The sequence below is a fragment of the Sciurus vulgaris genome (assembly GCF_902686455.1).
Source record: "Sciurus vulgaris genome assembly, chromosome: 11".
In the NCBI taxonomy this organism is placed as follows: Eukaryota; Metazoa; Chordata; class Mammalia; order Rodentia; family Sciuridae; genus Sciurus; species Sciurus vulgaris.
The window spans coordinates 75,946,005-77,099,437 of NC_136472.1; the positions used below are offsets into that span (position 1 = coordinate 75,946,005).

Below are 1,153,433 nucleotides of genomic sequence, written 5' to 3' on the forward strand. Positions count from 1 at the left end.
TTAAATGTGAGGTTAAGTGAGAAAAGCAGGTTAAAAAAACAAAACAAAACACTACTGTATGCTGTGATTAAAATAACTACCTTAGAGTAAAAACAAGAACAACTACAAAACCTATTGAGAACACAGAGTGGGAAGAACCCCAATGCTAAAGGAATTTCCTTTCTTTCCTCCCAAGTTGTGTTGTGGTTATAGTTAGTTGTATGACGACTGTGCATCCATTTATTTTCAAAGAGCAGCACCCTGGGGAAGGCAGTGGCACAGTGGACAAGGCAGTGTGCCTGGTGGTGGAGCACTGGCTTTCTCCAGGACAGGGACTGATTTTTCTTGCCCCTGGGTCTGTCCCTGAGGCCAGTGAGGGCAGTGGTCGGGGCAGGATGTGGCCTGGCCTGTGCAACACCAGGCTGTGTCAGGGGTGCTTGGACATTTGTTCCAGCTCCTTGCAAGGTGAGACTGGGTGTCGTGCTGACCTCTGGAGTTCGCTTTGACAGCTGTGGACCAGGAGGGTTTACCAGGTGACTTTGGGACTTTGGACTGAGACTTCTTCCAGATCATCCTGATAAGAGTCACTATCTCCCAACAGAAGGCACTGAACACCTTTAAACACAAAATATTCTTTTATTTGTCAACGAAGGCTACACGGGATCACTTCTGGTTTTGTTTTTATGGTTTTTTTTTCTAGAAGGTATCTACATCTGCATTTATTTACAGCCTTGTTGGTATTTACACAGTCAAGAATACAGTGTTAGAAACACAAAAGTGTTGAGAAAAAAACTTCTCAAAATTAGTTCCAGACTTCAGGAAAACTATTTCCACATGGTAAGGCCAGAGTCTCCAGTGTTGGTCGTCCAGAGGCAGCTCGGAACAGTCCTTCTGCCGAAGCTGCGGGTTCAGAAGTCCTCAGAACAACAGGCAGATTTAGAAAAGTGGGATTCTAGTGTGTAGGGGGGTAAATCTGGGGCTGCTGAGGCCCCGCCAAACACCTGCAACTCAGCTTCTGCCAGGAGAGCTGAGCCTGCGCAAGGTCAGGCCTCCCTGGGCAGTCTGCCCTCAGAATAAATCACATTTTCTTGGGAACCAGGAGGTCACCCAGTCTTATGCCTTTGGCATTCTGGAAGGGGAAAGAAATGTGACGAAAGCCCCCACCCAGGTCTCCCTGACGCTGATCTTGTGCATCCACAATGAAACCTCAGAGTGCACCAGTGTCTGGGCAGTCAAGTACACAAGGCTGGTTTTGAGAATGTAAAGGTTGGAGAAGATAAAGTTTCTCTCTGTCACCTGAGCAATGAGTCTTTAAAATGAGTTTGCTGTTTTTGGAAGGTTAAATAAAAGGGTCTTGAACTACAGAGTTCTCTTTTTTAAAAAAATCCCCTCCCCTCCAATAAATATAGACAGGTGCATGGATCTAGCTGGGAACGATGTGCCTCAAATGGAGGGCTTTTAGTCCTAGTGCAGAGCCCAAGAGACAGGAGAGACTGGGTTCCTTCTGGGACCCCTCAGGTGGCAGGCGTCCCCGACTGTGACCAGGAGTCACCTTCTTGGCTGAGTGGCTGCCATAAGGAATGGAGAAGAGACTCTGGAGATCAATCCCCAAAGCCTGGACCAGTGAGAACGTTCCTCTTGGCCACAAAGCTTAGCATCACTCTTCTCGCCATGCGGCTGCTGCAAATGGTAAAACTGCATTCTAAGATTTCACATAGAGAGCCTTGTCTTTGCAGGATGAAGATCTCTGTCATCTATAAAGGTGACTAAAAAGTTACAACGAAAACTGTTCTTCCTTCTGCTTTTTAAAAGACCCTTGTTCGGGGTCTACGGAGCACCACCCAGCTCACTCACCTCTCTTACCTCTCCCTCCTCTGTGCCCAGCCCCAGCGCATCCTGATTATTTGGAAACACACCTCCTGGCTATTCTCAACCTCCAGTCAGTTTTTGGGGATTGTTTCAGACCTTCTATCCCTAAGTAGAAGCCAGGCCCTGGTATGGTCCTTGGGATGGTTCGTAGTCAGTCATTTTGAACCAAGTGTCAGGGGCTGTCAAAGGTGTGGTTTACCATGGAGTTTCTTGACTTTCTCTTTCTGCCATTGCTCTGCCTCCCGTGATGTCTGTGTGGAGGATGGATAGAAAGGAAATCTCACTGTACAAAAGACAAGCTGGAGGATTTATAAGGTCTTATTTAAGGGAGTGGCAGAGGGACTGAGGATGAGGGGCTGATTGGCAGTTGTGGAAGGTAGGGGAGAAGGCAGGAACCATTCTAAACTAAACCTTCTAGGGGCAGAAGCCAACATCCTGCAGAATCATGACCCTGGGCCAGTGTGGAAGGCCTGGTTACATTATCAAATGGACAGATTTTGGTTGATCATTGCTAAGAGAGATGGAATTTAATGCCTAGAACCCACTATCTAGGCACAGGAGCTCTGGCTTATGCCTCCAAATTCATCCTTGCTATGGGGTTGGGACTGCTGATCTCAGCAGGATGACAGACTGAAAGGAGGGACCCGGAGTCACCTGCCAGCCCAAATGATACTAGCTAAAATGGGCCAAGGTCAGAGCACCTGCTCCAACTTGACAGCACTCATGTGAATCGGAGATACCCAGTGCTGCCCACCTTGCAGCTAAGCTCCTTCTCTAAAACTTCAGGATGCTTCCACTCCCCCTCACTCCAGAAGCTGGGCCTCCTTGGTGGTATGTAGCCCAGGAAAGTATGAGATCATTCACTTAAAATAATGCCCCCAAATTCCATGGTTTTGATCCTTAAAAGTCCACTCTATTCTTTCAGGGAGGGGGCAGGTGAAGAGAGACAGGCTGGGGAGGAATAGGGAGATGGTTCCCTTGAGCCACATGCTGTCTTTGCCCCAGGTAGACATCCACAGCCGGTCTTGATGATGTCAGGCAGCCAGGATGGGACTGGCCAACTAGGCTGATGGGCAGGAGAGCTTTGTCAAGGACCCCTTACAGCAAGAGTACATTTTGAGAGGCATAAGTCTCTTTTGGATTAAAGAAAAACAAAAACAAAAACTTGTGTTCTTTAGGCCAAACTGCTTTCCATCCCATTCAAGAACAATCCTGCCAGATAGGAGCCCCCATTGCCAGCTCATGCCACGCACAGTGGACCTGAGAAACAGCAAATCTGATTTGGCAGAGCTCTGGATCCAGAGGCAATGGGCCGCCAGTGGGCAAACAGGCCACAGCACACTGTTGCGGCAGTGCGACTTTTTTGGAAACAGGAAGAGCACTTAGCGAAACACATCCTCTAATCCCAGTGGGATGACGTAAGGCGAGATCTCCCCTCCCCGAGAAGCTTTGGATGCCTCCCTCTGCCAGGCAGAACCCAAGCTACATGTTGCTCCAATTCTCATGCAGTAAAAGCCCTTCTTGGTTTCGTGAACTCATTTCGTATTCTGAAGACTCTGTGAATAAGGCTATAAAGGTGCCATGAGCTTATCAGTCCAACAAGGTTTCCACGGGAATAGCTGACTCAGAACTCATTCTCCACACTTAATGTAAATGTAACCCATGAAAGTCCCATTTTCTAAGAAGCCCAGCTCAAAAGGAAGCATTTGGCTTCCCCTCCTGTCTCCCAGAGCCTCCTGTGAGTGGTAATGACAATGGTAATTAGGCAGATGCACCAGGAATGGAATCCTTGAACAAGGAGCTCCCAGCTCATGCTGTTACCCTCCTCTGCCCTCCTCCTTTCCACTGGCCTGCTGGCTGCTGCCTCCTGCTGGGCAGCCCTCCAGCTGTGGACTGCACCTGCTCTTGAGAGGCCTCAGGTCCCTTCCTAGGTCTCCAAGGGAACCATGTTAGACTGGCCTACCAAATCCAAGGGTACCTGTCTTGGAAACTGTCCCTGATCCTGGTGGGATTGAATGACACTGCCAGACCACACCAAATTAGCTCTTTCCCCCGATCTTAAAACAAAACAAAATAGAACAAAACAACTAAACAACAAAACAAAATAAAACAAAACAAAACCCAAAAACCCAAACCCAAACCCAAACCAAAAAAACCCTAGCTGGGCTTCTCTAGAGGGGATTTCCTGGATGCCCAGGCTGCTGCATCCCAGCTTTGGGATGGCCTACACAAGGGAGGCAGAGGAGACTTCCAGAGCTAGTTAGAAGGATGCCTGGCTCAGGCCTTTGCCGAGTTCTCTCTTTGGCTAACTTTTTTTCCTATGCATCTTTCCAGGATCAAAGGCCACCAAACACCTCTCTCCACATGCCTATTTCTCAGGAGTGGCAGCTGAACAGTGGAGGGAAGATACCTGAAGTCATGGGGAGAGGGCTTCTTTCCTCTCCCTGGAAATGGTGCCCCCATAGAGGGCTCGCTGTGCAGTGCTGGTTCTCACATTCTGGCTTGGGAGAAGAGGAGGAGATGAGTAAGGGACATCATGGAGGATCAACCAATCACAGACATCCTGGATGCTGTCACCTCTTGGAGAGGATGGGCTCATAGCCCAGGATGTTTATGCTACCAGACTGGGGGAAGGAGCAGGGAGACATGTTCTCTAACCCTGTATGGGGGTGTGGCACCGACAACTACACAAAATTTGCAAAAGGGGAAGGGGGTTTCATTTAGCATGAAAATATAAAGCCTGGACAGGAGTTTGGGGCAGCTTGAAAAAGGTGCTGAACAACATTCCAACATTTTCCAAACAAGATGTAGCCATCTGTGGTCCTCTGGAGGTACAAAACACAGTGAGTGAAAAGCCACCATTCCCCTGCAGGAACCCAGCCAAAGCTCCCGAGGTCCTCCAGGCCCATTGCACTCTGCACCCCCACTCCTGCACAACCCCCGTCAAAGAAGAAAGGGCTGCACATGAGACACGTTAGCACAGACATTCATGTCTCACATCACACTGGGTATCTAGGGACAGACGAGGACACACCCTAGATGTGTGCCCAGAGAGAGAAGAAACATACCCCAAACAACAGGAAAAATTCCTCAAGGGGAAAGGGAACAAAAGACAAAGTTTTCATTGTGATCACACTACAGAAAAAGAAAAAAACCTTCTGTTCTTTGCAAAAAACGTGTGAAGGCCAAATTTGTGTTTTTTTCTTTTCTTAAAAAAAAGATGTTGCATGAATTACAATGCAACCAGTATCTTTTTGTTTGTTTCTGCACTTGTTAAAAAAAGGATTTTTTTTTTTTTTTTTTTTAAAGTACAACACAGTCAGGTATGTGGCCACAAAAGAGTAGCTGTCTTTGGCAAGAAGTCCAGGCCTTGGCCCTCTCTGTCACCTTCGGCCCATCTCGCTCTGTCTCATGAAATGGATATTGTTGGCGCTGTCCGACAGTTCTGGATACTGCTCGACGGAGATCACGAAGAAGCCATCGTAACCTTGCACCCGCCCTGTGTTCAGCACCTGCTGCTTCTCCCCCTCTGTCCAGGCCCGCAGGCCTTCCTCCCCTTCCCGCAGTCTCTGCTGCTCTCGGGCCCAAGCCTGGCGCACAGCTCTCTGCCGGGCGAGCTCAAGCACCCGTGCCTTCTCCTCATCCAACGTCGTCCCATAGCGGGTGTTCAAGCACAGTGCCCCATACTGGAGCTGGATGTCTGTGTAGCGTCTAGTCCTGCCATTGAGCATGGTATTGATCTGGGACACGGTGACGTTGACCCCATTCTCCAGGGTTCGCCGTCCCCCACTGAGGCCCAGGATGGCCAGGTCACCTTCTGAAGGTCCTGGTTTCACAAAGTAGTGGGTGTCCACCCCATCAATGGTGAAGTGCAGATTCTCTAGGTAGTGGGCATTGTTCAAGATGGCGGCAACCCTCCGCCCATCCTCGTTGGCCACACTGATGATGTCTGTGGTCACTCGACCATCCTTCAAGGCAAACTTGACCCCCTTGCCAAAGACTGAGCCACTGGATGCAAACTTCTTTGTCTCAGGGGCCTGCTGGCAGCTGGTGATTGTGGAGCCATAGAGCTGATCAAAGCGTTCTAAGGTGACGAAGGCCTTGAGCTGCTTCTGCACTTCACATTGTACCCCAAGGATAGACTGATGGGGGAGGACAGAGAGAGAGAGAAAGAGAGAAAGACAAAGTTTCAGAAGAAGCAAACTCCAAGAACATGGAAAATCCACTTAGATAAGTCAAATCTGTACATATTTATTAACCTGTAGCATCTATCTCTACTGCTGATGACAAGTTGGCTAGCTGTCCATCCTCTACCATTCACACCCTTATATTTAGAGTCTGTTCAAGTCTATTCTGGGATAGTCTTTTCTGAGCACTGGAGATACTCAAGTGAATCAGACATTACCTTTTCCCTTAAAGAACTCACTGTTTCATGGGGAAAGTCAGATATGACAACAATAATTGCCATCAAATGTGACCACTGGTAGTCTAAGAGAGATAATAGTAGTAGCTATGGCTAACATTTCTTGCTTTTTAATTTTTTTATTTTTTGCAGAGTGGCGAAAGGACATTTCTTGCTTTTTAAGCTAAACTATTATCATTGTCTCTTTTGATAGTCATAACTTTATATAGTAGGTATTTTATAATTCCAATTTTACTTCTAAAGTAAGGAAACCAAGGCTCTAAGAAGTTATAACTAGTCCACAGTTATATGACTAACACCAAGTCGACATTCAAACCCAGTTCTGTCTGATTCTAGAAGCTCAGTTTCAAGGGCTGTTATCATAGGGAGAAACAAGGCTCAGAAGTATCCCAGTCTGAAGGGAGAGGAAAGAGACAGAGAAGGTGGGGTTCGAGGACAGGTTATGTTTCAGCTAGGATTTGAAGGATGAGGCGGGTGATGTTAGGGGGAGAAATGTAGGAAAAGAAGAAAAGTGGTGATCTGAATCAATGTGCTTACTCTGCTTTATTGCTTTTTACCATGTTTATAGTGATTTGCCAGAAGGGCCTGCTCTGTGTGCTTCCTTAGGGGTCTTCAGATGTTTCCTGCACTTGGCTGCTTTGGGGGGACAGGCTGGGCCCTACCAGCTTGGTGTACCATCTACTGTCCCTTCCACGGCTCAGGGAAGACATGTATGGGAGGGCTCCAGGGCCTCATCAGCAACTCAGGGAAATGACTTTAGAAACAGGCCCATCGCCTCCCACTGAAATTAAGTCCTCTTTATAATTAATAGAACCCTGTCTGTGAACAATTATTTCCTAGAGTTTCACGAAAGCTGGATGTGCTCAACAACAAAGATCTCTGATGCTTGCCAAGGGCGGAAATCAATAATTCATTGAAGGCGAGGTTGGCAAACAGGCAGTCAGAGACAGGGACTGAGGAGTACAGCAGGGACCTGGTTGGGGAGGAAGAGTGGTGCTGCAGAATCATCCCTGGACTGCAGACCCTGGGACATTTGGGGCAGGGCCATGGTGTTGGGGAGCAGGGGTTGGCAGAAGAGGACGGGCTCAGTGGTCTAGCAACCCTTGGGTTCTCAGCACCTCTGCACCTTCCAGCTGAGTGTTTTTTGGTAAGTTTCCCTCTGAACCCATGTACCATCTGTAAAATGGGCTCTTACCTCTTCAATCATTTAATCATTCAATGAAAGTTTTCTGTGTACTGATGTTGTGATAGCCTGTAGGTTGGGTACTAATGAGCCCCAGAACTTAGCTGATTGGAGCTATGTGAGGGGGAGCGCTTTGCAAGAGGAAAATATAGACGGCTACATGAGCACAGAGATGCAGACTAACATTCTTGAGACAGCTAAGTTGAGGCCTAAAGGAATCAGTCTGAAATAAGAACTAGGTGTGCAAAAAGCTTCCATCACTAGCAGGATGACATCTGGCAAGCTTGCTTTCCTCCACAGACCTGTTGTCCTCCAGGCTGGGATCCCCTGGCCTGTTCATCTCTGTACTCAATGGTACAGCACAGGGGCCGGCAAGGAGTCCATTCTAATACAGAATTTAAGAATGGCCGTGGAAAGAGGAGGAACAGAGAAGTGGAGAAATGAATGTGAAGAGAGTGTTTTTTTTTTTTTTTTTTTAAAATTTTATTTATTTATATGTGGTGCTGAGTATCGAACCCAGGGCCTCACATATGCCAGGCAAGCACTCAACCACTGAGCCACAACTCCAGCAAGAGTGAGTGTTTTTAAAGATCTTTTAAAGATCTTTCCAGCCATATAATTCTGTCTCCGAAATTGGGTCATAAAAGGAAGATGAAAAAAAAAATAATGCTTTTGGGGCACCTACTATGTGCCAGGCTCAGCACTCAGCAAGATAATGCAGAACAGACAAACCTGGGTTTGAATCCCAACCCTAGCCTTTCCTTGCTGTGTGGTATTGAAAAGCCTCAGGCATTAAATCTATAAAGCGAGAACAGTTACACAGTGGGATATTTATGAGTCAATGTGTGCAGAACACCTCACACAAGGCCAGGTGTATTAGGTGCTCAGAAAATGTTACATTTGTATTTAGAACACACCTTCTCCCCCTGCACCTTTGCTCAGATAGTGACAAAGGCTTATTATTTGTGTGGAACCCCACACTCAGTGTGATACACAAAGTGCCTTCATATGGCTTCTGAGAATCTGTGTGCCCCTGTGGCTGGGTCCCAGTGGCCTGCCTAGCAATAGAGTTACTGAGTGTTTGCTGAATGGTCCTGGCAGGCCTGGTGGAGTTACTGCCTTGGTTTCCATCACTGGTCCCTGCTTTCCTGCAAAGCTGGCAGGACCCTCCTGCAATGTTGGAGTGGTCAAGGTGTGGGCTGCTGCCTTAGGAGTTACCTTGCTGTTGTCCCACTCCTGGGTTTTCATCTGTGTGTGCACGAGCTCGTAGGATGGCTCCATGGCATCTGTGTCTGGTTTGGGATATCCAGGGATCACGTTATGCAGCTGGAATCCAAAGGTGAGCAGCCAGCTGTTGACATCTGGGGTTGGAGAGAAGCAGAAATATCCCATGGAGTAAGTGGATCTCCGATGCCAGTCATCCTAATTAAACAGCTCAGAGAGGCTGCAGGTGGGGCAAGGGCATGGAGGACTGCTGGTGGGAGAACTGACTGCTACAGACACTTTGGAAAATCATTTCATGGTCTAAAGCCAAATGCACTCCTGGGACCCAGTGATTTCCCTCCCAGGTGTGTACCCAGGAGAGATGTCACTTAGGTAGAGCCACTCTCACACTAACCCCTGGGACCTCTGGTTTCATACCCAGGGAAAGTTGTTAATGGATGAAGATCCCCCTGTTTGACCAGACCAGACATTATCAGGAAACATAAAGGACAGTCAGATCCAGGGGAAGATTTTAATGATTGACTTGCAAAGAGAAAATTTACTTAGAAACAAACTGCCTACCTACTCTTTTCCTACCTTCTTTGCAGGGATGAGAGCCTCAGCACCAAAGTGCCACTGGGCATGGAGATGACCTGTATTGAGATTGCTCCGGCCTTTTATTTCCTGACAGCCCAAGGAAGCCACTCAACTTCCCTGTGCTTCCATTTTCCAGCCTGTACACTGAATTCGAGGATCTAATCCCACAGGCATAGTATTAGTTGAATTTATCACATTCCTTGGAGTTACTAGTTATACAATCCTAGGATTAGGGATGGGCAGGATTTTTCCATAAGCATTTGGCTCATTGAAGAATGGAATCAGGAAGTTAAGAACTAAGGGAAAGAAAGAGGTTTGAGGTGTGTGGGCAGTTACTTGGTCCGCATGGCTGAGTGCCCTTTATGTACTGGCACATTCTGTCATACAGACCCTCCCTCTGCACACTCAGCACCCTGAAGGGTGATGAGACATGGGCAAGGATAACTTCTAAACAAGATCAGAAGACAGCAGAAATCTTTTGGTTGGACAGGCTGAGAAGCCCACATGAAGAGCGACTGAAGTCAGACATTTGAAGGCTGTGTATTTTGTCAGACATTGATGCAGACAGAGGTAGCACTTCAGATAAATAAGGCTGCACAAGACAAGGCCTGGATACAGGGGGCAGGTGCAGACAGTGTGCAGGTGACCAGAGAATATCCCAGAAAGAATGAGAAAGAATCCCCAAAGAGAGAGCTTGGGATGGCAGAAGGGAGGAGATTTGGGACCTATAGGAGAGAGACTGACAGCTTGTGACCCAGTAGGGCTCCACCTTTCTTGGGAAAGGGGCAGCTGAAGATGCCAAAGCAGTTGTTGATCTCAGACTCAGAAACCAGAGTCCGGGGAAGGCAAAGTTTGGAGCTGAGCCCCAGAGTTGGGCCTGCTTTTGGCTTCTTTCCAATGGAAAGAGAGTGTTGCTGGGAGGTCCTGGTAAGGTCTGGTTGGGAATTACCTTCCCCGGATGTGCTGAGTTCATCTGAGAGGTGGGAGTGGCCCAGGGGGTCAACAGTTGTGTCCCTATCACTGTGGGGTGCCATGTTTCTTTACTATTCCAGGACCTCATGCTTGTTTTCATTTTAGTTTTAGTTGTCCCTGGGCCCCTCTGCTGGTGTGGAAGCAGGAGGTACAGGCAAGTGATGGTAAAGGGAAACTTGGAAATCCAGGTTCTGTCTCACCTGGGCCTTATTCGGCAGGATCACAGAAGGGAAAGGATGTGGAAGTTGAGGCTGGACAAAAATCCAGGCCCAAATTCTGGCTCCCCAGCTTACATCTGGGTGATCTTGGACAGTTTACTTAACTTCTCTGAGATTTAGTTTTCTTGTTTGCATATTGATGATAGAAATGGATGTTAGCCATGCCATAAAGAAATATACTGAAAGTGTTACAATTTGGGGGCACTTGTCATATAGCAGGAGTATTCCAAGTTTGTACATAAATTATTAGATTTAACATATTCAAAGTGAGTGACTTAATTCCTCCCTCCCAGAGGCTTTTTTTCTCTGTTTTCCAGCCCCATGCCTCCACACTGTGGGAGCCCCATTTTTCTCATTTATAAGGGTTGGGGCTTGGATCAATGTTTCTCCAGAGTCCCTTTCCTTACTGAGTTTCTAAGAGAGTCTGATTCTGTGACTCTTGGCAGATGGTTCTTTGGGAACTTTAAATAAATAGAAGAGTGGGAAAGAAACCATACAAAACCATTTGCTTGAGGCTGAGAACTTGCATCTGAATTTGTAGTTGTAAAGAAAGCTACAATCTGGAATGTCACAACTTTTCAAGAAAGCAGAGGGTTGAAAAGAGGACTGGGCCTTAGTTTTGAGTGAGAGTGATGGGAGGTGGCAAGCTCCTGTCACATTCCTTTCCTTTCCCTTAAGCTGTATGTTCCCATTGGTGTTCCTACAGGGCTTTTCTAAAGAGCTGAGAATTGTACTCTTCTTACATCAGAGGTAGGTGTTTCCTTCCTGTTAAAAAACTCAATCCCCCGTACCAAAATCAACCAAACAACCAACCAACCAACCAACCAACCAACCAACCAACCAACCAACCAACCAATGAAGAAAACCCCAAACAACAACAACCACAACAACAAAAAACTACTCTTCACCCATTGGTTCCAGATTATCAGTGTTGCCAAGCCGGAAGATGAAATGCAAGCTCTACTAATTCTTTGGCATGGGCACAGCTTTGTTCTTTACAAAGTATATTCTAATCCAAAAACAAGGGTTTCGGAGTCAGACAGAGCTGAGTTCTAATGCCAGCCTTGCCATGTCACTATACTTCTCTGAATCTCATTTTCTGCCTTTGCAAATAGTGTCATTATTCCCACCTCATAGGCTTCAAGTGAAAAGTAAGTGCAAGGATGTACACAATATATCTGGGTGGACATTTTTTGATCATCTTCCCAGCATTCCCTTCTGTCTTCTGTTTTTTTTTTGGGGGGGGCGGGGATAAGTATTCACGTAGTTCTAGGGAAGCTGATTCAATAATGGCTCATGTGATCTAGGCTGAGTCAATGAGCGTGTGCTATCTCCAGTCCTAATGATTGCTTCAAGGGTTGTCATGTGACCTATGCCTTCCTGATTGGAGCGTGTGTCAGGACTCTTGAAGAATTCTTTGGAGAAAAGAGATGCTCTTTTTGTTGTTGTTGTTGTTGCTGGAAGTGAGGAGGCTTGTACACAGGAACTAAAAGGTAAGGTTTAGTGAGACTTAGTAGTATCTTGGTTTCTCATTAGTGATCTGCTAAAATCTTGATTGCTTATATGGTTCCTCTCTTGCACACCACTGTTTTTTGAACTGTGGGATAGGACCTACTATGTAATGCAATAAAAACAATTTTGTAGGTCATGACAAGCATTTTGTACTGAAATGGAGTAGATTAGACTAGAAAATATGAGTACATCACACTTAAGGACTTTTTTTTTACAAACCTTTTGTTTTAGTGTCTTACTGTGATACAAAAATCTGATTCTCAAGGTGGGTTCACAAAGACATTTGATAAAAGCAGCCATGGGCCATGCATTCCATGAAGACGACATTATGCTTGAGTCTGCTCTAGATCCTTAGCACAGGTCTGGCACAGACTAGGTTTGAATAATATGATATTTCTTAGATTTAACTCACTTGGAAATAAAACCCAAACTGAAAGTGTTAGGTACCCTCTTGGGTGATGAATTGCTTTCTTAAAAATAGGATTTGGAGACCAGCATGATTGTCCTGAGAAGTACTCTGGAGCCTGGTTTATGTGACTTTGTGCAGTCACTTAATTGTTTAGAGCCTTGAATGTCTCATCTGTAGAGTGGAGATAATGATGGTGATCTTAGAGTTGTCACCAAATTTAAAGGAGATCAAGTCTGCAAGTGTCTGGCACAGAGCAGTTAGTCATGCCAGAGCTATTCTGAAAGGAGACCATATGCCTATGGTGGTGTACAAAGAAAAAGGGGGGCATAATAATATTTTGGATCTGCAACAATTTTTTTGATGGGAAAGTATATGTCCTATTTCACTATTTTTTTCCAGCTATAGTAACCTGCCAAGATGTCTCACAGGAAACTCACTGGAGGGTGAGGCAGGGGGTGTACTCAATGCAGACAGATGTAATGGAAATGTCATCTCAATCTGTCAACTTTCTCCAGAGCTAGCAGCCAAGTTGAACACGGTGAACGCTGGGAAACACTGTCAGGATATGCGTGTTTACCTCGAGGATCCAAGTATGTTTGCATCGCACCTGTGCATCACTGTGTTCACCATTCTTCCCCATGCTCCAGACTCTTGCTTTCACTACAACAACCTAGAATTCCTCCTATTGCCGTTCGCAGAAACAGGGTCCAGATGAGGCCGCCAAGTTTGGAGACCAGGAAGTCATGTCCATAAGGGACATTCATGGGAGCTATATATGGTGGCCTCTTTACACTTCTGTACATCTGTTCCCACTCCCTGGAACACATTTCTCTTCAGTACCTGATAAACACCCCTCAGAAGAAGCAAGTGTCAGTTCTCTGTGAGGCCTCCCCAGGACTCCTCTGAGCTGCACTGGCCTTCCCTACAAATCCTCACCATGTGCCCCACCCCCAGTAGACAGCAACTGTCACCTGCCTTACAGTGTGAATTTATGGACAGCAGGGGTCATCTTTCTATCCCCAGTGCCTAAAACAGTGGCTGCACAGAGGAGGCATTTATGGAATTAAGAAAACTGCCATAAGAGAAAGGGTCAGAGGATTGTGTCACAGGACAAAAGACTTGGAGATTATCATGTTTGCGAGCTGGGATATGCCCAATTTTTGCCCATTACAGATTCTCATATAAGATGTTCTGATTTTATCCATACTCCACAGCCACTCCCACTGGAGGTTCTCTGCTGACCTGGGCATGGTTACTTGCTGGGAGAACTGTGGCTGCTGGAGGAACCCCTGCCTACAGGACCCATGGGACACTTTGTGTTCAAATTGGTTTCACAACAGAGGAACTCAAAGCTTACTTTTTCAATGAAAGGGTAAAGGAAAGGGAACCAATGTGAGTCAGGCACTGTGCTAGGTATGAAATATATCTCATCTCACCCTTGCAACAGGTAGTAAGTAGGTATTTGTTTTCTATTGGTTCCGTGTGTTCTTTGTTACTTTTCCTGCAATCTTTGGATTTTTTCCCCTTAATCTTCTGCTTTATCTTCACTACTATTAGTTATGTCTCTGTTTTAGTTTTTATTTTTTTAGTTGTTGCTCTAGGATATTTCATATGCACATTTGCCTATTCAGAGTCAGGGTGGGTATTCCAATTCTAATTTATAGATTGGGAAACTGGAATTCAGGGACATTAAGAGATATTTGTAACATGATAAACAATGGCAGATCCTTCCCTCAGCTCTGTCTCCAAAGTCTGAATTTTCCATTCCATCATCACAAATTAAGAACTGATTTTCGTTTAGTCAGACCTTCACCCAACTTATCAGGGACTCAGAGCCAGTTTGATTTCTATATCAGAAACTCCCAAAGTGCATTCCAAGGGATGTATCCAGTGAGATAGTAGGATTTCACGGTGAACAAAAGGTTTTCATAGTTAAATAAGGTTGAGAAATAGTGGGCAAATACGTTAAACGGTTCTCTTCACTATCGGCCTTCTTAGAGCTCTCATAAACTGAAATGTATTATGAAGTATATTTAAGAGTGGTGGCCCTGTCAAGTTTATTTGATGCCAGAATCATGATTTCCAGTGAATTCTCTGAACTAGTGTTTCTTCTAATATATATGCTTGGGAAGATGATGCCCTCAGGTAAAGTTAATGTTTCCTGTCACCCCAGAGTAACTTAGTCTTCTCAAGGAAGACTAAGTCTTGCCAAGTGACCAGAGCCATGGAGGGGGTCCCACACTCTGAAGGGCCCAGTCCTTACCTGTCATGAAGCACTTGATGTCCTGAGAGTTGCTGATTGGGTTGTTGTTTTTAAACATATAGAGATTAAAAGGCATGATGTTACTGCTGCTAAGGTGCTTCCACAGCTCATGGTCTGGGCTAGTCCAGCGTCCAGCCAGCACATCGTAATCCCGTCGGCCCATGTGGACGAGCTTGGTGAGTGGATCATAAAGGCCGCCGTGGTAGCCGATGATGATCTGGAAGTTGGGGTTGGTGTCCATGTAGATCTCCCCATAGGCCGTGTATAGGATCTGCTTGATCATCAAGCCTGTTCCACTGAAGACAGCAAGAGGGGTTCCGATGTTGTCACAAGCGATATAAAACTCGTCACCACTGCTCAGCTCCATGGCAAAGAGGTGGCCCTGCAGGTCATAGTAGAGGGATGTGATCTCAGAGCTGGAGTGGTTGTAAAGGTGGGTGACCTTGGTGGGGTTGGTCAGGTCTGCATAGAAGAACTGTAGGTGGTGACTGTGGCTGCTCTTGCTGGACACCCGCCGGCCCAGGCCATCGTAGCGGTACCTGACGCTCCAGCCACCAGCCCGGTTGTAGGCCTTGATAAGCAGGCCAGCTGAGTTGTACTCGAAGATGTCTCCACCCCGCTGCCTCAGGAAGCCATCCTCATCCATCTTGTACTGCACGTCACCCAGCCTGGTGATGCGGTCTCGGAGGTCGTACCGTAGTGGGGTTAGCCGTGCACTGTTCCCAGGACTCAGCAAGTGCAGGTTCCCATTGAGGTCATAGCTGTAGCGCCAGAGTGGTTTGTCATTGATGGAGACTGTCTGCAGCTGGCCATCAGCATCATACTCATAGGAGTAGCGGGTGGTGTTGGCGTAGGGTCCCACCTTCAGCTCCTTCTTCACCACTCGCCCCATGTTGTCATACTGGACTGTCATCCAGTACATGAGTGATCGGAAAATCTCATATTGCACTTCCTTCATCCTGCCATACGCATCAAAATGCTTGGTGTGGGTCATGACTGCTGTGGTAATGATCTGGTTAATGTCATAGTAGATGACACCAAACTTCCCAAACTGCTCTGTCTTGCCTGACACATCATCATAACGATAGAGATCGATGGGCAGTGGGGTCTCGTTGATCACAGCCTGCATGCTGGTCACCCGGAAACTGTTGTCATAGTTATAATCAAAACGGGCATTGACCATGCCTTCCTCGGTGAAGCGGAAGATCTGCCTGTCGATCAGGGGCCCGATCTGGCGGTAGCGGATGGTGCAGGTGAAGCCCTCATTCTGTAGGTTGACGGTCTTCAGCATGCCTGCGGTCTCATCATAGGTGAAGCTCACCTTGGTCGTGTCGTACAGTGTCTCAGCCAGCTTCGACAGCTTGCCGTACTTATATATCACCCTGCGACCGGTGCCCAAGTAGAAGGTGTGGAGCAGGTGTCCATCCTCGGTGAAGTCCTGTATGACTGAGGCATTGCCTTCGGGGGGCTGGTAGATGTTCCTGTAGTAGCCCACTGAGCGAATGGTCTCTAGCGTCTGCCGGGCCACATTGGGCATTGTCACGGAAGAGAGGCGGTCGTTCTTGTCGAACTCGAAGATGTATTGCCTCTGACTGTGGAGGAGCAGCACCATGGACTGGAGGGAGAGGAAAACCAAGAGATGAGAGGAGGAGCCAGGAAGGAAGGCTAGGGTGCCCAGGGATCAAGGAAAAGAAAAAAGTCCAAGGAAAGTGGTCCTGGGTGATGCCCAACCAGAGTCTTCCAACCAGCGTGCCATAGGATGCTGCAAACAGGTTATTATGGGTGTGCTGTGGTGGTGTGTTCTCTGGCCCTTGGTCCTGGCATGGCTGGGCCCTAGAACACTCAGGCCATTTGCTTTCCTCCTGTGGGCAACTCCTTGGTATAGCACCTGCCTGATCACTTCTGCGTGTGATGGGATGTGAGGAAGGTTGGGATACACTGGCTTAAAGTATTTCAACAGCCCCCCTACAGGCTTTCTTGCAGCAAACTTCTCAAATCAATCTTCCTACTCAAACAAGGTATTCTCTAAAACACAGTCCCATGATGTCATCTGCTGGCTGAGCAGCTTCCATGGACTCCCTGTGCTTACAATGAAGACCATGTCTGAGAAGGGCACACGAGACTTTGCTCAATTGCTCATATGGTACCAGGTCAGAGGTGGGCTGTGATAGGGAGAGCCTGGTGTCTAGCAGCAGATCTAATGTGTGGCTCTGGGGTATTTCTCCCCCTTCTTGGGTTTGGCTTTTTAGTTGGATGACCTTCAAGTTCTCTCCTTCAGCCTTACCACAGAACATTGCTCTCAAGAGAGACTCTCCCAGCACAGGCAGGGGACACTTACCACAGAGGAAATAGAGTCCAACCCTGGACAGGTGACCAAGGGCAGGAAACAAAGTGGGGTCTGAGTACCGGAATTGGGGCATGAAGTTCAGACTCTTTTTTCAGGAAAAAGTCTGCAGATAACAGGCCCAGACACGTCTAGACATTAAAGCAACGATTTTCTCTTATTTGGGACCAACTTTTGATTTTAGATCATCTCTGATTCATTGTCCCTGGATGAAATGAAACCTGACCTAAAGCAGAAGGGATTTACTGAAGCCATACCCAGTGCCAAAAGCCCAGGATTAAGTGCCTCCTGACTAGTTCCAGTCTCCAGGCTTCTGCTTGGTTCTCCATGATGGAATTGCACTAAGTGCTAGACCTCAGAGCAGACCCCTGCCCTGTGTCAGAATCATGAGTTTTGCTTTGTGAATCTAATTAGTGCTTGGCTCTGTTCCCACCTCCGCTCTCAGGCAAGGCCTTGATATTTTCCTTCCCCAGGACCTCTACCTGCCACACCACCACCATGATCCATCCAGACGCCTCTTGGGCCCCCGAGCCCTTGCTGGTGGATTTTCCCGATCATTTATTTTTGGAAAACAATTATCTCCCTTTTGGAGACTACCAGGTCAGACTTATTCCACTAAAGTCAGCAGGCTAGGCTTGACCATGGGCTAGGCCATAATGATGGATCTTTTATATGGCAAGGATAGTGACGGAGGGAGACAGACACCTGCCTTCTCTAAGTACGTGTAGCTCCATGTCTTCCCATCAGCAAAAATCCTGGATGTGATCCGACCCGCCTGGTCATATTCCATTCGCTCGGACATGATGCCCCTCTGGATGCCAGCAATGTGGCCCCCAGGGGAGTAGGTCACATTGACACCATTCAGCCTGCTGCTGGGTGACCAGAGGCTGGGCCTCCCTGCCTGGTCATACAGGATCCGAAGGGTGAACTTGCGGTGGTCATCATAGATCTTCTCTGTGCGGGTCACCCGATCAAAGTCCAGAGACAGGAGGTTCCGGTTGTGAACCTGGGGAAGGGATAATAAAGAAACAGAAAATTAGCCTGGACATTGAATTTTGTCTGATGACCAATGTAGCTCTCGATTGTGCTGAGAAGCTTGTAAGTAGAGGAGGCAGCACAGGTTGTGGGCGTCAACACACACGGGTTTGATTCCTGGCTCTGTCACTTGTTGGCTCTGTGATGTTTTATCTGTGAGATGGGAATGATAATGCCAACTGCACAGGGCATTATGTGAGGACAGAGACAAGGCAGATGTTAGGCAAATAGTAGCTGTGACGGAAGAGGATTCACTTGATTTTCTAATGTGATTTTTCAATGAGGACATTAGAAAAAAAAAAAGACAGCTCTCTCTTGGCTCCCTCCTAAAAACAGAGCAACCAAGTAGGTCGAGCAAATAAAATACCTGACACATCAATTCTGTGCCGCACACTGTGCCATGTTTGACCCTGAAGAAAACAAAACCCTCGGAAGTGAAGGCATTTGCTGCAGATCTCATGGCTGGGTAACAACCAAGTCTGTTCCTGACTCTCACCACGGTGACATTTTGAGACACTCAGTAGTTCTCTGGGCAAGTCCTGGCCTTCTTGGGGTTCTGGACTTCCTACCCCTCTGGGATTTCTCCTGCCCTTGCCCACAGTCAGGGCTTCTTGATCACCTGTCAGCTCCTAAGACATTGCCATTTCCTCCCAACCCCTTCTCCTCCTCCTTCTAGAGCCCTGGGAGGCAGTGGGTGTTTGTGCCTGGGGTAGTTTTTCTGGCTGTGGGCTGGTTGGGTCCTGTCCCAGCTTCAGAATGCCTTGCTCTTGACTTCGGAATCAGGAGCCACTTGGGCTGCTGGGTCAGCATGCAATTCAATTTCTTTGCAGAGTCAGAAATATAGGGCTCCCTAAAAGGTAGCAGTAGATCAGAGTTTTCACAGTTTAGTAAAGATACATGTTGGGGATTAATTTCTGAATTTGGATCTGGACCTTAGGCACTGATTGCCCCTGAAACCCTGCCAGGTACTCTGAAGCTAAAATGCTGGTTCCCTCTGATGGCCACCTGGCCTCATGGGACTTTTGGGCACATATTCTGTCTTCTCCACTATACTGGTTAAGGTTGACAGGTAAGAAGACCCAAGAGGAAAGCAGATTGTTAGGTCACATGATTCAAAATGGCACAAGGGGCCTGAGGTAATGAAATCTGTGTGTGTGTATGTGTGTGTGTGTGTTGGGGTAGGGGGGAAGCTCAGGTATAGGAATTAAGACCAGGAGCCAGCCTCAACTTTGTGATGGGCTTTTCTGTGTGCCGTTGGACAAATGTCTTCCTCTCTCTGAGTCCCGATTTCTTCCTCTGTATAACCGCAGAGTTGTTGTGAGGATGGGAGAATCTTAAGTAAATTACCTAGTGGAATGCTAGACACATAGAGGGTACTGGATAAATGGTTGAGATTATTTCCATTAAGTGACAGCAAATGTTCATGGTCAGTCTCAGAGGAAGGAGAGATGTGTATGTCTTCCCCTATCCCCACTCAAGTTCTAAGGCCTTGAAAATAAGGATTTATAATGACGATACTGAGATGATTTTAGCGGCGAATGGCCTGGTTATAATAAGGTTGTCTTCCCTGGGGTAATCGAACACAATTGCAGAAGCAAAAACAGTGTGGCAGACAATTCCTGTGAAAAATCAAAGGCACTGGAGGCTGAAGCGGTGTTCTTTGCAGAGACGGTACATGGAGAGACGGGGCTGCACTACCCATGAGACGGGACTTGGTAAGGTAACTTTTGGAAGGTTCTCCTATGGTGGCCCCCAGGGTGGTGCCACCCACACAGCTGCCCCCACACCCCCTGGGATCCTTGTGAAGAGGAACTGTACCTCTGTGGCAAAAATTAATAAAATTGAATTAAGCAGCTCACTGGGGAGCACCTAATGCTTCCTGTGCTCAGCAGTGGCGGCCATGAGATTATTTTACATCTTTCTTTGTTAAAAAAGTTCCCAGTCATATAAAAAATGAGCTCCATTATGGGAAGGCACACCCGGCTAACATTCTAATTCCACATGCTGCCACTGTGGGTGGCCATTTATTTGGGGAGGAAGCAGAGATGTGGCCACCCGACTAGAGCATCATCCATCTTAGGCTGGGAGAGAGACCAATTAAAGCCTGGGAAACTTTTGGTGCAGTTCACATGGCAGAGGGAAAATCCTAACAGTACTAATCACTGCCTTTATAGAGCACCTGCGATCTATGGCGCTGGGCTAGGTGCTTTGAATATGTTATCTTGTTTCTCAGAGGAACCTGAGGCTCAGAGGAATTGCTAAGGCTACACACGTGGCCCAGCAGGAATCCAGCCTAGTCTAACTTCCCATTTCGCACACTGCCTCAGATGTGCAGGAAGGGCTATTTGAGAATTCTGATAGGGTCTCAGCGAGGTCACAGAGAACAAAGGCTAGGAGGTCTTCCTGAGGGAACTAGCAGGAGGCTCTTTCCCACGTTACTAGAGCATTGGATTGAGTTGTTGGGAACAAAGGAAGCCTGGTTTTCTGGGTTCTAGTTTTTGATACTGGATGTCACTTAACATTTTGGTATCTGTCGTGGGCCTACTTCATAGTCTTACTTTGTAGTCTTTACCACGACTTGGTTCTTTCACGACCTAGAAAGACTCTGGAAACATTACTGGCCCTCTCTGGCCTTTGGTCGCCTACACGTAGAGAAGAGGGACTTGGTGGGCTTTCTTTGTGGAAAGGCACAAAGGGAGCCCGAGCTGTGCAGCTGCGAGGATGCCTCTGTGGTGGGGGTGCTGGGAAGATCTGGCTCTGCTCTGTGGTGCACTTCAGCTCAGCGAACATCTCCTGAGCACCTGTGGTCTACAAAGTGCTGGGTGGAAAGCCAGGCCTAGGTCACTAGCTCTCAATCTGTCCCTTCCTTTCTGAAGCTGGAGGGAAAAGCTGCTGGGCAGTGAGACCCCAGGCCACAGCCACACTCCACTCATTGGGGGGTGAGCAGAGAGGCACTGGATCAGGCCATCCACTCCTTGCCAGGTGCTCTGAAATGCCACACCATGAGGCCAGACCCCAGCAGTGACAGCTATGGTGAAGTCATTTTGGACATTTAGGAAGGGTCACTCTTCCTGGAAAAAGACTGTGGCTTAGGTTCCAAAGAGCTACAAAGGAATTTTGGGACACATTAGCAGTAGTACTAACGGTTGAAATAATAGCACCGACAAGAAGAGTAGCTGTTGTTGACCACCAGGTCTGCACCAGACACCTTCTTTACATGTTTTACCTCTAATCCTTGTGCAACTTCTAAAATTAGTTCTATCTTCCTCCTTTTATGGAGAATAAGATTGAAACACTAAGATGACTGACAAACCCAAGTTCACTCAGGGAACAATATAAGTTGGAAATTCACCTCTGACTTAACCCCAAAGCTAGAGATCAGTCAGATTTTTAACACAAGTTAAAGCTGAAAAGACCACACAGGAGCCTCTTATTACAAGTGGTACCTGCTTTAGTTCCCTGCTTTGCAGGCAAGGAAACTAAGGTCTCAGAGAGAGTTCTGAGAACGACCCCGCTCTTAGGGTTCTCCTCATCCTTTCATGACATGCACTCCTCTTGGGCGCAGTGGCCTCTAGGGCCTTGCTCACCCGCAGCCGGCGCCCGAAGACAGTGACCTGGCCTCGGGCCTGCTCCTTGCGCTGCCGCCACTCCACCAGGTTGAGGCCATTGTCGATGGGCAGGGTGACATTCCTCTTGCCCACTGTGGGGTTGACAGTACCAGCCAATAGGTGGGGCTCAGTCTGCAGTGCCACCTCCATGCCATTGGCCAGCAGCAGCCGCAGAGAGCCATCAGCCCCGATGTAGTAGCTGTTCCGGACTTGGTCTGAAGGAGAGGAGAACACGGGTGCTCAGGAGGGCTGCGGATGGAGGCAGAGGTGGGCATTCACACGTTTCTCCCAAGTAATATGTTATCACGAAAGAAAATTAGGAAAATACATGGACAAGAATATTCATAATCTGAGGACTCAAATAAGAATGCTAGAAATATTTTGCATATTTGTAGATTTTAGGGTCTTTCCCAAAATACTTAAAGTTTTAAATAAACATGGAATTCTTGACCCATCATTGCATTATATCATACCCATGAATATTTTTCATAAACATTTTTCTTAATGACTATAAAGTAGTCCATCATATGGAAGTACTATAATTTATTTAAACATGCCCCAACTAGGCATTCAGTGTGTTTCCAGTTTTTCACAATTACAAGTAACACTGCAAATAAATATATTTCAAATATTAGGCTGAATGAAAGAAGACACAAAAGGCCCCGTGTTGTATGAGACCACATGTTTTTTAACTTGCTTATTTACTTATTGGTACTTGGAATTGAACCCAGGAGTGCTCTACCACTGAGATACACCCCCAGCCCTTTTTATTTTGAGATAGTGTCTTGCTAAGTTGGTAAGGCTGACCTTCAATTTGGGATTCTCTTGCCTCAGCCTCCTGAGTCACTGGGATCATAGGCATGTGCCACTGTCCCCAAATGTATAAATTCATGTATAGTAAATGTCTAGAGTAGGTAAATCTAGAGAGATAGAAAGTAGGCTGACTAATGGTTGCCAGGGCTTGAGGAGCAGAAGAGATTGCTAATAGGTATGAGATTTCTTTTTGAGGTGTTAAAAATGTCCCAGAATTAGATGATAGTGATGGTGGCACAACTTTGTAAATATAATAAATTCCTTGAATTGTCCATTTCAAAAGGGTGAACTTTGGGACTGGGGGCATGGCTTAGTGGTAGAACACTTGCCTGGAATGCTCAAGGCCATGTGTTTGATCCCTGCACCCCATAAAAATAAATAAATAAGAGATCGAATGCTTTAGCGTATTTATAAAAGTAGTAAATTTTATGGTATGTTGTTGTATTTTAATTAAAAATTTTTCCTTGCATTAATCAGTATCTCCATTTTGGATTAATCAAATCCAAAATTTCCATTTGGGATTAATCAAAATAGATTCCTAAGGGTAGGATTACTAGAGCATTTTTAAGTCTGTTGATATGCTCTAGGATAAAAGTGTTCTTTATAACAAGGTGAAAAATAATACTTAAATCACTGACAGAATGCTGCATATACACACTTTTTAAATTGTTATCAGAAATATATGACAATGGTTTTAAAATAGCTCTGATTAGAAAAGTTAAATTTAATTGAAACATTTAAATTTAGCTCCTTAGATAAAGAAACTGCTGGAGAAAAAGGTAAACTTCATCTTTAAAATGCACACTGAGTTCTCTTCTGAAAATGGGAACAGTATCTCTGGGCTTGTGTGGGACTCTCCCTCCTTTGCTCTTCCTCGTGTTTCCTGTCTTTAGAGGAAGCTAGCCCAAGTCCTCCCTGCAGGGTTCTGCTCATATGTCATATCTTCCCAGATGCCCCCTGTTCCTCTGGTCAGAGGAACACCTTCCCTCCTGCACACGTCTCAGCCTCTGTGTGGGCTCATCAGTGGCTCACAGCTGAGTGGGGCAGGGTCCACTGCTCTGCAGTGAACATACTCTCCAATGTCTGCATGCTCATGGAGAGGTGCCACTGCACAGAGACTAAGACCGTGGGCTTGGGTTCCAGCTCTGCCACGGTCTTGCTGCGAGACCTTGGCCATGTGCATGGCCTGGTGTGCCTCTCTTGCTTCACTGTATAATACGGGTAGTAACTTTGCCCTTGTCTCACAGGGATGCTCTGAGAGTGAAGCGAGAGGAACGCGAGGAGCTAAGGACGGGACATGCCAGGTGGTGCTATGTAAATGTTGGCTATTTCTAGTTTAATGTGCGTGACACTGAGGTGGTCACCACATTCTCGTCTCTCCTCTCTCTCTACCACCCCACTTCACACAACTATAATAGTGAACTTTTGTAGTACTGTTCATGGTCCTTCAATAGCTCTTCCTTCAAAAAAAAAAAAAAAAAAAAAAAAGCCCTTCCTTGCTTTTAGTGGCCAAAAGAATGGGCTATGGAGCCTATTTATCTAAGTCCAAATATTCTTTCAGGTGTGTGACTTAGGGCAAGCTACTTAACTGCTTTTTGCCTTCATTTGGAAAATGGAGATATTAGCAAGACCTGCCTAACCAGCTTGGAATCAGGATTAAATAAGATTATGAGTATAAAATGCTAAAAACAATACTTTTGTAGTTGAAAAGTGTGCCAGAAATGTTAGGCATCTTTATTGTTATACTTTTATGTACAGTAAATATTTGCTTGATTAATCTAGATATGATCTAGGTTACGTCAAGTCACAAGGTTATAGTTTTCTTTGGAAATGCTCACCAAATCTTCTCTGTTAGAATGATATCAAATTGGTCACCCTTCTTATACTCCCTTTGCCTTTGATCTTTTCACACTTTCTCCATTGCACACATGAATTCTAAAATCTGCCCCAAAGTTGCTATGCATCATTCGCTGACAATCTGTATTTTACTTCCTCTGAAGAGTGAAAAAGCCTGTCAATTTATCTTTTTAGAGCTACTCCTTGCTGCATCCACATATGTCCATTACTAGGGACTTTGGATGAACCGGCATCTGCAGAGGCCTATGTCACACGATCCTCACTTAATGCAGGCTGTGACTTCCCAAGGCTGCTGCTCATTAGTAGATGCTTCTTATTACTTCCCAGAGCTCAGACAGAATGAAATGAAAGGGCTCTTCGCCAGGACTCTACTGAGGCGGATGTGAAGCCAAGCATCTGAGCCTGGTGTGCAAGAAGCAAAGGGAGCTTGACAGTGATATGAAAGGGGGAAACAGGTACTGTAGCTCTTGGATCCCAGGATGCACTTTTCCTTTTCACATCTCAATGTTCTGAAATTGGAATGTGTCTTACAGGCCAACTATGCATTTCAAGCAGTGTGTCCTTTTTTCCTCCACCTGAAAAACTTATTAAATTGATGGTACATTTTAACATAGAGGAATATGGCACTCTGGAATTTTAAAAAGTTGCCCAAATATAAGAAGACTGCATAAATCTTTGGGGAAAAAATGCTCAAAGCAGGTGGAGTAGTATGCAGTAGATGGATAACACAATTCTTCACCACTGGGAAGAAAACAGACCTGAAGGAAAGCATCTGGAGGAATCATTGGCCCTGCTATCATGGCTGGTTGGGAGCTGGTGTCTTCTGTTGGCAGTAACCCTGCCAGGGGATAAATTCTTGGGGTGTCTCAATCCACTGTTAAAGGTGCTTGGTGGGTAATGATGTCTGTCTCATTCCACCATTTTTCATACCCCCTCCCTCTCATTTCCCTCTATGTAATCTAAAGTTCCTCCATTCTTCTCCCACCCCTCTCCACCCCCATTATATATTATCATCCACTTATCAGGGAAAACATTTGGCCTTTGGTTTTGGGTGATTGGCTTATTTTACTTAGCATGATATTCTCCAATTCCATCCATTTATCTGCAAATGCCATAATATTATTCTTCTTTATGGCTGAATAATATTCCATTGTGTATTTTTTACCACAGTTTCTTTATCCATTCATCTGTTGAATAGGTAGGTTGGTTCCACAACCTAGCTATTATGAATTGAGCTGCTATAAATATTGACGTGGCTGCGTTACTGTAGTATGCTAATTTTAAGTCCTTTGGGTATAAACCGAGGAGTGGGATAACTGGGTCAAAAGGTGGGTCCATTCCAAGTTTTCTGAGGATTCTCCACACTGCTTTCCTGAGGACTGCACCAATTTGCAACTCCACCAGCAATGGACATCATTACCCTATGTACATGTATGATTACACGAATGGTATGAATCTACGTTGTGTACAACCGTAGAAATGAAATGATGTACCCCATTTGTGTACAATGAATCAAAATGCAGTCTGTAAAAAATTTTTAAAAAATTTAAAAAAAAAGATGCTTGGTGGGGAAGAAATGCCAGGGGTTGGGTTCTCTCTCTTTGAGTATCACTATTATTCCTTGAGTTCTTTGAAAAGTGAAGGACTACCTTCGCAAACAAAAGCCGTTGTACAAATATACAAACATTTATTCTTTTATGGTAACTCAAACTACTTATTAATCAATTAATGACTCAGTTAACCCAACAAGTACTTACAGAGGAATACTCTGCCTGGCCCATGTAAGTCTCTTTATAAATATTGTCTAAAGAGATCATCTGAGCAGCCTACAATCAGGTATTATAATGCAGCCCCATTTTCCAGACCCAGAAACTGAGGCTCAGATAAGACAGACCCCTTCTAGTTCACATGGAGGGAACTGGCACAGTGGGCACAGGGGCCCTGGGTTCCTCCATGACCCCATACTGCCTCACACCACTCAACACAATTTCAACTTGCTTTCTTTTCCTGGAGCATGAAACTGAGGGATATGGTAGGTAATGTTAGTGGCAGAGTCAGAACTTGAAAGTGGCCTCTCATTTTTAGCATAAAGCTTCTTTATCTTGCTTTGTGGCAAAGCCTTTGGGTGTAGAAAGAGCCATCAGAGGGTGAGAAAGTCAGGCAGGGCTTTTTAGGGATTTTTTTTTTTTTTTCCCAAGAAAGCTTCAAGCCCACCCTGGGACACCACATCCCATGAGAACAGTTGAGGCAAGACAACTGACAGCAAGGTTCCATCATGAGATTTACCTGAAACTAAAAGACCAACCTGACTCTGGGAGGATTTGACAGATGCCGAGAAGAGCCTCTTTTCTATGGAATCCTAGCAGAGGAACAAACCTCACATGGGCTTCAGGAAGGACTTCTCCATGACTAAATCCCTTTCATAATTACGTGTAATTATTCTTGTCCTTTGTCCTCCCCTGCACCAGAGTGAGTGTAAGTCTTTTAATCTGAGAGCCGTTAGGATGGCAGAATGGCGAGGTCACCTGGATTAGCAGCTAATGGATTCTCTCCCCTTTGTTCTGATGATAATGGGATGGGACAATGAAATATTACTCTGAAGCTTCTGGGAGAGAATTTCCAGGACTCTGGCTGTGTGTTTTACAAAATAGATGGCAATATGGAGAGAAACCAGTTGTAATTCTTTCCTGTACTTGGGCAGCTCCTGAAGCAGCATTTTCAAGCTCATTTTTCCTACAAAGGGATCTTCCCAGCCCTGTGTCCCAGAGGCTCCAGGCCTCGCCTGGCTTACCTTGCAGCAGTGTGTAAAAGGCACCTGAGGCAGACAGGTTGGTGGTTATGGTGACATCATCCTTGTTGGAAGTCTCTACCTGTACATGAACCGAGCTGTCTGTGTCACTTCGAAAACTGCTCACCTGGCCAGTAGGGAAGGTCACATTTGTCAGGCGGCCAAAGCTGTCATACCTGAAAGCCAAGGGATAGCATTGAGTAACAGAAATAGGACAGGACTATAGCTGGAATGTTCTACCTCATGCCACAGTTTCGTGTGTTCTGCTTTCCTTTTTGGTCAGATACAGTCCCCTATCTCCTTCATCTCCTTGCTCAAGTCTTGGTCACCTGCTGTCAACAGATGTCTAACTGGAGGAAAATGATTTATCATTCTGAGTTTTCCTTTCCTAATTCACAAAGTGCAGAGGGCACCCCAGCCCTGCCTACCACCCAGGGGTACTGTGAGGAGTATATAAAAGTGCTCCTGCTTTTTCTAGAATGCTTCCCTTGTGCCGGGGTGCTGGTGTACAGGTCATTTCCCTCTTGGGACCTCTCCAGGTCAGGAGAGGTTTGTGGAGTTAGGTTACCAGGCTGGGAATCTGGTGTCACACCACTTGGATTCTGCCACCTGCCAGCACTGTGACCCAGGAGGACCTACTCCCAGTTCATCCCTGCTTCAGCAGAGTTGAGACTGGCATAGAGAAGACAGGCAGGGAATGCTGGTTGAGCAAGTAAAGGAATGCAGGATTGGACATGCAAGGCCTCATTCCCGCTCTGTAGGAGGGGACAGGCCATGACTTAGTCACACTCTGCCTTCTGCATGACATGACAGAAACTGGACACACAGTAGGCACCTGATAAACATCTGCTGAATGCACACATGGAAGCAACTGTTCTCGCTAAGAGATACTTCAGCCATCTCCCTAGGCATCTCCCCAGAGTTTTAGTCTCCAAGACAGAAAGAGGTTTTGTATCAAGGCAGACAATTGTAATTATCATTGAAGGTAGCCTGTAATGCATAATTAAATTGAGCCTGAAGAAGATACAGTGAAAAGGCCCTATGCCTTCAAGATCTGGTTTCCATTTTATATGAGACGGCCAAAACCCTTAATTTCCACTCCTCACATTTTCCATTAGAAGGACTCAATGTCTTAATTAAATGAATATCGAATAGAACAACCAATTTGTAAAATTTTGTCTCCTATTCATTCATTTCACTACCTTTCAGAGCTTGAGAAATGCCACTAGATCTCTCTGCTGCTTGATCAATACCTGTGATTATCCCATCAGAACAGTTTCTTCCGACTCCACATGGGAAGAATTGGAACTGCCCCTTCTGTGGACCTTGAACACCTTTGCCCTGTGGGTTGCTTCTGCAGAACCCTTTCTGCTCTGCTGCAAAGCTGCTCAAACCGGTGCAGGGGCCTGGAAGGGGCAGTTCTGTGTACTCTAGATTCCAAGTGGTTGCCTTAAGCCCCCGTTCTGTGACTGGGTGACATCTGGACAATGGCTTATTTATGACTATCATGGCTTTACTTGTGGGAACCCAGAAAGCAGTGATAAGTATTCTTTCTCACCCTGAGAAATGGAAGGAATGGTGGGCATAAAGTCTTTGGAGTCAGACGGTCTAGGCCTTGAAGCCTGGCTCCACACTTGCTAGCAATGTGACCCTGGAGGATGAGTGCTCGGTTCTGTCTTCCACCTGCCTCAAACCCCCACCACAGATTACAGCATTTCGGGCAGGTTACATAATGCAGCATAACTTCGTTGAGTCTTTTGTTTCCTTTTCTGTACATGCGGATACTAACATCAAGCTCATAGAGACATTGTGAAGACCAAAAGAGGTAACATATTTAAAATGCATGTAAACTTCTTACCAGGGCCTTCAGGACCCCAGGGGACTGTCCTCATTGGAATGTCAACTCCCTGAGGCAGGCATTTCAATTGGTTATTATTGTATCCAGAACTTAGAATGCTAGACATGGAGGAGATGCTTAACAATGTGACTGACCTGATTTCTTACTGTCTCTCCTTCCAACTTCCCCTTGACACTTGTTCTGCATCTCTGACTCATTGCCCCAAAGTTTTCCCCAAACATGCCAAGCTCAGTCCGTACTGGAGGTGCTTACACTGACTGTCCCTCTGCAGGGGATGCTCTTCTCTCCATGTAGGTATGGCCAGTTTTACCATTCAAGTTTCAGTTCAAATGGGGCCTTCCCTGACCACCATTTCTAAAATAGATAGGTTGCCCATCTCTGTCACGTTATCTTACCATATTGTCTTCATTACACTTATTATTTGTTTATTCACTTATTAGTTTCCTCCTACTGAAAGATAAGCTCCATGGGGACAGGGACCTTGTCTATATTCTCAGTGCCTTGAGGATTACCCAACATATAGAAGGTACTCAGTAATATTCATTGAATGAATGAATAAATACATAATAGTAGGTATTATTGCTGATTATTCAAAACATAGATTGAAAGCAACTAAGAGTTTACCACTCCCTCCGCTCTCTGTGTGAGGAAGAGAAAGTTCACATATATTCACTGAGTATCTTTTAGGTACCAAGCATCATGCTTGTAACCATCTCTTGAGGTAGGGACTATTATTGTCATTTCACAAATGGTGATGATTAGGCTCAGAGAAGATAAGTAACTTGCCTAAAATGACACAGCTCGTAAAAGAATAGAGATTCAATGTCAGGTCTATCTGACCTTAAAGAATGTGTTCTTTCATCAAGCTTTCCATAAAAATGATGCTGTTTCAAATCAAAACCTTTGTATTCATCACTGTGTTAAAGAAAAAATTCTGTTTGGAAGTCCCAAGTGGGTCAAGAAGACTGACAGTTTTCCCTTCAAGATGCTTCGCTTGGCTACTGCTGCAGTTGACTTTTGCAGTGATGCCAGGCCCCCTCTTGGAGGGAGGATAGAGATGGCCTGATGATTGGCTTTCCATTATTTCATTCCACTGACTTTTCTTCACTCCATTTTCCCAAAGCATCTCTGGAGCACAGTGAAAGAAAACACATAAAAGATTCATCGAGTTGCCGTGAACTTGGCTCTCAGAAGAGGACTGCTAAAGGGTATCTTCGCACACTGTAAGGCCTGCTTCTTCACACTTGATACTTCATCCTGAACCACTTACTATGTGCAGCTAGCAAGGAAAATGCCAAATTGCCTCTCTGATACTAACTGTTGTTGATTTTAACTTTTTGTTCACAAAAAACATCTGAGTATTACAACTTTCATCTGCGACTGTTCCAAATACTGTCATCACCAATGAGGGAAATGGACACAGTGTCATCTGTGAATAATTAGAGTTCACAGTCCGTGCACTCCAGTAGTTCCCTTGGCCCCTGTCACCATAATGAACGGCATCACTACATCATTGTCCACTCTATAATCAGGTCAGAGCCAGGGCACTTACTGGCTTCTGCAGTAAAAATTTGTACTCACTATCTTTTTCCTATAAAATTAAGTCCCAACAATGAATTCTAGCCTGTCGGATTCCCAGGATGTAGTCCTCCTTCCCAGTGCAGTTCTATCTCTCGCCCACATTGCACTGAAGTCCAGCGTGCGGTGGAAAGCGTGTTGGGTTCAGGTTTACCTGGGGTTGAGTATTGGCTCTGACCCTTATGTCTAACATGTTGCAGAGCCAGTCAGTCTCTGTGCTGGTTATTCTGCATGCCCTCCCTCACCATTCTCTGCCCTTCTCTGTGCCCAGATAGGCTGACCTCTGCAGACTGTATCACTGGGTACCTGGGCTGGCTTGCATCTACTTTGGCTAAGTCCATGGTAGGCACTGACGAGGCACTGGCGGTCAGAACAAGCTTTTCCTCACTCTCTCCTTCGCTGCCATTTCCCCAGTAGTAGCTGCATCCATCTATGATTACAGCTTACAGATGCTTTCTCCTTCCCATGGGGCTTCAGCTGTTGTATCCTGCTTTCCCCTGACCTTGACCTTCAGCCTGAGGCTTGGTAATGGATGTTCTGTTTTTAGTGCCTGGGTGCCTCAGCATCTTTTCTTGGTCCCCTTATCCCTGTCTGTACCTCTAAAACATGCCTTCATTTGAAAGGTGTTTTGCTGAGTATCACATCTGAGTGGACAGTTTTTTTCTTTCTTTCTAAACTTCTGTCTTCTAGCGTGTGTGGTTTCTGATGAGAAGTCTGCTGTAATTTTTGTTTGTTCTTTTTTTCTGGTGCTTTGAAGATTTTCTTTTTTGCATTCAGCAGTTTGAATATGATATGTCTTGAAGTGTGTGTGTGTGTGTGTGTGTGTGTGTGTGTGTGTGAGTGTGTATTTATTCTGCTTGGTTTTTTTTTTTTTAGTTTTTGGATCTGGGGTCCATTATTAATTATGAATAATTCTTGGCCATTATCTCCTCAAATATTCCTCCTCAAATATGCCTGTTTTTCAGCTCCTCTCCTCGAATTCTGGTTATGTGTACACTAGACCATTTGATGTTGTCTCACAGTGTTTGAAGCACTCTTTTCCTCTCTTTTTCTCCTGTGTTTTCATTTGGGTAATTTCGATTGGCCTGCCTTCCTCCCTCAGCTGTGTCAGGCTGTGTCATCAGGAGCAATGAGCCCATGAGAGGCATTCTTCATCTCTGTAGCTGTGTTTCTCATTTCTAGCATTTCTGTTTGATTCTTTCTTAGACTTTCTATCTCCTTACTTAAATTATCCATCTGATCTTGCAAATTGTTCACCTTTTCCATTAGAGCTTTTGATATAATTACAGTTATTTTAAATTCCGTGAAAGATGTTTTCAACATCTGTGTCACATCAGAATATGGTTCTGATGAGACCTTTTTGCTTTGTCTTGCCCTTACGTATGTTCAGTTGAAAATGTGACATCTCCTGTGGCACAGTAGAGACTCAGGTTGACGGCTTGTGTTTGGAAATGAGTTTCCTTCTGCTGAGACTTCAGGGAGGGGGTGTGAGTTAATTTAGTTAGGAGTTGGGTTGGCTTTGAAGTTCCTCATTTCTGTGGTTGACCTCAGTGCATCATAGTCTTTAAGTTCTTTTAGTGAGTTTTTGTGCTTAGGGTGAGAAACTGGTTTGCCTACTTTTTTTCTCTTTACCTCAGTGTCTACTCCATCCTTAGCTGTAGGTCCTTTGTGCCACAAATCAGGGGTCTCCATCCACCTCTGCCCCCTTTCCATCCTTCTCCCAGCAGTGCTTTGCTCTGCACTGTTGCTTTCAGCTTTTTAACCACTAGGAGGTGGTGGTGGGTGAGTTCTCTTGTCCTGAGGAGGACTCAGCCTCAGATATGTGTGTGTCCCTGACCTTGGGGACTGTGGTCTCCTCAGTGCTCCACCCCTTCTCAGGAGGCAGTTCTGGGCTCATTACAGATTCCTGCTCCTCACTAGCACTAGTTACTTTTTCTGCTTTTCTTTCCTCATTCAGTTGCATGTGTTTCCTCCAGTGTCTAAGTAGGAGAGTGACTTGCCTTCTCTTCACAGGTGAAGGTTTTGCTCCTCAGGGGACACAGGGTGACAGGGGTCTGGGTGTACCCCTATTTGTGCTCTCCTCCTCAGCAGTTGCTCCACTCCTTCCCAGGTCTAGCAAAGCCCCCACTTTCTTAAATCTTTACTCTTTTCTGTGGAGAAACTCCTGGTGGGGGGCAGAAAACTCCTGAAGAGGATGTGGACTCCTTCAATTTCAGGTCCTAGGGCTTCACACTCTCTTGCCCATACACACTTGGCCTTGAGAAATATGGTGACCATCCTAGTGAGCTCCTTCTACTAGTTCCTGCTGCGTCCATCCCAGGGAAGCTAACTAAGCTCACATCTTATCTCGCTCTCTCTGCATGTGTCTGTCCCTCCTTGGGTCTGGGCTAGTTTGTTGCCCTATTACCTCTGAGGAGTTCAAGGAAAACTCATGAATTTGCCTGTTGTCTGGCTTATTTTCATTATAAGATTGGGAATGATGCTCTTTCTTAACTCTCATATCCCCAAGCCAAATCTGTTCATTTGATGCTTTGAGTTGACTTCTGTGTCTTTCCATGAGCACTGATAATGTTGGGAACTGGGATTTGAATCCAACCTTCTTCTCACTACAGCATATTTCCCTCCCTTTCTTTATCTCCCTTCCCTCATGAATTTATGTTTCATTTATAAAATATTTAGTGAATCATTTTCAAGGTGGCAAGCCCTCAGCTTGACACAGAGATAAATTAGTAAGGTTCTCACAATAGTTAAGGGGAACACAGCTATAACAGGAGCTGTCATCAGGCACTATGGGAGACCATAATCACCTTCTGCTAAGACACTTAGAAAAGTTGGTTGCTCTTGCCTACACAGGAAGTCAATTTTGTTTATTTACCTATTTTGTGGTACTGGGGATTGAACCCAGGTCCTTCCACATGCTAGGAAAGCACTCCACCACTGAGCTACATCTCCAGCTCTCAATTTTGGAAGGAGCCTCATGCTATCAGGACATTTTCTTAGCCACCAAATGCTCTTTGACCATGAGCCAAGTCTGACAGCATTGATACCCCTCCCTGGAGAAGAGGCCTCCATTGTATACTCCTTAGAGGTTTAAAAACCCATGGACTGAGGGAAGGAAAGTAACCTTGAATCTCCAGAGCTGTGAATTCCAAGTTGCTCTGAAGTGTGTGATGTTTATGTTAGATGTATTATTTAATCTGTTAGGAAGATCGATAAAGCCAACTTAAAACTTGTTTCAGTAATAGCCCATGTCACAGTCAGGCCTGGATAGATTTTTTTTTTTTTCAGTAGAACATTTGAATTTGAATCTACTAAACTGCCTCTTGGAGCTAAAGGGAGAAATTTCACTAGAGCAAATGGCTCATTGGCAAAACCTGTACAAAACCTTGTTAAGAAATACCACGATGATAAACAATGTCACACCCTTATTTCTAGGAAGCTTTATAGCTTGCAAAATATTTTTTCCTCTTACTATTAATTTAGTTTTTGATTCTCAGAATGGCCCAGAAATGGGGTAAGGATAGGGATTCTTTCTGTCTGGTTGAGATGGGGGCCTGGAGGCCAGCCAGGCTGCAGAATCACATGGCTAACATCCAGTGAAAACACGTACCTGGCTCCCTTACTTTGTTCCGGAGCCGAACCACTTTACTTTGGCCCACTTTGGCATGCCATTTTCCAGGCATTTAGGATATCCTCGGGGATCTGACCTCTTTCTTATTTCACACCTTAATATGTTCTACTCGACATTTGAGTTCACTCTTTTGATTCCTACTCCTATTAAAACTTTAGTTAGTCCTCTGATTAGTTTACTTGCAAAATGCTCCTGGCTAATATATTTCATGTCCAAATAACATTTCTGTAATTACTGGTATTACCACAATATTGTGTGAAATAATAATAATAATAATAATAATAATAATAATGTCAGTCACTATCATTTTATTGAGCTTTCCATACTTTATCTCATTGACATTTTGAACCTCAGTCTATCCTTATAAAATAGAAACTACTTTAATCTCTATCATAAAGATAAGTCACAAAAAACACAGATGAAGCAGGCCAGTGCAGTTGGAGGAACGTGGACTTGTGTTCCAGTTGTGTTCTATACCTACTACGTGATTTTAAGCTTGCTCTCTAATCTCTCTGTGCTTTAGCATAGTCATAGGTAAAAAATGTGGAAGATAAATTCCTGTTATCTGAGAAATGATGTACCATGAGACCTTTGGTAATTTGTCTGTATCAAGCTTATGGTTTGCCATTTTGTAGGTGCTGTGAAGATTAAATGGGAAAGAGCCTGGCATACAGAGGAATCTCAGAAAAAGTGAGTTTTCTTTTTTTTTTTTTAGAGTTTTTGTCTTCCACTTCTGGTTTGTGTCAAGAAGGATCAGTGTTTCTCTTGTGTACTACTATAAAGTGGATTTTTTGAAATTTCAAATGCTGTTTTATAAAAAGCAATTGTCATAACTTTTCCTTCTTCATAAAACATCAACTATGGCTGTATATTTCAACAGGAAAAGAGAGGAAGGGACCCTGTCTGGTAGAGGTGTAGGAAATGGTTTTAGATTTCAGGGTGGTGGAGAGTAAGAGTAGCAGTGACGTGCAGGCATTCAGTTTGGGATCTGAGGGAGTGACCTTGGGAACTAATTAAGTGTACAGACTTGCTTTGACAAAGAAACCCCTGTATTGGCTAAATAATGTATGAGATTTCCATGGGCCATGGGGAAAATTGAATTATTTAGCGTATTTCCATTTCAATGAGTTAATCAAGATAATTGCTGTTTTCCTGGATCTTTGTCTTTTCTTTGCAATTAACAAGGTCCTTGTTTGGAGAAAGGAATTTAGTTAGTGAACTTTGTACAAACTACTGTGACATTTTTTGGTGTAAGTTATATTTAAAAATCAATTATAGGTCCTTTTCCTTTGGATTCCACGATTGTGAGAAACTGATGCTTGATCCAGTTTGAGAAGAATGTGGGGTTCAAGGATTCAAGTTCATTTGGGATTAACGACCTCAGCGGGGGTGGCGTCGGGGAGGGCAACAGGGCAGAAATGAAAGAGCAAGAGCTTTGGCCTCAGACAGATTTGAGTTCTGTCATGTTCTCACTATATAACAGCATGCAAATGGGTCTGTCTAAGCCTCAGTTTCTACTTTCATAAAACAGATAAAATCAGCCATCATCCCAGCTGCTGTGAAGGATGAGTGCAACCAGGCAGTTCCTGGCCTGTTGCTGATGTTCAACAAGACTAGTTTCTTCCCCTTCTCCTGCACACTTATCTAATGGTGACATAATCAGCAGTCTCAGTTGCCTGGAACATGGCTAACATCTTGGGGGAAAAAAGCTTTAAGAAAATCTAAGTAGAGGGCTGGGGTTGTGGCTCAGTGGTGGAACACTCCCCTAGCATGTGTGAGGCACTGGGTTCGATCCTCAGCACAGCACATAAATAAATAAATTAAAACCAAAGGTATAAAAAAAAAAAAAAAAAAAAAAACTAAGTAGGAAAAGAGAAGTTACAAAATCTCTTCATTAAAATATGTCCTAGGGAAACACTTCATCCAGCTATTTAATTTTGGCTGGGATTGTAATAAACTGAACTTCTGCTTCTCACACCACTGAAGAAGCCCAGAACCAGATGAAGTAGGGATGTAGTAGATGAGGTGAGCACTGTGACTGAACACAAACTGGGACACGGTAACTCCACATGGAGGGGCCCAGAAAAGAGTAGTTGAGCATCACTTCAGGCAGGGCAAAGGGTTCTCTGCATTCTTGTCTCCCCACAGAAACTCTCTCATATGACAGCATAATATGCAATTGGTGCTCATCCTTATTAACAATCCTGACTCATAAAAAGAAAGGTTATGTTATATCTATATCACATGCTTCAGAAAGGATGCTATGTAATATACTTCATAACAAGTTCATCTAAAATGGTAAGAATTTTTTTTAAAAAAATTGATACTTGAAGATGTGAGCTTCAATTATGCAAAAAAAAATCACCCACATGGAATTGTTCCTTCTTCCCTGCCATGTTTCTGGACAGTGGTCATCTGAAGATGCTAACAGTTTATCAAGTATTTTTCATCTGCATCCTCTCCCTGTACTATGTTCACCATAAGCATTTTACAGATGTAGATCTGAGGCCTAGAGAGATGAAGTCCATGGCAGAGCTGGGATGGAAGCCCAACTCCTCTGATTCCAAAGCTTGTGGCTTCTCCACTACACAATTTCCTTCTCAGGAGAAATGATCTAGAATATGAACATGAGAGCATATTAAAGGTAATGGTTTGCATTTCGGGTCCTGAACCTAAATGAAATACATTCAGGAATGAACACTCCATCAATTCATCTCTAACCTGCAATGCATCTAAAGAAATAGCCATCAAATGGCCTCAGCTGGATACTTACTCATAAAAGGTTGTCCATCCATTTTCATTGCTTTTGGTTGCCAGAAGGCCAGAGTTGCCATGGTATGTCATCATGGCCAGCTCATGTCCTTGTGTGGTCACACTTTTGAGCGCACTGTTGGTGCCCATGGTCACCCAATATACCTGGCCATCTGGGACCACCAGCCAGAGAGGCATCCCAGTAGAATCTCGGCGCACATTCACCATGTTGCCATTGTTGTCTGTGATGAGGGTGACATCACCATCTCCAGTATAGGTGAAGTTGTACAGGTAGTCTCCTGTGGGCAGGCTTTGGGTATAGAGATGCTTGCCACTGGTATCAAACAGGTAGAGCTCCTGGTCGATGGGTGAGGACAGCTCATACATGTTCTGGGTGTTGAGGAAAGGCTTGTTCTTCCGGATAAACCGAATTCGAATATTCCCGAGGTCGGCCACGTAGAGCTCACCATCAGCACACACAGCCAAGGAAGACGGGGTATTCAGCTTTGCATCCTTGGCGTAGCCATCATCTCCAGAGAAACAATCACAGTTGGCATCGTTTTTACAGTCACAGCCACTGGGGGCCCCAGCAACTAGGGAGATCTCTCCACTGGTGGTGACCTGCCTGATGCGGTTGATCTTTTTCTCATCAGTCTCAGCAATATATAGGACCCCATTGTGTGAAACCGCCAAAGCAGTAGCTGACTCCAGGGTTGCATGGATGGCCACCTTGCTCAGCAGGAAGTGGTCGATGCCAGGGACCTGGCAGTGCATGGGCCTCCCGGCAACAATGCGTACCTGGTGATTTTCAGAGATTTGCAGGACCACATTGTTGTCAAGAACATAAAGAGAGTTGTCCATCGGGTTGATGGCTAAGTCTGTGGGCCACTCCAGGCGAACCTGACAATGGAGACATGGACACTCAAATGATTGGCAGGATGCTCCCCACTAATTATCCCACACCCCTATAATCCATAACAGCACCCAAAGTGCCTTCACATAGAGTCTTGGCCAATCCTTACACAGACTATCATCAGAAGAAGGAGTGTTAGTCCCCTGAGCCGAGGAAAACCATGCAACAGCTACCATTGAGATATCTGATGGTCTCCATCAGGACAGACAAAACCTGAAGAAGTGATAACAACAGAAAGTAATCGGGGCGAGGATAGACTTTGGAGTCAGGCGGGCCTGGGTTAAGATCCTAGCTCTACTACTTATGACCTTGGGCAAGTTATTTTGCCTCTCTGAGCCTCAATATTCACATCTGGAAAAACAGGAATGATAATTGTTCAGAGTGCTCTAACAGTGGCAGCTGATATGGGGGCGGGAAGGGAAGGCAGATGGAGTCTGGAGGCTAAAGTAGAACTTGTTCAGAGGTTTAGAAAAGACTCTTCATGAATGGCTGATATGATACACGTATGAAAGATGATTTCTCAAATCTTCATAGAAAAAACAATCATGGCTCTGTCAGACAGTTATAGGCCAGCAATTCTCAAATTTGGGCCCATATTCAAATTATCTGGGGATGTTTTAGAAAATAGTGGTGTTCATATCCCACCCTGAGTCAGTTCCTTGGGTGGGGCTTGGGCACTGACATAATTTCAAGTTTCCTGGGTGATTCTAATTGGGGACTGGGCATCACAACTGGATTTCTGCCTCTTATCAGGTGATAATCAGACAAATAGCATTGGTATCATCTGGGAGCTGGTCAGAAATGCCAGCTGCCAGAAATCTTTGGACTCACTGTCTGCATTTAAGTAAAATCCCTGGGTGACTTCTGTGTCCACTGAAGTTTAGGAAGCTCTGCTCTATATAAAGGTTTCTGGTACTTTGGTGAGCTGTTCCTCCTGGAAAGGGTTAATGAAGCTGGCAGTAGGACTTAGGGGTTTACAGATCTGGGGCCCCACACTTAGCTTCTTCTGAGCCTGACTGGGTTGTGGTGAGTCTTCAAGTGGGAACCTAAGAGGTTGCAGCCCGCAGGGTCTAAGGTGAGCTTTACTCAATGGATGTGGGGGCTGGATTGTTGGATAGATCACACTGGGAGCTGCTGGCACCAAGGAAGGCTCTTTGCTAGTTGTACCTCTAACAGGTCCAGCACACCATACATAGGCAGGAAGGACTGACAGGTGCTTCCTTCTACCGAGTTTTTGGTCTTAAATAAAGACTCATCAACTTAGGGCTCCTGAGCCTCCTGTAAACCCTTGTTCTTTGATCCAATTTGGAGTCCACTCTAACTAGTATGGGTCTTTAGATGAGAAGTTTCTCTTCCAGGAATTTGCTCTTGTACACCATTGTCTACAAGTATATTTATCAGAGCCACATTTAATCAGGGTGAAAAACTGGAGTTAACTCAAATGCCCAACAATTAAGAATTGGCTAAATAAGTTATAGCATATTTAGTTCACTCATAAATAAGAATACTATGTGTAACCATTAAAAGCAATGTGATAGATGGATATGTAATGACAGGGGGAAATGTTCGCTATGTGTTAAGGAGAAAGAACAGGTTACAGAACTGTAAGCACAGTGTGATTCCAATTAGGGGGAAATGTAACCATAAATTAGATAGATTATGGATAGAGAGGAGATTAAAAACTTGAGGGATATATCTCAAAACATTAACCATACTGAGATAAAAGGCCATTTTAATATTCTTTGTGATTTTAAACTTTTTAAAATTTCTTGCAACATGCATGTGGTTGTTTACCTAGGTAGAAAGAAACCCAATGAATTATATATCTAGGCAAGGCCACCTCCGTCTGTCCTTGTAGCTCAGGGTCGATCTCAGGAAGGGCAAGCCCTTTCTCAGTTCTTCAGAGCAGCCTGTCTTCAGGTCTTGTCTCCTCACCCCCGACCCCAGGGCCTGGCCGTCTGCACAGAGCGAGGGTGCTGCAGACCCTGCAGAGCTGCAGCCTGGACTGCCACTCATGCTCCCCAGTGTTCTCCCCAGCACAGTTGTGCCAGCTTTTGGCTGCATCAAGAACACAGTTTGCTCTAAAGTGACAGGAGAATTTTCAATTTTCTAAAACCCATTTCTTGTCAACACTGGCTGCTAAATATTTTATGCCCTCTGGTCCTATGGCACCTTGGGGACCTGCTTGCGAGACCTTTCTGCCTGTCATTATGATGAAAAGATGGTGCCTTGATGAGTGGGGGGGTGGGAGGGGGCAAGAGGGAACCAGTGGAGGGAGAGGAGAGAGGACTCCGAAAGAAATGAACAGCAAGCACGTCTTACACTCTCCCCTAAAGCAGCTGCATGCACAGGGGCACCCGGGGGTGGGGAAGGGATTGCTCTCAGAGCCGCTCTGTCGTGCAGCTGACTTTGCTTCTGGGCCGTACTGTACCTAAGCTAATCTGGTCTCACCTCTTATCAATGATGCTTCTATCACAGCTTAATTTCCCACCACCAAAATGGAGGGAGCATAGGCCTTCGGAGGTTCTGCAGCTCCTAGTTTAAGGGTCCTGTTGGGGGAGGGGCACTCCCTCTGTCCTGTCCTCCTGAGCATCCTCTGCTTCATTAAGGCACTCTGAGCTGACCGCTGTGTTGAAGAGTGATGTGCTTGAATCGATGAATGAATGGCAGCAACTGGCACAGACCCAGCGAGGGATGGGGTCAGGACACTTAACTTCTGATGCCAGTTCTGTAGTCACCAGAAGGGTCATCTTACTCAAGTTTCCTGGACACCGACCTGCTCACCCCATATGCAAAAGGGGGTAATAAATATTGCATAGGGTAGTTGTGAGATCAACTGAGGCAATATATGTGAAAGTTCTGTGGATTTTAAAGGAACCTAATATTGACACCCTATTAGCAGCTGCCAGGCACCGTGCTAGGCAATTACACGATTTCACTTAAAAATTCGTTTTGCGTCTCTGATGAAATCTAGTATAGAGCATTTATTTATAGGTCTCAGTTTCCTTATCTCTAATACCTATCCTATGGGATTACTGTGGCAGCTAGATGAGAAAAGACAAGCCCTGCTCATCTCTCTAACCTCATTTCTAGAACAGCACCCAGCACATAGAGAGCTCTCATTTTGGTCCCTAGGTAGAGAGTGATGCTCTGCCTGGGGTGGCAATACCTGGCCATACTAATCTCCAGATTTTTTTTTTTTTTTTTTTTTTGGTACCAGGAATTGGAACCAGGGGCACTTAACCACTGAGCCATGTCCCCAGCCCTTTTTTGTATTTTATGTAGAGAAAGGTTCTCACTGAGCTGGTTAGGGCCTTGCTAAGTTGCTGAGGCTGGCTTTGAACTCACAATTCTGCTGCCTCAGCCTGCCAAGCCTCAGGGATTACAGCGTGTAATCTGTCCCCTCTCTGCACGATGCCTCCCTCCAGTCCCTTTTTCTCATCTTGGACCTTGGATCTTTGTCTCTTCCTAGGTTGGTCCGGGTTCCTTGGTTCTCCCTCTGTATCCTTGCCTCCTCGCTGTGTTCTGTCTTTGGCTTCCCTCACTGCTCCCCATGGGACAGTCAAGTAGTTGGGTATTGGTAACAGAGGAGGCTCTGAGAATGAAAGCCAGTACCTGCTGCCCATATGTGTATGTAAAAATATATGCCTGCTCTGGAGTTTCATTAAAAAAAAAAAAATCCATGCTTAGATTCAGACGAAGGTAGTAAGGGCCAGCAGTACAGAGATTTTTAGTCCAGGATTTCAGAATCTAAGTGTGGGTTTTCATTTTTTCCCCTATCCAATATAGCCAGTTGTCTTCCAAGCCTCTGCTCTGACTGCTTGGCAGTGTCTCTATCTAAAGTTAAACAATTTTCCAACGTGCGGATTGAAAATTTTCAGCACCCTGCGCTGGCTGGTTGAGGGCCCGTTTTGAGAATTGAAAATACTTGTATGCACATCCTTAGGCCATGGCGGCTTCCTGATGGGTAATTCCAGCTTGCTCACAGACTGGAGAGGGGAACTCTCGAGCCAGCGAGGGGAAGCCTGCCAAATTGCAAAGACGAGTGGCAGAGAACAGATTCCATTCTGGAGCGCAGCAATCACAGTAGTTGGCGCAGAGGGAAACTGCACTAGCATCCGACTGGCACGTGGCACAGTGCTGGGACCACCAGCAGCAGCCATGAGGCCCTGGGGAAGCCACACGTGTCAGGAACAGGCAGGCGTGACTAGTGGCGCTGGGAGCAAGGGCCATGGTCAGCCTCCTTATTTCCTAGGTTCTGGTAAAGTTGGCAAGATGGCACAGGCCAAGTCCTGCCTGAGGACCTACCAATAAAGGGCATATTCCTTGCCAAGTCACTCTTGGCTATCCCAAGGTCATACTGGATTGCTAGTCACTTGTGTCTCACTTGGGTCTATCCTGGGATCCTGGTGCCTACCTGCCAAGGTCCAAACTCTCTGGCATGGTGTGGCAAGGTCCGTCTCTACTGGCCCCAGACCATGCTTCCTATTTCAACTCCTGCCTCTTCCTTCCAAGCATCTTGAGCTCTGGCATTCAACTTCCCATTGTTCTTTGAACATATCAGGCTCATTAACATCTTTGTGCCTTTGTGCATCTGTCCCCTTTCTGCAAAATGTCTCCCTTTCTCTTTTTGCTATCCAGAAAATCCCCATTCAGTCCTTAAAACCTGGCACATAAATGTCAGGTTTTGTGAAAGCGAACCCTAGAACTTTGGTTTATTCCATCTCTGAAGTGTTGAGCAGCATTAGGAAGTTCATGGGCATTGTTGTGTATTCTCAAGGTAATCCTGCTAGACCCACAACAGTGATTTCCATTTCACAGATGAAAATGGGGCCCAGAAGACTTCACACACCTGCCCCAAGTTACTGAGCTAGTGAGTGGCAAAGCCAGGATTCAATCAATCAACCAATCAATCAACACATATGGGTTATTCTTCAACGTGTACCAGCCACCTGATTAAGTAACGACAGAATTCCTGTTTCATGCAGTTACCGAACTAGAAAAAGAATAGATAATATGCAAGTATCTGGATGTGTTACCAAAGAGGAAGTTCAGGCGGCTGTGGATTTAAATTAACACTGTGTAAAGCTCTGTCCATCCTGCTGGCCTTGGGCAGATTTCCATGAACCTCTGCCACGCCCACACACTTGTTACCCCTGTTGGTGACTGCCCAGAGGCAGTGGTGGGGTGGGGCTCTAGCAGAAAAAGTCTTCTCACCTGAGATATATCCATGACAGAATCGCAGCTGAGGGGCCGGGCTGATGTAAGGTCATTGGAGCCCAGCAGGGTGGAGATGATCCCATTCTGATCAATACGTCTAATCATGGTGCCATCCACAAAGTAAATCAGCCCGAACTTGTCCACCGTAATGCCTGGATGGAGAAGCCAAAACAGGAACTGAGCATCAGAGCCAACAGGACACAGAAAGCACCTCGGCAGCCTGGTCTCAGCAGATCCTCCCAGGAAGCTCAGCCCCCTCTCTTTTGTGTGGGGGTGGGGATGGAACCCAGAACCTTGCAGGTGCTGGGCAAGTGCTCTACCACGGAGCATACCCCAGGTCTTCGGTTCTCCTCTAAGGACAAAGAGATGGAGGCTCAGAAACTGGGTGCTTTAAGATGGGGATAGAACCCAGGTTCTCAGGTCCTCCTGGGCTCTAGTCCTGCTTTGCTGCCTCCAGAGATTTTCATCTATCACCTCCGTCACCCACAAAAACTGGACTCATAACTTCTAGGGGTTTTGAAGCACTAGCAATAGTGGTAAGGGGGACATTTTTCACTGTATTGTGCATTAAAAATTTAAATTAACTGACTTCTCAAACCCTGCAAATGTAATAATCGAATACAAGTTTTGGTAATAATTTTTCTTCTAAGACAGTTCTTAAAATTTTTGTATCCTTATTATTTTAGTTTCATTGGTTGTTACAGTTTGGATGTGAGGTGTCCCCCAAAAGCTCATGTGTGAGACAATGCAAGAAGGTTTGGAGGAGAAATGATTGGGCTATAGCCTTAACCTAATCAGTGAATTGATCCCTGATGGGATTAACTGAGTGGTAACTAGAGGCAGATGGGGTGTAGCTGGAGGAAGCAGCTCATTGGGGGGGTGGCTATGGGGTATATATTTGTATCTGGCAAGTGAAGATCTCTCTCTCTCTCTCTGCTTCTTGATCACCACGTGAGATGCTTCCCTCTGCCACACTCTTCTGCCATGATGTTCAGCCTCACCTTTGGCCCCAAGGAATGGAACCTGCTATCTATGGATGGAGACCTATGAAACTGTGTGAATAAACCTTTTCTCCTCTACAATTGTGCTGGTCAGGTCGTTTAGTCACAGCAGTGAAAAAGCTGACTAAAACATTGATCATTGCAAAAGCACAGTCTGAAAAGAATCCTATGGGTTTGCATAGGGAATATTGTTGTATTTAATGTCTAAGGAAAGCACATCAAAGAGAGGAGTCAAAATTACTCATTATTAGCTTTTCCATCCCTAGACCAACACTTGATTGACTTTCTCCCTGGCCTAGTCTGTGTGACCTTTCTTAGCTGTCAAACAAAGGGATTGTTTTAAGTTTGTATTTCTCTTGGACCTGTGTGTGGACCTGCTACAATGCACCCAGGTAATTGCTCCAGATCTTAAATGCATCTGAGCATCTCTCTGCATCTTGGCAAACACCTTGGTGGTCATGATACAAACCAAAGTGAGAGTTGCTTCATGCACTCAGTACTTCTTGGCCCGTGTTGTGCATCAGAATCACCTGGAGAGTTTTCAGTACACACCTTCTTGGCCTCCCTCCTGGAAATAATAGTTCAGGGGGTGACTGCACCTGGGACCAATGCATATTTTAAAAACCATTCATGGGTGATTCTGATTCCCACCCCAGGCTCAGAATTGCAAGTCAGACATTCCCTTACCACACTGTCAATGCTCAGGGGTGACAGGCAAGATGTACCCCTGAGAGGGACCTGGTTTAGACAGGGAGGCCAGGGAAATGACAGCCCCAGGAGAACCTGTCACTTCTGCTTTATTTTCTCTGGGGCAGGTGAGGGACAAGGGGTCAGATAAGGTTGGCTGAGGTGTAGACGTTTGGGCTGTGAAGCTTCCTAGCTGAATTAACTTCACAAGCTCCTCGCTTCTAAGTCTCGGTTTTCTCATTAATAAAATGAGGATGCCAACATCTGATTTGCAATAGTTAGCCATCAATCATTATCAGTGACTCAGGATCACGAGAAACACCCGTGTTCTGTAGGCTTTGTGGCCCTTGCTCTTGGCCCCTGTGTCTCTTCCTTGGCCTGCAGGTGGGCTGAGACACCCGGGGCTCTGAGGAATGGCCCCCGGTGCACGGGTGTGGCCTCCAGGCCTCCTTGGGCAGCTGGAGAGGGTTTCACCCAGAGGACCAGGCGGCCTGGAGGCTGGGAGCCTTTCCTGTGGCCCTGCCTAGAATGTAAATTAATTTCATTCTTTAAGTACCCAGACAGGACTTTTCTTGTCTTCTGGGCTATACCCTGTCTTTCTCTTCCATCTGCCAGGACTGACGAGTGCTTCATGAACAATTTGGTTTCTTGTTTACAAAGTTGGCTGCACAGGCTAATAGAAGTGATCTGTCCCCTGATTAATGACTTCATTTCCTCCTCTTTTTGTTGTGCTAAATAGATGGACATCTTTTCTCCTCCTTGCTGCAAAGTGTCTGCATATTGTGGCACTCTTGTCATTTTTATCTGGGTTAATTGCAGGCTTTTGGGCAATTGTGCTGCCACTCCATCTGTGTGAGGGGGAGGGCACACAGCATGTGCAGGGCCACCGAGGAATGCCTGCGGAGAACAGAGGTCTCAAGAAAACACTTTGAATTCTGAGAGAGTAGAGTGTCGGAGCAGAAAGGCTGTGGGGATCAACCTGCTCGAGGATTACTGGGGAAACTGAGGTGCAGAAGAGGAGGTCCCAGAGTCAGTGAGTAGGAGAGAGGAACCATGAGGCAGAGTCCCCACACGCAAGCCCAGCGCCCACTCCATTCCTTGCTGCTCGTTCGTACCAGCAGATCATAATTAAGAGGGAGATTAACCATCGATGACATAATGTTTACCCCACAGAGTTACCACCTGACCACTCCAGATACATGGGAGAGAGAATGTGCTATGAGGATATATGATGTGATGTGACATAATGCACTATGATACAATACAACAATCGTAATAGGAGTTGCCATTTTTGCAATGTTTACGAGGTCCCGGATGCTGCTAGGCTAAGCATGTACATTCCTGATAATATTTAATCTGTACTATAGCTGCAGTATATCCCTGTTACATAAATGAGGAAAATGAAGCTCAGAGAGGTGAAGCAACTTGCCCAAAGTCACACAGCTAGTAGATGACAAATCCTAGATTTGAATGCATGATTTCATGAGTCTATTGCTTTGATTTTTAACCCAGGCCTTCCAGTATAATCTTTCATGACATTTTTACAGGATACCATGGGAAATACATTACTTTTGACCCTCAGACCACTCCGAGGAAGTACACACAGATGGTATTGTTACCCCCACTCTATTGATGAGGACCCCGTGGCTTAGCCATAGAGCCACAGGCCATGGGGCATTCACCACAGTCAGCTCTCCACTGAAGGATGTCTGTGGATGATGCCTTCTTTTCTAAAAAGACTTGGTGTCCATGTGCTCTCTCAGTTCTGACCCCCGACACACAGTTGTTCTTCCATCTCGGGGAACACTTCTCCCTCTCTCCCATGTCAGAGTGCTTCATAGCCAAGTCTTATTTATTGTGTTACAAAGAACTTATCTATGCATTCTCAGAGCTCTGTGCCCATAGTAAATTCTTGTTGAATAAGTGAATGACAAATACTGAAAGTGAGCATTTGGAGGTTCAGTTTTTTGAAGGATTCCAAACTGAACCTACAGCTAACCCCCCCATAGCACATGAACAAGATGATACACTAGTGCTGCTGATAACAATAACATGAGAGAGCACATGCATATCCAATAGCAGGGAACTGATAAATAAATGATGGGACATCCACTTGGAGGAATACTATATAGTCATTAGACAGGAGGACACATAAGACTCTTTAATGATAGGGAAAGAGTTCATGCTATATCATTTAGGGAGAAAAAGCAGGTTACAAAAACAGTTTGTTTAATGTGACCTCACCTGATTTGATTTTGGTGAATATTATACATACTTATACATATTTACTTGGTTTTGGTTTGTATTATACATACAAACATTGAGAATACAGGTAAAGAGGACAGATAAGACATATTAACTGGGGATATTTCTGGTAGGTAGAATTATCACAATCCTAACTTTCCTCTGTGTATTTATGATATTTCCAATAATTTTTTTGCAATGATAAACCTGTAGGTCTCCTGGAAATGGAAAATTCCACAGTAAACATTACTGAGCATGATTCCAAGGCAAGGCCTTACCCCTGGGATTGGTGAGCGTGGCTTCTGTGGCCTTGCCTCCGTCCCCGCAGCGAGTGTCATCAAAGGGGAGGCACTGGTCCCCAGTCCCTGCCACTACCTCAGAGTTCTTGACCAGGTCCTTCACCACCATGGTAGACTTGATCTTGAAGACCCGCCGGCTGTTGGTGTCAGAGAGGAAGACGGCCCCGCTCATGGGGTCTGTGGTCAGGTAGTATTTGTGTGCCGGGCTGTGACTGCAAAACAAAGACACGGCCACTGGTGAGCCCTTACCCTTGTCAGGTAGCTTGAGATGTGTGTAACTCGAGTCCCTGGCCCTTTTTTTATTTTTAAATTTTTTTTAGATGTTGATAGACCTTTATTTTATTTTATTCATTTATTTAGATGTGGTGCTGAGACTCAAACTCAGTGCCTCACACATGTGAGGCAAGCGTTCTACCACTGAGCCACAACCACAGTCCCCTCTCCCTTTTGAATCCAAGTCAAAACACAGTCTTGGGGGGCTGATGTCTCTATTTTGGGTGATGGTGCCTCAATTTTTCTGATCTGAAGGGTTGGCCTAACTATCCATCCCCCCCAGTTACTAATGCGAAAACCTCTTGCTGATAAGTCCCCCGTATCAGGTGTGAATACATATTTTCTTAAAACTATCAATGAGGCTGGCCATAGGTGGCCTGTTAATCAAACTAGAAACATGAAGGTCTGTGACTTTAAGGAACAATCTGAGTTCAAAGACATAGCCCTTCTCCATAGGATTTTTACAGCAGCTCTTGCTCCCATCTTGGGAATGACGGAGGAGACCCTGGTGGACCTGACTTTTGGTTGTGTCTCCTGTCGTATGCATCGGGAGCCCCTCAGTCTCCCTCCTGCAGCCACATACAACTGAGCTGCAGGATTTGTTTGTAAGTCTGCAGCAAAAATCAAGAAAAAAGAACAGAGGAGCAATACTAGAGAGGGCGGGTTTCTGGAAATCAGTCACAAAGACTAGGCCCAGGTCATGGAGGAAAGGAAAATCAAGACTGGAGAAGCGGGGAGACTAGGCACCGCTGCTAGCCACGGGTTGGGGAAATGCCTGGGCTTTTAAATCAGATCAGTCTGGGTGCTAAGTCTAGCTCTATGACATCTAGCTTCTGAAGCTTGGGCAGGTCACCTGACCTCCTGAGCCTAGTTTTCTTCATCTGTGCAATGGGAATGCTAATAGCTACCCTGTTGATGTATTGGAAAAATTACCTGAAATCACAAACACTGTGTCTTTAGCACCCACACTGTTAAGTCTTGAGCATCCAGGAGGTGCTGGGAATCAGCATTGTTATTTTAACTACTAGTGCTGGTGTCTATTTTTGCATTTGAAGATGACTACTAGGTAGGTAGCACCTGGTAGCCTGAGTTTTGTTAGTCCATGATACTGATAACTGATTTCTTTCAGGTCTAGGGCACACTGGCGTTGGACTCCACTCCTGAGAAGCTCATTTGCAATTCCTAGTCATTTGCTGGCTCTCAAGCTGCATCTCACTATTGGCCCCTCCTGAGTCTCTGGAGCATTTTCTGATTATAAAGAATATCTGTTCAGACTGGACGGCCGAGTACTGGCCACACTCATTGCACACACTGCTAGTGGCCACTGCACACCCTTCAAGATGCAGCGAGAGATCAGAAAGGTCAAGTAAGGTCTACTGTCTATTTATCAGGCATGTAGATTTTGGGTCCTTTTGAAAAACAAAATTTTATTTTACAGACTGGTGTATTTTGAATTACACATAATGACTGGTACACAATTTGGGGGGGGGTCTAGGTCACTGAGGGCCTTAATTGGACCTGACTGCTTGTCAAAAACATCCCTTGCTTTGGACAGTATCCTTGGGGCCTGGCTATTTCTAAGAGCCAGGCATCCAGACCCAGGACTGTCCTTCCTTTGTTTTCTCCCTGGATCTGACTAAAATGACATGACTTTCTCCAGGAATCCTTCTCTCTCCCTAACACAGCTGTCCCATCACCTCTGTCTGAAACCAGGGCAGGTTTCTCTGCCTGTAACCTGGGCCTCTTCATGCCATGCTTCCTGATCTTGCCCAAATACCAACATGCCATTTTCACACTTACCCTTCCAGGATCCCTGTGTCTCACAGAGGAAGTCCACGCTCCCTGCCCAGTAGCACTCCAGGCCCTCCAGCTGGGCTGCTCTGTTTCCCTGTGTTCCCTCACACGCATCCTACACTCCATATGCCTCAGGCCTGTTTGTCCCTGTTCTGTCCCCTTCTCTTTTCTACTCATTCTTCAGATGTCAGCTCAGACAGTAATTTTTCTTGCAAAACTTCCCCAACCTTTTTCTCCGTGCATTGAGATCCATACTGGTCTGCATTTAGATTATACAACACTTAATGTAGTGGTCATGGCTATTTATTTAGGTGTCTTCTCCCAGACCCAGACATTAGTACTTGAAGGAAAGAGATTAGATTTTATTCATTTCTGTATTTCCAATGTTCAGCTTGGTGCCTTCCAGCCCATCACAGCTGCTGCTGAATTTAATGGATGGTATCGCCACTTTCAGCTTATTTAGGTAGTATTTGCATTCAAATTACTTAGCTTTTCTTTTACTTCTCATCTGGGGGCAGTGGTAACAGCACAGGTGTCCTATTTATCTTGAAATGTCCCCTGTGACTTACCCTATAATGTAGCACAGATTTAATCTTCCCTGATGACACTGATTCTGGCTAAATAAAGCACAGTGACCTTAGATCCTGTCCTGCAATGCCGGAGCAGCCTGATCTTCCAGCTCGCCTGTTGACAGCTCGGAGTCGGGGTGATTATTTCATTTCTTTGTGCATCACTCAGGATAAACTGGTGCTATCTACCTTGGCAGAAGATGGACCCCGAGGGAATCTGGTGGGGGGCCCTGTCCACTTAGATTAGCCCCTTGAGTTTCCAGTTCATGTCTCCTTGCACTGCCCCAGAGAAATGTCACTCATGCAGATTTCTCATAAGGGTGAGTTCCAGGAGATGGTGGCACTGGCAGGATTGTCTCAGTCTGTAAGAGCTGGGGCCACCTCTTTTGTGCTCAAGGACAGATTTGAGATTTGGTGGTTAGTTAAGCATACAGGAAAGAACATCAGTTGTGAACTTAAAGTATAGGTTTTAATTGGGGCAAGTTCTCTAAATAGGTCAGGTTGTAGGTTCCTCAGCTGTCAAATGATCAAGTCCCTGCTCTATTTTGCTCACAGGTTTGTCACCAGGATTAAGTGAAATTATCAATAGCCCTTTCCAGTTTGTAGTGTTCTTTGAACTTCTTGGGCTCATTTCTTTCTCCTGCCACCTGGCACAGGGAGTTGTCCCTGTGTCTAAGATGCCCACCTGGACTTCTAGCAGGCAGCAGGACAGAGCCACAGATATGACGCTCACAGATACAATTGCACCTGGTACCACCAATGGGTGCCGACTCTGTCTCAGACACTGTGCTACCACTTGACCTGCATGACCTCATTTTTTTCACAATTATCGTGAAAGGTATTTTTTTTTTTTTTTTTTTTTTTTTTTTTTTTAATTTCACAAAACTGAGGTTGAAGAGGTGAAGTGACTTGACTAGGACTACAAACTGCGAAGTGAATTTGAATCCAGATCTGTTTGATTGCAAAGTCTGTGTTCTTTCTGCTTCCTGATGCTGCTGCTCAGGGCCTTCCAGGCTCCACTGCCCTCATTCACCCGGGCAGAGATTCAGCCGTAGCACCACCTCATCTGAAATACCATTCCTGGACCTCGGCTTCTTCCCACTGGTGAACGGGCCACTTCCTTTGTGTATCTCCAGAGCGCCTAGGCAGATTATACTTTCAGTTATCTGTAGGCCCTTAAGACACTTCTGCTTAGTTGTCTGCCTTCTCGACTAAATCTTGAACTCTTTCTGGGCAGGGACTGATTTCAAGTTCTCAGGTGCTTCCCACTTGGCTGGTGTGGAGTGAGTGCTCTGGAAAGTTCTGCTGAATTCATGAGTGAATGAATGACTGAGTGAATACCTGCCTCCCTGACTTAAGGGTAATGATCTTAAATTGATGGTTCTAGACAACAATCACTTGGAAAACTTGAAGAAAAAAGTCTTACCTATAATAACTGAAGGGCCTGGACATCTACCTTTGAGATCTCTCCAGGTGACCAAGAGGCACAGCCAGATTTGAGAACCAAGGATTTTGAGCAGTGCTTTTCAAACTTTAATGTGCATATGAATTTCCTGGAGATTTTGCTAAAATGTGGATTTCAGTTTAGTGGTACATAACTTGAGAGTCTGCACTTCTGACCAGTTCTCAAAGTATACCAGTGTTGGTTGCCTTTACTTTGAGTAGCAAGACCTTGGAATACTCTGCAAACCACAAATGCCTTCAGGGTATTTGATGCAAGATGTCCTGATTCTGTGGCCAGAGAGCATTTCCTGGATAGGGATCATGTATGATCCTTTCTGATTCCCAATATCCTGAGCAAGGTTGGCACAGAATCATATCATAGTTCTATTCCCAAAGTTTGCTGCAGAAGTCTCTAAGGACCCACATTCTTTTCTAGTTCCTTAAACATAACCTTGGCCCCTCTGGAAGTGACATAAAATCTTAGAGGCCTTTAGGGTACCACTCCAGAAGTTAATGAGCTGAAGTCAGGTCTCACTCTACCATCTTTCAGGATGATGTAGAAAAGTTCCTAGCAGGTGGGAGCCCAGGAGTGTCTTGTGACAAAAAGTAATCTATTCCCAGCTTATGAGTGGGAATTCTCTTTTTGTCTCAGAGTAAGGCCTGCATCACATACAGGAGCATCCTTCAATCACATCAGGTGGCAACCTGGCAAGACCTGCCACACTGGTTCTCAGAACCAGTGGGAAGAGCTTGAGGGTTGGAGCCACACAGATAAGGATTCAAATACAGTTCCAGCACCCACTTGATAAAGTGACCATGGGCAAATTACATAGCTACTTTGAGCCTTGATTTTTTTTCATCTGAGAAAATGGGATAATAACATTGACTTCAAAGGGTTGTTTTGAGAACAAAGACTGCATGAAGAATGTAGATTTCTGTGCATAGTTCCAGTTCCATTAAAAAAAAGAGACATGCTCAATGAATGGTAAAGCTGGTCACCTTGAGAAACCTCCAGAATATTTATATTGGTGCATAATGGAAAAGCTAAGTATGGAGATGTAATATTGTCCTGACAATTTTACATTGTCAGGACAATATTACATCTGGGGCAGTTAAAGGCTCTGTTGAGTTAAGACATGCAGCTAGGTTTGAGGGAGACTTGAATTCAAGAGTATATCTAAGAAGATACTTTGAACATTCCTCCTGGACTTGGGGAAGAGATCTGGAAAGAGGCGAAGATGCTTGTTCCCTAAATGGGTCCACAGAGGAAGATGCCCAAAGGAGTATGGGTCTCTGTTCTGTCTGGGGGACAGCATGAGGCTGAAAAGCCAAAGGCAGAGATGAGCCTGCTCTGGGGAGCACACCACGTGTACACAGCTGACCTCGCCCCTGTGAAGCCAAGTGCTATTACTGAGAGTAGCTGAGGCAGCTAATAGATGAAGAGGACAAGACTTGAGAATTTCTTTAATGTACCTCAATATTTACAGAGGGGGACACTGAGTTCTAGAGAGCAGAGGGGATTTGCCAATATTCAGGAGCCAGATAAAATCAGAACTGGAACCTGGGTTTTCTGTCTCCTGATAGTCTTTGGAAAACTGGAACACACAAGGTATATTCCTTTTCCCCTCTACTTTGGCTCCCCTTAGAAACAGTTTATAGCACCTGAGAAAACAATGTATTGGGAGAGGGCAGGAACCCAGTTTTGAAATCATACCATGGACATATCCAAAGGTCACTGAAGATCAGAAACAAAAGAGACCCCAGTCACTGCTTTTTGCATTTATAGAGGATGAGACTAGAAACCAGAAAATCTGGGTGACCAGCCCAAGGCCAAGTGGCCCCCCAATTTCCCAGTTTTCCCCCTGTGTTTCAGTTGCTTTCCAGCCAGCTACCACCATGGACTGAATGCTTCAGTGTGAAATGCTATTTTTTTTTTTTTTTTCAGTACTGGGGATCGAACCCAGGGCCTTGTGCTTGTAAGGCAAGCTCTCTACCAACTGAGCTATCTCCCCAGCCCAAAATGCTATGTTTTAATCCAGGATCTTTATGGGAAATGGAATTCTGTGTTTTCTGCAAAACTGAAGTTGAGGGCAATGCATCCATTCACATCTCATGGAACATCTCTGTCTCTGAGAGGTAGGCATGTTTTCTATTTCTGATAATGCAAATCATGGAAGTAGTTTTATGTTTTCCTATTTCCTCTGCTGCCATGAAATCAAGTCTACCCTAAGGTACAATCATAGGTGTGTTTTCTCTTTTTGACTTTTGTTCCCACTCCCTGTTTAACTGAATATAAGGTGTGTCTTTGGGTGTAAGAGGACTCAATTTCTTTTGGGGAAAGATGGAGGCATCACAATCATCACCATAGAATAGTATATCATCATCATATCATCACATAGTTATAATGTTATGATATGTTAGTAATAACAATACATGTATTTTGTTATTGTTACCATTATTATGACTATGATGCCCGTTTCTGGAGCTCCTCCTCACGCCTAAAAATGTTGAACACTTCATAAACATCCTTTGTGATTCTTACACCAGTTCCCTTTGAGGGACATTTTAATAACCTCAATTTAGAAATAAGAACTCCAAGAAATGAGGTAATTCTTTCAAGTCCACCCAGATGGGGGGAGCTTCAGTTTTCCCCTCTGTAAATTGGATGTAATCACAGGGACCTACCTCACAGATGGTTTGGGGACAAAATGCTATTTTCTCTGCTACATAGTAAATGCTCTATACATGTTAATTATTACGATTTAAAAATAATACATAAAATTATCACATCTACTTGTACAGAAATGAATTCAATAATTATTGAACTTAGGGTCTCTCTGGCTCTTTTCATCATCCCAAAGGCTTTCTTTTATCCCAACTTTGCACCACCCATGCGCCATGTTGAAGCAAGCCACATGTGGGTAACTCGGCCATCTGAATCACAGCTCTGTCTGCCAGTGGTTATTTTTCAAATCACCCTAATGTGCAGGATCAGCAGACTGTTAGGTGGTAGATGAATGCCACAGTGATAGGTATCACTTCTCTTGGCATCTGACTAGACCCACTCCTGCTGGCTGCACTGCCACTGTGAATCTATGACAAGCCTGCTCTGTGACAAAGTTCCTATCTGGGGATGCTCCCTGAAGGCAGCCCCTGTGGCCTGCTCTGCCCTTGCTGGCAAACCTGGTGGAGTCATCACAGGGATGATCCCAAACCTGTGGTACCTGGAATGTCCACAGAAGCGCAAATTTCAGATTCTTCACCTGATCAAGGTGAATTTTCCATCATGACCATCAAAGTCACTCAGCACAGTCTCAATGGCCTCACTGATGGTGAAGATCAAGCAGACCATGGCATTCCAATTACCATGTCATGGTTTAAATTCCTTTCCCCATTACTTTGGTCTGTTATGTCCTCAGACTACAGGATAACTGCCTCACTTTGCCACAGATTCAAAGAGTTCAGGCTTTTGCCACCCACCGCCACCATTATTAATGACTTCCTCTTATTGCCACCAATTATCCCCGATCAGTTCCAATCACACAGGATTCCTTTGCCATTGAGCCATCTGAAATTGATGTGTGCAGCTTACCATACAACATGCAACAAGGCAGGGGAGAGACGGGAAATTCTCCACTGGTTGGCTTACCTATGTCTGAAATCTTTATTTCTGACAGAAGACAGGAGAGCAGGGAATAGAAGAAAGAATGAGGTGTTAGCAGCAGGGTTAGAAGCATTATTAGCAGCCTGAAAACTTGACAGCAATGCTACTGTACAATACTGTAATAAATAAAGACTTAGCAGCTATGACACTGATATATTTCATATTGGATATTACTTGTCAGTGAGTTCACTTACAAGCAGCTACATATCACAGAGGAGGCATGGTTCCTCCTGTACCCCCACCGCTGACTTCAGGAAAGAGGACTAGCACGACATATTCCACTGCCTTAACAAGTGTGCAGACAGACCGTAACAGTCTCTTCTCTTCCCTGTATGGAAACGTTCCCAGCAATACACAGGCTCACTGCTCTGAGTCTCTGCATCCTTGTTTCTTTACCAAAACATGGGGAACCTGCTCACAGTAGGAAGCAGAACTGGAAATATGCTCTCTCTAGAAGGGAGGGTATGGCAGAGAGAAACAGGCCTGGGGGAAATGATTGGAGGAAAATCTCTCAAGACCATATGTTGATTGATTTAGTTTTCTTTCCAAATTATATTTACTTCTTCCTCCACTACTTATTCACTGTCTCATATGAGCCTCACAACAGGGTGGGAGGGAGGCAGGGAGTTGATAGCTCTTATTTGAAAGATGTAAAAGTGGAGACCCAGGGGGTTAAGTCGTACAGCTTCTCTGCCAAGGTGAGCTGACCCCCTGGTCCTTGGCTCTCTCCATCATAGTACATATATGCAGCTGAATGAATCAAACACACTCAAGGATCCCTTCTTTCTTGATCTATGTCTATGCCAGTCAACCTCATAATAGAAGAAAGGCAGAGAATATTCCATGGGTGAGCTTCCTTCTGTCTCTGTGAGTCGGGGCGGATACCAACACTTCTCTTAGGGCCATGCAGTTATCAGGGAGCCACTAAACCTTGCCTTCTTTCTCACACGTATGCTGCAGAACAAGATTCTTCAGCAGAGAATATAAGACATTAAGACAAAGTGGTTCTCATTAGGCCAGATGACAATTTTTTGGTGAGGCAGAGCTGAGTAATGGCCTTCTGGATTTGGGTCTGCCATTCTAGAAGCTGGACCTTGGATAGACACTTTAAATTCCCTGAGCCTTCTCTTTCCCATTTATCAAAGGGTAGTAATAATAAATACCTCACAGAACTGTTAACACTTGGCAAACAGTAGGAGCCCAACCTTCCCCTGCCTGCTTTGGAGAGAGGCTTTCCAGTTCAAGGAACTGTGCTGCTCATGTGGACCTCTGCCTAGGAGACAAGTGGGTACTGCTCCCTAAAAGTTGTGAAGAAACTTGGTGCCATTTCTCCTGATAGAGGGGAGTGGTGCTCCCTTGTCACTAAAGCACAGCTTCTCCACAGCCCCAGAGCCCACCCTGTGGCAGTGCTTTGGGTCTCGGGAGATCTGGCTCAGGGAAGCACAGAGAACAATGCAAACACAGAGGCTTCCCCTGAGCTGTAGCTGTGTAATGCATTATCACTCATGGAAGAAGGGGAAAAGGGCGACCCAGCTAGTTCTGTAGCACCCAAGGAGCAGAGAGGCCCTGCCTGGGTCAGGCCTGTGGGCCTCACCTCAGTACTGCTCACTCAAGGGGAACTGCTGCTAACTCTGATGAGTGCTAAGCAAACAGGGCCAAACTTGGGGACATGGCCATAGGGGCCTCACCTGTCATTATGCCATCCCTTGTTTTTATAAAGACTCATGTGACTGATTTTACTCAGTTTAGTATTAGGGAGCAAAAAGAAGGTTCAATGGCTCTAAGGAGTCTAATTTTTGACTACCAGCAGGCTTTCCTGTCACCTGGATGCCAAGGACGTCTCCCTGTTCCAAGGGTGGCTTGTCTTCACAGTATATCAAGGGAGGCAGCAGCTGCTTGAGCTGGAAAGTGAAAAGTCAGATTCTGACAAACACAGTTCTGTCCTGTCCCACTTCTCTGGGTCAGTGGGCAATGTGGCTGGACCCTAAGATGGCAGGGGGATGTTATCAGGAACTTTGAGAAGGCACCACATTACATACCTCAGCTCCAGAATGTTGGTGACATTTCCAGAGGGGAAGATCCTGCGGATGTAGTTGAAGTCACCCACATAGAGGCTTCCGTCAGAGCCACAGGTGAGGGCCACAGGGGCCAGGAGCTTGTTGCCATCTGCAAGACCATTGCAGCTGGGGCAGGAGATGCTTCTCCGGCGCCCATTGCCCATGATGCTGCCAATGACTGGTGGCTGCTGAGAGACAAACTGGTTTTCCCCATTCCCTTTGTGCAGGATGCCTGGGACAAGAAGAGAAGAACAGAATTATCTGGGAGCAGAAAGCAGGTCCCTCTTCCCATGGTCAGCCAGAGTCACCTGATTTTGCAAGGTCCCCAAGGTCTTTGTCAACCACTTCCAGACTCATCTCCCAAGGCTGTGCCTCACCCCACACAGTGAAACCCAGAGGGACCTGAGCAGACCACACTGTTTTACTGATTTAATCATCATCATAACCCATATGATGGCACTGATGTGACTGGTATTGTAACAGAGGGAACAGAGGGAACAGAGCAGGCAGCTTACTCTAGACCACACGCATGAGAAGTGGACAAGCACTGGAGTCCAGCTCTTGATTGCTTAGCTACTCTGGCTCTCAAATGGGCTGCACATGGCTCAGTCCACATCTCTGTGACAGTGAGGATTCTAATTGCTAGGGCCCTTTCTCCGTTTCTATCAGTACCAATTCAAGTGTGGACAGTGTGACTTTTTTTCTTTCTGTAGCCCCAGGGCCAAGCACAAAGCCTGACACAGAGTAGACACTGACATATGTTTATAGAGATGGATGAGGTGCTCATAGTCTCCTCTCACCAAGATGGCGTCCAGAGACCAGGGTTTGTGTCTTGATCTGCTCCCAACAGTCTGATCCCAGATCTTACACAGTCTCCACTGCTTTAACTGCCCAGTGGCCTGATGGGGAGATTGACCTCAGTGACAGGGAAGCTTCCTCCCATACTCATGTTGTTTCTTTTTGTTCCACATCATTCTTTACCCCCTGTTTATTGTTATAGCCTCTAAACCCTGCCTCCTGCCTTCCAGCCTGCAGCCTGACAGGGTTTTGGCTTTTATGGGTCACAAGGAACCTCTCTCAAGTGGCCACCTGTTAACTTTGCCAAAGCCATCAAATGGATTGCTTTAATGTTTGATGTAGTCTAATCAATTGCTTTTCCACCTTAAAGCTGGTGCTTTTTTAGGTTTTAGGAAATCCTTTCCTGAGATTTTGAAGAAATTCTTCTATATTTTATTCATTAATTTTGAAGTGTTATCTTTCATATTTAGATGTTTAAAAAACTATCTAAATTTATTTTGTATACAGTGTGTATAGTACAAAGTGGGGGCTTAGCTTAGTTTTTCTCTACATATTGAGCAAATTTTCTGGGTATGTTTTGAAAGTACCCATTAATTTTCCACTTACACAAGAGGTGTGGCAGAAACTTCCAATTACACACAGTATCCATCCAATCCTCTCTTTCCCTCTGTAGCTACAGCAGTCCTGACAGCTAGCCTCTCACATGACTGCTGGAACAGACTATGACCTCCAGCCCAGTGGGCAGCTCCATCTGGGTCTGAGCTCTGGCCAAGGGCACACAGTGTGAGCAGGTGTTGAAAGGTACCCTTATAGTGGGAAGGGCTTGTTCTTCACCTATTCCTCCTCCTTGCTGGACATGAAAGCTGGATTTGGAGTGGTCACCTTGGAGTGACCTTGGTAAGGCCCAAATAGAACAAGGAGAGAGGATCAGGACTTCTGATCCTGAAGCTCTGAATTACCTGCCTCCAGTCTTGTAGGTGAGCAAGAAGCCAATTTTAACTTGTTTGCAGTCTGCAATTTTGGCTTTTCTGACACATATGGCCAAGGCTAATTTTAATTACCACTCACAGGTCAGCTCCTGAATACCTCACTCGGCCCTGTGGACTCCATTTACCTGTTTCTGTGCCAACATCACACAGTTTTAGATGTTACAGTTTTCTAGTTTAACTTAATATTTGGTAAATTTATTTTCTGTGTTCCTCTTTTAAAGATTGCCTTAGCTATTTATAAACCTTCATTTTATTATAAACTTTATAATTAGTTTGTCAACTTCCCCTTAAAACATGCTGTGGTTTTGACAGGCAAGCACTGCACTTTTAGATTCAGCAGAAGATACGTGACATGGTTACCATGAAAGAGTCAGATTGAGTTATTATCTGAGGTGCAGATGCAATCGTGGCACTTGCCTGCTTGAAACCTCTCAGAGGCTTGACATTTGCCTGTGGATGAGGTCCAAAGTCCTAATCTTCCCTGGGCTCCAGCTGCTCAGCCCCCATCTTTGGCTATTCTCCCCTTTATCTCATTCTCTACTCAAATCATAATGGACCTCCTCTCTAAGTACACTTCTTGGAGGCTTCAGCTCTTTCACAGGTACTGTGCCCTCTGCTGGAATGTTCATCCTATTTGAGACCCAGAGTTAATCCTGCAGACCTTCTGAGACTCAGGTCAGGCATCTTCTCTCCAGGGATGCCCTGAGTCATTGAGTGAGGTGCTCCTCCTGTACTTCCATGGTGTCCTGCACCTCCCTCTGTGATGGCGTGGTCAGTGAACAGCAATCAAATAGTCCCTTGAGTATTTGTCTCGGACCATGTAAAGTTTTAAAGCCTCTTATTTCTGTATCCCCAGTGCCTAGCACAGTGACAGGCTGAAAGCAGGTATCCAGCAGTATTTATTGGCTAAGCCTTCTGACCAACGGATTGCACAGGAACCCATGTAATTCAAAGTGTGTAATTTTTTTTTTTTTTTTTGAGGGCCCAAGGGGATATGAGACAAGGTCACAACTGGCCTGGCTCAAGGAATTCTATTTTTCCACTCACCACTTTGGATGTTGAGGGCATGATGCTTGTCCAGGCTCCATCCTCCAAGCTTGGACGCATCGATTTCATATCCCTGAAGCACTGCTGTTCTTTTTTCCCATAGGATAAGATCTGGGCAGGATTCATACTCATAACCCACAGAAACTGTAGGGATCAGAAAGAATATAATGCATGGGTGAGCAAAGCTTCATCTTTGGTCTTTAGACCTATAGCAAGGCCCTCTACTTGTCATTTGCAGAAGAGGAAAAAAAGGATCATATTTCTACCTGGGAACCAGAACCATGTGAAATATGGACAGTGATGCCAAGTCTTTTTTTTTTTAAAGAACAGTTGTACATTATTGGGAAAAGTTAAGCAAATGTATTGAATATTTTAAAAGAACCATGGTGAATTGATTCCAGGGAAGTAATCTTCAATATGGAAAATACTTTATGTACAACGTCTTCACTGCAGCATTATTTATAATAATGGAAATTTGAATTAATCTAAAGGTCTGAAGGAGGTGAGAGACTGAGCAAACTTAAGCATGTCCAATCCAGAATATTACACAGCCGGTGGAAATTATGGCTGGGAAGACCAGGTGGTGACAGGGAAGTGTCCCTGGAGTAATGCTCGCTTGAAAGGATTGGCTATCTTCCATAATCTGTGTGCTCACAAAACAGTAAAAACAAAACAAAACACTTGAAAAAAGAAAGCAAATTCAAATATTAACAAGTCATTGTATTTGTTTATGGGATCGCAATGACTTTTTTTCTACCTTTGTCTCTTTGTCGAATTTTTATGGGGAAGAAATCTGTACTCATTTGTAATGAATACATGGAAAAGAAGCTCAGTTGGGGTATTTTGAAAGCTGATGGTTGCTTTGAGCTTTCAAAACTTGCGAATACTCTGGCTTCACTTTTGTTTCACAAATCCGGGCCCCTCAGTAGGTCCTTGGGATAAAGGTTAAATACAGTAGGCTCCCTGAGTCTGGGTGTGTAAAAGCCCTGTAAGTGACTTTGGGAAGGGAACCAGCAGAGACAGAAATGCCATTTCTTCCAAGTATCTTTCTGAGTAGGAACTATTTTCCAGTGGGCAACTTCCTACCTTAACTACTGGGCAGCCCCTTATAGTTTCTTGTATGTACCATAATGATGGCTGACCAACTGTGGTAACAGGGAACAGGCTGGAGATGTCCCTGTCACCTCTTCCCCATGACTCTGAGTCACTGTATCTTCCACTGGTCACCCATGGCCTAGGAAAGTGAGCTCAGCCCTGAAATTTCACTGTGCAGTCCTTTCCTTTTTAACTGACTGGTGGATACTAAATATGCTCATTTCAACTGAAAGGTGTTTATTTTGAAAAGACAATAGATGTGGCTTGATCCTCAAAAGAGATCACAAACAGTAAAAGATGCTATATTTGCTCCCAATGCTCCTTTGTGGGACAGGTAGGGACGCAAACTATAGTGGAGAGCTGGAATAAATCTAGCTCTGCTCATTACAAGCTGTGACTCCTTGGGAAGTCACCTCACTTCTCTGCTTTCAGCGTCCTCATACAGGATTTTGGACTTGGGAGGCTGTTGTAAGGATTCACTGAGATGCTAATGCACAGGGGAGCACACTGCCCAGAGCAGGTGCTCGAGGGACAGCCCCTTATGTATTTCACGCTCCTGCCTTCCCTTCTGTCCTTCCTTCTTCCTTTCCTCCCTTTCATCCTTTCTAAACACAACATGCCTTCTCTGTTTCCTCACTCTGCCTTGGCAAGGCAAAGAGAATGAAACCAGAGCATGGTTCAAAGTGAGATGTTACTTCTAAGTGCTTGGTGGACCAGCCCCACGTGTTAGGACTGCTAAGGACCCACTCTGAGCCCTTTCTCGGACCCTATCCTGACCCAGAAGCTGGAAGAAGTAAAGCCTGCCCCTGGAAGCCCCAGCTCTCAGTGGGGCTGCTAGGTAAGGCCAGAGTCAGCTTCTGTTTTATCTCTAAAAACAGCAATAATAATGACAGAGAGATAACATCTCTAATTGGAAATAAGGTCATGAGACCAAAAATGCATTTTTGATGAAGGGACTATCTTAACTCCTGTGGCCCACCCCCCCCCCCCAAAAAAAAAAAAAAAAAAAAAGAAAAGAAAAGAAAAAAGAAAGCAGCCCAGTTTCTTAGGTCCTCTACTTTAATGATTTGGTGTAGGCAGGATGGCTGTCAGGTGGCCAGGCAAAGCCCACAGGTTGTGCCTTTGTGGCACACGGCATCTTTAGCCCATCACATACTACCACCACAGTGCTTTTTGAGGAGTGTTTGGGTTTTGTAGCCATTTTTAATGGTGGAATTTTCCACATTCAGGTCTTCCCGTATATTCTTTGATGTCATGGATGGTCACTGAGAGGCTTAAAGGGCAATTAAGCCTTAGTTATTTTTGATCTGAGAAGAGGAAGGGAGGAAAAATCAGCCAGGGAGGTGGCCAGGGTCACTCTGCAGGGACGGCAGGTGTTCTGCAGCAGATAGCTTACCGAAGGCTTCTGAGAGCCCAAGCACCTTTTGGTTGTAGACATCGGTCTTGTCCCACATGAAATAGTAGGACAGGTCAGGGGCAGCAGCAAACCACTTCCTGAAGAGGCGGCCCTCCACCGCCACCATGAGGTGGACCTTCATGAGGTTAAAGGGGATGGTGGGGTGGGTGAGGCTGATCCTCAGGACAGATTTGTAGCCCGGGGTGCGGCTGCTCAGGTAGCTCAGCCTCATCTTGCAACCAGAGATGGCGATTTCCTCCTGCAGAGCCTAGAAGGCAAGACAGATCACAGCAAGGGATGGTCACTGGATTGCTCAAGGGCAGGAAGACAGCCATTGCCCATGGATTCTGGTGTTCAAGAGGCAGAGAATGAAGCAAAGTGGGGGGAGGGGCGGGTGGAAAAGGGGAGAAGGAGGAAGAAAAAAGAAGAGGGAAGAGTGGAAGGTGAAGAGGGCCAGGGGGAGGAAGGGGAAAGAAAGGACGAGAATGGAGAACAGGAATTAAGGGAAGAGAAAGGAAGGCTGAGGGTTGGTCTCTGGGGCCAGCTCTTCCGTGGCACAGCCCTGCATGAGCTGCCGTACCTTGATGAGCCCCGGGTACTCCTCTGTAACATGGATGGCAACATGGCACTCCAAAATCGAGAGGAACACACATGCAATACTACGAGACACCTGGCAGCAGGCTGCCTCCCACTCACTAGCTGTGTCACCCTAAAAGACTCATGGAACCTCTGCATCCCAGTTTCCTCACTGGATTAGCACAGGGCTGGGGAAGGTCACAGATACAAAGTGGCCAGCATCTCAATGTTGTTAGGTAGGATGATGGTGCTGTGGATGAACCTGGGGATCCTGTGAAAAGAGGTCTTTCTCTCAGACTAATGTGGACAGCTACCTGAGCCAGAGAGAAAGTTTCTCAAAACTTTCTTAAAATAAGATGTTTCAAATGGTGTTCCTTTCCAGGGAAGTATGCAGAGGCAACATGAGGTTGACCAAACAAATTACCAGGCAGAGTTGAGAGTACAGCCTGGCAAGGACCTGCACTGAGGCCTCTGCTTGCCCAGAGAGGCTGGATGGGTTGCATGAGTCTCAGTGCACACGGGGTCCCCACCCTAGCACTGTGTCAGTTGAACAGAATGTTGGGGAAGGCAGTGCTTTTTCTGCAGGTGCTGTGGGCTCAGCCCAAGGAGGAATAGTCAATGGATGCCAGATGATCAGGTATGTGGCAAAAGTGGAGGACTTTCATCAACCTGGGGGCTCTCTCTCAAGAAGGGAACATTGGGCTGGGGAGATAGCTCAGCTGGCAGAGTGCTTGCCTTGCAAGCACAAGGCCCTGAGTTCAATCCCCAGTACTGCAAAAAAAAAAAAAAAAAAAAAAAAAAAAAAAAAAAAAAAGGGAACATTAAAATTATGGCATTTGCAGGCAAATGGATGAAATTGGAGAATATCATGCTAAGAGATAAGCCAATCTCAAAAAACCAAAAAACCAAAGGGCGAACGATCTCGCTGATAAGTGGATGATGATACATAGTGGGGGTGGAAGTGGGGCAAGAATGGAGGAAGGAGGGACTGTATAGAGGGAAAAGAGGGGTAGGAGGGGTGGGGGAAGCAAAAAATAAGAGAATGAATCAAACACCATTACCCTATGTAAATGTATGATTACACAAATGGTACGCCTCTCCTTCGTGTACAAACAGAGAAACAAATTGTACCCCATTTGTTTACAATAAAAAAAAAAGAAGGGAACATTAAATCAATCAAGGCTAGCATGTCCATTCAAGGGACAATGAATATTTTACCTTGTGTTCACAGATCAACTGGGCCTTTTTCTGTCCATTCCATAGACAGGTGGGAACATTTACCCCTACCCTGCTCTCCTGGACACAGAATTCTAGGGTGTGGGCTTAACCCAAGCAGTCTTCCGAAGTCACAGCTTACAAGTTGCAGGCAAAGCAGGTGGTACACCCTGGTGAAGCACAGGCAGGAGCCAGTGCTTTCCTGACTCTCTGGTACACAAGGTCCTTCTTGAGGGTACCCCTCACATTTTGCACCTGCCAGAGCTTGCAAAGACTAACCAATGATTGGACTGGCAAACCCCAGGAGTTTGTTTTCATGTATTTTGAGTCTGACAATAAGCAAGGTTTGTGCCCCAACTGGCCCTGTAGGCAGCTGGCCCAGGGAGCAGTGTAAAAAGGGTGCGACCTTGAACCTCATTTGTTCTGAAGTCCCTGCTCCTGGGAAAAATGTCTAGCTGGAGAGGAGCCAGGGTTGAGTAACAAATTAGTTCTCTCCAGCAAGTTCTGTCTTCACTGACAACCATTTCATAGGAAAGGTCAGCCTGGTCATTGAGACAGGAGACAGGTGCTGAATCTCTGAAAAGGAGTGAGCTTGCAACCTGTGTATGCAAAGAGACTTTTGCAATGGTTGTTTCCTTCTTGTAGGCTGGCGTTGGAAGCCACTCCACAGGGCACAGGCAGAGAGATGTGTTTGCTCAGCCAGCCATGAAATACACACACATACATGTATAAACTCTGCCAGCGCTGGGGCCATCCATTAACATGTGCATCACCAGGGTCCTCATTAGGAGGGAAGGAGACAGGGGCTTCTCCTGAACTTCTGGCTGACGCCTCTCCCCTTCCTCAGGCCTTTCTTCCTGCCATCGGAAACCAGGCTGAGGATGGTAGAGGACATTCAACTCAGGGGTTCTTTGTCAGGCAAGGAATCCATCTTGATTTCCGTCAGATTAAAATGCATCTTTCTCAATTACTTCCCTTTAATGATAATTAAGTAAAACACTTGCGTATATAGATTTGAGCCAAAGCAATCCTTAATTGGCATGAAGGCAGCGTGTGTTAAATAATCTTAATAATAATAATAGCTAAAATTTATTGAGCATTTACTAGGTGTCAGATGTGCTAAGTACCTCATAGATATTTTTCTCATTTAATCTTTATTATAATGCTAGCTATTTGGGATCCTGTGACTTATTCCTTGTGGTTCAACCTATTATTATAATACTTACAACAGAGATACTGAGGGGACACCCTACAGACTTGGGTAAAGGAAAGCAGAACTGTACTGGATGGCACCATGGAAAGGGAGAGAGAATTTACTGTAAGCCAGAGTGTGCTCGGCAGGTTGCAGCTGCTCACGTGCTTTCAGTGTGGAGGATGGGTGGCCCCTGTCCTGACACCATGCCTGCCGTGGGGTTTGGCAGCTGGATTCAGCAAAATGGGCTGACAGGATCTGATCCAGACTCCAGAGAGGTTCTTTCTTTCCACCATCTCTAGATCTCCAAATGAAATAAAAGCACAGGGAAATGCAGCCAGGAAGGCTGGGTACCTGAATTTCTGGCACTATGGGACCTTTCTCTGTGCAGGAGCTGGCGAAGGATGTCAATGGGGATGGAGACACGACGGGGTTGGGGCGGGCGAAGTTGCTCAGGTCACAGCTGGGAATCTCATTCTCTTCATGCCGCATGACGATGGTTTCCATGACAAAGAAGCGATCCCAGGGCAGCCAGAGGGTGTGCTCCTGTGTGATGAAAGGCGCCCGCTCAAACCGAAGGATGATGGAGACACCACCGTTGGTGACCAAGTCAAAGCTGTGTGGAGGGGAGTGAGGGTAGTGGAGAGGAGGGGGGCAGGAAAATCAGGATGATGGGGAGGAGAAATAGGAGAGAAAATTACACAAAGGGTCTGAGCACTCGGTGAGGGGAACTTAATACCTAAAGGCTTGTCTGCAGCCACAAGTGGTGATAGTGACTCCAGAAGGCCTTTGGGGTTGCTGCGTTGTCAAGTGACTCACCATAGAGAATTTACTGGAGGCAGGTTGGCCACTGGTAAAAGAGCCAGTTTTCAGGGCACAGGACATTAACAAGTCTGCTGCCGTGGTGCTCCTGGCACGTTGGCCTTTTTCCTGTGTCAGAGCTGAAGCCCAGTAAAACTGCAGCAGAACAAGCCCTGACTCAGCTGTTGGGAACCCTAAGCCTTGTCCTGGCTCTGACATGAACTACGGTGCCGTCTTGATTAAGCCACTTAGCTTCTCTGGTCCTCAGTGTTCTCATCTATAAAATGCAAAGGTTCAAGTGGATTATTCTTAAGTCACTCAGATTCTGTGACTCTACAGCAATTTTGGCTCTAATAGACAGTAATCTCTGATAGATTACTCAACAAAGACCTTTTCAATTCCAAAATAGCTGAACTGTTTAGAGACAACAAAATTAGAATCACAGCATCTTATAAGCAAAAGGGGGCCAGAAGACTGAGTGGCACTCTCAGTTGAGATGAGATCACTGTGACATTGTCCGAGGGCTGATAGCCCAGCCTTGTACACAGCCTCTGTGGATGGTAGGTAGGTCTAAGCAGCAACCTGCCTTCCTAGGCCTTGTTCTGGCTCTGATACCACACCAAATAGGCCTTGGCTAGGGTGGTCTCGAGGCCCTTCCCTCAGGGCATCCTCTGCTGGGCCTCTCTTGTTTCAGGCTTGCAGGGGATGATACAAGTGGAATTTTCCTGCCCCACCCAAAAATGTATTGTACCCAACAGTACTCAGCTAGAAACAGGCTGGCATTTGTTGGGTTATGGAGTCTTAACCACCATCTCCTGCCCACAATCCTAGCAAGACACTTGCCCTTCCAAGCCCTGGCATGGAACTTTTGTCTTGAAAATCTAAGGAAACTGAGTCCCCATTTGTATATCTCCATCTTTAGACAGTGTCCAGACCCCCAGAGAGTCTGATCTCTGAGTTGTACAGGCGCATGAGAGGCCATGTGAGGTCAGGTGTAAACCAAGGTATGTCACTAATCCTGTAGGTCACCTCTGCTTGGCAAAGTAGAGTGTTTCACTTCTACAGAAGGCCCTGGGTTCAGAATATCATGAGATCTCAGACCGGAATTTTGTGTTCTTTCCCCTCCTAAAACAGAACATGTAAAATCAAGTAATAGTTGAACTACCAGAAGGGAACTTACCAGTCATCTGACCTAGTCTCCCCTCCCAGTTGGATGTGTTGGTACCTTCTACAGAATCACCATCAAGGGGCCCACTTCCAGTGATGGGGAGTTTGCTGTATCCACAGGGAAAATAGCCCATCTTTGGCTAGTTCTCATGGTTAGGATTTTTAATATTTTGGAATTGCACATGGATCTCCCTCCCTCTACATCCTTATTCTCTGGTCCTGGTTCTACCTGCTATGATGACTTGGAAACAGTGGTTCTGTCTACCTGCCACCCCTGGCTGCAGTGTCTCTCTGGAAATAGTTCTTTAGCTATTGCTTTTGGGATGCATTTTTAAGGTCTGTCCTCATCTTTTTGGATCCATTTAAACATCGTCCACTCCCAACCTTACTCAGTCAGAATTCCAGCTTCTCCAAGTGAGCTGCTTCTTAGCATCCCTCAACCCCCACTGCACTGTGATTGCTCACCGAACTGTCTGAGCCAGGGACATCTTTCCAGGAACAAGCCCAGAGCTTGATGTTTAAAAGTTTATACAATGAATGCACAGTGACACCATCAACTACTTCTGAACTGATTGATGGTCCACTGAATATTCTATGTCCCTTCTTACTTCATTGTTGCAATTCAACTCCGTGTTCATCTGTGCAGTTGATTTGAGAGACCCAATGCTGGAGCTCACCTTTACTCTGATAAACCCACATTATGAGATTGGGCCCATTGCTCCAGCTTGCTCCTCCTTCCCCTAAAGGCTACAAGGTTTTTATACTCCATTGCCCTGTCCTAGTGCCCAGTCCTGCTCTTGGCACATGGCACTCCCAGATTTGGATCCCCAAGTTCCAAAGACTGAACCTTCCATCCTCTGCAGGAACATTTCACCCCCTTTCCCTGCTTCTCACTCAGCTCTTTCTATGCCACACTTGGGAAGAAGAAGTCAGGCACCACCTCCTTCAATGCATAATGACAGAGAAACACCAGGGAAGGTACTTATTTTGGACCAAGAGTTCAGGTGGTGGGTCTTCAGAATATCCATGGTTTGGGGGAAACAACCAGAGAGCAACTTCTATTATAGAGCTTAATAGCATCTGTGATTTGACAGACCATTTTAAACTAGCAAACAGAATTTTGGCCAGCATCAAAAGCTCTCTTCATGAGAGACTGAGTGTGGGGAGGGTGGAAAGACAAACATGAGAAGACACATTCCCAAGACTGTGAGCAGGCTGGGGCATCTGGCCTTGCCAGCTGCTGAGTGTAATGGGCTGGAGCCAGGCCTACTCATTGTTGGGAAAACCTTGTTGTGAATATGAATGTGACTCTGACCCCAAAGAGGAGGCCTGCCTGGTTCCCACACAAAGCTCAAACAGCTTAGGGCCAGCCTGAGCAATACTACATACTCTATGGGTGAGTTATGCTCCCTTTCCAAGTCTCTATTTCCTCATCTGTAAAATGAAGTTGATGACCATAATCACTTGGCAGCATTATTAATTTGAGAGATGAGTGATGGATGGGAAAAGAACAGGGCCCCACACATTTCCTGGGTGTCATGCTCTGTATAGTCCCATTTTTCAATTCAATGAGCCTGAGCTATTTCTCCTGTCTGATTCAGTTTTTCTTCATGACTTCTATTTTCCATTTCTTTAATGATCTCTTTGGTGAACTTCTCTGCTACTGTTTTGTTTATGAGCTCCTGTTAAAACCTGAAACCTGGTATATTAGCATGTGTGCAGGGGTGGGGAAGCTGGCGCAAGTGTCAAGGAAAGCGGGGATCACAGACACGTCAGTCTCTGGGGTTACAGTGCCCTTGTATATATTCTTATCTCCAGACTGTATCTCTAGCCTTATGGTTTCTCCAAAGGTATGAGTTAAGAAGGTGGGTCAAGCTAGTGGGGAGAGAAATGGGCAAGAGGCAACTTGCTCACTTATAACAAATGAAATTTCAGACAGTACGGGAACAGTGATGACTTTCCCATACAGTAAGCAGTGTCTAAGATGGGAAGAAAATGTAAGCCCCACAATGCCTTGGTAGGAACCGATCTGAAACACAGGCTCTAAGTGGCAGTCATTCCGGTTACTCTGCCATAACGGGAGGCTGATGCAGGAAATACACCTCTGGCGTCTCCATACACTCAAGGGGCAGCAGGGATCTTAGCGGTAGCACAAACAGGAGGCATCAGAGGCCAAAGGTGCTAGAAAGTGAGTTTTTCCCCCAGGGCCACCATATTTATGCCAGACCCTGTTGTGTTTTTTGGACCTACCCTACCCAAGCCTAGCAGGGTGCAAGGACTGATGATCCACCACCTCATGAGTGACTGGCAAGTTTCATGGCAAAAAAGAACAATCCTCAAGGGTTCCTTTTTGATGACTGTTTCCCAGCAGGTAATCATGTAGTCAGTACACCTGTTGTCTAGGAGGCTCACAACTGCCATTTCCATAAAGCCAGGAGCCCCAAACCCGGAGGCAGTGAAGGCAGTGCATAATGAAGGAGACTCCTTTGCTCTGTAGCGGGAGTCTGCACTGATGTGCTTCCTGGTTGGAATGTGTGCAGGGTAGGGAACAGTGGCCTGGCCTGGCCAGATTACCCCTGGGGGTTAGTCAAGAACCTTCTCCAGCTGGGCCCCTTCCCATTCACATGGAGGTGGGGAGGCTCCCATGCCAAGCTTGCCAGCCCTGTCTAAGAGGCACACATGTCTACAAACAGATGAGCCTCTACTTCATTAGCACCTCGGCCGGGACATGCTCGCATCTGATATTGGATTAAAGAGGTGCTAAAATCAATCAGGCTGGAGCATAATTTCCAACACAGAGTGAAAATCAACCTTATGGGCCCACAGTCAGCCAGATGGAATGCCACCACCTGATTTTATTAAAAATAGAGGACTTGTCACCACTGACAGCCTAAATATTCCACTTTGCTCCTCCTTCCCTTTTCTCCAAAATATTCTCATTGCCTATCTTGTCACCATCTCCTTCTCATTATTCAATAATTTGTAATTTTAATATGTGCCAGACCTGAAATATAGTAATTAATCTGAGTGGAGAAGGGAACTAAGATTTATCTCTTTATTCATATTTTTTGGTATCAGGGATTGAGCCCAGGAGCACTCAACCACTGAGTCACATCCCCAACCTTTTTTTGTATTTTCTTTAGAGACAGGGTCTCACTCAGTTCCTTAGGGCCTCATTAAGTTGCTGAGGCTGGCTTTGAACTCTTTCTGCCTTTGCCTCTTTAGCCACTGGGATTATAGGCGTGTGCCACGATGCCTGGCCAGAACTAAGATTTATTAAACATCTACTATGTGTCAGGTGTTTCCTCATCCATCATATCAACTAATCCCCCAAACCAATTTGTGAGATGGATAGCATTAGGACCATTTAACAGGTGGAGAAGTGGAGGCTTAGAGAGGTAAGGAGATCTGTCCAAGGACAATGTAACAGGGGGAGAGCTGGTATTATTAAGGAAGATTTACTTCATTTTACTGGTGGTTCTTAGAGGAATTTAAAGTCAGAAGATTATCACCCAAATAGCTTCCATAAACCTGAGCAATTGCAGATGGAACCCATACAAGAGGAATGGCCAAGACTTCTGGAGCTGTCTGGTCTGTAGAAAGTAGTCCACATGATGATAGTATTTCATACCATAAATCATGGAGCAGGATAATATGGATAAGGTACCCTATGTTTACTCTGATGTCCACATGAGAAGAAATTGCTTATTCTATGGCTGGAGTCAGGCACAAGGTCATATACCCAATAAACTGCAGAGCTAGGCATTTGAACTCAGGCCTTTTGGATCCAAGTCCCATCCTCTTTCTATATTGTCCATCCAATGGCAGCTATGTGGCAAAACCATGAGAACAAAGATTTCACTCTTCCTGCTCCATAAGAGGTCACCTACCTGCCATCTTGCCTGCTGATTGTGTACCCAAAGAGCGGATTATTGACAAAACTGATGTTCACACCAACAAGCGGGGTCCCATCTGATGTCATTACTTGACCACGAATGACACAAGCATGCCTGTGGGAAAAGAAGAGAGAATAACATGAGGTTCCTTCCATGGTCAGAGTCTGGCTGGTAGGGAACCACCAGAGGTCAGAAGACAGAAGACCGGTTGCTCAGATGCGTCATACCGAGGGCTCATGGTATTCACTCCAGATATACGCTACCCTCTTAAAAATATCACCTCAATTTAAGGTATCAGAGTACCCTTGAAAGAACAGTTCTTAGAGAATGTTTTCAAGTAAAACACTCAGAGGTTATTTTCTAAGGATATCATATTGTGCTGTAAGGAGAGAAAGCTGATTTCAGAGGGTAACACAGTGCAGCTATATATATAGATTTGGAGACAGGGGTCTCAGGTTCAAATCCCAGTTCTGCCACTTCCTCGCTCTCTGAATTTGTGCAGGTATGTGACAATCCTTTGAGCCTGTATTTTCATCCTGGTGCAGAGTAAGCTCCATAAGGGGCATTAGCTGTCTCACTGGAACCGAATATACGAGAAAGTGAACAGGATAGAGGGTACTTCCTTTCATCTGACATTATGAGAGAAGGGCAGATGTCACATTCACATAGGATGGATTCTGGAACCTGTAATTTCTCCCAGTACTGCACCCCTGCCCCATTCTTTCTCTGTATTCTAGACAACAAACCACATGCTTTAACTAAACGTCATGCCAGGCAAACGTTGCTTTGTGCCCCTCGAGTCTCTATAATGCTCTTCCATCTGCCTAAAATGTCATTGTTGCAGCCCCTTACTGACATTCTCATTCCTAAAGACCCACTTCAAGTGATACCTCTTCCCTGAAGTCTTTCTTGATGTCCCTAATAAGAACCAGACCTATGACCCTCAAAACCTGATACAAACACCTTGATAACAAACATACGTGTGTGTGTGTGTGTGTCTCTCTCTCTCTCTCTCTCTCTCTCTCTCTCTCCAATAGAGCCTGAACTTTTTGAGGGCAGAGTCAAGTTCTCTTCCTTTCTTTCTCTCTACAGTGCCTGGATTATGCCTAATAGGTACTAGGTCACGGTTGAAAAAAATAGGGAAATGAGCAAATAAGTGGGACAACTGAAGATCATCAAGCATGATGACTTTTCACATATTTCAGAAACAGAACCTTTTTACAGATGACATTTTATAAATATCCAAATGTGGAAAACAAGGGAAAAGAAGATCTGTTCTACACGAAGCAGAGTCAGAGGCCCTTTCCCCCTTGGGTTGGTTCTGAAGGCAACTCTGGGGAGCCTCGAAGTCTGGAGAAGGGAGCTAGAAAAGGAGAGGCTAGGGGAACCTTTTATTTTATAGAAAAGGAAAAGAAGAGGTTATGTTATTTGGCTAAAGTCACGTAGGAAGTGGTGTCATGGCCTGACTTGACTTGGGGCCTTACAACTGTGGGTCCAGTGCTAGACCAGTCTGTTTGCTACGATCAGTTGGTGGGAATGAAGGTGCTGGCTGGTGTCAACATTCTAAGGATTAGGAACTGGGGACACAGACCTCAATGACAAGACCAATCTGAGGCAAAAGTGCAGAAGTGCAGGTGCTCTTGCCCACATAACTCTGCGCACTTGGTTTCGGAAGGTTTTTTTTTTTTTTTTTTTCTGGCTGAGAGAAGAACTACTGATGAGGCCCATGGGCATTCATGAAAAAAGATCTCAAACTTTGTCCTTGCCTTATTAGGTACCCACATCTCTACCTTCCTAGAGTGATAAACTTTTCTCTGTTTGATGAGAAAAGCAATTAACACCAGGCTTGTAAGCAGCTGGTCTCACTAGTGTCAGCTTGTCCTTTCTGAAGGCAAAAACAACTACCCACAATGCACCAGGCACCCCACCCCCACCCCACCTCACTCCCCACAATCTGGTTAATGCTAATTTAGTCAGTGGTTTTCTTCCGCGGTCATTGGTCTAAATGCTATTACATGACAAACAAGTTAAGCAGGTAAAACTCAGCAAAGACTTTTAGTCCTGCTCCGAAGGTCTCCCAATATATTTATGTGAAATTATCTCTCCACTAATGGGAAAGATTTATTCCATCAATTGTATTCAGCTGGTACTGAGAGATGCTTTCTTTAATGGAGGACAATTGAATTTCTTATTGCAGGAACTTTGTCCTTCCAGAGAATTACTAACAGATCTCATCCCCTGATGTTGGCTACTAGCCAGCCTTCTCCTGACATACATACCTTCAGACTGCATGGAAAATTATCGGCCCTCTGGGGATGGTTTCCTTTTGAGGGCTACCCTGGCTGCTGCCCCTTATGTACATGCAGGCCAGCATCCTCTGATTTATCTCTCTGTGGGGATTTTCCAATAATTGGGAATCGTTAAATCAGTACCATTTTGCTATCATGTCGCCTCAAATTCTGCAAGCCAGAGCAGATGTAATTTTAGCCTAGGCTCCTGTGGATTGCTTTTGGATTCTGGAGAAGATTAAGTCGACTCTCCACCCCTGTAGACCACAGAGGCCTCACTCATGTCAAAATAGGCATTTGATTCTGGAATCAAGTCCTATAGAAAAACACTTCCATTCCCCTCTATTTGACCATGATTTTCAGTTGTCAAGAAACCCAGGTTTAACAGAAAGCCTTTCTTGTAACAAAGGAGATGGAGATGGGTAAGTTAGTTCTGTAGAGGCCTATGAAATGTGTCTTTTGCCATCTGTGTTTGTCTAGGGAGGTTTGAAGAGCTACGGAAGTTTTCCAATGCTTCATGCACTTATTCAATTGTTGCCACCAGTGGTATACTGGTAGGTCTGTTTAACAGCAGACTTAGGGAGGGAGAAAAAAAGAAAGGAAGACAGAAAGAAAGGAAGAAAGAAAGGGAGAAAGAAAAACAGTTGTGATTTGTAGCATTTGCCCAGTGTTATGATGTAAATACTCCCATGATGGCTGATTTCAAGCTACCAACAAGATGTCACTGAATACAAAGTTGGAGAAGATGCACAGTAGGACACTATGTAGAATTCCCACCATAGAGATACAATAGTCCCAAATAACCTCAGAAGCAAAGATAATTATAAAATACAGTGAAATATTTAGGAAGTTATAAATTTTGAGTATTCATAAGCTTTTAGTGTAATTTAATTTTATGTTTTAATTTTTAATAGTGACTGTGTAAAGCAGCCAGCTTAAAGAATTCCTAAGCACTTACTAATCAGTTCTTGTGAGCTGGTACACGAGCTGGCACACCACCAGACCACTGACCCTACACTTAGGGTTAGTACTTGCTTAGTGCTGAGGATATGGCTAAGATATAGCAGCTGCTTTATAGGCAAAGGTCCATAATGGAAGACCACCTTGTTGAGACACCACTGAGGTCAGCTTCCCAGATGGCTCATATGATCCTCTTATTACCAGTCCTTTATTTGACATGTTTTATTTTCCTTTGTTATCTTGGCATAACAGAGTTTGGGGTGCTATTTTCTACTCACCCTTAGAGTCCCTTCTATACTGTTAGTACCTCAGTAGGTTGTTATAAATCTTCCTGGCATAATTCATCACCCTCTCTTGGACTTCTCTATACTTTATAGGTATTTCTCCATTATTGTGAGCATCTAGGACTATGTCATTCACCTTCACAAAGTTGTCTCATGTGCTCACATATGAGGTAGAGGAGGGCTGGGATCTCATCTCCAGGGGCTAGGGTAAGCATGGGATATTGTTCCCTGTTTGTTGATAATGAAACTCCGAGACCTTGCTCAAGGTCACCCAGAGAGAAACAAAATTGTATGAGCTGCCACTCAAAGCTTGGACTTCTCACTTTCAGGTCCTTACTGTTAGTACTGTGTCTAGATCTGCAGTCACTAAAAAAAGAAAACCAGGCACCTACCATGAGTCAGGTGCCATGTTAGGTGCTAGAGTTATAGAAATGCATGAATCACATTCCCCTGTTACTGGTAAAACTCAGAAAAGCTAATTTGAAATGCCCTAGTGTAGTTGTCTCCAGCATCAGGGAGTCAATACATGGGTTTGGCATATGTCAGGCAGCTGGGATACAAAACAAGCAATTAGGCTAGGTGAACTCTGCCAGGAGGGAGTGTTCATGCCAGGCCAGGGGGATGTCAAACAGCCTGGCATTAGTCCAGCTATGCTCAGAGCCTGACTGAGGTACCCTTGCTGATGGCAATGAGGGAGAAGATACGCTCGACTGCTTCCTGAGGACAGTAGCCAGGTTTTGTCAGAGATAAGGCCATCACAAAATGGAATCAAGCAAATAAAAAGCCAGCCTCCACTGTCACCCAGGAAGAAGAGGTAGAAGAACACGGGGCAGGGAGTCACACTTCCAAGTTCTGACTCTGGTGATGAACTGCATGACCTTGGAGAGTCATCAGAACTCTCTGAACCCCTCTTTTCTCATCTGTCCAGAGCACTGAAGTTTTTCCCAACTTGGTATACAACAGAATCCAATGTCTTCTGGGCTTGGTTAAGAATTTAAGAATTTACAATTGTTTTAATCTGGTGCTACCTGATCCAGCTCGAGTAGCTCTACCACAAGTGGCCTGAGTCTTGTTGTAGCTCAAAACAAAGCTTTTATCTCTCTCTGAATTGTTCCCTCTATCTGGATCTTTCCATTTGTTACTTGAAAAACTGCCTGCCCAGTCTTCAGGGCCCAGCTGGAGCATTCCTTAAACAATGTTCACTCCTGCCCCTTTCTAGGCTAGTTTTGCACAAACTGAGTGTTGTCATCTAATTGGGATAATCTTTTCTCCTCCAGAAGACCATGAGATCCTTGAAGATGGGACCAACCACATCCCCCTCACTGCTCTGTTCCTGGCATGGGGCATGGATGATGCTCATTTAGAGGAAACCTCTAAAACAGGTGTTAGAGTTTGAATGAGGGACACGGTGTAAGCTTTTAATAGATTGCTTACTGAATAAAGAAAAAGGTGATGTGTTTTTGTTACTTAAGGTGAGGGTGATGTCAGAGGACTCTGAGCTGCTTGACCTTGGCAGGGATATGGCTAAGGGTGTAAAGGTTGGGTCTTTCTGTGTGACCAGCCCAAATTGCCTCCCAAGACTAGGGTCCCCACCACCAGAAGGCTCACTTGACTTCAGCTGGCACGTGTTATATGAAAAAAAAATTTTTTAAAAGTCAGAAATTAAACCGGATTAATGATTCAAGGTATATTGTACAAGCAGATAAAGAAAAGTGAGGAGAGAAAACCTGCAGATTTCCTTTTTTGTTGTCATTAAATGAAGGCAGCTAATTAATCCAACTCTCATTATCCCAGATGTGGGGCACCTATGGAAAATTTAATTGAGCAACAAATATATCATTTATGGTAACTTTTGTAATAAATATTGATTTAGAGCTCTAGTCTTTTGAGAAAAGTTAACAGGTGAAGGATATAAACTCTAGATTATGATTTCCAACCTATTTTATTGCACCTATCTCATTGAAATATCTGCAGAATTAAAACCTTGGAACTTAATGGGTTAAGCTGCTATTCACGAGACTGGAAAAACTATTTGGAATTGAGGTTGCAAACAATAACTTAGCCTCCCTCTGCCTGAAAATATTTGCTACTCTATGTTGTTATTGGTTATGTAAATCGCTCCTTTGCATCATATACTTTAAATGGATTTATATGCCTGACTTGTACAAACTCTTAAAATGTTTTCTTTAAACTCCTGCTAATTGAATGGGATCTTTCCAGCCTCTACCACAATTTATCCAAAGTCTTTTAAGAATATTACCAGATGGAAAATCCCACTTGAAAACCTGTCACTCTTCAACTCTCCACTCTTCAACTTCTAAGACCATCTTTCCAGTCTGGGCTTACAGGCTGATCTACAGCTTTTCTCCCTAGTTTTCCATGTAATGCTCCACCTCAGTTTCCCTGGCTAGCAGCACCCTTTTCTGTTCTGTTTTCACTAAACTCTTAGCAGATGCTCCAAAAATATTTGCTAAGTAACTAACAAAAAAAAAAAAAAAAAAAAAAATAGATCCAGTTCCTATTTCTGAAGAACTCAATATTCTGGAATATACTTTGATTTTTAAGAAAAACTTTTTCTCAGCAAAGGATACAATCAATAATGTGAAAATAGAGCCTACAGAGTGGGAGAAAATCTTTTCCACACACACTTCAGATAGAGCACTTATCTACAAAATTTATAAAGAACTTATGCAACTTTACACCAAAAATCCAAAGAACCCAGTCAATAAATGGGCCAAGGAACTGGACAGACACTTTACAGAAGAAGATAGACAGATGATTAATAAATATATGAAAAAGTGTTCAACATCTCTAGTAATTAGAGAAATGCAAATTAAAGCAACTCTAAGATTTCATCTTACTCCAATTAGAATGGCTATTATCAAGAACACACACAATAATAGATGTTGGTGTGGATGTGGGGGAAAGGGCACACTTGTACATTGCTGATGGGGTTGCAAATTAGTGCAGCCACTCTGGAAAGCAGTGCGGAGAATCCTCAGAAAACTTGGAATGGACCCACCTTTTGACCCAGTTATTTCACTCCTTGGTTTATACCCAAAGGACTTAAAATTAGCATACTACAGTAACGCAGCCACATCAATGTTTATAGCAGCTCAATTCACAGTAGCTAGATTGTGGAACCAACCTAGATGCTCTTCAACAGACGAATGGATAAAGAAACTGTGGTATATATACACAATGAAATATTATTCAGCCGGCATTTGCAGATAAATGGATGGAATTGGAGACTCTCATGCTAAGTGAAATAAGCCAATCCCAAAAAACCAAAGGCCAAATGTTTTCCCTGATAAATAGATGATGATATATAATGGGGATGCAGGGGTCGGGGGTGAGAGAAGAATGGAGGAACTTTAGATTACATAGAGGGAAATGAGAGGGGGGAGGGGTGGGTGGTATGAAAGATGGTAGAATGAGACAGACATCATTATCCTATGTACATATATGATTGCACGAATGGTATGAATCTACATCATGCACAACCATATAAAAGATGTACCCCATTTGTGTACAATGAATCAAAATGCAGTCTGTAAAAATAAAAAAAAATGAAAAAAGAAAAACAAGTAGGGCTAAGATACCTATTAGTTGGCAGTGCTCAATTTCTGAATTGCTTATCTGTATTTTACATGTAGTCTCTTATTTTACATGTAATGCCTTAAACAAGGCATTTGCCTATGGTTGCAGATTTGATTAAAATCATACACTGTACTTCAAGATTAAAAAAAAAAAAGAAATCCTTTCATACCGAATTAAAGTTAGTAAGAATAAAAATGGTGTTACCAAGTCTTTCCAATGTGATTGTAACCAAGACATCCCCACAGTTAGGACAGAGGACCAGACTCCACCCACATGCCCAACTCCTGGTTTTCCACTGGAATTGCCTCAGTTTAGACTCTACCAGAAGCTTCCAGATGACTTGTTTGGTACATGGAGTACACATCAGAGGGAAGCTTACCAAAACAGCTTAGCCCCTCAGACCATTTTGTGTATGTTTCAGGAGAGAAAAGAGAAAATCCACAGACTCCTTTAGATTGGTAGGAAGACTATAACTCTTAAGCCAGAGGGGTCTTCAGTGAGACTGAATCCAGACTCCTCATTTACAGGTGAGGAAGTGATCTCTGGGGTGGGGCAGTACTTCTTTTCATTATCTGTTGAAGCTGGAGCACCCCCAGGTCTGCCTTGGGGCCCCGACACCACCTGGGTTGCCCAATGACAAGATGGCCTAGCAATCTTCTAATGTCTTTAGGGACCACAGGCTGGGTCTCCTGGAGAGCCCAGAAGCCACTGCTCTGTGGTCTCCCAGCTTAATGTGGTTGCTGAGATCCTGCAGGCACCGAGGGCATGTGAGCTTCCAGGCTGCAGCTCTCGCCACCCAGGCCTGGGTCAACCTGGTGCTGGAATGCTGATGCTTCAAGTCTCTTCCCACAGGAAATCTGCAGGAATTTCCCACAGGAAATCTTTTGGGGGGCAAGGGGATGTATAAGAATTGAATCCTTGACTGTTCACAGCACATGTTCAAATGCTTCCAGAGAAGTGAGTTCCCTGGTTGTGGCACACCTGCGCTCACATGGCCCCACCATGGTGGGAGAAAGGCAGAGGCAGGGGAGGCAGGTAGGGTGCCATCTTTGGCTTCTGCCATAACACTGCACAGAGGCCGCATCTATCCACATCATAGAACCCCGCTGTGGGACTGACTCAGCCCACTCTTGTTGTTGTTGTTCTAATTAGTTACACATGACAGTAGAATGCATTTTGACACACTGTACACAATTGGAGCATAACTTCTCATTTCTCTGGCTGTACATGGTGCAGAGTCACACCAGTATGGTAATCATACATGTATATAGGGTAATAATGTCTGTCTCATCCTACCTTCCCATCCCCCTCGCCCCACCCCTCCCTCCACTCCTGTCTACACATCCAAAGTTTCCTTCATTCTTCCTTATCCACCCTCCCCTACTATGGATCAGCCTCTGCTTATCAGAGAAAACATTCAGCCTTTGTTTTTTGGGGATTGGCTTATTTCACTTAGCATGACATTCTCTAGTTCCATCCATTTACCTGCAAATGCCAGAATTTCATTCTTCTTTAAGGCTGTCACTCAGCCCATTCTTGAGGCCTCTGGGAGCTGACTGGAGGGCCAGGTAGGCTCACAGAGGAGTTGTATGCCTTGACCCTACATCTTCCCCTGAGGACAATCTTATTAATGTGAAGCACGGTTCTCCCAATATTTTAACATCTTATTACTTAAAGTTCATCAGTGTTGAATGTAAATTTATATACCCTGATTTACAAATACTAGAATTATAGTTTGAGAAATAAAAATCCTCATTTAGGATTTCAGGGTCTTCAGGATTCAGGCTCAGTTATTAACTTCCTGGGACAAGGGCTCTCTCTGGCCTTGACCTTTCCTCTTCTGCCATACAGGATTGATGATCTCAAGGGCCCACTTGCCTCTGCCATCCTGTGGGGCTAGGACACTTGTGTCAGTGACCTAACTGTGCTAATGCTGCCGCCTGGTTCTCATTTCCTCCCAGTTCTCCTGGTGCTGCTAAAACCTACATAAATATGAATACTGTTGCTGATTCTAACACAAACACTATTGCTATTAGTAATAATGGCCGTGAGACTTACTGAATACTCACTGCCCTCATACCTAAATGTTTTATATCTCATTTAATCATTACAACATACCCATGAGGAATGGATTAGGCTCCTGATATGACAAAGGAGAAGAACAAGACACAGAAGATTAAAAGATGTGTCCAAGGTCACACAGCTAACAAATAGCAAGGCTGGGCAAGTTTAGGCCACTGACTCTGAGCTAGTGCTCCTCAGCATGAAGCCTGACTGCATGTTATGTATAACATTGTGTGTATAATGAAAGTCAGGGGCACCTGGGAACGTAGGGTTCAGCCGAACTACACTGTATAGATTGTAAAATGAGGATACTGAGCTGGGAGCATGCAGGATGCAACAGAGAACAGAAACTCAGCATGTGGGCTCTAGTGTCAATGGAACATGGCTTCCAATGTAGCTCTGCCACTTGCCTTCTGACCTTTGCCAGGTACTGGAACTTTTCTGTGCCTCAGTCTATATGCTCTAAAACAAGGGTAAAAAATCTGTCCCGGTGTGCTACGATCTGGGGGACACTTAAAGACATCACTACTTATGAAACTTATATAGCATTTCCAACAATGCAGGACATGTAGCACATCCATGGTGAATGTTAGGTGTTATTTCTGAGTGTATGTATCAGCCATTGGATTTCTCGGTATTGCATCTCATTTAATCTTCAGAACAACCAGGCAGGGTGGAAATTAGTCACTCCACATTACAGAGGAGGAAACTGAGCCTCCCTCACCCAAGGACCTTTCTCTCTAAACCCCAGGTTGTTTCTGTGTCACCTCATTATGCCCTGCTAATGCTTCCTGTGATGGACAGTGGGGGAAATGCTTAAGTTACAAAGCAAATGGAGATTGTAATTCATTCTTGAAATCAATAAAGGTATGATCAAGTGGCAGAGGAGGAGTTGTAAGCTGCCCATCAGGATAATGTGGGAAGTCACTGCCTGCATTCTCAACTGAGTTCATCTGGTTGCTTCATCATCATGAACATTCATTTCAATGTGGGGAGGGATTTTTAAAAAACCAACATGAATAATATATTATGGCTGACATTTTGGAAGAAGCAGGATCTCTACCTTCTTCCATCTTCCATCAGGTAATTATCATTTCTTACTCTTCTTTTTTTTTTTTTTTTTTTTTTTTTTTAACTGATGGGGTGGCCTGTCAGCTCAGCTTGTTCTGAAAATGCAGGAGTAATAATTCAATAATAAATTCACTCAGAGACTAACTGTCAGGAAGTTGGTGTTATTTTGAAGTCAATTAGATGATATCCACTGTTTGGCCTCTCACAGGGCTCTCAGAGGGCTGTCTAACGGCCTGGGCAGGGCAGGTGGGGGGCTGGGATGGTGAGCAAATGCCCTTTGTAGCTGCTGTGCCACTAACACTCCGTGTGTGGGTTACCTCTGCAGTGGGCCAGTAAAAATTATATCACATATGTGGTCACTTCTCCTTCCTTTCATTATTTTTTCCTTTGCAAACTATTGCTTTCAAAGTTTCTCTGGAAACTTTGTGACCTTTAAAAAGGCCATGAAGGAAATTCTGAAGGCCTTCCATGGCATCCAGGTTATTTAAGTTCTGTCTAGAATTGATTTTGAATCCTAGGATGAAATGCCAACCCTGTTTGTGGGCAGGTGAGGATCAGATCTTTCTTGAGTTCCCCTATATGACCTTCCTGGCCTTCTATTCCCATATGGTTCCTCTTTCTCTCATGTGTCCGCCTTTGCTTACCATGATCATATACCCCAGAACCTCTAAGCCCATCTTGACCTCAAATGTTAGAGCATATCTCCTGACTTGTTTTATAAAATAGTATCACCATAATTATCCTCCTGTTCCATTAAAATTCTCTCATTCTCTGATTATTCTGGAAAGTCATCGCTATTGCTCATGGCTGGTTCCTTAATTTATAATGAAATTGTAATTTTGTGTGGCTGAAATCCACAGTAAGCAATGCAGCTTGTTCCATAATACACAATACACACAGACACACACACCACCAAAAAGTTTCATGAATACATATTTTTTACAGTATTGCTGATAGTTTCCATTCATTCTACCCCATTCCATTTAAAATTACTTTAAAAAAGAATAGTTTCAACACACTGAATTGATTTCATGATGCACTAATGGGTTGTTGTGACCTGTAGTTTAATAAATAATGTTTTAATAGCCAACCCTTCTCACTGAAATCTTGGTCTCAGGTCCAGGCCATAGGCTCCCTGAAATCTTCATTCCTTCATTAATTTTCAACAACCAACATCTGTTATTGTCTGCCCTGAGCTGCCCTGTGTTGTGTGCTGAGAAACAAAGTCATATCAGAGGCAGTGCCCATATGTGGGCTCAAGGAGATGTATTTGCAGTGGGAGTCACGGCCTCACATTTGAGCTCTGAGCACTTTGTACTTCTCTTCAGGTCCCCAGCAGAGACTGACTGGCTCCTTGACTCACTCTATCATTCCTTGTGGCTCACTCTGCACCAACTCCTGTGTTAGGCACTGGGGGTTCAATGACAAAAGAGGAACAGACCCATGAAGAACAGGCCCCCAAAGAAATGGGGTGAGATGCATGTCTTCTTTCTCCATGCCTGTGGCAGGGTGGATGCTAGTTAGTGTTCCCCTAATCCATCTTGAGAGTTTTGGCAGCTCTCTCTGTCCCTCTTCGAGCCTACCTAGTCTCTCCTTCTCATAGGATCTGATCTCTACAGGACACTGCCTTTTCCTCCTTCCTTTCTCTGATGTCCCCCTCACCCCTTGAATCTTTCCCCTTGGAGCATAGTATCCACTGTCAGCTGAGTCTCCTCACTCCCTGTGCACACCCACCTACTTGCGTGAGTAAGCTGGTAACTTTGGAGGAACCCCAGGAAGCCTGCTGACATCTCATCATTTGTTAGACAAATGCGTCCTCAAACATATTCTGAACCTATATTCAAATAACTTGGGGTGTTTCTTCTGTCATAACTCTTCCTATGATCTGCTAACATGTCCAGCATGGGTAATCTGCAGCTATTCACTGAGTTGATGTCTGCCCCACACCCACCCTTTCAATTTGGTGAGACCTTCCTGGGAGAACGGAGTCGGTCACCTGTGGGAAGCCGCTCCACCTTGAGTGTTCTTGAGGTTGCCCTCCTTTTCCCAGCTGCCTGATCCCAAATCCCACAGCCTGTGTCCTCTTATCTGTCCTTTTTCTATGGCTAATCCAGTTAGAGATCCTCCTCCTACTTTCTGACCTTAGCAGCCCTCCTCTTAGTCTTAATAACAGACACATTGCATTGTATTCTGCTCATGACCGCAGGTGAGACAGGTGTTTCACCTGACAAATACCCAGGCACCCAGGTCAGGAGAGAAGAATGGTACTCAAGCCACCTCATCTGGTGACAGTGATATCCATGCCTGCTATGTCCCTTTCTATTTTAGATAAGCTGAGGTCATTGCACCTCTGTTATTTTATATGGAGACAAGGACAGCAGGATCAGAATGTCAGACAGAGCTGTTGTATTCATGAAATCTGTCCTGAGTATATGCTCTGGGCCAGGCCTTGTGCTGGGCTCTACATGAGTCTCTGATGGAGGCTGTTCTCATTGAAAGTCTACCTGGAAGTACTTCTGTTGTTAGTTAGCCTGTGGTCTCCTCCAGTGGCCCAGCTGAATCAGAGCACACAGTACTTGGCTGGGGCCCTCACATCTCAAGAGATGCTGCCCATCCCTCCCCCAGACAGTCCCTGCTCCCTTACCTCTGATACCGGGGTGGGGGGTGGGTACTGCACAGAAGCATGGGACTTCTGCCACCTCATGTAAGTCCTGGTGTCATGTATCTCTTTGGAGAACCTCTTGTCCAGCCTCTGAGGAGATCCTGGACTCTGAGAGCTGGCCTGCTTGCATCTTCCACTGAAGGGTGGTCCAGTCAGTTCTAAGGCCTGGGCTCGAATTTCTCACTCTAGAGACTCCCTGGACCTGACCCATGGCTGGGAATATATGGAGTGAGGAACTGTACCTCTGAGGCTCGCCTTCCCTGCCAGTCTCAGGAGTGCTGTTGGGTGACTGGGTGTCAGTCTGCATCTTGGAGGCCATTAAACGGAATCCCAGACAAATTATGGCAGAGCATATGGGGTGTAGGAGGATATAGGATTTTGTCTGTCAGATACAGGCCCTGTTATTGTCATACACAGGCACAGAGTCAGGTCTGCCTGTCCATCAGAAATTCCACTCAGGAGAAGTGCCTCCAGATTCCTCTCTAACAAGGACCCTGCTGACGGCCGACTAGTAAGAATGTGGCTTCTTTTCTTCCTCAAATAATGATTCAGTAGTCTAAACCTGGCTCTTCTCTGGGTGGTTATTGGACTTTTCTGAAGGGCGGGTTAGTATCAAGTCTTACTGCCAATTAAGAAAGTGGAACTGGAAACTCAGGTTAATATCATCTCAGCAGCAGCAGCAGAACCACCACCATCATCTTGTCATTAGCAAATATTTGTGTGTGGCAGGCACTAGGTTGAGTCTTTATGTAATTTTTCTCTCATTTAATCCTCATGGCAATCCTGTGATACAGATTTTGTCACCCCAATCTTATAGATGAGGAGGCTGGAGCTCTGAGAGGTTAAGAAATTTTCCCAAGGTCACATGGTCAGAAAATGGAAACCCTTTCAATCCGGGTTTGTCTGATCCCAAAACTTGTGCAATACTCACTGTGATATGTGCCACCATTTATTGATCACCTGACCTGGGTAACCCAGTCCTGGGTTAGGTGTTTTATTTTAGTTAATCCTTTTTGTGGCTTTTATGACATAGTTATTATTATTACTCTAGATATTATCATAGCTAGAAGCTACTGTACAAAAATTATATCAGTTCCTCAAGGTCACACAGTTAGTGGAGGTAAATCCAGGGATGAAATGCTTGGCCAATCCTGTTAGACCCACTCCCTTACCTGAGAAGAAAGAAATCGATGACTTGAACTTGGTAACTGACTTGACTTTACCCCAACTGTGCTTTTGTACTTCTGGCACAGATCGAGGACACCAAATAGGTGACCTAATAAGAAGGGCATCTGGTGCCCCGTGTTTCTAGGTTATTAGTCACTTTGGCTTGTTTTACATATAAGTCTGTTTGGGGATCCTTAGTGATAGACAGCTGTCTCTTCTGAATCCAGATCCTCTGTTGAGGAGCAGGGATATAATGAGTCTGACAAATGTTAGGTAAAAGGAATTTTATAATAACATTCTGGAAGCTTCCATTATCTATTCTTTTGTAAAGCAAATACCATATTCTGGGCCTTGCCTGAAGTATTATAGGTTTGGAGAGATGAATGGTCCCTGCTTTCAAAGTGTATGTAATTTAACTGAAGGTGACAGCTATATAAACAATGATCTGGAGCTGACTTCTGCTTTTGCTACTCATCTGTAGTGTGATTTTCTGGCCAAGATAAATGAATAGTTTTTCTTCACTCTTTCTGCTCCTGGATCCACCACTTGACTGGCCCTGTGAATGTGGAAGGAGACCCCCACTCAGGTTCTCCATATGCTTAGGCTAGGTGGAAGAGCATGCACTCTAACGTACCTTTATTTCTAAAGGGTGTGATGTGTGTTAGGCCCTCCGTGCTGGGCTCAAAGGACTCGCCCCCTCACTTTTCCCAACTGCCATGCTCCCTGCAAGGACAGGCTGGGCCAGTGTACAGGCGTGGACCCTCAGGGCTGACAGACCTCCAAGTCTGCAGCCTGGCTCCACCGCGTTCAGCAGTGAGGCCTTCTCCTTGGTGTCTCCTGTTACACCCGGGAAGATAGAAGCCACCTTACGGGGAGCTCTCCTGGCTCCTCTTTCAGTCTCTGTCACCCCAGCTCTTACATATTCTCCCAGAGAAAGCATTCGTGTGCTCTTAGATTCAACTAGTGCCTGTTTGTTGTCGGTCTCCCAAACCAAGAACTTTAGGCCCTAACCTCTGCAAGAGCTCCAGAATTACTTAAAATGAAAGACATTTCTTCTTGAGTCCTATTGTCCTTCCTTGTCCTTCCCCTGCTCAAAGTGGAGCTCATCACTTGCTCCTACCCTGTTCCTGCTCTGAGGTCCTTGTCCTGGTGAGAGATCACCATCTACCCCAGCATCCAGGAGGAAGGCCCTCTTCCCAGCACCCCTCATACCTAAGCAGGGACCAAGTCCTGTTGATGTCCCCTCTTCCCACCCTTGTCACTTTCTACTATCCCCTGAGGACAGGGACTCTCTGTCACAGAAACCATGAACATAGAAGGCACATAGTCTGACTGCTGAATTAACTGTGCTGACTTGCAGAGAAAGCTCTGCATCTCTGAGGCTTCACTACATTGGAAGACTTTCAAAAGAAGTCATTATAAATGGCCCCTCTTGGATCCCTCATCCTGGGTCACTGCCCTAACTTGGGAAGCAGAGGATGGAGCACCATCTTTGCTGCTCCTGTGTACTGTCCTGCCTCAGGGTCTTAGCACAAGCTCTTCCTTCTCTCTGGAACCCCCTTTCTCTCCCTTGCCTCATTAACTATTTCTCAACTTTAAGGTTTGGATCTTAAGTCTTAACTTTCCCCCTACCTCAGAGTACCTTCTCTGTGCCCCAGAGTACCCTGGGCACATATTTTTGACCGAGCACACTGTAACTGTCCCCCCAATTTTTAATCCTTCAGTGGACTGTGAGTGACCAACAGGCAGAAACTGTTCTACTCATCTCTGTCCCAGCATGGAACCTGGCACAGAGAAGATCTCAGGAAGCAATGTCCAACAGATGACACAACTGGAAACAGAAAGAACGCAAGGGCATATGACCTGGGGCACAGCAGATGCACCCCTCCCTCAGCCTACCAAAGTTTTCGGGAAGTTAGCTCTGAGGGTGAGTAGTGTCAAAAAAACTTCAGCTCATCTGGAGACCACAGGATCAGTGAAGAGCTGACTGCAAGTGGGTAATTGATCCAAGCTTCCCCTTGGACCTTTGATTTTTCACTCTCTCCATCTATCACCCAGCAGGAGCAACACAACTTTGCTCATAAAAATTCTGAATGCCTTGGATAGCAGTTTTATTAATGTGGGTACCTGAGGTTGCTGTTCTGTCTCCTCTGACATTCCATCAGGAACCTTTGAGGCCCACCCTCCTGGTATCCTCCCACCCAAATGTAGCCCTGGAGGTGATTCAGTACTCCCTCAGAGAGCTGCCACTGGAGCTGGGGCCCATGGACTCACCCTCCATCAAAGGGGTTCTCCCCGGGGATGACGTGTGTGCTGTCCCTGCCCACGAGGAACTTGATGCGGTCATAGAAGGAATGTAGGTTCTGCTGGGACACAGGGGCCTGTGTCTCCTGGATGATGTCCAGAGGGTCGGGGGAGCCCAGGCACAGCGGGTTGACATGACAGAGGGGCTGGAGGCAGCAGTCAGGGTCCATGCAGTCCACCAAGCCATCTGCAGGGTGACAGAGCATGTGGTTTATAGTGCTGTGTTCTCTTAGCCCTGTTTGCCCACAATGGCTGCATCCATTTCTTCTCTACGTTCTACTCACTGACAAGCTTTAAGTGCTGATATAAACCAAAGCCTTTGCTGGGCACTAAGGAGATCCAGGTACTCCTAGTCTGGCCCCAGCCCACCAATCTAACAGGAGAGACAGACAGGTAAGTATACTGTCTGTGCTGTTTTTTTCCTTCTAAAGAGACAGCAGGAACAGTATATATGAAGGTGTAGTGGTGAGAAAATACATGAACACCTGAGTTGCCCAAGACAAGGTCACTGGGTTGGTAGGAGCAGACCATGCTGGGTCTTGTAGGCCAGGTTAGGGGGTTTGCATTTCATCCTCAGGACCATGGGGGACACCTAAAGGGTTAAAGCAGGAGGTGACTCCATTGACTGTGCAGTGTTGAAGCTGAAGAGAAGTTGGAGTTCAAGAAGGAGGGGGTGGAACTGAGCTGCATAGGTGAAGAATGACAGCCTCGACTGGAGCAGTAGTGACTGAAGTAGTGGATGGGTTAGAGACATTTAGGAGGAAAAACTCCAGGACCTGATGACTGCCTGCTCTGGGCGAGGATGAGGCAGTGATGAGGAGGCATGTGGCATCTCTCCCAGTGGCCAGGTGACCACATGGCCTGAGGCACTGTCCACGGAGGCCCACGTCCGCCTCCTGGGAGTTGCCATTTGCAGGGAATCCTCTTTACCATAGGGTAGATTCCCCAGGACTGCATGACAGCAGTACGGTCTTCCCAAAGTGCAAAGGAAGAAATTCTATCAGATCATAGATTCTTGGCCTCATTATCCCAAAATACTTTTATAGACACCCAATAGAATGGTTTAAAATGGGGCATGATCCCAGGGTACACTGCCCAAAGTAGGGGACAGCAAGGGCCCAAGGTGATGGCCTATGTTTTAAGGGCAGAGTGTGATGATGTGTATTCTTGCCTGGGTTCAAATTCTGACTTTACTACTTATTTGCTGTGTGACTTGGGATAACCGTTTCTGCCACCCTGGTCACAGATCTGTTCTGGTCGTCTCTGTTCCACCCTTAGCACTTAGTAGGCATGCTTAAAACATGGCCGTTAAACAAATGAATGAAAACTGAATGAATTTATTAATGAAAAACTGAGAACAAATGCCAGTCTATAAAAGTCAGAAAACCATGTCTTTAGTCAATTCCATTAAGCAAAGTGGAAGGATCATGAGACACTGAGATTGAAGTTCAAGTCTTAGTGCTGTCCCCGAGATTGATCCTGGACAAGTTCCTGTACTTCATCTTCCTGAGCCCCTGCCTCCTCATGAACAATATGGGAGTACTGCTCAGATATCCCCCTCACTTCTGCTCTGTGGAGATCACAGTGCAAAGGCTACTGCCAGAGCACCGCATGTACACTGGCCAAACGGAGGCCGCATCCTCCCCACTAGCCGGGTGACCACAGGCAAGCTACTTAGCTGCCCCGAAACCCAGTTTTTCTTTTTTTCTTTAATAAACTAGAGTCAAAAATTCCTTGCCTTTCTCTCCCATGTCTGCATGGCGCCTTAGAGCTTGTAGCCTCTTTTCAAGGCAACACAGAGAAAAAGCACATGGATTCTAGAGCCGGATGGTCTGGGCTCAAATCTGAGTTCTAAAACTTACCATTGTGTGTGACCATGGGCCAGTCACTTAAACCCTCTGGTCTTGGTTTCCTACATCTCTTAATGGGGATACTAGGAGTAAATGTCAGATAGGTATTTGTTACATATTAAAATGTGTAGTACTATGTCCACAAATAGTATCTGACACATAGTAGGTGCTTCATAAAGGTGGTTTCTCTTCCCTGAACCTAGAACATGGCTCATCAAATGAGGGGCCATTCCTCCTGTGCTCGCCTGGCAGAGTCATTCTAGGATGTGGAGGAAAGCCATCCCTCGCCCCAACACGTTCTGGGCCTTAACTTGTTGCTCCTGTCCCAGCCCCAGATACAACTGCCTGGCAAAGCACCGTCCTCTCCTGCAGTCAGCAGGCTCCATCACGCATTCTTGGGCTGCCCCTGTCAGACATTGCTTAAACACATAATTACAGCCCAAGCGGAGGGTTATTTGCATTCTGCTATTGATGTTAGCATGACAGATTCAGCTGCCGCATCCATAACTCTGCAGAAATGCTCCATTATTCAATCCCAGCGAGCAGGGATGTTGACCATTAAATCAGCTAGCACAATTGAAGGGCCGTGAAAAGTCATGGCTAATTTGAAATTTTATTAGCTCTTGCCTGCTCTTGTTTACCACCACGGCAGTCCCTGGAAGCAGTCTTTTACCTCTTTATAAACACTGCTTTGTGGCACCTGGGCAGAGCCACCTTCTGCTGAGGAGGAGCGTCTGCTCTTGAGCCCTGGGAAAGGATGGCCGGGAGTGGTGGTGCTTACTAATATCAATGTTAAATTGATGATAAAGATGAATCACAGCATGCATTGAGTGCCACACATTGGCGCTTGCTAATACTTTATAAGGAATGTGTCATTGAATTCTCCCACCCTATGAGGTAGCCACTGTTGTTACCCTCATCTTAGAGAAAAGGAACTAGAGGCTTGAAGTGGTAACCTTACTTGGAGATCATACAGAGAGTTGGTGAAAGAGCTGACTCAGGATTTGAACTCAGTTCTTTCTGAGGTATGGAATGTTCTTTGAGTCCTCCAGAGAGACATTTAAAAGTTAGGAGAACATGATTTCATGAATGTTACTGAAACACTACTCTTCAGCATCCTGGGGAAATTCCATTCCAGAATGACTCTCCCCAGAACTATAAGTTGACTATTCTCTCTATCTTCTTCCCCAGACAATGAGCTCCTGGAGGTTCGTTGCTGTCTGATTCATTTCAGTATCTCAGGGCCCAGAACTGGACCAGAACAAAGATGTTCCTCTACAAAGATCTGAAAAATGGATAAAGGACTTAACCAGTCCAGGGCTGCTCCTCTGATCTAGGATCACAGTCAAGACACCAGAGCCTGAGGGATACTCTCACGCTGTCTTCAGTGGCATAGTCACAGTGCTTACGGGAGCCCTCTTTCTGCCTGGATTTGGATCCCAATTCCCATGGGTAACCTTGTACAGTTGCTTAATTTCTTTAAACTTGTTTCTTCATGTGCTCATAAAGAGAGACAAAGAAAGATGATTAATTCCTTAGACTCACAATCTGCCCCTATAGTCAGGTGTGAAGTACAAAGCTTCTTTTGGGTGTCTTGTGACAATGAGACAAAGCTTTTCCAGGGAACTTCTAGGCTGGCAATCTGTCTCTGAGCATGTGACTCAGCATGCAGGCATGCTCCATGCAGTGAGTGAGATGCCATACAATGGGCCCTTTAATTAGATTACATCTTTTGTGAGTTCTGGAAGTTCTGCTCTAAGCCCTTCCAATAGTCTTCTTTCCCTTTCTCTCTAGTCTTTTCTTTGGGAATATTACTAAATGCTTAAAGAACCTTCTATCTTTCATGTCTCTCAATATCTCTCTTAATTTCCATCCTTTTATCTGTGTCCCTTTCTGATTTATTTCCTCAGATCTATATTCTACTTCACATAGCTTCCCTTTATTTGTGTCTGGTCTGCTGTTTACTTGCCCTTTGGGCCATTAATTTAAATTACCCATACTTTACAATTTCCAGATTGTCTCTTTAGAACTTTTCAAAACCTGCTTGTTTCTTTCTTGATAGTATCCTGTTCCATCCTTATGGTTTTATACATCATTTTATCTCTTTAGTCATATAAAAACTTACTTATGTTATAGCCTCTCTCAGATTGTTACGTTCTTGGGAGTGACAAACTTTTCTATGCCGGGGTTGTTGACTGCAGCCTGGGGCCACTCGCGTCCTGGGTGTTCTTTGATTCTGCTTGTGAGTCCCAGGGCAGCTTGCCTTTCATACAGGAGATCTCACGTGGTTGAATGAACCCTTCAGAATGGTTTCTGGGGTACCACTAGTCTGGGGCCACTTTTTGGGTGGAATGCTTAATAGAATTCTAGTGCCACTTTGGTATGTAGGACTTCAAGAGCTTTGTGGTGTAGGTGCCATTGCTTACAGCAGACTTTCCCTGCCCGCCACCCCCTAAGTCAGCAGAGCCATTCCTCGGTGTCACTGCTGTGGTCTAGTGGGTAGTGTGTAGTCCCAGCCAGGCTCTGTTGCAGTGGTCCTCCGGGAGTGTGCCCTGCCTCCTGGTTCTACAATCCTGTCACACCCTGTGCCTCTGCTCTGACTTTCTGTTTTCACATTGCTTCTGGGATCCAGGGCTCCCTGGTTCCCCCTTTGCTTCTTTGCTGAGTTCTTAAAAACAAGCTGTTGTGCCTTAGAGTCAGAGGGTCCTGGTGATAACCTCATTGGACATTTTGCTGGAAATAAAAGTCCCAGCCAAAGCTCTGAGCTTCAGTTCTACCATGGAAGAAATGAATCGTCAAACCTACTTCGAAGAGATGCTGTGGGGATTAGGTGAAGTCAGGCATGTGAAGCACTTGATAAGCAGCATGTGATATGTAGTACCTAAGTAAGGATTTGGCTAGTTATAGTTACCAGTAGCTCCGGCCAGGTGCTTCCTTGACCTGGTATCCTGGTAACAGTGCTGCCATTTGGCCTTGGCCCTTCCTATGCATACATCAAGGACAGCCTTTCTAAATATAAACACAGCCATAACAACACACATATAAATTAGTGCAGTGGAGATCTTGATGGAATTACACTCTGTGGTGCTCTGAGATGGACATATCACACAGATGGTGCTCTTATGAAAGACACTGGGACTGTGGAATTGTTCACTCTATGTTTTGCAGGTTAGAGTGATTACTGCCAGGTCAGGAATTTTGCCTGCCTACACGGTGCTATCCTGATCATACATATAACAAATACTTTCTCAATAGTAAATGTGGGAAAAACTTCCACCAATAGAGGCAGTCATATTTAAACAAAGTGCATGTTTTTAAAAGATGTCGATAGACCTTTATTTTATTCATTTATTTATGTGTGGTGCTGAGAATCGAACCCAGTGCCTCACACATGCTAGGCAAGCGCTCCATCACTGAGCCACAACCCCAGCCCCAAAGCGAATAGGGCCTCCCAATTTATTTTCAAAGGCTGCATTTCACAAAACCAGTTTCTGTGTAAAACCCTCTTTATATTTTTGAATGTAGCATATGAAAGTCTGAAACAATGCATATGGCTGCTCTATTGTAAGGGACATGTTTCACAATTTAATTTTCTAAGACATAGATGACAAATATTAGAAGATTTGTATTAAAAAGAAAAGGTGTGCTTTGGAGACAGAAAAAAAATTCTGGGGTAAACTAGAAACATATCAATATATAGTTTTGGGGAATTTTTGGTTTGGCTGGTTTGGAAACACATTTTCCAGGTAACTCATATCTCAATTCTATATTACACACATGTTGGTTGACTTGTAAATTGTCAATGTTTCATATGTTTGCTATTTCCATTAATAGACCCTCATTTATCATAGTGGGAAAAAATCGGGAAAATAGGATTTTCCTCTATGTCCTTCTAATTTTCAGTAGATCCCTCCTAAATCCTAAACCCCAAATTTTGGGAAAGAAGAACCTCTCCTCAGAAATTTCTTTTTTCTTTGATGTCTGAAGCTGCCCCTTCCCATCCCCCCTCCTTACATGGTGAGAATGAAGAGGGCAGAGGAGATGTCCAAAAGGTCATTCAGGCTGCTGGAGGTTGAGAGGGTACAGCAATGCCACAGCCAGGAGTGGCTTCTGATGCAGAGAGGATGAAAAGAAAAGGAAGGGAGAAGGGAAGGCCAGAAAACAGCAAATAGAGATTAAAAGAAAAAAAAAAAAAAAGGCTCAGGTCTCTGCCTTTGGAAACATTCCAAAGTGGGTCACACACTCCTGACCCTCAAATTTGAAGTTCCCGGATGCTCCACTGCTGCTAGTGCACAGAGCACTGGCTTCTGCTCATAGTTCCATCCATGTGCTCCCACTGGAGGGAGAAGAAACCATGCCACCTCACCTCAGGTCTCTCCTCAGTGCCCACCACAGGTGGGTATCAACTGACCTGGTGGGAGGAGGGTGTGGGTGAAAGAAGTTCAGACTGGAAGCTCAAAGACCTCCACTCCGGACCTGTCTCTCTCCTGCCCTGAGTCCTGAGCCATGTTCCTTCAGATGTCTGAACTGCAATATGCTCACCTAACATCAGGGTAACATGCCTTGCCAGCCTCTCAGAATGGCTGAGAGTTTCCTGGGTTGTAGAGAGTAAAGGAGTCAGTCAGTGAGGAAAGTCTTAGTGTCCTCCCTCTGCTGTGGCCATTACCTAGAGCTCTGCACATAAGCATTGGGGCACAGAGATGGGTCAAGTCTCCTGCTGCCACTTGGCCCTTCTCTGGATGCACAATTGCAATCCTGCCTGGAAGTAGCTTCCTGCTATGTGATCTTGACAGCTGCCAGCAAGGAGTGGGACCTGGGTAACTTGTTTCTCTCTCTCAGGTCAGTGTCCTCCTTGGTCAGGTGGAGGAGCGACAGGACAGTTTCCAGACTGTTGGGCTGTCTGACAGTCACCTCCTGGGCTTCATATGCCCTCAACTCACATTCTCAAAGGGCTGGCTTACTGTGATTTTCCCAGAAAGTCAAGAGTGTACAAGAGATTTCCATTAAAGGTGGTAGCTTGGCTAACTTTGCCATCTTTACAAACGAGGAAATGGAGGCTCAGGGTATATGATTTTACCTGATATTGTACTGCTAGGGAAATGATAGAGCTAGGAATTTGTTCTCATATATATTTCAACATCCAACTGTTAGGCATGTACAACAGCCTACAACTCTTTATATCAATGCTTTGGCTATTCTGGCTCTCCCAGTTCTGTTCCCACTCTGTGGGAGCAGGAACTGACTTGTTAACGTTTGTATTTGAAATACATAGTACAGAGCCTTGAAGTAAGCATCATATTTGTTAAATGAATGAACAAAGGCATGCATGATTGTGTGAGGATTCCAAATCAGGCGGCTCAATCAGTTTGGCAGGGCCCAGGGCCAGGCCACGTGATGGAAGCCATTCCCTGCAGGAAGTGCTCATCCCTCTTCTTGGAAAGGAGCAAGGGGAATAAGCCTGTTATGTTTATTTTGCACCATTCTCTGGCTGGGGAGCCCTGTGCTAGGCATCTGACACACAGGAATAAAGCAGTGTCACCCTCAAAGGCTTCAGTGCAGTAGGTCAGACAGACAACAGAGTATGGGAAAGAAGGAAGGTCAGGGGGTTCTGGAAGCCTCAAGTGGGGAACTCAACTCAGGATAGGGGTGGGACATTTCCTGGAAGAGAGAATGCGTAAATGTAAAGTAGGAGTTTGGATAAGTGGTTAGTGAACCTGTACTGTGGTTGTTTGCCTGATTCATCAAAGTGCTGGTCACATGAAAGGGTTATTACAAGCCTCTTGGTCTCTCTGCAGGCTTACCCATTCCTCAGGCCAGACAGCCCATCAGCCAACCTCAACCCGCTGTTGTCTGCAGTCTGAAGATAGAGCTGTTTTACTATATAGGCCACGAGCAGTATCTGAGGAGGCCCGAGGGAGGGAGGGTGAATGTGCCTCCCCTTTCTGTACACATCTGGGAGAAGTTTTTGTCATTCTCTATAATAAATTCTGTGCCTTCCTTCAAAAAGCTTACAAAATCTTTATCTGTTCCTTGGAACACAAGATTTTTAAAGGTCAATTTCTCTCTTGTCTCTTATCATGAGAAGCGTGGTTTAGAGATAGTCTGAAGGGTGACCAAATTCTATGGCTTTGTGTGAACTCTTCATTCCTGCAAAGGGAGATGGGGAGGAGAAGGGAGGACAGAGAGCTTTGTTCTGTTTTCCTGAAATTTCTCATTCTAGGTTGCTCTCTCAATTGTGTGTATTGCCACCCATGATTGTCTTTCATGGGGCCAAGAGCATCTAAGAGATTATCATACCTTGAAGCTGCTTAAAGATCCTTTATCAAAAGAGGTCTGGCTGTTTAAATTCTAGTGGGGTTTTTATTCTGGCGTTCTTTTTTTAAACACAGTTTCCATCTATTCCTAGCTCTCCCACTGATCCACTATGTGACTTTGGGCAAATCATTTCAGCTCACTGAGATGCAGTATCCCTACATGTAAATGTCCTCCTGCAAGTTTATTGTGAGACTCTCTCAATGATGGCTATTATTTTCCTTTATGTACATTTGGATTTTTTTCATTCTAGCAATGAGCAGGTAACAGTTTGGAATATAGATTTTAGCAAAGAAAGTGAAAAAAGTAAAAATCCACTATTATGTGGAGAAATACATCAAAAACTTAGTGGAAAAAAAGTAGAATGTTACAAAGAGTATAATTCCAATTTTTAAAAGTACTTATTTATATATAAATATATATTTTGTAATAAACATCATACTTCTCTGTTCGCAGGTGGAAAGGAGCAGGAGGGAGAACTGATATTCACAGGTGATGGTGGAAGTCTTGAAGTTGCGTAACCCTCCCAAGGTCACACAGTCAACAAATAGTGGGGACAGGATTTGAATGCAGAGAATCTCAGTACAGACCCTGCATTTTAAATTTCTGTGCTACAGTGCCTTTCAGGCACCTTAAACACATAACCTATAACCCTGATAGCAAGTCTGTGGCATAGGGATTATTGTCCTCATAGTCACTTAGCATAGGAAGGCCACACTTTGACCATCTTTTAATGGGAATGGTAAGTATATACTCATGAGAAGGTCAGGGTGCATCTAATGAGAAGATGCATGGGACAGCACTTCAACAAGGGCTTCACAAATAGGGTGACACATGAACTGGGTGCACTTTCTTTGGCAAGGGAGGGATTCACATTAAGGGGGTGAGTCAGGGGTGCTGTGCTTACTCCTCTGGCCCCTCTCACCACTTAGTTCCTCCAGGATGAAATCTAGCAATTTGCTAGATGGATTGGACAGCTCCAACAAAGGATCAGGAGGCTGGCACTTACCAAGTCACATTCAGGATGTTTTCCATTTTGAAATCTAGACAATGACCATACATGAAAACAAAAACAAACCAATAAAGCTACTCCCAACTCAGCCATATTGAGTAACTTTTTTTTTTTTTTTTTTTTTTTTTTGTCTCACAGTTTAAAAATACTGCAACAGCATTCTTTTTTGTGGTACTGGGGATCAAACTCGGGGCCTTGTGCTTGCAAGACAAGCACTCTACCAGCTGAGCTATCTCCCCTGCCCAACAGCATTCTTAATGAACCTTGAAATTCAAGTTTAATTTGACAAGAGTGGCTTTAAGCCTACCAAGATCAGAAAGAAGAGAAAATGGGAGTTATCCCATAAATGAAGGGTTTATGATGGAGCCATATGCCTGAAGTCTGGCATGGTGAAAAGCTCTGCCCAGATGCCAGCAGATTTTGCCACTGGCCACCAATGTGACCTGGGCAAAACACGCAGAAGCCTCTGTTTCCTCCCTATCAGGAAATAGTAAGGGTATAATCATACTGCATTCCTCACAGTGTTGTTTGTTGGATGCACAATCACTTGGCAAACTACAAACGGACACCTGAGTGACTGTGCTCTGGTAGGGTTTGTGAAGCTGCTGCAGTCCACTTAGTCTGAGGTGTGCTCTCTGCATTTATAGGAGGAAGACACTAGGAGAAGGTGGGGTGCTCTAGATTCACCAGGCCATGGGCCATGACTCGCTTTTGGGGTCCTAGTCTGGTCTGTGTTAATAACTTTCCATGTGACTGTGAAGTGTATCATGTCACCTCCCCTTTCTGGGCTCCCATTTCCTGTCTGTAACATTCAGGGGAGTAGGAGGAGCTGAAGTTGATTTCTCAGATGTCTTTTCTGGCCCTGTTACTCAACATTAAACTCTGCTAATTCCTTCCTCAAGCCCTTGAGTCATTTCAACCATGAACAACCACTCAGTAAGACTCTAACACTATTTCTCTGCACTCTAAATTATGTATCTAGGATTACACTGCATTCACTGTCATGGCTGAAATAAAGGCACTTATTTCATTTTGCCTCTATTAGATGTAGTCATCTGAATGACAGTTTCTTCCAAATGACTGTGAGCTTCCTGAGGGAGAAAGACTGGGCCATGTCCACTGGTCCTCATATCCCCTCAGAAAGGAGCATGGGGCCTTGTTGACAGCAGGGACCCAATACCTGTGGTGCTCAACTGCACTGAAGAGAGCTTGATACTAAATGTGGCCTACGCTCACGTTCCTCACATAGGGTGCACTGTTTCTCCTTCCACAATCTCTGCTTGGTGAGGTCAGTGAGGATAAATTCTGCCTGTCCATATATGAGTATGTAATGTATATATTATGATAGTTGTGATACACAAATATGATCTTAAAAAAAATTCTGCCCGTCTCTGGCTCTATAGCTATTTCAGATGTGCTCCCCTGAAAAGAAGGGTCCCCTCACCTTCCTCTAGTCTTCCCCAATGGATGGAGAGCCCAATGAACCAAGAGGACCCCAAGGTGAGAATTTTCACAGTTGAGACAAAGCCAAAGACTCTTGACAATTCATCCTACCCAGATGGTTGTATTTCTAATCACACGGACCCATGGAAGGTCTTCCTGGTTGGACTGGGAGCCCCATGGGACAGGGACCATGTCACTCTTTCCAGGAGAGCACCCAGACACCTGACAACATCAGGTGAATGAGTGGTGGCTCTTTCAACACAGCAGTGATCCCACCGTATTGCAGTTACCTGCTGTTTCCCTCTCTCTCCCCTTCTACATCACAAACTTGGCACAGGCAGGGACCCTGTCTTATTTATCTCTGAAACCCTACTACCCTGGATGGGACCTGGTGCAGTGTAGACACTCAGTTAACATTTGTTGAGTGAGTAAATGAAATCACATTACGGTGCTATTGTATAGCATTGCTAAAGGATGTATAAACTCATTTCAGGCCTTAACATGCTCCAAGAAATGTAAGAGGTATAGTCTCCTACAATCAGGGATTTTTTTGATTATTCTTTTCTACTTCCTGCTGGCTCATTTCTCTGAGCAGCTGGAGAAGGATCCAATCCCCCTGGGTGTGGTCCAGCACCATTTCCTATGACAAAAAGCTCTCCCATCAAAGCAGTGGGGCTTTGGGCTACTGTGTGCCCCAGCCATATGTAAGCACTGGTGGGTTTCAGTGCTGGGAGGGCTGGTTCTCAAGTGTGGCAGACAGGTTATACCAGTATTGGATTTCAAAGAAGGAACAAATGAACTCTGCTCTATAAGCCAGTCTTGCCTGCATGTTTGAGGGGAGTGTGCTTGCTCTCCCTCCACATTTCCCAAAGACATTCAGTTCTTTTACTGCCCAGATGTTCAACAGCTGTTTGAAGGTGTTGGCCATGATACTGAACTCTTGAAATGGGAATGACTTCATGGTGTGGCTCCTCTCCCCTTCTCTTCTATTACATGGGTGTGACTGTTTGTCATTGGAATGGTGCCCACACAGGCTAAGTGAAGGGGATGCTGGGCAAATCATGCAGATAATGTAGGCTGACGTCTCTGCCCTAAGAAGAGCAAATGAGATCATTCTTTACCTTGCCTAAAGACAGGGATTCTCAATGCTCTTCCTTGGTTTGCCCTGCCTTTCCCCCATGATGATCTCTTTAACTGGAAACTCCAGGAAACTCCTTCCTATTCAAGTATTACCTTTCTGATGAATATCTTCCTACTCCTACAACAACCAACCTAAAGTCGTATGACAGTTAATCACAGAACATTAACATTCAAATTTGGGCCTTTCTCCCTCACTTGAGCTCCTGGAGCACAGTGACAGGAGTTACTCATCTCTGTGCCTGGCATGAGTCCTGGTCCCATCACAGAAACTCTGGATATTTATGTAGCACAAGAATTAGTGAACTCCGCAAGCTTCAGGTTGACTAAGGGACATTTCAACACTCCAAGATCTCAGAAGAACATGTACCTTATGTCTGCCTCGCTGTGAAGACGAACGTCAGTCACAGCTCTTGGTTGATGGTTACTCCACCAGGCCCAGACCTGCGAGCATCAGGCCTGGCTGCCTTCTGGATTTGGGCAGTAGGCAGAAGGACTGAAGGGTATCTCAGATAATGACCAGTAATTTCAAATGAACCAGAGCAATATTACACACTTGGCCTTTTAATTCTTATGATGCTTTCATATTTTAGAAATACCCTAGGAAAAAAATTTTCCAAAGATTAGGGTGCTGAGTTTTTGGTTTGTTGATTTACTACTCTGTCGTATACTAAAAAGTCCCTTGGTCTAAAGAGGAGCTGCAGAAACAACTCTGGACAACAGTTAGACCATCTTTAGAAAAGAAGGGGTAATTGTCTTGATGGTTTTTTCCTACAACTCTATCCTTTTATTTTCCTAATAACACCCTTAGATTAGTAGAATCAGGCAAGTGGCAAAGTAGAGCACATTCTGATCATATTTATGCAAGTTTACACAACAGAAAAATGAAGGTTAATTGTATGAATATTATAAGAACTGGAGCAGCTCCCCTGGTCCAACTGCCTCATCTTATAAATAGGAAGAGTGAGGCCCAGAGACAACAAATAGGCACCCAAAGGATTGCACAGGGAGTCAAAGTCAGAGCTGGAGTTACAACCCAGGTCTTTTCAATCCCAGATAATGAAAGTTCCCTAAGATTAGCCTCTCCTTCTTTGGGTTTTAACTATCTAGCACTTGAAAAAATCCAAAGCAAAGGCAAATTCTATCACAAACCCAGGGAAGCAGAGGGTTTGGGGGTAATGGTGTTTCCCAAATCAGAGAAGAGCCCATGATCAAAGGTAATTCAACCCCCTTTTCCAGGAGGAGCAGCCTGTACAGCTTCTGCAACACAGGACTGGATGGACTTTTTAGGCACCTCCCGCGAGGAGGAGCTCATAACTTTGCCAGGAAACTCATCCCACTGTTGAATTATGGGAAAACTCTTCCTTCTATATCTCCTTCTCTATCCTGGCTGCTGGATGCCAATTAATTTCAGTTTTACTGGTCAATTTTCAAGAATCCAAATGGAACAACTAGTGACATGCACTCATTCCTTAAGCCACAGGCATAGTTTTTGCTTGCCTGGTGGCACAGCCGCCCCCCCCCGCCCCCACTGCACAGCTGGTGTTGGAAGCCTGTTAACTCAGTAATGACGCCCACCCCTGGAGCTGCCAGGGGCCAGGGGTGCCAGAACCTTACCTCCGTCATTGTCTTTGCTGTCTCCACAGGCGGTTTCCATGGAAGTGTCACAGCCTGCTCCTCTCCAGCCCAACTGGCAGACGCAGTGCCACCCATTGAGGTCCAAGGTACATCTGCCATTGCCATTGCACAACCCGGGGCAACCCTCTGCAAGACAAAGGATATAGAGTCAAGGTCTGCTCACTCACCACCGACTGCCTTCCCACACATCCACTCTGCCAACAGCTTGCACTGTCCTTCCACATTCATTAGCACATCAATGCCACAGTACACCAGGAAGGCAGGTGACTTTAGGACCTGCCACTTCACAGAGAAGGTCACTAAAACTCAAAGGTGAAGGGACTTGCTAAGGTTGCAGGCAGAAGTGGCAGGAATAGGTAGGACCTGCACCCTTTGCATCTGCAGCTCTCCCTTTCACAGTGCTTGGATTCCAGGGCTGCAGGCAGTGAGTGGAGGCCTGCCTCAATCTGACCAGTCCTTGTTCAGTCTTCCATGCTCCCCTTTGTTCTAGTCACTGTTTGGAACAAAGGAAACATCTCTCTGTTTATTCCTCCTGTCCCTCAGCACTTCTGGACTTGACTCTAAAGGGCTATTCTTTTTTCAACTCTTGTTACTAGGTCAATTTTATAGGATCTTAGCTTTTGACTTGTTTTGTCCTGTTTTGCCCTAAGCCACTGTCTTTGCTTGAGGACTTGCCTCTTTTTCTTACCATCTTGTCTACATTACACTTTGAAGAGGGCTCTGCACCCAGAGGAGCTCAATAACAGTGGTGAGAGAGACAAACTTGTGTTGTCTGCAAGTGCCAATGCAGGTTCAGGCAGGCTGCTCTGCTCACATTCTGTGCTTCTGTACCTCTATCTGTCTGCCTGTCACTCATTCAGCAGCATTCCAGGTTGGCACTGCAGGCTCATAGATGAACAAGACCTAGTTCTTATGCTTGAGGAGCATGCAGTCCATCACGGGATGCAAATTTGCATAAGCAAAACAATTCACTGTGAAGGGTCTTAAGAGAGACATAAGAGATAGGGGAACCAAATAGTCGTGGCCATCCACAAGGGCTGGGGTGACCTAATCAGTTTGGCCCAGGCAAAATTTTGACTGTGCTGGTTCTTCTTTGACCTTATGACCACGTGGTGAGTTTTATTACTATTCAATAGATTTAGAAACTTTTTGATTACCACTTTTTCAAACTGAGTTTGTGGTTCAGAAAACTATGTCTGAGGATGTGTTAGGTTTCGTGATTCACTTTGGCTTCTAGTTTGCCTCTTGGTTTTCACTCAAGTCCTGATTTTTAACAAAAGTGCCAATCTTTATTGGAGGTACTATCAAAATACACCCATCCCTGGCATGGTGTTCTTCTCAGGGAAAAGCATGATGTGAAAGCACTTAGCAGCTAGAAAGCTGAATTTGTTGTAGTATTACGAGTGGCAAATGTCTACAAATATGGCTGCAACTGAATTTTTCTGGCATGAAAAAAGGGAAAATTGACTCTTTATTCTTAAGTGGGACAATGGACGTGAAAGTAACTGGCCAGTATCAGATCTGGTCCGAGGTAGGCACTCACTGAGTGGCTGATCGTTCAGAACCTAAAACCTTAGTGCTATAGGGACTTTTGATTGTTGACTACTTCCCCAATGGGGAAGAAAAGAACATGTTCATTTTCACTTGAGATGGGTAGCAGAGCGACCAATGAATCAAACTGGGCACTGTGTTTTCCATTTAAAGGAAGAAACATTTGTTGAGTGTTTCTCCAAGCCTAGGAGGGATTCCTCTAGGAGTTTAGGAGCAGAGGTAGAATATGTGGTCTTTGCCCAGTAGAAGCTATTGGGAAGAAAAGGGAAACCACCAGCATGGCTGTCCCCAAACATGATTAGAAAGGAAGTTGTGAATGTGGGTCCTGGGAGAAGTGCTGTGACGTGCAGGAGATACCCAGGCACGGTCTCAGCAGTCGGCCTTGGCCATTCCCAGTGATCTAAACATTTGCAGCCTCCCTGTCCCCAATTAGTCTTACTTAAATTTTGTCCATCCAACTGGGATTTGATTTTAATTAAAGCTCATTTATATTTGGGTTAGTCTTGGAGGAAGAAGGGTCCTATCTTTAAAAATGGTAGCAGACTGATATTTTGTAGCCTGCTGTATCCTACTATCAGATGCAAAGAACATCTTCCGTCTAAGAGCACAAGTGTGGAGCCATATCAAAGGCTGGGTCTACCTCCCAGTGGCTGTGATTCAGTATATTATTAACTTTCTTCTTACTTGTAATAGGGTGGTACTGGGGTGGCTAAGTAAGGCCAGGTATGCATGATGCACAAAACCTGGTGCACAGTTAAGCCCTTTCTTTCTATTTGGGAGAAGGCATATCCTATCCTAATTGTTACTTCTACACTCAGTTAGAGCTCAGAGAACAAAACAGGAAACTGAGGTAGTTATCTAGATCAGAATCAGTCAACTTGTTCTGTGAAGGTCCACACAGAAGTTTAGACTTGTGAGCCACAAGAAATCTGTTCCAAATACTTACTCTGGCACTGTAACTTGAAAGCAGACACACATGATTCATCAATGCATGAGCACCACTGTGTACTTGTAAAAGCTCATTTACAAAAGCAGGCAATGGGCCTGATTTGGTCCATGGGCTGTAATATGCCAACTCCTGGTTGAGATGCTTCAGACAGTGATCATATGCTGGGGATCTATCATGGCTGGCTTGCTGCACTAGGTATTTTGCATGAGTTATTTCTAAAGTAACTAACTTTAGTTAAACATTTCGGGTCCTGATTTTCAGAACAATTCCAATTCCATACTATGTAATCCTAAATTTTTAATGAAAACCATGTATTGTAATAGCAGGGGCTTCAGAGTTGGACAAACCTTACTTCAAATTCTGGGGCCATTGTTTTACTTCCTACTCATGGATGACCAGCAAATTAACTCTAAGCTTCAGTTTTCTCATTTGTAAAATGGAGATAATACCCAATTCAAAGAGTTGTTGAGATGATTAAACTAGATAATATGTGCCACTAATTTAGCACAGTGGGTACCATAAAATAGGTATTTAATAAATGGCTGCTGTTATTAGATTTTTTTGAAACTTTGTATGACTTCACTAAGAAATCCACAAGCCAGAAAAGAACCCTTTGCCAGTCAAAACTGTCAATGTTTGGGTCAGAATCTATGATCCTCAGAAGTACAAACCTTGCTAAAGAGAGGAGACAACACGGTGACATGGTCACGGGGTCAGCATGCAATGTAGAGGGCAGCTGCATGATAGGGCAGGGCCAAGTGTTCCAGCCAGACCCATCATGCTTCCCTAGCAGATGATTTCTCTTAGAAATTACTGTAAATAATTAAGTGAATACTTTTGCAAATAGTCTAATGTCTTACTCCCTCATTTAGAATGTAAACTCCAAAAAGGAAATTTGGGGCCAGGTGTGATGGGACCTGCCTGTAATCCCAGAGGCTCAGGAGACTGAAGCAGGAAGATCACAAGTCCAAAGCCAGCCTCAGTAACTTAGCGAGGCCTTAAGCAACATAGTGAGACCCTGTCTCAAAATAAAATATAAAAAAGGTCTGGGAATGTGGCTCTGTGGTCAAGCACACAAGGGCTCAATCTCCCTTACCAAAAAACTTCCTCCAAAACAAAAAACAAACCACCGTTGAATTGTGCCTAATCCAGTGCCTCCACATAGTAGGTACTTAATATGTAGTGGTGAAGTGAACCAATGGATGAGGAAAGAAGAACTAGGTCCTGTCTGACCTGAGGGAGTTGGGAAGCCAACTTTTCCTCTTTTGGCCTCAGTTTCTTGATTTATAAAATAAGGTTTTGGATGAGATGATCTAGTATGTCCTTGTAGCACAATTGACCCAATAGAGAAGGTCAAAACAACATTAGGTTCAGTGGTTCTATGCTTAAGTTCGACTCAGCATTTACTGGAAGCCAGAAGGTATGTTAATTTGTGGCCATAAGGAGATGAGATATAGCCTCTGCCCTCAAGATTTTTATATTTTGCCTATACCTTGCTTTCTTCCAGGAAGGATTTAAGTTGGGTCTAACAATCTTAAACAACACTTCTCATAGTAAACTTTGTGAAATACTAGTTCTAAGAGGTCCTAAGAAAGAGGCATTTGTAGTCAAATAAGGCCAGAAAATATAACATCCCATATTTTTATCCTTGAAAGTCACACTGAATGACAATATGTTTATTAAAGAAAACTGCTTATTTGATTATTGGACCATTTTCTAATTCGACTTCAGAATCCTTCTCTCCACATAACCCTGTACTATTCTATTCCTTGACAGCCCCTTTGGGAGCCCTACTCTTGTGAGTTCCTCTGGGTGCCTAATGCATACATTCAGTGTGGCTCCGAGGCTGTCTGCAAGGGCAGTTGTTCCCGGGGAAGATCTCAATATGGAACCACAGGGACACTTTATCCACAGTCAATTTCTTCAAATGAGCCAAGTTACACCTCGAGGACCTGCACTGTCCTGTTGGTTTCAGAGGGACCTCTGGAGTACCTGCAGGTGGAATGAAGTTCCCTCTCATCCCACACTCTGCTTCTGGGATAATCATGCCCCCATTAGCAAGCGGGAGGAAGCCTCCTCCAGGGCAACCTGCTGACTTTCTTAAAGCAACATGCCCATCCTTCCCCACAGCGGAAACTCATTAATTCCACAAACCTGAACCTCATCAATAATTCAGAGAGCTCAAGTGACATCAACAATCCCCTCTGGAAGGACTCACACCGGTCATTTGCTAGAGCCAAAATAATGTAATTTTAAGGTTTAGAGAAGGGCTTTTTGAAAGAAGCTTTAAATGACAAGGGATTGCTTTATCTTCAACGTCCTGCTCAGGCCTGTGCAGAAGTCCCCTTGCAGCTAGCATCTGGTGGGACTAGAAGACTTTCAGAATCCTTAGAGGTATATATTTTTCAGTTAAGTGGCCAGGGGGCTATGTGATGCACCTATCGTATATCAATTGCCCCCTTTCTTTATGTTTTCCTTCTGGTCCTTTTGTGCTTTTTCATCTTGACATGCACTTCTCCACACCAGGGCGCCATCTTGTCTTACCTAAATGCCAGCAGTAGTCTGCTAGTTGGCCTTGTTATCCCTAGAACCCCCCTCGATTCTTTTACAACATGGCCAGATTGATCCTTCCAGATTATAAAGGTGTGTCATCTGATTTTACAAAATCTTCAGTGGCTTTCTTATAAGCTAGCTTGAATTCCACAACCTACAAGGTCCCTGCCTAGTCTGGTGGGGGTCTCCCTCCCAGTTCCTCACCTTCCCCTATTATAACTCTCGCCACATTTTGTTGGAATTATTTGTTTTTGTGTCTTCTCTGTTGATTGCAGGTACTCCGAGGGCAGGGACCCTTTCTTTAGTGTAGTATCCACATTTTCAGGGAAGTGTTAATTTCATACTATTCATTCTTGAATTTGTAATAAAAACGTATGTTTTTATGGGGACTTTGGAGCTGGACAAACCTCAGTTCAACATATTTGCTAAGTGAATGTTCTATATTCTCTACCAATGCATCTGGAAAGAGAACAAAAACTGGCTTTTCTTTGAGCTGCAAAATGCATACTCTGGACAAGTCCTGACCTTGCATGGTATAGGTCTCTGAATTCATTTTTAGAATTAGTGCCCATTGTACCAGAATGTCAGTCAGATGGGGGCTTGGTTCAGACCTAGATTTTGCCAAGAAACATATATCTTTTAAAGCAAGTTATGATTCACTGACCTAGTCCAACTAAAGGTCTGGTGATGATATTTTTTGAACTAAGGATTAGAACAGTTGGCTTGAGGCAAGACGTGGGCCACTTCCCTGTATGGGTGCCAGTTTAGAAGGTGAAATCTGAAGGAAAAAAATGTTAGAATTTGTGGGACATTTTCAGTGACCTATGGTGGTAGAAGGTAGAATGTTGGAAACATGGACTGGGCCAAAAACTCCAAAGCCCTGGCTCAACCACTTCCTGGGGTGAGTCACAGGGAGCCATGTAACTTCCTCTGTTTCCTTTTTCAATCAAATGGGTGTAATTATATCAATACCCCTAAAAAATTCACAAAATTCAAGTCTTATGGATGTAAAAAAAAAAAAAAAAAAAACAAAAAAACAAAAAAAAACTTCACATACTAGGAAAAATTCCATCAAATAATAATTCTGTTATTAAATTTAGTCCATCTTGAAGAGTTCTCTGATGATAATAATGTGTGAAATGCTGTTTTCAAAATGCTCAGGGGTACTAGTCTTTCCTGCTGGAATGATTTTATTGTCATGTGAGGACCAGCATGTGAACAGTGAGAAGGCTTGCCTATTGTCACCTGATGGGTCTTAGTGGCATCCATGGTGTATCTGGCAATGCTGTCCCAGCTGAAGGGCATGGTATGTTGTCATTCTCCCAAACCCTTTCCATACATCTTAAATTAGCTGTTGTTATCTCTTATTAAAAAACAAGTAGCTTTTTCTGTTAAATTTCAAAAATTAATCTGGCCAATGAAGTCCTCCAAATTAAAAGTAAGAATAAGAATATGATGATAAAATAGCAAAACAAGTTTACTGAGCATCATTCCTGCCCATGCACCAAGCACTTGACATTCATTGTTTCACATAACCCTCATGCTGACCCTGAGAAGACTTCTAAGGGAAGTGACTTGCCCAGGGTCACCTAGTTTGTCAAGTGTGGGATTTGGGATTCGAATCCTCACAATCTGACTACAAAATACCTGTCCCCCACTGGTGAGCATATGTTTCGTACCAAGTGCTAAGTTAGGGCTTGATGAAGAAAAGATTAATTTGACATGGTATTTCTCCTCTGGGAGTTCAGAGTCCTTTAAAAGCTATGTGATAATTCTCAGGCATAGTCTTAGAGCAATGAGGCCTATTTGGAATTTAGGCATCACCAAATTCACATAAATGTTTAAAATGTCACGAATTACTTCGCCTTTAGGGAATACTCTTCAAAAATAAAACTTACCAAAGCCAGGTCTTCTCTGAAAAAGAAAACAAACAACAAACAAATAGACCATCCACTCCCTGAGGCCAGAGTCTGTGTCCCCTTGTCTCCAGAGCCTGGTACCTATACCTAGTGCACCGTCGGTGCTCCATAAGTGGCTGCTGGATGCGTAAACACGACAGTAACAGCGTATGGTCCTTAAGGTTTCTTAGCTTGCTCTTGGGTCTCTTCCTCTCTCAGGCCACCCAACCTGGTTCCCAGCATCTTAATTCTGATGGACCAGGGGCCATAAGGGATGGGCGGGGTGACATGAGATGGGATGAAAAGGGGTGAAGGGTGTATGTGGGGCGGGGGGAGGACAACAGCACAGTAGTAATGTCATAAACAGATCTGAGCAGCTTAGGCAGAGGATGACACTCCAGGTATATCAATCACCTTGCGACCAAACACCCGTCCCCGCTGGGCAGTGGATGCTGTGACAAAGCTGGGGATGTGGCAGTGTCTAGACATCATCATGCTTATGGGGTGTATATACATTTTTATATACACATTTCTTCTTTTATGCTCATCACAAACACACACACAAAGACAACAGGAAAATAGAGGAAGGAAGACCATACCTTTAACTACCCTATCCAGATAGTGAGCTTGGGAGATAAAAGACAGGACATTTAAGGTAGGACCGAGTAAGTGCAGTACTGCCTGCCACATGACCATGCCAGATGCTAACGAGACACGGGGGAGGGGCCCCTGCCATGGTGGGAAAAAAATCAAAGATAAGATGACAGGGGGAGAGGAAGGAGAGCAAGCACATTCTCCAGGAAGGGCCAAAGGAACATGGGCTCATTCTGGGATCCAGGCACTTGTAAATGTGATCAAGAAGACGCATGGAAAAGGAAAAGGGGAAAGGAGGATGGGAAGCTGCAAAAGTGGCCACACTCCTGCTCCTTCAGGTTCATCCAAGTTTACGGAAAACTAGAACTCACCCCTTTGTCTACCCAGAGTAGCATCCAACCTCCCCCAAGGGGAAGTAGTTATACTAAGAACAAGCTGTCCAGGCAGAGATGTTCCCAAGAAGTTGGACTTCAGCAATATGCAAAATTTAAATCATCTCTGAAATGTACTAGGACAGTGGGTCAGGTCTTTGGTCAAATATGCCACTAGCTTGTCTGTTTGCCATTCTTGAATTTTCCACGTACACATGTGCCCATGTGTACTTGAATGCAGAAGGCTCGGTGTTCAAGTAAGATGCATCCCTACTTTGTGCATCTTATAGAGAATGTGAGGTGTAGATCAATGGATGTCACAGTGAAACACCAGAAAAAGAAAACCTGACCACTAGTCAGTGTTTACTAACTCAGAAGATACAATGCTGCAAGCTTTGTCTTCCAGTGGCTGGGCTGTGTTCAAGCCTAGAATTATTTGGTCATTTAAGGTTTTGCCTATTATGAGGATGGGTGTCAAACATTGCTTTGATGTGAACTCAGTATGCATATACAGGGGTCCCTGCCTGTGTGTTCAGAGAGGGCTGGCTCTCCAATCCCAGCATCAATCATTAATAGGTTTTGCTTTCTTTCAGGAGTTTCCTTTTCCCTGTCTTCCTATGCCTCCTTTCCTGTGTTTCCACAAAGGCCAGGCAGATGGCACTCTCCCCTTTAAAGCCCCTGATAATGTCAACCAGGCTGCACCCCATCCTCAGCTCAATTTTACACATGAATAAAAAAATCCCAAAGGTGGGACTGGACTGCAAGGGTGTGACCTAATCTGGAAGCCCTGATATTCTACATACTGTAAAAGAATTGTTACTCTTTTCATAGAAAAATTAAGTTCTATTTTTCAATCCTCTGGATAGACAGAGATGGTTGCTGCTTATCAATATCTATTTGCCTCAAAAGAATGGTGGGTGAAGAGGTACGTTCTTAGTTCAGGTGTCCATGAGCTGCTGTTCCAAGATAAGTTCCTGGAGATACATGGTCCAGTAGAAAACTGGGAAGAGGAAATGAACAGGGCCTGCGTGCATCCCTTCAATCTTAGAGATGCTGTGGAGTTCCTGAGAACAGGATATCAGGAGGGAATATGAGGGAGCATGGCTTATTAAGCAGGAGCGGATAGATGAAGCTGTGGAATGCCAAGCAGGGAGGGCCCACATGAGAAAATGAAACACGGGACTTCCAGCATGAAACACAGCCTACGAAGCATCTCTGGCTAAGGGGAAGATGTCCTTGATTCTTGGTTCATCTGTCACTTTAGTTTTAGTCGAGCTTACTCATCACATTTTGCAAAGTGGTCTAAAATTTCTTAGACATCATTTCCCAGGATGTCATGGAATTTTGCCATCAAAGAGCAAGAACATGGGATCTCCTGGCTCTTGTGGCCTTCTCAGTTTTCAGATCTGCACAGTTTCTGGAAGGTCCTAATCATAAGTATTTAAAAGAACTCTGAACTTACAGAAGGGGTGAAGTGGGCTTAGGGTTTCCTCCCAGGGAGGATAAGCTTGGAGGAGCCACCATCTCTGGATTCCAAAGGACCACACACTGTTTGTCACCCACTTTCAGGGAGTTCTCCAAAGAGAAAACACTCCTGATTGTCTCCAGACTTATGGTGGTATCATGGCTCTGGTGCTTAGCGAAAGTTCTATCCACTCTATAGGATATTCTCCCAAGCTGGGGACTGACTTCAGAGAGTGTTCTCTCTTCAAATGCCACTCCATTTTCAAAAAGTATATAGTAATAAAGATCTCCATTGAGCACAAATCTGTTTTGATATCTTTAAAAAGTGCTTGCTAATTTCTGTAGACCACAGGTAGGAAGTGATAGGCAGGCTCAGGTTATAATCAACATTGTGGCTTTTCAGGAGATGAGCAGGAACATTCAAAACTTCAAATCCTGACTCCACAAATCAAAAGGGAATCCTTTGCCACAAAGAGACTTCAAGACACTCTGTGAATCCAAAAGCTGATAACAGCCAGTCAACACCAAGTCCAAGAGATTTCTGGGAATGGAACAGAGTTTCCTTATCTCTGGCTATTGAAAATGGAAGTGACAACTGGGTCTTTGAAGTACAATGTCGTTTATTTATAAGACATGCGTAAGTCCATGCTGTCGCTGTTATTGCTTGAAAATCTGAACACATATGCTCCTTGAGTGCAATCCTCTTAAAATTAATAATTTTAAAGTACCTACCAACTTTTAGAAAAAATTATGCAAAGTCCATAGGTTTGCATTATGGGAGGTAGATTCAAGACTTCGTAGAATCCCTGCATCTTTCTCCTAGGGCTTCAGGATGAAGGTGATAGCAGTAGAGTCATCTTTTCTCACGGGTCATACTTGCATTTTTTGACACTGCAGACATATTTTATAGGCTCCTACCATCTTCTTCTTACTATGCAAGAAACTGGAGACAGAGGTGGCACACAGTTTATGTTTGATATAGACAGTGAACCTCTGGCATGAGGTTGGTCTTGCAGACCTAGGTCACTGGTATTTCTGTGATCACCAACATGACTCTCCTGTACCAATAGAGGTTTCCAAGAATTTCTTACAGGACAATGCCAAGAAGCTTCAGGGCCCTTGACAAAGGTTGTGGAGAACATGGAAGAGGCTTTTCCCTTCTTATTCTCCAGGAGCCTCTGGTCAACTCTAATAGTTGTATCTGTGGTCCATGTCAGGCCAGATCAAACAGACCAGCAAAGCAGGTGGTGCATATGGGTTATGATCTTCTGAACTTCTTTCAGGTAATGAGAAAACACCCAGGAGATGTTCTTGTTAAGATCCTAGATACATTCGTGCTCTTCTTTCTTTGGATGAAGGATTGGTGAAAAAGTGGTGAATGGTGCCCACCCTGAGAGGAGCCCATGAAGCCCAGTAGCTTTCCTTGATTCCTACCCCTACCATGTGGGTGCTGAGCTCTCCCAGAGCCATTAGCAATCACACTCTGGCTCTGATAGCCTGAGGCAGATCCCTGCATGTCCCTCTCTCTTCTTGTCAGCATCCATCCTGTGAGCAGATGCTTCGAGAAGGGATAAGCACAGGGTTATCACATAGGTGCTGACATCCCGTGAGTCACTTGTGAGCTCTTGGTTAAAGATTGTCTGATTACAAAAAAGAAACCTGAGAGCTACCATTCAAAAGTGGACAAAGTGCTCCCGAAGATTCTGTGGCCTTCTTTATAATTTCTCTTCAAGGTGAAGTCTGGTTGTGCTCACTCAAGTAATTGCATCATCAGAGTTTTATTTTGATCTTTACTCCCAGAGGAGAATTTATTTAAGAATTAGAATTTATATGATTGGACAGCTCCCCTGAAGTTGAGGAAATAATTCTGGATATCTGGAACCTTGAACAATCACAGCTTTGGGGTCAAGGTTGGGATTTTATAAATGTAATCAGGAGCTGGCACATCCCCACACATGTTTTGAGAATTCATGGATGGGGGGCACTGAGGTGAGTAAAGTAATTGTCACAGAATTGATCCAAAATGTTAGCAGTGTCTTCAAAGAAATAGGAAAAAATTAAACACCTTCTTAAATTTAACCATGAGTGTCAGATTTTACTAAGGAAATCAGAGGTCAAGCCCCAGATGTAAGGGACCAATAAAATTTCTGGAAAAGACATCCAAAAACATGTTTTTGATGACTCTGTGTTGACCATATACTTGGTAAATAGACCCAAATCAATCCTTCTTACCTTAGGTTCTCCACTTGGAAAACTGGGTCCCACATGAGAGTGGGTTACTAGTGTCAAGCAAGCAAGAGCAAAAGCAAAAACAAAGAATGGCTTGGAATGGCTTTTTCTTCATGGGATAGTTTTAGGAGCTGGTGAATGAGCTTCAGCCTGGTGAGTGTGCAGTTCTGCCTGTGGCCACCACACTCTGTGACACACCTGCACTGGGAAAGAAACCAAGCCCCAAGACACCATGTGGTTTTCCCACACAGTGCTTTCACCAAAGACCTTTCTTCCAGAGGCAAAGAGACAGTAATTCCTAACACAAGGCATTAGGTTTCCGTGTGAGCGCTCTTGCTGTTTGGAAACAAAACAAAACAAAACAAAAAACCCTGTCATTAAAGATGATGCTACTATCAAGTTCCCTCTTATTATGAAAACCATCCTCTTCTAAGAAAAATCAAGTAGTTCCATGAAAGATAAGGAGGAGCAAGGCCTCTAAAAGCAGAGATTTAATTCCTACTATAATAATCTGCTGTGGGAAATGTCACTGGGGTAAAAAGCTTCTCAGGCTGGGGACTTGGTCACAGGGAGCCCAGCTTCATCTTTTTCTTTTAAATTCTTTATTCCTGCTGTAAGGTATTGTGTCTTTCTTCCTGTTTATGGAGGGCAGCAGTGTGTAAACAGACCCTCCACTCTTCCACTTCCACTGCATGAAGGACTCTAACCAGTGTCCTGGATACCAGCTCTTTCTCTGGTGGTGACCATATTGCAGCATGGAAGTTGCTGCATGATAATGACCCACTGCATGATAATGAAATCTGATAACGAGAGAACCTTTAACACTTTAAATTTCCAACTTTTCACATCAGTAGATTTTTTTTTTTTCTTTTCCTAAATCCCCCTTGCAGGGAGTGAATTTCCTTGGAAACATAAGAAAATAGTCCTTGTTACCATCAAAGATTGAAAAAGACTTCTCATTTCTATCTCAACAGGAAAAAGAAGGCACCCACTATTGTGTCTCTAATTTCCCCCCATTCCTTATATCCTGAAAGGTCACTGAAGTGTTCCTTCAGCACAAGGGTGTTGGGTTCCCATGGGGATGCAGGTGGCCACGGCACAGACCCACAGAGAGAAGGCTGCCATGCAAGAAAATCAGACAAGGACAAAGGAAATGCCCACCACACAATGAAGGGTAATAGAATTCTGAGCCAAAGTCCTTTCATCTGTGCCACTGTGACTAGTCCATTACTTCTCCAATGTCCTATGACATTTTTCTGGTATTTAGGACTGTCAACCTTCCTCTCCTATCATGCACATTTACCTTGATGTATTTCTTATCTGGAGGGGGAAAAAACATCTGCAACTCTGAGGAGGAATCTGTTCTTAAAGAGTGACAAGAGGGTGAGCAAGGGAGGTAGAGAGGACAGTTTGATCTCTTGGCATCAAAATAAATGGGACCTTCTTAAAGCCAGGCTGATGAATATCCACAAGTCATTTGATGTAGCGCAGCCTGCCCACGAGGCCAGTCATGAATCATCTGTGACTGGACTAAAGGAGAATTCTCCTCAGTCCCTAGTCATTTGACTCAGCTGAGATGTTTTATCTTATAAAAGTCTAACATTTATAAAGTTTTTGGAGTTTGGTAAGGAAAGCAGAGAATTCTGTAAGCAAGTGAGAGAAAACAGAATGTGCTCTCCTCGGGCTCTGATTTTGTTTTGAATAGAAAGGGCCATCTTCTGGGCTGTGAGACAGAAATGTCAGACTGACCTCTGTCATGCACAAAGGTGAAAGAGAGTGTGAAGTGGAGTTTAAAGAAGAGGGCCCCTCGGGTGACTAGGGACATATCTCATTAAGGGGTTTCCAGGACCATCATAAGGTAGGATGATATTAACACAAAAAAGCCATCAAGTAGCGGACAGTGAGATGACATGCTGTATTCTGCTGTTGGAGAAGCAGGAAGGCTTCTTGTGGAGGACTGTGGGATGGGGAAGATTAGGTGAGGGACTCCAATGCACTGAAATAAGAAGGCCCAGCCCTGGGAGGGACACACACTGGATGGCTCTAGAAAACCTGGGCTTTGTGATTACCTAGGACTGCAAACAGCTGGTGAAGAGAAAATCAAACAGCAAATTCCTGTTCTACCTCTTTAAAAGATACATGATCTTTAGACTCAGGTCCTGAAACAGAGGAAATAATCCAAACCTCTTCACTTTGTTAGGGGTATAAAGTAACGCAGTTAAAGTCTTTCGCACAATGCTTGGCATAGTATACATATTCAAAAAGTTAGAAGCCATTATTGTTAAATTAATAAATGTAAGGTGTTCCATAGCTATTTATAAACTCAGTGATGTTGTAGTTCAAGGACCAAGGATATGAACGAATGGCAAAAGAAAACAAAACAAAACAAAAAAATAAAACAGAAGAGATAAGAAGTAGCTCCTTTTGCTTAAAAAGTCTTTGAAATTTTGAAACACTTGAAAGCTTAAGGGTTTGTCTTCCAGTTTCTGTAAGACCCAAGAGGTCGTTTCCCAAGCTGGAGAAGCACCTGGAATTCTGCTTTCTAAAGCTATGTGCTCACCATCTGATTATAGACCCTTCCTTTCAAAAAAATGGAAGGGGATGAAGTTAAAACACACATACACAAAACAGTTGATTCAATAAGGAGCTTTTGGTGAGTGTTCATTCCAGGATAATAAACCAAGCAAAACGTCTGGCTGTGTTTAAAATCAACAAAACCAGCAGGAAAGGCAGAGAGACGGGAACAGGGAGATCAGCTTGTTTTTAAAGCTGCTAACAGTGCTGCTGCAGCGGGGGCTGGTGGGGAGCCGACCCCAGGAGAGGAGAGAAGGAGACAGATGCAGACAGGACAGACGCTGAGGGCAGGAGAGGGACAATGCAGATGTGGCCTGGGTCCCATGGAGAGCTTTCCCTAGGGTTCCAGGCCTGTGCGGGAGCCTCCTAGGCCAGTGGGAGTGGAGCCTCAGAAATAATGAAGCTGATATTAATGCCTGTGTGTGTTGAGCCCTTCACTGTGTGCAGGTCAGTGTGAGCTCTTAACCTGCATTCTTCTCCCCATCCTACAGGTGAAGAAACTGAGGCTCAGTGAGGCGATGGGACTCACCCAGTCATTTGCCTCATTCCTGAACACAGAGCTGTACTGAGGTTCACCTGGAAAGGGCTAAACAGCAAGGTGTGCTCACCAGCTAACTGGCACCTGGGAAACTGGGAAGACTAAGGTGGAAAACACCACATTGTGAATTTAAGTCCAATTGACACCTAGGAAAAGCCAGTCATAATGTTACCAGATGAAAGGACTTTTGGCCCCTTCCCACATGCGATAGGGACCCAGGCTAGTGGCCCCACAGACAAAGGTGTCCTGCAGACCCAGACCAGGCATCCTGGGCGCCGTACCGATGGTGCAGTGCTCGCCGTTCCACCCGGGGCTGCACTCGCACTTGCCGTCGCGGCAGGTCCCATGCTCTGCACAGCGCGGGTGGCAGGCTCGCTGGTCACACGCTGCCCCCATCCAGCCATCCTCGCAGCGACAGGTGCCCCCCACGCAGACGCCATGGCCGCCACAGTCAGCAGCACAGATCTCTGTGGGCAGAAGGGGAGGGGAGGAGAGAAAGAAACATGTACTGAGCAAGTCACTGCTGGGGACAGAGGTCACACTTGGTTACCTACTAGGCTCCTGTGAGTGGTCAGGGTCCCAGGGGCTTGGGAGGCTAATCTCGGCAGACAATGGCCTCAGGACCACAACAATGCCCTGGGCAGAAGCCTGCCCTGCCTCGTTTCCCCTCCAGAGCAGGAGGGCCGAGGGCTCTGCTCTGTTTGCTCTTCCTGCTGCCAGCCTGACTCTGATTTTGTGCTTGCCACTTCCAAAGGGGACTGGCCTTCTGAACAGATGTGAGAAAAAGTCAAATTTAATTAAAAACCGGTTATGTGTGAAAACAAAGTAAGGAGGAGTCCTGGTCTCCAAGTGAAGAGCTTGTGGGTCTGGCTGGGGCATGTGAAGAGTTCCGGGGCCTGCGTTTCACTACAGCCCTGCCTCTAATTGAAGTGGGGGTGAGGGGAGCCACCCCCATGGGCATACTCTGGGTTGTTGTCCAAAACCTGCAGTTTATTCTCTGTCCTTGGCTTGCTGCTTCCTCCCCCTAACCCCAAGCTCCATCTAAATGGGCTTTTAGACCCAGAGCAAACAGCCGGGGTGGGGGGCAATTCAGGGCCAGCGTGGAGCTGCCTGTTGCTTCACAAAGGCCAGTCTGTGCCGAGGTGCAGAGCACACAGGGCCTGATTCACAAGCCCCTCGGGCTCCCGGCCAGGAACTGCTTCATGCTTCTTGCAGGCAGAGGTCGTGAAGGCTTCCAAAACCTAAGTGCTCTTTAGGAAACAGGCTGAGCAACTGTGTCCACGGTTGCGCTCTGCCAGGGCTCTGATGGAGACCTGGATGCCTCGTGGCCCAACAGTCTCCATGTTCATGTGAAAATCCTGACCCTTTAAATTTCTTTTTGAACTAAATGAACTGGCATCCGTGTTAAGTTGCCTTTGCCCATGACTCCCTTCCAAGTGACACTGCTGGTGTAGAAGCTGCTAATATTTTAGCTGCTTTTGAAAAAGGAAAGAAAACGAAATTAGATCTCAGAGGCTCAGACCTTCATTACTAATCTAAAGACAATGGATAAAATGTTTGCAAATTTTTACAAAAAAAAATGTAGTAAGAGTTGCTCTTTATGGTGTGTTCCTGTGCAAGCAAAATAGAGGGACTTCCTACACATCAGATTTCTCATCTGTCCAGAGGGGAGGGCGGCTGCTGGAGGAGGGACAGAGACAGCTCTGAGCTGAAGCCAGGGACCTGGGTTCTATGCCAGGCTCGGGAACTTCTAAGCTGTGTGACTGTGCACAGGTCCTTTGAGTTCACTGTGTCACAGTTCCTGGCCCAGGGGAGTGTGTGCTCTGTGATACTGTGGTCAGTCCCCTGCTGACCAAGCAAAGCTGTAGTGAGCACTCAGTGAAGTGGACAATACAAAAGACCATGGTAATGACCGAGTAACTCAAGAAAGGTTTCCTGAAGACTGGGAGTTCAAAGAGATTTGGAAAGTCCATGCCTGCTTGGCCATTAATCTACCGAGAAGGTCACTTCTTCTTTCTGGGTATTAGTTTCCTCATCTATTTCAGGGGGTAACCTGATGGTTTCTAAGGTCCCAGGATTCTATGATACAATTACCCACTATGTTACACAGTGTAATCTATCCCCAATGCTGGGGTTACTAGCACCCCAGTAGAGCAGATTCCTGCTTGGAGATGTGAACTGGCTGGGAAAATAAAAAGTCTGAAAATAATCAGTAAAGAACAGAAGACAATAGACAGAAAAATGTTTTAAGATCGGAGTACCTAGTGGGTCCTCCAGTCCTGATAGGAACTGGAACTGAACAAGGAAAAAGGGCCCAAATCTTTATTTAAGGGGAAATACATCAAAAGGGTTCAGTGTGGCAGTCTTCTTGAGAAAAACAGGATAAAGATGGGAATAACAAGTTGTTTGGGGTTACACCCATCTCTGGGTGGCTGTGTTTGAACCCAGGGCTGTGAGCTAAGACAGGGCGCCAGCATGACCTGGGCTTTTTCGAACCAAGCAGTTTCACCCAGGAGTTCCCAGAAAAGCAGTCTCCCTGCCTTATGATGGCTTAAACAAATCCATAATTTATACATGGCTTCCAACACCCCAAGGCTTGGCTCTCCTGTCACAGGTGACCAGAAGTCACCTGCGATTCACCCTGTGGTTATTCTCTTGCTCCTTCTCATCCCATATTACACATTATAGTGACCTGGGACTGGGTCTCCTTCCTCAGATCACCTCTATCCCTAGTACCCAGCACAAGTCCTAGCACAGAATAGAGCCCTCGTTAAGTTTTGTTGCCCAGGGAGACAGGTATACGAAGATGAAAAAAATTTGTTTACATGATGCTCAGCCTGGCTGAAAGTCTAGCCAGGTCTACCTTTCCCTAGTGACCTGTCCACGTGAAAATGTCCCACACGAGGGTGGGGCCGTGGAACTAAGCATCACTACCTCCAGGAGTCCTCTGGGATGATATTCAAACTCTTTTTCGACAATGTTTTAGGCACCACTTCTCAGTCTTTTGATTAAGATCAAGTGTAGACAACATCTTAGGCTTTCCTAGAGACAAATAATGAAAATCTCCAGTCCCCAAGCCTCCCTAGATCCTGTTCCTAAAACTCCCACCTCTTCTGTACACCACCAAAGGGCAATGACCTGCTAGTGACTCTGGGGACTGGGTTTGGACTCAGGGCTGGAGCTTTCCCCTGAGGGCCCAGGAGAGGAGATCAGCTCAGGCTTTGCTTGGGTTTACTCAGCACTTTTCCCTGCGGTGGTTTATGGTGTGAAAGTAAACAGCAGACAGTACCTCTATTCATTGAGTGAGCCAGGAGAGGGTACAGGCCGCTGGGGACAAAGAGAACATGTTTTCAGACAGTAGGACGTATGGAGTTGATAGGGACCAAGAACAGAAGAGGCAGACCTTGCCCTGGACTTACCTGTGGGACTTCAGGTCTTAGCTAACAGGCAGAGCTGCCCCTTGTACCTCAATATCCAACAGGGATTAATTCTAGGACCCCCTGAATATCCAGATCCATGGATTCTCAAGTCCTTTTTATAAAAGGGCATAGTATGTATATTTAATCTTTATAATCCTCCTGTATATTTTAAATCATCTCTAGATTATTTATCATACCTAATACAATATAAATGCTATGTAAATAGTTGTTAGATTATATTACTTAGGGAATAATAATGAGAAGTCTGCATATGCTCAGTACAGATGAAAAAATTTTTTGAATATTTTCAATTTATAGTTGGTTGAATGGATGCAGAACTTGTGGATATGGAGAGAAGACCTTACTTCATTCCTGTATTAATTAATCTGGAGGTAGTGTGGACAAACAAGAGTAAGACTTGCAATCAGATGTGATTCCAAATATCAGTTCTGCCAGCTACATGACCTCCTATGCTATTGCTCTGAGCCTCATTTGCTTCCTTAACAAAATGGGGATAATAACAGAACTCACTTCAGAGGGCACTTAGTGCCTGATAAATAGTAGGTATCAATAAATTCACCTATCCTTCTAATAACCTTCCACACATGCCTCCTATGTGCCAGAGACTATACCTCATGCTAGGAATACAGAGGTTAATATATAAATAATAAATATGATGTCCCAGGAAGTCATAGTCCAAGTAAACCACACACTGATATTGGCATTGCAAAGATTATCCAAATAATCTATAGCCATCCCAATCGTCTATAGACATTATCCGTACCATTTAGAATATGTGCAATGGATTAAAATCATAGATCTAAGGATTAGTCAGATCTGGCATCTACCCATGTCTTTGCCACTTATTGGCTGAATAATATTATTGGCTGAATAATCTGTAAGTTGCATGTTATGCAATCCATTGAACCTTCCTTTCCATTTCTGTAAAATGGGGACAATAATCCACACTTCACAGATTTTACAAACTTGGTGTTAGATCAAATGAGGTAATGTATGGGAAGGCCATTTTTGGCTTAGCTAACACTTAGATCAGATTTTACAGTTTAAAAAGCATACTTCACATACAATTTCTCACTTAAATATCATGAGGATGTTATGAGAACACTCGGCTGCTATCCTTCTTAGAGGTGAGGATACCAAGACCCAGATGAGAGAAGGACATTCTACAAGGTCATGTGGGTATCTGTGCATTCTCCTTGTTTTGACAAGCCTCGAGCAACACACTATTGCAAGACAGGCATTTTACAGATAAGGAAACAGCCTCAGAATAAGCAAGGAACAATTATGTCCCCCCAGGGAGGCTTTCCTTTAAGGGAACCTCCTGATTGATTCCAGCAGATTCCCCCCACCCACTTCTGGCCCTGCTGCCTCTTTTTCTTATATTCAAGTCAGACCCTGGATATATGTGAGATGAAATGGGATCCGCCACACGGAGTTTCCCAGACACTTGATCTCATTCTTTGCATCTGGAGACTGCAGGTCTGTCCATCCAAACATTCCATTTCCTTGCTAGTTGACACTAGACATGCTCTCCTGGCACAAAGCTAAAGCTGCCTGGTGGCTGGGCACCCTCCAACAGCCCTTTACAAGCTGGGTTGTGAGCTCTTACACATTTTAATGAAAGGGGCCTGAACTGGCGACCTTGATGTTTATGGGGTGCTAACTGATGGTAACACAGCCTGTGAGTGCTTGGGTTCTCCTTTGCAGAGGGGCCTGTTTGAGTGGAAGAGACCCACTGACACATCATGGGAGCAGAAACCTGAGCTGCTACTTTACCATTTGTCCTCAGGTTTAGTCCTTATTTGTTATTTCTTCCCCCAAATACTTTGATTTATTATTTTGTTCCTGAAATAAAAGGGATCGCTTTAATTTTTCCTTCTCAGAGTCTGCTTTGACATTAAAGCAGATATAACTTCACAGAGTAGTTGGTGAGATCCAAACAGGATGATGTTACAGAATGTGCTTTGACAGTTTATATGCCTTTTACATCATGGAAATGGGCCTTTGTGAAGTTCAGGTTTTAGCTCCAAAGTCTCAAGTTTCCTTCTTTGTAAACTGGATGACATGGACCACTCTGGATGGTGGTTGCAGGACTTGCTTTCGTTTGGTTGATTTCCTAGGCTCATCATGCGCAAGTCCTACAAGCAGGCACTGAGGATCCAAGTAGGGATGACCACAAGGCGTGTAGGTCTGACATGACACATGGCCATAACCTGAATCCACCACGCTATGTGAGCAAGCATGAGCTAAAGTGAAGATTATAGCCTAGTGCCTGATGTGTGGTCAGAATATAATAAATCTCACAAGCATGTTTTTACAAAAAAAGGAAATAAGAGGTAATGGTAAGTACGCTAGATTGAAGTCTGAAGGTCAGATGTGAATTCTGACTTTTGCAACACACCCAATACAAGAACACTTGAAAATTGCTAGCTGACTTTCATATGATCAAAATCCAAGCTTTCTGACTAAATGCTGGAGGTTTGGGGTCTGGGTGGAATCTGTAAAGGTAGTAAGGAGTGCATAGGCCATAGGGTAGACTAAGCTTCAGACCTGACTCCCCAGTTTCCCAGCTGTGGGTCATTGGGAAGATTAATCTCTCTGAACCATAATTCTTCACTCCTTAAATGAAAGAGTAATAATAATCCCCCTTCTATAGGTGGGTGGTGATAAAAGGAAGGGGTGTGTCTGAGAACTCTATGTGAACTATATTGCATATATGGTTAATAAAGCCCTAAGACATACTGTACCAGCAGAGCTCCACGCCACCTAACAGAGGAGCACCTCCTGGATAGGCAAAACATTTACTTTTCTAATAGCAGCCTCAATATTTGGGTATGAAGCTCTTGTTCTGGTCACCTGGACGATACCATCAGTCAAGACTATTAAAAGCCAGGTAGAAGCCATTCATATTTGTAGGCTGAGATTGTTCTTGAAATCAGGTGATAATCTCTATTGTCCTAAACTTCTCATTCCAAGTTCATGAAGTTCTAGCCTGAACTATAACAGGGTCTTGGAGATGAGCCAGTCAGGCTCAAGAACACATGAGCTCTTCTCCTGTAGGAAGTCAAACCCAAGCTCAAACCCTTGCCCAGCCCACCTCTTCCCTGTCACACTTGTGTACATGTCACCTTTTCCTAGGCGGGAAGCCTACCTGATGGCAGCTAGCTTTTATGCATCTTGGTTACCTGACACAAGCACCAGGCATGGCACAGCATGGCTTTCTATAGACATTTGTTGAAAGAACAAATGATTGGAAAAAAAAGTTCCATAGAAGAGGTGTGTGTTTGTTGACTTGACACCATCTCATTGCCAAAGTGCACACAAGTTATTTTGTAAAATATATTCACAGAGAGGCTCAGACTCCTTTGCACCTAACCTCCTTAGACACTCATCCCCAATCTGAGTGTGAACACTGTGACTGTAAAAAGCCTCAGTCCTTACCCTCAAACACATCTTCCTTTGGGCCAAGGTCCAAGATGCACCTGTTGTCTTTCTATGACATGGAAGGAGGTGAACATATGAGGAAGAGGTGAAGAGGGAAGAGGAAAGATGTAAGGTTTGGCTATTGGTAATTATGCCCAAAAGTGTATACATAAGGGAGAAGCTGCCCCAGGCTCCTCTTATTAAACACTAATCCACACACAAGCCTAGATGAAGCCTGGGACCTATCGCGGCTACATTTTAATTTGTCTGGACTTATTTTACAATCCTGTTCATTAAAATAGTTGGGGGGGGGAAGCTGTGTCTTTCCCCTAAAGGGAAAATCTTATGCATAATTTTCCCATAAAATTTCTTCTACTTGGAAAGATGCTCAAAATGGCCATAAATAGGGAGTGGTAGGGACCCCAGCCATGGATCTGTACACTTTATGCTGAACAAGGAATGGATGCAGATGAAGATGTTTTTAAAATTCTAGGAATATGTTGTGAATGGCCTTATTCTATTGAATGAATCAAATTGTTCTATTTGCTTAGGAACTAAGATTTTGAGAGTGACCTTAAGGAATTTTAATAGTGAGTTTGGCAATTTAAGATGAATTCTGTTAGGATTTTTTTGTTTCATCAATAGTTACTTCATCTCTCTGTGCCTCAGCTTTCTCATCTGCAAAATAGTATATAGATATCAAATCTTAGGCTCATGTGCAGGTTAAATGAATGCTATGCAATGTGTCTAGTGACATGTACATGTTTCATGGAATAAACATCCATTTTATGGCAACTATTTTATGTTTATATGCTGGAAAGAGCCAGGGAAGGGAGGATTTGAAGATATGGGGAATGCAAGGGATGATGTTCTACTGAGGCGCCTCTTAACAGTCGGCAAGGATTGGACCCAAAGCATAATTGGCAGACAGGCTTAGAGGGCTGTTCATCCCCAGGGGAGGGGATATAGGCAGAGAGACATGGGGGCATGGGCTGCGTAGGGAACCATCCAGGATAATGCGCTCAGTGTTCTCAGCGAGGTAGGAGGCAAGAATCTCTGTTGATCAGGGTCCTGGTGAATAGATGTGGATACTGAAATAGCCCATCTGGGGACCAAGAGGGAGAGCTCTGGAAGTGTGAGAAGAACTGCATCTGGGAGGTCCCAGGAAATGCTAAAGATCATGAGCATGATGGGATGTGGCTTGGCAGCAATCAGAAGCCTAACTGGAAGATCAGAGAAAGGGAACAGTTGGAGGGATCCTGGATTTTGCAAGGTGGGGGTGGAAGGAAGGCAGAGATGAGAGAGGTGTGAGTGATGAAGGAAGGTAGCTGGAGGACCATGGGGACAGTGGAGAATGAAAGGGCAAGCGGGGGGAGAACTGGCATTGGGTAGGAAGTGGCTCGTTCTAAAGAGGAGATCTCTGTTAGGTGGTTATAGGACCAAAAGCAAAAAAGATGAGAACTTAGAGAAGTAGGTTTTGTGCTTAGAGCAAGGTTAACAGCAAAACTAGGACCCAGAGAGAGGAAGTGCCTTGTTCTATGCCGCATGGTGATCACATGTGAGTTCTTGAGAAAGAACTTGCTAGCTACCTTATAAAAACAGTCCTGTAGGGGGCCAGCTAGGCAAATGACTATAAAAGAAATGGATGTACTTTTTCTCCCTCCTCTGTGCTTCTGCATGTGCACTTTCCATGGACTAGGCCCTCCTTTGCTTCATCTTCTTTCTCAGGGTGATTAGTCTACCTGTGTTGCCTCCAGGATCCTGCTATCACAGATTAATCCCTGCACTCCCTAGTGAGTCTCACACAGGACATACATCTGCACATGAATCTGTGTGGTGCCAGATTCCGGGGACTCGGGTAGAGTATGCTATGCAACTACTCAAGGTTCTGACTTTGCACAGAGCAGAGGCCTGGGAGTCAGGTAGACTGGATTCAAGAGCCTGCTCTGCTACCTCCTAGCTATGTGAGACAAATGCTGCCCACCTTTGTGCCTCATCTGTGTCATCCATAAAATGGTAATAATAATACCCCATCTACCAGATTTTAAAACTGATTTTAAAGTGCATTGAGAAACCTGGCACAATGGTGCACACCTGTAATACCAACTCCTTGGGAGGCTGAGGCAGGATCACAAGTTTGAAGGTAGCCTGGCAACTTAGCAAGACTGTCTCAGAATAAATAAAAAAATAAAAAGGGCTGGAATATGGATCAGTGGTAGGACACTTGCATAGCAGGCATGAGGCCTTTGGTTCAATCCCCAGGACCATCACAGAGGTAGTCAGAGGTAGAAGCAGAAACCCCACCCTGATGGCTGACTGGCTCCAGTTGCTCCTCCCTGACTCCCAAGGTCTGAGGGGCTGTGTCACTTCCAAGGTCTGGGTTACTGTGTATATAATTATATATCTATACATATCTACCTATCTATCTATTGAGAGTGTGTGCACCTTCTATGTGCTGGATATCCCTAGAGGCTGGGAATGCAGAGATGATATGAAATTACTCCTATCCATAAGGAACTCAAGTTTTCCCGTGCATGCGAATGAGTGCAAAGCCAGTCACCATACCCAGTGCACAGTAGGCTGGTTACATGTTAATTTTCTCTCCTAAAGGTGAGATCTGTATTTTGATCAAGCTGGCATTCTCTGAGTAGGACACCCCCTGCTCCTTCCCTCACTAACTTAGACCAGTGGTTTCTGAGTCCTAGAGCAGGTTTCAGGAAGACATTAGACAGGGAAGAAGGCACAGAAAAGCAGCCTGAGTCTGACTTCCTTACTGTAATTAGTGTCCTCTAGACATTGAGGCCAAACCCAAGCTGCTCTCTTGTGCTTTTCAACTTCCCTCCCTATCACCTGAGAGCCAGAGCTGCTCCAAGTCATAGCTCTGTTCTGCACATGGAGATGGCACAAAACTAATGAGCCTTGGAAAGCACATGGCCTTTCACCTCATTCAAGGAGCTTAGAGAGCTTTCAAACCAGGCAGAAAAGTGAATTCCAGTGTGTTGGTGCAGAGCAGGTCTCCACACCTATTCCTCCAGGACTAGAATTTCAAGTCTTTACAAAGTACTTATTGCAAGAAGCACTAAGCCTGTTATTCATCTTAATTGGAGGGTATCAGGCTTCCTGATTAGAGGACTTCAAACCTAGCTGGGAGGCAGCCTCCAACTAGGGTCTGACTTTGCAGGATAACAGGTCAGGAAAGGCCTAGTGAGTGAAGAAGCCAAAGAACATGACTGGGATGTGCATCCTTGGCCACAGTTGGAACCCAACAAAAACTCACTAAAAGGGCCCACATGGGTGAAGATAGATGATGTCCTCTTCCAAAAGATCTCTGATCTGATATCCTTTGGTAAAAGACTCATTTCTCTGCCCAGCAATGAGCTTATCTATCTAACTCTTTCCTGGACACTTCCACCAGGATGTCCCCAGGCATCTAAACTGCACACTGATATTACAGTAAACTTTCTAAGACCAAACCACAAAGTTGGACCTCTGCTTAAAACTTCTTGGAGGCTTCTAATGACAGATAAACCTAAACTCTTTTTGGCTGTTCAGGCTCTGATACCTGCTGGCTTTCCTCACCTCTTCTCCCCTTGCTACTGCCACAAATATGTTGAGATAAGCCACATTGCACTACTAAAAATAGCCAGGAGGTGCCCTTGCTCTGTCTCAGTTCTGTACGTGTTGCAAGTCTTTGCTACAAAGAGCTTGCCTGCTCCTTCTATCTGTGCCTATTCGTAGCCAACCTCCACCACCTACCTTAAGTCCCAAGTCCTCCAACAAGCCACCTGGATCACCCCAGTAGAAAATAACTGGTCTTTGAGTACTGTGAGGCACACCATGGTCATGACTCAATTTGCTTGGTTACTACAGGAAGAGGTATCCCCCATACACTTGATACCTAATTCATTGCCAAGTTCAGGGTGAACCTTGGTAACAGCCAATGACAGAGTTGTACAGGGGATAAAGATGAACTATGAACACAGAGAAGCCTGGATTTGAACTCTAGATTCCACAAAGTGTTTTGGAAAAGTCACCCAAGTTCTCTAGATCCTGATTTCTTGGGAACAACACTACCTGCAAAATCAGAGCCTTATGTATTTGTTGTTTGAATACATCCTGATGCATATATATGAGTCCTGTACAATGGAAAATTTCCATTCAAAGAACAGTTATTTTTTAAAATTATAAGTTATCATAACAGCAGTTTGATCCAGGAAGACAAGTACAGAGAGAGAGAGAGAGAGAGAGAGAGAGAGAGAGAGAGAGAGAGAGAGAACGAGATATCAGCTTGGACATCCAAACAGGGACCTGATTCTGAAGCCCAATTTCAGGAGGGCTTACATTTGCATACTGAAGAGCTCCAATTCTGATAGAAAATGTTCCAGGGCTGTCGGGGGAAATTCCACTAAATTAAAAAGCTGCCAGCTTCTGGTTTATCAACCTTTAACTCTGGCAGTATTTAGCAGTATGCCTGTCTGGGCCCCATTTTCCAGTGTTTGATTAAATGTTAGGAACTGACCATCTCATTGTGTCTAAGCCTCCACGCTACTTTCCAGACAACTGGCGAGCTCTTCCTGCCTCCCTCCAGCACTCTCCTTCCTTCACTGTGGCAGCGTTAATCTCTCAGATATTTATTATTCTGAACTTTGGTTTTTAGGCTGTCACTCGCTGCTGGGAAGGGGCACAGGAAATGTCAAGTCTCACTGGATATTATTTCTCGGGTGAAATTCTAACCTTGAGATTCCTGTCCTGTACCATACCTATACAGAAATAGCCCAGCCTGATCGTTTCCTTTTGATGTTTAATTGGATGTCGGTGCTGTGCTTTCTGGGCTGAGAAGGTAATGCTTCTCAGAGAGGGAACAATTCCGGCTACACAAATGAGACTTGTAACAGGGGAGAATGCTCAATGCTGAATCTAATTTTCTCTCCCATCCATGAACATAAGACAATTTCTCTGGCATTAAAGCATCTCACTCAGTCTTTCTGTCATTAATAAGAATTAAATTCTGTTCCCTCAAATTTAAATGTAATTATATTTTGCCTCGTAAATAAAATTGAATTACCATTTTCAAAAGTTAGCATTAATGCAAGTGCTATGTTTAGAGGTTTAATTTTTTTAATCCTGCTGCTACTTTCAGTTTATTTTTTTAAGCATTTGGTTTATTTTGCTGTCAATTGTGACCTAATTTAATAACAGAGTTTTTCAGATCCCTGTCCATCTAATCATTGTTACTTTTTATGCTTTGTGTTTTTCTTTCTTTCTTTTCTTTCTTTCTTTTTTCTTTTTTTGTAGAGAAAGAGAGCAATAGAGAAGGAACTGAAATCTCAGAGGATCTGAGTTTGAATTCTGGAAGGTCTCCCTAAGTTAAAGTAGAGCCTACGCCAGGTTGAGCTGAAAGAGTCAAAGACAGAGTCCTGATGTGGAATCTGAAGGGGAAATAGTCAATGTTCACTGAAAAAACTGTGAATTTAAGATTTTTAGTAAGGCATTCCTGTCGGCTCCATGATCTCGACTGCCTGTACGCTGGCCTGATTTTCTGCCCCTTACCGGGGGCTCCTACCCTCTAGTCAGATGAGGTACGTCTTACCAAGAGATCACATGCTCACAGGGCTCTCTGCTTCTGCACATGCTGGCCCTCTGCCTGCACTGCCCTGCCCTCCTTGCCACCTACAAGCATCCCTTTCACAGAGTGGCTCCCAAGTCTCCTTGGGAGGTGAGAACCCCCCCAGGTTCCTCTCCCAGGCTCCTAATCATTACTGTGCACACATCAGGCTGTGTGCTTGGGTGCTCCGCTTTGTGAACAGACTGTGGGGCTCTCTGATCCTTAGTGCCTGGAACAGTGCTCAGCATACAGAAGAGGCCAGAAAGCTTCAATGATTGTGTGAAACAAATGTGAGCGGCTGCAGGGGTGGGTGCAGGTCTGGAGCTGCTCCACATCTCTCTCTGAGGAGGCTGAACTCCTGTTGGCACTGAGTTCAGGAAGCTCATCCTGAGAGAAGGTTGCTGCTAATACAGTATGGCCCTTGTGCTGCGAGTCATTGACGTAGTTGTTTGGGGATAAATGTATCAGCATATTAAAGACTCTTGATCTACAGTCAAGGACCAGTGTAGGGGGCTGGAGGAAGAGGATGGTAGACAGACTCAGAAGCCACAAGGACACTGAGCCTCTGAAAGAGAAAACAAATGGTTTAACTCTGACTCAGATCCAGGCCTTTGGCTCTGAACCTTCAGTATGTAAACTGTCCTCAAACTTAAATTTTTTAGAATTGCAACACTTCTTGGCTAATTTAGACCTGCTCATGCATTCTGCAAAGTATATACACTTTTACTTCATTTAGTAAGTGCTTACTGAATGCCAGCTATCATGCTAAGCATTTTATGCATACATATTAAAGCTAATTTGGAAAACAGCCCTGCCAGGCAGGTATCATTAGCTATACTCAAAGGATCAGCCGAGTCTTGACAATCTAGCCTGGTCCTACTCCAAATCTCATGCAATTCTTACTGAGTGCACATGCTACCTTCAAACCAATGCCACTGTATCTCTAAAATATCTCCACCTGTTATTCCATGAAACTCAAGTGCAATGAAATGATAAGAATCATAAACCACCAGCAAGAGCATTTTACAGGCAGGCTCTCTGCCATGCACTGCTTCTGTGCGCCAGCAACCCAAAGGAATAAAATGTAGTGAGAGGCTCCTTTTCAAATAAAAGCCATTTATGGGAGACAAGACTCAGAGCGGTGGAAATGAGGAATGAATTTATGAGGTTGAGAACAGAGGCCATGGGAGAGGGTGGGAAGAAAGACCCCCCAAAATGAACCCATGGAGGAGCAAATGATAAGTCTAAGAACTGCCTTTGAAATGGTGCCCTGGAGAATGTCACAGGGCCCGCAAGCTTCTTTAGAAGCCGTTAAGTTCTCAAAGATAGGTAGGCTTTTCCAAGTCTAAGGACTGTCTCAAAGAGGTTAAACCTCCTGCCTTTTCTAAGGCAGCTCTGAGCCAAGAGCAAGAATGGCCAACCACAGCCCTAGGGTGGTGGAGCCCTGAGCTGCTGAGCAAGGCTGATGATGCATGCAGCCCAGCAGGCTGCTCCCTGTGAGGACGGCCTGAAGGAGGGGAGTGATGCAGTTCTAGGTAGGCAGAGCTCGGGCTGGCTGGCACTGCACTTGAGTGAGGTCTGGAAAGTGGCAGAGAAGGAGCCAGAGGCTTGGTTTTCACCCTGTGGAGTGTGTGGGGTGGCAAGGAAGGGGGCTCAGGGGAGGAGGGTCCTGAAAGGAGGACGGCTGTCTGTCTGGTGGTGTGCTGGATCTTCCCAGACAGTTTCAATTGCAGCACCTCCCTCTTCTGTGTTCCCAGGGGGCTTTCTTGTCCTCTCTTTGCCTGTTCACTGGTTAGTTCTTGGGTCATGTATGCAATAGTCACTGAGAATCTAATGCACGTCTGACCCTGGGCTCAGGAGATGGACAGACCCTGACCTCATGGAGTCCATAGTCTAGATCTTCAATGTCTCCCAAGGCCATGTGTTGAAGATTGGGTCCCCAGCCCATGGCCTTATTGGGAGGTATCTGACCCTGTAGGAGGTGGGGCCTAGTGGAACAAAGTTAGGTCATTGGATGTGTGCCCTTGAAAGTGCATTGGGACCCCAGCCATTTTTCTTTTTCTCTCTTTCATTTCTTGGTCACCATGAGATGAGCAACTTTCTCTACCATATTGCCATCCTACAAGGCCCAATGTGATGGGAACAACTGACCATGGACTGGAATCAATGAAACTATAAGCCCAAACAAAACTTTCCTCTTTTTCATTGTCTCAAGTATTTTGTCATTGTGACAGAAAGCTGACTAACACACTTAGGAAAGATCTTGGAGCCACATCTGGTTTGAATCTGGACCCTGCCATTTACTAACAAGGTGGGGTGGGTGCTTCAAAGTAACACTCTTTCTGAGCTTCAAGTTTCCTCATCTAGAAAATGATTATGCTAGTGACACTATCTTCGCAGGGCTCTTAGGAACTTAACCAGGATAATAGTTGTAAAGCACAGTTCAGGGCTGGTATGTAGTGCGCTAAGCACAAAGAAATAGGTGGCTCTTTAATTAGCACTCCATCCTGTGGCTTGTTAGAAAGAAAAGATTACTGATGCGGAAGTCTCCTTGAATGGAAAAGGTTTGAGGCAAGAGCTGAGGATTGAGATAGAGGGTCCGCACTGAATCCAACTCTGCCACTGTAAGCCAAATCACTTGGGGCAAGTCATTTCCCCTCTCCAACCTTTCCTATCTGTATGACAGCAACAGCAACAACCATCTTCCCTGCTGACATCCGTCATCATCCCAAATGATTTGGGAAGCAGAGTCCCGTAGGGCTCAGAGTTAAGGACAGAGGTGCTTTGGGGTGATGGGTGGGATACAGAACCTGTGCTCTTCTGGATCACAGGAACTTGTTCACAGTTCTCTCAAGCTGCTTGTCAGGATGGAGGACCATACAAATGGACTGGATTTAAGGAGGCGTTTCTGAGATGAGACTGGAAATCAGACTGCTGGGAACCAGGGACCCAAGTAAACACTGTATAAAATCTGCCTGCACTGTTTTCACAAACCTCACCAAAGTGCTGAGGAACTTGTCAGCTCACATTTCGTTACTGGGCTGGTTGCTGAAGGCAGGGCATGTTGATTTAAGCTGTCTTCATTAAATCCTGCTCTTGGTGCCGAACAGCAAGACATTCATCTCAGCGAAGAGGCAGTCCTCTTTCCTGGTAGGTGGCGGTCGGCAGGAGTCCATCTCTGCCAACCCACAGTGGACCCTGACAGTGGGAGGACCACTTAGGATGTGTCTGCTGGTCTGAAGCTCCTGGTGAAGGCTCTGGGCATGCTGGACAGCACAGAGCATAAATAGCGTGAACAGAGCTTCCGCTTGTCCAGTGTCTGAGCTGTGCCAGGCATTGGGATAACCAGTTCACCTGTATTCTCTCTCCTGTCTCCTACAACAGTTTTATAAGGTAAGTAGGAGACAACTGAGGGTTGGAGAGGGTGAGCCGCCTACTGAAGCTGCTCAAGGAGTGGGGAGCATGTCTTCTGAAATAAAGTCCCGAGCCTGCTCCACTGCCTGTAGCCACCCCTCTAAACATGGAGATGGTCTCTTGGCAGCCCTGCATCCAGGCAATGAGGTGTCTCTTGCTTGGCTTCACTGAAAAGACTGAGTAGTTTTAAAATACCTTCCACTTGGTGAAAGTGTACTTGGACAGGAGGTAGAAAAAGATATAACAGACACTGTTCTATGTGTATACAAAAAAATGACATCATTTAACAATCACATAATTGCTAGATCAGTGCTATCACCTCCATTTTTCAGATAAGGAAACTGAAGTCAAGAGAAGTTAAGTTTCCTGCCAGTGCCACACAGAGGCAGAACCAGGGTTGGACCCAGGCAGGTGATGCCTACGTGGTTAGGATAAAAGGAGAGAGAACACTTGAAATGTTCTCATTATCCTTCCAACTGTGTGACAGGGTGACAGGAAGCAGGCTAGACTTAGAGCCCCGAGCTGGGGTCTGACTCCCCTTCCTCACTCACCAGCATGCCTCAGGCAATTCATGGAGCTCCCAGGGCAGATGATACCACATCTGCCATCCCTCATCGCATGGCCATGGTTGCGTGGTTGCGGAGTGTGTTTCTGTGTGCCATATCTTGGTATATGCTATCAGGCACTCAACACACCCAAATTTTTACTACTACTGTGAAGCAGGTCAATAACTTGAAGCTGTCCTTTAAATTCCTGGCCTTGTGACAATCATGACACCACTTAAGTCAGTTACAGACTAGAGACTGAAAAATTGTAATTGGCATGTCTGAAAGGGCACGTCTCATCTTGCCTCATACTATCAAATGTTTTTGTTAATATCCAGTGCTTTCCCTGATGACTGTGTTAATCAAGATCATAACAATAGATAACATTTACCGAGCCCATATCATGGGCCCAGAAGCATGCTCAACTCTCTTTTGTATTGTCTTAAGTAACTGTCACAGCAACCCTGGAAGGTAGCTACTATCTACCTTCAGTTATCTCCAGTTTTTAGCTTAGAGGGGTGAAGTGACTTGCTCAAAGTTACAACTATGAAGTGACAGGGCCGGGATTTGAACCTCGGCTGTCTGACCCAGGGCCCCTCTTCACCACAGGGTTCTCTGCCTTCACGAGAGCCACATGTTTGTTATCAGGTATAGGGAGTGCAGTACTTGGGATTGAGGAACAATTCAATTCCAAAAATTCAACCGTTCCTACTCAGAGTGCCTTCCAATGGTTCTGTTGTCTCCTTTTTACAGATCCAACTAAGAATACTTCAAAATCTCACCAAAGTTATACCTGCCTCCTTCAAAACTGTGGAATTTCATTAGGGATTAACGGTGCAAGTCACAGTTATAGACCCATCATAAATTAGCTTTGTGCCCACATAATGAACAATACAAGCCAGCGTAGCTTTAAGAGGACCGTTTATTATATTGCCATAAACAGAGCAATATAAAAAGAATTATTCCTGAGACTCTGCACATCTGTGCTCACAATCATGTCTTTATGTGAGCTTTGCAAACAGGGATGAAAGTCCAATTTAGACTGCAAGTCACTGAATGTCAGTTTTCCATTCAATGGGGAAAGGTGATTCAGAGTATTCCAAAGGTGTGAATGCCAAAGGTCTCAGCCATCTTTCCTGATAACAACCAGAACTGTTAATCCACAACATAATGAGCTAATTTGAGCCTCATGTTGTTTAACAGTGTGGAGCGGGGAGGAAGGTGATTTAGAGCAGAAGAGCCTAGTGAGATGCCATCACTCTCTGTGTGTCCTGGGGCAGGACTACTTAAAAATTCTCTGAACCTGAGCTTCTTTCTCACTTTATCTATCTTTCTTTCTTCGTGGGCTCCCTCCCCTCTTCCCAGAATGCAAGCTCTGGGAAGGTAGGGACTTCCCAGGCTCTTTCTCCTCTCTGACTAGAAGAGTACCTGGCACAAATAGACATTCAGTAAGTATTCACTGGTTAGAATGTTATGTAACTTGGCAAAATAGGGTTGAGGATTCCTTTCTCCCAGGGATTTTGTGTGGGTTAAGTGAGATATTAGATGTGAACTCAACCTGCTACGTACCAATACTATGGTAAATGAATCATGTATGTTCTTATTTAATCCTCTTTGGAAGAATCTATAAATCACGGCACTTATAACAGAAGGATGCCAACAGTATTATCCTTTGAACTTTATATGTATAAATCCTGTGGGGTGCCAGAAACCACAATCAAGAACACATTCAATCCTGGGTTAAATCGTCAGTATTTTTTGAGTAGCCACAGTGGGTCATGCCTATGCTGAGTCCCAGGGTTTAGCCAGGAACAGGCATATTTGCTGCACCCATCTAGCTGAGTATCTGACCAAAGGCAGGTGGGGGTCAGATTGCAGAGAACCCTAAAACCCACAAGGAGATTAGACTTTGGGTAAAGCCAAAGATTGTGGCAGCTGAGATAGGGGGCCACTCTCACCTCTTGGTTAGGAACTTTTTTACAGCCTTGCCCAGGGATAACGTCCTACTGTGAAAGAAGGATCTCTGAGAAACACATCTAGATTCCAGGTACCATTTTTAATGTTGATTAGGGATATTGTCTTGAATCTCAAGTCCACCACTACAGAAGAAATGACTGTGATGTTTGAATCTTGTGCCCATCTAAGAGAAGAGGTGCTGAAGACCAGGGCTCAGGGGAAGAAGAAAGGCATTCGGGGACACAGGGAACCCCCAGCTAGGTGACCAAGGGCAGGGTTATGCCACTGATTAGACTAAATGGTAACATATTACAGGGGGAAGTCCACCCTCCACCCATACGCTGAACCCTTCTCCCCACATTTACCGATAGAACAGTCGTGTCCAGTCCAGCTTGGGTCACAGCTGCAAAGCCCGGTGTCTGGGAGGAAGGTCCCGTGGCCCGAGCACTGGTCCAGGCATGTAGCCCTGGGTGTCTCGCAGTTGGCGCCTCCCCATCCCACAGAGCAGTGGCACTCGCCTCTCACGCAGACACCTCGGCCTGAACATGTGGGGTCCATGCAGTCCACTGTGAGGAGGAAGAGAGGGGACACGGGTAAGCATCTCACAGCAGGGGCGAGGATTCCGTCAGCTACATGAGGCTAGATGGATACTATGTCCCCCAGGGAGGCCTTCTGTGGTAAACAGTAGCACTTTAGCAAATGGTAGAACCGGGTCCCCAACTCTTAGTGACTATTTACCTCTTCGAGGCTGTTTCCACACCTGTGAAGTTTGGATACAAATTCTACCTCTAGGTTTAGGAGGTAGACAGAGTACAACCCTACATCAAGCATCAATATAGCACCCAGTGACCCCTGTGTCCGTAATAATTGCGAGAATAGAGGACAAACTTTTTTGTTGTTCATTTCTGATTCTCACCTCCTAGAACAGTGCTCAGTGTATGTGAGGTTCTCAATAACTCTTTATACAACAAACTTTTGTTATTTACTACTTTATAATCAGTTTTATTTGTGAGCATGAGATTAAAATAGATTCCTTCATTTAAATGAGAATTTATTGTGCAACTAAATTCCATTCAATTTCATCATCTCCCCTAAATTCTTTGGACTGATATGATCTTCCACACGTCACTTGCCTGAAGGTGAACGTTTCATTGACTATTTAGGATTACACGTGCTGACTTTGCACAGTTTCTCCTCCCGTGGTGTCTGAGCTAGAGACCTTTAGCTCCCAGTCGGCAGCCCCTACAAGGATCCTGGGTCCAAAGGCGAGGGGTCTCAAGAGATGGACATGGAAAAGGGGAAAGGAGAATAGCATTGTGGGTCACCTGCTCTGTGTCTGCACTATATTAAGTGCTTTATCTACACTATCAGATTTAGTTCTCTCAATAACCCAATAAGGAACACATGAGAAAACAGAGGGATAAATAATTTATGCCAGGTCACATAGCTAAATCCTGCCAAAGATGAATTTTTCCCCAATTTTTAAAAATTATGGCAAAATACATAAAACACAGCACTTACCATTTTAATCATTAAGTGTGTAGCTCAGTGGCATTAAGAACATTCACACTGTTCTGCAACTACCACCACCAACCACTGCCAGAACATTTTTTATCTTCTAAAAATGAAGCTCTATACCCATTAAGCAACTCCCTATTTCTCTTTTCCCTCAGCCCCTGATAACCACCCTGCTAATTTCTGTCTCTGAATTTGGCTACCCCAGGTACCTCCTGCAAGTGGAATCATATGGTACTTATCTTTTATTGGTTTATTTCACTCATGTTGTTGAGGATTACCACTGTTGTGGCAGGCATCCGAATTTCCTTCCTTTTTAAGGCTGAATAATATTCCATTGCCTATATGTGCCACATTTTGTTTGTCCATTCATCCACTGATGGCCATGTGGGTTGCTTTCACCTTTTAGATACTGTGAATAATGCTGCCATAAACATGTGTGAACAGGGATCTCTTTGAGTTCCTGCTTTCAATTTGTTTGAGCATATCCCAGAAGAGAAATTCCTGGATCATATGGTAATTCTATTTTTTAATTTTTTGAGGAACCAACACACTGTTTTCCATAGTAATTCTACTATTTTAGATTTCTACCAATAATGTATATGGGTTCCAGTTTCTCCACGTTCGGAAAGGAATTTGAAGGTAGGTCTTTGTGTTTCTGAAGTCAACCATATTTCTATTAAGGGCTATACCAAATCAAAAGAGACCTCTGAACTTCCACAAATCACTGCATAGAGAAAGTAGAAGGGTATAGAGAATTGAAATCTGTGGTTCCAGTACATGTGGAAGGTGCAAAAGGTAGCAGAGTGAAGACAGAATTGACAAAGAACGTTGGTCCATAAAAAGTTGTTAGGTCAGGGGCTGCTGTTGTAGCTCAGTGGTAGAGCACTTGCCTAGCAAGTGTGAGGCACTGGGTTCAATTCTCAGCACTACATAAAAATAAATAAATAAAAAAAGGTATTGCTCCATCAACAACTTAAAAAAATTTAAAAAATATAAAGTTGTTAGGTCTGCCTTTTGCTCCAGGGAAGAAGGGGATTCTCTTCATTTTGCGACAGAGAGGACATGTGTCCTTGTGGGGACCTGACATGGAGCTATTGGAGAAAGAGGATTTCCAGTGCTGAGTACCATCAGCTTCCTCCAGGAGCTCCTGAGGAATCCCTACATTGCAGAGGAAAGAAACTAGCATTTGCCCTCTGAGGACTAAGAGTCAAGGATTAGGGACAAAATGAACTGGCTCTATGTCCATGGTCAAGGTACAAATATATATATGCTCTGATATTCCCAGCTAAAAGCAGGTATGGTAGAAATACCCACCTCTCAGGTTGCTGTAAGGTCCAAATGACATTGAGTATTTGAAAGGACTGTATAAACTAAGAAGTTGCACACAACTGAAGGACAGAGAGGCTAAATAACTTGCCCAAGATCATACTGTGGTACACAGAAATTTCCATTTGAATCATTCTTTGGAGGTTTAGGCCTCTTGCTATTTTCTCTTATGGTCTTACTCATTTCAAAACTGCACACTGCATAACTACTTACATAAATACAGAAGTGGTTTCAAAACAGAATTCAAAACAAAACTCGAAAGAAACAGGCAATGTGGAGAATTAATAAAGTTAAACGAAGGCAAAGACTCTCTTCCCTTGAAGTCTCTGGACACCATTTAGTAATGGTTAAAACATGACCTGTTGTAGTTCCAGGTAATTAAAAATAATGAAATAATAATACTGATAAATTCTCATGACCTGCCTCAGATCTCAGAACCTCAGAAGGATTATTCTGGCCCATTAGGCTACTTGGATAATTCCCTAGATCCAGAGAGTTTTCCAATGTGACAGGAAACAACTCAGCAATTCCTACCCTGAGGTCTGTAAAGGTATTTCCCATTCTGTGAGGCTGGACCTCAGCTTTGGGTTGAAGCAGCCTCTGAGAATCCCAGGGCACCCTCCAGGTGGAACCTGTAATCTGCACTGTTAGAGAGCAGGCCAGGAGGGTGTCCCGTTTAGCAGGCGGCTCTTGGCTTCACAGTCCTCATCTTCCTCTGCTGCAATGAGTCTGAAGGGACCCAGGGACTAGCAAAGTGAATCCCATGCTCTCAGCAGAGAACAAAGACCAGGAGGAACTGAGGAGAGGCGACATCTGGACTCAGCCTTCATCTCTGCAGGTCAACTGGACAAAGCGAGTGTAGGGCAGGAGAAGAATTAGAAAGAGGCTCATATGACCAGAGGGGAGCAGCTCCAGGAACCCTTGGTGGACTGGCTGAGGTCCTGCAGGATGGATGCCGTCCTTGGGCTCTGATGATCCTAAACCGAGGGCCGTTACCTATGCTACAGTGATGCTTTGCCAGAGAGGTCATGGGAAGACTGGATCTGCTCCTTTCCGGGCCTTTGGGGAGGCAGGAACTCTAGGATGGGACCAAAGCTGCCTTCCTCCCCTCATGCTGGGACAGTCTCATGAGCACTAGTTATTTCACAGGGAGCCATGCATGACATGGGCGGAACCAGCAGGCCTGGGGTGGGAGCACAGGATGGAGGGGAGGGGAACCATCGTAGGGAGTTGGGTTAACTTGGTTTAGAAGAGGGTCTGACTTACTTTCTTCTCAGAAGGCGTCTTCACAGTTACATTTTCCCCCTTCCCACTGCAGAGCTTGCCATTTGAGCCAGGATTCCTGGCAGAAGCCTAGCCCATTAATGAAATGATGAGGCCTGCATGACCAGGCTGCAAACACAACCTATTTCCCCAAATGTTCCACGCTCCAGTGCCCACATGAGCAATTAGACACCTTTAGGACCAAGAACACAGTGTCTCGCTTTTCACTGCAAAAGATCTAAGTGGGGTCCCTCTGCCCCTCCCCCACCCCTTCTAAGCGTCCTGTTGGCTCAGTTCAAGCTTTAAAAAATATGAGGCAATAAACTTCAGAAGGAAGAGAGAGAAAAAAGTAAGCTTGTTAGCTGATGTTTTATAAACACAGTGAAACCCATTAGCACAGAGCTGAGGGAGGAGGGGGAGGAGGAGGAGGAAGGCCCAAGAAAACCCTATTATAAACAGGACTATGTAATGACGCCTCACCAGAGAAAGAGAAATAATAAAAGGAATCAGTCCCAGATGGGCTGCTTCAGAAGAAAAAGCATTTCTTTTCAAATAGATAATGTAAATCAAAATTCTGAACAACATTTTTTCTTTGTAAATACCCTGGGGCTCTGAGGCCCTATCCAGTACTGCTTTTCTGGGGATAGACACATTCCCCTCCTGAGCCCACACTATGCAGGTGGGGATGGGGGTGGGACAACCCACTATTTCAAGAGGAATCTCCTTTCTGTCTCCTGCTCCTCAAGGTGTCCACCTCAAGTGACTAAATGAAAGGAGAGCAGAGGAAGGTCCCCATTCTCCGGATAAGAAAGCCAGCTTCCTTTGTTCCAGGGGCTGGTGCCTCCTCCTCAACAGGACCAGCAATCCCCGCTGAAGCAAGCAGGTCTGAGGCAGGATGCCCAGCTGCAGGTGCATGCAGCCTGTCTCGATCCCTTCCTGTACCCCACCTTTGGAAAATGGCCCTGTTAGCACTCTCTCTCTTTTAAGAGAAAATGATGCCTTATGAGGAGTCTCTCTGTCAAATACCAAAGGGGTTTAGAAGACCAGCTCTCCTTGGAGCCTCTGGCACCAGCAGGGGAAGGGGCCAGGGTACTACATGGTGGAAAACGGCGGGTAACCAAGGTACAGCAGCGTTCATCAGCTGCAAATGGCAAAGTCCCTCTGTTTCAAAAGACCTTGGGCAAAGTGAGTGCGTGAAACAGGAAATGTGTTTCAATTGTCCCCAGAATAATCCTAACAATAAAGAGCCACATTTATGGAGCGTTTACTATGTGTCAGACCCTGAGCTAAGTAGTTTTAATGGGTCATTGAATTTGATCCTCACAATTGTCCTCTGAGGAAGGTGTTCCCATTTTATAGATGAGGGAACAGAGGCAAGAGAGTGGCAGAGCCAGACTCAAACGCATATCTGATTGCAGATATACAGTTGTAAAAGCTCCTTCATACTGCTTGTGAATGAGGCTCCTCCTACTGTCCGGACACCCAAAGGAGAAGACCTGGGCTGAATCCCAGCCCTGCCATTGGTCAGCTCTTTGATCACGGGCACGTCACTGCCCTTCCCTGGGCCTCAGTTTCTTCATTTATAAAAGAGAAATATTCATCTAGCTCACTTCAGTAGATTGTCCAGAAAAGAACTAATGCCATTGTTCAATCTATCCTTGATTTACTTAGCCATGCATTTGCTTTATGAAGGAGAGAGGCATGCTCATGGGCACCAACGAGTCATGTGACCACATGCACACACGCAGGAACACGCACGTACAGGAGGGTGATAAAGGAAGGCAAAGCGCGGAGGTCTGCAGTAGAAATTGACTTGAGAAAAGGAGACAGGAAAAGAGCAGATGAGCTTCGAGGGGAATGGAATGACTGGGCCAAACCCAGTTCTGCCACTGAACAGTCGAGCAGCCTCGGGCAAGTCAACCAACTCTCCCAGGCTCAATTTCCTCAGCTGCAAAGTGAAGATGACTCCTTCTCCTAACGGGGTTTGACATTAAGTGATAGGCACAGATCCTTGATATGATAAATGCTCAGTAAGGACAGTCCTTGGCCCCTTCCTGGACCATTATGGATGCTGGTGGATTTCTGGCATCAAGAGCAGGGGTCCCAGGGGGTTGGGAGGCTTCCTCTGCTCCCTAGCTGCCCCCCGGCACTGTGCGCTGGCCTCTGTCTCAGAGGACAGTGCTGCAGCCGCCACTGGAAGTCTCACCTTCCTCGCAGCTCTCGCCCTTGTAGCCGGGGTTGCAGATGCAGGTGCCCATGATGCACGTGCCATGGTTGCTGCAGGCCACGTCGATACACTGGTTGGTGGGCACATCACACTCAGCGCCCTTCCAGCCGCTGTGGCACAGGCACCTGCCCTTCATGTACTGGCCATTCCCGCTGCAGAGCACGGGGCAGGAGGCTGGGGAGACAGTGCCAGAGCCTGGCATGAGTCATCGTTCAGGGTTCCCCAACTTTGCCACACATCAGATGGGCAGATGTGTGCCCGCCATCGGTTTCTTTCACTTTATTTCTCTCCAGGTTAAACACATCTGGAATTGCAGGTGAGAGCATGAAGCGCGGGGCCTGCCGTGTGGCTGCCCACCGAATGTGGCTTTCTCCATCCCCTTCCTACTGCTGAGGCCGGCCCCTGGCTGCTGGCAGCCTCAGACAGGAAGCTGCAGTCTGCTTCTTGTTCTCCCTGGAAAAGGCAGTGGCTGGGCCCCTTGCTCCCCGAATCTCTCCTCCAGCGCTCTCCTTCTAATAGCACTCCATTTTCCCCTCCCCACACCTCATCTGCAGCACCACTTACTGCCGTCTTTAACCCCGCAAACCCCTGCTTCCCTTGTCTTTCAGGCCTCCACTCCAGTCCCATACACCACTGCCCCCTCGAGAGAAGAGCTGAGCCCAACTTGGTTCTTTAAAGTATTATCTTTCCATTCTGCCTCTTAGCGTAAAGGGTTTTGCCATCATCTCTACAAAGGACACTATATAAAAATAAATTATATTGCATTGTGCTGTAAGTACTTACCAGTCTTACCAAGATACAATAAGGCTGTTTTATACATGACTCTTAACTTTAAGTGCATATGGGATGAGACAGTAATTCTTGTTAGGAGGAATGACTCATCTTTCCCTGCACTACCTTCCCCTGGTCCCACCTGACTTCTTTCCCTTTTAAAGCACTCAGCAGGTAATCACTGTGCTTCCTAGGGCTGCCAGCTCTGCTGCCTCAAATGGAGTCTATTTCACATTAGCTAAAATAAGCAGAACCCTCAAAGCGACATGGTGGCATAGTATTTGCAGGGCAGTGCTCTCTGAGCCTGGAAAATCATCTCTGCTTTCCACTCGTAGACAGCTCCACCAGCCTCAGGACTTGGGCCCAATGCTGCCCCAAGCCCTCCCGAGCTGATCCTCCCCTTTCCAAGTGGAGACAGTCTGCTTAAACTTTGCTCTCATGTTTCACTTCTTGTGTGCAGCTTTGGTGCTGCTTTGCAGCTGTCAATTTGCTTGTTCATCTCCCAGAACCGACTGAGAGCTCCCAGGGCTGGGCCTTGTTTCATGTTGGAAACTCAGTGACCAGCAAAGGACCAAGTCCCAAATGGGTGTGAAGCCAATGGCTGCTGGATGAGTGAAATGTTGGAAAAACAGCAGAGGAGGCCCTTTCAGCTTCCCAAGGGGAGGACCACATCCTCAGGAATACAGGCCTCCTTTGGCATTTTCCTGGTTCATTCTTCCAGGACAGAAATGAAGATCAAAAGCACCAGGTAGGTTGTGGGCAGCCTTTACAACTCTCTCAGTAGAGGTTATCGTTAGCACCACCTGTGCCAAAGCATCAGGCAGCAGCAGGGTCCTGTGTGAGAAGAGCAGCCTGGCCTCCCAAGTCCTTCCCTGGTGGTCTCAGCTGAGATTCTGCCTGCACTGTCACACGAGGCAGGAACAGAGCAGTTCCCTGGGCTCCCCAGCCACAGGCCTGAGAGAAATCACACTTGTGTGAAGAAAAACTTCAAAGATGGTTGGAAGAGCTGATCACTCCTCTACAGGGGAAATGAGCTTTTTAAAAGAACTCTCACTGCCACTCTGCCTGCTCCAACAAGGACACCAAATTCACAGCGGTTGCCCATTAAATCCCTCCTTTCCTGACCACCCCAGTTGCCCACAGGTGGATGACAATGTCAGACAGGATTCCATTGAAAGACTTCTAAGAATGACCCTTGGGAGGCTTTCTTGGGTACACCAGGAGGTGTCCTGGAGTTCTGTACTTGGTCTGAGAAGTGGAACCTGAGATGCTCAAAGGGTCCTGGGAGCAGAGATCCAGAGCCCCACCCCACTGCTCACCTCTGCCGCAGTCGGGGCCTAGAAATCCTAGGAAGCAGTGGCAGGTCCCAGAGATGCAGTCGCCATTGCCATAGCAGTTGCTGGGACAGTTATCCACCGACTCTGGAGGGAGAAAAGAGAAGGAGAGTTGAAAACAGGTAAGAGCCCAGAAGCAAGCCTCAGGTCACCCAAGACCCTACTTGAGCCATTTGTGTCCAGTCACTGGAAGGAACCGATGGAGTTAAAATTATGTTATTTTTACTCTTACCCAAGTACATCTCAATTCACATTGTTTTAAAAATGTCTGCTAGAACCAAGTTTTTATGAATCAGCTTTGACTCAACGAATGCATTAGAAGTTCTTTATCTAAAAGCCATTGGGAGAAAACAGGTTAGCCTTTGAGTGGTGGTCAGTTTTGGAGTGAGGTTCTTGGGTGATTATACTTTTCAGGGTTTTACATTTTTCCTGTGATAGGCTGATATTCCACTGATTTGCTTTTCCATAAAGCTGTTGGGCATTTGCAAATCTCTTTTTCCTTCTGTGATTTTTCATCGATCCGTCCAGGTACCCATCACCAATCACTGAGGCTGTGACAGCCACAGTGGCTGTGGTCTTTCAGCTCCTCTTGCTCCTCGCACTGCTTTATTCCCCTGGCAACCTGAGTGATCTCCCTGAGATAAACCTGATCCTGCCACTCTTCCGCTTAAAACCCTCCAAAGGCCCCCCCACTGGGCCAGATGGAAAATCCAAGCTTTTCCAAAAGGCATAGACATTTTCCTCCCTATTCCCTTTGTGTCCCTAGAATCTGCTATCATGCCTATCTTTTGTAGAAATGTTACTTTCCTGAACTCTTCCTAATATCTTTGGCATATACCTCTGTGTGACATGTGAAGGAAACACAGAATTAACCTCTGAAAGATTTTGATCAAAAATTAGACAATGGGGCTGGCGTTGTGGTTCAGTGGTAGAGCACTTGCCTAGCACATGTGAGGCACTGGGTTGATCCCCAGCACGACATAAAAACAAACAAACAAACAGCAATTTTAAAAATTAGGCAATGTTTTGTAGCTCTAGTTAGTAAACTTATTGAGAATTTACTTATTTGGAACAGCTCATTTCTCAATGAGCTGGATGCAGAACAAAGCACAGAAGCAACTGTATGCAGAATAATGACTTCTTTGTGGCATGTATTTCTACAAATCTATCTCACGTCATTGCACCAAGTCTGACAAGTACATATGTATTGTTAGTCTTGTCTTACTCAAAAAAAAAAAAAAAAAAAAGAAAAAAGAAAGAAAAAAGAAAAAAGAAAAAAAAGAAAAAGAAAAAGAAAGAGAAAAAAAGCAGCCAAGAGAGACGAAGTGAGTTGCTGATGCTAAGTGAGGCACAGATGCTAAGTCTCAGAGGCAGGATTTGAACTCAGGCTCCTGGACTCCAAGCCTGGTCTCCTTCCCAGATACAAGGCCATCTGGGCCATGTGGGAATGCCTGGGGGATGGGCAGGGTGGATGCATGGGACAGTGAGGCCAAGTCCTGAAGGCAGGGAGGGAACCTGTGGAAGGGTAGAGGATTCTAGGACTTTCAGAGCTGGAAGGATTCCAAGAGACCATCCACCCCAGTGCTTTCATTCAATAGAGGAGGAAACTGAGACCTGGAGGAAGAGCAGTGGTTTCCCCACGTAAGCGAGCGAGTCAGGATTGTCGAATTTGAAAGTAGAGGAAAAGGTTGGTCAGGTAGATGGAGCTAAGGATTCAAAGTGCTGTCTCAGCTCACAAGGATCAGTCAGGAAGACAGGACTGGGGCCTCTGTTAAAGGAGATGTTGGCACATCCAACACATGTCTCGCCCGTAAGAAATGTGCTGCCTAACTGGAGAGCCAGGGCAGCTGCATGGGGCAGAGGAAAAGCTCCACCTGGAGCTACGGGAACCCAGTGTGGGGTCCGTACTTCTAGGGCCATGCTGTGTGACCTAAATTGGCTCCTTCCACTCTCTGGGCCTCATCTTTCTCATCTGTGAGATGAAGGTGATGGCAGAGATCATGTCTGTTCTAAAATTCCAAGAGTCCATAATTAATTTAGAGATAATTATGGAGCAGGGGCATCAAAGCTTAAATGGGGCAGTGCATTAAGGGCAGTACAAAGGCAGCTGGAATGGGGCAAAGTCAGCCCCATCCAGCCCCCAAATCGGCCAGGAGGACGGGCTTGAAGAGTGGCATGGTGATGGACAGGTAGCAAGGTGGCATTCACAGCACTGTTGCACTTTTCAGAAAGGCTTTTCCCCAAGGTCTTCCAGTGTCAACTCAGAAAAGATTTTGAAAGTTCAGAAAAATAGTCCAACTGTGTAGTTCCTTTTGTGAGTGGGACATTTCACTCCATGTTGTGAACAAGAACAACAACATGAGATCAAACCCAATTTGTGGCCTCATTTCAGGGCAAGTGGTCTGGGTCCTGCCAGTGTGAGGCTCATAGACGGGAGCCTGAGTCTATTTGCTCTCCACCAGCTTTGGCTGGAAGAGTCTGTGTTCCTAGATATTTAAATTGGTAGTGGTTTCTTGTTTTTATAAAACTATTCAGGAAGTTTCATTTTGAATGGTGTTATTTTTCCCCCTTAGTACTAGGATTTGAACCCGGGGCGGGGGGGCTTTCCCACTGAGTTACATCACTAGCCCTTTTTAGTTTTAATTTTGAGACAGGATCTCACTAAGTTGCTTAGATCCTTGCTAAGTTGCTGAGGCTGACCTGACTTGAAAGTCCTTTTTAAAAATAAGAATGTTAGCTGGGTGCCTTGGCACATGCCTATGATCCCAGTGACTCAGGACACTAATGCGGGAGGATCGCAAGTTCAAAGCCAGTCTCAGCAACTTAGCAAGGACCTAAGCAACTTAATGAGATGATCCTGTCTCACAAAATAAAAATAAGAAAAGATTGGTTAAGCATCCCTGGGTTCAATAGTGGGTACCAAAAAAAAAAAAAAAAAAAAAAAAAAGGTTGAGTAATGGTGGCAGGGGCCCCTGGCTACACATGGGATCTTTCTTGACCTGTTTCTCCATCATTTTACTTCTTTCTTGACCTGTTTCCCTAATGTTTCACTTGCTCTTCTACGTGTTCCTGATTGGCAACCCCTATTCCTTCTTCCAAATCCAACCCAAATGCCTTCTCCTCCGAGAGGTCTTCCTGGCAGCTTAAACAAGCAAAGTTATACCCAGAAGTCTATTTCTCACCCCTAGTAAGTAATACAGAGTTGACTTTGTTGACTGAACAGCTTGACGATAGAAACTGGGCTTGTTTATGTGTTTGTCCTGGTATACAGAAGAGTCTCAATAAATGTTTATTGCTATCACTGAAAGAATTCAACTAGATGGTCTCCCAGATCCCTCCCTGATCCCAAATTCTATGATTTAGTCCTTCTTAAATCCAAAGGTATAAAATATGTCTCTTAATAAGATCAATTTAGTTACCTGTTGCATTTTTAACAGGATCAACTGCAGATAAAGGTTACACTTGTTTTAGATTCTGATTTATGAAGTCTGCAAGACACAAACCTGCTCATCACCTGTCCCAAAGTCCTCACAGTGAAAAAGTGAAGAAACGTATTTTCTGAGACTAAGCATAGTGCTGGCTGCTGAATATGACAGAATGGACGCCTGTGTGCTACCAAACTCACCCTGAGCTGTTGGTGTCAGAGAAAGCAGGAGTTTTAGAAGACATGGAAGATGTGAAATAATTTAAAGATGTCAACAAGCAATGGAAGGGAGACAATTTGGGGAATACTTTCTTTTGATGAAATGTTTATGTATAGTTTTCCCTTCTCCTTGGAGGGATTTCAGCAATTTGGGGCCCACTGGGATCCTACACATAATGAGTCTCCACTGACCAGATATCTCTATGCTAAACTCTAGGGCAGAAGTGACATTCTCTGGCTTGGGAAGAGTGTGAACTTCACTGGATAAGTATGTTGTATGTTCCCAATTAGTGTGTGGGAGTTTCTACCCCCACCACACACCACTGTGCTCACACTCACACAGCAGGTGCTTTCAGTTAGTGGAAGGTGCACCTTTAGATCTACTCAGCTCTGAATTAAAAATTCAGCTGCAGTGAGAAACTGATTTTCATAATTGGGTGTATGCTATGTTGGAAAATGGGGGCTTTTTTCCTTTGTTTTTCTAACACAGCAGTGGGCCTTGGTAGGAAATTTGACTTTCAGGAACTTGTTTTTCCTTCCATCACTTTTGGGATGCAGAGGTTAATGATTTCTTAGTGCACTCTCTGGATGCGTGTTGAGTGGGTGAGTACTGTGTGTGTGGAATCCAGCGTTGCTGGAAATACAAAGGGGTGTGTGCAGAAGGAAGTAGGACAACGAAACTCCTTCACAGAAGAGACATGGGTGTCAGGAAACCACACAGGCCTTGGGGAACTCACAGTAGTGCCCATTTTGTCTGCTCACTATCCTTTATCAGAAATGAGTCATTAGCATGGCTCTGTCGGGGTGAAAGGTAATCAGAACCGATACACAAGTCCCCTTGAGTCTAGTGTTGATGCCTGTGAAATCAGGCTGCATTCACCATCTTTGGTTTTTCTCTTTTGAAACGCCACAGAGGTGAACCCTCTGGAGGAGGACAACTGCCTACTGGTCCTACTGCACAGAGGTAGTAATACTAGGTGAGGAAAGGTGGCCTTCTCCTCTGGCAGCTCACATAGCATGGTCGCACCTACTTCTGCCTCCAATCAGATTTGAGCAGCCAACCTCTGTGGTCATGGGAGCTTGATGCTGAACCTCAGCACCAGAGTCAGCAGGAATCAGATGTGCAAGTAAGGGCAAGGTCCCCCACCAGCCTCAGGCCCTCCTTCCTGCTTTCTCCACACTTCCTAGATATCTTATTCCCTTGTGATGTGTCCAAACTAATGGAAGCCTATGCTTACTACCTACAATTCCTTCTTCTGTTTCTGTTGTCTTTCCTTGAAACTCTCGAGGAACATTTGGTTGAAGAACCAAGGTCCATCTATTGCCCAAGAGTCATCCGCTTACTGGAGCCTCCTCCTGGCTGCTCTGCAGGAGGATGGAGCCTAATGCTACAGATGGGAAGGAACTTGAACTCCAGGACAGCCAACTGGATGACTGAATATTACCACCTTGACTCCAGTTAGCGAGCCTTACACTTTGGGTTACATCCATTATATCCACTCTGTTCCTGACATACCAGGACTTGGTCTATTATTAGCAACCAAGGGAAAGATGGAAACAAACTAGATATCAGAGCTAGGATTTAATGAGGGCATAATGATATATTCTAACTTAACCCTTATAATAATTTTAAAAATTAGGTATCTTTGTCACCATTTTAGTCTCAGAAGGAAACTAAGAGCTGAAGTGACTTTCTCAAGGTCACTTAGTTGACAAGGGTGGATCTGGTAAGTGAACTAACTAGTCCTATCTGCAGTCAAGTGTGTGCTGTATAGCCTGGACCTAAGGATGGGCTCTGGAGCTAGGGTGTCTCTTGTTGGCTATACATCTTTGGACAAAGTGTCTGTACACGTCACTCTCCTTGTCTGTGAAATCACAGCACCCACCTCAGAGAGTTATTCTAGAGAGAAAACAGGGTAATGCTGCACGCATAAAGAAGTTGGCCCAGGGTCACATTGGTCATGCAGTCATACAAGTACATGATGTAATAAGTGTCTGTTTCAATCTACTACCACTCCTTTCTCCATGATTAGAACAAATAAAATTTTAAAAAATATAGAAATTGGCCCAGGACCTAGCATTTATTCTTTTAGTTTAAGGAATGGTCACACATGCCTTCTATTTATGAACCGAAACAATATACTAACTTGGCCTAATGAATCCAAACAAGGAAATGTGGGTTACTGGGGGTAAACACACACACATACACATGTAAAACACCTAGACACTCCCCATGGTAAAAACAGGAAAGCAAATGAGCAATGTTCCTGATGTGCAGGGGGCAGGGTGTTTAGGCAAAGTTTCTCCTAGGAAAGTACTGTCAAAGCAAATTAAACCTGTTACCTTCCTGAAGCCCCATCCCAAGCAGACTCATGCCAACATCTGAAAGAACTCTCTTCCCTCTGCACTCTAGATTGGTACTGGGCAGGTGCCAGGTGCTGGAAAGCTGTTCCATGGCCTGTGTGGTGTCAGTCCCTGTAGGTGACCCAGCTTTCTTTGTAGATGATGGAATTCAAAGGCCTTTAGTTTGAAACTACTAGGTCAATGCAATGACAAAAATTTGACAAAGCCCCTGACAGCCTGGGCTTGAAGCCAGTTCTGCACTGGCATTTGAACTGGGAGATCTGTTTTCAATCATACCCAGAAGTCTACCAACCACTACTAAGAGCAGCTCTCAGGAGGGGGTCTAAGAAAAAGATTGTTCCCTTGATTACATTCAGCCTTGGCTCTTGTTAATGATTTCTTAGTGGGAAAACTGAATTCCACCGGCAAGACTGTGAGCTCCCTGAAGACAGGTATCCTATCTGGTGCTCTGAAGAGTGGTGAGGGTTAAATACAACCAACTACTTGGTGGTATTTGTTGTATTGGTAACTAAGCAGGAATGCAATAGGGAAACAGAATTAAAGGGGCAGAGAAGAAGTCATGTCACAATAATAAGACTCTGGGAACAGTGTGGTACCCAAGAAAGTTTTTGCTTCCTTGTTGTATTTTTAGATGTTCAATGCTTAGAATGAAGACAGCAATAGGAAGTTCAAGTTTGCAATGAACTTTTAGATCATATTTGGAGTTCAGAAGTTCACATCTGGGAGCCACATTTAAGAGACTGATAAGATAAACTAGAGTATGTTCACTGAAGGACAACCAGGAAGATAAGTGAACTTGAAGCCACATTTCAAATAATGAGTTCTTGAAGGAATTGGGAATTTTGCTTATTACCAAGGGAGTATGACCTCTGTCTTAAAATATCTGAAAGACTCTTACATGAAATGAGAGTCAGACTTTGTTCTGTGATCCTAATAGTTTGATCTAGGTTTAACGAATAAGGACTATAGTCCTTGGGAAATAGATATTGGTTGGAAGAAGAAAGAACTTCATCAGAGTTAGAGCAGAATGCCACTTCCTACATTGGGCTGCATTCCACGTGTGTGTGTGTGTGTGTGTGTGTGTGTGTGTGTGTGTGTGTGTGTCTGTCCAAATATTATAAAATGCTTGAGGTCAGGAAATGTTCTATCCATCTTTGAATCTACAGCATCTAGAAAACTAACTAAATGTTTGCTAATTGAAGGACTAGATGTGAATGGACCAGGTGATCTATAAGGTCATGCATTACAAGTCACTGGATATATTCAAGGAGAGGGCACATTTGTGATTGAAGACAATATCACAATGGGGATTAAAAATAAAGTGCATAACACTTACAAGCCTGAAATCTCATGAGTCCATGTTAGGGTTTGGATATAAGGTATCCCTGCCAAGCCCCCGCCAAAAGCTCCTGTGTACAACACAGGGATATTCAGAGATAAATGATTAGATTATGAGAGTTGTATCTTGATTGGTCCATCCTAGCTTGAGTGGATTGAATGGGTGGTAACTGTAGGCAGGTGAGACATGGCTAGAGGAGGTGGGTCACTGGGAGTATGCCCTGGAAGGGTACATCTTCCCTGTGACCCCCGCCCCTCCTTTCTGATCTGGCATGAAGTGAGCTGCTTTCCTCTGCCACACCTTTCAGCCATGATATTCTGCCTTGCCTTGGGCCCAGAGCAACAAAGTCAGCCATCAATGTACTGCAACTTCTGAAATTGTGAGCCCTAAATGTTTTTTCCTCTAAGTTGTTTTTTTCTTGGGGGGGTTGGGGGTTATTTTGGTCACAGTGGTGTATAGCTGACTAAAACCATCCTGAATCATGGTGTGAAGGAACATGCTTGGATTGTGCTGGAAACTTAGGCTCTTGTCCTCTTCCTGCCGCCAACTTGTTAGGTGATCTTGGCCAGGTCCCTTCCTGTTACTGACTTTTCTTTTTGCCTACAAAATTTATTAAATTTATTCATCAAATATTTACTCAGCATCTACTCTGGTTCAGGAAGTATTCTAGTTATGTGGATGACTGAACTCATCTATGGAGTCTAACATCTATGATCTACTAAATCAAACCAAATTAGGTATACTTTCAAAATTATACAGCTAGATGAAAAAGCTGAGGAAATAACCATCATGTGTGTGGCTCAAGGCAGAGGTGGGGGAGAGAAGTCTTCTCATGTTGGGGCTGACTCTGTCGCCTGTGCCAAGAACCTCAAGTGAGTGGTGATGGCTGGCAGCACAGGGACAGGGCTAGAGAGCCTTCACTCACTGGCTGCCTCTGGCTAAGGGCCCAGTCTAGTCCCCGGGGCTGTTGGCAACAGTTTTTTCAGATGTCGCAGTGGGGCTGTTGGCTCTGCTCTGCTCCCTTTGTCAGATAGCACTGCATGTGCATTTTCCTGCCTTGCCCCTTGAGCATATGCTGGAGATGCCACTGAGACACTCACCAAGTAGTGACAAGACTGACAACTGCCATGCTGGTTAAGAGCATGGGGCCTTCAAAGGAGAGGTGAGTGCCCAGGGTTTGGAGCAGAATTTCTTCCCTCATTCTCTCACCACAGCTACATCGCAGGAGCAATGCTCTGCCCACTGTTTCTGCTGAGCAGCTATTGGAGGTGAGCAGATGGTGCCTAGCCTTCTTACTATTCATACCTGATTGGACCAGGATGACACCTGACCCAAGAAGAATCCATTGACAGGCTGAACAGTGCTCTGGGATGTGGCCTGGAGCACAGAATGACTGGATCAGAAACCTGCTCTCTAGCATTTGAACTAGAAAACACCCAGGGACACAGGGGACTAGTTTGGACAGGAGGAATAACTTCAAACATCCTATATAACACAATAAGAGAACTATGGTCTACAATAATTAATGGTATATTTGGAGATAGTGAGTAGAGAAGATTTTGATATTCCAAACACAAGGAAATGATAATTATTTGGAGTGATGGATATGCTGACAACCCTGTTCTGATCATTACTATACATGTGTTCATATATCACACTGTATTCCGTACATATGTACAATTATGTTAGTAGAAAATTAACAACACATTTAAAAAATTGAGAGCATGGCATTTGGTGGTGGGAGCGAAAGTCAAAAGTTGGGATGGAAAGAGAGGGGCTGGCAAGGTCAATGTGGTCAGGGAGGAGTCAAAGTCAGGAGGAAGTGGTCTGGAGTGAGGACAGGAAGCCAGCTTGTTTGCTGAGAACTGTGCAGGGAGCTGAAGCTCAGGGAGAGCCGGGGATGCCTGGAGCAAGAGGCTGGGAGGCCCAGGAAAGCCAAGAATGAAAGTGGTCTTGGAGCTGCTGGATGCCTAGAGGCTTTTCAGGTCCATCTGAGTCTCACACCATAGTTCTCTTTTGGAAACCACTTCAGGGTCAAACCTGCTTTTCTTTGAGGTCACCCAAGTGTTTTTGCTCCTGGCAACTGAACAATTCATTCACCCTGACACTCATCAGTTTCAAAGTACCTGATAGCCTGCAGGCTTTGATGACAACTGACAAGTACAGAACCCAATGTTTGGAAAGTATTTTCGAGAAAGAGTTGTATTTGATGTTTACAAATAAAGGATCATATTCTTTTATGTAGGATATAAAGATACATTCCTTATATGTAGGAAGAAAACGTTATTATTACCCATTTAGTAGATGGGAACGTGAAGGTACAGAGAACTTGCCTAGGTTCATGTAACTGATAAGTGGCAGAGCTTGTGTTTAACCTGGATTTCCACTCCTACCAAATCTAGGGACTCTTCCATTTTCTCACAACTGTTGATCCAATTAAAAATAAAAACATGCTGATCTCACTCTTTTTGCCTCTAGTCTCTAGCTATAGAGTCAGGACTATATAGAGGATTGCTGCCAGGGCCAGGAAATCCCAACTAGTACCTACTTTGGTTTTGTTAATTGAAATTCTTGTTTTAAAACAGGTCTACCAGCACTTGAAAATCAAAATGCAGCTCTAGCCAATCAAAACTATATCATACCTAGATAATAATATCTATCGATTGATGATTCAAACAAGTCTGTATTGATCCCACAATGCTAAAGCCATTGGGAGTCCCCAAAGCCTGGTCTTTATTTTCAAGGAAGAGCAGAAAGGCTTGAGGTTTTGGATTCAGGGTATGGATTTTAACTCTTCTGAGGGCGAGACTTAGTCACCATATTTGAGGGTCAGTTTATTTCTCAGTGAAATGATAAACCACTTGCATAATACCATATATATGCATCTGGTGCATGAAACTTTCTTAGGAAATATTGGTCTACTCCTGTGTAATCTCAATGATTTTCAAACTTTGGCTTGTGTCAGTCACCTGAAGTTTTGTTTAAAAAACAAACAAACAAACAAACAAAAAAACCTTGGATTTCTGGACTCTCCTTAAGTTTTTAACTTAATAGATCTGGGGTAGGTCCCAGGTGATGCCGATGCCCCAGGTCTGGGTACCACACTGAGAACCACTGCTGTGGAACAAAAACTGAGACTTTATACACAGGTCAATAAAAGCAAGCCAGACCGGGCAGAAAGATCTAAAGTATGTGCGAATGCGAAAAGAACATGTGGACCAGTTCCAAAGAGGAGGGCCTGGTCCTCCAGGAGGTGGCATGTGAATAGCTCTTAGAGAATAGGTGGCCTTTTGAAATGCAAAGCAGCTCTGGGCAGGATGGGGTTTGAGCAAGAGCCAGATCCAGAATAATCATTTTTGCTGCTCCCACGCAGTGACCTGCTAATCATCATGCCAACTTCATGTCAAGCCTGTCTTTGGGACAAATTACTTAAGAAATCAGTTTTTCAAAAGCTCACTCAGCTGCTGGCTGGGGCATTCCATCTAATGAGCATCACTTTGTGTTGAATTATTCCACGATGACAGACAATGTATGAAGAGAAACAGGCTCTGAGGAGGTGTATATGGTAGGTGGGGGAGGGGGGCTGCTAATTATTCTCTAATAATTTATCCAGTCTAGTCACTCAGCTCACTACTGCTTATAAATCACACAAAAAACAGCTGCCCTCTTCTCCCTCTCAAGGCAGCACAGTAAGATCTGAAAATGCACAGAACTATGTAAAGTTGACCTACATAGCTACAAGTTAGAAAATCTCATGTCTGTCTAGACTTTCCTTAGAAAGTGAAAATGTCCAGGCTGTGGTACCTCCAGCCTGGGCTCTTGCATCAATACTCGAAGTGGACTCTGTCTCCAGCCTTGTCCCTTCTAGTCTGTCCTATGGCTGTAGGCAGAGCTGTCATTCTGGAATTGAGTCTCCTCAGGCCACTATAAGGTCATTGTTCCTTATCTGGAGTGGATAACACAAATGGGGGCCCCAGGGTCATTTCAGATCCTTGTTTTTGAAAAAAGTTGAATAAATTGCCAGAATCTTGCAACAAGAAGGTTTCAAAGAAGAATCTTAATGTTGGCTTTTCTTGAAAAATTGGAAGATCTAGCACGGCAGCAATTCCCTCTCATTGAGGGGAGGCCTGATCCCACGGTTGGCCACAGTCCCGTAGCTGCCTGTACCAGTGTCACCTTTTCCTAATGACACCACCTTTTCCTGAGTACTCCCATGGCCTACAGCAGCGTCCTCCCAGCCTCACTTATTTGGGTGCTGTCCTTGTGCTGTTGCTGTGTTCACATACCATCTGTCCTATTATTCTCTTGGCACTTTTTGAATCATTTATTTTTTAAGCAAATTCATTTAAAACAGAAATTCAATATCACCATGAAATGACTTGATTGACCTAATTATATCTTTTCCAGTTCACTGGAATAAATATATAAATTTTGGAGCAGAGTCTGTCTTGGTATAACCTAACATAATCTTGAGAACTATACCTTAAGAAATACTGGGTAGGAGAAAGCCCGGATTTCTGGTGTTGAGGCTCCTGCTTCCCTTTCTATACTAACTTCTCTGGGCTGGGGGTATGGCTCTGTGGGAGAGTGTGTGCTAGCAGGCATGAGCCCCGGGCTCCACCCCCAACACCAAAAGACCAAACCCAAATCATAAAGGTCTTCCTCAGGTCTTTCTTGTTCTGTTGCCCAGTTATCCCCACAGCTTCCTCCTCAACCCACACACCCTTCCCAGCCTCCTTGATCCAGCCAGTGCTGTAACTTCCTGTTCCCATGCCCTTTTCCCTCATCCACCTGGTCAAGTCCTGACGCTCCTTCGGGCTCGATGCAAGTTTTACCTCTTTCACAGCTTCTCCAGAGTCCTCCCAGCAAGACAGATCTCTCCTCTTATTCCTGAAAGCATCTGACTTTTCTGTCTCTCTTACAGATATCACCTACTGCTTTCACTTTGTGGTATAGTTATTTACAATTACTACTACTCCCTTCCTATAGAGGAATTTTCTGTCTACATTTCCAAAACCCTTGTAGACAGAAGATTCCTCTATAGAAAGGGATCCATTACCAGTTCTCCCTTGTTCCATGCCACCCAAGTGACTGGCACGCTGCTGTGTCTGGAGGAGCTGCTCAGGCAGTATTTGTTAAGTAGCAAATGACACAGGGCAATATGTGGTTGACTTCATGTCGTTTGGTGTATGTTCAACCTCAATTCTTAAAGCTGGGCTCCTTCTGTGAGGCCTGGTAACTTTCTTGTTGATTTTTTTTTTTTTTTCAAATTTCATTTTTATAAATTTTTTCCAGACCTGAAGCTTCATTGACATCTCTCTTCCTCTGGGCCTGTTACATTCAATTAGACATGGTATTAGAGTCTCATCTCCCAAAACAGCACTAACCATGTGTTGGGGGATCATGTAGTAATAAAATTTTGCAGGGGCTCCAATTTTTTTCTCTAGCAAGAGCTGCCAAGATGGCTTCTATGAATTATGTACCTGAATTATTTCTATCAGGATATAACATAATAAACCGATTAGCAAGATGGATAAATTCTCTAGCTCTGGTGGATTTTTCTTTATAATAATTATAATGCGTGTTGGTCAGTCACACAATGATTTGAACAATATTTCTTTCTTATTTATCTACTAGGTAACACTCAACATAATAACTTGGGTCTATAGCTATGGGCCAGAGGCCAAGTTGGACTTCTGCTCAACACCAAATCCTATTAGAGATCATGGTAATGTGATTATATGTTCAAGTTAAATATTTTATAGCTGCTCTAGCCACCTAGACAGATCACTGTCTCAGCTTCTAGGCAGAAACTACCCAGTGGCAAAAGTGATGGCTACATATCTTGCAAGGAAATGAGAAATAGCTGCTGCTGTGAAAAGTTTATAGAACCTTCTGGCCACTTCTGACTCCTTGGTAGCAGCAAGACTTTAGGCCAACATTGTGCTGGTTTATAGTACAAATGTGAGCCCTACCTAAAGGAGAAGACCCCAGTTCTCTGGTCAATGAAAGGCTGGCCTGTCCAGGTGCCAGGGCTGTCTGCTCTCTACCCACTGAGAGGTTTGGAAGTGGTCTCCTGCTCCCACATTCAGCTGTCTGCAGGCCTGGATGAAGAGACCCATGGGGCCCCTCAAGTTCTAGACCACCTCTGAGTGTGGTCAGCTGGAGTTCTTCTTCCCTAGCTTGGTCTCTGACCTACCTTCCACTTTCTCAGGGCTGGACCCTGTCTCTGGCATGATTTGACTTACATAGCTAGACCTCCCCAGTCCGTAGCTAGGCATGGACCATGCCATCAGACAGGCCTGGGTTTGGTTTCTGGCTCTGTCTCTCACTGGCTATGCAATCTTTGGCAGATCATTTAGCATCTCTGAGTTGTGCTTTCCTCATTCACCTGTCTTCTGGGTTTGGTGAGGGATTAAGTGAGATATTGCTAGTGAAACACTTAGTGGGTTTTGCAGTAAATGCTTCATCAGTGGTAGGTAAAATGAACTGATCAAAACAAAACAAAGAAAACCATGTGTATGTACCAAGTCAGAGGCCGTGTGATATACTGGAAAGAGCAGAGGCTGGGGGTTCTGATTCCTCTGCCGTCTCCTGTGTAATCTTGACCAAGTCCCTTTACTGTTCTGTGCCTTAGTCTCCTTGTCTGTAAAGTAGGAGTGACAGTAAAGCACCTGACACCCAGCTGGTCTTAGCAACTGAGAGACTGTGGATAGGGGGTCACAGACCCTCCATTATGGTTGTTCCCTGGATGACCTTAGCTCATTCCTTCTTCACAAGGGACACCCAACAAGCTGTGCATGCAGGTGTGTGTACTTTATGACAACAGAGTGAGAGGGAGCCTGGCTGTCAGCCCAGGAAAGCAGCAATTAATGCCCCCATGCTGTCTCCATACTGGCGTATAGTCTAAGGCACAGCAGAGTCCCTGTGAATCATGTTTCTTCTGCCTGTAGGACACACAGCACCCTGGGACAGGCCACATGGAGGTATTGGAACTGCTCAGTTTTCTCTTCCTTACGTTCATACCTCTTATGCATGGACAATATCTCACAGACACTACTTTCTGTGAAAGATGAGTTTTAAGGGTGTAGCCCACTCCAGAAAGCCTCGAAGGCCTTTTCCATGGATTCCCTTTTTCCTGGCTAATGTTTGGCTTCTGTCCCTGTTACTGCCACCCTAAACACATTGGTGGTGCCCATGACAAAGGAGGCTATGCTGATGACTGAGCCTCTATAGCCAGGGCAGCCCAGGGCAGAGTGGACAGGTGGAGAAGCCCCAGAGCTGCCCCTGCTCACTGTTCACTTACACTCAGGTTGATGGGGTCCGTGCTGGGCTCACTGGCTTTAAGGTTTCTAAAGGAGGTAACGGAAAGTAAGAGAAACGGAGCAGCATCCTGCCAGGGAATGACTCCCCCTGCTGAGCCCCTGGGCCCTGGACTCTGCTCCTGTAGAGGCAGGATCTCAGCCTGGGGTAGTGGCGTATTTTATCTTCTGTCATGCATGTTCCATTCTTCTGACTTTCTGGAGGTTTGGAGAGAGCAACTATCATGAATGATGACTGAATTCAACTCCTCTTCTCTCTCAGACCCTGGGGAAAATCTCAACCTTTCCATTCAGCTGCCAGGACAGTAAATAAAGAGTTAAGACCTGGGCAGGGGACACTTTTCAAAGCCTCCTGTGTCAAAGGAGGGCTATAAGAGTTGGCCTCCCACTCTTCCCATCAGTACTCCTTTGATATCTAGAGCAGATCCAAGTTTTTAATAAAGCAAAGAGATCGCAATTTCAATAGCCATCACCAACACCTTCTACTGAGTCCTTCTAAGTGTTAGCACAACCATAAGCACACTAATCTCATGTCAGCTCACAGCTCGTGCCCTGGCATTAAGAGTTAGTTACCATTGCCCCTTTTCAGATGAGGAAAGAGAAGGTCAGAGAAGTGAAATGGCTTGTCCAAGATAGCAGAGCCAAGACAAATCCTTGTTAGATCTCCCAAATAACTAGTTCTTCAAAACCTACTTTGTGCTGAATGCAAGGGATTCATAGATTTAACAGTTCCCTTCTCTCTTGCATGCTGTCCAGTTTCATGATAGCTCAGGTGATGCTGTACCACAGCTAATTATACCTGTGAAGGCTCCTTTACTACAATGCCCGCCTGGAGGCCAAGGTGGGCCCTAAGCCCACCTCCTAGCCCATGGTCAGGTGAGGAGCAGATGCTTGGGAAATGGTCAGCTGAGCTATAAGGAAAGCACAACCTCTGTCTTCTGCCCTCCTGATGTGACAGGGGTCCCAGTGCAGCAAGCCCCTGCAGTGAATAAAGCCTTAGAGTCCAGAGGAGGAAGCAACATCCAGGGAAGTCCAGGAAGGCGCTGGAGCTCAGCCTGGGGGCCTGGGAAGAGATTCTCCAGTCAGAGAAGGGCACAGGGAACTCTGCAAAGAAAGAGCAGTGTTCCCAGAATTGGAACAGTGCAGCAGGGCTGGAGCACCGGTGAGCAGCCCAAGTGAGGCTGGGAAGAGCAGCTCCCTAACAGGAGTCACTGGAGAGGACAAGACGCTTCCCATGGTCTGACCTGGAGCCTGGAAGGCTCTTTATTTTAGGTAAGTCAAAGTGCCCACTGCTGTAATCATTTCTCTTCTCTGAACAGCCTTTTGGGCCAAACCACAGCCAGGCAGGCTGGAAGAATAGGTCTGGGCCTAGAGCTCTGAGTGCCCCAGAATACTTCATTCAGACCTGCAACCAGTCAGCATGCCTCTGCTTTGGGAGTCAGGCTGAAAGTACAAATGAAATAATATGAGAGCCCACTGCATGTCAGGCTGAGAGTCTGCCTACTGCATTGATTCATTCAATCCTTTGAGACTCAGAGAGCATAATGAACTTTCTCAAGGTCTCACAGCTGGGTGGCTGCAGAACTGGGATGGGAACCACTCTTCTCATTCCCAGCCTGCCTCGGCAGCCTTCCCCTACACTTCCAGCAGCTTCTCGTCCTGAATTTTTGTTCCTTGGCTCTTCCTTTCCTTTCTTCCTAACAGAATCCTCCTGTGCCCTCGTGGCTCACCCTAGCCTAAAGTGACTCTCATTGTTGGCCTTCTCAAACTTCCCTGGACTTTCAGGTTGCACAGCAGTGCCATAAGACTTCAGTACTGTCACTGTTGTCTTCTGAGGCAGTGAGAAGCTCTTAGAAGACCTGAACCTCAGACTGACACTGCCTTTGTTTCCCCCAGGGAGCTGCACTGTGTTTTGCATGTACTTTGTGTGTATGTGTGCATACGTGTGCATGCCTGTGTGATCTCTAATATGCTTTTAAAATTGATTTGCTTTTCATTAGACTTAGAGCATGGACAGTTAAAAAATCCACATTTGGACAACTGTTTGGCTCTCATAATTGTGTGAAAACAAATATGAAAGAGGAATTTGGAATCACCCTCATCCTGACATCTGCTGTGTACATGGTCCTGCATGCTTTGAGTGTGCTAATTCATGTCATCCTCACCACAGGGACCTGGCCTATGATTGCACCCATTGCCCCACTTGTTGTCTTGGCTCACAAGACATGGCCCAAGTGGACATAACTAACCAGAGGTGGTGAAGGGATTTGAAGTTAGTACTCAGACTCCAGAAGGTATCACCTGAATCACTATAATAATGTATGGAAAGGCTGCACTTGGATTATTGGATAATGAAGGCGGAGGAAGCACAGACCCTTACAGGGGTGAAATAAACACCTGCATATTTAGGTAGAAGGCTGGATGTGGAACTTTCCCTCAAGTAAGCCATCCCAACAGCCTGGGCTCAGTCAGGAGACCGGGAAGGCTACCTTCCAAGGACACTTTTCAATATCCTTTCTTTCTTGACCTCTGTGGCATTATATTGTTTCCCCCATATCAAGGTAACATATGTACATAGTTTTAAGAAAAGTTGAAGAATACTATAAAACTTCCAGTGAAAAATAGCAGTCCTCCGCCCACCCACACATCCAGTGCCACTGCTCTCCACTCCTTAGCTGTTTCTTCTAGAATTTTTCAGTACAGTTGCTCCTCTACTCATGACAGGGTTACATCCTGACAACCCCATCATAAATTGAAGATGCATTCAGTACACTTAATCTTCTGAGCACCGTGGCTTAGAAGCACAGCATCCTGTGGAGCACTGTCTGTTTACACTCGTGAACGCATGGCTGAACATACTCCAGCATCGTAAGAGATCATACCGCACATCACCAGTCCAGAAAAAGATCAAAATTCAAAATGCAAAGCATAATTTCCACTGAATGCATATTGCTTATCACACCATTGTAAAGTTGAAAATCATTGGAATCATTGTAAATTGGGGAATGTCTGTCTTTCTAAGTAATGTGATTATACAGAGCCTTTCTTCACTGATATCTGATGTCATTTATTACTTCTGTCCATTACATTGTCTACTACTTCTGTCCAGTACAATCTGACAGAAAAGCACCATTTTTGCTAATTTTCCCATTTCTATTAATAACTCTACCCAAATTGTCCAAGATATCTATAAAATCCCTTGGAAATAGAATTTTTCACCTGACCAAACACCAGGTAGTCTATCTGATCCATGCCTGGGGCCCTCCCTGCTAAAGCCCTCTGCCCTGCACAGCTAGTCAGGTGGTGTGTGAGGCCTGCTACACACCCATCATCTGGGGCTTCTCTTCGCCTCTCTCTTTGTCAAACTCCTTGTTTCCCAGACACTTCTTGGATTACTTCACTGTTTTGGTAGAATGCATTTCCCAGTAGCTTTCTGAGTCGAGGTGAATGGGAAGTATGGTTTTTAGATTTTGCATGGCTGAAAATACCTTTACATTGCTCTTGTACTTGATTGATAATTTGACATAGAATTTTGATATAGAATTTAATAACTTGATTGACAATGTGATAGAGAATTTTAAAAAAAGTTAGAAACAATTTCCCTTAGAATTCTTAAGGTCATTTGTCTTCAAGATTTTCACTGCTATTGGTAAGTCTGTGGGCATATGCATGTAACATTTTACTCCTTTAGAACCTTTTAGGAAGATGAGTGACTTTTAAAAAATTGACTAGGCTGGCCATTGCAATCTGGAAACCCATGGCCCTTAGCTATGAGAAATATGCTTGTGTTATTCCCCTATTCTAGTAGTCAGATTTTGGACCTGCTGAATTGATTCTTTCATTTTCTTATTATTTTCTCCTATTTATCTTTGGTGCACTTTCCCTCCATTTATGGAGATTTTATTTCAATGCTCCTATTTTTAATGTCCGTGAGCTCTTTTTTTGTGGTGCTGGGGATTGAACCCAGGACCTTGTGCATGCGAGGCAGGCACTCTACCAACTGAGCTCTATCCCTAGCCTGAGCTCTCTCTTATTCTCTCATTTATTCCCCTGTGTATATCTTCTTGTTTTTGAGGCAGTGATGTCTTTTCTCTTAATATCTCAATGGATTAAATTTTCTTTTCCTTTGAAGTTTCCTTGTGCTCACTACATTGTTTATGGTTTTGTTTTGTTTTTGTTTTTGTTTTTTTGCGGTGCTGGTGAACCCAGGGCCTTGTGCGTGTGAGGCAAGCACTCTATCAACTGAGCTATGTCCCTAGTCCACTACGTTGTTTTTGTTTCCTGAATTTTGTGGATAATCCATACTATCTACAGCATCTTTTGGTTTCCTCAAAGAATTTATTTCCCTAATCTCCTTCCATATAGAGGAGATGGTGTTTGGCTGTCAAAAATGGAAATCATTTTCAAAATTCAGTTTCTGCTTGCTTCCTGTCTTCAGTGTAGCCACTCTCCCCTGTTTGGTGCCCTGAATCTGGAGCCCTTCCATTTAACATCCCTAAGGAAAGAGTCCTGCTGGTGTGGAAGGGAGCAGCCTGCCTGTGTGTAATAAGGGAGGAAACGGTGTGTGTGGAGGGTCTGACTGTGGCTGCTTCCATCTCACACAGCCTCGAATCCCTCTGTGTTCCCAGTCCTCTGCCTCTCCCTGGCCTCTGCCATTGTTGGTGCCTCCCGCTACTGAGGTTCTCTGGAAGCTCCATCAGCAGGTGCTCTGTGTTCCCTTCTCTCCATGCCACCAACTCCATCCACTGTGTTTCCCAAGGGTCTGTTGATATCTCTTGCTAGCTGTCTCTTATTCTTTTTGTCCTTATAGCTTTATTCCTTAATGCTTATTTAAAATCCTTACTCTCATTACAGTGTCATTCCAGCAAGAAGAGGATTGGTGCAGATGATCACGAGCTCCTCTCAATAACACCAGGCAGGATTTTCTGGTCCTCTGTTCAGAAGCTCTCTCTCCCAGTTTTCAAAACAGTACACTTTCTGGTATTTCCACCCCTTTAGTCACTCAGCCTCACTCTCCTTTTCTGGCTCTGCCTCTACCTATTAAAAGTTGCCCTTGCTCAGGAATCAGTCCTAAACCCTCCTCCCGTCTCCTCTCTTATCACTACCTCCCTTCTCAATTGCATATCATATTCTCAGAATAAACTTCCCTGACCCTCCACTCTGTTAGGTTAGCATCCTTGTTAATGCACCCTACCCCCTATCCTTTCCTTTACAGTTCATCACATCACATCACTGATGGATGCCTTTCTCCCTGGATGGACTTTGGGATCCGCCCAGGGAAGGGCCCCTTTTGCCTTGCTCACAAAAGGGACTACAACTGGAGCAGAGTGCAAGGCACATGGGAGGTGCAGGACAGAACCATATTGAAGGGATGCATGCTGGCCAGAACACACGAATGAATGAGCCAATTAAACAAGCAAGAGTGCTGTGTTTAGACCCAGGCTTGCCCTTGTACTTGCTATGATCTCAGACCCATCAAAGAGCCTTTCAGTAAAGAGCCTTAACTTTTCTGAACCTCATCTGCTATGTCTACAAAATCCGGACAATAATCCTAGCACCATCCTACCTCACTGGGTTGTGAAGATTAAAATAAAAATGGAAAAACCTCATGTCACAATGCTCAGTAAGCCGAAAGTCTTATACAATGTAAGGGATTATTACTGTCATGGTAAACTCTGCTACACAGAAAATTCTCGTTCGTTTTGGGCATGGGGGATGCAGGAAACAGAAGGGCAAGCTCAGGTTTTCAAATCTCAGGATTCTTAAAATATAGTTTCTTCTTGAAGTGAATCCTCACTAAGCCTTTCTCTGTGTTCTTTAACTCTAGGCATCAAGCTCTGGAGACCACCTGGGGTCTTGTCTTTCACCTCAAGTAAGCTGACTGAGGAAACAGGGGAAGCTTCAGGGATCACAGCTTTCACTTAATGCAGTTCTTCCAAAAACAAAACCAAGGAAAATATTTAAAATATGTAAATACATACAGGTTGGTGATAGCGTGCTCAAGAAGTAGGTGTATCCCTATCACCTGGGGCACAGATCTTTTTCTGGTCCTCTATATTTGTCCATCTTATTACATTCACCAAATCGGTTGAGGAGGAAACTTTTAGAAAATCCCAGTTCTTGGAGGTTTAAGGGTGATCAAAGTCTCATCTTCACACTCCCATCAGCAAGGATCTTTGAAGCAATGACCGTGGCTGGGTCAGCAGCCTGACCACCCTGCTCCTGACCTATATAGCCTTGGTGCTGTGCCTTGGCCTCCACAGCAGGGAGGAAGTGGGCAGGTGGGAAAAATAGTGGTGTCAGAGTTGGCAGCTTTGATTCCAGCTCAAACTCTTCTTTTAAACTTTGTGGTTTAGGTAGATTCAATTGTTATTAATAGATATGTTTAAGTGGTAAGTACAGCTTCTGTGTTCTATTTCTGGGACTGAAAATTAATAAGTATTTCCCATGACAAAGACCTTTCATAATAATTTGTAATGGCTATATAATATTCATCAAGTGCTATTCCACAATTTACCTAAATGACTTATTATTAGGCATTCAGATTGTTCCCCAATTGTCACAATTATGACCCATGTTGTGATAAACATGCTGCTTTTTCTAGGTATTGGGTTATTTCTTTATGAGAGACTTGGAAGTTGAGCATTTTTCATGGTTCTATATACAATGCTAAGTTGCTTTCCTGCAGGCTTCTACTGATTTACCATGCAACCAGGACTGTATGTGGGTATAGTTCCACTGTAGCCTCAATGGGACCCCGGGGATTCTAACTTGTTAGGTAGAAAGTAAGTTGATGCAGCATGATTTTGATTTGTATTTCTTCAATTACTAGTGCAGTTAAACATATTTCATGTATGTTTATAGCATACCACAGATTTGGGGGAGCTTCTCCACACATCAGCTTTAGCTGTTTGCCTATAAGATCATAATCTTTTTCCCCTCACAGCATCTGAGTTTTAATACCTCCCCCACACACATACACACAGCCTTGGTCTTGATATTTACTGCAAGCATTTTCCCAAGCAATTATTTTTCAACTCGTTTTGATAAATTTCATAAGACATACGGAAATTTCAAATATTTATGGAAACATTTGTTGGTCTTGTGATTTCTTCGATGACTTTTAAGCTTGAAAGTCTCCTCCAAACCAGAGATACAGGAATCTTGGGTTTTATTCTCTTGTAGCTTACTTTTAAATATTTACCTCTTTCATCCTTCTGGAATTAATTCTGGCATATGGCATGTGGTAAAGGCTGAATGAGGTTGAAACTCACATTCCTCAAGGGCCAGGCAGGTAGGTCAAGGGGGAAAGCAGGCTGGGCATAAGAAGGGACAAGTTGGAGACTGGCCAATCACAGTGTATTTACAGGGGCTTGTTCCTGTAAATTCCTTGAATTTTGGTTTTCTATTTTTTTTAAGGGAAGCCACACACCTATCATTTTATGGGAATCATTCAGTTTGTAAATAGTGGGCCGACACTATAGCTAAAAACCCTGTCTGTGTCTATTGGCCACATCCATGCCCATCACATTCGTTCCACTGGGTGTCACTTTGCAGCCTCTGGTTTGTGCCAATATTTTCCCAAGTTATTCCAACAACTTTTATTGACTAAGGCTTCTTCTCTATTCATTATGGTTCCTCCTTTTTCAAATATTAAGTTTTGACATATAACTGGTAATATTTCTAGGCAATCATATGCCATTACTCTGCCTGACTCCTACTCTCTTTTAATGATTATAGATTTATTATATGTTAGGCCCTTTAAAGATGAGTGCCCTTTCATTATTCTTCTTTCTTGGATTTTTTTCCCCATGCTTTTCATCTGTTTATTATTCCAGATGAAGTCTTAAACTATTCAATCAAATCTCTTCTATTCCCTTTAGGTTTCTGTTTGGCATTCCATTAAGCCTATAAATCGACTTATTTAGAGTATTTCACCTTTCCATCTAGGAACATGTTACATTTCCTAATTATTCATGTCCTACTTTATACTTCCCAATAAAATTTCGCAGTTTTTGTCACACAGATCACATACAGTTCTCATTAAGATGATATTTTCAGTTTTATTAATTTTCTTGACTGGGACATTGTTCAATATATTTCATAAGTGGTTTTTCAGGTATATGGAAAATCTATTGACTTGTGAAAAGCTATCTTGTACCCTAGTTGCAAGTTCTGAATTCTTATTGAGTAATACAGTTTTTCAATTAGTAGTGTTGTATTCTCTAGGAACACAAACTCATCCTTAACAAAAATGATAACTTTGTCTCTGTCTCTTTTTTCTGTTTGGCTTTCTATTGGCCAAAATTGCCAAAACAATGCCTACTGGCCAAAGTGTGGTAGGGCATGCCTGTATTCCCAGTGACTCAAGAGGCTAAGGCAGGAGGTCCTCAAGTTAGAGTCCAGCCTCCTCAACTTAGTAAGAATCTGTCTCAAAATAAAAATAAAAAGGTCTGAAGATGTAGCTAAGTGGTAGAGAACCGAGAACCCCTGGGTATGGTTCCTAGTTCTGCAAAAAAAAAAAAAAAAAAAAAAAAAAAAGTAATAAAAGACCAATGCGTAGATATATCTTATTTTGTTAGTGATTTTAAAGGAATCCTTCTAATACTTAACCAGGAAGCATGGCACTGACTTTTGACTAGAAATCAATGTTCTTCTCTATGCTGTTGCATTTTTAGTGTTTTTATGACTCAACATGGTCATCAGAGGTATCTTAATCACTTATTGGACACAAAGCCAGATCTCAGAATGGTGCATTGAAAAAGCATGGCAAGCTTGCAAGATAAGTATGAACCAGATATACCTGGGTAGGCTCCTAGCTCTGCCTGAGTGTGACCTTGCACACAACTCCCTATCTTACCTGTAAAGTGTAGGTAACAACTCTGTACAAATTGGTTATGAGAATTAAAATGGTAAAAATAATATGATTCTGACAGTAATATAACAAAATATATGTAAAACTTTAACACTCACAAAATAATTTTAACTGCTTTCATGGATGTATATGTATGTTAAAATGGATGAAGAGAATAAATATGAATAATGAAAAATAAATGAGTTAATGTACATAAGTTTGCTTAGTAGCACTTGGAACCTAGCAAAAACTCAATGCATCTCACCTTATTCCTCCACCACTTAAAAGAAAGCGATAATGGTGGTGTAAACATTCCAAATGCATGCTTTCCAAGGAATACCTTGCATTTATATGCTTGAGAAAACTCAAAGCCTATTTGGAAAAGATACCATCCAGACTGTCCTGCTTCACTGTATATGAATTCTCCTCATTTAAAAAAATATATAGTCCATCTCTTGCACCCCTGCATGGAATCTCTTGGCCTGCGACACAAACAAAAATATAAAATCTGGCTGACATGTAATATGAACCAAGACTGAAACAATCTGTGCTTCTATTAGCCCAGAACATGAGTGTGCTCAGATAAAGGGAGGAACAAGCAGCGACTCAAACTGAAACCAGATGTTCACAGGGCTCTGGCTTATAATTTTTTATAACCCTTCATATAACACTCATTGTCCTGTCATTTCAACAGAAGGTCCTCTGCTCTATTTAAGCAGCAAGAAAAAAGCACAAACCTCTGTCAAATTTGCCATCACTAAACCTTGGCTTGATTGTGAAGAAGCCTTTCCCCAAGCAGAGATCCTAGGTCCACACTCTCTGGCCCAGAGAAGTGCCAGCTAGTGACAAAACTCACACCTGCATGGTCCTCAGAGCACAGCCTGCCTGTCCTCCTGCTGAGGTGGGAATGGGAACCTTTGGGGCCAGGGAAGTGGGTGCTGACTTGGGAGGGGCCCAGGAACAAGAGCCAGGGTAGATGGAGCAGGAATTCTTCAACTAGGCTAGCCTGGCTTTAAATCCTGGCTCCGCGTCTCTCACTGTGTAACTGTGGACAAGTTTGTTAACTTCTTTGAACTTTATTTTTTCATTTATATATATAAAAGAAATAATAGCTGTTCCTGTCTCTGGGACTGTTACAGATTTTAAATTAGGTGAAGCAGGCATCAAACGTCACACCTTCTGGGAACCAGAGCGCACCCACCGAAACAACAGCAAACACTTGTAAAATACCTATCATGTGCCAGGCACTGTTCTCAGAGTTTTATAAATTTTAACTCACTGTTTTCATAGTTGCCTCATGGTGTAGGAATTAACATTGTCATCATTTTTCAGATGAGGAAACAGAGGCAATGTTGGGTTATCTATTTTGCCCAAAGTCATGCAGAGGCTACATGTGAACCTGGTCATCTGGCTTCACAGCCATGTTCTGACCACTAGGCAGCACTGCCTCTCTCCCTGCTGTCCTAGTGCACAACATCTGATTCAGTGCTGCGTGGAGGCTGCTTTTTCACAGAAGTAACACACCTAATTCAGGCATAGTAGCTTACCAATAGGGCAGTCCATTTCTAGAAAGCACTGCTGGCCCTGCAATCGGCATGAACCTACCCTGCATCCTTCCCTGATCTGCACTGCCCTCTCCCACCCTCCTCTTCCCTCCTAGGGCTCACCCTCCTGCCTCTGCCTCTGCTCCCCTGACCTCCCATTAATCATCTCCCCCTCTCTCCTGGGGCTCCAGTTCTCCCCTGGCTCCTTTCCCACTGCTGACAACATGTTCAAAGCTCCCCCACCTTATATAAACCTTTCCTTGAACCTGCCTCCTCCTCAGGTTACGCCCATCTGTCTCTCTGTCTGCTCCTTCTAGAAGCAATTGTTCCGCTCTGCCTCTCATTCCCTTCTGAACTCATTGTGACCCTGCTTCCGCCTCAACCAGGGCTGGAAACTGCTCCTACGGAGGGTGCCAATGTCATCCTAATGACCAATTCCAGCAGCTTCTTTGTAATCTTCTCCCTTACTTTTCCCCAAGGTTAATCTCTACCTGTCTTCCCCTGCCCATCGCTGAATGTTGGGCTTCTACATTGACTCCCCACTTCTCGGCGTGTCCATTCCCTTAGGTACTCCACCCTCCTACCTGCTCCCCCCCCAACAAAGATGCCCATGGACTCTGCCTCCAGTTCAGAGCTACCCCAAGTCAAGGCTTCCTTATCTACCTGTTCATTGGTACCTGCCAGCAACTCACATCCACTTGGAAATTCTATTAGCAGCTCAAATCTAATGTGAATTTATATCTTCCTTCATCTCCCCCCACTCTCCAACAAATCCACTTCCCTCCTTATCTTCTTAGTTAATGACATCACCATCCATCTGCTCTTGAAGGTCAAAACTTCCTGCCTTTCCATTACAGCTAAAATACAAGTGGTCAAGAAAATCAGTCTATAATGTCCTGCAGTGCACCCCTTCTTTATAGAAAAGCAGTCACATTTGCCCCAGTTCTGGTCCCATTCTCTCATCTTACCTTGCTGGCTGCAGAAACAGTCTTGGAATTCTCTCTCTGCCTCAGGATAAGAAACCAACCCATCTGTACAGACCATGCCAAAGAGAGCTAAGCAACACCTGACTCATCATTGCTTCAAGGTCATCCAAACGCCTCACTTCCTTCAAAACCAAACTCTCAAGCTGGCTACAAGGCCCTTCCAGGTTGAGCCTAACCCTGTTTCCTAGGTTCTTCTCTGTGTCTCCTAGACACATCAGGCGTTTTCATCCAAAGCCATAAGTGGGCAGTGGGTGCAGAGAGGACAAAAAACATGGGAAGAAAGATGGGCATTGAAGGCCAGACAGACCTGGATTCCACTGTCATCCCTCCATGGATCCTCATGTAAATACTCTGAGTCCCACTTTCTTTTAGGGGAAGATGTTTACTCTGAATGCTTGTTTTAGGGAGTTGAAAGGATTTATAGAAAACATCTAGTATGGTATGCAAATAGGATATGCATTGAAAAAGTAGTTTTTATTAACATTAATAATCTTGCTAAGTAATTCCACAGAGGCTGGGAGGACTTTGTGAAGACTGAGAATCCCCAAAACTAGAATGAAACATTTGAAAAGTTCCCTATGGTGTCTGAAGGAGGTCAAATTTATAAGAACAAATAAAGTACCTCAGAATGTTCTGTTTTTGACCTGCAATACTAACAGCCAAAAAAGACCACATTAGTATTCTGCCCTGTGAATCTTGCAGGATCGGGACACATAAACCCCTCAGGGACAAAGACTGTTCCCCATCCAGGTGCCTGCTGTGCCCAGAACTGGCAACTCTGCCTTCTTTCTTTCAGAGTTGCCCATAAGAAGTTCATGCTCATGTAAGACGGTTCTAGATTGCAGAGAACATCAGTGAGCTTTGACTTTCTCACTTAGAGTTCACTGGCCCTCTGATGAGGGTCTGCCACGTTCAGAGTCCTGCCAAGTAGCCAGGCTACAGAAGAAGTTATTGGGACTGGATTCAGAAGATGCCTTGTGTCCCTGTGAGTCACTGGTCCTAGATGTTTCCTCATCTCCACCACACAGATAGTCGACACTTTCTGGCCAGTTCATCAGTTGGTTGAGCATAGTTACTGTTACTGACTCCTCAATTTCTCTTATTATGGACTGCATTGGGTGCCCCTGCCAAATTCATATGTTGAAGCCCCAATCCCCAATGTGACAGTATTTGGAGACAGGATCCCGAAGGAGGTGATAAAGGTTAAGTGAGGTCATCATGGTGGGGCTGGTGTTCTTATGAGAACAGGAAGAGACATCAGCCATCTCTCTCCATCCACATGTATACAGAAGAAGGGCCACAGGAAGACAGAGCAAGAAGGGAGCCACCTGCAAGCCAACCAGAAAAACCTGTCCAGAAATGAACCCTGCCAACACTTTGATGTTGGATGTCTAGTCTCCAGAACTGAGAGAGATGAATTTCTATAAGCCATCCAGTCTGTGGCATTTTGTTATTGCAGCCCAAGCAAACTAATATATTCTCCCCCCCACCCCTTTGTTCTGTTTTTGGTGACTCCATATAGAGTACTCTTTCCTTATCTATGGTTTTGCTTTCCATGGTTTCAGTTACTACAGTTGACTTCGATAAATATAGTACGAGATTTTATTTCTAAGTCTTTGACTGACACATAATTGTACATACTTGTGGAGTACATTATGATATTTTGATATAGGTATACTTTGGTAATGATCAAATCATGGTAATCTGCGTATCCCTCACCTCAAACATTTATCTTTTCTTTGTGGTGAAAACACTCAAAATCTTTTCTTCTAGCCACTAAGATATTTTGAAGCCAGATATGATGATGCACACTTTTAATCCCAGCTACTGAGGAGACTGAGGCAGGAGGATTCCAAGTTCAGGGCCAGATTGGACAACTTTGTGAGACCCAATCTCAAAATAAAAAATCAAAAGGACTGGGGCTGTAGCTCAGTGGCAGAGTGCTTGACCAGGCCCTGGGTTTAGTACCCAATACCATTTTTTTGAAGAAGTTTTTTTAAGAGAGAAAGACAGAGAAAGTGACCACATCTACATAACTTATTATAGTATATTGTTATAATTGTTCTATTTTATTATTAGTTATTGTTAGCCACTGTTAGCTAATTTATAAATTAAACTTCATCATAGGTTTTATAAATAGACAAAAACATAGTATATACAGAGTTCAGTACTGGCCATGGGGTCTCAGAACACATCCCCCACAGAAAGGAAGTACTCCTGTATCTCTCTTCTTGGTCCCACTTCTACTGTCCTGGGTTGCTGATTATATTTGCACGCTGCCTACCAGACCACTCAGCACTTTGCACACAATAAGTCTGTGTAGGGAGCCTTCTCTCTGGTCCTGTGGGAGTTTACCTGGACCTCTGCTGGCAGAGCCCATATTATGTGGGAATTATTTATGAAAGGGTCAATTCTCCCAATTGACTGTAGGCTCTCAGAGGGCAAGTCTTCTTTTTTATTCACTGTAAAATCTCTAGCACTTAGCAAAGTATATGCTTACAAATGATGGATAAATAAGAGATTCACAAAAACATGCTGAGTACCTTCCATGAATCACGTTTGTATACCATTGTGAAACTCTCTAACGTAGATTTGATTCCTAATTACATGGGTATTCAGTGAGTCCAAGACTTACCCAAAGTTCCAGAGCTCATACACAGTGCAGCCAGAGCTAACTTCCAAGGATTGGTCTTTCCTTTAGACTGCACCACTTCTGCCTCCAACAACCTGAACTACCTACCACCAATGCCAGAGTTGGCAGAGATTCTCACATCAGCTGCAGCTAGGTTATTTCTAGGGGTGTGCTACAAGACAAGAGGCCACATCTTCAATGATGTCCTACTTGTCAGTGGCACTGTAGAGGGAAAGAGAAAAGACACCACTGTGGGAGAACCTCCCAAACCACTGTGTGGTCACAGAACCATCAACAAGCAGGATGGGGTGAGCAACTGATAGGGTAAAGAGCTGTCTGAACACCTTCATTATAAAAATAAAACCATTACTGATAAAATACCTTCTACCAGAAACTCTGAATGGAGGGCGGGAGGAGGGGTTCCTTCAGCAGGGAGAGGCCCAGGTCAGAGGTGTTACATGAAACAAGGTGGATGAGTCCTGTGCACTGTGGGCCACAGGTACTCTGTGAGGCTAGGGGGCTTGGAGGCCATCATCTCTAAGCCCATGCTTATTTTTATGATGCTGTAATTATGAGTGAATAAGGACACACATGGCTGTCACTGTATTAGAAACTTGGACACAGATCTGGTCACTAAGTTGTATAGGAAAGATCATGCATGCTGCAACCTAATAGATGGTTCCTGTCTGTGAGATCTTGGCCAGTGGCATTTGACCTCTGAGCCTCAATTTCCTTAGCTATACCTTGGAAAATGTATTTAACGTAACTCCTGGGTTGTTTGAGAACTGATGATGTACTGAGTATAGTACCTGGCGAAGAATCCATACTTAATTGATGGTTAAAATTACGATCCTGGCTCTGCCATCAGGTGACTGTGTGGCCCTAGATAAGTTGTGTGACTTTGCTAAGCCTCAGTTTTCTCATCTTTCAAAGAGTGAGAGTTAGACAAATGAAAGGTTTGCGAAGGTTTCTGGCATTGCACAGCCCAAGTGGCAAAGACATAAACAGAATGTGAAATGGGACTCATGGTGGCTGTTGGGGGGAGGAGGTGGCTGAACTGCTGAAATGGAGGAGGCCCCCAGTACCCAGACTCTCCCCACTGAACTTCCCACCAGCACATTCTCCTGGTCCTGCCTCCCAGCTCTGACCCTCACCGGCCCCTCTGCCAGTTGTCTGACTTCATTCACTTGGATGAAGGCCCCTTCCACCCTCATTTTCCCCTTTCTGTTTATTTCTTCCCTTAGAAAACACCATCTTAACCCCTGGGGCTATCCAACAAAAAGGGGCAGTACAATGGCTCAAATCTACTCCCTCATCACCACTTCTGAGGACTCCATTCTGGTGCAGGCAGCATTAGTCCTGCCTAGACGGGTAGGAGAACCTCCTAACATGGTTCCCAGCTCCTACTGGGAACCCTTGCCTGTGTGTATCAGATTAAGTGACCCAGATTCCCACAGTGGCTTCCTGTTACCTTTGGCCTAAACTGAAAACAAAAAAATACCTGTCACATGGCAGGGCTAAGGCCCTGCACAGCTTGGTTTCCGGTGACCTCTCTAGTCCTTTCTGATAATTTCGTCCTGTGAGGGTCATACCCACAATGTGACCATCTTAGAGTTCCTCGGCACTCCCAGCAACTTCCTGTCCCAGGCTTTTGCTATGTTCTACGTTCTCCCCTCTGCTTGGTACATTCCTCCTCCAACCTTCATCTGAACAGCTACTCATACTCCTGGCCCAGCCAGTTGTTAGGCTCAATTGCTTCTCAAGAGCACACTCTTCTTTGTCACAAGGTACATGTACCATTTATGACCATGGACTTTAATATATATGTGTAGATTTGAGACTCTAAACATGTCTCAAATGTATCTATAAATACTAGAGCAGAAAGTCTGGTTGTTTTATGTACCACTGACATGGAATGCCTGCTCAGGACATGGCATATGAAAAGGCAATTAGTAAATGCTGACTGAATGAATAAATCAACAAACTGACCATATCTAGGTCTGTCTACCACCTGGTGTCCACTGATCAGGACTAGCTCCTGCTGTCTGTCCATCTTAAAGCATCATGCAATTGACTTCAAGGCTTACTGACAGAAGTTCATGGTTCCTTGGGTGATACAAAGAGACTGAGCCAAGTAATAGTCCAGCTACCTCAGTTAAATAAGTGACTTCTTTTTCTCAGCTTCACTTCCTCTAACTTACTAGCTCATGAGATCTTCAAGGGCGAGCATGCCTCTCTCATGGCTGTTCCTAATGTCTGGGCCTGCCTCAGACACAGTAAGAGGACTCTGTTGATATTTGTGAACCAAACAGTCTTGATGATGTCTGTGGCAGATACTGCTGACTGCCTACCCCATTTTCTTTGCCCATCCTCCTGAGAGAACCCTCATTTTGATCAGAGTGCCAATGTTCCAAGCCGAAAATACTCACTTTAAGATTTCCCTCTTGCTATGAGTGTCCAAGTGACACAACTCTGCCAAAGAAATGTAAGCTGAATGGTTTAGGAATCATTCTGTTTCCTTCCTTTTTCTTCTTCCTCCACGACATGTGGATGAGTCCTGGAGGTGCAGCAGCCATCTTATGACCAAGAGGCAGCAAGTATGAAACCAATAACTCAGAGCAAGGATGGCAAAGCACAGGGTGGAAAGAGCCTGGTCCCTGATGCCACCACTGAACTGCCATCCTGGCCCTGGATGCAAACGCCCCAGGCTTAGAATGAGCAGGAGGACATCAAAACTTCACTTAAATGCTGATTTGGTAAGATTTAGGTTACTGACACAGCAAACACATTTCTAAGTATTTCCTACAAAGAGACAAGTTTGATTGCTTGGCACTCATGGTGTCCTTGAGCTACCTTTTCTTCTTTCCTGCCATGAAGATCTAGGAAGAGAATTTGGAAGTTTCAGCAGTCCATGATAAGACTTCAAGGGCAGTAGGAGGAGTGTGGGGACCGTGGGGCAGCCTGTCCTTCAGCGAGCAGAGACAGCTGCTGGAGGGGCTAGGTTTTGAGTCTGCAGATACAGCACTCTGATATTCCTAGCTCTCTTCCTCCTAACAGATTTTTGGCCACAGTCTGTCTCCAATGTGCTGACTTGAGCTCTCCCTTGGCCTACAATTTCATTCCACTTATACCAGATTGCTCCAAATAAATCACCGTATCAGGGAGAGGTGAATTCACAGGGCACTTTTCCAAAGAAGTGTTTCCATTAGAAATTTCACAAAGTGCTGCCAATGTCATTTACAAGAAGGTTAATTTATTACCAAGAGACCTGGATTCTTCGTTGCTGTGTTTCTATCTTATAGTACACTCAAAGGAAGGGGACGTGAGGTATGGTGGGGTATGGAAAGGGGATTATTAAAAATTAAAAAGTGTTCTTCAGTCACTTTTCTGTGTTTCTTCTTGAGGTCGTGGTAGGTTTTTACGCAAATTACAGTGTATAATGCCAGGGATTTCTCTCTCCAGATCCCCTTGTAAAAGGACTCAGAGGCTAATGCCCAATCAAAGCAAGGGAAAGGAAAAAACAGCCCAGTCCAGCAGACAACCTTTGGAAAGTCATGAAGGACCAATTTTGATGACCCACAGAAAGAAGAAATGTAGGTGCAATTATCTAGGCAGATCTAGGAACAAATAGGAATAGATCATGGGGAAATCAAATGAAAAAACCTCTGGCACCACTGAACAGCCCCTTCTGCCTTCTCTGGTTCTCCCCTGGTCCCAACATGCCCTCAAGAAATCACAAGGCTTAGTCCCAGGAACCCCCTCGACCACATAAATTAAGGGACCCTTGTTTTGATCCTCATAAGATAAGCCCCCTGGCTCTGATCATTTCATCGCCTTACTCAAAAGCCTGTCATGACACCCGGTGCTTACAGGATGAACTCTCTTTAGGGTGGCATTTTAGGTTCTTCCTTGGTTACTCAGCCCCTCGGCGTGCCCTGCGCTCCAGCCAGCAGCACTGCTGGCTCCTCCTAGCCAGCTCTTAATTTTCTGCCCACCTGCCTTTTGCTCATGCCATCCCCACTGCCTGGGATGGTTTCCTTAGCACTCACCCTCCCATTTTCCGTCTTTAACTGTGAAAATGTTACCCAGCCTTTGAGGTCCAGATCAAATGTTACTTCAGCCAGAGAGCCCTCCCTGGCTCATTCAACTGGAAAAGCCCTTCTTTTCCTCCAGCCCTCCTGGCCCTTGGACTGGTGGCTCCAGGGTGGCCTTTCTTGCTCTTTTCCTGGGCTTAGAGACACTTGCTCTATAAATCTTTCATCTCACTTAATCTAGACTACCAGCTACTTTTGCCAGCAACCATGTCATACCTTCTCTGTATCCACATCTCGGAAAAGGGAAAGGATGCAATATTTGTTGGATAATGGGATAAAAGGAGGGAGGAAGGAGAGAGGGAGGGAGGGAAGGGGCTAAATCCGTGTCTAGTCCCTGGATATGGATTGATTTCCAGTGGCTGCCTGGGCATAAACAAACAGACTCTTCAATTAGCACCATGAAGACCAGAACATGTTTCTCATAAAAATTCCCAGTCTCTGTGTTTCCTGCCAATGATTCTTATTTCTCTCCTCTGGGATTTTAAATCCACTGTAGGACACCTCTGTTGTTTTTCAGCTTGGCTCACATTGCTGCAATGTCAAGTTGATCTATCCTTTTATGCTTCAGCATCATGAAAAGATAAGATGCTATCTGGAGACTCAAAATGCAGTAATCCTAACCTGTTAGGTCTTGGGGTTGCAAGCAATTCATACAAAGGTATTCTTATTTTTAAATTTTTGGATGCTGTGAGATTTTCTCCATGGTTCTTTTAATGACTTCTCAAAAAAGCTTCCTGGGTTGATGTAAGATGGTTACTTATAATTGGAGGTAACTTAGAAAGGGGAAATTATATTTCATATAATACAAACAGTAATAAAATATTTACTAGTAGCCATGACAGAATAGCAAGACGCTGTGGCACAGTGGGGACTTGGTGGGATTTGGAGTCCAAATTTTCATTCTGGTCTTGCTCTTAATCTTGGGTAAGTCAACTAATCTCTGAGTCTCAACTTTGAGATTAAAATATCTCTTGTCAAAGGTTCTTGTAAGGAATAAGCTACATACATGAGAGTGCTTGACATGGTCCCCCAAACACAGTATCTGCTCCCTACATGTTTGCTGATTGAACAAATAGATGGAAAAAAAAGTGCATGTGAATGCCCCAGAGGGGCTGGATCCTGGGAAGGAGGCAGATTGCTAAAGAAGGAAAATCATGAGCTTTGCAGTCAGACAGATGTGAATGCATGTCCTAGCTTTTCTTTCAACATCCCCGAAGCTCCACTTCTTCATCTGCAGTCAGGGATGGTAATAAAAATAAGAATAATCGCTTCATGGAGTTACTGCAAGATTTCAAGAATGTATGTGGAAAACCTTTGTAAACTGTGATGGGTGAATTATACCCCAGCTAGTGGTTTATATCCTCCTACCTCCTTCAACACCTGGGGTCAGCAAGGCTCCCTTGCTCCACTGGAACCAGGAGTATTAACAGGCCCCTCAGATTCTGAATCTCCACATGTGGGGGATGGGGGCAGACTGTTGTTTCTGAAAAGAGCCGCCATGTTTTATTCTCAAACTTGCTTGGTGTTTGCGGGCATGTGTGAGCATGTGTACACACGCATTCGTTCTCTGGGAGCTTGGGTGACATCAGGTCTCTGTGGATATATTTGTGTACACAGTTTGTAAAGGACTCTTAGATTTTTTTCAAGGCAAAAGATAAACTCATTTAATTTAAAATCATCAGCTGGATTGCATTAAATGGAGGGAAAAGCAAAAACGTACACAATACAGCCATTCATTAAATTAAACACAACTATTTCTCCCGTTACTTAATTACAAACAGACATAAATACTCTGGATTCTGACAATTCAGATCTTTTTAAATTCTTGATCTGCATTTTGACATGTAACGAAGGGAGGGTCATATTCCAATTTGTGTGTTAAGCAAACCCAAGAGTTACAATTGTATATTGGGACCATAATGACTTCACTAAAACAAGACCTAAACTTTTAATTAACCTGCCAAGACAAATTACGACTCACAGCTCACAGGTAACGATCACAGACAGCTGAGACTCAATGCCAGGGACTCTTGGGGAAAGAGGGATTAATAGCAACATCAGAATCAGTCTGTTTTTGTATTAAAGGGGGGAAAAAAAAAAGAACAGTGTTCATTAAACAATCACTGTAGCTTGAAGGGAGACAGACAGGTCCAAAAGCCAGCAAGAGAAAGTGGAAGGAGAAAGGGGATGGCAGGGAATATTAACGGCCTCTGTTTATTGAGCATGTATGGTGGCCTGAAGCTGTGCTAGGCATTTTATATTTCTCTCTCTAGTCTTTGCAGTGGGGCTTGCAAAGTACTTTAACATTTTTTGGCTTCTAGACAAGAAAAGTAGTCAGAGAAGCTCAGAGAGGTGACACAACTGTCCATGGGTACAGAACTCACTTGGGACAGAAGGAGGGAAGGAAGGAAGGGAAGGTAGTTCTCCTAATGTGTTTGTTTCCAAAGCTCTGTTGACAGACCACCAGAATTAGGATCACCTGGCTCCATTGCAGGCCTTCAGGAGTTCTGAAGAAAGGCCCAGAAATCTGAATTTTCACCTCGCCTCCCAGTGAGTTCTTTGCTCTACAGTGTTTGAGTACCACGTTTGAGGTACCAGAATCCTGTGCTACTCAAAATGTGGTCCACAGCAGCATTGGTGTCATTGGGTCCTAGCCAGAAATGCAGAATCTCAGGTCCCCCAGACCTGCTGGAACAGAATCTGATTTTAACAAGATCCTAAAGTGGTTCATAAGTACATTAAAGTCTGAGAAGCACAGTAAAGTCTGTCTGCCTGAACAGATGTGAAAAGGTAAAGGGGAGAACAGAACAGGCAGGGGGAAAAGCAGGACCATCACCCTAGTTATGACAAAAGAGGCTAGCTAGCTCTGACAAGCCAAGAGTTGGCAAAGGTACTCCCATTTTATTTCTTGAAGATGCATATCCTAATTAAAAACAGTTTCATATTTATACTGTTATTAAAATAGAAATCTGATCATAAAAACTGTTTGCTCTGTGCAAACCTGATACTCTATTTTTCCTTGTGAACTGTGCCTAGGAGGAGTCAGGCTGGGAAACCAGGGAGCTCTAACTTAGGTACTACCATGATTTGATAATTGTGTCCCTAAATTGAAGCCACCATGTCCAGAAGGAGAAAAAGATGCAGAGACTGTAACCTAGCAAACTCCACAAAGTGACAGGCTCATTGATGGAGAGGGCCAGAGTTGGTGATGAGGCACGGGATTGCACTGTCTACCTCAATGTGACCTCTCACTACAGAGCTGCGGCTTCAAATCCCAGGATCATGAGACCACAAGAGCTGAAAAACTTGAGTGATCTGTGTGAGATCATAGCTCATAGTGGAGATCTGGAACTGAGCTGGCTCTGTACCACGCTTCATAAGACATGTAGGCAGAATCCAATGGCAGCATACCTGCCGAGACGGTGACTGCCCATGGTCCTGTTAACAGGAGCCTGGGCACAGAAAAGGCCTTGCTCACACTCAGTCCCTCACTCACTGAGGGACACTGCATGGGGACCCACCAGGTGCTGGGGAGACAGAGAAGACTGCCCTCCAGGCACTCAGAGTCCTGCAGCTAGGACAGACCTCCAAAACAGGGCAGCACTGAGGGATGTTCCCCTCACAGCACCAGCTGCCTGATGGTCACCGTCCTTCACTTTGCCACGAGGTAGAATATTAAGGCTGCATTGATAGCAGGAGCTTATTAACCGTGCCTTGTATTAAATGGGGAGATTCCCTCTGCCTCAATACTAAGAGTAAAATTGCAAATTAGAGGAAAATGGCCTGGGATGACCTCTGCTATTTAGAAAGAAGAACCAGGGTCTGAATGAGTTTAGGAAACCTGGTACCAAGTTCAGAGATGTTCATTCAACTCCATTTTCCATGTCAGAGAGACGCCCAGGCATAGACTGAAACAGAGTTCTTAGGCAAACTCCAAACCACACAGAGCTTTCTGTTAGGCAGAAAGTTCATTCCCCCAAGGGTTCTGGTTCATGGACCTTGTCTTCCTCTAGGGGTTTTGTCTCCCAGCTGTCTCACAGTACATCCAACAGAGACTCAGAAAACGTGTTTTCTGACCTGAACCACCAAGACGATCACATCCCTCAGCACACAATGGTCACCTAAGGAGGAGATGAATTCTGTAGGATGTGTTAGTGAAAAGAGAAATTCTTTTATAGGGGAACCAGGTTACCCAGACACCCATAGACCTGAGGTGGCCAAGGCCCTTTCCCACCATGAGGGACATGATGGTGTTCAGACTTATTTAAGACACAAGGGCTCCAGCCTCTTGTCAGAGACCAGGACACCTCTGCTCTCGGTGACACCTGATCTGACTGACCACATGGCTCCTCTAGCCCTCTGCAATTCTCACTCTCTCTTCAGCCTTCATCTACTTTCCTAGGGGTTGTTGTTTCCAAAATCAAAACCCAAAACCAAACATAAACAAGTCAGCAATCTGAAACAAGTGAGACTCTGAAAGTAAAGAGGTGAGAGCCAAGAGCCAAGAGGAGAGCTGTTCCTGCCATGTGGCCAGTCACCCAAGAGTCCTGTCTGGTTCTTAGTTTCATCCACTTGTCTGGAAAGACTGCTGCTGCTCCATACATCATCACACAGAGCCCATGAGAAAGGCACCAGAATGGCCCTCCACCCTGGCCTGTCCTTCAGCCTGCATTGCACACCGAGTCCTTGTGCAGCACCAGCAGGATGGCCTCACCCCACGTCTGGGTGACATCTACAGCTCCGAGTAAGACACATTCATTCCCTTCTTGGCAAACCCCCAAAGTCCCCAAGTGTTCGCCTACCCCAAGAGATTGCAGAGGGTAGAGTTTCTTACCAATGGCAGTGGTGAGAAAGGAGACCACTTCAGACTCCTTCCCGTCATTGTAAAAGGCCAGGTGCCATATTCCGGAATCCAGATACTGGATGAACCCCGTCTCGTGGCTGGAGGGAGGAACAACACCGCGAGACTGGCGTTGGGGTCCCTCCAGACTCCGTGCCTCCTGGGTCAGGAGCCTCCTTCCATCCAGCAGCTCCACAAAGTCAAACTGAAGCACAAAAAGAGTGTAATTAGCAGCGGCCTCTCCACCACATGCCGTGCTCTTTCTCTGGGCTCTTCCTGTGGGGGCGGGGTGGGGGCAGGCATAAGGAAGCAAACTGAGAGGCACGAGCTGCAGGGAGGCTGATCAATCAACTCAAACGCCACATTACATGGTGATACTCTCCTTCCTCTCTTGTGAGTGTGGCATCAATTAGGGCATTATTTCCTGGTCTTGTCTTGTTTTCAGGTGTCGCAAGTCTTCACCTGGCTATGTTTAGATCAGAACAGGCTCTCTCAATGGCAGCCTAAGAATCGAAAGCCAGCCACCTCATGACCGGGCTTCACGCAAGTCGTGATGGAATCTCAGGGGTCTAGGTCTGGGACTGGAGTGTTGGTTGGGATTGGAATGTTAGTCACGAACTGATGAAGATTTGGTTTATATCTATTTGTCTTTTGTCAATAACCTTTTCTAAATGCTCCAGTTTCAGGGAGATATTTTAGAAGAACTGAAGTGGATTAGTCCAAAAGTCTATCAATAATTGCATGCTGAGTCAAATACAAATGCCAATTGATCCGAGACTGCTAGCATAAGACTCCAGAGAAGTCAGGCATGCAGTGTTAATAACAGGTAGGTGGTTAAGCCCTACTGGCCTATTAGCAAGCAAGCAAATCGAGTAGCCATCTATCTTCCTAGCTCTTAAAAAACAAACAAACAAAAGATAGGTAGTTATTGTACTTCATGGAAACCGTGTGGAGGCATGAATTCTGGGACCAGCATGGCAGGTCTGCATCGTCAGGGGCTCAAGCTTCCTCTGTTGTTCAGTGACTCCATTCCTAGTAAATATATCTATCTTGATTGTAACTAAAAACCTCCACTGACTACTGGGGCTAGGAAGACCGCATGTGCTTGGGAATGCCTGAAGGATGCTTACGATTTATATTACTCCAATTCCAGAGCTGGGAAGACCTTGCTAAGTCTCTGTTGTCTGCCATTCATGATTAGTAATATGCCAATCATCTTGGATAAGTTTTCCTTCCTCCCTCCCTCCCTCCCTCCCTTCCTTCCTTCCTTCATTCCTTCCTTCCTTCCTTCCGTCCATCCTTCCTTCCCTCCTTCCTTCCTTCCTTCCTTCCTTCCTTCCTTCCTTCCTTCCTTCCTTCCTTCCTTCCTTCCTTCCTTCCTTCCCTCCTTCCTTCCTTCCTTCCTTCCCTTTTTTGGTGCTAGGATCAAACCTAGGGCCTTGCACATGCTAAACACATGTTCTACCACTGAGCCACACCCCCAGCCCCTTGGACAAGTTCTTCAGTTGTTTCTGGTGCACATCTGTGTGTGCAAACATGTAACCCCGAAGGAGAGAAGGAATGCCAGAGATTAGGGAAGTAACATTTATTTTGAGCCAGGCCGCATGCTGGCTGCCTTATAAATGCTACTCTTTCTTCTTCACAACAGCCCTGCAAAGTGGGGACTGCTATAGGTTAGGAAACTGGCTTAGAAGAGGATGAGTAATAGACACCAGGTTACACAGCTGATAACAAGAGGACTCAAACTCAGTGTCTGTTTTTTTCTCTCAATCACGTTTCCTGGGTAACATAATTTAGGAGACTGAGTAATAGCAGAAAGGTTACTGAGAAATTTCTTAGAATTTCTTCCTTGTAAAAAGCCTTAGGGATTAAACCTCACTCACTTAAAGGCAGGGTCTGGGAGGGCAGCAAATGGATGAAAGGCCTATAAAATACACCAACTTCCCTTTGGGATCCAGGATCAGGGTTGGGAATTTTGACTTGGGTGAAGATTTGAGCAGGAGCCCAAGGAGGTCAGTGGGTATGTGGGGTTCTGCTTACCTGAGTGTGTGAAGGAGGAAGGCCTTTTCTGCCGTAAATGCCGACCAGAGCTGCTTTTCCCAGAGATACATTGAACTTCAGATGCACAGGATGGTCTATGAACACCTGAGATCTCCAGAAAGTACCGGGAGGAATCTTCTGGGATGCCCGCCTCCCCACGTCGATTTCGCCAGAGTCTATAAAACTGTCCTCTGGAAAGAAACTACTGGGTTTTCCTACCAAGACAGAGGGAAGGAAGACAAAAGCATCTTGGTTAACCACATATGACACCAGGAATCAGCATCCCAGCACCCAGGACTCCGCTCAGCCTCACTCCTCCGTAATGATCTGCTGCCAGCAGCCATTTCCCAACTCATAGGAGTAAGAAGGTCCAGAACTTTTTTTTTTTTTCCCCTAGCGATGCTCAAATTGTTCTGCTAAAAATATGCATTCTTCCAGAGCAGTATGGGTCCTTCCCCAAGGGCCATCTGTTTACTGCATAATTCCACAGCTTGTTAAGATATATTTTGATCCTAAAAATAATCATTTGTGGTCACATGAGAATAACTTTGTGATTTTGCGAGAGAGTGTGTGTAAAGAGCCACATGGTAAAATAGGAATGACAGAGGGAGTGAGGTGTTGGTACTGAATTCCCAACTTGCAATGGTTCTCCCAGCAGTGGGAAGCGTGACTTGAGTGGAGTTAGATATTTTAAAAGTTCACTGGATTATGTGTAAATTAGAAGCCAAATTGTGAGGCCAGCTACGCAGATGGGGGTTTGTGTTTGGAGCATGCATGTGGGTTGAGGAAGATGAGGAAGGAGGGTCCTTTGAAGGGAGGAAACATGTCTGAAAATGCCTTTTGGTCTTTGGATGGAGGTGAATATCATTTTTGTACTAAAGAAGGTAAAGTTGACAGAATTTCTCAAGTTCATACACAAAGTCTAGGACATACTTGGAAATTTAACTCAGGCCCCCAGCCCTATACCCAGCATATGTGGAGGGTCAGGGGTGAGGTCTCTTGACCATTTCTGTCACTAATCAGGAGAGTGACTGCTTTCTGGGGGCACAACAGGGCCAGGAAGGAAGGCTGTTTATCAAACTTCCCCTCTTTAGTAATTAAACACACTCACATGAAACCCTAACTTCCTGCCAGACAAAAAGTGGAGAAGGGACAGGGAGACCACAGACAGGAGGAAGGCCACCCTTAGTACCCCGGAAGACCAAAATCAAGTCAGCAGGCTACATTTTGTTTGTCATTAGGAAGAACCCCTGGGCATTCTGGCTCCAAGGCTTTTTGTGTCGTTAGAGATGTTAGAAGATACTCGAAGAGAACAAGAATCCATTTGTAAAGAAAACACGTTTGTGGAACTTTTTATAAAGAGCATTTGGGGAATAAGAAATTAAAATGTCTTTTTTCCCTGGCTTTGTGAGACTCCTTACAAAGCACATTTGATGCTGAAATGGAGCTTGGCAGGGTATTGTTGTAGTCATAAAATATTTTACTGTTTTAAATAATAAAATTCAATTTAAATGTTAAACTTCTCCATATGTTATCATTCCCTTTAAACTCCTAGGCAGAAACATCAGGTTTTAGCTTCAAACCGTTAAATGTTATTTTAATTAAAAATGTGCCAACAAAAAAAGTTAAAATGCACGCTATCAATAAAAGTGCCACCACTATTCTGTCATTAGCATGGGAAAAAGTTTGCACTGAATTCTTTATGGAAGGAACATGTCCCAGACTTTTACCTTGAAAATCCAGACACCCCAACCACCTCACTGTGACTCACAAACTTCAAAGACAGGAGCCAACTTCCCAAAGCATTAAGATGGGGAGATAATTACTCACATTCTTCTTTATCTAGTTTGTGGGTTCCCAGTACTGTGACCCTTTTACATTCCAGGTACAAAATAGTATACCCTCAGCTTTTAATTCTGCTAGGGAGGTAGAACTAAGAGGGAGTAAAAGCAGAATGTGTCCTGAACTTTTCACTCCTAGGACTGCAGAGAAAGAAGCACAAGACTGCTAATTCTCAGGGTTCGTTTCCTTTGTGAGTAGGTGGGAGTCAGAATGGATGGGATTTGAGAATTGTCTGCATTCAGATAGATCCTATGTCTGAAAATAAATAATGGAAAACTGCTCCCTCTTTTTAGCATGCTGCTGGAGATGCCTATATGGTTCATTTTCTCCTCTACTGAGCATATTTTAGGAGACAGCTACTGTATCAGCTAAGTTCTACAACCTTACAGGTCAGAGGCCAACCCAGAGACTCCCTCCAGAGCTCTATAGGGCCCAGAGGCATACATATATTAGTTCTTACTCCAGGGGAGGTGACAAAAGGCAACTTTTATAGTACTTTCTAGTATTTCAGTGAGGTAGGGAGGGACATTGGGAGGAAACATTTTCTTTTGTGTATATACAATGAGATAAAAATAGTACATACTGGTCTAGGGCATACCCCCAACTAGAACCTTGAATCTGGGGAGATCTTGATTCCTGTGGTCTTCACTGGGATAGAACGGAGTTGTTGAGGGGAAAGAGAGAGTAGCCTGTTGATCCCCTTTAGCCAAAGGGAGAAAACCCATGAGACTGGCTGGACTGAAAGCTGGCAAAAGGAAACAATTCCCTCCTGTTTTGTCTTTTAAAACCCCTATGCCTTCCTCTTTTCAAGTCCTTTAAGATTCTTTGTCCTTAATTCTGAGTGCCATGCCATGAGCACTAGGATATACAATTTCCTATGACAAAGCAAAATCCCCCAACGGTTGGGCAATGAGGAGGGGTAGAGGCGGGAGACAGGAGGAGAAAAGCTCTGAATAGAAAAATCTTCTCCTACTTATATTTTGGAAGATAATGATAATAAATATTAGTAGGAGAAATAGTAAGAAAGATAGAGGTACTAGTATTATTCAGAGTATAAGCTACTGTTTAATGAGTTTCAACTACATTGGCAGGTTCCTTCATTTAGCATTTCAATAATTCTTGCACCCCATTTGTTTACAATGAGTCAAAATAAATAAATTACAAAAAAAAATAATTCTTGCAACACAATTAAAATCTGCATATGGAGGCTTGGGAATGTTTAAGAAACTGAAGATGAAGACATTTGGAGATCCCTCTTTATTTATTAGAATAATATGGTTTCTAAGAGGATTGAATTGATGAACAATTAATTAAAACTCTAAAAAAACATTCTCAGTGTGGTTGGTACATCTGCCCTCTTAAGGAGCAACAGTTCAGTTAATTCATGGCTATGCAGGCTAACTATCAAGACTTACAAGGTAGATCTAAGACCCATTAAAAATACTCCTTCTAGGGTTCAAGTTGATCATTTTTATGAATTAGGAACAAGCAAACAGGTCCCAGAGTTGTCGGGGTCTTCAGACATCCATGGGAAGCATGCTATACAAGAATTGGGCTCTTCCAGAGCTTTACCAAAAACTACAGAGCTTAGCTCAGGATAAGGGTCTTCCCAACAGCATCATTAGGTTTCACAGGGCATATTACACTGGTGACAGTCCTTTTCTTTGTACAGCTAGACAGATTCAGGCTTCCTATAGCAATGCTGTGCAAATATACAATCATGTCTATAAAAAATATCTCTCAATGAATTGCTGAAATGATTGGATAGCTCAGTCAAACAAGGAAGATTTGGAAGAAGTGAAATTCCATGTGCTTCACAATCACTGTCTTTACTTTCTTGAACTGAGACCTATCTATATAGGTTCCAAAGTCCTAATCAACTAAGAATCTCCCCCTCCTTCTACCTTTTTGGTTTTTTACAATGCAATAACATGCACAAAGAATCCTTTAGTTTCCTTAGCAACTGTTTGAAATTTATTTGGTTATCAAAATAAGCTGTTCCATTTTGGAGAGCCCAGCTGAGCCTGTGTGCAGCAATTTGCATGGTTCAAACTGATGGGCAATTTTGATTTCATTGTAGAAAGAAGAAAATGCTATCCCTAGCTCACCAATTCAACCATCAGAAATGCTTGTTTATTCAATGCTTCCCCCCCCCACTTTCCCATTAATGCATAACACAAGTTCTTGTGGCTTTGCTTTGAAAAGCTGCTGTATTTGGTTTCTGTCCCATGACGACCCTGAAATGGTTACAGCTGCTTTGAAAATATAGGATGAATTGTAGTTTGATGTTACTCTCAAAGACATGAAAAACATGATATGGGATTGTCATATATTTAATTTGTATAATTTAAAAATATATATCTTTTAAAAATATTTAAAAATACCCCAAACCCTTTGAGGATCTTTTGGGGGTAAATGTTAATTAGTCTGGATTTTAATACCCAAGATAGAATGCTGGAGATTCAAACAGACAAGAAGAGGGGAATGAACATTTGTTGAATGACTCTTTATTAATAGGCTTTGAAAGGAAATGTATTGTCAACCTTGTTCTACAGATGACAAAATGAAGGCCAAGGGAGATGGAGTAACTGGCAAGAGTTAACAGAACCAATAAAAAGCATAGTCAGGAATCACATCCTGAGCCGGGTATGGTAGTGCATGCCTATAATCCCAGTGGCTCTGGAGGCTGAGGCAGGAGGTTCACCAGTACAAAGCCAGCCTCAGCAAAAGCAAGGTGCTAAGCAACTCAGTGAGACCCTGTCTCTAAATAAAATATAAAATTGGGCTGGGATGTGGCTCAGTGGTCAAGTACCCCTGAGTCCAATCCCTGGTACACCCCCACTCCCAATAAAAAGAATCACATTCTGGACTGTGAGGCGCCAGGGCACATTTATCTTCTATCACAGCACACTGCTTCCCCATCACTGTGGAGCAGGAACTCTAATCTTAATTCTGGAATCAGCTCTCTTCTCTGATACCCTCAGAAGGGATAAGAAATATGCACTCACATCGGATTTAAAGACTTTCTCCCTTGGGATATGTCTAAGGAACTAGAGTTTTAACATCACAATTAAAAACATAAACTAGGTAGACATTGGTTTGACCAGGGCAGAAACCTTAAGAACCATGTGGTCTCACATAAACTATAGGAAGCTTTGTCCTCTATTTTCCAGAGTGATATATTTTACATCACAGTAATTGCTTCTGATGCTGACCACTTTCCAGTACTGCACTGCATTTAAGAGTTGGTAAACAGGATTTCCATTTGCATCAGTAATGACAGATAATCCCTTTAAGCAAAAATGGTCCAATTAAAATAAACCAATAAGCCTGTGCAATTTTGTGTTGCCGCTTATCTGCACCTCCTGCTCCTTGGGAAAAAAACTAAACAAAACCTAAACAACCCACAAACTAATTTCATTAGAGTGGAAGATTTTAGATAGATCTAACTCCTGTTTAAAGAATGTCTGTTAGAAATCATGGAAAGAAGAAAACACATTTTGTTAAGTAAGACCCTCAGCCAATTCCTTGAGGGTTAAGCATATTTTAAATCCATATTTTTACATGCTAATCTAAAGACACTCTTCTTATGCTATTCACCTAAGGCACCTGACACTATAAACTAATGTGAGCATCACAAGCCAAAAGGCAGGACCATGGACAGGGCCATTTTGAAAAAAATTCTGGAGAGCCATGAGCTAATCATATGATGATTCTACTAGTAATTTCATATGCAGAACTTGCAAATTGCAGTGTACCTTAAAGAAAAACCTAGTTCAATATTCTTGTGAAGAAGAGGGAAATGAAGCCCAGAACATCTGTTGAGGGGATTTGCTTAAGGTTGTACCACACAGTGGCAACAGTTAGACTGTAACTCAGGGCTCCTGACTCCTAACCTAAAGCTGTTCCAATGGTCCTGTTGTACCATCTCCCTCCATATTCTATTAAGGATGAATAAAGTGTAAACTCTTTAGTATTTTAAGTCTTAAAAACTTTGCACAAGAGACTAGCTTTGCCCCTCAAAACAGTGGGCAAGGTTTCTAGTTTAGCTTTTTGGAAATGTTCCCAGTTTTTACTTCCCTTGAAGATGATCATAGGTCAAGAATTGACTTTGAACTTCAAGATCATCATTTCAGAGGTCATAAGTAGGTGCTGTGACAAAGCATATGCCACTCTATTGACCAAACTGATGACTGGAAGACAAATCCTTGAAAGGACAGAGAGGCTCAAAAGATATGACTTCTAAGTTCACAGAGATGAGAGGAAAGATGTGAGCAGTGAAAGCTAGCTACAGCTACTTTACTAAGAAAACCGGAAAGATAATGCAGGCCATAGAAGATGCAGGAGACAGGATGGCTAGATTGCCCAGAATGACAGCCATTCTGGCTTGTGAGTTCAGATGACTTTCCCGGTGCCAATTCTGGTGAGTCTGCACCAGTCTTGGCTAACATTGAAAGAATTTATGTCTATGGCATGTTAGAAAGATCTCTAAGATATTCAGAACATGGTCTTATAGGTTTCCTTTAAAAAATGCCAAACCCCAAATGCCACCACCATTTCTATCATTGAAATAAATATTTGTTTTTTTATTGTACCATGGGATTTCACATCCACATCTCTTTTTGGGGTCCTGTAACTGTGGGGTGGGTCAGGTAGGGAAGATTATGCAGAGATCAAGAGCCCTGGAGTAACAGACCTGGGATCATATCCCAGACTCTACCATCTACCGGCTGTGTGACTCTGGCCAAGTCAATTAACATGTTTCCTAGTTTTTGTATTTCCCAGAATGGGGATAAATTATTATGCATATCTCACAGGGTACATATATGAAATGAAATGCTCTTGATAAAGAAAACAAAAAACTTTGAAACAAACATGTGCACATATTAATGACTATTGTTATTGCAGATGAGGAACATGGAACTCAGGAAAATTAAGTAACTTGCTCAAGGTCACATAACTGGTAAATGCTAGACCGCCTGAAGCAGTGTTATCATTAAACCACAAGATCCAAAAATTTTTCCATTATAACACACCATCTAAACCCCTCACCACGTCCCACCCCTGCAGATGCCTGTTAATCACATGAGATTTCCCCAGAAGGGCTCATCTTGACCCCACACAAAGATGGCCATCCCAGCAGTATGAACACCCATGATGCTTGCTTTGAGGCATGGGATGGGATATCACTGAGCACCATGAACCCTGCCCGAGCACACTCTGAGCTCACAGTGACAAGGAACTGCAATGAAGACACAGGTGGACTGGCAGCCGGCGTGGAGTGCAGAGGGATGGAGGAAGCGCCAGAGCATGGAGCTGTGAGCCAGGCACAGGATGTGCATGATGGAGGTCTCCTTGGTTCAAAGGCAGACACAGAGGACTCACAACACGGACAACGCAGCAACCCTACCTTCTGTGGCTCCTTTGCCTTTCCTGTCAGGGGTCTCTAAGCCAGTGCCCCCTGAGGGATACAGGGAGACGTCCGTTGGCACAGGCCAACTGCTGGCTGTGTCCTCCGTGATCTCATACATCTGCCCCTCCATCGGCTGCAGGTGCCAGTTTAGGCCAAACAGGTGCATGGCTGTGGTGAGCAATGAGAAAAGTCATATTTTTCTGCTGCAGGTGGAAATGGAGCTCCAAAGCCATAGGGGAGGGTGGTAGGGGTGGGGGACACAGGCATTCAGTTCAGTTCAACAAAAGCCCAGGAAGGGGGCTTTTACAGTGCCAGGCCCTGCACAGGGGACTGGAGTCACAGACAATAAAGACCTGAACCCTGCCCTTGAGGGGCTCACAGTCTGATTGAGCCAGGATGGGGCCTTTCAGGAGTCTTGGCCTTTTGCTTCAAAACATTAATAACAATCTAGAGGGAAACATTATAATTTGTATCACAAAGAGTTAATTTTTTTAATGTAAAAATTAACTTTTACAAATAATAAGCAAAGTCGAACAACTCAGTAGGAAAATAGACATAGAATATGAACAGTTTACAGAATAACAAATACCAATGACTCTTAATCATAGGAAAAGACTTGACATTACTCATGGTAAAAGAGATGTAAGTTAAACTCTGAAATATTACTTTTCACATATGGTTTGGCAAAGATAAAAAGGGCTGAAAATACACTATATTGGCAGAGAATGGGAAGCAAGTACTCTCATACTATGCTGGTGTGAGCATAAACTGGTATTTGATAAAAACTATCAAATTTAAAATATACATTCTCTTTACCCTAGGACTTAAGTTTCCAATTCTAGAAATTTCTCCTCTTGATATATTCACATGTGTACTAAATGATGTGCATACAAGGTTATTCACCGCAGCATAATTTGTAAAAGCAAAATGTTAGAAACCAATTCACTGATGGGGCTAGATAAGCTATATCTACCACAAAATAGTATAGAACCACAAAGGACAATGAAAAAACTCTACATATTTTTCTGGAAGGAAAACTATAACATGCAGATGATTGTATTTGACAAACTACCTTTGAGTTAAAAATTCCTGTATTTGTACAGAATATTTCTAGGAGGATATGAAAGATACTCATAACAGTGGGTATCATCCTCTGTAGGAAAGAGCTGTATGGTCAGGGGGAGGAGGGAGACTTGCTTTGCATCAAGTATCTTTTTCACCTTTTCATTGTGTACCAAGTTATGCATCTCTGTTTAAAAAACATCTTCCAATGTAGCAATTACAAATAGTCTCATACGACAACCTAAAAGAGACTGTGAGACAACAAAGCATGAATATTGTTTGAGATATACAATGCCTGTTTCCAAAAAGGTTTGTGATCTAGTACAAATCATCTGCCCAAATCTCACTTTTGGAATCAAGTCTTCAGCTTGTCCAGACTCACCTCCTCCAGGAGGCCTACCCCGATTTCCCACACACAGAGGAAGCACTCAAGTCTCCAGAACCCCACAGAGTGCTGTGAGTAGCATTTGCTTTTTCGTTCCATTGATGAACATTTTCTAAAAGCCCCCTCTGTGGCCAGCAGTGTAATAGGAAAAAACTGGAAGCAACCTAGAGAGACGGCATTGAATCAGGCTGTCACTACTTTCAAGAGCTCATAGGAAAGGAGGGAAGACAGATGGATAACAAAGTCTATTGAGAAGGACAAGGCCCAGAGGAGGAGGTGACTGACCCAAAAGGAGGGCCTGAGGAATGCCAGGAAGATCTGCAGAGACCTGAGGGCCCACAGTAATTGCATTTGCTGAGGGCCTGCCGTGGGACAGGCAGTGTGCCAGGTAGCTTGTGCACATTATGTCCAGTTCTTGTGGCAGCCCCATCATACCTAGTCTACAGAGGTGTACATTATAACCCAGAAGGCTGAATCTCCCAACACACAAAACAATGAACGCTTGAGGACATGGGAAATGCTTATTACCCTGATGTGATCATTACTCACTTGTATATATGTATATTGATTTACCATCTTGTGATCCATAAAGATGTACAGATATCATATCTTGAAATTATGACAACTATAAAACTATCCTTTATGAGTACTCATCATGTGCCACACATTGTGTTAACAGGACTAAGAGCAACATTTCCTTTGACTCTCATAACAATCCTGAAGAGTATAATAACCCCATTTTACAGATGAAAAAACAAAGGCACAAGACCAAATGACATATGCAAGGTGAAGTGGTTAACAAGTAGCAGAGACTAAGACTAGAATTCCAAGCTATTAAAACCTCCAAAACAGACCACCAGTCTTTCTGGCTTGGAGGCCCAGGTTCCACCTACACCTACCCTGCCCCTCCCTAGCTGAGTCTAGCAAGGAAGGCATTATAAAGACAGCTCCTTTGACACATCAGTGTCCTCCAGGCTTTTATTTGTTTTTAGGTAGCAATATGGGATCCTTGAGGTAGAGGCAGCTACAGTTCCTGGCCCCAGGTTATGGAAGATGTCACAGACGGTGGTTTTGAGGGGCTGTGTGACTGCCTTCAACAAACAAAAACCATAGTGGTGCCCAGAGCATACAGCACATGCTTCTGACTTTGGGTCCAAACACAAGCCATCTAGGAGGCACGCACAGGTTCGACTTAGCCAGGAGGCCGAACCAGGCAACTGTCATGAGATCAACACTTTGCTTTCCCTTTGGTTACTGTCGTGTGGGACCAGAGGTAAGATCACTTGTTTTGAATCATAGTCATGTTATTCTAATTTGAGAAATGGGATATGAACATTGCAAAAGACTGTTGGATCAATGAAGTGCCATGTGGCGAAGGTGCTTTGCAAACTGCACAGATGTGTGATTTTCATGTTTTCTGAACATTACATTGGTACTATTGATAATAGAGTGACCATAGGAGCTGACATTTACTGAGCACTGATTTAGGTACCAGGTACCCTGTGAGGTGCTTCATACTGCTCTCCGCTTCTCTGAGTAGGTAACAATAATACTAATAAAACAATTCACTTGCCTGGAAGGAGGGAGCACTCTGTTTCCAAGATTGAATTAGCTCACATTTCTGCTTACCTTCTTACTGTTTTAATCTATATATTGGCAACACCAAAGGTAATGGAGAACTTGTCTGAACTGCAGACAACTCAGATACGCGTAGTTAAATGAACAGCGCTTTTCCCCCCATTAGAATCAATTATCTCATCTAAGTGTGCAAAAGTGCTGTCTTGTTAAAAGGTCATGAGAATTAACTAATCCCAGAATGAATAGAACTATTACAGCTCTGTGAAGAGAAACATTTTTATTGTTAGAGCTTTCTCTTCTTTTTATGAAGATGCAAAAGCAAGTCCTTAATTGAATGCGCGCGCGCGCACACACTCACATACACACATACACACACACACACACACACACACACACACAGACACACAGACACACACTGAGGGGAAAAAGTATTGCAGGTGAACATGGTCTCTGGGGTTGGGACCCAGGGGAAGGTGGGGCAGTCCATAGAGGGGAGGTGAACATTAGCAGCCCTTCTTCTCCGCTTTGTGCCCCTGGCAATAATACTGGCCCACGCAATTGTGAGGCAGGGGCAGGAGGGGGGCGCGGGGCCAGGTGTCTCCATGACTTGTGCATTCCCGAAAGCCACCTGGGAAAGCAAAGCTCTGTATCCAACTCCAGCTGAGACTGACTCCAGGAGACTTGGCCACCTACAAGTAATTTGGAGGCTGCATAGTAGGGAAATGAACCTAGAGCAACCAAGATTGGACTGAGAAATGGCTTGCTGGCAGGTGAGAATTAAAGACAAGCTTAGGGTAAGGCAGAGATTAAGAGATATGAAGTTCAAGTTCAACCAGCCACATCATCTTAAAGTTAAAATAAGAGGGCCCTTTCGTCTGTGATCCAGGGTCTTAAATATAAGTCACTGTAGTGATCTCTCAATTCTTTCATGGTGTTGTTAGGCTGGTGGTTAGTTTTATAGTCTTGGGTGATGGGCAAGGGCAAGAGAGAAAGGGAAATAGTCTGCTCTGCTCTCTTCTTTCCAACGGACAGACACATGCCCAGCCAGAGACTGTCCTTAGAATAGCAAGCTCAAGTGACCACTCCATCTGTTAGTCATCTAAATGACAATACCAACACAAAAATTATCCTCAGTTCAGAGCATACTTGATGTCAAATGCTTTATTTATATTATTCAATTTCATCATTGTATGAAGGTAGGTTTATTATGAATGAGAATATATATATATATTATATATTATATATATATATATGATGGAGTTGGAAAAGAAATTGAGCTATAGTGACATACTTTGAATTACTCAGAGAGGTAAAGTAAGTTACCCAAGACCACAGAGCTGATACAAGTGTGAGACAAGTTACCAAGTCACACGACCTCTTTTCTACATTTATTTTAAAGAGAAGATAAAGTATGGACAATGTAAATCTATCAGCAAATAAAGGCTGAAATAAATGTTTATGGGGGGGAGGTGGTTATAATAAACATTCCCTTCATTTAAACCCTTCATTTAAAGCTGTGTAGAGCAGTAAATGCATGTTAGCCAAGTGATTTGGAAGTAACAGCCATGCATTTAAAAGAAAGGAAGAAAGAAGAAAGGAAGGAAGAAAGAAGAGAAATAAATACAAATGGTTCTTCCTAGCCTGCTAAGGATGGCTCAAACCACTGAAACAATATAAATTAGAATTACTGTATTCATCATTCTTTGAAGAATTAATGGTAACCACCCACCACTGGTGTACATCACAGGATTACCTAAATTACACCCTGCTGTGTGTATTTATAACTATGGTGCAAAACCCTGCTCAGTACATTGAAAGTGACCTAGAAAAGATACCTGATTCTGGTTTTCCCGGTAGACTAGTATGTAATTCAATGAAAAGGTGAAAAGACATTAAGGAGTTCAGAAAGAGGCTTTGGAAAGGTAGAGGTTCACAGGATCACCCACACAGAAATGTTAATGAGTTCTAAAAGCCAGGAGCCAGGATGGAGGAAGTTCGGATTCCCTGGTTCTGGTCAGTCTGACATTTTCCTGTCACCTTTTCCTACCCAGCAAGACATGAGAGACAGCTCAGAAAGTGCAAGCTCCAACCTGACATTTTTAAGAAATGCTCCATAGATGTGCAGACCTTGAAGGCTCCCTGGAGAGCCAGGCCAGCAGGAGGCAACTAACAAAGTCATTATGCTGGAGTGGCCAATGCGAGAACAGGAGAGTTCCTGCCGTCAGAGTGTGTGCGTCTCTTCCGAAAATCAAGAGCAAGAACACAGTGCATAGTACACTAGCAGTCCCAAGGAGTGACCAGAGTGCCACTTTGGGTTTCAAAAGGCAATGGGACCCAATCCAGCCATACGGCTACCCACTTTCCTGGGTATATTAATGCTTTGTTTCTGGGATGGGGGGGGGCGTTGGTTTATTTTAAAATAAAGTCATTCCTATATAATTCAAATCATTGGAATCCTTTGACTTATGGTCTTCTAGCAGGGGAAACAATAGCAAGAATAACAACAGATTTTAATTTCCAACATTATAATCCTAGTTTTGCTACAAAGTCACAACATTCAGCAGTTATAGACCAAGATGCTATGAACAAGCTGGGCACAGTGGCACATGCTTGTAATCCCGGTGGCAGGTGGGGCAAGGCAGGAGGATCATGAGTTCAAAGCCAGCCTCAGCAACTTAGTGAGGTACTGAGCAACTCAGTGAGATAGTTTCTAGATTAAAATATTAAAAAAGGAGCTGGGAATGTGGCTCTGTGATTAAGCACCCCTGGGTTCAATCCCTGGCACCAAAAAACCAAAAAACCAAAAAAACAATCAAAAGCTATGAATAGAGAGGTATACTGCAGTGTAACGGGAAAACTGGAAGCAACCTAGATGTCTAAAAATAGCAGAACAACTTAGCTAAATTATGGTACAGGTACTAGAGGGAATACAAGGCAATCATTATCAAAAATAACTATGACAACCAGCAATGAGGGAAGTGCTTAAGATGTAATGGTAAGGGGGAGAGGAAACAACACAAAATTGCATGTGTTTCTTGATCACATATCTGTAAAATCAGATATGTATATGAAAAAACCCCAAAACAAACCTGTAAAGAAATACATAATTTGAATTACAGTGGTAGGGTTATGGATAAATTTTGTTCTCTAGTTTCCAAATACACTGTTTTACATGAAAAAGGAAGCTCTACAACTGTCTCAGGCTAGATAGAAGGATGCCAGGTGGAGGGAAGAGGACATGCGGTAGGTGCCACGTGTCAGACACTAGACATGAGGAGTTACGAGCACTCTCTTGTTCAATCCTTAGGTAAACCGTAAGAAACTGGTATAACAAGTGAGAAAACTGGAAACTTGGAGAGGTTCTGCGACTTGATCAAAGACACCCAGATAGAAGTAATTAAGTCACACTGGAACCCAGATCTGAATGGTTCCAAAGGACAGGCTCTCCTGGAACAGCATCACGGATGATTGACAATGACCCAAATCAAATCAAAGCGTAAAGGAGGGTAAGGCAAAACCGTGGCAGATAGAATGACCAGATTTGCTCTTCTGGGACAGTGTAAGGGACTTCCTTCTCAGGGATAAAGTATGGGCCCCACTTGTCACAGCCTGGTTGCCGCAACCAAAACCACGTAAGCAGCTTGTCTGTGGGCAGCATCAGTCTTCAGGATGGAGTCCACCCAGGTTTGATCAGTCCAATTTTGGCAGGACCTGGGACTGAACTGCACTCATATCTTCAGACTCTTAGTTCTGAGCTCTTGCCACTAAATGACACAGCAGAAAATCCTGGAAGAGGAGGAATCCATCCTCACTGCTTGTCCTTCCCTCAGGCACTGCTTCCCAGGTGGAGGGAGCCATCTCCATGGCCTAAGGTAAGGAGAACGAACCCACAGGACAGGTCACATCAGGCTGTCAAGGGGCCCTCCCTTCAGGGTGGGGATTATTCCTTCCATTTCTACTCCTAGGACCTGGTCTGGAGGAGTGAAGGAAGAAAGGGAGGAGACAGATGGCATGAGGATTGTATTAAAACAACAGCTCTCACCTGTTAATTTTGACCTGTGTGTGAGGGAGTCACATTCATTATATCACTTAACTCTTCAAGATAGATGCTCTTAGTAACCCCATTTTATAGATTAGTGCCTCAAAACAGAGCTACGAAGTAGACATTAATAATAGAATTCTGTATCTCTAGAAAACCAAGGCCCCAGAATGTCTACAAATGCACCACTCACCATAGCAGCACCAAGATCCCAGAGCAGGCCTCAGTGACTACAAACCTAAACTCCTCTCACACTGTTGCCACACAACCACAGGACAGGTTTCCATTCATTCCTGATCAGAATAAAAATGGTTTCTGACAAGATCATTGACGAGGGAACAGTCATTTAGTAAGTGACCTACAGAGAGGATGTGGCTAACCCTAGTGAAGGCCACCAGCCACTCTTTATATTCAAGGTTTCATTATTGATTCAGGCATCAAAGAGACCCAAGGATGGCCTGCCTGTCCCAACTGCCTTGCTAGGGGTCCAGTCAGCTCTGCCCTGTGTGCAATACGACAGCTCTAGGTGCGGGGAATGCCTGTCATTTCCCAAGGTGGGGAAGCTGGCACACACTCAGCCATGGTTAGATTCCTTTCATTGTGCCACTGGGCTCAAGTGTCAACACTCATCAGATGGCTAACTAAGGCATCTCTGCAAAAAGATGTCTCAACTGAACCAAGATCAGCCTCTGTGCAATACTACCCCTTCCTTTGCTTGTACTAAAGATGGAATGCGGCAGAAGAAAAACATGGGGTTGGCAAATCTTGACAGGTTACAGATGCTTGTTGCTGTGTTCCAGTTCCATAGCTACTAGAATATACGCTCTTGCTTGGCCCCACAGAGTGACATTTCCGCTTCCTGATTTCCTTTTAGCACACCGACCATATAACTGAGTTTTTTCCATGGTCAAAGTCAATTAAGAGGTATCCCCATTGTACTTCAAATGGAGTTTTAATTTGTGTATATATTATTAAGATAGACTTTTTCCCTCTGGATCATTCACTTTGGTCAGAGAAATGAGGGAAGACAGCTCAACATGGAATCTGCCATGTGGATTAGTAACCTGAGGTAATATTTCTCCACAATGAGAAGCATTTTGAAGGAGCACTTTAAAATCTCACAGCAGAATGCTTGATGTCCCTTCTTTACTCCCTGGTCCCCTGCTTTTTGGGACCACACCATGTTCTCTTACCTCCCTATCTTTGTCTATACAGCAAGACACTCAATAGATATGAGGCCCCTGCTGTTCTTTGTTGAATGTACACAGCCCCTGGGTTTAGTTCAGTCCTTGGGTTATGAAGGTTAAGGCTGCACAGAATTCCAGGCATCAAGAAGATAACGATCTCAATAACAACAATAATGACAATGATAACATGAGCAACTGCCACTGTCATTCGGTAGAAGCTATTCTGTGCCAGGCACTGTGCCGAGTGCAGATAAACATTGTCACTGATCCTCACGCAGCCTGTGAGGTAGGTATCATCACCCTCATTTGCAAGAGGAGGAAACAGACTGAAGAGGTTCACTGACTCGCCAGAGGTTTCCATTTAATATGAGGTCCACACTAAATTCAGATGCAAGTCAGATCTGCGTCTGCTGCTAGTTACTCCACTCCGTGACCTTCTGATGAGGTACAGAACCGTGGAAGTGACCAAGGTGGGAAAAAATGGCCACACGGTGACATGGACCCGCCTTACTGCTCAAATATCGTTGGCAGAATTTCCCTGAGAAGACACTGGAGGTAGCACCACTTCAGTGCAGAACTGATTTTAAAGGAGCATTCCCAACACCCGTGAGCAGTGCCTGGTGTCCATAAGACCTCTCCTGGCTCAGGTGTCTCACTCTGAGTGGATTTCTCTGTCCCTTGACACATCTGCCTGGCCAGATCTACACTTTTGCTCTTAGTGTCCTCTGCCTGGAATGGCCATTAGCTTTTCTATTTCTTAAGAAAATTCCCCAATCCTTCCAGGTCTCTTCTGTGAGGACTACTACCATCACTCCCAGTCAGAAGTAACCTCTGCCCTGGGCCCTTACTATTATTTCCCCCCTATCCTAAAAGTGCTGTCTGGATGGTGTTTCTGTTTGTGCTGCCAGCCTTACTGGTTTCCCCACCAGACTTACTGTTCAGTGGAGCAGATGTGTAGAAGAGAGCCAGGCCCCCAGCTCTGGCCCTTACCAGTTGTGCCTCAGCAAGTCAGTCACTTAATCACTCTGACCCTCAGTTTTTTTCATTTGTAAATAATTGAAAACCATCTTCCAGATTCTTTATATATTGTAAAGTGTATCGAAAATATAAATCATTATTATTTCATTGCTTAATAGTTAATGGATGAAAGAACACTCAAATGTGTTAATTCAGGCTGTATTTCATATACAGGCTGATGCAAAAAAAACTTAAACTTATATGTAAACTATTAACAGTCTCAGACCTACGCAATTGGGTGTATGTACAGTAGTATTTATAATAGATCTACTGTATTACAGAAAAGTTAACATAACATGTTCAAAGAGAAGAGTTTCCAGTTTTTGGGAAAAGAAAAATGCTATTTATCCCCAATTTTTCTCCTCCTACTCTATTTCCACCCAAATGCCCTTTCTGCATGCACAGCTGGGTGAAATTGTGTGAGTGCTCACATACCCAGAGACACAGACACAAGGGGCCTGAGGAACAGGTCTTGTAGAATTCTAGAGATGGATAAAAGGGTCAAATTCAGTACAATATGATAAAATGGAGCCCACAGCATAATTAATGATCCTGGCATTTTTTCCTCCTTCCCCACTGGAGATTGTGAACAAAATCTAACTCTGGGCTCAAGGGCACGATAAATCTAGCTGCCTGCCACACACCAGCAGGAGGGCTTTCTCCAAAGGGAAATGTTATAGCGGTAACAATCTACTGATGCCAAATGAAGCCTGGAGACAGTATAACCAGATTCCACAAAGTGCTGGTGCTCACTTAGGGTGGGTCTCAAGGTCTCCCCGGATCCCCCAAGCCTCCTGAAGCACTTAGGGTGTCAACCACGGTCACTCAATGCAGAGTGCCTGGCACAGAGCTGGTGGACCTTGGTTTTTCTTCCACAAGAAAATAAGTCTGCTTCTCTCCTCATCCTCTCAGATGTTCCGATGGGGTAAACCAGCTGGGGCCCTCTTGCTCCCCAGCTCCGCAGCAGAATGCCTCAGGATGAGGGCAGGCTCTGGGGTGCAGGCTGGCAGTGCCCTAACTTGTGATGCGGTTTTGGACAAATGACTTCACTTTCTTGGGCTTTAGTTTCTCATCTATTAAAATGGAAATAAAAATAACCAGGTGCCTAGCACATGGTTGGGACTTGACAAATACTTATTGGATAATCTTATTAAGAAGATTAAATGAGGAAAGGTATGGAACAAGCAGAACAGGGTGGCATGAGGTGAGCTCTCAATTCCTGTGAGCTGCCTTCTCTGAGCAGGAGCAGAGGAGAGCCCCAGGCAGGATGGCAAAAGCCTCTTGCTTGATCTGAGTCTCAGGCATAGGGCAGAGTGATGGGAAGGCTCTGAGGGGTAGCCTGGGGCCCCCTACCTACTACCTACCAGCTGTTCCAGCTGAACGTGTTGTTGAACGGGAAAGGGCCTCAGTTTCCATCTCTGGCAATGTAATGGCTAATTCTCTTAAGCACAGAGACTGCCGGGAAGGATCGGTGGATCTGAAAGGCTAACACAGAAGCAAGAGATTTGTGATGGGTTTGCCCAGTGCAGCCTCTCTCAGGGTCCACATGCTCATTGGGATTTCTGCAGTTCTATATTCAGAAGCCTTCAGTAAAATGGAGCCTGAGGCCCAGAGAGAAGAAAATGCACACATGGACATTTGACTGTTCCCTCTTCTGGCACAGGTGCCCGAAATTACCAATATTTCTATCTGCCATCCTCTGCCTTTGTGTAGGCTGCTCTATCTTTCAGAAAGCCATTTCTATCTTCCATTTCAATATCTGACTTGATTTACAAGCTCCATGCCTTGCAGAAGCTTTATCTGATCTTCTTGATTAGAATGAATTGCTCTGTCCTTTAGGATCCCACAGGCTAAAGTTCAAAGTCCAGGACCACACTTTTATCTTCTGCCTGGTATTGAAGGAGCTCCTTTTACAGCTGGCTCTCCCTGAAACTCTGGGTGACTCCCAGGCAGCAATGCAGCTTACAGGGCTTTGTCTGTCCCTCCCAGCCCAGGACACAATGCTGCAGACAGGCTCAGTGGCAGCTCCTCCCATTTTAAGCCTGAGAAGGGGAGGGGAGCAGCTCCCTCTGCTTAATCCCAGATTACCTGAAATCCCTGCATCCAGGGATGGCCCTGGGCTGCTGAAACTAAGAGGGTTTAAAATCTCCGGGGATCCAGCTGCGGAGGGGTGAGAGCTGCATGGACTCCACACCCAGTGTGGGCCACCCGCTGGGCTGCAGATGTTCTCTCACTTAAGCCTCCAACACCACCTAGATATGAACTGACATTTTACCAACAAGGAAACCAAGACTCGGGAAATTAAAAATCTTGTCTGCACCAGGGCTGGAATGCCGGTCTTACTTGGCTCCAAGTCTGTGTCTTCCCTACAAGATGTACTGCTCTCCTTAGAGGGATGAAGCTGTTTTGTTATGGTTTTGTTGTTTTACTGAGAGAGGGAAGCACTCAGTGGAGGAAAACATTGTGTTGGTTACAACCATCTCTCCTTGTGTGCTCCCTTCTCCATCTTGTCCCTCCCTCGCTCCCCCAGTGAAGTGACCTCTGCTTCCCCACCTCTCCCAGGTCTTGGCACTCTATGTGACTGTCCTGGCTCCCCCACCCCAACGCCAATGCTATTCACAAAGCAAAAGAACAGCCATCCGGAAAACTTTCTCTCTCTCTCTCTCTCCCTTGCTCGCTTTCTCCAAGTGCAATTCAATTATGCTATTGCACAATAATTAGAAATAAAAATAAAATAGGTTCAGAGACACATGCCTACAATTCCAGCTACTTGGGAGGCTGAGCAAGGAGGATCACACATTTGAGACTAGTCTGGGAAACATAGCAAGACTGTTTCAAAATAAAACATAAAAAGGGGCAGGCATGAATTAATGTACTAATAAACTTGGGGTCAATCTTTCTTGAGACAACATTTCCAAACCCAGGAATTGGTTGAGCCTCCAATTCATTGTGTCCTGTTTGTCAAAGGGTAGGAGAAGACGAACAGCATTTGCTGGCGGCTCTTACTAGTAAGAACTAGGTGGCTGACAGTGTTTAGTCCCCACAACAGCCTATTATCTATAAGTACAGGCCAGGAAACTGAGGCTCAGTGAGAGCAGAGCTCTTGCTTAGAGTCAAATAGTACCAGGAACAGGTGAGGCCCAGAGCCGGCCTGTGTTCCCTGCAGACTTCACTTTGGTAGCTCTTTGGTGCTCCCTTTTCTGGTTGCCCCTCTCCTGGACCCCAAGAGCCATTTTTCACTCTGGTGTGCTCTGAACTTTCCATCTTTGATGCAAGAACTTGGAGCCTCTGCTCCTTCCTTTCTTTCCCTCCTCTCCCTGTTTTGCAACATCGGTTAGTTCTGGTCCTGACATCTTCCCTTCCTTTTTCTCTTTCAACAAACTTGTGCCAAATACATGCTACATCATGCCAGATCTGGGCACAAGAAGCTGCGGCTATGACATAGCATGACAGCTGTTTCTGCCTTCAAGGAGCTTATAATCTAACAGGGAGACAAATTTTCAACAATTAATGCCACCACCATTCAGTTGTAATTGTGGGGGCACTGTGAGTCAAATACAGGCATATAAATGGGTTCCTGGTCTAGTGTGTTGCGGGGTGGTCAAAGGAGCCTCTCTGAATAGGAGACATTTGAATGAAACTCTTGAATAAAAACTGCTTGTTCTCACCAACTTAGGAGGCTGAAGCAGGAGGATTGCAAGTTCAAAGCCAGCCTGGGCAACATAGTGAGGCCCTGTCTCAAAGTAAAAATGAAAAAGGACTGGGGATGTAGCTCAGGGGTAGAGTGCTTGCCTAGCATGTGTGAGGCCCTGGGTCCATGGAAGGAAGGAAGGAAGGGAGGAAGAAAGGGAGGGAGGAAGGAAGGGAGGAAGGAAGGGAGGAAGAAAGGGAGGGAGGGAGGGGAAAAGATGGAAACAGGTGGGGGGGAGAACTGAACTGAGTGGGAGAAGGGGGTGAAGAGAGCAGGTGTCTCCCTTAAATTGAAGATCCTTTATCCCTTTTAGGTCTCAGAGTCACTTGTCACCACTACCTCCCACCCACTCAGTTGGTCAACCCAAGATCAGACCAAAACCCATGCTGGCAGGATCGTGGGGGAACCGATACCCGGCTGGGGTTGGACTTCAGTCCTGTCCTTCTGGAGAGACTCTGGTGGTAACGAGAGCTCTGAACCATTTACGACCCGTGCCCTCGGAATCCCACTCAGGGAACACTCCTGAGGTAACCAAAAGAAGAAGACAGCCATGGCACTAAGAGGCTCTCAGAAGCGCTGTCTGTATAGGGAAGGGCAGGATCGGCAGGGCCACGTGTCATGGAGCTGCTCAGCCTGACAGGAAGGAGATCAGTGTCTGTGCTTAAAAAGGCCTGTATGAAGAAGCGGCCTGCGAACAGGGCAGAGGGACACTGAGCTGCGCATTCACACAACCACGCTGGGGCTCCAGTCGCCACCCCATAGGAGGTCACATAGGACACAGAAAATCCCAGAACACGTCCACTATTGCTCTAATATCTTGAATTCTAAATTATATCTTAAAATTTATTCAAGACTTAAATATCTTGAGTTTAGATATCATTTTAGGCAATTCCTGATTCTGAATCCAGTAAATAAATCACTTCTTTTACTACACTTCTCAAAAATAGTGCCTGAAGCTCTCCAGACAGGGAAGGGGTGAGTGGTTTCCAGAGGCTCAGAATGAGTGGTACCTGCCCACACAGGGCAGGGGGAGTTTTCTGGAGTGAGGGACACATTGTGCGTTTTGGTTGTGGTGGTAGTCACACTGCTCAATCTTTTTGTCAGAATTCCCAGAACGGCACACCTAATGTGTTAATTTTCTGTATGTACGCCATAGCTCAATAAATTGGGTTTAAGAAGCAAGAGGTCTGGGCCTGGTGACTGAGCGGTATGCAGGTGAAGAGACATGCCTGAGGAGAGTTTTGAGTCTCCATCCTGGTGTTAGGCCCTGGGGGTACAGGTAGAGCCCTGCATAAGGGAGAAGGAGGAATTCTGAAAACTGGAGAGCTGAGGTTGACCATCTACTCTCAGAGTCCCTCTCTGTCTTTCTCTGCTCTGCTCTGGGCCCTGAGAGGTTTATCTACAGGCTCTGGATGGATGGGTCCTCCTGGGTTCTGGCTGCTGGTTGGGTTCCACCAATGGGAAGAGAGGAGAGAGTAGAAGATCACTCTCTCTGGCTCCATCACCACCTTCCCTCTGCAGAAGACCACAGCTCCTGCAGGGCAGCCCTGTCTGGTGGCTGCCTCCCCCAGGTCCTGGTAGGCATCACTCCCTTTTGCCGGCTGCCCCATGGTAATAGTATCCTGGTGTTGGTGATCTGGGATGGTGCTGCTTCTTGACACACAGCCCTTGCCCTTGTCCTTAGCCTTTCTATTGCATTCTTCTCGCATTAAAAACAAATGAACAATCAAACACACAGTAAACAAGCGAATCTAACAACCACCTGCCTAGTAATTCCATTGCCAAGAAGATACTTCAAAACTGTTCTATCATAGGGCAGCTCTGCAAACTGGAAATTTTTCTTTCATGCTGAGCTGAAACATGTCAAATGACTGAATCTCATTCAGTCCTTTGTTTGTTCATTTTTATTCCTATTTTACAGATGAGGAATCTAGAGCTTAAGGACGGGAAGTTCTTGCCCAGCTAGCAGAGTGGGGATGAACAGATCAGATCACAGGTCTGGAAAGTCTGGGCACTACCCCACATCTCCTTCCAGACACGGGCTCCTCAAGTCCGCCCTCTCCAGGCAGGAAGTTCTCCAGACAGAGAAGGTTGCTCCCTGAGAGCCTGCTTTGGCCTGCTGGTATATTTACCCCTCCAGCCTGGCTTTGCCCTCTGAAGCCCCACAGAGTGAGTCTCGCTTCTCCCCATCATGGCTCCTTTTGGGGCCCTGGAAGATATTTGTCTTGGGTCTGTTATAAAGAGCACAACCTATATATAATCTTGCTATTAGCAATTCCTACAGAGTAGTGTGAAGGAATCAATCTTGAAGAAAATGTTAATTCAGGGTCTTGTATCTTTATCACTTTTTCTTCCTCCTAAAAGACCAAGTTCAATCATCTCCATTTTCCATTCTTTGGGCTATAAAGCTAAATCTATGGCTTCTGTCCAAAAGGCCTGATGTGAAGTCAATGAGAAAGGAGAGAAAATGAGCCTTATTGCTCACTAAAAGCACCTAGGCCCAAAGTGAAACAGGCCTTTGCTTATGAAGCAAATGACATCTGAGATCCTGACATTGCATGAGCTGAACCAGATGACAAGTGAGTGAGTGAGTGAGTGAGTGAGTGAGTGAGTGAGTGAGTGAGTGTGGAGAGTTTACAGTCACCCTAGCTTCTATTCCTAATTCTCCTTCTATTCATCTCATGTCCATTTCAACTGTACCCAATCCTTGGGACATAAAATGGACATTTCTTCCATCATGCTTCTGCCCGTACATTCTGCCTACTCTACCCTTGGTGGACTTAGCCATCACACAAGGTCTTCTATTTAACCAAGCCTTATTGAGGATGGCTACCTTGTGCGAGGATTTGCCAAGGACTGGAGTGTGCATCAGAGAGCAAGATGTTAGGAGATGGGACGTGAGTAGCAGCCCCCCAATACCCTTCTAACTGGATTGCTACCATGCTGACGTCCACTGTGCTGAGTGAAATGGCAGAGAGCTTGGGAGACTCTGCATAATTCTCTGCAAATCACGGTTAATGCCCAAGTTTCCCTTCTATGGACATTTCCCAGAAAGCCTCAAGAACCGGATGACCCAGGTTCTAGCAGATGAAGAACTGCAATAATATTCCAGCAAACAAAGCTCTCTAAGAGCTGCCTTTTGAAGAATAGCAATCAAGTTTAGCGACATTCTCACTTATAAACTAAACTATGACCATTTCAAGCAAACTTTCTGATTTTATGTTTTACAACCCAAAATCCACTTCTGGTAGAGGTAAAAAATGTGACCTAATTTAAAAAAGGATTCCTCACCGCTTCTGAGCATATTAGAATGTTCCACTGAGGCCGCTGCAGCTCCTATTTGGACTCTGCCATGTCCTGGTACAATTTCCCATAGGCAGGGAACTCTAGACTGGGAAAACCCAGTTGGAATCATCTACTCTTATCACATTCCAGGTTGAGACAACTGAGGTCTAGTCATAAGGAGCAGGAATGATAATCTTCCAAGGCCATCAGCAAGGGGCAGCTCCTTTATCACACAGACCCTGTGATTTTCAACATCATGTCATATATCCTGTACAAGAGCCTTACAAAGGCAGTTCTATAATTCTTCTACTTTGAAGAAACAGAGGCTCAAAAGGTTACTTCTGGAGAGAGCGGGGCTAGGATTTCCACCCAATCTACCACACTTTGGAGAAATGCAGTGAGTGATACGGCCTGGGCCTGCAGATGGAAGAACCACCATCCTAGAGGATTCTGGAGCCTTCGTTTAAATGTAAGCCACTCCTGGGTTTTATATTATTAGAAAGTCTTTTTGGATCCTATTTCAAAGGCCTATCTGGCCACATAGGTGCTTGAAGAGTCCCCAAGATTCAAGGCTTTTTGGCAGCATTCAGTATTCACCTCTCACGGTTTTGGAACGTGGGGAAGGCTGTCAGTCTCATCTGGATAGAGGCAACTGTCAGTGAGGCAAAGTCAACTTTTGTTCTAGTTGAAGAAATGTCATGAGGCCCTTTGTAGGTGCCAACCCTTGCAACTCCTCCTCTGCAACAGCCAGACATCTCTACAGATGATTTCTGACAGGTCCCCTGGTTGCTCTATCTCCTGCCCTTGTGACTAACATAGTCTGGGAAGCCCCCAGATGCCAGACAGTCCTGATCCAAGTCCTCAGAAGCTCCTGATGCTCTGACATGTGATGCAACAATACTAATATCATGGCTGATGATAATAGTATCTAACTTTCATTGGGTGTTAAGTCTGTGCCAGGCAGTGGGCTAGGTACTTTATATAAATTATCTCACAACAGTCACTATTATTAGCCTCATTTTACAGATGAGAAAGCTGAGGTTGGAGCCTGTTAGTAACAGAGTTGAGATTTCAAAGCAGGTTGCTAATTTCAGAACCCAGAATCTCAACCAGGATTTTACTCTGGTTTCCCTTTCTATAAGATGGGACATGGGGCTGGGGCTGTAGCACAGTGATAGAGCACTTGCCTCGAACGTGTGAGGCACTGGGTTCAATCCTCAACACCACAATAAAAACATAAATAAATAAAGATATTGTGTCCCTCTACGACTAAAAATAATTAAAAAAAAAAGATGGGACATCATCCTAATCATCCTAACCACACCCATTATAAGAACCATCTCAAAAGTGGAAACTAATGTTCAGAGAGGTTAAGAAATGTGCCCAAGTTGACACAGCGGGCAGCGGATAGAGCCAGGGCCTGAAGGGAAGTCTTTTGTTTCCTTAATATCTGGTACAGCCCAGGACCTATAGCCCAGTGTTTGAAAGTATGACCTTTTCTTGAATCTTGGATGAATCCCAGCTATGTAATTTATTGGCTGTGTAACTCTCGCAAGTTGTTACCTTCTCTGAACTTTTGTTTCCTCATCTAGAAAATACATAAAATAATACTCATTCCACAGAATTAATGTGAGGGTCCAGAGAGATGATACATCTCATGGTCTTGGCCTGATGCGAGGCACATAGTAAAAATTCAAAGAACCAAATATTAAGACAGGTAGGTTGTAGCATAAGGGTTAAGATTGTGAATTCAAAAGAGAAAATGCATTTCAAAAGCACCAGTTCAAGAGCCAGAGTGTCTGGGTTGGTGAGGTCACATTCCTAACATATACCAAGTGACAGTGGGTAGAACAGAAAGGGACAGGTGACAGCACACAAAGTCAACCACTCTTACGAATGATAGCCAGTGACCAAGATTATTCTTATTACTCTACAACACACCCTTTGCCCCAGGAAAATACTTTAAAAACAATAACATTCTATAAAATAAAGCACTATCGCCATGACTATTCAAGTCTTACGCCTTCTCCTCTTATCACTCTCTGCAAACAGATCTCTTTGGAAAAGAAAAAGGGGCCTGAAAACTGGAACAGGAAGAAGCAACAAATGAAAGGAGGAAACTCATCCTCAATGGCTGCCTCCCTGAATGAGAGGGCAGGTGTCCTTTGTAGAAAAAAATGAATATTTTCTCTCCGAAGAGATCTCACAGTTGTCAGAAGGTCTTCCCAGGCTCCAGCTCCAGGCCAGGGCAGCCACGCAACTCAGGGTAGGGAGGGAGGAGATGGCAAGGCCCTCACCCTGCTGCCTTTGTGGGTGGAAAGTGCTCACTCCCCTTTCTTTATTTTCCCATGAAAATACCAGTAAATCTCTGCAATTGAAAGGTCATGGGCAGTTCATTTCTCAATAAACTTCCCAACAAAGAAACTGAACTTCAAATGGATCTGTCAGGATTACCATCCAGATATGGCAGCCCTGAGCAGATACCAGCAAAAGAAAAATTCTTTTGGACTCTCTGTTTCTGGCTCCCCCTGTGTTGGGGAGGTGATGCAATTCTTATCTGGAACTTGATAGGATGTAGAAAATAATTACAAATGAAAAGGTTATTCATAATTTTTAAATGAGTTAATTAGTAAACCCAGTCAGATTCACTCATTACAGTAATTAATAATTGATTATACTTGAAATTAAACACAATTTTTCATCAAAAATCTAATTAAATATCTGTGCTTTTGCCTGTTGATTAGATCAGTTGGTCTGTTGGAAAAGAGTCTTTGTTAAGGATATTTGTGCTTGGCTGAGACAATTAATTTGATTTTTAATAATTGATAGTTCTTTACAAGTTAGTCATCACAGCCTGTAATTATGACCAAGCAACAAGACACTGGTTCCTTGGCCCAGCAGCTGTAGGGGCCAGGCATGTAGGCTGCCACCACCCCTGCCCTTGGAAGAAGTGCGGTTGGCTCCACACCTGCAATGCATTCACCTGCAGCAGCTCCCTCCAGCCTCTCATGCCTCCTCCTGCATTTGTGGTCATGCATGTTTTCCAGATGAGGAAATCAGAACTCAGGCAGAGCAGTGGGGTGCCCGGGGAGGTGGTATGGGTGGAGGGCAGAGTAGCTGCTTGGTGGCAGAGCTGGGAAAGGAATCCAGGGCTGTTAGGCACTGGGGTCCAGTGCTTCCCCAAGTCCTTGCTGTGTCTCCAGGTAGCAAAGGGAACACCCAGGCTTGCCTCATATTTATTTATTTACTTATTTATTTATTAGGCACCAGGGATTGAATCCAGGGGTAATTAAACACTAAGCCACATCCCCAGCTCTATTTTATTTAAAGACAGGGTCTTGCTGAGTTACTTAAGGTGTCTCTAAGTTGCTGAGGCTGACTTTAACTCACAATCCTCCTGCCTCAGCCTCCTGGGCCACTGGGATTGCAGGCGTGTGCCACTGTGCCTGGCCCAGGCTTGTCTCTTTGACCTGATCCCTGGGAGTGATCACTAGGTCCTGTCTTAAGATTTCTACATAGACAGAACTTTATCAGAAGGATATAATGAACTGATCACTCCTCACTTAGGACACAGATTCTCCTAAAGTGACCTTAGATCAATCTACCCACTCTTCTCCATACCTATATTGTCGCTGTCTTTGCTGAAGCCATAGGCCATTTCTGACTAATTTATTGCAACACTTTCCTAATAGCTCTGCCTTCTACCCCTTCCTTCCTCTACGCTTATCTTTGTAAAATAAAAATCTGGCTAGGTCTTACTGCTGCTTATGACCCTTCATTGACTCCCCAAATGTCCGTCCAACAAGGTGCTCAGCTGGACCTCAAGGTGATCTTTGTAAATGTAAAAGAACACTTGTGCATTAGCTCCAAGGTGCACCCCAATCCTGAAATGCCTCAAGAACACTTTCTGCAGCATCAACCTCTTTCAAGTCTCTGCAAGTTCTCTTGATTTGAAATACCCTCCTGCCTGTCGACTTCCACAAACTCCTACTTTAAGATTCCATACATACATCATCACCTTTTCCAAGAAGGCTTCCCTAGTTCTCCTGGCTGCGGATGGTTACTCCCACAGCCCCTGAGCTGCCGTGTCTGTCAGTCACTCTTGATTTACCTGCTAAATGACTGTCCCCTCTTTTAAGCTATGAACCCTATCTTGAACCCCTGCACTTAGCATAGTGCCTGGCTCAAAGCAGGTATGGCTTGCTGAATGAAAAGCAAAATTCACAAAATCATTAAGGACTCAGACTGTCAATGTTGGAAAGGAAATTAATGGTCACTTAGTAAAAACTCTCAGTCAATGCCTGAATCCTGTTCTTGCCAAGTGGGCATTGAGCTCATTTGTACCCTTCCTATGATAGGTAGCTCACTACTTCCCATAAGTAGCCTCTGTTATCTTTAAGTAGCTGAAGATTGACCATGTATTCTTATTAAGTGGAAGAGGAAGAAGCCCATGGAATTAAAAATAGTTTTCTTACTCATAAAGATTTTCTCTTCTTCCCTAAACTAGGCTACTGTTATGGTTTGAATATGAGGTCTCCCCCCAAAGCTCCAGTTAATGCAGGAATATTCAGAGATAAAATGATTAGATTATGAAAGCTGAACCTAATCAGTCCATTCTAGCTTGAACGGACTGAATGGTAATAGTAGGCAGGTGGGACATGGCTGGAGGAGGGGGGGTCATTGGTTGTGTGTCCTGGAGGGGCTCATCTTTCCTGTGGCCCCTTCCCCTTTCCCTCCCCCTTCCTCTCCCTCCCTCCTTCCCTCTTTACTGCCCCCTCCCCCCCCTTCCCCTTTCTCTCTCCTTCCTGGCTGCCATGAGAAGAGCTGCTTCCCTTTGTTGTGCTCTTCCCCCATGATGTTCTGCCTCACCCTGGGCCCAGAGCACTGGCTGAGGCAGAACTTCTAATACCAGGAGAAAAAGTAAACTTCTCTTCCTCTAAATTGTTCTTGTCAGGTATTTGGGTCACAGCAATACAAAAGCTGACTAAAACAGCTATTTGGTAGAAACCTCAAGGCTTCAATGCAAAACATTGCTGTTATATGTTGCAAACTACTTGACTCTTCTACAGAACAGTGCCTGTCCAACAGCCTACTCATTTAGGAAAACAATGATGACACGAAAGCAAGGGAGGGCTATGCCAGGGGTTGGTGTGGTGGGGACACAGTACTACTGATGTTGGTGATGGTCCATGAATTCCAAAACCCTCACCTGTTATCCAGTCTACACCAATGATGCACCTCTCAGAGAGCCTGAGTGGCCCTGATCCCTCCCAGTTTGGCTGTTCCTCTTATCTAATGACCCATAGCAGGGATGGCAAATACCTGGTAAGTCATCTATATTCTTTACTCCTGTGACCAAAACAGACATCACTAATCAATCATAGAGACTTTTTGAATCTGAATATAGCCTCAGAATCCTTCCCAACATAACTTTCTAGGTAACAGCAACTAATCAATTAGAAGAAGAGATGAAACACACATGCCATCCTGCCTTAGAGCCAGGCATTTCTTGGAGACTATCTTCATAAGAGGAAAAGAGACCTGTCATACCAGATGAGGCTTATCATAGCTTGAGGCATAAGATTCCCCCATTTGCAGGACTATCATTTTTCTCTTTACTGGTTTCTATGAAATTCAGGAATCTTGAGGGGGAAGTGACCTCAGAGCTGACGTCATCACCTAGACCCTATCCATGTTCAAGCCATTTCCCCACTTCCAGGACAAGTGGAGGCCAAGGCCCTATTCATCATTCCCAGTGCCAGTACCGTCAATTCTCAAGTCACACCCTGCTTTTTGCTCACGATGACTAGTGCTTGTTATTGGGTTCTTTTTCACAGTGGGTAGCACTTTGTCTTCCTTTGACCTCTGCCAGTTAGTTCTATTTCTAGTTATTGGCTTATGCTGGAAAAAAATCCCATTTGCTTACAGAATTGTCTCTGGATTCCTTGGCCTGGGTTTAAGACCTTCTAGAGCTGGCCTGACCTATCTTAAGGCTTAGAATTATAGAACCCAAAGGCCAGAAAGGACACAGAGGGTTAAAAGCTCCCTTCAGATGCCTTTACTAACAGCCTGGATTATGTAGAGGTGGAGACGCTACACAATGCTCACAGATCTCTTCAGATTAATCTCTTTGGAGAAGTCCAAAGAGAGGGGTCAGAAGTAGGAAACCAGACCGTGATAGAAATACATCAAAAGAACGCAGAGTGGGAGTCATCTTAGAGCAAGACCAAGGCAGTGGGTCAGGAGGAGTTTCTGACATCATGTCTGTGCCCTGGGATGGGGTAAGAAGCACAAAGCCAGGGTGGGTCCATGTCTCTGTTCTTTCTTCAGCCTGCTCACTGGCACCCACTGATCCTCAGTTGGGGTTTCTCTGGGCTCCTGACCCTGGTTCAACTCTGATTTTGGCCCCTATGACACCCTCAGACAGTCCATGCCAGCCCCTTCCCAGCTGATGGGCTCTCCTGGCAGTTTCCCTTCAATGCCAGGGCTTTCCACCACGTCTTGCTCCTCACTACAGCCACCTGCTGCCATCTCTCCAGCCTCTCCAACTTGCCATTTATTTTCCAGTAACTTCTATGACACTCACACCACAGACCATCACCTCAGAGGCTGATCTGAGTGGTGCCTGTGCTCTGTGCTAGGCATCCAGCACATAAGGGACAGATGCTCAGCCTTCTTCCTGGTCTAAGTGCAGAGGGAGGAGAGGAGGACCCTGAAGAGCTGAACCTGATGGTTTGGGGTGCAAGCTAGCTCAGCACCCCAAGACTGCTCATCCTGAGTACTATGACCAAGCTGTGCTGGTGAGGAGGCTTCTTTGCCCACAGGCACCTTAGTTGCTGCTCTCTGGGCCAAAGGGGAGCCATGAGGGGCTGGGGTGAGGATGCACTTACCCACAAAGTACGCCAGCAGGATGACCAGTGTGGCTGAGATGACGATGGCGCTCAGGGCTGCACACTTCCAGTTGCAGTACTTAGAGGGCTTCTTGAGGTTGAAGGCTGGCCGGGCAAAGGTGCTGCGGGGCAGGGGGCGGGGCGGGGGCGAGTACACGGTGCTGGACGTCAGCGGGTACCCTGGAGATGTGGTGCAGAAGAGCGGGGAGGTGCCTCCGGGCTTGAAGAGGAAGTGCCTGTGGACGGAGAGAGGCCAGAGAGCGTCAGGGTCTGCCAGCTGACCAGGCGCCCGCTCGACCTGCAGGACAGAAGCTGCAGGAGAAGCATGCACAGGGTTTGGAGAGATAGAGGAAGAGTCACCACAGAGAAGATGGCAGGGACAGGAAGAGGATAATCACAAACCAGATCACAGAACGGGGCACGAAGACACGTTTCTTGGGAACACAAATGGGACAGCCCTACCCATGACAAACCCGCCCAAGCCAGAGTAGAAGTTGTTACCCACTCAACCCAGGCTGGCCTGGAGGTTCTTCTCCTGGGAATGGATGTGGTTTGGAGGATATTGGGGAATAAACTACCTGGTCTTTGAAATTATTAAAGTAACTTGGAAAGTGTCTAAAATCCTGTCTTTTCTGAGGCACTGAGAACAGGATCTAAATTGTTTCTTCTTCCTTCCATACCTGCATTACCAGTGTACCTTGGTTAAGGACAGGAATATCCTAATTTTTAAAGGGATTTAGTTGGGGTGGAAGCCAAAAAAACTACTACTAAGTTCTACCTATGGCCAAAAGTCTGCTAGTGGTTGTGAAGAATGCCTTCAAAGCAGTCTGCTTGGAAGCCAGGCTGCTGCCTTCTGAGCCCCACGTGAAAGCTGGGTGGGAGATGGATGGGCAACTGCATCCTGCAGCCTCACTGCAGTGGGGCATGGTCGAAGCACATGGTTGTAGCCAAACTAGGTGTCAGGAGATCTTCCATAGCATGGCTTTAACCATGGCCATGGGAGGATTTGCACACAGCCTGAGAAATGGGGTGCATTACTTGTACTGCATACCCTAGTCCTGGTGGAAATCCATTCCTTTTGGGGTACGAGATGCCTCAGGCCACAGAATATACACTTAGGACCAGAATACACAAAATACATGGCCTGTGCTGCATAAAATTTGCTACGTGAGATGGTTTTTCAGAATGGTGGAGGCAGCCAATGAGATGCTGAGAGCGGCATATTAACAAGAATGCTGTTAATATGCTGGGGGACAGGGTACTCCAAGGATACACTGCTGCAAGTTGAACATGGACTTGGGGGATGGGCATGCAACACAGCATCGCTTCCCCAAGGAGCTCCCAGGGAAAGGTCTCAGGGTATTCATGCAAGTGCAGGAGCCACGGGGAGAGCACACACAGAGAGGAGGAGCATGGGGATGTCACCTACCCGTCACTGTAAGCCCCATCATGGCGGGAGGCGCTGAGAATGTCCATCTCAATGAGGTTGTCCTGCAATGTCCCTAGGAATGGCTGCTTGCCTAGGTTTCTACACACACATGGAGACATGAATGAAGCAATGAGTCATGCATCGATGAAGGGGGATAGTAGAGAAACACACAAAGTGACTGTTTGGTGCAGCTGTGCGTGAGACCAGCGGGACACGGTTTCCAGGCGATGGGGTGGTGTGCAAGCCACAGGTGCAAGGGGTCTGCCTGGCTTACAGCATCCAGGGGGTGCATTCTTGATACAAACCCGAATGTCTGGCTGCTGTGTGCATGGAATCACAGTTCTCCCTGAAGAGGACTGACCTAGGCATGTTACATCCATTCTCTTAAATCTTCAAAATCAGCTCTGTGAGGAAGGCAGTGCCGTGCCCATTCTACCCCAGGAGACTGAGATGGGGGTGGTAATGGGACTGCCTAAGGTCACCAGCGGGCAAGGCTGGAAGCAGGAATGAGAGCTCAGGTGTATCCAGATCTAACTCCTGTGCTTAAGGGCCTACATCTGATTAATGGGAGACACACATTTGGCTTGTCTAAAGGAACAAGAAGGCCAAGGTCTCTAAAGCAGTGGTTCTCAGACTTGAGTGAGCAGCAGAACCACCTGGAGAGGTGGGCACTGCCCACCCACAGGGATTCAGAGTCAGTGGGTGAGGCCTGCAATCTTCTCTCCAGCCTCCAGGTTGATGTTGACCATGGTGAAGTGTCACCATCCTTGGGCTGTGTGGGGTCCTGGTTGATTGGCAAGGATGGCTCCCCCTGAAGACACAGGGGGATGCTTGTTGTTTCCTGCCTGAGGGCAGCACAGCATTTTGTGACTGTCTCATTCTAACCCAGAATGAAGATAGACTCACTGGCCCTTTTTAGTCCCAACCAGGCCTGCTAAGTGACATCAGTCACACTCAGGTGCTCTGTCTTCTGTCTTCTGCTGTTTTCAGGACAGTTACCACCTCATTGTAAGACCCTGAAGTGAATCACTTCTAACAAGCCAGCGCTGCTTCAGCCTGCTGCATGCACCCCAGGGAAGAACTGGCTGCAGAAAACCTACCGTGGGCCCAGCCCCGGCAGGGGGGCCTTCTTTCTGACTCTGCCCAGAGTCAGAAACAGCATTCCCAGATCCAAGTGTTTTTTATGCTCCCTTCTTGCTGTGTGACTTTGGGTATAAACCTTAACCTCTTCCAATCTTCCTTCCTTCTTGCTAAATGAGGATTATAAAACTAAGCTCACCAAATTTGCTGTAAGCATCAACTGGGTTAATGTTGGATGACTTTTTAAGGTTTTCACAAACCTTCATTATAGAAGTACTAATGCTAAATATAGCTGCTATTTATCCTATATTTACCATTGTTGGTTACCATTCATTGTTCTAGGAACTCCACAACTGTCTAATACAAATTTTATTCCTCACAACAAACTACAAAGTCAGTACTGTTACCTCTGCTTTGTAGGCTGGCAGAGCAAGGCTGAGAAGTAATTTTGTTAAGGTCATATTCAATAAACTGGCACTGGCTCCTGGGTTTGCTTGAGCTTCACGACCCTGCATCATTCTGTACAACCTGGGACTGCTGTCCCCTGACTGGCCTCAAAGACTAAAATGAGGGGTCTATAAGCACACTATCTCAAAGCCCATTTCATTAGCATCTCTGTGGACATCTAGAGCACAGGTAACATTGTTTTTCAGCTGGGGCCACTGAATACTGCAGTGGCAGTGGGGACTGTCTTCGGGTGAGTCATGAAGTATGGCAGGCTGGGTGGCAGGCTGTTCTGGTGGTGTTCCAGGTCCCTGGCAGGAGCTATGGGGGTGTGGAAGTTCCTCGCAGCGGCTCCATTGCTACCTGCAGGCAGTAGTCCTGCAGATGAAAGGCCTGGGGGCCCAGTGGAGGCAAACAGGCTCAGGGTCAGGCCCATCCTTGGCCTGTCCTTAGCAGGTAAGTCAGTTGCTCCGAGCACCCATGAAAGGGGACAACTGCTCACCTTATAGAACCTGAAGTGTAATCCGGACCATATCACTTTGTCCTTAATCCTCTCTCGTCCTTCCCGGGGCCCACAAGATCTTGTGAGATCTAGTTCCCTACCCATTTTCAAAGCTCATTTTCTGTACTACAGATACACTGCCCTCTTGCTTTTCTCAAACAAGCTAAGCTTTTGTGTTCATCTGCCAGAATCATCCTTCTGCAATGACCTGCGTGGGTCACATCCTCCCTCCTCAACTAGGACCTTCTCACCCTGACTAGAGCAGCTCTGGCTGCTTCCCAGCCGCTCCTGGCCCTTGCACTGCCTGGTTTGCTCTCCTCTCCGCTTGCCCGCCCTGCAACATAGCTAAGCCCTGTGAATAATAAAGCAGCGCAGGTGCCAGGGAGTGACGATGGGGAAGCCATAAACATATATTTGTTTATCTGCGTATTGTGTTTCTTCCTAATGCAATTCAGTTTCCACGAGGCAGGAGCCTTATCTGTCTTGTTCACTACTATGTGCTCGGAGTCTAGAGGAAGGCCTGGCACACGGAGACTAAATAAATCTGTGCGGAGTGTTGCTGAATTCAGGGTCCATGGACCATGGGCTTAATTGAAGATAGCAGCAGGTGGCATTTATTTTTATTTCCTCCATTCTCTGCATTTGCAGAGGGAGTTTTGGTGTCTCTGGGTGAGCAGCCTCACCCATCCCTGCACAGAGGGCCCAAGGAGGAGTTCTACTGCCCCCCTGGGACAGATGCTGGCTGCACAGGTCACTCCCCAGAGCACCTGGGAGTTTGGCTAGGGTCACCAGGATAAGCTGTGTCCTGAGTCAGGTCTGTGCCTCAAAAACAAATAGACAAATAAGTATGTTTTCAGAGACAAACAAACAAAAGGACGAAGATCAAAATGTTAGAGGTACGGATTTTCAAGTGATTACATGATTTTTAACTTTTATGTTTTAGAAAGAAACATTTCTAAAAAGGGGAGGGTTGGCAATGTTGGCATTGCCTTCTACAAGTACAGGTGTGTTAGGATAGGGGAAGAAGCAGTGCAACAGAATAAAGGATTTCTAGAGGAATAGGGGGCCCGCCCTCCTGAAAGAGCCTCCACAGACATAGGAGCTCGGATATTAATCACTTAGATCCCTCGGGAATCTGGGGGGACTTGTGCACTTGCTGAAAATGATGGATATTCAGAATGCTACTGCTACCTGGAAATAGTCTTATTCTGTACTTGTAAAACTTAGTTCTGGGTCAAATTATTTGCCCTTATTTAATAGATGAGGAAACTGAGACCCAGAGACACAGTGCCCTGCTCCCATATACACAGCAAGACACCACCAAAGCTGAAAGGGAAACCCAGTGCCCTGGCTGCCAGTGAAGGACACTCCCTCAGTTACCTGACCACCCCTCCCTCCCCCCACCGCCAACCTGCAACACTCTGTGTGCCCTGTTCTTCTAAGAAATGATGGCTGTCAGGATTTCTCCTTGTGAGCCTAAGCTGCTGAGCTCTGCCTGGGGGAGGGTCCTGCATGGTCTCCTGCTCACCACTGCTAGGGGCTCTCAGGAATGGACACCTGATTCATTTGACCCTCACCTTGATGGGTATCATCACCTCATCTGACAGATATGGAAACTGAGGCTCAGGCAGGTTAAGTGACTACCCAGGGTTGTATGGCAAGAAAAGGCAGAGATAGGACCAAATCTCAGAAGTACAGTGCCAGCTGCCCCTCAGGAAAGAGGTCACCAGCTCTTGTACTCAGGTACTGTTCTGTTCTCGAAACTCTCCTCAGAGGGAGGAGGGGACTGGGCCCACTTTATGCCTGGACTAGTCCCTGAGCTGCCTGAAGCAGGACTTCCAGGCCTGTCTGGGACCCAGGGTGGGCTGAACTTATCTGCAAGGGCAGGATGACTTCAGGAAAGAAGTGGCCAGTAGATGCAGAAGCAGCTGTCCCTCCAGACTGTCCTGTTCAACTGCCCATCTCTACTCAATGAACTTGCTGTCCTGGACTGTGTTCCTGTCCACAAGACCCTGGGACAGCCACCACTGCATCTGAATATCACCATCACCCCGTAGGGCAGGACAGGCATTCATGAAACTGAGACCCCCCAGGTGCACAGGGGTCAGTGACTTAATCAAGACCACAGTCAGTGATGGAGTTTGAATAAATAAGAGAAGAGACAAAAAATGAACTGGGTGATCTTTCCAAAAGCCCATCCCATGTCACTCTTGGACTTAAAAGATGTTGATAGCTCTCACCCCACTTCTACCACCTCCGACCCCATGCCCACAGGGAGAAGTGCAACCCCCTTTCATGTAACTGAGATCCTCCAATGCCCATCTCCTTTGCTGCCACCCTCATGAGGCCACCTGTGCTCCTATTTTACCCAACTCTTTGCCACCCTTCCAAAATGCCACCCTCTCTCCTGGCTCTGGGCTTTTTTGCCCAATTCCTCAACTCAGAATTCCTCTTCCCCCTGCAAACTCCTACCTGTGGATGCCTTTACAAGCTACTTTTGGTAATCAGGAAGTCAGCCTTGGGCAGGGGTTAGATGCAAGGGCTCTGAGCCAACTGGCCTGGGTACCCTGGCCCTACTCCTTGCTGGCTGTGGACCTTAGGCAAGTAACTTAATCTGCCTTTCAGATCCTTCATCTCTATAATGGGGATGCGAATAAGGCTACCTACCTGTGTGGAAAAGAGTTACAACGCATGAAGGGCTGCTATCAGGTCAGCCCTTGGATAGCATCTGGGAACTGGGGTTTCAGGAGCATTCTCTCTATGCACCGAGAGGAACAGCTGGCTCACTCTGCCTAAACTATCTGCAAAAATAACATGGTTTATGCTGAAAAACTGCCTTCCTTCTGGGGTTCTGGAATTTTCCAGGCAGAGGGTGCCCACGTGACCAGCCCCTAGTAAAAAGCCTGGGCACTGAGGAGCCCTGATTGGCAGCATTTCACGTATTGCCACAACCTGTTGAGGACTGAGGACTATGGAATTGCGCCTGGTTTGAAGTCTCTGGACTTCGCCCCATGCTCTGTGTTCTTTTGCTGCTGTTGCTTTGTATCCTTTCATCTTGATAAAGTGGACCCTTGAGTATGACTACACATGGAGTCTCATGAGCCCTACTAGCAAAACTGGAGGTGGTCATGGGGACCCTGAACAGATGACTTATGGGTGACTTGTGAGGATTAAAGAGTAATATGTGTGAAGTATGTAGAACAGCAGCTGTCTGCACTCAGTAAGGATTCTATGAGGGTTTGTTGATCGCTACTGGATGCTTCCGAGCAGAGGGAACCACAGTTGCCCCTCAGCTGAGGGTGTTCGTTCTGTCAGAACACTATCTGGCATGCCTGTCTTTATTTCATGGGTCTGCCTCCCTCAACAGCTCATGAGCTTCTTAAATGGCAATGCTGTGTGTCTTAAGCATGTCTGACTGAATGACAGGGAAGCCTGTCTACTCTAACTTGGCAATGCTCGAGGGTTGCACTGGCCCATGAGAAGGCACTGTGTGACATTCTGGGAACCACATCAGGGCTGGTCCAGAGACCATCAGGTAGCCCCATTCTCGGGGGGTGGAGGCAGGCTGTTCCCAAAATTCAGTGTGATCACAAAATGGGCCCCAGGCTCCCAAACCAGGCCTGAGATCAGCTGAGCTGGAGCAGAGGTCTGGCAGCCTTCTGCTCTGACTTCTTCATCTGACAGAAGCCTGATGGGTTATTAATCAGACAGTCCCAGAGAAATCAATTAAGCATCTGATGCTGCACAGTACAAAAGAAGTGGCTCAGGGTTTGGGGGACCCTGAACACATGGCTCCCAGAAGAATGGATCACAGAGGCATCTGTAGGGCTTCAAGCAGCATCTTACTTCAGCTCTAGGAACCTGGCAGACTCAGTCAGCCTTGGGGATCATGAGGGGTTCAGTGGACACGGAGAATGGAGCACCCCTACAGAAGCCCTTTCTCTCCTCCATCCTTCTGCTAGCTTTTCTTTTGCTGCCAACATAAATGTAATCCCTCTGGTCATCCTACCAGCTGTTATGGTATTTGCCTAGCTATTTACCTGAGACTCTCAACAAGGATTCAGTTTGACAATTAGGGAAGGGCCTGTGACTTCTTCTCTGGCACCAGGAGGCTATCCTTCTGGTGGTGCTTGGCAAAACTTATTTAGGACAACTGGCTCAAATAAGGCCTGCTCACTCAGCTTCTAGGCCTCTCTCAGATCCTCTGGTCCCTCCACCTGGAGGACTCCTGCTTGTTCTTCAAACCAGTCTCACAGAAGCAGCGTGACTGGGAAGCCAGCCCTTCTCCCCACTCAAGCTTAAGTCACATGTATTTGTATCATTTGTTCCATCGCTCATTCATCTCACCTGTGTGTTCATATTCATCAAGCACCTTCCCTGTTATGTATGGCAAGCACTGAATCCTGTGCTGGGAATCCCAAGCAATCCAAACACAGCACGTTCCCTGCACTCACCTCTACCATAGCACTTATCCCACTGCAAGAGTCTGTACTCTTAAATGACTTACCTGTTAAGCACATAGTAGGCATCCAGTGAGTATTTGCTGAATAACAAATACTACCTTTTCTGATATTAATATGTTATTAGTACCCCAGTTACAAAGTAGGTGGTGGATTAAAGATGACTGTAAATTCTTTGACACTTCTCCCATTGAGAAGTGAGGTCTGCTTCCACTCCCCTTGAGGCTGCCTGGTCCATGACTGATTTGACCAACAAAATATGGCGGAGGTGATGCTATGCCAGTTCCAGGCCAAGTCTCTCAGAGGATCAATGGCTTCTATCCTGTTACCTTGAAACCCTCAACCACAAAGAATGAAATTCAACGGTCCTGCTTAGGAGAAGCTCGAGACTAACAGAGGGAGAGGGGTCCTGCTTTCTGCTCCCAGTAGCTGACCCTCTGACCCTGAAGCACCACGTGGAACCAGCTGGGCCCTTCCTGATCTCCTCACTCGCCCTGTGAAATATTATCAGCTGAATGTTTTCTAAGCCACTAAGTTCTGGCTTAGAAGTTCTGTAGTAATATATAACCAGAACAGGAAGTTAATATTATTTTCTCCATTTCAGAGGTTAAGAAATTTAAAGTTTAGGTCCCAGCTAGTGTGCATGAGGGTGGGAATTTGAGCACAGGGTGTCTGACCCTAACATCTGTGCCATGAACCACTTGCTATGGTCAATGGACTGTCAGTTATCCCCCCAGAAAACCAGACCACACTTATTTCTGCAAAGTAGAGAAGGGTAGAACCTATGCAGTCCTCTTAACTCCTCTGGTGAGTAGGGACACAATGAATAGCTCCGAATGATTTCTTTTCTTCACAGGTGGACTTGGGAGGCAGAGATATGTGACAAGAAGGGAAATTGCCTTTGTGGTATGACTTTTATATGCCAGGCTCAATGCTGTGGGCTTCTTAAAGGATATCTCATTTCTTCTTCCTGACTCCTTTGAGGAGCATGGATTCTTATCCCAATTTACAGAGGGGGGGAATTAAGGTTCAGAGACGCTAAGGAAATTGCCCAGCTGCTGAGCATTAAAGCCAAGGTAAGAAGGAAGCTCCATCTGACTTTAAAGCCCGTAGTCTTTCCAACTGGCCAAGCTGGTCAGTTTGTGATTCCACCTGGCAGACTTGTCACTAAGCCCTCTTAAACTGTACCTTTTAGTTTAGTGTCGTCCACCAGTTAAGGTCAGTATAAAGACCCAGGATTCTGATTAGACACTCCTCTCAGCTGCCATCCATCCTTAGATGCACAGAACTCTGGAGTCACAAAGGGAGGCTTCCTCAAACATTTCATTTAGGGTATCAAAAATAAATAATGCTTGGCTAGACCAAGAACTGAGGAAGAGGGTGACTCTGGCAGAGCTCAGAGTCCCTGCAAAGGCACAGAGGCAGGAAAGGGCTTGGGACTGGGGAAAATGCTGATAAATACAAGTGCATACATGTACTGGCTATTTAAATATATTCACTGTAACATAGATTATATATAATTATGTGTATATATGGATCTAAATGTACCAAATGGTGAGTACATATCTACACATTAACATTATTTAACTTTTGGTGGTAGATATTGGTGACTTTCTTTATTTCTTACTTATTTCATTTGCTAACTGTTCTACAATGAACGTTTATTTCTTGAGGGATAAAGTATAAAGGAAAAGAGAGCATGGTTCCAGCAGCGTGAGCAGGGGTTGTGGGAGGATGGAGGATTGGCGAGGCAGGCAAGCAGGGGCTGATGAGGCGGCAGAGGTGAGTTGGTCCCCCCTCTGCTTCACACACTGTTAGGAAAACCACCCTTGCTGCTGGTCTCCTAGCTCCCTTTCCCTGGAAAAACCTGGAAACTCAAAGTAGAAAGTTCTGCTTTGCCCCTAATAGAGAAAAATAAACATCCAAGCCAGGGGAGTGGTGGCCGAGGTCCATGCAGAGAATCAGAGCCATTGATTAGTCTCTGGCTTCTTTCTGCCTTGTGCCACTCAATAAGCACACTGGAAATCATGGAGACCTGACTAGCTACTCTGGACAGAGTCACAGACAATGATCCCATTCCACGACTGATGAGAGCAAAGGAGGGGCCTGGGGAACCCAGGCACAATTTTAAATGATGCCAATAGAAATTATATTAATTAGGAGAACGGGGTGGGGGCTGGTTGGGCCTCAACTCTGAGAAATTTGCTTTTGGAAAAATGAGCCCACAGGAGTAAAATGGCACAAAAGGATGTTGATTTTCTCTCATTAGATCCCACAAGTTTGATGTGCCAACCTTATAGTTCTGTATCAGGCGGAGTCAGAAGGGGACGCCTTCCATACGTGGATCAATTTCGCTTCCCTAAGTGTGGTATGACTTTTGTGCTCTTCATGTATGAAACAGAAGCTTGGGAAAATAAAATATATGTTTCCCAGCACTTTAAAGAAATAGGGCTGGGCATGGTGGCACAACCCTCTAATCCCAGTGACTCAAGAGGCTGAGGCAAGAGGATCAAAAGTTTGAGGCCAATTTCTGCAACTTAGTGAGACCCTGTCTTGAAATAAAAAATAAAAAGGGCTGGAGAGGTAGCTCAGTGGTAGAGTGTTCCTGGGTTCAATACCCTAGTATTGCAAAAACAGATACATAGCTGTGCACATGTGTAATCCCAGTGGCTCAGGAGGTTGAGGCAGGAGGATTGTGAGTTCAAAGCCAGTCTCAGCAACTTAGCAAGGCCCTAGGCAACTCAGCTAGACCCTGTGTCTAAACAAAATACAAAAGGGGGGGGGGGGCTGGGGATGTGGCTCAGTGGGTAAGATACATAGATATATAGATAGGTGGACAGAAGAGGAGTGCCACTGTGTCCCCAGGATACTTCCCCTTCAGTGTAGGGAGCAGGGAAAGGCCATGCCCTCCATAGTCAATACCCATCTCAGATTATGGGTGAATGTAATTCTCCTCTTTGTGTCTTCCTGCATTTTCTCCAGTGAGTTGTATGGTTTTTATAATCATTAAACTTGTTTCCTTTTGGGAAAAGAGTGACTAAGCCGTGGCTGGAGAACTCAGACTGACTGAGTCCCTGAGCTGAAGGAAGCATTCCAACACGTGGGTGGAAGAGAGAAGAAATCTGTGGTGTCGGGAGCAGCACTGGACAGAGACTCAGGCAAGCTGGGTTCAAATCTGAGCCGGGCATTAACGGCCTGTGTGAGCCTGAGCTAGCCAATGGATCTGCTCTGATTCTCATGTTCCAAGACTCCTGAATGGGCATCATCCTAACAAGACCCACCTCAAGAAGGTGTGAGGACTGCATAATACCACTCGTGAAAGCCCTTGCAACCGACAGTGATTATTAGGGCTTTGGGTATAAACAGGATAGGACAGCAGGGAAGGGTGAGGGGAGGGGAGACTGGGATTTACTGAGCACCCACCCAGCTCAGACAGGCCTGATGTTAGGCACAGGGTGAGGAAATCATGGTGGAAACAGGAGAGAAGAGGACCCCACTCAAACCTGGACTGAGAGTCTGCTTTCTGCCACACCTGTGCCAGCTTCCTTTGCACACGTTGGCGCTCACTGCGTTTACAGCAGCCCTGCCCAGTCAGCATCATGGCCATTACAGAGAAGGTTGGCAAGTCAGAGATGGTCCAGCCACTTGACCAAGGTCCTTCAGAAGCAGCAGGCTAGCAGCGGACCTCACTCAGGTCCGATGGTTTTCAGAGCCCACGCTCTTTCTGTCCCATATCCCACTGCCCTTTTCTTGTGCAGTCTGAGATTCGCATCCTAAGGCTGTGCACCTGACCCTGGCCTCTCTGGTCAGGTAGAAGGCAGGGACACAGACCACCCCTACAGGCCACCTGAAGACCTTGGGCTCAGTTGACTGGCCCAGCCCTCCCAGGTCCCCCGCGGCCGCCCTGGGCTTGCACCTGGTCTCCAGTGGGATGTTGCTGTTGAGCAGCCAGTTGTCCTGGGCGTGGGCGGGCTCCTGGGCACCGCCTGCAGGGGGCTCTCCAGAAAGTGAGTGGTCCGTGGGGGCGGGGCTGGGGTTGCTCCTCGGAGTGAAGTTGCCCCGGTTCAGAGAGTTGATGGAGGCCGCGTGGTGCTGGTTGGGGGTGTGGGCGTGTGAGAGCGGTGGCGGCGGAGTCCTGAGCCGAGGGTGGTTCTGCAGGCCCCCTGGGTGATCTGGAACACAAACATGCCGGGTCAGAGGGGTAGCGAGCTAGCAGAGCCCTGCCCCTGGACTGGAGAAGCACCAGGGAGAACGGAACAAGACCCCCGGGGAAGGAATGAGATGCATTGGATGCTGGCAAATGGTATAGATTCAAGCATTGGATCAAGACTTAGTTGACAGGCGTTTACTGAGCAATAGGCATTTACTATTCTAGGTATTTTGGGGGGGGTGGGGGGTGGGGAACAATGGACAAAATTAAAATTCCGGTCCCTACCCATTGACCTTAAATTAGTAGTAAGGGAAACAAGAGACAAGATGAGAAATGAAACAAAACGAAATGAAAACCTAGCTGCCCGTGTCAGCAACTTCACCCTGCTTCGATCACACTTGGAGGTTCTAGTTTTTAACATGTGGTTTTGGACCAGAAGCTTCAACATCACCAGTGGGTGTGATGATGTGTTTGAGATGAAAGTTCTGGGGTCCTCTTCCAGGTTTATCGGGCTTTGTGGGGAGGCCCAGAAATCACAAGCTCTCCAGGGCAGGGCTGATGATACAGATCAGAACACACAGAGGAAAGAGACTGTGGTCTGGGTATGCATCAACAGGGCTGGAAGTCTAGACCAAGTGGCCTCAGAGAGAAGATGACTTTTGAGTAAAGTGAGCCATACCGGGGTCTGGGTGGTTAAAAACTACCACTATCAGTTATTGAACCCATACTGTGTGCCAGGCACTGTTCTGAACTCTCTACATGTTGTCATTCAGTTAACTTATCACAACCCATTTCAGAGCAGGTACTGTTTTTCTTCCCATTTTGCAGATGAGGAGACTGAGGCCCATCTTTTGTTTATTCCTTTCAATTATCCAGAGCAACAGGTATTATCATCACAAATTTATAAATGAAAAACTTAGACTTGGAGTGGGTTGGTAAAGTGCCCAAAGATATGTGACCAAGTAGTTACTATTGACAAATAAGTAGAGCAAATAAAATTCCTGACACCACAAATGTGGCCAGTCTGGAGATAAATGTTTACCATCCAGCTAAGCTATGTATACAGAGAGCCTAGTCTTTCCATGTTGAATATATTATGTGGGTGAAGAAGTTAAGAAATTAGATTGTAGTGTAGATGTTGCCATTTATTAATCTCATAATCACAGACAAGCCTTTTAATCTCTTAGACCCTCAGTTTTCTCATCTGCAAAATGTGTTACACTTGATATAAACTAGTTTGCTTTTACAAAGACATAATTTAAACACCACATTTATTAAGTCAAGCAACTCATTAACTGGTTCTTAGCAGACAGCATTAAGAATACAAAGTGGTTTGAATAAACCTAATTCTTTGCTTAACAACAACAACAACAAAATGGGATGAATAGTTTATTACAAGGAATGACAAAACTATGAGGAACTTAAATGAGACAATCGGTGAAGTTCAGTTTACAAAGTGTTCTGCTTTACTTGTTGCTCATGAACATTATTTTGCAGAGGGGACCAAGTGTCTGAGAGAGCAGGTTTCAAACCACAGTAGGTGCCATATTCCAAAGGCTGTGCTTCTTCTGGGATCAGGAGATGGCTTTCTGAAAACCACCGAGGACAACGGAACGTGAAGCCCCGTCACGCATGTGGAGTTTTAGTGGAAGATGCATGACTCTCTGCCTTTTAGGTAACCCCATCTTTTATGCCAAGGAGTTATAAAGCAAATCTGGTGGGGAATTTGGGGCGGGGAGTTAGGAGAAAAAGGGAGAAAGAGGCAGAAAGGCACCAGGGCAGGTTACTACCACCTTCAGCATAGAGTCCACACTGGGCAACAGACCCCCTGGAATCTGACGCAGGCCTGGTGCTCAGCCTCCCCTCTCATCAGTCCCCTGGCCCCACTCCAGGCACACCTTCCCCCAGAAGCCAGGAGGTCCTCTGAGGTAGTTCAAGTGGTTGAAATCTCAGCCTCCACGAGGAGGGTCCCAGGATGTGAATGATACCACTTGAAGATGGGCAGTGCTAATGTCCTGGGGCAGAAGGGAGCTAGCAGAGATACCCCTTGATGGGAGGGGAGGGCACCTGGAAGCCAATACAACCTGTCTGGCAGTGCCCCACCCCCACCCAGAGCAGCCTTGGGCCAGGGAGATAGCAAAAATGAACAGGGTCATTTGTTTAGTCTAGCTGTCCTCAGGCAGCACTTTAATGGAAACAGAGCCTGGGACAGAAACCAGCAGCAGAAGTAGCCGCCTGGGCTGACGGAATGCCCCCACCCCAGCACCAGAGTAGAGAGGGGCAGCCACGGATCCAGTACTGCCCAGTGGTGGTCAGGAGGCCGGCAGGCAGCGGTAATCCAGCTCTTGCTCCTGATCTCCCCAGGAGTCAACCCCAAGGCATGTCACTTAATATTAACAGTGGCCATCATGGATGTGAGGCCCTACTGTGCATGTTTTCCCAGTCTTAACTTTTCTAATGTGCACAGCAGCCCCTGGAGGGCAGTGTTCACATCATGCCCACTTTACAGATGAGGTTGCTGAGGCTTACAACTAGTAAATGGTCCTCCTAAATCCAAAGACTGAATTCTGGTTTTAAGCCTTTGCATAAAACATTGACTGTCTGAGTCCATGGCTGAAATCCAGTGCCCTCAGGGAAGAGCATGGGGTCTGGGGTCTGGATCAGGACAAGCTGATCTGTGAACCTACAGACCTGCTTTGTGACAAGATAGGAACTGCAGGCTAGGCCTTGATAACTGTTCAGAAACCCTGTCGAGACTGCTGATCTGATGAGATTTCAAGTACAAGGTCACTGGTCACAAATCTAAAGACTCAATCTAACAGGAATTTCTCCTGTGGGGACAAGGAACATTCTGGTCCAAATTCTCTATTTTCTGAAGCTCAGCTCAATTGCTTTTCTATCCAGAAAGTCTCCCTGGATCCCTCCCCAAGTTCTCTTTTCCTCTCAAACACTGGCCTGAGTGGACCCACCCTCTCTCCACTGCCTCCTCTGGGACCATGCGCACTCATGTGCCTGTCTCGCCTCCCTAATAGTGAACACTCTGCGGCTCTGTGTGGGGCAATTGCAAGTCCCAGAACTGAGTGGATGTGCATGATGGGCTTCTTGAGCGAGCAGTTTATATGAGTGACCTGGGCAGTCTGCCCAGGAGGGTGTTGCTCCTTTAGAGTATGTTTGAATGGGAAAGAAGGTAGGAGACCACCCTGGGCCCACACAGGCCCTTACTTACTCGCCTGGAGCCAGAACTACAGATGCTTGGCTGGGCCCCTTCTCCTTTCCTCATCACTTCTGCTCCGAGAATCCTAAGAAAGGGGACCTTGCTGTTTCCAAGGGAAAAGTTCTGTATTTGGGAGCTCAGCAACGAAAACCTCACTCACAAATCTCTTTCCCAAGGAGCAAATGTCTTCCCTGGTTTGGATCCTCCTTTCTGCTTCTATGCCCAGGAGGGAAGGCAGGGGAGAGAGGCTATGGAGGGGCCTTCTTTGACCTCCTCCCCATTATGTGCTCCTCTTCAGAAGGAACCAGAATGAGTTCACTCATTCTGCATTTACTGAATGCCTGTTCTGTGCCAGGTCTTGTAAACAGGGTGCTAGAAATGAAATAAGATATATATATATATATATATATATATATAAAAGATATATCATATATAGATATATGGCTTAAGAGACCTCTCTTCTGATTTCCATTTACTGGCCAACAACTCACTTCACCTTCTCGTTCTGTGGTTGGTGCATTTGTGAGAGGAGACATGCACGCCTGCTTCACCACTTTCTGGAGGATGAAGAACCATGGCTTTTGCTCATGTGCCAAGTATACAGTGGAGTTCTGAAGGAGGGGCTCACATCCCCTTGTTTCCATATCTCCAGTGGCAGCACAGAGCCAAGCTGGCGTGTGGGAAACCCTTGGCATGTGGAGGAGAGAGAAACAGACGAGGGGTCTGGCTCTTGTGCCTGCTCAGTCATTGCTTCTTTCCTGCTGCCTGAGAGTAGGCATCAGTGCATTTACAAAGCTGTGCCACAAGTTCCAATATTCACCCTCTTCTCACAGGTACAGATAGCAACCACATCTCTCCAGCAAGCCCAGATGTGACTCATTTTATTGTTATTTGTGCATGTCATTGTCCATAAAATCATCTTGCTTATCTGAGTTTTGCAAGCACAGTTTTCCAGGAAGATTTTTTTTTTCTTCCTACAAGTTCTCAGGGATATTTGTAGTTGCTGGTGGTCTCCAATGCCTCAGATATTTCAAATTTTATATGCATTCAAATCCAGAACACCAAAGCTCCTGGCTGCCTCTCCCTGAACAGAGACCATAAGGGAAGCTCCTTTAGAGTTCTGGGTCAAGCAGTAGATCACAGAAAGGGACCAGATTTGGATGGTAGACATTCCTGAGTTCAAGTTTTGGTTATGCTGCTTACAAGCTTTATAAATTGTGTGATTTTAATCAAGTCACTTAATGTCTCTGGACTTTAGTTTTGTAATCACTCAATAGAGATAATACCTACTTTACAGGTTGCTGAGTATTAAATGAGATAATGTATGTGAGGTGCCAGCACAGTGCCTGGAACAATCAGAAGAGAAAAAGTTTATTTGGTGCTCACAGTTTCACAACTCTGTAAAGAAGGTATTACTGCCAGTCATGCTTATAATCCCACTGACTGAGACAGGAGGATCACAAGTTTGAGACCAGCCTCAGCAACTTAGTGAGGCCCTAAGCAACTTAACGAGACCCTGTCTCAAAATAAAAAATAAAAATGGCTGGGGATGGGGCTCCGTGGTTGAGCTACCCTGGTAGATGAGGACACCGGTACAGAAAGAGGACATAGTCTGCTCAAGATCACAAAGCCACAGGGGATGGAGCTGGAACCTGAACTCGGGCCCAAGCTTGGAAGCGCTCTGCTCGTGCATCAGGGAGGCCATGTGGGCAGTGCTCCCATGGATGCCTGTCGCGTGAGCACCTTGCCAGGGCCAGCTGCTGTCATCCCGGTGAGCTCACACTACAGCTATGGAGCTGAGCACACCTGGGCACAGAGGGTGGCTGCCCGACTCTTGGGATCACTTCCTGAGAAGTGACACAGGGTGTTCCAGGCAGAGAACGACACATGTCTGCTGGGACACCTTTTTTAAGCAGCGTGGATGGCTGTCAGGGACAGTTGCTGGGGTGAGGTGGAGGCACTGGGGGAAGGCCCAGGTGGTGGCTGCCTGGAGATGCCAGGCCAAGGAATTCGACCTTTATCAGAGGGTGAGAGAGGGGGTGCCGTTGTTATGATTTAGATGTGAGGAGTCAACCCAAAGCTCACCTGTGAGGCAATGCAAGAGCGTTTAGAGGTGAAATGATTGGGGCATAACAGCCTTAACCCAATCAGCGAATCAATCCCTGGTAGGGATTAACTGGGTGGAAACTACAGGCAGGTAGTGTGTGGCCAGAGGAGGTGGGTCACTGGGGATGTGCCTCTGGGGTATAGATTTTGTCCCTGGTGAGTGCAGTCTCTCTCTCTGCTTCTGTGCCATGTCCCCAACTGCTTTCCTTTGCCACTCACTTCAGGCTCCAAGGAATGGAGTCGGCCGTCTATGAATCAAGGCCTCTGACACTCTGAGCCCTAAAATAAACTTTTCCTCCTCTAATTGTTCTGGTCAGGTATTTTTGGTCACAGCAGTGGAAAAGCTGACAAAACAGCTGTAGTCACATTAGCATCTAAGGGAGCGTCCTGGTGACTATGTGGAGGATGAAGCAGGCAAGGGCAAGCTACACACATGTCCCCAACAACCCCAGGGTGTCTTGCTGATAGAGGACTCCAGGGGAGTACCTCACCATTGTTTTAAGAAGATCTCACTCAGGAGGAAAAGTCATCAACTTTCAGAGCTCTGGCTGAGGCAAAGGACTCAGATGTGCCAATAACCCTGCAATCTAAGGCCAGTAAGGGGGCCAGGCAGAGTGCACACACCATGCCCTGCAAAATGGCTGACAGGTGCCCAGAGTTCTCCTTGCTATGGAGTTAATGATGGCCCCAGTGTGCACTGCAGTCATTAATCGGGCCCTAAAGATTGTCAGATATGAAAGATGATGGTATTTAATTACCATAAGACGCAAAAAACTGAGGCTGCCTGAGAATGCCAACAGAAAGAGTTATTTGGCTTCCATTAAAATGCCATCGACCACCACTGACTCGGGATGGTGATGTAGCAGTGCTGAGAGCTTAGCTAATGAACCCTGGCCTACAAGACCAATTTAGAGAGGCCAGAAAGCTCTCTGTCACCACAGTCAGCAGCTGCAATCTGATGGCCTGACTTCTTCGTTTTGCCTTCTTCAAGCTGTATAATCTCAGACAATTTATTCAACCTCTCCGAGTTTTAGTTTCTTTACCTGTCAAATGTGTATGAGAGCACCTTGTAAACTGTAGAGTCCCATGCAAGAGTCAGAGGGAACCATCACTCCAATGACCACCTCAACCTGGAGCGGATACAGTGAATGTACAAAGTGTGTGGTTGGGTCTGAGCAAGTGGCTCGGGGTTGAATTTTTTGTGGTGTGTTCTCTGCCCATTCATTTCCTCCCTGAACAAAATCACTTTCCCTGCTGTCCTCCTAATGGCCAATGTGCAGGGATTCTAAGTGGTACTTGGTCTGAAAGCCCAGACGCCTCACTGAGAGAGAAGGGCCCTGGAAATTAGGGGGATACCCTTCCAGTTTTCTTGCTGGGGGGTTAAACAGAGCTCCTGGAGGTTGGGGTGTGGCTCAGGGTGTGTGGCTGTTTTCGCTTTCTTACTCACTTGGGGCAGACTACATAGACTATTAAAGTGCATTGTATGTTAGAGATTATAATGAGGTGACAGGCAGGCAAAAGCTTCATTGTTTGATGCAGTGGTTCTCATATAGGGGTGGGGGGGGGGTGGAAGCGGGTGTTTTCCTGCTGTTACAATGACTGAGAAGTTCAACTGACATTTGGCAGGAATGGTACCAGGAACCCCAAGTGTGTGGTTGAGTAGCAGTGGGAGAGGTAAACAGTTACCGTAAGACTTCACTGTTTGCCTCCTCCACTTGTGTCCTGAGTTCCTAAGCAGTCTCTGTTCTTCTCTAACCCTAGGGATGCCCTGGATTCCTTGCTCCCTGCCTTTCAGCCAGGCTCAGCTAAGTAGGAGCCCAACAGGATGCTGACGGGGGGAGAACTGAGAAACCCCTCCCGCGTCAGGCAGTGGTCACCTCCCTCAAGGCTACAAAGCTTAAGGATAAGTGGTCTTGGGAAGGGCAAGGACTGAATCGGGAGCTGAAGTAGAGTAGGGGTGAGGGGTATCAAAAGGAGGGGAGGGCCTCGGGTGGAGGGCTGGCAGGAAGAAAGGCCCATGGCTGAAAGATATAGGCCCCACATGGTGGCAGGGAGGTGCAGGGACATAGGCGCCTGCAGCGGGGATCTGGCAAGGGACACGGGATGAAGATGGAACTCTGCTTCAGCTTTAAGGTTGTTCAGAGGGCTCACCCCAACTTCCAGTTTTGAAATCCAAGAGTAATCACAAGAGTGAGCCTGGAGCCTCAGGCTTCATTAAATACACAGCAGGGAATGCTCCGCTGGCTGGGTGCTTGGGCAGTGTATCCTGCTGCCTCCAAGTAGACCACTGAGGGAAGAGCAGAGCTTGAGTCTCCCTCAGAGAGAGGCCTAGTCAGCGTTGCTGTCTATTCCAGAGTCATGGCAACTCAGATACAAACTCAGCCAAGAGCATCAAAGCGGATTCCTCCTAAGCATGGCTCATGAGTAGCCAGGCTGGGCCAGCATTTGAACCAGAAGTAGAACTATCTCCCCACATACACTCAAATGTGATTCTTATGCTTGTCTCCATTGGTGACCAATTTGCTGTGTGGCCTTGGTCAAGACACTTAACCCATCTGAGTCCTAGTTTCCTTGGTTGATAAACAGGAAAAAGAGGTGATGGGAGTTCCCCCCAGTTTTAAAATCTAAGACTTTGTCTCTTTCGGCAGATGAACTTGTGCTATTGGTTCGTGAACATGTGTTTGCAAAAGACTGCAGGGCAGGCCATGTACCAGACTGGGCTCTGCACCTGGGCCTCAGGCAAGCAAAGAGGTGGAACAGGAAAAAGAGGGCTGAGGGGGTTCTTGCCCCCTCGCTCCCCCTCCATTTCCCTCCCTGCTTCCCTGCTTTCCTTCCTTGATGACTTCACTCTCTGCGGGCCTTGCACTTGACACGGGAGACACAACAGTGGGTTAGACAGTTTCTGCCTGTAAAACCTGAGCAGACTGGCTGCAGCTGTGTGTGGGGGGGCATCTTTTCTGGGTACAAGCTCTCCCCCAACTTAAAGCCATGTCTGCCTCAAGCAGAACTTGGCCTGGGAAAGCTTTCTGACTGTCAAGTGACTTTTCCTTCTTTGTGCTGTCACCTTCTTACCCTTTTCAAAAATGGTCTGACCCATCAACAGTTAGGTCAAACCCTAAATCAACAAGGAACCAGGGTGAGGGCTAAGACAGGAGTTGTGTGTGCAGAGTGGGGTGGAACTCAGCTCAACAGCAGTCAGTGGTGTACTGAACAGCTAAGCTCATGGAAATGGAGGTAGGCTGCATTCACAGAGGTGAAGCACTCGGTAAAAGGGAGCTGATGGTCATGCTATGCTGATTAGCTGGGTCAGGTCCAGAGGAGGGACGCCTGGACTGTGGGTCAGCTCATCAGAGGAGGCTGGCCCTCCTCTGAGTCCGTCCTCTCCCTGACGACCTTTGATGGGGAAGGGCTTAGAGAGAGCACTCCCGGGGAGCAGGCAGAGGACCATGCTGTGAGCCTGGAGGGGGAAAGGCTTGAGGTCCAGCTGAAACCTGCCAGATGCCCTAGGACAGCTCTCCAAGTCTCCTGGCTTCTGCCCACACAATGCACATGCTAGGAGACTCCCAGCTTTGCCATCGACTTCCTCTGTGACTTTGGAAAGTACCCTCTTCTCTCTGGGCCTCAATTTGTCTACCTGAAAAATGGGGTCCCCCTTTTTTAGAGGCCCTCCTGCGGTTCCTTCTAACCTTTGACAATCTGATTCCTCATAGAGTCCTTTGGTCCTCTCAGGGAATTTTCTGGAAAGCAGGTGGCAGGGAGAACCTCCTGCTATCTTTAAACAGCTACAGGGTGGAAGGAGGAGCAGACCTGCCCCCCAAAAAGATGAATCAGGACCAGGGCTGGAAGTTACTTGGAGCCAATAGTGGTTCAGTTTAAGAAAACTGCTCTTCCTATCAAACCGTCAGCACGGAATGGGCCGTCTCTCTAGGAAGCCAGCTGAAGTGACCACCTTGACCTCTGCCTGGAACCCCAGGCCTCCAGCACTCTAACTCAAAATACAGCTAAACTGCAGTCTCCCCCACCCCCAGCTCTACCTCCTGGTGTTTCTGCTCTCACCGTCACCAGCTGGGGCAGCACCACCACCCACTCAGTGAAACCAGGCTTTGCCACGGCACTCACGCTTTTTATCAGGATCAACAGCTTAGTGATGATACCAAGTCCTCTCCCTTTACCTTCCGAGTATATGTTGAACCTTCACCATCCCCACTGCCTCTGTCTTTGTTCAGGTCCTCATGGGTGGACATGTGGCCCGGGGCCATAGCCAACATGTGCGTCCCAGCCTGCAGGCTCACTCGGCTCCAGTGCACTGGCCATCCATCAGCTGGAGTGAGAGTCCTCAAAGCAAACTGATCACCTCACTCCCCTGCCTTACTGTCCTTTGGTGGCCCTCCAACTCCTGCTGGGCAAGACCTCTTATCACCTGGCCCAAGCCCCACCACTGCAGGGCAGAGCCCACAGCTCTCTGTCTCCCTCTGTGAGAAGTTACCAAGGCGAGGATGTGGGGGAAAAGGCACACTCATACATTGCTGGTGGGACTCAAAGTGGTGCAACCACTCTGGAAAGCAGTATGCAGATTCTTCAGAAAAATTGGAATGGACCCACCATTTGACACAGTTATCCCACTCTGGGGTATATACCTGAAAGACTTAAAATCAGCGTACTATAATGACATGGCTATATCAATGTTTATAGCAGCTCAGTTCATAATAGTTAAGCTATGGAACCAACCTAGATGCCCTTCAACAGATGAATGGATAAAGGAAATGTGTTATATATACACAAAGGAATATTACTTAGCCATGAGGAAGAAGGAAATGATGACATTTGCCAGTAAATGGATGGAACCAGAGAATATCATGCTAAGTGAAATAAGCCAATCCCCCCAAAAACCAAAGACCAAATGTTCTCTCTGATATGTAAATGCTAACACACACTAAGGGGTGGAGGGAGAGTAGAAGTTCATTGGATTAGACAAAGGGGAATAAAGGGAAGGGATGGAGGATGGGAATAAGAAAGACAGTAGAATGAATCAGACGTAACTTGCCTATGCTTATGTATAAATACACAACTGGGGTAACTCCACACCATGTACAACCATAAGAATGGGAGGTTATACTCTATGTATGTGTAATATGTCAAAATATACTCTACTGAACAAATAATAATTAAACAAAGATGGTGCCAAGGTCAGTAGGCTAATAATAAACCACTCATGAAACTGCTCACTACTTGTCTCATGTCCAAGGCTTGGCATATACTCTTCTTTGGCATGGAAAAAATGTGCAAAAATATCCGTTACTTGGTAAACTCGTATTAGAAGCTTCCTTCTCCAGGAAGCCTTCTCTGAATCCCACCCCCAGCCCACCCAGTTTGGCTGAGGGCTCCTCCTCCGGGCTCCTGTAGCCCCCACAGCTGGATCGAGTTACCACCACTTGTTTACTGCTTGGGAGCAGGGCTGGATTTGCCACCGGACTCTGTGCTCCAGGGTAGAAGTCTTATCTTAATACATCACAGACCCTAAGGGTAGAAGCAGATGACTCTTCTCTCTGGGGCCCATGGTGGGCTCCTGCCCATGGTCTCCTTCACCCGTAGATTCTCAAGGGACATGGAGTGACTGGGAGTACCCTAGGCACCTTGATCTTTCCCTTTAAATTTGATCTGCTCTTCTCCAAACTGCACATTGAAGACAGTTGATAATCAAGGTGGGCATAAACTCTGTTTCTATGAGCAGTTGACGTGCCATGAAAAGGAAATAAAGACAACGAAACTTGAGGCTTCTGAGGAAAGTCACCTACTTAGTTGAAACAAGCCAGCACTGAAGGTCAGGGCGTTTATCAGGCCATTTCCCTGATGGGCCTGCAGGAGGCTCAGCACCAGCAGGTGGAGAGGTGAGTTCTCATCCGTCAGGCTGACATCCCTCACTTCACTTCGATCCATCAGTAATTCTGAAGAAACTGCTTTTGCTTGTGAGAGACGCTGACATCCCTTAATGAAAGCGACAGTTTAGCTAAAAGGTCACTCGCACCTGCGGAGCAGTACTACATGGTGTGTAAAGACCACGACTCGGGCTCAGGCTGCCCTGGGTTCACCTCCCCTACCACACAATGGCCACATGGCCCACCTTCTCTGGGCCCCAGTCTCATGCCGTGAACCCCATTCAAACAGTGCAGTGACCCAGAGTTGAGGGCTGCTTCTGAGGTAAATGGGTGTGAAAGTGGGTTCCATCACCAAAGAGCTCTGTGGCTTTGGGTGAGTTTTTAACCTCTGAACACTTCGATTTCTTCATCTTCAAAAGCCAGGGATGGGGTGGAGAGGTAATAGTGTCATCTACCTCTTAGTGTTGGGGTTTGGTGACACAAGGCATGTAGTGTCCTTAGCACAGTGACTGACCACAGACAGGATCAACCGAGGTTACCTATGCAATGGCTCTCATAGCTCCTTGGTGTTCAGTCTGCTGGCTCTCCTCTTAGGCCGCAGAGTCTCCAGGGCGCAGATCTCCATACTCTCACCTAGTGTTTGGTCTTCTCTGTGCCTTCAGCTGCCTTCCCTGCAGAGGCTATTATGCTGCCTCTGCATGTTTGTTGAATGGAACTAAATCAAACCTTTGACCCTACAAGGTCTTTAGGTGTGAACACTGGAGGTTGGGGGGGGGGGGATGAATATTTACTGACAAATGACTGTGGCCGGGGCTCTCAGGAGTGCTTTCTCATTTGACTCCAGAGCACCACTATATTGTGGGTCTTTATTTCTCCACTTTGCAGATGAGGAAACGGAGCCTCAGAAACCTGCTCATGCTTTTATGAATTTTTCAATTTTATTTTCAACAATGGGGTATCTTGGTATCTTGGGGGTGACTTTATTAAAAGTGACACCTTGATTGAAAAACCAAACAGCACACCAAAAAATAAAAAATAAAAAAATAAAAAAATAATAATAATAAAGGAAACCTGTCCATCAAAACAATGGAAATGATAGAAGCCAAGATTTCAACACAGGTTTCTCTGTTGTTTTTTCTACTCTTGATGCCTCCCGGAGGCAGAAAACTGGTGAATACTGAAGCATTTAAACAATATGCATTGAGCAATTTATTAAATGCAAAAACTTCTAATGTATTTTTGTTATGACTAAATAATAACAATCAATGGTTATATGGATAAAATGTTTTCAGGGCCACAAAAAGTTTCGATGTTTGATGATGCACCCTAACAACCACTATAAGAGGTAGATGTTATTATCCTCTTTTTACAAATAAGGAAACTAAGGCTCTAATGGCCAAGGGGCTTGCCCGGGTGGGAAAGTCTGTCTCTAACCCAGGCACCTTCTCAGCCTTTAGAGAAGCTGCGTGCAAACCCTGCCCAGCCCAGAGAGAACCAGCCAGTGCCAGCCTGTCACTGGCAGCATGGTGGCCCTGCTCACATGATCTTTTCTTCCTCCTCAGGCCCTAAAAGGCCTCACTTGGGAGAAAAGGCAGAAAGCACTCAACTAATTATACAGATCAGAGAGGTGCTTTTCATCATTTATGACATGACCACATGTGGGTTTTCTTTTTGATACAAACTCAGGAGATCTTGGGCAGGTATTCCATCCATCAATGTCCATAAACGCAGTCATACTAGAAACAGATAATAGGAGTTTTGTCCTTTTGAAGTCCTCTGCAAAGTGCCTAGTTCTGTCCCCAGGCCACAGAAATGTTATACTAATATTAATAATGGGCTCAAAGTACTGAAGGCTGGGCTGCTAATTACTCTAAATATCTTTAACACACTCCCCCCCCCCCCCAATTTCATTTCCCAAGAGTCCTCTGAGGCTGATGTAAAAAGAACGGCAGCATGTGTTAGGAAGGTGGCCTGGGTTTGAATTCTGGCCACAGCTCCTAGCCGTGTGGGCTTCTGTGAGTTACTTAGCTCTCCTTGAGCCCCATCCTCCTAATGTGGGATATAGAGGGTGGCGGGGAGTCAGGAAGTGCTAAGAGCATGCCTGACCATAACAGGTACCCACCCCACGTTAGCTATTGTTATCTTTACTTCCCAGAGGAAAAAAACGGAGGCTCAGAAAGAGAATTTGCTCTGGCTCCATAGCTCCTAAAAGTGCCAAGACTAGAATCCACATTTCTCCAGTTTTGTCTCCCAGCTCTTAAGGGCTATGGAATACCTTCTGCACTTTATCCTACTGTTTACCTGGTATTTACAAGGTGCTTTGTAACTGGCATTATTATTATTCATATTTGATAATGGTCTATTAAGAGCATCGACTTCTGGTCGGTGCCTTCGCAGGATTGCTGACTCCCATCCCCTGGCCCGCCTTTTGCGGCGGCACCGTGGGCTGCTGACAGAGCAAGTCCCCACAGCAAGGGCGCAGACAGTGCTAACTTTATTTCAATGCAAAACTGTACATTCTGTGGGTATCAGCTGAGCTCATTCTCCAAGTTAATTCTTTTCTCTCAGCTGTGGAATATTTTATTTTTCCAATTTCACAATCTACTTATGTTAAAAAAGGAAGAGAAAGAAATCCAATTAACCCAGCTCAGGTTTGCAAAACAAATAAGGCGGCCAGGACAGAAGCTTAATCAAACAGGCACATTCATAACCACAGTGATCATGGCTCTGCCTAATTCGGACAGCCCGGGGCTTCCTAAAGAAATATCTCCTGACAAATAGGGGTGTAGTGCAGAGGTGGGCTGTCACTGCTGAAAGGGTAGGTCTTCAGCTCTGGCGTCTTGAAGAATCAGGGCACATCTGGATTTGGAGGCAGGTCCCCCAGAAATTCCACCCACACCTGAATGTCATACTACATTTTCTTTTTCTAAAATATTGAAAGGGAGAAGAAAAATTTCACCTGGACACTTCCTTTGTTTTCTGGAAGCAATAGAGTAGAAAGGTCAATCTGCCCCATTGTCCTAGAGAGGACACTTACTTCAGAGTCCAGTTAACAGAGTTCAGTTAATTCTGGCTCTGCCACTCACTACCTAATTGACCTGGACGACTTACTTCATCTTCTGAGCATCACCTATAAAATGGAGATAATGATATCTTCTCAGAGACTGAAGATTAAATGAAAAAACAGAGAGTTTCCTGTTAGATGAAGAACTTTGTATTCTCAGTGCCTGGCACAAGACCTACTTTACTGTGAGTCTAATATGAGTGTTTATTCTGTATGCTTGTAATTCTAATGTCTCGTTTACTGAGTGTTTACTATGTGCTAGGAATCATGTGAAGCTCTTTCTTTGTATAAATTTACTTCATCCTAAAAACAACTGTAATGCATGCATTGTTACCTCCTTTCCAGCTTTGAAATAACCAAGGTTCTGAAAAATTAGGAGACTTGTCCAAAATACCACAGTTGGTAGGAGGGGGTTGTGGGGGTGCCAAGGTCACAGAACTGTGCCAGGATTCAAACCTGGGCCTACCTGGGCCTGCCTACCCCGTTCCTGTCCTGCCTACTCCTTCCACAGCACCTGCCGGCCTCCACACAGCAGAGAAAGAGCAATGTTAGGCTCCTCTTTCTCCTTTTGACTGCATGCTCTGGGTTTCCTTGGGGCAACTCAGAAGTCAGGGTAAAACATCAGAAGGGCTTAATCATTTTTCCCAGCTGAACATTTACCATGGGCTTGCTCTATGTTAGTCACTGAGCACAGACTCTTCCACTCTCACTGTGGGACCTGGGTTTCTGGACTCTGGAAGAAATGAAAGTGAGAGTCTAGCTCTCCTAAATGACTGGGGGTGCGGGGAAGGTGGGAGGGGCCAGCCAGGCTCCCAGGTGGGTCTGATTTCGCCTACCTGCTGCTGCCCGCTCTCTGGTGAGAGGCTATAGGCCTGGGTTCTGGCCCTCACCATGATCTTCTGGACATGTAGACCAGCTGCCCCGCCTCTCTGGACCTTGGTTCCTTCCTGTCTAAATGCAGGGTGTTAGGTCTGAATTATTTGACTCAGCAAATATTTCTGCCATTTGTTTCTCATCTTGTCACTCTTAGGATCCTATTAATTCCTATGCCCCAGCTCTACTACCTGATGTTTTTAAAGAACTTTGTCACATAAGCTATCTTTGTTAACTAATCATTAATTGTTTTCCCATTTTAAAATCAAATACATGCAAAGCTGATGATCAGTTTCAGATAGGGGAACTCAGTGAATGGATTCCTGACACCTGGTCTATTGCTAACACAAAGTGGGCCCTGTGTTCACTAAATGGAGGAGTGAAGGAATCAATGAAGGAATAAATGTTTGATCCTAAGCAGAAGAGCTTTAGCTGGTGGAAAAATATGGAGTCAGAAAGATCTGGATCCGATTTCCAACTCAACCATTTGCAAGCTGTTTGATATTGGGTAGGTCGCTTATACTCTCAGAGGCTCGCTGTAAAATGAAAACTACTCATCCTAACAGATTGCTGTAAAGTTGAATGACAATAATAAGGATAACAAAAGTGAACCAAGCATTGTGGTGTACGTCTGTAATCCTAGCTACCCAGGAGGCTAAGGCAGGAAGATCAAAACTTAGAGCCGCTTAGTGAGACTCTGTCTCAAAATAAAGTTATAAAAAAGAGTGGCGATATAGTTTAGTGGTAGAGTGCTTGCCCAGCAATGCATAAGGCTGTAGCTTCAATCCCCAGTGACACACACACACACACACACAAACAAAAAGGTAAATAACAATAGTCAATGCCCCTGCTATAGTACATACTATGTGGCAAGTATTACTCTAAATGCTTTACATATATTAACCTAATCTGCATAATAACCTGGAAGATAGTTACTATTATTATTCCCATTTTACAGATGGAAAAACTGAAGTACAAAGAGAATGTTTTGTAACTTGCCAAAGGACAGACTTCTGTGAGGGAAACAGGATCCAGCCCCAGGGGGTCTGGGATCTCAACTCTCACACTCCACGGGTTGTGAGTGCCTCGGCAGGAAGTATGTGCACTTCACGCTGCATGGAAACTACCATGCTACTAAAAGCGTCCTAAAGGTTGCCAGCCCAGCCTTAATGCAGGACTATGACCACAGTCTTTGGCTGTACTTTCTGCAGAAAAGACCACTGCTCTCGGCACTTCTATATTTACGTGATTTGTAATAGCCCAGGACTGCAGTTTGGGATTAAGTACGTGGTGGCTGTCAGAGCCTGGCTCTGCTGGCAACTGTGCCACCAAGGCCTTAGAGGCCGGGGGGAAAGTGAGGCAAGAGCAGTCCATCTCCGGAAGACCTGTGGGGTTGCTCTTGCTTGAGGCTGTCCCTCCTACCACGTCGCTCTAGCGTCTTGTGTACGTGGTTTTTGCTGGTCTGCCATTTATTCCAGTAACACTTGCCTTCGGGTTTGAGGAAGCACTATCATTCATTCTCTGCCAATGAATGTGGACAGAACTGAGTAGTCAATGAGAGCACCCCGTTTCTCTGGCCAGGTTGTCTGATTCAGGCAGAGGAACCTACATGGCCCTGGTGCCTTTCCTAGTCCCTTTCTTCATCCATGAGGTTCAAACACCTCAGACATCCAAATGCCACCTCCAAGCCCTTTTTTACTCTTTCCAGAACTGGCCACACCCTCCTTTGTGTCCCATGAACTTGAGACCACAGGGTTCCTGCACAACCAATACATGGATTCCTCAGCACAAACAGGTCCCTGCTAATTCGTGAGCCCTGGAGATGACTCTTGCCTCATGGTGTCACTTTCACCCTGTGCCATGCTTGCTGCGTGGCAGGTATAGAAGCAGGGGAGCAAAGAAACAGGAATGGTTTTCTCCAACCTTACTAGCGTTTGAGCAAATGATCAGAAACATACTGTCTCCTACTACAAAGTATGAGCACATCTACCTCATGACAAAAATGTCCTGCAATGACCTGTGAATATGAGATAACACGAGAGTGTCTCCCTCCAGGTGGACAAAGTGTGACCCACATGGAGATGGGAGCAGCTGCACTGCTGGGTCACCGAAACAGTCCACACCCTCGTTCACGTCTCTGTCCCCCGCTGCCTTACTCAGGGACACTGTTAGTAATCACACTTACTCACATTGATTCTTTTTGCCCCCGAGGACACACTACCTCATCCGTCCTTAATCTAATGACTGAAATTAGGCAAAAGCAACCATCTGAGACATGTTAGCCATCACCCCAGAAAGGAAGAAATCAAACAAGATATTACCCCAACCCCTTTAACATCTCCATTCTCCTAACTGCCCATGCAAATCAAGCAGAGTAATTCCAAATGGGGAAAATATGTTGGAGGCTATGGTGGTCCTTGTGACCCTTCCTGTGTCAGGTCACCCAGGGGTCGCATCCTGGTATTGGCCAGACTTTCTTCCTAAGCAAGTGGGGAGCCCCCTGTGTGCTAGGACCACACTCGGGACTTTAAATCTGTGTGTACTGATACGTGTCACAGCACTGCGAGGTTTTAATCTCTCGCCCTCACTTTGCACATGAAACTGGGGCTCCTGGAAGTGGAGGGTGAGCCTGAGGGTGTCCAGAGAGTGGTGGATGTAAACCCAGGACTGAGGCAGGCCTTCAACATAGACCCTTTCTCCCTCTCCCCATGGCGCCTTGAGACACTGTATATTAAATGGGTTCAGGAAAGCTGGGAACAGCCAGGCCCGCGAAGGCTGGCAGTGGGACAGTGTTCTGGGTCCCACCTCCACCTGCCACTCCTTAGGCCCTGGGAGGAGATGCCCAGGTCTGTCATGGATGTGGACACTCAGGACTGGAGGTCTGAGCAGGGGCTGCGGTGGCACAGTCCAAATACAAGTGGGCTGTGCCCGAAGCATCTTTGGAAATACATCTCTCTTCTCCCCACCCCCCAAAATCAAATGTGGCATTTAGGAGTATTTCTAAATGTCAAAAGCCTCCATGAAGATAGAGTCTGCCGCCCCCTTCACACACACTCGAGGTCTGCGCTATAATTACAGACACTTCCTCCCTGACCCTCCATATTTGCCTTGTCTGGGCCCATCTGTGCAGAGCTGTAACAAACGCAGTCAAGCATTGCAGGCGGGCTCCCTGGGGAGTCCTGCTCTCCCAGCGGATGGCTGGGGAAGGTCTGGAAATTGAAGGCATAGGGCCAAGAAAAGGAGGGAGGCATCAGCCCTGGGGACTGGTGTCTGCTTGACAGCTCAAGGCGATTCTTGTTCTAGGTGCACCACTAGACTAAAGTCACACATTGCCTACTTCTCTTGTGACCTCAGATCTTTCCTGAGGATCATGAGAACCCCCTTAGCACCCTCAAACACACAGACCCTTGTGACCTGTCTGACCTCAGAGTACAGAATCAAGGCAACTAAGTTTTAATGGTACCCACTTTGTACAAGGCCAGGTGACAGACATAGAAGGAGGGAGGGAATGGCATGAATGTATCACTGCCATTAAGGTATTGAGCCTTAAGAAGACAGGCTTGGGAATAATGAGCCCTAACTGGATGCAGCATGGGAATCACTGGTACCCAGGGTAGATATCCAGTTCCATGATTGACGTTCTCTTGCAAAATTGGGAGAAAGCACCTGGGAGAAGGGAATAAATGTGTACCAGCTGCCAACATGCACCAGGCACTCTGCAGAACATTTCTAATCAGGGTCTCAGAGGCAATCTCTGGCAGAATGGGCAGAACTAAATGATAGGGACAATGTATAAAATATGCAGGGACAGCATGAGCAAAGGCAGGCAGGCAGAAAATAATGAATGTGTGGTCTTTACCATTCAAAAGGCAATTAATTTAATTAAGCATTGCCCCTGTGATGTCTTTATGATGACAGTTCTTGTTACTTAACTCTTCCTGTTTTTGCCAGTGTCTCCAACTAGGCCAACATGTCTAAACACTTCTTTGAATCTCTGTTTCTCCTTAGAGTCCACACAGTGCTCTGCGTGCAACAAAAGCTGCCTCAACTGTTACTAACAAAAGGACCACGTTCCTATATTAGAAAAGAATGTCGACTGAATTGACACAGGGGGAAACACTTTCTGAATATCCTAGCCTAAGTGAGGTTTCAATATCAAAAAGAAAATCCTCTGTATGGTGACACAAAGACTAGAAGTAAATGCTTGCACCCATGTGGAGGTCCTGGTCACATGTGTCAGATGGGTGACTATAGTTCAGCATGTTTCATAGCCTCAAAGGTCCAAGGCCTATGAGATACCAGAAAAGCAAACTAAGCAAGAATATTCATGATCGAAATATAAACAGTACATTGGGGAGGTCCATGGGAGGTGGAGAGGTCTCAGGCTTGATGTCAGAGTTGAGGTGGTGGCTTGGAGAAGGCACAGCACAATGCCTGGCATCCAGCTGGTACTCAGGACCTCTTCAGCATCACCATTATCCTGTCACCATGTCCTCAGACCAGAGCGATCAGCTTAACCAAGCTCCTCTCCCAAACTAGAGTCTGTTATCAGTCAGGAATGAAGCATAGAGGGCCCAATGATGATCAGAAATGGCTGGTCCCTGCTCTCCAATGAAAGGCAAAGAAGTAACCATTTAAAAACTACAGAAGACAGCACCTGTTTGGGGCAGCTTCATAGGTGCATGACCTTTTTAGTCACCTAGGACTCCATGATCAGAGGCCCTCATTCTTGATTTGATGTGCTGTCACCATCTTGAAATTCCGAAAAAAAAAAAAAAAAAAATTGAACAAGGGGCCCTCATTTTCATTTTGCATTAAGGCCTATACATGATTTAGCTCGTCCTGGATATGGTCAAAGAGCTTTGCCATCCAGCTTCCCGGCTGTCCTTTCCCCTGAATAGCAATGGGGTGGCCTAGGGAAATGACCTCCAATAAAGTTGCTCAAGTGCTCAAGGTGATCCCATTGCCTGGGCCAATGAATGGTTCAGAAATGACCCTATTTGGGCAGTAAAACTCCAGGGGTGGTTTTCTAGGAAAATTCATCTTTGTCTTTAATACTGAGCAATGGGAAGCCAGTCTGTCTTAACTAGTAAGCAGGCAAGTATGTGGTCCACATTGCTATTAGCAACCATCCCATAACTACAAGGGGAAACCAGTGTGAATATGGTAGGAAGAGGAACTGGGCCCCCAAAGAGAAACTGGGTCCTTGATGATTTCATTAGTTTCTGGAGAAGCCAGTTCTGAGGCCCACCCTATTTCTTGGCTTCCTTTTATGTGATACAATACATATCTCAATGTTTGGTGCTACTTTGGTTAATTATGGCCCAAAGCATCTCAATCGACACAAAGTCAGATGAGCTTCATTTTAAACCCTAATTCTGCCCCTTACCAATTGTCTTTGTGCAAGCACCGTTTTCTGCCCTCCACTGGAAAATGCGGACAAGTAATCATACTTTCTAAGACTGTAGTGAAGATCAAAGGAGGTGATGCTAGTGAAGATACTTGGATAGTGCCTGCCACATAGCCAGGGCTCAGTAAATGTGAGGCATTGTGATGATACTGTGTGGAATGAACAGGTAGCTGTTGCCACTGCATTTTGTGCAGATGGGTTGGTTGCAAACTGAAAGTTCTAACTGGAGGAAGAAGAAGCAGAAATCTTTTTAAAAGATACCTTATCTTTGCATAAAAAGCAATTTATAACTATACTAATAGAATTTAAAGAACTTGACAAGCAAATTCAATCTCACTGCACATTACAGAAGCAGTTGGTTAGTGAGTTGCCCTTTCAGAAGTCTGGACATTGGCTGCTCAGCCATCACTGTGGGGCTTGCTTTCTTCTTTATGAATACAAATCGCAAGGTTTACCTACAAAGGCCAAAATGGCAAGGCTATGAATTGAAAAATTAAAAATAATTTCATATCTCTTGTCACTGATATAAACCCTATTTTCTATTTCTATTTGAGTAATATTTTAAATCTTAATTCTTGTTCTGTATTCTAATTTTGATTTCTTGAAAATTTCTAGTTTTTCTCCTCCAGCAAAATAAAACAGAAAAAGCAGCACCTAACAAATGCATAATCTCTGTTTAAAAACTGCATTTTTTAAGCAAAAAGTGAGTGGGGAGGATGGCACTGGAAAACATAGTTTTCCTGTTGCCCACTACCTAGACTACTTTGTGACTGAATAGCTCCAAATGAATCTTGGGAAATTCCAACTGGGTGCACGCAGAGAGATGATTTTTACCCTTCCTTAAAATGTACCCAAATTTTTAGGGAAGGAAAAAGCAGGAGAGCTGGAGTCTGTTAGCAACTTGACAAACACCTACCACAAGTGTGGGAGTTTCCTAAAGATGGCACCAGTTGTGTTGGAAAGATGGAGAAAATGCAGATGCTTTCACACACCCTTCCATGTCAGTTTTAGAGTTTCCATATGGTCCTCTCACGCAGCCCTCAGAAGAATGTTCCAGAAGGTCATTTCCTGCTTGAAGCCCTTCCATGTTACCTTGCTACCCTCAGGTGCAAGTTCTTAGGCTGGTATTTCTTTTCCATCTGGGTCCTTTAACAGTCTTGTCTGTCACCACGTCCCTTATATTAAGCATCCTGACCTAGCCCCATTGATCCATTTGCAATTTCTCAAACAAGGTCAACAACAACAAAGAGGCAATTAACAACTCCAAGAAAAATGAAGGCACGCACCAGAAAGGACAGACTGTTAGAACACTTGGCTTAGGAGCAAACAAACACAAACCAGAACCAAACATTGCATCTATTACATAAGCATAATTATATAACCAATGACTACTTATTTAACCAAAAATGATTATAATAATTATATTAGAGTTATGGAGAAGAAACACAAGAGAGCAGGTGTGGGTGTCATCTTTTGTTGCACAAGTCAACAAATAATGTCCAAAACTGATAACAAGAAAAAAAAAAAAAGCAGCACAAGCATATTATTTAGAAACATGGAGGTAAATACTGGGGAGTGGAACCTGGGAGTCAGGAGGGCTAGGGCAAAGAATTTCTATTTCTTATTATAAACCTTTTACTAAAATTTAAGCTAAAATTTTATGCAAAGATCAATTTCACTTAAAAATAATTATAAGTAAAGAGTTATTTTAAAAAGCCATAGAAGCAAAATGTTAACCTCAGGTTTGATGTTAATGTTACAGACACTTTGAGAAAGGACACAGAAACAGAGCTGCAGGGTGGTATTTTACAGATCAAGATAACTTGCTTTTTAATGCAGTGAACACCAGTGATTAGGAGAATCATCTGGAATCCATCAGTGACTTGGGCTTTTGAAGGCTTTGGAAATGCTTATTTACCTGGTTTTGCAGATGATAATTTTCTAGGTTTGAGGGATAAAGATTAAAATCTTTGTAATGCTGTACATTTTTGCTGCTTGTTATAAAGTACAGATATTCACCAAAATATGCTTTTCCTATAAACATTAAAATATTTTTCTTTGCATGCCTGTGATCCCAGCGACTTGGGAGGCTGAGGATGGAGGATTGCAAGTTTGAGGCTAGTCTCAGCAACTTAGTAAGGCCCTAAGCAACTTAGTAAGACCCTTTCTCAAAAAATAAAGAAATAAAAAATAAAAAATAAAAGTTTAAAAAAGGGCTGAGGATGTGGCTCAGTGTTAGTGCTGTTGGGTTTAATCCCCAGTACCCACCCCCAAAATGAGTAAGCAAAGAAAAACATTTCATGTTTGCTTAAGTTCACATGTGAACATGGTGTTGGGATTCCTTCACATGGATTACATTGCCACATGCTTGGAGCTTGTATATGATGCATTATTTTCTTGCATGCATTCTAGCTACTGGCATAGGGTCTTAATGTTAAAGTAGGTGCCTTGTTGCCCGCTCATTTTTTTACTGTTACCTTTGCTTTGTCTCCATGGATTACACAGCAATTTATTCCTGCTTATTTTCAAAGAAAAGACTCAACCATGTATTACTTTTATATTAGAAAAAAAATTTGTAAGGAAAGTAATTGACTATATCATTTTTTCCCACATTCTTGTATTGAAAGATAATTAAGCAGGTGTTAGGAAACATTACAATGATGGTCCAGTAAAAGATGTAAATGGGGAAAAAGTTTAGACAGATCAAAAAATGAGAGGGGCAGGGGAGTGAGAGCAAGAGCGAGAGAGAAAGAGAGAGAGATCTTGAGTACTCACTCGACCCAAAAACACATGACTGACACTCACACACTGCTGTGTTAAGGCAAAGGGTTCTTCAATTTGAAAACTTACAAGATATGTAGAAAGTTTCCTTTCAGGAACAATGTCCTTCAGGTCAGGAGTCCCATCAAAGCATAGATCCTGTTGGAGAGTCAGCAGGCTCAACTCTCTCCCTCCCATTGCAGAAGAAGGGAAAAAAGTCTGTTTCTCTGCCTTTTAGTCACATTTCCATTCAAAGCATCCTCAGTGATGGCCACAGCTTCCGTTTTGAACTCCCTGAGACCCAGAAGGGTATTTCATGTCCTGCTAAGTCTATCTGGGATCCCTGCCCAATGGTCTTGCCATCCAAAGGCAGAGTCCCAGGGCTGGAGGTGTAACTGCCTTCTCTGAAGTTGCCATTGTCCTCACCCCACAGTCCCATACTGCCGCAGCAAGCAGAGGACATGGAGCCCTGGACCTTTCTACTCTGCAGTCCCCCAAACGGAGCAGTGGTGGGGGTGCTGGGTGTTTGTCTACTGCCAGAGTGGTGTGGGCCCCAGAAGTCTTCTGGAAGGAGATAGGAAGGCAGGAGGGCTGCAGCAGATGCTGTCCCACCCACATGGCCAGAATGTTTCAGGAGGGTGACATCATGCTTTAAGAAGCAAAAAACCTGACTTTCCTCCCTGAGGTTGTTAACACTAAAGGTAACATCAAAGCCTGCGAGGAATAATGCGGTTCTGCCACCAATTCCTAAAGTAACTGTTCAATATTTAAATGTGGGAATAAAGCTAAACAATTAAAATAACATAGGAACAGTTCAAAAAGCTGCAAAGGGCTTGACAGAATGGATTCACTAGCATTGAACCATATCTTGGAATAAACAGACCTCACTATGTAAGGAAAGAGGGAGGAGAGTGTGGGGGTTAAGTGTGACTCAAGTCACATTGACAGAGGCTCCAATTCCCACTCTCCCAATTGCTCCACTGTGTGACTTTGCACATATTGCATAAACCTCTTGAATTTCATTTGTAATTAATGGAAATAACTAAGCCTAGTCCATAATTATGTAATTAATTATTGTTGAAAGAAGTAAGAAGACACCACGAGAATCACTTAGCACACAGGCACGCACCAAGGGGGCACTGATTGAGTGGGATGGGGTTTAGGCAGGCCTGGATTCCAACCCAAGGGCCACCACTCACTAGTTGCTGTGTCATCTCCTTTGCTCATCTGTACAATGGTGATGCTGGCACTTCTGAGTGTGAAGAGCCAGAAGAGACGCAGAACATTGGGTACTTCCTGCCTGTTTATGACTTGCTGAATGAGAAACTCACTGGAAGGATGACTGAGAATGGAGGGAGCTATGGGTCCTGATGGCAGGACCAGGACACTCAAATGCACCTCATCCCTGCCCTTCCAGGCTCCTCTCTGCACCAGCAGCCTGGCACCTCACCGTGCAGAGAAAGGAAGCCCACCCGACCCACAGAATGCTCATCACCCACACCTTTGGTTCCATTTGCCTGTAAATCTGGAACACCACATAGGTCGCCTGTAAATTCACATCACCCTTCCTCCTGCCAGGATGTTCTAGACCTTCATGGAGGGTGAGCACAGCTGTCAGTTGAGGTTGAAATAGGCAAGACAAAGAAACAGCAATCAAATTGCTTCCGTGTGAGGCAGGTAATTACAGAATCTACTAAATTACAGTGATTAGGCAAGGAGAAGTCAAAAGAAGTCTCCAGCAACTTCGGAGGTGGGAGGGGGAGAGTTTAATTAAACAGCTCTTTGCAACTGATTTAATCTCTCCCTTGGAAAAACCCACAGGTTCAGAAGAGACAAGAGGGAGAGAGGACTGGGGAAGGGGATCCAGGGAAATCCTCCCACAATGGGGCGCCTAGGTCTTTAAATGGTTTTGGGGGAGTAAGTGATGAAATGGGATATGGTGGTCTTTATTATGGAAATGTGAGACTTAAGCCAAGGATGGGGGCCCTTGGGAGAGGCTGTAAAGAGGGGGCCTGTTACAATCCTTCCTAATATCCTGCTGGGGTTGGGGCCTATTTGCATAAATATAGCCTAGCCAAGCTTCAGGTGGTTGTAGATTTTCTCTTGAAGGATTTAGTCTCCTTGTGTCAAAAGTTCACCACCCCCAGATGCTGTCATTTTGGTGTGAAATGTGCCCTTTTTTAGCCACCAAACATTGAAAACAAAGGCTTCTCTGCTGGCAATCTATTTTACCAGCAAAGGATTCCTTTGAAGACTAATTAAATTTAGATTCCGGACAGAAGTAAACCATTGCAATTGTGGGGTGGGGGACAGAAGGACTGAAGGACTTAGATGGGGTGGAGCAGCTCTGAGCCTCTATCTAGGACTCATTTTAATTTTATCAGGAGAGTTTTACCGAGAGGGCTGGGATGGGCTTCTGAGGACCAGAGCAGGGTCTGCAGAGCTGGTGATGTTTAGGGAATATCATGAGCATCTAGTGTCCTGTTTAAATGCTAGGCTTGTGACCTTGGGCAGCTTATATAACCTTTTTAGGTCTCATTTTCCACATTAGTACAATGTGCACACTGACTTTGAGTACATTACATGATTTTAATATTATGAACTGATATTAAGATTCTTAAGTGAGAATGAGTTAGAAAGGAAGAAAGAAGCTAATGACATTCCCCAAGTTCTTTTTATGCCTTTACTCTATTCAGAAAATGTCTATGCCTCCCACAGACTTACCCCTATTAGAGAGTTAGCTGTAGTGTAGTAATAAGGGCAATGACCTTGGAGAAGTCTGCACATAGCAGGTACCTCTGCCCCTTTCCTCCCTTCTACTCAGGGGTAAGGATTTGCTCATTCATTAGGTGCATGTGATCCTGACAATGACTTTCCTCTTTGAGCCTCAGTTTGCTCATCTATAAAATAAGGAAAATGCAGAGGCTGGGGACCAGGGTCCTTGGGAAGATGAAATTCACCCACCCATGTGAAGTGTTCCTCAGGCCACAGTAGTTCTCAATGAATACTCCTTTAATATGACAAAGGTCATAGCAAAGAATTCCAGGTAAAGAACAGGGAACTTTATCCAAAAAATCTTGATTATAAACTGGAAGAACATCCTAGCTATTTTGAAAAGGGAACGGTGTGCATAAGAACCTTTTCTTCTGACCCAGGCAGTGATTAAAACCAGGCCTGTAGCAAGGAAAAATTCGACACACTCTACCCTTCAGAGGCAGGAAGCTATCGTTAAAAGGTCATCTTTGTGGCCCAGACTTCATACGGTCCAGGGGAAGGGTTCCAAATGGTTATGCTTTCATTTTGCAGTGTTGCCAAGAGGATTTGAGAATCCACAGGGCCTCATCTGTTGTTCCTTAAGCAAACATCTAATGTAATTTGAAATTTCACTTCATCATTTTGATGGCCGCCAGCCACTCTCCCCCAGCCTGTTAACTCTCCCTTTTAGGGAAGTCGGGGCACTCTCTGAACAACCCAAAAGGTGCCAACTCTACATGAATTCTCTCTGCCCACCAGTCATGAGGAAAACAACAAAACAGGTTGTGGGGATGGGCCCCTCCCTGACTTTCCAAGGTGGCTTGTGGATAGGTTCTTTCTGTACGGCACCCCGCCTCCAGCCAGTCTTTTGAAAAGGCACACTACTGCAGGTGCTACCTGGCAGTCTTCAGAGCAGCCCACCAGGCCTGACGAGGAAAGGACATGCGCAGCCATGAGGGGAGGCCGGTAAGGAGTCCGCTGTCCAACCCCTAAGCCCACAGCCTAAAGCACTGCTTTTCTCAGTTGTTAAATATAAAAGCAGGAAACGGGTAGTGGGTATGACATTTGTATCAAAGCATCTAAAAACTAAATCAGTAGATATTTGTTGACTGTGGCTCACATAAGGAAAAAAGACCTTTACCAGCATCCACTGGCTTTTGGCAAACTGTCTGCCATCTTACTTAACTTACATCCAGTGAAGTAAGTGTTATTGTCCCCATTCTAAAGAATCTGGCTAGGTGACTGGCCTTGAGTCACTATGCTGCAAAGGGGTGAAGCCATTCTGTGGAAGGGTACAGTATCAGTTCTGAAATCAAACACTTCCGACTGGCTATGTGACCTTCAGCAGGTTACCAGAACCTGTGTGACTCACTTAAATATGGCAGTGATAATAGTACTGCTACTTCCCAGGGCTGTGGGATGACTTAGTGGAATAATTCTTATAAAGCAATTCTGAGGCTGCCTGGCACGTGGGAAGTACTTACACAATAGCCATTGTCATAAATACAGACTAACCAGATGGGCCAGCCAGACTTGTGGAAGATCAACTCAACTTCCTGGACTTGCCAAAGTTCCAGATCTTTGCAAAATTCAATAAATAAACAATTGGGAAAACAAGCAAGCAAAAACTCTGCTGAGTTGTGTGGATTCCAGTCCTGTGTGATGACAGGTTAGTTCAATGTGATGGTGCCCTGCACATCAGTCCAGAGTGCAGCAGATACAGGTTACTCAGTTTGATGACATGGTGGCCTCCAACTAGCTCTCCAGCTGGAGAGTGCTCTGTGAGTGTGAGTGGGTGTGAGGCAAGGTGGGAAGGATACTCACAGGGTTCTCAGAATACCCTCTGGGTTTACCTCTCTGGGGAGCTGGCTGGTGCTAAGACAGCATTAACACTGGAATCAGACAAAGCCCAGTTCAAGAACTGTCTACTGTTCAGTTTCCTCATCTATACAAAGCAAGATGGTGAGATTTATTTTACAGAGCTTTTGGGCTGGGATTCAATACCTTTAATTCTGAGCTCTTCCAAACGGGAGACTGATGTGCTCTGGAGGGTCAAAAGCAGGCAAAAACTTAGCCCCTGCTCTCGGGGCACCAGGGACCACAGGAAGCACCTCCTATGAATTATGAGCTGGAGTTGGACCTTCACCTTTGTCCAGGCCTCCTCCTGTTGCCTGGCCTCCTGCTTCCACCTGGGCAAAGGGCTGCCCACCACTTCTTCCATGGACGAGTAATAGTTGGTTTCTTCACTTGTGAAAAGGGAAAACACTTCCCTCACAGAGTAGAGGAGAGAAATACAAGAGAAGTAACAAGAAAGAATTTCACCCAGCCTCTGGCACCCAGCTGGGGCTCAGTAAATGGCAGCAATTATTATTATAACACACGTGAAAGAGTTTGGGAAATTAAAATGCTGCATAAGCTCAACATATTATTATTCATCTTCCTATATCTACTTCATAGGTCCTCAATTAAGGTATAATTAAAGATTAGCTAAGGTTACAAGGTTGGCTGCCCACATTTTCTTTCTTGGTTTGGTCTTCAGTGCTGCTTGTAACTTTTATTCAGGCCCCAGGCAAGACATGAAAACACACTCAAACACCCAACCCTGTTAAATGCCAGTGAGATTTTGCAACATCTAAACCTAGAGAACACTGCTGTGGATTTAATTTAAACCTCAGAGGCATTATGGAGGCCAGGGAAGTTCACAGGGTGTGGGAGGAAGGCAGGGGAAGGCAGGTGGAGAAGGCAGATAGCCCCAACTGGACTCCACGGTGCCACGGCAAGCTGGGCTTTTACTCAGAATACTAGACCTCAGTTTCTGTACAAGAGAGGTAAGAAATACCTGCCTCTGGAGGGTAGAGAACATATGTTACTCCTGGTAGGTGATCAATAAATGTGAACTCCTTCTCCCCCTCTGTGTTTGGTAAAGAGCTCAGGGCCTTCATTTTGCTCTTTCTGTCTACCAACTGCAAACACAGGTTAAAAATGCCTTCACAGTGAAAGAGAAGGGGCCAAGGTTTGCTCTCCAGGTTCCTAGCACGAGGATGCACTGGGAGTTAGAGTTATCTTCTCCATCTGTGAGAAACCGTTGGGAATTTAAGAACACTCATCACGCAGGCAAGTGTATGGAGTGGTATTTTTGCCAGAGAAGGGAGCCCCATTGTGGTGGAAGATGGCACACCTTAAGACGGAATCAGCGGGTGTAAATAACACCTGAGGAAGAGGATGCTGAGGGGATGTTGCAGAAGGAGATTCTGCAAAAAGATGAATCTGGGCTCTAGTGGCTGTGTAGGGGCTTTAATCCAGACTCTGGGCATCCACATATTCATTTAGTCATCCCTTATAAACCTACAGAACCACAGAGGCCTCTGAATTTGACATGCTCATTTTAAACAGGGGAAACCCAAACCTAAAACAAAGGCACCAACACAATCTACAAAAAAGACCTCACTCTGGTCCTTCACTGTGCTGCTAAGTGATGAGTGTGGGATTCCTAGACAACAGGAGTCACCTGAGCTCTGTCCCAGACTCTGCGCTTTAGCGGGGCATATCAGGCATTCTTCAGACTTTGGCTTCTTTACCTTTAGTGGGGTTGGACTAGAGGAGCTGGAAGGTTCCTTCCAAGGCTCAAGTCCTGACTTTCTGAGTCTAGGAAATAAGTACACAGTGCTTTTAGGAGTGCTCATGCACATCACAAAGAGGTGTTCTTGCTTCCCAGAGTGAATTTAAAACAATTGCTTCACAGAAGGTCAAATTTCGCATACTTCAGGGATTCGGCCATTACTTAGAGAATGCTCACCTGATCTGCTTTTATATGAGTTCATAAAGTAGGCGGTGGGAGATGTGTTAATAGTTTTCATGAGGTGCTATGGCCCAAGATCTGCAGATGATATGAATTATGCTTTGTGTTAAAGCCTTCCTTATTCTCCTGGGAGGAAGAAAGTAGACATGTTATATGTGTTTTTTAGGGGGGGCGGGGGGGAGCAGAAGAACTTTTGATTTACTATGCAGGAGGAGGCTGTGTTTCATGGCCAGCACTTATTTTGGTTCTACTTCATTATTTCTGTGCACTTTGTGAGGGAGGAAGTATGCAACTTTTTAAAGTTTCTTGAACACTTGGAAAGAAGGCAGGGGAAGACTGGAGCTAAGCACCTATTAAGTTTTAGGAACCTTTTACTCCTTGTCCAACAATTCTGTGAGATAGGTTGTTGTAGTTTGCCCATTTTACAGGTGAGGAAATGGGCTCACAGAAATAAATTGGAACAAAGTTAATCAGTCAAACAAATGTGTTTAACTATACAGTTTCCATGGCCAGTTCAATTTAATGTGTGTATAAAAAGAAAACAAAATAAAACAACAACAACAACAAAAGATTCTGAGGGCTGGAAAATCAAGCTTGGGTCAAAGGAAGCTGTCTGAGTCACAGAGTAAGAAATGAACCTTTGGACACACACCTGAGAAGGTTCAGAGGGATCCCCGGTTCTAACAGTGTTACAATGCCGACTGTACCGATGATACCAAGATTTAAGATGGGAATCATCTATTTGACACAAATTTCAAAGAAATATGTACTCCAGTTTAAGAAAATGGTTAACATCTTTTTAAAGTCCTAGGTAGGAAGCCAAAGGAGCTGGATTCCAGTCTTGGTTCTACAACAGTTGGGTAGAGCCACCTTGAGCAGGTCACCCAGTGTCTTTGAGGTCACATTTCTGCCCCTTAAAAGAATGAGGTTGTACTGTGAGATCTCTAAGTCCTCTTTGAGTTCTTTGATTCCATCTGTAAAATTCACTTAATATAACAGCGCATTCCCTGGCGAGGGACAAATGAGGTGTTACAGGGCTGCCTTGGAAGTTTTGTGCACATGGTTCATCTCCTTCAACCAGGGGAATTCCTGGAGAGCTGGAAAGCATCTTATGTCTGGCACCCAGCACATGTCAGTGGCTGTTGACTGGAGGAGTGAAAGAAAGAACGAATCTTACCATTCCTGGTGCAGTGTCAATGAACATGGACTCAGGAATCAGAAAGATCTGCGCTTTAATAAAGCTTCACTCCGAGTCCTTTTTCCTCATTTATAAAATGGGAGCAATAATAGCTACCTCACAGGCTTGTCAACAGCTTATTATTATTGCCAAAGTAAAGTGTTTTTATTGAAAAGAAGGCAAAAGAGAATAAATAAAGATCTTAAAGGGTGCAATTTGCTACTTAATTAATATCTTCATTAGGCTAACAGCAGCTGTATGTACCTGTGCTCGCTTGACAAGCATTTCTGAGGGACTGCTAAGTGCAGAGTGCCATGTGAATCGCAGGAAAGAGACCTTTAGAAAGGGTATTTACCAAGCATCTAAATGTACTGTGCACCCACACCATTCTGCACTAGCTGTGGGAGGTAGGAGTTGCTCTTCCCATACTGAAGAAAAGCAATGCTCAGAGAGGTTAAGTAATTTACTGAAGGTCAAACAACAGGTAGAGGCTAGTTCATGTGACAAGATCAGCGGGCTTAATGAAGTAAAATGAAAATGCTGAATAACAAGCATATCAATAATCACTTTGTGCTACTGCCAACCACAAAGTAATGTGCCCAAGTGAGGGAGTGGTAGGAAAGGAGGAGAGGCCACCTTAACTAATTCCAGCACCCAGGTCAAAATCAAGACCTTACTTAAAAAGGGCCAGGGGATCAAAAACTACCATATAGTTTTATTCAAATTCAAAAAAAGAGGTTAATGAAGGAACTAAATTAATTAGAAAATGACATTTAAAGAATCCTTCAAATGTCAGATATGGTGGCCCATACCTGTAATCCCAGTGACTGGGGAGGCTGAGGCAGGAGGATTGCAATTTTAAGGCCAGCCTCAGCAACTTAGCATAACCCTGTCTCAAAATAAAATAAAATAAAAAGGGCTGGGGATATAGTTCAGTGGCAGAGCACTCCTGGATTTAATCCCCAGCACCAAAAATCAAACAAAAAAAGAAACCTTCAAAAAATCCTTCCCTTCTTAGGAAAACATGAAATTATTTCTCATTGTTGAAATTTTTAAAAATGGCTTGGCAATGTGGACTAGGCATCTCTGATATTGGTTCATGTTAAACCCACAAAAGAGTCTTCCATGCATGGGGAAGGGCAGTGACCCCAGGCATGTCTCAACCTGGGGGCTGAGAGGGCAGAAACAAGAAGGAGTTGTGTGGCAGGCATGTACTCCACTGCTCAGGCCAGGGAAGAGGGATCTAAGAATGTTTGGGCATGGCTTCCTGTTTACAGGAGGGACTGTGCTACAAATGCCTGGTCCTCTCTGTTTCAGTGCCAGTCAGTGCTCCCCAGAGCATGAGGGTTCCATTGTCAAAAACATTTGAGAAGCACTGTACATTCCCTCCTCTGCTTAGAGAACCTCTGTGCCCATGATCTGATAAGTTAATGCCTCAAAGAACTCTTGGAGCAAGGAATATCTTTAACAATTTGTTCATGGAAAATTTGTTCATGGAACCGCAGTACCAAGTAGCACTTACGAAGATACAGCAGGGCTAGTTCTCTGAGGGATAGTTTTTTTTGTTTTGATTTGTTTTATTTATTTGTTTTTATTTTGGGTACTGGGGATTGTACCCAGGGGTGTTTTACCACTGAGCTACATACCCAGCACTTTTTTATTTTGAGACAGGGTCTTGCTAAGGCTGGTCTTGAACTTGGAATCCTCCTGCCTCAGCCTCCTGACTCACTGGGATTACAGATGTGTGCTACTGTGCCTGGATTTTAAGGATATTTTCAAAGATCTTCCTCTTCCACCTAGGTTATTTCAAGCACCACCAGGCTTGTTCCTCTATAATCAGTCATCAATCTGATTATCAAGTGATTTTTCATGATAGGACATCTGACTGCTTTTTATCTTTAATCAAAAAATTTCCATGGATCCACACTGTCTACAGAATACAATGTGAACTCAAGTCTGATATTCAGTATTCTCCCCAATGTAACTTTAAATGGCAATTTGACTCTTTTCTATATTTTACTTTCTGGTCCCCTGACCTTTCACCCTAGGAACCAACCAACCTCTTTCTTTCTTTCTTTCTTTCTTTCTTTCTTTCTTTCTTTCTTTCTTTCTTTCTTTCTTTCTTTCTTTCTTTCTTTCTTTTTTTCTTTCTTTTTTTCTTTCTCTCTCTCTCTCTCTCTCTTTTTCTTTCTTTTCTTTCTTTCTTTCTTTCTTTCTTTCTTTCTTTCTTTTTTTCTTTCTCTCTCTCTCTCTCTCCCTCTTTCTTTCTTTCTTTCTTTTTTTCTTTCTTTTCTTTCTTTCTTTCTTTCTTTCTTTCTTTCTTTCTTTCTTTCTTTCTTTCTTTCTTTCTTTCTTTCTTTCTTTTTCCCCCCTAAGTCCTTTTTTTTAAAAATAATTTTAGATTCACCTCAAAGTTGCAAATAAAGTACAAAGAGTTCTTGTATTTTTCATCCAATTACTCTCGATAATGTTCAGCCTTTCCAAATGATATTTATTGTTTCCTACCTTTGATTTCAACTCAAGATCATCTGTCTCTCAAGGCCATGTCCACATCTGATTCATCTTTGCATTGTTCCCAGAACCTGGTACCATGTACAGATCAATAAGGCTCAGTGTTTCGAAGACTTCTGCATTTCATAGTGAAGTTTTTTTTTTTTTTTTTTTAAAGTCTAAAACAAAAATTGCAAAAGAAAACTTGTCCTCTAATGATCACTACTTCATTGTAAAAGGGATTATCTTAATGGGGAGGACAATGCTAGGACCAGAGACAGTCCTGATGAACGACTGCTGTTTCACTCTGATCCTCCCTTTCGTTGCAAGCAGAGCCCTGTGCCAAGCACAGCGGACCAGCTTCTGTAGGCTAAAGACATAGCAAATGGAACGATGGAGGTTATTCCGGCTTCCAAGCATTTGGTCAGGCTTACGGTGGGCGGACTTCTGTATTTATTTGCAGCTCCAACCAAGCTTGGAATGTAAGTACTCACAACATCTCCACACAAGAATTTCCCTTGTTTCTATGGCAGAAACAGAAGTGATTTGGACTAATTAAACACAGAAATTGCATTCAAAACTAAAAGTCCATTTGGAATTCCCAGGTCTCTCTTCTGGTGGGAATGCCTTTTCATAGTCGGGGTGGTGAACACATTTCTTTGCACATCCATCTCCCATTCCACATGGCTGCAGTCACTTTCTACAAGCCGATAAGGGTAACGGAAATCACACATTGCTGCAACCTCCCGTCGTTTCCTTTCTCCTTCTCTGCTACTTCAGCTGGAACGGAGATGAATTTTCCTGCAGCATCTGTCTCCAGAGGAACACTTCTCTCTCCACAAATGGCTGAGCCGTTCACAGTGTTTAAAAAGCCCAGGATGATCTTTCTCTAATACGGAGCTGCCCATGGCACAGCCCTCGATAGCTCACTGCTGCCTGATAGAATCACGCTCAAACTTTACAGCATGATCTTCCATGCCCTTCATAAAATGGCCCTGAAGGTGTTTCTGGAGTCTCAGTGGGGAGGAAGGAGCCTGGCATTAGCAATTTCATAACAATGCCTAACTCTTTCTTCCCTTGGTGTCTTTGTTCATTGTCTTCTCTCCACTTGAAAATTTCTCCTTGCTGCCTGCTCAGAGATCTCACAGTTACACTGTTAAGAGTCAGAATAAGTGCTGGCTGTGGTGGCACATGCCTGTAATCCCAGCGGCTGGGGAGGCTGAGGCAAGAGAATCGCAAGTTCAAGGCCAGCTTCAACAACTTAGTGAGGAACTAAGCAACTTAGTGGGACCCGACCTCAAAATAAAAAATAAAAAAGGGCTGGAGATGTGGCTCCATGGTTAAGTGCCCCTGGGTTCAATCCCCAGCACACACACACACACAAATAAAAATTTAAAAAAAAAGGAGAGAATAACTGCCAGTTCTCAACTGCAGCCTTCCTGATCCCACAGAGAGAATTAATTTCTCTGTTTCTCTAAGTTCCCACAGCAGCCTATACAAACTATTAGTAAAGTGGGTTAATAACTACCTACCTCATGGAGCTGTAAGGTTTAAATGTAAATACACTTAAAGCATTCAGAACACTTAACAAATGAGTCAGTGTGATTGTCATTGTTGCTGCTGTTGTAAAACAACATCTTTGTCCCCTGCTTGTTCCTAGTCATGCCCTGCCAGGCCAGGAGGTCATAGAGTGCAGGACCCGATTCCTTTACACCTCTTATCCCAGCACCTGGCATGTGTCAGTCATATAGTAAGAGGGAAATGAATTACTTTTTAAGAAATTGTCTTTGACTCTAAAGTGGCATGTTTTCACTAGAATATGCACAATGGAGAAAAGTAGGAAGGAAAAAGCCAAAAAACAATCAGGCAAAAACCAATCACAGCTGCAACACTCGGTGATAACCACGGTTGATGTTCTCGGTGTTTCCCTCTAGCCTCTTCTTACATGTATGTAAGTGTGCATTTATCAAGTGAGGTTTATATCAGCAATGGCACTTCTATCCACTTTCCACTTGACATTTTAAGAGTTTTCTTTTATCTTTAAATATTATTAAAATATTAAATATTAAATTTAAATATTATTTAAAGATATAATTTAAATAGCTGCTTAACACTTCATGGTAGAAACAGAAGATAATGTTCTTTTACCCACTTCCTATTACTGGGTATCCAAGTCTTTTTAAGTTTTAGAAAATATTTTTTGCATCGTAAACTCTGCCAAGGAGGAGGTAAGTCCCAGCCTCCACCCCTTCAGGAGGGATGTGCTGGTGTAGGAAGGGTAAAGGATGAGTCCCTTTTACAGGGATGGTTTAAGTGGCTCTTGAAAGACAACAGGCCTTTCCAGGTGGGTACACTCCCAGGCTGCCTGGACAGCAGGCTCAGACCAAAGTCAGTCCCTCTCCCTCCCATTCCCCTCCGAGCCCCATCCCATTAACATTCCTCCTGGGAGACGGCAGTTCCAAAGGACAAACAGGCATTGTTAGGATTCAAGGGCCCTGAGAAAGGGCCCTGTAACTTGATCCCCACTGGTTGGGATACACTTGGACAGGTCACCCTGGGGACACCCTGGTGACAGACGAAAGTGCATCTCAGAGCCCTGGATTGTGTTTCCATGACACAGGTGTGGGGAGATTATCTTTCTGACAAGCCAAGCACTTACCCCAATCTCTGCAGCTGCTTTTTCTTTTGTCCCTGGTCCTAGGCAGACCAGAAATAGCCCCTCTCAAGCCCTTCTCCACGAGAACTAAGAGTTGTCTCTGCTGGAGCCCCTTTGCCCAAAAGACTTACCCAAAGAACCTGACAAATGACCCCACTTTGTCAAGTGAAACAGTGAACAAACAGCCAGCACTGTATCTGAGCAGGCATGTCACCTTAAGCCAGTAGAGCCCTGAAACTCCATTAGGAAGCCCACAGCAGGGTGGTGCAGAGCATGAGCTCCGGAGCCAGACCCTGTGGGCCTTTCACATGCTAACTGACTGGACTTAGGCCACTTGTGTGGCCTCTCTGAGCTTCAGTTGCCTGTGAAAAGGGAACCAAGTTGGTGTCCCTGAGTTGCTGTAAAGATGAAACTAGGCCAGAGACACTGATGCACTCAGTGTGCCTAGCAAAGGAACTCCTGAGAAAACTGGAAGGGGCCAGGTATGCTCTAGCAACAGAGAGTGGCCCATCAGGGGGCTGGCAGGTGGGTCTGCACACAAAAGCCCAGTGCCTCCTGAAGCACTGGGCCAGGCTGCTGAGCTGGTGCAGGAGGAGAGTCCACAGAGGGGAGGGCTGTTCTGGCCAGGTCTTAGCAACACCCACTCAGACGTGACTGGGAGGCAGCCTGGCCCCAGTGCTGGAAGGAGGAAGGCAAGTGCTGGCAGGGTGCCAGCCAGGAGCCCACTAGAAGCAGGTGCCATGGCAGGGCAGACTTGGGACACAGGCTGCTTGGCCCTCTGCGCCCACCCCGATGTGTTGCACAATCCAGAGCAGGCTCTCCCCAAGCCCGAGGCTGCCCTGACTCATTCTCACCTCACAAAGCTGTCCCTGAAGTGGGTAGGACAAAACGCAGACACATTCCTGGCCTGTCTTTAACCATGTTTCTGTTCTGTAAGATTGAACATTTTCTGAGAACCTACTGTGTGCCAGGGGCTGTTCTTGAGGTTTTTGTACACAGCATCTCACTGGATCCCCATGACACTCCTGGGGTGGAGTTGTTCCTGCCCCTAAGCAGCAGTGAGAATTGGGAGATGAGGTCTTTTAAACACAGAGAAGCATGGAGTAAGCCCCTCTGAGGACAGCCTGGAGTACTGCTGGACCAGGCTACCAGCTGGCCTCCTCAAGTGCAAGGGCAGACCCCGTGGCACTCAGTGCTTCATACATGCAAGCCCGGTGGACAGCGGGAGGCGGCATGGCCTCAAGGAGCCAGAGGCTGGAGGACACTCCAGGCCCCTGCTCGTCTTTCCACAAATACTACTTAGTTTGTCCTGCCAACTGCCTCCCAGTCTCTTCTCTTCCCAGATAAGAATTATTATCCCTATTTTGCAAAAGACAAAAATAAGGCTCAGTGAGGGAGACAAATTGCCCAGTGCTGTGTGGCCACACATTAGAGAGTATTAATATGAAGCCAGTTCTGGTGACTCCATAGCCTGTGCCCCTCAGGACACTGTCTGTCTTCCTAGGAGAACCCCAGGCAGGCTTGGAGAGCTCATGGCTTCCCAGTGCACTGGGCACATCCCACCAGACTTACATCTGTCCAAATCCTCCCTTTGAAAGCTGGCGTGAGATTCCGTGAGGATCTTAGGACAGATTCTTTCACCCTATTCCAGAACCATGCATCTGCTGCTAGTCCCAAGAAAGGGATTTTAGCTAGAGATCCTTAACTAATGTGCACCTTTCTGACAGGTGCTGAGTGGTTTCTGGCTGATCAGGGACAGCAGCCCTCAAGCTGGGGCAGGAGGCCCTGCAGGAAGGGGCTGATTTTATATTTCAACTTTCAGGCAATTTTCCAGTCTTAGAGGAGGTATGTTTTGAAGAGTGAGACATGTTCTGAGAAGCATCTTGACTCTTGAAAGAAGTGAGACAGAAAATGGAAGGATGTCCTGGAGTGAGGGTGCTGGGCTGGCTGGTGTGCGTGGCAGACTCAAGGATTCCCAAGGAGCACAGACTGGAAACATCAAACCCAGCCTGCAAGTGCACGGGAAACAAGGCCAGTCCCTTCCCGCCCTCATTTGTCCCTCTTTATGTATTACTTCCTCTGTTTCACCAAGAGAAATTCACACTCAGCAAATACACATCATTTAATTGCCAGTCATAAAGACTCATCTGTTCAGAGGAGTGGCGATTTTCAAAGCATATTTTAAAACGATTTGTTTTTCTAGTAGGGAACTGAATCTAGATCTTTTGTGATAGTGCCGATGACCTGGTAGAAAGTCCTGACAATCCAAGGGTGCTACACTGATGTGCAAAAATGCACAGTCAAGAATCTAGATGTGAACACCAGAATAAATTAAGAGTAACAGATGTTAAGCAAATATTGGTTTTCTCTATCCCCTATTCTGTAAAATGATTCTATTTACTAAATATTCTATTTATCGAGTACCAGAGTAACAACATACTCCACTGATGTACAGCTTCTGGGCAAAATGCCTATTGCACAAAGGTGTGCGTGTGTATGCCTGTGTGTGTATATGTGTGTGGTGTGTGTGTGTGTGCCTGTGTGTGCATGTGTGTGCGTGTGTGTCCCTGTGTGTGGTGTGCATGTGTGTGCCTATGTGTGCATGTGTGTGCCTGTGTGTGTGTGTCGTGTGCATGTGTGTGCCTGTGTGTGTGTGTATGTGTGTGTGTGTGTGGTGTGTGTGTGTGTGTGTGTGTGTGTGTGTGCATGTGTGTGTGTGGCGCGGAGGGGGTTCACTGCAGGCTTGCTAGTGGGGCTGCTTTCCTGTACCTGTCCTGTGAGCACGCAGACTGTCGTTTGCCTTCTCTCACAGAGGCTGGAGAGGTCAGCAGAGCAGGTGGTCTTTTTTCCCCTTTGGAGGTAAGGCAAGTGAGGGCCTCGGAGGTAGAGTGACTCTCCAGTGCGGGGCAGAGTTGGGATTGGCACACACACCTGCCTGGGATGAACTGGCTGACACTGTGTGCTTCCCATGAAAATGCAAACCTGAATGGAAGCTGTCTGGGGTTCTCAGCCCTGACTCAGGTCAAAGCAAACCAGGCACCTGACTCTGGCCCACACTTCCTGTCCTCCCTAGCGCGTCTGCTGGAAGAGAAAGGTCAGTGAGCGGTGAGCGTCCTCTCCCCCGAGCACAGATCTGGGAGCCCAGGCTCAGCAGGAACCGGTGGCCCTATCTGAAGGAGTCCTTGCTTTGAAATGACGAATAGAAGTCTCTTCTCATCCTCAGCGTCCTCTTAGCCCTTCACACCCCTAGTAGCTTGAAGGGTCGGGTTGAGGCAGCTTCACGAGGGCAGAAGTCACAGTGGTTTTCATCATGGATCTGAAGGTCTGAAGGGCAGGGTCCTAATGTTGGCTGGCTTCCCTTGGTCTGTCATCCCGAGAACAGTTCTTGAGAGACAGGTCTGGCCTTCAGGAGCCTTCCTGCTCTCAGATTCAGGACTATTGTAGCTCTGTCCATCAGACACTTTTGTTTGCTAGGGGCTGGGCGGAGAGCATCCTTCCAGCCTGCTGGGCTGGGATTATCCCACACACTCAGAGGGACTACTAATCTCCCTGGGTCACTCTGGCAGTATGTGGCAGAGCTGGGATTTGAACCTAGGCCTATCAGACTTCAAAGCCTCCCCCACTTTTTACTTAAAACACTTAATGAAAGGATAAAATCAAATCTCTTTCTTGTGATTTTCCACATGATTTCTCTTCCACCAAGAACTGTACTTTGGTTACCTTTTGGCTAAAAACAATAATAATTTTGCACACTTTGTCATTACCAAAATACGATGACTAATCTCTATAGGTCTCTTCAGATTTGACACACTCTGATAATCAATAAGACAATACTGACAGAGTGCCCACTGTGCATACAGGCTTCATGCATTCAGTAATCGCATCACCATAGGACTGGGCAATCTTGTAGTAAATCTTCTAATAAACATCGTCTATAATAACCGAGAGGCTGAAGCCCAGAGAGGGGAATCAATTTGTCCAAGGCCACACAGCTTCAGGGCTCAAACTCAGAAACAGGACTCCTGGCACAACAGAACCCCTTCAACCACAGAATGCAGCAGCTTCTGTGTCTGATTGGATTGTGGCCTGGGCTTGAAGTAGGGAGCGGGATAGGGTGGAGGCAGGGTGTTTGGGGACCTGGCCAAGGATTGGAAAAGCAGAAGGGGACCAAAAAGATTTTATTTCCAAATGCTACCTCCCTAGAAAACTTTAAAAAGAAAAGTTTGCCTTTACAGTCTGAAGGAGTTTTTCATGTTTCAGCTCATGCTGAATTGTTTTATGCTGTAGCTATAAACCTCCAACAGAGAGGGTGCGGGGACAAGGCTGACCCAACTTTAACTATGGCCGCACCGCTGGAAAGCTCAGGTTACGAGGATCACTTCTGGTGCCAAGGCAGTTTAACAAGTATGAATGCACATAATTTGTTCCAGTTGTCCTGCCTCAGCATAGAAGGGCTATTTCTGGGGTGGGGCTCCCCACACTCCAGCCAATGTGGTTCCCATTACCGGCTCCAGCGCCTTGCGGAAGTTCCCTCCACGCCCAGCAAGGACTGTCTCACCACAACTACAGAGCTCTCCGTTTTCTATAAAGGTTCAGAGGGCCCCGTATCTAAGGGGATGAGGGGTTTGCTACAGAAAGCATCCAATCTCATCCATCCCAAGAAACCCTTTTCCCCCACCCAGTTGTTTCTGTCTAATCTCTCTCCAACCCAAATAGTCTCCTTTAAAAAAAAAAATTATTTGTTCTAATTATTTGTACATGACAGTAGAATGCATTTATACATTTTGATAGATCATATATAAATGAAGTATGATCTTTATTTTGAAAGATTTCAACCCTATAGAAAAGTTAGAAGAGCACAAAGCACTTATTTACTCTCCATCTAAACCTCAATTGCTAACATGCTGCCACACTGCTGTATCTCTAGGTATATTTAATTTTTTCCTGAACCATTTGGAAGGAAGTTGTAGATGTCAGTACAGTTCACATCTGCAAACATCACCTACAAGTCAGGACGTCCTCCCACATAGCCACGTAGTACAGCCGAGCAAGGAACAACCATTCCACCATATTACCTCATGCACATACTGCATCTAAAGTGTCCCCAGTTCTTCCCCAATATCTTTCTTACAGCCTTAAAAAAAAAAAAAATCAGGATTCGATCAAGATTCAAGGTTGCATTTGGCAATTGTATTTTGTTAATCTCTGTTTTTAGGTGGTGCATCATAGTTATTCATAATAGCGGCACTCGTTTTGACATATTTGTAAAATCATATAACATCATTTTCTCCATTTCACTCCTTAATTCTGCCTTCTTCCCTTCCCTTCCTTCCCCCCGGCCGTCACTTTCCTTTAATCTACTGGTCTTCCTTCTATTCATTTATTTACTCATTAATTGGTGCATTACAGTTACATATAAAATTGGAAGGCGCTGTGATAGATGTCCACCTGCACGCAGCATACTTTGGTCAGCTTCATTCCCTAGTTATTCCCCTCTCCTCCTCCTCCCGCCCTCTTGGTCCCCCTCTTCTACTCTAGTGACCTCCCTTCTATTTTCTTGAGATCCCCTTATTTTATTCCTTTTTTCTCTCTAGTTTACTCATATGAGAGAAAATATTCAACTCTTGACTTTCTGGGTCTGGCTTATTTTCCTTCATGTCTTTCAATCTGCAGGAGCCTTCCACCCACCCAGTCACTGACTATTCCTTTTTTTATGATACTGATCTTTTTGCAAAGTCCAGACCAGTTGTTTCACAGACTGCCCTGCATTCTGGGTACCTCTGATTGTGTTCTCACGACTAGATTTGGGTTGAACATCTTCGGCCGGCATACCTCGTGTGCGATGAAATGTACTGATTGCACGGTGCCAGGATTGCTCAGTAACGGTTCCCCACTATACTCAGTTCTCTACTTGTTCCTTTGTCCTTTTGTAATGAGTAAATAATCTGTGATACCAGGACCCATCTCCTGAGTCAGTTATCTGCACTTCCTCCTCCCCTCTCAACCCACACGCATCCTTCTCTGGCTTGGCCTCTGCACCCTTGAAATGCCCTTCCCGAGGTCCCTAGTGGCCAACCAGAGGCCGACATCAATGGACACTTTCACGTTGCCTTCTTGGCCCCTCAGCAGAGCTCGATGCTGATGCTCAGGCCCTGCTTGAGGTCAGGATCTAGAGACACACAGTAGGTGACTGCAGACATCTCTTTAATGAGTGAATGAATACACACATTGAGGAAAAGTATGGACTGGGAAGGAGAAGACCTGGCCGTTAATCCCAGATCCTCTTCTCCACATACAGAGTTGCTTTAGGGCTGGGGAGATAGCTCAGTCAGTAGAGTGCTTGCCTTGCAATCACAAGGCCCTGGGTTCGATCCCCAGCACCACAAAAAAAAAAAAAAAAAAAAAAAAAAAGTTGATTTAAATCAGTGGTTTTCCTACTTTGAAAAAAAATCCTAATATTAGAAGTGTTCCTTAAATAGGATCTTCATGAGAAGCAAATGTAGAATGCATAAAAGGGAACTGCTTCGGTGGAAGCAGGTGGTGAAGGCCATATGATGTCCTCACTAGAGCGGGGCTTTGGGAAGGATCAGAGAGCTTGGAATGGGAGGGGAAGGGGTGAATTCCAACAGGCCATGACTGCCAGGACAGAAAGTTCCAACCGTAATCTGTGGCATTTAGTTCTGGCAGTGAAAGGAGCAGCTGGGGAAATGGGTCCAGCGCAGCTAGGTAAGAGACCAGTGCCTGTGGAGGGGGAAGCCCAGCACAGAGCCCAGGGCAGGGTTCAGGCGGCATTATCACTGTCCCCTCTCTTGGCTTCCTCTTCTCATCTTTTGTCATTCTAATGCGCTCTGCTGCTTTCTCCCCATTATTCCAGTGTTCCTCTTTGCTGGGAGGGGAGCCACGTCCTGCTGATGAGCAGGGTTAGCAGGAGTGGAGGGGCAGAGGCCTCCCGTGCTCTGAGGGGCTCAGCACCATTCTGCTGAGTGATTTGATGACCTGAGAAGCCTGTCCATTGTCCAGGCCTTAAGGGGCCATTGCCCCTTACCATTAACCCACCTCAGGACAAAGACCATCACCAGCTCAGACAAATAAGCTGCTTAGCCAGACCTCATGCATCATCTTGTCACCCACACAGGGGCCCAACGGGAGTGTCTTAAAAGAGCTGGGAGCACCCGAGAGCAACTCAGCGATTTCCATTCAGGGGCTTCTGGCCAGGGGCTGGGGATTGCTGCCAAGATTGCATGCTGCCTTATCCTCTGTGCAGGCGGCGGGAAAAGAAACCTCTGATCTGCTTTGGAGGTTCCCTTAGAACCTGTGGCTTCCCGAGGGCTGTCAAGAAAGGGGGACAATGGTTATTAGATGAGGAAAAGTAGCCTGGTGGGTTGAGAAGAGGTTGGGTTGAAGAATCAGGCACACCTGGGATGAAAAGTACCACTCACTATCTGTGTGACTCTGGGCGATTTGTAGCTTTTGGATGCTCGGGCCAGTATATCAGTAACCAGAGCAATGATAATCCTAACAGAAGCTTCTGTTTAAGACTTTGCACTAGCCTGGCACTTCACAAATGTAAATTCACATTGAATTCTAACACCTATGAAGTAGGTACTATTATCCCCATTTTATACAGGAGGAAAAGAACCAACCCCAGAATTTCAATCATTTGCTAAAGATCACAGCTAATAATGATGGCGGCAAAATACATTTAAACCCACACTTAATTCTTCTCTTCCAGAACATTCCAATCTTCTGGCAGATTCAATGGGGTGGGAAAGGCAAAGCACCCAGCCTAGCCCCTGCACGCTGTAGGAGCTATGTGGTGGGATTTATTCTTCTGCTATGCAAGCCAAGGGAAGATGAGACCCACCTGGTGGCTGAGGTGGGCTCTGACATGAGTGGATAAGGCTCGTACCATCCCTACGCCAACCCCAGGAAAATCCAGTCTCTGAAAGGGCTGCTCGCTGAGAGGGGCGAGGTGAAGTTGCTCTTTCCACAGGGAGAAAGACAGCTTTGCCTCCCCGCAACTGGTCCCCCGCAGTGGACCTCAGTGCTTCTCTCCCCTGTTCCCTAAGCACCTGGCTACTCAGGTAGGAAACAGAGGCAGTCCGAGTCCATTCACCTGCTCACACAGAGCACCACAGGAAAAGTCTGCTAAATGAGTGGGTGAATGAATGAACGAATGGAATTTTGAGGAAATAAACACTTCCAGACCTCAGAATTAGACTGGAAGCATTTGGCTATATGCAAATAACTGATATTATTATTATTATTGGATGGGAGGCAATGTGTGAACATCAGGCCAACCAAATCTGAATGTGTATATGTGCCTGTCTTTTGGGGAGTTAACCTTCTTTCTCTGGGAAGGGTCCTGAACCTCCCAGTTTCCATCAAACCTCCTCACATACCCTGGGGCATCCCTGACTTTGTCTCCCTCCCACCCATGTCTGCTACAGGGAACAGCTGTTTATGTGTCTCTCTGCCTCCCCAGCAGTCAAGGTGCAAGATGACTGCTTGCTATTCTCCAGGGGCCCTGGGCACACCCTAGATCCTTAATCATAATTTGCCGGTTCTAAGGGCAAACAAGACCCGCCTCTTCCCAGATCAGTCCAAATCACAGAGACCCTCCCCTGTTCTCTGTTTTTCCTTTTTTGAAATGGGGATTAAACCCAGGGGTGATTTATTACTGAGTTATACCCACAGACCTTTGTGATTTTTGTTGTTGTTGTTGTTGTTGTTTTTGAGACAAGGCTTCACCAAGTTGAGGAGGGTCTTGCTAAGTTGCTGAGGCTGGCCTCAAACTGCCCCAGCATCCGAACTGCTGGAATGATAGGCATATACCACCAATACCTGGCTCACTGCTTTCTGAATTAGTGAGGTTGTGTGGTGTCCAGAAGCCTTTGTTCCTAGTCTTGACATTCGCCACAGGACCTGATCTCTGTCCCCTCAAGAATAGTGTCCTGTCTGCTTCCAGGTGGACAGCCAGAGGGAAGGGAGGACATCTGGGGAAAGGCCTGGGCTGCTGGCTGTGGAGACCTGAGCTGCTAGTATTGGGACTTGGGAAGGGTCGCTCTGGTCAGCGTGAGGGATGGACTAAAGGGAGGGACAGGAGGCAGGAGCCAGGGAGGAAAGAAGACAGAGTAAGAAAGGCTCTGGCTCAGGGGCGCGGCCTCGTACAGAGTCAGGGATCATCTCAACTTGAGGATGACAGCAGACGGGTGATAACAACTTCAGTCTGGATCGGATAACCTTCTCACCCCCTGAAAATGTTCTGCATTCTTTGCCAAAGAGCCGGAGCAGAGACTGATGGGAGACCAGGGAACACGGAACACTGATGTCACCTCAGCGCCTCGATGTTATCCTTTTCCACCTTGGAACCCCCCCACCCTGCTCTGCTTGGCGCCCTTTAGAGACGGGCGTGGTGAGGTCACACAGGTACTGGGAGGAGAAACCATCCTCCCCAGGTGTGTCCCCCTGCCCCCCGAGCGAGCTTCCACTGGGGCACCTAAAGAGAGGCTTCTGGAAGTGCAAATATATGTACTGTGATGGTTAGCCAGTGCTGCAGCTTTCCAGAGTTATTTATAGAAATATGATCCACCAGGAGGGGGGGAATGGAGCATAAACGAATTACCAGCCATTTTCCTCTCCTTTCAACTCCAGCGGGAAGGCCAGCTGACCAGAAGGAAAAGGCATCAGGGCTTCATCTGGTACCAAACATCACACTCAGCTGCTGGGACGGTGGGGAATGGGAGTGAGGCAGGGCTCCAGCCAGGGCAGCCGAGCTGTTTCTAAGACCCCATGCTATGTTTGCTTAGCTGCTGCCTTGGGCTCACCGCCCCCTCCCCCCAACCTCTGGAAATCACCCAGCGGGGGAGGGGATCCAAGCTCAGGGCTCCCAGGCAGAGCTATTAATTGCGGAGGCTCTTCCAAGCCTGGAGGGGTAAGAGTGCTGAAATCAGTCTTCCTTCCAAGGATATCTGGCCAAAATTTTTTGGGTTCTATAAGGGGAAAGAGGAAGCACATTCACTGGGCACCTATAATGTAGCAATCACTGTGCCAGAAGCCTTGTCCATGTTTTTTCATTTTTACAAGAATTTTGTGAAGTCCTATTAAAACCAATCTCTACGGAGGAGGAAACTGAGGTCCAGAGAGGTTAAGCCAATTGCCTATGGAGCACAGCAGAGCAAGGGCCTGCAGGCCTCCAGAGCCCACCTTTTCCTACCGTGGTCCGTATTGTGCCATTTCTGCTTTTCTTTTGGTCTTGGTCCTTTTAGGCCTTGTAAAGCAGAGGGAATTGTTTTTTAGTTGTTTAATCTCAAACACCTCTATAAATAATGGCAGTTCAGAGGGAGAGGGAGGAGGTGAAGAAGGAGTAGGGCGAAGAGGAAGCCACGTGGTTCCCTGGTCCACACTGGAGTCATTAACCAGTAATGGAGGATCCAGCTGAGCTCAAAGCACCCAGCTCAGACCTGACGACAGGGGGCGGAGGGCCAGGGGCTGTGAGGGGAAGGTGGGAACAGATGGCTCCCTTAGGAAAGGGACAGGAGGATGGGTTCTGGGAGCAGCATGAGATGTTTATTCTCAAGGTGAGCAGGCCGTGGGGTAGCATAAAAAGCCTGGAGAGTGGACGTGGAAAAGCCACGGAGGTGTAGGCCCTGTGGACAAGAGTCCTCTGGCATCCAGTGGGGTGAGCATTAAGGAAGACCAAGTCACAGGTGGCACAGCTTCCACTTCATTCGGCCCTTTGCTCCTGGTGTTTTTAACACCTAACACGTGCCCACGTCCCTGTCTAACAGAGAGAGGCAAGTCTCTGCTCTGTGTCCTTGAGCGGTCTCTTGCCAGAACAAGATAACCTGTTTTCATTGTGTTTATTTTTACAGTTACCTTCTATTTATGGCAAGGCATACACTTGCCATATGGCAAGCGAAGCACAGTGGTGATACACAATTTCCTTCTGAAAGAAGTAAAGAAGTCTAGAAAAGAGGCCGTTTAAAGGAACATAAATAACAGTGTAGGTGGGCGCACCACCGTGGTAGACTTCACCAGTGACAGAAGCAGAGATGAAAAAGATGTAGGAAATGTTGATTTAATCCAGACCTCTCACTGCCCAGACTAGAAAGCTAAGGGACAAGGCTCTTGCAAGGTGACAGTAGTTTAGAGATAGCGCTGGGATCAGAAGCTAGGTGTCCTCCCAAAAGACAAATAACCAATCAATAAATGGGCAAAGGAACTGAATAGGCACGTCACAGAGGAAGAAATACAATCAGTCAACAAACATATGAAAAAATGTTCAACATCTCTAGCAATTAGAGAAATGCAAATTAAAACTACTCTCAGATTTCATCTCACTCTAGTCAGAATGGCAATCATCAAGAATACAAATAACAATAAATGTTGGCAAAGATTTGGGGGTAAATGTACACTCATACATTGCTAGTGGGACTGAAAATTGGTGCAACCACTCTGGAAAGCAGTATGGAGATTCCTCAGAAAACTTGGAATGGAACCACCATTTGACCCAGTTATTCCACTCTTCCGGATACACCCAAAGGACTTAAAATTAGCATACTATAATGACACAGTTACATCAATATTTATAGCAGCTCAATTCACAATAGTTAAGCTATGGAAACAACCCAGGTGCCCTTCAAAAGCTGAATGGATAAAGAAAATGTGATATATATATATATATATATATATATATATATATATATATATACATATACACACACACACACTCGTGCGCGCGCGCACACACACACACAATGGAATATTACTGGACCATAAAGAAGGAAATGATGGTATTTGCTAGTAATGCCAATAAGTGGAGAATATCATGGTAAGTGAAATAAGCCAATCCCAAAAACCAAAGGTGGAACGTTCTCTCTGATATGTGGATGGTAGCATACAATAAGGGGGAGAGGATGGAAGAATAGAAGTTCATTGGATTAGACAAAGGGGAGTGAAGGGAAGGGAGGGGGGATGAGAATAGGAAAGACAGTAGAATGAATCAGCCATAACTTGCCTGCGTTCATATATGAATACACAATCAGTGTAACTCCACATCATGTAGAACCATAAGAATGGGAAGTTGTACTCCATGTGTGTATAATATGTCAAAATATACTCTACTGTCATGTATATCTAAAAATAATTTAAAAATAAGAAGAAAAACAGAAAGAAAAAAATTAAAAAGAAGAAGAAGCCAGGCGCCCTATTCCCAGGCACATGTCTTCTCTAAAGTTAGCTTTCCAGGCTAGCTCATGGCAACTGGGAGGAAGCTCCTCCAAATAGGTTCATAACTGGAAAACTGAGCTGACATGGATGGCAGCAGGCTTCACAGGCTAGACCAACCATCCACTAGTGAACCCAAAGCTGGTTCAGAGTCGTGCAGCCCAGGGATGGCTCTCTAAGGTGCTCCGCATTCTGTACTTGTCTCTCAAGTGTCCCGGGCTCACGACCCGCCCCACACAGCCATCCTTGCCGATCCGTGGATCCAACAGGATGATGGGCATGAGCAAGCTTTGGGAGTGAGATGGGTGCACGAATGTTAGCTAAACTAATCTCCCAAACACTCCTTGGCCTTCTTCCAGGTGCGTCTTTGGCACTGTGGGCCCCAAAGTGTCAGGAAGTGCCTTAAGATGTGGTGTCCTGGCCAGGTGCAGTGGTGTACACCTGTAATCCCAGCGGCTTGGGAGGCTGAGGCAGGTGGATCATGAGTTCAGAGCCAGCCTCAGCAACTTAGTGAGGCCCTGAGCAACTCGTGAGACCCTGTCTCTAAATAAAATGGGGATGTGGCTCAGTGGTTAAGAGCCCCGGGGTTCAATCCCCGGTATTCAGGGAAAAAAAAAAAAAAGATGTGGTGTTCACAAGGGGCCCCCCCGTGAAGCAGGTCACTAACATTTCAATGGGGACACAAACCAGGCTTAGTTTCCAGATGGAAAAGCTGGGACACATGGCTAATGTGCCCTCTTCAAGGGGTGGTCTAGGAGCGCCTAGATCCAATCAAGCCATACACCAAAATTGTTATTTCTGTACTTTTTAATGCAACGGCATTTGGGGGAAATGAATGGAAAAGGAGCTGCAGAGAGTCTGCAATCCAGTCACGTGAGAGACTAATTAGAGGGCCTGGTTCTCCCAGGACGTTCAGTTACATTAATTCAAAGTGTGACCTGTTTATTTTGTGAGGTCAGGAAGAAGCCTTACCTCCTAGAAAGCCAATGTGGCAATTAAATTAGAGTCACTAGAGTTTGCCTGAGGGAACATATGAAAAAGGGCTTTGTAAACTACATAAAACGCAAGTGACCCCTGCGAGGGTGTCCCCACTGCCCCCAATTAGGGGGCATAATTGTCTGGCCCTGGTGGGAGGCCACAGGTGAGGGCTTGTCTGGCTCAGAGAGCACCTGGCAGAGTGGAAAGGGCCCTGAAGTCTGGGCCATGCTTTGAATCTTGGCTCTGTAGCTGGGCAAATTGCTTCATCTCCACGGATCTCCACAGCGCTACCAGGTATGTGGCTCTGTGTGCTGTTTTTGGGTGGTGGTCGTGCACAGGCATGGAAGGGGTGCTGGTAGAAAGGAGGGAGAAAGGGAAATCAACTTATTTTCAGTTTGATTTTGATTTTCAATTTTGAAGTTAGGTGCCACAAGCTGTGGGCGTGCAAGAGGTACAGTGTGACCAAGACCTCCTTCAGAAACTTGGAGTGGGAGGGGGAATACAGACACACGAATAACCAGGGCCCAGGCTGCAAGGGAGGAGTCTGTGCAAAAGACAGTAGGGCATCGAAGGAGGGGACACGCCATCAGACAGGCTGCAGGGCAGCTTCCTGAAGAACTCATGCTGGCCAAGCTCTGGACTTTGGAGAAACGACCACTGGGCCTCTTGCCTCCTACTGAGGCCTGCAAGCTGGCCAGCATGCTGTGCGGTTCCCTAAGCTCTTACTGCCAAGCAGAGTGGGTGAGGCCTTTCCAGGCAGTGATTATGGGTAAGCAACAAGCACTCCTTAGAGCTTGGTCTAGTTTCCAGGTGATTTGTTCCTATAACCACGGACAGGTTACTAAGCCCTTCTGAACCTTGGTTCCCCCATTTAAAAAATGGGACAATTCAGGATTACCATTCATTAGCCACCAATACAAAACCCCCAAACTGCGAGACCAAATGTTTTACCAAAATTCATCTGGTGGCAAAAAAACTGAATTGGCAGGAACCTTTAAGCTTTTTTTTTTTTTTTTTTTTTAAATTTTTTTATTTTTAATTCCCACTAGGATAACCACGTTAGTTTTTCTGTTTCACTGCAGAAACAGTGATGGTTTGATCACTATGGGCATTTCAGGAAGAACACAGAAGATACATTCTATTTTCTTTCTTCAATCTGAAAATATCTGAATTCTGAAGTGCATCTGACTCCTATGGTTTCATTTAAGGAATTTTGACACCATAATGTAAATACCTATTTTCTAGGATCTCTTGGCTTAGAATATGCTTCACCCCCCACCCCCACTCTCTGCCATCTCTCTGAAAAATGCCCAAGAACATTTAAAATGTCATCAGGAATGAATGACAAAATCAGTTTGTCTTGCTACCAGGACTTAGGAAGTCGGTTTCTCTCTACAGCAGGTGTAATACAAATTTATTTACCAACAAAGGTCCTTTGATGCAAGAGCTGGGAGCTGTGGTGAACCAAATTGCTTGAAAACTTTACCCTTTATCCTTGCAACTTGCTAAGCAAGCAGACCCAAGAAACTGCAGTTGGTGCAGAACAACAGAAACAGCTTCCATGAAATTCTTGGTGAAAGTAGAAAAAAAATCTCAAGGGACACTTCCCTCAACAGGCATTTCACAAATTGACTTGAAGAGACCTGGGCAGTCTCCCCCCAGGGACCCTGGATAGGTTCTATATTAAGTTGAAATTTTTATATTGTTTTAAGAAAACACTTTTAGAAGGAGCTTGCATGCACACAGTGTTTCCCATTGAGAAAGAAAAATAAACACTCCTCCACTGGATTGGAAGTCAAAACAAAATAAGCTCAGCTGCTTAAGACCCTAGAAAGTCAATCGAGCTGCCAAACAACAGTGATGCTGATTGGTGAGACATTTTCTATGGAGAGGCAGGAAGGACCCAGTGCTAGGGGACTGAGGTACGGTGGAGGGGAGCCATGGATGATACTGCTTTCAGGAAGCTGTGACAAAATTTAATGTCTAAGTCATCTGGTCTGACTTGTCTTTGAAACTGCAGACTTCACAAAAACACGACAAAATTTTCCAGGCTGTGGTTATCAGGCAGGCCTGGAGTTCAAATCTGACTTGATCACTTAGAAGCTGTGTGACTAAGAGAAGGAAATTAACTTCTCTGGGCCTTTATTACTTCAATGAGATTAAAACAGGTTACATCACAGGACAGATAAGTTGTGTCAATGCTTCCACGAAATAAAATGCCTCCTACATATAGGGTGCTTCTTAAAGGTTTGTGTGGCCATAGGCATCCAACAACCTGGAATTCTTTTAGAAGTAGAGAGGAGACACATGGGACATCACAGCACACTCATGTGAAATTCCTCTTGTTTTCTCCAGCCTTTACTAAGGAGGAGACAAAAATGACAAAATCTGGTACTGGAAACAAAATGAAAAAAGACAAAGAAAAAGAAAGAAATGGTGGCTCTGGAGTCAAGCAGGCTTGGTTTTGAATCTTTGCCACGTCCCTTAAGGGCAGCAGGGCAAAGGGCAAGTCTCTGCCACTCCCTGGCCTCAGTTTCCCAAACAGTGAAGTGGAGATAAACTGAAGCTCAAATAAGATTATGCACATAAAGAACAACCTTACACACAGAAGGGGCTCTTACGACACCAATTCTTAGCCTTTGAGGAACTCTAAACAGCCTTTCCTGACTCTCTTAAAGTTAACTCCCAAGTTTGCAAAGCCCCCTCTCTTTAGAATTGAGATTAGAACAACTCATGAAACATTTAATATTTATTCTGAAAAGTTTCTTTGGGGTAGGGACAAATACCTACTTAATCCTAACCACTTCCTTAGCTTCTCAGCCGTGACCAGTTGATATTTCAGTGAAATCTTTGTTTATAGACATCAGTGGTTTTTGGATGAGTGCCCTTCGGGGAGGATTAGGCTTCCGATGACAAAGGGCCCCTTGCCCTGTTTTCCACAGGGACCGTGAGTTGTGCTGTGTTGCCCCGTGTGCCCTCTCTGCACTTTACATGGGGATTTTCGCAGGGTGGTTCTGAGGCAGCTCAGGCCTGGGGTCCCAGCTTTGGGCTGGAGTTGAAGCAGCTGCAGGCAGCGGGCCTCCAGGGGAGCAAGCAGAGAGGCAGCCCCGCTGCTGGGAAGGCTGGTTTCCAGAGGTCAGCCTGGTCGCCACAGGAAACTGCCAAATTTTCACCCATCAGGAGTCAGAGGGGCATCCTTTGTCATTTAAAATGCATTCCTAAATAAGTCTCAGGGAAAGCAGGCCCTAAAGCAATTGATCTGTTTAGGGTGGTCTCCACAGCCTTAATTGGGTGAGTAGTTGGGGAGATTTTAAAACAGTTTTGTCTTTAGACTCCATAACAACCTTGGAAGGTCTCTACCCCCTATTCCAGGGATGGAGGAACAGATGATCTAAGAGGTTCATGGTTTTGCCTGGGGTCACATATCAGGGTTGCATTTCAGATTTGGGTCTACAGTCTCCAGGGCTGTCTCTGCTGCACTATGGTCTGTGTAGTTTGCACTGCTTGCTCACTGGGTCATTCATTCACTCATTCAGTGACACTGAATAAGTATCCCTAAGACCATCTACCAAGGTGTTAAATGCAATGTCTGGAATAAGGATTACAGGAACACTCCACATTTTACCATTCTGGATTACCTGAATGCCACCAAGCATCATTCCATTTATAATTAGTAAAATACTGCTACTAATAAACTCATTAAGATATGTCATCTTTCTCTTTTCTTCTTCTTCTTCTTCTTCTTCTTTTTTTTTTTTTTTTGCTAAAACAATATCACACAAAACCCTGTAAATATTTACTGCACTCTGATATAGCAGGACCCACTCATGGTCACTCACTAGTGCTAGACTCATGCCAGCAGCAGCAGGTCCTTCAGCATCTAGAAGACCTTCTGGCTTGGGCTTGCAGGGGACAGGAGGTAGCAGGCTGGGTACAGCTATAGGCCAGATACAGTGGGCTCTCCCAGGACCCCAACCCTCCAGCAGTTGACCAGTAAGGACCCAGATACTCCCTTTAGGCATGGGACAAACCTAATGTCAATCTTTAGACTGATACTCAGAGCAAGGCCCCAGGGAAGCAATTCATGATGTCTTGAGCCCCATAGGGAGCAGGAGTACAGAGGTGTAAAACTGAGCAGAGAGCTGTGGCCCAAGTCCCCCGATCCCCATCTTCCCAGCACATCAATAATGCAGTAGCACTTCAGGTTGCCCCAGAACGTGCAACAAAGCAATTGCTCTTATTCAGTTAATTAACAAAGGGAGAGATTAAGGACTTTAATCTCCTGCCTTCTCTTGTACCTGCAATGCTTATTTGCCAAAAATAAAAAATAAAAAATAAAAGTATGAATATGATGTCTTCCCCTTCCCTAGTAAGCTAAAGAAGGCTATTGGTAGAGCTAACTCTGTCAGTACCATATGGCACTCAAAAAATCAGAGTTCCTTAGAAACTGCTCTGTCATTGGCAAGATGGGGAAACTGAGGCCTGGAGTAGAAGAGTGATATGCCAAGGACAAGTAGCCAGTGAGCCACAGAGCTGGCCTGGAACCCAGGTCTCCTTACTCCCAGCCTAAGGTTTCTATCTCTGTACATTGTTTGACACAAGGGCATTTACACCGAATCACTGAAAAGACAATGCCACCCTCAGAGAGCAGAGGGAACGGTCCCTGGAGGATCCTTTGGGGGTGGGTCATAGAGAAAGAAGGGCCCAAAGTTCTGCCAGAAGAGACCCATGGAGGCCCAAGATCTCTCTGGTTTTTAACAGCAGCGGAGTCTGGGAGAGGTCCTGGCTAGGGAAGAGGGGTGGGAATAAGCCACCTTTGTCATTTTTAAGGGGATCGACTCTGTACCTAGAGGAGCTCAGGTGACTTTCACCGTGTGACCTTCCATACTTTGCCCAGTGCCTGTTTGTGGCCCAGGTTCCCAGTTTTACAGGAGCTGGGGCAGCTTCCAGTTCTTTGTTCACATTTTCCTTCAGTTCAGAGGACTCTTGGTTATTCTTGCCTATGGTAATCTCTGCCTGGCAGACTATTCCTTCAGACCCAGCCAACACCTCCTCCAAGAGGCATTTTCTAATTCCTTCAGGCAGTGCAGAGGCTTTTTCCTGGGTCACCCCATCACCCAGCGAGCTAGGCTCCATCCTTCCTTATCATCCTGGGCTGTGAAGTGAAGGCCTCTGATGTTTCTTAGAGCACGACGCCTAAGTGCCTGGCAGCACAGGGGTTGCTTTCACATGTGGGCTCTGTAGGTTCTCTAGAGGAAGACAGCAGGTGCCTGGGACAAGTATCAATATTCACTAAACTTATTCTCTGTCCCAGGCACTGGATTGGGTGCTCATCAGGAATTGTGTACTGTACTGTCCACTTAATGCTCGAGGAAACAAGCTTGGAGAGATAGGGAGACTAGTCCAAACTCCTCCAGCAATAAAGCTTGCGTTGAATGCAGACCTGACTGATTCCAGGTGCAATGAACTCTGCCTTATACTTCTTTGCACCTCTGCTTCCATTTCCAGAATCCAGTCTGGAATTCAGTACCATATAGGCACTTATAAATAAAAGTTTGCATGTCAACATAACTTATAGTATTAATTGTGGGAAAACAGTCTCATTCTTCTGAATCGGGAAGTTTTGGGGCCATTAGAGTGGATCCAGTTTTCCTCCTCTTCTTTGGAGGCTTGAATTCCTTAGAGAACATCTTTGCAAAGAAATGGACTGGCCTGTGTTGGACCCAGAGCAAGCACTTTGGTTCAGGGCTAATAGTACCTGCACAGGAGCTAAAACCTGGTCAGCATGGACTTCTCCCACCGAACCCCACACACCTCCTCTGCTTAAAGAAAGCCAAGGCAGAGCTGAGAAAAAGAGCTGGTCACAGTCAGATCCACGCTGAACTGCAGTGGCTCTGTCTCAGCCAGCATTCAGCCCTGCCACTGCCTGCAACTTCAGAGCCCTGTCTGCGTAAAAGATCAGCACTTTCAAAGCCAGTGTTGGGCTTCAGGTAGGACCCCTTCTCTCAGTTTCCTCATTGTTAATGGGGACACTAATTCTGGTCTGGTAAGTTGGGTTGTGAGAATCCAATGAAGCAACAGGTGACAGTGCTGACACAGTCCCTGGCACACAGTAGGAAGCCAATCAGTACTATTTATATTTGGACTGCCCCATGCATTCCCAGCTGATCTTTGTATTTTTATCTGCCTGGAGCTCTAGCTGATGTTTCTTGGTGTCTGCACCTCTCTCTGTGCACCTGCACGCTGAGGTCTGTCGCCAGGGAGGAAAACAGCAACAGTCTCCCCGCAGACCCTTGCTGCAACTCGGAGGCCAGGCAGAAGCAGAAGCTGCACCGTTTCAGCCAGCGGAGCCTCCTGGTGCCTAACTATCCCACAAGCCCACCGTGCATCGTGCATCGGGGCCCTCCGCCCAGCAGGCGGCCCAAGCTGGCATCGCCAACAAAAGGAAATAAAAGAAACAAACCCACAAAAGTTAGGAAGAGAGACGGACTTACCGTTTGCTGCGACCCCCAGGCTGGCGGAGCCACTTTTAACTAAGAATGAATTAGGGACAAACTCTTCCTCAGAGTCTGAGTCCGGGGTTGGCTGGGCCACACCGTTGCCTAGCAACCGCCTCTGGCTCTCATTGGCCGGAGGGGAAGGGGGCGGGGAGGGGGACTGCTCAATAGGGGTTGAAGAAGCGGATGAACAATGCAAGGGAGCACCTGCGAACCACAAAGACAAACACAGACAGAAAAAAAAAATAATGAAAATTGATTCGGAGGCACACGGGGAAGGGGAGGGAGCAAAATAAAAAACACGCATCAACGGGGGAGGAGGGCTCCCAATACTGCGCGATCTACTGCACACGTGGCCTGGGCGGGGTTGGTGCCTCTGCAGAGAGAGTTGGTGTGCACTCCTTCTGAAGAGCAGGGTCCCAGGCAAAAGTCTGTGCAGCTCACAAAGAGCACCTCAGAAACACTCGGGACTCTGACCCTGTTTTTATTTTTATTTTTGTATTTATTTATTTTTTTGAGATGCCCAGAAAACTGAGGTCTAATTTTGACGGGACTATGTGATTGATCAAAACTGCTGCCCTTCTCTTGAATCTCACTGTCTCATGGGTAAAACGAGCATCCAGGACTGGGTCTGATTGCTCAGTCCCTACAAGCTGGCCCTTCTGTGATGTCACGGAGCCTAAATGATGTTCTTATTAGAGAGATTTTAATCCAACATGCCTGGAATAAGCTCTGGACCTCATAAAAGGTAGTGAAGCGATGGAAAGAATGATTCAGGGCAACCTTCTGCTTTTGTCATTCCAGAACTTCAACACATTAATGTTTTACTTTTCTAAGAATCTAACGTTTATAATTCTCAAAATCTCACACTAAAGAAATATTTGTTGAATGGATTAGTTTCAAAGATTTAACATACTAGGATTCTGAAGTTCTGAAAGTTGAACACGACCACATTCTATAATATTAGGGCACTGCCATTCTGTGGGTTCCAGAACAGTGTCAAGAAGTCTGACTCCAGGGTTCTAATTTGTCATGGTTCCAAGGTCCCGGATTTCTATAGTTTTACCAGCAAACTCTACTCTCAGAAGGAGGAGGTGATGGCCTGGGACAAGACCTTTGAGTTCAGATAATTTGCAGTCTTGTCTATGATTGAACTTTCAACATGTGCAGTACATCGTTTACAAGAGAGGGAACACAAGCACAGACATATAAAAGTATACAGCACAAGACAGTGCATCCACCTGGCAGCAAGGGCTGCTTATTTTCTCCCACCTTGATTGATAGAAGGTGTATAACATCATCATATCCATCCGGCTTTTCGGAGACTGCATATTGCAGCCTAGATGTGCCATACCATCCTAAGATTTGGCAGGACTCTAAGAGGGAGAGGTCATGGAGAGCTGCTGATTGTTGGGGGCAAAGAAAAAGCTTTTCATATTTGGTTCACAGAATAGAAGCCCACTCAGTTCACAGTCACCAAATCTTACAGGATTTGCAGTTTCCATGACCTTAATGTCCATCCCTGAACGTAACTATCCCTGAACTTTATAGAGTTGCTTTGTACGCCATGTAGCTGCCTCATTTTAAAAGTTCAGTACAGACGATTGAAGGAGCAGGAATCAGTGAGCACAGTACAACTCTGAGCAGCTTCTCCCTCCTGGTTTTGTTCAACTGATCAAACCAGTATTCCCAATTTACCTTGACACCACTTACCAGTCAAACCTATGGGCCTGAGCATTCCTTTCTTTGACCTTGTCTTCCATTCTAATATCATGTTTGACCTGCTAGATGTGCAATTATCTATATCTGTCTCCCACATAAAAGTACACAGTGCATTCCTGGGATATGGTGCATTCTTGGAGTGGGCTCTGGAGTGAGCTCAGGAGTTCCACAGAACTGGGGTTTGCAGTGCAGCCTTCCTAGCTTCCTGTTAGTTATATGATCTTGGGAAAATTACTTCTAGTTCCTTGTTTATAAGTTGTCCATCCCCCTGTGCCCCGCCTTCTATATAGTTCCCGTGAGGACTAAAGATACTCTATGTGAGCACACGATGTGCATGAGCAAGCAAGAACCTGAGGTCAGTGCTGACCAAATGCTTATTAAGTTGAACAAAACCACCCTGCCAGGAACCCTTTCAGGACTCCCCTTCCCCTGCAGAACCAAACTGTGGAAAGATTTTTGTCTACCAGGCTGTATTTATTAAGCAAACAAATACCCACTTCCTCATCTTTTATTAATCAAAGACATCTTATACTCTCCAATCAGGGCTTCTGATGAACTGGATATAACTAGTACCAGACCACGCTGAGTTGTTAGTTTTTAGACCAAACTAAGAAACACTATATGCTGTTTAAGGGTGCCCATGAAAGCCTCTTCCTCAGTAATACCAGCACGCTTTAACAAGTAAAAAGCTCCTGCACTAAGTTGTTCCATGACAAACTTCAGGAACCCTGGCTGGAGCCCAGCCCCACATTCTCCCAGGCCCCATGCCCGCCTTTCCTTCCATCCAATCTCCACAGGCTTCTCCTCAGGATCCAGGGTTGCTCCAAATATTCACCACTAAGATCTGAAGCCCCTAACCAGGTATGAGGGACTTTGTAGGTGCGAGAAGTTTCTGTGAGGTACAGAACTTATTGAAAACCTGTTAATTCCCTTCTCATTTATTTGCATCTTCTACTTTCACTGATTTTCAAGGCAGAGTGCATAGAATGATTTCCTAGAATGCAAAGAGAATACTAGGAAATATTTATTTTTTAACTCATGATTTTTAAAATTCTATGTAGTGGGTATTTTATGATAGACATAACTAGGCCTGAACGCTTGGATGCATATCCACAAGCAGGGCAGGGCTGAATTGGGAGTAGGAGCTCTGGAGGCAGACTGCCTGCACTGGAAACCCAGGTCCAATATTTGCTCATGACCTTAGACAAATTATTTCCCCTTTGTGTCTCAGTTTCCTCATCTTTATAATTCAGATTTGAAAAAAGAGCACCTACTCTTTTTCTGTGTTGCTTTGAGGATTAAAGGAATTAAAACAGGAGCGTGCTGAGAATAGTGCATGGCAGCCAGTGAACACCCAATAAACATCAAAAGTTGCTATGCATACATGTGTATGGATAAGTGAAGGGGTGCTAAGTTTTTCTTTTTTATTAGACTAGCAGATGATTGCAAAAGTATGGTGAATGCTGCTTTGCTTTAGAGACATTTCCTCAACACTCACTGAAGGTGAGGGGACACAAAGAGAGACACGGCCCCAAAGTGCTGGTGGGAGGGAGACTGCACACGGAGCTTTGAGCGAGGCAGAGGTGGGACTTGCATAGGAACAGCACAAAATCCAGTGCTTCCAGGAAAGGAGGGCTGTGGAGTTTTTCAAATGGGCAACCGAGAAAGGCTTTGTGGAGAAGGATGGGGCTGTGAGCATCGCCTGGCAGAGGGAAGAACGCTGAAGTGCCTCCTTTCCCTGGTCTCAGCAGTCTGCCCGCCTCCCTTCCAATACCTCTTAGGTCTCATGTATTATCATCACTCCCACCAAGTCTGCAGGGACGTGTGCAGACACCTGGCTCATTCTTGTTTCCATGGACTCACTGCTCTTGTTCTCTCACCCAGGTTCACTGAGCTGTAAATTCTGTGTTGAATCTAATTGAATGGTACTTCTGGAAGTACAACTAGAGTAGTTTTGTCTCTGAGCTTTTGCACATGCTGTTCCTTCTCTCTGAAGCATTTCCTTTAAGTCTTTCCAGTTCCCACTCGTCCTTAAGGTTTGATCTCATGGTGCCTCCCCCAGGAAGTCTTCCCTGATGCCTCCATCTTGGTTGCACCCCTCCAGGGTATGCCCACAAGTGCTCTGGACACTCGTGATTGCAACTTTTCTCACTCTGCGGTGTTTACTTGTCTATGTCCTTCATATGCCTGCCTGGCTTGCCTTTACCACATTTCCCAGTGCTTAATCTTGCACATAGAAAGCACTAGGATGTATTTAAGAAGAATAGCTTGATTATGTATGTGAGAGTAGTGAAACACGAACAGTAGGTTTCGGTCTTGAATAATAGGAAAAGGAAATCGGACTTTAACTGGGGAGCCTGAGAGATTTCTAAGGCAGGAAGGTGACAAGCTCAGGGCTGTGCTTTAGAAGGATTGGCTGTTTAAACTTAAGGCATTTGCTCAGTCAACCATATTTCCTCCCTAACTGATTTGGCTCAGTCGGGCTATTGAAAATTTGGATGACCCAGGTTTTCCTTTTGAATGGGGCCCAGATGCATGCTCAGGCAGGCAAATAAGGGTGCTTGTTCCTGGGGTTCGGGTGTGCCTCACCATCTGTTCTGATTACCCGCTGAGGGGAATCCAGTATTGTAGATGCTTCCACATGTCTGTGGTAAGATGAGACCCTGCTCCAACACCCCTGGAAGAGTAGGAGGAACTATCCAATCTTCTTGAGAGGAGGGTGCAGTGAGCCTGGCTCTGGCTTAAGGATGGTAAGGATGGAGAAAGAAGGCAACAGGGTGATCGAGGGCAGACACCTGCATGGTTGGGGGCTGGGGGACTCCAAGGGGCCCAAACTGGGCCAAATGCTTTTCAAGATCTTTTCCTCATGATACCAGTATGGGTAGAAAAGCCATCCCCATTTTCAAGATAAAGAAATGGAGGCTTAGGGAAGCAAAAGAATTTATGGTCATAGAACCTAGATAAGAGCTTACAACTGCAATGCTCTTTCCATTGAATAGTGAGAATAAAATTTATCAACCATGATTTGGATTTTCTACTAGGCTAGAGGAAGGAATGGGCATGTCCATTAGAGAAACACAGCTAAAGGGCATGACCTTTCTCCTTTGAAAAATGGAGGGACAGTGCCCACCGCAAAGAGCTGCTGAGGGACTGATGGTATTATGCTCAAAAGGAGACCTGCATTCTGCTTGTTCATGGCAAAGGCTCAACCAATATTGTTTTCCTCTGCCAGTCCTCCAGTTGTAGGTCTGACACAGACAGAACATGGTGATTTGGAGGAAGAAACAATGACAGATCTGCATGCCTGCCAATGTCACTTTTATCCTCACGAATCACTTGATGATGTGGAAAAAACAAAAACAAAACAACAACAAAACAGAGGAGTCAGGCACAGTGGTGTATGCCTATAATCCCAGAGACTTGGGAGGCCGAGGCAGGAGGATTGCAAGTTTGAGGTCAGCCTGAGTAACTTCATAAGGACCTGAGCAACTTAGTGAGACCTTATCTCAAAATAAAAATAGAAAGGTCTGGGGGTACAGCTTAGTGGTAAAGTGCCCCTGGGTTCAATCCCCAATACCATTAGATAGATAGATAGAGAAATAGATAGATAGACAGACAGAGTTAGGGAGACAGCTGTGATACAGAACAAGAAAGTCCTGAGCTCTGCAGAAACAATTTCAGTGACCTCCACCTCTATGTGAATTGATGGTAGCTTTTCTTGCATTTGAAACCTATCCTACAACTAAAGCAGGCCAGTTCTCAAAAAAAGAATTTCTTAGCATTCTGGATTCTGAGCATATCTTTGGAATACGCCATGAGACTAAATGTGTGAAAGGCTAGTTGATGGACCAGTTTGTTACTCTCAAAGAAAGACCATTAACAAAATGCACTTTTTTAACACTTTGCTCAGCAGTCCTGAGAAATGCATGTGAATGCCAAGTGGAACTGTATCGATCTATGTTCAGCCCCATCTAGGCTTCGGTAGGGGAATCTGTGTGCTGACAATGGAAAGTGAGCCCCCATCGGTGAAGCGAGGACTAGCTGTGGGCTGCCATGAAGGGTCATCGCAGGGGCTTTCTAATAACTGTGTTGATTGGCAGCCCTGTGATTTAGAAACCTGTGTGTAAAATGTTTGCCCTGGTTCATGGTCATGACTCATTAAGTGAAACTTAGCCACCACACCAAAGAAGGCCCTCAGACCTGCACAGGCACCTCTATCCTTGGGGTACTGACTGGATGGATTCATCCCTCCTGTGAAGGCTAGTGTGTTACATCTTCTCAGCCTTCTTTCCAGAAACATTTCAGCCCCTCCACCTAAAACCTAATGCATTCCTTCTCTTCTCACCCACCAGCACAGGCGATCCCGTTGTTTGGTTAAATAAGTAAAATTATATCAGTTCTGAGTGGAGGAGAGGGTATGAAGAGAATTAGGATATCCTACTGATATAGAGATTTGGGGCTGATGGAGGTCAGCAACTCTATTGTGATGGTATCATGTTCTTCTTTGTATTCCAGTGAGTTAGGTTCCCAATCTACTGTTTGAACAAAGTGTCCCTCCATATAGGGACCATGTATTGCTCATCTCTGTTCCCGCCTGGCTCAGGGACACAAATCAACAAAGGGTCACAGAACTGTTTCCTCTAGTTACTTGAAATCGATTGAAATCCATTCCTGCAAAGTATTTCAAAGAGCTGGAAATCTTAAAATCCAGAGAGACCAAACATTCTAGTTTATCAGGGATAGCCCCAATTTATGCCTGCTATTCTGCACTGACAATAACTGTGCCCCTCTTTACTGTAAAAGCATCTTGATTTGGATAATTCATTACATGGTCATCCTGTTTTAGGGTAGTGTAGATTCAGTTCCACATCAGAGGCAGTAGTCTGCAGTCATGGAAAAGGAGTCAAGAGGTCTGAATGGGCCCGGTTGACAAAGCACCTCATGATCATGGGAGGGTCCTCCTATCTCTCTTTTGGACTAGTATTCTCTAAGGCTCTTTTGTGGTCCAACATTCTGCAAGATGGGAGTAACAGAGGTCTATACCTGAAGGTCTTGTTCTGAGGATTAAAAGAAAAAATGCAGGGCATAAATGACTTCCGTTATAATAAGAGTCAGAAACCTCCAGCATAGTAAAATGAATAAAATGTTTATCAAAGGAATTGATTTGTTTAAATGTATAGGGGAATAAAGATTGGCTAAAATGAAACACAAAGCCTTTATAATGATTATCATGGTTATGGGAAAATTTGAACTTTCATATGCTTTTTATATATTGAAAATTTTCTACAATGGGTATATATAGTTTTATACATATTTACATATATAATTTTATATATTATATATATTATATACCTATATATATAATTTCTTTTCAGGGAAGATTGAACTCAAGGCCTCTTGCATGCTAGGCAAGTACTCTACCACTGAGCTATATTCCCAGCTCCTGTCCTTTTTATATTTTTAAAGGTTATTTTTTATGGTTTGCATATGAGGTGTCCCTAAAAGCCCATGTGTGAGAAAATGCAGGAATGTCCAGAGGCAAATGATTAGATTATGGAGCTGTGCTTTATCAGTGGATTAATCCATTTGATGGATTAATAATTCGAATGGATTAATGAGTGGCAACTGCAAGCAGGAAGGGCATGACTGGAGAAAGTAGGTCACTGTGGTGTGCTTCTGGGGATCACATTATGCTTGTGTCCTTGCACTTAAGCTCTCTCTGCTTCCTGGGTGCCATGAACTGAGCAACTCTCCTCCACCACATCCTTCCACCATGATGTTCTGCCTCACCTTGGGTGCAGAGCTGTGAAGTTAGTCAACCATGGACTGAATCTCTAAAACAGTGAGCCAAAATAAGCCTTTTCTTTTCTTTCTTTCTTTCTTTCTTTCTTTCTTTCTTTCTTTCTTTCTTTCTTTCTTTCTTTCTTTCTTTCTTTCTTTCTTTCTCTCTCTCTCTCTCTCTCTCTCCTTCTTTCTCTTTCTTTCTTTCTTTCTTTCTTTCTCTTCTTCCTTCCTTCCTTCCTTCCTTCCTTCCTTCCTTCCTTCCTTCCTTCCTTCCTTCCTTCCTTCCTTCCTTCCTTCCTTCCTTCCTTCCTTCCTTCTCTCTCTCTCTCTCTCTCTTTCTTTCTTTCTTTGGCAAGCACTTTACCAACTGAGCTATCTCCTCAGCCCAGTTTTTCCTTCTTTAAGTTGTTCTCCTCAGGTCTTTTGGTCACAGTGATGAAAAGCTGACTAAAACATTATTTTTGAAACTGACAGAAAATATGTGTGAAAATATTTGGCATCTAATAACTGCTAAAAGAGATGTTGGTCTTAAATACAAACATGATTTATGCATTGATGCTAGCTATAAAGTGATTTTTAAACAATTCCACTTCTAAGAATTTACACAAAGATGGACTCTTTTTTTGGGGGGCAGTATTGGGGATTTAACCCAGGGCACTCTACCACTGAGCTACAACCCAGATCTTTAAATTTTTTATATTGAGACAGGGTCTTGCTAAGTAACTGAGGCTGGCTTTGAACTTGCCATCTTCCTGCCTTAGCCTCCTAAGTTGCTGGGATTACAAACATGTGTCACCATGACTAGCAAAAAATTTGACTTTTCAAAAGATTTTCTTTTGAGGGTATTCATCACAATATTATTTGTAGTCATAAAAAATTAAAATTAAAAAATAATTGTTTGAAAGGATAAACATCTTTAATTTGAAAAAAGTAAATGCTCAATTAGATAAACTAAGGCACAGTAATATAATGCTATAATCACATATAAAAGACATTAAACTGTGTTTGTAAAAAACAATGATGTGGAGAATAGGGTATAAAAAAGCATGATGCAAACCATATGAATAGTACCTTTAACTTTATTTAAGTGTATACACGTGCAATGTGTACAAAAATGTCAATACCAGTTACCTTAGAGCAGTAGAATTATAAATTTTATTCTTTACATTGTTCTCAAGTTTCTAATTTTTTAAAGGAACACATGTGATGATGAGATTTGAAAAAACAAACAATAAAAGTTATTTTAAAAAGAAGAAGATACAGAAAGTCCAAAAGACAGCTCCTGCCTGGGGCCTCTATTGGGATGAGCTGGGAAGAACCTCAGCCTATGGGGTCCAAACTCACCCCCTTGTCCAGCCTAGTAAATCTTGTAGGTCTTACTCCCCCTGCCCGGCAGCTCCCACTAAGTCAACTCTCCCCGACAGTGGTTATTTTCAGAAGCAGACCTGGGGCCATCTGTCTCTGTGACTTATGTTGGGAAAATGGTCTCTGGAAAACAGGACGCAGTAAATTTCTCAGGCTCAGGTCACTTGATCTCTAGTTCTCCTACTCACAGGTTTCTCAGGGAGTTGAAAACATTAAAAAAAAAAAAAATTAAGCATTCATGGTGAACAGAGCTCTGCTTTTACCTGCTTCCCTGGGGAAGCCAGGCTGGCGTTGTTCCTCCTCAGCATCCACAAGAGAGCCCCTCCATCTGTCTGGTCTTCACGGGGGATGGCCTGCCCACTAGTCTGCATGTTTGACAGACATACTCAATGAGGACATTCCTTGATTTATTTTTTATAATATTAAATTTATTGAGATATAATTCACATACAAGTCACTCATTTAAAGTGTATGAATCCATGGTGTTTAGTATATTCAAAGGGTAACACAGCCGTCACTACAATCAATTTTAGAATATTTTCATCACTCCTCCCACTCCCCAAAACCCCATACTCATTAGCAGTCATTCCCCAGGCCCCATCTCCTGCAGGCATGGACAATCACGGATCTCTGTCTCCATGGATTTGCCTATTCTGGACATTTCACATATATGGGATAATGTGCTCTTTTGTCTGCCTTATTTCACTTAATATAATGTTCTCAAGGTTCACCCGTGCTAAAGCATAGATCAGGACTTGGTTTCATTTGATGGTCAAATAACATTGTATTATACGGATATACCACATTTTGTTTATTCATTTATCAAACTTGGGTTGTTTTCACTTTTTGGTCAGTATCAAGGCTGCTACAAACATTTGTGTACAAGTTTTTGTATGAGAATGCATTTTCATTTCTCTTGGGTATAAACCTAGGAGTGGAATTGCTGAATTGTTTGGTTGCTCCATATTTAATCTTTTAAGGAACGGTCACTTGGTTTTCCAAAGTGACTATAGCATTTTACATTGCCATTAACAGTGTATCAGGGTTCCAATTTCTTCACATCCTCACCCACATTTGTTATTCTCTAACTTTGTGATTATAGCTTTTCTAGTGAGTGTAAAGCAGTATCTCATTGTGGTTTGATTTGCATTTCCCTGAAGGCTAATGATGTTGAGCATCTTTCATGCACTTATTAACCACTTGTATATCTTCTTCAAAGAAATTTATTTCTATTGAGATCCTTCACCCATTTTAAAAATTGAGCTGTGGCCATTGATTATCATCCTCAAATACTTATCTGTGCCTATGTTGCCAGACAGCATTCAAAGCATCACGGTTAGAAACGTTGCCCTCAAAAACTTTCATTTTAGGGGAAGAGGAAAAATCAATAAACAAGAAAACAAATATCTGCATAGAACAAGATCTAGTAGGGAAAATGCTATGAAAAAGTCCAGGGTTTGTGGGGGCTGAGGGGATGGAATGGGTATGCTGTTGTAAATAAGGCAGTCAGGGAGGCCTCTCTGAGGAGGTGACCCTTAAGCAGAGTAGGTGAAGGAGTGAGCCACACAGATAACTGGAAGCCTCTGCTTTCCAGGTAGAGGTCCAGCAAGGGCAAAGCCTCTGCAGTAGGACCATTTGAGAGACAGAAGGAAGTTGAAGGCTGGAGAAGCATAACAAGGACGGCGTTCGGAGATGAGCCTGAGATGTGGCCAGGGACCAGATTATAGATGGGCAAATCCTGCAGACTAGGGCCTTTATGCATATGGATTCATATAAGCCAATTCCCTAAGGAAGGGGACTGGTCTTGGTCATCTCTGTGTGATCATAGCACATTCATGAATTTCATATGTGATGGGCACCTACTACATATTATATTTTACTGAACTCCTAATAAAACCAATATTTACATGTGACTAGCATTTGCTGTTTGCACAGGAGTTTCACATCCATCATCTTGTCTGATCCTTACTACATCTGAGTTGGGTAAGGGCCATCACCTCCATTTTACAGATAGATAAACCAAGGAGAGGTGATGTGACCTATGGAGGGACAACCAACTTGTAAGGGGCTCTGTGGGACTCCAACCCAGGGAGGAGCGGCAAATAAGATCTGGATTTAAAACTGATTATTGTGACTTCACGCAGGTTGTTTCATCTTTTAGAACCCTGGGGTCCTCAGGATCTGGGCCTACCTTACAAAGATCCCATGAAAAGTAAGTCAATGAGAGTATGCAGAGCACACAGTAGGTGCTCAATAGTGGGAGCTGTCTTCCGATTTCCTATAAGGCCAATCCTAGTCATACATAGGGCAGCCTGTGTGTGCAGAACTGACTGGGCACCAGAGACACAGAGCTCAGACCAGTCCTTCCTGGAGGGACACCCAGCCTCATGGGTGAAGGTGACAGAAAGGTTTTACGTTATGTAAGAGAGGCAATGATGTCAGAGGAGAGGGCAGAGGCCAGGAAGGTGTTGGGGCATATGGAGAGGAGGTGAATGAGAGGCCTGCAGAGGTCCAGTGTCAGTGCTGACAACCTTTCCCCAAAGCTGCCTCCAGGGGGGTTTCAGATGGTCCATCAAGGCCTCTGGAGGCTTGGCTGGGTCTGTCTGTGGAGGGCCACCTTCTGCGGGATGTGTGAGAGAAGGAAGGCACAAGGCAAGCTGGATTATCTCTGACTGTCAAGATCTGCTGTTAAAGGTGACCAAGAAGTCACTAAAATGGATGGCTTTGAACATTTCAGTTGCAGAGAGCTTTCTTCAGCAGCAAGGCTTGGGCTCTGCACTTTTGCACTCAGATTTGATTAAGAAAGTCTCCCAAACAGCTGTTTAAAGTCATTCATTACCTACTGAGGCTATGTCTCTCTATATTTCCCTCCTCCTCACTCAATTGATACAGTTGCAAAATTCTAGGTCCCAAGACCAAGGAAGAGCACAACTGGATCATCAGGCTCCCTTCTACTCAGATACTGGAGAGATAGTGGAGGTACTAGGTATAGATACAAGGGGTAAGAGGGAGCTACAGAGGGAAAAGAGCCACTTGCTGGAGGGCAGGGAGGTTATGGAGATTAATTTAGCACCTATTATGTGTCCAACACTGTGGAAGACCCTTTATATAAATTTATCTCCATCCTCACATCCCTTGAAAAGGTGTTAGGGTCTCACCAAGTGACAGATACAAATTTGAGGCTTCATTGAGTTCACCCAGCTGGCGGGTGTCAGGCTGGGCTCTGGACCTTGATCTGTGGGACCCTAAGCCCACACTTTTCCCACTAAAATAACCTGAACAGTCTATAGCAATACATGTAAGAATGTATGTTTGTAAATTCATGGGTTTACCTCTGTGATCTTCCATCAGCTGTGAGAATAGGGCAATTAGGTTCAAAATTAAGCCACTTGCTCCAAGCCACAAAACACTGAAGTGTGGAGCAGGGCTTCCAACCCAGACCACTGGAGCGCACGGCGGGAGCTCTTTCCAGGGCCTTGCTCTGTCTTTCTCACAGTCTTGGAGTGGGAGTCAAGAATTAGTGTAACCAATGAACTGGGGAAAAACCAACCAGGAAGTAAAAAGCATGTAAAATCAAGCCTGTGCTGTGTATTTATCATTCCCAGAGTTTTTCTAAATAACTATAATATTTCAATTAAAAATTTAAAAAAATAACAGAAAGCCATGTGGTGTGAATGCAAGCATAACAGGGAGGGACATTTTCCTCAAACAGCCTTCTCTGGCAAATGCCCTGATTTGAAACAGCTTCCCCTGAATACGCTCGTGCCTCAGCCTCTTGCTCTCATTAGATTTAAACAAAGCTTCTTGCAACTTTTTTTGGGAGAAAACATAAACATAATAAGAGCCAAGAGTTCCAGAAATTCCTCTTCTGTCACTCCTGAAAACCAAGGAAACGAGTCCTTGGGTGGAAGTGAGTGGACAGGGACAAAATGGCTGTGAATCTGTCCTACAGGGACAAGCCTGTCCCCAGGCTTGGAGCTTCCCCTGAGGGAGGTTCTCAAAGGAGGAAGCTTTGGGGAGATTAATGGCACAAATTAGAAGAAAATCAGATTGCTTTTAATCCTGAACCACACTCTATACCAGGGAGCCTCTGTGATGATAGGAGAAGGGGCAGGAACAGCCATTAGCCACATAAATCCCTTGTGTGTGTCAGGCACAGGACTGAGCACCTTATGTGTGCTTTCCCATGTGACCTCCACACAAGTATCATTCTCTTACTCAACAAATATTAGCTGAAATTTAATTAACAACGAAAATGTATTGCCTCCACAGTTCTGGAGGCTAGAAGTCCCAAAGTTTGGATGCTAGCAGAGCCTTTGGCATTCCTTGGCTTTTGTCACTTCAGTATCCAACTCTGCCATCCTGTGATGTTCTCCCTGTGTGTCTCTGTCTTCACATGGTGGCCTTCTTGAAAGGCTGCCAGTCATTGGATTAGGTTCCCGCCCTATTTCAATAGGACCTCATCTTAATGGATTACAACTCCAATGGCCCTATTTCCAGATATGGTCACATTCTCAGGTACTGGAGGTTAGGACTTCCATATGTCTTTTTTTAGGGGGTCGGGGGTGCACAATCCAACCCATAACACTAACTCTGCCATGTGGAACTTCCAGTGCAGAAACCACCTCTTCCAGATGAGTAAGTTGATACTGAAGCCAAGTGATTTACTCAAGATCTGTGGTAGTAAACCAAAAATCCAGACCTGATCCCAGGAACCATATTCAGTGTTGCCAGTGTGGGATAAAGACCCTTATCCCACCCTTAGTTGGTGGTCATTTATATGAAAAGAACTTTCACATAGGACATCACATTTAGTCCTTGACACCTCTATGAGATAGGTATCATTCACATTTTACTGATAAAGAATATTTACTCTAGAAAGAGACAGTCTGTTCATGAGAGGAAGAAAAGGACTAACCCAGGTGGATGGACTTTCTACCCACCCTTTTTCTGCAACCTTATCAAGGAGATGGAAGGTATTGTGGTAGGAGAATTGGCCACCAGAACTGGAGCCAGAGACCAACACAACTGGCTAATGAAATGGTCTGATTCCTAAGGCTTCCTGGGGAGGCTGCTTACCCTGACCGAGGGCACTGAATTGAAAAGGAATAAGGGCTTGGCTATTTGTTTCTTTTAACCAAAAGACTTATCTGGAATCAGAGGCAAATGGCATTCAATATGCCCCAGCTCAGGAGTTCAGATCTAGCCTTACTTCTTGGATTGAAAAGCCTGATTATTGCTAACAAAATAAAATCTCTTGCTTTCTGGAGGACAAGGCACTGGATGAAGTTTCTTGACATTTCTTGGGCAGATCTTGAGAGAAAGCATTCCTGTGACTTTGGAGTTGGGCACACATGGCCTGCATTTGCCTCGGATTTCATGTGGTTTGGAAAACAAAGGGGAGAGGTGCCTGCAGGGTAGGAAATGCATTTAGGATGTTCCTGTGTGCCAAGTACATGGAGTCCAGTGGCTGAGAGGCTGGTGTGTGCTCATGGTGGGTCTGTGCAGTTGTCACCCAGACCCAGTGCTAACCAGAGGTGAAACAGTCACTTAGCAAAGAAAGTCAAGCATCTTTCTGGGCTGTCCTATGCCTAGAGCCTGCCACAGGTAGTTCTCAGCAATCTGTGGGGAATTCTAACTAGCACCCCAAGGAAGCTCTGGAGAGCAACAGGGTGGGGTCCCCACCTGCCTTTGAGAAGTGTTCCCTGTGTGATGAGGCAAACCCAGCATAGGCAATTGCTCCATAACACCACAAGGATGGGAAGCACAGAGGAGGCTCTTAATTATTGAAGACTTAAGGCCTAGTGGCACCTTCTTAGAGGAAGTGAGGCAGTGAGGCTGAAGCAGAAGCCTGAAGGCGAGCTCAGAGGTGACCAGGCTATGGAGGCATTGTGGGCATGTGCGTGCTGGGCATGCATGTGCGTTCTGCCTTTGCACCTGTGAGAAGAGGGTGGGCTGGTGAGTGTCCCAGGCAGAAAGAGCTGCCCAAGACCCAAAGGTAGAAAAGAGTACAATACTGCCAGGGAAACAAGAGGACTAAACGTTGCTTGAGTCTGGAGTAGAGGTAGACAAAGTGGGACAGAGATGAGTGGAGAGGCAGAGATCAGATTCTGTGAGGGCTCCTCATAGAATCCAGGGTCTGTCCCAACATCTAGACATAATATCAGTCACCAACCAGGCGGTGCCCCCTGAACTGAGTCACCAAACTTTTCTGAGTCTCTTAAGCTGCAAATTACCATGGCTACACAGGTTACCTTCTAAGTTCTCTTAAAGCTGCATAGCAAAACTAGCAAGACTGATTCCTGATAGTCTACAGAATCCCCATCTCAGTCTCTGAGTTACTCTTTATTACTAACCACCCCCCAACATTTAGCTGATGAGAGAAGTTCAAAGAAGGTGAAGTGACTGCATTCTACCAACAATCTATGATTTTTTGAAAGAAACTGCTCTTGTGTTTTCTGCAGAAATAACTGAGTCCTGTGCTCTCAGAGGAATTTTATGCAGAGGAGAGAAAAAATGACTTGTTAATAATAACAACAACAATGATGATAACAGCTACTATTGATTGGGTGCTTTCTCATCACTGGACATGGTACTACACTGTGTAGAGACAGGGATCCATTTTTAATCCTCCCAACAGTCTTAGGAGGCAGAGATGTCTACTGTCCCCACTTCAGAGGTGAGGAAGCTTGGGCTTACAGTGGTCAATCAGCTTGACTAAGGTCACAAGGTCAAGTGGAGCAGGGAAAAGCCTGGAGGTGGCCCCAGGTGGCTGACTGCCGATGTCTTAAGCATCTACAGAATTTTCTGTGAAGTTTAAAGAGAAAGGCTCTTCTAGCTCAACCTAGAGGTTTACACATGAGGAAACTGAAGCCTGGAAAGGTGATGGAACCAGCCCAGGGTCCCACAATAAGGCAGCAGCAGAATTAGCTTTACAGTATTAATGTCAATAATAGAAACAGTATTGAGGGTAGCCTAGCAGAGTGGTTGGAACATGACCCCTGAGACCACCTGCAGAGTTTGAATCCCACCGTGGCCACCTACAAGCAGTGCAACCCTGGACAAACATTTTTAGTTCTTTGGGCCTGGGTTTCTCAATTTGTGGAACAGGGATAACTGTAGTACCTACCGCACAGCATTGGACAGGGATTACTTGATGACTGTTCTGTGTCAGGTATGATGCTTGAGGTTCTTTATTTTTAAATCTCAGGTTGGAGAGGGATTATTATCCCTATTTTCCAGACAGAAACCAACTTAGAAAAATAAATAGTGTGTCTAAAGTCACATCACCCGGGAGCTGTAGAAGCTGGACTGGAATCCATGATCGTCTGATCTCCAAACTCATGTCCCTTCCCACAGTAACCTCTTCCCCATGCGTGCATGCAGCTTTGCAGAGAGCACTGGCACGCATCAACTCGTTACTGTGAAGTATCTGGCCTGTTTTTAATGTTATATCTCAAAATGATGGGCATGTGTGTGTGGGGGGTTGTTGACGAGCAACACGGCACAGCCACAAGCGAATGCACGACTTCATTCGAGTGTCATCTGTTATTCTACAATGGAAATGTAATTCTTTTATAAGGATCGTAACAACTCATCCTGTGTACAGAACCCTCTCTGGCTCGGAAAACCCTTTCACACCCATTATCTCACTGCATCCCCACAGTGGCCCTGCAGGCAGGGGAGCAGATCTCATCCTATTACTTCCTGACTGTGACAGCCACTCTTGGTTGCCTACCAGTACCACAGCCCTCACTGACAGAAGCCCGGCTTAGCTCAGCTAGCTGTTCCTCCTCATGTCTCTCAGTTGGTGGATCCCGACTGGCAAATGACAGCGGTCCTACTCCCTTTGGGGGAATGTGAACCACCGGCCATTCTGACCTGAGGAGAGGTCTGGGGTTCCCTGGATACTGAACCATCTGGACACAATGCCTGAGGTGGCAATAGTTGAAGCCAAGAGCTGAAGCTGAGCTTTGATGAACATGCCAGGAATTGTCCTGCCTCAACAGTTCTTGCTGAGATAATAAATGTCCAAGTTAATAATAACCGTTGCAGCCAGTCCGAGTTGCAGTCTTGCACAAGGCATCCTAATCTGCCCGACCTCACTGCAGACAGTCTTCCTGAAAACCACTCCCATCACTTTCACTTTTCATGCTTATTTTCCTATGCTAAATATGATGTTGCTGCTCTTAATCTGCTGTCATCAAACCATTGTTCAGTTCCTTGGGTTTTCTCTCAAATGACACCAGGATCTCCTGCATTCCGTGGTCAGGACTTACCAGAGGGTAGGCATGAGGGACCCCAACCACAAGAAGCCTGGGCAGTGGTGTTAAGGCTGTGTTAACCTTGGCAGGGATAGCAAGGCTGTTTCTTCAACTCTACTGGGCTCATAAGGTTATCTGCTTTGCAGACTGTGGAAGAGGGAGGGGTTGATGTCCTCAGTCCCCTCCAAGGACAGTTACTTCCCTTAATCAGTAAGAAGCCCAGGTTCTTCTGTTGGCACTTCATACCAGCAGGAGGAACCAGTGGCAAGCATCCAGAGCCCCCTGTTCTTGCAGGACTTCTTGTCTAACAAGGTAGACAATGTTGGAGGTCTTGTCTCATTTCAACCCCAGACCCACTAAGGGCTGTGGCCTCTTCTGAAAACTATTGACTGGGAGCTTTTTTCTTCCTTAGGATAATGCCAGAGTCTGAGGTCCTGCCCACCTGGGTTCCTCTTTCCTGTCTGCTTCTAAGATTGCTAAATTGATGATGCCAACTATAAGCCCAACTTCCTGAGGGTTCTCTGCAACCGTCTGGGTGCCATCATGTTGCAAGTGGTCAAGTGGGAGTCTTGCCCTCCAGCCCTCCTCGCACCCCTCCCTGGTGATCCTGCACCTTGAGGCTCACACATGTCCTGGGGACTATTACTCTTCTCATTGCCAGTTTTCCACACAGTTGCAATGTCCCACAATCCAACCAGGCCTTCCTTAGGAGGGGCTCATCCAAAGTGCAAAAGATGGCTCGCCATGTCAGAAATGATTTCCTGATGCCCAGGGACACAGCCCAGACCCCATAGTGCCCTCTGGTGTTAAATCCCTGCTCCTCCTCTTTGGAAGCTCATTATCCCTTGAGGTATTCTGATGAAGCCTCTGGGATCAGCCTATTTTAACAACAGCCCTCAGGATTGTTCTTTGGTTTCCTGCATTGGGTCTCCACGGCTGCTCTTACAGTGACTGACCCATACTGTTCTGCTTCTGAGGAACTAGATCCCTGGGACCTCTTTGGCCTCTGACCTTTTCGGGCTGTTCCTTTGACCTATAATACCCTTCCTAATATCAGTTCTTGAAGGCCTAGTTCAAACGCCACATCCTTGGGAGGAAGGAAAAGAACTTATACCTTTTGAGCACCTAGTATATAGGAAGACCTGAAAAACTCATAGCTCATTTATATTTGTTTGTTAAATCATTCATTCATTCATTCATTCAATAAGTATTTACTGAAAGCTACATATGTTAAGCCCTGTGTCAGGCTTTAGTACCAAGCCAGTGATACTGCCCTAGGGAAACTTACAGACATATGGAACACCCACTATGCGTCCAGTGCTTTAAACAATTATTTCATAAGGAAACGGTTAGATTTTTGAAGTACCTGTTTCAGGTGAGGAAAAGCTTGCTAATGTACAGGTCAGCTACCGGTGCCCTCTTCCGTGCTTTGTTTTGCCATCCAATTCACAGCACAGAACTGGTGACTACTGTGCACCAGGACCTGCCCATGCCACTTGGGGTGTGTTTACCAACCCAAGATAAATCAGAAGGCATGGCAACCTCTACTGGGCCTCTGGAGCTGGCCGCTGTGCTCTAGAGACCTGGCCAGGCTGCTCTCTGGGTAATTTCCTGCCCTTTGAAGGTGGGAAGCTGTGGCCTGGGGCAGCACAAGTGAGGTGGGAGCTCAGGACAGGAGTCAGGAGCCCTGGCTTCTGTCTTTGACCTTTCACTAACTTTTTTACCAGGACTTGGTTTTCTCAGCTATAGGACAGGAAGCCCCAGGGAGCATTCTTGAAAACATGGATGGTCATCCATCTGTCAAGCATCATATGGAGGGGCGGGACTGGCCAGGACAAAACAGTAGGACCCTCCTGACTCTGGCTTTGCCTGTACTGCTCTGGGCCTCAGGTTTCTCACTGGAAATGAAGGGAGCAGGTTTTGGAATCAGACAGATTTAAGTTCAAATCCTATCTCTGTCTCTTACTTTGTGATCTGTAATAAGTCACTTAATCTCTCTGAGCCTTATTTTCTTCTAACGCAAAATGGGGATTTACAACATCTGCCTTGTTATGTTGGTATAAGGCTTAGGATATTGCAAATGAAGCCTGGTACAGTATTTGGCACAGATTAAATACCCAGTAAAGGTTAATTCCCCTCCTCTGAGAGTCTAGGTACTTTTGGAAGGAAACATTTCGGTGACATAGTTTCTCACCTGAGATGTTAGCGAGATGAGGGGTGTGGACTGTGTTTACTTCTTAGGATTGAAGTTCTCACTGATGGACCTTGCAAATCAACAACTCTCTGACCCCTTACTATAACCTGCCCCTGCATCCCTCTCAAATCTGATGCTTGAATCTCATCTCCAATATGGTTGCAGTTGGCATGACAAGAAACTCACTTTTCTCCAGAGATAGCTATTCCTTCCTCATTCAGCTCTGACCACCATAAAAAAAATCTTCCTATTAATATGCCAAAACACTATGGCTGCTGTTGTGATTACTACACTAAAGTTACCCTCTATTCAGTTTTACTTTCTACAGCTTCAATCACCCACAGTCAACCTTGGGTCTAAAAGTACTAAGTGAGAAATTCCAGGGACAAACATTTCATAAATTTTAAATTGCACATGATTCTGAGTAGTTTGATGAAATCTCATGCCATCTTGCTATGTGCCCAGGACATGAACCATCCCTTTGTCTAGCATACCCACTCTGTTATACATCCCCCATTAGTCACTTAGTAATCATCCTGCTTAAGAGATTCACTGTCACTGTATCACAATGCTTATATGCAATTAACTCTTATTTTGTCTAATAATGGCCCCAAAGTACAACAGTAATGATGTTGGCAATTCAGATAAACTAAAGAGAAGTTATAGTATTTCCTTTAAATAAAACGGTGAAAGTACAATATATTTTAAGAGAGACCACATTTATATAACTTTTATTATAGCATATTGTTATAATTATTCTATTAGTTTTTGCTGTTAGTCTCATACAAATCAATTACAAATTAACAAATTAAACTTTATCATAAGTGTGTACAGGAAAAAATGTAAACCTATATAGGATGTGGTGTAATCTGCAGTTTTAGGCATCCACTGGGAGGGGGTGGGCTTGTAATGTATCCCCCCTCAGATCTATTGTAATCATGACGAGCATAGCATATTAGTGATTAGAAACCCAACCTCTGGAGCTGTGCTAATATGGCAGCCTTTAAAAAATTGAATTTTAGTTAAAATTGAATAAAAGATAAAGTACCCCGGTTACACTAGGCACATTTCAGGTATTCAGTGGCTCCGTGTGGCTGTCATATTGGACAGTGCAGGTTGTGGAACTTTCCTACCACAGCAGAAAGTTTGAATGGATGGTGCTGCTGTAGGGCCAGACTGTCGCAGATGGCTCCTGGCTCTGCCACTCCCTGTGCGATCTCATTCAAGTTACTGATCTGTAACCCAGTTTCCTCACCTGTCAGATGGGGGTAATAATGGTATCTGCCACAGAAGGCTTTTTGTGATAATTGATTACTACATGCAAAGTGCTTAGAACTATGCTGAATTTATTTTGTGTTGGCCTGTTAGCAAAAACCATCACTGGTTTGACATCTGCTCAGTGCCATGGTCTGTCCTAGGCATTTGCAATATACATGCTTTACAGACATTGTTTTTTTTTTTTTTTTTGTTTACATTGGAATGTGAATTTTTAAAAGTTAAAAGATAAATTGCTGGGTCAAAGAATCAAAGAATAAGGATATTTACCATTTTAAAAAAGATAATGCTGAATTGCTTTCCAAAAGAAAATGTATAGATTTTTATATCTCAATAATGGATATTTCTCTACAGCCTGAGCAACCCTGGGTAGTCCTAACTTTTTAAATCCTTGCTTATCTGATAGATGTTAAATATCTTAGAGCCTCTTTGATAGTCACTACTTTAACTATTAGGGAGTTTAAGTATTTTTCTATGTTTACAAAATATTTATAATAACTCATCTGTGAATTGCTATATATATCTTTGTACTTTTTTTTTTTTCTAATTTGGTGGTCCATTTTTTTCTATTTATTGTTCTGTAAGGCATTCCATTAAGGAAATTAATAAAGTTTATGTAATATAAATTACATTTTTCTAATTTCCTTTGACATCATTTGTAAGTTATATGTATAAGTGTGTGCATGTGTACATACACATATTTTTTAATTATGCAAAAGTGCTAAGTTTTGATTTCTCAGTCTTTCTTTACAGCTTCTGCGTTCAGTGAAAGTCAGCCTACTTCCTGAATTGCTTCCTGTCATCTGGTCTGCTCAGGCTTCCTCTAGATCTGAAGGCCAACAAAGAAGCACATATAGACCAAATAAGAATAGAACCCCATGTCCATCATGTGCATCCTAGAGATATTCTGCATCCAAAAGAGTCTTTTCCTTCCCTGGTCTCCCTCCAGAGAGCAGCGGAGGAGCACAATCCCTTCCGAAGAACTTATTTCATTGGATTTACCAGGGGCAGTTTCTTTTTTTCTTTTTCTGTTTTAATGAGTTATTATTACTCCAGGAATGGAGACCCAGGGATGGTGGAACAGACCAAAGTTAGTGAACATCTGCAGTTATCCAGGAGATTCTAATTTGGATATTTGTTGGAGGAATGAATTGAGATTTTTAAAGGCTCCGTAGGTCTCAAAGAAAATTCTCCAACATTAAAGACTTTTAATTTTTCAGAAGGAAAATGGATATTAATCAAACACACTATATCTAGACAGTGAACTAAGAGATTTTGTATCTTATTCTCATAAATTTCACCCCTCTGTGATTACAAGAAGGATTGTTCCCATTTTCTCATGAGAGGACTTGGGGCTTGGGGACATTTCACACGAACTTGTCACACTTGTTACACATCCACTGTCACAGTGGAGGAGAGGTTGTGGTCCCAAATCTTTGACTCTTGGCACCATGGTTAGGGCTCTGGAGCCAAATGGGCCACTCTGGCTTAAGCAATCACTTGATTTCTCTGAGTTAGGCTTCCTAAACTGTCAAATGAAGATACTTACATTTCTTCATATAAATTCTATGAAGGTTAAATAGGAAAAAGAATATAAAATACATAGTCTAATGCCTGATTCACAGAAAAAGCTTAATCACTTTTAGCAATAATGATAGTAACAACAGCAGTAGTAGCAATTATTTTGTTGTTTCTGGTTTTCTCCCCATTATATTATTTCCCTGTCAATCACATTGTTTTCTAGCTGGGTGTATTCCTATTCCTAGTCTACTCTGTGGTGATAGTGATATAATAACAGGGACGTTCATGGCAGTTTTGTTCATAACAGTCTGGAAACAATCCAAATGTCTATCAACAGGTGAACTGATTGAAAAAAAATGTAGTACATTCATACCATGTGAAGCTCCATAGCAATTTAAAAAAACCTTGATAAATGGATGAGTCTCTCAGATTTTCAGATTCATTCATTGCAAGTGAAAGACGCCAGATATAAGAGTACCTACCCTATGACTGTTTCTGTACAATTCAACAGCAGGCAAACGAAGGAATATTTATAGAAGCAGAATGGAGGCTGCCTCAGGGCAGTGGGTGCACCAGGGAACCTTACCAGTTTGTCGGAAATGTTTTATATCTTGATCTGGGTTACAGCTACAGGGTCGGATGGACTTATTGTAATATATCATCAAATTGTACACTTAAGTATGCTTTATTCACTTTAGTGTACATGTTATTCTTCTCAAAAGTTCTCAAGGGAGGGCAAGTAAAATGCAAATCTAAAAATGATAAGCATGAAGGATCTCTAGATAATAAAAGTAGTAGTTACTATAACGATTACTTTCTATATTGAAGGCACCATGTAAAGCACTGTATAGTCTACTTGATCTAAACTGCATGACAGCTCTAGAAGTAGGTAATATCACTTCTGTTTGATAGATGAAGAAACTGATGGTAAGTCAAGTTATGTCCTTTGCCACAGGCAACTCAACCACACAGGGCCAGGACTCAAGGCCAGGTCTATGTCTCTTCAGGGCCTACGCTGTTAACTCCTGGCAACCCAAGGGACCTCCATATAAGGTGTAGCAGCCTCCAAGATGCCACCCAGTGATCTTCACTTTCTGGTAATCATGCCTTGTGTAACTCCCTCCCACAGGTGGAGGTGACTTGTGATACCAATAGGATCACAATGATAAGATACTATGATGCCAATAGCTTTATTGTAGAAATACAGAGTGTGACTTACTAATCTAGGTCATAAAGACATTGTTGCTTTCTCTTGGCATTTGCTCAGATCACTTGCTCTGGGAAACTGACTGCCATGTTGTGAGGACCTTCAAAGAGCTATGAAGAGGCACATGTGGGGAGACGCTGAGGACCCTGCCAACAGACAGCATCAGCTTGCCAGCTGTGTGAGTGAGCCGTCTTGCTGGAGGATCCCGTAGCCCCGCTTCCCCGCTGGGAGGTCTTTGGATCACCGAAACCTTGGCTGAAACACTAAGTCAGACCAGTCAGTTAAGTTGCTTATGAATTCCTGATCCTCAGAAATCATGTGAAATAATAAATACTGTTTTAAGCAGCTAACTTAAGGGTAATTTATTATATGACATTTGAAAACTAATGCAAAAGAGGAGACATTTGATTTAAATGGTGAATGACTCTCAATGATGAACTTATACCTCAAAGAATCACAAAGCAGTAATCTCTGCCTCACTTGAGGACTAAGATTCAGGTGGCTTCTTTTCAATGTACAGACTGGCTTTTGAGAATCATCATGATTCCCTTTGGATTTTCATTTTTGCCCTAAGTCAACACAGCAAAGGTCCATGACTCTGCCGTTGCATAATTTAGCAGTATCCTCTCAATCTTAATCCCAGGGGCCTGAATAATGTCACATCTCAGAGAAGAAATAAGATGTAACTTCTTATTTAGAAATTAGCCCTATTGAAGACCCCGAGTATAACAGTTCAGCTGTGTTTGATACCAGCTCTCTTCATTAGAATATTAATCATCAGTGTCAAGATTTGCCTGATTCTGTTAACACTAACCAGAGGTTACCTTTTGGTCAGCATTTAGCATTTAAAGCCTGTGGAAGCATCACAGGACATAGAAAAGTATCTAGTAATATTTCCACTTAGTCCTTCTGTCTCTAGGCAGATGTTTTAACTACATTCGAGTGTATCCAGAGTAAGAGACTCATAATATCCTCTGGTAGCAACTTCTGCTTTCTACTTCTTGTTTAACCCTAATAATCAAATAAATGTCTTTCCACCTCACACAGATTTCTACAGCTTTCAGTTCAGTTCCTTTTCTTTTGCTTCATCTTCTGAGAACATGAAGAACAAGTGTTAAGAACTCTCTTTAGAGACACTCTTCATATATGCACAGAGAGTAATTAAATCATAGTTGAGTCTTCTCATCTTCAGGGTAAGCAGCTCCAGTTTCTCCGTACTGACTCATCTGGGTTTCTACTCCTTTGTCTCAAGGTAGGACCTTTCCCTGAGCCTTCCCTCTCTTCCAAGCTGTGGCACTTAATCCTGCAATGGCCTAGTGTAGAGTATACAAATGAAGGTTTTGCATTTCTGCTTCCCTTATTAGATCAGAGGAGTATTTTAGAACTTGTTTTTAAAGTTCAAGACTCACAGATATGTTAGAAGTTGAGTCCCCACCCCACTCCCAATTCTATAGACAAGGAAACTATGGCCCAAAGAGGACTACTCAAGTTCACCCATAGAGGGACTGGCAGGGTTGAGCCTGGAACCTGGGCATTCTGACTGTGCTTATGTAGTCTCTCCTGCTCAACTTGGGCTCCCTTGGGTTTGCCCCCTGACCTGTGCTGCATGTCTCTCCACTAAGAGCAACAGGGCGGTAGGACCTCCAAGCTGGCTTAGATAGCAATCTCCATGGCAAGATTGTAATAGTGATGACACGGAGACAGCCAGGTTCTTCTATTCCATGGAATGTTCCAAAACTGTTAAAAAGAATAAGGAAGATTGAAATACTGTCCTAGGGATCTACAAGATCTATTGTTCAGTGGGGGGAAAAAACTTGCAGAATAACGAATAGAGTACAGATTCCACTTGTGTTTGAAAGGGGTATATACATGAGTCTGTATAGAAATTTCTAGAAAGATTCATACAAAACTGCTAATGACAGAATGGGGTTGATGCTAAAGACCTTTACTTTTCATTTTATACCCTTTAGCACTGTTTGAATTTGTAACCACGTGACCTTATTACTTTTTATGAGAAAAAATAGTCTAAATATTTAAAATGTTAAGGCTGGGGACTCTCATTCTTTTTCTTGTCACACTTCTCCATTGTCTGATTTTTGGACTACCATATACTACTAGTATAATTAGAAAAATGATATGAAAAATAAATATCAATGGTGTTCTACAATCCACGGCAATGCTTTCAGTACACAGAACAGAGACGATCTGCCTCTCAGGTGAGGGGGCAAATCATGTGGTGAGAATTTCTCAGATGGGTCATGGGGTGCCTGTGTCTGTTGGGTGTGGCTGGAGTTGTAGAGAAGTTGTTTTTGGTTGTCACAATGACTAAGAAGGCTGCTAATGGCTGAAGCTAGGAATGCTAAAAATGTTCTGCCCAAAATGTCAATGGAGCCCTGTGAAGAAATACCTGGAGAGTGCTTGCCTAAAATATCTGTAGAATATATTTAAATGTAGAGTTTTAAAACATCCCTATCCTCTTATTTGAACTTCATATTCCCTTTGAGATTACCAAAAAATGTGTTAATTTTTGTTCCCTGTTGATAGGATATCTGGAAGGGAACAAAAATTTCTTTGGAAGGGAGAATTCCCCCAAAGAGAAAGAGGTAGATGGTGGTGAGGTTGCAGCAAGCACTCAAGAGGCAAAAGCATTTGCTGAATGCTTGTTCGTGTAAGTGCTGTGCCAACCCCCTAATATCTTCCCACGGTTTGCAGAGTGGTATTATCCCTATTTTATGGGTGAACAAACTAAAGCCTTGAGATTAGACCCAGCAGCCCCAGGGCACTTAGCCAGTAAATGGCACCGTGCAAGCCCTGGTTTGGCTTCCTGAGCCCTTGCTCCTTGCACATCTTCACGTGGCTTCCCTCACGGCCATGCAGGGAGACCAGGTAGCACCTGGAAGCAATTTTTCCTCTGATTTCCCCCCAGGACCCATGCTACCCAAACCGGTAGGGAATTCACGGTAGGAAATTAACCTCTGTCTGCAAGGGCCAATTACCCAGTCTAGAATGAAAAGAGCAATGTGGGCCTGGACCCTGGGAAAACACTGGCTCCCCACCCTTCCCTCTGCCAAGGCCTGCGGAGGCGGCTGGGAAGGGCAAAGGAGAGTACAGGGGAATCCCATTCTATTTTGAGAAAATAGTTGTGTTTGATTATCCTATAGTACCAAGCTATAAAGCCAGGACAACTATGGATTTCCCCTAAATTTGAAAAACTGTGAGCCATTATCTTCTCACTCTTAAGGTAGATCTATTCAAAAGGAATTTAATTCCCTGTGCCACAGGGTGAGCAGGAGTCAGAGTTATGGCAGACTTCTCTTAAGAAAAGCACAGGAACTCAGACCTGCAAAATCCCGCTGGAGACAGATGTTGGGAGAATGAGCACGGTTACGATGTGGATCTTTAATGTCTGCCAAAAAGCTCATGAGTTAGGCAATGTGGGAATGTTCAGAGGGAGCTGTAACCTCATCAGTAGATTAATTCATTGATGAGTTCATAATTTGAATGGATCACTGGGGGGTAACTATAGGCAGGTATGGCCAGAGGAAGTAGGGCACTGGGCGTGTGGTCTGGATCATATCCGTCCATGGCCCCTTCTCTCTCTCTCTGCTTCCTGGTTGCCATGAGTGAGAATATTTCCTGCCACACCCTCCCACCATGATTTTCTGCCTCATCTCAAGCCCTGAACAATGGAGTTGGCCAATCAGAGACTGAACCTGTGAAACCATGAGCTCCAAATAAATTTTCTTTTGCTTATGTAGACATAATGAATCTGTTCTTCCTCAGTATTTTATACTTTGGCCAATGTGCAGACCCTTAAAACATCTCAGGCTCAATGAATCAACAAATGAATGAATGAACTACATGAATGAAGAAGGATAAGAATAGTGCAGGTTAATTAACAAATCCTAGACATCTAAGCAAACAAAGGGCTAATTTATTCATCTCTTTTTCTCTCTCTCATCTCCTCCTAGGTTTCTAATTAATTGTTAAAACTACTCCTATTATCCCCACAGGTTACTGAGGTTTTCTTCATGTTTTTTCAGCCTTCCCGGCTACCTCTCTATTTGAGTTTTGATGATCTATTCCAGGAAGCCCTCCCTGACCACTCCAGGCTGCTTCAGGGCCTCCAAGCCCCTACTTCTTCTTCTTTCTTTCTTTTTTTTAAAATTTGTTCTAATTAGTTTTACATGACAGTAGAATGCTTTTATGTGTTTTGATAAATCATACATGAATGGAGTATAATTTCTCACTTTTCTGATTGTACAGGTTGTAGGATTACTTTGGTTATGCAGTCATATATGTACATGAGTTAATAATATTGGTTTCACTCTACTATCCTTCCTACCCACATGCCCCTTCCCCTCCCTTCACTGCCTTCTACCTAATCTAAAGTAACTCTGTTATTCCCCTAGCCACCCCCCGCAAACCCCTTATTGTGAATTAGCATCCGCATATCAGAGAAAACATTTGGCCTTTGGTGTCTTGTGTTTGGCTTGTTTTGCTTAGCATGATATTCTCTAGTTCCATTCATTTACCATCAAATGCCATAATTTCATTCTTCTTTAAAGCTGAGTAATAGTCCATTGCATGTGTGTGTGTATACACACACATATACATAACACATTTTCTTTATCCATTCGTCTGTTGAAGGGCACCTAGGTTCACTCCATAGATTATCTATTATGTGCATTGGAAGCCCCTACTTCTGCCTTCTCTCCTGCTCTGATCTCATTTGCCACGGGGCTTTCTCTGATCTGACTGAGTTTCTCTAAGACAGAAAACATGTCACTCATCTCAGGATCCCTATGGCTTTAAACAGTGTGGGCACTCGGTACAGCTCTGCTTTCTGGGTTCAAGTGGTGTGTGAATGTGTTTTTCCTGTCAAAGTAATGCTTGGTGTGGATCGTGAGAAAGAACTGGACTTCACCAGGTGGGTAGGAGAAGGGGCATGATGGACAGAAGGAATAATGTAAGCAAACTCATAGAGGCATAGAAGTCTATGATTGAGGAGTGACTGTCAGCAGGGGGCAGAGAAATGTAGTTAAAAAGCACAGCTTTTGAAATCAACCCTGGGAGGACAGCCTGGCAACATTACTTACTATCCATGGGACCTGAAGCAATTTACTTAACCGCTTGCCCTTTAGTTTTCTCAGAATAAGACATTTATTAGGTGTGTATTAATGGCTTACCACGTTGGCAGGCATTCAGTGAATACTCAATAAATTGTGGTTTTTAAATATTATTATTCTGAAAGGGGTTCTCATTTGAAATTGTAGGATGGCCTGAGTCCTACTGCTTCTTAGCGATTGTTTGCTTAGATGCCCAGGATTTGATAACTAACCTGTGTTCTTATCCTTATTCATTTGTGTACTTTTTTCATTAATGTAATTCATTCATTGAACAACTATTACTGATAAGATGTTACAACATGCCGTGAGAGTCTCAAAGCAAGAGGGGCTTCCAGCTACTGATATGTTCAAAATCTCAAAAGGGAGATAAGAATAGAAACAAAACTCTGGTCTAGACAAGAGTCCCAGGGGAACCGAAGATAAGGTGCCCAGGGAGCCTGGTAAGAGAGGGAGTGTTGTAGAAGGAAGATCAGTTTATAGGAAAGGGGCATTTTGTGTCATTGTCTCCTTGCTTTTAAGATTTTCTTTGTATAATTTATTTTCCATGATTTTATCATAATTTTTCTTGTGTGTTTATTCCTGAGATTCATTGAGCTTCTTGGATCTATGGATTTAGTTTACATTAACTTTGGGAAATTTTCAGCTATTATTTAATCCAGTACTTTGATGTCCTCGTCTTTCTCTCTCTCTCTCTTATCTCCTGTAGGACTCTACTTGTTAGATTACTTCATATTGTCTCCACTTCAGGCCACTGAAGATTTCTTCATTTTTTTCCAGCCATTTTTTCTCCGTCTCTGCTTCAGTTTGGACAGTTTTATTGCCCTGCATGCAAGTTCACGGAACTTTTGTTACACAGGATATAATATGCTGTTAAACCCATCAGTGAAAATTTCATTTCAGGTATTATACTTTTAAACTGGAACTTCCCTCTGGTTCCATTTCTCCATGTAGGTTTTCCAATTGCTCATTATGTTTGTATTTTTAACTCCTTGATTGTATTTATAGTAGCTAGCCTCATATGCTATTTCTATCATTTCTGTGATTTGTTTGTATTGACTAATTTTTTTTTCTTAGTTTTGGGTCCCATATCTTCCTCTGCATACATGGTAAGTTTTGGTTGTACCCTGTGCCTTATAGATGCTAGGATGTCTGAGGTCTGAGTTTTGTTGTCCTTCTTGAAAAAGTGCTGAGTTTTTGCTTAGGTAGGAAGTTAATTTACTTGCCAATTAGCTTGGTCCTTTCAAGGCTCATTTTAAGCTTCATTTGAATCAGCCTAAAGTAGCCTTCACTCAGAGACTAGTGCCTTATTCCAGAAAAACGGTCTTTCAGCAGTTTCTACTGCAAACCCAGGGTGTTCAAAAAGGTCTTCCTATTCTGGTTGGTTAAAATGTAATCATCTCTCTGCTTTGTGAGCTTCTGCACACAGTGCTTGGTTGAGGTTTTGTGCCCTGGCAGCTGCTCTTTCCTCAGTGGATTTTCTTGACCAGCCACATGGAGTCTTTACTTGCATATGTGAAACTTAGAATTGATCCAAGACTCCAGAGGATCTCTATGCAGACTTCCAGAGAATTTCTCTCTTGAATCCTATCCTACCAATTCCAGACCTGTCATTGACTCTAGCCCAGGAGGATGGCTACGTTCTGTTGGAACTCTTCTTCCCTGCAGTTTCAAAAACCTCCTCGAAGCTGAAAGTTGGGCCAGCCATGTGACTTGTGCTGTTTTCTTTCTCTTGGAAACCATACTTTTGTGTTGCCTTTTGTCCAATACTAGAAAAGAGCTATTTTATGTATTGTATACATTTGGACAATCATTTTTTGGTATAGAATGGCCAGTTCCAGTTATTCCAAGATGGCTGGAAGTGAAAGTGTGGAAAAAGGAGAATTGGAAAAATTGTTTGAAGAATAGGTGGGACCTAGGCCTAAGGCAAGGAGAAACAGGCTCATTTCAGCGAGAGCAGCAGATATGCATTGAGTTACAGCATGCACTGGGGATTTTGTGGTGAATATCACAAATGAAGACTTCCCCTAATAGAGTTTACAGTTTGTTTTGATCTGTGTTCATTTCAACCATTCTCTGGGTGCCTACAGACTAAGATACTGTGCTGTGGCAGAAATTTGTTGTTACAAAGAACAGGACACAATTCCTATCTTCTGGGAATTGACATCTCTTAGGAGAGACAGAGTTACTTTCAAAACAAAGTGGTGGGTGAGGTGAGAAAGTTGTGCTTGAGGTGTTGTGGGAGCAGGGTGGGCTTGTAGGTCCAGCTTCCTCTACAATAGATGTGCTGTGTCTCCGAAGATGAGTGAGTTAACTGGGACAGGAAGGGATTGGGGGAGACCTTCTAGAAAATGGCAACGAGGTAAGCAAAGGCACCGAGACAGAAGGTACCCATAGGATACTGTAAGCATTGCAATGTGGCAGTATGAGATGAGACTGCAAAGGCAGATCTGATCTTGAGGGGCCTTGTATGCCTTGTTAAGAATTTAGATTTTATCCTGAGGGGCAATGAGGGGGCCATGGAAAGCATTTAAGCAGGGGAATGATATCCTGAAAACTCCTGTCCCTGACATCTCCCAGCTGGCAGGAAAAGGATGGAATACTCAAAGGAGATTTATGGGACTGGGGAGGGCTTTGGAAACTATTTCTCTTCTACCAGAATTTGAAGGATCTTTTAATAAAAGCCATTTGGCTTTTCAAAAAATAGCATAAGACACTTATAGACCAATCCTGCGAGGTAGAAATCCCATCATCAGGGACACAGAAAAGCAGTCTATTCAGTGGGTAAAGATGTGTTGCTTCAGGAAAATGGTGGGTGGGGAAGAATCATAAAATTTTAGAGTTAGAATAGCCCTTAAAAATCATTTAGTTCTTTGCTCAATTTAATACATTACATTGGAGATAATTGAGACTCAGAGAGATGAGAATTTAATATATTACATTGGAGGTAACTGAGATCCAGATAGATGAGATGCAGAGTAGGGATGGCAGAAGAGCCTGTGCTCTGGAGGGAATTCTGGTCTGGCCACTTACTGACTGTGGCCTTGGGCAAATCATTTCAGCTCTCTGAGTTTCATTTTTTCTCATCTAAAAATTGAGAGATAAAAATCCTACCTTGCTGGATGGAAGTAAGATACAGAAGAAATCAATGGGGTGGTCCCCTTTGAGCCTAAACTGAGTTTGCTTTTGGAGAGCAATCAACATTCAGTTCTCATTTGCTCAGTTGACTTACATGGAGGGAAGAGAGTCCATAAGGAGAACTGCATCCTTAGTAGCAGCCCGGAAGAACTGAGGAGATGGTAGTAGATTAAAGATGGCTACAAAAGGTTGACAACTTCATATGGAGATAGGGCTTATTTTCTTTTCCACTGAATCTTGGCTGACCCTGTGACTACTTCAACTAATGTGATGCTGGGATAGTTCTTGGCTTAGTCATAAAGAGAACTAGTAACTTCTACGTCCTCCCTGTTGGAACATTTAAGTCTTGAGATCTGGTTATGAAAAGGAGTTCAAGCTAGCTAAGTGGAAAGACCACATGGAGGTACCAGTCTTCTAGCTGACCACATCAAAGTGGCAGATACATAAGTAGAGCCCTCTTGGCTGCTCTTGTCCCAGTTATATATGACTGCACCCTAAGTAGGACTTGTAGAACTACCTGGTAGACCCACAGAATTCTGAAAAACATTATACCTGGTTTTTATTTTAAGCCATTGAGTTTTGGGGTAGGTTGTTACACAGAGAGGAGTACCCAGAAGTGACAGTTTAGTTTGCTCCCCTGGGTAAGTTGGGCCTGGGTAAGTTGGAGGCATCCAGGGAAGCTGAAGAGCTATTAGATCTGGACCCTATTAGTGCTGCTATGAGATCTAAGTACCAGGGTTTAGACAATTGGGGTGTGGGTTCCTCTTCCTTTTTCTCTAGGTAATAGAGCATTTATGGAATAGTGTGAACATTGTAGCTATTTAGAGTTTTCAGTTTTGGAATTGTTAGGTCTAGCTCCTTGGTGGTTGTCTTGTGGAAGCTTAAGTTGGAAATACAGAAACAGACTATTTATGAGGAGTGTGATGTGAAGGTACCAGAGCAGAATTTTTCTTGTACATGCGAGGCCCCTAGAGGCTTCCAGGGAAGCCCTGAGTGATAGGTCCTGTAAAAGCTTTGGGGGATGAGAGAATATGATAGGTCTGGATTATTATTCAATGTGACCAAAGCTGATGAGGCCTGGGGGAATCTGAGTTTTATATGTCAAGTTCCTAACATGGTGCTTGATTCACAGTAAGTGTTCACCATGTGACAGATTTTATTATTAAGGAAGTGGTCCTATCATTTAGAGTAGTCTAGCATTTTTTCCTGTAAGACTCTGCCCCCTGCTAACTATGGGTTTATTTCATAAGCAACAGCAGTTGTCTCAAGAATACAGACATTTACTCTTGAGGGTCTCAGGAAAATCTGATCAACCTCCAGAGTTCACATATGTAAGTCCTTGTTTTGGCCCAGAAAGTAATACTCTGATCTGGGGGGTTATGAATGTCTGAATCTTAAAACAAATGTCACTTTTCTTTGCTGAACTGTTTAACAGAGGAAACTGGAAAAAAACGATGGTTATAGATTTAAGACTGGTCAAAACACGTGCCACAGTTATAACTCAGGGGTTACCCACAGACAATGCAGAGTCCTTCCGCATGGCAGCTGTATGAAAGAGGAAGTTCCACTCTTGTCTTAATGGTGAAAAGAGGAAAATCCCTGAGATTCAGCATCCACAGCTGGAGTTTGTCCTTTGCTTCTCTCTCCCTGAAGTTTGGCTTTTGAGGAATATGAAGACTCAGTGAAATTCTACAGGCTTCAAGGCAGCAAGAGAAGGCTCAGCTCTGGGCTGGCTCCTGTTATAGGCTGAACGTGTGTCCTTCCAAATGTGTATGTTGAAGCACTAACCTCCAACATGATAGGTGTTTTAGGAGGTAATTATGTTTAGATGAGATTATAAGGGCCATATTTTATGGTGACATTAGTGCCCTTACAAAAGAAGGAAGGAAGAAAGGTCTTCTCCCTCTCTCTCGTCTCTCTTTTCTCAGTTACATGCACTGAAGAAAGATCATGTCAACACACAGTGAGAAAGCAGCTGTCTACTGGCCAGGAACCAGGCCCTCGCTAACAGCCAATCAGTAGGCATCTTGATCCTGGGTTTCCTAGCATCCAGAAATGTGAGATATCAAAGTATGTTGTTTAAGCCATCCAGTAGGGTATTTGGTTATAGCAGCTGGAACTAAGTAGTTTCCTTGCTTAATGCTCAGTGGAGCCACACCCAGGTCCTGTGGTACAGCAGATGGCACTGAAAGACAGAAAACTGACCTGGAATTCCAGCTCAATCAGCTTTCAGTTGGATAATGCTGGGCATGTCACTGAACCTCTCTGAGCTTCATTTTCTTTATCTTTGAAAAGGGACTAACAACACTTGCCCTCTCTCTCCTAATCAATGGAGACCTTGGATATAAAAGGACTTTAGAAAGTATAGAAGGGATTTCTGGCTATGGCCAAATGAGGAAGGGAGCAAGTCATCTCCCATCAAAAAGAACTATAAAGTTGGATGAAACTGACAAAAATAACCATTTCAATGATTTGGGAGTTTGAAAAAAGGTCTATGATAATCTCAGAAATGCTTATACTTGAAAAATTGCTAAACTTTGGGACTCAGTGGTGTTGTTGCCTTGAGGTTATCACCTCATCCATTCCTCTACGGTGAGGTTAGCCCAGAGGTTCAGCTGGGGTGAGGCTGCCATGAGTGGCAAATTGGATGCTGCAGTCCATGGGCGTGATAGGTGATGCCCAGAGCCAGTGGCATTGTCAGTGGAAGTAATGATCCTTGGCAACAGGCAAGTCGGGGAGGCCAACAGCTCTACTAGCATAAGGCCATGGCTGGCTGAGCATATTCTAGACAGAGACATGAATGAATCATGGAGACCAGACAGCACTGAGCTAACCACTTACTCCTGACCAACATTGACAATGCACCCATGCATAGAGGAGATGCAAAAGAACCCCATGGGCCAGGAGTGGTGGTACACACCTGTAATTCCAGTGGTTTAGGAAGCTGAGGCAGGAGGATTGCCGATTTGAGGCCAGCCTGAGCAATTTAGTGAAAACTAAGTGAGATTCTGTCTCAGAGTAAAAAATAAAAAAGGCTGGGGATGGAGGTGTCTGAAGACAATCTTTATTCAATCACTGGTTGACCACTAAGCTATGCAGACAGAAGTTTAAGTTGGGTGTGGTGATGCACACCTGCAATCCCAGAGACTTGGGAGGCTGAGGCAGACAGAAGCTTAAAAGCAAGAATGATATAACAAAACAGAACCAGTAACAACAAAAACTGATCAGAGATAACAATAGCCACAGTGTGGGAAAGATTTCACAATTAGCCAAGACATGTTCTAAACGAAGATAAAAATCAAAAAAACAGAACAGTAATGACCGTCTTTAGGAAGGAAAACCAGAATCCAGAGTCACTACAATATGTTAATTCAAACGTTTGCTCTCAACAACAGCAAAGTTACAAAACGCATCTGCAAAGAAACAGGAAGAAAAGCAGTCAATAGAAACTGAATGAGATTGTTAAACCTACAAGCAAACATACAATGAGGGCTTTTGAAGAAGAGAAGAGTGGGAAAGGGAAATATTTGAAGACGTAATGGATAAAACTTCCCCAAATTTGATGAATCATATTAATGTACATATGCAGGAAATGAAATATAAGAGCCATAGATAGACACATCATAACCAAAGTGATAAAACTCAAAGACAAAGAGGAACTATTGAAAAGAATGTGAGAAAAATGACTCATTACTCATAGGAAAACATATAATTAATGGCTGATTTCTCATCTTAATGGAGTCCAGATCAGAGTTTAGAAGGAAAGTAACTGTTGATCAAGAATTCTATACCCAGCAAGACTATCCTTAAAAAAAATAATGAAAGCAAAATAAAGACATTTCTAGATAATCAAAGACTGATAATTTAATTTAATTTAATTCTAGGAGACCTACCTTACATGTCTAAATCAAATCTCTTAAGCTGAGAGAAAATAATACTGGGATATACTCAAATTCACAGGAAGAAATGGAAAACATCAGAAATAGAAAGTGTGTGAGTTAATATAAATAAACCAATCAATATAAATTTTCTCAATTCTTCTCTTAATCTTTCAAAATCATAAGATTAATACAGAAATTCATACTACAATGCATGACAAAAAGAGAGAGAAGGAAGAAATAGAACAATTTTGGAGCAAAGTTTCTGAGTTTTAGTAGAACTGCCATTATTAATCTGAAGTAGACTGTTATAAATTAAGATGTATATTGTAATCCCTAAAATAACCATTTTTAAAAAGTCCTTAAAATATAATTAAAATTCAACAAAATAATTAAAATGCAACACTAAAAAATATTAAGAGATAACAGAGTAGGAACAGAGAAAGGAGAAAAAAGAAGCACAGAATAAAAAAAACTAGTGGCAAATGTAAATCCAATCTTATTGGTAATGACATTAACTATGAATGGTCTAAATTTTCCAAAGGGATGACAAGCAAAAGAAAGATCCAATAATATGTGGTCTATAGGAGGCATACCTTAGGTTATAAGATGCTAATAGACTGAAAGAATAAAAAAGGTATACCATGTAAACAATAACCTGAAGAGAGCTAGAATGACTTTCATAAAATGATAGATGTAGGACAAGAAATGTTTCTAGAGACAAGTAGGGTCATTTCATAATAATAAATGCTGAATATATCAAGAAAATGACAGTTTAAAGTGTAAAACAAATCTCATGAATAAAAAACTGTCAGGGTGGAGAGAAAAATGGAAAATTAATGATGATAATTAGAGATTTTAATACCTCACTCTCAATAGAAAAACTAGACAGAAAACCAGTAAGGATATAGGAAACTAGAATAACATTGTAAACTGTACCAGAGCTCACAGACACTTATGACCAGTCCACCCAAGGACTGAAGAACACTTATTCTTTTCCAGGGTAGACTCCATGTCAGACCTTAAGACAAATATCAATAAATCTAGAAGGACTGAAATCATACAAAGTCTGTTTTGTCATTGCAACTGAATTGTATTAGAAGTTACCATCATCAACAACCAAAAAACGACATAGCCCTCTCATCCTCTCCTGCCACATAGTGAAGCAGAGCATAAAGCAGTTGGATGATGGGTAGCTGTGTCCTCACTACTCCTCTTTTCCCCTTCCTGATTAGTACCACCCTTCTTCTCAATTAGAAGTTTCAATCCCGATAAAATGGGCAGCACAATACCTTTCAGAGAGCTTTAAGTTGGTTGATGGTCAGCGTCAGAAACTATAAAAACTGAATATTCATTTCTATAACTTTGAACTTTTATAAGACATTTCTTTTTTCTTTGGTGGTCCTGGGGATTGAACCCAGGACCTTGCACTTGTGAGACAGGCACTCTACCAACTGAGCTATATCCCTAGACCCAGATAGCTTTAATACATATAGATCCTAAGGAGGTGCTTTGAGCAACACTCCAAATTCTAATTCCTATTCAGACAAATGCAAGGCAGGGTTATTTATTGATCCTACCTAGGTCAAGTATTACACAAAGCATTTTAATATATTATCCCTTTGAATTTTGCCCAAACTCTATGAAAGAGGCATGAGAGAACTGAGGCTCAGATATATTAAGTTATCCAAGGTCAGGCCTACACTACACATCCACCAAATATAGCTATATGGCACAGGCTTTGAGGCCTCCATGAAAGAGCAACTTTGATCTTTTGTTCCAGAGAATAGAGTTGCAGAGAATTCTGAATACTAAGCAGCACGGCGAGCAATAAATTTTTTTGAAGCTTAAAGACAAGTTCTTATGATGGTTAATTTTATTTGTCAATTTGGCCAGGACATAGACCCAAATACTTGATTAAGTGTTATTCTGAATGTTTCTATGAGGGTGTTTTTGAACGAATTAACATTTAAACTGATAGACTTTGAGTAAAGCAGAAGACCTGACCAGAACAAAAGACCAAGTTTCCGAAAGCTAAAGGGGTTTGTTCCAGCAGAAGGCGTTCAGACTTGGATGGTAACAGCATCTCTTCCTGGACTACAAGCCTGCAGTCTACCCTGCAGAATACAGACTTGCCAACTTCCATAAAGACATGAGCCAATTCTTTAAAATAATCCTCTTTCTGTATATTCAGATATCCTATTGGTACTGTTTCTCCGAGAATCCTGGCTAAAACAGTGCTTCAATGATTTTTAAATGGTTTTACTTAATGAGAGCCCTGAAAGGTTTTATGATAACATTTTAGTACCATGGGTAGGAAGGATGTAGGCAAGGGGAGTGGCAGGGGAAGATAGTTGTTTATTCTCTCTCTACAGATAATAAAAACAGAGTTGGGGGACGGACCATGAGAGTGACCTCTCTAGGATGACAAAGCTAACTGGGGGCAAGAAGAAATGTCTAGAACTCAGGCATCCTGGAGCCCAGTTAGTGTGGAAAGAAGCAAAGGGGCATTAGGGTCCAATGACTCAGGGGCTGCAAGCTATGAGCAAGCAGATGCCCTCTGACCCAAACTGAGTCACTGTTGGAGGAAATGCTGAAACCTCCAACTGAGATGGGGAGTAAGGGAGGCCCCTCCCAGAGAGCCTAGGTGCACCCTGTAGCCTGGGCCTCCTCCACCGCCACCTAGGGGCAGACAGGAGAAGAGCACCCTCATCCCAAGCAGATGAGGCAGGATGCTCCCTTGCTGGCTCCTACTCCAACACCTCTCACAATCCCTTTCCCTTCTTGAAGGATAGTTATCTTCCCTAATTCCTCCCACTTGCACTCATGCTGCCTGCAAGAACATGGCTTTTTATCCTGACTGTACCCTGCGTGCTCAGCGCCGGTGCATTTTGTCCTGCTTTGTTGCTAGTTCCGCCCCAGATCCCCCTCCTGACTGGCTGTGTGGAGTTCCACCAGGCGTCACTTAGCAATGTGCTGTGCCACTGGGTTTAAAACAGCAGGGAACTCAAGAGTTTTAGACCTGCAGCTCTTGGTCGGTGAATGGGATTTTTATGAGGCCGCCGCAATCAGTCTTGCATACAGGGTGCTAAAAATTTTTATGGCTGGCTAGGATTCGTTGGGAGCGCCAAGCTGGAACGTGATGGAGTTCCCCATTAGAGAATGTCCCCAGGAAAGCGGGCTTGCATGGTTCCCTGGTACTCGGAGGTGTCAGAGAGCTGGTTTTATGGAAAGCAATTTCCTCAGTAAAGAAAAAATATGCTCCAGAGACAGAGCGATTTCGGCACAGGGGCTCTGCCGCCCCTGGTTTAACGGGCTTCCTTAGCAGGCGGTCCCTGATGATTGTAGAGACAAATGGGTCCTACCCGTCCCGCTGCCAGCAAAGTTTCCCTCGTTGCCTTTCTTTTAAAGAACATACATTTAAAATAATAAAATTTTTGAAAAAAAAAAAAAAAAGGACTCTAAGACATGATTCATGCAACACTATTGGGAATATTTCATTATATATGTGCACCAATTTTTGACATAGTTTGGACAGAGCTGTAATATGATTTTATAACATTTGCTTAACATTTTATGATAAACATTTGAAGCCATGAAAATCTCTTTGTAGACCTCATTTTAAGTAACTTTATAATATTCCATTAGATTGATATGCCATAAAGTAGTAGTACTATTTTCCATATTGTTGGATATGGAGCTGGTCTCTGATTTTCATGTGTGTGATTATAAATAATGACATCATGAACATCTGGCAACATAAAGATTTTCACATTTCCAAAGAGTTCCTTGGCATGGAATTCTAGAAGCAGAATTGATGGGCCAAGGGATGGACACATTTTAAAGTGTCCTGACTCATATTGCCAACTTGCTTTTCAAAAAGGTGATCTGTTGACTCTTCCATTTACCCTACATTGGATGTCAGTGTTACCATGGCCTTGCCAACACTGAGAGCTTTAGTTTTTAACTCGTCTACCAATTGCTAAATACAGAATGCCATCACATTGTGTTTTCATTTGTATGTTTGGATTACTTGCAAGGGTGAACATCTTGCTCATTTTTGTATCACCAGCACTTCTTCTGACCTACTGGAGTCTTTGTGCATTCCTATTTATGATAGAAAGACTGTCTGCCATATTTGTTATAGAAACATTTTTAGTGGTTTGTTAATCCTGGAAAACTTCTTAAGCACAAGCCAAGCTGGACACACATGGGTTTCTAGTTACTCATGTTTAGCTGTGAAATGATCACACCATGGGTGTCTCAGGCCCCAGTTTCTGGAAGTGGGGGACTGGTATTAAAGCTTTGGTTAGTCTGTGGTGTACCTAGGCTGGACTCTTAATTCAGCTACAGGTCCCCAACCAAGCATTGCATTGTTCTCATGAACCTGATTGTATGCATCAAGATCCAGGGATATAGAGATGAGTTAAAGTCCCTCAATGAGCTTGCAGCCTACTTAAAAATAAAATAAGTGCACCTGTGACTGAAAAGATGCTATGGTCCCAACACCTGAGATTCAGTTTTATAAAGCATTACAGTCAGTCTTTGAACCCAGAAACCCTGACTCTTAGGCTATAGGATCACAGTGTTGGGGTTGAGATCTTAGCAATCATTTAGTTGGATGCCCTATTTTACAGATGAGGAAACTGAGGCCCAGAGAAGGCAGTGACTTGACAAAGGTCTCAGTGCAAGTTAGTAACAGAACTGGTCTGGATTCTAAGTCTCCCGCTTCCCAGTATAGGCTTTTTTTTTTTTTTTTTAAAGCACCAGATTTCTTTACTTGCCAGTCTTTCTTGTCCCCTCACTGCCTATCTTTCCTGATACTTTTTATGTATCAGGCAGGACAAAGAATTAAAATTCTGGCCCCTGCCCCAAAGGAACTCACAGTGGACCGCGGGGGTGGGGTGGGGGGGACTGCAAGGGGTAATATAAGTAATTAGAGGGGGATGGAGAGTAAGTACTTTGGTCTACTGGGGCTCAGGGGAGACTTGGGGAGGTCAGGGTATAAATCTGCATTTGGCTGACATTGCCCTGGAGAGTATCCCCACAGGATGCCAGGTGGCAGCCAAGAGAAGGAGGCTGGAGCAAAGATCCCAGCACAAAGTGCCACTTAGACACCTGTCCACAGTGTTCTGGGAGAAAGAACCCAAGCTTTAGAATCAGGCAATTTACCTCATTCTCTGGGCCTTAGTTTTCTGATCTCTAGAATAAACTCCTGCATTGTTTATGAGAAATAAATAAAGCACATAGGAGAATGTTTGGTGTATAGTTGGTGTGTTCCTTGTCTGTCACATCCTTTTAAACTCTATTAGAATATTAGAATATTCTCTTCTGAAAATCTTCCCCGAATCTGGAACAATGGGCCCCCAGGGATTCTGCCCCACCTGCTCCTTAGAGGGAGTTCTCACCGCTCTCTCTGTTCCTGCCTCCTTCCTTTGGCCATATACTCTGACTCCAGCTCTCCCTGGGCCCCTGAATTAGTCCTCAGGCCCACAGTGCCAACTGTGTCCCCCAGTTATCTTCTTTCTGCTATTGAAGTTCTTATACAAGCATTTCCAAGGCCCAGGTCCAGATCTGTTTTGGCCTCAATCCTATGTCAGTTCTGGTGGCCTGGTTAGGGTTTTCTTAGCCAGACCTGCCCTGTTTCTATGAGACCTACCCCGACTGAACCCCCTGGGGGTCCTTGGCTCATATGCTAGGGTTCTTGAATGTGGACTGTGGAGCCAGATCCTATGCCTGTAACTCTCCTCCTCAGGGAGCAGCTGCTAGTGAGGATCCCCCATTGGGGTCAGCATCCCTTGCTTGACAGCCCTGTTCAGCTTCAGGGAGTCAGCCTAGAGCCATCTTTCCTCACTGCCTGACCATTGAGAGAAACTTATGGCCTTGAAATGAATATAACTTAGAGGAATATTATCACAGAATCACTACTATAGTCACCAGGCATGAAGCAAGCAGGCAATTTCTTCACATGGGGGAACTTGTCCATCTCTTTTTTATTGCCTTTTCAAAATATCCCATGCTCTGTCATTCTGATTCAGGAGACCAAACTCTGATCAAAGTTCCTCTCTCAGTTTCCTTTCTTTAGACGAAGTCCCCTTCTCCTTTGGTGGGCCCTCCAGTCTATTTCTTCCCTCTCTGCTGGCCAAGTAGGCCCCTAGTCCTTGTGACAAACAGCAATCCTAGTTGTCAGACCTCAGAAGCAAAGACCTAATGGCCTATACCCCCAGAGAAATGGAACTGGCACCTTTACCTGGGGTGCCTGAAGTTGAATTCTATCAGTACAACTTCCTCAGCTGCTGTTCTCTTTCACGTTCATATCTCACTCAGCCGTCAAGGTACTTTCACATCCACCGCCTCTGGGGAGCTCTCCATGACCCCTTCTCCACAGGCACAATTAATTGCCCTGTGTCCCTTGACAGAGCATCAGACCTGTCTTCTTGTTGCATTTTGGACTCTCCTTTCCCCCTCACCGTCTCCTTCTACAAAGCCTGCTGGCAGGCACCAGGCCTACTGCCTTTCCACATGCTGGGTCCCTGCAGGCCCAGGGCAGACCAGTGGTCCAGGCATGGTGTGTGGGAAGTGGCTGGAATCTGGTACTTCCTCTGAAGTGCCACCTAGGAGTGGCTGGTAGAGCTTCTGAAAGCTTGGATGAGCAAGTTTCCAAAGTCAAATTCTGCTGTCTGCCGGGGTGGGTGGGGAGGTGAGTAGCTTCATGCATACGTGCCTGCCCTCAGAATGCAGATGAGACAAGAGGTAGCCTCGCTCCTCTGCTGAGCACCCTCCGAGGGATCCTTGCCTCTATCCCAGTCAAAACCAAGTCCTGACAGCAGCCCCCAAGGCCCTTGGGGACCCAGGTGGACTATGACTTGCCTCTCTGGGCCCCCCCTCCCCCTTGCTCACTAAGGGCACACCTGGCAGGCCTCCTTGCTTTCCCTCAAACTCACCAGGCACCTCCTGGCTCAGGACCTCTGTATTGTCCAATCTCCTTTCCTGGAAGGCTCACCTCCTCACTGTCTTTCATTCTTGGCTCAAATGTCATCTCCTCAGTCACTTTACCAGTCACTCTGTTTAAAATGGCCATCTCCCCCCGACTTCCCTACCTTAGATTTCTGAATTCCCCTGCTCCCACTTGATTTTTCTCTTAGCATTTTTTACTCCCTAACAAAAGCCAAGACATTCTCACTCATTTCATTTATCTTTCTGGAAGGGTAGGGATTGTGCTGTTCATATTCCCGGTACCCAGCACAGTCTTTAGTCCATAATAAGTAGTGCACAAATATTTATTAAAAACAAGTGAGCCAGACTCTGGGCTCTATTTCCTCTATTAGGTGCCATTTCCTCTATAATAAAAAGTTGCTTTTTGCCTTAGCATTGAACTTAAAAGTTATCTACACGATGCCTGAAGCTTTGGAAGCATGGTCCAGAGACTCAGTTCTCTCCTCCTCCTCACAGCTCACCAGCAGTATAAGAGGAAGCCTCTATTTCTGTGCTGGTTCTGGCAAGGAGGAGGGGAGGCCACCGGAACTTGGGAATCCATTTATCTATTAATTTATTATCTAATTAAGGCCCACAATGACAGCACTATTTGTTCCAAAATGCCCTCAAACTAAACCAATACAGCATATGCACATTCTAATCAATTAACTGGTTCTCCTTAATGTCTGCCTTCAGCAGCCAGTAACTGTTGCACTCCCGGGTCCAGAGCAGAGAAATGCCTTTTCACTCCATTAGGCCCCAAACAGTCTAATTGCGAGGTGGCCACCAGGGCTTTTTGGCCTAGAGTGAGAGGCAGTCATCCAGGGTCCTGGGTGATGAGTGAGTGAGATTCTCTGTGGAGAGGACGGCTTTTCTCTTGCCATTTGTAAATTAAGTTATAACTACAGAAAAAGGGGGTTTTGGAGACAAGGAGATGGGTAGAGGTGGGCAAGAGAGACTTTATCCACCAGGCCTGCACCTTGGTCAAGGGCAGTGGATTTGCAGGCAGCTGTCGGGGCTGGCTGCCTCTTCCTTCGCATCACTTTCAGACCATGCAGATTTTATTGTTTCGCTACCATAGCTGTGTGGTGTCCCCAAGAAGTTGGGAGACCCGTGAGGGCCTAAATCTCTAGGTCTTGGCAGAGGGACACAGAAAATGTTCGTTGAACTAAACTAAACTAAAAATACCTCATTAGACAGTTGGGAGAAAACATCTGCAAGGAGCTCCGCACATAATGATGCTAATGAGCACAGCACCAAGTATTTACTACCTGCCAGGCACTGTGTTAACACATGGAATTCTCACAAGTACCAGAGGAGGTGGGTACCATTTTTATCACTCCACTGTAGAGAGGAAGAATTGAGGCAGAGCCGGGATTTGAACACAAGCAGTCTGGCTCCAAGGCTGTGGTCAAAGCCACTGCCATGGTAAATACTTTTGCAGCAAAGGAGTGGTATGTACCAGGAGCCATTCTACTAGAACAGCTGCTTCCTGAGGCACGGGGACTGCCAGTGGCTGCCTCTTACCATTTCATATTGTGGATCACTAAAGGACAGGGAAAAGCTACTCCGCTGATTTCATAAGCAAAGAGTCATTCCGTGTGTGTATTCTAAGAGACATCTTTATTGTCAACCCTCCCACAGTGCAAAGACCTATTCAATTAAAACAACAGGCAATAAAAATTATATTGTAGCTTTCTATTAAGGTCCATTATAAGAAAGAACTGAAGAAAGGAAAGAATTTCATAATATTTGAGGATCTGCTGTCTGGCACTGTGCTTATTGCCCGAGGTACCAAGGTGAATGAGGAGGACATGGCTCCTGTCCTCATGCACCTGGAAAGGAGATGTACATGAAGATAACCAAAATGAACACCAGAAAGAAAGGTTCCTTAGTGCTTCGAGGGACATACGTTAACAGGACACTTTGAGAGAGGATACCACGATGTTAGTTTAGGAAAGGCTATCAGAAAAAGTCTTTTGAGAAGGTGAGAATCAGGTTGAGACCTAAAGGTCAAGAAGGGCAGAAAATGCCAAAAGCCATGGAAGAATAGCCCAGGAAGGGGAACAACAGCTATAAAGGCCAAGGCCCAAGGATGAGCTTGATATGTCCAAGGAATAGAAATGTGGCTGGGGCAGTGTGTTTGGAAGGGTAGGATATGACTAAGAGCAGATCATAAACATGGAAAAGTCATGCAGGCAGGATAAATACTCTGGATTTTACTGTAGGAAAGAAGGGAAACCATAGCAAGGTTTTAAACAGCGACATAATGATGATCCATTTTGTATCTTCCAAAGGCCTACTGTATGAGAGGCAAGAATAAGAACAGGGAAAAGGGAAATAGAATATGTAAGCAATCCAGATGAGAGACTATCAATTAGAAAGATGGATTAGGGATATATACTTTTGGAGATGGAACCAGTAGGACCTGCTGATGGTTTGGGCATGAAAGCTGAAGCAAAGGTAAGGATTGAAGGTGACGTGGGTCTCTAACTTGGGCAACGAGGCTAATCAGTTCATTCACTAAGATGGGGAAGATGTGGGGAGACAGATTTGAGGTCATGATTATTTGTTCTGTTTTAGTGATGCTATATTTGAGAGACTTACTAGACATTCAAAGAGAGATGTCAATACATAGTTAGAGATTGAAGTTTGGAGTTTGGAGAAAATGTCTGAGCAGAAGATGTAAATTTGGCTCATATTTAAAGTGTAGAAAACACAAGATCACCTTGAGAGGCACAGTAGGGACTATTTAACAACAGGATAGATAATATAAGAGTTAGCACTCACCATGCCCAGGAAGCTCTGCCTGACAGGAACTTCACAGTTAATATCCTGTGCGTGAGGAAGACTTTGAAGGAAGCATCTGCCTGTCAGTCTCATAATGAGTTCACCAAAAGGCTCCAAGGTAAGTGAGGGGGAGATGGGATTATGGACTGGTCAGGAGCATGGTTTTTGAAGCCTTTCTTTGACATTTAGTTGCTGGGTAACCTTCTCTAAGTTTTTGACCTCCCTGCCCCTCCTTGTTCAGAAGTCTCTAGAAGACTTACGTCACAGAGTTATGAGGGAAAATACGTTTGTAGGTGCACAGCATGGCTCCCTGCACAGGGAAAATTCCTAAGGGAACCATTATTATCATTGAGGTGGATGCAAAGAGCTAGTCAGGGGAACACAATGATGGAGATGAGTTTCTTTCTACTCTAAGCAGAGAAACTCACTCATGGTGGATCCTTTGGCCAGTTCTGGGTTCTACACACTCAAAAAGAACTGGCAAACAAGAGCAGTCCAGACAATATACCCTGTGAAGAACAACTGAAGAAATTGTCTAGGTCAAAGAAGTTGGGACTAGATGAGGTGGAGTGGGTGGGGAATTAGACTCTGCTTTCCTGTCTTTGAAGGGCCTCACCAGGAAAGAGGAACTGACCTTGTTTTGTGTGGTTGCAAAGGTGGGGAGCAGAAGGGGCAGCTATGGTGGGACAAACCTCTATTGGAGACCACAAAGAATGTTCTAATACAGGGCACAGAAGTCTAGAACATGAGCTCTGAATCTTCAAAAAGGGAGAAAAGTAAGGACATATACAAGCATAAAGAAATCCTGGAAGTATATCCAAGAATCTACAAACTAGTTACCTATGGGGAAGGGGATAGGAGTGCTGGCAATTGGGTGGGGAAGGAGAAGGGAAGAAGCAGGAGTCAAACTTTTTACCATAAACCATTTGCGTTGCTTGAATTTTGAACCAAGTGAACTTATTACATATTCATACTATTAAATTGGAAACGTAGCAGAAGCCAGCAAGTAGGCAAGCAAGTACATCCTCAACCATGGCTTGGGCTGCCTGGGAAGTAGGACCCGTGGCCAGGCCCGGCTCCCTGGGGCTGTCCAGGGTTCAGAAGGTCCTCATGCTCTATTTAATGCTCCGCTGTTGCCATCTCAAAGTTCTTAATAATCTTTGACCATGGAGCTGGCATCTTCATTTTGCACTGGGTCCCATAAATAGTACAGCAGATCCTGCTGGGGAGGAAAGATGGTCCTTATCCTTGGGGAATGTAAACTGTGGCTAGAAAACTATTTGGTTGAATGATGTGGGACAGCATCAAGCATGGGCTGGAGGGTGGAGGGATAGAGCGATTCTTCCAACCTTAAGGCCCCTGGGTGCTAGGAGTGCCTTACCCAGGGGCCCTAGGGCCTGGATGACCACATTGCAGTTGGCTTGGTCTGATCTTGGTTGGTGCCTGCTGTCCCAGTGTAATTATGAGCATTTTGAAAAGCATTTGGTTTAGATACCAGATTATATGGCCACCCTGATCTAAGGCTTTCTTGCCCGCAGTCAGCTCCTGGATCTGACAGGCCATGGGGAAGCCCACTTGTTTGGGCTGCTTAAGGATCAAGGCTGCTGCCTTGGCCCAGACACTCAACTTCCCACCCCCAACATGCATGCACACGCCTGGCCTAGTTCACTAGTTCATTATTTATAACGTGGCAGAAGATAGTTTTAAGATAAGGAAATGGAACTCAGGCCTGATTGAAACAATGTGCTTATCTCCGTCTCCGGAGGAAAGAGCAGCCAGAGAGAGAGATTACTTGGAATAGGTTTACTTGCTTCTCAGAGACCTTCTTCCTCTTCTTATTTTCAAAATGGGTTTAATATGTGAAATGTGATTTGAGCCATGCAGGGAGGGAGGAGCGGAAGTGATTCAATCCAACCAAGCTGATCCACATGTTGTTCCTTGACATTTTTTTTTGCCAGACTTTCAAATTAGCCGTTTTAGAACAAAAGGGCTAAGATTAAAATTGTTTAGCATTGGGTGTAGTGGCACACACCTGTAATCCCAGCTATTCAGGAGGCTGAGGCAGGAAGATCACAAGTTCAAGGCCAGATTGGGCAATTTAGTGTGGCCCTATCACAAAATAAAATTTAGAAAAGAGCTGGGGATGTAGCGCAGTGGTAGCCATTGCCTAGCATGTGTGAGGCCCTGGGTTTCATCCCCAGCACCACACACACACACGCACACACAAAGACTTAGAAATGAGCTAGTACAATCTCCTCATCTCATGGAGGGGCAGCATCTGTCCTGGGCCTTACAGTGTGGGACTCTGACTCCTAGCCCTGTCTCCCAATCTGTTGGATATCTTCTGGATATTTCCCTATTCCATGGTAATAGCTTGGTTCTTGCTCACCAGAAAGAACAGCAAAGACTACAAAAAAAAAAAAAAAAAAAAAAAAAAAAAAAAAAAAAAAAGTAGAAGCATTTTCTGAATGGCTGACCTCCCTTGCCTACTTCTGTGCTTCTGTGGAAGCATCTTCCTCCTGAAATGCCACTGCTGGCTTGTGCTGAAGAGAGAGAATTCCTCTAAGGGCTGGGCCCATCACTAGATCCCCAGGACTGAACCAGAGCCACACACTGGAAGGCAGCCTGGTAGGAAGCAAGGACGGAAGTTAGTGCAGGAGTTTGGCCACACTGAGCAGAGATGGTACTCAAATGTTGTTTTCTCACTTCTTTGAGGATGAGGGGATAAAAGACTATGGGCGGAGGTCTCAGAGTAGGACAGCCTGTCCCCTCCAAAAGCCAACTCCTTCCCTGTAACTCCTCCTGGGAGACATTCCTCCTAGGGTCACCACAGCAGCTGACTCTGCTGGAACAGGAAGAATCACCGTCACTACTTTTCAAATTTCCAATTTGACTGTCACCCCTTCCTGAAAACCCTCTTCCAGAAAGTTCTCAAATCACTTATTTTTTTTGCCCAATCTCACTTAATAATTTCAGTGAATATTTATTCATCACCTACTGTGTACTGTGTACAGGTTGTGCATGAGGAGTTGAGAATCCAATGACAAATAAGATACTCTCATTACCCTCCAAGTTCAGTCTTGTGAGAGGAAGATTGAGGAGGTGAGGATCTAGTGAGATTGGAGGGAAGCACTGGGAGCTGAGGGACAGCAAGGGACCCCCTCCCCAAATCAGGGTTCCTTGAAGAAGTGAGACAGCTGCATCTTGAAAGATGAGCCTGGAGGAGCTGGGGAATGGGGATAAAGGTGAGAGGTAAAGACAGGTGCGGAGGCCGCCAGGCACCTGGTAATCTATTACCATCCATTTCCTACCACCCCGCCAGCCTTTTAGCTTCATGGGGACTTCCATGACTCATTCATCTTTTCACACCCCATGGCCCACCTCCCTTTGCCAGAACTCAACATTTTTTTTTTTTTTTTTTTTTTTTGTTGTTGTTAAATAGAACAGATAAACCAGTGCCAGCACTTAGGGTAAAACGAAGCTTTCTGTTTTCCAAGCACAGACAATGACAGTTTCTGTTGCTGATCTGGAGGATTCAAGAGGACTCCCTCACAAAGACAGCAGGGCAGCTGGGTCTCTCTCCCAGCCCCAACTACCAATCCACACTACAGCAAGACTGAACACTAATTTTGCAGACGTAAAAAGCACTATTAGAAATTTCTTCCCAAATGTTGAGCTCATGTTGCTAATTCTGGTTTAATATTAACTATCTCATTTGGCAATTATATTTCAATAATGAAAAGGTTATCTCTACTGTAAGATAAATAATGAGGAAGGCTCACTGGCTTCGACTTGATCATTTGAATTTATGTATCATTGGAACTGTATTCTCAATTACCACCCAACAAACTGATTAAATATCAGCCAAGCATGAACAATAGCTCACAGCTCAGATGGCTCCTCCTTACCCAGCCCTGAAAGCATTTAAACCTTGGAATATAAATGGGGATGTTTCCGGGCATAAAAAAGACAAAAATCTTGTATTTCGGATCCTGTCGTCTACTGTTATTGACAATGTTCAAATCACTTGGGGCTTATTTCTTTTCTAAGATAGAAGATCTACCAAGAAAGGTGTTTCTCAGCTGGGGACAGAAGTCACAGCAGAAATCTCTTCCTCCTAGACTCACCTGCTCAGTTTGCTTCAACCAGCATCACTGAATACCTACTCTATGACAAGCCCTGGGCTAGACCTCAGGCCCCAAAGATAATTCTTCAGGGGAGGAAAATAACTATTACTGACATTTGTGTTTCTCCTCAGAGCTGTCTGGTCCTCTCTGTAGCTGCACACTTTATGCATGGCACAGTGATAAAAATGACCCTCCTACATCTGTCCCCTCTACTATGCCACAAGTGCCTCAAAGGTGGAGGATGTGTCTTAATCATCTTTTTTGACCCCACTGCACCAGCCCAGAGCCAAGCACAGGACGAACATTCACCCAGTGTTGGGTGAATTTTAACAAATCACCTGAAATTCTATACACACTATTTTATTGAATCCTCAGGGAAGCTCCCAAAGTGGCCTTTTCTTTTACAAAGCTCTCTTCACAAACCTGAGGGTTTCTAAGTCTCCTTCCCAGAACATAAGCGTCTGAAGGTAGGGGCCATTTATGATTCATTTGCTCATGGACCCTTGACAAGCTTGCGGGGAGTGAATGGCCATGCTTTCTGCAGCTGTTCTTTTCACAGCTAGGACTAGTATCCTATTGTTTGTACCCCCCAGGAGCAAACCCTGAAAACAGGTGCACGTACTAGTGGAGAGCAAAATAAATATGGGAGAAGGAGTGGGGTATGTGGCAGGAAAGGGAAAGCAACCAATAATGGGAATGTTCGTAGTATTATCCCATTTGAGGAGTGCAGGAACTGGGAGATTTATGTACCAAGGACTGTCAATCATTGGCTGAGGGCTGCTCCCAGGGCAAGTTCATTTTTTTTTAAAGTTTTTTGGAAGTTCATTTCTTGTCACGTCTGATCTACCCCTTGTGTGGGTGAAGCCAGCTTCAGAGTCCAGGAAAGTATCATGGGGAAAAAAAGGAGACTCAGAAAGAGGGGCTGGCTATACTGACATTGACAAAGGATATAATCTGGGTGCCTGCTGCTGCAGCTCCACCTGAGGAGTTCCGTCATGTGATGACATGGAACCCTTCAGAACACCCAAAGGGAAGTGTGGGCTTTGGACATTCATCAGATATCTGGAGGTTAGGACCAGATGTCAGAGGCTCTCTGTGAAAGGATGTTATGATGCCATGTGTTACGCTGGCTTTTAAGGTCCAAAACAACTTCAGAAAATTCCTTTGTATTTGGGTCGAGAAAGTAAAAGACCCAGTGAGGTATGTGTGGGGCATAAGGTACCTAGCAGGGGATACCCAGAAGGTATGGATCTATCCTTAAATGGAAACCAAAGGGACACTGATGGAGACGGATGGGTTGGAGCCCTTACATAAGGTGTTGGGGTGGTACAATCACCACGTGGGTCTCCACCAAATCATTGGACACTCTGCCACTCACCCATTTTGTGTCAAGCATTGTGCTATACTATCCACGCACATTAATTTAGATCATTTAATCTCATGGCATCCCTAGAAGATGCTTTAAAAATATTTTGCAAATGAAGACACTGAGGCCCAGAGAGACCCAATAATAAACTCAGAAGCAAGAGGGGAAGATGAGTCTGTCCTCATTCTGTGACCCCACAGTGCCCTTCTCTACAGCTGATCATCCATAGACCTTCAAAGGATGTGCCACTGGGCTCAGCTCTGCAGTAAACAGCCCGGCAAAGGATCTCTGTGCTGATTTGTGATTAAAGGCAAACAAGATAATCAGTCCCAGGACCAGAGGGAGAGCAGTCCTGGCTCCCATGCATTCTTCCATTCACACAGCCCTGGAAACCTTTCAAGGTGGCAGTGGCTGTAGCAATTACTCTGCAGACTGCAGAATAAAGGGTCCTGTCTGGAAATGCGATTATTTCAGAATAAAAGGTTTCAAACAGACACACACACAAAAGATAGCATTCTGTCTTTCTGAAAGTGATATTCCCCATAAAGACAAAGATTAGCTTTGATCAAAGTCTATACAGCTTTGTAAAAAATGATGGAGATGATGAAAACTGTGAATAGGAAGGGGATGGTGATGTTGGTGAGGCCAATGGCGACAGATAGTTGTGATGAAGATGTGAGACGGCGGTGATGAAGAGGGCAGCAGTAACTACCATTTCCTAAGCACCTACATGGGTCAGTTGCTACATGGGTCAGGCACTTTATATATATTGTGATAATCACAATAACCCTGTAAGATGGTTATTGTGCTAAACCTGCTAAACACTAGGTTTAGCAGCCAGACTCTTCAAATCCCCGTACATCAAGAAAGTGCCTCTGTCCTCTCATTAGGGATAAAGGAAAATGAGGGTGAATTACATTCAGATCAAGATTTATCACAATGAATGTTCTACAACTAGTGTGAAAAGAACTATGAATGATTTTGCAGCTCCTATAAGCTAATGCCAATTATCTGCTTCACTGTTAATTAATGTGGCAGCAAAAGCTGCTCAGTAGTAACTGGTTGAAGGGGAGGGGCTGCCTAGCATGGGCTGCTGTGTCCTAGGCAGGGCCTAGTGGACCAGGATGGGTGGAAACAGGAGGTGCTCTTGAAGGTGCACAGTGACCTTGGGGGGACAAACATGAATGGAGATCTGGGCAGTACTTATTGCATGACTGTTCTCTAGGGTGGCTGATGGGCCTCGTGCTCTGGCATTTACTGAGAGCAGTTGCCAGATATGCATCCTGCACAATGGCATGATGAGAGGAGAACTAAGCACTGTTCTAACATTTTCAGAGTTTAGAGAAGTTAAACTAAGTGCAGGAATTAGTGTTTGACTATATCTATGAGTTTCATAAGTTTACCTGAGAGTGGCTATAAACAGAGATACTCTCCTTAACTTCCGTAGAACAGGAAGGACAAAAATGATTAGGGACTTGGTAAAGGCCCAGGACAGGCATCTGGCTTCTACGCCAGGTTCTCCTTTTTTGGTGGTGCCAGGGATCAAATCCAAGGCCTAGCTCATGCTGGGCAAGTGTTCTACCATTGAGTGATAGCCCCAGCCATTGGCCCTGTCCTATCACTAACTTAGATTATTTGCTTGCCTACAGCATCTCTGTTCTCTGTGCTCCAGGATCTGCTAGGATCTGAATGTGTGTCCCCAAATTCATGTATTAAAAATTAAATACCCAGTGTAATGGCATGAGGGGGCAGGGCCCTGTGGCAGGTCACAAGGGCTCGACCCCTATGGATAGGTTAATGCCATTACTGAAAGGCTTGGTGAAGGGAGTTGGGCCCTTTCTGCCTTCTGTGATGTGAACACACACTGTTCCTTCCCTCTGGAGGAGTGCTCAGGTGCCGCTTTAGAAGCACAGAGCAGCACAGACAGAGGCAGGATCTATACCCAGGAAGAAGTGGTGAAGCAGGACTAAGTGGTTGCTCAGGTGCTTCAGCCTCCCTTGGCTTCTCAGACTCTGGCATTCAGATTGCTCACCTACTCTTCACTCATCTGACCACAGAACAATCCCAGGATGGAGAAAGGCAGGGTGGGGGAATCTATGTAGCTTAAATGGAAAGACTTATGATAGCCTAAAGCTGTTCACAACCAAGAAAACACATCTTTGGAATGAACATGTAATTCAATGGAAAAGTCAGATTTAATATATAGGAAACTGGTTTAAATCCTAAAATCAGAGCTATTGCCTTGTATTCTCTTATTTCCTGGCTAACTCATATGGGTAAAGCTTTCTGCCCAATAAGAAAGTAAGCACCTCGAGGCAAGGATCACATCTTTTGCAACCTCCATAGACCCTATGATAGCCCTAGGAAGGGAAAAGGATTGATAAATACTATTGTTTGAATTATTCCAAAAAGTAATGTCGTAACACTTGGGTAGGGGACCTTTATGTATTGCGACAGAGGTCACCATGAAAAACACCAAGAACACTACCCTCGCAGTCTATGGAAGGAAGCTGGGGCTTAGAGAATACACATGGCTTGGCCAGGGGCCCCACACCAAGAAGCAATGGGACCAGGGCCGGCACCAGGCCTCCTGATTCCCAGGCCAGAGCTTTTGTCACCAGTTCCAATTTCTCTTTTGGAAGACAGATGAGGTGGTTAGGAACTGTCTCCTGAAGACAACAGCACTCCCTGGAAAAACCTGCAGGGGGCAGCGTTATAGAATTGTCACAGATCCTTTGGGAACCCCTGGAGGGTATCAGAGTCAGGGACTATGAAGGGGCAGACTCCTGGTACTTTCTCCAGTTCAAACCATTCACAGTTCTTGCCAGAAGGTTTGGTTATTTGTGTGTCGTTCAGTCCCTCACATTCATTTGTGAGTCCCTGGGCCAAGGTGTGGGCCTCATTCATATGTATTTCTCCTACCATCAGCACCCAGGGTGAACTGGCATAACATCGCTATGAATGAGTGAATGAATGAAGGAGTGAGTGAATGATTAAATCGGAGGGGAACATCTAAATGCTTTCAAATAGCAGGTGTGGACTCTCAGGCCCAAGAATTATACTGTGCTTTTTCATAGATAATGATAATCAACATCTCCCTAGTTCCATTAAATTTTGTAAACACTTCCGCAGGGCAAGGTTTATCATCTCAATTTAGGACATTTGCCCAAGGCTCAGAGACAGTGTAGGCAGCTGCCATTTAATGAGCTGTGTCAAACTCTTTTCTGGTAGTTGCTCATTCAATCCTTGGCAAGGATATGCACTCTCTGTGATAGGTATTATTATCTCTACTCTTCAGATGAGGAAATGCAGGCCCCAGAAAGTAACCTGCCTAAGGTCACACACATCACAACTTTATTTAAAGCCAAACTGGTCTGGCTTCCTGGCCCGAGAGTGTTCTACTTAGGGCTCTGGATCGACATTCCTGAAGCTTGGAGTGGGAAGTCCTAATGAGGAGCTGTCAAGCTGACAACTCTCTCAGTTGAATGGAGGCTAATTGGGAATTTTACAGGAACAACAGAAACAAGCCCAATCTCTCAATTACATGGAACATGAGTCTGCATGGGCTATGTGGCTGGCTCCAGGTCACGTGCACACTGCTCACAAATTTACATGTGCGGTAGTATGTACATGTGTCTACTTGTCTTCCCTGAGGCAAAAATACAATGAACCCATTCAGAGCTCTTCTTTTAAACATTCCTAGATGCTGAAAGCCTGATTTCCCTGTGCTCCAAACTAGGACAATGAGGTTAGCAGTGATCACAGCATGTATGAGCAGGATTCAGAGCAGTACCTGGCCAGGTGTGAACTGGAGGGCAAGTGTCCTAGTGCTAAGAACAGTGGCAGGTAGTATGTTTGATTTTTATTTTGTGTAACATTCATTAAGGGTATTCTACCAGCTCTGTGCCAACCTGGGTATGAGACTCAAAATAGTTAAAATACAAGTAAGCAGTGTAGTATAGTGGCTGAAATAGGCAGTCCAATCAGGCATTAGTATCTCAGGGAGGAAGGAGAGCAAGCATTTGCAGATGGAGTTCAAGGCAGAGCTATGAGAGTAGTTAGGTCCCAGGCAAGCAATGATCATCACCCAAGGAAGCGAGTGGAAGGAAGGTTTATAAAGAGCCCTGGGGACACAGTGTACACGACTGTTTCCTACCAAAGAAATCTTTTTCTGGTAGGAAAAGAAATTGGGCAATTAGGAGATATCCTAGCACTCCAAGGATGAACGGAGATCAGCCCTTCCAGAATGTGATGAACGGTATTTGAAGTAGTTCTTTTTAGTACTTTCCTGAATGTGTCCTTTGGGTCAGGCACTGTTGGGCACTTTCTATGAATTATTTCATCTATCCTCAGGACAACCAAGAAAGGCAAGGAATATCATTTTACTTTACAGCGAGGGGATTCAACAGCTTCTTGTCAGGTTGAATCAAAAGCTGGGTGGTTTGATCCCCAAGCCCTATAGAATGGCTTCCTTGACAAAATGGATTAATCAAGATGATTGTGCAGCAGAAGGGTCAGAGCTTCTTGAACTCTGATAAAAGAGCAAAGCAAATGGAATTTCTTGGGCCCCATGCAAACAACCTCGGCTAAGCTGGTCACTCTATGTAGATTCTGTACCTTTCTCCCTTCCTCCCTCCCTCCCTTCCCCCACCTCTCTCTGTGTAAGAGATAGAGCCGGAAGGGTGAAGGAGAGACAGAGAAAGAAATGGCTGGATAGTTGGATGGCAGAGAGATCTGTAATCAATATTCTGAGTGTTCTGATACTGCAAATTGAGATCTCTTTCCTTATGTTACTTTAAAAAAATGTGATACAGAAATAGGAAAAGGAATTAAGACTTTTTCCTTGAAGATGTTTCCAGACAAACATTCTCATGTTGAGTGGGGATTGAGGAGGCAGAGAAGGGGTGAACTTGGGCTAAAACAAAAGACTTGAACTTGAAATTATGCACACCTAAAAGTTCTAAAAAGGGATCTCATGAAATTCAGAGGAAGAGATTAAGGCAGAAAATACTTCTAACAGTTGGGTTTGTGGTTTGTGGTTTCCCTCCACAAACCACAGAGGGCTAGCAATTCTCCCCAAATTAAGGTAAGGGCAAAGATCCATGTAGTCACCAAATTTCTGATCTAGTAGAGTCTGGGACATCATAAATCCTGATTCTTTATTTCTATTTCTAAATGAGGCCAAGATGAGAGAATGTTGACTTTTCCTGGATCACACAGTTATTTTGCAGCAGAGCCGGAATAAGACACTCTTTGTGTCAAAGTCTAGCAGTTTGGCTGAGGATCACATGAGTGAGGAGTGCTTGGGTCCGACCAGGTTGCCTTTAATCTTCCGTGTCACTATCCTGGAAATGAGCATACTCAGCTGCAGCTCCAGTATCCTGAGTTGATGTTCTTGCCATCCCTATGGCTGCAGATGTGTGCATGGGTGCAACTGACTTCTCCCTTTGCTCAGACTTGTGCCACACACTCACCTCCTCTTCACCCCATGCCTCTCATTTCCTTGGCTATTTCTTCTCTGGCCTTTTGAATGTGAGCCAGCTCAGGACTTCCCGCTGGAGAACCCAATTCCTTTCTGCATCGCTTGAGAAGTGTTTACTGACTTCCTGTCAAGGCTCCACCATTACCAGACGAGGACTTCCTAGAAGGAGTGCATGTGGTAGGCACTTGACACTGAGCCTTGATTCAGATTGAGCTTCACAGATTAGGAAACTAGGGCTCAGTTGGGGGTTACCTGCAGGACAGTCATACAACTAGCACATGAAAGAGCTTCAGTTTGACCCTGAGGGTAGATTATAGTGGCGAAGAGTCTGTGAGGGCCAGACCACAGACACTTGGATCCCAGCTCTGTCACTTAGTAGCTAAGTGACCTGGGGCAAGTTGCTTAATTTCCTTAATCCTCAGTTTCTTTACTTGTAGAATGAAGATAATATTAGGGCTGTTATAAAGGTTATGGGAGAAAACAAATATAAAGCACTTAAAACATAAAACAAAGTAAGAACCCAATAAATATTCATTGTTGCTATTACTGTGATAATTGTTTCAGGTTATCTAATTCTCAAGTCTATGTACTTTTCACTGTTTTTTTTTCACACTTGTTTGAAGTATGATTGTTCTGGGTCAAGTTCCCTGGGAAACTAAGTGAGATGCAGACCTGCTTGCAGGAGCTCTCATGAGCGCCCCCTAAAGGGAAGGAGAGAGAACTGATCAGGCAAAGGGAGAACTTCAAGTGCTCCGCAGTTGCAACACAAACCTCAACCAAACTCAAGAGCTCTGAGGGCACCCAGTCTTTCCACACTGTCTCAGATTGGACCAGAATGCTGCACCTTCCTATGTCCTTTACTCCCACCCCCACCTTTCCCAGGTAGGAATTGCTGGATGCTGAATGCAGGCTGCCTCCAGGGATAGGTCTTGATCTTGGGCTAGGTGAGGCAGCTCCTTTTGAGGAGATAGCATCCAGGGCAAAGTGTGACTGTGAGCTCTGAACTGCAGACACTCCACGGCATTGTGGCATCTGGGGCAATGAGTGCCTTGGGGGACTGCATCCTCCACAGACCCAGACAACAGAAGGGAAGGAATCCCCTTTCTCTTCAAGGCCGGACTGGAGTTGATGCAGCTGCATTGTCTGGGACACTAGTTAATATGTGACTTCCTGAGTCCCATTTTAGAACTATTGTCAATCATAATCTCTGGGTAGGGAGCCCAGAATGCTACAAGTTTAACAAGCACCTCAGGTGGTATGGGTGCACCCCAAAGACTCTTGAGAAACTGGCCTTAAGTGGTCATTTCACTAATGTCTCCTATTTCATTTTAAGAATTCACTTGGATTTTGTGTCTTCTTTTATAATATATTCATATTTGTTTCAAATGAAAATATTTTCCCTTTCCTATCTTCAGAAATACAGGTCCTCATTATCTTCCCTGACAATCTCACACAGGCCCAAGGAAATCCATACCCAGGTTGAGAAGCCCAGTTTCCTGCTGGACCCAGCCTTAGGCCTCCCTCGAGGAGCAAAGAGTTTGAAGTCTAGCAAAGGGGTAATTCACAAGGCATCTTCCAGAACCACAATCTTTTCCCTGGTCTCCTCCGCCTGCCAGATTCAATGCTTTCAAATTTGTTTTCTGGGAGCTGGATAACCTATGCTCTTATGGGGTGAGCAAATTCGTTTTGCAGGGCTGCCACCTCCCCCACCTTCAATCAATTGCTTTCTGTCCGAGGGCAGTCTGTAGCCGGTTTACTTTCTCCTCTGTCCATGTTCTCTACTTTCTGGATCATTAAATTGTTCTCCTCCAAATACAGCAATTTATTTCATCTTAGATGTTTGGCTGTCTTGGAAACCCAAGGGTCCCTGGGGGAGCAGAAGGCCCAAGAGGACTAAGTGATTTAGAACTCCTCAAAACCAGGCCTCAACATTTCTCAGTTCCATTCCCAGAGGGGCCTTTGCAGTTGGAATTCTAATTCAAAGTACCTTCCAAGTTGGAGGGCAAAGGAAAGGGGGGAGGGCGTCAAACAGGACAAGAGTGATTCAGTATTTGTGACAAGTAGCTTTCTCTATCCAGGTGGGCTCTTTTCCAGGAAGCCCTATTAATAACACTATTCACTTTAGTAACAGCTTTCATTGTGAGAAATCCCCAAGTCCTTTATGGGGAGAAATCATATCACCCGACAATGAACTTGATCTGCTGAATGGAGTAAAGTTAACAGCTGTTAAACAGCTGTATTACTCTAGCTGAGGGAAAAAGAGGTTTAGGGCCTTGGAAGAATTTAGGGAAAGGTATTAGGCAGAACCCTACCTTCCTTAATGAGAGGTAATCAAAATTCACCCAGGGTTGGAAGTAAGATTCTGGTTATTTTGCTTTCAGCAATCAGGCATGTAATTAGAGGAAAAAATGAGGAAGCCGGGAGAGTAACTCAGGGGCCAGAGTGCGTGCTTACTGAGCACTGCATGTGCCTAGTACTGTGCCAGGTCATTTGCAACCATTATTTAATCGATGCCTCACACCTCTGGGATGATGCAGCTTTGAGTATCACCCCCAGTTTATGTAAGGGTAAAATGAGCTTAAAAGAAGCGAAGGGACCTGTTCAAGTTTATCTAGAGAGTAAGGGGAGCCAGGTTGGGATCCCAATAACTCACTCCAAATCAGGAAGTCTCTCACCACCTTGGCTGAGATGCTGGGTTTGGAGATCCCTTGGCCTGACTCTAGGGAAGGCCATGCTTCTTTCAAAAAGCTAACGAACCATTTCAGCAGGACATGCCACAAGTAACACTCAGCAGCTATTTTGCTTCAGGTAGCGAGTATCCCACACTGGATTTCTGGCAAGCTGTCCTCTGGGTTTCAGCACTAAGTCCCTCTCTTCTTCTAGGAATTTCCCCCAGTGGCACATGGAGCAGAGTGGAGCCATGTGCTACTCAGGCCCGGCACTTGGTGGATGATTTATGGGCCTCATATCCTCCTACCATCCCCAGGAATGGGTGATCCTTCTTACTTATCGCCCAGTCCAGCTGACTCCTGTCAAACTGCCTCAACAGACTCCCTTAAATGACAGTCATTCTCCAACCAGGAGGAGGAAGCCAGGATGACAGGCATCTGATGGAGATCCAGCACCCCTGAGAAGCCTCTTGGCTGGCCCCAGTAAAGGACCCTGCCCGATGTGGATGCGGGTGAAGGATGAAGAGGGCCAGGGGGACACTAGAAACAGGTAGAGAGAGGAAGGCAGTAGAGGGAAAGTGGGAGGAAGATAGCACAGAGAAAGGAGACAGGAAGGTCGGTGAAGGGACATTCACGTGGGTGATGGATGATGTGATGATAGCCCACCCCTCCCACCACACTGGAGGCCCAGGCCTGCTTTTGCTCACTCTTGCATCCTTAGCACCAGTACAGTGACTGACATGGGGGAAGGGCTTTAAGAACTTGCCAGATGAAATTAAAAATAAAGAGATGTAAGAATACAGAGAACACAAGTCCTGGTACATAAGAGGAGCTCAGAAAATGCTTACTGATTTACTTTAATGCCTACATAAAGATAGGAAGTATTTTGGGGTGAAGAGGGGAAGGGTCCCAGTTTCTAGGCCAGGTGACTTAGTAGATCCACTGGGGGAAAAAGTATTGATGGCTGATGGCCAAGCACTGTTTCCAAGCAAAGAGACCCACACCAGAGCTTCAAAGCCAGGGCAGGCAGTCAGCAGGGAAAGGAGTTCTGACATAGGGATCAAAAAGCCAGCGGCATGCATCCAGTCCCAGGAGGGGTAGAGGATAGGGCCATGACGGACGGGTAGAGGTGGGAATGCACCATTTTCTCAGAATCCAGCACCAATTCAGGCAAGCAATGGGCACACAGCAGAATTCTGCTGAGCAAATGAACAAGAACAGGATTGTGGGAAAAGAAGGTGAAGGCTAGAGATTTAGAATTGCACCAGTGAAAGGACATCAGGACTTGGGCGGTGAGCACAGAGGCTTAAAGGGCACGTCCTGCCTTAGGACCTCGTGGGTGAAGTACGTGAATATCATTTCTATTCTCATGCTAGGACATTTGTTCTCAACAGGGTCATTTTACTCCCCAGGGGACATGTGGCAATGTTTGGAGACAACATAGGGAAGGTGCTACTGGTATCTAATAGGGTTGAGCCAGGAATTCTGATAAATGTTAATACGATGCACAGCACAGACTCTACTACAGAGTTACTCAACCCCAAATGGCCAAAAGCTCTGTTCTGTAGGCCTGGGAGCACGAGTGCCTCCTTACCTCTAGAATCTCAAGTCTCATTTGGAGGTATTTTAGACACCATAATTAAGATCATTGCCATCAATAAAGATTTATTGAGCACTGACATGTAGAAGCATAAACTTTGCAATTTTTTCCTTAAAGTAGATGGCAGGAGTTTGGGAGTCTGAGATGGCCAATGAGAACACAATTCACTGTCCAGCCCAGCCAGACACCTGAGATCACCATGTTACCCCAAGAGAATGCTGTGCAATGATGTCCCTTTAGTCTTAGGATTTACAACCTCAGACCAGAATGGCCCCTAGGAGCAGCGGATCCCACTGCCTTGTAAGACAAGTAAAGAAGTTGAAGTCCACGGGAAAACTCATGTGTCCAGGGTCATAGGGCAAGTGAGTGGCAGATCAGGTCTGAGACCCAGATCTTGACCTGCCAGCCTTGAGCTCTTTCTAAGAGACAGCTCTATGGTGACATAATTTCCAAAAAGTGCCTCTTGAAATGCAAAGTTCGTGATTATCTACAAACTTTGTTGAAAGCCTTTCAACAAAGTTGAAAAAAAAAGTGATCAGGTGCATCTCAACTGAGATTGACCATTGCTCAGGGAGCTTGAGCCTAGGACAGGGCACTGATTGTAATAAAAGGGTAATTGCTTGAGGACATCCTTAGCTATTCACGGGAGCCCAGATATCCAAAGAACAAGATGACTATGTAATAGTTAAGGCACTTCTCCCCTGCTGTCCCACAGAAAAGCAGTACTAAGAAGTAAAAAGTTAGCACACAAATAGGCATTGATATTTCCTCACCAACCGCCATGTCCTGAAACTTGTTTTGATGATAAAAAGCTGTTCTTCACTTGTCCAGGGAGAACGTATCAGTGACTGGCTCATTTAGAGTGAAAATTAAAGAGCAGGCTCAGCCAGAGAGATGGGGTCATTTAATCAGTCATGGTGCAGTCAAATTCCCTCCACCTACTCATCTCTGAACACTGTTCCTGCATCGCCCCCTCTCTGAGGCATTTCTAACCTTCTCTTTAAAGAAGAATTAAATCTGAACCACTTTATGACTCACTGACTCTTGCATATGTGTACACGAGCACCCAAATATGTGATGGACCTGATTTTGGCCCTAGGGCTTAGCACAGGGATAGGCATATAGCAGGTACTCGATAATTATTTGTTGAATTATCAAAGTTAGTTCCTAGAAGTAAAGCAGTAAAAGTTGGTACCCAAGAGGAGAAGTTGCATTCTAGAAGAGGAATGGGAAACATGTACTGGGGATGGAGGGTTAAATACTGTTTTCATGTTCTGACTGTACCAAAGAATGAACGATGCTAATATTTCCTGCTTCTTTAGTCTGTGCCAGGCACTTATGGTCAGAGGCCCAGTCCTCTTAAAAAGTCTGTAAACAAGATATAAAGGGCTTATGATGGGGTTACATCCCAATAAACTTGTTAAACTGAAAACTTTGAAAACTGAAAATATACCTAACCTTTCAAACTTTATAGCTTAACCTGGTCTCTATAAATATGCTCAGAACACCACCACTAGCCTACAGCTGGGCAAAATCATCTAATATGAGGCTTATTTTATAATAATGTATTGAATATCTCATGTAAATTGCTGAATACTGCATCAACAGTGAGAGATGGAATGGTTGTATAGTTAGGTTTCCACAACATTGGAAAGTTGAAAAATCCTAAGCTGAACCATTGAAAGTTGGGGGCCATTTGTATTATTGTCCCCAGTTCACTGACAGGGACACTATAAGAGACAGAGTTCCACGCTATCAAAATACACACTGTTCTACTTCACCAAACTGTCTTTGCTATTGGAGCATTAGAAGTCTATTTCCTAAGTAGATATAATTTAATAAATAGACTTGATTTGATTCATGAACTTAAGATTTGGGAGGTTATTTAAAAGGTTCTACGAAGATACAAATAAACTATATTCGGCTAAGCACTTTAATGAATTGACCTGAGTTTTTAAATTCCCTGAAATTGGGTCTATGCCGGGAAACCTAGGACAATCATAATCATTAACCGCTGAAAGAAACTTAGGATCATGGAAATAATGTAAATTGGAGAGTGAAAAGAGCAGGGTAGGGTTATATTGCTGCCATCTCTGAACCAATTCTCACTGTTCTTTTCTGTAAAACGGGGATGAAATGGGCCTTTTATGAACTGAATAGTCCGTGGACTTGGAAGCAAAAATTTGTAAACTGCAAAGCAACATAGAAGTATGACTTAGTAAAGTTGTAGACGTTTGGCATTTTGTGCCCCCTTGTGAACACCTGATTTCAAAGCAGCTTTAATTATGTATGTGGAAAAACTTAACAAATGAAAGCCACCACCCTGAGTCGTGCACCAGGGTGGGCCCTCTTACAGATGTCAGTTTTGAGGTTGACCTCCTGCCTCTCCCACTGCATGCCAGGGCTCCGGGGACCTTGTAATTTGTGGTGTCGTTAGCGGAGCCGCAGCTGCTATTCTGGTGTCTCACGAAGGCGTCATCCTTGTTAACCTCCAGCTCTCAGAAGCACACGCTGGAGAGCCTGCTCTCGCTCTCGTTGTGGATATAATTACAGACATTTTTAGCTCTCCAGAATTTTTTTCAAAGGACAAAATGTTCTCAAGAAATCCTAAGCCACTATGTAGAAAATATTGTGAAAGCTTAATTTAAAAAAAAAAAAAATTAATGTTTGGTCTCTATGGGGCCTAAGAAAGCATCTCAAAAGCTCTCACTGGGGTACTCCACGAGATGTTAATGGGTATTCCATGAAGAGGTCATCTGTGGTCAAGCAGGCCTGGAAAGGACTGGGATGACAAGGTGAACACACGGCCATGGACTCCTCCAGGCACGGACAGTGCTGGTGTGCACAGTGTCTCACCAGGAGTAGGCACTGCAGGAGGGTCTGGAACATTCCTAGAAACCTGTATCTTCAGCACATCTGGGGAACTAGTTTTTCACAACTTCTGACTTAAGACTTTTTCACCCTGTGCTCTTTAGTATCCTGGAGGGAAAGTCTGAAGAACTCAGAGGGTTGGGGCTAAATTCCCCTGGTCCCTTGTAGAGTAGCTCCCCTAAAAGCTTAGAAAAATCACCGTTCTAGAACAGAGGAGGACTTGGGGCCTTACGTGTTAATCTTTGGGCTACAACATTTCCTTCACCGTTTCAAGTCCACAGTGCAGAGCACAGTCACAAAGGCCCAGTCTGAACACCAGGTCACTCCTCTCTCAACCTTCAAAGAGATCCCAGAGCCCTCCCAGCTCCTCCTACTTCCTCAGCTCTGGTATCCATCCCGCTGACCACGCATGGCTGGCACATAGTGGAGGTTCAAGACACTATATCCACCACAGCCAAGCCCCCTTCTGTTGGTTTTATCTTCTATTTTATTTTTAAATTCTCAGCTCGCCATCAGTGATAGCCACTTGCATCTATAGCTGTGTTACTCTGCGGTGCCCACGTTAGCGTATGTCTCCCTGTCCAGCTTTTGTAATTCCTCCTTAAAACATTTTTGGTCATTTTTCTTATTATATAAGTGATAGACATTCATTTTAGAAGATTTAAAAAATTCAGACAAGGAAAAAAAAAACCGAAAGAAAAACAAAATAACAAAATCACTCATGATTCGACTACTGGGAGCTACCCTGTTAACACAAAAATGTGTTCTTTTCAAGTTAAGCTCATTTGAGGAATGCCCAGGCAGCCTCCTGGGGTTATTCTTTACTGTGCTGTTAAACTAACATTTGCCAAAATCTTCCATTCTTTTTCTTTTCTTAAAGTCATTTTGCATACATTTTTATCTAAAAAAATAATTCTAATGTATTCATGTATTTGAATTCAAGCAATTCAAAACTAAGTAGAACTCAAATGAAAGTCCTCCTGCACGCCTTCCCACCCCTTCTGTCCCACTCATCTTCCCAGGAAACCACTATTAAATGTTGAATGTAAGGATATTTTCCTATTTGTTTCCATGTTATAGTCAGTTGTTGATGCTTAAAAACATAAAAGAGTCTTAGATCTATTGTTTGATTTCTCAAGCCTTTTCAAAAGCATCTGGTCTCAACACCGGACTCAATGTTTTCTCAGAAACAAACTTTCCTCAAAGTCAAGGACAGGGCTGCTCAAATTGAACTGCTCTGGGAGGCTGGCTAAGATAGGGTCTGAGTCAGTGGGTTTGGAGTGGGGCTGAGATTTTTCTTTTCTAACCAGCTCATGCTGTGGGTCCCCTGGAATACTTTGAGAGGCAAAGGTACCCATTTGCTCAGGGGAGGGGCTTGCTTCCTCAGCTTGGATAGACACCAAGATAGCTGTTCCTTCTATGTCTCCTGCATGTTTTCATCACTAGCCTTCCTAGATTGGCCAGAAGAAAGCCTGCTGTAAAAGACTTCCTGGAGAATTTGGGTAACTGGTGATGTAGAGTTCCCTGGGGTTCTGGGTCTCAAAACAAAAGAGAACTCCATGCCAGGCCTCTTCTGCCTGGGGAAATATCCAGAAGGCAGAAAACATAACCAATCCCAAATTCTCCAAAGGTGTGGCATAAATACTTGGCCAAATGACATCCAGGAGGAGGTTTTCATTCTCATGGGAAAAGAAGCCCAAAGAAGCACAGCAAGGTGTGAACACCCAAGTTCAGCTGAAGTGGTCAAGCACTTGTGGCAACTGAATTGACATGACGGATGGAGCCTGAGAAGCACAGGTGGAGAACTAATCAAAGAATAGACACTTGAGGTTCAATATGACAGGGATGGGGCAGTGGGGAGGGAGTGCAGGCAGGAGAGAGCAATAGGGTCTACACATTTATCTGAGAGAGGGGGGACAGTGTAGGGTGGAGCTTTGACAACAGCAAAGAAGAGGCCACTACAAAAGCTGGGGAATGCATCTTGAACTTCCAGTATGGCCTCTGTAGGAAGCTCTCCTGCCACCAGCTGCTGCACATTTGAGGGAGCCCTCGACAAAAGAGCCAATTGCACCCAGTGTGGATCTCAGTCTGTGCAAATCAGCAGTGGTAAGGGTGGTGGGGCAGTGCCTAAGGAGTCAATCAGATGGTCAGATGCTCATTAGTCTGGGGCACTAATGAGGATTTTCCTCTTCTACCAAGCTCTGAGAATCAAAGAACTGGGATTTCTGCCCTGTTAGTGATAGGACAGCACAAGCCTAGACAACATGTTCCTTATAATTTCTATACTTAAGCACACCATATTTCATTTTGATTTGCTGTTTTTATTTTTAAAAGCTGTTGGCTACTAGAGAACAGCTTATGTCCAAAACCTCCCCAATAGACCACCATGTCTTAAATTTTTCTTTGCTAATGTGCAAGAGACATTCCATAATTTGTCCATAAATGTCATCCCTCCAAAATAACTGAAACCTGCCCAAGAAAGCCAATGGACACTTATTTGCACAGTTTTATACAATTCCATGAAATATCCAAAGTAAAACATACGAGGGGTAAGGAAACTGAATATTTATTACTAATAATCTTTTCATGATTTTGATCTGCATGAGAATCATCAGAAAGATTGCGTTTTTATAACCAAATCAGAAGAACAGTACTAGAAAATGATCCTAGGGTGGAATATAGAGCCTGCATTTTGGAATCAGTGTTCAACAGCTTCAACTCTAAGATGTCTTCTTTTTTATGGAACTTCTCCAGGGAAAGTACAACAGGGACAGTTAACCAGAACATCCCAACCAGTGGCCCTGCAGAGCCAAAGCTGGATCAGGAAGTCAGGGACCACCACCATCTGGGACATCTGTTTGGTCACCATGGCATCCCAGCATCTAGCAGAGGGCCTGTCGAGAGTAGTACTCATGCATTTCCCTTGAGTGAGTGAAGCAATGGACACATAAATGAGAAAATGACCACTTCTAAATGAGCATCCTCAGGGCCTCTTATTCAACTCCAGGTGTTTGGTAATGATCTCAACTTAGATGCCTCCCAGGTGCTTCCAACTCATCACACCTACAATTCCAACTCATTGAGCTGCAGCTCTTGGCCCTTGAAACTGCTCCTTTGGGGCTCTGGAATTTCAACACCAGCTTTAACCATCTGAAATTCTCTTTCTCACCTTTTTTATCTACAGGTGTAAATGTTACCTTCTCTCTGATGCCTTCCTGGATGCTTCTCACCTGCCCTTCCTTACTGGACTGCTTTCTTTTTAAATATCAATTCGGGTCTGAAGCGATATCTTTTTGTAAACTGAGAAGGAAGTCTCAGCCAAACAGGCAGGCAGCTGAGGTCTCTCCAAAGGGCAGAAGCTTTTTTTCTCTTCCAATTAATCTCTCTGCTGCTTTGCTAGCTACAATAACACAGAACCCTCTTTGGGGGAAGCAGAGAAAGGCAAGAACTCTGACTGTTAACAACGTAAGTTCAAGTCCTGGCTTAGGAAAAAGCCCTCTTAGAATTGCACGGGTGTTTTAACTTGGAGTTAGCCTTGAGGAAACTGAGCCTCATAAGAGAAAGAGCCAGCGAAGGGAGCCTTCTCACCATGGCTCTGCTCTTGGGTGTCATGATGGAAAAGTGAGGTTTGAAACATCTCATGGTGTCCTCGACTGCACAAAGACTATCAGGGTCACATCTGTAATTATACAATAGTTAAGTGCATTTAACCGGCTGAAGCAAGGCAGAAAGCACCTTAATGAGACCTCGGGACCTTATAGGGTCTGGGCTTATGTTGGATGATTCTGAAGAGTTGGAAGCAGGGTTAACTCTGGACTGTATGTTCTCAAGGACTGGGGACAAGTGGATGAACAAATATTTTTATTTAGAGAGGGAGGGTTAAAGTGGGGCTAGAGTGTGCAACAGGTAAAGAAGCAGCAGTCATGTAGAGAAGGGCAATGGCAGTCAGAAAGGTGGCTGCTTGGTTACTTTTGTGATCCTGTATTGGCCATGTTACTGTCCGAAACATGGTCACAGAGAGGTTTTGCCTATATCTTGTTCATAGAATTGTTTCCGTTGGGAATATCATTGTCAGTAAGGTTGATCTTTAATTTCTTGTTCTTTTCTATGAACATACTACTTATCGATGAGCTCATTATATTCCAGGCACTGCATTAACCACTCTGTATAGGCTGACTCATTGTTCCTTTAGCAGGAACATAGGCATTATAGACATTTCATAGAAGACTTAGAGATGCTAAGCCTCACAGACACAGAGATAAGTAAATGTCAGGGCTAGACTTTGCCTTCAGGTATGACCAACTGTAAAACCTGTGCTCACCTTCTACCTGACATGGTCTCCATCTCATCACTACCAATACTGACTCCATTCCTTCATTTGCTGATTATTAAACCCATGGTAGCCACTGTGCTAGGCACTGGGAATATGAAGTACAACATGTGTTTCTTACCCAAAGAGCTGAAAAGCATCCCTTTATTCTAGAGCTGCACAATCTGATATGGTAGTCACTAGCTATATATAGCTATTTAAATTTAGATTTAAGATTAAATTAAAATTAAAAAATATATTTCCTCTGTTATACTAGCTACATTTCAAGGTCTCAAAACCACATGTGGCTAATGGTTACTACATAGGACAGTGCAGATATGGGACATTTCCATCACTTCGTTTCTACTGGATAGTGCTGTTGTAGAAGATACGGGATCCTACCCTTCCAGCTGAAATCTCTACCTGCAATCTAAGTCCTCTTTGCCCAGGTTTCCAACTAGGCAAAGAAACAACCATCGAACCCTTTCAAGAGCCGACATACTTTCTGATTCCCTCTTGGTACCTGCTGAGCCATGCCCATTTATTTGACATACAGCCCCAAAAGGGGTTTGGAGCTGTAGTGACGGCGGAGTGAATGCCACCAAACAGAGGGATCCCTGCCCTACGTTTTGCTCATACATCAACAGCACTGTCAGCCTGGCTCTGGTTTCAGGAACTTTATTGCTCAGGAAACTGAGAAGCAGAAAGAAGCCAGTTTGATTTTTAGGTTCTGGAGGCCAAGAGAGAAAACCTCTCTTGACTTGTGAACTGAGCCTATTTAGATGTGGTCACAGGAATGACAGTGCCAGGCCACACTGTGCCCAGCAGAGCGTCACAAGAGAGATCTGTGGGTGGACAGGACTTCCTCAGAGAGAGACACAGGCCCTCCACCTTCAGTTATGTCTTTTCTGTAAAAAAGTCCACAGTCAGCTCGAGCAACAGAACCTTTGTTTTTCTCTCTTCCCTTTGTCCCCTGCCTCCCAACCCTGAGGGTCCTTTCCTGAGGACTGAGTCCTGTGAGGGGACCAAAGATGGACAAGACAAAACTTTTCTTCTTGGAGTGTAAAACCTAGATGGGGGCTGACCAGGATACAGACCATCCGTGCATGTCTGCTCAGTGTCCCTTCAGAAGGAACCTCAGGTGCATGTCATGTGTCATGTGACTCTGCCCTGCCCAGCTCCGCCCACAAACAGCTTGACAAGAAAAGATGCATTCAGCTAATCAGATATGTTCTCTCAGAAATTAAAACTGGAACCAGGACTGACCTTTGGAGAATCGAATGAAAATATATACAATGTCCTTGGCTTCTTTGTAAAGGGGTCAGTTAGACAGAGGCCTATTCTCAGCCTCGAATCCAGACCCTCTGGCCAGCTTCATTTTCTAAGACCAGGAGGATGGGCAACAGCTCTTGATCACATGCTAGTCACTTTATCTACCACTTCACTGCAATGCTTCTTTAAGTCCCACTCCTTGTGCTAGCTTGGGTGCTCCGCCATTCCTGTGTAACCCAGTAATGGTATATCTCTGAAGGGTTGTCACTTATTCTGTGACAGGAAATGGTCTAGGTGTGCAGGCGAGGGACATCAAGTGCCTACTATGTGTCAGGCAGCATCTGAAGCGTTCCCACATAAGATATCAAAATCAAGGACTAGCCCTACCACTGAGAAAAGTCACCATCCCTTCTCACAGAGGAGGAACCAGGTTCCCTGAGACCAACTCTCCTTGTCCTCCAATTATCCTTAGGCTTGTAAGGGTCTCTCCCTACTCTAGTTGCTGGGAGAAAGGAGAGATTACAGTAGGTCAGGAGACAGTAGTGAAGACTTCCTGGAGAAGCTGAAAGTTGGAAAGTAACACTGTCTCTCTGAACTTCAGTTTCTTTTACTGTAAAATGGGAATGAAAACAGGAGCTAAGACAGCGGTGCAGAATTGACGTGATGAAGGTCAGAAAACTGAGCACATGCGGCGCGTACACAAGAGGTGCTGAACCTTGGCCACTGGCTCCCTCTCCTCCCTCGTCTCTTGCCTTTGTCCAACCTCCAGGATCTGCCAGCCCCGGCCTCCTGCCTTCTTCCTGCGCCGGCCCAGCAACCTCAGTCATGTTCTGGATCCACTCCCAGTCTACTTGGCTGAGGCCTGGCGTTTGCTGCACTTATTATTCCAGGCACCCCGTGATTTACTTTTCTAGTGAGTTAATTGCAAAATCCATATGGAGTGGAGAGAAAACATCCACCCAAGCTTGCCATGCAAAGCAGGAACAGAGGAAGCTTTCCATCTTGGCCAGCACAGCCTGCAGAGGCCGGGGGAGGAAGATGCTGCCACACTGTCTGCAGAAAGCCAAAGCTGCCAAGCTCAACGTGAGGCACGAGGTGTTCAGGGTCTAGTTATTCCCCCTTTGTTTGTATTTTCATCCTGCTAGACAGAAATCTTTCTCAGTTTTAGAAACCCATCATGGGTATGAAGAGTGTGATCAAAGCTCAGTGTGCACAAGAAGCACCTGGGAGGTTTATCTAAAATGCAGATTTCCTAGCTTCTCTGTTGAGTTTCATCCAATAAATCTGGGATGGGGCCCAGAATTTACCTCCTGCATGTGCCTAGTGCAGGTTAAGGGCAGATCAGATGATGCAAAATAAAGGTCAGTAATCGAGACATTAGAAGAATTTAAGAGAGGTTTTTGGTTCTCCGTCTCACCTGCTATATGTCCTTGAGCAGGTCACTTTATCTCTGAGATTTATCTCTACAGTAGGAAAGAGAACATCTCACAGAACTATTGAGAGCATAATGTAACAGATATTGAAAATTCTTGACACAACCCTTGGCACACTGAAGCACTCAAAAAATCAAATAATTTACTTTTCTTTCCTGAGAAGGTACTCTTTAAAACTAGCCTGAGGCACCTTTGCTACTGAATGCTAATACATTTCTGTATCTGTTTACAGTCTATAACATCCAAACAGGGGCCTTAAGGGAAGCCAGTTCTTGTTTTGAAAGCACTTTGAAGATGAAAAGGTGTCCAATCCTCCAGCGACTTGGTTGGTGGAAGTTAAAACAAATGTTTATTTTAATTTGCTGAGTTATAATTTATTAAAGTCTTCTGGAAAATGGAAGTACTATTTATGTTCTCACAAGGGACCCAACAGTTTTGAATAGTTTGTAGTTAATTCATTTGTTTGTTCAAGAAACATTTACTGAGCACCTGGGTGCCAGGACAGATGAACAAGTGCCACCTCGTCTGGGGGCTCAGGGTCTGCACAATGACCGCAGCTCCTTACTACTGCCATAGGGAATGGGGAAGCCCAGAGAGCTGTGACTTCCCTTAGCCTAAGGGGCTAGGTTTTAGGAAGGCAATAAGCAGGAAATGACTCCATTTTGAAAGCACCCAGATTGCTACACAATTTAAAAAACAATTCTGGTACCAATAGATGTGCAATTTGAGATGCCTGGAGGAAAGCACTGTTTTCCCTGGAGGTAACCCCCACACTTCTAATTTCTTAGACACTCAGCAAAGGTAGACAGACTCTCCTAAGCTTCAGGCCCTAATGTCCAAGTGCTCTATGGACACCTTTAGAGTTTCCACAGGTACTTCAGACTCAGCGACATCTAACACTCAGCTTATTATCTTTCTCCAAATCATTCTCCAGCCTTGCTGTATCCACATAGCTGCCCAGGCACCTGGTGCCCAGCACCACCATTTGGGTTTCCTCAGAATTCACGTGCTGAAACCTCACCCCTCATGGGGTGGTATTAAGTGGTGAGGCCTTTAAGAGGCGATTAGGTCATGAGGACTCTGTCCTATGAATGGGATCAGTGCCCTCACAAAAGAGGCTCAAGGGAGCTAGTTCACCCTTGAGGAGCTAGTTCCACCACGTGAGGACACAGAGAGAAGGCCCCATCTGTGAACCAGAAAGTGGGCCCTCACCAGGCAATGAATCTGCTGGCTCCTAGATTTTGGATTTCCTAGACTTCCGAACTGTGAGTAATAAATTTCTGTTGTTTATAATTTACTCAGTCTAAAGTATTTTGTTATAGCGGCCCAAATGACCAGAGACATATGCCTGATAAAAAACTGGTTCTAGAGTATGTGTCCCTTTTCTTTCCCCCTGTACACCTATATTTGGTTACTATTATGATATTTTTGGTGCCTGCATTTAAGCCTCTCTCAAATCTGTATGATCACTGATCACCACTCTGATTCCAGGGGTTATGTCCATCTCTAACTTACATCCATAGGGTGGGATCCAGGGTGATCTTCCCAAAATACAGATGTGGATCAGTTTCTTCCTGGAAAGCTTTCAATGATTTTCCCTCCCCTGCAGAATAAGGCTCAAATTCCTACAGATAGTGCCCAAGGCCCTGTATACGTAGAATCGCCTCTTGTCACACATACCACCCCACTGGGCTCCAGTCACAGCCCATGGCTAGCCTATGAGAACCCCTTACCCTGGAAGATTCCAGTGATGCCTCCCTCCTTTCAAGATCTCACATGGAAGCTCCTCTTCCTCCTCTGCAAATCACTTTTAAATTCGCTCAGCTACGGGGTCTGTGCATTTGTCTCTTCTACTGACTGGAAACCCCTCTGGGGAGGTGTTCAATCGTGTGACTGCCCCAGCCACTTCCATCCAGGTGTGTGGGGACTTCAGGTGTTCACCAAAGCTGGTTCTTTGCTGTTTCTGGGCACACGGGAGGAACTCATCTTCCTGCTCCTTTCAGTTAGTCATGGTCATATGACTAAGTCAGACTTAGGGCTGTGAGAAGCAGCCAAAAAGGCCATTTACTTCAGGTAGTATAGCTAGAAGATGGTGGAGTCCCTACTATCCAGAGTCCTTGAGAGACTATGTGGAGCAAAATATGCCAGGAATAACATAAAAATAAGCTCTATGAAACCACTTAGACATGAGGGTTATTTGTAACTGCAGCATAAACATTTATTGTCAGTTTAGCCATTAACATAGACTGACTATAAGAAATTTTATTTCTGTCTCTAATAACTAAAACAGGGCCTGGAAATATCAGGTTCTTCATAAACTCTGAAGGATGAATGAATGCAGAATGGGGGAAATGGACAACACCTGGTGAACAAAACGTGATACCTGAAAGAGAAGAGCCTGTAATAACCTCCCACCTCCCTCTTGTCCCCATAGTGCTGTTTTTGTCTCCAATTGGACCCAGAGGCAGAATGAGCCTTTTGCTTCCCCTTTCTGAAGTAGCTTTATACTGAGGCCAACCAAAACCAAATGCAGGCCCTGGTATATGCCTTAATGTCTCAGGAAGGACACTGGTGACATGTTTTTGATCAAGTCATAATCCTGCTGACTTTGAACTTCATGTTTCCAAGGTTACATCTAGACTTAGCCCCAGTGATGGAGTACTGAGCTTCCTGAACCAAAGTCTTCTAATTCTAATAGTACCCCCACCCAGATTACCAAATGCCCTCATGAGACCAAGTATCTTTACACACATGGGGAAAACATTCAGTAACTGTCCTGAAATCTTTCAATGCATTTCAATTAAGCTCTAAAGCAGACCCCATGAGTTTGGGGGTAGATTCCACATATTTTGCAAAAAAACAAACAACAAACATAAAGAATTCCATTCTGGGGCTGGCAATGTAGCTTAGTGGCAGAGCCCTTGCCTAGCATGCTCCAAGCTCTGGGAGCCCTGGGTTCAATCCCTAGTACTGCAAAATCAAAAACAAACAAACAAAAAAGAATGTCATCCTTGTCATGCAGGAGGCTGAGGCAGGAGGATCACAAGTTCCAGGCCAGATTCTAGTGAGACTGTTTTAAAAATAAAGACGGTTGGGGATATAGCTCATGATAGTGTGCTACTGGGTTCAATTCCCAGTACTAGAAAAAAAGAAATTGAAAGAATGCCATTTCCAAACCACAGAAGAAGGCCCAGGGACTAATAAAAGTGTCTATCATCTAGCAGGGAGCATGTCACCAATGGGGCTAGAAGGCTCTCCATGGGATCTGGAGAGTGCTGTGAGGTGGGCACCTGGGAGGTGGCAGGACAGAATGGGAGAGATAGTAAGGCCCTCAACCAGGGGGCAGAGGTGCTGTCCCCAGTCATGTCTGTCTTGCCATCCTCAGTTTCTTCAATCTCTAGCTGCACTATGCTTAGTTAGTCTGTGAGGGCTGGACCTGAAACCAGGAGGAAGCCCAGGGTGCCAGAACAGGCTGGTTTGTGGAAGAGACTCAGGTTCATATCCCATTCCATCCCGCCCATCCTGTACCATGATAACCAGCTTCAAGTGTATAGTTCGTGACATTTAGAATCCCCAATGTCCTAGAACATTTCACCATCCCAGGGAGAAACCTATTACTTCTCTCCTCTTCAAGTCTATGGTGGTTTTAACCAGAATCAATACTTTAAAACATTGAGGGTGTCTACGACTTTGGTGTGAAATTTGGCTGAGACAGGTCAAGTTCATGAGAACCTCAGCATGATCTCGCTGTGGGAGGCACGGGTTGAAGCCATCACAGGCCTGTTGTGAAGGAGGCCATGATCAGGGCACTTGGAGGAGCACGCAGGAGTGGGGATCAAATCAAGGAATCAAGACCAGGCAAGTGGTGAGAAATGTGGCCAGTGAGGTCAGAAGGGGCTGGACCAGGGAGGGCTTGATGCAGAGGGACTTGGATTTATCCTCTCATGAATCAGAGAAGGGAGGCTCAGGCCTTTCTTTCCAATCTGGTGGGTGCCCAGGACAGGTCTGCAGTGGAGGGCCCTGCCTGGCCGCTGCTTGGGCTCACGCTGCAGAGCCGTGGGCTTGGAGGCAGGCAGCCACGGGCAGTTAATGAGTGATTTATTGGTGCTGCTGCCGCAGCAGCTTCCCTGGGACCTGTTCCTAATTAACAAACACTAACTGGATGATGCCTCTTTTTTTTTTTTAAGTTAAAAAAAAATCAAGGAAAAAGGAAAAACCCCCAAAACCCTTCTTCCCCACGTTAATGGGAGGAAAGACTTTACCTTTGCTTGCTGGCTGATTCTAAAATTCAACAGGTATTTTGCAGAAATCCCCACCTGTACCTTCACTCACACACAAACACTCACATACCCTCATGTACATTCAAAGTACACGGTCACACATTTGTTCCTATACCAGCGTAACGACATTGACATCATGCACTCATGCACTGTTAAGTGGTCCTGTACTTCACTGGCTGTCGCGCAGAGGTCCATGCCCCCATGCTGACACGCCCCAGGTTAGCACACAGCCATGCACACACATTCATACATTCACCACTCTGCGTATGGCGGCCAGGCCACAAGGTCACCCACGTGGTCTCAGGAGGAATCTTCTCTGTGGAATCACATCTACAGGGAAGGGCTGACTCACTAGGATTGGGTGCTCTGAGCTGGCTTGCTCAGCTGTTAGATGACATGAGTCACAGAGGGAGGTAAGAGGGGCCTAGGCCTCAGGAGTCCTGGAGCCCAGTGTGGAGAGTGGCGACTTGTACATCATTCAGACTAAAATGTTTTCTCCTGTTAGAGTTCATGGGGCACTGAAAAGCTGCAAACTCAAGAGTCTGGCTTCTAAGTGATGGGAGGGGAGTTCATAGTCTCTAGCAGCTAATGGGCATCTATTACAGGATGGGTGGTTTTCTCTCAAAAAGATATGTGGAGCTGGGTGCAGTGGCACACGCCTGTAATCACAGTGCCTCAGGAGGCTGAGACAAGAGGATTGTGAATTCAAAGCCAGCCTCAGCAAAAGTGAGGTTTTAAGCAACTCAGTGAGGCCCTGTCTCTAAATAAAATACAAAAATAGGGCTGGGGATGTGGCTTAGTGGCTGAGTGCTGGAGTTCAATCCCTGGTACCCACCCCTAAAAAAAAAAAAAAAAAAAAAAAAAAAAAAAAAAAGATATGTGGAAGATTTAACACCCAGTACCTCAAAATGTGATCTTGTTTAGAAACAGGCTTATTGCAGATGAAATTAGTAAAGACAAAGTCACACTGGAGTGGGGTAGGCCCCTAATTCAATTTGACTAATGTCCTCATAGGAAGATAGCCAAGTGAACAGTGACACACAGACAGAACACCATGAAACAAAGAAGACAGTTCAGGGATGCACTGCAAGCCGAGGAATGTCAGGGACTGCCAGTATCCCATCAGGAGCCAGGAAGAAGCAGGGAAAGATTCCTTTACAGGTTTCAGAGAGAACATGCCCTGGGATTTCAGACTTCTCTCCTCTGGAACTGTGATGATAGATTTCTATTGTTTTAAGTCACCCCCAAGAAAATAATGCAGCAAGAGTAAATACTAGTTTCCTGTCTTCTTTCTGGACCTTTGTCTAGTTTCCTGAAATATGGGTATGATTATTCATCAGAACTGAGAACCCATTCTAATCTGCATATTTGTAGACTCTCATTGCAGACACTCAATTAGATAAATAAACCATGGCCTTGCCCAGATCAACATAGATCTGTTAAAAAATTTTAAGATGAATTATGAAGAGATCACTGAAAGAAAACTAATGCTTCTGACCAAGGGATATACTATAGAAAGGTCTTTGAATCCCCCTCCCAATAAAAAAATGTGGAATTCCTGAAGGAGATGGTAAGGTTAACTGTCACTTCTCCTTAAAATGTTTTACCCCAGCTTTGAGCTCTAGATACTGAGTTTCATTAAGACATTGTTGTGGTACAATACAAAGTTAATCAATAATGGGCAGCTCTTTTTCATATTAATTAGCCAGCTGTGCAGGAATACAAAAACTCAATCAAGCCCACCCTTGCTCTCTGGGGATGCCAGGGACAGATCACTTGGCTGGAGCTATGACAGCAGCTACTAGGAACCACTATGCTCTGCCCAGGCCCGGGCTTCTGTGGGCTGGGACATTTTTGTGGTCTTTGAAACTCCCTGTCCATGAGCATTCTTCAGATCTGTCACAGAGCTGTCATGCTCCTTGGACTGATACTGCTCAACAATCCATCTCTTTCAGTGCCCATGAGCACCTATGTGTCCAGGAAGCCTGGGCCAGGGGGAAGGGTAGGTTTTCGAGTCAGGCAGATACCTGGTTTGGACTTAGCTTCCAGTTGCCTAAGAGGAAATGCTTACCTTGTCTGAGTCCCCATTTCCTTATGTGCCAAAAAAAAAGAAAATAACAATCTCACAGGGATATTGAGAGGCTGAAATGAGATTATACATGTACCTGACCTGTAACAAAGTATTTATTGAGTACAAATTACCAAATGATTATTTAATAGAACATAATTCATTAGTATAATCATAGTTATTAGTCAATGAGTCATTTCCATTATTATTCTCTGGACATTGGCAGTTATCATGGGCTTAGGTCATTAAAGGCCTTTGAAGCAAACTGTCACACCTGGTACTGTTGTCCTATCCTTTGTCTTTTTGCTCGGGATAAGAAAGGGAAAAGCAGTCTGTGATAGCCAGAAGCTGGCATGGCACCCTCGGCTTGGCTGTGGCATTCTGTTGAAGGAACAATTTCAAATAAAACTTCGAACAACTCTGCGAACATAATGGATCGTGACAAAGACAAGGCCATTCTGGAGTCATGTAGGAACTCAGACAGAACCAAGAACATTGTCCAAAGGACAAAATGACCAAACACCCTCCTATGCTGCCTAATGTGAGTGATGGCTACCTCTTTTCCAATTACTACTTTAATCTCACATCATTCTTCTTGATTTCTCCAGAAGAGTCATTATGATACCCAGAGCTAGAATGGCCTTTGTAACCTGACAGTATCCAATTCACTTCCTTGAGACCACCCCAAATCACCAAACACAAGGTCAAATGCTATCTGTCCTAACACCCTTTGCTGAGACACCCAGTGTCTCTCTGTGGTGATCATTCTTCCTTGTGGCAAAGAAAACCCATCTTTGTTCATCTTCATAGGTTTCTAGTGGTCATGGAAGGACAGAATTAATAGGACTTTGGTGTTACCCTGGCCTAGCAGAGAGACTGATTTAGGGTAGAAAGATGCTAGGGACTTTCCTTTCATTGACCACTAGGAATAGCTCTCCCTGTAGCCTACTTTGTCTGGCAAACAGTCATCCTGGCCCTGCAACCTCACGCTAACTCTTTTGTCATGAAACTCCTGAACCGCGTTCTTGGATTGGTACTGGTGACAGGCCATTCTGGGGGACTTCTTCCTCCTGTGGTCCTATTCCTGCTCTTCCTTGGTACTCTGGCTGCTGGCTACCCAGGGTAGTTCCCAGCACTGACGCTTCACTCTGCAGCGTGGCTGCCTAGCAAGGCGTCAACCCTCTTCTTCTCACTGTGAGTCCTGAGCAGAGATTACACCCGCTCTCCACAGCCTCTGCCTGGCTTGTGCTGCTGAATGTGGGAGCACACGGTTGGTCACCATGCTTCACAATGTCCCTCCCTCCAGTCCCCAATTCATCCATGCCACTATTGACCTAGGAGCACTGTCCTCCTGTGAATTTCACTCGAATGTGGCTTATTTTGCCAACTAAGATTCATCACTTCCTTTTCTCTTCACTTTGGTTGCCAGAGCTAGCAGTGAACTTTCTTTATTGGGCAATTTCTCATAGATGGAGTTTACACTCACTCTCTAAAGGGAGTGCACAAAGGACAATGAGTAAAGAAAGGACTATGAAATTGTTGTGAGAAGTATGTTTTGGGTGGGCTCCTTGGGCCACTCTAGTCAAATAGGGAGGACATCCAAGAGCAGCATGCAGAAGAGTTCATATAACTGGTCTGAGACTGTGACCTTAGAGAGGTCTTCTTGCACAAGACTGGTACCTGGGAAGTTGACTGGTAAACAGTTCTCTATTCCCTGAATGATTAGAATGGTCTGTGGTGCTCAGACTACAGGGAACAGATTTACGTTAAACACCAGTTTTCCACCCAAGAGTCTGGATCTGTGTGTGTACCTATGTGACTCACCCTGATCAAAACCTTGTCCCCTGGTCTCCCTTGAACTTCCCTGATAGACAGCTCTGTGCAGGTGTCTTCACAACTCACTACTGTAGCAATCACACACTTCCTGCATGACTCTGTGAAGAGGGGACTCTGGGAAGCTTGTGTCTGGCTTCCTCCAAACTTTGCTTCATGTTCCTTTTCCCTTTGCTGGAATAAATTTTGGCTGTGAGTTCCACGACATGCTGAGTCCTTCTAGAACCCACTGAGCCTCAGGCCTGCCCTGACACAGACTCCAAGTTCTAAGGTCCACAGTCAGGGCTGGACTCCGGTGCCCTGGACTGAGGAGAGGATGGAAGTACTTTTTGAAATGTGAGATATTAAAGGATCTTGCGAGCTATAATGCTCTCCATAACTGTGGATGATAATGACTAGGTTGCTCGGGCAGGCTCTTAAAGACCTTTTTAAATCCAGCAGGGGAAAAAGTGACATAATATTTTCTTCAAATAAAAATCCATCTTTCAGCCCTCCTACCTCTAGTGCTGAGGTAGTAAATGACGGAAGGTGGTGGATGCAGCTAGAAAGAAGGCTAAATCCTCTGGGCATAAGCAGTTTCTCTCTTGTTGCTGCCAGGTGAGAGATGCCTGGAGGTGCCTTGCTTCTAACTGCTGTCTAACTTCTGCCTTCGCCCATTTGGTTCCTGCCTGAAGAGCTTCCTTCTGCGTTTTCACAGCCTACTTCTCGCCCAAGATGGCTCTTCTCTCCTCCCTCTCGATCTTTACAGCAGCTGGAACTGCAAACAATTTCCCTTTGTTTATTCCATGCTTTGAACCTCGTTTGTTCCATACACTTATTTCCTTCTTGGAGGTGCACTTGGGAAAGCAATTTATTTTGTAGTTAAGGTACTACAAAACTAAGGGCAACAAACTCATTTAGGAGCCAGGCTGTGGAGCGGGTGGGGTGGAGAGAAAATTCCTCTTCAATGTTTGGAACATAAAGGATTTGGCTATTTATTTGAAGGGAAATATTTCTTGCAGAAGAAGGCTCTTTCTCACAGAGCAGACTGAGAGAAACTGGCCTGAGGAAAATCAGGCTTGTTGGAGACTTTGCTGCACACTTGGCCCTGGTACTGGGAATCATCTCTGGTGGTAGGAGCCAAACTGATCGGCTGCCAGATGGAGTGATGAGCAGCCATGCATGGGTGTGGAGACAGAGAGAAGGGGGGTCGAGTCCCATCTCTGCCACGCTCCAGCTGTGTGATCTAAAGCCCTTCTAAACAATGATGATACTGATGGCTCCCTCAAAGGTTGTTGCACATGTTAAACAAAATGTGAAAACACTTGGTGAGTCATGAAACGCTGTGCAATTAATAACAACAGCATACACTTAAACAGCACTTCCTATGTGCCAGGCACTAGTCTAAGAGCTTTAACTCTATTACTCATTTAATCTTTACAACTATCCTGTGAGGAGATACCAGAATCATCCTCATTCTATAGAAAAGGAAAGGTAGGGCCTGGCAAGCTTATGAGACTTGCCTTTTCTAACACATGCTAACACCCAAGTGAAAGAACTGGGGTTCGAACCCAGGCAGTCTGGCTCCAAAGCCTGTGTGTAAATGTCAGCCACTGTTTTCTTGGAAGGTCTGGTCTGGTATATCATTACCTTTTGAACCTGCAAAAGTATTGGCAATCATTCAAATGGTTTTATATTCTTAACACCATCTGGCAGTATGGCCAGAGGTAAGAGCTTTGGATTTAGACAGTCTTGGGTGGGTAGCAGCTCTGTGACATCCTAGCTGGCAAGTTACTTAAGTTTTTGAGGCCTCAATTGCATCAACTATAAAATGGGAATCACAAACTCTGTTTGACAGGCTAATGATGGTAATTAAATGAAACCATGCATGCATACTGTCTGGCATATTATAAATGTATAATGAATAGCATCATTATATTTATTTACAAGTAAAGTGAGTAAAAAGAAATACAGAAAGGGGCAAGAGAATTGGCAAAAAGAGAAGGGAGGGGGAAAAAGATGCCATTAACAGGATATGAATCACATTTTTTTCACCTTTTCAGATTCTCTTGGGGCCTTCATTTGCTGGGCCCTCAGCCAACTGATCCATCCATCTGCCACTGTGGTTAGCTGATCCCTCTTAGACCCACTGAGTTCTGCACAGGGCCATCAGCTGCTTGTCTTACCTTCCAGAATAGTCTCCAGAGACTATTCTGGAGACATGCCTTTTTTTTTTTTTTTTTTTTTTTTTTTTTTTTGTACAGCTTGCCCAGGAACCCCTGGAGGTGGGGGCGGGGGGAACCTGCTTAAAGACCAGGTAAGTCTCTTGGCAGCCTGTTCTGAAGCACTGGCCAGCATGAGAACACACCACTTTGCTTTGCTCCTCATCTTCCCCTCCCTCCCTGCTCTGAGATGGTACCTCCCAAATTAGAGGTAGATGGTACCTCCAAATCAGCACTTACATCTGCCTCAAGCTCTGTTTTCTAGGAAACCCAGACTAGGGCAAGTTTATCAACAGGAAGAGGAACTGTATATACAAGCAAACTCTTTATAAATGAACTCTAGCAATTAGTGGATACCCTCTGAAGGATCTCTGAAGTCCAAATTTAGCAGAGGCAGGATCTGAGATCATCAATGAGTCAAGTTTATAGTTAATGGTCCAAGGCAAATGCAATCTGAATATAGGCACTAGCCAGACCTGCAGCCTGACTCTGTTGAACTGCTTACAATTCAAAGCTAATGGCAATTCCACTATTCTCAAGAGCGAGATCCCTTGAGATGTCAATCCTCCCCTGAAGCAGGGAAGGTATTTATTTTCCTGCTTAAAATGTGTCTGTGGTTCCTTATCACCTTCCAAAGGAAGGCTGAACTCCAGCTAGTAATTCAGAGCCATCTTCTGCCTTGATGGAGCCCAGTCTTCTCTCTGGCCCCATCTCTTCAGGTTTTAGCCGTAGTAAAGCTTTGCAATTTCCTGAATGGTCCACCCAGGCAGGAGTCAGACCCCAACCCTCTGACTGCTAATCAAATGCTTCCCTTCTTTGCCAGGACTGTTTCCCTCCATCAAAGGAAGCTGGGCTTATCAGTTTGGGAAGAGTCTGGGGGAGGACCTGGTCCTGTCTATGAGCTCTTCCTTAGAGAGCTCTTTGTGGGTTTGCACCGAGCCTGGTTCAAGGATCCCTTGGGTAATCACTGCCACTCTCCTCATGCCATCTTCAAGTGTCAGATCTATGGACCCCAGAGCTCCTCTTGACACTTTGCCCCACATGCTCCATCTTAAAATCAAAGCTATTTCTATGGGGTGCTCATCTTCTTGGGTTGATTAGTGTGAAATGAAAATTGTGCTAAGGATTCATCCAAGGAGTTGACAGAAGCCAAATTTCATTTGGCTCACATGGTGCTCACACAGACCTGCTCTGGTTCTTCTCTCATTGCCATTGTGCCAAGTGAGTCCAGCTTATGACTCATCCAGCCCTGGGATGCCCCTAAGGAAGCTCTTCCTACTTGGGCATGCTTTTGCTGTTGTCCTCAGCCCACAGCTGCCCTAGGGTTTATTAATCACCCTAATGATGGTCATTTATGAAGAAGAGAGTTGGGAGGGGGCACAGGAGAGATGGCCAGGTTCTACAAACCAGGAATTCCAGCAATATCATCATGCAATTCCTGGGGTCTTGGGCCAGTCCGTCTTCTTTCAATGAACTCATTTTCCACAGGGGCTCTAGAAACAGCAGGTAACAGTTTGGGGTCAAAACTATCACAGCACTAATCATGAAATTTTTGAGGGGTCAAAAAGAAAGGGAGTTAACATTTCCAAAGTCCAGCTACATGTTAGCTATGTACCGTCTTTTAATCTTTTAAAAAATGAAATCTATCATTACAAATTCACTTTACAGGATGATCTGATACATATACTGTATACAGAATGTAACTAAAATAAAAATTCCACAAAACAATATTTGTCATGTGCAATGTCCTCTGTCTGCTTCTATTTTCTTTATTATGATTCTATTTATTTATTATTTTAAACAATGGTGCTAAGTCACAAAATTTATTTCATGATTGGTTATGACTTACAGTTTGGAAAACACCATCCTGGTTCTTTCATGTGAATAATCACTTTCCATTCTCATTCCTATTACACAGGATTGGCATTTATTCCTACGTTGCAGATGAGAAAACTGAACAGTGAAATTCAGTATCTGTACAAAATCATCTAGTTCCTATACAGCTGAGCTGGGATTGAGTATAAACCCATAGTCCATTCTCCTTCTAAATTACCTAACTCCTTGAGATTCCAATTTTGCTGATGGGGAGATTAATTCTCAGAGAGAAGTGACTGGTTCCGGGACACACTCAGACAGATGACAGCCTGCAATTGAATGCAGATTCATCTCTGGATGCCACACAACTGCATTGGAACTAGCTCCCGTGGGCAGGAAGCTCTTCTCCCACCCTTGGTTATTCTCTTTCTTCCCCCAAATGATAGTGAGTTAGCTAAAGTTGAAATAGGCTCTCCCTGGAACAAAGCTGAGCTTACTGATGGGGAAAAAATGCCTCTCAAATGTCTTTCGGTAAGAATTTTGTCATTGTGCACATCGTTGCTTCCACTGGAATTGAAAGTCATGTTGGCTCAAATTAAAAGCAAAATTCTTGTTTGCTGCACCTCTCTGCACACTCAGCGGGTCTTAACCGAGTTGTGAGAATGCAATCTATCTTAATTTAGCATGGCTTTGAATCGCTGTGTCTCTCTTTTCCTCCTCTCCCAGTTCAGAAGCAGGCTGCAGTAAGATCAGTATTGCTAACAGAGCTCACCAGTGTGGAAAGGATGTGGGGAGTGTTTGATCTGGGCCAGGACTTCTTAAAGTCCTTTGACAAGAAACTCCCAAGAAGGGCGATGTCCATGCCTGTCAGGTACTGGCTCCCAGATCACAGGCAGTTCCAGCTGAGGTGTTCTGGAGAGGAGGCTCCAGGTTAAACTTCACTGAGGCAATCTGAAGCAACCGAGTAGAAGGAAGGGCTGCAATTACAGCTAAATGGAAGCCAAGATGATACCAAAACAAGAGAGTGCCACTAGTCTCCTGCGTGAGAAGGCAAGGTTCGGGATGAGTGGGAGTCAGGCTACAGGGTCAGAAATCAAGATGAAGAGCAGGAGGGAGTGTGGTATGAAGAATGGCTGGAGATGCGATTCATGATCAAAGCCTTGAACTTCAGAAAGAGCATGGGACAGGCAGCAGCTACAGAACCCTGCAACTGGGCTGAAGTAGCTGTGAGACCAGGAGAAGGATCGGATGTGAGCTCTGAAAGTACCTCCCCTGAAAGTACCTGGGAGCTCATTTTGGTCACAGAACCTAAGAGTCTTGAGGTCATCCTCAGTGCTTAGCAAGATCCTAGGGTGGAGCAGGGAAGAGAAGCTCTGGTACAGATGCCACCCTCGTTGCTTCCATGGCTTAGCTGTGCCTGACCCCTCCCCAACATTGCTTCTCTTCTAGATTATTGCAATAGCCTCTGACCTTTTCCCATTACTGTCTACCCTCAACACAACATCCAGAATGATCCTGTTCAAGCATTAATCAGAACTTGTCCCTTCTCAGCTCAGAACCCTACTTAGCATCGCCTACAAAGGCCTGCACATATTCATACCCCAAGTCACCAAGAGGCCTCTTCCACTACTCCAGCCACACCTGCCTCCTGGCTGCTGTCCAGACAAACCACACATGCTCTGCCTCAGGCCCTTATACCTGCCCTTTCCTTTGCCAGGTTTGCTGTTCTTCCAGATATCCTCATGACTCACTCCCTAACCCACTGCAAGGCTTTGCTCAAATGTCACCTTCTCCATGAAGCCTTCTCTGACCACCATATTTAATTGCAACTCCCCCGACACCAGGACTCACTCTCTCCTTTCCGTAACACTTATCATCTTAAGAAATCCTATAAAATTTAGTTTTAAAAATTTGTTTATCATCAGTCTCCCCACTAGAATGCAATCTCCACAAGAGTGGGCAGTTTTGATCATTGCTGGAACCACAAGATTTCAAACAGTACCTGGAACGTAGTAAGTGCTCAAGAATAGTTGTGATATGACAGACAAGGCACCTAATGTGACAACCTTACCCTCTAGCACATCTTGCCTCCACAGTCCCCATTTCATGTGCTTAAGTGTCCCTCATGGGGACATACAGAATGCCCTTTCTTCCCTCTCTTTATTGGTTAAAGACCTTTCCATCCCTCAAAACCTATGGACTGGCACTTCCTCCCTGAAACCTAGACATCTCCTGGTTGGACCTTTAGACTTCTATGATCCTTCCTTTAAATGTCTTTTCCCTAACATGTCACAGTTTGAGAGTGACTTGTTATGATTTCAAGGTCCTGATCAACTCTGATAGGTTGTGAATTCAGTTTCTTTTCCAGAAATTTCCTGCATTGACAAAGAAGGTTATGTTCTGGATATAACCAGAACATTCCTAGATATTCCCAATTTATTTCCTAGATCTTGTATGTTTTTTGTTTGAGGTAATAAAAACGGGTTTCTACAAAATAGCACAAAATGGGTACCAGAGTTTGACAGATCTGGGCTCAAATCTCAGCTCTACCATTTACTAGTTGTGCCTCCTTCAAGTCACCCAACCACCCACCATCTCCAGAATTTAGCATCCTTGGCTAGAAAATGAAGAAAAGTTAAGAATTCATGGGTTGTTGGCTTATCTAAGGGCCATTCTGTCACAGTTCTCAGATGCTCTGACTGTACCCAGCCCTTCCTAGTCCTCTTTGGGTTTTGGGGATACAGGTTATGTGGATACCTCTGTCTAGCAGGAGACTCTAATTCCCTAAAAACAATGGGCACTGTTGCATTCCTGGGAAAGTACACTGGCTCTCAAAGCAGAAGAATAGCCAAATGTGGGGGTTCAATCCCTAGGACAGCTGATGGGCCAAACTCTTTGCTCTAGAAGCTTTGCCCTTGATGATAGGTTGGGTTGCTGCAGTACTCGGACCATTTTGAATCTTTGTGATAGATTTTCTTATAGATTTTTAAACCTGAGTCTCATGGGTATGGGGCCAGGGAGGGCAGAGGATAAATGGAGTGAAATTGGTAATGAGCTCCTTTCTCCTTGTGCTTTGGAGATGTTTGCCTAATCTGTGACTCTGAATAAGCAATTTGGCTGCCTAATTAGGTTAACCAATAATTTCCCTTTTGACACGAGGCTGCCTGATAATTTGGGGGTTAACTGTGACTCTCTCGCTGTTTCTGTTCTAAGGGAACATCTCAATTTGCCTCTGGGATTAAAGCAGACAGTACATTTCGCTATTCCCCAGCCCACCATGCCTTTCCATCCCTCCACACTTTGGCTCATGCAAAGGCCTCTCCTGGGAATTCCTCTTTGGACCCCTTATGCTCAATGAGATCCACTGAGCCTTCAGACCCCTGTGCATAACAGGGATGGAGTGAAGGAACGAACTTTTGCACCCTCAGGGCAAAATAAATGGCTCCTGTACTGTCATCCCTCAGCTCTTTAAACAATTAACATTAATAGGTAGCATGTATTAAGGATCCGCACAGAACACCAGTGTTGTACAGGCTCACAGCAACACCTCAAGGAAGGAAGATGGCATGCAGTTTTTGTATTTTTAAATTATTATAATAAAATATAGACAAAGCTAAACCATTTTCACCATTTTTAAGTGTGCAATTCAGTAGTATTACTGTATTTACACTGTTGTGCAACCATTAACACTATTCATCTCCAGAACTTTCTCATTCTCTCCAAACTGGAACTCTGTGTCCACTAAATAACTCCCAATTCCCACTCCCCCTAGTCCCTGGTAACCACAGGAATATTGTTTTTTAAATAAGGAAACCGTGGCTCAGAGAGGTCAAGTGATTTGCTCAAGGTCTCCTAGCTAGAACCTGGCACAACGAGGATTTGAGGCCACTGGCCTGTGCACTGGTGTTCTTCCAATCTGTGACACCTTGATCACTGTACAGAGCCACAGGTGGTTGTACTCCCACTTACTTCACTGTTCAGCTGGTTTCTACATTCTAGAATAATACCTGGCATGACAAAGGAGCTTAGCACGATTATAAAACAAATTACAGAATGAATCCACAAAAGAAACTCTGTCATCCTGACCCTGTGGTTGGGAATGAACCTTTAACTGTGGTCTCTGCCTTCTGTAAAATGTCTGTTGAGTGCTGACTGTGTGCCTGACATGCGGCTCTTCCTCACTGCCCCCAGTCTCCGGTTCCACAGGGCAGGAGGGGCCTGAGGACTCTCTCTGTCTGATGGCCCTGAGGAGGAAGATTTGTGTTTACATTACCCAGTCAATTTTATATTTATTTTAGATATTAAGCAGTGACATAAAAGCTGCTGACATTAACCTTCAGGGGCAGAAATTAGCTTTAATGGACCCCATAAAAGTTATTATCGATGGTGGCTGCATGCTGCATCACTGTGACCTCAGCAAAAGCTTCTGCCGCTGTCAATACTGTTGACTATTGGGATTGACTAATGCAAGGCGGGGTGTGGAGGCAGAGGCGATGCTGTTGTGGCTGGAGGTTGCTGGGTTGTGCTTTGCATTTCACATTTATCAAAGATCTCTGAGGACTTAGTTGCACATCTTTGGTGGCCTCAGCTGAGAGTCCAAACCTCTCATTGATTCAAATAGAGGCAAGAAGAGGACTGAGAATACAGGATCAGAGGGACCGGAGCTCAAATCCTAGCTTTGCCAACATGCTGACTTGCTGGTCATTGTGTCAGTTGACCTTTTTGAACCTCAGTTACCCCGTGTGGCTAATGGGACTCCACTGCATTATCAAAAGGATGAAAGGCAACTGGACATGTGCAGCTGAAGGACCTCAGCAGAGGTTGCTGCTGACTTCCCTTTGTTCCTGAGGAGTGGCCACCCTGTGACGTGTTGCCTAACATGTTCAGTGGAACTGGGCCTTGTTCTGATGGTGAGACCCAAGTTCTCACCCAAGAAGGAGAGAGATGGGAGCAGAGTCGAATGGAGAGAAGAGAATGGGTGGAGAAAGAAGAGAGGGTGGGAAGGGTGGTGGGAAGGGAGTGAGAATTTTGAGAGAACTGTCCAATAGGGCCTGGTTCCAGCTCTGTGAGACATGTGTACTGTGCACACCTTCGTCTCTCTGTGCCTCTGCCTCCTCAGCTGAGCAAGAGCACTGTGAACCTGACCAGTGAGTAAAGATGAACCACTGCTACGATTGGTGTCATTATTTAGACCTGACTGTAGCAAAGCCCTAGTGTGACTTCCCAATTGAGGCAAGCAGAGAGTGCGTGGGCAGCAGGGGGAGTTGCGTGGGCCTGGGGAGACAGGCCTGAGAGGGACGGGCCAGGAGCCCTTTGTTAGGTTCCAATCCTCCTCCTCTGCCTGCCCATTCTTCCCTGAGTGTTGCTGGGCTTAGAGTTCTGTAGCCAGGGTGGAAATGGAAGACTGCAGAGCACCCTGGCCCGGAGAGCAGGCAGCCGTCTCCCTGTCCCCACTATCAAAGGCTGAAACTCTTCAGGCTCATTGGGTATGTCATTATCACCCAACAGGCTTAATTCAGCTGTAATTCAGCTCTCAGGGAATATACAATAATGTGGGCGTTACGTGCCTCACTCTGTCATGACTTTATGGGAAATGATCATTTGTCACTGTGGCAAGAAGCCTTTAAAAGAACAAATAATCTGAGTATATTTTGCTACCAAGAGAATTCACTAGAATAACTAGGGCTAAAGGAATCAAGGGTTTAGAGTCACACAGGTCCGAATCCATTTCCATCTTCCTGGCTATGTGACTGATGCAAGGTTTCTTAGCCTCTTTAGGATGGAGTTTCCTTTTTCTGTACAATGGGAATAATAAAATCGACTTCAGAGTGTTGTAGGTGGAGCAAATGAGATAGTACAGCTGCTGTGCTTGGGTTCTGATCACCAGCCACAGTTATTAATACTAATAGAATAATAACTAATGTTATTGTTTCTTCATCTTTTACATTTAAGTACTTAAATCAGAAGGGCCTACAGATCACTCAGCTCAGTTGCTACCAAAAAGTATCTATTAGGGCACTGGTTCCATCAAATGCTCTGAGAATAAAGGATTCTGAGGTCAAACAATTTGAGTAATGCTGCAAATATCCCTCTTTGTTAATTTATCTATTAACTTGCACATTACCATCTTGAAGGCTCTGAGAAGTCCTGGAGTTGACATTCTGGTTTAACTGAGTGGTTCCTCAATATTTGTCCATGGAGCACTTACCCTCCCAATTTAAAAAGTATCAAAATTTTCAGAACACAGAAGACACTGATTTAAGGTGGGTTTGATAGCGTATGCCTGTAATCCTAGTGCTTGGGAGGCTGAGGCAGGAGGATTTTGAGTTCAAAGCCAGCTTCAACAACTTAGTGAGGCCCTAGGAACTCAGCAAGGCCCTGTCTCTAAATAAAACACAAAAAAGGGCTGAGGATGTGACTCAGTGGTTAAGTGCCCCTGAGTTCAAAGTTCAATCCCTGGTATATTAAAAAAAAAAAAAAAAGAAAGAAAGAAAGAAAGAAAGAAGATACTGACTTCATTTAAACTATTCTACATATTAGAAAACTGAGGTCCAGAGAAAGGATGCAATTCACCCAATGCCACATCTCAGGTCAGTCATTGAACTGAGATTTCTTGTCCCATCACTAGGTCCCATTTTCTTTGTGCCAGGCTATGCATGCCTTTTAATTTGGTGCTCTGGTTTGGTGTACAGTGGGGTGGGAGAGGCAGGGCCATTGGCTCTGCCCAGGCCTTGTTGGGAAGGTAGTAAGAGGGCGTGGGTGATTCCCAGCCATAGTGGGAAACTCCTCAGGGGCTGAGGTCATTGGTATTCTCACAGCATTAGTTGGGGGCCAGGAGAAGGTGACATTGCAAAGCTGGTATCTAGGATCTGACTCTCCCATGCCCCAGAAAGTACACAGGCTTTCCTGGGAAATATGAGTTCTTGAGCAGGTGACTGAATAGACATTTGGAACTCTGCAGCACCTGACTCTTTCAAGATGATAAAGTTCCTATCTGACCCTGATCATGCCTGGTTACTTACCTGATCCCTAATCTGGATTTGGTCTCACACAGCTCAGGTGGAGACTCCTTTTCAGACTACATGGTCTAGGCCATCTCTCCGACCCAGTGCTTGTCCTGACCTAGCAATCCCCAGGCTTCTGCATTTGGAGCTGGGAGCCAATAGGGGACACTGGCCTGACTGGTTCTTACTGCTCTAATTCAGACCGCCCCTGCTCTGGGAGCTCTGGTATGGAAGCACCTGCAGACCCCCTCTGTGGACTTTCCAGAAACAAATGCCTCCCCAGTCAGTGGGGCTGTCCCTGGGCTCTTCCACTCTCCAGGCTTCACAGTCAGACCCCAGCAGCCAGGGCTTACCTCAGGGCTGACCTGGCTAGGCCAAAGTGCCCAGGGGTGGAGGGGCATAACATGCAGCAGAAGGGGAGATTTCCTGCATGGCTAGGCTCCATGCAGGACTAGAGTGGACTCAGAGCCCCTTGGAAATGTGCCAACAAGGTCCCGGGAGGAAGAAGGAAAATTCTAAAACTGGCTCTCTTCCTTCTACCAGAAGAAGGAAACATGTGAACTAGCTATCTTCTTTTTCTCCCACAGCCTTGGGAGAAGGAGCTTCAGAGATGAGAGTGGAATAAGGAGTTTGGGACCAGCACTTCATGGGGTCACAAAGAAGCTGGGGCAAAACTTCAAGTTTTCACTTTTTTTTGGTACAGGAATTAGACCCAGGGACACTCCACCACTGAGCTACACCCCCAGCCCTTTAAACTTTTTTACTTTGAGACAGGGTCTCATTAAGTTGCCCAGGCTGGCCTTAAACCTGTGATCCTCCTGCCTCAGTCTCTGGAGTTGCTGGGAATGATAGCAATTTTAAAGTATACACTATTATGGATTGAAGAACCCTAATCTAAAAATCTGCAATGCTCTGAAATCCAACTTTTAAGTATCATGTTGGATTTCTGGAACATTTCGGATTTCAGATTTTTTGATTAGGGATGTTGAACCTGTAAAGTCTATGCAAATACTCCAAAATCTGAAAAGCTTCCAATTTTCTGACCCTGAGCATTTTGGATAAGGGATACTTAAGTTGAATGACTGTAGTCACCATGTTCAAGAGATCATGAAAACTTATTCCTCCTAACTGAAACTTTGTAGCCTTTCACCAACATCTCCCCTAAACCTCAATATTCAAGTTAGCCCCAAATGACAGTTTTTGTTTATAAACCATCCTTTGATGAACATAAGATACTGGAGATGCCCAGGACTGCAGAGATCATATGAGCAGGATTCAGGCTGAGCACAGTTGATTGAATACAGGACAAGCTATGGGGGATGGGTTTCCACAATTTGGTGCCCACATGTAGGCACCTTATAAACGACCCAGCCTCTTGGGATCCCCCCTAAACTGGATGGAAAGGGCAGCAACCCAACTTCTGACATGTCACCAATTGGCAGGTATTTCAGTGTCTGTGGAAGAGTCTCTGACTTTTGACCACTGAGAGCAAAGCAATTTTTCACCAATTTCACCAGAGTCCCAAGTGATAGAGCAGAAAATCAATATTGTAATTACAGCCCTGGTCAGCAACCCCGACACCCGATACAGGCCAAGCAAGCTACTCACCGGTTTCTGTGTTCTCATGCTCTGTGTCGGTGAGTGTGAGGTTGGAGTTGGCCCGGCTGGACAGGCAGGAGCTTCGCCCTGACCGCGTGCTCCGGCCCCACAGTCGCACGGGGTGCTCAGGGGACAGCACAGTGTCAGCTTCCATGTCGGCATCAGAACCAGCCCCCATGGAGTACCCGCAGTGGGGAAGGCCGATGTCTGTTCGGTAGAGGGTCCCATGAGGTGGGGTGACCTCCCCTAGTCCCAGCTCTCGCAGGGTGAAATTGGTGCCTGAGAGGAAACACAGGTGAGCTTGGTTAGTGCGCTGAGCATAGTTCTCCCACCTGCAGCTCCTTCTCTGAACTCACCAGGGCATTCTCTCCCTGGGCCTTGGTTTGAGGGATTTCCTATGCCTGTAGGGTTCCTTCTGCCCCCTGTCCACCAGGCCAAATTCTCTGTAACTAAAGCCCAATCCAAGTGGCACCTCCTCTGTGAAGTCACCCTCAATACCACACCTGTGCAGACTGCTCTACTTCTTCCACTAGCCCCTGCCAGAGTTCTTGCCCAAGTCTTGTGGCACAGTGGAGCTGTTAATACACAGCCGTTTGCCACTTCTGCTGGAGAGAGCAACAATGGCAGGCACCATGCTTATTCCTAAATCCTTGTGCCTAGAACAAAATCCAGTATTCAGAAGGGGCTCAATACATGAACATTAAGTTGCATTGAGAGCTTCAGGCCTCCCCTTTCAGGTAGGACTTGCAGCAAGTCTAGAACAAGGCAGAAGCTTAGGCAATGAGACTTGAGTGGTCCCCAAGGAAACAGAAGTTCCTTTCTGGCTGGTTGGGAGAACCCAGAGTATAAGAATGGAGAGGATGCTGCCTGGCAGAGGAAAGCTGCCTTAATAAGGAACAGGTTACCCCTGCTGCTTCCTTACCAGTGGGGCCTGAGATGGGGAATCAGCAGAGATGGGTCTCTTGAGGGTCCAAAAAAGGCCTGGAAATGCCTGAAACTGAGGCCAGGTTGGAGAAGCTGCGGATGATCGGTGTTCACCCAGGTGTGAGGACCTGAGTGACAAAGGGATGCTGCCTTCATGGAAAACATGGTCACCTTCAATGCCCTTGAAAGTTAATCCAATGTCTACTAGTCCCAGGAGCATTTTGTGGGTAAGGAAGGGGGGATATTCAATGGCTTGAAGAGTCATATGCCAATTAAAGTGATGATCTGGGGACACAGACTTATAATCAGGTGGCACCAACTCAAAGCTGGCCCTGAGCCTTTACTGAGAGGCAACAGTGAATAGGGGATGGCGTCTGACTCGCAAGAGCTCTGTCAGGTGGGGAGATGTAAGCAGACACATGATTCAGGGGTGACAGCTAAGGTGGGGGAGATCACCAGGGCCTCTGGGAGCATAGAGGCAGGAGGTAAGACAGCTGGGTGTGGAGTCAGAGGAGGGATTTGAGGATGAGAGTGAGTAGAAAGAGCAGAGCTGGAAGACAGCAGAGGCAGATGCTCCAGCATTAAAGGCATCCTGCAACCAGGGTGGACTGAACATGGTAAGCCTGCAAAGGCAAGTGAGAAGTCACTGCCAGGAAGGTGTCAGGGGAGCTAACAGAGGACTTCTAAGCCTGTGCCCCTTGTCATCTGTGTCTAACACCTATCAAGCCTGCTACAGAGGAGGAGCTCAGAAAAAGTTAGCTAAATAAACGCATAGACAAACATTCCCTGACGGTACTTGTGAGGGTGGGTATGGGGAGACTGAAGGTGGGAGGAGAGAGCAACTGGTATGCGCCTGCAAAAGCGCTGTTGGGTAAGCTGTGGCGGTGGGAGGTGTGCACTGAGCCTGCCCCCCAGGTGCTTCAAGCTGACAGCCTTGATTTGAACTAAAGCCACGAATGCTTCCATAATGATGGATAAATTCTGTAACTGCTGTCCAAGCCCCACAATGCCTCTTCTTATACCTGCTGCCTCCCAGGCTTTGCTCTAGCTATTCTAGAGCCTTCCCTACAGCCCCTCCTCCCAATCTCCCCATGATCAGTTACTAAACAAATGGTTAATGTCAGCAGGCCCTGCACAGCAGGGGCCCCTGGGCCATGCTCAGTGGCCAGGCAAGCATTCTGATTGGCAGGGGTCTGGGTCAGACCAGATGTTACATGTTTTGAGTGTCACCCCTGTGCAGCATACTGCAATCTGCCCTCTATTTTTCTCTCCTTCAAAGAAAATGAAAACTCCCCATTGGAGCCTATATCCCTCAGCCAGCTTCCCACCCTCTGTGCATCACATTCCCCTGGCTGTTCTCTGATCCACACTCCCCATTTCTGTCCTGCCCCCACTATGTCTGTGTTCCGCTGGGCAGGCCTTCTCAAGAGAGGCCATTCCCACGTTACAAAAAATGACTGCTCTATTAAGTAAAAGATCAAATTTATTAGCCATAAACAGCCTGGGTTGCATTGATTTCCATATGGCTTACCCTGCATACCCTTTTAAGCAGCCAGAATTGGCATCAATACTGGTGAGCTGAGACACCTTGGGGTTAGAGAAGAAGCAAGGTAAGGGTCAAATCTAAGAGCCCAGAAATTCTGTTGAGTACATGGGTCCCTCTCATTTGTGAATTTGAAGGTTTATTTCATGACACATGAGAGAAGTCCTTGTGCTCTGTTTTGCTTTATGACTTTTTGGTGTCTTTGCTTGAGGAGCACAGGACATAGGTTGACATCTACCTCACCCGACATCTAGCTGTGCTATCTTGGGATGGTGACCACCTGGGCTACAATGTTCTTGTCTTTAAAATGGGTGATAACCTATGAGCCTCTACCTTCAAAGGAGTTTTGAGGATCCACAATGGTAATTTGTAAACCACTCTGTACATGCCTGCATGTAAGATGAGAATGTCCTTTCCTGAGCCTCACAAACTAGGTTTGCATCTAAGCCAAGGGTTCTCTGAGCTCTGTCAAATAGGACAAGAGATATTTAATCTCTTCCTCTCGCTGAGACCCAGAGATGGCAATTAATAGCACTCAGCATTTCTGAAGCATCTGTTTGTAGCAATCTCTGGTATCAAGTGCATTATGTACAATTCTCACCAATTCTCCCAGTCACCTGACTGTTTGGTACTATCATCCCATTGCACAGGCAAAGAAGTCAAGGGTCAGGATAATGCCAAAGTCACAATTCGAATCCAGATCCATCTGATGCCAGAGCATAAGCTTTAAACCACAGGGAAAGAGCCAAGAGTGCTCATTTTTCAAGCCTGAGAGGTGGCTTTATTAACAAGGCAGATTTTACGTGGATCCAGGCCTGTGGGAGGGAATAGAAATGAGAAGGTCATAGGCACGCTCTGTGTGTGTGTGTGACCTGCTCCTCTTACATCTGATCGTGGGCAAATGATTCCAACTGGGGTGGTTGTAAAGAATTAAACAATATTGTGAAAATGTCTATAAATTACCCTGTCTTTGGAGAGGAGGAGGATAGGCAGAAATAGGGCAGGTTACATGAACTGTGAGGGACTGATTGTCACCCACTAAGTCTCAGAGAGGGCTTGAGACTCTGCAAGCAGAAAAACAGGACTGCCCAAGGCACCAGAGTAGGAAACAACTACCATGGCAGGCATGGGAATAGTTGAGCAGGACAGGACCATAAGTGGTGGGTGTGAGAGGCAGGGGACAAAAGTCTAGGAAGACAGAAATGGAGCAGAGAAGGGCAGGGGGAGGAGCTCAGTCTCTAGGCCACAGGGTCAGGGATGGTTTTGATTAAACCTTCAAGACAGATGATGATAGCCAGAAATGGGAAGTGGTGAGGGACTGGAGAAGAGGGGCAGGTTTGAAAGGTGTTCTGGGATAGATGAACAGGCTTTGGTGACTACTGGATGTAGAAAGGGAAGGAGAAGGAATCGGGTAGCAGGAGTTCCTCCAAATCACCAAGTTTTAAGGTCCAATTATCTCAGGAATGTCTTCCTCTCAAGGTCACTTAGGGATTGACACAAAGATGGTGCTAAGATGTGCTTGTTGAATGAATAGATATCAAAACTAAGAACTAACATTGATTCTGTACTTACTAAGTGTTACCATGCTCATCACTGAAAAGTGTCATCTCATTGAGTTCTTACAATAATTTGCTGCAGTAGGGAGACGGCTCATGCCATCGATTGCTACTTAATACTTAAAGCTTAGAGAAGAGTTGACACAGGAGCCCAGCTCCTAGCCACATCAAGGGGCTGAGCAAGAATATACCTAAGCTAAGAATGAACTACAGGACAGGCTTTCACCAGACCCACGTGCCCCGTAGAGGCTAGATTTGACCTGTCCCAGCTCTCTTGGCACACCTACGCACATGCCTGTGCCCGGCGCCCCCTCACCTGTGCGGCAGAACTCCTCCGCCTCCTGAGGCACCATGTCCTTGACGCGGCCACTGTAGGCAAGGCGGGCGTCCTGGTCATAGGCCTTCAGAGTCTCGCTGGAGCTGTAGGACTTCTGCGGGGCTTTGCCCTCCTCGCTGTCCGCGGATGAGCTGGTGTAGCGGCGCTCGGTGTCGCGGCGCCGGGTCAGCGAGCGGTAAGGCTTCCTCTCCTTCACGTCCATGGCCTCCGGCTCTCGCTCCTCCACATCCACCAACTGGGTCCTTGCCGCACTCAGGGCTGGGTGCTCTGGAGTTGGGGGAACCATAAGAAGGTTGTGAGCGCTGCTCTTCAGAAGGTAAAGACAATGCCAGGGTCCACCCTGCACCTGGATTGGTGTCACCCTGAAGTAGGTGAGGAGGTCTCAGGCTGGAGAAGCGAGGGCACCACTGTACCCCCAACCCATCCAGTCAGGTGGAGAAGGCACTGGCACCCAGGTCCTGCAGTTGTGAAGCCTGTCTCTTTCTGCTACTTGGTCCATCCACCATGAGGATGCTCCAGCCTCTCCTCCAGTGCTGAGCATTAGGGGAACTGACAACAAGGACCAGAGGGCCCTGGCATTTGGTCATGCCTCTAGGCTGGAACTGTACCCTGTTCCCATCATATCCCAGCTGGGACAATGCAGACCCAGAACTCTTAAAGGCTCCTGAAGAATTTGTGAAGTGAATGACTCAATGCAGGCATTGGGAAAAGCACTTTCATATATTATCTTAATAAATCATCACATGTCCCCAGATGTCATTATTGTCTCCAACCTGTTTTGGAAAGAAGTCAACCTAGAAACAAACAATCCATACTCACCCCCCCAAGATTGTTATGTGATTATTTGCTTCTCAACTGTCTCCTTCAATAGTAGGCAAGCTCCCTGAGTCAGGTGCCTCATCTGTTTTGCTCACTGCCTGTTCACAGCACCAAAACCAAGGCTGGAGCACAGTGGGCACTTAGAATGTCTGTTTAACCAGCTCACCAATGCCCATGTGACAGGTGAGAAAACTGAGCTTCAGAACCTTCTTTGAGGTTCTTAGGTGACAAGTAACAGAGCCAGGATCAAAACCCAGATCTGTTGTCTCTGAAGCCTGAGTTTTCCTATTCTGTCTTCCCAAGACCCCAACCTCCAGCTCTTACTAGTCCTTCCAGCTAGCTGTCTCCAGACCTGTGGGTCTTAGCAGTGCCACCGCCAGCACCTGGGAGCACAGGGCCTGCTCCATGCATCTGGGGCTGGCTATGGTGCATGCGGTGTCTGACTGGAGAGAATTCCTTGTTGTCCCTGTTCCTCTTTCCCCCAGCTTGATACTTTTGTCCTTGACTGACATTCTGGGAGATTTTAGCTGTGATAGCACCCTCTTCTCCTTCCAGATGGTTTTCCTTTAGCTCTGGGGTAGCAAACAACTGCCTAAGGTAAAAAGCAAGTACAGGAGGAAAGCAGCATATACCTTAGAAGATATACAAGATCCTGCAACCTTCTCCTTCTGGCTTTCCCTTGTTTCATTTTTCAGAGCAACACGGGCATACAGAACATTTCCTTGCTTCACTGTCCTATTAGAGAAACAGCAGAGCAAGAGTTCCGTGATAAATGGAGAGCACCTGGGGCCTCAGTGCTGGGTGGGGTCTCTGACAGCAGGCGGGCTGAGTCGGTTCAGGAGGGCAGTGGGCGCCCAATGCCTGCCCATACTGCAACATGGGAGTGTGGGGCACGGGGATGTCCTGTGAATTTTCCAGACAGGTTGGAAATTTGAATTGAGACATAAAAAGTGTGATTTTTAAACATTACCCTTTAGAAATAATTAAAAAAATACTTTTTAGGTCAAACAAAAATCACTGATACATCAGATTTGTTCTGAAGACCAGAAGTTCTGCCTGGAATCATGGACATCTGAAGGAGCCCTTTGGCCTGATGATATTCTCTTCCTTTCTAAGACCTTAAAGGTCCTCTCAAGGACAAGGTTTTAGCTTGACTCCAGAGAAAAATTCTATCTACTTTTTAAAAGAACTCTCTAGACCCACTCAACAGGTCCTTATATCCTACCTGTAAACGGTACCACTTTGCAAGGAAATCATTGGGGTTATCATTCATTTGATGTTTTGGGATTTCTCATGGATCCCGAGTGTCTACTGTAGACTTTCTCCTATATAGTTCCTCACATATTTCAAGAGTACAGACAGTTGTGATTTTATTGGTACTTCATAAAAACTATGAAGCATATAAGACAACTATTTTCTTTTTTTTTTTTCTTTCTATTTTTTTTTATTGTAAACAAATGGGATACATGTTGTTTCTCTGTTTGTACATGGCGTAAAGGCATACCATTTGTGTAATCATAAATTTACATAGAGTAATGTTGTTTGATTCATTCTGTTATTTTTTCCCTTCCCCCCACCCCTCCCACCCCTCTTTACCCTCTATACAGTACTTCCTTCCTCCATACTTGCCCCCCTCCCTAACCCTAACTCTAACCCTAACACTAACCCTTCCCTCCCCCCCATTATGTGTCATCCTCCACTTATTAGCGATATCATTCGTAAGACAACTATTTTCATTCTCATGGTATAGATGGAGCAATATTGACCGAGGGTCATACAGTCCTCTGCCTAGGGCCATGTGGTGAGTTACAGCAAAGCTGGTATCACTAGAGAGACAATTGTACCTAGAGCTAGTGAAGGTGAATGAGTGACTTTTTTTTTTGTTTGGATTGCCGATTCTCAAAATATCCTTGGAATTGGGCAAGAGGTTTGACCTAGCATACACAGAACTCAAGTCATGTGACCAGGGCCCAAACTCATGACCCTGAGTTCTGCTTTGTTGATGCTTGGTCTCCTGATGGGTTGTCAGGAAGACAGTGGTCTTCAGAAAATTTGAGAAACAGACCCACAAGAAAGACCAGTGATGAAGACTTTTCCTTCCGGGTCTTTAAAATATTCGTGACTGAGATCTAGGTTTAGAAGTACATTTGAACATGACCCAACACACATATATGATGGAAACAAAAGATTCATAAAAGTTACTGCATCATGAGTAGGGAACTCTGATCAATTTTCTATATTATTCTCATATTTTTTTTAAAAACAGGTTAATTATAACTCTCTAAGTTGATGTCAACCCAGTACTGGCTTTTGACCCAAAGCACTGTTCTGGTCTAATTTGGATGAGAACTGAAGGCAGCTGCTGCCTCTGTGCCCTCTGGCCTTTCCATCCTTGAGTGACAAGAATACAGGTGGGCATAAAAAGAATGTAATAAGCTGGGCATGGTGGTGTATGCCTACAATTCCAGTGGCTTGGGAAGCTGAGGCAGGAGGATATCAAGTTCAAAGCCAGCCTCAGTAATGGCAAGGTACTAAGCAACTTAGTGAGACCCTGTTTCTAAATAAAATACAAAGTAGGGCTCGGGATGTGGCTCAGTGGTTGAATGCCCCTGAGTTCAATCCCTGGTACAAAAGAAAAAAAAAAAAGAATTCAATAAAAGCCATTATTAGAACTAGTCACTAATGGCTCATAATAATAAAATTTGTATTAACAATAACTAATATGCTTTCATTAGTAGCTAATATTTATTGAGTCCTTATTTTTAACAGTTATTTTACTTGCTGTCATTAGTAGCAAGTATATTAGTCTTCATGCCAACCCTGTGATTTGGGGATTATGAACATCTGCTAATTACAGATGAGAAATTGCAAGGTTGAGTATCCTGTCTATACAGCTCTTGCCCGGTGGAGCCAGAATTTTGACCCAGGATGTTAAACTTGGCACACAAATACAACCACTAGATGGTATTGCTGTTGCAGGCTGTCCAAATGAATTGGCAATGCTAGGTCATGCTGCTGACCTCTTATGCTCCCTAGAAGTCCTGCTGAGCCACTAGGATGAATTCTAATTGCTTGGACAAAATGAAGGTTCTTTTGCTTCTAGACCATCTCTTTCCATCTCACTGGGACACTTGTGTTTTCCTGGACAATAACTACCGTCTCTCTGTCTTTGGGCACACTATTCCATCATTGCCCCTGCAGCTAACTAGATGGTTTGCTTTCTTGTCTGCCTCTCCTCTTGACTGTAGTTCCTTGAGGACAAGTCTGTCATCCACAGTGCCACAGAGTGTCTCCTGAGTGAAGAAATGAAGAAAATTGTTTGGCAGCTACTTTAGTCCTTCTTACTAATCTCAGGTAACAAAATATTGGTTATTCACTGTAGGTTAATATGTATTAAGTATATCTAAGACTGCATTAGAGGCATTGCTTAGATATATACTTTTTAAATCTGAAAGGTAGCCTGGGCTAGAAGTATGTGTTTCCTGCTGACCAACTGTGCAACCTCAGACAAGTGATTTAACCTCTCTGTGCTTCAGGTTCCTCATCTGCAAACTCTCAGGCTTGTTTTGAGAATTAGATACATCAATATATGCCCCTGGTATATGGTCCCTGGTACATAATGAGTGCTCAATATATATTAGCTATTATCATCATCAGAAAAATACACATTTTTTTAAAAAAATGGCTTAATTTAGAAGGCTCCAACTAGATGTTAGGTATAACAGCAGAAGGCACATCAACACAGAAGTTCATGCTAATAAGGCTGAGGGCCACTGTAGGAATTACACTGGTGGATGACTGCTTATTATCCTCAATGTTCACCTGTTGACTAAAGACACTGGCTTCAAGGCAAAGGCTCAGTAAGGACAAATTATGAAGAACACAGTTCCCAAACTCATAGCTTTTATGTGAGAAAGCAGAGGTGGGGATAACAGGTCCGTCTCTCTCTCTCTTGTTCCCCAACCCCTGCACATTTTAGTCTTAATACAGCAATTCAGTAGATAGCTACTTTTTTGAAAGGACAGGTCAGTCATGGCTCACATTCAAATTGGCATTGAATGGAAAGAGAAAGAAGAGGGTGGGGTGAAAGAGGAGTGACAGCGGAGAAGTGTCCCTCTTGGAGCAAGGGTCTCCAGAGAAGAGGCTGGGAGCCCCTGGCAGGAGGTTGGGAGGGATGCTGGGGAAGGCTACCCACCTCGAGCCCTGTGGTCCCCATCTACGGGCCAGAAGCTTGTGGCACATAGCCATGCTTAAACAGGTTTGTTCTTTCCCTACTTTTGCTAAGATTTGAATGTGTCCTTCAAAGTTCATGTGTTGCAAATTTAATCTTCAAATTCTTATGTTAATGGTATTCAGAGCGGGGGGGGGGGGGGGGGGGCTTGGGAGGTAACTAGGGTTAGATGAGGTCATAAGGGTGGGGCCCCCAGGATGGGATTAGTGGCTTTGGAAGGAGAGGAAGAGAGACCAAGCATGCAAATTTGAGCTGTCTTGCCATGGAATGCCCTCCTCCAGGTAAAGACATCTCAAGAAGTCACTTAGGTGCTTAGGTGCTGGCACCATGTTACTGGGCTTCCAGATGCCAGAATTGAGAAATAATTTTTCTTTATAGATTACTCAGTCTTTGGTATTTGATAGTAACAGAAAACGTACTAAGACACCCACCAGCCTCTGATTTCCCCAATGCCCATAAAGCCCACTAGCATGACATTCCAGGTCTCTCAAGACCTGACCCTTCATAACTCTCTCTCTGCTTCCTCTCACTGCCACAAAACAACTCACTACCCCGTCGTGAATCCCTGAGACACACACTCCAATGCAGACCTACAGAGCTGCCTGCATTTCTCACAGGCCCCATACACTTTCATACCACCAAGCCTCTGCATTGTTTACTGGAATCTCCTAAAGGAGGTACCCAAAAGGAGGTGGGGGAGCAGACGGGTGGAAGATGAGAAGGCTGAGGTGTCTCCCCTGATCTCTACTATGACTTCAGTCCACACCATCTCTCTTCAGATGGCTCCTTTCCAGGTTTCCACCTCGTGCTGGATTCTGCTAACACCTTCTGCTGTCCTCACCTGCCCAGATCAGGGCCGTACTAGTTTCCAGCTGTACTAGACCCTGTTCATCCCACCATCTTGGCTGGCTCCTTGTGCCTGCCATACCCTGTCTCTTCATTATAGCCTGTTCTTCTAAACCATCTGGGGTGAATTTTGTTTCCTGTAAGAATACTGACCAAGATACAGCTTCACCCGCTCCTATCTGGTTGACTTTCAGCAATCACCACCAGCCTCATCGTTAGAATAATGCCAACAGCTACTGCTCGCTCTGGATTTGCCACAGGCAGCATGGGAAAAGACTTTAGTTTGATGATGGCATTTAGTTCTCACCCTTCCCAGGTTTGTGAATTGGCTGCATTTTAAAGAAAACCAGACATTTAGAGATGTTAAATAATTAGTCTAAAATCACCGGAAGAGAATCAAGAGGTGGAGGTATTCAACTCTGAAACTTCCTTCCCATGCCCCCTGCCATGCTGGTGACAGGAGCTCCAGGTTAGGAGTCAGTCCTCCCTGTCCACCTCCTGCTCTGTGGCCCTGGCAAAGTCCCTTACCCCAAGAGGCTGGGTTCATCAGATGTCTTGTAAACTGTAATGCTCTCCACAGGTATAAGGAATTGGAAAATTATTACTATCAATGTCGTCATCTTCATCATTATTGATTTATTTTCAACCAACTAATTATGTAACTAGACAGACTCAATTAAGCAGATAAAGTTGTTCTGGGAGGCTCAAGTAGCTAATAAACTCACACCTAAAGGAAAATCTAGCAGCTTCATCATGGCAGGCCTGGGGCTAATTATGGCGGCTCTCACCATGGCTCCAATTAAAGTCCACAATCACGATGAGCAACTGGTCCCCATGAAAGATCATTGACACTGGTCACCCCATGGATAAGGGCAAAACCCAGGAGATGGCACAGACTCAGCCTGCTAGTCTGCTCCTCAGAGGCAGTTTTCCAGTCTCATGTTTAAGTACAGCCTGGCACCAGAGAGGTATCTTCAGAGAACCATTCACTTCCACTTGGTGACAGACCAGTCTTATGCCGGGCACTGGGGACTCTAGTAATGAGCCTTGTGGTGACAGCTTACCGACCCCTTGTGGTGTCAGACACAGGTTCCATCAGCAACAAATGCTTTGATAAAGTATGAACTGCAGGTTTGTAAGTCCACCCCCATGCTTGGACATGGGTATCAGTTTTGGTCTGTCAATGGGGAGGGAATGTGGGCCCAGGACAGGAGGAAGGAAGGAGCCACTATGTATTGAGCCCAAAGTTCAGTACTTTCCACAGACCCAAGAACAGAGTGATTTCTCATTGTAGAGATCAGCCTAAATGACCCAAGTGTCTGATCAAGTTCACAGTCAGTAAGAGACACAGCTGGGACCTGAAGCCAGGACTCTGACTCTAAAATTCACATTTTGATATTTTTGTTTTGGTTTGTTCTTTCCTTTATGTGGAGTTGAGCTTGGATGGCTCTGGAAGATTGGAACGGGTGTAGGAATGAGGGGAGGCCTGGGAGACACCTGGTGGTGATGGTGACCAGAGTATCGTTTCAGATAGGAAAAGAGCCGGTAACAGTAAAGGAACTAAGGTTAGCAGAACACCTCCTCATGGGCTGGGTGCTGTGTACATATTATTTCTAGTCCCTGCAACAACTGTGCAAGGTAGATGTTATTCTCTAATTTTATATTTTCTCTTATTTACTACTATTTTACCAATGAGATCACAAGTTCAAGGAGATTGAGTGACTTTCTCCAAATCACAAGGTTCCAAGTGTCTGGGTCTAGATTTGAACCATAAGAAAATGTTTAAACCTCAATAAAAGTAGTGGACATCTAGGCTAATTCATTTGGTAAAAAATTGCTAAGTCCCTTTTGTCCTAAGTGCTGCCGGAGATGCTGGGATCTATCCCAGGAGACTTCTTCTTCCCCTGCTTCCTTTCTTTCTGTCTTCCCCTCCCCTTCTGAATCCTTCCCTCCTCCCCCAACTCTGAGTTTCTGCCCTGCTGTGCCAAGCCTATCTCAAGACATCAGAGGACAAGACATACACTTTTGATTCCTTGGAGCTTCTTGGAGTGGGCAAGTCAGACAGAGAGAGGGGCAGGAAAGGATGCCACAGACCCTGAGCCCAGGCTAAGGTGGGTCAGAGGTGGAGAGATGATCAAGGACCCTCATCAGTAACAGTGACATCTAAACCTGGACCAAAGACTGCCTGGAAAAAGGGGAGCCAGGCCAGGAAGTTCGGAGGTATGAGGAGGTCTAGATCTGCGGCTTCCAAATCTTTCTGACCCGCTGGGTATGGTGGTGCACGCCTGTAATCCCAGTAGTTTGGGAGGCTGAGACAGGAGGATTGTGAATTCAAAGCCAGCCTCAGCAAAAGCAAGGTGCTAAGCAAATCAGTGAGATCCTGTCTCTAAATAAAATATAAAACAGGGCTGGGGATGTGGCTCAGTGATCGAGAGCACCTGAGTTCAATCCCCAGTACCTAAATAAATAAATAAATAAATAAATAAATTCTTTCTGACCTATAGTGAAAATACAATTATGCTGCAATTCAGGGCACACCTACACCTACAAATTTCTAAATAAAACAAAAATCTCACAAAGCTGTGCTACAGGGTGGAATTTGATTTTTCTATTCCATTCTACTATATAGAATTGTTTAGTGGGTTGCCAACCTACAGTCTGAAACACACTGTTCTAGGTCACGTGTGAATGAATGCCCCTGGAACACACAGAAGGTGGTTACTCCTGAGTTCTACTTTAGGGAGGAAAGAGATTGGAGATGGAGTCTGAGAAGTGAAGAATGAGTACCCTGGGAGAGGTGCTCACTACAGAAATAAAGAAATTTCCAGAATATCAGTGGGCAGTAAAATGCAAAGTACATGTGGCCAAGAGAGCCTTCTGGGGAAGCCCTGGAGAGACCATCCCCTTCAGCTGGTTTTCAGAGAGGCCTTGATGCCTTGTAGGGCTCGGAGCTGGCCTGGAAGACTGACCAGGGTGTGGGGCTTCTGGAGAAGGGGAGATGCAAGGGAGAAGAGATACTAGAAACAAAGCTGTCAGTGTTTGGGGAGGAACCCTTCATGTGGGCTCCAGTGATATTTATGGAGGGGCAGGGGCCTGCAGCATTCACAGGGAGACTTCCACAGACAGTACACACTGCCAGGAAACCTCTGCCCTGCAAAGGCCCACAGGGAAATAGGGGCTGTTATCACTCCGATTACCTCGCAACCTCAGGAACAGCCAGAAATGAGCCAGGAAATTGACTGAATTCCTGCTGGACTAAAGTTTTATAAGTTTTGCTTAACATAAGCATGGGGTGATATTTTTAGTTCTTTGTGTGTCAAAAAGGGCCCATAAATATTTCAGAGCTAAAATGTGTTCCACAAAATGTAAGTTCTGGGTAGTATCTGGGTGTGTATAAAACCATAAATTTTACTTCCCTTAGTCCTTCAAAGTTTGGTCTTGTGAGTCCTTGGCTTTAAGCTGGGGTGGGGGATGGTTGCCCTTATTCTTGTGCCAGGTGCTGTGTTGGACTCTGTGCAAATCAGAGGGGGAATCCTTATTCCCACTTTACAGATTTGTAAACTGAGGCTCAGAGTGGCAAAGTGATGCTCAAGTTCACACAACATGCAGGGCTGGAATCAGTGACTCCTAGGTCTGTGCTCTCTTGTGGCACCCAGAGTGCATTTCTCTGGCCCTGTCCGTTTGGGGTAATGCTTTGCCTTTTAAATAGTGAGACATTGATGATACTAATGGTGGCTAAGAGTAAGGTATTTACATGCATTTCTTCATTTAATCCTTGCACCCTAAATCATTCCCAGCCTACAGACAGAAACCAGGATTTCAATAGGTTTAGTACCTCATGTAGAGGGTCACAGCAAGAAAGTAGCACAGCCAGGATTCAAACCTGAATCTGTCCCACTCCAAGGCTCAAGCTTCTCATTTCAATCTACACTGCTTCCTATGTGGTCATCCATATTCTAATTTGCTAAAATGTTCTACTTGTCCTTTCACTTTGCTTTGTAACAGTATTAGTTCTTCCGATGACCCGACTTGGCACCTGACCTGGACTTTGGAGAAAGACTTTCACAGATGCTTCTTGATGGACCCTGTGAAGAAGAGCACACTAGGCCAGGGAGAGGGATTTCCTCGGAGTGTCCTGGATTGTGGCTGCATGCCCAGCCTGGCTGCGGGGACATCCCTAATCAGCGGTTGGCAGGCAGGTGACAGATGGTGCCACTGCCTACAGAAGCTATCTTGCCCTTCTGTTGGAGGCTTGTCAGAGGCCAGGTATCAAAGGGCAGATGGCTCTGATCCCAAGCCAGGAGCGTTTCCACTAGAGCTTTCCAACCTCTCAAACAGTTGGGCATGTGTGGGACTCAGGAGACAATAAACCCTTAAACTACAGGAGATTTTATGAGATTTCCAGATTCCTGATTATCCTTTCTTCCTTCCAAAGCCATTTTTAACCAATGATTACCCTTGTAAGTGGTGGCATCTTAAAGTCAGAAAGTGTGTACAGATTTCAGGAAACATAGAAAGTTAGCTGAGTCTTGCCCCTTCAGATACTTCAATGCCTGTGGGTCCCATCCCCACTGAATGATCACATGACCTCCAATGCTGGGGACTTCATGACTTCTAGGGATGGCTCTTCCTGCTAGACCACTTCCTAACATGAAATTGAAATCTGCCTCCTTTTAATTTCCCTTCCTTCCTTCCTTCCTTCCTTCCTTCCTTCCTTCCTTCCTTCCTTCCTTCCTTCCTTCCTTCCTTCTTTCCTTCCTCCTTCCTTCCTTCCTTCCTTCCTTCCTTCCTTCCTTCCTTCCTTCCTTCCTTCCTTCCTTCCTTCCTTCCTTCCTTCCTTCCTTATGTCCTTCTTTCCTTCCTTCCATAAGCCTCAGCTGTATACTTTGGGGTCTTAAGGAATGAATCTAAAGACTTTGCTCCAGCCACAACACTTCCGGACAGAAGACAGGGCCAGTCTGTGTTCTTGAGTCCTCTTGCTAGAGTCCCTGCTTCACTTTGCTCACATTCTTTCTCCAGGTTTGTCCATCCTGGCTCCTTCTTCACCTCACTGGGCTTTATGGGACCCTGGACAAGGTGTGGAGCAAGGAGGTGGTTTGGATGCAGCCTCAGTCCTCAAGGAGCCCATGGACCAGTCAGAAGGACAAACATCTACAGGTGATTCCAGCACAAAGGACACAAAACAGCAACCAACACGGAGACAGGGAGATGCCAACACCAGGCCTCTGCTGCTTGGAGGGGGTGACCCTTGAGCTAAGTGAGTCAGACCAAGCAGGAGTCAACCATGGAAAATGAGAGGAAAATGCTCTCGTTAGTCCCCTTATGTCTCCCACAATGTTGGCGAGAAACCACAGGGAGCTCCCTGGTGCTGACTGATGTCCTCCCTATGCCCCTTTGTCCTGCACCCATGCTGTCTTCTCTGGGCACAGTTTAATCCCAGTGGCTTTCTCAGAATCCAGACCCATGGGGGTCTCAGGCCAAGATGGTGTCTGCTAGGACTCAGACTTTCTTCATGAATGACCCCTTGGGAAATTGCCCATTTCGACCGCAGTTTAGCACCATCAACTGGGATCTCATTTTTTCTCTCTGGAAAACTCCTTCAAGGGTCAAGTCTGAAACCCAGTTTATTTGAGTGGTGAAACGTTTTCATCTAGGCCCAAACTAAGAGATAATCAGAAGAAGTGAGAGAGGCTGATTTCTCTCCCACCCCTACCATGATCAAGTCTTAGCCTGTGATTACCTGGGGTTCCCATTAGGCCTCCACTCTGTGAGGTGGGGAGCAGAGAGTTGAGGGGACTCCTGCCCCTCAGAGAAGCAAGCGACAGCTAAGGCTTCTGGAAATGGTGAGACTTAGTTTCTCACAAAGGACCACTTAGCCTGGAGGAAGTTCTTGAGTAAACAGTGCAGCTGTAGAAAGGGGCTGCTCTTCTTCTTCCTCTATCTTCTCCACTAGACAGACCCTGGATCTGAGTCTAGGCAGCTTTGAGAGGGTTTTAAAGACGTCCTTTTTATTCTTTAGGCCCCAGCTCAGGGCCTAAAGTGAAGGACCATCAAGATGGCTTGCACCCGCCTGTAATCTCAGCGGCTTGGGAGGCTGAATCAGGAGGATAGTGAGTTCAAAGCCAGTTTCAGCAACTTAGCGAGGCCCTAAGAACTCAGTGAGACTCTGTCTTTAAATAAAATACAAAAAAGGGCTGGGGATGTGGCTCAGTGGTTGAATGCCCTTGAGTTCAATTCCCAGTAACAACAACAACAACAACACACACACACACACAGAACCCCCTCCTCCCCAACTCCTTCTGATACTAACAGCAGCATTTTGCTGTGGACCCTGGACACAGAGAGGTGTCTTCCTCAGATCCACCCATACTTTTAGCATTTCTTATACCCCCTGGCAGGCAGTAAAGCTCAGTGGTGCCAGGCAGCAGCTCCAGAGTTAATTGCCTTGTGTTCAAATCCCAGCTCCACTGTGAACCAACTGTGGGGCCAGAGACATCTTACCAAACCTCTCTGAGTCTCAGTTTCCTCATCTGTCCTCTCTTGTGAAAATCACTGGATTATCTTAGGGAAAAATCATTGAAGATGTAAGTGACATACTGCATGCAAAGAATTTAGCGGAGAGAATGTTCAGGAGTGGCCCTTAAGGGCATTTTCCCTCTTCAGAGGACAGACAGCACTTAACACTTAAATTATGTGGAATTTAGAGACAGATAACTTGGGTTAAAATCCCTCCTGTTACCCTCAAGTGTCATGTGATCATAGACAAGTGCTTCTCTACTTGAGCCTCAGTTTCCTCTTCTGTGAACAGGGTGGTTAGTATATATTACATGTTACATAGTATATTATATAAGGGCAGGGCATATATCTGGGTACAACTGACATGGAGCATATCTCAGAGGCAAGAAAAGATGGGAATCAAGAAGTTAAGATCAGTTTCTCTGGTGAGACACTGCTCACTGCTAGGAGGACATCAGGGCTGGGCTGGGCTGCTGTCTTCGTGGGGGCTGGTGTGTGTGCACACCCGTGTGCATGTGCGCTCAGTGCTGCTCCCTGAAGTGCCTGATCAGAAATGGAAGAAGGCTCTATTAGGACTCCGTTAGCCAGGCCTTTTGCTGTTGAGCTCTGAGGATGGAACTGGGTCAAGCTCAGTAGTGCTGCCCCATGAGTATGAGCTCAGAGCCTCAGGCCCCAGCATTCCTAGTGGACCAAAGTACGTAAAAATCTACAACTGTCCATAAGCCCCATTGAAGTCTTGGATTTCTTCCAGCTAAAAAACACTGATTTTGGCTTTGCCTGGCGAGAGCCCCAAAGCAGCTTGTATACCATTGTTGACAGGCCAATCAGCAGCATTCAGGACAGACTTCTTTCCGTGGCCTGTGCAGGTGCCTGGGAGCTCTGTCCTCCATGGACCCAGCCCTTCCTCGTGGTTCCCTGTAAGTCACTCTTTCATTTGAAACAAATCTGCTCCCTCAAGCCTACACGCACCCTAGATTTGTGTGGGTGGAAATTGACTGTGCCTTCAGAGAGCCACTTAGGACTTTATGTTTTACAGAGGAGAGAGCTGAGCTCAGTGTTTCAGAATATGCACATGTGTGCACACATGTACAATGTCAAGGAGTTCTGTAAGTTGTGAGGATTGCAGTGTGCCTTGGAAGGTGCTAAGTGGGGTCCTCACGGCACACAAAGCTGGTTGGTGCCCCAGAAAGGAGAGTCACCTGGAAGCAAAGCAGAGAGAAGTGGCCTTGGCAGAATTTCACTTTCATCTCCAGGTACCCAAATCTCAAAGAGGTGGAGAAAAAGGTTCATAATGAATGGAAAACCCAAACTGCCTGAAGCTGCTCCATTTCCAATCATTAAAGGTAGACTTAATGGATGTTAGGGCCTTCTTTCCAGCAACTGGGTGGCCAGGCGATTTTTATTTCAATAATTAGCTGCTGTAAGTCACACAGAACTGGAGACAGATAAAGGCAGGGCCAGTCTCTCATGGAGCTAATTGTGCCCAGAGTTCTACACGCCTAATCAAGCCTTGCACAGCTCCCAACCCTTTCATCCAAGGCCTCAAAGGACTTTGCCATTGGTAATTAAGTCTCGTAAGTGCCCTAAAGAAAGGGATTCTCCGGGGCAGTCTGAATGGAGAAAAGGCTACTGGAGAGAAGGTGGGGCAGGCAGCCAGGTTGCTGGACCCAAACAGGGGACAGAGAGATAAGAATAGGCCTCAGCCCCTGAGACTGGCCTCCACAACCTTTGGCCTCTGTGCATTCTACCCAAACAGGGTAACTTCATCCCTGGGAGCTTCTGCTGACCACCTCCTGGTGAGTCTGGCTCAACCATCCAAAGGTGGATATATTTATTAGCAATTCCAGTAGAGGCAAGACCACTCTCCTAGATTCTCAGACTTGGAAGGGAATATAAAGGACATAGTGGCCCAAGTTTTATCTGATGCTCATATTCTTTCTGTGAGACTTCATGGACACCAGCCAGCCCTTGTTGTATCTCTGATGACAGGGAGCTTACCCCTAACACATTCTATCATTTAAATTTGGCTTTACACAGTTTGCTTTCTTCAGGAGCCTTAACTCTATGCTGGCCCTAACTCTGCTTTAGAAACTCATGAACAAGAGAATTCCTCTTCCCCAGAGTTAGACTTCTTCTCCAATGAGGCCTCTTTCCCCAAGACTCTGGAAAGCAATAGAACATAGGGATTAAATATGCAGGCTTTATATCCAAAGCACAATCCAAAAAGGAAAAGTTGAACCTTGCCAAAAATTAAAACTCATGCTCTGCAAAAGACTCCATTAAGATGATGAAAAGACAACTATGAAGTAGTAGAAAAAGTTTGAAAACCACATGTCAACAAAGGCCTGGTATCTAGACCATATAAGGAACTCTTGAAAACTCAAAAGTAAAACCAACCAACCAACCATCAACAAACGTTCCAATTTGATATGAATAGGTATTTTATCAAAGAGGACAGATGTCAACTAAGCCCATGAAAAATGTTCATTATCACTGGCTATGAAAAAAATGCAAATCAAAATCACAATGCATTAATACCCTATACCTGTTAGAATGGCTAAAATTAAAAAAAAAAAATGGCAACAACTCTGAATGCTGGTAAGGATGCAGAGAAACTAGATCTCCCATACATTGCTGGTAGGGATATACAATAGTTCAACCCCTTTGAAAACAGTGTGGCAATTTCTTAGAAACTAAGCATGCAATCACTGAACAACCTGGCAATTGCACTCTTGGGCATTTATCCTTCAGAAATGAAAACTTATAGTCACAAAAAAATCTATACGATAATTTTTACAGATGCTTTATTCCTAATAGCCAAGATCTGGAAAGGGTACAGATGTGCTTTGACAGGGGGAAAGTTTAAATAAATGGGGAAATACCAGAGAATACTACTAAATGATAAAAAGGAATGAAATAATGATACTAATGAATCTCTGGTGAATTATGTTGAGTGAAAATAGTCAATTGCACAAGACTGAATGCTATATGATACCATTTAAATAACATTTTTACACTGACAAAACTTCAGAAATGGAGAACAGATTCATGATTGCTAGGAGTTAGGGAATGGGGTAGGTGTGTGGCTATAAGTGACGTCATAAGATACATGTGGTGATGGAGATGTTTACCGCCTTATATATACTCACTTATACAGATGATCAGGTAGCACAGAAGTAAGCAAACACTCAAATATGTACAAGTAAAATGAGAATCTGAATAAGATGGGCGTGGGTGGGTTGTATCAATGCCAATATCCTGGTTGGGATAGCTGCTCTCTTACTATAGTTTTGCAAAGTGCTACTACTGGGGGAAAATAGGTAAAGTATACACAGGATGTCTCTCTATTATTTCTCACAACTGCATATGAACCACAAATATCTTAATAGAAATTTCAATTAGATAAGTTTTTTTTGGAGTCAGCATGTTTTAAGTCAGACAGAGCTCATTGTGGACGTTGAACCTACTACGTACTTCCTATTTTCATCTGTGAAATAGGGGTGGTTTCTACCATCTCCAAAGTTATCTTGAGGCTGAAATGAGGCAATCTATGAAAACACTTCACATAATGCTTGACAGAATAAAGATTTACTGAACAACCGGTGCAGATGTTGCATCACTGTCCAAGATAAATAGTTCTCTGCCTTCCCCTAATTCATTTCTCACCCACCTTGCCCCCATTCTGGTTGTTCTTCTCTGAAAAAGTTCCTTTTGGTTAATGTCATTTTTTAAAATACCAGGGTTGAAACTGAAGAGTCCAGTGCAGTCTCCTTAAAAGAGCTCTGGTGTCTTAGGATTTCTAGTTACAATCTCTTGCCACTTATGGCCTGTGTAATGCCTTTTTTCCCCCATAGGGTGGTAGCAAGCTGTCAGATTCATACCTACCTAATCCTTAAGCATTTACTCTATTCAGGCACCAATATTAATACAAACACCATGAGCATGGCATTCCATGTTTCTTACTTAATCTCCAGGACAACTCTAGAAGTTGGTATGAGGGAAGATGGCTGTGGTAATCGTTCCTGAGGGATGGGTTGGCCATCTTGCATTGGTCAAGGAACCAAAAGGACACTAGCAAGCTCAAATCAGAGGCATGGAAAACCCTTGAGCATTTGGGCTTGCCTCCTCCTGCTGCTTTTGGAAAACAGCCATCACAGAAAGCCCAGGCTAGCCTGCTTGCTGCTGGAGACTCAGGACTGAGCCAATGAACTTGCAGGAGATTGTAGCCACGTGAGTGATCCCAGAGAAAACTAGCTAAACCAACCAGCTTTGCCCAGCCCAAATTACTGACCCTTAGAGACCAATGAAAGGTCACTTTAAACCACTATATTTTGGGTTGATATACTTTATAATAAAGGCTACCTGATACAGGTATTATAATTTCCAAATTACAGATGAGGAAACGGGCTCAGATCATTAAACCACCTTAAAAAACAAGAGGAAATGTTATGTGACGAATACCAATAACACCAAAGGTTTAAACAGTATTTCAGAGCTTGAAAATTTCTTCCATACTTTCAAGTGACTTTGGTAGGTAAATAGGAATCTGAGCAGCTTGCTACCACCTTATTGGGGAAAAAGGCATTACACAGACCATAAATGGCAAGTGATTGGCCCAAATAAAATGTAAAGTATGACGTTGTAACTAGAAATCCTAAGATGCCAGAGCTCTTTTAATGAGTCAGCACTAGACTCTTCCAAATGCTTTGTAACTCTTTTTTGGGGGGAATTTATTAAAGTTATAATAATATTATATTGATATTTAAGTAATTACTTAATTCCATGCTCCAAGTTCCATGTGTGGAAACTATGTCTATCTTGTTCAGCATTGAGTTCAAGCTTTCAGTCCTACAAACAGAATAAGCGAGTAAACCCCTCTGAGAAACCGTGCTGATCCTGTATTAGATGAAGGACTGGAGTTCAATGCAGCAGAGGGCCTTGTTTCCAAATGACACAACCAGCAAGAAGCAGGAACCAGAACTAAGATGAAGCCCAGTTCTTTTGACTCTGAGTGCAAAGGTCGGCCCTTACATTTTCCATGTGTCCCGAGGGTGAGTCAGACAAGGAAATGAATAACTACCCCACAGTTAGGAGGGAATGTTGCTGGATGAGTTCCACATGTTTAAGGAATGCCAGTCCCCATGCTAAGAGGATTCTGATCAAAACGAGCTCGCGGCTGGAGCAGAAGCATACCGCCGCGCAAACCCCACTGCTTGAGATCACAGATGCCTGTTAGCACAAGTCCTTCATGAACTTGTACCATCCAGCCCCAAATCCCTACAGGGTGCCCACATCAAACACAAAACCACTGAAACCTCCCAGTAAACACAGGAACATTGGGTCAGGTTGACCCTCTCGGGGACCCACGGATGTGAACTCTGAGCTCTGCATTCTTTGGTTTCAGGTGCCCCCTGGCATTTCCCTGTTCCTACCTGGCTGCTCCCTGCATGGAGGTGACCTTTTCAAAATGACCTGAACCACTCTGCCTGGGAACCCCCTGGTACTCCACTCTGACTGTGGAGAAGACTCTGTTTACCTTCCCAGCAGTCACCAGGTGCAGAGGACCAACCATGCTCCTCCCTAACCTCCAGATCATCCAAGCCCCAGGCCAGCTCTGTAGGCCTACCAGTCTCTTTGGTGGCCATGGCTGCCTCTCTACCTTCCAGGGGGCCCTGAGCCTTTCCTCTCTGTGGGGAAGCTCTGACCCTTGCCCTTCTTCTGACTGATGTAACACCTGGGTCACTGCAGCCCACCTTCCCTGGCCAGACCCTTAGTGTTCACCTCATTATAGCCCTGAATTTGTTTTCATTAAGAAACGCTGCCTGTCACTCCATCAATTCAACTTTTTTGGGTCATTAACCTCCATTGACTATGCCGGTCTTGGGGGCTACTCTAGCCAGGAGGGGGTTGGAGTGGGGTTGCTTGCTCTCTCCACAGCTGGAAGTGGAAGGATTATGGAATGTAGAGCCCAGCCTGGCCGCTCCTAGCCAACAACAACCACAGTTTGCCTGGAACAGTGTTTCTAAGGGAACACCCTTCACAACTCAAGTGTCACTGAGATACCACAATGCTGAGAAGATCACTACCATTTCCATCTTACATGGGGGGTCATTGTCCTTAGAGAAAGCAGTGCAGGGTGGCTGATGGCTGAGAGCACTGGTTCTGCCATCAGAAAGCAAGGATTCAGAACCCAGCTCTATCACACCCAGCTGCATGCCACAGCAATTCACTTAACCTCGCCCCATCTCCTCTCCCACATGGAGATACTAATTCAACCTACTAGCACTTGACTCCTCCTCCTTTTTTTAAAACAATTTTAAAATTGTATTTGTTCTAATTAGTTGTACATGACAGTAGAATGCATTTATACATTTTGATAGATCATACATAAATGGAGTGTAATCTCTCATTTTTCTGCCTAATCATATGGCAGGGTCACATCGATCATGCAGTGGCTCCTCTTCCTTATCATCACTATAAAGCATCTCACTCAGGTTCGCATGCAGTTCAGGATTTCTCTACCCCACTCACACCACTGCATCAAGTCACTGAAGAAATATTTACTAGGAACCTACTATATACCCCAATCTGTGCTTGGATACAAGGTGACAAGGATTTGGTTCTTGTTCTAAAATGACAGAAAGGGCCCTGCTTTTGAGAAGTCATGTTTCAGTTTGCATTTCAGTCTTGAGCTTCCTAGACATGTGCTGTGAGCAGCATATCCTGGGTTTCATCTTCCTCATCTATAAGATAGGCATTATTCATATCTCTGCTCTTCTGCCTCTCCTGATGACCCACGAGTTTTCTGTCTCAGGCCTGGAAAGGAAGAATGCAATGGAGACTTCCCAGACAAAGCCCCGGCCCCCATCCAGCTCTGGCCAGCAGGGAGGAGAGGAGAGCAATCCCTGAAGCAATTACCTCGGGTCACTGTGCAGGCCTGTCCCCTCTGGGAAACCTGAACTGCCTTCAAAGAGAGGGTTTTAATTGGCTTAGGCTCTGTGCCCATTCCAAGACAGCATCACAAAACAGGATTAGCCCCTGAGTGGGCCAGTCCTCACAAAGAGCCAGATGGCTGGACACCAGCCCATTTTGCCTCAACCTGCCTGAGATGCACCCCCTTGGCTTAAGGGGGGAAGAAGGAGCCTATTTCCTTTCCTTCTCTTCCAATCCCATGAGTGTGAGAAAAAGGTGTCCAAGGCAGAGCCTTGGACTGAGAAGAAACTGGAAAGGGCCTGGAGCATGACTTTTAGCATGATCTAGAAGATGTTAAGCAATGGATACTCTCACCAGAGGAGAAGCCCCAGCCACTCTGAGAAAGCAATGCTGGGGCCTTACACAGTTTAAAGTTTATATGACACTGCCAGTCATGGATCGGACCACCTTCTACGGTCCTCAGAGGTCGGTTGCATATCCTCATTTCAGCAGGACAGATGACAGTGGGCAGGTATGTGGAACATGGCTCAGGAGACCTAGCTTCACACCTGGCTTTGTGATCCCAGGCAAATGGCAGAAGAACACACACAAATAGTTGCTCTCACTTATGGGGCACCCAATAGGTGCTGGTGATACTTACTTGCCATATACTTTCCATTTTATATAAACTGAGTGTCAGGCAGACAGGTTTTTCCCTAAATCATTCTGGCTTTTAAGAGGGTGGGGACTCAAAGCATGACACAGAGTCTCAATTTATTGAGCAACACCATGGGGCTGAGGAAGATCAGCCATGGTCAGCTAGGTGGAGTGGGGATGTGGCTTTAAAACTGTGAAGCACCATGCAAATATGTGTTATTCTTGTCAGGGAAATTAAGCCTCCACCAGGTAAAGTGACTTGTCCAAGGTCTTGATCCTAGAGTTCTGAGTGTGTTGCCCCAGGCCACAGCTATTGTTGGTTACATCAGCCTGGGAGAGGATTTTCCTGGTGCAGGACAAGGGCTACAAATCTGCAGAAGCAATTAGGCGGATGATATTTAAATACTTGGCTATTTGAAAAATATAACAACAAGCAGTTGAGAATAAATGCCAAACCTCTAACTGGTTAGGAACACCACCTGGAGGCACAGAGATTTGTCAGTGTGACTGATACTTCTTGCTTAAATGCAACATGCAGACACTTGTGAGGAAGCAAGGGAGGTTGAGAGAGGGCAGCAGTGGTGTCTGGAGAGAGCTGCTCGTTCAGAAAGCTCTTCACATCCAAGAGCTCACTTGTTCCGTGCTGCATCCCTCTGAAAGGGGACTGACTTGTTCTATTCCTTTTAGTAAAGAAAAGCCAAGGCCCAGAGAAGTTTGGTACTTATCCAAAGTTACACAGTTAGTAAGTGCCTGTGCTGGAATTTGAACCCCAAACTGTATACTCTAAAATCACAACTCCATATCCTACATGCCTCATTGCCCACACCACCACCTTACCTGCTTGGGAGGGAAGGGGTACTGTGTCTGGGATTCTGGGAACTCAAGCCCTGTTCTTGAGACTTATCGATTCCCCCATCACCCTTTCCTAAGGGCCCTCTTTGATCTAGGTCTGTGATAGGACATGAGGATGCCAAGATGGGACTTTCATGGTCCTGTCTTCTAGGACTGCATTCTGTAGTGGGGGAAACTGAGCTAAAAACAGGAAATTCCCATCCACAATCTGCAGAAGGGCTGCTTCACTTAGTCTGGGGCAGGGAGTACTTTTGCTGACTTTTTGGGGAAACTGATTAGTGAGAGTCTGGAGGATGCAGTGGGAGTTGTAGGGGGGGTGGGACAGACTGGGCTGGCAGGTTCCGGAGCCCCTGTCCCTGAGTCCGTCTGGGCACCTAGTTATTTCTTGTATGATTAGAATATTGAATCTCCATTTAGAATTTTATTTAAGCAATCAGATCTTTGGATGTAAAGAAAGTTAGAAAACCTCTTCCTCAAGGCACGTTCTTCAATTGCACAGGCCCAAATGAGTGATTTATATAACATTGACTTATCAACCTGGGATAACTTGACTCATCCATTCTTCTTTCTTTCTCATTTAAGAAGTCTATCATAAATGGTTAATTTATTCCTTTTATATAATATCTATGGATTATCTATTATGAGGTAGATACCATTCTAGGTTTTGGAGCTATAGGAAAAAATAAATCTTTTATCCAACCTGCATTCTTCTATCCTGTGGAAGCTTCTTCTCAGCCTTCAGGGTAATTTTTCTTAAAAAAGCAATCAGACTACAGTCATGTCCCTGCTTAAAACCTTTAATGGCTCCCTATTTTCTAGGGCCTTCCTTGCTACTCAAAGTGTGGTCCACAGCCTTGTGGCACTGGAGTCACGGGGCAACTTGTTAGGAATGCAGATTCTCAGGCCCTCATCAGACCTACTCAATCTTAATCTGCAGTTCGACTCCCCCTTGCTTCTATGACGTTGATGTCTGACAGGCACAGAACTGTAGGATGCCGACATAGCCCTTCAATCCTGATGCCTGCCATTATATATCCTATCTCAGCTCCACTCTCGTTTTTCAAATATACTATACTTAATGCCACTCTGGACAGCCCATCTGTCCTTTCCTACCTCTCAATCTTTGTGTTCCTGCTGCCCTCTACCCAGAGCACCTTCCCTGCCTGCTGCCCATTTTCCTTCCTTCTTTGGAAGGCAGGCTCCAATCCTCCTGGGCTTTCCTTAGATCCCTCCTTCCTTTCTCCTGACACCTGACTCCACTGCCTTGTCCATCCACTCCCCCATCCCCGTGCTCCTGTGTCTTAGAGAGCTCAGTGCTCTACAAATATGTCTGCTTGTTAGGTGGGTATCTTCTTGTTCAAAAGATAGTGAATCCTAAAGGGAGGCGAGGTATGGGACTTTATTTTTCTTTATATCCAGTCTTCCCAACTCCACCCTAATCTCTGTGCTGCCAGGCCCTGGAGATGCAGATGGGATTTAGAGGCTGCCTTGGGAGCACCTGGTCTGGTGGGTCGGATGGACTTTCAGAGTAATTAGTGTAAGTACGTGTTCTCAACACAGGGTCGTGATAATGAATAGAAGGATGAACAGTTTTCAAGGTGGATGGAGCCCAGTGAGTGGTCACTGGCTCCCTGCTCCTCATTTATCTTTCCCAACATAACTTCCTATTGTTTTCTGAGGGAGAGTCTCTGGCTCCTGGACTGAGTTCTCAGAAGGTTGAGTAATGCATGAACTCAGTTCTGCCCATCATTTCCTTATTTTGAAAGAAGAATAGGTGGCCGACCCCTTTATTCCCATCCCACACTCCATGATTCAAGTTGATAAATGAATAAGGTAATCATTAATTAATAGATACATCAGACATTTACTGGGCCAGGCATCGAGGTAGATATTTGGGATACAAAGATAAATGAGTTTGGGTTGCTGCCCTCAACTGATGCCTTTCTCCCAGTTCACAGGTGGCAGCTCGCTGGCCTGCAGAACTGGGTGCCAGCCCTGGTCTAGTGCTTCCTGGCCTAAGTTACTCCACCTTTCAGACATCATTTTCCTTATCTGTAATACGAGGACTGCAATCCCTGAGCTGTCTCACAAACTTGGGAGGCTCATACAAAACCACAGATCAAAAGTACTTGGGGGTGGGGATTGGGGGGTGAGAGAAGAATGGAGGAACTTTAGATTGTGTAGAGGGAAATGAGAGGGAGGAGGGGTGTATTAAAAGTGGTGGAATGAGACAGACATATTACCCCATGTACACGTATGATTACATGAACAGTATGAATCTACATCATGCACAACCATAGAAATGAAAAGATGTACCCCATTTGTGTACAATGAATCAAAATACAGTTTGTAAAAAAAATAATAATTAGAAAAAAGTACTTGGTAAATTATAAAGTGCTACTGCACTGTGAAAGTGCAATGTGATGGAGCCAGGTGCTATTGGTAGCCAACCTAAGAACTGTCTCTACTCCTTTTTCCAGGCTAACACAAATCCAGTTTTGTTTGGGACGGCAACATGCTCAGCCCCAGGGAAGGAACTGTGATTTGGCTAAGGCAGTCAAGACAGGCCTATTTCCTCTTGGCCAGATATTCAATTTCCCAGACTCCCTTGCAGTTACTGGGAATCATGTGACCCAACTCTCATCAATAAGATGGAAAAGGAAGTTCACTGGTAGAAGGAGCTTGGCAGGGCTATGGCTGACACTTGTTTGCTCCTTACTCTTGCCATGAATATGAGCTCTGGTGGCCATCTTGGGACCCTGTGATCTACAAACCAGCTTGAAGGATGGTGAAGTGGACCTGCTTTCTCTTTCCCTTTCTCCTATTCCTATAGCTCTTGACCCACTGAGGCACCATCTTCTCTTGGTGGTACCATCCTCTGTTGGTGACAACTATAACCTCTAACCATATGCTATCTCATGATACTTGCTGAGGATCAAGCAGCCAAGATGGAAAAGTGTGGAGAGATGTTGATTCCTAAAATCAGCATTTTATGGTCCCTTGAAGAAAGTCCTTGGGCCAAAAGAAGTACTAGATCTGGTGGGAACAAAGCAAAGGGGGAAGTCCAAGCCAGAATTGGGTGGCTTAGAGGCTCGAGAACACGGGGGCAGGGGGATTGAAACTGCACCCCCACATCTCTGTCTCATACGTGCTGGTCTCCTCTGAACACTCAGACAGTTGTCTCAAAGTCAGGGCTCATGCCTTCTCCTCTCAGGCCTCCATTGCTCTCAATTCAACAAAAAGGAAAGAGTCACAGTGAACCTGCATGTATCTACAAGTATCTACTGAATGAGGCACATTTTTGCCTCACTTAGTTCTACTGACAGCCTTTATGTTACAGATGAGGAAAATGGAAATGCAGAAGGATGAGACTTGTCAAAGGTCAGGGACCTGAGCCACTGCCTGGCCAGACTTCAGGTCTTCTTTGTGGTCTGAGCCTGTGTTGTCCACATGGAAGCCGCCAGCCTCATTTAATTAATGTAGCTAATTAAATTTAAATTTCTCATTAAAATGAAATTTAAAATTAGGTTTCTCAGTTACTCTAGCCACAGTTCAAGTGAGCAACAGCCACGCGTGGACAGCGGCTGATGTATCTGGCTGTGCCACACTGGAACATTTTCATCATGAAGCTTGGGATAACCAGAGGGTATCATTTGCGTTTCTGCCTGGCAATCCTGCACCTTGACCCAAGTGTGAAGTTTGGGTGGCTGGTCTGAGGAAGGAGAAAGGAGGGGAGGGAACATTGTGTATACAATGTGCTGGCCACTGTGCAGTGTCTTAAAATCTGCTGGCTCATTTTCCCCAGCTCTAATCATTCATGTGACAGATGAAGACAAGCAAGCTCAGGAATGAGAAAAAACTTATCCAAGGTCACAAACCTAGGACATAATAGAACTGGGACATGGACCCAGATCCATCTACCATTCCTCTTTCCCAGGGCGCCAGACTTGGAAGGATTTCCTCCCTTAGCTCCTCTATGAAATCAAGGGATGAGTCTTTTCAAGCAAGAAGGGCCAAATTCCAGTGTGGGTATGTGGGGGGTGGGGTGGGAGGTGGTGTCTACAAAGGCCCAGAGGGAGGTAGCCCTCCCTTCAGGGCAGCTCTGTCTGTCTCCCCAGCCTGGGAGGCCAGGTCATAGGGCAAACTCATTCTTTCCGGGGCCTCCCTCCCAAGCTGGGCTCCTGCTATCAGAGGCCTCTGTAAATCAGGCTCCAATCACCGGCTGGACTCCAGACCCTGGGGGAGGAGCTCCTGGGGAAGGAAAACCAGGCTGCTTGGCTCCCAGGGAGTTTGCAGAAGCTTCAAAGGCTGGGGCCTGATTTACGAGGCTGCCAGAGGCTCCAGGCTGTCCCAGATCAGTGCCTGAACCAGCCCCAAACTGTGCTTTAGTCCAGGAATGGGTCAAAGGATCTAAAGTCAGACCCAGAATAGTACCAGATCTATTCCATCTGCCCTGCAAGAGGGCTTGGAGTCAGCCATGTCTGACAAGAGATGTGTCTATGTCCGAGTTTGTGGAGCAGCCGGGGCATTTTGGCCTTGCCTGATTGGGGAACAGATGGGGTTGAAGAGGTAGGGCCAGGCCACTCTTGAAAATGGGGCCCAGGCTGCAGTTAGGAAGGTCTGTCTTCAACCCTCATGGCAACCCTTCAAGGGAAATAGCACTCCCTTTCCATATGAGGAAATGAAAGCCCGAGAAGGCAAGCAACACGTCAGGTGACAAGCAGCAGGCAGATTTGGAGCCCAGGTCTGATACACCCCTGCTTGTTCCACTGCCTCCCTGTGTTGTACGCCACATTCAGCAAGTCTTTCTTGACCAATAAAGATGAAATTCACAACCTGGATCATTCACAACAAGTAAAACCCTCTATATTCATCCAAGCTCTTCTGTGTGCTTGAGTGAGCGGTGAGCAGAGACTGCACTGTCCAGCCCTGGGAAGTTCATAAAATAAGATGAGCTCCCTTGTTGTCTCCAGGCCTGCCAGGAGAGCTGGGGACTAGGTGACCTCTTGAAACCTCTTCTAGCTTGAGGCCCTAAGGTGGTGACAAACCTGGTCTTCCTGTTGGGAGGAAAGCAAACTCCTCAGTGCTCATCCAAGCTTTAACTTTGTTGGATATCAGCAACTGCAGTGATCTTGGTCATTTACACACACTTACCCAGCAGGTACCAGGTCACTCAGCTCTCAGTGTTTCTTTTAGTAACCTGGAAAGTAAGTCTTTTATCTGATTGGCAGAGATCAGAGGGGTTAATGACTCACAGCTAATGAGTAGCAGAGCTGGGGCTCAGCCTGTGTGCGTTTATTTCTAATCCCCCTATGTTTTCATTGAAGTCTCTTATCCTCTAACTGTGGGCTAGCCTGGGCTAACCCAATGAAGTTCTATGATGGGCCATATAAGTATCATCTCTTTGTTTTCCTGCCCAGTTGGCAGCTCAATTGTGGGAAAAAAATGCACTCCGTAGAGGTCACAAGTGTGGATGCTGGAGTCAGAGCCTGGGTCTGGATCTCAGTATTGCTTCTTGCCAGCTGTGTGAATTTCTACAGGTGACCTCTCTTGGTCTCTGTTTCCTATTCTTTAAAATAGTGATACCGGCTAGCTACCTACCCCGGGAATCTGATGTGATGAGAATCATTCTCAGGAGCACTGCCTTTCCACGCTGGAACCACAATGGTTCACGGTAAGCAATCAATAAATGTTCACTGTTGTGACAACTCTGCTTCCTTCAGTGCCCAGCATGGGGTTGACACGGAGTGAATAAAGTCCTAAGGAATCAACGGGGAGACGAGCAAGAAGTTGGCAAAAGTGTTGGGCAGAACTGCTGTTGCCATTGTGATAGGGGAGATTTGCAGATAGAGCTCATGACTATGAACAGTTAAACCAATTGGCTCTGGTGCTAGAGAACCCCCTTCCCTACCTCCTGAAGGCCCATCCAAACTAGAGAAGTACCAATTCTCCCATCCACTGGTGCCTCAGACCTCCCCCATGGTCTGTTTCTTTAGGACAGCAAAGCAGCTGTCTGGAAGGTACTCAGGGCAGCCATTCTCTGAGATATATCCCTCCCCCAGCGAGGTTGGGAGGCCAGAAGGACAGGCCCAGCCAAACATATGGAACCAAGGCCCAGCAAAGCCAACAGCTGGGCCACTGGCTGGCTTTTCTTCTGTTCCTTGGAATATTCTGGCAATGAGAAGACAGTCTCAGCAAACTTATAGAAAATTTCCCAGGATATTCCAGTCTCTAAGGGAACAATCTGCTCCTTTCTCACACATTTAAATCCCTTTTCTTGGAAGATCAATTCTTGTGTGGGTGTACATGCTTGCACTGTTATGTGTGCGTGCACACACACACACACACACACACATACACATACACTCTTAATTTGGTCTGGGTATGATTGATAAGATTTCAGAGACAAATCTAATAATAGCAAACACAAATATTTATTCTGGTAAGTGCTGAGTAAAAAAAGTAGCTATTCTATTCATTACATCACGTCTTCACAACAGCCCTTGAGAAAGGGCTCTGTCGCCCCCATTCCATGGACGAGGAAACAGAGGTGGGCTGACTTGCAGAGGATAGGCTACCAGTCATGATGCAGCTGGTGTGTGAGGGCAGGTCCAGAGACCCTGGATTGGAGTCCACTCCTTTTGCCTGGGGCTACCCCTCCAACTGTGTTAAAGGACTACGCAGTTGAAGCTAGTGTGGTCGACAGGTGGAATTCTTTTTCACCTCTGAAGGTTCAGGAAGGAGTCTGAAGTTGGCCCTGAACTTTCTAACAGGAATCATCAGCTGACCTTCTAAGGCAGTGAGGCCCTGGCCAGCTGTCCCCCTCCTTCTCTGGGTCAAGGACCCAGGATCTAAGTCTTGGAGTTCAGTTTGCCTTCTCCTGCACAGACATTTGGGAGCTGAAATGTCCTATATTTTCCCCACCAAATTCAGGTTGCCTTTTGTCCTCTTCAAAATATGTCAAAGGGATTTCTTTTCCCCTTGAACTTCTCCAAAAATAAATAGAAAAAGAGAATGCCATTTTGTCCTGTAAGTTGAGAATAGACAAATGAACACACTGGGTGGCATTTCTAGGATGGCACAAAACAGTGAACATGCAACTCTGTCTCAGTGCCATTTGGCCAGCTTTGGGGCAACAGGAGATGGTATTTTCACTCACAGACTCCCCATTGGGCCTATATTCAGATTTTGTTATTTCTTAAAACCAGAATGTGAAACAAGTAAGAAGTCTTGATAAATTAACACCACCTAAATTGGAACTTGGGAGTCAAAAGACCAACCACAAGCGAATAAAACATACAAATATATAAACCGTTTAGGAAAACAAAGACAGTGGCCCAAGAGAAACTAAACTTGCAGCATAAAGGCTGAACCCAAGGAGCGGAAGGGAAGTGTTTATCCCACGGCTGGCTAAGGCTGCAAAAAGCTTGACAGAATTATAAAGGCTCATGCATTATTCTTAACTTACGGAATTGTCTGTCCCCAGGATTGTGTGCTGTCCTGTTCTGGGCTGCCCAGGCTCCTCTGTCTTCAAAGGCCTCCAACCGGGTCTCCTGTGTCTCCCCCGCCCTTTTTCTGGCTCCATGAGAATCATCTTTCACTGTTTGATCACAGCACTCCCAGCTCTGCTTATCTTTCCTGGCTTCCCTCTCTCCAAGCCAAACACCCCACTCTGCCCCCAGGACCCTTCCTCCTGGCCCCCGGCTCCTGGAAGCCTCCTCCCCAGACCCTGCTCATCAGTCCCCAGGAAAGCACTTTCAGCAAGGCAGCTGCCTGAGCGTTGGCCTCCCCTCAGCATGAGTCAGGCTGGCTAGGGAGCTCAGCCACCATCTCCTCCTGACCACTGGCTTAGGGAGGACTCAGCCTGAAGGTAAGCTGACTGAGAGGGCATCAGACTTGCTCCCATCCTTGGTAATAAGGAACTCACAGTAAGGAAGAGGAGCAGAGAGGATTAAGCCAATAGGCTGACATCTGCATTCAAACTCATTCCTTCCCATTACCAGCTCTGCCATGCTGGGCAAGTGATGGCCTTGGCAGGGGCTCAGAGCTTGCATCTGTAAAGCAGAGCTCACAAGCCCTACCCCACAGCCATCGGCTTCATGGGCATCACCAGCACCACTGCAGGACAATTTTAGCCATGGAAAGAAGGTGGTATTGCATCTAGAAAGACCTGGTTCTAATTTCAGCATCAGAATTTGGGGAAATGAGTGAATTGCTCTGATCTTTGCTTTCCTCATCTGTGAAGTAAGGACAAAGAGCCCTCTCAAAGGCTGACTATCTGGATTAAATGAGATGATACATACAAAAATGGCTTGATAAGTCATGAAACTGGTACAAATGCAAGCATGTATCCTGCTGAGGCCAAACCTGCCTCCTGGTAACTAAGGGGTGCCTGGGATGCCACACAGACATTCTGATCTTGCCATCAAGACTTCTGAGCCTTGTCTTCTCCTGTCTGAGCATCCCCATCCATCAGCCATTTCCAGGGTCTCCAGCTTGCTTCTGGCATCCCCTGGGAGGGGCTCTGCTCAAGGGAGTGTTGATGGGATTTTCTTCACAGGGAATCTGGGCCAGTGCCTTTGCTACTCTCCCTTTTGCAAGGCCTTCCTGCAGTCCTTTATCCCATTCCATGGGGCATGGTCTTCAGATCTGTGGACACTGAGTCAGAAACTTGGTGTCCTCTTTTCCTCTGTCATTTCCCTTCCTAGAGGTGCTTGCTCCCCTGGGAGTTAAACAGGTGGTGGATGATTTCATCATGGGTCCTATTGATCAGAGTGATCATTGCAACTATTCCATGCAGATTTACCCCATATAAACTTGATCTTGAAGTCCCCCACACTTCCCCTTTAATCTTCCTCAGAGCATCTTAGGGAATGTTTAGGAAGGACCTGGATTAGAGTTCTTCAGTACAGACACCCTGATCATCTATATGCTCTTTAAAATTGGGTCCCCAAACACACTTTTGTAATCACCATTGTTACCCCCAACACACCTGGCAGAGAACAGACAGCCCTGCTGCCCCCACTTGGCTCTTATCAGCCTGCACCCTCCCCACTGCCTGATGAATGCCTGCATTGCTCCTCTCTCAGGCAGTTGTGGGGACTGTGGAACTTTTTGGTTCTCATGCATTTGTACAGCCATTTGCAGCCCCCAAATATGGGGAGACACTGTCCATAGCAGTTTAGTGGCAGTAAAGGGCTGTCAGGTTGAACGCTTCTTCATACCAGGGCTGTTTGTAGCCCCTTTAGTAATCTTTGCCTGGGGTACTCTCTGAAGGAGGGGGAGACTGCCACTTAAGTCCCTCCCCTCTTTAAGCACAAGTTTCCTCATCTGTAAAGTGGGGATAACGTTATAAAAGTAATAGTGTTTCTCTGAGCATCAGATGACATAATAAATATTACATGCTTAGCATCTAGCACACAGTGAGCAGTTATTTTGCACTTTCCACAACTTGGCAGACTTCCTCACCCTTAGCTCCCCGCCCCCTCTGACACATCACTGACATCTAGTGGTAGACTAAGAGAACTACAGGTGTGTGTCCCCAAAGCTCCAGACCCTTCATGTGCCTGGCTGATTTCATTTTAAGGATTGTAGTGTGACCTACAAGTAAGGTCAGCCAAGATCTGCTTTGCTTTTCATATCCACACACTTCTATATTTATTATCTAATTTTATCTCCATGCCAACCTTTGATGGTGAGCATATTAAAATGGTGAAGAGAGGAACAGAGCCTTTGTGGGGTGGGGATAAGACTAGTACTAGACAGGAAGATTCTCCAGGTCAGGGAATTTGTCTCATCTCACGTTACATCATCCCCGATGCCTATGACACATATTAGGTGACCAGTGCATATCTGTAGAAAAAAATGACCATTTTAGGAAACCCCATTCTGTGCATGTCCTTCTCCAGTTTAGGAGTCCACATGAAGCAAAGATTTGTTCCAGGTGACAAGTGGCAATGCTGCTCGCTCCAGGAGTAAGTCTGAAAGGAAGCTCCTCCCATTTCCTAAAGAGACGAGACAAAACATATCTAGAACAAGCATCCCTCCACTTCTACTCCCCTTGTCTGCAAAAGTAGTCTGCCTGGGGCCTCTATCCCTTTTCTCCAGGTCCTTATTCATCCCCCAGAACAGGTCATGCCAGAGCCATGTAGGGCAAGGAGCAAGAAGTGAAGCGCAAGGGGCATGTGAACTGAGGGAAGTGCTTTCCTTTTTCTTTCTTTCATTCCGTCTTCCTTCCACTCATCTTTCCCTCTTTCCTCCCCTTCACGCGTGACACTGGGGATGCTTTGAGCACGGGCACCACTGAGCCACACTCCCAGTCTGAGCATGCTTCTCTGGGAGAGGGTTGAAAAGCCAGAGTAATTGCAGGAGGGCAGTTACATGGGGCGAGGGGAAGGACTGGGCTGTCCACAGAGCTTCAAAGGCAGTCCTATTTTCTGTTTCCCAGGTGACCTGGGGGTCACAGAATTTATCATCATCTTTAGACCACACATGCGTTGTAAATGCTCTTTACTATTTATGAAAAAATTTCATAATGAATATGTAAAAAGAGAGAAGTTGATGCCTGTAAAGGCAGTGGAGGGATAGAGAAAAGGCAGATGTTAAGAAGTGTTGTTGTGAATTTAGTGTCTCTTGATAATGTCTGCGAAATGTAAGTGGAAGTCTTGAGTTACTCTGAATTTATTTCTGATAATTGGACCAGGTCTTGATTTTAGCCAGCCCCAGGGCTGGCACACAGGGTCATGGCTTTGACCTCTGGGTTGACCTGACTTGGGAACCCACTGATAAGACTAAGAGGCTCTTGATCAAGGAAAGCAGAATTGGATATAGTTACAGCTGGGCTGCGTGATCTGGAGCAGGTGACTTTGCTTCTCTGGGCTCCTCGTGTTATGCGATAAACTATGCTCTTTGCCTCACTTTCCTCTTGGGGCTGGTGTGAGGATTTAATGAGAACATGCAAATGAAGGAGCTTTGTAAACCAGAAAACATGGTGTAACTGTAGGATGACTATTACTGTAACTACTCCTGGCAGAAAAGTCCTCTAAAAATGACATAAAGTGCCCCCAAAATGTGAGGCATTTGTGTTATGACTGGGCATAACTTTGAGCCAAGGTTTTCTGGAACAGATTCAAGCTCTCCTACCACTCCAGCCAAAACAGGTGGAAAGTACACTTAGCAGCTGTCTTCTAGTTCCAGAAGATTTACACTGATGCTGCACAGCACCACAGCTGGGAACCGGACTCCAGGGCCAGAGTTTGTAGGTTCAAATCCTAGGAGTGCCACTTGGCTTAGTCACAGTGTGACCCCGAGCAAGTGACTTAACCTCTCCATGCCTCAGTTCTCTTTTGTGTAAAATGGACAAAGTAATAGTAGCTTCATCAGAGAGTTCTTATGAGGATTAAACGTGTATGTAAAGTGCTTGGAACAGTGCCAGGTACAGAGTAAGCTGCATATAAATATGGCGGTTATTAATATTATCAAAATGTAGTCTCCACTTTCTGGGGGGAAGAATTAAACAGAAGAAATAGGCATCAATTGCAGTCAATTAGAAAGCTGGGTTAGACACTTGGAAGAACATTGTGGCATGGTTGTGTGATATTTGTCATGAAATGTGGGGGGGTCCCTACGGACCTCCTTCTTGGCCAGTGTGGGCTGGTGAGATGGCAGCCTTATCAGCAAAACTGAGGCTCCAACACTCCTTAGCTCCCCACTCTCCCAAAACACAAGTAGCATAATGCAGGTGCCCGAAGAAGTCAGAGCTGAATTAGCAAAAGGCTTAGGAAATATCAAAGGGTGACCTATAATCTTGTCCCTTCATCCAAGGATCCTACTGCCCAGCAGACCTCTACCTGTCTGTGGCATGTTGGGATAGTACAAGGAATAACAGGTGTGAAGCACTTAGAATGCAATCTCAGGGGCACTAAAATTTATTTTGTTGGTCCATCCTTCCACCATCCTTCTTCAAGTGATCCCACTAAAGCAGCCCTGTCCAAATAGAAATTCATACCACTGTATGCATGTTCTGTATCTGCACTGTCCATATGGCCAATGAGCCACAGATGGCTGCCAAGCACTCAAAATGTGACTAGTGTGACGGAGGAGCTGAGTTTTTTCATTTAACATTTTTTCCCCCAGATATTCTCATGGATTTTTTAAAAAAGTTACTTAATTTCAATGAACTTACATGGCTGCCTGTAGCTAGTGGCTACCATATTGGAATCATAGTAGTTCTAAAACCTGCAGTCATGTCTCTGTTGGCCTAAGTCTTTCCAAGTCTCCAATCCCTGTGACATGCATCCAGGCCCAGCATAACTTCCTGATGAGGGTCTCTCTGTGTCTATTGTGCCTTGCAACCCCATGGCACAGTTCACTGTTCCCTGATCACATTGGCTGTGCCTCTGCTTCTCTACTTCTGCTGTGTCTGCCTGGTAAGGTCTTCAGGAGGCTTTCCTGAGCTCTCCCCTCCCACCCAAGCAGGACTGGGGGTACCACCTTTGTTCCTTTAGCCTCCAGGTCTTTCTTTCCATACTGACATTTAGCTGGTGGTCTGTCTTCTTTTCTCATTGCTTCCTGAGGACTGCCCAGGGCCATGTTGCAAGCATGCCCACAGCTGGTGCTCTGGGCTGAATGGAGACCTAGAGGACCCAGTACATTCCATGGGCACAGCTACTCCCTTTTGAGATAAAACATTAATTTTTCACCAAGGCCCTTCTGCTACCCAAGGCCAGTCCACTTAGCATTGTTCAAATACCTTACCACATTTCATTAGTCCTAAGATGCCAGCAGTTGCAAGATGCACTACCAACTCAGTGACTGCCTTCTTGAGATAAGGAAATGAAACACTACTATAAACATACACATTGAATGTTAAGACATTTTCTGCTCTTAGAAATGTTGAAATGTAAACAAACAAACAAACCAGGCTTAAAATCAAGTGAGGCAAACGATGGAACCATGTGTTAGCCTATGTGAAGATGCCCTTTCTAGGGAATTCTTCATGGTGGGCACACAAAGGGCACCTTCCTAAGCAGTTCTCCAACTGCTCTCCAGCTGGGTCTCTGGAACAGGAGTCAGCCTTGTCCTACAGTATTTTGAATAGATCAAATGGATTGAACAAAAGGAACTTTTTTCTGGTTATAGAAATAATACATCATTATTGTACATGATTTTTGTTTTTTTTTGGATTTTTTCCTCTCCAGGGCCCTTGATTAGCTAGCTGTTCCTTCTTCCTGGAACACTCCTACCCTAGATTCCATCTGCCTCTTTCTTATCTCTTAGGTCTTAATTAAATTAATTATCTCTGGGAGGGGGTCTTCCCTTGCATCCCAGCTGAAGTTGGTCTCACTTCCCCTTGCTCTGTCACTTTCTCTCAAACTATGTCATTTTCTTCCCAGTACTCATTGATATTGGTAATTAATTGTCCAATTATTTATTCTTCATCTCTAACAAGCTTGTAAACTTCTCAAAAGCAAGGATTTTGTATAGTAGGCATTCAAGAAACTTTGTAGGGAGTGTAGCTTAGTGGTGGAGCTCTTATCTGGCATTCTAGGAGAACGGTGGAGAGGGGGTGGGGGGTGGGGAGAGGACAGGAGAGGCGAGGAGCAGCAGAGGGAGATTAACCGAATGATGTCATGTGCATGAATGAACTATCATGACGAATTTCACTTCTACATATAACTGTAATGCACAGATTGAAACAAACAAATGAATAGAATAACGAATTGGAGAGAAGTAAAAAAAAAAAATGAAAAAGAGTTTTTCCTGCAATTATAGGAGAGAATAAAGTAACAGATCTTCTGTGATTCTGCTATTCAGAAGACTCACGACTAGCCTTTAGCTATCTTCCAGACATTTTCTGCATGTGTGTGTGTTCATCCACCCATTTAAAATAATACAGACATGGCCTCTCTACTTATATTGATTTCTAATATACCCCCAGATGATGAACATCTTTCATATGCACATGCACACCTGGCCATCGCTGGGTTTACAGGAGGGTCACTCTTTCCTTGTTGAAGTGACCCTGGTTGTTTTAACCAGCCCTGCAGGTGGATTCTTTAGAGTGTTCTAGTCCTCCCATGAAGATGAGCAGTGCGGCCAGTGAGCAACTTTGTGCAAATACCTATGCGTGATGTTCTGCCTATTTCCATTAAAATGTTATCACTGGGTTAAAAGGGTATGTACTTATTACTGGCCTCTGGATGAGTAGTGAAATGTGGTCACTGCTCAGGTGAGGGATCTTACTGTGCACAAAGGACTTTGCCAGGTTCAGAGGGGGTTGAAACAGAGATAGGAGACAGGCCCCACTCAATCACTTGCCCAATTACAGTCAAGTTGGAAAGCTGTATTCAATCCTCCAGAGTCCTGGCACTCAGGACAAGCACCCCTGTAAAGGTGTTAAGTACTCACTCCCCAAGAATTGCTGGGGACTAGTAGCTTCACCATTCAAGGATTTAGTTGTAAACATTATTTCTTAAAAACAAAATATCTTGAAAAGTTTTGTAACATACAGATATATGCATGCATATGACGGTGAGGTGCAATTTATAATTAAGCTCTATAATTTTACCTGACTGATCCCACAACTTAATACAGCACAGGTGTGAGCCACCAACTAACCCCAATTTCAGTTCAAAAGGGTAAAATCACTATTTTCTCTTTCTCAATATATTTAACAGCTGGTGTAAAACCAATAAATATAATTTGACTTCATTTGGAACTCCCATTTCTGCTACTGCTTTCTTATGATTCTGGTTGAGCTGAAATTTACAATTTCATGCTGTGTCCCCTAATGAACGTAGTCTGACATTGGGTAAAAGCTCCAATCTGGGAACCCAGGAACAAAGAATGTCTGAAATACTGACTTCACCATCCTCTATGGTTCACACTATCAAAATTTGATTTTTATCCCTCCTATTTGTGCCCTCAACTGCCTTCACTGAGGTCAGATATGAGAGCAGTGTTGATCCTTCATATGTAACAGCACATCACAGGCTAGACATATGTTCCATTCTTTGCTCTTCTAATGATCACAGCAGTTGGGAGACTGGCCCAACTGCATAATTGAGCTCATTTTACAGATGAGCTAACTGAGGCTCAGGGCAGGGAAGGGATTTGTCCAAGGTCACGATGCAAATAAGAGCTTCAAGTCAATGCATTCTGACTCCCAGCTCTAAGCCTTTTCTGTTGTTATCTGGACAGAACTGGAGTGGTCTGCTGAATGTGACAGACAGATCAAGAAGGTCCCTTTCCAGAACCCAGAAAAGTTAAATGAAAACACAAGTCATAGGGTTAGTAAGTGGCCAAGCAGGGTCCTAATTCAGATCTAGTTGCAAAGCATAGTGTCCTGGAGGCAGGAAGGGGAGGATTTCCCACAGAGTAACTGAGCAAGGGTGCCTCTGTTCACTCATGCCCTCACTCCATCACTAAGCTTTGCTGGACACCCACCAGGAAGGAGGCCTGGCCTAACAGGAGGGAGAGAAGGTGCTAAGAATGAGCAGTCCCAGGTGAGATCCTGGCCATGCCCCCTTGCCAGGGGTGACCAACCAGTCACTTAACCTCATCCTCAGCAGCTCCAACTATAGCATGAGAAGATAATCCTCCCTGATGGGGCTGCTGTGGGGACTTCATGGAGCAGTATGTATGGAGAGGGCCTGGCAGGTGACTCCACCTCCTGACTGTCCCTGAAGGGAAGCTGCTGAGCAGATCACCAACTCTCAGGATCTGGGTTGCATCCACTCTTTGGTATCAATTGGCTCAACTGCCTTACTTTACAGATGGGAAAACCAGAGAGGGACAGTAACTTGCCCAAGGTCACAATGTTGAAAATGGCAAATGTGGGATGAGAACTCACAGCCCTGATCCCATCTTCTGCTTCTCCTACACCAGTACTTTAGTGGATCTACTTCTTCCATGCAGCAGCCAAGTAAGCTGAAATGGACATCAATTTGAGAGAAATGACAGCATAACTGCTGTTTTATTGGATAGTTGAAGAAAAAAAACTGTCTAATTCCAAAGTAAATGTCTAGCATATTCTTTCTCATTTATCGAACATGTATACAACCTCAGTGGGGTTCAACACTGCACCCCATCATGAAGATGATGAAGAACATAATGATTTTCCTCAAGGAACATCCCCTGTGGTCTCAATCTCCCCTGCTTATTGGTGATGGTCCAGGGTCAATCAGCTGTGACCTCACCAAGGCATGGGTGTGTCTGTCTGAGGCCCTTGATGTCACACACATTTGTGGGGTGCCTTCCTCTTACATGGCATTTTCACACATGATGCTACACTTAGTGGACATTCCAAGGCGTTGGGAAAGTACTGTCACCTCAGGTGAGCAAGGAAGACCTGGATAGGGAAGGTTGGGGAGCCTGTCCAAGGCCACGGCCAGCTGAGTAGTAGAGCTAGGGTCTGAGGCCCATTTTCCAGACCCCTTCTCCAAGGAGGGCTGTTTATGTCCTGAACCCAGAACACACTGCTTCCTCCCAGGAAGAATCAGTGTAGATGCTCAACTCCAGGGGGAGCAGAGTATTGGCATCATCTCAAAGTATCTCCCTACAAAATTCTTCTGTTTCACAAAGGGGAAATGGCAGTGAGAGAAACTGGAAACCATCTGTGCTGCTCATCTGTGTCTTCATGGTGAGAATCTAGTGCTCAGGTGTTTAATCAAAGGCTAATTAGGTGTTGCTTGAAGGTGGGCTGTAGGTGTGGTTGCCGTCTATATCAGTTGACTTTAAGCAAAGGAGCTGAACCTTCATAATGGGTGTGGGTGGGATGGGGGGGGGGCTCATCCAATTGGTTGAAAAGCCCTAAGAGCAAAAACATTTTTCTCAGAGAAGAAATTGTACTTCAAGACTACAGCATGGGCTCCTGCCTGAGTTTCCAGCTTGCTGGCCTTCCATAAAGACTTCAGACTTGCTGGTCCCTCAAAGGCATGAGCCAATTCCATTAAAAAAAAAAATACACACACACACACACACACACACACACAAATATATAGATAGATGTATTAAGAGACAAATACATCAATAAAAAATATATATATATATATATATATATATATAGAGAGAGAGAGAGAGAGAGAGAGAAAGACAAGAGATTCCATGTCTGTGTGTATGTAAACACACACATACATTCTCTTGGCTCCATTCCCCTGGAGAGCATAGGCTGACATACTGCTTTAACCAACTGTTCAAAACTAACATCACCAGTAAGAGAAAAAAGGGCATTATGTGCCTCCAAATTATACCCTCAGAAGGACGCAACGTTGTTATGGAGTATTGCTTTTGAAATTGGGAAAAGATAGAAAGACTGATTGCAACTTAGGAGAGAACTCTCTTCCTTCCTCAGCTCTCACAGGCTGGCGACTGTGCTGGCTGCCTAGCTTGGTAGTCATGGTGCACCCAGCACAGAAATGGGTTCACGTGAGGCTCTGACTGTGTTCTCGGCCTGCCCTCCCTGTCCCCTCCCTCTTTCTCTTACTCCCTCTCCCCTTGCCCTTCCCCATCCTGTAGAACGTCCCACCCAGCAGGCCTAGGCCAACTCTGTCTCCTTGATTTTAAGAGGCCACGTGTGTCATGCATGCACACATCTGTGGATTCCGGCTTGTCTGTGCAGCTGCTTGTCTGAGCACAGATGGATCTTAACATGTACGGCGCTGAGCAGGGATGTGTGGTGGTTCAAGGAAGCAAGGTGCCAGTCACCCTTCCGAGCTGCCGGTGGTTCCAGTGTCAGATGGATGTCACCACCTTCTGTGTGCAATGAGTTGATAAGGGTCAGGAGCTACACGGCAGGTTGGCAACAGCAGACAACCTGGTCCCCCCCTGAAGGTGACACAGAAGATGGGGTCTCCTCAGAATCCAGTGGGGATGGGGCTGGTGAGTGGTGATGGTGGAGGTTCACCAAGAGCTCTGCAGCCAAGGAGGGAGAGGGGACCGTTTCTACTAATGGGAGTCAGGAAAGCCTTTATGGAAGAGCTGACATTTAACCAGACCTCTAAGAATAAGGAGGAATTCACCAGCAGGAAGTGTCATTTGGTCTGACATTGGAGCCCCTCCCTAGGCACCCTGGAGCAGAGGGGATAGATGGCAGTGCCCCATGTAACTCACTCACAGCACCCTGGGCACCCTGGGTGGGTAGCTCTGGCCTAGTGCCTGGAGTCTAGGAGCCGGCATTCAGGAGGCCCAGGGAAATGGGTGCTGCTGAAAAAAAAGGATCATAGATATTTTGTACAGGGCTCGGTGACAGTACTGGCTTAGGAGCAGAAAGGACTGTCCCTTTGGGGCTTCAGTATCCACAAGTTGAAGCACAGACCAGTCAGATGCAAGGGGATGTGCATTTCAGGTGAGTTCCAAAGCTCAGGGGAAAGAAGAGGTGAGGTCTGCATAGGTCCCTACCTGGAAGGATGGGTGGAAGGGTCTGCTTTTGAAGGGGTGATGTGGAATCTGGGACGTGGTATCTGAAAGACAGGCTCTGTCAGGAAGCCCCTGATCTTACTCTGCCTGGCTATGGAGCTGTGGCTGTTTTCCTGGGCCCTGTGCTGTAAAAGGACTCCTTCTTCTTTCAGAGTTCACTAGTTCACCCACAGGGTATCGGCCCCACCCAGCAACAACCACTGCTGGGGCCTCCTTAATGGACCAGAACCTGTGCTCAGCACAGGGACACAGAGGTGTGAGACCTAGGCCACCCTCAGGAGTCAATAGGATACAGCACCTCACGTGCACTGAGGCTGTCTTCACCAGGAACAAGGGTTGCACAGGAAAAGACAGATGGGAGGCTGGGTCAAGGAGACCTCAGGGGGCAGATGAGGCTGGCTCCTACTGGAAGGAACTTGTTAGATGGCAAACAGTGGGAGAAGAGCACTCCAGGCAGAGGGATCAAGAAAGATGGAATTACAAGAAACATTGTCTATGCGAGAACTCCAGGCTCCCGGAAGGAGGGCAAGGTGTGAGCAGGGAGAAGTAGGGGGGCCGATGAGGCTGCAGAAGCCAGTGGGCCCCGCCTCAGGTCGGGGTGGAGGAGGTGGATTTCCCTGCCCAACCACAAACCATGCTGTTCTGCCATTAGCAGTTCTGTTATGAAGTACTTAAAGGACACACACACACACACACACACACACACACACACACACACACACACGAGTATGCCTGTGTTTGGTAATTTGTTTATACTGGTATATCAATCAGACCGACAATTAAATTCTAGAATGTGGGTGATTGGGTTCTGAGATGTACGGGATTCTTAGAACCCAGGTAGAGCCCAGGGGGTGCAGCACATGACATGGAAGGGGGTAAAGAGAAAGTATGAACTGAGAGGGAAAGAGACCTGGTTTTGCTGTCCCATGTGGTGGGGCAGGTTGTTCACTGCTCCAGGACTTATAGCTCAGAGCACTGGTTCAGAGCTGTGTTCGCCTGTGGTGGTCTTGGGGGCACCATTTTCTAATTCACACAAAGATGCAGGCTGGCCAGGCTGCGGTGCAGTGGCTGCTCTTCTTTTACATGGAAGCCCTGTCTCAGTAGCCTGCCCAAGCCTTTCAGCACCAACATACACGCACTCCTTGTCAGGTCCATGTCCGTGGTTCCCACTGGTCGAGGGGATTCTTCCTGGGGAGTCACCTTCTAGCTTAGCCAGGTTTGACTCCTGCTGCCCTGCTTTTCCTCTCCAAGGATCCTACCAGGATCCTCCTCTTTCTGCAAGGCAGAGCATCTCCCCCTCCAGCCACCTTCTCCTGGGTTGCTTGTTCTTTAAATGTCCTCTGAGCACCAACCAGCCTCTTCCTAATTCAGACTAAGGTAGAGAAGGTCAGCTCTGCCAACCATCCAGCAGCTCCTTGCGTTAGGAGAGAAGCTGAAATGAGAATTCTTGGCCTCCACTGGTGGTGGGAATTGGAAGTGAAGGGACTTGTGGATGGGTAGAGGCTGGCTGGGGTGGTAACGAACCTGCTTAGCAGCCCACTAAAGCAAAGGCCAAAGCTTCCCTTCATCTCATGGTCTCTTCAGTGAGAAAGCAGCCAACCCTGGGGTCAGAGCTGGCTGGGGGTCAGGGACAGAACTGGACTTCATTCAAGAGAGGGAGGAGGAGAAGGAAGCAAGGAGGAGGAGAGGCGGGGGCAGGGATGTCTTGGAGCAGATCCATGATCCAGGGAGGAAAACATAAAGAAAATTCATATCCTTCATATCCCAATTCTCTGAACTTGATGGGATTCTGTCTGACTTCCTCCCCCGCCTATTGGCCTGGTGTGTGTGGATGTAGGGGGGGAGGGGACGCTTCAGATTTCATGAAATCCATTTTAATCACTCTCTGCAATCCACAACACTCTGTAATTACAAGTCTCTTATGCTCAAGTATAAAAAAACTCACCGAGAAAGCAACATTAAGCTTGCAAGCGGAAACATGAAAATTCATGAAACGCACAATTAAGGATCCAATGACAATGTTAACTCTCTCCTTTGCCAGCACAGGCACTGGGGATTACCAACAAAACAGGCAAATCTAAACCCTGAGGCATCTGCCTCCCACACCAGGAACCCTGGCCCCGTCTTGCCAGCTCTCTGGTGGGTTCCCATTTTCTGCCCAGCAGGCAGTGCCAGAGCCCTAGGGGAGGGGATGAATGGACCTGGCCTTAGAGTGGGGGACAGAAAGAGCTGTGTGTGAGAAATGCCCCGATGCTTGCTGTCACCTGCAGAACACCTGAAAGACATGGCCAGACCCTGAGGTTCTTTCCCACAATCAAGGGAATTTGAGAAGGTGTGGTGGCTGTGGTCAGTCTCCTGGCACAGTGGCTCCAGCTCCCAAACTGCCCCTCCACTTCCGCTTCCCCTGTTCCATTGCACTAGCTCCACCTCCTTTCAGTCCTTGCCACCAACCATGCACCTACCTGGCACTCTATAAACTCGTGTCCACACTGATCTCCCTAGACATGCATTTAAAAAGTCCCCTTCCTCCTCTTGCGACCTCACATGAACAAAGCAGGATGCAAAGTTGTTGCTGAAGTACCCTCTTAACTACGTGACAGAAAAAAATAAACTCAGAAAGATGAAGGAAATTAACCAAATGCTCACGGACTCCTTTGGGATCGGTTGCCTACAGGGCAAGAGGCAGTAGGAGGAGATTAAGAGAGTTTTCTACCTCACTGTACTCATGCATAGTATTTCACAATGGTTATGACCTATAGCTGGGAAACAATGAAATAAACTTTAAATGTCACCTCTGTTCAAATGTTACTTCTGTGGTGTCTAATTTTCTACATGACGAAATATAAATCCAGTGCCTGGGATTGACAGCCTTCTAAGGCCTGCTCATCAGCAGGCCTGGCTGCAGGCTGGGTGTCCCGTGAAGTCTGTCTCACAGGGTCAGTGCCCAGAAGCCAACGTGCTTCTGCTCTGCAGTGGCCATTTTGAGATTTTTAAATAATTTTTGAACAAGGGGTGACATTTTTATTTTGCATGGTATCCTTCAATTTATGTAACTGGTCCTGTCATTCAGTGTTTTTATCCAGTAGCAGTTCAATTATTCAGAACAGAGCGATGTGGACACCCTTTGAACAGCCATGTTGAGGATAATTCGAAGCCAGGCCACGTGTGCAGCACTGGGATGAGGGACATTCAATCTGGGGACGTGAAAGGGTAGGAGATATTTAGCAAGCAGTCCTTGAGCATCTCGGCTCCTCTTCTAGGCTCTAGGAACAGAGCTGTGAACAGAGCAGGCCTAGTCTGCCTGTGCTCTACCTCACTTAAGTGCTGGTGGAGGGAGATGGAAAATAAACAAGTATCTTTGCTGGTGAGTGCTATGAAGAAAAATGCAACAGGACAGAGAGAGAGAGAGAGAGAGGGTGGGGGGCTGAAGCGGGGTGCTCACTGTTTGATTTAGGACCCAAAATGCAGTCAATCAGCACTTGTATGACAGAAACACAGATGTTGACACATACATAGAAAATCATAGTAAGCTGCGAGGTTTGCCATGGTAGAGGCTCAGTGGGAGGAGAAAGGAGAAGCCACCTGCCTGGTCAAGGGTGGGCAGAGGAGGGGCTGGAAAGGGGCTGGAATTTAGTCAACCTTGAATCACTTCTCTTTATCATTTCCTTAACTCTCCAATCAGCAGAAACCACATCCTATTGACTACCTCAGTAATTTTCCTTCCATTTTCACTACCCGGGACCAGATCAGACCTTCATTTCCTCCTGATCATTGCAATAAACTCCATCTGTTCTTTTCTTCTCATGCTACACTCCCTCCTGGGTGACCACATGGGTACTCTTGAGACTTCACCCTTAATCTTGGTCTCTAGTCCTGGCCTCTTTTAAAAATTCCAGACTTGAATATCCAATTGGTTTTCTTCCTAAGGATGAAGAGGATCTGAAAGAGGGAAGGTATAGCTTTGTGCTTCCTCATGCTGGCCTCAGATGCTTCCCTTATTTGGATCGTTCAAGGTGTCTGTCCAGGACACCAGAACCCAATGAGCAAGGCAAGGAAAATGAGGCAGAGATGGAAGAAGAGGGCTGCAGAGGCCTCCAGTGGCAAGCAGGGTTTTGCTCTCTGTGGTACCACCCAGACACCCACCTCAGAGGCCAAGCTGCCTGCCCACTATGTCCTGCTGTGTTATCTCTAGGGCCTGCTCTGACCCCAAGACTCTGGGTCTTCACTCTGATGAGGTCCTGGAGGGGCAGACAGGACAGGAAGAGTCTGGGGAAATTTTCTCCACCCTGGGGTCAGCACAATAGTTTGGCTTTTCCAGAAACCTGAACTCATCACCCTCCCAGTGCTAACAGGACCTGAAGATGCTTGGAAAGTTCTCTTGAGATTGAAGCACAAGGCAGAATTTCAGTATGCCAAACTGTCTATGGTAGTATTACTAGAACTTTCTACATGGGAAGTCAAATTGTCCTTAGGAACTTGTGGTAGGCATGTCAAATCACAAGTGGCATTCCACACTTATTCTGGGGCACAGGAAGACGAGGGCTGAACATTTGTTATGTACACCCCCAATTAATTATGCCCACTTTACAGATGAAGAAACTGAGAGCCTGAAATTCTAGGTAGATTGCTCACTCTTACAAAGCCAGTGAGTATCAGAGCTGGGAATCAAATTCAGGACTTTGGCAGTGTGGTGCTTATTTAACCACTGACAGATACTGAATAGATGGTGTTGCCATAGAGAAAAAAGAGTGATGAGCTTTTGTGTAAGTCAAGTTGATGTTTAACATAATACCCATGACAGTGCTGTGAAATATTATCGCAACCATACAGATGGGAAGGATTATTCTTGAAAATGCTCTCTCCCAAATGAATCTTTATAATCAGGGTTTTATGTTAAATGCACTAGGTGAGAGCTACTTTTTAAAGAACTCCTCCTGTAAAGCAAGTAAATGATTTTGTTTTTCAAAATGCATAATCAAGCCTGATTTACTTAAGACATAGTAAATCTCCTGAAGTCAGAAACATATTATCTGGGACCAGGTAGACCTCTGTTTCCATTAGGGATCAACACAGCCATGTTGTCTTAGACAGAAGTCACCTGGCCTCAGTCTTCCTTAAGTGCAAAGCAGAGATGGTCATCTCTACCTCCAAGGACTTTTTAAGGCAAAATGGAAGAGATGGGCATAATGTGCTTCATGTGGACCCCGCATATGGTAGTACAAAATTTATTTATTTTTTATTCTTGGGGAGAATCCAATTTGCTATGCAGTTCAGCTATTCCAGCTGCCTATCTCATTATGACCACTGCTATCATCATCATCATCAATCATCATCATCATCATCATTTTTATTCAGCTATCTGAGTGAGCTATTCAATTTGCAATGATGATGATGTTGATAACACAGATATTCATTTGCTGTCTGATTTAATTCTTGCATTGTAACAAAACCCTAACCCCAATGTTGACTTTGGCACTCACCACAGCCCCGAGTCCAGACCACACTGTGCTCGCGTGTTTTCCCCTTCGTCAGCTCTCTTTGTCTTGGAGCCAGGCACAAACTAGACATGCTGTGAAGGCAATTGCATTCCTTTGTACCCGAGGGGCATACATCTTTCCTGCTTGGCCTCAGGAGGCAGGTGGCTATTTTCAAGGCTGATTTGGAGCCCGTCTGGTGTCAGACAGTCGCAGTCTCTAGGAGAGGCTGACGTTTTGATGCTGTGAGCATGACTGGGCCTTGCCTCGTCACACAGTTAAGCAGACTGGACTGGAGGGGCTCTCTGGGGCTGGGCTCTGAGCACCAGCAGGTGATTGAGATTTTGGCTCAATCAAGGTTCCACTTCCCTTAAGAATTCTTGGGAAGAGCCTCAACCAAGTTTCCCACTGACTCAAATGATGCTCAAGACAACTGGCAAGTGTGGCTCTTCACACATTCTCTCTGGAGAGTGGCAGCCACTTTCCTCACCATCTGCAGGCCCAGAGTCACTTGGAAGGGTCAGAGGTCAACCCTGCTCTGCCTTGTCTTAGTTTTGAGATCTTAGGCAAGTCATCCAACCTCCTTAAACCTCAGTTTCTTCATCCACACAATAAGAACCAAGGATAAATGAAGGCTAAATGGGAAAAGTTATTGTTTACCAGACATTGTTTCCCCTTCCCCTTCTCTTCAGACTTATCTGTGCAGGTAAGAACATAGAAAAGAGAGCCCTGGGTGAGAGAGTGGTTATGAAGGGACTTGGTAGATGGTGGCGGTAAGGCAAAGGAGCACTTTGGTATGGGACTGTGCGTCAGACACTGTGCTAAGCCCTTTACAGTTTTATGCCAGACTCAGAATGACTCTGGAGGGAAGAAATACCAAATCCCCTTTTTTAAAAACTGAGGCAAAATACACACAACATGAAGTTTACCATTCTTAGCCATTTTCAAGGGTAGAGTTAACCGGCAAAAAGAAATTCACATTGTTGTGCCACCATCGTGGCCATTCCTCTACAGAACACTTGCAGCTTGCAAACGGAAACTGAACCTGTTAGACAAAGAAGCCCCCTTCCTTCTCCCTCCAGCCCCTGGTGACTTCTCCACTTCCTGCCTCTGGGAACTTGACCACGCCAACTGCCTCACACAAATGGAATCACATGGTATGTGTCTTTTGTGACTGACTTATTTCATTTATATAATGTCCTCAAGGTTATAGCGTGTGTCAGAACTTATGTTTTTAAGGCTGAATAATATTCTGAGGCATAGATATACCACATTTTGTGTTTATCTATTCATCTGCCAATGGACACTTGGGTTATTCTCATCTTTGCCTATTAGGAATAATGCTGCTCTGAACACGAATATGCAGATATCTCTTCAAGACCCCACTTTTGCTTCTTTTGTGGTATAGACTCAGAAGTAGAATTGCTGGATCATATGGTAATTCTGTTTTTCTTTTCCTTCTTTTGCAGAATTGCCATACTGTTTTCCATAGCAGCTATACCATTTTACCTAATTCATTTTAGAGAAGACAAAATTGAGGTTCGGAGGCTAAGCGGTATGCATGAGGTCATACATCTTAGGAAGTAGCAGTCAGATAACATTCTGGGTCAATGTGTCCAATTGAGTTACATTTCCCAAAGTCAGGGCTCAGCCAGGCAGCAGAATCATACGTCACACTCCTTAACTGTATAGATTTTTGGACTTCCACGTCCAGAGACATAGAATCATTAGGAAAGTGGCCCATGAGTCTGCATTTTTTAAAGCAACTAAAACCAACAAGCAAAGGAACCAATCAACCCCTGTGGGTTTCTGGTGGGTGTCTAGGTTTGGTAATTATTATTTATGATTGTGATAACATCGTCATTTTTCTCCTAGTTGTTATCCAAATCACTGTCATTACCAGTCCATACCAGATCAGCTTGTGACTCGCAAACATCTGGAAGCAGTGGGAAGGTGAGGGTTACCCAGGAAGTCTCCACACTGCATGCACTTCCCAGCAGCTGCTGGCTTTCACAGGGTGACACATTCGGTATTCTAATCAACAAGGCATCAGCCAGGCGCCTGCCCAGACCTTTCTTAGATTCCTGACTAACACTCATTAAGCAGCCCAAGTCAATGCGTTCCTGAGTAAGTGTGCGTACAGGCAGGCTGTTGGCATTTCAACCTCATTAGCGAGTTGAAGCCCTAAGAGGCAATAGCCACAGCAGCCCCTTGCCCTATGGGGCAAGATTCTTCACACTCTGACGCTGGCTGTGCACCCCTTTGCCATTTCCCACCCATCCTCACCAGATCTGCATCCCCCCCTGGGCTTGGAGGAAGGCACAGAACTTCCAAGGCAGTGGTTCCAAATGGCCGGATAACCAGCTCAGGTAACAGGCTGCCTGGATCCCAGAACTGACTTTGAATTATCTACCTCGGCCTGACATGCTCAGTTGGCACCAGGCCACAAACACACTCCCTGAGTCCAACTGTCTGGGTCCCCTCCCCCATCAATACCCTTGATAAAAGCCAGACGAGGCTTTGGGGCCTTGGGAAAGAAGCATCACAGGCAAGCTTCCCAGCACAAAGCCCTCATTGTTGGGAGAGGAAGGCATGGGAGAGGCAAGGGACTGCTTATCTATTGTCAAGAATAGACAGCTGAAAGGACTGCAATGAAAAATGACCTTATAAACTAACAGATGGGGGAATATGCAAAATATGTAAGTAGGACCATCTCCTTCCCTGCAACAGAAATAGCTGGGGCCCTTTCTGAAAATGCTCTCTCACACACATTAACACATACACACACTTCTTATTTTGCTTAAACTTTATCAAGAAACAAATGTAAAACACACTTACCCATCCATCCATCCATCCATCCATGCATGTTTATTCAAACATTAATTTAATGCCTACCATAAGTGATAACTATGCTGGAAGAAACAATAATGTAGCTTGGAGGTTTCTAACTGGGGAACAGATCATTGCTGGCAGGATTTGGGAACCTGTTCGTTGTCTCACTAAATGTTGTCTATACATGAGTCAATGTCTTGCACAACCTAGGGGCTATTATGATGAGCACACATTGATTTAAAACATTATGGAATCCATAGCAGTTTTCTGTCATTGTATATTTTCTCAACCAATGAAAGTAAAAAGAATAAGTGCTAACCACTAGGAGATTTGGGACATGCTCTAATAGTGCAGAACCACATTGTATGGTTTCATGAATGGAGAAGACATAACTGAAATCATCACCATAGTTACTAACTACATGACTTGCTATGTGTTGGGCATTACTCTAAATGCATTACTTGCTAATCTTCAAACAAATCTAGGAGAGAGCCATTACTATTACGCCATTTTGCAGATGAGAAAACTGTTGTGTAGAGAGCTTATGCAGCTTGCTCAAGGTCATACATTAGTAATGGCAGAACTCAGCTGTAAACTCAGGAAGGATGGCTCCAGAGTTAGTGCTTTCGACTCTCCCTGTGTCATAGGCATGATTATGTTGTCCAAAACACGCTCATCTTAAAGATGGGGAGCCTGAGACTTAAAGAGGTCATGTGACATGCCCAGCATCACACAGTGAGTTCTTGAGGGAGCTGGGGTACGAATTTAGCTTTCCTATCTTCCAGTCTAGTTTCACTTTTATTTAAGTAAGCCAGACATCATCACAAGTAGAAGTGAAAATAACCTGGGCTTAGGGACAAAAGAAAGGAAGAGGACTTTGGAGGTTAAAGTAAGATAAAGGCTGCCTTCCTGTAGATTCTGGGGCCCAGTTATCTTGCCCTGGGATGCTACTTTGCCTAGGATTTCCTTGGGATAAATTCCTGACACATGGAAGGAAGACTCAGGCTGTACCGCAGGGATTAGGACTCAGGACCCCTACCTCATTGAGCTTCGTTTTAGGTACAAAAGACCATTCCGTGGAGCAGCCCCGTTCTTCCTGGCTGACACAGACTTCATTTCTCTCTAATTAGCATCTCACAGCCTTAGTGCCAGGAAACCCCAGGAATGAAGGCCCTGTTCCTCTGAGCAAGTGCTGTCCAATTAAACCCCAGTGATCTGTCTTTGGCCACTGCAGCCACGCCAGACTGAGAGGTTGGCTCAGGAACCACTGTTTGTTGGAAGACAGGTCTTTGGGAGGCAGCAGGTGTCCATGGAAAGAGTCTGGAGTCTAACAATCCTGGATAGGAATTCTGGATCAATTGGGCACTGACTGTGTGACCATGGATAAATTTCCCAGCTACTCTGGGATCAGTTTCTGGATCTATAAACTGAGGATAACACCTTCCTTGTTTATGAGTGAACATATGTGAAGCACTTGGCACATTTTTACTCTGAAAAAATGAGGGTATAAGAATAGATCAATGTTGTCCAAACCCTTTATCATAGAAGAATCACTTTTTATTTTTCACAAAGAAAATCTAAAGTAAAATTCCAATGACTAAGAGAGATAAAGGGTGGCTGCTGTGTGATTGGGGGGGGTCTGCCCATTTTTCCTTCTTCTTCCCACAGTGAGCCTTGGGGTTCTTCCAGGGATCACAGTTTGACCAAGTTATTGCTAGTCCCCTTTCCACTGTAATTAAGAAAAAGAAAGAAAGGAAATAAGGAAGGAAGAAGGGAAGAAAAGAAAGAAGGAAGGAGGAAGAGAACATACTCATGTCCATGGTCCGGGGGAGGAGACTGACTTTTATCAGCACAGTTGCTAAGATGGACATGGTTGCTACCCTCATGGGCTTACAGTCCAGTAGAGAAGTCAGAGTCTGGACAGCTAATTTGAAGATTGACAGGTGATTTTTAAAGGCATTTGTGTCTCCCATGGGAACACAACACAGGGGTTCTGATTTAGCTTAGTGGTTAGGAGGTTGGGGCTTAGAAGAAAAGGTGAAAGAAGACAGCTGCTTGCACTGTCAGGCAGTACAGAGAAGGGATTGGCCTCATGACATTTTGAGGTGTCACTAGGCCTTGGTGACTGATAGGCTATTGTGCCGTGCCGATGAAGGGTGCTAACAAGGATGATACCTGTGCTTCCACCCATAAACCAGATGGGAGGCTGAAAGTAGGGGGGGGGTTAAAGAACAAGCTTCCACTAGCTCCACTATCAGATCCAACAAGATCCCTCCTGTGCCCTGTGTCCCCTGCTCACACAACTGTCCACCATCCCTGCAGGGAGACCAGGGCAGGAGGGACTGATTCCCATCATGCCCCAGGGACAACGTTAAGGTCAGGAGAACTCCACGCAGCCTACAAAAGCATCTGTAGGCAGAAGCATTTCTGGAAAGTGCAGCATCTGCTTGCAGTAAGTTAATAATAGATGTGTTAGAGTCCCTGGGAGGTATTTACCCAGCCAGTGTGGCTGAGCGCAAAGAACGGGGAATGGAACCAGAACTTTCCTCCAATAGCCCTGGCTACCAAAATGAAGAAACATCATCCGGGTTCTTCCTAAAGCTTAGGGGGAGACAATGGGCAGGTTGCTGTGCTTGGGACCCAGGCAAAGTTCCCCAAGGCAGCCATTGGAAGGAGCCAGGACAAGATAGGCTATGCTTCCCCAGAGATCACCTCTGGCCAGGCCCTTTCTCAGACACAGAAACACATTCCATCCTGATGTCCTGCACAAAAAGATAAGATGACTTTTCCGAGAAGCCAGCTGGGAAATAACAGAGGTGGAACCCACACCCACACACTCGGGCTCATGCCTTTCGACTGCGCTGCTCTTGCTGCTTCTTGTTGCCTTTTCCTAAACTGTTAAGATGGAGGGGGGATCAAGAAAGAAAGAAAGAAGACGACGACCCTCTGTGAGACCGCCAGACGTACACTGCAGTGTCATTGGCACATGCATCCTCTGTTTCCAGCCTCTGCCAAGAGCTCTTCTCACCAGGCACACACAACCGCCATTCCTCCAATTATCAGCCATCACCTGGGAACTTACAGTGGCCAGACCCTGTGCCTAGGCTCCGACTGGGCCTTGTGTAGTGTGAACACAATGTCGCTCCTTGGGGAAGCTCTGTCCTCTCTTCTTCCTTAGAGCTCCAAATCAGCCTCCGGCCTTTCTCCAGGACAGAATTTCCCAACTGAAGAACAGAGGGAGCTGAATGACAGGCAAAAGGGGGTTCTGGGCAAGTAAGTCCGGGAAGCATTAGAATCTTCACCGCAGACTTGCTGAGAACTTTTAGTGTGCTGGTGGCACTGAGGTCTACCAAGAGGGATTCAGTGTGCGGTGCTTCTCAGAACACTTAATGAGGAAATCCTCCCACTTAAAAAAATAGTTTTGCAGGCTTGATGTATCACAGAACACAGTTGGAGACATTCTGTCCTAGAATAATAACTACTATGTCCAAATTGTGTTGTGTTCTGCCGGTCGGCCCATTGGCAGGACTGTGAGGCTCCTACCTTCAGCCAGGCCTCAGTCAGAATGGGCCTCTGAAGGTTTCCTCCAAAGATGGCATAAGCAAGTGCCATAAAACAGAATTCTAGGACTGCACCAACATTCATAGCAGCATCTGCCTGCATCTCTTATTCTGTCTCCAAGGCGACAGGCATTTCCTGCCTCTCTGAGTCTCAGGCAAGCGTTCCCCCTCGCCTGGACACTCCTTGTTGGGGGACAGAGGTCCTTAGTCTGCTCTGCCCACCTCTGCTGTGCCCTTCCTCACCTCTCCCCATTCCCTCTCTCCACTTTAACTCCTGGACTACAGGCAGTTTCAGGAAGGTGAACTGGTGGCCAGTCCTTAGTAGCCTTAGCTGTGCACAGTTCCTTTCATTTATCCTTAATCAAGACTCTTGGCTTTTGTGAAACTTCTTTGAAGCCCCCTCTGGTTCCCTACCCTTCCTGGGATGTTATATTTCAAAGCTTCACTCTGCACCTGTGTAGGTAGGGATGTGACCTGAGTTAGGAGATCCCATGTATTTGTGATGTGGGTGACAGTCAGGACAGTGGCAAGCCACTAAAGTCATCTACCTCCTTACTAAAGATGGTCCCAGGCTCTGTGCAAGTCTCCAACTAAGCCACTTAAAATCTGTGCCACACATGAAGAACTGACCAATGTTTGAGGAGACAAACATGTTTCACCTGATTTAAGCATAATGTGATCATAGTTATGTATCAAACATTCAAACATTACATGGCACCCTGCTAATATGGACAACTTTTATACTTCTGTATATCAGTAAAAAAGATCAATAAAATCTGCACCACCATTCCCTCTTCTGGAAAGCTCCACCTGACAGAGACAGGGCTGCATCTTGCCTTGCTTTTGTGTCCTGGGAGCCCACAGAAGAGCCTGGCTGATTGGACTCACGATTCTGTAACAAAGCAAAGCACAAAGCCAGCACGGAAACATACGTTGCTGGATCTTAGTCTCCCAATGTGTTTTCTTCACAGTTTTCCAACTTCTAAGACCATCGCACAGCGTTGGCATGACAGGCCTTCCACACAAATGGAAAAGCGATTGGCGCAGCGGTGTTTCCCGAGCTCCCGGGGAAGCAGACTGAGACAGAAGAGGCAGGAAGGAGGAGGGAGGGAATGGGGGCGGCTGGGGCCAGACCACTGTGGAGGTAACTGGGCTTCTGATTCTGTGGATGGAAAAACCATTGTCCCCTTGTATGGGGCTGCCTCCCAAAGATCAAGGTGCCAACCAGAGCCTACCCATCCGAAGGCACCGTTTTGCTCTTCCTCACCAGTGGTGAGACCTGCAGCACAATCATTAGCAGCAGGACACCTAGAATCTTCTCCCTAGTTCTGTGCTTCTCTTAGCTCTGCTCCTAATTCCCTCTTCTCTAGGTCTCAGATTCCTCTCCTGAAAAGCGGAGAGTAGGGTCAAGTCAGTGGCTCTCATTTCCTTCCCATGACACAGCCAGAAGTGCACTGGCCATCTCAGCATAAACACTCAGAGTTAGGAGACAGGTAACCCAGGTTTTGCTTAACAAGGCGAAACTTATGACTGGCTATATTTTCTCCTCCATTATATTGATTTATAAACTTTTATTGAAGTATAACACATATAGAGTAGAGGGTACCTTTCATAATTGAACAGCTTGATGTATTTTCACAAATTGAAAACACCCACGTAACCAGCCCCCAGATCAAAAGACAGAACAATCTCAGTACCTTGGAAACCCCTTCTGCTCCTTCTGCCACACCAGGCCTGCCCTTAAGGGTAACGACTACCAGGAATTCTCACAACATATATGTTTTTTCTGTTTTTGTTCTTTATCAAATGTAGTCATAAGGTTTCTTTGTGCCTGGATTTTCATTCATCTTTGTGCTTCTGAGGGTCATCAGTATGGCTAATGTGAATACGCTGTTCTTTTTAATCCATTCAGCTGCTGATGGCCAAGTGCTCCAATGCATATCTCACAGGTAAAATATCACGGAGTGGAACTGTTTGTGTGCACATGTTCAGCTGTAGTTGATATGGCCAGATTTTCAAAGTCATTACACCAAATTCCATCTCACCCAGCAGTGAGTGAGGGTTCCAGTGGTTTAATGTCTTTGCCAACACTAGGTAAAGGCTATCTTATTTGTTGCAGCCTTTCTGATGGGTGCATAGAGGCATTTCACTGTAGTTTTAATTTGTGATTCCCTAGAGAGTAATGGTCTTGTATGCTTTTGGCTATTTGAATATCTTCTTTTGTAAAGTATCTGAGTCTTTTGCTTATTTTCCTATGAGGATGTCTGTCTTATAAGAGTTTCTTCTTTTATAGCTCCTACATAGATTTTTAGATAAGAAATCTCTGTTGAATACAATGCAAATAGCTTTGACCATTCTATGGGTTACTGTGTTTCACTTTACTAAATGATGATCTTGAATCGCCAAATTAATTTCATGACCTGCAAATGGATCCTAACCCATAGTTTGAAAAACACTGCAATACACAACTGAGAAGTATTTTTTAGGTCTGGACACCCCTGAATGGGGTATCATTTCTGGCCAGTGGCATCACAGCCAGATACCTCTGTTTCCATAGTCAGTAACTTTCTGGAGAACAAAGCCCATGTTAGTTGTATTTAATTAAAAAACAAAAACAAAAACAAAAAAAACAAAAACTTGTTGTGCACCTTAAATGACAGCAGTTTCCAATTCTCTTGGATTTAAAATTTGCTAGGCTTGCAGCCCAGATTGAAAGAGGGGACTTAGAAGGATGGCTGAGGTGGGGTCCCTCTGAAATGAACCCTTTCAGCAGAGCCAGAGTTGTGTTTGCCAACGTGGGCTCTCCATCCACCTGGGTACCTGGGTCTTCAGGGACATGGTCTTGAGGAAACAAGGTACTTTCAGGGTATCTTGGTAAAAAGACTTATCCAACAGGTTAAGATGACATTCCCTAAATTCAGGCAAAAGCCCATTAACCATGGGAGAAGGCTCTCCCATGTCCTGGGCACTTTCTTAATATGAAAGGTAGAATCCATGCAGGGTCCCCCCATCACTTTAGAGTAGCCTTCTTCACAGACTATAAACCTCAGGAAGGCAGGAACTGTGGCACTCTTTTTAAACAGGGTAACCAAGGTCACACAGCTAAGTTAGTGTGCCCAGTTTATCATAGAGTCAGATTAACTGGTTCGATGGCCTGTGTAATTCTTGTGTAATACTGCTTACAGGTAGCTAGGCACTGTGTAAAGAGTGATCATATCCAAAACAATGGAGGTTTTCACATACACATATACATGTGTGTACATACACGTGCTTAAATACACATGTTCACACACACAGATGGGTACCTACATGTAATGGTTAATTTGAATTGTCAACTTGATTGAATTAAGAGATGCCCTCGATTTTAAGAGCTTCTGGGTGTGTCCATGAGGGCGTGTCTAGGAATGACTGGAACGTGGGACAGTGAACTCAGGTGGAGCCCCTCCCTAAGCATGGGCAGCACCGCCCAATAGGATGGGGAAGGGAAGAAAAGTTGGAACAAGGACGCAGATGCACATGCAAGCTCAGCTCTTCTTGAACGGGTTCTTGATTGCCGCTTCAATCACCTGAGGATATCTGACTCTTGCTTCTTCACTTTTCCAAAGTGGACTCTGCCAGTGATTCTCCAGGTAGTTTCCAGAAGCCTTGGTCTCGGACTGGGATAGCACTGTTGATCCTTCTTGTTCTGGGGCTTCCTCCTCTTGGACGCCCAGTTACTGGTTCTTCCAGCTCTCTAGCCTGCAGACAGTCATTGTGGACTATCCAGCTTCTGGTCGTGTAAGCCAATCTAACAAATCTCCTTTTTATGATCATACTTCCTGTTGATTCTGTTCTTCTAGAGAACCCTGACTAATACACTGCACAATCCTGCCCACCTGCCCCCTGCCACTGCCACACACACACACACGCACTGATGTTTTACTCAGAATTTTGTAGGTTGAAGTCAATTAGTTCATTATACACTTAGTTTCTGCATTTGGGCCTCTCTCCTGATTTCCAAAGCATTGAAACAGTACATAATGCACAAATAACACAAAAGCCCATCAAGTTGTGGGGCATTTTAGATTCACAATCAATTGCTTATCTGATGCTCTTAACCAGCCTTCTGAACATATACCAATATGTGATGAATTCACAAGGCCCCCCAGTCTAGTGGTCCAGGACCCTCATTCCAGGGAAAATAGTGCTCAATGTCCAGGTCTGGAGCTGTGACAGTGCTAGCTCCTGGCAGCATTTATGCAGCTCTGCAGACCCACTCTGAAAGTTTCCCCTTAACTATATATTTCCATAGCAACCAATTCCTCCTTGTCAGATTCTGAGAAGTAGAGCTTTAACCTCATGAACTTTCTGGGGTAGGGCTTATGTCTGGATGAGAGTTTATGAGATGTGGACATTTCTCCCCTATCCCTAATAAGTATGCCACATCTTTAGCTTTTCTCTTCTTATTAGAGCCTCTACCACTTCTTGTCCTCTCTTCTGGCTAAAGGTAAATAGTTCTATCATTATAATCACATAAGGGATTGCCATTTACTGAGCATTTCCTACGAACTAGGTACTAGATGCTATATGTACTTATCCCAGTGCATCTCCTTACCGATCCTTTGTGCATTAACATCCGTAGTTCATAAGTAAAGAAAGAGATGCTCAGCAATGAGAAGTGACAGTGTACGGATACACAGTCAGCAAGTGTAGAGCTGGGATTGGACCTAGGTCCCCCTGATCCCCAAGTCCTGGCTCACTTCAGTGCCTGGGACAGTGAGAAATAGCAACTTCCTTACTGTGTCAACGAAACCATCCTCTGGAGGTGCGAGGCAGCTTAGGGACCATCTCCTCCTACCTTCCTTGTTTGCTCGAGCTCAGAATAACACAGTGACTTTCCTGAGGGCACAGTGAGCATGGGAGCAGGGGCTGGAACCCAGGTCTGCTTCCAGGGTTTATCTGCCTCACGTTCTCATGAATCTACAGGGGCAAATGACACTGGCTGTGCTTGGGCTGTGTTCTGGGCTGGCACCTCTTTTTTAGGAGACATCTGCTGGATTGGAGAGGTGATTGGAGAGGGCAAGAGCTGCTCTTGAAGTTCAGCTGTGAAGACTTACTAGAAGAACAAGAACAAGAAAAGATCTCAAGGATGGACATGCTCTGGATGCCCAAGCATTTTTAGAACTATCTGATAGAGAAGAAAGGCATAGCAAGATGTGAGGAGGAGAAGATTTTAAACCAGATGCTGAAGAGCTCTTTAAAAATCCCAAATGTGGGGAGATACCAACTTCACCATCAGTCCTGGGAGCTTTCTAAGCACAGCTCAGGGGTCCACAGGGATACTGGTCTCGCTCTCCAGCACCCAGGAGGGAATGGTCCACATCTCTAAGACCCTTTCATCTTTAAAATTCCACGAGCCTTTGAAATGTATTAAAATAATTAGAGCAGTAATTCTGTACTCTTTGCTCATTGTTCTTATTTAAAAAACCCTTTATTATAAAATAAATGGAGATAAAGTCTACCTATTAGTGCATATTTAAGAGGTAGAGGAAAAAAAGCACCCATAACATTAACTTAAATCATGAATACTCTCTGAAGTGTAAAAAAAAAAAAAAAAAATCAACTCACTTTTCTTTAAATCTTCTTAAAAGGGTCTAAGAATAGTCCTTCAAATAATCCTTGAAGTATGCAATTTTAATTTGGACACATGGTAATTTCAGTCTACCTGTTGGAAGAGACAAGAGAGAAATCAGTCATTTTTTTGACGAGGATGCTGATCTGACAAGCCGCAGAGAAGATTCAGGCAGCTTGGGGGTGGGGCAGGGTGGGGGCGGGCAGGGAGAGCTGCAGCTGAGCTTCGCCCCAGGTTGAAGGCTGGATTTTGAACTCAGAAGGAAGAGGCAAAGCAGGTTGCAACCAGCACAGTGCCTGGCACAAAGCAAATGCTCACTACAGAGTTAATAAGCAAAAGGATGCATGAACGGGTGTAAGATTTAACATCAACCTTTGAGGCAGAAGGGGCCTGAAGGCTCAGCTCCTCAACTCTTAGGGAGAAATGGGGTTTCCAGGCACTGGGCACGTCATGAAAAATAGTAGAGAGATTTGTGCATGGTGTCGGAGTGGGTGAGGGCTGGAGCCAGCCCTCCCTATGCTCAAATCCTGCTTTCCTACTTAACAACTACACAACTCTGGACCGGCTATCTTGTTCTTGAATTGGATACTTAGTCCTTTCAGTAATTTTCAGCCCTCTTCTTTTTCTAATATAAGCATTTAAGGACAAACATTCCCCTCTAAGTGTTATCTTGGCTATATTCCATAACTTTTTGTATTTTTTTTATCATTCATTTGTAAGTATTTGATAATTTCTAGAATCATTTCTTTTTGACCTAGTTACTAGTGTATTTTGGCAACTACCTTTCAATAGAGGGTTTTCTCTAAATAAATAAATAAGTAAATAAACAAACACACTTTGTTTTTCTGTTATTGATTTCTGACTTAACTACATTGTGGTGAGAGAATGTGGTCATGTAGGAATGTGAGTTCTTGAATTTTATTGGGACATGTTTTATGGCCTAAGAGATAGCTAATTTTCATGAACACTTCATGTGTGTGTAGAACGTGCCTTCTCTGGTGTAGTCTCGGGCTGTTTTCTTTAGACCTCCCTGCCCCTCCCTTTCCTCATCTGTGAAAGGGGGTGTGAGCAGTACACGTTACCTCCCTCCTGCCACTTAACCTTGCACTCACTGACACAGAGGTTGTGCAATGCCTCCAGATTTATCCCAAGATTGTAAAATTCCTACTGTTTTAAAAAGACAATCATAGGAAGTAATTTCAGATAAAACCTTGGTAGGTGTGATTCCTGAACAGGGCTGGGGTGAGGTGCTGGGTGGAGGTGTGTGCCAGAATGTCAGTCCTGAAGGGGAGGAGATGTTTATGTCTATCAAACAGACCATGGGTCTACAAAGGTAGAGAAATTCTGTACTAACCAAGGTCCGGTATTCTTCATCTGAAAAATGACCTTGTCCCCTATCTCACCCCAAGTCCTTTTCCTCCTTAGAGTTTTCCTGAAAGAGTTGTCTAGACCGCCGCTTCCTCTACTCCCACGCTCTTCACAAGTCCCTGTGGTGTGGCTTTCACCCCCAGAATGTTCTCTTCAGAATTATAATGATGTTGTCACTGCAAATTCCAGACACCACTTCTTAACCTGCAGTGACCTCTCTGGGTCACTTGCCAGCAGGGACCACTGTCCCCTCTGGAAACTCTCTTGCCTCAATGTCTATACCCTAGTCTCTTGACTCTTGTCCTTTTTCTTCAAGGACTTTCTACCTCATCTTTATATTCTGTGGTTTGAATGGACATTTCCATAATTTAATTAGCATTACATCAATAAAGTCATAACTCTAAACTATCATTTATTAAGTGCATACTAAGTGCATGCCAATTACTGTTAGACATAATTTTATTTTCCTTTATCGTCACAATAACTACCTGCAGTAGGCATTATTAATATTTCTGTTTTACAGATGAGAAAATAGAAGCTTAAAAGAGTTATATAATTTGCCCAGGATCAGCTACTGTGTGGCAGAGCTGGGGTCCAAACGACAGTGCATTTAATTCAGAGCATGGGCGCTCAGCCATTGTGCTCCTCATGCTTCTTCCTAGATCCTGGCTTCTATGACACACCATTGTCCCCCCGTGCCATGCACTTCCCGCTTCCATCTTGCTTCCCGCTTCCATCTTGCTTTCCTCTGAGTGGCCTCTTTCCACACCGTGTGTGAGAAGACTCTACTCATTGTTCAAGACTCAGTTCTGATGTCCCTCTTCCCATAAATCTCTCCACAAGCCCAGTCAGTGCTTCCTGGCTGTGGAAACTCTCTAAGATAACAAAACACCCATTCATCCCTCCAACCACACACCCATCTACCCACCCAAGAATCATGCAAATACCACAAAAGTTTGTTTATCCAGAAGTCTAGATACTAAAAGCATCTAAGCAAAGGAATTGTTCCAAAGAATTTCTTTATGTTCAGTCTTTAAACAAGTATACCATACTACTGTTAAACTTGAAGAAAATTTGTTAGAAGTCATGGTGCTTGGGAACGGGCTGTGCTGTGCTTGGCAGTTGTGAAAGTCTGATTGGTCAAGGACAGCCATCTATGTGATCTGGCCAGGAGTGTCTCCAAATTTACTAACCTAGGTCCCTTACCCAATCTCCACATCTGAAAATCCTATTTACACATCGAATCTGGTTTCAATGCTTCTGCATCCTTAAAAAAACATTCTGATTCTCTATCAGGCAGAATTGAACCTGGATCTGTACCCCAAAATATCTGTTATCTTGGCTGTCATGAAGTATTTCATCATTTGTGACTAGTACTGTAGTTCCAAAAGCACTTCCATACATTCACTGCAGGCTTTACCTCCTGCCAGTCTCTTTGGGCCTAGAAGTTGTGTCCAGTTCATCTTAGATGTCTTCACAGACAAGTCCAGTGCCAGACATACAGGTGTCAATGAATGGCTGGTTGAAATTAGATGACATTGGCTTTGAATGGGGAGGAGGCATCCAAAAGTCACTCAAATGAAAGCACCAGGCAGCGTATTATGCAAACATTTTTAAAAGGGTGATAAATAAATATAGAATCCTTCTATTTTCTCTCTATCTTCCAAAAAGATGAGGATCAAAAAAGGGAACCATGTGTTCCACTGAGCTTGAGGTTTCTAAAGTCCTCTGTTCCATGGCTCACAGACATGATGTGGTGGCCTGTGACACTCTCCAGAATGAGCTAGGGGTTTGGACCCATTCTAGTTTCCACAGTCCAGACATGAGAGCAGGAGCTTTGAAGATAGACCAGCCCTCAACGGCCTCCTTCTTAGAGGAGGGCCAGAGGTGCACATCTCCGTCCCAGGGCAAGAAGCGCTTTGCAGATGCTTGTTCCTCTCCCCTCCTAGCACTTGCAGATGAAGCCTCTAGGAAATCAAGTGCTTTCTGAATCACTAAAAATAAACTCCCAGGAACTTCATCTAGATATATCACGGCTGCAATTTACAGCGTCTAGAACTTCACATGGTATAATTAGCAAATGGATTACAATAATTTATTCTTGGTTTAAAAGCTCAAATGAACACGACCTTCCAGTGGAATGGGAAAATAAGAGACTGGGAGGCAGCCATGTTTCTCTTGCCTCTTCCAAGGCCACAATTTTCAGGCTGGCTGGTGTCCATCTACTGATGTCCAGTGGATAGCCCACAGTGAAGGGACAAAAACTCTGAGCTCTGGGATCCCTGGTAAATATGATATAGCCCCCAGCAGGGTCCATGTTCAGGCTTCCAGGGACCAGGACAATGTCTAAAATCACCCTATTGATGTTCAGGAAAACCCAAAAGTATTCACCATCAGCAAAAATAGAGCCACCCAACTTAAATTGATAAGAAGGAGGGCAAAAGATGCCAAAGATGAATTCTGTGGAAGGGTTTATTCCCTGTGAATACTGGATGCATCTTAGGATGATTTTCTACCACTTGACTCATCACAGGGAAAAGTTTGTTGTGATGTCTTTGAGCGGCAACATCAAAGGATGCTGCCAAAAGACACAGCCATGCAACTGAAAGGGGACCAGACGGAGTCAGAGAGGGCCTGTGTTCGGGTCTTGGCTTGCTATGTGTGCCATGAGTAACAAGCCCTCTAAGTCCCCTTTTAAAACATGTCCAGATGAGAAACTACTTTACGAGTTTGTTATGAGGATTAAATGGGAATAATGCATGAAAAGGGCGTTGAGCTTGGGAGACTCTCACTGACTGATGGCATTTCCACAGTAGCTCTTTCTGCTGAGAACTTATCTGACCTATGGAATGTTGCAGTGGGGGCCAGAGGCAGAGCAGCAGAAAACCTGGGAAGTGGTCCCAGTTTCCCTGCCACTGCTGGGAGAGGCAGACCTCCCAGCAGAGCAATCTGGGGCTAGGAAAGGGGATTTAGACTCTGGTAAAGAGGGAGAACTTGCCTCCCCTCCCCAAACAAGTCAATCATCCACCAAACACCCACTGACACGGAGCTTGAATGAAGGTGGCTGGAAGGGTGTGAGGTCAAGGCGATGCTTCTCCCAGCTGGAGAAAGGGCATGGCATTTTGTGCCAGGCATGGTGTTGGGCCTTTCCCATGCCATGCAAATTACCCCAGTCATATCGTGCCATGGCTTACAACTGCGCTTGGGTCTCTAACCAGCCCCTCAGAAGAAAGACCTAGGTCCTCATCTTTACTCTTCCAGGTCTGAGTGATCTTAGATAAGTCACTCATTCTGGCAATTTCTGGCAGTTTCAGTATTCGGGTCTCTTATGCCAGGATGAGGATCTCAGGTTCGCCTGCCTCACCAGGTAGATTTTACAACCAATAAAATGGACGCTGTGCCAAATACTGAAGGATTATGTCCCCTGCTATCCAAGCCCCTCAAGAGCCTTCCACTGATCTTAAATAAGCATTAAATTTCTACTTTGTTCCCTGCCAGCATCACCAACCTCACCTCCCTGTCTGTCCCCCAACCCTGAGCACCATCCGCACCAGTCCTCTTTCATGTCATTCTGCTCAGGGAGCAAAGGTTGTCCCCTTTTCGGGAGGACCCCCTCTGGCTCCAGCTCTTGACTTAGAGTCACTTCCTGGGAAGGTTTTCTCGGCACCCCAAACCAGGCCAGTTCCTCTACTGTCCTGTCCATTCTGCAGAGCCCTGTGATTTCATCCTTATAAAATGTTCAATGATCCCCTCCCTGGATTGAATGTAAGCCCTCTGGGGCAGGCCCACGCTTGTCCTCCGGGAGCCAAGGACAGTGAACGCTCATCAGTTTTTGTTTTGTTCACTGTTCTAGACCAGTGCAAGGCACACAGTAGGGGCTCAGTCAATCCTTGTTGAATAAGGACACTTTGGTTCAGCCCATATCCCTCCTGCTTCCTGAGGTGGGTCCAGCGTGGCCCTCCTCAAGCTCTCCCTGCCCTTTCCCTGCTCCTGGGTCCTTCCATGTGCTGTTTGCTACTGTGGCTTGGCCATTACCTAAGGGAGTAGCTTGTCTCCCCTGAGAGACCACAGTAGTCCAGAGGAAAGCTAAAAGGAAACCAGAGTGGCAGAGGAAAGGAAAGAGCCTAAGTCTGGGAGAGGGGACACACAGGGGCCTCTCATGGGGCCTGCCGGAGGCCCACTTGGGGATTTTGCCTCACAACCTCTGTCTGGGGGCAAAGCATCTAGCCCTGAGTCCTGGCTTCTTGGGCTAAAAAATGCCATTCTCTCCCTCTCTCTCTTTTGGCATGAAACAAATGGTTAGCCATTAAGATGTAAAATGCAGCTGTCACAGTCCATAGAACAACAGACAGGTTAATATGGGTTCTTAAGAATGCCATTTCCTCATATTAACCCCAGAGCAATGCAACCTATCAAGATAGACTCTGAGTGCTCTGGAAACCTGCCGTTTTTCTCCTTTAATAATATTTGATGTTTAAATAATATTTGATGCTTGTTTCCAAATAGAGTCTGAGAGTCTGCCTTTTCTGCCTCTTCCCTCCTTCCTTCCTCCTTCCCTTCCTTCCTCCTTCCCTTTCTTCCTCCTTCCCTTCCTTCCTCCTGCTTCTCTTTCTTCCTCTTGTCCCTTCCCCTCTTCCTTCCCTCTTTCCTTCCTCTTTCTCCGTCCTCTTTCTCCCTCCTCTCCTTCCTCATTCCTACTCCAAGAATTTCTTGGTCTTCCTTTTCTCCCTGAAATCTGGGATAGACACAGGCAGATGGGGATCTGGTTCACCTCTAGGGTCATGTCCTTGCCTCCTGACAGGGTTCCCTGACCACCTCCTTCCCCTTTCCATTCACTACCTCCCCACCCATCCAACCTACATGTCATCTACCACAGGACTAATTAAACTTTAAACTTTAAGCCTCGTTCTTCAGTTCTTCCCTGCATGACTGTGTGGAGCATGAGATGAGCTTCATTCACATGGTGGGGGGTGTGAGTAGCTATGACCAGCCTTCCCAGCCAAAGCCAAGGGCTACTGCAGTCACTGTCCTGCACAGGCTCCAGAGGGAATGGCCTGGGACCTGGCTCCACCCAACTGGCAGCCTAGGGAAGTGACTTTAGAGGCTGTTCTTCTCCTCAGCGTCCACAGAGCAGTCCTGTGTGTTAGAGGGGTACTTACTGGGCGCTTGTCAGCAGGGACAATTTGGCGCTTGGCTCCCCTCTGGCTGCTGTTTATATCGTGTGTAGTGCAAGCCCAACCGAGGAGTCATGGGAGGGGACAGCTGAAGGGGAAGACCCTGGCATCACCAGAAATGACTTGCAGCTCATTGCCTCTGAAGCCCTCGTCTCCCCCTGAGCAGTCCTTCTTGTCCTTGAAGACTCAGTAGAAGGTCACCTCCTCCTGGAAGCCTTTTTGCCCTCTGACTGACTCAGGGCCCATCTTGTGAGCTTCCACAGGCCCTGTGCTTCCCTTCTGGCTCCACTCTCATCTTTGTGCAACGGTCCACGCAAGCAGCGTGTGCATGGTGTGCCTGCCTGAGAGGGGTGCTGGGGCGCAGAGAGGAAAGAGTCAATGCATGAATTAATCCACGCATCGACTCTCTGCCTTGCTCCAGAAGGAATTTAAGGAAGCACAAAGATCAAATACGCCCCCAAGGAGCTTTGAGTCTGGTGGCATGGCAGACACATAAACTTTTTTTTTCAAGTATATAAGGGCTGAGATAATGTGATCTGATTCGAGGGCTTGGGTGGGAGGGGAAGACCTTCTCTCTGGTCTCCCGTAGGACCAGGAAGGACATGTGGGCATGCTCAGGAGATGTTTATTGAATGAACGAGATGGGTTGGAGGACCCGAACAGATGGTACAGGGCATGTATTTCAGCTAGGGAAACTGAAGGCAGTGAGGGGCAGGGAAAGCTGCCAGCTGGTGGCCGTGGAGAAGTGGACCCAGAACTTCACAGCGTTACCGGGATTTCTAGATCCATCTCATTGATTCAGGGGAGGGAGGCTGCACTCCTCTCTCGGCCTCAGTTGCCTCACCTGTACAAGGAGAGGGTTGAGCTGGTGCAGTGGTGCATACCTGTCATCTCAGTGGCTTGGGAGGCTGCGGTGCAAGGATAGTGAGTTCTAAGCCAGCCTCAGCAATTTGGTGAGACCCTAAGAAACTTGTTAAGACCATGACTCAAAATAAAAGTATAAAGGGCTGGAGATGTGGCACAGTGGTTAAGCACCCCAGGGTTCAATCCCTACTACCAAAAAAAAAAAAAAAAAAAAAAAAAAAAGGGAGAGGATTGAAGTAGATCATCACTGAGGGCTATCCCAGCAAAGGAATTCCAATTCTAGGGCTGTGATCACATCACATGCATGTGATAAAGCCATGTCTGTCTTATTCTGATACAAATTCAGGAGGTTACTCTCAGACAGAAGCTCTTCATCCACTGATTCAACGCACATGTGCCGCAGCCTGGGCCAGGCCTGAGATCACCACCAGTCCCCATAGACCCAACTTCTCCCTGACCTGCTACCCTGGCTGCCCCCGACAACCAGCCCCACAACTTGGAGAAAGTTCCAACCCCTCACTTCCTTCTCCCTTACTTTCTTTCTTTTATACCTTCATCCCACAAATGCTTTCTGAGCCCCTATGATGGACCTGCTTAGTACTGCATGTGCAGCAGCTATGGTGGTAAAGATGACCCAGGGTTTGCCTCCCGGTACTCAGCATGTCTTCAGCGTGCCTTGTCCATCTCTTCATGATTCTGCTCATGTTAAATCTGCCTGAACATCCTCTCTACTGTTTCCAAACTTCTGTTCCTTCCCAAGACCTTGCCCACAAATCCCCAGTTACTTCTCCTGCAAACTCTCCCCTGACTATCCCCCTCTGGGGCCCCATGATCCCCTGCTTCCTACTGCAATCCCACTATGTCATTTTGGTGGGTTGTGTCTCTTGGCTCTACTACTGTGAATTCCAGAAGGTCCAGGGCAGAGTATTTTCTTCATTGCAGCCCAGTGGGCGACCCAGCAAGTACTTAGGAGACCGTGGCTGAATCAGACTGCCATCAAATCTTCCTGACCTGCACACTCTAACTAGTTCAGGTTTCAGGGGAAAGGCACAGTGCCCATCCCGGCTCTTGTTCGGGTACCAGCAAAGCCTATCCTGATATGCAGCTTCCCTCTGCTGTCAGAGTTGGTTCCTCACTCACATGGGCCCCAGGGACCCTGTGTGAGCAACCTGTGCTATTTGCCTCTGCATCTTTGTCTAACCCCTGCTTAGAATTTTCTGGAATCTTGCTGGAGAATGAGCACAGTTCAAAGTAAGAAACATCTATCTCTGTGACATTTGTACAAATAAAGTATATCTCTAGAACTGTACTGTAGTAGACAACTGTGGTAAAGTTCTTTAAGGAAGAGAAAATGGTTCCCCCTGCAAGGTTGTCCTCACACCAGCTGAAGCACAGGAGGCTGCAGACCCAGGCCAAGCCCTGCCCTGCCTTGAGCTTGGCTTTCTCATTCCAGCTACAAGGCCTCAGCAATTTACTTACTCTCTGAGGAGCTCCAGGTCTCTGTCTGTAAACCAGGGTTGATAACAGTACCCTTCTGTTGTTGGAATGAAGATGAAATTCCAAGGACCTGAGACTCTTGACACACTGACTGTGACCCTGTCCTCTCAGCAAGCTGTAACTCTCCATCCTTCCATGGAGGAACTGGGAAGGTGATTGGAATGAGATCATTTCCTCATTGTAGTTTGCACTTCTGAAATTGATTTCGCACATATTGTCTCAGTTAGGCCTCAAACAAATTGTGATATGTGCATATTATTATCCTTTTCTTTTCTTTCTTTCTTTTTTTTTTTTTTTTTGGTAGCAGAGATTGAACCCAGGGGCACTTAAGCACCAAGCCACATCCCAGCCCTTTTTATTTTAAGACAGCATCCTGCTAAGTTAGCTAGGTTCTCATAAAGCTCCTGAGGCTGACTTTGAACTTGCGATCCTCCTGCCTCAGCCTCCCGAGCCTCTGTGATTATAGGCATGTGCCACCATACCTGGCTATTATCCTTTTCTTAAAGAGAAGGTAATCAAGGCTCAGAGATGTTGAATGATTTGCTCAAGATCACATAGCCAGGAGACAGCTGGTTGTGCTGAACTCAACTTTCAGACTCCAAATCTGGAGTCTTCAATGATCCCAGGCTACCAAGGAAGCCACTTGCATGGGTCCCCAACTGAGGGAGAAGAGCTCCTTCTCTAATGTTCACCTCTATAGGTTCCCCAATAACTCCAGTATGGTAGAGATGGTTAGTCTCACTGCTGCACAGCTGCGGCTCTAGGCGGCAGATATCCACCCTCCTTTATTAAGCGCGAGGGCACAGATGTGAGTTGTCTCTGGGTCTAGGTAACCAGGTGTCCCCCCACAGCTCCTCTGCTGTGGTGACCTTGGAAGCTGAGGTTTAAAGGCTGTAGAGCTTCAAGGTAGAAGTGCTGCTGTCTTTGTGTCAACCCTACTGAGTATGGGGGCTCTTGTGACTATATCCTACTCTCATCTATCCTGACAACAGTTCCTAGGTTCAAACTGTTGACAGAACACCAGACACCACAGGGATTAGGAGTTTACATACAGTGTCTTATTTCTTCTTATCCTGTGCACTAAGGTATGAACTTTCATAATTTAAAGTTAGGGAAACTGAAATTTAAAGAGTAAACAACTTGCCTAAGATAACTGTTTCCAAATGTCTTATTTCCATGCTTTTCAGCATTGCTTTTGTCCCTGGTTTCCCCATCTGTGAAGTGGGGGAGTGGGTCTGGATCAGATGCTTCTAGCACTTCTCCCAGCTCTGGAAAGCCGTAGCTGTGCTCTTCCAGCTTGGCTTGTTCTCAGGTCTCCTCGCACATGGAGGACCCTGCTGTGAGCCCAAGCTCGAGCCTGCTCCAGTCCTACCCCACTGTTCCAGCTTAGCTGCCAAATGAAAAAGGAGGAATTCTGCTGCTGGCTCTCTCACTCACTCACGCACGCACGCACTCACTCTATTCTCCATCTCTCCATCAGGCACTCATTCATTTACAACGATTCACTCATTCATTCATATTCGCTTACCCATTCATTCATTGACTCAAAGCCACACACTTCTTCATTCATTCACTCACCAGCCTCTTCACTTACTCACTCACTACTTAGTGGTCCATTTGTTTTGCTTACTTCTTTCTTCATTTACTCATTCATTCATGCTTCGAGTCACTCTTTCCTTCCTTCCTTCTGTTCTCCATACACTCTCTCATTCCTCCTGCATTTTGCCATCTACACTCCTTCCTCCCTATTCCCCAGTGCAGCACCCTACCAGGAAGCACAGCCCTCCTCATGGCTGGCTCCATTAGCCCTCGCTTCCAGAACATTCTCTTCCATTTGAGCATCCAGCTTGCTGAATTGTGCAGGCATGTCTCCTGGTGCGCAGGGGATATGCTTTCCACTCAGGAACAGATGTTTTTGTAATTGCTGTTTTGACTTTCACCCCTAATGCCAGAACATTCTTTCCACACACTCCTCCAGCATAGGAAGGCGACCACGCAGCACAGGAAGGCGTGCAGTGCCTGGGGGCTCAGGTCCCAAGACATGGGGTATCGCTAGCAGCCAAGTGCAGGGCACTTGGAGGGCTCCTGTCACCATGGCTTGGTGACCTGGGGTCCAGGGTGGAGCTGGAGATGGGGGAAGCCCAGGGAGCAGCAACCCTGTGTATAATCCAGGTTAAGCGGGTGATGAGGAATGGCTTGGCTCAGGATTATGGAGGCATGGATCCCCAGTCTGAACTTGGGTGCCTATGGTGGCAGGTGACAGAGTCAGGAGAGAATGTAGGGTTTTGTGAGGATGTTAGTAATGTCATGGCAAAAGTCTGAAATAATCATTTACTGATGTCTTTTATGTGCCAACTGTTTCTCATACTTCATGCTAGTTGTCCCTCAAGAATCAGTCTCCTTGGCTTTCATTTGGGAAATGGAATCCCCAGGGTTTTAGCTGGTGACATGACCTTTCAGCCAAAGTCTAGATTTCTGGGATTCTCTGCACTGGGGTGTCCATCTAGGTCTGGACACTGGGTGCAAGCGAAGGTGGTAGCTGGATGCCCTGCACTTCCTTTTTTCCCACTGCTAGTTAGCATGGCCTTCTTTAGCCACCCACCTTTCCCTTGGCATATTCTAGGACACGGTAGAATAAGACAGAAGCAGCCCTGGTCCCTGAAGAGTCTCAGTCCCCCAGCTGGGATTTTCTGTGTCATGTATGGCCATGACGGTTTTGACCATCATTGAAGCAGCCACCATCTGCTAATGGAGGAGGACACTCCTTTGCCTACATCATGTTTCTGGCTCCTCTGCAACCCCTAGCACTTATTTCATTTGATCTTCCTTTGCCTCATGTTGAAGTGAGGAAACAAAGTTTCAAAGATGAGTGGTGAGCCCAAGGCCACCCTGAGTCCTCCTTCATGCACCCCAGCTGCTCGGTCACATGTCCAGTTTGGGTGTTGGGCTTCCAGGCCTTCTTTTCACTAGCCCTGGCTGGTGGACCCTGGAGGGTTTCCCTCCTGGCTCCCATGCAGTGTCTGGAGCCCAGTGGGAGCTCCACGTGCCAGCAGCTCCGTCTGCCATGTGGTATGCTGAGCCGTGCAGCCCCATCAGGTCAGCACAGGCCCACTTGAGATCTGCAAACCTGAGCTCAAACAAGGCCGCTGACTCCTCAGCTCTGATGGCCAGAGTTGTGCTTCTGGGAAAGTGGTTGCACATGCATGCACACATATGGGCTCTGCCTGCAGGGGTCCTGGGCCTTCCAGGGGTGAAAGCAGCATGGTTCATTGGAAGAAGCAGCCTGCTCCCCACACCCTCACTGGGAGGGCAGAATTCCCCTTGGCCCAGCTGCACAGATGGGTGGGAGGGGAGCAGGGAGGCTAAGGGGAAAGGACATTTATGGAGTATCTACTGTATGCCAGAGGCTGGCCAGATGCTTCTGTTAGCTCTTGCGCTTCATTCTCACAATAATCCTATGCTATGAACCCATTTTAACAGATGCAAAAACAGAGGCCCAAAGAGCAGAAATCACTTGTTCAGGCCACATTAGCAAGGAAACATCATAGGCATCCAGGTTTATGCTAGGGGCAGGACTTCAGGGATGAATTGAACAGTTCTTGCCCTTGGGAGCTTTATAAGTAAGTGAGAATTATAGACCCAACGATTATAGATAATTCTCATCAAGTGCTTCCTTTTGATTGTTTGTAGTGATTGACACTATCATATTTTTCATAAAATCATATTATTTGCTTTACTTAATTCATGAGGGAACTGAGGCACGGGGTGATTGGAGCTCTGTAAGTGGCAGAAGTGGGAATTGCATGCAGTTGGTCTAGCTCATTTTTGCAGGCAGGTAGTGATTAATTTGCCTGGAATGGTTGGAGAGTCAGTTACATCTTTGTAGAGGAGTGAATATCAGAGTAGGGTTTTGAAGAATGAAGAGGAGTTTTCCAGGTAGGAAAACAGGTGGGAGTGGGTGGAAGTTTCTAACAGAAGGAAAATGAGTAAAAGCATGATCAGTGGTTGAGAGCCAAAAACTGCTGTATGCAGAAGGAATTCCAGGTGGCTCTGGGGCTGGAATATAAAGTCAGGGAGCAGGAGGTTGGGGTATGATTTCAGAGATGAGGCTGCAGAGAAACAGGGACCAGCCATTGGTGATGTTTGAATGCCAAGCAGGCATAGACGCCAAGACTTCTTACTCATTTGTTTATTTGTTTCATGCAATAAGCAGTCAGGGAGAAAGTAGTTCTGGCTAGTTCAACAGGGTCATCAAGACCCCAGACTTGGACTTTCACATTCCAGCTCTGCCATTCCTTAACATTTTCTCAGGGTGCAAGATGGCTGTCATAATCCCAAGCATTCTGCGTTCACAGAAATAAGGCAGGAAGAGGATCTAAGATCTGCTCTTTGTGAAAGGAGCTTAAATGTTATCTTGTGGCTGATGGAGACCTATTGAAAGGCCTGAGGCAGGGATGCAATGTCATTGCTAACATATATTAAACACTAACTGCATCAGGGATTTTCTGCGTGGTCACTCTATACGTATCATCTCAACTAACCCTCAAAGCATGCTTGAGATGCAGGTACGATCATTATGCTTAGTTATAAATGATGAGTAAACAGGAAGAGTAAGAAAATTACCAAGGCTGCCCAGCCTGGAGTGGCAGACACTGGGTGGTCTGGCTCCCGAGTCTGCACATTCATGTGCATTTTAGAAACTGCAGTCAGACCTCAGGAAGGCTCCAGGTGAAGGGGATGGAGTCTGAGCAAGGGTAGTGGCCACAGGGGGAGAAGAGGAAAGGGTTTAGGCAGAGACTTGATGTAGGGTTGAGGGTGGGGGATGTGTGGACCCCAGGTCTGTCTGTTCACTCTGAACAAGGCTCCTTCTATGTCCACAGGGCCAGCAGCACTGTGGCTTAAGCACCAATGCTGAGCACATGCAGAGATTCTGGAAAAAATGAGTCACACCACCATGGCAAGCAGAGCCTGACATCATTACTGTCATTCAGCATGCAGACTCTCACCCTAGACAGCATCAAGACCGAAAAAAGCTTCCTCAAATTTGCAGAGCTGAGGCCAGGGTTAGATCACTGTCTTGTGCCTTGCAGGCAGGGTCAGGGTAATACTGATGGATACAGGTCTGGGCCTGGATGGAGTGGGCACAACAGACTCCAAGACTCCCATTCCAGAGGGACCTCACACCATTCTTTGGCCATCTCCTGAGCACCTGCTCCGCCCTATGCCCTCAGAAACAAATCTGACTGTCTCTGAAGTCAAGAGCTCTCACCTCTAGCATCAGCACCTGGTGGTCAGGGCTGCGATGAGGGCAGCACAGAGCCTTCTTAAGGGACTTGGGCCATGGTAGGGAGTACAATAAACCAGTGCGGAGATCTGGGCAGGTTGTCTGGAGGAAGGAACTGAAAACTGCCTTCTCAAGGACAAGAGCCGGTCAGGCAAAGAGTGGGACTCCATTTAGTGGAATCACATGGACTAAGAAGGGAGACCCAACAAGACACATGAAGAGAGTCTGGGAAAACCAAGGTCTGTTCATGGTCACATTTGGGTGCCTGGTATGTTGGTGACTGATAGATGTGGCATCTGACTGTGGCAGAAGACAAAGCTCTTACTGCTTGCAGCAGATTGATTATAAAGTTGATCCCACTCTTCCCCTCTATTTGTACCCCTTTGCAATATGACTCTGTAGCTCCCCCTATATGAGGTGGAATTTATTTTCCCACCTGTTAAATCTTGGCCAACCTCATGACTTGTTTCCACCCTGGTGATGTGCAAGTTCTGAGCTTAGGCCTTAAGAGATCTTGCTCACATCTGCCTGTTCTCTTGGAACTCTGCATAGCCCCAGAACAAGTGCAGGCTGTCTAGGCACATGGCTCAGTCCCTTCTCCTCTCCCCCTTTGCCCCATAGGACAATCAGCCTTCATCTGATCTACCTGCTGACCTAGGATGACCAAGCCATCTCCTTTTTGCCTGGGATTTTCCTAAACTTGGAACCAAAAGTCCAGCATCCCAGGAACCATTTCAGTCCCAGGCAAATGGAGACAGCCAGGTTAACTTCAGGGCATGAGTGAGCTCATTCAGATCAGCAGAACTGCCTGGCTGCCCTGCAGACTAGGAAGTAGGACATAGCATTGAGAGGATTATGAGAGCGAAGGAACGGGGACTCAAGGGGGTTAAGTAACCCGCCCAGCATCTCAGAGCCAGAGTCAGATCTGGACTGCAGATCCAGGGCTCGATCCCTCCCCTCCAGCAAGTTGCCTCTTTAATCAGCACGCTTGTGCTGCAGTAACTCAAGCTCCCCCAGAGACTGTTAATTTAACAAATCTCTGGTCATGCTTAGGCTTTCGGAGATGGTTTTCTTTACCAGATCCAATGTCAGGCTGTAGGCTAGGACCCCCTCCCCCAAAGAATGATGAGACTAGTGCTTAACCACAAGCCATCACCAATTCCTGTGGTCACAGACCAGTGCAAAGGCAGATGTTTGTCAGCCAGCAAAAGAAGTGTGTTCAGAGCTCATGGTGCAACCTGCTCCTGATACCACAGGCTGAAAGCCACTCAGACGGTGAGCATGAAAACAAGGAGCTGGCAGACAGGGATCCTGGTTCCAATTCAGACATGTACCAGCTGCATGACCTTAGAAAAATCACTGCCCTTCTCAGGCAGATTGGGCGTTAATTGATTATTTCGAACCTTGACCATTCACTGTGATTTCTTTGAGGGCAGGGACTTTGAGGGCTTCTTCAACTTTGTATCCAGTACCCAATACAGAGCATTGTACCTGCTCAATAAACATCGACTGACAACATTATGGCAGAATATCCCAGAACTTAACATGGGTTCTTTTGGCTGGTAAATCAAGAAGTCTCTCTAGCCATCTTGGGTAGGGCAAGATTAATTTGAAAGAAATGTAAGTTTTCTCCTATTCCAAGGAAGGATGGGCTGGACTTTCTGTTTCTGGTATCTAGGCATCTTTGCCCCTAAAGGGGTCTGGTGGTTTTATTGTGTTCCCTATTCTACCTGTTCTGCACACACTTGAGACAGTGGGACTTTGGTGGTTTTGTAGAAGAATTTTGCTTAAGGGGCCCAGTGGTCTTGAGAATCTAGTAGGGAACACCCGGGGAAAGAAGACACCTCTCCTTGCAGGGGTCTTTCAGGCTTGGATTGGAAGCTGGGCAGGCAAGACTTTGCTACATCAGGATTCTAGCACTGAACAAACCATGATGGGTTGGTGACCACCTGTGAAGCAAAATGGCAGAGTGGCAGTAGCAGCTCGAATAGTGCCAGTTTTCCCAAATCTGGAAGGTGTTGTGGGTTGAATGGCATCTACCCCAAATGCATGTGTTGAAGTCCTAACCCCTCAGAATGTGATCTTACCTGGCAATAGGGTCACCACCAGAAGCTAAGGAAAACCTGGAGCAGTTTCTCCCTCACAGCTGACCTCTGACCTGCTGACCCCTGGCTCTGGGACTTCTAGCCTTAGGGCAATGACTTCTTCAAAGTACCTCTCAGATTGTGGTACTCTGTTGTGGCAACCTCAGCAAACTAATGCAGGGTGTGGGACATGTCTGAGAAACCATTTTTATGGTGTGTGTCGGGGGCTATGTAAATATCTTTAGTTCTAGAATGAGTTGCGGGGAAGGGAAGCAGAAAAGAGGACCACAGGAAAACCAAAGGGACTCGCATCAGTCTCTGGGTGGGGGCTCAAGTCACTTTAAATTTGACCTGAGAAGTAAAGGGCTGTGACACAAATTCCCAAATCGGGACCTTGAGACACTTTTTCCTTTTACCTAATGGACATAATGGTCAAGGAGGTAGCAATCAGAGAAGAGAGTCCCTTTCCCCTACTTTACAGGTGAAGAGGTGAAGGTGCAGAGGGGCAGGGTAGATAGAGCTGGGGCTGGAACTCAGGTATCTACAAATGTCTTTCTCCAAATATCAACATGCCTTACCCAGCAAGCACTCAGCTGTGGCATTTGCGTGAAATGCTAAAGCCTCGGTGGGCACAACTGTATATTTAGACATTCTCAAGAAGGGAAAGTGGCAGGAAAGTGGATCTTTCCATTTTCACAAATTATTTTGAGAGCCAGGATGAGCGAGGATTTTCTTCCCAGACTGAGGGAAAACCTGGTCAGGGAAAAGCCGTCAAGCAGGAAGTAAATGGTTAGTACCTATATAAAGCCTTTGATCTGCAAAAAATATTAACCATTAGATTCTGTTAACTAGAGGGTCCCCACAGGTCAATTAATATGGTGTTTAGAAAAAATTAATTGGTTAGGGGTGCTGGAGAGAGAAGGAGGAGGAAGGCATGGGAGCCCAGTTTCAATTCTAGAGTGGGAGCCACATGGCAGAGAAGATGAATCAAATAGCAGAGGAACGTAACCTAAAATGATCATGTAAGTTAATGAGCAAAGAAGATGCAGCCTTTGGACAAATCTTCATTAATGTAGTTAATGCTGATGGATGCTTTCCATTTACCCAGTGTTTTCCACATTTCAAAGTACTTTCCCAACATACTCAAAATTCTCTCTAAGCTAGAACGACCAAGTACTTTATCATCCAAAGCAGGGTGAGAGGAAGCATTCTTAATAATTATGTGGGGTCAGCAGGTGTCAACCAGGATTGTCTTAGGCAAACAGGGATGAATTGTGATCCACCATATCCTCCAGAGGAGACCGGCTAACAGAGACTCCATCTTTCATTCACTCGCCCATTTATTCAACTAATTCCTCAACCTGTCCCTCCCTGTCTTTATCTCTATCCATTAATTTTCTCAAACAAAAATACAAGTCACTCTCAAGTCTTTTCTTTTCCCTACTAATGCTTATGCCCCAACTCCAATCCATCAGCATACCCTGCCAACTGTACCTGCAAGGTATGGCCCCATGTGTTCATCTGTGTCTTTCTCTTCTGATTTTTACCCTTGTCTTCAACATCATTGCTTCTCATCTGGAGAGCAGCAAGAGCCTTTAATCTATTTCCCTACTTTTAAACTTGTCCTTCTTATAATCCATTATCCAAAAGGCAAACTGAGTAATTTTTGAAAAAGTATAAATCTGATCATGTTTTTCACTTGCTCAGACTCTTCTAGCAGCTCTTTATGATTTAGAGAATCAAGAGCTAAAATACTTATTATGGCCGGCTCCCCTCTGCTCAATAAATATTCATTAAATAAATGAGCATACAACATCAGTAAGTCCTCAGTATATCTTAAGGACTAGGCGTACACAAGGGTTACCCTCTAGCTTCTGTGTTACCCATGTCACCACTGGGAAGAAAACGTCATCCTAATTTCTAACATTAATTTCCCTATCAAGGGAGTCTCATTGGTGTCCCTCCTATCTTCTCTCTGTCCCTTTAGTCGAATGAACTACATGGGTAGTAAACTGAGGAAGAATAAACGGGGCATGCTCAGTTGAGCGTCACCCTTACCTTCTTGGCAGTTGGCAACATGTTTTGCTGCTCAGGAGGCCTGGCTATTCCTCTGCCCCATCCAGCATTGCTTATCTGGCTCTCACACCAAAAAAAGTGACTCATTATCAACAATTAACATGATATTTTGGCCCCCATCTGTTACTCTTTTTTATTTCTCAGGGTGTCGGAACTCTGGTAATGGGAGGGGCACTATTTCTGGGCTTCCTTAAAGACTTCAAACACCCCCTGAGAAACAGGAGACATCAGCTGTGCAAAGCCTGGTGCAGAGCCACTGGCAACCCAAGGGTGTCACAATCTGGGGCTCGAGAAATGCAAGCTGTAATAGTGCCGTTGCCGCCTGAGCAAGGATCATGTGGGACCCAGTGAAAACTCAAGTACAAATTTAGCAGCCGCATTTAGCCCAGAAGAATGTCTTCAGGAATGAATCACGAAGGGAATATTGTCATTTGTGCAAAGAGACAGAGGGTTATAAGGGAAAAGGTGGCTAGAGATTCTCATTTATGGTTATGAAAACAGATGGCCTTTTTGAAAAACAGAAAGCCAAAACAAAAGCGTCATTTATTTCAGGAGCTAAGAGAGTTTTTCTATTGACATCACATCAAAAGCCCATCTCTTCCGCTTTTTAACCCCCTGGAGAATTCGTAAATAGCACTTCTTAAAATAAAAGCAAAAGGAGTTTTCATAAGGATGTAAGTTACATAAGATGAACTTGGCTTCCCCTCTCCCCCATCAATTTATCTTCCCTTTGTCTGTTCTTCACCCAGGTGCCGCCGAAAGCCTCCGACTGCCGACTGCCGGGAGTGTCTTGCAAGAGGTGGCAAAGGTGAAGCCTAGTTCATGAAGCCCTCAGGGGAGGGGTGCACTGACTCATACCTCTCCATGTCTCGTACACCCCTAAGCAAGCAAAGACTGCACTGGGATTTTGATTTCATTGCCTCACTATCCTCTATTTCTTTTTCTTCCATCCACTCTGCCCTTGGTCTTCAGACTCAGGTTTAAAACATACAAATGGCCGCCTCCATCTGCGTCTAAGGCTGTGCCTGCTGCATTCCTTTCTTGGCATGTCCAACCCCTCACCTGCCCCCGTCCAGCTTGTCTGTGCCCTGGGAGGCCAATCAGGAACCACTGGGTCAACTGGCTCCCCTCTGACTTCCAGCTGGTGCAGACAACAGGAGGTCCTGAGAGGACGCCTGAGCCCCTTGGGAGGAAAGTGAGCTTGGGGGATTTATTTTGTGGATGAACTTCCTGCTGGGCTGTGGGTAGGCAGTGCTGGGTTTCTAGTGGGAGGGTACAATTCCTCTCCTCTGCTCTTTGCTTCGGCTACTCTACAGCTACCCCTCTCTCCAGCCCAGGAGCTGCTCCATCCCCTTACGCACCAGCCCTAAGAGCAATAGCTCCAAGCTGCCACGAGTCCCAGGGAGCTTCTCCGACTCAGTGGCTGTCCTCAATCAGTGTACTGTCTCTTCACTACACTATCATCAACGGCTTCACATGACAAAGCCATCTTTTCTTGCCGGGACCCTTGATTAATATACTATATCTCTATGTCAATATCCATTTCTATGTCTATCTTCATTTGACTTCAAATAAACTTCTATTTCTTTCTTTTTTTTCCTCTTCAAACTTCTTGAACAAATGTCCCAGTCCCTTTGAGCTCAGAATGGTTTACTGGACTGTCCAACCTGGTATTAACTAGTACTTATTTTCTGGAGGTCAATTTGTTAAAATATGCCAAAAAAAAAAAAAAAAAACTAAATATATTAAATTCCTAAACCTAGATAGTCTAATAATTCTAATTAAGTATCCCAAGGAATCATTGGATTTAGATAAAGACATTCTAGGAATATTAAAATATTTGATGACTAGTTGAAACAGGACAGGCTGTGTTACTGTTTTAATGCCACCTGATTGAACATCAGAGCTGGGTACTCATTGTGGTATTGAGTAAAAGAATGGAGAAAGAAGTAGGAAACAACCTAATTATCTCATAGTGGGAGAAATGGAAATTTAATTCTGGCTTTCCATACTATGGAATACTATGCAGCCTTACAAAGTGATTCTGTGTGTAAATATTTGACTTGTAAGGATGTACATGAAAAAGATCATGAAATTCAATTTAAGTATAGTGTTATTTTTAGAAATTAAAGGAAAAGGTGAACATATTAAATTAAATAAGCAGGAGGAGGGTGCTTTGGCAATTTGAGTTCCTACTTAACAAATTACAACCTAACTTGCACCCTAACATTGACTAAATGTCATTACCATTTAAACAAACCAAAACCTAACTAAGGAGTACAACTAAGTTTCAGCTAAATTCCAAGCAGTTGCATTTCAGTCAATAATAGTCAGTTTACTACTGCATGGTACCCGTATAAGGCAGATGACAGGCTGTAGCCAATCAGGTAATTTCTCTACTTTGCTTCTGTTTCTGATCCTTAAAATCTTGCTCTTCATACTGCTGGCAGGAGCTTTCCAAACCCTTTCTGATTTAGAATGCTGACTGAATTGTGAATTGTTCTTTGCTCGAATAATCTCTGCTTAATTTAATTTGTCTAAAGTTTTTCTTTTAACGGTGTGCATGTGTCCACAGATTCAAAAGGTTCACGGTGCTTATTTTAATGTGGTAGGGTAACAGATCCTTTTTATTGTTCCATTTGCTTACCTATAGTTTCTAAAATTTTAAGACTAAACAAGTATAATTTTACTAGTAAGAAAATATCACAATAAAATTTATCTTCAAAAACCACCAAGCACAGTTTAAGAGATGTTAATGTTCAAGAGATGAAGTTTTGTTTAATTGTCTCTGTTTATAAACTGTTTTCTGAATGCTCTGCCTATAAGGCCAGTCATTTAACCGATGTCTTCTGGTCTCACTGGAGGAGGCTGCCATTTCAAAACAGTACGATACAGACTGATTAGGATCCTCTGGCTATCTACTTCTACATACCACCAATCCAATCCCATGCAGGGGTCACTGACTTCCCACCTAGACAAAGATGTGGCCGATCTAAGACTATTGCCTGACTCCTTGGCAGTCCCTTTCAGATGTGCTCTCTTCAGAACCCTTAATGTATTCCTTGTAGATTGTCTCCATGTTATTAATAACTATATAGGCTGTCAATCAACACCACCTTCTGAGAGAAACCTTCCAAGTCAGTCATATTAAAAACCCAATTAAAAAAAAAAAAACATGTAAAAGCCATTCTTTCTCAACAGTACTTTTAATTTTTTGACACCTAATTATTTACTCCTTCATTTTTACTCTACTTCTGTTTCCAAAGGACTCACTGAAGCTAATTAGCCAACATAAATCTGCCTGCATAGTCATGTACATGTGAAGACAAGTTCCTATACATGCATGCAGTCATAGTGTTTTGCAAGAGTAACACACACTATATGATAGATACGTGGTAGTAATAGTATTGTATTTGTACAATTCAATCATGTTCATTTTATTCACCTAGGAAGGGAAGGCATGGTCCAAAGTATGCTGCCTGCATCCAGCTGCCAGCTCTGATCAGGAGGTGCTGAGCTTCCTTTGGTTTCCTGACTTAAAGGTTCACACTGTCATCACGTCTCACCTTGACCCTTTATAGTACACCCCCCCCCCCCCCCCATTCTGTGCTCTGGCTTCAACCCTTCTACCTGCCACGCCCCTGGCAGCCTCATCTTCATAATATGCAGACAACCATGCCACTCACCTGCTCCCAGCCCTCCAGTGGCTGCCCAGGACTTAGATGAGCTTTGTTTTATGGCGCTAGGAATCGAACCCAGGGCCTGGCACATGTTGGGCAAGTGCTCTACCATGGAGCTACATCCCCAGCCCTCCCCCCTTTTCCCCATCCCTTTTTATTTTATTTGAGACAGGGACTATCTAACTTTTCCAGGTTGGCTTCAATCTTGCCTCCCTCCTGCCTCAGCCTCCCAAATAACTGGGATTATAGACGTGGGTCACCATGGACAGTTTAGAATCATTGTTTAGAATGAACTGTTAAAAACACTTTTGTAAAAAGCCGTAGGACTTTCCCTCCAAAACAAAATTTATTTTGGTGCTCAGCATATACCCAGATAAAAGCTGTGCTGAAGGCTGCAGATCCCTTGGGCTTCCTCTGCGTTCAGTCCCAGCATACCCTTCGCTCTGCACTGCAGTGCTGAGCTCCTCCAGCAGGCTGTTTATCTCCCTTTCCTTCTTTCTCTCCCTCCCTCTTCAAAGTTTCACGGAGCATCTTTAGGTACTGGTCTAGCTCAGGGGCTCAAGCATTTAACAAGCCCCTATTCAGAGTGCTCAGTGTAAGGTGGAAGTCGGAGAAGTATATAACCTGTTAGGTGACGATAAATGTCAATGGGGAAAAACAGCAGAGTAAGGAGGAAAGAGAGGAATGAGAATGTTTTGCTCCATAGTTAAATCAGAGACGGTCTCTGATGAGGCAAGATGGGCAGAGCCTTAAGGTACCCAGGGGAATCCCTGGATTCCCCTGTTCCAGATGTATGTGGGGCCAGTGGCATGTTGTGGGGACAGCAAGGTGGCTGGTGCAGCTCGGCTGCGGTGGGCCAAAGACAGGAAGGAGACAAGCCTCCAGCATCAGGGTGGGACACTGTGTGACAACTGTGTAGAGTCACTCGGGATGTTGTATAGATCTGGGCTTTTCCTCTGAGGTGGGAACCTTTGAAAGGCTTCAGGCCGAGGAGTGATATAAACAGACTGGGGGGTGGGCAAGGAAGAAGCAGGAAGAGCCCGCCCAGAGCTGCTGGAGTAGTCCAGGTGAGAAATGCCCGGGGAGGTGGGTGCGAAGGTGTTGGGATGTGTTCCGATCCTTCGTTCACCTTTGAACGCAGAGATGACAATATTTGGTGGTAGATGGAATGTGGGTTTTGAGAGAAAGGAGGCGACAGTGCTGAGGTGTTCAGCCTGGGCGAGCTAAAGAGCAGCGCTGCCACAGAAGTGAGCGTTGGCAAGGGGAGGGAGAGAATCGGGAAGGGTTCTGCCTGCGTTAGGCTTAAGAAGAGCCGTGGCTAGTTTACGTGGATGTGTGAATTTGAGTTCAGTGGGGAGGGCAAGCCTGGAGGTATGAAACCGGCAGTCATTTACATATGGGTGGATCTGAACCAGGAGTCTGCAGGAGACCTCCCAGGATGTGTGGGGCCCAAAGAGAGGAGGCCCAAGCGCTGAGCCCTGGCATGCCCCTGTGCTTGCAGTTTGGGGATGAGGGAGACCCCTTACAAGAGGCAGAAGAAGAGGTGAGTAGTGACGTAAGGCCGAGCCAGGAGGAGCTGGAGTCTCTGAGCCAACAGGAAGTGTTCAAGAAAGAAGGTGAAATCAGACATGTAAAAAGCTGCCAGAGCTTGATGTGTAAGGAATGAGCAGCAACTGGATTTAAGGAACTTGTAGGTCCTCAGGGACCTTGCAAGAATGACGTTGGGAGGGTGTTAGGGGAGAAAGTCTGGCTGACGTTCTTCAAGGGCCTCTCGTTCACAGCTGCACCCCTGATGCCCACTCTTAATGTCCAGCAGCACTGTGTCTGGCACACAATAGGCAGTAAGAAAGACCTGTGGGCGCATGAACCCTCTCTCTGCAAGGTCACCAGTCTTTTCTATTTCCCTGTTCATGGGTCCCCACAATTTCACAGAAGAGACCCAGTCTTTTAATGTGTGTATCTGGATGAGGTCAAGGGGTTAGAAGAAGACAGGAGAGGAAATTAAATGCAAGAGTGAATTTTGCTTCCAAAGGATCGGAGAGGGGTGCCCTTACTCATAAAATATTCCTTATCATTTCTGCAAAGTCAGGCTGGCACAAGAAGTCTAGGCCGTAGCTCACCTATGTATGGGGATGTGTTTTGATATGAATGACGTCAGTGATGATTTTGGTGGCGTGCACTTTGTACGTGTTGGAGGTGGCTGTGGTACCCATCCCTTACTCTTCCTCTTTGCCAACTCTTCACAGCGTTCACAAGTGCTGCTGGCCTTAGATACTTCCCAAAGGGAACCCGGGATTTAAATAGCAGAGCAAGTTGTCATCTTCATACTATAGCCCAACACATGTTTTTGTAAATAAAGCTGCACTGGAACAGAACCACATCCTGTGTTTACATATTGTCTGTGGCTGCTTTTGTACTAGAGCAGGAGAGCAGAGTAGGGGTGACAGAGAGCCAGCAAAGTCAAAAGATCTTTACTATCTAGCCCTTTGCAGGAAAAGTTTACCAAACTCTGTCTTAGGTGAGCTAAACTGAAGGCCTGCAAGTTTAGGACAGTCACTGGAATTTGCAAAGAAAATATAGTAATTGAATACCTATTTTGTTTTCTAATATTAAGAAAGGAAGAATTAAACCTTCCCCAGGTATATTACATGGATCGAGAATGAATCATGGATATTATTTCTAAATACTTGCAAATACTAAGGACTTGTAGTGAAAAATAACAGGGACAGATAAAAAAATTCTGAACACCAAGTAGATGATTCAGTAGAGGGCTTAGCATATAGTAGGTGCTCAAAATGGTTTAGAATAATTTTAGTTAGCATTTATGGAATTACTAGCCTGTTTTAAGAACAGAGATCAGGGCTTTATATGCATGATAGTATTAATACAACAATTAATGATATCAGCATTATAGTCCTGTCCCACTTTATAGATAAAAGTGAATTGCTTTTCTATGAACATGTGGAATTTCAAATTTAAAACATATTGCTATTTACATTCGCATCCCCTCAAATGAAATACTTAGGCATAAATCTAACAAAACATACAATATCTATATGAGAAAAACTATAAAACTTTGATGAAAGATACCAGAGAAAAACTAAAATAGAGAGTCCATGTTTATGGTTGGGGAAACTTAACTTTTTCAAGATATCTGTTCTCAACTTTATCTGCAGATACAATGTCATCTCCATCAAAACCTCAGCAAGTTATTTTGTGGATATTGACAAATCGATTCTATGGTTTGTACAGAGAAGCAAAAGACCCAGCAGAAAAAAAAATAATCTAGGAGGATACAAGGAGGACACTATCAGACTTGAAGACTTCCACAAAGCTACAATAATTAAGACAGTGTGATATTGGAGGAAAAAAAAAAAAAAAAAAAAAAAAAGACAATGTCATGGTTGCTACAGCAGAGAGAGCCCAGAAATAGGTCCACATGAAAACAGTTAATTGATCTTTGGCACAGAAGTAAAGACCCTACAATGGCACAAAGATAGCATTTTCAGCAAATAGTGTAACAATAACTTGACATCAATATGCAAAAAAAGTTAATCTAGGCACAAACCTCTTGCCCTTCACAATAATTGACTAAAAATACATCTTAAACCTAAATGTAAAATGCAAAAGTAAAAAATTCCTAGAAAAATACAAAAGGAAACCTAGAAGACCTTGGGTTTAATAATGACTCCCCACCTCCTTCAGAACTAATGATTGAACCCAGGACTTCTGCACATGCTAGGCAAGTGCTCTACCACTGAACTACATCTCCAACCCCTTTTAAAATTTTATTTTGAGTCAGGGTCTAAGTTTCCCAGTCTGATCTTGAACTTTTGATCCTCTTGCCTCACCCTCCTGAGTAGCTGGAATTACAGGTGCATACCAGCATACTCAGCTTGGTGACAACTTTTTAGATACAACATCCAAGGCATAATCCATGAAAGAAAAAATTGATAATTGCACATCATTAAAATTAGAAAATCCTACTCTGTGAAATACAATTTCAAGAGAATAAGAGGACAACTCATAGACTGGGAGAAAATATTTGCCAAAGGCTCTCTGGTAAAGGACTATTACCCCAAATACCCGAAGCATTAAAACCCAATAAGAAAACACCTTAATTAAAGAAGATATTCAGATGGCAAGTAAACATAAAAAGATGTTCAGTATCGGTTGTCAGTAGGGAATTGCAAATTAAAACAACAGGGAGAAACCACCATACACCTATTAGAATGACCAAAATTAAAAACAAAAACAACAAAAAAAAAAAAAACTACACATCATATGCTGAGAGGATATGGAGTAACAGGAGTTCTCACTGATTGGTGGGGGTGCAAAACAGTACTCAGTCACTTTGGAAGACTGGTAGTTTCTTATAAAACTAAACATGTTCTTACCATAAAATCCAATAATTGTACTTTTTGGTATCTACCCAAATTAATTGAAAACTTCTCCCCACACAAAAACTTGTATGTGAACGTTTATAGCAGTTTTACTAGTAATTGCCAAAAATTAGAAGCGACCAAGATGTCCTTCACTAGGTGAGTGGATAAATAAACTGTTATATCCAGACAGTGGAATATTATTGAGTGATTTAAAAAGACCAAATAAGCCATCAAGCTTGAAAAGGGAGGAACTTGAATGCATATTGCTAAGAGAAAGAAGCCAATCTGATTCTCACCATATGACAATCTGGACAAGGGAAAATCCATGGAGACAGTAAAAGATGAGTGGTTCCCAGGGGTTGTGGAGAGGGAGGACTAATAGGCAGAACACAGAGGAATTCTAGGGTGGTGAAACTATTCTGTATAATACTACAAAAGTGGATACTTATCACTGTATACATTTGTTCGAACCCATAGAATGCATGACACTGAGAGTGAACCCTAATGTATACTGTGGATTTTGGGTGATAATGAGGTGCCAGTATAGGTTCTATGGTTGTAACAAATGTACCACCCTGGAACGGAGTGTCCATGGTGGGGAGGTTGCAGGTGTAAGACAAGGATATTAGACCTTCTATACTTTCCACTCAATTTTGTTGTGAAATTAACATTGTTATAAGGTGTATAGTTTGCTAATTTAAAAAAGGAGAAATAAAGCCAACCAATCACTCACTGTGTACTTCATGCCCATCAGGATGGCTATTACCAACCAATGAGAAAATAAGTGTTGGCAAGGAGGTGGAAAAAATTAAAACCCTGTGCATTGCTGGTGGAAATGTAAAATGTACAACCACTATGGAAAAGAGTATGGCAATTCCTCTAAAAGATAAGAATTAAAAACAGAATCATCAAAAGATCCAACAATACTAAAGGTGGAATCAACCCAGAGACCATTGGCAGATGATTGGATAAAGAAAATGTGCTACATATATATAATGCAATATTATTCAGGCATAAGCAGGAAGAAATTCTGACTCTGTTACAACATGAATGAGCCTTGAAGACATTATGCTAAGTGAAATAACTAGACACAAAAAGAAATAGTCGATGATTCCACAAATTAAAAAGCTTCTGTGCAGCAAAGGGAACGATTAAGAATGTGAAGAGAAAACCTACATAGTGGGAGAAAATCTTATCTAGCTACTCTTCTGACAGAGGATGAATATCTAAAAAATTTTTAAAAAACACCAAAAAAAAAAAAAAGAAAACCCTCCACCTAATAACCCAATTCATAAATGGGAAAATGAATTAAACAGACACTTCTCAAAAGAAGAAATACAAATGGTCAATAAATATATTAAAAAATATTCAACATTATTAGCAATTAGGGAAAAGCAAATCAAAACTACACTGAGACTTCATCTTACTCCAGTCAGAAAGGCAATTATCAAGAATATGAACAATAATAAATGCTGGAGAGGAAGTGGAGATAAAGGAAAATTTTTCATGGTTGGTGGGATTGTAGATTAGTACAACTGCTATGGAAATCACCATGGAGATTCCTCAAGACTATGAGTGAATCCACCATATGACCCATTTATACTACTCTTTGGTATTTATCCTAAAGAATCAAAGTCGTCAAACTATAGTGATACATGCATACTCATGTTTATAACAGCACCATTCACAATAGCCAAAATATGGAACCAGCCTAGGTATCTATCAACAGATGAATGGATAAAGAAAGTGTGTTGTATATGCACAGTGGAGATTTATGCAGTCATAAAAAAGAATGAAATTATGTCCTTAACTGGTATGTGGATGGAACTTGAGAACATTATGTTAAGTGAAATAAGCCCAACACAGAAGGTTAAGGGTTATGTTTTCTCTCGTACATGGAAGCTAGAGAGGAAAACGGAAAAGAAATGTGTGCGGGGGCAGGGGTCTTATGAAAATCTAAGGGAGATCAGTAGTGGAAAGAGACTCGGGTAGGGAGGAGATACTACGGAGTGATATTGGTCAAACCGGACTGTTATCTTGTGTGCATACATGAATACACAACAACAAATCCTACCATTATGTACAACTATAATGCACCAATTAAAATATGGAAAAAATGTAGACAGGAGTACATTAAAAAAAAAAAAGAAATAGTGTATGATTCCTATTAGTGAGGTACCTGGAATAGTCAAGTACATAAAGAAAGTAGATTAGTGGCTCCCAGGGGCTGGGGAAAAGGCAGAGGGAGAATCATTGTTTAATGTGTGTAGTGTTTCGGTTTGGAAAGTGTTCTGGAGATGTATGGTTGTATAACAACATGAATGTATTTAATGCCACTGAATTGTATACTTATAATAGTTAGAGTGTTATATTTTATGTCACATGAACTTTACCAAAAATTTAAATAAGACTGTCAATATCCTATACTAAGCAACAAATAAATGATAGATACCTTAATGTTTTATGTTCTGGTTAAAACCAGAAAATATATTCTGAAATAAAAAATTCAAACATTTATAATACAAGAAAAAAAATTATAGATTCCTTTACTGATAAGCAACTTTTCAAAACCCATGATGTCAAAAAGTGACAGACCAGAAGCTTGGAGCTTCATACCTGACACAGTACCCAATGGGTTAACTGGGTCCAGTTAAAATAGTCATTTTTCATAACATATCATCAATGAATGGCTTGGTGCCATTAGACTCTTGGCGCCAAAAGGAGACAATCACTGTGGAATTTTCCACAGAAAGACTATTTACCATGAGCACTGGCCTACACTGTTTCATTTTCTCATGCCTGGACAATGCAAAAGCTAAGTTTGATGCTCCATTTCCCCAGGTTTGGGGTGCAATTGTCTATACCTGTCCACGAATTCTTCATTCTGATGGAATCATAAACCTTAGCAATTCCTTAGAAAAAGTGCATTCACTTGGAAAAAAAAAAAAAAGAAGAAGAAGAACATTAAGTCTGCAGATAGCTTTTCCTTTTCAAAATTCTTCCTTATACAATTTCAAGAAGTCTCCAGAAACGGCTGCAGTGAGGTGATCCTCATAACAGCAAAGACAATGACAGCATGGTGGTTACCAGGTCTGTGGGCCTTTCTGCACCAGGGAGTGAATGTGGTGTATTGCGTGTGTAGATGAATTAACTTCATTGTTCTGATGACCTTTTAAAGTAAATCTTTTTTATCTCACTTTTAAAGATGAAGAAACAGAGAGATAAGGTAATGTGTCCAAGAGGAAGTGGCAAAGCAAGGATTTGAATCCAGATCTCTTGAACTGAAAACAAAACAAAACAAAACAAAACAAAACTATGTTCCTTCCTTTATACTACACTGTCTTTAATAATAGTCCCAAGTCCTAAATGAATAATATCAACTAGACAAGCCTCTTGCTGTAGCTGGCTATGCTAATGTTAGCCTCAGTTTTTAGGCTGGTGGTTGTGGCTCAGAATGGAGATGTCCTGGGTCAGAGCAGGGAGACAGGGAGACAGGGATCCAGGGTCTTGCTTCCCCTGAGAACGTCTTCCACAATTTGAAGCCATCTACAGAGCCTTGTAATGACATTCACAACTATTCGTCAAGCAACTGTTTCTACCAGGCACTACTGGAGATGCTGTGCAGACTTCATCTCTACTTCTTATAACACGTATATTATCCCCATTTTAAAGATAAGGCCTAGAAAGGCAAATGACATACTAAAGCAAAACAGTTAATCAGGAAGGAGGACCTTCCTCCTCATTTTATGGAGCCCCATGGCAGCAACCCAGAACCAGTCAGGGTACTTCAATTATTATTTAGGTTACTATCTATAAGGCAGGCAATCTGGGGAAATTAAATACTGGGGGATAGGGTGGGGAAATGGGGGCAGAGATAGCTTTATCAATCTCCGATTTTCTTACCGAAGTTGCCTACGGCTATCCAAATAAGTAGCATGGGCTATTTTTTCCTGGAATCAACTACTTTGGATCTATTCTTGAATACACTGAGATTATTGATACACCTGCATCCAATGGATATTACTAAGGACACAGTTCTAATTTATTGCATCTGAAACAGCTCCTTGGAACATATTCTCTGGCCATTGGCTCCAGTGAATGATTCTACTCAGACCATGTATTTACAATGTAGATAAAGTTATAGGAAGGATTTTATTAACAAATATTCCTAGGAGAGTGGCATTATTTATATAAAAGATCTTTAAATACTTTTCCGTCTCACTACTGCCACCTCTTTCCATCCTTCCCTCCCAGTCTTGTCCCGAGTGTTACAGTTTCACATACATTAGCTCTAATGGTTTGAGGATGGTTTTGGGTTAATATGACCAGCTCTTGAACTCCAAGAGAATGACCTCAACCCCATCTATTAATTTGATGATGAGAGGGGTTCAAAATAGAGTAGTTACAATAATCCTTTCCACTGGTCATAAAGGAAAAAAGTGCAAGACTAAGAATAGCTGCACATATAAATAAAACACGGCCTCTTCCTATCTGTCAGGAAGACAAGGCGACCACATGGGCTGGCTGCTTGCTAACGTGGTGTCCACAACTCCTGCCTGGCCCATGGACGGGCTCTTAATAATTAATCCTGGACCTGCTCTGCCAGAAAGTGCTTCCTAAATAACCTTCTATCAATAGTGGTTTGAATTAAGACCAAATTCTAAATGCAATAGTTTTCAATTGATTGGCTTTGTGCACTGTCCCCCTCCTTTGTGTGCTCCCTCAGGCAGAGAACAGTGGGACTATGCAATTTATTAAAGGCTGAATGGTAGCCTCCTCCCACCCCCATTCACATGTGGAGGTCCTGATCCTTGGTATCTCAGAATGTGACTGTATTTGGAGATAGTACCTTTAAAGAAGTAAAGTAAAATGAAGTCATATTTGTGGGCCCTAATCCAATGGAGATCAGGATATAGACACACACACACACACACACACACACACACACACACACACACGAAGATCATGTGAAGACACCAAAAGATGACATCATTGACAAGCCAAGGAAAGAGGGTTCAGAAGACACCAACCCTACAGACACCTTGATCTTGGACTTCATTTCCTTCTAGAATTGGAAGGAAATAAATTTCTGTTGTTAGAAGCCACCCAGTCTGTGGTACTCTATGGCAGCCCTAGCAAACTATATACAATTTTTCTCATCTACAGTAGAAGTTGGGAGGGAGGTAATCTCTTGTTTAGCATTGCCATCATGCCATATGTACCCGTGAGGTCTCATTTAGTCCACACAACTGCTGGGATACCCTTCTTCCCTAGCAGTGAGTTCTCTTTAAAAAGGGCTTTTGGGAACTTCCTTCTTCAATATCAGCAAATCTCTGAATCCATTACAGAATCTCACTTGCTGTAGGGAGTTAAGGAATTATGAACTGGAGTCTAAGAATGGAGAAATGAGCCAGCACAAGCTCAGGAATCTGACAATCTGGTGAAAGCTCTAGAACTTCCCCCAGGAAGACTGATTGGCTCTGGGCACTGTTCCTCCCCTGGGAATCCTGAGAATCGAGAATGATAGATTTAGTTTCAAGGGTTGATAGGTGCCTCTCACAGACTCTGCAGGGATTGGTGGACCCTGGCTTGTGAACCCTTGCATGGGAGGGTTTTGGTGAAGTCCCAGTGGAGGTGAGATATACAAAAGGGAGAGGAGGAAGAGAGGAAGGAAGGAGAAGAGGAGGTGGAAGGAGGGCTGGCTGAGGACAGACAGGGAAGGGAGGGAGGGTGAGGGGAAGAAGGAAAGAAGGAAGTAATCTAGCAGAAAGGGAGTGAGGAAGGAAAAGAGGAAAGAGTACAGAGGGACAAAGGAGGGGGCAGGGCTAAAGCCGAAGGATGGGGTGTGGCAAGTGCAAGTTCACTCCTAACCTCAGAGGGCGGTCGATACTTAGAGGTCCAGAAATGGGGTAAAAGTTAGTATGTGTTACCTGCAAGCATGCTAAAGAGATACTGAAGCATGCCATTGAATTTGTGAAGGTGGGATCCTAAAGAGTTCCCAGTGAGCATGGAATTTATTAGTATGAAATTCCCAGGTATTAAAATAGATGTAATTGGCATAGTTTCTTTGATGGGGTGTCTTGCTGAATTTTAGGGAATGAAAAAATACATGTAAGGGCTTAGCAAGTCATTTAGTACCTTATTTCTTATGAATGTAAGTATGGTTATATTATGAAACAGAATGCAAAATTTCATATATTTATAATTTGTGATCTTGGTAAGTTACTTTATTAGTTTCAATTTCTACGTCTATATTAAAAAAAATCCATGAAGAACAACTAAGAAGACATGCAATATATGTAAATTCCAGCGTTTAATAGTTGCTTGATAAATGTCAGGTCCCTTCTGTTTTTCCATAGGCAGGTAGTCCCCCTCTCTGGGTCCCCAAAGTAGTCACCTTCATCATCACACAATATTTAATTATGATTTTGTGTTCATATGTCTGCTTTTCCAAGCAGGTGGTGTGCTACCTAAGAGTAGGGACCATGTCCTATTCCTCTTTGATTCCCAGACCTTGGTACCATGCTGGCTTGCAGTAGGTGTCCAGCAAATGGTGGCAAATCAATCAACTGTTCCTTCTTCAAACACTCTCGTGATGCCCTGGGACAGCCTCCACAGAGTTACTTAGCTCTCCTCTCCCTCCTCGACTGAGCGTCCCTTAAGTCCGAAGTTAGGTCTTAACCATCTTTTTACACCCTGAATAAGCGGTGCCTGGTAAGTTGTAGGGCTACAATAAATATTTGCAAAATGGATTTTGCTTTGATTTGAAAGGAAACCAAAGCTAATATTGACTGGGCTCCATGGCTGGCATGAATAATAGAAGAGAGATCTGATGGTGTAATAACAGAAGCTGCTCAGTTCTGTAGGCTTTGACAGGCCAGAGACCCATCTGAGCAGACCCCCTGTTCCTAGGGTCAGATCATAGAGCACTGTGGGATCCCTAAGCCACTGATGGTCAGAGAAAATGACTCAGGGGGCAGTGGTCACTTATTGTTATGTGGCTTCCCCACATTCAGCAGGATTTAGATAGCAATGATGTCCCTTCTACTGAAACCCTGATGTTCCCTCTGGGGAGCCTTCTGGGGCCTTCATTCATTTCAAGCAACATATACCTTGTCCTTTTTTTGGTTCCTACTATAGCTTGGGAGGAAAAAAAGTCCTGTAGCTTTATCTCCATTAGATCATAATTCTCTGTTTGCATGTTCGTATTATTTGGTAGATATCACCATAGCATTTTAAAAGATGGCCACAATTTTTAGTTAAACACAAGTGCCATTTTAGCCTTGTGTCAGCTACAAGTTAAATTGTACTAGGCACTGAGTTCACCTCCTGCCTCTTAGCTCCCTTACAGGTAAATGGGCACAAGTTGTCAAAAGGCTTAAATGAGATAATGCGCGTCTAGTGCTCAGCCTGTGCTATATAAATGACAAGCCTTTTCTTTTCCCTTTCTTTACCCGCTTTGGAAGATAGGACCCAGACTTATTTTTCTTTAAGATCCTCAAGGCTGCCAAAGAGCTTGGCAAAAAGGGAGATGCTCAGTGTTTACTTTTAGATTCAGGGAATGAATGCGTGTTGGAATATATACAACACTATCTCTTAACCACTCAAGAAGCAGCCTGGAGACCCTAATGCAGACTGCCCCTCCAAACAGAAATAGTCTGTGGTTGAAAGGAATGACATAAAAATGTAAATAGTCATTATGAATAGGTGGTGCAAGTTAAGGAATATTTTTTTCAAGTTGCAAAGCAGTTTTAATTATAATTATAGATTTTAAAAAAAGATTTTCAGTACCGAGCCAGCATCCGAGTGTCTCAGTGATAAAGGAAGATGTTTTGGAGACTAATCCAGGGGGAGATAGCTATCTCCCCTATGGGGGAACCACCATTGTCCATCTCCCATTTCTTTTCAGTATTCAAGGACTGCCAGTGGGTACCATTTCTGGAACAGTCCCCAATTTCCTACTCAAGGATTTCACTTATCCTCTCCCTCATTTTACCAATCCAGAATCTGGGCTTCAGAGGGCTAGCATCCTACCTGCCAAGAGCGCCCAGGCAGTTGGTGGGAGGGTAGCCCAGAGTTCAAGTCTGTAGCGGTGACACTGACGCTCACACTGATTCCCATCAGGACAACTTAGACTCTAAGGGCGCAGGGTGGTGGGATCTTTTTCAGAATTAGTCTCTTGTGCTTCCCATTGTCCCGGGTGCTCAGGCATCATATGGTATGGGGCACAGAGCGTTGGGCCAAGAATCAGGAGACAAGGACTGGTCTTGACTGGCGGAGTGACCCTGGTCAAGGGCTGGTCTCCTTTGGTCCTCAGCTTCCTGAGTGGAGTTGGGCTAGATGGCTTCTGTGGTGACTCTTCACAGATTAATGTATGTAATCCATGAAATTCCCATCAGCTGCAGGGCTCCGATGCTTACCAAGTCATGGAAGGCATAGTGCCAGGGACAGGTATGCCCTTCATTTCACCTGCAGCTGGGAGAGTGGTTCTCCTTCCCCCATCTTTGGGGGATTGAAATGAAAATGGAAATGAATGCTCACGGAGGTCAAGGAAAATCTAGCCTGTCACACAGCTAGAAAATGGCAGCCATGGTGGGTTTCAAGAGGGATATGAGGGAAGGGAATGTTGGAGACTGGGGGCAACCCAACTGGCAAAGCATCCAGAGTGGGGTGAGAGTGGACAGCAGGGCAACCTGCTGAGGAGGAGGGCACCAATCTGAACTGTGGCTCAGTAGCTGTGTGACCTTGGAGAAAACATCACGTGTCTCTGAGCCTCAGTTTTCCTCACCAACAGGCTTGGCTTATCGCACAGGCTTGCTGAGAAGGTCTAATGAGAAGGCAGGTCTGAAAGTCACAACTTCAAATTCTCTGAAGCCTCAGTCTCAGCCTGGATGAGTTTGGTGGCCTTTTGAGCTTCAGTTTCTCTGCTGAGAAATGGGGATGCCAGTGCTCCCTCCCAGAGCTGTTTCAGGGCATGGTGACAGGGCCTGCTCAGTCCTGGGCTGGGGCTCCCTCAGTGGCGGCACTGTCCTCACAAGTACACACCATGCAGCCAGGTGCAGGTTGGAAGATGGTCTGCACATCTCCTGAGGGCAGTTTCAGGGGAATGCACTCTCCCTGACAGGGCCTTGGTCATACCTGTTTCCAGGCCTCTCACCCTGCCATGCTGTTTACCAAACAGAAAGTTCTAGAGGCCAGAGCGTTATTGTCTCTTTCTCTATTTTGTTTTGTTTCAGCGCCTGGGGATTTGTCTCTCAGCCATAATAGACTAGGTCCAGAGCCCACTGGATCCACATTTCTAGAAACTTCCAACCAGTCTCATGGCAGCCTGTGGCCAGTAGAGTCAGAGTAACGCAGCCACATCAATGTTTATAGCAGCTTAGTTCACAATAGCTAGATTGTGGAACCAACCTAGATGCCCTTTAACAGATGAATGGCTAGAGAAACTGTGGTATATATACACAATATTATTCAGCCATAAAGAATAATAATATTATGGCATTTGCAGATAAATGGATGGAATTGGAGAATATCATGCTAAGTGAAATAAGCCAATCCCAAAAAACCAAAGGCCGAATGTTTTCCCTGATAAGTGGATGATGATATATAATGGGGGTTGCGGGGGAGGTGAGTGAGAGAAGAATGGAGGAACTTTAGATTATGTAGAGGGAAATGAGAGGGAGGAGGGAGGTATGAAAAAGGGTGGACTGAGACAGACATCATTACCCTATGTACATATATGATTACACAAATGGTATGAACCTACATCGTGCACAACCACAGAAATGAAAAGGTGTACCCCATTTGTGTACAATGAATCAAAATGCAGTCTGTAAAAACAAAAACAAAAAATAATTAAAAAAAAAAGAAAATATCACCTCCCCCAAAGCCTGGATTGCATGTGCAGGCCCATGGAGGCCAGTTGGTCATACCTAAAGGTGATAGGTTTTCAGCAAAAAATAACGAGACTGAGTTCTGGATGCTCCATGCCAACCACAGGCCCTTTTCCCAGTGCTGTTTCCAGTGCCAACTAGAAACCAGGGCTGGCACTAGTTTCTCTTGGAGGCAAAGTTGTGACTGCAAACAGGCTGGGACTGTTCCCACCAACTCACCACAGTTGACTGAGAGCGCCTTGTCTCACTGGAGAACATTGGGAATTACTTCCTCAAATAACAGCATGTCCATTTGAAAGGAGGAATCTGAGGCTCAGAGGAGAGAGTGCTGGAGGGAGGGGAGGGAAGAGTGAGGCAGAGGTTCTGCTCATTAGAACTCGGGTAGCTTCAAACATTGCCTTGCCTGGGCACCAGGGTCAGGGAATGGGAAGCTCTGAAGGTGGGGCCTCAGCATCAGCATTTTCCAAAATCCCCTGAGAACCTTCCTGCTTGCAGGTAACATTTAGCCGTGACAGTGTGGGCTCGTTACTTCCTGCTGGGTCTTGACGCAGCTCCATCTGACCCCAGAGCCAGGTTCATGGACACAGACCTGGGCAGCCTCCCACAGATCCTCCCAGAATCCCAGGTTCAACACAGCCCACGCCTTGCAGCAAGCTCTTCCCACGTAATCCTCCCACTTCCCCCGACCTCCTGTGATTTCGTTTTCCCATTTGGCATTTTGTTTTGATGTTCAAGGCATAAAGGGCCAATAGCTTCCCCCAAGCTATTTCTCCTCTGAAGCAGTGAAATAGCTTAGCAATTTTGGAGCCATTTAAAATGCATTGTTTTGCTGGGGGACCCAGTGGGGGGAATCCTGGCTTTCTCCTAAATCCTACCACAGAATACAGCAGGCTTCCAATCAGGATTTTTTTTTTTTTTTTTCAGAGTTTGCTAGTCATGAAGGCAGAAGCCTGTCCACTCGCACTGTGCTCTGTGTGGAAGGAAAGGAGACTTACACTTCCCGCGAGCTGTGCAGGTCCCCCAGAGCAGGGCTTGGACCTTCTCACAAAGGCCTGAGTGCCTACTGTGTGACCTGAACCTGGGCATCCTTTGTGAAAGAATTGCCACCCAGCTAACAGGCACTGGCCTGGATGACTGCTGTGTGTTCCCTCAGCAAATAGCCACAGCTGTCGTGAAGCGGGGAGGACGGTGCTGCATTAGACCACCGCCTCCCACACTAGGCCGTCAGTGCAAGGAAAGACGGGACTGCGCTTTCTAAGAAGGGTTCCTTCTCTCTGCATGGCTTGGCCTCCAAAACATAGTCCCTTAAAGCCCTGGCTACAGAAACTGAAAGTATAAGCTGTTCCCAAGCTCAGACCCCATCCTCAGGGGTTCCTCCTCCATTGGCCTGGGGCAGAGCTGAGGCAGGGGCCCTTGGTGGTTCTCACCAGCAGCCGGGGCTGAGAGTCTCTGTGGCCCCTCCCTTCCTCTCTGTCCATCACTCTCTTCCCTCTCAAGTGGGTGTGATGTTGTTACATAAGGAAACTATCCCCAGATGATTGGAAGGGACACAATCTGGCTCTCGGGAAACCGGGGTGTTGGTGGGAACAGACCCAGCCTGCTTTCACACACCCCTTTGCCTCCAAGAGGAACAGCGCCAGCCCATTTTCTAGCCTTGTCTGCACGCAATCTTGGTCCAGCACCTCCTCTGTGCAGGCACTGAGCAGCAAGCGGCAGTCGGTAGGGAGGACAGTGCTGTCCTGCCCTGGGAGCTGCTGATCTGGAAGCAGGTGGGCCATGGGCACTACAAGAGTGAGGACAGCTACCAGGAAAAAGGGCACAACAGGGGCTGAGCTGGTCTGGGAAAAGGAGAGCAGCGGGTGCGACAGTGGCCTGAAGGCTGAAGCATAATGACTAAGAGGATGGGCTGTACAGGGCCTGGTAACTTAGTACCGAAAGAGAGCCGGGAAATGGGACAAAGGGATGGGAAGAGGGTAGAGAGCAGGAAGGGCCAATATTCCTCATACGCATTTTCACAGGCAGGTAGTATGACGTGGCCTGGACAGGGAGGAGCAGGACCACTGGCCCTGGAGCCAGGGATGGAGAGCCATTTTGATGCTCAGAGAACTGTGGACTTGGGCTGTGTACTTGATTTCCCTGTGCCTCACTGTCTCCTTGTCCAACTTGGAGATGATGATAAGGGCTTTTATAACAACTAAATTAATTCCTGTAAACCACTTTAAAAAGTGCCTGGAACATAGTGAGTACTCTCTAAATACTTGCTGTCATTATTATTAGGTGCTAGGCATTCAGTGTTCACATTAGCCAAATAGGAATGATAATAGACTTAACTCAGAATAAGGTGGCTGTGTTCCTATTGTGAAGATTATATGAGAAACTCTGGATTACTTATGACATACCTGGCACGTGGTAAGCAGGCAATACAAGTTCACCACCCTCATTATTTATCATTCATCATTACATATGCCTGAGGATATGGAACTTTTTGGTGCAAACTTGCAAACAACCAAATATCAAGAAATGGGTAGGATCTCTTGGAGGAAGTGCCCCTTCATTGTAGGTCCTAGGGCTGCACACAGCAGGTGAGCAGGGCAGCTGGATGAAGTGCCCTTGAAGTCTAAGAATCCATGATTCTTCCTGACTCTGATCTTTATTGATCTCTACCCATCTCTAAAAATTCTCACAAACATGTCCTGGAGCCTTTGCTCTTAGACAGTAATCCTTTCCTGCTTGTTTCCCTGCTGTGGCAAAAGGATATTAAATTCAGATATCTCTGTCCCAGGAGCTGACAACACTGATAACAACTGCCCCACGCTAAGGTGACAAGTGGTCCCCTGAAGTTGGTGCCCCACACTGCCCTGCTCTCCCAGCTTACATGACATTGGGGCCTCGCGATATCCACCAAGGGTACAGTGAGGCTGAGGAACGCCTTCTCAGGCAGGGACTTTTGAAGAAGACTGAGATCCAGCTCTGGACTGGCAGGGTCTCTAGAAGCATCCAGCCGCTCCTCTCCCCATCTCCCTGGGTGTAGTTCATTGGCGCCCTCTAAAAATAGCAGTGGTTATTCAGGGAAATACGCTGCACTCTGTCTCTGGGGATGGCAGCACAGGCCTTTTTCAAAAATAGAACCCCAATCAGGTGTGCTTCCTAATCTTTGTCTCTTGCCATGGGTCCCTGAATCCTTCAGAGAGATCCAGAGACTAGGTGGTGGCTGGGTACCTGGCATCAGGTAGCTGGGGAGAGTTACAGCCAGGGTTCCCACCAACCTTTGTGTCCTTCCAGAACATTGCTCCATCTCCCCTTTAACAAGATCCATTTCTCCTTATTCCAGTTATTACAAAAAACATCAAAAGGTAATCTCACCATCTAGAAATAACCACTGATTCTAGCTCTCTTCCCTCTGTCTATATACACTGCACATACATTTATTTATAGAACTGGGATAGTATGCCTTATATCTTGTTATTTTTCACTTAACATCGCATCAAAAGTATTCCCTATATCATTCAATATTCTTCTACATCAGCACTTATCAATGAGCAGAGTATAGAGCTTAAGAACATAAGCTTTGATTCAAAAAGATCTGGGGTTTCACGCCCTGGCTCTGTAGTGTACAGGTGTTGTGGCCACAAGCAGTTTTGAACTCTTTAAGCCTCTGTATTTACATTTATGAAATGGGGTCAGTAATGGTCACCATCGCTGCAGGGTTGTTATAAAGGCAAAGTGCTGTGCTTTCCCCATGACAGCATAATAACAATAAATGATGGCAAACTCGAACTGTGAGTTGATGCTTCCCCTATTGATAGATATTTAGCTTGTTTCCAAAGCCCACCATATGCTCCTCCTGTCTCTGGGAAGTTCTGGAATTCAGAGAGGGCTGCGATGGCAGCTCCATGGTTGGGGACCTTCCCAAGCAGCAGCAGGTTGACTGGTGAATAGGGACAGGGTGTGCAAGCTAGGGGAGGCTTGCTCCGGGGACCTCCTCAAAGAGTCCTGCCTGTGCCTCCACCACCAAATAGATTGCAGAGTCTTGGAACAATGCAGCACTGTGCAACTCTGCAGATTTCTTCCATGGGTAGGGTAGGGCCGGGCTGGACAGGGGCCTCCTGCTCTATTTCTCAGCCAGATTCTATCTTGGTCATCTTTTTTCTCCAAACCCAATTTCCTCGGAAGTCGAAATGTCTCTCTTCCCTATTCAGATCCTTCCTCTGTGCTTATAAGTGTTACAAGCTGGGCCCTGAGGAAGAAGGCAAGACTCAGCAATGTTAGGTGACTTCTCCATAGTCACACAGCTAGGCACCCATCAAACTTCAAATAGAAGCTTATTTTGGGTTGAATTATGTCCCTCAATTTTATTTGTGAAAGCACTAACCCCTAGCACCTCAGAACATGAAAGGTAATTGGGATGAGGTCATAGGGTTGGGCTCTAATCCAGGATGCCTGGCGTCCTTTATAAGAGATTAAGATGCAGCACAGATGGAAGGATGACCATGTGACACAGTGAGAAGGTGGCCATCTGCAAATGAAAGGGACAGATCTCAGAAGAAACCAAGCCTGATCTTGGACTTCTGCCCTTCAGAAATGTGAGGCAATACATTTGTGTTGTTGAAGCCACCTGGTCTGTGGCGTTTCATTAAGGATACTGTAGCTGATGAATACACAACTTGAAAGTTAAAAAAAAAAAAAAAAAAAAAAAACCCTTAGTTTATAAGGTAATAAAATGATTCCATATTTTTGTCCTTTTGTAGAATGACTTTGTGAGGTGGAGAGAATATTTTTATTCCATATGAGTGGAGGGGATCAATAAGATGCATGTGAAGAACTTGATCCAGTGCCCAAGAAAAGGCCACTGTTACTATCCTCACCTTCTAACTTGGGGACTTGCTATGGAATCTAAGTTCACGGATAGTAGGTGGGAGCCAGGGAAGGAAGGTTTCAAACTACATCAAAGGACAGATGCCACAGGGTGAGGGAGCTGCCTCAGAGGGAGTGGGCTTATGTTCCAGGGCACCTGAGAGCAGGGGTAGGGTAGCCGCTGGGGACCGTGAAGCAGAGAAGTGACTTGTTCTGTCATCTCCAGACCAGCAGCAGTGGCAGCACCTGGGAGCATGTTAGAAATGTGGATTCTGGTGCTTTACCCTATCCCTACTGAAGCAGAAACTATGGCTGAAGCTTAGCCATCTGTGTTTTGCACAAGCCCTCCAGGGGATTCTAGTGCAGTCAAGTTTGAGAACCAGTGGAGACTGATTCCAAACTGGACAGGCAGAATAAAAAGGATGAGATGACCTTTAACAGTCCTTCGAAGTCAGAAACACAGAGATTCAGGAGGACAATGACTTTTCTCCCTCTCCCTTTATCTTTGAGAGGCTACACATTTGACCACTGAAGCTGCTGGGGGTTGACATGTGTCCTGTTTTATTAGCTGACCACATCTCACTGACTTCCTATCCTGATACTGGGAGAAAGCTGGTCCAGAGTTCTTCAGACACATTCCCTGAGAACATGCCATAGGTTTCCACATCAGGGCAGGAAGGGGCCTCAGAGATGTACCACCATAGTTAATCTGATCCTGAGAGGCAAGGGTCATCAAGGTCACACATCAGAGTGATGCAGGCCAGGCTTTACAGACTCACTTCTCATCACTGTGTGGCCATGCTTGGTGCCCTTAAGGGACATGGGCATCCAACAAAACCACTGAGGGAAGCTTCTATTTTCATTCAACATCTCTTTGGCTCAGCTGGTGCATGGATGCCTTTCAATGCCAGATTGATCATTCTTGACGGAATGTTTCAAAGTCAAACTGGGGGCAGGAGAGGACAAAGCTGTTGCTCCAGGCACAAGCACAGCCTCTGAAGTTTTTGCCTGTCACTAGTAGTTTCTTTCCACACTTGGGGAATATTTTGCCCTGGAAATTCTTATACCTGGGGCATTACAAATGACTCATACTCTGGTTGCCTCAACATCCAGAGTCACCCAGGAGAGATGCTTGTCAGACCTTATTTAATCAGTCTTGGCAGAGAGTATGTTCAATGGATGGCACTATTATGTTCCACAGAGTTTTCTGGCCTTATTGAAAGAGACCATGCTGCAGAGAGTCTACAGGAAGAGCTTTTGTTCTAGCTGGTCCATCAGAGTCCACCACTGGGACATGAGTAATTCTAGAGGCAGAACATCAGACGACACAGAGAATATGATCTTGGATGGAAGAAAGCAGTTGGAAAGTTTGGGCTTGGACACTTACTATTCTATCATCTTATGGGTGGAGCCCAAAATACATTTCTAACAGTAATGTTAATGCTGGTGTTCCTGGGACCATACTTCATGAACTGCAGACATTAGTAACCTGCCTTGCCTTCTTCATGGGATTCTAGAGTTGACTCCTTTGGAAGACCCATGGATAGTCTGGTTCTGCCATTTGCCTGATGTGTAGGAACCTTGGACCATCACTTACCATTTCTGAGTCTTGAATTTTCTATTTGTAAAATGTAATGAAAACTCCTTCTCTGTGTACTTCAGAGCGGTGAGGGTTAAAGAAAAGAAACAATTGCACAAAAGAGTTCTGAAAATTGTAAAGACTTCTCAAATGTAGGTGAAAAGAAATATTGGGCACCTATATGAGTCAGAAGTTCTGCCCTTAGGGAACCTAGGGGTCAATGGGGAAGATGGGTAAATGAACCAATGATATGGTCAGTGCAGTAGCAGAGAATCACAACAACCTGTAGAAGCATGCATAGATACAGAAAGTGGCTTAAGGACATCTGACTTTATTCTTAGTGAAATGAGAAGCCATTGTAGGGTTTTAAAGTGCAGTGACCTGATCTTCTTTATTTCATGGGAAGATCAGTGTGGGCTGGAGTATGAACCATCAGGAGGGAGGTTAGAGGCAGAGCAGCAGGAGACAGCAGCAGGCTGCACAGTGGTCCAGGAGAGAGATAATGTTGGGAAGTGGATGCATTTGAGACTTGGTGATATATTAGAAGTTTGGAACAAAGGAGAGAACAGAATCAAGAAGGTGCCCAAGATTCTGGCCCACTAAGATGGGGAGGACTGGGGAAGTAGGTTGGAATTAGAGATGATGCTGAGGCTGTTTGGAGGTGTGATAAGTCTGAGGTGTTCAGAATAGATATGCCTCCTGTTGCACAGACACCTTGCCCCATGAGCCTTTGCTACTCCAACTGCTGGATCTCTCCTGCTGTGAGGGGCTCCCCTATTTCCATTCTTCCTCATGATGCCCTGGCATTACTGAACTGTGCTGTTCTCTGCCTCTCTGACATGCAGCTGTGTCCTTCCCATCTATAGAGTCATCTCCAAAATGAACAACAGTAGCAATCAGCAAGCAATCATCTTTTCTTCCCCTATACAATGGCTGGGTGTGCAGATAATGTTTGTGATTGTTGCAAAAATGATGGAATGAAAAATGGGCTCTTGCCAAAGAAAAGCGGGGGGGGGGGGGGGAGCTATTTCAATAAACGCAAGTGGTTCAGACTCAATTTGCAGCTTCTGAAACTGGGCCCATGAAGGTGTTCTGCCCCACTGCCTTCCTGTAGAAAGGGGGAGGGATGCCTGGTAAGATCCTGCCAGGGAGACCAGCCCCCAGTGGAGGCCCCTGGAAGTGCTGGGGATTGAGGTGATGGGGGACTGTTCTGATTCTCACCATAAGGTCTGTGCATTTATGAAGGTAGCTCTCCTGGTTTTTACTTGTACATGGCTTAGCCAACTGAGGAGAGGTGCTCATGGAGGTTCTAGGTGACTCTAAGTGCATCCCAGGCAAGAAGACCATGGGTTAGTTGATGCCCATAGTAAGAAGCTGTCACAGTTACTGTGTTCCAAAGCAGCCAATTGCATCCTGCTCTGTGCTAAGGTGGTACCAGTCTTTGTCTAATTTGACCCATCTTTGCAGTAGTCCTGCAAGGTGGGTATTATTAGTCTCATCTGACAGAGGGAGAAAATGGAGGAGGGGGTTAATAACTGTGATATAATAGCCAGTAAACAGCAAAACTGGAATTCTAAACTGGGGTGCTTGATTCAGAAGCTCATGATTGTGTGAAAAATCAAAGACTGCTAATAACAAGTGTTGGCAAGCATGAGGAGAAATAGGAACTCCCATATGCTGCTCATGGGACTATGAACCACCATGGCCACTTGAGAACCATCTGAAAATTCCTCAGAAAGTTAACACCTAGATATATGCCTAGGAGACATGAAGACAAGTGACCACAGAAAAATCTTCCAAGAACTGATTATAGTAGTGTTAATCATAATAGCAAGAAAGTGAAAACAACCCAAATGTTCATTAGCTGAGAATGGATAAATACAATGGGATATCATTTGGCAATAAAAAGGAAGACAGTACTGAAACATATTACAACACAAATGAATTTTGGAAACATGCTAAGGAAATGAAGCCAGTCACAAAAACACATATTGTGTTCTTTACTCCATTTCTATGAAATGTCCAATAGAGACAAATCCAAAAAGACATTAAGTAGATTAGGAGCTGCTTAAGATTGGTGACCCCGGCAACTCAGATGGGGTGGGAGGAGCTTAGGTTAGGAGAAATCTGGAATGGCTGCCAATGGGCTTGGCTTCTTTTGAGGGTGGTGGTGAAAATGATCTAGAATGGATTGTGGTGATGGTTGCACAAGTCTATGACCATACTAATAACCATTGAATCATAGTCTTCAAATAGGTGAATTCTAAGTTATGTCAGTTATATCCCAATTAAGCTGTTTTTTAACAGTAATGATTGATATTAAAGAAGAAAGAAGGAAAGAAATGAAAAGAAAGCAACCATAATTCTCCCAAGTATAAGCATCTGGAATTAATATTTTTTCACTTATTCAACAAATTTTGAGGCCCTGTTATGTGCTAGGCACATATCTTGTATAAAAACGTTGTGGGGGTGATTAATACCAATTTCTGATAATGGTTGCCTCTTAGGAAGGAGAAAAATGGGATTGGAAGACACATTGGGGCTTTCAACTATGCCTATAATGTTTCTTTTAAAAAGTTACTTGTGATATCTTTTATTTTTTAATTAAAATTTGTATTGATATAATTCTAGATTGATCTGCAATTAGAAGAACTAATACACTTATGATACGCTTTCCCCAGTTTTCCCCAATGGTAACATCTTGCCAAAGTGAAATACTATCATAGCCAGCAGTATATGGATATTCACACAATCCACCAATCTTACTCACATTTCCTAGTTTTACTTGTATTCCTGTGTGTATGTGTTAAATGCTACACAATGTCACCCCCTCCGCAGGTTTGTGCATTCATCACCACAGTTTAGATACAGAACATTCCCATCATTGAGAGGATCTCCGCAACCCTTTTATAACCCCACATATCACCCTCCCTTGACTCTGTCATCCTCTTCTCCATTTCTAAACTTTTATCATTTCAAAATCCCGTGCACTCATAAAATATCTAAGTTTTTGAGACTGGCCTTTTCTCATTCAGCATAATTCCCTGGAAGTTCATCCAAGTTGTTTCATGTATCAACACTTCTCTCCCTTTGGTGTTGAATAGCATAAAACAGCCTGGAGTGGATGGACCACAGGTCATCATTCACCTTCTGAGGCCCATCTAGACTAATTGCAGTGTGTAGCTTGCTAACACCTACAGTGTTTTAACTCTTTGGGGTATACAGATTCTCAGTGTATTCTGCATTTTATTTTTTGATATGAAGATTATTTTCCAATTGAAATAGAGGGAGGAGGACAGAAAAGAAGGACCAGTAATGCTGGACCAGGTTTTTATAGCTATCATGCTGAAGAGCAGTCCATAGTGCAGGGCTCAGGGGGACAACTGATGCTAGAGCCCTGGCAAGGTCGGGGGGCCCACTTGCTTCAAGGTTCTAGGCCTCACATGGGAACAAAGAAGCCAGTCCGAATCCTCCAGCCTCTAAGCAAGCGTTAAGGGGAAGCCCCCTCTGGGGCTTTCTCTAGCCTGTGCATGTCTGTAGGCTGCCCTGAAATTGGAAAATCACAAAGATGGCAAAAGAAAAGGAGGGTAGTGCTCAAGGGAGGCAGAATGGAATCTCACATCTTGGGATATCGGATTTGCAGCAAAGGGCTGCCTGGCTAGTGCTGGAATAGAGAATAGCAATACAAGGGCTGAGAACTTTCTTCTAATGTCAGGTCAAAGCTGTTGGGGTTTTGGTACCAGTGGGTAGATAATGAAGCCCTTATACAATCTTTCTGCCAGGTGCAAGGGAGACGGGTGGAACCCTGGCTTCCTGTGCACCTCCCACACCCCTCACCATGTAGCTTTGCCTACATCCTTACAAACATCTATTATGAGTTTCTTAGTGCTGGGAGAGGGGAAGGCAGTCAGAATCATGATATATATATATATATATCTCCACTGGAGGTCTTCCTGGGGGCAAGACACCAGGAGGTGTCTTGAGGGTAGGCTCCCATTTGGGACATCCATAAATGTATCCTTCATGTGGCCAGAGAATGGTGACCTGTGCTGGGAAGGTCCCAGAAGCTGTGGGGTAGAAGCAGGGACAAGGAAACCAGTCTGAGGGGTCAGGGTAGGCTGCCAGTGAGCTCACCTTCCAGGGAGACCTGAAAGATGAGCAAGGATTTTGACAATTCGAAGTATCCAAAGAGCTCTCCACTTGCAGGAAAAGCATGGTAAAGTTGCAGAGGCTGGGATGTCCTGCTGTTAAGCTCCTACCACTGCTGCTGACAATCACCTCACCACCAACATGAACTGAGAGTGTTGACAGGCCTGGGAGCTATGCCAGCTTTTGGGATGCGAACCACAATATCAATGTTATTTATTATTATGGCTACATCATTTCACATGTAGAGTTATAGAAACACAGAATGGTTAAGTGACTTGCTCTAGGTCACACACTTCAAAAGTAGAACTGAGATTGGAACCCAGAATCCTCACCATTTATGATTAACACTTCCAGAAAAGGGGAAGCACAGGGCCTTCTAAGGTACAGTGAGAAGTTTGGGCTTCCAAGTCACTAAAGAAAGGGTCACAGGCACACTGAGGAATGCTATTTTGGACCCATCTCTTAACCTCTCCTCAACATTTCTGAAACAAACCACCACCACCACCACCACCACCACCACCACCACCACCACTACCACCACCACCACCAACAACAACAAAAAACCACCTGGTTTTATGGCCTCTTTAGCTCTTTGCTGAGTCTCTTCTTTATTTTTCATGTTAACATTTTGACAGACTAAAATCAAGCCTGTTTTAGGGAATTAGGCAACACTCCTTTCCATAATTGTAGGCACCTGGAGAAGTTGCAAAACCAGCTCGGGAAGCAGCCTTTCTCCAGAGTGTTCTGAACCCACTAAACTTCGCCTCATCCACTTCTGTATCTGCATCTCCTCAGTACCGCCCCTGACTGGGCAAGGCTGGATCTGAGCCCATCTCATGCTCCCAAGACAAGACACAAGCGCCAGGAAGCCTAATGGTAGGTATCTCTCTGAACCTGGGTGATGTATTCCTTGAGGCTCCCCAGGTCCTTCCTGCTGATCTGGGCCCATGGGGCTGTCCAGGGACAGATCTTGGTCTACTCCTGTCTCTTCTCTCTGCGCTGTTACCACACAAAGGAAGGGAAGGAGTGGTCATTGCAGTCAGCAGGATCTGGGTTCAAGTCTTAGTTTTGCCACTTGATACCCAAGTAAGCTGCAGAAGTTTCTCTCCCTTCCCATGCCTCTGCTGAGAGAGGAGGTTGGGTGAGATGACATCACAGTCCCTCCGGCCCTGCAGCTCTTCTGGAAGAACCCATGGCGCCCAGGCAGGGAACACCCTCATCTCCCCAATGAGATGGCAACAGCTTCAGTGGGCTGCTGTGAAGGTCAATGCACACAGCACCCCCTGGCCAACTGCAAAGCCTTTACAAAGCAGAGATTATTTTCTTATTTTATAACCTAGTGTTTTTCTTCAGCACCTCCCACTCCCTGTCTCTCCTGTGTGTTTCCTTTGAGGATACTGAGAAGAGTGAGGAAGAGAGAGGCCATGCAGGAGGAGGCCAAAGGAGCTGCAGAACACTGTCCAGGCTGCACTGGATTTGCTAGGCCCAAGCCCTGACATGTTCTGCACAGAGATAATGAACGGCTCAGACACTGCCTCACCACAGAAGCCAGCCCTCATGAGGAAGACAGCTGGAGTCAGAAAGAGGGCCCCTTTGCCTGGCCGGGGAGCACAGCAGCACTCCCTGGTTTGCAGGTTTGGGCACTGTCTTCTGCCTGTTGGTGATGTGGCAGAGGTGACTTGCCTGTCTCATCTGATTTGCAGAGGCCCAGACAGGAGTCGGGCAGCAGCCGTGCAGGAGGGTGGCTCTGACAGGGCTGAAGAAGAAAGACAGGCATAGTCACTGCTGGAAAGGGAAGTTCTTCCCTCCCTTCCTTGGGCCATGCATGAGACTCAGAACCAAATCAGTCTCTAGTTCTACCCCAAGGAAAGCCCGGTGATGGCAGAGTGGGTCTGAGACAGGATGGGAAGACAAGCAGCAGAGTAGCTCACCCTGGCCCTGCAAGTTGGTCCTCTGGGGAGATGCCCTAACTCCTATTGGCCTCAGTTTCCGCATCTATAAAATGGGATAATGAGGATGCGCATCTATAAAATGGGATAATGAGGATGATGAAATAGCAGTCGAGTTTCTGTGAGGGTTAGGAGAAAACAGTAAAATATATGACCCATTATTTAATGATAATGCTAGTTTTAATAATTGAAAGGAGAAAGTTAATTATTCAATAAATACATAATGAGGGCCTATTTTGTGCCAGATGTTGTGCAGGTATTTCTAAACCACGCAGCCCTCACAGGGGTATGCGGAGGCAGACAGGGAAGCAGGAGTCTCAGGGTGAGAGAGCAGGGCCGGCCAGCCTTCCTGTCTCCACTCCCCGCCCTGCTCTGTGCCTCCTGCCACAGGCTGCCTCGCTCCTATCGTACCGCTCCTGTGTAGCCAGGGTCCACAGTTTCTTCCCTGAGTGATGATATGGGGATCTTAGAGGCCAGGACCTCAAATTGAGGCTCCTGAATTAATTGGCAACCCTGGGGAAAACCTACTCTCTCCCCTTAAGAGACAATCACTAACAAGCTTCACCTCCACCTGTATTTCTCAACTTCAGCAGGCTGAGTATTAATTTCATCTGTGAAGGAAGAGCCAGGAAGCATCATCTTTTATAACCCAAATGGGCCACTCCATCTCTCTCCAGATGATGCCAAGAGCTCAGGGGCACTGTACATGGAGGTGGTTACAGAGACAGGAGCTCTCCTATTGGTACTGTTCATGGCCCACAACACAGACCACCTGAAAATCAGCCCGCAGCTGTTGTCCCCTCCTGACCATGTGTGCACTGGGCTGGGCAGAGGCAGGGAACTAACACCCAGGGACACTTGGCACCAAATCTATTCCACTTAATCCTCAGAACAACCTTGTGATGGGAGGTATTATCAACCCATTTTACAGTCAAGGAAACTAAGGCACAGTGAGGCTATTTTGTGCAGAATTACGTAGGTTTCTAACAAGGGAGGTAGCATTTGAACTTAAGAGCATATGGCGTCAACAATGTGGCTCATTCAATGACACCAGAAGTTCTTAACCTTTCTTTTCATTATAAATCTTCCCACTGCAGTTATCAAGGAGCCTTTACAGATTCTTTCCCCCCCAAATCCCCCCTTCCTATAAATTTCAATACCACAGATATATGATAGGTCTCCTATAAATTTCAATACCACAGATATATGATAGGTCTATTTATATACTATGACTCTTTGGGGTAACTGCAAACTATTATAATAACTAGGATTCTTTATAACCCCTAAACCCCAAGAAATAATTTTGCCCCCTTGGGGACCAGACTGTCCCTATTGAGAATGCATAAATTACACCAGTGGTCCTCAAAGCATGGCTCCTGGAGTGGCAGAGGGCACTGTTCATCTACAGCCCAAGACTGGGGAAGGAAATCCAGCAGGACTGTTCCTTTGAGTACTGATATATTCTTCAGAGGAATTGGTGATTTGTGGTCTTTTGGATTTCAGATACTTTTGCTCTCTATCCCTCATACTTTGGATTTGCATGCCACTTCCTACAGGAAGCCTGCCTGAGCACACCCACCTGAAGCTGTGTTGGTTCCCTTTGCCCCCAGTGTTGTTCTGCCAAAGCAATGCCCTACTCTGGGGTCACTGTCCATGTACATGAACTTGCCCATAAGAGGAAGGATTGGGACTTATCCATTTCTGCATTCCAGAACCTAACAGGCATAGCACATAGGTAGGTGCTCAGTAAATGTTTCAGGGATGAATGAAAAGAGGGGGTAAATAAGATTGCTCCTGCTGCCTTTGTTTCACCTGGCATGATGTTTAGCAAGGACCAGTCTGGGATGGTTGAATAAGAGTAATAGTATATAAGCATGCCTTCAGAATGTGGTACTTTATGGTTACCTTTTATAGAACTAGAGTTTTCCTTTGGCAATACCTATAGGTAATGTTCCGGGTGGTCAAGGTCCCTTTGGGGCTGAGATAAGCACAGCCTATGATCACAGAACAGTGATGGTGATAATGATGAGAGACAGGGGATTTGGCCTGCAGTATGGACACTTCCTCTCTGCTCTTTTGGCACACTGGGTGGACTTTGGGGCAAAACCATGATAAACTGACAACCAGTAATAGCCAGGGGAACCCTAACTGATGAAGTTCCACGTTCACACTGCTGTTAGTGGTGACCACTTTAGACTTCCATTTCCAGTAGGCTGCCTACTCATCCTAAGGAATCCCCCTAATGATGAACACAGAAAAATACCAGATTAAACAAACAAACCAATTTATATATATTTAAATATATAGCTAAGCTGGGAAGAAGGAGAAGAAAATCCTCAAAGGTCACAGTTACAACAAGATAGCTCAAATTCACAGGATAGCAAGGCTATCCTGAGGGCATGGGCCAACCCTTGGTGGTCTAGAATTTTTGGGTTTGAAGGACCAACAAAGGAAACAAAGTCATATTTCTTCAAAAGGTGGGAAGACAGACTGATGTCCTCACCTGAAGCCAAGACTCCTCAAGACAACATCCATAACCCTGGTGAAAGAATGAATTAGAAAACACAAAATCTCATACCACAGAGGAGCCAGGGAGAAAATCTAGTCATGGTAGAGGGGAAAGGAAAAAAAAAAATCCAAAAAACAATTCCCTGAGAATTCCAGATGACAAAATGGCATCTAGAGCTTAATTAGCTATTACCCTGTGAGAAAAACAAAACAAAACACGAAGTCCAAGCTGCATATTTAAGTGTATTTAAGCTGTGCACTTGAGAGGGTCCCCAAGTAGGTGGTTCCTCCAGGTACCTGGCAGAAGCAAATGCAAATTCTTTCTGGAACAATTAATTCTCCACTCAGTCCTCAAACAAGTTCCACAAAATGTCAACAATCGGGAAATATAAAAGAACACACGAGGAAACAAGCCACCATGAGCAACAGGCAGCAGAAAAAGTGACCAAAAGAATCAGATCACAAATACTATGGGTCCTTAAATTATCAGATTCAGAAAATAAACATGTACAGTATTTAAAGAAATATCATAAGGATAGTGAAAGTATAGGCAAAGAACAGATGATCAGAAAGGGTAAAGCAGATTGAAAGATATTCAACCAAAACTTTTAGAGATGAGATTGGTGCGTGGGCTTCTTGAGGCTGTAGTTCTAAATATGATGTTCGGTATCAGCATGAGCCTTGGGGTTGGAACTGGAAAACTAAAATGCTGTGTAAATTGGGCCCACCACTCCTGGTCTCTGGGCCTCGCTCTCCTCATTTTCAAATGAAAGGTAGAACTAGATCACTTCCTCAGTCCCATTCTATAAACTCACATTCTACTGTACTAGATTACCTCTACTGGGCACTTGCTGTTTGTGTTACCCATGATCATATACATTTTTTTCATGCTTATTAGTCCTTGCAATAGGCCATTGAGGTATGGGCTTATTATGCCCATTTTACATATTAGGAAACTGAAGCGCAGGGAGTAAGGCTGCCCAGAGTCTGGAGTTGGTAAGCCAGGATCGAGTTCCCTCACTATGATCCTGGAGCCTGCTCTCTACCATTACACTAGATGCCCTTCGAAAATACTTGACTCTGAACATTCTGGAAATCCAGCTCTACAATTCTTTAGCCTATTAGAAGTTTTTTTTAACAGTATGGGGCAGTACCATAGTGAGAGTAGTTTACTAATAGCAACCAAAGTACCCACCCCAATGGGGTGGCAAGAAAACTATGAATAACCAACTGCCAAATATTAAATCTAAGTCCTATGAGCAAGGACTTTACTTATTTTAGAGGAGTCATTTATGACAGAGCAGCAAACAGTGTCAGATTGCTGGGACTTACCTTCTCAACACCCATTTTTGGAAAATTATTCATTCTGAAAGCACTTCTCTATGCCCTGGTTTCTTCATGTGTTAAATGGGGTGACAGTACTGCCCAACATCCTGGAGACTGTTGTAAGGATTAAACGAGCTAATACAAGCTAGGCAGAGTAAGCATGCCACCATAGGTAGTTCTTGCTGCGGTCATTCTTGTTATTATTGTCAACCTGTTGGAAGAAGTTGGGCTTTGCAGTAGATGACCTTGATCCAATTCCAGCCTCCCCCACTTCCCAGCATGTAACTTAAAGTCATTGACCCTCTCTGAGGTGCCATGACCCCATCTGTGAATCAGAAATAACAATGCTTACCTCACCAGGGAGTTGGGAGGGTTAAATGGACTGTGAAATGTCCATCGCTGTGGCTGACATCTAATAGGTCCTCAACAAATGTCTGTTCTCACCCCTGGAGCGTTTTCGGCACACTTGGCTTTCCCACTACGGTTAGAATCCAAAGAGGCAAAGGGTCCTGAGTCTCTTCTTGACTCACTGCTCTTTTCCAACAGGGGAACTTTCACAAAAGCAGCGGGAGGTGGAAGATGTCGAAATGCATCCATTGCACAATGGGTAAGTCAAGGCGATACAGTGACAGAGGTTTGCAGCCTTGGAAATGGGCCTGTAGGCCTCACCTTGGCTGCTTTGGCTAAACTGGTCACAGAGGTGTGCAGCTGAAGCAATTAGCAACAGGAAGCAAGCCCAATGATTTGGTAATTGAATCCACCAAGGATAATGACACTGACCTTCCCATTTGGAAATAAACTAGGCATTCAGCTTGTAAATGGCTAAATGGCTCTGTGATTATTTTGACAGCACACCCAGGACTGTGCAGCAGCACTGCTCTGAGGACATGGGATAGGTAAATAAGGATCACATTAAGGGGGTTCCGGAGGGCAGCAAAATCCACAGCAGTGGCGGCGCTCACTCTGCTAACCAGACGCTGAGGCCTCAGGGAAGGCAGAATTCCACACTCAGCCAGTTGTGGTGGCTCATGCCTGTCATTCCAGAGAATGAGGAGGCTGAGGTAGGAGGGTCGTAAGTTTGAGGTCAGCTTCTGTGTCTTAGCAAGACCCTCAACAGCTTAGTGAGATCCTGTTTCAAAATGAAAAATAAAAAGGACTGGGGATCTAACTCAATGGTAAAGTGCAGTTGGTTCAATCCCCAGTACCAAAACAAAAACCAAAGCACAAAACTCCACACTCAGCTTCTAGGGCAGCTACTGGGTTCCTGCTTCCCAAAATATAGGAGGCTGGACCAAAAAGTGGCTCCCTGCAGGGGCTCCTTGTTTGAGCAAGCAGGGAACGGTTGGGTTCCAAGCTCAATCTGCAGCACCTTTTGGATTTGATCTCAGGTTATTTGCTCCTTCATCCTTAAGAGTATCCATGTGTTTAGTTGGCCAACGAACATGAATTAAACCAATACTGAGTCGGAAGGTGACGGCAGCATGGGAAGCTTGTGGGCATCCCACGTCTCTAGGTGAAGACTGGAGGTGCAGCGTCAGGGAAGGAAACAGCCCAGGAGGATGAACAGGGTCGGGAAAAAGGAGGTGAATCCAGTGCTAGGTTACTGCTGCCACCACAGCATTGCTGAGGACAGCTTGACTTGTCACTGCAGGCTCCCTGCTGGGACCAGACAGCATTTTCTCCCTATGTGGAAGACTGGATGGTGTTTCCAAAGGACTAGACAAACAGACCCAACTCCAAGCCTTGGTGTCACCAGGTAGCAGCTATATGTCCCTGAGCCAGACACCTCTCTGTGTCTCAGTATGATCACATGAAAATTGGGACATTCCTGTCTCATAAGGCCCCAAATATATAGATTTTCACAAAGAAGATAAAACCTATAATGTGCCTAGCACAGATATTAACCCATGTTCAATAAATGTTCATCTGTCCTTACTCAACTGATGTGATGGTACGCTCTTAGCCTCATGAAGCTTCTTTGCCTTCTTATTTCTATAGGAACTAGAATCTCCCATTTAGGTTTATTTCTTCAAACTCACTCTATGAAAAAATTTACCTGGCCCAATCCCTTTGACTTTCTAGGTTCCCATTACCAACCGAGACAGACAGTTCTGGCAGGGCCTGACCCCTTCATATATTTTGAGTCACTCGTATCTCTAGTTAATGATCTAACAGGTTTGCATCTCCCTTGCAGTCTTGTCTTCTGAGAAGGAAGCAATGCCACAATGAGGATCATTGGCTATCACGAACATGGAAGCTTCCATGGAAGCTCCCTCAAAGGGTAGAAAGAAAGAGCACTGTTAGTGTTCCTGTTCAGGCTTTTCAAGAACTAAAAATATCAGAACTACTCTAAGATTTCATCTCATTCCAGTCAGAATGGCAATTATCAAGAATATATGCAATAATAAGCATTGGCAAAGGTACACTCATGCATTGCTGGTGGGACTGCAAATTGGTGCAACCACTATGGAAAGCAGTGTGGAGATGCCTCAGAAAACTTGACCCAGCTACCCCACTCCTTGGTTTAGACCCAAAAGACTTAAAATCAACATACTACAGTGATTCAGCCATATCAATGTTCATAGCAGTTCAATTCACAATAGCTAGGAACCAACCTAGGTGCCCTTTGACAGATGAATGGATAAATAAAGCGTGGTACATATACACAATGAAAGGTTACTCAGTCTTAAAGAAGAATGAAATTATGGCATTTGCAGGTAAATGGATGAAATTGGAGCATATCATGCTAAGTGAGATAAGCCAATCCCCAAAACCAAAGGCTGAATGGTTTTCTCTGATAAGCAGATGCTGATCCATAGTGAGGGTACAGATAGGGAAGAATGAAGGAACTTTGGATTGTGCAGAGGGGAGTGAGAAGAGGGACGGGGTGGGGGAAGGAATAAAAAAACAAAACCTCAGTAACTCTCTTATACTATTTGAAGTTTAGAATAATGATTTGTGATTACAATTTTTCTCTGTATTCATATCATTTCAATGACTGTTTTTCAAAAATCTACTTTAAATAAAACTTTAAACATGATAAAACTTAAATATGATAGGAACACAATTTTAAGAGTAGTATATAGCAGTAAACACTTAAGGCCACACTAATGGCCCTAAGGCCATGTGGAGTGATAGAAAAGCAGTCAAGGGCATCACAGGCAGACTGACTTGAGTTTAGAGTTTGAATCCCAGCTTCATCATTTACTATCAAGATGTCCTTGTGGGGAGAAAAAAGTCTCCATTTGTTCATCTGTAAAAGGGCATAATGGATATACCACCTGACAGCTATGACGGATGACATGTGAATGCCTGGCACATGGTAAGCCTCAGCTAGTGTTTCCTTCCTCTTTTTCTCTTTCTCTTTCTCTTCTGGATAATTGACATTACTTTATTTGCTAGTGAATTAGAATTAGTAGAGGATGGCTTTTATCTGCCCGTTAGTGAACACGTCCGCATACATTTGTATGTTATCAAGGAGATGCTTGTGCAAAAACTTTCAAAGGCTTCTTACTTTTTAAAAAACAATCCCCAAAGTCCCAGCTTCTCTGCCTAGAATCCCAAGGCCTTAACCTCCTCTCCATCTCCAGCCACTCTTGTGCTGAAACACCCTGGTGGCAGCCTCCAGGGTGCTGTGTACAGAAAGGAGCTTCATCCAGCCTGGAGATGATAAGAATGGTAGGAAAGACTTTCCGGCTGCCACTGAGGAGGGTTTTACTAGATGGGACAGGATGAGAGAAAGCATTCTGGGCCAGAAGAACATCATGTGCAAAGGCCCCGGCCTCTCTAGTACAGCCAGGCTTCATTCTTGAATTCCTGTCCCTTCTCCACTCAGACTCTTCACTTCTCTTCCTCTTTACTGCACTCACTGTTGGCTTCCACCCCCGAGGTGAGAATCTCACCTCTGTACCCTCAGTTTTTCATGTGTGGCTCACATATTGGATCCCAGAAAGCCCCCAAGCCCTTTCAGAAAGTCTGTGAGGTCTAAACTATTTATAATAATAAATAACAGTAACATCTTTGCCCTTTTCATTCTTGCTCTCTCATGAGTATGAAGTGGAGGTTTCCAGACTGAAAGCAGAAGCAGGTACATCTTCTAGTAAGGCAATCAGTGAAAAGACTTGCCAAAACAGAAGATCTTGCCACTCCATACCTGGTTGTTTTATGGAAACACCAGTCTTCACAGAAATGTGTTATTGACGTTAATGTCAGGGCTTATTATTATATGTTAAATAATATCTTTCTTATAACAACAATTTAAACATGTTTTTTTCAGTGCTAATTACTAATATGACAAATTTTCATAGATACAATCCACATAGACAAAACTCCTTTGGGGTATTCAATAACACTGAATTGTAAAACGGTCCTGAAACAGAAAGCATGTTGCTTTCAGGAGTGCTCTGAAGAAGGCAGCAGAGGACAAGGTGCACAACTCTTGTTGGGAATTCTTCTCAGATAGCAACTTCTGCCTCTCATTGAGAAAAGAGCCCCCTACAATCTGTTCCTGGCTGAACACTTCTATCTTGACCTGCTCCTCCCTGTTCACTCCATCTCCTTTTACCTGTGCAAATCTTCAGTAGCAGTGCAGGCCCCCTCTCTTCTCTATAACCCCTTTACTGGGCTCAGGGAGGTATATGGCCAGGAGGCTTTGGTACCAGAAAGACTGGGCCACACAAATGATTCAGTGTCTCTGATTTGCATTTCCCTGTTGGCTAAAGATGTTGAACATCTTTTAATGTCCAAATTGGTCATTTCTATATTTTCTTTGGAAAAATGTCTATGCATTTATCCACTTTAAAACTTATCTGTCTGTCCTTTTGTTGTTTAGTTGTATTCTTCATGTATTCAGAATATAAGTCCCTTGTCAGATACATGATTTGCAAATATTTTCTCCCATTTTATGGCTGTTTTTTCAGTTTCTTGACAATACTCTTTGAAGCAAAAAAAACTTTCTAATGTGCAAGAAGTTCAATCTATTTTTTTCTCCATCTCCCCTTTTGTATGTACCAAATCATTGTCTAATCCAAGGTTATGAACATTTATGCCTGTTTTCAACTAAAGGTTTATAGTTTTAGTTCTTACATTTAGATTGATGATTCATTTTGAATTAGTTTCTTTATATATTGTGTGAGGAAGGGTCCAGTTTCATGCCTTTGCATGTGGGTACCCTTTAGTTCTGGCATTGTTGGTTAAAGAAATAATTCAGTCTCTGTGCCTCCATGGCTCACCTCTAAAGTAAACTTTAAAGGGACACCTTCCAAGATGCTGAGAGCCTTTAATGACATGCTGAGAGAAAAATGCCCTGTGGGGTCCTTGGTGAGCAGCAAACAGTTAATGCCTGTACCAGAGGGAATGGACAGTGGATCTGAAAGTCTCTGAGGCACTGGTCATTATTACCATATCTGATCAGGGCTCCTCCATCCTTGAAGGTCTTCAGGTCCACAGCCCCGCTGGCTTGTCACCAGGCCTTTGCCATCCTCCAGGCTCTGGTTTCCAATCCCTTTCCCAGGAACCCCTTCCTGAGTGGGCCTTGGTCATCTCTTTATCTTCCCTCCTTCCCTTTTTTCTTCATTCCTCCTCATCTCCATAATTTTTTAAAACGGTGCCTAGTAGTCATACATGATGGTGGGAATTTGTTGTTATGCATTCCTACATGTGCACAACACAATATGATTTGTACAATATCACCCCCCAGTTTTCCATTTCCCTCACTTTCTTCCCTCCCCCGATCCCTTTCCTTCATTCTACTGATCTCTTTTCAATTTTCATGTTTTCTGCCTTATTTCTACCTTAATTTTTGCACTTAATGCTTTTGGTGTTCATTATTTAATTAATTAACTTTAAATTGTTCACCTCCTTAGATCCTTTTTGGTAAGCGGGTCAGAAGGCATGAATGAATACATGAGTCCATTGATTAAAAGTCCCTACTGGAAAGATTGGAAAGCAAAGCCCCTGAGTTCATGGGATTCCTACAGGTTGCCACGCATATTGGAATCGGAGGTGGGCCTGTATGAAGCTGACTTCGGGCTGTTTACATGCCTTTCTCTCTCTGCTGCTCTGGAGAGATCCTTTTAAATCATGCCTCCCTCCTGCATGTTGTTTGCAACACCTCCCAATTTAGTTTTCTCTCTGAATTTCATTAGTGTCCCATTTACCTCCTCATCCTGATCTCCAAGGCAGGCGTTAAACTGGAGGAGGCTGAGCTGGCAACAAGGGCTCTGCCGCCTGACTGCAGGTGAAGAGGGCCTGCAGAGGAGGAGGGAAAGGTCCCCTGGGCTGCAATTCTGGATGAAGTTCTGAGCCACTCAGCTCAGGCCAACAAACTGTAACTGGGTCCTCACCTTGTGGCAGGCACTTGAGGCTCAAAGACCAGGAGCTATTCTTGACTTTGAAACTCCCTGGGCTCGTGAGATGGATGGATAATGCTGTACAGTGTGCCACAGGCAGCCTCTTGGGCAGGCGGGGGAGTGCTGGGGGAGAAGGACAATAGGGATATCCTGGGAAGAGGGCACAGCACAGGTAGCAGCAGGATGGTTGAGCAGTAGCGATGGTAACAATAGAACCTGTTGTTCAACTGTTTGTTCATTCACTCACTTAGTCTGCTCCGTGTCTGCTTTACTGAGTGTCTGCCAAGGGCCAGGCCTAAGAACACTGCAGAGCATGGCATAAAGTAGGTCCCGGCCATCATGGAACTTATGTTCTAATGGGAGAAGTCAGAAAATAGACAATTGAGCTCATCGAGTAACATATAACACGTCAGTAGAGATAAATGCTGCATAAAAAAAGTTCAAAGAGGGTCCTAGGAAGACCTGGACTGGGAGGACTGTTCCTTTGCACAGGCTGGTTGGGAAGACCCTGCCCTCACCTCCACTAGTCTTTTCCACCACTCTGTTCTCTGTAGTTCCTGGAAGAGTGAACACACTGGTGCTTGGGTCTTCTAACCCAGCCACGCTCTGCTCACTTGGATGATGATGTCCCGTCTGTTTGCTGCTATTCTGTCTGCCAGAAGAATTTTACCCAAGACTGGAAAAAGGCTTCTATGCTTTCTGCTCTGAGGCAGGAGAGTCTTTATGGCTTGTAGAACAGCAAAGAGGTCACAGCGTGAAACGGGTACACAGAGAGCTGGGTGGGAAAGGAAGCCAGGTAGGATCATGTAAGTATGGTAGAGAGAGAAGAAGGCCTTTGGCTCTTCCTCTGCACGGATGGGAAGTCACAGGAAGGTCTGAGCAGGGGAGCGGTGTGACCTGAATGTTGCTGTACCTGTCACCAATGTGTGAGATGCAGAGGGAAGGGGAAGCAGAGCCCAATGAGCACGCAACACAACAGTCCAGGCTGAGACTGGGACTGGAATTGGTTTGGGGGCAGAGTTGGTGATCACAGGGTAGAATAAGGGGGCAGAGTATAAATACAGCACTCCATGCAAAGGATGGGATGGTGGGAGGTGAGGCTGGAGAAAAAGCAAGAACCTTCCAAGAAGAAGAACCCGCTGATGTCAAGGCTCAGATGCAGCCGTACCCTGCCAGTCTCAGATCCTATACTTAACATATTTACACAATGTCCCCTCCCCTTGCTTAAGATGAGTGCAGCCTCTCAAGCTCAGCTCTGTGGGCAGCACCAGGAAGGGAATATGAGCAAGCCAGTCCTGAAGCTGCAGGAGCTCCCTCTGCCAGAGCTGACAGCTGCGTCCCCATAGCATTGACACATGCAGGGCACTGGGGAAACAGGCAGAGAAGACCCAAGTCAGAGAGGGAAAAGCAGAGAAGAAGAGACCACATTTCTTGGTTTGGATGGGGTGGGGGCTAGATTCAGTGACCTTCTCAATATTACTTTTGCATCATCATTGCACAGAGCATGAATGAGACTGAGAGGGTGACTTTCAGCTTTCTTTGCTGAGCAATATTTGGCTTTCTTATCTTAAAAAAGGGGCCATAAGAACCACCTCCTGGGGTTGTGGGAGGTGAGATGTGTAAATCAAGTACTTGGCCAATGCCTCAATAAAAGTCCCTTTGTACACCGAGCTAAAGCTCCCGAGGGTCTGCGGGAGGACCACCTGTCTGCACTGCAGGGCATGCACCTCAGTCCGCAGTCACACACCTTTCAGGCGGAGAGTGGAGGCTCCCTTTGTTTCTGTTCTTTGCAGGCCTACGGTAGCTATTCCATCTGGCTTTGGTGAATAGCCAAATATGGAATTGAAGCAGAGGTTATGGAAGGTCCGAGCCTCACATACTTTAATTGGGAGACCTTGGTCAAGAGAGTTAATGTCTCTGAGCCTCAGTTCCTGAACTACAGAGGAGAAAGAATAAAATCTACTCTGACAGAGGCAGTTAGAGCTCATCAAATATCCATATCTTTCCCACATTCCCAGAAACCCTAGAAATCAGGCAGGGTCTATGGGGACTGGTTCTGGCCAGGGGGCCGTGTGTCACTTCTGGACTGGAACAGTTAACAGCCAGCACCTCCAGCTATTTCTTCCCCTTCTATGGAGACCAAGGTGGCCACATGTTCCAGGCAGCACACAAACAACAGAGTAGAGGTTTCATCAGCCTGGGCTCTGAGACGCTAGCAGAACATAGCTCTCCACCCATCTGGGTTAGACACAAAGCCTGAGTAAGAAATATAACTTTGCAGTGTTAAGCCACTGGGATTCTAGAGTTAATTTATTACTGCAGCATAACAGAGCCTAACAAGACTCGTACTTCACCTTGCAAGACTGTTCAGAGGATAAGAAACAGGGCTTGTTACAAGAATATCCACAGTAGGCCTCCAGTAAAGGACTGCTCCCTCTGCCCTCACTCCTTCCTCCGCTTCCTCAGCCGCCCTCATGGTGATCAGGTTGTATATACGATTCTAGCCCTCTCTGGGCCATGTTCTTCTCATGCCACTCTCCCCGTACAACCCAGGAGTTTCCTATGGCTTTTTATCATTGCTATTCTGCACAGAAATATGAAGAAAAGCTTTCAGGGAGCCCTCCTGGCCCCTGGAGTACCTGCCGCCTGACAGCCTTCCACTCCCTTCTCTCTACTCCATTCTCATTTCTGCTTTTGATCCCATCAGCAACTCCAGGCTCTGCACTCTGGTCTCCTGGACCCTAGGATGAGCCTGATGGCCACCCTTCCTCTATGTTCTTGGACAGATCTGCATATTGCCTCCTGGCTGCCAGCACCGCCTTTATACCTCCACTGGACTCCCAACATCTGCCCACCATGTCCTCCCAGCACCGTGCTGGTCGCCAGGTCCGTTTCTAATAGCCTTTGCCCCACACCAGTCTTCTTGGTGCATCTGCTCCCAGAGAGGGTCACCTCCCCTTTTGCCTGAGTTCCTCCACTTCCTAGGCTGCCTAGTGGCAAAAGCCTCCAACCAAAAAGTTTGCATGCTTTAGTTTCCAAGACCTATTTCTCATCAAGGCCACAGGTTTGCGGTTGATGACAGAAAGTCAGAGCTGAGAGGGGACTGACCTGGCTCCATGTCAGCACGTTCGGAAGAGTCAATAGTGTCCGTGGGCCCTGTAGCCCTCTCTCCAAGGCCATTGGATCCTGGAGGACTAGGTGGAATCCTTTCTGTTGAAGCAGAAAACAGAGGTCGACTAAGTGAGGTGGTAAGATGCCCCGTGCCCTGTCTCACAGACCTCTCCCCAGCGGTCATTGCAATGCACACCAGTGGGGAGATGGGGATGCCCCTCCCCACCATTTAGATTAGAAGCAAATGGGATTCGAGTCCCCTGCAAGCCCCACAGACACCTTCTACTCAGCCTTCCTGGAAGGCTCAGGGGTACCTTCCTCTCTTCTCCATCTCTTTTGTGCTACGGGAGCCATGGTCTCGCCTTACAGTTGTTATGATGTACATGTTTCCTCAGGTGGACCTACCCCTGCCAGGACAGGGACTGCAGACAGCCCTCTTTGCAACCCAGGCATGCGGCACAGGCCTTGGAGCAGAGTAGAGACTGAGTTTGATGAACAAAGACTGTGAGCCTTGAAGGAGGTGTGGAGCCCAAGGTCAAGGCCTTTATACAGTAAAGGTTTGTCAAATCAACATAAAAAATCCTATCCCTTTCAAAAGAAGGGTAGAGAGAGGCTTAAGGGTTTTAAGTCATTTGTCTCAGGTCATTGCAAGAGGAGAAACAGGGATTTGAACACAGGTACTCAAGGAGTTGCGGTCCATGACCTTTTCCCTGTACTATACCATCATCCATACGAAAATACTACAGAATGCCTCTTTGTATGAAAGACCCACAGCCTGAAGAAGAAGGCACTTAGGTGTCTGAGTTTCTTGGTTTTTTTTTTTTTTTTTTTAAGTCATTATTTGAGAAACTCCCTGAATATCTATTTGCCATATCTACATAGGAAACTATCTAAGAAGTCATTATTGTCTCTTTTAAGGTGAGGAATGACTAGTAATTCCCATTAAAAGCAAAATTCTCCTAAGTGTGAAATTTTGTTAGCTTTACCCGTACTTCATATGTTTCTTTAGTGTAAACTCTAATTATTCTATACACAGAATAACTCTATTAGGCAGGAATGATTGCCAGCCTCTGCCCAAGTGCAGGGTTATCCATTCTCCACCCTCGGGGATCAGGTGCTGAGCACCGTGGGCAGATGGCCGATGGGGCTGTGGTATAGTAATAAGACCCTCAACTCCTTTTTTAAATGTATTTCCTTTTCAGTCCTCATTCCCAAATTTCTTCTTTTTCAAAGTATCACCAATAAGCATCATGGTGACTATTAATAATACCAAAATACAGATTGCTGAAAAGGTTTTAGAAGTATTTATACACTAGCATTCTATTCAGAGGAAATTCAGTTAGGAAGGGGTTAGGGCATTCTTTCACTACTCGCTCATTCATTCATTCATTCACTCATTCATTCATTCATTCATTCATTCATTCATTCATTCATATGCTGAGTGTTAGGGGCTGTGCAGGATACACTGATGGCTCAGAACCAAATCCTGTCTTCAGGAAGCTGGCAAGGAGAACATGGCACAGCCACAAACAACTCTACTGAATTCTCTCATGAAACTGTCTTGTAGTTTCATGAGACATACAGGTGAGGCCTAGAGAGAGGATGAGGCATGGAGAGATCACCTGCATGAGAGATGGTGTTAGGTGTGGGGACAGGGCAGCGACTCCACATGATGGAGTAAAGGCACAGGAGCAGAAACCATGACAAAGAATGAGGGTGCTTTCATTCTGGAGTGTGTGGATTATGTAGCGGCAAGTGAAGGGCGTCATAACAGACAGGATGAGGGCTTCTAAGGAAAGGGCCCCGAATGCCAAGTCAGAGAATGGTCATCATTTAGTAATAGGGAGCCATCAAGGGCTGTCGAGCAAAGATGTGCCATAATTGGAGATCTGAAATAGTCAGCTGAATTTGGCAAGTCTTGCACAGTAGGAACTGGAAGGGAGTCACCTGGAGCAAGAAGTTCCTGATTGTGTGCTGCTGGTATTGGGCAGGCTATTAGGTGTTTTGATCTCATTTAACCTTCTGAACAACTGCACGAAGCACACATTATCCTTTCTGACTTGCTGATGAGGAAAAGAGGCTTTGGTGAATCTAAGATGCTTGTCCCTAATCCCCCAGTTGGGAAACAGGGAAGAGGAGACTTGAGCCCTGTTCTTTTCCTTTCCAGGTGAGCATGCTGTGACCCTGCAAACGACACCTGCCTGCCTGCCACACCGGCCCTCTCCCAGAACCCTTTCTGCCTGCCCTGGAGTGTGTGGAGCTTGATCTTTTCCTGGACTGCTCTTAGTGGCAGCCCAGGTGGAGTTAAGCACAGAACCATTTGCTTCTGTTAGCTTCCCCCAAAGAGTCCACAGATCAAGGAGACAAGATACTCCTGGAGGTGGGTCTCAAACAACACTGCAGTTTCTTGCAGAGAATTTCAAAGGAGGCAGACAACCGCCCACGTCCCTGGCAAGGAGTGCTCACTTTTGTCTCTCTCTTCTCAGCTAAGCTGTGCTGACAGGAGCAGTGAACTTAGAGATTCAGAGCAACATCTTTTGGACATACTGGAACCTGCGGGGCCATGCAGAATGTTAGTGTGAAAGCCAGCATTTCCATACTCCTGGCTGACAGGGCTGTTCAGGGAGGGCAGCTTGGAGGACTTGCAATGCACCTGGATCTGGTCCTTGCACCAGTAGCCCGGAGGTGATGATTGTGAATCTCTCCCACCAAGATGTATTAAAACTTTTATCTTCTTCTTCCTCTTCCCCCTCCTCTTCCACTGCCCCTCCCTTCCTGCTCTTTTCCCTCCTCCTCCTCTTCCTTCTTCCAGAAAAAAAATATTTCTCATTCTAAACACGGGACACGATGAGAGCTGTGTTATATACCTGGCAATCAAGGGTGCAGATTTTGGGAGAGGAAGCCTGGTGTCCAGGCAAGAGCCAACAGAGTGGGTCTGAATCACACCTCAGTCAGTCATCAGCTATGTGACCTGGGACAAACTTCTTATGTCTCCTTATTATTAAACAGGAATTAAAATAATGAATTACAAAGAATAAACACCAGACCCTTAGTGCATACATAATAATGGGCAGTGTAACAATTTCTTCTTATCATTTTTTGTTTAACATAATGGGTGTTGCTTTTCAGTGAGGCTACTCTGCTCACAAAATCAGCTGGTGATAGGGATTTGGGGGAAAAAAAGTGCTGAATTAATAGCAAATTGTTTATACCCTTGACCTTGCCCTTATGACCAGCGTCTTAGAATTAGTTGTCTTCATGTCTTTTTCCCACCATGCCGGGAGCTCCTTTGAGATATTATCTCAATTTCTAGCACAGACTTGGCTCCTTCTACCTTTGCTGCCTTATTTTGAGATCCAAATAAACCAGGGTCTGTAGAACTTCTGGGATTTTCTATTCCCAGACTGGTTTGAAGAGTGACTTTAAGGAACACCTTCAAGAACACATCCAATCCTCTGAAAACCATCTCATTATCATGTAAATCATTAGCACAGAATACTTCATCTTCTTGCTTTGCTAAGAGCTTTGGTTTCTAATCCAAGTCAATTACATGTGCCAATGTATTCAATAACGTCTTAATAATGCCAATCCTTCCAGCTCTCTGTATGGACTCAGACCAGGTGGAGAGATCTGAGGGCCAAAAAGATACTGAAGTGGGTATGTAGGGGAAAGTTGTGAAGCCTCAAAACTGGATCCAAGCCCTCTCTTACACAGTTGGGACAGCCAGGACAGTGCCTGGGGTCAGGATAAATGCCCAGTAAAGGTTAATTCTCTTCTTTCCCTTTGACTTCAGAAAACAGCAAAGCCATAGAACTTGTTGCAACTTTCTTGTTGTAAACAAGAAAGATCCACCACATTCCTGAGTTCATTTACAATATGGATCTTTTTTAAGCCTTTGTCCCTAAGCACCGAGGGAAGCAGGTTATTTCATTTTAATTATGGCAGCTGCAGCTGCTGCTGCTGCTTGTGGACTCCAAGACCAATTTTCAGATTAAAGAGAAAAACACACACACACACACACTCCCCCACCCACAAACTCACCAGGAGACTCAACCAGAGACACAGAATGGCACCTCCTTCAGAGAGCATGCCAAAGGGGTGGAGAAGTCTGTAATGCCGTGCTCAAAACAGATTCAGATACAAATCCCTGTGTGCCCTCCCCTGCCCCACTCCTCCCTCCCACCTTGACTTCTCTTTGCCCTGAACTTGGAAGACCAGCTCATGAGCCACATGGCACAAGGGAATTTTTCGTGTAGAGTGGCTGAACATTTTTAATGTACACAGAGGGAAATAAAGGCAGCAGATGCCTTTTTGCAATCTTCCTGTGAATTTTTAACTGGGCATCGTCATTCACAAAGGCATGAAAGAAGTTGATCCACAGGTCCTCAGTGGGTCAAACCAGCCAGCTCCGACATGGCATGGTGAGGATGTGTCTGCCTCTGCTGGTGCAGGAAAGCTGGGTAGACTGCATTGGCTGTTTTCCCATCTATCTGGAGAGTGAGGCCAGGTTTCCACTTGATATTCTCTCTTGTGATTCTTCCTCTGATACACACAAGTGGTTCTCAATGTCAGCCATGGAAAGCTATGGCTCACAAAGTCTCCAAGGGTTTGCTGCCAAAATCTGAACCATGTGTAGGCTCATCTGTGAAACAACTGAGGATCAGGGCTATTGAAGGGAGGTCTGTCAGAGAGAAGGTCAAGTGGAGCAGGTGGGGAGGGGCATCAGCGCACTGCCTGGGAGTAAGAGAAAAGTCCTTGGGCTCTCACCAGAGAGAGAGATCTTGTGTTCACAGACACACACAGAATCTCTACCTGCAAGAATGGCGTCACAGGAAGTGCCTGGCAGGGGAACAATTTTTTTTTTTTTTTTGTACCAGGGATTGAACCCACTTGTGCTTAACCACTGAGCCACATCTCCAGCACTTTTTATTTTTTATTTTGAGACAGGGTCTCACTAAGTTGCTTATGGTCTCACTAAGTTGTCGAGGCTGGCTTTGGATTCATGATCCTCCTGCCTCAGCCTCCCCAGCCTCTGGGATTACAGGCATGCGCCCCCACGTCTGGCAAATAGTTGGTTTTTAAAGAGCCACAAGTGTTCAAGAGCAACCTAATAAAGTTTGTGGCATCTGTGGAGACTTTTACCAATGTTTTTGAAACTTGCTTTTATTTACCTAATAAAACTCTTCAAGTAAACCATTGAAAATTCTGGGATTTGAAAGTGCAGGAGAAAATACACGAACTCTGGTTTTCAACCACTGGAGCCCTCCCAGACCTCTGGGCCTCTGCTTAGCTGTGTCAGCCTGTGATGACCCTCACTCCTTCCGTGGCCCCCAGACCCTCTTCTGGCTGCCCTTCAGGAGACAGTGCAGATGCCAGCAGTTCCACGAAGCCATCTGTGTTGTACTTATCATATCTAATTGCACTCTTACGCCAAGTCATGGCCTGGCTAATTCTACCACTAGGTCGTGGCATAACCCGACCCCTGACCAGGTCTAGGGCTCTTTGATTCCCCCTACATACTGTCAGGGTACCAAAGCTATTCCTAAAGTGCGATCTGACCCTGCCATTTCTGACTCAAAGCCCTTATTGCTCCCACATTGTCTTTGAGACAAAATCCAGACTCCTCCCTGCAGCAAGAAGCTCTCTTTACCACCCAGCCTGGCTGCCTTCCCAGCCTCACCTCAGACCCTCTGTGCTCTAGCCAAACCATGTTTTCCACACCCCACTGTCTTCCTGTTGCTCTTTCCTTGGTCCCAGATGCCCCTGTATTACTTGCTAAGTTACCTGTGCAGTTCTCCCCCTCATTCTGGTGAAACATCTCCCTTTTCCTGGGAATCCTCTTTTATACTGTTCCAGTCCTAGGGTTCTGAGAGCCATCTGTACTCTTTGTGCAATTTCTGGCTATTTTCCAGGCACACAGCGAGACTGCATGCCCTGATAAGGCCATGTCACTAGTTGCAGCCAGTGAGTTGTAAGCAGGATTGTATTAACTCCAAGTGGAAGACTTAATTGCCAATGAAAGACCCTCCAACATTCTCTTTCACACAAGGACAATGATCAGCACGGTTGGTGCCTCATCCTGGTCCCTGGAAAACTTTGAGTAGAGACCCCCTCCCTTTCCCACCATCTCTACTGCCCAAAGAGGAGGTGGACTATGAGAGGATGAACCCTTTGTTGTTATAGGCCATTGTGATTTGCGGGGTGACTTTACCCAGCATTAATAAGCTGATCGGGCAGGTAGCTACATGGGTCCTATAAGAAGTGTCATAGGTTTAAAGAATCTTGCCTCCCTGACCATCATCCACTGGTTCAGGGCTGGGCACCTGCAAAAGAAGTACAGGTTAATTGTACTTCTGGGTTCCTTGTTTCCCTTGAGATCAGAATTGGATAAAAGATGGACCTATTAGAATTCTTCCTGGGATTTTTGAAAACAGGAAGCAACAAAGAATGTAGTGTTCAGTAGTGAAAATTGTAAAAGGTAAAAACTGAGGGCTATTTATGGTCATGTGGGTGTTATGGTCTGACTTGAGTCTTCTAAAACAGATACATGGAGTCTAAACACCCAGTACCTCAGAAAGGGACCTTATTTGGAGATGAGGTCTTTATAGAGATAATCAAGTTAAAATCCAGTATGACTGTTCTCCAGAGGAAAGGGGGAGATTTGGGCAGAGGCAGATGTGCACCCAGGGAGAATACCATACGGAGAGATTTAATCGCCAATGAAAGACCCTCCAGCATTCTCTGTTCTTTGCTGTCACAAGCCAAGGAACGTCCAGTGGCCGGGAGAGAAGGCTGAAGGAGTTCTTTCCCAGTCCCTCCAGGGAGCATGCCCTGGTGACGCCTTGATCTCCGAGTGTTTGCCTCCAGAACTCTGAGTCAACAAGTGTCGGTTGCTGAAGCCACTGGCTTATGGCGTTTTGGTAAGGCAGCCCTAGGACGCTCACATAGGGAGGAAAGTTGATCTGCAGTGAGAGAAGGAAGCACACAGCCCAAGAGAAGCAGACCAAAGCGGCAGAAGGGACAGAACGAATGTGACAGAACTGAAACTCCTCTCACAATTCCACTGCATCCCTGTCTTTCCTCTGACTGGAAGGTGCAACTCCTGGCATTCTCCAGGATGGTAGGCAAGACCTCTGTTCTGAGTAGGATGCTCTGGGGTTCTGCCACCTTGAACCAACAATCTTAACTAGCACTGTTATTAATATTTAATAATTGTCGTTGCCATCAAGATCAGGAAAAGGCTCCCAGTGGCTCTGTATTTACCAGCCTGGGGACCAAGGGCCAAGCAAGCCCCCTGGCTCCAATGCTGTCTAAACATGTCCCAGGAAGAGACAGGCCCCTCCTGTCTGGCTGCAGCAGCCTCATACCCAGGGTAATCCTCTTGGTGCTTTCTTTAATACAGTAACAGCCAGAATAAAATCTGAAAAGGATTTTCTTCTGCACAGTTATGCCTTTCTTCCCAATCCAAACATAACTGCATGCCTGGCCCCTTGAAATGCTCCAAAACAAAACAAGAAAGCTCAGCCCAAATCCTTTCTCACGTTTTATGTTGTTTTCTTGGCTGCACAAACTTAGGGGCCTTTGTTTTTTCTATTCTGCCCTTGGACTTTTCCTTTCCACATTCGCCTCCGTCCAGAGCTCCCACACCAGCCGCAAGGGCTCCCAGCTACGAGAGGAGGAGAAAGGCCACGTAAGGGGAGGCAGGCTGGAACTGATTAACCACCTCAGACAAGAGCTGAAAGCTCTTGACGCAGTTTAGCAGCCTCTGGCCCTCACAGGCAGAACGTGGCTGGATAGCCGGGCATGGGTTATGGATTTGGTCTTGTAGAGCAGAAGATAATTGCTCGAGGTATAGCTGAGCCTCTAGGGCTGTAAGAATGAGCAGAACCAGTATGCCTGGAAGATCCTACAAGAGAAAAGAGGCACAGCTCTTCTCCAAAGGACCGAGGAGTGCAATTACACACAGAAGCAAGATTGATGACCACAGAGTGCTGCAGAGCTCATCCCCTTCCCAAAGCCAAAGAGCACCCTGATCTCTCCCCGTTTGTTCTACCTAGGAGATCACATAAGAACACGATGCCTTTGTTCAGATGCCACTATCTTGATTAGAGATAGAATTAGAAAAGTGTAGGGGTTTTCTGGAATGGGTGGGGGCCCGCACAGTCTTGAACAAAGGTGGGTGGTTACAGGTGAGAAGTGTGACTGGACACTGTGCCAGTCATTTGTCATTTGTTCCCAGATTCTTTCTCTACACTTCCCTCCTCTGCTCAGCATCCCTTGCTTACTGCATTCTGGGCAGATTTATCTAATGAAAGACACTGGCAGAAGATTGGAAGTAAAAAGAGAGCAGCCAGCATCGCCACTTTTCTTGCTCCGTCTTGGACAGCGTGCTCATTAGCAGTCCTACAATCTCTGCTGTTTCAGGTCCTGACAGTCACCCTACAAGATGGTTCTAGCTCCTGTGGATTGTCCCAGTTTCTGAGATCTGGAAGTAGCCCCTCCTCTCATTGTCCCTCCAGCCCAGAAGTGATAGTGGCTGCCTGCTCCTGCCGATGTCTGGGCTGCTTCAACTTACATGATTTAGCTCCCTAGATGTGCCATCAACTGTGTGATCAATTTTCTGTATTACATTCTCTTAGTTGAGAGACTTAGAGTGGCTTCTATTTTTCTGCCTGGACTTGGGCTGGACTTGGTACTGAGGGAGAATCTTCAGATAGAACTACTACTCTGCAGACCCAGCACCAGGAGTGCTCAGACTCAGTGCCTGGGCTAGGCCAGGAAGCCTGTGGGAACTGCCAGGAACTCACCATGGCAGAGAAGCCCTGCAGGAAGAAGTGCTATTCTGGGGCACTTGTGAGGGTAGGAAGCAGGCCTGGAGGGAAGAGGGTAAGGACACAGTCAGGTCCTTGCTGTGGTGGAGGGGTGGGGTGGGGTAGGGCTCGAATGCTATGAGTTGGTAGTGAAGAAGCAATCACTGATGCCAAGTAGCTCTGCGGTAAAACTTTGGGATCCTTTGTCAGGTTGGGGTGTGGGGAAGGCCTGCCTCACTACAGGGAGCCAGGAGCTTAATGAAACTGAGAAAAGAGACACAGCTCTTCTCCAAAGAACTGTGACCAAGAAAGCTATCTCCCAGAAGAGTTGGTGAGACAATGAAGTCTTCTTGGCATGTGGCTTGTTTGGGTCTTGTCTGTGTGGACACTTAAAATTGTGAAGGGTTAGCACTGGCCCTGCCAGGCTCAGAAGAGTAAGGGAGAATGGTGACAGGGATACAATGGAAGAACATTTCAGCCATTACTGAGAGGACATTTTTTGTTAGCAATAAAGAATTAACATTAAAAAAAAAAAGTATCTATAAACAGAAAGACACAGGCAGGAGGAAAAAAAAATACCACCAGAAATGAAGGGACAAAGACTTTCGAGCTGTCCACATGAACAAGCCCCACGGGTGGTGGGCCAGTCTCACAGCAGAGGTCAGCTTCCCACAGTCAGGACAGAGGGCTCTGGGATCCCTGGTGCATTTGCTTCCTGCCTCTGTGCAAGCTCTTGTCACAGGTGGCCTTTTATTGACTGACCCAAGCTTCCCAGACCAATGTCCCCCATAGGAGTGGAAAGGACCACCAGGTGTGGAACAGCGGGACTGTTAATGAACTGCCACATGCCTCACCTCCCTGGAAACCTCCATTGGCCCAGGGAGGAAGCCGGGGCCCAGACTCCACCACAGCCTGTCTCCGCCTCAGCATCCCTGCCCACCTTCTCAGTCTCCTGTGCCCACCCCTGTGGACACCCTTGCCACTCCCACCTTGGGGAAGCTGAAAACCTCGTTGGGGGAGGAATCAAGATGGAAGGGAAAGAATTAAGCTGGGAGGAGCAAGGAAACTTGGGGTTACAAAATGGGTTTCCCCATTTTATTTTTCCAATTTTTGCTATGCCCTGACTTTGATGCTTTAAAAAACAGTTAAGGATTTACAGAGAAATTAAGGAAGATAGTACAAAAGTTCCCCTACACCCCCTGTCTAGTTTCCCCCCAATAGCACCTGGTAATAGCATGATTCGTTCATTACAACTAATGAGCCAATATCGGTATTTTATTTAGTATAAACTAACATCCTTAGCTGATTCTGATTTCTTTAGTTCTACCTAATGTCTCTTTCTGTCCAGCATCCCACATGCATACCACATTATATTCAGTCTCAGGTGTCCTCAGACACCTCTGGGCTGGTGACAATTTCTCATACTTGTTTTTATGACCTTGGCAGTTTGGGAGTGTTCTCGAAAGGTTTTGCAGGAGGCCCACTGGACGTCATCTAACGTGCTTCTCCAGGTTAGTGACTGGTGTGCAGGCTATTGGAAGTGGCCCTTGTGTTTCTAACCATTTCTTGCTCACGAAAGCCATGCCTGTGTCTGCTGGGGCCACTGGCCAACAGCTCTGCCAGTAGCCGTGGTCTGTGGTCATGGCAGCCTCTATACCGTCACTGGTGTCCTTGGCCCTTGCAACACCACAGAGCCCTCAGGTCTGGCCACAACCTGCCTCTCCAGCGTCAAGTCCTGGCTTTTCCTCCGTTCCTCTTGCCACACCAGACTTGCTTGCAGTTTCCTAAACTAGGCCACACCTCTCCACACTCTAAGCCTCTGCTTTTGTTTCTTCCTTTGCCAAAAATACTGTCCCTCCCTTGGCTGCCTGGAACCCCATTAGAAGTCAGGTCCTATTAGCATAGAAAACTTCCCCTTGAGAGTCTCTTTGAGCCACCACTCCAAGCAGAATGGACCCCTCATTTCTCTGTTCCACACTGCACATTGCTGTCCACTCCTGACCACCCTACTCGCCACTCCAGGGCTCCAGCACCCCACATTCTGTGTGTATCAGCTTGTTCACTGTCTCTCTCCCTGGCTGCCATGGATGCTTCATGATTGTAGCCTGTTGTACTCGCTGTTATACTAGGTGGTGCTTGGCACAGAGTAGGTCCTCAGTTATAAATATTTGTTGAGTGAATGAATGCCAGTGCCAGAGCATACTTCTATAGTGGCTTAGGTGTTCCACTTTCTCTTCAGATAGACTCTAAGCTTCTAGGAAAAGGACAGATCCTGTTGAATGAAGGAAGGCTTGATGGCAAAGCTGGCATTTAGGTCCTGGCTTGAAGACCGTTTTCAGAAACGCCCGTCATTGGCCGCTCTTCCTTCTTTTACGATGTTACCTCACCCTCTCTGGAGGAGCATCTCCATTCAAGATCTTCTCCAGAAGTTTAGAACTGAAGAGCTTCGAAGCAGTGAGAAGGCCTTCTCTTTCTAGAGCTGGACTTTGGGTGCTGAACGTGGTCAAGACTGTCCCAGATTCATTCATTAGAGCAGAAGAAACTGCAGCTCTGACACTCCAGCCTCTGCCTGTGGCTGCCATGGGGACCATGAACAAGCTCATGGGCCTCAGTTTCCTTGCCAGAGAGTGGAAATCCTATCATCACCTACACCCCTACCACTGGTGGTTGTGAGCACCCATGACAAATGGATAGCAATGCAGGTACCACAGTAAAGCCAAACCCAGAGCATTCTTGTCCTCATCTGTCAATCACCCCAGTCTCATGTTTTCTGACCTTGTGACATTTGGCCAAAGGTGACATGGGCAGTGGGCAGGGAGATGGGCATTACCAAGCAGAACTTTGAAAACTTCTGGGCCTTTTGACTGAGATCAAAACCAAGTGTGTACAGCAAAACACACATAAGCCAAGCATATGTTTATGGTACGGGAGATTTGTCTTCCGGCTGTCAAGCAGGAGCCTGTGGGTTTAGAGCTGCATTGTGTGGCTGCTTTTACCTTCCTCTGCTTTTGATACTTCTTTCAACCTGCCCAGCTCGTTGGGGTAAAGAATGGTATGTGTTGCCTGGGGAAACTTGCTTCCAAACCTTGGCTGGGATTTTGGCATGCTAATGATATAACTTATCATGAACGGAAATTAAGTTTATTCTATAATTCTGCAAAACATAAAAGAAAGAAAAAGAGGAAAAAGGACATAAAATAATTAAAAAAGGACATCAAACTGGATAAATATTTGTAGCATGGAAGACAGGAGAGAGTTATTATGCATTCAGTAATTATCTAGTGCAAATGATCAGGAAAAGCGTTTAGTACTCTCCACCAAATAAATTGGGAACGGGCAGGGGCCAGTTATACAAGAAGTGTGTTGACTGAATACACACATGGAAAAAATGTTCAGTTTCTCTAGTAATCAAAGAAATAAAATTTAGAGCAAAAGAAATGTTAGACCTAAATTAGTAATTTTTTTTCTTTTAAATTTAAAATTGGAGATGAATTGAAAGGTTACCATCTTTAGAGGCTGTCATTGAAAAGTGCTTATTTAGCACCTGCTATGTACTAGCCACAACATCAAATCTACTGGATGAATACACAGACATGATCCCCAGCTGCAGGGCCTTCCATGAAGGTACCCACTTTCTAGCTTGGAAAGTTTTTTAACATCTATCAGTTTTCTATTTCCTTATCAGTGAAATAGGGATTGTGAGACCTACTTGAGGGCAGTTGTGACATGTAGAAAGTCATTTGCTACCATGTTTGATTTACCCAACTCTGAGGTTTAAGGAAAGCAGGAAGCATTAGCCCTGGATACCATTCAAAGTGGAACCCAAAACTCAGAAGAGGTGAGTTACTTGCTCAAGGTCACATAGCCAAGGGCTTCAACCCAGGGGTTTAGGGTTCTGGGTCATACGTTCTGCTGAGGCAGGAACACGTAAGGGACCCTGAAGAGAGGTACAGAGACTGGCAATAGGTTAAAAAATGTCGACCTAAGTAAGCTTGCCTGTACCTGGCACTTTCTCCTCAGATCTTCTTTCCCTGTGAACTCTGTTCATCTTTTGAGCAATAGGGAAAGAACGGTGATAAAGAAGCCTGTCATGCTGGACTTGGTGGCACATACGTATAATACCAGAGACTCGACTGGTTGAGGCAGAAGGATGGCAAAGTCGACCAGCCTCAGCATCTTAGTGAGACCCTCCACAACTTAGTGAGATTTTGTCTCAAAATAAAAACTAAAATGGACTGGGGATATAACTCAGTGGTAAAGTGTCCCTGGGTTAATCCCTAGTACTGAGGTGGAGAAAAAAAAAAAAAAAAAAAGACTGTCAGCTATTTATTGGATACTTGCTGTGTGCTGGGGACCCTGAAAGTTAGGAGGAAAAAAAAAAAAAAAAAAACAACCAAAAGAAGGTTTACATCTGTATGAATTTCAAATGGAACACAGAGTGCTGTATACAAGCATTTCCTGTAAAGGCATTATTCCACACTGTGGCTAAGAGGCCTTGGGGAATTCACTGCATGGGCTAAGCTCAGCTTTTCACTGGTTCAGCTCAGGCCTGCTCACCTTTGCACACAGGGTCCTGCTCGGGCCGGGCCATCACTTAGAGGAAAGCAGGGGCCTGGCGGACGCTCAGGAAACCTCCATGTACTCACCCCCTCCACCACTGCAGAAAGCGTCTTTCCTGGGCTTTCTCAGAGGCTCCTTTCTGTTTTCTCATTTGAACTCTTAATGGGTTTCACCCTCTTAAGTGACACCTGCTAGAATGTAATTATGCACATAATTGCTACGTGGGAATGGAGGTGGGCTTATTTCCCAAAGCTGGTTCTTCCCTTAGGAAAAGAAACAGTGTGCCCAGGAAGCCTTTTCCCATATCTGTGCCAGGAGAGTATTTGGGGGGCTTTTTTCCTTGTTGGAGGGCAGCTGGCCAGGAGGACTGGCAAGGCGAGATGGAAGCACCTGCTGCAGCAATAAGATTTCCAGAACTAAAGAGCTGGAATCAGGCTCAGTGAAGCCATGTGGCCTTATCATAATACTAAGAGGAGAAGACTAAAAACTCTACCAGAGGCCCCCCGACAAGCATTCTAATTAAATTCCAAAAGGCAGGGTGGTCCACTGTAGAGAGAACCAAGTGTGAGATGTGGGACTGAGGTCTATGGGCTGGGGACAGTCAGAATTCAACTGTCCTCTTGGTTGTGTGGTCTGACAAGTAGTAGGTACCCAGAAAGGGGAAGCTAAGACCTTAACAGTAACACTATCGACAATAATCAGCATCCATGGTTATGATCTAGTTAATGGGATCAACAAGTTCCAATGGAACACGGGTCAGGAAAGTTTGGGAAGGCAGAGAAAAGGGACTGGAAAGTGAGAGAAGGAAATGGGAAACAGACCATAGTGACAGCTTCTGCATATGAATATATGAATATAAATAAATATACAAATACAAATGCATGTTGAGTTTGTCATGTTTAAAATTGATCATTGGCCTGAGGCTCTGTGAAAATGACTTTTTCCTCTTACTAGCACCTTCCTGCTAGGCCCCCTCCCCCCCACTTTATTTTGTAGTGAGGCTTGAACCCAGGGGCCCTTTACCACCAAGCTACGTTCCCATTTTTTTTTTTTTTTTTTAAATTTTGGGACAGGATCTTGCTAAATTGCTGAAGCTGGCCTTAACTTTGCGATCCTCTTGCTTCAGTCTCCCAGGTCACCAGGATTGCAGGTATATACCACCACATCCAGCCCTGTCCTCATTCTTTCCTTTAGCTTGCAGAGATTTGTTTGACTCTCTGGATAAGAAGAAGGTGCATACAGCAGCTGGGCACAGTGGCACATACCAGCAGTCTAAGTCCCCAGGATGCTGAGGCAGGAAGATCATGAGTTTATAATCAGCCTAAAACTTAGTGAGATCCTGTCTCAAAATAAAATAAAAAGAGTTGAAGATGTAGCTCAGAAGTATAACATTCTTGAGTTCAATTCCCAGAATCTCTCCACCCCCACCCTCCTCTTCCCCGGACCAAATGTCACTTCTTGTCTTCTTTGTCCTGTCCAGAATTGAGGTAGAACATGACTCTACAATGGATGTAGCCTGCTGACCATCAATCATCTGCCTACATTTGTAGCAGACACCAAGACTCACTTCCACCCCCTCCTGGTTCACAGGAGTGAACAGCTGTCAAGGACACAGCATCCTTCCTGGCGAGACTGCAGGACTGTCAAGGCTGCGTATTCTTGCAGCAGATGGGGACAGTGCTCAGGTAAATGAGATCTTCCTGCCAGCACACTGGAGTTTGTTGATCTGGATGGAGTGGTGTAGGTTCCACTGTGTCATTCCTAGACTTCTGAGTCCCAAGGAGTAAGGACAAAGGGGATTCCATTATAACAGTCCTATGCTGTGCTGGCTGCTTCTCTAGTTCTGTAGTATCTAAGCTTGAGTCCCTGGCATTCCTGGAAAGTTTGCAAGCCACCTAATATCCTGTACCAAATCCTTTTCTGGTTCCAACTAGCCAGAATAGCTTCTGTTGTCTGAACTCAAGATCCTTGACTGAGACAACATCTGTCTGCCCCTAAACTGTAAGCCCCTTTAGAGCAGAGATTCATACATCCTTATCTCTCCTGTTCTCAAAACATACCCTGTGCCTGGGAGACCTCTCCTGACTGCATGGGGGTGCAAAGCCAGGCACCTCTGCAGGCCCCGCCCCCATGGTTGGACACATGACCGCTCTTTTGCTAATGCTTGGGAAATCAAATCACCTGGCCTATTAATATTTTGTATAAAGTAAGTATCAACAGATAGCTTGTGAGTATGGGTTGAGTGGATTTGTTGTCAGAAAAGCAAAAAGACTGGTGCACAAATTGAAATGTGTTTTATTGGCTCCAAGGCTTTTTTTGTTTCCTGCTTGGCTGGCCCCCAGCAGTGTTCCAGAAAGCCAAGGGACCTCCAGATAATCAAAGTTCGCTAACTGTACATACTGTGAGCAATTCCTTTCAGACCCCTTCCTGTCCAGATGCACAAAGAGAACAGCAAAAGGAAATAAATCCAACGCTTCCTCGCTACGCCCACTAAACTGCTAAATCTCAGCAGTTCTGAATCATCAAACCTTGCATTTCTCATTAACTGCCCCTCATATGCAGCATTTTTAATTAAGCTGGGAGCACCGCTATACTAATTATGTTATGATATTAGTCCCTGCAGACTAATATGCAGCTAACAGTTTGGGAGGGCTGTCTGGGTTGTATTGCTCTACCTACCTGAAAAGAAACATTTCCTTGAAAGCTGTCCCTGACCTGGGGACTCAGAGGATAGTTAATTTTATGTGCAGACTCAACTAGGCTAAAGGTACCCAGATAGCTGGTAAGATGCTTCTGGGTGTGTCTATGAGTGTATTTCTGGAAGAGATTAGCACTGAATCTGCAGACTAAGTAAACCTTGTCATCGTCACTGTCCTTATCAATGTGAGTGGGCATCATCCAATCCCATGAGGACCTGAAGAGAACAAAAAAGCAGAGGAAGGGTGAATTTGTTCTCAGCTCGATCTGGAAGATCTATCCTCTCCTGTCCCCAGACACCAGTGATCCCTATTCTCAGGTCCTTGGGTGAACTGGAAGTATACCACTGGCTTTCCTGGGCCTCCTGGCAAACAGCAGATTGTGGGACTTCTCAACCTCCACAATCGTGTGGGTTGATGCTTCATAACGCATCTCTTTACATCTCTCCATGTTGGTTCCATTTCTCTGTATAATGCTGACTAACACAGGACTCAAGAATTGGGTTATCAGGTGAGCTCTCTCTCTGCAGGGGCAGCTCTGCTTGTACCAGCATCTGATCCCATCAAGCCACAGTTGACATGTCACCAGATCACATTTTATGTTTCCTCTGCATCCCCACCAAGCCCTGGGTTCATAGGAGGTGCTCAGGTAACACTTTCACAGCAGACTAGCCTTGGAAAGTCCTACTGAAGAAACACAGCTGAGTGTCTGCAATGTCTGCTTTTTATCAAACTCATGGCTCTGCTCCATGAAAAACACTTCCAAAGAAGGGAAAGGAAGTCATGTTTGCTGCTGCATATTCTGAGTCAGGCACTTTCAAAATACATGTGCTCATTTAATCCTCCCAAGTAGCCTTTGAGACTGATGTTATCCTCCTCATTTTATAGAGAAGAAAACTGAGGTTCAGGGACGCTAATCACAGAGTGTGGGACCAACTTAGGAGGTGGCAAAGACCTAGATGCATTGACTCTAGTGACCTTGTACTGTCCAGGACACCTGGCATTCATTAACTCTGGAAGGAGGATGCATTGAGAGGGGCCCTGCATCACAGAGGAAAAGGAGCCAACCGACATTTAACAATAATCATCACCATGACAGAGTAATCGTTGACATGCTCTCAATACTTGCCATTCTTGGGTACTCTGCTAAAGGCTTCACATGTTCCATCCTCACCTTAGCCAGGCAATCTGGGCATCCTTATCCCCAAAGAAAAGTTGTACCCCATTTTTATACAATGAATCAAAATGCAGTCTGTAAAAGTAAAATTAAAGAGAGAGAGAGAGAGAGAGAGAGAGAGAGAGAGAGAGAGAGAGATCTTTCCCTGAAAAAATAAAAAAGGCAGCACTAATAAGCCCGTTTGGGCATGGAAGGGGAGGCCTCCAGGGTTTAGGCAAAGAAGAGTTATATTATTCTACTGAGAAAGCCATGAAGGTGTCAGACACTGGACTGCTGGATGTGGGGTGTGGGGGACACCTGAAAGGAGGATGAGAGGGAAAGAGGGCAGACACCAAGGTGGCAAGTAGGACAAGGTGGCAGGGAGACCTGGGAAGACTGGGACTGTCCTAGGCACCCTGCAGCCTGCTTAAAGCGAACATTAAGAGAACTGGTCATCAAAAGTTGGAGGGATTCCCAGTGAAGACAGGCTCACCCCCGAATCACATGAGCTACATAAGCAGGTGGAAGGAAGAAGGCTTAATGGAGTTTGTTACACTCTAAAGCGAGGCTTGGTGACACTTCCTAAGGTCTTTGTGGAAATCGAAGTACGCACGCTAGAGGCCTAGCGTGGCACCTACTTGTGACACCACTAAATGTCACATACCTTGGGCAGAGGGGAGGAAGCACCCGATGTGCCTGTACATGAGAGAGGGTGGGGGTCCGGGGGCGGTGGGCTGGGGAGGGAATGCTGGCCCAGGTTCCCCGAGATCAACCAGCACTCAGCTCTCAGCTGGCGAAAAAACTCAGCCAATGGGTGGCAGGGCCTCAGAGTTACCCCTGAAAGGCAGAAAGTGGGACCCGGAGCTGTGAGATACCCCTGCTAGCTCCTCTACCATCTGGGACAGTGCAGGGCCATTGACTGCCCAGGGCTGCCTGGCCTGAATTTCATTTCTGATCCTTGCATTTGGACTCATCTCAATTAAGATCAGTTAGAAGTCAATTTCACAGTGGTTGGTTTTCTCAGATTCCCGAAAAATGATAAGCTGGAAACAGGCAATCACTTCTTGTAGGAGCAGGGGCCTTACTCCACAGGGACGTCTTATTTATTTATTTTGATTTGATTTTTATTTGGTAAATAATGTTTATTTAATTTTTCCCTCTGATTTCAGAAGCAATGCATGTTCAGGAGGAAAGACGGCCATTCCAGTCCTCGCTCAGTTTCAGACCATTGCTGCTTTTTTCTGTCATCGCCTCAAATAAACACTTAACACCGATCAGCAATAGTTTCCAAATGTAGACAAAACCCCAGAAAAGTGGAAAGAAAAGAGAAACATCATCCCTGGCCTTCCTCCCCAGAGACCACCACTCTGAACAGTTTTCCAGGGTGCTTTTCCTTCCTGCCATTTTCCATAATTACTGCACATGGCTGAGATCTTCCAGCATGTGTGTGATTTTACATCCTGCCTTTTGTGCTAGATGGTATGCTATAAACATTTCCCCTTGTCATTAAAAGTTCTGTAAACATCATTTTTCACGGCTGCAAAATATTCCATTCTCTGAATGAACCATAATTTACCTAACCAATTCCCTGAAGCAGAGCATTGAGTGGTTTTCCAATTTTTTGCTCGTAAATAAAGCTGCCATGAACACCCATGGGGACACGTTTTTGTCTGAATTTCAGATTATTTTCTTAGGACAGATTCCCAGAAGTAGAATTACTGGGTCAAAGGATACAGACATTTTCAGGGCTCTTGGATCTTATTTCCAAACTACTTTTCTGACCAACAAGGTGTGAGGGCCCCTCTGTGCAGGCAGGCAGACCTGATCGGATACCTGTTTAAACCATAGGCTCGCCGAAGGGAAATAACTGCTTGTCTAGGGCCTGGAGGCTGGGAGGGTTTTGTTCCTCTAACTCCCCTTCTGTGGCTCCAGGAGAGAACAGTGGATTTCTGTCCCCCTCACCCTGGCTCTGTCTAGAGCTCCACATTTGATTCTGGCCTCACTACATTACCTACGGGGTACTGAGCCGACTGTGTGCCCCTTGTCACAGATCTTTGACATGGTAGGAGGCAGGAAAGTGCAAGTATCCATGCTGCTGAGGTCACTTTTAGTTCTTTTCAGCAATTCATCAGACTCTAGGTGTCCTGTTTTGTCCTTTTTTAAAGCACCCCCATGCATGGGGAGGTTTAGGAGTGTGTACCTAACTGCTGTACTCAAACACATCTCCATATGGTGGATTCTGGGGTCTGTTTTGAATGGTCCTGAAGAAATGTTTTATGATTTGTACTCTAAGGTCACTGGATGTGCCCCAATCAGAGGGCAATGCTGAATTTAAACAAAGAAATGAAACACTTCAAAGGGGAAACCATCTGAGCCTTTTCACAGCACAGAGAACTCCAGCAAGTGCTCCAGAGGACATTTAATCATGAGAAAGAGCAGAAACACAAGGGGGGAGGGCTGCAAGAACACAGCCCCTGTCACTAGGGAGGGTGAGGGTCTGAGGGGCAGGAGGTCACAGGATCACCAGGGAGAGGCAGGAAGGAAGGTTCTCTGCACCTCTGTGCAGCTGGGTCTGTGGGAGGCAGGCATTCCCCCAACCCTGGGCTCAATCGAGAGCTAGCACAGACTTGCCATGCACCAATCCAGTGTGCCGTCAAGACACGAGGCTCAGAAAAGTCATGCGCCCAGCAGAAATCCCTGAGTCCAGTGGTGGCTACAGTAGTGTTTCTCGAACTTTGATATGGATGGGATTCGACTGGAGGTCTTGCTAAAATATGGATTCTGAATGGAATGGTCTGGGGTAGGCCCTCGAGCCTGCATTTCCAACAAGCTGCCAGGTAATGCGGAGGCTGCTGAGGCTGCTGAGGCTGCTGGTCTAGAGACCACACTTTGAGTAGTGAGCCCCCTGTGCCAGTGGTTCTCAAACTTCAGCAAGCACCCAAATCTCCTGGAAATTCCCTTCAAACACAAATTGCCAGGCTCAACCCCAGAACTTGTGACTGAGTAGGTGTGGGATAGGGCCTCAGAATTTGTGTTTCACAGAAGTTCCATGTGACACCGCTGCTGCTGGCCCAAGACCTCCCTTTGAGAATCACTGTCCTACACTCTCGGGGTGAGTAGGGAGCAGTCGCCCCTGCTCAAGTGTTGCCCTTTGGGTATTTCTGTGTTCTGCAGAACATGTTAGGCAATTGGGAGGGTCTGGAATGGGAGTTGCTCTGTCCTGAGATTCTCAGCTTTTAGCTGTGGCATTAAGAGGGACAGGGCCTTGTACGCATGTGCACGTGTGTTATATATGTGTACGTGGGTGCATGTGGCAGTGGTCGGGGGTGGGATGACGAGTCTCCAAAGCCCTTTTAATCTCCCTCCAGAATCAGGCGGTGATAGGAGAGGCCAGAGGATTTCTGGAGCAGCTTGAGGACTCACCCATAAAAAGCCGCTTTGCAGTACATCAGTTATATTATGTTGTCGAACAGAGCTTCCTGCTTGTTGGGTCTTGGAGTTTAATAAAAAATATATTATGACTCAGTCCAAACTTTACAAAAGTCCTTGGGGAATCTGAAATGAATCATGTTAAGCTCCTGTTATAAAACAAACAGTCATCTCTTTCACAAGCCTGTGTCCCTTGCAGACCAGGGAGAGGCGGGGGAAGGCAAACCAGGAAAGGAGACTCATAGCAAGGGGGGCACTCTCTGCCCAGGGACCTTCTTAAACAACCAGAGACCTCCAGGCTGAAGGAAGGCAGAGTCCTCATAGGTGGCTGCCTAGGGGAAAAAAAAGCCTTCTATAAAGGGGCCTACCCTTCTCAGCAAAAGTTATCTAGGGGAAGTGAGGCCTTGAAGGGCACCTTCTCCAGAAAGCCTTCCTGGATTTCTCCAGACAGAAGGATTTTAAACTTCACAGCCTTTTAATGTCAGTTCTGAGTTCAGAAAACCATCTCCTGCTATGCCAACTGTTTACAGACAGGACTCTTTTCCTGTTGGACTGAATCTTCTGGGCTGGCTGAACACAGTACACCAGCACTCTTAAGACACTACAGAGTAGCACGAATGACCCACAAATGTTGCATATTCGACAGACTTGATGGTGTTTCTCAGTCTCATCTATCTGCATGCACTGAAGGAGGGAAACTTGTAACATGCGAGCCAAGATTGCAATAACCAAACTGAAACTAGGAGGATGTTAGGTACATCCTTCATACAGAGTGTTGGCTGGCTGCCCTTCCTGGAGAAGAAGGTGGTCCACCATTTACGACCTGGGGCACCTAGGGCCAGTCACCTTTACTTCTCTGTGCCTCAGTTTCTTCACCTGAAAATCAGGTTTGATAATGGAAATGGTATCATGGCATTGTTGAAAAAATTACATAGGATGCCACAGGGTAAGCACATAGAACTCAATACTTTATAAAGATGAAAGGAAGAAAGAAAAATAAAAGTATCAAGGTAGTAGGGTGGGAGGCTTTAAATCTGAAACAGAGAAAGAAAGCAGAGTGTGAGGTTAAGTTTTTACACAATTTTGGGCCCAAAGCCACAGATAAACACAGAAAGGGCAAAGGGGCCACATTTGTGAGGTGCTCAGTGAATGTTAGCTTTTATTAAGACCCTCCTCTGTGCTGGGCTTTTGCTAAGCACCAAAAAGTTATTTTGTTCTATCTTTATAACAACCTTGTGAGATGAGTTTTATTTCTCGGATTTTAAAGGCGAAGAAACTGGAGCCTCCCTGAGACTGGCAGATCTGTTTCCCTACAGTGGAAGTAACAAAAAGACAAGGCAGCGAACTATGGAAAATAATTGGGTGTTGTTCAGCAAAGATGAAGGCACGAGTCCTAGGAACCAGCGATTTCACTCATAGGTATAACCCAACAAACAGGCACACCAAGAAGACTTGTACAGAAAGTTCCTCAGCACCATCATTTGTAACCCTGAAAACATGCCCCCACAATGGTGGAATAGATAACTTGTACAATGGAATATCACAAAGGAACAGACCTGAACTATGCACACGTTGAATGACTCTTAAGAGCACAGAGTTGAGCAAAGATAGCCAGAACGTGGTATGCATGGTGTGATTTCCTTCATAGGAAGTACAGAAACAGGAAGATTCAGTTATACTGTTTGGGTCACATAAGCAGATGTTGAAACAATGCAGAAAAGCAATATGTGCATGGTGGTCACCCACAGGATGGGCCAGGGGACAATGAGAGGCTTATTTCTTGGGAGGGACTCAAGAAAGTTCTGGGGGTATCATAAATGCTCTGTTTTGACCCTGGGCAGTGGTGACAAGATGTTCACTTTGTGATTATTTGTTGGACAGTGTAATAGATGTGGCACACTTTTCTGCATAAATACCATATTTCACAATGAAATATTCAAAAGTCACAAAACAAAAAGACAAGGCTTCTTCTGTATTGGGGACTCCAGAATATCTCAGTCTAATCTGAGACATTCAGGCATGGGGCAGATAGATTCAGCCTACTAAAAGGGTCCGCTGACTCCAGGCCTTGACTGGAGAGTGGCCCAGAGGTCCCGTCTTTCCTTTCCGACAGCAGACATCGTTGTCATTTCAGCCACTGCTTCCTGAGGACCCAGCGGCTCCAGATCCCACATTGGGTGTTTATGTTCATTATCACTAATCCTTACAACAGCATTGCAACGTAGCCATTAATAATTTATTCCACAGTGGTGGAAACATGTGAATGTTTTCAGTGTCTCCCAGCCAGGAAGTGTCAGAGCCAGGATTTAGCCCACATCTGTCCCAGGCGATGCTCTGGTGCCATTTCTATTATACTAAATGACCTCTTTCCCCACCAGGCTCACATTCTTCAGAAATGTGTTTCAGAATTAAAGGACTGAACTAAGACGAGGGAATTTTCTGGACTCCCAGAGCACTTGAACATTACCTAAGGTTTTATGTTCCGTCAGCCCAGCTCACAGGTAAGGAAACCGAAGCAAAGGGTAATGGCAGCAGAATGGCCCATACCTTGATCTGGGTCCTCATAGGACATGGAAGTCCTGCTCACCTTGATGGTTTGTCCTCTGGCCCCTTATCAAGGCACAGGGTCAAACCTCTTATCTTGTTGAAGACTGAAGAGCCCCAGGTGACACAGCTCTTCTAGAGCTTCGTGGTAGCTTTCTTGAAAGTATGGGAGCCCCTCATAGAACTTCATTAAGCTCCTCTGAGGCTCAGGCCCCTCCAAAAGGGAGAGACTCCCACTCTCTTCAGAATTACATGAGATACCTATGTGAAGTCCCAACAAAGTACCTGGCACACAGTAGGCATTTAATAAATACATACTGGTTAACTAACTTTCACTTAGTAGCCTCTATGATGTGGGGGTTAGAGCAGGGGTCCTGCAGACCTCTCCCTGCTGAGTTCACATGGTCGTGGGCACTTGAGCAAGGGAAGCCTTCTCTTGGTGGCTTGGGACCAGGGTGTCAAAGAATTCTCACAAGGGCTGGAGGACAGCCCTGGAGTGAAGGATGAAGCTTCTTTCAGAAGTATCCTTCTTGCCTAGGGAAAGCCTACTTTGGGTATTTCAATTGTATATTTAATTCTGTTGCTAAAGTCATTTTGCATAGCCTCCCAAGAATTCAAAAATCAAACTCCTGCCCAATAGAGGCAATGGAAGGATTTTCAAGGGAAAAAAAAATCTTCAAATACTATTTTAAAAAAAACCATGCATGCCTTTCTCTCTTCTTCTCCCGCATCTCTACTAGAGACCTCCAAGTTATGAAGTGCACTTAACACCATTAATTGCCATGGAAACTACAGCATCTTCCATTGGATATGGTCAACTTTTTCTGCAGAGGATTTTTCCCTTTCAACAGAGACTTTGAATAATCAGCTGCTTTGGTTCTTTTTGTGGGAAGACAAGTCTCCTCTCTCTCACCCCATTCCTTCTGATGTGTTTCCTCCCCTGGCCTCCTCTTGGGGATAGCAGGACATGGTTACCAGGTTTCCAGAAAGGTAGGAAAGAAAAAAAGGGAAGGGGGAAGTCAGTCTGAATTTCAACCTAATGATTCTACCTGTGGGATCTAGGTGTTTGTACCTGATCTTCAAGCAATCTTTTTTCAGTATCATTAATACAACCATAGTGGCATGTATGGCAATTGTTAATTATAAGCCCCATTTGCTTGAGTGTTTATAACAAAACAGTAACTTTTATCTAGTCCTTACTATCTGAAGGGACGATTCTAAGTCCACCATTTTACAGGTGAGAAAACTGAGGCACAGAAAAATTTCATAAACCTGGTCATAGGCACAGAGCTAGTAAACAACAGCCAATATTTGAACCTAAGTTCCCTCTAATACCAAACCTAGCCCATGCATTTCTTTATCGTGATTCTAGTCCATCTTTTTAAAGAAATGAGTGTAACCCCTCATCTAGCAAATGAATCATTAATGAATGATGGCGTGATTATTTATTAAACCCCTACTATATGCCAGGAACAGTGCTGGGTACTATTTCAAAAGCATCTATCCAGCAAACAGCCGTGTGAAATTCTCCTGAAAAATAGGAATTATGCCCCGTCAAGCCCCACAAAAACAAGTAAACAAAAAACCCTGAGCTACATGAACACATCAAAACATCCACCCACTTTATTTCAGAAATCTACCCCAACTTTCTTACTTTGTCTATACAGTGTTTTAAAAAACAGATTTGGATTCCACATCTGTCACTCTCTAGTTCTGTGGCCTTGAATAATTAACTCCTCTCAGCTAGTTTTCCCCATATTTCTAACAGGAATAATTTCAGGAAGTGGAATGGAAGACAGAATCAAGAAATGTATGTAAGGTGACTGTTCTGCTAACTGACACCAAGTTGGAGCTGAGTAACCAATTCCTATCCACAGGAGTCACGCCACTATTCATTCATTACTGAAACCATCGCTATGTATCAATGACTTCCAATACAATATTTGTGTCTCCATTAAATTTCATCTAAGAAAATGCCTAGAAAGTTGGTTGAGACAATCCAAGCATAGGTTTAAGCAAGGCACAAATGGAATTTAGTTCTGCCAACTTAAGTTTCTTCTCTTGTACCTGGAAGAAATCAGACGGCGCAAAGTTGTCCTAACTAGGGAGTAGAGCCACACCTCCTCAAGCCACTGAAGGCCAATCCCACTGTACTACATTCCTTTAGCATGTTTCAAAAGTTCTCCCGTAATTTTGCTCTTCTAATTGAGGATGCCTGCTGTCCTAGAAAATATTGCCTTCCTTCAATCCAACCTTAGACACAATTAAGTTTCTTAATGACATTTGTGATCATTATGCCATGTTTCTAATTGAAAATGAATAATTGAAATTCTAATTATTACAGGAGTGGATAGAAGGCAACTCTAAACAGTAACTTGCTAGGCAGAGCTTAAATTCTCAATTGCTTTTTAAATCCAACAGGTGTCTAGCTAGTCGATTATTCAGTGAACATGTATTTCTATGGGCTATGTCCTGGGAAGATGCTTAAAATACAAGGACCCATTAGTGGTTTTTGAGAAGCTGTAAGTGTTGGACTCTGGTTCTGGCAATATGGAAGACTGGATTTATGGTTTTCCCTTCCCCCCAAACCACACAGAAATTTGAGACAAAATGAAATGGAAAGGAAAAAAGAGATCAAAGGAGAGATATTTAACTAGAGCATTAGGTGAAAAAACTGATACTATGGTGGCCCACAAGCACAGGTGACATGTACACCTTGACAAGTGGGGACTGATGAATCAATGACCACATGGTCATGTGAGTCAGAGAGTTAGAACAGAGTGCTAAGACCCCAGCATAACGCCTGGATGGTGGAAGTGTTTCCTCCCTCTGTGTAGAAGATTCTGTCTATCCAGCCATACAGGAGGAACAGAAACATGTTTCTGCTCAGGTGTTTGAATAGAGAAAAAGACTAACGAATGAGACAGAAAAACTCTAGCCAGTTACCCATGTAAGTCTGAAGTCCACATTTATAATACCTATGGGTTACTAGAATCCTAAACCAAGAAGCTTACGTAAAAGTCAGCCCAAAGTCAGCGAACCTTCAGGAGTGTTTGGTCAAATCCAGTAGAAAATAGTCCTATAGATTCTGTAGGGGCATGTCTATAACTTTGAAGGTAGAAAAATCACACTGGAAAAACACAGCAAAAGAAACAAGAGTCATATCACCTAAAGATGAGCTTACAGAAAACTATAAATCACCCAAGAACTCTTCACTAGCAGGCACAAGGAAGCTAACACCCTAGAAATTCTAAAATAATCTGAGAGATTATGGATGTATTTAAATGACTGAAAAGATAAATGAAGGGATAAAATTATATTAAAAGAACAAGACTCTGTTCTTTCAACTATGACAACACAAAAGCAGATTTGAAAAATAACCAAGTAAAATTCGAGAAATGAAAAAATAGCCACAGTCATTAAGATTAAAATTCAGAAGCTGAATGAAAGAGCAGATTAAGTACAGCTAAAGGAAGATTTAGGAAATTCAAAAATAGGCTTGTGGAAATTTCCCATAATGCAGCACTTGGGAATAGATGGAAAACAGATCTGTTACAAAAAAGAGGACAAATGAGATCAACATACAGTTCATGGCATCTCAGAAGGAGTAATGGAGGAGAGGACCGATTTGAAGAAATGAGAGCAGAGGATGGTCCAAAACCGACCAGTGACAAACTATGAAGAAACGGTGGCAAAGAAAAAAAATTGTAAAACCTCTGAGTATTAGTTTCCTCTCATTGTCTTAAAGAGATCAATGTTTGGGAAGCTGAAGAATTAAGAATTAAGAAATAAAGAGAATCCATGGATTGCAAGAAGCTCAAGATATAGCAGTCATCCATGGGGAGAACAGTGCTGTCAAGTCGTTCTCTCTGGTGTACTTGCCAGAAAACTAGGGTACTTGCTAGGTGCCTAGAGCCATCTTCAGTGTCAGACTGCATGATTATTCCTGTTTCTTTACAGTTCTCCTTGTGCTCTTGGCCCTGGAATTCGCAATACTTTCCACTAAAGACAGAGTGCATATCCTTACCCTGCTACTCTTGGCTCTGCTCACATGACTTTCTTTGGCCAAGATGATGCTAACAGACATAATGTGTGGAAACACTTGTGACTTTTCATGTTACAGCTTGTCCTCTATTCCTTTGCCACTGCCATGAGGAGCATATGACCCCCGCTGCTCCATTGGTCCAGGGAAGAGGAGAGACCCATGAAGTCAACCAGGATCCCTCCTGAAGACTGGAGCCAAACCCAGCCAAGCCCACTGTCCATCAGCAAACATTAGCTGACTTCCAGACTCATGAGCAGGAATCAATTATTGTTTCAAGTCTCTGAATTTTCAAGTGGCTCTTAATACAGCATGATTATGGCATAGTTGCTTTAGTACATGTATTAGTCGAACCAACTTCACAGTTCCATGGTGGACTTTGCTGACTCTGTTTTTACCATAAAGAAACCTCAAAGGCCAAGAAGGGACACTACTTGTCCAGTGTCACTTAAGTAAATTCAGGAACCAAGGCTTACCCTGTTTCTAACACCTGAACATTTAACTCCTTTACCAAACTGCATCTCAGCAGTGTTTATTGTATTTATGGATGAACAGATGAATGAGTAGACAAATTGATAACAACCCATCTACTGGGGCCTAACTCATCACCTGCACTCACCCAAACTCAAACTCAGGGCCTGACCACATAGGGTTGGGCAAGCCTGTCAATGTCCCTGGAGAGGTTCATTTCCCCTTTCTGAAGAGCTGTATGAAGAGCTTGCCCAGAAGATGAGTCCCCTTCGTGCCAGGCGAAGAAAACCATACTGCCCTGGAGTGGAAAATAATCACAGCCTGTCAGGCTCCTTGGCATGCTTGGTGACCTTCATGCTCCGGTGTCAAGGATGTGACCTCCAGAGGATCTCGGGAAGCAATTGGCGAAACCCTCATCTAGATGGATGGCACGGAGGCCCACAGCCGATCTGTGTCATAGCGCCTGGTATTTAGCAGCTGCCAGAGAACGGTTTGATTGGTATAGCTTTCCCTCTGACCCGATGGGATCCTAAATAATTCATTGTCTTGTTCTACTTGGTGTGGGAATGACAGGCCTTGCTGAGAGGGTACAGAGGGTCCCCTGTTCAGGGAGCAGAGTATAAAGATGTTTAGACCCTCATCCCTCCCCCTTTGATTTGGCATCTCAAAACAAACTGCAATAAAATTGATGATAAAGTACTTGAGATTTGGATCCTGCTTTTGATTTCACAAAACAATTTAAAATTTATTTCCAATCCAGTAGAAAGAAAAAGAGACAAAGGATAAAAACATCCTATTCAGGGAAGAACAAATACAAACAGCTAATAAACATATGAAAAGATGTTTGGTTGCACTGATAATTAAAGAAATACAGATCAAAAAAAACAATAAAATGCATTTCTTTTTCCTGTTAGGTTGACAAAAATACAAAAGCTTGAGAATTTCCATTGTTTGCCCAAAGGAAAGGGCCCTCTCAGAGATTACTGATGTGGGTGTCCACTGGGCAAGTTTTTTGTAGAACAATTTGGAATATCCATCAAAATTTAAAACATTTTTGTCCATTCACTTATTAGACATTTATTCACCAGTTAAAACCAAGATGCCAAGATAGACTTGAGTTCATCAAAGAGTTATCCATACTAGTGAAATAACTGGAAATGCCTAAGTGTGTGCATGCAGAGATCAACCTCTGATGTGTTCCAACAAGGAATGAGTACACAGCAGGTCACAGGAATGAGTGAACTCTGTGGGCAGTAATAGTGAAATAGCCCCCAGCTATGTGGTCCAGGGGCAATGCTGGGTGGGGAACAGAAGAGGGAGGCAGCTCTTTGATGTAAATAAAACACAGGTCTAAATTTTCTCCTTTTCTTTTTCTTGGAATAACAGGACACTCTCCTACAGTGGTCAGCTGTGGGGATAGGAAGCTGATCTGAGCCTATGTTCCCTGCATCTCTCTGAACTCTGCTTTTCCTGACCCTGAACACTGCTCTCTTCACCCCCATACAACAGGAGTTACCAGGGCAGCGGGTATAAAGGTTCCTTTTATTCTCCTTATCCTTTTGCATGTTAAGAAAAATCTAACGAATGTCACAACTTACTATAATATTAAGAGTTCATTATTATGTGCTCAAGTGCCATGCAGGCAAGGTGACAGGGAAGCGGCTGAGGCTGCAAGAGAGGAGAGTCAAACATGGTAGGGCAGTGTCAGGGTTGGGCAGGGTGGGGTGGAGGGCTCCTGGGCAGGGAAGAGTATTTCAATTACCCTAGTGGGCTTCTTGGACAAGCCAGGATTGTTCTGCCCTGGGAATAATCAGTAAAAGAAGAAACTGGGAAGAGGAAGGAGATGGTGGAGGTCAGGGTAGGACAGATGGTTTTGTATGCAGTCTTGAAAGCAAAAGCTGCAGAGGAGACTGAAGGGGCATCAGGCAACTTCCAGGTGGCAGGAAATGGCAGGGATTCTAGGACAGCAGTGAAAGGAGCCCAGTGAGAGGGCCCTGCAGGGATTAAGGAGCATGGCTCACAGGTAACAGGAAAGCTCTCTAAGTCACCACACAGGAATGGACTTGGGGCAAATCTCCTCACAGTTAAGGTAGGCTTAGGAGGAAAGAGCAAGGTGCCTGCTAAATTTTCATCTCAAGTGTTCAAGTTTATATTCTCATGGGACTCTAAGATACCCAATGCAGGTATCCCTCTGTCTCCTACCTGCTCGGCACCAGCACAGTGACCCTGCTAGGAGGACCTGCTGAAGGGCCTCCAGGGATGCTGCTGCTGTGAACTCCAGGTGGCCTCTTGCTTCCTGGCACCTGGCTCAAGGGTCCCACAGATCCCTGTGAGATTGCAGCCAGGTCTTCTGTAGAGCCCGGAATCTGCTAACTGAAGTTATTTATACATGCAAAGGGGTTCAGAGAACTCCTTCTGGAAACACTGACCTATTTCGCCAGTTAGGGATATCTGAGCAATAAAGATTCATTTGACTCCATTAGATCAAATGTAAAAATAAAACTAAAATTAATTAAAAATGATGGCACACAGCTCCTTACAAAAGCACCTTTGATGTGCATTCCACACATTGAAGAGTCACAGTTAAGGGAGGCAATGAGGTGTCAATGATCCCAGCTACTGGAGGAAAGAGATAACATGGATAAAAGAAATCCACAGATAATCAAAATTAAAAATCCTTTATTCTTTCTCCCCATTTCAACTTCATCCCTAACATACTCTTGTGAGGACCTATAAAGAACATGCTCAGAGTCCTTTGATCTGCTCCTCCATCCCTTTTTCTGTCAAGGTGGAGGGACTGATAAGGAGAGGGAAAGACAGGGCCTGTCTGAGAACCTGACAGGGCTGGGCCTGATGGCCTTGCTCTACCTTTCCTGGCTTTTCTGCAGCCCAGGAGGCTGGCTGTTTGGGGTAATAGCAGTAATATTTCTTTCCTTCTGATTTCTGGTTGGGTTTATTCAATAGAAGGCACTAGCCTCGGGGAGTTGAAGAAGAGAGAGCTGGGATATCTATTCTCCAATTTCTCCCTGCTAACTATGGGTTAGCAGGGGCTTCTTCCTCTACCCAAGGCCATGGCTCCTCTGCAGCATCTTCTGTAGCCACAGATCTTGTGCAGTAACTCCTCTCATCCCTTTCCATTTAGTCCTGGGGTGGTGGGTAGTCCTGCCGTGGCTAATCCCGGGGTGCTGTGCTTCCCTTATTGCTTCCCTGCCTTTTGTTGAACTCTCCTCAGTGGTCCCTTTGGAGTACCATGTTTCTTGCACTTACCTTTATCATTTCATTCAATGCCTCAGGAAACATCTCTTCTTGCCACTCCCTAAGAACATCCACCCTAACGACCTCATATAGGCAATCAGACTAGGAATCAGTAGAACTGGAATCCCGAGCCAAGGTTTCCCAACACTAGAGTGTGGAGATTTGACGAGTGCATTATACCATCTAGAAACCAGAGCTATCAGCAAGAATTCACAAGATGCTAACAAATACAAGAGTGTTATGGTTTGGATGTGAGTATCCCTAAAAAGCTCATGAGTGAGACAATGTAAGAGGGTTCAGAGGGGAAATGAGTGGGTATGAGAGCCTTAACTCAATCAGTGAATTAATTCCCTGATGGGATTAATTGAGTGGTAATTGAAAGCAGATAGGGTGTGGCTGGAAGAGGTGGAACATTGGGGGCGTGGCTTTGGGGTATATATTTGTATCTGGCAAGTGGAGTCTCTCTCTGTGCTTTCTGATCAGCAAGTGAGCCACTTCCCTCTACCACACTCTTCCACCATGATGTCCTGCCTCATCTCAAGCCATGAGGTATGGAGCTGGCTGTCTGTGGACTGAGACCTCTGAAACCCTGAGTCCTCTAACAAACTTTTCCTCCCCTAAAATTGTTCTGGTCAGATCTTTTAGTCACAGCAGCAAAAAAGCTGACTAAAACAAAGAGAACCATTGGGAAGTCCTACCTCAGAGTGGAAAGGATTCAGAAGGCTGGGTCTTTAAGACTGTCCTTACCGGGTTTGTCTGGATGTGGTAGGAATCCAGCCTTTGAGCAATTACTTTTCGGATTCCAACTTCTAAAACTCCTTCCCCAGTTGTAGCTTCTGGTCTCTGAACTTCACATGGGACACCTTCAGATTCATGACTGCCAATGGGCTCTAGGGCTTTCTGATGAGCGAGGTAGAGTTCAGTTAGGTCCTCTACATCCCCATTCATCCATCTATCTGATCATTGCACCAGTACTAAGATACTACTCTATTCTAGACCATGTGGAGTGGCCACAATAAGCAAGACATGGCAGGAAATCTGCTGGTTATAGTGTGAGCAGAGTGAGCTGCATCTCGCCCTGCCAGAATCAGAAGATTTCCTCCAGAAAGCTGTGTTTTAAAAGATGAGTAGGAGTGGCATGGTGGGGATATGTGAGACAGGATGATGAGTGAAGGTGGAAGCTTTCCAGGCAGGGGAGGTGGCCTGAGCAAAGGATAATATTCAGGTAATGCCAGTAGCTCAGCATTTCCAAGCATAGGATACATCCAGGTGGGAGGAGGTGGGATAGAAAGGCACATGAGGAACAATCGTGGTGGACATTGGTCAGTGCACTAAGGAACTAGGCCTCCATTATGGGCCTGGGGCCCACAGCTCAGAGGCTCTGAGCTGGCACATGGTTTGGTGCCTGGGTATTTAAAATACATATCAACTAGTTCATTATTTTCATTGCCTTAATGGTGGGTTCTTCACCCTCCAACATTCCAAGGTACAAGTTAAAAAGCTAGTAGCCTTTCGACTAGATGGTACATCTCAGGGCTGTTATGCAATATCTTAAAGAGCTTATTTAAAATTTTTTTTTCAAACCTTTTCAGAAGTAAAGGAAATAAGTCAGCTCCTACAGACACATCACCCAGGATGCTGTTCTTCAGTCTCCTCCAGTTATAGGTGAACCTAGTGCCTGGACTTCTTATGCCTGTAGATGCCAAGGTCCTCAGCTAGAGGGAAACCACTCCAGCCAGAAGTGTCCCCTGAAGCCTGATGGTGACAATGGCTAGCGAGTCCTGATCCATTCACTTCTTTTCACTTGTACCTTGGAAGGGTGGAGGGTGAGGAGACCTCAGCTAATGCAATAAAAATAATAAACTGAAATAGTTGACTTGTATCTTTGATGCTGTGCACCAAACCATCTGCCAAGCAGGTTGAGCCTCGCCAAGTAGAGGTTTCTGAAGTAAAAGAGAACACACAGGCCATCAAAGCAGGTCACACAGAATCTCTATCTGACCCATTATCAAGGCCACAGCAAGTTCTGTTCAGAAGGGAAAGTTTCAAACTGAACTTGAGACCAGAGAGCATCCCAACTCCACAAATGCTATCATTAAGAATCATCACGGATAATGCGGTTTTAATTAGAAGGGTTGAGATGCTGGCAAATGTTCAAAAGGCTTGTCATCTGAGAATACACCAGTGTGGGGGTGCAAACAACCTGCAAAACATGAGCCTGCTAAGGTGGAAAAATTCTAGCCTTCTTCCCGCAGACACCTGCAAGGTGAAGGGTCACTTGATACCTGACACAGACTGGGTGAATGGAAAATTTAATATTATCTCCCTTATATTGGTGAAGAGAGGAGGATAGATGTTAGTTAGATTGCCACATTCCTAGATGGAAAGGGCTTTAGAGTTGAACAGATCTCGCCATCAGTAACTGAGGATCATACCTTGGACAAAATAAGTACCTTGCTGACCTTTGGTTTCCTCAATGTGTAAAATGGGGTCAAACACACCTACACTCCTGTGGCCCATGAAAAGGGTTCAGGGAACCAGTGTACCTCAGTGTTGGTCCAGGTGAGCTGCCATGAGGAATGCTCAGAAGCATTGCTTCATTTCCTTTTCCTGTCTTTCCAAGCTAGTGGGCAGTGTGGACTCGTCTTTGTGAAAGCAAAGGCTGGCCCCCTTCAACAATTCTGATCCTTCATCTATGAGGACCAGGATGGAACTTTATTTCACAAGGTCAAATTTGAGGGAGGCAAAAGTGGCCTTGACTTGTAAAACACCAGTTTTCAAATGTGAGAAGTTTCCTGCCTGCATCTCTAAATCCTATCACCTTCTTGCACCACAAAATCTTTACTGACAGAGAATCCATTAAATACCAATGGATGGCCAGGCTTCCGAGCACATCACATAATCCTTGTCTGCTAACAGAGCTAGGAGCTTAGGCAGATGCAGTTATTTCAACTCCGGAGGTCCAGGCAAAACTGTTCAACTCTTTTAAAGCAAGTAATCTTGCACTGACTCCCTGGCTCCATAGACGGATGTGTCCACCCACATGCCAAGGTAAGCCCATTGCTTCATGCACATCTGAAAAGAAACAAGCCCAAGATGAGCAGCTGAGTTTCAGACTTGGCTCTACCGCTCACTAGTTGTGCACCCAACGATGATTTTCATTTCTCTGGTCCATTTGAAAAGTACCAGAGGTCTTTTTTCTTTTCATTTCTTTTTTCCTTTCCTTTCCTTTTCTTTTCTGTTCTTTTCTTTTCCTTTTTTCCTTCTTTTTTCAGCATTGGGGATCAAACCCAAGAATTTTACCACTGAGCCATATCCCAAGCCAGCAGCCCTTTAATGAACACTCTTTATTCCTGCAAATGTGTTATATATTCTTCGTATACCTTATTTTGGTTTTCACAACCACTCTACAAATCCATATTATTTGCCTGATTTTAGAGGAGAATAAACTGAAGTTAAAGAAGGTATTTGACTGATGGTCACAGAAACAGAAAGCCCCTGGAATCCAGGGAAGCACCTCCAGGGCAGGTGGAGATCCACCTTATTCTTCACTATGGCCCAGTTTGCAGCTCCTGTGCCTCATGCAGTGAACCCAGGACTGTGAAATCAGGGAACCGCCATTTACTTTAGTTCAGCTCCCTCCTTCCTCCTCAGACAGTACTTCCTGGTGCTGGCTCCAAGCTCCTCAAGGCTGCCCTCATTATCACCAGAGGGCCCACGCAGACCTGCTGGAGAGACCCAGACCCAGACCCTGCCCAGCCTTCCCCAGCCATGCCATCCCTCTTCCTGCAACCCTTTGATCAAAGAACAAATGGGCTATGAAAATGACATTTCCTGAGACTGGACTTTAATTTCTGGAATCATAGAAAAAGAAAAAAGAGAAAATGAGGCAGCTTAGAGAGTGCAGCTAGGTCAATTTGTAATCACCTGGGATCTAAAGAGGCAGTAATTGAATGACAATTTGCCATGAGGCACAGGGGCCAGTGCTCCTGTCCAAGCCAGCAGGTGTGTGGTGGGAAGCTGACTAGTAGGTCATATCTGCCATGAGCTTTGCACACCAGACCTTGTGCATGGGAAGCCCCTTGGGCAGCACCTCCTGACTGCAAACCCTGGCCTGAGTCCCAGCATAATGCATAATGCAGTACCTGGCCACAGAGCAAGTGATGGGGTTTGAGCCACCCAGATGCCTTCATTCACAAGACTTTTTTTTTTTTTTTTTTTTTTTTTTATTCTCCTCAGGGATTCGAACTGCGGCCCTTGCGCATGCTAGGTGAGCGCTCTCCAAGACATGCTATTTCTTCGGCTCCCCAAATGCCTTCATATTCCTGGGATGGGGGAAGCTCAAACATACAGCCAGCTTTTGGCAAGGAGCTTATGCTAGGCATTACTTAGGCACCAATGCTGCCACTGATTCTTCTGTTAATGCTTTCCATGATCCTCTGAAAGGCTAGAGGGAATGGGTCTGGCATTCTTCTTAGGTTTCAATGTCCTGCGTTGACTGGCTTGGCTTAGATCCGAATCCCCACCCCATCCTAGATCTCCCAGGGTGGAGCCTCATACCCCAGGGACTCTTGGGAAAAACTCTTCCCATCCACCATTGAGTCTGGGGGCTGAGCTGGGAACACACACACACACACACACACACACACACACACACACACAGAATGAGAGGAAGAGGGAGAAGAATGCTCTATGGTGCTATAGATCAGGAAGCTCATGCTTTTTTTGGATTGTTTTTCCTTCAGGAGGAGAGTGTGTGGATTTAAGGATGAAACTATTTAAGCAGCACGGATCTTGACAAAACAAAGCAAGTGACTTCTTCCTCCACGGTCTCTCAAATTTCTTCCCTGACCCCCAGAGATAAATACTGGGGCAGGCCTCAGCACTAATTTAAAGATGTTATGCTGCCAATATTTGGTCTCTTCTAACCTCTGGATGAATGAAAGCAAATCATATGCATAATCCATGGGGACTCCTAAGGGGCCTATGGAGGAATATGATGTCACAACCCTGAAAGAATTTTCTGATCTTTGGAAAAAATGGCCTTCAAGATAGATGACTTTTTCCAGAAGCAGAGAGGGCATGAGGGGGTGCATGAGAATCCAGTATGTGCCAGGTGCCAGGCTGGTATCTGCTGAGATACGATGGGTCTGCACTCAACTCTGGAGAGTCAAGGAGGCTCAGTTTTCTCATCCACAAAATGGGACCAGTCATGATACCTGCTTCCCTGGGCTGCCAAGAGAAAGGGAGAAAAGGCTGCGTTTGTGTGAAGCACTCTGTATTGCCTGATTTCATGGTGGTTTCCTCAGGTTCTTCCACAAGCTCTGTTCAGGGAAACAAGCCATGGATCTGACACTCCAATCTCCACCTTTCCTTGAAAATTACCAGATTCAACAAAGAACATCTGTCTCTGTGCAGGCAGCCCCCAGGAAGTGGATGCCAGCCCTGACGATTAAATTACTACTACCCCTGACTAGAACTGAAAACAAATTTTGTAAGTGTAAACTTCTTGTTCTATGCATTTCCATCAACGCTTTGATGATCGGTCCTTTTTCCACCCCCATTTCCTCACGACAGCAAGAGCTACTTCGGAAATGAGACCTCAAGATGTAACTCTGAAAACAATGTAAAAAGGAATGTGTGGCACCACAAGGGGTAGAAGTTCTCAGAGAAGCAGCTTGGTGCATTAGGATTAGAGAGAGAGACTTAGATCCAAACCCACATAAGTCTTAGGCTGACTGTGTGATCCTGGACAAGTTACTTAACATCTCTGAGTCTTAAGTATCTTGACTATAAAATGGGAAAAATGATATCCTTCAGGAATAAATGGGATGAGACATAAAGGTGACTAATATAGAAGGCACTTAATAAATATTCACTGAATGGAGTTGAATTGAATTTGTGTATGTTATTTCGCCCCCTCCCCAGTATCTTTGATGAAAGCTCAGCTTTTCGAGTTGTCCCTGACTGCCTGCCCAGCACAACATTCTTTTCCAATGGGCTCAGTGGTGAGAAGAAGATGGAAAGCATTTGGCCAGAACGCAGATCTCATTAACTCCCACGTCTCTCCATCTGCTATCTATCAGGCACCCATTGCAAGGAGGCAGATGACCAATAAAAGCCCTCTGGTTTCCCTTTGTCTCCAGGCCAGTGCGTGACAGTGCAAAGCCGTCCACAAGGGTGGGCCCCCTGTCTGGGCTTTGCTCAGCCTTGTGCTTTGTAGCAGGAGCAGGCGGTTAGCTGGGCTCAGGAAAAGGAAGCTGAGTTCACAGCCAATTCAGAGGCAGCAGCTGGGCTCAGCTGGCGTCCTCTGTAGGCCTAGAAAACTAGCAATGACACCAGGAACACGGTGGAGTAAGGAGGTCGCTATCTCAACACAGGAATCAAATGAGTGTCTGTATTCCCCAAGGGCACTGAAAACATGGCTCAATTTACAAAACTGATTTCTGTGCTCCAGTTTTTCCAGGAATACGCTGCTTGCTGAAAGGAAGGTACCAGGAGTCCAAGTAGATACTAAATGCTCAATAAATGTGAGCTAGGTAGTACCTAAAACGTTGGTTGAGGACGCCTTTACAGCTGTTGCAGGTGGAATGTAGGTTTGACTCTGAGCTTCCTGGCAGCCAAGAGAAAGCAGTAAACAGGATCAGTTTTGATTGGTTTCACAATTCCTAATGTCTACTAGTAACCCTAACCCAGGACAAGCACCATTCATTACTGAAGCTAGAGAAATATCTCCCATAGATTCTCAGAGAACAAGCATTGTGTGATGGGAAGAAAATGGTGTTGGGCAATATCCCAGAGGGAGATGCAGAACTTGGTCCTTCCTTATCAGTATCTGACTGTGCAGAAAGCAGGCCACCTTTCTGCCCAAGTCACCAGAGCCAGCATCCATCTCTTGTCCTTTGTGTTTTGTCACTGGAGGAATTAGAGTATTATTACTCAACCAATCAGTCAAATAAGTCTCATTACCATTGAAGAAGAGAAAGTGGGCTTTATTTATGCAATTATAAGGCATTTAAAAAACAAAGGGATTATTATTAATACTTGAGTCTGGCAATCTTCCCAGAGTGGTAAACTGACAAGAGCTTTGTTGGTGAAGAGGTGACACAGCACTTACAGATTCCTGTCCCCCTGCTCCAGGCTTCTGGTTTGTGGCAGTGCCTCCTGAATATTCAAGGAGAGTTCTGAGGGCCCCTCTGCCCTCAGTGTTGTTAGGAGAAAACATCAGTGGGCGGAGAGGTTGGAGAATGGCCTACCGCATGACCCTGGCCAAGAAAACCAGCCACTCTGGGTAGCAGCTTCCCAGCTGTTGCCTGGGAAATTGAACCAAATCACTGGGCAGAACTTTTACAGAGTACTTGTACCTCACCCCACCTTTCACACCAACTGCATCAGGATCTCTGAGGGTGGGGTCCGAAGAGTGTGTAGAAGAAGGTCTCCTGGTAACTGTGGAACATAAGCAGGTCTGCAAGTCAGGCCCTGGCTGCCTCTATGCACACCTGCTTTTGCCCTTGTCAGTTCTTCGGATTTCTAGGAGATATCCCACCCAGGATTCTCACACACAGCTGTCCGCAGAGGGCCCACAGGTAACCTAGTGAGTGAAGTCAGTCAGGCATGGGGCAAAAGGTGCTCAACTGTCTTGAGTCTACACACAATACCTGCTGGTCATACTGTTGTTCAAGACACAGTACAGGAAAAGGCACACAGCACATACCGCCCAGTTTGAGAGCCCTGATAAACCAACAGATCCCAGTCCCCATCAGATGGCTCGCTCTCTGACCCGGAATGCATAAAACTGGCTGCTGGCTGGTGACAAAGGCCGCTCCTTGCTGACTTCCCACTGGAAGCCTCAAGCACATGCGTGGTGGGCATTCAGTAAGTACTAACTGAATCAAACACTCAGTGGGCAGTCAGTAAATTTAGCCTGGATCAAGCACACAGAGGGCATTCAGTAAATGCTGACTAGATGATTGGACGGGTGAGCAGGTGGAGCCCATGCAGTCCTTGATTCTTCAGTTCTACATTGTGTAATAAAGAGAGTTTAACGCTATATCCACAGCCCACGTGTGACTGTTGAGCCCTGGAAGTGTGGACAGTTCCAACTAATAACATGTGGCACATGTAAAATACATAACCCATTTCACAGACTGTTTTCATTAATAAATTTTAAAGTTAATTACAGGTTTAAGTTTTGAATATATTGAGCGAATTAAAATACCTTCCTAAAATTGTTCTTTCTCCCCTGTTTCTTTTAAAAATGTGACTATTAGAAATTTTGAAATATTATATTTCCATTGGAAAGGGCTACTCTGAAGTCAGTTTACTTTCATTTACTTTTTGCATGTGTCTATGTTGTGTGTGATTTATTTTACACATTTCCTGCCACCAATAAACTCCATTCTCCCGTCTCCTCTTTTCTTTCGCATCTTCAAGTAGGATGATAATGAGACAGAGGTGGAGAAAGGATAAGTATTCAGAGAAAAACTAGTCTTCCTCTGGGGCTGGGAGGACACACCACCTGTTCCCGACTCCCTCCTGCTGTCCAGGGTGTTGTTATTTGTAAGTGACGCAGGAAAATGTCTCAGCTCCTTTCCTGGAAGCTTTCCTCTCTGATGCCCTTCTCATTTGCTGCTTCACAGTGCTACCTCCTCCAAGAAGCCCTCCCTGATCTCGCAGATGGGGTCAGTAGCACTCCCGTTTGCCCCTCTGGCACTGAGCTCAAGTCACATGACATTCTTCTCCCAGGAATGGGTGTGAGTTCTGGACCAGCAGGTTTCCTTCATGAGGTTTCTTGGATATAGGACTGGTCCACTCTACTTTGTGTCCCCAAGGCCTAACTCAAGATCTGACACATGCTTGGCAAAATGTTGGATGAATGGATGGATCCTTCTCCTCAAAGGGAGGTGCCTGTATTTATGTCTTTATTTTCTCAACAAACATTTACTGAGCATCTACTATGTACCAAGCATACCAAGCACAGTCCAGGGACAGGGAATATTGCAATGAGCAAAAACAGACCAAAAATGCCTGTTCTCATGGAGTTTCCAGGGCAGTGTGAGAAAGTACCTTACACCATGGTGGAGCTCGGGTGTTCAATGAATCTTCTCAAGTGTGGCTGCAAAAGAAGAGGGGTAAAGGGGTCGGGGAAGCTCCTGTGCCCAGAGTCCATCCTTCTGCAAGGCTCAGGCCCTGATCTTTGCTGCTGCTCTCACTAGAGACTTCCTTAACAGAGTCTTTACAACCCTTCGCTTACGTTGAGTACTAAAGAGTTTAGGAGGTGCAATAACCGCATGACAGCTGCTATTTATTGGTTCTGATGGAGACGGAGGAGGCTCTGAATTGACCAAAGCAAGGCTTTTGCTTTACTTCCAGGCATAGCACAAGTGACTGAGGAGATTGGTAAGACTTTCAGGATTGTCTAAAAAGAGTAATCAAAAGAAAAAAAAAAATGGAAGTGAGTGTACCATGAAATGAAGGATCATTGAACTGAAGGCTCTCTGCCCTTCTGTACCACCGAGTTTTGTGGGACAGACAGGCACACATGTAAGTTATGAAATACGAACCAGGTTGGGTGAAGGGGTTATCACTCACAGGGTGTGTTCTGGATCTCTCACAGAAGCCCCATTCTCAGTCCTCTCAGAACGCAGCGCCTCATCTTCTCTCCACAATCGCTTCCTCTCCAACTTCAGTGACCAACCTCACCATCCGCCTACCTACCCAGCCAGGAACTGGGGCCATCCTTGTTGCCTTCCTCTCTTTTTTATCATCCACATGTCATCAATTGTTCAGCTGGCCTGTCTTACTTCCTAGCCATCTCTCTGACCTGCCATGTCTCTGCTTCCACACTGCCAGCACCAGAGTCTGGTCCACCATCATGATGTCAACACTGGGACATGGGGGCTGTTGCAATTTCCAGGTGTCTCCTCATAATATAGCTCTCCCCTCCCCCATACAATGCCCTGCAGAGGCCACCTGCTCTGTTTAAATCCAAAGATGAATGTCCTAACATAAGAAGGATGTTTGGAAAGCCTCACTCTCAGGCCCTAGTGCTAATTCTGAGCTAGAGGATGAAGGGCAATGCTGGGTAAGCTACAAAGAATGCTGGAGTGGAGTGTGGGAATTAAGTTTGGGAGTCAGAAATGCCTGGCTGCAAACTGTAGATCTGCTGCTTCCTGCTTGGAACCTAGGAAAAAAAATCACTTAATATCTCTGATTCTTGGTTTCCTCCTCTGTGAAAAAGGATCATCTTATCTAATTCCATGGTATGGACTCATGACCTCTACAGTATATACCATAGAGAATGAAATACAGGGTATGTATAACACCTATCCCAGTATCTGACACACAAGTTCTTAATAAATTATAGTTGATTGGAAAGAAAAAAAAGATTACTCATGGAAAGTCGGTCTTTGTCTCCTTAGGGAAAACTAAAGTTTCTACAGAACCCAGGTCCTGCCCCAGATGTAGCACTTCCTCACTGGAAAGATCTAAATGCCTGTATAACCTATAAATTGATCATGTTTTTGGCTGTGCTGGCAAAATCTCACCCTCTTCTAGGTAAACCAAGATAGACAATGCTTTCTATTCTGTCATATGAGTGTGAGGAATCCCTAGCTTTTTTAGGTTTTCAGCTTCTTAACATTAATGTGAAGAAGAAAACACTCAGTTATGAAATTCCAGTGTTCATGAGGGAAAAATGAACTGCTTAGGAAAAGCACAGACACTCACCAAAGAGAACTCTCTCCCCTCAGAACTCACAGAGAGAGGGCCAGTGGCAGGGCCGTGGGGGAGAAAGAGAGAGGAAGAAGGAAAAGGAGACTTAAAGAAGTTGTGGTAATACACGGGTCGACAATCTTTTCCTTAATGTGCCGAACTGCAAATAATTTAGACTTTGTGGGCTACATGATCTTTGCAACTGCTCAGCTCTTCATTTTAACACAAAACCAATGATACAGAAAATATATAAATTGATCATTTGTTTGTGTCTTAATAAAACTTTATTGACAAAAACAAGTGGCTATAGTTAACTGACCCTGAACCATAGAATAGCTGTCAGACACTGGACAAGCCACTTCATCTCTTCAAACCTTATTTCCTCTACCGAATTAAGGGAATTATTGGTATAAGTGAGAACTAACTCAGCCCTCATTGTTCATGGATTATCTAAGCACCTTTTCCCAGAAAGGTATTTGTGAATTTGCTTGTTCATTAGATTTATTTGCAACCCCCAAATGACTTGATATTCTCATGGTCATTTGTGACTGTGCACAGAGCAATGAAAAACTAAACTCACCCAACGTGACATTCCTAGCTGAGCACAGCAGTTCTCTGCCAGTTTCTTGTTCCAGCACTCCTACTAGAGACAAGTGTCCTTGTCACAGTTTATTTAGTACTATGATTTTCATATTTTTGTGTGTTTGGGTTTTTTTGGGGGGGGTGGGGGCTTCACTGTGAAAAATGTCCCTCAAGTGTAGAGCTGAAGTGCTGTCTAGCGTTCCTATGTGCAAGAAAGCCACAGCGTGCCTCACAGCTAAAATGCATGTGCGAGATCAGCTTCACTCAGACACGAGTTATTGGGCTGTTGGCTGTAAGTTCAAGGTCAGTGAACCAAAAATATATGTTAAATAAGCTATGTTTAAACAGAAACACCATGAAATGGTAATGAATTGATGGGTTGATGAAAATGTAGTGACCAGAGGGGGGCAGGACCCAACCCTGTTCTCCCCTAGAAGCAGTGGCTCAGTGTTCACTAATTCAGTGGTCACATCTACTTCAAAGAACATAACTACTACGAATAATGAGAAACACCTTACATGAATTATGGGGCAAGGTAGTAGCTAACAATCTATTATAAAATTCTTAGTTAATAACAACAATGCGGTGGGCTGGGCATGTGGCTCAGTGGCAGAGAGCTTGCCCAGCATGTGGGAGGCCCTGGGTCCCACGCTAGTTCCATGCTCACACACACAAAAGCATTTTAAATAACAATGCTATGACATGCTATTATTACTAGTTAATCACAGCACTTTAATGTTATTACTAATTAACCACGTTAGCTTCGGTCCATCTGTGGCAAGAGTGCTACATTACTGTTACTAGGCAGTTGTATCCAGAGTCGGCCAGAGAAAGTGTCCACTATTTTTCCCATGACTTCCTGAAGGGAGAAAGATAAGGCTTTCCTACAGATAGTTTCCCAAAAAGGTAGTCTCTGGATCACTGATTTGGGGCAAAGATCAAAGCAGACTCTCCTGGAAGGGAAATAAGGAGCTGTACCTGCAGGGCCCCACCTGAGTGGGAACAGGCTTCCTAGGCCTTCACTTGCCCCTCTGGCTGAGACTCTGAAAAGTAGTGCCCCCTCTCCTCGCTGCCCTACTTAAAATGCCAACCTGGTATTTATTTGTTTTCTCCCAGACAGATGCCAATTATAGGGGGTTGGGAGAAGAGACAATGGCCCAGATCTGATTGACAATGGCTGCTGAACAAGGGGCCTCTGTGGCATGTTTAATGAAAAGGCCACTGTGTTTTTATTGCATCTATTTGATTTTAGAGTGTCGTTTGTAAAAACAATTCAACCAGCAGGATTAACTGCTTCTGGCTCTCTCTTCTCCCTGTAGCTCTGCGGGTGTTGTGCTATCCCCTATTTCCTCCCTTCCTGTCTCTACCAGCAACAGGTTCATTTCCCACCTTCGGGGAAGCACAGGCCTGTGCACAGGTGCTCCCAGGTCAGGACCCCCCCTTGGCTCCTGGCTCTGTGTCCACATCCCCTAGAACCTAGCACCACCCTCCTTCGGGTCAGCATCTCCTCTTGCCTGGACACCTTCTAGGCTTCTTTCTGTTTCATGATTCTGGAAAATCCTCCTCTCTAAGAGGCTCCTGAAAGTGGGCAGGGAAGGTTTGGGTTGTTGTCAAGGGAGTGTAGCTGGCACCTAGTAGGCGCAACAGACTGTGCTATCCAAAGTGATCTCCCAGTGGTTTTATGCCATTTTGTAGCCAAAGTAATCTAGTTTCTAGTCCTGTAATCTATTTACCATATTACATGGTATATGAATTATATCAAATAAATATGCTATATTGACATTTTCCATCTGATCACTATTCTTCACTTAAATGACCTGGTGCCATCTGTATCAGATCAAATTTGAACACTCACAGGTTTTCACTGAATTCGGGGCCCTTCTGTCTCTCCAGATTATCTCTTCTCATTGTGTTCCACTGACCATGCTCCAACCCTAACCCCAACATACTCTTCACTTTTATTTCAGCTCTGCCTGCTGTTCCAGTTCTATCTAGAGCCCTCTATATCATCTCCTTCCCCATCAAATGCTTACCCATCTCCAAGGCTTTGTGGGCATCACCTCCTGCAGGAAGTTCTCTGGGACTCCTTCAGCCTCAGGCTGCCTCTCCAAGATTCCCTGAATTACCCGTGATGCATAGTAATTGCTTACTGAAATCTTCTCAAATTCATGAATATTTTAAATGTTCCTATATCCTCCGTGCTCAGTAGAGTACTTTATATAGGTAACTAATAAAGAATTATTTTTTCTTTTCTAAAGATTAAGATAAAAAATTTTTAACAGTTCAATTTAGCATTAATGATTTTTCACCCTCTCACACACATATACAAAATACAAGCTAGTTCTGTTCCTGCTAACATTTCATTGCTTTTCCAACTTAATTATTATGACTTTGATTAACTCCAGGACTAGGTGGAAAATTAATTTTAACCTATTCTGAATTTCATTCTTAGTCCTTCTGTAGCATAAGGATGGTACTGGATTTCCAGATATGTGGACCAGTGGAAGGCAATGGAAATGTAATACTTCTGGTGTCACATTGGAAAGGCCCTGCTCATTCTCCAAATAGCTTATAAAGCTGTCTGTATCAACTTAATCTCCCTGCATCTTAGTTTCTTTAAAAGAAAAAAAGAAGGACCTTTGAGGTCTTTTTGTGGGATGAGCAAGCTCCCTTAGCTCAGACTTTGGCAAGCTGTGTTCTAGTGCTATCCAATAGTCGCATAGCCAACACTTTCCTTACATTAGGAGTGAGGCGCCTTTTGAAAGGCAGAAGTTCAAGCTTTGATTCCTAGATCACTACCTATAATATAAGGCATGATGAAGAACTAATGAAGCTTCCTGGGCTGTCAGCCCTGAGTGGCTCAGATCATATAAACTCTGGGAATCAGATAGACAGCTCCGCTTCCTATCCTTCCTCACAAAGCAGCTGGCAGCCCACTCTGAGCAGGACAGCCCCGAGGTTCTACAAAGTCAGCTGCACAGCACTTGAAAAATGACAGACACCCTGCCCTGCTATCAGGCACACTGAGCCACACATGTCTGGGCCCATGAGAGTTACCCCATGTCCCTGAAACTTGCAGAATGATAAGCTTTGTATACCTGCAGCCAGGTCAATCATACCCAGAGCCCCTGGCCAGTCTGCCAAAGAGACCTTCATTGCAGTCCAGCAATGCTCACAGTGTAGACCACTGAGACACCTGCAGACACTGCTGCAGTTGATTCCAGTTGAAGGAGACACACAGATACTATATTAAAGTACACAACTGGAAGCAAAAACAGAACAGTCTACCCAACTGACACCCCAGGACACATTACCAGGAGAAAGCCTTTCACTATGAGAGTCACCCCATAAAATTGGTGGAGGCAATTGATCTTCCAGATGTACAAATGTCAACATAAAGATATAAGAAATATAAAAATAGAAGGTAGCAGGATACCTCCAAAGTAACACAATAATTCCCTAGCAACAGACCCCAAAGGAAAGGAAATCAATGAACTACTTGAAAAAGAATCCAAAATAGTTATTTTAAGAAAACTAAGAAAACTTAATGTGATATAAGAAATAAAGAACACTCATGAGATTAGGAAGAAAATTCATGATATAAATGAAAATTTCAGCAAAGAGATCATACAAGAGAACAAAACAGAAACTTTGAGACTAAGGAATGCAATAAATGAAACAAAATCAGACCCTTAAGCCAAGTTGTTTGAAATAACCCAATCCCAGATTGAAAGAAAGCAATGTGAAAAGAATGAAAAAAGTCTATGAGACTTGTGCAATGCCATTAAGCAAATATATACAGTATGAGTATTTAAGGAGACTAAATGGGAAAAGGCATGGAAAACCTATCTAATGAAACAATTTTTAAAAAATACTTTCCAAATCTTAGAACTCCAGGCCCAAAAAGCACAAAGAACTCCTAATGGATTTAAGAAAAAGAAAAAAAACCTCTCCAAGGCATATTATAGTCAAACTGTCAAAAGTATAAGAAAAAGAATTTCTAAAATAGCAAGAGAAAAAACATCAAATCATATATGAGACTAATAATAGACTTGTCAGTAGAAACTTTACAGAATGGAAGAGAATGGGATGAGATATTCAAAATCCTGAAAAAAAAGAATTGCCAACCAGGAATACTATACCCAGCAAAATTATCCCTTAGAACTGAAACAGAAGTAAAGTCTTTCGAGACCAAACTGTGGAAATTCATCTCCACTGGGCCAGCTTTACAAGAAATACTTAAGGGAGGTCCTACATTAGAAGTGGAAGGATGATACCTACCACCATGAAAGCAATCAAAATTATAAAGTTATTAGTAAGCTAGATACACAAAGGAGAAATAGACTCAAATTTTTCAATACCAAAAGCCACCAAACCATAAAAATGAACAAGAAACTAAGATATGGAAAGAACCAGAAAAATATTAAAAACAACAAAAAATTAATTATAGCTATCCCACTAAAAATATTAAGAAGGAGCACAGTTCAGGGGCTATACAACAATTCTTCCTATAAGGAGCCTTTCTGCAGAGCTGCCAGCTGACTGGAAGAGAAGCTTTAGAGACATACATGCAGTGGAAGAACTGACCCTTCGAAACCATTCCTATTTAATTGCATTATTTAGAATTACAAAGGTAACCAAAAGAAGAACTAAAAATGTGATATAGATTGACTCCTAATTGCATGTGCACTGTGAAAGGAAGCAGGATATCAGTAAGCTAATCTTTCATTTGACCCAGCAGGAAGGCAATGGATAGAGTGTAAAGCTGATACATCATTTTGGAAGGGTTTAAGTGATGTGGAAGCAACCACTAAAAGAACTAAAAACAAAAGTAGTTAAATGTGGTTGCTTCTGGAGAGGAGGTCTGGGTCTGGGGAAGGTTTTGTTTTGTACTATAAGACCTTCTACATTATTTTTATTTTGCAATCATTTATAAGGATTTTCTTGATTTTAGAAAATGAAAAAAAAAAAAAAAAAAAAAAAAAAAAAACCAAAAAACCCCTGCTTTTTGCTTTCCTTGCTCTTCTAGATGATACTTGTCCTTTGGGGGGTTTGGTACAATTCCTGTGTTTCTGCTCGGCTACCTCTCAATTTTGATTGAACTTTTAGATGAACAAGATGGTGTTAAGGGGATCTCTACTGCGTGTTATACGCTCATTGGAAAGCAAGTGGTACAGGAGTCATTTTTCTAGAAGTGGTGGTGAATATCCAGGTGTGTTCCATGTTTTCTAAAAACAGTTCTCATCTAAAGAATCAATAATGAAGCTGGGGAAATGACCAAGCATCATAGCTCATTTACAGGAAAAGTCATTGACATATATCACATCTTTGCTAATTGCTTGGAGTAAATGACCTGGAAAATCTTCTAAAAGAAACCCGATCCTAGAAATAGAGTGAAAAGTTAAGGTGCATATTATCCATATGTCTATGTCCTGAGCTAGATTGTCTTTTACAGGCTTCAGCCAGAGATGGCACATGTAGAGTGGAAGGGTTCTGGTTGGTCCTTGCCAATTTGTGCTGTGGGCTCTGCTTGTAGGGGGTCCAAAAGAAGAGGGCCATTTGGGTGACCCATGTGTCAGTCAGCTTTTCACTTATTGTGATCTAAATAAGAGACAAAAACAACTTAGAGGAGAAAAAGTTATTTTAGCTCAGGGTTTTAGAGGTTTAGTTCATGGTTGATTAACTTCATTGCTCTGGGCCTGAGGTGAGAGAATATCATGGTGGGAAATCATGGTGGAGAAAAACTACTCAGTTCATGACAGTCAGGAAGCAGAGAGAGAGAGTGTGAGGATCCAAGGACAAAATACATAATCCCCAAGGTACCTCCCCAGTGACCCACTTCTTCACGCCACGTCCCACCAGTCATTCAAATGGATTCATCCATCAAATGGATTACTCTACTGATTAGGTCACAGCTCTCATAATCTGATCATTTCATCTCCTGCGTTAAGACAGGAGCTTTGGGGGACACCTCATATCCAAACCATAACACCCTAGCTAGGTCATTCTCCTCTCTCAATCTTAGTTTTCTTAGTGTATACCTGAATTTAAAAATCTGTGGTATACCTGTAATCCCAGTTACTTAGAAGGCTGATGCAGGAGCATCAGAAGTTTGAGATGAGCCTGAGCAACAAACCCAAAACCCTGTCTCAAAGAATTACCCACACACATACATAAACATTTATCTCTAGAGTTATTTTAAGGATTAAATAAGTGCCTTCTAACTGAACTCCCTAACTTGTATTCCCCAGATTTCAACCATTTAATGGCTTCCATTTTCTGATGGATTAAGTCCCAATAGGATGTGGACCAACAAATGTAAAGCAAGGCCATGTGTGTAATTTAAATTTCCTAGTAGTTATATTTAAAAGAGTAAATAAGAAAAGTGACATTAATATTGACAATATATTACTTTTATTTCATTTAAGAATATGCATTTATTTGGATATAATTGTGACATAATCAATACAGAAAAATTATTAAAGGGACATTTTACATTCACTTTATTCCTATTAAGTCTCTCAAGTCCAGTGTATATTTTACATGTATAGTATATAAGTTTTTTGGACCAGTCACATCCCAAGTGCTTAATAGCCATATGTGGCTTTTGGCTACCATATTGTATAAATATGGTATAATGAATAAGTATAAATCTTGATCGTCTTTCAGATTCTCCAACCACCCATGTACTCACCTCTTCTCACATGCTCTTCCCTTTGCCTGACCCCTATCACCATCAACACACTTTGCTGCACTTCCTTCTAGATGTTTATCCTGGCCTGGGTCAAGGCCCCTAACACATGCTCCTACAGCATTCTATAGGGTTTTTATTAAAACACCTAATAAGTGGGCTGTACTTGCTTGGATTTCTTGGACTTTAATCCCAAATACATCTGTTTATTAGTGAACTTCCAAAGCCTAGGACACAGCATATACCACTAAGTATATGTAATTGTACTTGCTAAAATGAATCACACGTTAGGACCTGGGCATGCATCTGCTCAGAGATGGTCCTAGGAAGAAAAGAGAAACCAGCCTCTCCTATTCACACATCCACCCATAAAAGCACAGAGTTGGAGTCAGTCAGATGTTGGTGCAAATCCTGAATCCACCATTTAATAAATCTATGTCTTGGCCAAGACCCTGTACCTCTCAGATCCTCGGTTTCCTCATCTGTAAAAAGGACTTGTCAATCTTGCCATCCATACTTGTTGCACAGATTAAATAGCTGCTATAAACTGGTCCAGACTTGTTCCTGGAAAATGGTGAGTTGTTAACATTCAATTTCATCAAATTGAAGGTGTTGTCAATTATAACTGCATAAACAATAAGATACTGGCATTTCACGAGCCATTGAAAAAGGGAGAAAACGTCTACAACAATGCCAGATGATATCCCTCAACTACAGGAGGCATCCCAACTTTAGAGTGATTAAAATATTAAAGTACGAGTCTTAAAATCAAACATATGTGATAAAAACATTGCCTACCCACTCCTATCCCACCCTGCTCCTGGCCACTGCTTTTCCCTTAGAGAGTCACTGGACAGAACTTGTAGGAAGAGCGTGCTGAGCTCTTAAATCTGGATCAAAGTACATGCAGTCAGGAGATGGGTTTGCAGGTGCTCTGGAACCTGGAAGGAAAGGAATGGTCATTCACTAAGTCTTCAGTCTGGGTCAGCTACCGCCCTTCAATTATTTTAATCACTTCTCAAAGCAGTCTTTTTGTGTATATTACTCCTGTTTAAGAGAAATAGATGACTGTTCAGAGGTGAAGTAACCCAGTTAGCACATGTCAAAAGCTTTGCCGGAAACCTGGGCCTGTGGTCTCTCTACCAAGTCATGCCATCTCCAAAGGCTTTGCCCCAAGGCTGTCCGACCACCTTGCTGATGGACTGAATGGCCCTAAACTCCTCAGACAAGCTCAGATCAAACCACCAGGCATGCGCTCATTAGATTAATACCAGAAACATCCCTTAAAGCAACAGGTTATGGAGACCCCTGTGAGCATAGGAGGGAGGAGTGGAGCAGAGCTCTCCCGGCCAGCAGGCTGTCAGGGCGCAGGGTTTGCATAGCCCTTAAGACCCAACATCCACTCAGAGGAAAGAAGGGTGGCCACCTCCTCAGTGTCAGCGATCTTCAAACTTGGGAGCACCCCAGACTAGAAGGGGTACATGGGCAGTATGTGAGAGGAGGAACTGACCAGGGACAGGAAATGTGAGGTTGGGAGTGTTGGGAAAGGTCACCTTCGGTCCTAAACAGGTCAAATGCAAACAATTACATGGGTGGCGAGGACCAAGGACAAGAAGGAGGTCCCTTACTTAGCCACAGAGCTCCACATTTGCTCAACAAATCCACATGTGGGGCTTTTGCGGGAGATCAGGCCTTTTCTCAAGTTAGCTGAGATGACAGATGCTGGTCCTGCAGTGATTTAATGTACAACAATTTTGTTCCTTGATTCAGTTACCATAGAAAGTTCAGCCTCTTTCCATGAAGTCAAGAAAATCAGATTGCTGATATACTAGTTTGAAGAAGTAATAATAATGGGAGTTTTTCATGCTTTTTTATTTAGTTAAAGTAGCTCCCTCCATTCCTTTTGTGTTTTTCCACATACAATCTTGGTCAAACAGGTAAGAGAGGAGCCAGTCTGGTGGAGAAGGGGACTCACCAGGCCACCTTTCTTCCCTCCCCTGGTGAAACCCTAGTCCTAAGCAGCAGACAGAGTAAAAACCACTGGCCTTCCCAGCTGTGGCATTTGATGATTCTGCTGTAAATTACTGGGAGGGGCTTAAACACATAACCATGGTGGTCTATTGTAATAGCAAGGTGGCTGGTTGTGGCTCATGGAGGAAAGTAGCATTGGGGTCTCCATGTCCCTGGGTTCTGTACTGGCAGCTCCAACCAACCAAAGATCCAACATATGTGGGAAAAAAATATTGTATCCATTCTGAAATGCACAGACTTTTTTTTCCTTTTCATTAGCCCTTCAACAATATAGTATAATCAGTAATCATATTAGGTATCATAAGTAATCTAGGGATTATGTAAAGTACACGGGAGGACACGTGCAGGTTAAATGCCAATGCCATGCCATTTTTACAAGGAACCTGAGCTTCCGAGGATTTCAGCATCCATGAAGGGCTGGGATCCCGAACCAGTGCCCCACAGATCCTGAGGAGTAAATGTATTTTCATCTTATTTCAGCTGTGAAACAACCTCCCCCATAGTTTGTCTTTGGAGTCCACCTGGGCCTCACCAGCCACTTGCCATGTGACATTGGTCAGGAGACCTCTCTGGTCCTCAGTTTCCTGGGGGGACCTGGGGGAGCCCAGTGGCTTTTCCACTGTGCTCAGGGGAGTCGAGTCCTCCCCCACTTCTCTTCCCCACTCTATCCAGAACAGCACTGCTCTTCTCTATTTTATACAGTGTGGATCCCTGTAAAATTTCCTTTGAAGATAGGCTTTCGTGGTCAATAAAAGTTTGAAATCCTCCAGACTGAATAATCTCCTACATTCCACCCAGCCCTGACATTCTTGATTCTACAAATCACCAAGTTACAGACTATTCACAGGAACAAACAATCCCCAAAGAAGTCTCCAGGGGCTGGGTAGGCGTGAGTTATGTATTTGTGCATGTGTGATTTTTTGGTTTTGTTTTCTTTTTCTTTTTAAACTGTCAACATTTTTTTTCCTTTTTCTTTCTTTCTTTTATTTTCTATTTATTTATTTATTTATTTATTTATTTATTTATTTATTTATTTATTTATTTTTGGTACCTCTGCTGCTCACACACAAACCACATGCAAATATTTCACCTGGAAACACTGACTGCTCTCAAGTGATTTATGTGCAAAAAGTGCCTGCAGGCCAGGTGGGGCTAGCATTCTTCTGTGCCAGCCCAACCACGTGCTTTACACTCCCAGATGGAAAAGACCCTGCAGCCTGCTGCCTGCAAACAAGGAAAGTGACTGCAAAACACAGCCCTTTCAGGCAGGTACCTACACCCAGGCCTCCTGGTTCCGCTGCTGGCCCTAGCTCCATCCCCCAGCCTTTCCCTGAGTCTTGTCCATTTCTCCCAGAAGGAAAAGGCAAGAGAGACAACTCAGTCCAGTAACCATTTCAAGACAGTGACGTGATGTCAGAAAACATGCCTCAAAGGGGCTGTCGACTTGTTAAAGTTTCCAAAGGCCTGTTGGAGGAAACTTGCAGTCCCAGCCCCATCTTAATGCCACAGCTGCAGACGCAGCCTGAGGGCAAAGCAGAGTTAGGGCTAGTTCTCCCTGGGTGACGGGTAATCCTTGGCATCCTGTATAGACAGGCCTTCGGGTTCAGCCTAAGACTCCAGCAGAGGGGAACCAGTGAGAGGAAAACCAGACTCTGAAAAACCATAAGTAATTTGTATTTCTCTTTGGATGAAATAGAAGCTTTATTTTGAGAGAGGATGGAGCACACATGCTTTTCTGATTATATTTTCATCATGCCACCAAAAATGAACTGATAAACAGATTATAAGGCTGAAAGAGCTGGAGATCATCTGATTTACCTCCCTCATTTTAAGGATGGGAAAATAGAGAGGGGTATGGGAAGCTTCCCTGCTGGGACTCATCCAGTTATAGAAGCAGAACCTAGGCTGGACTTCAGGCCACTGGTCATTCCACTTAGCCCCAAGCCATGGGTCTTCAGCTGAAGCCTTCATTTTGGTGGCCGCACACTGTGGTAAGAGCTAAGAATCTGCGCAGCACATGTGAGAACACAGTGCTTGTGTGTATGGGGGAATATCAGGGCCATCAGTGTGGTTGTTCAGGTTGTGCCCTGCACAGTGGGACCCACTGAAGAACAAATGGGCTCTGAAAGGCAGCTCACCCTCTGCTCTCCCTGAGCCTTGTACCTTGGTGTCTGCTTGGCAGAAGTATGTCTTTGTCTAATCTCCAAAGAGAGGCTAGCAGGAAGGCAAAGTGTTCACAGGGAGAACACTGGAGAAAGGTCCCAAGAGGAGTTTATTAAGCAGAGAAAGGAAGGGTGATACTTTGTAAGAGAGAGGATGTGCAAAGGACCACTCCTGGGGACACATCAGAGTTGGTAGCTGCTGCATCTCCTCTGGCTGAGCCCAGTGTCCTGTGACACCGGGGTCTCCATGTGAAGCCTGCCTTGGAGGAAAAAACCAGAGCATCTCTTTGGACACCAACTTAGAGTAGAAGGTTCTAGAGCACATGCCTCTGCCTCCCTATCACCCTGTTCCAAGGGCTCTGGTGTCCTGACAGGAGCCTTAGAGACCTCTGTCACTATCACTATTGTACACCTTGCTGCTTTCTGGACACCCTCTTGCAGCCTCCCTCCCACCCCAGGGGCCATTGTTCCCTATTTCCCCACTTCCTGGGAGAGAGGAAGTCCAGCAGGGAGGCCCACCCCAGCTGTTCTGCCTGCCCTAGCAACACCCCTCCCTCCATCCTTCAACTTCTGCAGCCTCAGGAAAGGTCTGAAGACACAGATTCTACATATAGGTGCAGCCGGGTCCTCCTACCCAGCTAATATTAGCTCTTTTGTGGAATCTACCAGCAGCATCATTCCCTTTTCTTGGCTGTGCTGGTGGGAATTCTGCTTATAGTAAGGCAGGCTGAGCCAGCAAGACCGGGGAACACACCGAGCAAGTACCACGAGAGCTCCCTTACCCGGGACTACGCCAGGTGATTTATAGAGCTCCTTTTCAAACACAAGATTTATGATTCTGTGAATTGGGAGGCCTGGGGAACAGGTGGGGGTGGTGTGGGGAATGAGTGGTTCTGGTTAATTGAATTTGTCAGCTTCCAGATGGAGGGGGCAATAACATTTGTTGGTAATTTACTCTGAGCCAGGGATACTACTAGAGATTTGGCACACGTGATTTCATTGAATCTTTCCAGCAGCCCTATGAGAGAGGAGGATTAGTACTCTGATTTTACAGATCAGGGTACTGAGGCTGGAGGGAGTGAAGACATGAAAGCAACTTGTCTTATGACAAATGGTTAGTCACACAGAGATGAGATTTGAACCCAGGGCTTTGTGACTCTAAAACCTCTGCTTTTCATCATGCTGTCGGTCCACTTGCTTCAGCCCTGTGAGCAGGCTACTTCTGTGTGGCCCAGAGTGAGGGCCAGGGAGGCAGAGAGCTGGCTTTGGAGTCAGGGACTTGAACTCCAAGTTGGCTGTTGGCAGGCCAGCTGAGAGTAACTGATAAGGTTACCTGAGCCTGGGTTGGGGTACAGATAAAGGAATCCCCAAAGTGCTTCTGGCCCTGCCTCTGAGAGTCAGTATTGTTTCTGATGGTCTTCATTATTTTGCAGCCAGTTCTCCGCCCTGGCTCAGAGAGCAAACTGAACATGTACTGACCAGGAGGCCCCAGAGCAGCCTTCCTGAGATCAGCTCGCTGTCTTGCAACTCCTCTCTACAAAGTGAAGGAGAACTACAAGCCTAACTCTGCCTAAGGCAGCCTGGTGTGAATGAGAGTCTCCTCATTTCCCAAGTTTGCTCAGAAGAGAGAGAAGAAGGGAGCAGATCTGCGAGGGAATGGTGGGGAGGTGAGAGCATTGTTGTCATGTGGTTTCCTACCTTGTTCCAACAAGGATTCAGGGCAAAAGGATTTAGGAGTTGCTGATGCCTGAGAAGATGGTGGTCCTATTCCCCCAAAATGAACAGAGTCAATGAAGACAGTTGATAGAGGCTAGAAACACAAAGATCTAAGCTGGTCCCCACCAGGAAAATGAGTCTGGCTGGACACACTGACTGATGACTGTCCCATAGGCTTATTCTCTGGCAACTGCAAAAAGGCACCCTCTAGAGCAGTCTACCTGGCCATCAGCATCTGGGGCAGAGACTCAGAATCCAAGACCAGGGCTGACTTGTATTGAGGAAGCTGGTGGCTGCTCTGGAGAACCTCTATGAAGCCTTCTCTTCCCAGACTCCAGACATCAGAGGAGTTTTCCCACTTAGAGCAGTATTCGAAGAAGCTGCTTCATTTTCTCACTTCATGTGTGTTGTATTTTATTGAAGTTAAACTGATACTAACACTCTCCTTTCTAGAAACCTCTCCTGGACCATTTCTCTGAGGAAGGAGGCAGGCCCATTAGTGACCCACTCAAGTGGCCCATGACAATCTCTCAGGAATTACTCAGAGCTCACAGCTCCCGAGTGGTGCTGGGTATGTGTGTGCATGTGCACAAGTGACAGGAGAGTGTGGTGACACTGTCACCATCAGGAAATCACAAACAACGGGATTGTTTTCAAGGTGAGGCAGGGGTTCTGCATCTTCCAAGAACCAACAGAGCCTGAAGGGAAATCTCACAGGCACGTCCACATGAGCATAACCAGTTAAGTGCACAGGGGGCCCAGGAACACAGACCTACCTAACATGCACATCCAAGGTCAGACACACATGCACATGGAACATACACGTGTGTCTACACTGGCAGATACCTGCATAGCTACTTATATATTTGCAGCAGTGGATCAGCCCTCTATATGTCTTAGGTTCTGCATGGGTGCAGGGAGGGTGGTCCTTCCAAGCTGGGAGTCCACCACATTCAGGACTTCCTTATTGGTCTTCAGCTCTGGAGGAACTCAGAGAACTTTCTAAATTGCCAAGAGGTTCATTTTCAACATGTTTCCTAAATGCCTTCTATCCAGAAGGCCTTGGCGTGTGTACCCAGGCAGAAAATGAGCAACACAATCCTGCAGCGCTTGACTTCTAAGAGAGGGGAAGCAGATAAGATAGTGTTAAGGAGAGAGAATGGCAGGCAGGGTGATGTAGAATAAGCTTCCTTGGGTCAAGTCCAACAGCTTCACTCCAGAGCCCAACACGAGGGGAGCACTCAGTAGTGCTTCATAGATGATCGTTCAGTGAATTAATTCAGGGCTACTAGGCCCACCTTCCTTGGTCTCTCTGTCCTCCTCACCACTCACAGAATTGAGTCCTTTCTCCTATGGGTTTTTTCCTAACCAGGAAAAACCTCATGCTCCCCACCCTATCCCCACTCCTGCCCCCAAACTTCTTGTTCTTGCTCCACTGAATTTCATCCCATTTCTTCAGGACTCCAGGGCCTATGGGGTATGAGACCTTGGGCAAATTTTCCTTCTGCCGGGAATACCTGATGCTTCCTTTTCTGTCTGGAAAATCACTTCTCATCCTTCAACATGCACCTCAAATATCCCCTTGCCATAGTTTGAATGTTTGAGTCCCTTCAAAATTCATGTTAAAATTAAATCCCTGATAGGACAGTCTTAAGAGGCATGGCTTTGGGAAGTGATTCAGTCATGAGGGTTTGGCCCTCATGAATGGACTAGCACCTTATAAAAGGAGGGCATTACCTAGACTCTTTTGCCTTTCTTCCATTCTTCCATGTGAGGACACAACATCCATCTCCCTTGGGGAATCCAGTAATAAGGCGCCATCTTGGAAGAAAAGAACAGCCCTCAGCAGACACCCAACATACAGACCCCTGGGTCTTGGACTTCCCAGCCTTCAGAATCATGAGAAATAAATTTCTACTATTTAATAAATTATCCACTCTCAGACATTTTGTTATAATAGCACCAACAGACTAAGACATGGTTCTCTTGCAGCTTTCAAAGTTCTTTCCTTCTACCTCTCTCTTTCCCAAGTCAGAACTCACTGTAGCCTCCAAAAGGCTCCCAAAGATCCTTCTTCATCCTTCTGTGGCTGTCTTCCCACAGGGGCTAGCTTCAGGGGGCAGCCACGGCTCACTTATCCCAAAGCCTTGCCCTCAGTAAGCCTTGCCCTGTAATTGGGCCTTGTGAGCACTTTAGCTTGCTTCTCTCATTTGGGTGGAAACAGAAGAAGCAGTAGATGTCAGGTATGGAAACCAGATTTAGAAGGAAGCAAGTCTAGGTCATATACTATACTAAACCTTTCTCTAGGGATGCTGCAAAAACACATTGCTTCTCTAGGGACAAGTTCTAGGGTGTGATTCCCATCTTTCCATCTTTTGCCTCCTGGCCTGTGACTCCTGCAGCTTCCCGTCCCACTTAGCCTTCCCAAAGCTCTCTTCTTGGGGTGCCTCTGGGTGTAAAAGCATCATTAAGGACACATCTCTCCCAGGTTAAACTCTTAACTCCCCAATGCACAAGAGATGCCATACTGCTGTTCTGCTGGAGAAACTGGGTCAGCCAGGCTGGGCTAGTAGTTGTTGGAGCTAGGGGTCCTGTCTGCTCCCTTAGAGAAGCCTCAAGTGAATTAATACCTGGTTGGTCCACTTGATAAAATAAATATATAAAATGAGATGATTTGAAATCTTCTTTATTGATTTATTTAGATTTCTAAAAGGTCACAGTCAATTCTTTCAGCAACTAGACAGAAACCTGGAATGAGTAAAGAGTTGGGAGCTAGAAATAAATTCAATGACAGAAACACTGGACTGTCTTCCCACAAGCTAAGTGAAGCATTAGCTCTGCACAGAGAGATGAAGGAGACACAGCCCAGCCCTCTGAGAGCCCCATGGTCAAAGAAAATCAGAGCTTCCAGGTTCAATGCAGATTCTAAAGCACTTTCTCAATACAGTGACATGCCTGGGAATGGCACAGGCATCATTAATGCTTACTCCCCTCTGCAACCTGCAAAGGAAGTTCTTATTCCACAGAGGAGGACACTGAGACCCAGAGAGTTAAATGTTAAATGACTTGTCCAGGATCAAGCAGCCAGTGAGTGACTCCAGATTGGAATTCAGGTCACTAGCTCTTAGCATTGGTGGTCTCACATCCATTACAGACTAGGACACATTTTCAGTCTGGTTTATAGTGGTTTCTTAAGAAAACTGGAGAGGCCTTTCTTCATATCATTGTAATAAAAAATCTAGGAAGCAGCATTAATGTAATGTCCCTATTTTACCAATGAGAAAAGGGGTTCAGTGTTATCTGCCCCAGCTTGGAAATAATTGTTGAGCTCAGAATTAAAATTTTTTTTGAAGGGGGATACTGGGGATTAAACTTAGGGGTGCTCTACCACTGAGTTACATGCCCAGCCCTTTTTGTTTTTTATTTTGAGACAGGGTCTCAGTTGTTGAGACTGGTCTAAAACTTGTGATCCTCCTGCCTCAGCTCCTGAGTGGCTGAGATTATAGGCACACATCTCTGCACTCTGCTAGAAGTAAACATTTTTGAGTCCCACCTCCTGGCAAGCTGAGATGGCCTTTCTAGAGCAATGGAAGGGAAGATGAAGTCCATGGGATGGGCAGTAATTAATGACAGGGTGCCAGGAGACCCACATTTCATCCAAGGAGATTCTCCAAAGTCTTGACCTGGCCTTTGTTATCAGATCTTATTTTAGATCTGCTTTGGTACCACTGGACTCCTTTTGAGACAAAGTCTCAAATCCTTAATACTTTTAATGTCCCAGCATAAAGTTCAGACTCCTTCACAAAGTACACAGGTCCTTTAAGACCTGTCTACTGGGCCTCTCCAAATTACCTTCCAGCTGTTCCTCTAAGCCCTCGTGAATGTCTTTGAATATAGACTCTGCTCTCACTGCATTCCTGGCTCTGTAGGACCCCTGGCCCTGTTCCACAGCCCACTAGGCAAACCCTTCTGCATCCTTTAAGAATCTGTGTGGACCACTTTCTTCTGACATTGTTCATCTTTGATCCCTCCTCCCTCCATATTTCTGTGACTTCCCTTATATGCCCATGTTAAAGCCATGTTCATGCTTGTGAGTAAATGAATAGACTCCAGTGTGCCCCATAAGACTGAGTGCTCCCTGGGGCAGCAAGCCCGATGGATTCCTTTCTGTGTGACCAGACACTCCATTAAAGGACCTGGCACAGGAAAGAGGCTTAATATATAATTGTGGAATTAACTAATGAAGTCACTGTATGAATGAGTAGATGGCCACAATTTCAAGCTTCTCTCCTTTAGAAATGTTCAGGACGACATCATTATCTGTACTGTAGTGAAATTGTTGCATTTCAGGGTGTAATCTTAGATCCTTGTTTCTGTGCTGCAAGCAATTTCAGCCAGGGATATTTTTTCCTCAATTTCACATATTAAAAAGTAACAAAAACAAACACTGGACTCTTTTGTTAACCTCCTTGTGGATATTTTGATTTTCTAGGAGGACAAGGATGGATTCCAGGGGAGATAATGGTATGAGCATTGGTCTTGTTCAGCATGTGGTGGAGAGGCCAATCTATTATCTGTTATGGAGGAGAAAGTTTTGCTTCAAAGGAGCATCCATCTAGGCATTTGTGCTCAAACGTTTAAAATGCTAAAATTGTATCTGTTCTGTCCACCCTTGGTCCTCAGTGATCAGTGCCTCAACTAGCCTCAGTTTCAATGTCGAGAAATTCAACGGCCTGCCCACAGAGAAATTTTCAAACTTCAATCCAATACCAAGTTTCTAGGATTCATAGATTCTTTTTCTGACACAAACAAGCAAAAAGACATAACTGTGAGCTGTCATAAGCTTTATGTTCATCATGACTTTTAAAAGTTTACAAAAAAGAGGCAAGATTAACACTAATCCATTACAAAATCTTGGGAGAAATAAAAGAGGGAGGAATAATTCCCAGTTCATTTTATGATTCTGATACCAAAATCAGACCAGGACACTACAAAGAAAAGAAAATTATACAATGAAACCCCCATAAATGTAGACAGAAGAAATTCTCAAAAAAATACTACTGAGCTAAAGCAACAACGTACAGGAGTATATACCATCGCCAAGTGATTCATCAAGATATGTAAAGTTGGTTTAGCCAACAAAAACAATCAATCTAAAACACCATATTTAGACAACAAAGGACGAAAAACACATACATGATCAAGTCAATAGACACAGAAAAAGAATTTAACAAAAGCCAACACTCTTTTATAACACATACACATGCACACATACACACACACAGAGTAACATTCAACAAAACTATGAAAGGAAGTAATCCTCAACTTGATAAAAGTCATCTTTGAAAAAAAAATCACAGCTAACATTGTACTTAATTGTCAAAGACTGAGCACTTGCCCCTTAAAATTAGAAATAAGAAGTGTCTGCTCTCATCACTTCCATTCAATATTGGATTGAAATTTTAAGAGAATTTAGCTAAGAAAAATAAATGACAACACTCAGATTCGGGGAAAGAAGAAATGGAACACTCTTTACTCATAGACAACAAGATTTTAGACATCTAGAAAATTTTAAGGAATCATAAAAAAAAACTACTATGAATTAATAAGCAAGTTCAACAAGGTTGCAGGATATAAGATCAATAATTGTAGTTCTACCCACTAGCAATAACCAATCCAAAAATACAACCAAGAAAACAATTCTATTTATAATAGCATCCAAAGGGAAGAAGAAGAAACTTAACAAAATAAGTACCATACTTGCATTCTGAATATTATGAAACATCATATAAAGAAATTTTAAAAGGTTTAAATAAATGGAAAGATATGCCATGATCATGGTTTAGAAGACTTAATATTGTATACATGGCAATATTGACTAGCAGATTCAATACATTCCCCATCAAAATCCCAGCTGGATTTTTCACAAATAGAAATGGACAGTAGGATACTAAAATTTACATGGAAATGCACAGGACACATAATTCTTAAAAATCTTGAAAAGGAAGAAAACATTTGGAGAATTTTCACTTCTACACTTATCATTTTATAAGCTACTATGAAGTAGTAATCACAACAGTGTGATATTGCAAAAAGGATATCCATATCCACATCAATGGAATAGAATTGAAAGTCCAGAAATAAACTTCATCTTTATGGTTAATTGATTTTGAACAAGAGTACCAAAACAATTCATTGCGAAAGAAAATATTTTCAAAAAAATAATTCTAGAATAATTGGATATCCAAATGCAAAAGAATAAAGTTGGACCAAGATACCATGCAAGATAAAAAGATTAACTCAATTATTACCTTATGTACATGTATGATTACACGAATGGTGTGAATCTACATTGTGCCCAACCATAGAAATGAAAGGTTGTACCCCATTTGTGTACAATGAATCAAAATACAGTCTATAAAAATAAAATAATAATAAAAGTGGTTAACTCAAAGTGGATCATAACATGCATGTAAAAACTAAAACCATAAAACTCTTAGATGAAAACACCAGCATAAATCATCATGACTTCAGATTAAGCAATGGTTTCTTAGAAGATGTGACACCAAAAGCACAAGTGACAAAAGAAATAAATTAGATTAAAAAAATTGGACTTTGTCAAAATAAAAAACATTTTCACTACAAAGGACATTATCAACAAAACTTTACACAAAAATACAAAGAACCCAATCAATAAATGGGCCAAGGAACTGGACAGACACTTTACAGAAGAAGATATGCAGGCAATTAATAAATATATGAAAAAGTGTTCATCTCTAGTAATTAGAGAAATGAAAATTAAAACAACTCTGAGATTTCATCTTACTCCCATTAGAATGGCTGTTATCAAGAACACAAACAATAATAGATGTTGGCATGGATGTGGGGAAAAAGGCACACTTGTACATTGCTGGTGGAGTTGCAAATTGGTGCAGCCACTCTGGAAAGCAGTGTGGAGATTCCTCAGAAAGTTTGGGATGAACCCACCATTTGACCCAGTTATCCCATACCTCAGTTTATAACCAAAGGACTTAAAATCAGCATACTACAGTAACTTAACCACATCAATGTTTATAGCAGCTTAGTTAACAATAGCTAGATTGTGGAACCAACCTAGATGCCCTTCAACTGATGAATAGATAAAGAAAGTGTGGTATATATACACAATGGAATATTATTCAGCTATAAAGAAAAATAATATTATGGCATTTGCAGATAAATGAATGAAATTGGATACTCTCATGCTAAGTGAAATAAGCCAATCCCCAAAAACCAAAGGCTGAATGTTTTCCCTGATAAGTGAAAGATGATATATAATGGGGGTAGGGGGTGGGGGGGTGAGAGTAGAATGGAGGAACTTGGGAAATGAGAGGGAGGAGGGAGGTTATCAAAAATGGTGGAATGAGGCAGACATCACTACCCTATGTACATGTATGATTACACGAATTGTAGGTATCCACATTGTGCACAACCATAGAAACAAAATGATGTACCCCATTTGTGTACAATGAATCAAAATGCAGTCTGTAAAAAATAAAAATAATAATTCATAAAAAAAGAAAAATAAAAAGAATGAGGGGAAAATATTTTCAAATCATAGATAAGTAACTCATATCAAGAATATATAAGGAACCCTTATAACTCATCAATAAAAAGACATAACTCAGTGAAGAGATGGGCAAAGGATTTAAATAGACATTTCTTCAAAGAAATTTTTTAAATTGACAAAATCACATGTAAAGATGCTGAACATTATGAGTCATTAGTGAAATCCAAATTAAAGCTACAATGAGATGCCATCTCAAATCCACAAGGGTGTCTAAAACAAGATATGATAAAAAGTTTTGGAAATGACATTAAAAATTTTTGAAAATTAATATATTTCCAGTGGAACTGTACAGTGGTACAGCTACCTTTGAAAACAGGTTGACTGTTCCTGAAAATGTTAATCATAGAGTTACCATGTGACCTAGCAATATCACTCTTAGATCTATATCCAAAAGAACTGAAAATAGATGCTCACACAAAACTTGTTCAAAAATGTTCACAACAGCATTATTCGTAGTAGTCAGAAAATGGAAACATCCCAAATATCCATCATCAACTGATACATGGATAAACAAAATGTAGGATGTGTGTATAAGACAGAGAAAGAGAAATAAAGTACTGATACATGCTACAGAATGGATGAACCTTGAAACCATTACACAAAGTGAAAGAAGCCAGACATGAAGGCACCATCTTGTATGATTCCATTTATATAAAATGTTCAGGATAAGCAAGTCCATAGAGAGAGAAAGTAGATTAGTGGTAACCAGGGCTTGGGGGAGCAAAGAATGGGGAGCAAATGCTAATAAGGATGGGGTTTCTTTTGGGGGTGATGAAATGTTCTAAAATTAGATAGTGGTGATGGTTGCACAATTCTGTAATTATTCTACAAAATGGGGAATTGTATACTTTAAAAGAGTGAATTTTATGGCATGTGAATTATATCTCAATAATGCTGCTATAAAAATATGCAAGAAAGAGACTGTAGGGAATGTGGAAAAAAATGGAAACAGCTGACTTGCTAAAAGGAATGAGATGGAAGGTGGTTTTATTTCCTTTCCCGTTATTGTTGTATTAATGTTGTTTGTGCAATAATAATGTGAACAGAAGAGAGGGGTAGAAAGAGAGAACCCAGCATAGAAAATGGGCCATAGCTTTTGAGTCCAGAGGTCTGGGTCTGTTCTTCCTTTCTGTGCTAGTGACTATGTGCTCTTGGGTATGTGACTTCACCTCCCTGAACCTCAGGTTCCTTTTTGTAGAAGTGGGAATAACACCCAACCTTCCAAGCTGCTGTGAGGATTATATGTGGCCTTTCACACCCAGAGAAGATATGTAGCAGGTGCCCGTATTGCTTATTCACCTTCATCTTCATTTATTTATTCAAACAATTATGGAACATCTGTTGTATACTGGGGATATAAATGAACCAAGATTAGACCTCATTTTAAAATGTTTTGGTGTTTAGAAAGGAAGACAGACACAAAACAAGTTCATTAGGAAGGGTAATAGTAAAGATGTTTATGTGTAGCTTGCTGGACAGGCTATGTGCCTAGACAAAATACATTTCTGAACTTGGGATGAGAGCTATTAGTGAAGGGGCCAGACCAGGAAATGAAAACTGGCAAAAGAAAGATAGAATCCATAACCACAAATCCTTACGCTGGCACGTGGCTGTTCTGTCCTGGGATTTCCTGTGTATCGGCACGTGGGATTCTGAGAATGCCGGCAAGGAAAGGATTATTACCCTGCTTTATAACTAAGAAGACTAGTCCTGGAGGGTCAAGAGAGTGTGTGCTTCGATAAAGGCAGCACGTGGGGCCATAGCTGCCTCTTCTTCTGGGAATCCTTGGTTACACCATGAGGAAGGAAGATGGTGGGGGAGTGAGGTGCCAGAAAATGAGCCGTTCTCCCCAAGTCATGGTTGGGAGGAGGTATTAGGTGTGTGACCTGTTTCCCCTGGGGTCCAGTGAGAAAGCAGGCCAGATGGAAAGCCAGGACCCATACAGCCCTAGATCATCCAACAAAGATTTCATGCATTCCTTGAGGAAATACGTTCAGTGTATCAGGAATATGTTCTGTGTATCACCAATGTCTAGTAAGTACTTCTCCAGTGACCTCATGGTCAGTGTGTTGATTCTTCTCCCTGCCCTTGAGACCCAATATGAGAGCTCAGAAGTCACACATTATAGACCTGTGGGGCCCATGTCTTCTGGTTAAAGCACACACACACACTCACACAACAAAAACACCAGCCCAAAACTCAAGGGCAAGGAGGTGGGACACTGATTTGTGTTTATGTCCCCAAAGGTCTTGTTTAATATCTGGCACAGAATTGGGGCTTCAGTGGGTCCTTCTTGACAGCAGCCTAACTGATCTTGAGTTTTATGAAACCTTCCCTCTGAAAAGGCAAGAGATTTCCCTTTACCAAACATATCTTTCTGGGAGGAGGGTGACTGATCAGAGTTCAGGCATTCTGCCCAAAGACCCTAGTTGGCCCCCCAGAGACACTGCCAAGCTTTTGGTGGTTGGCCAACTGATCTGACCACAGTCTCATTTATCAAGAGCCATAACTAGACCATGACTTGGCTTCTGTGTTAGCCCCAGTCTGCTGGCCCTGACAGCGAGCCTGTGATTCCAAAGGCTCCTTATCACTGGAATATCTCCAGAATTGAATGAAACAGACCACTGTAGGCCCAGGGGCCAGGCTGTGCCCAGAACTCTCAAACCATCCTGTGCAGGGAGAGCAGTGATCCACAATGACCCGTTGGATTCACAGGACAGACCTAAGACAAGTCTGTCTCCGTCTCTTGAAAGATATCTCATCTTTGGAAGCACCTTTACCTCTCTGAGCCTCAGTTTCTTGTTTGACTAAAGTGGATGTAATGTCTTATTAAGGAGGCTGTGTAAGCTGCTCAGATGGACAGGTTTATCAGGGATTGTTGATGGATGATGTGAGAGTGTGATGACAGGAGAGTGTATGTTGAAAAGAAAAGAAAGAAAAAAGAAAGAAATCAGGGGAAACTGTGTTTAGTAGAGAGAGAAGTAAACAAGCTAGTGCTCAAAATGGTCAGAGGGCATAATAAGGGAAAATATAAGAAAATCACATTTTCCAGTAGACGCATTGGGGAAATTCTCTAAGGTCTACCAGTTGTTCGATCTTGAAAGCTCAATCATAACACTGAAGACCTATTATTATACCATTAATAAATGTCTCCTACAGATGCAGAGGGCAAAAGTAGCAAATAGGTTCCTTATCACGAGTGAATTCTGGCTGATTGATAACATTTACTTGGCAAATTGCATTTGAAAATGTTCCAAGACCTCATCTGGATGCGAAGGTAAAGAGGCTGTTTTAATTGGAGGTGTCTGCAGTGGGGAGGAAGGAAAGAACAGCAGCCTGTGTACCACGTGAGATGGATGCTGTCACATTACAGCCAGATGCCCCCTTGGGGATGGAGGTACTCACTCCTCCAGTTTGGGGGCTGTTGCTGTTGGCTGCTGACAGATCTCAATTGACTCTATAAATGATCCCTAGTCCAAGAGAGCTGTCATTTGGGGGCAGTCCACAGCTGTCACTGCAGTGGGCAGTAAGGTCAACTGCCCTTGACTTGGTGTGAAATATGTGAAGGGTCATCCCAGCTCCAGCGCTCCTGTGGGGCCAACTGAAGTCTCCCCTGTAACTATACTATAGCTCAACTGTTCCCTCCACCCAATCTTGCTTCCCTTACCCCCTTTTAATTGTTGGTCCTAAAAGCACATCCTAATGAACTTTCTGCATGCAAATCTCTGTCCCTGAGTCTGGCCCTGGAGAACTCCACCTAATACATTATGTATTTGCACAAGCTATCCCCTCTCTGCCTAGTTAATAGCTTGTCATCTGCGCTTACTTACTCTTCAGCGAAGACTCACATTAGCCAATGAGAGCAACACATAGTCCATTAGTCTTCTCTTTTTATCTTGGCAGCAAGGAAACTCAAAGTTCTCTATCCTTCCTTCTCCTTTGCCTATGGCAGAGGTGAATTTTGCTTTAGACTTTGAGGCTCTCCAGTCTATAAAGGCTAGGTTGGCTCCATTCCTCTCATTCCCAATTACTCCTCTTCCCACCCTGTAACCCTAAAAGAGATAGATAGCCTTTATCCACAACTCACTTTTAGGAACCATTAGAAAGCAAAGTACCAGGAGGAGGAGGAGCAATATGTGTTAATGACAATCACTGGCATGATGCTTTCAACTCATATGTATATATTATAGACACAGCAACTCTTTGAGGTTATTGTCATTTCTTTTGGTTAAATGATTTTCCAAATCACACAGCAAACTTATTGCAGAATCTAGACTGGAATCTAGGTTTCTTGGCAGACAGTTGTACAGATTTCAGCCCAGGTAGAAACTGCTTTGGGGGCCTCTGCTGCACTCTCAGGGATCATTGCAGTATCTCTAGAGAACACTGAAACACCAGAATTAGTTCAAGGGTCTTCTCCCATCCTCTGTTTTTACTGCTGTGGGGCCCTGGGATCTTGATAGATCTTGGGTCCTGCTTTGAGCACTGAGAGCATCATGGAATCCAGGAAATGATCTAACAATCCAGTGCCCAAATCCATGCTGCAGCCTGGACAAGTGGCCATACTGTTCCTGTTTGGAACACTTTATTGGTGGGGAGCTCACTACTCAGAAAGCTGCTTATTGGCATTTGCAGGTAAATGGATGCAGTTGGAGAATATCATGCTAAGTGAGATAAACCAATCCCCCAAAAACCAAAGGCCAAATGATCTCTCTGATAAGCAGATGATGACAGGGGGTGGGAGGGAGGCAAGAATGGAGGAAAGATGAATTGCATAGAGGAAAAAGAGGAGTGGGGTGGAGTGGGGGGAAGGAAAACTAACAAAATGAAACAAATATCATTAACTTATGTACATGTATGATTACATGAATGGTACAACTCTACTTTGTGTACAACCAGAGGAACAACAGTTGTACCCATTTGTGTACAATAAAGCAAGATAAATAAATTTTAGAAAAAAGAAGGCTGCTTATCCTGTTGTCCTCTCACCTATACAACTGGAACAAAACTAAAAAGGAAAGCTGTGCCATTTAAATGAGATGATAGATGCAAAGCACATAGAAAGCACTCAGTGAATATTTTTCTCTATTTCTGTTAAATGTACAATAAGCAGACAGAATCAGCCTATAGGGAGTATGTGCTCAGCTCCAGTTACTGACCTGGACATGTTTCTAGGGGGTTACTCAATCCTTACACAGTCCTAAGATAGAGCTGGAGAAGTACAGAGGTTGGAAATGTGGTCTTTTTGGCCAAACCATTTAGATTTGAGGTCTGGCTCTACCATTTGTTTGTGTGACCCTAGAAAAATCACTCAGTCATTCTGTTTCTCAATTTCCTAATCTGAAGGATGAGGAGACAATATGTTATCTACCTTATTAGAGATTGTTATCTAAGTGCTTAAAATTCTGCTAGGCATATGGTAAATACTAAGTGCCATTTTACAGACCAAGAAACTGAGGCCAGGAGATTGAATCATTTCTCTAGGGTCAAATGGCTTAATGAGGGGCAGAGCTTGGACATAAATCCTGGCCTGCCTGAGTGAGAAGTGCATGCACTTTCCTTTTATATAACATTTCCTCTGTTGTTCCTTTTGCCTTTTGTTTTGCTTTTTAAAGAAGAGGGGTGGGAGATGCCCATGAGGAATTCTGCCAGAGAAGCTGGTACTTTCGGTTCATTTGAGAAGGCTGCTTGTTCTCAACAGCACAGCTGAGTGAGTTTGGGAGTCAGGTTCACAGGCAGGTGATAAACCGTGGTGCTACCTGCTTGCTGAAGAGACACACAGGGGTTGAGAGAGCAAAGACCTACTCAGGCTCCTAGATCTGCCACTGCAACCAAACCTGGGCTTTTGCTTTGGTGGGAGGAAAGGATGGAATAGACAGGTCACCAACCTCCACATGAGCATGTGGATTGGTGACTCTTGAGTGACTCTGTGGCCCTGAGATGGTCTGATAAGCACTTCTCAAAGATAGGGCAATCATTTTTGCTCTGTGCAGCAGTGACTTGAAGGTTGGTCACTGGCTGATGGTACTGCTGTAGGATGCAGCTAGTACAAGGCAGTGCCTCTGTTACACAAAGGAAGGCTTGCATGGAGGAGTAAAATTCAAAATATTTAACAACTGATAGGCACAGGCAGCGACCAAACAGATCAGACGCTGCAGTAAAAATGAACGTCAGCTGTAAACAGCAGGGTCCTGGAGTACATCCCAGCCACACCTTTGCCTTGGCAGCAAGGAAGCCCAGTGTGCAAACAGAAGAGGAGATGCAGGGTGAGGGTCCAGGAGTCAACAGAGAATTGTCAGTTTATCTCATATGGAAGTCCCAGAGAGGATTCCCTACCCTGCCCCACCCCAGGGCTCTGCGGAGTATACTTCAAAAGCCACTGAAGTGCAGAAAAGAGTAAGTGCCTTCAAGGTCCAGCTTCAAGACCTAGCATCACCATCTCCCTTGGGTGCACAGGACTAGCCTCCAAAGCAGCAAAGCCCTGATTCTACCTGAAGACATGTCCATGAGGTTCCAAATGAGACTGTCAGAAAGTTACTCTGCTTACCTTTCCCTTTGCCAGGAGTGCTCATCCCTGGCAGCCTCCCAAGGCAGGTGCTCCTGCTCTAGTATTTATAGATGAGGGCACCAATGCTCCACACGGCAGTCCCCAGGATTCAGAATGAAGGCTGGAATTATGCAACATGAGCTTTGGCCTGTCAGGAATTCCATCAGAATCCTTGTTCTGTCCAGGTAGCCCCCAGAGCCACTCCTGGCCCCTCTCTTTGCCAGCTTGATCTGCCTCTCTGCTGCTTGACTTTCAGAGAAAGCACATGCTCCTGCTACCTTTTGGACAAAGTCACAAGGGGTCAATTATTTGTGGCATTGAAGCTGGAGTACCATTTCTTGGGCTTGCATAAGATGAAGCTCCACATGATGAAACAAATCATTGGTCCATGAGGTCCAGTGGGAAGGTACTAGAAGGGAAGGCCCTCCCCTGAGAGCAATGTTCCAAGACTGTTCTTTCCCTTTCATTCAGTCTTACCCACCAACGAGTTTGCTGTAGTGGACCTGTCAAACCAATAGCTAGCCCAGAGAATGCAGCTGAAACACTTCCCCACTGTTCACAGAACTCAAAAGATCATGTCTCTTGATGTTGACCCCCACTTGTATCTTACAAATTGGATCTACTACCCAGGAAAAACACCCTTTTCCCATTAATCGTGTTAGTGGCTCTTCATTCTGTCTTTCACATATGACTATGAATTTCTAGCTTTCACTAGCTTCATCTCTTCTCCATGGAAACCTCATGCAGCCCAAGATTAGCAGGCCCTGGATTTGAGTGACAGCTTCACAGGAATTTGCTGAAGGAGCCCTGGGAATCAAATATGGCTATGAAGTACCTGAGGACAACTGGGGAGTGCATCTGGATGAGACAGGACATCCACTGAGTACCGACTCTCGTGTTAGTCAGCCCAGGTCCCCTCCCAGTTCTGCCACTTATGCCAGTCATGCAACCTGGGACAGTGACTCAAAGTCTTCAAGACCTTTTCTTTAGTATAAAATAACAGTAAGTATCTTATAGGGTTGCTGTAAATATTAAACAAAATAATATGATCGTGCATGATATAAGGATGTTTTTATCAGTGATGGTCTCATAAGATTATGAAAAGTTCTTACAGACTAGTGACATAGACAGTATCACATTATAGCATGATACATTCCCCACATATTCATAATGATGCCGGTATAGACAAATCTACTTCATTGCCAGTCATACAGAAGCGTGCGTAGCACATGCAATTACGTACAGCACATAATATTTGATCATGATAATAAGCAACTGCGTCACTGGTTTATGTATTTACTATACTGTATTTTATCATGATTTTAGAATGTAATACTTATGAGAAAAGTTTACTATAAAACAGTGTGCTGTGTTATGCCAGCAGCAGCTTCATGCATCTCACGTTCACTGTGTCTCTTGAATGCATCAAGAGGCCACATACAGTGATTGACCTAGACCATCTGGTTTGTGTAAATACATCCGATGATGTTCACACAATGATGAAATCCTCTAACCTGATGGTTCTCAGAATTTATCCTGTTGTTAAGAGACCCAAAACTATACATGAAGCACTTAGCACATGCCTAGCATGTAGTCAATAGTTCACTCATTATTAATATTGTTAATCATTCAAACATCTATTGATCAGGTGCTATAAACCCTATACCTTGCTGGGAGTGGAGCCGTCAGTTTCTACCCTCAGGATCTGCATGGTCCAGCAGAAGAGGACCACAGGAAAACCAACAATTAGAATGCAGCATGGTGAGTGCTTTGTTAATGATTATTTTTTAAAAGAACACTCACTAATAAATGACCACTGTTTCTAGATAGCCACTGTGTGCTATGTGCTTTATTTAAGCTGAAAGCATAAGCTTTCTAGTCCTAGAATCTGGGTTCAAATTCCAGCATTATCACTAAATTATTATGTAATCTTGGGCATGTCAATTAACTTCTTTGAAACTTAGTTATTATGAAAAAGATACAAGTTAGAAAAAAATACATACCCATCCCCCAAAATACCTTGCACATGGTAAGTGCTTAATAAGTGTCTATTGGCCAGAGGAATTGAATAAGCATTTTGAGAAGTGACTAAGAGCAGGTAGAAGGCAAATACTGGGTGGCTGCTTTCTCCCATCCCTGGAGAAACTGCCTAGGAAGTTCTGAAGGCAGGCAACAGGTCCACCAGGGGTGTGTGACAAGATTGATGCCAGGTGGCTTTTCTGATTCACAGTCAATTCTGAACCAATGACTGCAGCCACAGTGACTTGAGACTGACCACTAGGGTGCAGTTGCTGGCAAGAACCAGGCAGAATGTTCCAAACAGCAGGCTCTTCAGGACCAAGGTGGATAAAAGGCAGAGGGGTATAGGAAAGAAGCACACCATGCACCAACCAGGTTGGATGCTCTGGGTTCTACCAGGCATCGCTAAGCTGGCATTCCCCTAAGTGCACACTGATCAGGACGGCTCATGCTGACTCCAGATCAGGCCTTCTGAGCTGGCAATAGACAAGTCACATCACATTTCTCTTTGTCCCAATTTCCTTATCTGTCTACTAGAGTAATTCTGCCTTTAATGCAGGGGTGCTGAGAGAATCAAATGTAAAAGAACCTTGAGAAATAGACGGTATCATAAAAATAATACATTATCATTACTGTCATCATTACTGCTACTTCAGCGGCTGCATATCAGTCTTTTACTATGTGTTGTGGATTATCATTAATACTTCCCACAACTTATTACCTAAGAAATGAAGAAACTGAGGCTGAAAGAGTCATGATGACCACTAGTCCCTTTTATTGCCTCTGTGAATTCAGGAAAGACACCTCTTCCCCTGGGCAGCTGCAGCAGCTCTGGGACAGGTAAATTTGGCAAGTAGAATGAATACAGGATGGTGATGAGTTCCCACTTCCCCTTGACTAGACAGCAATACACACGACACACCGTCAACAATGGTTTGCAATGACCTGAGCAAAATGTTGGGTCGATTGGTTCAATAAAGACCAAGCTAGGACTCACATGCAGGCCTGTTATATTACACAAGTCACAAGCACCCCAGGTGGGCAATCGCTTGTCTGGAGCCAATGGTTCCTCTGTGGACCACAAACACTGGCTGCCCTTCCAGTGAGTGTGTAACTCAGCCCCTTGCAGGCCTGTGTGGGGATGAACAAGAACGATGCAAACAGAACTGTACACCTCAGGGAGCGCTGCGAAGGAGGCCTGCGAATCACAATGCAGCAGCCTCAGAGCTTAGCCAATGCCCAGAGAGCAACAGAACTGCACAAACCCAGACCTGTTTACACGAATGAACATTCTTGTAGTGTGGCCTGATAAGTCTGTTGCTAAGCCTGCCTTGCTTCCTGTCGCAGAGCACCTGGCTCTCAGCTCAGGAAAGATAATCACTGTGGGAACGGGCTCTGCTCCTGAGACCTGGCAGGTTGCTTGCAGTCTAGGGTGAAACCTGCCTTTCAACAGGACTTCGCCTCTTCCCGTGTCAGACCAGGGGAAACCCAACCCTTGAAGGAAAGAGTTTACACACACACAGTCCTGCTGGCTGTCTGTAGCCATAAGTGACCCTTGGGGAAAGGAAGGTGCCCCGGAACTCCCAGCTCAGAGTACCTCCTGCACAAAGACCTTAAAGTTCCCTGCTGGGACAATGGGAGACACAGGGCACATGGGCAACTATCATCTGTCAGTCCCAACACCAGCCCTGTCCCTGGTGAGGTCCAGGCAGAGAGATCACACAGTACTGAAGTGGGAGTGGGGGCTGTGGAGGGCAGGAAGGGGGAAGGACTTTGGAGAGATCAAAACGAATAACAGACATTTTTATCTGACCCCAAAGAAGAGGAGTAGGGACAACTGGGTGATACCAGCCAGAGTGAAAGAAGGGGCAGCCTCCCCTAGACATGAAAGAGTTTAATGAGGCTTATTAAAAGCCCATTTTGGGGTTCTGCTGAAAAATAATACCCATGGTTTTTTTTTTTTTTTTCCATAAGAATTGCTTCCTAGGGATCACACACACACACCACACACACACACACACACACACACACACACACACACAGCACCCCCACAGATTCACACTCACATTGCTCACAAATCCTGTCATCTTCACATCCCCACACTTCAGGTACCTCTACCTCAAGGATGCTACCATTTACCACACACATATAAACTGTAAAACAGAAAAAGCAGGTCTAGTCCCGGAGGTTAGTCATGCACCCTTTGAAATTCCAGACTTTGAGGCAATCCAAGAACTTCCTCCACAAGGAGTTGTCCTCCACATAAACAAACAGCACAGCCTCTGATCCCTATCATTCTCCACGCTGTGCCTGAGGCAAGGCAGTTCCACAAAGGCAGAAGCTACCAGCTTGCTTTAGTCCGGGATCATTAAGCTTTGGTGGGAAGCAGCAGCCTTCGGCAGGGTCACTGCACAAGAAGGTGGCTGTGTTCCCTGGACCTTGGCAGATTCTCTCTGATATGCTAAGTCTCAGTCACTTGGAGGAGGTCCTGGCCCCAGGCAGATTTCCCTCTGGTTACCAACACGCCCAGAGTCCATGGCTGCTTTTATTGTCAGGAAGGGAAGGCATTGCTTCTGCAACAATCAGCTAGACACAGGAAAGAACGTCTTGCAGAAAATTAATCCCACATCGGCATGGGCTCCATCCTAGAGCCTGTCTCCCCAACCTCATCCCTGCTGCCAAGGGCTAGGGTACAGAAATACCCATGCACAAGCTAAAACCATCAGGGGGAACCATTTGCTATGGTTAGAAACTAATGCTTTGAAGTTGGCAAGGCTGGATCTGGGGTCCAGCCCTGAGTCCCACTCCCTGGATGGCCTTGGCCAACCTGAGCCGTGGGTTCTCCTCTGTTGATAGCAGTAACAACTTCTTTCCACCTTACAGAGTTGTGTGAAGATCACAAAACACTCTACCAACTATAAACTCCACAGCAGATTTTAGAAATTCTCATGATGAAACACTATTGAGGAATGGAGGAGCTCATAAATTGGGCTGTGATCTCCTCAAGGGCAAATGCTATCCTGTATTGAGCCTGTCATCCCCAGGGCCTGGGACAGAGACTAACACAGAATTTTCTGTAGCAAAACAGTTGGAAAGAACGAGGGCAAAATAAAGGAAACTTTGTGTGACGTGGCATTCTGAGGGTCACAGAGCAGGTCATTGTAGGACTGAACTCAACACCCCTGACCCCTTGGACCAGTGCTGTGGATTCTACATTCATCAAATAGACTAGGTCTATTGCAGGGATGGTCGGTGAGTATCATACCAGCCACAGCACCACCAGAATCTAATGGGCCTACCACTCCCAGGAAAAGACCCATCGTAGGCCAGGCCATGCCTGGGAGGTCTTCACAAACTCACCTTAAACATTCCAACTCTGTGATGGGAACAGACAGAAACAAGTGCACACAATGTGTGAAGGCCTCAAACCAGCTCATCTTATTCCTTACTTGAATTGGGCAAAACAGAAAAGTCACAAGATTGGGGCCACAGGGTCTGGCAGAGGTTAGGTTATTGAGACTAGAAGTATATTTTGTTTCAGGCTTTCTTTCAGCATCACTTACCTACTGACCAAGTGCCTGAGAGATCACCAGCCCTTTCTGATGCTCAGATTTTCCATCTGCAAAACAAGAAGACAATCACAATTAATCCCTCGAGCCCTCTGCACTAAAATGCATCACTGGTTTTATACCTAATGTTGGCTACTGACTATCCATGATCCCATGTAGCAGAGGAAATTGCCAACGGTCAGGGGTTGCAAGGGAACTATTCAGAAAATGAAGTGTGATCATAAAAAATTAAATATGGTAATTAATAGTTATGTGCCAAGCATGGATGCCAATGGTGCCCAACCCCCAGGACAGAAGATTCAGTCTTCCAACCATTTGGGCACTTATGTTTATTTTTCATAGATGTCAACCTACAAAAGGCCACTAAGAAACCAGAAGACAGCCTCCGCAACAGTGAGGTACTAAGCAACTCAGCAAGATCCTGTCTCTAAATAAAATACAAAATAGGGTTGGGGATGTGGCTCAGTGCTTGAGTCCCCCTGACTTCAATCCCTGGTACTTTCCCCACCCCTCCCCTGCAAAGAAAGAAAAAGAGCAAAGAAAAGTGCTGCAACCTCAACATGCTTCCTTCCAGCATTCTGGAATATTTTTTCCCAATCTTAATTTCTTTTATATATAGAGTTCACCTCTTTCCAGAGCAGGGACTATACAAATCCATAGAATTTCAAAGTACCCAGTACCCAGCAGATGGTGACTGGGCTCTCTGGCCTGGGTGTTAGAGCAGGACTGTTTCCCTTGTTACATTGTTTCATTCTCATCTCTTGGTCAGTTTCCCCAAGCTATTCAGGTGGGAAGTCTGGCCTCTGCCCTCACTGGCTACACCTGAGCCTGGCACAGTGAGGAGCAGGTGACCTCAGCCCTTGAACTGGTCCTTTTCCAGTCTGTGATCTACTACCTCATCTGGATAAGGAAACTGGACCAGCATATCACAGATATCACTTATAACTTAAAAAAGAAAAAGAGGCTAAGGAAAGAAATGGAAACTCATACATTTGAGTCCCTACTATGTGACAGCTATTGAGCTGATAATGTGTGCAGACATTATCTCATGATCCTCATAACCACCCTGGGAGATTTTTACAGCTGAGAAAACTGTAGCTCGATAAGGCTCAGCAATCCATCCAAGGCCTGATGCAGTAAATTGGGCATCGACATCACAATTTTTACCATATCCATGTGTCACCTCTACTATTGCTTACTGATTTTTCCAAAGTAATTCACTTATTCTTGTTTGACTTTATTTTTAAGGGATTTCATTATTTTTAGAAATTTCTACAGCTCCTTTTTTTGTGCCCCTTCTCTCTGGCCCAGGGAAAGGCAGTCTTGCAACTGAAGATGGATTCTGTAATTGCAAAGTTTATACTTGTGACCATTCTACATACATATATCCATGAAGTCACATGTTTGGTATGCTGTTTATGTACCTTTTTCTAATTTTCATTAAAATAGATGACTTTTGGCATTTGAAATGCTCATCCATGTACTTTGCCTATCCCGACTGTGCCCCCACTACATTTTGGGGTCAGACTGGTGTAAGTTCCCTCCCTATGCTGTGACCTCACAACCTAAGTGCGTCACATTTCAAAGCTGAAACAACAAAAACACCTTATGCTCAGTGATACGTCAGAGGTCGCACAGCTAGTAAGAGAAGGAACCAGGACTTGCTTGTTAACCCAGCGCTCATGCCCGACCTCAGATTCCAAATCTGTATTTCTTTCGCGTCTGGTCGCTAATTGTTATTTCCAAATCAAGGCAGCATCATCCTGTTCCATTACATTGTCAGCTTCTCCATAAAGTGACTAGATTGTATCAGTACCTATTTAAGTTTCCCCAAAGGGCACTTTGGTAAGAAGCTGCGTAATTCCTAAAACCAAGTTTAGAAAAATGTGAACTGAAAGTGATTCTTTATTCAAAGATCCAAGATAGTAACCAAGGGAATGGAAAGGGCTGGTAATGTAACACCCAGGAATGGGACCGCCGCTGCAAATGAGGATGAAGTCCCAACTGTCAAGGGAGGGGCGAGAGAGCGCCAAAGTGACTCTGCTGGACGCTGATCGAAGCCCTTGCGGAGTGGGCTTTGTGAGCTCTAAGCCTCCGCTTCCTGTCATCTGGTTTAAAATTAATTGGCATGAATTTTTTATGACCAGGGAGCAAACAGGCTGAAAGGCCTGTAGAAATGGCCTTCTTCATATAGTTCCTTGTTTCTGCACTGAACGGAGCTCCAAAGTTGGAGGGAAACAGGAAAACAAACGACTCTGAGTATTCACTCCCAAGCCAAGGACACCTCTTCCATGAAGCCTTCTCTCACTAATCTGAGTCAGAACTAGTCATTCACTTATGACAGTCTCAGTTACATCACACTTATACATTATTTTGTCTTTCTTAAACTATTATTTTTTTATATTTACCCATTTACACTAAATACAATTAAAGCTCACCTACCAGTAGCAATACCATTATATATATATATATATATATACATATGTAATTATATATATATGGGTTTTTTTCTTCTAAATCTTTTTGTAAGAATATACATGGATATTCACACAAGTCACATTCACATTCAGATACTCTACCAAATAGGATTGGACTAAAACACACTCATTTTAAATCACTCTTTTTTTCCAGCAATGGATATTGAAGTCAGAGTATCATGCATGCTAGGTAAGCACTCTATCACTGAGATATATCCCCAGCCCGCTTTTATTTTATTTTGAGATAGGGTCTCTCTAAATTGCCCAGATGGCCTCGAACTTGTGATCTTCCTGCCTCAGCCTCCTGATTCACTGGGATTACAGACTTGTGCCACTGAGTCTCACATAATCTATTTTTAACCTAGTGAAATAGCATACTTATAAATGATTATGTAGATACATAAATAATCCCCTACTGACAGATTATTTCCAAATTCTTGGTACTGTAAATACTTCGATACTTTGTACATATTTCTTGCATGGTTGTTTGAATATGTACTTAAACTATAGTACTTAACATTTAAAAAAATTATAACTCCCCCCCCCAAAAAAGACAGGATCACTTTTAGTTTCTACCAGCAATATAGAAGCATGCCAATTCTTGTTTTCACCAATATTAGGCATTAGCATGCTTTTCTAAAAAAAAAAAAAAAAATTCTGTCAATGTGAAAGGTAAACAGTGCTTTGGTATTTTAATCTGCCCTTCTTGAATATAGTTAGACATCTTTTTCTGCATTTCCTGGCAACTAAACTTCTTTTGGGAATTTCTTGTTCTCTATCCTTAACCTATGTCTAGGTACACTGCTTGTCTCTTGTTGGTACAAAAAAATTCACCATTTGTCTTTGGCCTTGCTGTTATAGTTGTTATTATTGTTGGTGTTGTTATTTTAACTTTCTTCCAGCATGTTCAGTCACAGGAAGGGTACTACTGTATTTAAATTAATTCCACTAGAAACCTAAGCCCCTGTCTTAACACCTCCCTGCCTGTCACTACCATAGCCAATCACTAAGTCCTAACAGCCTTACCTCCAAATACACCTTAGATCAATATATTTTTCTTCCTCTACAGCTCCACAACCTTTGTGTAAGTCATCATCATCTCTCAGCTGGATTTCTGCAGTCCACCCCCACCCCCAACCTGGCCTCCCTAAGCCTCCACTCTAATTCTTCTCTCACCATCAGAAGTCAGAGGGATTTTTATAAATTTATAAATTTATATATGTGTGTGTATGTGTATATATATATTTGCAAGTTGAATTATCTCCCTTGCCAAAAATCTCTTGACAGCTTCCTAATCCACTGAAGATAAAATCTGAAGCCCTCGGTGTGAGGGCTTACAAGGCTGCTTCTAGAACCTGGGTTCTGTACTGCTTGGGTTGCTAATCCATTCATCCCACCTTAGTCTCTATGCTTGAGCTATACTGAATTCCTTTCAAGTCCTCAAATGGGTTATAGTCCTCCCTGGTGCCATTCCCTTCTACCCAAAAGGTCGTTTTGTTCTGCTCCTTGCCTGGCTAACCCAAGTACATTCTTCAGGCCTCTCTGCTTAAACACCACCACCCCAGAGAAGCCCTGAGCCCACAGACCAAGTAAGCTTGCCTAACTATGTACAGGTCTTTTCTTTGCAGAACACACATTGCGATGAAGTGCTACTTGGCATGGTTCATTTACTATGTGGCAGACTGCAAGCTACATGAGGACAGAGACAGATTTCCCTGGTCCACCACTGACTACTTAGAGTTTGGTATAGTACTTAGCACATTTGCAAAGCACTCAACAAATGCTCACTGAATCACATTCTTTCTCAAAGGAAAAACAAAAAGTAAACAACCTGTCTATTCCAAGGACCAGCAAATCAACTCTGAGCTTTAGTTATAAATTGATGTGGGTCTTTATTCAGAACGCAGATGAGGTGACAAACCAGGCCTGTTCTTCATATGCCAGACTCTAGCTTAATCATGAAGGACTGTTATATCTCCTTCCAAGCACAAAATTCAGAGCCCTGGCTTTGGCAACCACGAGCACACCAGAGTTGAGGCATCTCACAGGTGAGCTTCATGCCTAGGGCTATTCTGTAGCTCTCTCCCCTCTCCACCCTGTTTTACCCATATTCAGTGAGTGTTTCTTTAATTAATTTACTTTAAGTCAAGTCATATAGTAATTACATCAAATTAACCAGCTTTTCTCCTAATATTTAAAAATAAATTTGCATTACTAACATTATTGATGATTTTTCCTTCCATCGATCATATGTATATTTATGAATATTTTCTCTTGGGTTATTTCGCTGAATTGAAAGGAAGAGAAAGTGGATAGTATGTCAGGGAGGCTCAGTGCTCCTTTAGCTGCATCTTTGCCCTGGCCCCAGTGAACCTGGTCCTCAACACTGCGTTCAGTCACTGAATTTAGTGAAAAGGTCCTCATTTCCCCTGCTCTCTTTCCTACAGGGTCTCTGAGATGGAAATTGAAGATCAAGTTGGGCTGTGGATCTACCATTTCTTTAGCTTATTGGGACTCTTCTCCCAATAAGGTTAATCACAGGGCACCAACTGGAGCAGAATGACCAGTTGCATGTGGGTGTTGACGAACTCACTTTGGTCCCCTCAGTCTACTGACATAGTGCCAGGAGGGCAAGGAGGCCAGCAGATGGATTCGCTGGGGCCCGATGGAGGTCTGGGCACTCACCCATGCTGAGGGCACTGGAGAAGAACAGATGCTTGCTTGCCGTCCTGGAGAAGATGGGTTTCAGTTGGGAAGACAAGACCAAGATGTGGTTAATAGTCCTGGCCCTGTGAGTGCCTGCAGCCTCATCTGCAGCCACCTCTCTAGTCACTGCTTCCACATTCTTTTTCTTTGAGCGTCACACTGCCTGGGAAGTCCTCCACTGGAAGACCCAAGGGGGAGTGACTAGGGTGCCTCTTGGGCTCAGTGAGTCCTGTTAAACGTTGCTAAGAAGCACTGCTCTGGAATCAGAGTCCAGCCTCCGCATCGTCGGCTTTGGGCAATATTCTTAACCTCACTACGGCTCTGTGCTTGTGTCTAAAATGCGGAGATAGTAACAGAATCTACTCCTAGGGCTGCTGCAGTGCTTTGTGACTGTCACCTAGCAAAGGCTCAACAAATGTTGCCAAATATTATCACAACTGCTTATTTGAGTCAATGATAAAGTACTGACTGTATGCCATGCATTCTCCCCAGCACTGTACAAATATTAACCCATCTAACCCTAATAGATAATTCTGAGGGGTGGGTACTGTTATTTTCTTTGTTTTGCAGACGGAAACAGGGGCACTGAGAGGATAATAAAATTGTCAAAAGTCACACAACAAGTGGTGGAGCCAGGATTCTAAACTTAGCAGTCCACCTCCAAAAGTCTATTAATCATCATCACCCTAATGTAATGTAAATGTTACCACGATTTTTAGTTAATAACAATTACTATTCATTCTTATTTAATGATGGTGACTGGTCTCAGTGGGCCCCGCCCAGCTGGGTGACTGGGCCTGGTAGAGTGTTAAGAAGCTAGTCAAGCTCACTGAGGTTCCAATGAGTCTTCCAGCTCCAGAGGGGAACCAAGAATCTGAACAGCAAACCAGCAGAATCCCAGAGCTGTGTGTTGTGCCCATATGTCAGGACCGGGAATGGGTAATAGGATGGCCACAGTCAGCCCTGATACAGTCAGTGTCTCATGCTGCAAAAGAGGTACCTCATCTTCTAGGCCCAGCTTCCACTGGCTTACCCACTGTAAACAGGTGGACCCTGGGACTCACTAAAGCAGGGCTTGAGAGAGCACAAGCTAAAGTCTCCTTTCTGGAAATCTCTGCTGCCCCTGCTTAAGAGGTCTTAGGAACCCTGAGGCTCAGAGATGCTTCTTGAGCTCTACATATCTGTTCTTCAGGTGCAGAAGCTGATTTTAGGAAACTCTTGATATGAGTGAAGCTGGTCACATTGTCATCATACGTCTGAGTAAGGGTGAATGCTTCCCAAGGACTGTGGTCTGTAATTCCCAACATCGTCATTGCTAGCGCTCTGATGAATTTCTGTTGCCGCTTAGGTCCTCAAACCATGTCCATTTTTACTTTCTTTTGGGTATTTCAGAGTCAAAGGCTTTGTTCTCTCTTGCTCCCTCTTGGTTAGATTTCATTTTTTGTGTGTGATCAGAGTGGTGTGAAATAATTTAGGATGAGAAAATTGTACTCTAGTCACAGGACCTCAGCCCCTAACAAGCCAGCATGGCCTGGCAGGGACAAGAGTGAAATCCCGATGCATTAACTGGCCTTCTGGGGAGCAGCCATGCCTCCTCTGTGTGTCCTTCTTGCAGTGCCTCATCTGCAGATGCTCCCAACTGGGATACTCTGCACCAAGATGCTTTCAGACGGAGATAGTTTTCTGTGCTGTGCAGCAGAGAAAATGGTTTTTATTATGTACATGGAAAGTTTAATAATGATCCAAGATGTTGCTGATATCGTCACCTCTTTTCAACCAGGCCTGTGGAACCATGTGAGGAAGTCTTTTTAATTTTAACAAACCAAGCATGTGAGCTCTTCTTGAAGGATCAACTTCTCCACCCATCAACTTCATGTTCACCCTTCTGTTCAACACTTAATTGCTTGTTCTGTGTCAGACCCAGCCCAGAGCTGGTGTCTGGAAAGTAGACAAGAACACCAGCCTGATCCATGTTCAAATTCTGGCTGTGACCCAAATGAGCCGAGTGAGACTGAGAAAGTCACTTAATCCCTCTGAGTCCCAGCTTTCTTATCTGAAAAATGGGAATCCTTACTCCAATCTTACGGGGATATTGTAGGAATTATATGGAACAGCATTACTCAAACATCTAGATGGGTCCTACAGATCAGTCCCGAAGAACACTCACTGCTGTTATGTTTCTACTGCCAAGCAGAGTCCACAGGATGGGCTCTTGCACTAAAGGACACACACGGGTAGAATGGGAGAGCCTGTGACCTACAGTGGGATCACTGAGGAAGGTTCAGTATTAATGGGATGAGAACAAGCAAGTCAGGTTTCCAGTAGGACTTATGAGCATAGTCTTTGCACAACAGAAATGTCCACGGCAGCAGGTGTGAGATGTGGACCCATTCTGAGAAGGGCCAGCAGAAGAGGGAGATGTGGAATGCAGGGCTCCACATCTGTGCCAGGCTCTGAAATGGGATTGTCTCTCCAGGGATTTTAAGCTGGGCACAAACAGGGCCAGATTTGTCCTTCAGATCTTCACTGGCTACAGTGAAGAGTAGGCTAGAGCAGAGAACCACAGAGCCATGGCTGATCTAGACCCATGGAAAGGGTCCCTGACTTTGCTCTTGGGGTCACTAATTCCTCCTCCCTATCCAGATCCTCAGAAGCCTAACTGCAGGGGCCCACTTACCAGAGACTGTGGGCCTGGCTTAATTGGAGATGCCCTGAAGAGGTACTTTCAGGTATGAACTGCAAAACTCTCTGTGCAGCCTGTTCTTTCCTGACCCAGTTGGTGCAAGGCATCCTCTGCAGCAGGCCTGGAGCCATGGGCAGGGTGCCTGATGGTGCTCCAGCCTCTAACAATAAAATTACTCCAATTGACTCAGTTCTTTTATTTTTTATTATTATTACTTTTGTCATGAACCCTGTGTTTATTTTTGAGGGTAATAGTAGATTGAAGCAGATAAGATCATGGGCCCAAGAGGTTTACACTGAAGGAGATATGGCTGTCCTATAACCCAACACTGAGTGCTGGGGTGTGTTCAAGAGACGGTCAGGTGGGAGTGCTGTGGAGACAACAGTGATGCAAAAGTCTCCTTAGTAACATAAGGAAAACTTCATGGAAGAGGTGGCACTTGCCTGGGCCCTGGAGACAAAGAAGGCACCAGAGAGCCACAGATAACAAAGGACATTCCAAGCTGAGAGCAGGTGTTGTGGAGAAAGTGGAGTTTGCTGCTGTGGCTGGATCACAAGGGATGAAGAGGTGATAGGGGACAAGCACAGAGTGGTGGGCCAAGGTCATGCCATTCCCTAACGCACAAGAGCGACGGTCATGCAAGAGCAAAGCAGGAACTTTTATTAAGTACTTACTATGTTACACCTGGTAATGTGCATGACATTACCTCTTCATTAACTCGTTTCATTTGAATTTTGTAAGCATCCTGGAAAGTATGCACTTTCACCATATCCATTTGACAACTGAAAAAACTAAGGCTCAGAGAAGTTCTGTGGCCTGCTGAGGCCACAGGAGCAGAAGTGGAGCCCAAATATCTGATTCTTAGTCCAATGACCCCACTCTGTACAACACTATCTCCCCGAGAGCTGGGGACATAGGTACATACTTCATTCCAACAACCAAGCACAAACTCCTCACCACTGCTACCTGTGTCTCGGACCCTACATTGTATTCCAAAGGAGGAAAATTAGCCCGATATGTCTCATTGTAACACTATCTTAAGTAATTCTAAGGATATATGTTTGATTGAAATCAACCACCACTGGTGACTGCCTGAGTCACTGACAGCTTATAATGTACAAGCACCTCCACTCCAAGTTTGGGGTAATCATCACAGCAACCCTATAAAGCAGGCTTCACTCTCCCAGGTTTATAGTTGAGGACATGAAGCTTGGAGAGGCAATGTGACTTGCCTCTAGGAACAAGAAGCAGGGGACCTGGCACTCGGACCCACTTATTAACTTCAAACTCAGCATTACATTGGTTCAACATTCCCATGGTCTCCCTCCAAAGAGTCCCCCTTGGCTGGCTCCCATTTCTGTAAGTGGACCCACCTTCTATCAGTGGTACAAGTTAGAAACGCAGGTCACCCTTAACCCCTCTCCCTCTACTCCAGCCCCAGAGCCAACCCATCATGGAGTCCTGCTCATTTTAACTTCTTAAGCTCTCCCCATTCTCTCCACTTCTCACCCTCTCTGCCTCCACCATTCTCATCCCAGCTACAGTCATCTCTCACCTGAGCTTCTACACTGAATCCCCCTGGCCTACCTGCATTCCATGCTCCTAGAACATGTGCCCTCTGCACTGGCTACATGACCATGGGGCCTGGCCCCTGCTGGCAGCTCTGCTTCCTCTCCACAATTCTTTCATTCCCTCAGGCATCCCATTCTGTGTGACTCTAGGTATTTCTGTGTCTCAGTTTCTTTCCCTGAAAAACAAGAAGAAATATCCAAGAGCTCTAATCTGTGATTTTCACACAAGAATCCAGTGAGGAGGAACCAGGATAGAAACTGAGGCATGAGACCTAGAGATCTGAGCACTTTGATGCTCCTAAAACAGGAAACCGCAAGGGGGCCAAGGCCTGAGTGAGGAGAGGAGCATCCACCCTCTCCCCTGCTACCCCATCCCAAGCTTCTCTGATGACTTCAAGCAACCAGCAGGCTGGCAGATGTTGGTTTGATGTACCTGAGTGACAACCAGGCTGCACAGGGCCCAGGGAATTGTCTAGAAGCTGCATCAGGTGCGGAAGAAGAGCAGGCTGGGCAGAGGGTAGAAGTGTGTTCCCCAGGGCTGGCCTCAGGCCCGATGCCCGTGGAACCTGCTGGAGTCCCTGGAGCTGGAGGGGTCTAGAGATCAATGGGGATGGGGTCTTCAGCCTTTTGTCCCATGAACCCCTTTGGCAGTTTCTTGAAACTTTCAGGCCCTTTCTCAGAAAAATGTTCCTAAGTGCATAAAATAAAAATCAATAGGATTACAAAGGAAACCAATTATATTGAAATAGTTATCAAAATGTTAAAATGAGAAATTTGTGATCGTTATATTTTTATATCTTTTTTAAGTCATAACAAGGATTTAATGGCAGGTCTAATAACTATCATAACCTTGAGATAGTGATGAGTGTAAATGATATTTTGAGGCATCTCCAATAACTATAATGGGATACAAAAATATCTGATGCTTCCTCGTAACCAAGTCTCAGAAACTGCTAATGCTATTGTGGTTTATTGCCTACATTCACAATGGGAGAAAATGCTAACTTTCAGTTATTTTGTTCCCAGCCACACACTCACATTAAGAAGCTCTGATTTAGTGCAGTAACTTCACTTTACAGAGAAGGAAAGCAAAGTTCCCAAAGGAACAGGGACTCGTACAGGGTTACAGTGAATTCAAGTTAAACAGGATGCTGGAATGAGTCCCTGCTGCCTCCCAGGACCTGTTCAACCACTTTACAGAGCCATGTCCAAGTGTGAGACTCTTCAAACTCTTTATACAGGACAATCATTTCATTCTCTGAGCCTTGGTTTCCTCACCTGTGAAATAGGAATAACCACACCCACCTCTCTGGGCTGCAGTGCGGATAGAATAAGAACATGAACGGGAAAGGGACAAGTTACCCGGCTAGCATTCTGCATTGCACACACAGATGCTTCTTGATTTGCAGGGGAGTTACGTCCTGATAAATCCATTATAGGTTGAAAATACCATGTATCAAAAATGCATTTACTACACCTAGTCTCCTGAACATCATGATGTCCTACCACAGTGCTCTGTAGAGTAAGGGTTGCTTCTCTCATCTCCTGGCTGACTGGGAGCTGCAGCTCACTGCCACTGCCCAGCATCACCAAAGAGTATCCTGTAACATATTGCTAGGCAGGAAAAGATTGAAATCATCATACTAAGTATGGTTTTTACTGAATGTGTCACTTTCACGCCATCGTAAAATCATTAAATTGAACTGTTGAAAGTTGAGGACCATCTGTATCAGTCACATGTGAGTAATTACTATGCACTAGGAAACCAAAGGATAGGAAAAGTCCAGGGTGGCAAACATAAATGCCTATATAACAAGAGGGAGGGGTGGGGACCATGGCAAACCAGAACTTGTATCCTTCTAAAAGGGGTCACTGTCCTTTATTACCCCATTAGGGAAGGTGGATCTAGTATTGGCAAATCTGACTTTCTAAGGGATGGTGGAAATCTCTATTTTATGTTAAATTTCTTGAGATTTAAAATAGAATGGTCAGTTTGTAGCCTCTGGGGTTTCCACTTCCTGGGAAAACAGGTCAGTGTGCCATATAGGCCGAGGGGTCCTCACCCCGTCCAAGCCCGGGAGGCCAGGGGGCCCGTGCAGAGCAGGCATTCTTGCTTGGGCAATCACAACTACCCCCATCAGCCACATTCAGTTTTACAATTGTGCTCCAGCCTCTCGCTGCTGGGAGCCTGCCCTGTTTTATTAATAACCCTGGATCGTGCTCACAGCACATCAAGGTAAACAGAGACATTTCCAGGGCGTGTAATGCAGGAATTCTAACAGATGAAGAAACAGGCTTCCAAATATAAATAGGAAGATAAGATAAATAGACAGAGATCCAAGCTGGCTTCACGCTGACTTGCAGGCTGTGAGCCACGTTCTCAGCAAATTGTGGATCATCGGGGCTGGAAGAGATCCTCATCTGGAGGATGGGGAAACAGGTTAGGAGAAGGGAAGAGACTTGCTGAGGGTCACATTCATTATTTGAATCCTTCGGATTTCTCATAGCATTGATTTTCTCATCTGAAAACTCAGAATCACTCACAGTTTCCTTTAAGTGACAGATTCTCTATTCTAAAGCCACTGTTCACCATGGTCTGGCCATTTCAGACTTGACCTTCATGATCAACCTGAGTCGGTATGTGGGAACCTCCCTGACTCTGCTACGCAGAGGCAGACCAGAGTCCCCAAGCCTCTACTGACCACAGCACGTGCCTCATGGGAATGGCCACTGCTGGTGTGTGTGTCTGCCTCTCCTTACCAGCTCTCTCCACCTGGAGCTCAGCCCAGGCCTGGCCTACTGGAGGTGCTCTACAAATGCAGGCTGAATGAAGCAATGAAAAATGCATGATGTCCCTTCCCACCTGCAGTGGCATAAGGAGGTTGCAAATGATGATAGTCACCGGAGAGCTCACCACACACTGTCTTCATATCAAGTTAAAATGCAAAAGTGGTCCCAAGTGTGAGATAAAAGAAAGACTTTGGTCTATAACATCAAAGAGCAGCCAAAACTCTGGTGAGGCAGGTACATGGTTTCTTTGATAATTCCTCCTGGGAACAAAAGGAGGAGGCAAGCAAAGTAGTGGCTGAGGATGCGAGAGGCACCAGTTCCTCCTGGATACCTCACACGCTGCCTCCCTGGATCCCCAGCAGCTTTCTAAGAAGGTAGGACACACTTGGAATGAGGAAAGTGAAGACCCAAGACCGAATGGCACAGGTGAGGATGTGGGACTGGAACTAATGCATGTGACTCCAGAGTTCCTTCATCCTATCATGGATGCCCCCGCCTTGACAATGGACCCTTGGTATCCCGTCTGTCCACTGCTTACCCTCGGCATGGAGCAGATCTTTGAATACGTTATTTCCTCACCTCTATCCTGGGCCCTTATATGCTGGCCCTGCCTCTGTCATGGATTTGAGAGCTTGGGAAGAGAAGGTGGGTCATTTTGACATCTGTCTGGTACTTTCTAGGAAAAGGAATAAAAAGTGGAAAACAATAGAAGCCCAAAGCTTCTGCTCATTATAACCATGTTGTGGAAGGAGATGGGGCTCTTTACAGCTTTTTAAAAATATTGTTTTAAATCTAATTAACCTTTCTGTATTACCCTATAAAATCTTGGCTTGGGGTGTACCTGCTTGCAGACAGAAGACCTTGGTTAAGTCATTCCTTCATCAGCTTAACAGTGATGTTCAATCAGTGATGAGACATGGTAGGGAGTTTTGAGTGTTGTGACCAACGTGGTAGAAACGTTCTGAGTGCTCAGGGTGCACACTGGACAAGATTCTGCATCTGACGATGATTGGCACATCAAAATCCTCTGCATCCCAAATGGATGAGGCAGGTCTGGAGTCAGAGAGCCTGAAGTCCCAAACCCACCAAACCTCTCAGCTTCTTAGCTGCTATGCTTAGTCTGTTGGGACTTCCGTGGTGACAGTGCTGCAGGTCAAGTAGCCAGCAGTGTCCAGCATGTAAATGCTTATCCCTTAAATGCTGGTCCCTTGCCACTCTCACCTCAGCACTGCTAGGGACTGAGTGCTGGAGGCAGCTGGAGGTTGGGTGGAGGGTGACAAGCACATTAGGTGTGCCATTCTCTACTAGGGCTTCGCCATCATTGTGCCTTGATAATCCAGCTTTGAGGAAGGGGCTGGTGTTTTATTAGCCCACAATGCATAGTTCTTTCTGTGACTGTGAAAATCTTCAGAGGGAACTCAGGTCCACTTGCTGCTCTCTGACCTGGGGACTCAAGCCCTTGGGCTTACCCTCCAGGGCTCTCAGCCAACCTCCCTTCCAGTGAGCAACGTGGAGTCTCCAAGCGAACTGCTCACCCTTCTTTAGACATATTCACCCAGTCCTGCCTCTGCAACTTTGCTTGTTCTGTCTCTCTTCTGGAACAATCAGAACCTCTTCAATGTTTGCCCCAACCTCTCAGGCACACCCACCTGTGGGACCATTTCCTTGTGATTTAAGCCCCTGCTGCCTCTCCCTCCCTGGAATCCCACAACACTCAGAGAAACAGCCGCCATTTCATGCTCTTCATCCTTGGGGCTGTTCTGTTTTCTGCAGGGCCCTGAGGGAATCTAAGTCACTCAAGATCTCACCAATTCTCACAAGAAGGGGAATTCCTTCAAGGCAGGACAGGTGCAGGCCCTCACTGTGCTATCTTTGTGCAAGAAATTCCTCCCTATTCTTAAAGCCGTTGGTGTTCCCTCCTCCAGGAAGCTTTCCTTGGTTCATCAAACTGCTCTTGATCTCTTCTATCTACGACTCCCCATCTGAACCATTCTCAGAGGACAACCCACTTCTGGTCATGAAGCTTTTATGTGACTGCCCTTCAGCACTGTAAGCCCATGAGGGGAGATCATGTGCTGTTTTGTCCCTGGTGTCAGTGCTAGGGTGGACATAGAGTGGGATTTCAGTAAAGCAGAAATCAGGTATAGAACACTTACTATGTGCCAGGCATTATTATCGCTACTGCTCTACATATATTAGCTTATTTGATGCTTTATATGTTAGTTTATTTAACACTTTACATATATTAACTCATTTAGTGCCTCATATTTGCTTATTTAGTGATTTAAATGCATTTGCATCCTTGATGCTTTATGTGTATTTGCATATTTAATGCTTTAACTACATTAGTTTATTTAACACTTTACATATTAGCTTATCTAATGCATATTTAATGTACACAACCTTTCTATAAAGTATGCCCTATATTTACTCCCATTCTTAAGATGAAGAAATCAAGTCACAGAGAAGTCAGGCAATATGCGTAATTGCTTAATCAAGATTAAGAAAGTGACAGAACCATGATTGAAGCTGGCCATGTTGTTCCAGCAATCAGGTTCTTAACCTCTGAACAATAAAGACTGCGTGAGTTCATGTCTCTTTATATCCCCAGACACTAGCAAAGATCCAAGCAGTTGGCAAGCACTCAGTCAGCATGTGTCCCCAGCACTCCTTTGATGGAGGCCATCATCATCATGGTGAGACCCAAGATGGAATGAGCACCTGGCAGAGCAGACCCAACCCCTGCCAAGCCTGCCCCAAGCACATTCTAAAGCAGGATGTTCCTCTCCTCTTAATGGGAACAATTTCCCTATCAATTCCCAAACCACCACACAGCCTCTCTGCCAGGGTGAGGTACTAAATCTATGCTCAGTAGGTAGCTTCAATATGGAGGCTGTGTGCTTTGTTACTGTTAGGACTGATCGCCCACATAGTTTCACATTTGTTAAAGCTTCCCCCCACACTTGTTTTGTCTTCCAGAAGACCCTCTACCCAGTCATGGGCAGAAATAATCCATTTGTGTTACTGATGACATTCCTTGACCCAAAACTGGAAGGCAAGGACATAGACCTTAGATTGTATTTCTCTGGCTTCAGTCTTATTACTCTAAGCCCTATCTTCATATATGTAACATTGAAATTTTCCTCAGATTGCAAAATGGGAGATTTTCTAGTGTTTTAGAATGATTCTCAAACCAAGTCAAATTTATCCATTTGCATATTTCTTCCCAGACTTGTCCAAAGAGATCAGGGCTCCAGACAAAGAAAGCTCCTGCACTCCCGCTGATGAGTTTGAAGTTACTGATCCAGGTTTCCCCACCCCAGTTCTTTACTACAAAGCTCTGTAAATTACATGCACCAGACCCTGCCTCCCTACCAAAATACATCCCATGTAATGCTGTCCAACAGGATAATCCTCTAAATCCTACACAATTGTTCCCAATGTTTGGTGGTAATGGACACCAGGAAGCTAGCACACTTGCCTCAGCTCTAAATGCATTTGCTAATAACTCTTTCACAGAAAGGGCTTCGTTCCTGCTGATTTCAAGGCTCTGGAAATCAGACTCCTCACAAATTTCTTTTGACTTTGTCTCACATAATCCTGCTTCTGTCTGCTTCATGCTCTTCTCCAAATGTGTTGGGTCCCAGAGGGCCTTTGTCCTCCATGAATGATGGTTTCAGGCTCGACAAATGGCCCTCCATCTATCACCGCGGAGCTCCAGCAGCAACAACAGAGGCGCTTCTGTGTCCCTCCAAAAGCAGGCAGAGTGATGACCCTGCCTGGGACTTGCCTCCCCCACTGTCTCTGGAGGGACAGCAAGAATTCCGGGAGTTCTGGGAAGGTGAGTGAAGGAAGAGCCATTTCCACTTTCACCAGGAAGCCCTTCTGGTCTGTGGAGACCCTATTTCTGTTCCATCGTCCCAGGGGGGTCTATCCCTGTTCTCATCCATCCTCTGCAGTCAGAGGCTTTTGTCCAGTCATGTCATCCATCTCTCTGTTGAGCTCTGAGAATCTAATGAGATCATCATACTGACTGTGTTCTGCAAATGCGGAATGGGCAGGGCCATTAGGGGGACTGGATCTGTTGTCAGGAGGGCCTGAGTTCAAATCTGGCTTGGCCACTTTCAGACATGGTCACCTCACAGAGCCACTTAACCTCTCTAAGCCTCAATATTCTTATTTGCAAGGTAGGAGTAATAATGCTTTGTAGTGCCACTGTGAAACTCCAGAGGCTAATGAAGGCAATGGATGCTACAGTCAGTCCTCTCTATCCCCTGGTTCTGCATCCACAGATTCAACCAATCATGGATCAAAATGTGGGGGAAAAGACACACTTTTACATTACTGATGGAGTTGCAAATTGGTGCAGCCATGCTGAAAAGCAGTATGGAGATTCCTCAGAAAACTTGGAATGGACCCACCTTTTGGCCCAGCCATCCCACTTCTTGGTTTATACCCAAAGGGCTTAAAATCAGCATACTACAGTGACTCAGCCACACCAGTGTTTATAGCAGCTCAATTCACAATAGCTTTAGATTGTGGAACAAACCTAGATGTCCTTCAACAGATAAATGGATAAAGAAACTATGGTATATATGCACAATGGAATATTATTCAGCCATAAACAAGAATAATATTATGGCATTTGCAGATAAATGGATGGAATTGGAGAATATCATGCTAAGTGAAATAAGCCAATCCCAGAAAACCAAAGACTGAATGTTTTCCCTGATAAGTGGATGATGATACATAATAGGGGTGGGGGTTGGGGGTGAGAGAAGAATGGAGGAACTTAGATTATGTAGAGGGAAATGAGAAGGAGGAGGGGGGTATGAAAGATGGTGGAATGAGATACACATCATTACCCTATGTACATGTATGATTACACAAATGCTATGAATCTACATTTTGTTTCTACCTACCATAGAAACAAAAAGATGTACCCCATTTGTGTACAATAAATCAAAATGCAGTCTGTAAAAATTTTTAAAAAACAATTTAAAAAAGAAAACTACTGATTTACTTTTTTCTGCAATGTGATATTATGGTGAAAGGGGAAAAAAAGTTTGTGGAGAAAAAGGGTGTCTGTGCTAAACATGTACAAACTTTTTGATTGTAATTACCCCCTAAACAAGATAATGTGACAACTATTTACATAGAATTTACATTGTATTAGGCATCATAAGTAGTGTAGAAATGATTTGAAATATACCAACAGATGTACATAAGTTGTGTGCAAATACTACACCATTTGATACAAAGGACTTGAGCATCCATAGATCTGAGCATTCTCAAGGGGTCCTGACACCAACACCTACAGTACATAGTACCTGGCAAACAGAAAGCACTTAATAAAGGGTACTATTAAAAAAATAGCTGTAGATTGACACAATACCTTTATTTTGTTTATTTTTATGCAGTGCTAAGGATTAAACCCAGTGCCTCACACGTGCTAGGCAAGCGCTCTACCGCTGAGCTACAACCCCAGCCCAAGGGTACTACTTTTTAAAACAATGTTATAATAATGTTAATAACAATTCTATATTTCCCCTAAAACACTAGGAAAATTGATGGTAGAGAAAAAGGAATTGAGTTTTCTTGTGTCATTGAGTCCCCCTTAATAAAACGTGCTGGGGCTTGGGGAGACAGGTGGTACCAGTTCCAAGCAATTCCAGCACATCCCTGCATTGAACTCAGACCCTAGATCTGCCCCTTGCCTGTGACCTTAGTTAAGTGATTCAAACTTTCTAAGCTTCTGTTCCTTTCTCCTCAAACTGGGAAAGATGAGATCTACTTTCTAGGTCTGCTGTGAGTCTAGTGTAGGCAAACGTCAGCCTTTAGAAACTCGCGTAGAGTAGGTGCTAAAGGAAGCCCAGCTAGGTACAGTAGATACTTATTCATCAGAGACTTAGTGGGAGTCTAGGATATTGTGCAAGGTGCTGGAAGAGTTTGGAAGAGGAGGAGGGGGGGGGAAGAGAGGAAAAAGAAAGGTGAGTAAGACATGACCCATATCCTCAGGGATTTCACAATGTGACATAGCAATTCGTAGTCCTGGCTACACACCACAGTAACTTAGGGAACTTTCAAAAATACTGATGGCCAGGTGTCATGCCCAGAGATTCTGATTTAATTGCTCTGGGGCGAGGCATGGATATCAGTATTTTGCAGAAGCTCCCCAGGTAATTCTAGCGGGGCAGGGCCAAGAATGATCGGCCTACTTTGGGAAGACATAAACACATAGCACCAGGCTCCAACGGAGTTATGTACAAAGGGTAATAGGGACACAGACGAAGGCCAAGATGAAGACTCGTCATTTAAGCTGAGTAATAGTGTGGGAGTAGAGCTCACCAGAAAGAGGATCTAAGAGAAGGGCTTTCTGTGCCTTTACTGCAAAGCCCCAATTAAAGGCAGCGCCACAGTGAGTCATCAGGCAGGAACTGGAGAGATGCAGGACAATTGGTTGGGAAGGGAGGCTCTAGAGCGGTACTGACTCCCATGGCAGAGCTCCCCAGCCCTGTACCTTGCCCTACTCCTTGGCTGAGCTCCAAGGGACTGGCTGCTAAAGACCAGGAGGCCTCCTTTGTGGGGAAGAGAGAGAGAGAGAAAGCATGTCCTGTATTGTTAGGCAGTCTCTACAAAAATGCTTTCCTTCCCCATCAGCTGGTGCCACACATCTTGCAGAGAAGCCAAACGCAGGATGACTCATGGATCTGTTGGTTGTTTGAAGACTGGGGACAAACACAGGTTTGCTCCTGTCCATGGTGCTGAACAATGCCTATGCTGGAGAACAAGGTGGCTCCAAGTGTGGTCTATAGATAAGCAGCATCCATATCCCATGGGAGCCTGTTAGATACGAAGAATCACGGGCCCTGCCCAGACCTAATGAATCAGAATCTGTCCCTTATCAACATCCCTAGGTGATTGTATGCACATTAAAGTCCAAGATTCTGTTTTCAAGCTGTAGGCTGCATCCCCTCTGTGAGTTATAAAAATTAACTTAGTCCATCAGAAACAACATTTTCAAAGAGAAGAATGGAATGGTATGGGACAGAAAAGAATTAAAAATGTCAGAGTTTATCACACATAGTAAAAGCAAGTATTGTTGTTAAGTATACGCATGTCCTAAGCAGGATCTAGGAAGTGTTTATTACTATGAATTGCATTTTAAACAATGACAGAAAATCACTACGTGGTTTTTTAATGTCTGGGTCATGGTGATTCTTATGAAATATCTCAGGATTCTGAGCCAGGTGAGGAAACAGTAGGAGAAAAGAGGGTTATAGATGAAGAAGAAAAGAATGGGAGAGGGAACCTAGGCCTAATAGAGAGGTATGCAACTGAGAGGACAGTGGCAAAGGAAAAAGAATAAACAAAGCTGCTTTCAATATCGCTTGCCAGTTGTCACCAAAGAAACCATGGTCAACCATGGCTCAAGAATCAAATGAGACAGGCCCAAGAGTACATCTGGGCAAATGCAGGTATGCCAAATGAGTCTGGGTTGGCAAACAGAAATACTGTGTAGGGCTGGTTTCCCTCCTGATTTCAGTGAAATTTGGTACCATTTTACACCACCCTTAGAGCAAATATTGTAGTGAGCTTCTATTTCCTCAGTGTGTGTAGCTGATTTCACATACTGGAGAATTCCGTCTCATTTCTGATGGCTTGCTGCCACCACACCCAGGGAGGTTGGAGGGCGGGGAGGAGGGGGCGCCTCTGGTTTACAGTCAATAGCAATGGTGTTTTGCTTCTTCCTGCAGCTAGATTTCTTAGGTTTCCCACTGCCTGTCATCCACCAAAAAATTTAGAGGCACAACTCTGGAGAACTTTGGAAGAAAATAAATGGAGGCCTCTTTGAAATGCACAAAGACGCTTTGTTCACTTCAAGGGGTGACAGAACAAAATGTCAAGAGTAAAAGTGACACTGTGATTTTTCTTCCTTTCAGAAATGGCCAATGGGAGTTATTAACCTCTTGACATGTGTCTGTTATTTCATTTATACAACAGTGTCCTACATTTGATTTTGCCTAGGAAATTGGTGTCTAATGGAAAATGACAAAAAGTGACTTTTAAAATAATTTTCTTCCAGGCAAGTGGAGTTTATAAAATACTGAGCTCAATATCCCCACTTAGGGAAATTCCACATGGAAAGAGCAGTATGGGATGCCATACGTGGTGTTAGTTTCAAGAAAGACATACCCGACATATCCAGTTTTGTGTGTCTATCCTACAAAAAAGGAATCAGGAGCAGTATCTCCTCCATAATGAGCTACCACAAAGTCAACTTGGACAGTGTTACTTTACTTTTTTTTGGCCAGGTATTGAACCTAGGGGCCCTCAACAACTGAGTCACATCCCCAGCCCTTTTTTATATTTTATTTAGAGACAGGGACTCACCAAGTTGCCTAGGGACTTGCTAAGTTGCTGAGGCTGGCTTTAAACTCACAATCCTCCTGCCTCAGCCTCCTGAGTCACTGGGATTACAGGTGTGCACCACCACGCCTGGTGTTACTTTACATTTTAAATGAGGAAATGATAAAGTAACATAAATCTGCAATCTATAAAGACAACTTTTATGCAGATAGGGTGTCTTAATAATATAGGACCTCAAAACCCTAAGTTAAATGACATGGCAGTTGATAGAGCAAATGGAGTACCTCTTACTGGTAACTACTATGTTCCTGGACCTTCTTATCTTTATCCTATTTAACATACTTGACAGACAATGGGATAAGTATTACAATCCCTATTTACACAGATGGTAAAAATGGAAGCTCAGAGAGGTTTAGTAACCTGTCTGAGGTCACTCAGCTCATCAGAAGGACACAAGCAGAATCTGAACAGTAGCATGTAGAACTCTAATCAAGTTGTCCAACGGTCAACTTGTTCAACTACCATTCTGCAGTTTCAAAAGTCACAGCATCACTGTAACCTTTCCTGTGTCCTTCTAGTTGCATCTCAACTTGCTGCTTTCACTTCTCTGAGTCTTGTGTCTGAGCAGACTGACACTAACCCCCTGGTTGTGTTTGGCACTGAAGGAACCGTCCTGGTGAGTAGATGGTCATTTGCAGAGAGAGCTCTCCTGGAAGGAGACTGGATTTCCACATGCCCCAAAGGATACCTTCTCTTCTCCTCGGTTGCCTATTTTTAAAAACAGCCTATACTCAAAATTTAAGTAAAATTCACCTTTAAGTCTGGATTTTCTCAACAGAGCAGTTGAAGCACTTCTGAAACTGGTTAATGATTAGAGGAAAATAGTTCTGACATTTTAAAAATCCTGATCTGAATACATAGAAGTTTAACACTCTAATACTTTTTGTTAGGGCCGATGTGTTCCATGCCCTGTGAACTGGGGGTGATGAGACCCCAAATGAAGCCACAGTATCTGTTTACCAATGAGAACACAAATTCACTAAAAAGTCTAACTGGAACTCAGCTAGAAGGAGACACATTTCATCTCATTAGTTAAAGGATTTTTTTCTCAACCGTGGCACCAACAATAAAGCAGCCACACTTATTAGTGTCTGAGTTTTACCTAAAGACGGGCTGGTATTTCACAATTGGCCCTCCAGCAGTGGGAAAAGCCTTGATGCGTAGTGTTTACTCATCTCTGTGGTGTAAATATTCCTACCATGCGAAGTGAGTTCTCTGCAGGAGGAGCTGGACAGGATGGGCAGTGCGATCATGGTAGACGATTTCTACTCCACAGACAACACAGACACAGGGTGTAGCGTAATGCAATAAAAGAATCGGGAAGCGGTATTGAGTAATTGCTCCCTTTGTTTTGAATATAACTTATTTACACGTAGGTTTCTATCATTTAATCTTTAACAATGGCTGTGTTTAACAATTAGCTCATAAAATCCTTGAATAATTACTATTCGGTTTTCATGAAGTCTGATCTCCACGGGGTCCTGACTGCTTGGGGCAGGAGGTAGGCAGTCACAGACAGCACATCCAGTGGGGGCATCTGCCACAGCTGCAGGGCATCTGCAGTGACATCTCAGTGCCCACTTCCATGACCATGCTGAGAGCTTGGCAAGCACTAACTCATTCTTCTGGATCAGAACTCCAGGGAGTGGATTTGGAACTCATATCACCGCCATTTTACAGATGGGGAAACTGAGGCTTAGACAGATTAAACGACCTGCCTAGAGTCACAGAACTGTAAATGACAGTGTTAAAATGTTTGATTCCAGATCTCCTTCCCTCAAGCCAGCACATTATTCTGATATAAAAAGAAATGCACTATATTTATTTGTTCATGAACCTCCAACAGCCTTCAAGGCAAACTCATCTGTAACAAAGGAGAAATGAGTCTGTTCCCAGTTGCAGGCATCAGGAGGGTTGGTTCAACCTTTTGAATTAAGAAACCAGACTATCGAGAGCATATAAAGGAAGAGTTAAAATAAACAGCACACTCCTTTCTTTTGTTTAGAAATTAACAACAACAACAAAAAAAAACCCTAAAATTTTAAATCAATTTGACTCGTATTAAATTATCATGATTATAAGTTAAAAAATAAAGCTATATATACATGCAACTTAATTTTGTTCCACCTAATGGGAAATTTGGGGCAGGCCAGAAAGATTGTCAGTAATGTACAACCTGATATAGAATCTTGAGTATCTATGCTAACTGATCACAGATATTTTTTATTTTAGCCAGGGGATAACAAAGAGGCAAGAAATACATTCCAAGTAGATATCTAATATGATCCAAACAGCATATCTCTATATTCCAAGTATGCCAGTGAGCACAAGCCTCGTATTCCAGTACCAACCACTACATTCTCCACTGTGCCCCCAAAGAGTGCCAAGTCAGCTGCCGTCCATGCTGCCCCATCCAGAAGTTTCGTCCCTAGTCCCCTCGTCCACTATAAGTGACTGCGCCGACTAGGATCCCAGTTGGTTGATAAGATGTTCTAACCAAGTGTGTGGAGGCTCCTCCCATGATTCGTGGACCTGCAGTTTAACACACTAGCTCTATGTGATGTCCACCTACCTTCTACTGCAGAAGAGGATCCCAGCCCAAAAGGCAGAACATAGCGCAGGGCAGGACAGGAAGGGCCCAGAGCTCACAGGCAGAACGCAGCTGACTTCTGCAGCATTTGCACTCAGTGTGTACTGTGTAAGTTTTGGACACCCACTTAACCACCATCCCTGATTTTTCATCATGCCTCGGTAGCATGGAATGATGAGGTAGCACTGCATGATGCAAACTATCTAAATTGCAGGCAATGGTTTCTGTTGCAACAAAATGGGGTGTGGGGAGGGCTGCCCAGCTCCTGGTTGGAGAAGACTCACTTTAAAATCAAACCAAATAATAGTTGAGAAAGAAATGATAACTGCTGTAAATGTTTTAGCATAAATGATGTGATAGTTATTTCCAGTCCTCCAAAGCAGCTCTTCAAGGTGTCTATTGCTATTCTACTTCCTGGATGAGGAAACTGAGGCTCAGAATAATTGAGAAGTTTGAGAAGTTTGTGCAGTCTCACGCTGCCAATAACTGGCAGAGCCGGTCGGGCACAGTGGTGCAGGTCTGTAATTCCAGCAGCTAAGGAGGCTGAGATAGGAGGTTCGTGAATTCAAAGCCAGCCTCAGCAACTGAGTAAGGCCCTAAGTAACTCAGCAAGATCCTGTCTATAAATAAATATAAGAAAGGACTGGGGCGGGGGTGGCTCAGTACTTAAGCCACACTGGGTTCAATCCCAAAAAGAAAAAAAAAATGTCAGAACTATGTTTTAAACTCATATTTGTTTATATCCACTTATTATAGCTACCTTGCAACTCAGCCTACATGAAAGGCAAAAAATAATTACTAAGGGCTTATGCAGTGCCAAGAATGATGAAGATAATGATAATAATGAAACTAACCAACATTTACACAGTGCTTAAAATACTCCAGTCACTCTTGGAATCAGATTTTCAAATCCCCCAATAGCCTTCATTTTAGAGAAGAGGAAACTCAGGGAGGTTATACAACTTGCCCATGGCCATGTGGGTAAGGACCAAGCTAGTTGTCTTTGAATAAATCCTGCTTGCAACCTCCTCTTGGTCATTCTTGAGAAAAAAGCAAAAGGTGACCACACTGCCAATTCACAGATAAGGAAACCGAGGCTCAGAGAAGTGGAGAGACTTTCTCAGAGACAGGGCTAGCAGTTTGGAGGTGTTCACCCTAATAGTGATTTTACCACAGAAGTAGGGGGCCTGACTAGGGTTAGCTTGCCGCCTGCTGGCAGTACCATCTTAGGCAAATTCCTTGTTTCTTTGGACCTCAGTTTACCCATAAGGACAGTGAGGGGCTTTCATCAGGGGCCTCCTGCTGCCCCACCAGCCTGGATATAGAGGGACCCTGGGTGGTGGGATGACCCATGTGAGCTTTCTTCGCTCAGCGCTGCTCTCAGACTCCACACATGGGTACCGCCACCATCCTGGCTGTTATAGTTTCAAACAAATAAACAGCCTTAACCGCTTCCCAGATCGCTGCTTAATGCTTCTCCACAGAGCGTGATCTCGTTTATGGATCTGTGGAAAGGGTTTATGGCCACGCTGTTGACGACGCAACGTCCCAAGTGATTTATCAGAGAAGGTGATGTAAAAGAGCAGCAAGAAATTGCGGGGAGAAGGAGGGGGTTAACTACCCAATTTTTGCTGGCAGGGAAAGAGCCAGACATAGCCAGGAGGAAACAGGCAATCTGTCTCAGTTCAAACAACTTGTCACAGGGCTCCTATGATGACTTTCTGCACAAACAGGGAATGACAAAAAAACGGACAATTTGGGACATGCCAATGGGGCTGACAGAAATTCACCAGGCCTGTTGCCGTCTTGGAGCCTCAAAGACGATGGGATGCTGGGTGCAAGCCCGTCTCACAGCCCCCTCCATGTGAGCGGCTAGTTGGGGTCAGCCAGGAGTTGAGGTTTTAAGAGGCCTGTGTTGGTGTGCAGTGATCAGCGGCAGTTGGGCCTGTCCCAGTGCACTGTGGGAATGTCAGGCTATTCGAGGGAAGGGCAAAGGGCAGATGCAACAGGGAGATGAAGATGTTCTGGGTCAGGGCAAAATGGGACTCAGTGGGGCCTGGAAATCAGTGTGAGATCTGTTTCGTGTGAGTCTTCTGGAAGCTGACTTGATGAAAATTATGGGTCACAGGCTCTTGGAGAGCCCAGCCTCAGCTCACCTTACCTGCCTGATCACCTCCTGCTCGTCTCCTCTCGTGACTCAACTCCCACCTCCCCATGTCTCCATACCAGCTGTTCCTCTGTGTGGATGCCAACTGCTGTGCTCTGCTGACAAAGTTCCACTCTTTCCTTTAGCTTTTTCAAGTGCTACCTGGCTTGGGAAGCCTCCTTTCTCATCAGGGAATTCATAGGTATGTAACCTGGACATTGCGCAGGGTCACACTCTTAAGAGAACTCTAAGCTTTGCTTAATGTGCTGCTGTGGCTTTCTTTAAATTCTCATTTTTTTCATTTCCTTTTCTTCTTCTTCTCTCTCTCTCTCTCTCTCTTTTTTTTTTTTTTTTTAATATGGGCATCAAAACCAGGGCCTCACACATGCCAGGCAAGGTGCTCTACCACTGGGTTAACTTCTTAATTTTTAACAAGGGGATATGCATTTTCACTTTGCACTGAGTCCAGTGAGTACGTGGTAGTGCCTGTTCCTACCCCTAGAAGCTGTGGTCTCTTGGGACCTATGTGCTCCTGTACTGTAAAACTCACCATTGTTCTTGTTTGTATCTTTCCACTCTTCTCTATTGCCCCAAAGGAAATAGAGCATTTAAACATCGAAAAGGGATGCTAATCCCCCATCTCCTCAAAACCCCCACTACCACAAACAGCTGTTTGCCATCAACTGGTAGAGGAGGAAGGAAGGAAGGAAGGAAGGAAGGAAGGAAGGAAGGAAGGAAGGAAGGAAGGAAGGAAGGAAGGAAGGAAGGGAGGGAGGGAGGGAGGGAGGGAGGGAGGGAGGGAGGGAGGGAGGGAGGGAAAGAAGAGATGCAGGTCATCAAAATGGAGCTGTGAGTTAGGTTGATTCTCTCAACAGGTAGATCTCGGTTTTGACTCTATACTTCTGAATGGTCTGTAGGAACAATGAGACACTACAATTCCTACAATTCCATGTAAGAGATAAAAACAAACCAACTTTTCTGGAGAGGCACATTTATTTTTAACATGGAGAAGAAATGAAATTTCTTCTAAGATCTTTATAAAAAGGGCTTTGTTAAGCTGAGGGCTTTCATGTGGTATCTGTGCCTCCCCAAACAGTCCACCAATTGCAGTGTCTTGGGATGAACATGGTTTTGGGAAAAGGGTCAGGGTTGGTCCTAAATCTAACAAAGGATCACAAAGGATTAAGATCCACTGGGCTGTAATGACTAGTACTCACATTTCCCCATAACAATCTCAAACCAAGCTAATGGCATTTCCATAAAGCCCAGTTCTGTATAGCAAGTCATTGATTGGTATGGAGAATGTCTAATAATGGAATTATAAAGCCCTAAAGGCAAAGGTCTTTTCTTTCTCACTTTTGGTCCTACATGGCCTAACTCAAGGCTCAGCATATAATCAGCATATAGTAAAAGTGGCCACACAGGTAGACAGGGCAAATAAATAAATGAATAAGTGAACCAAATTTCTAACAAAGTCTACTACACTTTGCACTCCAGCACTTTGGAGACTGAACTCTTCCTCACAAACACTGACCTAATGACTGGCAGCACCTCTGATGAAAATTCCCTGGGTCTAGGGATTCGACAGGAAAGCAAGCCCCTGGTTCCAGGTCCTTGAGCTTCCTAAGAAAGGTGAGCTGCTCTTTAGGGTAAGGCCTCTCAGGGACCATGGTGGTTAATTTCATGTTGATCAGTTGTTTGATCAAATACTAGTCTAGATGCTGCTGTAAATGTATTTGTGAATGTGATTGACAGCTATGATCTGTTGACCTTAGGTAAAACAGATTGCCTTCCACAATAGGGGTGGACCTCATTCAATCCACTGAAGACCTTAGATTTCCCAAGGAATACACAATGATGTAACTCAGGATGCGACATGCAAATCTTGCATGAGTTTCTAGGTTCCTCGGCCTGCATTGCAGATTTTGAATTTGCCAGTCCCTACAATTACGTGAACCAATTCCTTAAAATGAATCTCTTTCCCTATCTCTCAAAATATATATTGCACAGACAAACATATATATACTTGTGCATATGCACTGATGTAGATATGGATATAGATATAGATAGATAGGTAGGGAAATAGGCAGGTAGGTAAATAGAGTCATCCTATTAGTTCCATTTCTCTGGAGAACCCTATGCAGAGACTAAGGACTCTGGATTATTCTGAGTAAGTGATACTGCCATCTCTACCAGGGCTGCACAAAAGGGGACACAGAGTATAAGAAAGAGAATTTCCCTTGTGCATATATACCACGGTTTCTTTATCCATTCATCTATTGAAGGGCATCTAGGTTGGTTCCACAACCTAGCTATTGTGAATTCAGCAGCTATAAACATTGATGAAGCTGCTGTCACTGTAGTATGCTAATTTTAAGTCCTTTGGGTATAAACCAAGGAGTGGAATAACTGGGTCAAAAGGTGGGTCCATTCCAACACAATGGAATTATTGTTCAACCATAAAGAATAAAATTATGGCATTTTCAGGTAAATGGATGGAATTGGAGAATATCATGGTAAGTAAAATAAGCCAAACCCCAAAAGACCAAAGGCTGAATGGGGTGGTGGGGGTAAGAGGAGAGTGGAGGAACTTTAGATTACCTAGAGGGAAATGAGAGGGGGAGGGGGTGGTGTATGAAAGATGGTGGAATGAGACAGACATCATCACCCTATGTACAGGCATGATTACACGAATGGTGTGAATCTACATCATGCACAACCATAGAAACAAAAATTTGTACCCCATTTGTATACAGTGAATCAAAATGCAATCTGTAAAAATAAAAAAATAAATAAAAATAAAATAAAATAAATAAAATGCTAAAAAAAAAAAAAGGAATTTCCCAAACTAAATGAGTATGATGAAGCAGCTGCTTAGCTTTAGTAAGGGACAGAAGTCAGAAGGGGCCATTCCCAGGAGACAGCCCCACCTCTCTGGGCCTCCGGGCCCTTCAGAGAAGGCCCTGATGGAGACAATCTACCACAAGGCCTGGGACACGATTTTCTGAGAAGGACACTGATGTGTTCTGGTGTCCCTCCCCCATCAACAGTATCAAGATCCACTGTTGTGATGTTCCAAAGAGGAAGGACTGACATCCCAAGGAAAGGCTGGCCATGATAGCTTGAAGCTAGCTCTATTCCATTCCTGTGAAGAGAATAGGACCCTATGCTGGAGGAGCGGGTCCCCAACCTTCAAAGGTTAATGACTTCTCAAGAGCAGCTACCATGTATGAGAAGCCTGTGGGCCAAACACAGGCTACTTATTCTTCTCAAAGACACTGTGAAGGAGCAATGACCATGCCATTTTGAGGAAACTCAGAGAAGTGAAGAGGACAAAATGGAATTGTAACTCACAGTTGTTTGAATGAACAGGCCACAAAATCTTCCCTCTGCCTTTTCTTCTGCTTATGTTGCACTCTGAAAAGAAAGTCCTACTGAAGTCTGCTATGGTGGTGCCTTCCTGTGACCTCACTACTCAGGAGGCTGAGGCAGGAGGATCATAAGTTTGAGATCAGCTTTAGTAACTTTGCAAGTCCCTGTCTCAAAATTAAAAAAAAAAAAATGTAAAAGAACTGGGGATGTAGCTCAGTGATAAAGTGCCCCTGGGTTCAATTCCCAGAACCCCCCAAAAATATTCATTGGCATAATTTTGACTTAGCTATGTGGTGTAGACAGATACCACACCATCTCCAAATAGCAGTGTCCTACTCTGTCAAATGCCTTCCTTTCAGATTCAGTATTGCTGGGTATGGTGGCACCTGCCTACAGCCCCAGCACTCAGAAGGCTGAGGGAGGAGGATCACTTGAGCCCAAGAATTCAAGGCCAGCCTGGGCAACATATCACAACCCTAGCAAAAAAAAAAAGACTACATAATAACTGAGATCATGATACCCAGTACCTGGTAGACACTTGGGGGACAGAGATTACTGTCATTATTTTAAAGTGCCCTGGATCTCTCTCCCATCTCCACGAGAGCACACCCACATGACTCCCAACCCCAGCAGCAGAAGTGTCCCCACCACACTGCAGTCCTTGCCGTCCTCAAGGGAGCGTGAGGCACCAGCTCCAACGGGGAGCTTTCGCGCAGGTGGGAGGGCGGGGGGCAATGTGAAAATTAGGAAACAAAATCGCTTTGTGAACTCATTAAACATGTGCCTGCATGCTCCTCTATTCCTGCTCTGGGCCCCGTGCCTATTATTAACTGCCACCCTCAGAGAGGAAACGTGTGCCTTATCCCAGGAACATATTGTGGGGGCAGAGACTTCCTAAGATAGTGCAATCAACAAGTTTTTAAAAAAGTCCCACCTCTCTAAAGTAAAACCTGGCTTAAAATCCATCTTGGGTTCCTCTGTCTGCAGAATCAAGCACCAGCTCCAGGAGGGATGTGAAAGGCCCTCCATCCCAGCCTGGCCAGGCCACCCAAGGTTAACCCAGTGACCTTCCCCACATTGCACCTTTGCATAGGGTCACCGCTGTCCCAATGCCTTCCTTGTCTGTACCTTTGCCCTGGAGGATCTACCCAGTCCTCAAGCGTCCCCTCAGAGGCTTCCTTGCCTGCCCTGCCTACCTTCACTCCCCAGTCCTAAGGAAACTCTCCTCTTTGCTGAAGTCTCATGGCTCTTGGCTCATTTGTCTTTCATGGCACTGATTGTCCTATATGACAAAGCTGTCACTTTCTCCTATATTTCTCATCCCTTTTCCTGTCCTGCTCATGACCAATAGCAGCCACCGACCAGGATGGAATTTACAAGCAACGCCTGTCCCAGCAGAATCCCACCATTCTAACTGGGAGCCATGAGGCTGGTATTCCACACCCGGCTCCAGATCAACTGTGTCTGTCTGCCATGGCCCCGAGCTCTTCAGTTCATGCTGCCTCTTTAGCCAGGCAGAGGGAGGGAATCTGGTCTGTTCATCTCTGTCTCCCTGCCCCAGTGCCAGGCACATAGTAGGTCTGAGTATCTACTCACCATTAAACAAATTAGGAACCAAATGAGTAAGTTAAGTTTTTAAAAACAACTGGACCATAAGTTGCAAAGGGTAGAGGCCTCATCTAAACCTGGTTTTCACTCCCCTTTGAATGCTGTAACTGCAGCACATATTCAATAGAAATGAGTCGCTCCAAACTGAATCATACTCAGGTCCTGATACTTAAAACAAAACATTAATCTTTGCAAATGCTCGCACATTTCCCCCCAGCCTTAGCAAAGTGAGGTTACATAAGTCAGCCAGAAGGTGAAGCAGAAAGACTATGTTGACAATTTTAAGTGCCACAGAAATGGATAATTTTAATGGATACTGTATTTCTATAGAAATAAAATACTATGATTGAGACAGAGGCCAAGGGTTTCACTGCCGGATGGTAGTGAAGTTTAATTTGAATCAATGAAGAAGGTCTACAAGTCAATTACCTTTCATTTCACTCCTTTGCAGTAAATGAAAGTTTAGGGCCAATAGCAAAAGTACATGGGAAAGGACCATTTTACAATTTATCAATTCATACACTACCACCACCACAAAAACTCTATAAAACTCATCTATATTTAAAAGCTCATTGAATTTAAGTCAATCTCAAAGTTCATGGTAGGTCATGCAACCCAATGAGTTAAGTTTCACCATCATTCCCATTCTATAACTAAGAAAACTGAGTCTTTTGTCTATCTAGCCCAGAGTCACTCATATTGTAGTAAGGGCAAAGCTAGGCTTACAAATGGAATTTTTTTCTGACCCTTTAGCCCTGTGGCCTTTGCACAAAATCAGACTTACTAAAGGGACCAGTGGAAGATGAGGTAGTAGCAAAATGACAACCTGGGGAGAGGATCTGAGACCATCTGAATCCTGATAGCACAAAGGGCTGTGTGCGACTCCAAAGAGGCAATTCTACCACTGTCTTTTAAATGCCACTGAAACAGGAAAGTGCCTGGGAACTAAAGGTTTCCAGACTCTGCCCACAAACTGTGAAGGAAAATGTGTTCAGGGCACAATTTAGGGAGTGAATGCTTCAGTGCACTTAAGAACAGTCCCACAGCTGATCTGTCCCCTCTGCCTCCCTAGGGGATCCAAGGGTCTGTAAGCACCATGAGATTATTTGAAAAGTTTCCTCAGCAAGATGTCTTTTCTTTTGTTTTGGGGAAATCAAAACAGTTCCTTTTCAGATCCATATCAATATATAGTCAGAACTTCTGCTGAGATCAGGAACCCAGGAAGGAGAACGGATAGTCATTTGCACTTGATGGCTTTTTAAATTTTTTTTGTACCAGGGATTGAATCCATGGTGCTTTACCTCTGAGCTACATCTCTGATCTTTTTATTTTTTATTTAGAAACAGGGTCTTGCTAATGTTTAGGGCCTTGCTAAATTGCAGGAGTTGGTCTTGAACTTGTGACGCTCCTGCCTCGGCCTCGCAGGCGTGGACCACTGAGAAGAGTTGCACTCCGTGTTTTGCATGTGCAATCTCTCTCCACATCTACGCAAGGTGGGTGTGAGCACTCATGTTCAACTCATGAGGACTCAATGGTGCAAAAGGTCAAGCGACTTACCAGTAACAGAAGGGAGAGTGACAGATCCTGAATTCCAGCCCTTGTGTGCTGGTCTCTAACACTCTTGTTCTTTCTTCTCAGGTTGTGGGAGCAGGGTGGGGGGGACACTTTGTCTTTGTAACCCAGTAAGAGGCATGAGAAAATCATGCAGATGTAAAGACAGAGTCTGAGTCCCAGGTGTCACTGACCAGCTAACTACAGGAAGGCCCTTACCCTCATGCTAAGTAAGGGCTTCTTACTCCTATGATAGCAAACCTTCCGGGGTTGACTAACCCTACCACACTTACAAGACCCAAGTCAGGATGCCTGGTTAGAGGCTTGAGGGAGGGGTGGGGTGGGGGACACACAGAGAGAGGGTGGGAAAAAGTTGGTTCAAATTGCAATGCAATAAATTCAATAACATGCCCACTTTCATTCATACTTTTGGAGAATTGAGGGATGAAAGTAACATTTACTGAGTACTTACCATATGCTGAGCTCTATGTTAGGCACTTTGATGTATGTTACATTTGGTCACTGAAACAACACTGCAAGGTAGGCAATATGAGTCCCATTTCATGGAATAAGAAATGGAGCTTCCTCCACCATTTGACCCAGTTATCCCACTCCTCGGTATATACCCAAAAGACACAGAATCAGCATACTATAGTGATAAGGTCACATCAATGTTTATAGCAATTCATAATAGCTAAGTTATGGAACTAACCTAGGAACCCTTCAATAGATGAATGGATAAAGAAAATATGGTACCTATACACAATGGACTATTACTCAGCCATAAAGAAGAATACAATTACAGCATTTTCCAGTAAATGGATGGAACTGGAGACTATCATGGTAAGAGAAATAAGCCAGTCTCCCAAAACCGAAGCCTAATTGTTCTCTCTGATATGTGAATGCTAACTCAGGCAGGAGACAGGGTAGGGAGGTGCAAGATTAGACAAGGCCAGGTGGAGGGGAAAGGCGTGGGGGTGGGAATGGGGAAAGACTGTATAATAAATCAGTCATAATTTTCCTATTTCACATATGAATACAGGACTAATGTAAATCCACACCATGTACAACCACAAAAATGGGAAGTTATACTCCATGTATGTATTATATGTCAAAATACATTCTACTGTCATGTATTACTAAAAGGATCAAATAGAAAATAAAAAGAAACCAAGGTGCTACTGACATGTAACCTCTGATTTAAAGCTTTCAAAATGATTAGCTGTTGATGTTTAAATAAAGATAACAGCATTTTGAAAAACAAAGAAGTGAAACCCTCCCAAATCTTGCCATGTTAGAAATCAGTGAAAGGCTTTGCAAAATAATAAAAGTGGCTAAAGTTTAAAAAAAAAAAAAAGGAAGAAGAACAAAAAAGGAAAAGAGAAAGAAAGAAGGAAAGAAAAAAAAAGGAAAGAAAGAAAAAAAGAGGAAGGAAAGAAGAAAGAAAGAAAGAAAGAAAGAAAGAAAGAAAGAAAGAAAGAAAGAAAGAAAGAAAGAAAGAAAGAAAGAAAGAAAGAAAGAAAAGAAAGAAAGAAAAGAAAGGTAGGTTCCTGGGGGCCCAGAGAATTGTCTGGTCTTCCAGAGCTGATACAGCCTAAGGCTAAGCTAACTCCACAGACTCTTTTGAAATAAGTTTTCCATAGGAAAAGTCATTGTCCCTTCAAAACTGCCCTTCTAGCCAGGAAGCAAACCATCCCAACTGACCCAGTGGAAATTAACCATCTGACGAGGCGCTGGCCTCTTGGACGTGGTTCAGGAGCCGCTGAGCTTCTCGAAAGTCACTGGGTGAACCGGCAGCCTTCACTAGAGGTGCATGTTTGCTTCTCCTTCAGTGGGTCTCTCCTTTCCCCTGGCAGTGTTTAGCTTTCTTTTACACCATCTCCAAATTTGGGATGACACCCACAGTGGGCACCCGAGGAAGAGGAGGAGGAGGGTGTTTTCAGGGCTTAGCAGGATTTCTAAGGGATTCAGAGAAACCAAGGCAGTGCCCCCATCCAGCAGCAATGGGAGAGTCCTCTGGGAGAACTGATTTTTGCAGAAGTGAGACTTTCATTTATTCATCAAATATTTGTTAAGCACATATCAATCCAACCTCCATTGCAGATAATATGGAGAGATAGCAAATGAAGTAGTAAACAGAAAAGTCAGGAGGAGTTATGTTAGAAAGTGATTTAGGCAGTGGAAGGGTAGGCAGACAGGAGGACTTGTTGGTGTTGGGGGTGGTAGTCAAGGAAGACTTCTCTGAGGAGGAGGCACTCAAATGAAGACTTAGGTAACTAGAAGAAGCCAGCGTGCAAAGACCTGTGGGCAGAGCATGCCCTGCAGAAGTATAGAACCTTGAGGCAGGATTTTTTCCAATGTCAGTAAGAAGGTCAGTGTCAAAGGAACAGGGCAGAGGGATGCGATCAGAGGCTGGCAGGGCAGGTAGAGAAGGCTGCGTGAGCCTCAGCAAGGAGTTCGGTTTTTATCCTGAGTGTGCTGCACAACCATGGAAGGTTATAAAGAAAAGGGAATGACAGGAACAGATTCACATTTTTTAAAAAGATCTCTCCAGCTGCCTCGTAGGGACTAGATAAAAGAGGAGCAAGCTTGGAGGCTGAGCAGAACCTGCTCCGTGGGAGGTAAAAGTGGCCTGGGTTTAAATGGTGGGGGGCCATTTTGCCAGTTTCTGTGGTGTAAACATTCCCGCTATGGCCAGTTTGAAGTTGTCAACATGACAGCAGCACAGGGCACAGAATAAGGGTGTGAGCTGGTGTGAGCTACTTAAGTTCACCACTAGGCTCAGGGCAGACTTGACACAACTTGCTAGTGGGCTGACCTCATGGGGGTGAGTAAAATGGGGGAATTCAGCCTGACCTCTAGGACTGAGGCTTGAGAGATGGGAAGAACAGAGAGGCTACTTCTGAAATCACTGGCCTCTATCCATTCATTGGCTTCTGAGTTCCTGAAAGGCAGGAGACTATGGGGAAAGAGTATGCTTCCCAGGTTCAAGGCTCCCTGAGAGCTGACCCCAGGCCTGAGTGCTCCCTGTTTCCTCAGCACTCAGAACAGACAGGTCTTGGTAAAGGATGAAAGCAAGAACAAATGAGTGGCCTCAGTTCCCTCATCTGCAAAATGGAGTGGTGGTATGAAGTCCCTGCCTGGATATCTGTGAGGATCAAATAGGAAATAATGGAGCAAGTTCTGGAATCAAGACCTAAGGGTCCACAGGCACTGCTTCATGAGCCCCTTGTAACCCTCTGAAGTTTAGCTAACCCATTTGTCACTTGAGGAAATGAAGCTCAGGGTCAAGTCACATGATAAGATGTGATGTGAAATGTCCAAACCCACTCAGTTAACGTGGCAGGACTGATTTGGACAGCCCCAAACAGACAGAGTGACATTCTCAGCCACTGGGGCCATCCCAGCCAAGAGATGGCCTTTTTCTGCTTTCCCACCAGGGGCAGCAGATGCCTCATCTGGTCTCAAGGACATGTCTGTCACCCCTGCCAAGCTCTATTGGCAAAATAGCATTAATGAAGTGAAACCCAGCAAGAATCAGGACCGTATCTTTGTCCTTCCTGGCCAGGAAGGAGGAAAAGAGAGATTGCCTGGGATCAGAAGAGCATTTGCTGGCACCGTTTAGGGTGACTGATTTGGAGGGAGACAGTGTAGGGACAGGGGCATGGCTGCACTGCTGGTAAAAGCCAGTGCATTCCCTGGTGGAGCTGCCCCGTCCCTGACCGATATGTGGGTTTGTTTGACCCCTTTGCATGGCCACCATTTTTTCCCAGGCTGACAGAGATGTAGGAAGCCAGTCCTCAGAGCTAAAGTTCTGCTGGGGAGATGCTGAACTCCGACACCATGGCTCACGTAAGCACCTCTGCTTTCTCATCTGGAAGGTGGGGGTGCAGCAGAAGTCTCACCTCAAAGGACCATGGGAGGCACTGAAGGGACTCACAGGGTGCAAGAGGAGGACAGCTGGGCCAACTCCAGCATTCCTGCCTTTCCCCCATGGGGAGGCACTGCCTCACTGTGCCATCTACTGTGGCAGGGGAAGGAGACTGAGCAGGAGGGGAAAAAATAAATAAAGAGCAGGAGGGAAAAAATCCCATCAACGCACGTCTAAATGTTATACAAATGTAAGTGACACATTAGTTCCCTCTCACCCTGGGAAGGCAATAAATTGTCGATGCCAAAAGGAGCTTAATGGCCCTGGTAAATCACTGTGCTTCCTGCAACCACAGGGCAGGGGAGCCTTGTGGGGGCTCAGAGCTCAGTCTGCCAGCCCTCCCCTGTTCCCGTGGGGCTCCAGACAGAATCCCCGCCTGCCACCTAATGGTCTCCAGTTCCAGCAGCCTCTGCTACTCATGCGGAAAGGACACTTGTTCTGAAACCATGGTTGTCAAAACGTATCAGATTTTGGTGCTCAGGTGCACCACAGCACAAATCCAATCAGCCCGAGGAGACACTGATTCATGTGGCAAGAGGACCCATTGCTTTAATAATGATAGGTTATGATGGTGCCAGATACAGTCCTGATCCTCACATAATCTGTAAAGCAATTTTATTATACCCATTTCATTGGGAAGGAAACTGAGGTCAGAGAGACCAACCAGATAGTAGCAGAACGGGGACATGCCCCATGGTGGCCCTGCACCAGAAGCCACGCCCTCAGTCCTCATGCTGCCTGCCTTTCCAGCTCCTGCAGTGTCCAAATGATGGGCTGAACCAGAAGGCTCACATCCTAAAAATTAGCATATAGGGCTGAGGTCATGAACCCAATGATTTCAGAGACTAGAAAGTAAATCTGGCCTCAGATTCTAAGAGACAACTGGTAGTGGATGAGAATAGAGCAGGCTGAAGATGGAGGCCACATCTCAGCTCCATGTGGCCAGGAAAAATGGGTGCCCAGTCATTATAGCTTCAATTCTTTTTATAAAATCACTTGAACAACCCTAGTTTTCATGGGGAATCTCTTCTTAAAAAAATGGTCAACTTTATGTTCATTATATTGTCCCACCAAAACCCATCTGGGGGCTAATAGTGCCATGTTGCTTTGTAGTTCATAAGCACTCTTCACACCTATTGCTTCATTTTGCTTGGAACAATACCACTGTTCCTTCATTTTACAGATGCATAAGTTGAGGCCAAGATTCGGTAGATTGCTATCCATGAGTAATACCTAGAAATCACTGAATAGTAGGGACTTTGAAGATCTACTCTACCCTTCTGTGCACTGCCCTGGCTAAACATCCCATAACCTCTGCTTGCACACCTCCTCCGGGGCCAGGCAGCTCACTCCATGACAGCAAACTGAATCACTCTTAAATGGTGCTAGTCTTGAAAAAGTCACCTGAACTTTTACCTGCCTCTTGGACTCTGGAACCCTGGAGGTATGCCAAATTCTCCTTCTACGTGACAGGCTTTGCCAACCACCAACAGTCAGCATGGCAGGGGAATGAAGCAGAACTTCACCATGCATCTGGCAGGAAACTCCTTGTACAGTACTCAACACCTTTATTCACTGAATCCTTAGAAGAGCACAGTGCATTAGGCTTCCCGTTCCCATCTGCAACTGACACTCAGGGAGACTGGGTACTATCCCCTAAATCAAATTGGTATTTGAGAGAAAGAGGATTAAAAGGGGGAAGGGGTCTTCCTGATTTCATTGCCTGCCCTTTTATCCACCTCCATAAATGTTTATTGAGAGCTTACTTTGTGCCAGTCAATGAGCTGAACACTGAAACTGTCCTTTCTTCCATGTCATTTCCCATCATCTTTTTCATGCACAAATTCCAGGGTTCCTTCATCTGATCTTTAGGGGCTCAGTTTCCAGACCATTCTTCTCTGAATGATTGGAATGAATATGTGTCAACATCCCTATTGCCCAGAATGGAGGGTGATCTTTGAACAGAGCCTGGACACGCACGCAACTGGGACTGACTCCTCCCTGACGTCGCAAGCTCTCTTTTTATTGATGGAGCCCCTGCACATATCAGCTTTTCTGGCAGTCTTCCCACAAGCAACTTTTCAACTGAAACCGTGAAAATTGTTTTCACAGCTGCTGCTACTAAACTATGTCTGTGACTGGATATTGGGTGTGAAGACCCAAGAAAAATGAAACTCACCCTAATATCTACAGAGTTAATTTTATGTGCTCAACATTTTAAAATTTTCATTATTATTTGTATTTTCCAGCAAGAAAATCAAGGCCCAGAGAAGTCAAGAGATTTGTCCACAATCATCCAGCCTGCAAGTTATAGACTGGGACGACACATGCTCATGGCTGTCTAGCTCCAGAGCTTCCTTTTATTCCCAAAGGGTTTCACATTCATACTTGTTAAATTTCCTCTCCTTTAAACAGGACTATTGCTTTAGACTACAGTCTTTGATCCAATAACCTGGCGACACTTTCCGCCTTTCTTGTTGCAAAGAATGATCCGTCTAAGTCATCTGTAGTTCCAGAGCCCATCAACATTCCTCGCAGCAAACACCATTGACTACCTAACTGGGCTTGTGGCAGAGAGTAAACAGAATGACAGCCCTAACAAAAACACGCGCCAGAGCCAGAGAGCAGATCCCAACCGCTTTGTGAGCCAACGACTGCTACAGAACCCGAGAACACATTATGGTGTCACACTGCCGTGGGCCAGCGTGGGCCTGCCTAGAGTTCCTCAACAGTGTCTGTAAGTGTGATTGTCCTGGGTTGTGGCTGAGTGCCTGACCTACCTGGGGTATCAGGTCTTGCAGCTCTACACAGCAAGAGACATCACCCCCAACCTGGAATCCCAGTCTTCAGGCTCCCCTCCCTGGCCTGCCTGCTCTCTGAGCTACAATCACAGGGCCTTGCTGCCCATCACCTTCAGGGGAAAATTCCATCTTATCCTACGCTGTCAAAGGCTCCCTGGGAGTTGGCCCTATCTCCAAGCAGGCCCTGGGAAACAACCCCACTCTGTAAGCTACTCTGTAGCTTAGCATTTTCTAAGGTAGGGTGCAAGAAATCCAAATCCTAAAAGATGGTCGAAATGCCCTGAGAAGTCAGTAAGTCTAGGAAATGCTGCAAACAATTTTATGATCCGGAATAATCACAACGAACATAAACATGCTGTGTATGATCAAGAAGCCCTGTCATAAAGAGATCTGTTTCACTCTAAAGCGTGAATTTCCTATTTTGAGACAGAATCCCGTGCCTGACTAACACACATTAACATCCCAAGGGAAAGATTTTCAGATTAGTCAGCGATGTCACCGACTTTCCTCTGTTGCTTTTATGCCTTTAGGGTGTCGCCTTATGCTGTACCCTCCCTCTCTGACATATGCATTGTTCTTTTTTTCTCTACCTACAAAATTCTTATTGTTATTTCAAAGCCTGTTGCAACTTGCAACTCCTCTGAAAAATAGTCCTGTAAGCTCCTGCCTTGATTGTGTTCTTGCCTTATTGATAGCATTTATCACAGGACTCATTATAAACCAGTCTTCACTCCTAGACTGTCAGCTCCCCAAGGACAGGAATGAGGCCTGATTCTTCTCTAGAAGGTCCACGACATGGCACAGGTCCTGCAACAGTGGTCCACTGTCATCACACGATGGGGTGTAATAAATGCACAAATGAACAAGAAAATGAACAAAGCCAGATTCGGGATGGGGATATGGTTGAGTCCAGCCCTGCCGCACAACCCTGCCAGCAAGGCCACTTATCTAAAGCAATAGCTGCCAAGCTCAAAGAGAGTCAACGGGTCACTTCAGGAAGATTCAAAATAGATGCCATCCTGCTACATCACTTGGCGTTGCTAGGAAACCGCTAGTTTGCTACAAGGCAGGTTGATTAGCATTGGGAGGAAGACACAAACCAAGAAACTGCCTCTCTCACCCTGCCTGAGCCGGTCATCAGCACATTTGCCTCAATTTCTTTTCCAGTTTAGGCAGAAAGGCAAAGTTTGAAATCAGGATTGAAGACTGCAGATGCTTATCAGAGTACATTCAAAGCATGGGTGTGCCTCTGTAAGCACGGAGGTCAGAAGGGTTGACTTAATTCATGAGTTCTGCAGCCCAAGACTTTCACTTAGGGTCTTTGTGCATGTTGACATAAGAGGAACTCAGAGGAGGTGGTCTGCTGAAGTCTCATGTCCAGAGGGGAGAGAGCTCTAAGTGCCCAGAAAGAATTGGCTGGTTGTGTGCTTACAAGTTATGATCACAGTGCTCTGAGAAGCCCAGAGAGCTCCCAGTTGTTTTCTACTACTTTGAGCAGATTACTTCATCTAAGCCTCATTATTGCCATCTTTAAAATGGGGATTATAATGATAAAAATTAGAAGATGCAGAAAGTTAAGGCATGTGAAGATCCAGGCCCAGTGGGGTTGCAACATATTTGAGACCCTCTCCATCCTTCTGTACTCTCCAGAACCACTGTAAGGCAGAGGCAGCCTGCTAGCTGTCCGTCACTCTCATTGGCCAGCTGCCCAGGAGGCCCCCAGTTGCTGGGACTAGCCAGTGTGCACAGCAGCGCTTACTCAGTTGTGCCCAGCAGGATGAGACAAACTAATTTCCAAGGCTGAGACCTAGACCCACTCAGGGACACAGCATGGAGCCACTTGGAGAACTCCACATTCAAGACACAGTCTCCCCAGGTCCCAGGAAAACTGAACAGCCATGAGAACAAGGAGGTTACCAAGCTAATTGTTCCTGATTAAAGCTTGGCCGGAAGCCAGCCAAGTCAGTCTTTGCCACATTAACATTTTGCTAGTACTTGACAGTGATTCTCACACCTCATATCTGCATAGCACCTTAAAATTTACAAAGGTCTTCTGGAAACAGTAGTTACTCAATAAATTCTTGCTGTGCACAGGAAATCAGTCTGGTAGGTACTTTTTTTCCCAACCTCATTCAACTGGTTCAAGGCAGCTCAGGAGGCAGAGTGGGTATGTACCAGATATTTTACGGTGACTGAACCAGCATCATTTTCTAAGAGAAATTGTCCCATGTGGAGCTAGCCATGCTCTGCACCATGTGATTAAAGTCACACCGTGACCACATCTGATTGGAACAGGGTGGGTACTTGTCCCAAAAAGGTATAACCCTTGACTATCCAATAGCCCAGGGTTTAGCTTGATGATGTTCCTCCTTCAATCATTTGGAGTTGAAATTGGGGAGCAGAGACTGCAGTAAACAGCAGAAGGGAGAAATCCAAAAAAAGTTAGTAAGAATTGTGGGCTATTAAGACATTCAGCGTGGCCAGGATGGGCCCTTGCAAGTCAAGGCTTTCTGGGACTGTAACCTACAAGGAAGCAAAAGAGTTGGGGAAGCAGAGAGAAGAACAGAATAGACAGGAAGAGAGAGACAGATACAAGAGGAGAAAAGTCACATGGATGCCTGAGTGTCTGGCAGCTCGCTTTTCATGTGACTTTCTGTGAGGCCTGATGCACTGGGTCTTTGGACTCCCCAAAAGATCTCTGCTACCATATCACAGGACATCCTTCCCCTGGGTCACCCGCAGGGGTCTCTCTTACATGCTATGCATGACCCTGCCCAGAATAGGGACAAAGTAAGCAGTGTTCTCTGCACTTGGCAGATGAACAGCCTGAGAACCACAGAGGTACTGAGAACTACTGGCTCTCACATCAGGATCTGTCCCAGCTCAAGTCCAGATAGCTCTTCTCTCTCAGATTGTAAGAAATTGTGTAAAATAAACACCAAGTCTCGGTAGAAAAAAGAGACAGTGCTAGGCAAACGGATTTGTAAGGACCTGTTTATAAACTGTCTCCTCCCTAGAATGTGACACTGAAAGGGGAGGGACAGTGTCATTGTGCACACTGCTGCATCCCCACAGCCAAACAGGACTTTCCCCAGAAGAGATGCTCAAGATGCTTGTGGTGTGAATGGCTGAAGCCATTAATCAGACCCAGGACTTTCTGACCATAATAAGAACCAGGGAGGTTTGCATACCCTCACCCACAGATGGCATTGAATTGCTGCTTCATTTGGGATTCCAGATTCTTCTGGGGAAATTTTTCTACTTCCTTCTCCCTTGGGAATTGTTTGTGAACGACAGCTGCTGTCAGCTTGGGTTCAGCTCCCGGTCAGCACTGGGAAGTAAGAGGACCATCTAATCCTTGGAACAGGATGGCCCCTGACTGCCACCCAGACAGCAGAAGTTGGAATTCCATCCACAGCATCTCTGGCAAGTGATCTCTACCCTGGCCCAAACGACCCAAGGGACCTGCGGTCCTCTTCTTCATCATGGGGCAGCCATGGTGGAAGTTGACTTTAAACCCACTTATTTATTTCCCCAGAGCCCTGGCTCTTGGCCTTAGGGTCTCACAGAAGCAATCTAGACTATCTTACACAGAGCATGCAGTAAAAAGTGCTCTGGAATGTGGCACAAGCAGACATGAATTCTTTAAACTTCCTGGATGATGTGAGTCAGTCCCTCAACATCCCTGAGGCCAAAGGGCCTAAACTAAAGACTTTGGTCAGACCTGGGTTTAAGTCCCTGCGGAATCTTGAGCAAGTAACATCACTGAGCTTCAGTTTCCTCATCTCTGGAGGATAATACCACCCGGCTGAGAGTAACATCTGCCTGAGAACATCTGAACATCCAAATGAGCTATTGGAAAAAGGCCAGAGTCGAGGCCACCCTGGAGAGGGACTCATTCACTTTGGGGCCTACCATCTGCAAGCTGAACCTTGAAGCAGGACATGAGCTGGACTGGAAACCCCCTCTGAAATCACACACACGGCACAGTCACAGAGCAGGGGCTCTTAGTTCTGGGAAGAGCCAGCATGATCTGGCTTTCCCCAATCCCAATGCCAAGGTCAGTAGAACAGCAGGTCACAGAGAAGAGAGGTGGATGGTGCGCTCCTCTGACAATGAATTCCATGATCCAGTGAGGAGTGGACATAAGGCTCTGTGGGCATGTGACACAGGTGCCCTCATATGCACACTCTCTGTGCCTCGGTTTCCTCATCTACAGTGCAGTCAGAACACCTCCTTTATCTCCATTAAGGCCTTGTTACAGAGATCAAGCGTAGTAATGGGTCAGAAAAGTCCTGGTAAACAGAAGAGTGCTGTGCTTTCGAAAAGCATCACATTGTACAGTTTGGAAGAAACACAGCATCCTTCTACATTTATGAGTGTTTTTGTCACCTTTTTCATTGTTGTGACCAAAAGACCCAACAAAAACAATTTTAGCAGAGGAAAAGTTTATTTGGGGCTCATGTTTTCAGAGGTCTCAGGATATAAATGTCCAGCTTCATTGCTCTGGGCAGGACACCACGTGGAAGGGTGTGGTGGAGGAAAGCAGCTCAGGACATGGCACCAGTAAGCAGAGAGAGAAAGCTCTGCTCCCCAGGGACAAAAGATATTCATGTCCCCAGGGACCCCCCACCTCCAACTCCATGTTATCTGCTTATAGTTACCACCCAGTTAATCCCTATCAGGGGATGAGTGCACTGATTAAGCTAAGGCTCTCATAACCCAATCATTTCACCTCTAAACTTTCTTGCGTCTCTCACATATAAGCTTCAGGGGGATACCTCATATCTAAACCATAACAATGAGTCGGCCAAGTCCAGGAGCTCCTGTGAAGAACTGCAGGCCTAGCACTGGCTCCCTGCCGCTGTGTGCATCCCTCTCTCCCTGGGGCCTACCGGACATCTGCCTAACTGTGGGGTTCTCACAAGCCAGTAAGGTGTGAATTATTATGCCTATTTTCCAGACCAAGAAACTGAGGTTCAAAAAGACCAAGCAACCTGCTTGGTCACATGGTTGTTACTATAACTGGAATCCCAGGGAAAGAGTCCACAGGAAGAAGAAAAAGAAATGAAAGAGGAAGAGATGGCAAAAAATGGGAGAAGACCACTATCAAAAGGGAAAGAGGAGAAAAGAAAGGAGAGTGGAAGAGGAATGAGGGAAAAGAGCAAAAGCAAGAAGAAACAGTCCCCTGCTGGGGGCACAGAGGGGACACTGTGGGGTTGCCGATCAGCTGCTCATGGATGGTGCAGGGGGGTGTGTGGGGTGGGCCCTCCAGGTCTGAGGAGTGGCCACAGGCAGCAGTATGAGGAAGTGATAGGTCAGCAGAGACATTCAGCTAATGCTACAAAGCCTTCTGCCAGGGTGGCAGAAAAATATGAAACGTGACTTCCGCGGGCTTTAGAAATTGCTGAAATACAGAGGCCGCAATGGAAGATAAAGTGTCCTACAAAGGGAGCTCCGAATGGAATCAATTTCCCTGGGCCGACTTTTATGTCCTATTATAAGAAATTGAAAAATTATTTCTGCAGGGATGTCGCTCTGCCGGTCTACCTCTCCTGAAGACATTGAGAAGGAAAATGGCTTCCAATAAATGGGCATTGGGCCTTGTCCTCCAACACTGGGGTGGATCCTGTGCTTTGGGCTTTGGAGCCCAGGGAGGTGGGGATTAGGGGAGTAGGGGGTGGTTCTTCTGTTAGAATTTTGAGGGGTGGAGAAGGTGATAAAATGAAGACAACTGTGACAGCCCCAGGGACTATCAGCTCCTCATGGCCAGACACACAAGACCCAGCTGGAACATGATACCCTTGTGGCTGGCTAGAACGGGCCAGAGAGGAATGTCAGGATTCCCTGGACAAGACGTCACACTGCAGAGAGGATTCCCGCAGCTGCTGCTCCACCACACAAGTTCGCTTCTAGTGTCACCACATGAAAGGCCTTCCCACCCTTCATTCCAGCCCTCACACCCACACTCCCATGGTGTGAACCCCTCATCTTGCCCCACCCAAGGCAGGCTTTCCTTTCATGCCCTGTTGCCTTCACTCCTTCTGGAATGCTCTTTCCTGCATGTCAAACAGGCAAACTCTTTCAAGAACTGGCTGAAATGTGCTTCCTCAGGAACTTGTCCCTGGTCTCTGTAATGGTCCTCTCCAAGGGCCCTCGACATATCCCCAGAACCTTTCCTGTGTTACCTTACATGGTAAAAGAGACTATGCAGATATGATTATGGTAAAGATCTTGCCATAGGAAAATTACCTAGGTGAGCCCACTACAATCAGAAGGGTCCTGGCAAGGTGGGCAGGGGGCTCAGAGTTAGTAGCAGGAAATGTGAAATGAAAGGTTAGAGGAGGCTGAGGTGGGGGCCACAGACCAAGGACTGCAGGCAGCGCTGGGGAGCTTGCAGAGCAGGGCATGCTTTCTCTCTTCTGTGCCCCTGGAAGGAACAAAACCTGGCAGCACCTGCTACCCCAGGGAGGCTGATTATGGACTTTTTGTTTCTGGAACTACAAGATAATACATTTGTATTGTTTTAAGGCACTCTGTGGTCATGTGGTACAACAGCAACAGAAAACTCATTCCCAGGGACAGGTGTCCTTCTCCCTCCCCTGGGCTCCAGAACTGTATGCCCACACTCTAGCTCCTCAAGACTAGAGTCTGTGAGCACCTTTCAAGGGCCAGCCCTATCCCAAGCACCAGACATGTATCATGCCTCAATCTTACCACAGGCTGCTGCACAGTCACCTTACAGATGAAAAAAACTGAAGCCCAGAAAGGTTAGGCCATATGCCAAAAGAGAGTTGCACAGGTACTACTTGATAGAGCTAGAACTTAGGCCCAGGACACACACGTGGTAAGTATATGTAAGTGTTGGTCTCCTCCACCAGAACACAGGGTCAAGGGGCAGATGATTGTCTCTGGGTCCCCAGAGCCCAGCTAGGACCTGGTTAACAGCTCCAGCAACTATACAATATCCATCTCAACTAGGGCCTTCCTGATCCTAGCCAGGAGATATTTTTGTTCAACCCTATTGTATGAAGGATATAAAAAAAATGGAATGCCTGCCCTTAGAATCTAGAACTTCTACCAAACTAGATTATTTGTAACAATATCATGAAGCACTTTTGTATTTTCTGAGCCTTCCTTATGTAATATGATAAGGTGAAAAAAAATCCCAGGATTTAAGTGTCCAGATGTCTGTGGATGAGCTTCCACAAACATATTTCCCTAAACCTCAATTTCTTCATCTGTAAAATGGATACAGTAATCCCACTGATGAAAGAGGCCCTGGTAAGGATGCGAAAGCACACAAAGCACTGGGTTCCTGAGATTACTGTCCTATCCTCTCTGGACCTCACTGCAAAGCACACTGGACAGATGGTTTTACAGCTATGGGGCCCCATAGGCTGCCATAGGGAAATTACCTAGGTGAGCCCACTATAATCAAAAGGGCTGCATAGAACCCCGTTATAAAGTGTCAGGCAGCCTCTTCTAAGTACCACGGAGGCTATTCAAGCTGGGTGCTCCCAGAGTGCAGATGTGGGCAGGGATGGAGAGTTTCCCAAAGAAGCCAGACTGTGATGGTCAAAGGAGGTGGGACCGGATGGAGCATGGTGCGAGGCGGGCTTTGCGCAGTGCCTGCGAACTGAGCCAAGGTGGGAAGGAGAGAAAGCCTCACAGTCGAGGGGAGGCCCCACGAGCATGAGACCATGGGCTTTGTGGCAAAAGCTGCGGGACAGGATAAGATATAGGAGTGGGATTGGGGTGGGCAAGAGAAGGCACAGAGGGAGGAGGGGAAGAAGGAGTAGAGTGGGCAGCTGGGCAAACAACGGGGCACATGGACACCAGGAGCTGCTGGGCTTGTCTCTTGTATGACTATGAGCTGAAAGTCCAAGGGGTTCCCAGCCAGCTCTCTAGGCCAGGGGTTCTCAGCCCTCACTGCACAGAAGAATCACCTGGGGAGTTTTAAATACCCAGGCTGAACTCCAAACCAACTAGCTCAAAGTCTCCAGAAATGGGACCAGGCATAGCGTTTGTTAAAGCTGGGCGATTACAGCGTATAGACAAGGCTGAGTGTCTTTGCTCTGGGACTCAGATCCAGGGCAAGGATGCCAGCCTAGAGTTATCTGGCTTCCAATTTGGCTAATTACCTTCAGCCATTCCCAGTGCTGTTGAAACGCTCCCCTTCCCTGGCCCACACCCCTGGAGCCCGGCAGCTTTGCATGAACTTGATACTTTCTTTCCTGTCCTCAGCCTGAACTGGGCCTTTGCAGGGTGTTTGTGCAGTGTTTTAGGATAAGGTTCTATCCGACTCATTTTCCTAGCCAGCCAGACTGAGTCTCAATGGTTTGGTGGCTGTCCCCTACATATGGTAGGCTTCTGAGGCCTCACACTTCCAATTTTCATGAGCATCACTAAGGCTCCTTTCTCTGAGGCCCACCCCTAGAATGAATGGCCAGGGACACAGGAATAGGGAGCATCCTGCTGCTGGTCCTTGGAAAAGGTAGCACCTGCTCTGTGCCTGGCATGGGGGGTAGGTGCTTTGGATGCATGCTAGTTAATCTCTCCTTGTGATTCCTTATGAAGCAGATATTTGAAATCATCCTGTTTTACAAATGAGAACATGGAGGCACAAGTTGGTGAAGTGATTAATCAAAGATTTCACAAATGGGAGAGGTTAGAGCTTCCTGCTTACTCCAGAGTCAGAGCTTTAAAGCTCTCTGGTTCTCAGTTTCCCACCCATAAAATGGGGCCAACAAATAATTCCTGATGAACATTTAAGTGCAGTGTGTTAACCTACTGTGAAGCAGCTATTAGAGGATTTAGAAATCAGATGCTTGATAAAAACAACCCCAAATGGGGTGTGGTGACACATGCCTGTAATCCCAATGGCTCGGGAGGCTGAGGCAGGAGGATCTCTAGTTCAAAACCAGCCTCAGCAACTTAGAGAGGCCCTAAGAAACTCAATGAGATACTGTCTCTAAACCAAATATAAAAAGGGCTGGGGATGTGGCTCAATGGTTAAGCGCATCTGGGTTCAATCCCCAGCACCAATGCCCCTCCCCCCCAAAAAAAAACCACCTTCACCTTCAGGACTCCACACTAATTCCTATGTGGTTTGAAGAAGAGGTAGTATAGCTAAGTTTGAAAGAGAGAAAGACAGAGGGGGAGAGGGATAGAGAAGGATAAGAACCAGAGTATTATTTTCCCCATCTCTACCTTGATTCTTTTCCTTGATCTCTGAGAAACTAATGAGCTTGTTATCATTGCTAATTAGTTCTTGTCCTGGCACCCAATCAACAAGAAGATGTCCGAGGTCACCATCTGGGGTCCTTTGGGAAGGGGGAGTGGGGCAGCTGCCCCGGGCTGATCCCTGAGTGGGGGACCCTTCAGATGGCACCACAAACACAGGTGAGGTCTTGGGCATCCTGCACGCTTCCCAGCTGCATTCCCAGAGATGCTTTCGGTAGCTCCACTTTTCAGTTGTCAGCATTTTCTTCATATTTTAAAGCCCAAGAGGGCATCCCAGATTCTACGTGGGAAAATGTCCTTTAAATACACCTAGACCGGGACAATGCCAGACACAGGCACTTCATAAATATGTTTTTTAATGAATGGATGGATATATGAAAACTTGCTAATATTGCCCATATCTCCCAATTTCCAGACCAAGCACCCCAGAGCTTTTCAGTATTACTCACATAGTGGCAATGGAGGCTGCTCAGAGTAAGAGGCTTTAGCGAACTGGAAGCTGAGGGAAGAAATATCTCTTCCCTCACGGGCTGGGAGAGATGCAATCATAAAGCCAGAGAAGAGAGCTTGACCAGGGTATGCACCAGGAGCCAAGCACAGAGGGAAGGCTGAAGGTAGAGAGAGGGAATGAGAAAGACCCAGGTCTGCAGGAAGGTCTCATGCCCACGCTGCTGCCCCAGCTGAACTGGTTGGAGGTCTGGAGCTTGCAGGCACAGAGCTCATGGACAGCCACAGAAAGGACCTGCAAGTTCCCAGCCATCATGGACTGGCATGGGAGTCTCTGAAAATGAAATCACTATGACCAATGCTCAAGGGTGCCAGTTGAGAGTCTCAGAATCCTCCCCTACCTTCTCCCATCCCACCCTGGCCCTTCCTTTTGACTCTTGCAAAATGGTAATATTTCATTTTACAAAGAAAACCCAGCAGTCATGGCAGGAAGCAGAGTAGACAAGCCACCTTCCCAATTCTACCTAAATTTTCTCCCTATATTACCAAGACAAATATTTCAGGAAACTGCACTTGGCTGGAATGGTTAGGTAATTCATTTTATTTACCATCTAAACACACTTGAGAGCGGAGATAGATTCATTCACATTGCTGCTTCTTAGTCAGATGCAATTCACAGTCGAAATCACTGCCATCCGAAGCTTCCATAACTTCCAAAGGGTAATGGATTTTTTTCAGCTCATCTTTCTTCCCTGCTCATATTTGCTTGAGGATTCCAAATGGATTCTATTTACTGTAATTACTGTTCTAACTGCAGCTCACTTGCAATGCATCAGGTTAATGCTAACAAGATACCCAGCTGATGCTGGTAATGTGTGTTCATTGTTCAAACTCTTTACCCACCCCCTTTGGTCTTGTCTCAATTCTATTTTCTGAACCCAAAGGGGAGGAAGCAAAGCCAAGTAACACGGGTGTTTTTTTTTTTTTTTTTCTTTGTTTCATTCTTCTCCAGTGCCATGGGCTTTTTTCTCAATGGATATTCATTGTTCTTGGGTTTTCCTATTCCTGTATTTACATGACATTACTACAAATGTTATGCTTTGCTTAAATACTGATTTACATGCTTCTATCTTCTCAAAATTTTTCATGCTATTAGTCTCATTAAATTCAATATTATTATTTGATTATTGATAATAACAATTCACATCAACACAGCCCTAACAATTTGTCAGACACACTGTTTCATGTTTTCATTATAATAAAAGAAATAAATAATGGTCTGGTGTATCAAGAGTCTTATCTCTCAATCACTGAGTAATTTTACATATCTAATGTGGATCTATAGAAAAAACACAATTCAGAGGGGCAAAGACTAGGGTTCAAATTCTTGTTTCACCAATTAGCTACATGAATTCAAATGACCTTATCTCTCTATACCTCAGTTTTTTCATCTATAAAAGACAAAATTAATACCTGATTTCCATGTTGCTGTGAAGTTCCTTGCAGACAGTAGGTGCTTAATAAATTGTCTCTTCCTCTACTTTTTTGGAAGTTCCATGCCTACAGCCAGATCTTAGGACCCCTGTGCCCACAGATCTTGTCTTTTATTTCAGTCTTTTTAGGATGTCTGAATGGACTACTTCAACTGGGTGGGGATTGTGAATGCGATGCTTACTACAGCAAGTGTGGTTCAAAATCCAGCACCATCTGGGAACTTAAGGAAATTCACTCTCTCAGGGCTTTCCCTGGGTGGGGGGTGGGGTGGAAAACAGTCTATAACATGACTCCATTAAGTTGATAGAAAAGCAGATGCTTCCTCGAGAGTTCCTGACCACCTGGTCTCAGTCTGAAGGACATAAGAGAAGCCAAGAGGAGACATTCCCAAATCAAACCCCAATGTCCATTTTAGCTCATTCCATTATGCAAGCAGCTGTAATCCCCCAGAGAACCTTCTGCCCTCCTCCTAACGGTGATGATCATTAAACATGATGAAAACAAACGCCATGTGTTGATTCAGGTGCTAAGAGTCTGACAAGCACGGCTTTGATGTTAGTCAGACTGTCGCCCTCAAACTCTGAGTACGTCTCTTATTTCTACCTACCCAATGTCATCTATAAAATGAGGATAACAATGCCTACCTCCAGAGGTTTTGAGAATTAATTCAGACAGATGCTGAGCATGGTGTGTGGCATAGTGTAGGCATTCAATTATAGCTGTAGCAGAAGTAGCCTTAATAATAGTAATAACTCGTGTGTATGGGGTGGGAAGTGGGGGCTGGAGCTGCTACAGCTGTTAATTGCCACCTCTGCAGAATGAGTTCCATGTCCTTGTTCCCAAATCCCAATTCTTATAGTCATCTGCTATCATAGGGGCAGGCAAAGGAAAACTGGGGGTGGAATAGGAAATTCAGGTTCATTCTCATTTCCTGGTAACTTCCTTGGGAAAGCTACTTAGCCCCTGACAGTCTCACTTTTCTCTTCTGTCAAATGGGCATGATACTATTTCCCTGACTGCCTCAGGGCCAGAGTGAAGAGCTCTTCAAAGGAAGCATCTGAAAGTGATTTGCAATCACGCAATCAGTCTTGACTGAACAAATAGAAAACATTCCTGTGATTCCTGCCACCTCCTAAGCCCTGATCGCCTGGCTTGTTCTGTTTTCTCTCACCTCTTTCTCTCCCTTTCCCACTAAGCCACCTGCCTTGCAGAGGCCTCTGTTGCTGCATGGGGTCCCTGAAAGCTCTAACCTGGGTCTCACTCTCCCTACCTTGAGACCAAATTGCTCTTCACTGGGGTTGAGTCATACTTAGAAACTTCTTTGTCATCTTTAAAATCATCAGTAGCATTCTCAAGGGGTTGGGGGAGGGTGCTTTGGCCTCCATATCACTTCCACTAGTCCCTGGCCCCACCAAATAAGCATGCATGTAGTCAAAAGTGTCTGCTATGCGAGCAAAGCTTCGAGGCAGGTCCTATAGCTTCATTGTTTTCAGTGAGGGGTGGTACCAGGGATTGAACCCAGGGGTGCTTTATTGCTGAGCTACATCCTCAGACTTTTAAATTTTTTATTTTGAAACAGGGTCTTGCTAAGTTGCTGAGACTGACCTCAAACTTGTGATCCTCCTGTCTCAGCCTCTCAAGGGGCTGGCACTACAGGTTGTGTGCCACCATGCTGGGTGTCCTCCAGTCTCTTATCCTTCATTTTCACACTAGTCCTCATAATGGTGCCTTTCCACTAGTCCTGCAGAGATTCTAGATCTGATCTACCTTGTTAGTACCAAACCCTCATGATTTCCCCTCTGTTTTGTGAATAATCACATAAGGAAGCCCTAAAATGTCCAGGCCTAAGGACAAGATTACAAGGCTATAAGACAGTGAGCTTTGAACTCAAGACTTGACTGACTGGCTTTAGGGCCAGGGTTTGTTCCCACCCTGGGTGGGCACTGGGCACCTCCCTCACTCTCTTGGGTCCCGCACTGCTGGCAGCTGGGACCTGCAGACAACGATACTTCTTAAACATCTCTGTGACCTTTGGCAAGTTTCTGTCCTATTCCTTAGCTCCTGGGACTTTATGCTTCTCTCAGTTTCCATCTCCCTATCTGAAGAAAGAAGGAGCAACTCTCTTTGGATTGTTGTGATATTTAAACAAGGTAAAATGAAAAGCAGCTGGAAGAATGTGGCATATATCACATAAAACGTCTGCTCTTCCCCTCACTTCTCTTGATAAGACCTCAAGGGGCCCTGTCTCCCCAGGATACTTGGACATAGCCACTTTTTGAGTTTGTTATGTTTTGACTCTAGTCATGAGTCTTTGTCATGGTCATTCACTCATGTATGTAGTACATATTGATTAAATACCTCTCCCATTGGGGTAAGGCTTATGTGCTGAGGAGATAGTAGTCAGTGATACTGCCAGGGTCCTGAACTCATATAAACGGTCTGACAGCAAACAGTAGCTGCCTCCTAAAGAATCCTCCTGACCCAACAGAATCTCCTTCGTGGATATCTGGTATCAGAGCAATCATGCAAGACGACCTAGAGTCAGAATGAGCAGTCTGCTAGTGATCAAAGTTAAATTCTGTTTCTGTCAGTTGCTATCTATGGGACTGATATAGACCAAACGTTTGTGTGTCCCGCCCCCCACCAAATTCATGTATTGAATTAACCCCCAGTGTGATTTTGTTTTTTTTTTTTTTTTGAGATGACATTTTTCAGAGGTAGAGTTAGATGAGGTCTTGAGGATGGGGCTTTCATAATGGGATTAGCAGCCCTACAAAAAGATGAAGAGAGAGAGAAGGCCATCTGAGGGCACAGCAAGAAGGCAGCCACCTGTCAGCCAGGACGAGGTTTCTTCAGCACCAGAAACTGAAAGGACCAAACCATGACCTTGGGCTTTCCAGCTTCCAGGACTGTGAAAAATAAATTTCTCTTGTTTAAGCTACCCAATCCACAATATTTTGTTATAGCAACCCAAACTGACTAATACAGTGACTTATCTTTTATATGCCTCAATTCCTTCGCCTAAAAAATGGGGCTGACCACAACCCTATCACAGGGTTGAAATGAGGGCTAAAGAAAATAATGCATATAAATTGTTTGACACAGGAACTGGCTTAATAAATGGTAAATATCTTCAATGGGCCCAATGGAATTGTGTGTTGCACGACAATGGGGCTGGATGGATCTTATCAAGTGGGACTCACAAGGAGTCCCACAGCAAGGGGGAATTCATAGTCGGGTGTCTGACTCCTCCACTGCCTGGGGACAGTCAGTCTCAACCTCCTTCTTCATCACCGTCGCATCCCTGACACTTAGCACACCCACTGAAAACTGTCACCTCTCTCCCATGGTGAGCAGCTCCCATGTGAGGTTGCTAGGAGATGCAGAGCCATTGCTGAATTCCGCACCTGGAAATTCTCTTAAATTAGGTTGTCAGAATTCTTCTGTTTGAAGAAAACCCAAATAGAAAAAAAAAAAAAAAAAAAATTATCACCGATGTTTGCCTTGAAAAATGCTGTGGGTGCGGTCAGAGCTGTGCTAAGTGTGTAACACATTTATAATAAAAACCCAACACTTTTCATTCGCTTTGCCCTTTATGGTTTGCAAAGCATGCTTCTGCAGATTGTTGGGTCCCCACAATCATTCATTCATAAACACATACTTAGCACTTTCTGTGTACTAGGCACCCTCTCAGGTGCCAGGGACTTAGCAGAGAATAAGACAGGCATAACCCTCTGCCTCCATGGGTTTTATGCTTTACTGGGGGGGACAATAAATCCATCAATATGATGTTTCAAATACTGGCAAGTGGTGTGAGAAAAAAATAAAGCTGGGGAAGGGGAAAGAGTTTGGGGAATTGCTTTAAATGGTCGGGAGAGCTTTCATTGGAATGTTTCTGAGCAGAGATTATCAATGCTGCTGAATGAATGGCTGCACGCTCATTTTATAGACATGGAAACAGCCTAGACACACACAGCAGAGACATGTAGGGATGGAGTACAGTTCATATTCTTTCTATCACAGCCTGTAATATGCCCAGGTCTCATGTCTGGATTCAAAAAGCCAGACCCAGGAATGAGGTGAACTTGGTGTTCTGGGAATCAAGCTCTATGCAGTCACTCTGCCCATCTACCACAGCCCACTATGTGCTGGGCTCTGGGCTGGGCACTGACTGGGGACATGGAGTGTACTTGCTCCTGCCCTCAGGGAGCTGCCAGACTCGGGAGGATTATAAGTCAAATTCACACTTCACTGTGCCTCGTGACAGAAAATACACGTCGACCCCAGGACACTCCTCTCCAGCATGCACCAGGAGAAGGCCTCCCTGCCACCTGGGTTTTCTTCTCTTTAATCGATAAGCATGAATGAGCTGCTGACTCCAGGTGGGATCCTGTTAGGGGTCACCCCTGTCTGTGCCACCCAGGCATCTCAGGGCCAACTTCCAGCCACCTCTGCTGCTAACACTTGGCCCATGCCATCTTCATCTCTTGCCGGGAATCTGCAATAGCCTTTTTAAATGTCCTCCCATCCCCCCAGCTACTACACCCTTCCAGGTGTTCTCAATCCAGCAGCCAAATGATCCTATCAAGGCATCGAGGGATCATGTCATTCCTGGCCCAGAACCTTTCGATGGCCTTCAACGCTCAGTGTTTTTTTTTTTTTTTAAATCCTTTCCTGGCCTGTAAGACTACCTCACCTGCCTCCTTACCTCTGAGAACTCAAGCTCTTCCTGTTACTCTCCTCCTCGACCACCTTTCTCAGCCACTCTCACACCCTTGTCCTTCTTCCCATGCTCCAGGCATGGACCTGCCTAGGGCTGTCACATCCATTATTTTCCCTGGAATACTGTTCCTACAGATATTTATACGATTTGCTCCCTGACCTCCTTCATGCGTCTGTTCAAATCTCAGCCCATTTTAGTTTGTAGTGTCTGTCCCTTCCCCCCAACATTCCTTACTCCCTGCTTTTTCTATCATTTATCACCCTCTTCTATATAGTATAATTTACTCATTTAATTTTGTTTACTCTCTGCCTTCCTTTACTAGAATGCAAACTACATGCTGACAGAGATTTTTGTAGCTTTATTCACTGCCAGGAATATAGAAAGTGCTTCATAAAAATCTGTTGAATAAATCAACATCCAGACAAATAATCTCCCCCATCCCAAACTTGTTTCTCCTCTGACCTCCCCTCTTTCCGTTCATGATCTACTTATGACATGATCATCCCCCTAACCACCCATGGCTCAGTGCCATTGTTCAGCAAGCCTTCATGGGAGCCAAGGAAGTGACAAGCCCTGTGTTGGGTGCCATGGAAACAAAGCGAAACCTGGGATGCACATGTAGTTCTCATGTTTTCCATCCATCACCCAAATCCAAATAACCCTCAGTTTTCTGATCTGTAAAATCAGTATAATATACCAATTTCATAAAGTGAAGTGAGATGACGTGTATAACGTGTGCTGGAAATGTCAGGTCCAGGAAAGGTGTGCTGCACAGGATATGTCTAAGATAGCTCCACTCACAGCCACTGAATTCTGGAGAGTCTTGCTCTGAGTATCTCCCAAAAGGGCAACATTCCTGCTGGGATGAGTTGGGAGGATGGAAGGAGAAGGGCTTGGAGGAGCAGAAAGCACTGAGGGTTAAGAAGAGAGGCATGTGGTCAGGGAGTCACTGAGTGCTTGGTTTCGGCTGATCACCAGTCATGTGCACGAGGGTTAGCCCACACTTGCTAGGGCCATGGGTTCCCAGGGATCTGAGGGAGTTCTTTGTCCTGATCATGCCTAGCCTCCGCCCAACCAGTTTTCTCTCTCCAATTGGGTACCTCATACCACTGCCCCGGTGACATCAGTGGGAACAGAGAGAGCCACAGAGCATGACTGCCTGCATCTAATTGATTTGTGCATATTGCTGACAGAGGACGTGCTTGGCCCCCGTGGAAGATTAGGAGTGGGATGTTCCAAGTAGAGAGGCTGCAAGGAAATTCTGCCCCATGCTTTCTCTGCCGGCCAGCTGGAGAGTCCTGCAGCAGCCTCCAGCCCGGCCCCTGGGAGTTTATCCCAAGAGGAAGAAAAGGAGCGAGAGAAGAATGAAGGGAGGGAGGGAGCAAGAGGGAGACAGAGACACAGGCACACGATGAATTAAGGTTTTTGAACATTTTCTGGGCACCAAAGCCAGGTTCTCTCTAAAGTAGGAAAAAGGGCAGAATGAGAGGAAGGGAAGGGGACCAGACACAAGTAGAGGCAGAAAAATGACAGTACACAGGGAGATGGGCACCTGCCTTAGACAGGCTGGTGACATAGAAACAAAATCAGGAGAACGTTAGGGCAACCTCTCTCCCAGCTAGGGGCTAGGGACAGGGAGCTTTTGGGGTTACAGATACTTTTGAGTTACAGAAGAGGCAAGCAAGGTGTAGCCTGCTGGAAGGTGGGATGCACATACCGCCTGAGTGGAAGGGAGGAGTTCATGTGGAGGGCAAACATATGCCTCCTGGGCTGCATCATCTCTGGCATTCCATGACCTAATGTTTCAGTCCAGTTTGGCTTAAATTTGTTTTCTTTGGTGGTTTTACTTCCTTTTAAATGTATCTGATAAACCAGACCTTCCAGAAAGGGCCCAGGTTTTGTTCACAAGAGTCTACATGCTGATGGTCAGGTCCAGCAAGGCTTTCTGACTCAAGCAATCTCATTTCTGGACTGACTTCTAAAGTCCTTATTGGGAAAAAAGATGGTCTTTGCCTTGAACCTGACAAAACAGATTCTGTGAATCGCTTAGACTTCCCTAAGCCTCATCTGTCACTCCACAGAGGTGCCATCCTGGAACTGTGACGATCTCTAATGCATCATGGTTTATAAATGAGTCTGACGTGTCGCCTGGCACACGAAAAACACTTACAATCAATCAGGCAAATCAGAAAAGCTGTAAAAATAGCTTATAGCTTATCTACCTACTGCCAAGAAAAAGCTACAAAGGATATACTCATGATCAACCAGCCAGAGATGTGCAATTAAAATAAAACAAATAGGAAAAAAGTGGGTTTACAGCAGGGGTCAGCACACTCAGGCCCATGAGCCAAATCCAGCGAGACAGTTTCTGTAAATAACGTTTGACTGACACATGGCCACACCCATTTGATTCCTATCATCTGTGGCTGCTTTCCACATGAAAGCAGAGGTGAATAGTTGTGACAGAAACTGTATGACCTGCATAAGGGAAAAGATTCACTATCTGAGTCTTACAGAAGTTTGCCAACCTCTGGGACATCAATTTTTGTTGCTAGAGGCTAAATCCAAGATCTGGTGTTTATTTATTTTTGTTACCTATTCGTTTTTTCACTTATAAAGTGGTTTTATAATCACTATCTCCCATGCTGAGCATTAAGTGAAAAATGAAGGCTAGATAAAAGCACCATGCACCCTACCTGGCACACAGTAAGTGACCACTAAGTAACATCTTGGCGTCATCAACACTATGTTCATAGTTGCTGTTTCTAGGACATAGGAAAGGAAGAACTGGTGGATGACCTGTGCTCAGCATCCTGATAAATGTGTCCTGGAGAGCTTGAAGTTAGATGAGGAAAATGAGTATTTAGTGAGTGGGACTCTATGTATGGCAAATACATGTTATTTCATTTTTTTTTTTAAATTCTCATAAGGACTCAGTTCCATTTTACGAGGGAGGATGTCGATGCTCCGCAAAGTTACACAAAATTACAAAACAAAGATCACAAACCTGTGTCTGTCTGCTTCAAAACTTGAATTCATATATATATATATATATATATTTTTTTTTTTTTTTTTTTTTTTTTTAGCTAAAGTAATGTGGTTGAAGTAATGTGGTAAAGTTTTACTTACAAAGGAGAGAATCAGTGGTGATGTAATAGCATTTTCCCATAGTCAACTATTCCCATTGACCAGAGAGATCTGACTTCCAGTAGCTTTGGAGGACAAAACTGAAAACATTAATTCATCTCTTTTCCGATTATATGTGCTGAAAAATTAAAGTTTCAAGGGTACACAATAATTCTCCATAGGATGTGTGCAAAAAACCCCAAAACAACAATTTTAAAAAGACAAGAAAGAATTTGAAGTTCAAAAGGTTTAAATCTGTTCTAAAGATAAGCCAGCATGAAAATATAATTCTCTGTAAAGTCTATGTAGAGTATTGGCAGCTTATGAAGAATTTCCTATAAATGACTTTATTGAAAGTCAAAAAATCATGTGAAGAAGAGGAGACATGTGTTATAACCTCCACGTTTACAGGGGGGAAAAAAAAAAAAAAAAACCTGAGACCCAGAAAATTAAGCACCTTAGCTAAAGTCATACAGCTAGCTCACATTGACATATGAGACCAGAGTGACAAATCATGGGACCGCAGTGGAACAAATTTACACAATTGAGTGTCTGTCAAGATGAGAAATGAAAATTACTCTGATGCTTTTAGAAGCCAGAATAAAAAACTTAAAGGGTGGGGAGAGCAGGTTTCCTATGCCAGGTGTTTGAGGGACCCATGGCAGATCCTCGCCCATGTTCCTTAGATCTGCAGCTTTGGAACCCAGTCACCTGGGGGCAGTGGTTCTGTAAGCCACCCAACGTGGGGCTTGTCAGTGGTCAGGGACACCTGGACAAGGTGATGCAGGGTGTCAGTGTCCTTCAGTGGGTGCCTTCCCTGCATCTGGATATGACTCCAAGAAGACTAGGAACTCCCCTTCTCTCTGTATTTATACATTTGCAACAATGAGAGGTAGTGGTCCTGAGGGGCTCTGTGGAGTCCTGGACTCGAGTGCCTGGAGTTAGTTGGGTGGCCTCAGGTTTGTGCAAACCTTTCCCCACCCTTCAGTTTTCATGTCCTAAAAAGGCATCCTAACTATCCCCACCTCTTGGCTGGTGGTAAGGACCTGCATGTGTAATATCTGTCCCAATGGCACAGAGTCCCTGCCAGCACTTCACAGCCACACTGGGCTACAGTTCAGCATATCCTCAAAGAAAGACCCCTAGGGGTTGCTTGGTCTCTTCCTCTGATTCTACTCACTTTGTGACCCTAGGTAAGCCACGTAAGCCCTCTGGGCTTTAGTTTTCTCCTTGGTCTAATGGAAATTATAAGCCATGGCTATCTATCAGTGGGGCTCTGGGGAGCATCCGGTAAGAGAAGAGACATGACAGGGTTTTGCAGACAGTAAAGTGGTGTTCGCAAATGAGTCAGGGTGGTTACCTTCATCATCCCTCCTGGAAGTTCTCAGTGATGGAGGGGTTACTGCAGTGGATGAGGAAGGACTATGTAGCACCCTTCCGATTCATTTTTATATCTGACAGAACAATGCCTTTTTATTTATTTTAAAAATTATTTTGGCTTTTTCCGTCATGACCTGGTGCTTGATCTCAGCAATCATTTTCACACTATATTTTCTTAACAGCCATTGTAGTATAACAAGAACTCTCTCTTATGCCTACTGTAATCCTGGAGGGGACTCTCCTTTTGTACACTGACGTGCTGCTGAGGCAAAGGAGTAAAGGGTGTTATCTCCATCTTACAAAAATAAAAAGCTGTCCCGGGTCCCAGGAACAGGTCTCCCTCCCTTCCCTGTTCCCTGTCAGGCACCTTAACACGCCAGGAGACAGAGTAGGTGAGGTGCTGTTTCCACATTCCACATGGTGGGAGGTGCTTAGGCAGCAACTGCAGGCAGCCCCCTGAAGATACCCCACCCAACGAGGCAGAAATGAACATGTGCCTTGACCGATGGCAGGAGCTTCTTACCTATACATTTTAAAGCAGTGGCATGTTTTCAAATGCTGCACATTTTTAGGTGTCTTCAAATATGCTCATGCTCTAGATTCAGGATACTCCTGCTCTGAAACCACTTTCTTAGCTGGTTAGGATAGCAGCCTGACTTGAGAGATACACACAAGATGCACAAGTGTGGCCTGGGGAGAGACACTAGCTAGGACTCAGAGACTAGCTCAAGACCATTCTAAATCTCCAGGGTCTACTACTCCTACCTAACATCTCTCCTGAAGAGAATTATAAGGACCCAGGGTTGTGCAAATACTACTTATCAAGATTCTTGCTCTTGAACAGGGTAGGTACCCCATCCTGATCATTGTCTATTGACTTAGCAGTTCCTCAAGTATGCTTAAGAGGAAAATTTTAAACAAGTGACTATTAGAACAGCACAATATATAGAAGGTACTAAATCGTTTAAAAAAAATCATCTTGCACCTATGTCTTGCAACCCTCTCAAAAAAAGAGGGGATAATATTCCATTGTGTATATACCAGTTTCTTTATCCATTCATCTGTTGAAGGGTATCTAGGTTCCACAATCTAGCTATTGTGAATTGAGCTGCTGTAAACATTGGTGTGACTGCATCACTGTAGTATGCTAATTTTAAGTCCTTTGGGTATAAACCGAGGAGTGGGATAACTGTGTCAAAAGGTGGATTCATTCCAAGTTTTCTGAGGAATCTCCATACTGTTTTCCAGAGTGGCTGCACCAATTTGTAAGTCTACCAGCAATGTAAAAGTGTGTCTTTTTTCTCACATCCGTGTTGAATGGATAAAGAAACTGTGGTATATATATACACAATGGAATACTATTCAGCCATTAAGAAGAATAATACTATGGTATTTGCAGATAAATGGATGGAATTGGAGAATATCATGCTGAGTGAAATAAGCCAATCCCAAAAAACCAAAGGCTGAATGTTTTCCCTGATAAGTGGATGATGATATATAATGGGGGTGGGGGGTTGGGGGTGAGAGAAGAATGGAGGAAATTTAGATTATGTAGAGGGAAATGAGAGGGAGGAGGGGGGTATGAAAAATGGTGGAATTAGACAGACATCATTATCCTACATACATTTATGATTACACAAATGGTATGAATCTACATCGTGCACAACCATAGAAATGAAAAGATGTATCCCATTTGTGTACAATGAATCGAAATGCAGCCTGTAAACATTTTAAAAAGAATAGAAAAAGTTTTAAAAAGAGGGGAAAGGAAGTATAACTAGTGGCACATTTCTTTACCTTATTTATTTATTTATTTATTTATGTATGTATGTATGTTAAATTTGTTCCTTAGGTTTAAAACCTCTATTGTTATCTTGCTCATTTCTACAAACAACGGCAGAGTTATATATCCAAGTGTGACATGTGCTTATAGGTAACTAAGCTGTGTAAGACATACCTTAAGAACACTTAATTCCTGGAATATCAAAATAGTTGGAATGCATCACTATGCATTAGGTTAACTGAGAGATGGAAGCAGACTAAATGGAATGGAAGTGTTTCCACTCTGAAATGTTAACACAGTAATTACCATGCTCAGAGCCTTATTCACCACCATATGAGATACCTTGGAAATATCACTCCTTTCCAGCACTCCCCATCTAACACTTCTGGGCTCTGGGAATATCAGGGCTGTAATCATAGCAGTCCTGCTGGAAGAAGAATCTCCCAAAATGCCTTAGAATTATTAGCTCTTCATCCACTTTGCAAACTGCCCCCCCCCAACACGAGGTGAACAATTTCAGGAAATTAAATGATAAATATTTTAAAAATGACCTTTAGCACAGTGCCAGCTGAGTAAATGCCAGCATTACATGGTGTTGCTCTGAGGCCTGGAAAGCCATGATTATCCTGTAGCCGGTGAGGAGGTCTCCCCGCCACCCCAGGAGCTCGGGGTCTAACAGGGGAGAGGCTGTGGCCAGGGCTGGGGACTTGCAGGACCCAGGAGGCAGGAAGCTCTGTCAATCACCCAAGGGCCTGATGAAAAACCCTTAAACTACCATGTGGGGAAAGCAGGGCACAAGTTGTACACACAGTCACCACAGGGAATCAAATTGTGCTTTCATAAAAAGGTCCATTCAAAAAGCTGAAGCAAGAAGTGAGGCCAGGGGTTTATGCCTCCCTCCCTCGGTTCCTTCCTTCTGCCTGAACATCCTAACTTCCTCCCTCATCCAATCAATATTAACTGAAAGAACATCCAGGCACTGTGCTAGATCCTGAAGATAATGCGTAAAAACAAAACCCAAAACAAACAATAAAGCATCTTAATCTTTCATTGTCCTTCTATGTATTTTTGCAAGCCTTTTTTTTTTTTTTTTAATAAAATGGCATATGTTCTTTTGTGGCATAAAAATAAATGTATTATTTAAAATTATGTGTTGTATAACTCTATAATCTAGTCAGGGAAATATAAATGGTGACTGGATAGCTGATGCTATGAACTACTTAGTGCTAATTAGTTGCACATGATTGATTTTCTTCCAAGGTAGGGAAATCTTACTTTTTAGTGATGCTCACTACAGTATTTACAGATTAAATAATATGATGTTGGAATTTTGACTCAAGAATTCTAAGACCAGATACTGATCATTGTTGAAGCTAGAGAGGGAGCATGGGAATGAGGGCATGTAACACTAATCTCTGGTCTTGCTGAAGTTTGAAATGTTTAATAATGAAAGCTAAACTAAACCAAAAAAGCATTTGAGAATAAATGGGACAAGTCTACTGGGAAGTGCTGAAATGCCAGGGTGGACATGGGAGGGGGCTCTGGGTGGAAAGAAGCATGCCAGGCACCTGGACAGAAGGAAGACTACAAATCACACTTTTAAAATAGTTTATTTCCTCACTTAGGAAAAAAAAGAAAAAAGAAAAAACACCAGCATCATCAAAGTCTCTTCAAACACAAAGAACACCCCTCCTCTATTCAAGTTCTTCATTGCAGAGCCTCTTCCTCAGTGTGTGGGGTCCCCAGTTCTGTGTGCAGTTGGATGATTCTATGTCTTCCAGCATATAATAGTTCACTTATGCATCTGCCTTCTCAGGAGGGCAGAATTCCATTTCTAAATCCCAATTCCTCATGCTGGGCTATGTGTCCCATGAATGCCTTATTAAACTGATTTCTAAAAAACTCACACAATCCATAAGTTCTAAAATGTTTTTCCTAAAATCCTAATAACTCATGTGATAGGGCAGAAAGAAAGAAAATGGGAATGAAATGTAGAGGTGTGCTGGTTTTGCTTCCCATTTGGGATCAGCATGTTGATTTTGCACTCATGAGAATCTCTTCCTACTCTGAGGAGTAGGAAGAGGAGTAGGAGTTTATCTTTGGCTAAGTCTGGAGTCAATGGAATTGCCAAGGAGTATGTGGGCCTGTGTCACAATAACCACACACCTTCACTCAAAATCAAGGAAATAAAATAAGTTAGGCAAGATGGCACTGATGCCAGGAGAAACCACTTCAACCACAGAAGTAAACCCCAATTACGAGCATCCAATTGAATGCTTCTGTTTGGCATCCGAATGGTTAGATGGACTGTAAGATTTTTAGATATGCAAAGACCCAATCCTTCTACGACTTTATTTAAGGGGAATTTCTATGAATGAACAGGCTATACATGAGAACTTCTCATTATCTACTGAGAGATCATCTTAAAGTGAGGAGGAGATTGTTTTTTTCCTTTTGGTATCAGGATTGAATCCAGGGTTGCTTAACCATTGAGCCACATCCCCAGCACTTTTTATTTTTTATTTTGAGACAGGGTCTCTTTAAGTTGCTGAGGTTGGCTTTGAACTTGAAATCCTCCTGTTTCAGTCTCCCAAGCCACTGTGATTACAGATCGACACCACTGTGCCCAGGAAGAGAATTTTTTAAGTTTAAGCCTTCACATCTACAATGCAGAATATGTTGTCGAAATCTCAAACCTACCATGTCTCAAAAAACACTGAAAACTGTTGCTGAATTATTTCTTCCTGCCCTTTCTGTCCTACCTAGTACCCTTGGATACAGTAGACCAAACTACTATATGTATCACAGTCAGGTCACATTTTAGAGCTGCAAGTGATCATGTATGTTTGATGCCTGGCCATGATCAGGCACTTCTGACAATGTAGCAAGACAGTGGCATGAGCTCAGAACCCAGATGCCAGATGTATGGACTTTTGGAGTGGCATGGGTAGGGTTGTAAAATCCCACAGGCATAATACCAGGACCACCCCTGTGAAGAAACTGGGGAGACTTGACCTCAGTGATCACCCCTGGCCGTAGGTGTCTTTAGTTTGGAAAGGGATCCTTTGTGTCCATTGCAGTAGATGTTATCGTATCAGATTTATGAGTTTATGTGCTCATTTTCACCAGGCCTCGAATCCATTCCTCTGCGGGTCTAGGTCACACCCCCATCACAATGTCAGAGTGATAATTTTTAGGTATGACTCTAACCATGCCATCTTCAGCCTCAAACCCTTCAACAGACCCCCATTCATAGGGGGCCTCTCTGGGTTCCAGTATTGCATCTCCCTCAGCCCTGGGGCCTAGTGTGATAACTTCCCATGTTGTTAGTCCCTGGATACTTCATTTGCCGGCATATCTATCAATAATCCATTCGTGAAACTCTCCAGTAGTCAACCCCTCTGAATGTGCTCTTTCCTGCTGAGACCCTGAGGAGCACAATTGGACCACTTTGAAAGAAGAAAGTAGGGATGGTTGCTCCTCCAGATACCAAGCTATGCTATTAGGAAGAAGATAAATACATCAACAGAAGAGGCTATGGGGACCTTGGGGTTTGACATATGCTAAAAGTGGCAGTTCAAATCAGTGGGCGGGAAGAATTGACGACACAATAAGCAGTGTCAGGACAACTGGTTAGCCTTGTAGACAATAATAGACAATTATCAAGAATACAACTGACAAAAAATGTTGGCGAGGAAGTGGGGAAAAAGTTATACTCATACATTGCTGGTGGGACTGAAAATTGATGCAACCACTCTGGAAAACAGTATGAAGATTCCTCAGAAAACTTGGAATAGAACCACCATTTGACCCAGTTATCTCACTCCTCGGTATATACCCAAAGAACTTAAGGTCAGTATGCTACAGTGACACGGTCACATCAATGTTTATAGCAGCCCAATTCACAATAGCTAAACTATAGAACCAACTTAGGTGCCCTTCAACAGCTGAATGGATAAAGAAAATGTGGTACATATACGCAATGGCATCGTACTCAGCTATAAAGAAGAATGAAATTATGGCCTTTGCCAGTAAATGGATGGAACTGGAAACTATCATGCTAAGTGAAATAAGCCATCCCCCCTGCTAAAAATGCTCAAAGGCTAAGTGGTCTCTCTGATACATAGTTGCCAACACACAATAAGGGGAAGTGAGGGAAGAATAGAAGTTCAATGGATTAGACAAAGGGGAATGAAGGGAAGGGAGAGGGAATGGAAATTGGAAACGCAGCAGAATGGAAGCAGACATAACTTTTCTATATTTGTATATGAGTATACCACCAGTGAAACTCCACAAGATGGGATCCTATTTAGAATAAGTTATATTCCATGTATGTGTAACATGTCAAAGCACATTCTACTGTCATGTATAACTAAAAAGGACAAATTTGTAAAAAAGAATTTAAAAAAAAAGAAAATAGCCATAGACCCTGAACAAATGCTTATGTATAAGTGCAGTCAAAACATTAAGCCCAGAAATCTTCAACACTTAAGCACATATTCAGACTCAAGGAGTCACAGAAGTTGGAGCAAAACTAGATGTATCTCAACAGATCTTCTGAACCAGATTCCGCATTCTATTAAGAAAAGATCATTCCCATCTAATAGATGAAGAAATGAGGCCAATGCTGATTAAACGGCTTGTCCACTTTCACCTAGTAAGTCTAATCAGTAGGACCTGCTCTCACCCTTCTATGAGGGTGAAGGCAGGACATGTGACTGCTGAGTTTTGTACCATTTCCCCTGGCACCCCTTCTTCAGGTGCTGAGGTTTGAACACAATGAGTGCAGACAGCTGCCGCATGTCAGCAGAGGGGGAAATAATACCCGTTCATCAGGGAGCTAATTCTGTAAGGCGCGCCATCTAATAGGTACCGTATACACGTAAATAGGATGCTCTAATCAGCGGGAAGGCAGGAGCTGCAATCTATCCCTCATGGACCTAAAATATAATGGAGCTAAATTGAAGGTTTTACGATACACAAAGCACATCACTTAGAAGACAGATGCTTTTCCAGGCAAGGTGTTCATTTCCAGAACTAGTTCCCGCACTCTCTGACATCCAGTCCTGGCAAACACTGGGCACCTAATAAAGCAATGCCCAGGGCAGTTCTGGAGTATTTATAGATCCTGGGGGAGATAGCACAGTGCAAAGGTTAAGAGCACAGACTTAGAAGCCAGGCAGACGTGGGTTCCAGTCCTGCTCTGCCGTTTCACGGTTCTGTGACCCTGGATAAACCTCTCAACCTCTCTGGACCTGTTCTCTTACCAGTAAGAGAAGGATGATAATGCCCAACGGGAGCGTTGGAGGAGTAGATGAAATGATGTAGGCAGATGCCTGCACTGACTTAGTAGTTGATGGGCTTTAACTGTGATTAGCCTGATTTCTTGGTGTAGCCCATCTTCCTGTTCCAAAGGACGTTCCCCGGGGATAGCTCTAAAATGTGGGCAACAGTGTACTGTTGGAGTACTGCTGGAGCGTCACTCCTCTGATGATTACTTTGATGCACAGATCATGGGACGTTGAACACCTATGTCACACAAGTGGAGTAGAGCTCTGCCTGTTCTGTTGGCTGGGACAGTTTGTTTTTTTTTCTTTTTCTCTCAAAAAAATTACTGTTTTCAATTCACCAATAATTGTACATATTTCTATACATACATGTATACATTGTTTAAAAACAAATCAGGGTATTCAGCATATCCATCACTTTGTGCATTTATCTTTCAAGGGTAAGAATATTGAAAATCCCTCTTTTGGATATTTTGAAATGTTCAATACAATATCGTTGATCACAGTCACACTACTGTGCAACAGAATGCCAGAATTTGTTCCTCCTTCCTGCCTGGAACTTTGGCCCAGTTTTTTCTTTTAATAAATTAACTGAAAATATGTTAAAATCACAAGTTTCACAGAAACATCTGTATTTCCAATTTCTTTTGGAATAATGAAAGGTTTGGTGACAAAACACCAGCTGCCCCCTTGAAAGAGGCCACTGTGGGTTCACTGCCACACTCCCCACCCTGCCCTCTTGCTCTACTTGGCTGTTTCCTGTGAGCATTTGAGTTTAAGACTCTTCCTGATGTAAGCATTATTTTCCCAACTTGACAGTAGAAAAAATATGAATTTTGGAAATGCAATACTTTATCTGAAAACAACTTGTGATGACAGGTTTATGGATTAGAGGATTTGACCAACCTGACTTTGACTCATGGCTCTGTCACGTATAGTTGCATGGTCTTGGTGTAGTTTGTCTCAGAGACTCAGTTGCCTCTGAAACTGTGTCTAAAACTTAGGTTTCCTTGTCTGAAATGTGGGTTGAAACATATCTTTCCCACAGGTGGTGTGAGGATTAAATAAGACGGTACAAAGTATTCAGCACAGTGTCTGGCCATAGGAGACTTTCAGAAGATGTAATTATCCAATTATTTTGGGAAAAACAGAGCTGGGGCACCTAGGTTATTAAGAAACCTATGAAATCTCTTCATGTATTTTACTCGATGAAATGGTATATTATCCATACTTCTTTAAAGAGTTATTTTGTCCATCTTATTTATTTTTTAATTTGATTTTTTTTCTTTGTACCAGGGATTGAACCCAGGGGCCTTTAACCACTGAGCCACATTCCCAGCCCATTTTATGTTTTATTTTGAGATAGGATCTCGCTAATTTGCTTAGGGCCTCAAGTTGCTGAGGCTGGCTTTGAACTTGTGATCTTCCTGCCTCAGCCTTCAGAGTTGCTGGGATTACAGACATGCATCACTGCACCTGGCGTTGTCCATTTTATTTTTTGGGACATGTCCTGTACATTTCATCTTCATATGCTAATCTGTGCTAGCCGAATGAGTTTCAGGATCTCCTGTCTTCATTGGTGCAAGGAGACATTTGTGAATTTGCTTCATTGCAAGGAAGACAGAAATTAAAGGAAATTTTTCTGGATCTGGTCCTTCATCTTAAAGTTCAGTGGCTTTGCTGTTTTCACCTGGTGCTGTTGGCTCCCGCCTTCTCAATTCCATTATGTTCCCAGAGATAAAAAGTTACTTTGCTGACTGAGATGGAAAAATTCTTTGAGTGACCCTTATTTTACCTAAGTGACATCAGTGGGGAGGTATTTTTCAAGCACCATCCATGAAACAAAAGGAAAAGTGATCTTAGCTCTGGCCGTGGAAACTGTGACACACACAAGTTTCCATAACTGCATGTGCTGAAAAGCATTGAATGGCGCAGACCTGGTCCCTGCAGCCGTGATCTACATGTGGTCTCCCAAGGACATCAGAACCCGTCGCCCCCCCTTAATACCCAGCACACAATACCTGCCTCATGGTCCTGTGGCCCAAGGGAAGGGTATTTCTTCTTCCATCTCTCTCTTGCTTCCCCACAATCTCACTACTTTTTCCCTGCCCAAGACTGATTCTCTGTGTTTTTTTTTTTTTTTCCTTTTAAACCGCTTTCTGTACAATAGCTGTGCATTTTTTATTGGTTCTATTTAGTTATACTTGACAGTAGAGTCCATTCTGATAGAATTATACAAGTATGGACTCTATCTTATTCCTATTAGGACCCCAGTATTGTGAATGTACACAATGGTGAGATTTTCCATCTCTCTCTCCCTCTCTCTCTCTCTCTCATTATCTCAGAAGTGACTTCAAAATTCGTAAAGATAAAATTCTCACAGGTGTGGAAAAACTATGATAAAAGTGTCAATGAGGTCAATTTATTGGTGAGAAATGGATTATTATATATTAATACCAATGGCAACAAAAATAACAAGTATTTATTTTAAAAAACCTGTTACATGACAGGGCACACACCATCTCATTTAATCCAGCAACAACTCCTGGAGGAATTATCATTCCAGTGTTACAGGTAAGGAAGCTGAGGCTCAGGTCACACCCAGGCCCCAGGTTACATACCTGCGAATGCCAGAGTGAGGGTTGAACTGCTTCCCGGGCTCACTCCTGTGCCTGGGATCCTGCCTACTCTACCAGTCATTCTATGTTTGCTTTCAAAATCAGTCTTTGCAATTTATCGCCTTGTAAGTCTCTTTTCTCAAGTGGATTTAACAGAGATATTCAAAATTACCCAGCTAAAAGCATTTACAATGGATACATTGCCTTTCCTTCAAAATTCAGTTGTTTTTAAGAGGAAAAAAAAACCATTGGGAGACACATTTCAAAATCCTCCTAATGAGGTATTTACCTGATGATCCACAATGGCTTTGATTGTGGGATAAATATGGGATTGCCACTCAGGCTTTGGAGAAAATATATGTAATTACAAAGATTTAGCAAAGTAGGAATAACAAATTGTTTTTCAACTTCGTGGACATTAAAAGTTGCAACTCCAAGAGGCTTTGGGCTGGGATGCTAAACACCATATATGCTTGACACTAGGTAAGTGCCCTCTGATGAAAGAACCTTCCACTCCAAAGAATTAAGACAAGGTGTTTGAGTGGTCTCTGATGAAAGAAAAACCAAGCCAATTGGATCTTCTTCCTGAGGCCCATCACAGCCCCTGTGTGGTTAACCACCTCAAAGCTCCCTGATGCAACAATATCTTCAATGTTTCCAGGTTCTGAAATCATGAGATTTTTAAAGCAAGCAAGACCCTGGGTGCTCAAATAGTGCCAGAACCAGAGGTGGAATATCTAAGTGAGGGTGACCCCCACAGCCTTCAGAATAGGATTCTCTAACTTCCATTACATTCCAGAAGCATTTTTGTCAATCTATGTGCCAGAGGCTGAGGACACAAGGATGGACATGATGGTCATGGCTACCACCCTTCAGCAGTGGGAGTCAGGCAGTAACAACGGGTATGCAGCAGGTTAGTGACTGACCACAACAGCAATAGGGAGAGAGAGAAGTAGGCAGAGCTAAGAGCAAGAAGGAGGAAGTCCCAGATCTCAGGAGGCCCAGGGAAGGTCTGTGAGGGAGAAGGTGGTAGAGAAGCAGGATGTGTTTGAGGAGGATAAGATATCCAGTGTGGGCGGAGGGAAACCCCTTGTGGGATAAGGCCCAGAAGGGAGTGGAACTGGGTCCTATAAGGTTTTAAAATATGTTAAGATATTGAAATTTGACCCTGAGGTCAATAGGAGTCCACTGATGGGTTCTAACCAGGAAAGTTCACTGTGAAAGGTCACTGCAGTGTAGTGGGGGCAGTGGCATGCTGGAGTTGGTTTACATGGCTTGAGAGGCCAATTTGGGCCTCTCTTCCCAACACCCAACTTCAGGGATGCCATGTTGGCGCCTGAAATCAGCCATGGTGGGAATATTTACACCATAGAAATTAGCAACACTGCAAATCAGGGAGCACTTTTTTCCTTTCAGAAAACAGGTTTTTCACCTTTGGTCAGTATATCCCCCATTGGAAGGGAAAGAGTGGAGGAACACTAATACAGGCAGGAGAGGATGATAGCAGGGGAGGTGAACAAAAGGAGGTAAATGGCGCCAGAGCTGTAGCTCAGTGGCAGAGCACTTGGCTAGCATGTATGAGGCACTGGGTTCAATCCTTAGTACCACATAGAATAAATAAAATAAAGACATTCTGTCTATCTACAACTACAATTAAAAAAAAAAAAAGGTAAGTGTGTGTCTATCATTTGTGAATGATGAAAGGGAGAACTTGACCTGGAGGTATTACAAATATTTCCTAAGCCCCTCCCCTGTGCAGTCTGAGGATCCAGAAGGGAGAGAATGGTCTGTATGTCCTCAAGGAGGAAAAAAGCCATGGTAAACAGTCTCATTTACGGTAGCACTGCATTCAGCAATAACAGTGGCAGTTGTGACAATACTGAGTGCCACTGTGTGATAGTCGCTATGCATTATTTAATCCCTTTTGCAGGAATTGAACACCTACATCATAAGGTATTATTATTCCTCATTTTACAGAGAAAGGTGAGGTTTAAAGGTTGAGTAACTTGTCCCAAACACCTGTTGGTATTGAGAAATCAGTGAGAAAGTTTCCATTTCCTAAGAAGAGTGGTATGGAGCTCAGGCTTGAAGGATGTGGAGAGCTGGGACCAGGGGAGCTGGGAGGGGAGGCACACAGGCGGAGGGACCAGCGTGAGCACACACAAGGAGGTGGGGAGAGCAGGCCTGCTGGGGTGGAAAACGAGTTCTCTGTAGCAGCAGCATACAGTCGCTGTCACAACTACTCAGCTCCACCACTGTAGCACAAAAATAGCCACAGACAATATATAAACAAACGAGCATGGCTGTCTTCCAGCCGAGATTTATTTAGGCCACTAAAATTTGAATTTCAAACAACTCTCACATGTCACGAAATATTATTTTGCTTTTGATTTTTTTTCCCCTCACCATTTAAAATGTAAGCACTTTCCTTGGCACATGGGCCATACAAAAATGGGGGTGGGCCAAACGTGGCCCCTGGGCTACAGTTTGCAGATCTGGGTTAGACCAGTTCTACCTAAGAGAAATTTAATATGAGCCATGTCAGTGATTTAAAATTATTTAAAATTCTAACTAAAAACATATTTGCAAACTAAAAATAAGGTCTGGGAATATAAATCAATGGTAGTGTTATTGCCCAGCATGTAGAAGACTCTGGGTTCAAAGCCTATAACCATACGCACACATACAAATAAAAAAGTAAAAATAAACAAAGTTAATTTTAATGAGATTTTAATTAACCCAGAATATTCAAAATATTATTATTTTAATGTGTAATCAACATAAAAATTATATTTTACATATAAAAATTACCTATTTTTATATATAAAACAGATATATTTTATATTTTTTTGGTGAGGGGACTTGTCTTCAAAATCTGGTGTGTTTTTCATACTTATAAAACTTCTCAATTGGGGCTGGCCACACTTCAAGTGATCAAGAGCCACAGAAAGCCAGTGGCTATGGTATTGCTCTAACTTGCTAACTTGCTTAATCCTTAAACACCACCAGCATCCTTGCGCCCATTTTATAGCTGTGCTCTTTCCTCGGGGGCTCCTGCAACTGCTGCACCCCCAACTCTGATGCTGGAAGGCTTGTCGCTGAGGATTCAGGGCAGCATTAGTGGTGGTATAGACTTTCCGGTCATTCCAGAGGCCCTTCTCCGGGGTCCCACAGCGCTTTGGAGTAATTCTACATGGCATTCACTCCACCATGGGAACATGCATGACCGGTGGCGTGTTCCTTGTGCAACTTCCACTATGCAGCTCACAGGGGCTCTCAGAGACAGACACAGGTCAGTGTAAGGAGCCACTGGCCCCTACGGCCAATGGGTGTGCCCAGCAATAAAGGGGATGCCTACAGTGAGTGGGAGGGGAATGTAAGGGCTCTGTTCCCTCACGCCTCTCATACAGTGATCATTTTTCTGCTTCAAGGGCAATACATGAGCCTTTTGAGGTTAATTAGCCTCTAGGCAATTTTCACGTTGGCCCTGACATTAGGCAGTAATCCTACCACCCTATGCTCCTGCACTGCGATGTGTCTGGCCGTCAACATTCCTGTGTCCTCCCTTCTCAAAGAGCTTACAGGAGATGAGTTCCAAATAGAGCTCATCCTCTATTCCTAGGCCTGGCAGAGTAGCCAGCAGCTGAAACAGATCCAAACGTAGGACAAATCACATCACAGTGAATGGTGACGAATGAATGATGCCATTCACCACAGAAAAGGCCCTGGTGTTCGTTCAACAACTTTGCTGGAGGCACAGGGTTATACATCAGTCGATGATTACTCTCCCATTGACAGCTTTCATTCGAGAATTGCCCATATTTTCTTCTTTCTTGGGATCAATAAATAATAATAAGGTAGATGCAGCTGGGTGCAGTAGCACATGCTATAATCCAGTTATTTGGGAGGCTGAGGCAGGAGAACTGCAAGGTCAAGGTCAGCCTCAGAAAGTTAGTGAGACCCTGTCTCAAAGTAAAAAATAAAAGAGCTGGGCATATAGCTCAATGAGTGTGCTTACCTAGCATGTATGAGGCCCTGGGTTCAATCCCCAGTAATTCAAAAAATAAATAAAATGAAGTAGGTGTCATTTATATAGCTCAGGCAAAAAAAGAAAAAAAAAAGTACTACAAGAGGTAGAAAATAAATTTTGGAATTATTAAAACCTGTTTTCACATCCTGCTTTTGATACAAATTGACTGGATCACCTTGAGCCTCCATATCCTTCAAAATAGGAAAATTAAGGTCTAACTCACATGGCAACATTGGGAAGACTAGGCAAAACTACATGTGAATGCTTGTAAAAGAATCCCTGCTCAGGAAATGTTGCTTTCTCTTTCTTTTCTTCTGACCTTAACACAGCATGTCTGCTAGAGGCCCTGTAGCACTCATGGAGGGCTGACAAAAAGCCGCTTCCTGTGAGTCAGCCGGAAAGAGGGTGTTTGCACAGTGTGGTGCATGCTTGTTTTCATTCCTCTCCCTAGTAGGAGGGTCAAAGAAAATGGTTCCTTGAAACTTTCATTCCTCCTGTTAGGAGTTAATGTACATCATGCCTTCCCTGTCATTCCATTTGTCATTGATTAGGTACAATGAAAGAATTGTCATCATTTTGTCAATACCTACTTATGAATATGAATATATATATATTAAAAAATATATATATATCATAAATTGGGGCTTTGGAAATAACTCACTTATGCTAACCCAATATGTCAGTGGTCTGCTGAAGCCAACTAAAAATACAGCAATTTTATCATTTTGATTCAAATTATTAAAAAAAAAGAAAAAGGAGAAAAACAGAACAAATGTGACACTCAAATGGCCTCCTTTGACCAAAAACAAACAAACAAACCAAACCAAAATAACCCTACCAACCTCTTCCTTGAAATTTTCAAAAAGTGTGACAATTTGGATGGTTATTGACCTTTCTTTTTCTTCTGAGGGGGCCTTTTATTTCACAGGATCAAGAGTCTCAGATCTCCTTTGTGTCAGATTAGTAGCAATAATAATAAAGATAGTCTCCGGCTGTAACTAGATCTGTCTAAAGGAAGCAGAGGCTGCTGTGTCTTTAATGCAAAGGAAGTTGCATGGTGTTGAGAGAGGCCAAGTCCTGCCATTTCCAGCTTGCTGTGGCCCTGGGGGAGGGGCCAGGAGGCATCTCTACCAAGGTAGAGCCCACTCCAAGACTAGGGACTGCTCCAGGGCAGGGCAGCATGGGTGGTTTAATCTCTTATCTCCTAGCACAGAATGATCAAGAGTTTGCTGAGCCACCATCAACAGATGAACCCTACAGGAATGATATTACAAATTTAATGAGATGAGCTGGCAAGAGAAACCATCTAGCTTAAGAGTAGCCTAGAGCCTCAATTAGCAATGTGATCTTGGGTAAATCACTTGACTGCTCTGGTCTTCAGTTTCTGCCTACCTTGATAGGAGAAGGTGAGAGTCAAATATATAGCAAGATGAAGCAACAAGTATGTTCACCTGTAGTACTGTACTTAGCAGTACTATCCTTTTTGGGGAGCAGGGCAGCATGCTCAGAGTATATCAGACCCACTTCCAAACTTCCATCCTAGTTGTGAGAAGCACAAGTTTTGGAGTCAGTTTGCTTGCCTTTGCATCCCACCTCTGCCATTTACTAGCTAAGGGCAAGTTACTTGACATTTCCATGCCTCATTTTTCTCATTTGAAAAATGTGGATCATAACAGCACCTATCCTATAGGGCTACTGTGAGGACTAGAAAAATTAATATACATGCAAAGAGTTTAGGATAGTGCCCAACATTAATATTAGCTTTCATCATCACTGTGATCGTTATCATCATCAGCGGCAGCATCATTATCATTGTGTTGGGAAAGTTAATTAGCCTAATTTCCATACCTGCAAAAAGGGGATGATAACATTCATCTTACTGGGAAGTGTGGTATCAGTAAATTCAGGAAAGAGAGGTACTTGGTTCCCAGTAAATGGCAAATAAATGTTATTTTTCTCCCTCCTTTCTTTTCTAATTCTGGTTAAAAAAAAAAAAAAAAAAAAAAAAAAGAAGAAGCTTTGTCCAGGGGACTGGGGCATTTGTAAGCACACAAGTCCATTCTTGCCTGCTTTTCTTTCTTTATAGAATCTCTTCCCCACCCTTTTTTCACTTAACTGTCTCAGGTCCCCAGACAACAAAAGAACAGGCCACATCCTGGCTGGGAATGAAATCTTTTTTAAACTGGGAAATGTTCCTGCCAGGCAGGGCCAGGAATCACTTGAAACGACACCACCAAATTACCAACCAGTCTCAGAGGTTTCCGAGAGAGGCTTAAGAACCTGGGCGAGGGTTTGGAGCACTTAACCCGCTGAAGCCTCTTCAATTGCAGCCTGTCACCCCCTGAGTTAAGTAGTGGATGAAATCAGCATGTATAATTCTCATCTGCTAAGGTTCAGAGAGGCGCATTACATTTCAGCATGATTAACACTGCTTTCGCTCTTCTTCTTCGTGTGCATTTTCCCTTCCCAAGGACCAGGGATAGGGTTCAAAGAAGTGGAGAGGGACAGAGGTGAGCACTTCAATAGAACAGGTGCTCAGCTTTAAGTGAAACTCTCAAACAATTGATAGTCAGGGAAGAGATCTTTTCTTCTCACTCTGCCAGATTTAACAATTTACCAGAAGGCCTCCCTAGACTGGGAGAGAGAGCAAACAAGGTGGGGAAAACAGCCAGTCTCAGAAACTTCAGCTCAGTCATTCATCCACCCATCCATTTGTATGTCCATCCATCCATCCATCCATCCATCCATCCATCCATCCATCCATCCATCCATCCAACAAGCTCTCCCCTCTATACCAAGTTAACTTGAAATCACCTATAGACCTATCTCCATTTATTTTCAGAAACTTCTCTAACCAAGATTGAGTAGAATCCTCAAAGATCTCATAGTTCTGAGTAGATTTCATTTAAAGCACCAACTGCAGTGGCAAATACTATATTTATTTGTATAATTAATCATTAATGTTCATTAGAACTTGGTTAACGCCCAGGGCTATCTCCAAAGCCCAGGGTCTTTTCAGATGTAGCTCTGGCCCTGGGTCTCGAAATCATAAGTGTGCCATGTTCCATCAAATACTTCTTCACTCAGGAGGCCAGAGATAAAACTGATACATACAAGCAATGGCCCCTAGAAGCAAAGCCTAGCAAAGGGCTGAGGGCCCTCTGTCCCCTGAGCTGGGCTCTTGCTTACACTGTGGACTCCTTACATGGCGATGGACCTACTTAGATGGAGGCCTGGGCTGACCACTCTGCACTCATAACTGCACAGGTCTCTCTCCTTCCATCTTCCTACTGTCTTTGAACTTCACAAATGCCTCTGTACCTGACACCATGCATTATCAGGCTGGAGTGGTAATGGGGGGCAAAGGCCTTCGTGTCTCAAGCTGTCGCAGCAGCAGAACTCCTGGGGGACACCTCCACTCATTAACTATTGCCTCCATGATGTGAGGTATGAGCACCCCTGAAGTTCAGAAAAATTAAAAAATAGAAAATTTAATTAAAGCCCTCTCTGCCTAATTGCTTTCCTGTTGGCTCATGGGGTCCTTTGAAGGAAAGAAAACAAAATTCTTTATGCTCCAGGTCAGCCTGGGATTCATAAAGCTTGGGCCCTCTGGTTGGAGGAACATAGCCTAATGCTCCCTCTGTCTCCAGGAGTTATTAGAAGAAAACATGGGAAAATATCTCTGTGACCTGGTGGTAAGAAAAGATTTCTTAAGGCCCCCGAAGGCATAAATACTAAGGTGAAAATGCAATGAATGTGATAATCCCAGAATTAAAGATTTTTGCTTAACAAAATTAACAGATGTATATATTTCAGGAGGAGATACTTGTCTAACAGAGACAAGGGATTAATATTCAGAATGCATTTGTAACATCTTCCAGTAGACAAGAAAATGTCAAGAACATTCACTGACAAATGGCCAAAGGATATTAAGAAGTAATTCGATGAAAAAAAAAAAAGACTAATCTGTTTATGTAGATAATCGAACTTATAGTCAAAGAGATAACAACAAACCAATAAGATGCCTACATCTAGCAGATAGGCAAAAATAGAAAGTTCTGCCTCTAGTTTCAGAGGCTCTGCTGGGATACAGGGTCTAGGACACAACATGCTAGTGCAAGTGCAGGTTGAGGCTGCCTGGGCAATCTGATACTGATAGGTCAAGGTAAATACACATGTGCTGTCTGTCCCTGGTGAACAGCCTACAACGATTCCCACACAGCCCATTAGGAGGCATGCAGAAGGATGTCCACTGCAGCATTGTTGATGAGGGCAGGGAGCTGGAAACCATGCTGGGGTCCCCGTCTGGGGGGATGCATATGGAAGGTGTAGTGAATTCAAACAGTGACTATTTTGCATCAGTTAGAAATAGTAGGCTAAACTACACATAGCAACACAGATGGATCCTAAAAACGAGGTGCTAAAAGAACAAAGTGGAAAACAAGGAGGTTTGTAGTGCTGTGTCATTAATGCAAATTAAAGATATCTGAGCACAAAACAATATCTGCTTTACAAGAACACATAGACAAAAGGCTTCACTTCACATATGTGGGGGAGAGGAATACGAGTGAAGAATGACACAAGAAGTCATAGCTCAACCCGGTGTGTACCAGGACAGTAGGATTAACTCATCCTCAGCACCTGATGTCTAAGAATGTCAGAACAGCCTGGGAATTCCCTGATGGTGGCTTTGCTCTGTTCTGTCCACTCACTAGATGGGGCAGTTTATACTAAGATAGCAGCATGGCCCGGCCCCGAAGCCAACATCTCCAATGGGATGTTCTGAGGAAGTTCCTGGGATTTCCATTCTCCCAGAACTCACTCACAGTTCCCATGGGCTTTCTTATGGCATGTTCTAGAAGGAGAAAACTCACATGAAGAGCTTGCCTTTTGCAGCAGTTTGGAGTTCTTTGCTTCTGCCCTCCTAGCAGTGCCCTGCCTGGGATGTGCTTTGACGCCAAACCAGGGAACTGTGGTACCCCAAATTCCACTGGTCCCTTGGGAAAAGGCACAAAAGAAATGTGAGCTTCTGTGAATATGATGACAGTCATTACTGAGGAAGACAAGCGACCTCACGGGGATTGCACGTAGCAAGTGGGATCACCCATCCCACCAGCTCTCTGTCATTCTCAAGAAAAGAGCCTTCATTTTCTTCCTGAGCTCAGAGCCACACTTTCAGCAAATGGTCCCCAAAGAGCATTCAGAAAGTGAGCAGGATGAGAGGTGGTTGTGAATGGCAGCTGCCACTAACTGAGGAAGAGCCCCAGGATGTCAGGCCTGGCTCTGGGTGAAAAAATAACAAATACTGAGAGTCTGCTCAAAGCACCTGCCTGCCTCTACCCCTCCCATACAGACCAACTGCACGGACCTTCACGAGGGTCACCAAAAGTTTGGCATCGACAGATGGATGTTTGCATCATTGCCCCAGCCTGTGAAATGTATTTTGAGTGGTGATTTTATTTTTATTTTTTCCAATCTCAGTCTTGAAAGGTCAATCCAATACTTGCTAGATGGACATCCCAGGGTTTGTAATACAGTTGGGACTCGTACGATGGGTGTGGATGGCAGAGCCATTTTCTTTTGCAGTAAAATCTAATAAGAAAATCATCAAGAACAGGAGGTTAAAATTGTATCTGAAGAGTAGTGAATGACTTTGTTGATCAGAATCCCTGTCCATGGGTGAGATGGGGAGTTTCCCCTCCAGGGGTCCTAAAGTAAATCAGCAAACGTGGAACAGGGAGGTGGGACCTGTCCCTTAGCTACTAATTACTATTGTGTGAAACCCAAAACCCTCCCTGTTCTCAGATCCAAAAAGCCAATAATATAAGCAGAGAGGGCCATGATAGCATCAGGTGGATCTGATTATGAATCCTGGACCACAACCATCGGCTCTGAAAGCTTGGACAAGTCATTGACTTCTCTAAGCCTCAGTTTCCTCTGCTGCAAAATGGGAAACAATACCTGTTCAGAAGGAATTCATGAAGATGCAGGGCTCGGTATACAGTAGGTGTTCAATAAATGTCAGGGTCCACATTACTCCCTTTCCTTTTGACAAGTTCACTTAAGAATATTACACATGAGGGAGAAGGGCGGGAGATCTCAGCACTGTCAATACTAGTGGACCTGGGCCAGGTGAGTCAGACAAGTCATGTGGACACAAGCTGGTTCCACAGTTTGGTGGGGTGTCAGCCATGAGACCAGTAACATATACCAATGGAGGCATATTCAAAGCACAGAGGAGAGATGAGTGAATGCTTAGGATAGGAAGTTTTGCCTATTTTGTTTACTAAGGCAGAGTTTTTTAATTGAGAAAAATACACATGTAACAAAAGACACTGAATACATAAAAAAAAGAGATTTTTTTTTCCTGGTCTTGTTCATTGTGGTCTTCAGTGGTTAAATAGTACTTGATAAACAGATGCTCAATAAACATCTGTTGGTGGTATGTGTCTGTGGGTGAGTAGATAAATGGAGGAGTAAGTAGAAGTATGGTGGGTGCAGGAGGGGGGTGGATTTCAGCAAGGGAATGAGGAGGGGATTTGTAGATGAACACTGACAGAAAGAAGGAGGTAGGAGAGATTATGAGACTACCAAATCCTGTGTCTTCTCCAGCAATATGAGCTATTAAAAAATCCAAACTTCTCTGTTAATCTTTAGGTAAATTATTACGTAGGGGCTGATTCCTATAACAGTTGTTTTATACAGAAGCCTGACTCGCTATGGAGGTAAAAAAGCAATCTCTAAGAAACCAGCCCACTGAAAGCAAAGACACTGAGTTCAAAGGTCAAGGGCCTGATCACTTCTTTCAGATTCACACATACCCCAGGTAAAGGAAAGCAAGCATTCCAGGACTTCCAGGGAAGGGGGCTCCCAAGGCTGGGGCAGGGAGGCAGATTGGGGGAATGAGGACACACAGGCAAGCCAGAAATGTTGGGTGCAATGGTTTGAATGCCTCCCCCAAAGTTCACATATTGGAAACTTAATCTCCAAGGCAACAGTGTTGGGAGGTGGGACCTCATGGGAGGTCGTGACATGATATGGATAAGTGTCATTACAGTGGGAGTGGGTTCAACTTTGCAATCGTGGGGGTTTACAAAGTGAGTTTGGTCCCCTCTTGTTCTCATTCTCTCTTGCCCTTCTGCCTTCTGCCATGGAACAACACAGTATGAAGGTCCTTGTCAGATGACAGTGCCACACTCTTGGGCTTCCCAGACTTCAGAACAGTGAGCCAAAAAATTTCTGTGTTTACTTTTTTATTTTAACCAATCACCCAGTCTCAGGTACTTTGTTGCAACCAAACCAAATAGACAAAGACAGTGAACCAGAAACAATCAATGCCCTGCCCATAGATGAGATGACAGTTTCTGTGGATTCAAGTCAGAGCCAAAGATCATCTGATGATTCACTGAAATGAAGTTCAAGGAAACAATGGGCACTAACAGGACTGAAGTCTTTAACAATTAATCTTCGCACTCGGTGATCACACTGCCCCCTCCACATCACCTCCAACACATGGGATTATTAATACAGAGTCGACAGCAACACCAGCACTGTCGCGGGAACTCAGGTAATGTGGGGAGAATATGTGTCCACATGAGGCAAAGTCACTTGTCACATCAATCTTCATGTACAATTTGCACACCCCCTCACACTGATAATAGAAACTGAACCCGAGATGATAAACATTTTACATGCTGCCTCTTGTTATCTAAAACCATCATTTCAAATGGCTAGAGTTAGCCCAGTGAGTGAACATAATTACTGCAAAACGCATTCCCAGAGCGTCAATATTTATTTCACCTCGTTTCCAATTTCTCTCTACTCTAGCTGACACTGTAACACTACCTTTAGTGATAAAATCTTCTTTTCCCCATCTTACCTTGCATCATATCCTTAAGGTAAGATTTCAAAACGGTATCACTAGGTCAAAGCTTTGTCAAACAGTTTTCCCAAACTCATTTTATAGTAGGATGCTATTTCTGCCCAGAAGCTCTAGTAGACATTATTACCACAAATTTCTCTTGGAAGTTTAATATAAGGAAAAACGGTGAGGGATTAATTTCTAAAGTATGTGTAGTATAGAGAAAGACAAAACACTACAATGAAGTTTTAACAAAGTCCAAGAAAGCATCACAAAGAACGTAAATGCCGTTGAAAGCCTGGGGTAATTAGTAAACACACGCACACTTCAGGGGAACTCTGCTCTGGCTGTGACAATGGGCACGTCTTGAACTCATTTTCCTTTCAAAGACTCTACTGCCACTTTGCCCTTTTTTTTCTGGGCATTAGTCCCTGTGGGAATTCCATGAGAAAGCCTGGAAAGGAATGAGAGTGAAGGATTTCAAATATTCCCTTTGTCCAGCCCATAATCAGGATTATTCTAAATCTTTTGTCCAGAGCATATAAGATACCATGGCAGTTAATGAATAAGTTAATTGGTTAAATCGTTCTAGTGGGGCCTCCAATTCATTCCTAGTGAGCCTGTAATGTGTGTGTAAAAGATTAAGGCTGCGTTTGAGAAAGGACCAAGACACCAGATGGCTCAAGGCAGCCCCATCGATATTTTAAATTTCCTTATTACAAATATCACATGTTCTCATTAAGGAAAACTTGGAAAAAAGGGGGAAAAAAAGTAAAACAAAAACTTCAATTTTCCTATAGCTTTACAATCCATAGCCAATATTTTGATGGATTCTCAAGAATATCCATGAGTTTTATAAAATTGAAATTAGACCATACGTAGCTTTTTATTCTGCTTTTTTCATTCAACATTATAGTTTTTCTAATAAAATATTTTTTCAAGGCATATTAATTGCTACAGAACATTACCTGGCATGGATGGATTGTGAATGTTAAGTCTTTCTTCTACTGTTAAATATTTGACTTCTGAATTTTTCTTTGATTTTCATTACTATGCTTTCATCCACTCCACAGATATTTAATGCATGCCTGCTTGTGGGGTGGACCTGGGTCAACAAAACCATCTTCCCTGCCCTCAGGAAGAAAAATTTGAAGCAATTAACACATATGCATATTTCTAATCAAAGCTGTGCAAATGTAGAAAGAGAAGTGACCTTTAAGATGAGACCTGGAGGCCACAGAGTTGGCAGGGTCAGAATAGGAGTAAGAGTGTTGTGATGGAGGCAAGCACATGTGCAAAGACCCAGAGGCGGGCAAGGCGGATGCGATTGGCAGCTGTCAGCATGAGGGAACTATGTGGTGGTCTGGGAGGAAAGAAGTGTTGTGGGCCACTCTGAACTAAGCACATTGAAAAACCAATGCACACTGTGAGAAATACAGGATGCACATTTCTCTTTTAAAAGAGAAGGTGTATTAGTACTGAGTATGCCATGGGCTGGGTTCTTTAGATCTGACAAGGCTCTAATTAGCAGCAACTTTGCATTTGGATCTCATGGGCGATCAGCCTGCCTGTCTGCATCCTACAGGTCAAGTGTGCATGACTGCAGGTCATGCATCTGATTGAAGATGAGCCCTGTCACCTTGCTCTGTCACCATGCAGACCTATTCTTTCCTTTGGTGGGTTTCATCCATATGAGAGACTGTGGGGGAAGGGAAAGATATCAGATATATCTAAAAGCAAATATTTGGCTCTAAATTTTCTTATTCCAGAGTTGTCTCAGTCCAAGATGATCACTGGGTGACTGCATCAGGTAGAAGGCAGGCTCAGTCTTAATCACATAGCTTTGTCAATATTACTCTGCTAAAATGCCCTTTCCCCATCTTGGGTCCTGCTGGCTAACTCCTGCTTATCTTGGAGCCTTGGTTTAAGCATTACTTCTTCTGGACAACCTTCCCAGGCAGGGCCAAAAGTGCCCTTCCTGTTGGCATATTCCTCCATTCCAACACTGGCCACAGTATATATAATTGTCTCCTGACTCACCTGGTTCCTGGTTTGGGGCATGAGCTCTAGAGGACCTGTTCATAACTTCTCGATGACTGAATGAATGAACTGTGGTTCCAAGTTTAATTCCTGTTGGAAGCAAGCTAATGTGTGTCCCTCTCCAAGAATAAGAGTGATGGCCCTATTAACAGCTTGTCCTGCTTTTGCCAGGGCAGATGTGTCCCCTCCAAGTGGCTCACACTCAGGCTGGCCTCCTGCCTTCCATATCTATTCTCAGGTCTGTACTTATTCACTGTGCAGGACAGGTGTGGCAGGCTGATTAATGGCCCCACAGACATTAGGTCCTAACCATGGGTACCTGGAAATGCATCTTATTTGGAAAAAGGGTCTTTGCTGAAATGACTGAGCATCACTAAATGGGATTATCCTAGGTGGGCACTAAATGCCATCACAAGTGTCCTTATAAGAGGTGGGGCACATGTGAGGAAAAGACAATATGGAGATGGAAGCAGAGGTTAGAGCTATGTGGCCACAAGCCATGGAATGCTGGCAGCCACCGGGAGTGCAGGAGACAGGAGGATTCCCCCCTCAAGCCTCCAGGGGGAGCATAGCCTTGCTGACACCTTGATTTTAGCCCAGCAATAAGGATTTTGAACTTTTGGCTTTCAGAACAGTGAAAGGATAATTCGGTTGTTTAAGCCACCACTTTTGTGGTAATTTGTTAAAGCAGTCACAGGAAACCAAGATAGGCAGGGAGTGGGCAGTTCTGGGGTCAGGAGCCCTAGCATGCCATCTGGCTTTGAGACTCCTCAGCAATTCTCTTTGGAACTGGGATTCTCAGCAGGCTTCCTCTTGATTGACAGCTCAGCCTGGGCCAGTCCCTCCCTTTCTGGTCCCCTTGCTAAAAAAATGGGAAAGAAACAGCAGCTGGCAGAGACCAGAGGAGGAGTAGGGTGCCCTGTGTGTACCACCCCTAGCACAATGCCAGGCACACAACAGTCCCTCCATGTAAATTACTCCTGTTCTGCCATTATAATTATAAAAGGAACAGCACCAACTGAGGTACTGTATGCCAAGCACCAAGCTAGGCCTTCATTTCCAAAGAAAATCCTGGCATTCCCAAGATGGAAAGGGTTAAATGTACCCTTAAAAGAGAAGTGTGGTGAACTCCCTAGGAAGTGGGGTGACTGAGTGTAACTGTAAAGCTATAAAGTCTCAGAAGGACACATTAGGCCCAAACCAAACAACAAATACAAATAAATAAACAACAACAACAATGCAATCTCAAAACACAGAATTCTTTTGCTCTGTCGAGGCAACTTTCCCATCCTTTTGCCACCTGCCTGGGGTATTTTCCCAGCTTACTTTCCCATAACACTGCAGTCCAGGCTCAAACACTAAACATAGCTAAACTTCTTTCAATGTTTTCATCTCTACTCCTTGTGCCTTACTTTAGAAGAGACCTTTGTAGATGCACTGGTCTAAAACGAAAAAGAAAAAAGGTAAATAAAAATAGAACATTTCTCACATGACCCACAAATGGAAGATTTACAAGGATGACTGTTTCCCCCAGAACTAATGCTTTGCTGTCTTGCTGACACTCTCACTCAGGCCCTTGCTGCTAGAAACGTGGAGAAGAACTGTTCAGGCCCCAGATCTGTCCTGCAACTTTGGGGGCCAAGTGCAGGCTGGTGGAAGACAAGGGGCCAGGAGTCCTTCTGCAGCTTTGTCCCGATCCCCAGGCCAAAGCCCCAGAGTCTGGATGTGGGATCAGGGCTATCGACTAGGGAAGAACAGGGAAAAGTAGATGCAACAGAATGAGAAGAGCCACACAGAGGAAGAGCCACACTTAGCCGCCTGCTAGGCGACTTTGGTGGGAGGCATCACTGGGTTCTTTCTTCTGGCTGCTGCCCTGAACTTGCCTTGTTGAGTCACTTCCTCATCTCACCTCAGGTTCAGCTTGGGCTGCCATGAACACAGTAGGCAAAAGAGTCTGGGGCTGCAAAGTGTGGGTGCAGGCTCCAGGCTGCCTGGTGAGGATCCTGGTCTCTCCACTCAGAACTGGGAGGCCTGGGAACACACCTAACCTTTCAGTGCTTTAGTAGCCCCTCTGCAAAATGGACACAATTGGAAGAAGATGAGGAAAGTGAGAAAATAAACAAGGGATTCCAGTGCACACAGGATGCTATTTTTTTCATCTCTACTCTCTGTGTCCTGTGTCTTCCTTTAGAATATGGAACCAAGCTAGGTGCCCTTCAACAGATGAATGGATAAAGAAAATGTGGTATATATTCACACTGGAATATTACTCAGCTATAAAGAAATTATGGCATTTGGTAGTAAATGGATAGAACTGGAGAATATCATGCTAAGTGAAATAAGTCAGTCCCCAAAAACCAAAGGTCGAATATTCTCTCTGTGTGGATGCTAAACCATAACAAGGGAGGATAGGGAGAGTATAGAAGTTCACTAAATTAGACAAAAAGGAATAAAGGGAAGGGAGGGATATGGGAATAAGAAAGACAGTAGAATGCATCGGAAAGAACTTTCCTACGCTCATACATGAGTACGCAACCAGTTAACTGCATCCACATCATGTTCAACCCCAAGAATGGAATCAAAATTGTAATGGGTTGCACCTCATGTATGTACAATATGTCAAAATACACCCTACTGCCATATATAATCTAACAACAAGTGAAATAAATACTAGTAATTAAATTAAAAAAAAGAATAGGTGTCAAACAGATGGCGCTGAAGAACCTTGAACCCTGTTCTGGAAAGGGCATGCTGCATATGCAAAGGTCACCACAGCGAGAGACTTGAGGGAGAGAGCAAAGTTCAGAGTACCCGGAAGAGTAGGCAGAGGTGAGAACAGCACAGGGAAGGCCACAGAGCCACTCAAGTCAGCCTGACTGCCCGAGTGCACACATTTCACTTAACTGATGACACACCCTGGCTGAGGGTCTTTACACTGGGAGTGAGGTTGTCAGATGGCTCTGGCTGTTCTGTGGAGGCCAGACCAGAATACAGCAGGAATGGGGCCTCATTGGATGCTATGGCAATGGCTCTGGAGAGGTCACAGTGGATGGGACCTGGGCAGCATGTGTCAGGGAGGAGAGAGACCAACGGGTTTAAGAGGAGTCCTGTAGGAGGTGACATCTATTTTAAGTCCCGTCTGGCACTGTACAAAGCAGTTACTCTCTCATGTGATCCTCCTGACAGCCTCACGTGGTCAGTATTCTTATTGTTCCCAGGGAGAAACCTGAGCACCAGAGAGGTTAGGTAACTTTCCCAAGACCGCATAGCTAGCAAGTGGCAGAGGCAAGATCTGAGTTGAGGCCATTCAGCTCCAGAGTCCACATGCCAACAGCTCTTCTTCTAACAGGTCTTGACAGTGGCTGGGCAGAAGGAGAAAGGGAAAGGAAACTTGGGATGGCTTCCAGTGACTTGGCTGACAGTGATGATGTTTACAGATAGAGACAAGTTGAGGGAAAGACTGACCTGTTGAGGTTGGGAGGCAGGGTGGGGTGTCACGGGGTAGGGGGATAGAGAGTTCTGCTTCGGACACGTCAAGATCCATCCACCTTCATCCACTCCTCACCCTTTTCTGTTCCCACAAAGCAGTCCATGGTGTAGGGTGGTGTGGGGCAGGATTAGAGGGACAAAAGGCACAGGACAATTGTTATTAGTCTGGGAGCTCCCCTGACACATGCAGGCTTGGCCTCCCACTATCCTCTAAGGAAAGGCAAGGGGATTGGACACGTTCAGAAATGCAGTGGGTGCTGAAGGAGAAGAGCTAAGCAAGACCGTCCATGAGGTTTTCAGTTTGGGATTTTGCTTTCAAGTTTTCTCACAAGTTATCAGTGGTTTGGGGAATGGCCTACCTGAGCATTTCTCACATCAACGTAGTATGGAGGGAAAAGAGAGGAGAGAGAATGAAAGATTCAAAGAAGAAAGCACAAGGCTATACGGTGCTTCTAAATTCCAGAGACTTGACTCCAATGCAGCTTCAGGACTGAGTGGCATCATGCATAATCCCCCTTCTGAGAGGTCCACTTGCTGAGTCAGGACTTGGGAGCAGGCTGATTCATCTGTTTCAGTGTTTACTGATGAACCACTGGCTCTGTAGGATGTTAATAAGCATTAACAAAACAAAGATGCCCAGTCACACCCAGTCGCAATGGCTGGCTTATCAAAGCTTCTTTACTGCAGGACTCTGCAGAACCCTGAGCCCAGGAACATGCACAGTGACTCTCCAAGGAGGAGAATTTCCCAAATGTGCTTCTTTACAGAGTGTTCGGGTAGCCAAGAATTCCAGGGAACAGATTTGGGCAAATGCTTGTCTAATTCCTTTATTCTTATAAGAAAGGTAATAGACTCCAGTTAGAATTGAATATGTGGATAGGGAAGACAAGCCAGGAGGCTTGCAGGAAGGATGGACTAGGAGAGGCTGTGTGGAGAATTGGGGCCGAAGGCATGCTGTGCGTCTACCAGTTATGTAACAAAACATCCTGAATCTTGGCTTCTCAACTGTCCGTTGAGGATGAGAATGACAACCTCCCAGAATTCTGTGAGGTTAACAGAGAAAACTTCCGCTAAGGCCCAGCACAGTAGAGCAGAACAGTTCATTGCAGCTGTGCAGGTCAGCATCCCTTGCTCCAGCAGCTCCACCTGTCCTTGGCAACAGCCCTCCCCAGGTGGCCCAATTCCCTGCCATCATCAGGCTCTCAAGTGGTCAGTCAGGGGGCAGCCAAGTCCAATCTGCAACTTCAAAACAAGCCCCCCTCAGGCACATGGTAATTGTAGCCAACGATGCAATCATGCCCCACAGCTTAAATGGCTTGAAAAAACTCCAGGAAGAAAGAGCCAGTGTGTGCAGCTTTCTAACTGCATCAGGTTTCTGGAATGTTCCCAGGCTCCCTGTCTCCTGTAACTATGGCTTCTGCGGTGGCTTAAATGCACAGGATGTAGCCCTGAACTTCAAAAGTCCCTAACATTTGCCTGTCACTCAATCGTTCATTCAACACTTCTTGACTGATCCCCTCTCTGGACTGACTTTGGGGCCAGGCATTAGGGTACAAAAGAATTGCCAATCTAGTGGGGAGGGTGGACAAATGAATCAGTAAATATTGGGACAGAGTTACAAACAGTTCCACAACCACAGGAAGGGTATGGCTTTGGCTCAGACCAAAAGTCACTGCAAAATCAGCTCTCATTTTAGGAAGCAAGTCACTAGTGTCCCTCACTGGGATAGAGATTTTTATATAAACCATCTCAACTCAGATACAAGTATGATGCTATTTAACAAAGAAGAAACAGAAACTCAAACATGGATAGGAAAGCCAAGATTCAAAATGTAAGACATGTGCTTGGGCACCCTTCAGCCAGGCCACTCCCAAGTTGATTCAACTGAGGGAGCGGGGCCCGTGCCAGAGACTGGAGGACATGGTCTCTGGGGGCACCTTTCCTTAACCTGGAACTTCAAATGTGTACTTTTGTGCCTTCTGGCTTGTCTTTCCTTCCTGCCTCATGCAGTTTTTTGCTTTGATTGAAATAAAGCCTCCTACTTGTGCACATGTCACTCAGTCCAGAATTGAATTGAATCAAGCTTGGAGTTCCCAAGGAACCTTTCCCCAGCAAGCATGATTCCCCAGGTCCTCAGAGATCAGCCTCAGTAGCTCTGAGAGCAATCCTGGAAGACTTCCTGAAGGAAATCTGGGAGGCAGACTCCAGGGGGAATTGTGAGGTCCAAAGCCTCCAGCAGAGCTAGAGCCCACAGGCCTGAGCCCTCAGTGGAGGTGGGGAAGAGGAAGGAAGGAGGATGGGGAGAGGCTGCTTGGGGCTGGCTCCAAGTCTGAGAAATAAAACCACTTCTCTCTGTGGGGAGAATTCTTGGAGGAATATTTATGAGACATTTAAAAGTACTGCCATCAACTCTTTAAAAAATTCCTGTACATGTAATTATGGGTTCAGGGATGAGATTCCTGGATATGGTATTAATTACTTCCCTGAAACTCACAGTGCTCAGGGATAGAGAGCAGGAACATGCTGCTTGCAGGTCCCTCTGCCCCCTAAAGACCCTTCCCTTTGCGGTATGTTGCTGCTGCTCCAAACGCCACCCCTTGCATTACTACCTCTCAGTCCTGCAGATGCACCCCTAGGTCTCATTGCTGGCCATGCCTCACTGACTTTGGCCAATGGAAGGCACTAGCAGGAGGCGCAAGGGAAAAGCACCTGCTGCTGATTCTTCTTCTTCCTCTTCCCATTTATTCCCCTCACCGCCCCGTGTGTGTGTGTGTGTGTGTGTGTGTGTGGTGTGTGTGTGTGTGTGTTTGGTTTATCCTAGTTTAAAATAAATACTACCCACATACTTGATCAACACAAATTAGAAAGAATAATAACTATTTTTCAATTTATTCATTCAATTTATTCATCACCAAACCAGCCCTGAGAAGGTTTTCTGTACCAGGTGCTGAACAAGAAACCATGACATATAAATAAATGTCCACATAAGGTATGTGACTGCTCTGACCATGAGCAGGCCAGAATACTGAGCTGTGTTCTTATTGAGTGACCAAGAAACCCTCAGTGTCCCACCTGCACAGTGTGTCATTAGAACTCGTGGTTAAGTGGAACCCTTCATGAAAAATAATGGCAAATTTCACCCTCCACTGTCCTTGAGCAATAATGTGGGCTGCATAAGAAGGATTATGGCCCAAAGTGGTATGAGAGTGACTGACAGGTGAGTCCCACCACAGGGAACTTTGTCTGGGCCAGTGGTTCTCACCTTGACTACACACTAGAATCGCTGGAGGAGCTTTTAGGAATCCTGATGGCAGGTTGTTCCAAAGGCCAATCTAGCCAGAATCTCTAGCGCTATAACCCAGGCATCAGTGTTTTCAAAGTTCCCTTCATGATTCAAACATGCAGTCCAAACTGAGAACCACTGATCTAAGTTCACTGTCAACATTTTGGGAAACTTCCACCAGATGGTCAATAATGTTCATTTAGAACATGTATTTCAAATCAGGCAAATAGAAGCTTTTTCAATCACAGCAAATTGAAGGTACATTATTAAACACTCTATTTATTTGTGCCTCATCTAAAAAAAAAGTAATCCCCTATTAAGAATAGAGTATATACGGATTAACTCCTATAATCAAAAATGTAATTAATAACCCAGTTAGAACAAGATTTTGAAGAGCTAATAATCCCTAAGTACAAATTATGTACTCTCATTAAAATCAAACTGTTACAAACTCCACTTATTCAACAAATAACTCCTTATCTAACAATGTGCTTTACTTTATAGCTATAGAAAAACATATTTCCCCCATCCTTTGAGATTATCTCCCAAGAACTATTTAAAGGTTTCAATTCATTGCCAGCACTTTTTCTGACACCTCCTTCTTAGTCTGGGGATGCAGGCTCTCCTCATCCTTCTTCCTGCCAGATGACCACACAGCCAGTGCCTCTTGGGACTTTGAGCACCTACAGTGTCTCCAGTAGATAGCACAGAATGCCCTCATTGCTGCAAAGACCACGGGTCATGCCCTTTCACACTTCGCTTGTTCCAAATCACTTACTCAAATTCTTTCTATTCTAGAGTAATGAAAAGAAGATATACTCTGGAAGCAGAAAGCACCAGCCAAAACATTTAACTATAGGAGTCCAGATGCAGACTCACAGATGAGCAGTTACCTAGTAGCTGATGGGGACGATGCTGCAGTGCAGTGGAGAGGTGGTCTTTTCAGGAGACACTGATCGGACAGGACAACTGGTTGTCCAAATGTAAAGCAGTGAACCTTGGCCTCTATTTCACACTATAGCCAAAGCTCTATTCCCGATGGACTACAGAACTAAATGTAAATGGTAAAACAATAAAGATTTTACATGAAAACAGTGAGAACATCTTTATGACCTTGGAGTAGACAAAGTTTAAAAAATACATAAAATACATTAGCCATAAATTTAGGAGAAAAACAAGATAAACTGAACTTCATTAAAATTAAGAGCTTCTATTCATCACATGATACCATTAAGAGAGCAAAAGGACAAGCCACCTAATGGGAGAAGATATTGACAATATCTGACAGAGGTCTTGTACCACAACACATAAAGAGTTTCTGCAAACAAATGAGAAAAAAAATCACACAATCTGATTCATTTTAAAAAGAAAGAAATGATTTGAATAGGTACTCCACAAGAGTCATCCCAATGGCTAATAAACACATGAGGAGGCACTTCATGCCATCAGATAGTAGAGAAACACAAATTAAACCACAAGACCCAACTATACAACCAACATAATGGCTAAAAGGAAGTTGTTAGAGAATGAATATATGACATAAGAGTAAGCAGAGTAATCAGAATTCTCACACACTTCTGGAGAGTTGGTGTAATCACTCTGGATTTATACCTTGCAGTAACTACAATATCAGAGTGTGTGCGCGGCTGCGCAGCGTGTGTGTGTGGTGTGTGTGTATCCCTAAACTCCAATCCTGAAATCAACTCAGTACCAAAGACATGCACAGGAGAATATCCATTTGTAAAAGCCCCCAAAATGTGAAGTAACTTAGTGCCCCAACCATAATAGAAAAGATAAATAAATTCTGTATACTCACAGAGGCAATACTACACAGACTACACGGAACAACATGGATAAATCTCACAAATATGATGTTGAATAAAAGAAGCAGACAAAGGAGTGTATGCTCTTTGGCTCCATTTACATTAGTATAATACAGGCCAAACTAATCTGTAGCACTAAAAGTCACGACAGCAGTTAACTTTGCAGGAAGTGGGTGGAAGGGCAGAGACTGGGCACAGGGACCAGGCAATCTTGGGAGGTGGAAATGTTCTGTGTAAGTCTAAAGCTCTGGCTACATTGGTGCATCCACTTTATGAAACACTAACTGAGCTATACACTTACGAGTTGTTTACTTTTCTCCCTGCAAACTATACATCCGTAAAAGTTTACGAATACATATACCCGCAAACTTGGCTGGTCCACCTTTCAACTGTGTGTGACCTTGGGTGAGGTATGTAATTTATCTGGCATTGTTTCTTCTCCTGAAAAATTGAAAGTAAGTACAATACTACCTGCTCCACAGAGCTGTGCCCAACAAAATGGAAAAAAAAAAAAAAAAAAAAAAAAAAAAAAAACAACAACCAAAACCAAATCAAACCAAAAACCCCAAAACATCTATCTGCCCATTTATAGCACCAAGGAAACACAGTGTGAACTCTATAATGAACTTTCCTCCTGTTCCCTGTTGAACTTTATAATGCCCTCTTATGACCTGGAGCCTGGGGGATCTAGTCTTTTTCTCTGTATACATTTAAAAATGAACAACCAAAACAAAATTAGCACAAGACCCACAGCAGATGTTTTGAATGTAAAAGGCGGCACGGGGCTTTCACAAGGAGCCTTTCAAATACTGGAGTCCATATACGGGAGGAGACAAGCACCCCACACCTCCATCAAGAGAGAACCAACCCTGCAGGGACTGAGTGAGACCTGAGGGTGACACTCTGGCTCAGTGTCAGTGGGACTGCACTAAAACAACAGGAAGAGTGCAGTAGGACACCACATGCTAGTGGGAACAGCCACAATTTCTATTCTTCTAACCACACATGGGCTAAGTTTCTCAATAGCAAAATTCTCACAGACCAAGAAAAAAAAAAAAATCAAATCAGGGAAAAACCACTTTGTTTCCTTAAAACAAGTGCCAAGTCACAATGTGAGAAAGTCTAAGTTACAGAAAACATGAGATTCCCAGAAAATAGACTTGTGATTACCGGGAATGGAAGCCAACCACTGCCTGTGGCCTCTCACCCCTGCCCCTGCTTGCTGGACTCCTCCCAGCATGTAAGTGGGAGGCCCTGCCCAAGCCATTTAGTTGGTCCTTCCATTCACCTGGCAAAATTTCCCAGCACTGGCGGGTGGTGTGCTGGGGATCTAGTCTTTTTCTCTTGTACACATTTAAAAATGAACAAACAAAAGCAAAATCAGCACAAGACCACAGCAGTTGTTTTGAATGTGAAAGGTGGCTGGACACAGGGCATCCAGAGAAAAATGAAGTGTGGCCACTGCCCTCAGGAGGCTTACACTGCAGAGTTCCAGAAGGTAAACAGGCCGTTACAGTATGGGGTGTTATGTGCTAAAATATGAAACACAAGAGACTCAGGGGAAAGGATCTTTCAGTAGGGACCTCTGAGCTCAAAGCTTACAGGGCAGAGTTAGATGTGGGCATTTTCACAGAAGGGACAGATGAGCAAGATACAAAAGTGAGAAATCGCCATGTGGTGTTGCTGGAACAGAGCAGACCGGAGACCTAGGAAAAGAGGTCAGAGAGATTGGCAGTGCCAGATCAAGGCAGGCCTCCTGTGGGCCCTGTCCTGTAGGCCAGCAGTTCTGGTTGCACATCAGAAGTATCGAGCATTTTTGCCAGGCACCGGGGGCACGCCTATAATCCCAGCAGCTCAGAAGGCTGAGGCAGGAGAGTCTCGAGTTCAAAGCCAGCCTCAGCTAAGGTGCTGAGCAACTCAGTGAGACCCTGTAGTTAACTAAAATACAAAATAGGGCTGGAGATGTGGCTCAGTGGTTGAGTGCCCCTGAGTTCAATCCCTGGAACAAAGAAAAAAGAAGTGTTGAGCATTTAAAAAATCTCTCAATGTCCTGCCCTCGTGCTCATAGATGTGTGTTAATAGGCCCAGGCTGGGGCCACAGCAGCTGCATTTCTTAGTAGCACCCCAGGTGGTTCTAGCACACCACCAGTACAGAAAAGCATTGCTGTAGTTCAGGGGTCTGCAAATGTTACCCTGGGGCCAAATCTGTTTTGTATGGCCCAACTAAGAACTGATTTTACAGATGAATATCACGACCTATTCCGTCGGTAGTAGGAAAAACAAACTCCAATTAAGCGCACTCCAATATTAACCCCGATTAGGCAAAATATCTCCCTGAAAGGAAGTTCATTCTTCTCATCAGCAGCCTACATCACAACAAAATGCTGAAGAATGGTGGACGTACCAGCAACTGGGAGAGTTGGGGAGTAGGGGAAAGGCTGGTCAGTGGGAACCAAGTTATAGTTAGAAAGGGATAAGATTTTGCACAGTATGATGACAGTAGGTAACAACTACATACTTTATATTTCAAAAAGCCAGAAGAAAGGATTTTAATTGTTTTTACCATAAAGAAATAATAGATACTTGAGGCAATATGTTTAACCTGACTTAAACATTATACAATATATGTGCACATTGAAACATCTCATGGTCCCCATTAATATGCACAATGTTTATGTATCAGTTAAAATAAATTTTAAAAGCAAGCCAAAAAGCACTCAATTATGACTAGATTTTAAATTTCATCAATAAAAAATTTTCAAAATGTTTTCTTTTTTATTATCTTATTGTATAAGTAAAGGCGAGTATCCCTAATACAAAATACCTGAAACTAAAGTGTTTGGAGTTTAGATTTTTTTTATGCATATACATAATGAGATATCTTGGGAATGGCACCTAAATCTAAACACAAAACTCATCTATATTTCACACACACCCACACAAACCCTGAAGGTAATTTTACATATTTTTAATAATTCTTTGCATGCAACAAAGCTTGTAGCCATTGAATAATCAGACTTGTGGTTTCAGGTTGGCCCACAAAAGTTGGATTTGGGAGCATTTTGGATTTTAGGTTTTATAAAAAGGATGCTCAATCTATAGCATCCCTAGTTTCCTTAGACTGCAAGCCTAAAGTAGTCATACCTGACCCTTGCTGTGATCCATGGGAACCACTGAATGGTTTTAAGGAGGAGGAATACACGGCGAGGTTGTATTAAAAGGAGGTGTATGGGGATGGATTTGGGGAGGAATGACTTCAGAGAAGAGGAAATAGGAAAACAACTACTATTTAGCCTTGGCCTGGGGAAGAAGAGGCATAACCTGGAGCAGTGGGAAGTCCAGCCCCTAGAGCTTCCAGACAGGGAACACACAGGTGCACAGCTTGGCTGCTGGTGGGCGTGGGAGGGAAGATGAGAGACAGGTCCAGGAGACTTCCTAGGCATCAAAGACCACACAGAGTCACCAGCACCATCACTTCCCCACCCAGGGGAAGGGTACCTAGAGGCCTGTCACTGCACATTTACTGGGAAATAACTGGAGTCCCTTTCTCCCTCCACCCTTCTTCCAGAAGATCCTGTTTGCTCTTTATAGCCTTTGGGAATAGTTCCCTTCCTGATACCTCTATACAAAAAGCCAAAGTGTGCTTTAATAGTCTTTGGTTTACTGAATTCCAAGTACTACCCCTGTGACAGGCAGGAAGCTGGTGCGCAGAGGCACTGAAACTTGACTGAAACATCTATCCAGGAAGCAGACCTGTTCAGTCTTCCTACTTGCCCTGGGTGTGCCAACATGTCACCAGGATTACTGTCTGGTCCCTCATTGTTTTCAGAATGTCCTCTTTGTCTCTGTGTTACATGTGCCTCTGACCTCTGGGAAAGTTCTAGGACTCCCTGAGTCCTGGGTTTGAATGCAGGTCCCACTACTTCTGTCACCAGTAAAAGCCTCAGTTTCTCCAGTTTGAAAATGGGATTTGTGTAACTGCTGAAAGGCTTAAACAGAACAAATGAAGTGCTTAGTCCAGTGCTGGCACACAGTAAGTCCTCAAGGATGTGCAGTATCATTAGGTTTGTTCTCTCTTAGCGGTCTTCGTTTTTATTGCTTGAGCCCAGCCTGGGTGAACACAAACAGCCACGCGGTGTTACACGTGCAGACTCAGGAGGCAAAAGGCTTGGGTACCAAGTCTGGCTCTACCTCTTACTAGCTGTGTAACCTTGAGGGAGTCCCTTATAAAAATAGATGCCACCTGATCATGTAGTCGTGAGAATTCAATGAACTAAAACATATAGGGCATTTGGAACTGCACCTGGCAATAATAAGTATTCCACCAGTGTGAGGTACAGCTATTGTTTTATAGTTATTTTTATTTTCCATGCTAATTATAATGACAGGCCAGGTGCTGGGATCCAACGACCTTGTGTCCCCATGAGCTGCTGATGGATTTATCCACTCAGTGCTTTTTCAGCTCCCTGCTCAGTGCCTGGTGTGTGCTACTTTGAGATGCCATGTGGAACCAAGCTCCCGCCCCATACCTGAGGTCTTCATGTCTTTGTGCATTACTGAAAATTGATTTATACAGCAGCACACAGGCAATCATCATCTCTGTATGGGCTGATAGAGTAAAGTAGCCAGTATTAATCATAGAGAGCCACAGGCCCTTATCAATTTTGACACTCAAAAAATTCTAAAACCAAAAGGTTATTTGGGTTCATTTTTTTAATAACTCATTTGATGGCAAAACCTGACCTGAAGTGATGTGAAGCTATTTATTGTCTTTATTTTTCCCACTTAATGTGAACAGTCATACATTTTGCTACAGAAAAATTAATAGGTTTGATTATGGAGCACAGCCCCAGACTCCACCAGGGGTGTTACATAATATACAGTATACACAACCTATTTCCTTTAAAAAATCTAAAAACACCACCAGACTCTCAAACATATCTGACCCAAGGGCTTCAGATGATGGACTGTGGACATGCATTTATTATTTCCATGGGACAGCTATAATCACTCCTATTGTTCCCTTGAACCAAAAGATACAGAAAATGGTGTTTGCCCATAACCAAATGACTTCTTATTTCTATTTGAAAAGAAAATCAATATAGGGTTGGGATCCAAGAAACTAAATCAGTTTTCCACTTTTTACACAATTGATATTTCAGAAAACATTTACTTATAACCAACACACAGAATTCAGCAGATTAGGCTCAGAAAATTCAGTTCTGAGGTCAAGGATAGCCAACAACCATCATGGCTAGCTCTGAGAACACTGCAGGACGGGTGTGGACATGAGCATGGTCACTTAAGGGAGAGCCTTGAACCCCTGTCTCACAGACACAATAACCCCTTCTCTATGAGGATTGCTCACTGGGATGCTCTGAACTCCAGAGGAGGTGATTGTGGAAGCAAGCAGCACAGAGCACACTGTGAACTTGGAGGCAGAAGGAGAATAGGCAAAAGGAACAATTGCTTCATTGGTTAATTAGGAAATAGCCACTTGGCATTTGCTCACAGCCTTAGGGTGATGAAGTGACAGGCTACGTCAGCAACCAGGATGGCTTGTTGCTTCCCGGTGAAAGCCCTTCTTAGTGAAGGAGATTCCAAGGAAAGAAATGTGCACATGTTTCCATGTTTCCCTGGATTGCAAAGTCTGGGATCTTTGCTACCCAAAGTGGTCTGTTTGGAAACTACCTCTCCCTTCCCTCTTCTCTGTGGCATAGCAGGGGCAAACAAGCCCTGGGAAATAGGTGTCCTTGATCTCTGCTATCTAGTTGCTGTGCAACTCAGGGCAAGCCAAAGAACACCTCCGAATATCACCTGGAAGCCACTTTGATTTGTATTTCTTTGTAATGGCTGAGATACCAACCACCCCACCAGGTGGAAAGTGCTCTAAGAGGAACCAAGAGTCACAGCAAAAAGGAAGAAGCAGTGGGTTCCTCTCTGAATGACTACAGTTGTCATCTCTTCAGGTTCAGTCTTTACCATCCAATCCTGAGCTCAGTGAATTCTGACTTGTTTTCAGCAAGATATCTCTGGAAAGGAGCCTTATAGGTACTGAAACACATTCTCTAAAATGATGACATCAAATAATAATGAAGCACCTACTATATACTCCAGGGCAGGTAAAGAGGATGCAGGGGTGAATCACAAAGACTCCATGCTTGACTACACAGAGTTGACTGATCTAGAAGAAGGACATTCTGAACAAGATCTTGCAAGCTGCAAATACATAATGAGACAGGACCTAGCATATGTGGCACTCTGAGGGAAAGCAGCAGGAAGTGAAACATGACCCACTAAGTCTGTAACCAGCTCCACTTTGACAAAACTCACACAAGTTCTATAAGGCCATGCGCATCAGATGGCTCCTCAGCTCAGATCTACTTTAACAACCAGTGGTTATAGCGTCAGGTCCAGCCTCTGGGTTTTCTCCAGAATTTTCTTTTATCCCTCTCTGGACATTTACCACTCACTCCTCTTTTACAGCCATTTTATATTCACTCCAGAACAGGGACAAGCAATATAGGCCTTGGGGAATCTTGAATCAGAATTCCCATGTCCCTTAATATCACTGAACTTTGAATATCAAAGGGCCTGTTCTGGGGCTCCGTACCTCAGGATACAAAGATTAGTAAGATAGGTGTCTCCCTGTTCTCAAGCAGCTGAAGAGCTAGAGTTGCCCAGCCTCAGTTTGCTCATCTGTAAAGTGCAGGCAATAATACTGGTCTTTATAGTTAGCAAGGGGATTATAGGAGTACCAAATGTCTAACACTCAGCAGGTCCACCTGCAAGTATTTCCCTGACTGCATCTTTGTTCAGACCTGCCCTTACCTAAGTCCTTTCCTTTCATACCTACTTCTCCATGATCAACACAATTTTCAGACTCAGATGAAATCCTGATTCTCTGTAGGCTTTTCTTGAGCAGCCTACCCCCTGACACTGTATGAATCTCAACATTTTCCTGACTGTGTGGAATTAGGCACTGCTTGCTTTGTTTGTGTCTTCTCCCCTTCCAGCTCCTTGCCTCTTCTGTTCTTAGCATCATGCTTTATATCCAGTTCTCGTTCAGGGAGCATCTATAGATTGGCTGGCTGATTGCTTCATTATGCAAGTCCCCCAGAAGGGAAGAAACTAAAGTCACACAAAACTCCCCAAGGATTGGGCCACTCAGGAGCCAGCCTTCCTAAAAGTTGAGAAAGAGAATCATCCTCAGTAGAAGCCCTGTGAACCACAGGACCTGAATGGCCCTGTCACTTCTGTCTTTCTGGGTCCCAAACGCAGCCAGCTGGTCACTCTTTTGCAGCAGTGCTTTCTATCCAGGAGCAAGGAAATGACCACCAAATTGCAGCCCTAAGTGGGAGGCAGGTAGGGAATATCTGGGACATAATGGTCCATGCTAGCCAAGTCAAGGCATCTGCCTCCCTCCTTCGGTGTGCTTCCTAACCTGTTACAGGCACAGGTCTCTCCTCTAAGCCTTAGGGATGAGGGCTGCTGGGTCTCCCAAGCCCATTCTCCTTGCTGGTTCATACTCCTTAGGATTATTTATTCTCTTGTGGGAGAGAAGAGAGAGCAGTCACCAGATCCAAGACAGAGAGACTCAAGGGAAAGTTATCTCTTGATCTGCAGGCAATGGAGGCAGAGCCGTCATCATTGATAAAGGGGACTGTACCTTTCATTCTTCAATGGATTTTTCCTGAGCACTGCACCAAGGGGCCTCAGAGCCTAGTGCAGGATGTGAATGTCTCAGCAAGGATTTTCCAGTTTAAATGGCAGACATCTGACCCAGAACAGGGAGTTGCAGACTATGGCTTGAGACATGAGGGAGGGATAGTCAAAGCGCTGAGATTCAGGAAAAAGTAGGAGGCTAAGAAGGCAAAGGCCATTCCAGTTAGCCATGGCAGGGAACATAAACCTATCAGGCAGAGTGCTAACTGATTTTTTATATATGATTTTTTATTTTATTCTCAAAATTGTCACATGGTATAAATATTATTGTTATTATCATCACCATTTTGGTAAAACCAAAGGCCAAGAGGACTGAGTAAGCTGAAAAAGGTCATAAAGTCAGTAAGTGACAGCTCTGCCATTCTAACCAGGTCTGAGTGATCATGAGCTACATAGCTACGGGGGGACCCCACAGATGTGCCAATCCTGTGTCTCCTCCAGCAACTATTTCCTGAGTTAACCTGCTATCCTTAATTTTTTTGGCACCTGAACTGTTCCTTTCCAGATCAGAGTAGCTGCCACTGATGGTCAACAAGGAAGGACATCCCAGTAACTAGAGAGCACAGAAGTTACAGAGCACAAACAGCAGCTGCCTTGGGAGCCAGGAAGCAGAAGGTCTGGAGGTCACAGGGCTTCTACTGAGGATGTCCTCCTTGCCTCAGAATTTTTAGGGAGAGCTAGCTGCTGAGTGGCCCAAAACCTGAGAAGTTTTTTCTGATTTTTTCCTTTCACTTTTGGGACTTGAAAGCAATCAGATACTGTCAAATGGAGTTTCCACAGCGGAGAGTTAGAAGGAAACAGTCTCTAGCATTTAAAAATGCCAACTCTGCTACCACACAAAGCCCATTATATGAGGTTTCTCATTAAATCTGTGTGACTACCTCACACAGAAGGCGTTATTATTATTATTATCATTTCCACAGAAGAAAAATGAGTGCTCAGAGAGACTATTTTTTTAAATTAATAAATATACATCTTTATTTACACTTACCCCAACTTGTACAAGAAAAATTGTAAGGAGACCAGTGCAGACAGAAGAGGAATAATCTGGAAGATGGTCCTAAATTGTTGCCTATGCTCTGCTTTTCTTTCTCTCTCATGGTTGTAGCACCCCAACCACTTATATCCTTTAACTGATAGGTTCAATTAGAATTCCACATGCAGAGGTCCAATTTACCCGTGAATTTTCAGAAACAGAAGAGAAGCAGGGTCAGGGTGTCTTTACCTGGTTGAGAGCCAGGTCAGCTGCTTTGCAAGTCAGTGATATTCATCCAGCCCCACCTCTCATGGCCCCTCAGGGACAGCAGGACCCCAGACCATCACTGCCACTTAAACTACATGACTCTGCTCAGATCATTTAACTTCCCTGGGCTTTTATTTTCTGATCCATCCAAATCATGGAAATATTAATAGTGGTTGCTCTTCCTCACAGGGCTGTTAAGGGGAACTGGAGGGGAGAGGGATGTAAATGTACCCATAAGCCATGCTATAACAACAAGAAGGTTTCTTTTCATTCCTACCCAAATTATGGCACTAAATAGTATGGACCAATACAACACAACTCTAAGTAGAACATGCTCAGGCTGATTGCAGAACTTATTTCACTGTATTCAACAAACAAATGTTGAGGACCCAGTTCTGTGATAGAAGACAGACACTGAAAACATTTAGGGCCACAGTGTGCTAGGTTCTAGGTGGGGGAAAGATAAGGCATGCTGGGGGCCCAAGAAGAGGCTGATAGAGTGGACCTGGAATAGGCAGCAAGGGAGCTGCCTGGTGATGGGGGGACACTGGGACCGAGTCTTCAAGAATAAGTAGGATTTGGCCAAGGGGACAGAGAAAAGGCATTTTGAGCTGAAGGGGCAGTGTGGCAAGGGCACAGAGGCCTGAGCAGGATGGGATGTGGAGGGAAGCAGGCAGGGTCATATGGAGGAGTGAGCCTCACGGACCCACATGTCCCAGCAAGCCTGGCAACCATGCTCCATCAGGAGAGAACAGGATTTAATCATCAAGGGCCACCACTACCACGTCCCTGAATGGCTTTTTGCAGGCAGCCCCAACTCTCAAACCCAAACAATTCCCAGCATTTCTCCTGCCATTTCTTATTCTGATTTACTAGCAATTTCCTGAAGGCAAACCAATCTACCAAGCACATAATACAAGTTCCAACTGTTTAAGTGAGCTGAAATCTATTGGTTCCATATTCTTCTCCAGGAAGGGAGAATCGGCTGAAATGAGTAGTAGTTTCCCATATTTACATAGTTATTTTGTTCACACTTGAAACACGTGTGGACAAGGATTAATCTGTTAAGAAGGCAGAAAAAAATAAAACTGATTCCTGCTACAATAAATAGCTAAGGAGAAAGGACAGGGAAGCAGCAGGGAAGTATTTTCTGGCTTTGTCAGAACAATCAAAGACTTTTGGAATTTGAGAGGAGAATTGAAAGTTTGAAGGGAATTTGGAGGTAATCTTGTCCAACATGCCACCCAGGGCACCCTGATCAACACAGCCTGGCCAATGAGTAGGCACAAGTTTTTGCTTGAATAACATGTGTTTATTAATCTAAGAATTGGATAGATCTTACTTTGGGTGGAAACCCACTTACCGCACATCAAGAGAGAAAGACAGGGGGAAATGTAGATTCTTGGAAACAGTCAAATTTGGCTCCTCTACTTGCACAGATTGAGTTACTCTGACTTTAGGCAAGACATTCAAACCCTTTGAGTCCCTTCCTCTGTAAAGAGTGAGTTACAAAACCTTCCTTGTTGAGTTGTTGTGAGGATTAAGTGCAACTGTATATTTAAAGTGCCCGGCAGTGTTGCCTGGCATGCAATCGACACTCAATAAATGGTAATTATTATTATTTCATTAGTCCAAACTCCACCTGAGGCAGAAACACTTCTTTAAACAACTCTGATGAACTAGAGAGTTATCAGGACTCTTCTTGAATAAATATCTGTTTGCTGATTTGGTAATCAGTTGACTCTACACACTTGAAAGACATGTATGTATGCATGTATGTACACACACACACACACACACACACACACACACACACACACACGCTCCCGGATGATTTCTTCAAGTCCTCCTGGTGAGAAAGTGCTTTTCCAACAAGACCACGCCCTTCTCTTCTGGGTGACACTTAATGGTTAACTTCCGAGCATGCAGCAAGACTCAAAACTCTTTCTTCTCTAGTCCATCGTCTGCTCTCTTAACTATTTTTTTTTTTTTATAACCACACAAACTTCTTTGAAGAACTTCCCAGAAAACTGCACAAACTGCACATCCACAGAACAAATTGCCTACAACTTCAGAAGTGTTGCAGACCTTGTGAACAGCTCTGAGCTTTCCACACTAAACTCTGCTACACTGGCACTTCACCAAACGAGGCTCAAAATTGCAGGTGCTGCCCCTCCTCTTCAACAAACGCCCCTCTCACCCTTTCCTCCCAGCCCTCCTCCTGTAACTTCAGGAGAGGAATGTGGTGTTGATCTTGTTCAGGTTACTCAATCCCCTGGGCTTTGGTTTCACCATTTGCAAAATGGAGAAGTTAATAATAATACCAATGGTATACTGTTAATTTAAGGGTGAAAAAAATTAGTAGACCGTGATGCAAATTTCAGTTTCTCCATCTATGTATCTTTAAGCCTCAATTTTCTTCATTGACACAATAGGCATAGTAATCCTACCTACCTCATAGGGCCACAGGGAGGGTTGGAGGGGACAGTGCATGTTGACGCTTAGCACAATGCCTGGCACGGAGTAAACACACAAAGTTTGCTATTGAAATTTTTCTCATATTATGTCCCCTTGCCCTCCTCCTTCCTCAAACAGCACAGTTTCCCACTTTTCCACTTCAAGGGATGTTCAGGAATGCACATAGTCTCAGACATGGACCCCAGACAGTCCTGAGTGTTGTGTGGGAGCTATCAGGCAGGGGGCGCTCTGCTCAAGTCAGACTTGGGACAGCAGCTAAAACAGGCCATGCTCAGCCCTGGAGGAGCTCTGGTTGGCATGAATAGGTCTTTGATCACAAAAAATAAGACACATTTGAATTACTGATTTGAAAATGAATGTTTCAGTAGATTAAAAACTTAATAAGCAAAGAATCTTGGGAAGGGGAATCATAAAGGGGTTCACTGGGGTGATAGTTTGAGAATCCCATTGCCCTTCCCTTTTGTCATTCTTAATTCTTCCTTCAAGAACACATTGAGTGGTTACCTGTGTAGGCTTGTGCTAGGCGCTGGGAACACGGGATGAATAAGCCATGGGTTCTGCTCTCCAGGAGCTTACAGTCTAACAGGGTACAGAATTATCAAAAGAACACAGTGCCTCAAGCCCCCCAGCAGCAAAAGTATATGCCAGAGCCCGGGACTGTGTGGGACACCAAGGGAAAAGGGATACAGAAGGTGACACTCAAATTGATAACATTTTAACCATTTTTATTAGACATTTTTGCTGGTTATAGAAATAATATATATTCATTACAGGAGATCTGGAAAGCACAATGGTGTCAGATAAAGAAAACAACCATTATGTCATCACTAGAGACAACCACTGATATATTTCTCTATCAATCTTTCAACTCATGTATTTAACAGAAATGGGCTCAAGATGTCTGTAAAATAAGGCCCCCCTTTCCACTTAACACTGAAACATAAGCACTTCTCATCAAGTTTAGTCCAGAAGGTGACCCAGGATCTTGCTGTAGGGGACCAAGCCCTGGAACTCAGGAGACAGGGCCGACCTTGAGGAGCGAGCGAGGACAAGCTGGGTTTTGCAGAGCAGGTTGGATTGACAGTGCTGTGGATTATCCATCCCACCCAGGGAGGAACCCTGGAGACAGCTGGAGAGCAGGGTGTGGCACTCAGGAGACAGCTCAGGCCTAGAGGGTCCTCAGCACACAGGTGGTGGTTGACGCCATGGGGATGGATGAGATCCCTCAGGGAGGGTGTGCAGGGTGAGCAGAGAGATGACAAGGGTAAGGTCCCTGCCCTCTAGAAGCTCACAGTCTAGTTGTGTTCATGTGCAAGTCATCTACCCCCAGCTAGATTGTAAGCTCCTTGAGGGCAGTTACCATTTCACACACGGCAGTCCCTCGCCAACCATGGGGGTTAGGTTTCTGAAAGCCCCTGGGGCAGGAGAAGTCAGGCTTGAGGAATTTAGGACCTTATTGGGGAAAAAATAGGATTAGGGGAATGAAATCACCAGTGAACTTGTGAAAGCATCATATTTTACATTGATATAAAGAAAAATGACAGTGACAACATTCAAAAAAATCAAATATCAGTGACATTGAAATTATCAACATACTCTTAAAATTAACAACATATATTTTACAATTGATTTTCATTTATCATCCATTCCTTTAGTAGAACTCTCTCCTTCACAGCTCTAACCATAATACTTGTAAATTCTTTTTTGCATTGCTGGAAAAAATACACTTGCTAAGTCATTTTCTTCTGTATGCTTTCTCACCCAAATGTTCAGTGCATTTTGTTTTTTTTGTTTTTGTTGTTGCTGTTGTTTTGACGGTGCTGGGGATCAAACCCAGGGTGTCATGTACACTGGCCAAATGTTCGGCCACAGAGCTACACCCCATGCATTTTGGATTTTATGACTCTAAGCTACTGACTGTGTTTCTTGGTCCCACCAGCAAGTGCAGGCACACACTCCCATCTTAGCAGGCTGGAGCATTTGTTTCTGAAGTCTGACAGATTCCCACCCACCCTCTCCTTTCCCTCACTTCACTGCAAAGGCTTTCTCCTCTGCTCTACATCCAGTTCACCCACGTCCCTCTTCTCAACCTCTGGGCAAATTTCATCAGTTCCCCCATGGGAATGGTCAAAGAATCCTGCCTGACCTTGGGTTCTCTGTGGCTTCTGAAAAACTATGTGAAGGTGAAGATGTTAGCATTTGAATTCAGTGTCTTTCTTTGGTAGCACATTCCCACTCACTAGCTCAAAGAATTCTTGTGGGTGCTCAAAGAGTTCTTGTTGAACTTAGCAATTTCCTAGCCCAAGTAAGGGATGTGGATTTTTTTTTTTTCTCTTTCTCTCCACTCACTGCTTCAAATGAATATTAAAACTTCACACAGCATAGGTATTGAAATATTTGTAGGCACATTTAATTTTCCCGTCTGGCAGGTCATGACGACAAGAAGCAACTAATAGATGCCATCTATCTGCATTCACAAAAGCAATTTTGAGTTCCACATGACATGCTGTCAATAGACTAGAGATATGGTCCCTTTGTGAAGGAATTCTCCATCTTTTCTAGTTTGTAGACGACTTGGGTAAAGGGAAAGACCTACTAACTAACAGTGCCTCTATGCATGTTTCTGAAACAAAAGATTATCACCTTGACTGAGTGGGGTACTAATTGTTCAATATGATACCAACACAACATCTTTGAAATGATATAATAATCAGTTACATGTACACAGCACTTAACATTCACAAAATACTTTCACATACATTTTTGCCCTACTTTTTCTTCAAAGCAACCCTGTGAAGCAGTCAGAGAAGGTACTGATATCTCCATTTTGCAGACAAAGAAACCAAGGCTTACCCTAAGGAAGAAGTCAATTGGGGCCCCCACCACCAGTGTTCTCTTTCCAGTTGGATTACAAATGAAAAACTAAACTGCAAAGCTGTTCCCCTGCACTTTCCTACTCCCTCAACCCCAACTTTCTTCTTCTATCTACTTACCACCCCAGATGGCTACCCAACCTGGCCCACAAAGACATTTGAGTCCACGTTCACAAGTTTAGCACCATAAGTACCAGAAAGGACATTCAGCACTTCACAACTCTGAGAAGAAGGTTCTGCTACCCTCCTCCAGCCAGGTGAAGGAACTTGTTCAGTTCCCAGGGCCTTAAATGAAAGAATCTAATTTGAAGTGAGTCTGTCCATCTTCCTGGTCTTCTTTTCCATGGAGCCCACTGGCCCATGATTAGTAAGTAGCAGGACTAAAGTTTAAACCCAGATTGTCTTGTTCTAGATTCTACAGTAATCTCGGTAACATACCACTGCACTGCCAAGGAAGCAGAGCAAGGGTATGATGGCAATAATTCCTTGGGGGCCTCTCACAGCCTTTACCCTGTTTCACCCTCTACAAAATACTCACAGTGATCACTCTTTAGAGATGCAGAAATAGGCTCAGGGACTGCTACATTTGACCAAGGTCACACACCTAAAGAATGACAGAGCCAGGATTTGAACTCAAGTTCAGTTCCTGGATAGCAAGACTGTCCCCAGTCCCAAGGAGCAGTTTCCAGCTCACCAGCCAGAGCTGCCCCATTTCAATCTCCCAGCCCCACACCAACAGGCACTGGGGAAGCTGCCACCCAGAGGGCAACCCCCCCCCCCCCACCAGGAGTCCTCAGGTGAACTAGAGCTGCATTACCTGACATTCTCATCAAGCCCAAATTAAAAGTCCCAAACCCCTTATGAAAAAACAAGACAAAAAAAAAAAAAAAAAACAAAAAACAAAAAACGCTGCATTTTAAATGAATTCACTCAGTCCCTTTAGTTTCAACTGCAGAAAGCCAAAGACTTCCAACCAAGGAAGGAGGAATTGGTTCTACTTGCTCATTTCATGGGATCTTTGACCTACAGGCAAAGGGGAAAGAATGATGAGCACCAACCAGGAAAAGGCAAGGTTCAAATTCTACACATGGGTTCAGAGAAAATTAGCAATAAAGTTGAAGAGACAGAAAATAGACTCATGTTTGCAGGATTGGGAGAGTGGGGGTGAACACTTTAATGGGACAGTTTCTTTTTGGAGTGATGAAAACATCTTGGATCTAGACAGAGGTGATGGTTGTGCAATATTGTGAATGTGCTAAATATCACTGAATTGCACACTTCTGTTACAATGGTTAGAGGTTACTTTGTGTTCTGAGAATTTTATTTCATTTTTTTAAAAAGAAGGAAAGCCACAGATGCTGAATCCAGACTCTGGTAGATGATGAAGGCTCTGCAGGTATATGTTAGGTGCAGCAAATCCTCCTGTTACTCAAACGTAGGAGATGTGAGCGCGCAGCAGCACCAGAGCGGGCGGGTACGCATGCGCATTTGTTCACTCCATCAGTCAGCAGGCTGCCGGTGTGTTTATACATTGAGCAGAGGGGAGGGACGTCAAAATTACATTTTTACAGCTTGACTTTTTGTCTTTGGAATAGCAAATTGATACACCTTCTCAATTCAGCAGTAAAAATAATTATATGAAAAACAATGACAACAATAGCAATTATGCCTATTATTAAATAATGGCAGGTACTACTTATTGAGAAACTGCTATAAGCTAGGTACTCCGATAAGTGCTTCGTGTGCATCATCTCATTTAATGCTCACAACCACACATGGGAAAGGAATTCTTTGATTTTTCAGGTGAACAGGTTGAGGGTTGCAAGGTTAAGTACTTATGTAAGGTCACACATTCATAATGACACAGCCAGGATTTTAATTTGACCCATCTGACTGATGTCTATAATTTGGCAGGGGAAGAAAAGCATGTTGTTTCCTATTGAAGACAAAGTCTTAAAATGAAAAAAAAAAAATTTTTTTTAAAAAGACATAATCACTTCAACCAGAAAAGACCACTATGAACACGCTCACACATTTACTTCTGTTTCTGTCTTTTATATAATCGAAATAAAGGTCTAGGTACAACTAAGTATACCATTTTCTCCATTTGCATTGTACCATAAACATCCTCCCCACATCTCTACACTACTCTTATATATGATTTTGAACAGCCTCAATAACATTCTGCCCCAGAGGTGCTGTAACTAACTCTTACTGTTGAGCTGGTGGGTGCTTTCCAGTCATTTGAGCATATGACAACACCATGGTGAACATTTTTGTCCGTTGTCTTTCTCTGAATCTACAATTATCTCCTTAGGATTTTTGGATTCTAGATGTGAGCTGAACTTCATGTTCTTATCTGGAACCCTGACTGGTTAGACCATCATCTATGAAGGCTTCTACATATGGAGCTAGGACCTCAAATCCAGGGTGAGAGTGTGTGGGAGAAGGGGACTCACTTTGGTGGCTCTTACCTCAAGCACTGTAGCAGAACTGATGCTCCCAGCTGCCCCCTCTCCTGGCCTGACTAGGCAGACCTGCAATCTGTGTGTAAGTGGCAGAGGGTACTAGGGATAGAAACCAGGACTTGGCATGCACTAGGATAAGTATTCTCCTGCTGAGCTTCTTCCCTAGACCTTTTAATTTTTTAATTTGAGACAGGAGCTTGGTAAGTTGCTAAGGGTTTTACTAAGTTGCTGAGGCTGGCCCCGAACTTGTGACCCTCCTGCCTTAACCTCCTAAGCAACTGGGATTGTAGGTGTGCACGACAATGCTGAACCAGACACACAATCTTGATCAAAGAGAAGGTTCCTTTCCTCCCCACACTGAGTCCCAGACAGTAGAGTCTCAGGACTGTCGCAGACTTCTAGCTTCTCACAAGAAGCCCCCTCCATCTTGATCTGGGATATAGCCACAGGTTTTCTGCAGTATTATCTTTTATCTAAATTCCACTATTTGTTTCTTGATCCAACTTATGAAAAAGGAAAATGTATTTCATCATGGTAATTTAAGAAACTCCATCTCTTCATGGATAGAGCGGAAAAAGTTAAAGAATAAATACCAGGAAAATAACACAAGGTCAATCTTGTCGCCTCCTTATCCAGACAGGCCTTTGTTAAACAGGGAGATGAGCAAGTGTCACTGAGATATTAAATACCTTTCTGCACCAAAATCAGGCTCTCTCCTCAACTAAATCACAAAGAATGAGGAGGAATTGAAACCAAACTTTGTCACCATGTGATTCTATGTTATTTAACACCTCGCTTAGGTAACACACACAGCCATTTGGTACCTGTCCCAGGTGGAAAACACTGATCTGCCTGACCTTCTCCATTTGCACATGAATAAAAGAGTCCCAGAGTTAAGTGACAGGCTTTTGTCACGTCCAAACCAGGTAGCAAAACAGAGCCAAGTTCCAAGTCTCCAGGCTTCTAAGTCCTATTTGATAGCTCTTTGAAAACTTCATTTTTAAAAAAAAATGTTGGACAGTGGAATATATAAGGAGAGAAATATACTTTTAATTTGATCTTTGCTTATAGCATCACAAAGCAGATTATGATGAGATTAAAGAAACAAGCATTGTTGTAAAAAAAATAATAAATTCAGTCAACAAGTAATTATTGATCCACTTCTGTGCCAAAATCTATGCTATGTGCTAGGCCTATAGAAAAAAATCAAGAGACAGCATCCTGCCCCTAGCCCCAAGCCAGCAGTCTTGTGTGGGACAATTTTCAGACTGGAATTGGCATCTGTCATTGACTGATCATTTAATTTATTTTTTCCATAAAAAAGTGAAAGCACCTACTTTGTCAGAACCTACTGTGTTTTGGATTTCCATTGATAATATTTTGTGGGACCTTTGCGGTCTTTTTTTGACATTTGCTCTGATAACTATACTTACTGCTAAGATTCAAACATAAGAATGGCAGGCCTTAAAAATATCATTCAGTTCAGTTATAAAATACTGTTTAATAAAACTGCTGCTGAACTTCTTACTGAAGGATACAATTACAAATGCCTTAACCAGGCCAGGGTGTTGCTTAGTGGTAGAACAATTGCCTAGTATGAGTGAGGCTTTAGATTTGATCCTTAATACTATAAAATAAGCAAATAATTAAATGAAAGCATTAACCAGTTTAGATACAGTTACCAAGAACTAGCATAAGCAAACTAATTATATAATTAAATATTAGCAATTAGCTAATATTTATTGGACTTATGATACACTTGGTACTATGCTAAACAGTTTTGCAGACACTGACTCACTTAATTTTTTGCAAGAATCCCACAAAGGATCATTATCATCTGCAAAATACAGACCTGGAAACCGAGGCTTAGAGAAGTTAAGCAATTTTTACAAGATTGCACAGCTAGTAAGTCATGAGTCCTCAATACCCATTCAAATGACTGACTGCAAGTTAAAACATTTTGAAATTTTAAAGGCTTATTTATTAAGGAAAACTATAAGTTTGTTGAGGTTTCCCGCTCCCATTTTAATTATACTCACAAAGAGATTGGGGAATTTTAAAATTCCATCAAGTTTTAACCACTGGTTTAGTCAAATATAAGTAGTAAACAGATGGGTGTGACCATTTTTCCCAAACTTTGCTGTGCATCAGAATCACCTGGATGGCTTGTTGAGACAGGGCTTGAGGAGACCCACCTGCAGGGTGTCTCCTACAGGAGATCTGGGAGGAGCCTGAAGACTGGCATTTCCAGCAAGTCCCCAAGTGAGGCAGATGCTGTTGGGCTGGAGATCTCACTTTGAGAAACAACAGGTTATGGGCTTATGGGTTGTTGAGATGGACAGACTTGGGTCAGAATCTTGTCTGCTTGCTTTCTGTGTGACCTGAGGCACGTCACAGAGGCTAAGTTTCTCATCTTTTAGAGAGAGTTATGCTTTTTGATAACATCATTGTGAAGATTAAAGGAAACTATGTATAAAATCTGCCAAATATCTGGCACATATAGGTATTTAACAAATCGGCTTTAATATTGATAAATGATCCACAGAGAATGCACACTGATTTTCCACTAAATGCCCCACTGTAAATAGAAAGCAATGCATTTGCACTTTCAGGGAGAGCAATGTTTCATTCCACATAAATCATGCTTGCCTTTTCTATGCATAAAGATATTAGAAATGGTAGCTGGTAAGAAAGGAAGGCATGCACAACAGGGAAACCCATCAGGACCCAGTGCCAGCCGGTGAAGAAGGGATGCTCTTCCCAGCACTCAGTACAGTCATGGGAGTATCATATCATGCAGAAGAACTTATAGAGGTGCTCAAAGGAGTCTGGGCTTATTTGAAGGTCACTACAGAATAATCATTATTAAAATAAATTAATAAATAATACATATATGTATAATAATTGCCTGGGCTTTTAAAAATTCTTTGCTGATGAATGCAATAAATGGGAAGAATTAAGTAGCCCCTTTGGTCTTCCTTTGCCTGATTTATAAAGTAGTGTGTGTGTGTGTGTGTGTGTGTGTATGTGTGTATTATTGTTGTTGTTGTTGCTGGTAGTGGTGGTTGTTTTAAAATAAGCCAGAAAGACAAATCTTTTGTGAGCTTCTCTTCCAGAAAAAGCAGAATGTATTAAAGGGCTGGAAATGAGCACTGGACTAAATATAGCCGTGTGGCAGGGTAGTGGGAACACTCGGGCACATCTTAGAGCTATTTGAGAGTGTTTGAAGCGTTTAAAGGTAGATTCTGGAGTGACTGAACAGGACTTAAATCATCTGAAGAGTGACATATTTTTCTAAGGCCATTTGTAAGTTTTGTGACTAAAGAAGAGTGAGGCCTATTTGTCTGACCCAGTGGACAGGTCAAGAGGGCTTGAGGATGGTAGATATCCACCTTGGCTCGGGATGCGCACCTGCTGGGCAATGGCTGATGAGCTTTCCGCAGGCCCCCTTAGAGGGATAAAGGATGGGTCCCCAGCAACCATGCTGGCTGTTCCATAGCTGCCTCTTCTCGATCAGGACTCAATTCCAATGTCATCCCCAACCATACTGTCTCAAGAGGACACATGGACCCATGTGGCTTTCACGGAGGTTCTCTGCATCATGCAGACATCCTACCTCAAGGCAGGCACTGGGGACTCTGGCAGTAAGAACCCACACGTATGGCAGGATGCAAGTACCTTGGAATTAATACCCCTAGAAGCAATACATGGCAATAGGAGCACAGGCTGGTGGGTCTATGCCTCTGTCTTCTCGCCCCCAATAGAGCAGCTGCCCACCAACTGCTTCACAGTTTCTCAGAAGACACAATAGGACTGAGCTCTAGCTGCCCAGAGGGTGGCCTCAGCTTGAATTTGCCCTCTATGAGCTTTCCTCCCCTCCTCACCTCTTCCCTACTCCCCCGACCAGGCTTCCTGGAATCAACCTTGCACATAAATGATTACACTGATGTTCTTTTCTGGTGGCTCCCTCAGGAAGGCGCAAACCCAGACAATATCCATGACCTCACCAGCTTCCCAGTCCTCTCTAGCACATCACCTTTCTGACCACGGTTATGTTTACTTTTCTTACTTCTCACAGGAGCAGAGCCTAGATCTGCTCCATCCCCACCATATAGAACCCTGCTATCTGCTGCTCACTAATCATGAATGGCTAAAAAGCTTCCTCTGAGAACTGTTTATATAAACAGGGATTACACTGTCACCTCTTGATGCCAACTCCCTGTCTCCCAAGATGTAGTCCTGTCTTGTCACACTGAACAGACAGAGAGGTTTAGTGGAAAATGTTTTAAAATTCAGAGAGCTGTGTGTGACTTTGGGCAAACTATTTGCCTTCTCTGAGCCATTTCAAAACAAGGAAGGAATAGTATTGCCTACCTACTGGGCTTAAAGCAAGGGCTAGGGGCTTAGAGATGTGAAGCGCCTAGATGTAGTAGGAAGTAATAAGTGTGAGTTCCTTTCTGTTTCTTTCTCTTGCCTCTCTCTAAACCTCCATAGTTAAGTTCCACGCTCCTAAAGGGAGCACCCCTTTCCATGTGGGGCCAGCCTCTCATCCCTGGTTGTCATCCCTGTGAGGATAGAGCTCAGCATTTCAAGCTCAGCAGGCATGACCTGTCCTGTCTTCTGCTTCCTGCTTCCAGGCAGTAAACCCCTCTAGGTGACCGTTTTGAGGACAGGGAAAGTGAGGCCCCACAAAGGTAGGCTCAAGTGCTAGGAGGACACAGCTTGCCTGGCTCCTAAGTGCTTTCCTGGCCACGTGGTCTTCTTTAGGCTGCTAGTGAAATCCAGGGACTGCAGTGACTACACGACTTGAGTCATACCTTTAGGGTCTGCTGAGGTTTGTGGCAATACATATCTCTACGCTAAATGACCCTCCTCTTATTTTCTTAATGTCCATGAATGCAATGCCCCAGGCACTATCCTGAGTAATCCAGGTAGATCCTATTAGCCCATTTTATAATTGGAAAAACTGAAACTCAGAGAGGTGAAGCAGTTTGCTCTCCATCACAGATCAAATAGGTGGTGGTACCAAGAATCAAATCCAGGTGTGTTGACTCTAGAGCCGGAGTTGTCCCTGCCCACCTGGTCCCTCTGGGGTGTGCCTGCTGGACCTCCCCCTCTCTTTTGGCGCCAAGTGCTGTCCTCCTGTGATCCCCTGCAGCAGCTCTCCTCCCTCCCGGTTCTGAGAATTAGACATCCACTAGATTGCAAGCTCCCTGAGATATTTTTATTTTCTGTTTTCCAGCTTGTGTGCAGGCATGATTATGAGCTCAGGAAAAATTTGTTCAATGGCAATGATCAAAACCTCTGCAGGAGTCAGATGTTCAAGCTCCCTTCCAACTCTGGAAGGCCACAGTGCTGATGGTCCTACTTCAGCTGTCAACCTGTGAAGACAAGCTATGGGCACCAGTTCAAACCACTGAACAACAATATTAAACATCAACAAATGCTCCTCTTCAAGAGAGAACTGCATTGCCGTGGGAGCTGATGCCCCTGGCCCTGGCTTTACAGAGAAGCACAGCAGAACCCTAATGCTCTGCTTGGCCACCAGACAACAAAGCTCCCCTGGCTCTACCTTTGTATTGGTCTGAAACCCAGGTGACCAGATCAGGTTATGTGGAGGTGCAGGTGGTTCAGGTCAGGAGCCCTCCTGATCACCCTAAAAGGACACAGATTTCCCAGCTCTGTCAATGCCTTAGCCTCTCATTAAAGTCCCAGGGCACCCTCAAGAAGCAGCCACAGTCACTGAAATCCTGCCAGGTGAGGGTGGCCAACAGGGTGTGACATCGAGTCCTAAGAATGGCAACCTGGGAACAGGCCCTGTGCTCTCTGTGAGCCCAGGACAGCATTAGCAGCAGTGCTGGTAAGGAGCTCTGCACCCACCAGCTCCTGAAATGGTATCTCTGACCCTGGAACATCAAGTGAGGTGGCTGGGAGTGAACTCTGGAGCTGGCCAAGGCTTCAGGGCTCTGGCTCAGGTTGTCAGAATCCACAACCTTTGCATCAAGAAGCTGCATGGAATCAAGTCCTGACCCCACTGCATTGTACCCATGTGAACTTGGACGAGTCACTGAACCTCTCTCTAATGCCTTGGTTTCCTTGAACATGAGGTAGGGAAAGTCAACAGTCCTTACCCATTAGGCTTATAAGAAAATAAACTGCATTATTTACGAAGCCATTAAAATAGTGCTAGAGCATAATAAGCACTCTATAGGTATCTATAGGTATCACCACATCGTCCAATAATCTCCTATAACCATCGTCAATAACCTCTTGGAAAACATACTAATTATCCCATCTCCATGCACGCATCCATGCATTCCTTTATCCATTCCCTCCTGTGTGCTCCCATCACGGCACTTACAACTCTGGGCCAGTGTATCTATTCCAAGAGCATCTTCGCTGCACCGCAGCCAGGCACTGCATCAGCCCAAGGGCTGCAACTAGCATCACTAAAGGGAAGGCAGACACAGGTGACGGCTGCCCCAAGGCCAGGGCAGAGGGCTAGAGGCACCAGTGGTGGGAACCTCAGCCAAGTACGAGTCACAACATTTCTTAAGATGTTGTGATAATTAAGGGCCATCTAGTCAGATTTAAGAAAAAAAATCCCTGTCTACAATGGCATGTTCATTCTCAAAGGACTGCAACAGAAAAACGGAAATGAGAAACCAAAAAAAAAAAAAGTCAGAGTGAAAACACACATTCTAGGACCCCTGTGGTCCAAATCTGATCCTATTTCAGAAACGGTCCCTTGTTCCCAAATATCCACGGGCTCACACTCCACACTACTTAAGACTCAGCTGTCAACTCCCGGTTGACTCTTGCATAACTGGCCATGGCTTCAGGGCTCTGGTTCAGCTCCTCGGAATCCACCGCCTCTGCATCAAGAAGCTGCGTGGCTCTGCCTTCCGCTGCAGCACGGAGACTCTCCATCCTGGCACAGCGATCCCAGCTCCTCCTACTGATTGGTCAGCAGACATCGGAGGGAAGGCACATATATTCCCATGAGACCTTCTTGGTCAGCCCCTAACAGCTGCCTCAGCTTGAGAGGACTGTTTCACTCTAATTTAGAAATGATTCCAGCTCATGAAAACTGCTTATTAGGAATGTTGGTTCAACATACCAACCAAATGTAATGCATAAATTGTGTTTAGATCCTAGTTTAGGGGGAAAAAAGCCATGATTTCATTTTTGGATAATTGGGCCAATCTGAATATGGACTAGAAGAAACTAGATGATAATTATATATTATTAGTTTTCTCAGGTATAAATTTCCTTTTGTGGTGATAAAAGAGAATGCCTTCGCTTTTAGAAGAGGCATGCTAAAGGATGTACAAAAAAAAAAAAAAAGTCAATCATGTCCACAAAAAAAATGGAGAAAAATATATGTAAGCAGGCACAAAACACATGGAGAGAGCATATATGGCAAATGTTTTAAGAAAAAGAGAGATCAATTATTTGTGGCTCTGCATGGAGCATATTTAAGTGAAACACAAGATGCATTTATCTTAAAACTTAACCTGACTTTGCCCTCAAAGGGGAAAAAAAATCCCTGGGTCCTCCCTGCACCTCTGCTCACATCATGCAGACTCACACATAATGGAAGGCACTTTCTTCAAGCTCAGACCCCTAAGAGAAATCTCAGAATAGCTGTCCTGGAACAGTGAAGAGCTTGGGACTGACTACACAGGAGGACTTGGGTTCAACCCCTGCAGCACAGTAGCTGCTGATCTTGAGGAGCCACTGAACCAATTCAAATCTTACTCTCACTGTCACCAGGGCCTATAACCATCCTGCCTTCCAATCCCACAGGGTTAGACCAAGGACCAGGAGAAAACGTGACCATCAAGATGCCACCTACACATTCTATCTTACTGCTTATGTTTACAAGCAAAAAGGCTAAAACTCAAACATGCGGATGGTACCCCCACCCTCTCACTACAGCTGCCTGTGTTAATCTTCTGAAATTGGGCTTCCAAACGACCTACCTTTCTGAGCTGCTTGTCACTAAAAACAGAACTTTTTAACCCTACACACATGGCCCAAACAATAAAAATCCAATTTGTTTTCAATTGTTTTTAAGCAGGCATTTCTAAAACTATCTTACATAAATGGATTTGAAACACATGGCAGAGGCAGAAAGGCTGAGCAGAGAGGTGGGACCCAACCAAACAGCCCTGCCTACATCATGGGCAAGGAAAGCCCTTGGTCAGAGACCCCTGGAGCTCCCTGAACCTCAAACAGAGACAGAAAATCTCATTCTTTCAGAATTCATGAGTTCTGATCATCTGGACATTGCCTCAGCTGACCTTGCCATTAGTGTATCTGTGAGAAGCATCTAGCTTAGAGGGCAGGACCGTGTGGAAAGAGCATTAACGGGGGTCAGTGGACCTGCTTTCCACCTGATCCCACCATTTTGTAACCTTGGACAAGGAATCTTCGTTCCCCAACCTCAATCGTTATCTCTATAAAATGACAATGTTGGATTAGGGCTGTTCCTGTCTTAACTGATTCTAAAATTCTGTGATTAGTCACTTCCTTTGGGAAGTCCTCCTAATCCAAAAAGAATTTTTTGCTGGATAGAACTGGTATCTGTGAAATCAGAGCATGCCCGTAAAGCAAGGAGAGCAAATTGCTCCAGAATACTTTGGAAGCTCTCATGTCTAACGCCCCAAGGCAGAACAGGGCACTGCACTTGGCTCAGGTAGTGTCAAAGCAATTTTCATGTGTTTGCAGGTGGTCTATGGTATCTAGGTACCCCCCAGACCTAAAAGTAATACCTAATACTATCCCAATAGACAGTCACTGGAGGCATCTACTATCTGCTGGGCTCCGTGCTAATAGCTTTATGTACATGAATTCCTTCAAAGGACACAGCAATGGGAAGTTGTAGATGTGTCACCACTACTTGCATATGGAGAAACCTCAGCTCCCAGAGCTTAAGTAGCTCTCCCAAGATACCAGTGAGTGGCCCACTAGGGGGTCCTTGTTCACTATGGCAGAATCTGGGGCTAATCCATCATCTCATAAGCAAACCTCCATTTATGAGTGAGCTATGTGTCCTTCCTCATAGTGAGTATCAACATAAAAAAAGAAACTTCATTAAGCTGTACTTGATATGCAACCAACTGCTCATTCCTAAATTGTACAACTTGAGTTGTTTATGTGTGTGTGTGTGTGTGTGTGTGTGTGTGTGTGTGTGTATACGTGTGGTACTGGGGCTTCAACTTAGGGACATTTAACCACTGAGTCACATCCCCAGCCCTTTTTTAGATTTTACTTAGAGACAGGGTCTCACTAAATTGCTTAGGGCCTCTCTAAGTTGCTGAGGTTGGCTTTGAACTTGCAATCCTCCTGCCTCAGCCTCCTGAGTTACTGGGATTACAGGCATACACCACTGTGCCCGCCTACTTGAGTTTTGATATCAGTATACAACTATGAAATCATCACTACAATCAAAAGAGCAAATATATACACCAGTTGCTAAAGTTTCCTCATCCCCCTTTATGATCTCTCCCTCTCCAGAGAAACAATGATTTGCTATCATAAAGGATTCCTCTGCATTTAATATAAACTTAATGGTTTTTTTCTTTTTCTTTTCTTTTTTTTTTTTCTTCTTCTTTCAGTACTGAGGATTGAACCCAGGGGTGCTTTACCACTGAGCTACATCCCCAGCCTTTTTATTTTTTATTTTGAGACAGGGTTTGGCTGAGTTGCTTAGGGCCTCACTAATTTGCTGACGCTGGCCTGAAACTTATGATCCTCCTGCTTCAGCCTCCCAAGTCACTGGGATTAAAGGTGTGTGCCACCACACCTTGCTATATAATTAAATAAATGAAATCATATAATATATATTATTTTTATCTGGCTTTTCCACTCAATATAAGTATTTTGAGATTCATCCACACTGTTGGATGAATAAGAAAAGTAATAGTCCTTATCCTTTAGGTTTAGAATTCATACCATTTTATTGCTGAGTAATATTTCACTGTGTGGTCATATCATAATTTGTTTACCTATTTATCTGTTACACAAAGGACATTTTACATCACTTGCTATTTTTGACTATTGAAATAGAGCTGTTATGTCTTTGTATATAAATACACTTTCATTTTTCTTTGGTAAATACATAGGAGTCAAGTATCTGGGTCACAAGATAGGATTATATTTGTTTTTAAGAAGCTATCAAACTGTTCTTAAGAGTGCTAGTATCATTTCACATTCAGATGCTCAACATCCTCACCAATACTTGGTATAATCAGTCTTTTTAATTTTGGACTTTTGAGTGGGTTTGAAATGGTATCTCATTGTGGCTTTAATTTTCATTTCTCCTAACAACACTAATAACTAATGATGAGATGCATTCTTTCAATTGTTTATTTAAAATAATACCAACAAAAACCTGCCCATTTATGATAGGAAAATTGGGTAAAAATAATATTTTTAATTACCATTTATTAAAGTGTTACCTACTACATAATAGACAAACTACTAAGAATTTTATGTTCATATCCTATCATCTCATCCTCATAAAAACTGAATGAGGATGGTGTTAAGATCCAGTTTTACAGCTGGGGAAACTGAGGCTGGGTGAGACCAGGTAATTTGCCTGAGATCAGACAGTGGCAGGCCCAGGGTTCCTTTCCAGGCCTTTGCTCTAAACCCTGCAGGCTATGCTGCTACCAACACTGCTTTTGTGCACAGCTTGCATCTCTATCTCAGGCACAGTCAGGACATTGGTATATAACCAGACAAGACAGAAAAAGACACTGCAGATAAATGTAACGCTGACACTTTCTTGCTGCTCACCAGTCATTCCTGTTTGCTAGAAACATGGGACACTTTAGCCAAGATACACTGTGGCTGAGGTCCTGATCAATATATCAATACTGTATAACATTAAAGGCAAAATGGATATCTGAAAAGTAGTTAACTGAGGGCCTCGAATCTAAGACTGACATAAGAAGGCCAGTGTTTAGCACATCTGTGCTAGGCTGAAATCATTTTAAAGAACTTTATTTTTTTGCTCTTTCAAGGCAGGTGTATTTCAAGCTGTTGACTCTTTTTTGTTGTTGTTGTTGACTCTTACATAAGCATTGGAAACATGTCTAGAGTCTATATTAGTCTAGAGACTGAGTTCTAACACCAGGGCCATGGCTGCACACTGCAAAGGAAACCTGAGCAGCTTTGAGCCAGCCAGCCAGCCTCTCTGGACTTCAGTTTCTTGCTCTGGGCCAGGGGTGGCTCAGGTGGGACTGACTGTTTCCTCTTGCCCCTTTCTAGGTGCTGTTTGACCTTGAAGCTTTGCAGAAAACTTTAACCACAGGAGTGGTAGTAAACTCTGCCACATAACAGGGAGAGTGAAATCTAAATAGAAGAAATGTCCACTTTGCATTTTGATTCCAAACCTTCACTTTGAACCATGGGGTTTGTGTTCCATGACCACAGAATTACCCTGCCCTTTAGAGAAGAGGATGCATGTCTCCTGTAATCCTGGGTGATGCTCTTCTCTTTCTTGATGATGCTTAGAACGTGATGTCATCTATCCTCAGTTTCCTTGCTCCATAAAAATAAATTCCCAGTTCCCTACTGGCCTTCCTTCTTCCCGGGGACATGTCATCTTACCCATGTCTCCCACAGACATGCTTTCCCAGAGCCTCCACATCTTTTCTCCTGCTCAGCCTCTGCCTGGGGGTTCCTTCTACATTGCCTCACTTGGAGATCTCCTAAATCCTCAGGGCCCTTTAGAGGCCTCTCTCCTCTCCAAAGTCCTCCCTCTTGGTCCCCTGGTAGATCTGCACTCTCCTTGGCAGGGGTGCCCACTTCTGGGAACTCTCTTTTCCCAGTGTATATCTCAAATAGTATGTGTATCAGCAATGGGTTTACCTGTTTCCTTTCACTATACCAGCATGGACCAATAGAAAGAGAATTTAACATGACAAATAAATATATATGCACAATAAATAGTATTAATAAAAATAATAGAAATACACAAAAACATAAATAAAATTTGAAATTTTATTCTAGCCACATTTCAAGAGCTCAATAGCCTTAAGTAATTAATGGCTGCATTTTATCAGGCTTAGATATAGGGTATGTATATCTCTTTGGAAAAACCTTCTCAGTAGCAGTAAATTTACTTCACTAGGGGATAATGGATTTCTCCTAAATAAGAAAGACATGGACTGTAGTGTGAGGAACATGGAGAACTTTAGGAATACTGATGTCACTGGTTGTAAGATGCCACTTCTATAGAGTCATAGTCAACCACATGGATTTCAAGCAGGCTCTGAACCCCTCCAAACTAGTCTCTCTTGTACAGCTCTGTCACCCAATACTACATCCTCTGCTGAGTCTACCTGGAACTTGGTTTTCCATTTTCCTATGTCTTGATACTTGCTGTTCCCTGCAACTGGAAAGTTTTCTGGTCACTCTAACTCTGATCACCCTTCCATAGAGTTCAAGTTTAATCATTTCTGTGAGACCATTACTGACTAAGCAGAGATGGCTCTTGTACGTCCTGTACATTTAGACCCCTTTCCCATCAAATGACTCCGTCACATGACTGTGTCTTCTAGCAGCCTGTGATCTCCTTGAAAGCAGGGTTGTCTTTTCCTCTGACTTTGCCCACCAAAGTACCTGGGAAATTAAACCCTTTTGACAAATACAGTTGAAAGGCTATGTAAATGAATGACTAGGCTCCCAAATTCAACTTGTGCTTAGCAATGGTGGTCAAAGAGAGAAAGAGAAATCTATCTTGTTTTTAATTTGAAAGCACTCCTGCAAACCATGGCAATGTGGGGTTAAGAACCAAAGGCACCTCCCTCCCTCTATGTGCTGAGTCAGTGGCCTTTGTCTGCTCTGTGACTCATCCCACTGCCTATAATCCACCTGAGCAGCTGGGAACTAGGAAGCTGAATTGCTCCCGCCCACAGGTATGAGGTCTGCTTCTTGCTCATGTTCAGATTAGCAGCCACTGAACCACAGCCAGGGATGGGTGTGTTCCCTCCTGGCTCTTCTGAAGGCAACCAGGACAATTCCTAGCTATTTCTTATGAGTCACGGATGAGTAGTGGGTGAGATGGTAAAATTAGATCAGCCTCAAGAAATTCACATTGCAGACCTGACACTGTGATACAGACTCCGTAGTGGGTTCAAATCCCACAACATGGCAGTTCTCAGCCATGGGGCATGTTGCTCAACTTCCCAGGCTCACTTCCTTAGCTGTAAATGAGAATAACACCCACCTCCTGGGTGTACTGTGAGGAGGTAAGGAGATCAGCAGGGTCCACCAGACTGTGAGGGTTCAAACACGTAGACATCAGCCCTCTCTCCGCACCTTGGCCTGGCATCCCACGAACTGGCTCTGAGGGATGGGCAAGGTCCTTCCCTTCTCTGTGTCCTCAGTTTACCCAACTATATTGTAAGACAGCTTATTCCTCGATTCCCTCCAGATCCAAAGTACAGGGGTTGTGCGTGTGAGACTTCATATGCTTTGTGTTTATGTACGGAGGAAAGAGCAGAGGGGAAGAGAATGGGAGAGAAACAATTCTTTAAAGTTCTCTTAATGGAATAAGACAGATTTAAATATTTTGATTCTAATCCACTGTGCTCTCTTTGTTCCATATATATGTTAAAAGCTTATCTTTGTCTTTTTGCTCTTTCAACAATGCAAATCCTTCCGAATACATGCTCAAGGGTTTTTTCCTCTCCTGATAACAAGAAGAAAACGTTAAAGCCTTATTTTTTATATTTCTATTCTTTGATGGTTCAACCTATAAAACAGGTTGGTAATGGTTAGAACAAAAAGTAATTCTGTTTATCTGAGAGACTAAGATGCCAGAAAGAGAGGCAGGAATGCATTCCAAGAGGAACAGTCTTGAAGGCCCTCTTGCTCCTGCTTCGACCACAGCACTAGGGTCTGAACAACAACTGGAACCTGTGCATTCAGGAGTTATTTCCCAGAGTTTTTGAAGGAGCCCTACTCTTATGAGATGTTCAGCAATTTTGACTTTCCACTCTCAGGTGGGAAGTTTGGGTAACTCTTACGTGCTCTTTATCTCTACTGGAGATTCACACCAGCCAAGGAAAGGCTCTGAAGCTTCCTGCAGTGCAAGAACACCTTTAACCCACCTAATTTGGCATTTCTCAAAACTTATTTGGACACAAGCAGTTTTTCAGGAGGTTCTTCTCCCCCATGGGGAGAAAAGCTACCTTCCACACACCCACACATACACATGCAATGCGGAAAGATGCTTGAAACCTAGTCCTTGGAGTCAGGATGGGATGAAGTAAGAACATGTGCTCCTGCCAGATAAACCCAGGTTCAAGCCAATCCTACCAGCAGTGCAGGCTTAGAGATGGTACTTAACCTTCGGGGGCCTGAGCACCTCCATCAGTGAGCACTGCGCTTCTATGGTGCATCAGATGAGCTGAGGCATGCGCAAAGGCATGTGGCACAAGGCAAGGATTTTTAAAACACGACCCTCTCTTCTCTCCTCTTTGCAGAATCACAAGTGGAGATGTTTGAAAACACCGTGGTCCATTTCTTTTTAATACTCATAAAACTTTACATCAAATTATTTCACATAAGAAAATACCTTAGAATGTCATTCCACTACCTAGTCTGCGCATTTTCATAAATACAATCATCCAGAAAAAATGTAGGGCCCACCTTAATATACATATGTGTATGAAGAACCCTGTATTTCATATAGCTATCTAAAATTTAATATCAAGGAATTTGCCCGTGTCAACTATTACTTCATTTAACAGAATTTGAAATCACTTGATACAGTCCTAAAGTGCATTCCTATCAAACTACAGCTGTTATTAACATTACTAACAACTGCTTTATCCCATGGAATTTTATTGAAACCATAACGATGGGTACTTTTGAAGTAAGTGTCCCTAGCTAATTTTCAGAGGCCCATCTCTCATTGAGAGTTCATATAATAATTCTAACTGGGTTTCCACATATGGTAGAATGAGAAGTCATCTGGGGGTCACTGATAATTAGATAGGAGCTAAAGGAACAGAATAAGGAAATGTGTAATCTTCTCTGGCTCTGAAATAAAAACAGATATCAGGCAGACAGTGGAGGGGAGACCATCTCAATCTACAGCAGGATTCCTTTCAAGCCTGGATGTCTATTTCAAAATGCCCATTAAAAGTCAATGATGGACTTTAATTATGAGAGGCAGAAGATAAGAGTCCAGTTCATTGCCTCCCATTGTTAGGGGTGGTTTGGAGCTGCCAATCATCACCCTTCAAAGAGGCCCAAGGTGCAGATACCACTGGAAAGAGGAGGCTAGACCGTGAGGGCATGTGGTACCGACAGACTTTGCACTAAAATGCCCTGGGGAGCCACAAACTGCACTGGATGAACCCCCACTACAGCTACTAGTTTTCCTGTGACGTCAATATGCAGTCACAGAGAGACCCCTCTTTCCTGTTTCCCATTCCTCAGCCTTCTGAGGCCTATTTTATCACCTCCACTTACCACCACGCTGTTTGGGGGTGATTTGATCTAGCAACCCATAAGCTAGCAGTTGACGTGAGCCTATGAATGCACACACACGTGCATAAGGGATAGCGTGGCAGGCAGCCCAGCTCGGGGGAAGCTGCACCAGTTCCAGAGTCAGAAGGACCCATCTGCCTGCTGGGGTGGGCGTTGGCAAGTTATTCAATCTCTCAGTCTGTAAAAATGGAGCTGAGATACCTGCCACCTCTCTTTAATATGAGACCCCTGGTTTGTAAGAGGATACCTAGTAATGGCATTCCCCCATGGAAGAGCAGAAACCCTGCAGTCAATGTTTTTCTGCCTCCATGGTTTCCTATAAAACAACTCCCTCCGCCCCCAGAGAGAAACTTGCTGGAGAGGCCAGCTGAGAAAGAAAAATGTTAAATAATTCAGAAGCACTAACATCAAGTCTGATGTAGGTATAAAAATAGTTACAAAACACCACACTCTTCTTGTTTTCATTACAACAACCTTGGCTCCCCAGCATGAACAGGAGGAGTGAGGGTCTGGCAGAGGCTGGGGCTGGGCCTGGGGCAGGGTCTGAAGCCTCACCAGGCTTCTGTTTTGGCTCTTTTTAATTACTTATCTTTGTGCAAAGGCAAGGCAGGCATTTGCTTGTCACCTCTGTATTTTAAAACAGCCTTCCGATAGGCTGGCTTATTTTTAAATTGAAAATATGCTTAGCTGGGTCATTTGAAGCAGAGGGAATTCTTCATATCTTGTCTTCTAAAAGCGACCAACTGGTAAGCCCTCCAAGGATTCTGGACCCAATCCCAAAGTTTCAGTTCAAAGATTAGCAAGATGCTCTATACCCAGTCCCTCAAGGAGTCCAGTGCCATTGCCTGAGTCAACCAAAATTTGTCCCTAAAAGCACAAATTCTGGGAAGAGAGTTGGAAGATTCCAACTAGAGAGCTATTTACTAAGTACCTCAGTGCCAGGCGCTCTGCGAGGTCCCTCACCTATTCAGGTCCCTCACCTATATTGCCTCCTTTAACTCTCACAACAAACCCCAAATCAATTGCAAGACTTCACATTTTTCAGATGAGGAAACTGAGGTTTAGGGAAGTGAAGAGACTTCCCCTTCAAAATCCCATCAAAGTATAAAGGCTCAAGCTAAGATGGTCTGACTTCCAAGCCATGCTCTCTCCCCACACTGTCCACAGAGCAGAGCATGTTGTTTGAAAGGGTCTTCATGAAATATTCAGCTGCATTTGTAGCTCCTGTCTCATCCAAGTTAGATCCGAATGCTTACTCAGGGCATTTTTTTTTCTTGCAAGAGAGCTTCATGGAAACAAATTTCCAATTCATACTTAACAAGAAGGGGGAAGAGGGCCTATTCCTGGCTACTCCAGAAAAAGGGGGGGCGTTCGTGCACATACCTGGAGCAGGAGGCACATGGAGGATTAAATATGATGCCAGAATAAAACCCACTGCTTCCAGGAACTGAGAGACTCAGAACTCAGATCTTCCTCAAGCGTGCCTACTTGTGCCAGGCTCTGTGCTAGAAACTTGACTAGTGTTATCTCATTTCATTCTTAAAGTGGGTATTGTTACTTCACAGTAAAGAGGGTAGAACTAAATCCAAGAGTTGACTCTGCCAAAGATCACACAAGCTGGTCCAGTGGTTCTCAACCCAGCACAATTTTGTACGCTCCTCCAAGGGGACTTCTGACAATGTCTGAAAATATTTTTGGTTGTCACAACTGGTGGAGGAAGCAGTAGAACTTGGTGATTAAGGGATGCTGCTAACATCCTATGATGCATAAGAGAGCTCACTACAAGAAAGAATGATCTGTTCATTGGTGCCAAAGACGAGACAGCCCGGGCCAGAGGTGTCTCAGTCAGATTTAAACTGAGATTAGTCTAACTCTGACACTCACAGAGTCTTGAGATCCTCTTCCCTAGATCCTAAGAGGTCTGAGAGGACTTGCTGCTCCTCAGCATCTAGCCCAAGCCTAAGTTCCTACAGCTAGCTCTTGTTACTTAATTCATCAGGTACTTAATAACAGTGCCAAGGATCCTAATGAGGAGCCCCACCAAAGGGAGGTCACGGCTCACGAAAGAAGACATTGAGTTCAGTTTCTCACTGCCTGCAGGAAGCTTCTCCTCAGTATCCTGGACAGCCTCTGCTTGCTCTCCTCCGGTGAAGGGGACTCACTCCCTCCACAGGCAATTCAATACTTGATGGAAAATTCTCCTTGGGGTTTAACTGAAGACAGTCCTCCATCCAACCTCTGCCCACCTCATCCTCTGGAACCCTGGGGAAGCAACCCATTTAGCCCAAGAGACGAACCCTGAAGCTCTGGAATGGCAACAGAGAACAAAGAGTTGGAGCCAGACTGATCCATATTCCAGTCCTGTCTCCACCATCCAGATAGTCAGTGATAGAATGTAACAAGTACTGCCAGCAGCGATGCTGTGCTCATCACACAGAATGGGCTCAGCACATAATTGGGGCTCAACTGGCAGGGTCTGCTCACATGCACTTGGCTTCCACCTTCTGGCATGAGCTCAGTGACACCTGCTTACCTTCTGAATATCAGGCGCACCCTTTTTGGCTTCTGCCTTGCCTGCTTCTGTGGTCCACTTCTGAATAAATAAATTTAAATCCTTGATTATTAAGGGATGGAAAACTGAGATGGGTGACAACAGCAGATCAAGAAATGACAACCATGCAAGTTGCCATGGCAATGCTTTTACTTGAAAAGTTCCAAGAATGTGCTGTAAATTATAGGCACGCATATGTGCCCGCACACAAGTGCCTGAATGTGGGGGTCTTTGAAACCTACTCAGATGCTTCAAGACCATCACCCAAATTGGGGTCTAGAATGAATTTTCCCACACTATTCCCCACCTTCAGGAAGAGGCAATGAAGGAAATGGCTCCCTTTGAGAACCCAATGAACTCAGGTGTCAGAAAAGACTACAGGTCTTCTGTTCAAAGTGTTGGTCAAAATTCACTGTTCTCGGGGGTATGAAAGATGGTGGAATGAGACAGACGTTATCACCCTATTTACATGTATGATTACATGACTGGTGTGAATCTGTATGGTGCACAACCATAGAAACTAAAAGTTGTACAACAAATCAAAATGCAGTCTGTTAAAAAAAAAAAAAATTCAGTGTTCTCTGAAGATGGTGCATATCTTGCTCCTGCCACCGGGCAGAATGGGCAAGCTCCCGACCCTGTCCATTTCCCATGGGTTACTATAAACCCCTCCAGCAGAGGAACATTTATTTGCTTTGTGGATGGATGAAACCCAGTGCCCTGCCTGACCCATTGACCCACTGGTGGGGTGACCTTGAGCAAGATGTCTAATCTCTTTGATTTCCCTCTGCCTTTTTCGAAAATAGGAATAATGAGACTTCACTAGTCTTGTGAGGACTAGATGGACAATATGGGCCAAATGCCTTGCACGACTGAAGCACTGACTGAGAGCTTCCTATTGCCAGGCTTTTCTAGGCACTGGGATTTCCGAGTGCACTGAACACAAAGATCTCTACTCTGGTGAAGCTTAACAATAGTCATGAGAGGCTGAATATGAATATACAAATGGACAATGGCCAGACCAGACATGGAACAGACAGTTGACCCACAACCTCTGCAGTGACAAGCCAAAAGTGGCCAGGACTTGGTCAACCACCTGCCAGCTTTCTGATTCTGACCCCCACTTCCACCTAGAGACAGCCAGGTATTATTCACTTCCCAAACAAGCCACATAGGATGCTTGCTTGTAGTCATTCGGCCGCCAGCTTCCCCGGGCAGCGACCTGCCATCAGAGCAGACCTGACTGAGGCTGGCCTGCTCCCCCGCCCGCCTTTGAGTTTCTGACAAAGGCGAGTGCTGGTGGCTGACTCCCTTGTTAGAACAAGCCCTGAACAAATAGTCTCTGCTTGTGTCCATCTGGGCAGCCTTTATTTATTTCCAGTCAATACACATAACAAATAAGTAAATTATATAGCATGTTCTGCCCTTGGCCACCCCCCTTCTTTCAGATTATTCCTAACACAGCAGCCAGAGTGATCTCATTAAAAATAATAAAACATAGTATTTAACACTGTGGAAAGAAGAAAATATATAGCAGGGTGAGGGAGGTTTGGAACTCAGGGGCAGGAGGAGGGCTGACTGCAGTAGGACTGTCTGGGGGTTGGGCTTGTTGACAAAGTGACACTGAAGCCCAGACTAGGAAGTAGGCAGTTACCCATGTGGATGAACAAGGGAAGAGCACTCCAGGCAGAGGGCACAGCCTTGAGGAGGGGTAGGCCTGCCATAGTCCTACAAAGCACAGAAGGCAGAGGTCCAAGGGTGGGAGGGGAGGCCTGAGATGCAGGGAGAAGACCTGGAGCTGAGGGAGGGCTCTGTGGTCATGTGAGGACTTGACTTTTTACCCTGAGGCAAATGAGGACCCCTTACTGAGTCTGAGCATAGGAGTGATGTGATCAGAGTTAAGTTTTTTGTTTGTTTGTTTTTCTCTTTGGTACTGGGGATTGAATCCAGGGGCACATAACCACTGAGTTCTTTTTTGCATTTTATTTAGGGATAGGGTCTCACTGAGTTTCTTAGGGCCTTGCTAAGTTGGTGAGGCTGGCTTTGAACTCATGATCCTCCTGTCTCAGCCTTCTGCTGCTGGGATTACAGGCTGTGCACCACTTCTCCTGACCCCAGAGTTGTTTTAACAGTATAAATCTAGCTACTCTATTGACATGAAGCTGCAAGGAGGCAAGGGCAGAGGCAAGGAGCCCAGTTAGATAAGCTGCTGCTGCTGCCAGCATCTGGATGAAAGAATATGGAGGCTTAGACCAGGATGGTAGCAGTGGTATGGTGAGGAGTGGTCGGCTTCTGGGTGCATTTTGAAGATGAACATAACAGGGTTTCCTGATGGCTCTGGTACAAAGAAGAGGAAAGAAAACAGGCATCAAAGATGACCCCAATTCTCAGGGCCTATGAACCAGAAGGGTGAAGTACCACTGATTGAGATGAACTGAGACCACAAGCAGCACAGCAAAGATGAGTTTTGGCATGCGTGGTTTGAGATGTCTATGACAGGATTGAAGCAGAGCTATCACTGAGCCAGTTAGGCACATGAGTCTGGAGTTTGGGAGACGCTGTATTAGTACTCTTCTTCTCTCTTTTTCCATCTCCTTTAGAAGTTCTCCTACCTTCAGAGACCCAGGAATCAAGCTGTGGTCTAGGTAGACTCTGCTGACTTCCTGGCATCTCACCCAGTGCAATACAGTGCGACACACACAGGCCGCTGTCTGCTCTGGCTTCTCCAGGCATTGCCTGGTATTCCTGGTGAGTGACAATCTCTACAACTCCTCACACAAAATGGGAATGATGGGAACCTCCCTGATCAAACCTTGACCAGACCGGAGGGAAGAAAACCTTGGTTCCACCCTTCTGCAGGACCAAGGGGACAACATGAAGCCAGAGCTCTAAAAAACTGCATAATGCTTGACCCAGAAATTTCAAATAAAGAAACAGGGTTGAAGAAAACAAATAGACAAACACCTGAAAATGTGGATCTCAGCAATATTTACAGCGGTGGAAAATTGGAAACAACAGCAGGAAATTAGTTTAAAAAAATAGTGGTATATCCTTATGATGGAATACTACATAGCTATTGAATGTCATGTCGGAAAGAAACTTAATGGCCTGGGAAAATGGTCATAATATGTTAAAGTTACAAAGCATCGTGCACAATTTGCTTTAGATGGTGGTGGGAAGGAGCAGGCAAAGAGGAAGATGAGGATTGTATATAGAAACAATACTGAAAAACAAAATTTTGAAAGAAACTATCACCACATGGCAAGATTTTGGGGTTTTCTCACTTATTTCCTGGGATACCTTAGATTTTCTGAATTTTTAAAATTGTTTTACATATATTATTGTTACAGTCAGAAAAAAGATACTAAATAAACACATGATATTTTAAAGTTTTTAAATTAATACTTCCCTGAAAGGGGGGGGGGGGGCGGTAAACGATGATCTACTCAACCAAACATCAAGAGGCTAAATTAGTTTAGGAAATCAAAAGAAGCCTAATACCCAGAACTAGAATTGTTCATAATGTAATAGTAATGGCCACTATTTACTGTATCCCTCTGAGACCACAATACTGACAGCCAGATGCATACAACTGACAGATCTCATTCATTGGACGACAGTCCACATCTGGTACTCCTGGACTCAGGGAGATGAGTAGGAGAAAGCAGAAGCAGGAAGGAAGGTCTTAGAATCCCTCTAAGCAAAAAAGGGCCTCGGATCAGCAGCATCAGCATCTCTTGGGACCTTATCAGAAATGCAGAGTCTCAGGGTCACCCTCCCACCCACTGAACCTAAACCAGCATTTTAACAAGTCCCCAGGTGTCTATGTGCACTAAGATGTTTTTTTGTTTGGGTTTTGTGTTTTCTTTTTCTTTTTCTTTTTTTGGACAGGGTGTTACTGTGTTGCCCCCGCTGGCCTGGAACTCCTGGACTTAAGCGATACCCCTGCCTCAGCCTTGAAGTAGCAGGGCGTAGGCCACACTACGGTTTTTTTAAAGCCCTCATAATACAACTCAGCTTCCCAGTTTGAGGTGGATTTAAAATAATCTTAAGAAAAATATCCAACTGAGTATAAGAACTTTTCAACCAAATATTAATTATCTAAGACATGTAAATTCACCTAGTGTAAAGCCTTCAGGCCCTTGGGCAATGTCAAGTCTCTGGCATTGACCTTGGAAAGCTACTACCATGTGATAGCATTTGATGGATGCTGACAGAACAGGCATTTTCTCTTTTACCTGGGGAATCCTGAGACCTCACTGGCTGTGTGGAAGGTTGTGTGGGAATGGTTAACAGGGTACCACCCAGCAAGGAACTGAAAGGAGCAAAAGTAGGCCAAAGGACTGCCCCTATAGCTCCAGGCACGGACCAGGCCTTTCCAGCACTCCCTGCAGCTGTGCTGGAGTGAGCAGAGGGTTGGGGAGAGAGAGCAATGCTGTTCTGAGATGCCCCAGTTTGCCAGAAACGGGGCAGGGGACAGGAAAGAAGCCTTGATTACCATACCCATAGTCCCATGGTTCAAACAAATTAGGTGGCTTGCCTTATACATAAATTGCTCAATATGGGATCCCTTTATGCTGCTTTTCAAAAGGGAAGGAACAAAGGTTTAATAAGGTTCTAGCTAGGCACCTTTTCTCCACCCTGGTTTCACCTTAGAATCACCTGGGTAGCTTTACTGAGTTCTGATGCCTCAGACTCCTCCCCGCAGGACAGAGGTAGATCACTAGGGCCAGGGCCAGGGCTGGTCTTTGGTTAAAGCTCCCCAGGTGATTCAACGCATAGCCAGGGCTAGGATCCTGGCCAGGCACTGTAAACTCAAACTCTACACCCAGCACACAACAGCAGCTCAAAAAAGTAGGTAGAGATTCATTATTCTGTTATTTGTTTAGGTACTGGGGATTGAACCCAGAGGTACTCTACCACTGAGCTACATCCCCAGATTTTTTATTTTTTTATTTCTTTTTTAGAGACAGGTTCTTGCTAAATTGGCAAGGCTGACTTCAAATTTGTGATCCTCCTTCCTTGGCCTCCCAAAGTTGCTGGGATTACAGGCATATACCACTGCACTATTATTCTCATTTTTAGATAATCAAGCTTGTACATGGTGACAAAGGGACAGCTAACACTGGAGCCAGGATCTGCTGACCTCAATCTAGAGCCCTTTGTTTTCCTACTTCTACAGGCACTTCATTCTCAGCAGGCAGGAATGCCAGGGTCCACTGGGAGAAAGGCCTGCAAAACCCTGGAAGGGGACCCTCCAGACCCTTCCAGTCTCTGTCCTCCCCTTGCCCCCATCTGTGACCATCACAGAACTGCACTGACAGGCAGCTAGAGAACCAGGTGCTGAGGAGGTGGGATAACAGGAAAAATGGCAATGCCAAGAGCCACCATTCACACAAGGGACACTGACCAGTAGGCATTATGCAAGTTGCTTCACATATCTCCTTGAGGTAGAAACTTCTGCTTTCCGTTTTGTAACTGGTGGTGGGGGGGGGGGGGGGGGAAGCTTAAAGAATCTAGGAAACTTGCTTGAATGCAAACAGCTACCAGGAAGCCAAGCAGAGAATGCAACCTAAAATATACTGGTATTTTTTCACTGTCTTACATAGCACTTAAGTGCAATACATGAGAGAACCATTAGCAGTTAGAGAAAAAGGAACCCAAGACTTAGCTGTACCTCAATAAATCACTTTTATTTTATTTTTAGTTAGTTTGTTTATTGCAATGCTGGGTATCAAACCCAGAGCCTCACTTATGCTAGGCAAGCTCTCTACCACTGAGCTATGCCCCTCATCAATAAATTAGCTTTAAGCTTCTAGAAATAATGTCATATTAGCAATAACGAGGATTCATAAAACTGTCACAAACATTCTTTCAGGATAATCCTACAAATAACCCTGCCAGATTCTCATTATTATCCCTGTTTTATGGAAAGGAAACTGAGGAAAAGAGATATCAAGTAAATTGCTCAAGATCTTACACAGAAAGTATTATAGCTTGGTGGCACCAGACTCAGGACCTCTTCAGGGGAAAAGCTTGGGAGCTCTTTCTCAGTGGCAGGAAGTGAGCTGGACTCCAGTGTTGTGGAGATTCTTCCTGGAACATGGCTCCAGGCTGAGCTTCACAGCCGCTGTCACTGAGCAGCTCAGAACTATACTTTAGTTCATCCCGGTTTTATTTAAATCATTCAATCTACCAAAGGCATGCCTGTTTTACTTATTCCTTGAGAAGGAGAAACAGCAAGGCTGGGAAATGTTGAGGGGTTTTCGCAATATTATAGTGAAGTGCATCCTGGGGAAACCAATAAACAAAATGCAATGACTCAGGGGTAAGAGGCTTCCACTCTGTACCAAAGACAGCTCAAGACCAGAGTCAGAGGGACATCAGAACAGGGGCCATATCACAGAACCACATGATGCCTCCATGCCTTCCTCTGGAAAGTGGGGATCTCTCCAATCTCCAGAAAGCATCAGGGGCATTAAATGAGTAGATGGTACCACATGCCAGTCCCTCAAGTCATTTGTATCTTTATTCACCTGTACGCACCAGATGTTCTATTGAAGTGAACACTGAATCCTCATTGCCATGAGATATGAGATAGAGTCTATTGCTTTCCCTATTTATAGATGAGGTCATGGAAACACAGATCAGTCAAGAGCCCAAGGCAAGGAAGTGATGGCTCAGTGATGGGAACCCTGTCCCCAAAGCTGATGTTCTTTCCAACACCCTATGCTGTTTGACCAGAATCATCTCAGACACCTGCAGAAAATGGACACAAATGACCACAAAGAGGAATTAAGATTGGAAGAACATCCTGATCTTGAAGATAAATACTAGAATGGATAAGCCAGTAATTCCTAGAAGACAAATTAGGAGCAGCTAGGAGTCTCCTTTTATCTTGTAATAAAAGGAGCACAGACCTCAGTGCATATGTAGTTCAATTAAAAACAAAAAACAAACAACAACAACAACAAAAAAACTAAAGCTAAAAAAAATAATAAAGTTCAAAACTTTAAGAAACAAGTCAAAACTATCTCTTTATAGGTTACTACTCTTAATAATTTATTTCTTTTTAGTATTGCTTCAACAAATACTTTAAAAACATTTTTGGGTTTTAATCATATTACATTTAGTAAACACGTTGTATCATAGCATTTTTCCATGTTGTAAATCATATTTTCAAAACAATATTTAATCCGTATAATATTCCATAGTCTGACTTTTTTGTACTATATTTATCTAATCCAATTGCTTACCCCCCCCCAACAAATAAATACCACTGCAATAAACACTTTTATTCTTAAACCTTTTCTGCCCATCTCTGATTATTTTCTTTGGCTATATTCCTGGAATTGGAATACTGGACTAAAGAAAATGAGTGTTTCTAGCACTACTGACAATTACTGCCAGATTGCTTTCCTAAAAGGGTATATTATTGCATTTCCACCAGCAACATAGGAGAGTACCTGTCTCCCAGATCCAACATTGCCTTAAAATAATCTTGACTAATAAGAGAAGTAAAAAATAGTAGCATAAATTTGCAAAGAAGCATGGAGTGTTTAAATAATCTATCTCTAGTCATACAATGCACATGTGGCATTCCCAGGATTTGAGTTTGTCCTTCATCTACCAAAGCTGGGTCCTTAACCATTGCACCAAAGTGTTTGCCACAACTCGGGTTACTTAGCGATGGCCCCGTGGCAGCCACTGTTTATTAGGAAATTTTACATTAGTTTCACAAGTGCAAGGATTTTTGTGTTTATTCTTTGATTATCCCAAACTTCAAGACCAATTCTGCCCCAATAGAACTTTCTGCAACGATAAAAATGTTTTATAACTGCAATGTCCAATATAGTAGCCACTACCCACTTGTGACTCTTGAGTACTTGAAGTCTCGCTAGCCCAACTGAGGAAATGATTAATTGTATTTAATTTTAATCACATTTATTTTAAAATGTGACTAATGACTACCACATTGCAAAAGCTCTATACTATCTAGTGCATTGCAATAAATATTTATTAAGTGAAGAACATGTATGGTCTCCTAATTCCACCTAACTCATACTTATGTCAAGGCAAGAGTTGATCGCTTTCTCCCTCATCTCAGCATGTACATCTTGTTCTCTCAAATGGAGGGTTAATGCTATTTATCAGTCTTGTGAGGTGATATGAAGATCAGCTAATTAATGTTTGCAAAGAGCTGCATTACTGACTGATTCTCAGAATAATTGCACCTTAATAAAACATTTAAACAACGAGTTCTCATCCAGGGGCCAAAGAAGGGCTGGGTTTATTTAGCAAAATGCTGGTTTCTCTGACTCATCCTGAACTGGATCCTTTCACTGTGGACCTCATCAAAACAAACCACTTTCATCTGAAAGCTTCTACCCATCAGAAGACACTGAAACCTACCTTCACAGAGGTTTTGATGTCACAGTTTGATGAGTAAATTAATAATACAAACAAGATTGGGGAGGGTGGGTATTTAACCAACTTGAACAAATTGCTTTTAAGCTCTTAAGCACTTTAATTGCTTGCATGATAATGATGCAAATTTTTAAATGTCTTGATCCACTCCCAAAGTAGGCCCAGAAAAAAGGAGAAACACTTTTCTTCTAAAGGGAAACACTTTGCTAAGCATTCGGTTTTAATTACATGACATTCTACAAAATTATGAAGTTGCCATTCAAGAAAATGAAGGGTTTGGGAATCAGAGTCCTATGATCAGATTTTAGTCCTAGGCATGTGACATTGGGTAAAAGGCTTTGCCTTACTGAGCCTGTTTCCTCATCTTAGAACAGGGGACAACAGTAGCTACCTGACAGAAGGCACTCATGTTCACTTGTGAGTCTGTTTTACTCTTGCCCCATTCCTCCACCTCCTCCAAGCTCCTGGGCAACGGGACTGACTACACCCTCCCAGCTCTGACTAGGGAAATGAAGATGCCGATTCTCAAACTCCAGAAGGATAAATGGACACATCCCTTACAGTACCATTGTATAAATATAGACAACTCTTCTTGATGTCCCTAGTCATTACTGTTACTTTCTGAAATAAAATCAGAACAACAGGTAGATTGAAATTTTGTTACCCCAAGTGTAACAAACAGGGGACCAGAAGCCTGGCATTACCTGGGAGCTGGTTAGAAATGCAGATCCTTTGATACCCACAGACCTACTAAATCAGAATTTTCCTCTTAACACAATTTTCCAACAAGGTATGCACATGTTAAAATTTGAGAAGCACCAATTTATAAAACATCAACTCCACCCTCCTCTCCCAACCCCCAATTTTATAGAGAGGGAAGCTGACTCTAGGAATTGGCAAGTTTACTCAAAGCCATAAATGTACCAGCAGCAACCCTTTTGCTTGACTTTCAAAGGATTCAAGACCAGACTTTTAGAAAATCAACTGTCATTCCACAGCCAGCAAATGGACTTTTCAGAGAAAAAAATTCTTAAAACCTAATTTCTCAAAGATGTTAATGATTAAAATGAGGATATTAAGGATACACTTTCACCCTATTGGCTGTAGAGACAGTACTCCCATCTCATAAAGTCAATGTAGAACACAGAGCAAGGGAGGGGCTGTGTAATGGGGGTGCTGGCCACTGCTCCTGAGATCCTGCTTCACTTATGGCCTGTTTCCACCTGCTTTCCAAATGAAAGAAAAACCTGATTTGATGTTCAGAACATGACAAAGGACAGAAACATTCCCTTGCCTTCCCTAGTGAAACTGGAGTGGTTTAAGTATCAAAGGCAGCGTCTAAACCTCATCTGAAGTCAGAGTCGGCGACCAGCAGAGCAGGTTCCCTCTATGGTGACATGCTATCCAACAACCCTAAGGTGACCTCTTTTGCCTGATCTAAAGGAACTCCTGATGTCTCCTGCTGAGCATGGGGACACCTTGGAAATGAGAAGACCAGACTTCCCCCACTAGCTCCACGGAATTCTTTGTCAGATGACAAGTCATCTAATCACAGGGCACAAATCTTTTCTGGGTCACAGAAATCCAACATATGAAGGAGCAAGAGTGACAAATGTACCCTCTGATTGAAGTGGATCATGCAAGGAGGGGTACCCAACGACTTAAGCTTTTGAAACAGCAAGTAGGCATGTTGACTGATTTATTTACTGTGCCCTGGGATGTGAAGAGACTCAGTTGGGTTGACTTTTCCAATGCAATGCCATGTAGCTGATGGGGATAAGCTTGCTGGAGGACTATCCCCTTTGTAAGATCTCCAGGGCCACTCTGAGGCCCCTGAGCCAAAGGAAAGGGAAAAGCTGAGGAGGGGGAATCCACCCCCTCAGCAAAAGCTGGAAGACACACACACTTCTCTGAGGAACTGTTTGTCTTTCATCAAGGAGCCAGCCCCACCTACAAGGCTGAGGAACATATTTACATATTTCAACTCCACTGCTGGCTGAAGATCTACAGAAAAGTGATGATTCCAAGACAGCCAAGGAAGAAAAATGTTCTTGGAAAAAGGATCTGCCTGCCTATCAGGTCAGCAGAACAGCCCAAAGTTATGCAAATCTCCCGCTTAAGATGTACTCCTACCTTCCTCCACCACCCCAGCTCCCAAATCTATAAGGGGTTACAAAGTAAACCGCCAGGTTCTGGTTAAAAAGATGAAGGCATCACAGTTTACCCTACTGCTTTTCATGTGTGACAAAAGCCATGGTAGGTATAAGCCTTTGACTCTGCAACCCTACTTTCTAGGAATTTGTCTTGGAAATACTAACATTGCACAGAATGTACAGGGTAATTACTGCAGTTTTGTTAAAATGAAAAATAAACAAGCCAAAAAATTTGAACTGCTTAAATAAAGTATGTTACATTAAAACAGAGACTCTAGTTAGCCATTAACCATGTTGCCATAGCTGGGTGTAGTGGTGCATGCCTGTATTTCCAGTGGTTCTAGAGGCTGAGGCAGGAAAATTCAAGTTCAAAGCCAGCCTCAGGAACTTAGGAAGGCCCTAAGCAACTCAGTGAGACCCTGACTCTAAACAGCAATATAAAAAAGGGCTGGGATGTGACTCGGAGATTAGGTGCCGGTGGGTTCAATCCCCAGTACCAAAAATAAATAAATAAATTAATTAATTAAAATACTGCCATACCAGGAACGTTCTGAAATGGATAGATTTGTATGCTTATCATTAAATTAAAATAAGCATGCAAAATATTATAACTATGATCTCATTTTTCTCTACATTCATAAAGAAAAGTCCCAAGATAAATTCAAACTGTAGTGAAACTTATTTTGTTTTTGCTTTTCTTTATATTTTCTGAATTGTTATTATTTAGGCAATTAGAATAAAGATAAAAGTTAGGCGGAAAGCTGAGACAAAGTACCAAACATATAACCCATAGAGGACTAAGCACATATACATTGTTTCTTTAGACCGGATCCTTATGGAGGTTTTTTTTTTTTTTTTGGTTCCTTGGGATCTGGGCATGTTACCTTTCCTGGTGACTCCCACAGCTCTCTGTCAGTGCAAAGCAAAGATGGAGTATTTCAGCTTTCAGTTACAATAAGTGAAGTTGAGGGACATGTAAGAAAGCAGGTAAAAATTGGCCCCTTAGATCTAAAATTGACATTGATTTACCCGGGTAGACTCTTGGAACCAAATCTACAAGGAGGTGATTTAAATCCCATTGTTCTTCGGTTTCGTGTTTTAGAGTTATAGATATAAGAGAACTTAGTGGGACTGGAACAACCAAAAGCTTAGGATCCAGGCAGAGAAGCTGTTTGTTAGAACAGGGTAGAAGGCTGAGTACTCCGGTGAGGATTTGTACCACTGTGAGCTTATCAAATCTCATTTGCCTTCAACCTCCATCACAGTTTTAAAAAAGTGTAAATTGGCATCCTAGATCGAGTTCCTTGCTTGTGTTGTCCAACAATCTCTATCTTAAATTCCTAATCCCCTCTGTCCCACAGTTGTAACTTTTGATCTGGAAATATGGGGTTATGTAACATGCCAGTCTGCACAAGGGTATAATTCAGTCAGAAAAAGAGACCTGATGAAACACAAATTCTAACAAAACTGGAAATGACTTTTCTAAGAAAAGAGAAGATATTTTTGTTTCAAGCATTTGAAGCTAGTTTTAAATAGACTTTGCATGCAATGTTGCTGGTTCTTTTTGGGCTGTTGATTTCCCTGTCGAACCTTACCCAACAAATGCACAATGATGGAAAAGGAATGATCATCTTCAAAGGACCCGCAAAATGACAGAGGTTTTGTGGATGTTAATACTTGCAAGTGTTGTAAACTAGACAATATTATCCCATTTTACAGGGCAGAGAACTGAGGCTCCAAAGGCCAAATATATTAGATCAAAAATACCCAACAGAATCATATATGAAATAGAATCAGATTCTATTGAAGGAGAGTCCTTGGAAACCCAAACTGTTCACTATCACGATATCCACCCTTCTGCTGGAACATCTGCTGGCCTAAGAGCTCACTACCTCATATTCAAAATCATTCCATTCACTGGAGAACTGTCCTCCCATGGGTCCTGTTTGGGCTGAGCACTCATTCTGAGGCCTAGGGCAAGTGCTGATTCTTCCCCTCCACATACCTCGGTCTAATAGGGGGCTTATAAACTTACTGCCTGATTCTACCATCTCACCCCCAAAGAGGAGGCCTTGGTAAGAATAGGATATTGGCAGCAGACCCTGAAAACTCTCTCTAGAAGATAGAACGGCGACATCCCTGACACTTTGCTAACAGACTTCACAGGCCACCATGCACCCTGCCCCCACTCACTTAAGGACACAAACTTCCCTGAAGTAGTCCCCTAAATCCACAAGAATATCTATGCCCCAAGTCCTGCCTGAACAACCTGGAGACATTCAATTGCCCAGACCTTCACAAGGACCGACTGCAGGCAAGGCACTACCGAGAACAGGCATGAGCTCAGACTGGCCCAATCCCACTAGGTGGAAGGGCTGAGGGTCATCACCCTCATCAGAGAAAACAGATTCTTTCTCATCCTCACCATTCCCTTATAAAATCTAGAAATAAGGGAATTCCGTTTTCACGCTGTCTGGTTTCGCGCAAACCTCCCCTCTCCCCAGCACACACACACACACAGAGGGGGCGGTGTGTGGGGGGGGGTGTCGCAGAACTTGCTCCCATTGCCACCACCTGTGAAAACACCCTTCGTAAGTTTGGCAAAGAGCTCCCGGGAAAAGCCGAGCGGCAGGACGCCTGGAGCACACATGGGGTCTGGAAGTAGGGGCGCCGGCGGCCGAGGGGAGGGAAGCACCGCGGGGTCCCCAGCCTTGCAGCGCTTGGGGCTGGAACGTGGCGGTCTCGGCTCCGGTTTTGTGCCCAGGCCCCGCCCACTCGGCAGCCCCTTGAGCGCGGACCGCAGCTCAGGCCACCGAGGAGCCCAAGGCCCGGGGCGCCGGTCAGACGCTAGCAGATTTCGCGAAGTGGCCAAGGCCAACCCCGGAGGCCCCGGAGATTGCCAGAAGCTGGGGACGAGGGCCACGTGGGGCCACCGCCAGAGCTGGGGAGGGGGGATGAGAGGCGCTGGGAAACAGGTTGCCGCCGAACCCATCCCCTCCCCCTGTCCGCCCCGCAGCGACCCGATTCCCGCCCTGCCCCGGGAGCGAACCCGGCAGCCTCCTGGGCTTCCTCCTCCTTGCGGGACCCAGCGTCCGGGCCGGAGTTCCTTGGGCAGCCCGGGTGAAGGCGCCTTCAGCAAGGTCAAGGCGCGGCCGGCCGGCACCTGGGGATTTTTCCCAGCCGAGCACTGGCTGTGCAATCGCATTGTTAAGGATCATGGCAGCGGCAGGAAATCCGAACGGCCCCACAGGTCTACGCGAGGGAGGATTTATTTTACAGCGCCGAACATAGTCAGACCCGGGATCTCAGGGGGAGGGGATGCGGGGTTTCAGGACGCTGGAATGTGGCAAAAACAAAACACTTCCTACCCTTGCAAACCATCAATTCTGACCTCGGGGAGGGAGTTCAGGGCCACTGAGTCCCAGACTTCAGCTGCGGAGGGTTCTGTTAGGGCTGGGGGTGACATATCCCTCTACAGGCGAAAAACAAGATTTAAAAACACTATACTACTCTGGTTTCTCTATCACAGCCCATCAACGTGCTACAAGGCTGCGGAGGCGAAAGGAGGCAGAGAGATGGAGAAAATAAACGCAGTAGAAGCAAAACTGCTGTCCGCGATGGGAGAGGCGAGGGGATAGAAGCCATACCCGCATTCATCCCCATTCCATCCCCATTGGTGCTGGGCTAGCCTAGGAAAAGGCACATAATGGTAGCCACCTCCGGTAGAGGCCAGCAATCTACTTGCTAACCCCTCACCCTTCGTTAAACTGATCGGGAATGGCTGGGACCCCTGAGCATCTCCAAGAGGGATCAGGCATCGCGGGCAGGTTTCTAGACACGTGAAGGGCGCTGGGTGTAAAGACCGGGAGGGGCACCAGGAGAAGCCAAAGAAGAGAGTCTTTGGAGCTCCCCAGAGCACAGTCATTTTCCTAAAACGCTGTTCCCTGGAAGGCCTTCCAACACCCCCGAGGGAGACTCTAGGCTCTAAGAACTCAAAGAAATCTGAGTTCTGACCGGTTCTTTTCAGATTAACCCTGAATCCCCACCCACCCGGCCCCTGCCTCAGTAACTGGTTCTTTGGGGACAGCAGCATCAGCACCCAACAACCACCGCAGAAGTGGGCGCCGGGGTCCGAGACGTCCCCCGCTATCCACTCCTGAAATGGAAGCGCCCGGGTACTTACACTCCCCAAGCAGGAAAACTTTCAGGCTTGTCTTTCAAGAACCGGGTGTTCGCATCACAGTTCTGGGTTACCACTGAGGCAGCTTACATAATTGCCCGCGATGCCGTTCAGCAGATGTCCCTCCGTGCACGGCAGCTTGGCTCAGCACAGGGCCACCCTCTGGCCCCAGAGCTCGGGATCGTGAGCGTGTCCCACCGGCGCCTTCTACAAAGCAGCAGACTGATCTCCTGGGCTAGTCAAACGCCAAGTGTGCGCGTAGGTTCCGGCAAAACCCCGGCTGCCTCCCTGCGCCCCTTTCGCTGCGTTGGTGGCTTACGGTTAACTGCATCTTTACAAACCTTCTCGCCAGGGCTGGAGGGTGGGGTGGGAGGGAAATAGGGACTGGGTGGGTGATTGGTGCAGTTCTGATAAGGACTCCGCACCCAACTGAGCAGTTATACTCCTATGTACATATGGACCAGGCTGCAGAAATCACCCTAACATCTCACCGATAAGGTGAGCCAATTTCCAAAGTTAGAGACCACGCAGTTGAATTTCCAGTACTTTCCAACCTTGCCTAGGCGGGGGCAGGGCAGAGAAAAGGCGGGTAGTGGCCATCAAAGCCCACTGCACTGACCGGCCAAGGACTCACTGCTTGAACCACCCCTCCACCCTTCGCCCAAGTAGTTGGTTGTGTATTCCTCGGTTGCGTGTACACACACACACACACACACACACACACACACACACACACACACACACTCTCCGCGCCACCACCTTCGCGTCTGCTCCTCCAACGTAAAGATTGCAGTTTTAAATCGCAAGGAAAATGACTAAGGAGCTTCAACACAGAGCACCTTTCCCGAAGCTGGGGGTGAGAGCAGTCACACACACTCACACCCGGGAGCCCCACAGAGTGTACACCCGGTGGCTGCAGCCTCAACTTGCTCCAAGGCGAACATGAACATCACCGCCCGGCTGCCGCGAGACTAGGCGAGGATAGGCGGGCGCCGCGCGGGTTGCAGAGGGCGCGGGCTGGGGTCGCGTCTCTCGGTTCTCGACTCCAACTGCAGCGCACAAGGGGCCGCTGCAGCCAGCGCTCGCCTCGCAGGGTAGGCTGCAACCCTGGAGCCCGGCGCCGCCTCGCGGGCTTCTCCAGCGCCCGCCGGGAGTCTGGGGCGGGCGGGTCTGCAGAGGGGCTGCGGGCGACTGGGCCGTGGTTGGCGGGGAAGGAGAACCGGGCGCGGCAGACGAACCTGGGGCGCGTCGCCTCCTTTCCACCCGCGTCCACAGTCCCGGGCCCGCGCCCACATCTCTGCTGTTCCCCAACCCTTCTTCTCAGGCTCCAGTCCACGGCAGGCTCCGGGGGCTGCGGCGGCTGCGACTCCGGGCTCCAGACTGGCTTGCCTTGCCGGCAACCGGGGTCCTAGCCTCCCTCCCTCCTCCTACCCCCGGTGAGGGCCAGGGGAGCGGGCAAGCTCTCCTAGAGCCCTCGGCAGCCGCGGAGCTACCGGGTCCTGCGAGCGCAGAGGGGCCACAGGGCTGGCGAAGCGCCGCCGCGGTCCCTAAGGCGCTTTTCCGTAGAGCGGATCACGCCGCCTTACCGTGGCTGCAGGCTGCCACCGCCGGGGAAGCGGGGAGGAGGGCGACAGGGAGGCAAGGCGCCGCACGGGTGGCTCCTCTACCTCTCGGCGGCGCGGCTCCTCGGCTCCACGAGCCGGAGCGGGGCGCCCAGGAAGGAGCAGGTCCGGGCTCTGCGCTCAGCTCCAGTGAGACCAACAATAGCTCCCGCGGGGAGCGGAGCCCCAGCGAGCCTCCAGTCGCGCGCACACGCCCGGCTCCCGCTCCCGGCCGCTCCCGGCCGGCGTCCCTGCCAGCACTGCTGCCCCACATGAAACAGCTGCAATCCCGAGGCTTCTGGGGGGTTGGGGCGGGTGTGTGCGCGCGCGTGTGTGTGTGTGAGTGTGTGTGAGTGTGTGTTTAATAGCTTCCCTCTTCTTCCCCTCCCTGCCTGCTCGCCTGCCTGCCTCCGTCCCCCACCCTAGCTCTCTTACACACAGAGAGGGCGAGCGACACACACACACACACACACACACACACACACACACACGCGCACACGCACATGCAGGTTACATGAATGGGAGGCGGGAGCCAATCCTATGAGGCCAGGCGAACCACCGCGCACCGGCGCTTGGAGCAGGGCTGCACCACAGCGCCGGGGGGCGCCACACAGACGACGAGCGTCTTTCCCCGGTCCACTGGTCCGCCTCTCGGCTCACCCCAGTCTCTGTGTTGTCTCCAATATTTTCCCTCTCCTTCCTTCCGTGCTCTCCGCTTTCTCCATCTCTCTTCACTCCTTTTTACCTCGTTTTCTTTCTCGAATTCTCCGAGCACTCTCAGCTCGGTATCTTTCTTGGTCTCTTTTACCTTTCTTGCTTTCTTCCTAGCCCCCTTTCTAAAACTTTCTCCTCCCTTGTCCAGCCTTTCCTCTGCTTCTTCTCCTCTTGCCTTTGGTTTTCTCTCCTCCCTTTTCCTTCCTTCTCTTTCTCCTTGGCCTCTTGGGTAGTGTTGCCTGGCTTCCTCTCGTTCCCCATGTCTGTCCGGGGCCCTGGCTTCCTCCTTGCCTACCCGCTGGATGTTATTCCACACCCCCAACACTTTTCCAGGGATGGACTCCCAGTTGCTACTGCAGCACAGTCAGATGTTATTAAGAACTTGGCACTTGAGTTCCTTCTTCAGGCATGTAAGATGCCCAAAGAAAGGCCCTTCTTCCTCAGACAACTTCCCCCAAAACCATGGTAACAGCTACTGAATCGTGATACCAATCATTGGGAAGAGAGGGAAAAAAAAAAAAAAAAAAAAAAAAAAAATAGCAGCGAACTGTAGTCTAAGTGATTTCTATTCCTTGCCTGTCTGGATAGTGATCACCAGCACATCACCAAGGGAGTGGAATTTTTATAACATGGTATAGGCAACTTGGTGTAGTGGCAACTTGCAAAGGTTCTTGAAAGAGTCTGGAGGAATTCCCACCCCAAGCTTGCTGCATGCTCACCGTAGGACTTAGTGCAAGCCATTTTCCATTGCCCAGCCTCAATTTTCTCAATGGTAAAACAGATTATACCTACCTCACTATATGCTGAGGATTAAAAGATAAAACTATGAAAAGAAAACACTGGGCATATATGAGATGCTCAATTAATGGCCACCTACATCTGGCTGGTCACAGATTATAAACTGGGGGTTTGGATATCACTTTAGTACCTCCTAATTGAGGCATGTAGAAAGGCAGGGATGGGGATAGGGATGTGTAAGAGGTTTCCTCAAACCCTGTCCAATCTAGTCTTTAAATCTTCACAATAAGTTAACACCAGTGACAAAGCCTCCGAAACTAACTACAATGTCAAGTCTCTGCCTTTGGAAAGCATTTACCAACTTCATGTGCTCACTGCAGACATCAAGCTGGGTACCATCTCTGGCAGTCAGATTCAGTTCTTCAACAAATGTCTGTTGACTACCAACTCCGTGGCAGTTGTGTGATGAGTTCTGGACATTTCAGGAGTGAGGCAAATGGATCCTGCCTTCTGAACTTATAGTGTCCTGGACTTGTCTCATGAGCATATCAAGAGAAAAAGAGACAGGGAGAAGTGCCATTTGTTCACTGGACAAAATCTTTTAAAATATGAAGTCCATGGCAGGGGAATAATAATAAAGGGATCCTTGAGAGAACATTTTAGAAACTTTCAGGAGGTGCACCTCCTTTGACTTATGAGAAAACAGAGACCCACAGGCTAATGTAGCGGTTGAAAGTATGATGAGAAACAAAATATTTACATATTTACATAGTGTTCATTTCAAAGGGAAAAACAGTAGCTTCAAAGCAGAAAAATCTGGCAGACTCCACCCTAATAAAGAGATTAAGATCAGCAGCATCAGGAATGTGATAAATAGACATCATGAGCCCCCTGAAGTGATGCACTGAGAAGGACATAACGTCACTTCTGTGGCACCTTTGCCAGGAATGTGTAACCTAAATCTAATCATCGAGGCATGTCAGACAGGCCTGAAGAGGGCTATTCCATAAAGTAACTATTGCATGCTACTCAAGAATATCCAAGTTGTGAAAGACAATTCCAGAGCAGTTCAAGAGTGAAAGGACAATTTAATTGTATGGCAATAAATGCAACAGGCCATCCTGGATTGGATCATCAGTGGGGCAGTTTGCAAAATTTAAATAAAGTCTATAGATGACATAATAAGGGACTATCCTCTTTTCTGTTTTTTTGTGTTTAGGAAACAGGAAACATGCCACCTAAAGTATTTAGAGGTGCAAGGGGGGTGGGAAAGAACAACAGCAAGCAATCCTGCTCCAAAGACAGTATGCCCAGCCTAACCCTTGGGGGTAAGGAAAGATTTCCTGTAGGAGGTGGCATTCAAACTGAGTTTCAAAGGCAAGGCAGTTGTTAGCTAGAGCATGAAGGGAGAGAGATTGTTTTCTCAGTAGAAGTAACAGTATGCAAACAACATGGACAAAAGCATGAGACTGGCATAGCAGCTGAGTCAGGCACACCAGAGAGCGTCCTGGTGGAGTTCAGAGCAGTAAGTAGTGTTGACTGTTGAAGAGACCTGGAGGAGGCCAAGGATCCAAACATCCTGAGAGCTCAGTTACTGGGGTTGGAGTGGGGTAGAGAGCCATTGAAGGCTTTTATGTCAAGAAGAGATGTGATCTTGAGTATATTTGGAAAAAATGAGAAATAGATGGTTTGGCAACAGTGTGGAGAAATGGATTAATGATGGTAGCTTGGTACTGGTTCCAGATAGGAACCAGTAAGGCATTTACATAAACTAAGGTAGTTACCATGAAGATGGATAAGGGAGGAGATATATTAGATAGAACAAGGGTCTACAATGAGCAGATTTTGGTACCTGATTGGATGGGAGTGGGCAAGGAAAAGTTCAAGTGACAGGCATTTCTCAAACTTTGGTGTCTTGGTAGAGAGTGGTACTCACTATTCATTACATTATCAAGAGAATTCAGGAGGAAGTCAAAGTTTTAAAGGGAAGAGTAAATTTCAGTGTTAACACGTTGTAATCTAACTCTATAGCTGACTTAAGAATCCCCTGTCCCATAGGAAATAACTGTAAAATTCAGCCTGAGGCCTGCCAAACAGCCAACTCCATGTATTACCCAGAAAAGCAGGAGACTAGATCTAGTAGTATATAATTTGTGATATTTTTAACAGAATTGAAATAGCCTAAGATTAAGTTAACTGGGGAACAGCCTTTGTTGGAATATCATGCAGCCACATGTATGATCATGTATGTTTTCACCTAATTTTTCATGCCACAGAAAATGCGAATGTTATCAAGTAAAATTTAAAACATAGAATTCAAAAATTTTAATTACATAAAAATTCTCTTGTAGAAAAATTTGGAAAAACAAAATCCAACATGCCAAATATTAATAACGGTGATGGAATTATGAGTGATATATATTTTCTCCTCTCTCTCTCTCTCTCTCTCTCTCTCTCTCTCTCTCTCTCTCTCTCTCTCATTTTCTAACTTTTTCATGATGCACATTCATGACTTTGGCATAAATGTGAAGAACTGTTATTAAAAATAAAGACATAGCTCTGACCTTCACCCTCCATGTGATCCCATTTCACTGTTACTGTACCGTTCCCACTGCCCAAGAAGAGTAACTGCCTTTGGAGGGATTTTTGAGTAAAATACAAAAGCATTTAGCAAACCAGGGAAAATGATCACCTGGGTTGGAGAGGGGAGAAAGGGCGTTCTGAAGGCAGAAATGTTATTAGAGCTGTTAAAACTGTATATATTAAAGATGTTTGCATTGCCCTTATTGTTTCTGTAATATGTTATAAAGAAAAGAAAACAAAGAGTGGGGCCAAGAAAATGTGAGCTTTAAAAGGGCAAGTTTTAATTAGGAAACATATTTATTTGCAAAAAATACTTCTCTTCAGAGTCCAGCATTTACTACAAAATTGTTTCAGGAAGGAAGTATTTCAAGCAAGGAGACACAGAGGGGCAAGGGGCAATGCTTCCTGCCTGCTGTCTGATACTACATCAAATACACAAGCTTGTTACATAGGATTTAGACACCCACTGATAAGCGCCATCAAACTTTCACAATGAGAGGGTGAGAAAAGTGCCGCCAGAGGATGTACTTAGTCTTTGGAAAGGTTGCTGTAAATAGCTCCCTGGTAAGGTTCCCTCTGCATCATGATTTTTCATCTCATTGAAACGTTTACCATGTGGATAGGCTCCCCAACCCAAGTAATAATAGCACTGTACACAAACAGAGCCTGTTCACCTTTCCTTAGAGCTTCCACATCTGTTGATGCACTTAGTTCTTCACCCGTGGTGGCAGGGATCCTGTGAATTCTAGTTTGCAAGAGAGTAGGGGGACCCAGATAAGATCAAAGGGGCTGAGCAGGGGCTACAGCTAAGCAAAGAACAGGAGACATTCTTAGATAAACTTTTGTGTGGCTCTGGAGCTTCCACAGTACATTATCCATGTTGTCCACTGACTCCAGTGATAACCAGGTAGGGAGACCTATGGCTCCTGACTCAGCAAGATGGGAATGGGAATTAGCTCTCCAGAATTCTCCGCAGGCCACTGGCCTTTCCCAGAGCAACCCCATTTTTAAAACCCAGGAGAAGTGGTGATGTTTTCTTGGGCAGGGTAATTGAGTCCAACCTGTAAGCTGTCTCTTGGCAAGGTTTGTCTAACCTGTGAGCTATCTTTCTGTCTCATGGAAACACCTCTGCTTAGGTCAATCATAAATATTCTCTGTTAGGGAAATGGTTGCTTTTTCTCCTCCACCTCACTCCTCAATCCTAATGTTCAGCACAGGACCTGGTTTATAGGCTTTTAGTAAATATTCTTTCACTGAGAGAAGAAACAAATGCTAATAACAATAGCACGCATTGAGCACTGCACTGGAGACCAAGCAAAGGGCATTTATGTCATTTAAATTGCAGAATACAGTTTAATGTGGTAGCTGTGATTATTGTACCTATTCCATAGGTGAGGAAACTGAAACTTAGAGAATTATTGAAGGTCACATACCTACTAAGTGCCAAAGCTAGGTTCCATCTTGAATTGTTCCTACTACTGGATGGATGGATTGAATTAATGATGGTAACAATGAGGTAAGCTCTTCATGAATGGTCTGTTTAGTCTTGTATGGACTAGGCCATCCCATAACTCTTCATGATTGAGCCTTATTTACTTCATTGCATGTTTCACAGGCTGCAATTACTTGTTTATGCATTTAATTATTTTTTAACTCCTTCCCAACAGCAATGTAAGATGTAAGATACATGAATGGAGAGACCAGGTATATCTTGGCCACTGTTATGATCCCCAGCACCTAGAACAGTGCCTGACACAAAGTAGGTATTTAATAGATATTTGTGAAATGAAAAACGAATGTGACTCCCATCGTTCCTGTGCAGTGGAGAGCCTGTGAGCACATACGCATAGGCACTTGTGAAAGCTGGGTGTTTTACATGAACTCAATCCACCTCCATGCCAACCATTGAGGGCATGTGGTCCAGGCAGCAATGCTGAGATTCAGATGAGCACATAATGGCTCTGATGTCAGATTTTGTCCCTCCACTGACATTTGCTCCCACGTAGCAAGGAAAACACTGATCAGAAAATAGCAGCATCTGTTGTGGTCAAAGGTGACAGGCAGGCAAAATTCTGTGGTGGAAGCCTCCTCTCTGAGCAGGTTAGCCCCTGCTTTCACAGTGCAGAGGCACCAGATGATGTTGCTTGAATTCTGTTTTCTTTCTGTGGGCTGTTGGTAAAGGTCTCCTCAAAAGTTCTCCTAAAGCTTTCCCCTGGCATGGGTCATGCCACGCGATACTCACAAAGAGAATGCATCTCAGCTGAGGCCTGCATTCCCACCAGTTTCTGTCCTCACTCTTTTGCCTAACAGGCTTCCTTGCCACACCTGTGGATACACCTTTTTCACACATGGTAGATCAGGTGGCAGGTGTTGGTCTTTTGCAAAGCTAAATGAATTCTTTTCCTAGGCTTGGAAGTCTGTCGCATTTATTAGAACTGCATATTGATCCAGAGGACTGTGGCTGAGATGATCAAGAATGAAGCAACCAGAGCAAACCAGAAGCTACAACAAGGGCCTCCACTCAACTCTCAAACCCTCTGTGGGGTGATTCTAATGAAGGTGATGTAAAGCATGTGTCAGACAAATGCCTCATGGATATTCATACATTCAATCTTTTTAATAGTCCTTACATTTAATTCTACTGCCTCCAAATCAAATTGTAATCCGACATTTTCAGGTCTTATTAGCTTATAAAACTACAGAAGTACACGCATAAGTACTTGTAACATGTACAATGTATCTTAGAAATGGATTATATATATATATATATAAATATATGATCTTTTTTTGGATATACATATATTCACATTGTTTAGAGTTGCATAATATATCATTATATGGCTATATCATAAGATACTGCATGAATTTAACCATAGGGCTTACAGTGATTATGATAAGATTCATATCAAAAAAATCTCAGGCAAAAAACTTAAGACAAAACACATAATTACTCAAAAATTTTAAGTATGTAAATTATATTATTACTCCCAAGTCTGTTGATTGTTTTTATTTTTTGTTTTCTTTTGGAACTGAGGATCAAATAGAGGGGCACATTACCACTGTGCTACATCCCCAGTCCTTTTATATTTTTTTTGTTTTGAGACAGAGTCTCACTAAGTTGCTGAGGATGACCTTGAACTTGTAACCCTCGTGCCTCAGCCTCTTGAGCCACTGGAATTACAGGCATGCACCACTGTACCTGGCAAGTCTGTTGATTCTTAAACAAAACTCAGCATAAGTTGAAGTTTTCCAATTATTTGGGAAAAGGTAAACCTTTGAATTCCATGCTGAAGCAATTGACAAATCTTGGGTGTGGCAGGAGGAGGCAGTTAGATCTCTGTCCCTTAATAGTATCTCTTTAAAATTGTTTCACACTTAATATAAAAAACAAAATATGAAAATTCTATGAATCATAGGTGACAATATTCATGATTTTGGAGGTGAAGAAGCCCTTTTAGAGTGTGGCATAGAAAGGAAGCAATCATAAAGAAAACTATCAATAGATTTGACTATGTCAAACTTTTAAAGGTTTGAATATTTAAAAATGTAAGACAAAAATCTTAAGAACAAAATGTCTGTGAAGTATTTGACACATAAGTGAAAAAGTTGCTCTTATTAATATACAATGAGTAAAGGGAAATGAGAGGGAGGGGGTATGAAAGATGGTGGAATGAGACAGACAGTATTACCCTATATACATGTATGATTACACAAATGGTGTGAATCTACATCATTCCCAACCATAGACATGAAATGATGAATTCCATTTATGTACAATGAATCAAAATGCAGTCTGTAAAAAATTAAAATAAAAATATTTCAACTTAAAAAAAAAAGAAAAACACATCTCAAAAGAAAAGTGGGCAGAGGACATAAAAAGCTAATTTACCAAAAGAGTACAAATCTCAACATATCTATTTAACATTCTAATAACTCCAAGAAAAGCAAGATACAATATTGAGTTTTTGTTTTGTTTTTGCTTATCAAATGATAAAACATAAGAGAATACAACACATCCAGAAAATAGTTACTTTCCTGATATTCCTTATATGTGAATATATTAATACAACCTTTCTGAAAGAGAATTTAGCAATTTTTATCAAATACTTTCATTGTGTGTATCTTTCTACATTTAATGGAGTTAATGAAAGAAAGTAATAACAGAACTCAAAGATTTATACAAAGGGGTTTCATCTGTGTTTGTAGCAATAGAGGCAAATTGGAAACAATCTAAATATCAACAATCAGCATATGATCAAATGTATTATGGTACACAATAGTATGATGGATATTTATATAGTCACTATAGATCACAGTTTGCAAAAATATTTCATGAATTGTAAAATAGCCACCATATCTATAGTAGTAGAAAATCATCAGAGATAAATAGCAAAGGTATGTAAGGCGAGGTTAGCAATAAAAATGTCTTGATAATGAAATTAAAGATAATTTTTAGTTTCCTTTTCTTTCTTGTTTTTAGTATTTGCCAAATCTCCATAAGGAGACAATTTTATTTTCAGTATAAGAAAAAAATTGCTAAAATAAAAAATAAACCAGATGGTATAAATTACAACATAGTAAACTGTCTACCAATTCTATGTGTGGGTAGAATAATGATAACATTATTTACATCTGTTGAGTGCTTTACAATTGACAAAGCGTTTATTATCTTCCATGATCATCCCAACAGCTCTGTGAGATAGACAGGATAGGACTATTGCTTTACAGATAAGATAAGGGTTGAAGGATCACAGATGATGGAACCAAGTCTAGAAGTCAGGGTTCTTGATTTCCTGCTCAGTGTTCTCTCCCTGTCTCAATATCTATCACTTCCTTATGGTTTTAAAGTAGGATAAGACCTGCAGTGTGGGGCCTGATGGTTCTCAGATCCCTCTTTCTTTAGCACAGGACTTGGAGACCCATATAAATGCCTCATTTCATTTTCAACTTATTTTTTTTTTAATCAAAGTAGTTTGTGAATAAAATTTTGAAAGTCAAATATTCCACAAGGATTTTAATGCAAAACAGTTCTCTGTCCTAAAATTTCACCATCCAACTCCACCTAATATTCCCTCTCCCCAGAGGCAACAAATTCCAACTATTTGAGCTGTTTCTTCTGATTTTTATTTCCATGTTTCTTAGTAATCTACTTCTATGGTAGTTTCTCTATTTTTAACTTTCAGGAACTACCAATATATTTCCTATTACTGTAGATAATAATTTATCTGATTCTCCTCTATAGAGCCATTTCCCTTTTCCTTATCTTTTCAATGTATTTACATCATAATTTTGGTTAAATTTTAGTACTTCCATTAGAATGATTGTATAAAAAGTTTTCTCAACTGAGGCATGTAGTATACTATGAGGTGATTTCCTGCATTAAATTTTGTTTTCTCTCCAGTTAATAACTGGCTCTTTTTCTCATAGTTGCTTGGCAGTTTCATAATGATTATTCTTTTATCTCTAAATTCCACCAAATTATAAATTTCTTAGCACATTCCAATCCACCAAATAATCTGTCAGTTTCCTTTCTTTCCTTTCCTTGCTTATTTTCCTTTTCTGTCTCACAGGAATTTCATTTCCCTTTGTCTACACCATTCAAATATGGACTAGTTGCATTCTAAGCCTGCAGCAGGACTCTGGGTGGACCACCTTCCACCACCTTCCTAAGAATGCCATTGGCTCTCTCTCTCGTGTTTGTATCTTTTGTGTCTAGGATCCTACCTCCTCCACTCTTTCTTTGTTTACTCTTCATAGAACAAGTGTCTGAAAGGTAAAGTTTTTGAGACCTTATTTGGCTGGATATATTAGCTTGGAAATACAGTCTCTGTCATTCTGATGACATTGATGGTTCCATCGTCCTTTTGCTTCCAATGTTGCTGTTATGAAGTCTGATGTCATTTTGTCCCTTTATCCTGTTCATGTGACCCTTATATTTTTCTCCTCCTCTCTGGAAGTGTTAAAGATCTTCTCCTTTTCCCAAAGTTCAGAAATTAAATAGTGATTCCTGGGGATCTTCTTTCATCTAACGTGCAGGGCTGTTGCTGGGTTCTTTAGAAACTCAGAGATTTCTTTAATTGTTTCCTTAATGGTTTCCTTTTTCTCTGTTTCCAACATTCCTCATGTTCAAATATTAGACCTTGAACTGTTTTTCCTTTTTTCATCTTCTGTACCCCCATGTTTTTGTCTTTTTGTTTTATTTTGGGGATAGTTTCTCAATTTTGCTTAAAAACCTTTCTGTTGTCATTTTTATTTCTGCCATTATAGCTTTAATTTTCAGGAGTCTGTTTTGGTTGTCTGAATGTTTCTCTTTTAATAGTATCCTAGTTTCAGGTATGCAATATCTCTAAGTATACTAGTGATAAATTTTATGAAATGTTTTTCTGTCCCCTCATAGTCTGTATGTTCTTTGAAGGTGTTTTGTAATTATTTTGTGTTTATTTTTCCATATTAGTGACTTTGCTCAGATATTAATGGTTTATGTATATCCATGTACAATCAACTATAAAACTGATTGGAAATTTCAAGGTATATGAACAATACTTCTTGATTGGTGAACTTCCCTACAGAATGACCTGCCTGGGTCATTTCATTGATGATTCCCTAAGAGCATCTGTAAGTTTGTTCTCAGTGGCCACTTGATTTTGCCAGAATGGAATATTCTAGCCTCTTCATGGGCAGGATAGGTCTAGGTACTAAGGTTTCTGAGAGCCTAGTGGGGGAAGAGATGGGGAGTAAACTCACTATTCATACAGATTCCATTTACTGTTCCTGTTCTTTTTCTCAGTACATTATATCTACACACAACTGAGTTGTTTCCCACAAGTCCAGAGTTTTCAGGCTCATTCACTCTAGACACTGGTCTCCTTGTGTGCTGAGGAGCAGCCATCCAGGACAGCATGATGGAAGAGAGAATTTTAACAGTCAACCAATCTTCCCTTGTCAACTCTACCTAGATCCCTGCTGCAGGAAGTGCCTCAAGATTTCACATTCTGAGCTTTCCTGGGGGCTCCACAGTAACACATGGTTACCTCTATGCTTTTCCTACTTATACCTTACTTTTTCACTTTTTGAACTCTGCTTAAGTCACTTATTTCTTGTCTTCATTTATACTTCCAAAACATTATTATCTCTACTTCAGCTCCCTTTTTCACTTGTGGTTTTATGCCTTTTATCATTTCTCTCTCTTTTGAGTGTTAGGGAAGAATCAGGAGCTGGCGTGCATCTAGCCCTTGTGTGTAATAGAAATTCACAATCTTCTTCAAGGCTAGCACTCTACTCAGCCACTGCCTGGGTACTGAGGAACACTGTGACCTCACTGTTGGTTATTGCCAAGGTTGCAGGTGAACTTGGGACCTTAGTGTCCTCATCTTCAAAATGCAAACAATGATGTTTGTGTTACTGGTTGTTGTAATGATCACTGGAGTGATATCTGATATGTATTTTTACTGCCAACTCTTTTGAAGAATATCAATAAATATCAGTCTAATATCATTTCTAATATTGTGACTTCTGATTGTATTACAATGGGGAAAATTCAGTGAATTATTGAAGAAGATGGTATGGCAAACAGGGAATGAGAAACTTTGATGGCACATGCTGGATTATAATAAGTAGTAACAATGATGATGATAGCTAATATTTACCAGGAGTTTATTATGTGTCAATCAATGGACTTCATTTTAGAAATAAGCAAGTCGAGTGTGAAGATGTTAAGTCCCTCAGTCAATATCATAGAATAAAGATGCAGAAAGTCAGAGATTAAAGTGCCCAGTGAGTCTCAGAGCTAGTAATCCTACTACCAAGGTGCCAGGGTTTCTCAAACTTTAATGTTGTCACAAATCATTGGGACCCTGTTACAGTGTAGCTTCTGGCTCAGCAGGTTTGTTGCAGGGCTATATTCTACATTTCCAACAAGGTCCCAGGTGATGCTGCTGCTAATGGTCCAGGGATCACACTGTGAGTATCAAGGTCCCAGACCATCATCTCATTCTGGGCCATGTTTTTATTGGGCTTAGTTTTCCCAGGGCACAAATGAAACCATCCAATGTACTCATCTTGCTATCTTCCTTACTGTGTGCATGACTAGAACATCAGACTCTCCCCCCCCCCATTTTTTTTTTTTTTTTAATTTGGAACCTAGGATTGAACGCAGGAGTACTTAATCACTGAGCTACACCTCCAGCCCTTTTTTATTTTCAGTTTTTTGAGACAGGGTCTCACTAATTTGCTTAGGGTCTTGCTAGGTTGCTGAGGCTGGCTTTGAACTTCTGATCATCCTGCCTCAGCTTCCCAGAATCTGGGATTACAGAGGCATACCAGCATGCCCAGCTCAGACTCTTCTTTCTTCACCACAGGCTCTCCTCAGAAGCCCTTGCATGTCTCACAGGTTTACAAGCAGTTTCCTCTACTGCATTGAGGGCAAGACTCTCACCACTTGCGGCCATCTTTGAAGTCAGCCAAGGGTAACCCCTCAGTAGTACCACTGCTTCTAGTGCCTTCTCTGGACAAGTCACTCTTGAGGTTCTAACTCTGCATGTTCTGTAGCATGTAAGATCCTCAAGATGTGGAGAGATACTGAGTTCCCTCTCTCAAGTCTGTGTAGGAGCTGTGCTGTATTCCTTGCTAGTCAGAGTCACCTGGACCCCAAGCAGTCCCACTTGTGCCCTGGCTCTCACAGGGTCCCTTGGGAAAACAGGCTTGTCAGTTGCTGTCTGTAGCCTTACTGACCTGTGAAAATGTAATTTCTATCCTCATGTATTCCTTTCTCCATCATTGCCCTCTGGACCAGCTCTGCCAGAATTCTCCACCCAGAAAGTAAGTTAACTCAAGACAACTTTCAACTTGAGTGAAGGGGTGACGATCCATTAACTTACTAGACATGTGGCTATGTGTGACTCAGCTTAGGCTCAGCTATGCTCTGGGTATGACACAAAACATAGTAAAATAGCTTTTGAAGATGTACTTGAAATATTCAGAGTTCATCATGGGGCAAGGGGAAACATTAGAATAAGTCCGGAGTCTGAGATTGAAGACCAACCTCTCCCGCTACATAGCAGCGTGACTTTGGACATTTGGGCAACACTCTCTGACTGTTTTCAAAGCCTTACAATAAGGGGAGGGGGAAGTCTCCAGATTATCTTAAGGTGCACTTTCCAGTGCTGTCTGATCTTGTATCATCTTTTAGAAGTACTTACTTGTGTAGAAAAATATATAAGATATTTTTCCTACTTAGGAACATTCATTCTACCAATTAGACATCAGGGAAGTACTCAGTAGATATAGTTCAAATATAAGTTTGAAAGACTTGGATTTCCCTCTTACTAAGGAGTTGGGCCAAATGAACTCATAATAATAGGCAGCATTTCCACTATAGGCTCTTAGGTTATATTCAGCCTGCCAGAATGTTTTGCTTAACTCGGAGCATTTAAAAAACTTTCAGTCCATTGCCAACATTGAAAAATTAGCATGGATGCTGCCCCCATTTCTTCACCTACATATAACTATTTATGAGGTATGGTGTGATATTTCAACACATGTACACAATACATACTGATCAGATGGGGATCACTGGCTTATCTGTCACCTCAACCATTTACAATTTCTTGCACATCCAAATAAAAGGGAATCAGTATGTCAAAGAGTCATCTACACTCCCATGTTGATTGCTGCACTATTTATAAAGAAACACAGGTGTCCTTTTCAAGGGGCATGTGCCCTCTGCATTGTCACAGTCCCTCCTGGGTCTCCATTACTGATTTACATTACTCAAGTCCTCCAAGTATCTGAGTTTGTGATCCCCGGTGGGTCGTCACACTGAGGAGCTGTATAATATCAGGTGAGTACTTATCCCATTCAAATAATAGAATGGGGGTAATAAATGCCCACATTACCACACAGGCCAATACTGTTAGCTCATATTAGTATTAAGGAGCTAGAGAAGGGGTCCACAGACTTCTGTAAAAGAAGGGAAAGTAATGATGTCAGGTTTTCCAAGTCACAGACGATCTCTGTCACATACTCTTCTTGTATTTATTGTCCTTGTTCTTAAAAGTAATCTTTCGAAAATATGGAGATTGTTGGTTCTCTGCCTGGGCCCCAGGTGGATTTGGCCCACAGGCTGGAGTTTGCCAATCCCCTGAAATAGAATACGTGAAGCACTTACGATAATGCCGGGCATGCAGGGAGTATCGACAAATGCTCATTCTCGTTATTGCAATTTCAGGCCTCTCACTCGTGTACTCTGAGACATGGATGGACTCACAGTGCCCATCAGAACTCCCCACTGCCATTTCGATTCTCCTCTGACAACACAGAGGGGGACAGCATTTTGCCTGTTGAGACACGTCCATCTAAATGGAAAGCCCTGCATGGTATGTAAAGAGCTCCAAAACAGCACGACGAATACGGTGCAACTGTGTCATCACCATGAAATCAAAGCCATTGTTTAAGCCGTTTGCTAAACCACATCCCCATTCCAGTTATTCTGTCTGAAACGTCACCAAACAATCACAGCTGGACAAGGAGCTGGAGGTCCTCTGAAATCTGATTATAGGTTCTCTGTTCTCATAGCTTTCCTTCTTTGTTTTGGGCCCTTTAATTTCCCTCCCCTCTTCCAAACACCTTGTGTTGTATTATTTATTATTTAACTTGAATGCCAAGGATGCAGCTTGAGATGAAAGGCACTTGACGAAATAAAATTGCATTGTTGTATGAGTCTCATACATGCAGCTTGGCATAATTAAAAAAAGAGAGACACGATATTGTTTTCTCATTCAAAGAATGTGATGGCTGAATCTAAAAGAAATGTCAGTTATTTTCCCTGGTGTCCAAGGAACCCAAGAAGAACATGCATTTAAATAAAAGAGCCAAGGAGCACATCAAATGATGGTTGCAATGATACACGCACTTTTTTTTTTATTGTTATTCACTAGCAAATAGAACAAAATCATATAGGGGGCATGAACCAAGTTCCTAAAATACTTTGACCTAATTTTCTTGATCTGGGCACACAGTAGGTATATCATATTTATGAGGATTCACCACTCTTGCATTCATTTATCAAACACTGCTTGAGCACCTACTGTGCAGCAAGTCCTATGCCAAGGGCTAGAAATGGAGGAATGAATAATCAAGAGTATGAAATCTAAGAATTTATGACCTAGTGAAGAAGACAGATGTATTAAGCACATAATTCCAGCTAAGAACTCTTTAGTGCTACTGTTTAGTGCTACTTAATAAAGAACCAATCTTTATTAAGAACTTGATACATGCTAGGTATTGTTTTAAATTTTTTTTATATGATGGATCCATTTAATCACTTCAACAGCCCTTAGAGTTATCTGCTATCATAAATCTCCATTTTATATATGGGGACTCTGAGGCCAGAAGCTAATTTAATTCCTTATGTCCAGTTAGTAAGCAGAAGACCTTCGATTCAAGCCTAAGGGATTTGACCTCAGGGCCAGAGTCCTGGAACAGCACTCAACAGTCTCTTAACCAAGGACTTGAGTCACATCTTGGGATCGCAGTGCAGAAAAGCCCCTCATTCTACTTCCAGGTTCAGGGAACATGTGAGATGATGTATTTGTCTCAAATATTCCCTGCACAGAGAAATCGGGCAGGATATTTCATGCAGAGAAGGAGCACATGCCCCAAAGATCATAGTTGTAACAGACCTAAAAAAGAGCATTTTCAACCTGACCATTAAACTTGCCTCTTTTCTTTTTAAATAACACTCAGCATTACCAGTAGTTGCATATTCAATATTTGTCTTCCCTGTGGTTCTGGAAACTTCAGGAGGGCAGGTGCCTATCTTGCTGACCACCATATGCCTAATGCCCAGCTCATTCTTAAGAAATAAATTTGAGGCAAATGAATAAATCCAGTCAAGGCAGAGCAGTAAGATAAGGATTAAACTAATATTGGTCATCACAGACAGGGGTTAATGTTCAACTTCATTTTATACCCATATGAGCATTTTAAAATTCTCACTTCACACTGCTCTTTTGTAGACAGGCCCATGGTATTCTTAAAAGACTTTAAAAGCACAGTATTGTCAAAACTCCCATTACTACATGTTTCAGTAACATTCTGTACATATATCTGGAGCAATTACTCTGTGCACAGAATTCTAAGCATAATGCTGTACTTTACCCCTGATAGCCATTAATTAGATGAAATGAAATGATGTTACTGTTGCATGCAGCACATTTTAAAGTGCAAACCCATGTGGGACAAGAAATGAGCTCTCTTTTTTTCTCTTGTATAAGAAAGCCATGCCAAAGGCCAGTGCAGATGCCTCTCAAATAGTCAGGCTTTCTTAGGAAAGCTGGCAGGACCATCTTAAGAGAAGAAATGTTTTGGCTTTGCTAGTCATATCAACAGAGATGTCTGAGACTGAGGGTAAGAGGAAAAAGACAGGATCCATTTGCCAAACACTTCAGCGTCAGATTGGAGGAGGTTTGGTGATCTGATTATTCCCCTTGAAGATGTCTTTGCAAATACCAAATGAGAAAAGCATCTGTCTGAAAGGTTTCTACAGTCCTTATCAATATTGAAGGTGCAGAGACAAGGCTTGGTAATTTTTTTTCATAAATAAAATTTTTGATTAGAAAATTATTTTAAGTATGATTCAGATGTTTAAGACAGGCGTTTGATTTTTCCTTGAAATAATTTCCCAAATTTTGACCCAAAGATATACTTTTACCTACAACCTGGCAGAATAATGCATGATTATAATTCTTCTTCATCTGGAGTAAGCAGAAGAGCTTGGAGACTCAGGAACAGAATCCTTTCTGCTTCCCAAGGGCGCTATACTCATGAGAAAACGCAGCCAGCTCTGAGCCCAGTCTGAGAGTGGCCTTCTTCAAGATAATAGCTGAACTTCAGGATAAATACACTTATATAGGGGAAAAAGAGGAGAGCTTTGTATTAGCCTGACCTGAATTCCACTTTTGACCCTCCTACTTAGTGACCATGTGTCTTTGGGCAAATCACGAAGCTGGTGTGGAACAGCATTCCCTCCCTGCTTTGATTATATTTCCAAATCAGAGTGGAAGAGAAATGTCAGAAACAGCCAGATGTTCTTTTAGAGATAAGACAAAACAAGTAATGACTTGCCTAACTCTGAATTGGACAAAAATTTGAAACAACATATTACCTGGCCCTGCTCTGGCTCTGAGACAATATGAAACTTGAGCATCATTCTGTTTCTTTTCTCATTTTTTTTTTCATTTCAAAAAAGTTGTGGTATATTTACAATGTGCCAACCACAGTGCCAAACACAAAGGACACCATGGAGAGCAGATGTAGACATGGTTCCTTTGGAGACATTTAGTTTACCATGTTCTCCTATATAAATTCTCTGTGATCTGAACATAGACACCATGGATGACCCTTACTACAGATGATAAAACTGAAACCAATATTGGTCAAAATCTGAGTTTGATACAAGGAAGTGGAATCAGAAGTTAGTCTCAAATAGTTTGCTCCAAAGTCAGTGCTGTTTGCATTTACCTGTGGTATTTCCATTTTTGTACCAATAGCATCGTAGACAGAGTCTGTTCCACATTAAACAGGTGATAATGTACTTTTGCTTAGGCCATTTCATGTAATTCTGTGATGGAGATATTTTTATCATCATCTCTGTATTTCATTGATGATATTGAGCCCCAGACAGATGTGGTAATTCATCCAGAATTACCCCCGACTAGTTAGGGATAGAGCAGAGGCTAGGATGCCAGATTCTGACTCCCATATATTCCTTATTTACAAACTTCCAAATTCAGAATCTTTGAGCCCTATTTTTAGGGTCTTAGATTATTTCTATAACCTATGTAAATAATAATTAAGTTTCTACTAATAGGCCATTATGTGGCAAAACCTCTACAAGCAGTGAGCTGAGACCTGCAGGCTTGGAAAGTTATTTATGGCGAGCTCCAAGGGCTGCTGTTACTCAATCTTTGTGCCGCAGCAAAGCATTTACTTGTCTACGCAAGCTGGCTACTCAACTACATTTTTCTTTATTCCCCCTCAGCAAAAATGGGGAAACCAGTTTCCTGCATATGGAAACATTTCTATACTGCTAGATTTCCTGATGAGGATTGGGTGGGATGGGGGAAGCAGAATTTGCAACTACTCATCAGAAGAAATAGATATTTCTGAGAGAGGCTGATTGGACCAGGTTCCACATTGCCAAAGAAGTCTATAGAAAAGATTCTTTTATTCATTTTATCCCCTCTTCACCATTTGTGAAAGTAAGTGCTCTCTCAATCTGCTTATAACTTGTGAGGACACATAATCCAGAAAATCTATACTTCTTTTTCTTATAGTGCTGATCTCTGTGGTGGGTTCAGCTTTCTGCCCTCAACTCCTGAATAGGCACATCCAAGGAGGTGAAGCCTTCTTTAGATGCTGTGGCCGTACTAAATAGTTTTGAAAATTACATTACTAAATGTGTAAATGCTGTCTGAATAGACGGCACCTTTAAATTTGGCATGCCCAGCATAATGCCCTCAGTAAATCTATACATAACACATTATTCTATTCTCAAACAAAGGGCTTCTCAAGCTGCCAAGGGCATGACAGACGTTATGACACGTGATTTCAGTGTTTTAAAAAAATACCCGTTTCTCCTTTAAACAACACTTGCCCCTTGATGTGGTTCAATCATTATACAGCGCCGGTCTGCTTTATCAGGTAAAGACCTGTCCACGGCACAGGCAATCATCTCCTTTGCTGCTTAGAATAGAAACACAGGTGAACAGGGAGAAACCTGAAGTGTCTGAGTGACTTGGAGGAACATGGGGACACTTCTAAACCAGAGGGTTCAGTGCATGCCAACTACCCTAGCCCCTGCTCTGTTGCCTCAAGGGTGTCTGAGTGGATGTGAATGTGTGGCTCTCCTTGTGGTTCTCGGGGGCCCTCAGATCCCTCTCCTTTGTTGTCTCAGTGCCCTGGGTTGTGTGCCATCAGGACAGTTATCATCCCTTTTTACAGATGAGAAAACCGAGGCTCAGAGAGAGATTCGGGAGCTTCTCTCAGGTTACACATAAAGTAAGTGATTTGAATTCGGTTTTAACTCTTTATCGGACTTTTCACCGGCTTGCTGGAAGTGTGTGGGTATTGAAGGTGCTCTTCCCAGAATTTGGATGAAGGAGCACTGGTCCCTCTCTAACACCCTGCGGGATCCTAGACATCCATAGCGCTAGAGCACTAGGCAGTGACTCAAAAGGTCTTTCACTTTTGATTTTTAAATTTTATTTACTTCCTTTTGTGTGTGTCATACAAATAAAATTCATAAATAGTTAAGGATTATAACACTATTCTTTAAAGCACTTAAAAGGCAGTGGGGTGGATTGAATTTTTATTTAAATTTGACATCACTATTGAAAAGTTCTCATTCATACCTTTCCTCCAGTTCAGCTGAACTCCTAATAGCAAAGCTGATGTGTTTGGCTCCATAGTCCTCCCTCCCTGCTCCACCCCAAAACCTTTCTTCCTGTAGGACTGGAACTGGCACAGTGCTAGTGCCTAATAGCTGCTCAATAAAGAACTGCAGTTTTTCTTTGCTATTTCTTTAATCTTATTTAATTCTCCCTCACACCAAACTACAAAGGTTTTTAAACATTAGTTTAAAGAAGCATTAATAATTCATGCCTGCCACAATAAAGTAACTCTTTATAGTGACATATTGACTCTGTATTATCACATGTGCAAGATATACTTAGATAATATTCCGATCAATGAAAAATCGGGCCACCGTCTAGGAAGCTTTGAAGAATTTACAACATAAAGGGCATTTAATACTCTGTATGAAGCCATGCCTAATTTTCTAGAACACTTCTGGTTCCTATAATTTCACTTCTTTTTTCAATAAAGGCCAATGATTACATGTCTAGTGGAATGCAAATCTACCTTCATACCACTGTTAGATTTTTTTTTTTGTAAGTTCATCAATCAGGAGATCTGACTTAGAGAAATTAGGTCTCTGTAGTTTGATGACACAAGGAAGTCTATCGAGTGGACTAGCAAATATACAATCCTCTGCTTTTAGAATCTAGGACTCAAAAAACACACAGCAAATCAGTTTACTTCAGGGCTCCCATGCTTCGAGGGTATGATAGATGTGATGCCTACTACTGTTTACAATAACTATGCAAGCTGACCCTTATCATCCCCATTTTATAGACAAGGAAACTAAGGCTCAGAGTCACATGGCTAGGCTTTGACAGAACGAAGAGTCAGATTCTGGTCTGTGGAGTTCCTCAGCTGATGTTCTTTCCACTGCCACGCTGCTCAGGGACCCTGATCTCTTCCTCTGTGCAGAATTCACTGGTGTACAGCGCTCCAAGCTAAGAACCATTGCCTCAAAATGACAGAGGAAAATGGAGTTGGTCAGATGTGACCCAAAGCAAAGATCTAATTCAGAATCATTTAGTTTCCTGTCTGCCACCTGAGACCACAGTCATATTTCTCTAGCACAGGGGCTCGTTGGAGGAAGACCCACAGACCTACTCTCTCAGACTGACTTTTTATGGTGGCCCTGCTGCCAAATGACTTCCCAGTTACTCTCATTTAAAATCACACTTGCTACATGACAGTCGAAGCACCCATGCCTATACTCAAAATCCCTCTTGCCAGCTTTTTAACGGATCCTGGCTCACTCTTCCCCCTGTGCCTGTATCTCCAGGACCTGAGGGCACTCTGGAAAACCAATGCTTCATGTATCCTAATGATGCAAGAGGTGGAAAGAGCTTCCTGATAAAATTCACAGGTCTCATCCCTTGCCACAGCTCGTCCTGTATTTTTATGTTAAAAAAACAAACAAACAACAACTCAAAAATTCTAGCTATTAAGCATCTGATGTCTGAATGAAGAAGTACTTCTAAGGATCACAATGGGAAAAAACCACGATGAGAGATATCAGTAATCAACTACATAAAACAAATTTCTGCATACCAAAAATTCATTAAAAATAAAAGGCAAGTAGAAGTGACAAAGGTCTGATATTTTAATAGAGATGGATCTTTCATGAATTGAAAAAAAACTTAGTAGAAAAATAGACAAGGGTCATGAATAGAAAATTGAGACAAACAGCTAGTAAACATGAAAAAGAATTTTGTCTCCCTAATAATCAAAGGAATATAAATTAAAACATATTAAAGGACTAGTTTTTGTACATCAATATGTCAAAGGTGAAAAAGAAAGATAATTTCCAGTGTTTATAAGCATGCAGGAAGTGATTTTCCTTTTTTTCAGTTTGATACACACAAGCTTGCTTCTTATAACTGTACAACTTTGCATTTCTTTGACTATAAAAAGTTTTTAAAATGTTGATATTCTGTGACCCATTAATTCCAATTCTAGCACTCTGTGCTAAGGAAATAATCAAAGATGGGAACATGAACATGTTTATTATAGCATAGCTTGCATATTAAAAATTGGGTTAGGAGGAACCTAAACACTCAAAAAAAAAAATTAGTTGAATAAGTTAACAGTGTGTGCATTACTCTATAGGCACAAAACATTGACATGAGTAAATAGTTGTAATGGCATTAAAAATGCTCACGACACACACAGACATACATATGCATGCATACACACACACACATACACACATGCAATAGAATCTCAGTTGCTTAAAATGTATCCAGTACACATACACATACAAAGATGAAGGAAATTCACAAGTGCATAATAGGGATATTGCTTCTAGGTGGAGGAAATATGGTATTATGGGTATCAACTTTTTTCTGTTTAATATTTTCTATAATGAACATGCATTGCCTTTATATAAACAATTCCAATGATGCTATTAACAAATCAGAAAAGAAAACATGTAGGTGGCCTGTCTTGGAGGCCCCACCAACAAAGTCTCACAGATCCCAGTCATAGAGTTAGACAATCAAGTGGGAGCCTGCCTGCTTACTGTCAACACACCACTGAGGCAGAAAACTGTAAAATGCACCTTATTATTATTATTATTTTTTGGCAGTGCTGTGAATTGAGCCCAGGACCTTGCTCATGCTAGGCAAGTACCCTACCACTAAGGTGGGCATACCCCAAGAACTTATCACATGCACATTAATACCTGCTTAAAAATCGGGTACAATGAAAAAGAGGTATTTGCTACCACAAAAGTGAAGTGCAGTCAGTCATTATTTGACTTGGTAAGTAGGAACAGGTTATTCTAAAAATGCACCATACTTAATATAATAATTCTAAAAATATAAAAACTTTTTACTTAAAATTAATAAAAAGTAATATATGTGCATCAATGAATATTGAAAAAATATGGAAAATTGATAGAAGAAAGAGAATTATATTTCTGCTATGCAAAGACAACTATAATTCAAATTTCATTGTGTGGCTACCCTTAAGATTGCTATTTTATTTTCATTGGTTTATATTTGCTCTTTTTTTTCTGTTCATAATTAAGATCATTAAGATCATGGTATATTTTGTTTTCTAATTAAATAATGTTTAAATTAACCTGTTGCTTTTCCTGATTTTTTTGCACTAGAGGAAAGATCATCATAATTTAAAGGAATTTCAATTCACTGTGTGTGTGTGTGAGAGAGAGACTGATCATCTATGCCCATGAAGAACAGCCATACTAGAGGGTCATAGAGAAACCCGCAGGGCCAACTAACAAGCAAATACTATTGCAACTAAATGTGAAAATACGTAGCAGAGGTATTTTTATTACCTAACTTTGATCAGTATATTTTCAAAGATTTCGGAAGTTTTTAAACTCTCCTTTTGGAAACTGAGGTTTAATTTGTACATTCATGAGCTCATATCTTCTAGAGTTCAATAGAAGGTTGGGAATCCAGGAGTTTGAGGTTCTGAAGGCATTTTATTGTCTACACCAATAGAAATGAAAATGAGACCAATCATGGTTTGTACTTTTAAAGGATTTGTGGTTCTCCGTTCAAAGTAGCAAATACTTGGCAAGATGTCTTTGGGTCTGTAATTGCCATTCGTCACAATCACAGCCAGCTGAGTCATGTAGCCAAAGATGGCTCACCCCAAATATCAGTGCTCTCTGAAAAGATTCTGTTACTAGAGCAAGCAGTAACAGCTGGAGTGGTGTTTGCAACACAGTTGAAAGTCTCAAGAACTTCTAATACTTCAGTAAAATCCTGATAATATTTTAATTATCTCTACCCATCACTTGAGAAAACAATGAGTAAATGAAAGCAGGCAGAGAAAAGCTTTCTTGTGGAAAAAGTGGTACCCAAATGTCAAGAAAGCAATGTGATAATCAGATTTAGGTTTTGCTGCTTCTTTGATCTTAATTTTTTTAAATTGTGGATTTCAAATAGTAAATGTTAGCATCATAATGAATACTGTTTACCCAGTGCCTCAAGTAGTGTGTCCCTTGTAGATACTACAAATGTCAAATTCTTCCAGTTTTTGGTCTCACATCTGATGAAACTGACTCATAGTGGGAAAGACAGAATTTGAATCCAGTGTTTTATTTTTCTTCACCACGGATATCTTTCTAAAGCAGTCCCTGAATTATATCTATCATCATTACAAAGGGATCATTTTGGTCTTTAAGAAGAGTAAGTTGGAATTTATTATTAAGTTTCACAACCATTCTGATAAGTACTGGCAGTAGGACACTGGTTAAAGGTGTTTTTTTCTTCACCCTCTTCTGCATGGTCAACAGCTAGCATGTATCCACAGTCCCTGCAGCAAGGAAGGGCTCTGGGTTCAAGTTTGGCACCCATTATTGTATTTAATCCACACCACAATTCTATTGAGGGGGGAAGAAAACCTACCCATCAAATAAACTTACAAAACCCCATTTTTCAAATTAAACTGAAACACTACAGAGTGCTGCCTAAGACCCACAGCCAGGGAGAGGCAAAGCAGCCATCCCCTTCAGTTGAGAGTCATCCCCTTTCATTGAACTATTGTCTCTATTAATCAGAAGAACCTTCTCCTCACACCATCATAAAATTTAGAGCAGGAGGGCATCTTAGGAGGCTCCTTAACTATCTGGGACAAGGAACAATGAGCCCAGAGAGGACAGTAGTTTGCCATAGATCACACAGGGAAGGAATGGAAGTGTAGGATGTCTCCTCCCAATTTGGAGTCTTAAAAATAATTATAGTATTATCTGGTAAAGAATTGATAGTCACAGTCTTTACCTCCTAGGAGCTCAGTCTAGTTTGCATGTTATCTTACTCTTCACTCATTCCTTCACGTCAAAGGCCACCAGCCACAGTGCAATGTTAATGCTCTGGAAGAGGCAGGAGCCCTAACTGTTCTCGTACCTCCTTTCATATCCTTGTCCCAGGCCCAGAGCTGGACAGACCCACAGATAATATTTAGGAACACAGGGCATTTCACCTCTACTAACGGTAAATGACTCATGAAACCCTGAGCCTCTTGTTCTCCCGCACGTTCTAGACATCTCTCGTCTCCACCCCTGCAAAATGCTTTCATGAACGACCAATTCCCCCACAGTCTCCCCATCTGGACAGGGGCTCTGTGCTCAGAGTCCCTAAGTTGGAGCTCAGGAAAAGAAAAACCAGGAACAGGTCTTAACTTGAGGATGCTCTGTCTAGCGTGGTCCTGAGTGTTGATGCTAGCGTCAGAGGGCCAACGACCACAATTACAACTTTACATGGCCACTGGGGCATTTCCCCGAGTGCAGGAGTACAGCAGTAAACCACAGCTTGACCTTTCTGTACAGTCCCCTGGCTGTGTTTTGGGATGTCTTGTCTTCCTTAGAGTTTGCTAGAATTGGCTGGAGAACAGTCCTTGACTCAAATAACTGAAAAATATACTTAACACTGCATTGATTTTCCATATAATTTTATAAGCACAAACATTCTCTTTCATTTCCTGACAAACAACTATATTCCCCAAAGTGTCCAATAAAAATCAGTAATTTGCACATCACTGTCTTTGCCAGTGGCTATTGTTTGGGGTTAGTCACCAAGGCCAAGGTCTTTTCTCCTGCTGCCTCCATCCCTCTTTCCCCACCCCAAAACAAATCATAAAGTTGAATGGGAGGTTGTTGGGGTGGTCCCTATGTCGGCCTTCCTGACACTGTGCGCCAAGTCCTTTGTGGAAAAAGATAATTTTCAAGCAATACATAATCTCTCAAGCATGGAAAAAGGAAGCTAGGGGCAAAGATGAAAAGTGCTACACCAGCCTCGGCCCTGCCTCCAACTCAGATGCACAGACTGCACCAGCCGCCTCCCCTCCGCCTTCCCTCTCGCTCACCCCAGGCCTGAGCAACCACAACTCCGCCCCGTGCTTGCTTGCGTGCCAAGCTAAGGTGATTAATTCAGTGACTGACAAATGTCTGAATCCAAATGGGCACCAGGTCCTCCGCGGCAGGTGTTACTGACAATTGCATCATAAGACAAGCAAAGGCAAGAGTGGAAACTGAAAGTGGGATGTCCTCCTTCCTAGGACTCTTTCTGCTGTGCCCTCTCCCCCCAGCACAGGGACACTTCTTGACTCCTCTTTACGTGCCATTCCTCACATCCAGGACAGCCTTTCCTCCCAACCAACCTCTCCTGTCTGAAACACGACCCAGGCGGATGGTGGCAGCAGAGAAACAAAGAGAAAGGTGTGGATTCTCACCCAGAAGACTGGTCTCCTCGGTCCTAGAGAGCCACAATCCTCAGGAGATAGGATACTGTGGTTGCCAGGGGGACCCGAAATACCGGTTTGTCACAATCTTGAGGGAATTGGCTCCCAGTGCAGAAGGAAGATGTCAGTCATTCAAATCCTGATGTGGTGCTCAGCCTGAAGTGGAAAAATAAGAAGGAAGGGAAAAAAAGCATTCCTCAGCAATGGGTAAGCAGAGCAGTTAAGGCGATGCGCTCCCCGGCAAGAAATGCTACAGCCCTATCCGTCTGGACAGAGCCAGGCCTCTCTCGTAGGTCCTGTCAGGAAGTGTGCATTCTTGCTTGGTGTTTAGGTGTTGTTTTTTCTCCCCTTTTCCCTGAGCCCTGGCACTGGGGAGTGTGGAATGGCTCAACCTGTTGTAATCGAACATGTGGGTTGCTGCTTGTTGCAAAGATATTGCAGCAGCCTCTTCATTACAGGAAGTTGTTCTTGGATGTTAAGAATTAATTTCCTTGTCTGTGGTTGCCTGCTTGCGCTCTGGGATGGGGGTGGTGTGGGGTGCTGGGTGGGAGTGTAGACTGTAGGGAAAAGGGGACAGTGGGCAGAAAGGGACTGACAGTGCATTGATGCTCCCCAGAGTTCCCCCAAGCTGGGAAGAGTGGGCCAGAGGACCACCTGGGGTCTGGCTCTCGGGAACTATGCCACATCCAGAGGGGAGGGTGAGCAAATGCATTCTCTATGGATAGTTGGGTCTTAATGTCCCTAGCCCTAATCCTACCCCCAGAACTTTAGTTCCAACTTGAATAATGACTCCTGGCATCTCGACTGGCCCTCTAAATCTTAGGCTTCTGGATTATAGCACACTCATAAGGCAGTGCGGTCCAATGGAAGGAGGAAAGGCATCCATTTTTGGCTCATTCACTCACTTATGCACTTGTGGTCCATTCAGGTAGTCATTCATGCATTAATTTAGTCATTCATTCTCATAGTCATTTGCCTATTTGATAGTCATTCGTTTCTATATATACTTATTGACTCATTAATTCAAATATTAATTTACATTATCCTTTGTCGACATGTTCATGCAGTCTCTTGTTAATCCCTTCATGCAATCCAAGCCCTATCCTGAATGCATTCATTTTTGCATATGTGCAACATTTGCTTTTCTTGCAAGGGCTTGTTCCTCTATCTGTTCCTTCCATTTAACCATTCATTTACTCACAGGTATGTTTTTCAATCGTCTTGATGTTCATTTCTTTACGCACTTATTCACTTAACCTCTCATCTGTTTAAGACACATCCTAGGTTCTACTAAGTGCTTGGCGAAAGGAAGAATGAGACACCCTTCTTGATGGAAAGAGTTGAGGACAAAAGACATGGCCAGACTATCATGAAGAGGAAGGTGATGGATGGATGCCAGAGAAGCGGGCAGAGAGTGACCAGGAGAGTTTGGTCGTAAGGAGGGCTGAGGGACCTGGTGGGGAATGGGAGCATGGGACTTAGATTCAGTCTCACTAAGCAGACCAGTGGCCTTGAACCTCACTCTCCATTCAGCGTAGCTTTGCATTGCTTAATTACTCTCTCTGAAGCTCAGTCTCCTTATCTGTGTAATGGGGGGTATACTGTCAATGGCTCTGGGTGGTTGGAAGGAGTAACTGGAGGTCACAGATGTTGAGAGTCTCACAGATTAAAAATCTGCTCTGTAAATGTTTATTTTCTTCCTGCTTCCCCTCTAAATTCCCTTTCCAAACCTCTGTCAGCAAGTTCACCTTTGCCTTCTCTGGGGAAGGTGCTGGAGAGCAAAGCTGCACCCAGGCTGCTGGTTAGCTGGGAGAGCCAAAAGTTAATCTCCCAGAGGCTTCTAGACCTTGGAGGGCCCTGGAGAAAGGCTGAGGGAAACTGTCAAACAATCTTTCAGATGTAAAATCTGCCAAGTGAGTGAATTAGCCAAAGGAATCTATTAGCACAGGATTTGCACAAACTCTCTTCACCGGGTGAAAGGGGATGAAGGATTTTACTAAGCACTGAGTGAGATCAGGGTTTGGGAGCAACTTTAGAGGGGATGGTGGGGATGGGAGGGGAGGTGTCTGGCTGGCTCAGGGGGTGGGGATGAGGGGTTCTTCTTCTGCAGGTCTGAGGGGGAGGAGGGCAGAGAAGTTTGCCTCTGTCCACACCATTTGTAGACACTGCAGGTACATCATCTCACTTGTTTCTCACAGTAGCCTCATGAGCCAGAAATTATTGCAAATGAGAAAACTAAGAGGCTCAGCAATTTGCTCAAGGTCACACAATTAATAAGTGGTAGAAGCAGAACTGAAATGCAGGTCTGACAAACTCCAAAGCCTCTGCTTTCATCCACTGTCACATGTTCTCATGAAGGGTTTCCACCCTCTGCAGATAATTTTTTAAAGTTTCATTTAATTGGGATATGAAGGGTCATTGTCTAAAGATTTCTTACTATTTTTTTCTAAGTGAAACTTGAAGTGTGAATGACAGTAGGCCAAAGTCTTCAAGGGAATACATCAGGATTTTAATTTCAGAGTCATGTACAATGCATGTCTACAGTAGATATTATTTTCATTTTTATTTTAAAGTTTTTTGAGTGGTGGGAACATAAGAATATGACACCAAACACAAATGGCTCCATGGTTTACCACCTTGCTCCAAGGCTGGGGGCCTGGAGCTGTGGCTGTCTTGGAAGAACTGGTTTTGTAGCCCAGGCCTGCAGTAAGAAGTTAAGAATGTACCAGGTTTGGTGCTGGTGTTCCAGATATGTAGCCACAGGCATGGCAGGGACAGGAACAGAGAACTACCTCCTACCTAGAATCGTACCTAGCAGCCCCTGTACCTCAGGATGTGATTGTATTTAGAGATAGGGTCTTTAAGTAGGTAGAGGCAGAGACCCTGTCTCAAAATTTAAAAGGGCTGGGGAATGTGGCTCAGTAGCTAAGTACCCCTGAGTTCAGTTCCCCTTGATAAAAAAAAAAAAAAAAAAAAAAAAAAGGAGTTACATTAAAATGAGGGCCTTCGAATTGACCCTGGTCTAATCTGACTTGGGTCTTTCTAAGAACAAGAGACAAGGACACAAGAGGGACACCAGGGGCTCTGCTTGTGGATGACCTGTGAAGAGGCAGCAACAGGGCAGCCATCTGCAAGCCAAGCAGAGAGAGATCTCAGAGGAAACCATCCCTGCTGGTACTTTGACCTTGAACTCCAGTCTCCAGAACAGAGAAGGAAATGTCTGCTGTTAGAGACACCAGCCTGTGGTTTGTTTGGGCAGCACTGGCTGACTGGTTCAGTCAGGGGGGCATCTGTGGTGGTCCAGGGCAGGGAGGGTGACTTGGGGCATTGGGAACAGTGACTATGCACAATCAGTAGGGAGGAACTTTGGCATCTTAACCACTACCACAACCCATCTGGGGCACACTGCTGAATCAGCCCTGAGCACATGTGACATGAACAAAGGGGAAGGGGATGGGGGAGAACTTGCTCAGAGGGCCATTCTTAAGTAACCAGAGACCCAGTGTGGCACAGGTGCAGGGGCAGGTCAACACCAGGTCCCGCCGAGGGAGCTATCATGTGGGGGAAGCATGAAGACCTCAGGGTAAAAGCTGCAGGCTGAGCACAGTGGCTGGTTTTATTTCCTGAACCTTCCACTAAAACGACAGGAGTTTTGTTTGTTTCTAAGGCATAATCTGATGGAGACAGGGAGAATGGGAGTGAAGAGAGTCACAGCAGCTAACAGCAGGTGACAAGGGACTAGAAAGCCCATCCTGAGTCAGTGGAGGGGGAAGCTGACAGTTGTCCCAATTTCCTCTGTCAAACCTGCAAATAGCTCAGAAACTGGCAGCTCCAGGTAATTCTGGAACTGCAGAGTGGAAAGAGGTTCCATCCCTAGAACCTCTGCCTTGCTTTACCTTTCTGGGAGACTTTCATTGCCCATCTGACGGGGAGCATGCAACAGCAGCTCAGCACTGCAGGGCGCCAGGTGAAGCAGAGGCAGGACACCACACAGCAGGAGGTGGCGTATATATCTGCTCACAGATGAGGAAGACCAGCCCTATTGCCAACTCCTGACCACAGGCCAGAAGAGGTTACTACTGCTGCTAATTGCCTCCAATCAGTGGGTTAAAACAATACAACTTTATTATCTTACAGTTTCAGAAGTCAGAAGTCCAAAATCAGTTTCAAGGACTAAAATCAAGGTGTTGGCAGGACTATGTCCCTTCTAGAGACCTAAGGCAAATCTGTGCCTTGCTTTTCCAGACTTGTCAAGGCTGACCACATTCTTTGGCTCAAACTCTTCTCACTCCAACCTCTGCTTCGTGGTTGCATCTCCTTCTTGAAGCCTTAGCCTCTTGCCTCTTTCTTAACAGAACCTCTGTGATTATGGTGAACCCACTGGATGATCCATGATAATCTTGCCATCTCAAGAACCTTAACTTGAAGACATCTTCAAAGTGCCTTTTGACATCTATATAACATATTCATAGGTTCTGAGGATCAGTTGCATGGACTTTTTGGGGGGAGCATTATTTTGTTGGTCACATGGGGCATCAAAATATCTACTGTGGGAGTCTAGTTAATGAACCTGACTAGCTCCAAGAAGAAGGGACTAAAGGGACTAAAGGGACTGATGATAGGGGTTCCCAACACTTGACTGTGCCAGCTGTCCTACAGCAACACTCATATAGATAAGACCCACCTGTGTGCTCAAGTAACTTTTCATCTCCAGTATTTAAACATTGGCAGACATCTGGGAAGAACCATTAGCATGGAAGATGAAGACTAAAACGGAGAAAGGAGATTTGGGGGAGATGAAGTCCAGGTAGGGAACTGACAGTGTGAAAAGAAAAACAGGAAAATGATACACATTAGGTTTGGAAGATAAAGCTCAGAACTTTTAGGAAATAATGCAATAACTAAATACAAAACCAAGGAAGTGGAAAATATGAGAGAATAGTAAGTATGTTGGCAGACTGACTTAAGAAATTCCATATCTAAATGATAGGAGTTCCAGAAAGGAAAGCACAGAAAACGAGTAAGGAGATCAGCAGTAAAATAAGTCAAGAATGTTTTCCAGAATCTAAGGGCATGTGCTTTGAGATTTAAGAATCCATTGATTGCCTAGATAAAACTATACCCACTCAAGGTATATCATTGTGAAGTTTCACAACTTTGGGGAATAAGGAAAAGTTTTTAAAAACTTCCAGAGAGGAAAAGAATCCTGCCATGAAAGAAGGAATATGAATGTCTTTGGTCAGCTCAGTGGCAATGTTGGAAACTGGAAGGCAATGACTGATACCTTCAAGATCTCAAAGGAATCACTTCCACTCAATTCTGTGGGGTGTGGGATGCAATAGGAAGCCAGGAGGAGGGAGGTACAGATGAAGGTAGAGGTGCTTCCGACATAGAGGACATCAGTCCAGAAAGAGAAGGCCTGAAGATTTCAGTAGAACAACTGCATCCTGCTCCCAGCCCCTCCCAGTCAGTGGTTAGAAGGAGACTTCTTGTCATCTCTTAATATAGTTGCCTTTGCTGCCAAAGAGCCAAGAGAAAAGTTTTGTATGGTGAGCCTGCTCCTATGTAGGTGGATGCATTCTCTCAGCCTCTACCTGTTATTTGGTTCCATTTTTACAGATCTGATGCAGTTTTCCCTCTGGCTTTCTAGGTTCCCTCTAGGCTTTCTAGGCATTTTCTAATGCCACACCCATTGCCTGGGGCACTGTCTCCCTGACACAGCCACCCTGTGCCAATCTTTTTCCCAAGTTGGGCTGGAGATCACTCCCTGGGACTGTGATGCTTCTGCTGAGGTTTCCACAGGCTCGTTCACCCATGCAGGGAGGATCCCATCTACCTGATGTCCTGAGGTTCCTCCTCATTTGGTCAATGTCAATGCGCTCCGGGCTGGGAACTCACCTAGGCCTCTTCCTTCACTCCCCTGACTGTGGGAGCCCATAGGAAGGTGAGAGGGGGATAATACAGCTCAGGACATCTCATGCCAGAGCATCTTGGCATAGAACACATTTTCAGCTCCCCAAATAGAAATCCAAATAGAAAATGAGGCTAAGCAGGGAAATAAAGAGACTCAGCCTATGTTTGCCTGGCCAAACCTTCACCCTTTGCCATCCTCCCTGAGATCACATTTGAATATTAAAGAGTGAGAGTGACATTTATTATGGCAGTCATCTTGAATCTACCCCAATTTAAAAAAGTAAATTATTAGCAAACACCAATCAGATAGTGTTATGAGCTATGAGTGGTACAAATTACTTATACATACTTCACTGCCATCCTTGACATATCAGTTTCAATATGATTTATTGGGAGGGCAAACACCCTTTCTCTTGTATTTCATAATGTTCCCAGAAAGCTGCCCATTGATTGGAGAGAGAGTTGGGTAGTAGAGTAAGATCCAAAACTACTAGTGGAAACCGGTTTCAAGGAATATTCATAGTACACCTGCTATGTACCAGATGCTGAGCTATAGGATTGAAAATGTTCCATCTGATTAAATTATGGAGGTGAAAAAAACTGAAATTTTTATTATGAATGATAGCCACTGATAAACCGTGCATCATGGATGAGTCTGTCAGTCACCCCTCCTGTTTTGCATCTTTAAAGTAGGGGCAACATTTTCCAACTCAGCCAAGTCAATGAGGTAAAGGAATACGTAGCCAACCCTGAATGAGTCCTCGTGTTTCACAAGTATTGCTACTGAAATTGTTCTTCTGGAAATGACACTTTCCAGATTTTAAAGCATTTCAAATACATTATATAATTTTATCCTCTCAGTGTTTCAGGAGGTAGTCAGGAATTAAAACTTTTCTGGCACTTTTGGCAGTGCCACAAAAGGAAAATATGGTGTCAACTGAAGTTCATTGGCATTTTGAATCTACTAGGAATGTGTCAATTTTCCTGGCAGGTAGGAAATTGAAATTACCAAGATCTGGGACCAGTATGCTCAACTGTGTCAGTGAATACATGTGAATTTTCTCATTCTATATTTGGATACTAAAAGATGAGTAGGGTTGGTCTGTTCTCTTTTGTGGATCATGAGCTCTCTATCAAGGCTGTGCCTTCCTCAGTTCAGTGTCCTCAGAGACTAATGCAGTATCTGCAAAAGAGGAAGGGACTTGCGAAGGGCCCAGTGACTGCCTGACTAACTGACAGAATGATGGAGTGGATAAATACGGAAGGTACAGGAGACTGGCCTGGTATGTAGGAAATTGAGATCACCAAGATATGGGACCAGTATGCTCAAACTGTGATAAATACAAAGAGACCCCCAGCATAAAAATTAGAATTTTAAATTTGGGAAAGAATAGATTAAAATATATATGTAATTTGAAAATATGAACATATATTTATTTATGAGCAACTCTAAGCAAATGAAAAGCTTTTATGTATGTTGATATTTCAGTTCTAACAGTTTTTTTGTGGGGGAGTACCAGGGATTGAACTCAGGTGCACTCAACCACTGAGCCACATCCCCAGTCATATTTTGTATTTTATTTAGAGACAGGTTCTCACTGAATTGCTTAATGCTTCGCCATTGCTGAGGCTGGCTTTAAATTTACAATCTTCCTGCCTCGGCCTCCTGAGCCACTGGGATTACAGACATGTGCCACTACAATTACAATTACAATTTTTGAATAACACGTTTCCTCATTATGACTCTTGAAACATTAAAGATTTTTTTTTTTTTTGGTTTTGTTTTAAACAGGAAAGAAATTCTGTGAATTAGCCTTGCAAGTTAAATAATAAACATAAATACAATTTTCCACTTTGCTAAATTTAAGTGATATCCTTCTCCCACAGTCAAATATAAAGAAATCAGCCATCATTAATTACATTTCTAAATATGGAACATTTAACCAATAGCAGGACCAATACAGATCCACCTTCTACACTACAGGTAACTAATGTCCTTTTCACTGGTTGACATTAGCAACCACAAAGAAAACAATAGTAATATATCCCAAAGGTCTGAAAACTAAATGTAACTGTGCTCTGGATTGTTGATAGAGATATGAATAGAAAAATACAGACACACACATACACAATTTTCACATGTAAAGTATCTTATGGATTTTAGATGCTTTTTGCCTATTAAATGGCAGCCCATGTAATTCAACTCTGAACAGTGGTAAGTCACTCATTTAACAAAAGCTAATGGGAACTGAGAATGTTCCAGGCAATGTGCTTGATGCTAGAGGCATAAGAGTGGGCAAATGCTGAACTCGAAGTGTGCATAGTCTAATAGAGAGAACAGACCTGGAAACCAAAGGAAAACAACTTGGTTTGATGTAAAAGGGAAGAACAAAGCAAAATGTGAGGAAGCCCAGAAGGAGGGAGGAGTTAAGTTTCTGAGATGCAAGTTCTTAAGAAACAACTCATCTGAACCTGGATTGATGGAAGCCACTTCTGACTCCCATTGTGGTCAGGGATCTTTCCAAAGTAAGAATTGGGACCCTGTTGCTCTTTTCCCTAAATGCTTTAGCGTTGAATGACCATCTCCCTGCTAGGTTCTCAGTAGCCATAGGGCAGAACTCCGTTCACTCTGCTCACCTCTTAGTACTTCACGTTAATGACAGGTCCAAGAAAAGTAGGTACTCACATTTCTTTGTTGGATAAATGAATGTTTTTGCCAAAACATAAGTGTGAAGTTTCTGGAAGTTCTTTTCCTTCTCCCTCAGTGTGTTGCAGGAGTTTTGCATGTAAGAACAGTGTGTGTGGGCTTATGAGCCAGGTCTTTGGATCCATGACCCAGGTTCAAGTCCTGACATCTCAGTTTCCTAACTGTATGATCTTAAACAAGTTATCTAACCGCTATCAATTTCCATTTCTCACCTACAAAATGAGAATATTAATAATAATAGTCATAATAATAATGGTATCTGCTGGAGAGAATAGTGATGAGGATTATGCATTTATTGAAAATGACCAACAACCCCTCCCCTTTGTGTATTAAATGTTCAGCAGATGGGGGTATTATTTTCGTAATTTTCCTTTATATCTAAAACAAATTCCCAGTCATTTATTCTTGCTCAGAGCTTTGTGGGGCTCCTCTTTGGGAGGGGTTTTTGGGGACTCACTTTTAAGCTTCTCTCAGGAACTTTTAGATCAGTTCCTCTTCCCTCCATCTCTGTCTCAAGAAGTCACAGTCTCCCACTTGGTCACTTAGTATATTCACCAGATTTGGCCTCAAATGACTCAGGATTCTGTTTGTATTTCAATGGGAAAGGACATAGACACGTCTCCATAGAGAAACCTAGAACTCAGGTTGTCTATTGACGGCCTGGGGCTGGGTGAAGAAAGGGAGTACTTCCAGAAGGGAGGTGTCCTTATTGCTAAATGAAAAAGAACTGTTTCTTTAGTTTAACACTGTGTCTGCCTAGGAAAAGCTAAACCTTTAAAACTTTGTTTTATTTTGTTGTTTGTTCCTATGAGACATTTTCTGCAGGGAAAAAAAAAGCAATGAAGATGAAGGAGGTTTTGAGTTTGGACACATGGAAGAGACATAGTGATGTGCATATTTGACATCTGACATTTGACCTTTGTATTTCAGGAGACATCTTTGGGAGACCAGAGATATAAAAATAACTAGGGGACCAGCAGGGGACACTTAGCTTTTACTCCAGCTTGAAACGGGGTCATGAGTGATCTTGAAATTTTGAAGAAGCTTTGTTAACTAGACATGGTCTGAATGTAGGCAGCGTCTGGGAGGGAAGCTAGAAGGGTCGGGGAGACCCCAGTTTCAGTCCTTCATCTGCCTCCTGTGGTGCTGGCTTTGTGCATGTGAGCGCCCTGTCCCTTGTCAATTGTAATATATTGGTACAACAAGAGATCCTCCATATCTATCTTTTTCTCTACCAAGGACCCCATTTTCATTATTTTCCCCACAGGACCCTATTTTTTTCAAAGCTTTGCCTACTTAACAAACAAGATTGAAAAGCTTATTAATAATAAGCTTGTGCAATGGGTACTGGAGGCAGGCACATTTTCTGGGAGGCAAATTAGCCCTTGGAGGGCAATTCTATTCCAACAGCAGAGATAATCCTGATAATAATTCCTATTTGCTTACTACCATCATTTATTAGGAACTTAGTACATGTCAGACACTATGGATGCATTATCTAATTTAACCCTTACTACAAAATGGGAGGAAATTGTCATTATTCTTCCATTTTGCAGATCAGGAACCTGAGGCTGGGGGAGTCCAGAAGCTTGTCTAAAATTATATAGCTAGTAAGAATCAGAGGAAGGGCTAGGCTTCCAAGTGTCTGACCCCACAGCTGAAGCCCTTAACCACTAGACTCTATTGCCTCTCAGTTCCAAAAGAATAATGTTGCTTGTCTAGGACTTAAGTTCTAAAATCAGTAAGGATGTGGAAAGTTGCAGAGAGTTGTCATTGTCCCTGAATCTTCCCTACAGCTATGAGTGTGAAAAGATGCTCACAGTACAACTGAGACCAAATATAGAAAAAGCATCAAATATCCTACTTCAGGCCTGCTCTGGGGCATACCTTGTTGGCAGCAAGGTGGGCTGAATTGCTGTCCTATTAAAAATTCTTATATTATATATTATTTTTCTTACACACTTTACTTTTTTCCCTCTTTTCTGAATAATTTCATTTGAAATTATATATATTAGCTTCTTACTGCTATCATGAATTACCACACATTTAAATATAACAAACAACATACATTTATCATCATGTGGTTTTGGAAATAATAACTTCCGCGTGGGTGTCAGCGGGCTGAAATCAAGGTGTTGTGAGGGCCTTGTTAGCTCTGGAAGCTCTGAGAGAGTTCATTCCCTGTGTCTTCCAGCTCACAGAGGTCGCTGACACTCCTTGGCCCTGGCACCTTCTGTCTTCAAGGTCAGCGAACTGCACTTCTCACACCTCTGCTTCCTGCTCACATCTCCTCTCACTCTGACCCTCCTGCCTCCTTCTTTTACTTAAAATAGCCCTTGTGATACAGTATGGATGATTTAGCCTGAATCGTCCCATCTCAGGATCCTTAATTTAATCATATCTGTAAAATCTCTTTTGCTATAACATTTGACAGGTTCAGGTATGAGGACTTACACACTTCTCTACTTTTTCTCTATGTGACATTCTACTGGAATGTCATGGCATTAAGAATATGTGTCACATTCAAGCTCCCAAGTACCCCTGTGCTTCCTTATGGTACAGTCACAGGACATTTTGTCAATGGATCACTAGCACCCAACATGATGCTTATAGTAGGTGCTCAATAAATGTTTATCACATAAACAAATAAGCACCCTTTCTCTCCTGGTTGACATGGACTTTATTTTTCAACAAATTTCAAATCTATGGAGACTAATATAATGAGACCTATTGACTCACTGTCCAACATTGACTATGCTAACATTATGCCTTACATGCATATTCTTTCTTTAGTAAATGAAATACTTCTTGTGAGATTCTATTTAAATCCAATTGACCCATGAGCCATTTTACTCTGCTTTGCTCAGTTTTGGGTTGTCATGTAACAGAGGTTCACAAAAGACTCCTGACTTTGTTTCTGCTAAAAACTCTTTGGGAAAGGGTGCCCAACCCTCTTGACTCCACATGGGGTATGAGACTGATAGAGCTGAGATTGGTAGAATGGGGCATTCACAGACCTCAGTCCTTAAAAGAATCTAGTAACCTGGAGGAATTTGGAGGGAGTCATCAGTGAGTTCTGAATTCCAGCCTTGCCTCCAGGGACAGGGGATACCCTTCCTCCATTGTGCCTAGGGACAGGGCTTCTCTGAGAATACTCAGATCTCTGGAGCTTGGGGGAGGGTACTTGGCCCTGATGTCCCACTCACACCTAAGGAATCTCAAGGGTAAGAGGTCATGGTGGCCGCTGTACAGGCGGGAGAGAAAGGAGAGGCATGGGCTGGGAATGGCCTGCCTTCCCAGAGTTCCTCAGCACTGAACAGGCTACCCCAGAAAGGGGCAGGTCCAGGGTGGTCCCCCTGCTGCCTATGAAGGGCACCTGCAGGAATGAGGGACAGGCAAGAGTCTCAAGTGATCAGCCTAGGGAGAGGCCTTTGTCTGGGTTGAGAGGATCGCAGGTGACCCTCCCTCACCCTGATGGCTCAGAAGCAGTGAGAACAAGCCATGAGAGAAGGCTGGCCACACCAGCAAAGGTCTCAGTCAGGCAAGAACGGGACTGCCCCCTTGCTCTCTGACCTTACCCTCTTGCGGTCCTAACACCAGCTTCCCACTCAAGGCCCACCTTGAGGCAGGCCCCAGCCAGGGCACAGAAGCAACTTCCACTTAAAATGAGCTGCAACACTACAGCAATTACATGAAGTCCTGTGCTAATGAGCTGAGCCCTTTGGTTGATGAAAGTGATTGGAGAACTTTTTCTTCCCTGATGGACCTGGCCGTGGGTTTTAAAGTAGGGGACAGGGTCAACTGAACCACAAAGCTGGGTTTAGATTGTCCCCAGGACCTCCTGCTCAACACCAGAGTGGTTATGACTGTGTATTCAAAGGCACAGAATGGAGCTTTCCATTGTCTCCGAGTTCTTGAAGACATCCATACTGTGTCCCCAGGTGCTCCTGCAGGATCCTCAGAAGTCAGGTTTTGGGCTGGGGACATAGCTCAGTTGGTAGGGTGCTTGCTTTGCAAGCACAAGGCCCTGGGTTCAATCCCCGGCACCGCAAAATAAAAAGAAGTCAGGTTTTCTCTGTTTCTCTTCCCTGCAGTGTCTGCAGCATAGGAACTGGTCCCCTCCAGCTTTGATCTCACCTGTGAATTCATTCTGTCTAAAGGCCCATCAACAGTGAGCATCCAGCTAAGTGGGAGGAGCTCAGTCATATGAGCGAATGACAGTTTTCTGGCTGCATCTGATGACAGGGACATAGAGAATACGTTCAAAGCACTTGTCTTCATAAGCTTTTGAAAGGGAAGTGTCTGAGAATAGGCCTGAAAGCTGCCCTGATTGCTGTCTCAAACCTGCTCAAGATGAAAGGGCCTAAATACTTGAAGGAAAATATAAGTGCACCTTCTCCAGGGACAAAGTCTTTCTGAGGCACAGAGGATGCACCTTTGGTGGGAGAAGATGGAATCGCTATGAGGGGGAGACAAGAGGAGATGCAAGGAGGTGTGGAGTCTGGTACTTAGAGTCAAGAAGACCCAAGAGAGGTTATGACCTGGCCAAGGATGTGCAGCTAGAAAGAGGCAAAGCCAGTACTTAAATCCAGTTCTCTCTGAAAGCAGTCTGCAGTTTTTCATTCATGTCCTGTTCCTTCCTGCCCCAGGACGGGAAGGAGATTTCCAGACCAAGGAAGTCAATCTTTGTTTGAATGAGCAAGGAAACAGGTCAGTAGGGACAAGTGCTTTTCTCAAAGTTGCACAGCAAGTGACTGGCAGGTCTAGAAACCAGATGGTTATGCTGTGTACCAGGATGAAACCACATGACTCCTCAGAAGTGGTGGGGGAACTTTGGCTCTATGAAGTGGGTGGATTTTAATACTCTGTGCTTCTCTCCCAACCCCTGTCAGCTGCCAGTTTGGGTTGTCTGATGGCAACAGATGTCTGAGGATATAATTGTGGCACCCTGGCCACAATCTCATCCTCCATCCTGCAACCAGGTTGCTTTCTTTTCTTTCCTTTCTCCCTCTTTTTCTTCTATTACTTACATTTCCATTAGATTTTATATTAAGCAATCAACCAATATTGGAAGTTAATATATTAACCAATACTGGAGGCAGGATAGGACAGCAAAGAGTGCAAACGTATCACTGAATGTGAAGTTCACTGACAATATACGAGAACGGTGCATGGCACACAGCAGCCAACACAGAGCATTAACCACGGGGCAGGCACTGTTCTAAGACCTCATATACTGCTTGGGCCCAGTTTTACCCTCCCATTTCCAATTTCATATGTTGGAGGCCTAGTTCTTGATGCCACAGAATTTGCTCTTTTTTTGGTGGATAGGTCATTAAGGTTAGATGACGTCATGAGGGTGGGGTCTTCATGATAGGATTAGTGGCCTTATATATGTGTGTGGGGGCAGGCAGTGAGTTATCTCTCCACCAGGTGAAGACAGAGTAAGAAGGTAGCCATCTACAAGCCAGGAAGAGCACCCTCACCAGGAACTGAATAGATTAACATCTTGATTTTGGACTCACAGCCTCCAGAATTGTGAGGAATGTTTCTTATTTAAGTCACCCATCTCAAGGGTGCTTGCTTGCTATAGCTGCCTAAGCAAACTAATATAAGTGTAGAAATTCATTCAATCGTCTAGCAGTAAGAGGTAGGCAAAGTTATTGCCTTCCTTCTGCAGTTGAAGGAAGGAAAAGAGTGCTGTGCTAAGTACTTAGAAAGTCACTGGGGATACAAAGACTAATGCTTTGGCTTCCAGGAAACAATCCAGTACAGTTCAGGTCAATTCAGCTCAGCCCTTAGGACCATACCATGATGCCCAGGAACAGCACTATATCCGTTGGGGTATACATTTTGCTCCTTTAGCAATCGGTTTTAACTGTGTATAACAGCCTTAATTCTACTTTGGGAGAATACTTCTAGCTGTTTCCTCAATCTTCAAGAAATATGTCTCCTGATGAGAGACAGAAAGAGGTCCTGGTCTTCAGTTCTGACTCTGCCCCTCTGGGACAGCTGGCAAGCTACTTGGTCTCTCTGAATCTCCATTTCTTTTCATGTGTGCAATGGGGTTAATAATTACGCCGATTTCATAGGATTTATGTGGCGATTTGATAAAATCGAGGTGTAAAAAATGCCAGCTATGTGGTTGCATACCTCTGCGTTCAACCTGGAGGGGAGCCGGAAGGGAGCTTGTGGCCCATCTGTTTCTCCCCGCCCCAGTGCAGCAGCTCCTGTCTCATGTTTCTGCCAAGTGCTGGTTTGGCCTGCACCTTATCCTATTACTTGTGTTGATGGGGACACTATGCCTGGGGTACAGGTTGACTAAGGATCACCATTGGTACAGCAGTGCTCAGTCTTTTCCAATGACAAGAAATTCCTCGTGAATGTGGGAGTAATAATAACAGAATGGCTATAATAATGCTGTCGTTAATGTTTACCAAATGACTACGATGTGTTACACACCATACTAAATGTGCTCACTGAATCCTCATGACCACCCACAGGGTGGGGACTCCTTTATGACCGTTTTCAAGAAGAAGAAATTGATGATCAGAGAGATTAAGAAATTGGTTCAGTGCTCCAAGGTCAACACATGCCAGAGACAGGATTAAAACCCAGATCTACAGATTTTTACAGGTAGGGGATTTAGAAGATGTCTACCCAGACATGATCATGCACAGGCATGATTGTGGTGAACTGGAGACCCTTGCCCAGATTCAGTGTGTGTTGCTTGTCAGCTTCAGCTCATTTGAACAGGTAGGATGGGGTTGGGTGGAGGATGTGGACACAGAGTTGTGAAATCTTCTCATTCTGCTAACAAACCCAAGATTTTGAATATTTTAGCATGATATAACATGATTTGAAGAGTTTTTTTTTTTTTTTCAACATTTTTGAGGTTGTCTGTGACCCGACTTTTAAGTGTAGTGACTGCACTTTAAATGTACCTCAAAGCTGGTTTCCTGAGGGCGATTATTCCGTTCTGCTCTTTCCCACTCAAGCCGCTCTAATAGTCCAGCCACGGGGAGGGTGAAGCTCATTACCCAGAAGGCTCTGCCTTCATGCTAAGGATCTGCTATGCAGACATTGGTCTTAACCACTGGAACTTTAGCCATGGCTGGTGAGGGGGGTTGAGAGCCCTGGGCTGGGGCTAAGGATGCCATAGGATGGGTGCAAGGAAGGAATGCTCCAACTGCATGCAGAGGAGGTTTGCAGGCAGGAAGTCTGGCCATCGATAAGATCCCAGCAGCCACCGGGTACTGTGCTGGTCATTTCCCCAAGAATCCTGCCCCCATCAAGCAGGTAGAGCCATCTCACCCCTGCTCCAAATTCTGTAGGCCAACTCTATATCACAACCTCCTGGAGGAGGCCCAGCTATTGGCCCAGGCTAATCCTCCGGTGCTTTCCCAATTCTGCTTGCTAAGCAGTGTAACCTCTTGTCCCCTTCTGGACCAACAGAAATAATTATAAATGCATTACTTATGGATTGACTAAAATCACGCCTTATTCCATAGAAAGAATCAGGGCTCTAAATTTGAATGGCAAGCACCACATATGGAAGAGCTTTTCCCCCGCTGCTTCATGGAACCCTTCCCACACCCCACATTTCACTTGCACAGAGACTGACAGTCTGAGAGGTTATGTGACCTTCCCAGGCCACTTTTTAGAAAGTGCCAGACCTAGAAGTTCCAAACTTGGGAAGCAGTGTGTTGTTTTTTTTGGCATTCCACTCTCATGGGAGCAACCAAACAATCAGACTGGAAAAGGACGAGAGTAACTCAGTGGCCATCGTCCTACCACACCTACCAGCACCATCAGTAGCATCAGCGCCAATCAGGGACAGAACCACAGCGACAGGAGCTGCCCTCTCACCTCCCGCACGCAGGGCTTCCTATGCAGCCCAGTGAAGCCAGGGATTACTGTCAACTGGATTTTACTGAGGGCACAGCCACACCCCACCCCAGCTTGCAGTCCTCTGTCTCAGGTCTCGTAAACACAGGCGGTTGGCACTCCAAGGCTGCCAAGTTTAACTGTTGCATCAGCTGATGTTACCATTTCTTCATTTATGTTTTATATCATTTTTCTCCATAATGATTTCAAGATGTGCTTTTAAGATATCAATATAAAAGTCTTTTGGTTTTTTCGTCTCAACTTTCTTGAGTATCTCCAGAGAAAGTTTCTTTTATTTTTTTCAAACTAAAAAATGTACATAATCTCTCTGGTATTTACATTTTCATGATCATTTCAACATTCTTGAAATACAAATAAAATAAAAATAAACCCATGTTACATTAGAACTATCTTAAAGAAAAGTAAATAAAGTCAGATGTTGGTATGTGGTTGCTCATATATTTGTCTTTAATAAAGTTTTTAAACATATGTGAAAGTTATTTCATGCAGTTCTTAAGAAATGCCTGGCTGGATAAAGTGGAGATCTTGGAGGTCCGCAAAAACTTAATAGTTAATTCTAGATTATTTCTACTATGCAAACCTGAGTACTATGAAATTGAATGACTTGTCTCAGATTATACAGCAAGTTATTTTGCAATAAGCTGAGAAGAATTGAGAAACTGGGCAGGATGAGATTTGAGTCCAAAATAAAAACACACAGCTTTCCTTTCAGACCACTATCAGCTGTCTCAGGGTTGGCTATGTCTTTGGCAATGTCTATCCTTGTAGAGTAAGGATCCTGTCTTATGTAATCTTACTTTTTGGGGTAAGGGTGGGGAGCAGTCTCAATCACAGCATTTTGGGGAACTTGATTAGAGGTTACACGATCTCCTTCAACATTTTTCTCAGAAGGGCTTATTTCTCTTATACAATTAAGTGTCCTGCTCTGAGTTCCCTGGTGAATATATCTCATGAAGCAATCAGCCATTCACACATTAGTATGATTTAATCCTCTCTAAAAGAGAGTTTTCTGAAGCTTAAACCCTGTGAAGGGTTTAAGAAAACTACATGTGGGAGGCAGAGAAAGTAATGCTCTGTTCTCTCATCTCCATGCCATGCAGTCCTCTTTATCTCTCAAGATCCCACTCAAATGCCATTTCTTCTAGGAAGGCTCTTTGATCTCTCTAGTTAAAGAGACTTGTATGCTTCTCTATCTCAATAATACCTTTTCTCATGTTCTATACCCACACTTCCATGACTCTCTTCCATATAACTAATTGTGTGTTCATCTTATATTCCTTTCTGAACTAGGAACCCCTAGGGCACAGAATAATTTTTGAGGGGGAGTACTGGGGATTGAACTCAGGGGCACTCAACCACTGAGCCACATCCTCAGCCTTATTTTGTATTTTATTTAGAGACAGGGTCTCCCTGAGTTGCTTAGCACCTCGAGGTTGCTGAGGTTAGTTATGAACTCATGATCCTCCTGTCTCAGCCTCCGGAGCCACTGGAATGACAGGCATGCACCACCACACCCTGCTGGCACAGAATATTTTGATTTACTTTCTTGCCCTGTATATTGGGTAGATAAGAGAATATAAGGTTTTCTTCTGTTACCTTAAAATCCTGAAATTACTGAGAAGTGACATGCAAGGCATCTATGCCCAGTTTTGCACAGGGTTCTCTACCTTTGGGGCCACTTAGAAAGGGGCCTCTAATTTCTTCTACATACTTGGATTCTTTGTGCAAAATCAGCAGTACTGTTCACTGTCTGCCAACCTGCTCTGGTTTCAGAAAACTCAGATTCTTAACTGTGGCAAAATGCTCACCACAGCTCTGGCATATGGTAGGGTATAAGGTCGACTGTAAGTTGTCACCTTACTCCTGTTGTAGAACAATCAACGTAGCAATAAAGACCTTTGCAATCAATTTTGGGTTCAAATTACTGATCTGCTCATTGCTAGTTGAGGTGTCTTGATCGCATAATCTTTCTAAGATCAAAATCCTTGCCCCTAAAATGGCAGGGAGGGACAGTGGTTGGAGACACAGTGGTACTCCCCTGTAATCCTAGCACATCAAGAGGCTGAGGCAGGAGGATTCCAAGTTCAAGGTCAGCCTCAGCAATCTAGCAAGGCCCTAAGCAATTTAGTCAGACCTTGTCTCTAAATAAAAAGGGCTGGAGATGTGACCCAGTGGTTAAGCACTCCTGGATTCAATCCCTGGTACCAAAAAAAAAAAAAAAAAAAAGGTATTTCAAGAGTTGTGGTGGATTCTGTTCACCAAAGATGTATGAAACACGTCTCATCTAACAAACTTTTCTGGGAACTTGCCACCCTTCAATCAAGACTTGGACTCTAATATCTTTCTCCTTGAATCTGGGGGCTTGTGGTCCCTTTGTAATGAACAGAATGAAGCAATTGTGATGCTGGTGACTTCCTGGGCTGGGTCCTAAGGTGCCATGTGGCTTCTATCTTGTAATTTGCCACTGGCCTTTGAAGCCCTGAGAAACCACGAAAGAAGTTCACCAAAAGGTGAGGCAGTTTAGGCCACATGAAGAGGTTACATGTGGGTGACCTGCCAGCTGAGGCCTATCAATGGCCAGCATCAACTGCACAGATCTGGGGATGAAGATGCTTCCTGATGCTTCTAGCCTCCAGCTTCTGAGTTTTCAGAGATGGGGGCCCCAGACGTCAGGGAGCAGAGAGGAGTGACTTTCTCTGCACTTTCCAAATTCTTAACCTGTGACTTGTTTTAAGCTACAAAATTTGCGGTGATTTATTAAGTGACAATAGTTATTGGAACAGGGTTCTAATTAAAGTACTAATACATAGTAAAGACCAGATGAAAGGAAGTAGCAGTATTTGCTATTAGAGAAATTGTGAGAATTATTACCATCTCCTCTGGCTTATCTCCTCTGGCGTGGCCACCATAAACTGAGCTGCTGACGGGAGACCCCACCACCCAGGCTTCAGCCCCGCCCACCTGTCTATCAGCCAATGAGAACCCAGTCTGGGATTCTTCCTTTCCAGTCCCTTCTGGAGGCTGCAGGGCAGAAGAAGCGCAGAGCTGGCCACAGGTGACTTTGTTGGCCTCCGGGGTCACAAACTCCAGTGAGTCGGGAGCCCTGTGCCTTGTTTGGGTGCAGCTTTCTGCCCTGCTGAGGGGGAGCCGCGCTCAAGCTGCTTTTGTGTAAGACCAGGCAGTCTTGCCTGGTTAAGGACAGCTTCTTAATCTCCTGTCCTCGGCTGCTTTTACATACTGGCTGGACAGAGGTCAGCTTCATGGGGCACATTCTTTGTTGTAGTTAAGCCAAGCCCTTCAGGTCTTAGAATTGGTTTAAGCCTGATTAACTCGAGGAAAGGGAAAATTTACATTTTAGGACTGGAGAATAAGATATTTAAGCGGCTCTTAAGAATAAATGCTTTCCATCTTGCTGCTCAAAGCCAGAGCCCTGGCGCGCTCCCTCCCTCTCTGCCCCGCTGCGCCCTCTCCTCCCCGGGTCTCTCGCCCTTCTCCTCCTTTTGCTCTCAAATCACCTTTTCTCTTCTTACTTTTCACTCCCCACCCCCTCTTCCCACGTCCTACCTACCACTTCTCTTTCTTGCCCATTGTCCAAATTCTTCCTTCTCCTTCCTCTCCAGTCCCTTCTCTGGCTCTCCTTCCCTCTCAGTTGTTTTTCTCTCTGCTTTGTTCCTGAACTGGGAAACACATATCTGTCTTTGAAACTGACATCAGTATGGTCCCCAGATGGTTACAGAGAGGGGCTGCAATTCTGAAACTCTGGTAGTTGGCTTTTCTTATATTCTGAGCAGTCTTGGGGGAGGATGTGTCCAACAGTGGGTTTCAAATCTTATGAGCCTAAGTTATCCTTGTCAGTAGGGGGGCTGGTGGAATCCACATTGAGTTTGATAGCCTATCCACTGGGGTTCACTGGGATGTCTCCCACGATGTCCCTGGGGGAACAATTGTGGGGCAGTGAACAAGGCAGAGATCTAGGGATGATTATTAGTTCTCTCTCTCTCTGAAGGCTTTCAAAGAGGTTTAGACTTGGGATAAAGATCTGTGACTCTCACAAGCTGTGTGATCTTGGGCCAATCACTTTACTTCTCTGAGCCTGTTCCTCCCCCATAAAGTGGGTAATGACAGTCATCTTGCTTTCCACAGAGGGCTATTATGAGGCTCACACATGCTAATGAATGAGAAAGCATTTTGTAAAGTATAAAGTGCTATACACATTTAAATGCTTTTTATTATTGTTGTTATCATGATCATAATTTTTATGTCCCGCTAATGCTCATCTTACAACTCATAAGTATTAGGAAGAATAAGCTCTAAGTGGAATGAATTCTTGTTTCCCTCTTGTGCATGAATTTAAAGCATACTTGTGGGAAATAAATTGCTGTTTTGAGGAGAATTTATTGAGCCCACCCTGCTCTATGCAGCCTGACTGACCCTGCCTACAAGGGGTGCCTGGAAAGCCAGGGTTAGCCCTATGGCCTGACGGAGATGCTTTCTGGGAGGATCCCTCTTCGCACACCCTTGCCCATTCCTGCATCTGCTCACTGTGGTTTAAGTTCAGCTCCAATATCAGTCTCTCAGACACAGCTGCTACTCTGAGCATAACCCCTTTGCACTCTAGGACCTAGCTTAGCTTCCTTAGGAGGTCTTCCCTATCCTCCAGCACCCCTGACCGGACATCCACTCCTCTGGGCCTCAGTCTCTTGGGCTCCCTCTTGTGGCAGGCCATAGCCAAGCCCACCTGGCTGGCTGGAGGAGCTTCTACTACCCAGGAAGTAAACCCCCAGCCATTTAGGGAACTGTGACTCCTCTGACTTCTCCATGCTTGCAGGCTCCCCAGAACACTGACTTCAGGTGCCTCTAGGAGGAGCAAGGGTGACTGACTCCTGGGAGCTGCAGCCACCTCACCACCTGCATGTGGCATGGGAGTTGTTGTTGCTTTGCTATTGAAACTAGCCTGTGGTAACTTCGTTTCAGCCCAAATCAGCATTTTCTCCAATCCTCAACCCTGTATTAGATACATATTTCTGAGATTTAAGGAAGGGAAGAGACTTCTGTTCCACTGACTCCTGGCCTCACCTCCCAGGGCTGTGCCAACTTGTCCATCCTCACCTTGACTGTGTCCTGGTGCTCTCGGATCCTGACCCTGTGCCTTGCCCATTCTTGCCCCTCCCTGCTCTGAATCCTGGGCTAGCCATCCACTGGGTCTCTCAACCCCACTCCTGCTTTGCTCCTCTGTCACTTCATTTTACAGATGAGGAAAGTGAGGTCCAGGAAGTTAAGTGGCCTCTCTGAGATCTGAGGACTTTTGGAGTGGTGGTACCAGCAGGTGAACCACAGTGAAAGCTCTCTCCATCAGAACAGCTTCCTTCTCTTTGGTTTAACAAAAATGATGGAAGCTTGGCGTCTGCCCCTGTGGAAGCCAGGGCCTAGTTGAACACGCAAACACTGGCGGCAGTCTAAGGCAAAGAAGAGCAAGGAAGACATTTACCCTCTGTTTTGGCCAATTTTTTCATTGCTGTGACCAAAGGACCTGACAATAATTTTAGAGGAGAAAAAGTTTGAGGGCTCACAGTTTCAGAGGTCTCAGCCCAGGAAGAGCAGGCTCCATTCCTTTGGCCTTGAGGTGAAGCTGAACATCATGGTGAAAGAGTGTGGTGGAGGGAAGCAGCTCACATGATGGTCATAAGGCAGAGAGAGAGACTTCACTTGCTGATACAAAAGATATACCCCAAAGGCATGCCCCCAATGACCCATCTCTTCTAGCCATACCCTACAGCCTTCAGTTACCACTCACTTAATCCCCATCAGGGGATTAATTCTCTGATTGGGTTAAGGCTCTCATAATCCAATCATTTCACCTCTAAGCCCTTCTTGCATTGTCTCACACATGAACCTTTGGGGGACACCTCACATCTGAACCATAACACCCACAATTCTGAAAATACAGAGGAGCTAGTTATGAATTTTGTCTGAACCGCCAGTGGTGGTGGTGGTGATGTGGTGATGTTTACTATATTTTTAGAAAAGGGCTGTCATGAAGCAACACTGTCAGCACTTACCCAGAGCTCAGGAACTCCGAAGAGCAAGCTCCCACAACCCTGCAAATGGCAGACATTACTAGTTAAACCTCCCCAACCAATCTAGATATGACTTCAGAATTCCTGGACACAAAATTTTCAGGTTTCTATACCTTTTGACTGAGGTTGGCAGGCAAGAGGGATTTTTTTTTCTCCCTCTCTCAAAAAAAGTATTTTTTTGAAGAGGTAATAGGTAGGCGCTGTCTTCTGCACATTACTAGGGCACAAGAGCACCTGGGACTTCACCAAGATCTGCTTCTCTGAATCATCCTCTTATCTCTCCTATACTGAGGAATGGCCACTTATTGAGTTCTTGCTCGAAGTAGGTCCTGTGGTAAGGACAGGGAACATTGACCCTCGTCACTGCTCAGCTCACATTTCCCTGTGAGGTGATCATGATGATTACCATTTCACAGAGAAGTTGTGAAGCTCCAAAATGTAAATAACTTGTTCAGAGTCACATGGTCAGGAAGCAGTGGGGCTCAGACTCTATCCTACTCCAGGGTCTGTTGTTTTCTTCTTTTAAATTTATTACAATATTTTTAAACATTTAAAACTGTTCGAAAGAATATAGTGTATGCTGTCCCCACTCCCCAGTTAGGAAATGAAACAAAGCCTGTTTTATTTTTGCAGAATCTCCTACTGTTCTTCATAACACATAAATAAAAGAGATTTAATAAAGCAGTTGAGCAGTGTTGAACATTTCTCAATGAAGCTGGCTTTTAGTGGAGTTTTAAAATGAATTTTCTTTATAAATTGAAATCATGTCTGTGGATATTTCAGAGATTGTAGCAAGGATAGTCTGCAGTTCACAGACCTCCTTGTCGGAGGAGTAATTTAATGCCACAGACATAGATCTCTATTTCTCTTTTTACCTTTAATCAATTTTAACAAGCCAGATGGTCATTGCAAATGAGTCCTCCAGCATCTCCCTTTTCTGCCTCTGCCACTCTCAGGGATTTATTTGAATTTGGTTCCTGGCAGCAGTCTGGAACCCTCCTGTTTTCTGCCTTTACCTGCCATCATTTGGGTCATTCCCTATTATCAGTAACTATGTCTTCTGTCCCCTCTCCCTACCCCACACTCTCCCTCAGCACACAGCAACACTAGCATGGCATCCATATGCCTGGCATTATTTATGTATGTAATTTCCACATTAGACCCACCCCTGCTCATCTATAATCTATGTAACCGTAATTATCGTAACTGTGAACACTGTACTGTTTCCAGGTACCTTTTTTCGTCATAATCTTATTTAATACCCACAGTATCTCTTAGGTATTTTTCTGTTGTATTCAGTTTTATAGATGTGACCACAGAGACTCAGAGAGGTGAGGCATCTTACCACAAAGTCACACAGCCAGTTGCAAGGCGTAGAGCAAATTTAATGTTCCTGTCTTCTTACTAGAATATAAAGTATTCTATATGTAATCTAAAAAACTGATATGGATTACCGTTTTTTTTTTTTTTTTTCAAATTCCCAACCAGCAATTCCTTTATTCTATAAATATTTATTTACCACTTATATGCCAGAAATTATATCGGATTTTGGAGAGACATCCGTGAATACAATAAAAAAGGTCCTAGTCTCCTGGGGCATAGAGTGTAATAGGGAGAAAAATAATAAACAAATAGGCAAATAAATAAGGTGTGGTAGGTTGGATAACCGCTCCCCCACAAGATATCCACATTGATATCCCTGGAACCTGTGAAAATCATCTTATGTGGCAAGAGGCACCTTACAGATATGATTAAATTCAGGGCTTTGACATAGAGAATGAACATGGTTTATCCAGGTGGGCCCAGTGTAACCATGAGTTACATTGATGTGATTGACAGCTTTGAAGATGGGAGGGGCCGGGAGCCTCAGAACGAAAGCAGCCTCTAAACTCTGGAAAGATGAAGGAATGGATTCCCCAGGGGCCTGCAGAAGGCATTCATTCTTACCTCCCCACCTTAGACTTCCGACTTGCAGAACTATCAGAGACTAAATCTAGGTTGCCTTAAGGCAGTAAATTCATGGTAATTTGTTACAGCTACAATAGGAAATGAATACATGAAGCAATTACAGATTATGATTGAAGCTATGAATAAAAGAGACTGAAGAGACTGTGTGCTGGGATAAAGACTGGAGAAGACCCCCTCCCTCCAAGGAGAGGGTGAGAGAAGCAGCCCCAGGAAGAGCATTCCAGGCCCAAGGAACAGAAGGTGCAAAGGCCCAAAGGATAAGGAGTGAAGACAGGATCAGTGTGGCAAGACTTTAATGAAAGAGAGGATGGTGGTGGGAAGCCAGGTTGGAGAGTTAGGCCAGAGTCAGATCCAATTGTACGTGTTAGGCCACAGTGAGAAGCTTGGAATTTTACTAAAAGTAATGGGCAGCTCCTGAAGAATTTAAACAGGGAGAGAGGCAAATGATTGTTTCAGTGCTCAAAGTTCCTAGCATGAGCAAGGGCCTTTCTTGGGGCCGGGGAAAATCTTAGAACCAGTTCAGAGCATTTGCCTTCCCCATGAGCTCCAATGCTCTACCAAATTCTTAGAGCACACCCGAAGCGTGGTCTTCCTTTCTGCCTACCTGGCACTCCAGTTCTTTACTGGACAGGTGCCCTGTGTACACTGTGGACATGAGACAATGCTGTGAGCATGGGCATGATCTATAACCATGAGGGCTGACCTGAGGCATGGAGGGGACTCAGCATTACTGGACTTAGGAACGCCCCTGCTTTGGGGCAGAACTTAGCAATGAGCTACTCCGTAAATGTTTTGTTTATTATTATTTTTTTATTTTTATTTTTTATTTTCATCTTTAGACTGTAAGCTCTGTGAAGTCAGGTGTCATCTGTACTTTTATCCTATATTTCCAATTTTGGCACACAATAGGTACTAAGAGTACCTGTTGAAAGCAAGGATAATTGGAAGGAAGGAATGCTGCTAAAGCAGCCCTCTTCTTTTGTAGGAATTAGTAAAAGGAAGAGGATGAATAAACAGGAAAATACAAACATCCGAACAGCTTATACTCAGTCCTGCTGTGATGGTTGTTTTGAAAATAAGACTTTGTTCTAATGCAACTTATACTAAGGAATGATGTGGGCAACTGTTATGGTTTGGATGTGAGGTGTCCCCCAAAAGCTCATATGTGAGACATTGCAGGAAGGTTCAGAGAGAAATGATTGGGTCATGAGAGCCTTAACCCAATCAGTGAATTAATCACCTGGTGGGATTAATGGAGTGATAACTGAAGACAAGTGGGGTGTGCCTGGAAAAGGTGGGGCATTGGGCATATATATGTATCTGGCAAGTGGAGTCTCTCTCTGCTTTCTGATCATTATGTGAGCTGCTTCCCTCCACCACTCTTCTGCCATGTTGTTCTGCCTCACCTCCAGCCTGAGGAATGGAGCCAGCTGTCTATGGACTGAGACCTCTGAAACTGTGAGCCCTCAAATAAACTTTTCATCTTTTATGTTGTTCTAGTTGGATCCTTTAGTCACAGCAGTGAAAAAGCTGACTAAAATAGCAACTTTCCCCCACAAAAAGCATGAGTGAATGCCAAGATCCAGCTGAACAGAGCTTTGTAGGAATACACAAAATGTACACATGCATGTACACCAAACATTCACCATACACCTGTCCCCATGTGGCCTTCCAACTTCAGTCCAATTTTAGATGATACTTCTTCTACCATCCCATAGTAACTCACATGACACCCACTTCGACCAGCAAGTTTTGGGTCTTTCTCCAGGTAAAGTGCCATGTTTATTACAGTATTTAATATGTTGAAAACAGTGCTGTTTTTATTAGGTTCTTATCCTTTTTTAACAAAATGTGTGATTGGTAAGGTTTTAGAGCTTTGTGCCCCAACTCTATTTTCCCCATAAATTCTGTTTTTTTTTTTTTTTAATATGGATAAATTTGCATAGCACAGTGATTTTTCAGAACACATATGTGGCACCATAGCAGAACTGACTGTACTTTCTCCTGTCTGCAGCAGCAGGAAAACAAGAAAATATACACAGTGATTAGGGAGAAATTGAAATCAAACCAATATTCACTAAGAATGATTCATGATGTCCTTCTGGTATACAGGACAATCCTCTTATTAGTTATTCTTTTTATCACCCTAAACATATTGACAGAATGCCTATTATGTGTCAGGTCCTCAGACAGACCCTGGTGAGACAGCAGAGAACAAAATTAGAGTCTTAGAAAGTTTCAGGGTTTGGAGAAAATAATATCTAAACAAAAAAGTACTGTTCATTTATCTTTACTGTGGGCTTACTACATATTGGGCCCTATTATTGGCACTTTAAATACATTATTTTACTCAGTCCTTATTGGTAGGCATTACTCCTTTTGCCATTTTCCAGATGAGGATATTGAGGCAAGGCAGTGAGCAGTGGAGGCAGTATTTACAGCCAGGCAGTCTGATCCCAGATCCTGTGCTCATGAATGTGATTGCTGACATCTGTCACTCTGCCTGTTTGCTTGCTTCCAGTGGAAAGGAACACAGTGCCTCTCCATCTTTGGAGAAGGATAAGAGCAGCTTGTCCCATCTTTGGCAGTCAATCAAAGGGTAAAAAAAAATCTTTGTGGCTGTCACTAGAGTCCATTGTAGGGGGAGAATTGTATTTATTTAAGAAAATACCAAGACTACTTCCTTTGGGAGTGCAAAGGAAGATGAGAGGCAATCTGAAAGGACATCAAGCTGTACTGTTTGGCATGAGCTTTTAATAGGAAATGATGGGGAGGAGCAAAGGAGAGGAAGGGGAAGAACAGAGAGAGGGGATGGGTAACCTGCTGAACACCAGCACCCCTAGGAACAAGTGGCTAGTGAAGAGGTTCTGTGGATGAGGTGGCCACAGCCTTCTATGACCAGGGAAGCCTTCAACATTGTTCTCCTTGACTGCTTTCCTGGGAGATAAACCCTCTCATCACCCATACCTCCATAACATCTGAGCACAACTAGGAGAAGATTAGCACTCAAGGATCATGTTTTCAAACAACTGGGATAAAGCACACGTGGGTGGGAAGGGCCCTGGGACAGGCCCAGGGCGTGATGACCAGTCATTACCATCTTCCTCCTTCCGGGGAGCTGGCAGACATCTGGTGAGTACTCAGGTGTAGATAAGGGGGATTCAGGTCCATTTTTGCACAATTCCCCAAAGATTAAGGAACCTCAGATGGCGTTTGGGTTAAAGTCAGTTATAGTTAGGGAACCTGGGTCTGAATCCAAGTTTGGCATTTACTGGATGGCCCAAAACAGCATTCTTTATTTATTTTTAAAATTCTTTTTATTTGTTCTAATTAGTTATACATGATAATAGAATGCATTTATGCATTTTGGTAAATCATACATAAATAGAGTATAATTTCTCATTTTTCTGATTGTATACATTGTAGGATCACATCGGTCATGCAGTCATATATGTACAGCACTCTTAACCTGGCTGTGCCTCTGCTGTTCACACCTACAGCATGGGGATGACCTTTCCTACCTGCGGGGTTATTCTGAGGATTGAATATGGGTAGAATGTTTAGCATAATGCCTGCCATGATAATCAATCAATCAGTGGTGGTTGATATGACCAACTCCAATGGTGGAATGTAAACAGCACAGACTCTGACTTTGACTAAGGTTCAAATCCAGTTCCACTATCTCCCAGGTCTGTTTATCTGAACGTGTGACTAAACTTCTCTGACTCTCAGCAAAATGGGGACTGGGAGCCTGTGGTTAGGACTAAGTGAGAGAGCAGAGCATACTGCACACTAACCTGGGCACATAGTAGACCAAGCCTAATCTAGGGGGTGCCCTTTCCTTTGGGTGACACAGCCAGCAGGTTTCAGCTCCACTCCCCACCCTGGCCTGGAGGCCTTTATGTAGTGCACAGCTTGTACCTCTGAAGGACATGGTCTGCTGACCATGGGAGGCTGTTGTAACTGTGCTAATTAGTATTCTTCAGCCTCAGACTTGCTGCCTTTATTCTGGTCCAAGACTGTTCCAAGTTTGAAAGAAAGCACTTGGGCCCCTTCTTAATTTTCTGTCTCCTGGCTCCAGCTGTCCTCCTTATGACCTGGTTTCTCTACCTAACTCTCCCACTCCCTCCTGCCCCAACTTCTCAGGCAGGACCCTGGCCACGCCTTGCCTGTGCAGCTGGTCTGGAGATCACTCATCTGGGAGGCTGGCTCAAGGACCTCCTTCTGCCTCGCAGGCCCACCTGGGTTCTGGAACAGCCTCTGTGGAGGTAATCTAGTGCTTTAATTGCCAACAGCAGCCAGAAGGAAGCAGATGATCAAGGCCCATAAAGGGTGCTGATCCTCAGTGGAGAGCTGGGCTGGCTGCAGAGCCCTTACAGGTTATTTTTAGTTCTCAGCCACAGAGGTGCCAGGAGAAGATGCCAAGTTGGAAGGCGGCCTGCCCACCCAGGGCTGGACTCCAAGGGGCCTGCCTGAGACACTCAGTCCAGCCCTTTGTGGCTGCTCTCCCTGATTGGCGAGGTGTCCAGGCCTTGCTTATGGTGGCAGCCGTCCCTCTGCTGGAAGCCAGAGTGACTGTGAGGACATCAGTCTCTGTGCCTGGGCTGGCTACTGAAGCTGGGTGTTCTTCTCAAGGGCAAGTCTTAGCACCAGGGCACTCAGCTATCATGCTGCTCCCATTGTATGGGTAAAGAGATTGGGCGCCCAAAGTATGAAACAACTTCCTTAAGCTCATTCTCCTGGTAAATTCTCCCTGTAATCTTTGTTGTCATTTCCTTAAGAATTCAGCAGTGAAAGGTGCAACCAGAGTCCCTGTTTCCCCATCTCTCACTGGTACTGTGCTCTTGGACAAGTTACCTACCCTCTCTGGGTCCCAGGTTCCCATCTGTAGAGTGGAGGTAAGAAGAGTGCCACATAGGACCGTTGACAAGTCACTGAGAGGAAGCACAGGAGGTTCTTGACATTGTGTTTGGTTCATAGGAAGACCTGAGCAATCCTTAGCTATTGATGACATCACTCCTGTTTCTGGGCCATCAGCACTTGACATGCATCCTAGCTAATCCTCACAACTTAGCAAGGCACTTTTCAGATGCATTGTATCTGAAAATTGAGTCCTGGAGAGAATGGAATCCCTGAGAGCACACAGGTAGGAAGCATAGGAAGTGATCTTGAACTCAAACTCTCCCCTCCATGGTCCAAGGTCTTTCTCCCAGGTGGGCTGGAGTTTCCTGTGTGTAGTTGTGTTCTTGGGAGTTTAAGCACAGGGGACAGGTGTCAAGATGGCAATAAAGTGTGTGTGTGTGTGTGTGTGTGTGTGTGACTTGATTGGGAGGAAGAGGAAAAGAGCTATGACCCAGTGACCAGAAATGGCTCCCATTTCCTCCCTAGTACACCCTAGAAGCCATGAGACAAATCATGAGAGAAGGTCCCTCAGAGTCATTCCAAGTGACCTCCCCAGTGGCACATGGTGATCACTTGTCAATCCTGCCCTGCCTCAGTGGTGTGGCCAGGTGACACCCAGGAGCTTGCTCTCCTTCTATGGGTGGTTCTACCAGAGTCAGCGTGGCTTCTGAAGTCTGGTGTTAAGGGTTATGTCTCTCAGCCCTACCTGCTTTGCTCCAACCCTGACCATGTGAAATAATTTTCATGTGTACTGAAGCTAGGAGTTTGGGAAAACCTAGAAAAGATGTACTGAGTCTCAAAAGAGATGAGACTGGAATGTAGGAAATGCCTGTGAACTGTTGGGAGGCAAAGCAAACAACTTGTGAGGAACCCAACACACATCCTTGCCTGCAAAATCTAGCAGGCTACGAGGGCAATGCACAAGCGCAAGGAAAACAAGGTCAGTTGCGACACCATCTCTAGTCCAGCCCCTGGCTACCGTCCCTCTGTGGTATTAGAATGCCAGGCCGAGGCACTACTTCTCTTGAGATAGCCCACATTTCCCTTTGAATGTGTTGGTTTTCTGAAATAAATATCTGTGCCTCTAATTGTTGCATACTTAAATTCTTTTCTGTAATCTGTCAAGAACCCCACTTTACTGGAGGTCCCCCTTAACAGGAACTCCCCATACTTCCTCACTGACACATCCTTTCCTGCCCAGAGCGACCACCCTGACTTTGCCTGCTTCTCTTGGCAGGACCATTGCCACAGCCAGCTCGCTGGTCTTGCTGACACAGAGTTGGGTGGCACCCCCCAATCCACAGGTGCCAGTTTTATGGGTCACTTCCCTCCTTATCTCTTCATGAGCTTCCCAGGCCAGGAAGATCCACATGTTGAGCTTCTGACTCTCACCACTCCCTACCACTCCAAATGCCCCAGTGGTGGAAACTGTTGGCTCCCAAGGCTTTGTCTCAGGAAATAGGTTTTTGGATCATCAATTGATGGGGAGCCAAAATTCCATGGGGAAATTAATAGGAAAAAAAATACTGAATGAGGCCAAGCAAGCAAGTTCATTGATTATGGGACTTGTCAAAGCCTTGGTTGTCTTGTATTGGTTAATTTCCAGTACAAGAGCTTTCCAGTGAACCATAGGCCAGGCTGCCTGGAGACAGTGTGGACGATGGCTGACACTGAGGTCACACTGCCTCCTTGCCATGCACCATTGTACGTGCCCACATACCATGGCACTAGGAGGCAGGCACTGTGGTGACCCCTGTTTTGAGGATAAGGACATCAAGGCACAGATAAGTTAGGCAGCTTGGGCAGTCACCCAGCTAGACAGCAGAGAAGCTGATTCTCACACAGATGGCTGCTCTGAAGTCACAGCCACTGCCCAATTCCCATACTGGGATGACTTCTTATAACCTGTCACTGTGATAAGCACTTTATGTTATTTCATTTGGTGCTCCCACTACTATGGAAAAAGAAAAAGAGAGCATTGCTAGCCAAGAGGTGCCTGAGGGTGATCCTTGAACTCAGATCTTTGAGTGACTTATGGATCTGTAGCCTGTGTTGCTCTGGACAGAGCAAGGAATCCTTATGTCAAGGGGCATCTCACAGTGTGTAAAATATGCACTGGAAATGCTTCTCTTGGAAGGATTCACCTCTGCCAAATTATGCCATTTGTTTCCTGACACTGAGACACTGCCGGTGTCATTCCCTGGGCTCAGAGCTCCCTCTCTCTCTTTCCAATGATCCAGACACCAAGGAAAAACTAAAATAAGGTCTCATCTCTTCGGTCTCCCAGATTTTTCATTTCCAAGCAGCTGTTCCCCTGTCTGCACTTCCAGGGCACGCTTTGTAAAAATTGTCAGATTGTTTCATTCATTCATTCTTCATTCAGTTACTCGACAAATATTTAATCAGCAACTATTAAATCCCTGACCTTTTTTCAGGTGCCAGAGAGATAGTAGCGAGCCAACCAGACACCAAGTTAGGTCCTTATGGAATTTACACTGTAATAGAAAAAAGGAGATACTCAATACAATAGGTAAGCTATATTTAGAATTTCTGAAGGTGAAGGGAAATAGGAAGGACTAGGGGTGGGACTGAGTCTCACTTTTAACTGGGGACTGTGAGCTTCCATTAGCCCTAGAGAAGTGAGGGAGCCAGCCAGTCTCAGAAGGCCCTAGACAGGGAAAGCAAAGGGGTACAAAGACCTGCTGCAGGAGGCGTGGTCCCCTCAGCAGGGGCCCTGGGTGGCTACAGGGTGGGTGAGGGGAGAGCACAGGAGATCCTGGAGGGAGTTTTGTGAATTTGGGTTGCTAAAGGGAAGCTTCACATTTAGCTAAGGTGTTACCTCCAAACTTTTCATTACCATTTCAGAAAGAGAAGCTTAATTATAAACTAAAATATGCGTGACCACCAATCCTCTGATCAGCATCTGAGGATCTTGAAAGCAAAGAAAGCCCAGGCAGAGAGTTAGGATGTGCTTTACCTTTACCTTGGAAAGTTCCCTCCCTTCTCGGCCCTGTTTTGTCACCTCCTGCTTTACACTGTGTTGGGAGCTTTAGTCTCTTTCCTGTGGAGTGGGGGTTAGGATACCCTTTCTAGTCTTTCCTTTACTGTGGTGTTTAGTCAGGCAATGGATGTGTCTTTAAGAAAACAACATGTAATAAGGAGTCCAATGTTGATAAGGGTTGGTTTTCACAGAAGCTCCATCATCCTCTGGTAGTAACCAAATCTACTATTTCCTTGTACTGGGGGGGATTTCTTCCTATTAATTATAGCACTAACTCTATTAATTGTAGCTTGGTCACTACCACTTCCATTTTTAGGGGTTGAGGAAACTCTCAGAAAGATTAATCCAGGATTTTAATCCAGTGTTGGGCAAGAGCTTGTGCTGATCTCCCAGCTGCACACAGTGGCAAGACTGAGGCCAAAGCTAAGCTCACAGATAGCGACAAAATAGAGCCAAAGACAACATGAAACCAAACAAAGATACTCAGCCCAGAGTTGCAGCTAGCCTGGAACAAGGTGCGCCCTGAAGGTGAAGAAGAGTGGGAGGGAGGAACTGTAGATGGTGCCTGGGGACCAGGGCTGGGGACTGGGCTTGAGGCCCCACAGGAAGGACAGCCCCCGCTGCAGCTGCAAGTTGTGGTGGGCTGAGAGGCTCATCCTAGCCCCTAACAGGGTGTCTGTGGGTGGTGAAGGGCCAAGGGTGTCAGCCTCACCCAATGGGCTACTATAAATATTAAAATAAATATCAAGGACCTTATAAAACCAAACAAGAGAAGAGAATACAAAGAGAAAGAGCAGAAAATCATTTATTTGAATACAGTGTGTGTATATGTATGTATTTTAATAAATGTATTAAAGTATTAAAATAAAGGGCCTAAACAAAACTATCTTTATTAACATTTCTATACTAGTGATAAGATAGATGGATTGGAATTAGATATGGAAAAATGTAATATTCTGCAAAGGAAACTCGGGGGAGATCGGAGGAGTTATGAAGGTCATTTCTCATTACGGGTGAACTTTTCTGTTCTTTCCTCTACTGGCTTCATCCTAAGACTCTGCTAGAGCAGCAATTCTCTGCTCTTATTGTGTCCTGGAAGCAGGCTGTGCTACCCAATGCCCCCATCACCTAGTTAAGGCTAGGCTGTTCTTAGCTCTTCTGAGCAATGAATGGGGTTAGAGCCAATTTTCTGGTGGTGGGCTTTTTATTGGCTGTTTTAGCTGCTCTGAGGTGCAAGCAGCAGGTTACCAGTACAGCTCTTAGACGCCTGGGTTGGGCAAAATGGTTTTCCCTCAACTCCGGTTTTAGGAAGAAGTAAAGATTGCTGAATTCAAGAGGTGGCAGGTACCTTGAAAGTCAGTAGACTTTGAAATAGGCCTGAATTTCCAGGACTCAGACTCCATGGCATAGGAATGCCCACCCAGAAGATAGGCTGTTTTCTGTCCAGTGCCCATAATGGAGTCAGGAACATTCCAGGAAGAAGTGAGATAACATTGGCTTGGTTTCCATCAGAGCAAATGTTTGTTGAATGAATGATATAGTGTATGTAGAATACTCAGCAGAGGAGATTATTGTTGGAGAGAGATAGGAGCTGAATTGTGTTCTCCCAAGAGAAATGTTGGAATTCCCTAAACCTTCAAAAATTCATACCTTATTTTGAGATAGGGTCTTTATAGGGGTAATCAAGTTAAAATAAGGTTTTTAGGGTGGGTCCTAATTCAATGCAACTGGTTCCTTATAAAAAGGACAAATAAAGACACAGAGACACACCCACCCACACACAGACCATTATGTGGAAGTGAAGGCAGAGATCAGAGTGCTGTATCTGCAACCCCCAAAAGGCCTAAAATGGCCAGCAAACCACCAGAAGCATGGAGAGAGGCATGGGTCAGGTTTCACCTTACAGCTCTCAGGAGAAATCAACCCTGATGACCCCCTACTGGTGGAGTTCCAGCCTACAGATACATGAGACGATACATTTCCATTCTTGAAGCCACTCTGTTTGTGGCACTTTGCTATGGCAGCCCTGGGAACTGAATACAAGGAGCATTAACGAAATGGCATGTTATGCAAATCTCTGACTCTGACCTGACATAGAAAACAAGCTCAGTGAATGTCTATAGAATGACTCAATGAGAGGACACAGAGCAGACACCTTGCATGGCATCTAGCATGTGGCATCTAGTGATACTTGATGAATGAATGAGTTTATAAATAAAGCATATGGCTCATGGCTTGGCATATGGGCAAGTGTTCAGCAAGAATTTATTAATTGAATAGTCATCAGAACTAACATTTATATCTATGACCATAAGCCAGACAATTCTTCAAGAGATTGACACGTATATGATCCTCATTAAATCCTCACAACCACTTTATGATTAATCTCATTTTAAAGATGAGGAAACTGAGGGACAGAAAAGTTAAATAACTTTCCCAAACTCACCCAGGTACTGAGCTGTGGAGTTGGCTTTCAGATCTGATGTCTAGGACTAGTGTGCCTACTTTTTGGCACTATTTGGAATAACATTTGAAGAGTGGGTGCATAATAGGTGCTCAGTTCTAAGCCAGCAGTGGATGAGAGTAACCAGCGAAGCAGGGAGGGCAGGGTCTGCCCCAGGGACCTTACAGCAGAGGTGGCTTCATTGTTCTGTCCTCTCCCAAGCTGATTCAGACTTGGTTTCTGCAGACCTCTGGGGCTTCCTGTTCCTCAAGGGCAGGAGAGCCTGGGCCCAGCTGGAATCCTCAGGCCTTTCTCTGCAAGGAACCCCTCCTGTGTGCCCCAGCCCCACCCCGTGTCCTACTGGGCTTAGAGGAAGCCAGCCCCATGCTGAAGAGGGCTGTGAAGCACAGGGGATGTCAACGCCTTGCACTGTCTGTCAGGGGGCTGGCAGCACAGAGTGTCCCCACCTCCGCTCCATAATTCATCCCAAACCAAGTGTGTAGTGCTGACTCGGCGCTTCCTGCCTCAGAGCCGCTGGCTGCTGCGCACATGCTTTCCCAGACGCTCCCGGGCTGCGCCAAGTCCCAGCCATGGCAGTGATTTACGGTGTCACGGGCCGGCGTCCTCCACCCTGACCACTGCTCTTGGCCACATGTTTAATTATTTAAACATATTTTACATTTTATGAGCATGCCCTCAGGCCTGGCAGAGGAAAGAGAGCCTTAGGAGAAAAAAAAAAAAAAAAAAATCTTCGCTTGAAACATTAACTTGAATTAGGCAAGGACAGAATACAGGAACATTCAAAATTCCTGGGTGTGAGTGTGGCCTTCAAGGCCCTTCTGAATTTGCCCCATTTTTATCAGCTCTATCCCTTGTTGCTTCTGTTCCCTTCCCTGGCAAAGAACAGATTTCTGCCTCACTGTGGAACAAAGTAATACCTGACCATCTTTGCAAGTTCACAATTTTGTTTCTGCTAGCCAGCCTGTTTGTAATGCACATGCACTGCACGCACGTGCGCGCATACACACATACACACATACACACTCAGTCATTCACACTCATAGGACTTCAAGGTTCCTTGGTGCCAGAGAAGGAATTCTAATGGGGTAGTGAACAAAACACACAAACCCCTGCCCTCATGGAGTTTCCATTCTATAGCAGTAGACTTCTTTACCCATCCCTTGATGACAATGTTCTTTCATGAGATCAGTCACCATGCTACTTCCCCTGCCTGCCTTGACCTTTCAGGTGACCTTCTGTAGTTGTCTATCAGAGCCCAAGCTACTGTGCCCAATGTCCTAGTGAACGTGAGGCTCCTTCTCCTGGACTGGGAAGTCTGTGAGGGTGGGGACTGTCAGCATGCAGTACAGTGCTTGACCAGAGCAGGTGCTCATAACATGGATGACTGTTGGAAGATGCCCCTGCCTCTCCTTTCTGGCTAAGAAACTCCCTATGCATTCTATTCTCCTATTTCCTGGTTGATTTTGTTGTTTATTCACTCAATAAAAATATTTATTGAACATCACTACATCTTAGACCCTAATTTAGGTACTGGAGATAGTTGATAGAGACAGAGAAACCTCCTGTCCTTGGACTACTGTGAAGACAGGTGGTAAATGGCTGTTTGATGTATGCCAGCTTCTCAAGCAGCTGTGGGAAGACATCAGGCCTCAGGGCCATCACACACCCAGGCAGGGTCTGGGAGGATTCACCCTAAACCTCAGGTCATGTGTCTGTGTTTTCCCTGCTTGGTTCAGAGGCTGAAGCTGGAGAAAATGAATATCACCAATCTCCTTCTCCCCTGCTCTCTACCTCCATGTAAACTGGGGATAACAAAGTCCAAGGCTATTAAAATAATAATGCAAATAATCCATATTTTTCATCTTAAAAGCACTTCTGGAACATCCGATTAATCTTTCCAGTACCCATGTGTGTAGGTAAGTATGAATTTTTGCTTATAGATGAAGAAACTGAAACATGAGGTGATTAAACTATTGGCCTGAGGCTACAGAGAAAGCAAGGTTTTGAGCAGGGATTGGATTCATTAGTCCTCAGTTATTTGGAACAATTTTCAGACTCTAAGGGCCATATCCCTTGGGCATCTGCTAGGGATTGAAGCCAATTTGCTTTGGTGGGGCAGCATTGCACAACGGTGACGAATGGGAGCCTTGTAGATACTGACTCTTCTACTTATGGTGTGTGACCTTTGGCAAGTGGTTTAAGCTCTTTTTACTCCAATTTTCTCTTCTATAAAATGGAGATAATAACTTTGTTGCAGGGTTATGAGGGAGAATATAAATTAGATTATATTTGTATAATGCTTAGTACGGTGCAGAGTTCTTAAATATAAAGAGCAACAGAAGGATTTGAAGTTGGCAAGGTCTTGGAGCTGCTAAACACCTCCACTACTATCATCACCTCCACCAACACCATCACCACCACCATCACCTCCACCATCACTGAGTATTTGTACAATCTTTATTATTAGCCCAGACTGTATTAAGCACTGTGGTTATTACAAAAGCCATAGAGGATACATTTTCTTTCTAAAGATATATTGAGAAATCCTTCTCCTCTTTCTCCTCATCATGATCCACAATCTTTTGCACGTTTATTATGTTCCAGACATAAATGTGTCTTATCATAGCTTCATTAAACATTAGGTGTCTCACTATTATCAGTTGGTTACCATTCCTAGGTCATGTCAACCAATTTCTGTCTCTATAAACAAATTGCAAGTGTCTGTCCTCCATGCCATGGGGGATACAGAATTGCTGTAAACGTGAAGACTGTTTTCTGAGGGCTCCAGCTGGGGAGGCATTAGTTCTTTCCAGCCCCATTATACTCATGAATGCCTGAATCTACACTCTCAATTTCACCCAGGTGTTGGTTATTCAGGAACATTAGTGCACCCAGAAAGGAGGAGTTGCAATTAGTCCAGCTACAAATAGTGAATATTCTAGATATCCTGTGGATGGTGCCAGGCAGTAACATGCATTCTTTTGTTTTTAAAATTTTTTTAGTTGTAGATGAACACAAAATCTTTATCTATTTGTATGTGGTGGTGAGAACCAAATCCAGTGTCTCACACATGCGAGGCAAGTCCTCTACCACTGAGCTACAGCTAATGTGCACAATAATCACCCCGATTTTGTAGATGAGGAAACTGAGGTTCAGAGAGGGAAGTAATTTTTGCAAGGTCCCATAATCAAGTACATAGTAGCCAATCCTGATTTTGGTATAGCTGAGATTTTTGTCTGAAGATAGATTAGAAGGAATAAATTAAAGTGAGGTTGATAATCCAGTTTCATAATAGTGTGTTGTGTGGACTTTCAGTTTGTCACTGAGCTTTCTGTGTAATTTCGATAGACCACCAGATATTTGTAGTCTCTGTTTTTGGCCCAGATGGTGTTAGGCAAGGTGGATACTATAATAAGAGTCTGATGAAAGTAGAGGATGCATTTTTCCCTGAATGTTTATTGATACAGAAGCATTAAAATTGGGCAACGTTTGTAGAGATGCTGATAATCACATCATTGTCATCACTACCATCCAACATCTCTTGGGCACTTGGCATATTCTAACTCTACAGGTGTTTGGCATGGACTACCTCACTGAATCCTCATAAAATCTCTATGAATAGGTACTTCTATTTCCCCATTTTAGAGATAAGAAAATGGAGGTATGCTAGACAGCCCACTGGGGCTACATCCTTTGTGCAGGTTCACAGAGCTAACAGTATGAGAGTAGGGTTTTAATTCCTAAGGGATCAAAAGAGGGATGGCTGTCCCTCCTGGTGGAGTCTTGTTCTGGAAGCCTGTCATATTGCCTCCTTCAGTACTCCAGACAGCTTTCTCCTTTGGTAAGAATGAGAATTAATAGCTGTGAAGTTGGAAAAGTCATTCTTTGGTTTACAAGCTCTTACAAGGCTGTCTTGAGAGGGTGCTTAACCTCTGTCTGCACCTCCATTTCCTCACTGCTTATGTGTGCTTGCCTCCTGGGGTGTGTCTGTATTATTAATGATGGCACAGTGATTGAGCACGCTGTGCTGAGATTCATGAGATGCAAAGTAAGATTCATCTCCAAACCTTTCAACAGGGCCACATGGAGTTGAAGGACACAGGGACCCTCCATTGGGCAGGGCCTTGGCTTAAGTGCACAAACAGGTGTATATTCCGGAGAAAATTATTTGTCTTCAACCTTTTGGAGATCTTGTGGATTGAACATATTTTCCTTGGCCACCCTGGCTATTAGAAAGCTCACAGAAATTGTGACTGTGACCAGATCACGGCATACTGCTCAAGTGGCTGACCTCACCTGTGGCACTATCTTGCTTCCCAAGTAATTAATTTTCTCCAAATCTCAGTTGTCTTATTTGTAAAACGGGAATAGACAGGAAGCCCACTTGATTGGATGCAGTGAGGATTCCATCTGTCTGCTCCAGAGTCATGTCCCAAACCTGCAGATGCCTAAGAATCAGGACATAGAACAGAGAAGGCTGAGAGATGACCACTCGGACCTTTCATTCAGTGCTTCTCAATCTGCTAGGAACTGTCAATAGTATGTCAGGATCAAAGCCACAGAATAAATGTGGCACAACTTTGATGTAGGTGTGTAGAAATAAAACTTTCAAATTTTGATGTGGTACATGTGTAAGCCATATCAGGGGATGTTTTCTTTCCATAGTATTTCTTGGTCCCCTCCCAAGAAAAATAAAAAAAACTAGAGTGAAAAGATAGTTTGACACTTGGTTATGATTAAGTTGCATCCTGCTTTCCCTGGCTGCCATGGCATCTCTAGTGCCCTCTCTGGGTTTCCCAGCCAGGCCAGGTCTTTGACTTTTACTAAAGCTTCCTGCGAGCAGCCTCTTGCATTATCTTTTCATGTTTGCATGTGACTTCCTTACTTGCACAAAGTGATTAGCTTAGTTATCAGGGATTTCTCTCTGACTTGCATGTGGGAAAGTCATCCCTTTTCCCAAGGAATGCCACTTGCTTTCCTGCTGCAATAAGGAGCCCTTCCTAAAACTGTCATATTCTCACTTTGACTTTGGCAGGTTGGAAGTCCAGGTGCCAAGTTTTGCACATATTTGTTTTGTCCTATTTCAATTAAGTGAGCTGTTTTTCTCTCCTTGACACCTTTTAAAATTATTTTTATGAAGCTTATTGCAGATGCCATTTTTTTTTTTGGGTAACTTCCTTCAAATCCTTTCTAGAGTCAGGTAGCATATAAGTCAACTCAAAAAAATCATATAATGCCCAAGAGACCAGCCTTATGAAAATTCTAAATGGACCAGCATTTTTTTTTTTTCCTGTTCAATGCTACTATATCTCCCTTTTCTTGCCTGTATTCTTTCTAGTCATTACATGACCCTCATGGCCCTTGCCCAAACTCCCCTCTGGAAGCCTTCCACCTTCTTCCCTGACTCCTCGTCCTTTATTACCCTGATAAATCATCCTGGCAAAGCCACAGTGGAAAGAAGCTAGCAACTCTAATAGAGCAAAAAGACATTCAAGGCTCCCCTTGAACATCAGCCTCAGTTTTGGGCTGCATCAGAGATGGTAAAGAGCATTGAGAGCAAGGAACTGCAAATGCAAGGCCCCCCGGGGGAATTCATGGAAAGCCACCAACTAGAAAGGGTGATAATATGGGGTGGGGAGGGGAAAGGGTGAGGAGCTTGGGTTTTGAGCAGGGTACAGGGGAGGGCTATCCTGCTAGATGGGAACAGAGGCTTAATAGAGAAGAGGGAAGATCAAGACCAGCGGTGCTGGTGGGTCCAGGATGACTGAGGAGCTGGTGTTATGATTTTTAAGTAGGTTGAGAAAGATAGGCTTTTTTTCTTTTGTGCTGGATTTTAAAAAATTGTAGTATTGGAAAGTTGTGCTTAAAACAAGACCATTGTAAGCAGCTCAGGGAATTGAGTCTTCACCATCAAACATTAAAGGTCACTCTAGATTTAAGTTCCCACTGACTGGTCCAACGTTTGAGAAGTTCCATGACAGGTGATTTTGGTTCAGGCTGTGGGTCCTAGATATCCCTTTCTGAGATGTGTTTTCTTGTTCCCCTTTCCACTGTACTTCCTCCTCTTATGGTCCAGATGCACATATCATGTGCTGAATAATGATGTTTTGGTCAACACTGGACTACACATACTACGGTGGTTCCATAAGATTATATTGTCTAGTGATGTCATAATCATCTTTATGTAAAATATATTTTATGATGATCAGGTAAAAACAAAATTGCCTAATGATGTATTTATCAAATGTACTCCCATCATTAAATGATGCACAACCGTACTTTGGAGGAAGACAGAACAGCAACAAAGAAGGATCATGAGTAAAGGTCAGCTCCACTTCTGCCATGATTCTTCATGCCATGGCACGAGTTGCACAAGTTCTCTAACTTTTCTGAGCTTCACTCTCATCATCTGTTAAAGTGGAAATAATGTTTGTGCCTAAGGGTTGGATTCAGACATATGAAGGATTGACTCATAGTAATGTGCTTAGGAAGAGAGAACCATTGTTCAAGAGTAGGAGGAATCCCCATGGGTGGATGCCAGCAACTTCCTGCAGACCCTGGGTTAGAGCAGGGAATAGGAGGTATGGGGTTTTGGGAATGACAGCTCTTCTGGGTGCCTGTGGGTGCTTGTGTATATGCTTGCCTAATCGTGTTTTAAACTATTTTATATTAATCTAAAGTGTCTCTTGCTCTGTCAGGAAGCAATGGACTCAGCTTATTTTAACTAGTATGTGTTGGAGACCCACACAGGTGTGCTTGCTATTTACCATGAGGAGCACTGAGGGCTAGTGGAGTGGTCCCCAAATCTGACTGTGCATAGGAACTGAGGAGCTTCCTCCAAATCCCAGAGCTTCCAGTATCCCCTGGGTGGGGATCAGTTATTTCTAGAAGGTTTTTCCTGAGTTCCTGTTGGACAGCCAAGTCATGGATCCCTGGAGTGGTGGACAGATCACAGCATAGAAACCAGATTTGGGTTTGAAGTCCTCTCTACTATGGACAGCCCAGAGACCAGCAGCTCTGACGTGTCATTGCATTTGCTTCCCAGGGCCTCTCTTGGTGAGTCTCAGCTTGTCTCTTTCACAGAGGACTTCGAGAGGTGGGGCAGGGGCTCACCCTGAATCAGCACACTTTCCTCATCGTGGCCACCTCAGTGGATCTATCAACATCCTGGCTCCGACTGTGCTTTAAGCCAGCATCATCAGGACACACCCCTCTGACAACAATAGCCATTTACTTAAAAAAATTAAATTGCAATTGGTGCATTTTCTGTCTGCGACAATAAAGAATAATTTCTCTTCCTTACGCACAAGAGCTCCAATTATGATTTAATTCAATTCCGATTAACTATGCTTTGATGGCATTTCCATTACATAAAAAATAAATGTATTAGCCAAGCATAATGTGTTTTGACTATAGTTCTGATGCTAATAAGGAGGCTGTTTGGCGGCTATGATACCACACTTCATTCCAAAGTTGTAAGAACGAGAGGAAGAAAAGGAATGAGGCAAATAAGTGAGAAATCCCACACACAAAGGGCATCATGGTTTGGGGATGGGTGGGGTTGCCAGCCTATGCCAGGTATTCACAGGTTTGCTTTCACAGCCAGTTTGAGATGTTCTGGATGTGCATGTGGGCTGGCAGTGATGGCTGTTCTGCCTCTTGGCATAAACTCCCGGGCAGGGAGGGTTGGTGGACATGAAGCTGGCTGTACATTACATGAAGCTGGCTCACCTGGTTTCAGCTGGATAATTGTTATGGTTTATATATTGGGTGTCCCCCAAAAGCTCATGTGTGAGACAATGCAAGAAGGTTTAGTGGTGATAAATTTGGATTATGAGAGCCTCAACCCAATCTGTGAATTAATCCCCTGATGGGGATTAACTGAGTGGTAACTGAAGGTAGGTACTGTGTGGCTGGAGGAGGTGGGTCATTGGGGGTGTGCCTTTGGGGTATATACTTTGTATCTGTCAAGTGAGTCTCTCTCTCTGCTTCCTGGTTCCATGTTCCCAGCTGCTTTCCTATGCTACACCTTTATGCCATGATGGCCCACCTTACCTCTAGCCCAGAGTCATGGGGTTGACCATTTAGGGTTGACCTCTGAAACCAGGAGTCCCAAAACAAACTTTTCCTTCTTTCTCATTGTTCTTATCTGGTCTTTTGGTCACAGCAGCATAAAAGCTGATTAAAACAATAATAATCTTGAGATGTCCCAAACTGTGTATCTCCCACATGTCCTTGACTCATCTGCACAGTTAGTAATTACTTGTGCCCTGTCCCTGCAGGCATACTTTCATTGCTGAAGAAGAGGGTTGGTCAGGGTAAAACCCTGTCTTGATGGTTGCTTTACAGTCATTATTTCTTCAGCAGTTGCCTGAGGTGGATTTCCACGGAAGAGGCAACTGCTGGGCCAGGGCCTTCTTAGATTCATCTGACACTTTCTGTCCTCTCTTCTCTTTGGCAAGGGGCTCATGCAGTTTGGCTGGTGTCCTCTGTACTGAGCCAGTAGGAGGCCCAGGCTGGAGGTGGGAGGGCCAAACTGTATGTGCATGTGTGGCTTCCACAGGGAAACCCCATCCCCAGGCTAGGGAAACATCATGGGCATCTTTGAACTTCAAAGAAGGACCTTTGAGTTTCTTGCTGTTAATCTTTCAGATACCTCATTCTTCCCTGTTTGACTTCTCTGCTGTCCGGTGCTTGTATAACCAATGCTTTACAATACATTTCCTCTGTTTCAAATGTTCAAAGAAGTCTTTCTCTCTACCTGAAACTGAAGCTTCAAGAGATGAAGTAACCACCCAGAAAAACAACTGTCAACTTCAGTGTTATCTCCATCCAGGTTTTAAAATGTGTATACTGATTAATTTGCTGTTTGAATTTTACAGCTATCTTTGTTGTTATAGGAATAATCAAAACATAACTGGGCCATGTGCATATGGTTTGATCTACTTATTTATTGTAAAAGTTTTGTTTTCTCATTTAATTTCAAAAATCTATTTAATGGCCATTTACTATTAAGTCATAAAGACCTATTATAATTTATTTATTTAATCTTCTGTTATTGAGTATGAAGATTCTCTTTACTTTTTCACTTATATAAATAATGACACAAGCTTCTATCTAGATGGCTTGAGGAAGCCAGCTGAACAACCATTCTCCCATAGATCTTGACTAAATGGACAGCAGATAATTAAAAATCTGCTTATCTCCTCTCCCCCTCCTCAATCATCAGTAGCAACAAATGAGGAAAGAGTTATAGTCTCATGCCACAAACTTCAAGGAAATATTCTGTCCCTGCTGTTGTGATTTTAATCTCAAGCCCATCAGGTGAGAAGCCAGATTGGAGAGAGGTGACCCTATATTTGGAGGATGTGATTAGGCTATCCAGGGAAAAGCTTCAGAGTCCCTGCTTCCTCTCCTGGATCTTAGCATCTAAGCTCTTCAGATAGTTTTCCCTGGTTCACCATTTTTTGGGACATTATTTTAAAACATTTCTAGGACATTATGTCTATGCCTTGAATACATGGGAAGCACGATTGAGACCACCAACAAGGGCGTAGAATGGCAACACTACAGCCATTAATGTTCAGCTGGGAGAAGAACAGATCTGAGACACAATGGGAAGGAAGTCAAGAAAAGTTTAATCATACTTTATAGGAATTGAAAGTCTCATCAGAACTGCTCATATCAAGCATGAGAGAGATGAACAGCAGCCATGGGACAGCTAAGCAAACATAGTCCCCACCCCATTCCACTCCGTAAGGAAGGATAGGAAAGGAAGGAGGAGGACTACTTGCAAAAGGCCAATGAAAAATCTAACTGAAAAGAAAATACATTTTAAGAAAAAAAAGAAAACTTCCAATGTGTATTTGCACTTTCAGAGAACTTAATAAGAATCTGAATTCCATGAAACAAGGACTCCACAATGAGAAATGAGATGACAACACAGCACAATAAGTTGAAAAGAGAGTTCACAATGCTAAGAAAATGGAGCAAAAACTATACTATTACAGAAATAATAAATTAAAAACAAAAAGAACTAAATCAGACAGCTGCAAATTGTATTGCAGACTTAGAAAAAAGGTTTGCTGCAGTAAGGGTGAGAGCTGAGGAAAAGAACAGAAATCAAGGTTGCTGGGAAAAGGATGAGACATGTGAAGGACAGAAAGGATCATTGGTGTCTCTGCTGAAGAGCTCCCAACAACAGGAGTAGAAAATACATTTCATCTGTCTTCTAAGGATTAAAAGGACACACTAGATTCCAGGAAAAATAATAGATCAGAATGATAAACAAGAGAGAATAACCTCTTATAACAAATTTGAATAATGAAGAAATAATTATTTTGGCATCCAAACAGAGAAACAAATCAAGTTCAAGGAGAGAAATCAAACTGACCTCAAACTTCACCAGATGCATTCAATGCCTAAACTATTCTGAGGGAATGACAAAGGAACTAAACGTTATTACACCTGACCAAATGGTTGTGGAAGTATTGAGATAAAGTTAACATCCAAACATGAAATATAAGGACTTAGCATCCACAAGCCCTTCTAGAGAAGACCACTCGATTGGAAGGCATCCATCCATGGAGGGAGGGGAGAAAGCACAGCAGAAGGGCCAGATCATGCTTGAAGGTAGCAAGCCGTGGTGCCTCTGTGTGATTCATGTGGGAAAGTGTGACCCAACATGGCTGTCATCAGCCAATGGTCCCTCATACGTTGTCCTTGAAGTGCAATCGAAGTGTACTATATTTCAAGTTTTTAGAAACTCAGAGGTGTAACTATGAACCTTTGCCTAAAAATGAAAATTGACTGCTGATGAATTTATTCAACGTAAGATGAACCAATATGTTGAATTCTAGACTGGAGATGATTTGATAAAAGTCTAGTTTAGATTCACTCAGTTTAGATACAATTAAAAGAAAAATGTGAAGAAAAAATTTTCTAAAAAATTTATTCTATTTGTTCTAATTAGTTGTACATGACAATAGAATGCCTTTATACATTCTGATAGATCACATATACATAGAGTGTAATTTCTTATGTTTCTGATTATACATATTGCAGGATTACAAGAAAAAAAATTAAACAATTTTATTTTAAACAAAAATTTTAAAACAAAACTAAAAACAAGACTAAACAGCGATCAGAATTATGGTTACATTGCAGCATGTAAATATTATAAATGTTGACAAAATAAAATGACTAATACTCCTGGAAAATTGGAAAGTAAGGCAGGGAAGAAGGTGGCATTATAAAAGTACTAATTTATTTTTCATGCAAAGGGTCAATTAATACCGTTTGAAATAAGTACACCAAATTAAAAACATAATGACTCATAATTCTTAAGATCCTTTAAAAGTATTTTTCTTAAAGGAGATTTCTTATTTCATTTATATATTTGTTATTGAATTGTGTCCCCTAAATAGATACATTGGATTCCAAACACCCAGTATCTCAAAATTGACCCTATTTGGACATGGGGTCTTTATAGAAGTAATTGAGTTAAACTGGAATCATTTAGGGTGTGATCCTAAGCCAATATTACTGCTGTCCTTAAGGTAAGGGGGAAATCTGGACAGAAACTAGCATGTAGGAAGTAAATGGTGATCTATAAGACAAGGACCACCTGAGGCTACCAAAAGCTGACAGAGAAAGCTGGACCAGATCCTTTCCTAGTGCCTTCAGAGGGGGTATGGCCCCCTAAGTATTGTGAGATAATAAATATAAATTTTCTGTTGTTCTAAGCCACTTAATTTGTGGCATTTATTATAGAAGCTCTACAAAACATTTTAAAGGGATTGTTTATAAATGAAATCTGTCATGGTAAAGAGATTTGTCTGAAGTTTACTAGTTCTCCAGTTTAACTTCAATTTCTATTTTTGTCTGTATAAAGTATGTGGAATAGTGTTTTCTTTAATTGTAGCATTAGATGAGACTATTTTATGAACTCATTTCTATTTGTCCAAACATTACCAATCAACCTCATCTACCCATTTTCTGTCTATAGCTTTGGAGAGAAATGTGAAACATTATCAGCTTATTTTGAAGATGATGATTATTGCATAAGATTTGGATTGGTTGTTTTGCTCTGTTTGTACTTTTTGTTATTTGAAATGTTTATCCTTGAGTATAAATACTTTATTTACAAATGAAAAATATCCTTATATTTGAGTCCATCTCTGCTTATCTAATTTTTTGAAGGCCATGGAATCTTAGGTGGTATTTATGTTGTTTTAGACTCTTGATATGCGTGGTTATATTCCTTTCTGGAATACAACAGTTCACCATCATAGAGGCAATGCACAATGCCTGCCTTATACCATCACAGTTCTGGATATTATTATTAAAACAAGTGTAATGGACTAAAAGTGTTTTGGCATTATTTTCATATGCCCTTCTTTATGTATACATCATGTCCTCCCAATTACTCCCAATTGTTTCTGGAAGGTAACATCTCTTATCTTGCCCTGCCCTAGTACACTTCTTTCTTTACCACATTAACCATTTTTGATTGTAAATTTGAGCGACTTTCAGTTGGTTCACAATGCTGTTCAACCATCACCAATAATCCAGAATGTTTACTTTATACAAAATATAAACCTATATCCATTAGGCAGTTCCTCTCCCCCGGGGCCCCCGAGTCCCTACCAACCATGAGTTAGTTTGCTCGCTATCTCTATGGATTTGCCCGGTTTGGATATCTCACATAAATGAAATCATGCATTACCTTGTGTGTTTGGCTTCTTTCACTTAGCATCATATTATCAAGGTTTATCCATGCTGCAGCAAGTATTACTACTTCATTCCTTTTCATAACTGAATATTACATATTTTACTGTGTAGACATACTACATTTTGTTTATCCTTTTATCAGTTGTGAGCATTTGGATTATTTCTACTTTTTGGCTATTATACATAAGTCAAATAGCTATGAGAATTTGCATTCGTGTATTTCCTTGAACACCTGTTTAATATTCTCTTGAGTAGATACTTAAGAAGGGAATTACTTGATCATATGGGAAGTCTATGTTAAGCATCTTGAGGAATTGCCAAACTATTTTCCATAACATCAGAACCATTTTACATCCCTACTAGTAGTGTATGAGGGTCAATTTCATCACATTGCCCCATAAACTTATTTTCCACTTTTTAAAACTTTGCATTTCCCTAATGACTAATGATGTTCGGCATCTTCTCATGGGATTTTTTTTTTTTTTTTTTTTTGCCATTTGTGTCTCCTTTGAAGAAATGCCCATTCAAGTCCTTGGCCCATTTTTTAAATCGAGTCATTTGTCTTTCACTGTTTGAGTTGGAAGAGTTCTTTGTATACTGTACATAATAAATCCTTATCAAATATGTGATTTTCAAATCATTTCTAGGTTGTCTTTTCACTTGTCTTGATAATATTATTTGATATGTAGAGGGTTTTTAATTTTGATAAAGTCAAATTTATCTGTTGTTCTCTTGTTGGCTGTGCTTTTGTTGTCATATCTAGGAATCCATTGACAAATCTAAGGTCACAAAAATTGACTGCTAATTTTCTCTGAAAGTGAGGGTCTAAATTCTCCTTCCTCCATTCCCTTCCCCTTCCCCTTTCCCTTCTTCTCCTTCATGTACACACAACTAGGCCCAGCACCATTTGTTGAAGAGATTATTCTTTTCCCCATTCCCCAAGGGTCTTGGCACACTTCTTGAAAATTAATTAACTGTGGAGGATTAATTGTGGATGGATTCATGGTTTACTCCTGGGCACTCAGTTTTATTGTTTCAATCTATATGTCTATCCCTGTGACTGTGACACATTATCTTGATTACCAATAGTTACAGTAAGTTTTGGAATCAGGAAGTGTGAGTCCTTCTTTTTCTCTCAAGATTATTGTGGCTATTCTTGATTCCTTGCAATTTCATATAAATTTAGGATCAGCATGTCAATTTTATGCAAAGTAATTGGTTGGAATCCTAAAAGAGAATCCATATGTCAATCTGGGAAACATGAACATCCTAACAAAATTGAATGGTATGACTTTGCATCATGTACAACCAGAGAAATGAATAGTTGTGCTCCATTCATGTAAAATGAATCAAAATGCATTATGCTGTCATGTATAACTAATTAGAATGCATAAAAATAAATAAAAAAATACAAAAGTCTTCTGATCTGTGAATGTGGGATGTCTTCCATTTACTTAGACCTTCTTTAATTTCTTTTATCAGTGTTTTGCAGTTTTCAGAATACACTACTTTTATTAAATTCATTCTTACGCATTTTATTATTTTTGACTATTTTAAATGCAACTGTTTTCTTAATTTTTGAATTGTTCATTGAAAATTTAGGGAAATGCAATTGATTTCTATATATTGATCTTGTGTCTTGAACCTTGCTGAATCATTTATTAGTCATAAATAACTAATGGATTCCTTACTAATGGATTTGGAAGTGGATTCCTTGCAGTTTTCTATAAAATGCCATCTACAAATAGATATAGTTCCACTTTTTCCTTCCCAATCTTGATGCATTTTTATTTCTTCTTCTTGTCTAATTGCTTTGACTAGGATCTCTAATACTATGTTAACTAAAATAAAAAGAAGTTATGAAAATGTACATAACTTCAGAGAAGGTGTCCAGGGTGTTCCATTGATGCTGTTGATCAGGGTGAAGAAGTTCCTTTCTATTCCTCATTTTTTCCTTGTACTTTCTGCTCTTTTAGCTCTCCTTTTGTGTGTGTGTGTGTGTGTGTGTGTGTGTGTGTGTGTGTTACTTGGTTTCAAATCTATGGCTCAATCATTTTCAGCAAGTGCTCTACCACTAAGCTATAGTCCCAGTGCATTCCAATATTTTCTATGTTTTAATTTTTGTAATTGCGAAAGTTATTGGATTTTTTCAAGTGGTTTTTCATGTGTTGAACTGACCTGGAATTCATAGAATAACCGTACTTGAACATGAAATATAATCCTTTTAATATGTTTCTATGTTTTGTTAGGATTTTCCATCTACTTTCATAAGAACAGGCAGTCTTTTCTTATTATGTCTTTACCTAGTATTAGGATATTGCTATTCTTGTAGAATAAATTAGGGAATATTTTCTTCACCTCTATTTTTGAAAGAGTTTGAAAAGGACTGGTGTTACTTCTTTAAATAGTTGACAAAATTCACCATTAAGCCATCTGTTTTGGGTTTTCTTTTCCTGCCTGTTCTAAGATTTTTGGTTTGTTTTTATTTTTGCAGTTCTAATTAAGTCTCTTAACTTGATATATACCTACCTATTCACATTTTCTGTTTCCTTTTAAGTCAATTTTAATAGTTGGGCAATTCTAGGAACCTGTTCATTTAGATTATCTAATTTATTGGCATAAGACATTCATAGTATTCTTCTGTAATCCGTTTTGTAAAATTGGTAAAAATGTTACTAATTTTATCCCTGATTTTAGTAATTTCATTTTTCTACTTTTTTTGTCAGTATAGCTAATGCTTTGTCAATTTTGTTGATATTTTCAAAGAATTAATTTTTGGTTTCACTGATTATTAATTTTCTATTTTGTATTTTGTCTCTGCTTTAATCTTTAATGTTTCCTTCTTTCTGCTAGCTTTAGGTATAGTTAGCACTTCTTTTTTTAATTGCTCAAGGTGTAAAGTTAGGTTATTCGTTTGAGATCTTTTCAAGTTTTATAGGCATTTTAAAGGTATAAATTTTCCTCCGAGAACTGCTTTCATTGTATCCCAGAAGTTTTGGTATATTGCATTTTTTATTTCCAATGATCTCAAAGTATTTTCTAATGTCTTCTGTAACTTCTATGAGTAGTTATTTAAGAGTGAGTTCTTTAATACCTATATATTTTTAAATTTTTGTATTATTTATATGTATTAATATTACATTGTGTTCAGAGAAGATTTGTAGATTTTAATCTTTTAAAATTTATTTAAAATTTTAATTTCAATTAAATGTTCTCTGTGCACATGAGAAAAATTTGTATTCTACTGTTGGGTGCAATGTTTCATATAGGGCTGTTAGGTATAATTGATTTATAGTGTTGTTCAAGTAGTCTTTCACTTATTTTCTTTTATTTAGTTGTTCTAGCCATTATTGAAACCAAAAATAGTTGTGTATATATGTTTTTCATTTCTTTCACTTTTGGCCTGTTTGTGTCTTCAGATATACAGTGAATCTCTAATGGACAGCATGTAGTTGGATCTTATTTTAAAAATTCCATTCTGTCTTTCAATTTGAGAATTTATCCCATTTACATTTAATATTTATTGATAAGGCAGGACTTACCTCTTCAATTTTTGTATGTATTTTCTATGTGTTACATATTTTCATTTCTCAATTCCTGCATTACAGCTTTCTTTTCCAATTGACATTTTACTATTTTATTGTTTTGATTAGCTTCTCATTTTTATAATACATATACCTTCCTTAGTGATAATCTGTGAATTATTATATTAATTTATAGTAATTTAGTCTGAATTAATAGAAACTTAGTTTCAGTACTATGTAAAAGCATGGTCTCTATTTAGCTCTGCCCTTCTTATGGTGTTTTATAAGTTAGGTTTTTATACATGTATAGTCATTAACAGATTTATAATTATTGTTTTACATAGTTGTCTTTTAGTTCACATATTTAGAGGAGTTACAAGACAAAATATATATTATTATTTACTTTTATATTTACCTATGTCATTACCTTTGTCAGAACTCTTTATTTATTTTATATTTTGGTACCAGGGATTGAACCCAGGGATGCTTTACCACTGAGCAACATCCCCAGCCCTTTTTAAATTTTTTATTTTGAGACAGGGTTTTGCTAAGTTACTTATGGCCTTGCTAAGTTGCTGAGGTTGTCTTTGAACTTGGAATCCTCCTACCTCAGCCTCCTAGCTACCGGGATGACAGGCATGCACCACTGTGCCTGGCCAGATATCTTGTGTGTGTGTGTGTGTGTGTGTGTGTGTGTGTGTGTTTAGGTTACTATCTAGTGGTCTTTCATGTAGACCCAAGGACTTCACTTAGCATTTCCTGTAGAGAAGTTCTACTAATGACAAAATCTTTCAGTTTTTACTTATCAGAGAATGTTTATTTTATCTTTCATCTATGAAAAATAGTTCTTCTGGGTATGGAATTTTTGGTCAAGAGATTTCTCTTTTACTACTTTGAATATGAAAGTCCACTACCAGCTCTCCTCCATGGATTCTGACAAGAAATCATCTATTAATCTTACTGGAGATCTGTTATATAGGATGAATTTATTCCCTCTTGCTGCTGTCAGCATTCTTTCTGTCTTTGGCTTATAAGAATATGTTTGTAATATGTTTCTAGGATCAATGAGCCCAACCACCTCCTCACAGCGCACAGATACCAGTTGCTGAGCCCACCGCCCCTCCACCGCAGAGAGACACTGCGCCTGCCCCCTGAGCTGACTCAGCGCACCCCCACTGGGGCTCCTCATCTTCTTTGGAGGCTGGTGCAGGCATTCTGATTTATTTCTGAGGGCATGGCCATCATCATTGGAAGGGCAGTTCCATTCCAGAGACACCTACAGGAGACTGGAGGCCCTTTGATGGGTATCTCTATTTACTCACTTACATTCTACACCCTTCCCCATCCTCTTTGTTCACAACTAGAAATACTGTAAATAGTAATCAAATCATACTGTTTATTACAATAATATTAAAGTCTTTATAGGGGCTGTCTGGTTCAGGATTGTATTTTCTTTGTGGGTGTTGTTGTTGATCTCCCCTTCAAAGGAGAGATACTGGAAAACTGCAGGGTCACAATAAGACTGCAGGGGGAAACTTCAGTACCTCTGATCTTCACTACTAGAGGGGAATATATAGAAGCAATGTGAAAAAACAGGGGAAGAAAGTGTCCCTAACAAACCGAGATGCTATTTTGATAGAATCCAATGACAGCATGGCAGTAAAAAGAATTTAGAATCTGCATAATTAAAATGATCTGTGAAGCAAAAGATGAGATAAGAGAGCAAATGCAGGCATTGCATGATCATTCCAGTAAACAGTTAAAAAAGCAAATGCAGGAAGCAAAAGAACACTTCAATAAAGAGATAGAGATTCTGAAAAAACAAACAAACAAACAGAAATACTTGAAATGAAAGAAACAAAAAAAAATTAAAAACTCAATAGAAAGCATCACCAACAGAATAGATCTTGTGGAAGACAGAATCTCAGACAATGAAGACAAAATATTTAATCTTGAAAATAAAGTTGAACAAACTGAGAAAATGTTAAGAAGCATAAACAGAACCTCCAAGAATTATGGGATATCAAGAAAAGACCAAATTTAAGAATTATTGGGATTGAAGAAGGAACAGAGATACAAACCAAAGGAATGAACAACCTGTTCAACAAAATAATATCAGAAAATTTCCCAAACTTGAAAAATGAAATGGAAAATCAAATACAAGAGGCTTACAGAACGCCAGGTACACAAAATTACAACAGATTCACACTAAGTCACATTACAATGAAAATACCTCCATATAAGATAAAGATAGAATTTTAAAGGCTGTGAGAGAAAAGTGTCAGATTACATTCAGGGGGAAACCAATATGTTATCAGTAGATTTCTCAGCCCAGACTCTAAAAGCAAGAAGGGCCTAGAACAATATATTTCAAGCTCTGAAAGAACATGGATGCCAACCAAGAATCCTATACCCAACAAAACTAACCTTCAGATTTGATGATGCAATAAAACCTTTCCATGATAAACAAAAGTCAAAAGAATTTACAAATAGAAAGCCTGCCCTACAGAACATTCTCAGCAAAATATTTTGTGAGGGGGAAGTGAAAAACAACAATATAAGTCAGCAAAGGGAGGAAGTACCCTAAAGGAAAAGCCAATCAGAAGAGAAACCAAATCAAGTTAAACCCTAAAATAAGCCAAAATGACCAGGAATACAAATCATATCACAATAATAACCCTGAATATTAATGGCCTAAACTCAATAATCAAAAGACATAGACTGGCAGATTGGATTAAAAAGAAAGACCCAACAATATGCTGCCTTCAAGAGACTCATCTCATAGAAAAAGACATCCACAGACTAAAGGTGAAAGGATGGGGAAAAACATACCATGCACAAGGATTCAGTAAAAAAGCAGGGTCTCCATCCTCATATCAGATAAAGTGGACTTCAAACCTAAGTTAGTCAGAAGGGATAAAGAAGGACATTTCATACTGCTTAAGGGAAGCATAAACCAGCAGGACATAATGATTTTAAATATTCGTGCCCTAAACAATGAGCATCTATGTACAACAAAGCCTTCTCAATTTTAAGAATCAAATAGACCAAAATACATTAATAGTCGGGGACTTTAATACACCGCTCTCACCACTGGATAGATCCTCCAAACAAAAACTGAACAAAGAAACTATAGAACTAAATAATACAATCAATGATATAGACTTAATGGACATTTACAGAGTATTTTATCCATCATCGAGCAAATATACTTTCTTCTCAGCAGCTCATGGATCCTTCTCCAAAATAGACCATATCCTATGTCACAAAGAAGCCGTTAGTAAATACAAAAAGATAGAGATACTATCTTGTATCCTATCAGACCATAATGGAATTCAATTAGAAATCAATGATAAAATAAAAAACAAAAACTACTCATACACCTGGAGACTAAATAATATGCTATTGAATGATGCAATGATAACAGAAGATATCAGGGAAGAAATAAAAAATTCTTAGAGGTAAATGCGAACGATGACACAACACATCAAAATCTCTGGTACACTCTGAAAGCAGTACTAAGAGGAAAGTTCATTACACTGAGCTCACACATTAAAAAAATAAAAAGTCAACAACTAAATGACCTGACATTGCATCATCTCAAAGTCCTAGAAAAAGAACAGATCAATACCAAAAATAGTAGAAGACAGGAAATAATTAAAATCAGAACTGAAATCAATGAAATTGAAACAAGAGAAACGATTCAAAAAATTGATAAAACAAAATGGTTCTTTGAAAAAGTAAAAAAAATAAAAAATTGATAAACCCCTAGCTACACTAACAAAGAGGAGAGAGAAAACTCACATTACTAGAATTCATGATGAAAAAGGAAAAATCACGACAGACACCTTTGAAATACATAACGTAATTAGAAGCTACTTTGAAAATCTATACTCCAACATATTAGAAAATATTGAAGACATTGACAAATTTTTAGAGACATGATCCTCCCAAAATGAATCAGGAAGACGTACATGATTTAAACAGATTAATTTCAAGCACCAAATTAGAAGAAGCCATCAAAAGCCTACCAACCAAGAAAAGCCCAGGACCAGATGAATTCTCAGCCGAATTCTACAAGACCCTTAATGAAGAAATAATACCAGTACTCCTCAAAGTATTCCAGGAAATAGAAAAGGAGGGAACTCTTTCAAATTCATTCTATAAGGCAAGTATCACTCTGATATGAAAACCAAACAAAGACTCATCTAGGAAAAAAAACTTTAGACCAATATCCCTGATGAACATAGATGCAAAAATCCTTAACAAAATACTGGCAAATTGCATACAAAAAATATATTAAAAAGTTAGTGCACCATGATCAAGTGGGGTTTATCCCAGTGATGAAAGGTTGGTTCAACATCTGGAAATCAATAAATGTAATTCATCACATCAATAGACTTAAACTTAAGAATCATATGATTATTTCAATAGATGCTGAGAAAGCATTTGATAAAATACAGCACCCCTTCATGCTTAAAACAATAGAAAAATAGGAATAGTAGGAACATACCTCAACATTGTAAAGGCTATCTATGCTAAGCCATGGCCAACATCATTCTTAAGAAATTTAAAGGGATACAAATAGGAAAAGAACTTAGTTATTGTTTGTGGATGACATAATCCTATATTTAGAAGATCCAAAAAACTCCACTAGAAAACTTCTAGAACTAATAAATGAATTCAGCAAAGTAGCAGGATATAAAATCAATATGCATAAATCGAATGCATTTCTATTCATAAGTGATGAATCCTCTGAAAGAGAAATTAAGAAAACCACTCCATTCACAATAGCCTCAAAAAAAAACTTGGGAATTAATTTAACAAAAGAGGTAAAAGACCTCTATGATGAAGACTACAGAACACTAAAGAAAGAAATTGAAGAAAACCTTAGAAGATGGAAAGATCTCCCATGTTCTTGGATAAGCAGAATTAACATTGTCCAAATGATCATTCTACGAAAGGTGCTATACAGATTCAATGCAATTCCAATGACATTCCTCATAGAAATAGAGAAAGCAATCATGAACTTCATCCGGAAGAACAAGAGACCTTGAATAGCCTAAACAATCCTGAGTAGAAAAAGTGAAGCAGGAGGTATCACAAACCAGACCTTAAACTATATTACAGAGCAATAGTAACAAAAATGGCATGGTATTGGCAAGAAAATAGACAGACCAATGGTACAGAATAGAAGACACAGAGACAAAACCACATAAATACAGTCACCTCATACTAGACAAAGGAGTCAAAAACATACAATGGAGGAAAGATAGCCCGTTTAACAAATGGTGCTGGCAAAACTGGAAATCCATATGTAGTAAAATGAAATTAAATCTTTATCTCTCACCCTACAGAAAACTCAACTTAAAATGGATCAAGGACTTAGGAATTATACCAGAGACCCTGCACCTAATAATAGAAGGCAAAGTAGGCCTCAATCTTCATCATGTTGGCTTAGAATCAGACTTCCTCAACAAGACTCCCAAAGCACAAGAAATCAAAGCAAGAATCGATAAATGGGATGGACTCAAACTGAAAGGCTTTTCTCAGCAAAGGATGCAATCAAGAATGTGAAGAGAGAGCCTACAGAGTGGGAGAAAATCTTTTCCACATGCACTTCAGATAGAGCACTTATCTAAAAAATTTATAGAGAACTTACAAAACTTTACACCAAAAATACAAATAACCCAATCAAGGAACTGGACAGACACTTTACAGAAGAAGACATACAGGTGATTAATAAATATATGAAAAAGTGTTCAACATCTCTAGTAATTAGAGAAATGCAAATTAAAACAACTCTAAGATTTCATCTTACTCCAATTAGAATGACTTTTATCAAGAACAAAAAGAATAATAGATGTTGGCGTGGGTGCGGGGAAAAAGGGCACACTTGTACATTGGTGGTGGAGTTGCAAATTGGTGCAACCACTCTAAAAAGCAGTATGGAGAATCCTCAGAAAACTTGGAATGGACCAACCTTTTGACCCAGTTATCCCACTCCTTGGTTTATACCCAAAGGACTTAAAATCAGCATGCTACAGTAACGCAGCCACATCAATATTTATAGCAGCTCAGTTAACAAGAGCTAGATCGTGGAACCAAACTAGATGCCGTTCAACAGATGAATGGATAAAAAAACTGTGTTATATATACACAATGGGATATTATTCAGCCATAAAGAAGAATAATATTATGGCATTTGCAAATAATTGAATGGAATTGGAGAACATCATGCTAAATGAAATAAGCCAATCCCGAAGAACCAAAGGTCGAATGTTTTCCCTGATAAGTGGAGAATGATATATAATGGGGGTGGGAGGTGTGGGGAGTGAGAGAAGAATGGAGGAACTTTGGATTATGTAGAAGGAAATGAGAGGAGCAGGGGTATGAAAAATGGTGGAATGAGACAGACATCATTACCCTGTGTACATGTATGATTACACGAATGATATGAATCTACATTGTGTACAACCATGGAAAAGAAATGATGTACCCCATTTGTGTACAATGAATCAAAATGTAGTCTGTAAAGAATTAAAAAATAAATAATTAAAAAAAGTTTCTACGTGGATCTATTTGAGTTTTTAAGTTTGTGGTTCATTAAAATTCTTTCACATGTAGTTTCTTGCCTTTCATAAAATTTGGGAAGTTTCTGGTCATTCGTTTTTGTTTTAAAAATTTATTTTTATTGTGTATTTTTAAGGTGTACAACCTGACGTTTTTGTAAATATTGGCCATTATTTCTTCAAATACTCTTTCTGACCACCTCTCTTTCTCTTGTCTTTTTTTCTTTGAACCTTTCTTGTGCGTACATTGTTATGATAAAAGATGCCTCACAGGCTCCTTACTCTGCCCCATTTTTCTTCATTTTTTTTTCTCCTCAGATTGAGTAATCTTGAATGACACATCTTCAAGTTTGCTGATTCTTTCTTCTGCCTGCTGAAACCTGTTGCTAGTAAAATTTTCTTTTCTTAAAGATGTTTTTGGGGGCTGGAGTTGTGGCTCAGTAGCAAAGCACCTGTCTGGTATGTTTGAGGCCCTGGATTTGATACTCAGCACCACATATAAATAAATAAAATAAAAGAACATTGACAACGAATATATATATTTAAAAAAAGATGTTTTTGTTATAATAGTTATGTAATATAATTTGAGAACAGGTATTGTGATGCCCCTAGGATTGCTCTTCTTGCTTGGTATTGCTTTGGCTATTCTGGGCCTTTTATTCTTCCATATGAATTGCAGGACTGTTTTTTTCTAGTTTTAAGAAGAATATCATTGGAATTTGAATGGAGATTGCATTGAAATTTAATCTGTATATTACTTTTGGTAATATTGTCATTTTGACAATATTAATTCTATCTACCTAGAATACGGGAAGTCTTTCCATCTTCTAAGGTCTTCCTTAATTTCTTTTATAGTGTTTTATAGTTCTAATTGTAGAGGTCTTTCTCAAGTATTTTTTTTTTTTAGGTTATTATGAACAGAATAGTTTTCTTGATTTCTTTTTCAGCAGATTCATTATTACGGTATAGAAAAGCTACTGATTTTTGTATGTTGATCTTATATCCTGCTACTTTGCTGAATTTGTATATCAGCACTAGAGTCTTCTAATGTCTTTCTGTGCCTTCTACATATAGAATCATTTCATTTACAGAGATATTTGACTTCTTTTCCTATTTGTAGCCCTTTAATTTTCTCCTTTTGCCTGATTGCCCTGGCTAGAGTTTCAAAAAACAGTATTGAATAGGAGTTGTGAGAATGAACATCCTTGTCTTTTTCCAGACAAATCAATAAAGAAAATGTAGTATATATAGCAAATGGCGTTTTGGTCATATATAAGAATGAGATTATGGCATTTGCTAGTAAGTGGATGGAACTGGAGAACATGCTAAGTTGAATAATTCTAGCTCAAAAAGTCAAAGGTTGCATGTTTTCTCTCCTATGTAGAAGCCATAAAGAAATAAGGAATTAAAAGGGGTGGGGGTAATCCAATGAAAATAGAAGGGAGATCAGTGGAAGAGAGGAAGGGGATTGAGGGGGAGAGAGGAGGGATGAAAGTAGAGATGGATTCCAGATGAAATTGACCCAATTATACTATGTACACATATGAATATATCACAGTGAACTTCAACTTTATGGAACCTGTGAAGAACCAATTAAAATAATAAATTAGAAAAAGGAAGACCAGTAAAGGAGAGGAAGGGAGGAGAGCAGGGAAAGTGAAAATACTGAGGACTGAAATGGAGTAAATTATATTCCATTCATATTTGAGTTATATCAAAATGAACTCCACTATTATGTAAAACTATAGTGCACTAATAAAAACATAAAAACAAAACTAATCCGTCGGTAAGATTTTTCCAGAAAAGGAAATCTTATTCTTAATTTGCTAAACTTTTATTTTCAAATTTTAGCAGTTTTTAATGCAAGTTGTAAATATGGTTACTTTATTCCTGCACCTTCTCAGTTGTTTCTTCTTCATATTTGCCCTTTTCCTTTCCTACTTGGCAAGACTTGGCCTTCAGTTCCAGGATCTTTTTGTGGTCTTTGTCCAGTTTTAGTCTGGTGATAACCACCTTGCTGGGGCGAATGCACACATGACAGTTGTGCCATTAGCCTTTCCCCGCTGCACCCGTTCAATATAGATGGTATATTTCTTCCTGTAAACCTGGACCACTTTACCAATCTGCTGACCTTTATAATGTCCTCGCACAACCTGAACTTCATCATCCTTTGGGATGGGCAGAGATGGAACATTGTACTTCTTTCTCAGCTCTTTGGGAACAGGGGAGGACGTAATCTTCCTGCGAATGCATGAAGGTGCATTGAAATGCCTTTTGCGGTTCTTGCTTGGGTCATAAGTCACAAAAGGATTGAACTTCATTTTAGCCAATGCTGCTTCAGCGATGGCCGCAAAAGGGAAGAGCTTAATTTGCTAAATTTAATTTTCATTTCAGTGAGTGTATATTTAAACCCCAGAATTTCTATTTCATCCTTTTAAAAATAATTTCTGTATCTTTTTTGATATTCTCTATTTGGTGAGATATTATTCATCTCTATCTATCTCTATGTCCATGGTTTCTTTTAGCTCTTTGACAGCTGGTTTAAAGTCTTTGTCTAGTAAGTAAAATATCTTCACTTCTTCAGAGACAGTTTGTTCAGTGTGTGGTCTATGCTTCCTTATTTGTTTTCCTCATTTTTTGGTTGTTTTTGATTGAAAACTCAGCATTTAGAATATTATAACTTGATAACTTTGGAAATCTGATTTCCCCTCCTTTCCAGAATTGTTGATGTTTGATATCATTGTTTGTTTAGAGAGTTTTCTGAACTAATCTTATAAAGATAATAATTTTTGTAATGTATGGTGACTGAAATTCTTATTGTTCAATTAGTGATTCAGCTGGGATTTTCTTGAACCCTGAGGTCTAGCTATTTTTTCCCTTGACAAAATATTTACTTGGGTGCTGTAAGCTTTTGGTTACTTTTCCAAGTTCTGACAAAGATGATTCTAATTTTTTTGTGGAGATTATGTGTAGGGATGTGTTTTTGGAGTTTCCCACTCAAACGTTTTTGTGGATATCACTCTTTGGGTAGCATCTTTCTAAAATTTTATTTGTTAAGTGAATGAATAATTACAACCATGTGTTGAGCACCTCCTATATGAAAGAAACTGTGGAATATGTACTCATGTATGATCTTATGTGAACCCAGTGACAACTATAACCTAGGGATTTCTATCATCCTTATATATATTTATGTCTCTTTAGGTACAGAATGTGTCTGGCCATCCCTGATAGCAAGCAGGAGAAGACTTTAGTAAGTACCTTGGACAACCTCAGTTCAATTGCCTAAGTGCCTCAGATACTGGTTAGTGAGGATTTGAGTCAGTTTTAGAGGCCAAGTGTCTCACCCTAGCTGGTGAGGGTGGTTATCAGGACCCAGAGAGCTGACTACTTGCAGGAAGCCCTTGAGGCCACCTTGTAAGACATGAGGGTCATGATCTTCTGAATGTGTTAAAGCTGGGTGCTCATTTCAACCTCACCACTTTCTAATTACTGCATTTTGATTACCTTGAACACTCATTTTCTGCAAAATGGGCTTAATAGTTAATGCCTTCAGTGACAAAACTCCTCACAGTGGGCATGATTCAAGAAATGGGGAATTTTAGTTTGTTTTGGCAAAGAGGGAGCAGCTCACCCCTTGTGGAAACAACTATGATCCAGGCACTGCCTTGACATTCAAGATTCAAGGCTTTTATCCACCACACTCCTAAATCTACCCTAGATCTGTCTAGTTTTGCAGGGCTGGTTATCAAGGCCCAAATATTGCCTGTGTTTTCCTGACTCACTGGTATGCCTGTAGTCAAGCTGTTCTTTCTATCTAAAATTCTTTTCTTTTTCTGCCAGATATATCTGTCAAAATTGATCAAGACTCGTATCAAAGGCCACCAGTTCTGGGAGGTCTATTCTAGCTCTTCAACTAAAAGCCCCACTGCTTCTGGGACCTTACTGTACTTGGTCCAGAGCACCCTGCTTTCTCATGCATGTTCACTCACTTGCATCCTTCCTTGAGCAGGGAGCAGCTGGGGAGTCAGCAATTACACTGACCCTATCTATGCCTCAGTCTGTAGAATATTACAGAAGCTCCAGTAACTGTACATTATTCTATTTGTGAGGTATGATTTTTGTGGTTAATTTTTGAAAATTTCTTTCTTTGACACCATTTTCGATGGTTTTATAAGAATTTTGCTTTTCTCAAGGTGTGTGTGTGTGTATGTGTGTGTGTGTGTGTGTGTGTGTGTGTGTTGGGTGGGAGGTAGGATTAGGGATCTACCAATGTGAAAATCATCCTGTAAGATAGAAGAAGAATGTGAAATCCTTCATAGGAACAGTTCTGGGACCTGGATCTTGACCTAATCATGACCATATTTTTAGACTTTTGGTATTTTAGGCATAAGGTAGGTGCTCTGGGAATGTTGGGGAGTGCAATTTATTGTATTACCATGAATAGCTCTTTTCTGTCTGAATGTTGTCTTTGTGTGACTTCTAGAATCTTTTTTTTTTCCATAAGCTACTCAAGTACTCTACCACTGAGCCATATCCCCAGCCTTACTTCTAGCATTAAAAAAATTCAGACCTTCATATCTTAATGAATGAGAAGATGACCTTTCTATCACTCTTTCTCCCATATTACCCTTCTTTCTTCCTTTGGCATAGAAATATCTTGTCCTCAAGATAAGTGTTGAGATAGAAATATCAAGTTCAGGGGTTGCATGTCAGGTTAAAAACTGTTACATATATTTGGGATCTTAAATATCTCTCACCTACCAGCTCCTATCCCAGACTAGTCCCCATCTCTTGGAGGAAGCCTAGAGGAGACAAGTGGAGTTTGTTCATTAAGAGGCAAGGATCTGCCTCCAGGAAAACGCCAGCTAGTTACTAGGATTGACTAACCTCAGGGTGCTGCTAAAGGAGAAAAAAAGGTTTATGGAGTTAAGATAGCTTTAGATTCAAATTCCGATTGTTTGCCTATAATTTAGATTTTTCAGGGCAAGTTTCTTCATTTCTGTGTCTTGGAATTCTCATTATAAAACTGGCATCAAAATAGCTACCTCGTAGAATGATGAGTGAGATGAATAAATGTTTGCTGAATGGTTGAGTGGATAAATGAGCGAGTGGTATCCATTAAATGCTGGAGCCCCAAAGTTGGTCAAAACATGCATTGACTTAGGCAATGACCTTTTCAAGGAGGGAATACGGTGGGATCAGAATTTCAGGGTGGGGGGGTACGTTTTATTGATTTTAGAATTGTCAGAACATATGGATAATAAAAACCAGTCTGGTTTTGTTTCTGTTTTGTTTTTTCACTGTTTTAAAATTCTCTACAGACAGTGGACCCCTTATTGCTTATATTCCAATTGGATTGCTACCTGCCTCCTTCTCCCCACCCACCCCCAATATCTCTCAGTGGGAGATGAGATTTAAGGATTATGGAAGAAGAAGACCTGTCCCTGGTTGTCCCTCTGGGCCTTTACTTGTAGATTTTAAGCTATTTCTGAAACTTCTTGCTTGTTCACTCTGAAAAGGAGTTTGCAATGGAAATTTCTCCCCCCTTGAAATCTTTGTTAATCTAATTGCAATTGAAATGCATAAATGAAATGACAAAAGCTGCATTTTATCAGCAATTATAGCAATTTTCTTTTATTTACTGAAGTCTGACCTCTGCTGTATTGATGAATTGCACTTTTTCAAGGTCTATTTTCCCATCAGCAAAGTCAGGTTGTTTATAAAATGATTGGCATAAAATGTCGTTCTCCCCTCACCTGTTTTTTTTTTTTTTTTTTGGTTGTTGTTCTCCCTCATATTTTAAAAATGTGTCCCAACTCTGAAGAAATTGACTAGGAATTTACAGAGACTGTTTGTCTCCATCTGAGTGTGTACGTTCTTACATGGAGGTTGAAAGCATTCAACAACAGTCTTTTCAGTGCTAAAATCTGAAAAATAAGCAGCATTTAACATCTTGAACCTCTGTCTTCTGAGTCCTTAGTGATTTGGAGTGTGAAATTTCCACCTATTATGTTTTCAATCCTTCCATCTAATTGCTCCTTTCCAAGGTGACACTGAAAGTCACTGTGGGAAGGTTGAAATGAGAGAGGAGCCCTTTCCCCGTGTCCAGGCCGTCTCCAAATCCTGACAGCTCCGCCTCTTGGATCCCCTCTTTCTCTCCACCTCTGCGGCCACTACCCTACTAGCTGTGACTTTCATCTGCTCTCTGTTGGACCACTGCATCCACCTCCATACTGGTCTCTCTGCTTTCAACCTTAATTCGTTCATAGTTCTTTTTCCATCCTCTACACACCTGCCAGAATTATCTAACATGCCCTATGACCCACAGAAAAGCATCTCACCTCTTTAGAATGACCTCAGGGCTATAAGTGACTGGAATCTCAGTCCCTCCATCCGTGCACGTCTTGTCCCACCTTCCCTGCCCCGCCTTTCACTCTGTGCTCCAGGGACCCGCAACCCAGTCTGATCTTCACCTCACTAGGTGACTGCCCCGCTCCCCTTTGCTTTGCTCTGCCCAGGTCTAGAAAGCTTCTTTCCTTCCCTTGGCTCTGCCTGGCTACCTCTTATTCAAGCGTCTCAACAATTTATCTGTCACCTTCTCCCTGAAGCCTCTGTGATTACTGATTTGTATTATGAATCTCTTTATCCAAGTAATTACCACCTTGCCATGCAATGACTGATCTGTCTCTGCTTCCACATCACATAGAGGACAGGTTCTGTGAATGTAGGAAATGTATCTTAGTGAGCACTCTGATACCTAGCTCAGCCACTCACATGTGATCTGCTAAATAAATTATGCCATCTAATAATTGCCCAATAATTGCCAGTTTCCTTTTCTTTTTTTCCTTAGTCCTTAGAGTACCAGTTTTTCCATCTGTGTACTTCAAACTGCGTATGAAGTTTCTTGTCTGGAATATCTCCATGCATTGCTTTGAGGGTCAAATTAACTGTGGGATATAAATGTGTGATACAAACTTGAAAGCATTTCCTAATGTTAGTTTTTTCTATTATTACTCCTCTTTGAAACTTCCATTGAAATCCCCAGTCATGCTCTCCCGTCTCCATCAGCAACTCTCATTGAATAAAATATTTCAGATGAGGCGCAGAGGCCCCAGACAAACCAAATATGATAAATCAAACCAAAGAAGGCCACCAAATGAACTGGACCCTGACAAATCTAGATCATTAGCTCATACCAGTAGTTTATTCAGTATTTTTCCTTTCCCCTTCAAGACATATGGACACTCAGCCTTCTTGTTTTCCCATTCTTTATCTCTCATTTTTACACAGTAGATTCTCCCTTCCTTTTTCATGGACTGCCTTGCTTTCTGAGCAAATGATAGCTAACAATGTTAATGATAGTTGATACTAGTATTCATCATGTTTCACATACTATATTGATGCACTTAATGCTCTCCCAAATTCTTGGAGGTGGATATCTTATTTTCTTCATGGACAGATGATCAGTCTTTGGATTGGCTAAAGCACATTTTCAGAAGCTTTCCAGTGAGATAGGAGTGAGTCTAGGGACTGTACACTTGACCCTCATGTTCAAAGACCTCTCAGGGATCAGGGATGTGTGTCCTGTTTCTCCCTCTGGATTGTGGTCTATTGACTAGGGTTTTTTTTTTTTTTTTTTTTTTTTGGTATGGTTTGGCTCTTACATACCCTTGCATTTTTGCACTTCCAGGAAACATCGTGAAATGGAAATATTCTCATTGGAAATATTGTAGTGTCAGGAAAAAGTTTTGTGCAGACAGAAGATCCAGATTAAACATCCTAGTTTCACTGCTTAAAAGCAGTAGAAGATGGGAAAAATAGAAATTTTGACCTAGATCTGTTAGGGAATAGAATGAGAAATTACAAGTGGAAGCACTTACCTAATGCCTCAGTAGCCAGGATGCTTGCTGAGTACTAATTCAACTTCTTGGAGTCTTAGTTTTCCCATATGTTATTGTATTCATGTTCGACATCAACTCTGTGTGTGTGTGTGTGTGTGTGTGTGTGTGTGTAGTCACCATTCCAATTTTGTGAAGGAGGAAACTGAGGAACAGAGAGAGGTCATGATCTGGTGTCCCCTGAGATAATTTCCTCTTGATTTTGGGAACCAGCTTCCCAGCTCTTCCAGAAAGCCTTGGATCACTTAGGAACTTACCCACTGTCAAGCCTGCTCAAGTCAACTTGGATGACTTTCACTCTATTTTCACCATACAAGGTCTGGTAAAATAACTAAATCTTTCTATTGTACCACATTTCTTAAAAGTCCCTCAACTGAGAATGCCAGACCTGTGGCTAGGCAGGTGGAGCTGAACTGCAGCCTAAAGCCAACCTTAAAGGCATCTCTTTGATATCATTTTGTTGTTCATTTTTTAAGTCCTGATAATTGTGTCTTAAATATTTTGGCTTAAGTGTATATGACTTACTCTGCCATACAGGATTGAACGTTTCCATCATGGATAGGACAAGCTGATTCTTATTCCTCCAGAGGTCCTGAATTGCTCTGGTGGGGGGAACATGGCACACCAGGATTCCAGAAGAGTTAGGCAGGACTCCCCAGAACAGACATTTGTTATATTCCTCTGGCTGCAGGTATCAGAAAAATGATTTGGAGCTGGTCCTTGAAGGACTTGGGGCAGTTCACTGACAGATAAAGTGGAAAAAGTGGTTTTGGTGGAATAACATGTGGGCAAAGACACATCACCCATAATGGTCAATGGCAGGGAATCAACTCTCTTTTTGGAAAGTGATTGAGTCAAATCTGCATCATATTTATTTATTTATTTATTTATATGTGGTGCAGTACCTCACACGTGCTAGGCACATGCGCGACCACTGAGCCACAACCCCAGCCCAAAGAGTTTTGTTTTTTTTTTTCTCCCCTGAGGTGCAGGGTATTCGAACCATGGCCCTTGGGCATGCTAGGCGAGTACTCTTGAAAACAAGCTATTTCTTCAGCTCTGCATTATATTTTGAACCTGCAAATCAGGTAGATAAATATTTCAAGTATAGCCTCCTAGCCATGAGAAAACAGAGCCTGTCAGTCCTGGTCCTTCCCTTTCCCGGCAATAATGTCTACGTTTGTCATCTTAGTTCTACCAAATATTTAAAATATGAATAATGGAGACCCATGATAAAGAAATCAGTCTGATATTTCTCTTCATTGAGATTAATGATTGTAATTTGCCTTGTGGTGGAGGAGGAGTGGGGTGAGTTATATAAGAATGGTCTACTACATGAGGAGTGCAGGCCATATATGAGGCTCAATTTGAAAAATTACGGCTTTGCATGCACTTATACAGAAGAACCTGATAGAGCAAAACTTTACCCCAGGTTATGGTAGGTCTCATGAGTAGCCCAAGGCACCAAATCTCTTTCAGAGATCCCAGCCAACCTAAGCTCAGTCCAGTCTGGTTTTTTATAGCCCATTTCTTTGCCTGTTCTTGTGCTTTTCACAATGCCTTATACACTCCAGTATGTAATCAACAAATTAACTCAAGATAATAAAAAGACCAGAGAGGCAGTGTAGCACAGCAGTTAAGAGCAAGGACTGTCGAACCAAACAGATGAAGGAAAACATGATGTTTGGCCACTTGCTATGGGGAACTAGCGGGAGGAGGTTTATTGCTCTGAGCCTTGGTTTTCCTCGTGTTGGATGAGGATGTCGTGAGGATATTTAACACATCTGGAGCATACTAGAAGCTCCAGGACCATTGCCTCCTTTTCTCTAAATATCTTTACCCTACTATGCAAAATGTCCTGTTTAGGAAAAGCACTGGAGAAGGAAGGAGAAAAAAATGTATGTTCATCTTGATAGATGCAGAAAAGGCATTCAATAGGATTCAAACGTTCTTTCTGATAAAACTCTGAACAAATCAGTCATAAAAGGAACATGCCTCAACATAATAAATCCATGTATAATAAGTCAAAAACTGATATCATACAGAGTGTGGAAAAGCTGAAAACTTTCTTTCTAAGATCTGGAACATCTCAGACACAGTATTTATGCTGTTCATTCAATATAGTGCTGGAAGTTCTAGCCAGAGCAAAGAGGCAAGAAAATGAAAGGGAGGGCATCCAAATTGGAAATGAAGAAGTCAAATTATAATCACAGAAAATATCATCTTATATATAGACACTCCAAACTCTCCATCAATTACTAGAACTAATAAATGAATATAGCAAAGCTGCAGGATCCAAAATCAACATACATATACCAGTAGTGTTGCTATATATCAACAGTAAATTGTCTGAATTAAAAATCAAGAATGCAATACCATTTATAATAGGTGGAAAATACCTATGAATAAGTTTAATCAAAGAGTGGAAAGAACTTTACAATGAAGACTATGAAACATTGATGGAAGAAATTGAAAGGAACACGAGAAAATGGAAAGATAGCCCATGCTCATAGACAAGAACAATAAATATTGTTAAACCCTCCAGACCTCACAAATCTATAGATTCAATGCAAACCTATGAAAATACCAACGGACATTCTTTGCATAGAAAAGAAAATAACAATTTAAAAAATTATATGGCACCACATAAAAGTCTGAATAGTGAAAACCTCTTGAAATAAAAAAGAACAAAACAGTAGACATTACACTACCTGGTTTCAGAATGTATTACAAGGCTGTAGTGATCAAAACAACATGGTCCTGGCATAAAAAAACAGGTGCGCAAATCACCTGGATAAAATAGAGAGCTTGAAAGTAAACCCAAACCTCTATAGTCACCTAATTTTTAACAAAAAATGCTAAGAACACACATTGGACAAAGGATAGTCCTTTCAACAAATGGTGTTGGGAAAATTGAATATCTAAATGCAGAGGAAAAAAACTGGACCCCTATCTCTTAGCAGTTATGAAAATCAACACAAATAGATTAAGTAATTACATGTAAGACCTGAAAGTATAAAACTACTAGAAGAAAATAGAGAAATGCTTCAAGACATTTGAATGAACAAGAATTTTCTGGAAGAGACCCCCAAACCAGGAAATAAAAGCAAAAGTAGACAAAGGAGATTATATCAAACTAAAAATGGTAAAGAAAACAATCAACAGAGTGAAGATACAACCTTCAGAATGCAAGAAAATATTTTCAACCATACATCTGACAAGAAAATATAAGGAACTCAATATACTCAATAGCAAAAATAACAATGACAACACAAATAACCCAATGAAAAATTGGGCAATAGACCTAAGTAGACACTTCTCAAAAGAAAAGACACAGTTATATACAAAATGTTCACTGTCAATAATCATCATGGAAATGCAAATCAAAACCACAATGAGCTATCACTTCACTGCAGTAAACATGACTATATCAAAAAGACAAAAGGTGACAAGTGTTGGTAAGGATGTGGGGAAGAGGGAAATTTGCACACTGTTGGTGGCAATGCAAATTAGTATGGCCATTCTGGAAAACAGTATGGCGGTTTCTCAAAAATTAAAAATAGAATTATTATATGATCCAGAAATCCCACTACTGGGTTTATATCCAAAGGAAATGAAATTAGTCTGTCCTGGAGACATCTGCATGCACATGATGATTCAGCAGTATTCACAAAAGCCAAGAGATAGAAACAAATGTCCATCAACTGGGGAATTGATAGAGAAATGGTAGTACATATACACAATGTAACACCATTGAGCCATAGATAATGTACTGACGTACTGTATATTTCAAAGGGCAAAGAAAGATTTTTGAAAGGATTTTGCCATAAAGAAATGATAAATGTTTGAGGAGATAAATTTGTCTACCCCAAGTTAAACAATATACAATATATATGCCTGTCAAAGCATTACATGGTGCCTAATAATTTCATAGGATGTTTATGTTCTTATCACTTAAAAATGAATTTAAATTAAAAATTTAAATTTTAAAATAAATTTAAATTAAAGGAGTCCAAATCTTAGGAAACCTGAAGAAAGATATATGTTCAGGGGCCTTTAGCATTTCTTCAATTCTGTGCTCCTTCCCTGAGATGAAATGGATTAAACTGCCTGATGAGCAAGAGTTAGCAGTAGCAAGATTAAGACTACCACTGCTTGGCAGAGCTGTGTCTTCAAATCCTGCCCTTGTGACTTGCCAGTTTAATATCATTGTGCGAGATATTTTTCCCATCTGAGCCTCGATTTGCTCATCTGTAAGTGGGAGATGATAACATCTCCCACCTCGGAGAACTATTAACTTCTAACATATATGAAGTTTCTGGATTCTCAGAACAATGCCTGGTACACAGAAAATCTATGTGCTCATTTGTTATCAGACTTTCCTTGTATTGATTCTTGTCCTAAAATTTTAAAAAAATTGATGGCATCAATATGTCATCATGTCCCCTTCTTGGGAGAAGTGTGCATCTCTGTCTTTCTGTCCTTCATGCTTTCGTCTTGAACTATGTGCTCTGAAACACCAGGGTGATGAGAAGAAGGTGATTTGTTCTGTGTGGCATTGATCATTCGAGTTATGATCGTTACTTTAAATATGTCCAAATGCTTCCTTCTACGTTCATTCTTTTCCTTTGGTGTTGTGGGAGCCTTGCCAACTTTGCTGAGAAGTTGAAAGGGATAGCAGAAGAGAGTCTACCTTTGACAAAAGAGGAAACCAAGGCAACCTTTGACCCCTTTGAGTCTCTACTTTCACAACTAGAAACTAAGGAGTCTCTAAAAGACGGTCTCTGGGGCTCTCTCAGCTCACCATATCTGACACTAAGACAGCGTGAAATTAATACATCTGATGGTAAAAGGGAGATGGAGGTCATGGGGCAGGATCTACTTCACATAAGAATTAAAAAAAAAAAAAAACAACAGAATAATGCATTTTCAAAGCAATGGTGAGAAACACCAGAAAAAGATGATTCTGTGTTATCCTATTTAAGCAAAAATTTAAAACATTGCTATGTAAATTCAAGTAGGACTTTGATAATCTTCCTGATAATTAAAATCCTAAGATGCATTGGTCAAGATTCAAGCATAAGTGCTATCACTAAACAAGTTTTGGATATTCAGAAGGGGGATACTGTCTCCTATAGAAGTAATAACAGGGTATTCCATTATTTTAGTTAATTTCTTGTTATTGTCTTTTTGCCCAGGGTTCAGTTGGAAGTGCACATCATTAATTCAGAGGAACAGTCCTCTTTCATTTCTGGTAGGGAAGTAAGGAGACCTCTCTATCCCATGATTAATAACAATTTCTAATAATTTCAGATTGTATTTTACTAACAGAGCAAATTGTCCTTGGCAATGACTCCTATAATGGTTTCAAAAACCAGTCCTTCTAAAGCATCACCTGGGTGTCTCTCTTTTGCTCACATCATTTTAGAGACAGCTATTTCTTGAGCCAGGAGTAGCAGGTCAAGTTTGGTTTAAAGTCTCCTTTCGTAATAAACCATCGCACCAAGGCATATGGAGCAGTAAATAACATTAGAGAGGATCTCATGTTGTTTTCTGATGTGATAATTCAGCTACTTGTGGCATAGTGGAACTGTGATGTTGAGGGAGGGCACTAGGATTCTGATTCAGGTTTTACTAGTGACTTGCTGAGGGACATTTGACCAAGCACTTAACTTCTCTGAACCTTAGTAGATTCAACTGAAAAGTGAGAAAATCAAAATCAAGTCTTCCTTTTTTTTTTTTTTTTTTTTTTCCTTCACAGGGTTACTTTGAATATCATGAAAAAATGATGTGAACATTCTTTCTTAAATTATAGAGTTTTACAGACAAGTAATTAAGGTATAGTGATTAGCAGGCAACATAATATTGCTTAAAAAGGGGTACCCAGTGAGAACTCTGAAATATTGTAAATGTACTACAGCTCTATAAAGTTTTCTAAAAGTGAAAGGTGTTAAGCAGAGTGAAAATTACTGATTGTATGTTGAGCAAGGAAACATAGCTATAAAGCACCTACTGTGTGCCTTGCCCCATTCTGCTAGGTTCTGTGGGGTGATGTACAATAGGAACAAAACTTGCCTGGCCTCCTTCCCAGTAAAGCTGTGTTATATGACCTCAAACGTGACATTATTTACCTTCCTTCTTCCTTCCCCCCCTCTTTCTGTTCCTTTCTCTCCCTACCAAGTATTTAATGGAGCACTCACTGTGTGATCATGTTATTTAGATGATGGAGACAGAGTCATGCACAGACAGAGTCCCAGCTTTGGACAAATGGGGCTTAAATTCTGGTAAGGATGATGACCAGGTGAATATATAATGTCTGGTGGAGATGAATGATGTGGAAAAAATATCAAGTAGGGTAAGGGGATGGAGGGTGCTGGGGACTACATTAGATGGGGAGGTCAGGCAAGGCCCTTTGAGGACTGCCAAGAGCAAGAGTCCAGGATGAAGGGAGGAGGCAAGCCATGTGAGTCCCCGAAGTCACTCTAGCAGCACAGGGTGGGGATAGGAGGACAGGGTCTTTGGAAGATGGGAGCTGGGAAAGCAATTATCTTTTTAGATTTTAGGCATCTCGCTGTGGCTGCTGGATGGAGAGCAGATGGGTGGCAGGAATGTGGACCAGGAGGACCCCAGGGGTTATTTCTGGGAACAGGAGGCAGTTGATGGTGGCTTCATCTGAATTGGCAGTGATGGAGGAGAAGGGAGGTGGCCAGAAGCAGGGGAAATGTTGAAAGGAGAACCAACATGTGCAAGAGAGAGAAAGAAGAGTCAGGGGAGTGCCTGTTTTTGACCTAAGCCACAAGACTGAGAGAGTTTTCATTGTGCAAGCTGTGGGAGACTATGGGGGAACCGGTGTGGGCAGGGGAAGAAATCACAAGTTCACTGTGGGAGATATTATTGTGCCTTTTGGATGTTCGAGTGGGGGTATCATGTAGACCCTTGCACGAATAGAGAGACTGGGGCCAGAAGGACTTGGAGCCATCTAAGCCTTCACCAAATACTTGCAACGTGCACTTTGGGCAGAGGTTTTGTCTGATCACATTTTCATCCTTTACTTGCATAGTACAGAACAGTGCTCTGCTGAGTACAGTTAAGCGTCCAATCCACGTTTCCCCTGGCGGCCGACCTCAGCGTGGAGAAGGGGTAGACTGGAGCCGGGCATTCCCCGGGAGCTCCCACTTTGCCTCTGCCCAGTGCTCCCAGGAGTGCAAGAGCAGCGGGACTCCCTGCCAGTCTTGACTTTACATGCATCAGAACACTGATGATTCTGTTTATTCTGGTTTCTAATCACAAACCCCAGACTCTGCTCCAGTGCAGGGGAGCCACAGATTGCACACCAGGAGCCCCTATCAGTCTCCCCCTGGTTTCCGGATGTCCTGCTGGGAGCAGGATGTGTTTTGCCTGAAGCCGTGGCCCCGTGTTGGGAACTCACATTTGGGGGAAATTAAGAAGTCACAGCAGACAACTGCTGCTGGTTCATTAGCTGACAGGGAGCTGTCACCAGGGTCACTCCTCCAGACAGAGAGAAATGGGCTGCTTTAGGGTAATGAAGAGTGTCAGCCAGCTGAGTACCTCCCATGCTGGCATGTCTGGGCCAGAAGAATGGCCAGGGTGGTGAAAGAAGCCCTGGATGGAAGGTCAGGAGACTTCGAGTCCAGTCCTGCCACAGCTCTGCTGTGTTGTGTGACCTTCGTAAGTCACACTTCCTGTCTGTTTCTTTATCCATTCATGAACAGGTTGATTGACAGGATGTCTAAGACTCTCAGCTCTGATACACAATAGGTGGATAGGGTCTAAGCAGTATAGTCAGAGGTGACTTGGTTCTGCCACTCTTTTCTCACCTCTTAGGTGTTGGGCCCCCCAAACTGTCTTCAGTCTCCTCTTCCTCTGCACACTCACGATGGTTGTGCACTTCCTCTGCCAAGGCGTGAGCTGCCATCTTTGGGTTGATCATTCCAGCGCCTTTAGTTCTAGAGAGTCAACATCCTGCTGGACATCTTCCTCCCTAGCTCTTCCACAGACCCTAATATCAATATGCTTAAAACAGAATTCAGCGCTTTCCCTTCCAGATCTTTTTTATCTTGAGTTCTGTGCATTCATTAGTGACAGCCTACCACTGCAGAAACGTGGAGGCCCTCCTAGGTTTGCGGCTCTGATCCCACCAGTTGCCACGTCCTGCCAGCTCTCCTGCACAGTTTTTATCCATCTAAGCTCCTGTATCCTCTCTGCCAGTGTCGAGGTACAGCCAGATGTCATCTGCCTCTGCTCTCAGTCTCCTCCTGCCTTTACAAGTGTCCTTCTATTTATCACCAAGTTTGACATTAATTTCTTGCTTGATACCTCCAGTGATTTCCTACTGCTTGGTGAATAAAAATCAGCACCTTGGAGAACTGATTAATGTTCATTCACAAAGTCAATATTCGTTCAAACAAATGAAAGTTCAATTTTTTAAAATACCAGTAGCTATCATTTTATTTTTTTTTTGCATTGGGCTTTAAACTTTATTTTCATTATCTTATTTAATCTTCATAGGAACCCTGTGTGGAAAATATTTATCATCTTCACTTTATAGATGAAATTGAGATTAAAGAGGCTCAGTGACTTGTCTGAAGAATTTCATTGGCAAGTGTTGGGACTGGGGGCAAAATGCATGTAGGTCAGAAGGGTAAGGTCTGTCCTCATCTCTGTCCTGCTCCAGTGAGTAGGAGCCTTCACCGATGGCCTCAGCTTACTATGTCCATCCCCACAGCTCTCTTCAGCTCCTCCCAATGCATGCCGTCTGCCTGTTTATGAGAGTACTGACTACGACTCAGACTCACATGGACTTTCCTATCATAATGATTTTTCCTTTGCTCTTCTCTCTGCCTGAGATCCCACTGCCATCCCCAGATTCCTCTTTTTCTTCAAGATCCCATTTTAATAGCATCTCTGTGAAAACTCTTCTCTGCACCCCAGGCAGAATCCATCATATTGTCTTTCCTGTCAAAGCACAATACTTTGCCCTCTTCCAGACCATTCATCATCCTGTTATTTGAATGGCAGTTCACTATTAATGCACCCAGAAGATACCAAGTTTTGGGAGGGCAGGGACTATATTTTATTCTAATTTGTATTGGTCCTCAATGCCAAGACTAGTGCCTGATGCATAGGAACTGTTCAATAAATGATTGGTGAATGGAGTTCAGTCTCAAACCTTGGGAAGGCACCAGATGGCATTGCTTGTTACAGTAGCATTTGGCAGAACTGTAGTGAGATTCAAGTTATCATACTCCACATTTTTATTGATCGTTGATTGTATATCCTGTTCTGTGCTACAGATTTTTTTGAGAAAATGGAAAAGTTACAGGTATGATATTGTCTGGATGTTAACTAAACATCTACTATGTCTCCAGCTGTGCTTTATGTAGAGTTTCTTATTTAATTCTCACACCAAGCATATGAGTTACAATTGTTTTATTTCTATTAATACATGAGTCAGAGTGTCTAACCTGATTGGGATGATTAAATTCACATACTGAAATATAAATGGTAACAAATATTTTAATACTATGAATTATAGCAGAAGAATAGGAAAATGCATTGGACTAGAGGTAAAGACCTGGGTTTTACATAAGAACCTGTTTACAGTGTGACTTTGAGACCTAAGGTTTTTTTTTTTTTTTTTTTTTTTTTTTTTTTCCATCTATAAAACTGACAGAGGGTCACCCAGAGACAATTTTCATGGGTCATAAAAACTTTCAAAGAGACTTGTGGTATTACATCATGACCGTCTACAATATTTACTGTGAATTCAAAGCTGAATAGTGTCTCCCCCAAATTGATGCCCACCCAGAATCTGTGAGTATGACCTTCTTTGGCTCCTTAGAGAGGTAATCTTGTTAAGACGAGGTCATGCTGATAGGGTGGGCCCTCATCCAAAGACTGGTGTCCTTATAAGAAGAGGGAAGTTTGGATAAACAGAGACACAGAGAGGAGGACAGGATGTGACAGTGTAGTCAGAAGGTGGACTGAAATGTCCAGAAGCCAAAGAACTCAAGGATCATCTACAACCACCTGAAGCTAGGAGAAAAACATGGAACAGACTCTCCCCAGAGCCTCCAAAACAAAAGAATGAAATCCCTGCTAACTGGGGGATAAGACATTTCTGTTGTTTCAAGATCCTGGTTGCCATACTGTGTTATGGCAGCCCTAGGAAACTCACAGACCTTGGTTGCTGCTGATGATTTTGATGATGTCAACAACAATAATACTAGTAATAATCCATAAAAATAACTTATGGGGGAAGTATTACCGAACAACCTTAAAATGACTGCATCAGTGTGGACCAGTTTGTTTGGGATGGTCTGTCTTAAAATAAAAGCCTTGATATGAATATAGCTTGAAGACCACCTAGTGATTGACGGCCATCCTCCTGGAGAATCCTAAGTGTCTCCTGTGTGGCAGAGGAATGGAAGACACCTTAGACAGAAAAGATCAAATGGTGGTTCATAGTACCAGTGTCAAATAGAAATGACTAAGGGCAGACACAGACCCATGGTCTTTGACTTGTGAATGGAGTGGCTTCTCAAAAGGGCAACTCTGCACCTGTATTCCAGGTGAGCAGCAGGAGGGAGTCACTTGTTCGCTTGGGGGTGTAGATTCTTCAGCCCAACCTGGGAAGGCTAGGGTACTGCAGATGAAGCTGCCATTAAGGATGACACTCCTGTGCCACATAAGTTATGAAGTACATTACATCTTCTCATTTGATGCCTAGAACCACAGTCACACACATTTTATAGAAGAGGAGCTCCAGATTTAGAAAACTCAGACAACTTGTTCCAGGGCAGAGGACTTGAACCTGAGACTTTGTCCTGAGAGCCTGAATTGCCAATAACTGGTCTGTATGTTTCTTAGTTAATGGTACACACACCTCTGCCCATGCACCCCATTGTCCAGGATGATAGAAGACCTTCTTCGATTAGTTTTAAAGCTGTGTTTTCCAGCAAGTTCAAAGCATGTAGCTGGCCTTCTTCTTCAGTACACACTTCACTTCACCCTGGTCTAGTTGGTTCTATACATAACCAGAAGCAGCTAGGGTTTTTTGTCCTCTGACATTCAAATTAAGTCAGTTTGAACTCCATCTAGGCACTGGGTACTTCAAATGCCCTTATTCTCTCTGATGAGAAAAAGGGTTGGGAGCGAGAATAAACAAATAAATGGGGTTTTCCTTCTGCCTCCAATTTTCAGCTTTTGCTGAATATGTTCAGTAAGAGATCATCTTGCCGTTCTTTTGTTCTGTCTCTGTTCTTCTTACTCCCGCTGGGGGATGGAGCCCCTTTCCCCTTGACTTTCCCCTGAACCACTGCTCATAAGGCATTTGTGAATGTGGCAAACTTTGCAGGTTTGAAGTGACGTGTTTACTCTGGCAGAAGGTTTCACCCCCTCTCTTCAGCTCTCTCTTTTACTCCACTCTTCTGAAAGGCCCACCTTGCCACATCCAAAGACTCACTAGTATGTTCTGCTAAACAATGAGCTGTTTGCTGTAGGGATGTCAGTTAGCAGAAACAACATTTGGGATTTTGGAGTCTGGGTTTTTGCCTTTCCTGCACATTTGGGAGTGGTGGCACATGCCTGTAATCCCAGCAACTCAGAAGACTGAGCAGCAGGAAGATCACAAGTTCAAGGCCAGTCTTAGCAACTTAGCAAGACCCTGTCTCAAAAAATTTAAAAATAAATAAATAAATAAAAAGTGCTGGAGATGTAGCTCAGTGGTAGAACACCCCAGGTTCAATCCCTATTACAAAAAAAAAAAAAAAAAAAAAAAAAAAGCAGAAGTGAGATAATAATCCTGAAAAAATTAAATCAGGCACCATCCTCTTAGAAAGCAAAAATGGCTACTAGTAATTTATGCTATAATTTGCAATGATTTTTCTCCTCTTCTTGGTCATTTTTCTGACTTCTCAGTTAGATACATGCTTCCTTGGAAAAGTGTCTGGTTGATACCATCCCTAGGTCCTCTGAGGATTGCCATGGCCCCTGCTGCAGCCTCAGGCTCTGGAGGAACTGGTAGAGGTGGATTGCTTCTCTAGGGGGTCATTTTCCAGAGATGTTGCCTTCAGAGACTGTAATTTCTTCACTTGGACTTTTAAATCCCAGAAGAAAAATGTGTATAGCCAGGGAAGTATAAGATGAAGTATTTTAGGGACCGTTCCCGGGATCACAAGAGTAGGCTCTTCGTATCTCTGCATTTGCAGCCCTAGCTGCCTGACTCCTTTGTTGGAAGCATTGCTTGATCAGGGTGCCTGATTCGGATCAGTGGGGATTCTTCACCGTGCAAGAGAACTCATTCCCTGCAACCCCAGGGGGGCCTGTGTCAGGCTCAGTGGGCACAGGGCAAATAGCTCCCTCACTGGGAGGTCTCCATGTTAAGTGTCCAAGTAATTAACAGTGCTCAGTGGAGGGGACGATCCTTTGATTAATCACATCTTGCAGAGAATTCAGAGACTGGAAAAATAGCACATGCACTAATTTTATGCCTACCAAGGACTAGGCACCTAGATGAAACCTCCAGCTTTATCTCTAAATGAAAAAGTGTTCTGAGGCAATTTTACATATGTCTTTTGACTTTAAAATACTTGTTTGGAATGTTTCATGTAATATGATCTGAGAGACAAACTGACCAACTTAAAGGATTAATCTGGAAACTATTGGAACTTCTGGGTTCAGCATCCAACTCCCTTCTGTCTGTGACATGCTTTTGAGGCTGTACCTAGACTCAGATGAAGCACACATTAATTGAATGATTAAGTAGGAAAATAAAAAAGACAAGATGCTCAGATCCTTGTGGGAAGAACCTTGTCTCCTAGCCATCAGCACTGAGCGACTTAGTGAAGTAAAATCTTGAGATGTCTCAGAAACAGTGCTCCTCTATGAATAGAGCATATCCACACCATATAGAGGTAGATATAATTTCCAGTTTCTGATATTCCTTCATCAATAAAAATATGCCTTATTTCTAAGATAAATATTAATCACAAATATCAAGGTTAGTTTTTTCTTTTAAATAAGATATTAAATATATTTATATATTTCTTTTATATATATATATAAATAGTGGCAAGACTTACAATTGATGTATTTTATTTTATTTATTTATTCATTTTTTTACAATTGATGTATTTTAGATATAATGAAATGTAGTGTGTGTAAGCTCTAAAATTTTATTTTTTATCGATTATTTTGTTACTGTCAAAGAAATGCTTTTTTCTCTTTTGGTCATTATTCTTGGCCTCTTAATGCTTTGTTATTTCTGAGTCCTTTTTCAATTCAGGAAGAAGCCAGAGTAGAATAGTTGGACTACAGCATCTTTTGACTTACACTAGTGTGCTCTGATCAAAAGAAATTCAAGAACTTTTGCTCCAGACTAGTCTCTACTATTCCCACTGATTCCTGCACCCATGCCAGACATCACTAATCAGTCACCATACTCTTTCTGGTTGAGCTCAGATAAGAGATCAGGGTGCTTCTATTGCCCTATGGGTAGTTGCTACCAATGTTGTGGTCTTGGCATTCATGATATAAGATGTACTGGGTGCAGTGGCACATGCCTGTAATCCCAACAACTCAGGAGGCTGAGGCAGGAGGATCGGGAGTTCAAAGTCAGCCTCAGCAATGGCGAGGTGCTAAGCAACTCAGTGAGACTCTGTTTCTAAGTAAAATACAAAAGAGGGCTGGGGATGTGGCTCAGTCGGTGAATGCCCCTGAATTCATCCCCCTGTACCTACCCCCCTGCCAAAAAAAAAAAAAGTAAAACAAGATATAAGACATTAAAAACAAGATATAAGAGTTCAAGGGCATTCTAGATGCTTTCCCTAGATTAAGCTCAACCATTAGAAGGCTTTGCATTTGTATCACATTTTCTTTGCATTTAGCAGTTATGCTTTAGGCTTTTATTGAGGAATGATACAAAACTTACCTTCCAAACCTGTTTTCTACATTTCCACAGGGAAGTTGTTACAGTCATTATTCACTACATCTCTTGGCACACCTCATAAAGAATTTTAAAAAAGTATTAACTTCTAACAAATACGTAAATACTTTCTATCTCTTGAGAATGGATTCTATTTCTTTTCTGATGGCTAAGACTATGTAATGAACAGGGTGTCCCTTTTGGTTTTGGTTGTCAAGAACCTCACAGTTGAGAGATATTTATGGAGTCATTTAGCAGTTGTATTTATGTGCTTCTTCTCATCTTGAGTTTTGAGTTTTAGCCTTCATATGTGTTCCAAATTACTTTCATGTTTTATCATGCTCTGCCCTTCATTGTACAATATGTGTTCTCATTGTAAGGTTCCTTGTGGACCAGAAGTATTTAAAAAAGAAATAAAGAGTTCAATTGGATAGTTCAGTCTCTCAGGACAACAGGAGCTCAGGTGAGAGTGAGAAAGGGAGGGTCAAATTTTTCATGGAGGAAAATAGACTTGCTCATTATGTGATGTAAATGATTATTTTAGTTGGCCTTTTCACTGCTGTGACTAAATGACCTGACCAGCACAATGGAAAGGAGGAAAGGTTTATTTGAGGGCTCCCGGTTTCAGAGGTCTTAGTCCATAGAAGGCCAGTTCCTCCATAGGGCTGGAGGTGAGGCTGAACATCATGGTGGGAGAGGGTGGCAGAGGGAAGCAGCTGACATCATCAGGAAGCAGAGTCTCCACTCTCCAGATACAAATATACATCCCACAGCTACGTCCCAATTCCCACCTCCAGCCACACCCTACCACTTCAATTAATCCCATCTGGTATTAATTCACTGATTAGGTTAAGACTCTTACCACTTAGTAATTTCTCCTCTGAACCTCCTGCATTGTCTCATATGTGAGCTTTTGGGGGACACCTCACATCCAAACTATAACAATGATAAATCTTCAGTTCTGGGTAAGTGTGGCAGGGGGCTCTTAAAATGGCTCTGAATGATCCTGGTTCCCTGGTCTCCCACCAGTAGCCCCCTTCCCTTTACTGTAACATGTGAGACCCTGAGCTAGGGACTCCATTAAACCACAGAAACTGTGAAACACTTATCTTTGTTGCTCCAACTCAGTAAGTTCGGGTAATTTTTTGGTTCAGCCATAGAAAATCAAGACAAGAGCCAGGCGTGGTGATCCTTCTCTATAATCTCAGAGACTCGGGAAGTTGAAACAAAATGGGAGAATTACAAGTTTGGGGACAGGCTCAACAACTTAGCAAGACCCTGTCTCAGAATTTTAAAAAAACATAAAAAAGATTGGGGATGCAGCTCAGGGATAAAATGCCTCTGGGTTCAATTTCCAGTATTGCAAAGGTAATACAACCCCCTCCCCCTTCAAAACAATAACACTTCATGGCTTATGCAGGCCTCCTATTTGAATCATATGTCAATACGAAAGCAAAGTATGATCTTCCCCCCCAGGACACAGAGAGGGAAATGGAGCTCAGTGAGGAGCAGGGTCATGAAGTTCATTCCCATATTGGCAGAGAACTTGGAATCAGGTTCTTTGATTCCAAGAGCCATGTTCTTTCCTCTGTGGTACTGAGCTCTTAACTCAGGGTGGATACAAACATTGTTGTTCAACAACTGACTAGCTAGTTAAATGAATGAAACTTGACAACTTTTATCTATATATTCATGCTGTAGATTCCTAAATGTAGTTCACTGACTGCCTGCAGCGTTGGACATTCTACTGAAGGTCTCATTTGCTGGGGTCTTAGTCTTGTGCAGAGTGCAGGTTGCACAGTGAATATATTTAGTAATTATAATTTTATAATAAGCATATGGTGAGCCTCGGAGTGTCAGTTGCTTTGATGCCTATCTTATTTAATTGATGCCATTTGAGCCTCGCAGTTGCCCAAAGAGGTATGTTAACAGACAAGGGATGCTGAGGTGCAACAAGGTTGAAGGACTTGCCCAAATACCTAGTGAATAAGATAAAGAGTTTAAACCCAGCTCTATCCAACGTAAAGCCTGAGGTCCCTTCACCATCAATCAGCAGCCTTGACTGAATTCCTCTTGTAGCTAGATTAATCCCCAGACCTGGCAAATATTGAAGTTGGGAGAAGAGGAACTTCCTTCAGAAGTTTTCTCTTTTTGTTAATGGAAGAAATGTCATTCTGAAAAACTCTATACAGAACAAATTCTAACACCTACTTATACTACTTTTAAAATTTAGGATTCAGCATCCTCTAAATCCCTATTGTATTAAAGGACATCTTTTTCTCCCCAAGTAGGGGGAGAATGAAGACATTTTGAAATTGGTATCAGCTTCATCTTTAACAGATCCTTCTCAAGGACTTTCACGTGTAAACAAGATCGTTAAACACTTAATGTGACATTTATTACCTTTAAATATTCATAAGCTACTGAGCACTGGAAAACGCCTCCTGCACAGTTCAAGCTGACTGAGTCTCTCCGAATACCATGTGTACGTCAAGCGCCTTCCAGAATCTCAGGAAGAGCATGACGCAGCTTCCTCCTCTGAAACCTTAATGGCATTCACTTGAGCATGAATCCTCTTGTTTGCAAACAAGGTAGTAAACCCAACCAAGTGAATCATGTCTGTGTCCTCACACATGTGAGTGAAAGAATACCATGCTTTGAAGACCGTGTGGGGACATGTGTGTTCCATCTTGACTTGTTCTCCCAGTTGTTCCCTTCTCCAGCATAACCCACCCGATTCTGGAGGGATGGGGCTGCCTCCCTTTCATCCCTGATAATTATGACCAATGTTGGGTATCCAATTTGAGATGGGAAACTAAGCCAGAGAGCAAAGAGAAGAAAATACATTTCTATTCCATGCAGACGCTGTCTGATGTGAACGGAGAGAAAAAAAATATGTGCCCAGATTCAGTGGTAGAATTCGGGCTGTGCATTATCGCCCCCCCCCCCACCCCAGATAATGAAATAAAAATACTATTTGGGCATGAAGTCAGAGCAGGCTAAGAATGTGGAGGTGTTTAGTATGGGCAGGTAGGAGAAAGAGACCTATTCTTAACTTTATTGTCCCTCAGGCAAAGTCTTGTGATATTGTCGCTATAGTTATCAACTCTCTTGCACGTTGATAGGAATCATAATAATGTTATCATGGGTAAGCAAACAGAGGCTCAAGGATTTTGAATGATTAGTTCAAGGTCACACAGCTGGGACTTAAACTCTCCTTTTCTGGTCCTATATTTAGAACTATTTTTTATTAAATGCCTAATTTTACAAGTTCTACCTCTGTCTTTTTGGGATTTGCCAGCATTCATTGAAGGAAATAGAGATTAAGAGCGTGAATCAGAGAAGGCCAAGAGAAGACACGGTCTCTGTTTTCAAGTAGATGGTCACATGGAAAGGAATAAGACCTGTTCCCTGTGTTTGTAAATAAGTGAATAAGATCAAGAGGTAGAAACTCAAGGGAGCAGATAAAAGGAAGAAAATTCTACCCAACATTAAGACAGGTGATCATGTTAGGTGTTCGACTTCTTGTTCTGAAAAAGACCCTCCATGGCCTGACTGACTCTGACTTGGGCTCCGCAGCTGGATCCCTATGTTGGGTGAGGAACTGGACTAGGAGGGACTCGGATCCTATGGTAAGCTTGGGTGCTGGGCATGGAGGTCTCCACTACAATACAGCTTGATGCTCAATTAAGGACTAACTGGAAACCTCAGGACCCCACGGAGATGCTTCAGGTTCCTACAGAGGCTTGATCTGAATTCAAATTTGAAAGGTTTTGTTATATTTCTCATGAAACAGGAAGAAAAGACCTTGAAACAGAACCTAAACATATGGGAATTTGGTAAAGGATCAAAGGTCACACTGAATAAAATTACAAATTCTTCAATAAAAAAGGCATTTGCTGGGACAAATGCCTAACCATTAGGAAAACAGGAAAGTTCAATTCTCCCTCATTCCTGACATTACAATAAATTCCAGTTTAGTCAAACATCTTCATCATCAAAGCAGACATCGCTGGATCTGCATGAGGATGCACACACGCATGCACAAGGTCACGTGCACATATGGTGTATGATAGATGTAGGGTCCACCTCCTTGTCTAGACAGTTTTTTAGTGCACATTCTGAAGTTGTGGCATAATTGTCACTGGTCAGGCAGTCTAGCTTTGTATTTTTTTTTTTAAGTCAGGCTTGCGCAGGCTGCTCATGCATGTTCATCCACCCCACCGCGAGGGGCATGCTGAAGAACATTGTGTGGTCTATTTCTAGCCAGCTCAGGTGCCTCTATTCTTGGCATTATCCTGTTATAATGAAATGGACAGCGGGTGAAAAATAGCCGGCACTTGAAATATTGTGTTATGCATCATTATTGAATTAGGCATAGTTTTATTGTTTATTGTAATTTTCAGATGTTCCTTTTCTGTCCTTTATATTCATGTAAAAAAGAAAGTCAGAGTGTTGGGGTCATTAGTGATTCAACATTGAAAAGAAGAAAATTTCCTTCTGCTTCTCTTTGAAGCTTCTGAACCAGTTGGTTTGAGGATCATCCTGGGATTGCAAAGCAAGCTATTAAAAATGTGCCGTCCACAGCTACTTATATGTGCAAATAAGGATGTTTTGGAGACTGGAAAAACTATACAACATAGAGAAATAAAAGAATACTGAGGTTGATTTTTAGGTTGTAATTTTATAACCTCATTGTTCTCACTGACTTTATAAGTCAATGTTACATTTTGAACTTAAAAAAATAAACTGGAGCTGAATAGACTTTTGTTTTTCTCATTAGGATTCTAGGTAAAATTTTGTGGGAAGAAAAAGGTGTTTACTATGAAAATGTTTGAAAATCAGTAACTTTAAATATTTTTTTTTCCTGGAAAAAGCAATCTATTATTTTTATTATTATTATTATTATTATTATTATTATTTTGGTACTGGGGATTAACCCAGGGGCACTTAACCACTGAGCTACACATTCCCAGTCCAATAAAATTTTAATTTTGAGGCAGGGTCTTAATGTAGTGCTTAGAGCCTCACTACATTGCTGAGTTTGGCCCCCAACTTGCCATCTTCCTGTCTCAGCCTCCTGAGCTGCTGGGATTTTACAGGAGTGTGTCACCATGCCTGGCTGATCCTTATTTTTTTTTTTTTTTTCTTTTCTGTTTTTGCCTTGGCTTCTGAGATGTACAGGACTGTGACAACTGCAACAGTATCCACAGATTAGGTTTTCCAGAGTAATCGTTTCCCTTCCTTCCCTCTCTACTTGAATTCTGTCTTTTATGGATATTTATTTTTCTACTATGTGTAGATTGGTTGTCTATTTTTAAAACCAGAATTCTTTCTTTCTTTTTTTCTGGAGGCAGGTGGAATATATTCATTCAAAAATGTAACAAATACTCATTGCACATCTACCATTTTCAGATACACTTCTATGTACAGAGACATTAGAAAACAAAGAAAAGGGTCTAGCCTCATGGACTGTGCATTCTATTTGGTTAAACCAGACAATAAAATCAATGCCAAATGGGTTGGGAAATGACAGCGTTGGTTGCAAAGGAGGCAGGGGGAGGATTGGGAGAGAGGCTCCCATTTAGGTCACGGATGGCTTCTCTGAAAAGCTGAGATTTGAACAGAGACTTGGGTCAAGTGAGGGAGCAAGGCACAATGACATCTGGGCAAAGAGCCACCATTCTGAGGAATCAGCTAATGGCACAGGGTGGAGCCTTGGAACACGTTGTGTGTACATTAAAGAAAATGAGAATAACAGTGATGATGGCATTTCTCCCTCTGCCCCTGGAAAGTGACCCGGGATGGTAGACTGTCCCTACGATGCTTGTTTGTTTTGCTGTCCACTCACATCTGTGACTCTGTTTCCCCAGAGCAGGGCCAGAGCCTTTCTGGAGAGCTTAGAAACCACGGCAGTCATATCGTTCTTCAGTTCTGCCATTTTCAGTATCATTCTTCCCCAGCCTCTGGCTCAGCTCTGTTGACTCCCAGGCTAGACCTCATCAGGAGCTGCCCCACAGTGCTAAACTTGCCACTTCCCACCTGCCATCCTGACACCAGAATGATGATGATGATGACGATGGGGTGGTGGTGGTGGTGTGATGTGGTTGGTGCTGATGGTGGCACTCTCATTTGTCAGGCTCTACGGTAATCCCAGCAACCTAGCAGGATAGCTACCATCCCCAATCTGTAATGGGGAAACTGAGGTCCAGAGATGACACAGTCTACTCATGCCTTAGGAGTGATAGGCTGGTATTTGAACCTAGAAGGTGAAATACAGGACCCTGTGTAGTCACCAAAACCCATCCCAAACGCATACCTTTTTGACCTCACAGAGTCTCTTTTTGGTCTCTAGCCACTTGTAGAGAAGGACATGCTGACTGGTGTTTTTTCAGAACCTTGCCCTGGAGAACTGGACCTGTCCATCATTACCCAAGGAACCACCGAACGAGTCCTTCCCTCTGAGCCATATGGATAGCTATCATTTTCCTAGCTCTGGACATCAGTGCTGATAGGAATTGTATCTGCTGGGCCTTAACCACTACAGGTCAGTTTCAGATTTGCCACATACTTTTTATTCCATACAAACTGAACTTCTGGTGACCTGCTTCAGGGGCCAATTTAACTAGCTAGTGATTTTCTTCAGTCTGAGTCCCAGACAGACCCTTCCTGCTTCCTCTTCTTTCTGAGTTCCCCTGGGTTATGATCCTTTTCCTTGATGTGAGAAAATACTTTACAAATGCAAAATGATTTTCAGCATTACTGCCAGGATTTCAACGCTTATGTACTCACATTTTTGGGATGTGTTCCAAAACAATATATTTTTTTTGGCAGTATAATTTTTGGGGAGGAAGTTTACTGTGTTTAAAACCTGATATTTCAAGGGCAGATGAAAGTTTTTTCAAGAATTAAGAAAATACTCTATCATTTATTTCTTTGGCAGAATATCTACATTTGCTTCTCTTGAAGTCCTTAGAAGACCATACTGTATTCATTTGCAAACTTTAGAAAATAAGCTAAGGGAGGAGTGAATGGAAGAGAAGAAAGACATACCTTGATGAAAGCAAAGTTTTCTTAAATTGCTTGGTCACATGAATTCATTTTTTCTTTAATTCAGGAATTGGCAAACTTCTTGTCAGAAGTCAGAGAATAACTATTTTAGGCTTTGGGGCCATATCACCTTCACAAATGCTCACTGTGCCATTGTTACATGAAAACAGCCTTAGGTTATATGTAACCAAATGGATGTGACTGTGTTCTAATAAAACTTAATTTCCAAGAATGGGTGATGAGCCAGATTTGACCTGGAGGCCATACTTTTGTGTACTGTTGATTTAGCAGAAGAATTTCTGCTACATGTTTACCTACAAGGGAGAAACAAAGATCGTCAGAATTGGAAGGACTCTGGCAGATCACGTGCTCCAACTTCATTTTGTTGATGAAGATCTGTTAATCCCTCAAGGTTACATACTTTGTTAACAGTAGCATTAAGAAAAGAGATGAACGTTTACTGACCATATGGATATTTATGGCAAAAACTTAATGCCTCTCACATCTATTCTCTTCAGCTTTCTGAGTAAAAGGACCCCAGATTTGATGGAGATACTTGGCCTCTGGAATTAAGACTGCATTTCCCAGCCTCCCTTGACCTGAATGTTGCTGTGCAACCAAGTTCCACTCAGTGTTTGTGTGCTATGTAGAGGAAGGGTCCCTAAAGAAAGGGAATGTGGCTCTTTTCTCCCCTTCTCATTTCCTCTGACTGAAGTGTGGATGCAATGGATGAAACATGAGCAGCCATCCTGCGACCTGGTGGCAACGCTGTGCTGAGGATGCCAAGGCAATCAAGGAGAGAGCTAGATGCCCTGTGCTGTGGAGAGTCACCTGGACTGAGCTGACTCTGGACCTCTTTACTTCCATACTTTCAAGCTGTTACTCTGTTGCCTTCTGGTTGGGATTGCATCTGATGAGAAGCCTTCAGAAATTCTTCTTTGCTGTTGTCTATGTCGTTGTGACCATTTCTTCCAATGCCCTTAAGATTTTTCCCTTTTTAGTAATTGGATTATGATATGCATTGGTGTGATTTTGTGATCATGCTTCTTGGGATGTGTACACCTTTTTGGATTTGGAAATCTTGAAGCCATTATAACAGCAACAACTTTTTTCCCCCTTCTTCCACTTACCACCTCATTTCTGGAACTCCAATACATGTATGTTAAATCGCTTTGTATTTTCCTACAGGTCACTAAGTCTCTATTATTTTTCCAGGCTTCCTTCTCTCTGTGATTCAGTTTGGCAAGCCTCTGTTGTCTTGTGTTCAAGTTTACTGATTTTTTCCCCCCTCTGAATTCAATCATCTGGCAAGCTTATCTAAAAAAATTTTATTTTATATATTATAGTTTTCATTTTTGAAAGTTGTATTTGTTATTCTTTTTAAAGGTTTTCATTTCTCTAGCATGCTTATATTTTCCTTGAAATACTTGAAGATATTTATAACAGTCTTTAAAATGCCCTATGCCTGTCTGTTTCTCTCTTTCTGATACAGGGATTGAACTGAGGAACACTTAACCACTGAGTCACAGCCCCATCCCTTTTCATTTTTTATTTTGAGACACTATCTTGCTAAGTTGCTCAGGCTGACTTTGAACTTGTGACCCCCCTGCCTCAGCCTCCTGAGCCACTAGGGTTATAGATTCGTGCCACTGCACCTGGTCTTCTATTACTTTTCTGTTGATTGACTTACTTCTTATTATGAGTTATACTTTCCAGCTTAGTCACACATCTAGTAATGTTTACTAGATGCTGGATATTATGCATATTAGATTGTTGAATGTCTGGATTTTTTTTTCTCTTCTTTTTTTTTGTTACTAGGGATTGAACCCAGAGGTGCTTTACCACTGAGCTACACCCCCAATCCTTTTACTTTTATTTTGAGACAGAGTATCACTAACTTGCTGAGAGTCTCACTGAATTGCTGAGGCTGGTCTCGAATTTATAATCATCCTGCCTCAGTCTCCCTAGTTGTTGGAATTACAGGTGTGCACCACCATACCCAGTCGGATTTTGCTGTTTTTTAAAAAGCATTGTGTTTGATTTTAATAAACAGTTGATTTACTTATAGGTCAGTTTGATCCTTTTGGGTTTTTGAGAAGCTTTGTTAGGGCAGGTCAAGAGTAACAAGTAATAATTTAGTTCTCTAAAATGTGACCTTTTTAGAGTTCCTGCAGAATGAGGGTTCAATGAGGTTCAAATTCTGTGAGTATTTTAGCTACCAGATTTTTTGTAATTATTTTCTTTGTGTTCACTGTTGTTTTCCTGCCCTGGTAGAATCTCGTCCTATGCGTGTACAGTTTAGTATTAAACCCCAAACTGAAATAGATTACTGTGCTAAGTTTTTGGAGTTTTCTCTGCATAGTGCTTTCTTCTCTGACCCAGTTCTCTGCAAATTTCAGCTGCCTCAGTCTCCCTAAACTCTCTTTTCACACGACTGCTGTACTCTGCTGGGCTTCTGCCTCTCTATTCCAGGGAGAGAGACTTCAGGCAGAAGTATGGACAATCATTAATCTTACCTTCTTCATTTCATAGTCATGTACAGTCTCTTTGTCCAATGTTTGAAAACCATCAATTTAGTTTTTAGTTGTTTTGGGGGAAGAAGACTAGTAGAATATCAGCGATAACCTCATAACTGGAAGTGGGATTGTATTAATGTTTAAATGAAAATGAAAAAAAGTCTATTTAATCTTGATTAAGCCATGCAATTTTCAGTTACTTGAAGCCAAACAGAATTTTAAATATTACACTTCAACATACCTAGTGCCAAGCTAGGTATTTCATGCACATTATTACATAGATCTTATTTTAGCTTCATGAAATTTCCATAGAGTAATATAGTTACTGCTGTTCCCATTTTACAGATAAAGAAAACCAAACTAGAGGAGAAATATATGGAATCAATGGGTCCCCTGAAAATTACCCTGGGTAGTTAATGAGAGCCTGCATTTCAGTGAACATAGAATGAATACCAAGACACCTGAAAGACATTGAGGGGATAGAATTAGTTGACACTAGTAAGTGCTTTGCTATGGAAAGCGACGAAAATGCTGTGAGTGTTGGAACCTAAGATAACAGCAGTAACCTCAATAGACACAGGAAAGATATTGATATTGCATCAAAAAATTCAAAATATGGGGCAAAGTATCATACTTAGCTTGTTCAATCATTACTTTCCTTACGTCATCCATGAGAATGTACAATGTCTTTTTTCTCCTCTGTATATAATCCAGTGTCACTTTTTGGGATTTCTGGACATCTAAGGGGGCTGTGCAGAAGTACTGCTAGTAAAAGATTTTCTCTGCAACTATAGGTAGAGTGCAAACCCCCAGGGTAGAGCAGCTTGTTTCTGGACTTGATGCCTCTTGTGACATGTACTATTATCCTCCTGGCTCAATGTCTTGCCCTAGTCACTGTCCTAATGGCCAGTTTTATGCAGGTTTCAACAGTATTGTGTAGCTATGATTGGCAGCACTTCCTCACCTTTGGATCCAGCCTGTGGACCCTTCATCACTTCCCTGGGACCTCTGAGACACCACACTATGGGATACCTGTGGAGCCTCCTCTACGGAGACAGAAGCCACTATGAAGTTCCGAGAGTTAACACCTGAGGGGCCATTTTTGACAAATGAGGGATGTCCTGAAGGATAAATGCTATTCCCTTTCCTCCCTCAGACTGAATTGCAATTTATAAGGCTTCTGGGAAGTTCCTGTTAGGACCGGGAGACAGTTTTAGTGGTGATCAATGGAATATTGAATTCTTATTTTGACTTTTTCTCTTTTCCCTTCTCTTACATTTCTGCTCACTGGGATGACATTCCCAAATAAAGTACCTGCATGCAAACCAGAGTCATAGACTGCTTTGGAAGGAAAAGAGAATATAGGCTTCCTCACCCTAAAAAAATGGAGTAACTTACAGGGAGTGAGTCTGAGAACCATGCAGGTCAATGTTTCTGGGTTAGCCTCAGAGAGGTGAAAACATTGCAGGGACTAGAAAGAGCCAAAAAAGACATAAAAAACGGAAGAAAATTCCTTGAAGAAATGGGTGGCAATGTCATCTATCATATGACACATCTGATCACAGAGCTGGTAAATGTGAGCTCTTCAAAGCTTTTTATAACCAGTTGGTTAGCAATGAACTTGGCTTTATGAGCAGAAGTTGGACAAAACCAAACTAATTTTCTCTTAAGATGGATGGTTATAATGGTGTTAATAAAACCTTGATTTCTTGAACGTGCAGATTAGGAGGCAATAGGGGCCTGTTGTACTGCACTCTTGAGTATGCAGTTGACTCCTCAATGCTCATAAGATAGCTTCCTCCTGCTTCCTACTTTGCCTGGAATTGATTCTACTCAACAGCAGCCAGAGAACTTGACTGAGGCTCGGCAGGGGTAGGACTCCCTCCTCACAGACCTGCAGTAGCTCCCCATGGCTTACTTCAGTTTACAAGTAAACTGAGTCTGACCCTCTTTACCTAATATTTCAGTTACATCTGACTACTACATTTACTCCATACTGTCCTGTCCTCAGGCTGTTTCCATGGCCTGAAATATCCTTTGACTCTGCCTGTTGTATTCAAACCCATCATTTGAGAATCCCCCCACCCCCCACCCCCTGTGCTATATTCTTCTGAAAGTCCACCAGCCACAGGTGATCACTCCCTACTCTGAACCCTGTGACTTCTTGTGTTTCTTCTGGGGAGCTTATCATAGGTTTCCCTGTATTAGAGATATTTGCCAGAATACCTGTGTCATTTTTAGGAGATGGAATGGTCTTCGCCATTCATATGTTGAATTAAATGAGTACATGACCAAAAGAGATACTTGGAGAACTACAAAATAAGGATCCACGTTCTTTTTTTTTTCTGACTTATATAGGTTTGGTGAATGGGGAAGGAGAGTAAGTGAAGGAGAATTCACCTTTACAGAGCACCTACTATGTTCCAGGTGCTTTCCAAAATTCTCTCATTTTCTGAGTCTTCAGAACTCCCTAGAAAATGTGTAGTATGAATTGAGCTTTACAGGAGAGTGTGAAGCTCAGGCAGGTTGAGTGAATTACCCCAGGTGTACAGCTAGAAAGTGGTAGGATTGAAATTTAAATCAAGATCTCCATGACTCCAAGAAACTTGCTCATTCCATTATAAACAGAGGCCCATATAATTTATTCTCCTTGCTGGAACACTTTCGAAAATGAAAGGGAATATTACTGATAGTTACCCTGGGACAACCAAGGTATCCCGAGTCTCCTAGGTAAGGTTATGTCCTATGATCACCCTAATTACAAACTACACTGCCTCTCCTCATATTCTCAGTTTGAAACAGAAAACTAAAATGAACCTCCTTTTGCTTTCTTAATTCTCTCAGACAGGGTGACTTTGGAAGAAATAATGTGTCATTGTGGGAAACTTCCTTTATTAATGATGGAAAGAAATCCACATTATCTGAAGGAATGGATGAGGAATCTTGTCTTTGCATGTTCTTTTAGGAGGGTTGAGGACACTCCTGTCCCTCCATTGCCTCCTCTAAAAGCACTTGGAGTGAATGAGTCAATCTCTTGAGGCCCAGTAGAGTAGGCTCATGGGGATCCACTGGAGTCAGGCATACCGGGCCCACATCTAGCTTGGTCACTTATTTTTTTTTTAATTTTTTTAAAAAGATTTTGATTCATTGTACACAAATGGAGTACAACTATCATTTCTCTGGTTGTACACAAGTAGTCATACCATTTGTGTATTCATACGTGTACATAGGGTAAAGATGTTTGTCTCATTCTATTATCTTTCCTTCCCCGGCCCCTCCCCAACTCATTTCCATCTACACAATCCATCCTTCTTACATTTTCCCCTTATCTCCCACCACCCCCGTTATGTATCATCAACCACTTATCAGAGATTATTTGGCCTTTGGTTTTTTGGGATTGGCTTATTTCACTCAGCATGATATTCTCCAACTTCATCCATTTACCTGAAAATGTCATGATTTTATTCTTCTTTATGGCTGAATAATATCCCATTGTGTATATATACTACAGTTTCTTTATCCATTCATCTATTGAAGGGCATATAGGTTGGTTCCACAATCTAGCTATTGTGAATTGAGCTGCTATAAACATTGATGTGGCTGTGGTACTATTGTATGCTAATTTTAAGTCATTTGGGTATAGTTAATCACTTATAAAATGGGTAACAACAACAACTGTAACAGAAACTAATTTTATTGAAATTTTACTATATACTGAGCCCCTGTTCTGCCTCATCCTATTGGCCTCTATGTGTCTTCTCATTTGTTCTGCACAACAACCTTGTCAACAGGGTCCTATTTTTATTTCAATTTTACACATGAAGAAACAGATGCACAGGGTGTGTTACCTCAAACAACTTAGCTATTTAAGCAGTGGAACCCAAATTACTTGACTCCAAGAGCCAGTTCCTAAATACAGAGCTATATGGCTCCCTGAGTTCAGGAGACCAAACTCACAGTGTCACTGGGAAGACTGAACAGTAGCACATTTATGCAAATGCCAAGTACTGTGCCTGGTAAGAAGTAGGCATTCCATGACAAGCACTGCTATGATTATTTTCAAGCTATACCTCTCCAGAAGAGCATCCTAAATGCTTGTTAGTACCTCACATCTTCCTCTAACACTTCCTTTTCATTCTCTCATTGAATCACATGTTAGGAATGGAAAGAAAATTCTCCATGTATTAAGATAGTGCCAGATCCTGGAGATGGGAGAACCCCAACATTCTTCCTTGTGGAAATCACATTCTAGCAGAAAGCTCTGGTATCACCAATATGCAAAAGTACTGCCTGATATAACAAAGGTACTCCCAACATACTGTGAGCTCATTCACTTCACACTCAATTGGCCCACAATGTTTCAGGCCTTGGAAATCCTCAGTCCATGGAGGTGCAGGGTAGGGAGGGGTTCATCTCACTCAGGGAAGGGGGAGAGTTGAGAACAGTTTTGTGAGATGATACTGACTTTTTGTCTATAAAAGACCATTTGTCATGGTACTAGGGACATTCCTAGGTGCAGGGATGGTAGATGCAAAGGCATAGAGGAGGGAAAGTCCACAACCCCTTTGGGGAGTGGCCCAGTTAGGCATGGCTCAGTGTGTAGAGGTTTGTGTAGGCAAGGCGTCAGCCTCAAGAGGGCAGCTGGGGTAGCTGCAGGAAAGGAGTTTCAATTCACCAAGAGTCTCCAGGAGCCAGGGCTATGCTGAATATTTTATGCATAATGCCCTTGATCTTAACAGGAGCAGGCAGAGTGTGGTGGACAAGTTAAAGTTAAACAATGTAGCCACAGATACTTGCTAGTAAGAAGAGAAGCAAGGATTTGAATGCCTGGCAAGTATTCTCTGGACCCTGCTGCCTCTCAGGCAGCAAACCAGGGGCTACGTATAGTCCAACAGCCCCTCCAGTGTGCTGCTGAGAGCTGCTCAGCCCATTGGTTGGGGCTCATTGTGGCATCTGGCCCTTGTTAATCTGCCTAACTTATGGTCGAGCTTTGGAAATGTGTGCTTTGGGACTCTACTCTGAACGGGTCTGGGGAAGGAGTGACAATTGACTTTCCTGGGGGGGGAGAGGCGTTGGCAACTCACAATTAAGACATGTAAAACTTCTAGAACTAGTAAATGAATTCAGCAAAGTAGCAGGATATAAAATCAGTACCCATAAATCATACGTGTTCCTATACATCAGTGATGATTCTACTGAAAAGAAATTAGGAAAACTATGCCATTCACAATAGCCTCAAAAACAAAACAAAACAAAACAAAACAAAACAAAAACCTTAGGAATCTATCTAACAAAAGAGGTGAAAGACCTCTACAATGAAAACTGCAGAACACCAAAGAAAGAAATTGAAGAACTTAGAAGATGGAATGACCTCCCATGCCTCTAGATAGACAGAATTAATATTGTCAAAATGGTCATACTAACAAAAGTGTTATACAAATTTAATACAATTTCTATTAAAATCTCAATGACATTCTTCATAGAACTAGAAAAAGCATGAAATTCATTTGAAAAATAAGAGAACCAGAGTATCCAAAACAATCCTCAGCAAGAAAAGTGAAGCAGGAGGCATCACAATACCAGATTTTAAACTATAGTACAGAGCTGTAGTAAGAAAAACAGCATGGTATCGGCACCAAAACAGACACATAGACCAGTGGTACAGAATAGAAGACACAGAGACAAACCCACATAAATACAGTTATCTCATATTAGACAAAAGCACCAAAAACATTCACTGGGAAAATACAGCCTATTCAATAAATATTGATGGGAAAAATGGAAAGCCACATGTAACAAAATGCAATTTAACTTCTATCTCTCACTCTGCATGAAACTCAACTCAAAGTGGATCAAAGACTTAGGCACTAGATTTGTGCCTACTAGAAGAAAAAGTAGGCCCAAATCTTCATCATGTCAGCTTAGGATTTGATTTCCTCAAGACCTGTAAAGTGCAAGAAGTAAAATCAAGAATCAATAAATGAGATGACTCAAACTAAAAAGCTTCTTCTCATCAAAAGTAAAATCAATAATATGAAGAGAGAGACTACAGGTTGGGAGAAAATCTTTACCACATGCACCCCAGATAAGGCATTAATCTCTAGGATATATAAAGAACTCAAAAAACTTAACACTAAAAAAGCAAATAACCCAATAAATAAATGAACTAAGGAACTGAACAGACATTTTTCAGGAGAAGAAATACAATCCTTCAGCAAATATATGAAGAGATAGATGTTCAATTTCTCTATCAATTAGAGAAATGCAAACAAAACTAAGATTTCATCTCACTCCAGTCAGAATAGCAATTATCAAGAATACAAGTAACAACAAATGTTGGTGAGTATGTAGGGAAAAAGGTACACTCATACTTTGCAGGTGGGACTACAAATTGGTGCAACCATTATGGAAAACAGTATGGAGATTCCTCAGAAAACTTGGAATGGAACCACCATTTGACTCATTTATCCCACTCCTTGATTTATACCCAAAGGACTTAAAATCAGCATACTACAGTGAAGCAGCCACATCAATGTTTATAGCAGCTCAACTCACAACAGCTAAACTATGGAACCAAACTAGGTATTCTTCAACAGATGAATGGATAAAGAAAATGTGATATATACATGTATACACATCCACAAAATGGAATATTATTCGACCTTAAAGAATAATGAAATTAAGTATTTGCAGATAAATGAAATTGGAGAATATCGTGCTAAGTGAAATAAGCCAATCCCCAAAAACCAAAGGCCAAATGTTTTCTCTGATATGCAAGTGCTATTTCACAAAAAGTAGGGGCAAGGAAAGAATAGAGTTACTTTAGATTAGGTAGAGGAGAATGAAGGGAGGAGAAGGGTGTGGGGATAGGAAGGATAGTAGAGTGGAACAGACATTATTACCTCATGTACATATGACTGCATGACTGATGTGATCCTACAACATGTACAATCAGAAAAATGAAAAATTTTAGTCCATTCATGCATGATTTATCAAGACGTATAAATGCATTCTATTGTCATGTATAACTAATTAGAACATATAAAAAATTTTTAAAAATGTGTAAAAATCACCTCACACCCTTTATGTTGGCATCTGGGCAGGGCTCCCGTGACAGCATTTTCATTACGGCGTCACATCTTTTCTTTTCAACTTCTATGTTTGCTGTTGACAGTATTCAGAAGGTAAGATGGGGTTTCTTTTTTCATTCTTTCTTTTTCTTTTTTTGATTGGGAGATGTGCAACCCAGGCATTTCCCAAACTATGAAGGAACACAACTGTGAGTGTAAAAGAGGTTTCCAGAAACCAGTGAATGAATGTTGGAATGATGCTAAAATAAGCGATCTTTAATTTACATTTCTGTGAAAATGGTTTTCATTAACCTTTGTAATTCTAAGTATGACACTTGGATTACTCTTGAGGCAAAGGTGAGGGAACCAGGTTGATTGAGCACGAACTAGATGTTCATCATTGTGCTGACTGAAAGGATCAGCTCATGTAACCTTTACCAAGGATCTGTACCAGGGCGTATGGGATGAACTGTGTCCCTCAAATTCATATGATGAAGCCCTAACCAGTACCTTTGAATGTGACTGTGTTTGGAAATAGACTCATTAAAACAGTAATTAAGTTGACATCATTAGGTTGGACTCTGATCCAATATGACAGGTGTCTTTATAAGAAGAGGAGATTGAGACACAGACACAGAGGAAGACCATGTGAAGATACAGGGAGAGCACCTCCATCCACAAGCCAAGGGAGGGACCTCAGAAGAAACCAGTCTTTGGTTACCTTGCTTTTTGAGCCTTCATAACTTTAAGGAAATTACATTTCTGCTGTTTAAACCATCCAGTCTTTGGTATTTTGTTATGGGAGCCCTAGCACACTGATATGTTAGGTACTAGAAAACTTAGATAGATAAGTATTTTAGCCTTTATGGACCAAATGTCACTGTTGAAAATGCTTGATTCTGCCATTATGGTACAAAAAGCAGCAGCCAACAATATGTAAACAAATGAGCATAGCTGTATGCTGATGAACTTTATTATAAACCAGGCAATGGGCCATGGTTTCCTGAGCCCTCATGTATGCTAAATTGGACCTGTGCTGGGTGAATGAAGGAGTATGTGGTCTGGCAGGGGAGATGCGCAACCAAGCAGCTCTACATGGGAAGGTCAGTGTACGTGAGGGAAGTTCAGGATGTTGAGGAGGGTTGTGTGCTCCTACTTGGGGGAGGCAGGGTAACGGCTGGTAAACCTCTGTTGGAGGAGGTCAATACCTGAGCTACACATGAATTGATGCATTTTACTTGATAATTCATTTTTATCCTCTGAGATTAAAACTCATGGTCACCTGAGACTCAGTTTAAGGTCTTGAGTCCATGGGGCCAGAGTCCCTAAGCATAAGCTGAGTGTGGCTGTGGTCTCTGGGGTGCGTCTGGCCAGCTTGGCTAGAGCTCCGGGAATGCTACATCTCAGGGTGGGCCTCCAGCTCCTTGAAGCTCTCTCACTCTACAGTCCACTGAGCTAAAACAATGACCTTGTCACCCTGGCCCCAGGATGATGCCCTTCCCAGCTACTGTAGCCCACGGATATGATTCCCTGTCAGCCACCTGAACCCAACCGCTGAGGGATGCATTTGAGAAGTCCCTGTGGTCCCCAAGGCAAGAGGCTGGGAGGCTAATGGTGGCTTGCTCTTTATATCTTCCAAATCTTTTCAGATCTTCCATATCTTTCAAGTACCCTTTCTTTTCCACAGGATGCCAGAGTGAGGCGGGACCTGGGAGCCTGGTGAAATCAGCCTCATAAACTTATCTTGCTAAACAGGGGGAGGTGACTGACACAAGGCTGCAGATTGCCTGAGCTCCATGTGGTGACAGGCCAGCACAGAATTCAGACTCTCTCCCCTTCCCCCGGGGCTGAGGACCAGGTCTGCTTCTCCAAACTGTGGGAGACTCAGCTCTCATAAGAGATTCCTTTTCCAACAGCTTTCAACTCTAGTTTTGGGGGAGATGTTATACTTTTTCTGGTTATAAAATTGTTAGATGTAGTATCTCCCCCTTATCCATGTGGGATAAATTCTAAGACCACTAGTGGATATCTGAAAATCATAGTACTGAACACTACACTTACTATATTACTTCCTATACATATATACATACCTATTTAATTTACATATTTGTTTACATATTAATTTACATATTCATTTGTTTAATTTATAAATGAGACACAACTGATTAACAATAATAACTAATAATAAAATAGATCACTATAAGAATATACTGTAATAAAAATCTATGCCAATGTGGACTTTCAACATATCTTATTGTACCTTGGATCTTAGCACTGTCAGCATATGAGAGTTTTTTCTTTTAAGTCAAGAACGTCTGCCTTTTCACTTAAAGGAAACCCTTCCTGGCTTTTCTTTGGCATATCCAAATTGCCAGCATCACTATTTTTGCATTTTGGAGACACTATTTAGTGAAATAAGGGCTACTCAAACACAGGTGTGGGATATTGTGACAGACATGACATGGTAACTGAGATGGCGGTGAAGTGACTAATGGGCACAGGGTGAAGATGCTCGACAAAGAGATGATTTGCACCCTGAGCAGGATGGAGTGGGACAGTGAGATTTCATCCCTCTACTTAGAATGATGTGCCATTTAAAACTTACGAATTTCCTATTTCTGGAAATTTCCACTTAATATTTTATGGTTGACCACCTGTCACTGAAACCATGGGAAGGAAAACTGCCCATGTGGTGTGTGCATTATAGTAATTGCAGAAAACCTGCAAGGCACAGAGGAGTGTTAGCAAACAGAAAAATGTATCTATGATCTCATCTCTCTGAAATGATCTCTATGGACACGCTGGCACATTTTCTTTGTTTTGCTGATTTTTAAAGAAATATAATTGGGTCCTGTTTTTTTTTTTTTTTTTTTTTTTTTTACACAATTTGGAAATTTACTTTTTGTCCTTTAACATTATAAATATTTTCCCTTGCCACCAAAAATGCCCAACTGTCACCTCCATTTTCCTTTGCTGAATCTCAAGGGTCATCTGAATAGAGACCTTTCTGACCACAACAATTTATGAGACATGCAGGACAGAAGGAGCCCTTGGAGTGGGCATCAGGACCTGGAGCTTGGCCCTGTTCTGATGTTGACCCATTGGTGAAACCAGTCTGGTTTTGCCCATTCATTAGTCCTTGGTTTCTTCACTTTTATGCAAGGCAATTGGTTCCAGGATGCCACGTATATATGGACTTTTTTTTCCTAGTAAAGTTCTCAAGTTTGATGACAGGTATTCAAGAAAATCTTCAAACTAGCTTTCCTTAAACACAACATTACTTTGAAGACACTGTATCAGGGATGCTTTGAACAATTAAAGAAGACAGGTTGTCCCAAACATCTGAATGTACAAATTAGACACCATATTTCTGCCTTTTTTTTTTTTTTTGGTGAACCAATTTTTTTTATTTAAAAAGTTTTTACTTCATAATGTTTTATTAACTTTTTCCCAATTGCTATATATTCTTCCACAAGATCATTTTTAAATGTATATATTATATTTCACTACACTAATGCATCTTAATAACTAAACTCTATTAGTTAGACACCAGGTAGTTTCTAATCTGTGCTAGGTACAGAACATATATCTTTGTTCTTGACCTATGATTTCCTTGGATGAATTCCTAGAGTTAATATTTTTTTTAAAAATTAACTATACATAATACATAAAAGAGCAAATATTTATAGGTTACAATGTGATATTCTGAAATATGTGTATGTTGTATGGAACCAACCTAGATGCCCTTCAACAGATGAATGGATAAAGAAAATGTGGTACATCTACACAATGAAATATTACTCAGCCTTAAAGAAGAATGAAATTATGTCATTTGCAGATAAATGGATGGAGTTGGAGAATATCATGGTAAGTAAAATAAACCAAACCCCCCAAACAAAGGTCACATGTTTTCTCTGATAAGCAGATGCTGATCCATAATGGAGGGGGAATGAAGGGACTTTGGATTGTGCAGAGGGGAGTGAGGGAAGGGGTTGGGGGTGTGGGAATGGGAAGGACGGTGGAATGAGATGGACACTATTACCCTATATACATATATGATTAAACTACTGGTGTGACTCTGCACTTTGTTCAGCCAGAGGAAAGAGAAGTTATGCTTCATTTGTGTACAATGTGTCAAAATACATTCTGCTGTCATGTAGAACTAATTAGGACAAATTAAAATAAATATTTAATAAAAAATGTCCATACATGTGAATAAACAGAGAACATACAAATGGTGGACAGATTCCTGAGAAAAAGGAATGCAAAACATTGCTAGACATCATATTTCAACTCATGCTACTCTAGCAAAAATTTTGAAGATGTGGAAGGTAGAAAAGTGAATGGTGGGAAATCCATATTATTTAGGAAGGTGTTTTGATGACAGTTCTCTTTCTACCCTCTGGTAGGCCCTTTTCCTCTTCTTGGTCCTCAGGATTTGCCCTTGATCTCTTCTTTTTCTGGAAGAGCTTAAAGTCAGCAAAAGCTTTCTCTTGCTTTGTACTGCCCTGTGATGTGTGAGGTGGTATGCTCTGGATTTTATTATAACCAAGGGAAGGGACAGCAAGGGAATCTAAACTGAAGAGTCTTGTTTATGTGGGCTTTGGACTTGCACTGACCTGAATTAAAATCTTGGGTCTGATCTTTTACTAGTTTGACTTTAGACAATTGCTCTGAGTCTCAATCTCCTAAGCAAAAAAAAAAAAAAAAATGGAGATGTAAAGATAATATATAGCATAATAGAATTGTTGAGGTGAATACATGAAACAGCCCATACATCTAGCATGCTTAAGAACAGTATAAGGGATATTATAATTATTATGATGGTAATGAGCTTAGGTATGTACATCATTCATATATATCTTAATTGCAAAGAGTGTGATATCTAAAATTTTGAAACATAATTTTAAAGACAAACTACCTGTAGCCTCCAGCATAAATGTGTGCATCCTCTGTGTACAGAAAGCACAGCAAATGAAATTCCTTTATAATAATCCAATAATTTTTCCTTGAGCAATGACAGAATTTTAAAACCTTTCCTGGGGAGAGATGTTGATAAGAGCTTTAGGTTGATTACTTTTTATATCCCATGTCCTGTTTGGCTGATAAGCTCCCAATCTCTGCATTTCACATTGTTTTTATCTTCCTGGGCTATACCCATCTTGTCACTGTCATCTTTTCAGTTGTCAGAATGAAATTGAAGGAAGACAAAGGGGGATTGAGGCCTTGGGACAGGGTTGCTAAACCCCCAGGCAAGGGTGACAGGTCAGAGCTACCTCAGAAAAGGCCATTCTGGATGTCAGCATTAAACATAATCTATAGGACACAGGTCCTTTGACTAATCTGGTACACAAAGACTGGCTCTCTCGTTGTGTGGAAGCTCCAGGCCTCTTCTTCCTCTGCCTTGGGCTAATAAAATCCTAGATTCTTACAATAGCTGTTTCAATTCAATGTAGTCTTTTTATCCCACTGTCATTTCCTAGGAACCAATGCATTCTGAAAATCTGAGTTTTAAGGGAACTCAGAAAACACCCAGTTCAGATGCTTTCTTTCTGAGATGAGAGAGTCAAGAGAGTCAAGGCTAAGGAAAGACAAGAATGTTAGCATAACTTCCTGTTTAAGGGACACATGGGCACCTTGCTGTGGATGGATTGGCCATGTTTATAATGGCATCAACATATTTGTGCTCTTGTGATCCATTGGCGAGTTCTGGGTAACTCCTTCCAGAGACTGATTTTGGTTACCAAAAATTATTATATATAATATTGATTGGACCTGTGTCCTTTTGGGGTGGAGAGGGAATGAGAATAAAAGAGAGAGTGTGCCGTCTAAATAATCATCTGGTGGTGAGATCTGGATGGTATTTTCCTTGGCAGAAACATGTACAAACATTAAATATACTTGGATCCTTTTTCCCATTAGTCTTCTTGTGGATACCAAAATAGTGTGGTAAATACATGAAGATGAAGGTAGTTCTAAGTAGAGGAAACCAAAACACTTCTTCCCTGAATATTTTGGGAAATCCACTTAACTAATTTGGAAATGCTGAATGTTGAAAGTCTAAACAAACTTTCAGATTGTTCCAAGATTTGAAGATAGCTTCTGAGAAACTGCAGCCAAAGGACCTTAAGATTGCAGTGCAACCAGAATATAGTTACACATTCCACCAGCATCATTATTCTTAATATTAATCACCTTTCCACACCATAACATTCCCAATGCCTTTTTCTTTCTTCTTCTGAGGTCTTCAATTCCGTTAGACATGAGCATTTTTCCTTTCCTCCAGGTTGAACTCCCTGTTCAGTGGTTCCAGATTGCACCTCTCCCCTTGCACTGTGAGCGAGACCTCAGAAGGACAGTTGCATTACCAACCGTGCAAATGGTGACTCCTTTCACATCTACTAAATCCTCTTAGAGTCTCTTTGCATATTACAATTCTGAAATAAAATGTGATTGCATTATGAAAAAAATCAGTTGAGCTTATAAAGCCTTGACACTATAGAGATGTTCCAGATGTATCAGGAGTGAGACACCATTTTGGAGTCATTATGTTGAGACCCCACTTGGAAAACTTAGAAAACAAGCACTCAAGATGGAATGAAGCCCAAATAGAACCTATTCCTGATTGAAAATGTTATAGATTAATGCTTGTGTTTCCCCAAGATCATATGTTGGAATCCTAATGCCTAGTGTGATGGTGTTGGAGATAATTAGGTCAAGAGAGTGGAGCCCTGGTGACTGAGGTTAATGCCCTTATAAGGGGACAGGAGAGCTTCCCTGCAAAAAAGTTAAGAGTGATCTTATCAGATCCTGGATCTGCCTATACCTTAATCTTGAATTTCTCTGCCTCCAGAATTGGGAGAAATAAATGTTTAGTTTTTGGGCAGTTCTAGCTATGAAATTCATTTTAACAATCCAAACAGACTAAGGCAAACACTGGGGGATACTGGTTTGTTAAACATCCATTTCAATTTCCTTCTATTGTGTCTTATCATAAAGTAGACTGCAAATTTAAAACTACATTTCCCAGACTGCTAATGGATGGAGTCTCAGATGTGATTAAGCTCTCCTCATCCATGCAAGCCTGGAACAGTGTGTAAATAGGCTCCTTATGATTCTTTTGCTGGCCAGGACAGTCATGGAGGCCTTTGCCATCGTGAGTGGCTATAGCAGAGGTCCCAGGGGGCAGTCCACCTGGATCTCAGCCAAGGTGAAGCAGCGTTCCATGGGTAGCGTGTGCAGGGATGCCTTCACGCTCTGTTACGCAACTTCCTATTTCTTCAGCCTCCTGATTGTAGCAGGGGCAGCAGTTCTCTCTGATCAATTCTGCTGTGGGGTTTTGAGAGTTATTTCTGGAAGTTATACCTGGAATTAGTTTCTTCAGCTCTCAGTAGTCCTATAATCCAGGATTGGCAAAGTTACAGAGAGTGGAGAGTAAACATTTTAGGTATTGTGGGCCATATCATACGGTCTGTCATAACACTTGACTCTGCTACTATAGAATGAAAGAAGCTTTAGACAATGTACAAATGAGTGGCAGTGATTGTGTTCTAATTAAACTTTATTTATAAAAGCAATCAGCGGTCTAGACTTGGCCTACAGGCTCTAAGTTACTGACCCCCATACAATACATCATTTCTTGCTTTTGAGTTGGAGTGAATTATTTCTGTCTGTCAACACAGAGATGTCCAAATCCAAGCATTGATGGAATATGAGAAAGGAGAAAAGAAGGAAATTTATGTTCCATTTCTTGTTCAGGGAATAAGAAATTAGACTCTCTCTCTCTCTCTCTCTGTCTCTCTCTCTCTCTCTCTATATATATATATAAACACACACACACACACATATATGTATATATATACATATACCCCTAGTTTCAATGTTTCAATTATATATATAATAATATATATATATATAATTGAAAAATATATATAAATGAAACATTGAAACTAGGGGTACTTAACCACTAAGCCACATCCCCAGCCCTTTCTTGTATTTTAGTTGGAGACAGGGTCTCACTGAGTTGCTTAGGGCCTTGATAAATTGCTGAGGCTGACTTTGAGCTAGAGATCCTCTTGCCTCAGCCTCCTAAGCCATGGGGATTACAAGTGTGTGCCACCATAACCGGCATACATAGGTCACATAACTAGTATGTGGTAGAGCTGGGATTGAAGTCCCGGCTACCGAGTTTCAGAGTGTATGCTGGTGGTCAGTGCACTATACCTTCTTTCTGAGTAGAATGTGCAACTTACCCAAGGTCATATACCTGATAAATGACAAAGGTAAGGTTTTCCCCAGCATAGTTTTGCTCCAGACCTGAGCTTGTTGCTACAACACATTGTTCTGAAGTATGGTAAGATTCCTGGAATCTATCCCAGATTTTCTGAGTCTGATTCTCTGGATATATAATTTTTTTGAGCTCCAAGATGATTGTACTATTCAGTTCTGGTCAAGCAGTATAGTACCTCATAATCCTGCCTCTTTGCTTTAAAAGTATTTGTAATTTACATTGGATTGTTCCTCAAAGACAACCTCTGTGTTTTATTCATCTCTATGAATGTTCATCCAGTGCCTAGTTCAGGACTTGAATCAGAGTAAGTTCTCTATGAGTGTTCGTGGTTTGAACTGAACTGGTAACTGCATAGGGGCTCATCATTCTAGGACAGTGGCTCTCTAATATCTGCATGCATCACCATCACCTGGAAGATTTGTTAAAGCACAGATTGCTGGCCCCACCTTCAGATCAGTAGGACTCAAGAATGTGCACCTCTTGCAGATTCCCAGGGGATGCTGATGCTGCTGTGGACTGCACTTTGAGAACCACTGATCCAGGGAAACTTCAGAAAGGCAGAAGAATTAGGCCAGCTTTGAAAGATTCTCAGGGAACACAGACAAGTGTGGAATATTATCATGATACTGTTTAAAGCTCAGATTTCAGGAGATGACTCACCACACCCTTTTATGAGTAGATGATCCATAAACTGTGTAAAAACTATGACATCTGATGATAAGCGTTGAAACAATTGTGCCTTCACTTTCATCTTATTTAATAATGTGGAGAAGTGCAGATGTAGATTTCAGCTATCATCCACTAATTGGGAATGCATGGTCAATCTTTCCATTTTCTAAAAATGTGTCATTGTTAACAATTCACCATTACAGGGTAGAGTGAATTTACTTGGTATTGATTTGAATATAGCACATTTCACTAGGTCATATTTGGGCTAGAAATTTAAAAAAATCTTATCTAAAATAGAAATGGACACAATGAAAGGGCAAAGAAAATCCATAGGCTCTTATTTGTTCTTACAGTTTCCCAGCAAAGCAGAGCAGAGAAAGCTGGCTGTTGAGGCCATTAGTACAAGTCTAAACCAAACCAGCATACCATCTAGGAGAATTCCAAATCCCTTTGGTCTTCTTAGGTTAACCAATTTACTCCAGCAATAGGGCTGGGGGTGGGACAGGAGGTGCTTGTCCTTTCTTTCTCCTCCTCCATTAGATTCTCCCGGAAATCACATTCTGAGAAAGTCATAGATAAACTGGTGGTACCCAGAGGATGGCTAGTTTGGTAGGCAGCCTGAAAGTTATGGGTAAGAAGGCAGAGGAAGTTCTTTCCTAAAGGGGGAGTCTCAGGGTAGGTGTACAATTATGGACCTGTCACAGGTGTCTCCCCTCATATCTTCTCTTGAAACCCTAAACATTCTTGGTGTGCTGCCATTTAACAAATCTCGGTTAAATCTGTAAATTTATTATTTCTCTATCCTGCTTCACTGTGAGTATTTTGGGATGGGGGACAAGGTCATATTCACCCATAACTCTCAAATATCAAATATTAAATATAATTCTTTAGATAGTATGAGACCTCAGTCAATGTCCATAGGCTTTAATTCATTATAGGAGTGCTGTCTTGTGAAGAGGGGCACACCTGCTCTGTGTTACCCCAGATGACAGAATGGGATCAGAGTGAATATGAAGAAAGAAATATACTATGGTCCAACCTATGATTTTTTGCACCCACATTTACATATAAGTAATAACAGTACTTGTAAAGAGTCAGATAACTAGCTATTTTGGTAGCATGCTGGCACTTTATCTGGGGTCACAGTAAGTATTCAAGGTTTTCTGATATTATTGACATTATCAAAGGTCCTTACAAATTTTTATAACTGAAGCTATTTGTTATGAGTATCATAGCTTTGGTCTGAACGTCCATTTTCTATCTTTTGCTTCTCTTCTTTTTCCCTCTCTTTCTTATTTCAACTATTATTCATCCTATCTTTCTATTTATCTATCCAACCACCCAACTATCCATCCACTCACCATCTTGTCTACCCTTCCATCCAGTCATACTTATAGTTAACTAATTTTTTACTTACTATCACTTCAGTCTTCATTTAGGTGGCTGTGGTAGAGCAGAAAGTGCCTGCCTAGACATGGTCCTTCTGAACCATGTTGATTAAGTAATAGACAGTGGGGGACACTGGTAATATTGGTCTTTTGCATGGCTGAGAGGTGGACCGTGGGCCCTATTGAGTGACTTCATGACACTTCTGAGAGCCATTGAGGTCTGCGGTCTCTATCCGAGCACTCTGGGAAACCACTTGAAGCAGTGAGCTGTGATGTGCACATTTACAATTAGATGGTATTATTCATTGCAGCAATATTTTATTTAAGGAAACCAATAAAACAGATGGAGAATGGTGAAGTTGTGACTATTTTAGGTGGCATGTTTGTTAAGCAACTGGCACGATAACAGAGATACAGAAGAACAGATGAGATGGGAAACACCAATTATTTTAATTTTCTTGAAGAAGAAAACTAAGATCACGGTTTTGACCTTCACAAAGCAGAAAATTATCTTGATTCTAAAAAAATTCAAGATGATCATGAGATACTCAGCAGAGCAAAGATGCTGTGTCTTTTATGTTTGACTCCCTTGGGTAGTTGAATTAACTGAAATGAAATATTTAGAGGAAGAGGAGGAATCCTGATACTATAGTAGAAAAAGCATGGGTTTGGTGTTTTTCAGATCAAAGTTTGGATTTCTGCTCTTCTACCTACCAGCTGTGAGTCCTTAGGCAAGTTGTTTAATCTGTCTGAGCTTCAGTTTCCCTATAGGCAAATGGGAGATAATGCTATTATATTTTTAATGAGGATTAAAATGAAATAATATTGATAAAGCAGCTGGCAGTATGCCAGATGCAGCTCAATACATAATGGTTCTATATTGGTTCCAACATTGCATGCTGGTCAGGTCACACCTGGAATATTGTTTTCCTTTTTAAAAAATGCTATAATAGTTGGTATGTTCCCTGAAGACTCTCCAGGATGATAAGGGACTTGGATCTATGTCTTGTGTCTAGCTTAAAGGAAATAAAATATAATCCAAAGAGGATATGCTTGTGGGGGGTCAATATTGGGACTTTCAACTATTGAAGCATGCTGGGGGAGAAAGGGCATAGTCTTATTAAAACTATTTCCTAAGAGATTGATGAGTGAATCTACAGGCAGATACATTTCAGCTCAAACAAACAAATAAAAAAATGAGAACTCTGAAAACAAAAGGACTTCTAACACAACTCCTTCTGAAGGGAAGTAAATGACTGCCCAGAAGAGGAGGTGAGTGAACTAAGTCTTCAAGGTACAGAGGTTTCCTAGGCAGCCTGAGCACATTGGTGGTGTTGGGTGGTCATTCCAAGAAGAAGAGCATGAGATACAAAGGCAAGAGAAAGAAGGCATGTGAAACAGCCATAATGTGTATGGGAAAGCATGCACTGCTAGAAAATTCTAGAACTTAGATCGGCTCAAGGCAAGTGGCAGAATGTAAGAGGTAGCTAGGGATCATGGAAGATTTAGAGATTTTTCTAAGTTAGTGAAAAGTTTTCAGTTAGAAATGATGTGATTGAATTTTCTCATCATCACAGAAAAACAAAACAAAATAATGGTGACAAACAGCCAGCCTCTATAGCTATTTCAAGCTCTATGGGTCAGCATGAGATCTTGGACAAGTTGTTACAAGTCTCTGAGACACACGTGGAAACTGCAGCCAATCACCCAACTTGTTGTCTTTTATGTATGTGTGTGAGTGTGGGGTGCTGATTGACATAAGGCTCATTGTGTCATGGATGTGGAAACACATGAGAAAACTGCAAAGTATCCTGTCCAGTTAAAAGGCTGTTATTTTATTGTGATTTTCTCCCAATTCAGATGGAGCTGAGGAGTGGGAGAAGGGATTGTGAATATGTTTTCTTTTGAGATCTTGGCTCCATTTCTCCAGTTTTTCTTTTTTTAATTTTCTCAACCTTGCTCTGACAAACCAAAGCAATGTCCTGCTTCCTTGTCTCATTTCATAGAACCAAAATGTTCTGGCCCTTCCTCATGATGTCTATATTCTAGCTGTGCACTAGATGTTGTGGGTGAGTGAACTCCTTAAATTATTAAGGGCTGTCACATGGAGATTGCTGTATCCACAGCTTACATCCCCATACAGCATCAGTCTCATGGTTTTATATCATGAGAGACCTGAGAAAGATTCCACTGCTCTATGGTTCCTCATTCCTCCACCTATAAATTGGGGATCAAATTCCTGACACTCAAGTCTGTCATGAGGATCAAATGATAGATAGTAAAAGTGTCTGGCATGTAGTATGTTCAACAAAAATGAAAACAAAAAATACCCCAAATAAAAAATACAGAAAACAGTAATCTTTTAATGAAGGGTATGTATTAACACATTTTAATTATGTGAGTATGTATTGTACAACCATGTATTTTTGCTGCTTGATTTAAAAATGAAATCAAGACGAAAGAAGCACTAGATGAGCCTGCATGGACTTTGATGTTTCTCAACATTGAGACAGAACTCGAATGTTGCATTAAAATATTCTCCAGCCCAGAGTGGGATCTTGTTTAGGCCAAGTCATGGAAGTGATTTGGAGGCAAGACCCCTATAACACCATGTGGGTGGACTCCGCAGCCCCAGGAACAGAAACACAGTCTCTAGTCATGGGGTATGGGTTCTGGGAAAGGGTCTCAGCTTTTAATGTCTCCTCGCAGCTCAGACAACTTGTTGAGCTCTTGATTGTTTTATTTTCTTGGGAAGCAGTTGTATTAAATCATCTCCTCTTACTCCCATTGTGGAATGATGTGACATTTAAATTCAGACACTGCCACCCCTCCCTCTCCACTCTCTGGGTGCCAATATTTAGAGATGGAGGCTGAAATCCTGTTTTTGCACAGAATGGCTTTTTTGTCTCTTTGGAAGCTCTCGGGTGGTCCTGACCAGAGTTAGCGGCCTGGCCCTGGTAACTATGACTAGACTCTTTGAGCTCTGACTCTGTGTGGCTGTGGGGTGAGAAGAGGGGGCATCTTTGGGGGGTGGGGGTTCTAACTGCTTGCTCCCTCAAGGTAACTTTTAGGGTATTCCCCAACTTCAACTTATAGAAATGGATTTTGGGGGATTGCTAACATCACCCTGCATATATTATTACCACTTTTGGAGGCATATCTCTCACATAGTCCCAATTTTGATAAAATTTCTAAGTCATGGCTCTCTCCAATATTCCATAGCAACAATATAACATGTACTTAAGTTAGACCAACACTAGAGTATGAGTCTCCAACCTATTTTCTATTGACTAGTGGTTCTGGGAATTTCTCTTAACCTATTTATGCCTCAGTTTCCACATTTTAGAAAGGGATTCATAATACCAACGTTCCAGAATTCAGTTTTGTGAAAGATAACGTAACCTGCCTGGAACTTGAATTCATGTCAGTGTCATGTTTCCAAATGACATTCAAAGTCCTTGACAAGAGACTTAACTCTATATAATACACTCTTTCAAATACATAGATAGAGTATATTCATGACATACCACAAACTATTTAAACATTGCTTTCTCTATCATCCTAGTAACATTTTCCCCATGCCAGGCTTGCTCCTGCTGGACATTGATTGTGCTCGGACTGTCATAAAAATCAGTGTTTGTAAATTCTCTGGTCTCTCCTCACTCCCATTCCTGCCTTCCCTGGCTTTGTGCCCAAAAGGAGGGTCCTGGGACTAACACATTGAACTAGAATCCTTCTATCTTAGAAGAGGGGAAGGGAAGAAGGGAAAAGATCACCTACACTTACAGCATAGGTGACTGGATGGAGAAGGGGGCAATCAGCTACAAGAACTCAAAGCGAGGGACTGAGGGCTGAGGACAAAGGTTGAGGAGTGCTGGGGGCATTCCACTCCTGACTGCATCCCCCATTCACCCTGCAAGTTGCTTAAACAGGACACTAGGGAGACACAGGGAAATCATTCAACTGTAAGTCATTAGACTAGCCCACGGGCGGGATGAAAGAGTCCCTATAGATTCTTAATGACACAAGACCCTTTATGTCAGCAAGAAGGAGGGATGGGTTTCTCCTTTCCCAGTTGATGCATTCCTACAGTCAACTTACTGGTTGTAATGTACAAAGCTGCTCCCCGTTGCAGTCATTTTCCCCGCCTCCCAACCACTTGTCAATTTGTGAACATCCTAGCTAACTATTGGTTCATCAGTCAGCTTGCAAGTATCCTTCTCCATTATTGGTCCCCTGTTAGCCCGGCGGAATTCAACTGCTTCACGGCAGCTACCCCGCCATCTTTTCTCATGCTTCTCTCTTTCCTACTCACTTTCTCTATCATCCTCACTTTTCCACTCTCTCTAGCAGGCACCCTTTCTTGTTCCCTTTCTTTTCCTTTCATTTTCTCTCTTACCCTGCAGGGAGACACTTTGTTTGTTTAATAAACTCCCTTATGTGATTTCCCATGTCCGGTGTGGTTTTTGTGGGATCCCTTACACTGGTATTTCAGCAAGCCTATCTGTTCAGAGGTGCAGAGATTGCAGAAAGATGATGGAACAGAGATAAGGTAGCACTTGGGTAGCCTGTACTCAATGTATGAAATAGCCAGGAGAGGTGAGTTTCCTGGGAGTCAAGGGTCTCTATGGAACAGAGCCATCTTGTATGCTTTAGCCAAGAAAACTGGCTGCTGGGGGTGAAGACCGGAAGTAGCTGTGAAATGGGCCACATTGGATGGGAGCTGGAGTAGCAGGTAGGTTTGAAAGAGGTTGGTTAAGGTGTGAGTGTGCTCTCCTCCTCCTCAGAGGCCTGCCCCTGCCAGGAACCTGCAGAGCTCCTGGTACCCAGGAGAGCACCAGGGTTTGGATGTAACCATCTGGAGGACATTGTGCTTAGCCTGAGAACTTCACAACAGAGCCCACACAAGTCGTAGAGGCTTGTTTCCTCTTGTTCCTGCTTTAGATTGTATGCATGCTCACCTTCTCCTTATTTGCATGACAAGTTGCTTTGGCCAAGGCCTGGGTAGCCCTTCTGCAGGAAGGATGTGGTAAGTGTACAATGAGAATATGAGATAGAAGTTGCAAACCAAACTAGGCACTTTTAGACCAAAAGCAACCAGAAAAGTATGGAACCTGCCTCAAGGGTCATTAATAGGTGAGAAAGGGAGATTTGACCATGTGGTTGAAGGTGGTGATTAAAGAAAAAGTAAAACCCATCTATATTTGTGCCTTGCTGAGTTTAGACTGTTCAATAAACCAGTTACATTTGATGAATTTTCTTTTATCTCTGATACAACAATATAGATGAAAATGTTCTGTAAACTGGAATGCACTATACAAATATTAGTTATGATTAATAATCTTTATAAATAGGGGTAGAAAAATACCATGAAGGTTTTCTTGATTTTTTTTTTTTTCAATATCATGTTAGTGATGCAGAAGATAAATCCTGGTCTGGAGTGAGACAGAATTAAGCAGTGTTTCAGAATGCCTAGCACGCCATGTCCGTCAGGGCGCAGGGCAAGCAAGGGGATTTCTGACATGAGAACAATTTGACTCAGGGTTCTGGAAGGGTGGGGGTATCTAATTCCACATTCTCCCTGATGATATCACCATTTCTTACATGTACTTGGGACCTTTTGATCGTTTCCCTTTCTCTTAAGAAAGGAGTTCAATTTTGAAATGCTTCCAGTACCTATCATCTCTCTCTACCTCTATTAACACAATAAAAATAACTTCCTGCGTGTCAAGTGCTAGATGGGCCTCATCCCATACACCTCTCCCAGTGGCCTGTGAGACAGGTGCTCTCCACCATCCTGGCCACACAAATGAGAAGACTGAAACCTAGAGAAGGGAAACCACTCATCCGGGTTTATATGGTGGCAGGTGGCAGAGGGGAATCTGGAGGTGAGGGCCTTGCCTTAGCCTAAGTGGTTCTCTATGCGAATCTCTCCATTTCCATATCTCCTCCACCTTGCTGCCAGAGTGTTCCTTCCAAGTCTGATGGTGCCACTGTCCTATTAAACACCCCCAAGATCTTCTTAATGCCACCAGACACATTCCATACCTGAAACTTGGTGGGCATAATCTCTATGAACTGATTTTAATCTCTTTTAGGCTCCATACTTCACAGAGCCCCGGGGCTCTGAATACATCTGCTTCTTTCCAACTTATCTTTTCTGTCTGGAGACCTTATGGATCTTCTCTGTTCTTCTTCAGGATGTGGGGAAGGTCTAAGTGCTACCCAACCCACCCAGTCCACTCCAGGTCTCTGGGCTGTTCTGTGTGGTGGGTAAAGCAGAGCCTTGGAAGTAAGTTAGATCAGGATTCTTAATTGCAGTCTCAGTCACTTATTGGATATATAATCTTGGATAATTTGTTTAACTTTCATTAATTTTGGATTTCTCATCCATGAAGAGAAAAAATTATGAGATAAGGTATGTAAGGATGTACCCAGCTGATCCAGAAAAAGTTCTTGGCACAGTGCCCAGATGGTTCTAAGTCCCTCATTCATTCCTTCAACATACATGGAGGATATTTTGGGCCTGGACTGTGCTGGGTTTTAGGGACACAGTGATGAACATACCAGATCTAGTCCTTGTCTTCATGCAACTTATAGTTTAGTTGCTGAGACAGACATTAACACCACAAACAAACATGTAATTACTTAACATGCCTCTGAGAGAATTCCTGAATATGGGGTCTGGGGGCTCGAACGGTCTTCACAATATATAATGCTGGTGGGGACACTTTTTACAATTGAGGAAATGGAGGCCTGAAGCAATGAAAAGATTAGCATTTGTCCAGTCTTGTCAGCATTAGCCAGACAATAAGAAGTAGAAACAAACCTGGAACTAGATTCCTCTAAATTCAAACACTGAATTCTTTCCTTTATATGATCCTGCCTTATACTATGGATAAGAACCTTGGCTATTCTTTGAAAAATCTTTCTCATCACTTGCTCTCCACTGATTGGGCATCTAATGAATGACAAAGCATTCACTGGTTAAAAGTATAAAGGAGCCAGGCATGGTGGCACATGACCATAATCTCAGTGGTCTGGGAGGCTGAGGCAGGAGGATTACTTAGTGAGACCCTGTCTCAAAAATAAAAAATAAAAAGGGTTAGGAATGTGACTCAGTGGTCAAGTGCCTTTGGATTCAATACTTGGTACCAAAAATAATAATAATAATAAAGTAAAGGAAGCCCTTCTGGGCTATTGAAGAGGCTCCTAAGTGGGAGTATACAGAGCTGGCTGAATCCCTTCCCAGATCCCCCAAGGCTTGGGGGTGGACCTCGTTCCTCCAGGATCTAAGTACTGAGAATATGAGAATGTATCCACTTGATCCATACAAAGTTCATGGAATGGTGACAAGATGATTCTAACTCCTCATTCATCACTTCAACACTCCTTAGAGGAGTATTAGTGACTTCAAAATAAACGGACAAATATTTCATTTTTTTTGTGAGTTGACACCTAACAAGTTTAGGATAATGACTTTGTCCCATTTATCTATCTTCTAGTACAATATAATAAAAGCAATACTACTATTCAAATTTATACTTGGGGGCACCATGATATAGTTCTTTATAAATAAGGATTCTGTGCTTAAAAAATAGTTAGAAACCACTGCACTAAGGGATCAGCTGCCACAAGATGACTTGGGGGGATCTCAGATCTCCAGAGCAGGGGAGGGACAGATGACTGGCAGCTTCTGTGTACCTTCTTATTTAAATATATTCCTGGCTTATGTTTGGAGTGTTCTGGAGTTTACAAAGAGCTGATCCCAATGACTCCCCAGACACAATGAAGAAATCGTATCCTGTTCAACTTAAAGATTGAGATATTGAGGCTGGAAGCAGTGAGTAGCTATAAAACAGAGGAGCCTGGGCTCTGACCTGCTCCCCCAGTTCTCCCAATAGTTTTGCCAGTCCTCCGTGGGTCTACCAGTCCTTGAGGTTACTTTCCACTAAGCAGGTTCCATTTTGCTATAAAGTTCTTTAGGAGAAGCAAGCTGTCAGTTTTGCTTGACCTAGGTTGACTGTGCTCTTATTTCTGAAACGTATGTCTGATCTGGGGGTGGGGGCAATGAAGAGAAAAGAGGGTCATAAGACTGGTGTCCAAGGGAAACTGAATTCCAGAAACAGCCTATCTGTGTAAAATATCCTGCATCTTACTGGATGAAGAAACTTGGAGGGGCAAGGGAGAATCCAACCCATGGGGAAGGCAGCATCCCTTGGGAACTGCTCTGGCTATACAACCTGGCATTTTTTTTATAACTACATTTCCATAAAGGCCCAACTGACCAACTCCCTCTGAACAAAATGTAGGCAGAATATTATATCAGGAAGAGCACTGGGTAGGAATTAAGGGAGCTGGTTTCCATTTTGCCTCTGCTATTAAGTCCTTGGTACTATGGACATATTCCTTCCAGAGTCCTTTTTTCAGTCATAACTGAAGTTTCTGCTCTAACCGTCTCTGATTTTGGAAGCTTCCTGCCTTTCTTCTGAGCTCTGCTTTTGTTGGCTATGATTTCCAGACTCAAGTGTCTAATCAAAGATGTGTTTCTGAGCTAGATATGAACTGGCCTTTCCCAGTCCTCACTGTGTAGGCTTATAATGAACCTAAACTCAGTCAATTGTCATGTAGATATTTGATGCAGGGCCTTGAAATGCCAATTGAACAATTTTCTGCATGTCCACTGGGCACCTGCACTCTCTGCTCCTGAGCTAATGGAAAGTCAAGGGACCTTCCTGTCCAGAATGTCTCCACCACTCCTCATAGCCCCAGAACATTTTCTCCATGCATGATCGAATGCAACTGCTGTCAATCACCTGCACAGTCTCTTTCTCTCTCTGTTCCCCACTCCACCCCACTCTCATGAGGGCCTGGCACTGAGCTCAGAGCAATGACTGACTTTAGGGATTAGATTCCTGTTGCTAGGAGGTTAATTAGAATCCTAGGGCTTTGCTTTCCCTTGCTGTGTAGGAAGAGAAGGATCTAACTGCAATCAATGCAGCCTCCCATCCATTTCTTCCCCAGGTTTTTCTGAGCTAGAAGATAGCTTTATATGAAGAGAAAGGAGTAACAGAGTAAATGGGCAAAGAGGAGGAGAGAGTAAATAAAACAAAGTGACCAATGCAGCAGAGTTTTCTCATGCTCTGTTGATGGCGTCCACTCTGGGGCAATGTGACTTAGAAAATAACCTGTTCTTCAATAACAGTACCCTGAGAACTATTCATGCCTTTTGACCCAGTAATTCTGCTTTCACAAACCTAAGGACCTAATCAGAAATGCAAATACAGCTTTATACACAAGCCATGTTTAACACAGGGCTGCTTATTATAATAATGAATAGTGGAAATAACCTAAATGTCTGATCTGGGATTGGTTATGTAAATTGTGACTCATCTATATGGGATAGAACATTCTGTAGCAATTTAAAATGATGTTTATGAAGGCATTTTCATGGCATGGCTAGATGCTTATGATGTAATGTTGAGCAAAATCAAGCAGAACAAATTTTAGAAAAAAGTATCATAATATTATGTAAAGATAAAAAAGTACTTAAAAATATCCTGGGAAGAAATATACCAACATGTTAATAGTGCTTGACTCTAGATGGGAAGAAATTTGTTTGAATATTTTAATTTTCGTAATGATTATGTAATTCTTTATCATTGAAAAAAAAGGAAGGATAAAACTAAAGAGAACTAAAGAGGTAATTTCTCCCCTAGAGTCATGCATGCTCTGGAGGGGCCTCTGGGTCTCTAAGGTTGCTTAAAGTCAGTAGAATTTTTGGTTCTATCAAGAACCAGACCAGAAGAACCCTGTGCTTACAGACTAGATAAAGATGGCGTCTGGCAGAGGGTGATATTCTGAAAACCACAGAATCATCTTCTCTAAGAAGCCTTTCCTGGATCAAGTCAGGCACCTTTTCATGTTCCCTGGTCCCTCACAAGGACCATCTGTGCTTTAGCATTTAAAGAATTTTGTAGCATTTTAGGATGGAAGGGATCTAGCTCATTGATTCCTTCTTTCATTCATATTTTCACTGTGCCATTCTTGGTGATATTTCTTAAGCTCTATGTTATGCACTAGGGGGATCATATGCCATGGTCTTTGCTCCAGAGCATCTCACAGTGGGAGGGGAGGGGATGACCAGCACAGAGGAGGGGACAGGTAATGCTAATGAGTGTGTGAGAGTTTTAGTCATCATCCCTGGCACATAGTAAAGCCCTGTAAATGTTTACTTAAGGAATGGGTGACTCATACTTTGGGGGGTGGCATAAGGTGCTATGTGACATCAAGGGAGAGACACTCAGGTCAGTGGTAACAGTGTTCAAGAAATGACTCCTGTACAAGTACCCCATTTTACTGATGGAATTCATGTATCATACAACTTGATAAGGGCCCAAAGGACCTTGGTGACAGAGTTGAGATTTGAATTCAAGTCTTAGAACTCCAGCTCCTTCCATTCTAAAATCTGAAGATGTTTTCAGTCTCCATCCAGAGGTTCCCTCATCTCAGGAGTCTTTCATGACCAACTGCAGAGGGTCAGGTGCCCACCTCAGTGGTCCAATTCCCTGTCCTTACTGCGTCATAGCACCAAATGTCCTGCAGACTCTCCCTACAAGCAGTCCTTTAGTGTACTATCAGTCATTGCATGCTTAGTTCCCGGCCTAGAGCCAGGTGCTTGATGAATATTTTCTTAAAAGATTTTTAATTGTTCCTGATTAGTAACAGTGAAATAAATATTCCAATGAGTCTGGCTGGAAAGCTTAGCTTTCCAGGCACAGTTCCCTGGTGGGGCTGGCTGAAGTCCTGCTGCCTCACCTCCACTTCCATGGCAAGCTCCTCACTGGTTACTGCATGCTTGGCCCTGAAGTCTGACTGTTGCCCTAGCTTCCGGAGGTCATGATTTACCTGCCAAACTCAACTTCCTGCCAATATTCTTGCCACATTTGTTCCTTCCATTCATGCTCTCCTACTCTGCTCCTTTTCTGTGGTAGATGCTTGTGACATCCTCTTCCACATCTTGGGATTTGAAGATGATGGAGCTGTCATGCTTGGATGAAGAAGGGTGCTTCCTTCATTCCTTGCTCCTTCTCTAACTTATCATGGGCTGCCCCATCTCCTCCCTGGCATGGTTCTTATGATCACTTCTACTGGGATGCTTACATGAACCTGTCTTGAGCCTAGACCCAGCTTCTTAAGTTATTGTGGGAAAATTTGAAGAGTGAAGAATGAAGACTTGAAGTCAGTAAGCTGGGTTAGAATTCCTATGAGCTATGAATCTTGTGAAGTTGTGATTTTTGCCAAGTGACTTCCATTTACCTTCTGGTTCTGGGTGATGTTCCCTTAAATATCCCCTGGGGAACTGCTCTGTTCCATATTGCTCATCTAATGTGGAGCTCATGGTCCAGGTCAGTGGCATGTAGCCTTCTTCTGGCCACCATGATGGGCTCAGGGAGGGCACAATCAGAACCAGAAGGAGAAAATGAGAATTTTGATGTTGCTTTTGGGAATGAGAATTTGAGTTTTTCCTATACGTTCTGAAACTAAGAGAATTACAGTGGCGATTGCTATTGCTGTCACTCTGAAGCTTAAGACTGAATGGAGCCAAGCAACAGATGTAGCCACGAGAGGCAGAGTCAAGGCTCCAGTGGGAATTATCACGAGAATCTCATTAGAGTAAGGATCCAACAGGAAAACTCGAGCTAGGTAATATGAGGAAGGGTTAATGAAGGAACATTTCACAAGGGCAGGGGAGTAGGATGCTTAGTAACGCAATGCAAAAATACTGCAAAAACCCAGGACCAGTAACAGTGGGGCTATTATCACCTCTAAGTTCAGAGGGATGAGAGAAAGTAGCTACCAGACCCTACAAGGGGAGGGTCACATAGAGAGGGCACTTTGAAAACTACAGTGACCTTGGACTGGGGGATATAGTCAACCTGAAGTGATCTGCTAGGGAGGTAGCAGGAGATAAACACCCTGACTTTACTTCATTCCTCCTTCCATACTTCCATTGGCTTTCCCCATTGGTCAAACCCATAGCTTACTGGAGCCCAGGTATTGTAGGCTCCCAAAACAGTGCAGGGAGAAGAAAAACTCAAGGTAATCCAGAAGGGCAAGGGGAAAAGAGCTGGCACAAGTTCTGAAGCCAGACCTGCACCTAGAATGCTCAATTTACTTGAGCCAGTAAATCTCCCCTTTTCATAAATCATTTGGGCTGCTTTTTGGACATTGCAGCCAATCAAATCTAAATTGAAACTATACTGAATTTTAGTTTCTTTGTATTTTTAAGAAATGTTTTTCTTTTATTGTGGATATATATATATATATATATATATATCATAGGTGTGCCCCTTTAACCCTTTTTACATGTACATTTTGATGTTATTAATTATATTCACATGTTGAACAACCATATAAGTATTTCCAAAATTAATGGGGTGGGTAGGGCAGAGCAAGATGGAGCTGAGTGAGATACTCCGGGGATCTCTCCCCACACATACTGAGTTGAACAGCTATTCACACACCAATCTACCAGCAGAAGTGTAATTTCCAAATTATTTTCATTGCCTCAAACAGAAACTCTATATCCATCTAGTAAGAATTTCTCATTTATTCTCCCTGCAGCCCTTGGCAACCCCAAATCTGTTTTCTGTTCCTAAGAATTTACTTATTCTAGATATTTTGTATAAGTGGAATCATATAATATGTGATCCTTGGTGTCTTGTTTCTTCCACTTAAGATTTTGTTTCCAAGTTTCATCCATGTTGTAGCATGTGTCATGTCCTGAATAATATTCCAGGGTGTGTTTGTGTGTGCATCTTACTATTAATTTATGCCTTCATCTGTTAGTGGGCACTCGGCTTGTTTCCACTTTTGCCTGTTGAGAATAAAGCTGCTATGAACACTTCCTCTGTATTTTAAATGTCTGCCATGAGGAGAGCACATGAGGAGCTCAGGAGCTGATGGTAACAGGATGCATGGTGTCTTGTGGAGGGAAATCACCAGAGGTGCCTGGATCTACTGAAGCCTGGGCAGAAGCAAAGGAGACAAAGGAGAGAAGGCATTGGCTTCTGGAGTGTGGAGGCCTTCAGACTCAGGGTATTGTTTTTAAAAATACCAGAAGCCTATAGTAACCTAGTAATTAGACTGGTGCTGTCACCAGTATTTGTTTAATGGTTGAGTGATCAGAAGTTTTTTCTTTCTTTCTTTCTTTCTTTCTTTCTTTCTTTCTTTCTTTCTTTCTTTCTTTCTTTCTTTCTTTCTTTCTTTCTTTCTTTTTTCTCGTGTCAACTCTGGCTGATTAGAAAGGCATGTGAATCTTTTCTTACACATAATTTTCCAAGTCTGAAGTGAGAAATTGAACTGAACTCAATTACAGCAGCCAATTTAATGTACTTAATTGCACACAGGAGCTAGGAATTTGAAAGGTTCCTTGGAGGATGAGGGTCACCAAAGTGGACTTGAAGTTATTGATGTCACATCCACCTGTGGGTGCGCATGCTGTCTCAGGGCTCCTGCGTCCCACTCCAAGCTCACATTTGTGTGTACATGTTGATGAAATGCAGATGCTGTAAGCTCAGTCCTCAGAGATGGTGGCACTTCCTCTGAAGCTTTGGCTTATGATTTTACAACTGCTTTCAAGTACTAATTTGGAAGCCTGCATGTTTTTTTTTTTTTTTTCAAATATGTTTTTCCCCTGAGTCAGTGCAACAAAATTAATGTAAAGAAGTTAAGCAAAGGAGGAAAATTGACGGAGGGCAGAAGCTCTCCCCAAATGGAAGCAATGAGCAGGGTCTGTTGAAATCACACCAATCCTCAGCAGCAGTAAATGGCAGTATCATGGCATCTGTGAAATCCACAATGTCCTGTGATGGGTTCAGTGGCCCTGGCCCTCAAAACTAAACATCCTCAAGGTGATGACCATCTACTGCTCACTTACTCTGTGCTGAGTCCTGTGCTCCTGCTTTTAGTGCTTTGTCTTCAACCCCAGAAGCAATCCTGCGTGGCAGTGGCGGTATTCCTGTTCATAGATAGGAACGGTGAGGTTTGGAGGATACAAATATTAGTTGGAGGGAACGACAGCACAGGATTGGATCCTAGGTCTGAGCTGAAACCAGGGCCAGTTGCATTGCATCCCAGCGCCATGCCAGAATTACAGATTCCAAGGCTCAGAGGCTGCCAGGCAAGGCAAAGCTCATCTGCTCCTCCTTCCTCTTGGGCCCCTCCCTGCCTTCTGCTTCTGTTCTCCCTTTCTGTGCTCCATATCCTTCATTTTCCCTTCTCCCTCCTCTCACCCTTTCTTCTGAAATCATCCTGCATTGTTTCTCCTCCCTCCTCATTCTCACCAATCTTCAATATAGAACTGGTCATATGTGATTGTCACTCTGAAAACCGAAATGGGACTCCAGGCTAGAAAATGTTCCTTCAAGATAATTATGAGCTGTAAGGTGGATCAGAGTCCCTGAGGTTGAGACATGATACTTTGAAGGGCAGCAATCAGCAGCCTGAGAATGAAGCAGCCCTTGACTCATACCAGGGGCCTCTGGGCCATACTCGAGTGCTTTGCCCTATGCAGTAACTTGCCAAAGGGTCCAGAGAAATGTTTTGAGCTTGCATCAGTGAGTGATGACAAAATCAAGAGGATGTACACAGTTAAGCATTAGATGATGGGGAATCAGAGTTGAAATTGGCTTGGTAAAGAAGGAAAGGAGCAGCCTTGGGGAATCAGGTTCTAGAGCCAAGGAATGCAAGGGACAGGGAGATGTAAACTGGGAGGTTCATGTGAAAACTGGTCAGCTGGAGGGTGGTCCCTGCTGAGCTTGGGCTTGCTGCGGTGACCACTTATGATACTCCTGGCTCTCTTTGGCATTGGATAGGTCAGAGAGAGGGTTGCTGCTAACTGCTCTTTGACTGGTACCACAGCTCACCACCCTTAGCTCTTATATATTTCAGACTTACTTTGACAACTCTGAGCATGAGGTCATCAAGGCAAGAACCAACCATGCTCCTATTTTTGTAGGTGACAAAAATGAGAGTTAGGGGGATTGAGGATCTAGTTCATGGTTGTAGAATTGGGCAGTGGTAAAGCTGGAATCCACCCGGAAATTCCTCCCACTTGTGAATGGTGCTTGATATCTTGCTTGAAGGCCAGGTGGAGTGGCCTTCAGGACCCAGCACAGGACTTGGAGTTGGTCAATCCTAATTTTCATTTCACAGCTCATCAGCTATATGTTTTCACTTTTCAAGTTATCCTGCTACACAGAATCTCCTAGTTTGTCCTGTGGCCAGATTTATTCAACACCACAGAACTCCTGGGAGAGCAGTGCTGTGTGCCTGAGTGGCTGGTCCCTGTTGGTCACTCTGGGTATACAGAAGGTATCCTGACAGCTCAGCCCTCAGGGGAGGGACACCGAACAGGACCTGGAAGAGCCTAATTATGCCCAGAGAATAACTTCCACCTGGCAGGCCTGGGCCTTCAAGGATGCGAATGTGGCAAAGAGCATTTTCCGAGTGAGAACTTGGATGCTGTAAAAACAAAATGGACTGATTAGGGAGGCGCTGGACCATGGGAGTGTTTTCCTTGAGCGAGTCTTTTAACCTTGCAGTGAAGCTGACCCTCTCTCCCGCACTGACAGCCTTTTTGGAACAGAGGAAACGAGCTAAGTTCTTTTAATGTATATTAAATTGAGCCTGTCAACCTTGACAAAGTCCCTTTAAGTAGATGGTCACTAAGAGGACAGCCTGCCCAAAAGACATGCTGCTTGGGAGGCTGTGCGGATGGCGTCCCCTCCCACCACACAGGCTGCACACATCCTGCTCCCTCTCTTCTTTCTGTTCTTCCTTCCTTAATGATAGCTATCACTTATTACTGATCACAATGGGACAAGGCTGGTGCCAGGCACTTTAAATATATTCTCTGATGCCATCTTTGTAGCACGCCTATGAAATGGCTTCTACTTTATCTTCCCTCTACAGAAGAGGAAAGCAGGGACAACGGAAGTGCCACTGTGCCATAGTCAGCAGCTTTTGGTGGGTTAGTCGGACTTGGACTTGGACTTGGAGGCTCTTTGAGTCTGGATACCAGCCTTCCCACTCATACCCAAGATTGTTGCCTGATTTTAACAACCATAGTTTGTATTCTTTTATTCCCCCAGAGTGACAGGAATGAGTTTATTGAAGAAATCGAAAATCAAAAGGGACACTCTCAAGGGAGAGAGTGAGTCCTCTCAGAGAGGAGAGGGGTAGGGTGCCTCTCCTGCACTTCAGTTTTATTGGGGTTCACACAGAAGTTTCCAGAGGGTCCTGCCCAGGTTTACCTCTTTTGACTGACAATAAAAGGGTATCAGATTTTCAAGTACCAACTGCTATGACAACTCTAGTCACCTTGACCTATGATGACTGGTTATAATTGGATTCTTAACCATACATACTTACAGATTTTATGGTTAGGAGGACCTATTCTTATGTCCCAGAGTTTTAGGACTTGGTCACAAAAGTCTCTTGGGTTCTTCCCATTGACATTTTCTTGGACCTGCATTTCTCCTCAGTTAACAGGCAGTTTGCTGAGGAATGTGACATATCCTGTCCACTTAGGCAGTTTATATTCTCTTAAGTTTCATTTTCTAATCAAGTAATAGATGCATATTTTAAAAAGATAAATAGTGTATAATAGCATTTTAGAAAACACCAATCCTGGCCTTACCATCTCTTCTACTTGTTCCACCTGGTCCTGATTTCCAAATTGCTAAATGTACTCCTATTTCTTGATCTATCAGTTCTCAATAGCATCTTCCCTAAGTGCTAGATGAAGAGTAGCTCTCTTTTCCTTTGCTTCTCTTCCATGCCCCCATCACTGATCTCTAAGTAATGAATATTTCTATTATGATGCTATAGACATTGTGGACAGCCAAGTTTGGTCTCCTTGATTAAACTTTGTTTTTTTTTTTTTCTTTTCAGAAAATAGTACCTGCCTTGCATTATCATTTGCATGCTTGACCTCCAATTTCCACTCTGCCCCATGTCCCACTGTCTTTGACACTCTCCTTGTAGTAATATTTCCATAAACTCAACACATTAATTCCACTCTTTCTGGAGGTTACCCTTTTGGAACCACCTATCCTCCTGTTCTGGTCTGAATGGGTTGCTTCCTAGGGTGGTTCTAGTTGATATATGGGGTCTTCTTTTGACCATCATCCTGGGAAGTCCTTTTGTGACTCTCTTATGTTGGTTTCTCCATTTCCTGCAATCTATAGCTTCCTATGATGTAATTTAACTTTCAAACTACTTTCCTGAGAAAAGGCATATGCTAAAAAATATCTTTTTGAGTTTTTGATCATCTGATTACTCACTTACCTTATGTGATAGTTTGGCTAAATATTAATTTTGGAAAACGATTTTCTTTCAGAACATTGAAAGTAACTTTCCCTTGTCATCCAACCTCTGGTCTTAGATTCAGAAGTCTAAAGCTGATTTGATTCCAAGTTTTTGTACATGATTGTTTGTTCACTCTGGAAACATTGGAATATTCTCTTTGTTCTTTGAGTTCAGAATTTTCTTGATGTGATTCAATTTCAGTCTTTTCTTGTACTACATTCAGAATGTGATGAATAATTTCAATTGGAAACACTTGCTTCTAGTTCTGGGGAATTTTCGTATTTCATAGTCATTTCTGGTGAAAAGATTCTTTAAAGTATGTTGTAGTCTGTTATATTCTGCATAGATGAAAGGACATAATCAATGTTTACTGAACTACTGTGTTCAGTGCCAGGCACCACGATGGAGACTTCACATGTGCTATGTATTTTATCCTCATAGAAAACCTCCAGCACAGGTGAGAACTCGGAGACTCAGAGCAGTGAAACAATTTGTCTACAGATACCCAACTGTTCAAGATCACAGTCAAAATTCAGTCCAAGTCTGAACAACTCAGTCCCCTAGCCAAGCAATTCCTTAACTACCTTCTTTGAGACACCAGTGTCTCCTGTGTTTGGGAAATGATGGAATAAATATTTCTCATTACAGAGTTATCTCAGTGTCATTGATACCCTAATGTGCATGGTGAATCCCTAAGTAGGAGATTTCATAACACATCATTTCCCAAAGTAAATGGATGTGATATTGAGGCTCTGTCTCGAAGGGAGGGTAGAATTTGAGCAGGAGGCATTAGGTCTGGTTGCTCACTAGTGGGCACAGGGGCTACTGGCTGCCTGTACTTCCCTGCTGTCCTCCATCATGCTCTTTGCTCTCGCTCTCCCCAGACTACCTGGCTGTGTTGGCACCAATCACAGTACCATTTTCCCCAGGTTCTTGATTACTCCACAGTCCTCCTGGCTATCTTTTATATTGAGGTGAGCCCCCTTCTGCCTCAGAATTGCTAATACACTGCTCTGTCTGAATTACGATCACCTTCCTCACCTAACACACACCTACTCAGCCTCCAGAGCACAGCCTAAAAGCAGCGATCCTCGAGGAAAACTTCCCTAAGCATTCTATTTAGGTTAGCTCTGCCTGGATTATGTTCTCAGAGTATATATTGTACTTTCATATCAATTATAACATTATTTGCATATGATATGCAACATATCAATTGCAATCACATAATTATGTGCCTTTTTGTTTGCTTTACTGTCTGGCTCCTTTCTGTAGGAATCTAGCTTCCTTCTGGGGGCAGGAACTGTTTTGCTTTTTATCATATCTCTAGAACAGAGCATGGTGCTCAATATAGGCTAGGTGCTCAGTAAACATTTGTTGAGTGATTGAATGATCAAATGAAGGAATGCAAAAGGCTGCTTCATTTTTCATCATCATTAGTGATGATGATAATAGAAGACTGTTGTTTAAACTGGTGGTTCCGGTTAGAGTTCTGGTAGCCCACTTCTGCTTCATAATATGTCTGCAATGAGATGAGGAAAAAATGCAAAACACAGCCTCAAATGTGATGAATATTCTATGAAACAAAATCTTAATTTAAAAAAATTCATCTCTGCTCTGTGCATGAATTATTTTGCCAACAGGTATCTCAGCATGAGACTGCCTTCACCCCCAAACACCTAGCCTCAAAAGCATATTCAAGTAGTTCTTCACAACTCCTGTAAATCAAACTCTCATCACAGAGCCATGGGAGCAAATGAATATTCCCTTTTTAAGAGTGAGAAAGCAAATGCTTGGAATAAAAAGGAAGAATCAGGTTGGATCCTCATTTTTCCAGCCTTGTCTGGCTAAGCAGACCTGAGTCCTGGACCAATATTTCTCTCTCCCCTGAAATTTGGTGACCTCTTTAAGATGGGACACTGGTGATTGCATTTTACATTTTACCATAGAGACTTTCTAGAAAGACTAAATAGCATGGCATCCCCAGAAGCATCTAGCACAATGCCTGTCTTCATGTCAACTTGTTTATTACCTTACACTTTCTGTTCCTTATCTGGTTTGCTCTCTCCTTAATTTATTGATTTATTAATTAGCCTTTCCTGGGGGCACCTCCCCTTTAGACAGTGAAGATTTTAAGGATCGTGATAATGTCTTTTTCATCTCTGCATCTCTAGCCTTCCTATATGTCTGAGACACACAGGAAACTCAACGAACATTTACTGATGGAGTAAATGATGACATCCACAGCTCTGCAAAGTGAGCTTGGGGCCTTTTATTATCCCCATTATACAGTGGAGGACACTGAAGCTCAGACAGTTTATTCGCCTGGCTTGCCTTTGATCCAGTTAGTGATCCCCAAACTATACAAACTCTTAATTAAGAATGACAGTCAGAGCCCTCACTATGGTCTGAATATTTGTTTCTTCCTAAAATTCATATGGTGAAATCCTAACCTCCCAGGGAATGGTGTTAGGAGGTGGGGCAACCCCAGAGAGTTGTTTTGCCTTTTCCACCCTGTGAGGATGTCAAGAAATGGGGCCATCTATGAACTGGGAAAGGGACCCTCATCAGACACCCATTCTGTTGGTGTTTTGACCTTGGACTTCCCAGCATCCAGAGCTGTGAGAAAGAAAGTTCTATTGTTTATAAGCTACCATGTCAGGTGTTTTGTTATAGCAGCCTGAACAGACTCAGGCAGACTCAATGCATCTGACATTGCAGGATTTCCTCCTGCTACATCTCACCTCACAGTTCATTCTGTAGTAAGGGATGCAGCCTGCCCCTGTCCAGACCAATTGAATAAATATGGAATCAGTATTTTTTGTGTGTGCCTAGGCTTTGTTCTCTGGCAGGTTCTTTTATTTGCCTTCCAATTCTCTGTTGAGGCATTCCTTCCTCCCAGATGCCTTCCCTGGACAGCACTTCCCTGCTCTGATGTGAGGGTCCCCCAGTCGACCTAGGAACTGAGCCCTGTGCTGACCTCTGCCTTGCAACTGTTGGTTTGCTGATTGTTACCAGTCTGCCTCCCTCACTGGGCTGTGGGCTCTCCCAGGGTAGAGGCCAGGGAATCTGAGGTTAGCACAAGGTACTCTGTAGACCAGAGCCAGAATGTTTGTGAAGAACAGCCGGGAAGGCACTCGGGGTCCCAGCCTGGCCCTCGGGTCCAGTGCTCTTTCCCAGACACCATGCTGCTCCACAGATCACATAATATGAGCATCAGGAGGAAAAAAAATAGATCAAATGGCAGCACAAACCCAAATTGGCAGCCATCCTCAAGATGCTGAGAGGCCGCCCATCTGCTCTGCTCGCGTTCTAAATCCACAGTTGTGCCCTCCATGCTGAGAGAGCCGGCAGCAGCTGGCCCCCTGCTGCGAGCGAGGAGAGGAACAATTTATTACAAAGGGCCCTCTCTAAATCAATCTTCCAATCAGCCCTGCGTCTGGGAGCAGAGGCAGCTTGTGGAGATGTCCCCTCCTCGCTCTGCACTCCAGCTGCATTTGGTCAGAGTCTCACTGGGCTTGAAGAAGATCCTGATGCCCATTTCCAGGGCAATTTAGGGAAGTCAAAGATTAAAACATTTGATTTCCTTCAAAACAGACAGGTGCCCTGCTGGCATGTTCCAGAGATACAGCTTCCCTCCTGGCTGACCTGAGTGATGCCCATGGCAACCTGGGCTAATGACGTTGTTATGGTTTAGATGAGGTGTCTCCCTAAAGCTCATGTGAAACAATGCAAGAGGGTTTAGAAGTGAAATGGGTTATGGGACTCTTAACCCAATCAGTGAATTAATCCCCTGACAGGGATTAACTGAGTGGTAACTGAAGGCAGGTAGGGTGTGGCTGGAGGAGCTGGGTCACTGGAGGTGTGCCTTGGGGGTATATATTTTGTCCATAATGAGGGGAGTCTCTTTCCTCTGCCATACCCTTCTGCCATGATGTTCTGCCTCACCTCCAGCCCCAAGGAATGGAGTCAGCCTTCTACCATGAGACCTCTGAAACCATGAGTCTCCAAATAAACTTTTCCTCCTCTAATTGTTCTTGTCAGGTCTTTTTGTCAGAGCAGCAAAAACAGTTTCCAAAACAATATCTCTGTCAGTAACATCTGGGAACACCTCCTCTTCTTTGGAAATCTCTTACTTCCGATATTCTGATTCTCAGGGTTGGAGCCTGCAGGCTCTATCTATGGCACAGTCCTCTGTAGTGAGTTAGCTGGAAGTGGCAGGTGGAAGTCAGTTTTGTCAGGTCAATATGGATCTTTTCTAGAGGTCAGCCCTGCTCTGTATGGGGCCCAGCTGAAGGTGTTGGTTCTCTGTAGATCTGAGTGTTACACAGGGTCCCCCTTCTGGGTGGTGCTGATTGAAATAATCAAGACTAGCTAATCCACAGTTTGTCAGTGATCTGATGCAGAAAGGAGTTGGGACAATGGCATTTACTGTGTTGAGAATGTGAACTAAGAAACCCTCAGGGAATGAGGTTATGGTTCCAGCTGAAGCCCAAAGGTCAGAGGGAGAGGTCACAGGGGTATTGACGGGCTACTTGCAAGCTGAAGTGAGAGTGAAATAATGAATAAGTGGAAGCCCAGGCGTAGAGACCCATGGCAGGTTCAGTGGGAGGGAGGAAGGGGACGGTTGATGGAGAAGAGAGGCCTGGCTAAGGGTGAAAGCACAGAGCCGGCAGGGGTCCAGCTTCCCTGCAGTGTTCATCCCCAGGGCCACAGGCAAAGTGAGTGCATTTGCTCATTAAACAGGTTTAACCTAAGCTCCAGGCTAATTGCTGGGGCTTCTGGGATGACTGGAGTAAGATCCTTGATCTTACTAAAGAGCTCACAGTCCCATGGGGAAGGCAAAAGGGTCAAGTGTCAAGGACATAGCTCAGAAATGGGTGGGCAAATGCATCAATGGACCGGTACAATGGAAACAGGAAGGAGCACCTAAGTTACCTTGGGAGGGTAAGGCAGGTTTTCTGGCCAGATTGTGGGTGCAAAAGGGGGCTGTTACAAATTCCAGACAGAAGAAGCCAGTGGTGTGAAATTCTAAGAGGCAGTGTGGCATGTTTAGAAGTTTATAAGATGCAGGCAACAGAAAGCTTGAGTATTCTTTTGGAGATCTAAGAATAGGTTGTCATGATAAGAAGGTGACCTGTAAAGGAAGAATCGGTGAGTTTGTCTTGGGAAGCCTAAATCATAAAATGATGAAGATGGAAGTAAACTTAAAGATCATCTAGTCCAAATAATGTATTTTATCCACAAAGAAACTGAGGTCCTGAGAAGGGGAGTTGCCTTCATGTGTCCAGGACACTTTCTGCAGGGACAAGATCTAGGACTCCTGAGCACTGGCACCGGCTTTTGTCTAAAATATAGGTACCTGGATTGACTCAGGGGATATTCCCTTCAGTCTGATGCTTGATGGGAAAGTCCAACACACTTCTCTGGAAAAGAAGCATGAAGGACCAAGTATGATCAACAATGACAGCCCATATTTACTGCATGAATAAAGGAATAAGCAAACTCTTGACTCTGATACTTACTGCCACTGGAATGCCTTCTTTGCCTTCTCCAAATCCTGTCCTCCCTTCTCTTCCTGAAAGGCTTTGGTGACTACTCAGTATCCACTGGCTATAGTTTCTTCCTCTCCTGTGTCCTCTCCAGCCCTGCCATTCACAGGCTACTTGCATTCCTTGCTCTCACGAATTTCCTGCTCTTCTCTGGCATTACCTCCTTGCAGAAGAGCCACCTCTCCTTCTCTTGCACAGTACAATAATCCAACCAGGGCCTGGAGCAAGTAAACCTTGATGAATTCTTGAAGGTTTTGCAAAGGGATCTTTACTGTCTTCCCTTATATCCTTCAAAAGCTAGTTGTATTTATTATTATTGTACAGTTTCTACTAAAGCCTTCTAGAGTGTCTCCATTTCTTCATAATACTGAATACTAATTCAATACCCTTTGGATTCATATGAAGCTTGATAAATGCCTTCCGTACATGTGGAGAGTAAAGGTCAGGGAAGTTAGGAGACCCTCTAGGTTTTGGGGGTGATGCTGATAAAAATGATGGATGAGTTCAAAGTCACAGGTGAACTGAGGGCTGGCTGGAGAGTCAGGAGAACCACTGATTTAAACATTGTTGAGAGGTGGGAGTTTGTGGAAAAGGGCAGGCTATAGAGACCAAATCCTTCTGGGTCTCAGTCCTCTTACCTGATATGATCAAAGTGGACAGGATTGCGAACTCTCACTTCTGGTGGTCTATGTGAAGCAAGATGCTGTGTGAGCTTTACATTCATTGCCAGAGCACTAAATCCATCTAGGAGACCTACCTGGGATATTCATTTTATTTCTGGCAGATAATTAGATACTTTTTTACAATTCTCTGATAAATTCAGATCTCTCTCTCTCTCCTTACATCATCCTCTTCTTAAATAATTGCACATTCTACCGCTGACCCATCATGTTAATTGCATGCTCACTACTTGACAAAGGAAGTCACTGGGCTAGATAGTTTTTGTTTGATTCCAGATAACTCTTCCCATTTTTCTCTATTTTGTCTGTACCCATGGAGGCCACTCCTCTATGAACTGCATTGATAGGATCATCGACTTCTGGGTATCTGATTGGGATTAGTCAAAGGAAAGTATTAGCAGGAGGTCAAAGGTTAGGATGAGAGTGGAGGTCAACTATCTAGTGCGCTGAGTTGGCTGCAGCCCTGTACTGAAGGCCTCAGTTCCTGTCAATGAAGCTTTCCACAGAGTCACAGGTTCTGGGTTCTAGTCATTGTCCCTATAGGTCTAGAATTGGTAACAGCTCTCTGCTCTTGCAAGTCATGTGGTTCATATCCTCTTATAGATTCCTTAAATCTGTACAAATCTTTGCAAGTTCAGACAGTCCTCTGTTTTTTTTTTTTTTTTTCTTCCTCTACAGTGATGTGAAAGTGATACACATTCAGTAGAAACCCTACTTGGATTTTGAGTTTTGACCTTTTCCCGGGATGGTGAGATGTGGAATGACACTCTGTCAAGATGCCCAGTAGCACAGTGAACTGCAGCTGCCCCCTTGGTTGCCTGATCACAAGGGGAACCACAGATGTGCTATGTTGTGTTGTGTTGCTAAGTTGAGAGGTTTGGTAGCTGAGGTGTGTTAAAAGCATTTTCAACTTAATTATATTTTCAATTTACAGTGGGTTTATTGGGGTGCAACCTCATTGTAAGTTGACGAGCAACCCCATCATAAGTTAAGGAAAATTTATAGGGGGTGCCAGGCTAGCTCAGGTGCAGGTAAGAGCCTGCAGAGTCAGAACCCAGACCCCGGGAGTTGGGTAGGAGTAGGCTTGTGGCGAGCAACCTGCAAACTCGTTTTTTGCAGGAAAAACCATACATTTTATAAACTTTTTGCTCAATCACAATGTGCCATGGGGATCAGACCACCAGGCCGCTATACAGGTTCTCTTGGTAACACTAGGTCAATTTGGGGGCAGTTGTTTACATTCCTAGGTGGTCAGAGCGGAATGCTCCTCTCTGCAAATATACACACTTGAGACATTAACTGCTGCGAGCCAAGAACTAGGATTTCTCCCAACATTATACTCCCTTTCTTAAATTCAATTATTAATTATAATTCCTATATTATCCAATTTGAGTATGCCATTTGCTTTTTGTGGAACTTGACAGTCACTATAATAATTTTAAAAAGGGAATGATTTCACTTATGTGATATACCTGGAAGAATCAAATTCAAAGAGACTGAAAGAAGAGTGTTATTGGGGACTGGGGAAGAGGGATGGGGAGTTATTACTTAATGGGATGATGAAGATGTTCTGGAGATGGACAGATGTTGTGGTGCTCGCACAGCAGTGTGAGTGTTTTTAATCCCACTGAATGGGACACTTTAAGTGGTAAATTTTGTGGTATATATTTTATCACACTAAAACAGTTAATAAATAAAAAGGAAAGAAAAGTTGATTGCTTACTGATTCCCAACAGATTAGATCAAAAAATGGTATCTTTTTATTTTTATTATTCCAGAGGAGGGATTATGTTGGATCAGTCCATGTATTGACTGGAAAACTTTTATGCCCCCCAAACTATTTACTATGTTCATAGTGCTGTATATTTGGGCAAATATGTGTGCCAATAATGATCTGGAAAACATGCAATGGTGCTGCTGCCTGTTTCTGACAGATAGCTCCTGGGGTCCTACCCTTCCTCATCTCCAGCTATTCCATGGAGCTTGCTAGAACTGCTACAGCATGCTCTTACTGCTGAGCTCTTTCCTGTCTCTGGACTGCAGCAGCATGTGTGCCTTCTCTGCAGAAGTTAGCATATTATTTTACTTCTGCTTCTAATCCTAGACAATTGTCTCCCAAAGATTCACAGTTTCTCAAAGACAAGGATCATGGCCTTCTTACTGTCATTCCTGTGTACCTAGATTGATGCTGAATGGTCCTCAGCACACACTTGGTGATTGATTACAACCTTACATAAATGGCATTGTGCAATTTACATAATGAAATGTGCTGCAAACCAGAATATGTTTCTCTCTGGCTCTGATTTCTACTTTCAGGAAGACTAATTTTCTCAAACCTACACACGTCTCAGACTCTTGACAGCAATCTGGCATCCAGGAACAAAGGGGTGCTCTGGTGCTCCCCCCTTCAGTTTCCTACAGTTTCTGAGCCAGAACTTTATAGAAAACAGCTAAAAATCTTCAAGGAAACATGAACTCCACTCCAGGAACCTTGGAGGTGGGCAGCATCAACAGAGCTTCCGTTTCACCAGAGAAGAGCCATCTGTTCTGCTGGAATTGTTCTTAGCCTGTTGGTGCACCCTCTTAATTTTGCTTTCTTTCTCTTTTTTAGTAAACTACATGACCTATTTATATCATGTTCCTGTGTTGTTTTAAGCATGGCTATTTCAGTGGAAGAGGGATGTGGTTCTATTAGAATATAACAAGTGCTAGTAAAATCCAGTCCCATTCATGAGCATTGCTTGAATAACCAGGTATGGTAGAGGCTTGGCCAGGGAGACCTGATACCCTCAGATTAACTTAGTTTCTGTTTCTGTTCTCTAAATTGAATACTGGAAGGTCTTAAAGTTGGAATAAGGTAATAAATTAGACTATTGTTGTGTTTAAACACTTATCTTTTTTTTTTTTTTTTTTTTTTCATGGTTCCAGGGATTAAACCCAGGGCTTTGCACATTTTGCTCATGCTAGGCAAAGGCTCTACCACTAAGTCACATCTCCTGCCTGGCTCTTTTATTCATTATGATCTGCAGCTTTTATTGATTTGTGCAAATTATTTCTATATTAAATATTGTGACCTGTTGTATGTCCTATTCATCACATTTTAAACTAGTTCATTGTCTCTTAATTTTATTTGTGACACTTAGGGTGATATTTTTAATTTTGATGTAGTCCTTACACATTAGTATTTCTTCTGATTGGGTGTCCTGTACTATATTTTTTGTTAAAACATACTTAATGTAGGTGAATGAAGTGGATATTTTCACATATTATTTGTCAGAATATAATTGGTGTAACTTTTCAGGAAAAGAAAATTTCCAATACATTTCAAGAACCTGAAAAATCATGTTCATATGCTCTGAGTTAGGAACCTATACTGAGGAAAATAATTAAAAAATGGAAAATGTTTGTGTACTAAGATGTTCATTACAGCATTATTTATAATAGTGAAAAATTGAATATAATGTCTGGACATTATAACTTTTAAAAGTTATTACATAATAATCAAACTTTTGTTTACAAAGATGCTTTCAAGACGTAGAAAAAGCCTACAAAATAATCACAGTGTGCTTATGACATTTAACAAGTGGGTTTCTAAAAAAGCAAAACAAAACATCCCTGACTGGTGGTGTTTGCCAATTTCCATGGTACCAACATTCCCACTGTACCAATTTCAAGTTACCAGTGTGATGTCTCTGAACACAGAATTGGAAAACAATGTGTATTGACTGTTGTGAACAAGTACAAGCCAGTCCCAGCACACCACTAGCCATAATATTATGACAAAAATAGGATGTAGAGGGTGCATACAGTATGATCTCAACTATGTAAATAATCTGTTAAAAATAGCTGGAAGAAAATGAAGAGTGTTTATCTCTGGCTTTATCCCAGCTCCTGACAGACACAACTGTATTCTCTGCTTCGGTGAATCTAACTACTTTAATTGCCTCATTTAATGGCCATATTATCAAAAGTGATCTACAGATGGAATGTAATTCCTATCAAAATATCAATGACATTCTTCACAGAACTAGAAAAACAAAACAATTCTAAAATTCATTAGGAAGAATAAAAGACCCAGGATAGCCAAAGCAATTCTAAAAAAAAAAAAAAAAAAAAAAAAAAAGCAATGTTGGAAGCATCATAATACCTGACTTCAAATTATACTCGGTGCTATAGTAACAAAAACTGCATGGTACTGGCATAAAAGCAGACCAGACCAATGGAACAGAATGGAAGAAACAGAAACTAACTCACACAGATACAGTGATTTTGACAAAGGCACCAACAACATATGTTAAAGAAAAGATAGCCTCTTAAATGTTGCTGGGAAAGTTGGATATCCATATGAAGAAAAACCAATATCCCTATCTCTCACCCTACACAAATGTCAACTCGAAATGAACCAAAGACACAGAAATTAGACCAGAAACCTTGCAGTTCTTAGGAGAAAATGTATGGTCAACACTTCAACATATAGGCACAGACAGAAAGTTCCTCAATAGGAATCTGAAAGCTCAGGAAATAATGCCAAGAATTAATAAATGGAATGGTATCAAATTAAAAGCTTCTGCATAGCAAAGGAAAAAAAAAGCATGAAGAGAGAGCCAACAGAATGAAAAAAAATATCTTTACTCTGTCTACTCTTCCAACAGAGGGTTGATATCCAGAATACATAAAGAATTCAAAAAATTTCACATAAAAAACAAATAACCCTTGGGCTGGGGATATAGCTCAGTTGGTAGAGGGCTTGTGTAGCATGAAAAAGGCCCTGGGTTCAGGGCCACCAAAAAACAAAAAACCCAATAACCCAATCAATAAATAGGCAAATGAACTAAACAGATATTTCTCAAAAGAAGAAATACAAATGGCCAAGAAATACATGTAAAAATGTCGAAATTCTTTGGCAATTAGGGAAACGTAAATCAAAACAATGCTGAGATTTTATCTCACTCCAGTTAGAACACAAATAATAATAAGTGCTGGAGAGGATGTAGAGTAGAAGGAACTTTTTTACACTACTAGTGGAATTGTAAATCAATACAGCCACTATGGAAATCAGTATGGGGTCTCCTCAAAAGATTAGGAATGGAACCACCACATGATTCGGCCTCAACATTTATCCTAAAGAGTTAAAGTCATTATACCATAGAGATACAGGTATACCCATGTTTCGAGCAGCACCATTCACAAGAGGCAGACTATGGAATCATCTTAGGTGTCTACCAATGGAAGAATGGATAAGAAAATGTGATATATATATATATATATATATATATATATACACACATATACACACAATTGAGTTTTATTCAGCCAAAAAGAATGAAATTATATCATTTTCAGGAAAATGGATGGAACTTTTGGAATTATTATAAGTAAAATAAGCCATACTCAGAAAGTCAAGTGTTGTATGTTTTTGTTCATATGTGGAAGAGAAAAGAGCAGAGAAAAGTGGGAGATGATATCATGAAAATAGAGGGGAGATCAATAGACTAGAAGAAGGTTACTAGGGAAAGGGAAAAGGGGAAGGAAAGGGAAAGTATTGGGCAATAAAATTGACCAAGCTATATTGTTATATTGTGAGCATGTATGAGTATGTAACCATGAATCCCAGAACTACATATGATTATAATGTACCAATAAAAATACTAAAACAAAACAAAGAAATACCTCATTTAAGTACAATCAGGCAATATTTGTCATGTGTCTAGCGTACTTCATTAAGCATGATGTCTTTAGGTTCATCCACATTGTCTCATTGTTTCTTAAGGTTGAATAATATTCCATCCTATGAATATGCCACAATTTTGTAATCCATTCATCCATTGATGTACATTTATGTTGTTTCGCATTGTGGCTATTCTGACTAGTGCTGCACCAAACAGGAGTACTAATATCTCTTCAAGATTGTGATTTTAATTCCTCTAGATTAATTATGAAAGTTGGATTACTGAATCATATGGCAGTTCTCATTTTAATTTTTTGAGGAATCTCCATACTGTTTTCCAAAGCATTTGCACTATTTTAATTTATCACCAATAGTGCACAAAGATTCTGATTTCTCCACTATCTTGCCAACACTCGTCTTTTCTTTTCCCCTTGATAGTAGCACCTTAAAGGTGTGTGGTGATATGTCCTCATAGTTTTGATTTGCTTTTTCCTGTGTCCCCATACTTGTTGGCTATTTGTATGTCTTATTGGGTTAAGTGTCGATTCAACTCCTTAGCCAATTTAAAAATTTGGGTTATTAATTCCTTTGCTATTGAATTGTAAGAATTTCTTATAGATTTATAAAATAGCTCCTTTTCAGTTTTACCATTTGCAAAGATTTTGCACCATTCTGTAGGTTACTTTTTCACTCTGTTATTTCCTTTGCCAGGTACAAGCTTTTTAATTTGATACAGGCTCACTTGACTATTTTTTTTTGTTGCCCACGTATTAGGTGTCATATCCATGAAATTCTTGCCAAGACCAATATCATGAAAATTGTCCCTATGTTTTCTTATAAAATTTTTAGTTTCATGTCTTGCATTTAAGTTTTTAATCCATTTTGAGTTGATTTTCTATAAGTGTCTTATACCTTTTTATCTTTTCCCCTTCTCTTTCTCTTCCTTCTCCTCCTCCTCCTCCTTCTTTTTTTTATGCACTACCCATTCAGTTAATAGCCATGATGTTGGTTGTAGGATTTTCATGTAGCCTCTATTCCTAGTTGGTTGAAAAATTCCTATCATAAATAGGTGTTGGATTTTATCAAATGATTTTTTTTTGCATCTATTGAGATAATTGTATCAATTTTATCTTTTTGTCTGCTCATGTCATCCTTGTATCCCAAGGACAAATTCCACTGGGTTATGGTATATGGTTCCTTAAATGTGTGGCTGAGTTGAGTTTGTTAACATTTTGTTAAGGATTTTTCATCTATATCCATCAGGGCTATTGGCTTGTTTTATTACCTTGTGGTATCTTTTTTCTGGTTTTGTTATCAGGTAGTTATTTCTCAGCATTTTAATGTTCCTCTGACCATCACAGGATTTTTGTAGTGAGCCTAATTACCACTAGGATCAGAGAAAATGATTGGTGCTTGTCAGGCCTCCTTACTTCTGTGCACTCCTTACCACGGAGCTGGACTGCTTATGTGGTTTCCCTGACTCCATTGAGAGTACTGCCTGGGGCTCTGCTGAGGTCAACATCTCCTTGAAGTCCTCTATTTTTCCAGAGCCTTTTATTTGCTTCAGAATCTCCTGTTCCTACACCATTCTCCTTTTTCATCCTCCTCAAAGGAGGTGTTTTATTATCCAGGTGTAGCTGACAGAGGGAAGAAAAACATACACTTCAATAACACAAATACAGCTTATGCTTCTATCACATGTGACAAATATGTGCCTTCTGTCCCAAAAAGCTGATGGAAAATCCTCACTCTGAAATGAATGAGTTCTCCAGCCTCATTGTTGAATGGGCAGCCTGTTATCAAGAGATGGACAGAAAGGGTCTATGGTGAGTCAGTAGCTGGAAACCTCGGTCTCCTGACTCCTAGACAGAGGCGGTGTCCACTGGAGCATTGTCAAAGGCCATCACTGATCTAGCACTTTCTATGTGGAAACTGGCAAGAGCAGGCAGTCTCTATACATCCCTTCACTTTCTGTGTTGAGACTCACAGACAGTTGATAATGTCACTGAGAATTTTGCCCCAGCCTGCAGGGGAGTGCGACAGTTCTGAGGAAACAGCAAACTTATGGTTCTCTGGAAAGCTACTCCCTCTTTATTTCTAGCAGGAGTATTTTTGGGTGTGGTCAGCCCTGCACCAAGAAGAGAGGGTGGCTGTTTTTCATTTGTAGATAAATGGATGTAATTGGAGAATATCATGCTAATTGAAATAAGCAAATATCAAAAAACCAAAGACCAAATTTTCCCTGATAAGTGGATGATGATACATAATGGGGGTGGGGGATGGGGGTGAGAGAAGAATGGAGGAACTATAGACGATGTGAGGGAAATGAGAGGGAAGGGAGGGTATGAAAAATGGTGGAATGAGACGGACATCATTACCCTACATACATGTATGATTACATGAATGGTATGAATCTACATTGTGCACAACCATAGAAATGAAAAGGTGTACCCCATTTGTGTACAATGAATCAAAATGCAGTCTGTAAAAATAAAAATAAATTAATTAAATAAAAAAATAAGTCCCTAAATGTTGCCACCTGCAGCAACGGGACCGTGGGAAAGAATTGGAGGTGGACTGGGAATGAACAACTTCTTCATTTTTCTCAGTTGCGCTTTCTTTTTAGGGGTGCTTCTTCTCAGAGGTGCTTCTCCTCAGGGGTGCTGCTTCTCAGAGGTACTTTCTATCAGAGGTGCTTCGTTTCCCAGAGGAAGAGAATGTCTTATATACACTAAGGCAGCCAATCAGCTTAGGATTATGTAGCACGATAGGAGCATGCTCCATGGTACCCAGTAAGAAAGAATGAGGAACACGTGTTGACCATGAGTGCAGAAGAGACATAAACCAATCAGGCGAAAAGTCATGAGAGATCACACCATGTTAACACTAATTATGCGCCACCTCTTGGCCCAATGCCAGCCACCATCTTAGAGCTACTTCCTCAAACAGCTGTAAACATGACTCTACACCTAAACCCTGAAACTGAGATCACCATCAAATAAAATACGTCCAAATGGTACCCCCTCAAAAAAAGAAGATAGGGTGGCAGGTGCTTGGGGGGGATACTGAGAATGAGACTTCTAAGGTTTCATTCATTCCAACGAGCATGAGCTCTCAAGGAGTTCATTCAGCAAGATAAGTTGTCACAAAGAAAAATGTTCTCTTGTCAGGTAGATACACCTGTGTTGGAGGCATAACTGTCTTTTCCCTGGGCAATTTTTTTTTTTATTAGAGCATCATGATTATACATAATAACTGGGTTATATTACTATTATTATTTAGGTACCAAGGATTGAACCCAGTGGCCCTTTAACACTGAGCTGTATTCCCAGCTCTTTATTTATTTATTTTATTTCAAGACAAGTTCTCACTAAGTTACTTAGGACCTCAGTCAGCTGGTGAATCTGGGCTCAAACTTGCAATCCTTCTGCTTCCACCTCTCATGGTGCTGGGGTTACAGGTGTGCACCACTGTGCCCAGCAATTGAGTTAATTCTGACAAAATCATACAGCAAGGAATTTGATTTTGAGCCCTGTACCTCCTCCCTTTTCCTCTCCTTCTCCCTTCTGCTATCTCCTGCTATTCTCTCTTCTTACTCTGGTAAACTTCCTTCCTTGTACATATACATTAAAGTGAAATTCCCTTTGGTATCTTTATATATGAATATGGTTTTGTTAAATTAATTCCATTTATCTTCCCTTTCTGTTCTTTCATCCCTCTCCTTCTCCCACATCTACTCCACTGGTCTTCTATCTTCATGATATCTGATCCCCTCCCCCACTGACTTCTTTCCCTTCTTTTGCTCTAGCTTCCACATATGAGAAAAAACATTTGACCTTTGCTTTTCTGAGTCTGACTTATTTCACTTAGCATAATTTTTTCCATTTCCATTAATTTACTGGCAAATGCCATTATTTTATTCTTCATGACTAAAATTTCATTTTATATATATATATATATCTCACAATTTCTTAATCCATTCATCTATTGATGGGCATCTGGGTTGATTCCATTTGTGTTTCTTCTTTTAAGAAGTTCATTTGTTTACCCATTTAGAGAATTGGCTATTTATGGTTTATTTTTGGCATTGAGTTTTTTTGATTCTTTATGTATTCTGGATATTAATCCCTCATCAGAGGAGTAGCTGGCAAAGATTTTCTCCCATTCCATAGGCTCTCTCCTCACTCTCTTAATCCTTTCCTTTGCTGTGGAGAAGCTTTTTAACTGGATGGCATCCTACTTATTGACTCAAGGTGTTATTTCTTGAGCTTTGGGGTCTTATTGAGGAAGTTGGTGCCAGCACCTATATGATGGAGTGTTGACCCTGTTTTCTTCAAGCTGTGGCAAGGTTTCTGGTATAATTCCTAGGTCTTCTATCCATTTTTATTTGACCTTTGTGCAGGGCCATGTTGACCCCTGGAGGCGGGGCCTGCAGTGGAGCCTTCTCATCCTTGCACCCTGACAAGAGAGGCTTCTGCTTGAGCTTCCTGCACACCTTTCCAGAAGTGGCATTCCTCCTTAGTACTCATCTCTGACAGCAGGCACTAGTCAGAGACTTTGATGTGCTTGCCGTCACTCCTGTCCTTGTCCTGACCTGTCCTGACACTCTGCCTGGTCCTGCTCACCCCTATTATCCTCCAATCCCTCACCAAGCACTGTGGACTTTATTTCTGGGTGTCTCTGTGATCAGTCCACTTGCATCATCTCCATTGCCCTCAACCAAGCCACCACCACAGTAGCCTCTGCCACCACAGGGAGACGCTGGACTGTCTCTCTTCCAGTCCATTCCACACATAGTGACCAGGGTTATCTTTTCAACATGAGAATGGGTTCACATCATACTCTGATGATAACCTGCAATGGCTGTACCTTTTCTTTTAGAACAAGACCAACATCCTCCATGTGGCTTATGTGCCCTGAAATGCTGCCCTTATCCCTTCCCATTCCTGCTTCCCGAGACTCCGTTTCGCCCTGGCTTTCTGGGCTGTGGCTTCACGGTCAGTTCCCTGACACATTTGTGCCTTCCAGGGCTTTTCTACATGCCACAGTACTTAGTGCTGGCATCTACAAGCCCTAAAGTGCCCTTCCCCACCCTCCCCCCACCTCAAGGATCACTTCCTCAGGGAATTTTTTCCAACACTTCCCTTAAGTGACCAGGTCTTCTGTCATGTTCTCAGAAAACCACAGTCCTTTCCTTCAGGACACTTATCCTAATCTGGCATCACATATGTATTTGTATATGGACTTGACAAAATCCACCTCTTACCTTGGCTGTGGGCACCATGATATCAGGGTCAAGATCTTTCAATGGATGGTTAAATTCCCAGTGTCTGTTGTAGTACTTGGTAGTTGCTCAAACAATGTCTTTTAAATAAATGATTGATTGAGTCAGGACTTTCTCTGTGAATCCTCTTAGTTACTCTTGCCTCTATGTTTATCTAGCACTCCTTTGCATTCATTTATCAGTTTCCCCCTCCATAAAATGGAGCAGTGTTGAAGGGAAGGTAAATGGACATATCCACCATAACAGTTGTCCTAGAGCAGGTGCTCAAAAAAGTTTTATTTATGATCACACTTGTGTCTTGCAAGCATGAGCCCATTAAAAGGAACACACCTCACCTCCTTTACCTCAACAGTCTTAAAGAGCATTGCACACAGTAGGTGGACCTGCTTGTCCACCTACATGGACAAGTTCTTGCCTGTGTTTGAACTCTGGGACTGAGACATCAGTCTATGGTCTCCCTGGCCAACTTTTCTAAAACTAAATTCTTAATTACCTCATCTGCCTGTGAAGCATCTTTTCTGATCATATAACTCTTGGCACTCTCTGGCTAATTCATTTTTGATCAACGGGATTGCTCTGCAGTCACAATCCTGTGTAATGTACCCTCTGGAGTCCCCCCTCAGCACTGGCTCATTTGAACAAATTGCTTAAGATGGTAAATTCAATTCAACTGTCCTTAGGAAGAAAAATTTTTTAAAAACGAAGAAGATGAATATCAATTGTCCTTGTACCCACAATCTTTCAAAATTGCTTTATGTTATTACCCACAGTTTCCAAAGCATGCTTGCAGTATGTCTGTGTCTTGTCCTGAGTAGAAGATTTAAATAGTATTCACCATCATCAGCCACAGTCACTGAGAGTGTGCTGGATACTTGGCACTGTGCTCCCAGAATAGCAGAAATTGGAGAAAATACTTTAAGGCAAGGGAATAATTATATCCTGAGTGCCTAATTCTGATTAGCACATAGTATATGCTTAATAAATGCTTGCTTAATTGAACTTATAAATTCATTTAACAAAACAACTAAATACATATCCATTGAGCATCTATTATATGTTTAGTAGCAAGAACAAGACATGACTAGCTTCTAGACATGACCCTTGAGGAGCTTGTAGGTTTTTGTGAAATGACAGATACATACTGAAACAGAAACAAAGTATCATAAAGGAAATCACAGGGGTATAAGTGGTATGGAAGCTGAGAGGGGAATGGCTAGCACAGATACAGTGAATACACATATAGCAATGGGCCAGTCAGAAAATATTTAGAGTATGCCATCTAATCATTTAGGAGATGCAAAAATAAGTGTTTCTGGATAATCATATTAGCCAAGGCATGGAATCAGCCTAGATGCCAATCCACAGATAAATGGGTAAAGAAAATATGATATATACACGATGGAGTATTATTCAGTCATAAAGACTGAAATCTCATCATTTCCTGGACAATGCACAGAAGTGGAGATTCTTGTGTAAAGCAAAATAAGCCAGATTCGAAGTCATATATCACATGCTTTCTCTTATATGTGGAATTTAGGGGGAAAAAAAGACCACCTGAAAGTAGAAGGGAGACTATTAGAGAAATGGAAGTGGACTGGGGAAAGATGAGGAGGAGTCAGGGAGAGTAACAGGCAGGGTACCTATGATCAAAATATATTATTAGCATATATGAAAATGTCACAAAGAAGCCCATTATTTTGTACAATCAATATGTGTTGATAATTATAATAATAGAAAGATATATTTTTAAAATGAGAAAATAGAAGTCTAGGAAAGCTTTCTACAGTATGCTATTATTTTGTTTTTCTGTATTTTTATTGGTGCATTATAGTTGTGCATAATGGTGGGATTTATTTTTATATATTCATACATGCACACAATATAACAATATAATTTGGCCAACATCATTCCCCAGCATTTTCCCTTAGTATGCTATTATTTTTTAAAAAAGGGTGGAAGGTAAGAATATACATTAATATTGGTTTCAGTTTGTATAAGAAACTCTGTAAGCACAGACAAGGAAATGAAAATGTTCGGAGAGCAGTTGTGGTGGGACATGGCTCTTCGTGGTTCAGGACAGGTGGGGACAGAATGGGAGCAAAACCCTTCTCTGTGAGCTGCTTCATGTTGTTTTGATTGAAGAGTCATGTGGATGTACTCTCTCTTCAAAATATAAAATAAATATTCTAAAAAAACGAGTGTGTCTGGAACGATGGCATCAAGTCTTGGCCTGTGCCTTTGACATTTTGAGTGCTATTTGACTTCCTTAAGCAGAATGTTTTTTTGTCTCAATCATGTCAATGCTGTAAGTGTAACTTAGTTTACATATACACAATTTATCCACAATAAAGGGGGCACATCCAGACCTAAGTGATGGAAACCCGGAGATGTTGACAGTCCAAAGGTTCTCAGCTAATCTATCTGCGACTAGCATACCATTAGGATTTGCCTTCTGAAACCCTTTGGCTGAGTTTTAAAGCTTGAACATTAAAGAATATATAACTAAATATAAAAATTTTGAACTTAAACTTGGAACAATGGAAGCTGATGCTGCAAGTTTCCACAACTTGGGGAGTCACAGGCTCCTCAGGGAACCAGGTGAGGCCTAACTTGGTAGCAGCTGCTGGGCTGAGCAGGTGGAGCTCAGGTCCCTGGCCTCTGCTGGCTGCATTCACCCTGGACACTGGTGGGCTGACATGCTTTCCTCATTAGGCGAAGCACTCTCAGTGGGAATCTACCACTGCAGCTGTGGAAGTGGGTTTCATGGGCTTGGTCAGTGGGGCCTGGGGCCTCTGGGAGGTTCTGAGCTCCTTCTGTGTATGGCTCACCTTGCAGAAAGGACGAGAGCCCTGGGGATGCACACCGGGCAAACACACATTCCATGGATGTTTCTCCTCTGTCACATGATGAGGGTGACAAAGAGTGTCACACAGAGGACTAATCAAAGATGGGAAAGTAGGAGGCACAGGCCCAAGTTCTGCCAACCTGACAGTGTGGGTAGAGTCGTGTTTGAGTTTCAAATGCTCCTCAGGCATCTGTGGCTTAAGGTCTGGACTACAGGAAGGCACAGAAGCCTGCTGCAAGAGCAGCTTTCACTAATCACTGCCAACTTTGGGTCCCTTCTGGCCTTACACAGCCATCCCTCTTTGGTAAAAGAAAGTGTGTAGTGAGGATGACCTGATCATTTTCCTCTAAGACCCTTTTCTGAGTCATTTAGTCTGCTCAGTCTCTGTTTCCTTTTCTTCTGCTTTGTCTGGTTCTTGGCAGGGGTGACAGCACATCCATCTTCCCCTGTGAGCAGTAGAGGCTGGGAATTAGGCAATGGGAAAGAAAAGGCACAGCAGGGATGGCGTCAAAGCTCCAGACCAAGAAGTCTACTCATGTGTCTACCTGGGTCATTTCAGGACTCCTCTGGAAGGTAGAAGAGACCTTGGCCTCCCTGAGGCTGGACTGTGCCACCAGTAGGCTTGATGCCCAGAAACAGAGCAGCATAGGAGGAAAACTGCAGGGCACAGAAGAGCATCTGCTGCCCCTTCTTCCATGAAGTATTTAATGAGCATTTGATGGAGACCAAGTGTATTTTTAATCCTCAGAACAGTCCCCCAAATGTAGCAGTGGCATCATATGGATATGCAAATGACAGGGTCAAGAAATGAAGCTCATTACCAGGGTTACACTTTCACTGAGATCAGCTTGTTTGCTGTAAGAAAGACAACAAAGTAGGTCTTTGTGTGTGAACCTGTGGGAACCTGAAATGTGTGGAGCCACATGCAGGCCTAAAGAAAGCAGGGGTCTTGGCTCTGTCCTTGTTTCTCTTTTATGGAGACTGCACTCTATACACCTGCTCCATGTTCCCTTGATATGGCTGCTGGCTCTCTCCACCCTCCTGGTCCTCACCCACAGGGGCAAGCCAGAGTGGTTTATCATGTCCTCTTCTGTGGTTAGACGGAACTCCACTATGAGGATGTGCCTTGAAAACAGTGACTTTCATGTTTGGAAAGAAAATGTTCTATTACTAGCTATAGTAAAAAAGTTTTACATTATGTCTAATTGCAAGTATATGTACATGTTGTGAAGTAAAGATATAAATCCACATGTAGTATACACAAGCATATAGATATGTAAACACACACATAGGCAATATTACATTCAAAGTACTCTCATATTTACTATTCCTCTCTATCACATTAGACAAGGTAGTGCTTTTTATTATCCAAATTGATTGTATAATCCACTAATGATTTTAAACCCTTTCTTTGTAAACACTGATCTGAATGCTGGAGAGCCTCAGGATTCAGTCCCTGTACCTTTGCATTCTTTCTCACCCTCCTTTGGTGATTTTATCTAGCTTCATGATATGAATGACTCCCAAATTTACACCCGCAGCCTGGACCTTCTCTTTTATTTTCATACTCAGGTACTCAATAACCTAATCTGTACTTGAATGTCCAATGGCATCCTTAATGGAATTCCTGGACCCTGTCCCAAGCCTACCAATGGCTGGTCCCACCTCAGCAAATAACATGTCCATTCTCCCAGATGCTCAGGCTAATGCACATGGAATTAGCTACAGTTAATCCCATTCCACATACAAACAACCTGCAGACACCCTTGGCTTCAAACTCTACCTAGACATCAACATTTTGTCCCCACCTCTAACACAAGCCCTCCAATCCAGGCACCAGCATCTTTCCTCGGATCTTCGTAGTGGCCTCTTAACTGATTTCCTTGCTTTTAGCTCAGTCAGGATTATCCTTTAAAAAAAAAAAAAAGTACGCTTGATCATGGCATTCCTCTGCTCAAAACATTCCCACAAATGCCCATCTTAGGCAAAGTGAAGCCCAGCTTTTCCTTGTCTATCCTGACACTCTACCATCAGATTCCTGTGACTCTCCAGCCTCAGCCCTGGCTGCTCCCTTCACTCACTCCACTCTCGCCGTTCCTCAGACACATCAGCCACACACCCACCTCCAGGCTTCTGCTTTCTTTGTTCCCACATGGCTCTCAGCATTAGTGAGGGTTCTCCAGAGAAACAGAGCCCGCATGATGAGCCAACCCTCCGTTAATATGGGGGATTGATTTCAGAAAATACTTGGATACTAAAATACCTGGATACCCAAGTTCCTCATAAAAATTGACATAGCATTTGCATATATTCTATACTCTAAGTCATCTCTAAACTACTTGTAATACCTGATACAATGTAAATGCTATGTAAATAGTTGTTATACTGTATTGTTTAGGGAATAGTGATTGGAAAAAAACTCTGAACATGTTTAGTACAGATGTTATTTTTTTTCAAACCACAGTGATTGAATCAATTGGTATAGAATCTGCAAATATAAAGGGTCAAATATATTACAAAAAAGGAATGTATTACACAAAGTTGTTTCATGTGATTATGGAGATAGATAAGTCCCAACATTTGCAGTTGGTAAGCTGGAGCCCCAGGAAAACTGATGTTTCAGTTCAAGATCAAAGATGGAATAAACCAGGTGCGGTGGCACATACCTGTAATCCCAGCAGCTCAGGAGGCTGAGGCAGGAGGATTTAGAGTTCAAAGCCAGCCTCAGTAACTTAGTAAGGCCCTAAGTAACTAACAAGACCCTATCTCCAAATAAAATGTTAAAAAGGGCTGGGGACGTGGCTCAGTCATTAAAGTACCCCTGGGTTCAATCCCTGGTACCAAAAAAAAAAAAAAAAAAAAAAAGATGGAATAAAACTGGTAACCCAGCTCAATAGTAGTCAGGCAATAAATAGGAATTTCCTTTTATTTCAGATTAATCAGTCCTTGCGTTCCATGAAACTTCATATAATTGGATGAGGCACACTCATATTGGTGAGGGCAATCTGCTTTTCTGCCTCCACTGATTTCAATGTTAAAATAATCCCAAACACCCTTACAGAAATACCAAGAATAATTCTTGACCAAATATCTGGGCCCTTTGAGGCCCAGTCAAGTTGACACTTAAAACATACTCATTTTCTGGCTATCTGTATATAATGGAAACTATCTCTAAATACACACACACACACACACACACACACACACACACACATGCACACATATGTAGTTTCATCTATTTATTTATCTACTTTAGTATTGTATATCCAAGACTATAAATTCTAGAGAGCATGGACCTTGCTTTATTTTTGGATATATTTCCAGAGACTAGAACAAAGCCTGGCATAAAATACTTGCTCAAATAATATTTATTGAATGAATGGGTCTATAGTTGGTCAATGAATAAGTAATTCTTGGGCTAAGTATGTGCCCTGGTCCAGCCAGTGGTCAATTCTTAAAAAGAGCAATTGGCTTTGTTCTCTGAACTGGGGGTAGCAGGCAGGGCTGAATCATCTGGAAGAGGGTCCCTGGGCATTCAGCACACACATTAAATTATGTATATGATAAACCACATATTTTATTTCATAGATGTGGGCTGCCAGTAGGTGTTTTTGTTTCTTTTATAAATTCCCACAGAAAATGTTACAAAAGACTCAAGAAACCTGAAGATGCTATGTACATTCAGAGAAGGGAGTGGTTGAATGGAGCTAGTGGAGTGGGAAGATTTTCTGGAGCAAGAGTATCTAGCTGACACCTGATAGTAGAATTGGTTCTAGGGATTGGGCTGAGCAGAAAGGGCAGACAGGCCAAGGACAAAGACAGGCACAGGCAAAGCAGGGGAGGAGGCGTGCACCTGTGTGTGATACAGTGTGTAGTTCTGCTTAACAGAGCATCTTGTAAACCCCAATTGAGGATGATCATTGTCCTGGGTATGAGCTCAACAGGGACACTCAGGTGAGATATACTTCAAGCCCCAGAGCTTCATTTTCAATGATGTGGTTTGGTGTTCTGGATTACCCAGGCCATTGATACTCCTCCCTCCTCTTGTGGGTTCTGCATCAGTGCATGCAGAAGCTTAGAAATCATCTGGGGGTCCTGTTTAGAACACCTTTGATGTTCAACAGGTACAGGTGAGATCCCAATAACCCCGAGAAATGATAGGAACCTGCGTTTGCAAAATGCTTGTCTCCACTTTCTGAGTGTTTAATTAGTCGATTCTCACATCTTCAACTGCACAAAGGCACCTGGCAAATGCTCACTACAGCGTTAGCTCTTTCTCTAGGAGGCGGGGTGGAGGGGGTAGGCATCTGACTAAACAATTTTAAGCTTGACAGAGCCATGATTTCCCTCTCAACGTTCAATGATCCCACTACTGCTCCCAATTTATTCAGCCTTGCTAAAGAACTGCACAAGTAGTGGCTATAGTATTATTTTTCACCTTCCTCGTCTTAAAAATTACCAACATTTCATCATTTTAAGTACCTCTTTAAAGAAAGAAGTAAGATCAAAAGATGTTCTTAGCTTGCAGGCCTCCTTCTCTTTTTCAATGTATTTTCTTTCTGTCAGTTTCTCTGCCTCTATTTCTGTGTCTGTCTCTCCTCTCGGTTCTTCTTACTCCACTTATTCTCTCTGAGAGGCAATGGAGTGGTCCTTATGGGAGGGAATACTGGAGAAACAGGGAGGAGCTCTGGGACCCATGGTAAAGCCCCAGCTCTGTCGCTTACCATTGCGTGTCACTGAGCAAGCTACTTCGCCTTTCTGAACCTTGGTTTTCCTGATTGTAGGATGAATGTAAAGTTTCTTGCAGGTTGGGGAGACAGGCTGGTGTCATGAAGAGCAAGCTACTCTACTTGGGATCAAGAGTGCTTCTGTGGGCCCTGTCCAATCCCAGCTCTGGTCCTGAGGATGTTCTTAAACCTCCCTGCAGCCCAGCTACCTAACTTGAGGGAATGAAGATAACACCAAGCTATAGGGAGCAAAAGCAGAGGTAATAACCTAACACAGAAGTTTCAGCTTTGTGCTTGGGTGGGCTGGGGTTCAATTCCCATTTGTTATCAGCTATGTGATTTTGGGTAAGCTGCTTTTTAATTTTTTTTTTTTTTTTAGTTGGCAATGGACCTTTATTTATTTATATGCATTGCTGAGAATCGAACCCGGTGCCTTGCACATACTAAGTAAGTGCTATACCACTGAGCCACAACCCCAGTCCTTGGGGCAAGCTACTTAATAGTAATTGTTAATGTTCATTGTGCATGGATCACATGCTAGATACTACTCTAAACTTTCATTTGTATTATCCCAATGATTTTCCTAATGCAATTAGGAAGGCAATATCATTTTATCTATTTTATATACAAGGGAATGGGGCTCGAGATTGCTTGAGGTCTAAGAGCTAGGATATGTCAAGAGCAGGAATACACATCCAGATCTTCTGATTCCAGAGTCTACAGTCTTTGCCATGGGACTATCATGACTTCAAGACTTTGGGTATGAAAAGTCCACAAGTAGAATTGCTTATATAAGCCAGGTGTGGTGGCATACACCTGTAATCTGAGTGACTCAGGGGGCTGAGGCAGGAGGATCACAAGTTCTAAGCCTGCCTCAGCAGCTTATCAAGGCCCAAAGCAACTTAGTGAGATCCTGTCTCAAAGAATAAAAAGGGCTGGAGTTGTGGCTTAGTGGTTAAGCGCCCCCCTGCCAAGAAAAGAATTGCTCATACAATAAGTTGTATGTTTTCTTGTTGTTATAGTTTTCTTGTGAGGATTAAATGAGATGCTACACATAAATGACTTAGCACAATGTCTTGTGTAGCATAATCCTGTAACAAATGTCAGCATGTATGTATAAGTCACCTTAAATATGTATCTTTGGACTATGATGTGTAAAACACTACATATATGCAAATGGGTTGTTTGCAGCATTTTATGTACTATGCAAGGGACTGTGGTGATGACAATCTCTGACATCCCTCCTGACTCATTTTCCCCAGGCTGTCAGCTCCAGTGGAAGTTCCCAGACCACTTTACACAGTGATGACAAATGGTTCTATAGGACTTTGACTTCTGCATTAATTAAATGTGAGAAAACACAGAGCTCTGTGAAGACACCTCTGCGGTTTCTTTTTTAACTCTGTTCTTCCACCACACCTTGCAGCTACACTGCTCACAGCAACCTGCATATGGTATTCTATTTTTTTTCTGAATGATGAGTCACAAATTAGTTATTGAAGTTACATCTCAAGTTCCAAAAAGGAAAAATGTATATTAAGAAGCAGAAGAGGAGAAAATTGAGTCAAGGGGATTTAGATAACTTGTGCAAAGATCACAAATATGATGTCAACTTTAACCCACTTATCCCAAACATTTATTAAGCACTTACTCAGTACTGGGTGCTGGATAAATAAAGTCTGGCAAATCTTGCTTCCTGTTCTGGTGGAGGAGAAGGGAAAGGACTTCCCATTTATTGCTTGCTGGCTTTGAGTTTGGCAATGGGCTAGGGGATTTATATCTCTTTCAGTAACCCTCTTGAGATATGCATTATAACCCATATTTTGAAGGTAAGGGGATTGAGGTTTAAAAAATCCAAGGAGTTGCTGGGCATGGTGATGCAAGTCTATAATCCCAGAAACTTGGGAGGCTGAGGCAGGAGGAAAAGAAGTTCAAGGACAGCTTCAGCAACTTAGTGAGGGCCTAAGCAATTTAGTGAGACACCGTCTCAAAATAACAAAGGACTGGGGATGTGTCTCAGTGGTTAAGTACCTCTGGGTTCAGTACCCCATACAAAAAAAGGAAGGAAGGAAGGAAGGAAGGAAGGAAGGAAGGAAGGAAGGAAGGAAGGAAGGAAGGAAGGAAGGAAGAGAGAGAAAGAAAATCCAAGGGGTATACAGTTGGGAAGTGGAGAAATTGGGACTGATGATCCTGCCACCATTTTAATATGCCTCTTGTTGGAGAAGAGAACTAGAAAGTGTGGGTGACAGACCAAAATTATTACTGTATAGAACAATAAGTTTCTGGAATTTTAGTCCAGCAGTACATGCAGAGTCAGTAGCAAGAACTTCCCAGGGACAATGATCAGGTCTTCTATTCTAGCCACAGAAAGGCTTAAGTTCTCTGCTACCTGTGTTATTTCATCCACCTGTGTCCATCCCTTTAATTCAAGTGATGAAATCTCAGAATATCCTAAAGGTCTGGAGGGCAGAGCCACCTTGAAAACTACCAAGGTTCCAACAACCCATCTGGACTCCTCAGGCAGGTGGTGTGAGGAGCCTGGCACACTGGCCTGGCTGGGAACTCACAGGACAGTTAAACATGGGTCTTACCATATTGCTCCTCTGCCTTAAACTCTTCAGTAACTCCCTCTGACATAGAAAAGAGGCAAAGTCCTGAGCTAGGCTGTGAAGCAGTGCTCTTTGGGGCTCAGCCTATCTTTGTAACATCTTTAGTCACTCAACCACCTGTCCCTATGTGTCTAACCATGCCACAACCCTCTTCTTTTTTAGGACTTTTTCTTTTTAGGACTTTTTCCTTTTAGGACTCGCACAAATTCTTCAGCCAACCAAGATTTAACTCAAATGTCTACCTTTCCACAAGACCGCAGGTCTTCCCATGCAGAGTGATTCACTCTCTCCTCTGCTTTCTCATAGCACTTTGCTGACACTTCTGGAACAGCACAAAGCACAGCCTGCCTCGGATTGCACCTAGCCACGAATGCATGTACCTTAAGAAGGATGTGGTCATCTTGGATTCCTTCTGAGGGCAGGGCACAGAACATTGCTCATGGTACATGCTCAGTACGGGTTTATGGAATTGACCAGGGAACTGTGAAGTACAAGGTGCCTCCAGTATCTGCGTAGGCATTGGCCTGTGTGACTTTGGAACATTCCTTACTCTTCTGCTGCTCTGCTCTGGATTGCAGGGGTCTGATTCTTGCAAACAACACTTTCCAGGCTCCTTTGTAAACCACATTTTGCAGGGTCATATCTTAGGTTCTGATCTCATGGGGCATCTGGAACCTGCATGCTAATTCTGGCTCTGCTGCTAAGCATCCTTGAGCAACTCACACAATTATTTTGGGTGTTAGATGACTCTTTAATAAAATGAAGATGCTCAATTAATGTTCTGTAGGGGCCTGAGCATTCATCATCCATCCTTCTTTTATCCACATACTCATGTATGAGGCCTTCCTGTCTGCCAGGCAGCAGGGGGATCCAAGTGAGTACAGCATGGTCGCTACACTCAGTAAACTCACATGGAGTGACAGAAGCACTTTCAGAGGGGAAGTGCTGTAAATGGATATGTTCTTTGGAAAATGTGATGGATAGTCTATGTGGGGCCAGTGGGAGCCAATTCCTGAGAGTAGAATAGGAGAGTCATGGATAGAAGTTGGAGGAAGTCTGATTTCACCTCCGGAGGACTAGGTGGATTTTCTAACAATTAGAGGAGCCCCTTGCTCCATGGCAGTGAAATCCCTCAGCAAAAAGCTAGAAGGGAGCTGGATGATGCCCTCGCCATGGCAGCAGAATGTTTTCCAGTTTGGGGTAGTAGACTAGATGGTTCTTGAGATAGGTGCTTAATTCCAAGATCTGGTGATTCTAAAATGCATGGTTTCCAGGCGACCAACTAGTAGTTTTGAAATCTTTTTAAAAAAACATCTTAACTTTACCTTTAACAAAACCCTATGGAACCCCAATTTATAAAACCAGCAAAGTCAAAGTTACTCCAGGGTCCTACTCTCCTGACCTGCCTTTCAGTTCCCAAGAAAATACAAGTTTTTAAAAAAAGAGAAAGAGCTTCAAAGAATCTAGGAAGTGCAGTTCTCTTGTGATGGGGCAGATCTGTGCTCTAAGTCTGTGCTAGTTGCAGTCCCTCCTTTCTCCTGCCTCCACGGCCTTGTAACCTACACAAGCACTGTCTTCCCACTCTCTGCCCTTGGCCACAAGGGTTAAGGATCCTACTCAGTGCCCTGGGACTCAGCAGCATGTTCATGGCCCTGACAGGTCTGGCTTTCATGTCATCATTTTCTGACACTGGGGTTACTGCTGCAGCTGACTCCTAATATCTTCCTGTAGTGTCCTCCTGGGCATATGAACACTCCTCTCCTTCTCCTCCTCCCCCATCCCAGCCTCCCCTCTTCTCTGGCCTGGAACCCTCCACTGCTGGGTAGTCAGTCACATTTCCTGAGTATATCCTCCTGAGCCAGAGTGGATGCTCATGTTTGGCTCTCACATCAGAGATGGACATTAACATTCACGCTTATATCACAAATGAGTAAACCAGGTCTCAAGGAGGCAAGTCACTTGCTCATGGTGTCTCAGCTGGAGAAGGCCCTGGGGTTCAAGTTCATGCCACCCCTCTTGATAACTCTGTCCCTCCCGGGCCTGGCCCTGCCTTGTTCTTCCTGATTGTCCTCTCAGGTCTCTTACTGCTTGAAAACAAACTTCTATCTAGTTGCTGTTTTATTTTTCCTTTTAAAATTTTGTTCTTTTTAGTTATACATGATAGTAGAATATATTTTAACATATAACATATACTTGGAGTACAACTTCCTGTTCTTCTGGTTGTACATGATGTGGAATTACGTTTGTCCTGTATTCATATATGAATGTATCTGGTTGTTTTTCAGTCTTAGCCATTTACAATTTCCATTTTGTCTTAATCCCTTTCCATACTTTTACATTTATTTAGTTCTTACTCTGTACTCGACATGATTTTTAAAACACTGTATGTATTAACTTTTTTAATCATTTCAGCAGGTCTATGGGGTAGACATAATTTGTATTGCCCCTTTTATAGATGTGAAAACTAAGGCCTGGTGAGAATGAACAGCATGGTTTCACAACTATTAAATGGTGGCGGCAATACACTTGGACATCAGAGCTGAATTCCTAGTAATTAGACCACTGTATGTAGAGTTTTGGCTGGCCAATGTGTCTGTGTCCTTGCTTGTGTGCATGTGTAATGGGATGAAGAGCAGGGACATCTCTACAGACATGCTTGGTAAGATAGGATTTTGCATTTCCACCTAGCCACCTCGAAGTGTCTTTCTTTGTTTCCATGCATAGCCGGAGTTGTGGGCTAACAAATGAATTTCTTCTCCTGTTTCAAATCTGGTAGATGTAAAGTGGCTGCTTGGAAGCATGAGTTGGGAAGGACTCTGAGGTCACATTTGGTCCCAGCAGGAAAGAAAGCCATGATCTATTAACAATGTCTGCCATGAGCAAGGGAGGTGACGGTGATGCACATGAACTCTCTGACAACCATGGATGAATATCTCATCTGGGCTTTCTCTTGCCTGTTGTGTCCCCAATCAGTTAAGCAGGGACAGTCCTATTTTTATCCTAAAATGTGCCCTAAGCTTTTCCAGGAATTCCATCCAGTTCATATGTGGATGGACTCATTATGAACATGACTCAGAAGAGAGAGATGAGAACATGGGGGAAAGGGATTATAATGAAAATATTCCTTGTGTATATTTTGTCCAGCATTCTATCATTACTCAAAAAGAGTACAGAAGTTTTCAGAAATACCTTGGAGAATCAGTAGAGATCTCCTCTCTCTCTTTAGTTCTTACATACATAGCTATGAAATTCCTCCCTATGGCACTGTCTGCATTCTTTTGTTTTGGAAGGCACAGAGATAAAAACAGCAGCTCTGTTGTTCTGAACTCAGTCTCCTCCCAATGCCCTTGGACAGTTCTAGTAGACTGCAAGATCTACAATGTTCTTCCCGCAGGTCTTTCCAAAACTGAGTTATACCATCTTTCAGATCTAAATTCACATGACCCCACCTTAAAAAGGTCTCCTTTCAGCACCCTCTCAAATGCTGTCTTCCCTAGTCATTCTTTACAATAGACCCCATTTTATTTTCTTTACATCTTGCTTCATTGGTTTTTTTCTTATTTGTTTACTTGTTAGGAGTCATTTCAAACATGCCTACTCGTGTTTGTAATATAAGTCCTATTTTTAATTTTCCTGTTCACCAATGTGTCTTCCACACCTCTGGAAAGTAAAAGAAAAAATAAGATTGATGCTAGAAATGCTACACCTGGTCTTTTATGAATTGAATGACAACTGCCATTTCCTGGTGTCTTTCGACCAGTTGGCACACAAGAGACCATGTTCTCTTGCAGTAATCTGATCTCAGCAGATTCTTGTAACTCCAACGCCTCTGCCCTTGAAGATCTTTTCCCACAGTGCAAACTCACCTGCCCGTCCACCTGCTTTTTATCAGATCTGCAACAGGCTGGATACAACAGGTAGCTGGAGGTTTCCATCCTGAGTGTGAATTATAACTCTTCACTCAGATAACCTTGGACCAAACCCAAGAATTCCATGCAGACAGGAGGAGCCCTGTTGCCCCATTTTCTCTACATGTCCTTCTTAATGCATTCCTTTGGTTTTTATCTCTCTTACATCTTCTCCAGAATCTTCAGTGGCTCCACATGTCCCAGAGACTAAAGTCTAAGTTATTTAGACTAATTGCTCAAAGGTTTTTCAAATATCTTGGCTCTTGTCCTTTGGACTTGAGTTAAGCATGGATCTTGGCTTGCTCTTTGGACATGCCTTGAACATACTTTCTCTTGCTTGTGGTCCTTGCTCAGACATCACTTTTTAGGCAGTGTCCCCTAGGTTTCCTGCTCTTTGGAATGGATGACTGTCCAATGGGACCCTGGAACTCTGCACATTCCTGCATTCTTGGACACTGACATATGATTTTGAAATATGTGTATTTTTCCTGAATCATAAGAAATTACTATTTTATCTTTTTATTCTTTATATCTAGAAGAGTGTCTTGCCCAAGTTACAGAAGCATGAATGGAATCACTTACTAATTTTTACAAATGTGAAAACAGAAGCTCAGAGTTTTAACTGTCTTACCCAAATCCACATACCTTGTTGCCAGGGGAATCAAGGCTTAAACATCAATCTCTTATAGTTAAATCAGAGGCTATATGCTCAAATGTCACAAGGGTATTATTATGGAAGTGCTAAAACATGTGGGTAAAATACACTTGGAAGGGGGGACCCATCTGCCTAGGAGAAGCTGCCCAACAGCTTCAGCTGACAATCATCAGGTGGGCATGCAGGTCCATTTTTGCCAGGCCTTCTGGTTCCAAAGAAAGTGGAAAATCTGATTTGTGTGTGACATCTTACAAAATTTTTAATCTTGCCAACTAGTTCTAATTAAAAATAGCACATGGTCCAAGCTCATCCTCTCTGTGAGCCAGACGAGGCCTCAGCCTGCCAGTAGGTGACCTGTGCTTTTCATCTCTGTAGGGTTGCCCTGGATCTAGTACCACAGGTCAAGTGGCTCAGACTTACAGAGTGAGAGGCAAGTTCCAATTGCCTTTGTGGCTGAATTATTTAAAGCCTCTGATATTGGACTGCTCTTGAAGCCTTCAAGGTGAGTGGGATGAACACTCTTGAGTTTCACATGGGTGCTTTGAAGTTGTGTCAACGCCAAACGACAGTTTTCCTGGTCATTAAAAATGACCAAGAACTCGAGGGATGGTCTGCAAATGGGTTCTACTGTAGATAAATGCAAATCAATACAAATTATGAAAGAGGCCCCGTGATGGATTGGTTGGCTATCAAGAAAGATGAAATACTGAAGAATTGTTGCAAGGGGAGTGGGTGGTGATCTCTGAAGGCCTGGCTCTTTAGAAGTGGAAGGCAATTAACTACCTAACAGTTACATACATGCACTGGGGGGTTGCGTTCAGCCTTAGAGGAAGTGATCAGCTTTGCCTTAATGCAGGCATTGAGAGCCAGGCAATGGAAGTTTTGTCTACATTGACTCGAACATTCATTTATTATGACAAAATGAGCTGTTATTGACCTGGAGGCCCTAATGCAGGCTATCAGCACATTAATGACAGGCTGTTGCATGCTGAGTCTAAATGCTGGGGATGAAAGGATTGCTGTCCTTTCAAATATCAAGGAAATAGTGTCATTGAGATTTGCAGAGATTGCTCCCAGGTTATCATGAGTACATGAAAATTGGAGTTTGGGGAGTAAAAGGGAACAGCATGAAGTCGCCATTGGTTTTTATCTTAATTCCACCACTTACTTGTCTTACATCCTTGGCTATGTTGCTTGACTCACTTTCAGTCTCAGATTCATCATCTGAAAATGGGGACAATGGACATTTTCCTCTCAGGCTGGTTGGGAGATGGCATTTATAAACCCTACCTTGCACAATGTCTGGGACAAACTAAATGCTGAATGCATGCTCATTTCCCTTCCCCTATCAGGTTCTACAATATTTTATGTGAGCTGCTCTTAGGGTGTGGTTAACTTTCCACCAGAATTTTCTAGTTTCTCTGTGCATGTATTTCCTCTGTTAGGTGATGAATTCTTTTGGAGCTGAGTTTTTTTTTTTTTTTTTTTTTTTTTTAATGCTTCATCTTCACATCTTCCACAGGGCCAACCCACTGTCAGTACCCAATCTCTATATGTAGTGTTAATGGGTTCACAGTTTAATGGCCCAGGCATTGTACCAGTCAACATTCACTGTTTCACCAGGACACAAGACTTAAGATGAGCTAGTGAAACTGCTAGTCCTGTTGCCCACAGGTTCCTGACTCACCATGGGTGCCCGGTAGGGCCTGATGTCTATAAAGCATAGAATAAGATGGAATATAGTTTCTGTGACTGAGGGTGATGGGGAGAAACTTAAGAGGTTTTCTTGAATAAGTCACTAATGAAAATCAAGGAGGCTTTCCTAGGTATAAAATGAGGAAAGGAATTCTAGGCCAGCAGTCTGTGCAATGGCAGGGAGGTGTGAGAATAGAAGATGTAAGCTGGAGGAGGAAGGGAACTTGAACTTCAGCCAGGAGCTTTATGCTCATTCTCTCACTCGTCTTGCTTGGGAAAGCATTGTCTTTTGTGTCTTAAGGAGAGGAAAACTACTGTATTGATGCTTAATAATTCATTGAGACCACACAGTGCAAAAGTGGCTAAGCTGGATTTTGAACCCAGTCCTGTCTAACTCTGATATTCCCACCCCCAGGGTGTGTGGTGAGGGGCAGGGTGCCATTGGGATTTACTGGCAATTCCCCAACATTCTGCTACTGGCTTCAACCCTGAAGGTAAACACAAGTGACTGCTTCTCTGAAACTCTATCCTTTTTCAGTTTTGAAAATTTCTTATTGGTTTGAAAAGTGATCCTCATATGTCCAGAAAGGAATGAGATCAGGCATGGGAAGAAAGAGATCTAACACGGAGGGCTTGCTTCATTTTGAGTCTTAACCAGATTCCCTGAGCTATTTTCACATGTGGATTTAAGACAACTTGCTGAGATTCATACTATCTGATTGGGGATGTTTTGTGCAAATCCTTTTTATTTTATCAGGTGCATTTTACTGCACCAGAGCCCAGGCTAATTGTCCCAGTGATGCCTTGGGAAACTGGGCTGGTGGTAAGCATGGGAAGTAGAGATGGGAGTTTCTACAGGCTGTGTTAGTCCAGGTGCATGGGGTCTCCTGCTAGAGTTTCTCTGGGGACTGATTTGGGAGTCCTCCTTCTATCTGATGTCAGGATCTTGTAATGCTGTGTGTCCCTGACCTCTGAAAGCAAGCTGAGCTGTCATGACATCTTTTTCCTAAGTTAAGTGCAATCCTCATTGAGACTTTATGAAATCAGATGTGGACATTTCTTTCAAAAAGGGCATGCAAATAGATGGATGCTAAGCAAACTAAATAAAGTCAACAGAGGGGCCATCCTATTCAGGAGAGCAGACTTTGGGGTCAAACAAACCTGGACTTAGAATCCTTCTTCTCCCCTTCCTAGTGGTGGCACACCTTAGTCTCACCAACCAAACTACATGGGGATAGTCACACCATTCTCCTATGGTGTGTGTGTGTGTGTGTGTGTGTGTGAGAGAGAGAGAGAGAGAGAGAGAGAGAGAGAGAGAGAGAGAGAGAGAGAGAGAGTGAATTATATAAAGCAGCATTTGTCAAGCTCTAAGCACACTTCCTGGGTACATTACTCCTACTCCCTAATCCCTAGTTGGGAAAATAAGTTAACTGGTAAGTAATTAAAGTGCTATTTTTATATAAAAACATTCTTTGTTGTTAAAATTTACACCATGTTGTAAGATTAGTAAAGGGAAACCTCAATAAAATGTTAAATTTGCAGCCACTGCACTTAGTTAATCCTCTAGACCTCTATAGAGAGAGTCAGTTGTGGCCATTGAAGGGATTTGGCAGAAAAGTTGAAGTTCAGCTTTCATCTAGTCTTCCAACTATTGAAGGAAGAGTCAAATGACTGGCTTTTGATGCTGTTAACACATTTAGGTGTCCCTTTTCTAGATGGAATGTTGAAATTGCCTCTATGAATAGTTATGCAATTACCCCATTGGATCACAGAATTATAGAGCACTCAAAGAGAACTTTTATTATGGCAGGTGCATTTCATTCTACCTACCGCATGCCATGTTGGGCCCAGGATAATTCTGGAAATTGGTTTGCTGCTTGGCAGGAGACCCAGAGACAAGCATTTCCACAGATGGCAACAATTCAGGTGCAAGGTGGCTCCTGGTAGAACTTCTTGAGGGACAAAGGTGGGACTAGAGACAATGGAATTTTCAAGATCTTGGTGAGAATGTTGGGCTTTCCACAGGATTCAGAATAGTATTTTGAACCAATTATATATTCATGTTACAAGACAGAGGACCTAGAGATGACCTCTTGGTCACATACTACTATTAATATATAGTAAATGTGGTTACTCAGGAATCTATGTTGGAGCTAATGGTTTGACTCTGAAAACATGGGTGATTTACTTAACTTCTCTGAGCCTCAGTCTTCGGTTTTGTAAGGTTGGACTGATAGTACCAGACTGTGGTTAGAATAAAATAAGAGAAGCACATAAATTTCTCAGTTTGGAGCTTAGTTCATGACAAAAACCCAACAAATGGTTTCTTGCTCCTCCCTGTACTGCTAATACTTTAACCAAACAAGAGAGCAACATATGGTTGACCATGTTCTTCCACACGCATAGATACTTTACCTATGCCTCTTTTCAGATTCTTATTACTCTCTCCCTTTATCTGTGTCTGTGCAATACTTCCACTAGGCCACCTTGAGCACTATGGCCTCAGCTGGTTTATTGCTGTGCCTTCCCAATCTCAATGCAGGGTTATATCATGGTTGAATTTCTCAGACAAGCTCTCTTTTCTACTTGTTTTCCTACCCCTAAACAAATAAATGTCTGCAATGATGCTTCATTTGTGTGGTTACCAGTTATTGCCCAGTTGGAGCCTACACACCTAAGATCTGACGCTAATGTCATTGGTTATATTGTAGCCTTTGAATTTAGACAAATTTTGTTTTGAAATGTGACACGTTCATTGCCTGTAGCTTCGTATTTTAATAGTGTTCATAGTTTTACTTATACCTGCACCATTCATTCAGTCCTGATGTGTGAACATATTTACTAAGACTGAAACCATACCCAGAGCACCCACAAGCAGACAGGATGTATGGTCACCTTTCCTAGGCAGCCTGAGTCACAAGACATGCACCAGTTCTGCATTCTAGCTGTCACAGTGGAGTTGGGTTTCCTAAATGACTTTTCCTTCCTGTCAAGATAGGGCAGGATCTGCAGAATGCCAGGATGCTTCTATAGCCACTTCTCTGTTGGAAGAGTGAACAGTACTTCCCTTGAGGGGTGGAAAGGGGATTCTTGATTTCCTTCTCCAGCAAAGGTTTCTCTTTCTCTTCCTCTCAGAGCTGGGAGGGCAAGAAGCATGTGCAAAGATGTGTTCTCAGTATAAAGTCCTTCACTTAGGACAAAAGACCTGCACACAACCCTCCTCTGGAACTAGAAAGTTAATTTTTGGTGGGACAGATGAAGTCTGAAATATAGAATTAAAAGATACTTCTAATGGCATGTGGTATTATGGAAAGTTTAGTTTTTAGAATTAGGCAGATCAAGATTTGAATTCCTGCTGCAGCTTCTAGCACTAATATTTAGTGTACTTTCCTTCTTTATGTATAAAATGGGATCATGATATTACATCAGTTTTGAAAGTACCATGAAACTCAGCACTGGTAATTAAAAACTGCCATTTTCTGAGTGATGAGCTACCCTGTGCCAGCAATTACATTAGGTGCCTTCAGTGAGGACTGCATAGTCAATTCCATTCTCAGGTGAGGAAACTGAGGTCAGAGAAACAAAGGAATTAACATGTGTAAAAATATACCCTGAAGCCCAATGCACATGGCTAGTTTAACTTTTCTTACATGCAAAATATGGAAGATACCATCTACTCAGTATTGAAATAATTTAATTAAAAAGTACCAAGAAGTGCTCATCCAAGAAGTGCTCAGCTCACAGTGAATGCTAACCAAGAGGTATTTTCCCCCTTTCTCTTATATCATTGAAACGATCCATTCATGCTGAGACTGGAGGAGACGCTGGGGAGCTTCAGTTCTGATGCAGGCCCAGCAGTTAACTCCTGGTGCATCCGGGAATATGGTAACAATTTTTCTTCTCTTTGAAACAAATGTAAGGGAATTTGTTCTGGAGAGTCTTGCAGGTCTATCCCAGTCTTAGCATTCTAGATACAAGACAAATCTTTAAATAAAAGCCAGCCATCTGCTAAGAGGTCTTAAGATTCCAGTTGGGTCCTACTCCACAGAGATTTTCTTCTCCCCCTATTACAACAGCCAGATCCCAAGTATCCAAGTCAGGTATCACTCTATTATATCATCATTAACAGCTCAAAATCTTGCCTTCATACCTTCATAGAGCAAATAGCATTTTAAATGATAAAACTGGGTCTTCTGTCTGATGCACAACAAAATTTTGATTACACACAATTTCTAGCACAGAATCTTCTATTTGTCTCTAGTCATCAAGATCTTATTCCCTCAAACAGTGATATGTAGCATCCTCTTGCTTTATACATTTAATTTGCATATTTGCATATCAGCAAGTAGAGGATTATGACAAGAATAAGATCTGGTTTATGAAAACTGGCTAAAATTTCCACTTTGTTATTATTATTAGTATTATCATGATGATGATGATTATCATCATTATTGTTCATAAAACCACAGCATTAAATGGTTGATTCTTGGACACTGGAAACATTATGGCATCCTCAGGTTTACACGTCCTCACCAGACAAATGGAGACAATAAGACATTCTGATCCATTTCTTAAGGATACTCAGAAGATTATGGTAATACAATATGTGTATGTTGGGCTTCATAAACTATTTTTATACATAAGAATTTTCTTTATTCCTCTGAACCCTGGGTTCCTAATATCAAAATGGAATTGATGTGGTCATCCACAGGGAGGGTGCCTAATATACTAACGTTCAGGGCAGGCACTCAAAGAATGGAAGTAGTTAATTTTCAGTAATGGTTCTTATGAACATTTTTGAAGTCGAAATAATATAATTCCATTCTACACATTGGAAAGTGTATTATAAACATTATTTATTATAATAGTACTTATCACTACAATTACTATTTCTTAAGGTATGGGAACTGATAGGAGCTAGTTTATACACACTTTCTGTTCCTATTCTTTGACAACAGTAACATGGAACTTAATTAAGCTTAAGTATCAACCATGCTCATTAGCATCAGACAATTTGCAGAAACCAATAAGAAGTCAATGGAGAGCTCACATATAACGGGTGCTGTCAGATCTACCATGGAGGATCCCCTGAAAGCATGTGCTACCCTTAGGGACTCTGGCTGCTCAAAGCCCAATCTTTATCAGTGTGGCTTTTTCAGCTTCCTTCATAAAAAGTAGTATGTGACAAGCCTGCTGGGGCAGGAAATAGTTTTGCGCTAATGAGTTTGTGCTTCACTGACGCTTTCCCATTAAAATCATGTTAACTGTGCCCCCCCTGTTAATCATCCCAAAATCAGTTTATTAATTAACTCATATTGGGAAATCGCAATTTAGTCAGAGTTCTCCAGCTCATTAGCATGTTACCAGGACAGAGAAAATAGATGTCACTGAAATCCTTCCTTGTATGTTCAGCTCATTGGGACACTCAGTCTTCTTCAGTTCTGTGGATTCGTTCATTCATTAGCTCACTTGACAGAGTTGGATGTGTCTTAGGTGCTTGACTCTGTACATGGTTTGGGGGTGAAAGATGGAAGGCACAGCCTCTGTCTCAAGAACATCAGCACTGGGGGAGTGAGACTCATGAACAGGAAACAAGTGACAAGTGAGAGGAGAACACATAGACCTGTTTTGTCTCTTGCTCATTTTAGACCCTTTATCCTTACACCAGGCATTGGCTTAGAAGTCAGTATTGGCTTTCAAAGTCATATCTGAGTCAGTGAGCACTGGGTAAATACATTTGTGTAGGGAGTACTGAGATTTTCCAGCCCAAGTTCCAGTTTTATAATAATAATATTATGACAATAAAACTACTGTGTGCTAGGCACTGTCCAAACCACTATACATGTAATAATTCAATTATTTAATAACTGATAATTCATTTAATCAATGTCAGCCACTAATGAATTAATAACTCACTAAATTCTCACTATAACTATAAAATCATTGCTGATAGCATCTATGTTTACAGATGAGGAAACTGAGGCAGATTGCACAGATTCGACCACAAGCAAATTTGCTCCATAACTGATAAGGAAATGAGACTCAAGAAAGGAAGCAACTTGCCCTATGTCTTGTAGAGAGTAGTGAGAACAGGGCTCAGGCCTCTCCAGTGGCCAAATCAAGATTCTTTCCACTGTGCCCTATTATCTGTTTTCAGAAACTTCCACCTCCGGGTCAGAGTACATTTCCTGTGTATGTTCTTTTTGGGGAGGGTTAAGGTCTCAGTCTGACTCTATATCCTGTGTTTGCACATAATATGCACACGGGATATTTGTGAATTAAATATACAAATGTACAAATATTTGGGATTTAGCCACTTGGTCATACAAGGATCTCATCATGGAGATGTTACAACTTTCTAGTTACATGACCTTATGTAACTGAATCCTTCTTTTAAACCTGTTTTATCATCTGCAAAATAAATCTGAAAACAACTTCCCAGGAGCATTGTGATGTTAAATTGAATGAAATTGAAAGCATCCTGTGACTAGTAAGTCACTCTGCCAATGTTAGCAGAAGTCATCCTCTTTATTAACTTGGCCATTTTTGAACATCTGAATTGTCCTCCCTGCCTGGTCTGAGGGCAGATGAGGGCCAGTCAGCCTGAAGGGAGATGTTGGCCTTTTGTTTTCCTCACCAGGCACTCAAAGGGCAGCATTGGCATTAGTGAGCTAGTCTGCCCATTCTGTGATTTCCCTGAATGATGTTGACATGAAGACCTGGACATGATGTGTGGTGGCCTGCAGGTCATTAAGGGTGTATGGACCAGAAAGGAAAGAGACAGAGTCCTTCATGTCACTCTTTAGAAACTTCTTATTTGAACTCTTCCTGCATTAGGAGATTGAAAGATTCTGGATCTGTCCAAACCTTGGTCCTAGCCAGGGGTGGGATCACTTCTACACTTCTGCTGCCCCTGTGCCTGTTAAATACCCATCTCAGTTTCCCATGTACCTATGGTTGACTTTTCTGCAATCATTAAAAAAAAAATCAGACTACTATGGGTGAAACGAATGGTATACAGATAGTATCAAAATTAGAAGTAGGGGTTCCATAAGTAGACTACCTATCTCAGTCATTTAGAAATGAGTGATTTGGGACAAGTTATGAAATCTCTCTGAGCTACTTTACTCATCTTAAGAAGGTAGTAATAAAAATACCCACTTTTTAGAAATGTTGGGAAGACTAAATGAGTGAGTTTATATAAGGAACTTAGGACAATACTTGGCACTGTTTAAGAATTTAATACATAAAATGTCAATTATTATTGTTTTTATTATTGCAAGTTACCTGCTCCGACAGATTGGCAAGTGTTCATGATAAATTGTGCTATTAATCAGAAAGAAAGGTTTCTAATAAAATCACTGTAGGGTAGATTTTGAGCTTTCTTGCACTATATGTACAGCCCATGGGGCTGAGTGCATCCATCTGGTCTTTGCTGCTAAAGCCAATCTTGGGCAAGGGAGGCTGTGTTCATGAGGAGGTCATGGCTGACTGTCAGCCTGAGGATGCTATGACATGGTGCTTGAGAAAGGAAAACTTGATCTGAGTCTGGGGAGTGAAACTAAGATTGACTAAGTACTTGCAGGGCTAAGAGGCAGGATCCATGTAAACGTTAAGTAAATACTAAATAAATAAAATGGGATTGCCTCACTTTGTTTAATGATTTGCTAGCAGAGCCTGGGGATATTTCCTAAGAGGGAGGTGGAGACAGACTCAGCCTCTGTAGTTCACAGACGCGATCTGAAGACAACATGAGGGAGCTGGTTCTGAAAAACAGGCAGAAGTTCAGGTCTGGATCCTGCAGGAGTATCATTTGAGGTTTTTTCTATGAGTAGAAGTATTTTTATAAGTAACATCCAACCCAGAAGACCAATATGTAAAATAGCTAGCAGAGGGGGAAGAGAGAAAGGAGTTCTCATGCTCAATTCTTCCCCTCTCCAAAATAAAACACTCTGCTCTGTGTTAGACCAGGAGCTTCCTTAGTAGTGGAGACTCCTGGAGCCCATCCTCCTGCCGGCTGCACAGCTATGACGTGGCAGGACTTGGGAAAGGACTGTTAGTTTCCTGTGAGGTCTTCTTCAGGCAATTTGGGGGCTCCTTGAAGTACTGTAAAGGAAATCCAGAATCATCCTCCGAATGGGAAGTGTTTCTCTTAAAATTTAAAATTATTGGATATGGAGATGAATCACTCAAGCCACAAGACCTTTAGTGAGCTGAAAGGAGCCTGGAAACTACTTTTCTAGTCCTTTCTGTTCTTATGATACAATGGAGACCCAGAGAGGAGGTGGCTCTGAGGGCTTATAGCCAACCCAGCCCTGCTCGGGCTCAGCGCTGACTCGGCTGGTGGTGATGATGTGATAGAGCAGCTGTGTTTTATTGAGCAGCTGCCACTTATGATACCTGTGTAAGATGCTCTGCCCACCTGCCCTTGTTTAATTGCCATGTTTCCTCTGAGAAGCAGCGTGGAAACACTCTGCTGCGTTCATCGTACATTGCCTCTTTCCAGGCCCAGGTGAGATGTGTCCTGTCCACCCTTGCAGTTAGGATAAGTGGGGTACTTGACTAGGTTCCAGCCAACAGAGTGTGGGTCAAAGCTCTGCCCCCTCCAGGCTTGGCTACCAGCCCCAGTGTGACCCTTCCATTCTTTCCTTTCCTGACACAGCAACCTCAGTGGTCATATGTTCTAGGTGGTTAGCTACAAGGTAGAGAAAGAATATTCTGCCCACATCACACTTAGCACAAACAAGCAATAGGTATTGTAATGAGTCATGGAGGGGATATTTTTCTATAGCATTGTCTAATCTATTCTTATCTTTGAAGACTGACAAGAAATTGAGTGACAGTGAGGGACAAAAACAGTGCATAGGGGACATGAGGTCTGGGGCCTACAGCCAACAAGTCACTGGAGGGTTCTTGGGCACATCTCTTTTCCTCTGGGGTTTCCTCCTAATCTGCAACAGCAGTGGCTGAGTCAGATGCCATGTGAGGGCTTTTGTGGGGGTCAAAAGATAGGCTGCAAGAACAAGAGTTTGTAAATTGTGAAGTACCACACACTGGGGGAGAGAGGTCTGTGCTGAGATCTTTTTAAGAGCTGCAAAACATTCTGGTCCAGAGCCTTGTTAACATGAATAAATTATTTCTTCTGGATTGTCAGACAAGGACACAGAGGTGTTGGAAGTTGCTGCCAAAGAGCTGAGAGGCCACTACATGAGTGAGTGGGTTACATGGATTCTCCCAGCCATGAATGAACAGAACGGCACAGGTTTATTCTCAGTCAGAAAAGTTGACCTGGATGAAGATTTGTGAGTACTAGAAGTTGGAAAGCGGCTGGGTAGGGCCACAATTCAGGTGAAACATCACACTGAATTCCATTATTATAATTTACATGTGAATTAAAATAAAATTAAAAATATTAAAAGAAAAGAAAAACAGGAACTCCTTCACTCTTCCCTCTTCTTCTCCTTTATCCTTTAAATTTACTTTTAATTCTAGCCTTTCCTACATTTCTGTCTTGTATGTCCCCCCACTTTTTTTTTTTTGGTACTGGGGATTGAACTCAGGGGCTCAGTGACCACTCGGTCACTGAGCCATATCCCCAGCCCTATTTTGTATTTTATTTAGAGCAGGGTCTCACTGAGTTGCTTAGCATCTTGCTTTTGCTGAGTCTGGCTTTGAACTCACTATCCTTCTGCCTCAGCCTCCTGAGCTGCTGGGATTACAGGTGTGTACCTTCACAACCTGATTGGTATATCTCTCTTATTATTCCCTCCTTGCTGACTTCATTTTTTGTTCTTAGCACTCAGGGGGCACTACCTCATAAAATTGCATACTGCTTTTGCTAGAAGGTGAGCTTTGTGAGAGAGCAGACACTACACTCTGCTTTTTTCACTGCATCCACCATGGTTCTGGTATGCCAGAGTCTTGGCCTCCACGGGCATGGACCATGATTCACGTTGTGTATCACCAGCAGCCAGGAGATGTCATAAATGATGCTGGGTTAGTCCATGTTGAGATAATGCATAGAACTTCGAGTTTTCCCTTGTTTCTGGGTTTCCGTGCTCTTGTTCCCAATTTTTACCCTCTGGTCTTAGTGTCCATCACTCTCTTCTGCCAGCGGCACAATCATCCCAAACTTGTTCCTCTTCCTCATTTTTCTTGTTTCTGCTAATAATTACCATTTCATACTCCACAAAATCCCTATTCCCACTTAGAAAGTCTTCCTTTTCTCTCCTTTAGACATTTTGTTATTTATCTCTTCATCTTCAAAGTCTCACACAGGGTCTGACACTATTCAATTGTAACAACAATGAAATTAATGAAAATAATGATAACAGCTCTCATTTACTGAACACTCACTCTGCCTCAGAATTTGACGATTCATTTCAACTGAGCTCATGAGTTGGTGAATCACCATTCCCATTTTACAGGTGATAAAATGTTAATTAGCTAATAGGACACGGAACTCACAAGTCATAACATTCACTCAACCAAATATTGACTGAACTGAATAAGAGGAAGACAAAGATGAAGCAAATTGAACTGTTGTTTCTATCCAGTATGTCTGTGTTGGTATGTATACATTCATTTTTCCTTCAGCATAAAAATAAAATCCTAATTCCTAGAACTTAGAGGCAAATCCAAATAAGGCAATATGACACTCATCAGGCCTTTGAGGGATGATAAATGAGGGATTCCTGGGAGGCTCTGACCTTGATCCTTTCCTGGAGACTGACTCACCAGCATCCCCTTTTCTCTCAGGTACAAGTACACATGGTCTCTCGACCCCATCCCCTAGTCGCAATTGTGAAAACTCAGTTGAGTTGCAAATTAGTACACAGTTATGATTTTGGCAAGTGCTCCAAGGAAATCCAAATGAACTTAATTGAATGACACTTTCCCATGTGCCCATCTTCAGACAAATGGGACAAAACACTTTCTGACATGTATTGGCTCCAGATAGCAAGAGGGGAGGGTGCTGTGATTGCAGGGGGCCAGGAATACGGACATCTGAGGTGTGGAGGTGGAATTTAACCCGACAAGTGTGTGCTATTTGGGCTGTGCAGCAATGAGGGCAGAGTCAACCCATAGATAAGAATATAGGGAGGCGACTTTGGGTTCAAACCAAGCAAGCAATATGAACATGAAATCCCCTTCTTCACATCACATACAAAAATAACTTCTAAATGCAATGAGGATTTAAATGAAAAAAGAGGAAGGAAATTAGAATATTCGTACAGCCTTGGAAGCTAGAGAAACTTTCCTAAGCAATATAAGAGATTCAGAAGTCTACAGGGAAAAGATTAATATAGTTGAATGCATAAGATTTGTGCATACCGAGATATCATAAACAAAGTCCAATAGCCCCAAACAAAATAGCAACAAGCACAACTAAAACAAATGATAGTCTGGAAAAGTATTTGTTATAGGGTTCAAAGTTAACATGCCTGCATACAAAGTGCTTTCACAAGTTGGCAGGATAAAGTCAATCAAATGAATAATAATTAAAAAAAAAACCAGGTGGAGGTTATGTGCATGCAATTCATGGAAAAGAACATATAAATGGCCAATGGAAGATGCTTCCTTGATGAGTAGCAAGGGAAATTGAAATTAAAGCAACAATGAGATAGCACTCTTTACTCTGTAGATTGGCAAACACTGAAGATAGCAAAAATATCTACTTATTGTGAAGATGCAGGGCAACAGGCAACAGCCCTGTATACTCCTGGTGGGACTGTGAAGTAATAATGGTTATCAAAAGTTGCCTGAAAGTATTTTTATATTAATATTACATGTATCATTTGGCTTTAGATATAGGTCCATCCTACACTTAAAAGTATGGTATGTAAGGATTTATTTATAATGAAGTTCATTGCAGCAAACAGCAGAAAACATCAACCAGAGAAACCTGGAAACAATTTGGAATGAACGTAGGAACCATGAATAAATAGTAGTACATTTGTACTACGAAATGTCATGCAGCTATTACATTGTAGGAGTTAGTTTTATTTCTTTTTATAAATTCCACTCTTCCAAGGTACTGCTAAATGAGAAAAGCAAAGATCAATGCATATATTTTAATTTTGGTGGTAAAAACAACTAGCAAATATTACATATGTGCAGGTGCATATTTTTGTAGGTATGGAAAAAGCTTTGTAAAAGGAGTAGGGTGGGGATAAATATTAGATTGTTATGTGTTCCTTTTTGAATTAGAATGTATATAATTCTTTTGTAATTAGAAATCACTAAATAATGGAAATACAAAAAAGAAAACCACTGAGAATGAATGAATAAGTTAAAACAGACACAAGGGAATGGACTCCCCCCTCTGGGAAGGGTTCTGGATGGGGCTAGGTGACTACATGTGGAAAAGCTATGAAAGGGGACCCTGGTCTGGGTAGGAGTTTCCTCTGTAGCCATTTAAATTCTCCTCTAGCTTAAGAATCTTTGGTTGGGTTAGAGGTGACCTAGGATAAGACAGGGTCACATGAACAAGTCAATGAAGAGAAGATTTGAGGAAGGTGGGAAGGGCTGCAGAGGCAAGGGCAGTGGAACCAGAGTGGGTGAGGCTCAAGGCCACCTGGATAATGAGTAATAGGGCCCTGGGGGCCTTTTAGGAAGCACCCCCTGCAGTCACAGCAGCAGAAACTGGATTACAGGAAATGTAGGAAAGAGGGTGAAGCAAGAAGAGTGAGGGTAGTGTCAGTGAGCTCTGTCTGGAAGAAGTGGGAGAAGGCTACTAACCTGAACGTGGAAGGGGAGGGCTTAGTGTGGGACAGGTGTGAGCATGGTCACAGAAAGGCTCCTGCTGTGAGCAGATCATCCCTTACCTGGAGTCTGCTGAGAGACTGGAAGGGATGACCATGCACCCTAGAAGGTGCATGTGTCTGACTTGGGGATAGTGCCTTTCCTCTCTAAAATGGGAGGTCAGGTCAAGGTCAAGTGCAGTTCTACTCTCTGGACTGTTGAATCTTTGGAGATAAGCAGATTTTGGTTTGGGATGCAGGTTTCTATCTCTGTAGTCTTACCAATCTAAGCCTCAATTCGACTCTTATTAAATAGAAAAACTTAAGGCTTCCTTCTCCTGTTGGTTGGGAATACTAGGAAAAACAATAACAAAACACCTATAGCATCTAACCTGAGGTTGACACAGAATACATGACAACTGTGGTTATTGCTTAAGAGATGGAGAGGGTGCCAGCTGGAGTCAGACACACTGGGATTGGTTGGAATCCAGACCTGGACGCTCACTCCCTGGTGTCCATGTAGATCCCAAAGAAGGCTGTTTACCTCATCTATGAATTGGGGCTATGAACATAAAGTTATTGTGATGTTCGGAGATACTGTTTTGGCAAGTATTGTGCCTGGAACAAAGAAATTGCTTAATACCGAGAAGCTGTTATTGTTTATTTTTCTCATCATCCTTTTCATGGGTGGTGAGGTAATGGAATGACAGTCTTTGCAACACATTAGGAACAGTCTGAGAAATAAACAGTTTCCCAAGTGGCAAAGAGGCCCTGTTCAATTAACATGGTGTTCTCTAGCTGTTCTTGGCTTCCTGGAATTGGAAGCCAGAATGGGAGGTAGGTGGAAAGCCAAGGAGAAAGAAAGGGTAAAGCAGATTGCTCCTTTTGATCACCCCACCCCTACTCTTTGTAATTAAAACGTTGAGTATTTCTATCTTGTAATGATTTCTTTGCACATCTGTGGTATTATGTGGGAGACACAGAAAACAGGTCCAGGTGGACTTAGATTGGATCACTGCATCCTAGGTGATACTGGGCAAGGGGTTTTATGAGCTTCAGATTCCTATCTGTAAGATATCTAAGAACACCCACGTTAGGATTCAATAAGCATGAGTTGATATTGAGCCAGGCATTGGGTAGATACTAAGTAAATATGAAGTTTGTTTCCTTGGATGCTAACAAGGGCCTTTTTCTTAAACTTTGATTCTTCATATCCTACCATGAAGCCTGACCTGAAGAAAGTGCATTTTGTAAATAACCTAAGTAAATAGATAAAGGAATGAATCAAACAGGTACAGTTGTGCACAACTGTAATCTCAGTAGCGTGGGAGGCTGAGATAGGAGGATTGCAAGTTCAAGACCAACCTCAGCAATTTAGTGAAGCTCTAAGCAACTTAGTGAGACCCTGTCTCAAAATAAAAAAATAAAATGGACTGGAAATCTAGTTCAGTAGTAGAGTATCTCTGAATTCAATCCCCAGTTTAAAAATAAAGGATTAAACCACCAAGAGCTGGTCAGTTAGGACAACGTTATAATGAATGATTGCTGCAGACATCAATTCATTACGTATGATACAGATATGTGGGTCTAGTGTCAGGAAGTACAGTATCTAAGAAACCTTCTTTCCTGCCATCAGTGATAGTGATAAAATGATAAATTATTTTACAGTCAACAATTATTAGACAAGAAGGTTGTGGCAGTCTCTCTCTCTCTCAGATATTTGGGAATATTTACTGGGCTCAGATGGAAGCCATTTCCTACTCCCTGGCACCTGTGCTTGTTCCAGTGCTCATAGGCCTGATGGACCCAGAGTTGGGAGAGGAGGCAAGTGTAGGGCTGCTGTCACAGCCCACCCAGCAGACTCCAGGATCACTGGAGGACTCCAGCAGGGTCCTGCGGTCTCAGATGAGTAAGATCTAGGAGATGTGAGCTTGGCAATTCCCATCTTCTTCTGAGCTCTCGGTACTATCTCTTGTAAAATGGGAAGTTTACATTAAATGACCTGTAAAGCTCTTTTCATTGTTGAAATCCTATGTCCACATTCGTCTTTTTGAAACAAGTTAGATTTTAGGTTCAGGGATATCCGCAAGGGAGGGAGCCAGGATAGGTCCTGGCTAGGACCAGGATAGGACCTTTCTGAAGGTCTATTCTGTAGTCCCCAGATGTTTATGGATGCTGCACTAACTTTAGTAGGCTTAGTTGGTGATCAGATGGCACATGTTAAACTCATTCTAAAAGGATCTGTGGTGGCCTTCCAGGTAGAGCTGACATACTTGTCAGCTGCTGTCTTTTGTTTGGCTGCCATTACTCCTAAATATTTTTAAATCCCTATGAATTTAACATAAATTCTGATCTGCTGAGTCTCATTATCATTACACTACCCGAGGCCTTTGAACTGGTGATTCTTGAAAGTCAAGTCTTCTCATTTTGTACAAAAGTCATTGTCTCAGGCTGGGTGTGGTGATGCATGCCTGTAATCCCAGCAGCTCAGGAGGCTGAGGCAGGAGGATCCAGAATTCAAAGCCAGTCTCAGCAATAGGGAGGCACTTGAGCAACTCAGTGAGACCCTGTCTAAATAAAATATAAAATAGGGCTGGGTATGCAGCTCAGAGGTTGGGTGCCCCTGAGTTCAATCCCTGGTTACCTGTGCCCCCCACCCACTAAAGTCATTGGCTCAGAAGGAGGGATAGTGACTTGTCAGAGGCCCCACAGCTGGGACTCAATAAGAGTTTCTGACTTTGAATCCTGAGCTTTTTCCTCTGCAGTAGTCTGGAGATAGACTCAAGTATCACAGGGATGGGCATTGCTTTGACATAAACTGTCCAGGGGTGTCTGATAGTGGAGTCTTCCCAAGTGGATTTTAGTGGGAAGAAGAGACAATGAGAACAAAAGATATGCTTCGGCTGCCATTGGCCTCAGTTTCCTCATCTACAGGAGATAAGATGATCCTACTCTGTGATCTGACATTGAAGAACACTGGGACTTTAAGTAAAATAGTGCCTGGACAGGAGATTGTGATAGTCAGGACATAGGGGCCTTTTCCCTGGGGATTGCGGGAACATCCTTGAAGGATTACCTGAGCTTTACTTTCCTGATCTCCCAGATTGGAATAATCACACACATTCTCGTTTCAGTTCCATAAAGAGGGTAATTTACATAAAAATGCACAAGTGCTTCCAGCTCTGTACCAAGCAGAGATTTGGGAGTGCCACAGTACAGTCCTCAGGGCAGCCTCAATATCCACTCTCCCTCTTTGTAGTGTCCAGGCCTGAGACAACCTCCTGCCAGGATAGACCATGGGCCTGACCCAATTCCCCTGACTTTGCATAATGCAAAGAAAGCATTTACTTTACTAGTCCCACCCTTGCTAGGCTGAGATGCCTTTTCTCATCCTGAAAATATCCTAGTGCAGATGCATCACATTTCTGACAACACATTCTCTCACCCAACAGATCGGAATGATCATTTAAAAGCTCTGAGTGAAAGCTCAAGCTTCTGATTGATCTGATAATATTGTCTCATTCCCATTTTATGCTACCTGTTCTTTAAATTGCATATAAAAATACAGTCCATGCAATATTAATACACTAATGAATAATACACTAACAATTTGAAACACGCCAACCCACCCAAAGATTTTTCATCTCCTGCATGTTTCATCAGAGACACTTGGTATATACTGAATAATCGTTAGGATGATGAAAATGATAATAACAATGAAATAAATATAGAACAGTTTTACCATGGTGGGGGAAAATGTGAAAGGTAATTCTCAATTATAAGTGAAAAATGGATGCCTGTGATTCAGGGACCAGCCTCTGCTTTTGATGTATGGCAGGTAAGGGCGGCTGCAGCTTTGAGTAACTCTATGTGTAACATGGCCACATTTGTCCAGTGCTGTTTGAGAAGGGGGTGTTGTACAGAAAATGGGATTTGCCCATATCAGAAATCAAATGTTTAGAGGGAAAGGACATGGACTTTGGAGACAGCTGGCTGTGGATTCAAATACTGGTCCAGTCATTTAATTGCCCTATGAACTTTCAGTCTTCTATTTCCTGTCTGGAAAATAGCATCAAACTGCCCTATAGGATTATGGTGAAGATTAAATCAGATCACGTACATGAAAATGCCTGGTCTAGGCCTGACATCTGGAAGGTATACAGCAAAACATTTCCATGGCAGAGTTGATGGTACCTGTAGAGGTTCCACGAATGTGAGCTCCTTCCCTTACAGTTTAAAACTTGAACTGTGAGGCAACTGCTTAAAAACTCCAGAGGCTTATTCTTCTTACCTGTGGATGTAGGAGCACATCTCGGTAGGAATTAGGGGGTCTCTGATTTCCAAACAGAGGGGTGTGATAGTCCTTTCACATCCAAATATAGATTTGCAATATGGATGGTATACCAAGAAGAGACCTAGTTCATAATTGTATTGAACTTTCTTTTAATCATGAATCTTAGAGGGTGAAAAAATCCCATATTTTGTGAAAAGCATTTAATTGGGATTTGTTTTATAAAGCATTGTGATTTTTTTTTCTTAGAGCTGAAGACCATTCACTTATCAGTCTTTTAGACTTGATTGTGAGCTACAAACACTGAAGGTATAAGGATCAATCTCGGGGGATAACTAGTTAACTGTTGACTAGTTAAGTAGAATAAAAAATGCTGAAATAGAAGACAAAATGCCATTGGAGTGATTAATTCGTTTTGACAGCTGTGATCAGGGACTACTTTTTGAAGGAGGTGGCATTTAGGGTAAAGAAGGAAGAAAGTGCATCAGGTGCTTAAATGATAGTGCTAGAATCGATACAGTCAGGGACAACCATGGAAAACGGGAGCCCTGAGGGTTAAGGGAGAAGCCAGCCTCGGTCTGATGGGATTAGCAGTCATACTAGAAAATTAGGAGTTAAAAGTGCACCTCTCTTCAAAGTTAAGGAAGTGAGATAGCATGCCAAAATGGGAACTGGGCATTCTGAGCCAAAGGCCAAAGTAGGGTCTGGGCAATCTGAAAATAATAAAATCAGAAACTTCTCAGATGATAAGGGTCAGCATCAGATGGTGAGGGACAAATGCATGTGTAGGATAACCACCAAAGTAACCCATAGTTACCTTTACCTCCTTAGCATTGTAAAATGCACACCCCTGGGTGGAGACTTAAGATGGTCAGGATACACGGGACACATGGAGAAGCATGGTGAAGAGCACAAATGCAACTAAAGTCCCACCACAACATGTGATGACAACAACAACAAAAAGAGTTCCTGCTGTCCCCAGGCTATGCTCCTTTGCCCTTCACGCTTGAGGTAGCCTAGGATTCCTGTTCCACAAGTGCTGCCTCCCTTCTGATAGGAGTAGATAAAAGCCCTGCCTATGCTTAGATTATTTCTAGGTTTAGCGCTCATTTCTATAACTCTAAATCCAAGAACCCAAGTTTAGTAAGAGAATCAAGAAAAGTGGTAAGTTTTGTGCGGTTTTGATCATATACAGCATGTGATGTGCTGTGTGCACCTATATATGTCAGGGTGCTAGCTGGCTATGATTCTAACACAGCTGGCTATGGGTCATTGACGGCTGGATGTGTTCCAACACACTATGCAAAGCACTAACCATGTTGTCTCATTTGGCCATCTTAACAACCCTGCAGGCTATGCATGGCTGTCTCCATTTTACCCTTGAAGAAACTGAAATTCAGAGAGGTAATGAACAGACAGTGACAGACTCAGAATTCCATTTCATCTTTCCAGTTCAAAGGCCCTGTTTGAGCTCTACTAAATTCTAAGGTACTTCTTTAAAGGGAATGCAAAAGGGAATAGACAAGACCTTGCACCTAAAAACCATTTATGAGGCAAAGACTCAAATGTGAACTGAAGCTCTAAGATTTTAGGCAAGATAAGATCAGTATGAACTCGGTGGCAGGGAAGCTGCCAAGTTCATGGCTAGGGTGAAGTTTAACAGAGGAGTAGCTTTTTGAATTAGATCTTGAAATATGAATAGGACTTTGGCAAGCTGAGAGAGTCAAGGAGAGCTGCAGAGTCTGGAAAGCATGCATATAATGCTGGGGTTAGGCAACAGAATAAAGAGGAGGATGTGGAGAGGAATAGAGATAGAAGAAATTGGAGAGGAGTTTTAATTTGGCTTCAGAGCACCAAGATTATCGTGCCAGTTCCATTCATGACTAAATATGACAACTTGATTAGGTAAGGCTTTCAACTTCTTCATTTTCATATCCCCCCACCCCTGTCAAGAATGGTCTGAGGAACTGCCATGAGGGGAAGTCTGAACCTCATGAAAATAGCAATCAGAACCCATTGAGGGAGAGCTATTCTGTAAATATGGGGAATTTTGCCATAATGAACCACAGAACCTTGGCCTAGGATGATAACTCCCCATGGTGGAAGCAAATGAATTTGACTCTCACACACCCTTCAGAGTCACGTCCTCCATCAGGCAGCAAGCAACAGGGCTTCTGCCTTGCTATACAACTCAGCTCACAGCTCCTTAAACTGCCACTGTTAAAGACTTTAGCAGTCTGAGGAGAGTTGTAGACACATCACGGTAATAGATCCCTTTTGACCAAAAATATCAGAGTGGGCCTAGCTGCCACTTGTGCTGGGTGACCCTGGTAATATCATTTTTGTCTTCCTGGACCTCAGTTTCCCATTAGTAAAATGAGGAAATAAGATGTGTTAGTCAAATTTCCATCACTGTGACAAAATACCTGAGATAAAGCAACTTATGGGAGGAAATTTGGCTCCTATATTTTGGCTCACAGTTTCAGAAGTTTTAGTCCATGGGTTGACTCAGTTGCTTTGGGGCCTAACATAGCAACCAAGAAGTGGTGGTGGTAGTGGAATGAGTAGAAATCACATGAAATGAGTAGAAAAATCACAGCATGCCCCACAAGGACCTACTTCCTCTGATGAGGCCCCATGTTCTTAAGTTTCCTCCTCCACTCCCAATCATTTAATAAGTTTAGAATTTAGAACTGCATTAAAGGATGTCTCAGTCAAGGGAGAGAGGGGGTCATAGGCACAGGAACTAAGAGTCTTGAGAGACCAGTGCTTGTGTCCAAGGTGACTCAGACTGGGCATCTCAACAGTCTGAGGGAAGGGATGGTTAGAGGAGACTTGGTGGAGGCAAGGACATTTGAAGGGTGAATAGCTATCATGGTGGTCACAGGAGCTCCAGATGAAGGAACATTATGGATAAAGGCATAAAGAGAAGAAAGAATGCAATACATTTTCAGAACTGTAGTAACATCAGCAAATAAAACAACAGGAATAATAGCAGCAATGACTATGATATTTCTGCCAGGCCAGAGCTAAGCCTTTGCATTTATTAATCTCTAATTCCAACAATCATATAAAAAGTTATTTATTATTATCCTGATTTTAGAGTTGAAGCAGTAACAACCAATTCATTTTGTTTGGGGGGAGATTTTTCACCTGCATATGGCTAACTTTCAGCTAATCCCAAATAGTTTATTCATTTCTGCTATTACTCATGTCACTTTCTGTCCAAGATTTATTTTTTCTTTTCATTTAAGTTGCTTCTCACTGATTCTTACCAACCGCACTGAGGGCATGAAATGTAAACTCCTTTAATATTAACTTAGGCAAAACATACAAATGCACAAGGATCATGAGGCATTTCAAATCCAAAGTGAGTAAGTTGTAGATTTTTCAAGCAATGACTCTCCCCTCCATTGGGGTGGATAATTGTGATTAGGGCTTAATTAATTCTGCTGTCCTTCATTTTGAAAAGGCTTGGATTTTTTTATATTAATGCATTCAATCACTGATCATTTCTTGAAAGCCTATCTCATGGCAGATACTGAATGAAATACTTTGGGGTTTGTCTCCAATCTTTCACATTCAGTATAGGTGGTACCTCTTCCAGGAAGTCTTTTTGGCCTCACTGCACGACCCCTGCAGCAAGCTGGATCAGGCAACTTTCTCTGTGCTCCCAAACTGCTCTGTACTTGGCTTAATCATAATTCTTTGTTCACTGTAGCATAATTTTCTGGCTGCTTATTTATCAGTTTTGGTTTGATGTCTTTGAGGCAGGCAGAGAATGCATGTGCTATGTTAACTGCTATATTTCCAGTGCCTGGCACATGGTCTGACTGTATAATATGTCTAACAAATAGATATAGATTGAATGAATGGTTTTTCAGTTATTTGGATACAGAGACTATGTTTCAAATTTGAAAATTCCAAATGCTTACCAATGTACCTGGAACATGGTAGGGACTCCTCAGAAATTTATTGAATGATAAGAATGAGTAAAACTCAAGGATCTTATAAGCTACCAAAGGAGATAGACCATTTGCTGTTGAACAGCATCTATCCTCTCTACAGACAAAGAGGACTCTATTCTTTTTTATCTGTGGGCTCCAAACCTAGCTAAAGGGAAAGAACAACTCATTTTAGAAATTGATTTGTAGGTAGGTACCTAAGCCAATTCTTATGCAGAGAGAAAATATGAATCCAAATCTTGGGGGTAAAGGTAGTAGAGGAGATCCTGGATTCCACTGGTGTTGAAAGTAATGATGTGAGGCTTAGAGCTTTTGCAACCAACTGGATACTATGAAGGAAGCAGCTCAAGAATGGAGCCAACCTACAGGAGGGAAAGCTGAGGGATTGCTCCATCCTAAGCTATAGGCCAGTATATTTCTTTTATTGTTGACAGTGCTGTGAATTGAAGTTATTAGTCATTTGTAATAGAGAGTTCCAACTGACAGAGACATGGACCTATGACATTGTGACAGGAGAGGGTTGCAGATAAAGTGTTGAGAGAATTCAGAAGAGAGGTGGTCACTCTAGTGAAGAACTCAGGAGACAGGAAGAAATGTTTAAATCAGGCCAAGCATGCAGATAATAACTTTGAAGCCACACGGAAGAATAGGGTGGAAATGTGTGAATCAGACCTTGAGAGATAAGGAGGATCTATCCATCAATGTATTTGGTCAGTTTCAGAAGAGGAAATAGCAGAAGCAAAATTTTGAGTTCAAAAACATAGGGAACACTTAAGAGAAAATATTTGGTTAGAGTCAGAGGTCTGTCTTATGCCGTGGTAAGAGAGAAGCAAGTACAGGCAGAGACTAGTTCACAGATGGTTTCCAACGTCAGGCATGCTGATGGTCTCTGCAGCACATCTACCTCTTTTCTCCTGGAAGTAAGGTGTGGGGTGCTACTGTCTCACCAAAGCCTACTGACTTGCATATTGGTACCCAAAAGGAATCTCCTGAATGTACTCCAGACTTTCTGCATCAGAAGAGCCCACCAGCCAGCTTTATAATAGACTAGGCTCTCTGCTCATGCAAATTTCTCACTATCTGTTGGTAGAGAAGGAAAGGGAACAGAAAAGCAGAGAGATAGCAATGAAAAGGTCCCTTTTGAAGCCACAGATCCCAACATGGAACTGCATCCCAAATATCCATCTTTTCACAATGGGAATGAACTTAGTGAAAGGGGAGAAAGAAGAAAGAACCAAAAAGATGGGGCTCTGAAGATACTCCTCATTTGTCAGGACCATGGTACTATGGTTTGGGGATGGTTCATCCTCTCCTCAACTCAGTATGGAACCTTGATTCTCAGTGGAACAGTGGTGAGTGGTGATAGGACCATCAATCTGTTGTAGGAGTACCATCCTCATGAATGGACTAAAGCTACCTTCTTGGGGGTGGGTTTGTTCTCATGGCAGTGGGTTGTAAAAGTGAGTTTGGCTTCTTTTGCTTCCTCTCTCTTTGTTATCCCTCTGTTCTTGTATCATGTTATGACAGCACAAGGTTCTCACCAGAAGATAAGAAAGTGCAATTTTGGACTTTCCTAGCCCTCAGAATTGATCTGAAACAAATCTTCATCATTGATAAATAATCTAGTTTCAGGTATTTTGTTATAACAACAGAAAACAGACTAAGACATGTGACCAGGAAGACCTGGGCCTTTGGAAGAGACATTTCCAACTGACAATTAGGGTTATCTATGGAATCACAAAACTTCCTATCTTGGAGGACAAGTATTCATCTTTGGCCCACAGTACTGCCTAAACCAAGGTGGGTGTTTCAGGCCATTTCAGCTCAGCTCAAATTGGATGAAGACTTAAGTAAAACAAGCTTCCTATCCAGGACCAGCTGCAAGGGCATGCAATCTATTCAGGTACATGAGAGCCCATGATTAGTAGGGCCGAAATCTTGATTTAATACTTTATTGTTGCCATCTTGAACTTTTAAATTCTTTTTGAACAAACGGCCCTGCATTATTCATTTTGCACTGAACCTTGCAAATGAAGTAACCTGTCCTGGTTATGTGTCTCAGAGAATAAGAGGGAAAATAAAAGGTCACTTAAGTTACTATGGTTTGGCTCCTCCACTTTGGCCATCTGGTGGCTGGTGAGGGCTTGTCTTGCCTGGTAGACCCCTACACAGGTGCCAGCACCTTCCCAGCCTCTCTCCCTTTCTCCTATCCTACCTCCCTTATAAAAGCACAGCCTTTACCTCCATGAGTCTGTGTCCTTCCTCCACCAAGTTTTTTCTGATTCTTCCTGTTAAAAGTATTTCCACATCTTACATTGTTCTGTCATCTTACACTGAAATTTTGTCATTTTTGTTTTTTGAGTATGGTTACTTTTGACATGGTAGGATAGAGCCAGAATAAGCTAAGACCTTGACTCAATATATGACTTTGAATTCCATAAAGTCTCTGAGCCTCAAGATCTTCATTGGTAAAGCAGGAGGAAGAACTGCTTACCACTGAGGGTTATTGAAGGAATTAAGTGAGATATAACTTTTGGATCATACCTTCTGGTTGGCCCAGGATATTCCTGGTTTATGCATATTATCCAGTCATGACTATTAATAGTACCCCTCTTACTTCCAGTGTGTCCTGGTATGGGTGAAATGTTGTATGGCTCTCTGGTTTCACATTCTAAGATGCTCACAGTGGTGTCTGGTACATAGTAGGTGCTCAATTCATGTTTGGTGAATCAGAAGGTTTTTAAAAACACCTCCCCTATAGGGATGATGTCTACTAAACTTTACAGATTTATTATTGGTGACAAAATCACTATGTGATGAAAAATGCCAAATCCCACATTCACCGTGCCTCTGGTTTCCGAGGGCTTCGATGATGGTTTCTATGCCATCAGCAAGGCTGTGAGGAGGGAGCAGGGGCATGCTAAGTTTTGGTTTTAATTCCATTCCAGTGGTCCATGTGTCCTTGTCTGTGAGGGGTATGGAGCAGGGATCTTTGGACTTCATTTGTTTTTTCCATTTACATGGAGAAAGCATGACTTTCCTATTTATCTACAAGAGCTGGAGCTCATTCCCAGTCTTTCACAACTCCACCTGCCTGCTTCTGGGAAACTCCAGTCCTGCCTCAGCTTCTTAAGCAATAGCTTCTGACCCCTGCCTCTTCATCTTCTCTTCACATGCTGACTGTTCTCTGGGATGTCCTCGTGTCTGTCAGACGCAGCGGGAAGGAAAATCAGGTTCTACCCAATTAGCTCATCTTAAGTGGATTTCACTGTGCATTTAATTAAACCTGTTATAATCTTGAAGGGTATTTTGATACATGGTACTTGATACAGAGTAATTAGACTACTGTGGGCATGCACATAAATATCTTTGGGCTGAGGTTTTAAGCTGGGCTCTGCTGCAATGGGTTTGTGCAAGCTACCCTGCCAATAATTTCAAAGCCAATAATATTTACACACTTCATAGTTTGCAGCCTTCTTAGCCCTTTTGACTGGTGGATCAACTGCAAGGTTGTCTGGTTATGCCTTTTCCTGGGCTAGAAGTAGTAATTCTGATTCTGTCACTCTTTGGCTCAAATAATTTTATGGCTCCTCTCTGAGTATGGAATAGGATCAAAACTCTTTGAGTATGTATTCTTGGCCACACACAGTTTGTTATGTTTCCAGTATATACTTAGTTTGCAAAACTTTATTCCATGGGGCATTTAGATCTCAATCTGCCTGCAAGCCTCTGCTTCCCTCTGCATTGGAATTCCTTTGTAGTTTATTCTGTCTCTGACAGAAGAGGGTAAGGTTATGATGCAGTAACAAATGACTCTGATAGCTCAGTGGCTACTGTGTCAAAGGTTTTGTTTTGTTTTTTTTTTTTTTTTTTCTTTCTCACTCATCCTCTATAGCCACCACATATCAGCTATGGCTCAGCTCCATAGCCAGTTATTGGAACAGAAGAAAATGAGAATGGTCAATCACATGCTGGATTTTAATGCTTCTACTCAGAAGTGGTACATTCATTTCCATGAACATTTCCTCCATAAGGATAAGTCACAGGACCAAGTCTGCCATCAATGGGGCAGGGAAATGTAATCCTCTCTCAGGTAGAGAGTGAACAATAACACAATCTGAAGTAGCATTATGAAATTTTCTAAGATGACCCTTTATTTTCATTCCCAAAGCCGTGGTCATTCTCTACTTTCCATTAGTGTTTTTCAAGTTTGTACTTTCTTCCTTTATCATTTCTTGAGAGACTGGGGGAAAGGGACAGAGTTCATTGTTATGTGTCTCACCTTCAGTCTTCAGTAGAGTATTTTGCCCAATATACTCTACTCAGTAAACTCAATACACATTCCATGAATTAAAAGTTGCATTTTCAACAACGTGGCGCTCCAAAGTCAGCATTTGTAACTTGAGAAACTTGAGAAAGCTAGAACTGTTTCCCTTAGAAAAGCCTATGGCTCTATTCGGTAATAGTTTTATCTGATTCAATCGTATGTCAATGTTTGGACACAGGTACCACTTTTACAGCCATTTTCTATATGAGAACACACAGGCCCAGAGAGAAACAGGATACTCATTATTGAATTAAATTTTTGCCAGTTTAGCAGTATTTTTGAATTTATAGTTATGTCTAAAAATAAGGATTACTCACTCATGGCCAAAGGGATTGGCCCATGTTTCTGTCTACTAGGGGAAGACTTTGTTGGGATATGTGCCATCCAAGAAGTGGCTGGTGGTGGTGGGACTTGCCAAATTGCCCAGTAAGTTTCAGATAGATTCACTTAATTGTTTGAGTTTACTCATTCCATGAATTCTTACATGGGGTTATTTTGTTAGAACCAGAGAGTTATTTTGTTAGATCCTTTGGGATGAGTGTGGGATAGTGAAGAAAATAGGAAAAGAAGAGAAGAATAGAAGACAAAAAATATTTATGCAGATGTTAATGTAAGTTTAAAAGACATCATATTAATATATTATCTAGTGTTATTACAGTTGCTCCTCCACTCATGATGGGGTTATGTTCAGATAATCCCATCCCAAGTTGAAAATATCCCAGGTCAAAAATGCATTAGATAAACCTAACCTACTGAATATCTTAGCTTATCCTAGTCTACATTAAACACGCCCAGAACACTTAAATCAGCTTACAGTTGGCTGAAATCAGGGCCTCTTCTACATGTGGTGATCTTGTGTTTGCATGGCAGACTGGGAGCTTCGGCCTGTGCTGCTGCCCAGCAGCCTCTTACTTTATATCATTAGCCTGGGAAAGATAAAAACTCAAAGTATGGTTTCTACTGAATGCATATTGTTTTCCGGTCGTCGTAATGTCAAAAAATCATGAGTTGAACCATCTGTAACTGTCAATATACGTGCTAAATCTTAAAGATACAGAGACGGAAAAGAGCTTGTTGATGCCCATGAAGGAAGCTCTTGCCTGGAAGAGGAAATCACTCCCATTGCAAAGCCAAGAATTAACCATTGCACAGGAGGCACAAACCAAACTCTCTGGGAGCACAAGGGAAGGAGGAGGGGAAGGCAAGGCCAAGCAAAAGCTGCTGACCCCAGCGGTATTACTCCAGTCCAGGCGGCTTATTAACCAGATTGTCAATAATGTCATGGTAAATGTTTCTAATGTTTTTTTAAAAGCCTCCAAGCATTTTATTGCATTTGACCCTTCATCTAATAAAGCTATCTGCTTACGCCAAGCAGTGTCAGCGTGCCACTTAACATGAGCTGCCAAGTCCATTCCAAGGTCCATGAGGGAGAGGGTGTTCCTTCATGGTAAGCACCTCTCCTCCCCCGTGCCTGCTTCAGCTCACACCCTCAGTATAAATTCAACCCAGGCCAAATCCCAGCTGTGGCCTGGAGTACGCTATGTGTCCTATTCTACTCCAGAAAATAACAAGTATTTCTGTTGGGGAAGCTGCATGTTGGCCAGGTGCAGGCATTCCTGTACTAGCCAATGCATCTGGGTTCACATCCTGGCTCCACATCTGAGACCTCCATCCATCCTGAGAATCAGTCTTCTCATCTTTAAAGTTGGAATTATGAGCATCTGCTTTGCTGACTTCCAGCGGTTACTGTGAATGCCTTCTGATTCCCCACAACTAGCCCTGCTACCACTAGCAGTAGCAATACTTACTGAAAGCTGGATTGTGCACTTTTCTCTGTGAATCTCATCTAACCCTCACAGTTTTTGAGGATAACTGTGCATTTCGCTCCACTGTATGGATGAAACACCTGCACCATGGTCACCTCAAGGGACCTGTCCATGATATATAGCTGCTGAGTTGCTGAAGCAGAGGAATCCAGGATAATTGTGCTCCCACAATAAACTCTCTGATCACACTCTTCTAACAAAGAAGGGTGCTTTCACTGGGATCCAAGAAGTACTTGGGAATGACACATCGCCACACCCACGCACACCCATGAACACATTCCCAGGCTCCATACCAGCAACTTCTGATCCAGTGTATCTGCAATGGAGCCCAACAATAAGGATTTTAAAACATGAGCTAGATAATTTCACTAAAGCTGTCTCTTAGACCTATTTTGGGGGTTTTGCTTTGACTTAAATTGTCCTTTATTACTTTGAATCTGGTCTATAGCCTGAGACTTTTCAGTCTAGTTAGAAAGTCATCCACCCATCTGCTGACTGGGCATTTACGTGCCAGATGTTGATGATACAGACGAGATTAAGGACAGTTCCAAACTTGAAAGTGCTCGTGGCTTAAATTATACTAAGAATCACTGGAACTCCACCATCTTTCTGTTTTCCTGTCCTAGTTATAGCTATGTATCCTGGTGATCTAGTAGACAAGTCTCTTTTTGGCCTCCAGCCCTTCTTTGGTCCTCTCTTCTTTTTTTAAAAATTAGATATATTTATTTTTGTATTATTATTTTTATTTGTGCTAATTAGTCGTACATGACAGAATACATTTATACATTTTGATAAATCATACAATAAATGGGGTATAATCTCTCATTTTTCTAATTGTATATATTGAAGATCACATCAGTCATGCAGTCACATATGTACATGAGGTAATACTGTCTGCTTCCCTCTACTATCCTTCCTTCCTACCTCTATACTCCTTCCCATTCCTTCACTCTCCTCTACCTAACATAAAGTAACTCTATTCTTTCCAAGCTAGTGTATGTGTTTGTGTGTGTGTGTGTGTATACCATATTTTCTTTATCCATTAATCTGTTGAAGGACACCTAGGTTGGTTCCATACTTTGGCTATTGTGAGTTGAGCTGCTGCTATAAATATTGATGTGGTTGCTGTATAACATAGTATTTTGATACACATGCACACACACACACACAATAGGTATGTATGGGTCTATAGACAGAAATGAGTACTACAGGCAACAAAATTAACATGTCCATTACCTCACAGTTACCTTTTGTGCATATGTATAATAAAAGCAACTAAAATCCACTTTCCTAGCAAACTGCCACTATAAATTATGGCATTATTAACTCTAGCTTTCCTGCAACACATTAGATTTCTAGATATACTCATCCTACCCACTGCAACTTTGTACCTTTTGCTCTACAAATCCCACTCCCAGTCCTCTCTCCTTTTGGCACGATACCCCCTAATGAGAGGATGGAGAAGAGTTCTCTGTGAGGTTGGGTTAGGTCTTGCAGGGCTCACTCTCTTTCTTGAGCTTCTATTTTCCTGGAAGCTAGGTTGGGGAACATTGTTTTGTCTATCATCCTGTTGTGTTCCCCAAAAGAAGATCCCCAAAATAAGCATCAGCAGCCACAGTGGGACTTTTCCAATCCTTACCTTCTACATGAGAAAGGGTCTGGGGACTTGGAAGGGGAGAGGAGAAGAGTCAAACCAAGGTTCTACCTGGAGAGTCATGGATGGGTTTTGGAGGGACCCATGACCCATTGAAGTCGTGTACATATACTTATATGTAGTGTGTGTGTGTGTGTGTGTGTGTGTGTGTGTGTGCGCACATGCACGTGTACAGAGTGGTTTTGGTGGGGTTACAATTTGTTTGCGACTCATAAAAGGTGGAGAACCACAGCCATACCATTCCTCAAAGTGGGTAAATACTCTCTTCAGGGAACAAGTTACATTAGGCCTTAGTGTCTAAGAAAACTCCCTTAGTTTCTAAGAAAACTCCCTTAGTTTCTCACTCAAAAGTCTTATCTCATGGGATCTTTGCATCATCCTGTGGGGTAGTTATTAGCTCCCTTAATGATTTGGGAAATAGGTATCTTGTTATGACAGGTCCCACAGTGACCAAGGGGCAGAGGCAGGGCCCACATCCAGATCATTGCACTAGAAGGAATGGGAAGCTACTCATCTACTGTCAGGAAAAGTCAGGGAATCAACCAGTGCAAATCAGTAATAAGAACCCAACACCAGCCTGAATTTCTACTCAATACCCCTTGTGCGTATTGTTTTGTTTAACTTCCACAGGAACCTGGAAGGTCCTGTCACACTTTCTGTTCTGAAAAGGAGAAAACTGAATCCCACCAGTGCTACATGACACCGTCCACACAAGGCTAAGTTTTGAACCTAGATTGATTGAAGTCTGCATAGTTCTGTCTCTTTCCATACCTTCTCTCACCCCTGTGGGTGATTTATGGGATCTCTGGGGAAGTAGCTGGCAGTTGGCTGAGGCAGGGAGTTGAGGGAAGGGAAGGGAAATGGTGGGCTGCCAAATCTTCCTGGGCTTCAGTTTTCTCATCTGTGCAATGTGAGTAAATGACATTGTAAGGGGTGACCATGAAGAGGGAATGAAACAATGCATTGAAGTGCTGGACACAGGGAGATGCCCTCTTGCACGTGGCTCTTATTATCTGATTGCACAAAGAGGGTCATCCTGCCAACAGTGGGACTGTCTTTCTCCACAGGTCTCTGCTGTTGAGTAACTACTCAGTGGCCTCCTGGGAAGCAGAATAAGCTTTATTAAAGAGTTTTTCTTTTTGATCTTGCTGGGAAACTTGAGGAGTTAAAAGCCATTTTTCAAAATATGTTTTGGCATTTAGTTACATGCAGCCTCCTCTTTGGTTATAACTCCCTTGTTGTGTCTGAAAGAAGCTGGGGATTTCAATGTACTAAAGCAAAACTCCTGCCCCTCCATGTGATCAGTTTGTTGCCTTTAACAATTAGTAGTGTGAACACTGAAGTCCAAACACCCAGGTAACTTAATTATTTCTCTTTCTCCTCCCCTTAACCAAGAAGCACCAGCAAATGACACATTAGTTTATCTAGAGTTTTTAAAAATGTGACTTTAGACTGCACACTGGAACCAATGACCCTTCTCTCTAACCACATTCAATTAATATGCAAATGAGTTAGACCTTTTGGGTCACCACTCAAGTTCAGAATCAAAGGAAATCCAGGGGCAGAGGGAGAAATAGCAAGTGCTTACAGGAGCAGTTGAGAGAAAGTAAAGGATTTGAAATTAGATCAACCAAGGTTTGAATCCTAGATCAACCATTTACTTGCTTTGTTACCACAGTCATGAGATTTATTGTGTCTCAGTTTCATCAACCTTAAAGTGGGAATTGCACTCTTCTGCCCCTTCCATCCTCACAGGTTGTTACAATGTGTGCTACATGACTAAGTTCTCTGAGTCCGTGTTTACCTCTTCTCTGGCGCAGATACCATACACTAAAAGGGGTGCATCAGCCAGGCAGGCAATGCAAATGAGTCAAGTGCACTAGGGTAGCCTGCAGAACAATAGGGAATGGTAAGGACTATGGCAAACTAGACAGCGCATGCCCCATAGAGGCAAAATGTAGAAGCAACTACCCAGATTCAATAGTTAAGCTGTGTTCTCACAATTTCTGACTTTTTAAAAGAGAAAGCTGAAATCTAGATTTTATATAACATTACCCAACACTGTGCAAGACAGAGAAAAGATGTTTATGGGATGGATTTAGCAGGTGAACACTCAGTGTGTAACTTTCTAGCATAACTGGGGGACAGGGCTTGGTTCCCTTTCGCTCCGAGTGTACCTGGCTACTGGCCTCTTTCTGCACTATCTCTGCCCTTTGTTTTAGTTCCCCCAAATCCTGCCCTCCTCAACCACCAAGGGAGAATGAAGATTCTGTCTCTTTACTGTGTGGATCAACTTAGCCTGTGATGGCCAAGTGAAAGCAAGCCTATGTGCCTCTCAGGTCTGTAGCCAACTTTCCTAAACAGGACCTGTGTTCTGTGCCCTAAGGCCCTATGCTGGGGCAGGCAAGAGAGGAGTGTAGCCCTCCAGAGGGCAGCCCCATCAACTGGATTCCACTTGAGCTCCACAACTGAGCAGTTATGTAGACAGCAGAGGTCGGCATTTTCATTTCTCATTTGCATGACAGGAATAACAACATATAACTCCTTCCTTTCCCAGATATGTTAGAAGGTCAGATCATAGTTATATAACATTTTCTGAGTGCCTGCTCTAAACCAGGCCCTGCATAAAAGGCTGGGGACCCTCAGGTGATACATCACTGTTATCAAGGAATGCAGAGTCCAGTGGGGAGACACACACATTAACGACCATTCGTCATAGGCTAAGGTGACCAAACCACAGGAAGAATGTACTAGAGCGGTAGGAAAGAGCAAGAGGGGACCTCTAAGCCTTTTAGCAGTTTATAGGTCAGGACATGTTACATAAAGAAAAATAATTTTTACTGGGTACGTGAGAGAACATAGTAAGTTTATTTTGTTAAGCAGCAGTGATATAGAAAGATACTAGAATTTCACTTGTTTTTCTCATTTATGAAATCATTCAACACATTTGCCAAATGCCTATCATGTGCCTGTTCCTGCACTAGGAATCTACATCTCACTGATTCACTTTATTATAGTGACTTTTAGATCTATCTGTGGATTCAGCTCAATGCATTGGTATTCATATTTCAGTGTCTAATAGAACCACTTTGTATTTGTTGAGTGAGCTAACAAATGAACACGTTTGTTGTAGTCTAAACACGAGAACCGATTCTAAAAGTCTTTGCAAAGATCATTCTTTCCTGATGCTACAAGTTTGGGTCCACTGCTCTCAAATGTTCTGCATATGGAGGAACTGGGAATTCCAGAACTCTTACGTCCCTAGGACTTGTTCCTCTGTGGCCAGTATACCCTAGAGCTGATAACTCCCTTCTAGGAAGAACCTAGACACAGAGGGACTGGAGAATTGGTAGCCAGTATAAGCAACCTCTCCTCCCTGCCTTCTCTTACCAGTCTTGCTTAAGTTGATGAAAGATGTCAGTGCTGTGTATGAGTAGGCAGTGAGGTATGGCTCACTGTTTTCAGGAGCCAGGCGGAACTCCCAGGAAAGTGGAGCAGAAGTGGCACATGGCCAGGGAAGAGCAGGGTGAGGACTGAGGACTGGGGAGGGGATCTGGGAAAGGAGTGATCCGGCAGTGACTCACTCTGAGGTTGTGGGCACCTTGGACCTTCTTGGAAATGTGTATTGCATGGTGCATATTGCAGCACAGCATTCTCCTTTTGGACCACAAAGCAAGCCCTTATTCATCTATCTACCCTCCTACCCACTCACTCCTCCTCCTTCAACTGACCACACACTCATCCAGTCAAGGAGGCTCAATGGGAAGGCTCACTTCCAACCCCTGAAATGAATAAGGAGTCACAGACACACGGACCCGTAAATTAGGATATGGTGCACCTAAAGCAACAGAGAGATGAATGAGCTGCTGAGAAAATCCAGAGAAGGAAACAACTAAGTAGCTCGGCAAGAATCAGAGCAGGCTTCCCAGAAAAAGTGCCAATAGACCTGGGCTGGAGGAGTAAATCTGAAATTGCCCAGACAGGTAATATGCAGAGTGATCTCAGGAGGTGTAAAGAGCAATTTCAAGGGCATGAAAGCAAAAGATCTGGTATATTCTGGAAAGGGGAAGAGTTGAGTGTGTGACTAGGACATAGGCTCTGGAGCTCACACCACATTTCTCAGGATTGGCTTAGGTTGAAAAGGTTTAGACAGCTGAATTTTCAAGAGCTCACCTCTGATAGTTATCAGTCTTAAGAACACAAATTTTTTTGTGGTGCTGGGGATCAAACCCAGGGCCCCACATATGTCAGGCAAACTCTCTACCACTGAGTCACATACCCAACACCATAAACACATTTTAATATCAAACGGGGTCAGCTCAAGTGCCCCAGCTCAGGGCTCAAACATGTAAGTCTTCTGTACTTCCCTATTCAAAATATCCATTGCACATTATTCAGTCCTCATTAATTCATTTCAAAGAGCAAATGTTTGTTGAGGAAGTGCTCTAGGCCAACAAAAATACAGAGAGGTTAGCTTTTCCATGCTCACTCAGCTAATTCAGTGTAACAAGCAGCAGTGAAAACTGCAGAACTAAGCCAAACTTCTACTTGCACCAGGCATCACACATGAGCCTCTCCTTGGAAGAAGGAAGGAAGGAGCTAGCTCTTCATGGAAACTGCATTCTTCAACTCTAAGCCTCCTTGTGTTGCAAGCACAAGGTCCTGGGTTCAATCCCCAGCACTGAAAACAAAAACAAAAACAAAAAACTCTAAGCCTCACTTTGTCTGGGTAATGCACATCACTAAGGAAGCATCTCTTCACTCGTCACTTATGCCTGTGACTGTTGGAGGGATTCATCAGTGAGCCAGAGAGATGAAGGCCCTGTCCCGGCGGCTTACCTGTGAGGGTTTTCCCTTCCAGATGTTAAGCATAACGGGGACCTGGGCTCTGCTTTTAGTCAATGCACTCCATACAGAACTTGGCACACAGTGGGACCATGATAATTCTGCTCCCCTTTCCAGTCTGCTTCCATTATCCCAGTAGCCGATGTCAGGAGCGAGCTGCTCCATGACAGCTAATGGAAGTCATTTGAGGGAGATGTTAGTTGTTCCACACTCATCTAACAGTTACAGTCACACGTGCACCTCAGAAACAAATAAGCAAGCAAATACGCTTTGTTCTGCCAGTGTCCTGTCGGTTACAAGGATAGAAGTGACCCACAAGGAGACACTTTCTAGGGAACATTTATTACCAAGGCAAAACCAGATTCAGAGGATTTTGATTTCAAGAACAACTAGTATGTTACATTTCTTCCCACATCCGCTAAGGAAAAACTCTTGCCATCTGATGCCTTTAGTGGAAAGAGGCAGGTCTTTGGGGATGGAACCCTTCTCTCTACTCGCTATGACAAATTAGCTGGATGAATGTAGAAAAATTCATTTCTCTGCACCTTTTCCTTCCTGTGCATAGAATGCCTAACTTGAAGCCCAGGTAAGAGCAATACATGAAATTCTATAGGGGAATCACCTGACCCAGTGTTTGGTTCCAGCACTGGCCTCTGATGGAATTGGAAAGTAACAATTGCCAAACCATGGCTCAGACCTTTGGGAAAGATGTTAGGTTGTTTGGGTGTTGTAGAAAGAATGCAGGATGTAGAAACAGGGGATGTGAGTTCTAATCCTGGCTCTGTCACTTGTGTTCTCTGTGATAGCAACTTAGTTACTTAGACTCTCTGGGTCTTGACTCCTCATCTGTTAAAAAAAAAATGTTGGTCTATTACTTTGAACTCACCATTCTTTCTTGGCCGAGGCCCTCCTCTCCAGTCCCACTGCTAATGGTTTAATTCAGCCTCTTTTGGGTAACAACTGCCAAGATTCTACAGCTAGTCCAGGTACAAACTAGAAATGGTGATCCAGCTGAGCAAGTTAGGACACTGCTTTCCTTTGGGTGGACCCAGGCCCACACCAGAACTGCTTGGTGAGCAGATTTCAAGCCTCATTTTCTTCCAGCCAGCCTCTGGGGCAGTGTACAACCTTCCCCAGCTTAAGCTGTGGGCCTGATCTCACTAGTCTGCCAGCCTCCGACACAGCTCTTCTATTCCAGTCTTTCCTCCTCGTCATTCCAGGCAATCACTCCCAAGCTCAATAGGATGCAGCTGAGCTCCCTCCCACACAAACCCTTCACTGATTAGCTCCGAGTGACTTCAGGTTAAAGCCAAGCTGCTTTGTCGAACCTCATGCAAACCCCACCTCCCTCCATGGACCTCATCACACACCCAACGTGGGCAGCTCCCTGGATGCCCGTGCTTTTCCTCTCTGCCATGCCGACCCCCCATGAGCGCCTTCCTGCACAGAATGCCCTCTCCAAGTTCCTCCTCTCCACTCCCCATCCAAGCTCATACCCATATTTCTGTTAAGACTCATCTTGGTGCCATGTCCCCCAGCAATACTGCTGGGGTCCCCAACCTCTAAGAGAGACTGGGGTTCCTCTACTGAGCCTTCCTTCTTAGCAAGGTCACCTCTCCTAGTGAAGGTCGGTGCTACTGCTCAGGAGTCTGAGTCCTGTACAGCTGACCCTCTGCTGATGACAGCTTCATCTCCAGCAGCAGCCACCATTCCTGTAACTGTGTGCCAGGTACTGACAGCCCCCTGCAGTGTAGTTGTTACCATTTCCAGTTCACAGCTGAGGAACTAAGGTTACGAGTCACATCTGTTGTCTAATGCAGTGGTTCTCAAAGTGTGGTCCTCCATCCAGCAGCATTAATCAGCTTTAGCTGGGAACTTGTGAGAAATGCAAGCTCTCCACCAACCCCAGGCTTCCTGAATCAGAAATTGCGGATTGGGCCCAGCTATATATGTTTAAAATGTCCTCTAGGTTATTATGATCCATAATAAAATTCAAATAAGGCCTAATGTTATCCAGCTGGTAACAGGTAGAGCTGGGATTTAGAATCACATGACAGAGGGAAAAAAATTAAGAAGCTTGTGCTTTAACATTTATACTGTGACCACCAAGGGGTCTGCTCAGGGAGGTGTCTCCTGACTACCCTATTTAAAGTCACAGCCTCTTTCCTTCCTAACACCCACTTCCAGTATTTCCTAATTCCTGCCTCTTATTTTATACCCTAATTCTTCCCATCAGCTAGTATCCTACACATTTGAAATATTTATTCATTATTCATCTCTGACTTAGTTTGGGTTGCTATAAGAAAATATCACAGACTATGTGACTTAAACAGCAGAAGTGTTTTCTCACAGTTCTGGGGGTTGAAGGGTTGAGCACAAGGTTCCAGTGGGGGTGACGTCCCAATGACAGCTCTCTTGCTGGTTAGCAATTGGCCAGCTTCTCACTGTGTGCATCAAAAGCTGAGTGAAAAGGGCAAACAAGCTCTCTGGTGTCTCTTATAAGGGCACTAATCCTATCACAAAGGCCCCATCCTTCTTATTTCATCTAACCTTAACTAACTCCCAGGACCTCTAATCTACATTGATGGCTAGGGCTTTACCATAAAAATTTTGGGGAGATACATTCAGGCCAGAATAATCTCCTATTGCCTGAGTGAAATTTAGTCCATTTGCTAAATGATAAGGCTTCCATGTCTAGAACACTGTCAGCACATAGTAGGCGTTTAGTAAATACTTCTGAAATAAATGGTCACACAGTTGGTTGCTGACCCAGAAAGGAGACTAATTGGGTCTATTTATTCACTCTTCAATATACTGTATACATCCACAACATCTGCCTCCATGTTTGCTCTCCTGATGAGCAGTTCTTCCCTTCCTGAAAGATCATTTGCCAGAAACATTCCTTTACCAATCATCACTTGCAGGAAGAGCATCTCTTCCCAACAAGCCCTGCAGAAGTTACACTAAGCATGATTTAGCTAATTTACTCAGTGCTCTGTCTTAATGGTTCACCAAGTGGAGATTCTTTCAGTAATGACAGTAAATGCATTTGAAATGTAGATATCGACCCAGGCTATCCTGCATATTTGGCTCATCAAATTTTCATGTTAAAATTAAAATCTTCTTTTTTTTTTTTTGTGGAAAAGGAGAAGCTGGAGCGTTGATTTTAACCCATCACTGGGGCATGCTTTCCCGCCCCCCAAATGAAAAGAGGAACTTCAATCTTGAACCTCTCCCATGGTACTGTACTGCCAAATAATAGGAGATGATGTCAAGAGAGAAGGGGAAAAACAGATTTGTTCAAGACCTCTCTAGGTCTACTTGCTGTGCTTAGCTATTGATATAAAATGTGCATGGGACATTTACCCCACCACCCATGGCCAAAAGAAAGGTTTTATTTCTTGAAAATAAACCTTGCCAGAGCTCCCAGCTGCCTTGGTCATTATAGAGGTCCCCCAGCTCCTGCTAGGAGATTAAAGCAATCCCAACCAGTTTTTACTCAATTTGTCACCTCCTCGGTGTTGCTACATTGGCCATCCCTCCCCAACTGGGCATCTCTTGTTCTCTGCTGTTGTCCTGGTTACATCCCCTGATGTCTATCATACACTATGCCAGTTTGGTCACTCATTTCTTTACTGGTTTTTTTTTTTTCACTGATTTGTTGTCCACCCTGAGGTAAGCGCAGGTGTAAGCGCAGGTAGCTACTGGCCTCTCTTTCCTGGAGTGAGGGAGGGGGTAGCAGTGTCAATTTAGTTTTTAATCCATGTGCTCCACGCACCAACTTGACTTACTGTTTGCAGCAACTCCATGAGATAGAAAATATCAGAGCTACTGTGTCAGTAAGGCTGTTGAGGCCAGCATGGTTAAAGGATTTGGCTTGTGCAAAGCAGATAAATGAAGGGTCTTCAGTTAACAACCAGGTCTGCCTGACTCCCAAGTAGCTCAGTGACAGAGCCTCAAGCTCCAAAGTCAGTGGCCCAGGTTCAAATCCTCATTCTGGTACCTACAAGCTCTGTGACCTTAGGTGAGTTATTGCATGTGTTTTGCTTAAGTTTTCTCATCTGTGAAATTGGAATAATAATCCCACCTGCTTCATGGGGAGATGAAGATAGAAGAATTAAAAATATGAAAGACTTTGAATAATTTCTTGTGCATAACAGTCACTCAATACTTTTAGCTAGTGTTTTGACTCTAGCACGCTGGAGATTCATGATCTCACATATAGGCTTTTGCAATGCACTCTTAATTTAAGACATGTTTTATAACCTCTCCCCAGTATTCACCCAATTATCAGTTGAGGAAACCAAAGGCCAGAGATTTCCAGCTACTTTTTTGAGGTTGCGGAGCTAAGAAGGTGGCAAAGCTAGGACAAGATACAGGGACCCCCAGCTCCTCTTCCAGTGGTCTGCATTCTTAGGTGCTGGGCTCTGGGCTTCTAGGCTGTATCTGTGGCCTTAAGGTGCCAAGGCCTTCCTTCTTTTTTTTTTTTTTATTATTTGTTCTAATTAGTTATACATGACAGCAGAATGCATTCTGACTTATTGTACACAAATGTAACACAACTTTTCATTTCTCTGGTTGTATGTGATACTGAGTCACACTATTTGTGCAGTCATACATGTACATAGGGTAATGATGATGTTTGTCTCATTCCACCATCTTTTCTACCTTCCTCCCTTCCCTTTATTCCCCTCTGCCCATTCCAAAATTCCTCCATTCTTCCCTTGTGCCCCTCCTCCCATTATGGATCAGCATATCAGAGAACATATGTGGCCTTTGGTTTTTTGGAGATTGGCTTATTTCACTTAGTATGATATTCTCCAAGTCCATTCATTTATTTGCAAATGCCATAATTTCATTCTTCTTTAAGGCTGAGTAATATTCCATTGTGTATATATGCCACCATTTCTTTATCCATTCACCTACTGAAGGGCATCTAGGTTGGTTCCACAGTTTGAATTGCCAGAAACATTGACATGGCTGTGTCACTATAGTATGCTGATTTTAAGTCTTTTGGGTATAGACCAAGGAGTACAATAGCTGGGTCAATGATGGCTCTATTCTAGGTTTTCTAAGGAATCTCCATAAGTTTTTTAGAGTGGTTACACCAATTGCAGTCCCAACAGCAATGTATGAGTGTAACTTTTCCCCCACATCCTTGCCTAACATTTATTGTTGCTTATATTCTTGATAATGGCCATTCTGACTGGAGTGAGATGAAATCTTAGGGTAGTTTTGATTTGCATTTCTCTCATTGCTAGAGATGTTGTACATTTTTTTCATTTATTTCTTGTTTGATTGTATATCTTCTTCTGTGAAGTGTCTGCTCATTTCCTTAGCCCATTTATTGATTTTTTTTTTTATTTTTGGTGTTAAGTTTTTTGAATTCTTTACATATCCTGGAGATTAGTGCTCTATCTGATGTGCCTGTGTGGTAAAGATTTTTCCCATTCTGGAGGTTTCTTATCACGTTATTGATTGTTTCCTTTGCTGAGAAGAACTTTTTAGTTCAAATCCATCCCACTTATTGATTCTTGATTTTATTTCTTGTGCTTTAGGAGTCTTGTTAAGGAAGTCAGGTCATGAGCTGACATGATGAAGATTTGGTCCTATTCTTTCTTCTATTGAACTCAGGGTCTCTGGTCTAATTCCTAGGTCCTTGATCTACTTTGAGTTTTGGGCAGGGTGAGGAATAGAGAAATGATGTAACACATTAAATTCCATGAGTCATTTATCTGCCCAAACCATATAATGATAGGGGAATGCACTGGTGGGCAGGTCAGGGGAGTGATCTGGGCAGACTGTAATATCTCCTCAGGGAGCAAGTGAAGGTCATTCCAGCAGTGTTGGCTTGTCCTCATCTCCTGTCTTCTCTTATCCTTCACAGCAGGACCACAACAGGTAGGTGGCAAGACTGGTAGCTGCCTGAAAAACGAGTGTGTTTGGAAGAGTTCTGCCTGAACCTTCCTCTTCCACCAAACATGTCCAAAATAATTTCCCCCGCCAGATTGTCAATCCTGCCATTCAAGATACTTCTTTGTGATAAATCATTGTCCTTCCTACATTTTGTCCATGAGGTAGAAGAATGTTCTCAGACTCATTTTTGAAAATTGACCTTCCCTATAGGAGACTTTCCCCCACAGTATTGGCCAAGCAATCCTACAGAGCAAAAGGAAAGAGGGCTCATATTTTACTTTGGGCAGCCTCTATGTTCCAGGGATGGCTAGTGTGTTTTACATACATCATATCATTTAATATTATGTGTGGAGACTGCAATATAAGAAGTATTGTTTCTTTTTGATGTATAAGAAAACAAATTCAGAAAGCCCAAGGGCTTGCCAGAAGTTACTCAGCTCATATTGATAGGTCTAAAATTCAAATACAGGCTTGTCTAGTTCTGATGTCTGTGCTGTTTCTATGACACTCAAAATAATGATGTCACTAGCTTAGCAACTTGACTTTTTGTGTGATCGTGCCTCTCCTCATCTGTCTTATTGGGATACTCTTGATGGAACCATTGAAATCCCCTTTGCTAGACCTCAAGCCTGTTTCTTTCTAATCTAGGATTGTGCCTACATTTCAGAAATCTGCTTTCTTGGAATTCAAAATTCATGAGGATTCAAGCTGGAGGGCCTAATCCATCTTCAATATGAAACCAGTTTGTTTTTACCAAAACTCAAGTCACATGTGAAGACCATCAATGATTCTGTGCCACTTAGCCCTGAGCTGGGTCCCAAGGAGCAAGACTTGTGGCTCCTCAATTTGAGTGCAAAATAGTCAAGAAAAAAAAAAATGTATCAATGCTCCTTTAAGCACTAAGAGCTTCTAGGGGATCTGATATGTCTGGTCCCTGTGCAGTTCTGGACTTCTCAAGCATGAGTAGGCTCATTCTCCCAACACTGTCACCTGTGTCATCTAAGCAGGACTCAAGTGCATGACCTCGTCCTTCCACTCACACTACATAGAGGTCCAGGTTCTCAAGAATCTGAGTTCCTCAACCCCTCTTCTTTTCCTTAGACTTCTTCCTTCCTTCCCTTTCTCTGCCCTCCCTTTTCCCCTCCTCACCTCTCCCTGTATTCCCCCTCCTTTCTCCTCTCCTTCCTTTTATGTATATCTCTTTCTACTATCATATTATGGTCCTGCAACTCAGTCCACCAAACCTGCAAAGTAGTGTTTTGACTTTAGCCTTGAGTGTTCTTTATGTCCTAGTTCCAAATATGAAGCCATACACAAAGCTTAGGGCACCCTTCTCTTGCCTCCCCTGAATATCCAATATGAAGCCTCACGATAACATAAATCCTATAAAAACTGATCTTTGGGGAAGGCAAACTAACAGGCACTTAGTACCAGCCATGTGCCAGTCACCCATTTCTTATGTTATCTTATTTTTGTCTCAGGGAAAAAAAAAAAGGCAGTAATTTTCATGCCTATTAACACAAAAAGAAAAATATAGACTCAGAAAAATTAAATAATATGGTCAAATTCATTACTTTTATGAGGGTCCAAGTTAGAATGTTGATCTTTCCTGGTCAAACTTTGAAGGCCAGGTGTCTCTATGATAAAGTACTGGTTAGCATCAAGACCTTCAACTCCTGTCTTATTCTGCTTTCTGGAGGAGTCAAGTATTATAATATGCTGTTCTTGTCACTGTGACCAGGCTGAAAATTAGGGCAAGGCACATCAACTTTATGCCTCAGCAATTATTCTATAAAGCAACATGAAACATACATACCCACAAATAAAACTGAAATTGAGCCATAACTTTACAAAAGAGGTTTTAGAATTTACAATCAAAAAGCCATTTATTAATTCACATTCATCAATTAGGTGGTCCTGTCATTTATCTGTGTGAACATCAAGCAGATCTACCACTATTACTTTAATTAATTAATTCAGCCCTTTATCCCCCAGGGTGGGCCTGGGAGACACCTGGCTTATTTTCACAGCAGTCCCTGATGCTCAGCTGTCAAGCCACATCCTGACTGGCACTCTGAGCTTCATGCAAGGCCAAGCACTTAATCTCTTTAACGGAGAACCTGTCATCACTTGCTCTCACTCCATTGCCAGCCCCAGTCTATGTTGAGACATAATGTCTCAAGCACCTGTCTGTTCACTCCTGTCCTAACAAACCATCTGGGTTCAGACACTTCTCAACTCCTTTCTGCATCACAGTTCCTGTGCTTACACTACCTTCTCTGTGCCAGGCATCACCTACATGATTCTGATTCTCTTCCTCCCATTCACTAAATGACCGTGTGAAATAAAATTATCGTCTTCATAGTCCCCCAAGGAAATGGAGTCTAAGAAAAGCAGAGTGACTTGAGCCAGATTCCTCAGCTGGGAAGTTGCAGAGCCAGAACTTGAACCCAGATTTATGTGGACTTCAGTAATTATGCTCCATTCACTGCTCTGCCTTACACCTATCTCTGCCGTTAAGCCGTGGGAATGGAAGACAGGAGCTAGCTGGGCTACATGTTGCATAGAGAAGTAAGATAGACAGGTGAAGTTCACCAGAAAAACATGTCAGTGTGAGGGCCTGACTGGGGGAGATAAGAAATGTCAAGAGAAACTTTGGAGTAGCCTTTTGTGGATTTGCCATGTAAATTGTCTCCACTCTGACCCTCATGGACTCCTCAGTAAATTCTACACTGCTCCTGACATTTATGTGCAGCGTATATATTTGTTGTTGTTGAGTAGAGTCAGTGGTCAGTGTGAAGAGGAGCAGAAAGAGATGATGGGCATTTGGATTATACCTTGTTTTATAATAGAGCAGTCTCAACTATCTGTTTTTTTTTTTTTTTTTTTTAATAGCAGATGAAACAGGGAATTAGGGTGGGTGTTTCCAAGACCTGAATGGAAGATGTTGAGGTGTTGAGGGCCCCCCAAGGTCTGTATGTTTGAGGCTTCGTCTCCAGCTTGACACTATTGGGAGGTTGGAGAAACTTTAAGGTGTGCAGCCTAGTGGAAGGTCTTTGGATCTTTGGGGGCATATCTTTGAAGGGGCTGTGGAATGCTTGTCCCTTCTGATTTCTCTCTTTTTCTTCCTAGCCATGAGGTGAGTCCTTCACTCCCTCCATGTACTCCCATCATGATATGATATCTCACCATAAGCCCCAAAGAAATGGGGCCAATTGATCATGACTGGAACTTCTAAAACTGTAACCCCAAATCAAACTTTTATCTTTATAAGTTGATAATTTCAGGCACTTGTTATAGTAATGGAAAACTGACTAACGTATGGGAGAAAATAGCTGGTATAAAAGAACAGAAGTGTAATGGGGCTTAGATTTCCTAGTGACTTGTATTCCTGGATACAATAGTTTTCAGAGGCATCCTTTCTCCACAGAAGATGCTGAGCTTATCTTCTCATGTTCAGAAGGCTACAAGTCTTTCATACATGCGTGGTTCACGACCAGACTTCAATCTTAAACTTTAGCTTTCAAAGTTCTGCCTTTCACATTTCCCCCTTGCTGTTTAAGTATTCTTATTTTATTTTTTAGGAAAAAAGGGGGAAAAGAAAAGAAGAAAAAATGAAATCTAGACATTTTATGCCCATTGCCTCTAAGCTTTTTAGAAAGTCTGGGGGTGTCACCTCTATGATAAAACCTCCCATGATATTGTGAAGCTCACTGGGCCTCCTGTGCCTTCATTTCATGTCATTTTTTTTTTTTTTTGCTTCTTGCTGCCAGTAGTAATAACTCTTAAAAGCTATATTTTATACAACTAAGTTGCTTCTTCCTCTTACATTAGGACATCCAGGTAAGACGGTGGGACAGTTAGATCTTTCATTCTCTGGGTTGTGGGAGCCTGTGAAGACCATCTGCTGAGTGTTTTCAAAACCTAGTCCTGGAGAACATGAGACCCATGAAATGGTCTTCAAGTGTAAGTTCAGTGGCCAAATATTTTTAGAGGTTGTGGCACACTATATCTAACCTGGGAGATCCCAATGCATTTTGGCAGATTAAAGGCATGGAGATGTCCTACAGCAATAAACCTGTTCAATATAGGGTTTCCTAAACTTATTTGGACAAGAAAACCCATTTCTACATTATCCCCACATCCTTTGGGAAGTGCTGTTATAGCCAATAGCAACCACTTCAGGAGCCTGGTTTATGCTTTGGCTTAGATAAGTTTAAGCATGCCCCTCCATGTTTCATGTGCTGGAAGCTTGGTCCCCAGTGTTGTGGTGAAGTGGTAGAACCTTTAAGAGGTGAGTTCCAGTGGAAGGGATTTAGGACCTTACAAGGCATTAATGTTGTTCTCATGGGTTGGATTAGTTTTCCATAAGAAAGTGGAAACTTGGTACCCCCATGACCTCTGTTCTGCTTATGCTTGCTTACCAATCTAGCTTGCACTCTCACCATTGTGAATCTATCAGGAGAACCTCACAAGAGTCAAGCAGATGCTGATACCATGCTAAGCAACTTCTTTTCTTTATAAAGCACTTTGCCTCAGCTATTTTGTTATAGCAACACAAAATGAACTAAGACAGCACCTAAAATTTTACCCTTTGTTAGAGCAGTACTGTAAGCAATTGTATTTTTCAGGTGATGACACTCAAGGGTAGAGAGGTTGATTACTAGGGAAGGCAGCTGGTAGGAGGCAGATGAAAGTTGTGTCTCTGATTTGTAGGGTGAGATCTTATCACCAAATTTTATGATCTTTTTTTGACGGTTGTTTCCACCTTTCTAGTTGGATCTAGAAAACACATGCACGCACGCGTTGTACACACACACACACACACCCCACACACACACACACAGAGGCTACATTATAGTCAAGTTATTATTACTTCAAAGAACATCATGGAGTGTGTGTGCATAGACGGGACTAAATAACAAATTCCTATTTAGTCTAGAGGGACCTTCATGTACTTTCCCTCATAAATCTTCAGGACCATCCTGAGAGGGTAACCATCATGACTCCTGTTTTATAGAGGGGCACACAGAAGCTCAGAGAGGTTAGGGAGCTTTCTTGGGTCACACCATACCAAGATGCTTGGCCAGATTTTACATTTGTGTTTGATTCTGAAAACATTCTCTGTGCTTCTGCCCCACTCACTACCTTTTTCTAGGGAACAGTACCATCTGTCTCATCCTATAGCCAATAGAGAGAGCTAGATTTATCAGGATGCCTTGGAGGATTAGCCTGATGTGTGTTCCAGAAGGTTGTTGTTTAGATAAGAGTAACTCCTTCCATAGGTAAAGAAGAATGACGGTTGAGAATTAGTAACTCTGTGCTCAAAAGAGATCAAAGGGAGTTGCTGCTTAAAGGAGGTTGACAGCGTTTTTGCCCCACCCTGAAAAGTGGATTTGGGACTTTATACCCCTAACTGAAAGAATAGTTGGTACCTTACTAGGGAGCTGAGCAAAACTAAGCAAGATTGGGCTTGATGATTCTTTAGGCAAGAAGCTGCTAGTATAGGAAAAGTCATGGCAGAAGGAAAGAAGATGAAAGCTCCAGGCTGTGCTGCCACACTCAGAGAGTAAGATCTGGGCATGTCCCTTAGCATCCCTTGGCCTCAGATCCTTTGGAAAATAAAGGGCTATGAAAAGATGCCCAGAGATGATAATTACTTTGGGGATCAGTTCTGTATGGAGGCCAGAGGGACCCATTTTCAAGTCTGGATCATGTCCTATACCCAGCAAGGGAGAGAGTTTGGTGAACACGACCTTCTAACTTGAAAACAAAGGGGAGTCCCAGGCCTTATGTGTAGCAGGAAGAACATGAAAATCATAGAAAGATCATAAGAAATGCTGGGACCTGAGAACTTGGGGTGCTTTCCTCCCTTGATTACTGGGTTCCTTGAGTTCGTGTCCCTGGTAGTGGATTTTCAGAAGGCTTATGGGTTATTATTTGGAGGATAGTTAGTATAGAGGTACAGGACCATGTTGCTTTGTACCCCACAACCTATCTTCCAGCTCAGCTTGGGTGAGGAGGACCCTTGGGGCAGGTAAGGGAAGGAAGAAGAGGACAGTCCTGAGGTTGTAAGGGGAAAGCAGACAGAGCTACCTGCCAGCCTGGGTCTGAAGAGGCGAGCCTGAGTCAGAGCAGCAGAAGTTTCCAGAGGCTGCCATGATGGAAGATTGACCCTAAGCGGCGTCTCAGACCCCTCTCTGCTTGTGTATTTGTACATTAACTTCATTTCCCTGTCTTCTGTGAGTAATGCTGCAAACACCAGCACTACAGATGAGCTCAGACTTGAGTGTGACTCACGAGAGTCTGGGCTGCCAGGCCTCAGACTACCAGATCATAATCAGCTCCCTCCCAGGCCCCACACCTGTGAGGCCTCCCCCAGAGGAAGCTCTTGGTCTCCTGCCCTTGTTTCCATGGGGTAAACATAGGGTGCCAGTGTGGTCCATAGCCCACTGAGACCAGATTGGGCACTGGATTTCAGACATCATGAGGGCTTCCCAGGGACCACTGACAGTTTGCACAAGAGCAAAGATCTTAAGAGACCTCACCTCACAGGCTCAACAGAGGAAAGTTGTTCTTTGGGCCCCTGTTACTGTTTGGGAGAGAGATGCAAAGGGAGCCACGCCTGGATTCCAAAGCGTGGGTGGACATCATCAGTAGCACCAGCTGTCAGGACCCACCCTTAGGCCTCTGTGCCACTCCTCAGAGCAAAGCTCCTGCTTTTCCCACCAGTGAAGAGTTCTCAAGTTTTTCCAGCACTAGCGCTGAAGGCCCAAATAGTGAAGCTTAAATATTTCATCTCTAGGGGAGACCTACCTGTGGGCCAAGCCTGAGGCTGAGCTCGGAGGTAAGCATGCAGGCTCCCAGGGGAAAGGGACCAGCTCAGCCCCAGAAGGCCCTTCAGGAAGTTGTTGAATGCCTGATTAGTAAGGAGGGGTGGCAAGTAGCAGTCACTGAGCATGATGGAGATCTTGAGAAAGCAGAGGTTTTTAGAACATTTGTAAGTGAAAAAGTCAGATCATAAACCTAGGTCTTTGGACTTATTTGCCTTATGTGATTAGACTGTTATTTCCCCAATTTTACAGTGAAGATTGAAGCCCAGAAAAGCAAATGTGTAGAAGGTAAAATGGAGACTGGAATCCAGGACTTGGCTCTCCGTGCTAGGCATCTTGAGGACCACTGGGCTGACAGCCTGATGTTCTCCTGTCACAGACAGCTCTCCCTGAGGCATTTCTCATTGCCTGCGTTTGGCCCTGCCCTGCAGCCCTCATCTTCTCCCTCATCTGCTCATGGTGCACCTTCAGGAAGGGCAGACATCTGGTCCACAGCTGGCCCAAGCAGGGCTCATGCAACTCCATGGCAGGGAATGTGGGTTTCATGTGTTTATACTTCTTTTCTCACTATAACAAAATTGGCTAATGAGCCTGATGATTGAAGTCCAGCCAGACAGTGGGTAGCAGTCCTGGCTCTGTCACTAGCTTGAACTGTGCCATTGCAGTGCTCTCTGGGTCTAGATGCTCCTGTCCACAGCATGTGAGCTTGAGTAAAATGACATCTGAGATTTTCTCCCAGCACTGATCTTCTAGAAATCTATGTGAACAGGTCACCATGCATGTTACCAGAAGAGACAAATATGCTTTTTCTGTCGCTGAACTCCAAAAATTAGATATGCATAAAATATTTGATGTTTAATATCAAACCTAGGCATTTTCTATTCCCTTATTTTTATACTTGTATGAATTTTCAGAAGTCTTCATTGTGTGAGAAAAATATATTTTCTCTGAACAAATGCCCAGAATTTTCAAACTCTTTTTGTTATTCATGTACTCTTTTAAAAATAAAAAATAATTAACGGGTTTGAAAAAGTGGCTTGACTATGATGACTTTCTGGGGTCCCTGTTGATCTCCATTTTGTTATGGTTACTTTTATGTCTCAACTTGGCAAGACTCTGATGCCCAATTGCTTGGTCAAATACTAGTCCAGATGTTGTTGTGAAGATATTTGTGGATGTGATTAACAGTTATAATCAGCTGACTTTAAGCAAAGCAGATTACCTTCCATAATGTGGGTGGACCTCATCCAATTCATTGAAGGCTTTAAGAACAAAGACTGTGTTTTCCAGAAAAGAAGGGATTCTGTCCTGAGATTCAGCATTAGCCCTGCCTGCATCTGAGTTTCCAGCATGCAAGACTGCTCTGTAGATTTTGAACTTGCTAGCTCCCATAAGCCTGTTAGTCGATTCCTTAAAATAAATCTCAATCTTTCGATTATCTATCTATCTATACCCAATTGGTTCTGTTTCTCTGGAGGGCCCTGACTAATGGATATCTGTTAGGGTTACAGATTTTTTGTCCACTAGAAATGTGCTAAAATCTGTTGTTCTTAGACTTTTTCTCAGAGTGTTGTCCTCATTTCCAGGTTGTGCTTTGTCATGGTTGTGCGTTCAGGACCTGCGTGACCTAGGTGTGAAGTCAACCCTGATGCTGACTAGCTGTGGTCCTGATGTAGGCAGCATGCACCCTAGGCCCTAGTCCCCTCAAGTGGGCAGCAAGTGGGGAGTGGGGTGTGTGAAGATAAAACCTTGCTCAGGGGCTGCTGAGAGGTCAGGTGAGAGGCATTAAACCACCAGACACATAATGATTCAATAAAAAAAAACACTATCAATATTATTACTATGACTCCTCCTCCATTCCCTCCTTCTCCTTCTATCATAATTATTAATTGGACTCCAACAACATTTATGGAGCACTGAATGGCTGCCAGATCCTATGCTGGGGAGCCAGTGATGGGAGATGAAAGTCAATGTCCTTCCCCTTCAGTAGTGTAGAATCAATTGAGAGGAGAAAACTCAACATGCTCCATGAGTCACAAAGACAAGACAGCATAAATCAAAGCTCTCCCAAGACTTCAAGGCCCAACCCAAATCCTATCTCCTTCAGGAAACCTTTCTAGATCCCCATATTGGAAATTAATCTCCGGACTCCATGTCCCCAGGGCCTTTGGCTTATACCTTTCCTGCAGTACTTACCACTATTTACCTTGTATGGGAGTGATTTATGTACATGTCAGCCTCTCCCACTAGAGTGTGAGTTTCTGAGAACAGAAATATTTATGAAGGGCCTTCCTATGACTTTGGCTACTGTATGAAGGACCAACATAATAACATCAATAATCTGCCTCACATTTTAAGATGATTTTATGGCAAAATAATTAGAATGAAATAAAATTTAAACAATATTTTCAGTTTCATTTTTGTAACCAAAATTTATTTCTATGTCCATTGCATAGATACTGTGTGGAAGGCAGAGAGCTTGTTGTGGCTTGTACAAGGTCATGGACATTAACAGCAGGGCAAAGCCCAGAACCCGGCCTGTGCTCAGCAGTCTAAGGCTGGCTCTTAAGTGACGCGTCTGTGTGGCATATTTAGTCCCATTAAATCACCCTTAGCAAGCAATTCTGCATTCTGCTGCACATAAGCGGTTTGGCTTCCTTGTCAAAAGTGTGGTTTAGTAAGTTATCTCCCTGTTTAGACATAAAACGAAGCCAGATGAAACAAATTGCATTTTTTAACTGTCTTTCCAAACTGGTTGTGACTCTTGCCCTGATGATTTTAGGTTGGCAGGGGCTCCTGTGGAGCAATTTTCCCAACAAAACCATGTGGCTTCAGAGCAATTAGAGTTGGGTGTCTTGAACACCAATCTTTCCACCCTTCCTCTCTCAGACTACTCAAGGCCTTGTGGCAACATGGAGAGACAAGCTCAGTTTTCTGCTATTAACAGATGAGTTCACTGAGGTTTTGAAAGATGGAGTAACTTGTGCCCAAGACTACCACTGCCTGGATTCAAATTCTTGTTTGTTCTGATACTGAAGACTTTCCCCTAGTTCCACATTGGATTCCCTTTTGTGATTGGGATGGAGTGGTAGAGCAGGACCTGACTCTCCTATCAGAATCTTTAGATAACGACTATGACATGACCCATAGTCACGTTTGAGATTGGAACATACTGCTGTAAGACTGAATATGGGGTGTTTGCTTTCCTCCTCTGCAACTACACTTGACTAAAGAGAGGATTGACTGAGATCCTTCATCCTACCAACCCCACACATTTACTTCTACTGGGGTTCCCACTTGAAAATTCCTATTTATATATAAAACTAAGGCTCCCATTCTTCTGCTGAGATCTCACTGGTCATGCAGTCATACATATACATGAAGTAATAATGTCTTTCACTCTACTGTCATTCCTTATAATATGTATAATCAGAAAAATGAGAGATTATACTCCATGTATGATCTATCAAAATCTATAAATGCAGGGCTGGGGAGATAGCTCAGTTGGTAGAGTGCTTGCCTTGCAAGCACAAGGCCCTGGGTTCAATCCCCAGCACTGCAAAAAAAAAAAAAAAAAAAAAATCTATAAATGCATTCTACTGTCATGTGCAACTAATTAGAACAAATAAAATAAAATAAATTAAAAAAGAGATCTCACTGGATTGGGTGTATGGATTGACTGAACTGAATGGATGTGGTTTTATACTTTGGCTAGACCAGACTTTTTAACAGTGAACAGGGGAAAGAGACAAAAGCAAAGGTAGTGGTGAGGGCCAAGTGTGGTCAAAGAATGTGAGCATTCTTTCTTGGGTGGTGAGAGACCATGGAGGGTTTTGACCAGACAGTTGAGTTGCATGATATGACTTACATTTTAGGAAGGTCAGTCGGGTAGGAGTAAGTAAATGTTTAAAGTGTGCCTAGTAGAGTATTAAAATAGTCCATTTTAAGATGACAGGGACCTGGGTCAGGGAAGTAGCTATGGGGGAGAGAAGGGATAAATGGGGAAAATTTGGAAAGTTAGATTGGAATTATTTTCCTTTGAAGTCTCAATAAAATATGCCCAGAAGAGGAGAAAGCAAATAGAATGAGGTTGTGCGCTCTGAAAACTTTATTCCATGGGGCATTTAGATCTCAATCTGCCTGCAAGCCTCTGCTTCCCTCTGCATTGGAATTCCTTTGTAGTTTATTCTGTCTCTGACAGAAGAGGGTAAGGTTATGATGCAGTAACAAATGACTCTGATAGCTCAGTGGCTACTGTGTCAAAGGTTTTGTTTGTTTTTTTTTTTTTTTTTTTTTCTCACTCATCCTCTATAGCCACCACATATCAGCTATGGCTCAGCTCCATAGCCAGTTATTGGAACAGAAGAAAATGAGAATGGTCAATCACATGCTGGATTTTAATGCTTCTACTCAGAAGTGGTACATTCATTTCCATGAACATTTCCTCCATAAGGATAAGTCACAGGACCAAGTCTGCCATCAATGGGGCAGGGAAATGTATCCTCTCTCAGGTAGAGAGTGAACAATAACACAATCTGAAGTAGCATTATGAAATTTTCTAAGATGACCCTTTATTTTCATTCCCAAAGCCGTGGTCATTCTCTACTTTCCATTAGTGTTTTTCAAGTTTGTACTTTCTTCCTTTATCATTTCTTGAGAGACTGGGGGAAAGGGACAGAGTTCATTGTTATGTGTCTCACCTTCAGTCTTCAGTAGAGTATTTTGCCCAATATACTCTACTCAGTAAACTCAATACACATTCCATGAATTAAAAGTTGCATTTTCAACAACGTGGCGCTCCAAAGTCAGCATTTGTAACTTGAGAAACTTGAGAAAGCTAGAACTGTTTCCCTTAGAAAAGCCTATGGCTCTATTCGGTAATAGTTTTATCTGATTCAATCGTATGTCAATGTTTGGACACAGGTACCACTTTTACAGCCATTTTCTATATGAGAACACACAGGCCCAGAGAGAAACAGGATACTCATTATTGAATTAAATTTTTGCCAGTTTAGCAGTATTTTTGAATTTATAGTTATGTCTAAAAATAAGGATTACTCACTCATGGCCAAAGGGATTGGCCCATGTTTCTGTCTACTAGGGGAAGACTTTGTTGGGATATGTGCCATCCAAGAAGTGGCTGGTGGTGGTGGGACTTGCCAAATTGCCCAGTAAGTTTCAGATAGATTCACTTAATTGTTTGAGTTTACTCATTCCATGAATTCTTACATGGGGTTATTTTGTTAGAACCAGAGAGTTATTTTGTTAGATCCTTTGGGATGAGTGTGGGATAGTGAAGAAAATAGGAAAAGAAGAGAAGAATAGAAGACAAAAAATATTTATGCAGATGTTAATGTAAGTTTAAAAGACATCATATTAATATATTATCTAGTGTTATTACAGTTGCTCCTCCACTCATGATGGGGTTATGTTCAGATAATCCCATCCCAAGTTGAAAATATCCCAGGTCAAAAATGCATTAGATAAACCTAACCTACTGAATATCTTAGCTTATCCTAGTCTACATTAAACACGCCCAGAACACTTAAATCAGCTTACAGTTGGCTGAAATCAGGGCCTCTTCTACATGTGGTGATCTTGTGTTTGCATGGCAGACTGGGAGCTTCGGCCTGTGCTGCTGCCCAGCAGCCTCTTACTTTATATCATTAGCCTGGGAAAGATAAAAACTCAAAGTATGGTTTCTACTGAATGCATATTGTTTTCCGGTCGTCGTAATGTCAAAAAATCATGAGTTGAACCATCTGTAACTGTCAATATACGTGCTAAATCTTAAAGATACAGAGACGGAAAAGAGCTTGTTGATGCCCATGAAGGAAGCTCTTGCCTGGAAGAGGAAATCACTCCCATTGCAAAGCCAAGAATTAACCATTGCACAGGAGGCACAAACCAAACTCTCTGGGAGCACAGGAGGGGAGGGGAAGGCAAGGCCAAGCAAAAGCTGCTGACCCCAGCGGTATTACTCCAGTCCAGGCGGCTTATTAACCAGATTGTCAATAATGTCATGGTAAATGTTTCTAATGTTTTTTTAAAAGCCTCCAAGCATTTTATTGCATTTGACCCTTCATCTAATAAAGCTATCTGCTTACGCCAAGCAGTGTCAGCGTGCCACTTAACATGAGCTGCCAAGTCCATTCCAAGGTCCATGAGGGAGGGGTGTTCCTTCATGGTAAGCACATCTCCTCCCCCGTGCCTGCTTTCAGCTCACACCCTCAGTATAAATTCAACCCCAGGCCAAATCCCAGCTGTGGCCTGGAGTACGCTATGTGTCCTATTCTACTCCAGAAAATAACAAGTATTTCTGTTGGGGAAGCTGCATGTTGGCCAGGTGCAGGCATTCCTGTACTAGCCAAGTGCATCTGGGTTCACATCCTGGCTCCACATCTGAGACCTCCATCCATCCTGAGAATCAGTCTTCTCATCTTTTAAGTTGGAATTTATGAGCATCTGCTTTGCTGACTTCCAGCGGTTACTGTGAATGCCTTCTGATTCCCCACAACTAGCCCTGCTACCACTAGCAAGTAGCAATACTTACTGAAAGCTGGATTGTGCACTTTTCTCTTGGAATCTCATCTAACCCTCACAGTTTTTGAGGATAACTGTGCATTTCGCTCCACTGTATGGATGAAAACACCTGCACCATGGTCACCTCAAGGGACCTGTCCATGATATATAGCTGCTGAGTTGCTGAAGCAGAGGAATCCAGGATAATTGTGCTCCCACAATAAACTCTCTGATCACACTCTTCTAACAAAGAAGGGTGCTTTCACTGGGATCCAAGAAGTACTTGGGAATGACACATCGCCACACCCACGGCACACCCATGAACACATTCCCAGGCTCCATACCAGCAACTTCTGATCCAGTGTATCTGCAATGGAGCCCAACAATAAGGATTTTTAAAACATGAGCTAGATAATTTCACTAAAGCTGTCTCTTAGACCTATTTTGGGGGTTTTGCTTGACTTAAATTGTCCTTTATTACTTTGAATCTGGTCTATAGCCTGAGACTTTTCAGTCTAGTTAGAAAGTCATCCACCCATCTGCTGACTGGGCATTTACGTGCCAGATGTTGATGATACAGACGAGATTAGGACAGTTCCAAACTTGAAAGTGCTCGTGGCTTAAATTATACTAAGAATCACTGGAACTCCACCAATCTTTCTGTTTTCCTGTCCTAGTTATAGCTATGTATCCTGGTGATCTAGTAGACAAGTCTCTTTTGGCCTCCAGCCCTTCTTTGGTCCTCTCTTCTTTTTTTAAAAATTAGATATATTTATTTTTGTATTATTATTTTTATTTGTGTGCTAATTAGTCGTACATGACAGAATACATTTATACATTTTGATAAATCATACAATAAATGGGGTATAATCTCTCATTTTTCTAATTGTATATATTGAAGATCACATCAGTCATGCAGTCACATATGTACATGAGGTAATACTGTCTGCTTCCCTCTACTATCCTTCCTTCCTACCTCTATACTCCTTCCCATTCCTTCACTCTCCTCTACCTAACATAAAGTAACTCTATTCTTTCCAAGCTAGTGTATGTGTTTTGTGTGTGTGTGTGTGTATACCATATTTTCTTTATCCATTAATCTGTTGAAGGACACCTAGGTTGGTTCCATACTTGGCTATTGTGAGTTGACGCTGCTATAAATATTGATGTGGTTGCTGTATAACATAGTATTTTGATACACATGCACACACACACACACAATAGGTATGTATGGGTCTATAGACAGAAATGAGTACTACAGGCAACAAATTAACATGTCCATTACCTCACAGTTACCTTTTGTGCATATGTATAATAAAAGCAACTAAAATCCACTTTCCTAGCAAACTGCCACTATAAATTATGGCATTATTAACTCTAGCTTTCCTGCAACACATTAGATTTCTAGATATACTCATCCTACCCACTGCAACTTTGTACCTTTTGCTCTACAAATCCCACTCCCAGTCCTCTCTCCTTTTGGCACGATACCCCCTAATGAGAGGATGGGAGAAGAGTTCTCTGTGAGGTTGGGTTAGGTCTTGCAGGGCTCACTCTCTTTCTTGAGCTTCTATTTTCCTGGAAGCTAGGTTGGGGAACATTGTTTGTCTATCATCCTGTTGTGTTCCCCAAAAGAAGATCCCCAAAATAAGGCATCAGCAGCCACAGTGGGACTTTTCCAATCCTACCTTCTACATGAGAAAGGGTCTGGGGACTTGGAAGGGGAGAGGAGAAGAGTAAACCAAGGTTCTACCTGGAGAGTCATGGATGGGTTTTGGAGGGACCCATGACCCATTGAAGTCGTTGTACATATACTTAATATGTAGTTGTGTGTGTGTGTGTGTGTGTGTGTGTGTGTGTGCGCACATGCACGTGTACAGAGTGGTTTTGGTGGGGTTACAATTTGTTTGCGACTCATAAAAGGTGGAGAACCACAGCCATACCATTCCTCAAAGTGGGGTAAATACTCTCTTCATGGAACAAGTTACATTAGGCCTTAGTGTCTAAGAAAACTCCCTTAGTTTCTAAGAAAACTCCCTTAGTTCTCACTCAAAGTCTTATCTCATGGGATCTTTGCATCATCCGTGGGGTAGTTATTAGCTCCCTTAATGATTTGGGAAATAGGTATCTTGTTATGACAGGTCCCACAGTGACCAAGGGGCAGAGGCAGGGCCCACATCCAGATCATTGCACTAGAAGGAATGGGAAGCTACTCATCTACTGTCAGGAAAAGTCAGGGAATCAACCAGTGCAAATCAGTAATAAGAACCCAACACCAGCCTGAATTTCTACTCAATACCCCTTGTGCGTATTGTTTTGTTTAACTTCCACAGGAACCTGGAAGGTCCTGTCACACTTTCTGTTCTGAAAAGGAGAAACTGAATCCCACCAGTGCTTACATGACACCGTCCACACAAGGCTAAGTTTTGAACCTAGATTGATTGAAGTCTGCATAGTTCTGTCTCTTTCCATACCTTCTCTCACCCCTGTGGGGGATTTATGGGATCTCTGGGGAAGTAGCTGGCAGTTGGCTGAGGCAGGGAGTTGAGGGAAGGGAAGGGAAATGGTGGGCTGCCAAATCTTCCTGGGCTTCAGTTTTTCTCATCTGTGCAATGTGAGTAAATGACATTGTAAGGGGTGACCATGAAGAGGGAATGAACAATGCATTGAAGTGCTGGACACAGGGAGATGCCCTCTTGCACGTGGCTCTTATTATCTGATTGCACAAAGAGGGTCATCCTGCCAACAGTGGGACTGTCTTTCTCCACAGGTCTCTGCTGTGAGTAACTACTCAGTGGCCTCCTGGGAAGCAGAATAAGCTTTATTAAAGAGTTTTTCTTTTTGATCTTGCTGGGAAACTTGAGGAGTTAAAAGCCATTTTTCAAAATATGTTTTGGCATTTAGTTACATGCAGCCTCCTCTTTTGGTTATAACTCCCTTGTTGTGTCTGAAAGAAGCTGGGGATTTCAATGTACTAAAGCAAAACTCCTGCCCCTCCATGTGATCAGTTTGTTGCCTTTAACATTAGTAGTGTGAACACGAAGTCCAAACACCCAGGTAACTTAATTATTTCTCTTTCTCCTCCCCTTAACCAAGAAGCACCAGCAAATGACACATTAGTTTATCTAGAGTTTTTAAAAATGTGACTTTAGACTGCACACTGGAACCAATGACCCTCTCTCTAACCACATTCAATTAATATGCAAATGAGTTAGACCTTTTGGGTCACCACTCAAGTTCAGAATCAAGGAAATCCAGGGGCAGAGGGAGAAATAGCAAGTGCTTACAGGAAGCAGTTGAGAGAAAGTAAAGGATTTGAAATTAGATCAACCAAGGTTTGAATCCTAGATCAACCATTTACTTGCTTTGTTACCACAGTCATGAGATTTATTGTGTCTCAGTTTCATCAACCTTAAAGTGGGGAATTGCACTCTTCTGCCCCCTTCCATCCTCACAGGTTGTTACAATGGTGCTACATGGACTAAGTTCTCTGGAGTCCGTGTTTACCTCTTCTCTGGCGCAGATACCATACACTAAAAGGGGTGCATCAGCCAGGCAGGGCAATGCAAATGAGTCAAGTGCACTAGGGTAGCCTGCAGAACAATAGGGAATGGTAAGGACTATGGCAAACTAGACAGCGCATGCCCCATAGAGGCAAAATGTAGAAGCAACTACCCAGATTCAATAGTTAAGCTGTGTTCTCACAATTTTCCTGACTTTTAAAAGAGAAAGCTGAAATCTAGATTTTATATAACATTACCCAACACTGTGCAAGAACAGAGAAAAGATGTTTATGGGATGGATTTAGCAGGTGAACACTCAGTGTGTAACTTTCTAGGCATAACTGGGGGACAGGGCTTGGTTCCTTTCGCTCCGAGTGTACCTGGCTACTGGCCTCTTTCTGCACTATCTCTGCCCTTTGTTTTAGTTCCCCCAAATCCTGCCTCCTCAACCACCAAGGGAGAATGAAGATTCTGTCTCTTTACTGTGTGGATCAACTTAGCCTGTGATGGCCAAGTGAAAGCAAGCCTATGTGCCTCTCAGGTCTGTAGCCAACTTTCCTAAACAGGACCTGTGTTCTGTGCCCTAAGGCCCTATGCTGGGGCAGGCAAGAGAGGAGTGTAGCCCTCCAGAGGGCAGCCCCATCAACTGGATTCCACTTGAGCTCCACAACTGAGCAGTTATGTAGACAGCAGAGGTCGGCATTTTCATTTCTCATTTGCATGACAGGAATAACAACATATAACTCCTTCCTTTCCCAGATATGTTAGAAGGTCAGATTCATAGTTATATAACATTTTCTGAGTGCCTGCTCTAAACCAGGCCCTGCATAAAAGGCTGGGGACCCTCAGGTGATACATCACTGTTATCAAGGAATGCAGAGTCCAGTGGGGGAGACACACACATTAACGACCATTCGTCATAGGCTAAGGTGACCAAACCACAGGAAGAATGTACTAGAGCGGTAGGAAAGAGCAAGAGGGGACCTCTAAGCCTTTAGCAGTTTATAGGTCAGGACATGTTACATAAAGAAAAATAATTTTACTGGGTACGTGAGAGAAACATAGTAAGTTTATTTTGTTAAGCAGCAGTGATATAGAAAGATACTAGAATTTCCACTTGTTTTTCTCATTTATGAAATCATTCAACACATTTGCCAAATGCCTATCATGTGCCTGTTCCTGCACTAGGAATCTACATCTCACTGATTCACTTTATTATAGTGACTTTTAGATCTATCTGTGGATTCAGCTCAATGCATTGGTATTCATATTTCAGTGTCTAATAGAACCACTTTGTATTTGTTGAGTGAGCTAACAAATGAACACGTTTGTTGTAGTCTAAACACGAGAACCGATTCTAAAAGTCTTTGCAAAGATCATTCTTTCCTGATGCTACAAGTTTGGGTCCACTGCTCTCAAATGTTCTGCATATGGAGGAACTGGGAATTCCAGAACTCTTACGTCCCTAGGACTTGTTCCTCTGTGGCCAGTATACCCTAGAGCTGATAACTCCCTTCTAGGAAGAACCTAGACACAGAGGGACTGGAGAATTGGTAGCCAGTATAAGCAACCTCTCCTCCCTGCCTTCTCTTACCAGTCTTGCTTAAGTTGATGAAAGATGTCAGTGCTGTGTATGAGTAGGCAGTGAGGTATGGCTCACTGTTTTCAGGAGCCAGGCGGAACTCCCAGGAAAGTGGAGCAGAAGTGGCACATGGCCAGGGAAGAGCAGGGTGAGGACTGAGGACTGGGGAGGGGATCTGGGAAAGGAGTGATCCGGCAGTGACTCACTCTGAGGTTGTGGGCACCTTGGACCTTCTTGGAAATGTGTATTGCATGGTGCATATTGCAGCACAGCATTCTCCTTTTGGACCACAAAGCAAGCCCTTATTCATCTATCTACCCTCCTACCCACTCACTCCTCCTCCTTCAACTGACCACACACTCATCCAGTCAAGGAGGCTCAATGGGAAGGCTCACTTCCAACCCCTGAAATGAATAAGGAGTCACAGACACACGGACCCGTAAATTAGGATATGGTGCACCTAAAGCAACAGAGAGATGAATGAGCTGCTGAGAAAATCCAGAGAAGGAAACAACTAAGTAGCTCGGCAAGAATCAGAGCAGGCTTCCCAGAAAAAGTGCCAATAGACCTGGGCTGGAGGAGTAAATCTGAAATTGCCCAGACAGGTAATATGCAGAGTGATCTCAGGAGGTGTAAAGAGCAATTTCAAGGGCATGAAAGCAAAAGATCTGGTATATTCTGGAAAGGGGAAGAGTTGAGTGTGTGACTAGGACATAGGCTCTGGAGCTCACACCACATTTCTCAGGATTGGCTTAGGTTGAAAAGGTTTAGACAGCTGAATTTTCAAGAGCTCACCTCTGATAGTTATCAGTCTTAAGAACACAAATTTTTTTGTGGTGCTGGGGATCAAACCCAGGGCCCCACATATGTCAGGCAAACTCTCTACCACTGAGTCACATACCCAACACCATAAACACATTTTAATATCAAACGGGGTCAGCTCAAGTGCCCCAGCTCAGGGCTCAAACATGTAAGTCTTCTGTACTTCCCTATTCAAAATATCCATTGCACATTATTCAGTCCTCATTAATTCATTTCAAAGAGCAAATGTTTGTTGAGGAAGTGCTCTAGGCCAACAAAAATACAGAGAGGTTAGCTTTTCCATGCTCACTCAGCTAATTCAGTGTAACAAGCAGCAGTGAAAACTGCAGAACTAAGCCAAACTTCTACTTGCACCAGGCATCACACATGAGCCTCTCCTTGGAAGAAGGAAGGAAGGAGCTAGCTCTTCATGGAAACTGCATTCTTCAACTCTAAGCCTCCTTGTGTTGCAAGCACAAGGTCCTGGGTTCAATCCCCAGCACTGAAAACAAAAACAAAACAAAAAACTCTAAGCCTCACTTTGTCTGGGTAATGCACATCACTAAGGAAGCATCTCTTCACTCGTCACTTATGCCTGTGACTGTTGGAGGGATTCATCAGTGAGCCAGAGAGATGAAGGCCCTGTCCCGGCGGCTTACCTGTGAGGGTTTTCCCTTCCAGATGTTAAGCATAACGGGGACCTGGGCTCTGCTTTTAGTCAATGCACTCCATACAGAACTTGGCACACAGTGGGACCATGATAATTCTGCTCCCCTTTCCAGTCTGCTTCCATTATCCCAGTAGCCGATGTCAGGAGCGAGCTGCTCCATGACAGCTAATGGAAGTCATTTGAGGGAGATGTTAGTTGTTCCACACTCATCTAACAGTTACAGTCACACGTGCACCTCAGAAACAAATAAGCAAGCAAATACGCTTTGTTCTGCCAGTGTCCTGTCGGTTACAAGGATAGAAGTGACCCACAAGGAGACACTTTCTAGGGAACATTTATTACCAAGGCAAAACCAGATTCAGAGGATTTTGATTTCAAGAACAACTAGTATGTTACATTTCTTCCCACATCCGCTAAGGAAAAACTCTTGCCATCTGATGCCTTTAGTGGAAAGAGGCAGGTCTTTGGGGATGGAACCCTTCTCTCTACTCGCTATGACAAATTAGCTGGATGAATGTAGAAAAATTCATTTCTCTGCACCTTTTCCTTCCTGTGCATAGAATGCCTAACTTGAAGCCCAGGTAAGAGCAATACATGAAATTCTATAGGGGAATCACCTGACCCAGTGTTTGGTTCCAGCACTGGCCTCTGATGGAATTGGAAAGTAACAATTGCCAAACCATGGCTCAGACCTTTGGGAAAGATGTTAGGTTGTTTGGGTGTTGTAGAAAGAATGCAGGATGTAGAAACAGGGGATGTGAGTTCTAATCCTGGCTCTGTCACTTGTGTTCTCTGTGATAGCAACTTAGTTACTTAGACTCTCTGGGTCTTGACTCCTCATCTGTTAAAAAAAAATGTTGGTCTATTACTTTGAACTCACCATTCTTTCTTGGCCGAGGCCCTCCTCTCCAGTCCCACTGCTAATGGTTTAATTCAGCCTCTTTTGGGTAACAACTGCCAAGATTCTACAGCTAGTCCAGGTACAAACTAGAAATGGTGATCCAGCTGAGCAAGTTAGGACACTGCTTTCCTTTGGGTGGACCCAGGCCCACACCAGAACTGCTTGGTGAGCAGATTTCAAGCCTCATTTTCTTCCAGCCAGCCTCTGGGGCAGTGTACAACCTTCCCCAGCTTAAGCTGTGGGCCTGATCTCACTAGTCTGCCAGCCTCCGGACACAGCTCTTCTATTCCAGTCTTTCCTCCTCGTCATTCCAGGCAATCACTCCCAAGCTCAATAGGATGCAGCTGAGCTCCCTCCCACACAAACCCTTCACTGATTAGCTCCGAGTGACTTCAGGTTAAAGCCAAGCTGCTTTGTCGAACCTCATGCAAACCCCACCTCCCTCCATGGACCTCATCACACACCCAACGTGGGCAGCTCCCTGGATGCCCGTGCTTTTCCTCTCTGCCATGCCGACCCCCATGAGCGCCTTCCTGCACAGAATGCCCTCTCCAAGTTCCTCCTCTCCACTCCCCATCCAAGCTCATACCCATATTTCTGTTAAGACTCATCTTGGTGCCATGTCCCCCAGCAATACTGCTGGGGTCCCCAACCTCTAAGAGAGACTGGGGTTCCTCTACTGAGCCTTCCTTCTTAGCAAGGTCACCTCTCCTAGTGAAGGTCGGTGCTACTGCTCAGGAGTCTGAGTCCTGTACAGCTGACCCTCTGCTGATGACAGCTTCATCTCCAGCAGCAGCCACCATTCCTGTAACTGTGTGCCAGGTACTGACAGCCCCCTGCAGTGTAGTTGTTACCATTTCCAGTTCACAGCTGAGGAACTAAGGTTACGAGTCACATCTGTTGTCTAATGCAGTGGTTCTCAAAGTGTGGTCCTCCATCCAGCAGCATTAATCAGCTTTAGCTGGGAACTTGTGAGAAATGCAAGCTCTCCACCAACCCCAGGCTTCCTGAATCAGAAATTGCGGATTGGGCCCAGCTATATATGTTTAAAATGTCCTCTAGGTTATTATGATCCATAATAAAATTCAAATAAGGCCTAATGTTATCCAGCTGGTAACAGGTAGAGCTGGGATTTAGAATCACATGACAGAGGGAAAAAAATTAAGAAGCTTGTGCTTTAACATTTATACTGTGACCACCAAGGGGTCTGCTCAGGGAGGTGTCTCCTGACTACCCTATTTAAAGTCACAGCCTCTTTCCTTCCTAACACCCACTTCCAGTATTTCCTAATTCCTGCCTCTTATTTTATACCCTAATTCTTCCCATCAGCTAGTATCCTACACATTTGAAATATTTATTCATTATTCATCTCTGACTTAGTTTGGGTTGCTATAAGAAAATATCACAGACTATGTGACTTAAACAGCAGAAGTGTTTTCTCACAGTTCTGGGGGTTGAAGGGTTGAGCACAAGGTTCCAGTGGGGTGACGTCCCAATGACAGCTCTCTTGCTGGTTAGCAATTGGCCAGCTTCTCACTGTGTGCATCAAAAGCTGAGTGAAAAGGGCAAACAAGCTCTCTGGTGTCTCTTATAAGGGCACTAATCCTATCACAAAGGCCCCATCCTTCTTATTTCATCTAACCTTAACTAACTCCCAGGACCTCTAATCTACATTGATGGCTAGGGCTTTACCATAAAAATTTTGGGGAGATACATTCAGGCCAGAATAATCTCCTATTGCCTGAGTGAAATTTAGTCCATTTGCTAAATGATAAGGCTTCCATGTCTAGAACACTGTCAGCACATAGTAGGCGTTTAGTAAATACTTCTGAAATAAATGGTCACACAGTTGGTTGCTGACCCAGAAAGGAGACTAATTGGGTCTATTTATTCACTCTTCAATATACTGTATACATCCACAACATCTGCCTCCATGTTTGCTCTCCTGATGAGCAGTTCTTCCCTTCCTGAAAGATCATTTGCCAGAAACATTCCTTTACCAATCATCACTTGCAGGAAGAGCATCTCTTCCCAACAAGCCCTGCAGAAGTTACACTAAGCATGATTTAGCTAATTTACTCAGTGCTCTGTCTTAATGGTTCACCAAGTGGAGATTCTTTCAGTAATGACAGTAAATGCATTTGAAATGTAGATATCGACCCAGGCTATCCTGCATATTTGGCTCATCAAATTTTCATGTTAAAATTAAAATCTTTTTTTTTTTTTGTGGAAAAGGAGAAGCTGGAGCGTTGATTTTAACCCATCACTGGGGCATGCTTTCCCGCCCCCCAAATGAAAAGAGGAACTTCAATCTTGAACCTCTCCCATGGTACTGTACTGCCAAATAATAGGAGATGATGTCAAGAGAGAAGGGGAAAAACAGATTTGTTCAAGACCTCTCTAGGTCTACTTGCTGTGCTTAGCTATTGATATAAAATGTGCATGGGACATTTACCCCACCACCCATGGCCAAAAGAAAGGTTTTATTTCTTGAAAATAAAACCTTGCCAGAGCTCCCAGCTGCCTTGGTCATTATAGAGGTCCCCCAGCTCCTGCTAGGAGATTAAAGCAATCCCAACCAGTTTTTACTCAATTTGTCACCTCCTCGGTGTTGCTACATTGGCCATCCCTCCCCAACTGGGCATCTCTTGTTCTCTGCTGTTGTCCTGGTTACATCCCCTGATGTCTATCATACACTATGCCAGTTTGGTCACTCATTTCTTTACTGGTTTTTTTTTTTCACTGATTTGTTGTCCACCCTGAGGTAAGCGCAGGCGTAAGCGCAGGTAGCTACTGGCCTCTCTTTCCTGGAGTGAGGGAGGGGGTAGCAGTGTCAATTTAGTTTTTAATCCATGTGCTCCACGCACCAACTTGACTTACTGTTTGCAGCAACTCCATGAGATAGAAAATATCAGAGCTACTGTGTCAGTAAGGCTGTTGAGGCCAGCATGGTTAAAGGATTTGGCTTGTGCAAAGCAGATAAATGAAGGGTCTTCAGTTAACAACCAGGTCTGCCTGACTCCCAAGTAGCTCAGTGACAGAGCCTCAAGCTCCAAAGTCAGTGGCCCAGGTTCAAATCCTCATTCTGGTACCTACAAGCTCTGTGACCTTAGGTGAGTTATTGCATGTGTTTTGCTTAAGTTTTCTCATCTGTGAAATTGGAATAATAATCCCACCTGCTTCATGGGGAGATGAAGATAGAAGAATTAAAAATATGAAAGACTTTGAATAATTTCTTGTGCATAACAGTCACTCAATACTTTTTAGCTAGTGTTTTGACTCTAGCACGCTGGAGATTCATGATCTCACATATAGGCTTTTGCAATGCACTCTTAATTTAAGACATGTTTTATAACCTCTCCCCAGTATTCACCCAATTATCAGTTGAGGAAACCAAAGGCCAGAGATTTCCAGCTACTTTTTTGAGGTTGCGGAGCTAAGAAGGTGGCAAAGCTAGGACAAGATACAGGGACCCCAGCTCCTCTTCCAGTGGTCTGCATTCTTAGGTGCTGGGCTCTGGGCTTCTAGGCTGTATCTGTGGCCTTAAGGTGCCAAGGCCTTCCTTCTTTTTTTTTTTTTTTATTATTTGTTCTAATTAGTTATACATGACAGCAGAATGCATTCTGACTTATTGTACACAAATGTAACACAACTTTTCATTTCTCTGGTTGTATGTGATGCTGAGTCACACTATTTGTGCAGTCATACATGTACATAGGGTAATGATGATGTTTGTCTCATTCCACCATCTTTTCTACCTCCTCCCTTCCCTTTATTCCCCTCTGCCCATTCCAAAATTCCTCCATTCTTCCCTTGTGCCCCTCCTCCCATTATGGATCAGCATATCAGAGAACATATGTGGCCTTTGGTTTTTTGGAGATTGGCTTATTTCACTTAGTATGATATTCTCCAAGTCCATTCATTTATTTGCAAATGCCATAATTTCATTCTTCTTTAAGGCTGAGTAATATTCCATTGTGTATATATGCCACCATTTCTTTATCCATTCACCTACTGAAGGGCATCTAGGTTGGTTCCACAGTTTGAATTGCCAGAAACATTGACATGGCTGTGTCACTATAGTATGCTGATTTTAAGTCTTTTGGGTATAGACCAAGGAGTACAATAGCTGGGTCAAATGATGGCTCTATTCTAGGTTTTCTAAGGAATCTCCATAAGTTTTTTAGAGTGGTTACACCAATTGCAGTCCCAACAGCAATGTATGAGTGTAACTTTTCCCCCACATCCTTGCCTAACATTTATTGTTGCTTATATTCTTGATAATGGCCATTCTGACTGGAGTGAGATGAAATCTTAGGGTAGTTTTGATTTGCATTTCTCTCATTGCTAGAGATGTTGTACATTTTTTTCATTTATTTCTTGTTTGATTGTATATCTTCTTCTGTGAAGTGTCTGCTCATTTCCTTAGCCCATTTATTGATTTTTTTTTTTATTTTTGGTGTTAAGTTTTTTGAATTCTTTACATATCCTGGAGATTAGTGCTCTATCTGATGTGCCTGTGTGGTAAAGATTTTTTCCCATTCTGGAGGTTTCTTATCACGTTATTGATTGTTTCCTTTGCTGAGAAGAACTTTTTAGTTCAAATCCATCCCACTTATTGATTCTTGATTTTATTTCTTGTGCTTTAGGAGTCTTGTTAAGGAAGTCAGGTCATGAGCTGACATGATGAAGATTTGGTCCTATTCTTTCTTCTATTGAACTCAGGGTCTCTGGTCTAATTCCTAGGTCCTTGATCTACTTTGAGTTTTGGGCAGGGTGAGGAATAGAGAAATGATGTAACACATTAAATTCCATGAGTCATTTATCTGCCCAAACCATATAATGATAGGGGAATGCACTGGTGGGCAGGTCAGGGGAGTGATCTGGGCAGACTGTAATATCTCCTCAGGGAGCAAGTGAAGGTCATTCCAGCAGTGTTGGCTTGTCCTCATCTCCTGTCTTCTCTTATCCTTCACAGCAGGACCACAACAGGTAGGTGGCAAGACTGGTAGCTGCCTGAAAAACGAGTGTGTTTGGAAGAGTTCTGCCTGAACCTTCCTCTTCCACCAAACATGTCCAAAATAATTTCCCCGCCAGATTGTCAATCCTGCCATTCAAGATACTTCTTTGTGATAAATCATTGTCCTTCCTACATTTTGTCCATGAGGTAGAAGAATGTTCTCAGACTCATTTTTGAAAATTGACCTTCCCTATAGGAGACTTTCCCCCACAGTATTGGCCAAGCAATCCTACAGAGCAAAAGGAAAGAGGGCTCATATTTTACTTTGGGCAGCCTCTATGTTCCAGGGATGGCTAGTGTGTTTTACATACATCATATCATTTAATATTATGTGTGGAGACTGCAATATAAGAAGTATTGTTTCTTTTTGATGTATAAGAAAACAAATTCAGAAAGCCCAAGGGCTTGCCAGAAGTTACTCAGCTCATATTGATAGGTCTAAAATTCAAATACAGGCTTGTCTAGTTCTGATGTCTGTGCTGTTTCTATGACACTCAAAATAATGATGTCACTAGCTTAGCAACTTGACTTTTTGTGTGATCGTGCCTCTCCTCATCTGTCTTATTGGGATACTCTTGATGGAACCATTGAAATCCCCTTTGCTAGACCTCAAGCCTGTTTCTTTCTAATCTAGGGATTGTGCCTACATTTCAGAAATCTGCTTTCTTGGAATTCAAAATTCATGAGGATTCAAGCTGGAGGGCCTAATCCATCTTCAATATGAAACCAGTTTGTTTTTACCAAAACTCAAGTCACATGTGAAGACCATCAATGATTCTGTGCCACTTAGCCCTGAGCTGGGTCCCAAGGAGCAAGACTTGTGGCTCCTCAATTTGAGTGCAAAATAGTCAAGAAAAAAAAAAAATGTATCAATGCTCCTTTAAGCACTAAGAGCTTCTAGGGGATCTGATATGTCTGGTCCCTGTGCAGTTCTGGACTTCTCAAGCATGAGTAGGCTCATTCTCCCAACACTGTCACCTGTGTCATCTAAGCAGGACTCAAGTGCATGACCTCGTCCTTCCACTCACACTACATAGAGGTCCAGGTTCTCAAGAATCTGAGTTCCTCAACCCCTCTTCTTTTCCTTAGACTTCTTCCTTCCTTCCCTTTCTCTGCCCCTCCCTTTTCCCCTCCTCACCTCTCCCTGTATTCCCTCCTTTCTCCTCTCCTTCCTTTTATGTATATCTCTTTCTACTATCATATTATGGTCCTGCAACTCAGTCCACCAAAACTGCAAAGTAGTTTTTGACTTTAGCCTTGAGTGTTCTTTATGTCCTAGTTCCAAATATGAAGCCATACACAAAGCTTAGGGCACCCTTCTCTTGCCTCCCCTGAATATCCAATATGAAGCCTCACGATAACATAAATCCTATAAAACTGATCTTTGGGGAAGGCAAACTAACAGGCACTTAGTACCAGCCATGTGCCAGTCACCCATTTCTTATGTTATCTTATTTTTGTCTCAGGGAAAAAAAAAAAGGCAGTAATTTTCATGCCTATTACACAAAAAGAAAAATATAGACTCAGAAAAATTAAATAATATGGTCAAATTCATACTTTTATGAGGGTCCAAGTTAGAATGTTGATCTTTCCTGGTCAAACTTTGAAGGCCAGGTGTCTCTATGATAAAGTACTGGTTAGCATTCAAGACCTTCAGACTCCTGTCTTATTCTGCTTTCTGGAGGAGTCAAGTATTATAATATGCTGTTCTTGTCACTGTGACCAGGCTGAAAATTAGGGCAAGGCACATCAACTTTATGCCTCAGCAATTATTCTATAAAGCAACATGAAACATACATACCCACAAATAAAACTGAAATTGAGCCATAACTTTACAAAAGAGGTTTTAGAATTTACAATCAAAAAGCCATTTATTAATTCACATTCATCAATTAGGTGGTCCTGTCATTTATCTGTGTGAACATCAAGCAGATCTACCACTATTACTTTAATTAATTAATTCAGCCCTTTATCCCCCAGGGTGGGCCTGGGAGACACCTGGCTTATTTTCACAGCAGTCCCTGATGCTCAGCTGTCAAGCCACATCCTGACTGGCACTCTGAGCTTCATGCAAGGCCAAGCACTTAATCTCTTTAACGGAGACCTGTCATCACTTGCTCTCACTCCATTGCAGCCCCAGTCTATGTTGAGACATAATGTCTCAAGCACCTGTCTGTTCACTCCTGTCCTAACAAACCATCTGGGTTCAGACACTTCTCAACTCCTTTCTGCATCACAGTTCCTGTGCTTACACTACCTTCTCTGTGCCAGGCATCACCTACATGATTCTGATTCTCTTCCTCCCATTCACTAAATGACCGTGTGAAATAAAATTATCGTCTTCATAGTCCCCCAAGGAAATGGAGTCTAAGAAAAGCAGAGTGACTTGAGCCAGATTCCTCAGCTGGGAAGTTGCAGAGCCAGAACTTGAACCCAGATTTATGTGGACTTCAGTAATTATGCTCCATTCACTGCTCTGCCTTACACCTATCTCTGCCGTTAAGCCGTGGGAATGGAAGACAGGAGCTAGCTGGGCTACATGTTGCATAGAGAAGTAAGATAGACAGGTGAAGTTCACCAGAAAAACATGTCAGTGTGAGGGCCTGACTGGGGGAGATAAGAAATGTCAAGAGAAACTTTGGAGTAGCCTTTTGTGGATTTGCCATGTAAATTGTCTCCACTCTGACCCTCATGGACTCCTCAGTAAATTCTACACTGCTCCTGACATTTATGTGCAGCGTATATATTTGTTGTTGTTGAGTAGAGTCAGTGGTCAGTGTGAAGAGGAGCAGAAAGAGATGATGGGCATTTGGATTATACCTTGTTTTATAATAGAGCAGTCTCAACTATCTGTTTTTTTTTTTTTTTTTTTAATAGCAGATGAAACAGGGAATTAGGGTGGGTGTTTCCAAGACCTGAATGGAAGATGTTGAGGTGTTGAGGGCCCCCCAAGGTCTGTATGTTTGAGGCTTCGTCTCCAGCTTGACACTATTGGGAGGTTGGAGAAACTTTAAGGTGTGCAGCCTAGTGGAAGGTCTTTGGATCTTTGGGGGCATATCTTTGAAGGGGCTGTGGAATGCTTGTCCCTTCTGATTTCTCTCTTTTTCTTCCTAGCCATGAGGTGAGTCCTTCACTCCCTCCATGTACTCCCATCATGATATGATATCTCACCATAAGCCCCAAAGAAATGGGGCCAATTGATCATGACTGGAACTTCTAAAACTGTAACCCCAAATCAAACTTTTATCTTTATAAGTTGATAATTTCAGGCACTTGTTATAGTAATGGAAAACTGACTAACGTATGGGAGAAAATAGCTGGTATAAAAGAACAGAAGTGTAATGGGGCTTAGATTTCCTAGTGACTTGTATTCCTGGATACAATAGTTTTCAGAGGCATCCTTTCTCCACAGAAGATGCTGAGCTTATCTTCTCATGTTCAGAAGGCTACAAGTCTTTCATACATGCGTGGTTCACGACCAGACTTCAATCTTAAACTTTAGCTTTCAAAGTTCTGCCTTTCACATTTCCCCCTTGCTGTTTAAGTATTCTTATTTTATTTTTTAGGAAAAAAGGGGGAAAAGAAAAGAAGAAAAAAATGAAATCTAGACATTTTATGCCCATTGCCTCTAAGCTTTTTAGAAAGTCTGGGGGTGTCACCTCTATGATAAAACCTCCCATGATATTGTGAAGCTCACTGGGCCTCCTGTGCCTTCATTTCATGTCATTTTTTTTTTTTTTTGCTTCTTGCTGCCAGTAGTAATAACTCTTAAAAGCTATATTTTATACAACTAAGTTGCTTCTTCCTCTTACATTAGGACATCCAGGTAAGACGGTGGGACAGTTAGATCTTTCATTCTCTGGGTTGTGGGAGCCTGTGAAGACCATCTGCTGAGTGTTTTCAAAACCTAGTCCTGGAGAACATGAGACCCATGAAATGGTCTTCAAGTGTAAGTTCAGTGGCCAAATATTTTTAGAGGTTGTGGCACACTATATCTAACCTGGGAGATCCCAATGCATTTTGGCAGATTAAAGGCATGGAGATGTCCTACAGCAATAAACCTGTTCAATATAGGGTTTCCTAAACTTATTTGGACAAGAAAACCCATTTCTACATTATCCCCACATCCTTTGGGAAGTGCTGTTATAGCCAATAGCAACCACTTCCAGGAGCCTGGTTTATGCTTTGGCTTAGATAAGTTTAAGCATGCCCCTCCATGTTTCATGTGCTGGAAGCTTGGTCCCCAGTGTTGTGGTGAAGTGGTAGAACCTTTAAGAGGTGAGTTCCAGTGGAAGGGATTTAGGACCTTACAAGGCATTAATGTTGTTCTCATGGGTTGGATTAGTTTTCCATAAGAAAGTGGAAACTTGGTACCCCCATGAACCTCTGTTCTGCTTATGCTTGCTTACCAATCTAGCTTGCACTCTCACCATTGTGAATCTATCAGGAGAACCTCACAAGAGTCAAGCAGATGCTGATACCATGCTAAGCAAACTTCTTTTCTTTATAAAGCACTTTGCCTCAGCTATTTTGTTATAGCAACACAAAATGAACTAAGACAGCACCTAAAATTTTACCCTTTGTTAGAGCAGTACTGTAAGCAATTTGTATTTTTCAGGTGATGACACTCAAGGGTAGAGAGGTTGATTACTAGGGAAGGCAGCTGGTAGGAGGCAGATGAAAGTTGTGTCTCTGATTTGTAGGGTGAGATCTTATCACCAAATTTTATGATCTTTTTTTGACGGTTGTTTCCACCTTTCTAGTTGGATCTAGAAAACACATGCACGCACGCGTGTACACACACACACACACACCCCACACACACACACACAGAGGCTACATTATAGTCAAGTTATTATTACTTCAAAGAACATCATGGAGTGTGTGTGCATAGACGGGACTAAATAACAAAATTCCTATTTAGTCTAGAGGGACCTTCATGTACTTTCCCTCATAAATCTTCAGGACCATCCTGAGAGGTAACCATCATGACTCCTGTTTTATAGAGGGGCACACAGAAGCTCAGAGAGGTTAGGGAGCTTTCTTGGGTCACACCATACCAAGATGCTTGGCCAGATTTTACATTTGTGTTTGATTCTGAAAACATTCTCTGTGCTTCTGCCCCACTCACTACCTTTTTCTAGGGAACAGTACCATCTGTCTCATCCTATAGCCAATAGAGAGAGCTAGATTTATCAGGATGCCTTGGAGGATTAGCCTGATGTGTGTTCCAGAAGGTTGTTTAGATAAGAGTAACTCCTTCCATAGGTAAAGAAGAATGACGGTTGAGAATTAGTAACTCTGTGCTCAAAAGAGATCAAAGGGAGTTTGTGCTTAAAGGAGTTGACAGCGTTTTGCCCCACCCTGAAAAGTGGATTTGGGACTTTATACCCCTAACTGAAAGAATAGTTGGTACCTTACTAGGGAGCTGAGCAAAACTAAGCAAGATTGGGCTTGATGATTCTTTAGGCCAAGAAGCTGCTAGTATAGGAAAAGTCATGGCAGAAGGAAGAAGATGAAAGCTCCAGGCTGTGCTGCACACTCAGAGAGTAAGATCTGGGCATGTCCCTTAGCATCCCTTGGCCTCAGATCCTTTGGAAAATAAAGGGCTATGAAAAGATGCCCAGAGATGATAATTACTTTGGGGATCAGTTCTGTATGGAGGCCAGAGGGACCCATTTTCAAGTCTGGATCATGTCCTATTACCCAGCAAGGGAGAGAGTTTGGTGAACACGACCTTCTAAATTGAAAACAAAGGGGGAGTCCCAGGCCTTATGTGTAGCAGGAAGAACATGAAAATCATAGAAAGATCATAAGAAATGCTGGGACCTGAGAACTTGGGGTGCTTTCCTCCCTTGATTACTGGGTTCCTTGAGTTCGTGTCCCTGGTAGTGGATTTTCAGAAGGCTTATGGGTTATTATTTGGAGGATAGTTAGTATAGAGGTACAGGACCATGTTGCTTTGTACCCCACAACCTATCTTCCAGCTCAGCTTGGGTGAGGAGGACCCTTGGGGCAGGTAAGGGAAGGAAGAAGAGGACAGTCCTGAGGTTGTAAGGGGAAAGCAGACAGAGCTACCTGCCAGCCTGGGTCTGAAGAGGCGAGCCTGAGTCAGAGCAGCAGAAGTTTCCAGAGGCTGCCATGATGGAAGATTGACCTAAGCGGCGTCTCAGACCCCTCTCTGCTTGTGTATTTGTACATTAACTTCATTTCCCTGTCTTCTGTGAGTAATGCTGCAAACACCAGCACTACAGATGAGCTCAGACTTGAGTGTGACTCACGAGAGTCTGGGCTGCCAGGCCTCAGACTACCAGATCATAATCAGCTCCCTCCCAGGCCCCACACCTGTGAGGCCTCCCCCAGAGGAAGCTCTTGGTCTCCTGCCCTTGTTTCCATGGGGTAAACATAGGGTGCCAGTGTGGTCCATAGCCCACTGAGACCAGATTGGGCACTGGATTTCAGACATCATGAGGGCTTCCCAGGGACCACTGACAGTTTGCACAAGAGCAAAGATCTTAAGAGACCTCACCTCACAGGCTCAACAGAGGAAAGTTGTTCTTTGGGCCCCTGTTACTGTTTGGGAGAGAGATGCAAAGGGAGCCACGCCTGGATTCCAAAGCGTGGGTGGACATCATCAGTAGCACCAGCTGTCAGGACCCACCCTTAGGCCTCTGTGCCACTCCCTCAGAGCAAAGCTCCTGCTTTTCCCACCAGTGAAGAGTTCTCAAGTTTTTCCAGCACTAGCGCTGAAGGCCCAAAATAGTGAAGCTTAAATATTTCATCTCTAGGGGAGACCTACCTGTGGGCCAAGCCTGAGGCTGAGCTCGGAGGTAAGCATGCAGGCTCCCAGGGGAAAGGGACCAGCTCAGCCCCAGAAGGCCCTTCAGGAAGTTGTTGAATGCCTGATTAGTAAGGAGGGGTGGCAAGTAGCAGTCACTGAGCATGATGGAGATCTTGAGAAAGCAGAGGTTTTTAGAACATTTGTAAGTGAAAAAGTCAGATCATAAACCTAGGTCTTTGGACTTATTTGCCTTATGTGATTAGACTGTTATTTCCCCAATTTTACAGTGAAGATTGAAGCCCAGAAAAGCAAATGTGTAGAAGGTAAAATGGAGACTGGAATCCAGGACTTGGCTCTCCGTGCTAGGCTCTTGAGGACCACTGGGCTGACAGCCTGATGTTCTCCTGTCACAGACAGCTCTCCCTGAGGCATTTCTCATTGCCTGCGTTTGGCCCTGCCCTGCAGCCCTCATCTTCTCCCTCATCTGCTCATGGTGCACCTTCAGGAAGGGCAGACATCTGGTCCACAGCTGGCCCAAGCAGGGCTCATGCAACTCCATGGCAGGGAATGTGGGTTTCATGTGTTTATACTTCTTTTCTCACTATAACAAAATTGGCTAATGAGCCTGATGATTGAAGTCCCAGCCAGACAGTGGGTAGCAGTCCTGGCTCTGTCACTAGCTTGAACTGTGCCATTGCAGTGCTCTCTGGGTCTAGATGCTCCTGTCCACAGCATGTGAGCTTGAGTAAAATGACATCTGAGATTTTCTCCCAGCACTGATCTTCTAGAAATCTATGTGAAACAGGTCACCATGCATGTACCAGAAGAGACAAATATGCTTTTTCTGTCCTGAACTCCAAAAATTAGATATGCATAAAATATTTTGATGTTTAAATCAAACCTAGGCATTTTCTATTCCCTTTATTTTTATACTTGTATGAATTTTTCAGAAGTCTTCATTGTGTGAGAAAAATATATTTTCTCTGAACAAATGCCCAGAATTTCAAACTCTTTTTGTTATTCATGTACATCTTTTAAAAATAAAAATAATTAACGGGTTGAAAAAAGTGGCTTGACTATGAATGACTTTCTGGGGTCCCTGTTGATCTCCATTTTGTTATGGTTAATTTTATGTCTCAACTTGGCAAGACTCTGATGCCCAATTGCTTGGTCAAATACTAGTCCAGATGTTGTTGTGAAGATATTTGTGGATGTGATTAACAGTTATAATCAGCTGACTTTAAGCAAAGCAGATTACCTTCCATAATGTGGGTGGACCTCATCCAATTCATTGAAGGCTTTAAGAACAAAGACTGTGTTTTCCAGAAAAGAAGGGATTCTGTCCTGAGATTCAGCATTAGCCCTGCCTGCATCTGAGTTTCCAGCATGCAAGACTGCTCTGTAGATTTTGAACTTGCTAGCTCCCATAAGCCTGTTAGTCGATTCCTTAAAATAAATCTCAATCTTTCGATTATCTATCTATCTATACCCAATTGGTTCTGTTTCTCTGGAGGGCCCTGACTAATGGATATCTGTTAGGGTTACAGATTTTTTGTCCACTAGAAATGTGCTAAAATCTGTTGTTCTTAGACTTTTTCTCAGAGTGTTGTCCTCATTTCCAGGTTGTGCTTTGTCATGGTTGTGCGTTCAGGACCTGCGTGACCTAGGTGTGAAGTCAACCCTGATGCTGACTAGCTGTGGTCCTGATGTAGGCAGCATGCACCCTAGGCCCTAGTCCCCTCAAGTGGGCAGCAAGTGGGGAGTGGGGTGTGTGAAGATAAAACCTTGCTCAGGGGCTGCTGAGAGGTCAGGTGAGAGGCATTAAACCACCAGACACATAATGATTCAATAAAAAATAAACACTATCAATATTATTACTATGACTCCTCCTCCATTCCCTCCTTCTCCTTCTATCATAATTATTAATTGGACTCCAACAACATTTATGGAGCACTGAATGGCTGCCAGATCCTATGCTGGGGAGCCAGTGATGGGAGATGAAAGTCAATGTCCTTCCCCTTCAGTAGTGTAGAATCAATTGAGAGGAGAAAACTCAACATGCTCCATGAGTCACAAAGACAAGACAGCATAAATCAAAGCTCTCCCAAGACTTCAAGGCCCAACCCAAATCCTATCTCCTTCAGGAAACCTTTCTAGATCCCCATATTGGAAATTAATCTCCGGACTCCATGTCCCCAGGGCCTTTGGCTTATACCTTTCCTGCAGTACTTACCACTATTTACCTTGTATGGGAGTGATTTATGTACATGTCAGCCTCTCCCACTAGAGTGTGAGTTTCTGAGAACAGAAATATTTATGAAGGGCCTTCCTATGACTTTGGCTACTGTATGAAGGACCAACATAATAACATCAATAATCTGCCTCACATTTTAAGATGATTTTATGGCAAAAATAATTAGAATGAAATAAAATTTAAACAATATTTTCAGTTTCATTTTTGTAACCAAAATTTATTTCTATGTCCATTGCATAGATACTGTGTGGAAGGCAGAGAGCTTGTTGTGGCTTGTACAAGGTCATGGACATTAACAGCAGGGCAAAGCCCAGAACCCGGCCTGTTTGTGCTCAGCAGTCTAAGGCTGGCTCTTAAGTGACGCGTCTGTGTGGCATATTCCTAGTCCCATTAAATCACCCTTAGCAAGCAATTCTGCATTCTGCTGCACATAAGCGGTTTGGCTTCCTTGTCAAAAGTGTGGTTTAGTAAGTTATCTCCCTGTTTAGACATAAAACGAAGCCAGATGAAACAAATTGCATTTTTTAACTGTCTTTCCAAACTGGTTGTGACTCTTGCCCTGATGATTTTAGGTTGGCAGGGGCTCCTGTGGAGCAATTTTCCCAACAAAACCATGTGGCTTCAGAGCAATTAGAGTTGGGTGTCTTGAACACCAATCTTTCCACCCTTCCTCTCTCAGACTACTCAAGGCCTTGTGGCAACATGGAGAGACAAGCTCAGTTTTCTGCTATTAACAGATGAGTTCACTGAGGTTTTGAAAGATGGAGTAACTTGTGCCCAAGACTACCACTGCCTGGATTCAAATTCTTGTTTGTTCTGATACTGAAGACTTTCCCCTAGTTCCACATTGGATTCCCTTTTGTGATTGGGATGGAGTGGTAGAGCAGGACCTGACTCTCCTATCAGAATCTTTAGATAACGACTATGACATGACCCATAGTCACGTTTGAGATTGGAACATACTGCTGTAAGACTGAATATGGGGTGTTTGCTTTCCTCCTCTGCAACTACACTTGACTAAAGAGAGGATTGACTGAGATCCTTCATCCTACCAACCCCACACATTTACTTCTACTGGGGTTCCCACTTGAAAATTCCTATCTTTATATATAAAACTAAGGCTCCCATTCTTCTGCTGAGATCTCACTGGTCATGCAGTCATACATATACATGAAGTAATAATGTCTCTTTCACTCTACTGTCATTCCTTATAATATGTATAATCAGAAAAATGAGAGATTATACTCCATGTATGATCTATCAAAATCTATAAATGCAGGGCTGGGGAGATAGCTCAGTTGGTAGAGTGCTTGCCTTGCAAGCACAAGGCCCTGGGTTCAATCCCCAGCACTGCAAAAAAAAAAAAAAAAAAAAAAATCTATAAATGCATTCTACTGTCATGTGCAACTAATTAGAACAAATAAAATAAAATAAATTAAAAAAGAGATCTCACTGGATTGGGTGTATGGATTGACTGAACTGAATGGATGTGGTTTTATACTTTGGCTAGACCAGACTTTTTAACAGTGAACAGGGGAAAGAGACAAAAGCAAAGGTAGTGGTGAGGGCCAAGTGTGGTCAAAGAATGTGAGCATTCTTTCTTGGGTGGTGAGAGACCATGGAGGGTTTTGACCAGACAGTTGAGTTGCATGATATGACTTACATTTTAGGAAGGTCAGTCGGGTAGGAGTAAGTAAATGTTTAAAGTGTGCCTAGTAGAGTATTAAAATAGTCCATTTTAAGATGACAGGGACCTGGGTCAGGGAAGTAGCTATGGGCTGGAGAGAAGGGATAAATGGGAGAAAATTTGGAAAGTTAGATTGGAATTATTTTCCTTTGAAGTCTCAATAAAATATGCCACAGAAGAGGAGAAAGCAAATAGAATGAGGTGTGCGCTCTGGGTTATGAATCTCCTCTCAAATCTCAACTCAGCCACCTTTGGGTCAGTGATACTGGGCAAGTCACATCAACTCACTGTGGCTCAGTTTCTTTATCTATCAAATAGTGTTAGTGACCACTGGTAGACTTGTTGCTAGAATTTACAGAAACAGCAAATACATGGAGAACCTACCACCCTGTAGATGATCAGTCAGTGACTGCCATTATAAAAACAGGGTTGGAAGGCATCTGAGCAAAGCCCTGGACTAGAAGCCTTGCACTTCTCTTCCTTGCTGGCTGTTTGAACTTGGGAAGATGACTGGACCTAGTCAAATCTCTCTGTCATGGCAAAAATAATGACTGTCTCAGATTCATGATAGTGAATTTTATTTTTTAATTTTTTTTTTTAATTTTTTTTTATTGTAAACAAATGGGATACATGTTGTTTCTCTGTTTGTACATGGCGTAAAGGCATACCATTTGTGTAATCATAAATTTACATAGAGTAATGTTGTTTGATTCATTCTGTTATTTTTTTCCCTTCCCCCCACCTCTCCCACCCCTCTTTACCCTCTATACAGTACTTCCTTCCTCCATACTTGCCCCCCTCCCTAACCCTAACTCTAACCCTAACACTAACCCTTCCCTCCCCCCCATTATGTGTCATCCTCCACTTATTAGCGATATCACTCGTCCTTTGGCTTTTTGAGATTGGCTTATCTCACTTAGCATGATATTCTCCAATTTCATCCATTTGCCTGCAAATGCCATAATTTTATCATTCTTTATGGCTGAGTAATATTCCATTGTGTATATATACCACAGTTTCTTTATCCACTCATCAATTGAAGGGCATCTAGGTTGGTTTCACAGTCTGGCTATTGTGAATTGAGCAGCTATGAACATTGATGTGGCTGTATCTCTGTAGTATGCTGATTTTAAGTCCTTTGGGTATAGGCCAAGGAGTGGGATAGCTGGGTCAAATGGAGGGTCCATTCCAAGTTTTCTAAGGAATCTCCACACTGCTTTCCAGAGTGGCTGCACTAATTTGCAGCCCCACCAGCAGTGTATGAGTGTACCTTTCTCCCCACATCCTCGCCAACACCTGTTGTTGCTCGTATTCTTGATAATCGCCATTCTAATTGGGGTGAGATGGAATCTTAGGGTGGTTTTGATTTGCATTTCTCTTATTGATAGTGAATTTTAAATGAGATAAATGCATGCGAGGTGGCTGGCCTGCATGGGCACAGAAGAAGCCCCTGGCAGAGCTGCTGCTATCATCACCGTTATGAGAGCCTGATACATGCTGTGGTTGGCTGAACCAACTTCCCTTCCTACTCCAGTTCTCTCTTTTCCCTCCTACTACAGAATCTCTAAAAAACAAGTACTCTCTTTCCCAGCCTCCTTTGCAGCTTGAAGTGGCCGTGTGACAGAGTTCTGGCTAAGACACGTGCCACTCGGACACTGGGAGGTCACCTGTCTACACCAATGCCAACAGCCATGCATTTATTCAGGCTTCTTGTTAGATAAAGAAAATAAATCCTTCATGCTCAGGCACTACATTTGTGTTTCCCGCACACTTGTGGCTGAATGAAGTCCTAATTAATGGAAGACATAAGGAGGAAAGATTAGGAAAATGTTAGGAAGTTGTGGGTAGCATCATTCCCATGAAGGGAAACTGTTCTGTGGCTCCATATATGTCCTGATTTAGCTTCTTCTTACGGGGATCTCACTAACTGGAACCCTTCCTGGCAACTCAACCCCTCCAACACCATTTCTGTGTGAATGAATCCTTCAAAGCTCAGACCAGTGCCCTTCACCTATGAACCATCTCTCTCTCTCTCTCTTTTTTTTTTTTTTTTTTTTTTTTTTTTTTTGTGGTGCTGGGGATTGAACCCAGGGCCTTGTGCTTACAAGGTAAGCACTCTACCAACTGAGCTATCTCCCCAGCCCTATGAACCATCTCTATGCCTCCATGTAGAGTGAACTATTCCTATTTAATCTCTGTTTTAAGCAATTTTTCCCCCAGATCATATTCTCAAGCAACCATGCAGTTTGTTAGTGGGGTTCATAGCTTACCACCTCTAGTAGAAACTAAGCTCCTTCGCAGATAGTATTGTTGAATGAAATAGGACATGTCAAGTGGATGGCACAATCTTACAAATATATTAGATAATATCATTTTCATTATTTTGTATTTCAAATATTTGGTTTATTCATTTGACAAACGTGTGCTGACAACCTACTGTGTGTACAATAAAGGTTAATAGGATAAGCTCCAATTGACAGTTTGGGATCTTTGGGACTATTTGCTGAATTTCTGTATCTTTCAAATAGAAATAATAGGATAGCAAATAGGGATATAATGAGGAAAATCAAGTGTATACACACATCCTGTGTACAACAGTGTAGAACAGTGTAGAAATACTAGTTGTTGTTGTTGTTGTTATTTACCAGGCTATTAGTCTCTAAGTATTTACCTATTCCTACCAAATAGCAGGACCTCAATAAATGTTGAATAAATAACTGGTGAATAACTTGCATATGTATACCTCTGAAATGTTTAAAAACTTCCAAATGAAACTAATTTAAATTCATATATACTTAAGTATATTAATGTTCATGAATAATTCACATTAACAAATATGTGTTTTTAAATTGTTTTTCTTTGGAGATTACATTAAGAATTTCACAACAGCTTTTGAAGTAATTGGAGAAGCACCAGCAAGTACCACAAAGCCAGGAACAGTAATGATGTAGGTCAATTAGGGAAGGCATCGCTTTAAAATTCAACAGCTATCTACTCTTCACCAGCTCTGGTTTAGCACTGAGTGAGGCTCCACCACCCCTGATCCAGAACGAAAGTTGACTCTTTCCTCTGGCCCACAGGACCCCCGTCTGAGTCCAAGCATCAGCTTCCTGTACAACTACCTGCCAAGAGCCTGGGCTTTTCAATCAGAAGACCCGGGTATGGACTCTCATCCTGCCACCTGCTAAGTACACAATCCCCGTGGACCTCAGTTGACCACATTCAAAATGGAGTGGTAAGGATATTCTTTGTAATAAGCTATTGTGGAGCTCAACTGAGTTAATCAAGACAAGTGCCCAGCACAGAATGGAGTACAAGTCATCTGCTCAGTGCATGTGAATTGGCCCATCAACCCAGGTCACCTAACAGCACAGTCACTCTGTGCTCTCCATTGGGTTCCTTCAACACAACGTGACTTTGCACCTGCTGTCCACACTGTAGAGTTCATTTCTTCTTTTCCACTGATAAACTTCACTTGATTCATTAAGAGGCATTACAGAGGGTGCTGTGTGAGATGTATAGCATATGATTTTGCACACTCAGAGCTCAAAATCTTTTGAGGTAAATGATAGTACCTCAAACAACAGCAACAGATAATACTATGAGTGATAATACATAAAAGATTCCTTTCCAAAGTACCCATATATCCTACTGGTCTAGGATACTCAACATGTCTTCCCATTTGCCAATCAGTCTAAGTGTGTTCGTCAGCTTTTCCTCACTGTGACAAATACCTTAGGGAAAAAAAACTAAGAGAAAAAAGTTTTATTTTAGCTCTTAGTTTCAAAGATCTCCATTGCTGACTGGTACCAAGGAAGAAATATCATGGCAGAAGCATGTGGCCAAGGATAGCTTCTTAGTTCATGGCAACCAGGAAGAGGAGAAAGGATAGAAGACGGGAGAGAAGAGGAGAGGGCAGGGGAGAAGAGAGGAACCGAGGATTTAAAAAATGACCCATTTTCTCTAACTAGGCTCCACCTCCTAAAATTTCCACCTTCTCCTCATGGTACCATCAAATTATTAATCCATTAGTGGATTATTCCCCTGGTAATGTCAGAGATCTCATGATTCCAACAATTTCCAAGAGCCCACCTCTGAACTTGGCTGCATTGGGAACCAAGCCTGTACCACATGAGACTCTGGGGAACACACTATATCCAAACTATAATACCAAGTGAGTGGCAGCAAATATCAGGGAAAATAATCCTGCTCCTTTGAAGTGAGGTGGAGTGTCAGATCCTTGGTGAGTCAGGGAGGGGACTGATATTTGTTAAGTACCTACTGTGTGTTGGCACTGTGTGAGTGCTAGGTATGTTCTCATTTTTAATCCTTACAACAACCCTATGAGGTAACTAGTGGCATTCATTTCACACAGGAGGAAACAGAAGCACAGAGATGTCTTGTTACTTGCTTGAGCTTACACAGCCAATAAGCAGTGGCCTTGGATTTGAGCTCAGGTCTCTGTTGAGATGGTTGCCTGTCTCTTAAGGTTTTGCTAGAGAGAAGACAGGAGAGCATGGAGTTAGAGGGTGCACAGAAGAGAGAGTGAGGGGCTAGGGTGACAGGAAAGCTAAACTTTTTTTATCCTTGATCCTGACTACATATCTATAAAAGGGAAAATATTTTGTGCATGCTCCTTTTATTTGCAGAATGGGAATTGCTAGATCATGGTTATGTGGAAGTGTTTCATTTGAAAACAAAACAGGTCATCTTCTTCATATGAATTCATGGAACACGTAAAAGCCTCCCAGAGAATCTGCCATTCCTAATTTGAAATCCAGACTCCATCATGTGAGTTTTCAGGTTTCAGGTAAGTGAATTGACCTCATCGAACCTTGGTTGCTTCCTCTAAAAATGGGATTATTGGTAACAGAAACCCAGAGGGCCATAATGAGAGACTATAAAATGAGGTTTAATTAGGAGTGTATACATGACCCATCTCTTACACTGAGATACTTGAGAAGTGTGTGTGGGGTTCTATTAAAACTTATACTGGGAATCCAGGAGCAGTAGTGCACACCTGTAATTCCAGTGTCTTGGGAGGCTAAGACAGGAGGATCGTGAGTTCAAAGCCAGCCTCAGCAAAAGTGTGGTGCTAAGCAACTCAAAGAGACCCTGTCTCTAAATAAAATACAAAACAGGGCTGGGGATGTGGTTTAGTGGTTGAGTTCCCCTGAGTTCAATCTTCAATACCCCCCCAAAAAATTATGCTGGGAAAACAGGTGTGATCTGATAAGACTTAGAGCAAACTGGATTGTATTGTCACACCAGGTCCATCTACAAGAAGTGTCTAGCACAGTACCTCACATTGCAAACACCTGCAAATTCTCCTTCCTACTAGTATTTTAGGCACAATTCCAAAATTAAGCTACATTGTACTATTTAAAATCTTCTGAAGACTTGATTCACAGGTGGAGATGCCTCAGTCGGGGGTCTCAGTCACCACACACTGACAGTCTCATATCTGGCAGACCACACTGAGCCTTGAGAGACTACCCAAAGCAACACACGAGGCTTCTCAGTGTGCTGAGGGGAGGGCAGCGTAAGAGTGTGTTTCCAGGGGAGAGAAGGGAGGGGTGTGCTGCAGACTATTTAAAAACAAACAGAAAACATCCTATCCCAGCTTCGACCCCAAGGTAGAAGGGGACACTAGGAAACGGAAGGGGACAAGGTAGAATAGTCTATTAACTAACCTAGGTGTTTACCCTATGTACATGTATGATTACACATACCGTGTGCCTCTACTTCGTGTACAACCAGAGAAACGCAAGTTGTACCCTATTTGTGTACAATGAAACAAAATAAAAGAGAAAAAGAAAAAGAGACCAAAATATTCCAGCAAGATGATGCATCTTCAGCAATTACTGAAAAATACTGTGTTGGATACAAGAGAGGATGAAGGTAGATATCCTAGGATTTTGTTCTTCCTGACAAACAGTGGGTACTTAATAAATCTTAGGGTGTTTTCCCCTTTGCTTCCTTTGCAGTAAGGACTGGAAAAGTAATCTGAGAAGCTGATTTATAGTTTATACCCGTAGCCTATTGGCTGCTGGGGGAGAAGCTGATGATCCCTAATGCTGGCTCATGGTAGGATGGATCTTTTCTTCTTCCTTCCTTCCTCCCTTTCCCTCATGCCTGTCTCTCTCCATCTCTCCTTCCTCCCTCCATTCCTCCCTCAGATATTTATTGAACTAAGAACTTAGGATGTGGTGGTGAATAGTTAAACTTCCAATTTGTCAGGAAAGACAGACAGCTGAGCAGATAATTAACTATAGTTATAGTCAGTGTCCCGAGGTCAGAGTGCTCCTTATCTCAGACCCCTGAGTTTTGGTATGTTTGACATGGCCATGTGGCTATCCACAAAGCCCCTCACACATGTCCAACACTGCATTTATGCTCTTCCCCACGTCCTGTCTTACCAGTTACAGATGACAGTCTCACCTTTCACCTCCCAATCCAAACCAGAAGAAGTCTCAGGGTTACTTCTGCCTTCTTCCTGTGGTCCCTCACTTGCATTCCATGTGTTCTGAAGTCCTGTGGCTTTCCCTGACACGTCTCACACACACACACTTCTTTCCTTCCTTACTGACATTACTCAGGACTAAAGGCATCACCTCCACGCTCCATTCTCTGAGTTTTTCTACCTAATTTTGCCAGAATTACTTTCTCAAAGTTAAGTCCAGATTGTATCTCTGCCTTGCCAAAACAAAAAGAGCCCATGTTGACTACTTGTCTCCTCATCTGAATTACTCAGCCTGGTATTTGACTTCCACCCTACAATAATTCCTGACAACTTTTTTAGTCTATCTCCAGCTCCATTCCTAAGCAGTTTAGCCAAGGTGGTGCAGAGGCAATCCTGCTCAGGGTTGGAGCCTGAAGCCATGTCTGCAATACCCTGCAAGGAGCACTCCTTGCATGATGTCTACTCTATGTGCTATGCTTACTTGACATCCAAACCCTTCCAGGGACTGGAAATTCTTGACCTCACACCATCATGGGATTGCCCTGGGGAGGTAAGTTGTATTCACTCAGTTATTGTGCTTAGTTATTGTGCTAGATATTTAAGTACACTGTCTCCAATTTTCATACCACCAAAATGATGAAAGTATGATTTTGGATGATCTTTGATTATTACTGTCTCCAGCATCTACAGCAGGGCCTTGCACATAATATTTGTTGAAAAAATAATTTCATTAACTCCCACTTTATGGATATGAAGACTGAGTTTTGTAACATGTTCAAGGTGTAGGTAGTGGAGTTCAAAGAATGCAAATGTGGATCTGTTCAACTCTTAAGAACTTGACTTTTTACTACAGCACAGTACACAGAGCTGAGGAGCAGAGCTCTGTAGAGAACGGGGTTGGGGCTTTCATGAGCCTTCTACAAAAGCTTCTGGGAGAGTGAGGTAGGGTAGTCAAGTTCTCACCATTAGCTTTTGGGTTGCATGAGAGAAAGAGAGAAAGAGAGAAAGAGAGAGAGAGAATATGCTTGTGTGTGTGTGAAGAGAGATAGCTTAGCAGATCAGTGGGGGGAGGGAGAGAGGAATCTCTGAATTGAGATAACAATTATGACTCTGGAAAGTTCTTCATGGATAGGGAATGGAGATCTCCCTTTTCCTTACATAGCACCCCCCATACTTGTCCTTTTTATCATCAATGACAAAAAGAAGACAAAATGCAGTAGGAGAACCAACTCCATGTTTAACCTGCTTTATCAAAATAAGAGAGACATATATGCTAAGTGCCTTCCATGTCAAAAAAATGCTCCTGCAGTGTCTCTACTCAGACATGGTCCACCCCTCATCCCTCCACATCTATCATCTATTTACCCATTTGAGTAATGGGAGGAATAACCAGCTCTGTAATCAATCTCATTTTCCCTGAATGTTTGCAGTTAAAAATCATTTGCATTTCGACAATGGTCCAGCGGTCCGTTATCCCATCCATCAATTTGAATGGGAAGTTGGTTGTCCAATTTCCATCTGATCTCTAATTGAATAACTGCATGTCATCAACACAAATGTGCAGTTTAGCCTAGAGCTTGTTTGGGGGGCTTGGCTTCTTTACTAAAGTGTTTCCAATTTTCAATTTATATTGCATCAACACATAGTGTGTGGATAATGTGTGTGTATATGGAGAGAGAGAGAGAGGGCGGGAGGGGAAGAGAGAGGTGTGACTGGGGGTGAGAGTGGGGGAGAGGTAGAAATGTAGCAGTTGGAATTGCAGACACACACATTACTAATTAAAATGGGAAAATAAAATTCTTTCACTCGGGGCCACAGGCAAAGAATGTTCCTTGAAAAAAAAAAAAAAAAGTGAAGCCCCTAATACTTAGAGATTTGCAACTGGATAATAACTTTGCAAAATGTGACTGACAGTTACCAGATTATCTCCTTAATCACACCTTTATTTCTATTAAGCAGGGCTTATTCTCCCAGCAGGTTTCAAACATGTGTTAATGCTGAGCCTCCCATAGCAGAATCAAAGGGCTGTATCGACTGGAACTTTACGGAGGGGCTCTACAAACAGGAATATTCCAGGGAGCAGGGCAGAAAATGGGTGTGGAGCAAACACAGCTTCCATTTGCTCTGATTTCAACAAATGCCTCATTCCCCAACCTGTGCAAAATGTCAGGAGCTTCCAGAGGAGAAAGGCGAGAAATATAGGGGAAGGCATGCAAACCAACAAACCTTGCAGATGTTTTGTCTCAGTGAAGTCCTGGGGACTCCAAAGCCTGGTGTTTAAAAGGACAAATTCCCATAAGAGAATAATTAAATTTTATTTTATTATACCATTTTATTGTGTGTTCTTTTTCTTAATGTCTAAGCACTTGTGATAGTGAACCTGGCAAGTGAACTCTTGTGAAAGAGAAGTGTCCAGAATTCCAGTCTCTGTGTTTCAAAATTGAGCCCCGTGAGAGCTCAGGTATCTTAGGAGTTACTGGAAATTCTTTCCAGTAATTTGTCCAGGAAGAAGAATGGAAAACAGACCCTGGTTGAGAATCTAGGCTAGATTGTCTATGTGTAAGCTAACTTGATCAGTCTGAACTCTGCACTAAGTATCACTACCCCATATAAAGAGAGGGCCCACACCTTCCCTGCACTCTTCCAGCTCTCCTCATTGCTCAGCTTCTCTCCTGGACCCAGACTCATCACTGACTATGGCTGTGATTTTCCCTTAAAGGAAATAGCTCAGGAATGCCAGAATTGGTGATGACTGTTTCTCTGTCCCTCACTCTGGCTGAAACCATAAATGAGCTGTTGCTTTTCAGAAAGGAAAAATGATCATCTGAAGCCTCTTCAGAGGAGGATGGGTGAGGGTCTGGAAGCCAAGTACATCTGGAGTGGAAGGAACTGCCTCAGGGGGACTCTGCTACCCCCCTGTATCTGCTCCTCAGCCAGCCTTTCCCGTTCCAGGAAAGAGCTCTTCGCTCTTCCTTCTGGGCTCCCACTGAATCCGGGTCAGATCTCAATTGCGCCAGATCAGTTTATGTTGTCATTATTTTCACACTTCTCCCCTTCTAGACTGCCAGCTGCTGAAGACAGTTTTACTTACAAACGCAGCCCCCTCTTTGGTGTATGATAAATTCTTTTGCTGAAGGAAGGAATGGAGTTGACACTCTCCTTCACAACTGCTATTTTGTTTTCTATAGTCCACTAGAGAGTTCCTGCTTATTGAAAAGGCCTCATTTCTATAAATCACCCAAGAAATCACTCAATGTGCTGCAGAAGCAGAAAGGGAAGCCTCAGAAATGTTTATGCGGCTCTTGTGATGTTTAGGGGATGAACTGGATTTGAAAGAAAAAAGCCTGACTCTTTTCAATCCCAGCCCCACAGCTGACCAACTGAACTATTTCATGTAAGCAACTTCCTGAATCTCACTTCCTCAGAGTAAGTGAGTTGGATTAAAAGAGTGGATTCTAACTTGTGCATTTCACCATCTCAGGGTGTCATTGCTAAGAATCTGGTTATCTACAAAGGCACTGCTACTAGTCAGGGTTCTCTAGAGGAAAAGAACCTACAAGAGACATATATTTATGATTATAAAAAGGGGATTTATTGGATTGGTTTACTCTAACAAAAGCTAGATAGTCCCACAATGACTGACTGCAGGCTGGACAACTGGAGGAACCAGTAGCTGCTCAGTTCAAGAAGCTGAACCTCAGAACAAGATCCGGTTTCAATGATACCACCCTAGTCTGTGACTGAAGGCCTGGGACCTACCTAGAGAGTCACTGGATAGAGACCGCTTTGGAAGAGTGAGGGAGCTGGAGTCTGATGTCCTCAGGTGATCACAGCAGCAATCAAGAACCTGCTCAAGAAGAATTAAACTTGCATCTGCTGCTTCCTTGTTCTTCTAACTCTGTTCTTTCCAGGCCTCCAACCAACTGGATGGTGTTGTCCTAACTTAGTATGGGTCTACACCTCAGTTTTCTGTCCCACATGCTAGTCGTTTCTATTAATACCCTCACTGAGACACCCAGAAGCCTCTTAAGCTTGAGTATCTCTTGATCCAATGAAGTTGACAATTCAGATTAACCTTCACTGGCACCAAGCATTATGGACCACTGTGATCTTGTAAGATATATATTTGGTCTTCGTCCACTTTTCCTGGCATATAACTACTAAAATCACTGGATACCTCAAAATGATAAGTGTTTTTGTGTGCTAAGAAATGAACTGATAGCTGGTAGCCCCTATGTAGCTTCAGGAAGGGGAATGGTCATCAGAAAGAACAAGGCAGGGTTAGAGAATTGAGATTTTTAGCCCCACCTTCCAACTGCTGGAGAGGAATGAGGTGCTGAAGGTGGAGTTCCTCACTAACAGCTGATGATGTGGCCAGTCATGCTTGCACCATAAAGCCTTCATATAAATCCAAAAGGACAGGGCTCTGTGGGCCTCTTGACTGGTGAATCCATGGAGGTTTCTGGAAGGTGGTGTACCCAGAGAGGGTGTGGAAGCTCTGAGCCACTTCCTATATTCCATGCCCTATGCAATACTATAATCTGTATTCTTTATAATATCCCCTATAATAAACCAATAAATGTAAGTATTTCACTGAGTTCTGTGAGCTAATCTAGCAAATTAATCCAATGCAAGGAGAGGGTTGTAGGAACCCTGATTTATGGCTGGTTATAGCACTGGTAAGACAATCTGGGGTTTGCAATTGGCATCTGAAGTGAGAGGCTGTCTTGGGGACTGAGTTCTCAAACTATTTTTTTTTTTTTTCAATGTGCCAGGGCATTGCACATGCTAGTCAAGTGCTCACCACTAAGGTGTACTCCATGCCACCAGTGGGATCCGATATATCTCCAAGTGGGCCATGTCCAGCATCCGTGACATAAACACAAGCTCCTGGGTTATGAAAAGAGTATGATTTAAACTGTGCAGAAGCAATATTTTTAACATTGAAAAAATATTACCTGTTCTCACTTTTGAGTGGAAAATTTTAATCCATTATTATCATTCAAAAATATTTAGAAACTAGTTTCTTCTCATGAGGCAAATTTGGGGGAAAATTAAAGCTACTGAACAACATGCTCTGGGAGTCAGAAATGGATTAAAAGAACATCATTTTCAAGAGCTATTTGCCAAAGCCCAATTCAAGGAACTCTGTAATAATCAAATGGGAATTTCAACTTCAGGAACTAATGAACTAAGAAGCAATGCTTAAAAACTTTTCAGTAATACTTACTTCTATATTTTTCTACTAATGATATGAATTTGGAAAATACAGAAAAACTGAAAAGAAGAAACTATCATTAATCTACATGCCACATTTTATATGATTGCACATATCTGTTTTTTTACATTTTGAAATTTAAAATTGATTTGCATAATTCATGCTGTTTTCTCTTAAAAGATTTATTATATATTAGACATATTTTGAGGGCTGTAGGTAAGTGCATATGAATTATAAAGCACATAATCAATGAACAGCCATGATCCAATTTACAGATTCAAATGTTTCTAATATGATTACATTTTGTGCTCCTCCCAAATTCCCCCAAATGGTAACAATGATAAATTTTTGTTCATAATTTAAACTTTAGATTACATAGAGGGAAATGAGAAGGAAGAGGGGTATGAAAAATGGTGGAATGAGACAGACATCATTACCCTGTGTACATGTATGATTATATGAATGGTATGAATCTACATCATGTGCAACCATAGAGATGACATGATGTACCCCATTTGTGTACAATGAATCAAAATGAAGTCTGTAAAAATAAAAATAAATAATAAAAAAATAAGCACAAATGAAAAAAAGAATTAAAGATCTGCTTTGTATGTAACTTAAAAATATTGTGATTTTATTTTAGCTTATTTTAAATCTTGCAATAGTGGCATCTTACTGTTTTTACGAAAAGATTATTGTAATATTTTTGTTCAATTATACATTTATAAGATTTATCCATGTTATTATACATAGCTGTATTTTAATTTTTCATTGCTATATAATATTATATTATGTGAATGTGTTTCCTTTATTCACCTACTGATGAGCTTTTGAGTTTTTTTCAAGTTTTCTTTTTCTTTGTTTATTTCAAACACATTCTGCTATGTCAATTCTTGTATTCATTTCCTGGTGCATGTGTGCAGGATTTTTTTCTAAGTACATATTTGTAGTGGACTGGGTCATAGGGGTATGCATATGTAAAATACCCAGATGTTTTTTAAATAGTGATATTCTATTATCAACATACCATAGAAGTCTCCATTTCTTGACATCCTTAACTATGCCAATATTTTCCAATTTTGGTATTTTTCATTTCCTTGTGTTAGATCTCTTTTGGTTTCCATTTGCATTTTATTTATTACTTTAAAGTGTTTAGCGGGCATTTTTGCTTCCCTTTCTGTGCCATACCTGTATAAGTGTCCATTTATCTATTGTTTTGATTCCTTTCTCTTCTTGGCATGTAGTTAACATTACTGATTATTAGTAAATAAATGCTTCCTTTAACAACATCATCTTCATTGGCTGACCACAGGTTATTGCTGACCCCTTTCTCTCTTGCTCCCTTATACTGCTGAAGCTTTAAAGCCAAAGTCACTTTCCCAGACCCCCTGTGCAGTTAGGAGTGGCTTTGTGACACCTTTCCGGGGAGATGGCATGGAGGCATAGTCTTCTGTGAGTGCAGATGAGAAAACTTTCACTTTGCTAATAAAACACTGCAAATGCACTGTTGTGATCCTACGCCATCCTTACTTGGTCCAGGTGAATGCTGATGTGATACTGGGAGCTGTAACAGCCAAACCAAGGGAACAGGAGAAAGAGCTGGGCAGTTTATGAAAATCCTGACCATTTTTATGCCCATTCAACTCCAACCTCCTGGTTATGTGATTTTAAAAAATTACCGATTTGCTTCAGTACTGTAAATCCAACTCACAGTTAATTAAAGCAGCAGTCCTGACTGATAGAACATCTTTTATCTGCTAGTTCTCAAAGAGTCCTATCTAACAGTGACCCCTGAGTAATAGAGAAATTCCATAGTCAATTTCATTATATCAGAATACAAAATTCTTAACACAGCTAGAAGGACCTGACCACTGCCTTCCTCTACACCCTCAGGTGCCCATTCTTTCTCTCATTCACTCAACTTCACCCACTTGCCCCTTCATCACATCCAAGGAAGTACCAAATTCTTTCTTTCCTCACGATCTTCAAGCATACTATTTTATTGCCTGGATTTCGTTTCCTTACCTGTCTAAATGAATTCCACCTCTTATTGTCTCTTCATAAAGCAGATTGCAATTTTCCTTGCTAGGTTTTGATTTCCACCCAAGGACACTCTGTCACTTTTGCTCTGAGTTTTATACCCAGCCTAGCTGAGCACAGCCAAGGGACAGTAGGCACTCAGAAGTGCCTTGTTAGATAAGCAGGTGAATATTCTATGTGCCAACTGGGTGTGAAAAAGCATCTCTGCTTCATTTCTCCTTAGCTTCCCAAGCCTCAAGGTTTTAGCATCTGAGATGAGGTAATAATTGCTACCTCTCAGAATAGCTTGAGGATTAAGCATGATCTGTGTGTGAGTGTGTGTGTGTGTGTGTGTGTGTGTGTGTGTGTGTGTGTGTGCGCGCGCGTGCACGCGCTTCGTTCCTTGGAATGTAGTTCAGGTTATTTGTCTCTGATAAGGGGGATGTTTATTCCTCCAAGCAGCAAAGTTTCCTTTCAATTTCTGTTCTTCTGTCTTTAAGAGTAATATTTGGTATAATTATTAGTGATAATTAGTATGTAGCCAATATTTGCTGACACCTTGCTCATGTACTTTATATGCCAAGTACTTTGAATATATTACATTATTTATTATTATGATGTGGGTTTTATTATTATTCCATTTTTTTTTAGATTTGAAAAATGAGGCTTCAAAAACCAACTGCAAGCCTCCTGGGGTCCTCAGTCATCACCTGTGCACATGGAACCCAATGGAACTCTGGTTAGTAACTATCTATCCCAAGTCTGCTACTTATGGGGAATGTTCTTTATACTAGTTTCCTTTTTTTTTTTTTTTTTTTTGTAAGCCAAGAAAAGGTAAAGCAGAGTAAAATGCACTGATATCAGATTTTTTTTTTTTTTAGAAAAACCACTTCCAAAGACTGCTCTGAGGTCAATATGGATTTTCATTCCAATCTTCTCTCCTCCTAGATCTGCAGATTCTGAAATGAAAATTGATGCTCAGGCTGGTGAAGCTAAGGCAAGATTCCTCAGCTGGAAAACAACGGTTGAGTCCGCTTGGGCAGCATTCTTCTGGAGGTCCAGAAAGTAGATTAAGGCACATGACAGAGATTTGATTCTAAAAGCTGAAAGCAGAGGCCCTTATCTTAACGGGAGCTCCTAACTTAGTCTGTTACATGTCAGAGGTTCTTAACGAATGCTGGTTGAAATGCATTCTGTGAGCCTGATGATAGAGTGGGACTTTATTTTAATGTTCAATGTCCAATGTCATTTACTTCGAATGCCACTCAACAGAGCATTCAAGCCTAGCCCAACCTACCATTCCAGTTTCTGCTCTTACCACTCAACTCCTTGCACACTGTTCAAACAGAACACTGCTTCCTGAACATGCCCTGACATTGCTGTGCCTTTGTGTATGCTGTTTTCTCTTTCTAGAATTTCCACAAACTACTCCTATCATCTCTTTTAAAAAAACAGGCCAACTCATCCCATACTTCTGTTAGACCAACTTCTCTGTTCCGCTTGTCCAAGCTAGGGCACAGACGTGTCCACGCCCATGAGCTAACCAAGCTTCTAGATGTGATCAGAGCAGTGTTTTCCAAATTGTGGCATCGTGTGGCTGGTGGATAAAGCACAGACTTTGAATTGGGTACAGATCTCCTTTTTTTTTTTTTTTTTTTTTTTTTTTTTTTTTGTGGTGGTGGTCTTGAAGCCAGAGCCTCGAACATGCTAGGCCAACACTCAACTGTGGATCTATTACCTAGTCCAGCTTCCATTTTCCTTTTGAAAATGAGGACATTGTTTCCTGCCTGCTTTGGCTGGTGTGAAGAATAAGGAAGACGACATGTGCAGTGCCCAGCGCAGTGTTGGGTAAGCGGTTCCTGCTGCCTCATTCTGGTCATTCAGACTCTCAGCTCGAACGTGATGTCCTGTGACTGGCCCCAGGGTAGCATCCCACTCCTCTACCCACATCCCTTAAGTTCTGGGCCCAGGCTGTCAAGTTCAAATTCCAATTGTACTACTTATCAGCTTGGGTTACTTTGGGCAAGTTACTTAACTCTCCTCACTTTCCTCATCTGGCAAATGGGGCTAATAATAACAAACTCATGTGCATACTATTTAAACCTTGGCACAGGGCCAGACACAGAATACATTCTAGCTGTTTCTGTGTTTGATATTCACTCTTTCTCTCCAGGGTCTACAATTGTGCCAGATGTAAAGAAGTACTCTTTTCACAAGTGTTGAATGAATGAAAGTGTACGCCCTGCATGCTTCCTGCTTGCTGCAGAGTGTGGGCTTCTCTCACGGTGGGAAGAGGGCATTGTTTTTACTAGTGCATAGCACAGGATCTAGCACCAGGCAGCAGTGAACCCATCTCATGGAGTGGAAGGGGAGTTTTTCAGCTGCATGTCTGCTGTGGGGTCCCTGACATGACTGCATTAGCATCTGCCAGCAGGACATTCAGTGCTGTGCCCCCCTCTCAGCAACCTTGTACCACTACTTACTCAGGTTCATTCAGCAGTGGATGACCCAGAGATGGAAAGCTACTTCCTCTCTGGCATAACCAGGGCTCACAACATTGTCTTTCTTGACTGGGTACAAGATTTACCTTGTCCTACTGGCAGATTTATTTAGACTCTGCCCCATTTGGCTGGCAGAGAGAGGATTCTTTTCTTTTTTGTGGGTCTAATCCCTTGAATCAATATTTGTTCCCACATTTTCTGTTTACATACAGAAACTACTAAGCTGATCTGGCATCTCTAAACTAATAGATGAAGGTGGGCCATGAAAGAGGTGTGAAAGCCAGAGAAAGAACTGAGCTGATGACATCTCAACAGGTCAGGACCCTGCTTTCCAGTGAAGCCAGTCACTTTCTTGGTGAATTTCTTTAACTACTTTCCAAACTTCCAAAAAGAGGTGGCATGAGATGAGTGGAGGACACAGCTAATTAAAATTCAGTCCTGACCAACAAAGAGAAGTAGGCCATGGCTGGCTAACAGAAAGGCATTGATGGAGAGAGGCCCTGGATCCAGGAGCCCACATGGTTGATGCTTTTTTCTTCTCAAACAAGAGCACCTCCCCAGGCCTGGAGTGGTGCTCTCCACGTCTGGGTTCATGAAGTAGGTGCTGCTCTCGTGTGGAGCCCACAGTGCAATTCCTCTGTCCTCTTTCCATTCTCTCTCTTCATTTCTATGGGATAGAGACTACTCACATCCCTTCTTATCACTGAGTTCACTTCCTGCTGCCAGATGTAGCATCTGCACGTGGCCCATGGGCAGGTTCTGAGATTTCTTAATACATTTCTTAATACATTCATCCTTTGTGCCAACATAAGAGTCTATCCCCAAGGGAAAGTGGGAGAGAGAGAGAGAGAGAGAGAGAGAGAGAGAGAGAGAGAGAGAGAGAGAGAGAGAGAGAGAGAGAGAGAAAGGAAGGAAGGAAGAGGGAAAGAGAGACAAAGTGAGCAAATCAAGGCATATGGGATTGAGAAGTTTGGACTTTGGACCAGATGGAGGCTGCTTGAGAGACTGCATGCCCTTCTTCCATCTATGTGTCCTTGAAAAAGGTTGAAAAGCAGAAGCATGAGAAGAACACCAAGCACTTGTACAATTGAGGACATTCTCTTAACAGCTAAGTCATTAGAATTCACAAATTCACCTTACATTCTGGATGTATTACTGGACACACACTTGTTTCGTCTGGCAGGTGATTTTTAGTCTGGCTCTTCTCTTGCAATTGAACACACCCTCAGCAGGTTTTAGTCAAAATGCATCCCATGGAGGCCAGAGTTGAGTTTTTGGACTGGCTCAAAGTTTTCCATCCTTGAGTCACTTGCATTATTGTGAAAAGACCTAGTTTTGACTTTCTCTAGCTGTCATGACTCTAACGCTATCATTGTTATCATGGGTGATGAAGGGGATATGATGATTGACAGGAAGGCAGCAGTGCAGGTTCTCAGGATTCATTTCATAACTGAATGACTGTAGCACATAAAGAGGGAAGTCCAGAGTGCTCAAAAGCCCAGAGTTATCCAGTCATGAGATATCCATGTGGCCAAAAATGTGGGCTTTGCAAATAAGGGAGAACTTGAATCCAGTTTACTGATTCTGAAACTCTTTCCACAATTTCTGGAGTTCAAAATATCAAGGCCTCTTTAAAGGTTAGGGGTAAAAACATCCACATCATAATAAGTCAAAGTCTGATGATGGGAGAAATAAGGGATCAGAACAAGAATAAGTTCTTTTGTTAACTAGCAGAGAAATTTATTTGCTGTTGAGGGGTTTGGCCAGTTTCAACACTTGGCAAGTCTTGCACTGGAGCTGACCCAAAGCCACCCATGCTGACATTTCCTCCTGCTACAGAAGGGGTGGGATGAAGATCATGGGCTTTCAAGTCTGAGGGTCCCATCTTCTGCATGAAACTGGGCATATGAATTATGTCCTCTGTGCTTGGTCTCACTTGTAAAATGGCACAGTAACTACTTCACACTAACTCATAAGACTATTGTGAGGTTTAAGTGGATATGTAAAATTATTAGCAATATCTGACACATAAAGAACACTTGGACCAGTGGCTCTCAGCTCAGGGTGGTTTTGTTCCCCAGAGGACATTTGTCAGTATCTGAAACATCATCACAACTATGGGGGTGTGGGGAAGAGTAGAAGTTACTGGCATATAATAGGTAGATATAAGAGAGATTGATAAATACCCTACAATCCACAGGATAGTTCTCTGCAGTGAGAAATTATATGTCCTAAAATGTCAATAGTGCCAAAGCTGAGAAAAAAAATGCTAAAGAAATGGAAAATTGAGATAAAAGCCAGATAAACAGCTATTATGCATCAGATATTTTCCTATAAATGTGTGATCTGATTAATAATGACAATACCTTTTTATTTACAAAGAGAGATATATTATCTAATTTGATTTTCTAAGGAATCTGTTTGTAAGAATTATTAATTCGGGCTTCATTTTATAGACAGAGAAACTGAGGTTCAGAGACCTTGGATTACTCAGCTGGTAGGCAGAATGCCTGGGTCTAGGATAATTTTCTCCTGTGTTCAATTCACTACCTGGATGCATGCAGCATGGTCAGACAACTCCAAAGCTTAGCTTTGGCCCCTTGGTTACTGTGCTCATGGAGGTAATGGAACAAACCATGCTGCTCTATGGAGAGCAAACCTTGTAAAGATGACATGAAATGATGCACGCAGTAGGTCTTCACATACCAGATCTTTATTAATATCATCAAAGTTTCCTCAGAATGACTGGCAGCAAATAGGACTCAACACCTGATTTCTTATCTGTGAGACCCCTGGAGGCCAAGCTGGTTTTCTGTGCTGTTGTGTACCCCACTAGAGCCTCCAGCTGCACCAGGCCTGCCCATCCACAGTGGCTGTGTCCACTGAGAGATGCCACCTATCAGGCTCATCCTGTGTTGGGATGGGAGTCCTCAGTCCTTCTAGTGCCCAGCATCCCAGGGCTGGCACCTTGACAACTGTGTTACTGCTGTCACATTACCTGTTGGGAAGGTCACCTTTCTGACAGAAAGCCTTGACAATTCTTTCTTAAAATGTTTTTAGTAGAAAAGACAAATTGCCGTATAGTTCTGATGTGCTCTACTTACGACATGAAACCGTGTCCTTGTTTGTTCTGCTTGGGGGCATTTAACTGCTAACTTTGGCCCCCATGGTGTGTCATTGTGATGCATGGGTTCTCAGGTCAGACCTTTCAGAACCTTTATACATGCATTCATTTATTCATTCACTCACTCAATTGCATAGTTGAACATCTGCTAGGAACCTGGCACTCTGAGTGGCTTAAACAAAAAATGAAACATTTACACTCAGTCCTTGATCCTAAGGATGTTGCAGTCTAATTGGCAATGCAAAGGTGCCAAGTGGTAAGTGAAATAAAAGAGGTATGGGTTGTCCCTGGTAACCAAAGCTCTGGCAGAATGGAAACCAGCAGTGGTTGTGAGTTTCTCAAGCTGAGGCTGAGTTCTTGCTCGACAGTGATGAGAGACAGAGGCTGAGGGCTGCGTTTCACTGCGATACATTGTGATCTGTACATGGAGTAGCTAGCCATCCACAACTGAATAAGCTAACGATACTCCATCCCTGAAGCAGGCCTCAATGCCAAGTCATTGGCCCTGACTGACATTAAGTGATATTCACTTAATGAATAATATCTCGAAGGGCTGAGTGTATTAGTGGAGAGAGGTGGAAAGGGAGTTCATAATTCTCGCATAATAGGGAGGTTAGGGAGCACCCAGAATATGTGATATTTGAACCAGGCATTAAGGGGTGGAAAGGGGCTTGGGGGTTCTATGTGCAGAGCAGAGGTGAAGGTGCTATGTCCTGGGAAGGGTGGCAATTCTGCTAGAACACAGCTATGAGTTTCTGGGCTGGGAAGTGAGGCTCCAGAGTACTGTGGAATGCCAGGCTGTGGAATCCAAAGTCTCTTCAGTAGGCCTTACTGAGTTCAGGGCTGATTTATACAGATGAGGGGTATAATAGGATCTGCATGACAGAGACATTGTTGTAAGAGACCTGTGGGTTTGTGGGAGGACAGACTGATAGCTCAGAGACACAGGGCAAAGAGACAAGTCAGGTAGCTGCTGTGTCCACCCAGGAGAGAGATTCCAAGGCTAGTGCCCCCTCTGAAGACCCATTAAACCCATTCTTCCATTTAGAAGCTCCAGCATATATTTATTAAACAAATAAGTAACAGGGGAAAGACCAAGGATAAGTGAGTTTCTTAAACAAAAATGTAAAAGGCAAAACTGAAATATGTTAAATATTTGAGTACCTGGTAGAATGTGAAGTGCATAGACTTTAAGGAATAAATTTATAAAGACATCAAAAACAATGAAGTGTAGAATAAGGGTCAAGTTCTAGTAAAAGGAGCATTGAAAAGGTCATCTGTAAACCTGTCAGAGCACTACTGTTTACTGTCCCTCCCACTCACGTGTGATACATGGCGTTAGTGATTTGACTGGTCTTTCCAGTAAAAATCAGAACTCCTGTTTACGGAACCCTGCTATGCTTTGTCATGCACGATGCTCAATGGAACACACATACTATCTCAGTTAATCTCACCAACAATCACAAAGGAGGCTTTGTAATTTTATCAAGCCTGAGGTTCCTCAGGGTATAAGGATCCGTCCAAGGTCCCAGTGGTTAAGTGTGGAATTGGGAAGTGAACCACAGTCTTCGGGGCTCCAAAGTCCCTGCCTCAGTGCATCTAGGTGGGTACAGAATCTTCCTTACTGAAGGACGAGAAATGCTTAAAAGTTGTTAACATCACCTTCCTTTCTGTACACTGACTCAGTGTCTTTAAAAACCTGCGGTGGAGGGAAAATAAAATAATTTTGGATAAGAAAGGAAATGGTGGGAAAGAGGAAAAGGAGAATAAAATTTCTACTTCCAACTTTTGCTTCAGCCTTCCATAAATGTGTTATCTTCTTTGGATCTGAGATTTCTTTTCAGTAAAATGAAACAGATGAACTAAATCATATGTAAGATACATTTAACATTCCTGGGATTTTGTGCCCTAAGCTGAGCTTATTATATAGTAGGAGCAAGACTGTGAAAAGTAATGGCTTTCAATTTTTTAGCATGGTGTAAAGATAAAACAAGAAATCATGGTATTCAGTTTCAGAGAAATGTTATAAACCTTATAATGTTCCCAGATTTAGGAAATAAAAATACAAGGTATTCAGTTAAATTTGAAATGTAGGTAAGCAATAAATATTTCCTTAGTAAAGTATATTCCCATGCATGGGATATAGTTATACTAAAGATTATTCATGTCTTATATAAACTCCAAATTTAACTGGGCATTGTGAATGGTATCTGGAAACACTAAAATCTTGACAAAGTAAAAATAACAGCGCAGTTGATTAAAGTCAGAAGGAAGGGTTGAAGAAAGGGGAGGGAGTAGTTTCCTTATCTTACAGACGACCAAATGACCAATTCCATCTAAAGCAAAAGTTAAACAGAGTTTTCAGTTTAGTATTTGCAGTTATAAAGTTAACTTCCAGGAAAACAGGACAGGGAAATAATGCAACAATAAAAACCCTGCTAGAGCAGGAGGAGAAAAGGGGGTAACACAGTATACTAAATTCCTCTTTCACTAAAGGATCCCAAGCAGAGAAGCAGAGACACAAAAACATTATACAGAATAGTGGGACAAATATCAAAAGACAAAAGATGAAACAAGTAAAAATGTTTTTATCTGGGCAGTGGGGCTTGGGAAGTGCATTAAGAGAGAGACAGTTGTTTTCTATTTTATTCTACCCTCATTAGATTTTAAAATTCTATGCCATGTATAGTTAGATAAAAATGCAGTAATTATGTTAATCATCATTACTGCCAACCATCATTCAACAAATTATAAGATTTATGGTCACATATATTCTCATGTTCTAATACTCAGGCTTATTTCATTTGCCTCTAGCAACTTCATTTGGTGTAAAAATATTAACAATCAGATTTACGAACTCAAAGGGTGCACAAATATTTGCTATTGCTTTGCCATGTATGGCAAAAATATTTCCATGGTTTTTTAGTACAAAAAGATAAAACCTTCAGATAAATAAACATGATTCATTTAATTTAAAACAAATATTTGAGAGACACTCTCCCAACATGCCTTTAATCGTGAGTTGCTGTGCATTATCCTGAACACATACTTGCAAATGAATTACGCTTTCATAAGCAGAAAAGTACTATCCAGAGTAAAGTTTGGTTGATTTGCTCAGGGCTGGATTAATCTAAGAAATATATGGATTTTTCACTTGCACTTGCAATCATTTGGGAATCATGAGAGTTCAATCAGGGCTATCAGAAAAAGTCAAGCATTCAGAAGTCACTGAATACTGAGGCCTGATCCTGTGTGTGTGAGCTCATGCATGCACACATATGATGTGTGTGTTTGCATGCATATGTGATAGAGTGTGATTGACAGGCAGGTGTGCAGACTATAGGAAGTTTCTGATTCCAAGGGGAAGTCCCATTTGGAGAATGCTTAAGTACTCCACGGACACACAGCTGTAGCCTGTGATTTATGGTGATTCTACCTGACACATTTCTCATGCAGTCCTATAGCTTGCAGACCCTGTTGACTCACTTCATATCCATTTTTATAGTCCTTGAATTCTGTGGCCATCACTGGTTTGCTGTAGTTCTTGAAAATGAGTTTTGTAATGAATTAAAGTGCATTGCATTTATAACGGCATTAGAGGTCCTTGACCAGTGTGCTGGGTCTCCAAGATGGAGAAAAATAGCCAAAACTCCTTCCTGGTCAGAACGGTGTGGACACTTTGGAAGGAGACCCACAACAACCACTGTTTTGTCTTGTTCTTCTTCTCACTTTGCCCTGCCATGAAATCAAATTCTTCTGACCCAAAGTCTACCTCTTCCAGAAAGATCTTCTGCCTCCCTCAATATCAGCACTTATATCTCACTGTTGGCTCAATCCAGAGTTGTTCTGAGGAGTTGCATGATAACGGAGCCTTATGATTGGGGTAAAAAATTAATTATTTGCCAGGTACAGTGGTACACACCTGTAATCCCAGTATCTCAGGAGGCTGAGGCAGGAGGATCATGAGTTCAAAGCCAGTCTCAGAAAAAGCAAGATGCTAAGCAACCCTGCCTCTAAATAAAATACAAAATAGGACTGGGGATGTGGCTTAGTGGTTGATTGTCCCTGAGTTCAATCCCTGGCACACCCCTCCACCATAAAAAGAATTATTTATAATATGTAGGAGGAGCAAAACAAGAGCTCTTTGGTTCCTGGGGAAAAGCATAAGGAATTATATATAAAAGTAACAACAACAACAACAAAAACCCCAGCAACATTCACTCTGATCACAATTTCCAGTTTTTTGAGTACCTACTGCAGGTACTTAAGGAGTTTTACGATTATCATCTTATATAATTCCCACCATAGGATGGGATGTTATTATTTGTCATTTCCATATGAAGAAAATAAGGCTTAGAACAATTAAGTAATAGGCCTGAATCATGGAGAAAGAAGCTTCAAAGCCACAATTTAGATCTTTGTTAGTTTCGATGTGAATTCCATGATCTGAATTAGTTCATGGAATTGCCTCACAGGGGTTCAGTTAGAAGGTTAAAGGAGAAATTGATATGAATCACAGAAATAGCCTCCAAATAAGCATTGACAAATTGTATGTGTAGTCCATGTCAGTTATTGAAAATCACACGCCTAGAATCTCTCTAGGAGGTCTCCAGCCCAGGAGACACAGAAGTTTGAAGGCATGCACAATCATGCAGCTAGCTTCACGTGATGGGATATTGCTACATTGTGACTTTGGGGATAGAGCAAAGTACAGACCGTTCTCAAATGGGACGCTGTGAGGGAGGCTGTGGGTTCCTACAGACCTGTGCAGCCTCTGAGCAGCAACAAGTTTTGAGATGCAACCCAGTGTGCTGCCTGGACCATACTGTGCCAAGCAGCAAATGAGGCTGATCAGGTACACCTTGGATGCCTGCAGCTGGGGGGACTCCAGGGAGGTTGTGACCACCCAAGAGAGTGATTTGATTACAATGGGGGGTTAAAAGCATAAAATTACAGTGTTGGCATGGATGTAGGGAAAAAGGCACACTTAATGCTTTGCTGGTGGAGTTGCAAATTGGTGCAGCCACTCTGGAAAGCAGTATGGAGGTTCTTCAGAAAACTTGGAATGGACCTACCATTTGACCTAGTTATACCCAAAGGACTTAAAATCAGCACATTACAGTGACATGGCCGCATCAATGTATATTGCACTTTCATTCACAATAGCTAAGCTATAGAACCAACCTAGGTGCCCTTCAACAGATGAATGGATAAAGAAAATGTGATATATAAACACAACGGAATACTGCCCAGCATAAAGAAGAGTGAAATTATGGCATTTGCAGGTAAATGGATAGAATTGGAGAATATCATGCTAAGTGAAATAAACCAATCCCACAAAACCAAAGACTGAATATTTTCTTTGATGAGAGGTTGATGGTACATAATGGGGTCGGGGTGGGAGGGTAAGAGAAGAATGGAGGAACTTTGGATTGTGTAGAGGGAAATGAGGGCAGGAGGGGGCGGGGGAATGAAAGATAGTGAACTGAGACAGACGTCATTACCCTATGTACATGTGTGATTACACGAATGGTGTGAATCTACATTGTACAACCATAGAAATGAAAAGTTGTACCCCATTTGTGTACAGTGAATCAAAATGCAGTCTATAAAAATAAAATTAAAAAAAGCATAAAATAACACCTATAGTATTTGACTGGCATCATTTATTCTGCAGAGAACCTGTGTCTTGGGGAGTCTAGTTTAGTCCTGCCAGGCCTCATTTCTGCCCTAGCAATAGCAGACAGCCTGCTTCTGACTAGACCAGTGCCTGGCTCAAGAGTAAGATTTGGTCATTGGTGTGTGGCTATCCCTTCCTTTATCAATTTTCTTGTCTTCCCTTCTGGTTTTTTTTTTTTTTCCACTCCTATGGAATTCCTATTTCCTGTTACAATGGCCTCTGTTTAATCACTTTTCCTATTTCTAGCTCTCTGTGTCCTAACCCCACCTACATGTCTTCCTTTCTTTTTAGCACAGAATTTTCTGAACCAAAAACACTGGGGACATAGAAGATGAAGGACAACTTCTCAAATGTCCAAAACCATATCACATAGGGGAAAAAACATGTATATAACTCTTAAAGAAGATAAATGTTAAGTGTCATTCTTGAAGTATTAATATGAGCAATAATTTTTAAATCCCTTTCTGTGGCCAAGAACTCTGCTAGATAGTTCTAATTCTATGGGAATTTAAATAAATTTACTTCTGGCTAGTCACTGGCATTCAGAGGACAGTATCAGGAAGGTCAGGAAGGCAGTTGGGGAAAAGAAAACACACATGAACACTTGATAAATACACTTATTGTAAGAAAGTCCTATTCCTTTATATATAGTTCTATAGTTCTATCTTGGCTAATAAAATAGAAACTTTTGCTAATAATTCTGGCCTTTCAGGAAAGTACCCTCTACTCATTCCTTTACCAAGTGTTACTCATGGATACAGGTACCATCTTGCCTCTCTCTCTTAAACACACACACACACACACACACACACACACACACACACACCACCTCTTCTCTCTTTTCTACTGTTTTCCTCCCCCTTTTTCCCCTTTGACTTCCTCTCTTATCCTTCCTTTTCTCATCTGTTTTGGTTTCCATGAGAAACAGCCCAAGATGCTGTTGACCTCAGCATGCTTTGTAGTCAGACAAGGCAGAATGGTAGATATAGAACTGTGTTATATTGTGATCTCGATTGCACATAAACCTATTGGCAGAGGGTAAGTGTGAAAGGGAAGGATTTGGGTTTATTGTGTTTATCTCTGGGTGATGGTATTTTCTTGAGATTTGTCTATCTGTATCTGGATTTCCCCAGTTTCTTACCAGGAGCATAAATTTAGAAAAAAAAATAGGGTCCTTTTTGTAAAGGATGGTTGATGCCACTGGTAAGACGTTGTAGCTGGGACAGTCAGAGGGGATTGGAGAGTGCTGGAGGAGCAGTGGCGGCTGGGGAAGCAACCCCCATTGAGCTGACTTGTCGCCCTGAGGGTTAGTTGACAAGTCCTCTGATTGCCAGCGATATGTTTAAAGTGAACGTTTGATGACATAAGTGAAAGTGAAGAAGTCAAATCAACAGGCTGCAGATGGTTTTCTTAGGGTCTTAGGGATGAAACATGAAAGAAAGGAGGGTTTGGCAAAGACGGTGCTTTGGTGGTGCCAAGCCACAAATGACCAGAAACTGCTTCAAGATGTGGATGAAACCTCAAATGGAGGTTGCACGCAGACCACTGGGACAGTCTAATGCTTGGCAGGCCCAGGACAGGCTGAGGCGGAAGGCATATCCTTTGGCTGAGCTGATGGGGAAGCTCTGTGGAGCAGAGCTGGGTGCCCTCCTCAGCCTTTGCAGGTGCTGCCGCTGGTAATTTGGCTTACCACAGCTCAGCTCTCTCCTCTCAGCAAATCTCTATTCGGAGAAGCATTTTCCAACTCAACATCCTGTAGGCATTTGAACAAGTCAGGCTGTCTGGACGTTCATCCATTCATTGAGCTAATGTCTGCGGAGTGCCTGCTACGTGCCAAGCCCCAGACTGGACCCTGGGATTACAGCATTCATAAAGAGTCAAAATTCCTGCCTTGTGATGCCTGCATTATTCTAGGGGCTACAGGGTAGCCTGGAGTGCCTGCCAATCCTGACTATCTGCTTTTGGAAAAGTTTCTAGCTTTCTCAGCCTTACAATTGTAGGGCTGTCTTAGTTTCCCACTGAGCACTAGCTTCTGGAAGAGGCTGGACAGAGCCCTGGAAAACAAACTTGCCTGTGACCTTGTCTCTCTGCCTCCTCCTGAGGGATTGTCTCTTGACTAATCTGAACTTGCTGCTCCTCTGAACCATCTAGAGTTTGGTGGAGACAAACTGTTAACCAGAACAACTTCTCTGCTAGCTCCTCATCTCGTAGTAATAGTAGCTACCATTTGTTGATCCTTACCAGGCGCCAGAAGTGTGCTCTGCTTTTTCTTTCATTGTCTTCTTTGCTACCATGATAGATGTGAGGGTTCTGGCTTCAGTATGGCCAGGTGAACTCCCTGCAGATCCTACCAACCTGCAGCAAACGCTGAAAACTGTGTGCCAAATATAAAACCAAAACCGAAACCAAAAATTAAACAATTGCCAAGGCACTGGAGAGTGACAAAAAAAAAAAAAAAAGGGGGGGGGGAAACTTTGGACGGAAATAAAAATTCAGAAGGGAGGAACACTGAGTGTTCTCTAGTTTTACAGTTTTGAACCCGAGGACAAACCACACTGGTGTTTTGTACAGAGGGTAAACCCATGAGACAACCACAGTCTTCTCAGCCTGGAGTCATATCTCAGAGTTTAGGGCGACCACAGCCACTGAAAAGTCAGGAAGAAATCCTGGAAAAGAGACAGAGCCTAGTTCTGTTTATAAACTCTGTTCAACTATTTAGCTTATTCCAGTATGTGCAGAGCAAATTGAGTGCAGGCTGCTCCTGAGGGTTAGGAGTACTAATGTATGCCAGAGAGAGATCTTGCAGTGAGTCTAACTGTATTGCATATCAGTCTTATGTGTGCCCTTGGATCACCTACAACACGGTTATTGAATCAAACACGAATGTAGGCATCACTGTGAAGGTATTTTGTATCAGATATGGTAAATGTCTACAGTGGGTTGACCTTAAAGGACATTGTCTTAGAAAATGTGGGTGGGTCTTGTTCAATCAGTTGAAGGTTTTAAGGAAAAAACTGAATGAGGTTTCCTAGTGAAGAAGGAATTCTGCCTGAAGTCCTATCTGAGTTTCCAGCCTCCAGCATATCCTATAGATTTAGTATTTGACAGTCCTACAATCATGAGTCCTTAAAATAAATCTTTCATTATAATGTTTGTATGTATAGGACACAATGATATAATATCCATAACTATATTATGTAATATATAATATGTAATTTTGTATATATATATGTTTTTTCGATTGGTTCTCTCCTGAAGAATCTTGACATGCCATATTTTGGCATATCTGAATATGCCAAAGTAATCGCCTGCTTAAAAAATAATCAATATTCTTCTGGGCCATTACAGTATCTAAAGACTCCACAACATAATATGAACAACATCAACATAAGATCCAAAATTACTATAAGTACAAAGAAGAGGAAATGGTGATCACATTGCCAGATAAACATACTCAACTAGAAGGACCCTATAATCATGTGGGTATGAGAATGAGCAGAATGGGCTTTAAACCTTCTATGAGAACTTATAGCTTGATGAAGTAAAGAGAACATGCTTGTGGTGAATAAAAATGCACGAAATCTCAACGAAGAAAGAAAAACTGTCAAAACAAACCAAACGGAAATTAAAAGTTGAAAATGCATAATTTGTGAGATAAAAATGCAGGATGGGCTTAAAAGCAGAAAGAGGTGACAGAGGAGAGAGAACGTAGATACTGTACAAACTGAAAGAGCAGAGAGGAAATGATATTGGACCAATGAAAGGAGACTGAAGGTACCTAAAAGGTCTCCTTTTGAATATGGAGAGAGGGACTATGGGGTTAGCAATTGTTTAAAGCAGTCTTGGTTAAAATTCTCAAACTCTGATGAAGATACAGATACATAGTTCCAGAACTCAGAGAACTCCAACCAGGATAAATATAAAGAAAATCACACCTAGTGAAATCGTGACCAAATTGCTGAAAACCAAAGACAATGAGAAACTTTTACATCATCTAGAGAAAAAGAACACATTCTATAAAGGGCAATTCAAAGTTGAAGTCTTGATGCCTTCTTGTCAGTAACTCTGGAGTCCAGAGAGTGATGCACATATATTTAATGTGATAAAATTAAAAGTAAAAAATAGAGTAAGGATATCCAATGATATTTTCTCTCAAGAATAAAGATAAAATTTTAAGATAAAACAAAATTAAGAGAACTAAGAAAACTTATTGTTAGAAGACTTGCATTACATGAAATAATAAAGGAAGTACTTTGGACTGAAAAAGATACCAGAGACTAATAACAGTCCTTAGGACGGAATGGAAGCATTGGAAACTATAGGTATCTGGGTAAATGTAGGAAATCCAAATTTTCTCTTAATTTATTTAAAATAAAGCAAACATTATGGTACCGTCTTATGGGGACTATAATGTTGATTGTTGTTATAATATGCTAAAACAATAACACAAAGGAAGATGGGTCATTATAAATAAACATTGGTGTTGCAAGTTTCCCACATTTTATGACAAACATTACAAGAAAAATTTTAAGTAGAGAGAAAAATTAAAGTCATATATTGTAACCCTGTGAGTAACCACACACATTAAAAAAAAACACAAATGATAAAATTTTAAAGCCAAATGACAAAATAAAATTGAATTTTAAAATGTTTTTAAAAAATCTCTAGATTGGCAGAGAAGAAGACAGAAAGAAGTAAACACAGAGTGAAAAACAGAAAACAAATAATTAGTAGACCTAAAGCCAACCATACTATCTATAATTACAATAAATGTGAATGGATTAAACACTTCAACTCACAATTAGGAGTAAACAGAATGGCTAAAACCAACACAAGACCAAAGGAGCTACAAGTTCTGTCTGAAAGGAGTAGTTGAAAGTAAGTGGATAAAAAGATAATCATGCACACAGAGAGCACAAACAGCTTAACTACTTGATCTAATATCAAACTTTCCCTTTTGCCAGTTATCAATTTCATTGCTTTTCATCTTCAAGTCCGTCCTCCCTTGGGCTGCTTCCTGGTACTGAAGGTGGACCCTTGAGTATTTCACCGCCGTCTTTGCTAAATTGTGTCAGTAGAGGGCGCTGCAGGGACACCGTGGGAGGGAAGGACTTTTCTTCCTGGTTTGGTGCATTCTCTTTCTTGGGTGGATGTGATGGCCAGCAGTGTCTGTGCAGGGCGTCTGTTGGTGCTTACTCTCACTGATTTTTAGTGGCACTCTCACTGGCAGCTTCCTGGCAAAGTTTGTATTGGCACCCCAGCCGATGACCTAGTGACCTTGGCATAAACCTCCCCACGGAGTGTCAGAAGCGTCCTGGGTCATACCTTGTGGAGAGTTTAAGTGCTGACTCAAAAGGTGGCTTTCCAATGAGTTCCAGAGGTGATGTCAGCAGTACCTTAGGGGCTGTTTCCTGATCTCCAGACCCAGCATTTAGAGCTTCCCTGGCTTCCACTGTGCGCCAAAGTCATCCCCTGTGCTCCAGGTCAGAGCACCACACCCAAGGCCCTTCTCAAAAGTATGCTTCTTCCTGGTTACCACCTCTCAGCCCAGGGGTGGTGGTTGTCCCTAGATCTGCTATGCTCATTCTTCTAGAGTTCTCTTTGCCTCTTAATAATGAATCTCCTGTTACACATTGAATAATTCTTTGTATTAAATTTGCCCTGTTTAAATTCTACATGGTTTCTAGACCCTGACTGACACAGAACCGAAGGCAAAGAAGTTTGTTGCGGGGCTGGGTGGGGAGGGGCCCTTTTATAATGACAGAAGCATACTTGTCAAGATGATATTTAGAACAAAGTTAAAGGGAAAAATAGATAACTCTAGTCATAGATGGAGACCCCAACACCCTTCTCTCAGTACCTAGGAAAGAAAAGCCAAGATCTGAATTTTCTGAACCACATGATCATCCATCTTGAACTAATTGATATTAATAGAACACTACATCCTAACTACAAAACACTCATTCTTTTCAAGTGTACCTGTTCATCAAAATGGACCATATTTTGAATCACTGTTAAAAAAGAGTTAAACAGAAAGTGGCTATAATTGTATAGAGTATGTTCTCTGACCTAAATGGAATTAAATTGAAGTCAATAGGAATAAAATACTTTGAAATATCTTAACAATTATTGCTAAACTATACAACACATGGATCAAAATAGAAATCATAAGGAGAAATTAGAAGATGTTTTGATCTGAATGCTAATAAAAATTCAACATATCAGATTTGTAGGATGGAACTAAAGCCGCATTTATAGGGACTTATCACTTTAAATACTTTAATAAGAAGAAAGGTTAAAAAATAATGTCCTTTGGTTGTACATGAAGAACTCCCCAAACAAATAGCAAAGTAAATACAAAGTTAGTAGAAAAAAATAAATTTAGAATAAAGGAAATAGAAAGTTGTCAAATAATAAAAAATATTAGCAAAGTTTAAAGTTGAGTCTTTGAAAAGATTGAAAAATAGGGTGCCGAGACCCGGCCCAAACACCAGGCCCAGCACCTGCATGCATCTCCCACAACGGGGCCCGGCCTCAGCCTGCAGTCTCCAGCACCAGAGCAGTCACGAATCCGTGCTAAGGCTGACCATCTATCAACACGTGGGGTTGCCCTTGTTCGCTAGCATGGATTATTCCTGACTTGGAGGTCACCTTTCCTAGTGGAACAGCTCCCTTCTTGGGACACTGAATTATCAAGTTCCTTTCAGGCATCAGGCTACTGAAGACCAGGAAGTGTGAAGAGTACAGTATAGTTTTATTGTAGGATGTTTTTATTAGTAGTATTATTACTATTATTCCTATTATACCTACTATTATTCCTACTTTTCTTTTATTGATATTTTTCTCATTCTATTTTCCTCTTATGTATCTGTTTCCTTGAAGCCTCTTTTTCCCTTTTCTCATGCTAACAACAAATATCTTTTAATTCCACATTCACTATTCCTATGACATAGTACTTCTATAGACTCAGTTCTTATCTCATTAACATTATATCCTACACCCCTCCCCATTGTCTTTGTCCACCCTTAGAAATTGTGGTCCTCATTGCAAACCTATTGGTTATGCTCTAGGTAATAATCAAACTCGTCATCTCTGTTTACTAAGGCAATACTCTTAATATCTTAATAGGGTTAAGGATGCATACTGTTTGTATGGGTGCTACTAATATTGATCTCTCACCTCAAGATGAGGTATTGGAAACCTGCAGGGACATTGTAAGTCTTTAGGGGTGAAAATGCAATACCTCAAATTCACACTGCTAGAGGGGAAGATACATGAACAACATGAAAAAACAAGGGAAGAAAGTGTCCCAAACAAACCTAGATGCTATATCAATAGAATTCAATGACAGCAAGGCAGAAGAAATGACAGAAAGGGATCAGAATGTACATAATTAAAATGATCTGAGAATAAAATGATGAGATAAGAGAGAAAATGCAAGCAATGAATGATTGCACCAATAAACAGTTAAAAGAGCAAATGCAGGAAGCAAAAGATCATTTCAATAAAGAGATAGAGATTCTGAAAAAAACCCAAACAAAAATCCTTGAAAGGAAGGAAACAATAAACCAAATTAAAGACTCAATAGAAAGAATAACCAACAGGCTAGATCACTTGGAAAACAGAACCTCAGACAATGAAGACAAAATATTTAATCTTGAAAACAAAATTGACTAAATAGAGAAGATAATAAGAAATCATGAATGGAACCTCCAAGAATTTTGGGATATCATGAAAAGATCAAATTTAATAATTATTGGGATTGAGGAAGGCACAGAGATACAAATCAAAGGAATGAATAATCAATTCAATAAAATAATATCAGAAAATTTCCAAAACTGAAAAATGAAATGGAAATCAAATACAAGAGGCTTACAGGACACCAAATGTACAAAATTACAACAGATTCACACCAAGACACATTATAATGAAAATATCTACCATACGAAATAAAGAGAATTTCAAATGTTGTGAGAGAAAAAATCAGATTACATTCAGAGGGAAACCAATACAGATATCAGCAGATTTCTCAGCCCAGACCCTAAAAGCAAGAAGGGCCTGGAATAATGCATTTCAAACTCTGAAAGAAAATGGATACCAACCAAGAATCTTATATCCAGCAAAACTTACCTTCAGGTTTGACAATTAAGTAAAATCCTTCCATGATAAACAAAAGCTAAAAGAATTTACAAATAGAAAGTCTGCACTACAGGACATTCTCAGCAAAATATTCCATGAGGAAGAAATGAAAAACAACAATGTAAATCAGCAAAGGGAGGAACCACCCTAAAGGAAGAACCAATTAAAGGAGAAACAAAGTCAAGTTAAAAATCAAAAATAAGCCAAAATGACTGGGAATACAAGTCATTTTGTATATCTCAATAATAACCCTGAATTTTAATGGCCTAAACTAATAATCAAAAGACATAGACTGGTAGATTGGATTAAAAATAAGACCCTACAATATGCTTCCTTCAAGAGACTTTCACCTTTAGTCTGTGGATATCTTTTTCTATGGGATGGGAAAAAACATACCACCCACAGTAAAAAAGTGGGAGTTTCCATCCTCATATCAGATAAAGTGAACTTCAAGCCAAAGTTAGTCAGAAGAGATTTAGAAGGACATTTCATACTACTTAAGGGAAGCATAAATCAGTAAGACATAACAACCATAAATATTTATGCCCCAAACAATTGTGCATCCATGCATGTTAAACAAATCCTTCTCAATTCCAGGAACCAAATAGTCCACAACATAGAACTCAATAACACAATAACTTAGACTTAACAGATATATATAGAATATTCTTTCCAAGCGAATACACTTTCTTCTCAGCAGCATGTGGATCCTTTTCTAAAATAGACCATATGTTATGCCACAAAGCTACTCTTAGAAAATACAAAAAATAGAGATACTACCTTGTATTCTATCAGATTATAATGGAGTGAAATTAGAAATCAATGATAGAATAAAAAACAGAAAATACTCCAACACCTGGAGACTAAATAATATGCTATTGGATGATGCATGGATAACAAAAGACAAGGGGGGAGATAAAAAAATTCTTAGAGGTAAAAGAGAACAATGATAAAACATATCAAAATCTCTGGGATGCTATGAAAGCAGTACTAAAAGGAAAATTCATTGCATGGAATGCATTCAATAGAGGAAGAAAAAGTCAACAAATAACCTAACATTACAGCTCAAAGTCCTAGAAAAAGAAGAACAGATCAACACCAAAAGTAGTAGAAGACAGGAAATCATTAAAATCAGAGCTGAAATCAGTGAAATTGAAAAAAAGAAATAATTCAAAAAATTGACAAAACAAAAAGTTGGTTCTTTGACAAAATAAAGAAAATTGATAAACCCTTAGCTATACTTATGAAGATGAGAGAGAAAACTCAAATTACTAAAATTCATGATGAAAAAGGAAATATCATGACAGACTCTACTGAAATACAAAACATAATTAGAAGCTATTTTGAAAATCTATACTCCAACAAAATAGAAAATCTCAATGACATTGATAGGTTTCTAGAGACATATGATCCAACCAAACTGAATCTGTAGGACATTCACAATTTAAATAGATCAATTTCAAGCAACAAAATAGAAGTCATCAAAAGTCTACCAACAATGAAAAGTCCAGAACCAGATGGACTCTCAGCCAATTTCTACAAGATCTTCAAAGAAGAACTCATTCCAATACTCCTCTAAGTATTCCATGAAATAGAAGAGGGAATCCTTCCATCCTATAAAGCTAATATCATCCTGATACCAAAACCAGAAAAAGACATATCAAAGAAAGAAAACTTCAGACCAATATCTCCAATAAACATAGATGCAAAAATTCTTAACAAAATTTTAACAAATAACATACAAAAACATATTAAAAAGATAGTGCACCATGATCAAGTGGGTTTCATCCCAGGGATGCAAGGTTGGTTCAACATCCAGAAATCAATAAATATAATTTACCACATTAACAGACTTAAAGTTAAGAATCACATGATTATTTCAATAGATGCAGAGAAAGCATTTGATAAAATACAGCACCCCTTCATGCTCAAAACATTAGAAAAAATAGGGACAGTAGGAACATACCTCAACATTGTAAAGGTTATCTATGTTAAGCCCACAGCCAACATCATTCTAAATGGAGAAAAATTGAAAGCATTTCCCCTAAAAACTGGAACAAGGCAGGCATGCCCTCTTTCACCACTTCTATTCACCACCATCATTGAAACTCTAGCCAGAGCAATTAAACAGGCCAAAGAAATTAAAGGGATACGATTAGGAAAAGAAGAACTCAAACTATCACTATTTGCCAATGACATGATTCTATATTTAGAGGAGTCAAAAAATTCCACCAGAAAACTTCTAGAACTTACAAGTGAATTCAGTAAAGTAGCAGGATATAAAATCAACATTCATAAATCTAATGCATTTTTATTCATAAGTGATGAATCTTCTGAAAGAAAAATTTGGGGAAGTTATCCCATTCAAAATAGCCTCAAAAAATTAAAATACTTGGGAATCCATCTAACAAAAGAGGTGAAAGACCTCTACAAGGAGAACTACAGAACACTAAAGAAATAAATTAAAGAAAACATTAGAAGATGGAAAGATCTCCCATGTTCCTGGATAGACAGAATTAATATTGTCAAAATGGCCATACTACCAAAAGTGCCACACAAATTCAATGCAATTCCATTTGAAATCCCTGTGACATACCTCATAGAAATACAGAAAGCAATCATGAAATTCATTTGGAAAAATAAGAGACCCAGAATAGCTAAAGCAATCCTTAGAAAGAAAAGCGAAGCAGGTGGTATCACAATACCAGACCTTCAACTATAGTACAGAGAAATAGTAACAAAAATGGCATACTTATTGGCACCAAAATAGACAGGTAGAACAATGGTACAGAATAGAAAACAGAGACAAACCAACACAAATACATTTATCTCATAGTAGATAGACAAAGGAGCCAAAAACATACAATGGAGAAAAGATAGACTCTTCAACAAATGGTGCTGGGAAAACTGGAAATCCATATGCAGCAAAATGAAACTAAACCCCTATCTCTCACCCTGCACAAAACTCAACTCAAAATTAATCAAGGACCTCAGAATCAGACCAGAGACTCTGCACCTAAAAGAAGAAAACTTAGGCCCAAATCTTCATCATGTCAGCTTAGGATCAGACTTCCTTAATATGACTCCCAAAGCACAAGAAAAAAGCAGGAATCAATAATTGGGATAGATTCAAACTAAAAAGCTTTTTTTTAGCAAAGGAAACAATCAACAATCTGAAGAGAAAATCTTTGCCACACACACTTCAGATAGAGCACCAATATCCAGAATCTACAAAGAACTCAAAAAATCTTTACACCAAGAATACAAATAACCCAATCAATAAATGCGCTAAGGAAATGAGCAGAGACTTCACAGAAGAAGGTCTACAAGCTATCAACAGATATATGAAAAAACGTCCAACATCTCTAGTAATAAGAGAAATGCAAATCAAAACTACCCTAAGACTTCATCTCACCCCAATTAGAATGTCTATTATCAAGAATATAAGCAACAATAGGTGTTGGTGAGGATGTGGGAAAAAAAGTTACACTCATACATTTCTAGTGGGGTTGCAAATTGGTACAACCACTCTGGAAAGCCATGTGGAGATTCCTTAGAAAACTTGGAATGGAACCACCATTTGACCCAGCTATCCCATTCCTTGGTCTATACCCAAAGGACTTAAAATCAGTATAATACAGTGATGCAGCTACATCAAAGTTTATAGCAGCTCAATTCACAATAGCTAGATTGTGGAACAAACCTAGAAGCCCTTTAATAGATGAATGGATAAAGAAACTGTAATATACACATGCAATGGAATGCATCTTTATTCAGTCATAAAGAAGAATAAAATTTGCAGGTAAATGGATGGAGTTGGAGAATATCATGCTAAGTGAAATGAACCAATCCCACAAAACCAAAGGCCAAATGATTTCTCTGTTAAGTGGATGGTGATACATAATGGGGGTGTGGGATGGAAGCAAGAATTGAGGAAGGATGGATTGTATAGAGGAAAATAAGGGGTGGGGAGGAGGTGAGGGAAGGAAAAATAATAGAATGAGACAACATCAGTACCCTATATACTTGTATGATTATGCAAATGGTGTGACTCTACTTTCTGTACAACCAGACAAGCCATAGTAAAATGAATCAAAATAAAAAAAGAAATGAGAAAAAAAGATTGAAAAATAGTATAATTCTACCTAAGCTGATCAAAGAAAAGTGAGCAAACACAAACTGATGACTATCAGGCATTGAAGAGGTATTATTATTGCAGACTATGTAGATGTTTATATTACATGAAAAGAAAATTATGAAGAACCTAATTCCACATATTCAACAAATCACAAATTCAACAAATTGCATGGGAAATACAATACTTGCCAAAACTGAAACAAGTAAAAAACAGAAAATCTCAATACTGCTGTATCAAATAAAAAATTGAATCATTTTCAAATCTTCCCACAAAGACAACTCTAGACCTAGAAGATTTTGCTGGTGAATTCTGTTGTTAATCTGAGAATAAATAAAATTCTGTCAGATATTAAAGGGAGAGATTAAGCCAATCTTAAATTGTGTCAGAAAATGGAGAAGATAAAACTTCCCAACTCATTTTATGAATCCAGCATAACCAAACACCAAAGCCTGAAACACATTTTTGAAAAGTAGGCTAATCTCCTTTATGGACATTACTTCATGTACAACCAGACAAACAAGTTGTACCCCAATGAATCAAAATAAATAAATTAAAAGAAAAGAAAGAAAAAAAACTTAGGTTTCAGTAAATTTAAGCTTAAATTTTATAATCTGATTATTATAATAACTAACATGAAAATAATGATAGTAATGGAGATGAAATATACATGTATGGAAATTTCACAAAGAAATTTATTCTTTATATGATTCATATGTACTAATAATTATAATAAATATGAATTATTAAAAATAAAAAAGATTAGCAAATTGAAACAATGGGATAAAGGATAATGCATCATGATCAAGTAGGTTTTACTCCTACTTTGTGAGGTTGTTTTAACATTCAATAATTGATTAATATTATATTAACAAAATATAGAAAATCATATGATCATTCAAAAGATGCAAAGATATTTTCAAAATTCAGTACCCTTTTATGTCCAAACAAATTCCTAGAAACCTAGAATTAGATGAAATTTCTCTAATTTGATAAAGGACTCCTTCAGAAACACCACACTGAATGCCATGCCTGGGGTGAACTATCGAACACTTCCCTCTTCAGCTCACCGATAAGGCAAAGAAGAAGCAGAAAAGAAGGACAGGGTCTTAGAACAAAGTACAACCATTCCTACAGTTCATACAATCGTTTACACAGAAAATTCTAAGGAAACTACAATACATATTTTAGATCTAACAAGTGAGTTTAGTAAAATAGTAGGGTATAATATCAATGTGCAAAAATCACTTGTAGTTCTATATTTTAGCAGTAAAAATGTAAATATTTTATTTATAAGACTTATAAAACAAAATTATTTGGAATAAGGGTAACAAAAATGTGGAAAATCTCTACACTGAAAATATAAAACATTGCTGAGAAAAATTAAAATAGATCTAAATTAATGGACCATGTTCCCTGGACCAAGTTCAATTTCTTAAGAAATCAACTCATTTTTAAATTCATCTAAACATTTAACACAATCCTAATCAAAATCTCAGGAGGGATTTTTTTTTTTTTGACAAGCTATTTTTTTTTTGAGGGAGGTGGTGGGTACTGGGGATTGAACCCAGGGGCACTTAATCACTGAGTTATATCCCTAGCCCTTTTTATTTTTATTTAGAGGCAGGGTCTCACTAAATTGCTTAGAATTTCACTAAGTTGTTGAGGCTGGCTTTGAACTCCCCATCCTCCCGCCTCAGCCTCCCAAACTTCTGGGATGACAGGCATGTGCCACTTTGCTCAGCAGCAAGTTATGCTTACATACATGTGAAAATGCAAGGAGAACTAAAGAAATCCTGAATGCAAAGTTGAAGGACAACACTACCGGATTTCAAGACTGAACTATAATGCTATCATATTTAAGACAGTGTGCTCTTAACACAAAGATCAAGAAGGAGCTCCACAGTACAGAACAGACAGGTAGAAATAGAGCCCTACTTATGCAGTTATTTTATCAGGAAAGACACCAAATCAATCTAATAGGGATTTTTTTTTTCATTATTGTGGTAAAATACACATAGCATAAAATTTACTATGGACCATTTTAAAGTGGTAGTTCAAGAATTATCCATCTTCATAATTATCTTCACCTTGTAAATGAAAACTCTATACTACTATACTGTACCTTCTTCCCTTCCCTTAGACTCTTCCTTTAGTGGCAAACCACTCTTCTACTTTTGCCTCTGATTGTGACTACTCTCAGTGCCTCATATAAGTGTAATCACACTGTATTCATCGTTTTTCATTGGCTTATTCCACTTAAAACAACATCATCAAGCTCCATCCATGTTGTAGTTTGTGGTAGAATCTCCTTCCTTTTTAAGGCTGAATACTCTTCACTGTATCTATAAGGCTTTGTGTATCCATTCACCAACTGCTGGGCTCTTGGATTGAATGCATATTTTAAATCATACAAATAATGCTTTTATGTACCTAGTTGGACAAATACTTCTCTGTGACCATGCTTGAATTCTTTTGAGTATATACTCAGAAGTAGAATTATGGCTCATACGGTAATCCTATTGTATATTTTTTGAGAAACTTCCATCTGGCTGTACTACTTTACATTTCCACTGAGAGTGTGAAAGGGTTCCAAATTTTCCATTTCTCCCTCAACCAACACTTGTTATTTTCCTTCCTTTCTTCCTTTTTTCTTTCTTTTTGTTAGCAATCAAAGAGGAAATTAATTTAAACAAATGTGCTAAAATAACCAAATCCGTGCAACCAAACAAGAAAATATGACAGTCAACATTTACCTCTCACAAGATACAATATTTAATATAGAAGAAAGAGCATATGATTTTTCATTCAAGGAATGAAATGACTTATTCATTTATTCATTTCATGTGAATAGCTGTATTCATCCAACTAGGGTGCTGAGCGTCAGATCAAGAATACAAGAGCAAATGGTAAAGTCAGACGTGGAAGCCTCCTCTCTCCCTCCTCTACCCTGTGTAGTTCACAGATCTTAGGGTTTCATCTCTGAGTTCTGTCTGATCACCTTTTTCATCACTGAGTCACCAGGGCCCAGCAGCATCTGGCCTAGGAGACATCCTGCAAATCCTTGAGTTCCCATCGAAGCTGGAACCCCCTGAAGGAGCCCTCCCACCATATGCCGCACACACCTTGTGGTCAAGGTGCTTCTTTGGCCTCCTCTGTAAGGAGCATGGTTTTCAAGTCTCATGCTTGGAAATCATGACTGAATTAGAGAGAGAGAGAGAGAGAGAGAGAGAGAGAGAGAGAGAGAGTCATTAAACACTTGTACACTGGAACAAAAGTCATTGTTTTTTAACCTGAAGAGCCCTAATGACATATTTATTAAAACAAAACAAAATAAATAAAAATATTTTGGTTTAATCATAATTTTTCCTCCAATTCTATTTGAGACAGTTTTAAAATATCCAATTTTCTTATCTTCATCATTAAGCGATGTGGTGTGTGTCATCAAGTTTTATCTAAGCTGTGTGGTCGTTAATGGTGAGAGAGGACCTGAAGGAGCTGTCCTGGATGATGAAATAGAGAAACGCGTGGAAAGAAGAGTAGGAGAGAGGAAGGCAAATGATGAGGAGACCGTAAGTGGACAGCACCTGCCTGTCCCTGTTTTGTAGTCTCTAAGTGTCCAGATTGTGGCCTTGAGGGCCTTGCTTCTTCCTTAGGTGGGGATGCATGATACTCCCAGGGTGATCCCATTCCCAAGAATAAGATGGCCTACTTTTAAAGATCTAGCCTCAGGTTACAGAAAAAAAGCCCTTGTGTAGTGGCACAGTGGAGAGCCTGACATCACTAAAAATAACATCCCAAAGTACCGAGGAAAACCTCAGAGGAAAAGAAAGGAAAATACCATGCAGGCACCAGAGTCTCTGACCCCGTGATAGCTGAGCTTGGGATCCAAGAGTTGATGCACAACAGGGACTCTGCCTGGTGTCCTGATGTCCTGCCATCTCTGTTAAGGCCAGGTTTCTTACATATGCACCATTTTATTTCCTGCCACATGGTTCTGTCAGCATCCCTGTCACCTTCCCAACTGAGGTCCCTCAAATATCTTCTTTTGTTTTGGGGGGGTAACTTATATTCAGTTGCCCCCCCCCCACATGAGGAAAGTGATACTGCCACAGTCCTGAGCTACCAAAACCGATGGATATAAGAACTTTGCAAGCACTGGCTGGAGGCATTTTGTGATTTGGTTGGAGCCCTTTATCATGGGACTTACCAATCTAGGACACATTGGAGAAGTGAACAGAGCCTGATTAATAATCACACATGGACAACAGGCATACGGGGACTGCCTGGATTGGATATATGGTCACCCTAGGAATAGGTCCACAGAAAAAAGGTACTCCCACCTCAAACGGTAGTGTTGCAGCTTGTAGCAAAAATTATCAAACAGTCATGAGTCTGTTTTCTTCCATGAGAAATACAAAAAAGACAGAGGGAGAAAGGCTTACACATGCAATTCTCCAGGAGAGTGAGAAGGAAAAGAAAATAGAGAAAACAGAGGAGGATGAGAACAAAAGTGAGAGTCTGCCGGCACTGGAGTATTCATGGCTTAGGTCCTTTTTTGGGTTTATACAAAAGATACTTGTCCCTTGAAATGTTAATTGCTCTAGATCTTTAGCTCTAAGAGGAACATTTTTTCACATTTTAACGATTCTGAAATATGAATGTGTATTACAAGGGATATCAGAAAGAACCCCCTAGCTCCTAGAAAGAGGAATAATTTGTGACAGAGCTGTTCCTGCCTGTACACTTAGGGATTGGCAATGTGTAGAGTTGGGTGAGCTATTTGCATGGGTGGCACCATATATGGTTGAATTTTACACTCAAATTAGATGTACAGTAATTTCTTAAAACGTACTTGGAAAGGTGGTACTATGATGTCACACTACAGCAAAAAGTTAATATCTGCAGAGGACGACCTGCATGATCCGTGAAGTGCAATTAAATGCATTGGAAACCACCAGACGTCTTCAAGTGGGTCACAGATTTCTCAAGTCTAACATGTTGACAGGCCATGTTTCAAGAGCTACAACTTAGGCACTATGGTGTTTCTGTGAGAAAAGACTTTTAGCAGAAATTATTTGACCTCTAGAGCTAATTAGTTCAATGAAAGAAAGAACAAAAAAGAATGATGAGTTTAACCATGCAGCTGATGCACATCAAACCGTGATCTTCCTTTTGCCTTGAAATCACACCGACAAATTATAAAGGCCTTATCAAGGAGACGGATGAGAACTAGGCTCTTCCCGTGGTGCAGTGTGTGATGGTCAGAGGGGTTCAGAGGAATCCTAGGTGCTTAAATAGATTAGACTCAGATTTTGATGGTGACAATTAAAATAAGCGGTTTGCCTATGGGCAGAAAAATTAATGCTGTAGAGTGTGGGTTTTTTTTTTTTTTTTTTTTTTTTTTGCGGTACTGAGGATCGAACTCAGGGCCTTGTGCTTGTGAGCCAAGCACTCTACCAGCTGAGCTATCTCCCCAGCCCTGAGTGTGGTTTTTTAAAGTTAATTGCACATTTTTATCCCCCCTTTTCCTACTAATACTGTTAGTGAATTAACAGTACATTTCACAACTGCTTCTGTCTTTAAGTTAAGGGAGTGGAATTCTTCCAAGGACCTTGATTGCCTTAATTCTGATCTTTGGAGGCTTCATTATCAAATGGTTAACCCAAGTTGTCTACCCTAATGGGCATGAGTTACAGATAACACCCTATATTTTCAATAACTGAACAAGGAAACAAGGCTTCTGGTTCATACAGGTTAGTGAATAAGAACTAGGTTTAGTTATGAGAAGAAAGATTTGTACTCCTGATATTGGTATCCATCTTCAGATAGATCATTAGTGGTTTAACACCAATGCAGAATAATATATAATGGTTTAATTTGTACAACATTCATGTCACATCAATATAGAAAATTTAAAATAAGCCAAGTATAAATTATCAAGTGGCTATTAGAATATTTAACATTAAGAGAAAATCTCAGTTGAGAAAAGATTTTTTTTCTTTAACCCTGAAACTATAAATTTCAGATTCAAAGTGAAATGAAGCATTCATTTGTTATACTTCTAGGATGATTTGTTTTAGAGTTTCAGAGTCTCATACTAGAATGTTAGAATCCACCAGACCATTCAAAAGATTGAGAAAAAAGCAAGACACAGTATCTAAAAGGGTAATCATTTTTGTTACTAACTCTATTATCTTTCTATTGTTTTATAGAATGTCTGCAGAAATACTTGTGTTGAGATAACAGACAAATCATTCCATCCCGCTTGCCATAAGGTTAAAACTGATTTTGTATGAGGTTCACACGTAAATAACTACTGAAACATTTGATGCTCTGTTCTATCTTAATGCTAGCAATAGAACCAGGTTAAACAATACAGTGAAGATGTAAATAATTTCCTGCAGGTGTGCTGAGAAACGCAACTGATGTATTCCTCACAACTTATTTCAGATAGCACGTAGTGGTTTTAAGATTTGTGAAATGTTTTTCAAATGTAATTGAAATTCATATTTTTTAAATGATGTTAAAAAATGGAAAGCTCTTGCATATAGCATGTTCTCAACAATGCATATAGCATGGTCCCAAAGTGATTACGTTGTGCTTGGATGGGAAGATTAGAAACAGAATTGGCTTAGCACCAAAAGTAAAAATAGTAAGGCATTTGTGATGCATGCTGATGTGGAAGTGAGCAGGGATGGAGGAATATGGGAAGAAATTGGCAGAAGGCACATACTGACTTTATTTTGTGAACCAAAAATCAAAGCGCAAGGTCCGTTACTCCAAATACAACAATGGGAACAATAGGGCAGAGAAACATGGTGCTTCAGAAATTCAAAAGTTGTTGTTCCAAGAGTGCATACAGAGCTAGTGAAACACTGTTGAAGGTACTAATAAAGGGGAAAAGAAGACTACAAAAAGAACCAATTACTGTAAAATAAATGATATTTTTCAAACTTGCTTCTTTTCCCCCCTTGAATTATTGCTAGTAGTATAGGCAAATGTGTGAGTATGAAAAAAAATGTGTTATGTTAACTGTGCCTTTATTATTCCCAATCTGCATTTATGTATTAAGAAATATTTTATACCAAAATCCAGAAACAACTCAATTGCCAAAATGAACTCTTTTCTTTATAGAAGAAAAAGAAGTTTCTTATCACACACCTCTAGGTACTGTGCTTCTCAATAAACACAACTCCAAATCAATCTTCCCTTACAAAAACAAAACGATATTCTGTTCCTCGACAATGCATGCTCTGAAGAGGAGACCAGAATAGATACCGTGTTTGGAAGTACATTCCACTCTTCCATGAGAATACAGCTTCTGTGAGAGTCATAAATGTTTACAGGAAGTTTTGAAATATCTCATTTTAGCATCTACCCTTTGATTTTTTTTTTTTTTTTCAATCTGGGACAAACTCTGAATCTTGTCACCAACATCTCAACAACATATCTCACCAAAGCAGTTACAGAAGCAATTTCATTATTGAACACAAGGTCCATCTCCAGTGTGAATACATGATCACTTTTGATTAGGACACAAAGCAGCAGTGATTATTTTTTCAGATTCACTTGACACTTTGTAACAGGATTCCTCGTAACATAAAAATTCTCTACAGGATTTAAATTTTACATACACTCATGAACAATTATTTTAGTACATCTCTTAAGATATGCAATTGTGGCCTGGGGGGTGGAGTATGCCTCTAAATATGTTGATTAAATTAACCTAACTATGGCCTTAGTACTCCTCCATGCCTGAGTCCTTAAGTAATAAACTACAGGCTAGTCTAGTACTTAAACTAAGGATCTAATTTAGGAGTATACTTTTTAAAATGAATAGCTAGGTTTTAGCCAATTATGGCAGCTGAGCTTTAGTCAAACCTAGGCAACTGATTCAAGTAAGGCAAACACATTTATAATCAATTAAGTGCTCTACTTCATTTGTTTTCTACATATAAAAATTGCCTGATCACATTGCTGGCTGGAGTTCTTAGAACCTGTCCTGATTCTAGAATCATAAGTTAAAGCCAACTAAGATCTTAAACTCAATTTCTCAATGTATAGTATGCCTGTATACCTAGACTAAGTTCAGGTATGGACAGAACTTTAAAGACTTTGAGGGTAGGTTTGAGAATCATAAATAAAAAATAATCCATAAATAAAAAATAATAAAAAAAGAAACTAACCAAGTCAAGCTCTCACCCAACTTGGCTCATGACCAAAAATTATAAATAGGAGGAAAAGAACCACATCACTCACCTATATAACCCGACATCTGGGTAGATGCATCTGAGGCAAATCCAAGCTCAATCAAAGAGCACTCTGTAAAGAGAAAAAAAAAAAAAAAAAAAAAAAAAGAATGTTATCTCTTCTGGGTAAGTGGATATAATTGTGAGCAAGGAATACAGTTTACCACGTGCCAAGGAGACTGTACTGGAAGGCAGACTTGGGTGTGGGATGGGCAGGGCAGGGAGAGTACATGTCAGAGCTACCTTGCATCCACTTCAGCCACAAATCCAAGCACCTATCTTACAGTGACCCTTTCTGGGGCCTTTAGATCTGCTCGCAGCAAAAAATAACTGACTTGGTTTTGACTAATACCCTCCAACAGACCATTAAAAGCATTTTTTGTAGGTTTTTCTTTTTTTACTTTTTAAAGACTGCATTTTGATTCATTAAAAAATTCAGATTTTGTCAAATTACTCCTCTGTTTAAAATGAATTTCCACTTTGAGGGTAAAGGCAGAACACCATAAAGGTTTAAAGGTTCTTTAGACCCTGGTTACAGCCTCCTTGCCTTCCTGGCTTGTTCCCTTCTTCTCAGCCATGCTAATGCATCTGCATCTCTGGAAAGTCACAGGATTGCCCTTACCCATGAGCCTTTTTTTTTTTTTTTTTAATATTGTTGCATTATAATTATATTTAACAGTGGGATTCATTATCCATATTTGTAAATGCACATAACATAATGTGATCAATTCCATTCTTTAGTAACTTTCTTTCCCTTCCTTCTTCCCTCCCCCAATCTACTTGTTCTCTTCTGCTCATCTCCCTTTTATTATAATAATATTATTATTGTTTCAATTAGTATATTTCAACTAAATATACAAGTGAGATTCATTGCCATATATTCATACATGAAACAGGATAATTTGGTAGATTTTATTCCCTATGACCAACCCTCCTCCCTGCTTCTGTTTTTTTAACCCATTAATAATAATGTTTATTTAGATTACACAAAAGATATTTTTTGTTGTTCTATTTAGTTATATATGACAGCAGAATGCATTTTGATTCGTTGTACACAAATGGAGTACAACTCTTCATTTCTCTGGTTGTACACAATGTAGAGTCACATCATTCATGCAATCATACATGTACTAGGGTAACGATGTCTGTCTCATTCCACCATCTTTCCTACAGCCCTACCCCCAACCCTCCCCTCATCCCTCTCTGCACAATCCAATGTTTCTCCATTCTTCTCTTGCCCACCCCTGTTCCCCCCATTAATATCAGCATTCACTTATGAGAGAAAACATTTGGCCTTTGCTTTTAGGAGAATGGCTTATCTCACTTAGCATGATATTCTCTAACTCCATCCATTTATCTGCAAATGCCATAATTTCATTCTTCTTTAAGGCTAAGTAATATTCCATTGTGTATATATACCACAGTTTTTTTTAATCATTCATCTATTGAAGGGCATTTAGGTTGGTTCCATAGTTTAACTATTATGAATTGGGCTGCTAGAAACGTTGATATGGCTGCATTACTGTAGTATGCTGACTTTAAGTCCTTTGGGTATGGGCCAAGGAGTAGGGTAGCTAGGTCAAATGGTGGTTCTATTCCAAGTTTTCTAAGGAATCTCCATAAGCTTTCCAGAGTTGTTGCACCACTCTGGTTTCTGGAGTCCCACCAGCAATGTGTGAGTGTACCTTTTCCCCACATCCTCACCAACATTTATTGTTGCTTGTATTCTTGATAATTGTCATTCTAACTGGGGTGAGATGAAATCTTAGAGTAGTTTTGATTTGCATTTCTCTTATTACTAAAGATGTTGAACATCTCTTCATATATTTGTTGGTCAATTGTATATCATCTTCTGTGAAGTGTCTGCTCAGTTCTTTAGCCCATTTATTGATTGGGTCATTTGTTTTTTTGCTGTTAATGTTTTTGAGTTCTTTAAAATTCTGGAGATTAGTGCTCTATCTGAAGTGCTTGTGGTAAAGATTTTCTCCCACTCTCTTCACATTATTGATTGTCTCCTTTGCTGAGAAAAAACCTTTTAGTTTGAATTCATCTAATTTATTGATTATTGATTTTATTTCTTGTGCTTTGGGAGTCTTGTTAAGGAAGTCGGCTCCTAAGCTGACATGATGAAGATTTGGGCCTACTTTTTCTTCTTTTAGGTGCAAGCTCTCTGGTCTAATTCCTAGGTCCTTGATTCATTTTGAGTTGAGTTTTGTGCAGGGTGAGAGATAGAGGTTTAATTTCATTTTGCTGCATATGGATTTCCAGTTTTCCTAGCACCATTTGTTGAAGAGGCTCTCTTTTCTCCATTGTATGTTTTTGGCACCTGTGTCTAGTATGAGATAACTGTATTTGTGTGAGTTTGTCTCTGTGTCTTCTATTCTGTACCATTGGTCTACCTGCCTATTTTAGTACCAATACCATACTGTTTTTGTTACCATTGCTTTGTAGTGTAGTTTAAGGTCTGGTATCGTGATGCCTCCTGCTTTACTCTTCCTACTAAGAATTTCTTTGGCTATTCTGGGTCTCTTATTTTTCCAAATGAATTTCATGATTGCTTTCTCTATTTCTATGAGGCATGTCATTGGGATTTTAATTGGAATTGCATTGAATCTGTATAATGCTTTTGGTAGTATGGCCATTTGACAATATTCATTCTGCCTATTAAGAACATGGGAGATCTTTCCATCTTCTAAGGTTTTCTTTAATTTCTTTCTTTAGTGTTCTGTAGTTTTCATTGTAAAGGTCTTTCACCTCTTTTGTTAGATTAATTCCCAAGTACTTTATTTCTTTTGAGGCTGTGTATGAGTGTACCTTTTTCCTAATTTCTCTTTCAGAGATCCATCACTTATGAATAGAAATGCATTAGATTTATGAGTCCTTCCTTCCTCTTGATCCCTTTTCTGTACTCTGTTGGTCTCCCTTCTATTTTCATGAAATCACCTTTTTATAATTCCTTTTTTCCCCCTCTCTCTCTAACTTATGAATATTAGAGAAAACATTCAACCCTTGACTTTCTGAGTCTGGTTTAGTTCACTTAGCATGATGTTCCGCAGTTTTATCCATTTACCAGCAAATGACATAATTTTATTCTTCTTTATAGCTGAGTAAAAGTTCATTAGGTATACATACCACATTTTCTTTATCCATTTATTTGTCAATGGACATCTGGGCTAGTTCCATAACTGGGCTATTGTAAATTGTGCTGCTGTAAACACTGGTATTCATGAATCTCTAAAGTATGCCAATTTTAGTTATTTTGGATAAATACTGAGGAGTGGTATAGCTGGGTCATATGATGGTTCTATTCCTAGTATTTTAAGGAGTCTCCATACTGCTTTCCAAAGTGGTTGCACTAATTTGTGGTCCCAAATATGTATGAGTGTACCTTTACCCCCACATCCTTGCCAGCATTTATTGTTACTTGTATTCTTGGTGATTGCCACTCTGATTGGTGTGCAATAAAATTTCAGTGGAGAGAGTATAGAGTTCACAATTTGTGTGTGTGTGTGAGTGTGTGTGTGTATGTGTTCAGTTTTTTGAGTTCTTTATATATCCTGGATATTAATCCCCTGTTGCATAAGTAGCTGGCAAAGATTTTCTCCCATTCTTTAGCTTCTCTCTTCATGTTCTTGTTTCCATTTCTGTGGAGAAGCTTTTTAATTTGATGTCATCTCACATATTGATCCTTGGTTTTATTTCTTGCTTTAGGAAAGTTTATTAAGAAGTTAGTGCTAACACCAATATGTTGGAGTGCTGACCCTATGTTTTCTTTTAGCAGTTGCAAAGTTTCTGATCTAATTTCTAGGTTTTTGATCTACTTTGAGGTGACTTTTATGTAGCGGGTAAGAGGGATGTCATTTCATTCTTCTACCTATGAATATCCAGTTTTCCCAGTACCATTTGTCAAAAAGATTATCATTCTCCAATGTGTGTACTTTGCACCTCTGCCTAGAATTAGAGTATAGATGACTGTACCTATGTGGTTCTATCTCACTCACAGGCCTCTGAGTATGAGACCCCTCGACCTAGAAAATCATGCCTCCCATGTTCCACAAAACCTTCCTCCATCCTGACCCCATTCACACCCAAGACTCATTCATTTATCACTATTCCTGCAAAACTACCTTGAACATCCACCAGAATCCTGCATTCCTGATTTCTAATTTTGCCTTAGCATTTATCAGCTTAAGTCATGACAATTTACTAAATGATCTTGTCCTTATTGTTTGGTGTTGTTATATGTCTTATTTAGTGTTGTATTGTCAGCACCTAGTAGTGTTCCTGACACACAGAAGGTCTCAACAAGTGTCTGATGCATGGCTACACTGACTGAGTGAATTAGCACCACAGAATAAGTGAATAATTTATTCACTATTTATCAAGCATGTACGTGCCAGGCACAGAGTGAAACTCATTATAAATATTTGCTCTCTATTCTTTGTGCCCAGATTCTGTCTTCCTATGGACAAACGACTTGTCTTGATTCTTTAAACACATTCTGCTCTTAAGACATTCATCTTTCAGTCTTCCAGCCTGGTCTCCTGGTATTTAATGATAAAAATTGGAGTGTGCCTAACAAGGCCTGAGTTGACTTTCTTGAACTCAACTCTCATGTGACCATTAAAGTTCAGCAGAATTCTTTTTAGTTTTGAGTGAGGCCTTCATCTCTTTGAAGCTTGAAGCTATAAAAGTTCAATGGGTTATTTGGTTTAATTAAGCTATTTAATCACTTTAAGAGGTTGGTCCATGAAATAAATCTGTCCTACCATGTGTTTTGATAAAGTTTTATTGAAATACAATCATACCCACTTATTAACTTACCATCTTTGGTCACTCTTATGCTATAACAGCAGAGATTGATAGTTGATAGATGGGATGACCTACATGGCCTAAAACATGTGTAACCTGGTCTTTTACCAAAACATCTCACAATCCCTTGGTCTAGATCACCTACTGTCCTAAAGATGGCATCTCCCTCTACCATCTTCCTTATAGGTGGTTAGTCTTTTCACTGAGGAGAAATTTTTAACTCTTTAAGAAACTCTTTTGCATATTGGAAGATTAAACATAAAAAGATTTTCCTTATGTTAAAATTAAATCTATATGTTATAAAGGCTTCAAACAGGATAAGAAGGAAAGACATCAAAAAGCTAACTTTCTTAGGTCACTGCTGTGTTTGAATTATAGATTTTTTTTCTATGTTTTACTTTCTCTTTCTCTCTCAAATATATATAAATATAAATATATATATATATATATATATACTTTTTTTTAATGAATGAACACTGCTTATATGAATGGAAAAAATGGAAAAGAAATACTATTATCCATTTGTCCTAGATCTGTCTATTCATCTGAGTTCATTATGAGGGTTATAGAACCTTTCCCATGAGTTTATCTGTAAAAGGAAAGTGTACTTCAACACGAGGGTGAACGGAAACTGTGGTAGTCCAAATAGGAAGATCAGAGAAAACACAATTTCCAAGCTCCAATGATGGCTCCAGTGGGTTCAGATTAAAATGATGGTGGGGTTAAACAGGGTACCAAGAGTTACCCCATGAAAAGAGTCTTGTGATATAGTTTTCTTGTTGAACTCTCCTTTAATCTGCTTCTCCAGGAGTTCTTGAGACTATTGAACCTCAATGCTGAGGGAGACTTTAAAGGTCTTCATTCTCCCATGTTCAGTCCTTAATCTAACAAGAGGACACTTTCTCCAGAGATAGCACATCTCTTCTGTTGAAAATGACCTTCTAAAATCCTCCATCATTGGCCACCATTCCTTCCCATGTAAGCCTACAAATCTTTCCTTGATGGCAACTGTAGAGGAATCTAGATCCCTGAGATTTCTTTGAATGAAATCCAAATGTGGTTTGCCCCATAGCAGAAGGGCACCTTTATCTTCCTACTTTTAACTATTCTAGTATTTTAAAATATTCAGCATCCATGGGGGATTAGTTCTAGCTCTCCCCACACCCGGCCCTGATGATACCCAGATGTACAGTTGCTCCCATCTCTTACATAAAATGTCAGAGCATTTGCATATAACAAATGCAGATCCTCTCATGTGAATACCATATTTTAAGATTACTTATAATGTCTAATGGAGTGTAAATGTTTGCTTTGTTATATAGTTTAGGGAATATTTGCAAGATCTAAAAAATATGTGTTATATGTTCAGCATAGATACCACCAGCATAGGCTTAACTACATAGTATATGTCAACAACATAACTTTTAAAAAAACATTCTTGGTCTGTGTTTGGTTGACTCCAAAGACATAGACCCATAGGTATGGAGGGCTAACTGTGTGTTACTACTGAAGCACATTAATTCAATATTATTTTTGGCTTGATTATCATATAATTGCTCATAACTCTCCAAAACCTCCTCAATCTGACCACAATTTATAGCACTAATCTGTGATTACATATGATCTAGTTTTCTTTTTGCTGAATATACATAAATCTTATTAACTTTAAACACAAAGGAAGTGCTTCCATACTGGGTCACTAGCTCCTTCTCTCTCCTTCCATTTGAACTTCTGTTGGCATTATCAGTCTAATGTTTTCAGTTTAGAATTCAAATCCCTTTTCCAAAGGCATGAAAACTAGAACAAAGAAGAGAAACAGAATCATCCCTGGTCTGCTGGCCTCAATACAGTTGGTGTTAATATTTTGACGTATTTCTTTTGGCCTTATTTATATGTAAGTGCACAGGAGTATGGAGTGAGCATGTTAGTGTGTAAGTTCCGGGTCTTCATGTAGTTCTCAAAACTACAGTTTAGATCAGCTTTCTATAGTCTCTCTGGGAAAGACCATGAATTCATATAGTCAGCTTTTTGATGTTGGGTATTTGGGCTGTTTCTAGAATTCTTCTAACAATGTCACCATATGATTGTAGTTTTCTTCCCTTAAGTTTTTCTCACAGGTAGTACTATTTCTTAGATTTTGCTTCCCAGATAACTCTCCCTGATAAATAATTTTTGGTTGAGAAATTGGAAGATAATAGAGTATAAGCAAATTTTAGAGATCACTGAATCCCATCTCCCATTTTAAGTAAAGTCACTTGACTGAGAACAAATAACAACTTAACAGAATTCACCCACCACATTTCAAACTGCAGGATGTTTTTATTGCTGTGCTGTTCTATCCCTCTCTAGAGAACTGCTTATCCACATCTATTTAACAATGTATATAAAGCCCAGGTGAATAAAGTACATACCTTAAAATAGTCACAGTGATTAAAAATAATAAAAGATAAGACAAATCAAGAACATCTAACAATAAAATATCCATCCAAGTGTATATATTTAGAAAATACTTTCATTTCAATGATCTAGATCACTATAGGATATGAATTTTCTCAATATGAAGATTTCTATATGGAGAATAGTCTTTCATTACTTGCAGCTCATAAAATTGCTCACCTTTCCCCAGCTTGCCTATATGAGATAGGCTCTTTCACAGAAATCATATATTATTTAATACACATAGCTTCTTGTTGTCTACGCAAAATTTTCCTGAACGAACTTAAAAAGACTTCTCTAAGAAAAAATACCAATTTTAAAATCCTAGACACTAAAAATGTTTATCCAGCACTCACACAGTAAGACAAGAGCTACATGCCAATCTGGCAGAGATTACCATCCAGTGTCATTTCTGATATGCTAGCCTGGGAAATGCTTCTCTCTCATCCTTTTCTTCATTTCCATGCTTTGTTTCCTAACAGATAGTGGGTATGAGGAATGATAGCTTTCCCTCAAGGTCTAAGCATGACTTAGTAAGTAGTTTTCTCATTTCCACTGAACGTCAGGAACCATGTTGGGCACTGAGGACAGAACTGTGGACAGATGGATGTGGTCCCCGCCCTTGCCGGTCTCCCCTGCCAAGTCCCATGCTAATTATTGAGAACTATCATTGTGGTCTTCGCGTTTCTGGTTCTAGCTTCACCCTCTCACTGTGAGCAGACTTCTCAGGAAATGGATAATTTAATAAGGAGAAAGTAGCAGACTTATTTTAGTCTAATTGGTTTAGAATTATCTCTCTCAAGGCCACCTCTCTCTCCATAATATAGACCACTGGTAACCACTTTGAACAAGAATATTACCCTTCCTGGACCAGATGCTTAGTGTTTTCAGAAATTTGAAAGTTGAATCAAGGAAATAATTTTTTGTTGGTAGCTACATTGTAATAGGTACACTTGGGTCTTAGAAATGATCATGTGTTTTTTCCATGTGGACCAGATATCAAAGAAAATAAGTTCTCATGGAGAGAAAAATGAAGTTACCCTGTAAAGGATAGCAGAGAAGGGGAGCCCAGACAGTGTACTCAGCATCATCTGTACTTCTTTTTTTCACAAGGCATTATTTTCTCTTAAAATAAGCCCCCCACTTTTTTTGCTCAAGTTACCTCAGGCTGCTTTCTGTAACCTATAGTCAAAGGACTTAATTAATATGTCAGGAGTGGGTAGAAGGGGAAGGTTCCGTCTCAATAACTCCAGGTAGAGTGGCCTCGCAGGGAGGGTGACTGTGGGCCATAGGAAGCACTGCTGAGTTACAAGGTGGAGGGGGAGTTATGATCCAGGCTTGATGAAAATTAGAAGGAAACATGAAAATGAAAGGAAATCAAAACTCAGGGCTGTAAGGACTTAAGCATTGGCACAAAGAGCCACATGCCAATCTGAGAGAAAGATAAAAAGCCTGAGAGATGCAAATTGCAGAAAAAATAGGGGTAAACTTTATATGATAGAGGATCGAACTCTGGCTTTAAACTTGAAGTAATGAGATTGGTTTTAACAGGAAGAACAGAATTTGAACATCAAAATCATTCCTGTCTCATTAAAGTGGTCACTTAGAGCTTGCAGAGATGCTAGCTGTTTAGATCACTTGCTGCACAACTAAAGAGTACATCGGGCAGATAGATCCCAGCTGCCATTAGGACAGTCACCATGCCTCACAGGCCTTAAGCTGTTTCATCTGAAAGATGGGGTAGTGTGTATAGAATTTAGAGGGCTGCAGTGGGAAGAAATGAAGTAATGTAAGTAGCATAGAGACTGGACAAAATCAGAGTCTGTGTTTTGTTCCTTTTTCTTTTTGGGCGTTAATGAGCCACTTATGGTTTTGGTCAAGCCAAAGGCATTTGGAGGGAAAACTAAATAGGTAAACATGGCCAAGATGACAAAGTATGTAAAACAGGTAAGATTTCCCAATATTTATTTAGCATTTACTGTTTGTTAGGACTGGTGCCAAACTATCAAGTACTAAGACACTCAAGCATGATTCAGGTCTTGATGCTAGAGTAGGTGCCCAAGTCCCAATCCAGAAGATTCTAAGACTCTGGCACACTAAAGATGATAAAGGTACAGCCTTCCTTGGGGACGTGGACTCAAGTCAGTAAGTTAAAGGTCCACTCAGTGACTTTAGTACCTGCTGCTGAGTCAAATCTTATTCCTTAAAATTAATTGACACACCACATAAGAACATGATATTAAGTAGGACACAAATATTCTGCCTAAACACAGGCCAATGCATTCTTATTCCTATGCCACTTGTCCTGAAGTAGCCAAGAAATTGAATAAAGAAATAAGTCCTCCCCTAATTCATAATACAGTGACCGTGGGCCACTTGTCTTAAGGCCTAGTTGGACTGGAAGTTTTATAAGAAAAGGAACTTTGTGTCTCATCTGTTCCTGACTGATTAAACTCCAAATTCTGGTACACTGACTAAGAGATAATAGGTGCTATAGAAAAGAGGGGAAGAAAGGAGGAAATAATAGAGGAAAGAAGGAAGAAAAGAAAGAGAGGCAGTTAGAAAAAAATCTATTAAAATAGGGATGCAGGCTGAATAATCTTCAAGGTCTTTCTATTATGAACACACTAAAAGTCTGTGAGTCTGTTTCTAGAAGATGTGTAGTGGCAGAGGACTTTTGTAGACTTGTACCTTGGTGCACACACTGTCATGCAGATAGCCCAGAGCTTTTTCTAACCGACCAACTAGGAGACAAAACATTTGCCCAAGGAAGCTAAGTTCACCTTGAAATCTTAGTAGTGCATTGAAATAGAAAGTATGAAGAATCAAATACAAAGGTCCAGTACTACCATCCTGACATACAGACAGAAAAAAAAAAAAAAAAAACCAAAACAACAACAACAAAAGAAGAAGAACAGGGTGAGATCATAGTCCCAGAAAAGAAAAGCTCAGGGACAGCAAAGTGCTCAGAGTAAAGACACTATCCATCCCCTCCCACACTCCCCACAAGTGTAACCAAACACACTTTCCTTGTCTGGCTAGGCTCATTTTTTGGTGAATGAGGAAGAGAGATCAGTGGTCTGGATTCTAGGATGCAACTTTGCTACTGATTCCTTGAAACAGTTTGACTCATTTATTCACAAATGCTCAGCTACTTATTCAACTGATATTTCCTGATTGAGAAGGCTACTTTATATGAGAATACACAGAAAGAACCACCAACCCAGTCTTAGAGACTTTAAACCATCAATCCTGTCTCAAAGAATATAAAGGTTACAAGGAGAGAATATTAAGTATGAGTTGGTGAGCTGAAAAGTAGGAGAAAAGAAATTTCAAATTTCAAATAGAATAATATATGCAAATATTTGCATATATTGGCTGTTAGCACCAACAGGGCATGTTTGGGGGAGATACAAGGAATTCATGTCTGTGACAGGGACAAAGAGAGGCAAGGCAAGAGGTGGGGCTGGTGGATGAGGGGGTAGGTCTTTGTGTCCTGCAAAACATGGCAATTTTTCCATAGAGCAGCGGAAACCACTGAAGCAACTGCTTATGCAGCTGCTAAAGCCGTTTAGGAGAGAGATGATGGTGAGCTGATCTGTAGTAAGGGTTGTGGGCAGCAGAGACAGTTAACAGAATAAGAGATAACAGGAGTTAGGAATTTTAAGTCCATCTCTTTTGCAAATGCAGAACATGAGGTTCCAGTCATATTTTCTTAGTGGGTTGTCTTTCCCTATAGGACTGGGTATAGACTAAGTGCCTAACAAAAGAGTCAATCATTACATTTGTGATCACACAGTCATCACTTTTGAATATTGGGCAGAGTCTGGTCTTTAGTTATGGCATGCTATTAGCTAGATACCACATGTAACTTGGGGGACATTTTTTTTATTTTTTAGCTTGTCAGCACCCAAGGTCAGGGACTCCATCTGCTTCACTTCCATGAAGCTATAAAACCACAGTAAAGCTAATGTAATACAATAGAGCAAAGAGTGACCCCAATTTTCCCATTGGCCTGAAGATCCTGAGGTCAGCTCTTCTCAGGATTCTCAGGGATCAAGCTATAACAGAGTGAGAGACCTCTGCACTTTGGTACAACCTCTGCCACATGCATGCCACAGTTAAATGTGCAATTTTAAGAGGAACAAAATTGAGTTCAGAAAGTGTTGCTGAGGCTGCAGGTATGTGATCATGTTACTTGGGAACCAGTGGGTGGGCTAAAGGATCATGGTATGTAGGTATAGTTTTATGTTTTAGTCCAGTTTATGAAATCTTTCAACCCCAGTGTTTCAGACTCTAATCCTTGTCCCATCTTCTCAAAGTATATGCACTTATTATTATTATATGCATTTATTATAATTATTAAATCATATTAGCTCCCTTTACTCCTAATAGAATGTAAGCTTCACAAGGGGGGAGTTTTATCTATTTTATTACTGTGTCTTTAGTGCTTGGAATAGAATAGGTGCTCAATCGTTTGTCAAATGATCAAATTAGCTAAGTGAACTTGGGGAAAATTATTTAATATCAGGCTTTGGGTTTATGCACATTTCAAACAGGACTGACCACATCAATCTTATACTAAATTCAGAGTGATTTTGAAGCTATAATTTAAAAAAAAAATGCTCCTGGTTGGATGTTCAGTTACCATCTTTTGCATTTTAGCTGGTTTATGGTGCTTTTCCATCTAGCTGGTCATCCATCCATCTACCCATTCAACCTTCCATCCATCCACCCATTAACTCATCATCTCTTTAGTTTCATATCTCTTACATATCTTTATAGAAAATCTATACAATTCCACACTAAGAATTGTGTTAGATTCTACATTCCTCATCTCTGATGTTTACATCATCAATACTGTAATGTGATTATTATATCTTCCTTTTGTAAATGAGGAAACTAAGGTCAGTAAGTTCACAATATGAAAGGTGGTGGGACAGAGAGTCACATTTTCTGTCTGTCCAACTGGAATTTCATTACTGGCCCTTCCAGTTCCTACATAGAGTTTTCTCATCTGTATAGTAGGTGCTAGAAAGTCTACCTCACACTCAGTACCCTTTTTAAATTACCTTCATGTCTTCATTAACTTATAATCATTTCAGAAGGAAATCCACTAATGACACTGTCCATTCCTTCTGAGTGATAGAATGCAGTGGTGGAGGGATGTATATCTCTGAGCTCGACTGGGCTTCCCAGCTCATTCATTCTCTTTAGAGTAAACACTCACTACTGAATCCAGACTCACATTCTCTCTGGGAAGCTCCCTGTGTTTCTTTATGACCCCTTACCTACTTAATTTCCTAGAAAAACCTCCTAAAGTATACCTTCAGTAAACAAAATAAAATTTGATGTAGTAGTAAAAGTATTTACTTTAACAAATAGTAAAAATACTTACAAAAGGATGTATATTGTTCAATAAGGGCTTAGAAAACAATGTTAAATCACTAAAAAAGAATACAAATAACTCATTTGTTCTATTAAATGTGACATTTCAGTTTCTTACAATGTTGGCAGCAGGACTCTGTCTAGTTACATAGGGAAGCCTTTTGACACACTGGAAAGATAAACACAGGCCCAAATAAAAAACTCAGATTCTTATTGATTTGTTTTTATTTATCTTCTGTGATATTATGTCTTGGCTACACAGTGCTGCAGCTTTGGCAAATGACTTTTTTTCCCCTCTGTTCTATCATTCAAGGAGGAAAATGGTATGTACTTAAGGGGTTAGTTTCTTACTCAGATCATAGGGTATAGGAGGGCTGAGAAATGAGTTACAGGATACCTGTAATAGGCCAGGCAATGGAATAGGTGCTGTACATACATTGCATATTATTAATTTTTTTTACAACTCTTCAAGGAACCATATTCCCCTTTTATAGACATATAGCTCAGAGATAGGACATAATTTGTTTAGATCACTTAGATTTGAATCTGGAAGTTAAAGCCAAGTCAGTCTGACTTAAAAGCCACTCCCATAGGTTATAACTCAATGAACAGCACTTGCCTAGCATACTTGAGGCCCCAGGTTCAGCTTCTAGCAGCACAAAAAGCAAAACAAAACCAAAAATGAGCCACCTTTCCTCTCTCTCTTCCAGGTTCATGCTTAGCCTGTTGAGTTTTACTTCTTTTCTGTCTTGTATTATTGGTGCATATGTCTTTTAGCCTCCTTTAAAAGCACAAGGAATGCTGTCTTTTTATGTCTTTTCGTTTTTGTCTTATCCTCTAGTGCCTAACACAATATGAATGCTTCATATGTGCTTCTGTTTTAAACACAGTGAACATGCTTTGTTTTAATTACCTATTAAACTTCCATGTGCCAGACATGGGAATCAGATTTATTCATTTTTTCTCTTGGCTTTTCTTGTGTCCATCCATGCTCAGAAATGTTGTATAGATTTTGCTCTTGAAAAATGGAACTTTTAATTTTTTTAGTTAATAGAGTACAATAAAATCCCCAAACTAATAATGCATTAATTTTTTCTTACTTGCCTTTAAAAAGAAGAAAACTTCTATTACTTATATAAAAGTAGTGAACTGCCTTTTCTATGGCTTCAAATTACTATTGTTAAAATGCTCCTTTGCTGCCAAGTTTCAACCTAAAGTTAATGTTCATATCCAAGTCACAAACAGGGATGATGAATACATGTGGGCCCTTTTCTCCACTCTCCTTTTCAGTGCTACAATCCGAATTTTTTTCTGTGTTATGACTACATTTCTTCTAATACCTGAAGACACTGAGATAAAAGTATTTCTTTCCTATAATTGCATCTGGAAAAAGCATGACTCTGCCTGTATTTTTATGGATTCCAAAGTTAGCCAAAGAAAAACAATAAAGACAGGCAAGACCGTGAACTACTCAAATGGGACAAGAGGTCTGCATAGTGATGGCAAGATCACTGACATTGGTCACAACTCAATGATTTGGTCATTCAAAGCTCCCTTCTCAAAACAGAAATAATCCCCAAGAAACAGAAATATGAATTAAAGGTGAAATGGTAACCTTAAGGAGAAAATCAAACTATCACATCAATGACTGGAATTTTTTGTTGTTGTTGACCTCAGAAACAAAAACTTCTCCTCTCATTAGAGTTCATTCTTTCTGCTGGGAGGGTATTTGTGTAAAGTATGCACATTTCTTGGATGGTGCTACCTTTTTTTCAAAGATGGTCATGAGAGAAATGTGGCAGAGTTCAAAGAAGGAAAATGGAGAACTTAGTCCTTAGTCCTGGTCCTCTCTTGCCTGTACAATGACAAGACCCTGTTTCCACTTAAAACCATACTATGCACCCTAATGCTTCTCACCCCCAACTAACATCCAGAATCTCTGGGCAACAGTGAAAACCCTCCATTGAATTAAATAGCCTCCAGGTCTGTTCTGCTAGACTCTGAGGTCTTCACAGGCTTGTTCTGTATCTCTCAATGTCCAACATCCAGCAGAGCATTTGGAAGAGTTCATGTTCAGTGTTTGTGTAAAGAATATGTCAGGGTCACATGAATCTGGTGAAGAGAAATATTGTTTTGTGTATTTGAAAAATATGGACTTGAAAGCTGTTTAGCAAGACGTTTAGTTTTAAGGAAAATGTCTCAACTAGGAAACAGTGTTAAACTTAGCACAGCCGACTGCTTAGTAATGTCACTCATGGATATAAATGAAATTAACTTCTCTTGTCACATTTACTAACAGATCTGGCAAGCAGATGCTCAGGAAGTCTGTCTTCTTGGTTATAGAGGATGCTCCTGAGATGGTCCTGGGAAGCACCCCCAGCTAAGCCCAGCTGGGCAGAATTGTAAAGTGTATTACTTGTGGGCCAGCTGGTGTCTTATGACTTTTTCTTTGGGAGCATGATTTATTCCCTGATTTCTTTCTCCTATTCTTTTCTCCTACACATTTGACCTGCCCTTCAATTCTTTTGTAAGAGATGTGTTGTCTTGGCAAAGTGACTTGATTTTTCTGAAAATCATCAGATTGTTACTTCAAAAATAATTACCTTCCTATGACTCTTCTTGTGAAATGAAATGGTGCCCTTGTTACTGTAAGAGCAACAGGAATCCTTCCGTTGCATACTACATGCCAGGCACTGTGCTGAGGGCTTTGCTGAATCTTTCACATAGATTATCTTATTTAAATTAAAAGGATAACTTCATGTCCCTTAATTCTCAGCATAAACCCATCAGGGAAGAAATTCTCAATAAATATTGGTCATTATTATAATTTTCTCATTTAATCCTAACAATCATTTCCTGAGGTCAATATTACTATTAGATTTTTTTTTTTCTGTGCTTTAACAGATGAATAGTCTGAGCCGTCTGCATCTCAAAATCACTTCGGGAGATGTGGGTTTTGCACATAGTCATTTGTTGTTACTGCGCATGAGAGGTTAGGTAGGGGAGAGGTCAGAGCCTGTAAAGAGGTAGGTGGACACTTTAATAAAACTGGAGCAAAATTATCTTTCAGTGAGAAATTTTGTCTTAGGTCAGAGGAAATCGTGTGTGTGTGGTGTGTGTGTGTGTGTGTGTGTGTGTGTGTATGTGTGTGTGTGTAAATGAGGGGGAAGATTTGTTTTAAGGGGAATTCTTAAAAGCCCACAGGGATGCTGAAATGATTGACAACATATGTTTTCAGGTTTTCCTTTGGGCTCATGTGGCTGGCTCAAGAGAAAGGGTTGGAGAGGAGTGGACGACCTCCATCAAGTCTTTGCCACATTCCCTGAGGCACATAAAACAGGGATTCTCTCCATTTTACACAAACTGACTGGAAGGCCTTCCAGAAACCTTCCTATTTACTATTTTTATGTTTCTGGACAAAAGCTTTATAACTTCAAGTACCATAGTCTTGACTGAGTCAAAGCGGTTAAAACTTCCAACTCTAACCAGTGCAAGGTGAGTTCAACTGCCTCAGGTTCCTCCCCTGGCATTTTCTAGGGACACAGGAGCCCCGAACAAGCACTCAGGAAATCCAAGTCTGTTGGTTCTGCTACAACCTTCTCCGTGACCTCAAGCAAGCCCCTTTCTGGCTCATAGTTTTTTCATTTCTGGAATGATCAGTTTGAGATAGATGACTGGAATTTTCAGCTGGAAAAGAATAGTATTCTACAGAGTTCAAAACATACTTTTATCTACATGCTGTTCAACATCAATACTCATATTTTGTTCAGATCTCTTTCTTTTTGCTCAGTGGTGACCCCTCTTCTCTGCCTTTGACTTCTCCTCCTCCTCACTTTTAAATAAGCCACATCCCCTTGAAGTTGTCTTTTTCCTGAAAACACTGAGCTGGTGACTCATTGGGTAACCTGACTCTGGAGTGTCCCCAGGGCTCCCTGCCTTCTTAATGAGCAGTAGGGCACAGCTCCTTGCTCAGTCCTGGAGCTGCAGGTGATGAACTGTTGGAATGGGGAGAGGGACATTTGGTATGACTGAGGGGACTGCATCATCCAGGCCCCAGCAATGACAGTGCTGAGCACCCCTGGGGTCATCTGCCTTACTCCACTCACCCAGTAGATCACCCACCTTATAACTATCCCCACAGGATATGCTCTCCCTACCAAACTGCAGAGGTACAGAAGAGCTCAGGCAAGAGTCCAAAGCAGATTTTATAACTAGCATATCACACCCAGGGGAACATCTTTGTGCCCTGCAAAGTCAGACTTTGTTTTTCACCCACTGGAGCTTCCTATAGCCCCGGGCACATTTCTTGGGGTTGTTTCTATGTAGAGATGAAAGCATTAGCTCAGAGCTGTTTTTCCTACTTTGACCTAGGTCTTCCTAGAGTGGAGATAAAGCTATCCTTGTTGCTGGGCCAGACACTTCAGGCTCCTGAGTGCTGGCTCCAGCTGAAAGGTCTCGGAGACATCTATTTAGGTACCCAGATGAGAAATGCACAAGCCTACTGTGTGCTCCCCTGAGCAGACCAGACCAGGAGTTCTGCAGAGAGACTTCTATAACTTCATGCACAATGCTTGTAGTCTTCATTTTCTAAAACTCAGGCATTCCAAGGAAAATCTTTTATATTTATAAGCATTAACAAAAACAAAACACCCTTCTGGTCAATATTCAGTTGCATGCATGGGTTCTGCTACTTCAGTTGTTCAGTGCTTCAGAGTGCCCCATGTTCTTCTCCCTACCAATGTGGCTGCTCAGTTCCCTCCCTCTGGGACCCCCCCTCTGCACAGTGTAGCATCAATGCCTGAGCCATCTGGGTGACCGTGCTGTAGCTCCCAAAAAGTGCCTGTTCTGGTTGGTCAGTGTTTATATCATCTGATTTGCTATTATTATCAATGTTGTCATTGTTCTAATGAACCAGGTACATTATAAATGAACACCAATACAGCAGTTTAAAAAGGATTATATGCAAGAACAAAGAAAATACCTCATACGTTTTTCCACAAAGGTTTGGGTTATCCTGTTTTGGAGATTGCTGGTTTAGATTAATTCATTGTTCTTTAAATTTTTTAATCTGTTCTAATTAGTTATACGTGAGAGTAGAATGCATTTTGACACATCATACATAAATGAAGTATAACTTCTCATTCTCCTGATTGTACATGTTGTAGAATAAAGAAAATGTCATATATAATTCATTGTATTCTAAGTCCGACCTCCATCCTTTATTTTCCTCAAACCTTAGATTCAATCATTTCTTCTTACAGGCAATGACCTTCTAATTGATTCTCCTGCCTTGAGTTCTTCTACCTTAAACCTAATCACATAAAAGGGAAAGAGAGATTTTGCTACCACACCAGCTTAGACCAAGGACTTCCCAGTAGAGTGTCTAGCAAATACCATTTGGGGGAGAGAAAAGAGGTGAAGGCAGTGACTTTTCCTTGTTGGAGAAAGTTGGGGAAACACCACATTAAGCAGATTTAAATTTTAGTTTTGGGACTTCCAGAAGCCTAAGGCTCTGGGAATTGCTATTCTAGAGAGAGGACCAAGTGTACACCATTTCCTAAACATTTTGGCCATGAAGCATCTCTTCTAGCCTGTTTCTACTAATATTGCTCTGTTCAATGTTTCATTGAACACCAGATTGGGGTTGGCCTCCAGAAATAAGTCCCAGCTGCTCTTGGGATCCTCTAAGTACCAGTCCAGTCTCTTCTCTTTTTTTCTCTCTTCATGTGGACCCCCACTCCCACTTCTTTTTTCAGTCTAGAGGATCTTAAAGTATGGCCCAGGGTACCCCATATACCACCAAAACCCTTTCAAGGGGTCCACGGTTCAACTGATTATTTCTTAATAATCTTAAGATGGGACTTGTCCTTTTCTCTTTCATGGACTCTCAGAGTTTCAGAGACTGTATGTGACATGTAATTTTTGCAATAGACTTAATGCAGTAGCAGATAAGATAATTGAGGTGTGTTTTATTAAATCATATTAAAGAAACTAAATGTAAAACAATGAATAATGTTTTGGAAAATATAGTTACTTTTCATAAACTGTGTTATTGACATGAATATGTAATGGACTTATTATTTTAAATGACTAAAATATTTTCAAAGCTTTCACTTTTTGTGACTTATATGGTAGCTATCACAGAATATAACTCATATAAACAATTAATCATAATTTTTAAGAGTATAAAACGATGATGATACCAAAAATTTGAAGATTACTGCTCTGATCATACTAAAGTTTTTACAGATTGAAGTCTGGTTTGCAAATGAGACTCTCTTTCCTTCCCGTCAGTCTCTCACATACTCTTTTCTCTTTGCCTAGAATGTTTACCCTGTTAATTGAGTAAAATGTACTGGCATTTATTATACACTTGGTATTGTGTTTGTTTCTTTCACAATTGTCTTGGGAAATTGATATTATTATCTCATTTTCTAAGAGGAACCAAAGCCCAGAAAAGTAAGGGATCTTGACCTGACATCTAGATATAGCCATGACCAAAGTTCAGAGATGTGCTCCCAACTTTTTTTCTGGCTCAGGCTCACCCATGTAATCTTTGGTTCTATCAATATGATGAAATTCCATTGCTTCTTGCTCATAAATTCTTTCTGAGATAAACTTTCTGAAATTTGCATTGGTGTTTCCTGGCTAATCTTCTAGTAGTGAAGCCCCATTTTTCAGACTGAAGTGGAGAGACACTATGATCTTGTGAAATATGAATTTGATCTTTGTTTCCTGACTTATAGGAAAACTCTGGCCATCTTCAGAGTGGTGAGCCTCTTATCTGGTAATGAAGTAGATGGAAACCTGAAAGTGCTATGTGTCACTCTGAAAATGTGGAGGAGAAGATCCATTTTCTACATCCATAGGTGGCTTTTGCTTTTGTCTATTAGGTGTTTCATCTTGTTCCTTTACTAAAAGGCTCCTGTTCTCTTTTGGGAACTGCCCTTTCCTATTAGAGTTGTGGTTGGTCCATTGGTCCAGGAATCCAGTTGCCTTCTGGGCAAAGTGTACACAAAATAGGTTTCACCCCAGGCAGACACTCTTTCCTGAGAATCTCACTGTGAGTAGAATGATTTGAAAGCTGGAAAACACTTGGTGTCCCTTTGACATAGCTGTGTCGCCCTGAGGGGACCACCCACTGCTTTCTGATGTGTAGTTCTCTGGAGTCTCTCAGGATCCTGTACTTTCTGAGACCTGATTCTTGAGAGTGTGAGTCATCACTTTTCCTCCCAGCACCCTCCCTCCCCAATTAAGTTACCCAAATCCACACTGTTTAATAAAAGAATCTTCTTCTGGATCAACTCATCTTCATGCCTATCCCCTGCTGCTCTAATCTCTTAATTTGTGCACTGCTGCCTAGATGATAGAGTTAAAACTTTGCTTGGCTTCATGGTCCTGAGTTTCTATTCATCAATCTCTGAAACTCATCACTTCATGCCTGACTTCAGGGTCTGTGGCAAACAGATTTTTATATCATGTTTTAGAAAACCTAGATTGGGAGGTAGGAGAGCCTGATTTTAAACCCTGACATTTCCTAGCTATGTTTTTTGTTCTGGTAGCAATGATGTTGATAATAATGGTTCCCTTTTCTTATGCAAGGACCTTTATGTATATTATTTGTAGTACTTACAACAACACAGTAGTTTTTAAACAGGGGCAAATTTGCCACTTGGGGACTTTTGGCAGTGCTTGCAGACATATTTATAATTTAAGTGGGGATGGTGCTAATGGTAACTGGTAGGTAGAGGCCAGGGATGCTCCTGAACATTCTATGATAAGGAGGACAGCTGCTATCAACAGAATTATCTGACTCCAAATACCTACAGAGTAGGTGTTGAGACAGCAATAATTCTGTGAGGCAGGTGTGACTCATTTTATAAAGGATGACCATAGGACTTCAAAAGGGTTAGAGACCTGCTGCAGGTGCATAACTACTAAGTGGTGAGTGAGGTCCAGATGTAGGCTGGTTTTGGCTCCAGAGTCCATGCTTTTTCCACTAAATTTGAACACTCCAAGAACCTGAACTCCTTTCCTAGACATGTAGAACCCAGGTTGTTTTCCTAGGAGTCTGAGCTAAGAGAAGGGGTGGGATAGAAGCCTACACAGGTCAAAAGACAATCTAAGCCCAGGGTCAAATTGGGCCAAATAGCCATGCTGAAAAGTCAGTCCAGGTAGGAGGTCATTGGACACCAGCTGAAGTCTCTGGTGTAGAATATAAGGGTTTCCAGTGGCTCACTGGAGATCTCCAGAGGGGACCTGTATGGCCTTAGTAGCTGAGCCTCACAGATTTTTTTGATGCATGTGGGGTCTTGCCACCACATGGAAGGAATTGTGTACAACAGTACAAGACAGATGAGATGAATCTTTGAATGAGTCATTAACCTTCTCTAAAATCAGTTTTCTATTCTATGCAACTAAGAACACTTCTTTGTTAAGATCCCAAAGAGGAAATAGATTTGAAAGAGATCACCTATATTCTATATGAGATATTCAGTCTTATCGCCTCCTTGCAAATCTACCCCTTTGTGATCCACTGGTTTCCTACACTTACCTTTCACCTCATTGTACCACATTGTTAGCTCTCTGTTCTTAAGATGGTGTGGGCTCTGTGTCTGTGTAATGAAAACAACTTGAACTGGTTCCTGTTTCCCCAATACATGGTCCCAAGTGGTCTGTAGTTTGGCTATTACCCCCCATCACCATATTTGTTCCAGACTGTCTTTGTGTTGTTAACATTATTTATCAATAAATAAATCATTGCCTTTTTCTGTGTTTGAGTGCCCAGAGGCCATTGTATTTGGGTTCATCTTGAAAATACAAATAATGTAAGTAGAAAGCTTAAATAATAGATAAGTCTCTTATTCCCTGGAAGTACTGGCAGGACTGTTCACAAATGTAGTTTCTCTTAAGTCTCTGTCCAGTATAATTTAAGGTCTATGGGAACAGTTTTTAGACCTGAATAAGGAAAAGCTAATGGCAAATTCTTTTTCCTATCAATGATCTTAAATGTCATGTGTCTAGAAACTAAGTGATACAAATGGAAGAATTTGCAAATATCAGAATTTTGTCTGTTTTTCTGTTTGGTTTTTCAGGTTGAAAAGAGATGACAGTCCTTGTAAAGGTAGCATTTATTTTTCAAAATAATAATAAAAAGTCTCCATTAAGAAGGAACATTTATCCTGCTGTGAATTTAACAAATCTTCGCCTCAGGCCTATTTCTATTAATTTGCTTTCATTTGTTTATTTTTTCTTCTCTGACTCTTTCATGCAAAGTCAACATAATCAATGAAAGCACTTAACACAGTTCTTTCTTTCCTGCTTATGTGGAAAACTTACATGTGTGAGGTCTTATCCCTGATTTTGCACAGAAAGCTTCTGGTATCTGAGTTTCTCACTAACTTTTCAGGATGATCTAATTCATGTGTGGAATTTTATTTTATTTCTCTATCAACTACCAGCAAATAAGGATGTACCATACATATAATTACTATGATCCCAGCTCTCTCTGTCTCACCCTATCTTTCCCATGGTTATTCAGAATTTATTTTTTTAAATACATTTTATACTCCCCAGCTGGAAAGCCTTCAATAGCTCTCCAGTGCCTGTCTTGAAGATAAAGTGCGAAAGCCTTATCTAGTGTTCAAGACTATTCAACTCAAATCTGTGGATTTTAGCAAAAGTGGAGTAACTAGGACCAAATATACCCTACTGTCTAAAATAAATAAAGAGCTGGGAAAAATACATGAAACCACAGCTTTCAGACATTGGACACTAGGCTGTGTGAAACACTGATCCCTGAGAGAGGGAAGACAAATGAGGTGCACTCTGCATTCACCTCCAGCTTAATGTGTGGAGTTTCAGCTGTAGTTCAGAGAAGGGGCCTAAGGCGGAGGAACACTGAGAAACTCTGAACTGGTAAGATGGAGACTTCACAGACAGAATATCAGCTAAGAAAACTGCTCCAGAGACGTACAGAGGGCCCTAGAGTCTTCATCCGTGCACATCAGATGAGTTTGAGACCCTACCCATGTACTGGGAAGCACTACCCAAACGGAATATAGAAAACGCAATCCCTGCAGCTTGCTCCAGGCTGGAAGCGGTTCTTGTTCTCACCAGCTGGACTAACATTTTCTAATGACAGGTAGAGGGTTAGGTGGAGCCTCCAATATAATTTTGACTTATTGGCAAGATTAAATTAGCTGTAGACTTAAAAGCTCCTAGGGTCCTGCCTGACATGGCTTTCGAGCAAATTGAGAAAGGATTAAATTGTTTCCAAGGAATTTAACTGCATTTCACAATAAAGATCTAGAATATTTCAAGAATACCAACGTGTAGCTCCCAAACAAATAAAATTCACAAGAACTAGTAGCAGACCCAAACCAAAAAATCAAACAAACCACAACAAAAACCAGATTTTTAAGGAAGCGGGACTGATAACAAGAGAGTAGTCAATTAATATCAACCCAGAAGTAGAACACAGGATTGAATTCACACATAAAATGTTATATGGTTATTGTAATTACATTCCATATGTTCAAGGTAGATGAAAGTATGGAGACAGTTCAGGGAATACAGTTATAAAAAACTCAAATCAAAATTTTAGAGAAGAATAAACCACTGTTTGAGATTAAAAAAAAAACACACACACACACTTACTAGATGGAAATAACAGAAAACAGGCAGTACAGACGAAAAAGGTAGTGAGAAATAAATACTAAAAGTAACAAGAGCAGAGCATCAAGAGCTGTGCAACAATGTCAAGTGGTTGAATCTATGAGAAGCTGGAGCCTATGAAAGGGAGCTGAGTAGAACAGACATTTGAAGAAGTAACAGTCACATTTTTTTCCAACTTTGATGAAAAATACAGGCTATAGACACAAGAATCTCAGGGAACTCAAAACCAAACAACCTAAAGAAAACTACAAGAAGACATATCATAATAAAATTGTTGAGAGTCAGAGATAAGAGATCATCTTTAAGGGGGCAGGTTGGGAACATTGTGTACAGGTGAACTAGGCATGAGTCAGCTCAGGTGAGAATGGACATCAGCAAAGTACTGAAAGAAAAAAATGGCAACCTGGAAATCTATGCCCAGGGAAACATCTTTCCAAAGTAAAGGCAAAATAAATAATATTTTTCCAGCAAATGAAAGGAGAGAGAATTTGTTATAGGCAGACCAGCATGGTAAGAAATATTAAACCAAGTCTTGCAGAGCAGAAGAACATTCCAGAAAGAAATCTGCATCTACACAAAACAGTGAGGAGCACTGAGGAAAAAGTGCTCTATTTTTGTGTTTGAAATTAATTGAAAAATCCTTTGCAAAACAACTTGAAGCATATTCAAGTAATAATAAAGAAAAGGGATGTCATGCTAAGTAAAATGGTTGTATCACTTGAAGTAAGATTCTGATAATTTGAAGATGTTACTATAAGTTCCAAAGTGCTTGCTAAAATGACAAAACAAAGAATTATAGTTCAGTCAATAAAATAAATAAAATGGAATCACAAAACGTTCAATTAATCCAAGTGAAGGCAGAAAAGAAGAAAAGGGTATTAAGAACAGATTAGACAGATAGAAAACCTCAAGTTAGTAGGTTTAAGTCTAACCACATCAATAATCACATTAAACGATTAAATGCCAAATAAATGGCAGAGATTATCAAAGAAGGAAAATCCAACTATAGAAATCCACTTTAAATTTTAAATCACAAATAGGTTACAAGTTAGGGTTAGAAAAACTGTCATGCCAATAATAGCAAAAGAAAGATTAGTATATATTAAAAAGTATAGTATATATTAATGTAAGAAAGTATATTTATGAGTAAAGAAAACTGCCAGGAATAAAGAAATTTGATTTTTTGTGTGTATGTGATGATGAAGAGGTAATAACCCAGTGCTAGGTAGAGTGCTTGCCTAGCATTTACAAGACCCTGGGACCAATGCCCAGCATCAAAGAATAAAAAAAACAAAAAAACAAAAAAACAAAACAAAAAAAAAAACAGAAAAAGGAAAAAAAGAAAAGAAAAAGCAATTTCATGAAAAAAACAGAATCCAAAATATTTGCATATCTAATCATTACAGCTTCAAAATGCATGAAGAAGAAAATCTGATAGAACTACAAGGAAAAATAAACAAATCTATAATTATAGTCAACACTCCTCTCTCCATAATTGGCAGAAAAATAGAAAGAAAATAAACAAGGATCTAGAAAACCAAGCAACTATCAACCAATTGACCTAATCAACATTTATAGACATACTACCTAACAATAATAGAAAACACATGTTTTCAAGTATGTATGGAACATCTTACAATATAGGCCATATTCTGAACCATAAAACAAATATCAATAAATTTAATTTATACCACATATAGTCTCTGACCAAAGTGGTATTATTATTCAATAACAAATATTTCTTGCAAAATCTCTAAATATTTGGAAAACAAAGTAATTCATATTTCAATATTCCCTAGGTCAAAGAATAACTCAAAAGAGATATTAATTTTCACTGAATAAAAATGAATGCAATATAAAAAAATGTTGTAGGATGTAGCTAACACATTACTTTCAGGGAAATTTAAAATAGCAAATTCCTTTATTAGATAAGAAAGTCTCCAACAAATGAGTGTAGTTTCCACCGCAGCATACAAAACTATTCAAGATCTGATATTATAGCAATGCCTGTCTTTACTTGCTATTGACAAGCCCCAGTGGCAACAATAGTTGTAACCACAATAGTAGAACCAGCCGTGCTTATTTATTGAGCATTCAGTATGTTCCAGACATTTTTCCATATGTTGTTTCACTTAATCTTTTGGTAGGTATTAAATGTATTATATCATTTGTTCCTTATTACAGTCTATAATGCATTATTATTACCTCCATGAACATAATAAGGATGCTAAATGTAAGAGAGGTTTAGGTACTTTTCAAAGGTACTCAAAAATGATTGAGCATTTGCCATGGGCAAGACTCTTCCAAGTAACAGCTAATGAGTAGCATATTCAGGACTCAACCTCCATGGTTTTAAGGCCTGTCCTCTTAACCATCTTGCTTTGCTGCCATTTATATGCTCCTGTTCTCTCTATGACCGTCCCTTTCAACTCCAGGAGATTGCTACAGTGTTTGAAACATAGATGGGATATGGGATTGAGAAAGGAACACCCATAATTCAATGAATCATGGTTCTATATCACATATTAGGATTGTCTTTCAGATATATTGTTACCTTTATCATTTCTTAGGACTGTGAAAGCTTAGTATTATCTGCATTCAAATATGTTTGATTCTTTTCTCTTTTCTACATCTTCTTGACTAGTGCCATGACCTACAACACAGTTGTTTCTTATCTAGATCTCAGTTATTTTGTAATTGGTTTTCTAACTTCTGTTATTGTCTCCTTACAATTTGTTTTCCATTGAACAGCAATAACAATCACTTAAATAGCATTTTATGAAATATACACCATGGGCTTGGGATGTGGCTGAGTTATAGAGCATCTTGTCTGGCATGCATGAGGTCCTGGGTTCCATCCCCAGCACTGCCGAAAAGCAAAAACAAAACAAAACAAAACAAAAACACCAGGCCATGTATTTCCTCTCCTTAAAAATCATCAAGTACAGTTAAATTCAGAGAAAAACTAATTCTTCATTGTGGCCTACAAGTATCAGCTAATCTGGTCCCTGTTCATCTCATCAACTTCTCTTTGTACTTTGTTTCTAGCTAAATCAACCTGGCCATACTGGGTATTTGTTCTTACAATACACAATCTCTTCTGCATCCATAGCTCTCACATCTGATGTTTCTTCTTCCTAGACTTTTTTCCCAGTCTCACCTGAACAATGCTATTCATCCTTCATATCTCTCTGTGTTATTTCTTCTAAGAGATCTTTTCTGATTATTTTCCATTATCAAGTTCCCCAACTAATGCTCTTCATAGCTTCCTCTTCTTTTGTTTTGTTGCCCTTATCTCAATATAGAATCAAATATTTTTTATAGTTCTGAGATTCCATAGAGATCTAGATCTTACACAAATCAGTTGTCAATTCTGTATCTTTATGTTATTCTGTTTCACCACATAATTTTACACCCAGAGTTGTCCATTTCCATTTTTGAAAAAATTTCTTCTGTTGACTTGCAGACAGCATACTCTTCTGTTTTTCTTCCTCCTTCATAGACTACTGCTTCTTATTTTCCTTTGATAAAACTCCTTCTTTTCCACAATTCTAACTGTTGACAGGCCTTGGGCTCAGTCCTAGACTGTGTTCTTTTCTCTATCTTGTCTTTCCCACAGATTTCATATTTGCACAAGGTTCTAAGTCTCAATAATACACTGATCACCGCCTGCCTACTCAACGTCTCTACTTGGATGTTAAGCAGGCATCTCAGACAACATGACTAAAACAGATTTTTCACACTCCCAAGCACATAAAACAGATTCTCCAAGACTTGCCCATCTAAGTAAGTTGTTCCAGCATCCATTTAGTTGCTCAGACAAAAATATTTAGAAGTCATCCTTAATTGCTCTTTTCTATACGACCTAATCCTTAACCATCAATAACTTCTGTTGGCTCAAATTCCAAAATTAATATCAGAAAGGTGATCTTTTTTGCCTTTCTCATTGACTATAATCCTAGTCCAAGAGCCAGCACCAGGTCTCCACTGTCATCTGCCATGAGCCTAATGACTGGTTGCTCCACTCTCACTCTTGTGGTCCCTCCTATCATCTATCTTCCTTAACAGAAGTTAGAGGGAACATTTAGCATCATAAAGCAGATAACACCACTTTCACAAAATCCCTAATATCTTCCTGCTACAAGTAGAATGAAATCCAACTCCTTTGCTTCGTGGTTCTACATCTGGACCCGTCTAAGTCTCTAATCTCATCTCCACTCATTCTTCCCCTTGTTCACTATGTTCCTACTTTGCTGCTCCAAGAGCAGTCCTACTTCATTCTTATTTCAGTGCTTTTAGTCTTCTGTCTTCCACCTGAGTGCTTTCCTTCTGATGTTTGTAGAGCTGACTCATCACTATAAACGTCTCAGATGTCATGTCATCAGAACAGCCTTTCCTCCTCTTCTTCCTAAGCTTTCCTTTCTCCACCATCACTATTCAATATTCTTTCTATCACAGCATTTCCTGGAATCTGAGACAATACCATTTTTTGTTTATCTACGTATTTGTTGTGTTTTCCCCAAAATGGAAGTTCTTGAAGATGTGAACTTCCTCTGTTGCTTTGTTGCCTTAGAGCTTAGAGAAGTACCTGGTTCATGGTAGGCAAATATTTGTGAACTGACTATCTAGATTCTCTTCGTTGAAATTATTTGGACAGATTTCAGTGACTTCTAAGTGTATACCAAGCACTAGAAATGTTTCTTGTCATGCCAATGTTCATGCTTTTTCAAAGCTGACTTGAGCAACCGAATCCCAATTAAGGCAGACTTGCTAGAGGCAAGAAATGAAATGACTGAATCCAAAATACAGATTGATCTTTTTTCAAGCTGGAAGGCCCCTGTGAATCTCAATGTTCTTCCAGTGAAACTGAGTCTAGAAAAGTGAAAGGTCTGAGGACCAATTCAGGATCTGGACTTTAGACCAGCTTAAGTAGTCTCAATGACTGGTTTTACCTAATTCTCAACTCTTTGAGAAATTGAAGCATGATTGTAAAATTTTGAGATGGAATTGGTGTTCTATAAAGTACCTTGCAGTCTAACTGACAGCAAGGTTGGTCTCTGGGTTCTTACTATATGCTGGATCCTGCACAAGGCTCTGCACATAGAGAGAAAGACAGTGATGTACATGACTAATCTGTAAATCCCAGTACAATGCAACAAATACTATAGCAAAGAAGTATACAGGGAGCAAGAAGTAGAGATGAGCAGCAAGTGTCTGGCTGTTGAGGAGCTCAGGAAAGATCTACATAGAAGTGCTGTTGGAAAGTCAAGCAAAACATTCACCCAACAGACCAGATAGGAAGAGCATACCATATAAAGCCCAGTGATGAGAGAGTACGACTGGTTCAGGAAACAGCGAGCATTTTGGAGGGGCTAGATGGCTGGATATTTGGGTGAGAGAAGATGATGCAGGCTAAGCCAACTCATCCAACTCATAGAAGACTTTGAGTAGGTAAGAATTATGGATTTGACTTTGAAAAGTGATAAACTGGCGTAGCATTGTCTTGAAGACCAGAGGAACGGTCATGAATTAGAGATTTGAAGTTGGACTTCCTAAGTTTAGAGATAGGATAATAGCTACTTCCTTCTCTTTTTTTCACTTAAAGATGTTTGATATGATGAAGTAATGTTCAGAACATTCCCATGGTAGAATGGGGGGGATTATGAAGTCAATGAGTCTGGTACTTGAGCTACACATACAATTTTAAAAGGAGAAGCATTCTGCTTTTACAAACACCACACACACACACACACACACACACACACACATTCCTTTCTACACAAAAGCTCACGTAACTTTATTTCAAATAGTCCTAAACTGGAAATAATCCAAGTGTCCATGAACACATGAATGGACAAAGAAACCCTGCCACAATTTGTAAAATTCAAAAATCACCAAGAAAATGAAATTCTCATGCTGATTCACCTGAGAATAAGAATAAATATCAAACCAACTATACTGAGAGAAAAAAAAGACAAAGAAAGAAGTAAAAATTTGAGAAAAAGGGGGAGAGAAGGGGAGAGAGGGAGAAAAAGAGGGAAAGAGAGGGAGAGAGAAAGAGAGACAAAGAAAGAACACACTGTATGTTTCCATCTATATAAACTTTTTAAAAGTGCAAATTCTTCTATAGTGATTCAAATCATCACCTGTAGCTATCTGGAGGCGTGGTCTTATTTTTAACCTTGAATGAACTGCATGGTACTATATTTATTTCCATTAAACAGAAAAAGAGATGAAATCTGCTCTAGCACACCTATGACTATGACTATGATTAATTCTCCGGTATGAGATTTTAATGTTGTTTTTAATCTTATTATGATATTTCTATTTTAAGAAGACATTAGAATTTTTAAATTTTTATAGTCAATTAAGTAATAATAGTAAGATTTCTATTGGTTGTCTCTTGCTTATAATACCCCCATATGTTAGCCAACAAAAATCACCTAGAAAGGGTATAAAACTTGAGAATCTTATTTCTTGTCTGTACAAGAAGTTCTTAGGTGTTAGAGTATATTAGGATCATCTGGGACTCTTAGTAAACATACAGACATGGGATTTTGGTTTTTATTAATGCTCCAGGTGATTCTGATAAACAATGAACTCTGAGAATCCCTATCCAAATAATCTTGAATCTCCTGGGCCGGGGTCTGCTATTTGTGTTTTTCAAAGCCTGTTAGATGGTTCTGCAACCACCCCATGGAACAAATTTTGGCTATAGGATAAAATCTAAACACATCATAATCTTGTACAGAATGCTTCCAAAAACTGGCACCAAATTCCCTGTCCAATCTCCATTGTCACTGTTTCCAACAGCACCCAATTCCTGCCAGACTGAACTTTTCACAGGTCCCTGTGACACTACTCCAGGGGACATCCACAGGGCAAATTGACCTGTTGTCTTACAACTTCTGTCCTTTGCATGCCCTTTCTCAAAATGCTTACTCTCTTTCCTGTTCTAGAGACTTGCATTTATCAGGCAGAATGCCGTTCAAACATTCACTGCTCACAGAAACTTTCTCTGTATCCCAGGCCCTTCCTCTATGCTACTTTGGCATTTTGGGATACCCATTTATCACTGAGAATTGGACTTCTTCTCTTACATGTCTCAGGCTTCACCTTCCCTGTCAGCAGGAAGGTAGAAAATTCAATGAACAACAGCACTGATGTCTCAGTCAGATGGACCTGGGTAGGTTCCCAGCTGACAATTAGAAGCCATCTGAATTTTGTCAAGTATTTAGCTTCTCTAAACCTCATCTTCCCAATTTGTGACATTAAATTCAATCAGATCTCTCTGTTAGAGGTCTTACAACTACTACTAAGTTTTCCGTTCTAGGAAGACCACAGGAATAAGCTATCCTAAATTATACACCAAGGTCCTGACAAGAGAAAGGTCCTGATGCATCCAGCAGACTGCACAGGGAAAAGATCAAACATTTTAGGGAGGGAAGGAGGAAATGGGCAAAAATGGTACTTACTGATTACTGGGAGGGTCTGGATTCTACTTGTCTTTGGGAACTACTAAAATAGCAGCAAGAAAAAGAAATAAAATGCAACAATTATCTCTCTAGACATTCTGATTCCTTCTGGAGTGTTTTTGTTGAGTGGCTGATATTCTGAACTTATGCACATAGACTTAAGTATAGTAGGTATTAGGAGAGGAAGGAGATCAAATGACCTATTCCTTCGGTGATCACGTCTTCCCCTGCTTCAATTCATACTCCACAGATATGTCTGAAACTCTAATCAGATGAGCTCATTCTTGATCAATGGCCTTTAGTAGCAACCAACAACTTATGCCTAAAATACAAATTCCTTAAGAGACAATACAAGTCCCTTCATGTCTAGCCATACAAGCTTCTGTTGCCTGATATTATACCATATTTTGCTTTTCTCAGAATGAAGAATTCTGATAGAGCAAGTAATCATGAAATTCATCTGGAAGAATAAGAAACTCAGAATAGCTAAAGCAATTCTTAGCAGGAAGAGTGAAGCAGGAGGTATTGCAATATCAGAACTATACTACAAAGCAATAGGAACAAAAACAGCATGATATTGGCATCAAAATATACAGGTAGATCAATGGTACAGAATAGAGGACACAGAGGCAAACCCTAAAACATACAGTTTTCTCATAATAGACAAAGGTGCCAAAAACATGCAATGGAGAAAAGATAGCCTCTTCAACAAATGGTGCTGGGAAAACTGGAAAACCATATGCAGAATGAAAATAAACCCCTATCTCTCACCCTGCACAAAATTCAACTCAAAATGGATCAAGGACCTCGGAATCAGACAAGAGACCCTGCATCTTATCGAAGAAAAAGTAGGTCAGAATCTTCAACATGTCAGCTTAGGATCAGACTTCTTTAACATGACTTCCATAGCACAAGAAATAAAAGCAAGAATCAATAACAGGGATAGAGTCAAACTAAAAAGCTTTCTCTCAGCAAAGAAAACTATCAGTAAATGCAAAGAGAGAGACTACAGAGTGGGAGAAAATCTTTGCCACTTATACTTCAGATAGAGCACTAATTTCCAGAATATATAAAGAACTCAAAAAACTCTATACCAAGAATACAAATAATCCAATCAACAAATGGGCTAAGGAAATGAATGGACGCTTCACAGAAGAAGATCTATAAGCAATCAACAGATATATGAAAAAATGTTCAACATCTCTAGTAATAAGAGAAATGCAAATCAAAACTACCCTAAATTTCCATCTCACCCCAATTAGAATGGTGATTATCAAGAATACAAGCAACAATAGGTGTTGGAGAGGATGTGGGGGGCGGAAGGTACACTCATACATTGCTGGTGGGGCTGCAAATTAGTGCAGCCACTCTGGAAAGCAATGTGGAGATTCCTTAGAAAACATGGAATGGAACCACCATTTGACCCAGCTATCCCACTCTTCGGCCTATACCCAAAGGACTTAAAATCAGCATACTACAGAGGTACAGCCACATCAATGTTCATAGCTGCTCAATTCACCATAGCCAGACTGTGGAACCAACCTAGATGTCCTTCAATTGATGAATGGATAAAGAAACTGTGGCATATATATACAATGGAATATTACTGAGCCATAAATAATGATAAAATTATGGCATTTGCAGGCAAATGGATGAAATTGGAGAATATCATGCTAAGTGAGATAAGCCAATCTGAAAAAACCAAAGGACGAACGATCTCACTGATAAGTGGATGATGATACATAATGGGGGGTGGGAGGAAGGCAAGAAAGGAAGAAGGAGGGACTGTATAGAGGGAAAAGAGGGGTGGGAGGGGTGGGGGGGAGGGAAAAAATAACAATGAATCAAACACCATAACCCTAAGTAAATGTATGATTACACAAATGGTATGCCTCTACTTCATGTACAGAGAAACAAGTTGTACCCCATTTGTTTACAATAAAAAAAGAATGAAGAATTCTGCTTCTTGCAATTCCACGCCTTTGTAAATGTTCTATTCTTTAAAAGTACCTTCCCCATGGGTATTGCAATACCAGATCTTCAACTCTACTACAAAGCAATAGTAACAAAAACGGCATGGTATTGGTACCAAAATAGAAAGGTAGATCAATGGTACAGAATAGAGGACACGGACACAAACCCAAATAAATACAATTTTCTCATACTAGACAAAGGGGCCAAAAATATGCAATGGAGAAAAGATAGCCTCTTCAACAAATGGTGCTGGGAGAATTGGAAATCCATATGCAACAGAATGAAACTAAACCCATATCTCTCACCATGCACGAAACTAAACTCAAAATGGATTAAGGACCTCGGAATCAGACCAGAGACCCTGCAGATTATAGAAGAAAAAGTAGGTCCAAATCTTCACCTTGTTGGTCTAGGACCAGACTTCCTTAACAGGACTCCCATAGCACAAGAAATAAAAGCTAGAATCAACCACTGGGATAGATTCAAACTAAAAAGCTTTCTCTCAGCAAAGGAAACTATCAGCAATGCGAAGAAAGAGCCTACAGAGTGGGAGAATATCTTTGCCAATCATACTTCAGATAGAGCACTAATCTCCAGAATCTATAAAGAACTCAAAAAACTCTACTCCAAGAATTCAAATAGTCCAGTCAACAAATGGGCTAAGGAAATGAATAGACACTTCACAGAAGAAGATCTACAAGCAATCAACAAACATATGGAAAAATGTTCAACATCTCTAGTAATAAGAGAAATGCAAATCAAAACCACCCTAAGATTCCATCTCACCCCAATTAGAATGGCGATTATCAAGAATACGAGCAACAACAGGTGTTGGCGAGGATGTGGGGAGAAAGGTACACTCATACACTGCTGGTGGGGCTGCAAATTAGTGCAGCCACTCTGGAAAGCAGTGTGGAGATTCCTTAGAAAACTTGGAATGGAACCACCATTTGACCCAGCTATCCCACTCCTTGGCCTATACCCAAAGGACTTAAAATCTGCATACTACAGAGATACAGCCACATCAATGTTCATAGCTGCTCAATTCACAATAGCCAGACTGTGGAACCAACCTAGATGCCCTTCAGTTGATGAGTGGATAAAGAAACTGTGGTATATATATACAATGGAATATTACTCAGCCATAAAGAATGATAAAATTATGACATTTGCAGGCAAATGGATGAAATTGGAGAATATCATGCTAAGTGAGATAGGCCGATCTCAAAAAGCCAAAGGACGAATGATATCGCTGATAAGTGGAGGATGACACATAATGGGGGGGAGGGAAGGGTTAGAGTTAGGGTTAGGGAGGGGGGCAAGTATGGAGGAAGGAACTACTGTATAGAGGGTAAAGAGGGGTGGGAGGGGTGGGGGGAAGGGAAAAAATAACAGAATGAATCAAACAACATTGCTCTATGTAAATTTATGATTACACAAATGGTATGCCTTTACGCCATGTACAAACAGAGAAACAACATGTATCCCATTTGTTTACAATAATAAAAAAAAAAAAAGTACCTTCCCCATGAATCTGTGTAGCTAATTCATTTTCATTGTTTAGAACCCTGTTCTTGGATGAGCCCCCCTTTTCCCATGCTTCCTTCCTCCATGAATTGACAATGAGCTGGTCTAATGTTACTATCCCCAACATCCCTCCATGCTAACACTCTAATGCAATTAATTATTGCTATCTTGTCTCTTTCCCAGGCTGGGAGCTCCTTTAGGGAAGGACCTGGTGTCAAAGGGAGTACTATCACAGTTCTGCCCATTCTACCCTCTACAGGCCACTGTCACACTGGAACAGCTCTGTGTGTCCTGCTCGTGGATGTAAGCTGACAGGAGAGAGAGAGAGAGAGAGACACTCAATATTTTAAGTGGGGCAATGAGGAGCATATTACAGAAGAGAATAGATCCTGTGTGCCAGACACTGTAGTAAGAACATGAAGCTGAATTGAACAGTCAGCGCTTCCTAAATTTTCACTTGTGGAAGAGTCTCTATCATATTTAATGAATTATAAGAGCTACTTTAGCATGATATCTCAATTAACTAAACAAAATAACCTTGGAAGCAATAGAATCAATTGTTATCTAGTTTTAGAAGTAAGAATAAGAAAGTCGAATTTTTTTCCCAAAATTTCATTCCCTATGAGAACCTGAGAATTGGAGCTGAGTTACAAGGCTAAGATCATTCTTGAAATAATCTAATTTACTCTTTATCAAGCATCTACTATTTTCCCATAATTGTGCTATATGTGTGTGCGCGCGCGCGCGCGCGCGTGTGTGTGTGTGTGTGTATTATCACTAATTTTAATAAGCTATCATGATAATTGGGATTAGTTCCACTTTAAATGAAATCAATCTGTGGCTCAAAGAGACAAAGTAATTTTTCTAAGAACACAGAACAAGTAAGAAACAGAATCAGGATTTGACTCTGGGTCCAACTGACACCCAAGCACCAATTTTTCTATCAGCTATGCTTGCTGAAGTTTTTTTCTTGCATTTTCTCAAAGTTGTTGTAATAGTCAAGAGCATGCAGTGGACCACACAGAGAACCTCTCTCGAAGAATGGATATTTAATCAGTCTCTTCAAGAGAAGAATAAGGTGAGGAAGAAATTCATCCTATTGAAGAGGTGAACAAAAGAATCTTAGAAATTTCTGCGTATCAATTAAAGGCTATTTTAGGGAGCAAGAGTGGAAGAATCTATTCCTCTCTTTTCCCATTTCCTGTTCTCAAATATTCATTAAGGATCTGACAGGTCCTTTGATGACAGCTGGGATAAATGCTGAAAACGTGTATAGCATCAGGATTGTGAATGACCAATATGGTGAAGGCTCAAAACCATACTCTGAGGGAGATTTGACCTAGAAAATTTAGGCACAACGAATGATGTAGCACACAAACAAGAGGATTCTTCAGGAACTCAGAAGTTGATTACATGGAAGAAGCAAATCCAGGGCAAAAATCCCCAAGGAAGACCAGATTTCTTCCAAGGGTCATATGTGAAAATAACCAAGAACCAAGTTTATTGTCCATTGGTACAAGGGAGAAAGGCAATGAACCGCCTGTTGTAGTTGATACTCCAAGAAAGATGGTGTGACCAATTGGTGGGAATGTTGCAGAGAAAATTCAGGAATCCTTAAGTCCTTTCAAATCCCTGCTTCTCAGCCTTCTTTGATTCTGAGATGGGCATTGAATCTAAAAGAATACTAAGACCATCCTTACCACCGTCATTATCACGTCTCTAGACATGGAAGGAGATGGATGTTGTCTTTGCAGTTTGGATGGGAACATCTACTGAAGAACAGAACACAGTCACACTTGGTACCAAATGGATAAGCTGTTGGGGTACAACAAATCAGGGTTGTTTAGGGGAGAAGGTGATTCAACATTACAATCATAGCTGGTGTTGCTACAGTCTCCTGGGTCTTGTGCTACACAGCATTGAAACAGGCTGAAAATTTTCTCTCCTTGGTGTGATAAAATATTTCTTGGTACACACACAGATTCACTTTATGAAAGTAAATAAATCACTTGTGCTTTTCTTTTCCTGTATTTTCTACCAACATGGATAAGAATGCTACCTATCAAAAATCTGTCTAAAAAATAAAAGTGTATGTCAGGAAGCTGTGCACAAAGAGTAAGCATGGAAGGTCCCAGACCAAAGGTCAAACCAGGTTAAGAAATTTGCATGTTTCATGGGAATTGTAGAATCAGTGTTACTGGAATGAACACATTTTGTGAAGTGCTTCAGCCTAAATTCCCAGCGACTTCTGATTTTCACTGAAGTCATACAGACAGGAACACAAATGGCTTTAGGTATTGAAAGGAAAACTGTTGCCCAAAGTATAAGTTTCATCTAATAACTCAAACCTCTATTGTTTTCCTCTTGGGTTTCAGTATGCCCAGGCTGAGATTTGAATGCTAAATCTAGGTCAAACAGAACTCTGCTCAAAGAATTCCCAGTCCTGAGGACTATGAGGTAGCTTTGAAAACACTTGTGTTGGGAACATTTGGCAGAGGTACTATGCACTGCATTTATTCTTTGGAAATTTATCTTTTGAGTACTTTCTGTGTCGGGGATTCTGCAGGGCATAGCAGTGGGGAGTATGAATAAGTCATGGCTCCCTCCCCAACCAGCTCACATTTCAGTGGTGGCGAAACAGGCTTACAAGAATATAATGCAGTGTTCTGTTGCAGCAGAGGTGTTTTAAAGGAACAATAGTGACGGAGATGGAGGAATAATTAATTGACTTTGCATTCCGTGTTTTGGGGGAGTGGTGGAGGAGGTGAGACTGTTGGAAGATTTCTTGAAAGAATTAATATTTAATTTGTGAACTGGAGGTTGAAGTGTAACTTTTATTATATCGGTAAATGGTAAAACGGCCTTCAAGAGAAAAGGAGGAGAATGCATGAAACAGTCAATGTGTGGAAAAGGATAGTATACCTAGGAGAATGTGAGCATGGTCAGTTAAAAGGGTGAAGGTGGAGCCGTGCCGGAGATGGGGCTGAGAGAAGAGAGCACAGGAAGTGTGAGGCTCTGTGATGCCCCTGTTCTTGGTGAGGAGGCAAAATAACATATCAGATTTCATGGTTTATAAAGATATATGTTTATAATGTAGAGATTGGAATAGAGAGGAAAGAGAATTGAATCTGCAGGCACAATTAAAAGTTGGTTACAAAATGAATAAGTCTGAAAAACTTAGTTGTGGTAAGTTTATTGGGAAACAGGCATTCTCATAGACTGTTGAAGGGTCTGCAAATCAGAACTTTTATGGAAGACAAAAATTTAATATGTAGTAACTGCCTCTCTTGAATTTATAAGATACACTCCCACGTGTGCATAACCATGTTTGTCATCAGCGACTGTGATCAATCTTAATTTTTATCAATATGAAACTGGCTAAGTAAAGCAACAAGAATTTATGCAATATAATGACCTGTAATGAAAAGAAGAAGGCAGATACATATTCAAAGAAATAAATGGCCAAGGAGTTATCGTTAAGGGAAACATGAGTTGAGTTCAGGTGAAAGGTAGGTGGATAGACAATAGTTGCACACATATAGTAACAGGTGGTCATCCTATTAAGCATTATTGGGAACACTTAACCCAAACAAACAATGCAGTTTGAATGTAGTGGAGAGCTCCTGAGCCACTGAAAAATAAATCAGGTCTAAAATTAAAAAAAAAAATTAAATCTAGAAAAGTAAACCCTGAATTTGGGGTAGTTTTTTTTTTTTTTTCACTCTAAATGTACACTGATACTGCAATTGTGATCTAAGAACCTGAGAAATTGAAAGCAGATATTTCAACATATTGAAAGAGCTAAGAGGGCAGAGAATGAAGTTCGGGCTCTGCACATCAGAAGTTTCATTGTGAGAAACCACTTTCTTTCCAGCTGAAAAGTGAAAAGTGTATCCCCTAGGAGTAAAGTGGGGTCCAAAACCCACCTGCTCTCCAAGAGAATGAGGTTTAGTTTCTAGATATCTTAATATCAAAGTGGATCGATCATGGATAGCTACTGACACTAGCAAATCTGCCAGAAGCCAATGTACATATTTTCTGGAGTAAAGTACATTATCCTAGCCTTCAATTAAATATACAATTTTTATATACAATGAACATTAGCAATGACCAAATTGTTTAGCACTTAAAAAATAATAACCAGGTCTAAGAAGAGAATAGAGACAAGACTGACAATCAGGAGAATCAATACACAAAAGAAATGGGCCTACTTGGGATCCAGATAATGGAGTTGAAAAAGAGGGAAACACTTAAAATAGCTATGCTTAATGAATTCAGAGAAATAAAAGATAATACTGTAAATTTCAGCAGAAAATTAAAAACTTCATAAGATGAAAATTTTTGAGGTTTAAAATATAGAAATTAAAATTAAGAAAAATATAGATGTATTTAATAGCAAATTAGGATGACTGAAGAGAGTTAGTGAGTTGGAAGATCACACAGAAAGGAAGCATACAAAATGATACAAAATATGAGGTCTGGAAAACACAGAAGAGAGTGGAAGGAATTTTAAAGGTCATCTAAAACACTTTGCTGTGGTACAGATGGGTCAGTGTTTACCAGAACTCTTTCCAGAGTCACAAAGAGCTGGACTACATTCCCCAGCCTCCCTTGAGGTTGGCTGTGGCCTTATGATTGGGTTCTGACCAATGGAATATAGGAGGAAGAGAACATAGACCAAACAAAACAGGCTTGGCCCATGCAAACATCTCATGCCACACTCCTCTCTCCTGTCTGGAGATGCTCAGGTGACCTTGGAAGCCTCCATCACCTTGGGGTGCTACAGGACTGCAGGGAGCAGTCTCTCAACCCATCTCTGAATCGTTTTCACAAAAATGAGAAATAAACTGCTACTGTGTTAAGAAACTGAGATTTTAGCTTATCTGTCACTGTAGCCAGCATCACCTTAAGTACCATTCTCAACCATTCTGGGGAACTTCTTTTTCTTTTTTTTTATTACTGGTATGAATCTAGGGAACTTCTTTGCAGCAACTTCTAATATCGACTTTCAGGCTAAGAACCTACAGTGAAGAGACTGTCCAACAGTCCATAACAACTAATTCCTTCTTTTGAAAGGTTAGCACTTAGAAAACACTCTTCCTGATTTTCTGTCAATACACATATTCATTAGACTTATTTATTTATCTGGGATTTCTTTCAGAGCTAGTCCTGTAGATATTGAATGCAGTCCTCATAAAGAATTTCTAATTTGGAAAGAAGAAATGGGAAGTGTTTTTGAAAGAGGAAAATGGAAAACTCCCTGATACTGTCTAATTGAATGATCTTGATTATGTCTCCTTTCCTGAAACTTGACCTTGATCTGGGAAATGATTGCATTAAATGGATCTCCACGACCCTTTGAGTTCAGGAAGGTGAGATTTGATTTTCACCTATTAGCTCAGAAAAAAAAAAAGAATATAAAACAGGATATTAAAAAGTGTAAAATAAGTACTCTGTTAAATATAATATAATGTAATATAAAATAATATAAATCCATGTCAACATCCATATCTAGTTGAAATGAGAAGATTGAAGATTAGATTTATGTCTATATGACAAAGAAAGGTGATACTTCATTCACTTATCCTCACAAAATTCAGAGTTCTCTTAAGGGTCATTTAAGCCTGTTCATCTCATACCCCTCTCCCCAATCCAGCCTCCGAAGCTTGAATTCCTTCTACCACAGCTCCACCCAGTGGACTTTGGATGCTGCTTGAATTCTTCTAGTGACAGGGAAGTCATTACATGCCAGGAAAACAACAGATTACCTTTTGAGCAGCTGAGTTTCCACACTTAAATATTAAGAAGTGGATTTAATAAGGTCAGAAAATAATTTGATCACAGGACTACATGTTCTTATGCACACATACACTTATTAGGCCAGTAGACACGACAGCTATGTGAAGAGGTGTGTAAACACTGTAGTGGTGTACACTCATACGTGCTGTAAAGCCTGTGTACATGGAACCTATTCAGTCATTGATACATTTATACAGAATCACATAACATCCTTGCTAATCATTTTGACTATGACAGGATATAAAAATCTTTTGTTCCCTCTTTCTGATGAGGATAAGGTCATTTTCTATGCCTTTAAGAGTTGCAGAGTAAGTTTTTATCTAATGAATCTTGCAAGAAGAGATAAAAATAGTTTTCCATGGCAGCATTGATTATAGTGCTGACTGGTCCCCACACCCTTAGGGTCTAAAGTTTCCTCCTTGATAGGCCACAGCTGGTCTAAGGAGGCAGTTTAGGTAAAATGTGACTTCTTTCAATAACCTGCTTTTTCTCCCTCTGTGCAATGACTTAAAACCATGCTTTTCCCTATTTCTGGAATGCCATCATTTCAAATTGGCATCAGTGTACATATCTGGGGTCAATGACTGCATCCTTACTGCCTAAAATGGCTAAATAATGAACTGAATGACAACCACTTCATAGTACACAATCATTCCTGAGTTAGGTAGGGTAGGGATCCTTACCTCAAATTACAGTAAGGAAGACCCAGAGTCAGTGCGGTTAGCAATAAGCCCCAATCTCACTGATTTTAGGTGGCAAAATTGACTTCTCCTGGAATCCATGCACAACTGCCTACTGAATATTCATTAGTAGCCCATTGCTTTATACTGTGTGACAATGTGTCTACTCTGAAACATGAGATGTCATGATATGGGTGGGCATGTGGCTCAGTTCTGACCAATGAGATGTTCCTTCCTGAGCAAACAGACCAATGTCTGGCAACAACAGGCCCCTTCTCCCTTCTATCTGGAAAGTAGGTATGATACCTGATGATCTAGCAACCAGAACCATAGAAAACACAACCATAACGTAAGACCTAATGTAAATTAGACCCTTACATTGAGCCGGGTGTTTCTAAGCACTTTCTGTAGATAAACATTTAAATCTCATAGCAATGATTATTCAAAGATATGAAAACTGAGGCACAGAAAGGTGAAGTTACTTGTCCAAGGTGATAAAGGCAGGATTTGAAGTCTGGCACGTGGGGTTCATGACTGTGTGAAGGATAGTAGAGGAGAAACTGAGCCCCTTACACCAACCCTGATTCTGTTATATTAAAAATTGAAATGTCTTATTTGTTTAAGTCACTGTGGCAGGGGCTTTCTTGCAGCTGACTACAGTCCTGGCTTCTGCTTGGTGTTTTGTGATACACAGGGAAGAACTCTGGGCTGGATTCCAGGTGAGCTTGGTTCAAGTTCAAGGTCTGTCAAGTAACTAACTGTGTAACATTGAGAAAGTTGCATCCGTGACCTGGGTTCAGTTTCCTCATCTTTGAAAGGAGAGAACTAAATAGGTTCTCTTTCTAGGTCTTTTAAAGTCTGCTCTTCTTGGATTCTTAAGGTTTCTCAGGCTGCCATCTCGTATGCTCTGATGTGTTAATTGCTACATAAAAGGGTAGACAGAAGCAACACTTGCTGCATGCGTGGAGACCACAAAGAGAAGGGCTGCCTCTGAAACCGGCCAAACCTACCCTTGTCTTCCACCACCTTACTGGTCATCAGTCTGTTAAATTCACTTGAGAAACTAACACCTATTGAACTTAATTCCATTACATACCAGCCTGTCTTATAGTCTTATTTTCTCACCATTTTACCTAAAATCATCCATAGGCACATGTATGTTTATTTCATTCTTTTGAAATGCCTTGCAAAATCCTGTTACCAGCAATAGCAGGAATTAGCAAGTGGATTTTAGATAAGAGAAAGCAATTTTGTCAGGTCAAATAATCATAGCAACTTAATTTTACTCTTACTTGATCATTCCTGAGAGATGTTAGGTTTATTATAAATCACCAGGGTAGTTTTGGTCTGAGCAATTGTCTCCATTTATAAAATATCAACAAACCAAGCAGAAATTACAAAAAAAAAAAAAAAAAAAAAAAAAACCCAAAAAACAAAAAACAAAAAATCTCAAGCACACACACACAAATAAGTTCTAGTGATAGCACAACAGAAGGTATAAATATGGAATAATACGCCATCTCTCTTATTTATGAGTTCTCATTAGGAGTAAAAGCCATGAATAGTTTTCTAATCAGTTTAAGGACATGTAAAATCAGAGACCAGCTGAGCTGGATTGAAGCTGGTAGGTCACTTACTCCAGAAGTTCTCAGCTTTTGCTCTACTTTAGAATCACCCTGGGGGGTTTTAAAAACCCAGTGCTCTGTCTTCATTCAAGACATTTACGTCAGATTGTCTGTGGTGGAATGTAGGCATTAGTGTATTTTAATGTTCCTGGGCAACTATATGTACAGCCAAGGTTGAGAACCACTATTCTCAGTCAGATTCCTTTCTTCTAAGAAGGTGAGAGGCTGAGGATCCACCAGGGAATGAATGGACTAATTGAAGTGTCAAAATCACCATCGAGCTGAGGTCTGTTGGTTCCTGCAGTCTTTGCTCTCTATTATGCCCAAGCCACATCATGTTCTGGGGATGCTAGTGGCTATTGCAGTCAACTCTAAAACCAGTAGGGAATTGTATTTACGGGGCCATGAAAAGAGTTTTGACCAAGGTGCTTTGAGAATCAACTTGAAGCTCTGCATCCCCATTTTGAAGAATGACAGGTTCTTAAGCCCAGTACCTGAGGAATGATCTGAAGGCCTAATGTGGACAGGGAGCTGGACAGTTAGAGAAAGGGAGAAGGACAAAGCAAACTGCATTTTCTGGGTGCCTACTGCTCCGTGGCGGGTAATGGTAAACACTTTATTAGATGAGCTTTCTTTAGTTCTTAGTGCCAGGCTGGTAAGCTGAGGTGCCAGAAATAACACTCTTGGTTACTAAAATATTCCAGTAATTCTGGGGAGATTGATCAATAGCTATTTTTATGAGATGGTTAATTGCTTTCCTCTCTCCTATCCCTGTTCCCCTAGTCACTCTGCTTCTTTGTTAGGATTCCCTTGGCCTCTCCCAGCTCAGCACCCAAGGAATCAAAAAACGACACAGTAGAAGACTTGGAGCACTGCTCTAGTGCTCAGACCTTATTTCCTACCAATTGCTCAGTACCCAGGACACTTGAATTGTGAAATCTTTTGAGTTTCGCCTCTGTTCATATGACCTCAGTGAGACAGAATCAGGATCCATCATTGTGCAGTTGAAAAAGCAGATGCTCAGAGAGTGTATGACACTTGATCAAGATCACACAGCGAATAAATGGCAGTTACCCCAACCACTCTGCTATTGCCTCTTTAGGCAATGTCTATGTTTGAAGAATGGTGCCCTGTAATGCTCTGGAATCAAGTGTGTATTTTAAATATTCATTTCCTTCTCTTTAAAACACAGCATGAAAAGAGGGAAGCTACAGTTGCCTTGCTTTAGCTTCCTCACATGCAAAATGAACTTGGGTACCTGTAGTAGAGATACCAACATGGCCTGTAGATTTTTTTTTTAAATGATCTGAGAGGAAGACAAGGAGTTTTAGGCCTAGCCTGGGAACTTGTCTCAGGGTTCAAATCTGGAGTGAATCATATGACCATATTGTCTATATCCATTGATGACCCCTCTCCTTTCTTTCCTTATTCTAGAATCCCCACCTGAAGAATTCAAGCTAGTGAGTAATACTCTCACATGCTGCCTGTGTGGGCATGACTCTGTAATGTGCAAGAAGCACTTAAACATGAGAGTGCTAATACATAACAGTTTACCACCACTTTAAATCTGCAGATAATTTTTTAATAACATTAATAAATTCTATAGATTGTAGAGTCTCTACAGCAAAAGGGAAAACGATCATTATCTGCATAAAGACTTGGGTGATATACCATTGAGTTCAGGGCCTACCCTGTACTGGGCACAACCCTTGGCACAGAGAAGGTGCTGGGTAAAGTTATTAAATTCAATGCTGAATACTTAGTTTTTATCAAAGAATAGTAAAGGGAGAACCAGGATTGAATACCTAATTTCTAGGCATAGATGTAGTGACAATTTCAGCCTGCATTAAGCCATATTTTTAAACTAAGTTCCTCATATTCCAGGGGATTCACTCCTCTTTGTCATTTTAGGACAAATTAAAAATAGGACATATACAAGGTAAAATCTAGTATTTATGAAACAAAAATCCAAATTTTTCTCTTCATAGAACCTCTACCATTGCTAGCCCTCAATGATTTATTGATACAGGATAACCCTTTTGCAAAGGAAGATGAAAGATACCCAAAGAACCCCTAAACAGTGAGACAGAAAGAATCCCAGCAAGGTGTTTCCAGGGATACAGACCAAGATGCCAAACACTGCCTGGCGACTTACCAGGCAGGTAACCTCAGACAGGTTTGGTAAGCTCAGAAGCCTCTGTTTCATCACCTTTCAGAGGGACAGTGCCTCTCCCCAGCTTCCTTCCCCAGGTTGCTGAGGATTAAAGGAGACAATGTGTTTAGCACTCACAGGTTAGGACCCAGGACATACTGGGTTTTAGAGAAATATTGAACTTCTTGCCCCACCAGGGTTCAAGGTCTTGAGGTATCCACAAAAGATGCTGATAAAAAAAATTTTATGATTTTGTAGTTTCTGTGCGTTATACCACAAAACATTGAAATTGTTGAAATAAACTTTCCAATAAGAAAAGTAAGGGATCTACAACTAAATCAAAGTACTAATGATTTTTTAGTTCCTTTTATAATTATAGTTATCAAATCATCTATGGATATACTTTTCATGTAATACTGGAGTTACTGGATACATTTATTTTTCCAAAAGTATACAATTTTAGGGAACAAACAGAATAAAAATCAAAGAAAAATTTCTGATGAAATTAGCAATAAGCATCCTATTAAGTCAGTAGAACTAAAGAAGTACTATTTTTGCTTCACAGTTATGGAAGCTGTTTCCTTTCTAAAAGCACACAGTTATACCGTTATGACCAAGCTGATTGAACCAGGGTTGAACACCTGACCCTATGAGTTAGGCCAAACAGATTCTCCCTTTTAAGAACTTGGAAGATAAAGGGCACTGAAACAGTATTGTTGAGCAAAGATGGATCAAATAGGAACTTCGTTAGTACAAAACATCCTAAGGACCAATATTCTGGGGACCAGAATAGGAGGGATGAAGGAGAGGTAAGAAGAGCTTTCATATACCTGTTTCATTAATTTCTTCAAATAAAGAACTTTTTAAAAAATATGAATGTGTTTCCATTCCCTGTAATCAAGGTTCTTTAAGAAAGAAATATTAGACAATGAGAAAATATTGTATTGAGACTGAATTTTTCCTGTTCAAAGGCTGGAGAAAAAATCCACACATACACACATCTCACATAGAAATATAGGTAAATAGATGATAGATATAATCTCCTTCCGTGATATGTTACAAGGAAGAAGAAAAGCCTGGGGAGGAAGTTGGGATGGAGTGGAGAGCTTGATGCTACTGCAGCATAGTACTCATGCTATGCGAAACAGTATTAAATACAGCTAGGTTAGTGCAAATGATAGACTCTGTATTTTAAGTGAAAATTGGAACAATTTAAAATAAGAGAATTAGCTATATCTGGTGTCAAACCTTAATGCCAGAATGTGACTGGTCCACAGATGCAGGAAGATATTCCCGGGGAAAAGTCCAGAAAAGAGAAATTACACTTATTAAAGGATTAGGATAATATAAGGCTAATGAAAAGGAGAAAATGGATTAATGCCTTGGTTCTTCCTAGCTAAAGATTTTTCAAGGTCTTTAGTGAGAAGAAATTGAAATTACAGCAGAGTCATAGTCTATATTATTTGTGCTTTGTTATATATACTATGGTTTATTTAGCTTTTAAATAAACTATAGGCAGTCATTGCATGTGTAATGGTAGTGATAATAGCTACATTTATTGATGCCTTACTATATACTTGATGTTTTACTAGGTATTACATATATCCATATTTCCCTGCTCAAATAACTGCAAGTCCTAAACAGGCTCTTCCCCACATCCATCCTTCCAAGGGCAGAAAGTGTACACACACTAGTGTATGCTCCCTGGGCTGGAGGTATGGACTGTGGCTGAAGCTTGGGTATGTGAATGGAGATGTCCATGCAGGTATGAACCGAGGCCTCTTGCAGCATGACAGAAAGAAACAGAGGGTGAGCTGTGGGCTCATTCACCTACACTGACATGTTATAGTTTGGAGTCTAAGAATCTGAAAGTAGAACTATGCCATCTATGTTTTAGTGAAATTAGATTTGTCAAGGATAGAGGGTTGAATAAGATATATTTTGTTTAATAGTTAACTTAATTTTTATAATCTTGAAGAATTTAGCCATAGGACACATGGCTCTCCAATCTGCCTCCTAGACCTGCAGATTCCAGAGGAGACTTGGTGCCTGCTGTGTAACAGGCCCTCAATGACCATATCTCATATTATTGATGACTGTTTTTAAGGTTTATTCCTACTTAGTAGTGCTTCAATTTATAAACAACACAGTGTATTGGATGGGGTTTTGAAATAGCCAACAATTAAATTCTAGAAATAATCATCCAAACAGAACAGATCTGAATCCTTGAACAAGAAGGGCTGGAATAATAACAGCTGGATAGAGGCTGTGGCAGGCGACAGGGCCTAAAGTATTCATAGCTGCTCTACTAGTTGGTAGTAATTATCTGGGGAAAAGGGGGAGAGGGTAGCACCAAGAGGGGAACAGCTGTTTCTGCAGCTGTGGACAAGAACACTGGGCTGAATGTGAATTGAAGTTCATCTTCATGCGCTGCATTGTCTCAGCAGGAGAGGGGGTCAGACATTTGGAGGTCCATGGAAAGGATGATCAACTAGCTGTGCCCCTGATTATTGAACAGCTATTGAATATCCTATCCTGACAACTTTATTGCTAGAAGAACTTAGTCTCTGCACTAACAAAGAACTGGAATTCAACCTCTACAACAAAGGGAAGAGGTACATTGCAGAGCACTAGGTTAGGAATTGGAAGATGTGTCCCCAACTTATTGAATGTCTACAGGTAAGTCAGTTCACTCCTCAGTGCTTCAATAACTCATTAGAGACACTAAAGCATTTAGTACCATACTCAACATACAACCCACAGGTGAGCAGTGAATTAATGTTGGCAATTAATGTTGTACTCCTGTTAATTATTTCTGTCCAATGATAATACCCCTCCTACCTACTTCAGAGGTAGTTGTAAGGACAAGTGAATTAGTGGATATTAAAGGAGTTTGAAAGTTGTCCAAATGTGAGAGCATATTAATTATTATGTACTCCAAAGGGGGAATGATGCGCATGATCCCCAAAGACCTACTTAAACCCTAATATAATAGTCCACCCTTGTCTTCAGAGTTTGCTTTTTAAAGACCTTCAGTGAATGTTTAAAGCTCAAGTAGTACCAAATCCTGCATATACTATATGTTTTATATATCTGGCAGCATTGCCACATAATAACATGGTTAATCTATCCTTCCAAGTTTTATATCCTGGTTCCTCCTTTTCATCAGTACTCTTGCAGTTTGGGGTCATTATTAAACAAAATATGGGTTATTTGAACACAGGCACTGTGATCCTGTGATAGCTGATCTGATAACAGAGCTGGCTACTGAGTGACTAACAGGCAGGTAGTGTGGCCACTCAGGACAAAGGGTTGCTCTATGCTTGAGGCAGGATAGCATTTCATCACACTACTCAGAATGATATTCAATCTAAAACTTATTTATTTCTAGAATTTTTCATTCAATATTTTTAGGCCATGGTTGATCACAGGTTACTGAAACTTTGTAAAGAGAAACCATGGACAAGGGAACTACTAGATCAAATGTAAGGAACTCCTTATACCAATATTGGTGTCTAGAACTCCTGTATTAGTGATGTCTCAAAAAACCTCTGTGAGGGTGGAAAGTTTCCATATCTGCACAGCCTGAGCTATCTAGCACTTGTGGCCAGCAACTGCTTTTATATATGTCAGACTTATGCCAACTTACTCCTGAAGAAATGCACATGTTTATCATAATTCATTCATTACTTCTTGCTGTGGGGAGCACAATAGCACAGAATTTCAACAGTGTTGAGGATTCTAATGATGGTTATCTGAACACCTTCATAGTCACACTTCACAGATACAGAAGCTCACACCATGCAGAGCTCTTAGCTCTATGATGAGCTAGAAGTTGTCACTTCGTTGTACCTAAGAGGTATTGGAGGCTCAGAAAATTGAGATGAAGTTCAAGAGATGACATAACCATATAAGAAATAACAATAGCAAGTTTTACCAGGTATTAGTTATGCAGAACAGGGATTCTCTAATGTGAGAATGTGAGGGAATGTGAGGATGGGTTGGGGATGAGATCCCACAGAGAACGGAGAGCCAGGTGAGCTGGCTAGGAGTCATGGGGGTACACTAGGAGTGGGGGGCAAGCGACCCAGGCAAATGGCCCCAGGTGGAGGCCAAGATGAGGCAAATGTCACTCCAAGAAGCTGCTCTGGGATACATGAGGCAGGCCAGAGGAACCATTGCTTGACCCCTCTCTAGGTGGCAAAATGTTGAAGCAAAATGAAAATGAACATCCCTCTTAGTTGTTTCTTCTTCTCCTGCTCCTTTTACTTCTCCTCCTTCTTTTCTCCTTCTTCCTCTTCCCCTTCTTCTTCTTCTTATTTTTTTTTTTTTGTTATCAGAATTGAACTCTGATACCAAGGAAGTTTAGCCACTGAGTCACATCCCCAGCCCTTTTAAATATATATATATATATATATATAAATTTTGAGATAAGTTCTCACTAAGTTGCTTAGTGCCTCTCTAAGTTGCTGAGGCTGGCTTTGAGCCTGTGAGCCTTCTGATGGGATTATAAGTGTGTGCCACTGTGCCTGGCTTCAGTCCATCTTCTTGAGTGGCACCAGAATACAGATTTTTCCCTCCCAAATGACAAACTCTGCCTTTTGCTTATGGTCATTTCCTAATGGAAGCATCCCCTGCCCGCCTCTGGACTAAGTCAGGATACCTGCTCTCTGTTCCCAAAGCCCAGCATGATTTCTGGTTGTAGTATTTTAACTGATTAATTCACAGCTAAATTTTGTCTCTCTGACATTTTTTAGCATGGTACCTAGTACTTACTAATTATTATTACTTTTTGAAATTATTATTCATTGTTATTTATTGAACTTCAAGCTACTTAATAGAGGAAGTGCTATGGTTAGGTATATGGCTTTTATTTTCTGGGGAAGCCACCTCCAACCAACCCCTGGGACTTTCTACATGCCAGGCACTGTCTTAGACATGTTGATGAAGGTACAATGGTGTGAAAATATGGAAATCACCAAGGCAGTCCTTGGCATGTTATCAACCTTATGTGTAGCTTACTGGTTTTGTCTTCCTACCTTGTCTCTCTGAACCATTTTTATGTAAGTTGTCAGATATAAGTTATAAATAATCAATCATCACAACACAAGGTAAAATAGAATACATAAAATCCACAAGATATACATTTGCATCTGTATGTACAAGGCATATCATGGAAGTTCTTAGCCCTAAGAAGCTGATTCTATGAGCTCTGGTTTTCAGTAAGAAATCACCAGGGGATTTTAAGCATGCAAATTTCTGATTCTGATTTTATAAACCTTTGATGCATTTCAGAATGCTGATCATCAAAACTTTATGCAGCTCAGAATATTTTCCTCCTGTAATATTTCCTCAAAGGAAAAATAACTGGAGGAGTCACTGGCAGAAGTGAAAATAAGTTTGTTGACACCCCCGGATGTTAGGGATCAAGCTTGGGTTCCTCCTGGGGCAGGAATCTCAACTTGGCTTTTCTGTAGCATCACCTGAGAGCAACATTTTAAAGACTAAGATTCCTGGTCCCCCACCAGGAACCAGACGAGGGGATTCTTGTTAACTAGATCTTAGTACTGCCGAATGCCTAACTCAAGGCTCAACTAAGATTGGTGACCAGCGTTGGCTCTCAGGTCCTCTGTTATGTTTCCCTGCCTGAGGCCTCTGCCTACAAGTTCTACCCTGTACAGTTCATGGGCAGGAACCTCATTATTTCAGTCCCATCAGATAATGATCTGGAACATAACAGGCTTTGGTTTATGACTCCCACCCCATAGGAGCTCAGGCAGCACAGGTCTTTTCCTCTCTTCGTAGGACTTCCTGTTTCTCCTGGAACTGCCTCTACCATGATCCCAACTCATTTTCTCTCTGGGCTCTTGGAGCTCCCATTCCCAGGCCTGGAACTTGCTGGATCATTTGCTGATTATACACAGGACCCTACCATTTAGATATTTGCTAAATGTTTGCTATTATTCACCTCACCTCAACTGCTCTTTGGACTGCTGCCCTACCTATGGCTCACCCCTCCCCTTTCTACCTTCGTCCCCTTCTTCTGATTAATCCCTATACAGAGACAAATTTCTCAATCATATCCTTTCAGTGGGCACTCAGCATTTATCTGTTCAGCCATCCCTGTGAGACCAGGTTATGTGGTCACAAATTCCTTGTGCAATTGCCAGCAACTGTGTTGCAAAATTTATTCCATGTTTATGCAAATCATTTTGCATTTTTAAAGAAATTATATGGTGTTATTGTGTGTGTGTTTGTGTGTTTGTGTGTATGTGTGTATGTGTGTGTGCATTTGGCAGGGAGGGGTCAAATTAATTATGAATCTTCCATCAGAACAATTATTCATAAAACTAGCATCATTTGCATCTTAAATAGTCTCCAGGAATTCAAAGAAAGTGTGTACTATAGCCACAATGATAAACTCAATAATAATTAGAATTATTCCCAGTCTGTTAAGTAATGCAGACATATTAAAACACTTTTGGTTGAGTTTATTATGTTATAATAAAATGAAAGCATAGCTGAAGGGCAATATTGGGTAGCAGCTGGTCCATTACCAATTCTACATTCTCTATTAGATACTGTGTAGGTGTTTATATAGGCTTAAAATGATTAAAAAAACACACCACTTCCAACCTGCAGGCTCAAAAAGCAAAAACAGAGGAGAAAGCAGAAAACCCTTTTTTGAATATAGTTGATTTTACAATTGTAAATTTCTACCTTTCCTGCTTGAATAAATAATCCACTTATAAGAGTCTTCAACATTTTTCATGTATCTTTGTTTTCAATAGCATTGTGCTCTACTTTGTAGACATCTGCCAGTCCTGACTTTTACTATGTTCTATCCTACCTGACCCTGCCTTTTCCTATCATGTCTTGCCCTATCCTAATTTCTCCTCTACTATTCTATCCTGAATAACCTCTTGGATTCTGTGAATTTTAATACATCTGATTCTAATTGATCACCTGTTATGTGCCAGGAACTTAAGGTGACAAGGAGGTGAACAGGTTGGAGACTCTGCTCTTGAACTGCTGGCTTTGGAGTAAGGTGAGACCATGAGAAGTTTGCAAGTTACTATCTAAGATGGCAGCCCTGTGATGTGAGGGCCCAAGTTACACTGTAAAGCCAAAGGTGGCAAAGTAGAGAGATTGATCTGATGGGGGTGCTAACCTTACACATGTCCACAGGTTGCCCTGACATCTGCTGCCCCATTGCAACATTCCAGGGAGGAAAGGGATTGTAAAAGAAATACCAAATCAGTGGCAGAAACTGCAAATTAAAGTCACAGGTCTATTTGTTCTGTAAGTGTTATAGGAATGGTACAAATTTGTCCCGGTTAGAAAGTACAACAAAACAAATCTCCATCAGATAAAGAGCCTCACTGTCAGCATGACTTTGCTGCCTGGGGCACTAGTTCTGCCGCCCTGTTCCCTCGATTTTTCTGCCTCTCCACCAAATCTTTTTCTCCCTCTCTTCACTCTCCTGCTCACTATTGCTCTCTTGGCCAAGCCATTCAGTTCATTTAGAATCTCATCCATTCTTAGAAGGGAGCATCTCTAAAATTCACCAAACACCTGGGACCCAGGTGTTCTCCTTGGCAAATAGAAAATGTAATAATAATAATAATAATAATAAAATAATAATAATATATCCTTAATAACAACTACCATTTGTGGACTGGCACCTTCCATGTGCTAATCATTATTCTGAGCCTTTCCCATGAATTACTTATGTTCCACAAAGCCACAAGGTGAGACTGGGATTCCTGTTAATCTCTAGACAAAAGTGAAGTTAAGAGAAAATTATTTGCACAGAGAAGAATGCATCCGTAATTGCTAAATGAATGAATGAATGACTACGGGAACGAACAGAGGGACCAAGTTCACTCCTCAGTGAGTGGTAGGACATCTTGAACCATGATCCATCCAAGCCTTTGCTCTTAATGATATCACTGTATCTGAGACTTGGGGCAGGGAGGAAAGAAAAGCCATGGAGGGAGGGGAGAAGAGCCATGGAGGGGGATGATGGACAGAGGAATTCCCGCTGCAAACCAGGACACAGAGGTTGGAGTCCTGACTTAGATTTGGGACAGAGCCTAGCAGTCACCAGGGAAAGAAGGCATTAATGAAGCTATGCCAGTGTGAAGTGAGGTTGTTCATTCTTCTATGTTCTAAATGACACATCTCTGGTTTCATCCTGTCACCTCCCTGTCTCCCTGGCACTGTTTCTATTTTCTTCTCCATGTTTATAGCCTGTCTTTGGTTGGACTTCATTCTTTTCTGGTTTCTTTAAACATGCATTTTTACTGTGATTCTAATTGCCTGTTGATACTTTATAACCAGAGAGCTTTGAAAAAAATATTTGAAGAGTTTGAATTTTTTACTATTTTTAATTTTAGTGAAGGAGAAAATACTGCAAACCTTCTTGAGGACATCCAAATGGGCAAAACTTCAACTTTGTACTCACCCTGCTAAAGATGACCAGGAGGAAGCTGCTCACCCTATGAACAGTTTGAAATCTTACTCTGACCAGAGAACTGTACAAAGAGATCAAGGAAGGCTTCCAGTGCAGGCAGGGACTACTGTCAAAGAAACACTCAGAGTTCTTCTAAGTAGAAAAATGACAAGAGAATCTGAATTTTTGTTTACCCCTTGACATCAAGCAGAAACTCCCACATGAATCATCTTTATTCCCCACAATAATCTTGAGAGCACCTTGTGCCATATATATATTTTCTTCTATCACAAACTCATTTGCACATATCAGCACTAATTTTTAAATGTGCCTGGAAGCAGTGAAAAATGAAACTTCAGATTGGTAGCAGCTTTCAAATAGCATTCACTCACAGCTGCTCCTCAACTTTTACTTGTTATTAAAAAGGGGGAAAGACAAAATTGGTATTTTTTTATTGCTCTAATTAAGCTTTTAAAAGCTGCAACTATACAGAAAAGAAAGAGGGAGGAAGTGGGGGAAACAAGAAAATGAAGCACTTGTGCTTTAGAAATGAAAGCACCAACCTAATAAAACTCACAATGACAAATTCTGCTGAAATTACTGTCTCCCCAAATCCCTGGGCTCTTGTATACTCTGGACAGAGATGGGTGTGATGTACTAGAGAACTGTTTATGGGGGAAAATAAGGCCATGAAGTGGAGATTAGCGTAGACTATAAGGAAGGAAAGAAGCAAGACATACCCTACAAAGAGCCAACCCCATTCCAGAACTGTTCTAAAAGTGTTTGATCTACTGCCTCATTTAATTCCCATGCCTCCTTCCGGAATTCATCTGGGATGAACAACAAGAAATAAGCTTAACAACAACAAAAACAAATTGTATTCTATGTACCCACCTCTGTTTAAAGGGATTTATGTGATGCATCTCATTTAATTCTTACAAACTTATGACTCATGCACTATTTTCAACCTATTTTACTAAGAAGGGTTGCTGAATGATGGAAAGATTCAAAAGGGCTCAATCTCACATGGCTTGGTCAAGCAAAGCTTTGGACCAATTGGACTCCAGGACCTACATCCCTAATCACTGTTCTAAGCTCCTACTAGGGCAGATTTCCTACCAAGAGAAGTATCTTGGAGGCAGAAAGTACTGGCAGAGTCAGTAGTTTACTGAGGCTAAAGCAAGGCAGGTAGATGCTTAAAAACCAACAAGGGAACTCTTAGCTCTGTTCTAAGAAGACATGGAGTTTTAAACAGGTGAGCAACAGGTTAAGTTTTACTTTCTGAAAGTTTATTGACTTTGGGAGAAGGAAGATTAAAGTGAGACAAGCAGGAAATAGGGAGACCACTAGGGGCCTGTTGCACAGTTCATATGGAAGATGGTGAGCAGCCTGAATATAGGGTTTGGCAGGAGAATGAAGGGAAGAAGATGAAGTAAATAAAATACAAGGATGTGGTTTTGATTGAATACATATGTGTATTTGTTAAGGGGGTAACACTGGAAGGAAGAGACCAAGAAAAATGCTGAGGATATGATCAGAATTCAAGGAGGGAAAAAAAGTGCTAAAAGTTTAAAATGCTTTGAAACTGGGATTTTATACTCAGATTTGGGAACTGCTTTTAAGGGTATAGTTTCAACACTCTTCTCTCTCCCACTCATTTGCCGTAGAAAGACAGATTCACAGTCTTTGTTTCTATATTTCTTTCCATTCCTAATTATGTTCTGTGTCCATTAAATGAAAGAGAATATGTATGCTCTAGCATTTTGGATGGCTAAGAGAATGGTTAGGTGGAATAGATCTGTAGAGTCAGGGAAATTTCTCAAACTATTAAAGGACATCTAAAAGTTTTAAATTAATCTCATATTTATTGGAGAAGACTAAATACTTTCACTCATGACCATGAACAAAGTAAAAATGTCTTCTTTCATCATTTCCATTCAATATTGTAATAGAGATTCTAGCTTGTGCAATAAGGCATGAAAAAGAAATAAAAGATGTCCACTTTAGAAGAGCAAAATAACACTTTATTTGGAGAAGATATGATAATATATGTAGAATATTTGTTTATAGAAAAGAATATTAGAACTAATTTAGTAAAATTTAACAAATATAAGATCAATATAGAAATCCATTATATTTCTATATGTTAACAACTGACAATAAGAAATTAATAACTTATCATTTTTTTTTTCAGGACCTAGGACTGAACTCAGCACCTTGTGCATGCTAGGCAAACACTCTGCCACTGAGCTAAATCCCTAACCCCACATATCACTTTTAATACCATCAAAATATGAAAAAATTTAGGGATAAATCTGAGAAAAATGTCCAACACCTAAAACTAAAGAATATTAAAGAAATTAAGAAATATTCAAATAAATGGAGAACTATATCATGTTTGTGGATTGAATGACTAAATTGTTAATATGTATATTCTTATGGAATTGATCTATACATTAAACACAATGCCAATTCAAACATCAGGATTTTTTTAAATATAAATTAACAAGATCATTGTAAAATTCATTTAGAAATATGTAATATCTGTAATAGCAAAAATAACGGTAAAAGAATACAGTTGAAGGAATTTTGCTCAAAGATTTCAAGAATTATTATAAATCTACAGAAATTAGTACAGTGAATTCAGCATCATATTAGCATCAATATGTACAAATTCATCAAAGGAACTGAAAGGAGTCCAGGGATTGACTCAAGCACATATGACCAATTGACTTTTGACAAAGGCATAAAGGCAATTTAGTGGAGTATGATAGTCTTTTCAGCAAATGATGCTAAAATTATTGGATTGCCTTAGGCAAAAAAACAATGTTTCTCAATCCTTTATATCATATAAAAATTAATTCAAAATAGATCATACATCTAAATATAAGAGCTAAAACAAGACTTCCAGAAAGATATATAGGAGAAATTTTTTATGATCTAGGGTAGATAAAGAGTTCTTAAATCATCAAAAAATCCATAATAGAAAAATTGATAAATTGAACTTTATTAATATTAAGAACTTCTACCTTTCTATAGACTCAATTTTTATAGGTCTTAAAAGAATGAAAAGAGAAAGTAAAACTGAGAGAACATTTAAATTATGTATTTGATAAATATTGTATTCAGAATACATTTTTAAAAAACGTTCAAAATTCAGTGAGGTAAACAAATAATAAATAAATAAATGACAAATTTTTGGGGGGGTATCAGGGTTTGAAGTCAGGGGCACTCAATCACCGAACCACATGGCCATCCCTATTTTGTATTTTACTTAGAGAAAGGGTCTCACTGAATTGCTTAGCACCTTGCTTTTGCTGAGTTTGACTTTGAAACCACCATCCTCCTGCCTCGGCCTCCCAAGTTGCTGGGATTATAGGCATGCTTCTCCTCACCCAGCTCAATAAAGGGCAAAAAAATTTAATATTATTTTCACCCAATAGGATACATGGATGGTAAATAACCACAGAAAAAATGGGCTACATTGTTATTTATCAGGTAAGCACAAATTAAATTTTGCATGACCAATGTGATCCTCCAACATGTACAATCAGAAAAATGAGAAATTTTGCTCCATTTATGTATGATTTATCAAAATACATAAATGAATCCTACTGTCATATATAACTAATTAGAACAAATTTTAAAAATTTTAAAAAGTATACCAAAATAAAATAAAATAAAATTGCAAGAATATGTGTATATATATATATACACACACACATATACACACACACACACACATATATATATATATATATAGATAGATAGGTAGATAGATAGATATCTAAAATACAAAAGACTGATCCTACTTATTTTGTTTTTGTAGTGCTAGGGATCAAACCCTGGGTCTTGTGCATGTTAGGCAAGAGCTCTACCACTGAACTACATCCCAGCTTCCTGATCTTACTAAATGCTGACAAGAATGTGATTGAATCTCCTCCCCTGTTCATAAGGATACAAAATGGTACAAACACTTTAGGAAATAGTTTGGCAGTTCCAATAAGAGTTAAACATTCATTTACCACACATGACTCAGCCATTCTACTCCAGGGTACCTACAGGAGAGAAATGAAAGCCTACATCCACATGAAGAGTTGTACTTGAATATTTACAGCAGTTTTATTTGCAGTCAACCAAAACTAAAACAACAAAATTACCATCAAGAGAATGGGTTTAAAAAATTGTGGTATGACCACACGATGGAATGCTACTCATGATTAAAATAAAAATTAACTATACACACACAGATCAACATGGATACATTTCCAAATACTTATTCTGAGTGGAAGGAAAGGCAAAAATAAAAATTTCAAACTGAATGATTCCCTTTACCATCTGTAGTAACTAGAGGCAGAGCAATGGTTGCCTGGAGTGGGGACAGGGCAGGGAGGGGCAAGAAGCAGAATTACAAGGGGGCCAAGTGACTTTGGGGAGTAATGAATATGTACACTATCTTCATTGTAGTGATGACTTCATGGGTATATACATATGTCAAAATGTATAGTTTATTAATGTTGATTATATTTTAATAAATCCTCTTTTTAAAAAAAGCCTATCTGTGAACATCAGGTTTAATTTCAAATTCTGAAAGACTGTTTTTTTTTTACTCTCAATGTATATACATAACCCTGAGCATTTCCAGAGGCCAACTTCTGTGATGCTCAGTGAGCATGCCCTGGGAGGGACAGGTGTTTTCTAAGTGAGAAAATGGAAGGTAGGTTTTCCCCAAGTCTGCCCCCAACAGCTAGATGGAAAGCCAATTAGTGCAGCAGCAATGTTTTGCTTAGTGTATTCCTGGTTAATTGAGGTGTCCCTTGGTTTAGGTTGTAATTAGGCTAATGCCTGTCATCATTTCTATCGGTGGGGCCTTGTAGAATCACATTCTTCATAGAAAGGTCTCCCATTTTATAGAGGACCTCCTTGCCCTAGTTCTATCATTCAAAATAGCCTTAAGCCTTTGTGCTTAAGGATATAGCCTTTGGTACATAGGTCTATGGTAACTTTTTAGTGAAATTCTGTTTAATGAAATTCTATTCAATGTTCTGTGTTTATTCATTTATTATTTTGATAGTAGCTATATATCTAGCTCCTATTGAACCCTTTACACATCCACAAAGAATTTGAGTCATCTTACTATGAACACAAACAATTGAAATTGTACCCCAGAGAAAGTACCAGTTTGTTTTTTCCAGTAGACTGTGAGGGATGGGAGCTCCTCTTTATCAGATAGCTAAGTAAGTGTATGCTTTAAAATAATCCCTTCCTGAAGAAATTTGCTTACTGGAGGTGGGGGAGGGAGAGAGGATGGGTGAGGACCAGAAAGGAAGAGGGAAGAGGAGAGAAGAGGAGGAAAGAGAAAGACAAGGAAGAAGGAAATTCTTATTTATATATTTTCTAAGAAGGCAGGGAGAGTTTAGAATTTATAAGCAAGAAAGTTTTCAATTTATCGATTCTGTCAGGAAATCACAGAGGCACGAAGTTGACCAGTGCATTAAAAACTCTGGAACAACAGGACGGGTCTACAGGGATGAAGAAAATTTGAGATCTAATGGTCGGGCACTAGAACCTAGTATAGGAAGGAAGGAAGGAAGGAAGGAAGGAAGGAAGGAAGGAAGGAAGGAAGGAAGGAAGGAAGGAAGGAAGGAAGGAGCAAGGGGGGAGAAAGGGAGGTAAGGAGGAGAAAAGGAGAATAGAAAAAGAAAGGGGGGACATGTGATCCTAGGGCTGTTTCTAGGAAAGGCAGAAAATGCATCCCAAGCTAGGATTAGTCTGATAGCACTGAATCAGCATTGGTGGTAACAGCCAAGAGAGTGCAACATCCAGTAAAAATAGCCATAATATCCACACTTACTGATATCATGCTATGTTCAGGTACTAGTGCTAAGAGCTTTATATGCATTGCCTCAATGTCTTGCAGTGAAGCTATAGGAACTATTATACCTGCATTTTACAGATGATAAAACTGAAACACATAATTTTAAGTAACTTGCCCAGAGTTAAACAGAGGAGACAGAGCTAGCATTCCTGGCTGCATTCTTGACTCCTATACTATAAGTCACCAAAGGAAATTCCCAGTCATCCCTGGGGGACTTGGTGGATGTGTCCAGTGGAATTGTGAAGCTGAATGACCAAGCAGTCAAGGAAGTGAGGACTGTCATCCTTTTCTGTCTAGCCAAGGCTAGGGGATGGGAAAGTTGGGTCATAGCAGTAACACCTGCACAGGTGAGTCCCTTTAGATCCACAGGGCAGCGGAGATACTGGGGATGAGCGTGACCCTTCCTCCAAATAATTCACACCTCCATGTATGGGGGTACAAATCAAAACTTGGGACAATGAGTAGAAGGGGGCAATATGTTCAGAGAATTCTAGAAGGAAAAGGAAGGAGAGAGTGTTGCAAACTATCCCTTTATCTGGCTTCCAAGGGATCCCATGTTTTTATGTATTTTTCACACATCAGCACATTCAGCACAAATCTGTGGAGAATCTACTGTTTACCAGATACTATGATAGTCATGCTAATTGCATAGAAATGGTTTGCTTTCTTCTGTGATCTCTTATTGGCTGGGGAGTTCTTGGTGAGTAGGGACTATCATTTTTATCAAATGTTTGACATGTATTAGAGGAGTGAAGAATGATGTTGGATTTAAAGTTCAGGATCTCACACTTAGTCCCTGTGAGTTTTAGACAAGTACTTAACTTCATTGGATCTTAGTTTCCCTAGTTGTAAAATGAGAAATTTCCATGTTGTATGTAAAGACCAAGGAAAATAATACCTAACTGTAAAAGCCAATTTATAAAATGCCAAGTGCTATATAAATGTTACATCTTGCCCTCCTCAACTTCTTCTTCTTCCTATTCTTCCTCCCTAGTTCTGCCCCAACCTCCTCTTCTTCCTAATTGCTTTCCATATCCGCCCCCCAATTTTTGTTACTCAGTTAAATAACCACTTTGAACTATTCCCAGAAGCAGACAAGGAGCAAAATAAAAAGAGGAAGTAAATATACATTTTAAGGACACCACTTACTTTGAAAGTATAATCAAGTGGCTCCTTCCTCATAATTTTTTCATTGCTCTTTCAGCATCTCTTCCTCTGCAAGAGGACTGGAGAACATTCTGTTCTCTGTATCTATGCTCTGAGGACCAGGTTAAAACAGTATGGCCATTTCTGAAGACTTTGTCTACAGGAGCCCTGAAAGCCCCTTCACCACCCATTCTGTGCACTGTCCTTCAGAACTGTCAATCCCAGAACCAGACACTGATAGACAAGGTACCTCATCTCTCTAGAGTCACACAGGCCTTTCCACTCCAGCCCATGTGGAGAGCCTCAAGAAAGTACTGGGACCTCGGGGTTTCTGAGTCTTGTAGAGTTAACCACAAGGAACCAAACCACGAAATCTGGCCACTAGATACAGCATTCATTTTAGAACATCTGGTCATCCTGCATACTAGCCCCACGGCCAAAGTGGGAGGGGGCCATTTGCATAATGATAACTTCAGTCTGAAAGACAAAAACAAGTACCTGCCTCTATTTCTTCTAAAAGTCATGCATATTCTTTTTAAACAAGCTTATGTGATTTCTCTAAACAATTGCTAAATCACATATCTTCAGAATTCCCTGGTGCCTATGGACTCCAATACACTCCAAATTTTAGGTCTCATTTTAGCATCAGTCATCATATATCCTCCGCTAGAAATTTCCCATTTTCCTTTCTTTTTTCTTTGCCTCCCATGTGTCATCTCAACCTTGAAGAATTCCAATAGATCCTTCAAGATATGACTCAAATGTAAAAGCTACACTGGTCCATCTCAGAAGAGGGCTATGCTGAATCTTTACATGACATTTTATCCAGGCCATTTATGAAACACTTGTGACTCCTCATTCCTGAAGCTGATCTTATGGAAGGCACAGAACCTCATTCTTCTTTGCTCTCTGGTTTGATGGTTAAGAAGTGCTGGTCTCTGGGGCACCCCAGGGATTCTCTAGTCTCCCCCGTTCTCCTCTCACACATCTTTCTCTACCTCTGTGGAAGGAGACTCTTCAACCAGGGCTGCTACCTTCCATGGCACTGGAACACTGGACTTGGTCACAGTTGTTATGGGTAGATCTTTGAAAGTAAAAGTGGTGTTGGTTGTAACAAACCTGCTACTTTCCCGCCCTGTCCTAATCTCTTCCACTGAGGCTGCCAAGCATCTCTTATTCTCCTTTGCTTGTTTCTTTTTCCTCAAGCACTGATAGATGCCAGTGTCTGTCTTTTTCTGTTTAGTTAGTGCAAATAAAATGTGTCTGCACATTGCATAAGGGTAGAATAAGTTTCGGATTTGCTCAGATTCAAGGCTATTTAACCTGAGCTAGTAGTGTGGGAATAACCAACAATCTGAGTAGTCTGGCCTTCCTTACTAAGCTCTGCCATGTGGGATTTGAGGCCAAAGCTCCAGATGATCTTAAAGGGTTACTTTGTCAAGAGGTACCTCTTCATAGCTCTATTTTATTCCAGGAATGGAATCTCAAGATAGTAGTGGGTGGTTGGACTAAGGCAGGATTTAGATTTCTTGGCCAGACCACCGTCTTGCTATCACACAAGTGCTATCCTTGAAAAGCATTCCAAATGTGCTTTCTTAGGAGAGAATGAGATGAGGAATCAAATGATCCCATTATGGAATCAAAGCTCTGATATTATTTTTAGCTCATGTCTTTCTTTAGCTTCTGTCCAGTCAGCCTCTTAAATCCTGTCAATTCTCCCTTACTAAATTCTTTTCATGTCCTGTTCCCCTTGTCTCAGTACCACTGTGACTGTCACTGGTATACTTTAGAAGGTCATTATCCTGCACTTGGGGTATGAAAATGATCTCCTAACTGGACATTCTCTGTCGATCATCATTGTACCTTGGAATAAGCATCCTAAAGTACCAACTCTTGTTTTTCTCCTACCTAAAAGCCTATGGGCCCTTCTTGTTCACTTCAGGTCATGACCAACAGACAAAATCCATTCTAAAGAAGGCTTTTTACTGGGCGGGGGCAGTGTTTAATAAAACAAACTATTAAACCTGAAAACAACATTCAAATATTGGAAGGTTGCTTATAATGATCATTTCTAGATTTATTTTAAAAATTAGATGTGACAATACTGGGCCTGAATTCCCAAATGGCAGTCATCTTTGGAGATAAGTTTGGGCTCCATGAGTGACTGCCATGCTTGAGACAGCATCGCAGCCTTCCCCCACCATGGATGCATGTGCATATTCACTGGCACATTGTGCAGCCACATGGAAATCTCTCAGGAATAAAATCCAGACTTCTTGAGCTACCCTTTGAGGACTTTGTAATGTGGGAGGCTGCAGAAGAAACTCCAAATTTGACCTAACCCCAGAAACTGTGATGTGTTACTTTACATAGTAAAAGGGACTATGTAGATAAGACTAAGTTAGGGATGTTAAAGGTGGGGAGATTAAACTGTATGCCAGATGGACCCAGTGTAGGGTCCTTCTAAGAGGAAGCAAGAAGAATAGATGTTCAGTAGGAACTGACAATGGAAGCAGAGATTGGATTAATGAGACCACAACTTAGAAAATGCTGGTCGCCTCTGGAGTCTGAAAGAGTCGAGGAATGAATTCTCCTCTGAAGCCTCCAGAAGGAACCAGCTCTGCTAACACTGTGATTATAGCTGTGTAATACTCATTCCAGACTTCTGACCTATAGAACTGTAGAAGAATTAATTTATGTTGTGTTAAATCACAAAGTTTGCGATAATTTGTTACAGCTACAAAAGGAAACTAGTTCATTCCAATTTTCTTTTCTAAGTTCACTGCTAGATTATCTCTCTACATATTTGGTGTGTCACCTAGGACATATTATTTACCTTTCTTTCAATATAATACTAATTTCTGATTCAGGTACTTGGCTTGAACATCGGTTTGGAAAGCCCATTTCCCCATTTCTAGGACTCCAAATTTGTCTCTCAAATGTCATCTTCTTTGAAAAAAAAAAACTTGATCATTTCCTTTCTACTCTGTTGAACTTGAGCTGGTGTGGGTTGATCACCCCATCTTTATTCTCTTCTACCACATTATTGAAGGCTAATAATGGGCCAGGCTTTGCATTCAGAATTTACATTTATAATCCTCATAAGAGGCCTTGACACTTGTGTGCCCTCACATGGATGTCCTCAGCCCATACACCCAAACCTTTTATACCTTGTACCAGTAATAAAGCAAAGGAGGTCAGTAAAATACCTTGTTCCTGAATTCCCCCTTTTTGTTTCCACACAAATAGTCAAGTTAAGGGAACAATCAGAGCAGCCCTGGACTGGAAAATCTGAATACATAATGTCTTGAAGGATAGACTTTCTTATGCACATTAGGAGTAAGGGTGAGTTAGTGTTACCTATAGAAACCTCCTATTTTACATGTGTGCCAGTCGCTCTTTGGGATGCTGGTCATATAAACAAACTAAGCAAGATAATGCTGATGATGTCACTGCTTCTGCTGCCTAACATAAAACCCTTCTCTGAGTGGGGAAAGGCACAGTACAGAGGGCACTGCAGAAAAGATACCTACCTACCACTCATCTAGCCAGCCAACACTGCACAAAACACCTTGAGGGAGATGAGGCACTGATTGGCAAAGCACTGTGAAAGATGAAGTCGCCATTTGCCAGTCTGTCACCCCTGAACTTTTCTTGGAGCAGTCTCTCATCTCTTATAAGCATTCTCCCATAAACCACGTGTCTCCCATGCTGCCTCCAGGTACTTTTTTTTTTTTTTTTTTTTGTCTGTCTGCAACCTATCCCACTGCTGTGGATAACTGAGCTGTGACAAGAAACCCTCCATTTCCTCTGAAAATCCCTACCCCTTTCATGTCTGTGAAACTGTCTGTGAACCTGACATGTAGTCTTGACTCAGGAATATGTACCACAAAGAGGCCCAACAGGTCCTGGAAGAAGTCTTAGGCTGGGTGGGCAAGAATGTCTGGGATTCTAGATATACAAAATATTAACTAGAAGTTGAACTTTGGTATCCATGTCCCTATGGCCCCACAGAATCCTTATCCTATGAGGATAGGCATAAATAGAGGAGGACCAAAGTGGAATCTTCCAAAGTGCAGAATGTAGGGCAGTCCCTTTCTCTGGATCTATGGGACATTCTGATTAAAGAATTCCATGTTTATGATTTACATCCTCAACTGGCATATACTATCTATGAAGGTAAGGACCAGAGTATGTATTTTCTTGTCTCTCCATGAGCCTTTCAGGGTTTGGAATGTATGTTGAATAGTTCTGACTGAAACAAAATCAGAAGTGTGGGTAAAAGATAGCTTGTATTTACTACCTGTCTGTTCCACACTAGTCACTAAGCTAAATGTTTCACATAAGGATCACTAAAGTGATCCTTCAACATTTTTGAGGAGGGTTCTGAACAAACACAAAAAGAACATATCAGGTAGAGTAAGGATTTAGTCAAGGTCACAAGGCGAGTAAGTAGTGGACTTGGGATTTTAATCCACATCTGTCCCTTCTCCACCTGCCATGCTCCTTCCTGAATATACTAATTCATTTAACAGTATATATTGAGTACTCTTTAAGTGACAGGTATTTCACTGATTTCTACAGGCGTGATAGTGAGTAAATCAGATACTGCCCATGAGCTTATGGAACTTCCTTCCCCCGAGACAGTCATGGAATCATGGAAACAATCACAGTTCTGCATGGTGTTTGTTATTGGTAGAAGGAAACACATAGTAGTATCATAATACAAGATTTAGCCTCTAATTGCTTAAAGTCAACATTCAGATAGTGTGGTAGGCTGTGAGAAAGGGTACTCTCAGGAGTAGGCAATTCCCAGATCCTAAAACCAGGATACAATGGCTCATTTAGCCCCATAAAGAGGCCTCCCAAAGTAAGGAAATATACTAGTAGTGCACTTCCCTGAAAAATCATTACCTTACATTATAGAGTTCACTTCTTATATCTCTTAGAGCAGAATGGTCCCTATTAGAAAACTCGCAAGTGTTTGGTAAGGTGATAGAATTAAGTTTATTAACTCACCATGGCATTTAATTTGCTCTATTATTAGTATGAATGTGAAGATTATATTCATTATGATGTATTTTGGAAGTGTTTGGGGATACTGTTACCTACTTTAAAGTCATTGACACTAACCTTTGTACTTTTTCAAGAAAGATTATATACTGAAGTGCAAAAATGTCTGGTAAATTGTTCAAGGTCATACAGTAAATCAGAGGCCAAGAGGATGGGGAGCAGGAGATGAAAGGTTTTAAACTCCTGGCTACTGAACATCTGGTGTGTCTGTGTGTCTCACACATCCTTCTCCACTCTGTCTTTCATTCAACATCTTACAAAGAAAGAAGAAAAGGCTTTCAGGATCTGCATATGGTGTGAGGAGTGAGTTCAGTGCTGCTTTTAATTGAAAGCTTTGAGGGCAAAGCTTACGGTGCCAGGGTAACAGCTGTAGTGCATGCAACTACTCCGTCATGCTTGTATCACCATAATAGGAAGGCTTATTATTTTTTAATTAGGAGTTTTAGTGTTTTGTTAAACTGTAAATGTGTCAGGACCTGGGGATTTGGTTATACAATAAACTGTCTTGCATTTACTCTTTAGGGAAGCTTTGAGAGACACAGGGTCAGTTTGCAAAAGGCATTTCATAATTGTGGAATAACAATAGTTAACATTTACTAAGCATTTACCATTTTCCAGGCATGGGGCTGAACACTATTTGGATTCATTTATTAAACCAACCAACCAAGCCACCAACCAGCCAAATTATACACATTCCTGGGGCCCCTGCTATGGTCTAGGCACTGTTAGAGGCATTTTGGTGGATGGAGAAGGGATGAATAAAACCCATGCATACCCAGCCCCTGAAGATACTAGTCAAACATAAAATACATGCTGAAATGGAAATACATAACTGAAATGGAAGTTATTCTCTGATCAGTACCAGGATAGAGGAAGAGCTAAATGCCTTCCCTCCAGTCACAGTCTCATTTCTTGCTGTGTTTTCCTCATCTGGGTGCAAGATAACTCCATCTATCCATCTACTAATTCAAGGCACAATTTTTATGGTCTTTCTTGATTCGTTCCCTCTCCTGTGCCATGTAACAAGCCCATTGTCAAGTATCGCCTATTTACTCTCCAAAAATATGCCTCAGTCATCTTTTTCCCATCTATTCCCACTCCTCAGCTTAAGCTTCTTACCTGGACTTCTTCAATGACCTCTCAACTGGTATCCCCAAGATCAATCTTGCTCCTCCATCCACTGGCAACACTTCAGTCAATGTGACTTTGTTAAAACACAGGTCAGATTATGTCTCCTCTCCACTTAAGCATCTTTAAATGGCTCTCCATTGTGCTACTTAACATAATCTATAAGTCCCTGGTTTACCTAGTGTCCTTAACCATTATTTTTTAGTTGCAGTAACCATCTTCCCTGGACCTTAGGGTTCAAAATGTTCCCTCAGCCTTGAATGCCATTGTCCCACTGGCTATCCAACAAGCTGCTCCACATTCTTCAGCTCTGTTATGGTTTGGATATGAGGTAACTCCCAAAGCTCATGTGTGAGACAATGCAAGACAGTTCAGAGGAGAAATGATTTGGTTGTTAAAACTTTTAACCCAATCAGTGATTTAATTCCCTGATAGGGATTAATGGAGTGGTAACTGAAGTGGTACGGTGTTGCTGGAGGAGATTGGAATTGAGGTATGGCTTGCGGGTATATATTTTGTATCTGGAGAGTGGAGACTCTTTCTCTCTGCTTCCTGATGATGCAAACTGCTTCTCTCTGCCACACTCTTCCACCATGATGTTCAGTCTCACCTTGAGCCCCAAAGAATGGAACTGGCCTTCTAAGGACGAGGACTTCTGAAACTGTGAGTCCTCAAATAAACTTTTCCTCCTTTATAGTTGTGTTGGTTGGGTCATTTAGTCACAGCAGCAAAATAGCTGACTAAAACAAGCTATCAGAATGGTTTTTATCCAAGGAGAGCTCCCTGATTCCCAAGTCAGAAGTAAATCTCTATTATGCCCCTTCCTAAAAAGTTGTTTTTCTCTTTCATAATACACACTGTGTCCTGTATTTATGTATGTTGCCATGTTATTTGCTGTATGTTCTATGTTTAGTGTCCATATCTTTATGCTAGAATATCATCAACTCTATGCTCAGTGCCTAGAGCAGTGGCTAATTCATATTTAGCATTTCATAAATATTTTCTGTGGGAATGAAAGAGTTAGTGTACATCCACAAATTAGGATCCTAATTAGAATGAGATATATTCCATGCTTGTGTAAATATCTCAAAATATCATGTATAACTAACCAATAAAAATATATAGAGGGAATGGAGCCTGTGTACATTCAGGGGAAGAAAAGGCTCGTTTTGCTAAAGAGACTATGTGGGAAGTTGAGAAGGAGGTGGAATTTTAAATTTTATCCTAAAAAAGCTGGATCAGACTAGAAATGTTATGGGTTCAGATATGACTGGGGAGGGTACTCCAAATGGAAAGACAGAGATGCATGTGAGTTAAGTTTGATCCTAAAAGAGCTGATTAGACTAGAAATGGTATGGGTCCAGATATGACTGGGGAGAAAGAAAGAAATAGATGCATGTGAGTTTGAGTATTAAAGCTGCGTGGCTTGGTTGAGTCACAGATCTTCTCCCTAATTTCTTTTCTAGGAATCAATACAGAGTATTTCTCCATTGCTATACCTTTGTAAGAGTCCAATCACATGCAGATTATGAAAATGTTTTCAAGATCAACAAATCATAAAGTGACTTGAGAATTATTTTTAATACTTAAATGTTTCTGTTGTGTATATGTTATTGTTAAATTTGTCCAAATTTACAATCCTTTCATCTAGGTCCCCCTCAAAACTAGCTGGGTGCTTTGTTTCCCTGTTTTTACTGCCCTTCCTGGAAGTTATTTGTTGGTGAATACCACGAATTATGTGACCTGTTTCAGATGAGCTGAAGAGGGAGGTAGCAACAGTCAAATGAAAGAATAGAAGTAGAGGACTTTCTTTTTTTTCAGTAGAAGTAATAATTAGTATTTATTGAGTACTTACTATGTGCTGAGAATTATTCTAAGCACATCCCTTTACAATCTCATCTTTTCCTTGCAACAGCCTTGTGAGCTAGTTATTATTAGTAACCATTTGGGTCTCAAAGAGGAAACTGAAGCTTGCCCAGTCTCCTAGGATTCTAGGATAAGTGATGGCGCCAGGCCTCAGGGGATATCGTAGGGCTGGGGAGGGTAAGGAATTCTCACACTGACATTCCCCTAGTAACAGCACCTGCTGCCACCATGGATTAGTAACATCTACCTTGTTTAAATCCTCAGGGTATAAAGGGAAGCTGGACAGTAGAATGGTTAAAGCTGAGGGTTTCTACATCTCCCAATGCCTTCTGTTTCTGACCACTTAATAGGTATGTGACTTTGTGCAGTTCCCTTAAGGTTTCTAATTCTCAATTTCTTCAACGTTGGATCAGAATAATAAGAGTCTACAAACATAAGATTTCTGTCAAAATTACATATGTTAATATACATAGAAGCCTTGGCCCATACCAGAAATACCTTGTCTTAACACATAATAAATGCTCTTTATTTTGTGTTTGAGTAAATGTTCAACAAAAATATTGAGGAATGAATTAAGAATACACTGATCTACAATTTTGCTGGGAGACGACTCAGTCGCAAAGCTCCCTGAATATGTCTCCATCTTTCATTTGTGTAGCTTGTTCTCTGACTTCTTGCCTCTGCATGAAGCTCTCATCTTACTCTGGTGTCACCTGAGAACTTGGGTGCATCCCCCGCTGGGCTCCCCTCATGGACTCAGATAAATGGTTGGCCTTAGTACACTGGGTGTGGCTGGCAGGCAAAGATGACATTAAAGCAGGGATGGAAAAAGCAATTGTGTTTGCCTTTAAGGAAGTCAAATTGTGCAAGGCATAGTGACCTCTGCTCTACATTGAGGAAGAAAAAAAATAAGCAATTTACTTGCACATGGTTCATGGGAAAAGAGCCTTGGGGGAAATTACTTATGTAGTAAATTTATGTCGGGTTGTAAGACAGATTATACTACTGTATCAGCAAATGAGGTCAGAGGAGCAGGAAGGACGGATGGTAAAAGGAGACGCTTACAGGGGGAAGCTGCCGTAACTGTATGTGATTCTTGAAATAGCTGATGAGAATTTTTTAAAGGGCTGGGTTAAAGATGTATCACATTTTAACCCTGCCCTCTGCCCCCAGGAAAACCCAGCACTTTATTTTTATGTATTTTATATTCATATATCGAATTTTTTGAAGCATAATAGTAAAAATAGCTTAAGTAGACATGTTATTAGAAACCAGGGACAGCTGGAGACTTTTTAATGTCACTACGTATCTTTGGTCTGTTCTGTAGATCTCAACCTCAATGCCTGACGGGTCCAGGCAGGAAGCCTGATCGGCTCCATCAGGGCTAAGTCAGGGAGGCAGAGGGAATGGTGGGGACTGCAGCGAAATGAAGCGCACCCTGGAAGAAGGGAGCAGCTGTTCTTTAGCTCCAACCAATGCAGGGCTTAGTCTTCCCAGATGTCCTGGATTTTCAAAAGACAGCAGAAATCTAAGCTCTTGTGTGAGTCTGCCTGATTATTTAATATTTACTGAATAAATCTCCTGAAAATTGTATGAGTCAAACAAAACTTACCTTTGAGTCAAATCTGGCCATCACCAAGTAAAGTGTGATTTATACAGATGTAAGCAGGTCCCACCTGCAGATAGGATTCCCAAACCTGGAGGTGTTTCTCATGTCTTAGTACTTTTAAGCCTGACCAGTCTCCATACTCTGGATAGCCAGCACCATTCTCATGAGGGAGGTAAGGTGAGCCCTGCTCCCTTTAGGATTGGCTTCGTGCACGCTGGCTTTAAAGGCAGACAGATCTGAAAGCAAGGCTGGGCATCATTACTTATTAGAGTAGAATAAGATTGGGCAAGACCCAGTTTCCTCATCTGGACCCAAGTGGTTGATAACAATAACTAGTCTATTGGGTTATTCCAAGTAAATGATGAAAATAATATAGAATGCGTTTAGGATAATTTTAGGCACATCGTAAGTGCTCAATAAATATTAGCTTTTGTTATTTCAATTAGAAAAAAATGTCTTCATCCTTGTGATTTTATTTCTTTATTTGACCCTTGCTGCCTCCCTCTCCAACTCAGCATTTACACAACTATTGATCACTCAAATTTCCCCAGGACCTAGGTCTTCCACACGTGCTCTGAGTCAAAGGCAGTTTGTTTATTCAGGTTTCCTTTGTTGGCACTCTCTTTTAGGTATGACTGTACACCCCTTTCTGATGATTTTTAACAATGACCTCAGGCACTGATTAAGGGTAGAATAATGGATTTTCCTTTCTCAGTGTTGGTAGTGACTTTGACAATAACTGGTTCAAAATTCTTATCTAGAATTTCTGATTCTAATGTCCTTGACTTGTTTGAATCCTCCCAGAGATGGACCACTCACTACCTGACAAGGAACCTGTTACTGACTGAATAACTTTGATTTTGACAATATTCTTTGCGATGTTCAACTAAAATTGACTTTCATGCAGATTTCTAAGTTTCTCTCTCCTCAGGAGTAAAATTGAATATGGATACAAGAAAAAAATAGAATTAGCTAAAGGACTGTCTCTCTTGTTCATTCTCTAGTATAGACCACAGCAAAAATCAATACGAGCCTGTACCTAACTTTCTGAGGTACTCTATTTCTGTCTTTGAAGGGTAACACAAATAATATATATGTAAGAAATGTTCCATAAATTTGAAGCTATTTTGTATGAGAAGATCTTCTTTGTACAAAGTACAGAGAGAAAACTACCAAGAATTTTCTTACTAAAATCTCATCATGCATTCATCTTTATGAACAACAGCAATATATATCATTAGTGTAAGCTGGTTTGCTGCTTAATAAAACTGCTAAGTACAAAACACGTATCTAAATCTACATATCTCTTGTTTTCCATCAAGTGTGGTGATATGACTGAGTTCTCGTATCAATATAGAAGTCAGTGCTTACTGTATCTTGAGAGGATCATTTGGTTGGTGCTAAGCTTTGAGACACTTATATATAGAAAGTTCTGAATATCTCATTATGAATTTTCACATATTGCTATAAATTTGTAAGAGAGCACGTAAGCTTATACATTACACTTAATCAACATTTTTTGAGAACCTTTGGAATGCTAAATACTGTTTTTACCTCGGGGAGGTAAATGTGAATTAAAGATACCAAATCTTATGGCCACCAAAATGTACAACCTTTATTTTAGTTAAATGAAGACACACGGGAAGGTCCTGTCTAACAGAGGAAAGAGTGCGAGTGAGGGCGTGAACAGTGCGAGATACAAACAGGTATTCCTGAAACAGAAAGTCTGAAGTAGAAAGAGATAAGAGATGAGGTGTCTTGAGAAGAGACTATTCCTCTGGCTTCAGTTCAGCATACAAATCTAAATATGTATGTGAAAACTCCAGCAAGGAGCCCGTTAGAGGGTATCTCTAAAGAAGGCATGGGACATTCCTTAACATTGTAAAGGCCATCCACGCTGAGCCCATGGAACAAGGCAGGGATGCCCTCTTTCACCACTTCTATTCAACATTGTCCTTGAAACTCTAGCCAGAGCAATTAGACAGACCAAAGAAATTACAGGGATACGAATAGGAAAAGAAGAACTCAAACTATCCCTATTTGCTGATGATATGATTATATACTTAGATGAACCTGGAAATTCCATCAGAAAACTTTTAGAACTCATAAGTGAATTCAGTAAAGTAGCAGGTTACAAGATCAATGCTCATAAATCCAATGCATTTTTATACATAAGTGATGAATCTTCAGAAAGAGAAGTTAGGAAAACTACCCCATTCAAAATAGACTAAAAAAAAAAATAAAATACTTGGGACTCAATCTAACAAAAGAGGTGAAATATCTCTACAATAAGAACTACAGAACACTAAAGAAAGAAATTAAAGAAAACGTTAGAAGATGGAAAGATCTCCCATGTTCTTTGACAGGCAGAATTAGTATTGTCAAAATGGCCATACTACCAAAAGTGCTATACAGATTCAATGCAATTCCAATTAAAATCCCAAGGACATGCCTTACAGAAATAAAGCAAGCAATAATGAAATTCATCTGGAAGAATAAGAAACCCAGAATAGCGAAAGCAATCCTTAGCAGGAAGAGCGAAGCAGCAGGTATCCCAATACCAGATCTTCAACTCTACTACAAAGCAATAGTAACAAAATGGCATGGTATTGGTACCAAAATAGACAGGTAGATCAATGGACGCAAACCCAAATAAATACAATTTTCTCATACTAGACAAAGGTGCCAAAAATATGCAATGGAGAAAAGATAGCCTCTTCAACAAATGGTGTTGGGAAAACTAGAAATCCATATGCAACAGAATGAAATTAAACCCCTATCTCTCACCCTGCACAAAACTCAACTCAAAATGGATCAAGGACCTCGGAATCAGACCAGAGACCCTTCATCTTATAGAAGAAAAAGTAGGTCCAAACCTTCAACTTGTTGGCTTAGGATCAAACTTCCTTGACAGGATTCCCATAGCACAAGAAATAAAAGCAAGAATCAACAACTGGGATAGATTCAAACTAAAAAGCTTTCTCTCAGCAAAGGAAACTATCAGTAATGTGAAGAGAGAAAGCCTACAGAGTTGGAGAATATCTTTGCCACTCATACTTCAGATAGAGCACTAATTTCCAGAATCTATAAAGAACTCAAAAAACTCTACACCAAGAATACAAATAATCCTATCAACAAATGGGCTAAGGAAATGAACAGACAGTTCACAGAAGAAGATGTACAAGCAATCAACAGATATATGAAAAAATGTTCAACATCTCTAGTAATAAGAGAAATGCAAATCAAAACTACCCTAAGATTTCATCTCACCCCAATTAGAATGGCGATTATCAAGAACACAAGCACAATAGGTGTTGGCGAGGATGTGGGGAAAAAGGTACACTCACTACATTGCTGGTGGGGTTGCAAATTAGTGCAGCCACTCTGGAAAGCAGTATGGAGATTCCTCAGAAAGCTTGGAATGGAACCACCATTTGGCCCAGCTATCCCACTCCTTGGCCTATACCCAAAGGACTTAAAATCAGCATACTACAGAGATACAGCCACATCAATGTTCATCGCTGCTCAATTCAGCATAGCCGGATTGTGGAACCAACCTTGATGCCCTTCAGTTGATGAATGGATAAAGAAACTGGGGCATATATATACACAATGGAATATTACTCTGCCACGAAGAATGATAAAATTATGGCATTTGCAGGTAAATGGATGAAATTGGAGAATATCATGCTAAGTGAGATAAGTCAATCTCAAAAAACTAAAGGACGAATGATCTCGCTGATAAGCAGATGAGGACATATAATGGGGGGTAGGAAGGGTTAGCGTTAGAGTTAGGGTTAGGTTTAGGGTTAGGGATAAGGAGGATGGTAAGAATGGAGGAAGGAAGGACTGTATAGAGGGAAAAGAGGGGTGGGAGGGGTGGGGGTAAGGGAAAATAATAGAATGAATCAAACAACATTGCCCTATGTAAATTTATGATTATACAAATGGTATGACTTTACTCCATGTACAACAGAGAAATAACATGTATCCCATTTGTTTACAATAAAAAAAAAAAAAAGAAGAAGACATGGTTGAGAGGGCAAATTCTCAGAATGATTGGGTTGAACTTCCTGCCAATTTGTTGTAAGGACATCAAAGTCACATTTAATATAATGTTAGAAAAATAATGTGACTTTTCTGTCAGATGAAAATTTGGGAACAAATCTACATCTTCCAATTTTTGCCATTTTATATTAATTATATTAATAAATTATGCATATAATCTTTTATGATTTTTCTTGTGCTCATAAACTCTCTTGCCATAAATTTTATGGACAGGGGCTTTAAGAAGCTAATCTTTGGTAGTAGGGAAGAAACATTTTACTAATGGGCTTAGGCTCTTGTAGAAAAGAAAGTGGGGTATTAAGTTTTGGCTCATGAAGAATTGGACATATCCTAAAGCATATGGCTGACCCTTGGCTGGAGAAAGGTAATGTTAACAGATTCATTAAGTTTAACATGCCTGAGATAGATCACGGTCATTCACATGCCTAAGCACACAACTGGCCTACATTTTCCAGGGGTGTTTGGAATTGGGTGTGGCCATGTGACTACATTCCTGCCAAAGGAATGTTCTTAAGCATGGTTTATAGGCTTGTAGCATAAAAATTCTCTCATTCATGATCTTTGGTCCTCTTCTGGCTTCAGGTAGCTGAGCATGATGATCTTGGCTGCTAAATATGGTGGAGTCACAAAATGAAAGAAGCCAACATCCTGGAATTACCCCTTGGAGGGAAATTGCTTACATATCAGGTATACCCTTTGCATTTTACCTGGATGAGAAATAAACTACTATGTTAACCAATTAAGATTTGGGGGTTTCCGTTAGAGCAGCTAACACTTAACTAATACTATTATTTATGATTTTTTAAGAGTGAAGGTGTTTTGAAAAGTCAGAAGTCCATCATGATGGATCACTTCTTGAGCTAGGGAAAACAACCATGTCCCTTGAACTCAGAAAAAAATATTGGGAACAAATAGGATTATACTATTGTTTTCCAAGTTTGAAGCAAGTCTTCTTCAATAGCATTCAAATTCAAATCTCTTGCTCCAATACTGCAGTTAGTAAGTATTTGGCCCATAATCCTCTGATACTTTTAGTGTAGTAGGAAATCTGTAGGCTGTGGGTTAGGAACCCCAACTTTGCTGCAGAGCTGCTGAGTGATTTCAGTTCACTACTTCATCTCTTGGGACCTCAATTCTCTTTTTCACAAACTTGGAATAATAAAAAATACTAACCATAAATAAAGGAGAAATAGGAAGAGAAAAAGGATGTAAAAGTATACAAAATGGAGGCTCTTAAATACAGTCATAATTGGAATCCCCATGAGTCCATTTACTGGACCAGCCCTAGAGTCCTGGGTGTTTTCTGGGGCAAGTGAAGAGCCAGCCGTGGTGCATTGTCCTAGTGGGAGGAGAGCTGCCCACTGGAGGGTGGCAGAGCACAGTGGGCTATGAGTCCAGTTTTAGAGCATATCTGTCTCTACTAGTCGGGTAACTGGAATAGTTCTCGAAGCCTCAATGTCTTTATCCGTAAAAGAGGGACAAAGAAAGACTTAACAAGATACCCTGGGGAAGGTGGGTCAGTCAAGGTCCTGGGCAAACAAAGAATGCTCAAGAAGTGCTAATTTTTCCTTTTCCTTTCCTTCACATAAGAAAGAAAGGAAAAGGGCTCAGGTGGTAGAAATGGGGAGCACAGTGATCCAGAAACCTTGGAGTCAAGGTCCGGCTTTCTCAGCTCCTCCTAGGGAACGCTTCGCATCCATCAGCGAAGGACGGTTCCTCTTTCATGGAATGGGGAAAGAAGATATGTGCTGCCTCCTTCCCTTCGTGTGAGGATGAAATGGGCTTCTGGTCTGGACAGCCTTTCCTTTGGAGGCTATGAAGTGCTCCACTAAAGTCAGTAGGACATTTTTAGTTACCAAAGACATATGTGACCTGTGGACTTTTTTCATTCTTTCTTCTTTCCTTTCCTAGTGTTCTTCAAATATTTCTATATCCCACATGCCTAATACCTTTCCCAGAAACTTGAAGTGTGTTTCAGTGCTCCTTTGGTAAAACAAAAGAGGCTGGAATGATGCAGGAGGTATTTTTTTTTTTAATTAAAAATCATAAATTTGCATAGGGCAATGTTGTTTGATTCATTGTTATTTTTTCCCTTCCCCCATCCCTCTTTTCCCTCTATTCAGTCCTTCCTTCCTCCATTCTTACCACCTTCCTTATCCCTAACCCTAAACCTAACCCTAACCCTAATGCTAACCCCTCCTTCCCCCCATTATATGTCCTCATCTGCTTATCAGCGAGATCATTCGTCCTTTAGTTTTTTGAGATTGGCTTATCTCACTTAGCATGATATCCTCCAATTTCATCCATTTGCCTGCAAATGCCATAATTTTATCATTCTTTATGGCGAAGTAATATTCCATTGTATATATATGCCCCAGTTTCTTTATCCATTCATCAATTGAAGGACATCTAGGTAGGTTCCACAGTCTGGCTATTGTGAATTGAGCAACAATGAACATTGATGTGGCTGTATCTCTGTAGTATGCTGATTTTAAGTCCTTTGGGTATAGGCCAAGGAGTGGGATAGCTGGGTCAAATGGTGGTTCCACTGCAAGCTTTCTGAGGAATCTCCACACTGCTTTTCAGAGTGGCTGCACTAATTTGCAACCCCACCAGCAGCAGGAGGTTTGACAGGGTTTCTGGCAGGCAGCAATGGATAGATCCACCATTAACCTCATTAGGGTGGTTTACAATACAGACTTTGAACCAGAAAAAAAAAATGGAGTAATTCTGGTACCCCTCATTTAGCAACTTTGCTACCAAGGGTATTCTGAGCCTAAGTCGCCTTACATACGAAATATGGATAATAATATTTCATGGGGTTGCTGTTTGAATTAGTGAATGACGATGCCTGGCATGTGCTGAGCATTCAATGCACGGGGCCATTGGTAACAGTTATTCTGGCTCTGAGAGCTGCACCTTTCAAGAGCCTCTGGGACCAGCCAGGGAAACACCCCATAATTGGAGCTGGCTTTGCCTGTGCTTGTAATATTTAAACATTGCTTCTAATGCTGTGTTGAAATGTAAACACTGAAAGCTGTTTGGGTTTTGTTGTTGTCTTGCTTGAAGGATATACATCTTTGAGAAGCTTTTAAACCCTCAAGCCTCTCTTTCAGTCAAAGGCTGCCTCAACTTGAAATGATAAATTTCTTTTTTTTTTTTTCATTTATTTTTGTTTGGTTGACAATAATAGTCACATTTTATTTTGTATTTGCTCCCCACCCCTTTCTGATGTCTGCTCATTGCTACAGACTTGTAATATTTTAATATGCACTTGTTTCCTCCCAGTTAACTATGTCTTGGTTCATTCTCTGAATACTGCAGGGGCAAGGTTATCAAAGCCACTAACTGAACCTGTGGGACCTTTCAGTATTATTTTCCCTAGGTTGTATTTCTATCATCAGCAAATGGCGAGGAGAACCTGAATACTTTCTAAGGTCCTCACTCTGACATTTTAGAATTAAATTTGTCATGCATTTGCTCATTCATTTATTCAGTGAATAAGTATTGATTTAATCCCATGCATAGGTCTTCATTGCAGTAATTAACTTGCTACTGTGTAATTGTTTGTTTACATCTCAGCACTGGGGACACAGATATAAAATGGCATGATCTCTGTCTAGAGGCACTTATAGTCTTTTAGGGAAGGTGCAAACAGATGATTATACTCTAATAATCTAATTACTATTGGAGGCTTGTACAAGTTTGAGAGGAGACTATCCAAGTGGCTGTGATCAGGGAGGGGCATGACCACTGACAGTCATTTAACTAAGCAAATAAAAGGTTTATTTAATTTTTAATTCCTGGTGGCCCTGTCTCCAGAAACTCATAGTCCAATGTGGGAAAAGGACACACACAAAAATGATCATAATTCAGTATGTCAAGTTCTATAATAAAAGAGTGAACGGTGTCCTGTACACACAGGAGATGCAACCAGTTGGCTCAGGTTCGCCCTTTGAACTTTCCAGGTTCAGTTAAAAGCATTTAAGTTGTAGTAAACCTGGGGAGGATATCTGTAGAAATATAGTTTTTAAATGATGGCAAGAGTTTGAGTCTAATTTATGATTTGACTATTTAGGGAGTGTTTACTATGTGCTAGATAGTGTGCCTGGCATAACCCAATGGTGTATATCTTTCAACATATAGAAACCAATGAGAAATGAAACCCAAACTGGTCAAGACTTGAACCAGAAAGCAAGATTTGTAGTTCTACTGCCTTTGTTTATTGACGACATGACCTAGAGAAATCTCCTGGTCTTTCTCCCTCATTCCCCTGGTATGTAAGTGGAGGGATAAGCAAATGAAATGTTCATAAAAAGTGCAGGTGACAGTTGTATAAGGAACAAGTTTCAAATATGGTAAGTGTTGTGGAAGTGTGTCTTGACACCGGGAGTGGGGCTGCACGTCTGTAATACCAGGCTGAGACAGGAGGCTAGCAAGTTTGAGCCCAGCTCTGCAACTTAGCAAGACCCTGTCTCAAAATTAAAAAAAATAGAAAGAAGGACTGGGAATGTAGCTCAGTGGTGAAGCACCCCTGGGTTCAATCCCCGGTACCTTGACAATGTAAAAGAAAGTGGTCTGTGGACTGTTAAGGACTCTGTGCTTGTTAGTGACAAGTGTAAAGGAAAAAGGGAATGAACCATGCTTAACCGAGGAGGGGAGAAGGCCGCGGTTTCGCAACACGCCATGATTCCTGCGTTCCCGGGACCTCAAGGCCGTATGTGTGCCAATGACTTCCCCGCATCTGTTTTCTGGTTCATCCTCTTTTTCAGTTGCTGATCAGACTTCTCCACTTGGTCTTCCCCTGAGTACCTCATACTGGCATGGCCAGAATTAATTCAGCATCCTCCTCCTCCTCACCCCATTTCAGACTTTCTCCAGCTCTTGCACTTCCCATTGCAGTAAACAGTCCCCACACTACAACACTCTTCTTTCTCAGTCCACATTTCATTGGTCAGTAAGAGCTGGACAGTTCTCAACTTGTTCCCATGTTCACCTCCACTTCTTAATTCAGCCAGCGTCCCCTCTCCCCAGGCTATGCTACCTCAGTGGTGCCCTGTCTGCAGACTCGGCGCTCTTTCCCCTACAATCCGTCCATCTAGCTGTTGCCAGAGTGCTCTGTTTATAGTGAAAACAAGGCCACACCACTGTTAATTTAAAAAGACCCAGGGATTCCTCATGGCTATGGAATTCTTCAAATTATTGGATCATTTAAGCTAGTAAGTGGAAACAAAAGGCTCTTTATGACCTTGAAAGTGTCTCCTTTTCTAGTTTCAGTTTACCAATTCCTCATTCACTAAGCTATTATTATAAGCCACTTATTTCCTTTTTCTGTCCCTTGCTCATGACATGCCATTGGCCTAGGGCTGTCTTTCCCTTCCTTTTGCTAGCTAACCACTATTATTTAAATTCGGGTTACCTACATTTCATTTCTAAGAAAGAATTCTTAGAGGTTTTCTCCTATGTCCTTCCACTATACACAATATGGCTGTGCATATTTCGAATGCAGTCTTTGTCCCCTTACATCACTCTACAGCCTAGACCTGCTCATGTTCACCCCAGTGCTCAGCAGGTAGTAAGGGAGCACAGCAGCCACTCCACAGTGTTTGAACTGGCTAATGGCTCTTCTGGATGGAAATTGGCCCTGTTCTTGGAGTCTGTAGCTTCATTTTTGCATTTCTGAATACTTACTACCCAAAAGCCTGTTTTCTGATATTTTCGGAATAACATAGATTTGGAAATTTAAGGAGGAATGGAATAAAGGAAGGAAATGGAAGGATACAAGGAGGAAGAAACAAAAGAAAGAAGAGCAAAGAGAAAGAAGAAGGAAAGCAAGAACAAAGAGAGAGAGAGAACAAGTCCTCCTGAAAACAGAGACAACATCACCAGTTCCAAAGGTGCCAAGATCTCCTGATGAAGAGGGAATGATAGACTCTTCATATGATCACAAAGCAAACCCTCTTGTAAGATGCACCCTCATCTAGGTCTAGTGCCCGGGTTTCCTTTGTATGCTATCTCACTGATTTTCATTTATTCAACACTTCATAGGTGTTGAGAAAGCCTGGTGATGATGTCTCTGTGAGTCAGTCTGTTCTTCTGAGTGGCTTTGCTAGGTGAAGATCTGCAAGAGGAGGATCTGAGAGTGGATGCTCTCTCTTTCATTTTGCAGCCTTTAGAAAAGTCACATATCGAGAAGGGATAACTTAGATTGCAGCAATCTAGTACTAAAAGAAGAATATGCTTCATTATGTTGATTGTGTGTTGTTGTTGTTGTTGCTGTTGCTATTGTTTGTTTTATCTAAAGTTTTAAATGATCTCATTAGTGTTATGGTCTTTCCCCCATTTATCCCCATGACTTCTGAGAGTTCTTAAATCATGCCTCCCATGTGTCCACAAACAGATGCAAATCACAGTGTGGGGCCCTCTTCATTCATCTTCCTCCTCTGGATCCCACTAACATATGCACATGGCTGTGGCTAGGTTCTGGCTACAGAAGTGAAAGCCCACCTAAACAGCCTAATATCCACATAGAGATGAACAAAATGAATCATTATGATCCTATGTTCATGTTTATTGAGGACAATCACCTTCTGTTAGGTTCTATCTGGGATGTTGGTGCCAGTGTAGGAACAAGGCTGAAGGTTTAGAAACTGAGCTCACTTGTTCTACTTCAGGCACATTATTAGTTACTGACAACTCTGATGACTTCAGTGAAGGCAAAAGACCTTTGTAGAGACAAAGGATGATTGGTTCTGACAACAGAAGTAGAAAAGTAACCTAGATTACTCACACTAAGCTAATTGTCCTGCTATGGTGCCCATATTAATTTTAATTTTACCACTTGTGTAGACAGATACAATTATGCTGGTCAGCTATTTACTTGTATTTCAAGAATAATGGATCTATTTCTTCCTTTAGAAGGAGCTTGATAGGTTTTTGCTTGAGAATTGCTGATATTATTCTTAATTTGGGTCTTAGGCTTAATCGCATTAGAGGAGAATGAAGTTAGACATTAAGAAATATGCTCACTGGCAGAATTGGTGAAATCTCTATCTCTGTCCATGTTAAAATGTTATAGAAATTCTCACCTATCTCAGATAGATCAATGACTTTCCTGCCAAAGGCAGGAATACACTACTTCTGAACATCTCTGCTGCTATTTGGGACTATATGACTTTCTAAAGGATATATTTATTCATCCATCCACCCATCATTTATTGAACTCTCACCAAGATGGAGGTCTTGTGCTTTTCAACAGAGAATAGATGGACAGACAACAACAAAAATTCCTTGCCCTTGAGAAACTCAAAGTATAATAGTGGGAAACAGATATAAACAAAATTAGACATACAGAAATAGGAGTTGGCCATCTAACTTGGTTGTGGCAGGAGGGAGTGTATTTCTGTAGAGTCATAGTGTATGCATAGTGACATCAGAAGTAAAGACCACAGCACATCATAGCCTCTGCATAGCTGGATCCAGGGTCTATGTCATGAGATCACAGGGGACGTGTTTGGTTGGACACATTAGCAAGAATCTGATGGCAGAAGCCCTTGTTTGATTTTGTGGCAGTCCTGTGAGTTTGCTGTCCAGTTCTCCCTCTAAGAACCTGCTATAGGGAATATTCTCGATTTGATAGCCTCCAGCTGCCACACACTGGGGTTCACGCTAAGGCCACATTCTCCCAGGGAAGCTCCCATCCACTGTCTGAGCATGGTGGGGGTACTGGGGTCAGGCCGTTCTTGTTCAACATAGGACTCTGCTATATGGCAGTCTTTTCACTGGGGCTCCAGTTGACCTGGTTCTGGTTTCTCAAGTGGATCCTCAGTCTTCTTCCTTACCCTTTCCCTTCATGGTGTTAGGTCTGCATGATGGTGTGATGCTTTTCCCACTCATGCCTCCTTTCTCTTCTCCTTCCCGCCACAGGCATGTCCCTTGATAAATCTTTCATACTTATCATTTGGTCTTGGTGTCTGCTTCCTGGAGGAGCTGAGCAGACACAGATTCAGTAAGGGGTTTGACATTCAACTGAAGGGTTTTGCACAGGGAAAATGAGTGGTAAAACTTGTGTTATAAAAAGATGATTGTGATTGTAGGGCAAAGGCACAATTTAGGAAGAGAGACATGAAGTGGGACATCCATGGGGAATGAGAAAAACATGAACATTTGAAATGGGGCAAGAGCAGAGGGCAGAGTGAAAAAGGGACCAGAAGAAACAGACAAAGAGGTGGAAATAAGGGATCCTGTGATTCTCTGGTGGTCAGAAGCATTTGAGAAGCAGAGTGAAGGATGAGGAGTCTCTCCTGGTTGTTGAGCAGGGCACACTCAGCCTGAGGGACTCTGGGGAAACAGTTTTATTGAATGATACTCACAAGAATGTACAGGTGAAGTTGGCAATTTCCTATGCTCCTTACACCTACGTCCCCTCTGCCATGATGGACACTATGAGGAAGGGGTATACTCACAAAATGATCTCCCTGCTGGTCTTGGAGCATTTCCTTTCCTAGTTGATAGAAAGCAACCTTCCTTATTCAACCAAGCTTTGCTGTTGTTATGCAAAGCTTGGTTGAATAAGGCAAAGGAAAACTTGTATAATTTAGAGAATAACTCCTTCTCTCAACAAACCAGGAAGTCAAGATTGTTGTCTCATTCTAGATTTAGAACAATCCAACTTTGAAACTCTGAGTTGAGCTGTACGATCCCGATCCCTTATTTCCTGGTAGTGTCAATCCTTGAGCAAGACACTGTACCATTCCATATGCACCCAGTCTCTGTTACCTTCTTGGCTGTCTTGGTTTTAGGGACCAGGTGCACCAACTTTAGCTTCTTTTGCTGTCTTTCAGTCATAGGTAGCCAAGGGATTTGGTTTTGCTCACAAACGTAGGTGTAAGCCTGCTGGGTACTGAAGGAAATCTTTTGTTTATTTCTTAAAATAGATTTAGCGGGCACTTCCTTCACCCTTTCCCCCACCATTCCTGGATTATATTCAGATGGGATGTTGAAAGTTGAGCAGCTGTCCTGGCATGCCAAAGGAAAGGCTTAGGTGACATTAGTGGACCAATAAACCTAGGACAGCCGCTACCTTTAATTTCTTACCTGAGAACAATCAACCTGTAAGCTATAAGCTACAGAAAATGAGTTCCTTCTTGCTGAAGCAATGAACAAATTGATTCAATGGTAGGGTCTCCTAAGCAAAGTAACGTCATAAAATGACTTTGGCATCACATCTTCAAAATAGAATCTATGCTCTTATCACTCTTAAGTAGGAACCTTAGCTAGATTGAACCATAAGATTTTTGAAAATTCAGTATGAATATAATTGGTGTACAAAAAGAGGTATATAGAATGGAGAATTGCTAAGTAAAATTTGAAGTTTTGAGTCTATATAAATGTAGAATTACATTTACTTCTAGAACAAAGTTTTTTTTCTTTTTTGCTTCAGGATAAACTATCAGAATGGACTAGGCTTGTTAATGGGACTCCCTAAGGTAGATATTCCATAAAAACATGAACTAAATAAAAACCAGGCCCTTCAGTAATGCAGGTGTGAAGCAGATGTCCATCTTTTGTCTCAGGACTGCATGGAGTTACCATTAACCTGAAGGCACTGTTATATTTGGGATCATAAACTGTTTCTTTAAGATGGAGCTGTGTTTAGAAGCTACTGACTTATTTTCTTTTTATCCTTTCTCTCATGGAGATTTTGTAGGGAAACAAAAAATTTGAGACACGCTAAGGACAGGGCAGACCCAGAAAGCCTTGTGGTGGTCTTTGTGTCAAAGGTTAGCACAGAGCTAGAGAAGGAGTCTACTTGTGGACCCTGGCACCTGTCTATCATAACTGGGAGTAGCATCTTTTAAAATAAAGCACTCTTGACAGGATGCAGCTGATATGACAAGGGAAATCCTCAACCATAGCACTACTGGCTTCAGCTAGCTTCAAGGAGAGGAAGAAAATGATGAATGCCACTGGTCTGACTGTGGCAGGAGAGGGTTTGTGAGCATCAACGCATGTGAGGTGTAATAGCTCCCAAAAGAAATAGGCAGGGTTCTCTGCAGGGTAGAATGTGGTCTGGAAGACACAGTGCTAGAATCTTTATCATTTGGAGTACTGTTCTAGAGGTAACCTTGCTTGCCGTTCCCCAGGAACTCCTATTGCAAAAGCAGTAAGAAGATATAAACAACATTTTAAGAATTTCTAGCGGTGGGTTACAATGATGGTCCTGACATTTTTTTTATACCTCCTTGTAAGCACGTTCTTTTGCCAGGTAACTGCATGGCCTCCCTCTGGATCAGCCACTAGTCAACTGACCCTGAAACAGTAGAGTTATTGAGTTGACCCCATTTGACTCTGATACAGGACAGATACTGCTGCATGCCATTGGAATTCAGACAGTATTTGTTATGCAGCACGACAGGGCAATCAACAACTAGTACATCCTTTAAAGTGAGTGATATTGGGGATATCACATGGTCTCTCTGAGTCTGTTTTTCTCTTCTTTGTCATTTTTTGCAGTGCTGGGGATTGAACCAAGGGTCTTGCACATGCTAGGCAAGCACTGTACCACTGGGTTACATTCCCAGTCTTTAAAGATTTTTTTGAGACAGGATTTGCCAAATTGGCCAGGCTGTCCTCAAACTTGTGATTGTCCTGCCTCAGTCTACCGAGTTGCTGATATTACAGATGTGTTCCACAGTGCACAGCTATTGTTTTGCATGTTTGTAATCCATAAAATATTAATAACAAGATATACCACAGAGAGTATTTTGAGTATTAAATAAGGTCACTTATTAAGTATCAAATAAGGTCACATGAGATGGTGTTATTTCTTGGAAACACAACAGACTGAATATGTGAATTTTAAGATCTCATTATAGGACAGTCATCTGTGTTTCTGCCTCAGGGATCATGTTCCAAATAATGTCTCTGCATCCCAAGCTTTGTGAATGTGGTTGCACATGAGCTACCTCACAGTGCAGTCCAAGCTTTGAGGTGATGCTATTGAAGAGTCTCTCAAATGAAATTCTAGAGCAACGCAAATGTTCATAGAATTGGCCTTTTAAATGGGTAAGGGAAAGAAGCCAGGAGGTGAAACATCACCTCAATGATGTTCAGTTTGAAAAGACTATAGAAAAGTTGGCAAAGTACAAGAATAGTAGAAATAGTGTAAGCTTTAGAGACTGAGAAACACAGTCAACAATACGTTGCCCGCTATGGAAATTAAACAGGTTGTCTAAATACAATGAACTCTGGTTTTCTATTCTATAAATAGAAATAAAATTAAGCAGCTTTAAGTATTATTGAGAACATTAGATAATATGCTTATATTTAAGACATCTAGGACAGAGGATGTAGCATGAAATGGCATGGCAGAAACATTGCCCTTATTACTTGGACTTGGAGGATAAGGACTCGGGGAGCAGACAGTCAACTGGCACCAATAGCAATTTCAGGTGCCAAGTTGTGAAGGGGACTTTGGATAAAGAAAGCAGTCAAATAATTAGTCTTTTCTGCGTGTCAATTTTAATACATAGTATTATTTTTTCTCTTGCATAACATCACACTATATTTAGGTACAGCATGGCCCAGAACAAAAGCTGGAATTTATTTTTGAATATGCAAAGCAATAAGATGACTAGTTTCTATATATCAGCATCACATTGCCAAACACATGAGCATCTTACTATTCAATTATCTGCTTTTCACATATGTCTATTGTAATGTGCAGTCTGATCCTGCTTTAAGCATCTTCGCAGCTTTGACTCTAAATATGATACTTTACATTGGTATAGCATCAATAACTTATACAATGCTTGCCCAGATAGATATTATTTCATTTGACCTTCCCAACAACCTGAAAAAGTAGCAATTTCTATCCTGAATTTCAAGATGAGGAATCAGGCTTTGTGTTGTAAATAGCATGTCCAAAGTCTCAAAATTAGCAGAGGCTGGTCTAAATTGCAAAGCAGTAATGATTTGGGGTATTCTCTGAATACTTCCCATATGCCAGGTGTTATTCTGAGCTCTTTACCTTCAACTTCTTTAATTGTGAAAAAACACATCACCTAAGTGGCACACTAGTTGGGGAACTTTTTGTTATTGTCTCATCTTCCTGCCTTGCTCATGGAACCACAGTCGTTTTCTGCATAAATCTAGGATGCAGGCTTCCCATCTAGTGTTAAGTGATAATTTAGGTGGAGTCTAAACTGATCATGAAAACCCCCATCTTCTTTACCTGTGACTGGTATAGAGATGAGCATGTGATGCAAGCTGGCCAAAGAGCTGAAAGAGAAGTTTGCAGGAGGCTTTTGGGGGGGGGGTGGGAAACCCAGTCTAACCCTGAGAAAAAGAGTGGAAGGGGACAAAAGAAGCACCCAGGGCCTCCTTTTGTGATTTGGGTGTTGCTGTGTGAGTCTCTAATGCTTGGAGCCTTGACAACCATTTCAACCACAGAGACATCAAAGCAGTCAATCAGAACAGAATAGCTGATCCAGAGCCCTGATGTCCTTGAACTGTTCTTAATCTACCTGGAAAAAACTACTATGAACTTCTTGAAAAGTAACATAATTAAAAGTTCTTATCATCAAAGTTGCTTTTAGTCACATATTCTATCACTTGCTCTTGAAAACATCCTAGATGATAAATCTTCACAGATATGTATGCCATCTCTTTTTCTCAGTTGACCAAAAACTGAGGAGCAATAAGCTTAAGTAGTACAGGGTTACACTGGAGAAAGTTGCAGATTGGGGATTTGAACTTCAGTGTATCTTAGAAAACTTTGGCCTTTTAAAACATGCCACGGTGAGGCCTACCTCCCCACCTACTCATTCCTCCTGCCATCAGCCTGGGCAATAGAGGAGCTGGAGGATAAAGAAGAGATAGACATGTGTGTCCCTGGATGCCTTCAGGGGAGGAAGAACAAAGCCCAAGATGTAGTGGGTCACCAAATAAAATTGTTCAATTCACCCTTTGGCCTGATAACATCCCTCTTTATTCTGTGCATCTCAACACCAGGGAAAGCAACAGGGAGGTAGAAAAAGCAGAGGAGTTGGAGGTAACAATTATGCTTTCAAGTTCTGATTTTACCATTTTGCAAGAGTGGTACTTTGGGCAAGTTCCTTGATCTTTCTGAGACTCAGTTTTTTCATCCATCAAATGAGAATAATAACCTCTGGCCTATTTCCTTCCAGGGTTATTGTAAGAATGACAAGAGAAAAGGCATGTGGAAATCTCTCTCTGCTGCAAAGGATAAAAGATTCTTATTAGTGAAGAAGTCCTTGGGGCAGACATGGTCTCCTCATGATGCGCAGGAGAGACTAAAAATACTAATAGTTCTTAACAGGAGCATTACAATAATGTTATTGCTTTTGATAAATTTATAATTTGTAGGTTGTAAATTCAAACATTCTCCCCTCTGAATGCCATTTGAAGGTTAATGAATGAATACCTGATTTTCAATCCCAACAGTTGGTGTTAATTGGAAGCAAACACACACCTTCAGGTTTGATCTCTCATAACAAGACAGTCAGATAACTTAACCTCAAAGCTATTCATTACCACAGCACTCAGAGCTCTCAGAAGACAGTAGACATTTCAAAGACTTTGGATGCATGTGTATGCTTGTTCCCCTCCTGCCCACTTCCCTTTGTGAGATAGTAAACTAGACGGAAGGAAGGCACCAAAGGAAATGTTGGGAACAGGATGGAAGATTTTTAAATAACCTTAAAATATTAAATCCGTAGGAATTAATTAAAAAGAACCCCAGAGGTTGCTGGCACTTGCTACTTATTTATGATGGAATATTTCGCAACCTTGGAAAAGCATGACCTGGAAGAGTACTTGAATGTATAGGATGGTACGCTTAGGGTCATGTGAAGAGATCATGGTAAAAGGGAAGGCATAAGCCACAAGCATCAGTCAGTCCCAGGATTTCAAAGTAATAAAAACTCTCCCCTCCCCCCCCCCGCCCCCCCATACCTGGAAGGAGATACACAATTTGCCTTCCTGACACAGGGAGAGACAGAGAGAACACTTCAAATTTAGGCACAGATATTGTTTAAACTAAAACTTTGCATTTACTGCCATTCTGGCAAAGTTATAAATTTTAGGATAAGGACGTTGTTTTCAAAATATGGTTTCACAATGGTCTCTGTTTTTTCCATGTTTATCACATGCAGGCAGCATGCTGAGCATTTTACATGTATTTACCCTCACTTAGTTCTTACAGTAGGCCCATGAGGTGAGAACTGTTATCCCTCCCTGTTACAGATAGGGAAACCAAGGACAACAAAGACAAGAGGAATTGTCTCAACTTACCCAGCTGGTAAATGGGGGAGCCTGAAGCAAAAACTTGGCTAACTTCAGAAGCAGCTCCCTAACCCATCAAAGTTATATCTTTTGTTTTTTTTCTTTCTCTCTTTCTAAAATTAAACTCAGTGGGGAAACGGGGGTGCAAACAGGTTTCTCTGGCTTTTGTTTCTTATATTTAAAATCAGACTGAAACAAAGGACACTGTGTCAGATCACCCCATCTCCTGAATATTCAGTGTCTCTTGCCTCTTCCTCATCACCCTGGCACTACCTCCTTAGTCTACAATCTTCCATCTCTGTTCAAATGATCCCAGCAGTGCCCTTAAGGAGTGAGCACTCAGATCTGGTTACTTCATGCTTCTCTGTGAAAAGATGCCATCAGCGTGGCCAGCCCCTTCTGAGTGAGGACCCACAGACTTGGCAGGCCACATAGGGACCACCGTGATCCTGCCCTGGCTACTGACACACCCCTTGTGTTTCTTTCCTCTCATGCTAGGGCGTTTGAAACAACAAGTCACAAAATAATAAATTTAGGGAGTCATAGCTACTCACAAAGATACAAGTGCGTCAGAGCAGATAAGGTTAAGTATAGAGTCATTAAAAATTGTCCTGATTTTATGTTTTTACATGCAAATACTTTTTACTACAAAATGCATTTCTTAGGTCATTTTTCAAAATTCTGTTGTCATATCACATCTTATAGTTCTCCAGTCATTCTCAGTTGTGTCCCCACCTGTATATTTGTCTTTTATCCACCTTAACTCCGACATATCCTTTAAACACAATACGTGTAGCATCTAGGGACCATGATTCTTTTAGGAGATCAAAATGTTTTAATTAGAAGATAAAATCCTAAGGTTTGAAGAAAATATAGAGTAGAAGACAAGGAACACAACTTGCATTACATTTGTCTTTATAACAATGCAGAAGTTGTATTTTCTATGTAAAAAGTGTGTGTGTGTGTGTGTGTGTGTGTGTGTGTGTGTGTGTGTGTTGTATTTTTAACAGAGACAAGACTCATGAAGGCAATAGTGCCCAGGAACCAACTGTGAAAGTTATAGCACTTCTCTAACTTTTTCTTCTCCCTAGAAGGCCATGGCCCTTATAGAGAAGTCCCACTCATTCTTAAAATCTTGGCCAATTGTCATCATCCATGAAGACTTTCCTGACAGCTCCTTCCAAGCATCTTAATTGATGCATGTATTCATTTTTATATCTTTCAACGACTCTTTCCCCAAGAAGGCAATTTCAAGCAATGGGTAGATAATCCTAGCCGAGAAATAGTAACACTTATTACACACAAAATTCAGTGGTAATATTCCACTTGCGCTCACTTGTGTTAGTCTCACATGATGGGGTGGGCACCACTATCATCAGCCTGGTTTTACATTTGAGAATGTGGAGGCTAAGCAAGAGGAATGTTCTACAGTTTTTAAGTGGCAAAGGGAGGGAGCAAACCCAGGCCTGCAGACTCTGGAGCCTGGAGTTGCCTTTGTTGGCACTGGAAATGTGTGGAGGAACCTCTTTCACGGCTTCATAATTTCAATTGCCGGGATGGCAATTAGTGAAACACCTCTGGACTTTTTTTGGCATTCTCTACCCCTAACTCCAGATAGAGGGATAACCATGTGATGCCTAGTTCAATCATTCACTTCCTCCTCTTCTCTTTTTGCAATTCATCCGTCTGTAGGAACATGCTCTCTGGGTTGCTCCCAACCATTAGAGAAGTTTGGAAAGTCTGTAGGTCTTTAACTCCTCTTTTGTGTGTTTATTCTGATTTTTGTGAGGCTAACACATTAAACATTCCTTCAATTTCTTGCTCAGTTATAAAATTAATACTTTAGTTGGCATTTCATTTGGGTCCCCAATTGGGCATCATAGAGCGGTGATGGTTCTTTAAAGCATCAACGCACTCTCAATCATGAGGCACAATTTGGAGAAGGTTGGGATGAACTGCTTTGAAATGGTTAGAGAAGACTTTGGGAGAAGGAGGATTCTGAGCTGAGTTTTGCATACCAATTTCTATGTAGGACAAAACACTGGTTTGAGAGTAAGAGATATGGGTTCAATAGGTACTGAGGACATATTGCTCTGGCATATAGCTCTGATTTATGGTGGTAGTGGAGTGGGGAGGGAGTTACTCATTTAAAGTGATTACTCTCTAGCTATTATTCAGGGTACTAACGTTTTACATTAGTTTTACATTTGATACTCAAAATATCTCTTTGAAATAGTAAATAGCCACACTTCCTTTTTGTAGATGAATAAACAATGATTCAGAGATGTTAGGTAACTGGTGAAATTATGCAATGACAGTTGAAGAGTCAACCGCAGTTTGTCTGTCTCCAATGCCAATATCTTACATAATTCATTCAGTTCTTTTCCAATATCACTGTTGCCTTGTACTTACTCCTGCGGATCTTATATTTCTAAATACATATCATCTGTTTTCCTGTTTGTCCCCCATAATGGAATGTGAATTTCATGAGAGGAGAAGCCATGTGTATACTTCTTTGTGTCTTTGGCTTTTAGTATATTTCATTTATTCAATTACATTTCTCTTGAGTTCTATTTACTATGCACATCATATAACAGACTTCATCCTTAGCCTATGGTGCAGATAACAAATCAAAGTAAATAGAAAATTTGCAAGTTAAAAAATAAGGAATTTGAAATGAAATAAGTTCTGAGAGAGAAATGATTGGGTAAGGGACAATTGATTGGGTAAGATATGTAGAGGGAGGATGGACAAGGGAGTCCTCACAGTGGGTTCTAAGCTGTGACTTGAAGGATGTACAAGAGCCAAGTTCAGGGGACAAACATTTCAAGAGGAGGGAAAAGAGTGAGTGAAGGACCTGATAGCTTGACACGTTCTTACTTAAGAGATGATAGAGAAAGTGGCAGAGCTTTGGGAAGGACTTTGGATTTTAGTTCAAGTGCAACAAGACATGCAGGCTTTCAATATGGCAAATAAGTAGATGTCATGGACATAAATAGGACAGTGTCAAAATTCTTCCCCAAAGGCAAAATTGACAAAGCTTGCTGATGGTTGGTTGGAGGGTTAGAGAAGAGTCAAGACTGACCTGAGGCAGGATTTCTAGGTTGAGCAACTAGGTCAGTGGTGGTATCATTTACTGAAATGGGGAAAACTGGAGATGCTTAGGCTGCAGGAAATTTGGGGGAAGCTGGTGAGAACAGACTCATGTTTGAGATGAGTGTTAGATAGCCAAGTTGAGATACAAAATATTTGACAAACCTGTCTCTATTAGGTTACATTCTTATGATTTGTTGGTGGGCATATTATCCACCTGGGTGCAGAATGAAATAAGTGAACAATAATAATTACAAGCATACGTACATCAATGGTATCAAAAGTAGTTAATGACTCAGTGAAAAACGTATTTTGCTGTGCATAGGGTGTTTTGCACAAGGTTTCTCTGATTTTTAACAAACATTAGTGTAAACAAATTGAACTATACAAATTCCCAAGTTCATACTGTTTATAGTAGTAATTAGGATTAAACAGTTTGCTAAAGAATGTATTGCTGCTCTCTGAAATTATAAATAATGTATTACATATGAAATATAGTACAGATAGTTAGAGCCCAAGGCCATATTCTTTCATTATCTGAATGAGGAATAGAATAGTTCTGACTTCCAAAGCTATGGCTTTGCCACACCTGTTTCTCACATCTGAAGATGCATAAAGAAATGTCCTGGTTTGCTTTTTTCTTTTCTTTAAAGATTCAGTGGAACCAATTTTTCCACTGAAGGTTTAGGGTATGTAACTTCCCTATTCTCCCAAGGATCAGGATATATACCTATCAAATGTTGACTTGAGGTCATTTTTGAGAAGATTTTAATGTATTGAAAAAGTACAGCCATGACTTTAAACAAGACTGTCCCTCAACCCTGACCTCCATTCAATTTGATTGTAGTTTCAGAAATCTGGCTTGGAATGAATTTGAGAGTGAAAGATTAAAACATGAGGTTTGCATCTTCAGGGCACTGTCCTGTATTCTAGCATGTACTCATTTGGACGACAGAAACCAAGCAGCTTGCAAAAGGGCAAGGCCACCTTCTAGCTTCTAGAAGAGAACAAGACATATGCAAATGATCATTTACTCTCTTGCTAAGCAAACATGGTCAGTTATTACAATGGGCCAAGGAGGGAATAGGAAAAAATCACAATATGGAAAATAAACAGAATTTAAATGAGAGAAGTATTAATCATAGACCTAAATCCTTCGTGTGGGAATATCATTAGAGAATATGGACAGACAAATATCATGATAAGTCTCCAAATAAATTATGATGGTTTCCATAGATATCTGTGAAGGGCATTAAAGATGGTCTTGTCATATATATAATCTTTAGATAAAAGATTATCTGGCACCTATCATTTTTGTATTGATATGTTTGGTCCAGTAGGTTGACTTATGAGATATATATTGTAAATGAGACAAAAATATACATCTTTAGACCTAATTTTTTCCAAGTTCCCTGTATATTTTTCTGGTAAAATATGGATAAGGATAATAATTATTATAAGAAATGGCTTAGAAATGCTCTAAACAAAGTAAAATGTAAAGAATTTTCAGTCCTTTTCCTATTTTTCATTTTGATCACTCCTGAAATCTTGTAGATGATATTCCTGTGTTTCATCAGTACTCTGATGGGGACTACTGTGGGTATGGTTTCTGGTTCATGTGAGGATTCAGTACCCCTGTGGCCTTGTGTGAAGAGCATTGCTCTTCCCTGAGTGACTTTGAGCACAATGATCTAACCCTGACATGCCCCACCTTGACTTCCTTTCATGTCCCCTAGTGCCCCACAATAAGGTTCAAGCTCCTTAGCAGTTTGCAGAGCGGATATTACTAGTCCTTCCCCACAGATTTATCTTCTGTTTCCACAGGAAACTTACAATGCAGCTAGAGCTGTTTCCCATACACATCCTGCTATTCTCTAAGCCTAGACATGATTTGCCCTTCATAACCCACACCTGGAAAGGTGTTCTCCTGATTAACTCCTGCCTACTCTTCCTTCAAGACTCAGTGTAGACCTCACCTCCTCCTGAGATCCAGTCTACTCCCATCGCTCTGGCAATCTCCCACAGCACCCTACCCTCATCCCTAATATTGCATGACTACCATGTTACTAAAATTAATTGTTTCTGTGCCAGTCTTTGTTACCTTGCCAAACAGAGCATAAAGGAGGATAGAGGAGCTTCGTCTTCTATCACCATCACCTCGTTTACTACTGAGGTTTATTCAAGGTTTGTTCTTATTTGTTTGTTTTCATTTTTGATTGGACAAAATAATTCAATACTCATTTCACTCTGTTTTGTCCCAAATCTCCTTGCTCATCACTTGTAGAGACATCCCCAGTCTTGAAAATAAGATTGTGTCATTTCAGGGGCAAAATCGATAGACTTAAGTAATGGGCATCTGGGAGTAGGGAAGGAGGATTGCTTTGATTAAGTAGAAGGAACACTAGAGAATAAAGAATGCCAGTCAAGGTTGGCCACATGTAACAGAACGTGTTAATTTCTTAAGGGAGCCTCCGAGAGTTTTTGGAGAAGGAGTGGGCAAAGTCAGCTGGGAAAACACAGAGATCTCCTAATCCCCCTAAAGTTTCTGTTTTGATTTTGGCAGCACTGTAATTGCCCACCCACACAGGCGAGATAATGTGAGATCTTTTGAGTGGGAATTCCTGAAAAGCCTAATTCAAATTCAGTGAGTATGGAAGGAACAGACTTTGTTTGTGCAGTCTATTTTTAAAAGCAGCATTCTAAAATCTGCCTGATAATGAAAATAATAAGCAATGCTAGTTTATAGGTAAACTCATTAAAGATTCCTGGAGGCAAATTCATCAAAAATGCAGACGGTTTTTGCTTATAGATCAAACACGAGCCTGGAGACTGTATCTTTAACACCAAGCTGGGAAAGTTATTCTTCCGGAGTAGGAGCTGCTGCCTTTGCCTTATTTGCTAAAGGCCGGTGGGGAAATGAAATTACCAGGTAGAGTCAAGGGGAGAGCAGTTTAGGCATCACAAGGTAGCATCCTTGTTTGCACTGTCTTTTATTTCAATTGGCTTCATGAAACATTTATTGTGTAGCTAGCTCCATGTACCAAGGTGAGGTCCTGAAGTTACAAAGGTGAGCATGACAGTGCCTCAAAGACATTTGCTGCTCAGTTAGGGCCTGTGATCTGTGCAAATTCCCACTGTGTTAACAAGCATCCTTTAAATGGCATTTTATCAATTAAATCGTTTAAATCTGGATCCTTCAGCACTCTGTTCCTCCCTCTATTCTACTAGTAAATGCTGGGCATGATTATTATTATTGCCTCTCTCCTGGCATACTGATATTGTTGGCTTTGGGGTGTTCCTCTAACCAGATCAGAAGATTCTTGGAAAATAAACTGAGATGTGTGTAGGCACACAGAATACGCATGGTGACAAATGGGTTCAAAGCCAAAATCTGCATTTATTAGCTGAGTAAGTATTTTAGGGGGAGATGCTAAAAATCTGTGTCTCTGTTTTCCACCTGTAAAATAGGAATAATATTATTTGCCTCACATAGTTGTGATCAGCATAAATGAGTTGATAGACTCATGTACTTAGACCAGTGCTTTACAGGAAGCAATAATCAGTAACACCAAACACCAAAATTTTTGCAAATATACCCAGTTTCAAACAAATACTTAGGCCCCATGTTTCAACTGCTGCTTTAAACTGCCAGGATTTGCTTTTAGCTCAGGGTCTGACCTATAGTAGAGGCTTTACCCACCATTAAATGCTATTCTCATCACCCAGTAGTCTAAGAGAGAAATCTGGGACCCATCCGTCAAAACATTCGGGCCCTACTCCTCCCCATCCAGTCAGGCGTCCACTTTCTCTCTCCTAACTCCATAATGTACTTTGGTCACACTCCTTCAAATTTTTTAGTCCTTGCTGTAGTTCAAGTCCTCACCATTGCATCACTGGGTACTGCAGTCATCTTTCAATTGTTCCGTTTTCTTCTACTTTGATATTGTCCAGAATGTTTTGAAGTAACAGCCTCTCAGAGGCCTTTAAAGACCAAATCTCTCTCCAGCATAAAACTTCCAGTGGGTTCTTTTTGGAGTAAAGCCCAGGGTTCTTAAGGAACCAGAGTGTGAGCTTACCCCTCACTAGCCACACAACTTCATCTTGTGTCATCCGGCTCTATTTCCAGTTCCTGAAGAGTGACTCTCTCTCTCTCCTCTAAGGACCTTCCATCTCTTTGCCTAGAGTGTGGTTTCTCCCACTGGGCAGGTCTTTGAGGCTTAGTCTAAAGCTCACTCACACAGAGAAGTCTTCCTGACCCCCATTCCCATTCTAAACGGCATTTTCTGCCATTGCCCATTTCTTCCCTTCACATCAGAAAATTCATTGAGTGACTGCTCACTGTTAGCCTCTGCCTCAGTTTCTAAGTTCCACAAGGACAGGTGCTCCATCTGTCTTATCCACATTATCCTCAATGCTTAGCAAAATTTCTAGCGCTCAATAAATAATTAGCCAATAAATGAAAGCCCAATAACTATTCATTTAATGAATGTATAGACTGCAGCAATGAATGAACTTAAAAAATGTATCTGATGAGTGTGCTCCATTGTGAATATTATGACTTTAATATACTTTACTTATTTTCTTTTTTCTGCTCAACATGATTTTATTGCAGAAGGAATCACATTTCAAACCATCTAAATACACAGAGAAGGCCATTTTCATACTGAGAAAATTAAATGTATCTTTGATCTCATTCTTTGGAAATTTCTATTGAAAATAAACCCAAATCCTTTCTTATAAAGAATCTCTTGGCAGTGAGCACTGTCCATCATGCCTAGTCTTGTTGTGATGTGTGTGTGTGAATATATGTAGACACATTGCCAGCCTTTCAGAAACCATATTGCAAGACTCCTGTATTAAAGCATTCATAGAATACTAATTCAGCCAATAATTATATGTGGCAGTGACCTGGGGTGAGAAGGACAAGAGTGAATTAGATTTGTAGAGATGAGAACATTGAGACCCTGAACGAGACTGGGTGAAAAATGAAACTTACACATGTATATGGAATTGATAGAGACTCAGGGAAGGTTAAGGATGACAGGATCTTCATTATTATCTTGTAGAAAATAAGGGCAAGACTAACATAGTGCTTAGTGACAGGCTTTGAAATCAAATAGACCTGTGTTCAAATTGTGGCTTTGCCACTTACACCTTTGAGATCTTGGCCAAATTATTTAATCATCTGTATTTGTGATTCATAAAAGATAGAGATATTATCTGTCTTGAGAGGTTTTGTGTGGATTGTGTAATGTAACACACATAACAAAATGTATGCAGCACAGTACCAGGCATCTTCCGAGTCCTCAACCAAAGTTACAACTATCTAAGTCTGTCATTTTGTGGCTGGAAAATATAGGGCACAAAGAGAAAAGAGAATCTGCCAAAGAACATGTGTCAAAGTAGAGGTAAGGCTGGGGTGTTCCCTAGGACTAAGGGTTCCCAGTCTGGTACTCCTCACCCCGCCTCCTCCCCTCCTTTTCTTGCAAAGGTCATAGCAAACATGGCAGCAGTGGAGGAGGATGGAAAGTCACTGGAAAGGTGTTCTGGTTCTGGAAATATGTATATTAAGCTACATAGTTAAAGGAGCCTCCTGTTATTAGCACCCCTTGTTATGGTACCTATGCAACTGGGCTAAATAAAAAAAAATCCTTTAAATGCACAAACTGAGTTTGGAATAAAAAAAAAATCTAATCCTTCAGTTTTAAGAAATGAAGTGACAAGAGAGCACAATCTGAAGAGCTGATAATGTCGCTGCCTGAGGTCAGGGCAGGGGCAGAATAGAGTCAGTTTCTGTAACATTTTATTACAACTCGGAGACATAAGATGATATCTTGATGCTGTAGGAGCCAGGCAGTTAAAACCAAGACTTTCATTTATTTTTTTATATAAAGTCAAGATCATAAAGGATGGAATAGGAAAAGAACAGTATTTCCTCTGGCAGAGGGAGAATGGCAGGGAAACTGTGTGCAAGTTTATGTATGTAGGGTTTATTGGGAAGAAAACAAAAGTCAACTATTTTAATCTAGGATTGTGCTTCAAGTAGTTTTGAGGTTTAATTTAAGTGGGGAGCCAACTTTGATTATGCCAGAAAACTCTGAACAATTAATATATGATTGATTCTCATTTAGTGGCATTTCTTAAATGCCTGGAACAAATAAATGCAAAAGTATAGCTATCTATGGGGAAAAAAATCTCTTAATAACAATGATTAATAGTCTGAGAATTTGATAGTAGAAGAATCTGGTAAGGATGGTAAATTAAGTATGTTTAAATAATTACAATTAAAATTAAATTTAAATTATAAATCAATAAAGGAAATAGACATGTTTGATAAAGAACTAAGTATGACTTCTGGACATGAAAAAAATTGAGTTAAAAGACTAATTTAAAAAATGGGTTGAACAAGATTAGACATAGGTAGAGTTAGCTGAAATATAGCTGAGGAAACTCTTCAGAATGTAGCAGAGAGAAAGATAGGGAGAGAAAAAAAGAGGAGGATATATAAAAGAAGTTAAAGATATATGGAAAATAGAATAAGAAGATTCTAAATATATCTAATGGTTTGGAAAGATAAAATGGAAGGCGTATGGGATTATGTGTGATACAGCATTTAAAGAAATCACCCAGAACATTTTAGAGCAGACAAAACTTATTGTTTTAGTCAGCTATATTGCTGCTGTGACTAAATGATCTGACCAAAACAATTTTAAAAGAGGAAAAGTGTATTTGAGGGTTCACAGTTTCAGAAGTCTCAGTCCATAAACAGCAAGCTCCATTCCTGGGGCTCCAGGTGAGGCAGGACATCATGACAGAAGAGTGTGGCTGAGGGAAGCAGAAAGAGAGTCTCCACTCTCCAGATACAAAACATATACCCCAAAGCCACACCCCAGTTCCCTCCTCCAGCCACACCCTACCATTTCAGTTACCACTCAGTTAATCCCTGTTAGGGGATTAAATCACTGATTGGGTTAAGACTCTTACAACCCAATTATTTCTCTTCTGAACCTTTTTGCCCTGTCTCACACGTGAGCTTTTGGGAGACAGCTCCTATCCAAACCATAACACCCCGGATCTGGTACATTTAAAAGTACAATAAATTTCATGCAAAATCAAGAAAGCCAGATTAGACCTAGAACTATTAGAGTGAAATCACGGCATACCTAAACAAGGAGAAGATCATTAACAGCATAGAGAAAAGACAGATAACCTAGAAAGAAAGAACCACTGCACTGACACTTCTCGTTAGCAGTAGAGGCCAGGACACAATGGTACAGCAGCTTCAAGGGCTTGAGAAAAATGAAACCATCTTCCCATAGTTTTACACTCAGTGTTTCAAATGATAGAGTAAAGACAATTTTTTTTTTCTTTTTTTTTTTTTTGCAAATGCTAAAAACTAAAGGACTTCAGCCCTCATGAATTGTAGCTAAAAATACAGTGGAATGAATCTGACCTAACTTTTCTTTGTACACGTATGAATATACCACAGTGAATCTCAACCATTGTGTACATCCATAAGATACTAATTAAAAAAAAATCTATAAGTAAATAGCAGAAGGATCAGTAGAATAGAGGGAAGGGAACAGAGGGAGGGAGGAGGGGAGGGGAAGGGGAAGTACTGGGGGCTGAATTAGAGCAAAGTGATATTGTATGCTTTCATAATTGTGTCAAAATGAAACCTAATGTCATGTGTGACTAAAAAGAATCAATAAAAATACAATAGAATATACTTAAAACATGAAAGAAAAATTGAATCCAGAATGAAGGCATGAGATAAATGAAAAAATTATAAGTGAAGAACTGGATTAACACATGCACACTTCTGAAACCAACATCACCAAATAAACTATGGCAACAATAGGCAACTAAGAGCAAAATGAGTATGAAATTAAAACACTGGTGAACAATAACCAGAGAGCAATATCCAGAAAGCAGTGACTCAGGCTAACTTGATTGAACATTTAAAAAAAATTTGAATTTTATTTGTTTTAATTAGTTGTACATGACAGTAGAATGCATTTATACATTTTGATCATTCATAAATAGAGCCAACATTTTTTTCATGTGTGTTGGAAAATAGAGTTAAGATACTGTTTAACTTTAAAAATATAAAAGTGGCAACACAATATAGAAGCTAGCATGGAAATATTCCTAGAAAATTGAAGAATAAAAATGAATAGAAAAAAGGAAAGTTGGTAACAGAAGTTGAAAGCAAAAATAGGAAGAGAAAGGATGCCAAACACATAGCAATGATGAGAGAAATAAATCCAAAACAGATAATTAGTAATCATATAAAATGTCAACAGTCTAAACTTCTGTTTTGGCAAGTGAAACAAAAAACAAAGAAGCTGAAGGTCAAGGGATGGAAAGCAAGATACAGTAGAGATAAAATAGGATAATCAAATAAATTTGGCACAGATAAAATATTTGGTAAAGTAGACTTTGGGGAAAAAGTATTAGTAGGAATAAAAAGGATTGCCATATATTGTATAAAAGAATAATTTCTCAAGGAGATGTATCAATTCTTAATTTGTGTTATATAACAAATTAGGTTGAAAGGAGGTAAAAAAAATGAGGGAAAAACAAAAAGAACGTTGTAAGCCTACAGTCCTAGTTGATAAATTTTAATGTAATTAGCTTGGTTATTAATACATAAAGTTATTGAAGCTATTGCAATGATGAATATACTGGAGAACATTCTTTTTGACAATGAATGCAATATTCCAAAAAGTAGATCATGTATTAGCAAATGGGAAATTTCAATATTCACCAGGAATTAATATCATTAAGTATATTTTACAATCACAATATAAAAAGAGGATGGGGGACAGGAGAAAGAGGTAAATGGTAAAGGACAATTAGAAGTTCGTCCATAGGCTGGTGATTTAAATGAGCCAAAAGAAAAAATAGAGTAAAAGTCGTAATATATTTATAAATGGACGATAATTAAAAGCATACATTTCAAAAGTTATGGTGTACAGCTAATGCTCAGAAGAATTTGTGACCTTCACATGGTTACATTAGAAACAAAAAGACTGAAAATTAGCTCAGTGTTCAGCCTCAGTGCTGAGGTGGAAAACAAAAACAAGAATAAATATAATAGAAAGAAATAATAAAATATATTAACAAAACTATGAGCTAAGCAATAGAGTAGAAAGGATTAAAATGCCGTATGTGCTTTGACAAGAAAAACAACAAAGTTCTTGCAAGACTGATCAAGAAAATAAAACAGAAAGAAATAGATTAGGAATAAAATGGTGGTAAAATGATTGCTAGCTCAGAAAAATAATGCCATAATATATTTTAAACTACATGATGCCAATACATTTGAAAAATTATAGAACATAATTTCCTAGAAAACTTTTAGTAAAACTGACTTGAGACAAAACTTTTTCTACCTGCATAGACTATTAATCATTAAATGAATTGGGTAGTTGCAAATAAGCAGGTTTCCTTCTTCAGCATGAATAGCCCTAGTTGGGCCATATTTTCTTCATCTACCGAATTTCAGGAATGCCCATATTCTGATTGATTAGCCTTGACACACTCTGTCCACCCCGAACTATATGAACAGTTCCCACTATGCCAGACTCTGTTCTAAGTACTTGTGATCAGTTACAAATCAGGTAGGCTAGTGGAAGGGATTTATTGTCTAGTAAAGGTCAGAAAGTTTCACCTATAATGTAAGAAAGTTAAAGATTCAGTGGCACGGGACAAGCAAGGTGAATTCTTGGTCTTCCAAAATTCAACATAGTATTGGAAGTGATCTCAACTGGTTTGATTTTTACTTATTGACTTATGATTTTAAAGTTCGTAGTTTGAAATAATTTTAAGCTTACAGAAAAATTGCAAGGACAGTGAAGAAAATTCCTCAAAGAATCATCAGATGCATTCCTAACCTATCAACATGGAGGACCTTACCCAGTTCTACTCAAATGTGGAGAAGAGTCAAATCGAAGGAGGTACTTCCACTATAGTGCAGCCAGTTGAACAAAGATTCCCAGAGGTTTTCACCAAAGCTTGGAAGGGGTTTCTTTAACTCGAGAAAATGACTATCTTTTTATTTGTTGCTTTTAGATATAAATGACAGTAGGGTATATTTTGACATATTATATGTACACAGCAGGCAACCCACTGTAGATTTTGATACCATTCTTATGGTTGAACATCATGGGGAGCTACATTGGTCATGTAGTCATATGATCATAAGAAAGTTATGTCAGTTTCATTCCACTGTCTTTCCTATTCCCATTCCCTCTCTCTTCCCTTCATTCCCATTTGTCTAATACAATGAACTTCAATACTTCCCCTTTCTACCCTCCCTTGTTTTGGGTTAGCATCCATATATCAGAGAAAACATTTGACTTTCAGTTTTTTGGGACTGGTTTATTTCACTTAGCATGATATTCTCCAGATCCATTCATTTACTGACAAATGTCCTAATTTCATTCTCCTTTATAGTTGAGTAATATTCCATTGTGTGTATATACCACATTTTCTTTATCCATTCATCAGTTGAAGGACACCTAGATTGGTTCCATGGTTTAGCTATTGTGAATTAAGCTGCTATAAACATTGATGTGGCTGCATTACTGTAGTATGCTGATTTTAAGTCCTTTGGATACAACCCAAGGAGGAGTTGGATAACTGGGTCAAATGGTGGTTCCATTACAAGTTTTCTGAGGAATCTTCATACTGCTTTCCAGACTGGTTGTACCAACTTGCAGTCCTACCAGCAATGTATGAGTGAACCTTTTCTCCTACATCCTCACTAACACTTATTGTTGCTTATATTCTTGATAAATGCTATTCTGACTGGAATGAGATGGAATCTCAGCATAGTTTTAAGTTGCATTTCTATAATTGCTAGAGATGTTGAACTTTTTTTCATATATTTCTTAACTACTTGTATTTCCTCTTCTGTGAAGTACCTGTTCAGTTCCTTTGCACATTCTTTGTTTGGGTTATTTGTTTTTTTAGTGTTTAGATTTTGAGTTCTTTGTATATCCTAGAAATTAATGCTGTATGTGAGGTACACATGGCAAAGATTTTCTCCCATTCTATAGGCTCTCTACTCATGTTCTTGGTTGTTTTCTTTGCTATGAAGAAGCTTTATAGTTTGATACCATCCCATTTATTGATTCTTGATTTTATTTCTTGTGCTTTAGGAGTCTTTTTTTTAAAGTTATATGTAATTACCTTATTTTCTTTTTCAATATTTTTTAGTTGTCAATGGATCTCCTATTTTATTTATTTCTATATGGTGCTGAGTATTGAACCCAGGGTCTCACACATGTCCAGCAAGCATTCTACCACTGAGTAGCAACTCCAGCCCCACTTTAGGGGTCTTATTAAGGACGTCTGTTCTGGTGCTGATATGATAGAAAGTTGGGCCTACTTTTTCTTCTAGTATGCTTAGGGTTTCTGGTCTAATTCCAAGGTCTTTGATTCACTTTGAGTTGAATTGAGGGTAAGAGATTGGGGTTCAATTTCAATCTACTACATATGGATTTCTAGTTAAGAAAATGACTATTGCCATGTGCCATCTGGCTCTCTGGATCCTCTTGATTTCAAAACTTTCTTGGCCCAAGATGTCTCTGGAATCTCTGAAAAGTTTCCCTTTGATTGGGTAAGAGACTTGAATTTAATGGAACACAGAGTCAAACAGCAAATGCCATTTCTTTCTTATTGCACTGGTATTAAAAATACCTTTTCCAGCAGGTCAGTTCTGGAATTAGTTCAATACACAAATACTACTCTAGGGAAAAAAAGTACTCAGAGAGAATATCTGTTATAGAAACTGTGTTGGCTGACCAGCTTCAATATGGGGGGCATAATGAATCAGCCACAAAAGCAACTAGTTTCTACTTCCCATGACAGAATCCCTGTGGGCTCCCATTTAGGCAGGCCCCCTCTCTGGCATGTCACTCTCACTTCCCTATTGTCTCCATTTGGCTGTACGTAGCTTTAGCTTTGAGTTGAACTGGAGAAAATCCGTACTTCCCACAGTCTTTTTTCTCTTTGCACACATTGCAAGGTTTTTTATTTGAAAAGAAAATAAGTGTTGTTACAGCAATTGTTGATAGTGGAGATTTCTTTATGAGGAATATTTCATGACCAGACTTGAGAATTTTATATAATGCCAGAGTAGGGGCACTTTTCCAGAACATCTGGCTGACTGTTGGTAATGGGAACTAGATAAGATTGAATGGAAGCTCATCAGTAATTTTCAAACCCTGATCTTTTTTTCTGATTTCTCAAGTTGCTAATTATTTTTTATTTCCTTTGACTGGAGATGTTGGACCATCAGTATCCTGTTAGATGGATGACTCCTCTTCCTAGGACATGTTGAGTTTTTCTTGCCTTTCACATTTCATATGTATCACAAACGTACTTTATCAACAGAAAGGACTAGGCACCAAGACCATAACTCACAATTGCCCCCATTAACCTTCCTACAAATCACCTCACTCTTAAAACCACCAGTATCTATGCCTGGAATTTTCAGGAATTCAGTGGTTTTCAACTAAGGTTGCAAGCTCACCCAGAAAACTTTTATAAATCCTGATGCCCAACCTATACTTCAGGCTATAAATTAGAATTGAGTTGGTAGGTAATAACCAGATATCAGTAATTCTTTAATCTTCCGGGTAATAAGTAACATGCACCCAAGCTGACAATTGGTGTTTAGTACATTGTTCCTTAAACTTGAATATGCATGTGGATTACTTGGGCATCTACTTAATATTCACAATCTGAATCAGTTCATCTGGGGTAGGATCTGATGCTAGCAAAAAGCACATGGGCATTCTATTTTTTAACTGGTGCATATTAATTTTATAGAATGGTAGTTTTCATTGTGGTCTATCAGTGCATTCATGTAATATAACTTAATCAATTTCACTCCATAATTCCTCTCCATATTCTCCTCTTCTCCCTTCTCCTGCCCCTTCTTATTTATTTCTCTTCTAATACTTTCATGATGTATTTTTTCTCACTAGTATCCACACAAGAGAAAATATATGATATTTCTCTTTCTGACTCACTTTGCTTAGCATGATGCTCTCCAGTTCCATTCACTTTCCTGCAAATCACATAATTTCTTCTTTTATATGGATGAATAAAAATTCATTGTTTATATCTACCACATTTTCTTTATCCATCCATCTGCTTAAAGCCACCTGGGCTGATTCCATAACCTGGCTATAGTGATTGTGCTATGATAATGATATATCTCTGAAGTATGCCGACTTCAGTTCTTTTGGATAAATATCAAGTAATTATACAGCTGGATGATATTGTAGTTCTATTTTTAGCTTTTCAAGACACATCTGTACTGATTTTCACAGTGGCTGTATAAGTTCACATTCCCACCAACAATGTGCAAAAATTCCTTTTTCCCCAGATCCGTGCCAGCATTTATTGTTATTTGTGTTCTTGATGATTGGCTTTGATTGGAATGAAATGAAATCTCAGTGAAGCCTTGATTTGCATTTACCTGAAAACTAAAGATGTTGAACATATCTTCAAGTAATTGTTAGCCTTTTGTACTTCTTTTGGGAAGTATCTGTTAAGATCATTTGCAAATTATTGATGGGTATTATGGTTTAGATATTTAGTGTTCCCCAAAAGGACACTGTGTAAGACAATGCAAGATAGTTTACAGGTGAAATTAAAGGGTTATGGGACCCTTAACATAATCAGTGCCTTAATCCCCTAATAGGGATTAACTAGGTGGTAACTGAAGGCAAGTAGGATGTGGCTGGAGAAGGTGGGTTATTGGGGTTGTGGCTTTGGGTTATCTATTTTGTTCCAGGAGAGTGGAGCTGTCTCTCCCTGCTTCTTGGTGCCATGTTCAGAGCTTTCCTCCCTCATGCTCTTCCTCCATAGTATTATGCCTCACTGGGATCCACAGCGATGGAACCCACTGTTTATGGACTGGGACCTCAGAAACCATGGGTTCCAAGTAAACTTTTCCCCCTCTAAAATTGTTCTTTTCAGGTCTTTTGGTTGCATTCGTTAAAAGACTGACTAAAAGAATGGTTATATGCCAGACGCAGTGGTGCATACCTGTGTTCCCAGTGGCTGGGGAGACTGAGACTGAAAGATCATGAGTTCAAAGCCAGTCCTGAGAAACTCAGTGAGACCCTGTTCTAAACAAAATATAAAAAAGGGCTGGGGATATGGGTCAGTGGTTAAATGCCTCTGGGTTCAATCCCTGGTATCAAAAAAAAAAAAAAAAAAAAAAAAAGTTTATGTGATTTTTTTTTGCTGTTGAGTATTTTTTTTTTTTTTTTTTTAGTTCTTTATATATTCTAAGAGATTAATCCTGTATCGAATGGGTAGTTGGCAAAGATTTTTTTCCCATTCCATAGGTTCTTTCTTCACCTTCTTAATTGTTTCCTTTGCTGTGCAGAAGTTTTTTTTTAAATTTGATTCAATCTCATTTGTAGATTCTTTCTATTGATTAAATGAACTCAACAGATATCTACAAATATTTTATACAATAGTGGAATAACTTTCTTTTCAGGCATTCATGGAACTTTCTCCAAAATTGATCTTGTGTTATTTTCTGAGCTGTTGGAATCCTATTCAGGAAGTTGGTTTTTATACCTATAGATTGAAGCATCTCCCCTATGTTTTTACTTTTAAAATTTACAATGTTTCTGGCCTTCAACCTAGATCTTTGATCCATTTTGAGTTGAATTTTGTACAAGGTTAGAGATAGGAATTTAGTTTCATTCTTCTGTCTGGATATTTAGTTTTCCTAGCACCACATGTTAAAGAAACTCTCCTTTCTCCATCATATATTTGTGGCCCCTTTATCAAGAATCAGATGACTGGAGCTGTGTGGGTTTGTCTCTGTGTTTTCTGTAATATTTCATTGATCTCTGTACCTGTTTTTATGCCAGTGCAAAGTTTTTTTATTATTATGGTTCTGCGATGTCAGTTGGAGTCAGGTGTTCTGATGCCTCTAGCTTTGCTCATTTTACTCAGCATTGCTTTAGCTATGATGAGCTTTTGCTCTTCCATATGAATTTTAGGATTTTTTTTTTATAGTTCTGTGAAGAACATTGTTGGTATTTCGACAGGGATTGTTTTGAATCTATAGATCTCTTTTGGTCCTTTGGTTATTTTAATAATATTAATTCTGTATATCTGTGAACACGGAAGGTCTTTCTATGTTCTAGAGTCTTCTTCAAATTTTTTCCAGTTTTCTGTAATTTTCCTTGCAGAGATATTTCACCTCATTGGTTAGATTTATTCCTAAGGTGTTTTTATTTTGTGTGAGGTTTGTAAACAGAATTGTTTTTCTGGTTTCTTTCTCAGTGGGTTCTTTGTGTACAGAAAAGCTATCGATTTTTGTTTGTTGATTTTGTATCCTGTTACTTTTCTGAATTTATTCATCAACCCTAGAAGTCTTCTAGTGGAATATTTATGGTCTTCTAAGTATGGGATCATAGCATCTTCAAATAGGAATAATATGACTTCTTCCTTTCCCAGTTATATCCTTTTTATTTTTTTCATTTCCTAATTGTTCTGGCTAATATTTCAAATGAATAGGAGTGGTGATCAGGGATATTCTTGTCTTATTCCTGATTTCATAGAAAATGCTTTCAGCTTTTCCTCAATTAGTATGATGTTGTCTTTGGGTTTATAACATATAACCTTTATGATATTGAGACAAGTTCTTTCTATTTCAAGTTTCTTGAGATTTTTATCTTGAAGGGTATTGAGTTTTGTCAAAGGCTTTTTCTGTATCTGTTAATATGATCTTGTGATTTTGACCTTGTTCTATTTATGTAGTATATTACATTTGTTGATTTGTGTATGTTGAAACATTCCTGCATTTCTGGAATGAAACCAACTTGATTGTTGTGTATAATATTTTTAATGTGTGGTTGAATTATATTTGATAATGTTATAAAGGACTTTTTATATCTATGTTTTGGTGGTCTCTAGTTTTATTTCCTTGAAGTGCTCTTATTTGGTTTTGATATCAGATGATGCTGACTCTTTATATTTCTTCCCTATTTCATGAAACAGTTTGAGAAATATGAGTGTTAGTTCTTCTTTAAAGATATGGTAGCATTTTGCTGTGAATTGGTCTTGGACTTTTCTTTGTCAGGAGGCTTCTTATTGTGACTTCAATCTCATTGTTCTTGGTCTACGATGTTTATATTCTCCTGGTTCAGTTTTGTTAGATTGTATATGGCCAGAAATTTGTCCATTTCTTCTAGATTTTGCAATTTAATGGAATTTAAGTTTGCAAAATAGTCCCTAATGAATCTCTGGATTTCAGTTGTGTCTGTTGTAATATTTCTGTTTTTTTCTCTCTAACTTCATTAATTTTGATCTTTTCTCTGAATAGTTTAGCTAAGGATTTTTCAATCTTGTTCAACTTTTCAAAGAGCCAATCCTTTGTTTCATTAGTTCTTTGTAATATTCCTTTCATCTCTATTTCATTAATTTCAGTTCAGATCATTCCCACTACTAGTTTTGGTATTAATTTGTTTTTGTTTTTCTAAGACTTTACGATGCATCATTAGATTATTTGAGAACTCTCTCTTTCTCTCTTAATGATGGCACTCAGAGCTATAAACAGCCCTCATAGAACCACTTTGTAGTATTTCATAGATTCTGGTACATTGTGTTCCCATTTTCCTTTAATTCTAAGAAGTTGAAAATTTCCTTCCTGATTTCTTCAATGGCCACTTATCACTTAAAAGTGTATTGTTCAGTTTCCATATCTTTCTATGTTTTCCTTAGTTTTATGAGATGTCAATTTCTAATTTCATTTTCTTATGATCTGAAAAGATGCAAGGGATTGTTTCAATATTTTTGTGTTTACTGAGACTTGTTTTATGAACTAATACATGATCAATTTTGGGGAAAGTTCCATGAATGTCTTATAAATGTGTAACAATGGTAAGATTCTCTGTGGTGTATTCATATATACACATAAGTAAGATATTCTTCTGATTTTTGCTTGACATTTTATTTGTAATAGGAGAGTACCTATACCTGCTTGCTTCTGAATTTAATTTTCATGGAATGTCATTTCTCATCCTTTCATTTTCAGTATGTGGATTTCTTTGCCTGTGAAATGTATTTCTTGGAGACAGCATAGAGTTGGGTTTTGTTTTCAAATCTATTCTGCCTTTTTATGTGTTTTAACAGGAGAACTAAGACCATATACATTCAGTGTTATTATAAAGAAATATATTTTACTTACTGTTATTTTATTTTTGATGTTTGACTTAGTCCTAATTTTCATTTGCTTATTTTTGTAGTAAGATTTATTCTTTGCCATGCTGCCTTGTTTTTTTTTTTTTTTTTAATCTTCCTCTTTTGTGTGTAGGATTCTTTAAGTGTCTCCTGCAATGTTGTCTTAGTGCTCATAAATTCCTTTACTTTATGCTTATCTTGGAAGGTATCTATTTCTCTACAATTATTGATAACAACTTTGTTGGATATAGTAATCTAGGTTTGTGGTCATTTTCTCTCAGGACTTGAAATACAGCCTTCCTTGCCCTTCTGGCTTTTAGAGTAACTGCTAAGAAATTTGCTGTTATTCTGAATGATTTGCCTATTGTAAGTGAATTGGAACTTCTCTTTTTCAGCTTTAAGATCATTTCTTTGTTGTGAATTTGTGCCGTGTTAACCATAACATGTCATGGAGAGTTTCTTTCTGTCCTATCTGTTTGAAGTTCTAAATGTATCCAATACCTGCATGTCCATGCTGATTCTGAAGATTAGGGAAGTTTCCTACTATTGTTTTACTGAATAAACAAAATGCTAAAACTTATTTAGCCTGTGTTTCCTCTTCTTCCTCAAAATCCATGAGCCTTAAGTTTGGGCTTTTGAATGTTGTTCCCCAGCTCTTGTAAACTGTTTATATTTATTATTTTCTTTATTACTGTTGAGTGTTCTATTTTTGCCACTTTATCTTTGAGCCCTGATGTTCTTTCTTCTGTTTTACTGAGTCTATTGGTGAAACCCTGTACTGAATTTTCTGTTTGATTGAGTTTTCCAAGATTTCTATTTGGTTATTTTTCAGAATCTCTGTATTGAAATGCTTTTTCATATTCTGTATTTTGTCCCTTGGTTAGTTTCTTAGATCGTCTTTCATTTTGTTGATCACTTTACCAAATCAAGTTTTTGAATTTTTGTCGAGCATTTCCTCCACTTGATGTTTTTGTGTTGGTTATGGTAGTGTTATGAACTTTTGAGACATTACTATGCTCTCTCATGTTTCCTATATTTTTATGTCAAGATTACACATCTGCTAAAATAGGTATCTCTTGCCCTATTATGCAAGGGTCTGTTTTAGTGAGCTGCTTTCTCTTCCTCTTTACTATGTGTCCAAGGATGGGGTGTATCTCTGTGTCTCAGCATACACTCAGCATAAGCAAGTGCTGCAGTTATTCCCTTGTACTGCTTTGAGAGGAGATAATAATCATGTGTGACTACAAATGCTTCAGGGAAAACCACATCTTAATAAACTACAAAAACTTACTGAAAATGTTTACATCTCTACTAGTTCAAAAATGGAAAAAGTAGCAATACCCTAGGATAGGCTTAAAAATAAGTATTAAAGAAAGTCAAATTACCATTAAATTATATAAAGGATATGTAAAGAAAATGGAAGAAGGAGCAAAATGGGGATGGGAGGGAAACAGATATAGATAATGTGGGAATAGAAAGAAATAGTGCAAAGAGTGTAAAAATGAGATTGAAGAATAAATGTAGAAAGAATAAATCTAATACATTAAAACATTTTAAAATACATAAAATTAACTATGCAAAATCAAATAATAGGGGGCTTATTAAGTCAACACAGAAGACAATACCAGTTAAATGAAAAAAAAAAAAAAAACCCTAACATTAAAGAATTTAAAAATTATTTCTTGCTGGGGGTATTTGAGATGGAGAGATTTCTTGCTGGGACTTCCAGATTTGGATCCTGTCAAGTTTGGAAGGCATAGTAATGCCTGTGCCTCCATGGCTTGTTCTCTAAGTTTCTCTAGGTGTGGAATTAGTGACTGCACAATCCATCTCTATGCTGGGCTGGGGAGCTGTGTATTTAGTGGCCTCCCTTCATCTAGCTTAGCATTCTGCTCCAGACACTACACAGAACTCAGACCATGCACATTATCCTCACAGACCTCATTCCACCCATCTCTGGGTGTGCACTTAGGTAGCTCCCACTGGTTGTTGGTATGTCTGAGAACCTAAGAGTTCTCTGAAAGATTCAGAGGAACATGGCCACTGATTGTCCAGGGCACAGCAGCCGCATCTCTTCCTGGATGGGACTACAGCCTTGTGTGCCCATTTTTTGAAATGCTGCATATATTAGGGCTGTCAAAATAGATCCTGACATGTCCTTCTCTGGTGAGACCAAGGTGGCTGTAATGGTCTACAATGAATGTCTGCATTTGAAAGTCTCTTGCTAAGAGACACTGACTGTTTTTAGGCTGTTGTGGTTGTTTGCTCACTCAGGTAGTTTATGGGGCAGAGGGTGTGTTAGCCCATGGTAAAAGTTTGGTGGCCCAGGGCGGAGAACACCAACAGTCTGTAGAAGAGGTAGGTACAATCTGTGGCAGAGGCGCACCTCACTCCCTAGGTCCTGAATTCCTGGCAACACTGTATTTTCTGCTCTGCTCCCTTACCAGCGGCTTGGACTCGGGGTGTGTGTGCATCAGCTTTCAGCTTGTAGCAACTCCGTTACACAATTACTGAGATGGCCAGATTCAAAAGGAGTTCTCCATGATAATCTTTGCTGGTATCTCTAGGTGGAAATAAGTTTTAGGGATTTAATCCTTTGCAGAGCTGCAAAACTTGGATATGGACTTTTCACAATGGCTGCCTGTCACCGTTTTCCACTAACAAATTGAGAGAAGTGAAGTGGGGGGCTTTGGGCAGTTCCTGCCACATCGTAACTTGGGTCTGACTTTGTCATCTACCACTGTTTCCAAGTAAGCTTGTCAGCTTTGCTCCTCTCTTTCTCTAATGTTATGGCCTCCCCCAGACCCACCCTGATGTTGCAGTTATGGTTTGGATGTGAGATGGCCCCCCAGAGCTCATGTGTGAGATAATGCAAGAAGGTTTAGAGGATTGGGTTATGAGAGCCTTAATCAAATCAGGTGAATTAATCCCTGATGGGATTAACTGAGGGCTGTAAGTGAAGGTAGGTTAGGGTGTGGCTGGAGGAGGTGTGTCCCTGAGGGGTGGACCTTAGGGTATATAATTTGATCTGGTGAAGTGGAGTCTCTTTCTCTGCTTCTTGATAATCGTGTGAAGCCACTTCCCTCTGCCACACTCTTCTGCCAGTTGTCCTGCCTCACCTAGAGGTGTGGAGGGAATGGGACGAGCTCTCTATGGACTGTGACCTCTGAAACTATGAACCCTCAAATAACTTTCTTCCTCTACAGTCAATTTGGTCAGGTCTTTTCATCACAGCACCAAAAATAGCTAACTAAAAACATACAGTTCAGCAATAACAAATTCTTTCCTGCTTTTGCTTCTAGGCACCAGATTTGTGTCTCTGACAGTCTAAGATTGTGGCTCAGTGTCACCCACTGTTAGCCACCTTGCTGAGTAATTGTTCTCTGTAAGAACGATTACAGAGAACAATTAAGAGAACAATTGTTCTCTGTAAGAGAACAGCTTTGATTCCAAACTACAGAGGATCTAAGATCTATAGCCTACCTTGACTGTCTGGCCATTCCTTAATTCTTAAAGTAGCAAGGTACTAGTAAAACTGAGTCAACTCTTGCCTTCCCTGTTTTCCTGAATGGAGACCATGTGTTATTTACCCAAAGACTAGACCTTTTAGTAGTGGACACCAGGAAGAAATGTATCAGGAACTCAGCTACACTACACTGTCTTGAAGCTCTGTATGACCTCAGGGGTCCTCAGTTCTCATAAACTGGGTAGAGGTGATATGGAAAATGATTTCCTTGGCTCCTGACAGTCTGAATTGGAAACTGCCTGCCTTGCACGTCATTCTCCCAAGTAGCAGGATCACTTACTTGCAGGAGAAGTTAAGGAAGGGAAGTTTTAAAATTAAAACAAGAAGATGGGCATCTAAGGGGTTTATGAAAAAGAAAGTTTGCAGGCTAGACTCAAAAGTTCTATGGTTTCATAGAAGCAGGAAGAGTTTCTTCCTAGGGGAGTAGCCAGATAGACTGTGGGGTAGGTCACAAGTGAGCAGAATGAGAATGAGTAGGCTGAAAAGTAGTACCTTGGGTGAGCTGTGCCAGCCTTTCCCTGGAGAAGAAGTTCATAGTACCAGCCTCCCTTTCAGGGAAATTTCTAATGAATAATAAAAAAAAAAAAACTGAATACCTCTTTATGCTATTTACAGAAGTAAGCCAATTCTTTATTTAAAACAGAACACATAACAATTCACTACAGATAGTTTTCATTTCTCCTTCAACCTTCTACCTGTAGTGAAGCTCTGGAAAAACAAATGAAGTCCATCTTTTAGTACTTTTGAAAGTGTTCCCTGCAGTACTTAATCAGATAAGTTGGCCATACTGCTCAGAAGGATACAAAAGAATGAGCCCAGACTTTAATGCTGAACTGGTTCCTCTTTTCTGTGTAACTTGGGAAACTTCTTAACCCTTTTACTGTCTCAAATTTATCTTCTGTAAAATGGGTCCTTGTGAGGATCAAGATTCATACAACCTTCCAGGTTCATACAAGGGCTTAATCCGTTATTCACATTTTTAAGATTCGCTTTGCTTCTTCACACTTGTTTTGGTTCTTTGAGATTAATGTATCCCAGACATAAAAGGATGTTAAAAATGTCCTAATAGCTGGAAGAAGTTTAAAAGGTTCCTGTATTCTCTTGTGTTCTCTAAGACTGCTTCTGGGAAATAAAAGTCTAAACTGCAATAATTTTGAATGTTTAACACTTAGAGATGAAAAGGCACACAGCCATTGTTCACTATGTGCTTGTCCTCCTCATCTCCTTCTCTCCTTCATTCTTCTGTGGGTTTGGGATAAGGATCTCAAATCTAGACAAGGCCAAGCAGAGGCTATTTTGTAGAGTATTTTGCAGAGCAGAGTTCATCTCAGGAGGAGCAGAATGGGATCTCCAAGGAAACCAGGGCATGTGTGCCCTTCCTCTGTATTTCCCCAGAACAGGAAGAACCAGCTGCCTTTCTTCTGTAGGCCCAACTGGGGGGGCAGGGGACTGTTTTTCAAGGCCCTCTGGGCTTTCCATAATGGGCTTCTCAACAAATGAGTTGTGCAGTGTAATTATGTACATGAATTTGCTACTTCCTAGTCCCAGGTTGAATATTTTGTGCTTGAGAAAATGTATAAAACGCAGCAGACTTGGTGTTGATCCTTCTTCCAGGGAGGTTACTTCTTCAGCCTGAAAATCTCACAATTAAGATGATAAGGGTTTTGATCATTCAATTTAAGCTTCAAACTGTGGCTCGTTTTAAACCTGAAATATATTTTGCAGATTGGATTTAATATCTTATACATTTAACACTCTGAAAAGAAATTAAAACCCTGTCTTTCATAAAATGTCTCAGAACCAATGTCTGTTTTCTTTATACTATCTGAATTGAAGCTTAGTTTATCTCTAAAATAAAGTTCTTTTTGCTTGAACAAGTAGAATTATGTGAAAGAGAAATTTAAAAGTGAGCTCTTTGGATTTTGTGATGATTAGCCATACACTGGATGATTAGAATTTTCTAGACACAAAGATATTAGTTTTGAAGTGGTATCTACTATATGCTAGGTAATACAGGTAATGAGAAGTTAATTTTTATTTATGTGTCAGGAATTATTCTAGTCCACTTGCGTGATTTTCTCATTTACTTTTCACAAAAACTCAGTGAAGGAGGTATTAGTCCTCTGTGGAAACAGATGAGGAAATTGATTATTATAGTCCTTCAATATATTCCTCAGATTTATAGCTAATATGTGGTTGAGCCAGAATCAAACCCAGATGTGTCAGTCTGTTTACACTAAATATAACTGTGGTAAGGTGGGTCCCGAGAACTAGCCACTTACATAGAGAGGCTCTGCTCACTGACTGGAATGCCCGCTGTGGGTGTACCTTGGTTCAGCTCCACATGCCTTTCATTCTGTGCTCCAGAGTTGTACATGAGAGTAGAATGCATTTATACATTTTGATAGATCACACATAAATAGAGTACAATCTCTCACTTTTCTGATTATACATATTGCAAGATCACATTGGTATGACTATACATGTACATGAGGTAATAGTGTCTGTTTCACTTACTATCAATACTTTTTAATGGAATGTTTCATCTAGCATCTAACACCTGGTGCTCTTGTGACAGGGAGAGAGGACAGGGGATGGAGCCCTTTATGATGCTCTGCTTTCAAATATGGTTTGTTACCCAGAGCACATCTCCTGGCTGAGTCAGCATCCCTGTGGTATGCAGGCAAAATGGGAGACCGTGGTTCTCTCACAAGAAAGGAAGGGGGCCTTGGGGACAATGATTCAACCTGCCACACCAAATATAACTCCAAGCACAGAGCTTCCCATTCCGCAATACTGTGTATGTGTTTCAAAAACTTGAAAGTATTATGTCAAGTGGAGCGTTCCTACTATTCCTCATATACTTTTGAAATCATATGTTTCAAATTTCAATTTGCTTTCAAATGTTATTTATGCCAAAATATAGGTAAAAAGAAAGTTTTTAGAGATGAGTGAGTCTCAGGATCTATCTGGACCTTGATTTCAGAACGTCTATTTTTTATGTCTCTTTGTCTAAATATGTGCATGTGTTTTGTGAAATTTACTTTGTTATGAAAATTGTGATTAGTTATAAGTGGGTCAAAGAAACCAACTAAGTAATGCCATATTTACCAATGATCCAGCCAAACCGAAGTCCATGCCATCCTGTCTCTACACCCCTTTCATCCTTCAGACCCAGTATCAACATCATCCCTGCTACCCTCTGACCCAAGTTCCAAGGTTTCATGATAACATGAATGAACTAGGTTAGAATTTCTGATGATGCATTTAGAATTATGACTATCCTAATTTACACATGCAGAGAATGACTTGATCTGGGTAGAAAACAGCCACTGAGGGATTTTTCTCTAATAAAAAATAAATTCAGTACATACAATAGTATATTGTACTGACTAGTGGCGCTCTCGCACTTCCAAAGACAGGAGCAACATTCAGAGAGGACAAGAACATGGTCTCTCGTTGTACTATGCCATCACAAGAACAGGACCCTGCAAGGCTTGCCCCCTTCCCCAAACACTCATGTACAAACACGTCCTATGCAAGTGTTCTCAGCACTGTTTCACTTCACAGTGGAAGGCACAGCTACTAGCAGCTGTCTTGAAGTGAAAATGGACACAAGAAATAATATTTTCTGAACTTTATAACCTAATGGGCATTTTGCTGGGGGTTTTATATATGTACTAAATAAAGGTTATTTTATTTTTCATGTTTCAGTTTCTCCACATATATTAATAGTAGCAATCATAAATTGCTGAACCTCTCTGAGTTGGAATTTTCTTATCTTTAAAATGAAAACAATGATATTTAATTCAAGGACCTTTGAAAGCTATAAAAATATAGTATGAAAAATGTCTAGCAGAGTTTCTAGTTTAGAAATGACAGCTGTGGTGGCCAATTTTATGTCAACTTGATAAGGCCCAAGTCTCCACGTATTCAATCCCTATGAAGATATTTTGTGGTTATGATTAACATCTACCATCATTTGATTTTGGTCAGGGAGATTATCTAAAGAAAACGTGAGTGAACTACATGGCAATCAATTCACAGACCTTAAGAACAGAGCTGAGGTTCGCTAAAGAAGAAACTCTCCCTATGGATATAGCATTGTCTCACATCTGAGGCTTCTATCCTGTTCTTCCTGACATCTGGCACATCAGATTTTGTACTTGGTTAGCCAGCCTCTAAACCTAGGCATGCCAATTCCTTGTAGTAAAACTTAGATAGATAGATGAATGATAAATGGGCTCCTCAGGAGATAGTAAGTTCCTATCACTGATGAGTTTATGGGAGGCTACCTGATCATTATACTTCAAGGGGCATTCAAGGAACAAGTTGTGATTAGCTTCAGGTCCCTACTTCAAAACTGCTAAAAACTAGATAAAACATCCTATTAAAAACTATTGATAGTAGAGTGAAAAAGACATTATTACCTCATATAAATGTATGACTACATGATTGATGTGATTCTGCAATATGTATAATCAGAAAAATGAGAGATTATACTCTATTTATGTATGATCTTTCAAAATGTATAAATGCATTCCACTCTCATGTAATTAGAAAAATTAAAATTAAAAAATTTTAAATAGTATGGAGGAATGTGGAATAAGCATCAATCAATCAACCATCTCTCTCCATCAAAGTGGAAGGAAACAACAACAGGACAAAGAACAAAAATAAGGTGGTGAAACAAGTCCAATCTCAAAGTATGGAACTTAAGGTGTGCACCTTCAGGGGGAAATATCGAGAGCACAGGCTACAAAATGACAAAAATGCTTAATCAGGAATACATTATAATCCTAAACTTGTATGTATGTAATAAAATCTGTAATATATACATTTCTCATGAATTCAAATTTTCACCATCATGGTGAAAGAATCCAACATAATTCTTTCAGTGGTTGAAAAGTTGATTAGAAACCCTGCCCCAAACAGTAAAATTTAGACAACCTTAACAACAATTGGAAAACTTAATTGGTAAAGGTGGATGTGGTGACATGGACATGTAAACTCACTTGAGGGAGAATTACCAAAACAGCTTGATTGATTTACATATTTGTTTATGTACCCATCATATAAGGTAAATTTCATTGCATTAAAATAGTTAATATCACACTATGTTGTCTGATCTCAATTCAATTAAGTCAATTAGGAAATAAATGAACATAAATTCTCCACACATTTGAAATTAAAAACAGAATACTTCTAAATAACTCATGGGATAAGACAATGAAAATTTAAAATATACATATAAATGAATGACTAATACTTGAAATCTTACATATACTATCTTGTAGGTTGCAGCTAAATAGTACCACAGGAAGAGTTTTAGCCATAAATATTACCATTAGAGGAATGAACAAACTAGCCAGATAATTTAGAAGTTAGAAGTGTGTAGGATCATTCAGAAAATAAAAAGTCAGAGATAAGAAAGATAACACATAAAATTATAGAAAGTAAAGAGAAAACAAGATAGAAAAGGTTAGTTCTTGCAAAGACCAATAAAAGTTACAATTTTCAGATGTGATCAAAAAAGTTACATAGTGAGTACCACTAAGAATGAAAACTAATATATAATTATAGATGAAGCAACACACCAACTTGAGCAACATTCAACATGTATGCTAACCACAGAGAACAGACTTATTATTTTATGTTTCAGATAAGAAAGCTAAGACCAGTCACAGACCACCATCCTTATGGACTTTGCAACTTTCTCTAGTGCAAGCATAAAATGAATTGAAGAGCTAAGCTCCAAACCCAGTTTCAAATCCCCAGTCTTCTGCCTGTAGGGTAACCAACTCCTCAACCATCTAGTCAAAACACCTATTATGTAACTAAAATAGGTTGCAAGGAAGATCATGGAATTACTGTTGGAAATATTTGAGCTCACATGGAGCAAGAGAAAGGGTTGAAAAGTTTGGAGAAATGCAACAGGAGATCTGCCTCACCTCATCTCCTTTCAAACCTTCCATCATGACTTACATCATGAAAAGTCCTTTACAATTATTTTCTGTCAAGTCCTCAGACATAGACAACTGCAAAGGCATTCTCCCAACACCTTTCTTTCCAGTTTCTTTGCAGCTTAGGGTGATGCCTGAAATTCTATAATTCAACAGTCATGTAAATAAAGTCTCAATGGTGATGTTGAAGGTCATATTGAATGCAGTGTGTAACTTAATGGACTGCTCTGTTAAAAAAAAAAAAAAACTCACCCACATTCCTAGGGACAAGAGCTTCAAAAGTTATGTTTGTTTTTAGAAGATATGTAAATACACAGAATGGAATAATAGAAATGGCTCTAGTAATATTTAACAACTTAGTCCTTGCTGGGCTATAAGTCGTCGAGTAATTTCTGGGAAGGAAGCTAGATGGGGATTATATATACAGGTATGAAGAACACTGAGGTTTTTTCTGAAGGTCTGACTGGAAATTACCATGAGTTCAAAAGGTGAAGAATATCCTGGTACATCTTGGTTGTTTCTCCAAGTGGAAAACAAGGGGAGGACAAAATATTCACCAAGCAGCTCCTAGCATGTTACACCCTTGTATATAGTAACCCTACGAAAACCTTGTGGGCATACTCTATTGGCCCCATCTGACGGGAACAAAAATGGTAACTTAGAGGTAAGATACCTAGAGGTAGAATCTGACTCAGTCAGATTCACTGTTCAATTCTGAATTCAAAAGTCATGCTCAGAAAAGTACATGTTCTTTATGACATAGAACCCCTCCAAGAGTTGTCATGCTCTCACCTCTTTCTCATGGGTTCTTTCTCCCTCAGATGCCCAGCCTGATCCCCATCAAGGAAGCTCCCAACCCTTACGGCTGATCAGCTATTTGGTAATGAGTCTTTAAACTTCCTCTTCTCTACATCCATCTCTCCAAATATGCGTTCTACCTTGGAAACATTTCCCAAACGTTTCCCTTTCTTTTTCCATTCCCCCTCTCATAATCCAGAGTGATGTCAATTTTCTTCTGGATCATAGTGATCCTGTCTTTACAGCCTTCCAATCAATCTCAAATGTCCCCATTCAGAAAGGCCCTCCAAACTCCATCTGTCCCAGCCTGGCACACACAGTTACCTACAGGAGGGGATGACATAGGGTTTGTGTGTGGGGGCAGTACTCTAACAATTTAACCCAGAAATTCTTCTCTCAGCCCACTGTTAGGATTCTCAGGGGTCTTTCATTCATAATAAAAATTTATTGCTGTCAGAAACCTGTGATGCTGATACTCATGTTCTTCTTGTATGCTTGTGTGAAGTATTGTAACCACTGTCGTAAGCCATAAACTGCTTGAAGGAAGACCCTCAATCTCTGATCGTTCGTGCCTAGTATAACATCTGACATTCAATAGGTATAAAGTAATTATTCATTTAATAAATGGGCAAACCATGAACTCCTTCAAAGAAGGGACTACATCTCATATTACATATATTTAACTGATAATTGGTGCTCATTGTATGCTAATTAAAGTAATAAATTCATAAACAGTATAATTTTTATTAGCATGTTCAGCTATAAAAAATAAAGGCATTTCTCCTTTATTTTTTACCCATAGTATGACTAAGCTCTTTATCTTTGACACTCAACCTAGAATCCCCAGATAACAAAGAATTTTTAAAGACAGTAATGGGAACTGGAAGTTATTTCTATATTCCCAAAAGGCTAACAAATAATGCATTTACTCAAATGAAGGTTAATTAAAATGACAAATTGCTTTGCTCTTGGCTGGAATGTATCAAGTTAGTATGTGGTAACCTATTTTGTTTACATTATAAACTCTGATTGGCTGCAATTTGATTAATAAAAATGAGACAAATTAGTTATTGCTAAGTAAATACAGGTTATTTGGTACATAAAATCTTTCAAAGCAGTCTCCATGGGAAGACATACATTCGAAGGGCATTTTTCCCTTCACCCTCAAAGTAAGAGAACAGGATGAAAAACAGGTGAGAGGTCCGGGAAGTCTCAACCTGCCTGGTATATACAATTGACCTTGGGTTCTGAGAACTGCCTGTTAGTATTTTTCCTTCCCCTTTAGGATGAAGAAACTAATTTAATTAAAAACTCTGGGAGGCAAGTTGTCTCTATTTCCTCCATATTTGAGAGCTAATGAGGTCCAGGGAGGTTAGGTGACCTTCCAGCAACTGCAGACCACAGAGCTGTAACTGGAACTCTACCCTCTCAGGCCCAAGCCGACCACTTAGTTCACATGGATATTCTTTCTTCTTGATGTAACGAGGAGGGAAAAGTGAATGATGAGCATTTAACTATTTGTTCAACAAATATCTACTGTGCACATACTGTATGCCAACACGGGCTATGAAGAATCCCACTGGAAGAATCCAGGATATCAGAGGAGAGAATGGGAGGCTGGAAGATGACGCCGAAGAATCTCAAGGGGATGCTTCTACTCAGATTCACCTCCCTGGGTCACACCCTTAGCCTCCCCACACACATTCAACCACGGTTCTTTATTAAATGATAGTCTAGATGCGCTTAGCCTGGTATTGTAGATGTTCTGTAATTGACTTCATCTGCCCATCTTTCACATTCTTCAGGTCTCTTCACACCCTTGCCATAAGGGGCTTGTGACCTCTTCACAACACACTTCTCACATGTATATCATTGTTTCTGCTCATGCTGTTCCCTCAGATGGAAAGGCTCAACCCTCAACATTCCATTTTCCATGCAGAGTACTTTTTCTGCTTCTCTGTGAAGATATTCACTTTAGGCCTCACTGTAATACTTCAGTCATTACAAACTTGTTTCTCTCCCTAGACCAAGTTCCCTGGAGCAGGGTCAATCCTTCCTGATTTGCCTGTCGCTGCAAAGTGCAATCTTTAGTCTTGACAGCATCAACTAATGCCTGACCCTGTGCCAGGCACTGGTACCACATGTAATATATACCACTTATTTAATTCTCCCAGCATGGCATGAAGATGGTGCTGCAGTTATTCCAGATTCACAGATAAGAGCAGAATCTCAGTGCAGTTCTGTCTTAGCTTGCTCCTTCTAGGACTCTAGACTTCAACATAGTCCCTCCTCAACAAAGGAGAATGAAGAACAAAGATCTAGAGATGACATTCTCCTTTGTGTGTGTCTTAATTGTTTGAAATATTACTCTCAAGAAGAAAGGAGAGTATAGGAGTGTCTTTGGGTGCTTTGAGAAGATAGGGAGAACTTGGGCTCAAAAATGGTGGAGACTTAAGACTTTCAAAGCAAAATAGAGAATTAGATGATATGTGAAAACATGTCCCATACCCACCAAAGGGAGCCATCACACAGGAATAAAAGAAAAATATGTGCCTTTACTCTGATCCCCTATCTGTGCTTATGCTGGATTCTTAGATATCTCTGATTGTGATGGAACCCTGAGGATATCTGGGTTGGTCAGAGAGTGCTAAGGGGACTTAGAGTTTTTCAGAGACTTCCAACCACATCTAATTTATTGAGTAGTTTTTATTTCCTTATTTCAGGGACCTAAGGATGAGAGGAAAGCCGACCAGCACCACTGCACAGCAGCTACAGTTTACCAAGACATCGTGGTGGAATATCACAGTAACTTCACTTTCTGCAAGGCTGCCGAGTGCATGGCGTGATAACTGCCGACTGCTGTGCTCTAGCCCTGACAGCATGTTATTGAGAAGACAGGGACTACTCTTGACCAATGTTAAATTTGGAAACAAAGCTACAAATGGGTTGAATGACTTGTGCCTTGTCACACAGCTCATCACTGGATCATTGGGGTGATCTACCCTGGATTCCTACTCTTACCTCAGAGTCTTTCTGGGATGTCACCTTGTTGAATGTCCAAGTTTGAGAGCACATTCTCTTTCTGAACTCTAAAATGGAACATGTTCCATTTTTGCAGCATAGTATGGGCTTATAACTAGTGAACAAACTGTTATTTCTCCTTCACTGTTTCATTCTGGAGCTATCACACTTCTAACATCTACTTTATTGGTTTAGAGTAAATTATTCAGCTCTTAATTACCATATTATGAATGTTTAATTTTTGCCCTGATATTGTCACAGAGAAAATGTGCCCTCACACCAATGGGCTCTGGTTCTGAAATGTGACTCCATATTTTCTTCCTCGGCAAGAGCAATGCCTTTTACAGTGGCTCAGAACGTTCGCAGTCTTTGCCTAAGGGTTCCTCAAAGCTCATACTTTCTTCCTTACCTAAGAGTCCATGATTAGAGCAGGCAATTGTTAAATTCTGGCATATCTAGGGGAGCAAATTTCTTAAAATAATTTCCAGAGAAACAAAAGTCAGTTCAAGAAATGGGAACTTCAGCTTTTAATTCACTTGGAGTAAATATAAAAGAGTAAAGTTTCTTTTTAATTAAGGTGGAAGGGAAGCCAAAATGTTTTACTGCAAAGCAAATAGTTCCCTACTGTGCATTGCTAATGATCATCTGTATCTGTATCATTTTTAAGTCTACAGTCCCTCCAGGCCTGCAGTCCACCCAATGAGATCCCAGGATCATCTGCCTTTTTTTTCTATATTGGAAAAATGAGTGAAGAATCTTCTTCACTATGTCTTCTAAATTTTCCAAATCTGTCTGCTCCTCACTGTTTCCACTACCATTTTCCTCATCTTGTTCTCATTCCCCAGACCAGTGTACTAGCCTCGCTAGGGTTTCCTCCTGACCCTGCCCTCCACAGGTCCACCAGTATGATGGAACACCTAACTGACCACATTAGTTCTCTGCTTAAAATCCTTCCACAATTCTGGATCCTTTAGCAGTATCTCTCCAACTTTTTCATGGACAGATCCATATGACTAAAGAGAAAAAAAATCATAACTCAGGGACCACAGTTATTCTGAGCTGGCCCACAACAAGGTCAGTATTACTTTGCAGTCTCTTATCTTAAACATAGCCCAGAATTTAACACCAAATAATTACATTTTTTTTTTTAAATATAAAACTCAAGCCTTTTTACCATCATCCACTAAAATCTATGAGCAACTTGGTAGCCCAGGAAGATGGTTCAAATCTATCTCTGGGTTTTGCAGTCTCTCTGAAATGCCACCTCTATATTCTCAATCATAAATATGTTAGTGTTAAAAGTTCTATGAAATTAATCATATGTGAGATTCTGAAGGAAGTAGCAATTTATAAGACCAAATGCCAGGCACTGTTAATTCTTTCCATAAAGATATCATTTGTTATCTAACCACCCCAAATGATGAGTATATTATTCTTATTTTATAGATAATGGAATTGAGGCTAAAACATATCACACACTTTTCCCAGAAAAAGGATAGAAGGGAAATATAGCAAAGAGGTAATAGCAGTTATGGTTGATTTTAATATATTTTCTCTTTCCAACCTTTCCAAATGACCACAAATTGTTCTTCCTAATAGCACTAATATAAAGTATATGAAAAAATTAAATGAGATAATCCATTTGAGAATCCTTAGCACAGTGCTTGGTACATCAATTTTAATCTCATTCCTTATTCATCTTTGTATCCATCACAGCACGTAACACCCACACTCCTAATAAAGAGCCAATAAAAGCAGGTTCTACTCAATTGGATTAACAATTCAACTAAAGATTATTTTAATGTTATTATTTTCCCCAATAATAAATATACAACTATGTTTTACCTGCACCAGGGATGGCCTGGTTAAAATGTGTCTCCTTAAACTGAGTTTAAGACTTTGGTTAGCCAGTCAAGGTATAATGCCTCACATTTATTAAGGTCTTCCTATGAAAAAATACTATGCTTTGTGCTTTAAGGGCATTATGACTTTTATTCATGATACAACTTCATGAGACCTGCATTATTATGCCTAGTCACAGAAAGGTAAATAACACATCCAAGGTTACCAGACCAATAAATGGAAGAACCCAAAATCCATAACCAGTATGGTCTCATTCCAAACCCCTCCTTTAAAATCCTCATGCTAAACTGTAAGGCTAAGCCTTATTGCTGTTACCACACAAGCATTTCTAATATTAGACATGCTCCAAGCCATCAAGTGCCTGATATGTATCAGATTCTTTGATTCATCTTGTTTTGTCCATATAATGAAGTCTACTTTATTGGGTCTTTTTACATATGAGAAAAAATGGAGGTTGAAATATTTGCCTAAAACCCCATAGTATGGGACAAGCCCGGGAGCCCCCTGATTTCTGTGACTGCATGCTGCCTGTGTTTGCGCAGGACCATAAAACTCAACACACACAGCAGATCTTTAACCACACTTTTAATAGAATGCCAAGCCAAGTATAAGCACTAGATATGCCTTTAGCAAAATTCAGCTTTGACTTTGCAAAAAAGCATTTCAGAGCCTGTAAAGAAGTATTGAGCCTGCTCAGAAGTAGTTCATTTGTCTCTAGTCTCCGTGGTTCCTGTCCACTGCAGAGGTTTACTGCTGCCCAGCTCACCTCAGGGTTTGCTGCCTGCTGAGCACGCCTGTTTCACTACAGTAGGCAAATGGACTTTGCAGAGGGAACACACTGATGCTTTGCTCTTCTATTGATATGCAGCACATCCCTGACCTAGCAAATGGACCTGAATTCCAACTACAATTTATGGACCCAAGTCCTGCTGGGCTGAAACAGAAGATAAATAGACCCTCAGGAAGTTATTTCTTGGGGACTTGATTGCTGGACATGGATGTTCATGGCCCTGTCCAAACTCATAAGCCCATGCCATAACTGCTATGCTTCCAAGGAAACCAATGGGGCTATGTCAGGGAGGATTCTAGTTGAGAGGATCAGGCAGCAGCTGGAGGAGAGAGGAGGGTATCTCAGAATCAGCATTCTTGGTGTGTGAACTGTACTTTTATATCTGCCTGTCTGATGCCTTTTCTGTTGGATTCTCCTGAGATAAACAGTAACAGCTCAGTTCCACCCCATCAGATACTGAGGCCATCTGTACTGTGGCTGATTTCTTTGCAGTGTGGTGAGATAGGGGTGGAGAGGTATCACCTGGAATTTTTCTGGGTTTGCTAGAGCTGCTTATGAGGGAAACCCTGAGCTTAAAAGTCCCATGGCTGGTTTTGGCTTAATTCCTGGCCCTTACCTTAGCTCCTTTGCTGGGAGCCCCACTCCGGGTGCAGGCATGTACTGCTTTACTGGTTTAGCATTCATCCTCTGGGACAGGCCCCTAGTAAGCATTCTGCTCCAAGAAAGATTGTCAGCTTAGTCAAGAGTGTGTGCTTCTTATAGGTCCACAGGTGCTGGTCCACAACCTCCCCACTCCAAATCCTACCCCAAATAACCAACCCTTTCCCAGATCTGGGTGCTCCTCAATAAAGTTCTGGCGGCCTATCCTCCCTTGGTGCACTCTTATTTTGCTAGTTGAGGACTAAGCTTTCTTTGGAGTTTAAGCCTATAGAAAGCTTCTAGGTAGAGTCATCGAGACATTATGGGAAGAATATAGTACTTCTCTTACCTTTAGATGTGGGCTATGTTCACATATGTAGCCACTTATGTGGCAGTACAGCAGAAACATCACTTTGAATCTAAGCTGTCTGGGTTTGCATCCTGGTTCCATCAACGATGACCTGATATGTGACTTGGAGCAACTTACTTAAATTCTTCTACTGTAGTTTCTTTTTATATAAAGAAATGATAGTAAACTATGCCACAGAATTATTGTGAATAAATATGTCGATAACTGCAAAGTGCATAGAACAGAGTCTGGACTACAGTAAATGTTCGATAAGTATTAGTAATGATTATGCATCAGTGACTAAGCACTGAGGCACATGGAGAAGCATGCATCAATTCAATTGCTGTTTCATGAGTGTTTTGTCTTAAGGAGTATGTGTACATGTATTCATGTACAAAGAAGAGAACTCATCTATTGAAGGACATCTAGGTTGGTTCCACAATCTAGCTATTGTGAATTGAGTGGCTATGAACATTGATGTGGCTGTATCTCTGTAGTATGCTGATTTTAAGTCCTTTGGGTATAGGCTGAGGAGTGGGATAGCTGGGTCAAGTGGTGGTTCCATTCCAAGTTTTCTAAAGCATCTCCATACTTCTTTCCAGAGTGACTGCACCAATTTGCACTCCCACCAGCAATGTGTGAGTGTACCTTTTCCCCCACATTCTCGCCAACACCTAGGGTTGCTTGTATTCTTGATAATCACCATTCTATTTGAGGTGTGATGAAATTGTAGGATAGTTTTGATTTGCATTTCTCTTATTACTAGAGATGTTGAACATTTTTCATATATCTGTTGATTGCTTGTAGATTTTCTTCTGTGAAGTCTCTGCTCATTTCCTTAACCCATTTATTGATTGGGTTGTTTGAGATAAAGAAACTATTGTATATATACACAATGGAATATTATTCAGTCATAAAGAAGGATAAAATTATGGCAAAATATAGCTGAGGAAACTCTTCAGAATGTAGCAGAGAGAAAGATAGGGAGAGAAAAAAAGAGGAGGATTATAAAAGAAGTTAAAGATATATGGAAAATAGAGAAGATTCTAAATATATCTAATGGTTTGGAAAGATAAAATGGAAGGCGTATGGGATTATGTGTGATACAGCATTTAAAGAAATCACCCAGAACATTTTAGAGCAGACAAAACTTATGTTTTAGTCAGCTATTTGCTGCTGTGACTAAATGATCTGACCAAAACAATTTTAAAAGAGGAAAAGTGTATTTGAGGGTTCACAGTTTCAGAAGTCTCAGTCCATAAACAGCAAGCTCCATTCCTGGGGCTCCAGGTGAGGCAGGACATCATGACAGAAGAGTGTGGCTGAGGGAAGCAGAAAGAGAGTCTCCACTCTCCAGATACAAAACATATACCCCAAAGCCACACCCCAGTTCCCTCCTCCAGCCACACCCTACCATTTCAGTTACCACTCAGTTAATCCCTGTTAGGGGATTAAATCACTGATTGGGTTAAGACTCTTACAACCCAATTATTTCTCTTCTGAACCTTTTTGCCCTGTCTCACACGTGAGCTTTTGGGAGACAGCTCCTATCCAAACCATAACACCCCGGATCTGGTACATTTAAAAGTACAATAAATTTCATGCAAAATCAAGAAAGCCAGATTAGACCTAGAACTATTAGAGTGAAATCACGGCATACCTAAACAAGGAGAAGATCATTAACAGCATAGAGAAAAGACAGATACCTAGAAAGAAAGAACCACTGCACTGACACTTCTCGTTAGCAGTAGAGGCCAGGACACAATGGTACAGCAGCTTCAAGGGCTTGAGAAAAATGAAACCATCTTCCCATAGTTTTACACTCAGTGTTTCAAATGATAGAGTAAAGACAATTTTTTTTTCTTTTTTTTTTTTTGCAAATGCTAAAAACTAAAGGACTTCAGCCCTCATGAATTGTAGCTAAAAATACAGTGGAATGAATCTGACCTAACTTTTCTTTGTACACGTGTGAATATACCACAGTGAATCTCAACCATTGTGTACATCCATAAGATACTAATTAAAAAAAATCTATAAGTAAATAGCAGAAGGATCAGTAGAATAGAGGGAAGGGAACAGAGGGAGGGAGGAGGGGAGGGGAAGGGGAAGTACTGGGGGCTGAATTAGAGCAAAGTGATATTGTATGCTTTCATAATTGTGTCAAAATGAAACCTAATGTCATGTGTGACTAAAAAGATCAATAAAAATACAATAGAATATACTTAAACAAAGAAAGAAAAATTGAATCCAGAATGAAGGCATGAGATAAATGAAAAAATTATAAGTGAAGAACTGGATTAACACATGCACACTTCTGAAACCAACATCACCAATAAACTATGGCAACAATAGGCAACTAAGAGCAAAATGAGTATGAAATTAAAACACTGGTGAACAATAACCAGAGAGCATATCCAGAAAGCAGTGACTCAGGCTAACTTGATTGAACATTTAAAAAAAATTTGAATTTTATTTGTTTTAATTAGTTGTACATGACAGTAGAATGCATTTATACATTTTGATCATTCATAAATAGAGCCAACATTTTTTCATGTGTGTGGAAAATAGAGTTAAGATACTGTTTAACTTTAAAAATATAAAAGTGGCAACACAATATAGAAGCTAGCATGGAAATATTCCTAGAAAATTGAAGAATAAAAATGAATAGAAAAAGGAAAGTTGGTAACAGAAGTTGAAAGCAAAAAATAGGAAGAGAAAGGATGCCAAACACATAGCAATGATGAGAGAAATAAATCCAAACAGATAATTAGTAATCATATAAAATGTCAACAGTCTAAACTTCTGTTTTGGCAAGTGAAACAAAAAACAAAGAAGCTGAAGGTCAAGGGATGGAAAGCAAGATACAGTAGAGATAAAATAGGATAATCAAATAAATTTGGCACAGATAAAATATTTGGTAAAGTAGACTTTGGGGAAAAAGTATTAGTAGGAATAAAAAGGATTGCCATATATTGTATAAAAGAATAATTTCTCAAGGAGATGTATCAATTCTTAATTTGTTATATAACAAATTAGGTTGAAAGGAGGTAAAAAAAATGAGGGAAAAACAAAAGAACGTTGTAAGCCTACAGTCCTAGTTGATAAATTTTAATGTAATTAGCTTGGTTATTAATACATAAAGTTATTGAAGCTATTGCAATGATGAATATACTGGAGAACATTCTTTTTGACAATGAATGCAATATTCCAAAAAGTAGATCATGTATTAGCAAATGGGAAATTTCAATATTCACCAGGAATTAATATCATTAAGTATTTTACAATCACAATATAAAAGAGGATGGGGGACAGGAGAAAGAGGTAAATGGTAAAGGACAATTAGAAGTTCGTCCATAGGCTGGTGATTTAAATGAGCCAAAAGAAAAATAGAGTAAAAGTCGTAATATATTTATAAATGGACGATAATTAAAAGCATACATTTCAAAGTTATGGTGTACAGCTAATGCTCAGAAGAATTTGTGACCTTCACATGGTTACATTAGAAACAAAAAGACTGAAAATTAGCTCAGTGTTCAGCCTCAGTGCTGAGGTGGAAAACAAAAACAAGAATAAATATAATAGAAAGAAATAATATAAATATATTAACAAAACTATGAGCTAAGCAATAGAGTAGAAAGGATTAAAATGCCGTATGTGCTTTGACAAGAAAAACAACAAAGTTCTTGCAAGACTGATCAAGAAAATAAAACAGAAAGAAATAGATTAGGAATAAAATGGTGGTAAAATGATTGCTAGCTCAGAAAAATAATGCCATAATATATTTTAAACTACATGATGCCAATACATTTGAAAAATTATAGAACATAATTTCCTAGAAAACTTTTAGTAAAACTGACTTGAGACAAAACTTTTTCTACCTGCATAGACTATTAATCATTAAATGAATTGGGTAGTTGCAAATAAGCAGGTTTCCTTCTTCAGCATGAATAGCCCTAGTTGGGCCATATTTTCTTCATCTACCGAATTTCAGGAATGCCCATATTCTGATTGATTAGCCTTGACACACTCTGTCCACCCCGAACTATATGAACAGTTCCCACTATGCCAGACTCTGTTCTAAGTACTTGTGATCAGTTACAAATCAGGTAGGCTAGTGGAAGGGATTTATTGTCTAGTAAAGGTCAGAAAGTTTCACCTATAATGTAAGAAAGTTAAAGATTCAGTGGCACGGGACAAGCAAGGTGAATTCTTGGTCTTCAAAATTCAACATAGTATTGGAAGTGATCTCAACTGGTTTGATTTTTACTTATTGACTTATGATTTTAAAGTTCGTAGTTTGAAATAATTTTAAGCTTACAGAAAAATTGCAAGGACAGTGAAGAAAATTCCTCAAAGAATCATCAGATGCATTCCTAACCTATCAACATGGAGGACCTACCCAGTTCTACTCAAATGTGGAGAAGAGTCAAATCGAAGGAGGTACTTCCACTATAGTGCAGCCAGTTGAACAAAGATTCCCAGAGGTTTTCACCAAAGCTTGGAAGGGGTTTCTTTAACTCGAGAAAATGACTATCTTTTTATTTGTTGCTTTTAGATATAAATGACAGTAGGGTATATTTTGACATATTATATGTACACAGCAGGCAACCCACTGTAGATTTTGATACCATTCTTATGGTTGAACATCATGGGGAGCTACATTGGTCATGTAGTCATATGATCATAAGAAAGTTATGTCAGTTTCATTCCACTGTCTTTCCTATTCCCATTCCCTCTCTCTTCCCTTCATTCCCATTTGTCTAATACAATGAACTTCAATACTTCCCCTTTCTACCCTCCCTTGTTTTGGGTTAGCATCCATAATCAGAGAAAACATTTGACTTTCAGTTTTTTGGGACTGGTTTATTTCACTTAGCATGATATTCTCCAGATCCATTCATTTACTGACAAATGTCCTAATTTCATTCTCCTTTATAGTTGAGTAATATTCCATTGTGTGTATATACCACATTTTCTTTATCCATTCATCAGTTGAAGGACACCTAGATTGGTTCCATGGTTTAGCTATTGTGAATTAAGCTGCTATAAACATTGATGTGGCTGCATTACTGTAGTATGCTGATTTTAAGTCCTTTGGATACAACCCAAGGAGGAGTTGGATAACTGGGTCAAATGGTGGTTCCATTACAAGTTTTCTGAGGAATCTTCATACTGCTTTCCAGACTGGTTGTACCAACTTGCAGTCCTACCAGCAATGTATGAGTGAACCTTTTCTCCTACATCCTCACTAACACTTATTGTTGCTTATATTCTTGATAAATGCTATTCTGACTGGAATGAGATGAATCTCAGCATAGTTTTAAGTTGCATTTCTATAATTGCTAGAGATGTTGAACTTTTTTTCATATATTTCTTAACTACTTGTATTTCCTCTTCTGTGAAGTACCTGTTCAGTTCCTTTGCACATTCTTTGTTTGGGTTTTTTTTTTTTAGTGTTTAGATTTTGAGTTCTTTGTAATCCTAGAAATTAATGCTGTATGTGAGGTACACATGGCAAAGATTTCTCCCATTCTATAGGCTCTCTACTCATGTTCTTGGTTGTTTTCTTTGCTATGAAGAAGCTTTATAGTTTGATACCATCCCATTTATTGATTCTTGATTTTATTTCTTGTGCTTTAGGAGTCTTTTTTTAAAGTTATATGTAATTACCTTATTTTCTTTTTCAATATTTTTTAGTTGTCAATGGATCTCCTATTTTATTTATTTCTATATGGTGCTGAGTATTGAACCCAGGGTCTCACACATGTCCAGCAAGCATTCTACACTGAGTAGCAACTCCAGCCCCACTTTAGGGGTCTTATTAAGGACGTCTGTTCTGGTGCTGATATGATAGAAAGTTGGGCCTACTTTTTCTTCTAGTATGCTTAGGGTTTCTGGTCTAATTCCAAGGTCTTTGATTCACTTTGAGTTGAATTGAGGGTAAGAGATTGGGGTTCAATTTCAATCTACTACATATGGATTCTAGTTAAGAAAATGACTATTGCCATGTGCCATCTGGCTCTCTGGATCCTCTTGATTTCAAAACTTTCTTGGCCCAAGATGTCTCTGGAATCTCTGAAAAGTTTCCCTTTGATTGGGTAAGAGACTTGAATTAATGGAAACACAGATGTCAAACAGCAAATGCCATTTCTTTCTTATTGCACTGGTATTAAAAATACCTTTTCCAGCAGGTCAGTTTCTGGAATTAGTTCAATACACAAATACTACTCTAGGGAAAAAAAAGTACTCAGAGAGAATATCTGTTATAGAAACTGTGTTGGCTGACCAGCTTCAATATGGGGGGCATAATGAATCAGCCCCACAAAGCAACTAGTTTCTACTTCCCATGGACAGAATCCCTGGGGCTCCCATTTAGGCAGGCCCCCTCTCTGGCATGTCACTCTCACTTCCCTATTGTCTCCATTTGGCTGTACGTAGCTTTAGCTTTGAGTTGAACTGGAGATAAATCCGTACTTCCCACAGTCTTTTTTCTCTTTGCACACATTGCAAAGGTTTTTTATTTGAAAAGAAAATAAGTGTTGTTACAGCAATTGTTGATAGTGGAGATTTCTTTATGAGGAATATTTCATGTACCAGACTTGAGAATTGTATATAATGCCAGGAGTAGGGGCACTTTTCCAGAACATCTGGCTGACTGTTGGTAATGGGAACTAGATAAGATGAATGGAAGCTCATCCAGTAATTTTCAAACCTGATCTTTTTTTCTGATTTCTCAGTTGCTAATTATTTTTTATTTTTCCTTTGACTGGAGATGTTGGACCATCAGTATCTGTTAGATGGATGACTCCTCTTCCTAGGACATGTTGAGTTTTTCCTTGCTTTCACATTTCATATGTATCACAAACGTACTTTATCAACAGAAAGGACTAGGCACCAAGACCATAACTCACAATTGCCCCCATTAACCTTCCTACAAATCACCTCACTCTTAAAACCACCAGTATCTATGCCTGGAATTTTCAGGAATTCAGTGGTTTTCAACTAAGGTTGCAAGCTCACCCAGAAAACTTTTATAAATCCTGATGCCCAACCTATACTTCAGGCTATAAATTAGAATTGAGTTGGTAGGTAATAACCAGATATCAGTAATTCTTTAATCTTCCGGGTAATAAGTAACATGCACCCAAGCTGACAATTGGTGTTTAGTACATTGTTCCTTAACTTGAATATGCATGTGGATTACTTGGGCATCTACTTAATATTCACAATCTGAATCAGTTCATCTGGGGTAGGATCTGATGCTAGCAAAAAGCACATGGGCATTCTATTTTTTAACTGGGGCATATTAATTTTATAGAATGGTAGTTTTCATTGTGGTCTATCAGTGCATTCATGTAATATAACTTAATCAATTTCACCTCCATAATTCCTCTCCATATTCTCCTCTTCTCCCTTCTCCTGCCCCTTCTTATTATTTCTCTTCTAATACTTTCATGATGTAATTTTTCTCACTAGTATCCACACAAAGAAAATATATGATATTTCTCTTTCTGACTCACTTTGCTTAGCATGATGCTCTCCAGTTCCATTCACTTTCCTGCAAATCACATAATTTCTTCTTTTATATGGATGAATAAAAATTCATTGTTTATATCTACCACATTTCTTTATCCATCCATCTGCTTAAAGCCACCTGGGCTGATTCCATAACCTGGCTATAGTGATTGTGCTATGATAATGATATATCCTCTGAAGTATGCCGACTTCAGTTCTTTTGGATAAATATCAAGTAAGTATACAGCTGGATGATATTGTAGTTCTATTTTTAAGCTTTTCAAGACACATCTGTACTGATTTTCACAGTGGCTGTATAAGTTCACATTCCCACCAACAATGTGCAAAAATTCCTTTTTCCCCAGATCCGTGCCAGCATTTATGGTTATTTGTGTTCTTGATGATTGGCTTTGATTGGAATGAAATGAAATCTCAGTGAAGCCTTGATTTGCATTTACCTGAAAACTAAGATGTTTGAACATATCTTCAAGTAATTGTTAGCCTTTTGTACTTCTTTTGGGAAGTATCTGTTAAGATCATTTGCAAATTATGATGGGTATTATGGTTTAGATATTTAGTGTTCCCCAAAAGGACACTGTGTAAGACAATGCAAGATAGTTTACAGGTGAAATTAAAGGGTTATGGACCCTTAACATAATCAGTGCCGTAATCCCCTAATAGGGATTTAACTAGGTGGTAACTGAAGGCAAGTAGGATGTGGCTGGAGAAGGTGGGTTATTGGGGTTGTGGCTTTGGGTTATCTATTTTGTTTCCAGGAGAGTGGAGCTGTCTCTCCCTGCTTCTTGGATGCCCATGTTCAGAGCTTTCCTCCCTCATGCTCTTCTCCATAGTATTATGCCTCACTGGGATCCACCAGCGATGGAACCACTGTTTATGGACTGGGACCTCAGAAACCATGGGTTCCAAGTAAACTTTTCCCCCTCTAAAATTGTTCTTTTCAGGTCTTTTGGTTGCATTCGTTAAAAGACTGACTAAAAGAATGGTTATATGCCAGACGCAGTGGTGCATACCTGTGTTCCCAGTTGGCTGGGGAGACTGAGAACTGAAAGATCATGAGTTCAAAGCCAGTCCTGAGAAACTCAGTGAGACCCTGTTCTAAACAAAATATAAAAAAGGGCTGGGGATAGGGTCAGTGTGTTAAATGCCTCTGGGGTTCAATCCCTGGTATCAAAAAAAAAAAAAAAAAAAAAAAAAAGTTTATGTGATTTTTTTTTGCTGTTGAGTATTTTTTTTTTTTTTTTTTTTTTTTTTAGTTCTTTATATATTCTAAGAGATTAATCCTGTATCGAATGGGTAGTTGGCAAATGATTTTTTTCCCATTCCATAGGTTCTTTCTTCACCTTCTAATTGTTTCCTTTGCTGTGCAGAAGTTTTTTTTTTAAATTTGATTCAATCTCATTTGTAGATTCTTTCTATTGATTAATATGAACTCAACAGATATCTACAAATATTTTATACATAGTGGAATAACTTTCTTTTCAGGCATTCATGGAACTTTCTCCAAAATTGATCTTGTGTTATTTGCTGAGCTGTTGGAATCCTATTCAGAAGTTGGTTTTTATACCTATAGATTGAAGCATCTTCCCCTATGTTTTTACTTTTAAAATTTACAATGTTTCTGGCCTTCAACCTAGATCTTTGATCCATTTTGAGTTGAATTTTGTACAAGGTTAGAGATAGGAATTTAGTTTCATTCTTCTGTCTGGATATTTAGTTTTCCTAGCACCACATGTTAAAGAAACTCTCCTTTCTCCATCATATATTTGTGGGCCCCCTTTATCAAGAATCAGATGACTGGAGCTGTGTGGGTTTGTTCTCTGTGGTTTCTGTAATATTTCATTGATCTCTGTACCTGTTTTTATGCCAGTGCAAAGTTTTTTTTATATTATGGTTCTGCGATGTCAGTTGGAGTCAGGTGTTCTGATGCCTCTAGCTTTGCTCATTTTACTCAGGCATTGCTTTAGCTATGATGAGCTTTGCCTCTTCCATATGAAATTTTAGGATTTTTTTTTTATAGTTCTGTGAAGAACCTTGTTGTATATTTCGACACAGGGATTGTTTGAATCTATAGATCTCTTTTGGTCCTTTGGTTATTTTTAATAATATAATTCTGTATTATCTGTGAACACGGAAGGTCTTTCTATGTTCTAGAGTCTTCTTCAAATTTTTTCCAGTTTTCTGTAATTTTCCTTGCAGAGATATTTCACCTCATTGGTTAGATTTATTCCTAAGGTGTTTTTAATTTGGTGTGAGGTTTGTAACACAGAATTGTTTTTCTGGTTTCTTTTCTCAGTGGGTTCTTTGCTGTACAGAAAAGACTATCGATTTTTGTTTGTTTTTTATTTGTATCCTGTTACTTTTCTGAATTTATTCATCACCCCTAGAAGTCTTCTAGTGGAATATTTATGGTCTTCTAAGTATTGGGATCATAGCATCTTCAAATAGGAATAATATGACTTCTTCCTTTCCCAGTTATATCCTTTTTTATTTTTTTTCATTTCCTAATTGTTCTGGCTAATATTTCAAATGAATAGGAGTGGTGATCAGGGATATCTTGTCTTATTCCTGATTTCATAGAAAATGCTTTCAGCTTTTCCTCAATTAGTATGATGTTGTCTTTGGGTTTATAACATATAACCTTTATGATATTGAGACAAGTTCTTTCTATTTCAAGTTTCTTGAGATTTTTATCTTGAAGGGTATTGAGTTTTGTCAAAGGCTTTTTCTGTATCTGTTAATATGATCTTGTGATTTTGACCTTGGTTCTATTTATGTAGTATATTACATTTGTTGATTTGTGTATGTTGAAACATTCCTGCATTTCTGGAATGAAACCAACTTGATTGTTGTGTATAATATTTTTAATGTGTGGTTGAATTATATTTGATAATGTTATAAAGGACTTTTTATATCTATGTTTTGGTGGTCTCTAGTTTTATTTCCTTGAAGTGCTCTTATTTGGTTTTGATATCAGGATGATGCTGACTCTTTATATTTCTTCCCTATTTCATGAAACAGTTTGAGAAATATGAGTGTTAGTTCTTCTTTAAAGATATGGTAGCATTTTTGCTGATGAATTGGTCTTGGACTTTTCTTTGTCAGGAGGCTTCTTATTGTGCACTTCAATCTCATTGTTCTTGGTCTACGATGTTTATATTCTCCCTGGTCAGTTTTGTTAGATTGTATATGGCCAGAAATTTGTCCATTTCTTCTTAGATTTTGCAATTTAATGGAATTTAAGTCTTGCAAAAAGTCCCTTAATGAATCTCTGGATTTCAGTTGTGTCTGTTGTAATATTTCTGTTTTTTCTCTCCTAACTTCATTAATTTTGATACTTTTCTCCTGAATAGTTTAGCTAAGGATTTTTTCAATCTTGTTCAAACTTTTCAAAGCAGCCAATCCCTTTGTTTCATTAGTTCTTTGTAATATTCCTTTCATCTCTATTTCATTAATTTCAGTTCAGATCATTCCCACTACTAGTTTTGGTATTAATTTGTTTTTTGTTTTTCTAAGACTTTACGATGCATCATTAGATTATTTGAGAACTCCTCTCTTTCTCTCTTAATGATGGCACTCAGAGCTATAAACAGCCCTCATAGAA

General features: G+C 43.0%; 1 protein-coding gene, 1 long non-coding RNA gene and 1 pseudogene across 13 annotated transcripts; 1 reads left to right on the forward strand and 2 right to left on the reverse strand.

The window, feature by feature from the left end:
• Positions 1-595: 595 nt before the first annotated feature.
• Positions 596-737,976, reverse strand: TENM4 (teneurin transmembrane protein 4). 11 transcript variants are annotated; one of them, XM_079105082.1, is made up of 33 exons: positions 712,032-712,422; positions 569,539-569,594; positions 494,940-495,041; positions 432,808-432,904; positions 376,064-376,351; positions 371,734-372,003; positions 280,554-280,763; positions 224,441-224,696; positions 214,039-214,137; positions 212,610-212,845; positions 189,473-189,643; positions 182,221-182,435; positions 180,175-180,385; positions 142,548-142,649; positions 140,437-140,631; positions 134,489-134,689; positions 116,022-116,207; positions 100,999-101,145; positions 87,598-87,814; positions 71,222-71,341; positions 65,718-65,979; positions 62,381-62,648; positions 59,890-60,033; positions 57,038-57,287; positions 47,235-47,467; positions 43,022-43,176; positions 36,914-37,791; positions 27,077-27,249; positions 21,595-21,830; positions 17,682-17,978; positions 14,629-16,243; positions 8,673-8,815; positions 596-5,990 (listed from the first exon to the last, which is right to left on the reverse strand). In XM_079105082.1, the coding sequence occupies exons 5-33, from the start codon at positions 376,284-376,286 to the stop codon at positions 5,232-5,234; spliced, it is 8,472 nt and encodes a 2,823-aa protein (XP_078961208.1). In that variant the 5' UTR covers positions 376,287-376,351; positions 432,808-432,904; positions 494,940-495,041; positions 569,539-569,594; positions 712,032-712,422; the 3' UTR covers positions 596-5,231. The 11 variants fall into 11 exon arrangements, with proteins under 11 accessions (XP_078961208.1, XP_078961206.1, XP_078961202.1 ...); XM_079105080.1 differs by lacking the exons at positions 432,808-432,904; positions 712,032-712,422 and adding an exon at positions 737,697-737,976; XM_079105076.1 differs by lacking the exon at positions 432,808-432,904.
• Positions 737,807-743,328, forward strand: LOC306640677. Its single transcript, XR_013757856.1, has 4 exons — positions 737,807-737,912; positions 738,979-739,139; positions 740,753-740,950; positions 742,061-743,328. It is a non-coding gene; the product is annotated as an uncharacterized lncRNA (long non-coding RNA).
• A 54,029-nt stretch (positions 743,329-797,357) lies between these two features.
• Positions 797,358-797,830, reverse strand: LOC306638730 (large ribosomal subunit protein uL24-like; annotated as a pseudogene). The gene has a single exon. The product of its transcript is annotated as a large ribosomal subunit protein uL24-like (transcript).
• Between the last annotated feature and the right edge of the window lie 355,603 nt (positions 797,831-1,153,433).

Excerpts from the sequence above, each read along its gene's own strand:
- TENM4 (XM_079105080.1), bottom strand. Across the intron at positions 212,846-214,038 it reads GATGGGGCTTACAGTGACGG|GCACTTCCTCTTCAAGCCCG; the intron begins GTAGGTGACATC and ends CTCCGTCCACAG. Across the intron at positions 140,632-142,547 it reads AGGCCCCGACTGCGGCAGAG|CCTCCTGCCCCGTGCTCTGC; the intron begins GTGAGCAGTGGG and ends CTGTCTCCCCAG.